The 1,045,000-nt window shown below is 43.7% G+C and overlaps 3 protein-coding genes and 1 pseudogene across 6 annotated transcripts in view; 3 read left to right on the plus strand and 1 right to left on the minus strand.

Annotated features, from left to right (window-relative positions):
* The first annotated feature begins 8,729 nt into the window (after positions 1–8,729).
* On the plus strand, positions 8,730–651,784 carry CUX2 (cut like homeobox 2). Its single transcript, XM_077292557.1, has 22 exons — positions 8,730–9,200; positions 224,834–224,944; positions 234,526–234,573; positions 370,048–370,126; positions 445,777–445,917; positions 474,358–474,472; positions 507,349–507,425; positions 507,904–507,970; positions 529,020–529,068; positions 531,234–531,350; positions 541,795–541,986; positions 549,163–549,221; positions 577,300–577,348; positions 577,448–577,547; positions 586,040–586,675; positions 589,486–589,587; positions 620,984–621,756; positions 625,272–625,431; positions 626,901–627,182; positions 629,655–629,843; positions 642,959–643,232; positions 650,223–651,784. The coding sequence occupies exons 1-22, from the start codon at positions 9,138–9,140 to the stop codon at positions 651,055–651,057; spliced, it is 4,518 nt and encodes a 1,505-aa protein (XP_077148672.1). The 5' UTR covers positions 8,730–9,137; the 3' UTR covers positions 651,058–651,784.
* A 107,615-nt stretch (positions 651,785–759,399) lies between these two features.
* On the plus strand, positions 759,400–760,634 carry LOC143793875 (SKI family transcriptional corepressor 1 homolog-B-like; annotated as a pseudogene).
* A 72,921-nt stretch (positions 760,635–833,555) lies between these two features.
* PHETA1 (PH domain containing endocytic trafficking adaptor 1) lies at positions 833,556–908,756 on the minus strand. 3 transcript variants are annotated; one of them, XM_077292584.1, is made up of 4 exons: positions 908,686–908,756; positions 897,262–897,347; positions 890,563–890,652; positions 833,556–835,073 (listed from the first exon to the last, which is right to left on the minus strand). In XM_077292584.1, the coding sequence occupies exon 4, from the start codon at positions 835,051–835,053 to the stop codon at positions 834,214–834,216; it is 840 nt and encodes a 279-aa protein (XP_077148699.1). In that variant the 5' UTR covers positions 835,054–835,073; positions 890,563–890,652; positions 897,262–897,347; positions 908,686–908,756; the 3' UTR covers positions 833,556–834,213. The 3 variants fall into 3 exon arrangements, with proteins under 3 accessions (XP_077148699.1, XP_077148701.1, XP_077148698.1); XM_077292586.1 differs by lacking the exon at positions 897,262–897,347 and having other exon boundaries at positions 908,686–908,731; XM_077292583.1 differs by lacking the exons at positions 890,563–890,652; positions 897,262–897,347; positions 908,686–908,756 and adding an exon at positions 839,352–839,537.
* A 217-nt stretch (positions 908,757–908,973) lies between these two features.
* The window catches only part of SH2B3 (SH2B adaptor protein 3), a 309,724-nt gene continuing 173,697 nt past the window's right edge, over positions 908,974–1,045,000 (plus strand). For both annotated transcript variants that reach the window (XM_077292566.1, XM_077292573.1), the window contains exons 1-3: positions 908,974–909,231; positions 941,981–942,022; positions 942,369–943,169. In XM_077292566.1, the coding sequence (XP_077148681.1) occupies positions 942,396–943,169 (774 nt within the window). In that variant the 5' untranslated portion in view covers positions 908,974–909,231; positions 941,981–942,022; positions 942,369–942,395. The remainder of the gene's footprint in view (positions 909,232–941,980; positions 942,023–942,368; positions 943,170–1,045,000) is intronic.

The raw sequence follows: 1,045,000 nt of genomic DNA on the forward strand, positions 1-1,045,000 counted from the left end.
GCGACGTGTGGCAATGCGTTGAACTGCGTCGCTAATGCAAGTCTATGGAGAAAAAACGCATCCTGCAAGCACTTTTGCAGGATGCGTTTTTTCTACAAAACGACGCATAGCGACGTGCAGTGCACGACGCTAGTGTGAAAGTAGCCTAACCAATGGATAGTAACGAGGGAAGTAAACAAAGTCTGATATGTAAATGGCACTTATCCTGGTCTTCTCTGGTCCTCATACAAATACAGTCTGATGGGGTTGTAGTACCGGCAACGGCCGGCGTGACATCCTTAGGTGGATCCAGCGAATCACGGTTCAGCTTCTGGCGGCAACGGGTTGTCACCAGTTTTACCTGTTGAGCCCCTAGTCCATAAATATGTGCAGCCAAAGTAGGGAGTGCTGCGGGAGTCTCTGTCCAACGCGTGTGCTGCTGATCGTCTATCGATAAAGGGGGACGCACTTTGGGACCCTGCACCTGGCACACACTCCTCCGCATGGGCACAGCCCTCTGCTTAGCCGGGCGCCTAGTGCTCTGCACACTCACTGTCCGACTGGAGCCCACGCTTAATCTCTGCCGCAGCTAGTCTCCACGCTGTCTGTCACCCTGTGTTATAAATGGACTTACTGTCTCATAATGCAAAGCCCATCCCAGGATGGTGCTAAACACTTCAAGATATAATCTGAAGATAGGGCAACCCATTCGTAGACATGCATGGTCGGACTGGCCCACCGGGACACCGGTGAAATGCCTGGTGGGCCTTGCCCCAGAAAGGAGGAGGAAGAAAAAAAAAAAAAAAAAGGACGTGGGCCCTTTAAATCTTCAGGCGGCGCCAACCGCCGTCACGACCAGGGGCCCCCCAGCGCTGGCATCGGGCCCCCCTTCTAATACTCACCTCTCCTCATTCTGGCAGCAGCTGCAGTGTCTTTAGCGCCCTCTGACTCAGCGACGTATCAGGGCAGATGGTGCGATAACGTCATCACTGCGCACTCAGCCTCTCTGTGCTGAGCATTGCAGAGCCGGAGAGACGCTGAGTGCACCGGACCTGCGGTGGGAACGGGAGAGGTGAGGATTTTACTTTTTTTTTAATGTATGGGGCCCGTAGTAATGTATGGAGGAGCTGGGGGGGTCCCATAATACTGTATGGAGGAGCTGGGGGGGCATAATACTGTGCGAGGGGTGCATAATACAGTATGGAGGAGCTGGGGGAGCTTAATACTGTGCGGGGGGCATAATACTGTATGGAGCAGCTGGGGGGGCATAATACTGTGCGGGGGGCATAATACTGTGTGGAGGAGCGGGAGGCATAATATTGTGTGGAGGAGCGGGGGGCATAATACTGTGTGGAGGAGCGGTGTCCCATAATACTGTGTGGAGGAGCGGGGGGCCCATGATACTGTGTGGAGGAGCGGGAGGGCATAATACTGTATGGAGGAGCGGGGGGGGGCATAATACTGTATGATGGAGCGGGGTGGCATAATACTATGTGGAGGAGCGGGGTGGCATAATACTATGTGAAGGAGGTCGGGGGCATAATACTGTGTGGCGGAGCGGGGGGCATAACACTGTGTCGAGGAGCGGGGGCATAATACTATGTGGAGGGGCGGGGGGCATAATACTATGTTTAGGAGCGGGGGGGCATAATACTGTGTGGAGGAGCCGAGGGGCATAATACTGTATGGAGGAGTGGGGTCCCATAATACTGTATGGAGGAGAGCGGAATCCCATAATACTGTGTGGAGGAACGGGGTCCCATAATACTGTATGGAGGAGCAGGTATGCATAATACTATATGGAGGAGCGGGGTCCCATAATACTGTGTGGAGGATCGGGGGGTCCCATAATACTGTGTGGAGGAGCGGGGGGCCCATGATTCTGTGTGGAAGAGCGGGGGGGCATAATACTGTATGGGGGAGCGGGGTCCCAGGATACTGTGTGGAGGAGTGGGCTCCCATGATACTGTATGGAGGAGCGAGGGGCATAATACTGTGTGAAGGAGCCGGGGGGCCCTATAATACTGTATGGAGGAGGCATAATACTATGTGGAGGAGCGGGGTGGCATAATACTATGAGGAGGAGCGGGGGGCATAATACTGTATGGAGGAGTGGGGTGGCATAATACTATGTGGAGGAGCAGGGTGGCATAATACTATGTGGAGGAGCTGGGGGCATAATACTGTATGGAGGAGCTGGGATGCATAATACTGTATGGAGGAGTGCGGGGTCCTATAATACTGTATGGAGGAGCAGGCGGGGGGGGGGGCATAATACTGTGTGGATGAACGGGGTTCCATAATACTGTATGGAGAAGCGGGGATGCATAATACTATATGGAGGAGCGGGGTCCCATAATACTGTGTGGAGGATCGGGGGGTCCCATAATACTGTGTGGAGGAGCGGGGGGCCCATGATTCTGTGTGGAAGAGCGGGGGGGCATAATACTGTATGGGGGAGCGGGGTCCCAGGATACTGTGTGGAGGAGTGGGCTCCCATGATACTGTATGGAGGAGCGAGGGGCATAATACTGTGTGAAGGAGCCGGGGGGCCCTATAATACTGTATGGAGGAGGCATAATACTATGTGGAGGAGCGGGGTGGCATAATACTATGAGGAGGAGCGGGGGGCATAATACTGTATGGAGGAGCGGGGTGGCATAATACTATGTGGAGGAGCGGGGTGGCATAATACTATGTGGAGGAGCTGGGGGCATAATACTGTATGGAGGAGCTGGGATGCATAATACTGTATGGAGGAGCGGGGTCCCATAATACTGTGTGGAGGAGCTGGGATGCATAATACTGTATGGAGGAGTGTGGGGTCCTATAATACTGTATGGAGGAGCAGGCGGGGGGGGGGGCATAATACTGTGTGGATGAACGGGGTTCCATAATACTGTATGGAGAAGCGGGGATGCATAATACTATATGGAGGAGCGGGGTCCCATAATACTGTGTGGAGGATCGGGGGGTCCCATAATACTGTGTGGAGGAGCGGGGGGCCCATGATTCTGTGTGGAAGAGCGGGGGGGGCATAATACTGTATGGGGGAGCGGGGTCCCAGGATACTGTGTGGAGGAGTGGGCTCCCATGATACTGTATGGAGGAGTGAGGGGCATAATACTGTGTGAAGGAGTCGGGGGGCCCTATAATACTGTATGGAGGAGGCATAATACTATGTGGAGGAGCGGGGTGGCATAATACTATGAGGAGGAGCGGGGGGCATAATACTGTATGGAGGAGCGGGGTGGCATAATACTGTATGGAGGAGCGGGGGGCATAATACTGTATGGAGGAGCTGGGATGCATAATACTGTATGGAGGAGTGCGGGGTCCTATAATACTGTATGGAGGAGCAGGCGGGGGGGCATAATACTGTGTGGATGAACGGGGTTCCATAATACTGTATGGAGAAGCGGGGATGCATAATACTGTATGGAGGAGCGGGGTCCCATAATACTGTGTGGAGGAGCTGGGGGGCATAATACTGTGTGGAGGAGCACAGGGCCCACAATACTGTATGTAGGAGCAGGGGGCCAATGATGTGCTGTATGGAGGAGCATTATATGGGGCCCATAATACTTTATGGAGGACTATGTGGTTGGCTATAATACTGTATGGAGGACTATGAGGTGCCCATAATACTGTATGGAGGAGCATGATATGGGCCAATAATACTGTATGGAGGAGCATTATATGGGGCCAATAATGGTGTATGGAGGAGCATTATAAGGGGGAAAATAATACTGTATGGCGGACTTTGTGGTTGCCCATAATACTGTATGGCGGACTATGTGGTTGCCCATAATACTGTATGGTCGACTATGTGGTGCCCATAATACTGTATGGAGCACTATGTGGTTGCCCATAATACTGTATGGAGGACTATGTGGTTGCCAATAATACTGTATGGTGGACTCTGTGGTTGCTTATAATACTGTATTGTGGACTATGTGGTTGCTGTACTGTATGGAGGAGCATTAGATGGGGCCAATAATACTGTATGGAGGACTATGAGGTGCCCATAATACTGTATGGAGGACTATGAGGTGCCTGTAATACAGTATGGAGCACTATGTGGTTGCCATAATACTGTATGGAGGACTATGTGTTGACCATAATACTGTATGGCGCGCTGTGTGATGCCCATAATACTGTATGAAGGACTATGAGGTGCCCGTAATACTGTATGGAGCACTATGTGTTCACCATAATACTGTATGGCGCACTATGAGGTGCCCGTAATACTGTATGACGGACTATGTGTTGACCATAATACTGTACGGCGCACTGTGTGGTGCCCATAATACTGTACGGAGGACTATAAGGTGCCCGTAATACTGTATGGAGCACTATGTGTTGACCATAATACTGTATGGCGCACTATGTGGTGCCTATATATTGTACTATATCTGTTTTTTTATCTGTGCATCAGGAATCGTGGTATGTGTTTAAGGGGCCCACTGATACTCTTTCGCCCGAAGCCCATGAAAACCTGGAGCCGACCATGGCGACAACGCTCATCAAGATGAATGCCGGCTGCAGCTGTGACAGGGCGCTCTGCTCTGTGACAGGCCATGTGTTGAGGTCACATAGCAGTTTTGTTAAATGACTCCTGCAGCCTTTGATAAGCAGGCAGCCTTTCAATATTACTGCTATGTGACGTCAGCGCGCGGCCTGTCACAGAGCAGAGCGCCCTGTCACAGCTGCAGTCGGCAGCCATTGTAACGACTACGCAGAATATGAAGCCACAAGAGGATGCTGGGGAGCGCAAGAAGGTGAGAAGAATCCCCCCTCTGTAGCTGGGCAAGGTAGTGACCATTGGGACGGACATGGGGGCCCAGGGAGGGTACATTAAATAAAGGGGCCCAGGATAAGGACATATTACTGGAAGGGGCCTAGGATAGGGACCTTATTAAGGTGGACATTCAGGTCTAAGATGGAGACATTAAATAAAGGGACCAAGGATCTGGCACCCTATTAAATAAAGGGGTGACATAATTACTGTATTGAGGTCAGGATGAGGAACATACATTATTGGTTTATGGTGGCAAGTGGGGACATAATTACTATAGGGGCCAATCAGGGGACATATTATTACTGCTGTAACTAACTTTTGAGCATACTGTCTTCCATGGGGAGAACAAAAGGGGGTCCTGCTACTGTGCAGGGTGGCACTATGTCTTTTTTTCTTCATCTGACATAGTATAGAAGTTGAGGAAAATAGTGGGGAATGTGCTCTGGAAGCAATCAGCTATAGGTAACTGTGTTATTTTCTGCAGAGACAAGTCTTTGCTGGAAGAAGTAATGGCGGTCTGCACTGGATGAAGAAAAAAGACTTCAACTACCGATGTCACCGGTGAGTCAGTGTGTTGCTTGTACACTTACACTATATACTGTGTGCAGAGCTCTTTTGTATAATGTCACTGATGATCACTGTATTATGTGTACACTGACACTATATACATAGCTTTTGTGAATAATGTCACTGGTGATCCCTGTATTACCTGTACACTAACACTATATACAGAGCTCCTGTGTATGTCACTGGTGATCACTGTATTACCTGTACACGGTACACTATATACAGAGCTCCTGTGTATAATGTCATTGGTGATCACTGTATTACATGTACACTAACACTATATACAGAACGCCTGTGTATAATGTCACCAGTGATCACTGTATTACCTGTACACTGACACTATATACAGAGCTCCTGTGTATAATGTCATTGGTGGTCACTGTATTACCTGTACACTGACACTATATACAGAGCTCCTATGTATAATGTTACTGGTGATCACTGTATTACATGTACACTATACACAGAGCTCCTGTGTATAATGTCACTGGTGGTCACTGTAATACCTGTACACTGACACTATATACAGATCTCCTGTGTATATTGTCACCTGTGATCACTGTATTACCTGTACACTGACACTATATACAGAGGTACTGTGTACATTGTCACTGGTGGTAATAACAGTGTTGTTAGTATTGTGGTTTGTATTCATAATCAATATTGTAGTATTCGGGCACTACGTATTGGTGATTTGTGTTCTGGTCACGGCGTGGCAGTATTTCTCCTTGTATGTGGTATCATTTAGTCCCTATATGCTGGTAATATTTATTTTTATTTTTTTTACTCATTTATAAAGTGCTATTAATTTCACAGTGCTTTACAGACATTATTGCCACTGTCCCCGATGGGGCTCACAATCTAGATCTCTTCCCCATTCTTCCGATCGGTGCAGTTTCTAATGGTCAGACCTAAGCGAGCACCTGTCCTGTGGAGCCCATGGATCAGTGATAATTAGTTTTACCCAAAGAACCCATTAATGTAAACTACTGTAATTATACATCCCAGTTATTGGGGCGCACAGTAGACGTGGAACAGCCACCTGTGTTTTACAGCTGATGCTCCGCTATAATGACAGATATTTGCATATAGCTGTAGGGTGGGCCCCTAGAGTCTATTCCCCTGGTGGGCCCGACACCCCAGTTGTTTATGGATTCATGCGACAAGCAGTTAGGTAACGTTCACATTTGCGTTGTGCGCCGCAGCGTCGGCGCCGCAGCGCACAACGCAAACAAAAACGCGGCAAAACGCACGCTAAAACGCTGCGTTTTGCGCCGCATGCGTCGTTTTTGCCCGCAAGTTGGACGCAAAAAAAATGCAACTTGAAGCGTTTCTTGCGTCCAACGCTTGCGGCCATGCGGCGCAAAACGCAGCACAACGCATGTCCATGCGCCCCCATGTTAAGTATAGGGGCGCATGACGCATGCGGCGCCGCTGCGGCGCCCGACGCTGCGGCGCTGACCGCAAATGTGAACGTAGCCTTAGTGAGTCGGAATTTTCCTGGCTCCTGTTTGGACTAGCTGTGCGACTTAACCTTATCTCTTTTCTAACTGTCTTATGGGCTGTATTCGGATTTTCAAATCTAAGAAAAGCTGGAAAAGGGGCAAAAGGAATAAAAAAGCCAAATGAAAAACATGTGCTAAGAAAGGGTAGCTTCCACTGTCTTGGGTTACAGAAAGCACATGATACCACATATCGAGGATGTGTACTGACCACTGACCAACTACTATTCTGAGGGCGAGGTGAGGTGTAAGGTTGATGGGAGCATCACAGCACAAAGCATTTGTGCCTAAATTTGCAGGTTCCACAACATTTTCAATGGTCCTAATTAAACAGCGAGCATACTCCTGTGTGATGCAAATGAAGAGGATATGGCAAATGGAACCGACCTCTGGGACATCATAAGTCATAGTCCTGCATCCGTTGCTCTTGTATCCCACCTGATATCAGGACATTGAGCCCTCTGACTCTGAAACTTTTTATTGTATCTCCACCAAATGGAACAACTGTGCACCCTAAAGGCGCCAAAGATAGTATCCATAAAAAGAAAAGGCTAAGAGTTCATGAGATTTCTGACTCCGTAGACATGTTAATAGTGACTCCGCACACATCTAATTCCTGAGTTTTTTCATTCCCTTTTCAAAACTGTCCCCTTTTTGCAGTTACTGAATCCACAGACACCAGATATTGATATATTCAAGTTTTTAGGTCTAATCCCTCAGATAAATGAAAGCTGAGGCACTACAAATGTATGTGTATCTGAAGGGGTCAACATAGAGGCCTCTATACATGATTAATTTGCTACCAATCCCAGTTACAGCACTGACAAACTGACAGTATAAAGCACTATCACTACCCTCTTCAGATTTACCCCAAGCCAAAAGTGCTCAGGTACCCCCAGATGAAACCACATCGGGGCGCTGCCGGATGCAGGATCTTCACAGGCGCTGCTACTGGATGGGGAGCTAGAGAGGTATAGGTGCAAAGATTGTTGGAAAGAATGTCTGGAACTTGGAAATTGGATGACTCCGTTGACGAAGAGTCTTGGTTGTCATTGACTTTTTGCCTTTTTCTGCGACCGGTAAAATGATGGGAAGAATACTGCTGAAGAGAAGAACAGGAATGTCGACTGGTGGAGCTATGATGAAAATTGAATACACAGGGAACAGGTGGCTCTTTCTGGCAGCACATATTCATATTCAAGGTCACCAGCTAACATAGGGGCAACTAAACAAGCTGGTAGCACCACAGAGACTTGTGACGGAGCCTCTAGGTCAATTTGTAGAAACTGGCAGTGGACAATAAGAGGTTAACTGGCTCACTTGAAGAGCTGCAGCAAAGTCCAGGTCTGTATTGAGGGAGGCAGACCTCAGAACAGTAAAGGAGCCTGTGTGAACAGAGGCGGGGGAGGGGGCAGGCACACTCCAGGCTGCAGCCATACCAATAGCAGTGCTAATCTCTTCAGTAGGCTGCCTGATATGAGCAGACTGAGTGCCAGTTTCTCACCACTCCTGCAGATGTGGCCGACATAAGAGAATAGGGGGGATGAATTGAGGACCGGCGCTGTCAATGAGCACAGTTACAAGGGATGCTGAGCAGGAGGAGGAGGCTCTGGTCACGTGGATCAAGGTGCTGGGGGGCCAGAGGAGTCACTGCCTGGGTGAAGGGGATGGGTGGAGATGCTTAGGGGTCCTGATAACCCTAAAAATACCCCGAAGCCTGCTGCTAAAGCACGTTAACCCCTTCTACCTCTCATTAAAACCATTTTCTGCAGTCAGCGGCCCAGTGGATCATCTCCTGAGGGCAAACAAAACTTGTGATCTATAGGCTGAACTTCAGGCATCACACATGACAGCCGTGTATACACCCCCCCTCACAGTGTGAGTACCCTGCTCACTAGATCTGTGTATACGGTGTATACCAGCAGACAGCTCAGGAGGGAGGGGACCATTTATTATCACACAGCATCACAGAACCCACACATGATAATTGAATTGCACGCCACCCCTCCCTCCCTCTCTGGGTTTATCGATCCTCTTGTGACGTCACTATCGATAAGTTTTGCGGAAAAAAAATCAAGTTCAAGCGTCTCAGTCCCGGGGTGACCCGGAGACTTTGCAGGAGGCTGCAGCAGCACTTTGGGGATTACACAGCATGTCTTCTGCTCACTGGGATTAAGTGAAGAGGGAGAGAGGAGACACTGGTCCAGCCCGAAGACGGAGTGCAGCCTGAGCGACGTGGCTGAGAAAAGAATCCCCACACAGACAATATTGCTTCAATATCCCTCAAGATGGCCACCAACGTGGGATCAATGTTTCAATATTGGAAGAGGTTTGATCTGCGGCGGCTGCAGGTAGGTGAATAAGGTGCTGGTGTTGGGTGGGTGGGGTGACAGGGTGCCCAAAAAAAGGGCCCTGGATGAAGGAGCAGCACTGAGAGGAAGGGAGGGAAGTGTTGGATTGATAGTGTATTAGGAATTGATCCTCTCTCTGCCTTTGTTCAGTTCAGTCATTGATCAGCAGTGTGCAGCCATGGAGCCGTGTGTCTGGCTGAGCTGCCAGGGCAGAGGGGGGCTGCTGGGATAGACACGAGTCTCTTGCACCCCTGATGTCCTGTCCGGGGGCACTTACATACATACACACAGTGTGTGTCCTTGACAGAGGAACTAGTGACAAGGCATCAGTATTACATAGCCGAGCATGCCTTTATTACGTATCCAGCACCAGTAGTGGGGTCCTCAGGACCCTTGATGTAACTTACTATTGTATTTTATAAGTTCTTTATAGAGGTCAATGAAGGATGCTCTGTTGAATGACTTATTAACCATGGGTGATCCTGTCAAAAGAGGGTGTCATATGGGGTCAGCTGTGTAAAGACCACCTGTGAGTGACCCAGAGCTGCCCATAACCTTAATCCAATAGTGGTAATCATTGTGTCTGGCATTAGAAATGCCTTCTTAACATCCTAAAACTTGTTAGAATATGTATTGAAATCTTTGATTTTTACTGTGTAATCCTAATATGTATTTGGGAATCGCGACAGGTGAGTCATGTCCCAACAAGACATATATTGAGTATCATGACATCTCTGGCCGGTGTACACTGGTGGATCACGTCTCCCACAACATGTTATTCTACCTGGCAGATTTGAACTTGAGTCTTTTCTTTGAGTATCTGCTGCTGTCTTGCTGCATAGAGCAGGTTTTGATCAAAGTGACATACTGCTGAATGGTATTATCAGGACTTTTACCAGCGCAGACACACAGCCCGTATTGTGTATGTATGCAACGCGCAGAGCTCAGATCTTCTTACTTCTTTCAACTTTGTGTGGCCAGATCCTGAGATTAGGGCATGGACCTGTGCACCTACTCTCACCACTGAATCCTTTTACGCCTGCTGTTTTCATTTAAGGTGCTGAAAGTGTTCTCACTCAAGAGTATATGACTTCGCTATTGCATCGGGCAGCTAGTGCAGTGATGAGCCAATACATGTAGAATGGCAATAATGCTCAAAACAGAAGTGCACCCCACTTTATAAAATGTGCTTTAACGTCACATATCGTAGTTGAATCACTCTGTTGCTGCTCATATTGACTCAAACTGTACTGCCACACTGTATTCTTCTACTTCTATACATATCATAAATTAAGTCCTTTTCTTTCAATATGGTACAGCAAATTTATTGTCTCTTGCTCTTTTTATGTCTATATCCATCTATAGTCATCTATATCTATCTATCTATTTATCTAGCTAACCCATATCTATCCATCTATATCAATCTGTCTATCATCTATATCTATCTATCCATGTATATGTATCTATAATCTATATCTATCTATATCATCTATCTATTATCTATTTATCTATCTATCTATCTATCTATCTATCTATCTATCATTGATCTATCTCATATCTATCTATCTCTATCTATCTCATATCTATCCATCTCTGTCTATTTCATATCTATCTATCTATCTATCTATCTATCTATCTATCTATCTATCTATCTATCTATCATTGATCTATCTCATATCTATCTATCTCTATCTATCTCATATCTATCCATCTCTGTCTATTTCATATCTATCTATCTATCTATCTATATCATCTATCTATTATCTATCTATATTGTCTATCATCTATCAATCTATCATCTATCTATCTAATCTATTATCTATCTCTATTATCTATCTATCTATCGATATCTACCTATCTATCTATCTATCTATCTATCTATCTATCTATCTATCCATTTATATCTATCTATGATCTCTATTCTATCTTATTTATGTTATCTATTTATCTATTACCGGTATCTATCTATATCTGTACACAGTTACATGCATTTGTACATATATATATACAGTGGGGCAAAAAAGTATTTAGTCAGTCAGCAATAGTGCAAGTTCCACCACTTAAAAAGATGAGAGGCGTCTGTAATTTACATCATAGGTAGACCTCAACTATGGGAGACAAACTGAGAAAAAAAAATCCAGAAAATCACATTTTCTGTTTTTTTATCATTTTATTTGCATATTATGGTGGAAAATAAGTATTTGGTCAGAAACAAAATTTCATCTCAATACTTTGTAATATATCCTTTGTTGGCAATGACAGAGGTCAAACGTTTTCTGTAAGTCTTCACAAGGTTGCCACACACTGTAGTTGGTATGTTGGCCCATTTCTCCATGCAGATCTCCTCTAGAGCAGTGATGTTTTTGGCTTTTCGCTTGGCAACACGGACATTCAACTCCCTCCAAAGGTTTTCTATAGGGTTGAGATCTGGAGACTGGCTAGGCCACTCCAGGACCTTGAAATGCTTCTTACGAAGCCACTCCTTCGTTGCCCTGGCGGTGTGCTTTGGATCATTGTCATGTTGAAAGACCCAGCCACGTTTCATCTTCAATGCCCTTGCTGATGGAAGGAGGTTTGCACTCAAAATCTCACGATACATGGCCCCATTCATTCTTTCATGTACCCGGATCAGTCGTCCTGGCCCCTTTGCAGAGAAACAGCCCCAAAGCATGATGTTTCCACCACCATGCTTTACAGTAGGTATGGTGTTTGATGGATGCAACTCAGTATTCTTTTTCCTCCAAACACGACAAGTTGTGTTTCTACCAAACAGTTCCAGTTTGGTTTCATCAGACCATAGGACATTCTCCCAAAACTCCTCTGGATCATCGAAATGCTCTCTAGCAAACTTCAGACGGGCCCGGACATGTACTGGCTTAAGCAGTGGGACACGTCTGGCACTGCAGGATCTGAGTCCATGGTGGCGTAGTGTGTTACTTATGGTAGGCCTTGTTACATTGGTCCCAGCTCTCTGCAGTTCATTCACTAGGTCCCCCCGCGTGGTTCTGGGATTTTTGCTCACCGTTCTTGTGATCATTCTGACCCCACGGGGTGGGATTTTGCGTGGAGCCCCAGATCGAGGGAGATTATCAGTGGTCTTGAATGTCTTCCATTTTCTAATTATTGCTCCCACTGTTGATTTCTTCACTCCAAGCTGGTTGGCTATTGCAGATTCTGTCTTCCCAGCCTGGTGCAGGGCTACAATTTTGTTTCTGGTGTCCTTTGACAGCTCTTTGGTCTTCACCATAGTGGAGTTTGGAGTCAGACTGTTTGAGGGTGTGCACAGGTGTCTTTTTATACTGATAACAAGTTTAAACAGGCGCCATTACTACAGGTAATGAGTGGAGGAAAGAGGAGACTCTTAAAGAAGAAGTTACAGGTCTGTGAGAGCCAGAAATCTTGATTGTTTGTTTCTGACCAAATACTTATTTTCCACCATAATATGCAAATAAAATGATAAAAAAACAGACAATGTGATTTTCTGGATTTTTTTTCTCAGTTTGTCTCCCATAGTTGAGGTCTACCTATGATGTAAATTACAGACGCCTCTCATCTTTTTAAGTGGTGGAATTTGCACTATTGCTGAATGACTAAATACTTTTTTGCCCCACTGTATATATATATATATTTATATTATAGACATGTTTATATAGGTACAATATATGTAAATATTTATCGATATGTAAATGTTTATATTTGTACATATATAGATAATATTTCCTTCTCTATATTTCGATCATCTCCCTGGGCTGCAGGCAGTTAATAGGATCTCTGAATGCAGGACATGCTCCTGAAGCTGAGCATATAATATTATACACAGAGATTGTTTCCTTTTGCAGAGGAGTGCATTGTTTTAATTGTCTTCCTACACTGGGATGGGAAATGGTAACAGTATTCCCTGCTAATGTTTGTAAATCAGACCTGGGCATTCTCGGGGCAGCGACTCTTTATTTATGATTGATGTTGTGTAACATAAGGAATGACAAGAGCATGGCAAACAGCTCTGTGAGAAAGCAGGCGCAGGTTCAGATGTGCTCAGGGCTGGCTGCGATCCTTACATTGTTATTCGGGTCTGGAGGATTTCAGCTTGCCCTGGTATTTGGATTCATTCATCCCTGAATGTCAGTTAACAATATTTTCATTAAGCAACTAATATTCAGTGCTGTGACCTTTAGTCCTCTTGCTTTTAGTGCTGTGATTGGCTGTCTCTGTTTTTTAAGCTTCCTGGAGCTATACATTTCATTAGATTAAAATGACCCCTTCCAGTCGTCTTTGGGTCACCTAATTTTGCGTGCAGCTGTAGCGGTATTGGTCTGTGAAATTACCAATAAGCCTTTTGTTCTAAGGTATATAAAGAAGGCTGACCTTCTGTGTATATTTGCTTAATGCATATTGTATACAGCCATGCCTAAACCTTCAACATTGGCTGTGCACATATACCGGGGCCCAGAATAATAACCTGCATTGTTTAATCTCAAACTGCTGTCTAGCTGCTCATTTACATGGATATTAAACAAGCTTATCCCTCTAGGAAATCAGAACATGCAAACCCTTTACAGAGGGACAACACGCACACACAAGTTCTTTTTATAGCACGCCCGGACCCCTATATTCAGCAATAATACATTGAGGATTTTAGGAAAATGACTTTTTTAATATCCCAATAAAAAACTGCTGAGGCTCATGAGTATAAATGGACAGCATTCTGCTGATGTGCTGCCGTTTTGCTGTTTATTAGAAGATTATTTTTTTTCTTTTGCTAAGCCTGAGAAACAACACAAATCACCACTTTAGACCGATGATCTATGCAGGTTCTTGATTTTTTTTACCTAAAGTATCTTTCAGACACCCAGCAAAAGTCTGGTTATTTTTCATCTTGATCGATTTGATCTGTTTGATAAGCATCTTGGAATTAGTGGAGCATCCACCAAGTGATTCAGATCTCTCCAGCAAAAAACAAAAAAAAAAAAACAATTTACAAAGTAATGAAAGACTCCCAAGCCCTATCCAGCCCCATGGCCAGGGTTCTGTGGACAATAAGATATGTATTGCAGAAAGTCGGCATTTATCTTTTTGGGGCAAGCTTTACCATAACCATGTTTATCTGCATACTGCTTTTTAGTGGTGCATACGGCCATATTAAATATTCTTAGAAGGAGAGTGTTCATTGATGTAGCGTAACACATGGGATTTACCGGAGTCCCTGGTCAGTAAGAACTCACGACCCTATAGTTACAATACTTCTTTATATAGAAAACTAAGTCATTAGTGCTCCTCAAATCTAGTTGAGTAACATAAATGCTATAGGCTATAAACTTTGGGTAGGACCTATGACCTTCAAGCCCGAGGACAGAAATCATTTTCAGTCCACTCCAGCTTGACCCTCACGGACTACAGATGACTATAAGCATGATAAATTTCTAGTGAGATCGAGCTTTGACCCAAATTGGAAGCCACAAGTAGAGTTGACTTGAGCCAAATGAGTGAAGTGCTTTGAAATACTGCAGTCCCTTCATAGTATTTTTTCATCTGACTGATTTTTTTCTGTTTTCGAGCTTGTGCAGTGACCGGGCACTATTTTCTTATGCGTCTTTGGGCAGTGAAGTTCTTAGTGGATTAATTCAGTGAAATGTGCGCATTTGGAGAGAGACTGTGTTCTGATGCCTAAAACAATATTTGAAGAAAATAGTATAACAACTATCATCTTTAGGTATATAATATCACTAGTCAAGGCCAAATGCAACATTAAAATATTATTGGATTAAACTGTTAATTTTGGCCAGATCAGCAAACCATCCACTGTTTGTCTGGGGCCTGCTGACTTTCCACCATCACTGTGGAGAGAAGGATGTTCATGATGATTTACATCTTCGGATCCTTTTGTCTTCCCATGAGATAAGCTGCTGACAGTGGCTTATGGCAGTGACTTGAGCACCCCATAAACAATAGATAACTGTTGGCTGAACAATAGAGAGCCCCTGCTAGACTCCTCTGGAGGTGGCTTATCACATCAGGGACCAAGGAATCGGGAGTCCAAAAATAGACATGCCAGATCCATTCTCTTCCCCAACATCAGATGTTGGAGAAGAGTCGAGAAGCCACCATGCATATTAGACTTTTGGAGAAGACTGCTAATATTTCATTTTGATATGCATCTATATTTTTGATATGCATTTTTGATAACATATTTGATTATGTTTACTGTGTTGCAGATTCTGTCATATACAGTAGGAAGGGAATATAGCATCCATGCAGTTATATTTTTTCCAGGAAAATGAAAAACACCTTAATTGAATCATAAAGGACTCTATGAAGAGTTGTTATCTATTTGCCTCATTATCCTAACACATTACAATCTAATATATTACATGAAAACAGCTCTTTTGCCTGTGCTTCACATGTCGAGCCTTGTCATTGGGACATTGGGATCTACATTACTATCCAGATCAATATCCTAACTGACTTGCATAGTTATGTATGAATATTTCAGGACAAATACCTATGAAGTGTGATTTGAATCCACAAAATTACCTGTTTACAAGACCGATTATGTCCGGATCATATTGAAGAGGGGCAGCCGAATGGCCTGTAGTTTCAACAACTTGTAATATCGCAAACAAAGTAGAGCTTTTAGAACTGTTTTTTACTTACAGAAACGGTCATTTTCTCTAATAATTGTTAGTTTTCTTTTGAGTTTTCCAGACTAAATTTTAGTTGGTGCGGTCACTCAGTGTGACTTCAGACTGATGAATCCTGACAGTGTGCATTATGCACACTGTTAGGGTATGTTTCCACGGGCTGTATTACATGTGGAATAGCTGCGGATTGAACGCTGCGTGGAGCCGCAGCGTTCAATCCGCAGCGTCCAGATGTTACAGCATAGTGGAGGGGATTTTATGAAATTCCGTCTCCACTATGCGTGGTAACATGCATCCAGCAGCCCTGCGTTTCCGGACATGCGGCGCATCTTTTTAGAACGCAGCATGTCCGTTTACCTTGCAGCGATGCTGCGCCGCTGCAAGGTAAAACACACGGCCCTATGAGTGGGGTGCGATGATTCCAGATGTGTGCAATGAACACATCCGGCATCATCGCGTCTACAGAAGGGGGCGGGGCTTTGGGCGGAGCGAGTTTTCTGCTCCGTCCAAAGCGCCGGCCATTCTGAATGTGGACATGCACCCTTAGGATTTCCCTCAATTGGAAGATCAAGCTGGTAGTCACACAACGTTCAGTATGTGGTTTGCATACTGGCAGTCATTTGCCATCTTGATTTTCATTTACTTCTTTTAATGTTCTGACAATTGCTAGATCAAGCGAGGGGGTCACTTGACCTCCAACATGCAATCTGCATTCTGGTGTAAACTGGTCAACTGTTTCTTTCAATTTTCTATTGATCATGTTCTGTTTTGAGAATAAGATGAGAATCTTCTTGGCACGTGACACAAATCACACACTGAAGGTCAATAACCGATCACTTGATCTTGCAATTGAGGGGAAATTTAGCTCAAGCCTGGAAGATCCAATTAGAAGTGATTACTTCTCCCGTGCTTCCCCCATACTCTGGAACTCTCTACCACAACACATCAGACTCTCGCCTACCATAGAAACCTTCAAAAAGAACCTGAAGGCTCACCTCTTCCGACAAGCCTACAGCCTGCAGTGATCCTCAACCTACTGAACCACCGCACAACCAGCTCTACCCTCTCCTAGTGTATCCTCACCCATCCCCTGCAGACTGTAAGCCCTCGCGGGCAGGGTCCTCCCTCCTTATATACCTGTGTGCCTTGTTTTTTGCTCATGTTTAGTTGTATTTGTCTATATTTGCCCCCTTTTCACATGTAAAGTGCCATGGAATGAATGGCGCTATAAAAATGTACAATAATAATAATAATAATAGTTACTAGGAGCATAGAATATCAAGGTTGTCATATGGTTGTAGGTGTTTGATCATTTCCCCATCAGTATTCTTACTACCTAGCTATGTAATACATATGTTAGGTGTTATGAGTAGAGATGAGCGAACATTGTCGGCTGCCTCCTTATTCGGCAAGCTATAGCGCTTACTGAATAGCTGCTTTGGGAACCTAGAATCCCGGATACCTGGATCGCTCCTGATAATCGGCTGTTCGGCTCCGCAGCTGCATGTGTCGCTGCTGTGTGACAGTCATGGCACATGCATGGAGAGTCTGTGTGTTGTGACTGTCACACAGCCACGACACATGCAGCTGCAGGACCGAACAGCTGAATATCGGGAGCGATCCAGGTATCCGGGTTCCCGATGCAGATTCTTCGGTAAGCGCTATAGCTTGCCGAATAAGGAGGGAGCCGATGATGATCGCTCATCTTTAGTTATGACTTCAATTTTTAAGGATCACTAACAGATGTGATTCTATCATAGAAGTATTTGGATTTATTTTTACCAACATTGACTGGTGTCCATCAGCTTAGTACTTTGAATGGTTGCTAGAACATTGTGGCTTGTTGTGCCATACTATTCTGCTAAAAGCAACGAAGTGTAACGGCCATACAACTGTTGGGTTACATTTTCCTCTAGACATAAGTAATAAGTGTTATCATGGTATGTGTTAGGTGTCGAGTTCATGCCACTACGTCATCATCTATGGATGATTTTGAAGTGAACGCTATCTTGGGGTGCAAGGTGGTACGTGGCAAGAAATTTTATTTGGTGGATTGGAAGGATTATGGCCCAGAGAACAGGTCCTGGGAGCCTGTTGAGCACATTTGGGCTCCACAACTCATTGCTGCCTTCGAGCGTAGCGAGGCCCAAGTAGGGGGGCCCTAGGAGGGGAGGTAATGTTAGGTGTCGAGTTCCCGCCGCTGCTCAGGGGGAATCTCGAGCCACCTCCGCTGCGGTCTCCCATTCTTCTTCAACCGCAGTGGAGCCTGCTCAGCGGAGACATCGGTCCCAGCGTCTGGCTCAGTCAGATACTGTGCGCTTGGTTACTCCTGATCTTCCAGGCTCAGCCATTGTAACCAGCCCTGTTCAGCGGCGAGTAGATGCTCCTGGAACTAAGTCCTGCTTTTCCGCTACTGAGCATGCCCAAGGGACGTCCTCTCATTGGGGTCGGGGGTCACATGCTCAGGTCCTGAAGCAGTTCCAATTGGACCACTAGGAAGGTCCTGGAGAGCTTCCTCTATAAAAGGTTCACATGGCCGCATGGCCATGCACTAGTATCAACCTATGTTCATGTGTGTATGAGCTTAGCTACCTCGTGGTCTTTGTCAGCATGTGCTCAGGGTCGGCTGTAAGCTGTTAGAATTCCGGCTCCTCCAGAGAGGAGTTTGTGTGTATGAATTCAGGGCTGGCGTATAGCTGCTAGAATTCCGGCACCTCTGGAGAGGAGTTGTTTGAGTGTTGTTGCTGACTGTACGACCACTGTACGCTACCTGCTCCGTATATGAGCTTTGATTCCCTGTGAGGTTAACAGGGCACAGCGTCTTCTTTAATCCCGGCGACTCTGTGAACAGACTTCGCTCCTGTGCAGGCCGGGTGACGGAACCTGTGTCTATTCAGGCATAGTGCCGCCATATAGTGCCACCATTTACTAGCAGCAGGTTCCACTCCTGCACGGTGGACCCCGGGCTGCGAGTGCACCTATTCTACCTCAATATTTACTCGGTGCGTTCCACCAGCCCTAACAGTGTATAGCGTTCTTATGTGTTTCGTAATGCTCAACATTGCAAATTATGGGTTTATAGAACATGGATTCCCTCATAGAATCTCACAATTTTGTAACATAAAAAAAAACAAAACAAAAAAAAATCCAAGGCACATAATACAGGTATTTTTTAACTGAGATAAAGAAAAAAACAATGGAGGTTTATGGGAGCCAATGCCACAAACTGTCTCAATATATGCCATTCCTAGAGCATGCTAGGATATTGCAAAAAAATAAATAAAATAAATTGAAACAAAACAAAAATCACAAACACCTCACACAAAGCAAAAAAAATGTAAGTAAAGCAAAAAATAGGCACTAAATAAATCGCTCTGTGAATATTGTTTTTAAGATCTAGGAAACCTCTATCTGCAGCATTCTTGCTGTAAAGAACACAACTAAAACATGTAAAAAAAGCAAACAAACAAACCCGCTTTGTGTGAAGGCTCCTAAAGTGGATTTTTTCATCTTTTGGTTGTGAAGTTAAAATTGGAATTGAGCCTTCCCAGCAAAATAAAGCGTAGTTTGTGCAGTCTGTGCGTGGCTGGCAATAACAAGTGAATGATCTGTTGATTGGGTGATAGCGGCAGAGTGAGAATAAAATATGATTCATCCTAATTCCTGCAGAATCTGGATTACCATGTTTATGGCACAATAACAGTAAGAGGAGCTCTTACTCTCATGCTTCACTGGGCATACTAAGCATGTCATAAAATGGCTGAGTTCCCAAATGAGATAAGGTGCTCATTTTGTATTTTTCCTCCAAGAAACAAATTTGTTAGTCAATCACAACTTGGAGGTGTGAAACTGTTACACATAGCCTTACAGATGAAAGAAGATAAAAATATGTGAATTTTAAAGATAGGTTAAATTATCGTCAAGAAAAGAAAGAAGTTTCATTAAAGACATGACGGAAAACAATCCTGACACTAACCTGCGTTATGGCTAGTCACGTTGGGGTGCCCAATGATGTTTGTGAACAGTATTCTCAAGCCTGAGAGTTCTCGCCATCAATGTCTTATGCTGGATATATGTCGCCCACTTGTTAATTATAAAAAGGGGCATGACAAGGTTTGTAACCATAGAAGTGCTCTATATAGTTAAAGGTTATTTTCTGCTATCTTCTATATGGAGATAATCTACGTAACATTTTGAGTAGCTTTTTTCCTGGCTCTTTCCTTAATTATTAGAACCATTCTCAACTGGAGTTACGTCACAATTTTGTAGGATGCAAACAAGAAACTGGGAACGAAAAAAGGGAAATAGGGTCTTAACCAGTAAAAGAGAGGAGGTAAGGAAATGAATCCACTCACTTTGTATGGTTGCTACAGAGAAACAGGTAACTGGCATGATATATATATATATATATATATATATATATATATATATATATATATATGAGCTGCTGCAAGGACATCGGTCACTGGACGGACCAAACAGTACGAAACAATCAGGAAGGAGATGTCACTTGTGCGCTGCTGCTGATGAATCCACAATGGATTCCAAGGGATCAAAATTATACCATTACTGTAAAGGTTTACAGGGTCAATGCATTTCGAGGTCGTGCAAGACCTCTTCATCACCTGGCACCAGGTTTCTGTCCTGATGAAGAAGTCCTGTGCGGATTCATCATTGGATTCATCATCAGCAGCACATGAGTGACATCTCCTTCCCGATTGCTTTGTACAATTTTGTAGGAGGCTGAGTTCAGATCCTCTAGCATTTACCTGCTGACTCAGTGACTGTATAGGATTTGATCTGCATTCTGTATGATGGAGTCTTTAGGTTACCTCTGCTCTGATTGTGCTGTGCTGGTCTCTGCTTACTTTGGTGCTGTAATCCCATGCTGTATATCCATATGCATTAGTGTGCCTGGAGCGCCCCCCAGACGCAGGGCCGCGGGGTACTCGGTACCGGGCCTCTCTGTCTCGGTTCTGGGGTTGTCACGGTGGCTAGACCCGGTCCGTGACCCTGCTAAAGGGCGTCCAATGAAAGTTTGTAAGTGGTGGTGCAGGTCGCAATGAATAACAAGGACACAGGGTTGCAGTCTCTTTACCTCTTTACTGAAGGCTTCAAGATCCTCAATCCAGAGTACGGTTAACAGGGCTGTCTGAGACCGGCCGGTCCGATGGCACCTCTAGAGCTCCCTTTGCAGGTGGAAATCTGTGCCTACCTTCTAGCGCCTGTGTGTTGTAGTACTTCCCTGCTGAGCACCACGGGATAGTCCTCACAACTGTTGTGTCTGTTTCTGATGTTCTTTCCCACAACTTACTGTATGTCTGTTCTGATGTTCTTCTCCGTCCCCCAGATGATATGGATAGGACGCACCCGTATGAAGGGTAGGCCTGGAGTTCTTCCGGGACCCTAGTGACGCCCCTCTCCCACAGTTGCCCCCTATGTCTGCTTAGGTGATTTAGGTGAGACAGCCAACCTATAATTAACTGTCCTGCCATTGGTTTGAAGTAATGCTTGGAGCCCAATACTTCCTCGGCGTTCTGGCCACCGGCTACGCGCCTCAGTAGGATGTTGCCTCGGTCTTACAGCACGACTCCTACTGGTGTTATCTCCTTTTTGCTTTGATCTCGTTTCTCACTCTCCACAGTAAACCTTGCTTCTTGTCCTTTCTTGAGATACCGCCGCGATGTAGTGCAGGTGCGGTTCCTTAACGTTCTGTCCTTTTCACTAGGCCTCTGTCAGGATCCCACCCCTGACAGGGACCCCCCTGAATCTTCCCCTGCAACACCCTCTGCCACAGGATGTTGCCTGGTTCCAACCCAGTCAGCTTCTGTTCTAACTTTCTATCTAACCCCCAGTTTTACCAAATTGTGAGGAGTGGCCTAATACATAGCACCCTTAGCTCCCCCTGGAGGCCAGACTATGAAGTGTATTGCTGTCTGTGATACCTGGTCAGGTGAACTCCTTCAGTGCCATCAGACGTACCATCACTCCCCTTAGCGGCGGAGCATCAGTACTGCAACGACCAGGACTCTGGGGCGCTGCATGCCTATTATGAATACCAGTGCAGTCAGTGATGGGCTGCAGTGGTCACTTTTATGCTCAGCACGTGATTTCTGCGACAAAGTAAAGCAAGACTGTCAGGGACCATAGGAGCGGCAGAATAATATTTTCTTTAATATCATTAGGAAACCATTTTAGTTTATTGATAACCCCTTTATTCCTTAATTAAATGAGATTAGGTAGAGCAAGAAAGGGAAAAGCTGATTTCCAATGTTTTCTTTCTTGGACTGTCAACAGAATCAAAGCAGGCCATCACTTCTCTCCATAGGCAGAATATAGGTTTTGTAAGTGATGCCTATATTCCGCAACCAGTAGAGCACCCAATGAGTATTTAGTTTTTTTCTTAGCTTAAAGGGGTTGTCCGGTCCATATCAATAAGTGTGCAGTCACTCAGTGTGACTGCAGACTTATGATTTCTCCAAGTGCATGCACTGTGCGCTGCCGGGATTCGCTGGTATCTGACCCAGGACTGACGGGTATATATGCATTATACATACTCCCAGTGCCCATCTAGTGGGCGTGGCCTCGCTCCATACACTTATACTGAGCGAGGCCGCGCACTGTTATAATGTAATGTGGCTTCGAGTGGGCGTGGCTGACTAGAGGATGCCATAGAAGTGTATGGAAGCGATGCCACCCACTGCGAGTATCCATAACTCATATATACCCCCCGGTCCCTGCTCAGGAACCGATGAATCCCCACAGAGCACTGGGGGGGATTCATGAGTCTGCAGTCCCACAGAGTGACTGCAGACTTATCAATTTGGTCTGGACAGCTCCTTTAATAGCAATTAGACTAATAGATATACGTTTGGGGATTAATGTCAATTTAATTTTCTAATAGAAAAACTCAGCTTTACAAGATTTTTGTCTGCATTCAGTATTGCATGCCTTCACTTTGGCTTACATTGATTACCTTTATGATGGGGCATCTATTAGGAAGTGGTCCTGCTTGGAATTGCACTCCCCTGATAGATAGTTCTCGATCTTAGCATCACTGCACGTCACAGCAGCTGGACCCCCAGCCATCAGCAAGTTATCCCCTTTTAGATAGGGAATAATTTGATTTTGGGGTAAAACCCTTTAATGGCGCATGAATTTTTGGCGGATCAGATGTAACATTACAGACTGTGTACCACCCCATGATTCTGTATTACTGAGGGAGTCTGAGCACGAGGCCATTGGACATCTATGAAATGAGGGTAGGATGCAATTTTTCCTGCAATGATGTGTTTATATGATTCCTGGAGTCTGCTTTTCATATCAAGCGTCTGCAGCTCAGACGAAGCCTGCCGTATGATTAAAATATCATAACCTTGCAATGCTGTGAAATGAATACATTTTACATATCAGCTATGTAACTGCTCCAGCATCCATTAAATCATATGACAGCTTGACTTATCTAAATGTGTTATCATTTAGCGGTATGTCAAAATTTCTCTTTATGTAGATGACAGCAGTAAATAAGCCATCAGTTCAAGCAGCAAGTGCTTCCCTGCAGAAGTCAGATTTTCCGGATTTGTCATAATGATACATTATTACCTGAAATGATAGCCTGTTTATTTGTACCATTGCTGCACACAAAAGACAAAGTCTAGCCCCGCTGTTTGCAGACCGTGCCACCTCTCTACTGCTTAAGAGCACTTTCCAAAGCCAAGGTTAAATAATAGCACTGCGCATTGACATTTTTTGCAAAATAATTATACATTTCATTTATTATTATACATTGTATTATTATTTTATATAGTCACGTTTTCTTTTCTTTATTTCTATGAACATTTTTTTAGTTGCCGGAAGTCCCATCATTTTCAATATAAGGGTTTATAAAATGCGGGGTCTTGCATCCGTACTTATGAAACACCTTTTGCATATTCTGTACCTTAAATACCTAACCCCCATTGTTGGGTTAAAAATAATAGGACCACGCTAGGTAATGATGAAGGGCTCGATCACACGAGCGCATACATCGGACGAGTGCTTTCTGATGTCTTATCGAACAGCCCAGACCAATGTTATTCTATGGGGCAGTGCTGACCAATTTGGCATGAGAAGAAAAATTACATCATGCTGCGATGTACCTCCGCACCTATTCAAGTCTATGGGTGCATGGAAATCATCGGATTACACTTGGATGGTATGTGAGTGTAATCTGATTTCCGTGGACTCACACAATGAAGAAGATGGAGAAATCTTGTGCTCCATCTTTTCCTCATTGGAGAGAATTGGATCATACTAAGTGAACACTGCCTAAACTCGGAGCAGAGTTTGATTGGAACGTCATTACCGTAATCGATTCTCTCAGAGGATAAGCTTTCCTTACCTTTTAATACCCCGCCACTCCACTGCCTCCCCTCCGATGCTCCTCACCGAGTTTTCTTCACGTTCATCTACAACCCATGACTGCTGCAGTCAATCCCTGGCACTGGATTGGTTGCAGTGTTTGTGTTGTATAGTCTTTTCCTTGTCTCTTAGACTTGATAACAAGCTACAATTTTCTGAGAATCAAACATATAGTAATTGTAATGGATTGGGCTTTTGGTTAATGTAACATTTTTAGCATGGTAAATTAATTTCAGCCATGTATTGGTTGTAATGTAATAACTTCAGATTATATGGAAAATTAGAACATGGGAGCCTACAGTTATGGTTGGATGAGGACAGCAGGAATGGATAACAAAGACAGGATCCCTGCATGTCCAGGGATAATTTGGAATTTCGGGAGGTCTGTGGTTAATCCAACCAATGATGCGTGTGCCCTTTTGAAGAGTATTGCACTCAGCTAACCTTACATTTGGACTTTATAAATCACAGTGGGAGCAAATTTCAGATCAGACCCATAGTTTGGAGTGTGCCTCCTCCCAGATGTAAGCGTAAACATTTTTTGCAGAATTATTGGCGACCCCAGTCTATGTATTGGTGAAGAGTGATTGCAAGGGAAAACCAGTACATATTAATTTCATGACTCGAGAGCTTTATATGCCCAATTGAACTTGAAAACGAATCCTATTCAATCTCATTTAAAGTAAAGACATAGCCAAGGTTTCTTGGCTCTCGTGAAAGTGGCTTGTTGTTCTGTGGCTCGGCAGAGAGCAGTTTTGATTACTGAGTAAACCTCTGATATTAACAAGCCTTTTTGTCTGCATTGCTCTTTTACCATGCCCCACGAGGGAGGTTGGCAATCAATGTATCGCTGTCTTAATAGCTCACACTGTGTACACATATAGATGTATGTTTGCTTTTCCCAGCAAAATCTATATAATTTCAAAAGGAAATTTGAATAAATGTAAATAATTTCTTGCAGGATAGATAAAATCCACAGTACACAAGAAAACCAAACTGAGCTCGCACAGATAAAAATCCCTAATACGACAGGATACTAGATGGAACTAGGTAGAATCTTTTCCTAACTTACCATATCATTTACATATTACAAGGTCTACGTATATTGTATTTGGCTTAATGGAACATTTTGAATGCTAATGTAAAAATTCCCCAACTATGCTAATGTAGATGTGTGTCAATCCAGACATTTGGAAAATATTCATCCAGCACTCGATATTATTTTTTTTGTCTAGTTTTCAGCTGTTTTAAAGTGGGTTCTCTGGCCTTAAAAAATGTAAATACATACTCGCCCGCTCTAATCCCTCTGGTTTTACCAAAGGTCGTTCTGGTGGGCAAGAAGCAATAATGTCTCATTCTTCAGTCACCTTATTGAACCAAGTATATCAAACAGCATGAGAAACTTGGCACTAAAAGTTACACCGCTGTAGTAAACAAGGCCCATTGTGTGCCACCGGGGGTTAAAAATATTAAAAACACAATAAAAGAATACACAGTGGACCCCACTAACCCCTGTGCACCACTGCAGGTCACTCTGGTGGTCAAAAAGCAACAATGTTCTGTTCTTCTGTCACCTGAATGCGCCAAATGCATCAAACAGCGTGAGACACTGATATATTTGGTACATTTTAAGGCCGTCTTGTCTTAGTTTGCATTGTGTAAAAGTTTGACCGCCATAGTAAATCAGCCCCATTATGTGCCATCATCATGTGATTCATTTGTGTTTTATGATAGATACTAGGTTCCCCTAAACCAGGAATGCTTTTTGGTGGATTTTTTTCAGTCTTTAGATGCAGCTTACGTTCTGTATTTTAGTGCACATCATCATTTCCATGGAACATATCTTTAGCTTTGCTTTAAATGCTGATATCTGCTTACTTGAAAAAGGGCCAAAAAAATTACTTTTTTACAAGTAATGCAAAATGTGAATGAAGACAAGACCCCAATGATAACATATCTCTAATTCACCAAGCAAGAAAAGTGAGACGCCAAAGATCATCTTCGACAAAAAAATAGAAAAAATATCAGTTACAACAAATTTGGAAAACAAGGAACACTCCCAAAGCAATCAGTCTATAAGTTATTCTCCTTTAAGACACCCCCTGAAAACATATAATTAACCTGGTGATTTAAAGTAGTGCCATATACAGTCATTATCCACGTCAATGTTCACTTCCTAACTGACATGATGAAAATATCTAGTTATTGGTAAAAGGAACCTTCACTAGATTCATTCTGCCTGAACCACAGGGAACATGATTCAGAGCCTGACTGCCCGAATGTCGTCAGATATGTTTTACTCTGACTTGATTGTCCGGTCTATTTCTTGTCTCTACATGGGGAGAGATCTGTCAATCAACTGGAGCCGTGTTGGGAGAAACCAGCAGGATCTACATTGGAATAGTGTTCTATGTATAAACAGGAAGTATCTTTTCCCTGCATGAGTCATCATTAGAACTACAAGTCTACTCTCTGCAAAGTAACTGGCAGGGGGGGAGGAGCGGAGCAGCTAGGTCAGGAGATGAAAGGAGGTGGAGCTGGGCTGCCAGGGACTTTGCAATGATGTAGAATTGTAGTTCTAATGATAACTCATGCAGGGAAAAGAGACTTCCTGTTTCTACATAGAGCTTAGAAGGATTCAGCGTATCTGTTTTCAATCACATGATTTCAAAGACCTAATGGAGAAGAGAGGAATTAACTAGATAGAAGGGCAAATTGAGCAATTGCAAAAACACAGTGCTATATAATATGATCACTGCAATATAATAAGAGGATACAAACTTTGACGTGAATGCTTCTGAAGCTACTTTAAATTTTAAAGGAGTTGTTAGGTATTTCAGAAGAGATTATATGGAAGAGAATATTATCAGATCTGCAGTACTAAGCAGCAACCACTAAATAGTGTACGGGGCTGCAATGTTCACCTCTATACACTGTTTGCAACCATCCCCTAATGGTGATAGCAGCTGATTGATGGGGGGTGCTGGATATTGTACCCCCACTGAGCTTATATTGATGTCTTATACTTAATGTAGGTCATCAATAGAAAAGTAGTGGGCAATCCCTTTAAAATATTGAACACAGCAATCTATCAACCTTTTAAGCTGCTTTGTTCTTCCATCAACACCAGACCGCAGGGCTACAGATAAAGTACAGATCTATGAGTCCCGTCCCCAAATACGAGAGTCTTGTAGAATAAGGAATCTTATTAATATAAATGTAAGAACCTCTGCATCTCTGGATGTAATCTATGGGAGGTTCTAATGAAAACGGGTACAAAGTTAGTCTTTGTAACTAGAGGCTTTGTCTTTGCAGCAAACAATGGTGTAATAATATTAGTGTGTGGCATTGACAGTGTCTACTGAGTTGGATTAATCGCATTGCGATGACGTGCGTTGCATAGTGATTACATAGTGACTGCCATTGACCTCAATGACACTTAGCATATTGATCCCCCTTGGATGAATCCCAACCACAGTGTATCTATCGTGGGTTCACTTTACATCTGTGCCTCTTGTCTGAAGGGTAGGAAAGATGGTGGCGTAACGTTGAGCCCTTCAATGCCCATATCCAAATGGAATTGTGGCTTCTAATCAACACCTTCAGATGACTTTCACCTTAATCAAGAGTAAATACATCTTCATACAAAGCGGCCCAGCTGGTCTACTAATAAAGATGAGAAACTCAAGGGAGGTCTTTTAATCTAAGATGTTGTCACGTAGCTCAGATGTAAAAAGTATTGAAGTAGGACTTGGAAAATCTCCAGCTACTCCTCTTCAGATAAAAACAGCTAATTAACAATATTCTTTAATTATTAGCTCGAGCAATGTGGGAGCTGATTTGTACCAGCAGGATAGTAGTGGTTCTTTTTTAACTACCCAAGTGGCTGCTTGTGTGCCAGGCCTTTTCAGGAATGAATCCCAGGGTCGCGTGGGCACTTAAGGGGAGGGCAGGGGTAACGACTGCAGGCAGCGACTCCTTTAACACTATCGCGAGCGGGTAATTTGGCCCCTTAGGCTACTGCTCTTTAAAATCCTCAAGGTAGTCTCAAAGTCTGTGTTCTTAATTAAATATGCAATTTTTCATGGTAACCAGGTTATTTCTTTTGTGTTGTGCTGTAATACTGTTAGGAATTTTTAGAGCTCTTATTAAACATTATGCAGCTATTGTGCATTCCATAATTAAAAAAAACCCTAGAACAAAGCCGGATTCTCTCTCGTCCCTGTTTAATTTATCAAATGAATTTTGATTTTTTTTTTCTTCCGGTTTGCTCCCCAGACGGAGTACCAAGTGCTTTAAAGGGAGAAGAATTTAATTGCTCTATAGGGATTGGCTGGTTATAAAGGATTTGGATGTTAGATTAGTAATCTCTGCAGGGAATAGTTTAATGTGCTTCATTTTAAGAAAAAATATGTATGATTGTTCTGCTCCTTTACCATCTACAACCTCGTATTACTGAGAGATTGGTGTTTTTCCAGGACTGTTTGACTTTTTTTTTTAGCAGTTTTCTTCGCAATATGAAACAAATATATTTCTTCAAGGGGATATTGAGAAAATCATATAATGGCTGTTTATGCATCTCATTCGTGCTAATGCAAATTGACAGTGGCTTGTATTAAAAAAATGTCAGTTCAGATGGAGGATGCTTCATTTGCCATAATGTATTCTGAATTACGCCCTATAATGAGCGATATAAAACTCAACTCTGTATCTTGTTTTTATCTTATCATTTTACCATTTTATCTTCATTTCATTTTTGTTTTTAAAGAGAAAATGAAAATGTATCACTTTATGGTTTGGCCATTTGAGTATTTTGTGTCTGGGTAATAATTTGTCGATAATTCAGATGTCACTTGTTTTTATGGATGTCAAGAGACGTATCCACATGGGTTTGTGAAATTGGGTTTTATAACACGTTGGACCTTTTTTATCCATACTGACTCCAACTGGTGTATATACAGTATATGTCTGTGTATGAAACCAACATTGGACTTAAGGTCATGGTTATTCAGTCCCGTCCATATTGAGACGCATAGCATTCCAAACAATAGAAGCTACACAGCAATGGTTAAAGCAGAATATATACTTTACTTCTGTAGAAAGCCATAACACATTTTTTTTCATATGTAAAACCTTTTAAGAGACCCATAAATTTACGGATCATCCATGCAAGTGCTAAATGGTAGTGATATCAAATAAATGAGAACATTAACGGGTATGTGCACATCTCTTAGATACATAGTCATTTTCTTGTAGATTGTGAGCCCTCGCGGGCAGGGTCCTCTCTCCTCCTGTACCAGTTGTGACCTGTGTTGTTTAAGATTATTGTACTTGTTTTTATTATGTATACCCCTCCTCACATGTAAAGCGCCATGGAATAAATGGCGCTATAATAATAAATAATAATAATAATTTTCTGCCACAGATTTGTATGCAGAAAATCCCCTGAATATTACAGTACTGGAAATATTTTTGAGGTTTTATAAAAATCTAATCCACACGCTGAAGAGAAAATCTTTAGTGAAAATTACTCGGTGCTGCATATTTGAAATTTGCAGAATGCCATTATATATACTGCGAATTTCACCCTTTGTAATGCAGCAAAACGAATCCACAATTCCACATTAAAGTTCACAGTGGTTTTAGCTACTGTGATTTTTTTTTGCAGAAAAGGCGCAGTGGATAAGCCTCATGCGCATGTAAGGTTGGGGCTACACGACGAAATATGTTGTGGACAGCAATTTTCAGACAAACTGAATAATCAAAACATATATACTACTTGTCTCTGACTTCCTGTCCTGCAACCATTTTCGAGCTATAATATTTCTATAACGAAACCTTCTAATCACAGACATGTCACATGTAAGTTGCAGGGCATTTGCAACTTGCATTGAAGTCTACGCAAAGTGAATTGGAAAAATTTACACCTCTGTGTTGTAGACACAGTACCGTATTTTTCGGACTATAAGACTCACCGGACCATAAGACGCAAATCAAATTTTTCAGAAGGAAAATAGGGAAAAAAAATTAATGTGTCAAATGGGAGTCCGTCTTACAGTCTGAATTCAGCTTCGGCAGCGCTGGTGGGGCAGAGTCACAGGGGGTGTTCAGTGGTCCGGCGATAATATGACTCCATCCCATACTGGTGCTGCAGGTCCGGCCGTAGTACGGGGGTTCCGTCAGCATTTTGTGAAAGCCCAGATTCCCCGCACGTCCATTGCTGCAATGCTGTGGCCCCCGGGAAAATGGCCACCGGAGGTGGTGCATGCGCAGATTGAGATCTTGCCATTGAGATCGGCATATAGAGGCCATTTTCCTGGAGGCCACATCATTGGACGTGCAGGAACTCTGGACTTTCGCAAAATGTTGGCAGAGCCCCTGCACCACCAAGTGCCGCTGAATACTGCCCACTAATCTAGGATGGGAGTCATATCATCGCCCTGTAGCGTCAGACCACAGAACACTCCTCTTCCTAGCCCAGGACCAGCAGAATCACCCGACTCCTGCTGCTGCCACACTCCTGGTAAGTACATGCAGACTATATGACACCCCCCCATTTTCCCTAAAAAAAATTTTGGGAAAAAAGTGCAACTTACAGTCCGAAAAATACGGTAACTTAGGTAAGTCACAGGTTGCAATGTGGTCTGAATGTTGCATAAAGCCCCAGCCTAAAGGAGACAGGAGCTTTCTTAAAAGTGTTATTGCTGGTGAAATAAGTGTAGAACACGTCACCAGAGTTCATAGAGGAAGCCCACGGACCCGTCAGGATTTGAATAGTGTTTGTGTGAAAGAATGGGCCAAAATCACACCTGAGCAATGCATGCGACTAGTTTCTCCATTCATGTGGCATCTTGAAGCTGTTATCACCAACAAAGTATTAATTCAATTTCAGTAAGCCTGTTTTTGCTCATTTCTTTTCTCATTATTACACATAAATTAATTTATGGACATCTATGGTTTGATTTTTTGCCTGTGTGGATTGGATGGGTCGTTACCAACATCTGGTGAGAATTTCAAGCCAATAGCACCTTTACAAATATATTTACTTAGAAACTTGGTGATGTGTTTAATACTTATTTTACATGCTGTTAGTGAAATCACTGTGTTTAAACACGTACATTCAAAAAAATGGTACCGGTGTCATCTGTGTTCTGGATCAGTGTACGGTCTGTGTCTCCATGTCCATTTTTACCATCAGTGTGTCATCTGTATGTCCATTTTTATCATCAGTGTGTCATCAGTGTTTGGTCCGTGTGTCCATTTTTACCATCAATGTGTCATCAGGGTTTTTCATGTATGGATAAAGAAATAAATGACAAAGCGTCTCCTATACTTTGCAATGTTAAATTCTGACAGCACACGGGTGGTGCGCTGATGCCATCCATGTACATTTTTTTTCACGGATCCATGGACTCCTATCAGCACTTCTCAACTGTGATACTGGAAAAAATGGAAATGTCTCCATGAGTTATGCACAGACACACGGTCCTTGAAAAACAAGACATTAGAATAACAACATAGATTATAATGGGTATGTGTTGTATCCGTGAAAAAAATAAATAGAAAATGTACGTGTAACACGGACGACTGAATTAAGCCTATTTTTATGTATATATATTTTCATTTTAAATACTTTCATAAAATCTCTAGACTTGTAGAAAAAATAAAAGAATAAACCTATATATACGGTATATATATATATATATATACAGTATATACAGTATATATATGAAATATAGGGAGATTACCATACATTGCCACCGCTATGATATTTCTCATTTATTTGTCTATATTTACTCTATGATCCCCCCCAATTGTTTCCCTTTGTAGCCCCTATAATGGCTATATGTGTTCTGCCCCCTGAATCAGGCACTGACTGCCAGCGACAGCTGCATCGTGTGTCTTCATGAAGAGGAAATTAGCCCTCCTCGATTGTCTTTTAGAGTCAAGCTAAACTTGACTCTGGATCAAAAGAAAGTTGAAGGTCAAAATTAAATTGGCTGAATGATCAATTATATTGCAGGTCATCAATATCCAATTAGGTAATCCAATATTCATTCCCGATCTATAGAAGGGTAAAGGCTTTCAAGCTTTTTTTTTTCTACATTTCATTATCCCTTTTTCTAATGATTTCTTATAAAAAGAAACTGAACAATGACTTTAATCATGCCGTTAACTTAATAATAATTGTGAATACTGTGCAGGCCATTGTTGTTTCCATGCCTTTGTCCAATCCCTGTTCCATTTAGTCATAAGGATAGACATTTGGGATGGCCGGATGTTAATGCCATTAATGTATGCACAGTCATGGCACAGAATAGCTTGTTGTGAACCTCACTCCCTTGGGTCCAATGGACCAATAATATTGGTCTTATCCTACCCAGACTGCAGTCACTGTGTAAATTCGCAGACTTACAATATTGCTCTTAGGCTACTGAATAATTTACATTTGGGAGAGCCCAGTCTGGCGCAGGTCACAGAGGTTCATAGGTTAATAACAGGTTTTAGTTTCTGATGTCAGCAGCTGACTTGATAACATATGAAAGAATACTATCCCGTTGATTAGATTTTCAAATGGATCAATTTTTAATCAGCAGAACATCTGACTCGCTCAATGAGAGGAGCAACGTGGAGAACAAGTCAAGGTTTATTTAGCAGGTTGTTTGTGTATTGTAATAAACAAATCCCCCTTCCGCTTGCTATCTCCAATGAGACGTATGACCATCCAATCTCCCCACATTTGGTTTCCTTCACTGCCAGGGTTGGAGTTTTGTGGAAGTAGCAATGCTTTGCATCTATACATGAAATCGAACTTCTGCTATGAAAATGTTATCGTTTTATTAGTAATCATGTGCAGTAGATGAAGCCAAACCTTTTAGACTCTAGATAGTTATAGACAATAGGTCATCACACACATTGTCAGACTGGAGAACATTGAGCCCCCCAGAGGATTTGATTCTGAGGGCCCACATTTCTCCCCAACTCAAGAGCCCCATAGCAGCTGCATGATTGCACTATAAACTCTCCTGAAGGGTAAAGCAGGGTCCACCGGAGGATTCTCCAGTTCTCTGGTGGGCCAGTCCAACCCTGATCACATCTATGTTTAAAGGTGCTAATTTAAAGATCCCACTGATGCTCCCTTTAACTACGTTTGGCCATTAAAAGTATTGATTTGAACACCTGTGAATTATATGTTTTTGCAGATTCTTTAGTCTGCTACATCCGTTCATCAGAGACAAACAAGACACCTAAATCCCTAAGTATTCACAAAGTTCATAGACTGATTGTTCAACCCTTTTAGTCTTTCTGCCTGAGTTTGGACTTTTTTGTCTTTATATTTGCCATTTTATGTTTTTTTCCATAATTTCCCATCTCACTGGCAGACACAGAAAGAAGAGGGTCCCTGTGCAAGAACAATATATGGGCCATTTTGTAGCCCCATAGCTGATCATAATGGACAATTCCACCTTTGAAGGTGAAAATAGGCCCCCTTACCTTATGGGCCTGTGTGTGGCTGCACAGGTTGCACAAATGATATATCTGCGCCTGGCCCATCTACAAGCAGCTGTGATTTTACTAGAAAAGTTTTATCCTATCACCTGTGCGCAAAGGTAAGAGTAGGAACTTTTGCTCTGAGCAAATTCTTTTGTAGACAAGCAAGATTATAGTGCAAGTTCTTCTTTATGCAAAGGAATCCAAAAATGTGTGAGCAGCTCTCACTGCCATTAATTTAAATGTGCAATTTGTATTATAAAAACAAACTGTTGTTTACTCACCTTCCCCCGGTCCATCACTGAGTCTTCACCGCTGCTCACGGTGTAGTTATTATCTCCAGTACTGGAGTCATCGACGAAGATACAGCCAATAACTAAGCTCAGTCTCGTGCTGTCAACTCAGGCAGAGTGGCTGAGCTCAATGATTAGCTGATGTGCTGTTGACAAGAAATCAGCACTGCAGACAGTAGCAGACAGCAGAGGCTCAAGGTTGGACCTGGGTAGACATTTTTCAAAACCAGTAAACCCCTTTAAAGGCAATCTGTCACCATGATTTTGCTACCTCATCATTGCTGGGGTAGAGTTGGACAAGGATTCGCATGAGCCGCTAGTCCTGCAGTGATAATCTCCTGCTGATAAAACACTCACTGAATTGAAACTACAACACAAAGTCTAATAAGTGACACATCCCTGAAATCAGTGCCTCAGCTCCTACATCGTCTTGCTCTTGGATTACATAGCAAAATCTGGCGACAGAGTCCCTTTAATTTTGAGATGGTTTACATGGTTAATTGAATTGCCCTCTGAGGATTGACGTACGTGAAGTTGTACAGACATTTGTAGGGAAACATCATAGGTCCTGAACCCAGTGGTGGGTTTAACAGGACAGTAACTCGTCTACCTGAAATTTGGTGTTACTTCTATACTTGTAAAGTGTACGTGTTGTGCTAGGGCTGCGTCTTGTATTCTGATTATCTTTTGAAATTGTATCCTCTGGTGTAATTGGACCAGCTGTCTCTTACATGGCATGCTGTTATGTTGCACTATTATTGTATATATAATATATAAAATATGCTATAAAATATGAAAAGGGGGTTATATAAAATATGTGCCCAGATATGGCTGTTGTCTGGCCATCTTCATGTAGATTGAGGGTCGCTAGTTCTGTCTATGGGTGCTGTCAGACAGGAGCAGACACCGTCAATCAGCCTTGCTTAGAGGAAATATCATTTGCTGCCGTGTCCCTTGAGATAAGCAGCCAGCTGGGCCGTCTGGCTGTGGTTTCTTCTTCCACCTGCATGGACACAAACACGTCAGCTTGTTTAGGAAAGACTCTTTCAGTGTTTGGACCTTTCGAAAATTTGTACATCATGTCTTTGGAGCGTGCCGGTGCTTGGCTTGCTCCCATCACTATTAACTATTTATTACCCATCACTATTCATGTCCTGTTCATGGCATACCTCGGCTAACACCGGGCTTATGTACAATGCTATTAACAATGGGAAGAGATTGGCCGCAATTGTCATTCGCTATGAAATGTCATTGCCCGGCATACAGCCGCTATGGCTGTTTAGTAAAATGCCACACACTGAGCACAGGTCATCTTTCCTTTTCTTTCTCCTTTTTTTTTTTCCTTTGGATCCTTGCATAAAGGGAGGCATAGCTTGCCATTTCTTTTTTGTATGTGGGACGTCATAATATAGACAAGGGGAGGGGGTAGAAATGGTGAAATGTCACTACATGATGGATTATGTGGAACCTCCTTGACCTCGTCTGGGGTTGTAATATATATATCTGTAGCCATTGCTTTGGGGGATGGATTATGGGGGAAGGGAAGGTAGCCCCCTCAGCATGTTCACCCAGACTGAGCCTGGCAAACAATAGCCTGATCTCCTCTGCTGAGAGCCGCACAGTCACAGTAGCACCTAGACAAAGGCTTCTACTTCTACACCTCTGTGTTATTTACCAGACAGACTCTTCCCGGATTGTTTTTACTGCTTTTCATTGTGATGTGAAAATCTCCCCGCATTACGCAGGCAACGTCACGTTATACTCGCCTTGTGTGACATCCAAAACCATAAGTACTGTAGTGGCTCCTGAAGCTCCAGGCGGAAGCCTTCTACTCGGATATTGATGGATGACGGCTTATTAATGAGAATTTGCATACTTCACCTCCAAAGCACTGACGTCTGCAATCAAGATCTCAATGACAGCACCGTTCTCTTTAGCAAATTCTACGCCTTTCACATACATCTAGATTTTAGCTGATACTGCAAATAAAACTTGTCCTAATAAGAATAATCGAGCGGCATCTATTAATTATTCACCATGCAATAAAAGGGTGGCATGTTTTGGCTTATCTCTTTTGATCAGTGAAATAGTGTCCCCCAATGTTAAGCTGGGTCCCCAGTGACAGGCGCTATCATTGGGGGAGTGAAGTGGTTAATACACACCATTGAAATGATTAGACTGTGTAATCCTTAAATGTACCGGTGTCACCCAAGTGTGAGAGGGTCTAGCAGCTCTTCACTCCCAACTATAGATTTCCTTTTGGGTGACTTCCCTCTATTAATGCAAAATTCTATAAAACAATATTTAGATTTGGGTTTTCTATATATCCTTCACTCCTCCAGACTTATAGTGGAGCACCACATTGCGTGTTTGGACACTGCTCCATTCAAACAAGGGGCTCCCTTCCCTTTGTCATAATCAGTGTTTGTCCCAACCATGGGACTCTTGAGTGTCGCGCTTATGTGACCTATACTGTGGACAGGTAATAATTAGTGATTATGGGGAAACCGTTTCCCGACATATGACACACGTCACATGCAGGTGTATGGAGCGCGCTCATCTCCCGTGTTATAGAGCTGGCACTTTACTCTCACAGCAGCAATTGGAGATAGATCTGATCACTGCTGTTTAAGGGAACGTGTCATGTCCTTTTTAGCTTGTTTACTGTCCCCAGTGCGTTTTTAGTGACGTAATGTGCAGCACTAACACGTTTTTTCATTAAAAATGGCGGTCTAATCATGTAGATAGTTAGATCGTACCTGCTCATTTAGTCATAGGGGGTGCTTCATTTCGTTCAGTCGCCGTCCACACATTTTGAATGATGTTCCTGGGTTTGTGCCAACGTCATTCAAATCCGCAGTGTGCAGTGTGCAGTGTGTATTGTGGAGCCGCGCTTGCTCATTTTGCCTTTCTACCCAGCTAATTCTTCTCTTTTCTCTGCTGTATGTAGAAACAGAAAGTCTCTGTTCCCTGCAAGAAAATCATTCCTCTCTTCAACTCCTAATCCAGTTGCTCTGCTCCTCCCCCCTGCCATACATATTTGCAGTGACTCATGACTCATGCAGGGAAAATTGACCTCCTGTTACTGTAAAGAGCTTAGAAGGCTTCAGCTAGTCAGTTTTTAATCACGTGATGTCATAGACCTAATGGAAAAGAAAATAATTATCTGGGTAGAAAGGCAAAATGAGCAATTGTAAGTATACAGTGCTATATAATATGATGACTGCAATATATTAAGAGAATAAAAACTTTGATGGGAACACAAAAAATGTTTAGGTCACCAATAAATAAGTAATTTGCTGATCATGAAATCTGTTTATACTGGACAATGATTCGGATTATTTGCTTAGCGCAATGATTTCTTACCTTTAAGTCACTCCATATAAATAAATGGCCTTTAAGCCATTTTCTGGGTGTCTTCTTCTATGTTACTTTGCATGCAATCTACTGTGCCGCTGACTGTGAGCAATGAGTGGATCACATTGCATATCCCTAGGCTTAGAAGAATGGCTGACCGCTCATACCATGTAACTCTGCTGATCGGTCACATCAGTAAGCTATTTTCTTTCCAAACTGCTCACCATGCGTCATACTAAATTGTCTCCAGCCCCCATTAACATCATCCTAATGCTAACACTTCATGCAGTTATGAATTATGCAGAATTGTGTTAAAATAACATTATGTAGTGTTAATATAAACAGACCTCTATGGTAATGAGATGCAAAATATATGCTAATGATATCATCCGCTGATGTCCATTAATATTAACTCCAATGACAAATGTTATGTTAAGTAAAACAGGATTAGGCTCGAGTTCTTTCTTAATTATTATTAAAGTGGGCAGCAGGAGAGCGAAGTTTTGATTGATTTTGCAATATTTTTTTTCTTATATCATGTTAACCATTTCTAGTCAGATTTGAATCACATTTGTATTCCACTGGTTTTCTTTTCCTTGAGGCCATGTGCACATTATCAGCATTTGGTCAGTTTTTTTTTACCTCAATATTTGTAAGCCAAAATCAGGAGTGGAACAATCAGAGGAAAAATATATTAGAAACACGTCACCACTTCTGCATTTATCACCCACTCCTGACTTTGGCTTACAAATACTGACCACATACTGACCTTGTGCACAGGAAGGGATTAAAAGGAATGCATCTCCTTTTTTTTCATTAATTAGAGCCAGATAGTGTAAAAAATATATATTTTTTCTAATACATATTAATTTTCATATTGTAGATTTTTTGTACGCTGTTTTCTGAACACAGCTACGGCCACCATCAAGCCTGAGGTGCTGTGATATCCTTTAGAAATATGCTTTACAGCAGCCACATAGAACATAAGAATCTGTGGATGTTCATTGACTTTTATGGGATTGTACTGTGGACAGGCAATGTGACCTATGAAAAGGTTAATGTGCTGGTAGGGAGAGGAGGTGAGCTGTGACCACCACCTTTTTAAACAGAGGTATAACTACAGTGGGTGCAGGGATTGCAGTCACACTAGGACACCTGAGCGTTGGCCCATATGAGAAGTCCAGTTTTTCATGCCAGTCTTGATGAAAGGCAGGGGTGGACTGTGGGGTGCGTGATTCATTACGAAGCAAATTCCTCTTAATAAATCAGGCGAGGTATGAAGTGGCATGCCTCTCCACAAATCTTACTCCAGTCGAGGACTGGAGTAAGAGTTAAGGCATAAGGAATGTCATCGCTCTTCATGAATTTCATGATCGGTGGTCACCATGCCCCTTCCCACTTCAGCTCTGCTCCCTTTCTTAGAGAAAATGGCAGAAAATGGCAAAAGTCTCAAAATGTTCACGCAGTGTCATGTTGCTCAAAAATTTTGTGATTTTTCTCAGTTTTATGGCAAATAAAGTTTGATGAATTGGGGGCCAATTTTTTTTTTGTGAGAAGAAATGAGTAGTAAATGGAAATGTGGGTCATGGGGTCATACCAGAAGCATGGAGAAGTATTGAAGTCCCGTGCTGGCTGTGGTTCTAGTGCAATGGCGCAATCTTATTTGAGTATACTCTAACAAACTTGCACATGAAAAAGTGTTCATTGGGGTCTCTGGAGGTCAGACCTGCCAGAAGACTCCCTGTGAGCACATGTGATTTTCTGGATGTTTTGCTACAATTTGAATTTGTTTTAATAGATATATTGATCCTAGAGATCTTCCTAAAATGGCTTGTATGGAAAATCAAGATGGCGGTACCCTATGTAAGAAGCACAATTGGGGTCTACATGTGCAAACCCGCCGATGACATATTACTATAGAATCCAGTTTACCTTGTTGTTGACAGTTTTTACATAAGATGTATAAAAGAAAGCCAACTAATATGCAATCCTAGAAGTTTAAAGGGGTTGTGTAATTGTAGATATTGGTGGCAGGTCACTAGGATGTGGCTCCACGTTCCAATTGGCAGGGGTTCAGACCTTATAATAGCCTCAGCAGACTGATATGCCCAAGTGACAATTTTGCCTCCTATTATTTGCCCTTGGCTTTGTGGTGGGGGAGAGCGTGGTCTACCACTGTTCGGTGCACCAGTATTAATAAATATCCCATCATTTTATAGCAAACTGTCCACAATTGGGGAATGTTAACTCGCTATTCTGCATGACTGGAAATACTCCGGTATACCGTGAGCACAGAGGTGTGAATTGGGGACATTTTAGTAACAAACTGCTTCATTTGTAGGTCTGGCAGTGTCTTCACTGATGCACTGTACTGTACATGATAATTCAGCTGTGGAGAAGGAGGACATTAATAGTGCATGGCAGGTGCATAGACAAAGCCATATATTTCAGAGGACGGGTGCACTTATCGTGTATATTCGGAGTACATAAAGGTTATATATCCTCTCTGAATAGAGGTTGTAAAATGAATCAAACTTCGTTAGCAGGGCAGTGAATCCACAATGCATTTTTGATAGACTTGCAGTAGAGCTGGGTCATAGGGAAAATTCTCAAACCATTGTGTAAACTAAGTATGTATTTAATGGGAGCATTTCTATGCTGTGGCAAATAAGCATTTTTATATATTTATACAATGAAGTCCTAATTTTTCATATTAGATTTTGGAACTGATTGAATTTCTTTTACTGCCCACAAAAGGCGACACATAAATTCCCTTTCAATTTGGCATTTTAGTATCTAGAAATGAAGGAATGTCACCAGTTCACGATTTTAAAATTACGTTTATTGTAATATAAAAAAGATGACTGTAGATATTTTAGGTTTCTAACTAAAGAGGAATCGTTTCCAGTCTGGACAGCTGGGTCACTCACCTAGAAGTGAAGAACATATTGAACCCATGAATGCCTTAGTGACAGATCTATAGCTATCTGTATGCTACTTCCCACATCATAGGGAATCAAGACCTTAGCTATATCCTTGGCTTAAATAATTATATGCATAGAATTGGGGAGAAGTTGCTGGAGCGCCCCCACTGCCGCAGGGCCGAGGGGTACCCGGTACCGGGCCTCTGAGTCTCTGTTCTGGGGTTGTCACGGTGGCTAGACCCGGTCCGTGACCCTGCTGAGGGGCGTCCAATGAAAGGTGTGGATGGTGATGATGTTGTGGTGGTGCGGTGCAGGTCGCAGTAAATAACGAGGATACCAGGTTGTAGTCTCTTTACCTCTTTACTGAAGGCTTCGAGATAGTCAATCCAGAGCACTGTTAACAGGGCTGTCTGAGACCGGCCGGTCCAAAGGCACATTAGGAGTTCCCTTGACAGGTGAGAATCAGCGTCTACCTTCTAGCGCCTATGTGTTGTAGTCCTTCCCTGCTGAGCACCCCGTTATAGTCCTCACAACTGATTCTGTCTGCCTCTGATGTTCGTTCTCTCTCCGTCCCCCAGATGATATGGTTAGGACGCACCCATATGACGGGGTAGGCCTGGAGTTCTTCCGGGACTCTAGAGTCGCCCCTCTCCCACAGCTGCCTCCGTTGTCTGCTTAGGTGTTTAAGTGAGACAGCCAACCTATAATTGGCTGTCCGGCCGTGGTTTGAAGTAATGCTTGTAGTCTCTTACTTGCTCGGTGTTCCGGCCACCGACTGTTTGCGCCTCAGAAGGATGTTGCCTCGCTCTTACAGCACGACTCCTTCTGGTCCTATCGCCTCTCTCTGCTGTATTCCCGTTGCTCACTTGTTGCGTTGTTCTCTTAGGAGTCTGCCAGGATCCCATCCCTGACAGGTCCTCTCTCTAGCTCTTCCCAGTTACTTCTCCCTCTGTCTTCCTGTCCAACCCCCAGTTTTACCAGAGTGTGAGGAGTGGCCTACTAGATAGAACCACCCCCCCTGGTGGCCGGAGTGTGAAGTGTAGTGTGTGATACCTGGTCAGGTGAACTCCCTTAGTGCAATCAGACGCAACATCACTCCCCTTAGCGGCAGAGCGACGTTACTGCAACGACCAGGACTCTGGGGCGCTGCATTGCTTTTAGATACCAGATTCTAGTTCTCATCATTCAGAGTCCTTTTTAAAAATGAAATCAGATCTTGGTTGCTATATGCAAGTATTCTACTTCTCCTTTGCACTGGTATAGGAAAATCATTGAGGTCTAACCATTAGCACATATGTTTTTCTCTCTAAGAAACAAATGTAAAAAGTCAAAAGACGTTTTTTATATACAACAGAAGATTAAACAAGACGTTAGATTATATAGCTTTGGATTAAAGGAAGACTCTACCTTTAATAACATTGCCTATCTAATCAGGTGGGAAATTAGTTTTGTAATATACACTCAATATAAACCTCTTGCTATGGACTGGAAAACATTAGAGGTTGTCGCATCAAAGAAAATATTTTTCAGAGCATGGATGCATGGCGCTAGTAGCAGCCCCACATTATATTGCTGGGGGTTGGTCCTATGAATAAGCAATGAGCCCATAATTTCTTAGTTTACAAATTTACATATAGTTTATTAAATATACTTGAAAATATTGCCAAGCAAATTAAAATTAAAATCAGGTGCCACCAAGACAATATGAGGATCAGACCGCCGCAAAAGAGGAATAAACAATAATACATGTATCTTGGCATAACTGTGGCATAACCAATCTTGTAATATCTAGCCTGAAGATAGAAAAGCAGTTGGAACAAATAACTCAGAATAACTCACTGAAAAAATAAGAGATGATGTTACAACAGGGGTTCAGCCCAGCTTCATAAGGGGACGTTCGTAGAGTCCTCTTTATACAGTATGGAATCCAACACCAAAGACTCCAAAGTAACTTAGGGCAGACTATGATATACAATAAATGCTGTGAGTTGGACGCTGTGTACTTGCACAGTGTCTAACCCACAGTGTCCAGATGTTACAGCATAGTGGATGGGATTTCAAGAAATCCCATGCCCACTACATGTGCACAGATGCCTGTGGCTTACCTGCGGAGACGGATACGCAGCGTGTCTTACCAGACTGCAGCATGTCTATTTATCTTGCAAAGACATGTTCCTCAGCAAGATAAATTTCACCTGTACAATGTATTGGATGCAGTGAATCCATATGGTTCAATGAACACATGCAGATTCAACTCTGTTCAATGGTCAGCAGCACTTTGGACATGGCGGACATGTGCTGCGTCCAAAGCGCTGCCAATTACCGAACGTGTGCACATACCCTAAGAGTAAAAAAAACCACACCGTTTCAGAGTAAAACACCACCATGTTTCTGAGTAAAACACCACAGAGTTTCAGAGTAAAACACTACTGCGTTTCTGAGTAAAGTACCATTGTGTTTCAGAATGAAACACCATGCGCTTCAGAGTAAAACACCACCGCATTTCAGAATAAAACACCACAGCGTTTCAGAGTAAAACACCACTTTGTTTCAGAGTAAAACGCCACTGTGTTTCAGAGTAAAACACTAATGCATTTCTAAGTAAAGTACCATTGTGTTTCAGAGTAAAACACCACCGCGTTTCAGAGTAAAACACCACCACATTTCAGAGTAAAACACCACAGCGTTTCAGAGTAAAACACCACCACATTTCAGAGTAAAACACCACAGCGTTTCAGAGTAAAACACCACAGCGTGTCAGAGTAAAACGCCACTGTGTTTCAGAGTAAAACACCACTCTGTTTCAGAGTAAAACACCACTGCATTTCAGAGTAAAATACCATTGTGTTTCAGAATAAAACACCACGCGCTTCAGAGTAAAACATACCTAGCTGCAATAATGCAACCATACGCTGATTTATGCTGCCTGTTGTTTGGAAGGCATGTATCAACTGACAGGTTCCCTTTAAGGAAAATTCTGGTAATACTAAATAGGACTAGATGGCGTGAAAGTTATAACTCACAACTACAGGGTTTGAATGAACATAATGGATAAAGTAATGGTATGGATTGCGATGATCGAGCCGTGGTTTCTTGTGTCTGAAATGAGAGAAGATGAGCATGTGATTTAGCAGTTTTAGTGTAATTGTACTTGCTTTTCCCGCATTAATGTTCTTGGTCTTAGACTTTACAGTTACCAGTAAATTCGGTGTCTGCAAGTGGTTTGGTAGTCTGATGATCTTAATATTTTATGCACTAAAATTTATGACATGGTATTGATGAGGAAGAGAGGGCAAAGTGATTGAGCAGTGAAGAAACCTACAAAGACTGCTTCTGCGGTATAATCCTAAGCATTATGCAAATGAACATTGTTCTGAGTAATACATTTCGACTAGGGAAACATCACTCAACTCCGCTGGTAAAAGCTTATTACAAAAATATATAAAGCACTAACAAATGTTGTTATCTGGCAAAAACGAGCTGCACAATAATTCAAACTTGTATGTATCATGTCCTTTCATAGCCATAGCTGTAACCATCATTTTTATGGTACATTTTGTAATTGATGATTGTTAACATTAATCGTAATGTCTAAGGTAGGATCAGATAATGAAGACCATTACACTAGAAATATATTCCTGATACCTACCTACTTCCAAAGGATCTTATTGCCTGAACTCTAATATAGTTTTATAATGCTGCTGAATAGATCAGCTGTCTTAGTAAATGTTCTTTTCTTTTTTTGCTCAACTTGAACTAGTCGACCTAAAAATGTACATATTCAGCCCAGTCATGTTAGTAGATTTGAGCTGTGAGTAAATCACGACCCTCTGAAAAAGTGGTGCACTAGTAGGGACCTACTCATTATAGGATAGAATGTAAGTCCGCAAGGACAGGGTCCTCTCCCCTCTGTACCAGTCTGTCATTGTAAATTTGTTTACTGTAAATCATATCTATAACTATGTATGTAACCCCTTCTCATGTACAGCACCATGGAATTAATGGTGCTATATAAGTAAATAATAATAATTATAGGAGCTATGAAGATCTTGGTACTGCGGCAGAGCACACCAGGTATATTATTCTCTAAAACTGTCTGGTGTTTCAGAAAAAATATATTTAAACCAGAGATGGCGCTAGTCCAGCTCCACACTTGGCCGTTTTTTCCCGAGCTACTAGTGATTGACAGATCTCTCCCTATTTACAAACAAAAGAAAGGCCTGTCATTCACGTGGAGCTATGCTGGGACTAGCCGGCCAGTGGCGGAGCTCGACTACTTTTCTCGGTTGGCAGTTTTAGAGACTAATATACCTGGCTTTAAATGTGCAGCCAGGCTGCCATCCATGCTGCTCGCAGTTTGGGAAGCATGAACCTTCTCACGGGTTCTTTTTAAGTTCAGATGAGCACTGAACTTTGCAGACCAGTAACGTCTGAAAATTGCGCATGTGAATGTCTCTGTGTGCCTGTCCGCACAGGGGTTGAGGATCTGCCTGCTATGTACATGTACTTGTCTGGTCTGTAAAACAGATCAGACATATGCATGCTGTGATATCTTTCCAAGCAGACAAAAAATACGTCTATGGAAACTTAACCTTAGTATATTGTGCATTACGTTTTAAATTAGGTGTAGGGTAGGGGGGTAATTACAGAGTTTGTATAGGTGCATGGTGGAAAAATAAAGTTTTATTTTCATGATCAGTATACAGTTAGGTTGGATACACGGTAGATGTTGAAAATAGTTTTGCGACTGAAAATCTATTTCATTCATTTCAATAGGGTTGTGTTGGCAAGAATTTCCGCTTATTCCATTCAGATGAATAAGACAGATTTCGTAATTTCTGCAACAAAATATGCATTGTGTGAATCCACCCTAAAAGGGGCTTTCCACACAACTGAGATTTATCACCGGAATAGGTGATTAATGTCAGATTGCTGGGACCTCCACACATCACTAGAAAAAAGATCCCAAACCTTGCCCTCTTTGGTGTAGTTTGACTTTCAATAAAGAGATGGGCAAGAATTAGCAGTGCTCCTTCATTTACAGCAAAGTACATCGCTTGGTTGTTTCCTTCAGCGTCACAGACAATGGACAAACGAAACCAGCTGGACACATGGCCGACCAATGCTCCTTTGAAAGCCTGTTTCGCTGTGGTCATGCACTGACAAAAAACTAACAGCTCTGGACCCAAGTCCCATTAGTAGATCTCTGGTTGGATCAAGCAAAAATCCAACTACAGTAGCCATTATAAGAAATCACAAATACTGTGATTGTCAGCAAACGTTCTGAACCCTTTTACCATTAAATGGAAGTAATAACTAAATGCCGAATTATTATTGCAATGACATAATCCTTGTCCAGACTAGAAATCATAGTTTTTCCTAATATAATTCATTTCATTCATCTATATTATCTTTACATTAACTGCATTAGACTAATGGGTTTTATTATATGGCACCTGCTATTGTCAGTGAGAGATTCCTTCCAATCATTCCATTACGCACTGTCTGTTCCACTCCTGTTACAGTTAAAGGAGGAAAAACACCGTCTGCTTGAAACAATTATTGAGCCTTCCCCTGAGGTGGTCTCAGCAGCGGTTTTCAATAATGGTTTTAGCCATTACAGCCACCTTTTGTACCGAAAATCAGTATCCTCAGCGTAAGGAGAGGCATACACCGGAGGATATTGATATATAACCTATGTTTCAAGCTCGGGATGCCCAGCTATAAAGCGTAGCTTTTATTTTATTACTTGGACTGAGGCTTTAGAGTTCTGAGCCGATGTGTATCTATAATGGTTTTGTGCATTTTCGCTGAACGCCCTTGGAGATTTTGTAAATTGTCTAATGGTAAAGTTTAATGGGAAAGAGTGGTGTGGAAAATTCAGAACAGTATATATGATATAATATATATACAGTACAGACCAAAAGTTTGGACACACCTTCTCATTTAAAGATTTTGCTGTATTTTCATGACTATGAAAATTGTAAATTCACACTGAAGGCATCAAAACTATGAATTAACACATGTGGAATTATATACTTAACAAAAAGTGTGAAACAACTGAAAATATGTCTTATATTCTAGGTTCTTCAAAGTAGCCACCTTTTGCTTTGATGACTGCTTTACACACTCTTGGCATTCTCTTGATGAGCTTCAAGAGGTAGTCCCCGGAAATGGTCTTCCAACAATCTTGAAGTAGTTCCCATAGATGCTTAGCATTTGTTGGCCCTTTTGCCTTCACTCTGCAGTCCAGCTCACCCCACACCATCTCGATTGGATTCAGGTCTGGTGACTGTGGAGGCCAGGTCATCTGGCGTAGCACCCCATCACTCTCCCTCTTGGTCAAATAGCCCTTACACAGCCTGGAGGTGTGTTTGGGGTAATTGTCCTGTTGAAAAATAAATGATGGTCCAACTAAACGCAAACCAGATGGAATAGCATGACGCTGCAAGATGCTGTGGTAGTCATGCTGGTTCAGTATGCCTTCAATTTTGAAGAATTCCCCAACAGTGTCACCAGCAAAGCACCACCACACCATCACACCTCCTCCTCCATGCTTCACGGTGGGAACCAAGCATGTAGAGTCCATCCGTTCACCTTTTCTGCGTCGCACAAAGACACTGTGGTTGGAACCAAAGATCTCAAATTTGGACTCCTCAGACCAAAGCACAGATTTCCACTGGTCTAATGTCCATTAATGTTCTTTAGCCCAAACAAGTCTCTTCTGCTTGTTGCCTGTCCTTAGCAGTGGTTTCCTAGCAGCTATTTTACCATGAAGGCCTGCTGCACAAAGTCTCCTAACAGTTGTTGTAGAGATATGTTTGCTGCTAGAACTCTGTGTGGCATTGACCTGGTCTCTAATCTGAGCTGCTGTTAACCTGCGATTTCTGAGGCTGGTGACTCGGATAAATTTATCCTCAGAAGCAGAGGTGACTCTTGGTATTCCTTTCCTGGGGCGGTCCTCATGTGAGCCAATTTCTTTGTAGCGCTTGATGGTTTTTGCCACTACACTTGGGGACACTTTAAAAGTTTTCCCAATTTTTCGAACTGACTGACCTTCATTTTTTAAAGTAATGATGGCCATTCGTTTTTCTTTACTTAGCTGCTTTGTTCTTGCCATAATACAAATTCTAACAGTCTATTCAGTAGGACTATCAGCTGTGTATCCACTAGACTTCTGCACAACACAACTGATAGTCCCAACCCCATTTATAAGGCAAGAAATCCCACTTATTAAACCTGATAGGGCACACCTGTGAAGTGAAAACCATTCCCGGTGACTACCTCTTGAAGCTCATCAAGAGAATGCCAAGAGTGTGCAAAGCAGTCATCAAAGCAAAAGGTGGCTACTTTGAAGAACCTAGAATATAAGACATATTTTCAGTTGTTTCACACTTTTTTGTTAAGTACATAATTTCACATGTGTTATTTCATAGTTTTTATGCCTTCAGTGTGAATGTACAATTTTCATAGTCATGAAAATACAGAAAAACCTTTAAATGAGAAGGTGTGTCCAAACTTTTTGTCTGTACTATATATATATATATATATATATATATATATATATATATACACTGCTCAAAAAAATAAAGAGAACACTAGAATCCCAAATCTTCGATCTCACTGAATTAAATATTCCAGTTGCAAATCTTTATTCATTACATAGTGGAATGCGTTGAGAAGAATAAGACATAAAAATGATCAATGTAAATCAAAATTAATTTCCCATGGAAGTCTGAATTTGGAATGATACTCAAAATCAAAGTGGAAAATCAAATTACAGGCTGATCCAACTTCAGTGGAAATGCCTCAAGACAAGAAAATGATGCTCAGTAGTGTGTGTGGCCACCAAGTGCCTGTATGACCTCCCTACAATGCCTGGACATTCTCCTGATGAGGTGGCAGATGGTCTCCTGAGGGATCTCCTCCCAGACCTGGACTAAATCATCCGCCAAATCCTAGACAGTCTGTGGTACAACGTGACGTTGGTGGATGGTGCGAGACATGATGTCCCGTATGTGTTCAGCTGGATTCAGGTCTGGGGAATGGGCAGGCCAGTCCATAGCTTCAATGCCTTCCTCTTGCAGGAACTGCTGACACACTGCAGCCACATGGGGTCTGACATTGTTCTGCATTAGGAGGAACCCTGGGCCAACTGCACCAGCATATGGTCTCACAAGGGGTCTGAGGATCTCATCTTTGTACCTAATGGCAGTCAGGCTACCTCTGGTGAGCACATGGAGGGCTGTGCGACCCTCCAAAGAAATGCCACCCCTCACCATTACTGACCCACTGCCAAAACGGTCATGCTGAAGGATATTGCAGGCAGTAGATCGCTCTCCATGGCTTCTCCAGACTCTGTCACGTCTGTCACATGTGCTCAGAGTGAACCTGCTTTCATCTGTGAAGAGCATAGGGAGCCAGTGGTGTATTTGCCAAAGCTGGTGTTCTGTGGCAAATGCCAAGCATCCTGCACGGTGTTGGGCTGTGAGCAAAACCCCCATCTGTGGATGTCGGGCACTCAGACCTTCCTCATGGAGTCAGTTTCTAACAGTTTGTGCAGACACATGCACATTTGTGGCCTGCTGGAGGTCATTTTGCCGGACTCTGTCAGTGCTCCTCCTGTTCCTCCTTGCACAAAGGCTGAGGTAGCGGTCCTGCTGCTGGGTTGTTGCCCTCCTATGGCCCCTCCACATTTCCTGGTGTACTGGCCTGTCTCCTGGTAGCGCTTCCAGCCTCTGGACACTACACTGACAGACACAGCAAACCTTCTTGCCACAGCTCACATTGATGTTCCATCCTGGATGAGCTGCACTACCTGAGCCACTTGTGTGGGTTGTAGAGTCCATCTCATGCTACCACGAGTGTGAAAGCATAACCAACATTCAAAAGTGACCAAAACATCAGCCAGAAAGCATTGGTACTGAGATGTGGTCTGTGGTCGCCACCTGCAGAACCACCCCGTTATTGAGTGTTTCTTGATAATTGCCAATAATTTCCATCTGTTGTCTATTCCATTTGCACAACAGCATGTGAAATTGATTGTCAAACAGTGATGCTTCCTAAGTGGACAGTTTGATTTCACAGAAGTTTGATTTACTTGGAGTTATATTCTGCTGTTTAAGTTTTCCCTTTATTTTTTGAGCAGTATATATACTGTATACAGTATTAGCAATTATCTGTAAGTATGCTTAATCCACTTTCTCTGTATTTTTGAGGATAACCTTGTAGTTGAAGAGTACATGATTGCTGGGTATTTCAGAGGAGACAAAATGATATGAGCATTTACAGATCTTGAATCAATAAGTCCAGGAAGGACACAACATAAGGGCTAAATATGGGATTAGAGATAAATTATTGACAGGTATGGCATTTTTTTCTCTTGGGAGTGGGAAAACAACCTTTAATTATAATAATGGTATTACACCTGAAATATTAAATGAGACTGAGTAAATATGTGAATATATTTTTTTTGTTACATGGAAAGTGAAAAATATGACTACATAAATATTCATATAGCATAAATGCGTATTAACCTTGGCTAGCGACATGGTCGTAAAAGTCCTTCCATCAATATACAAAAATTTTTTTTAGTGAGGTGGATCACTCCTACATATGAATATCAATATTCAAAAAAACGCTCACACATAAAATACTAACATTTTTTGTTAAAGGGAACCTGTCACCCCCAAAATTGAAGGTGAGCTAAGCCCACCAGCATCAGGGGCTTATTTACAGCATTCTGGAATGCTGTAGATAAGCCCCCGATGTATCCTGAAAGATGAGAAAAAGAGGTTAGATTATACTCACCCAGGGGCGGTCCCGCTGCGGTCCGGTCCGATAGGCATCGCGGTCCGGTCCGGGGCCTCCCATCTTCTTACGATGACGTCCTCTTCTTGTCTTCATGCTGCGGCTCCGGCGCAGGCGTACTTTGTCTGCCCTGTTGAGGGCAGAGCAAAGTACTGCAGTGCGCAGGCGTCGGGAAAGGTCAGAGAGGCCCAGCGCCTGCGCACTGCAGTACTTTGCTCTGCCCTCAACAGGGCAGACAGTATGCCTGTGCTGGTCCGCAGCATGACTACAAGAAGAGGACGTCATCGTAAGAAGATGGGAGGCCCCGGACCGCGATGCCTATCGGACTGGACCGCAGCGGAAACTCCCCTGGGTGAGTATAATCTAACCTCTTTTTCTCATCTTTCAGGATACATCGGGAGCTTATCTACAGCATTACAGAATGCTGTAGATAAGCCCCTGATGCCGGTGGGCTAAGCTCACCTTCGATTTTGGGGGTGACAGGTTCCCTTTGAACACAGTTAGGCTATGTTCACACGATGAGTTTTTGATACTTTTTTCTGCAGGCAAAACCTACTCTCTTGGCAGTAAGAAACTTGTTTCAAAAAAGCAGGTTTTGCTTAGTTTTTGCTTTATATATTTGCTGCATTTTTGGTGCATTTTTTCCTGATTTTTTGTCATGATACATTTGTCTCTTGTGCATGCTGATAAAGTTTAGTGCATAAAAACAAAAATCTGATTCTACTTTATTAGCTGTTAGCACCAAAAATGTAGCAAAAACTGATACCTGCATTTTTTGCAGTGTTTTTTCACCGTTTTTTGCACCACCCATTGCTTTCAATGAGTGAAAAAACACTGAAAAAGCACTGAGAAACACTGAAAGAAGTGACATGGTGAATTTTGAAAAAAACAAGGTATTGCACAAAATACGGAGGACAAAAAAACAACCTATTTCCATGGGATTTTTGAAATCTCATAGACTTTGCTGGTACTGTAAAACGCAGCTGAAAATTTGCATTAAAATAAAACGAATAAAAAACGCTGAAAAAATGCAACACGTTAACATAGCTTTATCTGGTACAAAACCTGCGGTCTCAAAAGAGGGTCAAGAAAAAAAGGAGGATGGACCACATATATAAAGCATTATCCACATATACAGATGTAACAACTACAATTGTCTCCCATACATATCCACAGCACAGTGCTAATACATATAAGGGGGTCCAGATATTAAAAAAGTATATGAAACACATATGTCACTGCTTACCCATAATATGTATAGTATGGAGACAACCACAATTTTACCTATGATAGTTGTAATGTGCTGCAGTGCAGTATAGTGCAACCTCCACCAGGGGGTGCTGGTTAAGGAAAAGAGGTTGTACACACAGCGCAGCAACACCGAACAACAATACAGGTGTCACAGGTAATGAAAGCGAAGTCAGACAAGCCAAGGTCATACACAGAGAGGTCAGCGCAGTACACAGGGGGAGTCAGAGGAATAGTCGGGGACAAACAAGAAGTCAAAGCCTACCGGGAACGTGGTAACCAAAACGTGAGACGTAAGATGAAGTCGGGGTACAGGCCAGAGGTTAGAACAAGTAATAAACGGGTACAGGCAGTCAGAGGCAAAAGGAACACTAGTACAAGTATACAGGTCAGGTGCTCAAACCGTGTAGCATGAACTATAGCTGACACTGGCCCACAGGCTGCAGAGGCCTTAAATAGCTCAGCCAGCTTCAAAGTGAGGCAGAGGGGATTAACTCCCACATGACCAGTCCAGAGACAAGACAGCAGAGCACAAACTCAGAACTTGATCATGACAATAGTTAGGTATATTAGAAATTACTGATACAATTAAAGAGTTATTGTACTTTCAAGTAACTTTTCAGAATGAGCTGTGTGGATATATGAGGAATAACACTTATTCTTGCCATTAAACGTCTTGTATCCTGCATTTTCACCATTATTCCCCTTTGTGGACTCTTACTATAAATTTGCAATTTTCTCTGAGCTGGTGTAATGATACTAGCTGCTCTGATCTCTTCAAATACACAGCACACAGAGAAAGATCTCTGTCTATTTTCCTCCATTAGTTTTCAGACAGAAGCAGTAGCATGAAGAAGAATATACAATAGTACTGAGCAGTCTAGATGTGAATTCATCTACAGTATGCGGTGAGGTAAAAGACTTGCTAGAAAGCTCAACACTATCTTTCTGTGTCTCCTCATTTCTATTCCCCTCTCTCCTTTCCATACAATGTAATAGGAACAGGAACCTGCCACCTCACTGCGTTGGCAGTGCATCTTGTCTGAACAACAATATGTTAAGTTATTTTTTAGAGTGGATGACCAATTCGGGAGGCAGGGGGAAGGAAAAGGAAGTGACTTATAAGAAGGAAGCTGATTTAAGATATATTACAAAGTTTGTATATTCGCCTTTACTATTGTTTTATGCAAAATTTGTTGAAAGCACAGTTCTATTCTAAACAAAGTGACACCAGCACTATACACCATATTCAAGGATTGTAGTATACAACAGACATCATGACACATACACCGTAATGATTCATGAGCAGATGGTTTACAATTCCTAAAAGTATGATATTGTCAATTGTATACAGAGCCAAAACTGCTAGATGGTGTGTCAGATCAAAGGCATTACCTCTAGTAGGCATGGAATTTCCCAAAGGACAATTCTCCCTTTCTAGACACTCCTGACTTTGTCAGGGGTGCTGTATTGTGTAAGTAATAGTCATCTAATGCACCTATTGATTTGTCCGGCTCAGATGAAGGCCTGTGGCGCATTGTAGAACTACATTTACATAACTATGCGATACAACATTCAGTCAGCCATGTTTGGGTGGTTAAAAATCACATTTGTTGTTTTCTCACACATGTCGTTTGAGATATTGGACTTTACTACTTATCATAGGCAGACTTTATCTGCCTATCACAAACACTGTAGAGTAGCAACAACACATATTGAAAGGTGAGGTTATCATGTTATCATACATGTGAAAAATTGAAAGTGCTGATGTTACATTTTTACAAATCTGTGGCATCTTTGGCACCATTTCACATAAACGTTAATGTAAAGTGTGTTTCTTAAAGCACCACTCCAACGTTTTTTCAATTGTAGCACTGGAGTGGATCTACTAATCTAAGCTACCTGCACTTAGTCTCATACCGGAAGTCACAACTCAATGTAAGCCTATGAGAGCCTGAACAACAACAAAAAGGGCTCTCATAGACCTACATAGAGAGCTTGTCACTTCCAGTCAGTCATAAGTTGCGATCACAAGATGGCGGCATAGGACTGCAGGGAGAGCCACCACTCCAGCACCTAAATAAAAATAAATGCTGGAGTGGTGCTTTAAAGAAAACTTGTCACTTGCTCAAAAAAATGAGTTAAATACCTTGTAAAAATCCCTACAACTTCCATGATTCTTCCACTCATTTCTGCTTCCAATGCCAGAGAATCCGGACGTGTAATAATTGATCAGTATCGCCCCTACAAAACCATCACCGAGGAGGAGGGCTTTTACTTTACACTTTCACCCTTCCTTCCCAGTGTCAATCACAGATCTACAACGGATCTAGCAGTTTAGCAGTCTTAGACGCTACCGAGCTGTGATTGAAGTGTCTGGGAAGGAGGAGTAAATGTGCCGCCCTAAGAGAAAAACCTGAAGAAACGCCCAGTTGAACTTTAAGCAGAGATTTCACATATTGCACTCCAAAAAGCTACCAAAGTGAATATCTCTGCAATGAAGTGAGGTAGTGGAAAACGGAAAAAAACTTCAGAATCACAGCAACCTAAGGATGTTTGCAAGGTATTTATTTCAATTTTTCAGCAAGTGTCTTCTTTGAGTAGTGAAATTATGCTTTAGTCTGCTTTTGAGAACTAATCATTTTTGTTTATATATTTAGTTGAAATTTGGACTTTACCCGTGATCACTTCACCACCGTTTATAAATGTATTGATTAATTCTCCTTCCCTTTTGTAATATACTGACTAGATCTGACTTTCTAGCACTTTTAGCCATGTTCTGTAATCACTGGGGGTGCTGATTTGTATTTCTATCATTCTGAAAATCAATTTTCATAGTCTGCAATAATCACGTTTTTAACCCCGAATGTTGACGTAATCTTCTAATCAATATATATTATTAATACGGTTGCACAGCCCAGTCATCTTAAGCAGGGAAAAAAAAAACATTTTCTGGGCATCGTCCAAGCTGAAAGGTTTCTTCCATGTGATTTGTAAATTTCTCTGTGAGCTGTAATAGGAAATAGCCAATTACAGTAACCTGATTTACAATGCCCACAATAGATAGTTTAATGTTTGGATGTGATTGATAACCGCACTGATAACTGTGGTAAATGAGTCTGCGGTTTTCCACATTACTTTAAAGCTGTCTCGTTCCGGCCTGGCAGAACCAGTGGACAGTTTGCTGACCTTTACTTCCGGAAAGCCATGGCCGCTGTCCAGTGCTAGAATGACGTCTTCTGCTTGGGCTGCAGGTTCCTTTCCCAGGGCCTATTATAGTATCTTCAGAAAGTCTAATGCTTTTCTTATTACACAGACTCTTGAAGTCTTTACATTTTTGTAGCGACATTTACCAGAAAATATTGAAAATCATTGCACAGTCGATATTCTCTGTGATTAATTAATGTTCTTTTACATAAGGTACAAGAAAATGAGCTCCTTTGTTTCATAGGTGTTTGACCAAGACTTTTATACTTTTATAAACTTTTATCAACTAGCTGAGATGATGAAACTCATACTCTTCCAGAAATCCCAGTATTTGCCCTGTTATGCTGGAAATGATCAAGAATGCTTTGTCAGAGCACAGAAAAGCATTTACTGGCAAGGCAAAAAGAAAAAGAAAATTTAAAGGAAATGTGTGGATTAAAATGTTACTTTTTCCCATAGTGTTGCAAACTTTAAAAATAACATCACAGCAATATTCTCCCTCCCTGGGGTCCAGTGCTGCCTCTCCCCTGCTGCGCCAGTCTTTGTTGTTAGACTGCCACAGTGATGTCATGACAGCAGGGCATGTGACCGCTGTATCCAATCACTGGGCTCAGGGGCTATGTCGACGTAGATGGCATGAGCCCGAGCCCAGTAATTGGCTGCAGTAAGCACATGTACTGCTGACATGGTGTCAATGCAGCAGTGGCAGTGCTCAACCCAGGCAGGTGAGTAACAGCTCCATTTGTTATTTTATACGGGCATCAATATCCGAACGGTTGGGGGCTGACTCCGGTACACCCACCAAACATGTGATTAAAGCACAGCTTTGTACATTAATTAGTGCTACTGCAATATCGCTCCCATTGACTTGTACATTTTTTACACTGTTTAACTAGTTAAAAAGCCACAAATTTCATGATTCTTTCACGAGCATCTTTTTTAAAAAAGTTTTTTTTCATGTTTTTTTTTTTCCTTTGGAAAACACTATTGGAAAATTCTTTAAAAAAACACAACAACTAGAGTATGCAGAGATAGGAAAAATGGTAAAAATGCAGAATTACAATAAAAATCACAGAAAATGCATTCTTTGTAGTGCATTTAATATTTTCCCATTGACTTCAAGTTTGCATCTGTAGGCAGGCAAAAAACACCTAAAAAACTCCCCTGTTTGGGAAAATACAACAAGTGAAACCAGGGGCTGAATTGAACTGTGGCTGTGCATGAGCTGCCATCGCTCCATCCAAGTAGGGCACTTCAAAGCCCTGGTCTCGCCTGAATCCTGTGGATAGGTTATGTTTGCTAAGTTATGGCAACCCGTGTAATGTCCAACTGATTGCTGATGTAATGAAAATGGTCAGTTAAAGATTGATACCTTTGGTGAAAAATCCACTTTGTTGTTGGTTTTCAACATGATTTGATGTGTTCTAATTAGACTTCGATGCACAGGGGCCGGACGGTTCACTGGGTCTTCTCAAATAATGATTTAAAGTGAACCTGTCACCAGGTTTGACCACCATAAGATACGGCCACTGCCTTTCAGGGCTTATCTACAGCATTCTATAATGCTGTAGATAAGCTCCCGATCCGACCTGAAAAATAAGTTTTATTATACTCACCCGGAGGGCGGTCCAGTACAATGGGTGTCGCAGGTCCGGATCTGGCGCCTCCCATCTTATGATCGCCGCCTTCCTGGTTGCTTCATTGCTCCCGGCATCGCGCTCCTGCGCAGGTGTACTTATCTGCCCTGTTGAGGGCAGAGTAAAGTACTGCAAGGACAATGTGGATTTCTTCATCAAAGGTATCAATGTAATCAGTATTACAGTGCCACTACAGCCATGTCTTTAAATTACAAATTGTGCTGACAGGTTCTCTTCAAGCCAATGGTAGTGTAATGTATATGGTCGAGGAAAATGGTATATGGGCTTCTGGACTACTTTCCAAGACATGCAGAGCTCAGTACTACACGATAATATCACAATTAATGATGGCCAATGTGCTTGCATTAACCCCTTTCTGCCATCGGACGGAATAGAACATCCGATAGCAGAACCCTCACATCAAAGCTGGGACATGTCAGCTGTTTTGAACAGCTGACATGTGCTCGCAATAGGCAGAATTGCGATCCGCCCGCTCCTATTAACTGCTTAAATGCCGCTGTCAAACTCTGACAATGCGCGCACCACTGACCCCCGTCATGTGATCAGGGGTCATCGGTGCATCGGCATAACAACCAGAGGTCTCCAGCAGACCTCTTTGGTTGTTGATGCCAGATTGCTATGAGTAATTTTGCTACATAGGGGCGATCTGAGCATCACCTCTGTGTAGCAGAGCCAATCGAGTTGTGCCAGCTTCTAACCTCCCATGGAGACTATTGAAGCATGGCAAAAGTAAAAAAAAATGTTTTTACAAATATGAAAAAAAATAAAATAAATAAAATGTCAAATCACCCCCCTTTTGCCCCATTCAAAATAAAAGAATAAAAATAAAAATCAAACATACACATATTTGGTATCGCCGCGTTCAGAATCGCTCGATCTATCAATAAAAAAGGATTAACCTGATCGCTAAACGGTATAGCAAGAAAAAAATTAAAAACCTCAGAATTACGTTTTTTTGGTCGCCGCGACAGGCGATCAAAAGAACGTATCTGCACCAAAATGGTATCATTAAAAACATCAGCCCGGCACGCAAAAAATAAGCCCTCACCCAACCTGTGATCATGAAAAATGGAGACGCTATGGGTATCGGAAAATTGCACAATTTATTTTTTTTTAGCAAAGTTTGGAATTTTTTTTCACCACTTAGATAAAAAATAATCTAGACATGTTTGGCGTCTATGAACTTGTAATGACCTGGAGAATCATAATAGCAGGTCAGTTTTAGCATTTAGTGAACCTAGCAAAAAAGTCAAACAAAAAACAAGTGTGAGATTGCACTTTTTTTGCAATTTCACCGCACTTGGATTTTTTTCCCCGTTTTCTAGTACACCACATGGTAAAACCAATGGTGTTGTTCAAAAATACAACTCGTAACGCAAAAAATAAGCCCTCACATGGCCATATTGACGGAAAAATAAAAAAAGTTATGGCTCTGGGAAGGAGGGGAGCGAAAAGCGAAAACGCAAAACCAATGCTCCGGTCATTAAGGGGTTAAAGACTGTGACACAACGGTCACGATAAATCCAACCTGCTGGGCTTTTGGCAACATTTCGCATGAGATTTTAACAGCATTAACCTCACTTTGACTTATGTCTAAGATTTTTATTTCTTATTCAAAATTATACCTCTAAAATAGTCAGATGAGAGCAAGTTGCTGACAAACCATGTTCATGATGCGACTTGCATAAGAACTACTGTCACATAGCCGGCCTGACCATGGGTCTAATGATGCGAACTGACAGCATCATAGGTTCCCATGATGTGATTAGTTTGCGTCATTAAACCCACGCTGGTATTTCGCTTTTACGAAACTGGCCTGAAAGTAAGGTTGTGTACCTGTTCTATGTGGCTGAAAAATGCACTCTCAGTATTGTGTCCTTGGGTGGGCTACTTTTGCAACTGGTAAGCCAAAATGATTTAGGTTAACAATATTTTTTTATACTAACTCAAATATTTATATTTTAGTTTTTTTTGTCTTTCATAATATTTCTGCACTTAATGGATTTATTATTATTTAGTCCAAGATACAGTTGGATATCCTTGTGAGAGCCATGAGGATTATTATTCATCTGGCGGTCAGTATAGAAATAACATTGCTAACAATTTGGAATTCCGGTGACATTTTCTGATAACATTAATACATTCCCAGTTTAAAAAAAATATTACTTTCAGATTACCTGAGAAAAAAACTGCAATCTTTTCAGGTCTGACACTGCTGTACGTTCAGATTACTGTACACCATTTCTCTGCCTACAGCCATTAATTCATCAATACATTGTAAAAGAACAAATCCATTCTTCTGCTCACAATCGAATAGTTAATTTAATATGTTAGAAAGTTGCCCCTTTGTGCTGCAGACTGAATGGTCTTCTGAAAAGTGCTTTTATTGGCCAGAGATGGGGGAAAAATGAAAAAGCGGTTTTCTCCAGAGAGACAAATCCATTAGAATCATAATTGTTATTATACTTAGGACTGCTTGGTGTACTTGTCGAAGGAGCAGATCTGAGGGATCAATACAAAACATATCTAGAATGAAAGATGTTAACTGTAAATCTGTAATATTCGATTTCTTTTGAGGGAGAGGTGCTACACCATGCTTAATTCTAATGCACAAATGGCTCCTCATTTCTTGTAATCCCCATCTTGGATGATACATGAAGATGGCTAACTTATTTGAAAATACGTTACTCGAAAAAAAACTAAATTGCTTTGAGACCGATCTACGGTAGTTTATGACCATGGATTGTTTTTCACATGCATTGTAAAGAAATCTATATAAGGCTGCCTGTCTGTAGGCGAGTGCACCTAGCCAAATTTCCTGTCGCACTTTCTGAAAAGGTTGTCATTAATCAATTTTTTCAGACATATTGTTTTTTGTTTTTTTTTTATAAATACTTTATTTAAAGTAAAGACTGGGAACATTACATACAGTTTATGAGAGAGTAAGTCGAAGCGTCACCGATTCAATAATGACAATATGTAAACCCAGACTGACAACATTGGGAAAAGGAAGGAAAAGAGAAGGTAAAAAGGGGAGGGGGAAGGAGGGACATAGGAAAGGGAAAAGGGCTTGGGTGGAAGTGACTAGGGGGGAAATTGGGAAAAAGGGGGAAGGGGGAGAACAAATAACATAACTGATCATACACACGTGAACTTAACGTCTAATAATATGCAATACAATAGTATAGCTTCTCAAAAAAGCAAAGAAAACAAAGCAGTGAAGTAGCAACCTTAGGGCACCTTGGATCTAAACATTTTCCAGGGGAGCCAAATTCGAGACAAAGCGTTCATGGGCATGCGCTTAGACATATTGTTTTTAACGAAGTCTAACAATGATGTACATAATTTTACAATCTATTTGTGGTTATTAGAAAGTAAACTGCGTTGTGTTTTATCTGATTGTTTGGAGTCAGTCTGTCGCCAGTTAGGGTAAATGGGACAATTAATGAGCAATGTGGGTATTGAGCAGGTTAACCCAACCCCATAACATTCATAAACCCTGATAAGACATATAAACAAGACTTGACCACAGTTGGCAAGCCAGATACATTGCTAATATTTTTTAATTCACTTATTTTTATTACCTGCATGGGCTTTATATGTAAAGTGGACAACCCCTTCTCAATTGCTATATTCTTGTGGAAAATAAAAAGAGCCTATACTCACTTCCATCGCAACGTCATCACTTAGTCTTCCGGGGCTCACGTGACATTGTTATGGCACGTGGTCCCTGCCTCTTCGCTCTCACTTAATTTGGAAGAAACTGATACCCGAAAGAAGTGGGAGCTGCTAAATGTCACTTAGAGGGATTGTCTGGTCTAAAGCTACAAGTTTGCTGACATTCTATGTGACTACAGACTTGTGACTACTCACATCGAGCTCAGTACGCGCAATGATGATTCTTCGACAGCAGCGAGCGGTCATGTGAATTCCGGCCACATTCCGACTAGACTATATCCAGCCTGGCTGAATACATTTGTGAGGCCGGATACAGTCTAGTTGGCACATAACCGTATGTATGCAAATTGCATACTTGCGGTCGCGACTCATCATCTCCCTGCATCGGCACAGGAAAATCAGTGTCAAGTGCAAGCAATGTGAGGATTCACAAGTCTGCAGTTACACAGAGTGACTGCAGACTTGTAACTTTAGACTGGACAGCCACTTTAAGGGCTTGGTTATAAAGTTTGAACTGCCAACTTTTCATAGTGCTGTAATTACATACTAATTATATACTGATGTGGCAATATGCCGCTATTAATAAATATGCCCCATAGACCATATTGGTCTCTACAAGGACACATTTAAGTATTCATTTTTTGTTTGGAAAGCTTATATGCTGTTTTAAAGCAGCTCAGTGGCTATATTGCGTAATATAAAAAATACTGTAGCATCCACAAAAAGAACTTATTGTATCCTGCAGTTGCTGATTATGATTGCTCATTGTAAAAAAGTTTCTTTTTAAGACCTGCATAAAAACTAAGGAAAATACATCAATTTCAAGTGACAGCCTCTAGCTATCTAAGATATTACAGTATTATTACATAATATAAGACAGCAATATCTAGTGGCCATAGAGTCAAGAATAGTCTATGCCCGCAATTCCTGAACCACTTTATTGGCTTATTCACAATTGGATTTGCAGTCTATGTTCCATTTATATATTTCTAGGCAAAAACAGTAGTTGATCCCAGCAGAGGAACGTAAGAAAACTTTTCTGTTGGGAAAAGATCTTAATAATGTTGACTATTTTTTTTTTGCAAAAATATGGCTGTGTTATACACTCACCGGCCACTTTATTAGGTACACCATGCTAGTAACGGGTTGGACCCCCTTTTGCCTTCAGAACTGCCTCAATTCTTCGTGGCATAGATTCAACAAGGTGCTGGAAGCATTCCTCAGAGATTTTGGTCCATATTGACATGATGGCATCACACAGTTGCCGCAGATTTGTCGGCTGCACATCCCAAAGATGCTCCATACAAGGCAGGATGGATCCATGCTTTCATGTTGTTTACGCCAAATTCTGACCCTACCATCCGAATGTCGCAGCAGAAATCGAGACTCATCAGACCAAGCAACGTTTTTCCAATCTTCTACTGTCCAATTTCGATGAGCTTGTACAAATTGTAGCCTCAGTTTCCTGTTCTTAGCTGAAAGGAGAGGTACCCGGTGTGGTCTTCTGCTGCTGTAGCCCATCTGCCTCAAAGTTCGACGCACTGTGCGTTCAGAGATGCTCTTAGGCCTACCTTGGTTGTAACGGGTGGCGATTTGAGTCACTGTTGCCTTTCTATCAGCTCGAACCAGTCTGCCCATTCTCCTCTGACCTCTGGCATCAACAAGGCATTTCCGCCCACAGAACTGCCGCTCACTGGATTTTTTTTCTTTTTCGGACCATTCTCTGTAAACCCTAGAGATGGTTGTGCGTGAAAATCCCAGTAGATCAGCAGTTTCTGAAATACTCAGACCAGCCCTTCTGGCACCAACAACCATGCCACGTTCAAAGGCACTCAAATCACCTTTCTTCCCCATACTGATGCTCGGTTTGAACTGCAGGAGATTGTCTTGACCATGTCTACATGCCTAAATGCACTGAGTTGCCGCCATGTGATTGGCTGATTAGAAATTAAGTGTTAACAAGAAGTTGGACAGGTGTACCTAATAAAGTGGCCGGTGAGTGTATATGTACAGGGTGGGCCATTAATAAGGATACACCTAAATAAAATGTGAATGGTTGGTGATATCAACTTCCTGTTTGTGGCATATTAGTATAAGGGAAGGAGAAAACTTTTCAAGATGGGTGGTGACCATGGCAGCCATTTTGAAGTCAGCCATTTTGGATCCAACTTTATTTTTTTCAATGGGAAGAGGGTCATGTGACACATCAAACTTATTGAGAATTTCACAAGAAAAACAATGGGGAGCTTGGTTTTAACATAATTTTATTCTTTCATGAGTTATTTACAAGTTTATGACCACTTGTAAAATTAGTTCAAAGTGCTGCCCATTGTGTTGGATTGTCAATGCAACCCTCTTCTTCCACTCTTGACACACTGATAGCAGCACCGCAAAAGAAATGCTAGCACAGGCTTCCTGCATCCCTGCATCTCGTATCTTTACAGCATAGACAATTGCCTTCAGATGACCCCAAAGATAAGAGTCTAAGGGGGTCAGATCGGACCTTGGCAGCCATTCAACTGGCCCACGATGACCAATCCACTTTCCAGGAAACTGTTCATGTAGGAATGCTCAGACCTGATACCCAAGATGGTGCACCACCACATTATCGGTGTCAGATCCGTGATTGTTCTTGCATGCTGATTATGCATAAGAAAATAATCACAGCGGTGAGCTGCCCCATAGAGTAACATTGGGCCCAGTGCTATGCAATGTTTTATCGCATAGCACTCCGCCGTATTGAATGGTAGTGTGACTCCTGCCTTAGGCTGATTAATGGTTTGCACCTTGTAGTGAACCATCTGTATTTGCTCTCATGAAGTCGTCTCTTTATGGTAGACTTAGATACTGAAACACCTACCTCCTGGAAAGTGTTCCTCACTTGTGTGGATGTTGTGAGGAGGTTTTTCTTCGACATAATAGGATCCTGCGATCATCCACCACTGTTGTCTTCGCTGGACATCCAGGCCTTTTTGAGTTCCCAAGCTCACCAGTGCGCTCTTTTTTTCAGATTGCACCAAACTACTTTTTAATTCAAAAGCGAGAGTGCAACAATCAGAGGAAAAGTATAATAGAAACATGTGTATCACATGTGTATGCATTTTTCACACACTCTTTGGATTACAGATATTGAGGTAAAAAAATCACCAAATACTCATGTGTGTACGTGGCCTTAAGGTGCATTTTGACTAGCCAATAATTGACATTAATCCTAGTTATCAGCGCACATAAATACGCGGGCAATCAAGCAAAATATTCGCTTGATTGAATTGTGTAAACAGAGAGGGTGATGCCGATAACATGATACTGTATGGGGATAGTATGATTATGTTACCAAATGTTCTCTTCTCATCAAGATTCATCGGCCTGATTAACTTGTACATACTGTGCATCTATGCAGCTTGAAGTAAGGAGTTAGTTGTTTCACAATCTAGACAGCATATATTGCAGACCTGGGTGACTACAGGACCAATCATTCAAAGAATAAACTTTTATATCCTATTTATTTTACTTATGTAGCACAATTAATTCCAAAGCGCTTTACAGATACCAATGTCCCCATTTGGTGTCACAATCTAAATTCCCTATTACTATGTCTTTGGAGTGTGGGAGGAAACCAGAGTACCGGAAGAAACCCGAGAACATACAAATTGTTTGTAGATGTTGTCTTTGTTGGGATTTGAACCCAGGACCCCCCTGAAAAGGAACAGTGCTAACCACTGAGCCACCGTGATGGCTAAGGACAAAAACAAAAATGAACAAAGGAGGAATTAGATTGGGATTCCTCTTATTTTGTTTTAACCACTGCTTTTGAAAAACTGAAGAATCAACCAGATACCTCTCTGACACTATACTTACAACTTGCATACAGATATCAGTACATACACACGTCGTCAAAATTGTTGGTACCCTTAATTTAATGACCGAAAAACCCACAAGGGTCACAGAAATAACTTGAATCTGACAATAGTAATAATAAATAAAAAATCTATGAAAATAATAGTCATATATTGCTTTTCAACCATGCTTGCACAGAATTAAAAAAATAAATAAAACTGATGAAATAGGCCTGGACAGAAATGATGGTACCCTTAACTTAACATTTTGTTGCACAACCTTTTGAGGCAATAACTGCAATCAAACGATTCCTGTAACTGTCAATGAGACTTCTGCACCTCTCTACAGGTATTTTGTCCCACTCCTCAAGAGCAAACTGCTCCAGTTGTCTCGTGTTTGAAGGTTTCCTTTTCCAGGTGGCATGTTTCAGCTCTTTCCAAAGATGCTCAGTAGGATTTAGGTCAGGGCTCATAGAAGGCGACTTCAGAATAATCCAATGTTTTCCTCTTAGCCATTCTTGGGTGTTTTTAGCTGTGTGTTTTGGGTCATTATCCTGTTGCAAGACCCATGACCTGTGACTGAGACCAAGCTTTCTGACACTGGGAGGCACATTTCTCTCTAGAATCCCTTGATAATCTTGAGATTTCATTGTACCCTGCACAGATTCTAGACACCCTGTGCCAGATGCAGCAAAGAAGCCCCAGCACATAACAGAGCCTCCTCCATGTTTCACAGTAGGGACAGTGTTCTTTTCTTGTTATGCTTCATTTTTCTGTCTGTGAACATTGTTATGATCCCAATGGCAGAGGATCTCTGATATTCCGGCAAGATAGAAAAAATATAAATACTGCTCTAGGGAGGTGGAAACTGGGCTAACCGCATACCTGATCCTGACACAAACAACTAAAAGTAGCCGGTGAACGTGCCTACGTTGGTTCTAGACGTCTCGAGCCAGCCGGAGAACTGACTACCCCTAAAGGGAAAAAATAAGACCTCGCTTGCCTCCAGAGAAATTGAACCCCAAAGATATAGAAAGCCCCCAACAAATAATAACGGTGAGGCAAGAGGAAAACACAAATGTAGAGATGAACTAGATTCAGCAAAGTGAGGCCCAATAGTCTAGATAGCAGAAAATAGATAGTGGACTATGCGGTTAGCAGAAAACCCTACAAAACATCCACGCTGAACATTCAAGAACCCCCACACCGACTGACGGTGTGGAGGGAGAATATCAGCCCACTAGAGCTTCCAGCGAGTCAAAAATCTAATGTAAAGCAAGCTGGACAAAAACACTGAATAATGCAAACGATCCAAATTGTACAAAACAGACTTAGCTTTTCTTGCATGAGGCAGACTGAAAGGAATCCGGAGGAGACCAAATAGGTCTGGATACAACGATGCCAGGCAAGAGACTGAGTCCAGAGGAGACTCAAATAGGAAACACCCGCTGCCTAACGACACAGCTGGAGCTCAGGCCTGCAACAAGACATACCTAACACAATACCGTTAGTGACCACCAGAGGGAGCCCAGAAACACAGCTCACAACAGTACCCCCCCCTCGAGGAGGGGTCACCGAACCCCCACCAAGACCCCCAGGGCGATCAGGATGAGCAGCGTGAAAGGCACGAACCAAATCAGCCGCATGAACATCAGAGGCGACAACCCAGGAATTATCCTCCTGACCATAGCCTTTCCACTTAACTAAATACTGGAGTTTCCGTCTAGAGATACGAGAATCCAGAATCTTCTCCACCACGTACTTCAACTCGCCCTCAACCAAAACCGGGGCAGGAGGCTCAACAGCAGGAACCATAGGCACCACGTACCGCCGCAACAAGGACCTATGGAACACATTATGAATAGCAAAAGACGCTGGAAGATCCAAGCGAAAAGACACCGGGTTAAGGATTTCCAAAATCTTATAAGGACCGATAAAGCGAGGCTTGAACTTAGGAGAGGAGACTTTCAAAGGAACATGCCGAGAAGACAACCAAACCAAATCCCCAACACGAAGTCGGGGACCCACACCGCGGCGGCGGTTGGCAAACCGCTGGGCCTTGTCTTGTGACAATTTCAAATTGTCCACCACATGGTTCCAAATCCGCTGCAACCTATCCACCACAGAATCAACCCCAGGACAGTCAGAAGGTTCAACCTGACCCGAGGAGAAACGAGGATGAAAACCAGAGTTGCAGAAAAAGGGTGAAACCAAGGTGGCAGAACTAGCCCGATTATTAAGGGCAAACTCGGCCAGTGGCAAAAAGGTAACCCAGTCGTCCTGATCAGCAGAAACAAAGCATCTCAAATAAGTCTCTAACGTCTGATTAGTTCGCTCGGTCTGGCCATTAGTCTGAGGATGAAAAGCCGACGAAAAAGACAAATCAATACCCATCTTAGCACAAAAGGATCGCCAGAATCTGGACACAAACTGGGATCCTCTGTCAGATACAATATTCTCAGGGATGCCATGCAAACGAACCACATTCTGAAAGAACAAAGGAACCAAATCAGAGGAGGAAGGCAACTTAGGCAAGGGCACCAAATGGACCATTTTAGAAAAACGATCGCACACCACCCAGATGACAGACATCTTCCGAGACACCGGAAGATCCGAAATGAAATCCATGGAAATGTGCGTCCAAGGCCTCTTTGGGATAGGCAAGGGCAAAAGCAACCCGCTGGCACGAGAACAGCAAGGCTTAGCCCGAGCACAAATCCCACAGTACTGCACAAAAGAACGCACATCCCGCGACAAGGAAGGCCACCAAAAGGACCTGGCCACCAAATCTCTGGTACCAAAAATCCCAGGATGTCCCGCCAACACCGAAGAATGAACCTCAGAAATAACTCTGTTGGTCCATCCATCAGGGACAAACAATCTCTCTGGTGGACAACGATCAGGCCTATCAGCCTGAAATTTTTGCAGCCCTCGTCGCAAATCTGGGGAAATGGCAGACAAAATTACTCCCTCTCTGAGAATACCAGCCGGCTCAGAGACTCCTGGAGAATCAGGCACAAACTCCTAGAAAGTGCATCAGCCTTCACGTTCTTCGAACCAGGCAGGTACGAGACCACAAAGTCAAAACGGGAGAAAAACAACGACCAACGGGCCTGTCTAGGATTCAGGCGCTTGGCAGACTCGAGGTAAATCAGATTTTTATGATCAGTCAAGACCACCACACGATGTCTAGCTCCCTCGAGCCAATGTCGCCACTCCTCAAATGCCCACTTCATGGCCAACAACTCCCGATTACCAACATCGTAGTTCCGCTCAGCAGGCGAAAATTTCCTTGAAAAGAAGGCGCATGGCTTCATCACGGAGCCATCAGAACTTTTTTGCGACAAAACAGCCCCTGCACCAATTTCAGAAGCCTCAACTTCAACCTGGAAGGGAAGAGAGACATCCGGCTGGCACAAGACTGGCGCTGAAGTAAACCGACGCTTCAGCTCCGGAAAGGCCTCCACGGCCGCAGGAGACCAATTCGCAACATCAGAACCCTTCTTGGTCATATCCGTCAAAGGTTTAACCACGCTGGAGAAATTAGCGATAAAACGACGGTAAAAATTAGCAAAGCCCAAGAACTTCTGCAGGCTCTTAACAGACGTGGGCTGAGTCCAGTCATGAATGGCACGGACCTTAACTGGGTCCATCTCCACAGTAGAAGGGGAAAAAATAAAACCCAAAAAAGAAACCTTCTGTACCCCAAAGATACATTTTGAGCCCTTCACAAATAGAGCATTCTCCCGCAAAACCTGAAACACCATCCTGACCTGGTTCACATGGGACTCCCAATCATCAGAAAAAAACAAAATATCATCCAGATAAATAATCATAAATTTATCCAGATATTTCCGGAAGATGTCATGCATGAAGGACTGAAACACAGAAGGAGCATTAGATAATCCGAAAGGCATCACCAGGTACTCAAAATGACCCTCAGGCGTATTAAATGCCGTTTTCCATTCATCTCCCTGCTTTATGCGCACAAGGTTATACGCACCACGAAGATCTATCTTGGTGAACCAACTGCATCCCTTAATCCGAGCAAACAAATCAGACAACAATGGCAAAGGATACTGAAATTTAACAGTGATCTTATTCAGAAGACGATAATCAATACAAGGTCTCAGAGACCCGTCTTTCTTGCCCACAAAAAAGAATCCCACACCAAGAGGGGACGAGGATGGGCGAATATGTCCCTTCTCCAAAGACTCCTTTATATAACTCCGCATCGCGGCATGCTCTGGCACAGATAAATTAAAGAGTCGTCCCTTAGGAAACTTACTACCAGGAATCAAATCTATAGCACAATCACAGTCCCTATGAGGAGGAAGGGCACTGGACCTGGCCTCATTAAATACATCCTGAAAGTCTGACAAAAACTCAGGGATCTCAGAAGGAGTAGAAGAAGCAATAGACACCAATGGAGAATCGCCATGAATCCCCTGACACCCCCAACTAGACACAGTCATAGCTTTCCAATCTAAAACTGGATTATGGGCCTGTAACCATGGCAGACCCAAAACGACAACATCATGCATTTTATGCAGTACCAAAAAACGAATCACCTCCTGATGTACAGGAGTCATGCACATGGTCACCTGCGTCCAATACTGAGGTTTATTCTCTGCCAATGGCGTAGAATCAATTCCTCTAAGAGGAATAGGATTTTCCAAAGGCTCCAGGACAAAACCGCAGCGCTTGGCAAATGACAAATCCATCAGACTTAAAGCAGCACCAGAATCCACAAAAGCCATAACTGAGTAAGAAGACAATGAACAAATCAAAGTCACAGACAAAATAAACTTAGGCTGAAAAGTACCAATGGCGACAGGATTAACTTTTTTCTTTAAACGTTTAGAGCATGCTGAGATAACATGTGTTGAATCACCACAGTAGAAACACAACCCATTTTGACGTCTATGATTTTGTCGCTCGGCTCTGGTCAGAATTCTGTCACATTGCATAGAATCAGGTGACCGTTCAGACAGCACCGCCAAAGGATTATCAGATTTGCGCTCCCGCAAACGTCGATCAATTTGAATGGCTAGAGCCATTGAATCATTTAGACCTGTAGGGATAGGAAACCCCACCATCACATCTTTAATGGCTTCAGAAAGACCATTTCTGAAATTTGCGGCCAGTGCACACTCATTCCATTGAGTAAGCACGGACCATTTCCGAAATTTTTGGCAATATACCTCAGCTTCGTCCTGACCCTGAGAGATAACCAGCAACATTTTTTCAGCCTGATTTTCAAGATTAGGCTCCTCATAAAGCAAACCAAGTGCCAGAAAAAACGCATCAACATTCACCAATGCAGGATCTCCTGGCACCAGAGAGAAGGCCCAATCCTGAGGGTCACCGCGCAAGAAGGAAATAACAATCTTAACTTGCTGAGCGGAATCACCAGAGGAACGAGGTTTCAGAGACAGAAACAATTTACAATTATTCCTAAAATTCAGGAATTTAGATCTATCTCCAAAAAACGGCTCAGGAATAGGTATTTTTGGTTCAGACATAGGGCTATGGATAACAAAATCCTGAATGCTTTGCACACCAGCAGCAAGCTGATCCACACTAGAAGTCAGAGTCTGGACATTCATATCTGCAGCAGAGTTTCAGCCACTCAGAGAAAAAGGGGATGGAAGAAGCTAGGCAAACTGCAGCACAAAAAAAACCAAAAAAACAACAACTCAGAACTTCTTTTTAATCCCGCTTCTGCGATGCATTAAACATTTTCTTTTAGGCCTGGCATTCTGTTATGATCCCAATGGCAGAGGATCTCTGATATTCCGGCAAGATAGAAAAAATATAAATACTGCTCTAGGGAGGTGGAAACTGGGCTAACCGCATACCTGATCCTGACACAAACAACTAAAAGTAGCCAGTGAACGTGCCTACGTTGGTTCTAGACGTCTCGAGCCAGCCGGAGAACTGACTACCCCTAAAGGGAAAAAATAAGACCTCGCTTGCCTCCAGAGAAATTGAACCCCAAAGATATAGAAAGCCCCCAACAAATAATAACGGTGAGGCAAGAGGAAAACACAAACGTAGAGATGAACTAGATTCAGCAAAGTGAGGCCCAATAGTCTAGATAGCAGAAAATAGATAGTGGACTATGCGGTTAGCCAAATTGTACAAAACAGACTTAGCTTTTCTTGCATGAGGCAGACTGAAAGGAATCCGGAGGAGACCAAATAGGTCTGGATACAACGATGCCAGGCAAGAGACTGAGTCCAGAGGAGACTCAAATAGGAAACACCCGCTGCCTAACGACACAGCTGGAGCTCAGGCCTGCAACAAGACATACCTAACACAATACCGTTAGTGACCACCAGAGGGAGCCCAGAAACACAGCTCACAACAGAACATAGAGCTGATGCACCTTGCCAAAAAGTTCAATTTTTGTCTCATCTGTCCATAGGACATTCTCCCAGAAGCTTTGTAGCTCGTCAGCATGTAGTTTGGCAAATTCCAGTCTGGCTTTTTTATGATTTTTTTTTCAACAATGGTGTCTTCCTTGGTTGTCTCCCATGAAGTCCACTTTAGCTCATACAACGACAGATGGTGCGATCTGACACTGATGTTCCTTGAGCTTGAAGTTCACCTTTAATCTGTTTAGAAGTTTTTCCAGGCTTTTTGTTTCCATTCGTATTATCCGTCTCCTTGATTTGTCATCAATTTTCCTCCTGCGGCCATGTCCAGGGAGGTTTGTTAAAGTCCCATGGATCTTAAGTTTCTGAATAATATGTGCAACTGTAGTCACAGGAACATCAAGCTGCTTGGAGATAGAGTCTTATAACATTTACCTTTAACATGTTCGTCTATGATTTTCTTTCTAATCTCCTGAGACAACTCTTTCTTTTGCTTCCTCTGGTCAATGTTGAGTGTGATACACATCATGTCACCAAACAGCACAGTAAGTATCTGTAGCCCTATATACAGGCCACTCACTGATTCCAAGATTACAGACACCTGTGATGCTAGTTAATGGACACACCTTGATTTAACATGTCCCTTTTGTCACATTATTTTCAGGGTTACCATCATTTCTGTCCAGGCCTATTTCATGAGTTTTATTTTTGAAAGCATAGGTGAAAAGCAATGTCTTACTTTGATTTGTCCATTTTCATACATCTTTTATTTATTAATACTTTTGTCAGATTCAAGTTATTTCTATGACCATTGTGGTTTTTCTGTCATTAAACGAGGGGTACCAACAATTTTGACCACGTGTGTATACATACAAAACAAAACACATATGTACAAGTACATATAGTAGTGGAAAACCCTGTTAATTAGGAATTAGGCTGTTTTCTTTTTCTCTGTCTAGCGTATGCTATACTACTCAATGGTTGGATAAAAAAAAGTGATGTAGATTTTAAGCTATGCAATTTTTCAGAAATTCTCAGCTTAACTCACTTTTCATTTTCTACGCTGCGATTAACCTAATAATGATTCAATGTTCCAAAAAGCAATAATATCTTTCAACATACTTAATCAGAATGGACTTAATACTGTCACTACTTATTAACCTCTGTTGAAAAGCTAGAACTTTTTCCCCTTCCTCGCTCCCTCTCCCTCCTGTTATTGTTGGTCTTGGCAGGCTGCTTTAAATGAAAGTCAGATTTGGCTTGTGCTGAAACAATGCAAGTCCTATAATGGCGATTAGAAAACCATCATGTTTGATATGAGAAATTAGTCTTCTATGAACAATTATGGCAGAAGTAAGCAAAGTGGAATTTATATTTATCAATATAGAAATCTCTAATCCAGAAATATTTTTTTTAACTCTTTTTTTTTTACTGTTAAATGTAAATGCAGCATGGTGCACTGCACTGAAGAATACCTATGTGTATACTGTATGTCATCACAATACTCTATACTCTTGCGCATTTTGGACAGCAGCTGCAGATTTATATGTATCGTATCTCGATAAATAAAAGTTTCAATCTGAAAAGCTTTACTGATATAAATTGTGTAATTTACTGAGAACATGATGATGTATCAACAGTCAGTGGAAACCAAACCCATCCACTAACTGAAGGCTGTTTTTTAAATCAACCCAAAAATCTAATTAAAAAATTGCAGTCATAGGTGGATCAGATTTGGGCGAATTTCATCATGTGTCTGAGTAGTTTATATAGCACCCATGAGCCTTGATGTACTACTGATAATGTCTGAGCATGCTCCTGATGAGACGGCAGTAGGAGTCCTGGGAATCTCCTCACAATCATGGATCAGGGCATCAGTGAGTTCCTGGACCGTATGTGGTATTTCTGGTTGACATCAGATGCACTGATACAGAATGTTCCAGAAGATCTGAATGTGATTCCTGAAAGAGCTGGACTACCTATGTGGCGCCCCTGAGGTTCCAGTCGCCACAGAGGTACTGCACCTCAGCCAGAGGTGTGGTATCCCACTATCGGGTAAGGAGGGGGCACTACCGATACCCACACAATAGCATCCAACACCACACCAGGCCAGGGGATCTGGGTGGACCCTATTTAGGGAGGGCCCCATTTAAGGCTGGAGGGGGAAGTAGGTAGAGGGTGTGGGTGGAGGAGGCAGATAAGAGAAGGAGACCTGTAGGTAGAGTGACAGGACCCGAGGCTGCTGGCTTGGGACACTGTGTGAGGCGCAAGGCAGGAGGGCGAAGCAAATGCAGATAGATGGCCTGGGAAGGTACACAAGAAAGGGGGTCTTGGAAACGTGCATCCAAATTACCTCAGAACTGGCTGGACCACCGACCCGGAGGACACAGCACCCAGCTGGTGACTATAACCTAACAACTGTGAGTAAAGAGTGAAAACTGCACCCTGCTGTGTCCTCAGAATTATTACTGCGTCACCTGCCCTGCACCACAACAGTTCATCATTGACTTTAACACTTTAACTGCCCTGGGGCCTAGCTCTACCCGTGGAGAGCTGTAACATCTCAGCTGCATTACCAACCACCCCAGTGGATCTGAAAAGCAGCATCGGCCATTTTCTTATTGCCAAACACCATGAGTGGCGTCATGAACTAATCCCCTATAAACTTTTCCCCTTTTCATCATTTTTATTGCACGCCCAGGGCCACGGACCGGGTCACTGCTGCCGTGACAACCTCCGAAGAACCGTTGGACCCGCCCGAGTACCCCACAGCCCTGGAGGGCGTCGCACCTATGCAACCTGAATGTAGTGGGGTTACTGTCTTTTGCTACCAGTAGTAAGAAGTAGAGAGTTATTGTCTGTGTGTCTCAAGTGCACGTATGGTTTTGATCCCTGTTATTTAAATTGTAATTTTTATTAACATTTTTTAAATTTTACAGGAAGAGAAAAAATTATTAGCCATTTTTTATTGTTCCCTATCTAGGTTAACAACCAATCTTATACTATAGTAATACTTAAACAATTTCAAGTATGATCCCTGTTATTTAAATAAAACAGGTTACCCACTCACACTTGATTATCATCACATTCTGCTAATCCTAAAGGTTCACAAACTTTTGCCACTGACAGACATATGATATTGTATCATTTTCCTCAAAAAAAAAGTTGAATCCTTTTTATTTGATTTGGATCTCTTCATCCACTTTCAGGACTTGCGTGAATATCTGATGTAGTGTTAGGTCAAATTTATGCGTAAATATGGAAAATATTGAAGGGTTAACAAATCTACAACCACCATTGTATGTGGTCTATGTACTTATTGCATCAGTTCGACCAATAGTATGCTAATAAATTAACAAATGTCTAGTTTTCCTAATGAAGACAGAAGTATAACAGATCCATTTTGAAATGCATTTAACCCAACTACTTTCGGCAATTAAGAGTCCAATCCTTCTGTTCTCATGGATGATATGCCACTGCCAGAGGTGTGTGGCAGCTGCTTACTTTCATCTCCTTATACATTACACGTGCATGCTCAGCTGAGCATACTTATAAATAGACAAGTTGGTAAGAATAGATGTCATCCGTCATAACTTGTGGATTTTTTTCATATTGAGAAGTTTTTTGATTATAGATAAATATTATTTTTTTAATTTCCTGCACTGATTGTCTGAACTTTCCTGGATTGACATAGCTTGTGTCGGCCACCAGTGGGACCCATGCGCTTGTATTCCATGGGCACAGTCAGGATGAATGAGTTCCTATGCTTTTTCATTGTAACACGATGCTAAATAGGTGAATGTGTAAATATATGTGTCAGTTCATGGCCGGAAAAGAAAAGATTGAATCAGACTCCTAGCTTCGCTGCTGGGAGATTTATGCTGAAAAATAAAGATTAAGATATTTTAATATTCATTTGAAGTTCTTTCTCTGTTCTGGATGCTGATAGTACTGGGCAAGGTTGGTAGGAGTTGGGAGTAACTAAATTATTGAGCCTGCTTTACACAATGCACAGGCCAATGATTCCACTACTAATACCAGAATATATTCTGATCCTTGTTTATGCTGATTTACTAATTAGTATGAACCTTTTTATAGTGATTTCTTGTCATTTAGTCACTTGTACTACTATTATGGATTACATACTCTTTACAGTCTTCTCTCATATGCAGCATTGCAGGTTCTATGTTTTATGTAAAATTCTTAGAGATTATAAATAGATTACAAAAAGATTTAGGAATTCCAACTTGGGTTTCTAATAGATTTAAATGAATTACACATAGCATGTATACCAATTTATATGTCTGCTCATTTCTCTGGTTTTGCTATAGTTTCTTCTGCTCTGTAGAAACAGGTATGGCTCCCCCTTTTTGAGCTAGGCATTTTATCAATATAGCTTCCCATGGAGAGATGTCTGAACAGTCAGGCCTCTAACCTGCTCTGCCTTTATCTACATTAACCCCTTAACGACCACCGATACACCTTTTAAAGGGAACCTATCACCCCGTTTTTTAAAAATTAGATAAAAATAGTGTGAAATAGGGGCAGAGCTGGGCTTTACATTAGTGCCTTTTCGGTGCCTTTACACCCCCGTTAGGCTGCCGAAATACCTTTGTGAAGTGGCCGTTTTGTCCTGTCACTCAAGTTGGTCAGGTCGGATGGGCGTGGTCACAGCGCTGTTTCTCCCCCAGATCAGGCTCATCATTACGTTGGTGGCGTAGTGGTGTGCGCATGTCCAAGGTCCCGAATCCTGCACAGGGGTGTGAAAATAGCAGCGATGTCCGTTATTTCATTGGTGGTCGGTGGGCGCGGCCATCTTGCTTTGGCCGCGCGTGCGCAGAAGCGGCGCTCTGCTGGCCGCGGCTTCAGGAAAATGGCCGCGGGCATCCGCGCGTGCGCAGATGGCTATCGCGGCGGCCATTTTCGTGAAGCAGAGTTCGCATCTCGGCTTCACGAAAATGGCCGCCGCGATAGCCATCTGCGCACGCGCGGATGCCCGCGGCCATTTTCCTGAAGCCGCGGCCAGCAGAGCGCCGCTTCTGCGCACGCGCGGCCAAAGCAAGATGGCCGCGCCCACCGACCACCAATGAAATAACGGACATCGCTGCTATTTTCACTCCCCTGTGCAGGATTCGGGACCTTGGACATGCGCACACCACTACGCCACCAACGTAATGATGAGCCTGATCTGGGGGAGAAACAGCGCTGTGACCACGCCCATCCGACCTGACCAACTTGAGTGACAGGACAAAACGGCCACTTCACAAAGGTATTTCGGCAGCCTAACGGGGGTGTAAAGGCACCGAAAAGGCACTAATGTAAAGCCCAGCTCTGCCCCTATTTCACACTATTTTTATCTAATTTTTTAAAAACGGGGTGATAGGTTCCCTTTAACAGCGGCAGTTAAGGGTACTTATGCCTCAGCGCCACTTTTTAACGGCACTGAGAAATAAGTGTATAGCACCACTCAAAGTCGGAATTTCTCCATGGTCTCGGCTACCAGGGGTAGCTGAGACCTCATAGAAAATGTTTTGGGTTGGTTTTTACTGACTCCATTGTTGCAATCGTCGTCATTAACAGTATAAAGGTGACTGCAAAAAAAAGTCTGATTTCCCATTTAATTTCTCTATCCTCTGATGTGATCGCACATCAGAGGAGAGAGAAATGGGGTCCCCCAATCCCTCCCCCCGGTACTTCCGGAGTCCCTGTAACACCTCATGAAGTCCCCGGGCCGCCGGCGTCTTCTTCCGGGAGAAAATGGCAGGCACATGTGCAGTGCGCCCGCCGGGATCTGCCGGCCGGCACCCGGCAACAATAATAAAATTTTCCAATTGGTTCATTTTGATCACTGTGATAGACCCTATCAAAGTGATCAAAATAAAAAATATAGTAAATAAACCCTCCTTTATCACCCCCTTAGTTAGGGAAAAATAATACAATGAAAAAAAATTATTTATTTCCATTTTTCCATTAGGGTTAGAATTGGGCTAAAGTAGAGTTAGGATTTGGCTAAAGTTTGTGTTAGGCTTGGGCTAAAGTTAGGGTTAGGGTTGGGCTAAAGTTAGGATTAGGGTTGGGCTAATGTTAGGGTAGGGCTAAAGTTAGGGTTGGGCTAAACTTATGGTTGGGCTAGGGTTGGTTAAGGTTGTGGTTATGGTTGCGATTATGGTTGGGATTATGGTTAGGGTTGGGATTAGGGTTAGGGGTGTGTTAGGGTTAGGTTTGTGGTTAGGATTATGGTTAGGGTTGGGATTAGGGTTAGGGGTGTGTTGGGGTTAGGGTTGGAGTTAGAATTGGGGGGTTCGACTGTTGAGATACATCAGGGGGTCTCCAAATGTGACATGGCACCACCATTGATTCCAACCAATTTTGCATTCAAAAAGTGCTCCCTCCCTTCTGAGCCCTGCCATACACCCATACAGGGGCTTTACCTCACAATGTGGTATCGGCGTACTCAAGAGAAATTGCACAGCAAATTTTGTGGTTCATTTTCTCCTGATACCCTTGTGAAAATAAAAACAAATGGTTCCAAAGTAAATTTTTTGTGAAAAATGTTCATTTTTTCCTTCCACATTGGTTTAGTTCTAGTGAAGCACCTGAAGGGTTAATAAACTTCACTTTTGGGTATTTTCTGTTATATTGACCCCCCAAACTCACTTTAAATGTGAGGTGGTCCCAAAAAAATGGTTTTGTAAATTTTGTTGGAAAAATGAGAAATCGCTGGTCGCTCTTATAATGTCCTAACAAAAAAAAAATTATGTTTCCAAAATTGCGCTGATGTAGAGTTGACATGTGGGAAATGTTATTTATTAACTATTTTGTGTGACACACTTTAAGGGTTCAGTTTTTTTCATAAATAAACGCAAGTTATATTGAAGAATTTTTGCCACTAACATATAGTACAATATGTCACAAAAAAACAATATCAGAATCAGGGGGATACGTTGAAGCGTTCTAGAGCTATAGCCTCATAAAGTGACAGTGGTCAGAATTGTAAAAATTGGCTTGGTCATTAAGTACCAAATTGGCTCTGTCACTAAGGGGCTAAGGTTGGCTGACGCATGGTAAAGTTTTAATAGCAGAAACAGTATAGGACTGTCCCGATTGGGTACACGAAACAGTATAGGACTGTCCCGATTGGGTACACCTTGTCGTGGTGGGATGTCTTTTATGCTTTTTTTTTAAACAAAATAGTGTTAACTAAGTACCCTATGTTATTCACATGTACTATTACTATTTACTTATTTACTTACTGCACTACTATTGTAACTACAGTTGCTACTATTTACTTATGTACTTACTATAGGGTATATGCTCATTTTGTTTTTTCTTGTTTTGTTTTTTTACCTAGAAACCGCACAACTCTTGTTCATTGATATGTGTCGTATTGCAACTCATCTCCATGTCTGAAAGTAGTGCTGATTCTAAAAGAAAATGTGCTACCCCATCGGGCTGCTGCATTTGCGGTACTGGGACATGGCAGTTCCAAGTGCCCAGTGGTCCAAGGAAAACAGTTGCTAGATCCGTGATCCCTTCCAGCAAGCAGGCAGCTTGAATCCTGTGAAAAACACTTTCCCTTGCAGCAGTTTCACTTGTTCTATGTGCTGCTGAGCTCCTAGATAAAAGCACACCACTGCTCGTAATATGAAAACTGAGCAGTCTTTCAGTTTAGCATGGACCCTGGAAGTCTCTGTGCTCTAGGGACTGATATCCTGCCTTGTGCTTGTCCTGGCAGGATGAGCATACTCCTCTCCTCTGGCTGCGGACCCCCATCTTCCTATATCTTCACTGCTTGGCACATTGCAACCTCTCAGAAGCACCTCCTGCCCCTTAGGGATCATGCACACTTCCTGGTTCAGGCAAACGTGCACAATCCTCTAGTAAGGGGTAGAGTAAAATGTGAGGATGCAGTTTTTCCCAACAGAGAAACCAGCCCAACCAGCTGGCAATACAGATAAATTATATTACACAAGTAGGAATTTTGTGGTGCTGCAGACACGGGTGCGGCGCCCCAGGGTCCTGGTCGTCGCAGTGGTATTGCTTTCCTCTTGGGGAGAGTGATGCTATGTTTGGAGGCAATGAAGGATAACTGCATCCAGGTACCACAAACATGCAACACATTTCACACTCCAGGCCACCAGGGGGAGCTCTTGCTCCTATTTATTAGGTCACTCCCCACATTGGTAAAACTGGTCGCCTGTAGGGAAAGCTAGTCAGTTGCTGGCTGAGCTCTACTCAGTTAGTTGGTCCCTGGCAGGGGTGTCAGATAACAAAGGAGAAGGACACGGAGCTGTGCATGCCCTCAGGGCTGCAGCTCCTAGGAAGATACATCAAAGGCAGAATTGTATTGCAGCGCGCGTGCAAGGAAGTTGTAGCAAAGGAGTGGATATCAGAAGGGGAACAGCCCTACACAGGCTGCCTCCTTCTGAGGCGCAGAAGCCCGGTAGCTGGAACACCGAGGGAGTAAAGACCTTTATGCCTTGCTCCAGAGACTGGCAGGACAGCTAATTTCATGTTACCTGTCCGCCCTACACCCAGGAGGCATGGTGGCACCCCAGGAGGCTGGGGCATGATAGAGTCCCTATAAACCGCCTCAAGCCACCAGTCATATGGGTTTGTCCTATCCTATCTGGGGGACAGAGAGAGAGACATAACATCTACCACAGTTGTGAGGACCTTATGAGAGCTTAGCAGTAAGGGACTACAATGCTGCAGCGCAAGGGAAGGCTACTGATTTCCACCTGGACAAGAGGACTCTGGACTTGCCTCCAAACCGGCCGGACTCTGCCTGCCCTGTGATCTGGTGCTCCGGACTGTGGATGCTGAAGCCTTCAGTAAAGGTAAAGAGACTGCAACCTTGCATCCTCATTCTTCTCTGCGCCTCTCACCATCCACCATCTACACACTGGGAAGCCCTGGGGACATACTTCACCTGTGGGAAGGTATACCATCTAGCTGCCATAACATCACCCCAGCGGACCCCTTGAAGCAGCGCCGGTCACCCTGACCGAATACCACAGGTGGCGTCACGAACATTTCCCCTTTAAAGACCTTTCCCTTTTACACGGACGTCCCAGGGCCACGGACCGGGTCAGCCACCGTGACATCCCCCTGTGAACCGCAATACCCGGTACCAAGTACCCCGCTGCTCTGACGGGGCGATCCACGGGCACCACATTAACATCCATGCTTTTAATATTCCATACTACTCCTTTCATGGGGTTTCCCAAGAGTAGAAAAAAATGGATGTTTTCTCCCAAGAACAGAACCACACCTGACCACAGGTTGTATGTGGTATTGTTGCAAACTCCCCATTCCTTTTAATGTAGTTGAGTTGCAATATTAGAAAGAAGCTATTGACAGGTGTATTGCTCTTTTTAGAAGAAAGGAGCCTTTTTTCTAAACATGGACAACCTTTTTAAGGACTTATCAGTTAGACAAAACTGGGATATCAAGGTTTAATATCATGGACTGTGAGCAATGAAGTAATTTTTTTGTAAGTTATACAATTTCATCTCTTTATAAAAACTGTGACTTGACCTATTCATTCTCGATATTGGTGGGGATTGAACACCCAGACCTAGTCATATCTGGTTGACATATAATAAATATTTATATATACCGTATTTTCCGGCGTACAAGACGACTTTTTAACCCCTGAAAATCTTCTTAAAAGTCGGGGGTCGTCTTGTACGCCGGGAATCGCCTTGTACGCCGGGTGTATATGGTGGGTGGGGGGGGGGAGTGATCCTGATGACGACGAGGGGGCGTCTCACAGGAAAGTGAGTATCCCCCATTACCTTATCATAGCGCTGCAGCGTGGGGTCTCTGTGCTGGGAGCGGCGGCTGCTGTGCTGTGCTGTGGCGGCTCCTCTTCTGCAGTGTGGGGCCTCTGGTGCTGTGGGGCGGTGGCGGCGGCGGCGTATCTTCATGCAGTCGGGGCTCCTCCGGCATCTCAGCCTGGAAGCCCCGCCAGCAACTCCATCGGTGTAATGCGCTGGCCTCCGGGAAAATGGCCGCTGCTTAGATTCAGATCTCGTGTCCCGAGATTTCGGGACGAGATCTGAATCTGAGCATGCACAGCCCCCAGCGGCCGGGCCACCGCATCGCACCTATTGAGCTGCCTCCGGGAAAATGGCCGCTGCTCAGATTCAGATCTCGTCTCCCGAGATCTCGGGACGAGATCTGAATCTGAGCAGCGGCCATTTTCCCGGAGGCCACCTGACCGCATTGTACCGATGGAGTTGCCGGCGGGGCTTCCAGGCTGAGATGCCGGAGGAGCCCCGACTGCATGAAGATACGCCGCCGCCACTGCCCCACAGCACCAGAGGCCCCACACTGCAGAAGAGGAGCCGCCACAGCACAGCACAGCACAGCAGCCGCCGCTCCCAGCACAGAGACCCCACGCTGCAGCGCTATGATAAGGTAATGGGGGATACTCACTTTTCTGTGAGACGCCCCCTCGTCCTCATCAGGATCACTCCCCCCCCCCCCCCCAAAAGGCACATATTCACCAGCCCTATAAGACGACATACGGTGTATAAGAAGACCCCCAACTTTTAAGAAGATTTTATTTTTTAACTGGTAAAGTTGGGGGGTCGTCTTATACGCCCAGTCGTCTTATACGCCGGAAAATACGGTATATATAATATATGTATATAAATATTTTCACAATTGAAAATTTAACATACTGTAGATTAATGTCTAAGGTGTCATGGTGCAGTGGTTTCCATGTGTAAAAGGAAATTTACTACAAAGAACACCTGAGACTGGAGAGTCATATACAATACAGAGAGCAACCACAAAGAGTCAGCTAGGCGGTAAAATGATTTGTGTCTCTAGACACATGATGCCTGATTCTTCTTAGGGTTAGGGATACCTAATATTTAATTCCTTCAAGTCACAACTATACTCCAAGAATGTTGCTATCTAGGAAGTTGTTTGGTGGAGCCCTTAAATTAGAGAGCTCCTCTAGCTTTCTCTGCATCACCTTATGAGGAAATGACAAATCTACAGGGAAAGACCGCCAACCTCCTTTTTTTCCTTGTGTCAGATACAAAGACATATAGAATAGTTTTGATTCTTGAGCATTGCACCATACAATAGTTACATTTACTTTATAGGCTTCCGAGACCCCGGTTATTATGATATAGGAGTGGGTAGACACTACATTTTCAGGTTTTGAGTGGAGTCATGTTTCCCTTGTCTAGACATTTTGGCAGAAATGTAGCTTTTTCTTTTCACAGACGTCATGTGGTCACAGCTGTCTGTGTGAATATTGATCTTCATTATTATATTGAGTTTTATTATTTTTGTAAATTGAACCATAGTGACTGGTCTATTTATAGCTTTTTTTTCTTATAGAAGGCTCGTTGACCTGTCTAATACACAATGAGGCACATACATAAATAGTATTTTCATATTTCCAAATTTTTTCTTCCCTAGAAAATATTTTAAAGGGGTTGTTTACTACTGGACAACCCCAGCTTACAGCGTAATCACCGTTTTAATTTTTATTTCATAAAAGTACACATGAAAATAAGCAACTTGTATGTCTTATCAGAAATATTTCCTCTTCTTTGCTTCTGATAAGATTCTGTCTAGATAGAAGGGAGAGGAGGAGGGAGGCGCTCTGCCTCTTGCTTCTCCCCTTTTATGTCTACATAGAATCTTGTTAGTAGCAACCGCCATCTCCTGTCTCGGTAATGGGAAAGTCTGTCTTCACTGAATACAGATTTTACCTCAGAATATTAGCATTTTGGTAATGAATGATCAATTTTGGCAGAGAAGGAACATAAGATATATTACAAAGTTACTTATTTTCATGTGTACTATTGATTTATGAAAATGTATGAAATAAAAATTAAAATGAGTTTAAAGGAAACCTGTCAGCAGGATTGTGCACTGTAACCTACACACAGTGTCAGGTTGGTGCCGTTATACTGATTAAAATGATACCTTGGTTGATGAAATCCGTCTTGTGGTAATCTTTATTTTCAGTTTTGAGTTAATGATATGCTTGTGCTCTGGGGTGGCCTCAACCATAATAATTTTATGCACATTACACATGTGATTATGCTGCAGTGCAGGTGCCACGGCTGGCACCTGCAGGCGGAAGAGTTTTTTCTTAGTATGTACAGTATATATAATATTCATTATGTTGACTAGGGGGCAGGTCACTGAGGGATCAGTGACCTGTCAGCATTCTTCAGTATGAATACCTAAGCAGAGCACCACATGAAGACCCCCCCACAGGCCGCCCCGAAACACGATCATATCATTAACTCAATACTGGAAATTAAGATTAAACAACAAGCACTAGATGGATTTCATCAACCAAGGTATCATTGTAATCAGTATAATGACACCAACTTGACACTGTGTGTAGGTTACTGTGCGCAATCCTGCTGACAGGTTACCTTTAAGCAAGTCAGGGACATAGTTTAAAAAAATCTGTGGATTCACCTTCTGTAGTGACACCGTTCCAGCAGTGTCGGCATCCTTGTTCCCGGAGAATGACATGACTTGTTGCATCATGTGTAGGCTGCAGCCAATACCGACATCTGATGAGAATTTCATGTTAATAGCACCTATAGAAATATATTTACTTAGAAAATTGCTGATGTGTTCAATACTTAGCGAAAAATAATAGTTATTCATGCTATGATTCAATATGCAATCGATAGTGAGACCTGGTTACTAACTTTTTTTTTCAGGTCTCACTGTCCATTGCATATTGAACCATAGCATGAATAACTATTATTTTTTGTTTAGTTCCTCCTTGGCCTATGTGGTTATTTGTCGTATTTGCAGCTGGTTCATTGTGCACATACAAGCACCACTATCTAGATACAGTTATTTTGTTCAATACTTATTTCACCTGTTGTAGATGCACACATGCAAATAAAGAGAACACAACACAATGCAACTCCAAGTTAATCACACTTCTGTGAAATCAACCTGTCCACTTATGAAGCAAAACCAATTGTGAATCAATTTATCCTGTGGCAAGAAGGGTAGCTCTGTCAACATAGTGTCCTGAGCATGGAACAGGTACCAGAAGACAGGTCAGTACACCAGGAGACGTGGAGTTGTTGTAGGAGAGCAACAAACCAGCAGCAGGACCACTACATTCTCCTTTGTGCAAGGAGGAACAGGAAGAGCAGTGCCAGGTGTAACTGTGATTGCAATGCAGAATAAAAGTAAATGTTAGTCCTGGACAAGCTATTTGTCCAAGGCAGATTTAAGAAAACCTGCTGGGCTTTTGTATTTTGAAATGAACTACAGGATGGTAGTTGTGAAGTCCATTTCATTCCTGGCCGAGTTTTCCAAGTGGCTGAAGGCCACAGGTTGCTTTTAAAAACTCTTGAAGCAGAGGGTTGGGTGTTTCAGGGTCAGTGTCAGTGTCAGCCTGGTGTTTGGAGAAGTGCAGAGCAGAAGGCTCTGCAGAGCTCCATCTGTGTGAGGCAACGCAGGCAAGCGGAGCCAAGCAGCCAAGGCGGCCGGAAGGCCTGGCGTCCACAGCATACACAGCGTTGGAGTTGCCCATGGCAACTGGTCTCAGGAGGTGGACTGGCGTGTTTAGTGACTGTAAACTGGAGGATATGGTTCCCGGCTGTGATCCGGAGGATATCGTGTACCGTGTATTGCTGTGAGTAAAGAAACATTAACATGCCGCTGCAGCCGTCCACGGCAACCGGTCAGAGGTGGGCTGGTGTGTTTAGTGACTATAATCCAGAGGATATGTGACCGGCTGCTATCCGGAGGATATCGTGTTCTGTGCTTTTTTTAGTTGAACATTAAAGAGACGTTTTGCTTTGAACTTTGCTGGATCACTGCATAGTGCGCTACCAACGCACTATAATATACAGTTCTGGCAAAAATTAAGAGACCACTGCAAAATATTCACTTTGTCTGATATTTCTCTTTATAGGTATATTTTTGAGTAAAATGTAAATTGTTCATTTATTCTATAAACTTCTGACAACGTCTCTGAATTTCAAAGTAATAAATTATGTATTTTTTTTATGAAAAGGAGAAATGGGAAAAAATAAAAAAAATAATCAGTGCTTTCAGACCTCAAATAATTCAAAGAAAACAAATTCATAATCATTTAGAAACAACAATACTAATGTTTTAACTTAGGAAGAGTTCAGAAATCAATATTTTGTGGAATATCCATGATTTTTAATCACAGCTTTCATGCGTCTTGGCATGCTTTCCACCAGTCTTTTCACACTGCTCCTGGCGCAAAAATTGAAGCAGTTCTTCTTTGTTTGATGGCTTGTGACTATCCATCATCCTCTTGATTACATTCCAGAGGATTTCAATGGGGTTCAGGTCTGGAGATTGGGCTGCCCATGACAGGGTCTTGATGTGGTGGCCTCTTAATTTTTGCCAGAGCTGTATATATATATATATATATATATATATATATATATATATATATACATATAACATTAGTGGCTTTTCAAACTATCCAATAAAATTCTTTGAGAACAGCCCCCAACATGTATTGTATTTTCTGTAGGACAACATTATACTGTCTATATATAGAGTAATGTGTATCATGAAAGCATGTATTATTGTCGAGGGTCAGAAGGACTCTTGCTTCAGAGTTAGTCTGTTACATGAAGATTATTCACTGTTCATTCAGGATTTAGAATACTGTCGACAATAACTATAAAAGCCTTTAATCCTCAACTTTTAATATAAAAATGAAGAAATCGTTTCCACTTCCAGGGCTTTTATTAATAAAGAAAGGCCAGAGGTTTGCTGAGCTGTTTCAATTCTTTCTGAAGGCTTTTCCTCTTACAAGGAAGTCAGCTGAAATCACAGCACTTTGTAAAAAGTTCATGGGAAGAATTAATCTGTCTATAAAACTAAAAGATCTTAAAAAATGCAGATCAAACACTGATCTGCTATGTGATACAGAGATAAAAGAGCTTCATTTGCAACCTCCTTAAATATTGGCAGGCATAAGGGTCAAGATTTTGTGTTATGGAAAGCTAGAGATAATTAATGTTGTTGAAAGAAGACTTTTCCATTGGCGTCTCTCAGACTAGCCCCTCAGACTGAATCACTCATAAAAGGAAAATGGTCAGGAAAATAAAAAGAGTTGTTCATTGAGGAATTGCCAATTCAAATGAACCACAAATAACATAGATAAAAAGTCATTTAATAATTTCGTCTATCTTTTTTTATATTTTTCCACAGGTGGCAGGAAATGTTTCCTATGAAGAGAATACTTAGCATAGGAACCTTATGTAATTATATATAATTTTTTAACAATGTCGTTTGCATTATTTGTTGAGAGATACATTCAAACCTTGGCCTTCTATACAAATTAAATGTCTTACAGATGTATTCCATACAATATCATAAAAAGACTTTTTATCTAGTCATAGCACCTAAAGACCTCACCTAAAACGATTCATTTCATCCATATACTTCCTTTAAAAATAAAAAAAAAATATTTTTTTATTTTAAATTACTAATAGAACAGTTTGGATAATAAGTGCATCAGAAAATTTTTATGTTTTAACTTGTGTTAATATATGCAGTATGTATTGTAGTATAAATGTGTTACCATACTTACTGATAGCCATCTTCTCCGGTCTCCAGCGCTGACAGCAATTGCGACTTGCCAGATCACACTTGACTTGATGTGTGAGCCAGAAGTCACTTTTACAATGTAAGTCTATGGAGCATCGTTCTGGCACTTCAAAGGCTTACATTTAAATCTCCATTTCTGCCTTACACATAAATATACACTCACTGGCCACTTTATTAGGTACACCTGTCCAACTTCTTGTTAACACTTAATTTCTAATCAGCCAATCACATGGCGGCAACTCAGTGCATTTAGGCATGTAGACATGGTCAAGACAATCTCCTGCAGTTCAAACCGAGCATCAGTATGGGGAAGAAAGGTGATTTGAGTGCCTTTGAACGTGGCATGGTTGTTGGTGCCAGAAGGGCTGGTCTGAGTATTTCAGAAACTGCTGATCTACTGGGATTTTCACGCACAACCATCTCTAGGGTTTACAGAGAATGGTCCGAAAAAGAAAAAAAATCCAGTGAGCGGCAGTTCTGTGGGCGGAAATGCCTTGTTGATGCCAGAGGTCAGAGGAGAATGGGCAGACTGGTTCGAGCTGATAGAAAGGCAACAGTGACTCAAATCGCCACCCGTTACAACCAAGGTAGGCCTAAGAGCATCTCTGAACGCACAGTGCGTCGAACTTTGAGGCAGATGGGCTACAGCAGCAGAAGACCACACCGGGTACCACTCCTTTCAGCTAAGAACAGGAAACTGAGGCTACTGTTGTGAAATTGGATTTTGGGCTCCCCCGGTGGCCACTGGTGGAATTGAACTTGTGTGCATCATCCCCTCTGTTCACCTGTTCCCATCAGGATGTGGGAGTCGCTATTTAACCTTGCTCCTCTGTCACTTCCATGCCGGTCAACATTGTAATCAGAAGCCTTTCTGTGCATGTTCCTGCTACCAGACAACTTCCAGCTAAGTCGGACTTTTGTCCTTGTTTGTTTTTTGCATTTTGTTCCAGTTCACAGCTGCAGTTTCGTTTCTGTGTCTGGAAAGCTCTTGTGATCTGAAATTGCCACTCTGATGTTATGAGTTAATACTAGAGTCTTAAAGTAATTTCAGGATGGTGTATTGATAGGGTTTTCAGCTGACCATGAAAGTACCCTTTCTGTCTTCCTGCTATCTAGTAAGTGGACCTCGATTTTGCTAAACCTATTTTCATACTACGTTTGTCATTTTCATCTTAAATCACCGCCAATATATGTGGGGGCCTCTGTCTGCCTTTCGGGGAAATTTCTCTAGAGGTGAGCCAGGACTATATTTTCCTCTGCCAGGATTAGTTAGTCCTCCGGCCGGCGCTGGGCGTCTAGGGATAAAACGCAGGCTACGCTACCCGGCTACTGTTAGTTGTGCGGCAGGTTTAGTTCATGGTCAGTTTAAGTTTCCATCCTTCCAAGAGCTAGTTCCTATGTATGCTGGGCTATGTTCTCTTGCCATTGAGAACCATAACAGTTTGACCGGCCCACAAAGGGTTAAATTAATTGGCAGAGAAAGGAGAGAAAAAAGAAGTCTGCTGAAAATTTTTTATTTTTTTTTCCTTCAGTTCTGAGTGTGCTTTCAATTGAATCACTTGCAAGTCTGCCTATATTGCAGCCTTCCTCTCTCTCTCTCCTTCTAATCCTGGAATGGCTCTGTGTTCACCTGTTTAAAATGGATATTCAGAGTTTAGCTGCAGGTTTGAATAATCTCACCACGAAAGTTCAAAATTTACAAGATTTTGTTGTTCATGTTCCTATATCTGAACCTAGAATTCCTTTGCCTGAATTTTTCTCGGGGAATAGATCTTGCTTTCAAAATTTCAAAAATAATTGCAAGTTGTTTTTGTCCCTGAAATCTCGCTCTGCTGGAGATCCTGCTCAGCAGGTCAGGATTGTGATTTCCTTGCTCCGGGGCGACCCTCAAGATTGGGCTTTTGCATTGGCTCCAGGGGATCCTGCGTTGCTCAATGTGGATGCGTTTTTTCTGGCCTTGGGGTTGCTTTATGAGGAACCTCATTTAGAGCTTCAGGCGGAAAAAGCCTTGATGTCCCTATCTCAGGGGCAAGATGAAGTTGAAATATACTGCCAAAAATTCCGTAAATGGTCTGTGCTTACTCAGTGGAATGAGTGCGCCCTGGCGGCGAATTTCAGAGAGGGTCTCTCTGATGCCGTTAAGGATGTTATGGTGGGGTTCCCTGTGCCTGCGGGTCTGAATGAGTCCATGACAATGGCTATCCAGATCGATAGACGTCTGCGGGAACGCAAACCTGTGCACCATTTGGCGGTGTCTACTGAGAAGACGCCAGAGAATATGCAATGTGATAGAATTCTGTCCAGAAGCGAACGGCAGAATTTTAGACGAAAAAATGGGTTGTGCTTTTATTGTGGTGATTCAACTCATGTTATATCAGCATGCTCTAAGCGTACTAAGAAGCTTGATAAGTCAGTTTCAATTGGCACTTTTCAGTCTAAGTTTATTCTATCTGTGACCCTGATTTGTTCTTTATCATCTATTACCGCGGATGCCTATGTCGACTCTGGCGCCGCTTTGAGTCTTATGGATTGGTCCTTTGCCAAACGCTGTGGGTATGATTTAGAGCCTCTTGAAACTCCTATACCTCTGAAGGGGATTGACTCCACCCCATTGGCTAGTAATAAACCACAATACTGGACACAAGTAACTATGCGAATTAATCCGGATCATCAGGAGATTATTCGCTTTCTTGTGCTGTATAATCTATATGATGTGTTGGTGCTTGGATTGCCATGGCTGCAATCTCATAACCCAGTCCTCGACTGGAACGCTATGTCTGTGTTAAGCTGGGGATGTAAGGGGATGCATGGGGACGTACCTTTGGTTTCCATTTCGTCATCTATTCCCTCTGAGATTCCTGAATTCTTGTCTGACTATCGTGACGTTTTTGAAGAACCTAAGCTTGGTTCATTACCTCCGCACCGGGAGTGCGATTGTGCCATAGATTTGATTCCGGGTAGTAAATACCCTAAGGGTCGTTTATTTAATCTGTCTGTGCCTGAACATGCTGCTATGCGAGAATATATAAAGGAGTCCTTGGAAAAGGGACATATTCGTCCTTCGTCATCTCCCTTAGGAGCCGGTTTTTTCTTTGTGTCTAAGAAAGATGGCTCTTTGAGGCCGTGTATTGATTATCGGCTTTTGAATAAAATCACGGTTAAATATCAATATCCGTTGCCACTGCTGACTGATTTGTTTGCTCGCATAAAGGGGGCCAAGTGGTTCTCTAAGATAGATCTCCGTGGGGCGTATAATTTGGTGCGAATTAAGCAGGGGGATGAGTGGAAAACCGCATTTAATACGCCCGAGGGCCACTTTGAGTATTTGGTGATGCCTTTTGGCCTTTCAAATGCCCCTTCAGTCTTTCAGTCCTTTATGCATGACATTTTCCGTGATTATTTGGATAAATTTATGATCGTGTATCTGGATGATATTCTGATTTTTTCGGATGACTGGGACTCTCATGTCCAGCAGGTCAGGAGGGTTTTTCAGGTTTTGCGGTCTAATTCCTTGTGTGTGAAGGGTTCTAAGTGCGTTTTTGGGGTTCAAAAGATTTCCTTCTTGGGATACATTTTTTCCCCCTCTTCCATCGAGATGGATCCTGTCAAGGTTCGGGCTATTTGTGATTGGACGCAACCCTCTTCTCTTAAGAGTCTTCAGAAATTTTTGGGCTTTGCTAACTTTTATCGTCGATTTATTGCTGGTTTTTCTGATGTTGTTAAACCATTGACTGATTTGACTAAGAAGGGTGCTGATGTTGCTGATTGGTCCCCTGCTGCTGTGGGGGCCTTTCGGGAGCTTAAGCGCCGCTTTTCTTCCGCCCCTGTGTTGCGTCAGCCTGATGTTGCTCTTCCTTTTCAGGTTGAGGTCGACGCTTCTGAAATCGGAGCTGGGGCGGTTTTGTCGCAAAGAAGTTCCGACTGCTCCGTGATGAAACCTTGTGCTTTTTTTTCTCGTAAATTTTCGCCCGCCGAGCGGAATTATGATATTGGGAATCGGGAGCTTTTGGCCATGAAGTGGGCTTTTGAGGAGTGGCGTCATTGGCTTGAGGGGGCTAGACATCAGGTGGTGGTATTGACCGACCACAAAAATTTAATTTATCTTGAGTCCGCCAGACGCCTGAATCCTAGACAGGCGCGCTGGTCGTTGTTTTTCTCTCGGTTTAATTTTGTGGTGTCATACCTACCGGGTTCTAAGAATGTTAAGGCGGATGCCCTTTCTAGGAGTTTTGAGCCTGACTCCCCTGGTAATTCTGAACCTACAGGTATCCTTAAGGATGGAGTGATATTGTCTGCCGTTTCTCCAGACCTGCGGCGGGCTTTGCAGGATTTTCAGGCGGATAGACCTGATCGTTGCCCACCTGGTAGACTGTTTGTTCCTGATGATTGGACCAGTAAAGTCATTTCTGAGGTTCATTCTTCTGCGTTGGCAGGTCATCCTGGAATCTTTGGTACCAGGGATTTGGTGGCAAGGTCCTTCTGGTGGCCTTCCCTGTCACGAGATGTACGAGGCTTTGTGCAGTCTTGTGACGTTTGTGCTCGGGCCAAGCCTTGTTGTTCTCGGGCTAGTGGATTGTTGTTGCCCTTGCCTATCCCGAAGAGGCCTTGGACGCACATCTCGATGGATTTTATTTCGGATCTTCCTGTTTCTCAGAAGATGTCTGTCATCTGGGTGGTGTGTGACCGTTTCTCTAACATGGTCCATTTGGTTCCCCTGCCTAAGTTGCCTTCTTCTTCCGAGTTGGTTCCTCTGTTTTTTTCAAAATGTGGTTCGTTTGCATGGTATTCCGGAGAATATCGTTTCTGACAGAGGAACCCAATTCGTGTCTAGATTTTGGCGGGCATTCTGTGCTAGGATGGGCATAGATTTGTCTTTCTCGTCTGCTTTCCATCCTCAGACTAATGGCCAGACCGAGCGGACGAATCAGACTTTGGAGACATATTTGAGGTGTTTTGTGTCTGCAGATCAGGATGATTGGGTTGCTTTTTTGCCTTTAGCGGAGTTTGCCCTCAATAATCGGGCCAGCTCTGCCACCTTGGTGTCTCCTTTTTTCTGTAATTCGGGGTTTCATCCTCGATTTTCCTCCGGTCAGGTGGAATCTTCGGATTGTCCTGGAGTGGATGCTGTGGTGGAGAGGTTGCATCAGATTTGGGGGCAGGTGGTGGACAATTTGAAGTTGTCCCAGGAGAAGACTCAGCTTTTTGCCAACCGCCGGCGTCGGGTTGGTCCTCGGCTTTGTGTCGGGGACTTGGTGTGGTTGTCTTCTCGTTTTGTCCCTATGAGGGTTTCTTCTCCTAAGTTTAAGCCTCGGTTCATCGGCCCGTACAAGATATTGGAGATTCTTAACCCTGTGTCCTTCCGTTTGGACCTCCCTGCATCTTTTTCTATTCATAATGTTTTTCATCGGTCATTGTTGCGCAGGTATGAGGTACCGGTTGTGCCTTCCGTTGAGCCTCCTGCTCCGGTGTTGGTTGAGGGCGAGTTGGAGTACGTTGTGGAAAAAATCTTGGACTCCCGTGTTTCCAGACGGAAACTCCAGTATCTGGTCAAATGGAAGGGATACGGTCAGGAGGATAATTCTTGGGTGACTGCCTCTGATGTTCATGCCTCCGATCTGGTCCGTGCCTTTCATAGGGCTCATCCTGATCGCCCTGGTGGTTCTGGTGAGGGTTCGGTGCCCCCTCCTTGAGGGGGGGTACTGTTGTGAAATTGGATTTTGGGCTCCCCCGGTGGCCACTGGTGGAATTGAACTTGTGTGCATCATCCCCTCTGTTCACCTGTTCCCATCAGGATGTGGGAGTCGCTATTTAACCTTGCTCCTCTGTCACTTCCATGCCGGTCAACATTGTAATCAGAAGCCTTTCTGTGCATGTTCCTGCTACCAGACAACTTCCAGCTAAGTCGGACTTTTGTCCTTGTTTGTTTTTTGCATTTTGTTCCAGTTCACAGCTGCAGTTTCGTTTCTGTGTCTGGAAAGCTCTTGTGATCTGAAATTGCCACTCTGATGTTATGAGTTAATACTAGAGTCTTAAAGTAATTTCAGGATGGTGTATTGATAGGGTTTTCAGCTGACCATGAAAGTACCCTTTCTGTCTTCCTGCTATCTAGTAAGTGGACCTCGATTTTGCTAAACCTATTTTCATACTACGTTTGTCATTTTCATCTTAAATCACCGCCAATATATGTGGGGGCCTCTGTCTGCCTTTCGGGGAAATTTCTCTAGAGGTGAGCCAGGACTATATTTTCCTCTGCCAGGATTAGTTAGTCCTCCGGCCGGCGCTGGGCGTCTAGGGATAAAACGCAGGCTACGCTACCCGGCTACTGTTAGTTGTGCGGCAGGTTTAGTTCATGGTCAGTTTAAGTTTCCATCCTTCCAAGAGCTAGTTCCTATGTATGCTGGGCTATGTTCTCTTGCCATTGAGAACCATAACAGGCTACAATTTGTACAAGCTCATCGAAATTGGAAAGTAGAAGATTGGAAAAACGTTGCTTGGTCTGATGAGTCTCGATTTCTGCTGCGACATTCGGATGGTAGGGTCAGAATTTGGCGTAAACAACATGAAAGCATGGATCCATCCTGCCTTGTATGGAGCATCTTTGGGATGTGCAGCCGACAAATCTGCGGCAACTGTGTGATGCCATCATGTCAATATGGACCAAAATCTCTGAGGAATGCTTCCAGCACCTTGTTGAATCTATGCCACGAAGAATTGAGGCAGTTCTGAAGGCAAAAGGGGGTCCAACCCGTTACTAGCATGGTGTACCTAATAAAGTGGCCGGTGAGTGTAGTTTGAGCTCGCAAGGAATAGACATCATGTGAGTGAGAAGAGGATTAGAGTGGTGCTGGAAACGGTGGAGGACAGCGATCAGTAAGCATATTGACACACTTAAACTATATTATATACACAGTTACATAGGTTTAGGGCATACAAAGTTTTATGGGAACGCTTCTTTAACTGTGATACCACATTAACTGGAAGCAAACTTTTCTAGCATGTGTTTTCAATGGGGAGAGACGAGTAAGCCGCAGCCAAGCACCTCCGGAGCTGGTTCCTGGTTAACTCTTGTGGAAATCCCTAAACTTCTTTCTATCTTCATCATCTGTTTTGGAAGAGTTGATAGACCTTCATACACATTAGATGGCCCTTGGTGCCATCAAAATTGTGGAAGATCAGATATTAAACTAATATGTGTGGGGGGCTTTAAATGGAAACTTTTTAATGATATCTCTTGTGTGAATTAATCAATAGTAGACCCGCAGTTTACGGGAAGATCATAGTTAGAAGAAACTATTTAAAGGTTTGGATGTTTGGTCTGAATGGTATGTGGAAAGAAATCCTAGAGAAGAAGATATTCATGTGAGCTCTTGAATACACGATCATGAGAAGGGTATTAAGAGATTCTTCAATTACTGGTAGGTTATGGCCAAAGAAATTGATCAAAATATATAACCTATATCAAATATATCAGAGGCCAAATAATACTGTAATGTAGAAAAATTGCAAGTTTATTCACATCAACAATAATGAAACATGTATCACAGTGAACCAAAACGGACAAAATACAAGTCTTACCACCCGAGGAAATAGGAAAGTAGGAGCCAAAACACAGAGGTGAGTATCCATTAAAATATCTGCAAAAACTCATAGAGTCATCGTCTACATAGGGCTTAATATTTATCAGGGTATCAGTCAAATCCTGAAAAATGATCCACATGCAAAAATTCAATCCTTTAAAGCATATATGGAGGGTGCAAAGATAAATACAGTATAGACTGCAGTCTATGACTCCATGTGTTTATACAGATATTTTAAGGGATGCTCAGTGCTCACCCGTGTTTTGGTTCCTACTTTCTTTATTTCTGTAGTGGTAGGTCTTGTATTTTGTCTGTTTTTGTTCATCGTGATATGTTTAATTATTGTTGATGTGAATAAATTTGCTTTGAAGTGGGTTTTCAAGCTTAATGCACAGATACCATAGCATAAATAAATTGACCCATATTCTTCCAAACTATACTACCAAATCCTGTCGGATATATAAAGCTTATGGTAAAGTCTATCTTTAGAAATCATGCCCCCAGTTGGGTGGATGCTGGATTTATTTTTAGGCTTTAATTCCTGCAGTAATTTATTTTTGTGCAGATCCCAATCACTTCTTCAAAACTGATCCACCTTAGAGTTACTTAAGGTACCGTTACACTAAACGACTTACCAACGATCACGACCAGCGATACGACCTGGCCGTGATCGTTGGTAAGTCGTTGTGTGGTCGCTGGGGAGCTGTCACACAGACAGCTCTCTCCAGCAACCAGCGATCAGGGGAACGACTTCGGCATCGTTGAAACTGTCTTCAACGATGCCGAAGTCCCCCTGCAGCAGCCGGGTAACCAGGATAAACATTGGGTTACTAAGTGCAGGGCCGCTGTCGGCGGGGGACGTAACAGACATCGGAATGTGAGTATGTAGTGTTTTTTTTTTTTAACTTTTACAATGGTAACCAGGGTAAATATCGGGTTACTAAGCGCGGCCCTGCGCTTAGTAACCCGATGTTTACCCTGGTTACAAGTGAACACATCGCTGGATCGGCGTCACACACGCCGATCCAGCGATGACAGCGGGTGATCACCGACCAAAAAAAGGTCCTGATCATTCCCTACGACCAACGATCTCCCAGAAGGGGCCTGATCGTTGGTCGCTGTCACACATAACGAGATCGTTAGCGGGATCGTTGCTACGTCACAAAAAAGCGTGACGTTGCAACGATATCGTTAACGAAATCGTTATGTGTGAAGGTACCTTTAACCTCTAACTGATATATTTTCTATTTCCAACAGAGAAAATAGCTGTAAGCCTGAACCATATCAAGATCTAATTCTCCTTAATGAAAATGTAATGGTTTTCAGGTATCCTACAGATGTATACTGGCCCCGATGTGTATAGTTCGCCTTGATCTTTCCTGTACAGCTGGACATTATGTTGGTGAAGTTCAATGAAAACTTTTTGAGACATTAAAAGTGGCAAATACAATATTAGTTTAATTCATTTTGAAGATTTAAGTTAGATTAATTAAGAAATGTATACTTCTTAAAGAGGACCTTGCACAACTTTTTTGCTTGCTACTGGCAACCTTATGATAAAGGGGTTGAAGAGCTGGATATAACATAGTTTTCCTTTTTTTAATTTCTTCTCTCCATTGCGGAGATATTGGCTTCTAAAGTTTAAGATGTCTAATATGCTAATTTGGCACCCTATTGGTAGCCAGTTCAATATGAAAAAAGTGGTGAAAAGTCAACTTTAAATATAATTTTGGCATTAGGGAAAAACAAAGGAGAAGGAGATGGAAACAATACATTATACATAACTTTTTTGAGAGGAGTCATAATTATAGACTAGTGAATTGATTCCCAGAACCATGGCCCAGCGACCACGTTATTAGTCTGTTATAACATCAAGCGTGTCACGTCAAGGAGTTGACTAAATGTTGGAATTACAATTCAGAAGAGGCGCTGGGAATTCCACAGGTGGGAAGTGGTTTGCAGGACTCTGGTCCGATAGCCACAAACTACTGACATGGTTGCTGAATCATTTTCCTGTGAATCAATTAACTCATTTCTAGTCCAGATATCACCTGCTGAAATCCATATTTTCAGTTGGTTGTCCCAGTAAACCTAATGTATGATTAAGATAAAAATAAGAGAACACTTACCGTAGTTCATATTGTATTTCCAACATGTCAACAGAGATTGAACGAAGTTGATACATTTGTAAAATTTCCTAGCTACATACTTTACAGTGAACATAGCTCTACCATTTCTACAAGATAGAAGAAGGAAAAAAATACACACGCGTTAATAATCCTTCACTGCTATGTACTCAAGGAGCAGCTCCAAGGATATAAACCATGGAATCACTCCTTATTTTATATCCCAGCATAGAAATTACAACCTTCATCTAAAGCGGGGGTAAAAAGGATTTCCATGTCAGAAGGCTCAAGCCAGAGCTCAGCGGAACTTCTCATAGTTCTATATAAGCTTGTGACCTACTGGCATCAAGTGTATTTATGAGTCTATTGAATCAAATTACACTCATATCTAGTACACATAACAACTAAACTGTAGAGTTTATCTCAGTAATGTAAAAGTTAAAACAAGCGACAGTTTATATAATTTCACATTTTCAGTACTGTATTGTATCATGTTAGTTTCTCACTCTGATGAACCCCGTCTGTCCATGTGTTACATGGTCATCCCTTGATTAACCATTTGGCCAGGGGCAGATGATCTCCAGGTGTTTTTATGTGCTCCAGATACTCAAACTAAGTGCATCATGAAGACATAAAAGGAAAAAAAAAAGAAATATAAATATATATATACAGTATATATATATACTGCTCAAAAGATAAAGGGAACAGTAAAATACCACATCCTAGATATCACTGAATGAAATATTTCAGTTGCAAATCTTTATTCATTACATAGTGGAATGTGTTGAAAACAGTAAAACATATAAAAAAATCAATCTAAATAAAAATTTATATCCCATGGAGGTCTGGATTTGGAATGATACTCAAAATCAAAGTGGAATATCAAATTACAGGCTGGTCCAACTTCAGTGGAAATGCCTCAAGACAAGGAAATGATGTTCTGTTGTGTGTGTGTGGCCTCCACGTGTCTGTATGACCTCCCTACAATGCCTGGGCATGCTCCTGATGAGGCGGTGGATGGTCTCCTGAGGAATCTCCTCCCAGACCTGGACCAAAGCATCCACCAACTGGATAGTGCGAGACATGATGTCCCAGATGTGTTCAATGGGATTCAGGTCTGGGGAACAGGCGGGCCAGTCCATAGCTTCAATGCCTTCATCTTGTGAGAACTGCTGACACACTCCAGCCACATGAGGTCTGGCATTGTCCTGCATTAGGAGGAACCCAGGGCCAACAGCACCAGCATATGGTCTCACAAGGGGTCTGAGGATCTCATCTCGGTACCTAATGGCAGTCAGGCTACCTCTGGCGAGCACATGGAGGGCTGTGCGGCCCTCCAAAGAAATGCCACCCCACACCATTACAGACCCACTGACAGACCAGTCATGCTGAAGGATGTGGCAGGCAGCAGATCGCTCTCCACAGTGTCTCCAGACTCTGTCACGTCTGTCACATGTGCTCAGTGTGAACCTGCTTTCATCTGTGAGCAAATGCCAAGGGTCCTGCATGGTGTTGGGCTGTGAGCACAACCCCCATCTTTGGACTTCGGGCACTCAGACCATCCTCATGGAGTCGGTTTCTAACCGTTTGTGCAGACACATGCACATTTGTGGCCTGCTGGAGGTCATTTTGCAGGGCTCTGGCAGTGCTCCTCCTGTTGCTCATTGCACAAAGGCTGAGGTAGCAGTTCTGCTGCTGGGTTGTTGCCCTCCTACTGCCCCTCCACGTCTCCTGGTGTACTGGCCTGTCTCCTGGTAGCGCCTCCAGCCTCTGAACACTACGCTGACAGACACAGCAAACCTTCTTGCCACAGCTCGCATTGATGTGCCATCCTGGATGAGCTGCACTACATGAGCTACTTGTGTGGGTTGTAGAGTCCGTCTCATGCTACCACGAGTGTGAAAGTACAATCAACATTCAAAAGTGACTAAAACATCAGCCAGAATGAACTGGTATTGAGATGTGATACTTTATTGAGTGTGTCTTGATAATTGCCAATAATTTCCATCTGTTGTCTATTCCATTTACACAACAGCATGTGAAATTGATTGACAAACAGTGTTGCTTCCTAAGTGGACAGTTTGATTTCACAGAAGTTTGATTTACTTGGAGTTATATTCTGTTGTTTAAGTGTTCCCTTTATTCTTTTCAGCAGTGTATATATATAAAATGAGCTAGAAGTTGTACAATGGAAAAATTTAACATTAGAAGAAATAAAAAAAGTTGAGAAAAGAAAAAGAAACTATAATGGTTGCCCAATCTCTCCGAATAGGTTCTTAGATAGTGTGATGGACCGCACAGGGGAAGGGGTGTGTTGATTTCACTCACCTCTGAGGAGGGGAGAGAAAGACCCAGCAGGGATCGGCTCTCTGACACCACCACTTGCCCCAGGTCAGTCAGGGAACTGCACCGAAGGCAAATAGTCTCCAGGAAGGCTATCCTTATAGTTATGAGTAATTGAGGCGCTCCCAGTGAGGGGTGATATATATCACCAGTCCAGGCTGCGGATATATATATAAACTATATAATAATAATAATAATAATAATAAACCTCCCGGCCAGCACTGTCGGAGTTCCTCACTAACACAGTATGCTGCCACCAGTTCCTCGTTCGATACACAAGCCCTGTCCGACAACAGGCTTATATCGGGTCAGTAACCAACCCTGCGGTAGCGTATAATATAACCAACTGAGAATGCAGACATGGGGCTTCATGAATCAAGATAAAAGAGCAGCCCAAGATTAATTTTATACTTAATCACCGAAAAGGTGCACTAGAAAAATACAGGTATATGTACAAGAACAAATATACAAGTATACAGTCAAGAGTGTAGTACAAGGGTAGGGTACAGATAGGTTACAATTACTGTGTTATGTAGCATGTGACCACAGGGAGGCGCTGATGGATCACACGTCCAAATCTTAGTTACGTGGTTCCCTTGGCCGCGTCAGGTAACGGGCCACCTGCCAGTAGCAGAACTCAGTCCAAAATGAGGAGCTGCCTTTTATCCCCTAGGCTGCCTCCTCCCTCACGCTGCGCCCACCCCTGGGCTTGTGCAGCCGCTCTCCTCCCATCTGTGAGAGCATGGTTTTCTGTCCAAAACTGTGGGTGCTCATAACTTTCCGCCTGAAGCTCTGAATGGAACGGCAGTGGCACCACTGGTTTCTGCTGGATTTTATCTGAGCAGGGAGACCAAATATGGCTACCATATTTAATTCCTGGTAGCTATGCTTTACAACTCAATAATGCAGGGTTCTAGAGGCGGCTGTATGGGATGGGCTTGGGAGGAAAGGAATGCAGATTCCGATTATGTGCTCGACTAGGCTCAAAGATATTGCATTCTGTTATTATAGGTCATTTTCCAGATTCAATATCTCAGAGCCTGTGCTGGGATCTGTGGTGCCACAATGGCTGGTCCTGCACAAGAGTTCACACCCTGGTGATAATTGCTGTGGACACAGGGTCTTTTACCCCCCCCCCCCCTTCCCCCGGAGAGAGCTTTAAAAGGCCTTGTTGCTGGAGTTAATTAAATAAGAACATTGCTCTGCTCTGTCCAAGGAAGTGCCTTTGCTGGATAATGAGTATTTGGGATTTTTGGTTTATATTTATAGTGAATAATATGTATAATGAATCAATTTTTTGCTTATTCTGGAACAACCAGAACATAATCATGAATGATAGGTTCTGATTTATAATGCCCCATTGACTTTTTATTTCAACTACATCTTTTTCTTCCAAATACTTACCCATTGAGAATTGATGCCAATGAAGTCGCAATCAATATAAAAGCTAAGTCTATGCCTATTTATTATTATTATTTTAAACCATAAGAAATTATCTGAATTTGTAAAAGCTAGAAAATCTTCTTTATTCGGAAGTCAATTGTTTCTAGAAGTGCTACATAAAACAGTGATCATAGTTCTTCATAGTTTCCACTGCTGTTTTTAGCACATTGAGGTCAGTTAGCCACAATAGGCAAATTATATTACAATATAAAAAATGACTAAGCAATACAAGAAAAAAAAATAAAATAAAAAAATAAACAAATATATACAGCTCTGGCAAAAATTAAGAGACCACTGCAAAATGTTCAGTTTGATTTTTCTCTTTATAGGTATATTTTTGCGTAAAATGTATATTGTTGTTTTTGTTCTATAAACTTCTGACAACAAGTCTCCGAGTTTCCAAGAAATAAATTTTGTATTTTTTTCTGACAAAGAAAAATGGTAAAAAAACAAAACAAAACAGTGCTTTCAGACCTCAAATAATACAAAGAAAAGTTCATAATAATTTAGAAACAACAATACTAATGTTTTAACTCAGGAAGAGTTCAGAAATCAATATTTTGTGGAATAACCATGATTTTTAATCACAGCTTTCATGCGTCTTGGCATGCTTTCCACCAGTCTTTCACTCTGCTTCTGGCGCAAAAAATGTAAGCAGTTCTTCTTTGTTTGATGGCTTGTAACTATCCATCAGCCTCTTGATTGCATTCCAGAGGTTTTCAATGGGGTTCAGGTTTGGAGATGGGGCTGCTTATGACAGGGATTTGATGTGGTGGTCTCTTAATTTTTGCCAGAGCTGTATATATAGAGAGAGAGATTGAGTGTAACAGTCGTGGCTGAAAGTGTAGGCACCCTTGAAATTGTTCCACAAAATAAAGTATTTCTCCCAGAAAATTTTTGCAATTACCGTATTTTCCAGGATATAAGACGACTGGGTGTATAAGACGACCCCCCAACTTTTCCAGTTAAAATATGAAATCTTCTTAAAAGTCGGGGGTCTTCTTATATGCCGTATGTCGTCTTATAGGGCCGGTGACTAATGTGCCTTTTGGGGTGGGGAGTGGTCCCGATGACGAAGAGAGGAAAGTGTGAGTGGAGTAGCCCCCTATTACCTCATTGCGGCAGCGTGGGGGTCTCTGTGTTGGGGAGCGGCGGCTCCTCATTGCGGTAACATAGTGTTTCTGTGCTGGGAGCGGCAGCTCCTCTTCGTGCCGTGGGTGCTGTGGGGCGGTGCATCTTCTTGCAGCGTCGGGGCTCCTCCGGCATCTCCTCAAAGCCCGGAGGCACCGGCAGCTCCATTGCTGCGATGCGGTGGCCTCCGGGAAAATGGCCGCTGGGGGCGGCACATGCTCAGATTCAGATCTCGTCTCCCGAGATCTCGGGACGAGATCTGAATCTGAGCATGCGCCGCCCCCAGCGGCTATTTTCGCGGAGGCCACCGCATCGCAGCAATGGAGCTGCCGGTGCCTCCTGGCCTTGAGGAGATGCCGGAGGAGCCCCGACGCTGCAAGAAGATGCACCGCCCCACAGCACAGAGCCCCCACGGCACGAAGAGGAGCTGCCGCTCCCAGCACAGAAACCCTATGCTGCCGCAATGAGGAGCCGCTGCTCCCCAGCACAGAGACCCCCACGCTGCCACAATGAGGTAATAGGGGGCTACTCCACTCACACTTTCCTGTGAGACGCCCCCTCTCTTCGTCATCGGGACCACTCCCCCCCCCACCCACCATATGCACATTTGTCTGTACCCGGCGTATAAGACGACCCCCGACTTTTAAGAAGATTTTGAGGGGTTAAAAAGTCGTCTTATACGCCAGAAAATACGGTACACGTGTTGTGTTATACACATGTTTATTTCCTTTGTGTCTATTGGAGCAGCACAAAAAATAGAGAAAAAAAGGCAAATTGGACATAATTTCATACAAAAAACAGAAAATGGGCAGGACAAAATTATTGGCACCATTCCAAAATTGTGGGTAAATAACTTTGTTTCAGGCATGTGAAAACAGAAAGAGCAGAAGAGAGCTGTAGGTAGAGTTAAGAACCAAAAAGAACCATCTCCAGAAATCTTGATGTCCCATTGTCCACAGTCAACCCATGGCACTATGGTTAATCTCCCTGGATGTAGACGGCAGAGAAAATGTTATGAAAAGTTGCAACGCAGGATAGTCTGGAAGGTGGATAAGCAGTCCCAATCAAGTTCCAAAGAAATTTAAGATGTCCTGCGGGATCAGGGTGCATCAGTGTCAGCGCGAACTATCCATTGACATTTGAATGAAATGAAACTCTGTGGTAGGAGACCCAGGAGGACCCCAGTGTTGACGCTGAGACATAAAAAGCTAGAATGCAGTTTGTCAAAATGTACATCAGTAATCAGGAAAGATATATATCTTGGTACCGTGTTAGCCAGTAGATAGAAAAATATTTAGAATTGAGAGTCCTCAGTGGTTGATACCTTTTAATGTCACCTGTCTTATCCATGTTTTTTTTTTTCTGTGCTATGTTGTGCATAAATATGTGATTCTACAGAATTTCTTTTAGTCTTTGCCTGATGAAGAGACTTGTGTAGTCTCGAAAGCTTGCAATTTGTTACCATCTTTTCAGTTAGCCATTAAAAGGTATCAACCACTGAGGACTCTCAATTCTAAATATTTTTCCATCAGTAATCAGAAATTCTTTTGGGAAAGCATCCTGGGGACATATGAGAAGATTGAGCTGTTTGGTAAAACACATCATTCTACTGTTTACTGAAACAAGTTTGAGACCTACAAATAACAAAATAACATTCTAAAATATGGTGGAGGTCCAAAGATGTTTGGGGGTTGATTTGCTGCCTCTGTCACTGGGATTCCTTGACTGTGTGCAAGGCATCATGAAATCTTAAGATTACAAAAGGATTTTGGGTTGCAATATAGTGCCCAGTGTCAGAAAGCTGGGTTTGCATCCTAGGTCATGGGTCTGCCAGCAGGACAATGACCCAAAACATACTTCTAGAAGCATTCAGAAATGGATGGAAACAAATCACTGGAGAGTTATGAAGTGGCCAGCAATGAGTCCGCATCTATCTCCCATTGAACACCTGTAGAGAAATCTTAAAATTGCTGTTGGGAGAAGGCACCCTTCAAAATTGAGAGACCTGGAGCAGCTTGCACAATAACAGTGGTTTAAAATTCCAGTTGAGTGGTATAAGAAGTTTGTTGATGGCTATAGGAAGCGATTGATTGGAGTTATTTATTCCAAAGGATATGCAACCAAATATTACATTGAGAGTGCCAAAAATTTCATTCAGGCCAGTTTTGAGGTTTTGTGTGAAATTATGCCCAATTTGCCTCTGTTTTTTTGTGTTGTTACAAATATACAAAAAAGAGGGAAACAAGTGTTAATGTGTTAGGGCTAGCGGAACGCACCGAGTAAATATAGATGTTATTATTGGTGTGTTCGCAGCCCGGGGTCCACCGTGCAGGAGGAACCTGCTGCTAGCAAATGACGGCACTATATGGCGGTCTAAGCGACCTCTGTTACTTCACAGAGTCGCACGGAAACAAGACGCTGTGCCCTGTTAACCCCACAGGAGTTCACAGCTAACTGCCGAGCTGAAGGCAGTCTGTGGTCACACACACATACAATCTCCTCACCAGAGAAGCCGGTATTCTAGGGGCTTATTTCAGCCGGGGCCCTAGATCCACACACACAATCTCCTCGCCGGAGGTGCCGGCATTCTAGGGGCTTATTTCAGCCGAGTCCCTGAACACACATAAATGTGACCACACAGGCGCATGCACAAAACTGATTCAATACTAGCGCATGGCCGTGCAGTCATGAGAACCTTAAATAGCTGTAGCAAGAACAGGACCTTCCTAGAAGGACCAATGAGAGGCTGCTACAGAGCCTGAGCACCTTCAGGACCTTCCTGGAGGACCAATGGATTTAGCTGCAGTATCTGAACATGTGACCCTCAATCTCCACTGAGAGATCTTACTCTGGGCATGCTCAGAACGAGAAAAGCAGGACTTAGTCCCAGAAGCGTCTGCTCGCCGCTGCCCAGTACTGGCTTTAATGGCAGAAGCTGGAAAAGCAGCAGTAACCCTTTGGACAGAGTCAGACCGAGCAAGACGCTGGGACCGACGTCTCCGCTGAGAAGGCTCCACTGCGGCTGGAGAAGGATGGGAGACCGCAACGGAGATAGCTCGAGATTCCCCCTGTGCAGAGGCGGGATCTCGACCCATAACATTATGTTTCTCCTTGCAGAGAGTGACATGCCAAGGTGAGGAGACTTTCAATCCTTGCAATGCTCCTCTGGGAAAAATACAAATGTCTCTTCAGAGAGTAATAGGACTAGAACGCTAGTGTCACTTATCGGAAGTAGCAATCCTAAAAGTCAGTATCGTCAGGCTTGATATGTCACTCTCTGCAAGAAGAAACATTACCCCTTGGATCCAGGTAAGACGCCTCTCACCCAGCCAGACCAGATCTCACACTTTGCACTGACAAGTGGCAGTATCCCAAAACACAGTTTATGCCATGTCATGTGACAAGGCTCGTTAGAGAGTCAACATTGACTTTTAGGATTGCTACTTTGAATAGTTGGCACTAGAGTTCTAGTCTTCTTTCTCTCTGAAGAGACAATGTGCATATTTCCCAGAGGAGCATTGCAAGTCTTGACAGTCAATGTATACAAAGTAGATAAAAATGTGTATAACAAAACATGTGTAATTGCAATAATTTTCTGGGAAAAATACTTCATTTTCTGGAACAATTTCAAGGGTGCCAACACTGTCGGCTTTGACTGCATATACAGTATATATAATCAATGTAAATTTAACTTTCTTTTGAAATATCTCAGGTACATGCTGAATTGGGCTACCAGGATTTTTTAAAACGAAAGTGCTAAACTGTAGCATCTCATCACTTTGTTAAAATACCGCTGCATGAGGACACCGCCATATAGTTTTGAAAACTGCACACAACATTCTTGATTTAGCCTTGACTTTCTATATAGCTTTATTTAAGACTGTCCAGCCATTTCATTTTGTCTGTCTAGCTTCTATCCAATTAATAAATGTAAAAAAAAGTCTTCAGACCGGGTATTGAACATAATAAATGGGAATAAAATGAATCTGGTAATGGCTTAATAAAACAGGTGAGGTATCTCAGTCTGTCTGCCTGGAACCTTGGATCTGAGCCAGATTGATTTATCAAAGAGAGATGTGCTTGTATTGGTACATTGATGATTTCATCCATTAAAAGCTTTTGATTTTGGCATTGTTTATTTTTATAATATGAGATGAATACTGTGAAGTGCACGGTAGTGAAGTCTGCAGCCCCTAGCTTCTTGATTGCACTATATCTACCGTACTTGATAAAAAAAATTCTGTGAATCAACAAGTAGATAAGTCATTCTATGATGTTGTGGTGAATTGCCCAAAGGAAACTCAATTCTTGCCCAAGGGTATTTGCTAGTTGCTGCTCATTTTTTTCATGCAACAGCTGTTAGTCCATTGTCCTCTTGTTTTTTATTGCTGCTGTGCCAAGATGACGCCTATGGACACCTTTGACATGGACAAAATGATTTTTACATGTGTTTTCCTTGGTTAATAACATTGCACTAAGTTACATTCTGCAATCTTCATTAATTTATTCATTTTCTGACACCTTGATATGTAGTTTGCAGCCTGTGTCAAATTCCTGATTTTTCTCTTTGTGGGAGTATCATTCACAGTGATAAAGGCTGGATGTGATTTCTATAGTATGTGTATCCAGGATGCTGCTGTTTTCACTTGCTTTCATGTGTTGAGTTGCCAAGAGCGGTAGTCATGGCCGAGCTGCTGCCGGTTAGGCTCTGGCACACTACAGGAAAACAGTTTCCCAATCCCGGTGTGCTGTCAGGTGTGGGGTGCATCCACCTCACTTGTAGGCCACAGGTCTCCATTGTCTACAGGCCTCTGTCCACAGGAGCTGCCACACACAATTCAGGGGACACAAAGTTCTTTGCAACAAGTAAATGTTTACTGGTCAGTTAAAGTTCATCAGGGTGTAACACGTGGGCTAAGGCACAGCACTTCCTGTTTCTTTCTTCCTTAGTACAACACATCTTCAGCTCTATCAGTCGCATGACCTGGACACAGTCCCTAAGCCCACTGACTCCATCAGCCTCAGAGATTTCCTGTCCACTTCAGCAGTGCACCCAGGATCCACAACCTTACAACCTCTACACGGGTCACTGTCCATCTTCCTCTGTATGCCAGGGGACACGATGTGCCTGGCAGCCCCTATGACTGACCTTGGGCTCCGGACACGACAGAGGTATCTGCTCGGGATTCCAGTAGGGCCTCCCACACCTGAACTTGACCTTGTCATGGTACTTCCCTATCTGATCTGCTATCAGGAAGTGTCCACTCGTCACTAAATCTAATTCCCACCCACTGTGCTAGTTCTATCTATTAACTATATCCATTCATACAGCCTAAACTTATTGTCCTTATTTTATGTTCTTTGCGGTTGCTAAGCCACTTAACTATATGAACAGTAGTATACTATCCCAGGTCTAACCCTGTGCTTACCATGCACTACTCACAATATCCATTACCACTTTACATCCTTATATGCTGTACATTACACTTATATAATGTAAGAGACGGACATTACTGTTCACATTACATGTAAAACTGCATGACTGTACACATAGCATGATTGTTGCCCTCAGGGGTAGGAATGCAGCTGAACAGTCCATCACTCTTACACATGTATCTGCATCGCTTTAGAACTGCACTCATTTCCTCCCCATGACCTTTCATCCTTGTCTATAGTGTTCTCTGCTCTCCATAACAATGTAGATACTTTCCCTCTCCATTCCAATTTGTGTACATCCTCCTTTCCTTCACTCCTGCTATCTCTAAAGATAGTTCATACAGCTGTGCTTCAATGTCTGATTATGGAAAAAGATCCATGTACCTCCTGTAGGTCTTTTTACTCAGACTCAACGTACTCATTCATATGAGGATGTTGCATTTGGGTCAGGAGACCTGTGGCCAGTCTATGCATTGTGGTCCATACTCGGACAGCAAATCACAGATGTATGAAATGTCCAAATGTCACAATGCCAAGTTAATTCCAAATGTGTAAACCTGCTAAATCTGCAGGGGGTTGAATACTACTTGTAGGCACTGTATGTTGGGTGATTGGTAGATCCCGTGAAATATGTTTCTTTATCACGATCAACCGGTGCTTAGTAAAGCAGGCCTCTTATTTGTTTTGTACAAGAATCATATGCAAATGTCAGAGGTGACATAAATGTGCTATACACGTGAATTAACGCACCCATCTTTTACAGAGCGATGGCCTTCTTACAAAGCGTCTACCATGTTGTCATGGATACTAACGCATGGGGCCCCAGAGATTGGAGCCTGGAATTAATGGCTGTCCCGTGTAAAGGATTCCTGTCTTGGCTAAATTGATGGATTACTGTGATGTGCCATTTGTCATACTGTAATTGTTCTGGCAAATGTTATACCCACTAGTATAAACATTGTGCTGCTTTGCTAATAAAACAGAAAATAAGAAGAGAAAAGATGATGTAGTATTCCACATTGTTAAAGGAGCACGCCTTACTTTCTTGGGTCATGGATCTTCCTTACCATTAATAAAGGACACTGTCTTTCACTTGGATAGCGAAATGTTTTATGACATTTTTAGCAGAATAAAATGACATTGGCGAGTGACCAGTATTGGGGCAATAGGGATCACGTTTACACTGGGGGAAGCTTTGTTCTGGGTTATATTTCTAGAATTCAATAATATTTCTTATGGTTGTGTTATGGGTACTCGTCAGAGATCACTAACAAGAAGGAGCTGATGAATAGTCTTTTTGGCCACTATCAGCCATCAGGTAAAACATGTTTCTGAGTTCTGTTGATAGCATTATGAGACGAGTCGTCATGATGACCATTAGCCCATCACCGCAGCACATCTCTCTCCATTCTGACAACGCAGGACCATAAATGGCTCTGTATTCTGACAACAGCTGGCAGGCATGAATAGTTACATTTTCTTGCTCATGAAGAGACTTATCTGGATAATGCTCACATTATGTTATTGTTACTAATATAGTTTCTGAGTTTTTCAGGTTTCACCTTATCCCTTTGCCTCGGCAGCCAATTTTCATTCTTACATTTGTATTTTTCCCTCGCCTTTTGTCATGAGCCATATCTTTTTTTATTTTTTCATTGACAAAGCCATATGAGGGCTGGTTATTTTGCTCGACAAGATGTAGTTTTGATTGCCACCATTCATTTTACCATACAATGTACTCAAAAAAATGAGGGAAAAAATCCAACTGGGATAAAATCGTAAAAAAACCCATGCAATTCCAACATTATTTTTGGCATGCATTCTGTGGTAAAATGTACCTTTTTCCTTAATAGATCTGTGAGAGGACTTGTTTTTAGCCTTGCAAGGTGGTGGTTTTACTGATATGAGGTTTTGATAGCTTTTTATGGCATTTTTTTTTTACCAAGGTTTGGTTAAAAAAACCCACAGTTATGGCGGTTTGATATATTTTCACTTTTCATCGTTTACCAAAAGGGTTAGTTAAACCAATATTTTGATTGACCAGACTTGTATGGATGAGGCGATACCTAGTAAGTTTATTTTTTAATTTCAGCCTGTGACTGAGATTCACAGAAGCAACAAAATGACGGTGACAGGGACCTTCAGCAGGCTTCTGGCTGCCATGGTATCCTGTCATTGCCCCACTCCATTAAGTGCTGCTGTCATAGGAGGCAGATGCCGGCTATCTAATAAAGCCGGTATCTGCTGTGTGTAGAGAGAATTGAGCTCCTGAGCCCCTTACACACACGCACTCCAGTGCTGTTGTACATCTACCTCATTTTGCACTAAGATGTTAATAATAATCTAATTAATACTAAGCTCTATAAAAATATAATTAAAAGCTTGCGACTGATTTTGCACAAATTGGGCATTTTTGAGGAGATATAGATTAAATCTGTATTATGTATCCAGTTTACAACAGCAGTACTTTCTGTAACCCCCAACAAATGTATGGGTTATTCTCATCTATATCTCATCACAATCAATTCAGGTGATGCAACTATGTGTTTGCATACATAAGATATGTGGATACACATGGCCACCACATAGACTCAATTTTCATTCTGTGAACTGTTCATGAATTTAAAGGGAAGTCAATTGTTTAAATATTTTTTTTTATATTAAATGAGTTAAAACCAAAATGTCTGATAATATTAATTTCCATTTTTTATGGATTGGTATATTGAATAAAAAATTCTTAAACCTTGCAGTTTTCACACTGGACACTAAGGATCATGTCAGGCTCATACTTCCTGTTCTGTATAGATCACTTCCCTGCAGTCTACTTATTATCAATACAATCAGAAAATAAAAATGTAGTGGAAAAAAAAGAATATCACTATATAGTTTTAATTATTATTAATTAGCCATACAATAGGTCATAAATTCCCCTAACATTCCATTAAAACTGTTGTTCACTACTCGGATAACCCCTTCTCCATCTATATGTTTACCTCCAGTAAAATAACAACACTTATACTTACCACTGGTGCCGGCGCCAGCACTGTCTCTCCCGGGTTCACGTGATATTATTACTTCATGCGAATCCTGTGGCTAATCAGTGGTTGCTTTACTCTCCCTACCTTCAGACAAATCACAGAAATCTGTAGGAAGCCCAAAAGGGGGGAGAGTGAAGTGGCCATGTTTACACTCTAAAATTATTGTGAATTAGTGTTCATAAAAAAAGCTTGTTTCACAATTACATTGCTGTGTAAACAGGCTGAATATTGTAGCGCTGCCATCCCTGCACACTTCTACCCTCTCCTGACAGAGGCGCAAACTCACTCACCACCGCTGCCCCTGTCCCACCATTCTTCCTCCAGCTGCTGCCCACGGTCTGCGCGTGGCTTGCAGATGCCCAGATCCTATGCTTAGGGCACTTGTTTGCTCCCTCTCTCTGAAAGGGAGAGAGTATGCTGTCCTAAAGTGTCCCCAGCCATTGGCTGGGAGACTCTTATAATTTAAGGTACCTCCACCTAATGGGAGGTGCCTGAGCAATGTGTTAAGTCAGTTCTCTGCATGCTTGCTAATTGTCAGGTCCCCAGACCTGCCAGCCAGTTTACCTGTCCTGTACCTGTCTTCCTGTACTTGCCTTTTGTTCCTGTATTTCAGCCGTGCCCTCTAGTACCTTGCTGCCTGAATATCAGCCATGCCTCAGCCGTGCCTGTCAGCACCCACCTGCCTTGCCAGTCTGTAAGCCAGCCGTACCTGCCGTGTCAGTCTCTATAGCTGTCGTACCTGCCCACACCGCTGTGCCAGGTTGCATACCAGCCATACCTGTCTGCACCTGCCATGCCAATCTGTATACCAGCTGTATATTCTTGCACCTGCTGTGCCAGTCTGCATACCAGTTGTTCCTGCCTTCACCGGCCGTGACAGTCAGTATTCCAGCTGTACCTGTCTACTCCAGCCATGTCTTCCGGTATTCCTGCCGTGCCTGCCAGCAATTGTCAAGTCCATCTCATCTTGACCGCTCCATCTACCTGCCCCTTTGCGGGTTAGTTGCCGTGTGTCCGAGGTCCATCCTGGAGTAGCACCTAGCGTACATCTGGAGCCAAGTCTAACTCCACCATCATGGGCTCTAGCGAAGAATAAGGTGTTCGCCTAATCACACCCCTCCAGGCTCTCCTCAGTCCATGGCACAGTGATTGCACTACCACAGACATTACAAATATTACCCAAAGAATGAACAAAATGCTCTTTCATTGGGTGAAATTATATTTTGCACAGCATCGTTCTCAGCAGTGTATTGTCCAGTCTAAACAGGACACACACTGCTAAGAACCATGGCAGCTTATGCGCACTGTCATGTATTACAGAACATTTAGTCCACATTGTTTTCAATGGCCTGCCTGTGAAAACAGGCTATTAAATCACCGTCAATTGGTAAAGGTTTACGGATCAATGGTCATATCGTGCCGCCCGTCGGTCTGTGAGAATGCACCATAAGGGTATGTGCACACGTTGCGGATTTTGCTGCGGATCCGCAGCGGTTTTGACGCTGCAGAGTCGCAGCTGTTTTCCATGAGTTTACAGTACCATGTAGACCTATGGAAAACAAAATCCGCAGTGCACATGCTCCGGAAAAAACCTCGAGGAAACGCTGCGTTGTTTATTCCGCAGCATGTCAATTCTTTGTGTGGATTCCGCAGCGGTTACACCTGCTCCATAATAGGAATCCGCAGGTGTAAAACCACAGGTGGAATCTGCACAAAAACTGCATAAAATCCACGGTAAATCCGCAGTAAATCCGCAGGTAAAACGCAGTGCTTTTTACCTGCGGATTTCTCAAAACAGGTGCGGAAAAACCCTCATAGGTTACTTCTACGTGTGCACAAACCCTTAGTTGGATATGTCTTGCAGACATTTAAATGGTCACTGTGTTACTGAGCTACCGTATATACTCGAGTATAAACCGAGATTTTCAGCCCAAAAAAATGGGCTGAAAGTGCCCCTCTCGGCTTATACTCGAGTCATGGAAGGCGGGGGCGTCGGCGGGTGAGGGGGAGCGACGCCTGTCAAATACTCACCTACTCCCGGCGCTCCTGACGCGGTCCCTGCAAGTCCCACGGTGTTCGGCGCGGCAGCCAGCTTCAAGTTCTTCCTCTCTTCAGCGGTCACGTGGTACTGCTCATTAAAGTTATGAATATGCACTCCACGCCCATAGGGGTGGAGCCGCATATTCATTACTCTAATGAGCGGTACCATGTGACCGCTCACTACAGGAAGAAGCTGCCACGCCGTACACCGTGGGACATGCAGGGACCGGGTCAGGAGCGCCGGGAGTAGGTGAGTATATTTACCTTCCCTCGTTCCACCGAAGCTCCGTCTTCCCGTCCTCTTGCTGTGACTGTTCAGGCAGAGGGTGCGGTGACTTACTAGTGTGCGCGCCGCCCTCTGCCTGAACAGTTAGTGCAGAGAGACGGGACGCTGAGGAGCAGCAGGCAGCGACGAGAGGTGAGTATGCATTATATGGGGCCATAACTGCATGGAGCATTATATGGGGCATCTATGGGGCCATAATTGCATGGAGCATTATATGGGGCATCTATGTGGCCATAACTGCATGGAGCATTATATGGGGCATCTATGGGGCCATAATTGCATGGAGCATTATATGGGGCATTATATGGGGCCATAACTGCATGGAGCATTATATGGGGAATCTATGGGGCCATAACTGCATGGAGCATTATATGGGGCATCTATGGGGCCATAACTGCATGGAGCATTATATGGGGCATCTATGGGGCCATAATTGCATGGAGCATTATATGGGGCATTATATGGGGCCATAACTGCATGGAGCATTATATGGGGCATCTATGGGCCCATAACTGTATGGAGCATTATATGGGGCCATAACTGCATGGAACATTCTATGGGGCATCTATGGGGCCATAATGAACTGCATGGAGCATTATATGGGGCATCTTATGGGGCCATAATGAACTGCATGGAGCATTATATGGGGCATCTTATGGGGCCATAATGAACTGCATGGAGCATTATATGGGGCATCTTATGGGGCCATAAAGAACTGCATGAAACATTATATGGGGCATATTTGTATATGGAGCATCTTATGGGGCCATAATGAACTGTTTGGAGCATTATGTGTGGCTCCTGATTCAATATGGATATTCAAAAACACTTAACCTACTGATATCTCAATTAATTTTACTTTTATTGGTATCTATTTTTATTTTTGACATTTACCGGTAGCTGCTGCATTTTCCACCCTAGGCTTATACTCGAGTCAATAAGTTTTCCCAGTTTTTTGTTGCAAAATTAGGGGGGTCGGCTTACACTCGGGTCGGCTTACACTCGAGTATATACGGTAACTTGATCCATGTTATTTGTCTGAAAATTACGTTATTTTACCTCTGAAAAATTACTCCCAAATACTACCACTCAATCATTTTGTCTATATTACTGTCCATTGCCTGTTGTTAGGTGTAATCTATCTCTAGTAGCACAGATGCTGAAATGGGTCACAGGAAGTTAGGACGTGTCTTTGCCTCTTTGCTCCTCATCTTCTTTGGTGTAGTTCCCCTTTACATGGACACCCCAAGCAAGCCTCTTTAGGTCAAAGTATACCAATGTTTCATAAAGCGGACAATGCAAAGCTTGCTTACATTTTCACACCAGGCTTAAATAATGAAACATTGATGTATAAAAACAAACTATTGGTACAGCTTATGAAATCTAGCATAGCCAATGTACATAATGAATCACCAAAGGGTTGTGTGTAGAGTTGAGCGACTTTTACTTTTTTCAGATCTGGTCGGGTTTCGCGAAACTCGACTTTGTCAAAAGTCGGGTCGGGTGAAATCGGCCGATTATTGCGAAAAGTCGGGGGCCGACTGAAACCCGAAACCCAATGCAAGTCAATGGGGAATCAAAGTCGGCAGTGAGTGGAGGACAGGAAAACACCTACAGTGCCCATTTTAATGCCAAAAACATCAATTCTTATTACGTAAGCTTGTCAAACTTAATTTACTTTATAATAATAGTTAGGCATTGAAAACTGGGGGTCATTTGGCTAAAGTTGTGGGGTGATAGGGCTGGCTCAAGATTTTCGTGGGCCCAGGAAACGCGGAATACATCATGGCGGTGGAGCAGGGAGAGGTATTTCAACTTTGCAACTGCTGTGATCCTCAGCAAGCAGGGGGGCCCACTCGTTGGCATTGTCACTGGCACTGGCACAGGGCCCCTCCTAGTACGGCGGTGTGTTTGATGGCGGGTGGCGCCTCCCACCGGCAGAGACACTTTTGCATACTATGAGGGGCCCTGTGCCAGTGACGTCACCAAAGAGTATGCTCCCCACCTGATTAAGGAACCTGCACTTTCATCTGCACCTTCCTCTTTGTCCCTGTGTAAGGTGGTATAGTATGCGGGAAGGGGAACCTGACTTTCAGCAGGGTCAGATTCTGGCTGTGTAGAGTGCAAGGAGAATGTAGTGGTCTGGGTTAATGTACCAGCACACTCATCTAGCAGTGGCTGGGCAATGGGCAGGATGATGAGGAAACACAGATATAGGCCCAAATAATAAAGTAGGCTAAATGCAGTTCAAAATTGGTAACAGGACTAAACAGGCGGCATTGCTTTGTTCAGCGGAGGACAACTGTAAGGAGTGGCAGACAGAGTTAGTAGGCCCAAATAATAAAGTGGGCTAAATGCAGTTGAAAATTGGTAACAGGATTAAACAGGTGGCATTGCTTTGTTCAGTGGAGGACAACTGTAATGAGCGGCAGACACAGTTAGTAGGCCCAAATAATTAAGTAGGCTAAATGCAGTTCAAAATTGGTAACAGGACTAAACAGGCGGCATTGCTTTGTTCAGCGGAGGACAACTGTAAGGAGTGGCAGACAGAGTTAGTAGGGCCAAATAATAAAGTGGGCTAAATGCAGTTCAAATATGGTAACAGGACTAAACAGGCGGCATTGCTTTGTTCAGTGGAGGACAACTGTAATGAGGGGCAGACACAGTTTGTAGGCCCAAATAATTAAGTAGGCTAAATGCAGTTCAAAATTGGTAACAGGACTAAACAGGCGGCATTGCTTTGTTCAGTGGAGGACAACTGTAATGAGCTGCAGACACAGTTAGTAGGTTCAAATAATAAAGTAGCCTAAATGCAGTTCAAAATTGGTAACAGGACTAAACAGGCGGCATTGCTTTGTTCAGTGGAGGACAACTGTAATAAGTGGCAGACACAGTTAGTAGGCCCAAATAATAAAGTAGGCTAAATGTCTGCCAAAAAATTGTTCATAAATAAACAGGTGGCATAGCTAGGTACAGGGGTGGGCTGCTCTGCTGAGTAGCAGACAGTGGTAGTAGGCGCAAAGTATTAACTGGTCTAAATGGAGGCCAGGGCCCCTGTATATTTTAACTATCATCTATCATTTCAACAAATTTGTACTGGCAGTGCCATTGAAGGATTTAACAGAACAGACTACACAGTGGTGGAGCAGGGAGAGGTAAGTATTGCAAGTGGTAGAGCACTGTTTGAGCTGGGGGGGAACACTCTCTCGTGGGCGGTGGTACTGGCACAGGGCCCCTCATATTACGACAGTGTGTCTGACGTTGGTTGTGCACCACCACCGTCAGAGACACTTCATTGTACTATGAGGGACCCTGTGCCAGTGCCAGAGGCTGAGTCAGCAAGGAAAGCCAAAACTTTTTCCTGCTGCTCCGGCTTTAAAAGCTGTTTTCCTACTCCCAGATAAGGGAGCCTTCGAGGCCTTGTGTAGCCAGATGATGACACTGGCTCAACACCTCCAGCCTTAGGTGCTATTGTCCTTTTGCCACTACCACCAGATGCACCACCACCACCACCACCATCAGTACCAGCTGGCAACCACTGCCCACGGGCTCTTCCACCAGACTTTCTCATTTTTTGGAAAATCTAACCAAAATAACAATTGTTATATGGTACTGTAAAACAAGGTAGAAGGTGTATATAAACTTGTTGAGAATTTAAATCTCCCTTTTTTTGGGGGGAGTCTGAACCAAAACTCGGGCCCTGTGCATAAAACAACACAATGTAAGTGGCAGAAAGTGGCTGGCTGATATACGACAAACTAACAGGACTGAAGTGTATCCACTTTGTGAGAATTTGAATCTCACTTTTTTTGGGGGAGACTGAACCAAAACTCAAGCCCAGTGTATAACACAACACAATGTAAGTGGCAGAAAGTGGCTGGAAGATATATGAAAAAATACAAGGACTGTAGTACAATTTCTCCCTACAATGATTTCAGGACAAGTATGGCAGCAATAAAAAGGACTGCTGCACACAAAAGTGTGGACAAATAAACAAGATAACTGTGCAGAAAGGAGTAACAGGATTTTTGCTTTTAAAAAAGCAGTTGGTTTGCACAGCAGCGGTGCAAACAGCAATGCAGCTATCAGGGAGCCTTATAAGGCAGCCTAATAAGCTACAGAGCTGATGCACAAAAATATAGCCTCCACTGTTCCTGCAAAAAAAAGGTGGTGTTGGACAGTGGAAATCGCTACAGCACAAGCAGTTTGGGGGTTAATCTTCCCTCCCTAACTATATCCCTTCTTCTGATGAAGCTGCAGCAACCTCTCCCTATGCTAAGATCTGCAGAAGTAAGATGGCGGTCGGCGTGCACGCCCCTTTATAGCCCCTGTGACGCTGCAGAAAGCAAGCCAATCACTTTCATGCCCTTCTCTAAGATGGTGGGGACCGAGACCTATGTCATCATGCTGCCCACACTCTGCGTCCTCATTCATTGGCTGAAAAATGGCGCTGAAAGCGTCATACGAAACGCGACTTTTGCGCGCAGATCGGCGACCTCATGGCCGATCCCACACTAGGATCGGGTCGGGTTTCATGAAACCCGACTTTGCCGAAAGTCGGCGATTTTTGAATTTGTCCGATCCATTTCGCTCAACCCTAGTTGTGTGCAATTCTGAGACATCAGCTTGTTTTGTTGAGGACGATTATCCACCATTTGGGTGAAAGGGTCTATATTATACTACCCAGTTTATGCACAAAATTTATTATAACTGTATGAGATATACCGTATGTATCCATCAGGAAAATTGTGTATGAACACACCCACTTCTAGTAATAGAGATCTATGAAAAGATACTCCAGAATTGAGTTTATGGGGAATACAAAGAAGCGGTATTTACTAAAATGGGCATGCCAGGAGAGCTGACATATCCGATATAAAGAAGATCTGTCATTTGTACACAAAAAAATTATTTAAATACTTTAGAAATATTCCTGATATATTTTAAAATTAATCTAGAAAAATTTGAAATTCTTAACATCTCTGCAGTAATAGATGACATCAATCATTTAAAAGACGCTACACCTTTTAATTGGAACCCTAAACTACATTAAATACTTGGGAGTTAAAATCACCAAATACACAAAGCTACTTTGTCAGAATAACTTTCCCCCTTTAAAGAAAACTAATAAATCCATTTGTAAAACCTATGAACTATCTTTCTTATCCTGGATTGGCACGAAAAATGTAATAAAATGCTACATTCTTCCTAAGATACTAAACACCTAAACATGTTACCCATTAATCTCCTCTTCTCTTTCTTCCTCTTAATTAAACTGCTTATCTCTCAATATATTTAGAAGTATAGAAAAACAAGACTACCACATGAACTCCTCACCCAACCGAAATCACAAGGAGGCATTGGTATGCCTGACATCAACACTTACTATAAAGCAATCCATTTATACAGGTGGTTGAGACTTGCCAACTGTTCAAAACAAAACAGCTCAAACATAGAACTAATATTATTAGGGAAAATGCTCACAAATACAGCTGCTTGTAAAAGTATTCACACCTTGTCATTGTTCGTGTTTTGCTACCTTACAGCCTGTAATTTCACTGGATTTTTTGAGGGATTGCATCAGTTCATGTAAAGAACATGACTACAACTGTGAACATTTGGTTTTCTTTTCATTGTGAAGCAAACAGCAAACAGGACAAAATAACTGTAAACTTCAGTGTGTCTAACTATTTACCCCACTAAAGTCAATACTTTGTAGCGCCTCCTTTTGCGGCAATTACAGTCTCTATGTGCTTTCCACATCTTGCTACTGGGATTTTTGCCCATTTCTCAAGTTGGTTTCCTCTGGTGAACAGCAATCTCCAAGTCTGACCACAGATTCTCAATTAGATTAAGGTCTGGGCTTTGACTAGGCCACTACAAAACATTTACACCTTTCCCCTTAAACCACTCGAGTGTTGTTTTAGCAATATGTTTCGGGTTATTTTGTTGTTGGAAGGTGAACCTCCGTCCCAGTCTCCTATCACTGACAGACTGAAACAGGTTTTGCTCAAGAATATCCCAGTATTTTGCACCATTCTTCTTTCCCTTGACTCAGATAATGTTCCCTGTCCCTACTGCCGAAAAACATCCCCACAGCATGATGCTACCATCACCATGTTTCATTGTGGCAATGGTGTTTTTGGGGTGCTGAGCCACCTCTATGGAATGTACGGATTATTGTGGTAGTATGTACAGATATTCCAGTCTCTGCTTGGGAACTCTGCAGCTCTTTCATTGTTACCTTTGGTCTCTGTGCTGCCTCATTGATTAATGCCCTCTTTGCCCGGGCTGAGAGTTTTTGTGGACGGCCCTCTCTTAGCATTTTTGTTATGGTACCATATTCTTTCCATTTCATGATAATGGATTTTATGGTGCTCTTTGGGAACATCAGCGATTGGGATATTTTTTATAATCCAACCCTGAATTGTACTTCTCAATAACTTTGTTCTGACTTGTTTGGAAATCTCTTTGGTCTTCATGGTGTTGTTTGGTTAGTGGTGGCTCTTGATTAATGGTGTTGCAGTTTCTGTGGTCTTTCAGAAAAGGTGTGTATATACTGACACACCATGTGACGCTTAGATTGCACACAGTTGGACTTTCTTTCACTAAGTATATGACTTATGGAGGTAATTGCTTGCACCAAAAATTTATAGAGGCTTCATAGCAAAATACATATGAACATACCAAGTTTTAGTTATTTAATCTCATAAATTTAATTTATGCCTGTATTTTTCTCACTTCACTTCACCAACTTAGACTATGTAGTGCTTATGCATCACACTCAAATCAGAATACAAAAATATTTAAATACAGGTTGTAATGTAACAAACTAGGTAAAAAGCCACTGAATACTTTCGCAAACCACTGTATATCTTGACCAATACTTCAGCTCCTCCTGACTTTGGCTGTCATAGCATTAAATCCACTATCCTTTCTAACTATCCATAGAAAAAGACATCTTCCACTTTGGCTCCCTCAGCTTCATCCCCTATTTTCACTATCCAATACCTTCTTGACTCCAATTATCTTGATTTATACAATCTTGTAGGTTGAATTGATATTTGTAAATGGATGAATGGTTGTTATTTACCTCTTATATCAACTTCTACAGTTTATGTACTGTTATCTTTGTAAGACAGGGGCGCAGTGCTACTGAACAATGATGTTTGGCTGATAAGTTGATTATACATTATACCAGGCCATGCAGTTTGTTGACTTGTAAACACTGAAGGATAAACTATAAATGCGTAAACACTGCAAGCTAGTCTCATCAACCTCCCGCTTCACCTGTGGATGATAGCTTGAAGGAAAGTTGAGAACTATATGAGGGGGATTCAGAGAGACTCTACATTACGGGACCTATGGAATCATCGCTCCAACTAAAGAAATAGTTAGCTGCTTCATTGACCATCACTGAACATTCAAAGACGTTTGGAGAATCCAGGTTGTGACAATCAGGTCACCTGACCTTGTACATTAACGGACTATCACTTCCTAAGATTAAAGTTAACTCCATTTGGTGGGTGCCCACCAAAAGCGGGGTGCTGCTGGTGGGGGTAGTCGGCCCTGGAAGCCCCAAAGTTGCAGCTGCTCTAATCTCGGCGAGCCAGCAGAAGAATGAGACTCTGTAATGTGCACCATCTTGTGTATTTTACTGGGTCTGTTCTATGTGTTATTTGCTTTTTTTGTGGTTCAATAAAGTATTTCCACACTGTTTTACCTTCACCCCGTGTTGTCTGAATAGTAAAAGGAGAGTGGGCGTTCAGTGGGATGAGTCCTGGTTTATGTGGTCTTGGCTAGTTGACTAGAGCACCCACTGCCCCCCCCATGTCTCCACAACAATCTATGGTTTCATATGCCTAACAAAAGCATTACCCAACTTCTGTCTAATAAAATCCCTTTGGAAGGCTGTCACTGGAACTGGGACCCTAAATATCCTTGTCCCGGGGGTACTGTTGAAGGTAGAGACGCCCAAGTCTCCAAACTTACTATGCTCCTGTTAAGCCCTGATCTGTCCCCTCCCTCACCCCATGAGGCATTGGACAGAAATGTAAGGTAAACAAGACAGGGATAACAGAAAACTTATATCATACCAGAGCACTTACCAACAATAGGGAGGAGAATAGGTACAAGGAGGAATAAACTAAATGGGATCAGGGACCAGGAGATAAACACACACATACTAAAGCAAACCACAGAACACTACTACGAGTCTACTCCAACCACTTAGCTTTAGCACACAGCACAGGAAAATGAATCTTTCACCGGCAGGGACCAGAAGGTTTGACCAGTTTTTATAGGAAGAGGTAATGACCAGATCAGAAGCAGCTGAAATGGAGCTGCATGTTTCTGATCAGCATAGAAAGGGTCATTAACCTCTTCAGCACCAAAGGAAACTATATCCATTTAATATGGGACACAAATCACACCATCTATACAGATGACCTGCGATTCATTACCTGACATGACTGTCTAACTCCAGGTCTTCCAGGGGGATGCGATACCCTCATGACACTGTGATGCTGCTGAGCTGTGATTGGCAGCATTTGGGATAGAGGGTGAAAGTGCACATCCCCAGAGAGGACTGATGAAACGCCCAGTTGCATTGCAACCAGAGATTTCACACTCTACTCTCAAAAAACAATTGTGAATATCTCTGCAATTAAGTGATGCAGCGTGTAGTGGAAAACAGCTGCAAAATCAGGGGAGCACCGATATTTTTATAAGGTATTTAACTCAATTTTTTAAAGCAAGTGACAGGTCCTCTTTAACCACGTTGTGAAAATATACATTGCACTTGTAGGCCACTAAATTAATTCACATTTTCTATACAGGCTTATCTTGTTTTTGGAATGGCTGCTTTTTCATCTAGGCCACAGAACCTAAAGGCTGGTGAAGATGGATGAAAATGAAAGAAAGCAGGAAATATAAATAAAGGGAAGGTCAGCTCTGTGCAGAGAGCGGGGCGCAGTAAATACTATCCATTCTGATATGACACACCATCAGATTGAATTCCAAATGTTTTCATGCTTACTGCTGACCTGATTTGCAGGGAAAGACAAATACCTTCCCCGTGTTTGCAGTCATATGTAATTTCTATCTCTCGACCTTTAGCTCGAGCAGCAGTAAAATGAAGAACTATTGCAGTCATTTAACACCCTGCCTTCTTCTAACCGGTCTCTGCCTGTGAGCCGTGCTTTTTAAATTGGCTAATGCAGAATACTTGCCGAGCTAATAATAATTCCGATTACTCTTGTCAGCTATTCTGGTTTCATGGGTAATTTAGTAGTTGAATACATTTAAGTTAACAAAAAAAAAGTCATTTGTTAGCCGGCATTGTTATGAATCAGGAGATAGTTTACCATTGGCAGCAGTAACTGTATGAAGATTTAAATTGCTACTGAAAAGGATTTGAGTGAAGGTAATGTTTTATAATGTTCGGAGCCATATGCACTACTTTCAGGCCTCATCAGTTTTACATTGATTCCTAGTGAAGTGTTTAATTGCATCATGAATGCAATATAATTCAGTTCTTTTTGCTAATATGGTCTATAGCTCAGAGTGATATACAGCACTGACAATACAGATGCAGAATTGTCAGCGTGAGGCGCCTTGCCTTAACCCTCAACGTGTCGGCTCTTCCTTCCCGGCGTGAAGGAGTTAAACCAATCCTCCTCGCCAAGTGGGAACATTATCGTTGCTGGAGACGGCTATGAACAGCGGGAACACAGTTATCTGTTTTAATATTTTACATCCTCTATTTCTTCTTAATTCAAATTAAAGGCTCTCTGTAATGTGTAAGCGCATAAATGGATTTTTTTTTCTTTTTACTTTACAAGTTTGTTAGCAATAAAGAGGCAGCTTTATTTTCTTTTCAGTCGGTTCAGCAAAATTATTACTTAGCAGCACAGGGCAAATTGTCAGCGGCTCAGCATGGCTAAACCCGCGCACGCTGTGCTATAAATACAGGAGATATTTTAGGCATTAGGTCTGTGAACGCATGCTGCTTTATGCAGACAATCCTCTAGGGGTAAGGTAACCTCTTTCCATAGACGGATGTTATCCTAAGTTATAGTGGTCTCTGGGGGGTGCATAAGCAACCTAAAGCATGCCTAAAATTCCATTTTTTTTTTAATGCAATTGCTGCATCTTTTAGGGTTTTTTTGCTTTTCAAATCATGTGATTCATTGAATAAGTGAATGCAAAACCACTCATGGAATTACAAACAAATATGAAGTTGTAATGTGAAAAATGAAAAGAACAACACATGCTCTTTTTAAAGGGAACCTGTCACCCCCAAAATCAATGGTGAGGTAAGCTCACCATCATCAGGGGCTTATCTACAGCATTCTGTAATGCTGTAGATAAGCCACCGATGTTACCTGAAAGAGGAGAAAAAGACATTAGATTATACTCACCCAGGGGCGTTCCCGCTCGGATGGGGGTCTCAGGTCCGCTCCGGCGCCTCCCATCTTCATTTCATGACGTCCTCTTCTGGTCTTCATGCCTCGGCTCCGGAGCAGGCGTACTCTGTCTGCCCTGTGGAGGGCAGAGCAAAGTACTGCAGTGCGCAGGCGCCGGAAAGGTCAGAGGCCCGGCGTCTTCGCACTACAGTACTTTGCTCTGCCCTCAACAGGGCAGACAAAGTATGCCGGAGCCGGAGCCGCGGCGTTAAGACCAGAAGAGGACCTCATGGAATGAAGATAGGAGGCGCTGGAGCGGACCTGAGATGCCCATCGGACCAGACCGTAGCGGGAACGCCCCTGGGTGAGTATAATCTAACCTCTTTTTCTCATCTTTCAGGATACATCGGGGGCTTATCTACAGCATTACAGAATGCTGTAGATAAGCCCCTGATGACGGTGGGCTTACCTCATCATCGATTTTGGGGGTGACAGGTTCCCTTTAAGAAAAACAATAAAGGGCCAAGGGGAAAGACTATCACCAATTAGTAGAATAATTGCCATAAGGCGCATCCAGATAGCCATATTTTTGGTCAGTTTACTGTCCATGTGCTCAACACAAAGCACAATGATTTAATAACAGGTATGCCTGTGCACACCAGCAATTTTTCATACGTGGTCCACATGAAAATAATCTCAGCATTCCATAGTCTGGTGTGTTATATGGACCATTTACACTCACTGGCCACTTTATTAGGTACACCTGTCCAACTTCTTGTTAACACTTAATTTCTAATCAGCCAATCACATGGCGGCAACTCAGTGCATTTAGGCATGTAGACATGGTCAAGACAATCTCCTGCAGTTCAAACCGAGCATCAGTATGGGGAAGAAAGGTGATTTGAGTGCCTTTGAACGTGGCATGGTTGTTGGTGCCAGAAGGGCTGGTCTGAGTATTTCAGAAACTGCTGATCTACTGGGATTTTCACGCACAACCATCTCTAGGGTTTACAGAGAATGGTCAGAAAAAGAAAAAAAATCCAGTGAGCGGCAGTTCTGTGGGCGGAAATGCCTTGTTGATGCCAGAGGTCAGAGGAGAATGGGCAGACTGGTTCGAGCTGATAGAAAGGCAACAGTGACTCAAATCGCCACCCGTTACAACCAAGGTAGGCCTAAGAGCATCTCTGAACGCACAGTGCGTCGAACTTTGAGGCAGATGGGCTACAGCAGCAGAAGACCACACCGGGTACCACTCCTTTCAGCTAAGAACAGGAAACTGAGGCTACAATTTGTACAAGCTCATCGAAATTGGACAGTAGAAGATTGGAAAAACGTTGCTTGGTCTGATGAGTCTCGATTTCTGCTGCGACATTCGGATGGTAGGGTCAGAATTTGGCGTAAACAACATGAAAGCATGGATCCATCCTGCCTTGTATGGAGCATCTTTGGGATGTGCAGCCGACAAATCTGCGGCAACTGTGTGATGCCATCATGTCAATATGGGCCAAAATCTCTGAGGAATGCTTCCAGCACCTTGTTGAATCTATGCCACGAAGAATTGAGGCAGTTCTGAAGGCAAAAGGGGGTCCAACCCGTTACTAGCATGGTGTACCTAATAAAGTGGCCGGTGAGTGTATATGTAGGCATCTCCTCCATCCATCCGCACTGTGGATGAGCACATGGCTGCATACAGAACCAGTCATGTTTACAATTCTTGGATGTGACAGGCCCATTTTTGTCATTCAATCATCTAAACCCGGCCATATCTAGAACAAACCCGGCCATATTTGTTGAAAGTAAAAAAGAAAAAAAGAAGTAAAACATCTGGCCATAGCTTTTCCCTCCACAAAAAATACCGAAAAACATCACCAAAATATTGTGCACATATACAGTACAGACTAAGAGTTTAGACACACCTTCTCATTTAAAGATTTTTCTGTATTTTCATGACTATGAAAATTGTACATTCACACTGAAGGCATCAAAACTATGAATTAACACATGTGTAATTATATACTTAACCAAAAAGTGTGAAACAACTGAAATTATGTCTTATATTCTAGGTTCTTCAAAGTAGCCATCTTTTGCTTTGATGACTGCTTTGCACACTCTTGGCATTCTCTTGATGAGCTTCAAGAGGTAGTCACCGGGAATGGTTTTCACTTCACAGGTGTGCCCTGTCAGGTTTAATAAGTGGGATTTCTTGCCTTATAAATGGGGTTGGGACCATCAGTTGTAATGTGCAGAAGTCTGGTGGATACACAGCTGATAGTCCTACTGAATAGACTGTTAGAATTTGTATTATGGCAAGAAAAAAAGCAGCTAAGTAAAGAAAAACAAGTGGCCATCATTGCTTTAAGAAATGAAGGTCAGTCCGAAAAATTGGGCAAAATTGGAATGTGTCCCCAAGTGCAGCGGAAAAAAACATCAAGCGCTTCAAAGAAACTGTCTCACATGAGGACCGCCCCAGGAAAGGAAGACCAAGAGTCACCTCTGCTTCTGAGGATAAGTTTATCTGAGTCACCAGCCTCAGAAATCGCAGGTTAACATCAGCTCAGATTAGAGACCAGGTCAATGCCACACAGAGTTCTAGCAGCAGACACATCTCTACAACAACTGTTAAGAGGAGACTTTGTGCAGCAGGCCTTCATGGTAAAATAGCTGCTAGGAAACCACTGCTAAGGACAGGCAACAAGCAGGCAGAAGAGACTTGTATGGACTAAAGAACACAAGGAATGGACATTAGACCAGTGGAAATCTGTGCTTTGGTCTGATGAGTCCAAATTTGAGATCTTTGGTTCCAACCACCGTGTTTTTGTGCGACGCAGAAAAGGTGAACGGATGGACTCTACATGTCTGGCTCCCACCGTGAAGCATGGCGGAGGAGGTGTGATGGTGTGGGGGTGCTTTGCTGGTGACACTGTTGGGGATTTCTTCAAAATTGAAGGCATATTGAACCAGCATGGCTACCACAGCATCTTGCAGCGGCATGCTATTCTATCCGGTTTGCATTTAGTTGGACCATCATTTATTTTTCAACAGGACAATGACCCCAAACACACCTCCAGGCTGTGTAAGGGCTATTTGACCAAGAAGGAGAGTGATGGGGTCTTACGCCAGATGACCTGGCCTCCACAGTCACCAGACCTGAACCCAATCGAGATGGTTTGGGGTGAGCTGGACCGCAGAGTGAAGGCAAAAGGGCCAACAAGTGCTAAGCATCTCTGGGAACTCCTTCAAGATTGTTGGAAGACCATTCCCGGTGACTACTTCTTGAAGCTCATCAAGAGAATGCCAAGAGTGTGAAAAGCAGTCATCAAAGCAAAAGGTGGCTACTTTGAAGAACCTAGAATATAAGACATAATTTCAGTTGTTTCACACTTTTTTGTTAAGTATATAATTCCACATGTGTTAATTCATAGTTTTGATGCCTTCAGTACATTCAGTGAATGTACAATTTTCATAGTCATGAAAATACAGAAAAATCTTTAAATGAGAAGGTGTGTCCAAACTTTTGGTCTGTACTGTATATACATATAAAAAAAAACATGCGAAAGACACCCTTAGGGCAGAGACAGACTGCCGTATTTCTCGTGCGAGAATCACATCGCAAACCTTGTACTAGCTGTCAGCTCTCTTGACCTGAGTTTGACAGCTGCATAGTAATCCGTCTTGCTGTCTCACTCAGGTCAGGAGAGGTGCCAGGCCAGTCCGTGCAGTGCGGTGCGATTCGACGAGAAATACAGCAGTCTGCCTCTGCCCTTAGTTGTGAACACATTGAGTATTTGATAAGTTTTTTACCTCAGTATTTGTAAGCCAAAGCCAGAAATGGGTACAAAAAAATGTAGATGTGGTGACGTGTTTCTATTATACTTTTCCTCTAATTGTTCCACTCCTGGTTATAGCATACAAATACACAGATAAAAAAAACCTCACCAAATACTCATTGTATGTACTTAGGCTATGTTCCAACGATGAGCTTTTGGTGTGTCTCTGATGCTGCAGAATTTCTGTACCTATTATTTAAAGTAGGTTACATGCGGTTTTTCATTGCATTTTTGTGTGTGTTTTTTAATGTGTTTTTATTGCGTTTTTGAAGTTGCATTTTTTGTTTCTTTTTGGTGTGTCATGTATTAAATAAAGCTTTGCTTTGTTTTTGATACCTCCTGGAATTTGTTTTTGACAAAGCTTTATTGACACACTTAGGTACGGATACCATGCTTTTTTAATGCATTTCCGGCACGGAAATGCATTAAAAACACATGGGTGTATTTTACTTGCGATTTTTCCACATCTAATGCAATTCTATGAGTTACAGAGAAAACTCAGCATAACTGCAAGAGAATTATTACATGCTGTGGGTCTGACACACGCACTGCAGTTCAGTGTACGCTGACCAAAAAAAAAGCACATGGGGAATGAAATTTCTATAAATCCCATCCACTCTGTTGGAACTGAATGACGTTGCGATTTTGAAGCAACAAAAACATGCAGCATCAACAATGCTCCAAAAGCTCAGCGTGTGAACATTGCCAAGGGTATGTACACAGAAAGCTTTGTTGAGACATGTCTACACGTTCAGTATTTCGTGAGTTTTTTATATCAAATTTTTTGTAAGCCAAAACCAGGAGTGAAACAATCAGAGAAAAGTATAATAGAAACACGTCACCACTTCTGTATTTATCACCCACTCCTGGTTTTGGCTTACAGATATTGAGTTAAAGTACTCAGCGTGTGCACATGTCCTTAGCTGGACAAATTCAACATGATTTTCAAGAGAATTTCACTTCAGGAATCCATGTGAGTTTTGATGATGTGTTCATATCTGATGAGATTTGTAAGCAATTTTGATGACATTTTTGAATATGTTTTTTCCACAAAGTTTTTTACAGCCTTTTGACTTGATCACATCAAGTTTTGAAGAGATTCACATTAAAGGTGTGCACTTCTTTTTTTTTTTTTAATCTTTGTGTGTGTCCAGAACCTCATCAGTAAAAAAAACTCACAAAAAAACCTTGATTGGAAATGTAGATTTCCAATTACAATAAATGAAAAGAGTATTAAAGAATATTATGTTTTTTTAATGTGATTGTTGAAGCTGATTCCCTTCAAAATGTACATTTAAAATGAGTGTGTGAACATGCTCCAAGGCACTGTTTCAGCAAAATTGATTACTTGTAATATGTCTCAAATCCTATTTATTTTACTTTCCTTTAGTTACTTTCTGAGCCTCATTTCTGAATCTGTCCAAACACAGAATGGAAAATTCAATGTGAAATAATTGTAAATTTATCCATTAAGCTCTGTTCACATATATATTATGCTTTCTGTTTATAACAGAAGCCTTCACTCAGTGCCATATCCATCATATAGCCAATACCAACTGTGGGTGATAGACCCCATTGGCTTACAGTTTGGTATGTAAGTGACCATCATGTGTCGATTGTTTGGACTGCAAATCTGAATGAATCAGGGGATCTGAACAAAGTGTGAACTTAACCATTAAGACATGTGACTTGCTGAAAAAAATTCTGTTAAATACATTGTAAAAATGTTGCAGTACCCTCGATTCTGATGCTCTTTTCCATTTTGCCATGCATTACTCCATTACATAGATATTCATATTTGTTGTTGAAGTGAAGTATGTGAAATCTCTGCCTGCAGCCTAAATGGGCGTTTCTTCAGAATCATCTCTGGGGGCGTGTGCTGTTACCCCTCCCTTCCAGATGTGGCATTCAGAAATAGTGCTAACTGCTGTTGCTTCAAAAGCATCCAGCAACTAGAGGGGTTAACACAGTCACAGGAGACAGGGAGTGGATGGCAGAGCCCCATGGGGATTGTGGGAAATTTGTTTACTGTTCTGGCAGCATCCAAAAGGATGAGTGGTGTGTTTCTGTGATCTGTCTCACAAGAGTTCAGGCAAGTGAACCAAAGGGACACAGGATTCCATTACAGAGTGGAGTTGGGCTAACCCCCTGTACTGCTAGTGGAGAAAGTCTATCAGAAGCAGGAAGATAGTTATTGGAAGAAGTTGTGTTACAGGGATAATCTCCCTCAGCAAACCCCACCTCCCTCCTCCATTGCACCGTGCTAGTAGAAATGCTGTGTACTACTGTGCTTTTGTAAAGAGTTTTGATCTGTGCTGAACTGTGGTGTCAAAAGAGATTGTTAGTCAATGTGCCTCTAAGAAGCAGCTGTACTGTTTATAAAGCCTGAGCCTAAGAGACTTGAATTGTACTGGATGTGCTGTGACATTAAACTACACTGTTCATGTTCATGAGGATGCTATCAATTGCATCTGTGTGAGGAAGTGGATCCATCTTGTGCCTGAGGAAGCTGCAGTGCATCGTCGCCCTGAGTAACGGATTCCCCCAGAGTTCCAAAGAATTCATGAGACCTGTCCCGCCCCTATCTGAACCAAGTGGCGTACACATAACACAGACTCTGCCAATTCCCGCCAGAGGAGATCAGAGATTTTTGCAATATATTTAACTTTTTTATTTTTGAGCCAGTGACAGATCCTCTTTAAATAAACCAATTTAAGATACATTTCCAATTCTATTTCTCTTATTTTTTTCTGGCCGAAAATCTCTTTTTCATATCACTACAGAAAACATGAAAGACCCAATGGGCTTGATTAATCAAAGATTTTAAGTCAGTATTCTGGCATAAAAAGCTATGAAAAGATGGCTGCACTAAAATTATGAGACTTTTGGCATTCTCAAGCCATTTTTGCCCAACTCCAACAAAGCAAGTAGAGCTGTCGTGGGTCAAGGGCTTGTTGACTGCTGCTCATCAAATTCATGATGAGAGGCAGCGTTCACTATGCTACAGATCTTACTCCGGTAGGGACTGGAGTAGGATTTGTGGTGAGGCGCACACAGAGGTACACTCCAATTGTCTGTTGCTCTTGATTTATGAGCATGAATCAGAAAAGTCTGACTCCAGGACATTTTCTCATCAATACTGGAGTGATCAATTGGGTCTTATATTTGTAATCTGAAAAACAAAGTGTCAATTCACTAACATTTAGAGGTTGAAGGAGTCTTAATTATGGGTACCTTGTAAGTGACCAACTAGCTGAACATCAAAACTATGGCCCTGATTCATCATTTGCATTTTTTGTCACTTTCCTTCTTTGCCTTGTGGTATTAGTTGTCGTTTTGGCTCCAAATTCTTCAAAATGCCGCACAAGCTCCACAAATTCAGCGTAATGTCAAAAATTGACTTTTTAGTCTTGAACTCTTTTTGCGACTTTTTACACCAAAAGTTGCACTTTTTGCAAAATTTGTGGCAAAATACTGGTATGCTAAAAAATACACCAAGTCGGACTAGAATGGAGTTGCACCAAATTTTGAAACTTTTTTGAAAAGTCGCAATTGATCATTCAGGTAAAACATCTGGAATTATTAAACTTCATCCACAAAACAGAAAAAAATAGTCGAGCACATATGGAATAGACTTAAAAAAAGCACAAATAGAATAATAAATTGGGTGCTAACAAAAAGGCATAGAACACACAAAACTAGACAAAAACAGATGCAAAGGCAATGATGAATCGGGGCTCAAGACTTTTTCACAATTTGTTGGTATTTTAAACTATTTATATTCAAAAATATGTTTAACCCCTTCCCGACCTGTCACACAGCGTATGCGTCATGAAAGTCGGTGCCAATCCGACCTGTGACGCATATGCTGTGTCACAGAATGATCGCCTCCCTGCAGATCGGGTGAAAGGGTTAACTCCAATTTCACCTGATCTACAGGGACAGGGGGAGTGGTACTTCAGCCCAGGGGGCTTCGCCCCCCCCCCCCCCCCGTGGCTACGATCGCTCTGATTGGCTGTTGAAAGTGAAACAGCCAATCAGAGCAATTTGTAATATTTCACCTATGAAAAGTGGTGAAATATTACAATCCAGCCATGGCCGATGCTGCAATATCATCGGCCATGGCTGGGAACCCTGATGTGCCCCCGCCACCGCCACCGATCTCCTCCCCAGTCCTCCATTCTGTCCCATACTCCCCTCCGTCCTCCTGTCCGCTCCCCCGTCCTCCTGTCCGCTTCCCCCGTGCTCCGATCTACCCCCCGTGCTCCGATCCACCCCCCGTGCTCCGATCCCACTCCCTCATACTTACCGAGCCTCCCGGTGTCCGTCCATCTTCTCCATGGGCGCCGCCATCTTCCAAAATAGCGGGCACATGCGCAGTGCGCCCGTCGAATCTGCCGGCCGTCAGATTCGTTCCAGTTACATTTTGATCACTGTGATAAAACCTATCACAGTGATCAAAATAAAAAAAATAGTAAATGAACCCCCCCTTTATCACCCCCATAGGTAGGGACAATAATAAAATAAAGAAAATATATTTTTTTCCCACTAGAGTTAGGGTTAGGGTTAGGGCTAGGGCTAGGGTTAGGGCTAGGATTAGGGCTAGGGTTAGGGCTAGGGTTAGGGTTAGAATTAGGGTTAGAACTAGGGTTAGGGTTAGAATTAGGCTATGTGCACACGGTGCGGATTTGGCTGCGGATCCGCAGCGGATTGGTAGCAGTTTTCCCATCAGGTTTACAGTACCATGTAAACCTATGGAAAACCAAATCCGCTGTGCCCATGGTGCGGAAAATACAGCGCGGAAACGCTGTGTTGTATTTTCCGCAGCATGTCAATTCTTTGTGCGGATTCCGCAGCGTTTTACACCTGTTCCTCAATAGGAATCCGCAGGTGAAATCCGCACAAAAAACACTGGAAATCCACGGTTATTCCGCAGGTAAAACGCAGTTACTTTTACTTGTGGATTTTTCAAAAATGGTGTGGAAAAATCTCACACGAATCCGCAACGTGGGCACATAGCCTTAGGGTTAGGGTTGGAATTAGAATTAAGGTTGGAATTAGGGCTAGAGTTTGAAATAGGGTTAAGATTAGGCTTGTGGTTAGGGTTATGGTTAGGGTTAGGGGTGTGTTGTGGTTAGGGTTGGGATTAGGGTTAGGGGTGTGTTGGGGTTAGGGTTGTGGTTAGGGGTGTGTTGGGGTTAGGGTTGTGATTAGGGTTATGGCTAGATTTGGGATTAGGGTTAGGGGTGTGTTGGGGTTAGTTGGAGTTAGAATTGAGGGGTTTCCACTTTTTAGGCACATCAGTGGTCTCCAAACGCAACATGGCGCCACCATTGATTCCAGCCAATTTTGCGTTCAAAAAGTCAAATGGTGCTCCCTCCCTTCCGAGCCCTGACTTGCGCCCAAACAGTGGTTTACCCCCACATATGGGATACCAGCATACTCAGGACAAACTGGGCAACAATTATTGGGGTCCAATTTTTCCTGTTACCCTTGCAAAAATAAAAAATTGCTTGCTAAAACATAATTTTTCATTCCTCAAAAATTATTTTTTATTTTCATGGCTCTGCGTTATAAACTTCTGTGAAGCACTTGGGGGTTCAAAGTGCTCACCACACATCTAGATAAGTTCCATGGGGGGTATAGTTTCCAAAATGGGGTCACTTGTGGGGGGTTTCTACTGTTTAGGCACATCAGGGGCTCTGCAAACGCAACGTGACGCCCGCAGACCATTCCATCAAAGTCTGCATTTCAAAAGTCACTACTTCCCTTCTGAGCCCCGACGTGTGCCCAAACAGTGGTTTACCCCCACATATGGGGTATCAGTGTACACAGGACAACCTGGGCAACAAATATTGGGGTCCAATTTCTCCTGTTACCCTTGTGAAAATAAAAAATTGCTTGCTAAAACATAATTTTTGAGGAAAGAAAAATGATTTTTTATTTTTACGGCTCTGCGTTATAAACTTCTGTGAAGCACTTGGGGGTTTAAAGTGACCACCGCACATCTAGATTAGTTCCATGGAAGGTCTAGTTTCCAAAATGGGGTCACATGTGGGGGAGCTCCAATGTTTAGGCACACAGGGGCTCTCCAAACGCAACATGGTGTCCGCTAACGATTGGAGCTAATTTTTCATTCAAAAAGTCAAATGGTGCTCCTTCCCTACCGAGCCCTGCCGTGTGCCCAAACAGTGGTTTACCCCCACATGTGAGAAATCAGTGTACTCAGGAGAAATTTCCCAATAAATTTTCGGATTCATTTTATCCTGTTGCCCATGTGGAAATGAAAAAATTGAGGCTAAAAAGAATTTTTTTGTGAAAAAAAGTACTTTTTCATTTTTATGGATCAACTTGTGAAGCATCTGGGGGTTCAAAGTGCTCACTATGCATCTAGATAAGTTCCTTGGGGGGTCTAGTTTCCAAAATGGGGTCACATGTGGGGGAGCTCCAATGTTTAGGCACACAGGGGCTCTCCAAACGCGACATGGTGTCCGCTAACGATTGGAGCTAATTTTTCATTCAAAAGTCAAATGGCGCTCCTTCCCTTCCGAGCCTTGCCGTGTGCACAAACAGTGGTTTTTGACCACATATGAGGCCTTGGTGTACTCAGGAGAAATTGCCCAACACATTTTAGGATCCATTTTATCCTGTTGCCCATGTGAAAATGAAAAAATTGAGGATAAAATAAATTTTTTGTGAGAAAAAAGTACTTTTTCATTTTTACGGATCAATTTGTGAAGCACCTGGGGGTTCAAAGTGCTCACTATGCATCTAGATAAGCTCCTTTGGGGGTCTAGTTTCCAAAATGGGGTCACTTGTGGGGGAGCTCCAATGTTTAGGCACACAGGGGCTCTCCAAACGCGACATGGTGTCCGCTAAAGATTATAGCCAATTTTTCATTGAAAAAGTCAAATGGCGCTCCTTCCCTTCCGAGCCCTGTCGTGCGCCTAAACAGTGGTCCCCCCCCCCCCCACATATGGGGTATCTGCGTACTCAGGACAAATTGTACAATAACTTTTGGGGTCCAGTTTCTCTTTTTACCCTTTGGAAAATAAAAAAATTGTTGCTAAAAGATCATTTTTGTGACTGAAAAGGTAAATGTTCATTTTTTCCTTCCATGTTGCTTCTGCTACTGTGAAGCACCTGAAGGGTTAATAAACTTTTTGAATATGGTTTTGAGTACCTTGAGGGGTGCAGTTTTTAGAATTTTTAGAATGGTGTCACTTTTGGGTATTTTCAGCCATATAGACCCCTCAAACTGACTTCAAATGTAAGGTGGTCCCTAAAAAAATGGTTTTGTAAATTTTGTTGTAAAAATGAGAAATCGCTGGTAAAATTTTAACCCTTATAACTTCCTAGCAAAAAAAATGTTGTTTCCAAAATTGTGCTGATGTAAAGTAGACATGTGGGTAATGTTATTTATTAACTATTTTGTGTCACATAACTCTCTCGTTTAACAGAATAAAAATTCAAAATTTGAAAATTGTGAAATTTTCAAAATTTTTGCCAAATTTCCATTTTTTTCACAAATAAACGAAAAAATTATCGACCTAAATTTACCACTAACATGAAGCCCAATATGTCATGAAAAAACAGTCTCAGAACCGCTAGGATCCGTTGAAGCGTTCCTGAGTTATTACCTCATAAAAGGACACTGGTCAGAATTGCAAAAAACGGCCAGGTCATTAAGGTCAAAATAGGCTGGGTCATGAAGGGGTTAAAATGTATATTCTTTTTAAAATTATTTTGATTGTATGCTCAAGAAAGTACTTAAATGATCAAAGCACGAAAAAAAATGTTTGTAGGCATTCTAAATATTCCTATTAAACACTGTTATGAGCTGGATGCGTAATTAATCATTGACCCACTAAGGAAGGCTGTAAAGTACAGTATTATTAATAAACAAGGGCTGGCTTCCCGGAATACAAAGTAATGGGTTTTTGGGTAGCATTTAATAGCAGGCTGTTGATGATGCTTGGAAATGTGCTTTGAAATTATTGGAGGTTGAGAAACAGGAGATAAGTATTGCATTTCTGTAAAGCTCAATATCAAGAAATTTTTTAAAGCGATTTAGTTTTTAATTTACTGTAAACCATTAGATATTTGATAAGCATATTCTGTAAACTACAGGCTTCTTTATATTGTCAAAACAGGATGTATAACTTTTGCAATACTTTATAGTTGAGATGGCACAGGTATATAACCAAAAACAGGTGCTACAATCAATGCAGACAAGAGCTTTCAGAGTAAAATCTTGATTTATTGTTTCATTGATACCTTTTTGACGTTTTCTTTTTTTTTTAAGCTATTTTTCATTTGCACCTTCTTCTTCTTTTAATGTGTACATTTTTTCTGTGTATACTGTATGTGTTTTGCTTCTATTTTATTTTGTTCCTCATTGTGGTTGAAGTTTGGGGATTCCAGATGTTTTCCTGTGTTTTTCAAAAGTCACCAAATTTTTTAGAAAATAAGCTCAAAATGAGCTCCAGTACTCTCCATCAGAGTCATTTATGTATCCCTGTAATTTTTGTGCAAATGTTTCAACATATTAGCAGGACATGCTACTTTTTACATTAAAAAGTCACAAAAAGTGATAAAGGGGTTTTCCTGTCTTCTGGAGAAAGTTTGCAGTACCTAAATTATGAATTGGGCCCGAAGTGTAAAGAGTGATGACAATGAAGTATAGATTGCCCAACATTACTGAGCAGTGCTGCTAATAGTACATGCCATAAATTCACCTTTTTAGCCCTTGCTCAGTGCATAAAAAATACCTGACAAAAATAAATTTGGATTTAAGATAGAATGATAACTAATAATAACTAGTACAAAACTAGTACAAAAAAATTGTGCAAAACTTATAAAGCCCTTTAAAATACTGTACATCCTACAACATAATCATGAGAGCCCAGAAATTTATTAAGAAATATGAATTTCTCAACTCAGGACATTAGTTACACCAGATACTCTATTTTATATACTCCCTTTTAAATTCAAAAACACTCTCCTGCTTGTTCATAATTTGAACTCCTGTGTCGTTTCCCTAATTAGCATTGGTCACATTTCTACCATTCTATGCAACAATAGATCAACTCCCCGTTGACACTAAGTTACTACACTGCTCAAAAAAATAAAGGGAACACTTAGACAACAGAATATAACTCCAAGTAAATCAAACTTCTGTGAAATCAAACTGTCCAATTAGGAAGCAACACTGTTTGACAATCAATTTGACATGCTGTTGTGCAAATGGAATAGACAACAGATGGAAATTATTGTCAATTATCAAGACACACTCAATAAAGGGTGGTTCTGCAGGTGGGAACCACAGACCACATCTCAGTACCAATGTTTTCTGGCTGATGCTTTGGTCACTTTTGAATGTTGCTTGTGCTTTCACACTCGTGGTAGCCTGAGACCCACACAAGTGGCTCAGGTAATGCAGCTCATCCAGGATGGCACATCAATGCGAGCTATTGCAAGAAGGTTTATTGTGTCTGTCAGTGTAGTGTCCAGAGGCTGGAAGCGCTACCAGGAGATAGGCCAGTACACCAGGAGATGTGGACACAAATGTGCATGTGTCTGCACAAAAGGTTAGAAACATGCTCCATGAGGATGGTCTGAATGCCCGACGTCCACAGATGGGGGTTGTGCTCACAGCAGGACGCTTGGCATTTGCCACAGAACACCAGGATTGGCAAATTCACCACTGGCGCCCTGTGCTCTTCACAGATGAAAGCAGGTTCACACTGAGCACATGTGACAGACGTGACAAGAGAGATCTGCTGCCTGCAACATCCTTCAGCATGACTGGTTTGGCAGTGGGTCAGTAATGGTGTGGGGTGGCATTTCTTTGGAGGGCCGCACAGCCCTCCATATGCTCACCAGAGGTAGCCTGACTTCCATTAGGTATCGAGATGAGATCCTCAGACCCCTTGTGAGACCATATGCTGGTGCGGTTGACCCTGGGTTCCTCCTAATGCTGGACAATGCCAGACCTCATGTGGCTGGAGTGTGTCAGCAGTTCCTGCAAGATGAAGGCTTTGAAGCTATGGACTGGCCCGCCCGTTCACCAGACCTGAATCCGGTTGAACATATCTGAGACATCATATCTTGCACCATCCACCAAAGTCACGTCGCACCACAGACTGTCCAGGAGTTGGCAGATGCTTTAGTCCAGGTTTAAGAGGAGATCCCTCAGGAGACCATCCACCGCTTCATCAGGAGCATGCCCAGGCATTGTAGGGAGGTCATACAGGCATGTGGATGCCACACACACTACTGAGCATCATTTCCTTGTCTTGAGGCATTTCCACTGAAGTTGGATCAGCCTGTAACTTCATTTTCCACCTTGATTTTGAGCATCATTCGAACTCCAGACCTCCGTGGGATATTATTTGTGATTTACGTTGACAATTTTTAGGTTTTATTGTTCTAAACACAATCCACTATGTAATGAATAAAGATTTACAACTGGAATATTTCATTCAGTGATATCTAGGATGTGGGATTTTAGTGTTCCCTTTATTTTTTTGAGCAGTGTATTTATGTTTAATGCAAGAAAGATCTGATAATATCTATTGAACACTGGCTAACCTGTTGCACCAGGATCACTAAAGGTAGCCGTCAAATCACCTAGGCCTAATCATCTATAAAGATACTTCAAGGGGCATACCTAGTCCAAGCCACAGTTCATTACCTCCTCTCCAATTTGTTTCAGGGGTTGCCTATAGCTTTGTTTCAAGGTATATATTTGGTTGCAGTGTTCCAAAATTTTGAGCTTCAAAACACTCAACTTTTTTTCCTGGTACAATCCATGTCTTGCCCATCTGTCATATTGCTCGCATACAAATCTTCAGTACTTTCTAACCAGATGTCATGATCCATTTTTGGATTTGTGCAGCTCTGGTTCCATTCAGTTTAAAACTTTTTTGCTTTTGGACCATTGGGGGTTAATGTCAGTTTCTTTTCCCCTCTGGCAATCTGATGCTATTGCAGTGCGGCTGGGTCAGCTGATGCAGGTGGTGACCACTCCCACAATCCTTTAAAAGGTCACCTGATGCATCAGCTGACTGTTGGTGATACAGTTCCTTTCTGGAGACCAGCCAAGCAGGAGCAGTGCTATGGTGTTAGCAACGTCTGGTTATTGGCGTCCAGTTGCAGTTATGTGTGGTGTGGAGCTTAGCAGCGGTGGACATAAGCTAAGTGTGGAGTTTTTGTTACCTTGTCCCTTTGGTATTTGTCATTTCCCCCGTGTGTATTATTTGCAGAGGTGAGGCTTGCCGGCCAGTGCACTTGCCAGAGCAGTGTTAGGGGACTACTAGGGACGAGGTATGGTGGCGGGGGGAAGGACCCGCATAGGGCATTAGGGGAGTGCAGTGACAGGCTCAGGTTTGAGCTCAGGTGGTTACCATTCCCCATTCCTTACAGGTAGGGCCTTCCTATCACCTATACCATCCCCATTGTATGTGTATTGTGCCGTTAGCTGACAGACCATCTGTTGGGTCGAGTCACACCGTGACACCAGGCCATAGACTTTCACAATATATAGGTATGGTGGCATGCATACATACATGTGGCATGTCAAAGGAAGTATAGATATGGTCAAAACAGAGGTATCTCGGCTAATTACAAGAAAAAATGCACACCATAAAGACATGGCAGCCTTGGGTTTACTGTTGTTCATCATAACGTAAATAGATGACTTAGCAAATCAGAGAGAATTAATTATGATGGGCGACTTGCATTTGCTGATATAAATTTGGAATCAGAAACCTGCTGGTTCAGAAACAGAAACAGATGCAGACAACAAAGACAATTACCTTTCACAACTAGTGCAGTGCAGGACCCTGGAGAGGGCACTTCTAAATTAAGTTTTATGCAATAGGTAGGGCATAATATCAAATGTACATAGCACTTAGGTAATACTGACCACAAAATGCTATGTTTTCACTTATCTTTTAATAAGATGTTTAGTTGAGAGTCTACAAAAGCACCAAACTTCAGAAAGACAATGCATTCAATAATAATATTAAACAAACGGGACATTTTTCGAATCATTAAGTGCAAAAAACTATTTTGAAAATGGAAAAGAATACTATGGCTAAATATAATTACGGCATATGGGGCACATTAAATTCTTAAAAAGACAGTGTTTAGAGAAATAAAGCAGAAGGTGTGTATCAGAATGGTCAGTATTGGGCCTATTTCTTGTTAATATACTTATTAATGATCTTGTTGAGGGCATACAGTGTAGAATTTTAATATTTTCAGATGATACTAAGCTAGATAAATGGATGGTCATACTCTTGGGCTAATAAAACAAATGTACACTGTAGGGGGCTGAAAGGTAGGATATTGTATGGAGTGTATATCTCTCCCAGAAAGTTAAAGGGAACCTGTCACCCCCAAAATCGAGGGTGAGCTAAGCCCACCGGCATCAGGGGCTTATCTACAGCATTCTGTAATGCTGTAGATAAGCCCCCGATGTATCCTGAAAGATGAGAAAAAGAGGTTATATTATACTCACCTCATTCCGATCTGGTGGGTGTCGCGGTTCGAGGCCTCCCATCTTCATAGGATGACGTCCTCTTCTGGTCTTCACGCTGCGGCTCCGGCACAGGCGTACTTTGTTTGCCCTGTTGAGGGCAGAGCAAAGTACTGCAGTGCGCAGGCGCCGGGAAAGGTCAGAGAGGCTACATCTCTGGACCAGATATCACCTCCCTACTAACCAGAATCCCTCAATGTCTGTCCACTATTTCATCCTTCTTCTCCGCTAAATTTCTGAAACTTAACATGGACAAAACAGAATTCATCATCTTTCCCCCATCTCACGTGACCCCCCCAACGAACCTATCCATTACAGTAAATGGCTGCCCACTCTCCCCAGTCCCACAAGCTCGCTGCCTCGGGGTTATCCTTGACGCTGATCTCTCCTTCAAACCACATATCCAAGCCCTTTCCACTTCCTGCCGACTTCAACTCAAAAATATTGCACGAATCCGTTCATTCCTCAACCAAGAATCTGCAAAAACCCTAGTCCATGCCCTCATCATCTCTCGCCTTGACTACTGCTACCTCCTGCTCTGTGGCCTCCCCTCAAACACTCTCGCACCCCTCCAATCTATTCTAAACTCTGCTGCCCGACTAATCCACCTGTCCCCCCGCTATTCTCCGGCCTCTCCCCTCTGTCAATCCCTTCACTGGCTCCCCATTGCCCAGAGACTCCAGTACAAAACCCTAACCATAACGTACAAAGCCATCCACAACCTGTCTCCTCCTTACATCTGTGACCTCATCTCCCGGTACTTTCCTACACGCAACCTCCGATCCTCACAAGATCTCCTTCTCTACTCCCCTCTTATCTCCTCTTCCCACAATCGTATACAAGATTTCTCTCGCGTATCACCCCTACTCTGGAACCCTCTACCACAACATATCAGACTCTCGCCCACCATCGAAACCTTCAAAAAGAATCTGAAGACCCACCTCTTCCGACAAGCCTACAACCTGCAGTAACCACCGATCGACCAAACCGCTGCATGACCAGCTCTACCCTCACCTACTGTATCCTCACCCATCCCTTGTAGATTGTGAGCCTTCGCGGGCAGGGTCCTCTCTCCTACTGTACCTATTATGACTTGTATTGTTCAAGATTATTGTACTTGTTTTTATTATGTATACCCCTCCTCACTTGTAAAGCGCCATGGAATAAATGGCGCTATAACAATAAATAATAATAATAATAATAATAATTTAATAAATAATATAAGACTGGGTAAAAATGCCACATAAAAAGATGGTAGAAAGCAAACTGATGTGATGCATTAAAGGAGGCACCGATAGTCATGACAAGAACATAATTTTGCTTCTATAGAAGTCACTATTCAGGCCACACTTAACACTGTGTACAATTTTGGGCTCCAGTATATAAGAAGGACATAACAAGAGGATATCCTCTACATCTTCAGGAAAGAAGGTTTAGTCATAAACACAAATGGCAATTCTTTACTGTACCAGCAGTTAGACTATGGTACTTCCTGCCACAAAATGTTGTGATGGTCAATTTACTAAAAAAGCTAAAAAGCTCAAAAGGGGACTGGATGGCTTTTTTGATTATTATAATATTACAGGTTGGGATTCTGTGATGGGACGTTGATCCAGGGAAGTAATCTAATTGCGGCTAATATAGGACAAGTAGCATATGCCTCATCGTGTTTTTACCTTCTTCAGAATCTAGTTAGGTTATAGGTTGAACTAAATGGGCTTCTTTCAATTTTAAAAACGTTGAAACTTTGCTGACATTTTGTGTCTTCACTCTTGTTTGTTAGCCAGTACTCTTTTAGTCTAGGTTCACATTAGAGGTTATGTGTGCAGCGTATCATCTGCATGCGCAAACACATGCAAAAACGCAGTGCTTTTTTATCCACATGATCTTACGCATGACAGCCAAAAAACGCTGCTTGTGCATGCGTTTGTATGCATTTTTGCATGCATTTGGGTTGTTTATGCGCATGCGTACGGTCTTTCCCAATGGGCGTGGCTTATGGGATTTCTATATATAGACCCTACACAGATGTAATCCTCTTCTTTTGATGCTGTATCCTGCTGCAAGATGGATCTTAGCATGGAGAACTTCAATCTGAATATGGATTTATCATTGAAATTGGCTTTTGCTGTGGCTTGTGAGGAAGAAAGGAGAAGAGAAAGACGGAGAAGACGTTGTCATCGCTATTGGCAACACCCCATTGTTGAAGTCCGAGATAGCCATGGAGCCTACCAGTCATTGTAAATAGTACAAAAAGAAAGCTACAGACCATAACAGGGATCACCGCAAAATACAAAAGATATTTATTGAATACACAACAGACAAATACCAATAAAAACATTTAATAAGTCATAAGCATGACATATAGAAAACCCTAGTGGCTCATAATGAAGCCACAAGCTACCACTCAACAGGCCAATATACACAACTTTAAGGTGGCTGCAAAGTGGATACAAATGTATTAAAACAAATATTAGTATTTATTATACATATTGTACTATCTAATGCACAGTTTTATTCATGGCACTAAATGCCAATCTATGCAATAAATGTCGGTGGCGACACGCGTCGGGCATCTCTACAGGCTCCCCCCATTTTTTTGGCCGCATATAATATCCAGTACCTACAATACCAGGGCTTTATACCCTTTCACTGTGGGTCTCTGGTTTATTGGCCTTTCCATGTGTTATTGGGAATATTAGTTCCCTCATATGGTGAGTTGTGTTTGCACATCAGATCTACGGGAGACTTGGATTGTGGATTTAGTGGCGCTATATTTTGGTCCACATGGATGTCGATTGTCTATCAGTAGATTTTGTTAAGTGTTATATTTATGCATTTATGCACTCTATCTATACACATTTATTGCATAGATTGGCATTTAGTGCCATGAATAAAATTTTCCATTAGATAGTACAATATGTATGATATATACTGATATTTGCTTTAATACATTTGTATCCAATTTGAAGCCACCATAAAGTTGTGTATATTGGCCTGTTGAGGCGCAGCTTATGGCTTCATTATGAGCCACTAGGGTTTTCTATATGTCATGCTTATGACTTTTTAAATGTTTTTATTGGTATTTGTCTGTTGTGTGTTCAATAAATATCTTTTGTATTTTGCGGTGATCCCTATTATGTTCTGTAGCTTTCTCTTTGTACTATTTATGATGTTTCTGTACTGACCTCAGGTGTATCCCCATACATATTGTGTGGTGCCCTCCAAAAAACTTTCTAGCCTACCACTCATTGTACACCAAGCTTCGTGAAAACCCGCAAAAGTTTTTTGAATACACAAGGATGTCTGAACAGAGCTTCGATGAATTGCTGCATTGTGTGCGAGGATCCTTCACCAGGCAGTACATGCAACTACATAGAGCAATTTCTGCTGAGGAACGACTGTTGGTGACCCTAAGGTTCGTAATTTTGAAAAAGAAACACCTGTCATTAATATTCTTGTTCTAAAAGCCATGTACTGATTTTTTTTCCCATTTTGTTTTCCACAGAGTCCTGGCTACCGGAGAGACCTTAAGATCTTGACATTTTCAATTTCGGATTGGATTGTCCACCCTTTCTGGGATTGTTGGAGACACCTGCCGTGCATTGTGTGACGTTCTGCGTGCAGAATTCCTCTCCCAACCCACAACTGAACTCTGGCTGAAAAATGCTGAAAAATTCAAGGAAATTTTTAATTTTCCAAACTGTTTGGGGGCTGTGGACGGCAAACACATTCGGATTCTAAAACCTGCTGGAAGTGGAACCGAGTACTTCAATTATAAAAAAAATACTTTTCCATTGTTCTCATGGCAATTGCAGATGCTGAATGACGATTTGTCGCCGTTGCCGTTGGCTCATTTGGATGAGGAAATGACTCACAGACTTTCAAAAACTCTAACATGGGACAATGTTTGTATGCTAATAATTTTAATTTTCCACCGCCACAACCTCTTCCGAACAAAAGAAGGACTGACAATGCCATTTGTTGTTGTTGGGGATGAGGCATTTCAAATGTGTGCCAACCCCATAAAACCATACTCAAGTCTGGACTTGAATCACACCAAAAGGATTTTCAACTACAAACTGACAAGGGCACGAAGAACTGTGGAGTGTGCCTTTGGTTTGCTGGCAGCTAAATGGTGCATATTGGGAACCCCAATCATCTGAGGTCCACGCAGCCTCTGAATGGCAAGCATGAGGCCCACGCAGCCTCCCCATGGCCAGCATTTGAGGCCCACACAACCTCCCCATGGCCAGTATCTGAGACCCACGCAGCCTCCTCATGGCCAGCATCTGAAGCCCACACAGCCTCCCCATGGCCACCATCTGAGGCTCACGCAGCCTCCTCATGGCCAGCATCTGAGGCCTACGCAGCCTCCAAATGGCCAGCATCTCAGGCCCACGCAGCCTCCCCATGGCCAGCATCTGAGGCCCACGCAGCTTCCCCATGGCCAGCATCTGAAGGCCACACAGCCTCCCCATGGCCAGCATCTGAGGCCCACACAGCTTCCCCATGGCCAGCATCTGAGGCTTACGCAGCAGCCTCCCCATGGCCAGCGTCTGAGACCCACGCAGCCTCCCCATGGCCACCATATGAGACCCACACAACCTCCCCAAGTCCATGGTTTGACCCATATAGCCTCCCCATGTTCATGATAAGACCCATATAGCCTCCCCATGTCCATGATAAGTCCCATATAGCCTCCCCATGTCCATGATAAGTCCCATATAGCCTCCCCATGTCCATGAAAAGTCCCATATAGCCTCCCAATGTGCAGCCAAACATCCCATATACATAGATAAATTAAAAATAAAACTACCACATGCTCACCTTTCTCCTGTTTCCATGGTGCTCTGCTTCTGCCTCTGGTGTGCTGACTCTCCGCAGTACACAGCTGATGCGATGACATAACGTCATCGTATCAGCTGTTTCACACTGTGGTGGAGGAAGAGGCCTGAGGCACCTCTACCATCAATGCAGTCAGCGTGGATGGTGAGTGACTGAGGAGACAGCGAGCAGGCGCGCCGAGACAACGAGCAGACAGACCAGCGGGCGGGTGGGCAGAGATGCGTGGCAGACGTGCACGGTGCGGCCCGTGGGCCACTGTTTTCAGCCCCTCAGTTGCCTCGGTCTGTGGGCCGGACTGGAACAGCCTGATCTAACATATAACTCCAACACAGGCTTAACAATGCCAAATATACAGCTCCGGAAAAAATTAAGAGACCACTGCAAAATGTTCAGTTTGTCTGATTTTTCTCTTTATAGGTATATTTTTGAGTAAAATATAAATTGTTCTTTTAGTCTATAAACTTCTGACAACATGTCTCCGAATTTCCAAGCAGTAAATTTTGTATTTTTTTTCTGAAAAATAGAAATGGTCAAAATAAAAAAAAAATAACAGTGCTATCAGACCTCAAATAATGCAAAGAAAACAAGTTCACAATCATTTAGAAACAACAATACTAATGTTTTAACTCTGGAGGAGTTCAGAAATCAATATTTTGTGGAATAACCATGATTTTTAATCACAGCTTTCATGCGTCTTGGCATGCTTTCCACCAGTCTTTCATACTGCTTCTGGCACAAAATTGTAAGCAGTTCTTCTTTGTTTGATGGCTTATGACTATCCATCATCCTCTTGATTACATTCCAGAGGTTTTCAATGGGGTTCAGGTCTGGAGATTGGGCTGCCCATGACAGGGTTTTGATGTGGTGGTGTCTTAATTTTTGGCAGAGCGGTATGTGTACTGCAAAATGGAGGTAAAAATGAAGACAATTTTATTAAAAATAACAATAAAAAAGCAAATTTGCTTGTTGTGGAAGCTACATGTGGAAAGGATTTCGGATAGCATTGTCATTGAGCACAATATCACTCAGCCAAGAAATTCATAAGATCACTTGGCCCCATCAACCTCAGTGTATGATTATTTTATATATTTGATGGTGATTTAAAAGCTGAAGGGGTTTAAAGTCTCATACATTCAATTATGAACAGAAATATGTTATAGATAGAACCCAATTAACTGTGGGATGGCTCTTTAGAATAACTCGGACTCCTGATAAATTATACCTTTCAGCTTATCTATGATTTTGTATGTAATGATATAATGTGATGTTAATAAAATATAACCTTCTTCATTTCTAGTGCTTGTGGAAAATTCACGGCTGGTAATGGCAGCTTATGTATATTGCATGGCCAATATTTCGAAGTTCTCTATATTTAGCTACAGATTATTTTAATGTATAGTTAGACTAGACTGTATTCATCTATCAAAAAAGTTGCTTGTATTCGCAATGGGTATACATTGAGTGTGGGATATTTTTTTTCAATGGCTTTCTTGTTATTTTAATACTTAGTCTTATTCTCATTTACACTATCAATGTTAACTTTAGACTCAAAATTAGAAACTGAAAACTTTGCAACCACACTTTCAAAACCTGTAGCCCCAGAGTAATGTACACTACGCCACATCATCATCTGACATCATCACTGCATCAGCAGAGCTCAGTGATTGGCTGCAGCGGTAATGTGAGTTGTCAATGTGTGTTAGGTGCCGGGATGAGCTGACCAGGTAGACCACCCCCTATACAGGGAGCGTTAGGGGCAGACCCAAGGGAGACTATTGCCGCAGAAGCTGGAACCCGGAGACAGGTAGTAGGAAGTACAAGATAAAGAAGCTAGGCGCAGGACGGACAGAGTGAGGCAAGATGAAGTACAGTTAGGTAAGAGCTGGGAACCGGCGAGACCAAAGGAGAACTGCAAAGGGGAAGACACAAAGGAAGCAGGACAGGACAGAGACACCAGACTACAGAGTATGGAGAGGACACTGGGAGGACTGGACTGGACGAGGAGACAAGGAAGCCTGGGAAAGGCAGAGAAGCTGAACTGGCTGGACAGAGCGGAGACTCAGAACAGGCAGTGCAAAGACAATGGTGGACCTGAGTCACAGAAGCACAAATGACAGACAGGCAAGGAGTAGAGGAAGGAATCACATTATATACATGGAGTGCTGGAGGACTTCCGGGTCACGGTCCTCCAGGATCACAGAGAGGAGATACAGAGCGCCTGCAAATCAGAAAGAGGAAGTGCTGGAGTGGGCGGTGCACACGCGCACCCAACGAGAACCAGAGAGCAGAGAATGAAGGAGAGGACGCGCGCCTGCAGGAGGAGCGCGCCGCAGCGGGTAAGAATGAGCGGAAGGAGTGGCCGTGACAGCGACATCTCAATGGTGGTCAGTCGTCAGCTGCTCTGGTAATGTGGCAGCTCTGGATTGGTCCGCGAGCAAGGTCCTGTCCGACTGGACTTGAGCTGAACATATAAAAGTGTCTCAGAGGCACACACGGGTGCGATAGTATCAATCTCTTTATGTGTGTGTATGGGACATTGCAACAGTGTGGTCTTTATCAGCATGTGCTCGGGGCCGGCGGTAAGCCATTAGAATCCCGGTTCTCTGGAGAGTAGATTGTATGAATTCAGGGCTGGCATCTAGCCATTAGAATTCCGGCACCTCCAGAGAGGAGTTGTTTGAGTGCTTTTGCTAACTGTGTGACCACTGTTTGCTTCTTATCCCATGAGCGGGCTTCATTCCCCTGTGAGGTTAACAGGGATCATATTTAGTGTCGTTCCTATTCCGTTACTGTGTGCGAGTGACACAGCTCTATAGCAGAGCATCTATTCTGTTACTGTGTGCGAGTGACACAGCTCTATTGCAGAGCATCTATTGCTTTACTGTGTGCGACTGACACAGCTCTATAGCAGAGCATCTATTCCATCACTGTGTGCAACTGACACAGCTCTATTGCAGAGCATCTGATCCATTTCTGTGTGCGAGTAACACAGCTTCATGTGTTGTTCACTGAGTGACATTTAACTCAGTGTGTGCAAGCAATCACTCGCTGTATGTTCCGTCATTGTTCACACTAGCTGCAGTTCTACATCTCTGCACGGTGGACCCCGGGTTGCGATAGCACTTCTCTATTAAATTTATTTTATGCAATCCGCCAACCCTAACAACGTGACATCACTGCTGTAGTCAAAATACAAAAATCAGAGCAGTTGTGGTGAGTGAACGCTGGAGTGGGAGGATGAGTAATGTCTGCCTTTGCTATTTTTACTTAAAGGAATCACTTGGGGTACTTTTCTAAAATGTAGAAAACCACATTAGGTAATATGCTTCTGGAGCTTGCCTGTGGCGGCAGCATGGAGCTGTGTTCTCCATGGACGCAATTGAAGTTCAATAAATTTGACAATTGTTTCTAACTAGTAAGCAGAATTTCCTACAATGAATCATCTGTGTCTTTTTATCACTACTAATTGCAATATACAGTAGGTGAAATAAGTATTGAACACGTCACTAATTTTTTAAGCAAATATATTTCTAAAGGAGCTATTGATATGAAATTCTCACCAGATGTTGCTAAGAACCCATCCAATCCACACAGACAACGAAAGCAAACCACAGATGTCCATAAACTAAGTTATGTGTAAGGATAATGAAAATGAAACAAGGGTGGACATTTCAGCAAGACAAAGATCGCAAACACACAGCCAAGAAAAATCTCAATTGGTTTCAGAGAAATAAAATAAAGCTGCTAGAATGGCCCAGCCAATCACCTGATCTGAATCTAATAGAAAATTTATGGACGGAACTAAAGCTCAGGGTTCATAGAAGGAGCCCACTGAACATTCAGGATTTGAAGAGTGTTTGTGTGGAAAAATGGACCAAAATAGCACCTGAGCATTGCCTGCGACTAGTTTCTCCATACAGGAGGCATCTCGAAGATGTCATCACCAACAAAGGCTTTTGTATGAAGTATTAAATTCATTTCTGTAAGTGTGCTCAATATTGTGCCATTTCTTATTATGACACATAACTTAATTTATGGACATCTATGGTTTGATTTCTTTGGCTGTGTGGATTGGATGGGCTGTTATTGACATCTGGTGAGAATTCCATGTCAATAGCACCTTTAGAAATACATTTACTAGAAAATTTGTGACTTGTTCAATACGTATTTCACCCGCTGTAAGGAAGATAATCACTAATACTACCAGATCTGATGGTCTTTACCTACTTTATGTAGAAAAATGTATTTTTTCAATAAAATTGTGTTTTTAAAAGATTAGGTATACGAATAGTAGTTACATCCTTTGCTTTAATCCTGTTACCTATACACTCTACTCTCAACTATACAAGTGTAACAATATAATATAATTGTGCTATAAAAATACCAATACAGATTTTACAAAGGAGTATTAGTAAAGTTACGTTTTCTAACAAATTCTGACTGTGATGCTTTTGCAGAGTTCAGAGTAGTTGTATAGACCTTTTAATGACAATAGTAACATTTGCCAAGCAGTCGCTTTTTATTGACAGCGCTTGCACTGCCATGTCTTTGTCAGACAGCCATTGAATAGAGGGATGAGCAGGTGATTGAGCAGACCGCATTGTCAGACAGAAAGAGCAGCCGGTTGTAGTCAAACATTTTTCATATGTTTCCCCTATACTTATAAACTATTATCTGGTTATAGGTTATACATTTAAGTAAGAATACATCCAGTGGTATCAGGAAATTTCAGAGCAGAAAAGTGATGGTATAAAATGTGCTTCTATTTGGGACTAATCACCCAATTTATTTTTTGGTGAGTGCCGATAACTTATTGCACATGTGGGGTGTGTAAACTGCGCTGGGGTATCATTTATGATCAGTTTGCAAAATGAGTTTAATGTGAGTGCAAGATTGATTAATGCCATGTTTACAAGACATGATATCAGCCATTAAAAGACCACTGATCGGCTATGTGCAGCTCAATCGGTGGTCATTTAATGACATGTTTAGATAGGCAGACTACAATTTTATTCACAGAATCATCATTGATATAATCGTTTTGTGAGCATAGAGTATCATGTTATCGGAAACACCTCACTGGTTTACCTATGTTATCAACAGTTATAATTGTTTTTTGAGCCTGCTTAAAAATCATCGCACCCAGTGAACGAGTATTTTGCTTGTTTGTGGGTGTTACCCTGCTTGTTTTCGATAATCGGGAACTTATGAATGCTTTTCCCCCAATTATTGGCCAGTCTAAATGACCATTAATTTACCCCATTCATTTACATTAATCCCAAACATTTGTAACCACATCATGTGCTAAGTGTCTATGTGACAAGTGTACATTGGTTAACAACAATTAGAGTTATGGGCAACCCTTCATCAGGCTGCGTGTATTGGCAAAGGTTGCAGTGTACTGTAAGTCATCCAGCGTTGGCCCGAGAGAACATTTTCACATCATATTGATACTGCTCTGAAAACTCGTACTGGCACCAGTCCAGACAAAAAAATGAATATTATAATGGAAAAGAAAAGCTGATCTTTTCAGCAAAGTCTGTGCCTGTTCATTAGAAAGGTACATGTCTATATCCCCTTACTATTCCTGTTCCAGTAAATTAGAGACGTCTATCAAATTAGTATTCATTCTCTAGGATATGATATAAAAGGAGAACTAATTGTATTAGTGGCTTTTATATCACATTAGAGCATACATTTGCAATACACTTTTGCTGAAAATAGTTTTCAAGAAGGCACAGGGCATGAAGAGGCTCTGCATTAGAGAAGCCCTGTGGAAACCCAAATAGCAAATCTAGTTAACCCAGAGGTCTGTGCATACATAGTCTGGTGTCTGGTGCTAAATGCCGAACACACACTTCTCCCAGAAGTCAGTTGCAATTTTGGGATTCCTGGGGGAAGTCCATTGCAGAGAGAGAGAGAGAGAGCGAGAGAGCAGTTCTCCCAGAAGTCCGTTGCAATGTTTAGAGTTCTGGGGGGTTCGGGTTCTGGTTCAAGTAAGGGTACATTTCTGGTACCCGAACCGAACTTTGGAATAAAGTTCAGGTCAGATACCAGAACCTGACATTTCACGGGTTTGTTCATCCTTAGTTAGAATATAAAAGTATCAGATAAGATATAATAATGTTTACTTTATATTTTAACGGAGATTCCTATATTAAACATTTAAACATTTGTAACCTATCCAAATGAAAGGCTACAAATGTGAGATAGATACAGGTGACACCTTTTGCCCCCCCCCCCCCCCCGATTTGTAGCTAGTTAGGGGTTCAACTCAGGGGGTTGAAGCATTTGAGTGGGCCTCTAACCAGGTAAACCTAATTACAAATACTGTGGCACAACCTAATCATACGTATTGCGGAACCTCAACAGATGGCTATGCTGTTCCTTTTCCATCTGGCCCAGACTGACACGACAACTTCTCCAGTCAGGACTCGTCTGCAGAGATTACAACAAAGACATATTTCACTTCTCACATTTCCTGCACCGTCCTCATCTATTCCCAAACCTCTTTAAACTCCTCCTCATCCTGCTTGAACCCCAATACTGAACTGCTGCTGCCATGTGTTGCTATACTGCACCTGCTGTGGGATATAATAATGGCTCCTCTTAGTACCCCACATAATAATGCCTCCCTTGTGCACCTTGCAGAGTACTAATGCCCTTGATGGTAAAATTTCCATTTCCACATTTTGCCCCTAGAATGTAATAATGCCCCATGTGTAACTTTGACGGTCACAGTACTCTGGGTGCCCCATAACAATAATGCTGAACATTTAAAGAGGTTCTCAACTACTAATTTAACCACCTTTCATTTGTCCCAACTCTACCTACTGTAGTCAGGGTCGGACTGGGACTAAAATTCAGCCCTGGCATTTGAAGTCACACAGGCCCACTTGTCACATGGTGACTGTATAATATCTTTGTACACTTGTAGGCTACAAGAAGTGAGGGGAGTGTAACACGACTATATAACATATAATTACAGCTGTATCCAGCATTACAGCTCAGCCCCCATAGAATGTAATACAGCACAGCCCCCATAGAATGTAATACAGCCAGCCCCCTATAATACAGCACAGCCCCATAGAATGTAATGCTGCACAGCCCCCATAGAATGTAATGCAGCACAGCCCCCATAGAATGTAATACAGCACAGCCCCCATAGAATGTAATACAGCCAGCCCCCATAGAATGTAATACAGCCAGCCCCCATAGAATGTAATGCAGCACACCCCCCATAGAATGTAATGCAGCACAGCCCCCATAGAATGTAATGCAGCCAGCCACCATAGAATGTAATGCAGCCAGCCACCATACAATATAATGCAGCACAGCCCCATAGAATGTAATGCAGCACAGCCCCCATACAATATAATGCAGCACAGCCCCATAGAATGTAATGCAGCACAGCCCCATAGAATGTAATGCAGCACAGCCCCCATACAATATAATGCAGCACAGGCCCATAGAATGGAATGCAGCACAGCCCCATAGAATATAATGCAGCAGAGGCCCATAGAATGGAATGCAGCCAGCCCCATAGAATATAATGCAGCAGAGGCCCATAGAATGGAATGCAGCCAGCCCCATAGAATATAATGCAGCACAGGCCCGTAGAATGGAATGCAGCACAGCCCCCCCCCCCCAATAGCTCCACAATCCAGTCATCACTCATTGATTAAAAAAAAACAAAAAACACTCTACTCACCTTTCCTCCTGCCCCGCGCTGCTCTGGCTCTGGTCTCAGCAGTCGCAGTCTGCCCGCCCGGTCACACAGCAGGTGCGCGATGATATGACGTCATCGCGCACCCGCAGTGTCAGCGGCAGGCAGAGCGGGGAATGATGGGAGAGGAAGCGTCAGCAGACGCTCTCTCCTCCATCATTGCATTCAACTGTACCGGCGTCTATGACGCCGGTATAGTTGAATGCGGGGCCGGGAGTGTGCCGACAGCGGGGAGAGTGTGCCGACAGCGGCACACTCGAGCGGCCCACTACTGCCACCGGCCCTTCTGTCATTTGCCAGAACTGCCCGATGGCCAGTCCGGCCCTGACTGTAGCTAATCCTTTTCTAATGCACTTTCAATACCTGCCCTGCTCCCGTTAGCTCATCTCTCTGTGGCTCATATAGCCTTCTATTTTGATTCTGGCTCTGCTACTTCCAATATGGGGATTGCAATCAGACAAACAGAGCAGGCCACATCACTGGTGGAGGCGAGGCTACATCTTAGTGAGTGACAGCAGTCTGAGAATGCATGCTCAGATCAGACTTCACTCTCTTCTCTGCTTGGAAATGGCACTTCAGAGCACCAGCGGACTCAGTCGGCACCACATATGACTGTGCTCACAAGTGTCGTCCCTTTCAGCTAACAAGCCCTGTAATATACTTTCTAATGATCACCACATCGCAGGGCTTGTCAGCTTAACAGATGGCTCTTCAAAGCTGCATCCAAGCAGAGCGAAGAGTGGAGTCTGGTCTGAGCATGCTTGTAGACTGTGCTCTGCTTTGTTAGTCCAATTCCGGTCCCCATATGGAAGTAGCAGTGGTATATGACCCAAAGAGAGATGAACTTACAGGAGCAGGGCAGGTACTAAAAGTAAATTAGAAAAGTGTTATTTATGAAGAGTTAGGACTAATGAAAGGAGGTGAAATTATTAGTGGAAAATCTCTTTAATAACATCCCCTGAGTCACCCCATATACAGCTCCCTCATATACAATATGATGGGCCCACAGCTCTCCTATACATAGTATGATGTGGACGCGCATCTTCGTGGATAGTGGACTGTGCCCCAGATTGCCGGTAATAATTGCTGTTCTACAGCACTAATTGCACATTTGCACTATGAGAGATATAGTATGATAAGCAGCAAGATCAAATGGTGGTACAGGCCGTGGGTGGCATATTAATGGCTAAACATGATATAAGTTTACCCTGTATGATATGGTGTACACACATTGGTGTATGGTGTGCTTTAATTAGGGTTTTATAATATGTGATCCCACTGTCACATGTCCAGGTTTTTGCGTGTCCTATTCCACAGTACATCTTTGTGTGTGACATTTTTTGTATATTTCTGCTTCCCCCCTCACCAGTGTTCATTATATTTTAATAATAAAGTTTTGTAGTTTTGCTATTTAAATGGCCCTCAGTATCATCCTTTTTGTATAGTGTCGTTTATACATAGTATGTTGTCTTCATTGTTCTGCCAAAACAGAGTTTAATGCCCCTCACAATAGTCCTCACACTGCATGATGGCCCCAAACTGTATAATGGCCCTAACACTGCGTGATGGCTTTCTCTGTAGTCCCCACACTTTATGATTGCCTCCACATTAGTCCCCACATTAGCACCCATACTGTATGAGGACCCCACAATAGTCCCTAAACTATATCATGGCTCCCACGCTATATAATGGCCCCCACACTTTGAGGTCCCCCACAGCAGCACTTAAAGGGGTTGTCCACTACTTTCAATTAACCCCCCAATGTATCCCCCCGGGGCCCCTAATGAATTGTGCAAATACCTTCCGTTGCCTATGAGCGGCGCTATTCCGGCGGCTGAGTCTGGGTCACGTGACCCCCAGGCTGCAGCCACTGCTTATTTCTGCCGACGTCACGTCAATTTCCAGACTCAGCAGCAGGAGTGACCCAGCCTCACAGTCAGCAGTCACTCATCAAGAGTGACTGGGCTGTGGGCGGGGCTGGGGGCTGCCGGGCTGTGCTGGGGGTGGGCGGGGCTGTGCTGGGGCGGGCGGGGATAGGCAGGGATGATTGTGCGGGCGCCGGGGATCTGCATGCTGGTGCCCGTATGTGCGTGCCGTCGCCGATATGTGCGTGCCGGCACCAGTATGTGCTTGCCTGCGCCAGTATGTGCGTGCCGGCGCCAGTATGTGTGGGCCGACGCCAGCATGTGCGGGCCGGCGCCGGTATGTGTGGGCCAGCGCCGGTATGTGCGGGCGGTGCTGGGGTCACTGTTCTATAGGGGAGATCGTCGTGGGACACTCGTTATTAATTGGACTGCATCGGACAGGGAGTATACGGTTTATTATTTTATGTTTTTTGCAGGCGCTGAAGTATGGTAAGTATGGTTAAATGAAGAATATTAAAATACTTTTTTCTGGCTGTGTTTTTTTTTTTTTAACTCTTTCACTACTATAGGATTAATAATGGATAGGCGTCTTATTGACTCCTCTCCGTTATTAACCCGGCTTAATGTCACCTTACAATAGCAAGGTGACATTAACCCCTTATTACCCCATATCCCACAGGGGGCTACAGGGGAGTGGGAAGAGAGGGGCTAAGTGCCGGAATTGGCGCATTTTACAGATGCGCCATTTCTGGGGCGGCTGTGGACTGGTATTTGTAGCCGGGGGGGTCAATATCCATGACCCCTCTCTAGGCTATGAATATCAGCCCGCAGCTGTCTGCGTAGCCTTTCTGGCTATAAAATATAGGGGGACCCCACGTCATTTTTTTGGGGGGGTTCCCCCTATTTTAATAGCCAGTAAAGGCTACGCAGACAGCTGCGGGCTGATATTCATAGCAGGCTACAAATATTGGCCCCCCTGCCGTCGGCCTTCCCCCTCTGGTGCAGAAAATTGCGCGGGAGCCCACGCCATTTTTTTTTTAACTGAAACATAGTGTTCATTAACGTCTTTCTGCCAGCTGACGGAATAGTACGTCAGCTGGCAGTATCCCCCGCTTTGAGGTGGGCTTCAGCGGTGAGCCCACTTCAAAGCCGCAACATGTCAGCTGTTTTCAATGCAACAAAAAAATTTACATGATCGCTAAACAGCGTAGCGAGAAAAAAAAATCAAAAGCCAAAATTATGTTTTTTTGGTCGCCGCGACACTGCATTAAAATACAATAACGGGCGATCAAAAGAACGTATCTGCACAAAAGTGGTATCATTAAAAATGCCAGCTCGGCACGCAAAAAATTAGCCCTCACCCAACCAGATATCTCAGAAAATATAGACGCTACGGGTATCAGAAAATGGCGCAATTATTTTATTTCTTTTTAGCAAAACTTTGGAATTTTTTTCACCACTTAGATAAAAAAATAACCTAGACATGTTTGGTGTCTTTGAACTCGTAATGACCTGGAGAATCATAATGGCAGCTCAGTTTTATGCTGTGTGCACACGTTGCAGATTTGGGTGCAGAATTTTCTGCACAAAATCTGCATCTCCTTGCAGAAAATGCAGCTGCATTTTTGATGCATTTTTTTCATGTTTTTTTTCACGGTTTTTGATGCCTTTTTTGTGCGGTTTTGATGCAGTTCTTGGTGCGGTTTTCGTTGCATTTTTTGCGTAGTTTTGATTCAGTTTTTTATGCTTTTTTTATGCAGTTTTTGGTGAAGTTTTGATGCAGTTTTGATGCGTTTTTGGTGCGGTTTTGATGCAGTTTTTGGTGCGGTTTTGATGCAGTTTTTGATGTAGTTCTTGATGCAGTTTTTGGTGTGGTTGTCATGCGTTTTTGCTGCAGTTTTTGGTGCAGTTTTGCTGCAGTTTTTGCTGTGGTTTTGTGCATTTTTGATGCCGTTTTTAGTGCGTTTTTGTATGCGTTTTTGAAAGCTAAATAAAGATATATTATTGAACAAAAAAAAAGATTTGTGATGTCATTATTGTCCAACCTCCTCTTTTATATTTGTCCAACCCACACTCAATTACACACGGATAGACAGATAGATGATAGATGAAATGGATAGACAGATCTACATATAGATAGATCTATAGATGCATGCATCTATCTATTCATATATCTATCTATAGATATATCTGGATAGATATATCTATTGATAAATGTATGGATAGTGTAGGGTGCGTGTCCACTGTCCGGATTAGGCTACTTTCACACTTCTGTCTTCTGGGCTCCGTCGCAATCCGTCGTTATGGGCAAAAAACGGATCCTGCAAATGTGCTTGCAGGATGCGTTTTTTGCCCATACACTTGTATTAGCGAGTAGCGACGGATCGCGACGGATGGGCACACGTTGCATCTGCACTCCGGAGCGGAGCGTGCAGCTCCATGTATTGCTATGCAGCCGCACGCTCTGGAGTGCCGGTGCCAGAGCTTGGTTTTAACCTGCGAGACTCGGCCGTATCTCGCTGTGTGTGATCCCGGCCTAAGGGTGCAGAAACGCTGCAGTTCAGCACAAAAGAAGTGACATGCTGCGGGAAAAAAAAAGCTGCGTTTCGGTGCGGCTTTTTCCGCAGCATGTGCACAACAAGTCTGCGGCTCCCATAGACTTACATTGGTTGAGCACTACACTGTGGATTTTATGCAATTCTGTGCAGCAAAAAACCCTGCGGATCTGCAATCAAATCCGCAACGTGTGCACACAGCCTTAGCATTTAGTGAACCTAGCAAAAAAGCCAAGCAAAAAACTAGTGTGGGATTGCACTTTTTTTGCAATTTCAGCGCACTTTGAATTTTTTTCACATTTTCTGTTACACGACATGGTAAAACCAATGGTGTCGTTCAAAAGTAGAACTTGTCCCGCAAAAGATAAGCCCTCACATGGCCATATTGATGGAAAAATTATGGCTCTGGAAAGGAGGGGAGCCATAAACGAAAAAAGCTCCAGGGGTAAAGGGGTTTAGAAACATGGATATGGACATATCTATGTAAATAGACATAGATATATAGATATATCTCTGTATCTATCTATCTATCTATCTATCTATCTATCTATCTATCTACAGTATCTATCTATCTATCTATCTATCTATCTATCTATCTATCTATCTATCCCATATCTATCTATCTATCTATCTGTGTGTAATGGAGTGTGGGTTGGACAGAAATGACATCACAAATCTTTTTGAAGATAGAGGGGGGAGAGGAGGGAGGGGTTGGGGTGTGTTTTGGAGTGGGTGTGCCAGGTGCAGAGTTACAGGCGAGTGCAAAGCATCATGGAACTTGTAGTATTAGAGCACAATAACTCAGGAGAAAGGAAGTTGTCAATTAACCCCATGAGAGCTGGATCCAGCACTGAAGATGTGCTGCTACAGCATGATAAAAGGTAATATTGCTGAAATAAACACAGTGGATGTTTTCAGCGGCACATAATAGCAAGATTTATGAAAAAAAAATTTGTAGTGGACAACTTCTTTAAAATATATGAGAGTCCTTCTCCCCACTGTACGAGGACCCCCCTCAATGTTTGATGCATATACAGTCACACAAAAAGTTTTAAAATAAAAAACATTATATACTCACCTAATCCAGGATCCAGAACAAGGTGTTGATGTCTCTGTACTACCGCTCTCAGCTACAGAAGGATTATGCAATGGCCGAAGCGCCGATACACATGCAAGACTTACAGATCCTGTTGTGAGCGGGGGCAACTTTCTCAGTTCTGCTTCATTACTAAATGTAAGAAGTCTGATTGTGTCAGAACCGCTGCATCCAGTAAACTAAGTGATACATCTTTGGATTCAGGGTCTATTTTTCTCAGTTGTGGTAGCAAAAACCTGCTGACAGATTCATTTTTACAGCTTCAGGGCATGTGCCGTATACATGTCATGTTTCCCCTTTTGATGTGGTCTCTGGCGCTGAGCCCTCATCTTTTCCGGTACATGACAGCTGATCTGATCAGCTGTCATGTGCCCCTAACAGCCGTGGGTGGAATCGTGACCCACCAGCGGCTGTTAACATGTTAAATGTCACTATCGTGTCGGTATTTGACATGCACGAGCCGATACCTCATCACAAACCACGCGCCCCGGTCACATGATCGCCAAGTGGCCGGCGTTCATAACAAATAAACATTTCTGCTACACAGAGAAGGGCCAAAACTCTGCTCTGTGTAGCACAAATGATCAGAGGAACATGAAACACGTAAAAGTGAAGAAACAGGTTTAAAAAATATTTAAAAAATGTAAAAGAATATAAAAGTATAAATCACTCCCTTTTTGCCCTATTCAAAATAGAACAATAAAAAAAATCAGAAAATTACACGTTTAGTATAGTTGCGTTCAGAAATGCCCAATCTATCAAAATATAAAAAGAATTAATCAGGTCGGTAAACGGAGTAATGAGAAAAAATTTAAAAATGCCAGAATTATGTTTTTTTGCAATAAAATGCAATAACAGGTGATCAAAACATTATATCTATCCCAAAATAATATTGATAAAATGTCAACTTGGCGTGCAAAAAATAAGCCCTAACCTAGCCCCAGATCCCAAAAAATGGAGATGCTACAGGTCTCAAAATATGGTGCCATTTTTTTTTTATTTAGCAAACTTAAATGAATAAGAACCTACAGTATCTATGAACTTGTAATGACCTGGAGAATCATAATGGCAGGTCAGTTTTAGTATTTGGTGAACCTGGTAAAAAAAACATACAAAAAACTATTGTGGAATTGCACTTTTACTTCACTTGGAATTTTTGTTTCCGATTTCCAGTACATTATATGGTAAAATCAATAGTGTTGTTCAAAATTACAACTCATCTTTAAAAAAAAAAAACAAGTCCTCACACGGCCGTATTGATGGAAAAATAAAAAGTTATGGATTTGGGAAGAAAGTGAGCAAAAATCAGAAATGCAAAAATGGAAAATGGCCTGGGGGTGAAGGGGTTAATTGTTATAGAAATTCATAAAAGAGCACTATGGATTGCCTAATAGGGAGTCTTTATTTCTTATGATGCATGCATTATCCACACTTGACTTGGTCAGAAATGTAAAGCGTACCCCCACTTTGGAGGAACAGTCACAAAAAATACTAGGGAATTTTCATAATAAAAATAGTTGTTATTATTATTATTACTGCCCAAACATTGTCAATTCCTTTTAGGTTCTATAAACTTCTGTTTATGATGGGATGGGATGTAGGCTACACACAGAATTGTATTAATGGATAATGGACCGTTCTCTTACCTAGAAGCAATTACTTGGTGTAGAAGCCCCATTTTTCTGTCTGCACGTCTCGCACAAGCAAGTAAAGAAGTAACAAGAGATGAGATGTGCTCCTATGCTTCCCTATGAGATGAAGGGATGGAGGTAATCTCAGTTTTCTAGAAGGTTAAAGGGGTATTCCAGAATGTTAGTAATGATGGTTTACACTTAGGCCATGTCATTAATGTTTGATTGGTTGGTGCCGACTTTTTGGATCCCCACAGTTCAGCATAGTGAAAAAGCTGCATGACTAATGCAAGCACTGTGTCATCTTCATTGCTTACATAACCACAAAAGCTAAAGATCAAACCTCCAATAATAAAACATTAATGGACTTTTGTTTAAATTAGGTTTTTATGTTAAATATATTGATTAAATATTTTTATACATATTGTTTTTTTGTTTTCCATATCACAATCTATTTTCTAAAAGCAAGAATAGTCTTGCAATTTTCACTTTGGCCACAAAGCCTAATACTAGAATCATATGTCCTATTGTGCACAGGAAACCACATGGACCTATGCTGTAATGGACTAGTATGGAAGAGATTGCTGGTCAAGTTATGATGTGAGCGAAAGTTACTGTGAAAGACAGGAGAAGAGGAGAGCCAGCACCACGAATTATGAATGGTGGATGCTTTGTTATCTGTTATATACAGATATACAGTACAAAGGTGGTATCTTTGGTTGTAATCCTTTCAGTGATGATTATCAGAATGCTGTAATGTCATTTGTACACAACAGGAAGCATTATATACTTAGGGTACTGTCACACTCTGCAACTTTCCAACGATCACGACCAGCGATACGACCTGGCCGTGATCGTTGGAAAGTCGTTGTGTGGTCGCTGGAGAGCTGTCACACAGACCGCTCTCCAGCGACCAACGATGCCGAAGGCCCCGGGTAACCAGGGTAAACATCGGGTTACTAAGCGCAGGGCCGCGCTTAGTAACCCGATGTTTACTGTGGTTACCAGCATAAAAGTAAAAAAAAAAAAACGTACATACTCACATTCTGGTGTCCTTCAGGTCCCTAGCCGTCTGCTTCCCGCTCTGACTGAGTGCCGCCGTAAAGTGAAAGCAGATCACAGTGGTGACGTCACCGCTGTGATCTGCTCTTACTTTCCAGCCGGCAGTCAGTCAGAGCGGAAAGCATACGGCTAGGGACCTGAAGGACACCAGAATGTGAGTATGTACGGTTTTTTTTTTTAACTTTTACGCTGGTAACCACAGTAAACATCGGGTTACTAAGCGCGGCCCTGCGCTTAGTAACCCGATGTTTACCCTGGTTACAAGCGAACGCATTGCTGGATCGCTGTCACACACAACGATCCAGCGATGACAGCGGGAGATCCAGCGACAAAAGAAAGTTTCAAACGATCTGCTACGACGTACGATTCTCAGCAGGATCCCTGATCGCAGTAGCGTGTCAGACACAGCGAGATCGTATGGATATCGCTGGAACGTCACGGATCGTACCGTCGTAGCGATCAAAGTGCCACTGTGTGACAGTACCCTTAGTGCCCAGAATCAAACAATTGCAAGGTTTCTGAACTTTTTTTAAATTATAAACAGTAATATGAAAAATTACATCATTTTCTTTTTAAATTGGAATAAACATAAAAACCTGATTCAAACAATAGATCATTTTCTGATAACATATTCCTTTTAAGGCTATGCCACAAATATTACAATCTTGAATAATCCCTTTAGAAAGGTTGTCCACTACCCTGACTACTGTTTTTTTTGCCACAAATGCTTAAGTGTAATGTCCCTAAAAATACCCATGTACCTTTTCATCCAGTTTCATGTTTTATACCTTTGTGCTTCACTTCCTGTCCCTAGGCATCAGCTCTGATATCATCATCACTTCTTGAGAATCTTCTGCTCCCTTCTTACGACATTTCCCATAATTTCTTGTTCTGGCCTGCAAGCCAGCAGTGAGCACACACCTGTATCTCCACCTAAACCACCCAATCCTCCCCCAGCATCATACACAACCTCAGTATGATCTTGTGTACAGAACACTGTTACAGTGAATTGAAGTAATGCACAAAGCATCAGACTGGAAGCCCTGGTAATAAAGAATAACCCTTACTCCCCCTCACCGACTAATGGATTCATGGGTGTATGGGTGGATGGAGAGATATGATGACTGTATTCATATTATACAGAAAATACATCATAGTGTGTATATGTAGGGGAAGTGGTATTATTATTGTTCCTTCTTCACCCATACCCCCTGTTAGGGAAGATACGTGCCCGGTATCGTTCTTCTAGGAAGAAGTGGGCCCAGTAATAGTATCCAGGGGGCCAGAACTAAGAAGAGAGAGAGTACAGCAACCACAGGAACAGCAGTGCAGTAATAGTGGGACTGCAGCTGCTGGACAGAAGAAGGCTGAGCAAAGTGGGAGAAAGTGCATCAAGATGTGGTAAGTTTTTGCGTGGGCCGCCATTCTCAAGACCGGGGCGAAGCAGCAGGGAATGCCCCCACGATAGGCAGAAATACTGGATTTTGAGGACACTGTGGGACCGTATAGTACGGACCGTCCCGAACGCAGGCTTAGCAACAGGCAAGGGTCAGAGACACCGATGCCCGATGCTGTAACAGCGTGTGCCCTGGATGACAAGTTGCTGAGTAAACATGTTGAAGTTGAAGTAAAACCAGACTGTGACTCTTTATTCTTGGAATCATCTGCAGAGGCAGCAGTCCCGTACCGGGAAAACTCTGATGGGGTAGGGGAACAGCACCGAGGTATTCAGAGAGATTCTCATGTCTGTATGGAGGGGGAAGGCCGGAGAGTGATAAAGGGATTGCTGTCGGCCATGACTACTGCTCTGGCTCCCCCATCCTACATATACATGACACAGATATAGAAAAGTGTGTATATTTATATACCCCCTGCCGTGTACAGAAAGATACGAGGCAGAGCTGTATCTGCAGCAGCATGCACAGGAGCAGTGTGAAGTTAGCTGAATGGAGCTCTGCTCACTGGCACAGCATGCCATACCCATCCATCAGTTTCCAGAGCCTGGATTTTAGGGAGATTTTAAAATATCATAGGAAGTCAGAGGATTCTCAGCCAGAGATCATGTGACCAGGCACAGCTCAGGTTATGGAAGGATTTAGTGAAGCAAGCTATTTACAAAAGAGTATATACAAAAGGGGTATGTCTATGCGCTACAATTAACTAGTGCTAATAGAATTCTACCTGTGCTTCTATGTTTTCAAAATCGGACATGTTCTCCTCGGTTTCTCCTGCAGATAGGGGGAAGAGACAGTTTTGGTGCATTCTGGATCCACCCAATGTAGTAAATCAGCTGTCCTGAGTTCATGCTTGATCTTCCACCGACTGCCGGTCGGTCACGTCTGTCCCCACACTGGTTTGCGGGAGTCTGATTTCCTGTGCCTGTGTGACATCGCTCAAAATGCAAACTTACCTTCACGTGATGAAGAGGAAAGTGCGGCTAATCTTCCAATGCGTTTCAGAGGTTGCAACCTCCTTCATCAGGGATTACATGCACAGGGACAGGAAGATATTACATAGGTCAGTCTATCCAGTCATAGGTGGAATATAAAAATGCAATACACTCGGTACAATAAATTACAATCAGTACAATACTAAGTTTGAAAGTCAAATCTTAGACAATTTGTGATCACTCATGAAGATTAACTAGTTCCCAAATATATTATGTGAAGTAGAGGAGAAGATGGGTGGCAGACACTCCTAAGCACCATTGAGACAGGATGCCACCAGCTGTCTAGTGGTCTCTCTTGGGTTTTCAGGTCTCTGGCAGCCAGTCTCCGCTCCTGCAGCTGCACATTTTTTGTACCTTTTATTTATCTCTTTCTGACATATCAGATATTAACAATTGGCAGCTGGCAGGTTAAATCCCCATAATTATGAAGTTTTGTGTTTCTAACAACATCCTTAGAAGATTCTGGATTTCCATGTGGTGCATGCTTAACATTGTAATTAAACTAACTGGACAGAAATATGTCACATTGAAAGCAAATAAACATTTGTGGATCACAGGTTTCCAAAACCTTATGATTAAGTGTAATTTGGTAAATGGCAGCTCCAGTAATTTGGGACCACCAAAGGAGTCTAATAATGCAGTTCTGCCGCCAAGTCATTCTTCTGTTACAAAACATTTGGTATTGTTGGACAAACAGTGGTGGTATCTGCCAGGAAGAAGTTGGCATTCAACTGCAAAACGTTTTTTTTTTTTTTACTGGGCATTCTGAACACTGCTCAGTGACATGGATTGTCTGATACCAGACTCATATGGTGATTTTTCTGATCTCTAAGTAATATTTCTCTTACAAATACAAGGAGTCTATAGTGCATTGAACCTTAAACACATATTACCGTTAGCTAAGGAGAGCTCTGGCACGGATTTTGCTCTGCTTTAATGAACATTAAGCAAATTGTTTACAGGAATAAATTGTACTGATTCTGTTTTTTTTTCTGATTTAATCACTATATTCATTTGATTCAGTCACCTGACCTGTATTCACTCAATCATATGATCTTCTCAGGGGATCAGACATTATTTTCTCTATTCCTATAAGATTTGCATTGCGGCTCAAATAGTAATGCATAAAGGGGTTATCTAGGACTATTTTTTTTTTTCATGGGCCTAAGTACTTAAAGGCAGGTAGTTGTTATGCGCTGATCTTCACCGGCTTAGAGCAGTCACAGTCCGGCAAGGCTGGAATTGGGCAGGTTGTTCTTTGCGAAGGACGTATGAATCAAGCCGCATACAAGGTTATCCTGGAAAAACAGTTGATTCCTTCTGCTCAGGCAATGTTCTCCAACTCTGAGGACTGGTTTTTCCAACAATGCGCCATGCCACACAGCTAGGTCAATCAAGGTGTGGATGAAGGATCACCACATCAAATCCCTGTCATGGCCAGCCCAATCTCCACACATGAACCCCATTGAAAACCTCTGAAATGTAATCAAGAGGAAGATGAATAGTCACAAGGCATCAAACAAAGAAGAACTGCTTACATTTTTGTACCAGGAGTGGCATAAGGTCACCCAAAGCAGTGTGAAAGACTGGTGGAAAGCATGCCAAGACATATGAAAGCTGTGATTAAAAATCATGGTTATTCCACAAAATATTGATTTCTGAACTCTTTCTGAGTTAAAACATTAGTATTGTTGTTTCTAAATGATTATGAACTTGTTTTTTTCCCATTATTTGAGGTCTGCAAGCAATGCATTGTTTTGTTATTTTGACCATTTCTCATTTTCAGAAAATAAATACAAAATGTATTGCTTGGAACTTCGGAGACATGTTGTCAGTAGTTTATAGAATAAAAGAACAATTTACATTTTACCCAAAAAATATACCTATAAAGAGAAAAATCAGACAAACTGAAAATGTTGCAGTGGTCTCTTAATTTTTGCCAGAGCTGTATATGTACTGTATTTTTAGGACTATAAGACACACTTTTTCCCCCCCAAATGTGAAGGAAAATTGGGGGGTGCATCTTATAGTCTGGATGTACCGGCCCTGGCTGTGGTGGAGAGGTGAAGGAGCAGCAGCGTCGAAGCAGCAGGTCACAGGATGCAAGAACCAGCTGCTGTGGCTAACTCCTGTGCCCACTGCTAAATACAAATGAATATTTACTGCATTCCACACCCATGGGCATGGAGGGCAATGAATATTCATTTCTCTTTAATAGGATCCTGGTATGATTGGCCCCATCCCTGTCTTGGTATGCATGGCCCCATCCTTATCCTGGTATGATGGTATGATTGGTCTCACAACTCATACTGGTATACATGGCCCCATCAGAAAACATAAAAAAAATAAACCATTACACTTACCTTCCCGGTGCTCCCTCGCAGCATCTTGTTCCGAAGCCAACAGTTGCATAGAACATTTCTATGAGGCCTCATTCAAGCAACCAATTTTCTCATGCACAAAAAAACGGACCAATTATTTTGATCAATTTGATCAGAGTGTAGTCTGTGTCATACGATTTTCTTGTACGTGGAGAAAAAGAAAAGTTTCTCCACCTTCTCCTATGTGACAGTTCGTGAAAATCATAATAATAGGTCATCAATGGTAAAGTAGTGGACAACATCTTTAATATTATTAAAATGCTCAGAAATTCTGACCATTAGTTTTCTAATTATGCAGCCATTATAAAAATGTATACATACTACATGATGACTGTCACAATTTTTAAAACAGATTTTTATCCTAAAAATTGTAGTTTATCTCTGGTGAAAAAATATATATTTTTTAGCCCATGTACACATACGGCCACTGCATTTATCAAAAGTTAAACCTTTTAATGACTACTATGTTTTTGTAGTTGTGGTTTGAAAAATAAATGACTGCATAGTGTTCGTCCTCTTTGTGGCACACATTGAACACCTTGTTGTAGAATATTAGACAAACAATTGTCCTGCATTAGAATAGGTAGATATCTATAAAAGATTTTTGTTGTTTGACGAAAGTTGTTACTAATAAGTGTGTAAAAAACTGAGTTTTTTATTTGTCTTTTTTCGTTTTTTTGTAACAATTCTAACAGCTTTTTATTTTTCTACTGTGTTTTCTGCATTATAAAACACGTTTTCCGAATAGTCTTTTTTTTAATTCTTCTGTTTGATATAAATGTCATCAACTTTGTTACAGGCTCTTTTTAGACATAGAAATCCATCCTTAGGGATGACTTTAATTATGTGTTTTAAATGCGCATTATGGGTTTCTGAAGTAGTATTTGAGATTACAGTTATCCATAAAGACCGGTATAGACTTTTTTTTATTTCCATCATTTCCCATGTCTAAAAATAAGATTTTGTTTGTTCAATGGAAAAAGTAAATTTGAGGCTATATAGTTACTGTATATAGGTTTATCAAAATATTTTTCATATTTTCTGAATTTAATGTTGTGATGTGTCTCTAAGTTTATTGGGGGGAGTTGTTTTTGTGATTACAATTTTTTTTTTACAGTTTATGTCTTTTACTATCAAACTGATACCATCAGTAAGAGCGTTTAAAGTTTGAAATGCGTAGGATTTTTTTTCTACCCCATTTTTATGTCTATGTAACCATTTAACTTGGAATGAAATAAAGGAACTACATACCATTTTTAAAGAAGCACAGGATAGCATAATGGTTTTTCTATACTTCCAAAATTTTAGTGATCTTCTCGTTAGATCAGGAAAAAAATGTTAATGAGGCTAGTTATCTGTCATGCTAACTGAATTGTAAAAGCAGACTTGTGGCTTTAGAAGGGGGCTGCAAATTGAAATCATTGTCTTCTTCTATTACCCATGGTGACCTTCAAGGAAATACGTACATACATCGCTGCTTGTAAGATTGCTCTTAAATCAACCATTTATCGGATTATCAAGAACTTCAAAGAGAGTAGTTCAATTTCTGTTAAGGATTCAGGGTGCCCTAGAACAGTGATTTTCAACCTTTTTTGAGCCGCGGCACACTTTTTATACTTAAAAAATCCCGAGGCACACCACCAACCAAAATGGCACAAAATGGTGCGTCCAGGTTTGAGATGAAAGTCTGCAGTCATTCTATGTGACTGCAGGCTTCTGAATTCTCACAGCGCAAGCACTGCACACTTTCAGGATTCTCCCTTGCCGGTGGCCAGAGTGGACGGTCATGACAGCACAAGTATGTGATTTGGATACTTCTGGTCACATTCTAACTAGACGTGTCCGGCCTCAGTCAATTCATTTTCATTGAATGAGGCCACACATGTCTAGTCAGCACGTGACCGCATGTATGTAAATCACCAACATCAGAGAATTATGATAGCAGTGTGCACTGTGAGAATTCAGAAGTCTGCAGTCACATAGTATGACTGCAGACTCATCACAACCTTGGACATCCCCTTTAATGTTCCTAACAAATAAAAATGAGAATTAGTATCACAAAAAAAACACATTTACATCCATGTACCTGATAGATGACGTTGTTTGTGGAGTCGCCTCTTTCTTTTCATCTTCACCTTGTCCAGATGCCATGATGACTCTTCTCATCCACTGGCAGAGCTCGTTTCTGCAGACTTCCATCTTCTCCTGTCTTCTGCAGCACATCCCGACACAACACCCTTAAAGATAGCAGTGTTATTATAATGCTCCGGAATAACAATATCTGCCCTAGGCTGAGCCTCTGAGTAAATAATTGCCCCTCACTTTATTCCCAGCACATAATATGACCCTCACTGTCCCTCTTATGGTACATGCCATCCACACTACCCTCTCTCTCTTTTCCATACTTCACACTGCCTTCTCATACGGTGTCCCTCATAGAGAGCCCAGTCTCTCTACTGTGCCCCTTCATTACACTCCTCCTACTTGGCATACTGTGTCCTCCTGGCTGTTACCCTCACACTACTCAGTATCTATTATGTGTCCACTCACACTTTCATCCCCCCATACTGTCTGCACACATTTCTAATAGCCTCCTCCTGTACATCCCCCCCCTGCTAACATACCCCTTTGCTCTCTCCATATTTCCTCCTCACACATTCCCCCCTCACACATTCCCCCGACTCCCCATACTGTCCTCACACATCCCATCACCGTTGCTCCCAGTACTGTCAGCACACATTTTTCCCCTCGCTACTGTGTCCACCCCCATCTCCCCACTCACCCCCACAGAATATATCCACTGCCCTTCCGATAGAATAAATCCATCCCCTTCCACAGAATAAATGCACCCTGCCCCACACATGCTAAATAAATTCCAGCCCCCCCCCCACGTACACACTGAATAAATCCCCCACACACACTGAATAAATCCCCCCACACACTGAATAAATCCCCCCCCACACACTGAATAAATCCCCCCACACTTAATAAATCCCCCCACATACTCCCCATAAACCCACCCCACGCTGAATCTTCGGTGTCTTCAGCTCCACAGCACAGGAGCACTTACCACCAAGTCTCTTCTTTCTCCTGCACGCCGGATAGTGACGTCAGCAGCGTGATCACATGACTTGATCACGCTGCTGGCGTCGCTCTGACCCGGCAGTCAGAGCCTCAATTGTACTCGCAGCTGGTAGATGTCTGCGAGTACAATTGATCTCCGGGAGCCGGCGCGCTGCAGCTTCTCTGTGCCGGCTGTCAGCTTGACAGTCGGCACAGAGAACAGCTGACTCCCGTTCCCCGCGGCACACCCGACCATGTGTCGCGGCACACTAGTGTGCCGCGGCACACTGGTTGAAAAACACTGCCCTAGAAAATCCAGTAAGGGCCAAGACCATAAACAAGGCATAGCTTGCTCAGGAATGGCAGCGGGCAGATATCAGTGCATCTGCACACACTGGGAGGTGAAAGCTTTGGGAGGCTGGCCTGTTGTTAAGAAGTACAATAAAGAAATCACTTCTCTCCATATTTATATTCTGTAGGAAATATAGGGATTGGACTGCTGAGAACTGTGTTAAAATAATTTTCTCTGATTAAGCCCCTTTCACTCTTTGGGACATCTAGAACAATCATTATCCAAAGAATAAAAGATGAGCGCTACCATGACCTCTCTGTCAAGCCAACAGTAAAGCATCTTGAGACCAAATATGTTTGGGGTTGTTTTTTATCCAAGGGAGTGGCAACACTCACAATTTTGCCTAAGAAAACTACAATAAATAAAGAATGGTATCTAAACATCCTCCACAAGCATCTTCTCTCAACGATCCAGGAACAATTTGGTGATAGACAATGCTTTTTTCTAGCAGCTTGATGGAGCACCATGTCACAAGGAGAATAACTAATTTACTAGGTGACTAAAACATTGAAATTTTGTGTCCATGGCAGGAAATTCCTCAGATCTCAATCCCATTGAGAACTTGTGGTTAATCCTCAAAAAGTGGGTGGACAAACAAAAACACAGAAATTGTGATGAACTTCAAGGACTGATTAGGCAAGAATGGGTTGCCATTAGTGATGAGCGAGTGTACTCGTTGCTCGGCTTTTCCCGAGCACGCTCGGGTGACCTCCGAGTATTTGACGGTTCGGAGATTTAGTTTTCATCGTGGCAGCTGAATGATTTACAGCTAGTAGCCAGACTAAGTACATGTGGGGGTTGCCTGGTTGCTAGGGAATCCCCACATGTAATCAAGCTGGCTAGTAGCTGTAAATCATTCAGCTGCCGCAATGAAAACTAAATCTCCGAGCAGTCATAAATACTCGGAGGTCACCCGAGCGTGCTCAGGAAAACACAAGCAATGAGTACACTCACTCATCACTAGTTGCCATCAATCAGGATTTAGTCCAGAAGCAGAAATCCAGCATGTTAGTGAGGCGAATTGCAGAAGTCTTGAAAAATAAGGGTCAACACAATAAATACTGAGTCTTTGCATAAACTTTATATATTTATCCATAAGAGTAAAACCCTATGAAATGTTGATAATTGTACTTCAGTAACCATGGAAATAGGTGACAATAATAATAATCTTTATTTTTTTTTTATATAGCGCTAACATATTCCGCAGCGCTTTACTGTTTGCACACATTATCATCACTGTCCCCGTTGGGGCTCACAATCTAAATTCCCTATCAGTATGTCTTTGGAATGTGGGAGGAAACCAGAGTACCCGGAGGAAACCCACGCAAACACGGAGAGAACATACAAACTCTTTGCAGATGTTGTCTTTGGTGGGGTTTTAACCCAGGACTTCAGCATGGCAAGGCTGCTGTGCTAACCACTGCGCCACCGTGCTGCCCAACTAAAAGATGTAAAAACTCTGAAGCAGAAAACGTTGTAAAAAACAAAATTTGTGTTAGTCTCAAAACTTTTAGCCATGACTGTACATTTTCTAATAAGCAAAAGTTTGTTGAAATGACAGTTGCAATTTAAATGTATTCTCCACTGGGACATTAGACACATATTTTTGCACAATTTACAGTTAGCAAACTGTAATGGCAAAAATCTAATGTGCCAGGAAATATTGAAGAGCTTTATTCTAACAGTGACCGTACATAGTCCTATTCAGATATATACATTTCCTAAAATGTAACATGCAAAGTACTAATGTGCCCTAGCACTTGGTGTTTTTCATACTTGAGATTTAAGTTAACATGGAGTATGCAGAACATTATTATTCCACTCATCATATTGTATTAACTATTCTCTGTCGTAGCCTGTAATGGTTTTTTCATTTGCAGTAATGCAATGTGAAAATAGCTCATTGGTAGCAGTTGTAATGTTATATTAAAGATAACAAATAATAATAGGTTGTTATTGCAGATCTATTAGATCAGATGCCTCCTGTGTGGAGAATCTAGTGGCATGCATTGTACAGGTGTGATTTTGACCCATTCTTCCACATAAACACTCTTCAAATCCTGAAGGTTGCGTGACCTCCTTCTATGAACTTTAAGCTTTAGTTAATTCCATAAATGTTCTATTGGATTCATATGAGGTGATTGGCTGCGCCATTCTAGCAGTTTTATTTTCTTTCTCTGAAACCAATTGAGAGTTTCCTTGGCTGTGTGTTTGGGATCATTGTTTCCAAGAAATTTTCACTCTCATTTGTTTGTCTTCATCATCTTGGCAGATTTTTTTTATCAACAATGTCTTATATGAAGTTTACCAGTGCCATATGCTGAAAAACAGCCCCCACACCATGATGTTCACACCTCCAAACTTCAATGTTGATATAGTGTTTTTGGGGTGATATGCAGTGCCTTTTGGCCTCCAAACATGGTGTGTATTATGGCATCCAAAGAGTTCAATTTTGGTTTAATCCGACAAGATTACATTCTCCTAGTATTTCACAGGCTTGTTTAAATGTTTTTTAGCAACTTTTAAATGCTCTTCAACATGGTTTTTGTTCAACAATGGAATTTTGCTTGGTGAGTGTGCATAAAGGCCATGAAAGTTGAGTGCATTGCTTTAGTTTTCTTTGAACCAATTGTACCTGCTGATTCCAGCTCTTTCTGTAGTAACTCCACATGTGATCTTTGGCTCTTAGGGTACCGTCTCACAGTGGCACTTTTGTCGCTACAACGGTACGATCCGTGACGTTCCAGCGATATCCATACAATATCGCTGTGTCTGACACGCAGCAGCGATCAGGGACCCCGCTGAGAATTGTACGTTGTAGCAGATCATTTCGAACTTTATTTCGTCGCTGGATCTCCCGCTGTCATCGCTGGATCGGTGTGTGTGACACCGATCCAGCGATGTGTTCGCTTGTAACCAGGGTAAACATCGGGTTACTAAGCGCAGGGCCGCACTTAGTAACCCGATGTTTACCCTGGTTACCATGGTAAATGTAAAAAAAAACAAACAGTACATACTCACATTCCGGTGTCTCGTCCCTCGCCATCTGCTTCCCGCACTGACTGTGAGTGCCGGCCGTAAAGCAGAGCACAGCGGTGACGTCACCGCTGTGCTCTGCTTTCACTTACGGCCAGCGCTCACAGTCAGTGCGGGAAGCAGACGGCGAGGGACGTGACACCGGAATGTGAGTATGTACTGTTTTTTTTTTTTTACATTTACGATGGTAACCAGGGTAAACATCGGGTTACTAAGCGCGGCCCTGCGCTTAGTAACCCAATGTTTACCCTGGTTACCCGGGGACTTCGGCATCGTTGGTCGCTGGAGAGCTGTCTGTGTGACAGCTCCCCAGCGACCACACAACGACTTACCAACAAACACGGCCAGGTCGTATCGCTGGTCGTGATCGTTGGTAAATCGTTTAGTGTAACGGTACCTGTTGTGAACTATATTTGTTGGCTCCCTCTTATGGTCACTAGCGGTATGGCACTTGGATTATCCTTCCCCAGGTTGGTACCCACCTGGTTCGTTAGGCCTTGGGTGTTCCTATTTAGACTTCCTGGAAACTCAGTCTAGTGCCTGGAATCGATGTAATCAGTCTATGTCTGTTTTCCTCCTGACTCCTGGTCCCTGAGTTTTGCAAGATAAGCTAAGTTCTGCTTTCTTATTTTTGTCCTTTTGCATTTGCTCTTATTTTGTTCCAGCTTGTTCAAAATGTGATTTCTGTTTTTGCTGGAAGCTCTAGGGGGCTGATATTCTCCCCCCACACCGTTAGTCGGTGCGGGGGTTCTTGGATCTTCAGCGTGGATATTTTTATAGGGTTTTTTGCTGACCGCATAAGTCCTCTTCCTATTTTCTGCTATTAATTAGTGGGCCTCTCTTTGCTAAATCTAGTTCATTCTTACGTTTGTCTTTTCTTCTTACCTCACCGTTATTATTTGTTGGGGGCTTGTATAATAACTTTGGGGTCTTTTCTCTGGAGGCAAGTGAGGTCTTATTTTCTCTGAAAGGGTTAGTTAGTTCTCCTGCTGGTGCGAGACGTCTAGAATCAACGTAGGTACGTTCCCCGGCTACTTCTAGTTGTTGTGCCAGGATCAGATATGCGGTCAGCCAAGTTACCACTTCCCTATGAGCTGGTTTTTGTGTTTGCGGACTTAGCTGGAACTCCTGAGATCCTCTACCACTAGGATCATAACAGTATTCCAGGCCAAAAAGAGAATATTTAATGCATTGCTGAAGCGGGATTAAAAGAAAAAAAAGTTCTGAGTTTTTTGTTTTTTTCTCCTTCCCCTTTTTCTCTGAGTGGCTTGAAGCCCTGCTGCAGACATGAATGTTCAGACTCTGATTACTAGTGTGGATCAGCTTGCTGCACGAGTGCAGGGCATTCAGGATTTTGTTACTTGTAGTCCTATGTCAGAGCCTAAGATACCTATTCCTGAGCTGTTCTCTGGAGATCGATTTAAATTTAGGAATTTTAGGAATAATTGTAAATTGTTTCTATCTTTGAGACCTCGTTCGTCTGGAGACTCAGCTCAGCAAGTTAAAATTGTTATCTCCTTCTTGCGTGGCGACCCTCAGGATTGGGCCTTCTCATTGGCGCCAGGAGATCCTGCATTGACAAATATTGATGTGTTTTTTCTGGCGCTCGGATTGCTTTATGAGGAGCCTAATCTTGAAATTCAGGCAGAAAAAGCGTTGCTGGCTATCTCTCAGGGCCAGGATGAAGCTGAAGTGTATTGCCAAAAATTTTGGAAATGGTCCATGCTTACTCAATGGAATGAGTGTGCTCTGGCCGCAAATTTCAGAGATGGCCTTTCTGAGGCCATTAAGAATGTGATGGTGGGGTTTCCCATCCCTACAAGTCTGAATGATTCTATGACTCTTGCCATTCAGATTGATCGGCGTTTGCGGGAGTGCAAATCTGCTAATTCTCTGGCAGTATTGTCTGAACGGACACCTGACTCAATGCAATGTGATAGAATTCAGACTAAAACTGACCGACAAAATCATAGACGTCAGAATGGGTTGTGTTTTTACTGCGGTAACTCTACACATGTTATCTCAGCATGCTCTAAACGCCTAACAAAGGTTGTTAGTCCTGTCGCCATTGGTAATTTGCAGCCTAAGTTTATTTTGTCTGTGACTTTAATTTGCTCATTGTCTTCCTACCCTGTTATGGCATTTGTGGATTCTGGTGCTGCCCTGAGTCTTATGGACTTGTCGTTTGCCAAGCGCTGTGGTTTTGTCCTGGAGCCTTTGGAAAATCCTATTCCTCTTAGAGGAATTGATGCTATGCCATTGGCGGAGAATAAACCGCAGTATTGGACACAAGTGACCATGTGCATGACTCCTGAACATCGGGAGGTGATTATTTTTCTTGTTCTGCATAAAATGCATGATTTGGTCGTTTTGGGTCTGCCATGGTTACAGACCCATAATCCAGTTTTGGATTGGAAGGCTATGTCTGTGTCAAGTTGGGGTTGTCAGGGAATTCATTGCGATTCCCCGCCGGTCTCTATTGCCTCTTCTCCTCCTTCTGAAGTTCCGGAGTATTTATTGGACTATCAGGATGTATTCAGTGAGTCCAGGTCCAGTGCCCTTCCTCCTCATAGGGACTGTGACTGCGCTATAGATTTGATTCCTGGTAGTAAATTTCCTAAGGGACGATTATTTAATCTATCTGTACCTGAGCATGCCGCAATGCGTTCTTATATAAAGGAGTCTTTGGAGAAGGGACATATTCGTCCATCTTCTTCCCCTCTTGGTGCGGGATTCTTTTTTGTGGCCAAGAAAGACGGGTCTTTGAGACCTTGTATTGACTATCGGCTTCTGAATAATATCACTGTCAAATTTCAGTATCCTTTGCCACTATTGTCGGACTTCTTTGCTCGGATTAAGGGTGCCAGTTGGTTCACCAAGATAGATCTTCGTGGTGCGTACAACCTTGTGCGCATTAAGCAGGGAGATGAATGGAAAACTGCGTTCAATACGCCCGAAGGTCATTTTGAGTACTTGGTGATGCCTTTTGGGCTCTCTAATGCTCATTCAGTGTTTCAGTCCTTTATGCATGACATCTTCCGGAAGTATCTAGATAAATTTATGATTGTTTATCTGGATGATATTCTGGTTTTTTCTGATGATTGGGATTCTCATGTAAAGCAGGTCAGGATGGTGTTTCAGGTTTTGCGTGATAATGCTTTGTTTGTGAAGGGCTCAAAGTGTCTCTTTGGAGTGCAGAAGGTTTCCTTCTTGGGTTTTATTTTCTCCCCTTCTACTGTGGAGATGGACCCAGTCAAGGTCCGAGCTATTCATGATTGGACTCAACCCACGTCTGTTAAGAATCTTCAGAAGTTCTTGGGTTTTGCTAATTTCTACCGTCGTTTTATTGCTAATTTTTCTAGCGTTGTTAAACCTTTGACAGATATGACCAAGAAAGGTTCTGATGTTGCTAATTGGGCTCCTGCAGCCGTGGAGGCTTTTCGGGAGCTGAAGCGCCGGTTTACTTCGGCGCCTGTTTTGTGCCAGCCTGATGTCTCACTTCCCTTTCAGGTTGAAGTGGATGCTTCTGAGATCGGTGCCGGAGCTGTTTTGTCGCAGAAAGGCCCTGGTTGCTCTGTGATGAGACCATGTGCTTTTTTCTCTAGGAAATTTTCGCCTGCTGAGCGGAACTATGATGTTGGTAATCAGGAGTTATTGGCCATGAAGTGGGCATTTGAGGAGTGGCGTCATTGGCTCGAGGGAGCTAAGCATCGTGTGGTGGTCTTGACTGATCACAAAAATCTGATGTATCTCGAGTCTGCTAAGCGCCTGAATCCTAGACAGGCTCGTTGGTCGTTGTTTTTCTCCCGTTTTGACTTTGTGGTCTCGTACCTGCCTGGTTCAAAGAATGTGAAGGCTGATGCTCTTTCTAGGAGCTTTGTGCCTGACTCTCCCAGCGTCTCAGAGCCAGCTGGTATTCTTAAAGAGGGAGTAATCTTTTCGGCCATTTCTCCTGATTTGCGACGTGTGTTGCAGAGATTTCAGGCTGGTAGACCTGACCCTTGCCCACCTGATAGATTGTTTGTTCCTGATAAATGGACCAGCAGAGTTATCTCTGAGGTTCATTCCTCGGTGCTGGCAGGGCATCCTGGGATTTTTGGTACCAGAGATTTGGTGGCTAGGTCCTTTTGGTGGCCTTCCCTGTCGCGGGATGTGCGTTCTTTTGTGCAGTCCTGTGGGATTTGTGCTCGGGCTAAGCCTTGCTGTTCTCGTGCCAGCGGGTTGCTTTTGCCCTTGCCCGTCCCGAAGAGGCCTTGGACGCACATTTCCATGGATTTCATTTCAGATCTTCCGGTGTCTCAAGGAATGTCTGTCATCTGGGTGGTGTGTGATCGTTTTTCCAAGATGGTCCATTTGGTGCCCTTGCCTAAGTTGCCTTCCTCTTCCGATCTGGTTCCTTTGTTCTTTCAGAATGTGGTTCGTTTGCACGGCATTCCTGAGAATATCGTGTCTGACAGAGGATCCCAGTTTGTGTCCAGATTCTGGCGATCTTTTTGTGCTAAGATGGGCATTGATTTGTCATTTTCATCTGCCTTTCATCCTCAGACTAATGGCCAAACGGAGCGAACTAATCAGACGCTGGAGGCTTATTTGAGATGTTTTGTTTCTGCGGATCAGGATGATTGGGTGACCTTCTTGCCATTGGCTGAGTTTGCCCTCAATAATCGGGCTAGTTCCGCTACTTTGGTTTCACCATTTTTCTGCAACTCTGGTTTTCATCCGCGTTTTTCCTCGGGTCATGTTGAACCTTCTGACTGTCCTGGGGTGGATTCCGTGGTGGATAGGTTGCAGCGGATTTGGAATCATGTGGTGGACAACTTAAAGTTGTCACAGGAGAAGGCTCAGCGTTTTGCCAACCGCCGCCGCGGTGTGGGTCCCCGACTTTGTGTTGGGGATTTGGTTTGGTTGTCTTCTCGGTTTGTCCCTCTGAAGGTTTCCTCTCCTAAGTTTAAGCCTCGCTTTATTGGTCCTTATAAAATTTTGGAAGTCCTTAATCCGGTGTCTTTTCGTTTGGATCTTCCTGTGTCGTTTGCCATTCACAATGTGTTCCATAGGTCTTTGTTGCGGCGGTACGTTGTGCCTATGGTTCCTGCTGTTGAGCCTCCTGCTCCGGTGTTGGTTGAGGGCGAGTTGGAGTACGTGGTGGAGAAGATCTTAGATTCTCGTCTCTCTAGACGGAGGCTTCAGTATCTGGTCAAATGGAAGGGCTATGGTCAGGAGGATAATTCCTGGGTGGCCGCCTCTGATGTTCATGCGGCCGATTTGGTTCGTGCCTTTCACGCTGCTCATCCTGATCGCCCTGGTGGTCCTGGTGAGGGTTCGGTGACCCCTCCTTAAAGGGGGGGTACTGTTGTGAACTATATTTGTTGGCTCCCTCTTGTGGTCACTAGCGGTATGGCACTTGGATTCTCCTTCCCCAGGTTGGTACCCACCTGGTTCGTTAGGCCTTGGGTGTTCCTATTTAGACTTCCTGGAAACTCAGTCTAGTGCCTGGAATCGATGTAATCAGTCTATGTCTGTTTTCCTCCTGACTCCTGGTCCCTGAGTTTTGCAAGATAAGCTAAGTTCTGCTTTCTTATTTTTGTCCTTTTGCATTTGCTCTTATTTTGTTCCAGCTTGTTCAAAATGTGATTTCTGTTTTTGCTGGAAGCTCTAGGGGGCTGATATTCTCCCCCCACACCGTTAGTCGGTGCGGGGGTTCTTGGATCTTCAGCGTGGATATTTTTATAGGGTTTTTTGCTGACCGCATAAGTCCTCTTCCTATTTTCTGCTATTAATTAGTGGGCCTCTCTTTGCTAAATCTAGTTCATTCTTACGTTTGTCTTTTCTTCTTACCTCACCGTTATTATTTGTTGGGGGCTTGTATAATAACTTTGGGGTCTTTTCTCTGGAGGCAAGTGAGGTCTTATTTTCTCTGAAAGGGTTAGTTAGTTCTCCGGCTGGTGCGAGACGTCTAGAATCAACGTAGGTACGTTCCCCGGCTACTTCTAGTTGTTGTGCCAGGATCAGATATGCGGTCAGCCAAGTTACCACTTCCCTATGAGCTGGTTTTTGTGTTTGCGGACTTAGCTGGAACTCCTGAGATCCTCTACCACTAGGATCATAACAGGTACCCTTAGACAACTCATCTGATAATTCTTTTCACTCCTCTGTCTGAAATCTTGCAGTTGCTGTGGCTAGTTTATGGTGATATTATGTTCTTTCCACTTCCATATTATGGCCCCAACCGTGCTCACTGGAACCTTTAGCAGTTAATAAATTCTTCTAGAACCATTGCCATCAGTATGTTTTTCAACAATCAGGCTGTTAAGGTCTTGAGGCAGCTCACTGGTTTTATCCATCATAAAATTTTTGTTCTGTGGCAGCTTGGCAATGAGACACCTTTCTATAGGCCATCAGGTGAACCAGCTGATTTTTTTCACTAAGTGGCAGAATTGTTTTCTAATTACTGATAGATTTCAGCAGGTTTCATGACTTTCCATGGCTATTTGCACTTCTATCTCTTCTTGTGTTCCATTTTTTTTCCCTTTGTCTTATTTTTGCATATAACTTAATTTATGGACATCTATGGTTTGATTTCTTTGGCTATGTGGATTGGATGCGTGAGAGTTTCATGTCAGTAGCATCTTTAGAAATAAATTTACTTAGAAAATTGGTGACTTTTTCAATAGTTATCTCATCCACTGTATAGAGCAGTAGATCTGTGAATTCATGATGCTATCAATGAAATTGACAAGCAGCGCCAGAAGTATCCCCCTGCTTAAGCCAGTACATGTCTGGGCCAGTCTGAAGTTTGCTAGAGAGCATTTGGATTATGCAGAAGAGTATTGAAGAATCTCATATGGTCTGATGAAACCAAAGTAGAACTGTTTTGTAGAAACAAAACTTGTCATGTTTGGAGGAGACAGAATGCTGAGTTGCATCCAAAGAACACCATACCTACTGCGAAGCATGTGGGTGGCAACATCATGCTTTGAGGCTGTTTCTCTGCAAAGGGACAAGGATGACTGATCCGTGGACTTGAAAGAATGAATGGGGCCATGTATTGTGAGATTTTGAGTGCAAACCTCCTTCCATCAGCCAGTGCATTGAAGATGAAATATGGATGTGTCTTTCAGCATGATAATGATCCCATGCACACCACCAGGGCAACAAAGGAGTGGCTTTGTAAGAAGCATATGAAGGTCCTGGAGTGGCCTAGCCAGTTTTCAGATCTCAACACCATAGAAAACCTTTGGAGGGAGTTGAAAGTCCGTGTTGCCCAGCGACAGGCCCTAAACATCACTGCTCTAGAGGAGCTCTGCATGGAGGAATGGACCAACATACCACCAACAGTTTGTGCCAACCTTGTGAAGACTTACAGAAAATGTTTGACCTCTGTCATTGCCAACAAAGTATATATAACAATATATTGAGATGAACTTTTGTTAATGACTAAATACTTATTTTCCACCATAATTTGCTAAATAAATCTTGCCAAATCAGACAAGGTGATTTTCTGGATTTGCTTTCTCATTTTGACTCTCATAGTTGTGGTCTACCTATGATGTCAATTACAGGCCCGCTCATCTTTTTAAGTGGGAGAACTTGCACAATTGGTGGCTGACTAAATACTTTTTTTCTCCACTGTAATAGGCACTGCAAAGCAGAATAAAACATTGTTTTTATTTCTTTTGATTTGGCGCCTCACTGTTGCAGAGATATTAGCAATCAAAGTGTTGGCTACTAGTTTTATTTTGTAAGTTGTATTTGTTATAAAATAAATTATGCTTTTCTTAAAGTCATTGCTCACTTTTAGTATCATACTGTTGAAGAAGAAATCACCAAATATGTTATTGAACTCTTACATCCACAGAAGACTCTGTGAACCACACATCCTAATTTGTTTTCCTCGTCTTTGTCATGTCAATTGATATAAAATATGCTCACCTTGTCGTCATGTCGGTGGAATAATCATATAATCTATGCAATGTTCTGACCAAACTGCCATCAAAGCTTCCATTTATGAAAGACCCATGACAGATATGACAGCTCCAATCTGTTAGGGATCTCACTCTTTTATAATGGGAGATGTCAGGTTTTAATTTGATTTAATGCAGCAGATTATGATATTCTACATTTAAAAGGAACCAAAACCAAATGGCTCTGAAACTAAATAAAGGTAATATTAAGGATAACAAAATGGTCAGCCTGTTGCCAAAAATAGCACTACGTTGGTTTATAGCATGTCGCTGGTATTACAGCTCATTCCTCAATTCAATAAGGATTAACTGCAATATGAGACATCACATTTTTTTTTAATCCTGGGCAACCCCTTCTATGACCTGAGCGATTATAGCCTCAAATCCTTTAATTTTCTTTTGACGTTGTGTTGGATAATTTGCAATATTTTTTTTAAAATATTCACAATTGCGATGGATCGTGGAAAACCGGAAGTGACTGTTTTCCTAAAAGAAAATATAGCTGAATATGTTACGTAATTCAAATACTCCTATGTGATGCAATACGATTGGGTTTTAGCAGTAATGAGCACCGCGTAATTCCCATTCATGGGGGGGATGTTTACTATTGTGTAACATTTAGATGATATTAATCAGTTTGGGAAAGATTAGTGTTTGAAAAGGTATTTATACCTTAAACAGAGCATCGTAAATGAATTCCCACAGCGCAGTTTGAGCTTGGATTTTATATGAGCCTCCTGGAGAACAATAAACTCTCTTGTCTAAATGACTTTATAATAAATATATTCCGACTGCTTTGAGTTAAGATAAAATAAACCATTTCCTGATTTACAACCTTCGTAAAATATCAATTTCTGTCATACGGAGGCAAGCGATTTGAACCAGAACAAAACAGAAATAAACATTAAACAATTATTGGAATTTAGGTTTATTTAAAAAAACAGCAGGGTCGAGGGAACAGGCCACCCATTAGCGAGAAAGAGCTATTGGACTTTTTAACAACCTGCTGTTTCCTGGCTCAGAATCCAATGTGGACGCTACGAGAGGTGGCAGGCCCGGATGCTATCGATTACAGATGATGCAGCAACAGTGCAATTATATCTCAGTTTGTGCTTGCAGTGATCGTAGCATAGGCTTTTCTCAATGGCTCTACAGCAATAACTTTGCTAATTATGGAACTTTTATATGCACAGTATATATATTTTGTCTCCAAAGCAAAAAAAAAGGGTTATTTTATCATGAATATTATATGACTTTAAAAAAAAATTACTATCTAACCGTGAAAATGTAATAAATAGAGCTATAGGGGACAGTTAATCTGAAAGTGGCGTAAAAGCTTTGAAAAGTTGCACATTTTTTGTACAACTTGTAGTTGTTCAAAAATTTTATGAGTTTTGGTGATTTCACGCCAGTTTGAATCAGCTCAGCCGAAATGGGAAGTGCTGGGGAAGAGCAAAGATGGGGACTGCTCATGCCTGCCCGTCCAATTCATCAAAAGTGCCAGCCTTTTATACATGACAATAATTACTTCAGTCTTTGGCTACAGTAATATTTCTGGCGTGGCTCAGATAAATATACACCACTCAGAAGATTCGCCACATTCATTAAGCGGTGCGCCTTGTACTCCAGCAAGATTGGCATAGGGCGATTTTGTGCTACACCATTCTTGATAAATCAGCCTCATAGTTTCCATTTTAAAGTGATAGTTTTAAGTTTCAAAAACCTAAATAGAATTGCAGGAAAAGGTGTCTCAACACAGATCAGTTTTTGAAGGGTATTTTTGAAATCTTGACCCTGTGTCTGGAGGTTTCCTTTGGCCTCCACTGGAGCTTCTTTTTTACATTGTGAGCAAATGTGTTATAAATGCCAATGTAGCACTTTTCAGAAGTATAAATTGCTGGTATATGTTTGGAAATTCTTACAACATAAGGTATGTGCATACAATGTCTTTTTCAGGCAGATTCTGCCTGGAAGTTGCCTGTAAAAGTGTTGCAAAATCACCACAAAAATGACCTTTGTGCAGCAATGTAAAAATGACATTGTTATTCACATGTTCACACTTTTGTTGTTTCTCTTAATCGCTTCAGGGTTCAAAAACCATAGTGTGGTTAAAAAAAGCATCATGGTAGTTCCAATTTAAATAATAGAAAAAAATAAGCCACCGACCAAGCAGCCACAAAAACTATGGCACGAATACCTGTAAAGACATTTTAGGAAGAAGATCACAGTTTTTTCTAAAGCGGCTTCAGCAGTTATGCTTCATGCACTTTCAACAGATGCTAAAAAGACCTTAAGTGTGCCCATATTGCATTAATACCTCTATGAATCTCAGCATTGATCAAAAGAAACATGGAATGAATGGTATAACAACAAAATCTTTTCTTGATCTATATTACAATATATAACAACTTACGTCTAATGCTGCTTTTTCGCAGGCACTATCCTTGAGTCATAGCTATGATTAGGGGTGGTATACAGTATTCCTATACAGTCAATCTATTAATCTATCTATTTATCTATCTATCTAAATATCTCTATCTATCTATTTGTTCTTGCAGAGAACATTTCAACTGCACCCTGATTCATCAAGATGACCGATTTTCTTCCCGGTCTTGATGAGGGAGCAAAGTAGAGTCAAACACTACTGTTTTATGAAGAGATGCACGCCTTTTCATGAATCTGGGGTGTCTGACTTGTGTTGTTGCACCTCTGTGCGCCATGTCAGAAATCTCACTGCAGTTTCTGATTTCTATCATAGGTAATGTGATGCTAGTCGCTACTCAATATGACGCTAGTCACTACTCATGGATGTACCGTGAGGCATGATAGTGAAGAGGTCCGGGGTTAGTTCCAAGTGGGCTCATAATAGACAAAGGGAAAAGACAAAATTATAGTCAGATAACAGTCCAAGGTCAGGAAGGTAGAGGATCAAGACTAAGGGATAAGTCAAATGGAAGGTCAAAGGTAAATCCAAGTTCAGCAACGGAGATCAAATTATAAAGGCTGAGTCACACATAACGATATCGTTAACGATATCATTGCAACGTCACGCTTTTGGTGACGTAAGCAATGATCCCGCTAACGATCTCATTATGTGTGACAGCGACCAACGATCAGGCCCCTGCTGGGAGATCGTTGGTCGATGGGAATGATCAGCGTGTGTGACGCCGATCCAGCGATGTGTTCACTTGTAACCAGGGTAAATATCGGGTTACTAAGTGCAGGGCCGCGCTTAGTAACCCGATATTTACCCTGGTTACCATTGTAAAAGTTAAAGAAAAAAAACAGTACATACTCACATTCCGATGTCTGTCACGTCCCCCGGCGTCCACAGGGTTGACTGTGTCAGCGCCGGCCGTAAAGCAGAGCACAGCGGTGACGTCACCGCTGTGCTCTGCTTTACAGCCGGCGCTGACACATTCAGTGCAGGGAAGCTCTCGGCAGCAGCGCGTGCATTACCAGCGCTCCTGCCGAAAGCAGTTTTAACCCTGTGGACGCCGGGGGACGTGACAGACATCAGAATGTGAGCTATGTACTTTTTTTTTTTAACTTTTACAATGGTAACCAGGGTAAATATTGGGTTACTAAGCGCGGCCCTGCACTTAGTAACCGGATGTTTACCCTGGTTACCCAGGTGCTGCAGGGGGACTTCGGCATCGTTGAAGACAGTTTCAACGATGCCGAAGTCGTTCCCCTGATCGTCGGTCGCTGGAGAGAGCTGTCTGTGTGACAGCTCCCCAGCGACCACACAACGACTTACCAACGATCACGGCCAGGTCGTATCGCTGGTCGTGATCGTTGGTAAGTCGTTTAGTGTAACGGTACCTTAACTCAGAGCACAGAGCAAATACACACAACTTGAGCAAATGGATGACACCTAGAGGAGATCCCACAGACTCAGCCAGATAGGAAGGCTGTTATTCACAAAACTCACACCTCTGCTTCAGATTGGGTGGTAGAGCTGTCACTCGCAATCCTGACAGCTCAGCAAGCCCACGATCCCATAGGGCAGCAGAGCTGTCATTTACAACGTCCATAGGACACCGTGAGTGGTGGAATCAACAGATAAGGCCACATCTTTTCATGAAATAGGCAAGCTGTTGTGTCACACCTTTGCTGCATTCCCCTGTCAAGTACTTTTTGGCAAAGATGAGAGAAACCTACTTTTCAAAGCTGTTACGCCACTTTTTGGGCATAAGAGCTTAGATTAACTTTTTGGTACTAAAATGGACTATGTATCTTGTAGAATACAAGTGAGGGGTAGCTTGAGGATGAACAGAATTTGAGATATAATACAATCGGTTTTGTGCATCCCTTGTGAAAAAGCAGCATTTGTTTAACGTCCTTATAGAACAGTGGAGATTTTGTCTGATATCTGAATCGCATCCCACTTTTATTCCTTAGAGATGCATAGAAGGCAAACATGCACTTCGTTTTCTCCAAGGAAATATAGTAAATGCACAATAAAGACTCATTTGCTCATGTAAAACTGTCACATTTACTACTCATTAGTCTTCTTCAAGTAGTTTACCAAGGACGCGTTCACTACTTGATTAAAAAATGTGTCTCATTATATAAAAAAGTTATTCATTGAATAATACCGTAGGTTTATTCTATATCTTTCCTGACAAACCATCTAAAAGAGTCAGATAAATTTTAATGTTTGCTGAAAAAGTTGTACTTGGAACCATTTGGTAAAAGTCTGGAGAATGTATTCTTCAAATTTGGTCTTGTATTGGTGGCGCAAGAGAACGTACTCCATTATTAAGAGGAATAATTCTGCCATGATTGATCTTCTTAAAATACAGTGTTTAGAATATGCATTTTAGACTATTAGGTTTTGATCATCAAACTAAATTGTGCTGTCCAATCATATAAAAAGAAAAACTTGAAAGTCTTTCATTTCTGTCATGATGACTCGTATAAAAAAGAAGCTTTGATGTCATGTGGACAGAGCCTAAAGTACTGCAGGAAATACACACACTTTTGTGATAGATTAAAGGACCAACAAAAGGTTATAACAGTTTTGGAAGTTAACACAAATGCAGTTGTAGTGTATTTTAATACTGCATAAATTATATATATATATATATATATATATATATATATATATATATATATACAGTGCCTAAAAGTAGTATTCAACCCCCTGCAGATTTAGCAGGTTTAATAAGATGCAAATAAGTTAGAGCCTTCAAACTTCAAACAAGAGCAGGATTTATTAACAGATGCATAAATCTTACAAACCAAAAAGTTTTGTTGCTCAGTTAAATTTTTATAAATTTTAAACATAAAAGTGTGGGTCAATTATTATTCAACCCCTAGGTTTAATATTTTGTGGAATAACCTTTGTTTGCAATTAGAGCTAATAATCGTCTTTTATAAGACCTGATCAGGCCGGCACAGGTCTCTGGAGTTATCTTGGCCCACTCCTCCATGCAGATCTTCTCCAAGTTATCTAGGTTCTTTGGGTGTCTCATGTGGACTTTAATCTTGAGCTCCTTCCACAAGTTTTCAATTGGGTTAAGGTCAGGAGACTGACTAGGCCACTGCAACACCTTGATTTTTTGCCTCTTGAACCAGGCCTTGGTTTTCTTGGCTGTGTGCTTTGGGTCGTTGTCTTGTTGGAAGATGAAATGACGACCCATCTTAAGATCCTTGATGGAGGAGCGGAGGTTCTTGGCCAAAATCTCCAGGTAGGCCGTGCTATCCATCTTCCCATGGATGCGGACCAGATGGCCAGGCCCCTTGGCTGAGAAACAGCCCCACAGCATGATGCTGCCACCACCATGCTTGACTGTAGGGATGGTATTCTTGGGGTCGTATGCAGTGCCATCCAGTCTCCAAACGTCACGTGTGTGGTTGGCACCAAAGATCTCGATCTTGGTCTCATCAGACCAGAGAACCTTGAACCAGTCAGTCTCAGAGTCCTCCAAGTGATCATGAACAAACTGTAGACGAGCCTTGACATGACGCTTTGAAAGTAAAGGTACCTTACGAGCTCATCTGGAACGGAGACCATTGCGGTGGAGTACGTTACTTATGGTATTGACTGAAACCAATGTCCCCACTGCCATGAGATCTTCCCAGAGCTCCTTCCTTGTTGTCCTTGGGTTAGCCTTGACTCTTCGGACAAGCCTGGCCTCGGCACGGGAGGAAACTTTCAAAGGCTGTCCAGGCCGTGGAAGGCTAACAGTAGTTCCATAAGCCTTCCACTTCCGGATGATGCTCCCAACAGTGGAGACAGGTAGGCCCAACTCCTTGGAAAGGGTTTTGTACCCCTTGCCAGCCTTGTGACCCTCCACGATCTTGTCTCTGATGGCCTTGGAATGCTCCTTTGTCTTTCCCATGTTGACCATTAGGGTTGAGCGAAACGGGTCTGCCATTTTCAGAAGTCGCCGACTTTTGGCAAAGTCGGGTTTCATGAAACCCGACCCGACCCCTGTGTGGGGTCGGCCATGAGGTCGGCGATCTTCTGAATCTGGTATCGGAATTCCGATACCGAGTTCCGATATGTTTGCAATATCGGGAATCGGTATCGGAATCCATATTTAAGTGTTAAATAAAGAATCAAAATAAAAAATATTGATATACTCACCCTCGGACGCGCCCTGGTACTAACCGGCAGGCTTCCTTCCTAAGAATGAGCGCGTGAATGACCTGCGGTGACGTCGTGGCTTGTGATTGGTCGCGAGTGGTCACATGGACAAGCCGCGACGTCATCTAAGGTCCTTCACGCGCTCATTCTTAGGAAGGAAGGCTGCCGGAAAGAAGCAGGGCGCGTCCGAGGGTGAGTATATTACTATTAGGTATATACTCACCCTCGGACGCGCCCTGCTTGATTCTTTATTTTACACATTAATATGGATCCCAGGGCCTGAAGGAGAGTTTCCTCTCCTTCAGACCCTGGGAACCATAGTATCCCATTGCACTGCATTGGGTTTCGTGTTTCGGCCGACCCCGACCCCAACTTTTTTATAGGATCGGCCGATTTCACTCGACCCGACTTTTGAGAAAGTCGGGTTTCGTGAAACCCGACCCGATCCTATAAAAATAAAAGTTGCTCAACCCTATTTGACCATGTTTGAGTGCTGTTCACAAGTTTGGGGAGGGTCTTAAATAGTCAGAAAAAGCTGGAAAAAGAGATAATTAATCCAAACATGTGAAGCTCATTGTTCTTTGTGCCTGAACTACTTCTTAATACTTTAGGGGAACCAAACAGAATTCTGGGGGGTTGAGGGGTTGAATAATAAATGACCCTCTGATAAAACTTTTAACAATTTAAAAAAAAAATAAACAAAGAAATAACATTCTTTTTTGCTGCAGTGCATTTCACACTTCCAGGCTGATCTACAGTCCAAATGTCACAATGCCAAGTTAATTCCAAATGTGTAAACCTGCTAAATCTGCAGGGGGTTGAATACTACTTGTAGGCACTGTATATATATATATATATATATATATATATATATATATATATATATATATATATACAGCTCTGGCAAAAATTAAGAGACCACTGCACAGTTTTATTAAAATCAGCTTCTCTACATGCCTGACAGCCATTCCATTCCAGTGTCAGTTGAATTCCAACCAGAGGACACCTCATTCTACTTAATGTGCTTCTCATTAGGTGATCACCTGAACCAAATCTTATTTAACTAAGTAAAGTATAAAACACACTGCTGTGGTTTTCACAATCCTCTTGCAATAGGACAAGCTGGATGGCAAAACAAGTACAAGTAATATCCCAAAAGTAATAGGAATGAAAAAAATAACTTTTAACCATGCCAAAGTAGTTAAAAAGAAAAGTCTTGAGTGAGGAAAAGAAGGGCTCAATTCTGCCTTTACTAGCAGAGGGACACAGCAAGCGTCATGTTGCCTTTATCCTTAAACTTTCTGAGACGGCAGTCCATTACAACAAGGTCAAGCAGCAGACATTGGGGACAACAAAGCTACAGACTGGCAGAGGTGAAAACGACTCTCCACTGACCAGGATGACCGTCATCTTATTCGAATGTCACTCAGCAACAGCAGGATGACATCGAGTGACCTACAAAAGGAATGGCAAATGGCAGATGGGATGAAGTGCTCGGCAAGAACAGTTCGTAACAGGCTCCTAGAGGCAGGACTCAAGTCATGTAAAGGTAGAAAAAAGCCTTTCATCAATGAGAAGCAAAGGAGAGCCAGGCTGAAGTTTGCCAAAGACCATAAGGATTGGACCATAGAGGACTGGAGTAAGACAATCTTCTCTGATGAGTCTAACTTTCAGCTTTATCCAAGCAAAAAAAGGAGTGCATCCAGCGAGCGTAGAAGGAACAGTGATAGACGTTTGTGCAAAGAACTTCTCAATATTTAATGAATCCAAAAATGTTACATATATAGACAAAAATCTAACCCCTCACCTCCCTAAAACTACGCGTTTGGGCAGATGCCTTTTTCAAGTTGTTATCTGGCATCTTGCAATCTCAGAATAAATAGTATGTCCATTCAGTTTGAAAGGGGAAACACTCCACTCCACACATGTGCAAATAATTAGGCTGATGCAGATTAGTCCACCTCCAGGATGTATCTCTTCCCTTAAAAAACATACAGTTTTGATACAGTAATATGAACTGTTTTTTGCTATCAGTGAAGAATCCAAAAACCAACACTTGTCACAAGGATTTCCATTGTAAATATACTATATAGTATTGTTAGTATTTATGTGTTTTGCAACAAATATATACTACAGAAAAAACCATTATAGGAACAAAAATGCAATCAATATTGAATTATTACTAAAAAAATAATAAAAAAAAAAAAACATTTCAAAGAAAAAAAATAAATAAAAAATAAAAATTTCTGAAAAAAAAAAAACAGATTATTTTTTTTAATAACAAGTATATTTATCTGCTATGCATTACTCTCCAAATGGCACTCATAACATTGGTTCCTATGAAAAACTTATGATACATTACAAAAAAATGTATTTAAAAAAAGACATTGGTCCTTACAAGCACCACATTAACAGTTTGAGATTTTAGATATAAAATAGATGCAAAAACTGATGAAATTCAAGCAGAGAGAAATTGATCCACCAATATTCAATCCAATGTGCTTATGAAAAAGGATGTGACTAGTTGATCTGCAAAAAATAATTCATAATTACTCAAATACATATGGAGTGTATTACAAATACTGCAGTAATAGATTTTGCCTTTTATTTAGACCGACTGGATCTCTGGTATTCATTTTTAATATCTAGTATGATTCTCTGTTCAACACTTTACGCTGAAAATCACCTCCTCTCAAAGATTTTTTTACTTTCTCAGTAGCACAGAAAGAAAGACATGTGGTGTTGCCACCATGAATAGAAGAAAAATGTTTAGATACCGAGGAAATGCCAATTTTCAGCTTTGCCCAACGCCTGGTCATCTAATGGTTAGACGGAACCCTGGAGAGGCGTACAAGCCACAGTGTCTTGCACCTACTGTGAAATTTGGTGGAGGATCGGTGATGATCTGGGGATGCTTCAGCAAGGCTGGAATTGGGCAGGTTAAAGGGAACCTGTCACCCCCAGGCGTTTTTAACTAAAAGAGCCACCTTGTGCATCACTAATGCTGCATTCTGTCAAGGTGGCTCTTTTAGTTCGGGTCCCTGCAAACGCTGCAGTAATCGCTTTTATAATGTGCCCCTCATACCTCGAATTAGACCTGGGGGCCTAAGACAGACGCACCACAGCCGTCACTCGGGGCCTCTTCATTAGCATCCCCGACGCGGTGTGGTGGGCACCTGGATACCTACACTTGGAGGTAAATATGCATTGCTTTACTTGTTTTTGGTTATGCTTTAGGGCCCCTTCACACTGGTCGATTCTGCTACGATTACGACGCATTTGCGTCATATTCGACATCGCAGTACGAGCTCGTAGCCAGCGGTCACACTCTACGATGTTAACGCTTTTTCTGACGTAGTTGCGATGTGAACGTCACGCGTCGCAATCGTACGCTACCCTTCACACCGCCATAGTCCTACGACTCCGAGCGTGACGTATTACCAGCATGGGCGTGCTAAAACGTCACGCCCAATCAGGAGACAGGTATGCGGAAGCCCAACCCACGTAGTCGCATTACGAGCTCGTATGACCGCCGTCACATACTACGATTTCGACCGCCACAGCGAGACATTTACGACGAAAGAAAGTTCTGCTCTTTCTTTCACATCGTACGATGCTGGGCTGCGTCGCAAATCGTAACGCCATGTCACACTTTGCAACCTCGGAACGAGGACGGATAAACGTCACAAATCGAACGCTCGTTCAGACTTTGATTGCACAGTGTGAAGGGGCCCTTAGATAGTACTTATAAGATCTATTATCTGAATTATGTGACACTGTGCTTCATTATATCTTTCTGCAATTCATAGGGATATCAGATTGTGTCTATATTAACCATGTGGCTTATTTTTACTATATTCATAGCACATGGACTTTATTTGCAATTACATTGATATTGGGTATACTTGGGCACATGATATCCCCATGTAAGCAGATAATTTATATCAGTATTGTAATTTATATATTGCTTTGCAATTTTCGGGTGTCCCACTTTTATTTTCTGTCCCTGTTTTGTGTATTCCTCTTTGTGCAATACGTTTCTGACTATTTATATGACTATTATTGTCTATTAAATTGCTTAAATAAAAATGTATTTTTAACCCATTTGGGAATGGACATTCTTTTTCTGTGTGTATTCTAGTTTTTTTTCCTTCCTTGGTTTTTTTTTATATTGGTATAGAAGGTTTTTTGGTGTCAAACATTCAAAAGAAATTAAACAAATTCTGTGCTACCAATTCCAAAAGCCCTCCTCCCTTCTGAGCCCCACAGTGTGCATAAACCTACATAGAGTCCACATGTTTGGCATTTCTGAAGTGATGAGAGACAGCCTAATTTACAGGTGCGGGTCTCCAGAAGCATGAGCTGGGCATAACGTATTGGTCACTACAACGTACTGGTCACTACAACGGCAGTTTACAATTTTCACTTGGCAATATTCATTGCTGCTTGTTTCTGGAAAACACCCATGGAGTCAAAATCGTCACTACACCTGTAGATAAATCCCTAAAGGGGTATAATTTCCAAATTGGGGTTTCTGGAGGTACGGATTTCGCTCTTCTAGCATTTAGGGGTCCTGCACATGGAGTCCGCAAACTATTGTAGGAAAATCTGCGCTCCAGGAGGCAAATAGAGCTCTGTCACTTCTGAGTCTCACCATGTTTGCTAAGCAGTACTGTACAGCCACATATGGGGTATTTCCACATTCAGTAAAAATTGTGGGACAAATTATGGTGCCATTTTTACCCACTTATTGTGCGAAAATGTAAACTCTCTAGCTAAAACAAAATTTTTGTGGTAAAAAATATTTTTTTTCTTCACTGCCCAATGGTATAAAATTCTGTGACGCACCCATGGTGTCAATATGATCATTGCAGCCCTACATGAATTCGTTGAGGGGTGTAGTTTGTAAAATAGGGTCACTTCTGGGGGTTTCTGCTGTTCTGGCAACTCAGGGGCTCTCCCAGTGAGTCAATGGCACCCGCAAACCATAACAGTAAAATTTGCACTATAGTATGGCGCTCCTTCCCTAATGAGCTTTGTACTGTGCCTGAAAAATATCTCCCGATTACATGTAGGGTATTGGCGCACTCAGGAAAAATGGACCTCAGTTAGTTGTAAAAAATGTTCCTATTAGCCCTTAGAAAAATTAAAAACTTGGGGCTAAGGCTACTTTCACACTAGCGTCGTACGGCGCACGACGAATTGCGTCGTTGCGACGTACCGACGCAAGCAGTGAAAGCGCAGCACAACGGGGGCAGCGGATGCTGTTTTTCAACGCATCCGCTGCCCCATTGTGATGTGCGGGGAGGCGGGGGCGGAGTTCCGGCCGCGTATGCATGGTCGGAAATGACGGTCTCGACGCACCAAAAAACTTTACATGCAACGTTTTTTGGTGGCGACGGACCGACGCAACACAACGCAACCGTCACGCGACGGTTGCGACGTGTGGCAATGCGTCGCACTGCGTCGCTAATGCAAGTCTATGGAGAAAAAATGCATCCTGCAAGCACTTTTGCAGGATGCGTTTTTTCTACAAAACGACGCATAGCGACGTGCAGTGCACAACGCTAGTGTGAAAGTAGCCTAAAACTAAATTTTTGTGGTAAAAACGTAATTTATTCTTTCTTTACCACTCAATTGTATAAAATTCCATGAGGCACATGTGGTGTCAATATGATCACTGCATCCCTAGATGAATTCATTGGAGAGTGTAGTTTGTAAAATGAGTTCACATATGGAGGATTTCTGTTGTTCTGGCACCCTCAAACCATTCCTGCAAAATCTGAACTCCAATATTGCACTTCTTCCATTATGAGCTTTGCACTGTGCCTCAAAAGTAGTATTCCCTCACATATGGGGTATCGGCGTACTCAGGAGAAATTGAGCAACAAATTGTATGATGCAATTTCTCCCGTTAACATTGTGAAAATAAAGAATTTGGGGCTAAATAAATTTTTTGTGGGGAAAATGTGATTTTTTTTACTGTCACTGCTCAACGTTATAAACTTCTGTGAAGCACCTAGGGGTTCAAAGTGTTCACAACACATCTAAATACATTCCTTGAGTGGTCTAGTTTCATTTGTAGGGGATTTCCACTGTTTAGCCACATTAGGGGCTCTCCCTATGGGACATGGAGTCCGCTAATGATTCCAGCACATTTTACATTCAAAAGTCAAATGACGCGCCTTCCCTTCCGAGCCCTGCGGTATGTCCAAACAGTAGTTTTCTCCTACACATGAGGTATCAGTGTACTCAGGATAAATTACACAACAAATTATAAGATGCAATTTCTCCTGTTACCCTTATAAAAATGCAAAATTTTGGGCCAAAAAACATTTTTGTGTGGAAAATGTTATTTTTTTTATTTTCATGGCTCAACATTATAAACTTCTGTGAAGCATCTGGACGTTCAAGGTGCTCACCACACATTTAAATATTGAGTGGTCTTGTTTACAAAATGGCATCACTTTTGAGAAGTTTCCACTGTTCAGGCACACCAGGGGCTCTCCAAACGGGACATGGCGTTCACTAATGATTAATGCAAATTTTGCATTCAAAAAGTCAAATGACTCTCCTTCACTTCCAAGCCTTACTGTGCACCCAAACTGTAGTTTACTCCCACATATGGGGTATTGGCATGCTCACGAAAAATTGCACAACAAATTTTGGAGTCCATTTTTTCCTGTTACCCTTGTAAAATTAAAAAAATATGGGTCTAAAGTAACTTTTTTGTGAAAAAAATTTAAATGTTATTTTTTTTCCACATTCCAAAAAAACCTGTGAAGCATCTGAAGGTTAATAAACTTCTTGAAAGTAGTTTTGAGCACCTTTAGGGGTGCAGATTTTAGAATGTTGTATCTTTTGGGTATTTTCTATCATAAACACACTTCAAATGTTATGTGGTCCCTAAAAAATTGTTTTGTAAATTTTGCTGGAAAATGAGAGATCGCTAAACAACTTTTAACCCTTGTAACTTTCTAACAAAAACAGTTTTGGTGATGTATAGTAGACATGTGGGGAATGTTATTTATTAACTAATGTGTGTGATACGTCTCTCTGATTAAAGGGCATAAGAACTCAAAGTTTGAAAATTACAATATTTTCAAAATTTTCACCAAATTTCCATTTTTTCCACAAATAAACACAAGTAATTTAGAACACATTTTACCACTATCATGATGTACAATATGCCATGAGAAAACAGTTTTAGAATCAGTGGGATCTGTTGAAGCATTCCAGAGTTATTGTAAGGAGGTTGCTTTCCCTGCTCCTTGCCTGGAACCACATAGTCCGACAGCTGGGTTGTTGGGGGGAAGACGTTCTGCCCTGGACAGAGGGGACCAGGGGACTGCTGGGAAGAGAGAGGGGAGTGGTGAGAAAAGAGCGGGAGAGCAGAGAGAAGGCAGCGCGCCAAAGAGAGGGCAGGCTGCAGCACCATGCTCCCCTAAAAGTAGTGCTCCCCGTGAGGGCACTGAGGCTGAGATACTCACCAGAGTGAAGGCTGGATGTGGGGATGTAGATTTGGAAGCCTCCTGAATCAGAGACAGTGACTGTGCAGCCCTGATGACCGCAGTGACAAGCAAAGATCCCTGAGTGTGATAAGTAACTGCCCAGTGTGTGTGTGACAGCGTTATTACAGAGAGACTGTCAGCCTGGTACACAGAGGCTCCTGCAGCAGCGACGGAGGCTGTGCTATTTCCTGGTTCCAGTTTCACTTTGAGAAGAACAGGCTGCAGAGACTTTCCAGGAGACACAGAAAAGACCAGAATCTCAAGCCCTGCTGGTGACTGTATCCACGTTGGAAAAAGGACCCTCCAGTCAGGATCTCCCTGGGCTGATAAGTTACCAGAACACTCGTTAACCCTTTTGATTCCGCTTAGTTGTTTACTGTTTACTGTTTGACTCCATTAACCCCCTGTTAACTCCCTGCGAGGAGAATTTTACCCCTGTTAATAAATTCCCCTCAACAGTTGGTCTGTCTGTTCCGTGGTGACATACTCAGTACCTGCATCCTATTACATTATTACCTCATAAAATGACACTGGTCAGAATTGTAAAAATTGGTCCGTCATTAAGGTGCAAACTACCTTGAGTGGTAAAGGGGTTAATAGGTGCTGTAACCTGATACTTCAGTGAACAGTCTATCTTGCTTGACCAAGACAGATTTAAGCTGTCTTTCAGAGTGGAAGATGAGTTCAGGAGGCAGGGGAAAGAGAAGAAGTGGCTTTATAAGTGGAGAAAGAAGCAACTTTTCCTGATAAGATATAGTATAAAGTTTCTTATATTCTTTTGTACTATTGATTTAAAGTTTGTTGAAATGTGAGTGACCATTTAATTTATAATTATCAGGGGATTGAGAAAGATACATACAGTCATAATTGAATTATTGTACACTTGCAAACATCCAGTAAAACAGCACACGTTTCAGGATATAATGCACATCGTCAGATTCATTTTATCGTTAATGTTTGCATGGCTGCTCTCAGTATATGTAGGTGACAGGTGTACTTTAACAAACTCACTATGTCAGCAGTCTCCTTTGAATAATAAAGCTGTACAAAAGGCCTTTGTAAACTGCAGTCTGCTGGTATACCGTTGCAAGCCATTTCCGTAAATTAAGATAATGAGTATAAAGTCAATGAAACAAATTTCATTTGTCACTGGCTTTTTATTGTAAATCAATTTCTTTCCAAATAGGTCCCTGCACTTTTCACTTTTACTTTTCTAATTGTATACTGGACTATAGGATAAACTAGAGCTTTTCACTGCAATGAAGACTAACTCCCAGGTCTGATGTGAAAAAGTAAATAGCAACTATGCTTAGCTTTGGTAGCTATCAAAATGACATGCTATTAGATAAAAAAAATAATCATAATTTAATCTTAAATATCCATGTGTGTGCAAATTTCCTATTAATAGAGGAGAAGAACAGGGTCTCTAGTTCCACCTATTTGAAGTAGCAATCCTAAACGTTATATTTTGTCCTATGAATGAGACATGACACATGACTCAAGGTATGAAGCCAAACTCGAACCTCAATTTGCAGACAAATGTTACATGTTTCAGGGTTTGTGCCCATCAGTGCAATGCAGATGAAATGGTTAGCTGGGTGAGAGGCCTGTGGCAGGGACTAATGGATAAAGTTTCTTTTTGTAAAAAGTGTCACACAAGTTGGTGTAGAGAGACTCATATGCCATACAATGCTCCCTTTGGAAATTAAGTGTGAAAATAGCCTCTTCTCAGAGAAGTAGAGCAGATACGCTAGTGCCGCCTACTGTAAGTAGCAATTCTAAAAGTCAATATCAATCCTTTAATGAGCCTTTCCAAATGAAACCAAACTACAGAGCCCTGATCTCAACATCTGTCTAGGATTATTTGTAAAGACAGAAGGATTGTGCAGGCCTACATGAACAGAAGATCTGTAATTAGTTCTCCTAGATGTTAACTACGTCTGGCAGGGATCAGGGGCAGATAGCTCAGTTATATAGCTTTGACAATATCCAGAACACAGAACACCTGGAGAAAGTCCTGCACTTCTCAATCACAGATTGAACAGCCAGTCTGTCAATGAAAGCAACAACAGATCAGCACTGCCATCACAAGATTGGACAGCCGAGCTGTCAATCAAAAACAAGGACAAGTCAGCATGACCCAGTTTTCATAGGACAGTATAACTGGATTTCATGAATCTCAGCCTCCATTTCCACCATAGAAATTGCTATACCCTGAGGAAGAATGGCGGAAGGGTATTCTGGATGAGAAACTGAATCAAAGCTACGTGACAAAGCGCTAACATTCTTAGAACCCGGACTGAACGTGATGTAAAAATTTAATCTAGAAAAAAATAAGGATCACCTGACCTGTCTAGGGATTAAATGTTTACCAGATTCAATATAAGCTAAATTTTTATGATCAACAACCGTGACCTGATGAAGTGCTCCCTCCAAAAAATGCCTCCATTCTTCAAAAGCTAACTTGACAGCGAGCAGCTCACGATTTCCAACATTATAATTTCTCTCAGCAGATGAAAATTTCCTAGAAAAAATTGCATATGGCCGTAAGTTAATAAGGGTTTAGGAACTTGAGACAAAAAAGAACCCAGCACAACCTCTGAGGCATCCACCTGAAGATTGGTATTTCGTGAATAGAAAAGGTACACTTTTCTGATTTGGAAAACAAAGAATTTTCCATGAGTCAGTCTTTGTAAAACATAACAAACATGCTCACAGTATGAACTCAGATCAGATGAAAAAATTATAATGCCATCAAGGTATACCACAATAAACATTCTAATACGATCTGAAAAAATGTCATTCATAAAGTTCTGAAACACAGCAGGTGCATTTGTTAAACCAAAAGGCATGGCCAGATTCTCAAATAGTCCCTCAGACGTTAAAAATGCTGTCTTCTACTCCTCACCCTCCCGGGTATGAATCAGATTATAAGCCCCTCTAAGATCATGTTTAGAATAACATTTAACCCTAGAAAGCTGATTATGTAGGTCAGGGATGAGTGGAAATGGGTAAGTATTTTTAACCGTAATTTTGTTTAGTTCACAGAAATCACCGCAAGGGCGGAGCCCCCATCTTTTTTTTTTCACAAAGAAGAGACCAGCAGCTACAGGCAGGTGGATATGAGCCTTCCTTAAATTTTCATTTCATTTGCATAATCCTTTACATATTTCTTAAAAGTGGTCTATTCAAGTCTTGAGTCTTGACAAATTATACAGGTGAGCTTTAAGCAATAAGATCAATTCACAATCATAAGGATGATGGGGAGGTAGTATCTCTGCCTCTTTTTCTGAGAACTCATCTCCGAAATCTTTAAGGTATGCTGGCCGACCCTCCAGACTAGAGGAGCAAAGCAAAAAAGTCAAGACAAATGGGTTGTCAGAACACTGTCCAAATGGTCAGGCAGGATAAGATCAGAACTCAGAACAGCAAAATCAGGCAAACACTCACCAGGGAGCATAAACTATGTCTGGCAGGGATCAGGGGCAGATAGCTCAGTTAAATAGCTTGGGCAATCTCCAGAACACAGATCACCTGGAGGAAGTCCCACACCTCCCAGTCACAGATTGGGCTGTCACTTGAAGCAACGACAGCTCAGCATGCCCATCACAGGATTGGACAGCCAAGCAGTCAATCAAAAACACTGACAACTCAGCATAACCCAGTTTCCATATACAGCATAGCAATCACTCACTGAACGGAGGAATTGTGACACCATCTTAGCTAGTGCTTGATAATCCAGTCAGCAAATACACTTTCTGGATGTCACTAATATAAGATATACAGTGCCTTGCGAAAGTATTCGGCCCTCTGGAACTTTTCAACCTTTTCCCACATATCATGCTTCAGACATAAAGATACCAAATGTAATTTTTTGGTGAAGAATCAACAACCAGTGTAACACAATTGTGAAGTTGAACAAAATTTATTGCTTATTTTAAATTTTTGTGGAAATTCAAAAACTGAAAAGTGAGGCATGCAATATTATGCAGCCCCTTTAACTAAATACTTTGTTGCGCCACCTTTTACTGTGATTACAGCTGCAAGTCGCTTGGGGTATGTCTCTATCAGTTTTGCACATCGAGCGACTGAAATTCTTGTCCATTCTTCCTTGGCAAACAACTCGAGCTCAGTGAGGTTTGATGGAGATCGTTTGTGAACAGCAGTTTTCAGCTCTTTCCACAGATTCTCGATTGGATTGAGGTCTGGACTTTGACTTGGCCATTCTAACACCTGGATAGGTTTGTTTGTGAACCATTCAATTGTAGATTTTGCTTTATGTTTGGGATCATTTTCTTCTTGGAAGACAAATCTCCATCCCATGGTCAGGTCTTTTGCAGATTCCTACAGGTTTTCAACAGGTTTTCTTCAAGAATGGTCCTGTATTTGGCTCCATCCATCTTCCCATCAATTTTAACCATCTTCCCTGTCCCCACTGAAGAAGAGCAGGCCCAAACCATGATGCTGCCACTACCATGTTTGACAGTGGGGATGGTCTGTTCAGGGTGATGAGCTGTGTTGCCTTTACGCCAAACATATCATTTGGCATTGCTGCCAAAAAGTTCGATTTTGGTTTCATCTGACCAGAGCACCTTCTTCCACATGTTTGGTGTGTCTCCCAGGTGGCTTGTTGCAAACTTTAAACAACACTTTTTCTGGGTATCTTTGAGAAATGGCTTTCTTCTGTCCCACCTCAGCTGTAGATCTCTGCAGTTCATCCAGAGTAATCATGGGCCTCTTGGCTGCATCTCTGAGCAGCCTTCTCCTTGTTTGAGATGAAAGTTTAGAGGGATGGCCGGGTCTTTGTAGATTTGCAGTGGTATGATACTCCTTCCATTTCAATATGATCGCTTGCACAGTGCTCCTTGGGATGTTTAAAGTTTTAGAAATCATTTTGTATCCAAATCCAGCTTTAAACTTCTCCACAACAGTATCACGGACCTGCCTGTTGTGTTCCTTGGTCTTCATGATGCTCTCTGTGCTTCAAACAGAACCCTGAGACTATCACAGAGCAGGTGCATTTATACGGAGACTTGATTACACACAGGTGGATTATATTTATCATCATTAGGCATTTAGGACAACATTGGATCATTTAGAGATCCACAATGAACTTCTGGATTGAGTTTGCTGCACTCAAAGTAAAGGGGCTGAATAATATTGCATGCCCCATTTTCAGTTTTTGAATTTCCACAAAAATTTAAAATAACCAATAAATTTCGTTCAACTTCACAATTGTGTTCCACTTGTTGTTGATTCTTCACCAAAAATTTACATTTGGCATCTTTATGTTTGAAGCATGATATGTCAGAAAAGGTTGAAAAGTTCCAGGGGGCCGAATATTGTAGCAAGGCACTATATATGTATATATATACATATATATATATATACATATATATATATATATATATATATATATATATATATATATATATATATATATATATATATATATATATATATATATATTAGTGACAACCTGAAAATGACTTTTCTGACGGGATTATCGAGTGCTAGTTAAGATGGTTGGCACAAATGTATATATATAATGTGAGGCAGTGAGGGAGATCATATATGAGGATCGTTATGTGTAACCCAGAATGTGCATAGAAACATACTGAACCTGTGGTTACAATGCAAAGTGAAAGAGAGTGTGGACTTGGTCAAGCTATTTGACCAAGTCAGATTTGGGAAAACCTGACATGGGCTTATTTTTGGAGAGATCTGTAGGAGTAGGAAGGTAGGTGGATGGATCTTTTCCTCCAGTCTGGGTCTTGGGAGCCCATAACCACAATTTACATTTAAATTTTCAGTTAAGGTTTGGGTGTGTCATTATTTCGTTTTTCAAGCAGCAGAGCAGGAGCTCTGTGTATGTCAGGTCTGTGTGAGACTGAACACGGTCAGAGCCATAGAGAGCAAAGCCATTTGCCCCGCCCATGAGTTACACAGTAGTGCGGTCACCTATGGCAACTGATTGATACTGACTGTGTTAAGGCAGGTGGAACGCACTGAGTAAATATAGATGTGATTATTGGTGCGTTCGCAGCTCGGGGTCCACCGTGCAGGAGGAGAACCTGCTGCTAGCAAATGGCACTATATGGCGGTATAAGCGAGCGATGCTGGCCGTAATTAAGGAAGAATGGAGTCTGACCGGTGCAGCCGGCTACGGCGTTGTCTAGCGCAAACTCCGCCCACGGTAGCTAGGATGCCCAGTCATCCTGCCTGGTAGAAGCAATATGACGTAGATATATGACCAGAGTCTGGTTGGCCCTCTCTACCAACCCATTTGTCTCAGGATGATATGCCGAGGAGAGATTCAACTCAATGCTGAGCAGACGACAAAGCTCTCTCCAGAATCGAGACGCAAACTGGGGACCCCGGTCACTGACAATTTTGTCCGGCATACTGTGTAGGCGAAAGATATGTTTGATGAACAATGCTGCCAGCGCCTGTGCAGAAGGTAGCCATGGAAGCGGCACCAAGTGCACCATTTTGGAAAAATGGTCGGTGATTACCCAAATAATGGTGCAGCTATGAGACTTGGGTAAGCCCACCACAAAATCCATCCCGACCATCTCCCAGGACCTGTCCGCCACCAGCAGGGGGTAAAGCAACCCAGCTGGCTGTTGACGAGGAGACACACGCCCGAACATAGGTTGCGACGTCACGGGCCATATGCGGCCACCAGTATGTCCTCCCCAGTAACTCAGATGTCCTTTTGGACCCAAAATGTCCACCCACCCTGGACGAATGAGCCCAAGAGAGAACCTCCGGACGCAGACTGGATGGTACAAAAGTCTTGCCTGGAGGCAAGACTCTAGCGAAACCGAGGCCACAGTTCTCAGACTCTTGGTAGGGACAATAAGCTGAGGCTCCTCTTCCTCCTCCTTAGATGATACAACAGAGCGAGAGGGAGCATCGGCACAAATGTTCTTCTCCTCGGAAAGGAAATGGAGGGTGAAATGGAAGCGGGAGAAGAACAAGGACCATCTGGACTGGCGAGAATTTAACTGCTGGGCTGTTTGTAGGTAAACTAAATTCTTGTGGTCTGTGAATACTTGGAAAGGATAGCGAGTCCCCTCCAAAAGATGTCTCCACTCAGAGAAGGCCAACTTCATTGCTAGCAACTCCCTGTCCCCGATGGAATAATTCCTCTCCGCTGGTGTGAAGGTCTTGGAAAAGAAGAAGCAAGGATGCTTCTGACCTTGAGCATCCTTTTGAAAGAGGACTGCTCCAGCACCAACGGAAGAGGCATCCACCTCCATTATAAACGGCTTCTCTACATCGGGGCGGTGTAGGATGGGAGCGCTAGCAAAATGGGACTTAATAGAAATGAAGGCCTTGGAGACCTCCTCAGACCACAATTTGGGATTTGCTCCCTTCTTGGTGAGGGCTGCCAAGGGAGCTACCAGAGTTGAGAAATGAGGAATGAACTGGTGATAATAGTTAATGACCCCATAAAGTGCTGCACCGCTTTAAGAGAATGGGGTTCTTGCCAGTCCATCACAGCCTGTAGTTTGGCAGGATCCATAGCCAATCCCTGGGCGGAGATGATATAGCCCAAGAAAGGTAAAGGTGTGCTCAAACACACATTTCTCCAACTTGCCATAGAGGGAATTAGCTTGTAACAGGTCAAAGACTTTGCAAACACCTCTCCGGTGGGAGTCAATATCTGGAGAGTAGATGAGAATATCATCCAGATAGACTCTGACCGAGGTGGAACGCATAACCCGGAAGATATCGTTTACAAAGTCTTGGAAAATGGCTGGGGCATTACAGAGCCCAAAGGGCATCACTAGATATTCATAGTGCCCATCCCTGGTGTTAAAAGCCGTCTTCCATTCGTCCCCCTCACGGATGGCGAATCAGGTTGTAAGCACCCCGCAGATCTAATTTTGTAAATACCCTTGCTCCCCGAAGCCTATCAAAGAGCTCAGATATCAGGGGCAGGGGATACTTATTCTTAATGGTGATGGCATTAAGACCCCTGTAGTCTATGCATGGACGTAGTTCCCTTTCTTCTTCTGCACGAAGAAGAACCCAGCCCCTGCAGGTGACACTGACTTCCTAATGAATCCTCTTGCCAGATTCTCCTGGATGTACAGAGACATTGATCTGTCTCCGGGAGAGATAACGGATAGACTCAACCCAGGGGAGGCTCAGCACCAGGCAAGAGGTCAATAGGACAGTCATAGGGACGGTGAGGCGGAAGGGTCTCCGCAGCCCTTTTGGAGAACATGTCCGCATAGGGCCAATATTGCTTGGGGAGAGAGGATAGATCTGCAGGTACCTCAGTAGTAGCAACCTGAACGTTTTCCCTCTGATATCTACCCCACAAGATTTACCCCATCCTAAAATTCTGCCTGTGGACCACTCGATATGAGGAGAGTGGTACCGTAGACAAGGTATCCCTAACAGGACCTCATCAATTCCCTCAGGAATGACAAACAGAGATATTATGTCCTGATGAGATGGCGACATGGACAGAGAGAAAGGGATGGTCTGGTGTGTTATCTGAGAGGGCAGTGTCGACCCATTCACCACTCGTACGGTAACTGGCTGAGCTAGCATTACCAGGGGAATTGCGTGACGTTGGGGGAAGGCAGAAGACATAAAATTGCCCTACGCCCTAGAATCCATGCAGAGCTCTTCCGAGTGGGAGAATGAGCCTATAGTAATTGTCCCCTTAAAGGACAATTTGGAGGCAAACATTGCCGTGTCAAGTGTACCTCCACCTACTACCACTAGACACTGACGTTTCTGGGAACATCTGGTGGCAAGATGTCCTGACTGCTGGCAAACATGACAGACTGTGAGTGCACGAGTGGTCCGGACTTAGATCCCACTCGTGATACTTCCATGGTCTCATGTGACTCAGGGACCAAGACCGGAGATTCCAAAGGTTTGGCGAAGGTGGGAGCCAGCCAAAACCTCTGCCTACACTGGGCTCGCTCTAACCTCCGCTCGTGAAAACGGAGGTCAATACGAGTGGACACAGTTATTAACTCCTCCAGTGTGGCGGGAATCTCCCTAGTGGCCAGAGCGTCCTTTACGTGGTCAGTCCGCCCCCTACAAAATATAGGGACAAGGGCTTTATCTGACCACTCCAGCTCAGATGCTAGGGTGAGAAAGTGGACGGCAAAATGGCTGACCAAGGACGAGCCCTGAGTCAATGCCAACAGTTGGAGCGCCATATCATGGGTGACTCAAGGTCCTAAAAAGACCAGTTTCAGTGTGCTCAGGAACAGCGGAGCACTCTGCACCACATGATCACCACGCTCCCACAGAGGCTAGCCCACTCCAACGCCCTGTCCGAGAGGAGAGACACTTTAAATCCCACCTTTGCCCGCTCTGTGGAGAAACCTGCGTCCAGAAGCTCAAGATGTATAGAGCACTGGCTCATGAAACCCCTACAAGATTTACTATCTCCAGAAAATTTCTCTGGCAGCAGGAGGCGAGAAAGAGTCAGAACAGGGGTGGCAGTGGACAAAGTTCCTGCAGCCACGCTAGCAGCCTGAACAGCAACTGCGGTAACATCCACTGCTGAGATTGAGCGCTCGAGAGCCGCCAATCTACCCTCCAGCTGCTGGATGCACCGCAAAGATTGCTGTTGTTCCGCCATTTACTAGCCAGACCCTGGCGCTAGTATTATGTTAAGGCTGGTAGAATGCACCGAGTAAATATAGATGTTATTATTGGTGCGTTCGCAGCCCGGGGTCCACCTGCTGCTAGCCAATGGCACTATATGGCGGTATAAGCGAGCTCTGTTACTTCACAGAGTCGCCGTGATAGATACACAGCTAACTGCTGAGCTGATAGCAGTCAGTAGTCATGCAGTCAGAGAAGCACACAAACAATTCCTCACCGGAGGTGCCGGTATTCTAGTGGCTTATTTTAGCCGGGCCCTGGCCACAAGCATACATGACCACACTGGCGCAAAGCTCATGGCAAAGATTGATACTGGCGCATGGCCGTGCGGCCATGCAAACCTTTTATAGTTCCAGCAACTTCAGGACCTTCCTAGAGGATCAATGGGAGTTGCTTCAGGACCTGAGCGTGTGAACCCTGACCTCGAACAGTCCAGCTCTGAACCAGAGGATAACATTTCAGTTTATTTTTGTAAGCTGTCAAAATAAAGACATGTGAGTTGAACTATCTTGGGTCACTGCCTTATTACTGCACTTCACATCGTGAAAGCCGCTGCCTAGGATACAGTGAAGAATTTGGGCAGTGTGAACTAAGGCATGCCCCAAAGAAAGCTGCATGTCCATGATTAAGCCTGCAACATTACAACTGCGGCTCACGGACAACATGGAGGAACTCCTACAGCAAATGGTCCACTTCATAGCGCAGCCGCAGCAGACTGCTGTCTGAGGCAAGAGTGGAGTGCATTGATTTCCTGTTGGTGGGGTTCAGGTAAATGGACGCTATAGGGTTTGCATGCGCAGATTGAGAAGTCGGCTCAATGAGATCTCTGGCAGCCAGTTTCTTCAAGCCCACCACCAGGAAATCAATGGATTAGTAGTCCCTGTGTGTTGTCATGTGTGCATCGCTTCAATGATAATGTCACACTAGGTTAACAAATCAGAGAAAGCAACAGCGATTCCATCAGTCATGTTGCTGTTTGCAGAGCTCTTGTCTAAGGGTTATAGTTTTCTGATGTGGCCACTGGATCAGGATCCTGCAAATCGATTCACGCATCTCATCAATTAAGTCACACACAAATACCAATTTAGATTATTTTACTCACATAGTCCATATTCTATAGCATTTTACAGACATTACCATTGCTGTCCCTGATGGGGCTCAGAATCTAAATTCCCTATCAGTATATCTTTGGATTGTGGGAGGAAATAGAAGACCCTGGAGGAAACCCACGCAAACAAGGGGATAACATGTAAACTGCTTGCAGATGTTGTTCATGGTGGGATTTTAAGTCAGAACCCCAGCATTGCAACATAACAGTACTACCGGTAATTCCTTTAAGAACTACAATTAAAAATGTATCGTGTGTTAGCATGGAGACATATAGTTCAGCATAGGAACTGTAGGCACAAAACTCTGGGAAGTTATTTAGACAAAACTATTTCGTAGATGCTTCTTTTTTAAATTTTTTCTGCATTTAAATAATAAAAAAATGCATAGTTCGGCCGAAAGCCATTTAATACGTATGTCAGGTGTTACTCTCACACCTTGACCTGTTGGGAGTACTTGAAGCTTGAAGTTGAAAGTTGGTCTAAGGGCAGAAGCAGATGGTTGTAGATTCTCTCATCTGAGAAAATCAGGCGCCTGTTATGTAAATGACACTCTGATCAAATTGTGATTAGTGTTTGCTCAGAGTGTCAGCATAGTGTGATCCGATGATTTCCGATGAGAGAATTGGATCACACTGTGATGAGAAGATAGAGAACAAAATGTCTCCATTTTCTTTACTGTGTCAGTGCGTGCAGAAATACGACTGTACGCAGATGCCATCTGAGTGTAGTGTGATGTTTTCCACAGACTTCCTGACTTGCATGGTTGAGTGTGATCTGAATATCATATTAAACTCAGACATGCAGCGATTTTTCCTTGGACAGACTCTGTTCAAAGAAAAGATCGGACACATACACAGCCGCATAGAAAATCGTTGGTCTGGGTGTGATCTGGTGTTGTGTCGGATTGCACCCAGACCGATAATACAGCTGTCTGCACCTTCCCTTATTGTGCCTAATTATGTGTTCCGGAAAAGATTGGGGAATTATATGAATCCTACACTGCCACACACTTACATATTCATATCACTCTGTTAGATGTATAATCTATGACTTTAAAGTGGATTTGTTCATAATTAGTGTTGAGCGATACCTTCCGATATTTGAAAGTATCGGTATCGGATTGGATCGGCCGATATCCAAAAAATATCGGATATCGCCGATACCGATACCCGATACCAATACAAGTCAATGGGACACAAATATCGGAAGGTATCCTGGATGGTTCCCAGGGTCTGAAGGAGAGGAAACTCTCCTTCAGGACATGGGATCCATATTCATGTAAAAAATAAAGAATAAAAATAAAAAATATGGATATACTCACCCCTCCGGCGGACCCTGGACCTTAGCGGTGTAACCGGCAGCCTCCGTTCCTAAGAATGCAGTGAGTGAAGGACCTTCGATGACGTCGCGGTCACGTGAGCGGTCACATGAGCGTTCACACGACCAATCACAAGACCGCGACGTCATCGCAGGTCCTGTACACTCACTGCATTCTTAGGAACGGAGGCTGCCGGTTACACCGCTAAGGTCCAGGGTCCGCCGGAGGGGTGAGTATATCCATATTTTTTATTTTTATTCTTTATTTTTTACATGAATATGGATCCCAGGGCCTGAAGTAGAGTCTCCTCTCCTCCAGACCCTGGGAACCATACACTGGGAACTTCCGATTCCGATTTCAGATATCACAAAAATATCGGAACTCGGTATCGGAATTCCAATACAGCAAATATCGGCCGATACCCGATATTTGCAGTATCGGAATGCTCAACACTATTCATTATCAATATTGACAGCAGAAAAGAAATTACAGCTGGAGCTTCAAGTGGGACTGTGCAGATTCCCCGCAGCTCATGCTATCTCGTGGAATGAACATCAGTATGGGGATTAACTGATAAATACATTAATTACAAACAAGAGGAAACTGATACCATAAGTTTGAGGTTATCTGGACTTCCAGATGTTTTATGAACATGAAACATCTCAACCAATCAAGTTACATACATGAAATTAGTGAAATGCAAAGAATAGTTTAATAGATGATGGTTTAGACAGAATCTACCGGTATATACAAATATGTTAGATATTATATATACACAAATGTTTGGCTACTAATAGTTCTGTGGCAGATACTGTTTTTGTACGGTCTGCTAATTAAAGTTGTTACAAATTTTAAAATATCTTGATAATTTTTCAGTGAGTTTTGAACATTTTAGCGTATTAAATATTAATTCTTCATTAACATGTTCATCCATCTACCTTTCTTTTTAAGAGTCCTATGATAATGAACTGCTAGCACAGATATGACTTCCACACGCAAAGTTTAATTTAGAAGCCATAATCATTCTTTAAGCTTTAAATGAAGGTTGACCCTGTGATCAAGCATTATTACAGTGCCCTCTTAGTTCACATGTTGCTTGGTAGGTAGACAGAAACCTTGCCTCCTAGGCCAAGGGGGATTGCAAATAAATCTTATTGACTTGCATGTATGCAGCCCTCATTTTGTAAGCTCCAGGAAGAGACCTTATTTATAATAGACAGCAAAATGTTTCAATGAAAGTAATTCCGGACTGTTGGGCACAAAATCTGTAATGTGAATATTTATGCACTGACACGTTGTTTTTGTAAAGTCTTTGCACTTTGGTGTACTTATTTATAGAATGTGGAAACCTTGTTAGTGGATTGTTCATCTCACACTATGACATTTCCACCTGCTATGTCACTGTTTTTGACAAGTGGGAAACTCGTATGAGCAGAAAACATCTTTCATGGGCATAAAATAATTGATAATGATGTTTTATTTCAAGCTAGTATATTCTAAAAATTGGTTCTTCATCTCACCATAGTATATTTTTTGAGAAATCAGAATGCGGTTTGAGGTGGGATTGGCATGGCAGATAAAATAGCGCCTGTCTAGCGTTGAGCTAAACAGGTGTGTCATTTCAGAAATGTTAAAGGGAATCTGTCACCCCATTTTTGGCCTATAAGCTAAGGCCGCCGCCATTAGGGACTTATCTACAGCATTCTGTAATGCTGTAGATAAGCCCCCCGATGTATCCTGAAAGGTAAGAAAAACAAGTTAGATTAGCTTATAGGCAAAAAATGGGGTGACAGATTCCCTTTAAGAATACATGACTTTATTGCTACTGCCAACTAGAGATGAGTGGGTCAATCCACAGAGGATCGAGTTTAAGTAAAATTTCCTGACATTTGTGGTGTCACGCAAATTTGAACATTTTGAAATTCAATTTGCCGTTTGTGCAAAAAAATAAAAAACTTGCCCAGCACTATTTCTCACACTGTTTAAGAATCAGAGAGCAGTCTAAGGTCATTCTGCATTGCCACACAGGCCTCCCATAATACCCCGCAGCTATGACATCTAACAAATTATCATACCTTGTACAGTGGTGGTCAGTACCTCGGCCATCACAGATCAGCAGTTTCCAGTGGAGCAATTTGTACGGTAGAATTGTTTCTATCACTGAGTAAGTCTTTCTCTTCTGTAGAGTGTAAGGTCTTCTGCAGGGTTCTCTCTCCTGTAGAGTATAAGCTCTTATGGTCAGTGGGGTCTTCTCTCTCCCATCACCCCCACCTGTATTTTCCGAGCAATTACAATCTGATCAATCCGTTACTGAGATTCATGCAAAATTGCTAATTTTAAATTCTAACTTCAAAAGACCTGCTCATCTGCACTACCAACATCTAGCACTATGGCTTTTGCTGACTAGTAAAGCCCACATTTTAGTACCAACACCAATTACACCAACTACACAATAATGGCCTATCTTAAGGACAGGCCACAATTGAAAATCCCAGAAAACAACTTAGAGACAAAGAAAAACTTTTCAAAATCACAAATGGTATTAAAGCGTACCTGTTGTTCCAAGTGACTTTTCAGAATAAGCCGTTGTGTGCTTTTATGAGAAATAACACTATCTGGCCATTATATGACTTGTGTCCTGCATTTTTCTTGCTAGTGTTTTCCTATCCAGGCACCAGCTTTAATTTTTAGATGTCTCTGAGCAGCTGGGCGAAAACTAGCTGCTGTTTTACTGTCTTGTAGCATGGAGGATTCCTGCTCTCTTGTCTCTATGCAGCACAATCACAGAAACAGATGTAGCATAGAGAACATTATACAGCAGTGCTGAGTACTGTTCCTATGAGGTGAAACAAAACACTGACTAGAAATCAGGAGCCTTATTTCTGTGACTCTCTGCCACTCTCTCTCTCTGCTCCTCCCTACTCCATGCCTTCTTCATAAACTTCAATAAGCAGCACTAATTTGTTCATTCAGAATACTGTCTTTCTATTTGTCATGAACAAGACAGACTTCAGCAGTTTATCATAGTGAATGATTGGTTCAAGAGGCAGTGGACTGGAAAAGTGGTTCACAAGAGGAAAAAGGCATATGCATCTGATACGACATTTTCCAAATTTTCCTATATTTGTTTGTACTTTTGATTTATGCAAAATTTGTTGAAACAACTGTGACTATTTAATTTGTATCCATTTTAGAAAATTCTAAACACATATGGGATATAGCTGCAGAATTGATGGAACAATATGATCTATATTTATGGAACGTGGATCTGCATTCTGCATGTATGAATTTGGGCGATGTGATGGCTCAGGGGTTAGTACTGTTGCTTTACAGCCCTGGGTTCAAATCCCACCAAGAACATCATCTGGAAGGACTTTGTATGTTCTCCCCATGTTTGCATGGGGTTCCCCCTGGTTCTCCAGTTTCCTCCCACATTTCAAAGACAAATTGATAAAGAATCTAGATTGTGAGTCCCAATGGAGACAATGATGATGATGTTGGTAAAGCTTTGTAGAATTTATGGTGCTATATAAGCAAGTAAAATAGATAACTTGATTTAAATAAAAAATAGTTTTCTCTTCTTATATACTGTTATACGGTATTTTTAATGTAATAAAGATAAAATTGTGTTTTCGTTAGGGCATTTCTCTATAACAATATCCTGCTGAAATATGTGAAGCCTTAACTCTCCCATACATCATGCCATTAGTTCCATGCTTCCTTGGGACATCTTCCCACCTAGCTGCAAAAACGTTAAAAAAATTGTATGCAAGGCATCAGAGTATTCCCATAATAAATCTTTTAATAGAACATTACTGTAAAAAAGTCAAAAAATGTGACGTTTTAGCCACAACACAGCCTTTTTCATGCCAAATATAGAATATTCAGAAAACAAGCAACAAACAGGGCTATATAGAAGAGAGCCATCAGGCCATTCCTTCTTCCTCCTCAATAGTCATGAAAACACTATGTAATAAAAATAACATATATTGAGTTCACAATTAATAACTTTTGTTAAAAATATATTAATTCATGTATGTTAGCATATAGGCTATTGCTAACTTCTAATTACAGATGCTTCTCACAAAATTAGAATATCATCAAAAAGTTAATTTCAGTTCTTCAATACAAAAAGTGAAACTCATATATTTTATAGAGTCATTACAACCAGACACTTGATCTATTTCAAGTGTTTATTTCTGTTAATGTTGATGATTATGGCTTACAGCCAATGAAAACCCAAAAGTCATTATCTCAGTAAATTAGAATACTTTATAATACCAGCTTGAAAGTGATTTTAAAATCCGAAATGTCGGCCTACTGAAATGTATGTTCAGTAAATGCACTCAATACTTGGTCGGGGCTCCTTTTGTATCAATTACTGCATCAATGCGACGTGGCATGGAGGCAATCAGCCACTGCTGAGGTGTTATGGAAGCCCAGGTTGCTTTGATAGCAGCCTTCAGCTCGTCTGCATTGTTGGGTCTGGTGTCTCTCATCTTCCTCTTGATAATACCCCATAGATTCTCTATGGGGTTAAGGTCAGGCGACTTTGTTGGCCAGTCAAGCACAGTGATACTGTTGTTTTTAAACTAGGTATTGGTACTTTTGGCAGTGTGGGCAGGTGCCACGTCCTGCTGGAGAATGAAATTTCCATCTCCAAAAAGGTTGTCAGGAGAGGAAAACATGAAGTGCTCTAAAATTTCCTGGTAGACGGCTGTGCTGACTTTGGTCTTGATAAAACACAGTGGACCTACACCAGCAGATGACATGGCTCCCCAAACCATCACTGATTGTGGAAACTTCACACTAGACCTCAAGCACCTTGGATTGTGTGCCTCTCCACTCTTCCTCCAGACTCTGGGACATTGATTTCCAAATGAAACACAAAATGTACTTTCATCTGAAAACAACACCTTGGAACACTGAGTAACAGTCGAGATCTTTTTCTCCTTGGCCCAGGTAAGACACCTCTGGTGTTGTCCATTGGTCGTGAGTGGCTTGACACAAGAAATACGACACTTGTAGCCCATATCATGGATACGTCTGTGTGTGGTGGCTCTTGAAGCAATGACTCCAGCAGCAGTCCACTCCTTGTGAATCTCCCCCAAATTTTTTAATGCAAAATAAAACAAGAGAAGGAAACGCACATGAGTCGGACCATTTAAAATAATGGAGAGTGCTAGTAGCTGAGCCAAGAGGCCACTAACCTTCTAGGATTATGCACCCCTGCATAACCACAGTAAACAGTGAAGAGCGGAGGGCTGTAGCGCCAAGTAAAGTTTGGTCCAGTCTGTTTGAGACACAGCGGTGAGACACACTGCCGGCGTAAGGTCCTCCTGTGTTGCACACTGGAAGTCGCGTGATGATGGGTCCTGAAGACGTGACTGCACTACCGCAGGTCCTGTGGCTATGGTCGGTGTTAGGATTTCAGGAATGTCTCGCCCAGAGCAGCTCCTGCCGCGCACCCTCAGGGAGGGATAAGTGAAAGAGAAAAGAAAACAGCGCGCTCTTGTAAGTAGCGCTAAGGCAGAGATTAGATCCAGGCAATATAAGTTAAAAGGCACAATCTTTTATTATCCACTATTATCCACAACACGTTTCGACAGCACTGTGCTGTCTTCATCAGGTGGCATCTTGATGCGCTGTGGATAATAGTGGATAATAATGGTTTGTGCCTTATAACTTATATTGCCTGGATAATGCTTGGCAGTAAGCAATAAACATCAACATAAACAGAAATAAACACTTGAATTAGATCACTCTGTTTGTAATGACTATATATAATATAGGAGTTTCACTTTTTGTATTGAAGAACTGAAATAAATTAACCGTTTGATGATATTCTAATTTTGTGCAAAACACCTGTATATACTGTATTTTTTAGAGGAAAATGGCTGTGTATCTTATAATTTGAAGTGAGCTTAGCGGGGAGCCTCCGGCAGCAATTTTCCTGAAGCCCACCACAGGGAGGGGACTTTGCTCACTGGCGCCGACATCTTATGAGAAGCCAGAGCCCACAGCATCGCCTCACTCCTGCCGCCGCCACCAGCCTCCTGACACAGACTCCTGACACTCCTGACACAGCGATCCTGCCTCCTGAGACCCCTCTACACCGCAGCTGCCCCCCAGATAAACGAATGAACCCAGCACCATTTTATTTGAAAAAAAATTACCTATTTTCCACCACAAAATTTGGTGTGCGTCTTATGGTCCGGTGTGTCTTATAATCCGCAAAATAATATATATAAAAAAGTCACATCATTCTGGTCACAATGCGTGCAACGCATTTCAGACAGTTTTTTTTTTTTTTCATTTCTGACATGTACAAATACAATACTTGCATATAGTGTTGAACAATTGCCAACCTTTAAGTGATTTAGCCTTTTGTAGCAATGATCTCTAAAGGAAAGCAGATTTTTTTTTACTTTATTACTCAACTGCTGGATTGCAGATGTCCAACAAAAGACATAGATTTGCAGTGCTTTAAAGGTTACAGAGACGACTGCTGTAACCATCAGTCAGATGACTGTAAAAATCTTCAAGCGCTTAGTTGTTAAATAAAGCACAGCGATTTGTTGTCTTGCTGGAAAAGACATATTGCACGGAAATTCTCTTTAAAAGAAAAGGCTTTCTCAGTCTCGAGTCTTCAGCAGGACCATCCTTCATGGCTGAGGGATAGTACGTTACCGTGCTTAGAGGGAATAAACAGCTTTTAATGAAGTAGCATTGCCACATAATGGGTATCATAAAATTGCCTTCATAGTATGGGATCCCTGGATGGTTCTTAATATCGACTGAGCCGGGATATGTTTTGATAAAGCTGTAGAGGCAGCTGTGAAGAATACAAAGTCACCTTAAATTAACGGATTGAAATAACTGGCAAATACAAAGAGCTGCACTCGGTGAGAGAGGAGTCTGCCTTTGGGGTGGTCTGTCAGACCTGGTTTGCAGGTAGCATTTTATCCTGAAGAACACAGGGTTTCACTGCAGCAAAACAGATGTTCATCTTGTCTCTCTATCGGCTGTTTGATGAGAAATTTATTGCTCTTCTGCTGGGATGAAGCTCCACTGCTGTGGGAGTCTATTAGCCAGACCAGCTTCTGGAAAGGAGCCAGAAAAGCAATGTTTTGATGAAAGCTCCTGTTCTGTGGGCGCCACTAATAATGCATTGGCTAGACTCTTCTTATTGGGCCATTGATTGCCCCTGATTTGATTTATTGATCAATACCCCTCAGATTTGGCGTCTGAGAAGCTGAACTAATCTTTAACCGCTGTGAAACATCTCTGGCTGGTGGAGAATTAGAACTGATAAGGAATGTATGAAAAGAATCTGAGCTTATCTTAATCACACAGTGCGTCTGCTCTGTCTTCAGCGGGGAGAGTATGTGTGTGCAGAACACAATCACCAGGCAGAACAGAACAGATCTATACATTGATGGAATTCAAAGCCTCCAGCATCGATTACCATTATAACAAACAGTGGTGCACAGAATGGCTGATTATTTTTAGACAAAGATTCTGTGCTCTCAGCAGCAATTTTGCTGATGCTGTCAATGTGTCAGATGTCTGCTGTTGATTGCAATTAGATGCAAAACAAAAATATAAAACCATCTGCATCCATGCTATTATTTTAAACCTTTACAGTCACATCCATTTCATCTTTTGCCTCTTGCAGCTTCTTTAAGTTCAAGTATCTTCCTGCCTTATTTAATGACATTCACTCAATCAATCAGTCCTTCAATCAATCATTCTTTGGTGCTCTTTGAATACTGTTAAACAGTTATAAACAGTTTATCATTTTTCCGCAATGACTTATGAGACTTGACCTTGGTATAGGACTTATTGGCGCATTAGTAAACATTTGCTCTTAGGTGTATTTACAGAAACCCCATTCAATCCCTTCTCCGTGAATTATTTCCTTCTCACAGGGGCATAATAACCGCGGCCCCAGAGAATGTGAGAGCCCATGCTGGAGGGGGGACCCGCCAATGCCAATTTCACCTGGATGTGTGTCCTCGGATGCTTATTCAGGTGAAATGTATTGCAGTGCAGATATCCGCCACTTCCCTGCGCCGCAATACACGCTGCCAGCCAACCAGAGGATGGGAGCCGACATCGGCTTGCCAGTGTTGCATGGCACATGGCAGTGACATCATGCCGAAGTTGGCTGGCAGCTCAGAGCAGGATGCTGTGCGCGTGGGAGCGGAGGATGGTAAAAAATAATCATTTATTTCTTTTAACAATGTGCTGGAAAAGAACATAGTGGCTGAGATTGGGGACATCATACCAGGATGGGGACAACATACCAGAATGGGAACATTATACGAGAACAGGGGACATTATACCAGAATGGCGACATTTTACCAGTATGTTGGCCATACACCATAACGGAGACATTATACCAGAATAGAGACAGTGTTAGGGCTAGCGGAACGCACCGAGTAAATAGATGAAGTTATTGGTGCGTTCGCAGCCTGGGGTCCACCGTGCAGGAGGAACCTGCTGCTAGCAAATGGCACTATATGGCAGTATAAGCGAACTCTGTTACTTCACAGAGTCGCCGACAAAAGAAAGCACTGTGCCCTGTTAGACTCACAGGAGTACACAGCTAACTGCTGAGCTGATAGCAGTCAGTGGTCTTGCACACACACAAACTCCTCACTGGAGGTGCTGGTATTCTAGGGATTATTTCAGCTGGGACCCTGAATACATACACACAAAACTCCTCACCAGAGGTGCCGGTATTCTAGGGGCTTATGTCAGCCGGGGCCCTAAATACATACACACAAGACCACACTGGCACAAAGCACATAACATAGATTGATACTAGTGCATGGCCGTGCGGTCATGTGAACCTTTTATAGCTGCAGCAACTTCAGGACCTTCCCAGAAGGACCAATGGGAGGCTGCCACAGAACTTGAGCAACTTCAGGACCTTCCTAGAGGACCAATGGGAGTTGCTGCAGTACCTGAACATGTGACCCTTGATCTCCAATGAGAGATCTTACCCTGGGCATGCTCAGAAGGGGAAAAGTAGGACTTAGTCCCAAAGACGTCTGCTCGCCGCTGACCAGTGCTGACTACAATGGCAGAAGCTGAAAAGGCAGCAGTAACCCTTTGCACAGTATCAGACTGAGCGAGACGCTGGGACGGACGCCTCCACTGAGCAGGCTCCACTGCAGCAGGAGAAGAATGAGAGACCGCAGCGGAGATGGCTCGATATTCCCCCTGTGCAGAGGCGGGAACTCGACCCCTAACAGACAGTATACCAGCAGAATGGGGGACATTATATAAGGCTGGGGGACATTATACAAGGATAGGGGACAATATACCAGGAAGGGGCCCAAGATGGGGGAAAATGTTATAGCATGGAGCCCAGGATGAACATATTACAAGATGAAGCCACGATGGGGGACATTATCATATGAGGGGTAAACACGTATGAATAGGATCTAGAGTGTTCCAAGAGCCCATACATCTGACCAACATGCAGTTGGGGGCCAAGATCTCAATTTTGCATAGGGGCCCATTGGACTCTAGTTACAACACTGTCTTCAAACTCTATTATACTTTACCTGTAAATATCTTCTTTAATTTCATGATGGTCAGAGACACATACAGAATGCACTAGAATAGCGACCTCTATATACAATTCAATTCCTTTATGTTACACAATGTTCCTAGAATTGATCAGATTTAGATACATTTAACAGAAAAAAAAATTATTATTAGGGATGAGTAAAATGCCAGCGATAGTAGAGTACCTTGTATGACATTATTGGCAGTTCAGTTGATGGTTTTCATATAGATATCTTTCAGTTTGTTGTATTATTTTACAAAACTCAATGCTTTAAATCCCATGCATACATATAAAATTGTATGCTCTACTTTGCAATATTTTAATAAAGCACCAATCAAAGATTGTTTCAAGGTATAATAATCATGAAGTGGAATATTATCGTTGAATGAAGTTGCCCAGTCTATCCCACATGTCGTTATAGATGCAAATTGAGATGGAGATCTCTTAGCCCAAGTGCAATACCCAACCTAGTATATGACTTTTCCAAGTGAGGGTTGTTTTTATTTTTGAATATACAGTTAGGTCCATATATATTTGGACAGAGACAACATTTTTCTAATTTTGGTTATGGACATTACCACAATGAATTTTAAACAAAACAATTCAGATGCAGTTGAAGTTCAGACTTTCAGCTTTCATTTGAGGGTATCCACATTAAAATTGGATGAAGGGTTAAGGAGTTTCAGCTACTTAACATGTGCCACCCTGTTTTTAAAGGGACCAAAAGTAATTGGACAATTGACTCCAAGGCTATTTCATGGACAGGTGTGGGCAATCCCTTCGATATGTCATTCTTAATTAAGCAGATAAAAGGCCTGGAGCTGATTTGAGGTGTGGTGCTTGCATTTGGAAGGTTTTGCTGTGAAGTAAACATGCGGTCAAAGGAGCTCTCCATGCAGGTGAAGCAAACCATCCTTAAGCTGCGAAAACAGAAAAAACCCATCCGAGAAATTGCTACAATATTAGGAGTGGCAAAATCTACAGTTTGGTACATCCTGAGAAAGAAAGAAAGCACTGGTGAACTCAACAATGCAAAAAGACCTGGGCGCCCACGGAAGACAACAGTGGTGGATGATCCCAGAATAATCTCCATGGTGAAGAGAAACCCCTTTACAACAGCCAACCAAGTGACCAACACTCTCCAGGAGGTAGGCGCATCAATATCCAAATCTACCATAAAGAGAAGACTGCATGAAAGTAAATACAGAGGGTTCACTGCACGGTGCAAGCCACTCATAAGCATCAAGAATAAAAAGGCTAAACTGGACTTTGCTAAAAAACATCTAAAAAAGCCAGCACAGTTCTGGAAGAACATTCTTTGGACAGATGAAACAAAGATCAACCTCTACCAGAATGATGGCAAGAGAAAAGTATGGCGAAGGCGTGGTACAGCTCATGATCCAAAGCATACCACATCATCTGTAAAACACGGTGGAGGCAGTGTGATGGCTTGGGCATGCATGGCTGCCAGTGGCACTGGGTCACTAGTGTTTATTGATGATGTGACACAGGACAGAAGCAGCCGAATGAATTCTGAGGTATTCAGAGCCATACTGTGTGCTCAGATCCAGCCAAATGCAGCCAAACTGATTGGTCGTCGTTTCATACTACAGATGGACAATGACCCAAAACATAAAGCCAAAGCAACCCAGGAGTTAATTAAAGCAAAGAAGTGGAATATTCTTGAATGGCCAAGTCAGTCACCTGATCTCAACCCAATTGAGCATGCATTTCACTTGTTAAAGACTAAACTTCAGACAGAAAGGCCCACAAACAAACAGCAACTGAAAACCACCGCAGTGAAGGCCTGGCAGAGCATCAAAAAGGAGGAAACACAGCGTCTGGTGATGTCCATGAGTTCAAGACTTCAGGCAGTCATTGCCAACAAAGGGTTTTCAACCAAGTACTAAAAATGAACATTTCATTTAAAATTATTGAATCTGTCCAATTACTTTTGGTCCCTTTAAAAACAGGGTGGCACATGTTAAGTAGCTGAAACTCCTTAACCCTTCATCCAATTTTAATGTGGATACCCTCAAATGAAAGCTGAAAGTCTGAACTTCAACTGCATCTGAATTGTTTTGGTTAAAATTCATTGTGGTAATGTCTATAACCAAAATTAGAAAAATGTTGTCTCTGTCCAAATATATATGGACCTAACTGTATATATTTTTTATATACTGCATCTACAAAATGGATATAATGCAGAACCAGTCTCAGGAATAGTGGGTTCAGGTGTCTAGTCATTTACCCAATTATCTTTTGATATTCGCTCCATAAAAGGTGCAGCACTCCAGCGGGTATTTACTGACTTTTTCTTTGTTTGTTTTGCTCTGTTCAGGAGCCGTTTTAGTGTTTTTCAAGCGTCTCATTTGTCAGTACTTCTCAAGGACACAGTCCAGATCTGGTGTCAGTGCTGTCAGATGCTGGACATATTTACTGTATGAGCAAAAAGAAAACTAGCTTCTATATTTCAGCTACAGTATATTCTTAAAGAGACTCTGCTCTAATAAAGGATGATAGGAGCATTTACGCTGCATGATTATGGTGAACAAGTGCTCTCCAGAACGCTCATTTCCTGATAGTCGTGCAGAGTAAATAGGCTTATCACCCGATGAACGAGCAAAACCCTCATTTGGAGGGGTACAATGATCTTTTGGCTACACAAAAGATCATCGTCCTTAACAGCGCTGTGCAATAAGGATTCACTCTGCCAAGGACAATGACAACTATGGGCACTGAACGATCTATTACTGATCATTTGGTGTGCATCTGAAGCAGGGACAGCCTTTGTTAACAGTCTATTAAATGACCTTGGACCAACAAACATGTGGTCATTTCATGCTGCACATTGCCCAGTGTAGATGGTCCTTTCGATATGACATCACTTCCTGGTGGAACTCCTATCGCTAGGTCATAGTATGAGAATACTCCATTAATTAAAAAAAATATATTTTTAGAAAGCTACGTTACTCATCACAATTTTCTAAAAATAATTATTGATTCAGTAACTATTTTCTCCTTCATGTTCTACGATATCTATAGAGGCCCATAAAGACGAGAATATGCAATTTAACATGGTTAATACTGTTCAATGGCTTCTAATGTTCAAATAACGTACATTGATGAGCATCATTATTTTATACTTTTACTATAACATAGTGACACTTTTGAAGTTTGAATTGTAGTAAATGTAAGGAAATAGATCGAAGCCTTTTGAAGAATCTGTAGCACAGCTCTAGGAAATGTGACATTTTCTTTTAGCCCAGTCTAAGTACAGAGGCAGGAGTGGCATTGTTGGGGAGGGGGGTATCTGGCAGGGCAGCCGGTGGGCACTAAGCAAGGGGAAGTGCCAGCAATCGACCCTTACCTTGCCAGGTATTCTGATCCAGAACTAGGTCAGCAAATACAAATCACCGTTATGAACAACTTTTAAATGTTCGTTAATTCTTAGCATGACCCATGAAGCATAATTCCTCACTAATCACCCTGGCAGTATTCCAAATATTGCTATTGCTCTTTGATAATGTAGCAAACTGTATGCACAGTCTGAATTACATGCTTAGAATATAGAAAACCCTTCACCTTCCTATATCAGGCTAGCATTATTTTAATCACTTATGGACTTATGCACGACTCTAACAATACAAGGTCCGATGCTGATATTGCTGAGATTAGTCTTCTGACACATTCCTGAAAAGACTCAGATACAAATAATTTCCTATAAATTTGGGACTTGGTGAAGCAAGAGCTACAGTAAGTCATATTTATTGTATCAAAGTAGTGCTAAACACTGTGGAATAGTGTCATGTTTAAACCAAGGTGATATGTTATTGGTGATACACTTATATAAGTCATGATACCCAAATCATACTTAACATACAAGTCTATGGGTCAATTATACCAAAAAGCTGTGAAAAGTTGCAAAATTTTTGCACAATGCAGAGCTGCACTAAAATATTGCATCTTTTGGTGTTTTCATGCCAGACACTCCATGCATGTGTTGTGAATGTCACACAGGCGCGACACATGCAGCTGCGGCACCGAACAGCTGATCGGGAGCGCTCCAGGTATCCGGGTTCCCGATGCAGCTTCTTCAGTAAGCGCTATAACTTGCCGAATAAGGAGGGAGCCTACGATGTTCACTCATCTTTACTCCTGAACTTCTCAGGGCAGTTGGTCCTGCAAGTAGCCAACAGAAATAACTGAAGGAGATAATTTTACCAGTTTTACTAGCCATAGTTGATTATGATCTAACTTGAGGGTTTTTATCTATGTCCTGCTTTGGAAAGCTTAGAACCGTAGTTTGCAAACCTCAGACCCCAGAAAAATGTATTAGTATGCTGAGAAGAATCTATTGCCATGTGCAAAAGAATTGCACTTTGTAAACAGATTTTTTTTCCATCAAGACAAGGACCTGGAACATATGGCCAAATCAATAAAGGGATAGTTCAAAACAGTACAATGTTAATTTCTCAGAGCATCCTAATCAGAGTCTAGACCTCAATCCACATGAGGATTTGTAGTGGGACTTGAAAATTGCTCTTCATTCTCAGTCTCCATGCACATGACAGAGGTTGAACAATTCGCCGGCCATTAGGTCACATTGGGCAAATCCATTTGCCAAGTTTTAGATTCGCTTCTGATGAATTCAAGAGGACAATAGACAAATCAATTTTCCCATTGTTCTCTATTGATGTACAAATCTGGTAAATTGGTCAGTCAATAGTAACCACTGGTTCATCTCTACCTTTAAGCTTAACATTATCAGACAATTATTTTCCTATATACATAAAGGCAGGTGACAGGTCCCTTTTATAGTCCCTCGCTGGCAAACTGACCATGTTCCTCCACTATAGAAGGAGTGAAGATGAAACCATACTTATGACTTTACTCATATACTCAGAAAATCACATTTCCCAATAAACTTCACAAGTTTACATCTAATTTACATTGGTCTCGAACTTGTGAAGTGTACGATACCCTATTAGTGTCTTTTTGTGGCTGTGTTCATTAACAGACTGATCATATATGATACTGATAAGAGCATGTCTTATTTCCTGCCTTCTGCTCATACCATTTCCATTTACTTGATGCAAGAGACCGTCGACTTGTCTCTCCACACTCTCCCCGGGGTCATCTTACATTAGAAGTCTAATGCAGCCAATTATATCTGGAATATTGGCCCTTGTTTTAGCCTTCTTACAACAGGCATCATGATCCTGAGAGTGATACAACGTGAACGCACGTGATCTGCTTTGATCTTCACCGCTAATTGCTAATGTCCCAATTAAGTTACATTAAACAGCAGACAGATGTGTGAGGTCGCTGTGTGCTGTGCAATGGTCGGTCATAACAATACAATGTGCCTGCACTACGCAAACACCATCCAGAAAAGCCTTTCCACAAACTAGAAGAAATATGATATATTTATGATACCATAGATCGCAAATACATATAACCAAAATAATTTAATAGTAACTACACTTTTATGTATTTCAGCTAAATCAACACTGACCATTCATTTTCAAAAACTGCTCAAATCTGTCTATGGAGCAGCCCCCAAATGCAGGGCAGCGGGGTACTCGGTACCGGGTCTCTCGGTTCTGGGGATGTCACGGTGGCCTGACCCGGTCCGTGGCCCTGCTAAGGGGCGCCCAATAAAAGGGTGTAGGTCGCAGTAAATGACGAGGACACAGGGTTGCAGTCTCTTTACCTCTTTACTGAAGGCTTTGGTATCCACAATCCAGAGCACTGCTAACAGGGCTGGCTGAGACCAGCCGGTCCGAAGGCACATCCAGAGTTCCCTTTGCAGGTGGAAATCAGTAGCCTACCTACTAGCGCCTGGGTGTTGTAGTACTTCCCTGCTGAGCACCACGGGATAGTCCTCACAACTGTCATGTATGTTTCTGTTCTTTCTCCGTCCCCCAGATGATATGGATAGGACGCACCCGTATGACGGGGTAGGCCTGGAGTTATTTTATAGGGACCCTAGAGACGCCCCTCTCCCACAATTGCCTCCGTTGTCTTCATTAGGTGTAAAAGGTGAGACAGCCAAACTAAAGTTAACTGCCCTGCCGTAGTTCAAAGTAATGCGTAGAGTCTATTACTTCCTCGGCGTTCCGGCCGCCGGCTACGTGCCTCAGAAGGATGTTGTCGATCTCGGGGCACGACTCCTTCTGGTTCTATCGCCTTTGTGCTGTGATCTCGTTTCTCACATCTCCACAATATACTTTGCTTCGTGTCCTTTCTTAAGATGCCGCCGCAATGAGTTGCAGGCACGGCTCCGTAACGATCTGTCCTTTGCTAGGCCTCTGCCAGGATCCCACCCCTGACAGGGACCCCCCTGAATCTTCCCAAGTAACGCTCTCCTCTCACTAGATGTTACCTGGGCAAAACCCAGTCAGCTTCTCCCTAACTTCCTATCCAACCCCCAGTTTTACCAGAGTGTGAGGAGTGGCCTAATACATAGAACCTTTTGCTCCCCCTGGTGGCCAGAGTGTGAAGTGTAATGTGTGACTGTGATACCTGGTCAGGTGAACTCTTTTAGTGCCATCAGACGTAACATTACTCCCCTTAGCGGCAGAGCGACATTACTGCAACGACCAGGTCTCTGGGGCGCTGCATCTACATGTCTGTCTTTAGTGAGGGATCAAATTACAGCTGCTGATTATAAAGGTCTGTAGTGAGGGGAAGGTGCAGAAGATGGAGAGAAAAAATGGCAGAGAGACACAAAAAGAAAATACTAAGGCTTCTAGTGCAGATGGGAAGACTCCTAAAAATGCAAGACATGAAGAGTGATATACTTCACATACATTCACATAAAGGCCTATTCTGAAAAAAGTTATTGGAAAGCGGAGTCACAATTTAATTCAGAATATTGCTGAAAATATGAGCATCTCATATCTGATGATATTTAATTGAGATACAAATATCAAGATAAAGAAGGAAATAATGTTTTTAGATCATTTATCTAATGCCATTGCCACAAAATTGGGGTTTAGAAACAAACTCCCTTGTATTGCTGTCTCCAAAACAAATATTTCATGCAGAATACTAGTGTTTGCTTTGGAAACTGCTATTGAGAGGGGCTCAGTGTCAACTCAATCCCAAGTTTTGTGGAAAGCAACCTACCCACCTTGTTTGATGCTAGATTTTTTTCTGTTTTTATATGCAGTAGCTGAAATAACCTGGGGCATGGGCTCAAATGACTACGCTTTATATCTGGGCACTTTTAGTATTACTGTATTTAAGTGAGTATATTGAAGACTGTTTAGCTGGATGCCTTATACACTGTGGCCCTGATTTATTAAGGCTGGTGTCTCGGGTTACAGTCTTAAAGAGGGTGTCTTACTATATAGAATATAGGTGTGAGGGAGGGTCAGGGCGGAAGTCGTGGCTGAGAGGATGTGCTTTAACGCTCCCTGGTCTCCCGTCACATGAATATAATGACCCCTCTGCAGCATACCTTCTGCTTCACCTTCTGCACCGTCAGGGTCCCATCGGGCTGGCTGAATTTCTGCTGCTGGCGTGGTTGCATATAAAGAGACAGAGTCCATTTCAAACTTATAACATAAAACTTTACTTTCTTTTGTTCGCAGCACATCCTTTTCAGATACAGCATCAGCATGGAGATTCATACAGTCCACATTCTCTGCTTTCCCTGCACTTCTTTCTATGGTCCTCAGTATGTGCCCGGGTTATACAGCCTCTTGCGGTAATGCAGTATCCTCCCTGTCCAGACTTACTGCAATTGGAAGTTCCCTCATCCGTTTCGCACGGGTCTAAGGGCATCAGCCCATGCGATGATCTGCCACATGATGAGCGACCTGCATCCCTGTACTGTATAGTACCACTTCTTTTGCTTCTGCTCCCACACTGCTGTCACACAGCTGCTACAGCTGAGCTTCTGTCCATCTGGACTCTGGATGGCTGGGTGCTTTGTCTTAACGTTGTGGAACTATCCACCCTACACAGGCCCCCGGGACCCCACTGCCTTACAACAGCAAAACTTGTCTTAACCACGGCTAGCTCCTCCTAAATGACTATGTGCACTAATGTGCCCCATCTAGTGTTCGATTTGGGGTACTACACTTACCCAATCTCTATTTACATACATAACACATAGCAGAATGACATATATACACAGCAGTAAAACATTATACTCTACATCAAGGGGATAGGGACGTGGAACAGTTTCTGCCCCCCGCCCCTTACATAGGGAGCGTGAAAAATAGTAAAATGGTCTATGTTTCACAAGTGTGCTTTTTGTTAGTTCGGCTGCCATTGTCATCTTTTTCTATTCTGTTTCTGACACATTAAAGCTTATGGTTCTCTTATCCTACAACACAAGCTGGCTTACATAAATGGCTTGTGACTCCTACTTATTATTTTCCAGTTATTGAGCTACACTACATAGGCAGTCTTTCCTTGAAGTTTCAATAATGCTTTGTAGAAAATCACAAATTGCTTCATAAAATATTACCGTAATTCTCTATTGATTTACAACATCAAATAAACTGTATGTATTTATAATGAATCACAAAGAAAAAGTTACCATGAGCTATGATGTGTAACACATATTACAGGGTACAATACACATTATAGGGCAATAGGATAGGAATCTGGGCTGGCGAACCATGATTAGATATAGAACAGTATTTAATTACCTAATATCACTAGACTTTTTTTCTCACACTCATGATGACATGGTGCTTAGGATCTGTCCTGCCCTGGTATAGTGGGACCTCACATATATCTGGAACACCAATTACTAGGCATTTCTGCATTGATTGACAGCCCTTCATTACTCTTGAATGCAAACATCCCAGCAGTTAATTAAGGAGATTGTTTTATTGAATTGTTTTTAGCCTCAGGTATTAGGAAAAAATGTCTTGTTGAAATATATGAAGCCTGGAATTTTCTAGAATTCTTACATTTGCCAAAAGTTTGGTCTATATTTTTATTTATTTGTTAAGGAGGGCACACTGTTGCCATGAAATTGTAAGTTAACAACAATTAAAATTTTATAGCAAAACAATTCAGACCTGGATCTATTAGAAATTATGGACTTTAACTCGACGAGTTATAAAAGGAAGTTTGATGAGGATCCTACTTCTGGGACCCTTACTTTTGCTGAGAATGGGGTGTGCTTAGTTTTTGCTCTTAATTGGAGAGCATAACGAGCAAGGAAACCTCACTAGAGTTTAGTGGTGATGGTGGAGGACAGTGGTGGACAAATCATTCTCATCCTGCTCTCCATCCCACTAATGATCAATACAAAAGTTCTCCTAATAAAGGGTACTTCAAACTACTAACACAACAATTCCCCCATATATATCAATATGGAAAAAAGGAAGAGATCCCATGTGTAGCAATAATAAAACCATATTTTATTAATGTTATATTAAAAAACTATTTAAAAGTAAAAAAGCAAAAAAATGCCATAAGGGACACCACAAAAGGACACAAGACCAAACAATCCCTCAGTAATCACAGCCTAAAAGGAGTACCATTGACCTCAACAAAATAGGCCATAATAATATGCATAATAAGATCCCATACATGTTTCTATACAGAGGGTATAGGGGAGTGATTAAAATTATTCATAATGTTTATATACATCAAAAACATCTTCTTGAATTATGCAATAGCTCCCATAACTACAAACCTTCTGTGACCAAAAGATAATAAAGATCTCCCATAACAGCAAAATCATATACATTGGCAATTATACCATATGGTCCCGGGAGTAACAGATGAAACCTTATTAGTGCATAGTAAAGTTAATGCAGGCTTATACCTTATGGCGGTGCCAGTGCTGGTACTCGTGCTAGTGGCGTCCCCTCACCCCGATGCGCGTTTCGCCTCTTTCTTCTTCCTGGGGCCTACCAATGATGACAAAAGGGGCCCACGTTGTGGCAATAATGGAGGTTCCAGAAGTCAGGACTTTCAGCAAACTTATTTTTGTATGGATTTTTATATTGGATATAAAAAGCTCCTTAGGCCCAGTACGTAATGCAGTTTTAAAGCATATTTTCTAAGCCTAACCTTATGGTGGATCAAAAGATGAAAAAAAATTGTATTTGTCTTATTTTTATATATTTCCACTTATGGAGACCCATTCCTGGTTTTGGGTGAATTAAAACTGCATCGAGGAGCGAAACTTGGCCTAAAAGTCATAACCAGCAACAAGGTGGCTCAATGGTTAGCACTGTTGCTTTGCTTTGCTGGGAGGTTTGTTGTAACTTACCACCAAGGATATCATCTGTAAGGATTTCTGTGTTCTTCCAGTGTTTGTGTGGGTTTCCTCCGGGTTCTCCGGTTTCCCCCCAAACTCCAAAGACATACTGATAGGGAATTCAGATAAATAATAGTTGACACGTTAGGTGTCTGCCGCTTTCTTGTTTTGTATAACCAGCGGTCAGTCTTGTCATTTTGACTGCCCTTTTCTCGCAATCTCTTTGCAATTAGTGCGGTCTGACCATTTGCTCAATTACATCATATAGAAATATCGTATTTTTTATTTGTGAGCGGATTATGAAAGTGATCCAGGCAGAGTTGTTGGAAACTCTCCTGGAGTCTTGGAGCAACACTTGCACTTACAGTGAACTGCTTATGATTTAATCTTCAGCGCTCAGAGGTCAGTCTGCTATATGTGGGCACATTCATTTTCCCATATTGTGCTGAAATTAAAAAGCCATATATATGGTTAACTGCTTTATTTATGAACACTTAAGCATAAGTAAGTCTAGCTTGGATCCATTCCCTCCTGTTGATATATATTAGTTGGCAGCGAAGCTTTCTTTACATTAATTCCCTGAGAACACGTTATTGCATCCCGCATTGCTTCAGAAAAGTTACTAGTGAACTAAGGCCCTTGAAACCCTTTGAAAGAAACTTCACTGAGGGATATTGATTATAGCAGCTTCTCATTATCTAAAAGCTGTCCTGATTTTCATTGAATACATACTTTTCTTCCCTAAATAATTCATGTTTGTAATCAATATTGCAGCTGTCTCTACGTATTGGAAATTTGCAAACTTTGGACACGATATGGGTTATGTATGATATTAAAAATCCAAAACTCCTTCCCTTTCTTGTTGCAGAAAGAACTGAACTCCCTCGCCTCGGAGCTGGCCGCTCGGCAGGAAGAGAGTGAGCATTCCCACAAGCGTCTTATTGAACTCAGCCGGGAGTTTAAGAAGAATGTCCCTGAGGTACGGTCTTGCTTAACCTATTGACTGCAGATGCAATTTGCTTTGAGGTAGAAAAATATTAAATACTTTTTTAATCCTGACTCTGAGGCATTAAGTTATATTTTATTATGTATTAGTTCTGGGGATACTTACCGTAAGTCCTGGGGTATGGTGTGATTCTTTATATTGACTGCTGTCTCGCAAGGTAATTCTAGGTAAAGATCAAGTCTTTGGGTTCAACTTGTTCACATTGTTAGCTGAAGCTCTGTTCTATACATTGTCAATATTGTGCTGTAAGAGTGGCAGTTTTCATATTCCAGGAAAATAGTAAGGTTAGATAGTACTTCACACGTGTACTGATCAGGGCCAGCTTCAGGTTTTCGTGGGCCCCGGGCTAAAGGGTCTCAGTAGGCCCTTTTAACACATACCACAATTCATGATGTACTGATATGAGTCGCCCGCCAGAGCAGTGGGGTACTCGGTACCGGGTCCGGTATTCACAGGGGGATGTCACGGTGGCGGCGACCCAGTCCGTGGCCCATGTTAATGGGAAAGTTCTTAAAGGATTTTGAATAAAGTTCGTGTTCGTGACGCCACATGTGGTATTCGGTCAGTGGGCACCGACGCTGCTTAAAGGGGTCCGCTGGGGTGATGTTATGGCAGCTAGATGGTATAACTTCCCACAGGTGAAGTAAGTCCCCAGGGCTCCCGATGTATAGCTGAGGATGGTGAGTGGTGCAGTAAAGAACGAGGACACAGGTTTGCAGTCTCTTTATCTGGTTTACTGGAGACTTCAGGCAGCTACAGTCCAGGGCACCAGATCACAGGTACAGGCAGGGTCCGGCCGGCTTGGAAGCAAGTTCAGAGTCCCCTCTACCAGGTGGAGATGAAAGCCTTACTACCAGCGCTTTGGTGTAGTCCCTTACTGCCTATGGCTTCTGGCAAGGTCCTCACAGTTCGCTCGTCCTCCATGAAGGTTAGGAGTTGGACACAAACCTGTATGACAGGTGGCTCAAGCCTTTTTATAGAGTCTCTATCACGACCCAGGCTCTATGTGCCACTGTGCTTCCAGGGTATTAGGGTACACAGGTGAAGTATAATCCAGCTGTCCTGCCGGTTTCTGCCGTGCTTCCTAGAGTCCTTAGTCTTCTGGCTACCGGGAATCTGCGCTCTGCAGGGAGGTAGCCCCTTCACAGCTATCCTCCCCAGATGTCACACTCCTGTGCTTTGATCTCCTGCACGCTTTCTACAATTGATCTCCTGCACGCTTTCTACAAACTGTTCTTCTTTCTTAATTCTCTTTCCCCAGGAGCTGCAGCAACTCTGGCTGCACGGCCCCTTCAGTGTATCTGACAGTCACTGTCTGACTGCTCTCTTCCTCTACTCCTGACAGACTACTCAGTCACTTCCCCTACAGCCAGAATATATATCAAGAGCAGCTCCCCGGAAAACCGGGTTCAGAGCTCCCCCTTCTGGCCTGGAGTGTGAACATGTTGCTTGTATGTGTTTACCTGATAGAAGAGATCTTCCCTTGCTTCAAAGCGTGACATCACTCTCACTGTGAAGAAAGCAATGCCACTGTAACAACCAGGACCCTGGGGTGTTACAGATGCAGCAGAGAAATATAGACATAGTGCAATGCAAAAGATTTCACTTACTTATCACATTACATGAGTGATTTCTATTGTACATTCTGCAATAGCTCAAAAAACAGACAGTATAATCCTCCATACATTATTATTGGCACCACATAATCCTCCATACAGAATAATTAATCCCTTTCATTACTCCATACAGTATTATGGGCACCACATAGTCCTCCATACAGAATAATGAGCCCTATATATTGCTCAATACAGTATTATGGGCACCACATAGTCCTCCATACAGAATAATGAGCCCTATATATTGCTCAATACAGTATTATGGGCACCACATAGTCCTCCATAGAGAATAATGAGCCCCATATTTTGTTCCATACAATATTATGGGCACCACATAGTGCTCCATACAGAATAATGGACCCCATATAATGTTCCATACAGTATTTAATAGGCACCATATATTGCTCCAAACTGTATATAATAGGGTCATATATTGCTCTATACAGTATAATGAGCCCCATATATTGCTCCATATATAATGAGCCCCATATAATAACCCACACAGTATAGGATGGGCCCCATAGAGTATAATACGCACCATATATTGTTCCATACAGTATAATGAGTCCCATATATTGCTCCATCAATCACAACTGGGAGGACTGGTCGTCCTCCGATGTACTTGGCTCGCCAGCTTTGTGGGCCTGGTCGTCTTACTCCTAGGGGTTGGCCCTCTGCCCCAGGGGTTGCTTATTTAAATTGCAGAATCTTGCGATGTGTCCGGCCCTGCTGCTGCGGAGGCAAATGGGTCGTCCGTCCTGGTCATAGCGGTCGTTGTCTCTCCCTCTGGTTGGTGCTAACCTCTTCTGCCGTCTCCACGGGACATCATCTGGCCTGAAGGCCAGCTGGATCTTCTCCTTTGAGGGAACTTACATAGACTGCACGATTTTAGTTAATGCAGCCACACTTTAGGTCAGCTTCTGGACCTGGAGACACAGTCCGCATCAGAGTCATTAACCAGGGTCTGTGCATTGGCCTCAACGGTGTCCTGAAAAAAGATGCCGCCTCCGGGTGGTATGTAATTGCTGGGTGCCTAGGAGGCGCTGTGCGGCTGGAATTTGGTTCATGCAGCACTGAGATGGCCCTACCTTTAAAGTGTGCAAAGTTCAGGTCAGGGTTTTGTAGGGTCAAGATGCGCAGCTGGGTCCTGTGGGTGCTAGACAAAAGTCCCTCAATAAATTGCTCCTTTAACAATCTGTCCCCATCCTGCACGTTGTCAGGGTCAACCTGCTCAATGGCCCGCAGTGCCTCCTGGAGATTAAGGACATAGTCCCATATACTGTCCTGCACCCTTTGTTTGCACCCAAAGAATCTCAACTTTATCTCTGCTGCGGTGCGGGTGTCAAAGGTGTCCTTTAACCTGGCCAAGATCTGTTTAGCAGTCCTTATATCAGCGTCCAGCCAGGACTTTACTTCCCTTGGAGCTGCACCAAATATGTGGCCAGTGAGGATGCTGACTTTCTGATGTTCAGACAGGGGGTACCCTTCAAACAAACTGCAGAGTCTCTCCTTAAAATCGCTCAGGGTGTGGGACTCCCCTGAGTACTGTGGTAACCAGGCGGCTCCCGGTATGTATGGCATCGATATCGGCATTATGGAGGCTGTAACTGTGGCTGGAGCCTGCTGTTCTATAGGGGCTGCGGCTGCCGCTGGATCTGGCGGCATCATGGGGGCTACAGCTGCAACCGCCGCTGAATCTCCACCCGGGTTGGACATATTCCTTCCTCTCCCCCTAGTTAACCTCAGCCCGGCCCAATGCTTTGTTAACGGAGTCTGCGGCTGCTCCACCGGCGATCTGCACGGCGTTCCTTCTTGTTCTCCAGTCCAGGGCCTCCTACTTCTTTTATCCGTGCACAGCAGAGCCCAGAGTGCAGCTTCCTTCGCACTCTTTTTCCAGGCTCCACCCATGAAGACACATCTCCTATGTTCCTCATGCGCCACACAGTGCAGCAATGGCCGTTATCACTCAGTTTAACAAAGTCTATGGCACACAGCACCCTGCAATGCCAGGGCACGTATCCTGTTCGTGATGCCAAGGTTGGAGCGCACACTAGGACCCGTAGGATACTCGGTACTGGGTCCGGTGGTACTTAAAGGGGTGATCACAGTGGCAGTGACTTGGTCCGTGGCCCTGGGTGTCCAATTAAAGGGGATGTGAATGAAAGTGGAAATAAAGTCTTTAACGGATGATTCGTGACGCCACCTGTGGTGTTCGGTCAGGATGGCCGATGCTGCTTAAAGGGACTGCTGGGGCTGATGGTAATGCAGCTTGGATGGTTCTGCTCCCCACAGGTCGTGCAGGACCCCAGGGCTACCTGGTACAGTTGGTAGGGGATGGTAAACGATGGAGTGCAGGGCTAAGGGTGCAGGTAATGATTGAGGAACACAAGGGTAGCCGTTTCCTTTACCTTTTACTGATGAAATATAGGTACAGTCCAGGGTACAGGTAACAGGTGATGATGGGGTTCGAGTGACCTGGAAGCAACTTGGGATCCACACAACCAGGTGGGTTCAGAGGCCTTCCTTCTGCACTTTGTACTCTGACCCTTGCTGCCTGAAGCTCTGCACAAGTCCTCTCAGTGTCTGTACTCCCAACCTGAATGGCTGACAGCCTGAGCCTGTCATGGACACTGCCTTCTCACTGGCAGCCCCGGGCTCCTGACCTGCTGTGTTGCCTCCGGGTGTCAGTTGGGGACAGGAGACTTGGAATCTCCTGCCCTCCGGATTCAGTGGCTGGGTATGCAATCCTCTCACCACCACGGACTCCAGTGTCCAATCTCTAAGCGCTTTTTCTTGGGGTGAGCCCAATCGCAGCTCCAGACCCCAGGCTCCTCCTTTCCCTTCAGTGTCTCACACTAAACTCACTAACCCCACCTCCAGACCAGAACTTATAGGGAAGCTACCCTGAAACCAGGTTTAGAGCTCCCCTTTCTGGTCTGCAGCTAGGAAGGTGTTGTATGTTTGTATTACCTGATTAGGAAATCCCTCCTTGCATCCAGGCATGACATCACCCCCCCTCCTGTGAGGAAGGCAATTCCATTGTGGCAACCGGACTCCTGGGGTGCCACACAATCTCCGCATAGTTTCCTCACTTCCTGGTTTCTAAGTTGGGCATTCCTATTTGAGTGACTGCTTTGGTGAATAGTAATACTACAGTATTAGTAGAACTATAAAGCTCAACACAAATTCTGCTGTAACATATTCAACCTTCAGTAGTTTATTCTTTGCCTACACCGTTATCCCTGCATTTACACATAGAGATAACGTGGAATTTGAACAAGAACACAGGTAGGGACAGGGGAGCCCTAAGCCATGGTTAGGAGACTTGCACTGAAAGCTGATGGGATAGTGATTTATAACTGTATCTCTTCAGAAGATGGAGAAGGGGGAGGGAAGTGAGCAGCCAGCTGCTTTATGGAAATCACTGGGCTGGAGAGAGATGACTGGGATGTTAAGAGTTAACCCCATCTCCTAGAATGTAACTTTTGCGTACTGGAGGCCAGGGTTTGGGCAGGCACTAAAGACTAGACTCCATGGAAATGAGCTGTACACTATAACAGATAAAATCTCTCATTGCAAGAGAATAATTGCAGATAGGAAAAGCAAGTCAATATCAAACTTGCTTATTTTCATGCTAAATAATTAAATCAATTTAAGATCTTCACAGCACCCCTTTAACTCCCCTGCACGTTAGACAGTTGACCAAACCCAATTATATCTGCAGGTTTGGTCAACTTCATTCTAAAGTGTATGGAGAGCTTTAGGCCATGTTCACACTTTGCGGTTTTTACCGCGGAACCGCCGCGATTTTGATGCTGCGGGTCCGCAGCAGTTTCCATAGCGTTTCCATTTACATGTAAACCCTATGGAAACCACAAACCGCTGTGCACATGCTGCGGGAAAAACCGCGCAGAAACGCAGTGGTTTAAAACCCGCAGCATGTCACTTCTTTGTGCAGAATCGCTGCGATTCTGCACCCATAGGAATGCATTGAACCGCTTACTTCCCGCATAGGGCTGTGCCCACGTTGCGGGAAGTAAGCGGCTAATGTGCGGGTGGTACCCGGGGTGGAGGAGAGGAGACTCTCCTCCAGGCCCTGGGAACCATATTTGGGGTAAAAAAAAAGAATAAAAATAAAAAATCATGATATACTCACCTCTCAGCGCTGCACGCGGCCGGCCGGTCAGAGTTGCTGTGCGAACAGGACCTGCGATGACGTCGCGGTCACATGACCGTGGTGACGCCGCGGTCACATGACCGTGACGTCACGAAGGGTCCTTCTCGCTCAGCATCTTTGGAACCGGAGCGCCGCGTGCAGCGCCGAGGAGATCCGGACATCAGAGGGTGAGTATAACCAATTTTTATTATTTTTAACATTACTATTGATGCTGCATATTGCTGCATATGCAGCATCAATAGTATAGGCGGAAACCCGCAGCGGAAACCGTAGAACAAACCGCGATAAATCTGCAGGGATCAGCGTCGGACTGGGGTGTCTGGGGCCCACCAGAGGAATGGACTCTAGGGGCCCACCCTACAGCTATATGCAAATATCTGTCATTATAGTGGAGCATCGGCTGTAAAACACCGGCGGCTGCCGCACATCTACCGTGTGCCCCAATAACTGGGATGTATAATTACGGTAGTTTACATTAATGTGGTTCTTGGTAAAACAAGTTATCACTGATCCATGGGCTCCACAGGATAGGTGATCGCTTAGATCCGACCATTAGAAACTGCACCGATCAGAAGAATGGGGAAGTTTTATCCCTGACAGGACACTTTTATCACTATTTTAAAATGCAGCGGCAGGTGGGATTTCTGACCGCAGCTCCATTCATTCTCTTTGGGGCTTCCAGAAAAAAAAAAGTGCAGTCACAGAGTGAATGGATCAGTGATCTAGTCGGACATGCCACTCCAGTCTAATGGGGATAAAAAGTTCCACATTTTGCTGAGTGGGTCCAAGCAGTCAGACCCCCACCAATCAATATGTTATCACTTATCCTGTGGAGAGGTGATTACTTTTTTCCACAGGAAACCCCTGTAAGTGCATCTCCGCCGCTGTGTACAAAGCATTAAAACTCTAATGGAAATAAAGAATCTTCTCCTAATTAATATCAGAGAGAACAAATGACTGCCATACACAACACAATCCACTATACCAAGACCAATATTACCACATACAGGAAGAAATGCCACCACACCATGACCAGACTACATAGTGACCGAATAATACTACATACAAGGGACAAATACCACCGCACCATGTCAAGACCACATATTACCACCACATAGTGACTGAATACTACAATACTGATCAGAAATTTAAAAAAAACAAAAAAAAACACAATACTATCACCATAAGGCTGCTGTCACACTAGCAGTATTTGGTCAGTATTTTACATCAGTATTTGTAAGCCAAAACCAGGAGTGGAACAATTTGAGGAAAAGTATAATAGAAACATGTGCACCACTTCTGCATTTATCACCCACTCCTGGTTTTGGCTTACAAATACTGATGTAAAATACTGACCAAATACTGAATGTGTGACGGCAGCCTAAGTGACATTATACACAGGAGATCTGTACTTAGTATGCAGTGTCTGTGTAGAGGTAATACAGAGATCACTGGTGGTATTATACACAGGAGCTCTGTATATAATGTATAGGTAATACAGTGATCACTGGTGACATTATACACAGGAGCTCTGTATATAGTATACAGTGTATAGTGTCAGTGTATAGGTAACACTGACTCACCAGTGACGTCTCTAGGTGAAGTCCTTCATCTTTCATCCAGCACAGACCGCCATCATTTCTTCCAGCCAGGACTCATTTCTGCAGGAAATAACACAGTTATCTCGAGCTCCGCTTGCAGAACACATTACTTAATTTTTCACAACTTCTACATTACACCACATGAAGAAAAAAAGGCGACATAGTGTCACTCTACACAGTAACAGGACCGCCCCCCCAATTAAAACAGTATACTCAAAAAATAAAATAAATACATCACTGCAGTAATAATATCCCTTAATTAGCCCCTATGGTAATAATATTCCCCACCCTGGCCCCGTTTATCTCATTCCTGGCTCCAGCCATATGTTCTCGCATCCTGCCCTCATGAGTATCCATTCTACCCCATATGATCTCCCCATCCTGCCCCATCTGTCTCCATCGTATCCATCCTGCCCCATGATCCAATCCTGCCCCATGTCTTTCATTCTGCCCCGTGTATCCAATCATGCCCCGTGTCTACATTCTGCCCATGCCTCCAGTCCTGCCCCCAGTGTGTCCAGCAATCTACCCCAGTGTGTCCAGCATATTACCCCCAGTGTGTCCAGCATATTACCCCCAGTGTGTCCAGCAACCTGCCCCAGTATGTCCAGCATATTGCCCCAGTGTCCAGCAATCTGCCCCAGTGTGTCCAGCATTGCCCCCAGACAGTGTGTCCAGCAATCTGCCCCAGTATGTCCGGCAATCTGCCCCAGTGTCCAGCAATCTGTCCCAGTATGTCCAGCATTGCCCCCAGACAGTGTGTCCAGGAATCTGCCCCAGTATGTCCGGCAATCTGCCCCAGTGTGTCCAGCAATCAGCCCCAGTGTGTCCAGAAATCTGCCCCAGTATGTCAAGCATATTGCCCCAGTGTGTCCAGTATTGCCCCCAGTGTGTCCAGTATTGCCCCCAGTGTGTCCAGCATATTGCCCCCAGTGTGTCCAGCGTTCTGCCCCCAGTGTGTCCAGCGTTCTGCCCCCAGTGTGTCCAGCGTTCTGCCCCCAGTGTGTCCAGCGTTCTGCCCCCAGTGTGTCCAGCGTTCTGCCCCCAGTGTGTCCAGCGTTCTGCCCCCAGTGTGTCCAGCGTTCTGCCCCCAGTGTGTCCAGCGTTCTGCCCCCAGTGTGTCCAGCGTTCTGCCCCCAGTGTGTCCAGCATTCTGCCCCCAGTGTGTCCAGCGTTCTGCCCCCAGTGTGTCCAGCGTTCTGCTCCCAGTGTGTCTCCAGCGTTCTGCCCCCAGTGTGTCTCCAGCGTTCTGCCCCCAGTGTGTCTCCAGCATTCTGCCCCAGTGTGTGTCCAGCAATCTGCCCCAGTGTGTCTCCAGCATTCTGCCCCAGTGTGTCTCCAGCAATCTGCCCCCAGTGTGTCTCCAGCATTCTGCCCCAGTGTGTCTCCAGCATTCTGCCCCAGTGTGTCTCCAGCATTCTGCCCCAGTGTGTCTGCAGCATTCTGCCCCAGTGTGTCCAGCAATGTGCCCCAGTGTGTCTCCAGCATTCTGCCCCAGTGTGTGTCCAGCAATCTGCCCCCAGTGTGTGTCCAGCATTCTGCCCCCCCAGTGTCCCCCACTGCTCCAGGGGCCCCCCACCCAAAAAACCCACCCACCCACCCTCCTTGAAGACGATACTCACCCTGCTGCCTGCAGCCTGCTCCAACGATGGTCTCGGCGTCTGCTCTGCACTGCATCTTCTTCCTGCTTGTGCGGTCATGTGATACTGATTAAAGTCATGAACATGCGCATATTCATGACCTTAATGAAGCGGTACCACGTGACCGCACAAGCAGGAAGAAGATGCAGTGCAGAGCAGACGCCGAGACCATCGCTGGAGCAGGGTGAGTATCGTCTTCAAGGAGGGTGGGTGGGGGGCGGCAGGGGGGGACCCCGGAGCAGTGGGGGCCCCTGGAGCAGCGGGAGAACCCGCAGAGTGACGCCGCAAAGTGTGAACATGGCCTTAATGCAGAAAAATGCCTGTTTCTATTATTGTTATCTGATCACCCCTGTGAACAATACTAAAATTTATCATTGGACATACATTGGGAAAAATGTAAGAAACTGGAAATTATGTTTAATTTATTTGTAAATGTGATGTAGGTGGCTGGAAACCTATAGTGTAACTTCAGTAGTAATGTGGCTTTTGGGGAATTATAACTTCTTTATTTTATTTTTAGGAAATCCGAGAAATTGTGGCTCCAGTTTTGAAGAGCTTTCAAGCTGAGGTGAGAAGATGCCTGTTTCTAAATCAGGAACAATGCTATTTGGGGAAACTGTTTCATAACTTTATGTATTTTGTAAAACGTAAGGGTCCCAATTAATAAGGACTGGTATTTTGTAGGACAGTCTTGATGATGAGTACGTTGGTGTAAAATTTGGTGTCCCTTTCAGTTCCCATGCGACACCACAAGAAATGAAGTAAGTTTCTATCATAATTTATGCCATATTTGTAGTGTAAATTATGCTGAATCAGTTGGCTGCACATTCCCATACCTTTTTGGCTAAACGTCATCCACTCTTTGAAAAGTTTCCAAAGCAACCGATAGGACCAGACGTAAAAACCCAAAAGTATGAGTTGTGCAAAAATTTTGCAACGTTTCAAATATATTTACATCAGAAATCTGGCAAAAAACGGCTTGGTGAGAATGGTTTATCTCCATTCTCCTGCATAGATTGTAAGTTCTTTGCTTCAAGCAATTGTGGGAACCTTTGGAAGTGAAAGCAATAAAAGTCTCTAATCCCATAATGACTGGAATAGATAACGTTTAGCTTTTGGCTCATGATGGTTAAAAAGCTATTTTGATGCGCTGTTATCATATAAAGTGGTTTTCTAGGATACTGCTGTAGTTGGCCCTGGTCAGTTCAATGGACTGCGCTGCTGTCCCGAGCATAGCCACGCCTGTATGGATATTGCTATAGTATTAAATGTGCTGGAATACTCTCCTCACTATATTGAGTCGATCTCCACTGATCAAACATCGATTGCTTATCCTAAGGAGAGGCTATCAATTTAGTATCCTGCAAACAATGCTATAAAATTTCAAGACATAGTAAGTTTATAATGCTTTATAGTTAAATCATAGAGCAAAAATAGTGATGATGATTTTTCTTCTGATTATTTTACATCTAGTAAAGCATCTTTAACCCCTTCACCACCTTGAGTTTTTCAGTTTTTGAGTTTCCATTTTTTCCTCCCCTTCCTCCCAGAGCCATAACTTTTTAAAATTTTTCCGTCAATATGGCCATGTTAGGGCGTGTTTTTTGCAGGATGAGTTGTACTTTTGAACAACACCATTGGTTTTGTCATGAAATGTACTGGAAAACTGGAAACAAAATTCAAAGTGCGGTAAAATTGCAAAAAAATGTGTAATTCTACAATTGTTTTTGTTTTGTTATTTTGCCATGTTCACTAAATGCTAAAACTGACCCGCCATTATGATTCTCCAGGTCATTACGAGATTGTTGATACCAAATATGTATAGGTTCTTTTTTGTTTAAGTGGTGAAAAAAATCCAAAGTTTGAAAAAAAATAAAAAATTCCATTTTCCGAGACCTGTAGCTTCTCCAATTTTCGTGATCTGGGGTTGGGTGAGGGCTTATTTTTTGCGCGCCCATCTGACATTTTATTGGTACCATTTTGGTGTAAATACGATCTTTTGGTCCCCCGTTATTGCATTTTAATGCAATATTGTGGTGACCAAAAAAACATAATTCTGGTGTTTTTACTTTTTTCTTGTTACGTCATTTACCGATCGGATTAATTTTTTTTCTATACTGATTGATCGGGCGATTCTGAACACGGCGATACCAAATATGTGTTGTTTTTTTTCTTTACTGTTTTATTTTGAATGGGGCGAATGGGGGATGATTTGAACTTTTATATATTTTTTATATTTTTAAAAACTTTTTTTTTTTACTTTTTACTTGCTTCAATAGTCTCCATGGAAGGCTAGAAGCTGTGATCTTCCAATCGCTTGTGCTACATAGAATAGGGCTTCAGGGCGGTGCTCAGAGCTATCTGGCAATGACAGCCACAGGGTGTCATGCCAACCCCTTCGGCAACTCGTGATCATGTGACACGGGTGCCGATGGGCAAGATTAGTGACGCTTTTCTGGCGCGAGCATGTTAAATGCCACTGTCAGATATTAACAGTTCAAATCAGCTAACATGTGTCGGAAAGTTGCGGGCTCACCGCAAGAGCTGGTAGCAAACAGGGGGAGTCCACCTTAGACGTAACTAAATCTCTAAGGTCGGAAAGGGAATCTGTCAGCAGGTTTTTGCTAATTTAGTCTGAGAGAAGCAGAATATAGTTGCAGAGAGCCTGATTATAAGGATGTGTCACTTATTAGGCCAGTGTTTTTCAACCAGTGTGCCGCGGCACACTAGTGTGCCGCGACACATGGTCGGGTGTGCCGCGGGGAACGGGAGTCAGCTGTTCTCTGTGCCGACTGTCAAGCTGACAGCCAGCACAGAGAAGCTGCAGCGCGCCGGCTCCCGGAGATCAATTGTACTCGCAGACATCTACCAGCTGCGAGTACAATTGAGGCTCTGACTGCCGGGTCAGAGCGACGCCAGCAGCGTGATCAAGTCATGTGATCACGCTGCTGACGTCACTATCCGGCGCGCAGGAGAAAGAAGAGACTTGGTGGTAAGTGCTCCTGTGCTGTGGAGCTGAAGACACCGAAGATTCAGCGTGGGGTGGGTTTATGGGGAGTGTGTGGGGGGATTTATTCAGTGTGTGGGGGGATTTATTCAGTGTGTGGGGGGATTTATTCAGTGTGTGTGGGGGATTTATTCAGTGTGTACGTGGGGGGGGGGCTGGAATTTATTTAGCATGTGTGGGGCAGGGTGCATTTATTCTGTGGAAGGGGATGGATTTATTCTATCGGAAGGGCAGTGGATATATTCTGTGGGGGTGAGTGGGGAGATGGGGGTGGACACAGTAGCGAGGGGAAAAATGTGTGCTGACAGTACTGGGAGCAACGGTGATGGGATGTGTGAGGACAGTATGGGGAGTCGGGGGAATGTGTGAGGGGGGAATGTGTGAGGAGGAAATATGGAGAGAGCAAAGGGGTATGTTAGCAGGGGGGGGATGTACAGGAGGAGGCTATTAGAAATGTGTGCAGACAGTATGGGGGGATGAAAGTGTGAGTGGACACATAATAGATACTGAGTAGTGTGAGGGTAACAGCCAGGAGGAGACAGTATGCCAAGTAGGAGGAGTGTAATGAAGGGGCACAGTAGAGAGACTGGGCTCTCTATGAGGGACACCGTATGAGAAGGCAGTGTGAAGTATGGAAAAGAGAGAGAGGGTAGTGTGGATGGCATGTACCATAAGAGGGACAGTGAGGGTCATATTATGTGCTGGGAATAAAGTGAGGGGCAATTATTTACTCAGAGGCTCAGCCTAGGGCAGATATTGTTATTCCGGAGCATTATAATAACACTGCTATCTTTAAGGGTGTTGTGTCGGGATGTGCTGCAGAAGACAGGAGAAGATGGAAGTCTGCAGAAACGAGCTCTGCCGGTGGATGAGAAGAGTCATCATGGCATCTGGACAAGGTGAAGATGAAAAGAAAGAGGCGACTCCACAAACAACGTCATCTATCAGGTACCTGGATGTAAATGTGTTTTTTTTGTGATACTAATTCTCATTTTTATTTGTTAGGAACATTAAAGGGGATGTCCAAGGTTGTGATGAGTCTGCAGTCATACTATGTGACTGCAGACTTCTGAATTCTCACAGTGCACACTGCTATCATAATTCTCTGATGTTGGTGATTTACATACATGCGGTCACGTGCTGACTAGACATGTGTGGCCTCATTCAATGAAAATGAATTGACTGAGGCCGGACACGTCTAGTTAGAATGTGACCAGAAGTATCCAAATCACATACTTGTGCTGTCATGACCGTCCACTCTGGCCACCGGCAAGGGAGAATCCTGAAAGTGTGCAGTGCTTGCGCTGTGAGAATTCAAAAGCCTGCAGTCACATAGAATGACTGCAGACTTTCATCTCAAACCTGGACGCACCATTTTGTGCCATTTTGGTTGGTGGTGTGCCTCGGGATTTTTTAAGTATAAAAAATGTGCCGCGGCTCAAAAAAGGTTGAAAATCACTGTATTAGGCTATGTGTTGCAGTTTCAATACAATCAGTGTTTCATCAGCAGGATATTATCACTGCAGAACTATATGTCATATTCAGTCAGGCTGGTATGTGTAACCCCTCCTCCTTCAAAGATTGGCAGCTTGCTGACAATTCACAGTGTACTCAGGAAGTTGTCATTCAGTGGTGTGGGCAGGGTTATGCACAGCTCAGCATTCTGAGTACTGCTACATCTATAACAGAGAAAACACGGAATCTATCAAAACTGCACCAAGCAGCCAAGTGATACATCGCTGGAATCAGGGTTTTTGCCCCTAGGTCATACAACTGTCAGATTACATAGAAAAATCTTGCTGATAGATTCCCATTTGAAAATGAGCCTGGCAGGCCTCCAAACTGATATCATTATCCTCCTTCATTGCAATGAAGTACTTGCTGTTAAAAATCATGTTTGCTATATGCAGCAAAGATATTTTTAAGCCATGTAAACATGTGCTGTAAAAACTCCATGTTGTCTGCTGCCTTTTATTTGTTATATTTTATGCACCAAAATGTGCAATAACAATCTTTTCTCGCTATTGTGCTTTTGCTGTGTTTTTTATGCATATTCCCCTTTATTTGTTGCATTTTGGTGCACTTTGTAATCCTTTTTTTTCTCATTTAGAAAAGATTTGATCTTTAAAAACATAATTGCAAATTTTACCTGTTTTTTTCAAGCTCTGCAGTGTGAAGGGGAGGTCAAAGGGTTCTTCATCCATCTGAAGAATACTATGTTTTAATGTAATAATAAACCAAAAGAGAAGGCGCTCCATGTAAAGAATGTCACAAATATGGTGAGGAAAGAGGTATTCAACTCACAGATCATCCCTGAAACACGTTGTGTGTTGAATAAATCGACTTCTCTTATCTGACCTGCGTGGGTCCATACTCAAAGCTTGGTGCCCTGTGGATTTTCACTGCCCACCATTCCTCATTTTTCAATGTTTTAATTTAATGAAATGTAATGTTACGGTATATTCAATGGCCAGTAGATGGCAGTGGTGATTTTAAAGTCTTCCTAGCAAAGGAGAGCTAGAAGGGAAAAGGTATAGTGAAAAGTTGGGATTGGCCCATAGTGGGAGGGGCTATATGACTTGTGTTGGGAGTTAGTTCCTGTTTAGCGAGCGAGCTAAGTGAGAGCAGGAGTAGTGTGAACAAGGAGAGAAAAGCTGAGTGTGTGTGACAAAGGGGACCAGAAACAGCAAAGGACACCACCCTGAGCGCCGTTACAGAAGCCCAAACAAACAAATTGTACAAAAAAAGCTTCTTTAAATGTGAAATGGGCATGAAAGCACATCCTCTTTGCCTAGACAATCAACTCAGCAGGTTGTCTGCACAAAGAAAATACACAGAATTTATGCTATGTGGGAATATGTACTTATATAGCTGCCAGTCATACGGATATTAGCCACATAGTAGGACATATATTCCCCAGTCCATCCTAGCTGTAATCACTGGCTTTCAAAAAATGCTGCACTTTACAGAACCAGCAAAGTGAATGAGACTTCTGAAATCACGTGCACATGATGCTTATCTTTTTCTCGTGGATTTGAACCCTCAATCTGTTTTTTCGAGCCTGCAGCATGTCAATTCTTTCTGCTTTTTGCTGGGTTTTTCATCTATTGAGAATAATGGGAAAAAAACAATTAAAAACACATCAAAACTGCATGTAAAACCACGTCAAACACTCGCGTGTTTTCCATGCCAACATTCTGGTTTTTGGTGCAGACAAATCTGCTAGAAATACTGAATTTGTGCACATAACCTGGTGTCTGTGTTGGTGCTGGCAGTAATGGAGTATTTACAATATAAACTAATACAATAAAATATCATCTTTATTCTTAGCAATTAAAATTGCATTTTCGAATCCACCGTGCTTTGTGCAGTCTATCCACAATAGTCCTTTGTATATATTAGGGTATTATTTTGGATACTAATATAGTGTAAAAACACCCGTGTGTCCTATCCTTGTGTTTGCAATGGCTATTTTACCAAAATATACACTATTACAACATTAGAAAATTGTAATATCCCAGAGTAATACCAAAATATCCAATTGTTACACTGGTTAATTTGTATGATATTATTGATAGATCGATCCCATATTCCTGCACTAATATGTATTTATTTTACTCCCTTATATAGCGCCATTAATTCCACAGCGCTTTACAGACATTATTGGAACTGTCCCCATTGGGGCTCATAATCTAGATTCCCGAAGATCTATTAATGAGAATATTGCATTAACCCCTTTTTGAATTGTGAAGCAAAGTCATATTATGCAAAACTGCAAAAACAGAAATCCAGATCCTTATTTTAGAGAATCCCTGTAGCTATAAGAGCTCACTTGGATTGCTTTAGGAGATCACTCTATTATTATTATTATTTATTGATATAGTATCATTGATTCCATGGTGCTGTACATGAGAAGGGGTTACATACAAATCACTTACAGTAAGAAAACTAACAATGACAGACTGATACAGAGGGGCAAGGACCTGCCCTTGCGGGCTTCCATTCTACAGGATGGTGTCTATTGCACCCATGCTTTCTCACAATATTACCCTAATATATAGTGGATAGACTGCACAAAGCACTGTGGATTTGAAAATTCAATTTTAATTGCTAAGAATAAAGGTTATACTTTATTGTATTAGTCCACCTCAGTCAGTGAATGCGTTATTAAGTAGTGGACTTATTGAGTTCTTCTAGGTCCTCATTCAGTGATCTCTCGATATAAAACTGAATTTTCGCACAGTAAGTTCTGGATCGGCATGGCTTTATTAGCCAATAAAAGTCAAATCGTTTGCTGGAATAAAATAATATTTTGCAACCATGTTTCAAGATATTTCAAAATACTGAAGGTTGGACTGGTGAAACTGAGGGATCTAAACAGCCTATGTGTCAAGTAGAATTATTTGGGTTGAAAGAAGCAGAGTAGCAAATGCTGTATTCTCAGCATGACACTAATAGAAGCCATTGGATATCTGGAGCCATTAGTACACAGATCCCCGTGTTTGCGCTCAGACACAAGCTCACCAAGTCTCCCTTTTCCTTTTACCCGGATTGTCAAAATAAAACAGAAGTTTGTATTTTTCCTGGCATTAAAGAAAAGAACAGTCTGCATCCATATAATTGACAGAATAAATGAAGTCTGCGTGAAATGGACAAACTTTGAATATCCTTGCATAGAAAAACCAGAGCAAGACGCGAGCCCAGCTAATTACAAAAGTTGCTTTACAAAAGATAATTCAAAGCAATATTTAGCAAACATAATCAAGTAGCACAGATGGGAATTTTGATGAATGGTTTGCAACATGCAATTAGCAGCTCTTGCAGTTACATATCATTAACCCCCAGAGCACAAAAATTATTTTCTCATTATTAGCTGAAAAGGTAAAATTAAGCTGACTAGACTGTAAAAGAAAAAAAGTACAATTAATTACCTCTATATATTATAATCATTATTTTAAATTTACTTTTTTTTTTGCTTGCTACATGGTTGAAAACATCTGAATTACAGGTTTTGTTATGTTAATTCACTAATGAAACTTTTAGAAAATGCCCCGAAGAAATATAAAAAAGGGCAGTTTTCCTGGTGTGAATATGTTGCTTTTTATTTGCTGTATAATTGCATAATGCCATTAAATCTGCTCTTTTAATAACCTTAAGTAAGCCCTGGCATTAATCAAATCATTGCTTGGTGGACATTAGTTCTCCTTTGGTACCGGGCATTGTGAGGAAATAAAATATACTTTTTGATCAATAGCAGGTTAAATAATAAATCTAAAACCCAGTGGGGCAATTTGTTGATGAGGACCCAGTTGATACCTAGTGGACAAATTTATTGTTGGAAATTAGTACATACACATAACCAAAGTTCTAAAGGCCCCACACACATTAGATAAGCGCTGTCCAAACACGTCCATTTAGATAGCACCATCTAACCGTCTGCTATATACATGGGAGCCTCACGACTCTCCCGGGCAGATGATTTTGTGGAAGAGTCGAACAACCTCATACATCTCAGATGGTCAGCTAGTCCGGCCAAAATGTTAGCTTTCTCTTAAGGCCCCCATACACACTTAAATAAATTTAGCCGAACCTGCTGATTTCGACAGGTCCAGGCCGACAGTCTAATGGGTATGGAGGACCATGACAAATAGTGATGAGAGGGTAAAGGAACCGACTTGTCTGATTTTGGACTGCTGATCCTTTTGTTCTCCCTGAGATAAGCAGCTACCAGAGATGTCTGGAATGGTTTTCTGTTAGAGAAGATGGGGATGCTCAGTCGATTGAGCATTTCTGTGTATGGAAGAGTCAGCGAAGATAATTGACGGTTGAACTATCAGCCAAACCATCATTCACCTCACAGCTATCCAAAGTGTATGGTGGGCTTTAGGCTAAGGATTGTGCCATTGACATTGAAATGACCTGTCCTTTTTTACCAGGGAAGAAAACCACTGCTAGAGATGTCTGGCAGCAGCTCTCTAGTCTTTTCCTATGAAAAACACGAATGCTTAGCTGAGCAGAGCATGAGATAGATGGGCGAGAGAACTGTTGGTTAAATAAAAATTTGGCCAACAACTATAATTTGAGTGGCCAGAAAATATGTTAAAATGTTGAAGAGGTTTTCATGTTTAAAAAGATAACTATATAGCTAAAATATGCTATCACTTCCTAATCAATTGGGGTCTTACTACAGGGATTCCCATGATTTTTAGAGTCAAGAAACCATAGTGTTAAGAAGAAGAAGTTGCTTGATTTTATAAATGAATTAGAATACCTATAAAATAATGCTCAAAAAATAAAATGTTCCCTTCAAATATGTTGTTGTGATTTTTTAAATTATAACTTCTTAGTTTTTATTAGATTCCAGATCACTATATAATTCAGGTGATGAAAGTAATTCAAAATTTGACCCCTAAGTAAAGACATGAGTGTAAATCCTCCTTAATGCTTATTACCTTCAAGCCGTGAGTCAGCATAGTCAAGGAGCCCAAGGTCAGAAGCCAGGAAGGTATGTCATAAACAGAAGGAACAGACAAAAGCGTAGTCAGGCAACGTTCCGACATCAGAATATCAGGATAGCGGATCAGAGCAGAAGGAGCTAAATTTATTGATGATCAGAACGAGGTCTTAGATCAGGCAACAAATGATTTATAAACAGAACACAAGACACAAAAAGACAAACTACACAGTAGATGAATGTACGCAGGACTGCCACCAAGAATTTCAGGGCCCCATACTGGCAACATTTTCAGGTCCCCTTGCGACTCTGCCCAGGCTTCACTCCAGCTCCGTCTCCAACCCTCGAACATTCATTTGCCCACTCATAGAAAAACTCCACATCTGCACCACGTACTCACCAATCACACATTATCAGTTCCCATCTAACACCAGATCACATACATAGCCAGCAGCTTTTGCCTTGGCTAAAAGATTTTTTTTAAGCTGCCACCACGATAAGGGAGACTCTTTTAGCCTGGTCATACTTTATGCTAGCCTATCAAACATTTGTTAATATACCAATACTCTTTTTAGGTATATTTTTATTTATGTTTATTTAAAGGAATGTGTCACATACATTTTTAAAAATGAACTGTAATACCAAATGCAAGGGACAAATATGGCCACACCATGACCAAACCATATATTACCATTACATAGTGACCGAATTCCACAATACTGATCATTAATTAAAAAAAAACACAATAGTAATTTTACCTGCCATTATACACAGAAGCTTTGTACATAGTACACAGTGTATTGTATCAATGTAAATGTAATACAGTGATCACCGGTGATATTATAAACAGGAGCTTTGTATATAGCATATAGTGAACAAGTAATACAATGTTCACCAATGACATTATACACAGTAGCTCTGTATATAGTGTCAGTGTACAGATAATACAGTGATCAAAAGTGACATTATATACAGGAGCTCTGTATATAGCATATAGAGTACATGCAATACAGTGATCACCAGTGACATTATACACTCTGTTTATAGTGTCACTGCACAAATAATACAATGATCACTGGTAACATTATACATGAGCTCTGTATATAGTGTATAGTGTCAGTGTACAGGTAACACACTGACTCACTAGTGATGTCTCTATTTCAAGTCCTTCATCTTCTTCCAGCAGAGACCGCCATCACTTCTTCCAGCCAGGACTCGTCTCTGCAGAAAATAACACAGCTATCAAGAGCACATTCCCCAATTTGATCCTAACCTCTACACAATGCCAGGTGAAGAAAAAAAGCGACCGTGAAACCCTGCACAGTAACAGGACCTCTTCTCCCCCACACTGAATACACTATCCTCAAAAACAATATCCCTAAATTAGCCCCTACGGTAATAATGTCCCACATCCTGCTCCCACATGTCCTCCCATTCTGGACCTCAAGTGTCCTCCCTTTCTGCCTCATGTCTCTCCATACTGCCATTATATCTCTCCTTATTGCCCCCATGTCTCTCCATACTGCACAGTGGCTCAGTGGATAGCGAATCCCACCAAGGACAACATCTGCAAGGAGTTTGTATGTTCTCCCCGTGTTTGCGTGGGTTTTTTCCAGGTACTCCGGTTTCCTCCCACATTCTAAAGACATACTGATAGGGATTCTAGATTGTGAGCCCCATCGGGGACAGCAATGATAACGTGTGCAAGCTGTAAAATGCTGCGGTATATGTTAGTGCTATATAAAAATAAAGATTATTATTTATACTGCCCCATAGTCATCCATAGTAGTATAATGTACCTCAATATTCATACATAGTAGTATAATGCACCCCCATAGTCATATATAATAGTATAATGCACCCCATAGTCATCCATAGTGTATAATGCACCCCAATAGTCATTCATAAAGCATAATGCACCCCAATAGCTATGAACCTCAGTTCTGAAAGTATAATGCACCCCATAGTCATATATAGCAGTATAATGCTACCCCCATAGTAGTATAATGCACCCCCATAGCAGTATAATGCACCCCATAGCAGTGTAATGCACCCCCATAACAGGATATTGCAGCCCCATGACAGTATAATGTACCCCATAGCAGAATAATGCATCCCCATAGTAGTATAATGCACCCCTATAGCAGTATAATGCACCCCATATACATATATAGTAGTATAATGCACCCCATAGCAGAAGAATGCACCCCATAGCAGGATAATGCACCCCCATAGTAGTATAATGCACGCCCATAGCAGTATAATGTACCCCCATAGCAGTATATTGCACCCCCATAGCCGTATAATACACCCCCATAGTATTATAATGCACCCCCATATAAGTATAATGCACCCCCATAGCACTACAATGCAACCCATAGCAGTATAATGCACCCCATAGAGCAGCTTTACAAAAAAAAAAACAAGTTTCTCCTTACCTGGCCAAGGTCCAGCAGCGTCCTCTGCTAGATTCATCTGAGGCGCCTACCATTGTCTCAGAGTATGGCAGTGATGTCATACGCCGCTGACGTCAGCTGTCTGTCTGTGATTGACTGGCTGTTAACTGTTGCCTCCCGCACAGCAATAGATTTTAACTGAAGCTGCAGAATGCTGCGGCTGGGGCCCGGTGAGCAGAGGAGAGGGGTCCTGCTGCGGGCCCCCTCTGCTTGCTTGGCCCCATATGCCAGTAAAAGCAGTAATACCCTGATGGAAGCCCTGAAACTACGTCTGGCAGAGGTCTGGGAGAAACAGCACCATTATGTAGCCCGGCAATCACCTGAGATAATGAACTCCTGGAGACAGCCAGCACTTCCCAGTCTCAGATAGGATGGCAGAGCTGTCAATCAACATAACGAGAGCTCAGCACGCCCCTGTACCAGATTGAACAGCTGGGCTGTCAGTAACTGCATCCCAGACATACTGAGTGGTAGAACCATGACACATATCTTGCTTGTAGTATTTAGTTGAGGCATTTTAGAGAAATCCATCTTTGAATTTTAATCACAAGTGCTGTGAAGCGATGGCTTGGGAACCACCACAGTGCAGGAAGACTACCATACACAAGATGAGGTGCAAACAACAAAGGGTAGATTTATTGGAAGGCAAGGAATGAAGTGGATAAGGACGAGGCAAACAAGGGTATGCAATGGCAAAAGATAATTTGCAAGAGTTATATTGTTTAGCCTGTCCGTAAAATAGCACGGTGTTACAGACTCAATATATGTCACACAAGTAAATTCAAACAATAAACAAAGAATAATGCTGCTCTACGTATAACCTCCCTGGCCTTTACTAAGCAGGCCTCACGGCTGCCGTGTTCTGACTATCGAAGCCTACTGTACACTAGGCCCTGACATGTGCACGAAACAGGAACAAACTCAGTGATGTTGGGGACTCAGATCCAGTCCCAGGGGGCCCCCAGGAGTCCAGTATGGTGGTGCACACGGCTTTCTGCCAGCTCCATGAAACGTGGTCTTCTCCTTGCTTCGGTGTCCTGGAGGTGCTCCTGGAAACTGTAAATCCCTTTCTCGGTATCTTCATGGCTTCTCAAACTCACACAGGACAGCCACTCTTGCTGCACCAGGAAAAGTCTGTCAAATTTCACAAGTCCACTCCGTTACAGGCTGTGGGTCTTCTCTTGCAGCAAACAGCACAAAGTTCTCTCTGCAGCAGCTTCAGTTCTCACACGCTGTCCAGGCTCCACCCCCACCCTTTGCTCAGTCCAGTTCATTCACACAGGCTATTACAGGGGAGAAGCAGAACAATCCATCGCACCAGACAAGGGGGTGCAGTCTCTTAAAGTGACAGCGTGTTCCTTACTGTCCATAACAGCACCACCCTCTTACAGCTGCACTACCAGCTCTCCTGTCTCTCTCTTTTCCCTGCCTACCGCCGGCCTCTGGTCTTTGATAGAGGGGTCACTCTTCTTTCAGTGATCTGTTTCACTGCACAGGTACTGACCAGGTTAGTTTCATTGCATATGAACATTAAGCTCCTGATGAAGCTGTGGAAGCCAGGCTATTGATCTTGAAAGATCAGCAGAAGATTACTACACATGTGCCACCCCTTCTGATAAAATGGACCTGGGCAAAGAAAAGCACCTGTGCAGGTGAGACTGATTACTGAGAGAAGAGTGACCTGTCTACCAAAGAAACAGGAAAAGGGAGAGTGCACAGCAGAGCTCGCAGTGCGTCACCCTCCCCACTGAACTTTCAATTAAAACTTCAAGGATTAGTGTTGAGCATTCCGATACCGCAAGTATCAGGTATCGGCCGATACTTGCGGTATCGGAATTCCGATACCGAGATCCGATACTTTAGAGGTATCGGGAATCGGTATCGGGATTAATATCAATGTGTAAAAGAAAGAATTAAAATAAAAAATAGGGATATACTCACCTCTCCGGCGGCCCCTGGACTTTACCGCCGTAACCGGGAGCCGTTGTACCTAAGAATGCGCGCTTGAAGGGCCTTAGATGACGTCACGGTGCTCTGATTGGTCCGTAGCGGTTGCGTGAACGCTACGCGACCAATCAGAAGCTGCGGACGTCTTCTAAGGTATTTCAAGCGCTTGAAAGACCTTAGGTGACGTCACGGCTTTGTGATTGGTCGCGTAGCGGTCACGCGACCGCTACGCGACCAATCAGAAGCTGCGGACGTCTTCTAAGGTATTTCAAGCGCTTGAAAGACCTTAGGTGATGTCACGGCTTTGTGATTGGTCGCGTAGCGGTCATGCGACCGCTACGGACCAATCAGAGCGCCGTGACGTCATCTAAGGCCCTTCAAGCGCGCATTCTTAGGTACAACGGCTCCCGGTTACGGCGGTAAAGTCCAGGGCGCGTCAGAGGGTGAGTATATCCCTATTTTTTATTTTAATTCTTTCTTTTACACATTGATATGGATCCCAGGGCCTGAAAGGAGAGTTTCCTCTCCTTCAGACCCTGGGAACCATACAGGATACCGTCCGATACTTGGTGTCCCATTGACTTGTATTGGTATCGGGTATCGGTATCGGATTAGATCCGATACTTTGCCGGTATCGGCCGATACTTTCCGATGCCGATACTTTCAAGTATCGGACGGTATCACTCAACACTATCAAGGATGAATTTCTCAAAAATGCCCAGTGAGATACAAGTGAGGTATGAATTTAACAAAGGGCTTTAGAATCATGCCTTTAGTTAGGGGTCAAATATCATACTTACAGGCCATCTTTAAAGGAAATGTACTGTGTTCTTGCATTTATCGTACAAAATAAAGACCACAGTTCATCAAGACTGAAATTTTGCATGCATTCTTGATGAGCAATATGCAGGAATAAGATGTGTCAATTATATTAAAAGCTGAATCTTTTATTATTATAATTATTATTATTTATTATTATAGTGCCATTTATTCCATGGCGCTTTACATATGAGGAGGGGTATACATAATAAAAACAAGTACAATAATCTTAAGCAATACAAGTCACGACTGGTACAGGAGGAGAGAGGACCCTGCCCGCGAGGGCTCACAATCTACAAGGGATAGGTGAGAATCCAGTAGGCGAGGGCAGAGCTGGTCTTGCAGCGGTTTGGTCATTCAGCTGTCATTTGCCACCTGAAAAAATGGACTACAGTTACATGGCTTAAAAACACCAAAAATTTCTGAATATTTCACGCAGTTTAAATTTCTAGTGAGAAATTATTGATGAAAGTCTATGTAATCTGAGACACCAAATATTAAAAGAGCCATGTCCCAATAGTAAAGTCTTATCTATGCTCAACAAACTATGAGCCCTTAATTTTTTTTATTTCCAATTTGGGTATTAGGTTTTCCCAACAGAAAACATAGTTCCAGTAAGTCATACAGTTGGGCAGAGCAAGTTCATGATGTCTTTTGAAAAGTGAATTTCAGAAGAAAGGGCAATGCTCCATTAACAAAACTGGTTTTATTTACAATCTTAAAGAAGCTCTTTTACTTTTCTTAGAATTCCTCTCAGCTTCATGAATAAAATAATAAGAATGAAAGGCATAAAAAGAAAAAATAAATAAAACATTTTTTTTAAAGCCATTGGTAGACTAAATCGTTATTTCTAACCCCACCCAGACAAAGAAAAAAACAACTAGATAAAAACATAATTTTTATGGAAAGGGGAAAGCGATTACAAAGTAGTGTAAGTGACACTTTTAACCCCTTTCTGACATCTGACTTACTATCCCGTCGAGGTGAGGTGGGCCCGTATGACCACCGACGGGATAGTACGTCATATGCGATCGGCTGCTCTCACGGGGGGAGCGTGGCCGATCGCGGACGGGTGTCAGCTGACTGTCGCAGCTAACATCCGGCACTATGTGCCAGGAGCGGTCACGGACCGCCCCCGGAACATTAACCCCCGGCACACTGCGATCAAACATGATCGCAGCGTTCCGGCGGCATAGGGAAGCATCGCGCAGGGAGGGGGCTCCCTGCGTGCTTCCCTGAGACCCCCGGAGCAACGCGATGTGATCGCGTTGCTCCAAGGGTCTCTTACCTCCTCCTCCCTGCAGCAGGCCCGGATCCAAGATGGCCACGGCATCCGGGTCCTGCAGGGAGGTGGCTTCACTGCGCCTGCTCAGAGCAGGCCCCGGGAAGCCTGGATCTGTGCACTTCAGATCGCCGATCTGACACAGTGCACAGCAAAGTGTCAGATCGGCGATCTTACACTATAACATGATGCCCCCCTGGGGCAATGTTATAGTGTAAAAAAAAAATATTCACATGTGTAAAAAAAAAAAATTAATAAATAAAAAATATATATATATTGTTCCTATAAATACATTTCTTTATCTAAATAAAAAAAAACAATAAAAGTACACATATTTAGTATTGCCGCGTCCGTAACGACCCGACCTATAAAACTGTCCCACTAGTTAACCCCTTCAGTGAACACCGCAAAAAAAAACGAGGCAAAAAACAAAGCTTTATTATCATACCGCCAAACAAAAAGTGGAATAACACGCGATCAAAAAGACGGATATAAATAACCATGGTACCGCTGAAAACATCATCTTGTCCTGCAAAAAACGAGCCACCATGTAGTATCATCAAAGAAAAAAACAAAAAAAGTTATAGTCCTCAGAATAAAGCGATGCAAAAATAATTATTTTTTCTATAAAATAGTTTTTATCGTATAAAAGCGCCAAAACATAAAAAAAGATATAAATGAGGAATCGCTGTAATCGTACTGACCCGAAGAATAAAACTGATTTATCCATTTTACCAAATGCGGAACGGTATATACGCCTCCCCCAAAAGAAATTCATGAATAGCTGGTTTTTGGTCATTCTGCCTCACAAAAATCGGAATAAAAAGCGATTAAAAAAAAAACGTGCCCGAAAATGTTACCAATAAAAACGTCAACTCGTCCTACAAAAAACAAGACCTCACATGACTCTGTGGACCAAAATATGGAAAAAATAAAAAATATAGCTCTCAAAATGTGGTAACGCAAAAAATATTTTTTGCAATAAAAAGCGTCTTTCAGTGTGTGACGGCTGCCAATCATAAAAATCCACTAAAAAACCCGCTATAAAAGTAAATCAAACCCCCTTCATCACCCCCTTAGTTAGCGACAAATTAAAAAATTTAAAAAATGTATTTATTTCTATTTTCCTATTAGGGTTAGGGTTAGGGCTAGGGTTAGGGTTAGGGCTAGGGTTAGGGCTAGGGTTAGGGTTAGGGTTAGGGCTAGGGTTAGGGCTAGGGTTATGGCTAGGGTTAGGGATAGGGTTAGGGTTAGGGCAAGGGTTAGGGCTAGGGTTTGGGCTAGGGTTAGGGTTGGGGCTAGGGTTAAGGCTACAGTTAGGGTTGGGGCTAAAGTTAGGGTTAGGGTTGGGGCTAAAGTTAGGGTTAGGGTTTGGATTATATTTATGGTTGGGAATAGGGTTGGGATTAGGGTTAGGGGTGTGTCAGGGTTAGGGGTGTGGTTAGGGTTACCGTTGGGATTAGGGTTAGGGATGTGTTTGGATTAGGGTTTCAGTTATAACTGGGGGGTTTCCACTGTTTAGGCACATTAGGGGTTCTCCAAACGCAACATGGTGTCCGATCTCAATTCCAGCCAATTCTGCGTTGAAAAAGTAAAACACTGTTCCTTCCATTCCGAGCTCTCCCGTTCGCCCAAACAGGGGTTTACCCCAACATATGGGGTATCAACGTACTCAGGACACATTGGACAACAACTTTTGGGATCCAACTTCTCCTGTTACCCTTGGGAAAATACAAAACTGGGGGCTAAAAAATAATTTTTGTGGAAAAAAAAAAGATTTTTTATTTTCATGGCTCTGCGTTATAAACTGTAGTGAAACACTTGGGGTTCAAAGTTCTCACAACACATCTAGATAAGTTCCTTGGGGGGTCTAGGTTCCAATATGGGGTCACTTGTGGGGGGTTTCTACTGTTTAGGTACATTAGGGGCTCTGCAAACGCAATGTGACGCCTGCAGACCAATCCATCTAAGTCTGCATTCCAAATGACGCTCCTTCCCTTCTGAGCTCTGCCATGCACTCAAACGGTGGTTCCCCCCCCCACATATGGGGTATCAGCGTACTCAGGACAAATTGGACAACAACTTTTGGGGTACAATTTCAACTGTTACCCTTGGAAAAATACAAAACTGGGGGCTAAAAAATAATTTTTGTGGAAAAAAAAGGAATTTTTATTTTCACGGCTCTGCGTTATAAACTGTAGTGAAACACTTGGGGGTTCAAAGCTCTCACAACACATCTAGATGAGTTCCTTAGGGGGTTTACTTTCCAAAATGGTGTCAGTTGTGGGGGGTTTCAATGTTTAGGCACATCAGTGGCTCTCCAAATGCAACATGGCGTCCCATCTCAATTCCTGTCAATTTTGCATTGAAAAAGTTAAACGGTGCTCCTTCCCTTCCGAGCTCTCCCATGCGCCCAAACAGTGGTTTACCCCCACATATGAGGTATCAGCGTACTCAGGACAAATTGTACAACAACTTTTGGGGTCCAATTTCTTCTCTTACCCTTGGGAAAATAAAAAATTGGGGGCAAAAAGATCATTTTTGTGAAAAAATATGATTTTATATTTTTGCGGCTCTGCATTATTAACTTCTGTGAATCACTTAATGGGTCAAAGTGCTCACCACACATCTAGATAAGTTCCTTAAGGGGTCTACTTTCCAAAATGGTGTCACTTGTGGGGGGTTCAATGTTTAGGCACATCAGTGGCTCTCCAAACGCAACATGGCGTCCCATCTCAATTCCTGTCAATTTTGCATTGAAAAGTCAAACGGCGCTCCTTCCCTTCCGAGCTCTCCCATGCGCCCAAACAGTGGTTTACCCCCACATATGGGGTATCAGCATACTCAGGACAAATTGTACAACAACTTTTGGGGTCCAATTTCTTCTCTTACCCTTGGGAAAATAGAAAATTGGGGGCGAAAAGATAATTTTTATGAAAAAATATGATTTTTTATTTTTGCGGCTCTGCATTATAAACTTCTGTGAATCACTTAATGGGTCAAAGTGCTCACCACACATCTAGATAATTTCCTTAAGGGGTCTACTTTCCAAAATGGTGTCACTTGTGGGGGGGGTTCAATGTTTAGTCACATCAGGGGCTCTCCAAATGCGACATGGTGTCCCATCTCAATTCCAGTCAATTTTGCATCGAAAAGTAAAATGAGGCTCCTTTCCTTCCGAGCTCTGCCATGCGCCCAAACAGTGGTTTACCCCCACATATGGGGTATCGGCATACTCAGGACAAATTGTACAACAAGTTTTGGGGTCCATTTTCTCCTGTTACCCTTGGTAAAATAAAACAAATTGGAGCTGAAGTAAATTTTGTGTGAAAAAAAGTTAAATGTTCATTTTTATTTAAACATTCCAAAAATTCCTGTGAAACACCTGAAGGGTTAATAAACTTCTTGAATGTGGTTTTGAGAACCTTGAGGGGTGCAGTTTTTAGAATGGTGTTACACTTATTTTCTATCATATAGACCCCTCAAAATGACTTCAAATGAGATGTGGTCCCTAAAAAAAAATGGTGTAAAAATGAGAAATTGCTGGTCAACTTTTAACCCTTCTAACTCCCTAACAAAAAAAATCTTGGTTCCAAAATTGTGCTGATGTTAAGTAGACATGTGGGAAATGTTACTTATTAAGTATTTTGTGTGACATATCTCTGTGATTTAATTGCATGAAAATTCAAAGTTGGAAAATTCCAAAATTTTCAAAATTTTCGCCAAATTTCCATTTTTTTCACAAATAAACGCAGGTAATATCAAAGAAATTTTACCACTATCATGAAGTACTATATGTCTCAAGAAAACAGTGTCAGAATCATCAGGATCCGTTGAAGCGTTCCAGAGTTATAACCTCATAAAGGGACAGTGGTCAGAATTGTAAAAATTGGCCTGGTCATTAACGTGCAAACCACCCTTGGGGGTAAATGGGTTAAATAATATGGAGACATATTTCAGTCTTTTCTTTACATTTTCACTTGATATTACAAAAAATATAAATAAATATGAATTTTAAAATTGCATGGAAATTAAGAAAAAATAAGAATTAAAAAATAGGACCTGCACATTTTATAAGCATATACATACACAATGAGTCAGCACACTGCGACTAATGTATACATGAACTCCAATATTGCAATAAACATTAAAGAAGTAAGGTACTCAGCGTTTTTTTATAAAGGAACGCAAAAGCCATCCAACCATGTCAAGGTGTACTTTTTAATATGGATGGTACCTAACTGCTCTATGTCCTACCTCTCTATATGCCAAGCCAACCTCATGTGAATGGGGAGCGAAGAGGAAACCAGGCGTAGCTCACAATTAAAAGGAACCTGTCACCAGCTTTTTCCTATATAAAGTAGGGCCAGCACTTGTAAGCTCCTTTATATAGCAAAAACCCAGTGACAGGGTCCTTTAAAAATTTGTATGGGAAATAAGGATGGATAAGGGATCTGAGCCTTTGATATTACAAAAATAATGAATATGAATTTAAAAATTACATGAAAATTAAGTTCCACGTATTATGAAAATTTTTTGAGTAAGTGAATAGGTAAAAAAACCATTAAAACTCTTAAAATTGCTTGTACAAAAAAAATGTGCTTGCTCATGAAACTAGGAAAATGCCCTGGTCTTGAACTACTCAAAGTCATCTTATAGACCTGATGAGGTTGGGCTTACTTTGAAAATTCATGTCACAATAGCTGTATAAATTAGCCCAGCTAAAGAATGAAAGAGCTCATGACTCTCTGCTCACCAAGTCTCTGACAACTGCAGCTTGTACTGAGTAGTGTGAAAACTCAGTAGCAGCAGGGAGGAGGGTCACTGAGGAACTGTTAATCAAGCTAGGTGGGAAGAGAGTGAGTTTAAAACATTAAATAATGATATTGCCATAGTAACATCAATACAAGTATGCCATCCTTATCATGTGTAAGCAAACTGTTTAATAATGCGTGTTGTTTGTTCTGTGAAATCTGGTGACAGATCCACCTTAATACATGTTTCTTTAAAAGTAAAATAATGCAAAAAGGGTTAATCAGATATATGCTGATTTGTACAAAAGAAATGGTCCTGATGTCACTTTATTTAGAAAAAGTCATTATTATTTGGAATACAATAGTAATATTTGTGTTTATCTAACCCGTATAGCATATTCACATGACCCTCTGAATATGATTGGTCTGAATATGATGATATAGTATGTGAGTGTATATAAGACATCTGTGGTTAGACACATTTTATTGATTGATTGATTGATTGGCAGCCATTAGTCTTCCCTAAATCCCTTATTCTTTATTGGAATTTGGAGTGAGTAATGGAGCTGGCAGAACACATTCCCATTAGACAGCATCTCTACTTAATACCTTAATAGTTAGAGGAAACTGTTTCCAAAGTGCACTGCTTGTGCCTATATGCTGAAGTAACATTGTCACAAGTCAAGAAATGCATATTCCTTTCTAATTTGTGTCAAATTAATGTTGCTTAGTATATCAGACTCTGGAAGTATAATCTATGAGATCAAGAGAGTGATTGATCTGTCTCAGTACCTAAAACCTCAATATATATATAAATGGGCTTTCAAAAAGGATTAACTACTTAAAATACTAGATGCATTAAAGACTTAAGTGCTTGTCTGCTTATATCATGTGGTGTAAGACGTTCAATCAGAACATACAGTATGAAACATAGGGGTGTATACTTAATTTCTAAAGTTAGGAGGCAAGCAAAAAGTTTCACTACTTAACTCTTCATCATATAGGGATATATTCATAGAGTGCTGCTTATATTTTATTATTATTATAGATTGACGCAGAGCGGTAGTTGTGGACGTGGCACTCATTTACACACCCCATCACACTACATGAAGGTGGGGGTCCTGGCTAGGTGTGTGGGCTTTGTCTACGGGGACGCTACTCCCTTGCAGGCCGCATGATGCTGGTTAGGGTTGAGCGAAACGGGTCGATCATTTTCAAAAGTCGCCGACTTTTGGCTAAGTCGGCGTCTCATGAAACCCGATCCGACCCCTGTGCTTGTCGGCCATGCGGTACGCGACTTTCGCGCCAAAGTCGCGTTTCAATGACGCGAAAAGCGCCATTTCTCAGCCAATGAAGGTGAACGCAGAGTGTGGGCAGCGTGATGACATAGATCCTGGTCCCCACCATCTTAGAGAAGGGCATTGCAGTGATTGGCTTGCTGTCTGCGGCGTCACAGGGGCTATAAAGGGGCGTTCCCGCCGACCGCCATCTTACTGCTGCTGATCTGAGCTTAGGGACAGGTTGCTGCCGCTTCGTCAGAAGCAGGGAGAGCGTTAGGCAGGGTCCACTAACCACCAAACCGCTTGTGCTGCAGCGATTTCCACTGTCCAACACCACCTTCGGTGTGCAGGGACTGTGGAAGCTTTTTTTTTTTTTTTTCCCCCTCAGCGCTGTAGCTCATTGGGCTGCCCTAGAAGGCTCCGTGATAGCTGTATTGCTGTGTGTACGCCACTGTGGAAACCAACTGCTTTTTTCAAAGCACATATCCTCTTGTTCCTTCCTTTCTGCACAGCTATCTTTTTTGTTTGTCCACACTTTTTATTTAATTTGTGCATCAGTCCACTCCTATTGCTGCCTGCCATACCTGGCTTAGATTACTGCAGGGAGATAGTAATTGTAGGACAGTCCCTGTTTTTTTTTTTTTTTTTTTTTGTGGGAGATTAAGATTGGCATTTCTGCTACAGTGCCATCCCTGTGTGTGCCATCTCTCACTGAGTGGGCCATAGAAAGCCTATTTATTTTTTCCGTGATTTGTGTTCTAAATTCTACCTCAACACAAAAACACTACATCAATCAGTGGGAGAAAAATATTGGCCTCAGTCAGGGCTTGTGTGCCACTGCTGTGTGTGCTATCTCTCATTCAGTGGGCTATAGAAAGCCTATTTTTTTTTTTTTTTTTTTTATATTATTTAGTTTCTAAAGTCTCCCTGAAAAAAAAAAAAAACCTAAAAAAACAGTGGGAGAGTAATATTGCCCTTTCAGCTTGTGTGCCAGTCTTGACTCCTGGGTGTGCCACCTCTCTCCCTCTCATTCAGTGGGCCATAGAAAGCCTATTTATTTTTTTTTAAAATATTATTGGGTTTCTAAAGTCTCCCTTAAAAAACAAAAAATACATAAAAAAACAGTGGGAGAGTAATATTGCCCTTTCAGCTTGTGTGCCAGGCTTGACTCCTGGGTGTGCCACCTCTCTCTCTCATTCAGTGGGCCATAGAAAGGCTATTTTTTTTTTTGGTTTTTTTAATATTATTTGGTTTCTAAAGTCTCCCTGAAAAAAAAAAAAAACATAAAAAAACAGTGGGAGAGTAATATTGCCCTTTCAGCTTGTGTGCCAGTCTTGACTCCTGGGTGTGCCACCTCTCTCCCTCTCATTCAGTGGGCCATAGAAAGCCTATTTATTTTTTTTTTTAAATATTATTGGGTTTCTAAAGTCTCCCTTAAAAAACAAAAAATACATAAAAAAACAGTGGGAGAGTAATATTGCCCTTTCAGCTTGTGTGCCAGTCTTGACTCCTGGGTGTGCCACCTCTCTCCCTCTCATTCAGTGGGCCATAGAAAGCCTATTTTTTTTTTTTTAAATATTATTGGGTTTCTAAAGTCTCCCTTAAAAAACAAAAAATACATAAAAAAACAGTGGGAGAGTAATATTGCCCTTTCAGCTTGTGTGCCAGGCTTGACTCCTGGGTGTGCCACCTCTCTCCCTCTCATTCAGTGGGCCATAGAAAGCCTATTTATTTATTTTTTTTAAATATTATTGGGTTTCTAAAGTCTCCCTTAAAAAACAAAAAATACATAAAAAAACAGTGGGAGAGTAATATTGCCCTTTCAGCTTGTGTGCCAGTCTTGACTCCTGGGTGTGCCACCTCTCTCCCTCTCATTCAGTGGGCCATAGAAAGCCTATTTTTTTTTTTTTAAATATTATTGGGTTTCTAAAGTCTCCCTTAAAAAACAAAAAATACATAAAAAAACAGTGGGAGAGTAATATTGCCCTTTCAGCTTGTGTGCCAGTCTTGACTCCTGGGTGTGCCACCTCTCTCTCTCATTCAGTGGGCCATAGAAAGCCTATTTATTTTTTTGGTTTTTTTAATATTATTTGGTTTCTAAAGTCTCCCTGAAAAAAAAAAAACATAAAAAAACAGTGGGAGAGTAATATTGCCCTTTCAGCTTGTGTGCCAGTCTTGACTCCTGGGTGTGCCACCTCTCTCTCTCATTCAGTGGGCCATAGAAAGGCTATTTATTTTTTTGGTTTTTTTAATATTATTTGGTTTCTAAAGTCTCCCTTAAAAAACAAAAAATACATAAAAAAACAGTGGGAGAGTAATATTGCCCTTTCAGCTTGTGTGCCAGTCTTGACTCCTGGGTGTGCCACCTCTCTCCCTCTCATTCAGTGGGCCATAGAAAGCCTATTTATTTTTTTTTTAAATATTATTGGGTTTCTAAAGTCTCCCTTAAAAAACAAAAAATACATAAAAAAACAGTGGGAGAGTAATATTGCCCTTTCAGCTTGTGTGCCAGGCTTGACTCCTGGGTGTGCCACCTCTCTCTCTCATTCAGTGGGCCATAGAAAGGCTATTTTTTTTTTTGGTTTTTTTAATATTATTTGGTTTCTAAAGTCTCCCTGAAAAAAAAAAAAAACATAAAAAAACAGTGGGAGAGTAATATTGCCCTTTCAGCTTGTGTGCCAGTCTTGACTCCTGGGTGTGCCACCTCTCTCCCTCTCATTCAGTGGGCCATAGAAAGCCTATTTATTTATTTTTTTAAATATTATTGGGTTTCTAAAGTCTCCCTTAAAAAACAAAAAATACATAAAAAAACAGTGGGAGAGTAATATTGCCCTTTCAGCTTGTGTGCCAGTCTTGACTCCTGGGTGTGCCACCTCTCTCCCTCTCATTCAGTGGGCCATAGAAAGCCTATTTTTTTTTTTTTAAATATTATTGGGTTTCTAAAGTCTCCCTTAAAAAACAAAAAATACATAAAAAAACAGTGGGAGAGTAATATTGCCCTTTCAGCTTGTGTGCCAGGCTTGACTCCTGGGTGTGCCACCTCTCTCCCTCTCATTCAGTGGGCCATAGAAAGCCTATTTATTTATTTTTTTTAAATATTATTGGGTTTCTAAAGTCTCCCTTAAAAAACAAAAAATACATAAAAAAACAGTGGGAGAGTAATATTGCCCTTTCAGCTTGTGTGCCAGTCTTGACTCCTGGGTGTGCCACCTCTCTCCCTCTCATTCAGTGGGCCATAGAAAGCCTATTTTTTTTTTTTTAAATATTATTGGGTTTCTAAAGTCTCCCTTAAAAAACAAAAAATACATAAAAAAACAGTGGGAGAGTAATATTGCCCTTTCAGCTTGTGTGCCAGTCTTGACTCCTGGGTGTGCCACCTCTCTCTCTCATTCAGTGGGCCATAGAAAGCCTATTTATTTTTTTGGTTTTTTTAATATTATTTGGTTTCTAAAGTCTCCCTGAAAAAAAAAAAACATAAAAAAACAGTGGGAGAGTAATATTGCCCTTTCAGCTTGTGTGCCAGTCTTGACTCCTGGGTGTGCCACCTCTCTCTCTCATTCAGTGGGCCATAGAAAGGCTATTTATTTTTTTGGTTTTTTTAATATTATTTGGTTTCTAAAGTCTCCCTTAAAAAACAAAAAATACATAAAAAAACAGTGGGAGAGTAATATTGCCCTTTCAGCTTGTGTGCCAGTCTTGACTCCTGGGTGTGCCACCTCTCTCTCTAATTGTGGGCCATAGAAAGCCTTTTTTTTTTTTTTTTTTTAATATTATTGGGTTTCTAAAGTCTCCCTTAAAAAACAAAAAATACATAAAAAAACAGTGGGAGAGTAATATTGCCCTTTCAGCTTGTGTGCCAGTCTTGACTCCTGGGTGTGCCACCTCTCTCTCTCATTCAGTGGGCCATAGAAAGGCTATTTATTTTTTTGGTTTTTTTAATATTATTTGGTTTCTAAAGTCTCCCTGAAAAAAAAAAAAAAACATAAAAAAACAGTGGGAGAGTAATATTGCCCTTTCAGCTTGTGTGCCAGTCTTGACTCCTGGGTGTGCCACCTCTCTCTCTCATTCAGTGGGCCATAGAAAGGCTATTTATTTTTTTGGTTTTTTTAATATTATTTGGTTTCTAAAGTCTCCCTGAGAAAAAAAAAAAATAAATTAGGTGGGAGATTAATATTGCCCTTTCAGCTTGTGTGCCAGTCTTGACTCCTGGGTGTGCCACCTCTCTCCCTCTCATTCAGTGGGCCATAGAAAGCCTATTTATTTTTATTTTTAAATATTATTGGGTTTCTAAAGTCTCCCTTAAAAAACAAAAAATACATAAAAAAACAGTGGGAGAGTAATATTGCCCTTTCAGCTTGTGTGCCAGTCTTGACTCCTGGGTGTGCCACCTCTCTCTCTCATTCAGTGGGCCATAGAAAGGCTATTTATTTTTTTGGTTTTTTTAATATTATTTGGTTTCTAAAGTCTCCCTGAGAAAAAAAAAAATAAATTAGGTGGGAGATTAATATTGCCCTTTCAGCTTGTGTGCCAGTCTTGACTCCTGGGTGTGCCACCTCTCTCTCTCATTCAGTGGGCTATAGAAAGCCTATTTTTATTTATTTTTTTTTTAATATTATTTGGTTTCTAAAGTCTCCCTGAAATAAAAAAAAAACTTAAAAAAACAGTGGGAGAGTAATATTGCCCTTTCAGCTTGTGCGCCAGTCTTGACTCCTGGGTGTGCCACCTCTCTCTCTCTAATTGTGGGCCATAGAAAGCCTTTTTTTTTTTTTTTTTTTTTTTAATATTATTTGGTTTCTAAAGTCTCCCTGAGAAAAAAAAAAAAATAAATTAGGTGGGAGATTAATTTTGACATTAGTGCTTGAGTGACAGTCCTGCGTGTGTGTCATCTCTGTGATTTTGTGCCACAGAAAACAGAGTGTGTAACATTGTGCCTGATTTTCCTTGTGGTCTCACCAACCTGTTAAGGGATATTGAAATCATACTGAAGTTATAGCTCACCGTGTAAGTTGTTTGACAGCAACAAATAAAGTTACTTTGGTTAAGATTTTAAAACAATGAGGAAGTCTGGTGCAAGAGGTCGTCGTGGGCGTTCATTGTCAGCTGGTAATGATGGTAGTGGTAGTGGAGCATCAGGTGGTCGTGGGGATAAAAATATTCCACCTAAGTCTGGAGCTGTGGAGCCAGTTTCGTCATCAGGCTACACAAGGCCTCGAACGCTCTCTTTTCTGGGAGTAGGAAAACCGCTTTTAAAGGCGGAGCAGCACCAGCAAGTTTTGGCTTACATTGCAGACTCAGCCTCTAGCTCTTTTGCCTCCTCTTCCGAAACTGGTAAATGTAAAAGCAGCGCGTCGCTTGTGGATGTTCACGGTCAGGGACAAGTCGCTTCCTTGTCCTCCTCAGCAAAAACTACAACAAGAGAGAAGGATGCAGCAGGCGACACAACGGGTCACTCCATGGAGCTCTTTACACATACCGTCCCTGGCTTAGAAAGTGAAACATTTAACAGGCCATGCCCATTACAAGTATATTCTGACATGGAGTGCACTGATGCACAGCCACAGCCAGAGTACTATGCTGCTCCTTTGACTCAGACCACCACATTGCCCTCTCAGGGTACAGATCCACAATCAGACCCTGATGAGACTATGTTGCCCCGCCACGAACGCTATACCACCGACCGACACAGTGACACAGACGAAGTTGCACACGAGCTCGAAGAGGAGGTAATAGATGACCCAGTTATTGACCCCGATTGGCAGCCATTGGGGGAACAGGGTGCAGGCGGCAGTAGTTCAGAAGCGGAGGTGGAGGAGGGGCCGCAGCAGGCATCAACATCGCAACAGGTTCCATCTGCCGGGCCCGTATCTGGCCCAAAACGCGTGTCAAAGCCAAAACCTGTTGGAGCACAGCGTTGCCATCCGGTTAAAGCTCAGTCTGCAATCCCTGAAAAGGGATCCGAGTCTAGGAAGAGTGCAGTCTGGCATTTTTTTAAACAACATCCAACTGATCAGCGCAAAGTCATCTGTCAAAAATGTTCAACTAGCTTAAGCAGAGGTCAGAATCTGAAAAGTCTAAATACTAGTTGCATGCATAGACACTTAACCACCATGCATTTTCAAGCCTGGACTAGTAACTACCAAACGTCCCTCAAGGTTGTAGCACCCTCGGCCAATGAAGCTAGTCAGCAACGCAACATCCCTTCCGTCACTGTAAGGCCACCATTTTCCGCACCACCGGCAGTATCTGTGCAGGTTTCTTTGCCAGCCAAAAGCAGTCAGGGTCAGGGAATCACCAGTTTTGTAGGAGGAAATATTGCATCTAGGGCACCGGCGGAAACAATACCGTCTCCAACCGTCTCTCAGTCTGCCATGTACACCGGCACACCCGAAAGTTCCACGATCTCCAGCTCTCCAGTCCAGCTCACCCTACATGAGACTCTGGTTAGAAAAAGGAAGTACTTATCCTCGCATCCGCGTACACAGTGTTTTAACGCCCACATAGCTAGACTAATCTCGTTAGAGATGATGCCCTACCGGTTAGTTGAAAGCGAAGCTTTCAAAGCCCTGATGGAGTACGCTGAACCACGATACGAGCTACCCAGTCGACACTTTTTTTCCAGAAAAGCCATCCCAGCCCTGCACCAGCATGTTAAACAGCGCATCGTCCATGCACTCAGGCAATCTGTGAGTACAAAAGTGCACCTGACTACAGATGCATGGACCAGTAGGCATGGCCAGGGACGTTATGTGTCCATCACGGCACACTGGGTGAATGTGGTGGATGCAGGGTCCACAGGCGACATCAATTTAGGGACAGTTGTGCCTAGCCCACGGTCTAGGAAACAGTTGGCTGTAGGCGTTCGCACCCCCTCCTCCTCCTCCTCCTCGTCCTCCTGCAGAAGCTACAGCTCTTCCACAGAACGCAGTCTGCCAACCACTCCATCGGCAGATGACACTGTTGCACACCAGTTGTCCCATTATGGGCCAGCTACTGCCAAGCGTCAGCAGGCTGTATTGGCTATGAAGTGTTTGGGCGACAACAGACACACCGCGGAAGTTCTATCCGAGTTCTTGCAACAAGAAACGCAGTCGTGGCTGGGCACAGTAGATCTTGAGGCAGGCAAGGTAGTGAGTGATAACGGAAGGAATTTCATGGCTGCCATCTCCCTTTCCCAACTGAAACACATTCCTTGCCTGGCTCACACCTTAAACCTGGTGGTGCAGTGCTTATTGAAAACTTATCCTGGGTTCTCCGACCTGCTCCTCAAAGTGCGTGCACTTTGCTCACATATCCGACGTTCGCCTGTACACGCCAGCCGTATGCAGACCTATCAGCGGTCTTTGAACCTTCCCCAGCATCGCCTAATCATAGACGTTGCAACAAGGTGGAACTCAACACTGCACATGCTTCAGAGACTGTGCGAACAGAGGCGTGCTGTTATTTATTTGTGGGAGGATACACGGGCAGGCAGTAGGATGGCAGACATGGAGTTGTCAGGTGTGCAGTGGTCTAAGATACAAGACATGTGTCAAGTCCTTCAGTGTTTTGAGGAATGCACATGGCTGGTTAGTGCAGACAACGCCGTAATAAGCATGAGCATCCCCCTAATGCGTCTGCTGATGCAAAGTTTGACGCACATAAAGGAGCAGGCGTCTGCACCAGAGGAAGAGGAAAGCCTTGATGACAGTCAGCCATTGTCTGGTCAGGGCAGTGTACAGGACGAGGTAGCGGGCGAAGAGGAGGTGGAGGACGAGGAGGATGATGGGGATGAGTATATTTTTAATGCCGAACCTTTCCCGGGGGCACAGGAAATTGGTTGCGTGTCACGGCCGGGTTCTGGTTTTTTGAGGGACACAAGTGACGTAGATTTGCCTGCAACTGCCCCTCAACCAATCACAACCGGAGATTTGACAACTGGAACTTTGGCCCACATGGCGGATTATGCCTTACGTATCCTAAAAAGGGACACACGCATTACGAAAATGATGAACGATGACGATTACTGGTTGGCCTGCCTCCTTGATCCACGCTATAAAGGCAAATTGCAAAATATTATGCCACATGAGAACTTGGAACTAATATTAGCAACCAAACAATCAACTCTTGTTGACCGTTTGCTTCAGGCATTCCCAGCACACAGCGCACGTGATCGTTCTCACACGAGCTCCAGGGGGCAGCAGACTAGGAGTGTTAGGGGTGCACACATCAGAAGTGGCGTTGGACAGAGGGGTTTTCTGACCAGGTTGTGGAGTGATTTTGCTATGACCGCAGACAGGACAGGTACTGCTGCATCAATTGAAAGTGACAGGAGACAACATTTGTCCAGTATGGTTACTAACTATTTTTCATCCCTTATCGATGTTCTCCCTCAACCGTCATTCCCATTTGATTACTGGGCCTCCAAATTAGACACCTGGCCAGAATTGGCAGAATATGCATTGCAGGAGCTTGCTTGCCCGGCAGCAAGTGTCCTATCAGAAAGAGTATTCAGTGCTGCAGGTTCAATATTAACCGAAAAAAGGACTCGTCTGGCTACCCAAAATGTTGACGATCTAACATTCATTAAAATGAACCACAACTGGATTTCGAAATCTTTTGCCCCACCTTGTCCGGCCGACACCTAGCTTTCCTATGAAAAGCTCTTGCCTGTGAATTACTTTTCTAATGTCTAATTTGCTGCAGCTGATTGTACAGCATACGACATGTTTACACCTCCCTAAATGGCAAAACTCCCCACACGGGGCCGTGGTATCGCGACTTGGCGCAAGCACCCGTGAGACTGCTGTTTGTCTGAAGAGGTGGGTGTGCTCGCTTTTGGTTGACGGCATTGCTACTGGGTCCCTCATAGTACAATGTAGTGTCTCTGGCGGTGGTGGTGCGCACCCAACGTCAGACACACCGTTGTAACATGAGGGGCCCTGGGGCGGTCCCGCCGGCCTCTAGAGAGTTCCCCCCGTACCCCAGCTCAAAATGTGCTCTACCACATGCAAAATTATGTCGCACAGCTCCACCAATCTTTAGTCTATTCGCTGACATCATTCAATGTCTGGCACTGACAATACAAATTTGTAGACATCTATGATGCAACTTAAAGTAGTCTGTGTCTGTGTCCTATATTGGCACCATTAAATAGTTACTGCCAAATTACTATGTCAGAAACTCAGCAGATGAGCCCACCCCTGTACCTAAGTATGCCACCTTTTTTTTTGTTTTGGTTGTTTTGCGAGACATTAACATCTATTTATATTTTGGGAGTACTGGGACAGACACTCCTTGCACTATTCCTCCACTCACCACCAAGCTGCCCGTGTATCCATGTAACCGCTGTAAAACTGCCATGAGCCTATTGTTTGTTATTTTAGGCCTTTGAAGCCTGTCTGCGGTCCCTCCTTCCACTAGTCCTCCACTGGCCAGACCACTGCAGCCCGTGTACCCCTGGAACCAATTATAAAGTGCCTACAGCCAGCCCATTTTTTTATGTTAGGCCTTTGAAGCCTGTCTGCGGTCCCTCCTTCCACTAGTCCTCCACTGGCCAGACCACTGCTGCCCGTGTACCCCTGGAACCAATTATAAAGTGCCTACAGCCAGCCCATTTTCTTATGTTAGGCCTTTGAAGCCTGTCTGCGGTCCCTACTTTAAATACTCCTTCACTGACCACCAAGCTGCCTGCCCGTGTATCCATGTAACCGCTGTAAAACTGCCATGAGCCTATTGTTTGTTATGTTAGGCCTTTGATAGCCTGTCTGCGGTCCCTACTTTAAATACTCCTCCACTCACCACCAAGCTGCCTGCCCGTCTATCCATGTAACCGCTGTAAAACTGCAATGAGCCTATTGTTTGTTATTTTAGGCCTTTGATAGCCTGTCTGCGGCCCCTACTTGCAATACTCCTCCACTGACCACAATGCTGCCTGGAGTGCCTGCCTGTGTATCCACGTAACCGATGTAAAACTGCCATGACTGCCTACTGTTTGTTATTTTAGGCCTTTGATAGCCTGTCTGCAGCCCCTACTTGCAATACTCCTCCACTGACCACACCAATGCTGCCCGTGTACCCCTGGAACCTATTTAAAAGTTCATAGAGCCTAGTTATATATTTTATTTACTATTAATAAGGCCATGATGGACTACGCTGTACCACGCTACAAGCTAACCAGTCGACACTTCTTTTGCGAGAAAAGCCATCCCAACCCTCCACCAGCATGTAGAAGACCGCATTGTCCATGCACTCTGGCAATCTGTGAGTACAAAGGTGCACCTGACAACAGACGCATGGACCTGTAGGCATGGCCACGGAAGATTACGTGTCCATTACGGCGCAATGGGTTAATGTGGTGGATGCATGGTCCACAGGGGACAGCCTACTAAGTCTGTCTGCAGTCCCTAATTCAAATTGTCCTCCACTGTCTAAATCGGAGCTTCCACCTTCTGGCTTTCGGCCTATAGTATCAGAAATTAAACTGCATTTGGCCTTCAACTTTGGTTAGGGCCTACTAACGGCTTCTGCCCCTCCCTGGTGTTGTCCTCAACTAAATAAAGCTGAGCTTCAACCTTCTGCTCCAAATTACCATTTTAAAAAATGCAATAGGCTTTTCCGGCCTACTAAAGGTGTCTGTCTGTGTGCCCCTGCCTGGTGTTGCCCTCAACTAAATAAAGCTGAGCTTCAACCTTCTGCTCCAAATTACCATTTTAAAAAATGCAATAGGCTTTTCCGGCCTACTAAAGGTGTCTGTCTGTGTGCCCCTGCCTGGTGTTGTCCTCAACTAAATAAAGCTGAGCTTCAACCTTCTGCTCCAAATTACCATTTTAAAAAATGCAATAGGCTTTTCCGGCCTACTAAAGGTGTCTGTCTGTGTGCCCCTGCCTGGTGTTGTCCTCAACTAAATAAAGCTGAGCTTCAACCTTCTGCTCCAAATTACCATTTTAAAAAATGCAATAGGCTTTTCCGGCCTACTAAAGGTGTCTGTCTGTGTGCCCCTGCCTGGTGTTGTCCTCAACTAAATAAAGCTGAGCTTCAACCTTCTGCTCCAAATTACCATTTTAAAAAATGCAATAGGCTTTTCCGGCCTACTAAAGGTGTCTGTCTGTGTGCCCCTGCCTGGTGTTGTCCTCAACTAAATAAAGCTGAGCTTCAACCTTCCGGCTCTCATTAAGTGGTTTTAAAAAAAAAAATGGTGGTTAGGGCCTACTAACGGCTTCTGCCCCTCCCTGGTGTTGTCCTCAACTAAATAAAGCTGAGCTTCAACCTTCCGGCTCTCATTAAGTGGTTTTAAAAAAAAAAAATGGTGGTTAGGGCCTACTAACGGCTTCTGCCCCTCCCTGGTGTTGTCCTCAACTAAATAAAGCTGAGCTTCAACCTTCTGCTCCAAATTACCATTTTAAAAAATGCAATAGGCTTTTCCGGCCTACTAAAGGTGTCTGTCTGTGTGCCCCTGCCTGGTGTTGCCCTCAACTAAATAAAGCTGAGCTTCAACCTTCTGCTCCAAATTACCATTTTAAAAAATGCAATAGGCTTTTCCGGCCTACTAAAGGTGTCTGTCTGTGTGCCCCTGCCTGGTGTTGTCCTCAACTAAATAAAGCTGAGCTTCAACCTTCTGCTCCAAATTACCATTTAAAAAAATGCAATAGGCTTTTCCGGCCTACTAAAGGTGTCTGTCTGTGTGCCCCTGCCTGGTGTTGTCCTCAACTAAATAAAGCTGAGCTTCAACCTTCTGCTCCAAATTACCATTTTAAAAAATGCAATAGGCTTTTCAGGCCTACTAAAGGTGTCTGTCTGTGTGCCCCTGCCTGGTGTTGTCCTCAACTAAATAAAGCTGAGCTTCAACCTTCCGGCTCTCATTAAGTGGTTTTAAAAAAAAAAAATGGTGGTTAGGGCCTACTAACGGCTTCTGCCCCTCCCTGGTGTTGCCCTCAACTAAATAAAGCTGAGCTTCAACTTTCTGCTCCAAATTACCATTTTAAAAAATGCAATAGGCTTTTCCGGCCTACTAAAGGTGTCTGTCTGTGTGCCCCTGCCTGGTGTTGTCCTCAACTAAATAAAGCTGAGCTTCAACCTTCCGGCTCTCATTAAGTGGTTTTAAAAAAAAAAAATGGTGGTTAGGGCCTACTAACGGCTTCTGCCCCTCCCTGGTGTTGCCCTCAACTAAATAAAGCTGAGCTTCAACCTTCTGCTCCAAATTACCATTTTAAAAAATGCAATAGGCTTTTCCGGCCTACTAAAGGTGTCTGTCTGTGTGCCCCTGCCTGGTGTTGTCCTCAACTAAATAAAGCTGAGCTTCAACCTTCTGCTCCAAATTACCATTTTAAAAAATGCAATAGGCTTTTCCGGCCTACTAAAGGTGTCTGCCCCTCCCTGGTGTTGTCCTCAACTGAACAAAGCTGAGCGTCCACATTCTGGCTTTCGCCCTATACTATCAGATATTAAACTGCATTTGGCCTACTAGTGTGATTAGGCCCTTGAAACAGTGTCTGCTGCTCTTGGGTTTGCTACTCCACTGAACAAAGCAATGCCGCCTGTTTAGTCCTGTTACCAATTTTGAACTGCATGTAGCCTACTTTATTCTTTGGCCCTATATCTGTTTCCTCCTCATCCTGCCCATTGCCCAGCCACTGCTAAATGAGTCTGCTGGTACATTGACCTAGACCACTACATTCCCCTTGTACTCTACACAGCCAGAATCTGACCCTGCTGAAAGTAAGGTTCCCCTTCCCGCATGTTATACCACCTTACACAGGGACAAAGAGGAAGGTGCAGATGAAAGTGCAGGTTCCTTCATCAGGTGGGGGGGCATACTCGTTGGCGACGTCACTGGCACAGGGCCCCTCAGAGTAGGCAAAAGTGTCGCTGCTGGTGGGAGGCGCCCCCGCCATGCAAACACACCGCCGTACTTTGAGGGGCCCTGTGCCAGTGGCAATGCGAACGAGTGGGCCCCCCCCTGCTTGCTCAGGATCACAGCACTTGCAACGTTTAAATACTTACCTTTCCCTGCAACACCGCCGTGACGTAGTCCGCATTTCCTGGGCCCACGAAAAACTTGAGCCAGCCCTACTCCCCCCACAACTTTCCCCCAATTCCCTATGCCCAACTATTATTATACAGTTAATTAAGATTGGCAAGCTTCAGAAACAAGAATGGATGTTTTTGGCATTAAAATGGGCACTGTAGGTGTTTTCCTGGCCTCCACTCACTGCCGACTATGCTTCCCCATTGACTTGCATTGGGTTTCGTGTTTCGGTCGATCCCCGACTTTTAGCGATAATCGGCCGACTGCACTCGACTCGACTCTGGACAAAATCGGGTTTCCCAAAACCCTACTCGATCTTAAAAAAATGAAAGTCGCTCAACCCTAATGCTGGTGACTTCGGCTGGCCAGGACCAGATGGTGTAAAGGTCTGTGAGAAAGACCACCAACCAAACATAAACAGTCTTTTACTGAACATAACCTTGGTGGGGATTATGTACAATAGATAGCGGGTGCATAACTTCACAAATGTTTCCTTTTCAACATATGGAGCATCATCACACACGTTCTCTCTATCTCTATGTCTTTCAGGCTTACGTGTTTCTGTCCCCAAGTTCCTGTGCCTTCACCAGAGCCCACCACAGTACTACAGTCCAGTCAGTGAAAGTCGTATCCTCAACCCGTGGTTGCTTGTCCTCTTTTCCATTTTGAGAATTTGCCATTATGGCCATTACTTAACTTATTTGCTGATGTATTGGAACTACCGTCCAGGACACTCTCTTCGTCTCACATTCCCTGTTCTGTTCTGGCCTGTTACCTCTCTGTCTGTGCACTCGGGGCTTTACTGCTAGTCATTCTGTCCCAGGACCCATTTCCAGTGCACCACTCCGTCCTTCTGTCACTTTTCCTTTCTTTACTCACCTATCCGCTGCTTCGGTCCTCATTCATGTCAGGGACACCCACATCATGTGGCTCTGCTGGCTACTCAGGCCTTAGGTCTACTTCTGTTGCATGCTGGATCCTATCTGTCTTCCTGACCGAAAACTGTCTCTCTCCCTTCAACTTAGCCCCTCCCACTCTGAGCTAGAATAAAGGCTCAAGGCAGGGCTGAGTGCTTCACAGTCATTGCTAAACATATAAGTGCTGCATGTGACCAGATTTTTTGGGGGGCAACTACATTGTCATCATTAGAGTATTACATGCTTTGTGCTAAATTTCAATGATATATAAGACTCACAAAAAGCATAGAAATGTTTGCTTGATTCAGTTACTCACACATAGGGCTCCTTCTCACTCACTTCTCACTGGCGCCGGCACTCCAGAGCGGAGCGTGCAGCTGCACATCAATACATGGAGCTGCATTCTCCGCTCATGAGTGCCGGCGCCAGAGCAGGGTTTTAACCTGCGAGACTTGGACGTATTTCTCGCAAGTGAGAAGGAGCCCATATAGTATCACATTCTCTGTGGTACATTTTGGTGTTATAAAACACTTCCAAAAACCTTTAAAAACATTTTCTGGATTCAATCACTCTCCCATATAGTATTATGTGTTCTGCGGTACTTTTCAATGTTGTAAAGCACTTCCAAAAAGCGATGAAAATTTTTTTTGGCTTAAATTACTCACCCATACAGTGTTCCGCAGTGTGGGGTACATTTTTGTGATATCTAACACTAAAAAATTGTTACAATTTTTTTCTGGGTTAAATTACTCACCCGTACAGTATTACGTGGTGTGGAGTACAATTCTGTGATATCTAACTCTACAAAAAAGCATTACAAATTTTTCTGGGTTAAATTACTCACCCATACAGTATTCCGTGGTTTGTGGTACATTTCTGTGATACATAAAACTCCAAAAAAGTTACATTTTTTTCTGTATTTAATTAGTTATCCATACAGTGGAACATGCTTAGTGGGTGACAAGGATGCTAGCACTATGCGAGACTCCCAAGGAAGTGACCGGAGCAATGTTGGAAAAGGTGGCAGAAGCCTGTGGTCCAGATCCGGTTGCTTTCCTGGAACCACCAATTCTCAAAGCCAGGCCTCAGTTTTCACTGCTGGGGTTCTTGCGGACTGCAGACAGGAGAGCAAGGATCCAGGAACTGATGAGCAGACAGCAGGTCCTAGTCTGGTCAGAAGAGACAAGGACATGAGTCAGGACCAGGGCTGGAGGAATGCTATCAGGCCCGCTAGAAGCAAGGTCCTGACAGTTGACATTCAGGCGGGTCGTTGTTACGTATGTCCGGCAGTGGAGGGGGTTCATTGAAGAGTTAAAAGACCCACCATCACATTTCATTCAACCATCAGGCAGTAGAGATGGAGCATATGCCTCAAAGGCTGCAAGAGCTAACGGCTGGAACCAGGGTCACATTCCTCAAATGGAGGGTCAGCATTGCTGGTATGCGGTGGGTGTGATCCCAGAAGGAAAGAAACACGTTGTACCCTGCTTGAGGAATGAATGAGCTTGGAAGCCATTCCGCGAGGTGGCTCGAGACAGGGCAACTACCACCCCAAAAGATCATACTGTACTTGGGGTTTCCCCCCTCCTATTCAGGAGCACGTGATGGTACAGGTGACACATTTCTAAATGTTAGGAGCTCCAGCACTACCAGAAGCCGGGTCTCTTATAGCCTAGGAAATCAGGCTCCAGGAAGCAGGTGGAAGCAATTCTCCCAGCCTTCCGAATAAGGAGAAAAAGAAGCGGACACCTGAAGAAGATTACTGTTTTACTCTTGCTATAATTTTTTCTTGGATTTGCACTTTTTGCAAAGCCTTTATGAGTGTAGGAGTTCATCAGCTACACTTTAAAAATATTTAAATGAGGCTTGCCAGTTGTTGCCTTTCAGAGGTCTATGGATGACCCTCCTTATAATTTCTTTCTAGCTTTGCACTTTCTGAAAAGCCTTTTTGAGTATAGAAATACAGTACAGACCAAAAGTTTGGACACACCTTCTCATTTAAAGATTTTTCTGTATTTTCATGACTATGAAAATTGTACATTCACACTGAAGGCATCAAAACTGTGAATTAACACATGTGGAATTATATACTTAACAAAAAAGTGTGAAACAACTTAAATTATGTATTATATTCTAGGTTCTTCAAAGTAGCCACCTTTTGCTTTGATGACTGTTTTGCACACTCTTGGTATTCTCTTGATGAGCTTCAAGAGGTAGTCACCGGGAATGGTCTTCCAACAATCTTGAAGGAGTTCCCAGAGATGCTTAGCATTTGTTGGCCCTTTTGCCTTCACTCTGCGGTCCAGCTCACCCCAAACCAACTCGATTGGGTTCAGGTCTGGTGACTGTTGAGGCCAGGTCATCTGGCGTAGCACCCCATCACTCTCCTTCTTGGTCAAATAGCCCTTACACAGCCTGGAGGTGTGTTTGGGGTCATTGTCCTGTTGAAAAATAAATGATGGTCCAAATAAACGCAAATCAGATGGAATAGCATGCCGCTGCAAGATGCTATGGTAGCCATGCTGCCTTCAATTTTGAATAAATCCCCAAGAATGTCACCAGCAAAGCACCCCCACACCATCACACCTCCTCCTCCACGCTTCACGGTTGGAATCAGGCATGTAGAGTCCATCTGTTCACCTTTTTCTGCGTCGCACAAAGACACGGTGGTGAGAACCAAAGATCTCAAATTTGGACTCATCGGACCAAAGCACAGATTTCCACTGGTCTAATGTCCATTCCTTGTGTTCTTTAGCCCAAACAAGTCTCTTCTGCTTGTTGCCTATCCTCAGCAGTGGTTTCCTAGCAGCTATTTTACCATGAAGGCCTGCTGCACAAAGTCTCCTCTTAACAGTTGTTGTAGAGATGTCTCTGGTGCGAGAACTCTGTGTGGCATTGACCTGGTCTCTAATCTGAGCTGCTGTTAACCTGCGATTTCTGAGGCTGGTGACTTGGTTAAACTTATCCTTAGAAGCAGAGGTGACTCTTGGTCTCCCTTTCCTGGGGCGGTCCTCATGTGAGCCAGTTTCTTTGTAGCGCTTGATGGTTTTTGCCACTGCACTTGGGGACACTTTCAAAGTTTTCCCAATTTTTCGGACTGACTGACCTTCATTTCTTAAAGTAATGATGGCCACTCGTTTTTCTTTACTTAGCTGCTTTTTTCTTGCCATAATACAAATTCTAACAGTCTATTCAGTAGGACTATCAGCTGTGTATCCACCAGACTTCTGCACAACACAACTGATGGTCACAACTCCATTTATAAGGCAAGAAATCCCACTTATTAAACCTGACCGGGCACACCTGCGAAGTGAAAACCATTCCCGGTGACTACCTCTTGAAGCTCATCAAGAGAATGCCAAGAGTTTGCAAAGCAGTCATCAAAGCAAAAGGTGGCTACTTTGAAGAACCTGGAATATAAGACATATTTTCAGTTGTTTCACACTTTTTTGTTAAGTATATAATTCCACATGTGTTAATACATAGTTTTGATGCCTTCAGTGTGAATGTACAATTTTCATAGTCATTAAAATACAGAAAAATCTTTAAATGAGAAAGTGTGTCCAAAATTTTGATCTGTACTGTACATAAACTAAACTTTCAAAATATTTATGTTAAATACATTTTCTGGAATCAATTAGTCATCCATACAGTGGAACGTGGTTATTGTTACATTACGGTGGTATGCAAAGCTATAAAAAAGCATTGAAAAATGTTTCAGGATTTAATTACTCATTCATAGAGTATTATGTGCTCTGAAGTAAATTTTGGTGGTATATAACCCTTCTAAAAAGTGTTGAAAAATTTATCTGGATTCAGTTACTCATCCATATACTATTACATGCTCTGGGGTACATTGCATTTTGGTGGTATGTAACCCTCCAACAAAATTGTTAAAAAATATATTGATATTATATTGCTCATCCATAGAGTATTACGCCTTCTTGAGTATACTTTGGTGGTATATAACCCTGAAAAAAATGGTTCAAAATTTTTTCAGTATTATGTTGCTCATCCATAATAATAATAATAATTTTATTTATATAGCGCCAACATATTCAGCAGCGCTTTACATTATAAAGTGGACTTGTACAGACAATAGACATTACAGCATAACAATAAACACAGATCAAAACAGATACCAAGATGAATGAGGGCCCTGCTTGCAAGCTTACAAACTATGAGGAAAAAGGGGAGACACGAGAGGTGGATGGTAACAATTACTTTTGTTGTTCGGACCAGCCATAGTGTAAGAATCGAGTGTTCATGTAAAGCTGCATGAACCAGTTAGCAGCCTAAATATGTAACAAAAATTGAAAGGAACGGATGGCACTCACCGGATAAAAAACTTCTTTATTCCAATACTTTAAAACATCGGCGTCGGGAGGATGAATGGACGACAGCCGTTTTGCGCTGCAGTGGCGCTTCTACTGGTCACACTCCTGCTCCCATCCTCCCGACGCCGATGTTTTAAAGTTTTGGAATAAAGAAGTTTTTTAACCAGTGAGTGCCATCCGTTCCTTTCAATTTTTGTATCCATTGTGGCAAATTTCTTTGGAGTGGCACCCCGGCTCACGGAGCACTTACTGCTGTATACATGCTTGCAGCATCAGTTCATTCAATTACCTCTGCACTGTGCACTGAGTGGGCTTCCCCGCTGTGCGGATTAACACTTTGTTGGAGCTAAATATGTAACAGTACAGACACAGAGGGATATTAAATGCATAGAGCGTATGTGAACATGATGCGAGGAACCTGATTATGGTTTAAGTTTTTTAAATGGGCCACACAGGGATAGTTAGGTTAATGCATTGAGGCGGTAGGCCAGTCTGAACAAATGCGTTTTTAGGGCATGCTTAAAACTGTGGGGATTGGGGATTAATCGTATTAACCTGGGTGCATTCCAAAGAATTGGGGCAGCAAGTGAAAAGTCTTGGAGACGGGAGTGGGAGGTTCTGATTATTGAGGGTAGGGTGGGTAGGGTGGTAGGCTGAGACCAGGGAGGAGATGCAGGATGGTTTTGAGCCATGGAGTGTTTTGTGGATGAGGGTAATAAGTTTGTACTGGATTCTGGAGTGGATGGGTAACCAGTGTAATGACTGGCACAAGGTAGAGGCATCGGTATAACGATTGGTGAGGAATATGATCCTGGCTGCAGTATTCAGGACAGATTGGAGAGGGGAGAGTTTGGTAAGAGGGAGGCCGATTAGTAGAGAGTTACAATTGTCCATACGAGAATGAATAAGAGAAACAGTAAGAGTTTTTGCAGAGTCGAAAGTAAGAAACGGGCGAATTCTAGAAATGTTTTTCAGATGCAGATAAGAAGAACGAGCCAGTGATCGGATGTGGGGGGTGAATGAAAGCTCGGAATCAAGTATGACCCCAAAGCAGTGGGCATGTTGCTTGGGAGTAATGGTGGAACCACACACAGAGATGGCAATGTCAGGCAAAGGTAGGTTAGTAGAGGGAGAAAACATGAGGAGTTCAGTTTTTGACAGGTTCAGTTTCAGATAGATGGAGGACATGATGTTAGAGACAGCGGTAAGACAATCACTGATGTTTTCTAAAAAGGCAGGTGTGATAGCAGGAGAAGAATTGTATAATTGGGTGTCATCAGCATAGAGATGGTACTGGAAACCAAATCTACTGATTGTTTGTGCAATGAAGGCAGTATACAAAGAGAAGAGGAGGGGGCCTAGGACTGATCCTTGAGGAACCCCAGCAGTAAGGGGAAGGTGAGAGTATTACATCTTCTTGGGTACATTTCAGTGGTATCTAACCCTCAAAAAAATAGTTAAAAAATGTATGGATATTATGTTCCTCATCCATAGAGTATTACGTTGTCTTGGTTATATTTAAGTGGTATTTAACCCTTAAAAAAATTGTTCAAAGATGTATTAATATTATATTGCTCATCCATAGAGTATTACGTCTTCTTGGATACATTTTGGTGATATTTAACCCTCAAAAAAATTGTTCAGAATTTTTTATGTATTATATTGCTTATTCATAAAGTATTACATGTTTTTAGGTACATTTTGGTGGTATCTAACCCTCAATAAAACTGTACAACATTTTTCGGTATTATATTGCTCATCCATAGATGGGTACATTTCAGTGGTATATATAATGCTACAAAAAAGCAATGAGAAATTTGTCTGGATTCAATTACAAAAAAATTGAAAAAATGTTTATGGATTCAGTGATTCATCTATGCACTGTAACACAGTTTTTGGTACAATTGACTGGTATATTAAGCTCACAAAAACCCTTAAAAAACTTTTAATTGAATCAATTATTCATCCATACACTGTGTTAGAGGCCAGGACTACCCTGCCGATGGGATGTATCGCAAGCACTGTTTGTTGCTCTGGTCTCCAATTCAAGGACCGGCTGCTGGGTATGCTGCTTAGTGCAGCCTTTGGTCCTGGCATCTTGCTATCTTGCTCAGGTTCCTGTTATATGTGTGGTTACTGCTGACATTCCAGCTAATGTCTACGGTAACCAGTGGTATTCAGAGGCAGCCCCACTCTCTGAAGTCTAAATCCAGAAATCACCTTACTGAGCATGTCCTTGATGTGGCGCCTTGTCATTGGTATTCGGATGCTTTCTGTTCTGGTGATGTGGCAGCTCCAGATTGGCCCACAGGCGACACCCCATCCGACTGGGTGTGAGTGTTTGGGGTGGAGCCTGATGCATAAAGGGCCTTCAGCGAAGCACGCGGGCATGCTAGCATCACCTGTATTTGGTGTATGTGTGGGTGGAGACGCTACCGCTCTGTCTCTGCTTTTTCTGTGTTTTGCACTGTATCAGCTACTAATGGGACGTCAGTGATCTGTGTCAGCAAGTGTTCAGGGCTGGCCCTGTGCCATTAGAATTCCGGCACCTCCAGAGAGGAAATTGGCTGTGTGAGTTCAGAACTTGGATCTAGCCATTAGAATTCCAGCTCCTCGGGAGAGGAGGTTTGCTACGTGTTCTTGCTGACTGTGAGTTTTTGCTATCTGTTTCCGTCCCGTGTGTATGCTATACTTCCCTTTGGGCTTAACAGGGTATTGCACCACAGAGCAAGTTTTACCCACGTGTTCTTTAGCAGTAGTTCTAACGGTATTGCACACTTCCTATTGTCCTTGTACCCCTAGGTGGTTAGCTGAGATGGTACTTACCTTTCCTGTACTCCTCAGTGTGTTTAAGGAGGAACGTTCGCTAGTTTTTTATCCATCATTATTCACACTAGCAGCAGTTATTCATCTCTGCACGTTGGACCCCGGGTTGTGATTGCACTTTATAGTTTAATTTAATTTAGTGCAATTCGCCAACCCTAACACACTGTAACATTGTTCTTGTTACATTTCACTGGTATATTAAACTCTAAAATAAAACCTTCCAATACTTTTTATGGATTCAATGATTCATCCATTCACTGTAACATGGTTTTTGTTATATTTCGCTGGTATATTAAACTCTACAAAAACCTTCCAAAACTTTTTATGGATTCAAGGATTCATTCATACACTGTAACATGGTTCTTCTTGCAATTTGCTAGTATAATAAACTCACAAAAACCCTTACAAAACTTTTTATGGATTCAGTGATTCATCCATACACTTTAATGCTGTTCATGTTACATTTAGCTGGTATATTAAACTAAAAAAAAAGCTTCAAAAGTGTTTATGGATTCAATGATTCATGCATACTGTTTAATGTGCTTTGTGTAAAATTATGGTGGGTTAAAAAATTTTAAAATCCCTAGGCCTAGTACAGTTCACAAAATATTTTTGATCATAAACTTGACTATTGTGATAAATACTGTAGAACCTGCTTTGCGTGAAATTTTGGTGGTTTGAACTAAAAAACAAAATTGGCTTGCTACAGGTACATTTTCTTAATATTTTAATGAGGCCATCCAGTTGTTGCCTTGAAGGATGTATAGATGACCCTGCTTGTAATTTTTGGAAGTCTTTGCACTCTGCATAAATTTTAGGAGTGTAAGAGTGCCACAACTATACTTTGCTCACAATATTTGACTGAGGTACTACAGTTGATGCCTTCAAGGTTGCATGGATGACCCTGCTTGTAATTTTTGGCAGGCTTTGCACTGTGCAGAACTTTTATGAGTGTTGGAGTACCACAACTATATTTTGCTCACAATATTGGAATGAGGCACTACAGCTAGTGCCTTCAAGGTTGTATGGATGACCCTGTTTGTAATTTTTCGAAGGTTTTGCACTTAGTCATAGCTTTTATGAGTCTAGGAGTACCACTACATGACAATTTGAATGGAATGTGTATGAGGCCCTCCTTTATGTCTAATATGGGGTGTATCTAAGTCACTTTTACATCACATTTTTTAAAGTTTTTGTTTCCTTCATAAATATTACTGAACTTTCCAATTGTTCACTAAAAATTTCAATTCTGGTTTACTTAAATTATTATTATTCTTTAAAAAAATGCTTTTTAAATTTTGCTTTATATAAAAGTCATTATACAGGACAGAATGTTTCTTAACATTCTTTTACATGTAAACTCCAATTTCTTGTCGATTTTGAATGTTTTATTCTCGGTCCTTAACCCCTTCACCCCCGGAGCTTTTTTCATTTTTGTTTTTCGCTTCCCTCCTTCCCAGAGCCATAACTTTTTTATTTTTCTGTCAATATGGCCATGTGAGGGCTTATTTTTTGCGGGACGAGATGTACTTTTGAATGATACCATTGGTTTTACCATGCTGTGTAACAGAACACGGGAAAAAAATTCCAAGTGCGATGAAATTGCAAAAAAAGTGCAATCTCACACTTGTTTTTTGTTTGGCTATTTTGCTAGGTTCACTAAATGTTGAAACTGATATTATGATTGTCCAGGTCATTATGAGTTCACAGACACCTAACATGACTAGGTTCTCTTTTATCTAAGTGGTAAAAAAAATTCCAAAGTTTGCTAAAAAAAATATATATATTGCGCCATTTTCAGATAACCGTAGCGTTTCCAATTTTTGTGATCTGGGGTCGGGTGAGGGCTTATTTTTTGCATGCCGAGCTGATGTTTTTAATCATACCATTTTGAAGCAGATGCGTTCTTTTGATCGCCCGTTATTGCATGTTAATGCAATGTTGCGCCGACCAAAAAAATGTAATTTTGGCGTTTTGATTTTTTTTCTCGCTACACCACTTAGCGAACAGGTTAATCCTTTGTTTTTATTGATAGATCGGGCGATTCTGAATGTGGTAATACCAAATATGTGTAGGTTTGATTTTTTTTTTTTTTTTTATTTTGATTGGGGCGAAAGGGGGGTGATTTGAACTTTTATATATTTTTTAATTTTTTTATATTTTTAAACACTTTTTTTAATTTTGGCATGCTGCAATAGCCTCCATTGGAGGCTAGTAGCATGCACTACACGATCAGCTCGGCTACATAGAGGTGAAGCACAGATCACCTCTATGTAGCAGAAATGCAGGTGTGCTTTGAACGCCGACCACAGGGTGGCGCTCAAAGCAATCTGCCATCAACAACCATAGAGGTCTCAAGGAGACCTCTGGTTGTTATGGCAATGCACCGATGACCCCCGATCATGTGACGGGGGTCAGCGGTGCGAGCACTTCCGGCCACGTGGCCAGGAGCGCTAGTTAAATGCCGCTGTCAGCGTTTGATGGCGGCATTTAACTAGTTAATGGGCGCGGGCGGATCGCGATTCCGCTCACGCTCATTGCGCGCACATGTCAGCTGTACAAAACAGCTGACATGTCGCGGCTTTGAGGTGGGCTCACCGCCGGAGCCCACCTCAAAGCAGGGGATCTGCCAGCTGACGTACTATTCCGTCAGCTGGCAGAAAGGGGTTAAAGTGGAGTAAAAGTGTGACACCATTGTTCTCAGCAGCAATCTGGGAGTCAGTGGTCCTTCCAGAGGTATTCCCCATCCTGTTCTTCTTCCAGTCAGCACTTTTTCCATCCATTTCAACATTTTCACTGCCCCAGACCTCTTTGTAGAGTCTGCCGGAAAAATGCTTGGATTTCCCACTGACTCCAATTATACATTAGGAATTGCTCAGTTCGAGTAACGAGCATCAAAGCTCATCTCTAGTTCTTAATTCTTGTCTGAGGAATGTCCTGCTATGCTGAATTAACTTAGGCACACAAATCATCAAGATCCGCTGCTGGCAGTAACCTTTGCAATTGCCGTCTAATGACGTCCCAGATGTGCTTGAGGGGAGACAATTCCGGTGTCTCTGCAGGTCATGGTAGCACATTTAGGCCATGCAGGCTGCTCACAATATAATAAGCAACATGGTGTTGTCATTTTGAAAAACGGATCCTGGGACACTTTCATCTGGTTGTGGAATTTGTAGTACAGCCATTTCTTCAATGTAATGCTGAGCTGTTAGTGTACCTAAGAGAAGACTAGTTTGGGATGACTCCTGTAGATTATGCCCCCTCACATCCTAGTCCCAGGAGGAGGACCAGTGTGACTTTCCCTTATGAAGGCCTCTTTATGGCGTTGTCCACATGGTCTCCAATCTAATTTCCAGCTATCAATCCATCTAAGAAAAAAGTAGGACTGATGAGGATAGATGTTAATTCCAGCCTCCATTGCTGTTTTGTTGTGCATCGTGATAGCCTTTGAGAGCATAGGTGTGAGGTCAGTGGAACATCTGAATTTGGACATCAGGCTAATGACATGTCTAGCTATCCCGTGATTTCCATATTTCCATGATTTTTCCTTCTTGGTTTTGCAGTTTCAGTATTGAGTCTATCAAATATTAATATTAATAAATATTAAGAAGTCTATTAAAGATATAACCACTTAACTTGGCTCTTATTCTAGAGTTAAAAGATAGGGTTCAAAACCACATGTATCTCCTGAGACACTTGTTGGGAAGCACTAATCTACATTATGGCAACCATTAGTTTATATGTTTTTCAACAGGGTATATGAAACTATGCATATTTGTATCTTACACTATTCTTTCTTCAAAACTTGTCTCGAGTTACATGAATAGACATATGCTCTTACACACAAGATGCAAAACTAATGTAGGAGATTAGGATCTGAAAAATTCTCTGGAGGAGTCATGGATGTAAATGTATAGACATCTGAAGAAATGAAGCCAACAATCATCATGTAACCTAATTTTTTTTAGCCTAAGGGTATGTTCCCACGCTCACTGTTTGAATCCCGCACCTCAGCTCATTTAATTTTTCGTCTCTCTTTGGCATGTTAGATTAGATGTGCAAAGATATACAGTACAGATCAAAAGTTTGGACATACCTTCTCATTTTAAGATTTTTCTCTATTTTCATGACTATGAAAATAGTACATTCACACTGAAGGCATCAAAACTATGAATTAACCCATGTGGAATTATATACTTAACAAAAAAGTGTGAAACAACTGAAATTATGTCTTATATTCTAGGTTCTTCAAAGTAGCCACCTTTTGCTTTGATGACTGCTTTGCACACTCTTGGAATTCTCTTGATGAGCTTCAAGAGGTAGTCACCGGGAATGGTTTTCACTTCACAGGTGTGCCCTGTCAGGTTTAATAAGTGGTATTTCTTGCCTTATAAATGGGGTTGGGATCATGAGTTGTGTTGTGCAGAAGTCTGGTGGATACACAGCTGATAGTCCTACTGAATAGACTGTTAGAATTTCTATTATGGCAAGAAAAAAGCAGATAAGTAAAGAAAAACGAGTGGCCATCATTACTTTAAAAAATGAAAGTCAGTCAGTCCGAAAAATTGGGAAAACTTTGAAAGTGTCCCCAAGTGCAGTGGCAAAAACCATCAAGCGCTACAAAGAAACTGGCTCACATGAGGACCGCCCCAGGAAAGGAAGACCAAGAGTCACCTCTGCTTCTGAGGATAAGATTATCTGAATCACCAGCCTCAGAAATCGCAGGTTAACAGCAGCTCAGACTAGAGACCAGGTCAATGCCACACAGAGTTCTAGCAGCAGAAACATCTCTACAACAACTATTAAGAGGAGACTTTGTGCAGCAGGCCTTCATGGTAAAATAGCTGCTAGGAAACCACTGCTAAGGACAGGCAACAAGCAGAAAAGACTTGTTTGGGCTAATAAACACAAGGAATGGACATTAGACCAGTGGAAATCTGTGCTTTGGTCTGATGAGTCCAAATTTGAGATCTTTGGTTCCAACCACCGTGTCTTTGTGCGACGCAGAAAAGGTGAACGGATGGACTCTACATGCCTGGTTCCCACTGTGAAGCATGGAGGAGGAGGTGTGACGGTGTGGGGGTGCTTTGCTGGTGACACTGTTGGGAATTTATTCAAAATTGAAGGCATACTGAACCAGCATGGCTACCACAGCGTCTTGCAGCAGCATGCTATTCCATCGGGTCTGCGTTTAGTTGGACCATCATTTATTTTTCAACAGGACAATGACCCCAAATACACCTCCAGGCTGTGTAAGGGCTGTTTGACCAAGAAGGAGAGTGATGGGGTGCTACGCCAGATGACCTGGCCTCCACAGTCACCAGACCTGAACCCAATCGAGATGGTTTGGGGTGAGATGGTTTGGGGTGAGCTGGACCGCAGAGTGAAGGCAAAAGGGCCAACAAGTGCTAAGCATCTCTGGGAACTCCTTCAAGATTGTTGGAAGACCTTTCCCGGTGACTACCTCTTGAAGCTCATCAAGAGAATGCCAAGAGTGTGCAAAGCAGTCATCAAAGCAAAAGGTTGCTACTTTGAAGAACCTAGAATATAAGACATAATTTCAGTTGTTTTACACTTTTTTGTTAAGTATATAATCCAACATGTGTTAATTCATACAGTAGTTTTGATGCCTTCAGTGTGAATGTACAATTTTCATAGTCATGAAAATACAGAAAAATCTTTAAATAAGAAGGTGTGTTCAAACTTTTGGTCTGTACTATTGTACTGTAATATTGCCTTACGCTGGCGTGTACTCCGGAGGACAGAGAATGAACTTCAATCCAATATGGCGACCAGCATGCAGCCAGCAGGTAAGGAAAGGGTGAATCAAACACCCGAAAACCCCGCCCATATGACCCAAAACTGGTCCCGCCAAATTCAGGTGACAGGTTCCCTTTAAACTGTATGCTCTAACTTCATTGATTATTATTACCGGTCCAACATTCAAGAATATGTAGCCTTTTATTTCACGGCGTAATCTGTCTAATTTCAGTTATCTTAATAGTAAGAGAATACACACATCTGATAAATTATTTCACCTGACCAAAAATTTTAAATAGTTTTGTATTATCATTCCTGTTTTTTTTTAAAAAAATGCACACCTTACAAATGCTTCCTGGAGTACGTAAACTTGTTAGCACAACTGTATTGAACAATCAGCATGATTTTGTAAGGTAATGTACAGACATGGCAGTAGTGGTGCTGTAATACTGATTACAGTGATACAGTGATACCTTTGGTGAAGAAATCCTCTTTGTGGTTCTTCTGTAATCATCCTTAGTAGTTTTCTACTAGTTAGATTTTGATGCACAGCGGCTGGGCTGTATACTGGGTCTTCTCCTCCCTTGTGATTCCCCAGTTCCTGCGCCAGCTGCCAGGCTTTGAATGCAAGGTCATTGCTCAGACTTCCAACAGAGAAGACAGGTCATTCAAAGACCAGAGGCAGGTGGAGGGGCCAGGCAATCAGACAGAGAGGAGAAGACCCAGTTCACAGCCCAGCTTAGACAAAATTAGTTAGACACCTGCACATTATATCTACAGGACGTTTTATGACATCCAAAGGCAATGATATGGAGTTGATGCCCCATTTGCAGCTAAAACTCCTTTCACTCTTCTTGGAAGGATTTCTACTAGAGGTCTGTCGCATGTTGGAGGAGAGGACCTGACTCACAATTTCCATTCTAGTTTATTCTAAGGGTGTTCGATTTCGGTGTGGGGTTGGGGTCAGAACTCCAGCAATGCCTGTGAAGGGCATCCAAAACAAACTAACCCAAAATCCATTCCCCAGAGTTTCTAGTGCACAGTTTTTGTGCTTATCTTAATACCAGAGGTTTGAACTCTGCAGTTATTGAGTAAAATTGTAAGCACTATGCTACTCAGCATAATGGTCCTGCTCTGTAACTTTGGAAGGTCTCCATTTTGTGGCTGAGTTGCTGCAGTTCCTAAGCGCTTCCACTTTTTAATGATACCTCACACAGTTGATAGGGGAACATTTAGGGAGAAATGTCATGAATTGACTGGTATCAGTGAGATCTTTAGAACGAACCTTTATGTAACAAATGTTGGTAATGGCAGACTGCATGGGGAAGGCTGGATTTTATACACGTGTCAATTAGTTTCAATTAAAAATCTGAATTCAGTGATTAAGACATATATTCTAATATGTTGATCCATGTAATGTACATCTAATGTAATATGCAACACCACTTTGTGAACATACAACATGTTTGATGGAACCAACTTTCAGTTCCTTCCTTGTATCTACGAAGTGTAGAGTAATATTATAATCATCCCATATGTTGTTCTACATCCGTAAGAAGAATATTCCTGAAGAACCCTAGTGTCATGTTTTTTATTTTGTTTTACGAACATAGCCCATGTCCATATGCCCAATTATGGCAGCATATAGATATTGTAGCATCCTTGTAGCGTGACTACTACAGAAGGTTTGCATACTTTTTCTCCTCCAGCACTATAAATTTGGAGCTTACAGTCCATAATGTGGACAGGGGCTAAAGTTGAGAACACCAAGAAGTGTAGTTTTATACCATCATAGGGAAGGTAAGCAGTTACATTGACTCGTACGCCGAAGAAATATGTTTATACAGTTAGTTTCAGAATTTATGTCCCATGTACACAATTCTATATTTATGCAATGAATTATAAATGTGTTCTTCTCCATTCAACCTGTATTTGCACTGCTCTTGTTGTATTTATTTGAAATAACTTGATCTAAAAAAAAAATTATTGATTTTTTTTCTTATACATCCTCAAATAATGAACGTGGAAGGCATACTCATATTGCATTTCATTTTAACTAGTGTTGTGTCCTTTATTTTAATAATATTGATTTCCTTGATGTATATTACTTTCTGTCCTTGTGAAAATGATTTCAATGTTGTGCCTGTAGAGATGGCTGCAACTGGAGGACTTTTATGAATTATGAAAAGTTTCCACTGTGCTGCTTAAATAATAGACAATATTATCTGTTACATCTGTGTTTTATGGGCTAGAACACTGCTATATTAATGTCTATGTAACCCATATTGTGAAACCGCCTTTATAAAGGGAGTGCAATTGTCACATACAGTGGGGCAAAAAAGTATTTAGTCAGTCAGCAATAGTGCAAGTTCCACCACTTAAAAAGATGAGAGGCGTCTGTAATTTACATCATAGGTAGACCTCAACTATGGGAGACAAACTGAGAAAAAAAAATCCAGAAAATCACATTGTCTGTTTTTTTTATCATTTTATTTGCATATTATGTTGGAAAATAAGTATTTGGTCAGAAGCAAACAATCAAGATTTCTGGCTCTCACAGACCTGTAACTTCTTCTTTAAGAGTCTCCTCTTTCCTCCACTCATTACCTGTAGTAATGGCACCTGTTTAAACTTGTTATCAGTATAAAAAGACACCTGTGCACACCCTCAAACAGTCTGACTCCTAACTCCACTATGGTGAAGACCAAAGAGCTGTCAAAGGACACCAGAAACAAAATTGTAGCCCTGCACCAGGCTGGGAAGACTGAATCTGCAATAGCCAACCAGCTTGGAGTGAAGAAATCAACAGTGGGAGCAATAATTAGAAAATGGAAGACATTCAAGACCACTGATAATCTCCCTCGATCTGGGGCTCCACGCAAAATCCCACCCCGTGGGGTCAGAATGATTACAAGAACGGTGAGAAAAAATCCCAGAACCACGCGGGGGGACCTAGTGAATGAACTGCAGAGAGCTGGGACCAATGTAACAAGGCCTACCATAAGTAACACACTACGCCACCATGGACTCAGATCCTGCAGTGCCAGACGTGTCCCACTGCTTAAGCCAGTACATGTCCGGGCCCGTCTGAAGTTTGCTAGAGAGCATTTCGATGATCCAGAGGAGTTTTGGGAGAATGTCCTATGGTCTGATGAAACCAAACTGGAACTGTTTGGTAGAAACACAACTTGTCGTGTTTGGAGGAAAAAGAATACTGAGTTGCATCCATCCAACACCATACCTACTGTAAAGCATGGTGGTGGAAACATCATGCTTGAGGGCTGTTTCTCTGCAAAGGGGCCAGGACGACTGATCCGGGTACATGAAAGAATGAATGGGGCCATGTATCGTGAGATTTTGAGTGCAAACCTCCTTCCATCAGCAAGGGCATTGAAAATGAAACGTGGCTGGGTCTTTCAACATGACAATGATCCAAAGCACACCGCCAGGGCAACGAAGGAGTGGCTTCGTAAGAAGCATTTCAAGGTCCTGGAGTGGCCTAGCCAGTCTCCAGATCTCAACTCTATAGAAAACCTTTGGAGGGAGTTGAAAGTCCGTGTTGCCAAGCGAAAAGCTAAAAACATCACTGCTCTAGAGGAGATCTGCATGGAGGAATGGGCCAACATACCAACAACAGTGTGTGGCAACCTTGTGAAGACTTACAGAAAACGTTTGACCTCTGTCATTGCCAACAAAGGATATATTACAAAGTATTGAGATGAAATTTTGTTTCTGACCAAATACTTATTTTCCACCATAATATGCAAATAAAATGATAAAAAAACAGACAATGTGATTTTCTGGATTTTTTTTTCTCAGTTTGTCTCCCATAGTTGAGGTCTACCTATGATGTAAATTACAGACGCCTCTTATCTTTTTAAGTGGTGGAACTTGCACTATTGCTGACTGACTAAATACTTTTTTGCCCCACTATACAATACAAGGGTCTTGTATTATTGAGAGCAGTACTTTTGCCATATTCTTTAAAGAAATTTGTCAGGTCCGATACCACTATTAACCTGTAGATATAGGTTTAATCTGGAAGGTAATAGCGTTCTGAAGGCTCAAAGGGAACCTGTCAAGTCCAATAATGCTATTAACCTGCAGATATAGGGTTAATCTGCAATTAACAGTGTTATGAAGGTGCCTGGCTGCTGATCTGAAAGTGCAGTACCTGGAAGCTTTCAGTCATGCAGGCGTCGACAGAGCAATTACCGTCAGCTCTCACAGAACTGAGAGTGTCTGCTGTAAGAACAGCCTGGCACTGACTGACAGCCAGCTCCGTACTGGTGCAGCACTGAGCCCACTGTCAGTCAATGCTAGGGTCTTCTTACAACCACCACTCTCAATCCTGAGATGACTGTAATTGATCACCACGATTAGTTTGGAGGAACTGCAGAGATCAACACCTCAGGTGGGAGAATCTGTCCATAGGACAACTATAAGTCGTATACTTCACAAATCTGGCCTTTATAGAAGAGTGGCAAGAAGAAAGACATTTTGGAAAGCAAGCCATAAGAAAATACATTTAGCAAAAATCCATGAAGGCGACACAGCTAGCATGTAGAAGAAGGTTCTTTAGTCAGATGAGACCAAAATTGAACTAAATGCAAAACGCTATACAGGTCCTTCTCAAAAAATTAGCATATAGTGTTAAATTTCATTATTTACCATAATGTAATGATTACAATTAAACTTTCATATATTATAGATTCATTATCCACCAACTGAAATTTGTCAGGTCTTTAAGGCCATGTGCACACGTTCAGGATTGTTAGCGTTTTTTTCGCGTTTTTTCGCTATAAAAACGTGATAAAAACGCGAAAAAAAACGCTTACATAAGCCTCCTATTATTTACAGGGTATTCCGCATTTTTTGTGCAAATGTTGCGATTTTTTCCGCGAAAAAATCGCATAGCGGAAAAAAAAGCAACATGTTCATTAAAAATGCGGAATTGCAGGGATTCCGCACACCTAGGGGTCCATTGATCTGCTTACTTCCCGCACGGGGCTGTGCACACCATGCGGGAAGTAAGCAGATTATGTGCGGTTGGTACCCAGGGTGGAGGAGAGGAGACTCTCCTCCACGCACTGGGCACCATATAAGTGGTCAAAAAATAAGAAATAAAATAATAAACAGTCCTATACTCACCCTCGATGTATTCCCGCCTCCTCGCACGCTGCCGTTCGGTTCCTGTAGCTGGTGTGCGCTGAAGGACCTCGCCGAATGACGTCACTGTCCTGTGATTGGTCGTGAGCGGTCATGTGACCGCTCACGTGACCGTGACGTCACGGGAGGTCCTGTGCGCACAGACCAGCTAGAAGAGGAGCCGGACGGCCGCTGAGGAGATGTCTGGGTGAGTATAAGCATTTTTTAATTTTTTTTATTATTTTTAAACATTCTATCTTTTACTATAGATGCTGCATAAGCTGCATCTATAGTAAAAAGTTGGTCACACTTGTCAAACAGTATGTTTGACAAGTGTGACCAACTTGTCAGTCAGTTTTCCAAGCGATGCTACAGATCGCTTGGAAAACTTTAGCATTCTGCAAGCTAATTACGCTTGCAGAATGCTAAAAAAACGCGAAAAAAACGGAAAAAAAACGCAAAAAAAAAAATGCGGATTTCTTGCAGAAAATTTCCGGTTTTCTTCAGGAAATTTCTGCAAGAAATCCTGAACGTGTGCACATACCCTTATTGTTTTAATACTGATGATTTTGGCATACAACTCCTGATAACCCAAAAAACCTGTCTCAATAAATTAGCATATCAAGAAAAGGTTCTCTAAACGACCTATTACCCTAATCTTCTGAATCAACTAATTAACTCTAAACACATGCAAAAGATACCTGAGGCTTTTAAAAACTCCCTGGCTGGTTCATTACTCAAAACCCCCATCATGGGTAAGACTAGCGACCTGACAGATGTCAAGAAGGCCATCATTGACACCCTCAAGCAAGAGGGTAAGACCCAGAAAGAAATTTCTCAACAAATCGGCTGTTCCCAGAGTGCTGTATCAAGGCACCTCAATGGTAAGTCTGTTGGAAGGAAACAATGTGGCAGAAAATGCTGTACAACGAGAAGAGGTGACCGGACCCTGAGGAAGATTGTGGAGAAGGACCGATTCCAGACCTTGGGGAACCTGAGGAAGCAGTGGACTGAGTCTGGTGTGGAAACATCCAGAGCCACCGTGCACAGGCGTGTGCAGGAAATGGGCTACAGGTGCCGCATTCCCCAGGTAAAGCCACTTTTGAACCATAAACAGCGGCAGAAGCGCCTGACCTGGGCTACAGAGAAGCAGCACTGGACTGTTGCTAAGTGGTCCCAAGTACTTTTTTCTGATGAAAGCAAATTTTGCATGTCATTCTGAAATCAAGGTGCCAGAGTCTGGAGGAAGACTGGGGAGAAGGAAATGCCAAAATGCCTGAAGTCCAGTGTCAAGTACCCACAGTCAGTGATGGTGTGGGGTGCCATGTCAGCTGCTGGTGTTGGTCCACTGTGTTTCATCAAGGGCAGGGTCAATGCAGCTAGCTATCAGGAGATTTTGGAGCACTTCATGCTTCCATCGGCTGAAATGCTTTATGGAGATGAAGATTTCATTTTTCAGCACGACCTGGCACCTGCTCACAGTGCCAAAACCACTGGTAAATGGTTTACTGACCATGGTATTACTGTGCTCAATTGGCCTGCCAACTCTCCTGACCTGAACCCCATAGAGAATCTGTGGGATATTGTGAAGAGAAAGTTGAGAGATGCAAGACCCAACACTCTGGATGAGCTTAAGGCCGCTATTGAAGCATCCTGGGCCTCCATAACATCTCAGCAGTGTCACAGGCTGATTGCCTCCATGCCACGCCGCATTGAAGCAGTCATTTCTGCCAAAGGATTCCCGACCAAGTATTGAGTGCATAACTGAACATTATTATTTGATGGTTTTTTTGTTTGTTATTAAAAAACACTTTTATTTGATTGGACGGGTGAAATATGCTAATTTATTGAGACAGGTTTTTTGGGTTATCAGGAGTTGTATGCCAAAATCATCAGTATTAAAACAATAAAAGACCTGACAAATTTCAGTTGGTGGATAATGAATCTATAATATATGAAAGTTTAATTGTAATCATTACATTATGGTAAATAATGAAATTTAACACTATATGCTAATTTTTTGAGAAGGACCTGTACATGGCTGAAAACTAACACTGCACATCACCCTGTAAACACCATCCCCATCAACAAAGGGTGTGGGGATGTTTTCTACAGCAAGGACAGGGAAGCTGGTTAGAGGAGATGGGAAGATGGATGGAGCTAAATAGAGGACAATCCTGGAGAAAAACCTGTTAGAGGCTGCAAAAGACTTAAGACCAAGGTAAAGGTTCACCTTCCAGTAGGACAAAAATCCTAAACATACTGCCAGAGCTACAATGTAATGGTTTAGACCAAATCATAATCCTGTGTGAGAAGTGTCCAGTCACGGTCCAGACCAAAATCCCATTGAGAATCTGTTGCAAGACCTGAAAATTGCTGTTCACAGACACCTCCATCCAATCTCACTGAGCTAGAGCTAGTTTGCAAAGATGAAAAGCTACAAAAACATATCCCAAAAGACTTTCTCGTTGACACATACCCCAAAAGACTTGCAGCAGCAATGGCAGCGGAAAGTGGTCCTACAAACTATTGACGCAGGGGGGCTGAATACAAATTCAGATTAAGATTTTTAAAATAATTATAAAACCATGTATCGTTTCCTTTACACTTCACAAATACCTTGTGTTGGCATATCACATAAAATCCCAATAATTTTTTTTTATAATATTTCTTCATGAATATATAGATCTACATATACACTGTAGGTATAATACATTGGGATCCGAAATTCGTGCAGTAGAATTGACAGTTATCTAGGGTCACAAAGTCAACTGCAATTCATAGTTTCTGCCATAGATGTATGATTAGCTTATGACTGCCAAGATAATCTTCCTGGGAGTCAGAAATCACCAATTTCATTGCCTGCCTCATGATTAAATATTCAATTTTTCTGACATGAGGATTTTCTAGTGAAGAAAACCTGACCACTGCTATCAGCACCTCGTCATATCTCTGTCCTACTTCCCTCAGGCAAGGTAGAGTATGTATGCAACCTACCACTTACGAAAAAAAAATCTGAAGCATATTTACATTTAACTGCTTATAACCTGGTGAATCCTGGGCAAAGTTGCTTTTAAACATAGGGATCTAACTCAGAAACTGACAAAATATTACAGCAGCCTTTAAAAATATTAAACATGCTGGTGAGGAATCTTCCATTACTAGTCAATTCTGTTCTTCTTAAGTTTTGAGATCTCCTATTAGTTAGGTCATAGGGATGTTATCTTATTTTAAATGCCCCTTTTCTTTTTCTGGGGCCAACCATTTAAATCACTGATAAACATTTGGGGTTTAAAAATCTGTAGGGAGAATCCTTGTTAGACTATCAATGCAGGGAAACTCGTGCAGCCACTGAAGAAGATATTTCTCTCCACATTGTTTTCACTAGCAAGATCTCATTGTGTTTTTTATTCAATGATTATTTTGCCAATAACAATAGTTTTTACACCAGCATAATTGATCAATAATAAATGAAATGCATCATTAATATTTCCCTACATTTTCACTGCCCAGTTATCATCTCTAACAAATGAATTGTGACAATAATTGGACCAAATAAATGGGCCTTTTGTTGTTATGTAAAGTTAGTATTGGCAGTAAATGGTTTTATGTCTTTACAACTTAAGGTACCGTCACACTAGGCGATATCGCCAGCGATCCGTGACGTTGCAGCGACCTGGATAGCGATATCGCTGTATTTGACACGCAGCAGCGATCTGGATCCCGCTGTGAAATTGCTGGTCGCTGCTAGAAGGTCTGCACTTTATTTGGTCGCTAGGTCGCCGTGTATCGCCGTGTTTGACAGCAAAAGCAAGGATACCAGCGATATTTTACACTGGTAACCAGGGTAAACATCGGGTTACTAAGCGCAGGGCCGCGCTTAGTAACCCGATGTTTACCCTGGTTACCAGCGTAAAAGTTAAAAAAACAAACAGCACATACTCACCAGCGCGTCCCCCAGCCTCTGCTTCCTGCTCTGACTGATCGCCGGCCCTAAACTGAAAGTGAAAGCACAGCGGTGATGTCACCGCTGTGCTGTTAGGGCCGGAGCTCAGTCAGTGTCAGGAAGCAGAGGCTGGGGGATGCGCTGGTGAGTATGTACTGTTTGTTTTTTTAACTTTTACGCTGGTAACCAGGGTAAACATCGGGTTACTAAGCGCGGCCCTGCACTTAGCAACCCGATGCTTACCCTGGTTACCCGGGGACCTCGGCATCGTTGGTCGCTGGAGAGCGGTCTGTGTGACAGCTCTCCAGCGACCAAACAGCGACGCTGCAGCGATCGGCATCGCTGTCGCTATCGCTGCAGCGTCGCTTAATGTGACGGTACCTTTAGCCTTTCACTTAGCTGGGGTGCCGCAGCGCACTAACAGCTAATTCTAAGCAAATACCCTGCAGCAAATAAACATGAAAATGATGTAGAGTACTTAGATAACATAATTTTGATCAAAAAGTCTAAAATCCATCCCACCATGTCACGGAGACCATATTTGGGAAGATTTTCTTGACATCCTCTGTGCTGTTGTGGCTGGCTCTTCTGACATCCTCTGTGCTGTTGTGCCTAGCTTTCCTGAGATCCTCTGTGCTGCTGTGGCAGGCTCTCCTGACATCCTTTGTACTGCTGTGGCTGGGTCTCCTGACATTCTCTGTGCTGCTGTGGCTGGGTCTCCTGACATCCTCTGTACTGCTATGGCTATCTTTCCTGACATCCTCTGTGCTGCTGTGACAGGCTCTCCTGACATCCTATGTGCAGCTGTGGCAGGCTCTCCTGACATCCTCTGTGCAGCTGTGGCAGGCTCTCCTGGTGTGATGCCCCAGGATCCTGGTCATCACAGTGGCATTGCTTTCCCCTTGGGGAGAGTGATGTCATGCATGGAAGCGATGAAGGATATCTTTCACCAGGTAATCACATACACACAACATGTTCACACTCCAGGCCAGAACGGGGAGCTCTAAACCTGGTTTAGGGTGAACTCCCCTATAAATACATTCTGGTCTGGAGGGAAAGAGAGATTTCAGTCAGACTGTCAGAGGACAGGGAAGAGAGCAGACAGACAAAGAGTATCAGAAGGTCTGAAGGAGCCATGTAGTCTGAGGTATTACAGCTCCTGGAGAAAGGAGAACTTAGAAAGAACGAACAAGCTTGTGGAAAGTGTGCAGGAGAGAAAAGGCACAGGAGAGTGATACCAGCATAGCAGAGCAGTGAATCAGCTACCTCCCTGCCTGGCGCAGATTCCGGTAGCCGGAAGACCGAAGCCGTGCTGAACTCTAAGTGGCATAGCTGAAGCCAGCAGGACAGCTGAACTTCAAGTTACCTGTCCGCCTTTACACCCAGGAGACACAGTGATACTTATAGGGCCCGGGTCATGATAGAGACCCTATAAAAAGGCCTGCTTCACCTGTCATACGGGTTGTGTCCTAACCTTTATGGGGGACAGAGAGGAACTGTGACCTTATCAGAAGCCATAGGCAGTAAGGGACTACAACATCACCGCGCTTTGAGGAAGCCTTTCATCTCCACCTGGTGAAGGGGACTCTGGATTCGCTTCCAAGCCGGCCGGACTCTGCCTGTCCTGTGATCTGGTGCCCTGGACTGCGGTTGCCTGAAGCTTCAGTAAACCAGGTAAAGAGACTGCAAACCTATGTCCTCATTATTCACTGCACTTCATCTCACCATCTTCACTTATTCATCGGGAGTCCTGGGAACATATTTCACCTGTGGGAAGTTATACCATCTAGCTGCCATACCATCATCCCAGAGGACCCCTTTAAGCAGCGTCGGTCCCTACTGACCAAATACCCCAGGTGACGTCACGAACATAAACTTTAATCAATATTCCTCTTACATGGGCCCCCAGGGCCACGGACTGGGTCGCCGCTGTGACACGTCCCCTTAAGTACTGGACCCGGTACCGCGTGCCCCATGGCCCTGGCGGGTGTTCCACTGGCATCCTCTGTGCTGCTGTGCCAGGCTCTTCTGACATCCTTTGTGCTGCTCTGGCAGGCTCTCCTGACATCCTCTGTGCAGCTGTGGCAGGCTCTCCTGACATCCTCTGTTCTGCTGTGGCTGGCTCCCTGGACGAGGTATGTGTATGTACATATGACAGATTGATGGAGATGAGAGAGAGTAAGGGTACCGTCACACATTGAAATTTTCATCGCTGTGACGGCACGATTCGTGACGTCGCAGCGTCGTATAAGCATCGCTCCAGCGTCGTAGACTGCGGTCACACGTTGCAATCACGGCGCTGGAGCGATGCCGAAGTCCCCGGGTAACCAGGGTAAACATCGGGTAACTAAGCGCAGGGCCGCGCTTAGTAACCCGATGTTTACCCTGGTTACCAGCGTAAACGTAAAAAAACAAACAGTACATACTCACCCGTCGGTGTCCTTCAGGTCCCTTGCCGTCTGCTTCCTGCTCTGAGTGCAGCCGTACAGTGAGAGCAGATCGCAGCACCGCTGCGCTCTGCTCTCACTTTCCGGCCGGCACTCAGAGCAGGAAGCAGACGGCAAGGGACCTGAAGGACACCGACGGGTGAGTATGTACGGTTTGTTTTTTTACGTTTACGCTTGTAACCAGGGTAAACATCGGGTTACTAAGCGCGGCCCTCGCTTAGTTACCCGATGTTTACCCTGGTTACAAGCGAAGACATCGCTGGATCGCTGTCACACACAACAATCCAGCGATGTCAGCGGGTGATCAAGCGACGAAAGAAAGTTCCAAACGATCTGCTACGACGTACGATTCTCAGCAGGATCCCTGATCGCAGTAGCGTGTCAGACACAGCGATATCGTAACGATATCGCTAGAACGTCACGAATCGTAACGTCGTAGCGATGGAAATTTCAATGTGTGACGGTACCCTAAAAGCTCACAAAGATTCTGGCTGACAGCGGAGCCCCAGTGCTCCCAGCAGGAGAATGAGCTAATGAGCCAATGAGCTAATTACAGGGACCCGAGCACTCGGGCACCACGTGATACTCGATCGAGCACCCAAATGCTCAGTGGAGTATCGAGTAGTGCCAAGCACGCTCGCCCATTACTAAACTTGATGTACTTGTCAATAAAAATGTAAATACTTCTGAAATGCTGATAATTGTACTTCAGTAACCATAGAAATATCAGACTAAAAGATCTAAAAATACTGAGTCAGCAACTCTGTGAAAACCCAAATTTTTGTCAGTCTCAAAACTTTTGGTCAAGACTGTTTAATGTGTCTAATTAGGAAACAGCAGTGAGGCTCTTTAAATGGGATGTCTTGTGTTCCCAGACATGTATATATATATATATATATATATATATATATATATATATATATATATATATGTATATATTTACAGTGGGTACGGAAAGTATTCAGACCCCTTTAAATTTTTCACTCTTTGTTTCATTGCAGCCATTTGGTAAATTCAAAAAAGTTCATTTTATTTTCTCATTAATGTACACTCTGCACCCCATCTTGACTGAAAAAATAACAGAAATATAGAAATGTTTGCAAAGTTATTAAAAAGGAGTAGAACCATCTCAAGGAGGATCACAAGGAAATGGACAGCATGTGACCTAAATACGAGTGTCTGAGCAAAGGGTCGGAATACTTGTGATCATGTGATATTTCAGTTTTTCTTTTTTAATAAATATGCAAAAATTTCTACATTTCTGGTTTTTTTTATCAAGATCAGGTGCAGATTGTACATTAATGTGAAAAAATGAACTTTTTTGAATTTACCAAATGGCTGCAATGAAACAAAGAGTAAAAAATTTAAAGGGGTCTGAATACTTTCTGTACCCACTGTATATGCAAAAGTATCATCCTTATATAAAGTCAAGCAGCACATCAGTTTAATATAAATTCTGGGCGTCTAACTAAACACAGTCATTATCTCAACATAGCTTTGGCGTCTACAACCCAGCACCTTAAAATACTGTATATCACACTGTCTATACCATTCTTCCTTCCTGATGGTGATGATGATGAGACCCCCACAGCCTTTAGACACAGTCTACCTTTCCCTTCACACTAGGAAAAAGTATTACGTTCCTGTTGTACTGAAATTATCAGCTGAAAACGTTCTTGGGCAAGCATGGGGTATCTTCTTATCCTTATGAACAGTGTTGTGTTGTATGTTTTAATTATTTTTTCATTTTTTATCAAAGAATAATTCTTTTTTTAGATATAAATAAATATTCCCATAGGGCTTAGTTTTTTTTGTTGGTGAAAAATGTAAAATAGACTTGCCCAACCCACCATCGTAGCTTTCAATATAGAAAACGAACACATTTTGAAGGTGGACCCTTTTGAAGGTTTTCTGGAGAATTGTGAGCTAGGTCACGCTAATGACAGCTGTTTACCTATTCACCTGCGCTTATTCATACTGGTCTGTTATTTGTCTCTTTGGTCCTGTTTTCTAAACCAGTGAGGTAGAAAATGAATCAAAGCACTGTGCATTTGGCAGAACTCATTACTCCTTGACATTGTGAATGCAAATGGTATTTAATTAAGAGTTAGAACTGTTCACTCATGAGTGGATATTGAAGCTGAATAGAAATGCGATCTGAGCTTTCCAACCCAAATTTTGTTTAGGACCTGAACAGAAAATTACGGCTAAATGATTGTGCATAGCAAAAGAAAGTTTCTATCATTTTTTACTGATGAAGGCAACCATTCCATGGACAATTAGTTTTCAGAATAATTTGTTGTTACTTTTTAGACTCCCTTGAAGAATCAAAGCAAATGTTCAGGTCCCTTAAGCCTCATTCAGACACCCGTAATTTTTCTTGTATGTGTGACTGTTGTTTACCGTGTTTTGGATCCAAGTGTTTCGTTCTTGTGTCAGTTTTTACCATCAGTAATTTTCACCGATAAAAAATTAAATATATTGCAAAGTCTCTCCTATACATTGCAATGCTAAAGGGGATCTGCCACGAGGTCTTTGCTACCCCATCAGAGCATCATGATGTAGGGACACTGATTCTAGATATGTATCACTTACTGAGCTGATTGCTGCAGTTTTGGTAAAATCACTGTTTTATTTACAGCAGATCTTGCAGCTCTCTGAATGCTGAGCTCTGTATAACCCCGCCCACACCACTGATCGGCAGCTTTGCGAATGGGCAGAAAGCTGTCAATCAGTGGGGGCGGAGCTATGCATAGTTCATAACTATGGAGTACTAGCCACAATGACTATAATGAGTGCATGTTCTAACAGTTAAAAACACAGATTGAACACATAAGTGGCACATAGATGTCTGAATGAGGTCTTAGTATGACTTTTTTTAATTAAAATGTATGTAAACCTTTACAATCCAATTTTTTTTTGCAAACCTGCAAACAGTTTTTTATCAAACATATTATATTGCATCCAGTCTGCAGCTGCTATGAATGGGAAACTGTAAGCTACTCCCTCAAATTGATTATATATGTGTTGGTTATGTTAATATATACAGGCTTGGACTGGCACATAGGGTAACAAGGGAATCCCCAGATGGGTCCCTGTGCAGATGCGGGCCCCCAACCCCACTGTATGGGCAGTACTTGGCATAATTCACTTGATTCACTCTGTACAGAAAAAAGCAGCATCTCATTAGTCATTAACCAAACTGCCCAGTTTATTAGTACATAGAGATATACGTAAATTTGTGAATGAGGGTAGTGTAATATTTGTATGCAGGTAAAAAGAGGACCCACCAAAGTCAATGTTACTGGATTATATTTATCATCATTAGGCATTTAGGACAGCATTGGATCATTCAGAGATACACAATGAACTTCTGGAGTGAGTTTACTGCACTGAAAGTAAAGGGGCGGAATAATATTGCACGCCCCACTTTTCAGTTTTTGAATTTCCACAAAAATTTAAAATAACCAATAAATTTCGTTCAACTTCACAATTGTGTTCCACTAGTTGTTGATTCTTCACCAAAAATTTACATTTGGCATCTTTATGCTTGAAGCATGATATATGGGAAAAGGTTGAAAAGTTCCAGGGGGGCGAATACTTTCGCACTGTATATATATTGTTAGCACCCTTCTGTTAAAGTAATAAGTACCCACAATGGTCACAGAGATAACTTGAAACTGACGGGAAAATCAGACACCCTGTGCCAGATGCAGCGAATCAGCCCATAAACATAACATGACTTCTCCATGTTCCACAGTGGGTACAATTTTGTTTTCTTTATATGCTTACAAAATTTGCGAACATAGAGATGATGTGACTTAGCAAAAAGCTCCAGTTTTGTCATTAATGCTTGTCAATATGCATTTTGGCGAATTGCAGTCTCGCTTTTTTATGACTTGCTTTGAGCAGTGTTTTCCTCCTCAGTCATCTTCCATGAAGTTCACTTTGGTAAAGACAGTGGTGGATGATCAGATCTGACATTGATGTACCTTGACCTTGAAGTTCTCCTCTAATCTCTTCAGAGGTTATTCTGGACTTTTTGGCTACCATTCCTATTATCCATTGCAGTCATGTCCAGTGTGGTTCGCTACATTCCATAGATCTTAAAGACAACATGTCAGAGCGATTTTGTAATGTAAAGTAAAGGCATGGCTATAATTATGCTATAATACTTATAAAAAATTGAGGAAGAAATCCACTTTATTGTTCTTTAATTGACATTTGAAGTTTTCTGCTGTTTAGATTTCTGCACGGGGTGGGACTGCAATTCCACGGCCTCTTCGCCTTCCTCTGGTCTGCGGGTTCGGCCGACATTAGTCTTAGGGCTGTCCCACACGTCCAGATAATTCCGGTACCGGAATAAATCGGTACCGGAGTTATCTGTGTCCGTGTGCCTGGGAACTCACGTAGGCCATACGTGCGGCACACGTGTGCCGCCCGTATGGCGAGTGGGTACCACACGGACCGTGTGGTACCCACGCGTGTGGTACCCTGCATCGCGCTGAAGCCGCGATTCATATGTTCCCTGCAGCAGCGTTTGCTGCAGAGAAAATATGAAGAATAGTGTTTAAAATAAAGATCTATGTGTCCGCCGCCCCCCCACCCCTGTGCGCCCCCCGCTGGTCAGAAAATACTTACCCGCCTCCCTCGCTGCTTCCTGGTCTGGCCGCGGCTTCTAGTGTATGCGGTCACGTGGGGCCGATCATTTACAGTCATGAATATGTGGCTCCACCTCCCATAGGGGCGGAGCCGACTATTCATGATTGTAAATGATCGGCCCCACGTGACCGCATACAGTAGGAGGCGCGGGGCAGAGAGGAAGGAGTGACAGCCAACGTGGGAGCGGGTGAGTATTTTCTGAACAGCGGGGGGGGCGCACAGGGGGTGGGGGGGCGGCGGACACATAGATCTTTATTTTAAACACTATTATTCATATTTTCTCTGCAGCATACGCTGCTGCAGGGAACATATGAATCGCGGCTTCAGCACCAGTGGGGGGGACAGCGCTTACTGTAGCGCTGTCTCCTGCACGCACACGGACCCCAGACGGAGAACGTCCGTGTGAGGTCCGTGTTTTACACGGACCCATTGACTCTATTGGGTCCGTGTAATACGTGCGCTCCCACGAACACTGACATGTCTCCGTGTTTGGCACACGGAGACACGGTCCGCAAAAAATCAATGACATCTGAACAGATGCATTGATTTTTATGGGTCTACGTGTGTCAGTGTCGCCGGTACGTGAGGAAACTGTCACCTCACGTACCGGAGCCACTGATGTGTGAAACCGGCCTAATGTGTATAGGGGCCTCTATGTGTAGCAGTTATTTTAGTTTTTGGATCTGTTTTGGAACGTTATGATTGGAAATTAAAGGTTCCAGTAGAGGACCTATAGCATGTTTTTCATTTACCTCTCTTCCAGCCGCTATCTATTTTTTTTTATCGAAAAATGTAGTCTGCACAAATTTTTTTTGTGTTTTTCAAAATTACAGATAGCTACTGGATCCAATTTGTTTTTAGGGCTGAAGTCTATGAGAAACAACATAACGAATCATAACACATTTTGCTTTTATTTTTGCTCTGTTTGTAGTGGATTCAGTTTGGTTTTTTTAAATACTGGATCCTTTATGAATGTGAACAGAGCCTTTTTTTAATTAGGTTAACTTAATTGAAAATGTACAGTACCAATCAAAAGTTACACCTGTTTATGCAATGGCTTGCCTTGTTTTTTATTTGAATGTGCACAATGAAGATTCAGACTGAAAGCAGCAAAAATATGAAGGAGCACCTATAAAAATAAAGATTAATGGAACCCGAGTGAAGCTAATCAAATTATGTGTAAAAATTTAGATTCCTCAATGTAACCTCCTTTTATTCTGATTACAGCTTTACACCACCTTGGCATTCTCTCAAGCAACTTCATCCTTTAGTCACTTGGAATAGTTTTCCAACAGTTTTGAAATTTTGAAGGTATTCGCAGAGAAGCTAAGCAGTTTTTGGCTGCTTTACCTTTACATTCCAGTCCAACTGTTCCCAAACCATTTCAAATAAATTGAGGTCGGATGATTGAGGAGGTCACGTAATCTGGAGAAGCACTTTGCCCCTGTCCGTTCTTAGTCACATAGCCCTTACATAGCCTTGAGGTGTTTTGGGTCATTATCCTGTTACAACTTCAATGATTTTACCACTATGGAGAAACCAGATGGGATGGCATATCTATACAGAATGCATTGGTAGCCATGCTGAGTAAGTGTGCCTTCAATTTGGAATAAATTACCAACAGCATCATCAGAAAAGCACACCACTCCATTGCAGCTCCCCCTCCTTGCTTCATGGTGGGCACAAATGGTTCTGTACACTGTGGCCTCTGTTCACACAGGATGCATTATAGTTAGCACTGGGCAGCCCGCCATAGGGCATCATTAATAGGCTGAGAACCAGATGCTCTGCATTCCTTGCGTGAACACGCCACATACAGAGTATGTATCTCAGTGCATTGGTGTACCACACGGCCAATCCCTGATTGAAGGCTGGCTGTTTCATTAGGTATTGCACCTGTGCAGTTGCCATTTTATTTGGGTCCACTGCACCCTGCTTGTGCATTTGTATTGAGGCCCATTTAGACAGGTAAGCATCTCTGCCTGTTATTGGTGTGTTTTCTTGGGCACCACACAAGTAGAAATTATCTGCTCATCTTTACTGCATCTCACAAAGACATGGTTGTTGGTACCAATAACCTAAAATCTACCCTGAATACTTTTTAATAAGAAAAAGAAAACCCATTGTATGAACAGGTGTGTCCAAACTTTTGACTGGTATTGTATTTTGGTAAAGATAAACACATTTTTACAACTTGTGGACCACCAATAGGCTTAAAACAGCCAGCTGATCCACATATTACTTTGCAATGAAATTCTAAAATATCATTGCAAAGTAGGGAGCTACATGATCTCGTGTAGCTGCAGGAGTGGGGAGCTGTGAGTCAAACACAGCTAGACGCCACATAGAGAAGAGAAAGATGGAAGAGAGAGATGGTTTATTACCATCTCTGCCTTCCTGATTATTTGTATCCACAGTGCTGAACAACCGCTGTCTGTACAATATACTGTATGTAACTGCTAACAAGATTTTTTCCTGACCAGGTGATCATGTGATCACTAGGTGCGCAGAGAAAGTAGGAGCAGCTGGATCCCAACATGAACAAATCAACTCTGTTCTACAGCCAGGAGGCTGAATTTGCCCTGTAACTGGGACTAATATATAATTTATAAGAGAAATTAGATTTCTTCTTATTATTATTATTATTTATTTATATAGCACCATTAATTCCATGGTGCTGTACAAGAGAAAGGGGATACATACAGAGTTATAGATATCGTTTACAGTAAACAGGTTTACAGTGACAGACTGGTACAGAGGGGAGAGGACCCTGTCCTTGCGGACTTACATTCTATGGGACAGGTTAAGATGCCTCGCAAAGATCTGTTATGAACTTATGGGGGGCACAATCTGTGAAATGAATAAAACCAGGATAAAAATAAATAATAAAAAAGTTGCAAGTCCAAATGACTGTTACTAGCCTTTGTCCCATAGAAAAAAATTAAAAACATGTGTCCGATATATTAACCACTTAACGACCAGGGGTATTTCAGTTTTTGCATTTTCCTTTTTTGCTCTCCTTCTTCCCAGAGCCATAACTTTTTTATTTTTCTGTCAATATGGCCATGTGAGGGCTTGTTTTTTGCGGGAATGTACTTTTGGACAACACCATCGGCTTTAACATATCATGTACTGGAAAACAGGAAAAAAATTGCAAAAAAAAAGTGCAATTCCACAGTATTTTTTTGTTTATTTTCTTACCATTTTCACTAAATGCTAAAACTGACCTGCCATTATGATTCCCAGGTCAGTACAAGTTCATAGACAACAAAAATGTTTAGGTTCTTTTTTATTTAAGTGGTGAAAAAAATTCCAAATATTGTTAAAAACAATTGTGCCATTTTCCGATACCTGTAGCGTCTCCATTTTTTGTGATCTTGGGTTAGTGTGGGATTATTTATTGTGCACTAAGCTGACATTGTTAATGATACTATTTTGGTGCAGATACGATCTTTTGATTGCCTATTATTGCATGTTAATGCAATGTTGCCACGACCAAAAAAACATAATTCTGCAGCTTTTACTTTTTTTCTCGTTACGCCGTTTAGCGATCGGGTTAATTATTTTTTTATATTGATAGATCGGGCGATTCTGAACCCGGCGATACCAAATATGTGTGTTTCATTTTTGTATTGTTTTATTTTGAATGGGGTGAAAGGAGGGTGATTTGAACGTTTATAATTTTAATTTTTTTTCAATATTTTTCTTTTACTTTTTGCATGCTTCAATAATCTTCATTGGAGACTAGAAGCTGCAATACTCTGATCTCCTCTGCTACACACAGGCAAAGATCAGATCGCCTGTATGTAGCAGAAATGCTCACTTGCTATGAGCGTCGACCACCGGGCGGCGCTCATAGCAATCTGGCTATGACAACCATAGAGGTCTGCTGGAGACCTCTGGTTGTCATGCTGACCCATCAGTGACCCACGATCATGTGACGGAGTCACCGATGGGTGGGATAAAGTACGCGCTTAAGGCAAGCGTGAGTTAAATGCCGCTGTCAGAAATTGACAGAGGCATTTAACTAGTTAAAAGCCATGGGTGGATCGTGATTCCACCAGTGGCTGTTGTGGGCACATGTCAGCTGTAAAGATCAGCTGACATGTGCCTGAAAAGGTGCGGGCTCAGTGCTGAAGCCTGCACCACACAGGGGGAGTCGGACGTGGGTGTATTATTACGCCCAACGTCGGAAAGGGGTTAAAATAATTGTTCCGAAATGAGGAGCCATGTTTCCTTTTCTCCTGTATAGCGGATGAAAAGTCTATGGGTCAGTGAGAAACATGTACAGGACACGGATGGCATTTGTGTGCTGTTCGTTCCATTCCAAAGGATAAGAGAAGCTTTGTGATTTATTTATTTATCCATCCGTGAAAATCCCTGATGGCAAAAATGGACCATACACTGATGACACCCTGATCCAAAACACTGATTACACCATTTTTTCACGGAGTGTTTTAACACTGGCATGTGAATGAGGCCTTACAGTAAGAGAAGAGTATAGAGCATAGAGAGCAGACGGGGCAAAGTTCTGATGGTTTTGTTTAGAGATTTTTAGACCATCTTGACAGGCGAAGGATTTGCACCAACTCTGCAGAAGCAAAATAGTGGAGAATTTGTTAAGAAGACTATAAGGGCTTGTTCACACTTTGCGGTTTTTGCTGCGGATCCGCAGCGGTTTTCCATGCAGGGTACAGTACAATGTTACCCTATGGAAAACAAAAACCGCTGTGCCCACATTGCGGAAAATCCCGGAAAAAAACGCGCGGAATTGCTGCGGAAAAAAAGAAGGAGCATGTCACTTCTTTCTGCGGATTCCGCAGCGGTTTTCAACATGCACCAATAGGAAAGTGCTGTTGAAAACCCGCAGAGGAATCCGCAGAAGAAACCGCAGGAAAATCCGCAGTGAAAACCGCAGCGGTTTTGCACTGCGGTTTTTCCAAATCCGCTGCGGAAAAAACCGCAGCAAAATCTGCAAAGTGTGAACAAGCCCTAAAGGTGTTTAGTTTTGTATGTAGGAAGCAAATGGACAATAAAAAAAATCTTTTGTAAAGATACAGTTGCTGGTGTGAACAAGTGCATAGTACCATTATTTTGAAGAAGACAATTTTATTACTAGATATTTTAGCTGGGACACATTATTATTTCATTATTTACTGTTTTTAGAGGAAACACCTATGTTTCTAATTGCAGCCGATTCTTCTCGGATCATCCCTGAATGTGATTAAAGAGAAGATAGCGTAACAATTTTACTGGTAAATTGAGATAATACTTCAGAAAGAAATGTTTGAAAGCGGGCCTTACAAGAAGGTATGATCATTGCAGAGAGGCCGGCCTGACAATAGTAATTAATTAGGCTATTATGCATTCAGCTGTGATAATTGCTTTGCTGGAAAGTCACCAGCCATGAAAAAGATCCAGCACAGAAATGTAATTTATCAATCTGAATTACTAAAGCTAAACTGCATTTTTTTCACCTTGAGTCTATGAAGAGTAAGGGGAAAAATAAGAAAAATAAAGAGGAAATGATCCATGCATCTCATAAATATCTAATTTGCAACTCTCCGTCTCGCACGTCTCATCGCTGGATGTTCATTCATGGTCTTATTATTTCAGACAAATCTTCCAAAGGTCTTTCCAGGAAATCTGTTGGATGTCAGAAGATCTTCAGCTATGTTGTCAGAAGAGGGTGCCATACATTTTACATTTTGGGGTTAAATTTACTGAAGGGCCATACACCGATGGGCACTTGTCATCTACACATAGTGAGGAAGGCATATTTTTAAAGGGATCGTTGTCAGCAGATTCATGTTACCCTAACGACATGCAGCATAAAAAACAACAGGCTCCCTTTTCACAAAAGAACTATTTTTATACTCTAAAACATTGTGGTCAATCAGAAAATTGAGACAAGCGGGTTATATATATTACATGCATAGAAAAAATGGTAGCATGCATTATTCTGGTCCAATATACTATTATCAAACCAACTATCACACAACTACCCAAATTGGTGTGGATTTATGGTTAAAATGTGTGCAAAAATATCAGTTGTCAAAGCATATAATCATAACTCAGAACTCATACCTTCTCATGTACAGCACCATGGAATCAATGGTGCTGTATAAATAAATAATAATAATATATGTGAAGGCAATAAACAAGATTGTGTTCCACATGTAACTTCATTGTCATTGTTTGGGAGTTAAACTAATATCTGACTTCTTAGGGTATATTTGCACAGCACAATTATCATGATTATCAAGGAACACTAGTTTCCAGATAGTGTAAACAGGCTGCCAATCATCAGACAAATAGGCAAAACCATTGTTCATTGGGTTACATGTTGTTTTGGCTTGCTTAACAGGTCATCGTTTTCGGCAGCACATCATCCTGTGTAAACAGGACATGTGCTGCCAAAAACAATAGCAAATTCTAGAACTATCTAAGTGAAGGGTCTGTAAGAATAATTTGTATCCTACTGTTGCAAAAAAAAAAACACTCACTCCTTCAGACAGCTGTAGACATACAGGTATACATAAATGGCAGGAAACATACTAGACGTATGATTTACAAAAAAAGTTTGCATATCTCTCCTTGATATATCAGCTTTCCATAAACTAATGTATCACAAACACTGATCTCTCTCTGCACACGTGACATGGATGAAGCTGTAAAGGGGTACTCCACCTCTCGCTCCTTGTCCACTTGCCTACTGCAGTAGGCTTACAATGAGCTAAGGCACCCCACAGCCAGTTCGGACATCCCCACCACACTTCTTGCTGCCACCACTTGCGCTTTTGTTAGGTCAGTGCGATGCCTACCATGATAACACACTTGTATACACACACATCCAGATATCTAGCACTAAACAGGTACACCTCTACCACTCTGTATTTCCCTCTTTGAGGTTGTAAGTACAGTTACAACAGCAAGGAAGAGACATATTAAACTTTAGAATTAATATACTGTACATATGCAAATTGTCTCTTCAGAGAGGAAGAGGACTTGAACTCTAGTGCCACTTATTCAAAGTAACAATCCTACAAGTCAATATTGACCCTTTAACGAGCCTTGCGATATGACTTATCATAATCAAAATCGCAGTTTGCAGATACAGTGTTTCGGGGTATTGTCCCTCATCAGTGCAAAGTATGAGATCTGATCTGGCTAGATAAGAGGCTAAGACTAGAATCTAGGGTTAAGGTTTCTCCCTGTGGAGAGTGACATGCCATGTCTGTCTCACCAGTATGAGACTTAAACACCTTGCATACTCCTCTGGGAAATTAAATATGCAAATTGTCTCTTCAGAGAGGAAGAGGATTTGAACTTTACCGCCACTTTTTGGAAGTAGCAATCCTACAAGTCAATATCGACCCTTTAACGGTCCTTGCAATATGACTTTTTTCCAGGAAGGGAATTTAAGTCTCCTCATACTGGCATGCCAGACCTGGCATGTCACTCTCCATAAGGAGAAACCTTACCCTTTAGATCTCAGTCTTAGCCTCTCACCTAGCCAAATCAGATCTCATACTTTGCACTGACAAGGGTCAATACACCGATATGCCGTGTCTGCAAATTGAGGTTCTGATGTGGCTTTTATCATAAGTCATGTTGCAAGACTCATTAAAGGGTCGATTTTGAGTTCTAGGATTCCGACTTCCAATAGGTAGCACTAGAGCTCAAGTCCTTTCTCTCTTTGAAGGGACAATTTGTATATTTAATTTCCCACAGGAGCATGCACGGCATTTAGTATCCTCATACTGGTGTGCCACTCTCCACCATGAGAAACCTTACCTCGTAGATCCTAGATTTAATATACAAAAGCTACAATACTTACAAAAAATGTCAAAAAGACAAAATAACAAAATGATATACAGATGAAACAAACCAGTGCAAAAAAATGGATAAATTCAGAAAGTTCTGATTAAATATCAAAAAATTCTCGTACTTAAAACCACAGAAGCAATTAGGTTTCCTGATCACTGATCTCCGTGGATTGATTTGACATCGGATTCTTATAGAGATGGCATTGAAATATTGCATTCTCATGGTTCCTTCCTCATATCATCGGTCTGGGTTGGAATTGTCCAGTCTGTATTAGGGGCAATTATCTTTACCTGTTTATTAGCATTTCTTTGATCATGAAGAAGCACATCGAGAAGATATTTGGTCTTCCTGAGACTCTTGGCTCCTAACCAATCTAATTATCTACACACAGAGGACAATGTTTCCAGGTGTTCTGTTCTTTCTGGCCTGATGTTTCCTGCAGCCTACATATCCCCTAGTGCTCTATGTAAAACCGATGTTTTCCCACTTCAACTTCCTTCTGATCTCACTACATAAAATTCAGTTATCAATTATATAGTCTTAAACTACAGATTAATTTTTTGAGAACTGATGAGGTTTTTGAACATTTATCAAAACCCACATGCTGGTAAAAGAAGGAAAGAATTGTGACATATACTTCTAAATGTAATTTACTCTGATAATGAGACATATTTAATTTAAAAATATCTTCAAAGATGTACTATTAATAACAATTACAACTGGTGGAGAAGGTTCTAACGAAACACAGGAGAGACACAGGAGTTTTAGGCCCCGTTTGTATATGCATGCTGCTAGCAGTGGTTCTCATGATGACCCACCAAGGAACATGTATAGGATGTGATTATGAAACCTGCACATGCTCACACAGTGAGATGATTTCTGTAGAGTAGGGTCCTGCCAGAAAACTAGTGTCCTGTAAAAACAAAACAAATTTTCAAGAAACTAGTGAAGACAAATATAGACAGATGTATTTTGGCATGGCTTTGAGTCTGTAGATATTAATAGGATCTGCTGCACCAATGAATACATCGTGAAAAGTTATTTTTCTTGTGTTTAGCAAAAAAAAAAAAAAATTAAGTAGAACATTTCCCAAAATTTTACAGTCTTAACTGGAAACACAATATAATAGTCGCTGCAGAGCAGAATTAAATATTTTTTTTTTGTTTAGCACCTAATGAGTAAACTTTTGTCCAACTGTGATATGTTTACAGAAGGGGCCGGTGGGTGGAGATATCTAAATGAGGATTACATAGTCTGTAAATGGTATAAGAAGTATTCACAGGAAAATAAACAGAATTGTTTTGCACACAATTACAAAAAGTGTGCATTCTTTTCTCCGAGTGCTCGTTATTTTGGGGGGGTCTGGTGTTAGGGTTGGCAGATTGCACTGAATAAAAAAAATGGGGAAGTGCAATTTAAACCAAGGGTCCACTGTGCAGAGATGTATAACTGCTGCTAGTGAACAACGGGGGAACTAGACTGCAAGTGATCACCAAAAACGCACTGTGTTAAACACCACACAGTGTGAACAGGACTCAGAGTACCCAGCTCAGTTGCAGCACGGAGTGGTACTGTGAGAAGTAAATATCTTACTAAACCCTGTTAAACGTCACAGGGGAAGTAGCACAAAGGTAGAAGCCGCTTTGCAAGTAAATCATGCTAACCACACACAGGAAGCAGACGCAGTGTAAAGAAAAAGAACTCAAGTGGCGCTAGGTGCAAGATACTGTCGCTTTTTCAGAGAAGTATCGACTGAGGGTTGGACTTTCTCTGTAACTCAACTGTGCTAACCGCACACATGACGGAAACAGATGCTAAGCCAAGGAGAAACTACCCAGTCCTAACCCTACCTGCCCACATAGTACTCTCTGAGAATAGAGCGACACACTCAAACGTGCAACCAGAATTTTAGAGTATCCACTCACATAACCACACATTAGTGATACTAGTGCGCCGCTGGGGTCTTTTATACACAAGGCTCCCCCTCAAAAACTCATGCCCAGTTGGCCGAGGCGTCAACTGCGGGCCAATCCGAAGTTGCCACCTCACCAGGGCAACAACCATCTGACCACCAATGAGCAGATGCCACATCACAGACATGCTCAGTAGGGAGATCTCTGGACTTAGACTCCCAAGCATCAGGCTGCACCTGCATATCGTTGGTTGGTTACCATAGGCTTGATTAGAAAGACCGCAGTAACCAAGCGAATACCATGAGCCTGAGCAAGACATTGAGACTGACATCTGTGCTGTGCAGCACTTGCAGCGGCCAGACCAGAATGGGTGACCACAGCACCAGGCAATGCTTGGGATGTATCCCGCACAGTGGAAGAATCTGGACGCCTAACATTTTCCCCCCGGTGACCATCGCCATGCTCGAAGGCCGAAATAAGCTGGGGGGCACAAATGTGCTCAATAGGTTCCCAGGTTCTATCTTCCTTTCCATGACCCTTCCAGTTAACCAAAAAAAATGTTTTGCCGACCACCGCCTTGGACCCAACAATAGCGTTGACCTCAAAAATCGTCCAAGGACGTAGCTGAACTTCCCACAGGAGTCCCAGAAGACCGGATCATAAACACAGGTTTTAACAGAGACACATGAAAAGTGTCAGTAATGTTCAAATGTGGTGGAAGGCTGAGGCTATAGACTACAGGATTCACCTGCTCAAGGACTTTGAAAGGACCTAGGTAGCGAGGAGCAAATTTAGTGGACTCTACATGCAGCTTGATGTTACGAGCTGATAGCCACACTAAATCACCAGGGGCAAAGAATGGAGCGGGACGACAATACGCGTCGGCGGAAGTCTTCATTCTTTCCTTAGAAACTCTAATTGCATCCTGCGTGCGGTGCCAGATGTCACAAGCCTCTACTACCCAGTCCACCACCCTTGGGTCGGAAGATGAGACAGGCATGGGCACAGGAACACGTGGATGCTGACCATAATTTAGGAGAAAAGGTGTCTGCCCCGTGGAATGAGAGACGGCATTATTTAAGGAAAACTTTGCCCAGGGTAGCAGGGACGCCCAGTTATCATGCCTGATGGACACAAAATGCCGTAAATACATGACCAGAGTGTGATTGGTTCTCTCTACCAGCCCATTCACCTCAGGATGGTACGCAGAGGACAGATTGAGCTCAATACTGAGCAGAAGACAAAGCTCTCTCCAGAAACGAGACGCAAACTGAGGAACCCGATCACTGACAATCTTGTCAGGCATACCATGAAGGCAGAAAATATACATAATAAATAATGCTGCCAAAGTCCGTGCAGATGGTATACGTGGAAGAGGAACCAAGTGCACCATTTTGGAAAAATAGTTGGTGACGACCCAAATAACCTTATTACTACGAGACTTAAGCAGGTCCACAATAAAGTCCATCCCAACCATCTCCCAAGGCCTAGCCACCAGTAAGGGATAAAGCAAGCCCACAGGTCTCTGTCTGGAAGGTCGATTCCTGGCACACGAGAGACAAGTTTGCACATTCTCCTTAACATCACGTGCCATCCGAGGCCACCAATAAGATCTCTCCAAAAGCTCAGCGGTCCTCTTGGTGCCAAAATGACCACCGAATTTGGAAGTGTGTGCCCACGAGAGCACATTCGGCCGCAGATTAGGTTGGACACAGGTCTTGCCCAGGGGTACCTGCTCAAGCGACACTAGTGCCTCCGTCCGAAGGATATCAGAGGTAACAATAAGACGTGGCTCATCCCCATCCTTGGATGAGACTACAGAACAGAACAAGGCATCGGCATGCAAATTCTTCTCCCCAGACAAAAAATGTATGGCAAAATTGAATCTGGAGAAGAATAAGGACCACCTGGCCTGATGCAAATTCAGCCGTTAGGCGGTCTGAAGACAGAGGAGGTTTTTGTGGTTACGTGTAAACTTTAAAGGGAGACAGAGACCCCTCCAGGAGATGTCTCCATTCTGAAAAGACCAATTTCATAGCCAGCATCACTATTCCCGATGGAATAATTCCTCTCCACTGGTGAGAAGGTCTTGGAGAAGAAGAAACAATGGTGTTTATGACCTTGAGCATCCTTTTGATACAGGACTGCTCCAGCACCAACAGAAAAGATGTTCACCTCCAGGATGAAGGGTTTATCCACATCAGGCCGATGCAGAAATGGTGCCCTAGCAAAATGGGATTTCAGGGAGGTAAAGGCCTTGGAGACCTCCTTAGACCACTTAGACCAAAGGAGCTGCTAAGGTGGAGAAGTGGGGAATGAACTGACAATAGAAATTGATGAATCCCATAAAGCGTTGCACTGCTTTAAGGGAATGAGGTTCCTGCCAGTTCAACACCGACTCCAGCTTGGCAGGGTCCTTAGCTAAACCCTTGGCAGAAATAATATACCCAAGGAATGCTAGGGACTCCTGCACAAACACGCATTTTTCCAGTTTGGCAAAAAGAGAATTAGCGCGCAGGAGCTCAAAAACCCTACATACGTCTTTATGGTGAGTGAGTGAGTATCCGGAGAATAGATGAGAATAGATGAGGATGTCATTCAGATATTCCACCACAGATGTGGATAACAACTCCCAAAAGATGTCATTCACAAAATCCTGAAAGACTGCGGGAGCGTTACAGAGACCGAATGGCATTACTAGGTACTCATAATGACCATCCCGGGTATTGAAGGCGTTTTTCCACTCGTCCCCTTCACGTATACGAATTAAGTCTAACTTGGTAAATATCCTAGCACCCCACAGTCTATCAAAGAGCATGGAGGTTAGCGGCAAAGGATATTTATTTTTTATAGTGATGGCGTTCAAACCTCTGTAATCAATACTGGGATGTAATTCCCCACTCTTTTTTTGGACAAAAAAGAAACCAGCCCCAGCAGGAGACACCGACTTCCTGATAAACCCCCTCGCCAAATTCTCCCTGATGTATTCTGATATAGCCTCAGTCTCCGGAAGAGAGACAAAGGGTAGACATGCCCATGAGGAGGCTCTGCCCCCTAGAATGAGGTCTATGGGGCAGTCATATGGGCGATGAGGAGGAAGAGTCTCTGTGGCCTTTTTGAAGAACACATCGGCGTATTGCCAGTAGTGCCTAGGTAGGGAAGCTAGATCCGTGGTGACCTCAGATGATCCAATCTGAATTTGGGCCTTCAGACATTGTCCCTCACATGAACTACTCCAACCTACTATGCTTCCAGTAGCCCAATCTATGCAAGGAGAGGGGTGACGCAACCAAGGTATACCCAGAAGTACGTCATCCATGCTCTCGGAGATGACTAAGAATGAAATTATCTCCTGATGTTTTGGAGACATCATTAGGGTAAGAGGTATCGTTTGATGGGTGATCTGGGTAGAAAGGACAGAACCATTAACCACTCGGATGGTGACTGGCTTGGGAGCACCACCACGGGAATTGCGTGCCGTTGGGTGAAGATGGAAGACAGAAAATTGCCCTTTGCCCCAGAAGCAAGCTTCAGTAATGAGAGTAGTCAATCCATACACAAGGACATCTTGAAGGTTAATTTGGAGGACATGCCTGCCTCCTCCGATAGCCACTATACGCAGTCGTTTCCCTGATACCTTGGTGTTATGATCCTAGTGGCAAGGATCGCAGGTCGGACTAGCTAAGTAACTGAACAGACTACTAGCTCTGGGGAAGTGGTAACTAGATTGACCGCAACCTGATCCTATCCGCAAACAACTATAGGCAGCCGTGGAACGTTACCTAAAAATCCTAGACGTCTCGTCACGGCCTGAGAAACTGACTATTCCTGGAGGGAAAGTAAGTCCTCACTTGCCTCAGTGGAATGACCCCAAAGATATAGAATAGCCCCCCACAAATATTAACGGTGAGTTAAGGGGAAAGCACAAACGCAGAGATGAAATCAGATTTAGCAAATGAGGCCCGCTAATACTAGATAGCAGAAAATAGGAAGGAAACTGTGCGGTCAATAAAAAACCCTATTCAAAATATCCACGCAGAGATTGCTCGAGCCCCCGCACCAACTAACGGTGCGGGGGAAGCAACTCCGTACCCCAGAGCTTACCAGCAAAAAGAAATCACATGTTAGCAAGCTGGACTAGACTCATCATACACAGAAATCATATTGCAGGCAGATGAGCAAAAAATATTCAAACAGAACTTAGCTTATCTTGAAGAAAACGAGATAATCAGGAGTAATCAGAATAGCACTGAATACATTGACAGCCGGCAACAAGTGGAAGTGAAGCAGAGCTAAATAGGAGCCTCCCTGGTGAATAACGAGGCAGCTGATCCAGCAGACCCGCAGGATAATAAACCAAACCACCAGGGGGAGCCAAAAAACCAAAGTCACACAATACCATCTGTGACCATAAGAGGGAGCCTGAAAACGGAGTTCACAACACCTGGGACACTTATTGGTGTAACGATCAGCTTGCCTACAAACAAAGCAGGTCGATTGTGGACGTACTAGACGGGATTTAGATCCCGCCCGAAAGACCTCCATGGGCTCCACATGATCACTCGACTGAGCCGGAGATTCCAAAGGATTGGTAAAGTTTGGAGCTAACTGAATCCTTGGTCTACACTGGGCTCGCTCCAATCTTCGTTCAGCGTACCGAAGATCAATGCGAGTGGACACAGATATTAAATCCTCCAGAGCAGTTTAGATCTCCTTAGTGGCCAAAGCATCCATAACGTGGTCTGCAAGGCCCCTCCAAAAAACAGGAATCAGGACCTTGTCTAGCCACTCCAACTCGGAAGCTGGAATTATGGAAGACCACAGCACCAAGCAATGCTTGGGATCTATCCCGCTCAGTGGGAGAATCCCGACACCTAACATCTGGTCTCTAGATTTTTGATCACAGCAAAACAGCTACAACAATATTATCAGATAGTTTTCTCTAGGGACAGGTATTTCTTCATCCTGTATTATGCTGACCAATCATAAACAGACAGTAACATAGAGTAGAAAAAGAACAGGCCCCCCACCATAGTTTAGAGAAGGTTTATCAGCGTGTGAGATTTGGATACAGCTCTGATTTCCTGGTCTAACCTCCTGCATAATTAGAAAGCACAGCTGACTAACACCTTTCTAATAAGGTCCATGTGGTGGGAGAGGCACCATAGCAGAGTTTTACTGTGTCACATTACAAACCCTTCTATTACCCTTAATCCACACTGCCTGTTCGGCAATGTGTGAGTAATCATAGTAATATCTGAGGTGCTCTAATAACTTGTGATCGATCTGGCAGTGAGATCAGATCACTCTGTCATTATATCTCACACAGGAGCAGAAGAGAACAGACTCCTCATGTGTGAGATGTAATGATAACAATCTCTCCATGCAGAGCAAATGCAAGATGCTTGAGCACAACAGACATTGATTGCTAATATCTGTGCAACAGAGAGGTGAAATAATTGAAAAAAAGAAATACAAAATTAATAAAAGGTTTTATTCTACTCTGCAGCCAGTATTACATATTTTGTCCAATTCAACATGAAAATTTGTTGAAATGTCGACCTCTTTAAAGTAATTGATACAATAACACATGTGCGAATGCAGTCATTGTGAGCTTATTTTGCTATTTTTAGGCGCCAGAGAATACCACTCTGTGACAAATTCCAATTCCTGCATTCTATGAAAACGTAATCCTTAATAGGGTAATCCCTGATCAAACGGTGCCAAGAGTGGACAGTCACTGGTTTGGGTTTGATGCCTAATCTTAATTCTTTACCAATATTCTGATTTTAGAAAACTTCTTTAAAAAAGCTACTTAATACCTCTTTATATTCTGGTCACATGACCCAAGAGAAAATGATAAGCAATAGAGAGGCAACATTGCCAGTTCTTATAAGCATAGCACATCAAAATTATACTTGCACAGTCTTGTTGGTATCTCATGGCTATACAGCAATGCAACATCATGATTTATACTGTATTGATGGACGCATAGCTGTTTCGATTCTGTTGCTAATTTTCATTAAAAGCTTTATTATCCACAGAGCCCAGTATAACAATTTTAGGTATCTAGCCAAGAAGGATGATTTTGTGGTTCTTAATTTGTATTCCTATATTTATTCTGTATTTATGCCTATCATAATGGCCTGTAAGACAGGATGCAGAGTGTCCTGCCAGAGTCCAAAAACTTTCTTGAATTCTCTAAACAAGACAGATTGCAATTGAACTGACTGATGCATTGTGCATTTTATTGATATTAAAAATATTTATCAAAAGATATGTTACTAACCTCTTCTGACTCAGGTGTCGGCTCTTGGTTCATTGACCTACGGCTAGTTCCCTTAGTGTAAGTCAGTACTTGGTTACTGTTGCACCGAGGCAACCTCCATTGACATCATCACCCAAGGCCTTTTAAGGCCGACTTAGACAATTGTATATTGTCTTAATATTTAGTAAGCACAGCACTGTTACCACGTGTTCTTCTCCAGTTTGTCTCATCATTCACTTCACTCAATTGGCCAATCCTGTCTTCAGTAAACTCCTGCTTTTTATGTGCTATTTGTATTTAGTTTCTAGTTAAGACCTGCAGTTAACCATTTGTCTGTTATAAGCACAACAAACTCTTCTCTGCTAATACTGTTGCTGTTCACTCATCTCTACTGCAACACTGTGAAATCTACATATCTGTCCTATTCCCTAAACTCCAAATTTTAGACTGGGATTCCCTTTGCAGGAGAAAAGAGTGGACATAGAGAGGGCAGCACAGTGGCTCAGTGCTTGTAGCACAGTCCTTGCAGCGCTGGGGTCTTGGGTTAAAATCCCACTAAGGACAACATCTGCAAGGAGTTTGTATGTTCTCCCCGTGTTTGCGTGAGTTTCCTCTGGGTACTCCGGTTTCCTCCCACATTCCAAAGACATACTGATAGGGAACTTAGATTATGAGCCCCATCAGGGACAGCGATGACAATGTGTGCAAACTATAAAGCACTGCAGAATATGTTAGCGCTATATAACAATATTGTTATTATTATGTATACTCCATTGTAGTGGCAGTGTACCCAATGTACCACCAGGTCAGAGACATTTTCTACATCCATTTTGTTTTTATTACTTGCAACAGTGCATAGTGCTTTTCCGCCACTTTTCACTTTTCCTGTTCATCATTGCTGTCTTGTGGTTATCCATTTGTCTGCTGTAAGCATAATAAACTTTTTTCTGCTAATACTGGAGCTGCTAATAGAATTCTTATGCAACAATGTCAGTTTCTGAATATATTCATACTCCTGGCTCTGTGTTTTCTGGTGTTTCCTATTCTGCTTGTCTGACTGATTTCCCCGTGCTCCTTGTCCTCACTGGTCAATGTGTTATGCAGCAAGTCCTACTCTGCCAAGGTCCACACACTAATTATTACCCGGGACATTTTTTGCTGGAAACATCTCCATATTGGCCTACTCCTGCTTGTTTTGATGGAGATCCTAATGCCTGCTAGGACTTTGTGAACCAGTGCACCATTCACTTTGAACTTTGTCCCCAACAATTTTTTCTGGTCATTTGAAAGTGACATATTTTTTATTTGCTATTTGGAGACTCTTTGGCTTGATCCATACCATAATGGGAACAGGATGTGATCCTATGATGCATTCTCTACTATCCATTCTGACAGCCTTACGTAGAAGTCCAGCTTTTTAAGGGGACTAACTCTTTGGGAAATTATGTCATCTAGTTCCACACTCTGTCTGCTGAAATGGCCTGGAACAATGATGCTCTTCTGGCTATTTTTTACGCTGGCCTCTCTAATCAGATCAAGGATAAGCTTACCGGTAGGGATTTGACATTTTCCTTTGATGATCTAATTTCTCTTTCCATGAGTAGGCATAGATTTTAAAGAGAGGTCAAAGGAGAAAGCTGATAATTCCAATGTTCCACATTTTATAAAATTTTCAAAATCTCCTGCAAAACATCCATTTTACTTTTACATCACTGCTGTCTTGCAGATAACCATTTGTCTGCTGATTGCATACTTCCCGGCAATTGAACAACTATCTGCTGATTGCATACAACTCAGCCGTTAATCATTTGTTTACAGTTAGTCCTGGATTAACTATGTACCTTCAGTTCCTGAGTATATCCCCACTCATGGCTGTGTTCCTTCTGGTGTTTCCTACTCTGCTTGTCTGCCTACCATCCTGCATGTGGTCCATTTTGGTTTATATAATCCAACTTACCAAGTGAACCATAAACAAGATAAATCATGATTTTTGTTACGTAGCAAGAAATGAAGAATAAAGACAACTGATCCAAAAAAAATGTTATGTTACCAGTTTGCTATGTAATATATTAGATATAGTAATACAAACTGGTAGTGAGGAGCGAGTATACTCGTTGCTCGGGTTTCTTCGAGTATTTTGGTGTGCTCGGAGATTTAGATTTTGTTGACGCAGCTGCATGATTTGCGGCTGCTAGACAGCTTGAATACATGTGGGGATTCCCTAGCAACCAGGCAACCCCCACATGTACTCAGGCTGGCTAGCAGCCATAAATCATGCAGCTGCGTGTCGACAAAAACTAAATATCCGAGCACTAACAAACACTCGGAGACCACCCGAGCGTGCTCGGGAAAACCCGAGCAACGAGTATACTCGCTCATCACTACAAACTGGGAAAGGGTCTAGCTCACTTTGGAGTGTGCAGACGCGATAATGCCATCTCAACCATCAGAAAAAGGATGTGAAGTCCAGAACACTTGATAAAATGGGTAAAATGGATTAATGGATTAAATGGGTAAAATGTCTGTATAGCTTTATTTTCCACAAGAATAAAATCCAAATCTAAGACAAAGATACATATAGTAGTTACATACTATTTCTTATACAGTGGGGAAAAATAAGTATTTGATACGATTTTGCAAGTTTTCCCACCTACAAAGAATGGAGAGGTCTGTAATTTTTATCGTAGGTACATTTCAACTGTGAGAGACCGAATCTAAAAATAAAGAACAGAAAATAACATTCTATGATTTTTACGTAATGAATTGGTATTTTATTGCATGAAATAAGTATTTGATTCAATAGAAAAAAAAGAACTTAATATTTGGTACAGAAACCTTTGTTTGCAATTACAGAGGTCAGATGTTTCCTGTAGTTCTTGACCAAGTTTGCACACACTGCAGCAGATATTTTGGCACACTCCTCCATACAGATCTACTCTAGGATATTCAGGTTTGAGGCTATCACTGGGCAACATTGAGTTTCAACTCCCTCCAAAAATGTTGTATTGCATTCAGGTCTGGAAACTAGTTAGGTCATTCCAGGACCTTGAATGGCTTCTTACGGAGCCACTCCTTAGTTGTCCTGGCTGTGTGTTTCAGGTCCTTGTCATGCTGGAAGACACAGCCACCACCCATTTTCAATGCTGTTACTTAGGGAAAGAGGTTGTTGGCCAAAATCACTCAATACAGGATCCCCATCCATCTTCCCTTCAATACAGTGCAGTCGTCCTATCCCCTTTGCAGAAAAGCACCCCCAAAGTAAGATGTTTCCTCCACCATGCTTCATGGTTACAACGGTGTTCTTGGGGTTGTACTCAACCTTTTTCTTCCTCCAAAGAAAGGAAATGGAGTTGATGGCAAAAAGCTCTATTTTGGTCTCATTTGACCACATGACCTTCTCCCATGCCTCAACTGGATCATCCAGATGGTCATTGGCAAACCTCCAATGGGCCTGGATATGTTTTGTCATGAGCAGGAGCACCATGCAGAATTTTAGTGTGCTACTAATGGCAATGTTTGTGGTTCCAGCTCTGTTCAGTTCATTGATCATGTAGTTCTGGGCTGATTCCTGACCTTTATCAGAATCATTGTTACCCAATGTGGCAAGATCTTGCATGAAGCCCAGATGGAGGAAAATTGACAGGCATCTTGTGTTTCTTCCATGTTATAATAAATGTGCCAACAGTTGCTGCCTTCTCACCAAGCTGCTTGCCTATTGTCCTCCAACCCATCCCAGCCTTGTGCAGGTCTACAATTTTGTCAATGGTGTCCTTAGACAGCTCTTTCCTCTTGGCCAAGTTGGAGAGGTTAGAGTGTGAATGATTGAGTGTGTGGACAAATGTATTTTCGTATTTTATACGGGTAACAAGTTTAAACTGGTGCAATTAATACAGGTAATGAGTGCCGAGTAGGAGGGCTGCTTAACGAAAAAATAATAGGTCTGTGAGAAACAGAATTCTTGCTGGTTGGAGGAGATCAAATACTTATTTCATGCAAAAAAAAATGCAATTTAATTATTTAAAAATTATACAATGTGCTTTTCTGGTTTTTATTTTTAGATTCTGTCTCTCACAGTTGAAATGTACCTACGATAAAAATGGCAGACCTCTCCATTCTTTGTTGGTGGGAAATCTTGAAAAATTGACAGTGTAGAAAATACTTATTTTCCCCACTGTATATACCTAGTCATTAGGCATTTTAACATATTATAATACTGCAGAACTGTTCCCATTGCTGACTTTTGCTTTGTTGATAGTTTATAAAAGGGTATAATAGTTTTACCCTAAACAAATTTCTACAAGTGAAAATCAGTTCAGTTAATCTGAAGGAGAGTCTCCTTTTGGAAAACCCTTGAATTTTTGCAAGTTTAATTCAACTGGGACAGTTGGAAAGGTTTCAATAAAAAAAATATATGCAGTTTTGTCAATCCACGCATAGAGATTTTAACCTGGATAACCATGGGTTCCTGAAGTCTTATAAGCTACAACATCTGCTTTGGGTTACTTGGTCCTGATGCCAGCCCTGGTCACACTCTGCTATATGCATATTTCCTGCCTAACAATCAATATAGTATTCATAAACTATGTGATAAGAAACATTAACGTTGCAGAGTCAAGCAAATTAATCAAGTGATTTTATCATTCAAAAGATTCCAGTTGTGCACATTTACGTGAGCTTTTAAGACATTCTATTTACCAATTATTTGTTGCTTCCATAAAGTATTCTCTGTGAGACTATTACCTATAAGAGTTCATTTTAGGTACAGCACTGGATCCAATTAATTATTTGCAACTGCAAGCAAATCTGGACAGGAGCATCATTTCTTTTGTCACTGCCTATATTTCATTACATTTTGCTTAAAATATTGCTTACCTAAGAGAGTTCTTTGTTACTTTGCACCCAGCCTCTTCAATCCTGACTGTTGCTTTCTGCAGGAGGCAGAACCATGAGCATGGCAAAATGTAAGAAAACTGTTACTATATCTATAATCTGAGCTCTATCATTAAAGGGAATCTGTCACTCAATTCATGCTGCCTAAAATAATTAACAAAATGGAAATTGAATGAACAAAAGAAAAGTCTAAATCAAATCAATATTTGGTGGGATCACCCTTTGTCTTCTTCATGAACTCATCATTCTTCTAAGTACACTTGTATGCAGTTTTTTTAAGAAACTCAGCATGGAGGTTGTTCCAAACATCTAGGAGAACTAATCACAGATTTTCTGTGGATGTAGGCCCGTGTAAATCCTTCTGTCTTTTCATGTAATCGCAGACAGCATCTGCCTCTATTTCTCAGCATTGAGGACTCCAAGAAATAGACAAAGAAATAGACAAGTTCAACAGATAAAAGACATACATGGAATAAATACAGCAAAAAACATACTTTCAACATGGAAGCAAGACCAAGTGACTAAACTTTGCATGAAAAATAGAAACTATGGTCAAGAAAAATGGCATCAAGTGCTCTGTTCTGATGAGCCAAAATTCAAATATTTGGCTTTAACAGAATTCAGATTGTTCCCCAAAGGTATGGGAAAGCAGTACAATACTGAGTGTTTGCAACAGTCAAGCATTTTGGAGACTCATTGCAAGTTTTATAGCTACATTTATGTAAGTGGAGTTGGTGATTTGGTCAGGATTAAGAGTCTCCTCAATGCTGACAATTGCAGGCAGATACTTATCCATCATACAATACCATCAGGGAGACATCTAATTGACTCTAAATTTATTCTGCAGCAGGACAAAAGTCCAAACATACAGTCACAAAAAGCTCACAAGGACTTTGATGTTTATCGCTGGCCCACCTCTCCTGTAAGCCAGTGTCTTGATGTCCTCCAGGCTGTCCATCGTATACAACTGTACACATCCCACTTTGACCAGTGTTTTTTAATCTAAGATTCATCATTACCTAGACCATGAATTAGTGTCTTTTATTCATTCAAACACCAGCCAATGCTAATGGAAACTACTTCGGGGGTAACAACCTGTGGCTTCCAAGTAGGAAAGTCCATACTGCTTGCATGGATTAATGGCAATGTACTCACAATCCCTTACACGTTGCTCCTTGGTGTGGCTCTAATCAACAAAAATCTAGTGAGTCTATATGAGGAGCGGACCTAGCATTGGTGCACCCTGTGCAGAAATATAGAGGCCCGGGAGGTAAAGGACCCCATTTCCACCTTTAAAACATGTGGAATTGTGCATTATGATGAGCTAATGGACTAAAAAGGGCCTTTATACTGTTTTTGAAGAGGGGCCCTTTTCTCATTGTGTCCGCCAGTGGTGTCTATAATCTCCAGCAGACTTTGTTGCAGATTTTGGGTTTTTAAACCTCTTCCAAGATAACAATTTAAATATAAAAAGACAAATATCGCATATCAGGACAGTGTAAAAAAAAAGGGTATTAAAGAGAACCTGCGAGTAGTGTTGAGCATTCCGATACCGCAATTATCGGGTATCGGCCGATACTTGCGGGTATCGGAATTCCGATACCGAGATCCGATACTTTTGTGGTATCGGGTATCGGTATCGACACAACATTAATGTGTAAAAGAAAGAATTAAAATAAAAAATATTGCTATACTCACCTCTCCGACGCAGCCTGCACCTTACCGAGGGAACCGGCAGCGTTCTTTGCTTAAAATGCGCGCTTTTCCTTCCTTCCGTGACGTCACGGCTTCTGATTGGTCGCGTGCCGCCCATGTGGCCGCGACGCAACCAATCACAACGCCGGAACGTAATTTTAAAATACTGAAGGACCTAAAATTACGTCACGGCTTGCTGTGATTGGTCGCGTCGCGGCCACATGGGCGGCGTGCGACCAATCACAAGCCGGGACTTCACGTAAGGAAGTTAAAGCGCGAATTTTAAGCAAACAACGCTGCCGGTTCCCTCGGTAAGGTGCAGGCTGCGTCGGAGAGGTGAGTATAGCAATATTTTTTATTTTAATTCTTTATTTTACACATTAATATGGTTCCCAGGGCCTGAAGGAGAGTTTCCTCTCCTTCAGACCCTGGGAACCATCAGGAATACCGTCCGATACATGAGTCCCATTGACTTGTATTGGTATCGGGTATCGGTATCGGATTAGATCCGATACTTTGCCGGTATCGGCCGATACTTTCCGATACCGATACTTTCAAGTATCGGACGGTATCGCTCAACACTACCTGCGAGCAAAATTTTGTAATGGAAAGATGTGGAAATAATGGCATTGTAATACTGAATAAATCGAAATCTTTGGTAAAGACATCTGCTTCTTTACTCATTATTTGAAATTTTCTGTTAATTAGATTTCGGTGCACAGGGGCTGGACGGGGCACTATATCTTCTCCTTGCTGTCTCCGGTCTGTGAATGATCTTCCTCCTCTGAAATCTCAGCAGTGACTGGCCATTCACAGACCGGAGGGGGCGGAGGGGCCATGGTATCACAGACAGGAAGGAAAAGACACAGTGCACAGTCCGGCCCCTGTGCACCGAAATCTAATTATCAGAAAACCCTAAATAGTGATTAAAGAAGAACAACAAAGGGGATTTCTTCACCAAATGTATCGGCGCCATTGCAGACATGCCTTTACTATACATTACAAAACCGTGCTGACAGGTTCTCATTTAGATTATTTTTAGCCTCTAAATGTTTGCAGTGATTTATGTATGATAGTAAGGTTATGAGCACAAACAGGATTTTCAGCAGAAAATTATTCTGCAGATCCTGATGTGTTGGCAGGAAAAATGCTTTGTAAAATAAACGTTTTTGCCACTTTTTTGCTTGCATTTGTTGTATTTTTTTTTATATGCACTTTTTTCCAATTGACCAATAAAGGTGAAAAACTGTGCAAACACCCTGCAAAAATTGATATGCTACAGATTTAAAATTGCTTCACATCTGCAAGGAAAATATACACAACTTGTGCATCAAATTTCAGAAATCTCATTCATTTTGATGGGACAGTAAAATGCTGCATTTTTTGTGACAAAATCACACGGGAAAAACGCAACATAAACATGACATATGAACACAGCCTAAGTCTTTTTCTTAAAGGGAATCTCTTAACATCACTCAGATTACTGGGTGCAGCAGATGTGACACAATCAGAGTTCTTAGATGTAGCATGAAGCTCTATGTGCATAGACTATTGACAGTGAGCTGTTTATCAGGGGAAGGGGAGGAGTCAGACAACTGCTCCTGCAAGCACCAGTCAAGGCAATGATATTCCCCAGGTCATAAAATCTTCATTGTAAGTAAATAACAGCACACAGCCAAAAAAGTAACACATCCTTGAAACCTGTGTTTCAGCCTTTATCTACTGTTGTCTTCAGATTATATAGCAAAAAACTGCTGACAATTTCCCTTTAAGACATTGTCTGATCAGTGAAGAATTTTAATAAAAAGTCATAAGGTGCCAATTAATTTAATTATTAATAATAATAATAATAATAATTTTATTTATGTAGCGCCAACATATTCCGCAGCGCTTTACAACTTATAGAGGGGATTTGTACAGACAATAGACATTACAGCATAACAAAAATCACAGTTCAAAATAGATACCAGGAGGAATGAGGGCCCTGCTCGCAAGCTTACAAACTAATTAATATAGAAATCTGCAAAATGCAAAACATTTGTTTTTTTTGTCCAAATGCAAAACAAAATTCTGTGTAGCTACAGACAACAAGTAGCCTCATTCTGCGGTCAGCACTATCTTCCATATGTTCATCAGCTCTCAAACCTACCAAGCATCCAAGCATATAGTAGCGAAAATAAAATAATGGAAATATGTACGAGAGCAGTATCAGACTGTGCAGGTTCTATAAGTAGGAGCAGCACAATGTGAATAATGAATATGGGTTGTATGTGAGACCTGCTCACATGAATGTCCTACCGGATAATTTAATGTACGAGTGTCCCGCGGAGAACCTGTTTCCACACACATGAGCTTCCTCTCTGTGGAGCTTGAAGGTATTCCTATATCTTTGAGTAAGAATCAATGCAATCTCTGTGTGCGTTCCCGGCTTGCTAAGTGATCTAGTCAGAGCTGTCTATTTTGTTTGTGCTACAATCTGTTAGTAGGGGTTAAAGCGCATTATTTAACCAAGTTTGGAATATACAATGTTTCCAATGTTTCTTGTTAAAGGGAACCCGGCAGCAATTTTCTACATATGGAAGAAGCGGTATGACTGCAGAACAAAGAAAACAAGCAAATTAGGCTGGAAATGCACTTGTGTTAAGTCCGTGCACATAGAAAAAGCAGCCTAAGTGCATTGAAATGCCCCAAATTCCAAAAAAATGAAAATATTATGGGTCTTGGAAAATGGCAACAAAAGAAAAAAACATTTTTTCATTCAAATTTCCAAATTTTTTTCAGAACTTAAATTAAAAAAATATATACATATTTGTTACCTACATACTGGTACTGACCTGAAGAATCATATTACCAGGTCAGTTTTACCACATAGTGAAAATGTTAAATAAAAAACCCAAACACAATTATGGAATTGCAATTTCACCGCACTTGGAATTTTTTCCCCATTTTCCAGTACACTATATGGTAAAATTAATTTTATCATTCAAAGGTACAACTCGATCCACACAAAGACAAGCCCTCGTATGGCCATATTGATGTAAAACTAAAAAAGTTATAGTTCTTGGAAGAATGAGAGGAAAAAACGAAAAAACAACAGAGAATGGCCCGGGGGTGAAGGGGTTAAGTTTTCACTGGGAACCACACCTTGACTCCTTTCAAGGCCAAAAGGCAGTATGGAGAAAAAGTCAAAATACCAGTTCTGTCTGTTTTACCAGCATAAGTAAAAACAATTTTTCACAACACCTTAAAGGGAACCTGTCACCGGAATTTGGCAGGACCAGTTTTCGGTCATATGGGCGGAGTTTTCGGGTGTTTGATTCACCCTTTCCTTAAACGCTGGCTGCATGCTGGCCGCAATATTGGATTGAAGTTCATTCTCTGTGCTCCGTAGTACACGCCTGCGCAATGCAATCTTGCCTTGCGCACGCGCAGTATGCTTTGCACAACTGCGGGCAAAGCCGAAAATCATTAGTGCGCATGCGCCGGGGCACTATGTCCCAGAAGTATTTCGCTGTGTTACGGGACATAGTGAAAATGCCAAAAGCCACAAAAATTGCAAGTTGCACTAAAGTGTGGCAGTTTTTCAAAGCCTAATCCACTTTTTTTGCATAAAACCTGTGATAAATTGATCCCTAAGACATAACAGTGTGTTACTGTATGCATACAACAGCTAATATGGGTGGAATATCCTTCAGGGGCAGGGAGATATGGTAATTTTGGATGGTCAGTACACTCATTTTAATATTGTCTACTGTTTAGGCTAAGTTTACATACTGTTCATGATGTATGTTTAATGTGCATGTCAAGAAACACTCATGACGTTCATGGTAAACATGTCCATAGGATTACATTGACCTGATGGAGGCCAACAAAGCCTCTGTCTGTCTGGTACATGTCAATACGTGTCCATAGAACAGAGGCCATAAACTTTTTATTAACAGAGCCTTAGTAAGTGAGCCTGGCATCGTTTGCAGATTCTGAAGGCTTGACATTAATCAGTGATGCTATTAAATCCACTTTCCTGCGTACATGTGAATGTGAACCTTATGTGAGTGCAGCTCCCATAACCTCTTAATAAAATTAGGCGTAATAGATAGGGTTTACAGATGCCTTAACTGTTTTTCTTTTTATCAGACGAATCACAGCTGGCTGATCTTCAAAGCAGCTATAGATCCTGAGGAAATATCCCATGATCTCTGGCAGTTCTCTTCTCATGCAGTGCTGAAATTCTGTGTTTAGAAAGAAAAGTCTACCTGCTTCAGGGGTGGACATCAACAGCAGGAACTTTGTCCAAAAAGTATTAGGGCCCTTTCAGGAAAATCCCATTTCCAGAGAACAGAAGGGTAATTATGGAGTAATTCTCTCCTGCAATCTCTAAAAAGAGCGCCAATCTATAAGTAATTGTGAGCTATGGGAACTATTAGAACAATCCATTATATGCAATCAAGTAGACAATAGGAGCTATGTTTTCCTACAATGGGTCTATGCCTACAGGCCACTTGAGTAGCTGCCTGTACCAGTAGCTGGAGTACCATTAAGGGTATAATATATAGGTCAATTTTCGCCTAATAATTTGATTAAAATCTTTATAATCTCAAAACAGGAAATAATGCTGGGAAGAGTAACAGTAGTTGAATAAATCCATTATGTCACTTTTAGTATTTTGTATGTATCATGTGGTAGGTATTCTGCATATCAATTTGCTTGTAAGGGATGAAGTTTTTAATGTTACAGGTATCGTCAAAATAGATTAGTGTATCTAGCGGTCCACAATGGCCTTCTGTACGTTACCCAGGCAGATTCCCGGCACTGTAGTGCTTGGTCTGGCAGTTGCGTTTTAATGGCCTCTAGCTCTTTAATCCCTTCTTGCATTGTGAGCAACCTATGCAGCGTTCACTATTACATTGAAAGACTATGTCCTGACGCTGGCCAGTGCCAGCATTTAGAGGTATTTTGTGGACGGAGTTAGCGCACAATGTACTCCCGTCCCACAGATAAAGACAGCAGCAGCCCTCGTGTCTCCTGTGATGTATATGCTCCAGCCTCACTGTCTCCTGTAATAAATATACTCCAGCTCCACTGTCTCCTGTGATGTATATGCTCCAGCCTCACTGTCTCCTGTAATAAATATACTCCAGCTCCACTGTCTCCTGTGATGTACATGCTCCAGCCTCACTGTCTCCTGTAATTAATATACTCCAGCCCCAATGTCTTCTATTACATTTACTTCAGCCCAAGCGTCTCCTAAGTGCTGTATGTGCTGTAGCCCCAGTGTCACCTATGTGATGTGCATACTCCAGCCCCAGTGTCACCTATGTGATGTGCATACTCCAGCCCCAGTGTCACCTATGTGATGTGCATACTCCAGCCCCAGTATCACCTATGTGATGTGCATACTCCAGCCCCAGTGTCACCTATGTGATGTGCATACTCCAGCCCCAGTGTCACCTATGTGATGTGCATACTCCAGCCCCAGTGTCACCTATGTGATGTGCATACTCCAGCCCCAGTGTCACCTATGTGATGTGCATACTCCAGCCCCAGTGTCACCTATGTGATGTGCATACTCCAGCCCCAGTGTCACCTATGTGATGTGTATACTCCAGCCCCAGTATCTCCTGTGATATCTACGCTGCAGCCCCAGTGTCTCTTATGTGATATTTGCTGCAGCTACAGCATTTCATGTGATGTATATGCCACGGCCCCAGTGTCACCTACAGCTCTGGCAAAAATTTGAGCCTAGCAATCATTACTAAAGATTCAAGTGGTAATTTAGACCCTTTTAGCCAGAGTTAGGAAAAAAGACAACGTCTTTCTATTTGTCCTGTTTGGGCCCCTGAACACCCCAAATATACTTAATTCAAGAAAGGGGTTTGTCAAAATGAAATAAGACCTTTAAAAGAGAGATGGATGGATGGAGGGACGGATTGACGGATGGATGAATGGATGGATGGAAGGATGGATGGATGAAAATATATACAAACAGAAGTGGACAGAAAAAAGTGAATAATTCATATTCTCAATTTTCGATGCCTGAGGTTGGCTCTAAACTATATGAAGGAAGTTCTGTAAGAAGTTAATACTTTTTTGGGCTTCCTACGCAGAAAGCATTTTCAATCTCAATTTTATTACATGACTCATGTTTTGAAATTGTATTTTTCAAGCTTTATGGGCAAAGGGGTTAAGATGTCAGATAAGACCCCACAATGCATACCCAATGTATTCATGAGATGCCCAAGATATCTGCATTACAGATATCTCCTGCTTTACTAAAGCTATCATTTTATTGCTTACTGAAGAATAAAGAGCATTTTATTGATACAATGTATCAGCGTGGACGGCTGGGCTAGAATGACATTGCATTTCTCAGCAGAATATCGGTCATATCTAGACTGGCATCCCAAAATACATTTCTAAGCGATAGGAAATTAGTACATTTAAAGTGCTGCATTTTTGTCATTAACATCCGTAGAATTTCCTACACTAATGCTGACATTGTATTTTATACCCTAATTATTCATCTGTAAATTGCCAGTGTGCTGTGGTAGGACTCATTTTGTGTACTTAATGTTTTTTAATGTTTCTCTTTTTTCTCATTTGATGGTACCGCTTAATCTTTAATATAGGAGTAGGGGTTTTTTTTTACAAATTGTAAAATGTTTGAAATATCTTCCCTTTCTATCTGCAAAGCATGTTAATGTATTTTTTACTGGTTTTAGCCAAATAATGAGTCATTATGAAATTTTGCATTGCCACAGAGCTAGCTGTCAAGCTAACACTTTTATGGTGATTATGCAGCTGGGATCCTAAAAATGATACAGGTTTCACTACCTTTTCATATTTCTTACCTGCAATTTATGTTCCTCTAGAATAATAAAGTCGTTGCTTTTTAGCTCTGCTCCATTAAGTCACATTAACTGCAGCTCACAAAGGCTATACTTTTTTAAACATAAGCCAATCCAGCAATCACATCATTATCACCAGACCAGCTTTTCTAAATTAGCTGTTATTGCTGGGTAAAATCACATCTAGTAGCACATTTCTAAATTTAAAGTTAATAGCCAACCATGTAATGTATAGATACACTTTACCAATAAATTAAGAATCACTTTTACATAATAGTGCTTCCATTTTGGCTTACAGAAGGGGAGTCCTGACAGGGCCTACCAGCTGTGATGTACATTTGCCCTTATAGGTATGTTTGTTGGTAGTGCCAAGTTGGCGTATGGTGTCTTATAGGCCATGCAGTTCTCCTCAGAGAATTTAATTATGCAAGTAGCCTTTCAGAGAGGAAGAGAACACAGGAGCTCCAGTGCCACCTATTGGAAGAAGCAAGTCTAAAAGTCAATCATGACCCTTTAAAAGGCCTTGCCACATAATTTAGGATAATAACCCAAACCAAAGACTTAATTTGCAAACACATGTTTTGGAGTGATTGCTCCTGGTCAGTGCAAAGAATGAAATCTGGTTTTGCTGATGGAAAGGCCTTTTACAGGCCATTAACACCCAGAAACTTATGAAGAACTTGCAGTCCTCATTGGCCCCAATCTCCTCCATCTCATGTCCTGATTCTGCTCTGAACCATTACAATGAAACCCTGCAAAGCACCCTGGATGAAGCTGCTCCTCCTATACATAGAGCAACTCGACACAGACAGCGACAACCGTGGCACACGCTGCAAACACGCTTCCTGCAGCGATGCTCCAGGTGCGCCGAACGTCTGTGGAGAAAATCTAATCTACCCGAAGATTTCATCCATTATAAGTTCATGCTAAAAACATACAACTCTGCCCTTCACCTCTCCAAACAAACCTATTTCAACACCCTCATCACCTCACTGTCCAATAACCCTAAACGTCTCTTCGACACTTTCCAGTCCCTACTCAACCCAAGAGAGCAGGCCCCAACCACAGATCTCCGCGCTGAAGATCTGGCCAATTACTTCAAAGAAAAAATTGACCACATTCGCCAGGAAATCATCTCCCAATCTCTTCATACCAGGCACTGTCCTCCCTCCCCCACTGCATCTAGTTCACTCTCTGACTTTGAACCAGTTACTGAAGAAGAAGTAAGCAGGCTCCTTGCATCTTCTCGCCCGACCACTTGCACCAGTGACCCCATTCCATCACATCTCCTCCAGTCCCTTTCCCCGGCTGTCACCTCTCACATAACAAAAATATTCAACCTTTCCCTCACTTCCGGTATTTTTCCCTCCTCATTTAAGCATGCCATCATACATCCATTACTTAAAAAACCCTCCCTCGACCAAAACTGTGCCGCTAATTATAGACCTGTCTCTAATCTTCCCTTCATCTCTAAACTCCTGGAACGCCTGGTCCACTCCCGTCTTACCCGCTATCTTTCAGATAACTCTCTTCTTGACCCTCTTCAATCTGGCTTCCGCTCTTTACACTCTACTGAAACTGCCCTCACTAAAGTCTCTAATGACCTACTAACAGCTAAATCTAATGGTCACTACTCCATGCTAATTCTATTGGATCTTTCCGCAGCATTCGACACTGTGGATCATCAGCTCCTCCTCACTATGCTCCGCTCCATCGGCATCAAGGACACCGTTCTCTCTTGGTTCTCCTCCTATCTCTCTGACCGATCCTTCACTGTATGTTTTGCTGGTTCCTCCTCCTCTCACCTTCCCCTTACTGTTGGGGTTCCTCAAGGATCAGTCCTAGGCCCCCTCCTCTTCTCTTTGTATACTGCCCCTATTGGACAAACAATCAGTAGATTTGGTTTCCAGTACCATCTCTATGCTGACGACACCCAATTATACACCTCTTCTCCTGCTTTCACTCCGACCTTCTTAGAAAACACCAGTGATTGTCTTACCGCTGTCTCTAACATCATGTCCTCCCTCTATCTGAAACTGAACCTGTCAAAAACTGAACTCCTCGTGTTCTCTCCCTCTACTAACCTACCTTTGCCTGACATTGCCATCTCCGTGTGTGGTTCCACCATTACTCCAAAGCAACATGCCCGCTGCCTTGGGGTTATCCTTGATTCCGAGCTTTCATTCACCCCCCACATCCGATCACTGGCTCGCTCTTCTTATTTGCATCTCAAAAACATTTCTAGAATTCGCCCTTTTCTTACTTTCGACTCTGCAAAAACTCTTACTGTTTCTCTTATTCATTCCCGTCTGGACTATTGTAACTTTCTACTAATCGGCCTCCCTCTTACCAAACTCTCCCCGCTCCAATCTGTCCTGAATGCTGCTGCCAGGATCATATTCCTCACCAACCGTTACACCGATGCCTCTACCTTGTGCCAGTCATTACACTGGCTACCCATCCACTCCAGAATCCAGTACAAAACTACTACCCTCATCCACAAAGCACTCCATGGCTCAGCACCACCCTACATCTCCTCTCTGGTCTCAGTCTACCACCCTACCCGTGCCCTCCGCTCCGCTAATGACCTCAGGTTAGCATCCTCAATAATCAGAACCTCCGACTCCCGTCTCCAAGACTTTACACGTGCTGCGCCGATTCTTTGGAATGCACTACCTAGGTTAATACGATTAATCCCCAATCCCCACAGTTTTAAGCGTGCCCTAAAAACGCATTTGTTCAGACTGGCCTACCGCCTCAACGCATTAACCTAACTATCCCTGTGTGGCCTATTAAAAATAGAAAAAAAACCAAAACACATAATCAGGTTCCTTGCATCGTGTTCTCATACATTTTATGCAGTTAATAGCACTCTGTGTCTGTACTGCTACATACTTAGGCAGTTAACTGGTTCATGCAGCTTTACATGAACACCCGAGCCTTACACTATGGCTGGTCCAAATAACTAAAGCAATTGTTACCATCCACCTCTCGTGTCTCCCCTTTTCCTCATAGTTTGTAAGCTTGCGAGCAGCAGGGCCCTCATTCCTCCTGGTATCTATTTTGAACTGTGATTTCTGTTATGCTGTAATGTCTATTGTCTGTACAAGTCCCCTCTATAAGTTGTAAAGCGCTGCGGAATATGTTGGCGCTATATAAATAAAAATTATTATTATTATATTATTATTTACAGTTAATGTTTCATGGCCTATAAGTTTCCTTAGGCCAACTTAGGGCTTTCCACCAGGAGAAACCCCTTAGACCACCTGTGTAATACTATTGTAGGAACTCGAGGATTCTGATAGCGTGGGGCAATGAACAGACAGAGACGGGTTTCTTCAGTGCAAATAGTGTATTTGTACAACAGCAATAACACCGAAAGAAATATACTGATAACCCACAGTGACCTGCAATGAAACAAGTCCTTGAAACATATACAGCAAAACGGCAGAGTTCTTAAGACCGAGTCCTCAGCAAGGTGATCAAAAGTTGAGAGTGACAGGTGACATGGTGCAGATCCAAAACACTGTCAGTGCAGAAAGGGTCAAATCCACGTATGAAGTAAACACAGGGAAGTCCAGAACAAGTCCAAAGGTTAATCCCAGGTATGGCATGAACACGGGTAAGTCCAGAAACTAGTTCACAAGTTGATCCAAGATGTGGCATAAGCACGGGTAAGTCCAGAAACAGGTTCACATTAAAGTATTATACTGGTGTTGTTTCCAACAGCTCCCACCGGGGGGAGTAAATGAAGGATTAAGTAGCAACAAACAGTCCAGAAACATAGTTCAAAAAACACAGTTCTTACCAGGAGGAGTGAACCAAGGGTTACGTTCCAAAGTCAACAGACTAATGATAACATAGAGAGTGTAGATTTCATATGCAGAGAATGTCCAGAGCCAGGGGTAGAGGCACACTCAGAACAAGCAGCTGACCTGAAGGGGAACAGAAGCAGAATACTCCAGCAAGGAAGCTCACACCTGAACCAGGTTTTAAACAAACGAACAGGAAGTAGGGCAGACAAAAACAGCAAACTCCATCTTAACAGAGGATAAGATCATTCACAAGGTGATTTGGAAAACCCGGAATACTGACATTACTCCCCCCCTTGAAACGGCCTCAGGACGGTCCTGGACCAGGCTTGTCTGGGTATCTATGATGAAACTGAGCAACCTTGAAGGGAGCATTGATGTTACTTAAAGGTTCCCAAGAATCGTTTTCAGGAGAGTAACCCTGCCATCTAACAAGATACTGAAGCTGGTTCCTATGGAGTCTTGAATCGATAATGTCCTGTACCACAAATTGTTCTTCGCCATCAACCAACACTGGTGGAGGGGGAGGTAATATGCATCCCTGAAATGTGTTGAGAGACCAGTTTTAATAAAGAAACATGAAATACTGTGTGAACCTTTAGAGTTCCTGGTAGCTTCAGCCGACAAGCAACGGAGCTTACAATCCCGGTGATCTTGAATGGACCGATGAACTTCTGTCCCAGTTTCTGCGAAGGAACACCCAATCTTAGATTCTTGGTGGACAACCAAACCGAGTCTCCTACCTTATACATAGGTGCCGGTTTCTGGAATCTATCGGCCGACTTCTTGTAACACTCCTGTGCTGCAGTCAGGGAGTCTTTCAAAACTTCAAGATTATGTTGCAACAACGCCACTCTGTCTTGAACTGCTGGTACCAAAGTAGCAACCGGAGACCTAGGCAAAATATTTGGATGATATCCCAGATTGGCAAAAAAAGGCATTACCTTCGTGGAACTGCTCTGTTAGTTGTTATAAGAAAATTCCACTAAAGGAAGTAGCTTCAGCCAATCATCCTGCAAATGACTGATGTAACAGCGTAGATATTGCTCCAAGGTTTGATTGGTCCATTCGGTCTGCCTGTTGGTCTGAGGGTGGTATGCAGAAGACAAGCAAACATTAATGTGGAGCACAGAACAAAATCCTTTCCAAAACCTAGAGGTAAATTGTATTCCCCGGTCAGAGATGATCTCATCTGGTACCCCATGCAGCCAGAAAACGTTCTGGATAACCAGATCCACTGTCTCTGTAGCTGAGGGAAGACCGGTGCAAGGAATAAAATGTGCAGCTTTTGTTAAACGGTCCACTACCACCAAAATAGTATTTTTACTGCCAGAGGAGGGTAACTCTACAATAAAGTCCATCGAAATAGACCCCAAGGGCGAGATGGTACGGGTAGCAGCTTAAGAAGGCCAGTTGGTGAAACGCGAGGAACTTTGTACCGAGCTCAAACCTCACAAGAGCGAACATAGTCATTCACATCTTTCAAGCAGGTAGGCCACCAGAAAAAACGACTTAAAAATTCCTGCGTCTTCTGTACCCCCCTATGACAAGCCAATACGGAGTCGTGGACCAATTTGAGAATTCGAAGTCTCACAGCCTCTGGGACATAAATGCATCGATCTCTAAGCCATACACCATTCTGAAAGACAGGATTCACACTGTCAGGTAGGGCATCAAGAAATACGTCACCATCATTGGCCAGCTTGATCTCTTCCCACAAGCCCCGGTCCTGGAGCACTCCTATGAAATTGGCATCAGACAAAATGGTCTTATATGGGGTCCCAGGCACTGAGTCCATTGTTTGGATTTGGGATAATGTATCGGCTTTCCCATTACGTGAACTTGGGTGGTACGAGATAATAAAATCAAACTGGTTCAAGAACAAACTCCACCTAGCTTGTCGAGGAGAGAGGCATCTGGCGGACTTAAGGAATTCCAAATTACAGTGATCTGCGAGCATTACTACTTGTTGAGTTGCTCCCTGCAAATGGTGTCTCCATTCCTTAAAGGCGGAAATGATTGCCAAAAGTTCCTTATCTGCAATGTCATAGTTCAGCAGATGATAACCTGCGAGAAAAGAAGGCACACGGGTGCAGCAAACCTTTGTCTCCGGTTCGTTGTGAGAGGATTGCTCCCAGTGCACAGTCAGAAGCATCCACCTCCATGACAAAAGGCAGTGCAGGATCCGGATGCATCAATATCGGAGCCATGGTAAAACAAACCTTGAGGTGGTCAAAGGCTCCCTGGCCTTGTGAAGACCATACAAAAGTATTCCCCTTTTTAGTGAGGAGAGTGATGGGATGGACAGTTTCCAAAAAATTCCAGATAAAACGTCTATAAAAGTTAGCAAAACCAATGAATTGTTGTACCTCTTTAATGTTTCCTGGTACTGGCCAATCTATGATCGCCTGGATCTTGCTGGACTCCATATTCAATCCCTGGGGAGAAACAACATACTGTAGCCAAAAAATTGAATTTTGGAGCAATGAAATTCACACTTTTCGAGTTTAATGTACAAATGATTATCTCTCAAACATCTGAGCACGGTCTTAACATGTTCCTGATGTTCCTGTAGGGAATCGGAGAAAATCAAGATGTCATCCAGGTAAATTACTACATAATGATCCAGTAAATCCCTGAAAATATCATTGGCTAAGTGTTGGAAAGCAGCAGGAGCGTTACAGAGTCCGAATGGCATCACTAAATATTCAAAATGTCCATACCGGCATCTGAAAGCTGTCTTCCATTCGTCTCCGGGACGTATACGGAGTAAATTGTATGCCCCGCGAAGATCTAATTTGGTAAATATTTTAGCTTGGCGAACTCTCTCCAACAATTCAGGAATTAGCGGCAACAGGTACCTGTTACGAATGGTTACCTTATTTAGCTCCCGGTAGTCAATACAAGGTCTTAGAGTCCCATCTTTCTTCTTTACAAAGAATATGGGAGCTCCTGCTGGTGAAGAAGATGGTCAGATAAACCCCTTGGCTAAATTCTCATCTATGTATTCTCGTAATGTCTTTAATTCTGGAGCTGCCAACGGGTAAACATGGCCGAAAGGAATCGCTGCCCCAGGAAGCAGTTCTATGGGGCAGTCATATGGTCTATATGGAGGGAGTTGGTCTGCCTTCCTCTTGTCACATACGTCCGAGAATTCCTAGTAAACCAGAGGGAGAGTAGATACCTGTATTGTTTCCTCCAAATTCTGGGTAACTGGAGCCGTTACCATTGGACTGATGGTAGGACTACACTTTGGGAGAAAGGATATCTCCTTGGTTTCCCAATTGATGTTTAGATTTTGTGACCGTAACCAGGGAATTCCTAAAATTACAGGAAAATGTGGAGAAGATGTTAACATGAATGAAAGGGTTTCCTGATGGTCTGGTTCCATCTTACACTTCAGAAGCACCATCTCCCGGTCTACTGGTCCGTAAACTAATGGAGAACCATCCACTGTTTCCATGGTGACTGGTGAGGCTCTTAGTTGTGTCTTAATACCATGTTCCCTGGCAAAAGAAGAATGCATGAAATTCCCACCTGCTCCAGAGTCTATCATAGAAGAACTTGGTATCCACTGTCCCGCTGACAGAATCTGAATAGGAAGAGAACAATGTGAGTATTTCTCCCCTTGATCTTTAGGGGAAGTCGACATCACTGTTAGGGGAACCACAGCATCTAGATGTAAACTGGTCTCCGAAACTTTTGACTCAGTGTCCGTATTGTCATAATCCCCTACTGCCGCCAACACCTTGTTAGGTTGCCTGGGACAATTAGGACAATTAGTGAGGAAATGATCCGATTGACCGCAGTAAAAACATAAGCGCTCACGAAAACGATATTCACGGCGTTCATTACTCTCACATTTTTGTAGTGAGTCCACTTGCATAGGCACCTCCTCGGCCTCCCGCGGGTTCTTGCTGGTAGTTTTCCTAGACGGAAGAGCAAAATTAGTGATGCGGTTTAAAAATGCCCATTTCTCTTGTCTGCGTTCAGTTAGGCGGATATCAATACGCACACAGTGTTGTAAAAATAACTCAAACTCCTGTGAAGACTCTGAGCGAGCTAGCTCATCCTTGATTGTACTGGACAACCCTTTCCTAAAATTGTCAATAAAGCATTGTTATCCCAGTTGGTATCCACCACTAACCTCTTAAATTCAGTAATATATTCTATGACTGAATGTTTCCCCTGGCGTAAGGAAAGCAAGGCACTTTCAGCGGTGGCACGGCCGTTGGGATCATCGAACATTTGCGACGTAGCTGCCAGAAAATCATCCAAATTATTTAGACGGACATCGCAACTTTCAACCATAGGATTTGCCCAAGCCAGTGCCCGTGATGTAAACAACATAATAATACATAATAACTTAGATCTATCAGCCTGGTAGTAGGAAGCATGTACGTCAAAGAATAATATGCATTGATTAACAAACCCACGGAATTGACTTCGGTCACCTTTAAACCGGAAAGAAGGCAATTTAGGCATACTGGTGGGTGGTATATGCTGAGTAGGTGAGGTCTCCTGAGCTCCTATCAAGGTACGTAAATCTTGGAGAGCCTGACCAAACACCTGAGCATTGTGGCCAGCCCGGGAGTCCTTGTCTCTAATTTTATTTTGCACAGCCTCCATCTCCTGCTGTAAGGAGTTAATCATAGCAAACATCTTGTCTACCCGTGTCTCTGTCATTGCCCCAGCAGAATCGTTTTTTAGGCTGGAGTGTCATGGTTCTCAATGGCAAGAGACCGTAGTAAAGCATACAAAAGGACTAGCTCTTGGAAGATGGGAACTCGAGCTAACTGTGAGCTAAACCTACCGCACAACTAACAGTGGCCGGGTAGCGTGCCTACGTTTTATCCCTAGACGCCCAGCGCCAGCCGGAGGACTGACTGACCCTAGCAGAGGAAAATACAGACCTGGCTTACCTCTAGAGAAATTTTCCCCAAAAGGCAGACAGTAGCCCCCACATATATTGTCGGTGATTTTAGAGGAAAATGACATACGAAGTATGAAGATAGGTTTAGCAAATTGAGGTCCGCTTACTAGATAGTAGGAAGACAGAAAAGGGAACTTCACAGTCAGCTGAAAACCCTTTTAAAACACCATCCTGAAATTACTTTAAGACTCTAATATCAACTCATGACACCAGAGTGGCAATTTCAGCTCACAAGAGCTTCCAGCCTCAGAAATATTCAAAAACAGAGAACTGGAACAAAAATGCAAAACAATCTTAGGACTACAAGTCCAACTTAGCTGATAGTAGTCTAGGAGCAGGAACATGCAACAGAAAGGCTTCTGGTAACATTGTTGGCCGGCATAGAAATGACTGAGGAGCAAGGCTAAATAGAAACTCCCACATCCTGATGGAAACAAGTGAACAGAGGAGATGAAGCACACAAGTTCAGTACCACCAGTAACCACCGGGGGAGCCCAGAAACCAAATTCACAACAGTACCCCCCCTCAAGGAGGGGGCACCGAACCCTCACCAGAACCACCAGGGCGATCAGGATGAGCCCTATGAAAGGCACGGACCAAATCGGAGGCATGAACATCAGAGGCTGTCACCCAAGAATTATCCTCCTGACCGTAGCCCTTCCACTTGACCAAATACTGAAGTCTCCGTCTGGAAACACGGGAGTCCAAGATCTTCTCGACAACGTACTCCAACTCACCCTCAACCAACACCGGAGCAGGAGGCTCAACGGAAGGCACAACCGGTACCTCATACCTGCGCAACAATGACCGATGGAAGACATTATGAATAGAAAAAGATGCAGGGAGGTCCAAACGAAAGGACACAGGGTTAAGAATCTCCAATATCTTGTACGGGCCGATGAACCGAGGCTTAAACTTAGGAGAAGAAACCTTCATAGGGACAAAACGAGAAGACAACCACACCAAGTCCCCAACACAAAGACGAGGACCAGCACGACGACGGCGGTTGGCAAACTGCTGAGTCTTCTCCTGGGACAACTTCAAATTGTCCACCACATGCCCCCAAATCTGATGCAACCTCTCCACCACAGCATCCACTCCAGGACAATCCGAAGACTCCACCTGACCGGAAGAGAAACGAGGATGAAACCCCGAATTACAGAAGAAAGGAGAAACCAAGGTGGCAGAACTAGCCCGGTTATTGAGGGCAAACTCCGCCAAGGGCAAAAAGGCAACCCAATCATCCTGATCCGCAGACACAAAACACCTCAAATAAGTCTCCAAGGTCTGATTAGTTCGCTCGGTCTGGCCATTAGTCTGAGGATGGAAAGCAGACGAAAAAGACAAATCAATGCCCATCCTAGCACAGAACGCTCGCCAAAATCTAGACACGAATTGGGTTCCCCTGTCAGAAACGATATTCTCCGGAATACCATGCAAGCGAACCACATTTTGAAAAAACAGAGGAACCAGCTCGGATGAGGAAGGCAATTTAGGCAAGGGGACCAAATGGACCATCTTAGAGAAACGGTCACACACCACCCAGATGACAGACATCTTCTGAGAAACAGGGAGATCAGAAATAAAATCCATGGAGATGTGAGTCCAAGGCCTCTTCGGAATAGGCAAAGATAACAACAATCCACTAGCCCGAGAACAACAAGGCTTGGCCCGAGCACAAACATCACAAGACTGCACAAAACCTCGCACATCTCGCGACAGGGAAGGCCACCAGAAGGACCTAGCCACCAAATCCCTGGTACCAAAGATTCCAGGATGACCAGCTAACGCAGAAGAATGGACCTCCGAGATGACTCTACTGGTCCAATCATCCGGAACAAACAGTCTACCAGGCGGGCAACGATCAGGTCTATCCGCCTGAAACTCCTGCAAGACCCGTCGCAAGTCTGGGGAAACAGCAGATAATATCACTCCATCCTTAAGGATACCTGTAGGTTCAGAATTACCAGGGGAATCAGGCTCAAAACTCCTAGAAAGGGCATCCGCCTTCACATTTTTAGAACCCGGTAGGTAAGAAACCACAAAATTAAACCGAGAGAAAAATAACGACCAGCGCGCCTGTCTAGGATTCAGGCGCCTGGCAGACTCAAGATAAATCAAATTCTTGTGGTCGGTCAATACCACCACCTGATGTCTAGCCCCCTCAAGCCAATGACGCCACTCCTCAAAAGCCCACTTCATAGCCAAGAGCTCCCGATTACCAATATCATAATTTCGCTCAGCGGGCGAAAATTTACGAGAAAAGAACGCGCAAGGTCTCATCACGGAGCAGTCGGAACTTTTCTGCGACAAAACCGCCCCAGCTCCGATTTCTGAAGCGTCGACCTCAACCTGAAAAGGAAGAGTAACATCAGGCTGACGCAATACAGGGGCGGAAGAAAAGCGGCGCTTAAGCTCCCGAAAGGCCTCCACAGCAGCAGGGGACCAATCAGCAACATCAGCACCCTTCTTAGTCAAATCAGTCAACGGCTTAGCAACATCAGAAAAACCAGTTATAAATCGACGATAAAAATTAGCAAAGCCCAAAAACTTCTGAAGGCTCTTAAGAGAAGAGGGTTGCGTCCAATCACAAATAGCCTGAACCTTGACAGGGTCCATCTCAATGGAAGAGGGGGAAAAAATGTACCCCAAAAACGAAATCTTTTGAACCCCAAAAACACACTTAGAACCCTTTACACACAAGGAATTAGAGCGCAAAACCTGAAAAACCCTCCTGACCTGTTGGACATGAGAGTCCCAGTCATCCGAAAAAATCAAAATATCATCCAGATACACAATCATAAATTTATCCAAATATTCACGGAAAATGTCATGCATAAAAGACTGAAAGACTGAAGGGGCATTTGAAAGACCAAAAGGCATTACTAAATACTCAAAATGGCCCTCAGGCGTATTAAATGCGGTTTTCCACTCATCCCCCTGCTTAATTCGCACTAAATTATACGCCCCACGAAGATCAATCTTAGAGAACCACTTGGCCCCCTTTATTCGAGCAAACAAATCAGTAAGCAGTGGCAAAGGATACTGATATTTAACCGTGATTTTATTCAAAAGCCGATAATCAATACACGGCCTCAAAGAGCCATCTTTTTTAGATACAAAGAAAAAACCGGCTCCTAAGGGAGATGACGAAGGACGAATATGTCCCTTTTCCAAGGACTCCTTAATATATTCCCGCATAGCAGCATGTTCAGGCACAGATAGATTAAATAAACGACCCTTTGGAAACTTACTGCCCGGAATCAGATCTATAGTACAATCGCAATCTCTGTGCGGAGGTAGTGAACCAAGTTTAGGCTCCTCAAAAACGTCACGATAATCAGATAAAAATTCCGGAATCTCAGAGGGAATAGATGACGAAATGGAAACCAAAGGTACGTCCCCATGAGTCCCCTGACATCCCCAGCTTAACACAGACATTGCTTTCCAGTCGAGGACTGGGTTATGAGATTGCAGCCATGGCAATCCAAGCACCAACACATCATGTAGATTATACAACACAAGGAAGCGAATAATCTCCTGGTGATCCGGATTAATACGCATAGTTACTTGTGTCCAGTATTGTGGTTTATTACTAGCCAATGGCGTGGAGTCAATACCCTTCAGAGGTATAGGAACTTCCAGAGGCTCTAAATTAAACCCACAGCGTTTGGCAAAGGACCAATCCATAAGACTCAAAGCGGCGCCAGAGTCGACATAGGCGTCCGCGGTAATAGACGATAAAGAGCAAATCAGGGTCACAGATAGAATAAACTTAGACTGTAAAGTGCCAATTGAAACAGACTTATCAACCTTCTTAGTACGTTTAGAGCATGCTGATATAACATGAGTAGAATCACCACAATAGAAGCATAACCCATTTTTTCGCCTAAAAGTCTGTCGTTCGCTTCTGGACAGAATTCTATCACATTGCATAATCTCTGGCGCCTTCTCAGTAGACACCGCCAAATGGTGCACAGGTTTGCGCTCCCGCAAACGCCGATCAATCTGAATAGCCATTGTCATGGACTCATTCAGACCTGTAGGCACAGGGAACCCCACCATAACATCTTTAATGGCATCAGAGAGACCCTCTCTGAAATTCGCCGCCAGGGCGCACTCATTCCACTGAGTAAGCACAGACCACTTACGAAATTTTTGGCAGTATATTTCAACCTCATCTTGCCCTTGAGACAGGGCCATCAAGGCTTTTTCAGCCTGAATCTCTAAATGAGGTTCCTCATAAAGCAACCCCAAAGCCAGGAAAAACGCATCCACATTGAGCAACGCAGGATCCCCTGGTGCCAAAGCAAATGCCCAATCCTGAGGGTCGCCCCGGAGCAAGGAAATTACAATCCTGACCTGCTGTGCAGGATCTCCAGCGGAGCGAGATCTCAGAGACAAAAATAATTTACAAATATGTTTGAAATTCTGGAAGCGAGATCTATCCCCGGAGAAAAATTCAGGTAAAGGAATTCTAGGTTCAGATATAGGAGCATGAATTACAAAATCCTGTAAACTTTGAACCTTCATAGCGAGATTATCCAAACCAATAGCTAAACTCTGAGGATCCATTTTAATCAGGTGAAATCAGAACCATTCAAGGATTAGAAGGAGAGAGAGACGAAGGCTGCAGTAAGCAGAGATGCAAGTGAATCAACTAATGAGCAAACTCAGAAAAAAAAAAAAAAATTCTCTGCAGACTTCTTTTCTCTCCTTTCTTCTGCCAATTATTTTAACTCTTGGCCGGCCAAACTGTCATGGTTCTCAATGGCAAGAGACCGTAGTAAAGCATACAAAAGGACTAGCTCTTGGAAGATGGGAACTCGAGCTGACTGTGAGCTAAACCTACCGCACAACTAACAGTGGCCGGGTAGCGTGCCTACGTTTTATCCCTAGACGCCCAGCGCTAGCCGGAGGACTGACTGACCCTAGCAGAGGAAAATACAGACCTGGCTTACCTCTAGAGAAATTTTCCCCAAAAGGCAGACAGTAGCCCCCACATATATTGTCGGTGATATTAGAGGAAAATGACATACGAAGTATGAAGATAGGTTTAGCAAATTGAGGTCCGCTTACTAGATAGTAGGAAGACAGAAAAGGGAACTTCACAGTCAGCTGAAAACCCTTTTAAAACACCATCCTGAAATTACTTTAAGACTCTAATATCAACTCATGACACCAGAGTGGCAATTTCAGCTCACAAGAGCTTCCAGCCTCAGAAATATTCAAAAACAGAGAACTGGAACAAAAATGCAAAACAATCTTAGGACTACAAGTCCAACTTAGCTGATAGTAGTCTAGGAGCAGGAATATGCAACAGAAAGGCTTCTGGTAACATTGTTGGCCGGCATAGAAATGACTGAGGAGCAAGGCTAAATAGAAACTCCCACATCCTGATGGAAACAGGTGAACAGAGGAGATGAAGCACACAAGTTCAGTACCACCAGTAACCACCGGGGGAGCCCAGAAACCAAATTCACAACACTGGAGTATCCTGTAATACTATTGTAGGAACTCGAGGATTCTGATAGTGTGGGGCAATGAACAGACAGAGACGGGTTTCTTCAGTGCAAATAGTGTATTTGCACAACAGCAATAATACCCAAAGCAATATACTGATAACCCACAGTGACCTGCAATGAAACAAGTCCTTGACACATATACAGCAAAACGGCAGAGTTCTTAAGACAGAGTCCTCAGCAAGGTGATCAAAAGGTGAGAGTGACAGGTGACGTGGTGCAGATCCAAAACACTGTTGGTGCAGAAAGGGTCAAATCTGTTATGGACTGGTAATTTAGGAGCGACATGCGACTAGCTCTGGGCAGGTGGTAACTATACAGACCGCAGTCCCTAATCTTAACACAACACTAGCAGTAGCCGTGGAATGTTCCTGTCACTCCCTGGACATCTCGTCACAGCCGGAGAACTAGCTACCCCTAAAGGTAGAAACAGGAAAGCTATCTTGCCTCAGAGAAAATCCCCAAAGGATAGGACAGCCCCCCACAAATATTGGCTGTGAGAGGAGAAGGAAATGACATACGTAGTATGAAACAAGATTTAGCAAAGGAGGCCAATTCTAGCTAGATAGACAGTAAGGAAAGAAACACTGTGCGGTCAGTAATAAAAACTAGAAAAAGTCCACCGCAGAGATATGCAAAAATCTCCACACCTGACTAAAGGTGTGGAGGGCAAAATCTGCAGCCCAGAGCTTCCAGCTTAGTTAAATAGATACATACTGATAAGCTGGACAAATGAACAAAACATAAATGTGCTGAACAATAAGTCCACAACAAGTGGACTGCAAAAGGACAAGCAAGGACTTAACTTTGCTGAACGGGTCAGAGTGTCAGGGAAATCCAAGAGCCGTGCCTCCAGGCAAGAACAATTGGCAACTGGCATTGATTGAGGGATAAAGCCAGACTAAAATAGCTGAGCAGAAAGAAGATCAGTGGAAGCAGCTGCTGATACTAAATCCAAGAAGCAGCTATACCACTCAAAACCACAGGAGGGAGCCCAAGAGCAGAATTCACAAAAGTGCTACTTACAACCACCGGAGGGAGCCCAAGAGCGGAATTCACAACAGTACCCCCCCCTTGAGGAGGGGTCACCGAACCCTCACCAGAGCCCCCAAGCCGATCAGGACGAGCCAAGTGAAAAGCACGAACCAAATCGGCGGCATGGACATCGGAGGCAACCACCCAAGAATTATCCTCCTGGCCATAACCCTTCCACTTGACAAGATACTGAAGCCTCCACCTCGAAAAACGAGAATCCAAAATTTTTTCAACCACATATTCCAATTCCCCCTCAACCAACACCGGGGCAGGAGGATCAACAGAGGGAACCACAGGTACCACATATCTCCGCAACAACGATCTATGGAAAACATTGTGGATGGCAAAAGAGGCTGGAAGGGCCAAACGAAAAGATACTGGATTGATAATCTCAGAAATCTTATAAGGACCAATAAACCGAGGCTTGAACTTAGGGGAAGAAACCTTCATAGGAACATGACGAGAAGATAACCAGACTAAATCCCCCACACGAAGCCGAGGACCAACACACCGACGGCGGTTAGCAAAACGCTGAGCCTTTTCCTGAGACAACGTCAAATTGTCTACCACATGAGTCCAAATCTGCTGTAACCTGTCCATCACGGAATCAACACCAGGACAATCAGAAGGCTCAACCTGCCCTGAAGAAAAACGAGGATGGAAACCAAAATTACAAAAAAAAGGCGAAACCAAAGTAGCCGAACTGGCCCGATTATTAAAGGCAAACTCGGCCAACGGCAAGAAAGCCACCCAATCATCCTGATCAGCAGACACAAAGCATCTCAAATAGGTTTCCAAGGTTTGATTAGTTCGCTCAGTTTGGCCATTTGTCTAAGGATGGAACGCCGAAGAAAAAGACAAATTAATGCCCATCCTAGCACAAAAGGAATGCCAAAACCTGGAGACAAACTGGGAACCTCTGTCAGACACAATATTCTCCGGAATGCCATGCAAACGAACCACATGCTGAAAAAACAATGGAACCAAATCAGAGGAGGAAGGCAATTTAGACAAAGGTACCAAATGGACCATTTTAGAGAACCGGTCACAAACCACCCAGATAACAGACATCCTCTGGGACACAGGTAGATCCGAAATAAAATCCATGGAAATATGCGTCCAGGGCCTCTCAGGGACAGGCAAAGGCAAAAGCAACCCACTAGCGCGGGAACAGCAAGCCTTAACCCGGGCACAGGTCCCACAGGACTGCACAAAAGAACGCACATCCCGTGACAAGGAAGGCCACCAAAAGGACCTAGCAACCAAATCCCTGGTACCAAAAATCCCAGGATGACCGGCCAACACAGAACAATGGACCTCAGAAATTACCTTACTTGTCCATCTATCAGGAACAAACAGCTTCCCCACAGGACAGCGGTCAGGTTTATCAGCCTGAAATTCCTGAAGCACCCGCCGTAAATCAGGGGAAATGGCAGAAAGAATCATCGCTTCTCTAAGAATGCCAACCGGCTCAAGAACTCCAGGAGAATTAGGCAAAAAACTCCTAGAGAGGGCATCCGCCTTAACATTCTTAGATCCCGGAAGATACGAGACCACAAAATCGAAACGGGAGAAAAACAGGGACCATCGAGCCTGTCTAGGGTTCAGCCGCTTGGTCGACTCGAGGTAAATCAGATTCTTATGATCGGTCAAGACCACAACGCGTTGCTTGGCTCCCTCAAGCCAATGTTGCCACTCCTCAAATGCCCACTTCATAGCCAACAACTCCCGATTGCCGACATCATAATTGCGTTCCGCAGGCGAAAACTTTCGGGAGAAAAAGGCACATGGTTTCATCAAGGAACCATCAGAATTCCTCTGTGACAAAACGGCCCCTGCCCCAATCTCAGAAGCGTCAACCTCAACCTGAAAAGGAAGAGACACATCAGGCTGACGCAAGACCGGGGCAGAAGTAAATCGGCGCTTAAGCTCCTGAAAGGCCTCCAAAGCCTCAGAGGACCAATTTGCCACATCAGCGCCCTTCTTCGTCAAATCGGTCAGGGGCTTAACCACACTAGAGAAGTTGGCAATGAAACGGCGATAAAAATTAGCAAAGCCCAAACATTTCTGAAGGCTCTTCACAGATGTGGGTTGAACCCAGTCATGAATGGCTTGGACCTGAACAGGATCCATTTCTATAGACGAAGGAGAAAAAATAAACCCCAAAAAAGAGACCTTCTGGACCCCAAATAGGCACTTAGACCCCTTCACAAATAGAGCATTATCACGAAGGATCTGGAATACCATCCTGACCTGCTTCACGTGAGACTCCCAATCATTGGAAAAAAAATCAAAATATCATCCAAATACACAATCAAGAATTTATCAAGATAATTGCGAAAAATATCATGCATGAAGGACTGAAATACAGAAGGAGCCTTAGAAAGCCCGAAAGGCATCACCAGATATTCAAAGTGGCCTTCGGGCGTATTAAATGCAGTTTTCCATTCGTCACCCTGTTTAATACGAACAAGATTATATGCCCCTCGAAGGTCAATCTTGGTAAACCAACTAGCCCCCTTAGTCCGAGCAAACAAATCAGAGAGCAAAGGTAAAGGGTATTGGAATTTGACCGTGATCTTATTAAGAAGGCGATAATCAATACAGGGTCTCAAGGAGCCATCCTTCTTGGCAACAAAAAAGAATCCTGCTCCCAATGGTGACGACGGCCGAATATGCCCCTTCTCTAAAGACTCTTTAACATACCTCCGCATAGCGGCATGCTCTGGCATAGACAGATTGAAGAGTCGGCCCTTAGGGAACTTACAGCCAGGAACCAAGTCGATAGCACAATCACAGTCCCTATGAGGAGGAAGGGAACTGGACTTGGGCTCATCGAATACATCCTGGAAATCTGACAAAAATTCAGGAACATCAGAAGAGGGGGAAGAGGAAATTGACATTAAAGGAACGTCACTATGTACCCCTTGACAACCCCAACTAGTCACAGACATCGATTTCCAATCCAACACTGGATTGTGTACTTGTAACCATGGAAAACCCAGTACAACAACATCATGTAAATTATGCAACACCAGAAAACGACAATCTTCCTGATGTGCTGGAGCCATGCACATAGTCAGCTGAGTCCAATACTGAGGTTTATTCTTGGCCAACGGTGTAGCATCAATACCCCTCAAGGGAATAGTACTCTGCAAAGGCTGCAAAGAAAAGCCACAGCTCCTAGCGAAATCTAAGTCCATTAAATTCAGGGCAGCGCCTGAATCCACAAATGCCATGACAGAGAAAGATGACAATGAGCAAATCAGGGTCACAGACAGGAGAAACTTAGGCTGTACAGTACTAATGGTAACAGATCTAGTGACCCTCTTAATACGCTTAGGGCAATCAGAAATAGTATGAGCAGAATCACCACAGTAAAAACACAGCCCATTCTGACGTCTGTATCCCCTCTGTTCCGCTCTAGTCAGAATCCTATCACATTGCATAGGCTCAGGATTCTGTTCAGAGGATGCTGCCATATGGTGCACCACTTTACGCTCGCGCAGGCGCCGATCAATCTGAATGGCTAGAGACATAGATTTGTTCAAACCAGCAGGCGTGGGGAACCCCACAATAACATCTTTAAGGGCTTCTGAAAGACCCTTTCTGAAAATTGCTGCCAGAGCATCCTCATTCCATTTAGTGAGCACAGACCATTTTCTAAATTTCTGGCAGTACAATTCTGCCGCTTCCTGACCCTGACACAGGGCCAAAAGTGTTTTCTCAGCATGCTCTACAGAGTTAGGTTCGTCATACAATAATCCGAGCGATTGAAAAAATGCATCTACATTAAGCAATGCTGGATCCCCTGACTCAAGGGAGAATGCCCAGTCCTGAGGGTCACCACGCAGCAGAGAAATAACTATTTTAACTTGCTGAGTGGGGTCACCAGAGGAACGGGGTTTCAGAGCAAAAAACAATTTGCAGTTATTTTTAAAGTTCAAAAACTTAGATCTATCCCCGTAAAACAAATCTGGAGTAGGAATTCTAGGCTCTAAGGCTGGAGTCTGAACAACATAATCTTGGATACTCTGAACTCTTGCAGCAAGCTGATCCACACGAGAAAACAAACCCTGAACATCCATGTCTGCACCCAAATCCACCCAGAGATTAAGAGGAAGGAAAAAGACAAAACAGACTAAAGAAAAAAAAATGGCTCAGAACTCTTTTTCTTTTCCTTCTTTTGAGATGCATTCAACTCATTCTTGGCCAGTTGCACTGTTATGGACTGGTAATTTAGGAGCGACATGCGACTAGCTCTGGGCAGGTGGTAACTATACAGACCGCAGTCCCTGATCTTAACACAACACTAGCAGTAGCCGTGGAATGTTCCTGTCACTCCCTGGACATCTCGTCACAGCCGGAGAACTAGCTACCCCTAAAGGTAGAAACAGGAAAGCTATCTTGCCTCAGAGAAAATCCCCAAAGGATAGGACAGCCCCCACAAATATTGGATGTGAGAGGAGAAGGAAATGACATACATAGGATGAAACAAGATTTAGCAAAGGAGGCCAATTCTAGCTAGATAGACAGTAAGGAAAGAAACACTGTGCGGTCAGTAATAAAAACTAGAAAAAGTCCACCGCAGAGATATGCAAAAATCTCCACACCTGACTAAAGGTGTGGAGGGCAAAATCTGCAGCCCAGAGCTTCCAGCTTAGCTAAATAGATACATACTGATAAGCTGGACAAATGAACAAAACATAAATGTGCTGAACAATAAGTCCACAACAAGTGGACTGCAAAAGGACAAGCAAGGACTTAACTTTGCTGAACGGGTCAGAGTGTCAGGGAAATCCAAGAGCCGTGCCTCCAGGCAAGAACAATTGGCAACTGGCATTGATTAAGGGATAAAGCCAGACTAAAATAGCCGAGCAGAAAGAAGATCAGTGGAAGCAGCTGCTGATACTAAATCCAAGAAGAAGCTATACCACTCAAAACCACAGGAGGGAGCCCAAGAGCAGAATTCACAAAAGTGCTACTTACAACCACCGGAGGGAGCCCAAGAGCGGAATTCACAACACAAATCCAAGTATGAAGTAAACACAGGGAAGTTCAGAACAAGTCCACAGGTTAATCCCAGGTATGGCATGAACACGGGTAAGTCCAGAAACTAGTTCACAAGTTGATCCAAGATGTGGCATAAACATGGGTAAGTCCAGAAACAGGTTCACATTATAGTATTATACTGGTGTTGTTTCCAACAACTCCCACCGGGGGGAGTAAATGAAGGATTAAGTAGCAACACGCAGTCCAGAAACACAGTCCAGAAACATAGTTCAAAAAACACAGTTCTTACCAGGAGGAGTGTACCAAGGATTAAGTTCCAAAGTCAACAGACTAATGATAACATAGAGAGTGTAGCTTACATATGCAGAGAATGTCCAGAGCCAGGGGTAGAGGCACACTCAGAACAAGCAGCTGACCTGAAGGGGAACAGAAGCAGAATACTCCAGCAAGGAAGCTGACACCTGAACTGGATTTTAAACAAACGAACAGGAAGTAGGGCAGACAAAAACAGCTAAATCCATCTTAGCAAAGAGCAAGATCATTCACAAGGTGATTTGGAAAACCCAGAATTCTGACAACCTATTAGAGACCTCTCATACAGCCAAACCAGATCTCCTGCTTTGCACTGATTAGGGGCAAACCCCTCCCCTGAACACATTTGCAAATGGAGTTTTTGGTTTGTCTTTTTAAGCTCAGTCATGTAGCAATGCCCTTTAAACGGTCGATATTAACTCTTAGGATTGCTACTTCCAATCAGTTCCTGACTTCTTTCTCTCTTAAGAAGTAACTTGCACAGGTTTATAGGCTACAAACTTTGATTTCCTTTACTGTGTCAACAGGGCATTTCAACATTTGCATCCTAGAAGAATAGCCAAAAGCCTTAGGCTTTGTGCATATGTTGAGTAAATACAGTTGGTATGGAAAGTATTCAGACCCCTTTAAATTTTTCACTCTTTGTTTCATTGCAGCCATTTGGTAAATTCAGAAAAGTTATTTTTTTTCTCATTAATGTACACTCTACACCCCATATTGACTGAAAAAAAACCCAGAAATGTAGCAATTTTTTTGCAAATTTATCAAAAAATAAAAAACTGAAATATCACATGGTCATAAGTGTTCAGACCCTTTGCTCAGTATCGAGTAAACCCTTTTGAGCTAGTACAGCCATGAGTATTCCTGGGAATGATGCAATAATTTTTCACACCTGGATTTGGGGATCCTCTGCCATTCTTCCTTGCAGATCTTCTCCAGTTTCGTCAGGTTGGTCAATTGGGTTTAGGTCGGGGCTCTGGCTGGGCCAGTCAAGAATGGTCACAGAGTTGTTCTGAAGCCACTCCTTTGTTATTTTAGGTTTGTGCTTAGGGTCATTGCTGGCTGGGAGGTGAACGATCGGCCAAGTCTGATGTCCAGAGCGCTCTGGAAGAGGTTTTCATACAGGATATCTCTGTACTTGGCCGCATTCATGTTTCCTTCAATGACAACCAGTCGTCCTGTCCCTGCAGCTGAAAAACACCCCCATAGCATGATGCTGTCACCACCATGTTTCACTGTTGGGATTGTATTGGGCAGATGATGAGCAGTGCCTGGTTTTCTCCACAAATACCGCTTAGAATTATCATCAAAAAGGTCTATCTTCGTCTCATCAGACCAGAGAATCTTATTTCTCATAGTCTGGGAGTTCTTCATGTGTTTTTTAGTAAACTCTATGTGGGCTTTCATATGTCTTGCACTGAGAAGATTCCATCAGGCCACCCTGCCATAAAGGCCCGACTGGTGGAGGGCTGAAGTGATAGTTGACTTTGTGGATCTTTCTCCGATCTCCATACTGCATCTCTGGAGCTTAGCCACAGTGATCTTGGGGTTCTCCCACAATTGATCAGTGTGGCTGGACGGCCAGGTCTAGGAAGACTTCTGGTGGTCCTAAACTTCTTCCATTTAAGGATTATAGAGGCCGCTGTGCTCTTAGGAACCTTACTGCAGAAATTCTGTTGTATCCTTGGCCAGATTTGTGCCTTGCCACAATTCTGTCTCTGAGCTCCTTGGCCAGTTTCTTTGACCTCATGATTCTCATTTGGTCTGACATGCACTGTGAGCTGTGAGGTCTTATATAGACAGCTGGACTCCAATGAAGGAGTAGAACCATCTCAACGAGGTTCACAAGGAAATGGACAGCATGTTATTTAAATATGAGGGTCTGGGCAAAGGGTCTGAATACTTATGACCATGTGATATTTCAGTTTTCTTTTTTATTAAATTTGCAAAAATTTCTACATTTGTTTTTTTCTGTCAAGATGGGGTGCAGAGTGTACATAATGAGAAAAAAGAAGACATTTTTTTAATTTACCAAATGGCTGCAATGAAACAAAGAGTGAAAAATTTTAAGGGGTTTGAATACTTTCCGTACCCACTGTAGATGGAGAAAGTTCAGCACAATTTTTGCATCAGCAGGAAAAATGCAGCTGCAAAAGTGCTCATTTTTATGCTTTATTTGTGCATTTTGCCTGCATTTTTTGACTGATTTGAGTGAGGTCAATGGTGAAAACCACTGGAAAAAAATGCACAGAGAATTGATATGCTGCAGATTATTTTCTGCACCAAATCTGCAAGTCAAAAATACTCAATGTGTTAATGACATGTCAGGTTTCTTATTCACTTTGCTGGAATCAGGATTGCTTCAGGTTTTGCTAGCATATTGGCATGGCAAAAATGTACCTAATCTGCAACGTGTGCGCAAGCCCTTACTCTGACTCAGATGAAGTCTTATGACTAATTACACTACTCTCCTCTTTCTAAATTCAGGCTATCTTCTTATTTTTCATTGAATTTTAAGATAAAGAGAATACAAAATGATTAATGTAGTTTTCACAAAGTTTAAGGAAGCTAGAATTTGAATTTTGGCATTGAATCATGATTAACCCTTTTCTGCCATCGGACAGAATAGTATGTCCAATGGCAGATCCCCTGCTTTGATGCGGGCTTCGGCGGTGAGCCCGCATCAAAGCCGGGACATTTCAGTTGTTTTGTACAGCTGACGTGCCAACAATAGTGGTGGATGGAATCACAATCCACCCGCTGCTATTAACTAGTTAAATGCCGCTGACAGCAGAATTTAACAAGCGCTTCCGGCCTCTATGGTTGATGATGCCAGATTGTTGTGAGCGCCACCCTGTGGTCGGCGCTCATAGCAATGCAGTAAATCTACTACATAGGAGCGATCTGAGCATCGCTCCTATGTAGCAGAGCCGATCAGGCTATGCCAGCTTCTAGCCTCCCATGGAGGCTATTGAAGCATGCCAAAAGTAAAAAAAGTTTTAAAAAATCTGAAAAAACTAAAAAAAAATATAAAAGTTTAAATCACCCCCCTTTCGCCCTCAATCAAAATAAAACAATAAAAAAATCAAACATGCATATATTTGGTATTGCAGCGTTCAGAATTGCTCGATCAAACAATAAAAAAAAAATTATTAACCTGATCGCTAAATGGCGTAGCGATAAAAAAAATTCAAAATGCCAGGATTAAGTTATTTTGGTCGCCACAACATTGCATTAAAATGCAATGACCGGCAATCAAAAGAACGTATCTGTACTAAAATGGTATCATTAAAAACATCAGCTTGGTGCACAAAAAATAAGCCCTCACCCAACCCAAGATTCTGAAAATAGAAATGCTACGGGTCTTGGAAAATTGAGCAATTTTTAAAGAAATATTTTTAGCAAATTTTGGAATTTTTTTTCACCACTTAGATAAAAAATAGCCTAGGCATGTTTGGTGTCTATGAACGCGTAGTGACCTGGAGAATCATAGTGGCAGGTCAGTTTTAGCATTTAATGAAATAGTATACACTTAGCACACTCCAATAATTGTGATGCAAAGGGAGGGTTTAATGTAGTACATACAGTAGTCACAAATGTTTCCGTCTGCAAGGACCTTCATCGGTGTGCTAATGATAGCGGGTAATAGGTGTATAAAATATAAACCTATTAAAGACCATTTGCATCAGTATAGGAGTAGGGGGTAGAATGCCGGTAATGGTGGGAAAGGCTGTAAAAAAGGCCAATCAAAAAAGCAGAGTAGCTGCAGGGAAGAAAAGCAACAACGCGGCATTTAACTAGTTAATAGCGGCGAGGGATCACGATTTCACTCTCCGCTATTGCGCACACATGTCAGCTGTTCAAAACAGCTCAGCGCCGAAGCCCACATCAAAGCAGGGGATCTGACCTCAGATGTACTATCCCGTCCGAGGTCAGAAAGGGGTTAAATAAAAAATTAAGAAAGGATTAAGAAAGTTCTATTAAACACAGCCGAAACGTCACAGATAAGCAAGTAAGTAAGTTTGGAAGTGCCTCATTTTTATATTTTAGATTTATTGGATAGGGCTATTAGTCAGTGGCCTTGGGGACTTTGCAATAATATCTGTGGTGCTGCTATCTTCATTTTTCTATTGGTAACTAGTAGTTATATAATTTCCTAATTCATCCTAAATCAGACCCTGAAGTTATTCAACAGATAATGAGTTGTATAACAACAATATTTTCCAAAGGAAGCCCTACTGAGAACAAAATTGCAGATTCTATCTACTGTATGTATATTAATTCTCTATATGTTCTAATTAAAGTAGGGCCTCTTTCACACGTCAGTGGCTCCGGTACGTGTAGTGACAGTTTTCTAACGTACCGGAGAATGGATGAATGAATGGGTCTATGCACATGTCTCTGTGTTTTCACGGACCGTGTGTCCGTGTTGAAAACACGGAGACATGTCCGCTTATCTCTGGCAGCACGTACTGCAATACGTCCCGCACACGTGCACACGGAGAACAGTGTGCACTCTCCTCTATGTGCACATACCGCCCGCAGGAGAGACAGCGCTACAGTAAGCGCTGTCCCCCCTGGGTGTGGTGCTGAAGGCGGCACACATCTCTTCTCCCCTGCAAGAGAGAAGAGATAAAGAATCAAGTTTTTGTTCTTTTTTGTTAAAATTAAAGTTTGGGGGTCACATCCCGCCTCCCATCCCCAGTGCGCCCGATGGTTCCTCCAACAACTCCAAAGGTGCTACAGGCCTTCCTTGGTCTAGTTTCGTATTGCAGAGCCTGGATCCCTGATGCCTCAGTCCTAATGCATCCTCTGTGTGAATACGTCAGTGTGACCCCGTTCCTCCTGACAGATGCAGCCTTCAGCTCGTTCAAGAAGTTAAAAGGCTCTGTAGTCTCAGCGCCAGCACTAGGCCTACTTGACTATGAGAAGCTATTCCGTCTCCACCTGATGGAAAAAGAAGGCCTTGCTACTGGAGTCCTGACACAGCTTCAGGGGGAAAGCACAGACCTTTGGGCTACTTTTCGGCTTGTCTGGATCCAGTTGCAAGGGGAGCCCCTCCTGCATGAGATCAGCATCACTCTTGGATGTCCATTGGAAATCCTGGCTCCGCATGACATCTCAGCAATCCTCAACCAAACCCAGCCAAAACATCTCTCCACCGCCAGGCATCTTCGCCTCCAGTGCTCTCTACTCCTGCCTGACAATGCCACCATCTCCAGATGCACAGTCCTCAACCCATCCACTCTACTCCTACTCCCAAGGGGGGATACAGATATGGACCCTCAGATAAAAATTCTGATCAAAATCTGCATGATACCTTCTGCAGGGATCTGGATTTGCTCCGGACAGATGACCATGATTGCTTCAGTATCATGCAACAGGAAACAGCAGGGCTACCCAAGGTGGCAGAAGAGCCACTGACCAAACCAGAGTTTATCCTCTATGTGGATAGCTCCAGATTTGCAGATGATGAAGGAAGATTCCACACGGGATGTGCAGTGATCAGCAATCAAGAGATCCTGTGGTTCAGAAGTCTGCTGCCTAGTCTGTCAGCCCAGGAAGCGGAGCTGATAGCACTGACGAAGGCCTACCAGATGGCAGAAGACAAGACTGCGGAAATGTATACCGATTCGAGGTACTAGCATGGCATAGCACATGACTTTGGGCCCATCTGGGCTGCAAGGGACTTCATCACAGCAAGCGGAACAACCGTGAAGCATCATGGAGCCATTAAGGACCTGCTGAACGCACTCCAACTTCCAAAATGGTGGCAGTATTAAAGACAAAGCGCATGGAAAACTAAACACAGTAGATGCACAAGGCAACAACATGGCGGATATGGCAGTCAAGGGAAGACAATATGGAAAGTGGGAGAGGTCGTAGAGCAGGACGGCTACTACATGACGACTGAAAACAAGAAACCTGACCAAATGACATCCTGTGATCTGCTCAAAAAGCTGCAAGAGCAAGCCCCAAAGGACAAGAAGGAATGCTGGATGCAGAAGTGAGCAACACATGAAGAAGGAATTGTATACTCAATGGACTACAAACCCTGTTTACCCCGAAGCATGTACTCTATCATGGTCCAGTGGGCATATGGGCCCGACACAGATGAATGATCTGATTGGTGCTTACTGGTTCGCTCCAGGGATCCCCACCCTAACAGCCAAGTTCACTAGCAGCTGTCTGACCTGTGGCAAATGCAACCCTGGAAGAATGGAGAAAGTTCCCACTCATCATCTTGCCAGACCACTACACCCCTTCCAGAGGATCCAGATAGACCACATCCAAATGCCGCCGAGTGGGAGATTCGAATATGCCCTTGTGGTCGTGGACGTGTTCTCAGGATGGCCAGAAGCTTTCCCAGTGAGGAACCAGTCAGCAAAGACTACTGCAAAGAAGCTACTCTCAGAGACGAGATATGCAGCTATGGGGTCCCAGAAGTGATAGAGAGTGACCAGGGACCCGCATTCACAGCAAATCTCACACGAGGGATCTGGTCAGCAGTAGGGTCAGACTTAGGCCTACACACTCCCAATCACACTACTCAGTGTTAGGCACACTCCCAGAGGCCCAGAAAAGCTGTCACCATATGAAATTTTGTTTGGGTCTAGTCCCAGGTTAGGGGTATCCTTTCCCTCAGCAGCTGACTATGTAATATGATACTTTGTCTGCTTATGTAATTGAACTCACCAAGAAACTTGCTAACATCCATTCTCGAGTTTTTTTCTTCATTGCCAGATCCAGATACAGTGTCCGGTATGCACTCCTTGAAGCCAGGAGACTGGGTGTTGGTGAAAAAAAGTTTGTAAGGAGAACACCACTCGATCCCAGATTTGATGGTCTTGTTCAAGTGCTGCTGATGACACCAAACTCTGTGAAACTGGAGGGAAGACCCACTTGGATCCACTCATCGCATTGCAAGAAAGCTCCCCTAGCAGAAGATGACACCCAAGCGAGAATGATGTTGTGGATGCCCTGCTTGACCGAATAGATGACCTACCTGATAAAGAATACACTACACATGCTATTGACTAAGAGACTGATTGCAACGAACCCCCGTTAGGGACAGATCTCCCTGACCGCCCATTTGCGAAAAGTCTGTACGGAGTGGGGCGCAGGCGTTAGGCTTGCGTCAGTTCACCGGCAGCACAAAAGAGATGCAGCGCTTTAGGACAGGAGGCTAGGATTAGGGCAAGTGATATCTAAGGGGGGCTTGTGATAGAAATATATATATCATGTAGATCTCACTTGCATGTATACTCCTCTATAATCATATATACTCATATATCCACAGCTAATATATTACTCAGCTAGTTTATAATCAATTATTTAAAATGGCTGACATAAACTGATATAAGCCAGACAGATTATATGGGGTTTTCCATGCAAAAGCGGAACAACACCAGATGTACTAAGTGCTGATCAGATGTCTCAACTCTGTCCTAGATGCAGAAAGATGCAGAGAGCTCAATTTTAGCTGCTTAATCAGCATTCATATGTGCATTAATCACAATATTCCATATATGTTTAGATAACCAATGACCGAGGAGCTAGACAATGTGGTAATTAACTAACCACCCCTAACAACCCGTAACCACTCCTTTCTATATGCAATTATAAAACTATGTATGTACAATAAAGTATCAGTATTGATGGAATGTTATTGACACAATGTTGTGCAGTCTCATTCTTGATGAGCGCTCAAAATACTCAGTCTCTCAGTCTTATTGGGAGCGGCCGCAGCACACACAGGGATAAATTTATCCAAACCAAATTTCCATATCAGTATTTCATGATTGAAAAGTCTGCAAGCTCTCAATATTCATGCATGTAGAGAAAGGTAAGTGCACAGCAATTCATGGTAATTTAGTTCATATATAAAGCTGGTCATAGACTGCGCTTTATTGTAAAGTTGCTTTTAATTTACCTAGAGTTGAGTGGGACAAATTATGTAGTCTAGATTTAGTCACTAGACTAAGACAGGTCAATACTTTTCAGTATGAGGTCTGCTCTTTGTAGCAACTGAGTCAAAGCCAAAGATCCCATGAGACTCCCCCACATCTACCATAACAGTAATGGCTATAGAAATGTCATCTTCATATATGACTAGGCTGCTATTCCATTCTGTCCTGTGATATAGTTTACAAGTTTCTGTTTTCTCCATATACAGGTCCTTCTCAAAAAATTAGCATATAGTGTTAAATTTCATTATTTACCATAATGTAATGATTACAATTAAACTTTCATATATTATAGATTCATTATCCACCAACTGAAATTTGTCAGGTCTTTTATTGTTTTAATACTGATGATTTTGGCATACAACTCCTGATAACCCAAAAAACCTGTCTCAATAAATTAGCATATTTCACCCGTCCAATCAAATAAAAGTGTTTTTTAATACCAAACAAAAAAAACATCAAATAATAATGTTCAGTTATGCACTCAATACTTGGTCGGGAATCCTTTGGCAGAAATTAATGCTTCAATGCGGCGTGGCATGGAGGCAATCAGCCTGTGACACTGCTGAGATGTTATGGAGGCCCAGGATGCTTCAATAGCGGCCTTAAGCTCATCCAGAGTGTTGGGTCTTGCGTCTCTCAACTTTCTCTTCACAATATCCCACAGATTCTCTATGGGGTTCAGGTCAGGAGAGTTGGCAGGCCAATTGAGCACAGTAATACCATGGTCAGTAAACCATTTACCAGTGGTTTTGGCACTGTGAGCAGGTGCCAGGTCGTGCTGAAAAATGAAATCTTCATCTCCATAAAGCATTTCAGCCGATGGAAGCATGAAGTGCTCCAAAATCTCCTGATAGCTAGCTGCATTGACCCTGCCCTTGATGAAACACAGTGGACCAACACCAGCAGCTGACATGGCACCCCACACCATCACTGACTGTGGGTACTTGACACTGGACTTCAGGCATTTTGGCATTTCCTTCTCCCCAGTCTTCCTCCAGACTCTGGCACCTTGATTTCCGAATGACATGCAAAATTTGCTTTCATCAGAAAAAAGTACTTGGGACCACTTAGCAACAGTCCAGTGCTTCTTCTCTGTAGCCCAGGTCAGGCGCTTCTGCCGCTGTTTATGGTTCAAAAGTGGCTTTACCTGGGGAATGCGGCACCTGTAGCCCATTTCCTGCACACGCCTGTGCACGGTGGCTCTGGATGTTTCCACACCAGACTCAGTCCACTGCTTCCTCAGGTTCCCCAAGGTCTGGAATCGGTCCTTCTCCACAATCTTCCTCAGGGTCCGGTCACCTCTTCTCGTTGTACAGCGTTTTCTGCCACATTGTTTCCTTCCAACAGACTTACCATTGAGGTGCCTTGATACAGCACTCTGGGAACAGCCTATTTGTTGAGAAATTTCTTTCTGGGTCTTACCCTCTTGCTTGAGGGTGTCAATGATGGCCTTCTTGACATCTGTCAGGTCGCTAGTCTTACCCATGATGGGGGTTTTGAGTAATGAACCAGGCAGGGAGTTTTTAAAAGCCTCAGGTATCTTTTGCATGTGTTTAGAGTTAATTAGTTGATTCAGAAGATTAGGGTAATAGGTCATTTAGAGAACCTTTTCTTGATATGCTAATTTATTGAGACAGGTTTTTTGGGTTATCAGGAGTTGTATGCCAAAATCATCAGTATTAAAACAATAAAAGACCTGACAAATTTCAGTTGGTGGATAATGAATCTATAATATATGAAAGTTTAATTGTAATTATTACATTATGGTAAATAATGAAATTTAACACTATATGCTAATTTTTTGAGAAGGACCTGTATCTCCAAACTAATCTACTGTTACCTTGCAACACTTAATCTCTAGTCCTCTCAAGACCTTCTCTCCTCCACACCTCTATGCTCCTCACTGAATCACCTCCTAGACTTCTTCTGAGCATCCCCCATACTCTGGAATTCTTTGCCGCAATGTGTCAATTATCCGACAATTTTGAAACTTTCAGACAGAACTTGAAAACACATCTCTTCAGGAAAGCTTCCAGCCTGGAATAACCCTGCTGCCATCTTACCACCACCTGAGCTGTCGCAACCCCCCACCTAATGTCTCCTTTCCAATTATCTGGTAGACTGCAAGTCCGAAAAGGCAGGGTCCACTCCCCTCTGTACCAGGCTGGCATTTACTGTATTTTGTATGTAACCCCTTCTCATGTACAGCACCATGGAATCACATGGAATCAGTAGTGCTCTAAAAATAAATATGGTAGTAATAATAATAATAATAATACAGTTTTTTATCTAACCTCTTAGTGACCAGGCCAAATGTTTCAAATTTGACTAAAGTCACTTTATGCGGTAATAACTCTTTAATGTTTCTGAATATCCCAGTGATTTTGAGACTGTTTATCAGTGACATATTGTACTTTATGTTAATGGTAAATTTATTCTACTATATTTTGCATTTTTTTTATAAAAATATCAGAAATTTGACAAATTTCATAAAATTACCAATTTTCAAACTTTGTATGATTATTCTATAATTTACCTCATGTCTGCTCTATATCAGCACATTTGCAAAATGTTCTTTTATTTTGCTAGGACGTTATCAGGTATAAAAATGTAGCTGCAATTTTTCATTTTTTCAAAGACATTTAGAAAACGTATTTTTTAGGGTTTGAAGTGAGTGTGGTCCATCTATATATTGGAAAACCTCAAAAAGTGGTACTATTTTAAAACCAGCTCCCTTCTACATATTCAAAACTGTTAGAAGGTAGTTTATCAACCCTTCAGGTGCTTTTCATGAATTAATGCAAAGTGGCATAACAGGAGTGAAAAAGTTTATTTTTACCACCTAAATGTTCTAACTCTAAGGCCAGTGTTTGGTTGCAAATCTCCACGGCAACCATCAGGACCAGACAATCATGATCTCAGGTTGACAAAGGGGTTAAAGAGGGAGCTTCCGCACTGTGATAAACCTCTAGATGCCGTGTCACTATTGACAGCAGCATCTAATGGTTAAAATTGCCATGGTCGGTGCCAGAACTGATGGTGGGTGGTTCAGCAGGGTATCAGCTATAGTGTACAGCTGACAGCTGCTGCATTTTCATCCATCGGGGGATGCTATTGTCTTATATATGAGGTCACTAAATAGATGTATTGATGGTCAAGGGGCTAACCTGTATGAGGCTCAACTCAGCTAAGCCTTTCACCAAACACACAAGCTACAGGTAAAGTAAAACTATGAAGAGGCAGTCTCCCTACTTTTCTAAGAACAGTGAGACATACAACCCCCTATGAAGTGTAAATGTAGATAATACATATAGAAAATCAGAGTAGGAATGTGTTACACCCTATATGGGGAAAACCTCATGATCCAGGTTATATGTATATCCTCACCTGATAAGTCCATAAAAAGGGAAGGAAGGCAGCACTCCAAAATTACAATTGTAAAGAGTAAGGACTTTATTAGCCCAAAGCAATAGGCTAATATAATCATCACTTTTTATAATTATTTTGTATGGATGTAGTGCAGCGGGGTGGGTACAGTGTGACAGGCAGTGACCACAGGGAAAGTTCACAACAAAACTTGTTTAATGTCAAAAACTCACTCAAGTGTACAGCACTCGGTATCCTCCGGATCGCAGCCGGAAAACGAGACAGTCCATAAATGCGTCCGGTTGCTGACGGCGACTGCACCACCGTATCACACTGCGGGGTGCCAGAAGTTCATTCTGCTGGCTCTGTGTTACTCTCACACAGGCTGAGCTTTTGCAGAGCCGACTGCTCTGCTCGCTACAAAACTCCACTCTCACTGACACACCCAACCCTCCGCTGCAAGGGTATTTACAATAACCTGTGGACGTAGGCCACAAGAAAAACCCGGGCCGGGGGAGGAAACGGACCAACCCCACTACCTTCCTTAGTTTGTTTCAAAAATATAAGCCCATGACAGGTTTTCCGAAATCTGCCTTGAACAAATGGCTTGCCCAAAGCCAAAACTCACTTTTATTCTGCATTGCAACCACAGCTATACCTGTGACTGCAATGCACTCCCATGGCCTTAATATGCTTCTGAGCACATCCTGGGGTAAACATGGCGACCCTCGCAAATAACACCTGCAGCTGGCTCACATGGACTTAGTAATAAATATAGTCATGTCACAGGTAAAGGCTGCAAAATGGATCATAGTGATGTCAAACGCACAGGAATTATGAACACACCATCATAATACAAGGACGATACACACAGTGATGTGACGCAGCAGAGATACTGTAATTAGCATTTGTATTACCATATGTGACAGAGTGGTCATTAGCCACCAGTTGGTCCCATGTGTTATAGTCTACGGTCTAAATACTCCCATACACATTAGATGGCTGTCAACCAAATGATGCACTTGCCAATCATTCGTTCAACAGCCATTTCGTCCAGTTCTCCCATACACAGGAGCGTTTGTTCAGCTGAGAATTCTTGTGTTCTGAATTAAAAAGCTGTCTTATATCTGGGAGGGCAAAGCAATCGTCACCCTGAAATCAGAAATGCCCGATCAATTGGCTCGCATCCCCATACACATTATAGTGTTGGCCAAACCCCTTGATATCAGTGGGTGTGGTCAACATTAGTCTAATGTATATGGGGGGCTCAACTTTAACCCAGGCTATTTCCTAGTTGGCCACTCTTGTTCTAGATCAGTAGGGTTTTTTCAACTCTGAAAATCCTTTTTTTGTTACAACTTTTATAAATTACTTTAGATAAAAAGACTATTGTCCATAAATCTTAACAAATTCAGACAACCATAGCATGTGTCACCATAGATGATTTCAAATGTTTGTTCAAGCTCGTGTTTCTAGCTACTTCTATCTATCAGAGGCGGTCTAATGGTTGTCCGCAAGTTGTCATTTGTGGCCCCTTTTGTTAGCCTAAACTGCTTGTTGAACATCTAGAAATATGAAGACTGTATCTTCTGGAGATAACACACTCTTTATCTATAAAAGGGAGTATTGTAAAGCAATGTGTCTCTTCATGAGCTCATTCATTTGATCCAGTTGCATTATGATGCTGTCTAGCCGTAAAGAGTCTCCGATAACATGCAATTACTCCTGTTAACTACATTGCTTGAGTAAGTGAATTTGGGATGGAGTGTCTGCTAAACGTTGTTACATCAACAACCCTTTCATTGCCCTAACTGTTTGATGTTCTCATAGCAGAAGCTTAGCCTCTTCCTCCCTACTCCATGGCGTCTATTAGTCTGAGCTGCCAATGATCTAACCTCTCACTCTGGCTATTGTCTGTGTAAGTGTGGAGTTTGCCCCTCCGCACATCTCCTGCTTTCTTGGAAACCTTGTGCCAGATCTGCACACTAACAAATTAATTAAATTCTTTATGATTATATTTAGTGACCTTCCTTCCAGATGGAAAGCGGCTGTCTCAGAGCATAAATAGACCAAGGGAGTTGGAATACTCATATCGGAGTTGGGGCAGACAGCTTATCAACACGATCTACAATCAATAGCGCTGAAGTCAGCCGTCACTTTAAGGCTAGATAAAACAGGATAGCCGATCATAAGTGCTGTTTATATCCTTCTGCAGGAAACCATTTCAAGTGAAACAAATTTTCGGTGTCTGAATATAATGGCCATGTGTTCTGCTACCTCTATATAACATCAATTATTGAGAATTGTCTGGGAAGTGTGCTGTTTGCCAGGGGCTGTATTTGTGAACTGATCATCACCTAGACATGGCTTTTACATGACTTGTTATATGACTGGCTCCATCTAGAGTTGTGCTCATAAGTTTACATACCCCTAGCAGAATTTGTGCCTTTTTGCAAAATATGGCTTATGGAGCAGAACACCACTTTCTAACTTAGGAACATTGGTCAGGTAAAGTGATTCATCATAACAGAATTGTGTCAGTCCTTTAGAAATCCTTATAATAATTATGCCTATAGCCCATACTTGTCAGCTTTTGAAGTAGACATCTCTATTGTTGAGCTCAACCAAAATTTTTCATATGCACACCCTTTCATGTAAGACTCGCCTCATTCCCTCCCTGTTCCCTGAAAGTGCAGTTGAATGCATTATGCTCTTGGTATCAAGTACCAGCAACTTGATCTAGAAACTTCTCGTCAAGAGGAATGAGCATGCTTAATGGGGTAACAGGGTTGAAGGGGACTTTAACATTCATAGCCTATCCTTAGGATACATCATCGATATCTGATCATTGGGAATGTGATTCCCGGTAACCTTGTTCCCGCTACTGGTGGCGAAAAGAACTGCTCAGTTCCGGAGCTTCACAGCTCCGTCAATGGAAAAGTGGCCGCGACCGGGTACTGCACAGCCACCTCCTATTGATTTGAATAAGAAGCAGGTATGCAGGACCCAGGCGCAGCCACTATAGAGTTGAAAGAGCTGTGCAGTTCAGCAAGAGAGCAGTTCAGGCTGCCGCTGACATTGGGAAGAGCTGATAGTACACACAATACTATATTGATGGATGACCTTGCTTAACCCCTTTACCCCCAAGGGTGGTTTGCACGTTAATGACTGGGCCAATTTTTACAATTCTGACCATTGTCCCTTTATGAGGTTATAACTCTGGAATGCTTCAAAGGATCCCGGTGATTATGGCACTGTTTTCTCATGACATATTGGGCTTCATGATAGTGGTAAAATTTATTTGATATTACCTGCGTTTATTTGTGGAAAAAAATGGAAATTTGGCAAACATTTTGAAAATTTTGCAATTTTCGCAATTTTAATTTTTATGCTCTTAAATCACAGAGATATGTCACACAAAATAGTTAATAAGTAACATTTCCCACATGTCTACTTCACATCAGAACAATTTTGGAACCAAAATTTTTTTTTGTTAGGGAGTTATAAGGGTTAAAAATTGACCAGCAATTTCTCATTTTTACAACATCATTTTTTTTTAGGGACCACATCACATTTGAAGTCATTTTGAGGGGTCTAAATGATAAAAAATAACCAAGTGTGACTCCATTCTAAAAACTGCACCCCTCAAGGTGCTCAAAACCGCATTCAAGAAGTTTATTAACCCTTCAGGTGTTTCACAGGAATTTTTGAAATGTTTTTAAAAAAATGAACATTTAACTTTTATTCACAAAAAATGTACTTCAGCTCCAATTTGTTTTATTTTACCAAGGGTAACAGGAGAAAATGGACCACAAAAGTAGTTGTACTTTTTGTCCTGAGTACGCCGATACCCCATATGTGGGGGTAAACCACTGTTTGGGCACACAGCAGAGCTCGGAAGGGAAGGAGCGCCATTTGACTTTTCAATGCAAAATTGACTGGAATTGAGATGGGACGCCATGTTGCGTTTGGAGAGCCACTGATGTGCCTAAACATTGAAACCCCCCACAAGTGACACCATTTTGGAAAGTAGACCCCCTAAGGAACTTATCTAGATGTGTGGTGAGCACTTTGACCAACCAAGTGCTTCACAGAAGTTTATAATGCAGAGCCGTAAAAATAAAAAATCATATTTTTTCACAAAAATGATCTTTTCGCCCCCAATTTTTTATTTTCTCAAGGTTAAGAGAAAAAATTGGACCACAACAGTTGTTGTACAATTTGTCCTGAGTACACTGATACCCCATATGTGGGGGTAAACCACTGTTTGGGCGCAAGGAAGAGCTCGGAAGGGAAGGAGCGTCGTTTGACTTTTCAATGCAAAATTGACAGGAATTAAGGTGGGACGCCATGTTGCGTTTGGAGAGCCACTGATGTGCCTGAACATTGAAACCCCCCACAAGTGACACCATTTTGGAAAGTAGACCCCCTAAGGAACTTATCTAGATGTATGGTGAGCACTTCGAGGGGTTCAAGAGAGGCCTGGATGTCTTCCTGGAGCAGAACAATATTGTATCATACAATTATTAGGTTCTGTAGAAGGACGTAGAGCTGGGGATTTATTATGATGGAATATAGGCTGAACTGGATGGACAAATGTCTTTTTTCGGCCTTACTAACTTTGTTACTATGTTACTATGTTACTTTGACCCATTAAGTGATTCACAGAAGTTTATAATGCAGAGCCGTAAAAATAACAAAAAAAAAAACAATTTTCCCACAAAAATTATTTTTTAGCCCCCAGTTTTGTATTTTCCCAAGAATAACAGGAGAAATTGGACCCCAAAAGTTGTTGTACAATTTGTCCTGAGTACGCTGATACCCAATATATGGGGGGAACGACCGTTTGGGCGCATGGCGGAGCTCGGAAGGGAAGGAGCGCCATTTGGAATGCAGACTTAGATGGAATGGTCTGCAGGCATCACATTGCGTTTGCAGAGCCCCTAATGTACCTAAACAGTAGAAACCCCCCACAAGTGACCCCATATTGGAAACTAGACCCCCAAGGAACTTATCTAGATGTGTTGTGAGAACTCTGAACCCCCAAGTGTTTCACTACAGTTTATAACGCAGAGCCGTGAAAATAAAAAATCTTTTTTTCCCACAAAAATTATTTTTTAGCCCCCAGTTTTGTAATTTTCCGAGGGTAACATTTGAAATTGAACCCCAAAAGTTGTTGTCCAATTTGTCCTGAGTACGCTGATACCCAATATGTGGGGGGAACCACCGTTTGGGTGCATGGCAGAGCTCGGAAGGGAAGGAGCGCCATTTGGAATGCAGACTTAGATGGATTGGTCTGCAGGCGTCACGTTGCATTTGCAGAGCCCCTGATGTAACTAAACAGTAGAAACCCCCCACAAGTGACCCCATATTGGAAACTAGACCCCCCAAGGAACTTATCTAGATGTGTTGTGAGAACTTTGAACCCCCAGGTGTTTCACTACAGTTTATAACGCAGAGCCGTGAATATAAAAAATCTTTTTTTTCCACAAAAATTATTTTTTAGCCCCCAGTTTTGTATTTTCCCAAGGGTAACAGGAGAAATTGGACCCCAAAAGTTGTTGTCCAATGTGTCCTGAGTACGCTGATACCCCATATGTTGGGGTAAACCCCTGTTTGGGCACACAGGAGAGCTCGGAAGGGAAGGAGCACTGTTTTTCTTTTTCAACGCAGAATTAGCTGGAATTGAGATCGGACGCCATGTCGCGTTTGGCGAGCCCCTGATATGCCTAATCAGTGGAAACCTCCCAATTATAACTGAAACCCTAATCCAAACACACCCCTAACCATAATCTCAACGGTAACCCTAACCACACCCTTAACCCTAATCCCAACCCTATTCCCAACTGTAAATGTAATCCAAACCCTAACCCTAACTTTAGCCCCAACCCTAACTTTAGCCCCAACCCTAACTGTAGCCCTAACCCTAGCCCCAACCCTAACCCTAGCCCTAACCTTAACACTAGCCCTAACCCTAACCCTAATGGGAAAATGGAAATAGATACATTTTTTTAATTTTTCCCTAACTAAGGGGGTGATGAAGGGGTGTTTGATTTACTTTTATAGCGGGTTTTTTAGTGGATTTTTATGATTGGCAGCCATCACACACTAAAAGACGCTTTTTATTGCAAAAAATATTTTTTGCGTTACCATATTTTGAGAGCTATAATTTTTCCATATTTTGGTCCACAGAATCATGTGAGGTCTTGTTTTTTGTGGGACGAGTTTACGTTTTTATTGGTAACATTTTCAGGCACGTGACATTTTTTGATCGCTTTTTATTCCGATTTTTGTGAGGCAGAATGACCAAAAACCAGCTATTTATGAATTTATTTTTGGGGGGCGTTTATACCGTTCTACGTTTGGTAAAATAGATAAAGCAGTTTTATTCTTTGGGTCAGTACGATTACAGCGATACCTCATTTATATCATTTTTTTATGTTTTGGAGCTTTTATACGATAAAAACTATTTTATAAAAAAAAATATTATTTTTGCATCGCTTTATTCTGAGGACTATAACTTTTTTATTTTTTCGCTGATGATGCTGTATGGCAGCTCGTTTTTTGCAGGACAAGATGACATTTTCAGCGGTACCATGATTATTTATATCCGTCTTTTTGATTGCATGTTATTCCACTTTTTGTTCGGCAGTATGATAATAAAGCGTTGTTTTTTGCCTTGCTGGTTTTTTTTTAATGGTGTTCACTGAAGGGGTTAACTAGTGGGACAGTTTTATAGGTCGGGTCGTTACTGATGCGGCGATACTAAATATGTGTACTTTTATTGTTTTTTTTTAATTTAGATAAAGGAATGTATTTATTGGAACACTATTTTATTTTTTTTATTATTTATTTAGGATTTTTTTATTTTTTTTCACACATGTAATTTTTTTTTTTACTTTTTTACTTTGCCCCAGGGGGGACATCACAGTAAAGTGACAGATCGCTGATCTGACACTTTGCTGTGCACTGTGTCAGATCAACGATCTGACATGCACAGCAGGGAGGCCTCCCAGTGCCTGCTCTGAGCAGGCCCTTGGAAGCCACCTCCCTGCAGGACCCAGATGCAGTCCCACGGCCATTTTGGATCTGGGGCCTGCAGGGAGGAGACGCTCGGTACAAGGTGAGCAGATCGCCTTGTACCGATCGTCTCAGGGAAGCACACAGGGAGCCCCCTCCCTGCACGATGCTTCCCTATACCGCCGGAACACTGCGATCATGTTTGATTGCAGTGTGCCGGGGGTTAATGTGCCGGGGGCGGTCCGTGACCGCTCCTGGCACATAGTGCTAGATGTCAGCTGCGATAGTCAGCTGACACCCGGCCGCGATCGGCCGCGCTTCCCCCGTGAGCATGGCCGATCGCTCTGGACGTACTATTCCATCCTTGGGAAGTAGGGCCCACTCCACATGGACGGAATAGTACGTCCAATGGCAGAAAGGGGAGAAAGAAAGCAGTGGGGAAAAATAAGAGCAAAAAACTCTCCACTTTTGCCCAGGTAACAGGTCCACTTTAACTGAAGAATGGATCATGCATGCATTTGTAATAATTGATGTAAATATATTGTAAGAAGGTGCATAAAAGCTATTGCAACCCTTTAGAGACATGGCCCATTTTAGTCCTCCAGGACACGGCAGTTGTTTTCATCCTTCCATCGATGTAGCAGCGCGAGGGTTTATTTTTTTGCAAGTCAAAATATAATTTCCAATGGCGCACTATTTTACTTTTTTTAGGGGGGGGATACCTTCATTATTTAAATAATGTGTCTATCTTACTCTGTGGATTGTTATAATTGAGCATAGTTTATTTTATAATGTTTTAGTACTTTGGGACAATAATATAATATTTTATGGAAATAAAAATGTTTGCCAAGAATAGTATGGTGGGGCACTATTGAGCTGACAAGGGGAACCTCTTCTAGCGGAACAGACGACCACCTATCCCTCTCTATACAGACAGGGTTACTTGACCAATGAAAGGGACATTAGGAATAAAAACAAACATTTAAATTGGGGAACATGCTATGAAATAAATAATCTATGCAGTTGCATAATACCCAGTACATGCCCTTTTCATATTTGTTCATTTAGAACGGATGGAGAACTTGCAGACGTTGGATTTAGTTATGATCTTTTTTTTTTAACTATTTTGACATTATGTGTTATATGCGTTCACATGTTTAAATATATTGACCATGTTGTCCATTTATTAATTTAAGCCCTGTCAAATAGACTGATTATATTATTGTGTAATGGAATATTTATTGTATCCTTATTCTTTGATGCAGACTAATTATATTTCATTGTTGGTGCCACTATAAATCAATTCTTTCTCCTGTCTATGTATTTATTTCTTTTTAATAATCTGTATTTTATACTTTTTTTATGGGAGCTACTTCAAGTGAATTTGTACATAAATCTTTGCTGACAGCTATTTTTTCAATTGATATAATTACTGTAATGTTTTTATAAGTTTAACTTCAATATTATCTGCTTAGTTAGTTGTTCTGTAAAACTACCCATCCTGCCATGCGGTAGATGTTTCATTAAAAAATGATAATTATGATGTTAAAGATGACTTTAAGTTCACACAAATCTCAGCACATTATCTAGTTTAGAACAAATATTTGTGCATTTATAATCATACAGAATTTGAGAGACACATCTTCATGTTTATTGTATGTTTCAGACACATTTTACTAAATATTTGAGCACAATTTAAGAAAATAATATTATCCCAGGATAATGAGAGACGTAAGACAAATAAGTACTTAAAAATAATCATCTTTATTGAAACAATTAAAAAGTAATAAAAAACTAAACCTATTTGCAGAGAACACCTCAAAAAAGGGGAGCACATAACGTAAATTTTGCAGATCCAAGATAGAGCATTAAATGGAATCTGTCACCACATTTGACCTATCTAAACTATTAATATGGGCATACAGATTATAGACTATTGAGGAGAGTGATACCTGTATGCCTCATATCAGATGCCTTGTTGTGGATAAATCATCTTTTATCACTTTATATAAATTACCTCTTTCAGACTCTGGGGAATACACTGCCTGGAAGATAACTCTGCCTCCAGAGACTGAAGGGGGAGTTACCAGGGTGAGGCAAGTAATTTATAAAGAACAGGAGAAATGAAATTCGTCTTGCAAACACATTTTTGCTTTTCTCTGACCTCTGCTATATTGCCCCAATATTGAAGCCCTGTCTGTCTGTGAGCTGAAGCTGAGAGGAATCTGCAGATGTGTCAGGTATAATCGCACATAGCTCTGCAGAGAGTGACCATCACACATCACACTGGTAACTCCCCTTCATGTAAAATAATCTCTGGAGGCAGAGCTATCTTCCAGGCAGCATCCGCCCCACAGCCTAGAAGAGGTAACTTATATAAAGTAATAAAAGATGATTTCTCAACAATGCATCTGATATGAGGCATACAGGTATGACTATTTTCAGCAGCTTATAATCTGTATGTAGTTTTCACTAAAATGTATACCTCACACATTGTAAAGATGTGTTGAACTTGCAATAATGTTCTACAATGTTCTGTATGTAATCTGTCTTCTCCTTTGACTTCTCACCAGGTTGTAGCTCTTAGTAAAAGAAGCAAAGAAGCAGAGGCCGCCTTCCTCAGTGTATACAAGCAGCTCATTGAAGCACCGGGTAATTTTCCTTTCTTTTCTCATTTCTATTTTTTCTTTCGCGTTTGAGGATATGACTTACAGTCCTGTCATTAAAAGCTATTGAAATCTGAGCTCTACAATTCTAGTTCTCTAATGTACTTGCAAAAGTTGATCATAAATATTTTCTTTAGACTATTAACTACTTGAGAAAGAGTAATTATAGAGAAATAACATAAATATCAAATCCAAATGTCTCATTATCATTCGGAAATCCAGAAAATAAAACCAAGGGAATCAAAGCAATATAATCTAGACAACTAAAGGGAACCTGTTAGCAAGTTTTTCCTTCACAAATTGCTACAACCAAATTATATGTATCTTAATGCTCATCGCTACAACAAGTATATATTACCACATTAGCATACCTTAGTTTTATACAAGTCCTGATCTGCATACCAATCTGTGTCGATTGGCCCAATAGGACTCCAAATTGTGATTGGCACAACCCCTCAATGTCCTCAATTCCTGCCCCTCTGCCTTTTATTGACTGAGCTGAGATCTTGATACCATCTATGGCAGAATGAAAGAAGATTTGTTTACTTTATCCAAGCTTGGACTCTGCTTCTCTACCCAGCTTATCTCCATACCATCTGTCAGAGATGTCCATCAAAGGTGAAGGAGTGGCAACTGTTGACAGAGTGTTGGTGTGCAGAAACTCAATGGACCACTTGGTTACAATGCTGTTATTAGTGCTTGTCTCTGATTCTCTTTGCAGCAATGCAGACAGGAGTAAAACTTTAAAGGGGTTGACCACTTTATCTTTATTTTAACACTTGTCGGGAGCACAATTTTGTGACGCATACTAAGGTGTGTTATTTGTTCTCCTCCATCACTTGTTAGTGTAGCTTTCCTCATAGACTGTACAACATTCCTGTCATAATGGCCACCAGTTGTGGAGGAAGTGATCCGACCTGTCCTTCAGCCTCCTCCAATTGAAAACAGCTTCTCATGTAAAGTATTTTCCAATTGGATGAAGTTGACGGACATGTCCAGTCACATGCTTTTCCATTAGCAGACATTTTGTGGAAAGGAGCGTTGTGCGGTTATGATTTATTCTGTACTAACACAAGCAGAAAGAAAATCTTTCATACTTGCATATACGTAAGTACCACAAAATCTTTTCCCCAACACATTTGTTAAAATAAAGATAAAGTGATTAATCCTATTCAGAGCAATGCTGTCCGGGAAGATTTTACAAAATACCTCTTTTCCGGAAAAAAGTAATTGCCTCTCCAGTGCCATATGCAGGTCGCTACTCTGTGAATTCTGTATGACCAACTTCTTAACGAGGATTAAAAGTAAAGATATCATCTGTAAAAAATATCATGTTACCAACCAGGTAGTCAGCATTTTTTCATTTAGGGCAATTTTGTAGTTTTTGAAAACTTAACAAAAAAAGTGTGAAACAACTGAAAATATGTCTTATATTCTAGGTTCTTCAAAGTAGCCACCTTTTCCTTTGATGACTGCTTTGTACACTCTTGGCATTCTCTTGATGAGCGTCAAGAGGTACTCACCGGGAATGGTCTTCCAACAATCTTGAAGGAGTTCCCAGAGATGCTTAGCACTTGGCCCTTTTGCCTTCACTCTGCGGTACAGCTCACCACAAACCATCTCGATTGGGTTCAGGTCTGGTGACTGTGGAGGCCAGATGATCTGACATAGCACCCTATCACTCTCCTTCTTGGTCAAATAGCCCTTACACAGCCTGGAGGTGTGTTTGGGGTCATCATCCTGTTAAAAAAATAAATGATGGTCCAACTAAACGCAAAAAGGATGGAATAGCATGCCGCTGCAAGATGCTGTGGTAGCCATGCTGGTTCAGTATGCCTTCAATTTTGAATAAATCCCCACACCAGCACACCTTCTCCTCCATGCTTCACGGTTGGAACCAGGCATGTAGAGTCCATCCATTCACCTTTTCTGCAAAGACACGGTGGTTGGAACCAAAGATCTCAAATTTGGACTCATCAGACCAAAGCACAGATTTCCACTGATCTAATGTCCATTCCTTGTGTTCTTTAGCCTAAACAAGCCTCTTCTGCTTGTTTCCTGTCCTTAGCAGTGGTTTCCTAGCAGCTATTTACCATGAAGGCCTGCTGCACAAAGTCTACTCTTAACAGTTGCAGTAGAGATGTGTCTGCTGATGTGTCTGCTGATAGAATGTGTGGCATTGACCTGTCTCTAATCTGAGCTGCTGTTAACCTGCAATTTCTGAGGCTGGTGACTCAGATAAACTTATCCTCAGAAGCAGAGGTGACTCTTGGTCTTCCTTTCCTGGGGCGGTCCTCATGTGAGCCAGTTTCTTTGTAGCGCTTGATGGTTTTTGCCACTGCACTTGGGGACACTTTCAAAGTTTGCCCAATTTTTCGGACTGACTGACCTTCATTTCTTAAAGTAATGATGGCCACTTGTTTTTCTTTACTTAGCTGCTTTTTTCTTGCCATAATACAAATTCTAACAGTCTATTCAGTAGGACTATCAGCTAGCTGTGTATCCACCAGATTTCTGCACAACACAACTGATGGTTCCAACTCCATTTATAAGGCAAGAAATCCCACTTATTAAACCTGACAGGGCACACCTGTGAAGTGAAAACCATTTCCGGTGACTATCTCTTGAAACTCATCAAGAGAACGCCCAGAGTGTGCAAAGCAGTCATCAAAGCAAAAGGTGGCTACTTTGAAGAACCTAGAATATAAGACATATTTTCAGTTGTTTCACGCTTTTTTGTTAAGTATATAATTCCACATGTGTTAATTCATAGTTTTGATGCCTTCAGTGTGAATATACAGTTTTCATAGTCATGAAAATACAGAAAAATCTTTAAATGAGAAGGTGTGTCTAAATGTTTGGTCTGTACTGTAAGTAAAAATGCTCTTATGGTGATAATCAACATGTACAATAACGCCAGATGTATGGAGCCATGAGATGATCATTTACAGTGGGTACAGAAAGTATTCAGACCCCTTTAAATTTTTCACTCTTTGTTTCATTGCAGCCATTTGGTAAATTCAAAAAAGTTCATTTTTTCTCATTAATGTACACTTTGCACCTCATCGTGACTGAAAAAAACAGAAATGTAGTAATTTTGCTAATTTATTAAAAAAGAAAAACTGAAATATCACATGTTGATAAGTAGTCAGACCCTTTGCTCAGTATTGAGCAGAAGCACTCTTTTGAGCTAGTACAGCCATGAGTCTTCTTGGGAATGATGCTACAAGTTTTTCACACCTGGATTTGGGGATCCTCTGCCATTCTTCCTTGCAGATCCTCTCCAGTTCTGCCAGGTTGATTGGTGAACGTTGGTGGACAGCCATTTTCAGGTCTCTCCAGAAATGCTCAATTGGGTTTAGGTCAGGGCTCTGGCTGGGTCAGCCAAGAATGGTCACAGAGTTGTTCTGAAGCCTCTCCTTTGTTATGTTAGCTGTGTGCTTATGGTCATTGTCTTATTGGAGGTTGAACCTTCGGCCAAGTCTGAGGTCCAGAGCACTCTGGAAGAGGTTTTCATTCAGGATATCTCTGTACTTGGCCGCATTCATGTTTCCTTCAATGATAACCAGTCGTCCTGTCCCTGCAGGTGAAAAACACCCCATAGCATGATGCTGTCACCACCGTGTTTCACTGTTGGGATTGTATTGGGCAGGTGATGAGCAGTGCCTGGTTTTCTCCACACATACCGCTTAGAATTATCACCAAAAAGGTCTATCTTCATCTCATCAGACCAGAGAACCTTATTTCTCATAGTCTGGGAGTCCTTCCTGTGTGTTTTAGCAAACTCTATGTGGGCTTTCATATGTCTTGCACTGAGGAGATATATTGAAGAAAACAGCCACACTCAGGTTTGGATTTTTTGAATGCATAACAGGAGCAAAAAGTTTATTCAAGTCACCACAATGTTAAGGCAATTAGGAGAGGGACTCCGTCGTAGGTATAAAGTAGGTAAGTAGGTAACGTTTTGACCCCGTGGTGGGTCTTTGTCAACCCTCACTTGAAAGAGGATAGGAATAGTAAAACGGAGATGCAGTATAGAGAAATCTGGAGAAATTCCCAGTACGGACTATAGTTAATGCATGTGGAGATCCGGAATGGCATGGAAGGGGTATGTCCCTGGGAATACTGCAGGCGCTTTAGCGGTGCCTGGTGGTGACGTGACCGCTCCAGCTCCTGCAGTATTGCCTTAACATTGTGGTGACTTGATACTGTGGATTTTGTACTTATTGAGATGAGGCACTAATGTTGTACTAGAAGATCAGGCTCGCCTCAGCGTTCCAATTCATCCCAAAAATGTTAGGACTGATGTCAAAGCTATGTGCAGAACATTCAAGTTCCTCCACAATGAACTCATTAAACTGTGTCTTTATTTACCTTGTATTTTGTAAAGAACAGTAGTCATCCTGAAACAATAAAGGGCCTTCCTCGAAAGAGTAGTCACTGGTGAAATTTCGACAGATCTAGAACACACATTGTCCATTTGGGATCTGACCATGAGGTTTTCTGGAGGAGATATTATAAAGGGTCTCATCCACACCCTTTAACCCATCTCCTGGTCCGGTTAAAGGAGGATGACTAATTGCATTCAGGGAGCATAATAATAAAGACATAATTATAATTTAAGTAATATTTTCCCACAGAAACCACCTAAAGGAATAATATGAGCACCTTCCAAACATACTTTCATCATGCTTAGCACACCAAACACAACTATGGTATATCCATAATTCGGGTTGATATTACATTTTCGTGGTTTCCCAAAGACAAAAATTCTGGTGCTTGACCCCACAGAAACGATTATGTCCCTCCAATTACAGATATATCCAGGGATGGTGTTGATATCATATTATAAGTGATATGGCATGGAATTATTGTATTTCCATTGCCATGTGATATCCCAAGTATGGGCTAGAGAGGACCCGTCTGCCTTAGGTGCACTTATTATCATGTTTAATGTAGCACTTCCAGAAACTGTCAGCTAATAGCTACCGTATATACTCGAGTATAAGCCGACCCGAGTATAAGCCGACCCCGCTAATTTTGCCACAAAAAACTGGGAAAACTTAATGACTCGAGTATAAGCCTAGGGTGGAAAATGCAGCAGCTACCGGTGAATTTCAAAAATAAAAATAGATGCTCCATGCCGTTCATTATGGCCCCATAGCTGTGCCACATAGTGCTCTGCACCATTCATTATTGCCCCATAGCTGTACCATAGAAAGCTGTGCCATATAGTGCTCTGCACCGTTCATTATCGCCCCATAGCTGTGCCATATAGTGCTTCTCACCGTTCATTATTGCCCCATAGCTGTGCCATATAATGCTCTGCACCGTTCATTATTGCCCCATAGCTGTGCCATATAGTGCTCTGCACCGTTCATTATTGCCCCCAGATGTACCATAGAAAGCTGTGCCATTGCTGCTGCTGCAATAAAAAAAAAAAGACATACTCACCTCTCTTGCTTGCAGCTCCTCAGCGTCCCGTCCCGGCATCTCTCTGCACTGACTGATCAGGCAGAGGGCGGCGCGCACACTATATGTGCGGAGAGACGCCGGGAAGACAGAGCGGCGCCCGGCGGGTGGAACGCGGATAGGTGAATATGTAATACTTACCTGCTCCCGGCGTCCTGCTCCTTCCCCCGGACAGCTGGTCTTCGGTGCCGCAGCCTCTTCCTCTATCAGCGGTCACCGTTACCGCTCATTAGAGAAATGAATATGCGGCTCCACCCCTATGGGAGTGGAGTCCATATTCATTTCTCTAATGAGCGGTCCCATGTGACCGCTGAACAGGGGAAGAGCTGCGGCTCCCGGAGACCGTGGGACTGCAGGGACAGCGCCAGGAGCCCCGGAAGCAGGTAAGTATGCCTCAGCGCCCTGCCGCCGACCGTGACTCGAGTATAAGCCGAGAGGGGCACTTTCAGCCCAAAAATTTGGGCTGAAAATCTCGGCTTATACTCGAGTATATACGGTAATTAATTAATTTATCTACACACAGGAGACACTGCCAGGTCCAGTATATCCAGTGATATTAGATTTATTTATCTAATACAGTGATTTTCAACCAGTGTTCCGCGGCACACCCGACCACTAGTGTGCCGCGGAACACTGGTTGAAAGTTCCCCAAACTATGGTGCCCCCTCCTTTCTGCCCCGATCTCCTGTCCGCTCCCCTCCTCCCTCCTGTCCGCTCCCCCGGTCCTCCGATCCCCCCACCGTGTTCCGATCCCACCCCCCCCATACTTACCTAGCTCCGATGTCCCTCCCGGTGTCCGGCTGTCTTCTCCATGGGCGCCGCCATCTTGGAAAATGGCGGGCGCATGCGCAGTGCACCCGCCGATTCTGCCGGCCGGCAGATTCGTTCCTATACATTTTGGTCGCTGTGATAAGTTCTATCACAGCGATCAAAATAAAAAAATAGTAAATAAACCCCCCCCCCTTTATCACCCCCATAGGTAGGGACAATAATAAAATACAGAAAATATAATTATTTTTGTTTTTCCATTAGGGTTAGGGGTAGGGTTAGGGGTAGGGGTAGGGTTAGGGTTGCACTTAGGGTTAGGGTTGCACTTAGGGTTGCACTTAGGGCTAGGGATGCACTTAGGGTTGCACTTAGGGCTAGGGTTGCACTTAGGGTTAGGGTTGCACTTAGGGTTGCACTTAGGGTTAGGGTTGCACTTAGGGCTAGGGTTGCACTTAGGGTTGCACTTAGGGCTAGGGTTGCACTTAGGGCTAGGTTTGCACTTAGGGTTGCACTTAGGGTTGCACTTAGGGCTAGGGTTGCACTTAGGGCTAGGGTTGCACTTAGGGCTAGGGTTGCACTTAGGGTTGCACTTAGGGCTAGGGTTGCACTTAGGGCTAGGGTTAGAATTAGGGTTAGGGTTAGAATTAGGGTTAGAATTAGGGTTGCAATTAGGGTTAGGGTTGGAATTAGGGTTAGAATTAGGCTATGTGCACACGGTGCGGATTTGGCTGTGGATCCGCAGCGGATTGGTCGCTGCGGATTCGTATCAGTTTTCCATCACGTTTAGAGTACCACATAAATCTATGGAAAACCAAATCCGCTGTGAACATGGTGCGGAAAATACAGCGCGGAAACGCTGTATATTCACACTGAGTGAGTATAAATACATTTAGAATCTATATTATTAACTATATGTAGAATATGTACTGTTTTAGTGTCATTTTGTGCCATTTTGGTTGGTGGTGTGCCCCGGGATTTTTTAAGTATAAAAAGTGAGCCGCGGCTCAAAAAAGGTTGAAAATCACTGATCTAATACATAACACAATCCATAACAATTTATATTCAGTAATGTTCCTATGTGTTATTAGTGATAGCTTGACATGGTTAACAGTAGTAGGCAGTGGACACATCCAGCAAATATTCCAATAAAAGAATAAAAACAGCTATTAACCCCTTAACCCCCAGAGCTTTTTTTGTTTTTGCGTTTTCGTTTTTCACTCCCCTTCTTCCCAGAGCTATAACTTTTTTATTTTTCCATCATTATGGCCGTGTACTAGAATACGGGAGAAAAATTCCAAGTGCGGTGAAATTGCAGAATAAGTTCAATCCCACACTTGTTTTTTCTTTGGATTTTTTACTAGGTTCACTAAATGCTAAAACTGACCTGCCATTATGATTCTCCAGGTCATTACTAGTTCATAGACACCAAACATGTCTAGGTTCCTTTTTATCTAAGTAGTGAAAAAAAAAAATCCAAACTTTGTAAAAAAAAAAAAAAATTGCCCATTTTACGATACCTGTATAGTCTCAATTTTTCGTGATTTTGGGTTGGGTTAGGGGCTTAATTTTTGCGTGCCGAGCTGACATTTTTAACCATAACCATTTTGGTGCAGATATGATTTTTTCTTCGCCCGTTATTGCATTTTAATGCAATGTCGCAGCGACCAAAACAACGTAATTATGGCGTTTTGATTTCTTTTCTCTCTACGCCATGTAGTGATCTGGTTAATCCATTTTTTTATCGATGGATCGGGCGATTCTGAATGCAGCGATACCAAATATATGTATGTTTGATTTTTTTTATTGCTTTATTTTGAATAGGGCGAAAGGGGGGTGATTTGAACTTTTATATATTTTTTATATATATATTTTTAAAAACCTTTTTTTTAACTTTTGGCATGCTTCAATAGTCTCCATGGGAGACTAAAAGCTGCCACAACCCGATTGGCTCTGCTACATCAGATCGCCTCTATATAGAAGAATTACTCACATGCTATGAGCGACGACCACTGGGAACTATAGAGATCTCCAGGAGACCTCAGGTTGTCATGCCAACACACCAGTGACCTGTGATCACATGACACGGTGGGCATATTTCCGGCGCGATTGCCGGAAGCACTTGTTAAATGCTGCTGTCAGAGCTTGACAGCGGCATTTAACTGGTTAATAGCCGCGAGGGGATCGTGATTCCACCTGCAGCTATTGCGGGCACATGTCAGCTGTTCAAAACATGTCCCGGGAAAGATGTGGGCTCACCGCCAGAGACAACATCAAAGGGAGGGGGTCCGACATTGGCGTAACTGTGCGCCCAATGTCGTAAAGGGGTTAAACCAAATCAAGAAAAAATATAGTAAAGTAAAAAATATAATCGCAATTGTTAGCATCTCCCTGCTGCATAACTCTCTGGGTTTTCTGGGTCTCTAAAAGTCTATCAACACAAATCTTCTGCAGATCAAGCTCGGCTGGTGTGATTGCTCAGCAAGAATGTTGATTGGCATCCTCACTGCGCTTGTAATTAGACAAGGGAGAAAATCATAAATCTTTTTTATATTGTTCACACAGATGTGATGTGAAGGGAAGGAAAAAAGTAGCAAAATGTGTTAAAAAGAGTAATTAATGCCAGTATTATGGTGGATGGCCTCATTTAAATTTCCCTGTGACTCTCATGTTGACAGCAGATTCTAACACCAACATGAGATCTATTCTCTGCTCCCTATTAAAGGGACACTAATCCTAGAAATTAATGTTCAATATAAACAAGAATTAAAGTCACTGTTTGGTAGTCTGCATTTTCTGAATAATTCTGCCTGAAGCTGGAGCTTATTAAACTTTTGCTACATAGCAGCCTAGACAGACTTCTGTTGTAGCCAGATGAAGAAGAGGAAGGGAGGAAAATATGAGACAATTTATTTATCTTTTTCTCAATTTTAATAGCAATATAAATGTCATGCATCTCGGTTCCAACCCTTGAGCCTGTGCTTTGTGGTAGGGTTCTCTGTCTGCCGAGCCACAGCAAATACACCTTTTCCAGATGTTTAGTTTCTTATTTCTTATATCCTTGCTTCAGTCTTTTTAAGGTAACAGATGTTTTCATTTACTCATGTGTCTGCCCTATCACCTTTAAGGTGCGGCTTTATATACTCTTCCCCTGGCGATATTTCCTGCTTGTGCTAGTCTGTTTTAGATGTCCAGCCATACTATTGTAGATTAAGCCAGTCAGTGTAAGACCAGGTAGGGTTTATTCCTCTGCTGTTTATGTCCTTTACCCTGCACCTATCTTCTATTTCTTTTTAGGAAGTAGGTGAAATATTCTTTAACATTACATTATTTAATCCTTTATTTTGTGTATTTTTTACTCACTCTGGGATCTTTCTATTTCAGCACCAGGGGTGAAACTACAACAGGTGCAGGGGTTGTAATTGTACCTGGGCCCTGGAGCCTAGGGGGCCCTAAAAGTCCCTTTGGCCTATAGAAAAAAAATATTGCTATTAAAGATTTAAAATATTTGGGGGCCCTTTTGGAGCTTTCGCATCGGGGCCCATGAGTTTCAAGTTACGCCACTGTTCAGCACCCTTTCCTTTCTGATGGTTATTTGCACTCTATTCTGCCCTCTGGTTCCTTAGGAGGAACGTGAAGTGCTCAACGGACTTTCAGGCTGCATAGGTCCGAGTTTCCATCATCTAGTCTGTGATTAGGGCTATCTCTGCTCACGCAGGTACCACTAGGGACTGTGGGATCAGGATCTCTAGTCTGCAAAGGAGCTGGCAGGGTCAGTTGCAGTTTTTAGTGTGTTATCTATTTTCTCGAGTGAGTTGCTACACTATCATAACAATAACACACAATAGGATTGAAAAAAGATTAATGGATGAATTGCTGGTATATTTCTACTTTTTCTGTGTTTATTGTTGCTTTGATCAAGTGTTTATTCATAATCAAATTAAAGTTGCTGGGTGAGAGGAGCATCCAGTATTATTTTACCAAGACTGAGCATTATCTGTTCCTAGTCATATTAAATGGAAAATGTACTTTCAACCAACTTTGTGTAAATTAATAGTACAGGTGAATATAAATGAATGAATACATATCTGCTCTGATGACTACTACTATGTAAGTTCTCCCGTGCTGCTTGTCTCTGTGTGCTAAAAAAATGAAGACCAGGAATCCCTCTCTGTGCTGTGCTAAGTATGGGAGACATCACAGCAGCTAGACTTTCTCCACCAGCCCAGAGTGGATTGCAAATTAATGTTTGACCATGCAGAGGAGAAAACTGGTGAGAATCATAGAAAATGAGACATATATAAAGGCCTGAAATTATTTTTCATATATTCAAACACGGCAGTTTATTCTGAAAATATACTTGAAAGTGCGGTTACCTGTTAAGTTTTTGGTTTTTTGAATTTTTTTAACAGAGAATATAAAAAAATGAGCAGAGATAATTGGAAAATAAGACCATCATAAATTATTATCAGGCAAAGTGCATCAAAGTTTTCATAGATAAACGACTGGTTCAACAATGTACTGAGTCATCTTTTTTCATCCAGACATGTGACAGGATGTAAAAAAACAAATACTGTAAACGGATATACAGTGCCTACAAGTAGTATTCAACCCCCTGCAGATTTAGCAGGTTTACACATTTGGAATTAACTTGGCATTGTGACATTTGGACTGTAGATCAGCCTGGAAGTGTGAAATGCACTGCAGCAAAAAAGAATGTTATTTCTTTGTTTATTTTTTTTTTTAAATTGGGAAAACTATTTTCAGAGGGTCATTTATTATTCAACCCCTCAACCCACCAGAATTCTGTTTGGTTCCCCTAAAGTATTAAGAAGTAGTTCAGGCACAAAGAACAATGAGCTTCACATGTTTGGATTAATTATTTCTTTTTCCAGCCTTTTCCGACTATTTAAGACCCTCCCCAAACTTGTGAACAGCACTCATACATGGTCAACATGGGGAAGACAAAGGAGCATTCCAAGGCCATCAGAGACAAGATCGTGGAGGGTCACAAGGCTGGCAAGGGGTACAAAACCCTTTCCAAGGAGTTGGGCCTACCTGTCTCCACTGTTGGAAGCATCATCCGGAAGTGGAAGGCTTATGGAACTACTGTTAGCCTTCCACGGCCTGGACAGCCTTTGAAAGTTTCCTCCCGTGCCGAGGCCAGGCTTGTCCGAAGAGTCAAGGCTAACCCAAGGACAACAAGGAAGGAGCTCCGGGAAGATCTCATGGCAGTGGGGACATTGGTTTCAGTCAATACCATAAGTAACGTACTCCACCGCAATGGTCTCCGTTCCAGACGAGCCCGTAAGGTACCTTTACTTTCAAAGCGTCATGTCAAGGCTCATCTACAGTTTGCTCATGATCACTTGGAGGACTCTGAGACTGACTGGTTCAAGGTTCTCTGGTCTGATGAGACCAAGATCGAGATCTTTGGTGCCAACCACACACGTGACGTTTGGAGACTGGATGGCACTGCATACGACCCCAAGAATACCATCCCTACAGTCAAGCATGGTGGTGGCAGCATCATGCTGTGGGGCTGTTTCTCAGCCAAGGGGCCTGGCCATCTGGTCCGCATCCATGGGAAGATGGATAGCACGGCCTACCTGGAGATTTTGGCCAAGAACCTCCGCTCCTCCATCAAGGATCTTAAGATGGGTCGTCATTTCATCTTCCAACAAGACAACGACCCAAAGCACACAGCCAAGAAAACCAAGGCCTGGTTCAAGAGGCAAAAAATCAAGGTGTTGCAGTGGCCTAGTCAGTCTCCTGACCTTAACCCAATTGAAAACTTGTGGAAGGAGCTCAAGATTAAAGTCCACATGAGACACCCAAAGAACCTAGATAACTTGGAGAAGATCTGCATGGAGGAGTGGGCCAAGATAACTCCAGAGACCTGTGCCAGCCTGATCAGGTCTTATAAAAGACGATTATTAGCTGTAATTGCAAACAAAGGTTATTCCACAAAATATTAAACCTAGGGGTTGAATAATAATTGACCCACACTTTTATGTTTAAAATTTATAAAAATTTAACTGAGCAACAAAACTTTTTGGTTTGTAAAATTTATGCATCTGTTAATAAATCCTGCTCTTGTTTGAAGTTTGAAGGCTCTAACTTATTTGCATCTTATTAAACCTGCTAAATCTGCAGGGGGTTGAATACTACTTGTAGGCACTGTATGTAGCCTTTTCATTCTGAAGTTAATTCAAGTTTTTCTTCATTGAACTTTGCAGCCTGTATTGAGGGCATGATGTGTTTAGGGACTATTGCATTCTTATATATGTCTGGTGATATGTATTACATTCCGGTTGCCAGGACTCTGTCCATGACACTGTATGCAAATTGTCTTTACAGAGAGGAATAGGACAAGAACGCTAGCGCCAACTATTGGAAGCAGCAATCCTAAAAGTCAATATCGACACTAACAACCCTTGCAATATGACTTAGGATAAAGGCCAAATCAGAATCTCAATCTGCAGAAACAGTGTTTCGGGGTGTTGCCCCTCATCAGTGCAAAGTATGTGATCTGATTTGGCTAGGTGAGAGGCTCTAGACTGGGGTATAAGGGGAAACGTTTTTCCTTCTGGAGAGTGACAAACAAATCCTGGCATGTCAGAGTGTGGAGAGTTATGAGCCATGCATGCTCCTCTGCAAAACTAAATATGCAAATTGTCTAATTAGAGGGGAAGAGGAATATAACTCTAGCTCCACCAATTGGAAGCAATAATCCTAAAAGTCAATATCGACTCTTTAATCAGCCTTGCAACATGACTTAGGATAAAAGCCAAACCAGAATCTCATTTTGCAAACACGTCTATCAGTGCAAAGCATGATATCTGATTTGTGCTAGATTTCTAGTCCTCTTCCTCTCTGTCGAGACAATTTGCATATTTAATTTCCCAGAGGAGCATACATGGCTTATAAGTGTCCTCACTCTTACATGTCAGGATTTGTTTGTCACTCTACACAAGGATAAACATTACTCCTTACCACTCTGAAGATGCAACAAAATAATTACAATGGTGCACATTATGTGATAGTTTTGCCACATCTTGGCTCATCTTTCAAAAACCAAGCTACCTAGCTACTTTCTAATACTTTAGCCTAGTACTCACCAGTCACAGGCTAGCGGCTTGTGTATTTGGAGATTATGATCCTGGTGTCCATTGCATGAAAACTCCTGGACCAGGGAATAATGTAGGGAAATCCCCAAAAATGATAAAATTCCAGCATCCAGCATTTAAAAAATAATATTTTGTTTCGGGTGTCCCTTAGTCATGGAGTTTTAACTTAGCGTTGACAGGCCAGAAATGCATAGGCCCTGTATATGACCGCAGGACATGACTATATGTGTTTTAAAATCATGAATGAATAAAGAATTGAATTTTTTAATCCAGATGCTGATATTTTATCTATATAAAATATCCCCACATTATGACAATGATTAAAATATTAAAAGATTAAAGGTAAAGTAAAATATCTCATCAGCTCATCAGAGTCCATAGGCTGGCTCTCGTGAAAAAATGATCAGGTAGAAGACAGGAAGACATCCAGTAATCGCAATGGAAATGACTATAAAAATATTATTTACTAGTAACTAAATATCAAAAGGGAAAAAAATAATAAATAAACACATTAGGCCTATGCGTTTCGAGCACTAAGGCTCTTAACCTCCCCACATTATGATAATGGTTAAAATATAAGCACAAATTAGGATTATTTTCTTGAGTGGTAGAAACTGAGCATCTTTTAGGGGAAACATTTAGTAACTTACAAAACTGAGCCCCTAAAAGCATTTTTTATGTTGCGGACCTCGGAGGAAATTGTTTTGTTGTAAAAATTGGATACGTCTGCCATGCATTTAGAAGGTTGTGGTTTAATGCAACTACATGGGACTATTAAGAGGGGTCTAACTAATTAACTTGGTACAACAGTATTATTCAACCACTTTCAGAGTACAGATGGTTTACTGAAAAAGGCTAATAGTCTATGTAGTGCTTGCCAAGTTGTAGCGTATGCTGAGCAATGTGAGCTTATCACGTTCAAAGCTTCTTTATATTTGTAGAACATTGCATTATTACCAGTCCCACATCTGTTTGTCAAAATGTGTTAGTATTCTAACCAATTATGGAGCTAGCTAATTAGGTAAAGTGCTCCCTATTAGTTATGACATCTCTATATAACTCTTCTTTAACCCCTCTGTGACCTTTGACGTACTATCCCGTCGAGGTGACCTGGGCCTATCTGACCCTCGACGGGATAGTACGTCATAGCAGATCGGCCGCGATCACGGGGGGAGCGCGGCCGATCGCGGCCGGGTGTCAGCTGCATATCGCAGCTGACATCCGGCACTATGTACCAGGAGCGGTCACGGACCGCCCCCGGCACATTAACCCCCGGCACACCGCGATCAAACATGATCGCGGTGTACCGGCGGTATAGGGAAGCATCGCGCAGGGAGGGGGCTCCCTGCGGGCTTCCCTGAGACCCCCGGAGCAACGCGATGTGATCGCGTTGCTCTGAGGGTCTCCTACCTCCCTCCTCGCCGCAGGTCCCGGATCCAAGATGGCCGCGGCATCCGGGTCCTGCAGGGAGGGAGGTGGCTTACCGAGTGTCTGCTCAGAGCAGACGCTTGGTAAGCCTGCAGCCCTGCACAGCAGATCACAGATCTGGCAGAGTGCTGTGCACACTGCCAGATCAATGATCTGTGATGTCCCCCCCTGGGACAAAGTAAAAAAGTTTAAAAAAAATTCCCCACATGTGTGTAAAAAAAAAAATAAAAAAAATATCCTAAATAAAGAAAAAAAAAAAAAAATTATTCCCATAAATACATTTCTTTAGCTAAATAAAATAAAAAAAACAATAAAAGTACACATATTTAGTATCGCCGCGTCCGTAACGACCCAACCTATAAAACTGCCCCACTAGTTAACCCCTTCAGTAAACACCGTAAGAAAAAAAAAAAAAAAAACGAGGCAAAAAACAACGCTTTATTACCATACTGCCGAACAAAAAGTGGAATAACACGCGATCAAAAAGACTGATATAAATAACCATGGTACCGCTGAAAACGTCATCTTGTCCCGCAAAAAAAGAGCCGCCATACAGCATCATCAGCAAAAAAATAAAAAAGTTATAGTCCTGAGAATAAAGCGATACCAAAATAATTATTTTTTTCTATAAAATAGTTTTTATCGTATAAAAGCGCCAAAACATAAAAAAATGATATAAATGAGATATCGCTGTAATCGTACTGACCCGACGAATAAAACTGCTTTATCAATTTTACCAAACGCGGAACGGTATAAACGCCTCCCCCAAAATAAATTCATGAATAGCTGGTTTTTGATCACTCTGCCTCACAAAAATCGGAATAAAAAGCGATCAAAAAATGTCACGTGTCCGAAAATGTTACCAATAAAAACGTCAACGCGTCCCGCAAAAAAACAAGATCTCACATAACTCTGTGGACTCAAATATGGAAAAATTACAGCTCTCAAAATGTGGTAACGCAAAAAATATTTTTTGCAATGAAAAGCGTCTTTCAGTGTGTGACAGCTGCCAATCATAAAAATCTGCTAAATAACCCACTATAAAAGTAAATCAAACCCCCCTTCATCACCCCCTTAGTTAGGGAAAAATAAAAAAATTAAAAAATGTATTTATTTCCATTTTCCCATTAGGGTTAGGGTTAGGGCTAGAGTTAGGACTAGAGTTAGGGTTAGGGCAAGGGTTAGGGCTAGGGTTAGGGTTAGGGCTAGGGTTGGGGCTAGGGTTAGGACTAGAGTTAGGGCTAGGGTTAGGGTTAGGGCAAGGGTTAGGACTAGGGTTAGGGCTAGGGTTGGGGCTAGGGTTAGGGATGTGTTTGGATTAGGGTTTCAGTTATAATTGGGGGGTTTCCACTGTTTAGGCACATCAGGGGCTCTCCAAACGGGACATGGCATCCGATCTGAATTCCAGCCAATTCTGCGTTGAAAAAGGAAAACAGTGCTCCTTCCCTTCAGAGCTCTCCCGTGTGCCCAAACAGGGGTTTACCCCAACATATGGGGTATCAGCGTACTCAGGACAAATTGGACATCATCTTTTGGGGTCCAATTTCTCCTGCTACCCTTGGGAAAATACAAAACTGGGGGCCAAAAAATAAGTTTTGTGGGAAAAAAAAGATTTTTTATTTTCACGGCTCTGCGTTATAAACTGTAGTGAAACACTTGGGGGTTCAAAGTTCTCACAACACATCTAGATAAGTTCCTTGGGGGGTCTAGTTTCCAATATGGGGTCACTTGTGGGGGGTTTGTACTGTTTGGGTACATCAGGGGCTCTGCAAATGCAACGTGACGCCTGCAGACCAATCCATTTAAGTCTGCATTCCAAATGACGCTCCTTCCCTTCCGAGCTCTGTCATGCACCCAAACAGTGGTTCCCCCCCACATATGGGGTATCAACGTACTCAGGACAAATTGGACAACAACTTTTGGAGCCCAATTTATCCTGGTACCCTTGTGAAAATACAAAACTGGGGGCTAAAAAATCATTTTTGTGAAAAAAAAAGGAATTTTTATTTTCACGGCTCTGCGTTATAAACTGTAGTGAAACACTTGGGGGTTCAAAGTTCTCACAACACATCTAGATAAGTTCCTTGGGGGGTCTAGTTTCCAATATGGGGTCAATTGTGGGGGGTTTGTACTGTTTGGGTACATCAGGGGCTCTGCAAATGCAACGTGACGCCTGCAGACCAATCCATTTAAGTCTGCATTCCAAATGGCGCTCCTTCCCTTCCGAGCTCTGTCATGCGCCCAAACAGTGGTTCCCCCCACATATGGGGTATCAGCGTACTCAGGACAAATTGAACAACAAAGTTTGGGGTCCAATTTATCCTGATACCCTTGTGAAAATACAAAACTGGGGGCTAAAAATCATTTTTGTGAAAAAAAAAAAGGAATTTTTATTTTCACGGCTCTGCGTTATAAACTGTAGTGAAACACTTGGGGGTTCAAAGCTATCAAAACACATCTAGATAAGTTCCTTAGGGGGTCTACTTTCCAAAATGGTGTCACTTGTGGGGGTTTTTAATGTTTAGGCACATCAGGGGCTCTCCAAACGCAACATGGCATCCCATCTTAATTCCAGTCAATTTTGCATTGAAAAGTAAAATAGCGCTCCTTCCCTTCCGAGCTCTGCTATGCGCCCAAACAGTGGTTTACCCCCACATATGGGGTATCGTCGTACTCAGGACAAATTGCTCAACAACTTTTGTGGTCTAATTTCTTCTCTTACCCTTGGGGAAATAAAAAAATGGGGGCGAAAAGATCATTTTTGTGAAAAAATATGATTTTTATTTTTACGGCTCTGCATTATAAACTTCTGTGAAGCACTTGTTGGGTCAAAGTGCTCAACACACATCTAGATAAGTTCCTTAAGGGGTCTACTTTCCAAAATGGTGTCACTTGTGGGGGTTTTTAATGTTTAGGCACATCAGGGGCTCTCCAAACGCAACATGGCATCCCATCTTAATTCCAGTCAATTTTGCATTGAAAAGTAAAATAGCGCTCCTTCCCTTCCGAGCTCTGCTATGTGCCCAAACAGTGGTTTATCCCCACATATGGGGTATCGTCGTACTCAGGACAAATTGCTCAACAACTTTTGTGGTCTAATTTCTTCTCTTACCCTTGGGGAAATAAAAAAATGGGGGCGAAAAGATCATTTTTGTGAAAAAATATGATTTTTATTTTTACGGCTCTGCATTATAAACTTCTGTGAAGCACTTGTTGGGTCAAAGTGCTCAAGACACATCTAGATAAGATCCTTAGGGGGTCTACTTTCCAAAATGGTGTCACTTGTGGGGGGTTTCAATGTTTACGCACATCAGGGGCTCTCCAAATGCAACATGGCGTCCCATCTCAATTCCAGTCAATTTTGCATTGAAAAGTCAAATGGCGCTCCTTTCCTTCCGAGCTCTGCCCTGCGCCCAAACAATGGTTTACACCCACATATGGGGTATCAGCGTACTCAGGACGAATTGTACAACAAATTTTGGGGTCTATTTTCTCCTGTTACCCTTGGTAAAATAAAACAAATTGGAGCTGAAACAAATTTTGAGTGAAAAAAAGTTAAATGTTTAATTTTATTTAAACATTCCAAAAATTCCTGTGAAACACCTGAAGGGTTAATAAACTTCTTGAAAGTGGTTTTGAGTACCTTGAGGGGTGCAGTTTTTAGAATGGTGTCACACTTGGGTATTTTCTATCATATAGACCCCTCAAAATGACTTCAAATGAGATGTGGTCCCTAAAAAAAAATGGTGTTGTAAAAATGAGAAATTGCTGGTCAACTTTTAACACTTATAACTCCGTCACCCAAAAAAATTTTGGTTCCAAAATTGTGCTGATGTAAAGTAGACATGTGGGAAATGTTACTTATTAAGTATTTTGCATGACATATGTCTGTGATTTAAGGGCATAAAAATTCAAAGTTGGAAAATTGCGAAATTTTCAAAATTTTCGCCAAATATTCGTTTTTTTCACAAATAAACGCAAGTTATATCGAAGAAATTTTACCACTATCATGAAGTACAATATGTCACGAGAAAACAATGTCAGAATCGCCAAGATCCGTTGAAGCGTTCCAGAGTTATAACCTCATAAAGGGACAGTGGTCAGAATTGTAAAAATTGGCCCGGTCATTAACGTGCAAACCACCCTTGGGGGTGAAGGGGTTAATGGAACATGTATATGATAGCCGGATTGTTAATTACATCTACAATAGCAGTGCTTAGTCTGTACAAAACAAGTTCACCTTTAGGTTGAAATCTAAATGGGCTATTTACCAATACAGTTGTGACAAAAATTGAATAAACCCTCTTTCAATTCTAAGGTTTTATGTATCAGTACATAATAAATAAAAGTCTTATTCTTAGAAGGTGTTAAGGTTAAGTAAACACAACCTCAGATGAACGAGAACACCATAAAAATTACATTGTGCTATTCTCTACATAACAGAAAGTAGACTAAAATTTTTGTGTAAAAAATTAAGTACACCCCATGTATCAGTTTCCTTCACCTATAGCAGCAATAATTTGAAGTAATAATTTTCTTTTCTGTCTGACTATCCATCTCTCACATTGTTCTGGAACAGCTTTGGCTCACTGTCCGTCACAACATTGCTTAAGTTCATTGAGGTTTGTAGGTTACGCATCTGGCCCAACTTGACAGGGCTTCATCACCTTCTCCTATGGCCACTGATCTCTGCTGTGCTCCATGCTGGGTTTTGCAAGTGGCCAGGCATGCTTCCATGTGATCATCAGCCTAGGTCTTTATAAGATCCACCAAGACATACACCTGTGTCTTGGTATTAAGAATCTTAGTCTGACTGTGCAAGACTACCCGCTCCATGCTTGTTTGGCTGTGTCCTGTCCGCCTGCAGCCTCCAGTGCTCACTCCTCGTTCCATACAGTTATGCTTAAAAGTTTACATACCTCAGCAGAATTTTTGCTTTCTTAGCCTTTTTTCAGAGAATATGAATATCACCAAAACTGTTTCTCCACTCATAAGAAAGTGGTTAACAAACTGTGGGATCCACTTTTTGGTGTTACCTCTAGCAAAAGTGGGAAATTTGGGGCTAAAGCAAGATTTTACACATAAAATTTAAATTAGTTTTTTTTCATTCCACTTTGCATTGATTTCTGTGTAGCAAGTGAATGGTTAAAACATTTCCCATCAACAGTTCTAAAGTATTTGAGCGGTGCTGTTTTTAAAATAGTAGCACTTTTGGGAATTTTCCAATTTATAGGCCTCAGGTTTTGTAAATTTGTTGAAAAAATGAGAAATTACTGCTAAAGTTTTGACCCGTCTAACAACCTAGCAAAAAAAAAAAAATGTTTAAAATATGATGCAGATGTAAAGTAGACATATGGGAAGTGTTATTTATTAATTATAAATAATGGTATAACTATCCTATGTAAAGGCATAAAAATTTAAGGTTTGAAAATTGCAAAATTTTCAAATTTTTTGACAAATTTTTGATATTTTCATAAATATACGCAATTCATATAGACCAAATTTTACCACCAACATGAAGTACAATATGTTAAGAAAAAAGATTCTCAGAATCACTGCCATACGATGAAGCGTTCCCGAGTTATTACTACATGAAGTGACATAAGACTACATAAAGATTTAAAAAAATTGGCATGGTCAAAATTGGATTGGTCACTAAAAGGTTAAAGTTACCAATACATTAGATGACAAATGAACTAAACAAACCTATACTGAGCAGAATGTGAATAAAAAGTGAATCATAAGTATATAAAATGCATGAATATCCAAATATACTGTAAATAAGTAATAAACTGTGTAAATATTGCTAAAAATATATTAAATACTTAAATATTAATATATTTATTTAATAATGTAGATGAATGATAATTAATTTGTATATATATATAAAATGCAATAGTATAATTAACTATTTCATAATGTAAATAAGTGAATATTTTAAAATAGGAGGATGTCCACCCATATACAGTAGCATGTAAAAGTTTGGGCACCCCTGGTCAAAATTACTGCTATTGTAATGAGTTAAGCAAGTTGAAGATGAAATGATCTCTAAAGGGCCTAAAGTTAAAGATGACATGTTTGCTTTGTATTTTAGGAAACAAAATACATATATTTTTTCATCTTTTACATTTTAAAAATTACAAAAATTAAAAAACATATATATATTTGCCTAAAATACAAAGGAAATGTGCCATCTTTAACTTTAGCCCTTTTAGAGATCATTTCATCTTTGACTTGCTTAACTGTTCACAATTACAGTCATTTTGACGAGGGGTGCCCAAACATTTACAAGCCACTGTATGTGGGTGGACATCCCCCTATTTTAAAATACTCACTTATTTACAATATGAAATAGTTAATTAAACCATTGCATTTTAGATATGTATATACAAATTAATTATAATTCCACTGTAAATATATTTTGTTATAAAAAATGCTAGAACCTAAAACAGGCCCTAACTAAATGCTTCTTAATATCAAATTGTTGTTCCACTGAATTTCTTAAATAGATCCTGAAGAATGAACGCATCTAAGTATAAATATTTCACCTTCAAAAATATTCATGGTACACAAACATGAAACTGCTTCCAAAATAGGGATATTTTTTCAAGACTTGTTGACAACTGGTCAGTTTTTGGATGAGTTCTTATTTTTCTGATGAGGTTTTGAAGACTTTTGGAAGAGTTTTTTTTCCTGAAGTGGCCTTTGCAGCCTTTTAATTTGACAAGGCTTAGTTTGAAGAAATTTCTTTTTTTTCCAATAGATGTTTTTTCAAAATCTCTCCAGCTTTTTGGAGATGAAAATTTCATTCTCCCGCAGGACTTGGCTCCTGTCCACACTGGCAAAAGTACCAATACCTGGTTTAAGAACAATAGTATCACTGTGCTTGATTGGCCAGCAAACTCATCTGACCTTAACCCCATAGAGAATCTATGGTGTATTGTCAAGAGGAAGATGAGAGACACCAGACCCAACAATGCAGACGAGCTGAAGGCTTCTATCAAAGCAACCTGGGCTTCCATAACACCTCAGCAGTGCTAAAGGCTGATCGCCTCCATGCCAATCCGCATTTATGCAGTAATTGATGCAAAAGGAGCCCTGACCAAGTGCATTGAGTGCATTTACTCAATATTCATTTCAGTAGGCCAACATTTTGGATTTTAAGATCATTTTTCTAGCTGGCGTTATAAAGTATTCTGATTTACTGAGATAGTGACTTTTGGGTTTTCATTGACTGTAAGCCATAATCATCAACATTAACAGAAATAAACACTTGAAATAGATCACTCTCTATTGACTCTATATAATATATGAGTTTCACTTTTTGTATTGAAGAACTGAAATAAATTAACTTTTTGTTGGTATTCTAATTTAGTGAGAAGCAGTTGTATGTTGATTCGTTAATGAAAGGCTACGAATCTATACACTGCATACAGTACCTACAAGAAAAGCTGGAACATGTACTTAATCAAGCTAAGAATTCTGTACATTATATTACTGATTCATTGTAAGAAATGTACAGCACCTTAACTGTTGTGCTTAAAATATGCAATGGTGGTGGGTTAGTTAGGAAGGTGATATTGTCTCTCTGGTTCATGAATGTTCAAATATAGTGTGTTGGTAAAGGAGATTTAGCTCAGAAATATAATTGTTCTCATAAGTTTACATACCCCTGGCAGAGTTTGCATTGGCCTGATTTCACATAAACTCCCATGGTCCAAGCAGCTCCATTTCTATGATAGTTTCAAAGCAGCCAGAAAACTTCCTTCACCTCTGTGTGTTGGCATGTGATGAAAGTGGCTCACTGGCTAAGATAATTAGCTATGCCAACTCTCGTGACATTAGCTGTGAAGGTGCAGGCAGTTAGTGCAGAACGAAAATGACGGTGGACATTATACCGCACAGAGACTTTGATAAGTCTTGGTCAGGGGGCTGGCTTGCATAAGCAGCGAGATACAAGCAATATTGCCTGATCTCTGACATAGCGTTCTACACAAGAAAGGGAGCATTCAAGAGCATTACCAGTGCTGTGACGTGAGTACTAGTAAAATTACATATGAGTATTTATTGTCTTGAAATTGAAATTTTTCCCTTGGAATACTCCTTTAAGCTTCTTGTAGCTGCAGGTAAATCTGTATACAAACTCTGAGCAATGGCATAATATTTACATGGAGATAGCTCAAAGAGAAAGCGCCTAAGCGATTAGACACTGTACACAGATCATTGTCTGTGAGAAGGAACATGGCATTATTGGCAGTTTGCGGAAAGCCTTGACAAAATGTAGTCTTGTCCTTTAAACCCAGCTTATTCACGCTGTCTGTGCCTTGGAAATTACAGGGATATTGACAAAAAAATCTGTAGCTATTGTTCAATGAAGCAGTAGATGAGTCCGCTGATCTTGTGAGAAGCAATGACCTGTTAAGATACAGGTGACAATATTGGTAACAACGGGGTTGCAAGTGACAGGAGTGGAGTCATGATGTGAGCAAACAGAAAAACAAAGATCAAGCATTAGCGGTGAATACTCTCATGCCTATGGAGATGAAGTATTTGAAAAATACTTACAAAAATTATGTTAGGCACACAGGCTAGAAAAACATGCAAAGATGAACAATAAATTTAGTAAATTAAAGGGGGTTTTCTAGGATGAATGACCTGTAGAAACTTTTGCTGCTCCAGTGCCATCTATCCGCCTCTCCTGCCAGTCTTTGTTTATAGGGAGGCAGCCGTGATGCTTCTCTACAATACGTAAGACCTGCAGCCAATCACAGATGAATCATTCTCACTATTGAGAATACAGTTTTTGTTACAGCCCCAAATAAAATCATCCATGCTGACCTTTACAAAGGCTTATTTGCTTCAGTACATGTGTGACAAGTACCTGGTAATCTTCTTTTTCGTATTGGTGGGTTAGAAACCATTCTCTTGTAATAATCATATTGTCCTGCAGGAACTTATTTTTGGGTGATCGTGTGATGGGTTGTACTTCTATAGAATAGCCAATAACAAGAGGCAGAGCTGCAGGACAGTGTGTTAGGCGTCGGGATTCTCCCACTGCACGGGATAGATCCCAAGCATGGCCTGATGCTGTGGTCTCCCGTTCAGGTCCAGTCGAGGCGGGTGCTGCTTAGCACAGATGTCAGTCCCAGCATCTTGCTCAAGCTCATGTTATTTAGCGGCACGCGGGCACGCTAATATCATTTATGTGTGGTGTTTGTGAGTGGATACTCTACCACTCTGTTTGCATGTGACGCTCTATACACTAAGAGTTCTTTCTTTGGCAAAGTAGGGTTAGGACTGGGTAGCTACCCCTTGGCTTAGCATCTGTTTCCTACAGTGCCTTGCGAAAGTATTCGGCCCCCTGGAACTTTTCAACCTTTTCCCACATATCATGCTTCAAACATAAAGATACCAAATGTACATTTTTGGTGAGGAATCAACAACACGTGGAACACAATTGTGAAGTTGAACAAAATTTATTGGTTATTTTAAATTTTTGTGGCAATTCAAAAACTGAAAAGTGGGGCGTGCAATATTATTCTGCCCATTTACTTTCAGGGCAGCAAACTCCCTCCAGAAGTTCATTGTGGATCTCTGAATGATCCAATGTTGTCCTAAATGACTAATGATGATAAATATAATCCACCTGTGTGTAATCAAGTCTCCGTATAAATGCACCTGCTCTGTGATAGTCTCAGGGTACTGTTTGAAGCACAGAGAGCATCATGAAGACCGAGGAACACAACAGGCAGGTCCGTGATACTGTTGTGGAGAAGTTTAAAGCCGGATTTGGATACAAAATTATTTCCAAAACTTTAAACATCCCAAGGAGCACTGTGCAAGTGATCATATTGAAATGGAAGGAGTATCATACCACTGAAAATCTACCAAGACCCAGTCGTCCCTCTAAACTTTCATCTCAAACAAGGAGAAGACTGATCAGAGGTGCAGCCAAGAGGCCCATGATCACTCTGGATGAACTGCAGAGATCTACAGCTGAGGTGGGGACAGTCTGTCGATAGGACAACAATCAGTCATACACCGCCCAAATCTGGATCTTATGGAAGAGTGGCAAGTAGAAAGCCATTTCTCAAAGATATCCATAAAAAGTGTTGTTTAAAGTTTACAACAAACCACCTGGGAGACACACCAAACATGTGGAAGAAGGTGCTCTGGTCAGATGAAACCAAAATAAAACTTTATGGCAACAATGCCAAACGATATGTTTGGTGTAAAGGCAACACAGCTCATCAACCTGAACACACCATCCCCACTGTCAAACATGATGGTGGCAACATCATGGTTTGGGCCTGCTTTTTTTCAGCAGAGGCAGGAAAGATGGTTAAAATTGATGGGAAGATGGATGGAGCCAAATACAGGACTATTCTTGAAGAAAACCTGTTGGTTGCAAAAGACCTGAGACTGGGACGGAGATTTGCCTTCCAACAAGACAATGATCCCAAACATAAAGCAAAATCTACAATGGAATGGTTCACAAATAAACGTATCCAGGTGTTAGAATGGCCAAGTCAAAGTCCAGACCTCAATCCAATCAAGAATCTGTGGAAAGAGCTGAAAACTGCTGTTCACAAACGATCTCCATCAAACCTCACTGAGCTCGTGCTGTTTGCCAAGGAAGAATGGGCAAAAATTTTAGTCTCTCGATGTACAAAACTGATAGAGACATACCCCAAGTGACTTGCAGCTGTAATCGCATCAAAAGGTGGTGCAACAAAGTATTAAGTTAAAAGGGCCGAATAATATTGCACGCCCCACTTTTCAGTTTTTGAATTTCCACAAAAATGTAAAATAACCAATAAATTTCGTTCAATTTCACAATTGTGTTCCACTTGTTGTTGATTCTTCACCAAAAATTTACATTTGGTATCTTTATGTTTGAAGCATGATATGTTGGAAAAGGTTGAAAAGTTACAGGGGGCCGAATACTTTTGCAAGGCACTGTACATGTGTGTGGTTAGCACAGTTGAGTCATAGAGCAAGTCCAACCCTCAGGCTACCCCTCTCAGGGAAAGCGTCAGGGCTTTGCACCTAGCGTCACATGAGTTCTTCCTTTGGCTCAGCATCTGCCTCATTCTTGTGTGCAATTGACACAGTTTAGTTGCAGAGCAAGCGCAATCCACGTGCTTACATCCCTGGGACGTTTAACAGGGTATAGTACTCAGCATATTGAGTGCAGTATTTCCCAGTGAAGTAACTGAGCTAGCCACTTTGCGTACTGTTCATACTGTGTGGTGTTAACAAAGTGCGGTTATAGTGATCGCACACTGTTGTGTCCCGCCATTGTTCACACTCGCAGCAGTTATACATCTCTGCACGGTAGAGCTCGGGTTGTGATTACACTTTATTTATTTTTATTTAGTGCAATCCTCCATCTGTAACACAGTAGGTGTGTCTAAGATCACCCTAGACCCCTTTTGGCATGGAAGCCAAACTGTTATCCCCAATGATAGCCCCTTCCCAATGGAGCAAGTTTTTATTGTACTGCTCTGAATAACATTCAGTTTTGTTTTTTCCTTTTCTACTCAGACTGAAATAATTCCCATCTCATATGTTAGAGTCATGACTAATTCCATAGATTTATAATTGACATTGTATATTTTGCAAAAATCTCCTCACTGGGTAACATCACACTGTGTACAATAGCGTCAGCTTGTGGCCAGCAGAAGAGATGCAGATTATACAAATAAAATATAAAGGTTTTAACAGAATATTATTCTGTAATACAGCAATGCCCACTTTGTTGTTTTTAGTCAAAAATATACTGTATTTTTCAATATCAATAGAAATGTAAATTTTTTAATCTTTTAAGTATAAAATATTTTGTTTTCTTTCCTCTGAAAACCCATGTCCCCTGGCTGTAGTTTGTTTAAAAAACAACAACAAAAACCTGTAATTTACTCAACCTCCTCATGTCCAGCACTGAGTCTTTCTCATCTCGCTTTGCTATTTGTCCATTATTTCAATAATTACTTAAAGGTGTTATCCATCAAACAAAGTACATTTTAATCAATAGCTCTTGGAATAAAAATAATTTCCACAATTGGATGTGTAAAATAAAATGTTCCTGTGCGGAGATAATCTTATAAATGTGCCTCTGCTGTGTACTGTGTAATGTCTGTGTCTGACCATGCAGGGACATGGTCTGATCATACCACAGCTGCTGGGCAGAGGAGGAAGGAAAATAGAGTATACAGCCAGGACAGCATCTGATCATAACTGCTACTTTCTGTGAAGTAAAACATTTCCCTGCAGGGTTGAAAACAGGCAGAAGAATAAACACACAGAAAGAATATGTTTTACCTCACAGAAATGAGTTCCACATTAAATTGTGGAACTTGTTTTTATTTCAAGATCTACTGATTAAAATGTACTTTGTTCATGGGATAAACCTTTTAACTGTAGGCAGGGTGCATACTCTAGGCCATTTTCTCTGAGGAATTTCCTCAGACATACTGTTTAAAAACAGGCAGGAAAATAAATGCTTTACTCCACAGACAACAACTGTGATTTACTTCTGTCCTGTAATGTCTGTATACTTTTTGGCTTCCTCCCCTGCCCAGGAGCTGTGGTATGACCAGACCATGTTCCTGTACGGTCAGACACAGCCATTACACAGTACACAGCAGGGGCACATCTACTATATAATTGTCTAAGGGTCACTTCCGTCTTTCTGTCTGTCTGTCTGTCTGTCACGGATATTCATTGGTCGCAGCCTCTGTCTGTCATGGAAATCCAAGTCGCTGATTGGTCGTGGCAAAACGCCCACGACCATTGCCACGACCAATCAGTGACGGGCACAGTCCGGCGGCAAAATGGCCGCTCCTTCCTCCCCGCAGTCAGTGCCCGCTCCATAATCCCCTCCAGTCGGCCCTCACACAGGGTTAATGGCAGCGTTAACGGACCGCGCTTTGCCGCGGTGTAACGCACTCCGTTAATGCAGCTATTAACCCTGTGTGACCAACTTTTTACTATTGATGCTGCCTATGCAGCATCAATAGTAAAAAGATCTAATGTTACAAATAATAATAATAAAAAAGAAGGTTATTCTCACCTTCCGACGTCGCGGCTGTCCTCGGCAGTGCAAGCGGCAGGTTCCGGTACCAAGAATGCTATGCGAGAAGGACCTGCCATGACGTCACGGTCATGTGACCGTGACGTCATCACAGGTCCTGCGCTCATACCAACCCTGGGACCGGAAGCTGCTGCGTGCACCTCACACAGGCGCCAGGACTTCAAGGGGCCTTCGGAAGGTGAGTATATGTTTATTTTTTATTTTAAGTCTTTTTTAACCACGCATATAGTGCCCACATTGCTATATACTACTTGGGCTGTGTTACATACGGCGTGGGCTCTGTTATATACTACATCTCTGTGCTATATACTATGTAGCTGGGCAATATACCACGTGACTGTGCAATATACAACGTGACTGTCCAATATACTACGTGGCTGTGCAATATACTACGTGCTCTGTGTTATATACTACGTAGCTGTGCAATATACTATGTGGCTGTGTCGGTTCTGTTATATACTACGTTGACTGTGCAATATACTACGTGGCTCTGTTATATACTACGTGGCTGTGCAATATACTTCGTAGCTATGCAATATACTACGTGCCTCTACAATATACTACGTGGCTCTGCTATATTCTACTTCGCTGACCAACATACTACATAGCTGTGCAATAAACTACGTAGCTGTGTAATACACTACGTGACTGTGTTATAGACTACGTGGCTGTGCAATATACTATGTGCCTGTGCAATATACTATGTGGCTCTAATATATACTACGTGGCTATGTTATATACTACGTGGCTCTGCTATATACTACGTGGCTGACCAATATACTACATACCTGTGCAATACACTACATGGCTAAGTTATATACTACGTGGCTGTGTAATATACTCCGTAGCTCTGCTATATACTACGTATGCTGTGTTACATACTACGTAGCTCTGTTATATACTACGTAGCTATGTTATATACTATGTCGGTTGTGTTACATACTATGTCACTGTGCAATATAGTACGTAGCCTGTGCTATATACTACCTACATATTCTAGAATACCTGATATGTTAGAATCGGGCCACCATCTAGTTTATAAGATTATCTCAGCACAGAACTTTTTTTAGCACATCAAATGTGGAACTTATTTTTATTCCATGATCTATTCATTAAAAAGAACCTTGTTCATTGAAAAAAATCCTTTAAGACTATGCTGAATTTGTTACAAACTGGCTCCTTTGCATTACAGTCTCTCTCTCAGACTCATGAGCCTCTATGGCTATCTTTCTCATAAGTGACCTTTCCAAGGGCTTCCGACTTTAGTTTCTGTCTCTCCCTCTATCTCATCAAGCCTCCACTTCTTCTCAAGGTTAAATCAGTCTTTGCCTCTGGCTTAGCCCACCAAAATTCTCCTTGGTGACTGTCTGGACCCAGATATTCGGTCTTTCGTGTCTTGCTGTGCACACAATTACTGGAAACAGCAAAAATGCACACTTTCACATATCTACTTCAGCCCTACCATAGAGATGATGTAACTCAGTGCTCCTTGCATATCCACAGCCATTGATAAGTTAGCACAGGAGTCCTTATTCTAGCACCATGAGATAACCAATGCCTCCTTGTTCTGCAGAATGTCATCCAGTGAGGCTATTCTTGGCCTCATCAACTAACACAGAAAATGACTTCACTGTGGCAACAATGGTTCACCGCCTTTTACTCTAGGCACTAAGCGGTACCAAGACTACAAAAGACAACACAAAGATAATATAGTATAGTACAGTTGTGACCACAGATTTTAACAATGACACAAATTTTAGTTTTCACAATGTTTGCTGCTTCAGTGTTCTTAGATCTCTTAGATATTTCTATGATTACTGAAGTACAATTATAAGTATTTAATAAGTTTTAACACTTTTATGAAAAAATACATCAAGTTTATGTAAAGACTCAATGTTTGTAGTGTTGACCATTATTTTTCAACACTTGTATAATTCGCCCTGGCATGCTGGATATCAGCTTTTGGTTCAAATCCTGACTGATGACAACTCATTCTTGTCTAATCAGTGCTTGGAGGTTATCACAGTGCTGTGCTTTTGTTTGTCCACGTACTTTTGAGGATTGACCAAAGGTTCTCATTGGGATTGAGATCCGAGGAGTTTCCCGCCCATGAACTCAAAATTTCAATGTTTTGTGCACGAGACAATTATCAATTTTGCCTTGTGATATGGTGCTCCATCATGCTAGAAATAGAAACAGTGTTGTTCATCACCAAATTAGTCCTGAATCATTGGGAGAATTTCCTTTTGCAGGATTTTTAGATACCATATTTTTTTCATGACAGTGTTCTTAGGCAAAATTGTGAGTAAGCCCACTTCCTTGGATGAAAAGCAACCCCATACATGAATAGCCTCAGGAAGACCATTTACTGTTGACATGATACAGCACTCATCATAGTGCTCACCTTTTCTTCTTTGGACAATTATCTATCAGAAGCTACTACAGGACAGTTCCAATAGCACGTCCAGGGTAAATAGGAGGGTATATAGAGCCTGGATGGACATCCTTAGGTTGGAGATATGTGCAAACTGGGTCAGATTTAATAATGGGATATATTTGTAAGAATGAATAAATGTGTATATTATTATAAGACCACATTGTCATTTCAGGAATACCCCTTTAATGTGACAATAATAGCAATTAGTTATTGTGAGTTGTAAAAACACAACTGCATTTCTTTGATACTGGAAACACTTTAGAAAAGTAATGTATTCAGTTTTAAATTAAAGTTATGCTGACAGCGAAGGGTATACGAGTAAGTGCCCCACAGATAATTGCAAGCTAATCAAGCTAATTAGGAGTAGGTCATAATTTAGCATTCATGGATTTAGTATACCCAACTGCATCTACTGCAGAAATGTCACGTTTAACTGGGTTCTTAATAAACAATGATACAATTACATCTTATTCCACTCTGGTATTTATGTATCATATCAAATATTATGTGAACTTCGTCCATGCATCCTACTACTTCTACTTCTACTAGTATTACTACTACCTAATAATAATGATACTAATAATAATAATTATTATTATTAGTATCATTATTATTATTATTATTATTATTATTATTATTATTATTAATTTATATAATTTAATTTGACATCAGGCTGTGCTTTCAAGGACACAAATTGCGAGCTTTTTTAAAATCATTTTAGTGAATAAGCATTTATGAACATAGTTTGTGCTTACCTTTTATATTCTGTTGACAAGCTGTACATATATATTTATACTTTGGTACAAAAACTACAAATCTGAAATTCTAGGAGACATACAAATAACTACCGTACTTTCTTTCACAGCTAATTTACTAAATACTCATGTATTTAGTAAATTAGCTGTGAAAGAAAGTACGGTAGTTATTTGTATGTCTCCTAGAATTTCAGATTTGTAGTTTTTGTACCAAAGTATAAATATATATGTACAGCTTGTCAACAGAATATAAAATGTATTTAGTAAATTAGCTGTGAAAGAAAGTACGGTAGTTATTTGTATGTCTCCTAGAATTTCAGATTTGTAGTTTTTGTACCAAAATACAAAATGTTTTGAATGAAACGTGATAGATAAAGTAACATAACTACGGTAAATCAATTGTCGTTTAATATATACAGTTAAAACCAGAAGTTTACATACACTATATAAAAAGACACATGCATGTTTTTCTCAATATATGACACAAATCAGAATAAACCTTTCCCGTTTTAGGTAATTTAGGATTACTATAATTATTAATATTTACCAAATGCCAGAATAATGAGAGAGAGAATGTTTTAAGGCATTTTTATTACTTACTGCAAAGTCAAAAGTTTACATACATTTCATTAGTATTTGGTACCATTGCCCTTAAACTGGGATATCCTTCCACAAGCTTCTCACAATACTGTAGTTGATCAGAATTTGGGCCCAGGAGTACCAGGCGCTAATTTTACTAAAAAGCAGTATAAATCTTTATTAAATTTCAAAAAGAATAAATAAACCACATTAAATAAAGTAACCCATACTCCACGGAGGTACAGACAGGAAGAGAGGTAACCACTTCAGCAGTGAAAGGTATCAGGCATTATATTATAGCCATGATGCAAAAACAAGACCACGGTAAAAAGGATGCCCCCATATTAATTAAATAAACACACATCACACAGGATAATACCTAAAAGTGCAAGGGGACAAGCTTACCCAGGTCTGTGAGATAGAGAGGTGGTCACCCCAAGGACGGATGTCAGCCCCGACGCATTTTTCGCTGACACTAAAGCAGCTTTCTCATCCTCCTACAGCAAAACAGCCCCACAACACAATTATGCCACCCCTGTGTTTCATAGTTGGGATGGTGTTCTTAGGTTTCCAAGCTTCTCCCTTTTTCCTCCAAACGTCATTATGCCCAAAAAGTTCAATTTTAGTTTCAACACACCACAGGACACATCTAAAAGCATTAAGGTCTTTATTCCTGTGTGCATTTGCAAATATTTATCTGGCTTTTTTATGTTTCTTTTGGAGTAATGGCTTCTTCCTGGCACAGTGGCCTTTTAGCCCATGTTGATACAGTACTCATTTCACTGTGGATATTTTGACTTTTCCATCATCCTACACAAAGAAGCCGTTTGTTTCAGGTGTGCATTAAAATATATCCACAGGTATGTCTCTAATTAACTCAAATGTTGCAAAAAAAAATTTTCAGAAACTTCCAAACTCATGACATCATCATATGGGCAGTCCAGAATTGTTTAAAGGCATAGTAATCTTAGTCTATGTAAACTTTTGACTTTGTAGTAAGTAATAAAAAATGCTTTAAAACATTCTCTCTCTTTCATTATTCTGGCAGTTGGCAAATATTAATAATTATGGTAATCCTAATTGACCTAAATCGGGAAAGGTTTATTCTGATTTCATGTCAGATATTGAGAAAAACATGCATATGTGTCTTTTTATATAGTGTATGTAAACTTCTGATTTCAACTGTATGCATAGAAACTAACAACTCACCTTTTCTGTGTCTTATGAAAACGTGCCATTTGTTACTAAAGCTCACAAATTTTTACTGACCAGACCAAAAAATAGATTTCCACTAATCAAATTTTTAGTCTTGGTGTTCTTTGGCCCAAACAAGTCACGTATTCTTGTTTGCATTCGTTAGCAGTGTCTTTGCAGCAATTGGACCATAAAGGCCTGCTTATCTGTTATCTGAGGTGTTGCCTGTTTTCAGTTTCTGAGGCTGGTAACTTTGTTTAACTTATCCTCTGCAGCAGAGGTAATTCTTAGTCTTTTTGTTGTTGTAGTCTGGTCCTTGTGTCCTTGTGAAAGCTGGTTTCATCATAGTAATTGATAGTTTTAATGACTACACTTGAGAATACCTTCACTGCTCTAGCAATTTTCCAGAATGACTGACATTCATGTCTTAATGTAGGACTGTCATTTCTCTGTACATCTCTGTGCTTAGCTGAGTGGTTTTTCATATATTCTTGCTTGGAAAAGGTGTGAAATAGAGGTCAGCATTGTATTGAACTGTGCACAATCACTGCTTCTGCAAAACATACTTGATAAAAGGAAACCCTTTCTGAAGGCCTGTGACTCCACAAATGAACTCTTGATGAGGCATATCTGTTCATTAGAAGCCATTCCAGGTGACGGCCTGATGAAGCTGCTGGATATAATGTCAAGGGTATGTAACGTCATCATCAGTGTAAAAGGGGGGTACTCTGAGGAATCCAAAGTTTAACACACATTCTGGTGTGTTTCACTCATAATTCTTTACTTCTTGTTGTCATATGTGTTCCTTTGTGCTTTTGCTGCCTCACATCAGAATCTACAATTTGTATATTCTAGTAAGTACAAGGAAAACCATTGAACGAACACGTGTGTCCAAACCTTTAACTGGTAGTATGTATTAGCAACAAGGGCAGACATACTGCCTGTTCAACCGGTTCAGCTGCACACAAACCCAAAGGTATGAGGGACCCAGTGTCAGAAAGCTCCTTTGAAAGGTGACATAATATTTGTCCAGTAGGTAGCAGCATCACTCTGTGATCACACTGCAGCCTGCTATAAACAATGTCCTCTCCTGTTATCACTAGAGGTAGTTAGGACAGGAGAAGAAAAGTTGTAGGAAGAAATGAAACCGTCAGAGATCTGGTGTGGAAATTCGGAGGAAGCTCAGGTCATAGTCCTATCTTGTTCTATGTAGTGTCCTCCTCCTGTCAACTAGTGACTTTCTAACTGGTTATGTCTGCTGTCGTGGAATGTGTGGTGAGTGTCCTGCTGCTCAGGATTCTGCATGAGATTCAGCCTACAGTATGTACTGCATTCACTGATTATTGTTTTCTGTGTATGAGAGCATGATACTTCTGTATGTGTGATAATGTGAGGTTTAATCACATATTGCAGTTTTCTGTAAATGGCGTCCAGACTGTGATGTTTAGCAATATTATGCCCGGTTCATGGGCACTGTTTATCGCACATTCTTCCTACATGTTTAACGTGTACACCTGATAATAGGAAGACACCGGATGCATGTCAGAGGAGTATGTAGATACTCCAAGATATACCTCCAGTGCATGCAAAACATGTCATGTGAACAGGGTCTTCTTTGTGTTGGTATACAGTACAGTTGTGCTCAAAAGTTTACATACCTGGGCAGAGATTTTGCTTTCTTGGCCTTTTTTTCAGAGAAAATTAATGACAACACCAAAACTTTTTCTCCACTCATGGTAAGTGGTTGGATGAAGTCATTTATTATCAAACAACTGTTTTTTCTCTTTTTAAATCATAATGACAACCCAAAACATTCAAATGACCCTGATCAAAAGTTCTCATACCCTGGTGATTTTGGCCTGATTACATGTACAGAAGTTGACACAAATGAGTTTGAATGGCTACTAAAGGTAACATCCTCACCTGTGACCTGTTTGCTTGTAATCAGTGTGTGTGCATAAAAGCTGAGTGAGTTTCTGGGATCCAGACAGACTCTTGCATCTTTCATCCAGCCGCTGACACTTCTGGGTTGTGAGTCATGGGGAAAGCAAAAGAATTGTCAATGGATCTATGGGAAAGGTAGTTGAACTGTGTAAAACAAGAAATGGAAGCAAAAAGATATCCAATGACGAATATAAATAAAACTTGTACCGCTGAAAACATCACCTTGTCCTGCAAAAAACAACAGCTCAGTCAGCAGAAAAATAAAAAAGTTATAGCCCACAGGATAAAGCGATGCAAAAATAAAAATATTTTCTATAAAATAGTTTTTATTGTGTAAAAGCGCCAAAACATTAAAAAAAAACTATATAAATTGGGTATCACTGTAATCATACTGACCCAAAGAATAAAGCTTCCTTATCAATTTTTCCACATGCAGAAAGGTATTAAAAAAAATCCAGGAAGCAATTCCTGAATTGCTGGTTTTTGTTAATTCTGTCTCCCAAAAATTGTAATAGAAAGCGATCAAAAAGTGTCATGTGCCCAAAAATGGTACAAATAAAAACATCAACTTGTCCTGAAAAAACAAGCCCTCACATGACTCTGTGGGCTAAAGTATGGAAAAATATAGCTTTCAAAATATGGTGATCAAAAACTAGTTTTCGCAATAAAAAGCGTCTTTTAGTAGCCAAACATAAAAACCCAATATCGCTGGTATCACTGTAATCACACCGACCCAAAAAATAAAGTTGCCATATCACCTATACCGCACGAGGAACAGCGTAAAAAATAAATAATACCAATTATTCACATGCTGTGGATTTGTTCATTCTGCCTTCCAAGGATCGCAGTAAGGCAGTAAGGCTCAGAGCACATTTATCCTGTGCTCTACGCTGAGCGCTTACACCGGGGTTTCTGTGTAAATCTCTGAATTACCTGATTCAGACAGAACCCCCAGTGAAAAATTCCCTATAATGAAGCAGAGGGAGGCACTGTGGATGCCATAGGACCTGTGATCCGGCGGTGTCCATCTTTTAAGATTGCATAAAAGTGCCGTCTGACACAGTTTTCTGCACTTCTGAAAAGAAGGACACCGCTGAACAGAGGCCAGACATGCCTGATTATAGTGAATGGATCCATCAGGGGTTTCACCAGTCACATCACTCAGAGATTTAGATGGAAACCCTAATGTAAGTGCTCAGCGTAGAGCGCCGGATAAATGTGATCATAAATGTTATGTAAAATGTTTTACTGAGATAGGAGATGGCAGTTGCTATGGATACACTTGTATTTAGATGAGGAGGGAGGAGCTAGCAACAGAGCTCCTCCCTACTTCTCCTCTTCTGTCCAATTAGAATCTTATCAATAACAACCGCCATCTCCTATCTAAGTAATGGGAAATTCTGTCTTCAGTGAATACAGATTTTACCTCTGAATTGAGAATTTTGATAACGATTGATCAATTTTTATCAGAGAAAGAAGCAAATCTCTCTGATAAGATATATTATAAAGTTGCTTATTTTCAAGTATACTATTGATTTATTAAATACAAGTTAAAAAGGTTGAAGGTTAGTCTTCAACCTCAAGCCTGTTATCACCTTCCTGACCAGGCTAAATTTTACAAATATGACCAGAATCACTTAATGAGGTAATAACACTTCAACAAATCCCAATGATTCTGAGATTTTTTGTGCTTATTTGTGAAATATCGGAAATTTGTCAAAAAATTCACAATTTTCAAACTTTACATTTTTATGCCCTTAAACTAGTTATATCACACAAAATAGTTAAATAATATTTCCCACATGTCTACTATACATAAGGATCATTTTTGAAACTTTTTTTTTGTTAGGAAGTTAGAAAGGTTAAAATCTGACCAGCAATTCATAATTTTTTCCTCAAAATTTACACACCACTTTTTTAGGGACCACATCATGTTTGAAGTTACTTTGAGGGGCCTATATGCCAGAAAATACCCAAAGCTGCACCCCTCAAAGTGCTCCAAACCACATTGAAGAAGTCTATTAACCCTTTAGGTGTTTCAGATAAATGAAAGCAATGTGTAAGGGAAAACATTTACATTTTAATTTTTCTCACAAAAATGTTCATTTAGCCCCAAATTTTGCATTTTTACAAGGGTAACAAGAGAAAATGAAGTGAACAATGAACTAGACACCTCAAGGCATTTATCTACATATGTAGTGAGCATATTGAACCCCCAGGTGCATCACAGAAGTTTGTAACATAGAGCTGCGAAAAAAGTACAATTTTCCAACAAAAATGTTCTTTTAGCCTCCATATTTCTATTTTCACAAGGGTAATTTGTTGTGACATTTCTCCTGAGTACACTGATTCCCCATATGTGGTGAGAAACTACTATTTGAGCGCACGGCAGGACTTGAAACAGAAGGAACTTTTGACTTTTGGAGCAAAAGTTGAAGAATAGAATAAGAATATAGATAGCAGATGCTCCTGATGTGCCTAAACATTGAAAAACCCTACAAATGATCCTTTTTTGGAAACTACACTCCTCAAGGGACTTATCTAGAGGTGTAGTAAGCACCTTGAACCTGCAGATGCTTCACAGAATTTTCTAATATTAAGCTGTAAAAATGAAAAAATACATTTTTCCAGCAAAAATGTTTCTTTAGCCTCAAATTTTTAATTTTCACAGGAGTAACAGTAGACAATGAACCATACAAATTATTGTGAAATTTGTAGTGATTACATTGATACCCAAAATGTGGTGGAAAACTACTGTTTGGTACATGGCAGGGCTCAGAAGGGAGGGAGCTCCAATTGAGTGTAATTTTGACTGGAATAGGTTTGCGCATGACATGTCACATTTAACGAACCCTTGGCATGCTAAAACAGCAAAAACTCCCACAATTGACCCAATTTTGGAAACTACACCTCTTGAGCAATTAACCTAGCGGTGTAGTATGCATTTTTAATCCTCAAGCGACAACAGAATTGAATAACATTGGCTGAATCAATACAAAATTAAAATTCTTTCAACTAAAATGTAACTTTCAGGCCTCTTTGACCTGTCCCGGCGCCTGCGCACTACAGTACTTTGCTCTGCCCTCAACAGGGCAGACAAAGTACGCCTGCGCCGCAGCCGCGGCGTGAAGACCAGAAGAGGACGTCATGGAATGAAGATGGGAGGCTCCGGACTGGACCGCAGCGGGACCGGCCCTGGGTGAGTATAATCTAACGTCTTTTTCTCCTCTTTTAGGTATCAGGGGCTTATCTACAGCATCACAGAATGCTGTAGATAAGCCCCTGATGACGGTGGGCTTACCTCACCATCGATTTTGGGGGTGACAGGTTCCCTTTAAACTGCAAACTTCACCTCTCAATGAATTCATCTATTAGTTCAGGATCATATTGACACAACAGGTGTGTCACAGAATTTTATAACATTGGGCAATGAAGAAAAAATAATTACATTTTTAGTACAAAAATGTTATTTTGGACACACATTTTACATTGTCACATGGGGAAATGGGTAATAATGGCACCAAAATTTGTCCCACAATTTCTGCTGAATGTGGCAATAACCATACAAGGCTGTACAGTACTGCTTAGCCATATGGCGAGACTCTGGAGGGACAAAGTGCTATTTGACTCATGGAGAACAAATTATTGTGGAATAATATGCAGACATCATATACAGAGCCCCTAAGTGCCACAAGAGCAGAATGCCCCCTCAAGTGACCCAATTTCAGAAATTACACCCCTCTGGGAATTTATCTACAGGTGCAGTGATGATTTTAAGTCCATGGGTATTTTCCAGAAACAAGCAGCAGTGAATGTTGCTGAGTAAAAATTGCAAAGCTGCCAATTTTAGTGCACAGTATGTTGTAGTGCCCATACATTGTAGTACTCATTCATTAAGCGCAGCTCCTGCTTCTGGAGACATGCACCTGTAAATTATGTGGTCTGTCATGGCTACAGACATGTGGATGTACACTGTGGGGCTCAGAAGGGAAGGGGGCATTTGGATTTGGGAACACAGAATTCACTGGATTTCTTTTGGGGGCGAGAAGCCATTTAGCTTCTCCAGAGCCTTTGTGCTATCAGTAACGTGGAAGTCCCCTATATTTCCATTGATAGTTGATGGACCTGAGTGGGGTCTTCTTTTTTTGTGGACTGAGTTAAAGCTTTTGTTAGGAATATTTTACACAACATTTTGGATCACATTTATCCTGTGCTCTGCACTGAGCACTTACTTAGGGATTTCAATCTAAATCTCCAAATGACATGATTCAGAGGAAACCACCAAGGGATCCATTCACTAAATGTTATGATCCCAATGGCAGAGGATCTCTGATATTCCGACAAGATAGCAAAAATATAAATACTGCTCTAGGGAGGTGGAAACTGGGCTAACCGCATACCTAATCCTGACACAAACAACTAAAAGTAGCCGGTGAACGTGCCTACGTTGGTTCTAGACGTCTCGAGCCAGCCGGAGAACTGACTACCCCTAGAGGGAAAAAATAAGACCTCGCTTGCCTCCAGAGAAATTGAACCCCAAAGATATAGAAAGCCCCCAACAAATAATAACGGTGAGGCAAGAGGAAAACACAAACGTAGAGATGAACTAGATTCAGCAAAGTGAGGCCCAATAGTCAAGAAAGCAGAAAATAGATAGTGGACTATGCGGTTAGCAGAAAACCCTACAAAACATCCACGCTGAACATTCAAGAACCCCCACATCGACTGACAGTGTGGAGGGAGAATATCAGCCCCCTAGAGCTTCCAGCAAGTCAAAAATCAAATGTAAAGCAAGCTGGACAAAAACACTGAATAATGCAAACGATCCAAATTGTACAAAACAGACTTAGCTTTTCTTGCATGAGGCAGACTGAAAGGAATCCGGAGGAGACCAAATAGGTCCGGATACAACGATGCCAGGCAAGAGACTGAGTCCAGAGGAGACTCAAATAGGAAACACCCGCTGCTTAACGACACAGCTGGAGCTCAGGCCTGCAACAAGACATACCTAACACAATACCGTTAGTGACCACCAGAGGGAGCCCAGAAACACAGTTCACAACACTAAAATGAAGCAGCAGAGTTACTGTGGACTCTGTAAAACACTGACAGCGGCATTTAACATGCACTGGCATGGGGGAGCGTCATTCCATGTGCCCATCAGCATGCCAGTGACTTGATCGCGGGTCGCTGATAGGTTACTATGACAGCTGGTGGTTTGCTGAAAATCCCTGTACTTGTCATTGTGGAGCTCGGTTGAAACCCTGCCTATGTCCGGGCTTCAAGTAAGACTGTGATTTTTGCTATATACAGTGATGCTGTGGCACTCATGTGCTCTGCATGAGAAAGCTTTCCTCTGGTTGAACAAAAGGATCAGCAGTCCAAACTCGGACATGTTGGATTATTAAAGGGATTGTCCACTACTCCAACAACCCCATCTCAATCAGCATGTTTGCTGTTGTGTATCCGCTTTTTGGGCTCCCCTGGTGGTTGCTGGTGGTACTGGTGACTTGTTTGCACTTTGCTTCTTCTGTTCACCTGCTTCCATCAGTGTTTGGGAGTTTCCTATTTAGCCTTGCTCTCCAGTCATTTCCTTGCCGGTCATCATTGTAACCAGAGCCTTCGGTTGCATGTTCCTGCTACTAGTCTGCTGATCAGCTAAGTGGACTTTGTCCTTTTGTTTTGTACCTTTTGTCCAGTTTGCAGTTTTTGTAATTCTCTGTAGCTGGAAGCTCTTGCGGGCTGAAATTGCCACTCCTGTGTCATGAGTTGACACAGGAGTCTTAAAGTAATTTCAGGATGGTTTTTGAAAGGGTTTTCAGTTGACCGTGAAGTCCTCTTTTGTATCCTTCTGCTATCTAGTAAGTGGACCTCTCTTTGCTAAATCTACTTTCATACTGTGTATGTCTTTTCCTCTTAATTCACCGTTATTACATGTGGGGGGCTGCTATCATCTTTTGGGGTATTTCCCTAGAGGTAAGCCAGGTCTGTTTCTTCCTCTACCAGGCGTAGTTAGTCCTCCGGCTGGCGCGTGGCATATAGGAAGCCGTAGGTATGCTCCCTGGCTACTGTTAGTTGTGTGGTAGATTTAGCTCACGGTCAACTCGAGTTTCCATCACCCGAGAGCTCGTTCGTTACTTATATGTTTCTTACGTTCCCTTGCCATTGGGAACCATGACAGTTTGCCCCCAGTAAAATAACAACGTTGCCAACATTGTTCCTGTGGTGTCGGCCCTCGCTCTGCTGGGGACCACATCACCTTGCTATGTCACAAGATCCCTACGCCCAATCAGCGCTGGCTTCACTCTCTCCGCCTTCGGACCAATCAGACATCAAGAAGAAGTCACAGCTGCTGCTGGCCGCTCACTTCCTCTTGATATCTGATACAGCTTGTCAATTTACTCAGGAGTTTCCAAAAGGAATTAAAAGGGAATACTGCAATGCAGTTTTATTAGAAAAATGCTCCAGAACTGTTATAGTATAAGAAATATAATTATTTGCTGAAACAGAGATGAATGTAGTGCTAGATCATCTTCTTTAAGCTTCATTGCAACTTTGGCGGCAACATATCGCAGCATAATGCAGGTGAATGGGATCGCATTGCAACCCCAGGGCACTGTGACCACAACAAGTTACAAAAAAAATCCAGCTGATAATGATTTTTGTGATTTGCTTGTAGCAGTACCCTGGGGGGGTTACTTATACTTGTCTGCGTCCTTTTGTAACTGACAGTAGAGTTTCACAAAGTATATTACAAACATGGGACTAACTCTAGTTGTAGCCTGAGATTCTGATGCTTAGCATCTTGTAATGTAAGCTTGGTTGCTGGTTGGTCACTAGGTGTCTATCACATGACACTCAAGAACTCCCGTATGCCCGTACCTGTCCAATCTACATGATCATGGCATACTTTAAAAAAAGCAACTATTTCTCCTGAACTTATTAAAAAATCCAGACTTGTAAATTAATTTGCGCGTGTTGTACAATGGTGGTACAGATGGACTCATTAGCATGCACACAACAAATAATTATAGATGAATTTTTCGCCGGGCTGCCTAATGGGCTTGCTGGGTTAATTATGTCAATGTATAATTACACCAGCCCTGGGAGACATAATGACACACCCTGCTGAGCAGACACTAGCTAATGATGGTGTAATGCTGACAGAGGGAAGACATACTGTTCTGCATGCACCTGCTTACCTCTGCACAAACTGCTTGTGCCCGTGTTCCTTCTTTTGCTTAAATAAACAGACATTACTCAAAATTGGTGTATACAAATACCGTAGTTTAGACATTAGAGTGGTGCCAGATGCATGTGAATGATTCTAAGTGCGTCTCTCCTGTTGTTTTATTATGCCAAAGCCTTATTTGCAAAGAATTATAATAGAGACATTGCAATAAGTATGGTATTGTGGCTTCTTAATGTGTCTACTCCTAGGATGTCCTCAGTGTGCCTTTGCTAATGTTTCTATGCACCAGTTTCAAAGAAAGTCTGAGCTAAACTTATATACTGTATTATACCAAGTGAAATGTTTTAGAACAGCACAGAGAATCCCCTTACCGTGCACAGCACCAAACATAGCATAACTTTCACCCAGAAAACCTTCTGGATCTTGTATCATCAAACGGCCTGCTTGATTTTGAGAGTCATTGCAAGGAATGAGTGAATCATTCGGAGCAAATAACATTTGTGTCGAATTATTGGAAATTAACTGGACCCAACGAATTCTAACAATCTGCTTTTCAATTCAATGCCCACTGTTCTGCCCATTAATGTGCATGCAGCAAGTTAATTCACAATGTAGTACCAGTTGTCACCATTAGAGGTCATTAGGTACACATTTATCCTGTTCTGTATCCAGGAGCTTATCGCTTTAAAGGCTGAGTCACACATAACGATATCGTTAACGATATCGTTGCAACGTCACGCTTTTGGTGACGTTAGCAACGATCCCGCTAACGATCTCGTTATGTGTGACAGTGACCAACGATCAGGCCCCTGCTGGGAGATCGTTGGTCGATGGGAATGATCAGGACCTTTTATTGGTCGCTGATCACCTGCTGTCATCGCTGGATCAGCGTGTGTGACGCTGATCCAGCGATCTGTTCACTTGTAACCAGGGTAAATATCGGGTTACTAAGTGCAGGGCCGCGCTTAGTAACCCGATATTTACCCTGGTTACCATTGTAAAAGTTAAAAAAAACAGTACATACTCACATTCTGATGTCTGTCATGTCCCCCGGCGTCCACAGGGTTAAAACTGCTTTCGGCAAGAGCGCTGCTAATATGCACGCGCTCCGGCCGAGAGCTTCCCTGCACTGAATGTGTCAGAACCTGCCGTAAAGCAGAGCACAGCGGTGACGTCACCGCTGTTACTGCCGGCGCTGACACATTCAGTGCAGGGAAGCTCTTGGCAGCAGCGCGTGCATATTAGCAGCGCTCTTGCCGAAAGCAGTTTTAACCCTGTGGACGCCGGCGGGGGACGTGACAGACATCAGAATGTGAGTATGTACTGTTTTTTTTTTTTTTTTTTACTTTTACAATGGTAACCAGGGTAAATATCGGGTTTCTAAGCGCGGCCCTGCACTTAGTAACCCGATGTTTACCCTGGTTACCCGGGTGCTGCAGGGGGACTTAAGCATCGTTGAAGACAGTTTCAACGATGCCGAAGTCGTTCCCCTGATCGTTGGTCGCTGGAGAGAGCTGTCTGTGTGACAGGCCAGGTCGTATCGCTGGTCGTGATCGTTGGTAAGTCGTTTAGTGTAACGGTACCTTAAGTCTGTGTGACTAGAACCGCCTCCCCTGGTTTCCCGGGCAAAGTAGCCATTTTCCCCTGGAGCTTACACACATGTTCCTGGCTCTCTCTTCCTGCAGATCATTGCTCTTGATAAGCGGATTCCGGAGAGGCACAAATGCATACCTCCCAACCGTCCCGGATCCCGCGGGACTGTCCTGATTTTGACAGTCAGCCCCGGGATCCCGGGCGGGACACTAATGTCCCGCACTACGTGCCTAGGGCGGGGACAATGCAGGGGGCGGCACCTGAGTAGCTTAGGTTTGTGGCTGTTTTTTTTTTCTTATACATGCTGGGTCTCCTCCCGACCGATCACGCCCCCCCCCCCGCCCGCCCCCTGTGTGTGTGGCGCTGCCACGCTGAGGCAGAGAGCCAGCAGCGATCAAGATGAGAGGTCAGCGACTCACTTCCTCCTGTGTGTGCACGGAGCTCCGGCTTCTCCTGCTCTTAGCTGCTATCCCGGCAGAGAAGGAGAGACGGGGGAGGTGCCGGGACAGTGCAGAGCTGTGAGCAGCCGGAGAAACTGAAGAGCTGCACATGGACATCAGCCGCCCCTGCACCACAGAGGAGATTGTGTGTGTGTGATGTGTGTGTGTGTGTGTGTGTGTGTCTGATGCTGCATGTGTGTGTCATTGTGTGTGTGTGATGCTGCATTTGTGTGTGTGTCATGTGTGTATGAGGTATCTGGTGTGTGTGATGGCTGGGTGTGTGTGTGATGGCTGGGTGTGTGTGTGTGGTGGCTGGGTGTGTGTGTGTGATGGCTGGGTGTGTGTGTGATGGCTGGGTGTGTGTGTGTGATGGCTGGGTGTGTGTGTGTGATGGCTGGGTGTGTGTGTGTGTGTGTGTGATGGCTGTGTGTGTGTGTGTGTGTGATGGCTGTGTGTGTGTGTGATGGCTGTGTGTGTGTGTGATGGCTGGGTGTGTGTGTGTGTGATGGCTGCGTGTGTGTGTGTGATGGCTGCGTGTGTGTGTGTGATGGCTGCGTGTGTGTGTGTGATGGCTGCGTGTGTGTGTGTGATGGCTGCGTGTGTGTGTGATGGCTGCGTGTGTGTGTGATGGCTGCGTGTGTGTGTGTGATGGCTGCGTGTGTGTGTGATGGCTGCATGTGTGTGTGATGGCTGCGTGTGTGTGTGTGATGGCTGCGTGTGTGTATGTGATGGCTGCGTGTGTGTGTGTGATGGCTGTGTGTGTGTGTGATGACTGCGTGTGTGTGTGTGATGACTGCGTGTGTGTGTGATGGCTGTGTGTGTGTGTGTGTGTGTGATGGCTGCGTATGTGATGCATTTGTGTCAAAGCTGCATGTGTTTGTGAGCTGCGTTTGTGATGCTGCGTGTGTATGTGTGATACTGTGTGTGTGATGCTGCATGTATGTGAGCTGCGTGCGTGTGTGAGCTGTGTGTGTGCTGCGTGTGTGTGAGCTGTGTGCGTGTGCATGTGTGTGAGCGTGTGTGTGAGCTGCGTGCCTGTATGTCATTATACAGTATGGAGAACTGTGGCCATTATACAGTATGGAGCATCATGTGCGGTCATTATACAGTATGCAGCATCATGTGCGGTCATTATACAGTATGAAGCATCATGTGCAGCCAGCATACAGTATGGAGCGTCATGTGCGGCCATTATACGGTATGGAGCATCATGTGCAGTCATTATACAGTATGGAGCATCATGTGCGGCCATTATACGGTATGCATGCCGTCATTATACAGTATGGAGCGTCATGTGTGTTCATTATACAGTATGGAGCGTCATGTGTGGCCATTATACAGTATGGGGCATCATGTGCGGTCATTATACAGTATGGAGCATCATGTGCGGTCATTATACAGTATGGAGCATCATGTGCGGCCATTATACAGTATGGAGCATCATGTGCGGTCATTATACAGTATGGAGCATCATGTGCGGCCATTATACAGTATGGAGCATCATGTGCAGTCATTATACAATATGGAGCATCATGTGCAGCAAGTATACAGTATGGAGCATCATGTGCGGTCATTATACAATATGGAGCATCATGTGCGGTCATTATACAGTATGGAGCATCATGTGCGGCCATTATACAGTATGGAGCATCATGTGTGGCCATTATACAGTATGGAGCATCATGTGCAGTCATTATACAGTATGGAGCATCATGTGCGGCCATTATACGGTATGCATGCCGTCATTATACAGTATGGAGCGTCATGTGTGTTCATTATACAGTATGGAGCGTCATGTGTGGCCATTATACAGTATGGGGCATCATGTGCAGTCATTATACAGTATGGAGCATCATGTGCAGTCATTATACAAAATGGAGCATCATGTGCGGCCATTATACAGTATGGAGCGTCATGTGTGGCCATTATACAGTATGGGGCATCATGTGTGGCCATTATACAGTATGGAGCATCATGTGTGGCCATTATACAGTATGGAGCGTCATGTGTGTTCATTATACAGTATGGAGCATCATGTGCGGTCATTATACAATATGGAGCATCATGTGTGGCCATTATACAGTATGGAGCGCCATGTGTGGCCATTATACAGTATGGAGCATCATGTGTGGCCATTATACAGTATGGAGCGTCATGTGTGGCCATTATACAGTATGGGGCATCATGTGTGGTCATTATACGGTATGGAGCACTGTGTGGACATATTTTTTTGTTTATAACTATTGTATATGAAACAGTGTGATCAGCAGTGCTAAATGGGTGTGGTTGGGACGTGGATATGGGTGTGACTAATTATGAATGGGTGTGGTCAGAGGCGTGGCCTAAAATTTGCCCCTTTGTCCCTCTTTCCCATCTTCAAAAGTTGGGAGGTATGACAAATGTACTTACATGTGTGTGTTATGTTAGAACAGTTATGCAGCCACTGTGTAGCAGAGTGTGTAGTTCGGCATGTTGTGCTTTATTCCATATTGCTGTTTCTCTGTATGCAGATAGATGTTTGCCTGTATAAAGTAATACAATGCTGACAGCCTGAACCTGCCCTAAGGGTACCGTCACACAGTACCATTTTCATCGCTACGACGGCACGATCCGTGACGTCGCAGCGTCGTATGATTATCACTCCAGCGTCGTAGACTGCGGTCACACTTTGCAATCACGGCGCTGGAGCGATGCCGAAGTCCCCGGGTAACCAGGGTAAACATCGGGTTACTAAGCGCAGGGCCGCGCTTAGTAACCCGATGTTTACCCTGGTTACCAGCGTAAACGTAAAAAAAACAAACAGTACATACTTACATTCTGGTGTCTGTCCTCCGGCGTCTCAGCTTCTCTGCACTGTGTAAGCACCATAGCCGGAAAGCAGAGCGGTGACGTCACCGCTGTGCTCGCTTTCTGGCCGGCAGGCGCTCACAGTGCAGAGAAGCTGAGACGCCGGAGGACAGACACCGGAATGTAAGTATGTACTGTTTGTTTTTTTTACGTTTACGCTGGTAACCAGGGTAAACATCGGGTTACTAAGCGCGGCCCTGCGCTTAGTTACCCGATGTTTACCCTGGTTACAAGCGAACACATCGCTGGATCGGTGTCACACACAACGATCCAGCGATGTCAGCGGGTGATCAAGCGACGAAAGAAAGTTCCAAACGATCTGCTACGACGTACGATTCTCAGCAGGGTCCCTGATCGCTGCTGCGTGTCAGACACTGCGATATCGTAACGATATCGCTAGAACGTCACGAATCGTACCGTCGTAGCGATGGAAATGGCACTGTGTGACGGTACCCTAAGATAGCCATGATAACTGTGTATCTGCCTTATCCTGTGTTCAGTGTTAGCTCTCTAATCTCTCTGTTATTCATGTTATTGCATCTTGTAACATGCTGTAATATGCCAAGTACTGATGTACTGTTATTTCCTTTGTAGTTTTTACCTGATCATCCATTATATCGAATATCTCACAATATCATCTACTATTGTTGTTCATCGTTCACTATCTCTATAAATATAGACTTAAGAACCTATACAGTCTGTTTACTGAGGCAATGGATGAAGGTTTAGCCGTATGCTAGAATCCACACAGCATCATACGTGAAGGAAGGCAGAACACCCACCACAATTTAAGACAATTTGGAAAGATTGTGCAGCGCCCCCACTGCCGCAGGGCCGAGGGGTACCCGGTACCGGGCCTCTGAGTCTCTGCTCTGGGGTTGTCACGGTGGCTAGACCCGGTCCGTGACCCTGCTGAGGGGCGCACAATGAAAGGTGGTGGTAAGATGATGATGTTATGGTGCGGTGAAGTGCCGGTCGCGGTAAATAACGAGGACACCAGGTTGCAGTCTCTTTACCTCTTTACTGAAGGCTTCTGAGTCCTCAATCCGGAATACGGTTAACCGGGCTGCGCAAGTCCGGCCGGTCCGATGGCACCTCCAGAGTTCCCTTTGCAGGTGGAAATCTGTGCCTACCTTCCTGCGCTTGTGTGTTGTGGTCCTCCCCTGCTGTGCTTACGGGATAGTACCCACAACTGTTGTGTCTGTTTCTCGTGTTCCCTCACAACTCGATTCTGATGTTCTCCCTCTACGTCCCCCTGATCTTACGGTTAGGACGCACCCGTATGACGGGGAGGCTCGGAGCTCTTCCGGGACTCCAGCGTCGCCCCACTCCTGTTGTTACCCCCCTGTGTCTTCCTGGGTCTGGGTGAGACAGCCCGCCTGTAACTGACTGTCCTGCCGTAGGTTTGAAGTTTGGCTTGGAGCTCTATACTTCCTCGGCATTCCGGCCACCGGTTATGCGCCTCAATAGGATGTTGCCTCGTCTTACAGCACGACTCCTACTGGTATTCTCCTTGTTGCGTTGATCTCGTTTCTCACTCAGCACAATAAACCTCGCTTCTTATCCTTTCTTGGGGTACCGCCGCTATATCGTGCAGGCGTGGTCCCGTTACGTTCTCTCTGTTCGCTAGGCCTCTGTCAGGATCCCACCCCTGACAGGGACCCCTCCGAATCTTCCCCTACAACACCCTCTGCCACAAGGTGTTGCCTGGTTCCAACCCAGTCAGCTTTCTTTCTAACTTCCTGCCTAACCCCCAGTTTTACCAGATTGTGAGGAGTGGCCTAATAAATAGAACCCTTAGCTCCCCCTGGAGGCCAGACTGTGAAATGTATTGGTGTCTGTGATACCTGGTCAGATGAACTCCTTCAGTGCCATCAGACGTACCATAGCCCCCCTTAGCGGCGGAGCATCAGTACTGCAACGACCAGGACTCTGGGGCGCTGCACTCCCCCCCGGTTAAATCCAGTACTCCTGGACTGGGAAGAAAACAACAATACATGTCAGCAAAAAGACATACAATTTTGAAGATGCAAGTACAAGTAAACTTTTTAACAGAGCTTCCCTTTATGGGAGGTGAGGACACTTGAACGTTACAAACATGGTTAAATACTTTAAATAACATACTATAAATAACTTCTTTTACCCAACTGGATATTCTACTAAGTGCAAAATCTTTGAACAATAATTTAACATTGCCTTTAAGGACGTACTCGCTAAATCCACTAAAGACCTTCTTATATCACATATAAGGCTAATTAACTTTTATGCATTCTCCTACTTTACGTCTGCAGGACCGCCTGTCCTAACTGCTCCAGACCTACTGCCTCTCCTTTCTGTACAGGACCGCCCCTTTCCGCCCGGGCCTACTGTCCTTCCACAACTATACACAGTATAGAACATATCATTTTTCTTTCAGTTCAAGATCACTGAGCCATCTCTGTATGGCTCCTAGGAGGACTCACTAACTAACCCCGTACGGGTTCACTTCCTGTCCTCGTTCTTCTATCAACATTATTAAACATTTCCTACAATCAACTAGTTAGTTACATTCAACTTTCACATATCAGCATTAGTACTTTCTCTTTTAGAGCATCATCATTCTCTAAGTACTATCAATGAACATCCCCTTTAAGAGGGGACCAAGTCTCTATGAGGTAGTGCAACTTCTCAAGCTGCAAGTCTGTTCGCAATAAGGACTCCAGTAATGTTTTCAAAAACAGTATCTTCGCAAAGTGTCCTTTCTTTATATAAAACCAGTAGAGAGCACCTTTAAGAAGGTGCAAACTATTTACAAAATCAGTTTTTGAATCATTCACCGTCCATGATTCGGCAGTCCTTTGATAACTGTGCAAAAGTAGGAAACAAACAAGAAACAATAGGGATCCCGGGTCAACAAAGGGATCCCTTTAAGAATAACCCTAGACGGGTTTTAGCAGCAAAACAGTGAAAACAATTAACTATGTACATTCAATAAAGCACTCCTGCTTACTCAGTCTTCTTGTAGTGCAGGGGGTGGTCTCCTTCCAGGCCTCACCCGGCCAACGGGTCGCGTTGGTGCAGCAAGGGCCGGTCCTGGTTCCCGCAACGACAGGATCCCTCTGCGGGATGCCCTCCTTACTCGTGGGCAAGCGCGACCCAGGGGCACACGGTGAGCCCGGACTTCCGGAGGTTCCATGGAGACAGGTTCCATCGCCTTCTCTGCAGGGGGCTCGTCCTCAGATATCCCGGTATCAGCCTGGAGTGCGACACACCGCTGGACGCCCCGAGCTATCCAGCCAGTTTCACCAGCTTCCCTCCTCCACCAGGTATAGGTCACTGCGTCACCAGGCTCCAGATCGGAATCGTACCTTCCCCCGCGGGGCTCCACTTCTTCCCGATCCACACGGACCTGCAGTGGCTCCCCGATCTCCTGGATAACTCCCCTTCCTTTCCGGGAGTTAAAGGATATCACTACACCCCAGTGCGACGGTGGAACCTCCTCAACGCTCCTCAGATCGACCTGGGCTGCCGGTTGGGGTCTGTTCCGCCACGCTGTCATCAGGCGCTGCAGGTGCTCCGCCTCCGGCAGGATCCTCAGGCCCTGTGTCTGCAGCTCACACTCCGCCGCGGTCGGGATGAAAGAAGCGGGGGGACACCGGAGACAGGCGGACCTCCGTAGGTTGGCCCAGCCGAGCGATCACACGGGCGTCGGCCTCCAGGCGGTGGGCTATCTGCCGGGCCTCGGCTGCAGCCACACACTCCTCGGACGGCGGCCAGGGGGGTCGGCCCATCGGTAGCTCCGCAAGGGTCAGTTCCCGCAATGATGGCGTGTCCGGGGCTATGTCGGGTTGTGCAGCCTCTCGCTGAGTCGGGTCATTCCCACGCGGTGCTCCCGGCGTCGCCATCTTCGCTTCCTCTCCAGTGTCCTCTTCCCGCGGTCTCTTTCGTGGGCGGCCCCGTCTCCATGGTCTCCACCCTCCAACGAGGATGAGAAGGCGGACCTTGGCTGTTGACGGACACGTCCTCACGGTGCAGAAATATTTAGACTGGGCGGCCATTGTCTTTCGCGCTCTCCAGCCTGTTTACGCCCACTCCACGCCCCTCTTCTTCTCCTGCGCTCTCCTCAGCGCTGTAATGGCGGATTTTGGCGGCAAGTGGCACAGCACAGTCTTGGCAATAAGTCACAGTTCCAAGTACAATAAATCACAGTTCCAAGGCACACATGACCTGATTCTTCAGGCTTAAGTAGATCCTGTTCGTGACGCCAAAATTGCAGCGCCCCCACTGCCGCAGGGCCGAGGGGTACCCGGTACCGGGCCTCTGAGTCTCTGCTCTGGGGTTGTCACGGTGGCTAGACCCGGTCCGTGACCCTGCTGAGGGGCGCACAATGAAAGGTGGTGGTAAGATGATGATGTTATGGTGCGGTGAAGTGCCGGTCGCGGTAAATAACGAGGACACCAGGTTGCAGTCTCTTTACCTCTTTACTGAAGGCTTCTGAGTCCTCAATCCGGAATACGGTTAACCGGGCTGCGCAAGTCCGGCCGGTCCGATGGCACCTCCAGAGTTCCCTTTGCAGGTGGAAATCTGTGCCTACCTTCCTGCGCTTGTGTGTTGTGGTCCTCCCCTGCTGTGCTTACGGGATAGTACCCACAACTGTTGTGTCTGTTTCTCGTGTTCCCTCACAACTCGATTCTGATGTTCTCCCTCTACGTCCCCCTGATCTTACGCTTAGGACGCACCCGTATGACGGGGAGGCTCGGAGCTCTTCCGGGACTCCAGCGTTGCCCCACTCCTGTTGTTACCCCCCTGTGTCTTCCTGGGTCTGGGTGAGACAGCCCGCCTGTAACTGACTGTCCTGCCGTAGGTTTGAAGTTTGGCTTGGAGCTCTATACTTCCTCGGCGTTCCGGCCACCGGTTATGCGCCTCAATAGGATGTTGCCTCGTCTTACAGCACGACTCCTACTGGTATTCTCCTTGTTGCGTTGATCTCATTTCTCACTCAGCACAATAAACCTCGCTTCTTATCCTTTCTTGGGGTACCGCCGCTATATCGTGCAGGCGCGGTCCCGTTACGTTCTCTCTGTTCGCTAGGCCTCTGTCAGGATCCCACCCCTGACAGGGACCCCTCCGAATCTTCCCCTACAACACCCTCTGCCACAAGGTGTTGCCTGGTTCCAACCCAGTCAGCTTTCTTTCTAACTTCCTGCCTAACCCCCAGTTTTACCAGATTGTGAGGAGTGGCCTAATAAATAGAACCCTTAGCTCCCCCTGGAGGCCAGACTGTGAAATGTATTGGTGTCTGTGATACCTGGTCAGATGAACTCCTTCAGTGCCATCAGACGTACCATAGCCCCCCTTAGCGGCGGAGCATCAGTACTGCAAGGACCAGGACTCTGGGGCGCTGCACTCCCCCCCGGTTAAATCCAGTACTCCTGGACTGGGAAGAAAACAACAATACATGTCAGCAAAAAGACATACAATTTTGAAGATGCAAGTACAAGTAAACTTTTTAGCAGAGCTTCCCTTTATGGGAGGTGAGGACACTTGAACCAGGACTCTGGGGCGCTGCAATTGTATCAGCCAGACAAGGCACACGTGACTTAAAACTTGGCAGAGAAGGTTTCCCCATAATGACTTGCAACTATGACACCAGTCAGGAGGGATGATCATTGCCTGAAGAGAAGCAACAGCAGGGAATGCAGCCGCCATTTTGGGGTGAATATGGATAGTGAGAGGATGTCACAGTTTAGCAACAGAGATAGGGCGAGAAAACCAGGAAACACTGAGTAAACATTACACATAATGTTTGACAGGACAGCAGTGAGGAACAGTTATCATCGGTGGCTCAGTGGTTAGCACTGCAGCTTTGCAACTCTGGGGTCCTGGGTTCAAATCCCACCAAAAGAACAACACCTCCAAGGAATTTGTATGTCCTCCACGTGTTTGCGTGGGTTTCCTCCAGGTACTATGGTTTCCTACCAACTCTACAAAGACAGATACTGATAGTATCCCTATCAGTATGATAAGGAATTTAGATTATGAGCCCCAATAATGACAGTGATGAGGTCTATAAAGCACAGAATTAATGGTGCTATATAAGTGCGTAAAATAAATAAATCAGTTTCCCCTTATCCATATATGTTGTGATTGCTTTGATTTTAGTAAAGATATGTTTGCTGTGAAGAGCTTGACATAAGTTGGATATAGACCTAGAAGATCTCAGAGTGATATTTTTTTTAGGGCAAATGAAGAAGTTGCAAATTGCTGTGAATCAAATTCACTTTCAATTTGCCGTGAATCATAATTCATCAAACTTGGAGAATTTACATTTCAAAAGATTTGCTGATCTCTAATCATCGCTGTGTTTCTTTTTTTTGTTTACACGAGTTCTTTCTTTGTCTAACACCACCCCTTTTTAAATATGTAACTGAGATATCAATATTCATGTATCCTTTATTGTTGCTGAGCCGTTAGTGTCTAAAAGTTGAATATGTAACGTACTTTCAAAGTACTAAGAAACCAAAATATGGAACACTTACTTTTGGTCTTACAACTTTGGCTCTTACTCTTTCACAAATGTGACCTCTCATATCTAAAAATGGTCATACACAGTTTTTTTAATCGGATTTGAAATAATCATATCCTCTAAATAACATAAACAAGGATTTTTGTTGAAATGGCATCAGTGGAAAAAAAAGTAAAACAAATTGAAGGAAATGAATCTTTTTTTTGCATCAAATTAGCTTAAATATTTGTCAGTTCTACAGAATTGTTTCATATATGAAACATATTCCAGGCCATTCTAACTTATCTTCAAGGAACTAAAATTGGAAGAAGCAGATCCTGCATTTCTCTTAACAAAAATGTAATTATAAAATTAATCTATAAAAAATTTGAAGTGAAGACTAAGTAAAAATATTTTGCAAAAGTTATCATTAAAATGAATTAATTTGAAATTTTCAGCATCATTCCTTTTATACTCTATTGTATCAAATAAATTGCCATAATTAGCTATAATAATGAGATTATAGGAGCATTTTGGGGTCTAAAATGGTGAGGGGATAAGTGTCAGTATCCCTGTTAGGCCAAGGCAGAGAAAGAATAACCTCTACCTCTTTGGTGGTCTAGGGTAGTAAAGGGGTTAATGGTAATATCCTGGAGATCTATGGAAGAGAAGGAGCAATCTCTGCATACTTGGTGGTTTTGTATAGAAAAGTGATTAATGTCCATATTCCTGGTGGTCTAAGGCAGAGAAATGTTGCACAATGTGTCCAGTGTGCAGTCAGCCTTTCTGGCTATTCTGGCTACAACATTGTTCCTGAGGCTTTAGAAAAGAATAGACTGACTACCCCAAACTCTCATACATATTGTCACAACTCTGTCCGGTGACCCGGGACCAGAGGCTCCTTCCCTGTCTCTAATGCTAGGGGGCAGCATAGCTCACCCTGTCCTCCGGGTTACTTCTGAAGGTGAAGATGTTGGGGCCACGTACCTTGCTTACCTCCTGAATCCGCCCTCCATCTGTACCCTTCCCCCACTTAGGAAAGAGGGGAGTAGCAGTGCACCATAGTACACCAACCGGACGAACAAGGTAACACGAACAGGGAAAACGGAAAATACCAGGCATACAAATATACACTCACATACAACAGAGGAATGCATCGGGGAGTGGAGGATGGGGTAAAACCAAAGAAGGAGAAGAAAGGGATTTATCACTCACTAAACCAAACAACAGTCACAGATAAATGCACCAAACACGTTCTAAATTAACCACTAACTCCAATCCTCCCATCCATGCAGAATAAGCTAACTCTGACAATGTGTGTCAGTCAGGACCCAGATTATATAGGGTTTAGGAGTGGCTAACCATGCTCAGCTGAGAGCCCTAGCTCTCAGAGCTCTCAACATGGCAGATTAACCAGTGGACTGCCAAAATAAATTTACACCATTTATAAAGAAGGTGAAGTGCTTCTATTTAGTGCAGGAGTAAGAGCAATCAGATGCTGTGGTCTTCAGGCTCCTCTCTGTCGCAGTAAACCTGTGACACAGATGGTCTCTATGGTCTGCCTTACACAGACTGCTACTCTACATGCTACATAGTTCACTTTTTCTCACAGACTTTCTCTCATACCCCCTGGGATGGACATATCATTAGCGTAACCTGTGCAGACACAGTATGATGTCCACAGTCACACTCACAGTATGATGCCCCAATCACCCCAACACATATAGCATGATGACCAAACAGCTCCTCACATGTACTGGCTGACAATAATAAAAAAAACCTACTCACTTAGCCCTGTTTCCTCTGTGCGGCATGCGATTTGATACTACACGCAGCAATAACTTCAACATGCCTGCTGCGTTCAGCCTGAGTCTCATTGACTGAATGGTATAGAATTATACTGTAGATACCAGTGAAATTGAGAGCCTGGTAGGGGGGCAGCCACGTGGTGCAGTATGCCCCTGGTTCCACCCCTTTGGCTGTCCTGTCCTGACTGGACTTTGCCCAGGTCTGGCTTAAAGGAAGCGCTAAAGCACTAAGAGTACTTACAACTGAATGAAGTGATACGTACAGTGGAGATTTAGAATCTTTTGGGACCTCTTCACCAGGACACTAGCTTAGCCTATAGCCAATCCATCAGGGTATGTGCCCACGGTCAGTAAATGCTGTGGGTTGGATGCTGCATACCTCCGCAGCGTCCAGATGTTACAGCATAGTGGATAAGATTTCAAGAAATCCCATGTCCACTATGCGTCCAGAGATGCCCGTCGATCACCTGCAGAGACTAACATGTGGCGCGTCTTTCCAGACTGCAGTATGTCTATTTATCTTGTGGAGACCCGAGCCTCCGCTTTGCACGCAGCGGACATGTGCCACGTCCAAAGCACTGCAGTTTACTGACTGTGGGCATGTGCCCTCACAATGACAGGATTTTCTTAAATATATAAAAAGATCTTTTAAATTCCTTAGTAATTCTGAACATAGCACCAGAGTCCCAGCAGTAGCTCTGGTTGTTTTGAAGCTTGGTATTTCTATCTCAGTTTACTATCCAATTTTTAATAGCAGAATCACAAGCCAAGATATAACTGCTCTACCAGCACATCAGTGATTTATTTGGCTGGGTTCATCCCTGGTCTTCAGGGTTCATTTGATCCTCTCCTTTCCATCTGGTCGTGCACAAAAATTTCAATGGTGGAATCCTTTGCAATACACTGAAACTTAAAGCATCTTTTTATTTTGATGTAGCACCCTTGCCGGTAGTTTAGCAGTTTCACACTCTGATTAGCTGCAAACAGCGACAATAAATATTCCATCCATCTGTGCAGATAAATTCAGCGCATAGAAGAGTAATAAGTAGACACTCTTCATTGACTTTTATTACCCAGCAACGAAACCTAAATAAATATCTGCAAAATGTGAAGAACAATTACTTTGTGATGTTTGTTTTAAAGAGATTAGAGTTTGCTAAATATGTCAGAAACATGCCTGGAATCCTTGTGAGAAAGCCAAGGAATCTTAAACACCCTTACATGGCTGATCACTACTTTATACATAATTTACTCTTATTTTCTCAACAGATTGAGTTGAGTTAATATCAGTTTAGTATAGGCATTCTATAAATAATCTACGATTCTTGCATTACATGTTGAGATGTGAGACTTTAATACATGTACTTGGGCTATAAATATTTTTTAAAATTGGGTTTCATTGCAAGTTTTCCATCATTTCCCTTATGTAGGCTCTTTGTTTCTCTGCACCTACAGCTTTAAAGGGAACCTGATAAATGCTGCCCAATCCATGGCTGTACGATTTCAGCCAGGTATGTTTAACTCCAAAATACCTATAGCTTTAAAGGGAACCTGATAAATGCTGCCCAATCCATGGCTGTATAATTTCATCCAGGTATGTTTAACTCCGAAATGCCATGGTGTTTCAGAGAAAACATGGTTTAAAAGATGCCAAGGACAGAGCCAGGTGGGAGAATAGTCAGACAAGCAGGTCCTAAATGGCCTTCTCCTGCCAGCTTCCATAGTGATAGGTCTCACTGTTGTGAAATTGGATTTTGGGCTCCCCCGGTGGCCACTGGTGGAATTGAACTGGTGTGCATCATCCTCTCTGTTCACCTGTTTCCATCAGGATGTGGGAGTCGCTATTTAGCCTTGCTCCTCTGTCACTTCCATGCCGGTCAACATTGTAATCAGAAGCCTTTCTGTGCATGTTCCTGCTGCTAGACAACTCCCAGCTAAGTTGGACTTAGTCCTTGTTTGTTTTTGCATTTTGTTCCAGTTCACAGCTGTAGTTTCGTTTCTGTGTCTGGAAAGCTCTTGTGATCTGAAATTGCCACTCTGAAGTTATGAGTTAATACTAGAGTCTTAAAGTAATTTCAGGATGGTATTTTGATAGGGTTTTCAGCTGACCATGAAAGTGCCCTTTCTGTCTTCCTGCTATCTAGTAAGCGGACCTCAATTTTGCTAAACCTATTTTCATACTACGTTTGTCATTTCATCTAAAATCACCGCCAATATTTGTGGGGGCCTCTGTCTGCCTTTCGGGGAAATTTCTCTAGAGGTGAGCCAGGACTATATTTTCCTCTGCCAGGATTAGTTAGTCCTCCGGCCGGCGCTGGGCGTCTAGGGATAAGACGCAGGCTACGCTACCCGGCTACTGTTAGTTGTGCGGCAGGTTTAGTTCATGGTCAGTTTAGTTTCCATCCTTCCAAGAGCTAGTTCGTATGTTTGCTGGGCTATGTTCTCTTGCCATTGAGAACCATAACAGTTTGACCGGCCTAAAAGGGTTAAATTAATTGACAGAGAAAGGAGAGAAAAGAGAAGTCTGCTGAAGATTTTTTTTTTTTTTTCTCAGTTCTGAGTGTGCTTGTAATTGAATCTCTTGCAAGTCTGCCTATATTGCAGCCTTTCTATCTCTCTCTCCTTCTAATCCTGGAATGGCTCTGTGTTCACCTGTTTAAAATGGATATTCAGAGTTTAGCTGCAGGTTTGAATAATCTCACCACGAAAGTTCAAAACTTACAAGATTTTGTTGTTCATGTTCCTATATCTGAACCTAGAATTCCTTTGCCTGAATTTTTCTCGGGGAATAGATCTTGCTTTCAAAATTTCAAAAATAATTGCAAGTTGTTTTTGTCCCTGAAATCTCGCTCTGCTGGAGATCCTGCTCAGCAGGTCAGGATTGTGATTTCTTTGCTCCGGGGCGACCCTCAGGATTGGGCTTTTGCATTGGCTCCAGGGGATCCTGCGTTGCTCAATGTGGATGCGTTTTTTCTGGCCTTGGGGTTGCTTTATGAGGAACCTCAGTTAGAACTTCAGGCGGAAAAGGCCTTGATGTCCCTATCTCAGGGGCAAGACGAAGCTGAAATATACTGCCAGAAATTCCGTAAATGGGCTGTGCTTACTCAGTGGAATGAGTGCGCCCTGGCGGCGAATTTCAGAGAGGGTCTCTCTGATGCCATTAAGGATGTTATGGTGGGGTTCCCTGTGCCTGCGGGTCTGAATGAGTCCATGACAATGGCTATCCAGATCGATAGGCGTCTGCGGGAGCGCAAACCTGTGCACCATTTGGCGGTGTCTACTGAGAAGACGCCAGAGAATATGCAATGTGATAGAATTCTGTCCAGAAGTGAACGGCAGAATTTTAGACGAAAAAATGGGTTGTGCTTCTATTGCGGTGATTCAACTCATGTTATATCAGCATGCTCTAAGCGTACTAAGAAGCTTGATAAGTCTGTTTCAATTGGCACTTTACAGTCTAAGTTTATTCTATCTGTGACCCTGATTTGTTCTTTATCATCTATTACCGCGGATGCCTATGTCGACTCTGGCGCCGCTTTGAGTCTTATGGATTGGTCCTTTGCCAAACGCTGTGGGTATGATTTGGAGCCTCTTGAAACTCCTATACCCCTGAAGGGGATTGACTCCACCCCATTGGCTAGCAATAAACCACAATACTGGACACAAGTAACTATGCGGATTAATCCGGATCACCAGGAGATTATTCGCTTTCTTGTGCTGTATAACCTACATGATGTGTTGGTGCTTGGATTGCCATGGCTGCAATCTCATAACCCAGTCCTTGACTGGAAAGCTATGTCTGTGTTAAGCTGGGGATGTAAGGGGACGCATGGGGACGTACCTGTGGTTTCCATTTTATCATCTATTCCCTCTGAGATTCCTGAATTCTTGACTGAATATCGTGACGTTTTTGAAGAACCTAAGCTTGGTTCATTACCTCCGCACCGGGAGTGCGATTGTGCCATAGATTTGATTCCGGGTAGTAAATACCCTAAGGGTCGTTTATTTAATCTGTCTGTGCCTGAACATGCTGCTATGCGAGAATATATAAAGGAGTCCTTGGAAAAGGGACATATTCGTCCTTCGTCATCTCCCTTAGGAGCCGTTTTTTTCTTTGTGGCTAAGAAAGATGGCTCTTTGAGGCCGTGCATTGATTATCGGCTTTTGAATAAAATCACGGTTAAATATCAATATCCGTTGCCACTGCTGACTGATTTGTTTGCTCGCATAAAGGGGGCCAAGTGGTTCTCTAAGATAGATCTTCGTGGGGCGTATAATTTGGTGCGAATTAAGCAGGGCGATGAGTGGAAAACCGCATTTAATACGCCCGAGGGCCACTTTGAGTATTTGGTGATGCCTTTTGGTCTTTCAAATGCCCCTTCAGTCTTTCAGTCCTTTATGCATGACATTTTCCGTGATTATTTGGATAAATTTATGATTGTGTATCTGGATGATATTTTGATTTTTTCGGATGACTGGGACTCTCATGTCCAGCAGGTCAGGAGGGTTTTTCAGGTTTTGCGGTCTAATTCCTTGTGTGTGAAGGGTTCTAAGTGCGTTTTTGGGGTTCAAAAGATTTCCTTTTTGGGATATATTTTTTCCCCCTCTTCCATCGAGATGGATCCTGTCAAGGTTCAGGCTATTTGTGATTGGACGCAACCCTCTTCTCTTAAGAGTCTTCAGAAATTTTTGGGCTTTGCTAACTTTTATCGTCGATTTATTGCTGGTTTTTCTGATGTTGTTAAACCATTGACTGATTTGACTAAGAAGGGTGCTGATGTTGCTGATTGGTCCCCTGCTGCTGTGGAGGCCTTTCGGGAGCTTAAGCGCCGCTTTTCTTCCGCCCCTGTGTTGCGTCAGCCTGATGTTGCTCTTCCTTTTCAGGTTGAGGTCGACGCTTCTGAAATCGGAGCTGGGGCAGTTTTGTCGCAGAGAAGTTCTGATTGCTCCGTGATGAGACCTTGTGCTTTTTTCTCGCGTACATTTTCGCCCGCCGAGCGGAATTATGATGTTGGGAATCGGGAGCTTTTGGCCATGAAGTGGGCTTTTGAGGAGTGGCGTCATTGGCTTGAGGGGGCTAGACATCAGGTGGTGGTATTGACTGACCACAAAAATCTAATTTATCTTGAGTCCGCCAGACGCCTGAATCCTAGACAGGCGCGCTGGTCGTTGTTTTTCTCTCGGTTTAATTTTGTGGTGTCCTACCTGCCGGGTTCTAAGAATGTTAAGGCGGATGCCCTTTCTAGGAGTTTTGAGCCTGACTCCCCTGGTAATTCTGAACCTACAGGTATCCTTAAGGATGGAGTGATATTGTCTGCCTTTTCTCCAGACCTGCGGCGGGCCTTGCAGGAGTTTCAGGCGGATAGACCTGATCGTTGCCCACCTGGTAGACTGTTTGTTCCTGATGATTGGACCAGTAAAGTCATTTCTGAGGTTCATTCTTCTGCGTTGGCAGGTCATCCTGGAATCTTTGGTACCAGGGATTTGGTGGCAAGGTCCTTCTGGTGGCCTTCCCTGTCTCGAGATGTGCGAGGCTTCGTGCAGTCTTGTGACGTTTGTGCTCGGGCCAAGCCTTGTTGTTCTCGGGCTAGTGGATTGTTGTTGCCCTTGCCTATCCCGAAGAGGCCCTGGACGCACATCTCGATGGATTTTATTTCGGATCTTCCTGTTTCTCAGAAGATGTCTGTCATCTGGGTGGTGTGTGATCGTTTCTCTAAGATGGTCCATTTGGTTCCCCTGCCTAAGTTGCCTTCTTCTTCCGAGTTGGTTCCTCTGTTTTTTCAAAATGTGGTCCGTTTGCATGGTATTCCGGAGAATATCGTTTCTGACAGAGGTACCCAATTCGTGTCTAGATTTTGGCGAGCATTCTGTGCTAGGATGGGCATAGATTTGTCTTTCTCGTCTGCTTTCCATCCTCAGACTAATGGCCAGACCGAGCGGACGAATCAGACCTTGGAGACATATTTGAGGTGTTTTGTGTCTGCAGATCAGGATGATTGGGTTGCTTTTTTGCCTTTAGCGGAGTTTGCCCTCAATAATCGGGCCAGTTCTGCCACCTTGGTGTCTCCCTTTTTCTGTAATTCGGGGTTTCATCCTCGATTTTCTTCTGGTCAGGTGGAATCTTCGGATTGTCCTGGAGTGGATGCTGTGGTGGAGAGGATGCATCAGATTTGGGGGCAGGTAGTGGACAATTTGAAGTTGTCCCAGGAGAAGACTCAGCTTTTTGCCAACCGCCGGCGTCGGGTTGGTCCTCGGCTTTGTGTTGGGGACTTGGTGTGGTTGTCTTCTCGTTTTGTCCCTATGAGGGTTTCTTCTCCCAAGTTTAAGCCTCGGTTCATCGGCCCGTACAAGATATTGGAGATTCTTAACCCTGTGTCCTTCCGTTTGGACCTCCCTGCATCTTTTTCTATTCATAATGTTTTTCATCGGTCATTATTGCGCAGGTATGAGGTACCGGTTGTGCCTTCCGTTGAGCCTCCTGCTCCGGTGTTGGTTGAGGGCGAGTTGGAGTACGTTGTGGAAAAAATCTTGGACTCCCGTGTTTCCAGACGGAAACTCCAGTATCTGGTCAAATGGAAGGGATACGGTCAGGAGGATAATTCTTGGGTGACTGCCTCTGATGTTCATGCCTCCGATTTGGTCCGTGCCTTTCATAGGGCTCATCCTGATCGCCCTGGTGGTTCTGGTGAGGGTTCGGTGCCCCCTCCTTGAGGGGGGGGTACTGTTGTGAAATTGGATTTTGGGCTCCCCCGGTGGCCACTTGTGGAATTGAACTGGTGTGCATCATCCTCTCTGTTCACCTGTTTCCATCAGGATGTGGGAGTCGCTATTTAGCCTTGCTCCTCTGTCACTTCCATGCCGGTCAACATTGTAATCAGAAGCCTTTCTGTGCATGTTCCTGCTGCTAGACAACTCCCAGCTAAGTTGGACTTAGTCCTTGTTTGTTTTTGCATTTTGTTCCAGTTCACAGCTGTAGTTTCGTTTCTGTGTCTGGAAAGCTCTTGTGATCTGAAATTGCCACTCTGATGTTATGAGTTAATACTAGAGTCTTAAAGTAATTTCAGGATGGTATTTTGATAGGGTTTTCAGCTGACCATGAAAGTGCCCTTTCTGTCTTCCTGCTATCTAGTAAGCGGACCTCAATTTTGCTAAACCTATTTTCATACTACGTTTGTCATTTCATCTAAAATCACCGCCAATATTTGTGGGGGCCTCTGTCTGCCTTTCGGGGAAATTTCTCTAGAGGTGAGCCAGGACTATATTTTCCTCTGCCAGGATTAGTTAGTCCTCCGGCCGGCGCTGGGCGTCTAGGGATAAGACGCAGGCTACGCTACCCGGCTACTGTTAGTTGTGCGGCAGGTTTAGTTCATGGTCAGTTTAGTTTCCATCCTTCCAAGAGCTAGTTCGTATGTTTGCTGGGCTATGTTCTCTTGCCATTGAGAACCATAACATCTCACCCTATAAACGCAAGCAGGGAAAGACCTGTCACTCCAGGGAAGTGGCTGAGAAGCCGCCAGGTTCAACCAACCGACCTATTTTTGATACCTCAGTCCAAGCCAAGTGGTTTGTCACAAAAATCTCCCAGAATGAAGGCCCCCATAGACACAGGCAGACTAAAGTCAGGCGATTCCGCCAATTTCGGCCATATCGGCTGGGAATCTTATGTGTATGGGGACATCCCAAATTTACCCCTGATGGGAAAGAATCAGGCACGATGGATTTCCATCGACCGACCTATCCTTTTGTTCTCTGAGTGATAATCTGCCACCAGAGGAGACTCTTTCATGGATAACACAGAAGCGCTTGGTGGAGTTCAGAGAGATAGCTGCTTAACTTTTATCGTTTCTAAGTGCAGCGCCCCAGAGTCCTGGTCGTTGCAGTACTGTAGCTCCGCCGCTAAGGGGGGCTATGGTACGTCTGATGGCACTGAAGGAGTGCATCTGACCAGGTATCACATACACCAATACATTTCACAGTCTGGCCTCCAGGGGGAGCTAAGGGTACTATTCATTAGGCCACTCCTCACAGTCTGGTAAAACTGGGGGTTAGGCAGGAAGTTAGAGAGAACGCTGACTGGGTTGGAACCAGGCAACACCTTGTGGCAGAGGGTGTTGTAGGGGAAGATTCGGTAGGGTCCCTGTCAGGGGTGGGATCCTGACAGAGGCCTGGCAAACAGAGAGAAAGCTACGGGACCGCGCCTGCACTTCATAGCGGCGGTGCCCTAAGAAAGGACAAGAAGCGAGATTTATTGTGCTAAGTGAGAAACGAGATCAAAGCAAGAAGGAGAATACCAGTAGGAGTCGTGCTGTAAGATCGAGGCAACATCCTACTGAGGTGCAAACAACCGGCGGCCGGAACGCCGAGGAGGTACAGAGCTCTAAGCCATACTTCAAACCAACGGCAGGACAGTCAGTCACAGGCGGGCTGTCTCACCTAAATCACCTACGCAGACATAGGGGGCAACCTTTGGAGAGGGGCGACTCTAGGGTCCCGGAAGAGCTCCGAGCCTACCCGTCATACGGGTGCGTCCCAACCATAACACCAGGGAGGGACGGAGGATTAGCAGAAGATCATCTAATCGAGTTGTGAGGGAACACGAGAAACAGACACAACAGTTGTGGGGACTATCCCGTAAGCTCAGCAGGGGAGGACCACAACACATAGCGCTAGTAGGAAGGCACAGATTTCCACCTGCAAAGGGAACTCTGGAGGTGCCATCGGACCGGCCGGACTTGCGCAGCCTGGTTAACCGTATTCCGGATTGAGGACTTTGAGACCTTCAGTAAAGAGGTAAAGAGACTGCAACCTGGTGTCCTCGTTATTGACTGCGACCGGCACTGCACCGCACTACCAACACCATCCACACCTATTATTTATTTGGAGCGCCCCTCAGCAGGGTCACGGACCGGGCCTAGCCACCGTGACAAGCCCAGAGCAGAGACCCAGAGGCCCGGTACCGGGTACCCCTCGGCCCTGCGGCAGTGGGGGCGCTGCAAAACTTGGCGTCACGAACAGGATCTACTTAAGCCTGAAGAATCGGGTCATGTGTGCCTTGGAACTGTGATTTACTGTGCTTGGACTGTACTTTATTGCAAAGACTGTGTGTTATCGCTTGCCGCCAAAAAGTTCCCGCCAAAAGTCGCCGCCATTGCAACGCCACATGGAGCGCAGAGGGAGAAGAAGGGCGTGCCATGGGAGGAGACTACCAGAGCGGCGCCAGAAGTGGCGACCGCCCCCTCCGACTCCTGCTGCGAGAGGACGACCTACCCAGCAGCAGAGGAGAACCGCCCCCTGATTTGCAACGGCGGGAACGAGGTGAAGAAGGAGCCCGACCTCGGAGAAATGGCGGAGCCAGGTGCATGCGTTGCCACCGAATGCCAGACAGCGACGATGAGCAGCAAGTGCCCGAGCAACGGCGAGGTGATCCCGGCTTGCCCTCACTCATCAGAGGCGGACTCGCGTCCACCGCCGGTGAAGGACCTGAACTCCTTGGAGCCGCCAGTGGAGGAGCCGAGCCTACCTATCCCAGCCACGGAGCCATGGAGGGTGAAGCCACATCAAGAGGCCACTCCGGAAGAGCCGCGGTCCGGGCTGCAGCCGATTCCAGTGTCCTCGTCAACGGAACAGATCGACATTGGTGGAATCACATCAGGCGCAGGTATGGACGGCACCCCTACTCCCCCGGCCGATTCTGATCTCCCGACCGATCCGGCTCCCCTGACCGATCCCGCTCCTGTGACCGCTCCTCACCCCAGCAACAATAACCATTTCCTCTCAGTGGAGCGGGTAGTCCTCACCCCCGACGAGATGGGGAAGCTGGTACCTCCACTACCGACCAAGATGGGGGAAGCCATAGATGTAGGCCCGGACGGGGTGATCCTCTGGTGGGACACCCCCTGGAACGAGCTGTATGGAGCTCCGGGGGAGAGCCTCACCCTTGCTGTGCTCACTTGGGAACAGTATAGACAATGTCTGATCCAACACTGGAAAAACCGAGATGGAACAGAACAATCTGATATGCCGAAGACGCAACGCAGGAAGCCTGCGCACAACAGGAACGACGTGGTAAAGCGGGGGACTGTGCTAGCCTTCCACCCGAAGAGGGGTTGGGGCTCCATACAGGAACCGGGACTACCAACTGACGTCTTCGTTACTAGCTACAACGTAAAAACTCCCTGCTGCAGTCAAGATGGTGACCCATTGCAAAGGGGGGATCAGGTGACCTACACTCGCCGCCGGAATGCACAAGGATGGTGCGCTCGGAACGTCCACCGGTGTGAACCTGAGGGAGCGTCACCTGTTGCCGTGGCCCCGATTGATCCAGATTTGACAGATCTCGTTACTATCACCACCACTATCACTGCCTTGTAGCAGCCGCCGAGCTTGCAAGCAGGGTTAGCCTTCAAATCCAGACACCGGCTGATCTGATGGCACCTGAGAGACCAACTACCAGCACAGGTGCTGCCTCGGTCGGGGATCGAAGACCACCCCCTGCTCAGCCACCATCAGAGTAAGCAAAAATGCTTTAATGACTGTAAATAAGTTAATTGTTTTCATTGTTTTCCTCCATTGTTTTGCTACTAAAACCCGTCTAGGGTTATTCTTAAAGGGATCCCTTTGTTGACCCAGGATCCCTATTGTTTCTTATTTTTGTTTGTTTTCTACTTTTTGCACAAGTTATCCAGAACTGCTGAATCCTGAACAATGCATGATACAAACTCCTTGTATATAGTTTGCACCTTCTTAAAGGTGCTCTCTACTGGTTTTATATAAAAGACGGACTCTTTGCGAAGATACGGTTCTTGGAACTTGTACTGGAGTCCTTGCTGCATACGGACTTGCAGCTTGAGAAGTTGCACTACCTCATAGAGACTTGGTCCCCTCTTAAAGGGGATGTTCACATCCTGCACTTATGAACAGTGTTGCCTTAAGATGGTTGAATGGCAATAATGTCCTGAAAAGAAAGTATTGATGATGTTGATATGTGAAAGTTAAATGTAACCAATTAGTTGATTGTAAGAAATGTTCAATAATGTTAATAGAGGAATGAGGACAGGAAGTGAACCCGTAGGGGTTAGTAGTGAGTCCTCCTAGGAGCCATATAGAGATGGTTCAGTGCTCTTAAACTGAAAGAAAAATGATATGCTCTATACTGTGTATAGTAGTGGAAGGACAGTAGGCTCGGGCGGAAAGGAGCGGTCCTGTAACAGAAAGGAGAGGCAGTAGGTCTGGAGCGGTTAGGACAGGCGGTCCTGCAGATTTAAAGAAGGAGAATGCATAAAAGTTAATTAGCCTTATATGTGATATAAGAAGGTCTTTAGTGGATTTAGCGAGTACGTCCTTAAAGGCAATGTTAAATTATTGTTCAAAATTTTGCACTTAGTAGAATACCCGGGTGGGTAAGAAAAGTTATTTATAGTAAAGTTATTCAAAAAGTATTTAACCATGTTTGTAACGTTCAAGTGTCCTCACCTCCCATAAAGGGAAGCTCTCTTAAAAAGTTGACTTGTACTTGCATTTTCAAAATTGTATGTCTTTTTGCTGACATGTATTGTTGTTTTCTTCCCAGTCCAGGAGTACTGGATTTAACCGGGGGGGAGTGCAGCGCCCCAGAGTCCTGGTTGTTGCAGTACTGTGGCTCCGCCGCTAAGGGGGGCTATGGTACGTCTGATGGCACTGAAGGAGTTCATCTGACCAGGTATCACATACACCAATACATTTCACAGTCTAGCCTCCAGGGGGAGCTAAGGGTACTATTCATTAGGCCACTCCTCACAGTCTGGTAAAACTGGGGGTTAGGCAGGAAGTTAGAGAGAACGCTGACTGGGTTGGAACCAGGCAACACCTTGTGGCAGAGGGTGTTGTAGGGGAAGATTCGGTAGGGTCCCTGTCAGGGGTGGGATCCTGACAGAGGCCTGGCAAACAGAGAGAAAGCTACGGGACCGCGCCTGCACTTCATAGCGGCGGTGCCCTAAGAAAGGACAAGAAGCGAGATTTATTGTGCTAAGTGAGAAACGAGATCAAAGCAAGAAGGAGAATACCAGTAGGAGTCGTGCTGTAAGATCGAGGCAACATCCTACTGAGGTGCAAACAACCGGCGGCCGGAACGCCGAGGAGGTACAGAGCTCTAAGCCATACTTCAAACCAACGGCAGGACAGTCAGTCACAGGCGGGCTGTCTCACCTAAATCACCTACGCAGACATAGGGGGCAACCTTTGGAGAGGGGCGACTCTAGGGTCCCGGAAGAGCTCCGAGCCTACCCGTCATACGGGTGCGTCCCAACCATAACACCAGGGAGGGACGGAGGATTAGCAGAAGATCATCTAATCGAGTTGTGAGGGAACACGAGAAACAGACACAACAGTTGTGGGGACTATCCCGTAAGCTCAGCAGGGGAGGACCACAACACATAGCGCTAGTAGGAAGGCACAGATTTCCACCTGCAAAGGGAACTCTGGAGGTGCCATCGGACCGGCCGGACTTGCGCAGCCTGGTTAACCGTATTCCGGATTGAGGACTTTGAGACCTTCAGTAAAGAGGTAAAGAGACTGCAACCTGGTGTCCTCGTTATTGACTGCGACCGGCACCGCACTACCAACACCATCCACACCTATTATTTATTTGGAGCGCCCCTCAGCAGGGTCACGGACCGGGCCTAGCCACCGTGACAACCCCAGAGCAGAGACTCAGAGGCCCGGTACCGGGTACCCCTCGGCCCTGTGACAGTGGGGGCGCTGCATAAGCGCATACTGTGACTATTCTTCTACATCACGGTTCTGCATGACATCTGTGAGAAATGAAACAAAGAAATAGCTGCATACATTTTTTTATGACTGTAGTCTTAAAACAGCTGGGGTTCCATTTATATTATTTTTCAAAGTATTGGGTTGCCACACAACATAAGCTGATGCACGTTTGTCCTATTAGGAAATATGTGTATCATACTTGGGTTGGTTCACTCACACAGGACACCCCTCAGGACAGACATCTGCTAAGACTCAGTCTGGCCATGAAATATGTGGGTGCCATTTATTTGAATAAGCACCATGTATTGCTACAAGTTCCCTGCATTGTAAATGTGGGCCACAAACGTGTATGGCTAAATTCATCATAGTGGAGAGTTGAGACAACTGCCCCTTAATCACTGATCTATCAATGTCTTTTACTAAAAAGGAGAGATTCTCCCATTTGTCTTTCCTGTTACTATTGTGAATATTTTGGCCATGTTTGGTTGCAGTTTGGAAACCTCAGCTTTAGACTACCGTACTTCAATTATATTCCAATGGATAATATCTTTAGTAAAAAAGTATTGTAACAAAATCCAGAAACATTTATGCAGCCATTTATAGTGCATAAAATAGTAAGTTTATTATATGTAGTTCCTTTATTACTTTCTCCCTTTATTTTGTGGCTAAACAAAATAGTAATAGTAATTTTCACAACACTTTGGGTGTTCATAGACACAAAAAAATCACTTTGGATAATATATATACTGTCAGTACCATGGACAGTGCAAAATGTGGCACTTTCACAGCGTAGTAAAGCAGCGCACTAAGGAACAGTGAAGCAAAGTGTTGCTGAATATTTCAAGTGTATCTACAGTTTTCATTTGCTACCTACCAATTTTGTGTGGTAAGACGCTCCTGCACGCTGGGCAATTAATTATAATTGGACCTGTCAACAATATAATCTATGTGGTATGAAAATCTTTTTGCTTACATTAAAACACAGAAATCTGACCTGATCAGCTGGAATAAAGTCCGACGGCAGCAGGATGTAAAGACTTTGAGTGGAGCTGTAAAGCGCAGCTCTATTCAATGTATCGTGGCTTTTGCTGGATACTGCACAACATTTCCAATCAAAAGAATATGGACAGTACCCGCCAGTGGCCTCTACACATTGGCAATGTTCAAAGTGGTTACACGCGGTAACAATCGTACCAAATAAAAGCTGATCGGTGAGGTGTCACACCTTAATCTTACAAGACTAGACAGGAAAGAGTTGTAGGCACATCTCATTTGAAAGCAGGACCAGGTTTGTTAAAGCACTACTCCAGTTTTTTTTAATTGTAGCACTGGAATGGTGCCACTAATTTAAGCTCCCTACACATAGTCTCATACTTACCAGCAGCCATCTTCATCTCTTATCGGTGTTGCTTTGGTGGGTCTTCAGCAATGGCGAAGAAGCCACAACTCTATGTAAGTCTATGAGAGCTGGAGCGAGGTCAGACCGAACCTCTCGGAGACTTACATTAAGGGCTTCTGACCGGTACTTTTGATTTCTGGTCAGTCCGAAGTTGCGGTCGCAAGAGGGCGCAGGTCTGAAGCCGCGATGTTAAGTACTGTATAAGACTAGGCTCAGGGAATTTAGTTTAGTAACATGAGATGCTCCATACCCTCTTGTACTAAAAAAAGGTTACCTGAGATGCTCCATACCCTTGTGCACTACAAAGAGGCATTTCCAATAGCGTAACTTGAAGCTTTTGGGTCCCTATGCAAAATCTTCAATAGGACACCCAACTATCTCAGGAGTTTGATAGTATTGGTCATCTTATATGGTCTTTCTGGACCCCCCACAGGCTTCTGGGTCTACGGAGATGCAAGTGTAACCCCTACACCCACTATCGTTACGCACTTGCATTTCTACTATTGACCTACAGTTAGTAGGATGGCTGTCCTCTTATGAGACGTGATTGTACATACGTATACAGTAATGAAGATGAATATTTTAATAGCTTCTATGTTGTACTTCATATAAATATGAAAATTAGTATTCATCATTGCTTTTCTGAATCTTCTATACGGTTTGTCTGTTTACTCATTCATGTTTCTACTTTCTAATGTTTACCCTTATTTACAATACTAAATGTGGATCTACCTTGATGACTTATAGAGTGTTTTCCATTAATAAATGGCTTTTGGGAAATTGGTGTTTGCACTTGTCCGCTTGCGGGTCTGAGCTCACCAGGGGTTGATTTTTATGGTCTTTCTACCATCTGATCACCATTTATTTGCAATTAGAACTAAATGCGTCCTAGGATCATGTTGTGATTTCTAAAGATCATTCCAGTAGAGTTGTTTGAAGAGTGTGATAAATCATTTCTTCTGATAAAAAGAGGGTCAGCTGGCCCTGGAGTTGCTATCAAAGTACTTGAATGAGTCATATTGTCTCCTTTATTATGCCTTCTATTTCTTGACCTTTAAAATGTAACCTTGTTATTGTGGAGCAGAAGTAATCACTGAGTAGGATGAAGTTGTGCATGATGTATACTGCGGGGTCAGACTCTGTCTACAAATAGTACACTTCACTTCATGAAAGGAAAGTACACCCTTATTTAAAATAACAGTGCTCAGATTAAAGAAAGTAACATCTAATATCTTGCAAATTATACTTTTTTATTATATAAAGGTCTTTTGCCCAATATTTAAGTGAACCTGTCAGCTGATACATGCTGCCCAAACCGTAGCAGCAGGCCCAGACTGGCAATCATCCAAGGCGTGAAAATGCCCTGTGGACCAGCGGCTCTGAACTGCAAAAGTGGGCTGCTGGCTCTATAAAACTTCTGAATAAAGGGCCAGTGTGTGTTTACACACACTGACAAGGGTCACCGCGGCACACACAGGGCTCTTTCTGTCTGACACTGGTCAGTACCAGCCTCAGAACATCTTTTCTTGGGTGGAGTTGGCGCTCTGCTCACCAGTCCCAGAGATCTGATCCTCTGCCACCCGCTTCAGCTCTTCATCATCTCCCATCTCAGGGATTTGGGTGAGTCCCAAGATGGAAACTTTTCTTTATGTACAGTTGTGCTCAAAAATTTACATACCCCAGCAGAATTTTTGCTTTCTTGGCCTTTTTCAGAGAATATGAATGATAACACCAACATTTTTTCTCCACTCATGGTTAGTGGTTGGGTGAAGCCAATTATTGTCAAACTACTGCATTTTCTCTTTAAGCAAAAATTCTGCTGGGGTATGCAAACTTTTGAGCACAACTGTATGTACAGCAGTTATAGTATCACCTCTACAATGTATATAGACTGCTGTGTATACAACATATAGGTGATACTGCAACTGTTGTATATACATTATATAGCTGATATTGCCACTGCTGTGCATACATTATATTGGTGATACTGCGACTGCTCTATATACATTATATCACTCATACTATAATTTTAAGGGTAGGTTAATTTTAACATTGAGAGATAGAATATCAAAAATAAAATCCAGAAAATCACATTGCATAAATTATATAAATTTATTTGCATTTTGTAGTGAGAAATAAGTATTTGATCCCTCTGGCAAACAAGACTTAATAGTTGGTGGCAAAACCCTTGTTGGCAAGCACAGCAGTCAGACGTTTTTTGTGGTTGATTATGAGGTTTGCGCACATGTCAGGAGCAATTTTGATCCACTCCTCCTTGCAGATCATCTCTAAATCATTAAGATTTTGAGGCTGTCACTTGGCAACTCAGAGCTTCAACTCCCTCCATAAATCTTCTATGGGATTAAGCTCTGGAGACTGGCTAGGCAACTCCATGACCTTAATGTGCTTCTTTTTGAGCCACTCCTTTGCTGCCTTGGCTGCATGTTTTGTGTCATTGTCTTGCTGAAAGACCCAGGTACGACCCATTTTTAATGTCCTGGCAGAGGGAGGGACGTTGTCGCTCAGGATTTTACGGTACATGGCTACATCCATTCTCCCATTGATGCGGTGAAGTAATCATGTGCCCTTAGTAGAGAGCACCCCCAAAATATAATGTTTCTACCTCCATACTTGACAGTGGGGATGGTGTTCTTTGGGTCATAGGAAGCATTTCTTCCTCCAAACATGGCAAGTTGAGTAAATGCCAAAGACCTCAATTTTGGTCTCATCTTACCACAGCACCTTCTCCCAATCACTCAAAGAATCATCCAGGTGCTCACTGGCAAACTTCAGATGGGCCTGCACATGTGCCTTCTTGAGCAGAGGAACCTTGCAGGCACCGGGCCTCTCTAACCTTTCCCGGCGCCTGCGCACTGCAGCACTTTGCTCTGGCCTCAACAGGGCAGACAAAGTACGCCGGAGCCGCAGAGTGAATACAAGAAGAGGACGTCATCGTAAGAAGATGGGAGGCCCCGGACTGCGACGCCCATCAGACCAGAACCAGACCGGGACCACCCCTGGGCGAGTATAATCTAACCTCTTTTTCTCATCTTTCAGGATACATTGGGGGTTTATCTACAGCATTACAGAATGCTGTAGATAAGCCCCTGATGCCGGTGGGCTTAGCTCACCTTTGATTTTGGGGGTGACAGGTTCCCTTTAATAGTTGGTAGGAGATCAAATACTTATTTCTCACTGCAAAATGCAAATAAGTTTATAGAATTTATACAATGGGATTTTATTTATGATATTCTATCTCTCAATGTTAAAATTAACCTACCCTTAAAATTATAGACTGTTCATGTCTTTGTCAGTGGGCAAACATGCAAAATCAGCAAGGGATCAAATACTTATATCCCCCGCTGTATACACTGCACAGTACCACTTCTCCTGTCCTGTATATATACACTGTACAGTACCACTCCTCCTGTCCTGTATATATACTGCACAGTACCACTTCTCCTGTCCTATATATATACACTGCACAGTACCACTCCTCCTGTCCTGTATATACTGTATACACTGCACAGTACCACTCCTTCTGTAAATATACACTGCACAGTACCACTCCTCCTGTCCTGTATATATACACTGCACAGTACCACTCCTCCTGTCCTGTATATATACACTGCACAGTACCACTTCTCCTGTCCCGTACACTGGGTGTAAATTGCAGTATCTGTATTATTCTGTATATACAGCTCTGGCAAAAACTAAGAGGCCAATGCAAAATGTTCAGTTTGTCTGATTTTTCTCTTTATAGGTATATTTTTGAGTAAAATGTAAGTTGTTCTTTTATTCTATAAACTACTGACAACATGTCTCTGAATTTCCAAGCAATAATTTTTGTATTTTTTTCTGAAAAGGAGAAATGGTCAAAATAAAAAAAAAAACAGTGCTTTCAGACCTCAAATAATGCAAAGAAAACAAGTTCATAATCATTTAGAAACAACAATACTAATGTTTTAACTCAGGAAGAGTTCAGAAATCAATATTTTGTGGAATAACCATGATTTTTAATCACAGCTTTCATGCATCTTGGCATGCTTTCCACCAGTCTATCACACTGCTTCTGGCGTAAAAATGTAAGCAGTTCTTCTTTGTTTGATGGCTTGTGACTATCCATCATCCTCTTGATTACATTCCAGAGGTTTTCAATGGGGTTCAGGTCTGGAGATTGGGCTGGTGATGACAGGGATTTGATGTGGTGGTGTCTTAATTTTTGCCAGAGCTGTATACACTGCACAGTACCACATTTCCTGTCCTGCATACTGGGTTTCTGGCGGTGATTAAAAGTATGTTTTTCTCTGAAACGCCACAGCATTTCAGAGTAAAACCTACATTCCTCTGACCGCACAGCCATGAACTGATGCATGCTGCCCACATTTCGGGCAGCATGTATAAGTTGACAGATTCCCTTTAAAGAGTAACCATCATTTTACTTTTGATTTCATAAATCAATAATACACACGGAAATAGGAAACTTTGTAATATTTCTTATAGACAAACATGCTTCTTTCTCCTTCTGAATTAATCTTTCATTCTCAAAATTCTCAATTAAAGTATAAAATCTGTGTTCCGTCCCCTTCACACATCCATGTTTCCAGTATGTGTGGCAGCCGCTTTTTTTTTTCTCACAGATACCACACATACCTATTATAACCAATGCTACTATACACATGTCCGTGTTTTCACAAAGATCGTGTGTCCTTGCAAAGCACACAGACACACAGAGACATGTCCGTTTTTTTCTGACGGCATGGATCACAAGGGCCTATGCAAGTCTATGGGTCGGTGAAAATCATGTGGCATCCATGTGCCATCTGTATGCTGTACATGTTTATCATTGCAAAGTATTGGAGAAGCTTTGTAATTTAATTCTTTCTTTATCCATACCGGAAAAACACTGATGAAAAACACTGATGGCTCCAGTACCATTTTTTCACATACGTGTTTAAACATGGATGTGTGGGGGAGGTCTTCAGTGAATACAGATTTTCCATGACTGAGATAGGTGACTGTTGGTGCTCATAAAGTTCTATGCAGAGTTGTAACTGTCAAACCCTTTCCGCAGAATGCCTTTGTTTTCCTCTAACTCATCCCTCCCCCTTAACATTTTGAAAAAAGTACAGTTTTTACTGTGAATTGAGAGTGAACAATCAGTCCAGGAGGAGAAAGAAGCAAATCTTTCTGGTATTGCAAAGTGACTTAACTCCATGTGTACTATGTGTGTGATAGTGTGTTGTATGCTCCATATAATAACAATCCTGGAACATGTTTCCTCAGGACTTTGTATTGTTCCGCTGCTATTCCCCCTGACAATTTATGAATAGATTGATAATTTCCGCTGTCTCTTGTTCGGCCACATTCACACGTTGAGTATTTGGTCAATATTTGGCCATTAAAAATAAAGAAATAAAAAAACAAAACAAACGTATTTGGTATTGTCCAGTTCATAAAAGTCCGATCTATCAAAATATAAACTCTACTAACCCATACAATAAAAGCTGTAACAAGGAAGAAAATAAAAACAGCAGAATTGCAGTTTTTAGATCACAACTCCTGCTTTAAAAATGCAATATAAAGCGATCAAAATGTTGCATGTATCTACAATTGGTATCAATATAACCATCAGCTTGGCATACAAAAAAAAAAACAAGCCCTCACAGAGCTCAATTGGTGGAAAAATAAAAATTGTACGAATCTAGGAAAATGGCGACACAAACAAAACATTTTTTTTACAAACTTCTACATTTTTGTTCATCACGTACAGTAAATAAAAAAAAAAACCTTGGCAAGGTTGGTATCGTGACCTGAAAAATCATATTTCAGTGTAATTTTTACCATAAATACATGCCACAGAAACAGAACTAAAGCAGCCACGGCAGAATTTATTATTTTTTTCACCATTTCATCACACTTTTTTTTTCCTGTTTTCCAGTACATTATATGGTAAAATGAATGTTGTCAAGAGGTCTAGAGTGCATGGGTTAACATATTCCAATTTCTAAGCGCTTTGATCTGATCTAAAAAAGTACAGGGCAAAATACTGTGGATACTAATCTTCCCTAGACCTATAATAGCTTTTTGTGTGTCCTCAGTAGACAGAAAACTGTTCTGTCCCCATTATTTTCCCCACAGTAGTCACTTAACCCTTAGACCGCAGCTGACACTGTTCATTTGAAACAAGTACTGTGAATTTTTCTAATTGTTATACGTTATAATGATTCTAGAATCATTATAATTCTGATAATTACACAAGTTGTGTGTATGCGTCAAGGTCTAAATTTGTAAAAAAACATTGACTATTACATCCTATATCCATACAGACCCAGCACCATTACTAGAAGCAGCACGTGGTTTAGAAGACCGGCTACAGCAACTTCAATGCCTAGAGCCTGAGAATAAAGCTGTGAAGGAAATCTGCCGGCATTGGAAGAAGTATTCTGACTTTTTCTCTACAACTAAAGGTAATTGCACAGTCACTTACATCTCCATTATCCCAATATTGTCCAAGTTTAAGTATTGTCCATTCTAAGTAAAATGATCCTTTCTTTAAAGACGATCTATCACTTGCTCTAAAAAAAGAGTAAAAAAAACTAAGTAAAAATCTGTGAACTCCCCTGTTTTTTCCATTTTGTGCTGCTTCACTCCATTGCAGAGATATTCGTATTTATTGTTTGGAGCCCAGTATGTGAAATCTCTGTTTGCAGACCACCTGGGAGTTTCTTCAGAGTCTTCTCTGGAGATTGGCAGCATCTGGTGGGGAAGGGTGAAAGCACATGCCATCCAGAGAAGACTCTGAAGGAACACTAAGTTGATCTGCCAATAGAGATCTCACATTCTGCTCTCTACAAGCAACAAGTGTAAATATCTCTGCAATGGATTGACACAGCATAAAACAGAAAAGAGTGGCAGAGTTAGGGGAGTTCAGGGATTGTTACAAGATGCATAACTCCTAGGAAGTCCTGTGACATCTAGGACAGTTGGCAGCTATGATTTTTTTAGACCAGTGATGGTCAACTCATCACATTATAGTAGCCTCAAATACATCCATGTGGAAACCTCAGTAGATTTACTAACCAAAAGATATCTGTAAGAAAACGAATTTCTGCATTTGTATGTAATAATAAGATACTGTCCTTGGTAGTAATAGGATTTATGGCCCAAGGCCCATGGTAATTGCAGTTTTATGCTGTGTATTTCCTGTATTACTGAAGTTCCTGGGAGATTATGACCAGGTAAACATTTTTTTGTTCCTATTTACAGCCTGTTATATTTGTAGTTGCCATAAGATGGTAAAACTGCACTGATTTGTACTGCAGATGATAGATTTATTGTACTGAGTGTTTCAATTGATGTTTTAAATATGTGTTGTCAGCGAAGGAAATTGATTATTCTGACAAAACATAGAGGTAAGCAAAGATACAAAAGTTGATAATGCACCTCAGCTTAGAACTTATAATTGGCATAATTAACAAATGGGAACCTTAACGCATCGTGTGTCCATACAGAAGGTGGTTTAATGCAGGGCGAGAGGTCAGTACAGGTTATGGTATATTGACAGACATATGTAACACATTTAAAATGCACCAGATTTAGAGCAGAACAAGAGAAAACTTAGGCTCCATTTATTCCTGAGGTGTTTATTACAATGCTGTGTCGGACGGACACTAGCAACACCTGATAGTCCCCATTTACTTATAAAGGGGTCCATTAGGTTTTGCTACAATGCTCATCATTCACTGCTTTTCACTGTCCTATCCGTTGCTGGTATGCTATTTTTCTGTAAAAAACAACAGAATCTGTAGTGAATGCTCCACATACGGCAGATATTCTGCCAGACGTTTTATCAACAGAAAACCAGTGTTATTACGGTAATTTAAAGGGAGTCTGTCACCCCAAACATCGTATATGAGATAAGGCACCAGCATCAGGGGATTATCTACAGCATTCTGTAATGCTGTAGATAAGCCCCAGATGTACCCTGAAAGGTAAGAAAAACAGGTTATATTATACTCACCCAGGGGCGGTCCTGCTGCGGTCCGGGTCCGATGGGCGCCTCCCATCTTCATGCGATCACGTCCTCTTCTTGTCTTCCTGCCGCGGCTCTGGCGCAGGCGTACTAATTTGCCCTGTTGAGGGCAGAGCAAAGTACTGCAGTAGGCAGGTGCCTGGCCGCTCTGACCTTTCCCAAACCGCAGCGGGACCGCCCCTGATGCAGAATGCTGTAGATAAGCCCCTGATGCCGGTGGCCTTATCTCATATACCATTTTTGGGGTGACAGATTCCCTTTAAATAGTATTGGCAGAAATCCCTATGCTTGCTGCAGAAACAGCTTGACTGTAACTATTTTTTCAGTTGCAGAAATTTCTTTAACAAACCTGCCCGGTGTGAGCATACAGTTGGTGAACCCTTCATATTCCATATTTATTAATAATTTGACCTAAATTTTAAAACACGTCGGTAAAATTAGAAAAAAGGGAACAAAATAAAAGAAAGAAGTCAAAAATATTTTTTCATTTTTTAAATGTTGAAAATGATCCAATATCACATGTCTGTAAGTGACAAAAGCATGTCAACCTTTAGGATTAACAGATAATGTGAAAGTGAAATTAGAGTCTGGTGTTTCCAAACAATCAGATGACAGTAAAGTGTGAGTGGACGATCTGTTTTATTTAAGGGGGCTGTCCGGTTCAAATCAATAAGTTTGCAGTTTGTGTGACTGCAGACTTATGAATCTACCCAGCTCACGCCGGTTTCCGACTTGGGACCAGAGCTGTTGTATGAGTTATACATACTCCTGTCAGCTGGGCGTGGCCTCACTCAATTCATTTGTATTGAACTGAGGCCGCGCCCCGACCAGTGACGTCGCTGGTTGGGCACGGCCTAGGCTCATTACAAGTGTATGGAGAGCGAGTATGTATGTATGCATACATAACCTCCAGTCCCGGGTCGTAAACTGGTGAATCCCCACAGTGCACAGTACGTGACTGCTGACTTAACTTGGATCAGACAACCCATTTAAAGAACAGGGATTTATCAAAGTTTGAACATCATAACACATGTTCGTTGAAATGTATCATGGCAAAAACAAAATAGATTTCTGAGGACTTCAGATGAAAAATTGTTTATGATCAGGCTAGAAAAAATTTACAAATACATTTATAAAAAGTTTGGACTCCAAAAATTCACAATCAGACAGATTGTGCACAGATTGAAGAAATTCAAGACCATTATTCTGCTCCCTAGGAGTGGTCGACCAACAAAAATCACTCCAAAAGTAAGTCATATAAAAATTTATCAGGTCTCAATGGAACCCAAGATATCCTCCATCATCGGGAGGACACTGAACAATGATGTGCATGGCACGATTGCAAGAAGTAAGTCACTGCTCTCCAAAAATAACATTGAAGACTGTCTGCCATTTGCGGTAAATCACCTGGACAAGCCAGATAGCTACTGGAACTATGTTTTGTGGATGGATGAGACCAAAGTAGAGCTTTTCAGTTTAAATGAGTAGCGTTATGTTTAGAGAAAGAAAAATACTGCAGTGAGCCACGTGCAGTATTTCATGAGTTTCCTACTTCAGTATTTGTAAGTTAAAACCAGGACAGGGTAAGAAATGCAGAAGTGGTGAATAGGTTTCTATTATACTTTTCCCTCTATCTGTTTCTTCTGATTTTGGCTTACAAATGATGACCTGAAAATCTCACCAAAGACTCAACATGTGCACGTGGCCTTACAGTATAAAAAACTTATACCTTCTGTGAAACATGATGGTCGTCTTATAGTTTGGGTCTACTTTGCTGCATCTGGACACACAATGGATCAACATAATTGATGGAACAATAAATTCTAAATTCTTTCAGCACATCTTAAAGGAAAATATAAGGACACCTGTATATAAGCTGAGTTTAAAGAGAACATGGGTCATACAGCATGATGACAACCCAAAGCAAACAAAGCTTTCTATAAAAGATTTGTAAAAGAGGAATAAAGTTAAAGTTTTAGAATGGCCAAATCATAGTCCTGACCCTAATCCTATAAAACTGCTGAGGAAGGACCTAAAGTGTGCAGGCCATGTGAAACAATCCACCAAAATAACAGTGTTGAAGCTGTTTTGTAGCGAGGAGAGGGCTAAAATTCTTCCAAAATGATGTTCAGGACTAATGAACAATAGCCACAAAAGTTTAGATGCTATTATTGTGACATACGGGGGTCACTCCAGATACTGAAAGCAAAGGTTCACATATTTTTACCACTCACAGACATGAAATTGGATAATTCTTATCAGTTAAAAAATTGCAAAGTCTAATATTTTTGACTATTTTGTTTCTCTTTATCTACATTTATGACTTGTGTGAAAATCTGATGTAGATTTAGGTCAAATTTATACAGAAATATAGAAAATTCTGAAGTATTCGCAATCTTTCAAGCACCACTATATCTTTAGAGATTTAAATTCAAAAGATCATCTGGCAGAGATGTGGGCAGATAATTGTCTTGTCCTTTTATTAGGTACTTCTACCTACTCTTTTACCTTCATTTATTACATGCTGGATCCATTCTCATTTATGGGGAAAAAAAAGCTGGAGCACAATTCTAATAAGAAAAATATGCCTCCTTGAACAGGTCTTTTTTTTATTGTATGAAAAGATGAGAAACTGCCTCACAAATCTGACTTTGCTTTTCTCTTAAAGGGAACCCTTTATGTCCAATAATGCTATTAACCTGCAGCTATAGGGTTAATCTGCAGGTTAACAGCGTTATGGAGTTGTCCAGCTGCAGTACAGAAAGTGCGGCTCCTGGGAGAAAATTAACTTTATTTCTCCTGGGAGCTGCCGACTTTCAGTCACTCAGGCATGCCTGGAGCCATTACAGCCACTGCTCTCAGCACGGAGAGTGGCGCTATAATCACAGCCTGGCACTGATTGACAGTCAGCTCCAATGTACATCTGTACAGATCAGGCTGTCAGTCAATGCCGAGCATGATTACAGCTGGCTTTCTCAGTGCAGTGAGAAGTGACTTTAATTGCTCTGGGCACATCTGTGTAACTGAAAGCCGGCGGCTCCCAGGTGTCATACTTTCAGTACTGCGGCCTGCCACCTTCAGAATGCAGATTGCAGATTAAATCAATATCTGCAGGTTAATAGCATTATCAGACATAGCAGGTTCAATTTAATGAAACACTAAGGTCAGATGTCTATTCTGATCTTTACTAAGTGCTACCTTTAGAATTTTAAATGTTCAACTTCACGAAAAGGCTATACAAATATTAACCAAATCATCACTGTTTCATAGCTTGTAACTAAAATAAAAGATTTTTTATCCTGATACATGATTTGTTCTTATATTTGCTACTTATGAAAGTTACAACTATTCTCATCAACATTTAAAGTGCAACTCCAAGAAGGAAAAATTGTAGAATTATGGAAATCACAGGATCGATAGACATGTTACTGATAGACAAATGATTAAAAAAAAGGAAACACAATTTTCAAAACATCTAGATATTCAGTATTGCGTATGAACAACAGCAGATATCCTTGCAATTACAGTACGTGCTTTGGCATGTTATCATTAATGATATGAATGGTTGTCTGAGGAATGTTCTTCCACGCTAAATGCACTGGGGCATGTAAATTAATAATGATGTCCCAAATCTGCTCAACAGAAGACAAATCCAAAAATTATGCAGCCCATGGTAGCATGTTCGGGCCATACATGCTGCTCAAAGTACCAGGAGCAACAATGGTCTGCGTTGTATTGTCGAAAAATGGCTCCTGGGCACTTTGGAGAAAAGGCCCTACCACTGGTTTCATGATTGATCCATTCTGTATTGCAAGTAAAATTGGACATCACATACAAAGCCTAACACAGCAAACAGTATCTTGGCAAACCATCAGTAGACATTTGCCCAACATTGGACTACGAGCCAGATGTCCAGCTACAGATGTTCAATTGACCTCGGTGCAACTGTTACGGAGACCTATCACAGTGAATAGCAGGAAAGAAATAGAGTTTGGAATGTGGATAAATCCTTTTCAAACATGAGTCCTAATTTTATATTGGATACAAAAATAGTTGTAAACCAAGTGGGAAACGCAATGAAGTGGCCTTCATGATGGAACGTCATACTGGTCCTCATAGTCTTCTTTCTAGGTGCACTAACAGCATTGGCATTACATTGATTTGGTTGTGGACCCAGTAGTACAGCCATTTTTCCAAGCATCCCAGGAGCCGTTTTATAACACTTATACCACAGGCTGAATGTTGCTTGTTCTACTGTGAGCAGCCTGTGTGCTATAAACATTCTACCAAGGCCTGCAGCATTTCCAGGCTTTTCTCTCATCAAGCACATCTGGGACATCATTAGTCAGCAATTGTACAGGGGACTGCCAGCATTGGATCTTGATTATTTCCATTTTTGCACTTTTTGTTTTTTTTCCTTTTTTCCTTCCGCTATTCCAAGAGCCATAACTTTTTTATTTTTCTGTCGACAGAATCTTTTAGGGTCGTTTTTTTAGTGGGATGAGTTGGATGTTTGAATGACAATAACACTATCCATTTTATCATGTGCAAAGTGAGAAAAAAGTGAGAAAAAAAACTTCCAAGAGTGGCAAAATAGCAAACAAAGCAGAATTCCGCAATTGTCTTTTGGATTTTTTATTCACAGTGCTCATTTTACAGTAAATATGAGCTGGCACTATGATGCCCCAGGTTAGTACAATTATGGTGATACCAAACATTCATAGTTTTAGCTTTCTTTACTTGGTAAAAAAATTATTACATTTTGCTTGTCTCACCATTTTCCGAGAGCTGTAACATTTTCAATTTTCAGGAGAGGGATCTGTGTGAGCGCCTATTATTTGTGCCCAGAGCCAATGTTTTTATTGATACTATTTTGAGGTAGATATAATGTTTTAATCATCTCTTATTTCATTTTTTTGTTATGTTGCAGTGGCTGAAAAACTGCAGTTCTGACGTTTTGATTTTTAGGTGCCATCCTACCTCTGACATGGGTCGCAACAGCTACAGCGCTACACAGATTTTACGTATGCAGCTTCCCCAGCATTCCGCACCATTCTGATGAAGGTCTGGATTCAGCGATGCTGTCACATTGTATATGGTGCTATCACTGATTGACAGTGACATTTAACAGGTTAACAGCCACGGGCAGCTGTTAGAGGCAGATGATGGCTGAATAACTCAACCATCATCTGCTGGCAGAGTTGCGGACGCAGCTTCTGTGCCCACATTAAAGTCAGGGAGAAAGCCTATGACGTACCAGTATGTTTTATGTCGGTAACGAGTTAATAATCTCATTTATACTAGTTAAGGCATGTAAGTGCTTGTATTCGTACACATGGTGCTCCTACTCAATGCTGAATAAATCGAGATATTTTGTTCCTATTTTGTCATCACTTGCATATCAGTAACATGCTATTAGATCCAGTGATTTCCATAACTCCTCGACTTTTCCTTCTTGGTGTTTCAATTTCAATGTTATTTGTGCTCTGTTTCTGGAAAATTCCTTATATTATTGCATAGGGGTGAATGCACTCCAGAGTAAGAACTGCAACTCATGTTATTATATTAGTTCTGTGCTTACATGCTTCTTGTCAAAGTTCCAAGTTTATACTCCAGTAGTGGAGTATCTCACCAATATAACTATATATGCTTGTAAGATTAAAGGGTTAATTACATGCCATGCTATAAATTGGTGCCATATTTCTAAGTTATGGCATCACTTTCTGTATAAAGGAGGTGCAACCTCTGGAGACCCCAAGTTCCCTAGAATGAAGAAGATACAGCACTGAGTCCTTTTCAGGGTTTTACGCAGTCCCCAAGTCATCTGTGCAGGAAACTGCAGCGCTGCCTAATTAAAGTGAACTGGATAACGAGGGTCCAGTGTACTGGAAAAATAAAAAATGGAAATCGAACTAAAGCAGCATTCCAACTCCTTCATTCTCAGGATCCATGTGGGTCTAAAAAGTCAGACGCCCCTTGAATGTATACTGGTTGGAAATAGTCCTTTTAGGAAGAAAAAATAGATGTATCGTTTTAAGTTCAATATACTCTGTGATTTCCTAAATTACTATTTACACTCAGATAGATGGTGAATTTGCAGTGTTAAACTCCTGCTTAGCTACCTTACTGGAGCAGGGGATACAGGTAGAAAATGAACTTATATTTGCCCTGCACTTGCTCACCACCAGTCATAGATGCATGCAGGGAGCGATTACAGCCACGACACATTGAGCGCAGCTGTAATCAATCCCTGGCACTTTGACAGCCTGCTCTGCAGCACGTACAGTATGTGCGGACTGTGCTGTCAATCATAGTGCCGAGAGTGATTACAGCCGTGCTCACAGTATAGTGACCGGTGACTATAGCTTCTCCCTGCACCACCCCAATGAATGAAAACCTGTAGCTTCAGGACGGATATAAGGCAATTTTCTTCCTGTAGCCGTTGCTCCAGTAAGGCTACTTTCACACATCAGGCTTTCGCCGTCAGGCTCAATCCGGCTAATGTTGCCGCCGGATCTGTTTTTTCCCCATAGACTTGTATTAGTGCCGGATTGCGCTGGATGACCTTGCGTCTCGTCCGGTTTTCGCCGGATCCGGCAAATCGGCCTTTTCCAGTTTCTGGAAAAAACGTCCATAGCAACGTTTTTTTTGTCTCCGGCGCTTCCGACTGTTTGCTAGAATGGAAGCCTATGGGAGCCGGAAGGTTCCCGGATCCGGAAAATGACGGATTCTGGCACCGGATTCCGTTTTTTTAAACTGAGCATGCTCCAATTTTTTTTTTATCCAGTTATCTGGATACGTTAGTCGAAAAAACTGATCCGTCGCATCAGTTTTTCACAATCTGTGCTGGATCTGTTTTTTCCAACATTCGCCGGATTGTGCCTGATGCAAAAAACCTGATGTGTGAAAGTAGCCTAAGGCTACTTTCACACATCAGGTTTTTGCTGTCAGGCTAAATCCGGCTAAATTTAAAAAAAACGGATCTGGCGAATGTTACCGCTGGATCCAGTTTTTTTTCCATAGACTTGCATTAGTGCCGGATTGCGCCGGATGACATTGCGTTTCGTCCGGTTTTTGCCAGATCCGGCAAATCTGCCGTTTCCGGTTTCTGGAAAAAACGTCCATAGCAACGTTTTTTTCTCCGGCGAAAAAGCTGGAAGCACCGGATCCGACGCTTCCGGCTATTTGCTAGAATGGAAGCCTATGGGAGCCGGAAGGTGCCGGATCCGGAAAATGACGGATTCTGGCGCCGGAATCCGGTTTTTAAACTGAGCATGCTCCAAATTTTTTTTTATCCAATAATCTAGATATGTGTTGTGAATTCTGTTGTGGGTTCTGCTCTTGGGCTCCCTCCGGTGGTTATAAGTGGTAGTGCTGCTGTTTGTCCTTCACAGCAGTCATCAGGTGCGTCCACTTCGGACGGGCCTATTTAGTCTGGCCTCACCCTTTGGTTAGTGCCAGTTGTTCATTGTTTCTGAGGATTCACATTCCTTCCTGGTCGCCCCTGCTTGCAGTTCATTTCTTCAAGATAAGTTCTGCTTGTTTTTCTGCCCACATGTTGTGGGCCTCATTGTTCAGTGCATTGCATGTTTTTTCTTGTCCAGCTTAATCTGTGTAAGGATTTATGCAGCCGAGCTGGAATCTCTGGAGAGGCAGATTTACCCTCCAAGTCTTTAGTTAGATTTGGAGGTTTTTTTTGTATTATCTGTGGTGGACATTTCTTAGTATTTTTAATACTGACCGCATAGTTCTCTGTCCTATCTTTTCTATCTAGCTAGATTGGCCTCCTTTGCTAAATTCTGTTTGCAGCCTGTGTATGTTCCTTCCTCTCCTCTCACAGTCAATATTTGTGGGGGGCTGCCTATCCTTTGGGAATTTTCTCTGAGGCAAGATAGTTTTCCCTTTTCTATCTATAGGGTTAATTAGTCCTCCGGCTGTGACGAGGTGTCTAGGATTGGTAGGTACATCCCACGGCTACTTCTAGTTGCGGTGTTAAGTCCAGGGTCTGCGATCAGTACAGTTACCACATTCTCCAGAGTACGTCTCATGCCGCTCTTAGGCCACCAGATCATAACAGATATGCTTGCCGGATCCGTCGAAAAAACGGATCCGTCGCATCAGTTTTTCCAACATTTGCCGGATTGTGCCTGATGCAAAAAATCTGATGTGTGAAAGTAGCCTTAGTCAACATGGGAGGATTTTAATGCTACATACCTGCAGATTAATCCTTTTTTGGACATAAGAGATTTTTTTTTAATTAATCCCTAATATTTCCCCACACAGATACTAATGCTAATTTCTGGAAGTCAGTTAAAGAGATTTTCTCAACATGATAAATGGGTAAAATTGCAAATGCTTGAAAGAACAAGCTGCTTTGCAATTTACTGACTATTAAAAAATCTCAATTTCCAAGAAAGAAAGGATTTTCAGTTTTGAAGTTTACTGCTTGCTGCCCAGGTTACTGACCACCTCTGAAGTCTATAGGCTGCGCAGCGCTTAGAAACTCTTTGCTATAGATCTTGTAAGCACTGCTCTGAAGCTGGTTTGATTGCTGGACCAGGGCTAGCTTCATTGCCATGGGTATTCCTCAGATGCTGCAGAAGCAAAGCTGCCTCTGCTTGTAACATGGGAGAGCACACAGATGAGGCGGCTGCATGACCATTACACTAGTCCAAAATGTCAATCAAGCAGGAGCACACTGCCCCATGGCAAATAGTAAGATGGGAGGCAGGGGAGAAGTACCGCTAAATTTGTAAATGCGGGTAAAATAATATTTGCATGTAGCTGAACAGTGCGCCCCCAAAGACAAAGTTACTGGTGACCCCATGGCATCCCAATCTGACCCTGCCTTTAAAAAATATTCTTATGCAGCAGATTTGATCCAATAATTCCTGCTATTATCACATTCAACTGAATAAAGGTTGCAGAAAAGTTCCCACGTTGCTGCTGAAATAACTCGATTTTCATGTCTGAAACTGATCAAAGTTGACAAAATATGAACATACCTTGAAATCTAATGTGCAGTTTGGTGATTTCTCTTATGTATTGCTTAGCCATAGTTATTATGTACACAGTTCATGTGTCAAACTACTTCCAGATTGCTACTTCTTCCGATGCCAGCACCGTTCCAAAGTTGCTTTCTTAATGTTAGTCAATGACAGCCATGATGTGAGTCTCATAGGCTTAGATTGAGAAAGTGACTTCAGGTCCACACAGAACACATTGTGTGAGATGGCCAGACACCACTGTGGTCATGAGCTGCAGAAGAGGAGCAGAACTGCTCTGGGGATGGAAGAAGATGGCAATTTCACACACAACACTTCTTTTTGTTTTCTTTTTATTAAACACAACAACTGCAATTTCTGATGCAGGTTTTGCTCAAAAGCCAAGATTGGATTCAGCAGGAAGGAGAAGTATCAGTGCTTCCGTTATATTTCACATATTATTGAATCTACATCTGGTTTAGGCTCAAAAACTACATCTAAAACTGCAGTCCACTACTTGTACAACCACGTCTCAAACTAAATGTTAAGCCCCGATAACATGATAAAGCCCATAATCACCTCCCGTGCCAGCACCGTTCCTGCAGTGTTGGCACTCGTGGTCCCGAAGCTGAGATGCAGGGTTGTGATACGTGATGCCCGGTGCCCAATCAGCGCTGGCATCACAGGCTCTGCCTTCAGACAAACTGAACATGAAGAGGAAGCTGGGGATCAGCTGCAACCCGGATTTCTTCTTCATATTCAGTTTGTCCAAAGGTGGGGACAGTGACGCCAGTGCTGATTGGGTACTGGGCATCACGTGTCACAACACCACATCTCAGCCTGGGGACCACGAGTGCTCACACCATGGGAACGACACTGGCACAGGAGGTGAGTATGGGTTTATTATGTTTTCGGGACATACCATTTAGTTTAAGAAAGGGTTGTCCTAGTTGTGGACAACCCCTTTAAACAAACGTGACTACTCAGGGTTTTACATTGGCTTGGAAACAAGCAGATCTTTGGGTGAAAAAACGGCAACAACAAGGATGAATCTTGAGGTAAAATCAGTCCGTTTCTCTCAGAAGGGAACAGTCACACAGATGTATGAATGTAGCCTTAGGATTAGTTCACATGGTTTATAGCAGCCATATTTTCTAGTCTGTATTGTAAATCCTGCCTTGATCACGACCTTGCGACCTGAACTAATATTTGCCTATATTGCTGTTAGTTCTGGTTATGACACCTGTTGACTAGCTGTGACGGGCAGCCATAATACTAGAACATTAGGACACTTTGGGGCCATGTGAATTAGTCCTATCCACTATCAGAGGAGTTGCCATCCGGTGCACTAGGTAATCTTCAGGCTGAAGTCACCACCACACATGGTTGCAAACAGTGTATAATGGGAACCTGTCACCTGAGTCATGCTGCTGAAACCATAGGCAACACAAATACGAGTGCGAGACCTGTCAATCACCTGAAGAGGCAGTGGGAAAAGCATGCACTGGACTAGTCTTGTCTCCAGCTGTGGTTCTAGCTGTGGGAGAGAAGTGTCAATCACCAGGAAAAGCTGATCGGGGACGGTGCTGAATTAGTCTCAACTCCGACTATGGTCCTTAGCTGTATGAGAAGACTGTCAATCACCTGGAGCAGCAGCAGTAAAAGCCATTGGAGATGGCGCCAGACTAGCCTTGTCTATTCCTATGCGCCTCAGCTGAATCTTCTAACAATATATACATATTTTTTGAAACACAGGAGTGTTTCAGAGAATTGTGTAGCCAGGCTCTGATTCATGCTGCCTGGGTTTGAGCAACATGACAGGTTCCTTTATCCCTCTCCTGCTCCATGTATATACAACTGCTTCTCACTAAATTAGAATATCATCAAAAAGTTAATTTATCTGAGGTCTTCAATACAAAAAGTGAAACTCATATTATATAGAGTCATTACAAATAGAGTGATCTATTTCAAGTGTGTATTTCTGTTAATGTTGATGATTATGGCTTGCAGCCAATGAAAACCCCCAAATCATTCTCTCAGTAAATTAGAAAAATTAACAAAAAACACCTGCAAAGGCTTCCAAAGCGTTAAAAAGGTCCCTTAGTTTGTTTCAGTAGGCTCCACAATCGTGGGGAAGACTGGTGACTTGACAGATTTCCAGAAGGCAGTCATTTACACATTCCACAAGGAGGGTAAACCACAAAAGGTCATTGCTAAAGAAGCTGGCTGTTCACAGAGTGCTGTATCCAAGCATAGTAATAAAAAGTTAAGTGGATGGAAAAAGTGTGGTAGAAAAAGGTGCACAAGCAACCGGGATAATCACAGCCTTGAAAGGATTGTTAAGAAAAGGCCATTCGAAATTTTGGTGACATTCACAAGGAGTGGACTGCTGCTGGAGTCATTGCTTCAAGAGCCACCACACACAGTATACAGGATATGGTCTACAAGTGCCGCATTCCTCGTGTCAAGCCAACGCCAGAAGCGTCTTATCTGGGCCAAGGATACAAAAGAACTGGACTGTTGCTCAGTGGTCCAAGGTGTTGTTTTCAGATGAAAGTAAATTTTGCATTTCATTTGGAATCAAGGTCCCAGAGTCTAGAGGAAGAGTGGGGAGGCACACCATCCAAGCTGCTTGAGGTCTAGTGTGAAGTTTCCACAATCAGTGATGGTTTGGGGAGCCATGTCATCTGCTGTAGTAGGTCCACTGTGTTTTATCAAGACGAAAGTCAGCTCGGTCGTCTAACAGGAAATTTTAGAGCACTTCAAGCTTCCCTCAGCTGACAAGTTTTTGGAGATGGAAATTTCACCTGTCCACACTGCAAAAGTACCAATACCTAGTTTAACCCCATCATGACGGAGCCCTTTTTCGTTTTTGCGTTTGCTTTTTGCTCCCCTTCTTCCCAGAGCCATAACTTTTTTATTTTTCCGTCAATATGACCATGTGGGGGCTTGGTTTTTGCGGAACAAGTTGTACTTTTGAACAACACCATTGGTTTTACCATACTGAGTAATCAAAAACGGGAAAAAATTCCAAGTGCGGTGAAATTGCAAAAAAAGTTCAATTCCACAACTGTTTTTTTGATATTTTTTTTTTACCATGTTCACCAAATGCTAAAACTGACATGCCATTATGATTCTCCAGATCAATAAAGAGTTCATAGAAAACAAACATGTGTAGGTTCTTTTTTTATTTAAGCAGTGAAAAAAAATCCAGTTTGTTAAAAAAAAAAAAATTGAGTCATTTTCCAATACTTGTAGTGTCTCCATTTTTTTGTGATCTCGGGTTGGGTGAGGGCTTATTTTTTGTGTGCTGAGCTGATGTTTTTAATTATACCATTTTGGTGCAGATACAATCTTTTGATCGCCTGTTATTGAATTTTAATGCAATGTTGCGGTGGCCAACAAAAGTAATTCTGGTGTTTTGACTTTATTTCTCATTACACCGTTTCGCGATCGGGATAACTTTTTTTAGGTTGATAGATCGGGCGATTCTAAACTCAGCGATATCAAATATGTGTATGTTTGTTTTTTTTATTGTTTTATTTTAAATGGGGCAAAAGGTGGGTGATTTGAACTTTTATATTTATTTTTATTCTTTTAAAAACTTTTTTTTTACTATTGCCATGCTTCAATAGTCTTTAAGGGAGACTACAAGCTGCCATATCCCGATCGGCTCTGCTACGTACAGGCGATGATCACTTGTATGTAGCAGAATTGCTGACTTGCTATGAGTGCCGACCAGTGGGCAGCGCTCATAGAAATCCGGCAGTGACAACCATAGAGGTTTGCTGACTTCTGGTTGTCATGCCAACCCATCGGTGACCCGCAATCACAGCGCGATTGCCAGAAGCGTGCATTAAATGCCAGTCAGAGTTTGACAGCGGCATTTAATGGATTAACAGTCGCGGGTTGATCGCGATTCCACCCTTGGCTGTTCTGGGCACATGTCAGCTGTTCAAAACAGCTGACATGTGCCGGAAAAGATGTGGGCTTAGCGCCAGAGCCAACATCAAAGGGGGAGACACGACATGCGCTGTACTAGTATGGCACATGTCGTGAAGGGGTTAAAAACAACAGTATCATTGTTCTTGATTGGTGTTATGATCTGGTGGCCTAAGAGCAGCATGAGACGTTCTCTGGAGAAGGTGGTACCTGTACTGACCGCAGACCCTGAACTTAACACCGCAACTAGAAGTAGCCGTGGAATGTACCTAGCGCTCCCTAGACATCTCGACACAGGCGGAGGACTAATTACCCCTAGAGATAGAAAGGGGAAAACTATCTTGCCTCAGAGAAAATCCCCAAAGGATAGACAGCCCCCCACAAATATTGACTGTGAGAGGAGAGGGAAAAAACATACACAGACTGAAATGAGAATTTAGCAAAGGAGGCCACTTCTAGCTAAATAGAAAGGATAGGACAGAGTACTATGCGGTCAGTATTAAAACACTAGAAAATATCCACCACAGAAAATACAAAATCTCCACAGCTAACTAAAGATATGGAGGGTATATCTGCATCTCCAGAGATACCAGCTTGGCTAAACAAATCCTTATACAGACCAAGCTGGACAAGACAAAAACATGGAAAAGAACTGAACAATAAGGCCACAGCATGTGGACAGCAAAAATCAAGGCCAGAACTTATCTTTGTTGAAATGAACTGCAAAGCAGAAGACACCAGGCAGGGATGTGAATCCTCCAGGAACAATGGACAACTGGCACTGACTAAAGGGTGAAGCAAGACTAAATAGCCCAGTCAAAATTGCAAAAAGTGAACACACCTGATAAATGCTGCGATTCAGAGACAGCAGCGCTACCACTTACAACCACCGGAGGGAGCCCAAGAGCAGAATTCACAACAGTACCCCCCCCCTTGAGGAGAGGTCACCGAACCCTCACCAGAGCCCCCAGGCCGATCCGGACGAGCCAAATGAAAGGCACGAACCAAATCATCAGCATGAACATCGGAGACAACAACCCAAGAATTATCCTCCTGGCCATAACCCTTCCATTTGTCAAGATACTGAAGCTTCCGCCTCGAAAAATGAGAATCCAAAATCTTCTCAACCACATACTCCAACTCCCCATCAATCAACACCGGGGCAGGAGGATCAACAGAGGGAACAACGGGCACCACATATTTCCGCAACAAAGATCTATGAAAAACATTATGGATGGAAAAAGAAGCTGGAAGGGCCAAACGAAAAGACACTGGATTGATAATCTCAGAAATCCTATAAGGGCCAATAAACCGAGGCTTAAACTTAGGGGAAGAAACCTTCATAGGGACATGACGGGAAGACTGTTGTGAATTAGACTTTTTGGCTCCCTCTGGTGGTTACTAGTGATATGACTCTGGGATTTTCTTCCCTCAGTTTGCACCCACCTGGGTCGTTAGTCCAGGGGTGTTGCTATATAAACCTCATGGATCCTTAGTCCAGTGCCTGGCATCATTGTAATCAGATCCTTTTTGTTTGCTGCTATCTGCTGGTCCTGGTTCGTGCAAAATTAAGCTAAGTCTTGCTTCTTTGTTTTTTCAGTTATTTGCTTGCTCTCATTTTTGTCCAGCTTGTATTTAATGTGATTCCTGACCTTGCTGGAAGCTCTAGGGGGCTGGTGTTCTCCCCCCGGGCCGTTAGACGGTTCGGGGTTCTTGAATTTCCAGCGTGGATATTTTTGATAGGGTTTTTGCTGACCATATAAGTTATCTTACTATATTCTGCTATTAGCTAGTGGGCCTCTCTTTGCTAAATACCTAGCTCATTCTTACGTTTGTCTTTTCCTCTTACCTCACCGTTATTATTTGTTGGGGGCTTGTATCCAACTTTTGGGGTCTTTTTCTCTGGAGGCAAGAAAGGTCTTTCTTTTCCCTTCTAGGGTTAGTTAGTTCTCCGGCTGGCGCGAGACGTCTAGAATCAACGTAGGCACGTTCCCCGGCTGCTGTTATTTGTGGTGCTAGGATTAGATATATGGTCAGCCCAGTTACCACTGCCCTATGAGCTGGTTTTTGTGTTTGCAGACTTGGTAACTATTTCTGAGACCCCCTGCCATTGGGGTCATAACAGAAGACAACCAGACCAAATCCCCAACCCGAAGCCGGGAACCAACACACCAACGACGGTTAGCAAAACGCTGAGCCCCCTCCTGAGACAACACCAAATTGTCAACAACATGAGCCCAAATTTGCTGCAACCTGTCAACCACAGAGTCCACCCCAGGACAATCAGAAGGCTCAACCTGCCCCGAAGAAAAACGAGGATGAAAACCAGAGTTACAAAAGAAGGGTGAAACCAAGGTAGCAGAACTAGCCCGATTATTAAGGGCAAACTCGGCCAATGGCAAGAAAGCCACCCAATCATCCTGATCAGCAGACACAAAGCATCTCAAATAAGTTTTCAAAGTCTGATTAGTTCGCTCGGTTTGGCCATTTGTCTGAGGATGAAATGCGGAAGAAAAAGACAAATCAATGCCCAGCCTAGCACAAAAGGCCCGCCAAAACCTAGAAACAAACTGGGAACCTCTATCGGACACAATATTCTCCGGAATGGCATGCAAACAAACCACATGCTGAAAAAACAACGGAACCAAATCAGAAGAGGAAGGCAACTTAGGCAAAGGTACCAAATGAACCATCTTAGACAACCGGTCACAAACCACCCAGATAACTGACATCCTCTGGGAAACCGGAAGATCCGAAATAAAATCCATAGAAATATGCGTCCATGGCCTCTCAGGGACCAGCAAAGGCAAAAGCAACCCACTAGCGCGGGAACAGCAAGGCTTGGCCCGCGCACAAGTCCCACAGGACTGCACAAAAGAACGCACATCCCGTGACAAAGAAGGCCACCAAAAGGACCTACCAACCAAATCTCTGGTACCAAAAATCCCAGGAGCTAACACAGAACAATGAACCTCCGAAATCACTTTACTAGTCCATCTGTCAGGAACAAACAATTTCCCCACTGGACAGCGGTCAGGTTTATCAGCCTGAAATTCCTGAAGAACCCGTCGTAAATCAGGGGAGATGGCAGAAAGAATCACCCCTTCCTTCAGAATACCGACCGGCTCAAGGACCCCAGGAGAATCAGGCAAAAAGCTCCTAGAGAGGGCATCAGCCTTAACATTCTTAGAACCCGGAAGATACGAGACCACAAAATCAAAGCGGGAGAAAACCAGGGACCATCGGGCCTGTCTAGGATTCAGCCGTTTGGACTCGAGATAAATCAGATTCTTATGATCGGTCAAGACCACAATACGGTGCTTGGCCCCCTCAAGCCAATGTCGCCACTCCTCAAATGCCCACTTCATAGCCAACAACTCACGATTGCTGACATCATAATTGCGTTCCGCAGGCGAAAACTTTCGAGAAAAGAAGGCACACGGTTTCATCAAGGAACCATCAGAATTCCTCTGAGACAAAACGGCCCCTGCTCCAATCTCAGAAGCGTCAACCTCAACCTGAAAAGGAAGAGAAACATCCGGCTGACGCAACACAGGGGCAGAAGTAAATCGGCGTTTAAGCTCCTGAAAGGCAGAAACATCCGCAGAGGACCAATTCGTCACATCAGCGCCTTTCTTCGTCAAATCGGTCAGGGGTTTAACCACACTGGAGAAGTTGGCAATGAAACGGCGATAAAAATTAGCAAAGCCCAAAAATTTCTGAAGGCTCTTCACGGATGTGGGCTGGATCCAATCATGAATGGCCTGAACCTTAACCGGATCCATTTCTATAGATGATGGAGAAAAAATGAAGCCCAAAAAAGAAATCTTCTGTACTCCAAAGAGGCACTTAGACCCCTTCACAAACAAGGCATTATCACGAAGGATCTGAAATACCATCCTGACTTGTTTCACATGAGACTCCCAATCATCTGAAAAAATCTAAATATCATCCAAATATACAATCATGAATTTATCAAGATAATTCCGAAATATATCATGCATGAAGGACTGAAACACAGATGGAGCATTAGAGAGTCCGAATGGCATCACAAGGTATTCAAAATGGCCTTCGGGCGTATTAAACGCAGTTTTCCATTCGTCACCCTGCTTAATACGAACAAGATTATATGCCCCTCGAAGGTCAATCTTAGTAAACCAACTAGCCCCCTTAATCCTAGCAAACAGATCAGAAAGCAAAGGCAAAGGGTATTGGAATTTGACCGTGATCTTATTCAAGAGGCGATAATCAATACAGGGTCTCAAGGAGCCATCTTTTTTGGCAACAAAAAAAAAACCTGCTCCCAATGGTGAAGAAGATGGCCAAATATGCCCCTTCTCCAAGGACTCCTAAACATAGCTCCGCATGGCGGTATGTTCTGGCACAGACAGGTTGAAAAGTCGGCCCTTAGGGAACTTACAGCCTGGAATCAAGTCAATAGCACAATCACAGTCCCTATGCGGTGGAAGGGAACTGGACTTGGGCTCATTGAATACATCCTGGAAATCTGACAAAAACTCAGGAATTTCAGAAGAGGGGGAGGAGGCAAATGACATCAAAGGAACGTCACCATGAACCCCCTGACAACCCCAACTAGTCACAGACATAGATTTCCAATCTAATACCGGATTATGCACCTGGAACCATGGGAAACCCAGCACAATAGCATCATGCAAATTATGCAACACCAGAAAACAACAATCTTCCTGATAGGCTGGCGCCATGCACATGGTCAGCTGTGTCCAAAACTGAGGTTTATTTTTAGCCAACGGTGCAGCATCAATGCCCCTCAAAGGAATAGGACTCTGCAAAGGCTGCAAGGGGAAACCACAACGTCTGGCAAATTCTAAGTCCATTAAGTTTAGAGCGGCACCTGAATCCACAAATGCCATGACAGAAAATGACGATAATGAGCAGATCAGGGTCACAGATAACAGAAATTTAGGTTGTACAGTACTGATGGTAACAGAACTAGCGATTCTCTTGGTACGCTCAGGGCAATCAGAAATAACATGAGCAGAATCGCCGCAGTAAAAACACAACCTATTCTGACGTCTGAATCCTTGTCGTTCAGCTCTAGACACAATCCTATCACACTGCATAGGCTCAGGACTCCGCTCGGAAGACAATGCCATAGTGTGCACCACTCTGCGCTCGCACAAGCGCCGATCAATCTGAATGGCCAGAGACATAGAATCACTCAGACCAGCAGGCGTGGGGAACTACACCATAACATATTTAACGGATTCAGAAAGACCCTTTCTGAAGATTGCCGCCAAGGCATCCTCATTCCATTTAGTCAGTACAGACCATTTTCTAAACTTCTGGCAATATGATTCTGCCGCTTCTTGACCCTGAGACAGGGCCAACAAAGTCTTCTCAGCATGATCCACTGAATTAGGTTCGTCATACAATAACCCAAGCGCCTGAAAAAAGGTGTCTACATTAAGCAACGCCGGATTCCCAGGTTCCAGGGCAAATGCCCAATCCTGGGGGTCACCACGCAGCAGAGATATAACAATTTTAACCTGCTGGATGGGATCACCAGAGGAACAGGGTTTCAGAGCAAAAAACAGTTTACAGTTATTTTTAAAGCTCAGAAATTTGGACCTATCCCCAAAAAACAAATCAGGAGTTGGAATTCTAGGCTCTAAAACCGGAGTCTGAACGATATAATCGGAAATACCCTGTACTCTAGCAGCAAGTTGATCCACACGAGAAGCCAATCCCTGAACATCCATACCAGCGCCGAACTCCTGAGCCACCCAGAGGTAAAGAGGGAAGAAAAAAAAACACAACAGACTACAGAAAAAAAATGGTTCAGCACTTTCCTTCCCTTATTCTGAGATGCGGTTAACTCATTGTTGGCCAGTTGTACTGTTATGATCTGGTGGCCTAAGAGCAGCATGAGATGTACTCTGGAGAAGGTGGTACCTGTACTGACCGCAGACCCTGAACTTAACACTGCAACTAGAAGTAGCCGTGGAATGTACCTAGCGCTCCCTAGACATCTCGACACAGCCGGAGGACTAATTACCCCTAGAGATAGAAAAGGGAAAACTATCTTGCCTCAGAGAAAATCCCCAAAGGATAGACAGCCCCCCACAAATATTGACTGTGAGAGGAGAGGGAAAAAACATACACAGACTGAAATGAGAATTTAGCAAAGGAGGCCACTTCTAGCTAAATAGAAAGGATATGACAGAGTACTATGCGGTCAGTATTAAAACACTAGAAAATATCCACCACAGAAAATACAAAATCTCCACAGCTAACTAAAGATATGGAGGGTATATCTGCATCTCCAGAGATACCAGCTTGGCTAAACAAATCCTTATACAGACCAAGCTGGACAAGACAAAAACATGGAAAAGAACTGAACAATAAGGCCACAGCATGTGGACAGCAAAAATCAAGGCCAGAACTTATCTTTGTTGAAATGAACTGCAAAGCAGAAGAGACCAGGCAGGGATGTGAATCCTCCAGGAACAATGGACAACTGGCACTGACTAAAGGGTGAAGCAAGACTAAATAGCCCAGTCACACCTGATAAATGCTGCGATTCAGAGACAGCAGCGCTACCACTTACAACCACCGGAGGGAGCCCAAGAGCAGAATTCACAACAGATTGGCCAACAAACTCACCTGACCTTAACCCCATAGATAATCTATGGGGTATTGCAAAGAGGAAGTTGAGAGACACCAGACCCCACAATGCAGACGAACTGAAGGTTGCTATTAAAGCAACCTGGGCTTCCATAACACCTCAGCAGTGCCACAGGCTGATCGCCTCCATGCCACGCCACATTGATGCAGTGATTGATGCCAGAGGAGCCCCGACCAAGTATTGAGTGTATTTACTGAACATATGTGAGTAGGTTGCGGGATGCAATAACGGACAGGAAGCAGAACAAGGGTTAAAGTTAGTTACTGAAACAGGTGTATACTCCACGCAGGGAGGGGAAAGTAGAGGCAGGGATATGGCAGGTGATATAAGCACAATTGGTGTACTAAGGGGAGTAATGAAGGCAAAAGGTATTACAACTGTTTCTTAAGGTTAGACTTATCAGTCTGATGGCTTTCGGACTGCAGAGTCTTAGGTTCTAATGGTTGTGCCGACGCAGTCAGCACGTGATGAATCCGGTGGCGTCCTGCAGGCGTTGCTGATCCAGTTCCTGGAGGTGACGATGAGTCCTCCACGTTTTGCACATGGTCCAGGATTTGGGTTGCAGAGCGAAGAGCAGTCTCTAACACTGCCGGGGCTTGACAAAGCTTGGCAGAAGTATGTGGGTGAGAGAGGGAACAGTTCTCGGTAAGTCACCCGGTGTTTCTTAGGCGGCACGAGTGCGTTATTTACTGGCATAGCATTGGGTACCTTGAGCAGTGGGAGCCAACGGGCAAAATACAGTTTTCCGGACACAGTCTTTGTAAGTGGCAGCAGGGACAGTATAGCGCGGACCTGCACTGTCACGGTGGACGAAGCACCAAACTTTCCCTGCTGCGTGCTCTCGCCAAGTCTGACTGCCTTTTCGCGCAATCTGCTCTTTTTATCCTAGCTACGCCCCCTGCTGTTGAGTGCAAAGGTCGGTCCGGGTCTCTAAGCTTTCCCCCAAACAAAGGTGACTGTCCCGACAGTTCCGGACCCGGCGCAAGAAAGATACCCCCGGTCTGGTCCCTCTTCTTTCACTCCCCCCCTCCTTTTGCTCGCCATTCCACAAGTGAGAATTCTTGTAGTTTGCATTGACATTCTACTAGTCATTGAATGATTTGTTGCCAAATAAATTGGTCTTGATTGTATCTGTTGGGGGGGTATTCCGTCTGTGGCCCGTTCTGAGCGCCATAAGTCAGAAAGAGTAGTCAAATCAGGGTGACTAGCCGAGTTGGGCTCAACAGATGAGGGCAGGGATGCGCCCATTTCCAACGGAACTTCAGGAACCTCAGGAACTTGTCCCTCTCTTGGATTTACAGGCGACAGATCAGGCAACTCTTTGTCTTCACAAACAGCAACGACCAGAGGGAACATTTCAGGAACACTTTTCCCCTCTTCAATTTGGTCAGGATCTTTGGACAGACAGGGACATAGCATATTGCAGTGAACTAGTCAAGCGGGAGCATCTTCTTCCCTTTCAGGTTGAATTTCATAGACGGGCCCTTCATGGCTGATTCTCCGCTTCACCTGATATGGGGATTTTCCCACCGGTACTCCAGTTTGTACCTAGGACGCTTATCTCAGACCAACACTCGGTCCCTGGCTTGAAGAGCTGTCCTTCCCATAGTAGCTGTCTCTGGATGCTCAAGTTCTCGAAACCTGGTCTGCACCAGGCAATGTAGCGTCTGTAGATGATGACGATGTTCTCAGACCCAGGTGGACACCCCCATCCGTGAGTAGTCCTCCTCTGCATCCAACTCCAACTCGGTGATCTCCCTTCCTGGCCGGCCGAACAGCATTGTATATGGAGTGAAACTGGTGGTGCAATGTACTCGGTTGTTATACTCCCACACTATCTCAGCTACAAATTCAGGCCACCGGGCTTTTCGGTCTTCCTCTAGAGTCCTTAACATCTGGATAAGAGTCCGATTGAACCGTTCACAGGCTCCATTTCCCTGAGGGTGATAAGGCGTTGTCCGAGATTTTTCGATCTGGTACAGGCAATGCAGTTCTTCCATCACTTGCCCTGAAAAACAGTCACATTGATTGGAGTGGATTCTCTTCGGGCAGCCATACACTTGAATGAAATTCGTGCAGATGGCATGTGCTGCTGATATGGCAGCTTGGTCACGTGTCGTAGTCACAACGGCGAACTTAGTGAAGTGGTCCATCATTACTAGAGAATGCCCATATCCTTGGTGGGCCAGACCTATCGCCAGATAATCTATCATCAATACTTTGAGAGGAGCAGAAGTCATGATGGTCTGTGTGGGAGATCTCTGCTTTGGAGGCTTAGCTAACTTGCAGTTTCTACATTATTGATAGACCTCTACCACCACGGCTTTCAGGCGAGGATGCTAAACTAGCTTTTGCAGCCACTGAAAAGTCTTCTCTTGAAGAGTGAGCTCTTCTTTCGTGTGCTTCTGTAGCCACCTTAGGCAGCAGCGCCTCGGGGATCACCACCTGCCAGGTAACACCCAGTTCCCGTTGTAACTGAATCTTTAGGTACAAAACTCCATTCTTCAGCTGGAGCCTTTCCCACTGTCAAAGGATATGCAGAGTGCTGGGGGACAGGGCATCTCTCTCTTTTTGACTGAGAAGTTGTTTCAGAGTTACCCACTTTCTCATTTGAGCGAGTTCCCCATCTTCTTGTTGTAACCAGACCCACTCATCACGGGACCGTCCCAGTATGCATACCCGAGTCACTGCCTGCACCTGTTTCTGCGTAGCTGCCAACGTCCTAGCAGAATCCCGGAACTCGGGGACCTCCTCAGCCTCTAGCTCTTTGTCACGGTTGGGCCCAGGCTTTTCGCGCATGACTCTGGATAAGGCATCGGTGTGAGAATTCTCAGCTCCCCTCTTGTAGGTGATTTTATATCGAAACTTTGCCTTCCTAGCCACCCAGCGCTGCTCCAGGGCCCCGAGTTTCGCGTTTTCCAGGTGGGCCAAAGGGTTATTATTATCAGTGCGTACCAGGACTTCAGAGCCAGACAAATATTCCTCAAACTCCTCAGTCATGGCCCACACCAATGCCAACAGCTCCAGCTTGAATGAACTGTAATTGTCCGGATTCCGTTCTGAGTCATGTAAGGATCGGCTGGCGTAGGCGATTACCCATTCTTTTCCATCTTGGATCTGAGACAACACAGCTCCGAGTCCATGCACGCTTCCAGTTCTCTGGTCACAGTCTCTGCAAGTGGCAGCAGGGACAATATAGCGCGGACCTGCGCTGTCACGGTGCTCAGAGGACGGAGCACCAAACTTCCCCTGCTACACGCTCCCACCAAGTCTGACTGCCTTTTCGCACGCCCTGCCCTTTTTATCCTAGCTATGCCCCCTGCTGTCGAGTGCAAAGGTCGGTCCGCATCTCTAAGCTTTCCCCCAGACAACAAAGGTGACAGTCCAGACAGTTCCAGACCCGGCGCAAGAAAGGTACCCCCGGTCCCATCCCTCTTCCTAACGCTCATACTCACTTGCGAGAAACTCGGATGAGTCTCGCATGTTAATACCCGGTGCTGCTGCCGGCACTCAGATCGGAGCGTGCGGCCGCATAGGAATACATGCAGCCGCACGCTCTGCTCCTGAGTGCTGGGTGCAGTGCCGGGTATTGCCGTGCGAGACTCATCCGAGTTTCTCGCAAGTGAGTATGAGCCCTTACCAGGGCCGGCTCCAGGTTTTTGTGGGCCCCGGGCGAAAGAGTCTCAGTGGGCCCCTTTAACACATACCACAATTCATAATGCACAGTTACAGCAGAGAAATATAGGTATAGTACAATGCCAAAGATTTCACTTCTTACATTACATGAGTGATATCTATTGCAAATTCTTCAATAGGTCAGAAACCGGAAAGTATAGTCCCCCATACAGTATTATGGGCATCACATAATGCTCCATGCAGAATAATGTGCCCCATATATTGCTCCTTACAGTATTTTGGGTACCACATAGTGCTCCATACAGAATAAAGTGCCCCATATATTGCTCCATACAGTATTATGGGCACCACATAATGCTCCATACATAAGAATGAGCCCCACGTATTGCTCCATACTGAATAATGAGCAACATATATCGCTCCAAACAGAATAATAAGCAACATACACTCACCGGCCACTTTATTAGGTACACCTGTCCAACTTCTTGTTAACACTTAATTTCTAATCAGCCAATCACATGGCGGCAACTCAGTGCATTTAGGCATGTAGACATGGACAAGACAATCTCCTGCAGTTCAAACCGAGCATCAGTATGGGGAAGAAAGGTGATTTGAGTGCCTTTGAACGTGGCATGGTTGTTGGTGCCAGAAGGGCTGGTCTGAGTATTTCAGAAACTGCTGATCTACTGGGATTTTCACGCACAACCATCTCTAGGGTTTACAGAGAATGGTCCGAAAAAGAAAAAAAATCCAGTGAGCGGCAGTTCTGTGGGCGGAAATGCCTTGTTGATGCCAGAGGTCAGAGGAGAATGGGCAGACTGGTTCGAGCTGATAGAAAGGCAACAGTGACTCAAATCGCCACCCGTTACAACCAAGGTAGGCCTAAGAGCATCTCTGAACGCACAGTGCGTCGAACTTTGAGGCAGATGGGCTACAGCAGCAGAAGACCACACCGGGTACCACTCCTTTCAGCTAAGAACAGGAAACTGAGGCTACAATTTGTACAAGCTCATCGAAATTGGACAGTAGAAGATTGGAAAAACGTTGCTTGGTCTGATGAGTCTCGATTTCTGCTGCGACATTCGGATGGTAGGGTCAGAATTTGGCGTAAACAACATGAAAGCATGGATCCATCCTGCCTTGTATGGAGCATCTTTGGGATGTGCAGCCGACAAATCTGCGGCAACTGTGTGATGCCATCATGTCAATATGGACCAAAATCTCTGAGGAATGCTTCCAGCACCTTGTTGAATCTATGCCACGAAGAATTGAGGCAGTTCTGAAGGCAAAAGGGGGTCCAACCCGTTACTAGCATGGTGTACCTAATAAAGTGGCCGGTGAGTGTATATTGCTCCATACAGAATAATGGACCCCATGCAATGCTCCATACAGTATAATGAGCCATATATAATGCTCCATACAGTACAATGAGCCCAATATATTGCTCCGTACAATATTATGGGTACCATATATTGCTCCATTCAGAAGAATAGGCCCCATATATTGCTCCATACAGTATAATGAGCACCATGTATTACTCTGTACTGTATAATGGGCCCCATATATTGCTCCATGCATAATGTGTCCCATATAATGTTCCATACAGTGTATGATGGGCTCCATATAATGCTCCAGTATATGATGGGCCCCATATATTGCTCCATATATAGCGGACCCCACATAATGCTCCATGCAGTATAGGATGGACCCCATAGAGTATAATGAGCCCCATATATTGCTCCAAATAACGGTCCATATAGTATAATAAGCCTCACATAATGCTCCATACAGTATATGATTGGCCCCATATAATGCTCCATATAGAATAGTTCCCATATAATGCTCCTTATATAATGGGCCCCATATATAATGCTCCAGTGTATGATGTGCTCATATCATGCTCCATATATAATTGGCCCCATATATGATGCTCCAGAGTATGATGGGCCCATATATGATGTTCCAGTGTATAATGGGCTCCATATATGATGCTCCAGTGTATAATGAACCCCATACATGATAGGCCCCATATATGATGCTCCAGTGTATGATGGTCCCCATATATAATGCTCCAAACATAAAAAAAAATTAATACTCACCTCTCATCGCTGGCTGCTGCACTGCTCTGAACTCCTCAGTGTCGTCGTCTTCCAGCTCTCTGAACTGTGACTGCTCAGGCAGAGGGCGCACAGACGTGACGTCATCGCGCCCTCTGACCTGAACGTCACAGTCATCAAACGCCGCAGCGGTGGAGCTGGGAGAGGTAAGTAAAGCAAGTGCTGGGACCCTGATCAAGCGGAGGGGCCCACTCGTGGGTATCTGCACTAGCACAGACACCGGGCTCCCATAGTGTGTAGGTGTCCCCGACAGCGAGTGGGCCCCCCCCTGCTCAGGGCCCTGGCACGTGCCCGTACATTTCAGTAGGTCAACATTTTAGATTTTAAAATCCTTTTTTTTAAGCTGGTGTTATAAAGTACTCAAATTTACTGAGATAATGACGTTTGGGTTTTCATTGGCTGTAAGCCATAATCATCAACATTAACAGAAATGAACACTTGAAATAGATCACTGTTTGTAATGACTCTATATAATATATGAGATTCACTTTCTGTATTGAAGAACTGAAATAAACTCACTTTTTGATGCTATTCTAATTTAGTGAGAAGCACCTGTACCCGTCATGGAGTGGGTGTGAGTGTATGAATTGGGCTCCAGAGCTGATGGAATGTGCCTGCCGTTCTGTACAGCTGCCACTTGTCTCTAACAGCAGAGATCGGAGAAACTTAAAAAATTAAGTGGAAACAAAAAAAAAAGCATTTAAAAAATATTTTAAAATGTCTAAAAATTAGTTTGACCCCTTTCCATTTCCTAAAATTAAAAATGAACATATTCAGTATTGTTATGTGCATAAAAGTCCGATCTATGAAAAAACAGAATTATTTAAACCATAAGGTAAAAAGTGATAAAAAAAAAAATGTAAATACTAGAATGGACGTTATTTTTGTCATTGAACTTACCCCAAAAATTGGCATAAGAGGCGCTGTGTCCACCCCAAATCGTACTTTTAAAAACTGTAGCTGGACACACAACAAACGAGCTCCATTTTTGGAAAACTAAAAAAGTTATATTTGTGAGACAATGAAAAAAAGAAAGAACTATACAAGTTTGGATTTAAAAAAATTAAGACTTTAGAGAAGGAAAAAATGAAAACGCAAAGACGAATATTGTTTGCATCATAAAGGGGTTAAGGTGTGAATATGTTTCTCATTCTATAGCTGGAGGTTCCCCCAAGGTTTGGCCTGGGGACATGTAACATGAGTGGCTTGTGATCTGCTGCTCAGGCACAATAGTCGGTGGCTTCTCGGCACAGTCACTTTATTACAGGCTGATGAATGGCGGCCAGGGGTGAGAGGGCATCGTCCTCCTGTTCATGGAGCCCTGCAGCTGCCAGGCATTCCCGCCACCAGGGGGCGGCTGTGAGGCAGGCGCTGTATAGCACGGCCAGCCGCTGCCGACCTCAGTCACGCTGTCACCTCCAGCTGTGGCGGCGCTCTGTGATATTAACCCCCCCGCCGCCAGTCTCCGGCGGGGCCACCGGCTTCGATCACCATAGTCATGCTGCTTCTGTGAATTTTTCCACCCACAGAGAGGAAGGAGGGCACGGCTCCAGCTGGTATCCCACTGCAGACGGAGGACGCCTGGCACGGAAAACTCTTCTCTGTGGACACCTTTCAGCAGAAGAACGAAGCAGAGAGCGAAAAGTACGTGAGTAAGCAGCAGCTCCATGTGTGATGCCACCCAGAGGCGGCACAGAGCGGGCACGGCCGGGGCAGGACTGTGGGTGCCGGCTACCTGCTGCTCTCCAGCTAGTGTACCACTACAACCCTAGCGTGCAGTGCCAGGAGTAAGAATGGTGGGAGTTGTAGCTGCATAGCAGCATTATGGAGCAGTCCCCTGACACATAGCACTGTGGTGACTACTGTGGGTCCTGTCAGGGCTAGTGTGGCTACCATGTCATCCAGGTAATGGGCATACATGTGTAATGTCAGGGCTAGTGTGGCTACCATGTCATCCAGGTAATGGGCATACATGTGTAATGTCAGGGCTAGCGTGGCTACCATGTCATCCAGGTAATGGGCATACATGTGTAATGTCAGGGCTAGTGTGGCTACCATGTCATTCAGGTAATGGGCATCCATGTGTAATGTCAGGGCTAGCGTGGCTACCATGTCATCCAGGTAATGGGCATACATGTATAATGTCAGGGCTACTGTGGCTACCATATCATCCAGGTAATGGGCATCCATGTGTAATGTCAGGGCTAGCGTGGCTACCATGTCATCCAGGTAATGGGCATCCATGTGTAATGTCAGGGCTAGTGTGGCTACCATGTCATCCAGGTAATGGGCATACATGTGTAATGTCAGGGCTAGCGTGGCTACCATGTCATCCAGGTAATGGGCATACATGTGTAATGTCAGGGCTAGTGTGGCTACCATGTCATCCAGGTAATGGGCATACATGTGTAATGTCAGGGCTAGTATGGCTACCATATCATCCAGGTAATGGGCATCCATGTGTAATGTCAGGGCTAGCGTGGCTACCATGTCATTCAGGTAATGGGCATCCATGTGTAATGTCAGGGCTAGCGTGGCTACCATGTCATCCAGGTAATGGGCATACATGTATAATGTCAGGGCTACTGTGGCTACCATATCATCCAGGTAATGGGCATCCATGTGTAATGTCAGGGCTAGCGTGGCTACCATGTCATCCAGGTAATGGGCATCCATGTGTAATGTCAGGCCTAGCGTGGCTACCATGTCATCCAGGTAATGGGCATACATGTGTAATGTCAGGGCTAGCGTGGCTACCATGTCATCCAGGCAGGTACGGACTGGGGATGAAATTCAGTCCTGGCATTTGAAATCGCCCAGGCCCATGTTGTCCCCATCCCCAAGCACTAGATGGGATATATCACTAATATTACCCTGGATGGAGGAAAGGAAGATTTACTACAAGACCAGTATTTCTAATGATACCCGTGGCCTGCTGGGGTAAGTGATGGAGTCAGCAACTTTGTGGTCTGTCACAACTGTTAACAGTATGGGTGTCTTGAGAACATTGATTCTGTTAACAACGTAGCACACAAGGCAGCCCACAACCAGACAGGCCCTTCTGGCATTTACCAGAATTGCCAAATGGCCAGTCCGGCCCTGCATCCAGGTAATGGGCATCCATGTGTAATGTCAGGGCTAGTGTGGCTACCATGTCATCCAGGTACTGGGCATACATGTGCAATGTCAGGGCTAGTGTGGCTACCATGTCATCCAGGTAATGGGCATACATGTGTAATGTCAGGGCTAGTGTGATTAATATATCATTCAGGTAATGGGCATACATGTGCAATGTCAGGGCTAGTGTGGCTACCATGTCATCCAGGTAATGGGCATACATGTGTAATGTCAGGGCTAGTGTGATTAATATATCATTCAGGTAATGGGCATACATGTGTAATGTCAGGGCTAGTGTGACTACCTCGGGACGTCCCAGGGAAGCACTGACAGCGAAACGCGCGTCGGAGCCCTTTGTCCACATCTTGGCAGTAGGTTGGTACTATCTATTTACTTATTTTCTACCTCCCTCCATTTGTTCCTGCATTTTACATATATGCCTTCATTTTTGAGGGTAGTTAACTTGTGATGGTGTTTTTTGTGCAAGATACTACCGAGTACATTATGGCTCTCTAAAGCACGTTACATTGATTTTATGCACTGGCAGTTGCTTATGGGCCTCATATTTATTTATTTACTGTATATATCTTTGTGTCTGTTTATATATACTACTCCATACAAGTATTTGAATAGGAATAAAGGGATATGCTTACTGTTACGATTGTACCTTAATCTCGCCTGACATGGTTGCTAGGTGTCACCAGCCTTGTCATCATTTGCTGTATCAATTTTCTATTATTCCCTTTGAATTATTTATTAAAATGAGTATATTAAATAAGAATTCTGCTCTGTGATTCACTTTTTTTCTCTTTTTGGGCAATATTCCAGTTCTTTGATGTGATAGAGCTACATTATATTTGGCCATTGATTTTTGGATTAACATGTTATCCAGGTAATGGGTATACATGTGTAATGTCAGGGCTAGTGTGGCTACCATGCCATCTAGGTAATGGACATACATGTGTAATGTCATGGCTAGTGTGGCTACCATATCAACCAGGTAATGGACATACATGTGTAATGTCAGGGCTAGAGTGGCTACCATGTCATCTAAGTAATGGACATGCATATGTAATGTCAGGGCTAGAGTGATTAATATATCATTCTGGTAATGGGCATACATGTGTAATGTCAGGGCTAGCGTGACTACCATGTCATCCTGGTAATGGACATACATGTGTCTTGTCAGGGCTAGCATGGCTACTTTGTCATCCAGATACTTGGCATACATGTGTAATATCAGAGCTGGTGTGGCTACCATATCAATCAGGTAATAGGCATACATGTGTAATGTCAGGGCTAGTGTGACTACCATGTCATCCTGGTAATGGACATAGATGTGTCCTGTCAGGGCTAGCGTGGCTACTTTGTCATCCAGGTAATGGGCATACATGTGTAATGTCAGGGCTAGTGTGGCTACCATGTCTTCTAGGTAATGGCTATACATGTGTACCGACAGGGCTACCGTGATTACATTGTCATCAAGGTAATGGACATACATGTGTAATGACAGGACTACCATGTCATCCAGGTAATAGGCATACATGTGTAATGTCAGGGCTAGCGTGACTACCATGTCATCCTGGTAATGAACATATATCTGTAATGTCAGGGCTAGTGTGGCTACCATGTCATCCAGGTAATGGGCATGCATATATAATGTCAGAGCTACCGTGGCTACCAAGTCATCCTGGTAATGGACATACATGTGTAATGTCATGGCTAGTGTGGCTACCATGTCATCTAGGTAATGGACGTACATGTGTAATGTCAGGGCTAGTGTGGCTACCATGTCATCCAGGTACTGGGCATACATGTGTAATGTCAGGGCTAGTGTGCCTACCATGTTATCCAGGTAATGGGCATACATGTGTAATGTCAGGGCTAGTGTGCCTACCATGTTATCCAGGTAATGGACATACATGTGTAATCTCATGGCTAGTGTGGCTACCATGTCATCCAGGTACTGGGCATACATGTGTAATGTGAGGGCTAGTGTGCCTACCAAGTTATCCAGGTAATGGGCATACATGTGTAATGTCAGGGCTAGTGTGGCTACCATGTCATCCAAGTAATGGGCATACATGTGTAATGTCAGGGCTAGTGTGCCTACCATGTTATCCAGGTAATGGGCGTACATGTGTAAGTAATGTCAGGGCTAGTGTGGCTACCATGTCATCCAGGTAATGGGCATACATGTGTAATGTCAGGGCTAGTGTGGCTACCATGTCATCCAGGTACTGGGCATACATGTGTAATGTCAGGGCTAGTGTGGCTACCATGTCATCCAGGTACTGGGCATACATGTGTAATGTCAGGGCTAGTGTGCCTACCATGTTATCCAGGTAATGGGCATACATGTGTAATGTCAGGGCTAGTGTGCCTACCATGTTATCCAGGTAATGGGCATACATGTGTAATGTCAGGGCTAGCATGGCTACCATGTCATCCTGGTAATTGACATACATGTGTAATGTGAGGGCCAGCGTGGCTACCATGTCATCAAGGTATTGGACAATTGATTGCTTCGATCTGTCATATCCGCCCATTAGTGCGTACACAATCCATAAACGCCTTTGTATCTCATTCGGATGATTACAGCTTTGAACTCTTGATAAAAGTTCATTATCACGTGTGTTAGACTCTTACACATAATGTGATGTAACCGGAGCTTTAGCCAAGAATTTCTCCTGCTCCCAAGTGATTGAGGATCTTTTTGAGAATCTCATTAAGTGACGAGGACCACCATCCTGGCTGTGGGAATGTGGCCTGCCCTCCACAGGAAGGTATACAGAGATTTGTATGGAGCCCAGCAGGAACATGGACCTGCATTTATGAAGTGCAGGCTCGACATGGCAGAGAAACCAAAGAATGTCTAGTATGTGGTACACTTACTAAGAACGATGAAGCAGGATTACCAGCCAAGTGACGTAAGTGAGCACATTGATTAATAAAAAGCCAAGGGAATTGCAAAAAGACAAATAGCCATTATTGGCTGGTGGACCCCTTGTCGAGAATTAGTCTGTGTTAGTAAAGGTTCGCGTAATATACTGTAAGTAATGATCTGAAGAAAGAAGAAAAGCATTTATTATATTACTGTGTGCCAGTGATGCTGAATCATCTTAAAGGCGTCCACTGAAAACAAGTTATCATCTGTCTGCAGGCTAAATGATAACTTACTGATCGGTGGTCATCCCACTGCCGAGACCCGCACCGATTGGCAGAACAGCTAACTTTTATTAGAAGGAAATTTTAACTCCTTTAATAAATGAAGCAGCAGGTTAGATGCCCAACCACCACTTTATTCTTTCCCTATGAGACTGCCAGAAAAGCTGAGCACAGCACTTGGCAGCCTTACAGGTAATGATTAAAGCGGTGGTCGAGCATGTACACTGGTTAAAAGTTTCCCTTGCACTGGTTGGTGTGGGCCACAGAAGTCCAAGACTCACCGATCAACAAGTTACCAACTAGCCTGAGGATAGCTGACAACTTGTTTTTACTGGACAACCCCTTAAAATATAAGGGATGCAGATTTGGCCAGCGCCGAGATGGTGAAGACCCTGAAAAAACATTGAATATATTGCTTTTTTTAGTTTAGTGAGTTGCCTTATATATCATCCATACTTCCCAACTCATTTGTATTTCATGAGATTGTCCAAAGTGGACCGCAAAGGGGATCATACAAACGTACCCTATAAGGAGGCCTTTTCTGTTGTCCAGAAAAGGATTTTAAGGGTATGTTCCCATGTTGGGTATGTTCCCATGTTAGGTATGTTCCCATGTTGGTTATGTTCTCATGTTGGGTATTTTCTCATGTTGTGTATGTTCCCATGTTGGGTATGTTCCCATGTTGTGTATGTTCCCATGCTTAGTGTGTTCACATGTTGGGCATGTTCTCATGTCGGATATGTTCCCATGTCGGGTATGTTCCCATGCTGGGTATGTTCACATGTTGTATATGTTCCCATGTTGGGTATGTTCCCATGCTTGGTATGTTCACATGTTGGGTATGTTCTCATGTCGGATATGTTCCCATGTCGGGTATGTTCCCATGCTGGGTATGTTCCCATGTTGGGTATGTTCCCATGTTGGGTATGTTCATATGCTGAGTATGTTCTCATGTTGGGTATGTTCTCATGTTGGGTATGTTATCATGTTGGGTATTTTCTCATGTTGGATATGTTCCCATGTTGGGTATGTTCATATGCTGGGTATGTTCACATGTTGGGTATGTTCACATGCTGGGTATGTTCACATGTTGGGTATGTTCACATGTTGGGTATGTTCATATGCTGGGTATGTTCACATGTTGGGTATGTTCACATGCTGGGTATGTTCACATGTTGGGTATGTTCACATGTTGGGTATGTTCCCATGTTGGGTATGTTCCCATGTTGGGTATGTTCTCATGTTGGATATGTTCCCATGTTGGGTATGTTCCCATGTTGGGTATGTTCCCATGTTGGGTATGTTTCCATGTTCGGTATGTTCCCATGTTGGGTATGTTTCCATGTTGGGTATGTTTCCATGTTGGGTATGTTTCCATGTTGGGTATGTTCCCATGTTGGGTATGTTTCCATGTTGGGTATGTTTCCATGTTGGATATGTTCACATGTTGGGTATGCTCCCATGTTGGGTATGTTCCCATGTTGGGTATGGTCACCAAAAATGCTGCAATAACGCAGCTAATTGTTATTGAAGTATTTTTGCCTTCTCATTATTTTCTGTGGGACAAAAAGCGCTGCAAAAAGTGACATTTAAAAAAATGCAGCGGTTTTCCAATTCAGTCTGGATAAAAAAATAAGTGTGTGCATGAGATTTCTGAAACAGCTTCGCAGATACTGTAAAAACTAGCTTTCAATATGCATTAAAAACACAACTTTGTTTCAAGTGAATTGAAACCTAATACACTCCATTTGCCGCTGCGATTATCCATCTTCTGAAGGGACACGGAATTGTCTGACGTGGAACACCTGACTGGCCGGTCAGGTAAAAGATTAGTTTTACCTCCTGCCTTTTTGTCTGACGCGCAGGGTAGGGGTTAAAGTTGGCACCTGGCCCGGCTGTTATTAGGTGGTGCTGATTGGATAAGGGGAGGTCAGGTGGGAACTGGAGACTTCCAGGTAATATAAAAAGGGGTTGCCTGAGGCGTTTTGGCCTCTTTGAACAGGGATTCACAGAGCTGCCCTCCCTCCCTCCCTCCCGTGTGGCTTTCAATTATAATAGTTGGTTATTGGTTGAATGTGGTATTTGGTTGAAAAGGTTGATAAAAGTTGCAGCGGTTGGCGGAAGAACAAGACAGGTTACGTGTCGGGAGTCCGGCGGCATATCCCCACAACTTACAAGTAATTAACTGAAAGAGAGCTGGACCTTACCCCTCCAAAGAAAGAAGGGTTGTTATAAAAGATGAGAATGTATGTTGGATTCTCCAATAAATTTACATGTTTGACTATAATTTAGTCTTATTCTTTGTGTCAGGTAAAAAGGCAAAGGGGGGGGGTTGTGTGTATGGTCTGGGCAGTCAGTAAGTGCCGCTGTAACTTGCTTCTCTCTATACTTTGAACATGGTGGTAGTCTTTAACGGGTTTGTCTGATCACCACCTGTAGGACATGTCATCAGTATCAGATCTGTGGGGATTTGACATCCTGCGCCCCCATCGATCATTTCTTATTGCTCTGACGCCTCTGAACAAAACCGGAAAGTGCAGCTCCACTTAGGGTATGTGCACACGTTGTGGATTTTGCTGCGGATCCGCAGCGGATTGGCCACTGGGGATTCGCAGCAGTTTTCCATGAGTTTACAGTACCATGTAAACCTATGGAAAACAAAATCCGCAGTGCACATGCTGCAGAAAAAATGCGCGGAAACGTAGCGTTGTTTATTCCGCAGCATGTCAATTCTTTGTGCGGATTCCGCAGCAGTTTACACCTGCTCCATAATAGGAATCTGCAGGTGTAAAACCGCAGGTGGAATCCGCGGAAAAAACGCTGGATAATTCTGCAGTAAATCCGCAGTGCGGATTTCCGGCAGATTTACCAAAATCAGTGCGGAAAAATCCGCACACCTTTCCGCACCGTATGCACATACCCTTAATGTGTAGTGGCCGTGGCCCGGTACTGTGGAACAGCTCATATTCAAGGAGCAGCTCTATTCAATGGTTTCCTGTTGCCGCCAGATTAAATGAGGGTGCCTACCGATCTTATATTGATGACGAGATAAACCTTTACTTATAGAGTATATGGAGCTGAACAGATAGATATAATGTTTATGCCAAAGATCCTGCACAACCTCTTATTTATTGCATAATACATTGGGCTTAGGTGTCCAGTAGGTGGTTCTACACCTACGCGCATAACAAGCTGAGTTTTAGATCAATGGCAAGTCATGGAAAGTCAATCCCCACAAAACTTTCTATGAATCTGCTAAGCTCCGGCTCTGAGATCACTCAACAGTTTAACATGACAGATCCTCCTTAATTCTCTTCCATCGTGGCCCAGTAATGTTTGTACTTGCTTACACCAAACATTTTTGGAACATAATTGTGAGTCACCAATCTATGCCATATATAAAGGATATTATTACAATTGTCCATTGGCATGTATAGCACAGATCACTTTTGTAGAAAGTTTTTTTTATCTCCTGTGTTCAGGAAGCATTCATGAATTCTTCACCTGCTTTCCTATGGTGATGGAACTATGAAGTATATTATCCCAAATATATTGTCACCTTGTATCTCTGAAAGAAATCTTCAGGTGTATGTCTATCAACAAGTCCTGTATCATTGAGCGTGCTTAGACTGAACCGTGTATCTGAGCCATCTTGTGCAGTCACTAGTATGTAATAGTTTCATGATTTAGCACTCTGCACAGTTGGAGTACCGCTGTTTACCCACAGAGCAGCATTAACATGTTTATTGCTTGATACAAATCATATCCAGAGTACTGGTAAAGAACAGCAGTGAGCATTATTTATTTCTTCAAGACAATATCACTTTTTCTCTTCATTGTTTTATAGCATTGGTTAATTGCGGGTCTCATCTGTTTATTAGTCAGGGAACCGTGCTGGCATTTAGTGGCTGAAAGTCTTCCTACATGAGGATCGTTTATGTAGATAAAGTCATTTCATACTAATTTATTGTCTGCGCTTAGTAAAACCTGACTGCTTTATGATTTCTATTGTTCCTGTTTATTCGGTATGAACAGAGCAAAGTGCAAACCAAACTGTTGGAACTAATAAAGCAAACGTATATAATTCTGCCGTACAGTTATATCATAGCAACAAGCTTTGAAGTTTGTAGAGCTGTCACACACTGTTGTTTATTTATTCATTTTATGTAAAAAAAACAACCCTGATTTATCAAAACTGGTACAACAAAATGATGCAGTGTTACTCCAGTACTTGTTGACGACGTGGAGTGTAATATGGAGAAACGTTTTCACTGTAATGTTGCCTTAAAGAAAAGTTGTCAGGATGATTGCACTGATGACACTAGTGGTATGGTAGTATAGGTCGCAGAACAATCAAAATTGTACCTGGTTGGCATCCGGTGTAGTACTGAGAAATCCAGTTTCAAAGCTACATGCATATTAAAGGGAACCCATCAGTAGGTTCAGCCCTCCTAACCCGTCTACATGGGCATGTAGGTCACAGAAAGCTGAGTAAAATCATATCTTGATACAGTTGAGTACACTATATAAACAGACACATATGCTTGTTTTTCTCAATATCTGACATGAAATCACAATAAACCTTTGCCATTTTAGGTCAATTAGGATTACCATAATTATTAATATTTGCCAAATGCCAGAATAATGAGAGAGAGAAAATGTTTTAAGACATTTGTATTACTTACTGCAAAGTCAAAAGTTTACATACACTAAGATTATTATGCTTTTAAACAATTCTGGACTGCCCATATGATGATGTCATGTGTTCGGAAGCTTCTGATAGTTTATTTGGCAACATCTGAGTTAATTAGAGACATACCTGCGGATACATATATCATCATCACTGTCCCCAATGGGGCTCACAATCTAATTCCCTATCAGTATGTCTTCGGAGTGTGGGAGGAAACCGGAGGAAACTGACACAAACACAGGAAGAACATACAAACTCCTTGCAGATGTTGTCCTTGGTGGGATTTTAACCCAGGACCCCAGCGCTGCAAAGCAACAGTGCTAACCGCTGAGCCACTGTGCTGCCCAGGCACAATAAAAGTGCTCCAGGGCACTGGGCCATTACCTGATTGCCAGATTTTAGCATTGTCACTAATATTAGTTGACCGCGAGAGCTTGCCATAATTGTACCATTCCATTATAGTTACTAAAAAAATTATTTTCTTTCAGTAAACAAAACCTTCTGTCTGCTGGCCCTGAACATGATTTTTTTTTTCCTGTGATTTCTGTATCTAAACTTTAGTATCTCTATGGCCCAGATTTCTCTAAGCATTTACTTCAGAAAACTCCCCCAGAAAAAAATTTTGAATAGTCGCAATTTTTTTGCCACAATATGGAGTTGAACCCGCTCCATGAAAATGGCTGGGAGGAACCGTGACCGTGTAAATAAATCATTACAAAAAAAACAACAGTGTGGGTTCCCTTGTATTTATGATAACCAGCCAGGCAAAACTCACAGCTGGGGGCTGCAACCTTCAGCTGTCAGCTTCAGCAAGGCTGTTTATCTAGAATAGAGGGGTCCCCACTCCAATTTTTTTAATTATTTAAATAAATAATGAAAAAAACGGCAAGGGGTCCCCCCCATTTTTGACAACCAACCAAGCTAAAGCAGACAGCTTGGGGCTGGTATTCTCAGGCTGAGATAGGCCCCCCAGCCTAAAAATAGCAGCCCACAGCTGCCCGCTTTGACCGGCTCTTCAATCTTGCCCTGTTGCTGTGGCAAGTGGGGTTAAAAAATGTGGGGTTGACACCTTTGTATTGTCCCGTGACATCAAGCTCACGGCTTGGTAATTGAGGGGCATCTATATGACACCTCTCCATTACTAATTCTATAGTTGTATTGTAAATAAACACTATTTGCTATGGCATGGCAAGGATTCCCCAATAGCAACAATCTAGATCCACAACACCCTGTATCCATGCATAGCACATGATTATATCTTATTTACCACATATATTTTCACTGTTTACAGTTGATATTATATATTGATTTAAATAAGTATAGGTAGCCGTGTATTCAGATATTTATTCTTAACGTCGATATTAGTATAACCCAACAGTGAGACAATTTGTTTGTATTTTTAGCAACAAAAATATATTTTTTTCCAATCTTGGGTCTGATATCTGGCTGTTTTCTTAAGGTAATTTCAGTGATATTTAAATTCCTGGTAAAAAATCCTGGAAAAGTGCTTTTCATGTTTATTATGCAATTCTGCATTTTCACATTTTCTTTTTAATGTATGGTTACTTTACGGATAAGAAAAGCTATATTTGCTCATTGGGTTTTGCCCTTACATATTTGCTGGATGTTTGGTCCTCCCTCTGTTTGGTTTGAGGCACTCTTTTATCACTATGTATATGGTTTTATATTTATCTTAATAAAGTACTCATTTTAACCATATTTGTTTATGCTTAGCACTTCTTGATCTATATACGATTAATTGTCGTGTGATCTATGTGGTTTTAAATTATATGAAGTATTGTCCCCCAGGTCAGTAAGGGGTTGTGTGTTTATCAAATATTCCTCTCCTGTCTGCCCTTCTGCCCCACGCTGTAATCCATGTCTGGGGATACACAGTTTTTTAACTGTTTGGCCGAACCCGCCGGACGCAAGCATCCAAGGGTCAGCCCATCTCTAGTTATTACTTATGTAAACACTTGACAGCTTATTCTCAAAAGTCAACTGAAATGAAATGTACATTTTAACCACTTCTCAACAAATGATGAACTGTTATGCCATATTCCGAGCCCCCATGTGTGAAGCAGGCTCAGGAGCTGAGTCTGCTTCAAACCCGGCAGTTTCTGGCTGTGATACACACCTGATATCTTCCAGTAACAATTGGCTGGGGCATGCTTCTATCGCTGCTGTTTAACCAATTAAATGCCACTAAAAATCAATGAAAGATGCATTTAAATAGTAGGATCACCAGTGCACGCGTACATCAACTCCCAAAGCGATTGCGGGGGTCCAGTGGGTTGTTATGGCAGCAGGGGGCCTGCTGAAGGCCCAAATGTTTGCCATTTTTGTCCTTCTGTGAAGCCCAAACTGTTGGGTGGTTTTTGTAGGAAAAATTCATTGTGTCTATATACTGCAATTCAGCTGTATAGAACAAGTGACCACATGCAAGTCCCCTAAGGAGACTAAAAATAAAGTAAAACAAAAAGTTTTTACAATATGCAAAGAAAAAAAAATATTTTTGAATCACTATGCTTTTCCCCTATTAAAATGAAAGTAATTAAAAAAAATAATATATATGGGATCACTGTGTTCGGAAATGTTCGATTTAGAAAAATTTAAAATTAATTAACCTGATCAATGAATGCCAGAAATTTAATTGTTAAAGGGAACCTGTCACCCCCAAAATCGCGGGTGAGGTAAGCCCACCGGCATCAGGGGCTTATCTACAGCATTCTGGAATGTTGTAGATAAGCCCCCGATGTATCCTGAAAGATGAGAAAAAGACGTTAGATTATACTCACCCAGGGGTGTTCCCGCTGCTGGTCCGGGTCCGGGGCCTCCCACCTTCATCACATGACGTCCTCTTCTTGTCTTCACGCTGCGGCTCCGGCTCAGGAGCCGCAGCGTGAAGACAGGAAGAGGACGTCATCTGATGAAGATGGGAGGCGCCGGACCCGGACTGCAGCGGGACCTCCCCTGGGTGAGTATAATCTAACGTCTTTTTCTCATCTTTTAGGATACATCGGGGGCTTATCTACAGCATTCCAGAATGCTGTAGATAAGCCCCTGATGCCGGTGGGCTTACCTCACCCGCGATTTTGGGGGTGACAGGTTCCCTTTAAATTGTTTTGTTTGATCACCACAACACAGTCACAACGTGCAAGAAAAAAGCCCTCACACAGCTTCTTTGAGGGAAAGATGAAAATGTTACAGGTCTCGGAAAATGACGACATAAACAATTTCTTTCCTTTTTTTTCTTTTTGTTTTTTACAAATTTCCACATTATTTTTCATGACTTAAATAAAAAAACTGCTATACAAGTCTGGTGTTGCCATAATCATACTGGCCTGGATAATCACATCTGGGCTCAACTGTATATATATAAGTACGAATATATTTCGAGACAAGCAAATGTGTGTATATATATATATATATATATATATATATATATATATATATATATATATATATATATATACACTCACCGGCCACTTTATTAGGTACACCTGTCCAACTTCTTGTTAACACTTAATTTCTAATCAGCCAATCACATGGCGGCAACTCAGTGCATTTAGGCATGTAGACATGGTCAAGACAATCTCCTGCAGTTCAAACCGAGCATCAGTATGGGGAAGAAAGGTGATTTGAGTGCCTTTGAACGTGGCATGGTTGTTGGTGCCAGAAGGGCTGGTCTGAGTATTTCAGAAACTGCTGATCTACTGGGATTTTCACGCACAACCATCTCTAGGGTTTACAGAGAATGGTCCGAAAAAGAAAAAAAATCCAGTGAGCGGCAGTTCTGTGGGCGGAAATGCCTTGTTGATGCCAGAGGTCAGAGGAGAATGGGCAGACTGGTTCGAGCTGATAGAAAGGCAACAGTGACTCAAATCGCCACCCGTTACAACCAAGGTAGGCCTAAGAGCATCTCTGAACGCACAGTGCGTCGAACTTTGAGGCAGATGGGCTACAGCAGCAGAAGACCACACCGGGTACCACTCCTTTCAGCTAAGAACAGGAAACTGAGGCTACAATTTGTACAAGCTCATCGAAATTGGACAGTAGAAGATTGGAAAAACGTTGCTTGGTCTGATGAGTCTCGATTTCTGCTGCGACATTCGGATGGTAGGGTCAGAATTTGGCGTAAACAACATGAAAGCATGGATCCATCCTGCCTTGTATGGAGCATCTTTGGGATGTGCAGCCGACAAATCTGCGGCAACTGTGTGATGCCATCATGTCAATATGGACCAAAATCTCTGAGGAATGCTTCCAGCACCTTGTTGAATCTATGCCACGAAGAATTGAGGCAGTTCTGAAGGCAAAAGGGGGTCCAACCCGTTACTAGCATGGTGTACCTAATAAAGTGGCCGGTGAGTGTATATATATATACACTCACTGGCCACTTTATTAGATACACCTGTCCAACTTCTTGTTAACACTTAATTTCTAATCAGCCAATCACATGGCGGCAACTCAGTGCATTTAGGCATGTAGACATGGTCAAGACAATCTCCTGCAGTTCAAACCGAGCATCAGTATGGGGAAGAAAGGTGATTTGAGTGCCTTTGAACGTGGCATGGTTGTTGGTGCCAGAAGGGCTGGTCTGAGTATTTCAGAAACTGCTGATCTACTGGGATTTTCACGCACAACCATCTCTAGGGTTTACAGAGAATGGTCCGAAAAAGAAAAAAAATCCAGTGAGCGGCAGTTCTGTGGGCGGAAATGCCTTGTTGATGCCAGAGGTCAGAGGAGAATGGGCAGACTGGTTCGAGCTGATAGAAAGGCAACAGTGACTCAAATCGCCACCCGTTACAACCAAGGTAGGCCTAAGAGCATCTCTGAACGCACAGTGCGTCGAACTTTGAGGCAGATGGGCTACAGCAGCAGAAGACCACACCGGGTACCACTCCTTTCAGCTAAGAACAGGAAACTGAGGCTACAATTTGTACAAGCTCATCGAAATTGGACAGTAGAAGATTGGAAAAACGTTGCTTGGTCTGATGAGTCTCGATTTCTGCTGCGACATTCGGATGGTAGGGTCAGAATTTGGCGTAAACAACATGAAAGCATGGATCCATCCTGCCTTGTATGGAGCATCTTTGGGATGTGCAGCCGACAAATCTGCGGCAACTGTGTGATGCCATCATGTCAATATGGACCAAAATCTCTGAGGAATGCTTCCAGCACCTTGTTGAATCTATGCCACGAAGAATTGAGGCAGTTCTGAAGGCAAAAGGGGGTCCAACCCGTTACTAGCATGGTGTACCTAATAAAGTGGCCGGTGAGTGTATATATATATACACTCACTGGCCACTTTATTAGATACACCTGTCCAACTTCTTGTTAACACTTAATTTCTAATCAGCCAATCACATGGCGGCAACTCAGTGCATTTAGGCATGTAGACATGGTCAAGACAATCTCCTGCAGTTCAAACCGAGCATCAGTATGGGGAAGAAAGGTGATTTGAGTGCCTTTGAACGTGGCATGGTTGTTGGTGCCAGAAGGGCTGGTCTGAGTATTTCAGAAACTGCTGATCTACTGGGATTTTCACGCACAACCATCTCTAGGGTTTACAGAGAATGGTCCGAAAAAGAAAAAAAATCCAGTGAGCGGCAGTTCTGTGGGCGGAAATGCCTTGTTGATGCCAGAGGTCAGAGGAGAATGGGCAGACTGGTTCGAGCTGATAGAAAGGCAACAGTGACTCAAATCGCCACCCGTTACAACCAAGGTAGGCCTAAGAGCATCTCTGAACGCACAGTGCGTCGAACTTTGAGGCAGATGGGCTACAGCAGCAGAAGACCACAACGGGTACCACTCCTTTCAGCTAAGAACAGGAAACTGAGGCTACAATTTGTACAAGCTCATCGAAATTGGACAGTAGAAGATTGGAAAAACGTTGCTTGGTCTGATGAGTCTCGATTTCTGCTGCGACATTCGGATGGTAGGGTCAGAATTTGGCGTAAACAACATGAAAGCATGGATCCATCCTGCCTTGTATGGAGCATCTTTGGGATGTGCAGCCGACAAATCTGCGGCAACTGTGTGATGCCATCATGTCAATATGGACCAAAATCTCTGAGGAATGCTTCCAGCACCTTGTTGAATCTATGCCACGAAGAATTGAGGCAGTTCTGAAGGCAAAAGGGGTCCAACACGTTACTAGCATGGTGTACCTAATAAAGTGGCCGGTGAGTGTATATATAGCATATATGTATTTTTTGTCCGGGAATATATTAATAGTAATAATCTTTATTTATATAGCACCAACATATTCCGCAGCGCTTTACAGTTTAACAGTTTCAAACAACAATCATAGGTAACAATGTTAGCAACACAATAATAAAGCAAAATAAGACGACCCTGCCCGTGAAAGCTTACAATCTACAATGAGGTGGGGAGATTCAAAGTACAGGTGTGTATTTACAATGATGTATTTACAATGATGGTCCAGCCATCTTCAGGGGGTGGGGGATAGATGGAGATAGTGAAAGGGCCACACACACACACACACACACACAAACATATATTGGTTTATATTAAACTAATACAAGTCTAAATCCATGTTGACATTAAACTAATGAAGTTGACATTAGCCTTCATAATAATTTTCATTCAGTACTGGCAGCCGTTAGCTATGTAAATGTAGGATTAGGCATCATGAGCCAACAGGTGAATGTCTCAGAGCATTTGTTGTTATGAACTCACCTAACCCTGCTGTAATTCCCATTCTCCTCGTCAGGTGTCACTGCTATCAGAGATGCTGGACGATACACACGCAATGTGGCTCAATTACTGACCGTAAGGCCACGTTCCCACTGCAGTATTTGGTCAGTATTTTACATCACTATCTGTAAGCCAAAACCAGAAGAGGAACAATCTGAAGAAAAGTATAATAGAAAAACGTCACCACTTCTGTATTTATCACCCACTCCTGGTTTTGGCTTACAAATACTGATGAGAAATACTGACCAAATACTCAACATGTGAACATGGCCTAAATGTGACCAATCATTAGGGGAGATGGTCAGCAGACCATTAGTAGGCCAGTTCAATGGCCACTCAAATTTGGTACCCTAGTTAACTAAACTTAGCTTGCCACTCTGACGACTGTTGTACTTATACACAACACTGGTGCACATATTGGATAGTCAGTCTTGTGTTTTTACCCAGCTTTTCCCTTCTGGATTAACCTTTGGTTTGACCTTGTACTGTGTGACTACATAGTTACACAGTTAGTATGGTTGACAAATGATATACCATAAGTCTATCAAGATTAACAGAGGGGCGGGAGAGGCCATAAATGATGAGAAGGCAAATATGGAAACAGTTTATACATTTTTGCCCACTATTGATCTGGAGAGGAAGGCAAGAAGAAAAAAAAGCATAATGCATGAAGCAATCTGCCTCCTGATCTCAAGTGTCAATCAGACTAGATCACCATTTTGAATAAGAATCCTATACACTTACATAAGTATTTGTTATTTTAGTCTAAAAATCATCTTAGACTTTTTTGAAGCCTTTGTCTAGTCCCACTGTGAGCAGCGCCTGAGGTAGGGTGCTCCACAGATTAATAATGGTCATGTAAAGAAGCCACTAGTTTCCACTAGAGATTAAACCTTTTTTCTCTAGATGGAGGGTGTGCCCCCTTGTCTTACATAAAACCACTTTTGACTTTACCTTTTGTATGGTCATTTATGTACTTTGACAAGTTGATCATGTCCACCCTTAAATGTCTCATCTCAAGACTAATAAGTAACTATTTTAATGTTCCTCGTGACTAAGATCGCTCATGCCTCTTAAACTTTTTGTTGCTGTTCTTTGCACCTTTTCTACCTGCAGGACACACTTTCTATTAATTAGTTCCCATAACAAATGCACAACTGCATATTCCACAGGAGGTCGCACTAACTCTTTGTAAAGTGATTATATTACACCTCAAATAAGTCAATGCCTCCTTTGATACATGAAAATATCCTGTGGATCTTTGAAGAAGCTGATTAACATTACATGCTGTTATTTAGTCTGCAATCTTCAAGTATACCCCTTCTATACAAGTGACTCTCCTAGTTTTATTCCTCCTAGAATGTAGGATTCCTGTATATTATTAGTGCCCAGATGCATAACTTTACATATCTCCACATCGAATGTCATCTGCATTGTGAATGCTCACACGCTCTGTTTGTCTAAGTCAGCTTGTATCTTATGGACGTCGTCAATAGACTGCACTGTACCACGTAGTGTGGTGCCTTCTGCAAAAATGGAAACACTGCAGTTTATCATGAATTTATCATGAGTGCTTTTATGGCTTTCGTTCAATTGGTTTGGTATATGTTTTTACTTTTATAAAAGATGGTTGTCTGCTGTACCTTCCTATAGAATGGGCCACCATAAAAAAATATATATACTTTTTTAAAATATTGTGGCCTATAGGCAACACGTGCCACTGGAGACTAACAGAGTTAGGCCATGTGCACACGTTGCGGTTTTTGCTGCGGATCCGCAGCGTTTTTGACACTGCGGATCCACATCAGTTTTCCATGCGGTGTACAGTACAATGTTAACCTATAGAAAACAAAAACCGCTGTGCACATGCTGCGGAAAAAAACACGCAGAAACGCTGCGGTTTTTTTTCCGCAGCATGTCAATTCTTTGTGCGGAATCCACAGCGGTTTGACACCTGCTCCATATTAAAAAACCGCAGGTGTAAAACTGCAGTAGAATCCGCACAAAAACCGCAGTAAATCCGCGGTAAAACCGCGATAAATCCGCAGGAAAAACGCAGTGTTTTTGCCCTGCGGATTTATCAAAAACAGTGCGGAAAAATCCACACACCAGTCCGCAGCGTGTGCACATACCCTTTGAGTTCCAAATACCCTGTATAGACAAATAGTTCTAGACTGTAGTTGCCTGCAGTAATTAAAAGTATATTTTACTATTTGGTTCAGTTTGCAGCGCACTCGCATAATGTGGTGTCTTCAGGTGATCTGAATTTTATAATTTAACTCCATATCCATTGGATTTGACATCTTGCAACTGTTTCATCAGTATAAAAAAAACAAACAATAAAACAATTGACTAAATTAACCTTTCTGAACCTTTCATTACATTTTCCTGTATTCTCCTTTAATTCGTTTACCAATGTTCAAAATATGATTTGATCTTAATAAAATCTAATAAATAATTAACCTATTAGTTGGTTAGTTAATGACTTACTGTGCCCTTAAACCTCAATAGTTCCTCTATTACTGACTTTGAATCAATTTTTTTTTATGATGTTACTTTTTGCAGAACCTAGTCTAGTTGCCAGTCTCAGCATTACTACAATGGTCTTGTAAAATACAGGGAATGGAATGCAGAACCATAACTGATAATTAAGCGTGACCAGTGCATCCTCTCTCTGCCCAAATCCTTAGTGATGCCTTTTCATAAATCATTATTTAATACTTATTCAGCTAATAACAGGTTTGCTTGCACAGAAATGCAAACAGTGTTAAATTAAATACCTGAAGATGATTAATGTGTAGTGATCTAAGGAGCAGGAAAATGTTGGATGCTATGCAAATAAAATAGCAGTTTATTAAAATGTGGCTAGAGAGGCTCAAGTAGATCGAGAGTAACTGCTTTACCATGCTTACATCACAAGTTGCGATTTTAGCCACTGAAGCTAAAGGGCGTTATACAATTTTTTTTACTTCTAAGGCTGTGTGCACACGTTCAGGATTTTTCGCGTTTTTTTCGCTATAAAAACGCAATGAAAACGCATAAAAAACGCATGCATATGCATCCCATCAATTATAATGCATTCTGCAATTTTTGTGCACATGATGCGTTTAAGCAGAGATGCGAACTCGGCTTCTGGAAAATGGCCGCCGCGATCTCCATCTGCGCACGCGCGGCATCCTGCAGCCATTTTCCTGAAGCCCCGGGAAGCAGAGCACTCCATCCGCGCACGCGCGGCCTCAGGTAGATGGCCGCCGCCACAGTAAAGCCGGTGAATAGCGCAGATCGCGCTCTTTGTCTGCCGCTGCGCAGTGCATTCGACAGTTGCGCATGCGCAAAACACTACACCAATGCCGGGAAGATAAGCAAGAGGTGGGGGAGAAACAGCCATTTCACCACGCCCTTTTGACCAGACCAGCGTGATTGACAGGCGAAAATGGCGACTTTGGTAAGGTATTTCGGCAGCATAGGTGGGGAATCAGGGTACACAAAATTCACTATTGTAAAGCACAGCTCAGGCCCTATTTAACGGTATTTTTTATCTCATACTGAAAAAACGAGGTGACAGGTTCCCTTTAATAATTTAAAGAGGACCTGTCACTTGCCATAAGCATGTTTTTTTTTCTACCTGGTGTAAATTGTACTGTTTTCCTAAACCTGACAAGATTTTTAATTTATTTCTGCACCTCTGTATTCTTGAGATATGACCCTCGCTTCAATACATGTAAATCTATTTTTATAGCCAACTGGGCGTAGTCCTCAAGCAGACTCCAAAAAGAAGAGTTGAGGACAAAGCCAACCTTTATAATTTATTTTTTATGAAAAATTATGCATGCGGCATTAGCAAATATGTTAATTATCTTTTTTTTTTTTTTTACGATTTGCTAATTACATTTTGGAAAAAGACAGTGATTTAAACTTATGTTTTACATATATGTATTTTTTTTATTTGTTTTATATTTTTATTAGTCGTCATACTGTCACTTCATTGCTTATACAATACACTGCAATACTATGGTATTCCATTGCATTGTAATATTACTGGTCTTCTATGAAGCCCAGCCACAGTCTGGACATGTCCTTTATGCTGGTTAGGCCGGGGTCACACTAGCATAGAATACGGACGAGTGCTATGTGAGAAAACAGCTGATTATCGGGAGCGCTCCGTGTATCCAGGTTCCCGATGCAGCTTATTCGGTAAGTGCTATAGCTTGCCAATAAGCTGGGACCCGATCAAATTCGCTCATCTCTAATCTTGTGTCCAGTTCAACTTGAAAAATTTGATGAAATGCCTTCTTTAAATAAAAAGGGCACTAACAAAAAGATTATAGGTACTATTTAAACAAAGAATTATGTTTCACTAAAAGTAGACTGAGAATTTCTGATCGGTGAAAAATAAGGGTATGTGCACACGTTGCGGATTCTCTGCGGATCCGCAGCGTTTTTTAAGGTGCAGAAACGCTGCAGATCCGCAATTGATTTACAGTACAATGTAAATCAATGGGAAAGAGTGTGTGCAGATAAGCTTCACATCCTGTGCTTTCTTGTAAAGAAGTTATAACAAAATATGCATACTAAATTACATACAGAGAGGTAAAGAGGTTATCCACTACATAAACTACGGTATAACCCCCTTTTAATTACTTACATGCTTAACATAAAATAAAAAACGATATACTTAACTACTGGACCTGTGCAACTTCTGAGATGTAAGTCTTATGATTCCTGGCAGTTACATGACATCGTTAAGTTGTATGATCTGCTGCAGACAGTCGGGAGCTGCTGACCAGCTATAGTCTTCTTTGTTCAGGCTAGAAAATCCTTTACGTTGTATCTGTCTTTTCAGAAGAAGGTGTCATGTTTGGCATGAGGGATACCACTATTTCTGGCCATCATATGATTTGCATCCTGTATTTGTCACCCATTTTCCCCTTTGCAGGCTCCATCTTTAATTCATGTGTCTGTATTCTAAATCTTATATATGTGCCCCTGCTGTGTACTGTGTAAGGCCTGTCCCACACGTCCAGATAATTCCGGTACCGGAAAAAATCGGTACCGGAGTTATCCGTGTCCGTGTGTCCGTGAGCTCACGTACGCCATCCGTGTGGCACACGTGCGGCAGCCGTGTGCCGCCTGGGTACCACACGGACCATGCAGGAGAGACAGCGCTACAGTAAGCGCTGTCCCCCCAGCATGGTGCTGAAGCCGCCATTCATCCGTTCTCTCCAGCGCTCGCTGGGGAGAAGGGATGAAAAATCTTTTTTTTTTTTTGTTTTTATGTGTTTAAAATAAACTTTAGGGCATCCTCCCCCCTCCCACCTCCTGTGCGCCCGGCCGCCAGCATTAAAATACTCACCCGCCTCCCTCGACGCTTGCTCTCCGCCCCGCAGCTTCTCCTACACTGAGCGGTCACGTGGTGCCGCCCATTACAGTTGATGAATATGCGGCTCCACCTCCGATGGGGGTGGAGCCGCATATTCATCACTGTAATGGGCGGCACCACGTGACCGCTCATACAGGAGAAGCTGTGGGGCGGAGAGCAAGCGTCGAGGGAGGCGGGTGAGTATTTTAATGCCAGCGGCCGAGCGCACAGGGGGTGGGAGGGGGGAGGATGCCCTAAAGTTTATTTTAAACACATAAAAACAACAAAAAAAAAAAAAAAAGAAAAAGATTTTTCATCCCTTCTCCCCAGCGAGCGCTGGAGAGAACGGATGAATGGCGGCTTCAGCACCATGCTGGGGGGACAGCGCTTACTGTAAGCGCTGTCTCCAGCATGGCACACGGACTGCACACGGAAAACATCCGTGTGCGTTACGTGTTTTACAAGGACCCATTGACTTTAATGGGTCCGTGTAATACGTGCGCTCCCACGAACACTGACATGTCTCCGTGTTTGGCACACGGAGACACGGTCTGCAAAAAATCAATGACATCTGCACAGATGCATTGATTTCAATGTGTCTACGTGTGTCAGTGGCTCCGGTACGTGAGGAAACTGTCACCTCACGTACCAGAGCCACTGACGTGTGAAACCGGCCTAATGTGTCTGTCCATACAGGAACATGGTCTGATCATACCACAGCTCCTGGGCAGGGTGGGGGGAGAAAATGAAAGGATACAGACAGCACGGGATCGCAAATGATTCTTTCTTTGAGGTAAAACATTTTCCTGCCTGTTTATAAACAATATTTTACCTAAAAGAATCATTTGCGCTCCCATGCTGTAATGCCTGTATACTCCCCCCCCCCGCCGCCCAGGAGATGTGGTATTATTAGACCATGTTTCTGTATGGTCAGACACAGCCATTAGGCCTCTTTCACACCCCAGTGTCTCCGGTATGTTTGGTGACAGTTTCACACGTTCTGGAGATACTGACACATGTAGACACATTGAAATCTAGGTTGCTATGCACGTCAGTGCGTTTCCATGGACCATGTATCCGTGTGCCCCACATGTGCTCGTAGTCATGTCTGCTTCTTAACGGCAGCACAGGCCGCAAAACGTCCCGCACACGGAGAACACAGGTGACACACAGGGATGTCACACATGTGACACATCCCGGCACCTGAGAAGCTGCAGTACAGTAAACGCTGTTCCCCGGCATCGGGTGCTGAAGCCGGCTCTCATCATTCTCTCCTGCACTGCAATCTCAGCGCGAGCAAGGGAGAATGATGAGAGTTATATTCAAGTGAGAACAATGAGAGCAGGCGATGGCTGATGGGAATATTACTCCCATCAGCTTATACCTGCTGCCGCTAATAAGTGACATCCAATTGTGGAAAATATTATTCCAAAATTGATTTATGAAAATGATATCTTGTTCATGGGATAACCCCTTTAAGCACTGACACACGAGCATCCATTACAAATATTACATATTTATAAAAGGGATTGTCTGATCATTGTTGATCAGCTTTACACATATCCTACTTCCAAGTGAATGAATCAGTGTTTAAAACAGTAAAATAAGTTTTCCTATCTTTTTGACTTATTCTTGGGAAGTTATCACAAAGCATTGTGATATTTGCGTGGGTAACTGGAGACTGTACAGCTGGTAATATAGAAAAGCGGACTTTGTATTATTAGCAACCAATGTTCTTCTACCGAGGTCATTGCAGTAAAATGATTATTTGGGGCACTGCCAACATGACTTCAGATCTGCATGTTCTCTGCATAGTACCAAATCATGACATTAAAAAAAAATGTTGTGAGTCATAATTCATATTTAGATAAAACTGTTCTAAATAGATATTCTCTGCCTCGCTTTGATTGCTGACTCTCTAGATCGCTAATCTGCCATGGCTTACTTCGGAAAGTATATCAATATTTCACCCTAGACAGTGAATATTGAAGGCTTATCATTGTGCCCTTAGTTAATTGACAAATAACATAATAAGGTTTGCTTTCTCTGTATCCCTAAATTTGAAACACCAAACCCTTAGTGGTTACAGAAAATATTACTTCGTTAAATTGGTATTCTCATGTTTTTAAATTGCTTTAATTTGTCAGCATAAAAATAAGCAAGTTTGCAATTCACTTGCTTTTTCTGTCCGCTGTCATTCTCCTGTGAGAGCGGTTACCTTCCTGCTGCTTTCCATGAAGCTTGGCCACTAGTGCTAACCAGAACCTGGCCAATAGTGTGCAATAGCTAAAATTCAGGAAAGGAATTAACTCCTAAAGTACCAGTCATCTCTGTCCAGCAAATTGATTTCTACAACCATTTGCTGCTTACCTCACTCCCCCTCTCTCTTAGCTCCTGATCTGTTATCAGTCCTTTAACCCCTTCATGACCTTGGGATTTTCCATTTTTCCGTGTTCGTTTTTCGCTCCCCTCCTTCCCAGAGCCATAACTTTTTTATTTTTTTCATCAATTTGGCCATGTGAGGGCTTATTTTTTGCGAAACAAGTTGTACTTTTGAACAACATCATTGGTTTTAGCATGTAGTGTACTAGAAAACGGGAAAAAAATTCCAAGTGCGGTGAAATTGCATAAAAAGTGCAGTCCCACACTTGTTTTTTGTTTGGCTTTTTTGCTAGGTCCACTAAATGCTAAAACTGACCTGCCATTATGATTTTCCAGGTCAGTAAGAGTTCATAGACACCTAACATGACTAGGTTATTTTTTAGCTACGTGTTGAAAAAAAATTCCAAACTTTGCTAAAAAAAAAATAAAAAAAAATTGTGCCATTTTCCGATACTCGTAGCGTCTCCATTTTTCATGATCTAGGCTCGGTTGAGGGCTTATTTTTTGCGTGCCGAGCTGGCGTTTTTAATGATACCATTTCGGTGCAGATACGTTCTTTTGATCACCCATTATTGCATTTTAATGCAATGTCGCGGCGACCAAAAAAACGTAATTCTGGCGTTTCTAATTTTTTTATCGCTACGCCTTTTAGCGATCAGGTTAATGCTTTTTTTTGTTGATAGATCGGGCGATTCTGAAAGCGGCGATACCAAATATGTGTAGGTTTGAATTTTTCTTATTGATTTATTTTAAATGGAGCGAAAGGGGGGTGATTTAAACTATTATATTTTTTTTATTTTTTTCACATTTTTTTTAACTTTTTTTTTACTTTTGCCATGCTTCAATAGCCTCCATAGGAGGCTAGAAGTTGGCACAACGCGATCGGCTCTGCTACATACCAGCGATCATCAGATCGCTGCTATGCAGCAGAAATGCAGGTGTGCTGTGAGCGCCGACCACAGGGTGGCGCTCACAGCTACCGGCGATCAGTAACCATAGAGGTCTCAAGGACCTCTATGGTTACCCTGCAGAAGCATCGCTGACCCCCGATCATGTGACGGGGTCGGCGATGCTCTCATTTCCGGCCGCCCAGCCGGAAGTGCCAGTTAAATGCCGCTGTCTGCATTTGACAGCGGCATTTAACTAGTTAATAGCGGCGGGTGAATCACGATTTCACCCGCCGCTATTGCGGGCACATGTCAGCTGTTCAAAACAGCTGACATGTCCTGGCTTTGATGCGGGCTCACCGCCGGAGCCCTGCATCAAAGCGGGGGTTCTGACCTCGGACGTACTATCCCGTCCGAGGTCAGAAAGGGGTTAAAAACACAATCCCTCTGCATCCAGCACCTTCATTTTGTAGATTTATATAATCATGGCTCTCACTCTCCTGTCCTTGTTCAAATGCCTGTTATCTATATATTCAAAGATAGTGACTCAACTATTCTCTCCAACATAGTGCGGTGTTGATTCCTAAATCCTTCTTCACGAATCTAAATTCCTTGACCATGTCTTTCATATGGGGGAAAGGCAGACCCAAACTTAAACTTTCTACTCTACAGAGGTCCAAACAGATGGGGAGAGCGGCATTGCCAGATTTCTATTTATATTACCTAGCCGGACAAATTAAGGCTTTGAGTAAGTGGATGCCCGACAACCACATACCCAACTCAGAAAGTCACTTAATGCATGCTGCAAAGGTGGACTGCCCATTAGGTTTCTTAGAAACAAATAAACCTGGTGTCCCTCGATTACTACCTCTACTTAAATTAGTACGGTCAGTTTGGAGACAAATTAAAAAAGTAATCCACTTTGAGGATATCATAGCAGAGATGCCACTGTGGAACAATTCTTATGTTCCGGTGTTGTTGGGTCACCCGTCTGCTAATTTTTGGATTTCACATAATGTTTTCTCAATTAAAGATTTGTATGATAATGGAGTATTGATGTCCTTTGAGCAAATTCAGTCTAATTATAATGTCCCGAGGTCCCAGTTCTTTCGTTTTCTTCAGCTCAGATCAGCTATCCAGTCACATCTACCTTCTGTGAGCTTGACTCAAATGATCTCATCTTTCCCTTTGATAGGAATTCTTAAATCGCAAGGTCCTCAGGGTCTCATCTCAGCTTTATACACATACATGTTATCGGTGGGAACCAATTCTGCTATTGTGTCAATTAAGGGAAGCTGGGAAACTCTCATTCCTGATGCTCAAGATGAGGATTGGGAGGAAATTCTTGAATCTCAGATTGGAGTGTCCCCATCAGTCAATAATAGAATGACCCAATTATATATCATTCATCAGTCATATTTAACTCCATTGCGGCTCTTTAAGATGGGTCGGTTTCAAACATCGGAATGTTTGAGATGTCATTCACTGGAAGCAAACTTTATACACATGGTATGGGGTTGCCCCATTATTCAGTCTTACTGGAGCCAGGTAACGTCGCTGTTGACCTCTCTAGTACAATCCACTGTTCCTCCCAATCCCTTTGTTTGCTTATTTGGGGTGCTAGATGATGAAGCCTGGGGACACTATGTTAAGATTTTTCTACGTGAGACACTCTTTCTGGCTAGGAAGGTGTTGGCATTGTGTTGGATGGGTAGTGTACACCCCTCTCTCGGGACGTGGATAGAATTGGTAAACTCGATAATACCGTATGAGCGGACATTATATCAAAACAGGGGCTGCTTAAAGAAGTTTGATAAGATTTGGGACAGGTGGAACTCTTCTTGTCTTACTGTATCAGGACATGGTGTCCTGGCACCACCATGAGTGTCATGGTTGAAACGCATTATTACATACTCTACGGCATCAGATAGTTATTATAATATATATAGATATTGGGCGGCAGATTAGGATAAGATAGTTATGACTTAATTAGTTGTATAATGAATGGGAGAGGAGGGAGAATACTTCCCTTTTTTTCCCCCTCTTTTTTTTGGATACATGCTACCAGGCTGACATGAAGTTATGTAATGTTTTCTGTTCACTTGACCAGTGGTTTATTATATATATAGTAATATATGGACTTACAATACTGAAAGTGTATGAATAATAATGCACAAATTTTTGTCCATTCGTAATTACCTTGACAAGTGTACTTATGCTGGCTTGGATGCACAAATACGTATATGTTGTCAATGTTTTGGTTAATAAACGAATTAAAAAAAAAAAAAAAAAGATAGTGACTCAGAAGAAATTCTGGTGAAGGAGGCGGAAGGACCAGACCATACAGTACTTTTTTTCCCTGTTCAATCTGTTCAGAGCAAGTACTGCCATACCATTAATTTGTAGTAGCTGATTGAAGCTGCTCACCAGGACTGTCACTGAAAGAGGAGCACTTCCCCCCAAGCAGCTAGGAAATAAGGAGACACTGCATAGCTCTGAGCTGCAACTAGAGAATATGCCCTTAAGTACAAATTTAAGTTGTTAGTTTGGGTTCATATCACATCTGAAGAGGTCAGAAGAGCAACAGTAGGTCTTCGTAAATCTGTACAAACTTAATATATAAAATGACCCAGAATTCTATTGCAAATTGCTGCAAAAGTTTAAAATTCATGACATATGCTATATATACACTCACCGGCCACTTTATTAGGTACACCATGCTAGTAACGGGTTGGACCCCCTTTTGCCTTCAGAACTGCCTCAATTCTTCGTGGCATAGATTCAACAAGGTGCTGGAAGCATTCCTCAGAGATTTTGGTCCATATTGACATGATGGCATCACACAGTTGCCGCAGATTTGTCGGCTGCACATCCCAAAGATGCTCCATACAAGGCAGGATGGATCCATGCTTTCATGTTGTTTACGCCAAATTCTGACCCTACCATCCGAATGTCGCAGCAGAAATCGAGACTCATCAGACCAAGCAACGTTTTTCCAATCTTCTACTGTCCAATTTCGATGAGCTTGTACAAATTGTAGCCTCAGTTTCCTGTTAGCGGAAAGGAGTGGTACCCGGTGTGGTCTTCTGCTGCTGTAGCCCATCTGCCTCAAAGTTCGACGCACTGTGCGTTCAGAGATGCTCTTAGGCCTACCTTGGTTGTAACGGGTGGCGATTTGAGTCACTGTTGCCTTTCTATCAGCTCGAACCAGTCTGCCCATTCTCCTCTGACCTCTGGCATCAACAAGGCATTTCCGCCCACAGAACTGCCGCTCACTGGATTTTTTTTCTTTTTCGGACCATTCTCTGTAAACCCTAGAGATGGTTGTGCGTGAAAATCCCAGTAGATCAGCAGTTTCTGAAATACTCAGACCAGCCCTTCTGGCACCAAGAACCATGCCACGTTCAAAGGCACTCAAATCACCTTTCTTCCCCATACTGATGCTCGGTTTGAACTGCAGGAGATTGTCTTGACCATGTCTACATGCCTAAATGCACTGAGTTGCTGCCATGTGATTGGCTGATTAGAAATTAAGTGTTAACAAGAAGTTGGACAGGTGTACCTAATAAAGTGGCCGGTGAGTGTATATATATATATATATATATATTTCCTATTTTAGACACCTTTTCACCAGCCTTCAACATGAGTAGTTTGGCAAGTTGTGCCAAATCGGTCATGTCATGACAGACAAATTTGCACCATTTTAGTTTAACCTGTGGCCAATGCACAGGGATATGCCTTTACTTTAACTCTTTACAAACATATGACATACAGTTACATATATCAGCTTCCTGACTTTGATAGGGGCACGGGAACTGACCCAGCTTCTTTACCTGCAGATGATGGCTATATTATTTTGATGATCGCAGGTTCAAGTCCCTAAGGAGAGTAACAAATACGGTAAAAAGTAAAAAAAAATCTTTTAAAAAATATAAAAGTATGAATCACCCCCTTTACCCTCATAAAATTTAAGAAATAAAAAAAATGTAAAAATACACATACGGTATGTGGTATATCCACATTTGTAAAAAAGACAGATCTATCAGAATATAAAAGTAGTTAACCTGATCAGTAAACAGGGTAATGGGGAAAAAAAAATTAAAACATCAGGATTGCTGGTTTTTTTCGGTCTCCACAACAGCACAAAAAAATGCAAGAGGTAATCAAAACATTGTATCTAGCCCAAAATGGTATCAGTAAAAACATTGGCTTTGGGTGCAAAAAACCCTTACACAGGCCCATCAAACAAAAAATACAAATGTTACAGCTCTTCAAAGATCGCAACACAAGCATAATTTTTTTTTTTCAAATTTCCAATTTTCTTTGTACTACTTACCGTAAATGAAAAAAAGTATACATTTTTGGTATCGCCTTAATTGTACTGACATGGAGAATCATGATACCAGGACATTTCTTATAATGAACACTGTAAATAAACAATAGCAGAATTGTGCTTTTTTCGCTATTCCACCGATTTTTTAAAATTTTTCCCTACTTTCCAGCACTTGTCTCAAACCATATATAATGTATTCTGCATAACATTTTCCTAATTATAAAAAGTATAAAAAGTTACTGGATTTCTAACATCTGCTGGAAGTTTGTTCCAATCATCAACTAAACTTTCAATTACCGTAAATATTTTCTGACATTACTTTAGATGTTCCACAACTTTTTTTCAGATTGTATTTTTTTTGCGTTCAGCTTACTATTAGAGATGGGCGAACCCGAACAGTAAAGTTCAGGGTCCGTACCAAACACCTACTGTTCGTGCAAGGACCTCAAACATGTACTTCACCAGGAAGTCCGTATTAGGGTACATGTCCACCTTCAGGATGGCCGGCGGTTTGGATGGAGCGGCAAACCCGCTCTGCCCTAAGCCCCGCCCCCTTCTGTGACGCGATGATGCCGGATGTGTTCATTGCACACATCTGACATCATCGCACCCCACACATAGGGCCCTGTGTTATACCTTGCGGCGGCGCAGAGTTGCCGCAAGGTACACAGACATGCTGCGATCTTAAAAGACGCGCAGCATGTTCGGAATCGCAGGGCCGCCGGGTGCATGTTACCACGCATAGTGGAGACGGGATTTCATAAAATCCCCTCCACTATGCTGTAACATCTGGACGCTGCGTGTTTGACGCTGCGGCTCTGCGCAACGTGGAAACATACCCTTACTGTTTGGGTTCGGGACCCCGAACACAGGGTGTTTCTCGCGCTGTCATCTGCATGACAGTGAGAGAAACACCGGCAGCTCTCATCAGCCATAAGATTCAAGGGAACCTGTCACCCCCCAGGGCGTTTTTAAGTAAAAGAGCCACCTTCAGCAGCACTAAGGCTGCATTCTGTGAAGGTGGCTCTTATTTTTAGCATCCCTAGGAATGCTGAAATAATTCACTTTTATAAATTTGGAGCCATACCTGTATTGAGTCCGGGAAGTATGATTTCTCCCCGACTCAAGCGCCTCGCAGCCGTCCACCATCCCAACGGGCGCCACCTCCTCTCTGTCTTGACTTCAAGATTTGTGAAGTCTCGCAAGACTTCGACACTATCTTCAATGGATCACGGTGACCCGCTCCACTGTGCAGGCGCCATATTCATAACATACTGCGGGGCGGGATCTGGGGCCTCGGCTACACGAAGGCGCCGTAACGTCAAGACAGGAGGCGGCGCCTGGTGGGATGATGGACGGCTGCGATGTGCTTGAGTCAGGGAGAAATCATACCTCCCAATAGAGGTATGGCGCCAAATTTATAAACGCGATTAATTCAGCATTCCTATGGATGCTAAACATAAGAGCCACCTTCACAAAATGCACCCTTAGTGCTGCTGAAGGTGACTCCTTTACTTAAAAACACCCTGTGGGTGTGACAGGTTCCCTTTAATACCACTTTTAACTATGGTTCTCATGCTGTCACATGATAGTGTGAGTCGGCAGCTCAAATGGTCACAAGCATCAGCTAATGGGACTAGTCCTCCCATCAGCCGTCACCTGCTGCCGCTAATAACAGCGAGAGCAGGCGACGGCTGATGGGAGTATTAATCAGCCAGAGCATACGTTCTAAATAAATAGTTAAAAAAAAAAACGGCGTGGGTTCCCCTGTATTTTTGATAACCAGCCAGGCAAAACTAACAGCTTAGTAATGTACATATCTGTACATGTGGTCTGGGTGGTAGGAGCTGCTTGGAGCCCCTTGCCCTTGAATCCCCTGATGAACCCCTGGCTTTGTCTTTGAGGGGGGAAAACGCGTCAGGTTGCTGTGTTCGATATAAAAAGATAAAGTGACACCAATACTCTGAGGGGTTTACTATAACCCTCTGTGAATATGTCTTCTTATTATTGACATTCTGAACCTGCGCTCTATGTGCTCACATGTGTCTTTATCTGCTATATTGATGCCTGCATGTGAGGGTGACTTGGCTCTATTTCGCAGGTGATATCATACTGTTGTACCCCATCTACCTATGCTACTGCACTGTATGTCATAGTACAGAGTCCTTGACTGTCACACATATAGGCTATTATACCCGAGTCCCACAGGACTTCATCTTGTTAAGGTGACAGTACCTCTTTTGGGTGATGGTCTGCACTGCTAGCTTCATTGCTGTTTATATGGGAATTTTCTGTTTTTAACATGCATAATTTGCCTGTGAGTATCATCACATCTCTCTAGGCCTATCCATATATATATATTAACTTGGACTAGCCCGCAAGTAATACAGCTACTCATAAGGGGCATACTCTTATAAACTACTACGAGACAGTGAGCACTTTTTGAAAAACGTATATATAACGTCAGGTTCATAATTATTAAGCACTTTATGGGCGTTGTTGATGGCTTGGTGAGGGATCCCCTTCAGGGTCAGACAGGTTCAGTCTGCGTGGAGCAGAGGGGGGGGGGGCACCAATTCGTTTTCCCATAGGGTGCCAACCTCCGCTGCCAGAAAGGGAAACAGAGTATCAGAGTATTAACTTTCTGTTTCCTAGATATCTTCTCTTTGACTAATTTAATATTTGACCAGACCTTGACTATTATTTACCTGTGTATAAGCCACTCACTAATATGTTTTATATATTTGAGCTTTTTTTAGATTAATCCATAATTAAAAGCTAATTTTTAGGTCTGTTCTGCTTTGGGTTTTTGTTAAGCTGTAGGTGGCCTCCAAGTGTAGTCCCCAGTACTGCTACAGCTGACGCCAAGGGTCAGGATCTCAGACATGGACATGAAGTCCAAGGCAGGACTGGATATAAATGCAGGTTCAGACTGTGCGGATCGTGTAACACTAGACAGGGCAGACATTGATGCAAGTTTAGACAATGCGGATCCTGGAATAATTGACAGGATGGAGACTGGTATTGATTCAAGTACCATAGAGTGGCTGCGGGCAAAGATACCACTGGAGCGACTTAGGGTTCAGTTACTGCTGGAGAGGTTTCATTTTCGGGTACCGCCAGAGTGGTTTCAAGCTCAGGTATCTCTGGAGCTGCCTCAGGTTCAGGTAACATGGATAACAGGTTCAAGTTCAGACTAGGTGGGTTCAGCAACAGGTTCAGGTTCTAACAGTATATGTTCATGGACAAACAAACTAACTCTAAAGAGAGCATTCTACAGGCACCTCCCTACAGGGGCACGTGCCTTAAATACTAGATGTCTCCCAGCTATTGGCTGGGGGCATAATCAGAGTGTGCTCATTATCCTTTTTAGAGGCGAGGAATGTGCATGCCGCTGGGACACCCTTGCGCCTTGTGTGGGCCAAGGAGCAGGAAACCGCGGAAGGACAGAGAGATGTCTCTGAGTGGCTTTGACAGTGAGTATGTCAGCGTCTCTGCCTGGAGGAGGTAGAGGGAGCATGCAGGGATGCCGGCATTAGTGTTACAACCAGTAATAGGACAGTAAGGATCTGCACCACTTCTCAATTGAAAAAATGCTAAAAAATGTAAGGTACTGCAATGGTGTCCCCTCTGTTCCAGTGTGCATGCACAAAAAGTTGGATCATCAGAGTGCCAACCCTAGTATTAGTCATCTGGTCTAATGACACTCCACACAATGGGAAGGGAAGACCTCTCATAATTAACCCCCGTCCGCCCCCAAAGCTGAATTTTATTTCATATTAAAGTCGTTTGAGTTTCCTATAACTTTCTTCATTTCTTGGTGTTCTAGTAATGATACTCGATATGTCTTTTTACGTTCAGAGGATTGCAGGAAGCACAGATTACTTTAGCTGTCAGACTTGGTGAGGCTGAGGAGAAGATCAAGGTTCTTCATTCAGGTTAGTAGAAACACTGGGGTTCATGCCTAAAAACTGTTATGACCAAAAGTATAAATATTGCTATTAAAGTAATTGGGATACTACTCAGCAGTCTAATGAGCTGACAATACCTATGGCTCTTCCATGGTCCATAAATAATACTGAGAGCACCATGGGACATAGGTAATCAAGACATGGGGAACCTGTAGTTACTTATCCCTGTTTGGAGAGCTGAATATGGTAGATGCCAGCATGCGTCCTCACGCCAGAGTTCAGCCTTCTCCACTGGGATTGTTTGCAGAAAATAAGCTTTTTGTCTTCTTTAAAATGCAGAGAGAGAATGGAGAAGACAGATGTGACAAAAGCTGAAATGAATGAGCTGTCGTCTTGTATCCCGATGGCTCTTGAAATAGACTTTTGTTATTTGACCTGGTTATTAATCTCTTTGTGAAATAGAATCACAGACAGTTTCACCAAATGCTTCTATTTTGCTCTGCAGCACTGAAGACAACACAGAGGGAGCTGCTTGACCTGCGGTGTCAATATGATAAGGAGACAGCGTCTAAGTAAGTTCTCGATTGTATTTGTCTGCAAGATACAAACTCCTTGTTTACCTGTAGCATTTAATGTATAACAGGCCGCATCTTTCACTTTTGAAGAATGTAAGTGTCAAAAAGGGGCCGTTAGATGAGTGAGTGAAATGACCTAATTCCAGGACACTTTATGAAACGGCTCTACAAAAAGGCAGTTTGTGCTCTCTTGGCATTATTGCAGTCGCTACAAATGATAATGATGTTAGAACTCTTAATTGTGCCTTGTGACGCTGGCCAGCCTGGGGGAATGTATTATAATATGGCTGCAATTCAGATATATTGTATTCGATCTTCATTGTGTAATTAGTATACAAATGTACCACATATTTGCCACATTTGTACATGCTCTTAGTGTATCACTGAAAAAAACATGCATATGAATATTTTGCATTCATGCTAAATTTACTTCCAAATCTTTTAAAATAATAAAAATTTACTTATGTCATCTTTTTAGTTTTAGTTTCACTAAGATTAGCTATGTCATTTAAAGGGGTTTCCCCATGAACAAAGTACATCTTAATCAATAGATTCTGGAATAAAAATAAGCTCCACATAATCCTATTGCTTTTTCTCTGGGAGGTCCCAACGATGGCCAGAGGCACCATCTTGCTGGAGAAGGAAAATGTTGTCCTCCAAGATGGCGCCGCCTGTGCAGTAGCAGCTATCGGAGCTAGCCAAGAACTTCTACTGCACAGGCGTGGGTGGCGCCATCTTGGAGGAGGAATTTTTTTTCTTCTCCAGCAAGATGGTGCTGCCGGCGCATGCACAGTAGCAGCTATAAGATCACCTATATACACCGATAGTTGCTACTGCCCAGGCGCGGCGGGCACCATTTAAATTTTTTTTTTACGTTTTTTTCTATCTGAATAACATCAACCACATTTATTATTGGGACATGGGATTTTTTTTTTTTTTTTTCTTCAGTATGTACAGATATTCATTATGCAAACTAGGGGGCAGGTCAGTGAGGGATCAGTGACCCGTCAGTAGTCGGCATTATGAATACCTAAGCAGAACACCACATCAAGACCCCAGACCGCCCCAGAGCACGAGCATATCATTAACACAAAGCTCAAAATAAAGACAGGTTTAATCAACCAAGGTATCATTTTAATCAGTATAACGACACCGACCTGACACTTTTTGAAGGTTACTGTGTACAATCCTGCTGACAGGTTCCCTTTGACCTTGGGCTGCTTTTTTATCTCGATCAACGAATCCACACATCCATTTCTCGGTCTAATCTCACATGCTACTTGGGGCTGGTTCCTGGCCCAATATAACCCTGTGAAAGGACCAGGCGTATATTGAACGAGATACTGGTGGCAGTCCAACTGGGCTAATAAGGTTCTGTTTCACCGGTGCTAGTGAAAGGGGACTCTCAGCCTGTCAGAGTTGTGGGCGAGTGTGGTGGCATGTCAGTGACCATGCGGGCCACCTTCTCTCACTCCCCGTGCCTCCCTGGACCCGTGTGGACAGGGGGGGTGTCTGTGTAAAACTGTGCCAAGTTGACCTTACCTGTCCCCATGGGGTGTGGAACATCACGTTGGTACAACGTTACCATGTGATCCCGCTGACATAATGACGTCAGGCGGGGTGGCGAGCTATGGCTCCTTCATGTTTCGTCACAGCTGGATTTGCATCATGGGTCTTCCAGCAGGACTATGACCCCAAACAAACTTCAAGAAGCACCCAAATATGGATGGAAACAAAGCGCTGGAAGTGGCGAGCAATGAGAGAGAGTGGAGAGATCTGTAGAGAGATCTTCAAATATGAAAGATTTGGAGCAGTTTGCAAGAGAAGTGTGGTCCAAAATTGCAGTTGAGAGGTATAAGAAGTTTGTTGATGGTTATAGGAAGCAATTGATTGCAGTTATTTATTCCAAAAGATGTGCAACCTAATATTAAGTTGAGGGTGTCAACCTTATTATCTCCCTCATTTTTAGGGTTTTGTGTGAAATTATGTCCAATTTGTCTTTTTTTCTCTGTTATTTTTGTGTTGTTCCAATACATACGTGTAATTTCGATAATTTTCTACTAAATTTTTTGGAGCAATTTCAAGAGTGTCAACACTTTCCGTTATAACTGTATAATGGATGTCAGATCTTTTAGAACTCCTGAAGTGAACCCGCAGAACCACGACAACGAACCTCCCAAGGGTGAGCTGGCCTGGTGGACCACCCCCAATACAGGGAGTGTTAGGGGCAGGCCCAAGGGAGACTATTGCCGCAGAAGCTGATACCCGGGGACAGGAAGTAGGAACGGAAAAGACGCAGAACTGGCTATAACGGAGACACAGGACAGACTGGCAATGACTGAGACTAAGAAAAGGCAGGATATGGTGGATGCCCAGGACAGACTGGATATGGCGGAAACACAGGACAGGCAGGTTATGGCGAATGCCCAGGACAAACTGGATATGGCGGAGACACAGGACAGACTGGAAATGACTGAGACACAGAATGGGCAGGATATGGCGGACGCCCAGGACAGCCTGGATATGGTGGAAACACAGGACTGGCAGGGTATGGTGGAAACACAGGACAGGCAGGGTATGGTGGAAACACAGGACAGGCAGGGTATGGCGGAGACACAGGATAGGCAGGGTATGGCGGAGACACAGGACAGGCAGGATATGGCGGACGCACAGGACAGAACAAGACACAGAAGGACCTGAGTCAAATGAGGACAAATGACAATCAGGCATGGAGCAGAGGAAGGAGTTACCTTAAATAGACCGAGTGCTGCAGAACTTCTGGGTCAAGATCCTCCAGAATCATAGAGTGGAGGAGCGGAGCGTCTGCAGACCAGAGAGAGGAAGTGCGCATGTGTGTGCCCAGACGCAGGGCCTGGGGTTGTCACGGTGGCTAGACCCGGTCCGTGACCCTGCTAAGGGGCATCCAATGAAAGGTGTGATGGTGGTGCATGGTGCAAGTTGCGCTGAATAACGAGGACACAGGTTGCAGTCTCTTTACCTCTTTACTGAAGGCTTCGGGATCCGCAATCCAGAGCACTGCTAACTGGGCTGGCTGAGACCGGCCGGTCCAAAGGCACATCCAGAGTTTCCTTTGCAGGTGGAAATCGGTGCCTACCTTCTAGCGCCTGTGTGTTGTAGTACCTCCCTGCTGAGCACCACGGGATAGTCCTCACAACTGTTGTGTCTGTTTCTGATGTTTTCTCACAACTATCGTTTCTGTTCTGATGTTCTTCTCCGTCCCCCAGATGATATGGCTAGGACGCACCCGTATGACGGGTAGGCCTGGAGTTATTCTGGGACCCTAGAGACGCCCCTCTCCCACAATTGCCTCCTATGTCTGCTTAGGTGATTTAGGTGAGACAGCCAACCTATAATTAACTGTCCTGCCGCTGTTTGAAGTAATGCTTGGAGCCCAGTACTTCCTCGGCGTTCCGGCCACCGGCTACGTGCCTCAGTAGGATGTTGCCTCGATCTTAAGGCACGACTCCTACTGGTTCTATTCTCCTTTGTGCTGTGATCTCGTTTCTCACTTCTCCACAATAAACCTCGCTTCGTGTCCTTTCTTAGGATGCCACCGCAACGGGTGCAGGTGCGGCTCCGTAACGTTCTGTCTTTTTCGCTAGGCCGCTGTCAGGATGCCACCCCTGACAAGAGACCCCCCTGAATCTTCCCCCGTAACACCCTCTGCCACAGGATGTTGCCTGGATCAAACCCAGTCAGCTTCTCTCTAACTTCCTATCCAACCCCCAGTTTTACCAGAGTGTGAGGAGTGGCCTAATACATAGAACCCTTTGCTCCCCCTGGTGGCCAGAGTGTGAAGTGTAATGTGTGACTGTGATACCTGGTCAGGTGAACTCCTTTAGTGCCATCAGACGTACCATCACTCCCCTTAGTGGCGGAGCGTCAGTACTGCAACGACCAGGACTCTGGGGCGCTGCACATGCACAGTGAGAGGCACGCACCCGACGAGAGCCAGGGACCGGCGGTGAGTCAGGAGAAGAGACCGGAAGGCACGCGCACACCGCTGGAGCGCTCCGGGACGGGTAAGTATGTCGGCGCGCAGAGTGAGCGGCAGGTGCGGCGGCAGGTGGCGCCGAGACAGTACTTCAAAGAGAGACTGGCTCAAGGTCTCTGTTTCTACACTGTGTTCCAAATTATTACGCAAATTGGATTTAAGTGTCATAAAGATTTAATTGTTTTGTTTTTCAAATAAACTCGTGGATGGTATTGTGTCTCAGGGCTCAATGGATCACTGAAATCAATCTTAAACACATGAGATAATTAGCTTTCCAGGTGATTGTAATTAAAGGAAAACTACTTAAAAATGATGTTCCACATTATTAAGCAGGCCACGGGTTTCAAGCAATATGGGAAATAGAAAGGCTCTCTCTGCTGCTGAAAAGCGTTAAATGGACAAGGTATGAAAACATTAGATATTTCACGAAAACGTAAGAGTGATTATGATACTATGAAGAGATTTGTGACTGATACAGAGCACAGGCAGAGTTCATGCAGATAAACGCATAATGAGGAAGGCTTCTACCAGACAAATTCATTGGATTAAGAGAGCAACTGCCAAAATACCATTACAAAGCAGCAAACAGTTATTTGAAGCTGCTGGTGCCTCTGGAGTCCCTCAAACCTCAAGGTGTAGGATCCTTAAAAGGCTTGCTGTGGTGCATAAACCTACTATTCGGCCACCCCTAAACAGTGTTCACAAGCAGAAATGGTTGCAGTGGGCCCAGACATACATGAAGACTAATTTTCAAACAGTCTTGTTTACTGATGAGTGTCGAGCAACACTGGATGGTCCAGATGGATGAAGTAGTGGATGGTTGGTGGATGGCCACCATGTCCCAACAAGGCTGCGACGTCAGCAAGGTGGTGGAGGAGTCATGTTTTGGGCCTGAATCATGGGGAAACAACTGGTAGGGCTCTTTAAGGTTCATGAAGGTGTGAAAATGACCTCTGCAAAGTAAATAGAGTTTCTGACTGACAACTTTCTTCCATGGTCTAAAAAGCAGAAATGTGCCTTCAGGAGCAAAATCATCTTCATGCATGACAATGCACCATCTCATGCTGCAAAGAATAGCTCTGTCATTGGCTGCTATGGGCATAAAAGGAGATATACTCATGGTGTGGCCACCATCTTCCCCTGACCTCAACCCTATAGAGAACCGTTGGAGTATCATCAAGCAAAAGATCTATGAGGGTGGGAGGCCGTTTACATCAAAACCGCAGCTCTGGGAGGCTATTCTGACTTCATGCAAATAAATACAAGCGGAAACTCTCCAAAAACTCACAAGTTCAATGGATGCAAGACTTGTGAAGGTGATATAAAAGAAGGGTTCCTATCTTAACATGTAACTTGCCTGTTAGGATATTTTGGAGTTAAATAGCTTTTTTGTCCAGTGAATGTGACCTCCTAATGCTGCAAATTCCACAAAGGAGCATTTTCAGTTCTTTAAAACATATCAAATATTTAGAAATTCTACTGTGCCTAATAATTTGGAACAGTGCATTTTGAGTGTTTATTCATTTTGGAGATTATACTGTTATCATTGGGAGGTTTCTACAATAAAATTCGATGTATACTCTAACGGGTGATGAATTTTATTAGACTGACTGTCATTTGCAAAGACCATTTAGGAAAATCCAAGAAAAATGTCATTTGCATAATAATTTGGAACATAGTGTATTGTGGCAGTGCTGCTCATCTTCTGCATTCCTGTCCTTTGAGGCTGGGAAACGCCTCCACCTAGGACAGGTAAGAGAGGTCTCCCTAGGTGTTCCTGAATCCTCTCAACCCCTTATGTTTTCTGTTCTTTTGCATCTGGGTTCTAAACGTTTTTCTGATTTAGCTTATATAGATTCTGGGGCGGCTGGGAATTTCATCCAACTCGAGACGGTTAGGAGACTACGGATTCCGGTCAGATCCCTGGAGACTCCTCGGCAGATTGCGTCGGTCGACGGTCAGCCCTTGCGGGAGTCCGTTACTTTGGTGACCGAGGAACTGAAACTTCAAATAGGAATCTTGCAGCGGGAGAAGATAGTCTTTTATGTGCTGCTTTCCTTATCACACACAATTCTGCTTGGACTTATCTTGACTGGCGGTCTGGTGATATTCTGCGTTGGGGACTGTTTTGCCAGAGCAACTGTCTGTGGCCAGTTCTGCCGAGGAATTCTCCAATCTACCTTCCAGCTATTGGTCCTTCCAGGATGTCTTCAATAAAAAAGAAGCAGAGATCTTACCACCGCATCGTCCATATGACTGCCCAATCGATCTTGTTCCGGGTTCTACTCCGCCCAGAGGCCGAATTTACCCGTTGTCTCCCAACGAGACGCAAGCTATGTCCGAATATGTCCGGGAAAATTTAGCTAGAGGCTTTATTCGCAAGTCCTCCTCTCCTGCAGGTGCAGGTTTTTTCTTCTTCAAGAAGAAGGATGCCTCCCTCTGTCCATGTACTGACTGCCGAGGTCTTAACAATCTCACGATTAAGAACAAGTATCCGCTACCGCTTATTCCGGAGTTGTTTGACTGCCTTAGGGGAGCTCGTATCTTCACGAAATTTGATCTTCGCGGAGCGTACAACCTAATCCGTATTCGTTCAGGAGACGAGTGGAAGACTGCCTTTAACACCCGAGACGGCCATTATGAGTATTTAGTCATGCCTTTTGGTTTGTGTAACGCTCCTGCGGTGTTCCAGGAGTTTGTGAATGATGTTTTCCGGGATCTACTCTACTCCTGTTGGTGGTATACTTGGACAACATTCTTGTGTTTTCCTCGGATCTTGCTTCTCACAGAAGAGACATCCGCCAAGTCTTGTCTTGTCTTAGGGGGAACCATCTTTATGCCAAATTCGAGAAGTGCATCTTTGAGCAATCTTCGTTACTGTTTCTTGGTTATATCATTTCTGACTCAGGCTTGCGAATGGGTCCAGATAAAGTGTCTGCTGTGCTTGATTGGCCACATCCCCAGGGTATTAAGGAAATTCAACGCTTCCTTGGCTTCGCTAACTACTACCCGCAATTTATCCCGCATTTCTCCACTCTGGCTGCTTCTATTTCCGCCTTGACTCGCAAAGGGTCCAACCCTCAAGTCTGGTCCTCTGAAGCTGAAGACACTTTTCGGTCCTTGAAACAAGCCCTTGCCTCGGCTCCCGTGCTTCGTCGTCCAGAGATCAACAAGGTAGATGCCTCTGCCATAGGCGCTGGTGCAGTTCTTTCCCAGAGATCTTCTTCCGGACAATTGGCTGCTTCCGGTTTCTTTTCCAAGATGTTTTCCGTCTCGGAGAGGAATTACACCATTGGCGGCAAGGAACTATTGGCCATTAAATTGGCGCTAGAGGAGTGGCGGTATTTGTTGAAGGGAGCCGTTTATCCTATCAAAATCTACACTGACTGCAAAAATCTGGAATATATCCGCTTTGCGCAAAGACTTAATCCTCGCAAAGCCAGGTGGTCTTTATTCTTTGCCCGTTTTGACTTTGAACTACATTTTCGTCCTGGTAATAAGAACTGCAAAGCTGATGCTTTGTCCAGATCCTTTCTCGTAGCCGACGTTGTGGAGGAACCTTCACACTTCATGGATCCCAGCAAGATCATTCCTGTAGCTCCTATCAGCATGACTTCCTCACCTCCGGGTAAAACCTTTGTGCAGGAGAACAAGAGGAGTTGAGTTTTACGTTGGGGTCAGGCTTCTAAGCTGGCAGGTCATGTGACATTCAAGAAAACTCTATCTTATCTCGCGCTATTATTGGTGGCCGTCACTTCTACAAGATGTCTGAAGTTTTGTGGTATCCTGTCCTTCCTGTGCAAAGAACAAGAATCCTAGACATCTGCCCTCCGGTCTTCTGCATCCGCTGCTTGTTCCCTCGGACCCCTGGCAACAAATTGCTATGGATTTTATTACTGATCTGCCTCGGTCTTCTGGTCATATGGTCATTTTTGTAGTAGTAGATCGATTCTCCAAGATGGCTCATTTTGTCTCTATGCCTGGATTACCTTCTGCTCCTGAATTGGCAAGAATCTTCATTGCTCATATTTTTCGGATTCACGGCTTTCCTCTTCACATAGTTTCTGATAGAGGAGTTCAATTTACCTCTCGGTTCTGGCGAGCTCTTTGCAAACTGATGAATGTAACTTTCGATTTCTCCTCAGCCTACCATCCTCAAACTAACGGACAAGCGGAGCGCACAAACCAGATTCTAATTACCTATCTCTGTCATTTTTCCAATGTCCATCACAACGATTGGTCTGATTTGCTTCCTTGGGTCAAGTTTGCGTACAATAACCTCATTAATGACTCTTCTACCAAATCACCCTTCTTCATCGTTAATGGGCAACATCCCGGTGTCCCTCTGCCGGTACTTCCTGCCTCGGGTGTGCCAGCGGCCGACCTTCTGTCCGAGGAGTTCTCCAGGGTTTGGCAGGAGACCAAAGTCGTGTTAGAACAGGCACAGAACAGGATTAAGAGACATGCCGACAAAAGACGCCTGGACCCTCCGTTATACCAGCCTGGTGATAAAGCGTGGTTGTCGTCCAGGTTCATCCGTCTTAAGATTCCTTCGTATAAATTAGGTCCACGGTACATTGGTCCATTTGAGGTTTTGGCTCGTATCAACGATGTTGTCTACAAACTGAAACTACCTCCTTCACTTCGCATTTTCCAATTCTTTTCATGTCTCCCTTTTGAAACCTGTCATTTTCAATAAATTTCATGCTTCTCCTGGTCATTCACCTCTGCCAGTTTCCGCTCAAGATGTCTTTGAAGTTAAAGATATTCTTGCCATGAAAAAGTCTAGAGGTAAGAATTTCTTCTTGGTCGATTGGAAGGGTTTTGGTCCTGAGGAGAGGTCTAGGGAACCCCGTGAAAACATACAGGCTCCTCAGATTTTGGCCAAATTTCTTTCCGGTCTTAGAAGGAGGGGGTGTAAGGGGAGGAGTACTGTCACGGCGCCACCTGCCGCTGCGCCTGCCGCTCACTCTGTGTGCCGACATACTTACCCATCCCGGTGCGCTCCAGCGGCGTGTGCGCGCCTTCCGGTCTCTTCTCCTGACTCGCCGCCGGTCCCTGGCTCTCATCGGGTGAGCACCTCTCACTGCGCACTTCCTCTCTCTGGTCTGCAGATGCTCCGTTTCTCCACTCTATGATTCTGGAGGATCTTGACCCGGAAGTTCTGCAGCACTCGGTCTATTTAAGGTAACTCCTTCCTCTGCTCCATGCCTGATTGTCATTTGTCCTCATTTGACCCAAGTCCTTCTGTGCCTTGCTCTGTCCTGTGCGTCCGCCATATCCTGCCTGTCCTGTGTCTCCGCCATACCCTGCCTGTCCTGTGTCTCCGCCATACCCTGCCAGTCCTGTGTTTCCACCATATCCAGTCTGTCCTGGGTGTCCGCCATATCCTGCCCATTCTGTGTCTCAGTCATTTCCAGTCTGTCCTGTGTCTCCGCCATATCCAGTTTGTCCTGGGCATTCGCCATAACCTGCCTGTCCTGTGTTTCCGCCATATCCAGTCTGTCCTTGGCATCCGCCATATCCTGCCTATTCTTAGTCTCAGTCATTGCCAGTCTGTCCTGTGTCTCCGTTATAGCCAGTTCTGCGTCTTTTCCGCTCCTACTTCCTGTCCTCGGGTATCAGCTTCTGCGGCAATAGTCTCCCTCGGGCCTGCCCCTAACACTCCCTGTATTGGGGATATAATGCATGTCAGATCTTTTAGAACTCCTAAAGTGAACCCGCAGAACCATGACAACGAACCTCCCAAGGGTGAGCTGACCTGGTGGACCACCCCCAATACAGAGAGTGTTAGGGGCAGGCCCGAGGGAGACTATTGCGCAGAAGCTGATACCCAGGGACAGGAAGTAGGAGTGGAAAAGACGCAGAACTGGCTATAACGGAGACACAGGACAGACTGGCAATGACTGAGACTAAGAATAGGCAGGATATGGCCGACGCCCAGGACAGACTGGATATGGCGGAAACACAGGACTGGCAGGGTATGGCGGAAACACAGGACAGGTAGGGTATGGCAGAAACACAGGACAGGCAGGGTATGGCGGAGACACAGGACAGGCAGGATATGGCGAATGCACAGGACAGAGCAAGGCACAAAAGGACCTGGGTCAAATGAGGACAAATGACAATCAGGCATGGAGCAGAGGAAGGAGTTACCTTAAATAGACCGAGTGTTGCAGAACTTCCGGGTCAAGATCCTCCAGAATCATAGAGAGGAGGAACGGATCGTCTGCAGACCAGAGAGAGGAAGTGCGCGTGCGCAGTGAGAGGTGCGCACCCGACGAGAGCCAGGGACCGGCGGCGAGTCAGGAGAAGAGACCGGAAGGCGCGCGCACACCGCTGGAGCGGGACGGGTAAGTATGTCGGCACGCAGAGTGAGCAGCAGGCGCGGCGGCAGGAGCGGCGGCAGGTGGCGCCGTGACAATGCATTGCTGGTACATTGCAATACATTATACTAGCTATCAGACAAATACAAGTTAAAGTTTCATTATAGGACTAAGTGATAAATTAAAAAATCATAAAATAAATACCGTAAACAAAAAAAATGAAAAAATATTAAACTAATAAATAGGTATATTTATGAAAAAAAATTCAAATATTTGGTATTGCCGCATCCAGAACAACCCGACCTATAAAATTGTCACAATATTTATCCCCTTCGGTGAACTCTGTAACAAAAATTTATAAAAAATGTGGGAAGAAAACCTATGCTTTTTCATCATATCGCTAATTAAAAGTGGAATAAAATGCAATCAAAAAGTTGACTGTAAATAAAAATGGTATAGCTGAAAATGACATAAAAAAAAACAAGCCGCCATACAGCTCCGTGGAGAAATAAAAAGGTTATAGCTCTCAAAATATAGCAATGCAAAAACAATTCTTTTTTTATAACTTTGTTTTTATTGTATAAAACAGCAAAACATAAAAAAAATGATATAAATGTGATATCGCTGTAATCATACTGACCTGAAGAATAAAGCTGTCTTATCACTTTTATTGCATGAGAAGCAACTTAAAAAAAGAAGCAAACAATTCCTGAAATGCTGTTTTTATTAATTTTGCCTCCCAAAAATTGGAATAGAAAGCGATCAAAAAATGTCATGTGCCTGAAAATGGTACCAATAAAACTCCAACTTGTCTGGCAAAAAAAAGCCCTCACGTGACTTTGTCGGCAAAAATATAGAAAAATTATAGCTTTCAAAATATGGTGATTCAAAAATTTTATTTTGCAAAAAAAAGTATATTTTAGTGTGTGATGGCAGCCAAGCATAAGAAACCCGATATAAACCTGGTATTGCTGTAATCGCTCTGACTCAAAATATAAAGTCTTCATATCACTTATTCCGCACATGGAATGGCGTAAATAATAAATAAAAGCAAATCTTGACCTGCTGTTGATTTGTTCATTCTGCCTCCCAAAGATCACAGTATGGCTTGGCTCTCATTTATCCTGCTCTCTACGGTGTGAAACATGTGATGATTCTCTATAATGAGGGAGATGGAGACACTGGACGCTGCCTGGCCAATGATCCAGTGGTGTCAGTCTTTTTAAGTGTGCATAAAAGTGCCATCGGCCACAGTTTTATTCACTTCTGAAAAGAAGGACACTGCTAAACAGAGGCTAGACAAAGTCCACGGTAACTCTGCTCCCTCATTATAGTGATTGGATCTGTAGGGGGTTTTGTCTTAATCACATCATTCGGAGATTGAGATGGAAACCCCGATGTAAGTGCTCAATGTTTAGTCCAGGATAAATGTGATCCAAAATGTTACATTCCCAATAAAATCTTGAACTCAATCCACAAAAAAAAGCAAACCAGGCCCCACTGAGGTCCGTCATCTGTCTATGGAAATATATATTCCCCTATTATCCCTTTTGAAAATTAAAAACTTGGGGCCAAAGCAACATTTTACTGGAAGAAATGGTGATTTTCCATTTACTCAGTCTAATGTTCTACAATTCTGTCAATTGTCTGAAGGTTAAAAATGCTCACTACACCCCTAGATGAATTCCTCGAGAGGTGTAGTTTCCAAAATAGGGTCACCTGTGGAGGTTTCTGCTGTTTTGGTATGTCAGGAGTTGTTCAAATGTGACATGGCATCTCCAATTTCTACCAATATTGAGCTCCAGAATTCAGTTGGCACTCCTTCTATTCTTATCCTGGCCTGGTGCCCAAACAGTAGTTTTCCTCCACATATGGGGTATCGGCGTACTCAGGGGAAATTAAACAACAAATTTTAAAGTCTATTTTGTCCTGGCACCCTTGTGAAAATGAAAAATTTGAAGCAAAACCAAAATTTTTACGTGAAAAAATGTATTTTTTCATTTGCATGGCTCAACGTTATAAAGTTCTGTAAAACACCTGTAGTCAAGGTACTTGCCACACCTCTATATACATTCCGTGAGGGGTGTAGTTTCCAAAATGGGGTCATTTGTGGGGGGTTTCCACTGTTTGGGTATATCAGGGGCTCTCGAAACGCAACATAGTATCCACTGTCTATTAATTTTGCATTCCAAAAGTCAAATAGCTCACCTTCCCTTCTGAGCCTTGCCTTGTGCCCAAACCAGTAGTTTTCCACCACATATGGGGGTAAAATGTTCATTTTTTTCCTTCATCGTTGTTTTCATTTCTGTGAGGCCACTAAAGGGTTAGTAAACTTCTTGAAGGAGGCTTTGAGAACTTTGAGGAATGCAGTTTTTAAAATGGTGTCACTTTTGGGTATTTTCTGTTATGTAGGCTCCCTAAAGTCACTTCAAATATGAGGTGGTCCCTTAAAAAAATGTTTCTAAATTTTGTTGTCAAATTGAGAAATCAATGATCAACTTTTAACCCTTCTAACTTCCTGACAAAAAAAAAAAAATGTTTCAAAAATTATGCTGATGTAAAGTAGACATGTGGTAAATGTTATTTATTAACAATTTTATGTGGTATATCTATCTGGTTTAAGAGCATAAAAATTCTAAGTTTAAAAACTGAGAAATTTTAAAAAATGTGGACAAATTTCTGATATTTTCACAAATTAAATTAAAAAACAACAATATAAATTTACCATTAACATGAAGTGCAATGTGTCGAGGAAAAAAAACTGTCTCAGAATAAGAGGGATATGTTGAAGCGTTCCAGAGTTATTACTGTAAAATGTGTCCTGATCAGGAAGGTGAAAACAGGCTCGCGGGTGAAGGGTTGATGATGTGTAGGTCAGTAGACTGTGATGCCCACACCAGGACCTTTACTTTCTTCTACTGCAGCTGCTGCAGGGTTGTTTCAGCATTTTGCTTTGCATATTATTTTTTTAAAAAGACCTAGCACCCCCATACATAGCTGCACAGCTATTCAATACAAATTCTTCACCAGTATTTTCTGATTAGATTTTTCTAACTTCACGCAACCCCTAATGAAAATTTGGTCTTATCACTGAAAAAATGTTGTAAAAAATAATGTTACCTGTCCAATATTTTTAAATGATCGTATAGTGCATTGTAAAAATGGTACACGGTACACATTTCATACACATTTTACAAATCTCTCCTGGGGAATGTAAATGTAGAAGTGCAACATGTGTATAAAACTGGCCATTTTTGATGTGGCATTTCATCATCTACTGAAAAATTTCCATCTTCTGAAGTTTCTTATGTTCTGCTCTTCTGTACAAGTATCATATCAACCATTACTAGTTATCTGATTTGGGCCTTTCACTGTATGAGTTGAATAAATGTAATTGATGTTAATCACACTCTCAATTTCAAGTGTAAAATGATAACAAAGAGATAAGTGGACAGTACTCGCTTCCAAAAAAACAATCCCTGGGCTTTGAAGTGGGGAATCCTGTAAGATCAGACTGCAAGGAGGAATTGGCTGGTGTCCCGGGCTCTGTGTTCAGGAACCTGGCAGCTGTTTGTATCCGAATGGAATTCTGACATAGCGAATGATTCAGTCTGTTCTGCCATGAGAAGAGGTCAGAGCAAGGGTCAGCTGGATCTACATTAGCCCTAATAATGTTTGATAGATTGGCCCTTCAGTACTGTTATACATTACAAGAATACAATTTTAGAACATTAAAGGGGTTGTCCGGCCTTCTCTATGTGACTGCAGACTTCTGATTCTTTACAGGGTATGGTGCTCACACTGTTGGATACACCGGTATTGCCGATGATAGCAGGCAGTCATGTGACTGCAAGTATGCGATTCGTCTACTTCCCTCTCACCAGCAATACCACTGAATCCTGAAAGTTGTGCAACATATGCTGTAAAGATTCAGAAGTCTGCAGTCACATAGAGTCACAGCAGAATTTTATCAGAAGATTGGACAACACCTTTAAAACTATTGAATGGATGATTTGTTGGCATATGCACAAAAATCCAGTTGGTCTTTACACACTCAGTTTTTTGTAGAACCGAAGTTTCAAAAGTTTTATGGGAAAAGCAAAGTATCTTAGCTGTGTAGTAAAACTGGTAATACAAATTCAAATAGAACATGAACTCTGAAAAAGTTTACTAAGTATGGGTATATGTACCATACCTGTAGACCCTGGTGCACCTGCATCGTTTTTGAAGCAAGCAGAAGACACTTCAGGAAAATGCTGGCAATGTTTTTCCTGAAGTGTCTTTTCTGATGTTTCATTGGCTGTCCTTTGTGATGGCTTTGCTGCAGATGTTTTTGTATCATCGTTAGGCTATGTGCACACGTTGTGGATTTAGATGCGGATCCAGTGTTTTTGGACGCGCGGAATTGCATCAAATCCACAGTGTTGTGCACAAGCAATGTTAGTCAATCGGAAATTGAGAATGTTTGTGCACATGCTGTGGAAATAAATGTGCGGATTTGCAGCTTTTTATTTTCTGCAGCATGTCAATTCTTTTTGCGGATCTTCAGCGTTTCTGCACCCTTTGACTTCCATTGTGTCAGGCCAATCCGCAGCAAACCCGCAGGTTTAAAAAAGATCTGCGGTTTTGCTGTGGATGTGCGCGTGTGGGCGGAGACTGTGTGTGTGTGGAGAAGATGTGCGTGTCTGTATGCGGGTGTTTGTGTGTGTCTGCGGGGGTCTGCGGAGATGTGTGGGGCTGTGTGTGTGCGGGGCTGTGTGTGTCTGAGTGTGTGTGGGTCTGCGGGGATGTATGTGTGTGTGTGTGTTTCTGGTGCAGAAAATTGCACGGGAGCCCATGTCATTTTAACAATTTTTTCTTTTATAAATTAAACAGATATTGTGTTTAAGGCCGGGGTCACACTTGTGAGAAACTCGCACGAGTTTCTCGCATCAATACCCGGCACTGCGGGTACCGGAGTGTGCGGCTGCATGTATTTCTATGTAATTGAACGCTACTAAATATTGGGTTTGGTATTATCTATTTATCTATCTATCTATACCTATAGATAGATAATAATAATAATTTTTATTTATATAGCGCCAACATATTCCGCAGCACTTTACAATTAGCGGGGACATGTACAGACAATAAATTCAATACAAGTTAAGACAATTTAAACAGTGACATTAGGAGTGAGGTCCCTGCTCGCAAGCTTACAATCTATAGATGGATAGATATATCTATAGATAGAGAATAGATAGATCTATAGATAGATAGGTCGATAGATAGATAGATAATGGATAGATAGATTGATTGATAGATATATAAATCTATCAATCCATTATCTATCTATATATCTATCTACCTATCTATTATCTATCTTATCTAGAAAAAGAAAGCAGAAAGCAGCACCAAAAGAAAACAAAGGTCCACATCCTGGACTGAAACGTCGCACATGGGCCAATAAATTACACATATTTTTTTCTATTGGAGTGCTGCCTTCGTTTTTCTTGATAATATCTATCTATCTATCTATCTATCTATCTATCTATCTATCTATCTATCTATCTATCTATCTATCTATCTATCTGTTTGTGTGAACATGATTCCTCAATGGAGTATGTAAATAAAGAGGTTGGACAAGAAATTACATCACAATTCTTTTTTTTTTTTTTGTTCAATAATTGATCTTTATTTAGCTTTCAAAAACGCATACAAATCCGCATGAAAAAACGCATGACAATCCGCATAAAAAACGCATCAAATCCGTGTGGATTTTTACCTGCGTTTTCTGCCAAGATATGCAGAGCCTGCGCAGAAAATTCCACATGCAAATCTGCAGCGTGTGCACATACCCTTAAAGCGGAAGCCACCAGAATAGTGGACAGGTCACGTCTTTTAGCAGCTTCACAGCTTTCAAAGCCTGAAGTGGTTAAAAGAACTTACAAAAGATGGAACATATGTACAGCAGGACGGTTTAACATTGCTGTGCTTATGTTCATTCTTTCTGGCTTTTTTTTAGTGCTTTTGCTGATTTCAAGCGGAATTAGTCTGAAAAAGATGTGTGCACGTACTCTAAGACGGAATGGGAAAATTCAAAGAGGTAGCATAATTTGGAGTTAGCAATTATCTGGATCACCTCTTGCATAAGCTTGGATTGCCAATGGTCAAAGCAACACAAACTCACGCTGACACTAGCCAGCTCCGTCCTAATATATCTTCTTGCCTGCTAATGATCCAGTCAGCTAGCATTAGGTAATTGTCAGATTGTGGGACTACACATATTGCAGTGCTGAGCTGATTACCTAATTTTGTTGCCAGAATCTCGAACTGCAAGGTCACATAACAGTTGCTTATTTCTGATGATACAGAGACAATCTCAGACTTAGTTTTGTAAAAGCATCAGCTTTTATGGTCGGCCTCTTGAGGCCAAAATAGCTGATGATGAGCAATGATTTGATATGAAACTACAGCAAATGCTAATTAACTGTAAAATATCTCAAGGACATAACGGTCTGGAAATGTTTATATATGTTTATACAGAGCAAACTTTGGCCAAGCGACCTATCTATATACCCGCATATCTATATATATAGACATAAGTGCTAGCAGTGGAATGAAGACACTGAAGACAATAATGCTACCTGGCGTCTCTTATATTGACAGTGTGGGACAGCTTTGGGAAGCAAATAGGCCAGGAGATATTCGTTCCAGGGGTCTCCAACAAGTGGCCCCCAAAGCAATTTTTTGCAGCCCACAGCCAGCGCCGAACAAGGCCATGTAGCAGAGGGGCAGCTATCGGCGGAGCAAGCACTGTGTATTGAAGGTGCCAATTGCTGTCCCAGCTGTGTCACAGAAAAATAGACACATCTGCACAGCTCACCATCATTGTGTTTATAAGGGGGCTGTGGGACAATCATTCTGTATTTAAGAGGCTATGTGGCCATCATACTGTATATAGAGAACATCTGGGGCCATCGTACTGCACATAGAGGCTGTTGGGTCTCAGTAAACTAGGCAGTGTGACACCATTCATGTATGACTTCTATGTAGCAGCTACACAGAATGAACTTTTGCTCCAGCCAAAATTTAACAGTGCGCCTCACATCTTAATGGGATTTTTTGAAGTGGCCCGGTACCCCATTTTAGATTGAGACCCCTAAGGTATTCCAACAATCATTCCCAAGAATGAGCTAGGGAACGTCGGGAGGATTTCCAATTTGAATACGGTTAATTTTGGCTCCCCTTTGACACTTGATGGTAGCCATATTCAACTGAATACAGTGCCAACTCCTTCACAGAGGAGCAGACATGGGTAATCAGAACATGCTCAGTGACACATTTGGGGCTTATATAACAATGACTTTGGTTCATGTGCACCTGCCACTGGTTGTCATCAGCTACTATTTGAGCTGTAAAACATCCAATACCATAGAGACTTGCCAAATAAAATGTCTGTTTACCCTACAGGCAGGAGCTGAGGACCTGTAACCCTGTGAGCATGACTTATATCTAGCAGATATCCCAGCCAATTCCTAAAGTGTTAGTAAAAGCTGTGAACGGCAGGCCTCTTGAACACTGTGCCCTTGTATACAACACACAGGAGCAGCTGCTGCTTTGGGAAGACGAAAGCAATGAATTTTTATTAAAATAACGTCTTGACTTCATTAAATGTACATTTGCTGGTTGTTATTTTAATTGGTGTGGTGCCATCCATTTTTATGAGTTTGGAACGTCTTTTGCGCCCCTTTGGCTCCATCCAGTAGTGCAAGCTGCCAAATCTCACAGCTGCTGGTGTGGTTTGCCAGTCTTACTAACACACGGCAACACATTTCCTCTTCATATTATGCAACACTGGGAGGACGCTTAATCTTATTACACCAAAGCAGATGTTCTTTGATAATTTGATAGACCTCCCTTACCTAGATGTGTTGTAAATAATTCTCTCTTTGATGGTGATTGAGAGAAATTCAGGAGCACAATATGAGCCTTAATCTAGGTTGTCACAGTTTAACGTCTGGCTGCCAAGGCGTAAAGTATTATTGTCTATTACTCCGCTGCTGTAAGACTGTAAGCAGAACTCATTTCACAGGTTCATGATTAGGTTTAATTATTGGCTTTTTTCTTATTTAATGTGCTGTAACTGCTCATACATAGAAATCTTCTATTTGATCTTATCAAAAAGGTATAGCCCTTCAATTTGATGGAGTATGAGCCTACATTACTGCATTCTGCAGATGGCTAATACATCTGATAACGTATTTCCTGCTGGCTATTAAAAAAAATTGTAAATTGAATTTGCATCTTTAAAAAAAAAAAAGGTCAAACTTTAGTGCTGATTATACTGCAGTACTCCCCCAGTTGTCCTGCAGGATCTCTGGGCCCATTTTATAGTGCAGCGTAATGCAGGTGACTGGGGTCATATATTGTGACTCCTAGAATTTCACAAGCACGACAAGCATGTCTCAAAAAATTGGGTCTATTGCTACTTGTTGTAGCCTAGATCTCGCAGTGCGGCCCAATTCACATGCATTACGCTGTGATGTAGCAGCGGCAGATAGCGATCCTGGTCTGCATGACGTGCGTCGCAGCCAAAGTCACCATGTAGCTCCAGTCTAAGACTACACCCCCGAGTACTGCAGGAACTAAGTACAGTCATTGATAGACCATTATTTTTAATCTTTAAAGAGTCCATAATAACAGGGTCTGTACCACAGGACTGGCGAATAGCAAATGTGGTGCCAATATTCAAAAAAGGGGCAAAAACTGAACTCGGTAATTATAGGCCAGTAAGCTTAACCTCTACTGTGGGTAAAATCCTGGAGGGCATTCTAAGGGATGCTATACTGGAGTATCTGAAGAGGAATAACCTTATGACCCAGTATCAGCACGGGTTTACTAGGGACCGTTCATGTCAGACTAATTTGATCAGCTTCTATGAAGAGGTAAGTTCCGGACTGGACCAAGGGAACCCAGTGGACGTAGTGTATATGGACTTTTCCAAAGCTTTTGATACGGTGCCACACAAAAGGTTGTTACATAAAATGAGAGTAATGGGGATAGGGGAAAATATGTGTAAGTGGGTTGAGAGCTGGCTCAGGGATAGGAAACAAAGGGTGGTTATTAATGGAGCACACTCGGACTGGGTTGCGGTTAGCAGTGGGGTACCACAGGGGTCAGTATTGGGCCCTCTTCTTTTTAACATATTTATTAATGACCTTGTAGGGGGCATTCAGAGTAGAATTTCAATATTTGCAGATGACACTAAACTCTGCAGGGTAATCAATACAGGGGAGGACAATTTTATATTACAGGATGATTTATGTAAACTAGAAGCTTGGGCTGATAAATGGCAAATGAGCTTTAATGGGGATAAATGTAAGGTCATGCACTTGGGTAGAAGTAATAAGATGTATAACTATGTGCTTAATTCTAAAACTCTGGGCAAAACCGTCAATGAAAAAGACCTGGGTATATGGGTGGATGACAAACTCATATTCAGTGGCCAGTGTCAGACAGCTGCTACAAAGGCAAATAAAATAATGGGATGTATTAAAAGAGGCATAGATGCTCATGAGGAGAACATAATTTTACCTCTATACAAGTCACTAGTTCGACCACACTTAGAATACTGTGCACAGTTCTGGTCTCCGGTGTATAAGAAAGACATAGCTGAACTGGAGCGGGTGCAGAGAAGAGCGACCAAGGTTATTAGAGGACTGGGGGGTCTGCAATACCAAGATAGGTTATTACACTTGGGGCTATTTAGTTTGGAAAAACGAAGACTAAGGGGTGATCTTATTTTAATGTATAAATATATGAGGGGACAGTACAAAGACCTTTCTGATGATCTTTTTAATCATAGACCTGAGACAGGGACAAGGGGGCATCCTCTACGTCTGGAGGAAAGAAGGTTTAAGCATAATAACAGACGCGGATTCTTTACTGTAAGAGCAGTGAGACTATGGAACTCTCTGCCGTATGATGTTGTAATGACTGATTCATTAATTAAATTTAAGAGGGGACTGGATACCTTTCTGGAAAAGTATAATGTTACAGGGTATATACACTAGATTCCTTGATAAGGCGTTGATCCAGGGAACTAGTCTGATTGCCGTATGTGGAGTCGGGAAGGAATTTTTTTCCCCATGGTGGAGTCACTCTTTGCCACATGGTTTTTTTTTGCCTTCCTCTGGATCAACATGTTAGGGCATGTTAGGTTAGGCTATGGGTTGAATTAGATGGACTTACAGTCTTCCTTCAACCTTAATAACTATGTATGTAACTATGTAACTATGGTGATCTTGAAACTGCTGTGTCAGACTGCCTCATTACATATAAAGAATTCCTACGTTTTAATTGCGACTTGACTTGCGGCAACTACAACACCTAGGGTAAAAACGCCAGGAAAAAAACTCACTATCTAGACAAACCCTGAAAACACTACAAAAACTCCAGATATTTTATATGTAGAATTTACAGTTTTTGTCTGTACACTTTAAAGTAATAACTGGATATGAAACACCAATGAAAATTCCATGAAAAAAAAAATCACAGCAAAACGCTGTGAATTAATATTTAAGCTATGTCTTTTTGTCAACCCAAAAATTGGCATGATTTTGTTCTGGCGGCTTGTGTTGTCATATAAACCTTCTTTTGCCTAGCTGTTTATGGTTTATGGTATGCTGTATATATAATTATATATATGTTAACCTTTCTTTAGGGCTGATGAAGTGGGCATGATAATGACCAATCTTGAAAAAGCTCATCTGGTAAGTAGTCTACTAACATTATTGTTTTCAATCATTTTGTACATCTCATGTGTTATTAAAGGTATATTCTTAAGTTTAAAAGTTATCCCTTATCTATGGCATAGGGGATAACTTCCCAATCGTTGGAACCCTCACCGATACTGAGATTGGAGCGGTGATCGATCATAGGCACTGCTGCTCTATTCATTCTTAATGGGATCACTGGAGACAGCAAAGTATAAGCACTTACCTGTGTATGTGTATTGTGCGTAGTCTCATCCGAATGTGATTGCTTCTGCAGAAAGCATATGACCTTCTTTACCCCATTCAAAGAAATCGGACAGGAGCTTCTGTAAGAAATCTGCTGTGAGAGAATACAGCCGAACAGTTTTTCATAGTTATGCATATGATTTTATTAGTAGCAGTATCCATGCATTAAAGGATCGAGTGTATGAAATCAGCTGACACATGCAATTGGAGAAATGAGTAAAACATGAAAACCTGATAGTTCATAATAAAATACAGTAAAAAAAACCTTTAAAGAGTAGTGTAGCGTGCAGTTCCTCATCATTAGTGTAAAATCAGTACCAATGTTCTTATTACCAGTTTTACCAAAGCTACACACACATGCAATTTCTGTCCTAGATATATACAGGGAGTATCACTCTACCTTGTGTAATGCCCATCAGTTTCACATAAATATAATACTAATTGATACCGCGCTAAGGTGATACAGACCATACACTTAAATACACTGTAACTTGATAGACAACACGCACTTAAGAACAACATTAATTGTGTGCTAATGTGCTAGTTGTCCAACTTCCCGATACACTCCAGATACCGCCGACACTGCGGTCACTCACAAAAACAACTGTACCATGCGCTATCAGGATCTAAAAATAAATGCTGTGTATAGCTCTTACCATATGTTGTCTTGTACGAATTCCTGGTGAATGCTCCGCAAATGCTAGTAGCTGATGCAGGGGTAGGCTAGCGCTAGCCAGTAGCGGATGGGTGAGCAAGTGTACACTGATCAACCGCGACCAGTGTGTGGTGCAGAAGCTCAGTGCAGCGCCAGGAAACGTCCCGGCCGGAGACGTCCCTGGTTGCACTACAAAAAAATGGCCGCCGCTGACAAGCAGCGTGTGATGTCACGGGCCTACGGAGTCTCGCTGAGACCAAAAAGCTGTTAGGTTAGCTTTTTGGTCTCAGCGAGACTCCGTAGGCCCGTGACGTCACACGCTGCTTGTCAGCGGCGGCCATTTTTTTGTAGTGCAACCAGGGACGTCTCCGGCCGGGACGTTTCCTGGCGCTGCACTGAGCTTCTGCACCACACACTGGTCGCGGTTGATCAGTGTACACTTGCTCACCCATCCGCTACTGGCTAGCGCTAGCCTACCCCTGCATCAGCTACTAGCATTTGCGGAGCATTCACCAGGAATTCGTACAAGACAACATATGGTAAGAGCTATACACAGCATTTATTTTTAGATCCTGATAGCGCATGGTACAGTTGTTTTTGTGAGTGAACGCAGTGTCGGCGGTATCTGGAGTGTATCGGGAAGTTGGACAACTAGCACATTAGCACACAATTAATGTTGTTCTTAAGTGCGTGTTGTCTATCAAGTTACAGTGTATTTAAGTGTATGGTCTGTATCACCTTAGCGCGGTATCAATTAGTATTATATTTATGTGGTGTTTTGTTACAGAAAGGGGCACATTTCTGATGATACCAGCAGCTTGGGGATTTTAGCATACGGTCCCACTTGTGTGGTGGGTTTTAGGGCTGAGCGCCGGTGAAAGTGTTGTATTCTATGCCCATCAGTTTCATCTTGCCCTTGTTATGGAGTGTTATGCCTTCTCTTTTGGGTATTTCCTGGGCATTTTCTACTTATTGGGACATTCAGCTTTCTTTCTGTTAAGATCGGTGGGAATTATTTTTTTTGTGGCCTAGTGGAAGGAGAGGTGGGACATTTACCATCTCATATACCCCAAATTGACCAAGTACATATTCTTACAAATCCATGTTGTTTTAGACAGGATTAGGATCTGAACCATTATTTAATAGAATCAAAGCACATCCCACAAGAATGGTCTCCTGAGTGACATAATTTAACATTTTTATTATCTCCAAAAGTCTGACTTGTATGATGGCTGCTATCTATTTTCCCTTTCTTTTGCAGAGAGCGGAAGCTGCTCAGAGGGAGGTTGAGAGTCTCAGGGAGCAGTTATCATCTGTAAATAATTCCATTAGACTGAACCGTTGTTCTCCGCAAGGATCTACTGGTCTAAATTCTTCCGTGAGTCTTTGTTGGGGGAGGTCTGTTACCTAATATCTATACCTAATTAACTCTACCTGCCACCAACAGAAATAGCTTCTTCCAGGCCCCAATCTTCTGATGGAACATCCCAAGCAAAGGAGTCAGGTTTAGCTGCACATAGTCCTCTATTTTGCCCGAAACCACGATGCCCAGATATTTAAACTCATGTACCACCCTCAAGGGGATCCCAGGTCCAAGTGTCAGAGGAGCCGCCACGTCCATGGGCAACAACACAGACTTATCCCAATTAATAGATAAACCGGAAAGAGACCCAAATTTAGTAATACTGTTCATAACGGCCCCCAGAGACTCCTGCGCATCTTCCAAGAACAATAACACATTGTCCGCGTACAGGGCTATCTTTTCTTCATAATTCCCATACCAATCTCCCTTTTTCTAATAGGGATGACCAAAGGTTATACAGTACATTGACACTCAGAATACAGTACATTGACACTCAGATCTTCTTATATGTCAGAAGTCAAACTGTGAATTATTTTGGAAGGTGTTGGATATATGGAAAATGCAAAGATGTGTAAAATAATTTTAGTAATTCTTCCTATGTACATTTCAACTGTATGTCTACTCACTTGTTCCTAAGTATTTGATGCTGATTTCGTACTGAATTTTTACATGTCTAGTTCTGTTTGACTCCGGTGACATATGACATATTGCATGTGAATGGCCAGCCTAACCCTTCAGTTGTAATTTTTGGGGGGGATTTAAATTAACTGTGAAAAGCACAAATGACAAATATTTTGGTTTCCCGATACCACCGCTCTTGTGTGTCATAGTCTACAGTGAGATCATTTAGATGGGCAGTGATTGGTTACTACAATCACATGACATTTTGCCACTATAGAGCAAACAACATGTACCAGCAATGCAGTGACTGAGTAAACCTCACCCTTTGTACTGTATTGATACATTGTGGTTGTAATGCGACTTCTGATGCAAAATGGCAACCAAAAAGCCGCCCTTTAGTAAAGACACTGTGTTTTTACCGCAGCCTTTGAAAATCAAGACAAAAAATATAATGCAACTGCAACATGTGAACAAAGTTCATCTGCTCTTTGTTAAATTTTTAGCAGACCTGAGGTGGTTTATCCAATGTAACCCATCCTACTAGATGAACCTATTAATTTCTACGTGTGCACACTGTGCCAGCCATCAAAGTGTATGAGCCTTAAATAGCAACTTTAGCGTTTTGTGTTTTTTTTTATTTCAGCACTGTAGTGGCGCTACTAATCTAGGTTCCCTGCCCCTAGTCTTATACTTTCCAGCTTCCAGCTTCATCTTTTATCAGTGCCACTCCGCTTGGTCTTCAGTAGTTTTTGACCTGCTGAATTGCTCCAGTGTTTGCCAGGTGATCCGGAAGTTAAAACTCAATGAACTAAATTTACTGCTTATTTTAAATTTTTGTGGAAATTCCAAAACTGAAAAGTGGGGCGTGCAATATTATTCGTCCCCTTTAACTTAATACTTTGCTGTGCCAACTTTTGCTGCGATTACAGCTGCAAGTCGCTTGGGGTATGTCTCTATTAGTTTTGTACATCGAGAGACTGAAATTCTTGCCCATTCTTCCTTTGCAAACAGCTCGAGCTCAGTGAGGTTTCATGAAGATCATTTGTGAACAGCAGTTTTCAACTCTTTCCACAGATTCTCAATTAGATTAAGGTCTGGACTTTGACTTGGCCATTCTAACACCTGGATACATTTATTTGTGAACCATTCCATTGTAGATTTTGCGTTATATTTGGGATCATTGTCTTGTTGGAAGACAAATCTCCATCCCAGTCTCAGGTCTTTTGCAGACTCCAACAGGTTTTCTTCAAGAATGGTCCTGTATTTGGCTCCATCCATCTTCCCATCAATTTTAACCATCTTCCCTGTCCCTGCTGAAGAAGAGCAGGCCCAAACCATGATGCTGCCACCACCATGTTTGACAGTGGGGTTTGTGTGTTCAGGGTGATGTGCTGTGTTGCCTTTACGCCCAACATATTGTTTGGCATTGTTGCCAAAAAGTTCGATTTTGGTTTCATCTGACCAGAGCACCTTCTTCTACATGTTTGGTGTGTCTCCCAGGTGGCTTGTTGCAAACTTTAAACAACACTTTTTATGGATATCTTTGAGAAATGGCTTTCTTCTTACCACTCTTCGATAAAAGCCAGATTTGTGCAGTGTACGACTGATTGTTGTCCTATGGACAGACTGTCCCACCTCAGCTGTAGATCTCTGCAGTTCATCCAGAGTGATCATGGGCCTCTTGGCTGCATCTCTGATCAGTCTTCTCCTTGTTTGGGATGAAAGTTTAGAGGGACGGCCAGGTCTTGGTAGATTTGCAGTGGTATGATACTCTTTCCATTTCAATATAATCGCTTGCGCAGTGCTCCTTGGGATGTTTAAAGTTTTGGAAATCATTTTGTATCCAAATCCAGCTTTAAACTTCTCCACAACAGTATCACGGACCTGCCTGTTGTGTTCCTTGATCTTCATGATGCTCTCTGTGCTTCAAATAGAACCCTGAGACTATCACAGAGGAGGTGTATTTATACTGAGACTTGATTGCACACAGGTGGATTATATTTATCATCATTATGCATTTAGGAAAGCATTGGATCATTCAGAGATCCACAATGAACTTCTGGAGTGAGTTTGCTGCACTGAAAGTAAAGGGGCCGAATATTATTATTTTTTTTAAATTCGTTTATTAATTCCAGAATAAACAAATAATGCACACATTAGCATTTATCATCATCAATTATACCACCGGATACAAAGAATTACAGAATATTGTCATATCCAGAACTTACAGAGGTAATAAACTGTGCATGCTAAATCACTAGCATCTATAAAATATCTACTATACAACTTGAACCGTTAACAGTAAGTCGCCAAAAGGAAAAACAGAGCTGAATCCTACTCCACAAGCGATGTCCCAGAACCACAAGCCCATCCTCCCGTGCATGTGTCTAATCAGCGCAGACTACAGAGTATGATAAGAGGAGTTCCATCTACGCCAGATTTTTTCGAATTTACCTGGGCATCCTCTATTTTGGTACAGTGTTCTTTCATATGGAACGACCGAGTTCACCAAATCGATCCAAACTCTGAGAGACGGGGAGGAACCACCCATCCACCTTAGCGCCAGTACCTTCCGCGCCAAGAAGAGCGTCTCTCGAAGAAAGATCCCAGTATAGTGATCCCAGGCCTCTGCATCCCACACCCCGAATAAGCAGGTCAATGGCTCAAGTGGAACAGGGATTGACAATAAAGATGTTAATAATGTCGTGACCTCTTTCCAATAGTGAGAAATTACCGGGCACCTCCAAATCATATGGATAAAATCTGCACCTTGTGCATGACATCGCAAGCAATCTGACGAATGGAGGCGACCCATTTTAAAGAGTCGCGTTGGGGTCAAATAGGTCTGATATACAATATACAGCTGGGTCATCCTGTTATTAACTGAAGGAGAAACTTTAGTTGGAGACTCTAGAATATCTTCCCATTCCTCTCCCATTGTATCAGGAAGAAGTCCCTCCCACTTCTTTTTAAGAGAGTTAATAGTAGACCCATCTCCCACGGATAACAGATATGTATATAAAGAGGAAATGAGTCCCTGAGGACCTTGTGAGTTGAGAATGCCTATCAGAGGTAGAGATGAGATCGCTCGACCCGCACCTATATTTCGCATATATGATTGGAAAGCTGACCTTAGCTGTAAATAACGGAAGAATTGAGATCTTGGGATATTGTAGGTATCCCGTAATTGTTCAAAGGATACAAAAACCCCTTGGTCATATACATTGCCCACCGAAAGAACACCGTATGAGATCCAGAACTCAGTAGATGGGTGATTCAGTAATTCTGGGAAATAACTATTATGCCATAGTGGCATCTCAGCTATTACATCTGCAAATGTGATAACTTTTTTGATTTGTCTCCATATCACTCTCGCCAGTCGAAGCAAAGGCAGCAAACGGGGAGCATTAACTTTCTCTGTTTCCAGAAATCCCAATGGGCAATCAATCCGGGCAGAGTGAAGTAAATGACTCTCTGAATTAGGTAAAGAGTTATTAGGCATCCATTTGCTCAATGCCTTGGCCTGTCCGGCAAGATAGTATAAGTAAAAGTCTGGTAAAGCCGCCCCACCCCCCCTTTTTGGTCTCTGCAGAGTAGATAGTTTAAGTTTGGGTCTAGTCTTTCCCCATATAAAGGATGTGGTTAGAGAATTTAACTTTGCGAAGAAAGACTTCGGTATATTCGGGTATTGGCATGGCACTGTGTTGGAGACAATAGTTAAGTTTGGGGAGTAATATCATTTTAATTAAATTGATGCGGCCTGCAACAGAGAGGGGGAGTTTGCTCCAGGTTATAAATTTAGATTTGACCAGGTCTAATAGTGGGTAAATGTTAAGTTGTAGGTCTAGCCGACTATATTGGGACATATGAATACCCAAATATTTGAAACTGGAGACTACAGGTAGCGACGAGAGATTTTCGAGACAGGGTATCGGAGCATGAGACAGAGGCATTAGGGCAGATTTGTCCCAATTTATATAGAGACCAGAGAATTTACTAAATTTGTCGATGGTCATTATTACTTGCGGTAGCGTTTCTTCTATTTTATCCATAAATATGATCATGTCATCGGCATAAAGACCGATGGTATCCACACGATCCGCAATATTAATTCCCTTGATATCTATAGAGGATCTTATACGTATTGCTAAAGCTTCTATCGCGAGGGCAAAGAGAGCCGGGGATAGGGGACACCCTTGACGGGTTCCCCTGTGCAAAGTAAAAGAATCAGAGATAGAATTATTCACAATTACCCGTGCCCTAGGATTCCTATATAGCGTATCTATCCCTCTAATAAATTTGTCCCCAAAACCGTATTTCCGTAGGCATGCGGAAAGGAAAGGCCACTCAGAGTTGAACGCTTTGGCTGTATCTAGTGACGCCAGTGCCCAGTTATTATCCAGTTCTAAAGAGCTATATTGAATCACTGATTGGACCCGTCTAATATTGATGGAGGTACTTTTCCCGGGCATAAAGCCAGTTTGATCTGGGTGTATAAGGTCTAGTATGATCATATTTAGTCTGGTGGCCAAGATTTTAGTGAAGATCTTATAATCTACATTCACCAATGATATAGGGCGATATGTGTTATGGACTGGTGGTTTAGAAGCGACATGTGACTAGCTCTGAGCAGGTGGTAACTATACAGACCGCAGTTCCTGATCTTAACACAACACTAGCAGTAGCCGTGGGATGTTCCTGTCACTCCCTGGACACCTCGTCACAGCCGGAGAACTAGCTACCCCTAAAGGTAGAAACAGGAAAGCTATCTTGCCTCAGAGAAAATCCCCAAAGGATAGGACAGCCCCCCACAAATAATGACTGTGAGAGGAGAAGGAAATGACATACGTAGTATGAAACAAGATTTAACAAAGGAGGCCACTTCTAGCTAGATAGATAGTACAGGAAAGAACACTGTGCGGTCAGTAATAAAAACTAGAAAAAGTCCACCGCAGAGAAATGCAAAAATCTCCACACCTGACTAAAGGTGTGGAGGGCAAAATCTGCTGCCCAGAGCTTCCAGCTTAGCTGAATAGATCCATACTGATAAGCTGGACAAATGAGCAAAACATAGAATGTGCTGAACAATAAGTCCACAACAAGTGGACTGCAAAAGGACAAGCAAGGACTTATCTTTGCTGAAAGGGTCAGAGTGTCAGGGAAATCCAAAAGAGCAATAACTCCAAGCAGGAACAATTGACAACTGGCAATGATTGAGGGAAAAGGCCAGACTAAAATAGCCGAGCCAGAAAGACGATCAGTGGAAGCAGCTGCTGATGCTAAATCCAAGAAGCAGCTATACCACTCAAAACCACAGGAGGGAGCCCAAGAGCAGAACTCACAAAAGTGCTACTTACAACCACCGGAGGGAGCCCAAGAGCGGAATTCACAACAGATATGACCCACACTCCAGGGGGTCCTTTCCCTCCTTCTTAAGTACAATAATATTTGCATCGTAAAATGTTTCAGGCATAGACTCTCCCTCCCATATACCCCGGAGCACCTTCAATAAAAGTGGTGCCAGATGGCTCCGATATTTTTTATAGAACTCAGCGGGAAACCCGTCAGGTCCAGGGGCCTTCCCGGTAGCCATGTCCACTATAGCATGTTCCACTTCCTCCAGAGTAAACTCGGCCTCCATAAAGGCCTGCTGGGTTGGACTCAGTGAGGGGAACGCTATGTCTGATAAATAGTCCACACACTCAGGGACACCAAAACCACCGTCAGATTTGTACAATGACTTATAGTAATTACAAAAACATCGAAGAATCTCTTCAGTTGAGGATACCAACGAACTATCAGGTGCCCGAATCTGTAGTACTGTATTAGAGGTGTTATGTTGGCGTACTAAAAAGGCTAGAAGTGTACTGGCCTGATTCCCCAATTCAAAATAGGATTGACGGGTAAAAAATAATTTGCGCTTCGACTTAGTATCTATATGTTGGGTGTATAATCTTTGGGAGGTAAGCCATTCCACCCTGTTACCATTGGTCTGATTAGCCACATAGGCGGCCTCCGAATCCCTCAGTCGCCGCTCCATCTCATCATCCTCCCTTGCCGTCACCCTTTTAATGTAGGAAATTGTGGAGGACAAACATCCCCTTAAGTATGCCTTTAGAGTGTCCCAAAACAGTTTAAGATTCGAGGGGTCTGGGAGAGTAGAGACAAAACAGCTCAACTGATCAACCGTTCTATCACTAGAGTCTATCAATTTCAACCAGAAGGGATTCAATTTCCAAGGTATATAGTTGTTTGGCTGACCGTATTTAAATTTGAGAATGACTGGACTGTGATCTGATATTCCCCTATTATACCATGTTCGATACTATCTACCCATAATGCCAGGTCACTAGATCCAAATATGTAATCTATGCGAGATAGAGACTGTCTAGTTGATGAATGACAGGTATATTCTTTTATTTCAGGGTGGCGTGTCCTCCATAAATCTAACCATCCGCTACTGCTCATAAATAGCGCCAATTGAGAGGAGGACTGAGGAGAAGGTCCCCCAAACGTCTCCCCGTCTAGTCTCAATCTGTCTTTAAAATTATCCATGACTAAGTTAAAATCTCCCATACAAATAACACTAGCATTAGGATAACTTAGGGAGAAACCCATTGCCATGCGGAGAACCGATATACTAGCCGGGGGTGGGTTATAAATACATAGTATCACATATTCTCGCGTATTAATAAAGGCATGTACAAAAACAAAGCGACCTTCGGGATCACATCGTGCTTCCCTAGCCTCCCACCTAACATTTCTATATACCAACAGAGAAACCCCTCTGGAGTAACTAGTATGGAATGCGTGAAGGGACCACTGCACCCACGGCTTTTGTATACATTTAACTGTGTTTCTGGTCAGATGTGTCTCTACAAGGGCTACAATATGGGGATGATACCTTTTAATCTGAGAAAATACCTTGATTTTCTTACGGGGGGGTCTTAATACCCCGCATATTCCACGTCATATATATAATCTCAGACCCCATATCTACGCTTAAAAAAAGGAATAACATACATCGCAACCCGGGCAGGGATCAGGAACATCACGCGGAGCACAAAATTATCATTGGCGACTAGCAAACATATCAAACCGTCAAAACTGGTGTAAAAACCCAAACAAAACAAAATTTGAACAGTGGAGAAGTATAATCTTACACTCCTACAGTCAGATAGAAAAGTGGATACCCTCACTGGAACCAGCGTCCGGTATTGTTGATAAGCTCAGCACCAATACAGAGAGCTCCAATTTGTGTTGCCATTAGGTAAGGAGAGCAACTTAGGAGTCCGGTACACTAGACCCCCTGTATGACCGCAACCATTCGGTTGCCTCCGCCGGATCATTAAAGAACAGGGAGGAACCTTCACGGACAATGCGAAGTCGAGCCAGATTAAGCATGGAGTAGATGATGTTCTTATCCCTGAGCTGCTTTTTAACCTCTACAAATCGGACTCGCTGCTTTTGAAGTTCCACAGAAAAGTCCGGGAAGATTGAAATAGCGTTATTGAATTTAATAGGGCTCTTCTGCCTCGCCAAGCGAAGAATCGCATCTCTGTCTCTGCAGTTGAGGAGACGCGCCAAGAAGGGCCGAGGTGGAGTTCCGGGGGGTAGAGGTCTCGTTGGGCCCCGATGGGCCCTCTCCACGGAAAATGTTGAGGAGAATCCATCTCCCAGGGAGGTTCTAAGCCAATCCTCTAGAAATTGCTCAGGCTGCTGACCCTCTGAGCGTTCTGGCAGGCCAATAATGCGAATGTTATTACGGCGCAGTCTGTTTTCCAGGTCATCTGCCTTTTGCTTCCATGCATTCACAGAGCCGGCAGCCTTTGAGAGCTTAGCCTCCATTGGGGTAATGGTGTCCTCTATCTGAGAAACTCTTGTTTCAACCTCAGAGATACGTCCTCTCATAGCCTGCATATCATGTCGCAAGCGGCCCACTTCAGTATGTACGTCTTCTATTTTCTCAGTGAGAGAGGACCTGGTGAGGGATATAGCTTGCATCAATTGCTCAGATGCTTGCTTAAGAGTGAGTTCGCCTTGTTCCCCTCCCTCATTACTGTCAGAAGGGCGATTTTTGCATTGGTTCTGCGAGGGGTTATTTCTGAGGGTACGTACATTGTCAGGGGTATCTTCTCTAGCATATTTCCTCAACTTTTCAGCAGCCCCCCCTCCTTTAGAATGTTGCATGGCGACTAATAGAAGGTCCCCACAAAAGGATCAAGCTTGTGGTTATGGCAGTCTATTCTCCAATAGCAGGGCAGAGTCAGACACCAGGATATACCTCAAGGAGGCAGTTAAGCAGGGAATTACCAAGTATGTGTAGGAGCAGCAACTAAGAATTTATCCAGGCACCGAGTCCCAGAACAGCCCACAGCCCCCACAGGCAAAACAGCAGGGAGGGGGGATAATCCCTCCAGGGTTATGGCGCAGACAGGTGTTTATCTGATAAGGGGGGTGCAGGGCCCAATCTTCCAGGGCACACACCGCACCACCCCTTTATTATTGCAGGCTGTTGGCTCACCTCCTGAGCTGCACCGCGGCTGTACTATATAGCGCCGCTCTCCTTGCTGCTGGAGTGCGCGCTGTAATAATGGCTGCAGCCTTTCTAGGGACCGTCCTCCGCCCGGACCCGGCACCTGTTCTTCTCCTCGGTGTTCCACAGCGTCCCCGCTGTGTGCAGATGTCCGCTCTGTCTCAGGGGAATACACTCGGCCTCGGCTACCGCCGGCGCTGTGTCCTTCCCGCCGGAGCCGTGCTCAAAGATGGCCGCCGCAACTCAGAGACTCCGCCGCCTATTCAGGCCGCTGCTGCCACCGGCGTCCTGGGGCTCCAAAGTCGCCGTTCAGGGGGGTCACCGGACTCCCGAAGTCCAGAAGCACCTCTCCAGCCGGTGCGGACTGCGAATCAGGGGGATTAATGGCAGGATTAAGACCAGGATAACGGGAGCTTCCAGAAGGTGCGTCCTCTCTCTAAGCTTACATAGCCACGCCCCCGGGGCCGAATATTATTGCACGGCCCACTTTTCAGTTTTTGAATTTCCACAAAAAATTTAAAATAAGCAATAAATTTCGTTCAACTTCACAATTGTATTCCACTTGTTGTTGATTCTTTACCAAAAATGTACATTTGGTATCTTTATGTTTGAAGCATGATATGTGGGAAAAGGTTGAAAAGTTCCAGAGAGCTGAATACTTTCGCAAGGCACTGTAGAGACTACCTCTTCATTTATTCTACTCCTGGATACAGCAGCTGGGAGTCAGAGAATCTACATTTTCGAGAAAGCTTCAGGTCTCAGAATTGGCACCTACCTGACACTTATGGCATGTCCCATGGATGTGCAATAAATGTTTAGATTAATAATAAGCCCTTTTGCAGGGACAGACAGTGTACCTATGCCAGAAAAGTAGATGAGCTTTTTCCAGTCCAACAGCTTATCATAATGCACAATTCTACCTGCTTTCGAGGTGGTAGTAGGACCTTTACTGTGGCTGCCTAGATGATATCATTTATATGTCCTCTTCTGCCATAATGATAAAAGAAGACATGGTGGCGTCTGCTGACCAGTCTGTAAAATTACTTGTTCTTTTGTTGAAATCTACTTGTAAGAGCAGCTATTGCCTTCGCCACCTTTTCTGTTTTGCTCAGCAAGTATCTCTGCTTAGAGAAAATAACATTACTCTTAATTTCCAGAGTAACTCAAGTAGGCATGTTCTTGTTTCCATTTCTCCTGGGAAGTTAATGGGATTATACATGTACCTAATGGTATCTGAAGTTTGTGTTAATTGTCTCTATTAGTCAAACCATCATAACAGGTCTTTTTTTTTCTTGTTTTCAGGACAAAAGTGGCTTTTCAATATGTTCTGAATCTCATTTAGAATCGGCTTTAACTTCTAAAGACAGAGAAATTTTAAGACTCCTTAATGATATTCAGCATCTCCAGAACGCTATACAAGAATTGGAAGAGTCATCATCTAATCAAATAGCTGAACTAGAACAACAACTTCTAATCAAAACGGAGGCCATAGAGGTGCAAACATACTTTAACCCCTTCAGAGCCAAGTCTGATTTAGCGTACTTTTTTGTTTTTTTCATTTTTATTTTTCATTCTTGCAGGAGCTTTTTTTATTTTGAATTTTTTTCATCGACATTCTTTTTGCAGTGGCTCTCTTTTGGGGTACATGTAATTTAATATCTAGCTTTTATTAAGTCTGTATGGGGAGAAATGAGAAGAAAAAAATCTGTTGTAGTTTTTAATGTTTTAACCCCTTAACGACCGCCGATACTCCTTTTAACATCAACAGTTAAGGGTACTTATGCCTCAGCGACGCTTTTTAACGGCGCTGAGAAATAAGTGGATAGCGCCCCCAGCGTCGGAAAATCTCCGGGGTCTCCGCAACATGATTCGGGTTTTTACCGAACCCAGTGTTGCGATCACTGTTATTCACGCAAAAAAAGTCAGATTTCATATTTATTTCTCTCTCTGATATGATCTAGCAAATCAGAGGAGAGAGAAATGGGGTCCCCCGAGCTTTACCCGTACCTGCGATGTCCCCCAGTCCCTCCGGCAGTGTCCCCTGGCCCTTGGCATCTTCTTCCGGGAAAAAAATGGGCGCACTCACAGTGCGCCCGCCGATATCTGCCGACCGGCACCCGGCAACAATAGGAGATTTCTCCTATTGGCTCATTTTGATCACTGCGATCAAAATTTTTTAAAAAAATAGTAAATCAACCCCCCCCTTTATCACCCTCTTAGTAAAAATAATAAAATAAAAAATATATATTTATTTCCATTAGGGTTTAGGGTTGGGGCTAAAGTTGAGGTTAGAGTTAGGGTTAGGGTTGGGGCTAGGGTTAGGGTTGGGGTTACAGCTAGGGTTAGAGTTGTGCTAGGGTTAGGGTTGGGGCTAGGGTTAAAGCTAGGGTTAGGGTTGGGCTAGAGTTAGGGCTGGGCTAGGGTTAGGGCTCGAGCTAGTGTTTGGGATAGGATTGGGGCTAGGGTGAGTGTTGGGCTAGTGTTGGGGTTAGAGCTAGGGTTAGGGTTAAGCTAGGGTTAGGGTTGGGCTAGGGTTAGGTTTGGGCTAGGGTTGGGGTTAGGGTTGGGGCTAGGGTTGTGTTGAGGTTAGGGTTGTGGTGTTGGGTTAGGGTTGGGTTGGGATTAGGGCTCACTCTTCTGAGCCCTGCCATGTGCCCATAAAGTGGCTTTCTCCCTTATACGAGGTATGAGCGCACTCAGGAGAAATTGCACAACAAATTTTGTATTCCATTTTTTCCTGATACCCTTGTGAAAATAAAAAAATTTGGTTCCAAAGTAAAACATTTTTGTGAAAAAAGTAAAATGTTAATTTTTTCCTTCCACATTGCTTTAGTTCTCGTGAAGCACCTGAAGGGTTAGTAAACTTTTTGAATGTGGTTTTGCGTACCTTTAGAGTTTAGAATAGTATCACTTTTGGGTATTTTCTGTTATATTGACCACCCAAACTCACTTCAAATGTGAGGTGGTCCCTAATAAAATGGTTTTGTAAATTTTGTTGGAAAAATGAAAAATCACTGGTCAACTTTTAATCCTTATAACATCCTAATAAAAAAAAATATGTTTCAAAATTGTGCTGATGTAAAGTAGACATGTGGGAAATGTTATTTATTAACTGTTTTGTGCAATTTGACTCTTATTTAAGGGCACAAAATTAAAAGTTTGAAAATTGCAACATTTTCAAAATTTTTGCCAAATTTCAGTTTTTTTCATAAATAAATGCAATTCATATCAAATAAATTTTACCACTAACATGAAATACAATATGTCAGGAAAAAACATTCTCAAAATCAGTGGGATCAGTTGAAGCGTTCCAGAGCTATAACCTCATAAATTGACAGTGGTCAGAATTGTAAAAATTGGCTCAGTCATTAAGTACCAAATTGGCTTTGTCATTAAGGGGTTAAATTTTACGCGTTTACTTACTATCAAAACAAAAATATTACCTTTGTTGTGTAGGTCAGAATGATTAAGGTAATACCAGTATATACAGTGGGGGAAAAAAGTATTTAGTCAGCCACCAATTGTGCAAGTTCTCCCAATTAAAAAGATGAGAGAGGCCTGTAATTGACATCATAGGTAGACCACAACTATGAGAGTCAAAATGAGAAAACAAATTCAGAAAATCACCTTGTCTGATTTCGCAAGATTTATTTTGCAAATTATGGTGGAAAATAAGTATTTGGTCATTAACAAAAGTTCATCTCAATATTTTATTTTATATCCTTTGTTGGCAATGACAGAGGTCAAACGTTTTCTGTAAGTCTTCATAAGGTAGACACACTCTCTTGGTGGTATGTTGGCCCATTCCTCCATTCAGATCTTCTCTAGAGCAGTGATGTTTTGGGCCTGTCATTGGGCAGCATGGAATTTCAACTCCCTCCAAAGGTTTTCTATGGGGTTGAGATCTGGAGACTGGCTAGGCCACTCCAGGACCTTCATATGCTTCTTACAAACCAACTCCTTCGTTGCCCTGACAGTGTGCTTGGGATCATTATCAGGCTGAAAGACCCATCCATGTTTCATCTTCAATGCCCTTGCTGATGGAAGGAGGTTTACACTCAAAATCTCACGATACATGGCTCCATTCACTATTTCATGTACACGGATCAGTTGTCCTGGTCCCTTTGCAGAGAAACAGCCCCAGAGCATGATGTTGCCACCCCCATGCTTCACAGTAGGTATAGTGTTCTTTGAATGCAACTCAGCATTCTGTCTCCTCCAAACACGATGAGTTTTGTTTCTACCAAACAGTTCTACTTTGGTTTCATCAGACCATATGACATTCTCCCAATATCATCCAAATGCTCTCTAGCAAACTTCAGATGGGCCCGGACATGTACTGGCTTCTGCAGGATCTGAGTCACTGGTGGTGTAGTGTGTTACTGATGGTAGCCTTTGTTACTGTGGTCGCAGCTCTATGCAGGTCATTCACTAGGTCCCCCCATGTGGTTCTGGGATTTTTGCTCACCGTTCTTGTGATCATTTTGACCCTTCGGGGTGAGATCTTGCATGGAGCCCCAGATCGAGGGAGATTAGTGGTCTTGTATGTCTTCCATTTTCTTATTATTGCTCCCACAGTTGATTTCATCACACCAAGCTGCTTGCCTATTGCAGATTCAATCTTCCCAGCCTGGGCTACAATTTTGTTTCTGGTGTCCGACAGCTCTTTGGTCTTCACCATAGTGGAGTTTGGAGTGTGACTGTTTGAGGTTGTGGACAGGTGTCTTTTATACTGATAACAAGTTCAAACAGGTGCCATTACTACAGGTATTGAGTGGAGGACAGAGAAGCCTCTTAAAGAAGAAGTTACACGTCTGTGAGAGCCAGGAATCTTGCATGTTTTAGGTGACCAAATACTTATTTTCCACCATAATTTGCTAAATAAATCTTGCCAAATCAGACAAGGAGATTTTCTGGATTTGTTTTCTAATTTTGACTCTCATATGATGGTCTTCCTATGATGTCAATTACAGGCCTCTCATCTTTTTAAGTGGGAGAACTTGCACAATTGGTGTCTGACTAAATACTTTTTTTTCCTCACTGTGTATATATTTTATTACTTTTTAACAGTAAAAAAAATTATTTGTTTGTGCATGACCATGATCTGAGAGGTATAGGGTTAAAAAAAATTGTTCTTAGATTTGTGTGAGGGCTTATTGTTTTGTACAATAAGATATCATTTTAGTAAATAAATTTGATCCCTTTTGATTAGCTTTTTTCTGACGTGGAAGAAACAAAATAAACTTTCTTGATTTTTCTTTATAGTTCACTATTTTGTCATTTAGTATAATAGGCATAACTTCATTCTGCAGGTCTTTACGATTGTGATCATACCAAATTCATACAGTTTTGTAATGTTTTACAACTTTTGCACACAATGGAAATCACTTTACTAAAAAAATAAGTTTAGGGGGGGGGTCACCATATTCTGAGACTTATATAACTTTTTATTTTTTCATAGACCGCATTCTGTGAGGGCAAGTTTTTAGTTTTCGCTGCCGTCACTTTTTGTATATACTACTTTTTAATAAATTTAAAAAAAATTGTAGATGGGATGAACAAGAAAAGAAACTTTAAAATTTAAATTTAATTTTGTTTTGTATATCTTTTTTGCTGTTCACTGTTTGGGTTAAATAAAAAAATCGTTTAAGGGTCTCAGCTAATTTTGTAGCTAATCTAGAAAATGTAAGGCTCTCTTCATATCTTGTTAAAGGGAGGCTATCCTCAGAACATGACCTATTACGGTTGTGGCCAAAAGTATTGACACCCCTGCAATTCTGTCAGCTAATACTCAGTTTCTTCCTGAAAATGATTGCAATCACAAATTCTTTGGTATTATTATCTTCATTTAATTTGTCTTAAATGAAAAAACACAAAAGAGAATGAAGCAAAAAGCAAAACATTGATCATTTCACACAAAACTCCAAAAATGGGCCAGACAAAAGTATTGGCACCCTCAGCCTAATACTTGGTTGCATAACCTTTAGCCAAAATAACTGCGACCAACCGCTTCCGGTAACCATCAATGAGTTTCTTACAATGCTCTGCTGGAATTTTAGACCATTCTTCTTTGGCAAACTGCTCCACGTCCCTTATATTTGAAGGGTGCCTTCTCCAAACTGCCATTTTTAAATCTCTCCACAGGTGTTCTATGGGATTCAGGTCTGGACTCATTGCTGGCCACCTTAAAAGTCTCCAGTGCTTTCTCTCAAACCATTTTCTAGTGCTTTTTGAAGTGTGTTTTGGGTCATTGTCCTGCTGGAAGACCCATGACCTCTGAGGGAGACCCAGCTTTCTCACACTGGGCCCTACAATATGCTGCAAAATTTGTTGGTAGTCTTCAGACTTCATAATGCCATGCACACGGTCAAGCAGTCCAGTGCCAGAGGCAGCAAAGCAACCCCAAAACATCAGGGAACCTCCGCCATGTTTGACTGTAGGGGCCGTGTTCTTTTCTTTGAATGCCTCTTTTTTTCTCCTGTAAACTCTGTTGATGCCTTTGCCCAAAAAGCTCTACTTTTGTCTCATCTGACCAGAGAACATTCTTCCAAAACGTTTTAGGCTTTTTCAGGTAAGTTTTTGCAAACTCCAGCCTGGCTTTTTTATGTCTCGGGGTAAGAAGTGGGGTCTTCATGGGTCTCCTACCATACAGTCCCTTTTCATTCAGACGCCGACGGATAGTACGGGTTGACACTGATAGGCTACGTTCACATTTGCGGTCAGCGCCGCAGCGTCGGGCGCCGCATGCGTCATGCGCCCCTATATTTAACATGGGGGCGCATGGACATGCGTTGTGCTGCGTTTTGCGCCGCATGGCCGCAAGCGTTGGACGCAAGAAACGCATCAAGTTGCATTTTTTTTGCGTCCAACTTTCGGCCAAAAACGACGCATGCGGCGCAAAACGCAGCGTTTTAGCGTGCGTTTTGCCGCATTTTTGTTTGCGTTGTGCGCTGCGGCGCCGACGCTGCGGCGCACAACGCAAATGTGAACGTAGCCTTACACCCTCGGACTGCAGGGCAGCTTGAACTTGTTCGGATGTTAGTCGAGGTTCTTTATCCAACATCCGCACAATCTTGCGTTGAAATCTCTTGTCAATTTTTCTTTTCCGTTCACATCTAGGGAGGTTAGCCACAGTGCCATGGGCTTTAAACTTCTTGGTGACACTGCGCACGGTAGACACAGGAACAGTCAGGTCTTTGGAGATGGACTTGTAGCCTTGAGATTGCTCATGCTTCCTCACAATTTGGATTCTCAAGTCCTCAGACAGTTCTTTGGTCTTCTTTCTTTTCTCCATGCTCAATGTGGTACACACAAGGACACAGGACAGAGGTTGAGTCAACTTTAATCCATGTCAACTGGCTGCAAGTGTGATTTAGTTATTGCCAACTCCTATTAGGTGCCACAGGTAAGTTACAGGTGCTGTTAATAACACAAATTAGAGAAGCATCACATGATTTTTCGAACAGTGCCAATACTTTTGTCCACCCCCTTTTTTATGTTTGGTGTGGAATTATATCCAATTTGGCTTTAGGACAATTCTTTTTGTGTTTTTTCATTTAAGACAAATTAAATGAAGATAATAATAACAAAGAATTTGTGTTTGCAATCATTTTCAGGAAGAAACTGAGTATTATCTGACAGAATTGCAGGGGTGTCAATACTTTTGGCCACAACTGTATATGTTTGTATAAAACTTTTTTGGCAATTTTTTTTTTCATAATGCAATATTTATTTAAATAAAAAGCAATTTTCTCACTGGCCATTGGGGATTTTTAGATTCACACTTTCTGGCCTTTCGGGAAACGTTTACAGCAGACTCCTCATTATCCCAGGCAGGATTACAATGCTAGGATCCACCAGTTAGCATGGTCATTATCACACCTAACCCTGATCCATAGAATAATAGAATGATAGAGTTGGAAGGGACCTCCTGGGTTATCTGGTCCAATCCCCTGCTCAAAGCAGGATTCACTAAATCTTCCCAGACATATGTCTGTCCAGCCTCTGTTTGAAAACTTCCATGGAAGGAGAACTCACCACCTCTCGTGGCAGCTGGTTCCACTCATTGATCACCCTTCCCTTCACAAAGACCATTTGCACAATCTCATTAGATACTTCAATGCAAAATATGGGGTTGAGATTGGAATATTATGACTATGTACATGTGTTGTTTCCTGAAACAAAAGGTTGTTAGCATCAATGGCTATTGTGAAAATTCTAAGATTTTTTATATGGATTGAGTTATGTAAAAAATAAATTGCCAATCTTTTTTAAAATACATGTAACACAAAAACCTGATTAATACAATAGGTCATTTTCTGATAACTTTCCTTTAAGAGCTTAGCTTGGTGTAAACCACATGAACAATTCTTTACACCAAACCGAGCTCAAAATGTTGACCTCTTAGCCTCCCTGAGGCCAGTATACATCGCTATCCTTTTTTTTAGTATTGTTCTATGGATTAGTACAAAGAAATATATTAAAAAGTGTATTCTGAGCCGTATATACTGGTATATTGTAGGAAACTACTAGACTTGTGCAGCTTCTGTATTTAGCTCATAAGGCATTGCCTGGATTGGATATATTCATATCTCTGAATACTACATATGACCTGATGTGGAGGGCCTGTTGACTCATATACTTTATTTTCCAATTTTGACTCTTCTGCAGAAATTGGAAGAGAAGTTGCGAAGTCAGTCAGATTACGAAGAAATTAAAACGGAGCTAAGGTGAGATTCATACCTCGCTCTGCAATTGTGTTCTCTATCACGCTGATTAATAATGTGCTATGGGGAACACTCCACGCTCTCAGGTTTATAATGTAATAAATAAGATGGCGGCGTCACTAGGGGTTGTTTATACCTATTACAGTGCTGTATATATTTACCCTTCTGTCAAGCACAAAATACATATCCATCTTTTATTGTATAAAACCTATACATCTACTAGAAGTGTTAATTGCACAGCCATACGAAGCTATCATCTTTATTTATACCTTAGAGGTAGGTAGAGTTTACAGAGGGAGTATTTCATATTTTTGCATTTATTGCCCCAGAGAAATTGTATTTTTGTCATATTATCTTTTTTTCTACTAATACAGATATTTCATAACAAAATTTGATTTTTTAATTCTTTTTTTATTAACCCCTTCCCGACATGCGCCGTACTAGTACTGCGCTGCCGGCACTGCATTACTGACAGCCGCAGTACTAGTACGGCGCATCGATCACCGCGGTCTCGCGCTGAGCGCCGCGGTGATCGGGTGCGGGTGTCAGCTGTATATGACAGCTGACACCCCGCAGCAATGCCCACGATCGGCGCTGTCACCGATCGCGGGCATTTAACCCCTCTGATGCCACTGTCAATAGTGACAGCGGCATAGAGGGGGATCGCGCAGGGACGGGGGCTCCCTGCGCTCTCCCACCGGAGCAACGCGATGAGATCGCGCTGCTCCGGTGACCTGGAAGGAGTCCCTGGATCCAAGATGGCCGCGGGACTCCTTCCGGGTCATGAGATGACCCTGCTTGCCGGCGTCTGCTGAGAATCCTCATAGCAGGCGCCGGCAAGCCTGTGGAACGTGCCTGTCACATCGGTGATCAGACAGAGTGCTGTGCACACTGTCTGATCACTGATCTGTGATGTCCCCTCCTGGGACAAAGTAAAAAAGTTAAAAAAAAAAATTTTCCACATGTGTAAATAAAAAATAAAAAAAAATTCCTAAATAAAGAAAAAAAAAAAAAAAATTCCCATAAATACATATCTTTATCTAAATAAAAAAAAAATCACACAATAAAAGTACACATATTTGGTATCGCCGCGTCCGTAACGACCCCACCTATAAAACTATATCACTAGTTAACCCCTTCAGTGAACACCGTAAAAAAAAAAAAAAAACGAGGCAAAAAAACAACGCTTTATTCTCATACCGCCAAACAAAAAGTGGAATAACACGCGATCAAAAAGACGGATATAAATAAGCATGGTACCGCTGAAAACGTCATCTTGTCCCGCAAAAAAAAAGCCGCCATACAGCATCATCAGCAGAAAAATTAAAAAGTTATAGCTCTCAGAATAAAGCGATGCAAAAAAATTATTTTTTTATATAAAATAGTTTTTATTGTGTAAAAGCGCCAAAACATAAAAAAATTACATAAATGAGGTATCGCTGTAATCGTACTGACCCGAAGAATAAAACTGCTTTATCCTTTTTACCAAACGCGGAACGGTATAAACGCCCCCCCTAAAAGAATTTCAGGAATTGCTGATTTTTGTTCATTCCGCCTCCCAAAAATCGGAATAAAAAGCGATCAAAAAATGTCATGTACCCGAAAATGGTATCAATAAAAACGTCAACTCGTCCCGCAAAAAACAAGATCTCACATGACTCTGTGGACCAAAATCTGGAAAAATTATAGCTCTCAAAATGTGGTGATGCAAAAACTATTTTTTGCAATAAAAAGCGTCTTTTAGTGTGTGACGGCTGCCAATCATAAAAATCCGCTAATAAACCCGCTATAAAAGTAAATCAAATCCCCCTTCATCACCCCCTTAGTTAGGGAAAAATTATACAATTTAAAAATATATATTTATTTCCATTTTCCCGTTAGGCTACTTTCACACTAGCGTCAGTACGGGGCCGTCGCGCTGCGTCGGCCCGACATACCGACGCATACTGTGCAAGCGCCGCACAACGGGGGCAGCGGATGCTGTTTTTCCACGCGGAGTTCCAGCCGCGCATGCGCGGTCGGAAATGGTGGACCGTCGGCACAAAAAAAGTTACATGTAACGTTTGTTGCTGCCGGCGGTCCGCCACAACACGACGCAACCGTCGCACGACGCTTGTGACGTGTGTCAATATGTCGCTAATGTTAGTCTATGGGGAAAAAACGCATCCTGCAGATGACTTTGCAGGATGCGTTTTTTCGCCAAAACGACGCATTGCGACGTATGCAAAAAAACGCTAGTGTGAAAGTAGCGCTAGGGTTAGGACTAGGGTTAGTGTCATGATTCCAATGGCAGGGAATCACCAAAAGGGCAAGCACAAAAATAGGACAAGCTCTAGGGTGATGGAACCTGAGCTGACCGCGATCCTGAACTTAACACAAACACTATCAGCAGCCGGGGAACGTACCTACGGGGACTCTAGACGTCTCGCGCCAGCCGGAGAACTAACTTCCCCTAGAAGATGAAAAGCAGACCTCTCTTGCCTCCTAGAGAAATACCCCAAAGGGATAGTAGCCCCCCACATATAATGACGGTGAATTAAGAGGAAGGCACATACGCAGGTATGAAAACAGTTTTAGCAAAATGAGGCCCGCTACAGCTAGATAGCAGAAGGATACAAAAGAGATCTAGGCGGTCAGCGAAAAACCCTTTCTTCAAAAAACCATCTTGAAATTACTGGGACCCATGTGCCAACTCATGGTACATGGGGAGTAATTTCAGCCCACTAGAGCAACCAGCAGCAAAGATTCATATGTATGCAAGCTGGACTAAAAACATGATAAGGCAGAACACAAAAAACAGGAAAATCAGAACTTAGCTTGTCCAGCAGATTATAGGAGCAGGTAGCAGAGGCAAACAGAGACACTCTGATTACATTGATAGCCGGCAAGGGAATGACAGGAAAGCCAGGTTAAATAGGAAACACCCAGCCTATGATGGACAGGTGGAAACCAGAGACCGCAACCCACCAAAGTCACCCAGTACCAGTTGTAACCACCAGAGGGAGCCCAAAAACAGAATCCACAACAGTACCCCCCCCTTGAGGAGGGGTCACCGAACCCTCACGAGAACCCCCAGGGCGATCAGGATGAGCTCTATGGAAGGCGCGGACCAAATCAGTCGCATGAACATCAGAGGCGACCACCCAGGAATTATCCTCCTGACCATAACCCTTCCACTTAACCAAATACTGGAGTTTGCGTCTGGAAACACAGAATCCAAGATCTTCTCAACAACATACTCCAATTCTCCCTCCACCAGCACCGGAGCAGGAGGCTCAACCGAAGGAACAACGGGCACCTCATACCTCCGCAATAACGACCGATGGAACACATTATGAATAGCAAACGATGCTGGGAGATCCAAACGAAAAGACACAGGGTTAAGAATCTCCAAGATCTTATAAGGACCGATGAACCGAGGCTTGAACTTAGGAGAAGAGACCTTCATAGGGACAAAACGAGAAGACAACCACACCAAGTCCCCAACACGAAGTCGGGGACCCACGCGGCGACGGCGATTAGCAAACTGCTTCTCCTGAGACAACTTTAAATTGTCCACCACCTGATTCCAAATCTGATGTAGCCTGTCCACCACCACGTCCACTCCAGGACAATCCGAAGGCTCCACCTGACCAGAGGAAAAACGAGGATGAAACCCCGAATTACAAAAGAAAGGAGAAACCAAAGTGGCAGAACTAGCCCGATTATTAAGGGCAAATTCGGCCAGCGGCAAAAAGACAACCCAGTCATCTTGATCAGCAGAAACAAAACACCTTAAATAAGTTTCCAAGGTCTGATTAGTTCGCTCCGTCTGGCCATTCGTCTGAGGATGGAATGCAGACGAGAAAGACAAATTAATGCCCATCTTAGCACAAAACGTCCGCCAAAATCTAGACACAAACTGGGATCCCCTGTCAGAAACGATATTCTCCGGAATCCCATGCAAACGAACCACGTTCTGAAAAAACAAAGGGACCAACTCAGAGGAGGAAGGCAACTTAGGCAAGGGTACCAAATGAACCATCTTAGAAAAGCGGTCACACACAACCCAGATGACGGACATTTTCTGTGAGACAGGGAGATCTGAAATAAAATCCATGGAAATGTGCGTCCAAGGCCTCTTCGGGATAGGCAAGGATAACAACAACCCACTGGCCCGAGAACAGCAAGGCTTAGCCCGAGCACACACTTCACAAGACTGCACAAAGGTACGCACATCCCTTGACAAGGAAGGCCACCAAAAAGACCTGGCCACCAAGTCTCTAGTACCAAATATTCCAGGATGACCAGCCAATGCAGAAGAATGGACCTCGGAGATGACTCTACTGGTCCAATCATCCGGAACAAACAGTCTTTCTGGTGGACAACGATCAGGTTTATCCGCCTGAAACTCCTGCAATGCACGTCGCAAGTCTGGGGAGACGGCGGACAATATTACCTCATCCCTAAGGATACCAGTAGGCCCAGAGTCTCCAGGAGAGTCAGGCACAAAACTCCTGGAAAGAGCATCTGCCTTCACATTCTTTGAACCTGGCAGGTATGAAACCACAAAATTGAAACGAGAAAAAAACAATGACCAACGAGCCTGTCTAGGATTCAGACGCCTGGCAGACTCAAGGTAAATCAGATTTTTGTGATCAGTCAAGACCACCACACGATGTCTAGCACCCTCAAGCCAATGACGCCACTCCTCAAATGCCCACTTCATGGCCAAAAGCTCCCGATTACCCACATCATAATTCTGCTCGGCGGGCGAGAATTTTCTAGAAAAGAACGCACATGGCTTCATCACCGAGCCATCGGAACTTCTCTGTGACAAAACCGCCCCCGCTCCAATCTCGGAAGCATCAACCTCAACCTGAAAAGGAAGTGAAACATCTGGTTGACATAACACAGGAGCAGAAGAAAACCGGCGCTTAAGTTCCTGAAATGCCTCCACAGCCGTAGGAGACCAATCAGCAACATCAGCACCTTTCTTAGTCAAATCAGTCAAAGGTTTAACAACACTGGAAAAATTAGCAATGAAACGACGATAAAAATTAGCAAAACCCAAGAACCTCTGAAGACTCTTAACAGATGTAGGTTGTGTCCAGTCACAGATCGCCTGAACCTTGACGGGATCCATCTCAATAGTAGAAGGAGAAAAAATGTACCCCAAAAAAGAAATCTTCTGAACTCCGAAGAGACATTTTGAGCCCTTCACAAACAAAGAATTGGCCCGCAGGACTTGAAACACCTTCATTACCTGTAGAACATGAGACTCCCAGTCATCAGAAAAAAACAAAATATCATCCAAATACACAATCATAAACTTATCCAGATATTCACGGAAAATATTGTGCATAAAGGACTGAAAGACTGAAGGAGCATTAGAAAGTCCAAAAGGCATTACCAAATACTCAAAATGGCCCTCAGGCGTATTAAATGCGGTTTTCCACTCATCACCCTGCTTTATCCGCACAAGATTATACGCACCGCGAAGATCTATCTTAGTGAACCACCTAGCCCCCTTAATGCGAGCAAACAAATCAGTCAATAATGGCAATGGATACTGATATTTGACTGTAATCTTATTCAGAAGGCGATAATCTATACAAGGCCTCAGGGAACCATCTTTTTTAGCCACGAAAAAAAAACCTGCTCCCAGAGGGGACGAAGATGGACGGATATATCCCTTTTCCAAGGACTCCTTAATATAATTCCGCATAGCAGTATGCTCTGGCACTGACAGATTAAATAAACGACCCTTAGGGAACTTACTGCCAGGAATTAAATCTATAGCACAGTCACAATCCCTATGAGGAGGGAGCGAATTGAGCTTAGGCTCCTCAAAAACATCCCGATAGTCAGACAAAAACGCAGGGACCTCAGAAGGAGTAGATGAAGCGATTGAACTCAGAGGTGCATCATCATGAACCCCCTGACATCCCCAGCTTAACACAGACATTGTTTTCCAATCCAGGACTGGATTATGAGTTTGTAACCATGGCAGACCAAGCACTAGTACATCATGTAAATTATACAGTACAAGGAAGCGAATCACCTCCTGATGAACGGGAGTCATGCGCATGGTCACTTGTGTCCAGTACTGCGGATTATTCATAGCCAATGGTGTAGAGTCAATTCCCTTCAAAGGAATAGGAACTTCCAGAGGCTCCAGACTAAAACCGCAGCGTTTGGCAAATGACCAATCCATAAGACTCAGGGCAGCGCCCGAATCCACATAGGCATCGACGGAAATGGATGACAGTGAACAAATCAGAGTTACAGACAAAATGAACTTAGACTGCAGAGTACTAATGGCAAAAGATTTATCAACCTTTTTTGTGCGTTTAGAGCATGCTGAGATAACATGAGCTGAATCACCACAATAAAAACACAATCCATTTTTCCGCCTATAATTTTGCCGTTCACTTCTGGACTGAATTCTATCACATTGCATAGTCTCAGGTGCCTGTTCAGAAGACACCGCCAACTGGTGCACAGGTTTGCGCTCCCGTAAACGCCGATCAATCTGAATGGCCATAGTCATAGACTCATTCAGACCTGTAGGCGCAGGGAACCCCACCATAATATCCTTAATGGCCTCAGAAAGACCATTTCTGAAGTTTGCAGCCAGGGCGCACTCATTCCACTGAGTAAGCACCGACCATTTCCGAAATTTTTGACAATATACTTCCGCTTCATCATGCCCCTGAGAGAGGGCCAATAAAGCCTTTTCAGCCTGAATCTCCAGGTTAGGTTTCTCATAGAGCAATCCCAGTGCCAGAAAAAACGCATCCACACTGAGCAATGCAGGATCCCCTGGTGCCAATGCAAATGCCCAATTCTGAGGGTCACCCCGCAGGAAAGATATAACAATCTTGACCTGCTGAGCAGGGTCTCCAGAGGAGCGAGATTTCAAAGAAAGAAACAATTTGCAATTGTTCCTGAAATTCAAGAAGGTAGATCTATCTCCAGAAAAAAACTCTGGAATAGGAATTCTAGGTTCAGACATAGGAGTGTGAACAACAAAATCCTGTATGTTTTGAACCTTAGCAGCAAGATTATTCAGGCTGGAAGCCAAACTCTGGACATCCATGTTAAACAGCTAAGGTCAGAGCCATTCAAGGGTTAAGAGGAGGTAAGAAGCAGCTAGACAGCAATTAAGGGCTAGGCAGCAAAACTCTGAGGAAAGAAAAAAAAAAAAAATCCCCCTAAACACTTCTTTTTCTCCTGCTTCAGCCCAAACTTTCGGGCCGGCTATACTGTCATGATTCCAATGGCAGGGAATCACCAAAAGGGCAAGCACAAAAATAGGACAAGCTCTAGGGTGATGGAACCTGAGCTGACCGCGATCCTGAACTTAACACAAACACTATCAGCAGCCGGGGAACGTACCTACGGGGACTCTAGACGTCTCGCGCCAGCCGGAGAACTAACTTCCTCCTAGAGAAATACCCCAAAGGGATAGTAGCCCCCCACATATAATGACGGTGAATTAAGAGGAAGGCACATACGCAGGTATGAAAACAGTTTTAGCAAAATGAGGCCCGCTACAGCTAGATAGCAGAAGGATACAAAAGAGATCTAGGCGGTCAGCGAAAAACCCTTTCTTCAAAAAACCATCCTGAAATTACTGGGACCCATGTGCCAACTCATGGTACATGGGGAGTAATTTCAGCCCACTAGAGCAACCAGCAGCAAAGATTCATATGTATGCAAGCTGGACTAAAAACATGATAAGGCAGAACACAAAAAACAGGAAAATCAGAACTTAGCTTGTCCAGCAGATTATAGGAGCAGGTAGCAGAGGCAAACAGAGACACTCTGATTACATTGATAGCCGGCAAGGGAATGACAGTTAAGCCGGGTTAAATAGGAAACACCCAGCCTATGATGGACAGGTGGAAACCAGAGACCGCAACCCACCAAAGTCACCCAGTACCAGTTGTAACCACCAGAGGGAGCCCAAAAACAGAATCCACAACAGGTTAGGGCTAGGGTTAGGGTTGGGGTTAGGGCTAGGGTTAGGGCTGGGGTTAGGGTTTGGGTTTCAGTTAGAATTGGGGAGTTTTCACTGTTTAGGCACATCAGGGGCTCTCCAAACGCGACATGGCGTCCGATCTCAACGCGTTTGTTTGCGTTAAAAACGCATGCGTTTTTATAGAAAAAAACAGAACACACACTGAAAAGTCACCCACCACCATCAAGGTGATAAAGGGATCCAAACCCTAACCCTACCCCTAAACTCACCCCTAACCGTTTAATGAACATTTTCTGACAGTCATAGTGCCACGTATTTCAGTGCCACGATATTTCAGTGCCACGATATTTCAGTGCCACGATATTTCAGTGCCACGAATTTCAGTGCCACGTATTTCAGTGCCACGTCTTTCAGTGCCGCGATATTTCAGTGCCACGTCTTTCAGTGCCACGATATTTCAGTGCCACGTCTTTCAGTGCCACGATATTTCAGTGCCACGTCTTTCAGTGCCACATCTTTCAGTGCCACGTCTTTCAGTGCCACGATATTTCAGTGCCACGTACTTAAGTGCCACGATATTTCAGTGAAAATGTGGCACTGAAATATCGTGGCATTTCAGTGAAATACGTGGCACTGAAATATCGTGGCATTTCAGTGAAATACGTGGCACTGAAATATCGTGGCATTTCAGTGAAATACGTGGCACTGAAATATCGTGGCATTTACGTGAAATGCGTGGCACTGAAATATCGTGGCATTTACGTGAAATATGTGGCACTGAAATATCGTGGCATTTACGTGAAATACGTGGCATTTACGTGAAATACGTGGCACTTGTATACGTGGCACTTGTATACGTGGCACTTGTATACGTGGCACTTGTATACGTGGCACTTGTATACGTGGCCACTGAAATATCGTGGCACTTATATACGTATATACGTATATAAACGTATTTCAGTGCCACGTATTTCAGTGCCACGTATTTCAGGTTAGGGGTAGGGTTAGGGTTTTTTGTTTTTTTCTCGTTTTCTTGTGTTTTTCTATAAAAACGCATGCGTCTAAAAAACGCATGTGTTTTACCGCGTTTACATGCGTTTTTTCACACATGCGTTTTTTAAAAAAACGCATTTAGATAAAAAAGCAAGTGTGAAACCAGCCTTACCCTTGGGAAAATAAAAACGTGGGGGCTAAAATATAATTTTCGTGGAAAAAAATATATTTTTTATTTTCGCGGCTTTGCGTTATAAACTGTAGTGAAACACTTGGGGGTTCAAAGTTCTCACAACACATCTAGATAAGTTCCGTGGGGGGTCTAGTTTCCAATATGGGGTCACTTGTGGGTGGTTTCTACTGTTTAGGTACATCAGGGGCTCTGCAAATGCAACAAGACACCTGCAGACCAATCCATCTAAGTCTGCATTTCAAACGGCGCTCCTTCCCTTCCGAGCTCTGCCATGCGCACAAACAGTGGTTCCCCCCCACATATGGGGTATCAGCGTACTCAGGACAAATTGGACAACAACTTTTGTTGTCCAATTTCTCCTGTTACCCTTGGGAAAATAAAAACGTGGGGGCTAAAATATAATTTTCGTGGAAAAAAAAATATTTTTTATTTTCACAGCTCTGCGTGATAAACTGTAGTGAAACACTTGTTGGTTCAAAGTTCTCACAACACATCTAGATAAGTTCCGTGGGGGGTCTAGTTTCCAATATGGGGTCACTTGTGGGGGGTTTCTACTGTTTAGGTACATCAGGGGCTCTGCAAATGCAACAAGACACCTGCAGACCAATCCATCTAAGTCTGCATTTCAAACGGCGCTCCTTCCCTTCCGAGCTCTGCCGTGCGCACAAACAGTGGTTCCCCCCCACATATGGGGTATCAGCGTACTTAGGACAAATTGGACAACAACTTTTGTTGTCCAATTTCTCCTGTTACCCTTGGGAAAATAAAAACGTGGGGGCTAAAATATAATTTTCGTGGAAAAAAAAATATTTTTTATTTTCACGGCTCTGCGTGATAAACTGTAGTGAAACACTTGTTAGTTCAAAGTTCTCACAACACATCTAGATAAGTTCCGTGGGGGGTCTAGTTTCCAATATGGGGTCACTTATGGGGGGTTTCTACTGCTTAGGTACATCAGGGGCTCTGCAAATGCAACATGACACCTGCAGACCAATCCATCTAAGTCTGCATTTCAAACGGCGCTCCTTCCCTTCCGAGCTCTGCCATGCGCCCAAACAGTGGTTCCCCCCAATGTATGGGGTATCAGCGTACTCAGGACAAATTGGACAATAACTTTTGTTGTCCAATTTCTCCTGTTACCCTTGGGGAAAAAAAATTGCGGGCTAAAACATCATTTAGTGGAAAGAAAAAATTATTTTTTAATTTTCATAGCGCTACATTCTAAACTTTAGTGAAACAATTGGGGGTTAAAAGTGCTCACCACACATCTAGATAAGTTCCTTAGGGGGTCTTCTTTCCAAAATGGTGTCACTTGTGGGGGTTTCCACTGTTTAGGCACGTCAGGGGCTCTCCAAACACGACATGGGTTCCGATCTCAATTCCAGCCAATTTTGCATTGAAAAGTCAAATGGCGCTCCTTCCCTTCCGAGCTCTGCCATGCGCCCAAACAGTGGTTTATCCCCATATATGAAGTATCAGCGTACTCAGGACAAATTGCACAACTTTTGGGGTCCAATTTATCCTGCTACCCTTGGGAAAATAAAAAATTTGGGGCAAAAAGATCATTTTTTGTGAAAATTAATATTAATTTTTTTTTACGGCTCTACATTATAAACTTCTGTGAAGCACTTGGAGGTTCAAAGTGCTCACCACACATCTAGATTAGTTCCTTAGAGGGTCTACTTTCCAAAATGGTGTCACTTGTGGGGGTTTCCACTGTATAGGCACGTCAGGGGCTCTCCAAACACGACATGGGTTCCGATCTCAATTCCAGACAATTTTGCATTGAAAAGTCAAATGGCGCTCCTTCCCTTCCGAGCTCTGCCATGCGCCCAAACAGTGGTTTATCCCCATATATGAAGTATCAGCGTACTCAGGACAAATTGCACAACAACTTTTGGGGTCCAATTTATCCTGCTACCCTTGGGAAAATAAAAAATTTGGGGCAAAAAGATCAATTTTGTGAAAATTAATATACATTTTTTTTTACGGCTCTACATTATAAACTTCTGTGAAGCACTTGGAGGTTCAAAGTGCTCACCACACATCTAGATTAGTTCCTTAGAGGGTCTACTTTCCAAAATGGTGTCACTTGTGGGGGTTTCCACTGTATAGGCACGTCAGGGGCTCTCCAAACACGACATGGGTTCCGATCTCAATTCCAGACAATTTTGCATTGAAAAGTCAAATGGCGCTCCTTCCCTTCCGAGCTCTGCCATGTGCCCAATCAATGGTTTACCCCAACATGTGGGGTATCGGCGTACTCAGGACAAATTGTACAACGACTTTTGGGCATTTTCTGTCATATAGACCCCTCAAAGTCACTTCAAGTGTGAGGTGGTCCGTAAAAAAAAATGGTTTTGCAAATTTTGTTGCAAAAATGAGAAATCGCTTTTCAACTTTTAACCCTTATAACTCCCTAACAAAAAAAAATTATGTTTCCAAAATTGTGCTGATGTAAAGCAGACATGTGGGAAATGTTGTTTATTAACTATATTATGTGATATAACTCTCTAATTTAAGGGCATAAAAACGAAAAATTTGAAAATTGCGAAATTTTCATAATTTTTGACAAATTTCTGTTTTTTTCACAAATAAATTCAAGTCATATCGAAGAAGTTTTACCACTATCATAAAGTACAATATGTCAGGAGAAAACAATCTCAGAATCACCAAGATCCGTTGAAGCGTTTTAGAGTTATGACCTCATAAAGTGACAGTGGTCAGAATTGTAAAAATTGGCCGTGTCAGTTAGGTGAACAACAGGCTTCGGGGTGAAGGGGTTAAAAATTACCATTTAGATTGTGGAGTGACCCCATAAAAAAAGATCCGTGGCCCCTTTAATACGATGGTGATGCCGGGATATCCTCAGTTACAGGATTTCTCTCAACCCTTAGATCAGTCTGATCTTGAACCACCATGGATTGCTGTCCAACATCAGATCGATTTGCATGAACGTGTGCATGAGCCGTTAGATTATATTGAGATAACATTTTATTTTCAGGTGGGTTTGGAGCAGGTCTGTTATGATCCTTAGTGGCTGAGGATCACAGAACTGACGAGCTAAGTAACTGAACATAGAACGAGCTCTAGGGAGGTGGTAACTGGACTGACCGCAATCCTGATTCTAACCAAACACACTAAAGGTAGCCGGTGAACGTGCCTGAATTCCTAGACGTCACGACGCAGCCTGAGAAACTAGCTACCCCTAGAGATAGAAAGTAAGACCTCACTTGCCTCAGAGAAATAACCCCAAAGATATAGAAAGCCCCCAACAAATAATAACGGTGAGGTAAGGGGAAAATACAAACGTAGAAATGAAAACAGATTCAGCAAATGAGGCCCGCTAGTACTAGATAGCAGAAGACAGATAGGAAACTGTGCGGTCAGTAGAAAACCCTATACAAAATATCCACGCTGAGAATTCAAGAACCCCCACACCAACTAACGGTGTGAGGGGAGAAACTCAGCCCTCTAGAGCTACCAGCAAGCAAGGAAATCACATATTAGCAAGCTGGACAAGGACAGATAATAAACCAAGAAACATATTGAACACTGATGATCAAAAAATGAACAAACAGAAACTTAGCTTCTCTTGGAGAGACTGATAACGAAGGTAGTCAGGAGAGATCAAAATAGCACTGAATACATCGACAGCAGGCAACAACTGAAAGTCCAGGTGAGCTAAATAGGAAACCAACTAGCAGATAACGAGACAGCTGATCCCAGCCACAGACCTGCAGAATGACAAAAAGAGCCACCAGAGGGAGCCCAAAGATAGCACTCACACAGTACCACTTGTGACCACAAGAGGGAGCCCAAAAACAGAGTTCACAACACAGGTCCACCCCAAAAACTGCCTGAAAATGTGCCCATAAAATGCAGAAAAGAATGAATATATTGATTTCTATTTAAAAATGACTTGTTCATATGTTCCAGCTTTTGAGCTGTTAAAAGAAGTGAGATGAACATTCTTCAGATGTTTTCTGCTTGCGAGACGCGCCATACTCTGAGAAGCCAGTATGTTGTATGACTGTTTGAGTGTTTTGTAAGTGTTTTTGTTTGAAAAACCGCAAGAGGTTTTTTCATTGTTAAATGGAGTTTAAAAAAAAATCTGGAAAATGCCAGCACAAAAAAGCTGAAAAAAACTCTCACAAAATCCACTGGCAGTCCAAAAATACAAAAAAGCTCTCTGCATATGAGCAAAAACACTAATTGATAGATACTTTAGGGTTAAAAAACAGAGAAAAGGAAGTCATCTGAAGTGTCTTATGCTTTAAAAATTGCCATTTTTGGCCACTTGAAAAAGACATGTATGCGTATTCTTACAGGTCTAGATGGCTTATCATGAAGAGTCCGATGCTGCTAATAGAGGATGAGATGGCCTCTTTATCCACATCAAAGTCTCCTGCAATCACTCCCAGCTTTTGGCTAAGGGTTCGCTTACATCTGTGTATATAAAGTAGCTGAGATTCTCAGCCAGAAAAGTTAGAGAGTGTCATGTGTTTTTTTTCTCACCTATCATCCGTATGCCATATTAGAGTGCAATGCGAGTGTGCTTTTTTGTTCTCACCTAGCATCCTTATGACATGCAAATGCAATCCATATGTAATACATTTTTAAGATCAGCTTTTAACCCCTTAACGACCGCTGATATGCCTTTTAACGGCGGTAGTTAAAGGTACTTATTCCTCAGTGCCGCTTTTTAACAGCACTGAGAAATAAGGGTATAGCGCCCCCCAGCTTTGGAAACTCTCTGGGGTTTCAGGTACAGAGGGTAGCCAAGACCCCAGAGAACATGATTCGGATTAGTTTTTACCGTTCCCAGTGTTGTGATCGCCGGAGGAGAGAGAATATGGGGTCCCTCGAACCCCCCCCCCCCCTTGTACCTCTGGTGTTCCCAGACCCCCCGGCTCCATCCCACGGCCCAGCACGTCATATTCCCAGAAGAAAATGGTGGGCGCATGCGCAGTGCGTCCGCCGAGATCTGCCGTCCGGCACCTGGCAACAATACGAGATTTTTTCTATTGGTTCATTTTTTCCTTCTACATTGCTTTAGTTCTCGTGAAGCACCTGAGGGGCTAATAAACTTCTTAAGTGTGGTTTTGAGCACCTTGATTGGTGCAGTTTTTAGAATGGTGTCACTTTTGGTCATTTTCTGTCATATTGATCCCCCAAACTAACTTCAACTGTGAGGTGGTCCCTAAAAAAAAGGTTTTGTAAATTTTGTTGGAAAAATGAGAAATCGCTGGTCAACTTTTAACCCTTATAACATCCTAACAAAAGAATAATTATGCTTACAAAATTGTGCTGATGTAAAGTTGACATGTGGGAAATGTTATGTTATGTATTAACTATTTTGTGTGACACGACTCTCTGATTTAAGGGCACAAAAACTAAAAGTTTGAAAATTGAAAAATTTTCAAAATATTTGCCAAATTTCATTTTTTTCATACATAAACGCAAGTCATGTCAAATAAATTTTACCACTAACATGAAGTACAATATGTCACGAAAAAAACACTTTCAGAATCAGTGGAATCCGTTGAAGTGTTCCAGAGCTATAAGCTCATAAAGTGACAGTGGTCAGAATTGTAAAAATTGGCTTGGTCATTAAGTACAAAATTGGCTCGGTCACTAAGAAGTTAAATACAGCAATCGTCTATGTCATTTCAAGCTAATTTACTAACTAATAAAACAATCTTATATACAGATATAGATAGAAATATGTCAGTGATATATACACTGCTCAAAAAAAATAAAGGGAACACTAAAATCCCATATCCTAGATATTACTGAATGAGATATTCCAGTTGTAAATCTTTATTCATTACATAGTGGGATGTGTTGAGAACAATAAAACTAAACATTATCAACGTAAATCACAACTAATATTCCACCCAGATCTGGAGTTGGAATGATGCTCAAAATCAAAGTGGAAAATGAAGTTACAGGCTGATCCAACTTCAGTGGAAATGCCTCAAGACAAGGAAATGATGCTCAGTAGTGTGGGTGGCCTCCAAGTGTCTGTATGGCCTCCCTACAATTCCAGGGCATGCTCCTGATGAGGTGCCAGATGGTCTCCTGAGGGGTCTCCTCCCATACCTGGTATGGTGGTGGAACGTGACGTTGGTGGATGGTGCGAGACATGATGTCCCAGATGTGTTCAGTTGGATTCAGGTCTGGGCAACGGGTGGGCCAGTCCATAGCTTCAATGCCTTCATCTTGCAGGAACTGCTGACACACTCCAGCCACATGAGGCCTGGCATTGTCCTGCATTAGGAGGAACCCAGATCCAACCGCACCAGCATATGGTCTCACAAGGGGTCTGAGGATCTCATCTCGGTACCTAATGGCAGTCAGGCTACCTCTGGCTAGCACATGGAGGGCTGTGCGGCCCTCCAAAGAAATGCCACCCCACACCATTACTGGCCCACTGCCAAACTGGTCAGGCTGAAGGATGTTGCAGGCAGCAGATCGCTCTCCAGACTCTGTCACATCTGTCACATGTTCGAAGTTTGAACCTGCTTTCAGGGTGCCAGTGGCGAATTTGCCAATCCTGGTGTTCTGTGGCAAATGCCAAACGTTCTGTACAGTGTTGGGCTGTGAGCACAACCCCCATCTGTGGACGTCGGGCACTCAGACCATCCTCATGGAGTCAGTTTCTAATCGTTTGTGCAGACACATGCACATTTGTGTTTTAACCGACAAATGCTCAAAAGAGCAACAATTGGATCCTCATGTAAATAGTATTAAACAAGAACATTACCCTGTTAATAAGATATATATATACAATGGATCTCAAAATAATTGAAAAGGGATTTATGCAATAGATATAAATTTTATTAAATATAAATCATACAAAAATGGGACAAAAAATTCCAGACAGGAAGTAATCAATGAAATACAGCTAAAAGATAGCCAGTATCAATAAGATGCCAAAATCCTGACGAAGCCGTAGGCGGTGAAACGCGCGTCGAGGCACTGCACGTCCCACGGATACAGCGGCACGCTGGGAACACTATGTCCCAAGGTAAAATGATATGATCTGCTACCTTTTCTATTAGACTCTGGATGCAACTAATAGTCTGTCCACTGTAATTATTGCTGCTGGATCACATTGTTGATTATGTACAATAGAGAGCACCGGTCAGTAATTTATTATTAGGGTGGATTACAGCTCCCCTTACCCAGCTAACAGCAAGGTTCTTTTTGATCCAGCTGAGACTATTTAACTTTGTGTCTGTATTTAATCTATTGTCATAGCCGTTGCCGGGTCACACTAGGCAATGGTTTCTAACTAATATGATAGTGGACGGCTCTACTAATCAAGTTTATAGTAAGATCGCTCTAGTACATATGACAAGTTTACAACCGGATCTTCTGACTTATTACTTCTGATACTATGTGCCGCTGTCTCTACTGGGACATGTTTATTTCTCCTATTGCTAGTATCAATTTTGGCATCTTATTGATACTGGCTATCATTTAGCTGTATTTCATTGATTACTTCCTGTCTGGAATTTTTTGTCCCATTTTTGTATGATTTATATTTAATAAAATGTATATCTATTGCATAAATCCCTTTTCAATTATTTTGAGATCCATTGTATATATCTTATTAACAGGGTAATGTTCTTGTTTAATACTATTTACATGAGGATCCAATTGTTGCTCTTTTGAGCATTTGTCGGTTAAAATGATTGGCCTAGGGGGATAAATTCCGGTTTGGCCACGGAAAACTCTTTTAGGTTATACATGCACATTTGTGGCCTGCTGGAGGTCATTTTGCAGGGCTCTGGCAGTGCTCCTCCTGATCCTTCTTGCACAAAGGCTGGGGTAGCGGTCCTGCTGCCGGGTTGTTGCCCTCCAACAGCCCCCTGGTGTACTGACCTGTGTTCTGGTAGCGCCTCCAGCCTCTGAACACTACGCTGACAGACACAGCAAACCTTCTTGCCACAACTCGCATTGATGTGCCATCCTGGATGAGCTGCACTACCTGAGCCACTTGTGTGGGTTGTAGAGTCCGTCTCATGCTACCATGAGTGTGAAAGCACAACCAACATTCAAAAGTGACCAAAACATCAGCCAGAAAGCATTGGTACTAAGATGTGGTCTGTGGTCCCCACCTGCAGAACCACTCCTTTATTGAGTGTGTCTTGATAATTGCCAATAATTTCCATCTGTTTTCTATTCCATTTGCACAACAGCATGTGAAATTGATTGTCAAACAGTGTTGCTTCCTAAGTGGACAGTTTGATTTCACAGAAGTTTGATTTACTTGGAGTTATATTCTGTTGTTTAAGTGTCCCCTTTATTTTTTGAGCAGTGTATAATCAGTGCTTTGCATGTGTCATTTTCTGTACTTGTATTTAGCTAAAAATAAATAAATAAAAGAAAAAAATGGTGCTGGGTCCCTCTTATTTTTAGTAACCAGCTGAGGGAAAAAAGGCAGTCGAGAGCTGCAAAATAAAATATGGAACAGCATCCAGTCCAGGTGAAAGATTGGAAAAAACTCTATTCCACCATCATACAACGTATGATGGCGGAATAGAGTTTTTTCCAATCTTTCACCTGGACTGGATGCTGTTCCATATTTTATTTTGGAGTTACTGCGTCCAATTGGGTCTGTGGACTTGGAGCATGCATCTTTTTTTCTGATGTGCTGTCAGCTGTCTTTTTTTTTTTGTCTTTTTTTCTTGGATAGTCGAGAGCTGGTCTTAATAGTCTGGGAAGAAGTCAATAATCATGGAGCTTCCTGGCATAACTCCAGGATGTGGGCACCGCTCCTGGCAGCTTAACCCACTAAATGCTGCAATCGATAGCGATCACAGCATTAGAAGGCAGGCAGAGGAATGTAACTCCCTTTGCCCTTTTGATCGGCACCACCATCACGTCATCGTGAGGGGGTGATTGTTGCCATGGTGACCTGATGTCGTCATGACCACATCCGGGTCACCAGAGCTAGCAAACTTGTTACACCATGCTCAGACCATGGTTTAACACACTTTTATGTCAGTGCAGCACTGACAGTTTATAATGCATTGCAGTGCTCTTGTATTGCTATGCTTTATAAGTGATCAAAAAGAAAAAAGTGAAAATCCCATAAAAGAACTAAGTATAGAAGGAAAAAAATAGTAAAAAATAAATAAATAAATCACAAAATAATAAAAAAAATATATATTGTACCCATAAATAAATATTTTTATGCAAAAAAAGTGCACATAATTGGTATCGCCGCTACCGGAACGACACGGCGTATTTAAAACTGTCTGACTAGTTAACCCTTCTGTGAACACTGTAAAAAAAAAAAAAAAAAGTGCCTAAACATAAAAAATATATAAATGTGCTATCAATGTAATCATACTGACCCGAATAATAAAGCTGCCTTATCAATTTTAACACACACGGAATTTCATTAAAAGAAAAAAAATCCTAAATTGCTGGTTTTTGGTCATTCTGCCTCGCAAACATCAAAATAGAAAGCGATCAAAAAATGTTATGTGCCCAAAAATGGTACAAATAAAAACATCAACTTGTCCCGCAAAAAAACAAGCTGTCACTTGATAATATAGCAATTCTTTTTGCAATAAAACATGTCTTTTAGTGTGTGACAGGAGCCAAACATAAAAAACAATATACATCTGGTATTGCTATAATCGCACCGACTCAAAGAATATAGCCATCTGATCACTAATGGCGCACAAGGATCAGCGTAAAAATAAATAAAGCCAATTCTTCACCTGCTGTTGTTTTTTTCAGTCTGCCTCCTAAAGATCGCAGTAAGGCTCAGCTCACATTTATAATGTGCTCTATGCTGAGTGCTTACCCTGGGGTTTCCGTTTAAATTTCTGAAATATGCGATTCAGACGGAACCCCAGCGGAAGATTCCCTATAATGAGGCAGATGGAGGCACTGTGGACGCAGTCTGGCCTATGATCTGGCCGTGTCCATCTTTTTAGGCTTACATATAAGCGTGATCCGCCACAGTTTTGTGCACTCCTGAAAAGAAGGACACCGCTGAACAAAGGCCAGACAGAGTCAAGAGTAACTCTGCCTCATCATAGTGAATGGATCCCTTAGAGGTTTCATCTGAATCACGTCACTTTGAGATTTACAGTGGGGAAAATAAGTATTTGATACACTGCCGATTTTGCAAGTTTTCCACCTACAAAGAGTAGAGAGCTCTGTAATTTTTTTCATTGATACACTTCAACTGTGAGAGACAGAATCTTAAAAAAAATGCAAAAAATCACATTGTATAGTTTTTACATAATTAATTTGAATTATCATTACATTAAATAAGTATTTGATACAATAGAAAAACAGAACTTAATATTTGGTGCAGAAACCTTTTGTTTGCAATTACACAGGTCAGACGTTTCCTGACTTGTTTGGCGATATCCTTGGTCTTTATTGTGCTATTTGTTTAGTGAGCCTCTTGCTTAATGGTGTTGCAGCCGCTGACAGACTTGTGACACTTAGATTGCACACACGTGGACTTCCTTTGACTAAGCATTAGTGATGAGCGAGTGTACTCGTTGCTCGGGGTTTCTCGGGTGACCTCCGAGTATGTGTTAGTGCTCGGAGATTTAGTTTTCATCACGTCAGCTGAATGATTTACAGCTATTAGCCAGGCTGAGTACATGTGGGAGTTGCCGGGTTCCTAGGTAATCCTCACATGTAATCAAGCTGGCTAATAGCTGTAAATCATTCAGCTGCAGCGATGAAAACTAAATCTCCGAGCACTAACAAATACTCGGAGACCACCCGAGCGTGCTTGGGAAAACCCGAGCAACGAGTACACTCCCTCATCACGTGTGACTTATGAAGGTAATTGCTTTCACCAGAAATCTGTAGGGGCTTCATAGCAAAAATGGGTGAATACATATGCACATGCCAATTTTTAGTTATTTGATCCCATAATTTTAATTTGTGACTTCACTTCACCAACTTACACTATTTAGTTCTGATGAATCACATACAAATCGGTTTACAAAGATATTTAAACACATGTTGTAATGTAAAAAAATAGGTAAAAAGCTACTGTACTTGGGACATTTACCACTAGACCCTCTTCAACTATCTCTGGGATGGCCACATATCAACACTATTCAGTTAATAACTGCAAGTTTTGTGGCATGCTGCATATTTCTGTCCAAACCAGTAACATTTTTCCTATTTGCAATGTTTGTGCACAAATAAAATCTGTACATGAACATTTCTAGGTTTATTAAGAAATAAAACATGATGTTTCTCCCAGCAGAGTCTTTGCATAGCTTGTGAGCTAATATGTGCATTATCAGATGTGTAGTGCGGAGGATTCCCATTCCACCACTACCATCACGTGATCCAAGACGTACCAATAGTTAAGTGAGTCCTTATTTGATTATAATGTCTTGTTATTTGGGGAATAACAAGTAATTTAGTCACATCAGTTCCTTTTACTGTAAATCAGTCTCAGTATGAGAAAGCTAATAGTTTTTGATTGATTGAAGTACAGCCTCTGATCACAGACTATGAAGTCCCCAGTGTCCCTTAGGCTTTTTCAAAATCAGTACCAAAACTCTAGCTCACTCTCACTGAGGGAATATAGGGCAGCACATTTGACAGTTGGGTTGAAATGTGCAGGATCATTGCTTTGCTGTACATTGTGTCTGGATTCCTGAGGGAGCTGGTGACAATCTCACTATCCCGGGCCCTAGAGACTAGCACTTCACTATTATCTCCCAGAACAGATGTCATGTCGATGATGTATCAGATCATCGTCTTTACGTAGGGACAGTTACAGAGCCAAACAATCTCTGTAAAGTAGGGAGGAAGGACATGATGATTAGTAGCCCATGCACACTTTATGGTTACGATAACACTTAATACTTCATATTCTGTATTCAGCACTTCTATGTTTTTAGCTTTATCTGTAGCGTATACTGTAAGATATTAATTGCTAACAGCTCACTAGAGAGATCATTTTTACATATTGCCCTCTACCTAGTTTTATCAGTAACAATTGAGATTACGGATATAAGCCAGCTCTTAAAGGGAAGTTATCATCAGAAAATTAAGTATTGTTTAAATCAGGTTTTTGGGTTAAATATATTTTCAAAAACAAAATGGCAATGATTATTTTTTTGCTCTTTTTTTCATATAATGATCTTTATAGAAAAAAATAAAAATAGCTGACATCAACCCCAAACTCCATTATCCCAATTGCCACCGCAACAAAGCAATTGGGAAGAGCAAGGCGAAGCGCCAGAATTGGCGCATCTCATGTGATGCATGACTTTTGGGGTGGCTGCGGGCTCGTATTTTTAGGTTGGGAAGGCCCAAATAACCCTGGACCTTCCCAGTCTGATGATATCAGCTGTCTGCTTACCCTTTGCTGGTTAACAAAAATAGGAGGGACTTCGAATTTTTAATTTATTTATTTAATAAAAAGCTATCCAATAAACTCCACAGGGTGAAATTTTAAAATATGTCGGGGAGGTTGTGCATTTATATCTCGGTCGCTCTGTCTATATGTTTGTCTATATCTATCTCTATCTATTATCTATCTCTATAGATCCCACAGAAAAAAGAGACTCTTTTCCTATGTGAAAATCCTTTATTGGTACATCAATTCAAAGGGATATACCTATTAAAACCATTTAAAAAGAGAAAATAGGGGAATGTGTAGGATGCAAATAATAGGCCCAGGGCACAATATAAAAACACCACATTGGCTGTAAATATAAAATAGATAGATATACACACGGAATATAAATAACATTTAACCCCTTCACGACCTTGGACTTATCAATAAGTCCAGGTTGCCTGGTACTTACGACCTTGGATACGTTAAGGAGATTTTCACGATCGCCGCCAGGTGTCAGCTGGTTCAGACAGCTGACACCTGGCATCGCTTTCGTCACTTTAACCCCCTAAATGCTGCGACAGCAGCATTTAGCAAGCAGGCAGAGGGAAGAAAACCCCTCTGTTTTGGATTGGCGCCCCCGCCATGTCACCGTGAGTGCCTGATCATTGCCATAGTGACCAGAGGCGTAGCTAGGGTTTTGATCCAGGGGGGGGCGAAGCTTCTGAGTGGGCCCCTAACCAGATAACCTTGATTACAACTCAGTGACGACCCCTAATAGTGGAGAACTTCAGCAGATGATCGCGCTGTTACTGAAGATAATCTCTATATAAAAACCAATATGGATATTACCGCCATATGGTCAGTGGTAGATACCAGCCCTACAGAACATATAACAGATCACTGCACAGTTACAGATAATGTCTTACCGCTGACGTCCGTTCTGATGGAATCGGTCATTTTTCCCATCTTTTCCATCTGGCACAGACCGACATGACAACTTCTTCCAGCCTGGACTCATCTGCAGAGAATACAACAGACACATTTCACTTCTCATATTCCAGCCCCATCACATCTACTACAAATCTGCACAAACTCCTCATCCTGCTGATACCCCGATACTGAGCCGCTGCTGCTGTATGTGTCCCTATTACTCCACCTGATACCCCAATACTGAGCCACTGCTGCCGTATGTGCCCCTATTACTGTTCCAGATACCCCAATACTGAGCCGCTGCTGCCGTATGTGTCCCTATTACTGCCCCTAATACCCCAATACTGAGCCTCTGCTGCCGTATGTGTCCCTTACTGTACCTGATACCCCAATACTGAGCCGCTGCTGCCGTATGTGTCCCTATTACTCCACCTGATACCCCAATACTGAGCCGCTGCTGCCATGTGTCCCTATTACTGCACCTAATACCCCAATACTGAGCCTCTGCTGCCGTATGTGACCCTATTACTGCACCTAATACCCCAATACTGAGCCTCTGCTGCCGTATGTGACCCTATTACTGCTCCTGATACCCCAATACTGAGCCGCTGCTGCCGTATGTGACCCTATTACTGCACCTAATACCCCAATACTGAGCCTCTGCTGCCGTATGTGCCCCTATTACTGCTCCTGATACCCCAATACTGAGCCTCTGCTGCCGTATGTACCCCTATTACTGCACCTGATACCCCAATACTGAGCCGCTGCTGCCGTATGTGTCCCTATTACTGCACCTGCTGTGTGGTTCTCTGTGCCCTCTAAATTCTAAAGCATCTCTCCCTAGAAAACAGTGTTCATATTTTGCCCCTAAAAAGTAATAATGCCCTGTGTGTCCCTTTGATAGCCACAGTACCCTGAGTTCCCCTATAACAATAAGTGCCCACTTTACATTTAGTAAAGTCCCGAGTCTCCCCCTGTACAGCTCCCCTATACACAGCATGATGCTCTCTTATACACAGTATACTGACTCCTTAGTAGCCCCCAAACTGTTTGATGGCTCCAACAATGTATAATGACCCCCACACTGTAATCTCCATACTGTATGATGGCCCCCTAGATAGCCTCCATATACAGTAGCATAATGCACCAAATAGTCCACAATATAGTACAATGCACTCCCCATAGGCAGACTCTATAGCACACGGTACCCCTCATAGACAGACACTGTAATAAGGCAGTACCCCCATAGGCAGACTCTGTAGTATAAGGCAGCACCCCCATAGGCAGACCCTGTAATAAGGCGGCAGACCCTGTAATAAGGCAGCACCCCCATAGTCAGACCCTGTAATGAGGCATCACCCCTATAGTCAGACCCTGTAATAAGGCAGCACCCCTATAGGCAGACCCTGTAATAAGGTAGCAGCACCCCCATAGTCAGTCCCTGTAATAAGGCAGCACCCCTATAGGCAGACCCTGTAATAAGGTAGCAGCACCCCCATAGTCAGACCCTGTAATGAGGCACCACCAATATAGTCAGACCCTTTAATAAGGCAGCCCCCACAGTCAAACACTGTAATAAGGCAGCCCCCCATAGGCAGACCCTGTAATAAGGCAGCAGCACCCATTAAAAAAAAAAAAATTAACCTCTCTTCTTCCTGGTTCCTGCGCTGCAGTGCTCCCGCTGATCTCCTGACAGCGGGCATCGGGCAGTGACGTCATCGCGCTCGCTGTCAGTGTCGGCAATGTCAGACGCCGACACTGACAGGTTGATGATGAGAGAAGGAGTACAGCGCTCCTTCTCCCATCATTGCGATCAGCTGTATCGGCTAAATGCCTGTACAGCTGATCTTCCGATGACGGCGGGGGGGCCCACTGCTGGCGCCGGGCCCCCCGCCTGCTCAGGGGCCCCATAGCAGCCAGGCGGCAGAGCAGGGAGATTGATTCTCCCTGCTCTGCCGCAGAATGTAACTGTTTCAGCGCACTGCGTGCGCCGATGCAGTTACAGTAGCGTAGCTCCGGGTGGGCCCCCTCAGAGCACCGGGCCCGGGGCGCCCGCACCTTCTGCCCCCCCGGTAGCTACGCTACTGATAGTGACCCGATGTCATCATGACAACATCCAGGTCACCAGGCACTAGCAAGAGGTACTTGCAGTGCATGATCTAACTAACTTTGTGTCTGCAGGGCTGACATGCTATAAGGTATAGCAATGCTCCTGAAATAACATTTTTGGGTGAAATATATTTTTTCTTCATTTCCACAGATCAACGTTGTAAAATTCTGTGAAGCACCTTGATAAATTCCTTGAGGGTCTATTTTCCAAAACGGGGTCACTTGTGGGGGTTTTCCACCGTTTAGGCACAATAGTGCTCTCCAAGCACCATGGGGTATCTGAATACTCAAGGGAAATTGCACAATAACATTTGGGGTCTATTTTCTCCCATTACCTTCTGAAAATAAACTATAAACTTCTGTGAAGCACCTTGGAGTTCAAGGTGCCAGGCACACATCTAGATAAGTTCTGTGAGGGGTCTAGTTTCCAAAATTGTTTAGGCACATCAGGGGCTCTCCAAACGCGACATGACGTCCACTAACTATTCCAGAAAATATTGCTTTCAAACAGTCAAATGGCGTTCCTTCCCTTTCAAGCCCTTCTGTGCGCCCAAACATTAGTTTTCCTCCATATATTGGGTATCGGCGTACTCAGGAGAAATTGCACAACAAATTGTGTGATACAATTTCTCCTGTTACCTTTACTTGAAATGCAAAATTGGGGGCTAAAAAAACATTTTTGTTGGGAAAATTTGATTTTTTTATTTTCACGGCTCAATGTTATAGACTTCTGAGAAACTCCTGGGGGTTCAAGGTGCTCAGCATACATCCATATAAGTTCCCTAAGGGTCTAGTTTCAAAATGATGTCACTTTTGGGGGGTTTCCGCTGTTTAGGCACATCAGGAGCGCCTACTCATTATTCCAGCAAATTTTGCTTTAAGAAAGTCAAATGGCACTCTTTCCCTTTCAAGCCATGCTGTGTGCCCAAATAGTAGTTTTCCTCCACATATTGGGTATTAGCGTACTCAGGATAAATTGCACAACAAATTTGCAATTTCTTCTGTTACCCTTGTGAAAATTCAAAATTTCGGGCTAAAAAACATTTCTTGTGGGAAAAATTTGTTTTTTTTTTTTAATTTTCTCGGCTAAATGTTATAAATTTTTGTGAAGCATCCATCTTTAATGGACTGATCTTTTTAAAACTAGTGCTTTATCTGTGTTATCTTTTAATCTGGCATAAATTTGACCTCATAAGTGCTAGATTCTTAGTTATCAGTCTCAGAAAATACTGTATGTAGAAAACCTCCTGGTAAGTTAGAAAACATAAGTTTTTTTTAATTAGAGATTTCTCCTAACGTTTATTCTCTTTAAGGCTCATTTAGAAAATAGTTCCGAATCTGATCCTGAGAAGTTGGACTAGTGTCATTCGAGTGTCATGCAAGAAAGTTTTGAAACTGCGAGCGGTGACATCAATGAGGTTACCGGGGTTCATCAGCTATGAACTCCGGTGACCTTTCTCGCGTTAGCTCTACATACTGCAGGAGCATTCTCACGCTCCTGTCTAAGTGTGTTCTGGCTGACTTGCTGAATGGTCGAATCATGCCACCACTCAACAAACCACCCAGAAGTAGCAGAGCTGGAGTTCTTTGTGGGACAGCATCACATAGGGAGTCTCGGCGGACAGGTGAGGAATATGGTTGTTTATTATTTTTTATTTTACAGTAATAAATGGGAAAAAGAGGGATGGAGAGTATTTATTTAAAATAAAGGGGTATGTGCCTTCCAATTAAATGACTTTATTCTGTGTATTTTTTACAATATGACTTTGGTGTTAGTAATGGGGGCGTCCTATAGACATCTTTCCATTACTAACCCCTGGGCTTGATTTCAGCAACTCAAAGCTGACATCAACCCCAACCCTATTACCCCACGCGTACCACCACACTAGGGAAATTGGAAAGAGCAAGGCTAAGCCAGATTTGACTTATCTTATGGATGCGCCATTTTGGGGGCAGCAGAGTGCTGATGTTCTTAGTCTGGGAGGGGGCCAATTTCCATGGCCCCTTTCTAGCCTATTAATATGAGCCTGCAGCTGTCTGCATAGCCTTTGCTGGTTATTAAGTGGGGGACCCCACATCACTTTTTTGTAGGGGTCCCCCATTTTAATAACCAGTAAAGGCTAAGTAGACAACTGTGAGCTGATATTGATAGCCTGGGAAGCTCCATGTTTATTACCCCCTTCACAGGCTATATACTTCAGCCCCCAGCTGTCCACTTTCCCTCAGCTGATTATTAAAAGTTTGGGGGACCACAACCCATTTTTTTAAGCTATATCTATATATATATATCTTCTATGTTATTCTGAGAGTTTGGATTGTGAATTTACTGCACTCGTCTGATGAAAAGTCGGATTTCCTATGAGATGGGTGCGTAAAATCGCATGGCACACAGACCATTCGTGACTATTTTTTTCTCGCACCCATTGACTTATATTGGTGAATGTCGTCCAATATGCTGCTTTTTTTCTCAGTCCAATCTGAGCTGACAAAATAATCTCAGATGAGCACTGAATCATTGAATAACGTTAGTCAGAGTGCAGTCCAATTTTTTATCGGATTGCACTCATCCGTTTTTCACGGAGATGAGTATGAGCCCTTATTTTGTTTTCTTCTTCTGGCATTGAGAAATTATATAATTTGGCAGATCTGGTTGGAATAAATGATGGCTTGTTAATCAGATTTTCTGGATTATTAGATTCTGGACTAAATCATTTTACTGTATTTAGAAAACCTTTTTATTTTAACTGTGAAACGGAGTGGTCAAAAAGTGGAATTTTTGTTTAAAAACTTAGACCCTGAGTCATTGGACACCAAAGGGTTTTGTGGATATATAGTTCAGGGAATCTGGACTTCCAGCTACAATTAAAAGGGATATCGGATCAGTGGGGGTCCGACACCCAGCAAACCCAATCGATTGGCTGTTTCCTGCTCCAACAGTGTAAACCGTGAAAGGATCCAGAACAGCACAGCTCTGTTCACAGTGTAGTGGCCGTTGCTATGAAATTCTTTTTTGCTCCTGTTCATTTCAGAAGGAGCTACACTGCAGTTCTCAGCATCGTCCATTGACTGTGCTGTCCTGGTGCCATTCACTGTTTATATCTGACCATCCCCGGATATGGTAACAACTGATTGATAGGGGTGCCAAGTAAGTTGATATTGATGACCTCTCCTAAAGATCCATTTCATTCTGCTGTCAAAAGGACAGCAATTTCCTAAAGCCAGGATGAAAAGAGATCTTCAGTAACTTCAACTGCATAGTCTACAGTAAAATGCACGAGTGTTGTAGTTCACAAAACATCATAAGCAATAGAGCATTAAGTAGTTAGTATTTTCTTTCATTAGTATAAGATACACAACACAACGGTGTAAACATCTCATCTTCATGTATAACCTGTATTGAGTGGTGGCAGAACAGAACTTGTCTGCTGTTGTCGCTTTATTGTCACTTGATTAATCTCTGATTTTTGTGCAGATCTTTATTCCTGCAGCATGCTGTTTTATGATATCAAGTAGAATTATTTTTCTTTTCTTACAGCATATTGAAAGCTATGAAGTCTGCTACATCCAGCTGTGATCTATCCTTAGTACGTAATCTGAACAACGTTTAATTCAAAAATACTATTTACACATTGATGATTATATTTAGCAGTCACTAATAAAAGTATGCCACTTGTTTAATGCAGGAGACCTCCAAGTCAGAAGACAACGTATCAATCAAAAAAGAAGCATTTTACCCTGCACAGACCTATCTACCAGAAAAGCAGAGCATCATCCCCAGTTGTGGTATGTGTGAAATTCTGGTCCTAACTGGGCCCAGACCAACAGTACCCATTCACCAAATGAATGATTATCCTAAATTGTTATAATCTCCCCTCGATATTGCAATGCTGATAAGATTTAACTTATCTAAATTACTATAAAATATAAGTAATATACAGTATTATATAGGGCAAACATATCCCACTGCATTAATTGTACATGGATTGCAGTCACATTCAGGGTCGGATTGGGGCGTCTGGGGCCCATAGGGGGGATTGAACCTATGGGCCCACCCTACAGATATATGCTAATAACTGTAGGCCATTATCCTATAGTGGAACATTGACTGTAAAACACAGGAAGCTCCTGCACATCTACTGTGCGCCACCATAACTGAGATGTACAATTACGGTATTTTGCATTAAAGGGGTTCTTTGGTTAAAACAAGTTATCACCGATCCATGGGCTCTACAGGATAGATGATCTCTTAGGTCCGACCATTAGAAACTGCACTGATCGGAAGAATGAGGAAGTTTTATTCCTGAAAGGACTCTTATCCCCATTTTACAGTTCGTACAGATAGTATTCAGACCCTGTTAAATGTTTTACTCTTTGTTTCATTGCAGCCATTTGGTAAATTCAAACTAGACTGAAAAAAACTGAAATACAGAAATTTTTGCAAATTTATTAAAAAAGAAAAACTGAAATATCACATGGTCATAAGTATTCAGGCCCTTTGCTCAGTATTGAGTAGAAGCACCCTTTGAGCTAGTACAGCCATGAGTCTTCTTGGGAATGATGCAACAAGTTTTTCACACCTGGATTTGGGGATCCTCTGCCATTCTTCCTTGCAAATCCTCTCCAGTTTCATCAGGTTGGATGGTGAACGTTGATGGAAAGCCATTTTCAGGTCTCTCCAGAGATGCTCAATTGGGTTTAGGTGAGGGCTCTAGCTGGGCCAGTCAAGAATGGCCACAGAGTTGTTCTGGAGCCACTGCTTTGTTATTTTAGCTGTGTACTTAGGGTCATTGTCTTGTCGGAAGGTGAACCTTCGGCCAAGTCTGAGGTCCAGAGCACTCTGGAAGACGTTTTCTTCCAGGATATCTCTGTACTTGGCCGCATTCATGTTTCCTTCAATGGCAACTAGTTGTCCTTTCCCTGCAGCTGAAAAACACCCCCATAGCATGATGCTGCCACCACCATGTTTCACTGTTGGGATTGTATTGGGCAGGTGATGAGCAGTGCCTGGTTTTCTCCACACATACTGCTTAGAATTATCACCAAAAAGGTCTATCTTCGTCTCATCAGACCAGAGAATCTTATTTCTCATTGTCTGGGAGTCCTTCATGTGTTTTTTAGCAAACTCTATGCGGGCTTTCATATGTCTTGCACTGAGGAGAGGCTTCCGTCGTGCCACTCTGCCATAAAGGCCCGACCGGTGGAGGGCTGCAGTGATAGTTGACTTTGTGGAACTTTCTCCCATCTCCCTACTGCATCTCTGGAGCTCATCCACAGAGATCTTGGGGTTCTTTTTTTTTTTAAATTCGTTTATTGATTCCAGGATAAATCAAACATTACACACATCTGCATTCGTTAGTATCAATTATAACATGGAATACAGATAATTGCAGTGCATCATCATATCCAAAGTTTTGCAGAGATAGCAAACTGTGCATGTTAAATCACTAGTACCTTATAAATCACCTATTGTATAACATTAACTACTTTAACTACCAATAGTAAGTCGCCGAAAGGAAAATCATACATAAGTCCTGCTCTGTAAGTGATGCCCCCAAAACCACAAGCCCAGCTTCCTGCACAAGTATCCAGTCAGTGTAGACTATAGAGTATGATAAGAGGAGTTCCATCTACCCCAAATCTTCTCAAATTTACCTGGACATCCTCTGTTTTGGTACAGTGTTCTTTCATACGGGATAATCGAGTTCACCAAATCGATCCAGGCTCTGAGAGACGGGTGAGAACCACCCATCCACCTTAACGCTAACACCTTCCGTGCCATAAAGAGCACCTCTCGAAGAAAGATCCCAGTGTAATGATCCCAGGCTTCCGCATCCCACACCCCGAATAAGCAGGTCAATGGCTCAAGTGGGACAGGGACCGACAATAAAAGATGTTAGTAATGTCGTCACCTCCTTCCAGTAATGAAGAACTACCGGGCACCTCCAAATCATATGAATAAAATCTGCATCACGTGTATGACACTGCAAGCAATCTGACGAGTGGAGGCGACCCATTTTAAAGAGTCGTGTCGGGGTCAGATAAGACTGATATATAATATATAACTGGGTCATCCTATTGTTAACTGAAGGGGAAACTTTAGTTGGAGATTCCAGAATATCTTCCCATTCCTCTCCCAATTAGGGTTCTTCTTTACCTCTCTCACCAAGGCTCTTCTCCCACGATTGCTCAGTTTGGCTGGACGGCGGGACTAGGAAGACTTCTGGTGGTCCCAAACTTCCATTTAAAGGGAACATGTCACCCCCAAAATCGAAGGTGTGCTAAGCCCCCCAGCATCAGGGGCTTATCTACAGCATTGTGGAATGCTGTAGATAAGCCCCCGATGTAACCTGAAAGATGAGAAAAAGAGGTTAGATTATACCCACCCAGGGGCGGTCCGATCCGATGGGCGTCGCGGTCCGGGGCCTCCCATCTTCTTACGATGACGTCCTCTTCTTGTTTTCACGCTACGGCTCTGGCGCAGGCGTACTTTGTCTGCCCTGTTGAGGGCAGAGCAAAGTACTGCAGTGTGCAGGCGCCGGGCCTCTCTGACCTTTATGGTCAGAGATTATGGAGACCACTGTGCTCTTAGAAACCTTGAGTACTGCAGAAATTCTTTTGTAACCATGGCCAGATCTGTGCCTTGCCACAATTCTGTCTCTGAGCTCCTTGGCCAGTTCCTTTGACCTCATGATTCTCATTTGGTCTGACATGCACTGTGAGCTGTGAGGTCTTATATAGACAGGTGTGTGCCTTTCCAAATCAAGTCCTATCAGTTTAATTAAACACAGCTGGACTTCAATGAAGGAGTAGAACCATCTCAAGAAGGATCACAAGGAAATGAACAGCATGTGACTTAAATATGAGTGTCTGAACAAAGGATTTGAATACTTATGACCATGTGATATTTCAGTTTTTCTTTTTTATCAAATTTGCCAAAAATTCTCAATTTCTGTTTTTTTTTCAGTCTAGATGGGGTGCAGAGTGTACATTAATGTGAACAAAAATAAACTTTTTTGAATTTACCAAATGGCTGCAATGAAGCAAAGAATGAAAAATTTAAAGGTGTCTGAATACTTTCCGTACCCACTGTAAAATGCAGTGGGAGGTGGGATATCTGACCTCAGCTCCATTCATTCTCTTTGGGGCTTCCAGAAATACACAAGTGCAACCATGAGGGAATGAATTGATCAGTGGTCAAGTTGAACATGCCGCTGCAGTCTAATGGGGATAAAAGCTCCATATTCTGCAGTCAAAACTCCACCAATCAATACGTTATCATTTATCCTGTGGAAAGGTGATTACTTTTTTCAAATTAGAACCCCTGTAAGGGCATCTCTGCCGCTGTGTTCCAAGTATTTAATTTCTAATGGAAATAAAGAATCTTCTCCTAATTAATATCAGAGAGAACAAATGACTGCCATACACAACACAATCCACTATACTAAGACCAATACTACCACATACAGTGAAGAAATACCATCATACCATGACCAGACCACATAGTGACCGAATAATACCACATACAAGAAACAAATACACCACACCATGACCAGACCACATATTGACCGAATGATATCACATATTACCAGTGTATAGTGACCAAATAATACCACATACAAGGGACAAATACCGCCACACCGTGACCAGACCACAAATTACCACCACATAGTGACTGAATACTACAATACTGATCATGAATACAAACCACACTACTAACAACACTGTTATTACCACCAGTGACATTATACACAGGAGCTCTCTATACAGTATCAGTGTACAGGTAATACAGGGATCACCAGTGACATTATACATAGGAGCTCTGTATACAGTGTCAGTGTACAGGTAATAAAGGAATCACCAGTGACATTATACACAGGACCTCTGTATATAGTGTCAGTATACATGTAATAAAGTCATCATCAGTGACATTGTATACAACAGCTTTGTATATAGTGTCAGTGTACAAGTAATACAGTGATCACCAGTAACATTATACACAGGAACTCTGTACACAGTATATAGTGTTTAGTGTGTGTGTCAATGGGATACACTGACTCACCAGTGACGTATGTAGGTGAAGTCCTTCGTCTTCGCTTTTCTTCTTCATACAGCACTGACCGCCTTCACTTCTTCCAGCCAGGATCTGTTTCTGCAAAAAATAACACACAGTCATCAATAGCTGATCGCTTCCAGAGCACATTCCCCACTTTTTCCCAGACTTCCTCACTACATCAGATGAAGAAAAAAAGTGACGTAGTGCCACCCTGCACAGTAACAGGACCCCCCCATTTGTTCCCTCCATGGAAAACAGTTTCCTAATAAGTAATTTATATTACAGTAGTAATAATGTCCCTAATTGGACCCTAAAGAAATTATGTATCCCACTTGTCACCATAAACTTATATAGCATGTTCCTCATTCTGGCCCCCAAACAGTAATTAAGTCCCTCATCCTGGCCCACTTTATTTAATAATCTCGCTCAGTCTAGCACCCTTTATAATATGCCCCAGCCTGGCCCCCTATGTCCCTTGCCCAGCATGGCATCCAAATGTCCATCCTGCCCCCCCGGCTATCCATACTGGCCCACATATGTCCCTTGTCCTCCCCGCCCCCTATATATATCCTGACCCCTTCATATGTCCATCCTGGCTCCCCCATATATCCGTCCTGGCTCCCCCCATATATCCATTCTCGCCCCTCCATATATCCATCCAGGCCTCTCCATATAGCCATCCTGGCTCCTTCAATATACCCATCCTGGCTTCCCCATATATCCATCCTGGCTCCCCCATATATCCATCTTGCCCCCTCCCATACATCCATCCTGTCCCCCCCCCAAGTATCCATCCTGGCCCCTCTATATATCCATCCTAGCACTGCATATATCTGCATCTCGGCACCCCATGTGTATTCAGCATGGCCCACCATATATCCATCTTGGCCCCCCATATATATGCATCCTGGCCCCCCATATAGCCATCTTGGCGCCCCATATATATACATCCTGACCCCTCCATATATCCATCCTGCCCCCCCCCCATATATATGCATCCTGACTCCCCTCATATATCTGTCTTGGCCCCCCATATATATGTATCCTTCCCCTTCATGTATCCATCCTGGCCCCTTCTCATGCCCCCCTCATATATCCATCCTGGCCCCCGATATATATGCATCCTGACCCTCCATATATCCATCCTGACTCCCCCATATGACCATTTTGGCCCCCCCATATCCATCTGGGTCTCCCATATATCCATCCTGGTGCCTTGTCTTGGCCACATGCACAGAGAGAGAGAGAGAAAAAAAAAAAAAAGATTCTTCTTACCTGCCTGCGCGGCGTCCTCCTCTACAGGTCCAGCGCGCTCGTACTAAAATGGCCGCCGACCTAGCAAAAGCCGGCGGCTGAATGTGTGCACTTGGCTCATGACACTGATGTCATATGCCGGTTATGACAGGTGCACACTCGTCAGTGAACATAGGGACGTACACCGTGACGGTTCAGGTAATGGACGCTGCGTGCGTGCGCCCCTGCACATACTCTGCGCTTTTAAAGGGCCCATGCCCCTAAAAACCACAGACTTTTTTTTTTCTTCCCCGTCTTCTCCCACCGCCATCTATCTGGTCCACTGCAAGGGCTGACCGGGGATTTCCCCAATGCCCCGTCAGGCCAGTCTGTCCCTAATCACATTAATTCCTGACACGTGGCAGCAAAATCTAATTTCCTTATTTCATACACAGTAGAGGCAATTCAGTTTACTTTCCATTGGGAGCAGGAACTGATGTAGATGGTGGCAATCTATGTAGCTATGCAAAATATATTGGTGGTATATAGCAATGGATAAACTAAAAGAAAGATAATGGGTGTACACGCAGTGTGGTACACTGACTGGGAATACAGTGCAGACTGCTTAACAATGCCAGATATTTCCTTATGCTCTCTAGACCATTCTCCATAAAACGTCCATAAACTATTTGCAATTTGTTGCTACTGAAAAACCAAGGCCCCTGCAATTGGCACAAACTGTAACAGCTGCCCATGTTAGTTAGAGGGCCACAAGTGGCCTGTTCTTGCTTCTAATTTATTGCCGCTGCTCCCCAAGTATTCTGTTTTTTTTGTTTTTTTAATCCACCACAGGCTCTAGAGATATGGGCTTTTTTATTTACTGCTAATTTTCATAATCTTACATTTATGTTAATGAATTTCCCTGATGTGCTCCATTTTGGGTAACAACTCCTGAACCTCAAAGTGATTTATGAAAGTGTGGCACTGCTCCCCTGTTCAACTGCAGAATTGATCCACCGTCAACTCACCATTATTACCAAGTTTTTTGTCAGTCAAGTTAGACTATGACAATAAGTGCAGGAACTGTGCTCAACAGCTAATTGTCTTGTGTAATTTTATACCTATTAGCAACATACTGTAACTTTCCAAACTTGTGGTCTATTCAGCTCATATCTATAAAAAAGAGAGTCTAACACTTTACTGTTTTCTAAGCAGAAGCGTATGACATTCTCTTCTTTTGGATATGCTGTGCTGGCGGTGAACTTGAATCACAATATAGATTCACCTAATGAAACTGCAATACATAGTGGTAGAGCTATACCTGTGCATTATTCTACTGTGTATTCTATAATCTGTGCATTATTCATTTCAGATGCCTCTTTTCTATGTAATGTCGTATATAACACCTTACTACTAATTCTTCTTCCCCCAATTCATTTTGTAACAATATTTTTCATTCATTTCTTACTTGTCTTGCATTTAAGCCTACATGCCCACGATCAGGAATAGCAGCGTTTCCAAAACGCTGTGTTCTACATTAGAAGCACAGTAGATGGGATTTATAGAAATCCCATGCCCACTGTGCTTCTATTTATTGCTGTGTAAACTCACCCTCAGTGTGGGTTTACGAGCTGCAACATGTTCATTTTGGCAGCGGAGATGCTAGTCTGTGGATTTTGACCCATTGAATGTCTTTACATGTGGTGAAAGCGCATGTACTGACAAACAAGTGCGGCATTTAGAATGCAGCGTTTTGGACGCAGGAAAACTACACTGCGTGCAAAATGCTGCTATTCCTGATCAAGGGAACGTAGCCTTAAGTTCTATGTATAACTGTGCTGCTATTCCTAAAATTGCAAGTTATCGTTAGACAAGGGATAGGAAATTCATTACAGATTCCTGGGGTCCTGGTCACTGGGACCCCCAGCGGTCATGAGAGTGGAGTTCCAGAACCCCAGGAACAGGCTGTGGAGCTCAGTCATGCTCAGCCTACAATAGATTGTCTATGGGACTGCCAGAAAAAGACATCTCATCCTGTACCAGTCGTGACTTGTATTGTTTAAGATTACTGTACTTGTTTTTATTATAAGACACAAAAGAGCACAGTGAGGTCAAAAATACTCTGTTGTAAAAAAAAAATAAAAATCACAGTAATCAGCAAGTGCTAGTCAAAAGATGTAAAGAAAACAGGGTATTTAGTTGATACGTTTTTTTGCAAAAAAATGTATACTAAGCTGCTCTACCAAATCGTCAAGGTATACCCTTATAGAGCAGTCCTAACTAATGTATAGAATCCCTATCTGATGTATTTAAAACCTGATCATCTGTATAATACCTGTATAAGCAGGGTTCAGAGAAGGACTATCCATGTGGACATGCAGGATGGAGCAGTTAAATGCAAATGACCCACAGAGGAGTGGTGGACTCCCCAGTCTTGTAGAAACAAGAGAACAATTATAGAACCAGAAACACATGGGCCACTTGCACATTGAACAAGTCTGTAAGAACCTGTTCACACCACCAGAATACTTGAAGACACAAAAGAGCACAGTGAGGTCAAAAATGTTTTTATTATGTGTACCCCTCCTTACATGTAAAGCACCATGGAAAAAATGGCGCTATAAAAATAAATAATAATAATAATAATAATAATAATAATACTGAGCTCAGCTGTTACCGGCAGTCCAATTGCAGAGCTGTACTGAACCCTGTTTTTGGAGTTCTGGTATCTCGTTCTTAGGTTCACTGGGGATTGTAGCAGTGGAACCCTCAGCAATTCATCTGCCATCTTATAGATAACTTACGATTTTGGGAAAACCTTCCAAAGTAGTACAGGAAGTTTGGAGATATATTGATAATTTCATAACCGAAACAGAAAATAAAAAATAGGAAAAATGAAGAACCATTGTGTTTCATGTTTTCATTTAGCCATTACTATTTTACTTGCATTCGATAGTATTATAATGTCTTTTTTATATGATCTTGTTAGATGAAAATCATTCTCAAGAAGACACAAAAGATCTTGTGCCAGCTGAAAGGCCATACTCCATTTCTCCTTTGACAAGAGATGGTGTCTCTACACCCAGTCCTGCTCAGTCTGTGCTGGAAACATCACTTGGAAGTAAACTTCGTAGGACCTTTTGTCCATCTTCTATTTACAGTGAAAATGAACAATTAGTAGGGGAATCAGCCCTCAAAAATCAAGTTATCTCCCCAGTGCTCAAGACTGAAAGTAACCACATTCTTTCATTTCAATCTCCATTTTACACACAAAAGGCCAATATTCTCCCCAACAATCATCAGTCCACTGGCAATCATGATTCTAGCCCACATAGTGATCAGTCCGAAGGGACCAACTCCAGCTCCATGGATGATGAACATCTGGAAACTTCTGAGATTGCTTTCCACATTAAGGAGCAGCTATTAAAACATAATATTGGACAACGAGTATTTGGTCACTATGTCTTGGGCCTCTCCCAGGGTTCAGTAAGCGAGATTCTGGCTCGTCCCAAGCCTTGGCGAAAACTTACTGTAAAAGGGAAAGAACCTTTCATTAAGATGAAGCAGTTTCTTTCAGATGAGCAGAATGTTTTGGCACTAAGAACAATTCAAGTGCGGCAAAGAGGTAAGTGATCAGTAGGAGAAATATATCATGTATTGCTGGGTGGCGCAGTGCTACTCAGTACCTTCACACATAGCTGATGGTACAGCTACTTTCAGTTCCTATTTTAGTTCTTTATTTTTTTAAAAAGTCTAGCATATTGCTCAGATTTGCTATTAATGTTTTATTGCTGGTGGTTAAACCTCTAGCCCTCACTGATGACAAAACTTCATAGGCCACAGCTGACACACTTTGATATTTACTTTTTAAACTTCTCATGGTCATTACTGTTAAATGCTCCAATCATAACAATTGAGTCTTCAGTGGTTGATACCTTTTAATGGCTAACTGAAAAGATGGTAACAAATTGCAAGCTTTTGAGACTACTCAGGTCTCTTCATCAGGCACAGACTAAAGCAAATTCTGAAGAATCGCATGTTTATACACAACACAGCACAGAACTGTCATTATGGGAGAGTGATAAGTGATAAACAGTTGTGTCCATAAATATTGGAAAGTTCCTAGATTAGGAGTAGATAGATTAGGAGTGAATGTTTTGTTGTCCTCTGATTGGGGTCTGGTTCTGTAATGATGACCCCACATGGTCTGAAGTGCAAATTCCTTAATTGATGTAAAAAGACATAAATCCATGCGACACATTCATTCCTGCACTAAGTGTGTCAAAGGTCGTCATAAGTTTATACTCCCAGATTCTCCTGTCTCTCTGAGATTTGAAGCTACCTTTCAATACAAGTAATTTCAGGTCCATGGTGCTATGATCAGGCATACAAAAATGTTTGGCCACAGGTAGATCCATTCTTTTTTCTTTTATTGTATGGCGGTGAGAATTTATCCTTGTTCTCAGTTTTTGCCCTGTCTCCCCAACATACAGACCCCTAGTTGGACATTTAGTACAAATAAGTAAGTACACCACATTAGATGTGATGCAGCTGAAGGTACCTGGTATCTTGTAGTCCTGATGTGAAGTGGAGATCTTTTTGTTGTCTGTGGTCATTATAAATGGACAGGTTTTACATTTTTTTCTGGTTGCAAGGAAAGTCTCTACTGGAGACTGGCACAGCAATGGGAAGTAAAATGGCTCCACAGTATGCAAATATTTTCATGGCCAAGCTTGAAAGCAACTTTTTGTCCTCATGTCCCATCAGGCATCTGGCCTACTACCACTACATTGATGACATTTTAATCATCTGGACAGAGTCTGAGCCACAGCTAAAGTCGTTCCATGAACAGTTTAATCAATTTCATCCCACCATCAACTTGACACTCAACTACTCCTGTACTGAAATTAACTTTTTGGACACCATCATTAAGCTGCAGAACAATAAAATAGAGACATCCCTGTATCAGAAGCCAATCAACCGTCCAACATACCTTAAATGGGACAGTTTCCATCCAAAACACATAAAAAAACTCTATTGTCTACAGCCAAGCCATCAGATACAGTCGTATATGTTCCAACTCCATGGATAGGGATGAACACCTTGGTCACCTCAGAAAGGCCTTTTTTAATCAGGGTTACCATCCAAGAACAATTGAAAACCAGATCACAAGAGCCACCAGAATATCAAGGAATCACCTGCTACATTACAAAGCTAAAGAAGAAAATAACCGGGTACCTCTAGTAGTTACCTACAATCCAAATCTGGAGGCGCTAAGGGGAGCTGCACAGAAATTACAACCTTTACTACAAAAAGATGCCCGCTTACAATCCATTTTTCCAGAGCCCCCCACTACTGTGTTTTAGGCAGCCCCCAAATCTAAGTAGCATCATTGTCAGAAGCTCCCTGTCCTCTCCAACAGCTGCAGGTACCTTTCCTTGCAACCAGAAAAAATGTAAAACCTGTCCATTTATAATGACCACGGACAAGATAAAGATCCCCAATTCACATCAGGACTACAAGATACCAGGTACTTTCAGCTGCATCACTTCTAATGTGGTGTACTTAATTATTTGTACTAAATGTCCAACTAGGGGTCTGTATGTTGGGGAGAAAGGGCAAAAACTGAGAACAAGGATAAATTCTCACCGCCATACAATAAAAGAAAAAAGAATGGATCTACCTGTGGCCAAAAATTTTTGTATGCCTGATCATAGCACCATGGACCTGAAATTACTTGTATTGAAAGGTAGCTTCAAATCTCAGAGAGACAGGAGAATCTGGGAGTATAAACTTATGACGACCTTTGACACACAGTGCAGGAATGAATGTGTCACATGGATTTATGTCTTTTTACATCAATTAAGGAATTTGCACTTCAGACCATGTGGGGTCATCATTACAGAACCAGACCCCAATCAGAGGACAACAAAACATTCACTCCTAATCTAGGAACTTTCCAATATTTATGGACACAACTGTTTATCATTTATCACTCTCCCATAATGACAGTTCTGTACTGTGTTGTGTATAAACATGTGATTCTTCAGAATTTGCTTTAGTCTGTGCCTGATGAAGAGACGGGAGTAGTCTCCAAAGCTTACAATTTGTTACCATCTTTTCAGTTAACCATTAAAAGGTATCAACCACTGAGAACTCTCAATTCTAAATATTTTTCTATCTACTGGTTAACACGATACCAAGATATTTATCTTTCCTGTACCAATCATAACATTAACTTATCTAATATACATATTGGGCAATATAAGAGTAATCTATATTAAAAATGAATGTGGTAAATACATGTTGTGGCACTTTCTGACTAGGGTCATGATAGCAAAATCTAGAATGCTTGACCGATCGGTGAGTGAGGCGGGATTATTTAGGACTATGCACACCTTAAATTTGTACTGACTTTTCTTTATATTTATTTAGGAAGTATTACACCAAGAATCCGAACGCCGGAAACGGGATCAGATGATGCCATCAAAAATATTCTGGAGCAAGCAAAAAAGGAGATTCAGTCTCAGAAAGGAGGTGAGTTGCCTATCGGCTCCTAGCTTATTCTTTCACTTCCTGGCCACTCAGTTAGTATACGCTTATTGATGGATAGATATTGACATGAGCAATGCTGCCACTGAACTAGCAGGAGGGTTGATGGCTTCGTATGAAGGGTTAACTAACTTACTCTATACATATAAAGCAGTCTCATCAACTCCAATCACTCTTAAGACGGTAGCTAGAGTTTGGTCACTAGCACAGAATATATTGAGGGGCTCAGATACGCCAGTGGTGGTGTTTAGGGTCCTGCTTTGTTTGTTTTTTTTGTTCCTATACATACAGTGCCGTCACATGGTGCGTGCACAGTTTAGAAAAGTGCCAATGTCCCTAGACTTTTCAAAATTGGATGGGCGTCTTGGGGACCTCTGATTTAACTATACCCCTCACAAAAACATATTCTCTTCTCCAGTCAACTCTTAATAAGAAGGGAGAGGATTGTGGCAACCACAAAAATGCGACACAACGATCAAATGGGTAAATGCAAAAATCTTTATTACATAGGACATAAATTGGGACTGCTGGGGGACATGTGCAAGCAAAAAGTGCAATCGTGCAAGGTTAAAAAGGGCGCTAGACCGGAAGTAGCGGCACTTTGTATCACATACACACGCCCCCTGACGAAGGAGCAAGCCTCTGAAACGCGCGTCGGGGCTGACGTGCGGCTTTGGACCCCCCTTTCTTGGCAATTAAGGTAATTTTCCTAGCGATAATCTTCCCCTTTTTACATGACGGTATGAGCGAAGGTCTCAACTGTTAGTGACGCATACTTAATGATAGGCTAATGGAGTTAGCTGCCTCATTACTGGCATGAACAGTACTGTGAGTTGATTAAGCTTTGGGCAGGTGTAATCTGAACGTTGATGCACTGCAATATATAACTAAATATCATACTGTTTCAATACATATTTTTTGAGGTGGGATATCCCACATTACCTTTAATATCTTTATGCTGAATAATAAATATGGGATATATGTTGAAAAGCAATATTGAATGTGGAGGGTTCTGATCCAAACGTCGTTTTTTTGCACAATAGCACTTTCTGCTTGTACTTTGCACATGTCCCCCAGTAGTCCCAATTTATGTCCTTTGTAATAAAGATTTTTGCATTTACCCATTTGATAGTTGTGTCGCATTTTTGTGGATGCCACAATCCTCTCCCTTCTTGTTAAGTCTTTGGCGATTGATCTAGATGATGTCCAAATTTGACAGCACATGTATTTGAAAGACTGGATCTATGATTATTATTATTTATTGTTATAGTGCCATTTATTCCATGGCGCTTTACATGTAAGGAGGGGTATACATAATAAAAACAAGTACAATAATCTTAAACAATACAAGTCATAACTGGTACAGGAGGAGAGAGGACCCTGCCCGCGAAGGCTCACAATCTACAAGGGATGGGTGAGAATACAGTAGGTGAGGATAGAGCTGGTCATGCAGCGGTTTGGTCGATCAGTGGTTACTGCAGGTTGTAGGCTTGTCGGAAGAGGTGGGTCTTCAGGCTCTTTTTGAAGGTTTCGATGATAGGCGAGAGTCTGATGTGTTGTGGTAGAGGGTTCCAGAGTAGGGGTGATATGCGAGAGAAATCTTGTATACGATTGTGGGAAGGGGAGATAAGAGGGGAGTAGAGAAGGAGATCTTGTGAGGATCGGAGGTTGCGTAAGTACCGGCAGACGAGGTCACAGATGTATGGAGGAGACAGGTTGTGGATGGCTTTGTACGTCATGGTTAGGGTTTTGTACTGGAGTCTCTGGGCAATGGGGAGCCAGTGAAAGGGAGAGGCCGGGGAATAGCGGGGGGACAGGTGGATTAGTCGGGCAGCAGAGTTTAGAATAGATTGAAGGGGTGCGAGAGAGTTAGAGGGCAGGCCACAGAGCAGGAGGTTGCAGTAGTCAAGGCGAGAGATGATGAGGGCATGGACTAGGGTTTTTGCAGATTCTTGGTTGAGGAATGTACGGATTCGTTAAATATTTTTGAGTTGAAGTCGGCAGGAAGTGGAAAGGGCTTGGATATGTGGTTTGAAGGAGAGATCAGCGTCAAGGATTACCCTTGACGCTGATATGACTCTTAATATGATGCTGTTTTATACCATCTCTCTTTTGTTATCCAGTCAACTCTTGTCAAGTCTTATGATAAGGCTTATGTGAAATGGGTGGTGGATACATTGTATTCCTCAGTAATGAATGCCAGAGACTCTTTCACCCAGACAAAGTTTCTAAGCACAGTGTACTACTATACCCCGGATAGGTTGAGGAGGTTTGGGATGGTTCTGGATAGTTTGTGTTTTTATTGTCAAACAGATAAGCTTTTTCTACACTCAATTTGGTCCTGCCCCAAAATTCTACCATTCTTGTCTGAGCCACTTCTGTTTCCTATGAGCACTTTGAATTCCCTAGGGTGTTGTCACCTAAAGTATGCCTTCTTGGTATTATAGATGAGCTCATTGATGAGTCCTACCATAGACTCTTTTTTAGAATTTAGTTTTTCTGTACTAGAAAATTAATTGTAATAGCATGGAAATCCACGGAAGTCAGCAGTATTCTCCACTGGCTGCAATTAATAAATATATTCCACTATATAAAGTCTATAGATGGGCGGACACCTGGATGTTCGGGTCTGGCGAGTTCGGCCGAACAGTTACAAAAAGTTTGGGTTTGAGTGCCAGAACAGTACCCGAACCCGGACCCCATTCACTTGAATGGGGGGCCCGAATATCTAGTGTTTGCCATGCTATCATTTGCATGACAGCGCGGCAAGCACCGCTTCTGATTGGCGGTGTAATCATCCCTGCTGGTCAGAGAGCTGCGGTTCCCACTCTGTCAAAGACAGCGTGAGCGCTCAGCTGTGATCGAAAGTATACAGTTTACCTCTGGTGACTTGTGTCAGCGGATGGGACTACAGCTCCCATCATCCGACATCTGCTACCATTCATAACAGCGAGAGCAGGAGCGGCTTATGGGTATATTCATTTGCCGGCTCCTGCACTGTAAATAAGTAACTTAAAAAAAAAACGGCATGGGTTCCCCTGTATTTTTGATAACCAGCCAGGCAAAACTCACAGCTGTCAGCTTCAACAAGGCTGGTTATCAAGAATAGAGGGGCCCCCACTCCGTATTCTTTAATTATTTAAATAAGTTAAAAAAACAGCATGGAGTCCCCCCCATTTTTGACAACCAGCCTTGTTAAAGCAGACAGCTGGAGGCTGGTATTCTCAGGCTGGTAAGGGGCCATGGATATTGGTCCCCCAGCCTAAAAATAGCAACCCTCAGCTGCCCAGAAAAGGCACATCTATTAGATGCGCCAATTCTGGCACTTTTCCGGCTCTTCCCACTTGCCCTGTAGGCAAGTGGGTTTCATATTTGTGGGGTTGATGTCACCTTTATATTGTCAGGTGACATCAAGCCCACGGCTTAGTAATGGAGAATCGTCTATAAGACACCTATCCATTACTAATCCTATAGCTGTATTGTAAATAAAAACATAGCAAGAATAAAGTCCTTTATTAGAAATAAAACAAAACACACTTTTACTTTTTTATTTAAAAATAACAAGCACAGTTATACTCACCAAACGCCTATTCCACTGAAGCCCTCGTTCTCCTGTAATAAACCAAAAATAAAAAATAACAATATCCCTCACCTATCCTTTGTCCTGTCCCATGCCTTAATCTGGACAGTGCCAAGATGTGACCATCCAGGATGAGAACCACTAGTGAATGAACTGCTACGAGTGCAGCATCAGTTACCGGCGGTGATGTCATAGAGGTTACCTGCGGTCACTGAGGCTGCGTTCCCAACCGGGCTGAACTGCCGTGACCTCGGTGAGATCCTCGCTAGCACTGTGAGAAAAATTTGTTCTATGCAACTACTTTATATTGATCTAAAGTCATATATTGAACTGGGTTCAATGTACATTGATGCTAAATATTGACTAATGGTTATTATTGTTAATATTTTCATTGTGCTTAAAAATGGAAAATAAAGCCTTTTTTTTTTTTTAAAAAAAAAAAAAAAAAAAAAAAGGTGAGTTTACAAATCATAGATTCACTGTGGGACTATAGTAAGATGAATATACAAGCCAGCAGTACAATGCATTGTGTATACGTTAGGCCAGTTCTACCTCTATATGTCAGAAAAGAAGTGCATATGCAGCAAAACTCTGAGGGACTGTGCACACCTTTCGGATTTGGCTGCGGATCCGCAGCGGATTTGATGCTGCCGATTGCAGCAGTTTTCCATGCGTTGTACAGTACCATGTAAACTTATGGAAAACCAAATCCGCAGTGCACATGCTGCGGAAAATACAGCGCGGAAATGCATGTAAATTCTTTGTGCGGATTCCGCAGCGTTTTACACCTGTTCCACAATTGGAATCCGCAGGTGTGAAAACGCATGTGAAATCCACACAAAAACCGCGGTAAATCCGCAGGTAAAACGCAGGGCGTTTTACCTGTGGATTTTTCAGAATCTGCGCAGAAAAATCCACACACGAATCCGCAACGTGTGCACATACCCTCATACAGCCCGGACTGCTCCTCTGTGGCACAGTGGTCTCACTCAAAAGTACTGAGTCCACTGATACTCCACCAGTTTTTATTCCCCATTCACATCCTCTTCAAATATAGTCACAAAATAATGATTGAGTTATTAATTTGTAGTGTATTCATTATTTACGAGGACTTTGTGCTGAAAAGTCGATGATTAGCTTCACAGAACTTCAAATGCAAAACTGCATACAAATCTGCTGGTGTACATATCTTATTTTTGTCCAGGGTAAAAACTCAGCATTGAAAAATGATTGCTGTATGGTGGTGCAGCTTTTCATTGACTGGTTTCATCACATCAGCTCTGCTGTTTGTGTGATTTCAGAGTCTATTAGCAAATATGGAGAAAAAGAACATGACGAGCGGCTTCACAGGAGCGCCAAGCTGGTGTTAGGGGTAGTTAAAATGGATACGCTGCAGCTCCAGCCGGATGCCTCGCGAGAAGATCAAACAAGAAGGGACAAATAAATCGGTCATAGGAGCGCATGCGAGATGGTGAGTTGATATAAAATCTTCATTTATTAGTTTCCACAACAGGTTTCAACGGAATAGCTCCGTGTTCCTCCGGTGGCAGTTCCTGAAGAAGACGGAGCTATTCCGTTGAAACGCGCTGTGGAAAATAATAAATGAAGATTTTATATTAACTCACCATCTCACATGCGCTCCTATGACCGTTTTTTGTCCCTTCTTATTAGCAAATATGGGCAGCATTGGTGTTAAAGTATAACTCTGTTTTGTTTTGTTTTTTCATTCCATTCTGTCACTAGTCCCCCTTTATATTTTATTCAGCTAGAATAACCTTATGTTTCCTTCTATCTGAAAATTCATGATATACTTCTCGTCATGTGATCCCATGGTGACCCCCCCCTGAGAATTACATAGCTTTATGTTCTTTTCAGGAGGTCAGTTCTCATAACTTCCTGTATGATGAAATTGCATGGAATGTACAACACACTTTCTTAAAGGGAACCTGTCACCCCCCCAAAGGCGTTTGTAACTAAAAGAGCCACCTTGTGCAGCACTAATGCTGCATTCTGTCAAGGTGGCTCTTTTAGTTCGGGTCCCTGCAAACGCTGAAATAATCGCTTTTATAATGTGCCCCTCATACCTGAATTTGTCAGGGGCACTTCTTTTCCCCCCTGGCACAAACGACTCCCAGCCGTCACTCAGGGCTTCCAGGCGCCGCCTCCATTTTCTTCATGAACATCCCCGGCGCCTGCGCTGTAAGTTCAAAGGGCAGCGCAAACCGCTCATGTCCGAAAGAAAAACTTACAGTGCAGACGTTCAGGAAGGAAATAGAGGCGGCACCTGGCGCACGGAGGCCCTGAGTGACGGCTGGGAGGCGTTTGTACCGCTCCGCCGAGCCGTAGGCTCTAATGGTCAGACATAGTACATCTATGCTTATGTTTGACTTTATGGTAAAAAGTATAGTAAAGCACAGCATGTACCACACTTCTAAAATACATAGCTGGTATAGAGGTGGTTGAACGTAAGCATTTCTGTACTATATGAGATTATTACATTCTAGGTCTCTGCAGAGCGCTACTTTTGAATATGTTTGTTTTAGGGGATTTCATATGTATTGACTTGGATGATACCGAGCTTCTAATGTAAAGAATCCCTTTTTCTAGATTTGTACCATGTATTAAATGTATCCAGATTTCCTTCAAACAAGGGTATGTCACTGTATGTAAATGATAAGCTGTTTTATATTGATTCGTTTGTGTTTTGTTTTACAATGATGGGGACTAGAGTTGAGCGACTTTTACTTTTTTCGGATCGAGTCGGGTTTCGCGAAACCCGACTTTGTCAAAAGTCGGGTTGGATGAAATCGGCCGATTATTGCGTAAAGTCAGGGGCCGACTGAAACACGAAACCCAATGCAAGTCAATGGGGAATCAAAGTCGGCAGTGAGTGGAGGAGAGGAAAACACCTACAGTGCCCATTTTAATGCCAAAAACATCAATTCTTATTACTGAAGCTTGTCAAACTTAATTTACTTTATAATAATAGTTAGGCATTGAAAACTGGGGGTCATTTGGCTAAAGTTGTGGGGGGGTAGGGCTGGCTCAAGATTTTCGTGGGCCCAGGAAACGCAGAATACGTCACGGTGGTGGAGCAGGGAGAGGTAAGTATTTCAACTTTGCAAGTGCTGTGATCCTGAGCAAGCAGGGGGGCCCACTCGTTGCTATTGGCACTGGCACAGGGCCCCTCATAGTACGGCGGTGTGTTTGACGGCGGGTGGCACCTCCCACCGGCAGAGACACTTTTTCGCACTCTGAGGGGCCTTGTGCCAGTGACGTCGCCAACGAGTATGCCCCCCACCTGATGAAGGAACCTGCACTTTCATCTGCACCTTCTTCTTTGTCCCAGTGTAAGGTGGTATAGTATGCGGGAAGGGGAACCTGACTTTCAGCAGGGTCAGATTCTGGCTGTGTAGAGTGTAAGGGGAATGTAGTGGTCTGGGTCAATGTACCAGCACACTCATCTAGCAGTGGCTGGGCAATGGGCAGGATGAGGAGGAATCACAGTTAGTAGGCCCAAATAATAAAGTAGGCTAAATGCAGTTCAAAATTGGTAACAGGACTAAACAGGCGGCATTGCTTTGTTCAGCAGAGGACAACTGTAAGGAGTGGCAGACACAGTTACTAGGCCCAAATAATTAAGTAGGCTAAATGCAGTTCAAAATTGGTAACAGGACTAAACAGGCGGCATTGCTTTGTTCAGCGGAGGACAACTGTAAGGAGTGGCAGACACAGTTAGTAGGCCCAAATAATTAAGTAGCCTAAATGCAGTTCAAAATTGGTAACAGGACTAAACAGGCGGAATTGCTTTGTTCAGTGTAGGACAACTGTACTGAGGGGCAGACACAGTTAGTAGGCCCAAATAATAAAGTAGGCTAAATGCAGTTCAAAATTGGTAACAGGACTAAACAGGCGGCATTGCTTTGTTCAGCAGAGGACAGCTGTAATGAGTTGCAGACACAGTTAGTAGGCCCAAATAATAAAGTGGGCTAAATGCAGTTCAAATGTGGTAACAGGACTAAACAGGCGGAATTGCTTTGTTCAGTGGAGGACAACTGTAATGAGCGGCAGACACAGTTTGTAGGCCATAATAATTATGTAGGCTAAATGCAGTTCAAAATTGGTAACAGGACTAAACAGGCGGCATTGCTTTGTTCAGTGGAGGACAACTGTAATGAGCGGCAGACACAGTTAGTAGGCCCAAATAATAAAGTGGGCTAAATGCAGTTCGAATGTGGTAACAGGACTAAACAGGCGGTATTGCTTTGTTCAGTGGAGGACAACTGTAATGAACGGCAGACACAGTTTGTAGGCCCAAATAATAAAGTGGGCTAAATGCAGTTCGAATGTGGTAACAGGACTAAACAGGCGGCATTGCTTTGTTCAGTGGAGGACAACTGTAATGAGCGGCAGACACAGTTAGTAGGCCCAAATAATAAAGTGGGCTAAATGCAGTTCAAAATTGGTAACAGGACTAAACAGGCGGCATTGCTTTGTTCAGTGGAGGACAACTGTAATGAGCGGCAGACACAGTTTGTAGGCCCAAATAATAAAGTGGGCTAAATGCAGTTCAAAATTGGTAACAGGACTAAACAGGCGGCATTGCTTTGTTTAGTGGAGGACAACTGTAATGAGCAGCAGACACAGTTTGTAGGCCCAAATAATAAAGTAGGCTAAATGCAGATCAAAATTGGTAACAGGACTAAACAGGCGGCATTGCTTTGTTCAGTGGAGGACAACTGTAAGGAGTGGCAAACACAGTTAGTAGGCCCAAATAATTAAGTAGGCTAAATGCAGTTCAAAATTGGTAACAGGACTAAACAGGGGGCATTGCTTTGTTCAGTGGAGGACAACTGTAATGAGTTGCAGAAACAGTTAGTAGGCCCAAATAATAAAGTGGGCTAAATGCAGTTCAAATGTGGTAACAGGACTAAACAGGCGGCATTGCTTTGTTCAGTGGAGGACAACTGTAATGAGCGGCAGACACAGTTAGTAGGCCCAAATAATAAATTGGGCTAAATGCATTTCAAAATTGGTAACAGGACTAAACAGGCGGCATTGCTTTGTTCAGTGGAGGACAACTGTAATGAGCGGCAGACACAGTTTGTAGGCCCAAATAATAAAGTGGGCTAAATGCAGTTCAAATGTGGTAACAGGACTAAACAGGCGGCATTGCTTTGTTCAGTGGAGGACAACTGTAATGAGCGGCAGACACAGTTAGTAGGCCCAAATAATAAAGTGGGCTAAATGCAGTTCAAATGTGGTAACAGGGCTAAACAGGCGGCATTGCTTTGTTCAGTGGAGGACAACTGTAATGAGCGGCAGACACAGTTAGTAGGCCCAAATAATAAAGTCGGTTAAATGTCTGCCAAAAAATTGTTCGTAAATAAACAGGTGGCATAGCTAGGTACAGGGGTGGGCGCCTCTGCTGAGTAGCAGACAGTGGTGGTAGGCGCAAAGTATTAACTGGTCTAAATGGAGGCCAGGGCCCCTGTATATTTTAACTATCATCTATCATTTCAACAAATTTGTATTGGCAGTGCCATTGAAGGATTTAACAGCCCAGACTACACAGTGGTGGAGCAGGGAGAGGTAAGTATTGCAAGTGGTAGAGCACTGTTCGAGCTGGGGGGGGACACTCTCTCGTGGGCGGCGGTACTGACACAGGGCCCCTCATATTATGATGGTGTGTCTGACGTTGGTTGTGCACCACCACCGTCAGAGACACTTCATTGTACTATGAGGGACCCTGTGTGTCATGTCGGACACTGTTCAGACCAGGTCGTCCGACAGACAGCGGTATTTCCGCTTTTGACCACTATTTACTCATTGGCGTCTGCTAGATTTTGTCTAGCTGTTCAGGGGTTAATTTACCTGATCCTCGGATTGGAAGCTGGGCCATTTCCATGGCCTTTAAATAGTTCTCCTGATCATTGGGCGTCGCCGATTATAGCTTCTGTCTTGCGTTGTTATCTCAGTCTGGAGTGTAGAGCTGGTGGTTGGAGATTCGTTGCTGGTGGTGTATATTCCTTCGTCTTATTTACTCCTTCCTATATTTGTGTTTATTTTGCCTTCACATTTATAGTGTATTCCTGAGTGTCTGCGGCGTGGTGTATATTTTCCTTTATCCTTGTCTGTGCTAACTGTGGGTATTTAAGTATTACCTCTTCACTGGGTGAAGGTTCCGGTTACAAGGGAGTTAGGGTGAGGTTCGAGGCCTGAACATGCACACCATCAGTGTAAACTTCAGGTAGTCAGTCAGGATTTCCCTAGTCTTAGGGAAATTGCAGGGGCCCGGGTTATTAGCTCTCGCTCACCTAGTCTCTCCCTGACATTATAATCGGCCCAACAACAACAAAAAAAAAAGGGGTTTCTTTTTTTTTGTTTTGTCATGGATCCCATGACTTCCATAACCCGCCAGTTGGAGGCGCTGTCCCTACAGGTCACTGAGTTGAGGGGGGCAGTGCAGCAACAGGGACTAGCAGTGTCCAATGTGCAAGCTGGAGCGACAGGAAGAGTTACTGAGCCTAAATTTCCGTTGCCTGAAAAATTTGCTGGGGAACGCAGTAAATTTGTTTCTTTTCGTGAAGCTTGCAAACTATATTTCCGTATGCGCCCGATATCTTCGGGTAATGAGGCTCAGGGTGTGGGCCTGGTGTTGTCATTGTTAAGTGGGGATCCCCAAGCATGGGCGTTTTCTTTGCCATCTGATTCTGCTGCATTTGTCTCTGTGGAGAGTTTTTTTTTTCTCTTGGGAAAATCTACGATGAACCTGACAGAATGGCTCTGGCAGAATCTAAGATACGCTATATTCACCAGGGGGAGCGAGTTGCAGAGGATTACTGTTCTGAATTTCGTCGCTGGGCGATCGATACCCAATGGAATGATGCAGCATTGCGGAGTCAGTTTATACATGGGATTTCTGGAAGGGTTAAAAAAGCCCTTCTGATGTACAAGACTCCTACTTCTCTAGATTCCGCTATGAGTCTGGTTGTCCGCATTGATCGCCGTTTGCGTCAGGGGGAGCATGAGACACCGCCTATGGGAGAGGGTTTAGGTTCACGTGAGGTTGCTGCAGGTGAGCCCACGGAGCCTATGCAAATCGCAGGGGTGTCACATGTCAAGCATCGAGCCCCTGAGCTCAGGAAGCAGGGAGCCTGTTTTTACTGTGGTAAAACTGGTCATTTTATTAACATCTGTCCTCTGCTGCCTAAGAAAAACGCAACGGCGGAAAACTTCTGAGCTCAGAGGGTGTGGAGGAGACCAGTCTGAGCTTATGTATATCCTCCATGGTGGTTTCTCAGTGCATGCTCCCTGCTAAGGTTTTGTTGCTGGCAGTGAGCTGCCAATTACTGTTTTTGTGGATAGTGGTTCAGCCACAAATTTCATTGATGAGGGGTTTGCGCGCACAGCAGGTTTTAGGATTGAAAAACTGTCTCACCCTATCCGCGTGGTCACCATCAATGCTGCTCCTCTCTCTCAGGGGGAGATTACTGAATTTGTGGCTGAGGTGAAACTCCACATTGGAGTTCTACATTCTGAGCGGGTTACATGTAGGGTGCTCAGGAATCTTCCTGCTCAGGTGGCTTTGGGTTTTCCTTGGTTGTCTATGCACAACCCGGTAATTGACTGGAAAACTCAGAACATAATTCGGTGGAGCGAGTTCTGCCAGGAGAATTGCCTGGCCACATGTGTGGCTGCGGTGACTTCAAGCGTTCCGGAGTCACTTCAGGATTTTGTGGATGTGTTCTCTGAGAAGGTTTGTTCAGAGTTGCCGCCACATCGTCCTTATGACTGTTCTATCAGGTTTAAACCAGGGGCCAAATTACCTAAAGCAAGGATGTTTAACATCTCCGGTCCGGAGAGACAAGCGTTAAAAGATTACATTGCTGAAAGCTTGAGCAAAGGGCACATCAGGCCGTCATCCTCGCCGGTGGCAGCAGGGTTCTTCTTTGTGAAGAAGAAAGATGGCGGATTACGCCCGTGTTTGGATTTCAGGGAGTTGAACCAATTTACGGTTCGTGATCCATACCCTATGCCTCTGATACCAGATTTGTTCAACCAGGTGGCAGGTGCTAAGTGGTTCACCAAGCTTGACCTCAGGGGGGCGTACAACCTCATAAGAGTCCGTCAAGGTGATGAGTGGAAGACGGCTTTTAATACCCCTGAGGGTCATTTTGAAAATTTGGTGATGCCGTTTGGGTTGACTAACGCACCTGCAGTGTTCCAACATTTCATCAATGATGTGTTCTCACATGTTTTGGGGAAATTCGTTATCGTGTACCTAGATGACATTCTCATATATTCTTGCGACCGTGAAGCTCATTTAGATCATGTCAGGCAGGTGTTACAGCTTCTCAGAGAGAATAAGCTGTATGCTAAACTTGAGAAATGTGTATTTTCTGTTCAAGAGTTGCCTTTCTTGGGTTATATTGTGTCTGCTTCTGGTTTTAAAATGGACGCCGCTAAGGTGCAGGCAGTGCTGCATTGGGAACATCCTGATAACCTGAAAGCACTTCAGCGGTTCCTTGGGTTTTCTAACTACTATAGGAAATTTATCAAGGATTTTTCCATCATTGCTAAACTGCTAACTGACATGACTAAAAAGGGTACCAATTTCTCTGTTTGGCCTGAGGCTGCTGTGCGCGCATTTGAATTTCTTAAGAACAGTTTTGTTTCAGCCCCCATTCTTGTGCAGCCAGACGTGTCTAAACCATTTGTTGTGGAAGTCGATGCGTCTGAGGTTGGTGTGGGGGCGGTACTATCTCAAGGCTCATCTTTGAGTGGTTTACGTCCGTGCGCCTATTTCTCCAAGAAACTGTCGTCCGCCGAACGTAACTACGATATCGGCAACAGGGAGTTGTTGGCAATTAAGTTGGCCTTTGAGGAATGGCGACACTTCCTGGAAGGGTCGGTCCATCAGGTAACTGTTATTACCGATCATAAGAATCTGCTGTACTTGGAGTCTACCAAGCGTCTGTCCCCCCCCCCAGGCAGGCTCGCTGGGCATTGTTTTTCACGCGGTTCAATTTTGTGGTCACTTACAGACCGGGGTCTAAAAACACTAAGGCGGATGCTCTGTCCAGGTGTTTTCCAGGGGGAGAACCTCGGGAGGATCCAGTACCCATCCTCCAAAAGGGTGTTGTGGTTTCGGCTCTCACTACCGAGGTTGAGGCTGAGATTGCCGAGGCTCAGGAGGAGGTACCATCTGAGCTTCTCGTCAACAAATCTTTTGTTCCGCTTCATCTCCGCCCAAAGGTTTTGGCGGAGCATCATGATGCCGTCCTGGCTGGTCACCCAGGGGTTAGAGGTACCTTGGAATTGGTGTCACGTAGGTTTTGGTGGCCCAAGATCCGACAGGACGTGGTCTCATACGTGTCAGCTTGTACCACGTGCGCTAGGGCTAAGACGCCCGCTCCCGTCCTGTTGGCACACTACTTCCTCTTGAGGTACCTAGTAAGCCATGGACGGAAATCTCCATGGATTTCATCACTGATTTGCCCTCATCAGCTGGAAACACGGTCATCTTGGTGATTGTTGATCGTTTTTCTAAAATGTCGCACTTTGTGTCTTTGCCTGCTTTGCCTAACGCTAAGACTCTGGCTCAGGTATTTGTGCAGGAGGTGGTCAGACTTCATGGGGTTCCATCTGACATCGTGTCTGATAGGGGGTCTCAGTTTGTGGCAAAATTTTGGAGAGCGTTTTGCTCACGGCTGGGAATCAAGTTATCTCATTCTTTGGCGTTTCATCCTCAGTCAAATGGTCAGACTGAGCGTATGAACCAAAATTTGGAACAGTACTTACGCTGCTTTGTCTCTGATAACCAGGAGGAGTGGTCTACCTTTCTTCCTTTGGCTGAGTTTGCCATCAATAATCACCGCCAGGAGTCGTCTGGGGAGTCTCCGTTTTTTTGTGTTTACGGGCTACATCCTCAATTTTGTACCTTGAGTCAGAGGGACTCTTCCGGCGTTCCGGAGGAGGACCAGTTAGGAACACAATTGCCATCAGTCTGGAGGAGAGTTAAACAGCGCCTGTTGAGTGTGGGTGCTAGGTACAAACGTGTGGCTGACAGTAGGCGTGTGCCAGGTCCGGACCTGAGTGTGGATGACTGGGTGTGGTTATCCACAAAAAACATAAGACTCAAAATACCATCCCTTAAATTGGGTCCACGGTTTATTGGTCCATTTAGGGTCACCGCCGTCATTAACCCAGTTGCGTACCGATTGGAGCTCCCTACGTTGTATAAGATACATAATGTGTTCCACAGGTCTCTTCTAAAGAAGGTGGTGGGTTCTGTGGACGCGGCGCCTATGCCACCTCCAGTCTTGGTGGATGGTAATTTGTAGTTTGAAGTCTCCAAGGTGGTTGACTCTCGTGTAGTGCGTCGCACTTTACAGTACTTGGTACACTGGCGTGGTTATGGGCCTGAGGAGAGGTCCTGGGTACCAGCCTCGGACGTTCATGCTGACCGGCTGGTCAGGTTGTTTCACCGCCGTCATCCAGACAAGCCGGGTCCTATAAGCCGTGAGGGCCCTGGGGTCCCTCTTAGAAGGCGGGGTACTGTCATGTCGGACGCTGTTCAGACCAGGTCGTCCGACAGACAACGGTAATTCCGCTTTTGACCTCTATTTACTCATTGGCGTCTGCTAGATTTTGTCTAGCTGTTCAGGGGTTAATTTACCTGATCCTCACATTGGAACCTGGGCCATTTCCATGGCCTTTAAATAGTTCTCCTGATCATTGGGCGTCGCCGATTATAGCTTCTGTCTTGCGTTGTTATCTCGGTCTGGAGTGGAGAGCTGGTGGTTGGAGATTCGTTGCTGGTGGTGTGTATTCCTTCGTCTTATTTACTCCTTCCTATATTTGTGTTTATTTTGCCCTGCACATTTATAGTGTACTAGACTGTGGCCCGATTCTAACGCATCGGGTATTCTAGAATATGCATGTCCCCGTAGTATATGGACAATGATGATTCCAGAATTCGCGGCAGACTGTGCCCATCGCTGATTGGTCGAGGCAACCTTTATGACATCATCGTCGCCATGGCAACCATTATGACATCTACGTCGATAGTGTGCCCGTCGCTGATTGGTCGAGGCCGCCAATCAGAGACGCGGGATTTCCATTATGACATCATCGTCGCCATGCTGTGCCCGTCTCTGATTGGTCGAGGCCTGGCGGCCTCGACCAATCAGAGACGCGGGATTTCCAGGACAGACAGACAGACAGACAGACAGACAGACAGACGGAAAAACCCTTAGACAATTATATATATAGATTCCTGAGTGTCTGCGGCGTGGTGTATATTTTCCTTTATCCTTGTCTGTGCTATCTGTGGGTATTTAAGTATTACCTCTTCACTGGGTGGTGGGTGGAGGTTTCAGCCTAGGGCTGAGCTCAGGAGTTAGGGTGAGGTTCGAGGCCTGAACATGCACACCATCAGTGTAAACTTCAGGTAGTCAGTCAGGATTTCCCTAGTCTTAGGGAAATTGCAGGGGCCCGGGTTATTAGCTCTCGCTCACCTAGTCTCTCCCTGACACTGTGCCAGTGCCGTCGCCCAAGAGTGGGCACACCCACCTGTCCAGGCAAACGGCACTCGCACGGGTGCTTGCACCAGGTGGTGACCACGGCCCTGTGGGGGGAGTCAGCCCATTTAGGGAGGTATAGAAATGGCCTATGGTGGACATTCAGCAGCTGCAAATGGAGGAATTGGAGCAGTCAGTAAGAGGAGGCCAAAAGCAAGAAATTTTTCAGGCAAGCTACGTGTCAGCAGGGGAAGGTGGGGCCAAATAATTTGAAATCCATGATTGGTTCATTTTAATGAAGGTTAGATCATCAACATTTCGAGTAGCCAGACGTGTCCTTTTTTCGGTCAGTATTGAACCCGCAGCACTGAAGACTCTTTCTGATAGCACACTAGCAGCAGGGCAAGCGAGCTCCTGTAATGCATATTCTGCCAATTCAGGCCAGGTGTCTATTTTAGATGCCCTGTAATCAAAGGGGAATGACCTGTGAGGGAGAACATCGATAAGGGAGGATGTCATGGTTCCCAATGGCAAGGGAACGTCAGAGAACTTAAATAACAGACTAGCTCTTGGGTGATGGAATCTCGAGCTGACCGTGAGCTAAACCTACCACACAACTAACAGTGGCCGGGTGACGTACCTACGTTTTATCCCTAGACGCCCAGCGCCAGCCGGAGAACTAACTAACCCTAATAGAGGAAAAAGCAGACCTGGCTTACCTCTAGGGAAATTCCCCCAAAAAGGAGACAGAAGCCCCCCACATATATTGACGGTGAGTTCAGAGGAAAAGACATACGCAGTATGAAGATAGGTTCAGCAAAGCGAGGTCCGCTTACTAGATAGTAAGAAGATACAATAGGGAACTTCACGGTCAGCTGAAAACCCTATTAAAATACCATCCAGAAATTACTTTAAGACTCATGTGTCAACTCATGACACCGGAGTGGTAATTTCGGCCCACAAGAGCTTCCAGCTACAGAAACATAACATAACTGTGAACTGGAACAAAAATGCAAACAAACTTAGGACTAAGAGTCCAACTTAGCTGATAGTAGTCTAGAAGCAGGAACATGCAACAGAAAGGCTCTGGTTACATTGATGGCCGGCACTAGAATAACTGAGCAGCAAGGCTAAATAGGATACTCCCACATCCTGATGGAAACAGGTGAACAGAGAAAGTGAAGCACACAAGTCCAGTACCACCAGTGACCACCGGGGGAGCCCAAAAACCAAATTCACAACAGTACCCCCCCCTCAAGGAGGGGGCACCGAACCCTCACAAGAACCAACAGGGCGATCAGGATGAGCCCTATGAAAGGCACGGACCAAATCAGAGGCATGAACATCAGAGGCTGTCACCCAAGAATTATCCTCCTGACCGTAGCCCTTCCACTTGACCAGATACTGAAGTTTCCGTCTGGAAACACGGGAGTCCAAGATCTTCTCCACAACGTACTCCAATTCACCCTCAACCAACACTGGAGCGGGAGGCTCAACGGAAGGCACAACCGGTACCTCATACCTGCGCAATAATGACCGATGGAAGACATTATGGATAGAAAAAGATGCCGGGAGGTCCAATCGAAAGGACACAGGGTTAAGAATCTCCAAAATCTTATACGGGCCGATGAACCGAGGCTTAAACTTAGGAGAAGAAACCCTCATAGGGACAAAACGAGAAGACAACCACACCAAGTCCCCAACACGAAGACGAGGACCAACACGACGACGGCGGTTAGCAAAATGCCGAGTCTTCTCCTGGGACAACTCCAAATTGTCCACCACCTGTCCCCAAATCCGATGCAACCTATCCACCACAGTATCCACTCCAGGACAATCCGAAGACTCCACCTGACCAGAAGAAAAGCGAGGATGAAACCCCGAATTGCAAAAAAAAGGAGAAACCAAAGTGGCAGAACTAGCCCGATTATTGAGGGCAAACTCCGCCAACGGCAAAAAGGCAACCCAGTCATCCTGATCCGCAGACACAAAACACCTCAAATAAGTCTCCAAGGTCTGATTAGTTCGCTCAGTCTGGCCATTAGTCTGAGGATGGAACGCAGACGAAAAAGACAAATCAATGCCCATCCTAGCACAGAACGCCCGCCAAAATCTAGATACGAACTGGGTCCCCCTGTCAGAAACGATATTCTCCGGAATACCATGCAAGCGAACCACATTTTGAAAAAACAGAGGAACCAACTCGGAAGAGGACGGCAACTTAGGCAAGGGCACCAAATGAACCATCTTTGAAAAACGGTCACACACCACCCAGATGACAGACATTTTCTGAGAAACAGGGAGATCAGAAATAAAATCCATAGAGATGTGAGTCCAAGGCCTCTTTGGAATAGGCAAAGATAACAACAATCCGCTAGCCCGAGAACAACAAGGTTTGGCCCGAGCACAAACATCACAAGACTGCACAAAAACTCGTACATCTCGAGACAGAGAAGGCCACCAGAAGGACCTAGCCACCAAATCCCTGGTACCAAAGATCCCGGGATGACCTGCCAACGCAGAAGAATGAACCTCCGAGATGACTCTACTGGTCCAATCATCAGGAACAAACAGTCTACCAGGCGGGCAACGATCAGGTCTATCCGCCTGAAACTCCTGCAAAGCCCGTCGCAGGTCTGGGGAAACAGCAGATAATATCACCCCATCCTTAAGGATACCTGTAGGTTCAGAATCACCAGGGAAATCAGGCTCAAAACTCCTAGAAAGGGCATCCGCCTTCACATTTTTAGAACCTGGTAAGTATGAGACCACAAAATTAAACCGAGAGAAAAACAACGACCAGCGCGCCTGTCTAGGATTCAGGCGCCTGGCAGACTCAAGATAAATCAAATTCTTGTGATCGGTCAATACCACCACCTGATGTCTAGCCCCCTCAAGCCAATGACGCCACTCCTCAAAAGCCCACTTCATAGCCAAAAGCTCCCGATTACCAATATCATAATTTCGCTCGGCAGGCGAAAATTTTCGAGAAAAGAACGCACAAGGTCTCATCACGGAGCAATCGGAACTTTTCTGCGACAAGACCGCCCCAGCTCCGATCTCGGAAGCATCGACCTCAACCTGAAAAGGAAGAGTAACATCAGGCTGACGCAACACAGGGGCGGAAGAAAAGCGGCGCTTAAGCTCCCGAAAGGCCTCCACAGCAGCAGGGGACCAATCAGCAACATCAGCACCCTTTTTGGTCAAATCAGTCAAAGGTTTAGCAACATCAGAAAAACCAGTTATAAATCGACGATAAAAATTAGCAAAGCCCAAAAATTTCTGAAGGCTCTTAAGCGAAGAAGGTTGCGTCCAATCACAAATAGCCCGAACCTTGACAGGATCCATCTCGATGGAAGAGGGGGGAAAAATGTACCCCAAAAAAGAAATCTTTTGAACCCCAAAAATACACTTAGAACCCTTCACACACAAGGAATTAGCCCGCAAAACCTGAAAAACCCTCCTGACCTGTTGGACATGAGAATCCCAGTCATCCGAAAAAATCAAAATATCATCCAGATACACGATCATGAATTTATCCAAATATTCCCGGAAAATGTCATGCATAAAGGACTGAAAGACTGAAGGGGCATTTGAAAGACCAAAAGGCATTACTAAATACTCAAAATGGCCCTCGGGCGTATTAAATGCGGTTTTCCACTCATCCCCCTGCTTAATTCGCACCAAATTATACGCCCCACGGAGATCAATCTTAGAGAACCACTTAGCCCCTTTTATTCGAGCAAACAAATCAGTCAGCAGTGGCAGAGGATACTGATATCTGACTGTAATTTTATTCAAGAGTCGATAATCAATACACGGCCTCAAAGAGCCATCCTTTTTAGATACAAAGAAAAAACCGGCTCCTAAGGGAGATGAAGAAGGACGAATATGTCCCTTTTCCAGGGACTCCTTAATATATTCTCGCATAGCAGCATGTTCAGGTACAGATAGATTAAATAAACGACCCTTTGGAAATTTACTGCCCGGAATCAGATCTATGGTACAATCGCAATCTCTGTGAGGAGGTAGTGAACTAAGCTTAGGCTCCTCAAAAACATCACGATAATCAGATAAAAATTCCGGAATCTCAGAGGGAATAGATGACGAAATGGAAACCAAAGGTACGTCCCCATGAGCCCCCTGACATCCCCAGCTTAACACAGACATTGCTTTCCAGTCAAGAACTGGGTTATGAGATTGTAACCATGGCAATCCGAGCACCAAAACATCATGTAGATTGTACAACACAAGGAAGCGAATCGTCTCCTGATGGTCTGGATTCATACGCATAGTCACTTGTGTCCAGTATTGTGGTTTATTACTAGCCAATGGTGTAGAGTCAATACCCTTCAGAGGTATAGGAACTTCCAGAGGCTCTAGATCAAACCCACAGCGCCTGGCAAAGGACCAATCCATGAGACTCAAAGCGGCGCCAGAGTCGACATAGGCATCCGCGGTAATTGACGATAATGAACAAATCAAGGTCACAGACAAAATAAACTTAGACTGTAAAGTGCCAATTGAAATAGACTTATCAACCTTTTTTGTACGTTTAGAGCATGCTGATATAACATGAGTTGAATCACCACAATAGAAGCACAACCCATTTTTTCGCCTAAAATTCTGCCGTTCGCTTCTGGACAGAATTCTATCACATTGCATATTTTCTGGAGCCTTCTCAGAAGACACCGCCAAATGGTGCACAGGTTTGCGCTCCCGCAAACGCCGATCAATCTGAATAGCCATTGTCATGGACTCATTCAGACCTGTAGGTGCAGGGAACCCCACCATAACATCTTTAATGGCATCAGAGAGACCCTCTCTGAAATTCGCCGCCAGGGCGCACTCATTCCACTGAGTAAGCACAGACCATTTATGAAATTTTTGGCAGTATATTTCAGCTTCATCTTGCCCTTGAGATAGGGCCATCAAGGTTTTTTCAGCCTGAATCTCTAAATTAGGTTCCTCATAAAGCAACCCTAAAGCCAGAAAAAACGCATCCACATTGAGCAACGCAGGATCCCCGGGTGCCAATGCAAATGCCCAGTCTTGAGGGTCACCCCGCAGCAAGGAAATTACTATCCTAACCTGCTGTGCGGGATCTCCAGCGGAGCGAGATCTCAGGGAAAGAAATAATTTACAATTATATTTGAAATTCAGGAAACGAGATCTATCCCCGGAGAAAAATTCTGGTATAGGAATTCTAGGTTCAGATATAGGAGCATGAATAACTAAATTCTGTAAATTTTGAACCTTCGTAGCAAGATTATTCAAACCTGTAGCCAAACTCTGAGGATCCATTTTAATCAGGTGAGATCAGAGCCATTCAAGGATTAGAAGGAGAAAGAGAGGCAAAGGCTGCAATTAGAGCAGAAATGCAACTAAGTAAACTATAGAGCAAGCTCAGAAGGAAAAAAAAAAAATCTGCAGACTTCTTTTTCTCTCCTTTCTTCTGCCAACGGTTTTAACCCTTGGCCGGCCATACTGTCATGGTTCCCAATGGCAAGGGAACGTCAGAGAACTTAAATAACAGACTAGCTCTTGGGTGATGGAATCTCGAGCTGACCGTGAGCTAAACCTACCACACAACTAACAGTGGCCGGGTGACGTACCTACGTTTTATCCCTAGACGCCCAGCGCCAGCCGGAGAACTAACTAACCCTAATAGAGGAAAAAACAGACCTGGCTTACCTCTAGGGAAATTCTCCCAAAAAGGAGACAGAAGCCCCCCACATATATTGACGGTGAGTTCAGAGGAAAAGACATACGCAGTATGAAGATAGGTTCAGCAAAGCGAGGTCCGCTTACTAGATAGTAAGAAGATACAATAGGGAACTTCACGGTCAGCTGAAAACCCTATTAAAATACCATCCAGAAATTACTTTAAGACTCATGTGTCAACTCATGACACCGGAGTGGTAATTTCGGCCCACAAGAGCTTCCAGCTACAGAAACATAACATAACTGTGAACTGGAACAAAAATGCAAACAAACTTAGGACTAAGAGTCCAACTTAGCTGATAGTAGTCTAGAAGCAGGAACATGCAACAGAAAGGCTCTGGTTACATTGATGGCCGGCACTAGAATAACTGAGCAGCAAGGCTAAATAGGATACTCCCACATCCTGATGGAAACAGGTGAACAGAGAAAGTGAAGCACACAAGTCCAGTACCACCAGCGACCACCGGGGGAGCCCAAAAACCAAATTCACAACAGGAGGAAAAGTAGCTCGTAACCATACTGGAGAATAGGGTTGAGCGAAACGGATTGTTCATTTTCAAAAGTCGCCGACTTTTGGCAAAGTCGGGTTTCATGAAACCCGACCCGACTCCAGCGTGGGATCGGCCACGTGGTCGGCGATCTTGGCGCCAAAGTCGCGTTTTGTATTACGCCTTCCCCGCCATTTTTTCAGCCAATTAAGGAGTGTGGGCAGCGTGATGACATAGGTTCCGGCCTGGTTTCTGCGGCGTCATAGAGCCATATTACCGTTTGGGCTGCAGTGATTTCCGCAGTCAAACACAACATATGCTTTGCACAGAGGAGAGAGAGAGAGGGGGGAGAGAGAGAGAGAGAGATATAATCCACATTGACTTGCATTGGGTTTCGCGTTCCGGTCCGAAACCCGACTTTACAGTAGAATCGGCCGATTTCACGCGATCCGACTTTCGAGAAGGTCGGGTTTCACAAAACCCAATTCGATCCTAAAAAAGCAAAAGTCGCTCAACCCTACTGGAGAATGCTGTCTCCTGTCACTTTGAATCGATGCAGCAGTACCTGTCGTGTCAGCTGTCATTGCGAAATCACTCCACAACCTGGTCATAAAGCCCATCTGTGCATCGCCACTTTGGATTTGTGCCCCTCTAACACCTCTGCCATGTTGCCCCCTACGGCTCATGTGAGAACCATCACCGCCGCTGTGTGCTGGGAATGCCTGAACCAAACGGTCTACAAGAGTTGCTTGTTTGGTAGCCAATATTTGCTCAAGGTTCTCATGTGGCATGATATTTTGTAATTTTCCTTTATATGGTGGATCCAGGAGGCAGGCCAACCAGTAATCGTCATCGGTCATCATTTTGATAATGCGGGGGTCCCTTTTTAGGATACGCAAGGCATACTCAGCCATGTGGGCCAATGTTCCAGGTGTCAATTCACTGCTTGTGCTGGGTTGAGGAGCACTTTCTTGCAAATCAACATCACTTGTGTCCCGCAAAAACCCTGTACCTGACCTTGCAACGCCACCAGTTTCTATTGCCCCCTGAGAAGCATCCTCCTCCCATAAATATTCATCCCCATCATCATCCTCCTCCTCCTCCTCTTCGTCCGCCACCTCGTCCAGGAGAGTTCCCTGAGCAGAAAATGGCTGATTGTCATCAAGGCTTCCCTCCTCCTCGCCTGCAGATGCCTGCTCCTTAATGTGCGTCAAACTTTGCATCAGCAGACGCATTAGTGGGATGCTCATGCTTATGATGGCGTCGTCTGCACTTACCAGCCATGTGCATTCCTCAAAACACTGAAGGACTTGACTGAGGTCTTGTAGCTTCGACCACTGCACACCAGACAACTCCATGTCTGCCATCCAAGTGCCTGCCCGTGTATGTGTATCCTCCCACAAATAAATTACAGCACGCCTCTGTTCGCACAGCCTCTGAAGCATGTGCAGTGTGGAGTTCCACCTTGTTGCAACGTCGATTATTAGGCGGTGCTGGGGAAGATTCAGCGATCGCTGATGGTTCAGCATACGGCTGGAGTGTACGGGCGACCGGCGGATGTGCGAGCAAAGTCTTCGCACCTTCAGGAGCAGGGCTGGTAACCCCGGATAATTTTTCAGGAAGCACTGCACCACCAGGTTCAAGATGTGAGCCAGGCAAGGTATGTGTTTCAGTTCTGAAAGGGCTATGGCAGCCATAAAATTCCTTCTGTTATCACTGACTACCTTGCCTGCCTCAAGATGTACATTGCCCAGCCATGACTGAGTTAATTGCTGCAAGTACTTGGCCAGTACTTCCGCGGTGTGTCTGTTGTCGCCCAAACACTTCATTTGTAACACAGCCTGCTGACGCTTACAACTAGCTGTTCGATAATGGGACACCTCATGTGCAACACTGGCAGATGCGGATGGAGTGGTCGTGCGACTGCGCTCTGTGGACGAGCTTTTGCTTCTGGAGGAGGAGGAGGGGTGGCGAACGCCTGCAGCCAACTGTTTCTTAGACCGTGGGCTAGGCAGAACTGTCCCACTATGGCTGTCCCCTGTGGACCCTGCATCCACCACATTAACCCAGTGCGCCGTGATGGACACGTAACGTCCCTGGCCATGCCTACTGGTCCATGCATCTGTTGTGAGGTGCACCTTTCCACTGACCGATTGCCTCAGTGCATGGACAATGCGGTCTTTAACATGCTGGTGGAGGGCTGGGATGGCTTTTCTCGCAAAGAAGTGCCGACTGGGTAGGTCATAGCGTGGTACTGCTTAGGCCATCAGGTCTTTGAAAGCTTCGCTTTCAACCAACCGGTAGGGCATCATCTCTAATGAGATTAGTATAGCAATGTGGGCGTTCAAACCCTGTGTATGTGGATGAGAGGATGAGTACTTTCTTTTCCTAATGAGAGTCTCTTGTAGGGTGAGCTAGACTGGAGAGCTGCATATGGTGTAACTAGCAGTGGTGGTGGTGGTGGTGGACATGGCGGATTGAGAGAGGGTTGATGATGGTATTCTTGATGTTGGCCTACATACAGTGTTTCCTACCAATAACCTTGTGATTCCCTGACTGCTTTGGCCTTGCGACGATACCTCCACATTTGCTGCTGGAGGTGTCCTAACTGGTGGGCTTACAGTGAGGGAAACAATGTAGCATTGCTGACTACCTTCATTCTGAGCAGGTGCAACAACGGTACGTGACGTTTGGTAGTTAGTCCAGGCTTGCAAGTGCATGCTGGTTAAATGTCTACGCATGCACGTTGTATTTAAATTTTGAAGATTCTTCCCTCTGCTAAAGGTCTTTGAGCATTTCTTACAGATAACTTTTGACTGATCATTCGGATCTTGGATAAAAAATTGCCACACTGCACTCTTCCTACTATCGAATACCTTTTCAGGCATTGCACGCTGTGCTACTTTTACCGGATGGCCACGCTGTCCTAAAACTGTTTTTGTTTTTGACACACGTTTTTGGCCTGATACGGGCCTGCCAGATGACAGCTGTTGCGATATAGATGGCTGCTGCGGATCATCCCCCTACGCTTCTGAGCTACTGGCAGCGGCACCCTCTTCCCCCAATGGCTGCCAATCTGGGTCAACAACTGGGTCATCTATCACCTCCTCTTCAATGTCATGTGCACCTTCCTCTGTGTCACCGTGTAAGGTGCTATGGCGTTCGGGACGGGGCACCATACTCTCATCAGGGTCAGATTCTGGCTAAGTACACTGCGAGGGCAATGTAGTGATCTGAGTCAATGGAACAGCATAATAATCTAGCTGTGGCTGTGCATCAGTGCACTCCATGTCCGATTCATCTTGTAATGGGCAGTTAACAATTTCCCTTTCTAACCCAGGCACGGTATGTGTAAAGAGCTCCATGGAGTAACCTGTAGTGTCGCCTGACGCATCCTTCACTTCTGGTTTGGGTGAAGGACACAAGGAAACGTCTTGTTCCTGACCAGGAGCATCCACTGACGACTCGCTGCTTTTATATTTGGAACTTTCTGAAGAGGAGGCGAAAGAGCTAGAGGCCGAGTCAGCAAGGAAAGCCAAAACTTTTTCTGCTGCTCCGGCTTTAAAAGCGGTTTTCCTACTCCAAGATAAGGGAGCCTTCGAGGCCTTGTGTAGCCAGACGATGACGCTGGCTCAACACCTCCAGCCTTAGGTGCTATTTTGCTTTTCCCACTACCACCAGATGCTCCACCACCATCAGTACCAGCTGGCAACGACCGCCCAAGGCCTCTTCCACCAGACTTCCTCATTTTTGGGAAAATCTAACCAAAATAACAACCGTTATATGGTACTGTAAAACAAGGTAGAAGGTGTATATAAACTTGTTGAGAATTTAAATCTCCCTTTTATTTTTGGGAGACTGCACCAAAACTCAGGCCCAGTGTATAACACAACACAATGTAAGTGTCAGAACGTGGCTGGCTGATATACGACAAACTAACAGAATTGACGTATATCCACTTTGTGACCATTTGAATCTCCCTTTTTTGGGGGGGAGACTGCACCAAAACTCAGGCCCAGTGTATAACACAACACAATGTATGTTGCAGAACGTGGCTGGCTGATATATGACAAACTAACAGAACTGACGTATATCCACTTTGTAACAATTTGAATCTCCTTTTTATTTTGGGGAGACTGCACCGCAACTCAGGCCCAGTGTATAACACAACACAATGTAAGTGGCAGAACGTGGCTGGCTGATATACGACAAACTAACAGAACTGACGTATATCCACTTTGTGACAATTTGAATCTCCCTTTTTTGGGGGGCAGACTGCACCAAAACTCAGGCCCAGTGTATAACACAACACAATGTAAGTGGCAGAAGGTGGCTGGCTGATATACGACAAACTAACAGAACTGACGTATATCCACTTTGTGACAATTTGAATCTCCCTTTTTTGGGGGGGAGACTGCACCAAAACTCAGGCCCAGTGTATAACACAACACAATGTAAGTGGCAGAACGTGGCTGGCTGATATACGACAAACTAACAGAACTGACGTATATCCACTTTGTGACAATTTGAATCTCCCTTTTTATGGGGGGAGACTGCACCAAAACTCAGGCCCAATGTATAACACAACACAATGTAAGTGGCAGAAAGTGGCTAAAAGATATATGAAAAAATACAAGGACTGTATTACAATTTCAGTCTCCCTACAATGATCTCAGGACAAGTATGGCAGCAATACAAAGGACTGCTGCACACAAAAGTGTAGACAAATAAACAAGATAACTGTGCAGAAAGGAGCAACAGGATTTTTGCTTTTAAAAAAGCAGTTGGTTTGCACAGCAGCGTGCAAACAGCAATGCAGCTATCAGGGAGCCTTATAAGGCAGCCTAATAAGCTACAGAGCTGATGCACAAAAATATACCCTCCACTGTCCCTGCAAAAAAAAGGTGGTGTTGGACAGTGGAAATCGCTACAGCACAAGCGGTTTGGGGGTTAATCTTCCCTCCCTAACTATATCCCTGCTTCTGACGAAGCTGCAGCAACCTCTCCCTATGCTCAGATCGGCAGAAGTAAGATGGCGGTCGGCGTGCACGCCCCTTTATAGCCCCTGTGACGCCGCAGAAAGCAAGCCAATCACTGTCATGCCCTTCTCTAAGATGGTGGGGACTGAGACCTATGTCATCACGCTGCCCACACTCTGCATCCTCCTTCATTGGCTGAAAAATGGCGCTGAACGTGTCATATGAAATGCGACTTTGGCACGAAGATCGCCGACCTCATGGCCGATCCCACACTAGGATCGGGCCGAGTTTCATGAAACCAGACTTTGCCGAAAGTCGGCGATTTTTGAATTTGTCCGATCCGTTTCGCTCAACCCTAATGGGGACTATATTTGTCTTTTGACTGCACAATTTGACACTTTAGGCTATGTTCACACATTGCTTTTCAACTGCTTTTTTCCGCAACCAAAATATGATCTCTTGGCAGTAAAAGAAAAGCTGCAGTCCAAACACAAGTTTTGCTGCCTTTTTTGCTGCTTTTTTTGGTGCGTCTTTAGTGTCTTTTATGCTGTATTTTTCAGGATTCCAAAGTTAGGCTATTTTTCCACCTGGCAAGTGTGAACAATACAAGGTATTAGGCCATGAATGCAAGATGCAAGACATATGTGAAACCATAAAACATTTTTTGAAAAAAGGGCAATGTGATCAAATTAGTTCGGGGAAAAAATGTCTGAAAAAATAGTGACTATTCTGAACAAAACAGCTGGATTCAGGTATGAAGCACAGTCGTGAACTAAGGTTACTTGAGTTCATGAAAAAGTACATAATTGCAACGGTAAAAACAGTGGGTGCAGTTGAATTGGTAGAGCATTGTTTAATTAACACATTGTTCACACATTGTTTACTTTTACACATATCACTAATTTACTTAAGCTGTACTAATACTACTCATGCGACTACATTATGGTTTAAACTTGGGAAAGTCATACAAATAAATAAATGGGTTTCACATCCTGCTGTACCTGCATTTTTTTAACCAAAAAAATGTTGCAAAAACTGAAAGCAGCACTTTTGCTGCTTTTCTGCACTTAGGCCGGGATCACACTTGCGTGTGGCTGGTCTGTGTATGGCTAATCTGTGTATGGCTGATCTGCGTATGGCTGCGTACTTCCTCCCTTAAGCTCTGCCTACGCTCCGCCTACCTCCGCATGCGTCCTGCGTCGTCCTGCATACTTAGACTAGGCTAATATCCTCCGATGGAGTGCGCGACCCATTCCTTGCGAATAGACCCACCAACGATCCTAGGTTAATCTCAGCGAAGACCTATAAATAGGGGGAAGGAGGTCCCTGAAAGATCTAAGGACTGGGCATAAAAACAGGTCAACTCCTAATAGGAAACACAGAGAAGGCTGCAGAAACCAACTGAAAACAGAAACTAAGGATAGCAGAACCAGAGATCCCAGAACTGCACAATATCAAACACAGAAAGCTATCAAAGCACCTAGCCAGAACTCTAGCGGATTAACACTGTTGTCCAGCAAGGACTGGGAGGCAGGTGCTGGCTAATAAAGGGTGATACAATCACCTGACCTAAGGCAACCCAGCACCAGGGGAAAAAGACCACAGCCAGAAAACCACAACAAGATGGCGGATGGTCAAAACAAAACAGATTCTAACAGCGGCATTTTGATGTGCCCGCCGACCGCACGGGAAAGCAAAAATTCCCATTTTATTTAGGTGTATCCATATAAATGGCCCACCCTGTATTAGCACATATGATTATTTCTCTATGTGCAGAAAACTGACACCACATAATGATTTTAGCAATAACTCTTCAGGGGGATTTTCTGGGGTGGGTAATCCCGAGCCAACTAGACTCAATCGACGTTTATTGAGAGAAACCGTATGAGTTTAGCCTGCTTGTGACTGCAAACTAGCAAATCGCATACATGTGGTGACGTTTGTATCGGGAATTGCAACAGTGTGCATATCTCTACCTTGATTCCATGAGTTAGCGGTCTGAGATCACATACTGTGACTACAGACTTTTGTCCCAAGCCTGGACAAGCCCTTTAATGATTTCAGCACTCTGCACAGAACCTGGCTCTGTATGTTAAGGTTAGTTTTGCTTTTAGAAGCAGAATTTAGCCTGCAGAGCCACAAATGTACTGATACTGCCACCTACTGTCCATTTGTATACTTTGTTACTATAGGAAACGCTTGGAGTAATTTCATGACATTGTCATTAACAGTTTTTGATTTTTTGCTTCACTTTACAATGAGTCATAATAGCAATCTGTAGTCAGATATTCAGTCTTATACCCATTTCAACACATTAGGTTTATTGCTTTGGTAGTGCACAAACACAAGAATTCTGACAACAGTATATTCATTGGCAGAGGTTTACATATTAATGGGTTGTTCAGGAAAACTTCCTGATTGTTGATGGTGGTTGAAGGGCAGTGTCAGGGAATTGTATTGCCCTTCTCTTGTTGCACATACACACGTGATCAAAATTGTTGGTACCCCTCGTTTAATGACAGAAAAACCCACAATGGTCACAGAAGTAATAATAAATAAAAGATCTATGAAAATAAACAAATAAAAGTCAGTCATTGCTTTTCAACCATGCTTCTACAGAATTAAAAAAAAAAAATAAAACTCATGAAATAGGCCTGGACAGAAACGATGGTACCCCTGAAAATAATGTGACAAAAGGGACATGTTAAATCACGGTGTGTCCACTAGCTAGCATCACAGGTGTCTACAATCTTGGAATCAGTGAGTGGGCCTGTATATAGGGCTACAGATACTTACTGTGCTGTTTGGTGACATGGTGTGTGTCACACTCAAAATGGACCAGAGGAAGCGAAGGAAAGAGTTGTCTCAGGAGATTAGAACCAAAATTATGTTAAAGGTAAAAGTTATAAGACCATCTCCAAGCAGCTTGATGTTCCTGTGACTACAGTTGCACATATTATTCAGAAATTTAAGATCCATGGGACTGTAGCCAACCTCCCTGGATGTGGCCACAGGAGGAAAATTGATGACAAATCAAGGAGACGGATAATACGAATGGTAACAAAAGAGCCTAGAAAAACTTCTAAACAGATTAAGGGTAAGTTCACACAGGACGTTTTTGCTGCGTTTTTTTATGCTAATTTTCAGCTGCTTTTTACAGTACCAGCAAAGCCTATGAGATATCAGAAATCTCAAGCACACACGTTGTTTTTTTGTTTGATCAGTATTTTGTGCTTTGCTGCGTTTTTTTGACATAGAGCACGTCACTTCTTTCAGCGTTTTTGCTGCGTTTTTTCACCCATTGACTTGAATGGGTGTTGAAAAAAACGCAGCAAAAATGCAGGTATCATTATTTGCTGCGTTTTTGCTGCTGAAAATCCAAGGACATTAGCCTGGACAAAGAAAAAAACGCAACAACAAAAAACGCACCAAATACACAAAAAAAACGCACCTAAACCTGCGTTTTTGACGCAGCTTCTTTCCTGCCAAGATGATCAGGTTTTGCTGCAGAAAAAAAGCAGTAAAAACGCCCTGTGTGAACTTACCCTAAAGGTGAACTTCAAGCTCAAGGAACATCAGTGTCAGATCGCACCATCCGTCGTTGTATGAGCCAAAGTGGACTTCATGGAAGACGACCAAGGAGGACACCATTGTTGAAAAAAATCATAAAAAAGCCAGACTGGAATTTGCCAAACTACATGTTGACAAGCCACAAAGCTTTTGGGAGAATGTCCTATGGACAGATGAGACAAAAATGGAAGTTTTGGGCAAGGCACATCAGCTCTGCGTTCGCAGACGGCAAAATTAAGCATATCAAGAAAAGAACACTGTCCCTACTGTGAAACATGGAGGAGGCTCTATTATGTCCTGTTATGCTTTGCTGCATCTGGCACAGGGTGTCTAGAATCTGTGCAGGGTACAATGAAATCTTAAGACTATCATGGAATTCTAGAGAGAAATGTGCTGCCCAGTGTCAGAAAGCTTGGTCTCAGTTGCAGGTCATGGGTCTTGCAACAGGATAATGATCCAAAACACACAGCTAAAAACACCCAAGAATGGCTAAAAGGAAAACATTGGACTATTCTGAAGTCGTCTTCTATGAGCCCTGACCTAAATCCTATTGAGCATCTTTGCAAAGAGCTGAAACATGCCGTCTGGAAAAGGCAATCTTCAAACTCGAGACAACTGGAGCAGTTTGCTCTTGAGGAGTGGGCCAAAATACCTGTAAAGAGGTGCAGAAGTCTCATTGACAGTTACAGGAATCGTTTGATTGCAGTGATTCCTTCAAAAGGTTGTGTAACAAAATATTAAGTTAAGGGCACCATAATTTCTGTCCAGGCCTATTTCATGAGTTTTATTTTTTTTTGTTATTCTGTGGAAGCATGGTTGAAAAACAATGTCTGACTTTCATTTGTTCATTTTCATAGATTTTCTATTTATTATTACTTTTGTCGGATTCAAGTTATTTCTGTGACCATTGTGGGTTTTTCTGTCATTAAACGAGGGGTACCAGCAATTTTGACCACGTGTGTACTTGTGGTTGTCTTCTACTGTCACTTCCAATGTCAGATGCCCTGTATTGTATATGCCATCTGCGCTTGCAATACCTGTCCTGTTTATGTAATTTCTAATTGTCTATTATGTAGTATCTTAGGGAGCCAGGACGAGAGGCAGTTAACTTTGTCTGTGCTTTTTTTTTAACTGATCATCAGAAAACATTTTTTATGTTTTTATTTTTTTGTATTCAAGGCAACCTGTCTAGACGACTCCTTGCATGAATGCTGTCTTTGCTACAGACACTAGTGATATTACCCTCTGTTTGCGAAGTCATTGTGCATGGATAGTAGCGCGCTTGTGAATAGAACATAATAAATCAATTTACTACTTTCTAAAGAATCATTTCCCCTTTTTTTTTTTTTTATAAACCAGTGTTTTGATGTTCCTGTAGGCAAATTCTTTTAGAAATGATGTAATTCAACCATTGACATGGGAACTGACCTGGGTGTAGAGAAATCAGCATTTTGTTTCCACTTTTTCTAGATTTTACTTTATTGCTAATTATTATTATTTTTTTTCTTTATGCAGGTGAAACAAAAGGCTCAAGTGCTCCTTTATCATCATCTGCCAGCAGCAGCAACGGCTCTGAAGACGCAATAAAGAATATTCTGGAGCAGGCAAGAAGAGAAATGCATGCACAAAAACAGGCACTGTTAGAGATAGAATCAGGCAGCAGTCATCGGTCCATTCCTACACCCCCAAATGAGCGCCCCATTCTGTCTCCCCCCACACACAGAGCACCTCATGTCTACATTAAACAGGAGGATGGCAGCCTCCTAACCAGCACAAGCTCCACACAGACCCCCCTGAGTGTCCTGTCTCCAGCAGCGTTTGTACAAAGCATCATACGCAAAGTAAAGTCCGAAATAGGTGACGCAGGGTCATATTTCGATCAGCACTGGGCGTCTGAGAAAAATATTCTGTCTCGTCCATTTACCTCTGTGTCCCCATCATTATCTTCATCATCTTCAAGTTATTCTAGTATGGTAAATGGCCGTCCTTGGAAGAAAGTAGAGAATATTGAGACTTCACAGAACGAGGAAGAAGTATCCAATGGAGAAGAATCACATAAGATAGTGGAGATAAAAACAGAGGCTGGAAGTCAGGATGGTCAGAACATGAATCAGCTCTCCTACTACCCTGCCTACGTACCTAGGAATCTCAAGCCTACGGTTCCTCCTCTCACCCCAGAACAGTATGAGCTGTATATGTACAGAGAAGTGGACACATTGGACTTGACCAGACAAGTTAAGGAAAAATTGGCAAAAAATGGCATCTGCCAGAGGATCTTTGGCGAAAAGGTATTACTATGGAACAGCTGTGAGTTACAACACCAATCATAGCAAATGTTTGCATGTAATTTTTCACTTATGATCAGAACCTTACAAACACTCTTGAACAATGGGCAACCATTGAATATTATATATTGTCTTCCACATACTAACTCCTTCCCATCAAAGCCAGTTTTATTCTCACATCTCCCAGAACCATAACATTTTTATTTTCCCATCCTCATAGCCATACGAGGGCTTGTTTTTTTGCGGTACGTGCTGTAATTTTGAACAACACTATTCAATATATATGTATAATTTTTTTTTAATTATTATTTCTTTACCTTACTGGCTTTTTTTAAAAAAAAAAAAAAAAACAGCTTTGAAAAAAAATTGATTGTGTAACTATTTTTTTAAACCAAAAGCGGTTTCAAAATAATTTTTTACTGTCGATGGAGCTGCTTGAGGAATTGTTTTTGGCATGGAGAGCTGTACAGGTACCATTTCTAGGTACATTTGACATTTTGTTCATTTTTTGTTGCATTTTTTGAGAGGTGTAGTGAGCTTAAATTTTGGCCTTTTGACATATTTGATGGCGTTTACTGAAGGTGTTAAATAATTAACATTTTTGATAGATCACACTTTTAACCCCTTCCCAACTTGTGCGTCACACGTTGGGTAAGGAGATATTGAGCAGGCTCAGGAGGGCAGTTGCCCACTGTATTATATAGCCAACACCTGCCTCTAACAGCAGCGATCAGAGCTAGCTCCAAATTGCTCCTCTTTATCCATTTAGACACCGCTGTCAATCTCTCAGAGATATATACAATAAGTTGCTGTAACCGATGTGTGGGTTTCTTGGAACGTCAATTGTATCATGATGTAATCACAGGGTGCCAATGAGTTGCCATAGCAACTGAGGGGCTCATTGAAGGGCCCCTTTACCGCCATACCAAATAACCTTTTTATTATTATTTACAGAATAGGAAAATGTGGTCAATTTAAATTCTTAGGTTTTTACCTTTTTTTAAAATACTGTTTTAAACAGTTTTTTTTACATATTTTTTTAGACCCCTTCCCCTTGGGCACTTGAACCTTTGATTGTTTGATGGCGTTCACAATATACAGCAACACTTTACTATGGCAGTATATTCTGCATCTTTTGGCAGGAAAAACACAGCATATAATACTCATGTTTTGGTTGAAAAATGTTCCCACTCATTAGTATGAATGAAATTTGCGGCAAAAAAGCTGGAAGAATTGGTGTGCTGCAGATATAAACCTGCACCAAATCTGCAAGTCATAAACAAGCAACATGAGCGTAAGACTTCAGAGTCTCCTTCACTTTGCTGGAAATACAGTAGTATGCCCTGTAAGGCCTGTTTCACATTTCCGTCTTAAGACGGCCGTCATGAAGCGTTGGCACAACGTATCGATGGAGGTCGTGAAAAGATTGTGAAACGGATGTAACGCATCCAGACGGATGCGTCGAATGTGGTAGGACCTGAATTTAAATGTACAAAATTCTAGAGAGAGAGAAAAAAACGGGATACGACGCTGGATTCCTGTGTTTGACGGTCAGCGACGGCTTCCATTATAGCCAACGACGAACAGCGCAGAACCCATCGCTGAGCGATTTTCCGACGGATCCAGTGCACGACGGATGCAATGGATGGCCATTTGTCACAATCCGTCGCTAATACAAGTCTATGGGAAAATACAGGATCCTGCAGAAAAATTTGCAGGATCCTGTTTTTTCAAAACTCGACGGATTTCGACGGGAGGCAAAAGACGGAAGTGTGAAAGAGGCCTAACAGCCTTCTTAATGTGGAATGGCTGCTGCTGGCTTTGTATGTATGTAGTGAGTGATTTTGACTGTGTTCACACCTGCTTTTGAACATTCCATTTTTTATTTTTGGAACAGTCAAAAAGCGAACTTTTGACACTCATCTATTTACCTGCTCACATAGTGGTATTCTGCAGGTAAATTGTGTTTAAATCCAGTGTAGACGCTGCTCCAGTAATCAAGCGACACAGGATTTAAACACTATTTACCTGCAGATTAAAATTATATCTGCAGGTAAATAGCGTTGCTGGTTTGACAGGCTTCTTGCATAACCGAGAAATAAAAAGGCTCCATTGATTATTATGGAATTTGTTATGTATCCATATTTAGGTTTGCACAATGTGCTTTTTCACTCTATTCTAAAAATAGACACATAATGGAACCCTGATTAATGGATACAGATGGATAGATTTTGGACACAAATTCCGTTTGTTCTTGAAACAAAAAAAGGCTGGCAGAATTCCTTAAAGGGAACCTGTCACCTGAATTTGGCGGGACAGGTTTGCGGTCATATGGGCGGGGTTTTCGGGCGTTTGATTCACCCTTTCCTTACCCGCTGGCTGTATGCTGGCCGCAATATTTGATTGATGTTCATGCTGTGTCCTCCGTAGTACACGCCTGCACACGGCAATCTTGCCTTGCGCACGCGCAGTATGCTTTGCCCAACTGCGGGCAAAGCCGAAAAGCATTAGTGCGCATGCGCCGGCGCACTATGTCCCGGAAGTATTTTGCTGTGTTCCGGGACATAGTGCGCCGGCGCATGCCCAGAACAGCTTGCTCTGATATCACTGCAGAGGGATTACAAGTTGCCCAGTGCTCAAAAGACATTAGTGTGATTAATGACACATCTCTGGACAGGCAGTGTAGAGGAAGAACAGAGCAGAGCAGGCAGTTCTAAGAGAGCTGATGTAAGGGTTTGTAATGTGACACAGTTAAACTCAGCTGTGCTGTTTCTCTCATCACAAGGATCTTATCTGATAGGTGTTAGCACAAGGTTAGACCAGGAGATCAGGGCTGTCTGGAAAACATCTCATACACTGAGAAATCTTCTCTAAGCTATTGTGGAATGTGTACTTTTTGTTTCTGTGTTGCCGCCTGCTTATGATTGGTCAGTATCATCCAGGGATAAGAAGTACCTGTCTCCAGTGAAAACTATCTGACGGCAATAACTGGAAATTAATTTTTTGATTGCTATTTTCTCTGAATAAAACCTTTTATTCAGCTCTGATGCCACTATTACATCCCGTGTTCAGTTCAACATGAAACATTTGGTGAAAGGTCTTCTTTAAGAAGAGTCTTATGAAATACAGGAACTTTATTCTGTTTTTTTTTTTTTTCAGAACTGATAAGTTCAATTTGAAGTGCATTTTAGAACATGTGAAATTGGTAATGAAAGAGTTAAAACAGTTGTAAAATGTATCTCTTGTTCTGAATCAACACTGTCTAAAAGGATTACTGAGATGCACCATACATTTATCCAATAATTTAAATTGACTATACCACTATAAAGCTGCTTTTTCCAGTTAGATATCTGCATTTTTATTAAAACAATAATTTTGAAAAACACATGTGTAAAATGACATCCCTGACATTATATCAAGTTTAAGGAGTTAACCACCATCCTTTGTTGCGTATAAAGGTTGATTGCTGCACATTCCCAGAATTTACAAAAATAGGTTTTACCCCTGTTTTAACACAGGTCCTGGGATTATCTCAAGGCAGTGTGAGTGACATGTTGTCCAGACCCAAACCCTGGAGTAAGTTGACCCAGAAAGGAAGAGAACCTTTCATTCGCATGCAGCTGTGGCTGACGGATCAGCTTGGTCAAGGGATTACCCAGCAACCAGCTCTGTCACAAGGTACTTACATAAATGTCTTCTGAACAGAAAACACGTTATTTAATTGTAGCTATAAGTACTTGGGAAGATTGAGAAATAAATGTAATGCTAGATAGGTCAAAGGTCCATATGGTTGCATGTTTGTTTATTTTTTATCTATGTTTAAAGCTGTTCAGGTTATTCATAAAATGAAAATGTGGTCTTATAATAATGTACATATGTATTTATTTGTGCCAATCTAATTCATTTTCAAATCTGCCATATTTTACACATATTATCCCGCCTCATGTCCTCTCCAGGCTCTATTTATCCTCAGTTTACCAGCTGATAATGGACACAACCTGGTGTAGTTTCAGTGCTTCTGGTCAATCATTCATTGTGCAGTCTATAAGCTGGCTGTATACCATCATAGCTCTAATTACAGCACTCATAGAGCATATTCTACCTTTAGTGCACTATCTGCTTCTGTACAGAACCCTGACCGAAATTATCGTTTGTCATCTACATCCGTATAACTGGCTGTGGGTGTGGTTTTACATCATTGTTAACAGATTTTCAGCAGAGCTCATCTCACCTGCAATCCTCCACAATGGAATACGGTATGTAATTACTAGGCAGTGCAAAGCTGAGTTGTATTTGCTGCAGTGGTGACGTATCAGTGATGGGAAACCGCAGATTCTACTCTATAGATCCATATGGCTGAAGAAAATCCTCTGTCATATGAATCAATAGAGTAGCATTTACAGTTTCGCATAACTAATGTCTCAGCAGTAGGCAACAAACACAGCTCAACTCTGCACTGCCTAGTAATTACAAGTTCTGTAGGAAAGTTGAGCTCTGAAAAAGTAACAGCTAACAACTATATAAAATCACATAGGCAGCCAGCTATACTGATGCAGATGACAGAAGATAACATCGGTCAGACAGGGTATTGTACAGAAGCAGACATTGTATAGACGCATAAAATGAATTCTACAATTATATTAGCGTGATGATAGCTCAGAATGATGAGGCTAGTCAGATGCACACAGCCGCTACTCGGACAAACCCTTCACAATTGTTATATTCCCCCATATAAAATAACAACAGCCTATACTATCCTCCAGTACCGGAGCTACGTCAGCACCTGGGCTTGTGTGATGTTGTAACTGACATTCGGAGAAAAGTCAGAGAGCAGCAGCAGCTCTTACTTCTTCCTGGGTGTGAGTTTCATCTGAAGGAAGCGAGAGTGTAGCGCCCACTAATTGGCTGCTGGTCTGGAAGCCCTGGGAGACCATGCACTGACGTCATATAGGCTTTTGTTATTTTACATGGGGGAATATAGCAATTGAGAAGGGATTGTTGACAACCCCTTTTAAGTATCTGCACAGATTTGCCAACCTGCCTATGAATGGGTGTATATAAGATGCTTCTATCTGTGTATATAAACTTTCATCTATGCAATCGGAATTTATTTTATATGTTTGTTTTTTTTTTGTTTTTTATTTTAGGCACAGCCAGTCCCTCTGAAACACATCCATCCCCATCTCCACCACCAAGCCCATTAGATCAAGAAAAGACTCCTCCAGAGCCAGTTATGTTAAGCTCAGAAAGCAGCAAAGAGAATCAGCAGCCAGAAAGTAGATCGGTTTCATCACTCAGTAGCAGAACGTTCCCAAGCCCTCACCCAGCAACCACCGCAGGTATCCAAGAGATTGTGGCAATGTCTCCCGAGCTTGACACCTACTCCATTACTAAGAAGGTTAAGGAAGTGTTGACGGACAATAATTTAGGTAAATTCTCCCATAGCCTTACCATTATATATGAATATTAGCATTTCATTAATTTAGTAGTACTAACCAGCACCAAGAACCTACCTTCTATAATTGATTTCTAAGTTATTCTTAATAAGAAATGAAATATATATTTTTTTATTTTATGCCATTATCTTTTAATGAAGACTAGAAAAAGTTGTAATTAATTACATCCAGTTTATGGGTTCAAATCATGTCTGACTTGGTGCAGCAAAAACATGCACAAACCACATATGTGTGCTGAAAGTCCACCAGCTGCCCTCTTCCCTCTAAGGTCTCATTTCCATATATTCAGCATTCTGTTGTCTGTTTTCCACAGCAGCGTTCTCGGCTTCTAGTGTCACAGGTTTACCTCAACTTAGAGGAGCCAGAAGATCGCAGCGTCTGATTTCTCCTACTCCTGCAATGATTAGAAGCACTTCACCTTCATATTAAACGGTGCAAGTTTCTTTTAGCAGTGCAGGGGTTAATATGCTCAGTTGAGAGCTCCTGGAAACTTTTCTGCGGTAAAGCTCAGCTGTGAACTGTTAGCCACTGCCATCTTCTATATAAACTGGGACCTGGCTAGCACTCATTGTCAGAGGTAGCATATGCTGCATGGCTGGAGGTCGTTGGTAGTTATTATTATACGAGAAGGTGTTTGGTGGATTTATCTGTAACTGTTGCTAGGTTTTGAGTGTGTGATAATTCCATTTCCTCTACTTTGTGTTAACCCCATCCTCCACTCACCGATGCATTCTTCTGATGTATGTGTGACTATATTTGTATGTTTGGTATTTTTTGTTACCCCTGTTCATATTATCATGTTAGTCTGGTTGGTGTATTATGATACACAACTACTCCCCTCTTCCCTGGGTGGGGAAGGGAACAGACTGAGGGTGGTGGATTCAGGAGCTAAGGCAAGGTACATGGCCCCGACGTCTTCACCATCAGAAGTTATCCTGGGAACAGGTCGAGCTAGGGCGCCCCTAACGTTAGGGACAGGGAAGGAGCCTAGATCCAAGGACACCCGACAACAGAGTTGTGACATCTAGTGCATCAGTAACTTTGCTGAGGGATCGTCACTCTCCCTCTCATCTCCATAAAGTATAATTGGAGATGTAACCTCAGAATAAATGACCGCAGCCCCAACACTTGATTTTCAGGATTGTTTGATTTTTAGATGTTCTTTCTTCAACCATCAAGAGATGGCATATTTTAGCAATGTGGCACCAATTTATGAGTTGGGAATACCCCTTTAAAATCACCAGCAGTTGAATAACATTGAATAACAATGATTGTCTTGTAACAATGGCACCTTTCAAAGGGGTGGGCTATATTAGGCAAGTGAATAGTTAGTTCTTGTAGTTGATGTGTTGGAAGCAAGAAAAATGTGCAATTTCAAGGATCTGAGCAAATTGTCATGGCTAGATGATTGGGTAACAGCACAGTGCTAAATCACAAATAGAGACTTCTATAGCACAAACTGCTGAAAAGTTAATACTGACTATGATAGAAGGGTGTCAGAGCACACACTGTGCACCACAGCTTTCTGTGTACCGGACTGCATAGTCAGTTACCAGCAAGAGCGACTATGCTGATCCTTGTCAACTGCAACCTACAATAGACAAATGAGCATCACAACTGGACCATGGAGCAATGAAAGAAGGTGGCCTTATTTTCTATTACATCATGTGGACTTCCAAGTGCATGTGTGTTATTTTCTTGAGAAAGAAATGGCACAACAAAGCACTGTGGGAAAAAGACACGCCAGCAGAGGCATTGGGATCTCTGGGAAACAATATACAGGACATTGCACATATCTTTGTTTGTTGTTCCTGGGAGTGCACCATAGAAGAAGCTGAGCAGGCCAAGTGATATTGCTCATCTTCACAATGGTAATCTATTGGCAGCTGTAGTTGTCATGTTAAGATGAAGGTGAGGATATATATTAGGATTCTTTAATGTTTACCTCCAGTTGCAATTATTACAATAGTGATCAAAAAAAAGAAAAACAGAGCTGCACAGCCGTTACGTGACCCAGGGCTGACTGCGGTCCATTCAATGTGTGTACGGAGAGCCTGACATCAAGGCAGAGGTGCTCGCTTGAAACAAGTGTATAACTGATGAGAACAAATAGAGTAAAGCGGCAACACTCACCATCCTTGTTTGTTGGTCTGAGTCCTTTATTGAAAAATGCAAAACAACACCAACAGCATCTTTACGGCTCGGGATAGTGCAGGAGGAAAGGAGGTGAGCAGGATGTGACGACGGCCGTTTCAGGCCGATGGCAGCGCTTCCACGGGTCTACAGACCAACAAACAAGGATGGTGAGTGTTGCCGCTTTACTCTATATGTTCTCAGCAATTATTACAATATTAGATAAGGTAAACTTGCAAATTTTCTTTCTTTCTATCTTGTAATGATGCTGCCTAAGCATTAATCGATGTGTGTATATTCAATCTTTTATAGGTCAGAGATTATTTGGCGAAAGCATCTTGGGTCTTACTCAGGGGTCTGTATCAGATCTACTATCCAGGCCCAAGCCTTGGCATAAGCTGAGTTTAAAGGGCCGAGAGCCGTTTGTTCGTATGCAGCTATGGTTGAGTGATCCACATAACATTGAAAAACTGCGAGACATGAAGAAGATGGAAAAAAAGGGTGAGTATAAGACAGAAAACTTGCAATGACACAATTCAAAAGACACAAAGGTTTAAGGGAATCTGTCAGTAGGATCAACCATCAACCCTTCTAACAGTCTACATGTACATGAAGGTCATAGGAAGTTGAATAAAATGATACCTTGATATCTTCAATCCGATATTTTTTTCTAGAGAAATCCATGTTTTTCTTAATATGTAAATGAGCTGTTAAGATCTATGGTCCGGACACTAATTTCCCTGAGAATCTGCCTCCAGAGCTTATGTTAAGTGAAAGAATGCGTTACCAGTGAGACATGTAATGAGTGAAAGTCTTCTCTCCTGATCTACATGTCTCACACTGATAACGTAGCAGATATCAAGGTATTTTATTCAACCTTTTATGACCTGCTTGCCTATGTAGATGGCTTAGGAGGGTTGATCCTATTGACAGATTCCCTTTATGACCTATGAATAGTGATGAGCGAATATACTCGTTACTCGAGATTTCCCCAGCACGCTCGGGTGTCCTCCGAGTATTTTTTAGTGCTCGGAGATTTAGTTTTCTTCGCAGCAGCTGAATGATTTACAGCTATTAGCCAGCTTGATTACATGTGGGGTTCCCTAGCAACCAGGCAACCCCCACATGTACTTAGCCTGGCTAACAAATGTAAATCATTCAGCTGCGGCAATGAAAACTAAATCTCCGAGCACTAAAAAATACTCGGAGGACACCCGAGCGTGCTGGGGAAATCTCGAGTAACGAGTATATTCGCTCATCACTAGCTATGAACAAATCTTAAGTAAAGTATTTATAGTAGTTCAGATCTCTTTAATTTCTTAAAAGTTTCTAAAATGTACTTTGTGTAATTTTACATGTATACAGGTATAGGTTGTGAGACATTAACAGTCCAAGCAATTCAGATAACAGGACCATCACAAATCTACCAAAACATGTCAGAGTTTCCCACATCATCCAGTCAGATTTTGGTTAGGGATGTATAGCATCACACAATGGTCAAGGTAAAATCATGCGTCACACGGCCTCGAGGAATTTATCATTCTCTATGTAAGGCCGGAGTCACACTAGATCGTAATACGGACGAGTGCTATGCGATAAAAAAATCGCATAGCACTCGGACCAATGTTAATATATGGGGCACCTCCCATCATCCGTTGTTTTCTCAGCCATATTATACGTGCGAAAGAAATTCGCAGCATGCTGCAATTTTCACTGTATATCGGCCGAGAATCGCCAATGAAAGTCTATGGGTGTGAAAAAAACTCGCACACCACACGAACCATTAGTGTAACTTGCGAGAAATACGCACCAGTGTCCTATAGAAAAGCCGTCAATTCAGTTCGGTGTACAATAAAATCACACTGACAGGTTAAAAATTGAATAGATAAAATAAATGTCTACATACAGTGGGGCAAAAAAGTATTTAGTCATTCAGCAATAGTGCAAGTTCCACCACTTAAAAAGATGAGAGGCATCTGTAATTTACATCATAGGTAGACCTCAACTATGGGAGACAAACTGAGAAAAAAAAATCCAGAAAATCACATTGTCTGTTTTTTTATCATTTTATTTGCATATTATGGTGGAAAATAAGTATTTGGTCAGAAACAAAATTTCATCTCAATACTTTGTAATATATCCTTTGTTGGCAATGACAGAGGTCAAACGTTTTCTGTAAGTCTTCACAAGGTTGCCACACACTGTTGTTGGTATGTTGGCCCATTCCTCCATGCAGATCTCCTCTAGAGCAGTGATGTTTTTGGCTTTTCGCTTGGCAACACGGACTTTCAACTCCCTCCAAAGGTTTTCTATAGGGTTGAGATCTGGAGACTGGCTAGGCCACTCCAGGACCTTGAAATGCTTCTTACGAAGCCACTCCTTCGTTGCCCTGGCGGTGTGCTTTGGATCATTGTCATGTTGAAAGACCCAGCCACGTTTCATCTTCAATGCCCTTGCTGATGGAAGGAGGTTTGCACTCAAAATCTCACGATACATGGCCCCATTCATTCTTTCATGTACCCGGATCAGTCGTCCTGGCCCCTTTGCAGAGAAACAGCCCCAAAGCATGATGTTTCCACCACCATGCTTTACAGTAGGTATGGTGTTTGATGGATGCAACTCAGTATTCTTTTTCCTCCAAACACGACAAGTTGTGTTTCTACCAAACAGTTCCAGTTTGGTTTCATCAGACCATAGGACATTCTCCCAAAACTCCTCTGGATCATCCAAATGCTCTCTAGCAAACTTCAGACGGGCCCGGGCATGTACTGGCTTAAGCAGTGGGACACGTCTGGCACTGCAGGATCTGAGTCCATGGTGGCGTAGTGTGTTACTTATGGTAGGCCTTGTTACATTGGTCCCAGCTCTCTGCAGTTCATTCACTAGGTCCCCCCGCGTGGTTCTGGGATTTTTGCTCACCGTTCTTGTGATCATTCTGACCCCACGGGGTGGGATTTTGCGTGGAGCCCCAGATCGAGGGAGATTATCAGTGGTCTTGAATGTCTTCCATTTTCTAATTATTGCTCCCACTGTTGATTTCTTCACTCTAAGCTGGTTGGCTATTGCAGATTCAGTCTTCCCAGCCTGGTGCAGGGCTACAATTTTGTTTCTGGTGTCCTTTGACAGCTCTTTGGTCTTGACCATAGTGGAGTTTGGAGTCAGACTGTTTGAGGGTGTGCACAGGTGTCTTTTTATACTGATAACAAGTTTAAACAGGTGCCATTACTACAGGTAATGAGTGGAGGAAAGAGGTGACTCTTAAAGAAGAAGTTACAGGTCTGTGAGAGCCAGAAATCTTGATTGTTTGTTTCTGACCAAATACTTATTTTCCACCATAATATGCAAATAAAATGATAAAAAAAACAGACAATGTGATTTTCTGGATTTTTTTGTCTCAGTTTGTCTCCCATAGTTGAGGTCTACCTATGATGTAAATTACAGACGCCTCTCATCTTTTTAAGTGGTGGAACTTGCACTATTGCTGACTGACTAAATACTTTTTTGCCCCACTGTATAGAATAGGTATATATTATATATCAGTGAGACACATATATATATTTATATTTAATACAGAGCTAGATGGCAGAAAAGCCGGTAATTCAATTGTCGGCTTTTGCTAAATCAATATCGAACCCGACAGGATATGAGACATGGTTTACATACAGTAAACTGTCATATTCCGTTAGATTTTTATATATCCCTCAGTAATAATGTTAGAAGTGTTTGTATGTAGGTGTTAAATTAAAGGGTTAATTCACAGAAAAAACTGGCTATTAATATCTGCCCTCAGTCACTGGCTTTCCCTCTCTGGCGGAGAAAATTGCGCGGGAGCCCACGCCAGTTTTTTCCGTGAATTAACCCTTTAATTTAACACAGCTCCCAAATTTTACACACAAACACTTCTAACATTATTAGTGAGGGATATATAAAAATCTATTGGATATGAAATGGTTTACTGTATGTAAACCATGTCTCATATCCTGTCGGGTTCGGTAAGGATTTAGCAAAAGCCGACAATTGAATTACCGGCTTTTCTGCTATCTAGCTCTGTATTAAATAAATAAAAAAAAAAAAATATATATATATATATATATATATATATATATATATATATATATATATGTGTCTCACTGACACATATATATATATATATATTGTAGCGTGGCTAAAGGTTGTCTAGTTGACGGGAGATATGTGTCACATAGGTGGCTTGCCGCTGTGATGTAACCATGCCTAACTATATGTGTTTCAGGACCTGTGGTGATGTCATAACCACATGTCTAATCATGTGATGGGTTCTGGGTGTGGTTAGACCTATAAAAGAAAGGCTAATGCTTCACACAGGGGATATATGTGTGGAGGTGCTAGCCTCCAGAGTGTGTTAAGGCTCCAGGACTGAGCCTGAAGGACTGGACACTTGTTTTTCCTTTGCCTAAGCTAAAGGCTATTTGTTTTCTGTTTTGCCATGTGGTTTATGGAGCAATAAATCTTTGAAATTTTGATGGAACGTGCCTCCTAAGTGTCAGCCGTCGCACTTGAGCGAGTGAAACCCCTACAATTGGTGGTAGACGTGCGGGCAGCGTTCCCAGCTGAGACGAAAGTCTGTTATTGAATGTCCTGGGTCAAGTCTGTTGTAAGCCAGCAAGCATTGCCGGGGAAAATGGAGGACCTGCTGAAACACTTGGTCCAGTTGCAATCACAGCAGGAGCAACGGCAGCAGATACTGCAAGAGACCAACAAGCTGTTGATGCAGCAGATGCAACAGAGCCAGCAGGAGCAACGGCAGCAGATGCAACAGAACCAGCAGGAGCAACGGCAGCAGATGCAGCTTCTGGCAGCCGCCATCCAGGGTAAGACGAGCGCCCCAACCCCAGGTCTGGCTGATGACACCCACGTCCGGAAGACGGTAAGACGCGCATTGCAGAAAATGACTCCCGGGGATGATGTTGAGGCCTTCCTGACGGTGTTTGAGAGGGTCGCTGAGAGGGAAAAACTTCCGCCAGAGCAGTGGGCAGAGGTATTGGCACCTTACCTGACGGGGGAACCTCAGAAGGCGTACTATGATTTGACCTTGCAGGATGCCAAGGAGTATCACAAATTGAAAGCCGAGATTCTCGCACGTTTGGGGGTGACACTGACTGTTAGGGCACAGCGAATTCACTGCTGGGCCTATCACCGGGATAAACCGCCTCGCTCCCAAATGTTTGACCTGTTGCACCTGGTCCAGAAATGGCTGCAGCCAGAGTCCTCTACGCCTGCACAGATGGTAGAACGGGTGATGATGGATCGGTTTGTGCATTCCCTCCCGAGGTCCATACAGACTTGGGTTGCCCAGGGTGATCCCCAGAATGCCGACGAACTGATCGGACTGGTCGAGAGATACCAAGGGATGGAAGGCTCCTTCGGGAGACAGCCCATGCCGTACTGGGGGTCCCAGAAAGGTGCTGAGTCCCAAAAAGGGGTGGGGCGTCCAAGGTCACAAAGGGCGGGGGAGGTGGTGCTCAAGGTACCTACGGGTGATATTATTTACTGGAGGTGCCACGGGCCAGGACATATAGCTGCCCGGTGTTCCCAGACCACTGAGCAGATGGACTGCAGCATGGGACGCCGTAGTTCATACTATGCATATCCAGCCTGCAGTGTGAACTCTCCGCCCAACAAGGGGCCTCAAGCGTGTTCTGTAAAGGTGAACGGTCGAGCAGTAACGGCGCTGTTAGACTCGGGGAGTTTAGTGACCCTGGTGAGGGCCACTTTCCCTCTCCACCTGCTCCCGGGAAAGAAGGTTGGCGTGCGGTGCATACATGGTGATGCAAAGGACTACCCTATGGCCAGGGTGGATATTGAAACGGCGTGTGGCACTGAGTCCCATGAAGTCGGCGTCATTCGGGACTTGTTGCACCCTATAATTATTGGTCGGGATTTCTGTTTGTTTTGGGAATTGTGGGGTAAGGGTTCTGAGGTCGCTAGCAAGAGTAGGGAACTAATGAACCCTAAAAAGGTATCACCACACCCAGAGACAGACAGGTTTCCTTTTTGTGTCCTGGTTGGGGATGAGGAGGAAGTGTCCCCTGCATCTGACATTCTGGAGTTAGAGGTAACCGGTGAAAATTTTGGGACTCCCCAACATAGGGACCCAACTCTGAGGGAAGCCTTTAATAATGTCACAGTTATTAATGGGGTTGTACAGGAGCCGGGAGCAGACACAAGATTTCCCCATTTTCTGATGAATGGGGAGTTGTTGTACCGAGTCACGAAAATAAGGGAGGAGTTGATAGAGCAGTTGGTAGTGCCGGGTCCATATAGACGGAAGGTATTAGATATGGCCCATTCACACATCTTGGGTGGACACCTAGGGGTGGAAAAAACACAGGAACGGGTTGTGCAGAGGTTCTATTGGCCTGGGTGTCACCGGGAAATAGTGAACTATTGCAGGTCTTGCCCTACATGTCAGCTAACTGCCCCCACTCCTCATTTCTGGAGCCCCCTTGTGCCATTGCCCATTATTGAGGTGCCATTCGAGAGAATTGCCATGGAATTGGTCGGTCCCTTAGTTAAATCAGCCCGGGGCCATCAGTATATATTAGTCATCCTGGACTATGCCACACGCTATCCTGAGGCAATTCCTCTGAGAAATTCTTCCTCGAAGAGTATAGCCCGCAAGTTGGTCCATGTGTTTTCCCGGACAGGTCTGCCAAAGGAGATTCTGACTGACCAGGGGACACCTTTCATGAGCAAGGTGATGAGGGAGTTATGCAAAGTCCTGAAGATCTCCCAGTTGAGGACCTCGGTGTACCATCCCCAGTCAGATGGTCTTGTTGAGAGATTTAACAAGACACTGAAGAGCATGCTGAGAAAAGCTATAGAGAAAGACGGTAGAGACTGGGACTGTCTCTTACCATATCTGATGTTTTCCATTCGTGAAGTACCACAGGCCTCCACAGGGTTCTCACCGTTTGAGCTTCTGTATGGCCGACATCCGAGAGGTCTCCTGGATATAGCCAAGGAAACTTGGGAAGCCGAAGTTACGCCCCACAGAAGCATCATTGAACATGTCGCCCTGATGCAGCAGAGGATTGCAAAGGTGATGGCTATCGTGAAAGAACACCTCCTCCAGGCACAAGAAGCTCAGGCCAGGGTCTACAACTGGTCTGCAAGAGTTAGGCAGTTCAATCCGGGAGACCGAGTTCTTGTGTTAGTTCCGACGGTGGAGAGCAAGTTCTTGGCCAAATGGCAAGGGCCATATGAGGTCGTAGAGAAGCTTGGTGAGGTAAACTATAAAATTCACCAATCAGGTAGACGGAAACCAATCCAAGTCTACCATGTCAACCTCATCAAGCCATGGCAAGATAGAGAGCTGGCAGTTACTCCGTCTTTGCTAAGCAACTCAGAAGGTGAGGTTGGAGGGGTTACTATAGCAGAGACGCTATCGAAGGCCCAGAAACAGCAGTGCCGAAAGTTACTCCAGAAGAACAGGGACCTGTTTTCAGAGTTGCCAGGGTGCATGAAGGTCATAGAGCACGAGGTCCTGACAGAGCCACATGTGTGGGTGAACGTGAAGCCCTATCGAATTCCTGAGGCCCATCGAGAAGTAATCTCCAAGGAAGTGGAGCGTATGTTGAAGCTTGGAGTCATTGAGGAATCCAAGAGCGGTTGGTCGAGCCCAATTGTCCTGGTCCCAAAGCCTGATGGGGAGTGGAGATTTTGCAACGACTATAGGAAGTTGAATGAGGTCTCCAAGTTCGACGCATATCCCATGCCCCGCGTTGATGAGCTCATCGAAAGGCTTGGGCCCGCCAGGTATATAACCACCTTGGATTTGACGAAGGGGTATTGGCAGATTCCCACGGCACAGGAAGCCAAGGAGAAGACGGTGTTTTCTACACCAGATGGATGCTTCCAGTATGTCCGGATGCCGTTTGGCCTACAGGGAGCTCCGGCGACCTTCCAGAGGGCAATGGATAGAATCCTTGCACCCCATAAAGCATACGCTGCTGCGTACCTGGATGATATCGTCATCTTTAGTCCGGACTGGGAGAGTCATCTGGAAAAGGTCCAAGCGGTGTTTGATGCTACAAGAGAGGCGGGGTTTACAATAAACCCGAAGAAGTGTGCCTTGGGTAAAGAAGAAGCTAAGTACCTTGGATATATAGTGGGTCATGGAGAAATAAAACGCCAAATCAGTAAAGTGGAGGCAATTCAAACATGGCCAAAACCAGTTTCCAAAAAGCAAGTTAAAGCCTTCCTGGTAATTGTGGGATATTACAGGAGGTTCATCCCAAACTTCGCCACGATGGCTGCGCCTCTGACTGATCTGCTAAAAGGGACAAAATCAGTAATGGTTAAATGGTCCGAAGAAACAGAGCCAGCCTTCCAAGAAATGAAAGAGGCTCTGTGTAAGCAACCCGTTCTGATGGCCCCAAACTTCAAGAAAGAGTTTATTCTTCAGACAGATGCCTCAGATGTTGGGGTTGGAGCAGTCCTTTCCCAAGAACTACGTGGGGAGGAGCATCCTGTTCTCTATCTGAGTAGGAAGCTGTCATTGTCTGAAAATAACTACTCAGTCGTAGAGAAGGAGTATTTGGCCATAAAGTGGGCGGTGGACACATTACCGTACTATCTGCTGGGACGTAAATTTAGACTGATATCCGACCATGCCCCACTTAGATGGAGGAGGGAAACGAAGGGTAGAAATGCTAGGGTCACCCGTTGGTTCTTAGCCCTGCAGGACTTCTGTTTCCATGTGGAACATAGGGCCGGGAAGCTGCACGGTAATGCTGATGCCCTGTCAAGAATCCCTTGTCTAGTGGGGGAAAGTGCCAAGCCCCACGGCTTTAGGCAGAGGGGGAGGTATGTAGCATGGCTAAAGGTTGTCTAGTTGACGGGAGATATGTGTCACATAGGTGGCTTGCCGCTGTGATGTAACCATGCCTAACTATATGTGTTTCAGGACCTGTGGTGATGTCATAACCACATGTCTAATCATGTGATGGGTTCTGGGTGTGGTTAGACCTATAAAAGAAAGGCTAATGCTTCACACAGGGGATATATGTGTGGAGGTGCTAGCCTCCAGAGTGTGTTAAGGCTCCAGGACTGAGCCTGAAGGACTGGACACTTGTTTTTCCTTTGCCTAAGCTAAAGGCTATTTGTTTTCTGTTTTGCCATGTAGTTTATGGAGCAATAAACCTTTGAACTTTTGATGGAACGTGCCTCCTAAGTGTCAGCCGTCGCACTTGAGCGAGTGAAACCCCTACAATATATATATATATATATATATATATATATATATATATATATATATATATATATATATACAGTGTGTGTGTGTGTGTTTTCACGAATATTTGAGCCCATGGATCCATGCTATGTCCATTTTGCAAGCCGGCGAGAAAATGTCGCCATATGGATGTCATACGGCTGCCATATGGATGACACACAGATATTTTTTGGAGAAAAAAATCGCATCCTCGCACTGCACACGGATCACTGTTCATGAAACATTTGTGCGATTCTCGTCCGTGTAAAATGGACCGATTTTTTATATGTTGTGTGTGACTCCAGCCTAAGGCTTTCGTTCAAGACTAGCATATGGGAAGCCACTGCTGAGAAATATCCCACTCAAGAAAATCATTGCTATTTGTATCAGTCACAAGAATTACAACCATTGTTGCAAGATTTGACTAAAGCCCTGGGCTTAGTGTGTTATAGAGTGTCTGTTGACAAGGCATCTTTTTAATGTACAGTCTTTATTAAATACACTAATAACATTCGATTCAGATCACTTCAGTTTAACCCAGTAGATTCTGCAGTCAATAGCAATCATGACATATAAGTGGTTACATGATGGCCCTATGACATTTCTTCACAATCCCTGCAGCATGATTGTGGGGCACTGGCAGCCTGAGATCCCTTAAGGCCCCTTTTTCTGCCATTATTTTTATTTTACTCACTTAGCTACTTTCACACTTGCGTTTGTAGCAGCTGCGGAGGGCTGCGGACTTCCTCCGTGAAGCCCCGCCCTCCGCCGCTAGCTCCGCCTATTTCTGCATGCGGCCTGTGTACCTATATTTAACATTAGGTATGCAGGTCGTGCCGCAGTATGCGGATGCTTCCGCATGCGTCGTTTTGACGATGCGGAAAAAACTGGTCTCCGCATCGTCAAAACGACGCATGCGGAAGCATCCGCATACTGCGGCACGACCTGCGTACCTAATGTTAAATATAGGTACACAGGCCGCATGCCGGCCGCATGCAGAAATAGGCGGAGCTAGCGGCGGAGGGCGGGGCTTCACGGAGGAAGTCCGCAGCCCTCCGCAGCTGGCCTTAAATAGCACTGTTAATTCCAGAGCGCTCTACAGGCATCATCGTTGTGTCCATTGTGGCTTACAATCTAAATTCCTTACCAGTATGTCTTTGGAGCATGGAAGGAAACCCACGTAAACCCGGAAAAAACATTCAAACTCCTTGCAGATGTTGTCCTTGATGGGATTTGAACACAGGACAACAGCGCTGCAAGGCTGCAGTGCTAACTGAACTGCCCCGTGCTGCCGATGCCATGTGCAATGTAAATACTCCTATCAACTCCTATCAAAAGGGTGCCCCCATTTAATAATAAGAGTAATAATTGTATTTATTTAGCACCAACAAATTTTGCAGCACTTTAAAATTACGTGGGGACATGTACAAACAATAAAGACATCACAAAGTAATACAGTTCAACAGTTACAGGAGGAGTGAGGGTCCTGCTCGCAAACTTAAAATCTATAAGGAAATATGGGGACACAATAGGTAGAAAGTACTTGTCATGTATGGTCCATACATCATTATAATAAATAAGAAATTTTAAATAAGCTTGAAGACAGAGGTGGGAGATTCGGATTATGAAGGATGTTAGTCTTAGATCAGAAGCGGAGCGGAGGGCACGGGTAGGGTGATAGATAGAGATGAGGGATGAGATATAGGATGGTGCAGAAGTGTGGAGGGCTTTGCATGTAAGAGAGATAGGTTTGAATTGTATTTTGGAGCAAATGGGCAAGGAAACACGAGAAGTTAAGTTTTGGAGAGATTCACTTTCAGATAGAGGGAGGACATGATGTTAGAGCAGACAGACAATCTTTGGTATTTTATATTAAGGTAGGGGTAATGTCAGTAGAAGAGGTGTATAATTGGTTGTCATCAGCATAGAAATGATACTGAAAACCAAATCTGCTGATGGTTTGTCCATTAGGAGCAGTATGTAGGGAAGAGGGGGCCTAGGACTGAGTCTTCACCAACTCCAACAGTAAGGGGAAACAATACAGTAAAGGAGGGGTCAGATAGGTAGGAGAAGAACCAAGAGAGAATGTGTCCTTGAGGCCGATAGAGCAGAGCAAAATGAGGAGGAACTGGTGGTCCACAGAGTTGATTTCTTCAGAGAAATACCAGGAGAGTCATCAAGGAGTAGTGGCCATTAGACTTTGCTGTTAGTAGGTCATTAGAGACTTTAGTGCTGGCAGTTTCAGTAGATTGTAAAGAGTTGACGCCAGATTGTAAAGAGTCAAGAAGGGAGTGATCTGAGAGAGTAAATTAGCAGAGAGCGGACTAAGCGTTCCAGGAGTTTAGAAATGAAGGGAAGTTTATAGACAGGTCTGTAGATAGCAGTGCAATGCTAGTCAATGGATTTTTTAAGTGAAGTAGTTATGACAGCGTGCTTGATTGAAAAAGGAAAGATATCGAAGGAAAGACAGAGGTTAAATATTTTCGTTAGGTAGATTGTTCCAACTGAGGAGAGAGACTGGAAAAGATGTGAGGGAATAGTCACTTGTGCAGGTTGTAGGGCGAGAAGAAGATAGGAGCCTGGTGGTAACTTATTCTTCTGTGACAGGTTTGAAGGGGGAAAGTGAGCTTGAAATGCGGGAGGGGCGGGGATCTAGGCTATGAGGGGATTGTGCAAAAATGTCCTGACGGATATGACAAAGTGAGGATACCGTGGGATAACTTGGAAAGCACATTGTGATGAAAGGACCAGGTCAATACCTGGACCTTGTCTGCACTCATGTCTGGGTGTATGTGAAAATTGTAGTCCACCAAACAAGAGAGCAGCAGAGGCAGTGACCAACTGTGGATCCAGGTTTCAGCGAGAGCAAGAAGGTTAAAGGAATTAGAAAGGAAGAAGTCTTTGATGTAGGGGAGTTTGTTGCACACTGATCTGGTATTCTAAAGGGCGCAATTAAAAGAGACAGGAGAAGGCGAGCACTAAATGTTATTGAGATTAGCAGTGTTTCTATATGCAGCAGGAACAGAGTTGTAAATACTAATGGAAAGAAAGCGAGGTTTAGGGGCGATGTCGCCAGCGACTAGAAGAAGGAGAAAAAAAGGAAGAGCAGGTGATTAAATGACTTATGGGAGTGTTTTGCGCTCTGTATGGTGGTACTGGATAGTTTAGAGTGATTGAGAAATGTCAGTAGAGCCCGAGCGTTGTACGTGGGGGAGGAGAGAAAAGATGGACTTATGTGCAGAGAGGATGCAGAATGTGTAAAATGGCGGTAGATGTGAAAGAAAGTAGCAGCTAGAACAAAGATATGGAAAATAAATAATCTAATACAACTGACCAAAAATCATGCTTGTTTGAATATTTAGCATATATTACCTGTCTCCTGCTCTGTCAAACTGCTATGTTAAACTGTAATGTACTTAGAAAATATTGCACTTAGAAAGATATTGCACACACGCCAACCCTAACGCTACTTTCACACTTCCGTTGTTTGGCCAACGTCGCAATGCGTCGTTTTGAAGAAAAAAACGCATCCTGCAAAGTTGCTCGCAGGATGCATTTTTTCTCCATAGACTTGCATTAGCGACGCATTGCGACGTATGGCCATACGTTACATGCGTCGTCCACTGGATGCGTCGGGTTTTGGCGGACCGTCGTCTCGGAAAAATGCTCAAGGGAACGTTTTTCCGTACGTCACATCCAGTGTTTCACACTGCGCATGCCCAGCAGGAAGTATCACTCTCACGATTTTTCCTGCTCGGCAACGCAGACGGAAATGTGAAAGCAAACACTTCCGTCGGTACGTCGCGCCGACGCTTCGTGACACCCCCGTACCAGCGGAAGTGTGAAAGTAGCCTATGGCAGATCTGACTATATAGGATCTCGTTACATAATGAAGCAATTAACAAGAGACCAGAGCAGGCATTACTATGCAAGACAAACAAACAAAGACAAAAAACATCTCGTATATTTATGGCATATGTCCCATAGATGTGGGTCCCATCACTGTCAGTATTGAATGAATATGGAGAGTTGCACGTGTGGCCACCTCTACGATTCCCAACAGCACATTGGGCCCAATTACAGTGTTGACCCACAACTATCAGATATATATGGCATACTGGAACTCGGCTCTTTTCACACCAACTGATGACTAGAAATATTGATAATGCATCAATCGCGTTTTTCTATATACAAATAGGTGCATAGGAGAAGTTGTCATTGAATACACATTGTGATCTTCCAGATATATCACCTTATGTTTTTGAATATTATTGAGTTGCGCATGAATAAAAATACTAATGAAGTACAATTGAGAGCAAAAATGTAAATGTGATTAAAAAAAAGAATATTTTGTTACCTTTAGCTTATCTGAAGCGACGTTATGGTCTGGTAAGTGTTGGCTCGGACAGTGAATCTTCCAACACTAGAACAGATTGTGCCAGCCCGAGCCTCCAGCTACAAGACTATAATCTGATGCAGATGAAAAAACCGAGAGTGGTGCTTGCACTCGAAGAGAAAGAAGCCTTGAAAAAAGCTTACCAAATGGAACCGTACCCAACGCAGCAAACTATCGAACTGCTCTCCTTACAGCTGAACCTTAAAACAAACACAGTTATTAATTGGTTCCATAACTACAGGTAAGTCCAGAAATTGTCAGTTAGTACCAATGCAGTTGACAAAATGTTAAAGGAGTTTTCCAGTTTCAGGAAAGTGGATGCCAAATACTGTAAAATACCTAAAATGGCAAACAGAGCAGGTACCATCCAAGGGTCCAGTGCTGGCTCCCTGCCATCTCATGGGTCTCAGTGTTTTAGCTGACGTGGTGATGTCTTTTCGACAGTGCACATCACCACTTTAGCCATCACTGAGCATTGAGAGTGAAAAACCTCTTTAACAAGAACATTTCAGCATCATCATTAAATTCTGTAATCCTGAAACTTCAACACATGTAGCTGTATGTTGATCATTATACGGATTATGATTCAATCCACTAGCAGTTGTTGAACATCTGCATGATTTTGTTTGTTAGCCTTTATTCACATTAGCATTTCTGCATGTCTTACCATATTTATGACATAAGAATAGTGCATACCAAAAATTACAGCAGTACATTGTGTGTGCCAAGATACATTGGGACACCTACACTTTACACATACAGGAGCTTTCATAACCTCCCATTCTAAATCCATAGGCATTAATGTGGAGGTGATGCCCATCTTGCCATCAAGCTTTAATAGCTTTCCACTCTTCTGCCAGGCTATTTACAAGATTTTGGAACGTGTCTGTAGGAATTTTTGTCCATTCATCCAGAAGACCATTTGTGGGGTCAGACATGCCAGTGTAAGGAAAATTAGAGGCCATGCAATGCTGTTGTATGAAATGAAATGTGCAAATTGCCTTTTCAGACAGGAAGAGGACTTGAACTCCTAAAAGCCAATACCAACCTTTTAACGAGCTTTGTGCGAAACACCTATCCACAAATTGAGATTCTGGTTTTGGCTTTTATCCTAAGTCATAGGGCAAGGTTTGTTAAAGGGTTGGTATCAACTTGTAGGATTAATGCTTCCAATAATAATAATCTGTATTTTTATATAGCGCTAAGATATTCCACAGCTCTTTACAGTTTGCACACATTATCATCACTGTCCCCGATGGGGTTCACAATCTAAATTCCCTATGTCTTTGGAATGTGGGAGGAAACCGGAGTACCCGGAAGAAACATACAAACTCCTTGCAGATGTTGTCCATGGTGGGATTTGAACGCAGGACTCCAGCACTGCAAGGCTGCAGTACTAACCACTGAGCCACCATGCCGCCTGCTAGTTGGCACTAGAATTCAAGTCCTCTTCCTCTCTGAAGAAGCAATTGCATATGAGGATAGGAGGCCTAGTTCACAATCTCGGTTCTAGTTCATGCCAAAGGTGTTTGATTAACTTAAGGTCAGGCCTCTGCACAGCCAGTCAAGTTCTTCTGCACCAAACTCGTCTAACCATGCTTTTATGACTCTTGCTTTATGCACTGGTGACAGTCATGCTGGAAAAGAAAAGGAAATGCACCATAGTGTTCCCACAAAGTTGAAAGCATGCAATTGTACAACATTTTTTGCTGTGTTGAAGTTGGCACAGTGCAGTTATTGTTTTCCTGGCATTCATGAAACCTTAACTCGTCCATCATACTTCCAGATAGAGAAGTGTCATTCATCGCTCCACAGAACACTTTTCCACTGCTCCAGACTCCACTGCCAGGGAGCTTTAGGCTATGTTAACACTTTGCGGTTTTTGCTGCGGATCCGCAGCGGATTTGACGCTGCGGATCCGCAGCAGTTTTCCATGCAGGGTACAGTACAATGTTACCCTATGGAAAACAAAAACCGCTGTGCCCACATTGCGGAAAATCCCGGAAAAAAACGCGCTGAATTGCTGCGGAAAAAAAGAAGGAGCATGTCACTTCTTTCTGCGGATTCCGCAGCGGTTTTCAACATGCACCAATAGGAAAGTGCTGTAGAAAACCCGCAGAGGAATCCGCAGAAGAAACCGCAGGAAAATCCGCAGTGAAAACCGCAGCGGTTTTACACTGCGGATTTTCCAATTCCGCAGCGTAAAAAAATCTGCAGAAGAATCCGCAAAGTGTGAACGAGCCCTTACACTGCTCCACACTTTGAAATGTGCCCTGTGATTTAAGGCTTTTATGCAGCTGCTCAGCCATGGAAGTCCATAGCAAGATACACAATTTTTGTGCTGATGGTAATACCAGAGGAGCTTTGGAGCTCAGCAGTTATTGGGTCAGTAGAGCATTGGCAACTTTTATGCACTAGGTGACCCTGCTCTGTAACATAACCTGGTTTGCTGTGGTTCCTAAATGTTCCACTTTTAAAAATTACCATTCACATTTGATTGTGGAATATTTAGGAGAGAAGGATTTTCATGAACTGACTTGTTGCTCTTTTGGCTTTTGCTATTACAGGACCATACTGGAATTCATTGAGCTCTTAGGAACAACCTATTCTCTCACAAATGTTTGTGAATGCACCCTGGATGGCTAGGGGCTGGATTTTATATACTTTGGGCATTTTATCTATATTGTGTATATGCACATATTGAGTATATGAATGTTAAACTGTATTACAGCCATATAGACTATACCTATAACATTGAGCTATACGGCACACAATTTAGCCAGTTAATCTGTTCCACAATCAGGTTTTCTTGTTGTGGCTGGTGGGCACACATGAGTTGGCCGATTTGTGCACCAAGTACCTAGGTTTTATAAGTATAATTTATAAAGAAGTAATACAGTTTTAATTTCCAATATTCAATGTTATACATCTCTGTGCACAATGTGCTGCTGCAATCTTTGGTATGTATGTAATGCAGTCACTGCAGCTTGCACCTGGTCACATTTACTTCTTTCTGTCAGGTTTTGTGTCTTTATATTAAGAATAGTGCAGACAGAAGTGCTATAATTGCCATCAAAAATACCATACCCTGAGCTGTCATGGCTCTGCTACATTTAGAAGCCATGACACTAATATGAACAGAATAGATAGAGGCTGCAGTGAGCAGGACTATTATGTGAACAGTGATCCAAAACATATACAGTGCCTACAAGTAGTATTCAACCCCCTGCAGATTTAGCAGGTTTAATAAGATGCAAATAAGTTAGAGCCTTCAAACTTCAAACAAGAGCAGGATTTATTAACAGATGCATAAATCTTACAAACCAAAAAGTTTTGTTGCTCAGTTAAAATTTTATAAATTTTAAACATAAAAGTGTGGGTCAATTATTATTCAACCCCTAGGTTTAATATTTTGTGGAATAACCTTTGTTTGCAATTACAGCTAATAATCGTCTTTTATAAGACCTGATCAGGCCGGCACAGGTCTCTGGAGTTATCTTGGCCCACTCCTCCATGCAGATCTTCTCCAAGTTATCTAGGTTCTTTGGGTGTCTCATGTGGACTTTAATCTTGAGCTCCTTCCACAAGTTTTCAATTGGGTTAAGGTCAGGAGACTGACTAGGCCACTGCAACACCTTGATTTTTTGCCTCTTGAACCAGGCCTTGGTTTTCTTGGCTGTGTGCTTTGGGTCGTTGTCTTGTTGGAAGATGAAATGACGACCCATCTTAAGATCCTTGATGGAGGAGCGGAGGTTCTTGGCCAAAATCTCCAGGTAGGCCGTGCTATCCATCTTCCCATGGATGCGGACCAGATGGCCAGGCCCCTTGGCTGAGAAACAGCCCCACAGCATGATGCTGCCACCACCATGCTTGACTGTAGGGATGGTATTCTTGGGGTCGTATGCAGTGCCATCCAGTCTCCAAACGTCACGTGTGTGGTTGGCACCAAAGATCTTGATCTTGGTCTCATCAGACCAGAGAACCTTAAACCAGTCAGTCTCAGAGTCCTCCAAGTGATCATGAGCAAACTGTAGACGAGCCTTGACATGGCGTTTTGAAAGTAAAGGTACCTTACGGGCTCGTCTGGAACGGAGACCATTGCGGTGGAGTACGTTACTTATGGTATTGACTGAAACCAATGTCCCCACTGCCATGAGATCTTCCCGGAGCTCCTTCCTTGTTGTCCTTGGGTTAGCCTTGACTCTTCGGACAAGCCTGGCCTCGGCACGGGAGGAAACTTTCAAAGGCTGTCCAGGCCGTGGAAGGCTAACAGTAGTTCCATAAGCCTTCCACTTCCGGATGATGCTCCCAACAGTGGAGACAGGTAGGCCCAACTCCTTGGAAAGGGTTTTGTACCCCTTGCCAGCCTTGTGACCCTCCACGATCTTGTCTCTGATGGCCTTGGAATGCTCCTTTGTCTTCCCCATGTTGACCATGTATGAGTGCTGTTCACAAGTTTGGGGAGGGTCTTAAATAGTCAGAAAAGGCTGGAAAAAGAGATAATTAATCCAAACATGTGAAGCTCATTGTTCTTTGTGCCTGAACTACTTCTTAATACTTTAGGGGAACCAAACAGAATTCTGGTGGGTTGAGGGGTTGAATAATAAATGACCCTCTGAATAAACTTTTCCCAATTTAAAAAAAAAAATCAACAAAGAAATAACATTCTTTTTTGCTGCAGTGCATTTCACACTTCCAGGCTGATCTACAGTCCAAATGTCACAATGCCAAGTTAATTCCAAATGTGTAAACCTGCTAAATCTGCAGGGGGTTGAATACTACTTGTAGGCACTGTACTTATCAAAACCACATACCAGAGTCATAAGCACTAAAGATGCCAGCAATATAAGGAAAACCAAACAGAATCCAGATTAGAGCTGTATTTGTGCATTTACCTTTCTATTCTCATTGTCTTCATTTTTCTTTTACATTCTCCTGGTGTCTGGCAGCTTCAGGCTGCGTCTGACTTTGGTTGACTGGTCTCTGGAGATCTTCCAATCTGAAGGCTGATTGGAAAAGCCTTTCATGGATCATTTCAATTAGCCATGAATAGGGACTTAGTGCTTTGTTTGTTTTTATTTTTCTAGCTAGATTGGTTACAGTTGTTTTTTCTTCACAGGAAAAAAAAACTTTGTTTTATGTATTTTTATTTTACTTTATTTTAATTCATATTTAAAACAAAAAAATATAAATCATTTTTGATATTACTGATACTTATCATTCATCTATCCTTGCTGCAGAAGGGAAAAAAAATCCATCTAATAGGATACTTGTGTAGATTAGCAAATTGTGAATGTATTTTATTTTAAGAATCTACAGTATCTAAAATCCTTGACACCTTAACGTGAGCTGCTCATTGATGAACAGGTATGTGCCTCACGTAATGACCCACGATTGAATATTACTAAGGCTTCATTCAGGCACCTGTTTTTCACGTACATGTTCGATCTCATGTTTTTTTGTGCATCGTGTGCCCTTGCAAGATTCATAGACGCATATTCGTTTTTTTATCATCGTCACGGATGAAAATTATCCATATAAGTGTATGGTTCGTGAAAATCACAGACAGCACATGGATGGCATCAGTGTGTAATCTGTGTGCTGTGTGTGAGTAACATTGTAATGATTAGGAGAAGCTTTGTATATTATTTATATATTTTTACATATATGAAAATGACTGATGAAACTGATTGTAACAACTGACTGAACTCTGGTGACAATCGGATCAAAAATACTGATGGCACTCAGACTACTTTTTTGAGTACATGAAAAATCATTGACGTCTGAATGAGGCCTAAATAAGCAAAACCTACACAATTGAGTATTTTCACCATATCATTATTTTCATACATATTATACAAGCTGTATAAACATGAATGATTACTGGATGAAGCAGATCAGGGAATGTGTGGTTGTGGATATAAACACCCATTATTGAGACTTGCCAAATTATTAAGCATCTTGTTCTCCTCAGGCAAAATGACGGAAAGTCAAAAATTGTTACAAGTCTTACAGGCTGATGCAGCACTCTTGAAATTGTTAAGATATTGGGGCATGATCACAGAACCATCAAAAGTTTTGTTGCAAGTAGTCATCAGGGTCAGAAAAAAACGTGATGACAAAAAAAACATTTTAAGTTGGAGATGGACTCAAAATGTCCAACTTACCAAATCTACTGCCAGGTTTTTTCTTACTACAGGGTATTTGCTCATTTTGTATTTATCTTAGTTTCTGCCAGTTTTTAGAAGACACTTTTTTTCAAGCAGTGGTATAGAAAAAAGTCTTTCAAGAAAACCTTGATTTTCATGCAGAACATGGCTCCATCGCATGCATCGAAGTACTCTACTTATTGGCCCAGTCTACATGTTTCTCTTCTGTGTTGTTCGGTGGTAGTCAGGTTTCAGCCTCGCTTACCTCGACCATGACTCTGAGCAATGTACACCTTGTACTTCTGGGCTCTCCAGGGAGGTTGCAGTTTTGGAATATGATGGCACAGGATGATAACGGCTTCCTGGTCGCTTCAGGTTTTAGTCTTCTCAAATCTTTTGCATTTTTCACTGACTACTTCCAACAAAACTTTTGATGGTTTTGTGATTCTGCCCCAAACCAATAAGCATTCAAATTTATACAGCTTGGAATTGGAAAAATCTGCATAAAATGATGATATGGCCAAAACACTCACTTGCCTAATATATGTGCCCACAGTGTATAGAGTATTCACTGAGACTATGGACCATATAAATATTTGGTGGGCCTGACCAGGGATTAGATAGATTCATTAACTGGCCATTCCCATGTCAGCCTTTCACAGTTCAGAATGGAATATTTATGTCTATGTGCCAGCCACATATTGTCAGGGCTACAGAAACAATCTAGTGGGCTGTGCAATTCAGCTCACTCTGCGGTTTACAGAGTTTCCATCTCCTTTATTCAAAACATATACATAGATATTCATGTTATGAACAGCTGAGATAGAAATAATCCTTTAGTGGATTGTCCTAGATTATAGGAATGTGACTACTTCATCTGAACATAGCGCCACATCTGTCCACAGGTTGTGTGTGGTATTGTAGCTTGGCCTAATTCACTTCAATGCCAAACCTGTGGACATGATTGGTGCTGCATTTTGAATAAATCGACCATAATTTTCCATCCTTTCCAAGCCTCTTAATTTAGTTTGCCGAAAGATTATTTTGCACTTGAACTAACATTGGTTTCTATGGACTTTTAGGTCACGCATGCGCAGGGAGATTCTGATGGAAGGCCAGCATGACAATGACATAGATCAAGAACCAGATAGCTGCGACAGCTTCACATCTGCCACAGTATCACACCGACAGCTAACCCCTCAAAGCCCGGACTCAGAAATAGGAGACAGGAAACCATTGACCAATGATCTCAAACATATGCTGCATAATAATTGCTACTCAAAAGAGTCAAGAACTGCAATGAAAATTAAGAAAGAGAACATGGAGGAAGATGATTATGACTTTTCCAACCATTGTGAGTCTTATGACCCTGGAACACCATCAAGAACGTGTTGTGAACTGGAGCCATCCAGAGCACTTAGAGAAAAACAGGTTGCCTCCTCACACTGTGAAGGCTCCCAGAGACTTCACTATTTACGGAAAAGCAATTCTGTTCTTGAGAAATGTCACCAGCATGTAGCCCATGACTGTGCTGCTTCTGTGCATACACATAAAGAGATTATGGGAGCAGACATGTCACAGGCTGACCCTATCAGCTTTAAATCTACAATCGAATCTTCTCGCTGCAGTTTTGAAGTATCTCTGAACTCACCATCAGCTGCCTCTTCTCCAGGCCTCATGATGTCAGTTTCTCCTGTTCCTTCGTGTTCTGCTCCAATCTCTCCATCCTTGCCTAACCCCATGCTTACTAAGACTCACTCTTCCAGTCCAAGCAGTGATATGGTACCATTGCATCCCCCCACAAAGCATAGCCCCAACAACCAAAGGAGGAATGAAAAAATGGCAAATCTAAATAACATTATCCATAGGCTCGAGAGAGCTGCAAATAAAGAAGAAACTCTGGAATGGGAATTTTGAAACTATTTCTATCTGTACATAAAAAAATAATAATGTTTCTACATCACTCTGTGAATCCACTTTATGGAGCAGAGCAATTGCAAAGGACTTATATTGCATATTTTATATATATATATTTTGTTTTTCTGTTTTGTGAAGTAGACTATAATAACAAAGGGGTAACAAATATCCTAATTATCTCTTTGAATTAAATGGAGAAAAAATAAGAGAAACAATTTTCATGGTTAAAAAAAAGAAAATCTTTTAGAAAAAAAAAAATATTTATAAACATTTTAGATATTTTATTACCTAATATTTGAAATTTATTAACAGTTGAAGCTGCTTTGATAACGGACAATGAAAAAAATGCAGAGATGTAGCAGTGATAATAATGATGTATTTTAGCTTGCAACTGGATACAATTAAGTGACTGTTGTTTAAAGCCATCAAGAAGCACTAGGAGCCCGTCTAGATGAAGTATCTAATAGATATCAAGAGCTGCTTTGGTTTCTACCACTGTCTCCAAGACAGCAATCGTTACTACCCTCTGAAGAGATGGTTGCAGTCTGTAAGACTCTAAACTGAGTATGTTTTGCCATGAAATTTTTATTGATTGGACATCCACTTTAAAAAATATTGTGACATATTATACCTGGTGGCTGTGAATGTTCATCCTCGTCTGTGTATGGCAGAGGTAAATGCAGAATTGTGGTGGGACCAATACTAAATATATAAATGCTAAGCGTGACAGATTTGCCGAGTGTCCAGATGTGTTACAATTTTTTAATTTTTACACTACATGGCCGGTTTTATGTCAATATCCCTTCTATTTTTTGTGAGTCTTACTATCATAGTTACCTATTGCACTGGTCTATACAATTCCACAACATTGTTCCAAAACTTAGTGTAATGTTCAGGTGTCAACATAGTTTTGTATGCCTACAGAATAAATTGCACTAAAGGGAACCTCTCATCTGATTCATTCTGCTCAAACCACTGGCATCATCTTGGTCGGATCTTGACTGCATGATTTCAGGCAGGTATATTTTACTCTGAAATGTTCCGATGTTTCAGAGAATATATACTTTGAAGAACCAGCTGGAAATTATAGCTGGACATAAGACTAGATAGGCACTGATCCAGGTGATTGACAGGTCTCTCCCATAGCGTCTAGTCTCACATAGAGTCTAGTCTATTCCTATGGTTCCTGGCAAGACCTTCTAACTTTATTTGTTTCAGAAATGCAGGAGCAGTTCTGAGAATAATATACTGGCTGAAATCGTGCAACCAGGAACTGATTCTGGTTTGTGGAACTTTGATTGTGTGACAGGTTCACTTTAAAAATAAGATTAATAGTATAGTGGTTTAACCAATTTCACGTCAAGAGATCTGAATTGTGTGTGTTGTAAGTGCACAATGAGGAGCTCAGCTCAGTGTAATGTCCACTGTTATATCAAGCTGGTTCTGCAGGTATGTAACAATGGGAAAACCACCAGTTGCCTTTTTGAAACCATTGCAAAACAATGGGGAGACAAAGAGCGCAATAGGGTCTTATCCACGTTACACAGAGGAGTATATACACCAAATTTGCTCACCTGGTTAGGATGAGATTAGAGCATGTAGATAGCGGCTGCTGCAGATCCACAGGTCTTCACTGACCAGAGAAAATAATGTCTTCAAAGGGAGATTTGTAGTTAAAATTCTGCGCTGCCGCTAAGATGAATTTCAGGAGAGTATAGTTGATTCATAGTGGTTTTATTCAACGCGTTTCAGGGGTCTCATGCCCCCTTCATCAGGAAATACCAGGTGGTATTTCCTGATGAAGGGGGCATGAGACCCCTGAAACGCGTTGAATAAAACCACTGTGAATCAACTATACTCTCCTGAAATTCATCTTAGCGGCAGCGCAGAATTTTAACTACAAATCTCCTTTTGAAGACATACTTTTTGAAACCATGACATACAGAATGCCTCTGCACTATGAATGAAGTACATTCACAGTACAGCATATTGTGCAAATACTCTATTAACGGAGCCAGAATAGCACTGCCACGTAGTGGCTGTTCTCAGTGCGGAAGCTCAGGTCATACAGAAGTGAAAAGGAGCAGAATTGCAATACTGGAGAACAGTATATGGAGCTGTGCTTTTCTAGTATACACTGTGTACATTTCTCCCAGAAGCTACCAACAGCTGTTCATAGGGGGTGATGAGTTTCGAACACGCATCGATCTAATATTGATGACCTATCCAAAAGTCTAAGTCCATGATAACCTTTTTTTTGCTGGCCATTCACTTCAGATAACTGTCAGCTGAATACACACAAGATATTTATCTGACGATCATTGGATAATGCAGCTTATCTAATTTGTAATACTTGTGTGTATAACAACCACTGACATCAGATTCTTGGCAATCTAGATGATGCCCATACTCCCTCAATAGCTGTTGTCTGTACAGCTATTCTTCCCAACTCCCCATACCACTGCTTGACTGAGCCATTGTCATGCTGTTCTAGCTGGGCCTTATCTCCTGTGAAAATAAAAGATGAATGCTTGAGGAAATTGAACATGTCCAATCCTTCTGTCTCCCAATATTGTCTGTTGTGAAGCATGAGAAGGCCTTACTTTGCTTTCAAGTGTATGTTCAACTTAAAGTGAACCTGTCAGCAAGATTTTGCTAAGTAACCTACCTGACACTGTCAGGTTGGCGCTGTTAAACTGATTAAAATGATTCCTGGGGTGAAGAAATACATCTTTTGGTTCTTGTGTAATCAGTGTTAGAAGTTTGCAGCTATTGATATGTCTGTGCATTGGGGCAGGGCTGTAGGAAGAGTCTTCTAAGCCAGAGAAACCAAGGAAAGACCTGCCCACAGGATGCCCCGATGCACAAACATGTTCCCCATCATAGACACAGACTGTTGGTGCTTTGGGGCGGCCTGTGGGCAGGTTTTTCCTTGGTTTCTCTGGCTTAGAGCAGAAAGATAAGACTCTGCCTACAGTCCCACCCTGGATCATGGGCATGTCCATTAACTGAAAACTTCTAAAACTGGTTACACAAGAACCACAAGACAAATTTCTTCACCCCAGGTATCATTTTAACCAGTTTCATAACACTGCCAATCTGAAAATGTCTGTAGGTTACTGAGCACAATCCTGCAAATAGGTTCGCTTTAAGACTCTGGTTGTCTTAGTGTCATTGCTGCTGTTCCATTCAGAATAAGGACAGCTGTGATGGATATGTTTTTGAACAAATCCTTAGGGATCCCATTTTATCGAAACTGAGTACCTCTGGTTTCCAGCATTTTTGATGGTGAGGATAGCACTGTTTTTTTTTAACCCCATTGGTTTCCAATGGTTTTGGAAAGCAAGAAAAGTAAATATTAGTGTGAATAGATCCTCCAAAGATGTGGATATATTAGTGTTAAAAATGTACCGTACCTAAAATCTTTTTTTCCTAAGTTCTTATACCCAGATTTGGGATGCACTATATTTGATTGTAATATGAAGCACTTAGTTATGTAAAAGTCTTCATATATATTTTTTGGTCTTGTACACCCTTTCTGACAGCAGTTAATTACACTTTATTTCAGCCTTATATCTTCATTTGAAGAAATTAGCAGGATATCTTCTGGTAGCGGCATAAAGAGGAACTAACATTTCTTTTTATTTATTTATTTATTTATTTATCATATAACCCTTCATATATTCCTGCAAAAAAAAATTACAAGCAGTTGGTTTCCAAACCTCTGCTTTTCCCCAGGCTGTTTGCCTGCCTTAAGGTGCATTGATATTAGAACGTGTTCATTTGGAGTACAGATGCTGGCAGTAAAAGCGTCAGCACATGGCTCCTCCTCTGAGTGTTCTGTAGATTGTACCCAGAGCTAGTGAGACCCAGGAACTGACCATTTCACTTACATCATCAGTGCTCCAAATGAGCACGTTCTGATATCAATGCAGCTGAAGGCATGTTTGGAAACCATTTAAGTGCAAATTTTTTACAGGAATGAATATTAATCCCCTAATAAAATGATTTCCTAACTTACATAACTTTCCATTCTGGGCAAAAAAAAATTAAAAAAGGTCTAGTTACTATTTAACATAACGTGAATAGTGATGAGCGAATATACTCGTTGCTCGGGTGATCTCTGAGCATTTGTTAGGGTATGTTTCCACATTCAGGAAACGTTGCGTGTTTGACGCTGCGTAGAGCCGTAGCATCCAGATGTTACATCATAGTGGAGGGGATTTCATGAAATCCATCTCCACTATGCGGTAAAACACGCAGGCGGCAGACCCACTTAAACGGACATGCGATGCGTCTTTTCAGAACGCAGCATGTCTCCGTCGCTGCGCCGTAAATTTACCATAGACTATCATTAGATGCGGTAAAACCACATCTAATGATTAGTCACATGCGTAGTAACTGCGTAAACGCAGCTTACTACGCATGTCTATGCTGGCTCACCAGTCCCACTTCGGAAGTCCCTCGTCCACTGCAGTACTCGTGATAACTTATCGCAAGAACTGCCGTGCACGTGACCGGGAGTTATCTTTGGTTACTAGTCTGGTTGGTTCTCACAAACAGCTGATTGTGAGAACTCTGCAGTGTAGGTGATCGCTGGAGAGTTATCTCCGGCGATCATCTACCGGCTCTGCTACATCTAGATGTCAGGCATCCAGATGTAACAGAGCCGGACTCGTCTAGACTGTGTGCACATACACCATGCAACATGCACCATGCGACATGCAACATGCACCATGCGACATACATGCACCATGCGACATAGAACATGCACCATGTGAAATGCGACATACAACATGTACCATGCGACATGCTACATACGACATGCAACATACAACATACATCATGTGACGTGCGACATGTGACGTGCGACATGTGACGTGCAACATACGACATGCAACATTCTTAACACTGTACATGCAGTACATACATACATACAGTACATACAATACATACATATAGATGTACAGTACATTAAACATAGAGTACATACTCACCATCACCTTGTCACCTTGATCCCCGAAGCCATTGTCACCTGTAGCAAATAATAAACACACAATATACTCCCTGATCCGCAGATATCCAATTAAAACGAGTGTCCCACGACGATCTCCTGTGGAGAGCAGCCACATCAGCTGATGTGACCGCGCTCCAGGGGCTCCAGGAATACAATGTATTCCCCACAATGTATTCCTCCGCCCCTGTGAGAAAATAGTCCCTAGTCTCACTTGTGGCACAGCTGTGTGGGAAATTTCCACACAGCTTTGCTATAAAGTGAGACTCTGAATTCAGGTAACCTCAGTGATGCACTGCAGGAGCCATTGTCTCCTGTCAGTGTGTCACTGGATGTCACGGGAAGCCTAGGTGGGCAAGAGCTAATAACCCGGGCCCCTGCAATTTCCCTCAAACTAGGGAAATCCTGACTGACCCTCTACCTAGAGTTTACACTGATGGTGTGCATGTCTAGGCCTCCACCCTCACCCTGTCTTCTGTTTCAACCCTAGGCTGAAACCAAAACCCAGTGAAGAGATCATACACCAATACCCACAGTTAGCACAGACAAGGATAACGGAAAATATACACCACGCCGCAGTCACTCAGGAATACACTATAAATGCACAGGGCAAAACAAATACAAATATAGGAAGGAGTAAATAAGACAAAGGGTAAAACACTACCAGATACGATACTCCAACTCCTAGCTCACCACTCCAGACCGAGATAACCAAGCACTAGACAGAAGCTATAATCGGCGACGCCCAATGTTCAGAAGAACTATTTAAAGGCAGTGGGCGTGGCCCAGCTTCCAATCCGAGCACCAGCTAAATTAACCCTGGACCAGCTAGATAAAATCTAGCCGACGCCACTGAGCACATAGTGGACAAAAGCGGAATTACCGCTGTCTGTCGAACGCCCTGGTATGAACAGCGTCCGACATGACACTAGAGGCCTATAGAGCAGTGACATCACCCGATGTCACTGTTCTATAGGGGAGATCGTCGTAGGACATTCGTTATTAATTGGACTACGGCGGAAAGTAAGTATATGGTTGGTTTATTATTTTTACTTTTTTGCTGGCGCTCAAGTATGGTAAGTATGATGAAATTAAGAATAATAAAATACTTTTTTCTGGCTTTGTCTTTATTTTTTTTTTTTACACTTTCACTACAATAGGATTAGTAATGGATAGGCATTTTATTGACGCCTCTTCATTATTAACTGGGTTTAATGTCACCTTATATTAGCTAGGTGACATTAACCCCTTATTATCCCATATCCCATCACTACAGGGGAGTGGGAAGAGAGGGGCTAAGTGCCGCAATTGGCGCATCTTACAGATGTGCCATTTCTGGGGTGGCTGCAGGCTGGTATTTGTAGCTGGGGGCTAATATCCATGGCCCCTCTCTAGGCAATGAATATCAGCCCGCAGCTGTCTAGGTAGCCTTTCTGGCTATAAAACATAGGGGGACCCCACGTCATTTTTTTGGGGGGGTCCCCCTATTTTTATAGCCAGTAAAGGCTACGCAGACAGCTGCGGGCTGATATTCATAGCCTGGGAATTAACCCCTTCCCAGGCTACAAACATCAGTCCCCCAGGCGCTGGCTTTCCCTCTCTGGTGCAGAAAGTTGCGTGGGAGCCATTTTTTTTTCAATTTTTTTTTTTTTAAATTAAACATTGCGTTTAAGGCCGGGGTCAATACCCCGCACTGCCGCGGGCACTCAGGATTGGAGCATTCAGCTGCATAAAAATACATGCAGCCGCACGCTCCGCTCCCGACCGAGTGCCGGTGGCAGTGCCGGGTATTGATGCGAGAGACTTGTGTGAGTTTCTCGCGAGTATGACCCCAGCCTAACTCATATTTCGTGTGTGTGTCTTTATTTAAGGCTGGGATCACACATGCGAGTAACTCAGATGAGTCTCGCATCTTAATACCCGACACTGGCGCCAGCACTCGGGAGCGGAGTGTGCAGCTGCATAGAAATACATGCAGCTGCACGCTCCGCTCCCGAGTGCCGGCGGCAGTGCCGGGTAATAAGATGCGAGACTCGTCCGAGTTTTTTGCTTGTGTGATCCATCTATCGTATCATCTATCTATCGTCTCTATATATCAATCATCTATCTATTATCTATCTATCGATATATCTATATATAGATAGATATATTTATAGATAGATACTGTATATCGATAGATACGATAGATGGATACAGTAGATAGATACGATAGATGGATACAATAGATAGATATGGATACAATAGATAGATATGATAGATAGATAGCTATCATATCTATCGTATCTATCTATTATCTATCTATTATGTATCTATCAATATATCTATCGATATATCTATATATAGATATATTTATAGATAGCTATATCGGTAGATAATAGATAGATATATCGATAGATACCATAGATAGATAGATAGATAGATAGATACGATAGATATCTATCGTATCTATTGTATCCATCTAACGTATCTATCTATCTAGCTGTGTGTGTATATTCTTCAATGGAGTATGTAAATGAAGAGGTTGGACAAGAAATGACATCTCAATTCTTTTTTTTGTATATCTTTACTGAGCTTACAAAAACACACAAATTCGCATAAAAAAAGCGTAAAAAACGCAGGTGACCTGCCAGTGACCTCAAGTGCAGATTTGGTGCAGATTTTACCTGCGTCAAATCCTGATGCAATCCTGAACGTGGAAACATACCCTTAGTGTTCGGAGATTTCGTTTTTGTTGATTCAGCTGCTTGATTTACAGCTACTAGCCAGCCTAAGTACATGTGGGGGTTGCCTGGTTGCTAGGGAATCCCCACATGTAATCAAGCTGTCTAGTAGTCCCAAATCATCTAACTGGCAAGGAAAACGAAATCTCCGAACAGTCATAAATACTCGGAGACCACCCGAGCGTGCTTGGGAAAACCCGAGCAATAGTATATTCGCTCATCACTAAACGTGAACTAAATTCACCTCGATTTTAATGTGGTAACATGCATACATTTTATCTTAATGACAAATTTTATGTTGGCTTACAGTATTTTTAAAGGGCTCTTGTGTGGAACTATCATTGCAGGCATATTTTTGTGAGATACCATCAATGTATAAATATTGCAGCCAAACTACTGGGCCAAAATTTCCCGAGAACAAGCAACACTTCATGGTGGAGCACTACAATACATTCCTAGCTTTGTTAAACATAATGTAGCTCCTCCGTGGCTGTGTCTGACATTGGCTCTAACTTGCTGCTCAACCTCATTATGATCGGACTCACAATGATATAAAATTAATGTTTAGTCAAACACAACCACTGTAATTGACATATTCTGATACCAAGCATGGCATTCCTGGACAACAAACTTTTATCTTTTTCTTCAAGGGTAACTAAAAAGTGGATTTAAACAGGTTTTGAGATTACACTAAATATTAGAAAGTTCTTAGAATATTCGTACCGTCTTTCAATTAAAACCAGAACTTCCCATTTGATCACATAAACAACAAATAAAATATGCACTGAGGTATTTTCTCATCCTCAGAGATATAAAGAAGCATAGATATACAGTTGTGTGAAAAGTGTTTACCCCCTTCCTGATTTCCTATTCGTTTGCATGTTTGTCACACTTAAATGGTTCAGATCACAAAACAAATTTAAATATTAGATAAAGATAACACAAGTAAACACACAATGCAGTTTTTAAACTAAGGTAATTATTATTAAGGGAAAAAGAAATCCAAACTTACAGGGCCCTGTGTGAAAAAATTGATTGCCCCCTAAACCTCATAACTGGTTGGGTCACCATAAGCAGCACCAACTTCAATCAAGCATTCGCTATAACTGACAATGAGTCTTTTACAACATTCTAGAGGAATTTTGGACCAGTCATCTTTGTAGAATTGTTGTAATTCAGCCACATTGGAGGCTGGACCGCCTTTTTAAGGTCAAGCCTCAGCATTTCAATCGGAATAAGGTTAGGACTTTGACTAGGCCACTCCAAAGCCTTAATTTTGTTTGTCTTAAGGCTAGTTTCACATTTGCGTTAGAATCCGCAGCGTTTAATCCGCATCCGCAAGTGCTTGAAAAAATGCATATAAACGCGTACAAACGCGGCGTTTTTTAGACGCATGCAGGAACACATGCGGTTAAAAAAAAACGCCGCGTTTGCACGCTTTTCCATGCGTTTTTTTCTGCATTTGCGTTTTTGGTGCACATGGTGACAAATTTTACAGGAGAAAAATCTAGATAAACAGACACCGCCAATGTGACTACAGAGGGCGTTTATTATGGGATCTCTATATATATATAGACCATAGGACTGCTGAAATCTTAACAGTGTGCTACTGTTTCCTGTGTCATGATGGATCTTCGCATGGAGAGCTTATATTTCAACCTGGATTTAAGCATCAAGCTGTTTCTTGCCTGTGCATTTTCTTGGGAGCAAGACAGAAATCGCGAAAGATGGAGAAGGAGACGGCGTAGGCGTTTTTGGAGACACCCCATTATTGATATACAACAAAGGTTGCACTCTATCGTGCCAAAGCATGTCTAATATGGAATACATGAAATTTGAATAGCAAAATGGCTTTTGAACATTAGAAAAATATTTTAAGAGACGCTTTGCACAGAATTTGATATAAAATCAAATAGTGCGAGCCCATCAACTTCGTCAAAGTGGTCTCAGACTGATGGGTCCCTGACCTCCCTGTCCAAATGTGAACACTTACCAAAGGCCAATATCTGTATGCCTGGGTGAATGTGGACACCTCTATTCAGCAAAGCCTACATATGAGTTAGCCGGGACCAAGTGTGATAAGATGCAATTAAAAACCACATGGTGATGGGAGGAGTGCACAGCCAGTAAGCTAACATGGAATTAACAGAAAAACGGCTCGCACATCCTAACCAGTGTGAATAGGTGCATACCAGGAGCAGCTACCTCCATACATAAATATACAACAAAGGTTGCGCTCTATCGTGCCAAAGCATGTCTAATATGGAATACATGAAATTTGAATAGCAAAATGGCTTTTGAACATTAGAAAAATATTTTAAGAGACGCTTTGCACAGAATTTGATATAAAATCAAATAGTGTGAGCCCATCAACTTCGTCAAAGTGGTCTCAGACTGATGGGTCCCTGACCTCCCTGTCCAAATGTGAACACTTACCAAAGGCCAATATCTGTATGCCTGGGTGAATGTGGACACCTCTATTCAGCAAAGCCTACATATGAGTTAGCCGGGACCAAGTGTGATAAGATGCAATTAAAAACCACATGGTGATGGGAGGAGTGCACAGCCAGTAAGCTAACATGGAATTAACAGAAAAACGGCTCGCACATCCTAACCAGTGTGAATAGGTGCATACCAGGAGCAGCTACCTCCATACATAAATATACAACAAAGGTTGCACTCTATCGTGCCAAAGCATGTCTAATATGGAATACATGAAATTTGAATAGCAAAATGGCTTTTGAACATTAGAAAAATATTTTAAGAGACGCTTTACACAGAATTTGATATAAAATCAAATAGTGTGAGCCCATCAACTTCGTCAAAGTGGTCTCAGACTGATGGGTCCCTGACCTCCCTGACCTCACATTTGGACAGGGAGGTTATAGGCGGGCTGTCTCACCCAATTGACCTAGTGAAGTTGTGGGGACTATCCCGGAAGCACAGCAGGGGAGGACCACAACACACAAGCGCTAGAAGGTAGGCACAGATTTCCACCTGCAAAGGGAACTCTGGAGGTGCCATCGGACCGGTCAGGCTTGCGCAGCCCGGTTAACCATATTCCGGATTGAGGAACCTGAAGCCTTCAGTAAAGAGGTAAAGAGACTGCAACCTGGTGTCCTCGTTATTTACTGCACCGCACTACCACCACCATCCACACCTATTATTGGGCGCCCCTCAGCAGGGTCACGGACCGGGCCTAGCCACCGTGACAACCCCAGAGCAGAGACTCAGAGGCCTGGTACCGGGTACCCCTCGGCCCTGCGGCAGTGGGGGCGCTACATTTTGGCGTCACGAACAGGATCTACTTAAGCCTGAGGAATCGGGTCATGTGTGCCTTGGAACTGTGATTTATTGTACTTGGACTGTGACTTATTGCAAATTGCCATTTGCCGCCAAAACCGCCGCCATTACAGCGCTGAGGAGAGCGCAGGAGAAGAAGGGGCGTGGAGTGGGCGTAGACAAGCTGGAAAGCGCGAAGGACAATGGCCGCCCAGTCTAAATATTTTTGCATCCTGAGGACGTGTCCGTCAACAGCCGAGGTCCGCCTTTTCATCCTCTTTGGAGGGTGGAGACCATGGAGACGGGGCCGCCCACGAAAGAGACCGCGGGAAGAAGACACTGGAGAAGAAGCAAAGATGGCGACGCCGGGAGCACCGCGTGGGGACGACCCAACCCCGCATGAGGCCGCACCACCCGACACAGCCCCAGATGCCCCATCGTTGCAGGGACTGGCCCTTACGGAGTCACCGACGGGCAGACCCAACTGGCCGCCGTCTGAGGAGTGTGTGGCCGCAGCCGAGGCCCGGCAGATAGCACGCCGCCTTGAGGCCGACGCTCGGGTGATCGCTCGGCTGGGTCAGCCTACGGAGGTCCGCCTAACTCTGGTGTCCTCTGCTTCCTCCATACCGGCCACGGCGGAGTGTGAGCTGCAGGCACAGGGCCTGAGGATCCTGCCGGAGGCAGAACCCCTGCGGTGCCTGATGACAGCATGGCGGAACAGACCCCAACCTGCAGCCCAGGTCGACCTGACGAGCGTCGAAGAGACCCCGCCATCACACTGGGGTGTTGTGGTGTCCTTCAACTCCCGGAAAGGAAGGGGAGTTATTCACGAGATCGGGGAGCCACTACAGGTCCGTGTTGACCGAGACGAAGCGGAGCCCTGCGGGGGAAGGTACGATTGCGACCTGGAGCCTGGCGATGCAGTGACCTATACCCGGTGGAGGAGGGAAGCTGGCGAAACTGGCTGGATAGCTCGAGGCGTCCAGCGGTGCATCGCCCTCCAGGCTGCTGCCGGAACGTCGGAGGACGAGCCTTCTGCAGGGAAGGTGCCGGAGCCCATCCCCGCGAAACCTCAGGAGGTCCGGGCCCACCGCGTGCCTCTGGGTCGCGCTCGCCCACAAGTAAGGAGGGCATCCCGACGAGGGGTCCTGTCGTTGCTGGAGCCGGGACCGGTCCTTGTCACATCAACGCGACCTGTTGGCCGGGTGAGGCCCGGAAGGAGACCGCTTCCTACACAGCCGCAAACTGAGTAAGCAAGAATGCTTCCTTATGTAAATAGTTGACTGTTTGTCCTTCTGATGTTTTTGCTGCTACAACCCGACTAGGGTTATTCTTAAAGGGATCCCTTCGTTTACCCAGGATCCCTTCTGCTTTTTGTTTTGTTTCCTGTTTATTCATCATTGAAAGAACTGCTGAGTCATGAACAATGCATGATTACAAACTTTTTGTACATAGTTTGCACCTTCTTAAAGGTGCTCTCTACTGGTTTTACACAAGGAAAGGACTCTTTGCGAAGACACTGGTCTTGGAACCAGCACCGGAGTCCTTGCTGCGAACAGACTTGCAGCTTCAGAAGTTGCACTACCTCATAGAGACTTGGTCCCCTCTTAAAGGGAATGTTCACATATTGCACTTATGAACAGTGTTGCCTTAAGATGGTTAAATGGCAATAATGTCTTGAAAGAAGAAGTTAAATGTAACTAATTAGTTGATTGTGAGAAATGTTTAATGATGTTGATAGAAGAATGAGGACAGAAAGTGAACCCGTACGGGGTTAGTCAGTGAGTCCTCCTAGGAGCCATACAGAGATGGCTCAGTAATCCTGAACTGAAAGATGGATGATAAGTTCTATACTATGTATAGTAGTAGAAAGGCAGTAGGCCCGGGCGGAAAGGGGCAGTCCTGTAACAGAAAGGAGAGGCAGTAGGCCTGGAGCAGTTAGGACAGGCGGTCCTGCAGATGTAAAGAAGGAGAATGCAGAAAAGTTAATTAGCCTTATAATGTTTTATAAGAAGGTCTTTAGTGGATTCAGCGAGTACGTCCTTAAAGGCAAAGTTAAATTATTGTTCCAGAAATTTGCACTTAGTAGAATACCCGGTTGGGTACAAGAAGTTATTTATAGTAAGTTATTTAAAATATTTAACCATGTTTGTAACGTTCAAGTGTCCTCACCTCCCATAAAGGGAAGTCCTGTTAAAAAGTTTACTTGTACTTGCATTTTTAAAATTGTATGTCTTTTTGCTGACATGTATTGTTGTTTTCTTCCCGATCCAGGAGTACTGGATTTAACCGGGGGGGAGTGCAGCGCCCCAGAGTCCTGGTCGTTGCAGTACTGATGCTCCGCCGCTAAGGGGGGCTATGGTACGTCTGATGGCACTGAAGGAGTTCATCTGACCAGGTATCACAGACACCAATACATTTCACAGTCTGGCCTCCAGGGGGAGCTAAGGGTACTATGTATTAGGCCACTCCTCACAATCTGGTAAAACTGGGGGTTAGGCAGGAAGTTAGATCAGAAAGCTGACTGGGTTGGAACCAGGCAACACCTTGTGGCAGAGGGTGTTGTAGGGGAAGATTCAGAGGGGTCCCTGTCAGGGGTGGGATCCTGACAGAGGACTAGCAACCAGAGAGAACGTTACGGGACCGCGCCTGCACGATATAGCGGCGGTACCCCAAGAAAGGACAAGAAGCGAGGTTTATTGTGCTGAGTGAGAAACGAGATCAACGCAACAAGGAGAATACCAGTAGGAGTCGTGCTGTAAGACGAGGCAACATCCTATTGAGGCGCATAACCGGTGGCCGGAACGCCGAGGAAGTATAGAGCTCCAAGCCAAACTTCAAACCTACGGCAGGACAGTCAGTTATAGGCGGGCTGTCTCACCCAATTGACCTAGGAAGACACAGGGGGGTAACAACAGGAGTGGGGCGACGCTAGAGTCCCGGAAGAGCTCCGAGCCTCCCCGTCATACGGGTGCGTCCTAACCATAAGATCTGGGGGACATGGAAGAACATCAGAATCGATTTGTGAGGGAACACGAGAAACAGACACAACAGTTGTGGGGACTATCCCGTAAGCACAGCAGGGGAGGACCACAACACACAAGCGCTAGAAGGTAGGCACAGATTTCCACCTGCAAAGGGAACTCTGGAGGTGCCATCGGACCGGTCAGGCTTGCGCAGCCCGGTTAACCGTATTCCGGATTGAGGACCCTGAAGCCTTCAGTAAAGAGACTGCAACCTGGTGTCCTCGTTATTTACTGCACCGCACTACCACCACCATCCACACCTATTATTGGGCGCCCCTCAGCAGGGTCACGGACCGGGCCTAGCCACCGTGACAACCCCAGAGCAGAGACTCAGAGGCCCGGTACCGGGTACCCCTCGGCCCTGCGGCAGTGGGGGCGCTACACACATATAACAGCCTCATGAATTCACTATTTCTGACACATGTGCAGGTGAGCATAGATATGCTGTGTATGACCGCCATCGTCCCTTGAGTTCGTGTGAAATAGATTATGTACACAGAAGAGAAAAAGGCTATACAATGCAATTCTCTACTCACCAGGTCAGGCGTCCCAACTAATGAGTTTTTGGACACCTGACCTGTAGAGTATAGTTTTGCATGGTATTGCCACCATTTTCTCTTCAGTCTGCAACACTAGTCACAGATAGTGTTGAGCATTCCGATACCGCAAGTATCGGGTATCGGCCGATACTTGCGGGTATCGGAATTCCGATACCGAGATCCGATACTTTTGTGGTATCGGGTATCGGTATCGAAACAACATTAATGTGTAAAATACAACATTAATGTGTAAAATAAAGAATTAAAATAAAAAATATTGCTATACTCACCTCTCCGACGCAGCCTGGACCTCACCGAGGGAACCGGCAGCGTTGTTTGCTTAAAATCCGCGCGTTTCCTGCCTCCCGCGACGTCACGGCTTCTGATTGGTCGCGTGCCGCCCATGTGGCGGCGACGCGACCAATCACAGCAAGCCGTGACGTAATTTTGAGGTCCTGGAAGCTTAATTCTAGGCATTCAGGATTTTAAAATTACGTTCCGGCTTGTGATTGGTCACGTCGCGGTCGCATGGGCGACGCGACCAATCACAAGCCGTGACGTCACGGGAGGCAGGACACGCGCGCATTTTAAAATTACGTCACGGCTTGTGATTGGTTGCGTGCCGCCCATGTGGCCGCGACGCGACCAATCACAGCAAGCCGTGATGTAATTTCAGGTCCTGAATGCCTATTTCTGCATTCAGGACCTGAAATTACGTCACGGCTTGCTGTGATTGGTCGCGTCGCGGCCACATGGGCGGCACGCAACCAATCACAAGCCGTGACGTAATTTTAAAATGCGCGCGTGTCCTGCCTCCCGTGGCGTCACGGCTTGTGATTGGTCGCGTCGCCCATGCGACCGCGACGTGACCAATCACAAGCCGGAACGTAATTTTAAAATCCTGAATGCCTAGAATTAAGCTTCCAGGACCTCAAAATTACGTCACGGCTTGCTGTGATTGGTCGCGTCGCCGCCACATGGGCGGCACGCGACCAATCAGAAGCCGTGACGTCGCGGGAGGCAGGAAACGCGTGGATTTTAAGCAAACAACGCTGCCGGTTCCCTCGGTGAGGTCCAGGCTGCGTCGGAGAGGTGAGTATAGCAATATTTTTTATTTTAATTCTTTATTTTACACATTAATATGGATCCCAGGGCCTGAAGGAGAGTTTCCTCTCCTTCAGACCCTGGGAACCATCAGGAATACCGTCCGATACTTGAGTCCCATTGACTTGTATTGGTATCGGGTATCGGATTAGATCCGATACTTTGCCGGTATCGGCCGATACTTTCCGATACCGATACTTTCAAGTATCGGACAGTATCGCTCAACACTAGTCACAGACTAAGCAGAATGAAGAGATTAAGGAGAAAATACAAGTATACATTTTTTGGTCCACCTCATAGCTCTATACTAAAGACACACAAAGTCTTGTACTTGCTAACTACTGGAGCTATGATGTGGCCAAAAAATAAAGTGTGTGGTGAAGTTTTTTATTTGACGCACGGTGTGTGTTGCCGACGGCGAAAGACACAATAAACCAAACATAATTGGGGCAAAATAACTTGTATTTATTTTTTAAGAACCAAAATATTTATTTAATTGCGCCTGCTTGGGGTAGAGTGATGTAAATGGGGGATGTGAAGCATTGAGGCCTGGCTAACCGTGGATGACGCAGAGGTGGCAGGAGAAGGGGCAATGAAACTAGTGGGGTCTGGTAGTTCGGGGATAGGGCTTGACACATGAGAGGCTTGAGACGCACTGGAAGGGTGTGACAAACCTGACATTACAGACACACTGGGAGGTGAAGGGGGAGGAATACTAAGAGTCCGCTGTTTTTTTTTTTCCTTTCTGGGTTTGCCAGGTTCTGGGAAGCCTCGGTGGGCTCATATGTCGTGGCATGGTCGTGGTGGATGACCTGTCAGGGTCCGGCTGCACTGTGTGAGAGTCCATAGAGCTCGTAGAGCGTGCAGCCATGCCAGAGTCCATAGTGCTCGTAGAGCGTGCAGCCATGCCAGAGTCCATAGTGCTCGTAGAGTGTGCAGCCATGCCAGAGTCCATAGTGCTCGTAGAGCGTGCAGCCATGCCAGAGTCCATAGCACTTGTAGAGCGGAAGGCCATGCCAGGGTCCTGCTGCATCGTGGTGGTGGCGGTACGGAAGGCCATGCCAGGGTCCTACTGCATCGTGGTGGTGGCGGTACGGAAGGCCATGCCAGGGTCCTGCTGCATCGTGGTGGTGGTGGTACGGAAGGCCATGCCTGGGTCCTGCTGCATCGTGGTGGTGGCGGTACGGAAGGCCATGCCTGGGTCCTGCTGCATCGTCATGTCAGTGGAGGAGGTCCAAGCAGGAGCAGCGGTTGTCATGGTGGTGACGGTGGGCTGTCCAACAGCACTCGGCATGGTGGTGGTGCTGTACTGGTGTCCGGCAGTGCTAGGAATAGAGGTGGCCGTGCAGTGATATGCAGCAGAGGTCGGCATTGAGGTTAATCGTGACAGTGAAGGCACAGGTGGATATGCCGCCACTGTCTGCTGAAAATACTGACTCTGCTGCATAGCCTGCACGTAAGCAGCATTGCAGGCCTGCATGACACTCCGCTGGAGATCAGGAGTAAGGAGTTCCGACATGCCCTGCTCAATTTGGTTAAAAAAATGATGTGCTGGCCTCTGGAGGTCGGCTTTTACTTGGTCAAGGCTTTTGGTGACCTCCTGGATACGTGTATTCATGTGGCTAAGTGAAATATCCATTCGGTCACCCAAAGCCTTGAGTCCTTCGTGAAAAACCGAGCTCAAGTGCAAAACTCGGGCATGAGGGACCTGTCCGATGCCATCTGCCGCTGCCGGGAGGAGCCCAAAAAAAAGGCAGTGGCAGAGGACTGGGAAGGGTAACACCTGATGGACCAGCTTCCTGGTCTCCAGTTAATGTGGCAGGCCCACTTGCTGCAGCGCTGCTTGATGGCTGGGACGGGTCCGTGGCTGTCTGATGAAGGACCGCTCCAGAACCTGGGCCAACAGTGCTGCTCCATGTGCTGTGAAAAAAGGTAAAAGAAAATTACCAAAAATTAACCAGACGCAAAATCCTGTGGAATAGAAACATACAGATTATGGCAATACAACAGAACCTAATGCACGGGAGAAATACTTACGTTCTCTGGGCAAGGACCGGTCTTAAAAATGCCAGAATGCGATGGTATTTGTATTTTCTGATCCTTGCTCCTGAACCACTGGGAACACGGCTCTCTTGACACAGGTCCTTATTGAAGCGGTCCTTCATCGAATGCCAACGTGTTTTGACTCTGGCCACTTTTGAAAAAACAAAACATAATGGTTAGACAATGGACTTTTGGCTGTGCTCACACAACTGTGTGTGATGAGAGAAACTCCTGAGAGTTTCTCATCACACACAGTTGTGTGAGCACAGCCAAGGTCTCTGCTGCTTCAAACTGCATTGCAATACGTACCAAAAGCATTTCGGACCCGAGTCGGGGCGTTGTCCCAGCCATCCCACATCTCTTTGGCCACCTCATTCCATAGGCGCCGGATCGTCACGTTGTCCGAGTGCTGTGGAACTCGGGTGTCCCACAATCGGGACCAGGGAGATGAGGAGGTAATTTTCTATGAGGTCTTCATCCCGTTCTGGAACCTAAAAATTAAATAAAGACATTAATGTTGGATCCATTAACATAAGGAAAAGAAACAAAACACAGGCTGAGAAATGGCATGAATAAGGAAAGTCAAGATACAAAAGGATTCCAGAAGAAAAATGTAAAGAAATAGGAATGTAAAGAAAGGAAGATTCAAGAATACTAAAGTGAGGATACAGTAAACTGTTAGCCTTGTATACATACACGCTGCCGCCTTGCCACCTGACCGTGACTCCTCTGCTCCTGCCCAGTCTCTGCCGCAGTAGAAGTGCTATAAAAAAAATGAAAAACAAAAAATTGTCATACGTGCAGATGTGACAGTGAATACTTACCAATCTGTGGAGGTGAGTACTCACTTCACTGACATGTTCTACTTCAGAAGGCCCAGGACGTTGCTCCTCATCAGAAGAAGACATTCTGATGCATGCAGAAAGAAAGAAATGGCATAAATTAGGACATGTAGAGACAGAAAATAGAAAATAAAGGCATTGGCTAGGATATACTCACATTGTTCAGAGGCTTGTTTGCTCCAAGGTGCTGTGGTCTGTCTGCTCTGCTTGGCTGTCTGCTGAGTAGTGACCTGCAAATGTCCACTCCCTCCCTTTATCACCTTGTATGTGGGGGGTGGCTTGTCAGTGTCTAGACATGTTTTTCTCTGGTTCACGAACGCAAGCAAACGCATGTGCTTGTGAACGCATGCGTTCATATAGAAAGCAATGCGTTTTTTTGGCGCATTCCTTACACAATCGACCGCATACGTTTCCAGGCGTCAAATTGACGCCTCTAAAAATTACTACATGTTGCATTTCCACGACAAACCGCAGACGACGAAACGACGCATGCGTCATCAAACGCAGCAAAATGCGAACGATCGCAGACGCATGCGTCCCTAATGTTAAATATAGGAATACACAACGCATGCGGATATTTGCGGAAGAAACGCGGACACAACCGCAAATGTGAAACCGGCCTTAAGCCTTTCAGAGGTGGACTTGTGATTTGGTTCATTGTTCTGCTACATAACCCAAGTGCACTTCAGCTTGAGGTCACAGACAGATGGCCAGACAGTGTCCTTCAGGATTTTTTAGTAGACAGCAGAATTCATGGTTCCATTTACCACAGCAAGTCCTCCAGGTCCTGAAGCAGCAAAAGAGCCCCAGACCATTACATTACCACCACCATATTTTACTGTTGGTATGATGGATGTTCCTTTTCTGAAATGCTGTGTGACTTCTGCATCAGATGTAATGGGACATATACCTTCCAAAAAGTTCAACTTTTGTCTCGTCAGTCCCCATAGTATTCTCCTAAACGTCTTGGGGATCAAGATGTTTTCTGCAAAACTGAGACAAGCCTTTATGCTCAGTAGTGGGTTTTGTCTTGGTTCTCTGCCATGCAGGCCATTTTTCCTAGTCTCTTTGTTATGGTGGAGTCATGAAAACCCTGACCTTAACCCCTTCCCGACATGTGACGGTATAGTACGTCACATGTCGGGACCCCCGCTTTGATGTGCGCTCCGGCGGTGAGCGCACATCAAAGTCGCGACATGTCAGCTGTTTTTTACAGCTGACATGTGCGCGCAATAGCGGCGGGTGAAATCGCGATCACCCGCCGCTATTAACTAGTTAAATGCCGCTGTCAAGCGCAGACAGCGGCATTTAACTACCGCATCCGGCCGTGCGGCCGGATATGAGCGCATCGCCGACCCCCGTCACATGATCGGGGGTCGGCGATGTGTCAGGAAGGTAACCATAGAGGTCCTTGAGACCTCTATGGTTACTGATTGCCGGTGGCTGTGAGCGCCACCCTGTGGTCGGCGCTCACAGCACACCTGCAAATCTGCTGTGTAGCAGCGATCTTATGATCACTGCTGCATAGCAGAGCCGATCGGGCTGTGCCTGCTTCTAGCCTCCCATGGAGGCTATTGAAGCATGGCAAAAGTAAAAAAAAAAAGTTTTTAAAAATGTGAAAAAAATAAAAAAAATATAAAAGTTTAAATCACCCCCCTTTCGCCCCAATCAAAATAAATCAATAAAAAAAAAACCCAACCTACACATATTTGGTATCGCCGCGTTCAGAATCGCCCGATCTATCAATAAAAAAAAAGCATTAACCTGATCGCTAAATGGCGTAATGAGAAAAAAATTCGAAACGCCAGATTTACGTTTTTTTGGTCGCCACGACATTGCATTAAAATGCAATAACGGGCGATCAAAAGAACGTATCTACACCAAAATGCTATCATTAAAAACGCCAGCTCGGCACGCAAAAAATAAGCCCTCACCTGACCCCAGATCACGAAAAATGGAGACGCTACGAGTATCGGAAAATGGCGCAATTTTGTTTTGTTTTGTTTTTTGCAAAGTTTGGAATTTTTTTTCACCACTTAGGTGAAAAATAACCTAGTCATGTTAGGTGTCTATAAACTCGTAGTGACCTGGAGAATCATAATGGCAGGTCAGTTTTAGCATTTAGTGAACCTAGCAAAATAGGCAAGCAAAAAACAAGTGTGGGATTGCACTTTTTTTGCAATTTCACTGCACTTGGAATTTTTTTCCCGTTTTCTAGTACACGACATGCTAAAACCAATGATGTCGTTCAAAAGTACAACTCGTCCCGCAAAAAATAAGCCCTCACATGGCCAAATTGACGAAAAAATAAAAAAGTTATGGCTCTGGGAAGGAGGGTAGCGAAAAACGAAAATGGAAAAACGGAAAAAGCTCCGGGGGTGAAGGGGTTAACTGAGGCAAGTAATGCCTGCAGTTCTTTGGATGTTGTTGTGGGGTATTTTGTGACCTCTTGGATGAGTCATTGCTGTGCTCTTGGGGTAATTTTGTTTTGCTGGCCACTCTGGGGAAGATTCACCACTGTTCCATGTTTTTGCCATATGTGGATAATGGCTCTCACTGTGGTTTGCTGGAGTCCCAAAGCTTTAGAAATGGGTTTATAACCTTTTCCAGACGGATAGATCTCAATTACTTATTTGTCTCTTATTTGTTCCAGAATTTCTTCGGATTGCAGCATGATGTCTAGCTTTTTTGGATCTTTTGGTCTACTTCATTCTGTCAGACAGGTCCTGTTTAAGTGACTTACTGATTGAGAACAGGTGTGGCAGTAATTAGGCCTGGGTGTGGCTAGGGAATTTGAACTTCACAAGATGTCACAAACCACAGTTCATTTATGTTTTAAAAGGGGTGGGGAATCACTTTTTCACACAGGGCCCTGTAGGTTTGGATTTCTTTTTCCCTTAATAATAAAGACCTTCATTTAAAAACTGCATTTTGTGTTTACTTATGTTATCTTTGTTTAATATTTAAATTTGTTTTGTGATCTGAAACATTTAAGAGTGACAAAAGAATAGGAAATCAGGAAAGGGGCAAAACACTTTTTCACACAACTATAGGTTCATGCTAATGATTAGCCTGTTGTAGGATTCTTGGTTAGGCCCTCACCTGTCTTCCTCAGATTTGTCCTTATGCAGTCTTCCTGGTCTTTTGCTCTACCCAGGCTGTGACACATGCCCTGCAACATCGTAACTTTGTGGCTTAGTTAGATGCCTTAAATGCCGGTCTCGAGAAGAAGGCCCAGTGAAGACTGCATCTGTGACCAGACCGAAGACAGTCAAACCAGTCCAGGGCTGCTCAGTGGGAAATGTGAGGGCCTGGTGGGTATTTTTTTTTACATATGTTCAATATTTTCTGGAGTCTGGCAAGATGTCAGGGTATAATAGTGTACAGCTGTCAAACTTGAACAGATTCGCTCTTCACTACTAGAAACCAGACCTACTAGGCACAACAACCTGAAATCTTTAAAACACTAGGCACAGTGCATAGGTAATGGACAATATAGTACGCAATAAATGTTTTAAATTAGGAGAGAACTAAGGACTGTTTTCTTTGTGATGCAAAGTAGATCACAGTAGTCTCCTGTTCACATGGGCTGAGTTACTTCAGTGGTTTCATGACATTTCTTCCTTGACCTTTTTTTAGCAACTCTCACCAATTCTTGTCGGTATGGAATAACATTGACTCTTAAAACTTTTGAAGTAGCACATGTATAGACATTGGTTTTATGAGGAATTACATGTTGCATATATACTATATATATATTTGAAACTATGGAAAATTAAGTTTCCAGATGTGTTGTTTAAAGCACTTTGAAAATGGAGTGCTCCTAGCTGGAAACTTTGGCCCTGATTCATCAAACAAAAATTTCTGGTGTAATCTCCTTTGAAAAGTTGCAAAATGGTTATGCAACTTGGAGATGAACAAAAATGTTGCCACTTTTGGCATTTTCACACCAGTTTTTCCCAGTTCCACCAAAATAGGCAGAGCTGGGGTAGGACGGGGCATAAAGCTACAGCTCATCTAATTAATGAGCTTTATTCAGAGACTGGAGCAATATTTTTTGCATGGTGCAAGGAGGCACACACCACTAGTTTAGACGCTCCTCATTCAATAAGAGGTGTGCACCCAATAATGAATCAGAAGCGTCTCACTCCTACATACCCCTCATCAAGACCAGCGAAAAAAATCTCTGGTCTTGATTAATCCGGGACATATAATATTACCATATATGACCATTTATAAGGGAGTAGCACTATGTCTGTGGGTGCCAATCCTCAGTTCCAGATTAAATGCAAAGTTCATGATAAAAATAGATAGCACCCCCAAAATTAACCACGGTTCCTTTATTTGCCCATCCTTTCAATGCTCCTAAATTGGTCCTTTTCATAAACTATACAAAATGCATACAGGAAAAAAAGGCTCCTATACATAATGATATCTATGATGTGACTGTGTGTTAGGATGATGGCGATATCCAAACATTTAGGACTCAGCTCCAAATCCTTCATCAAATCTACATTCAATGCAGTCTATGTAATATTTTATACCCTTTTCACATGCCGCAAAAGAGTCTGCATGAATTTGTGGGATGCGTTATATTCAGTTCGGTTCTGTTGGTAAATTAGTCTTTGATCTTCAGTTACCTGATAATTTGGCTCTTGTGCTAGGTTCCCATCACTGAGTTCTCTAAAATATATAAAAACATTGCAAAAATAATTTTGAAATGCTCCCAGTACATAAAGTAATAGTTGCACATAAATCAAGGGTCACACAAGGAAACACATTTCTAAAACTTGCATGTTATTCAGGATCAGAGGATAATCCAGTAATGTGCTAGTTTTTGGTCTGTAATCACAATGTCCAATGCTCAAGATTTTTGCGGAACATCGTGTATTTAACCTGAGAGGGACAGACTGATCAATGTTAAACCCTAAGAAACAACTTTATCAACATTTTAAAGTGAGGAAAGTTTTCTGTAAAAGAAATTTATATATAGATGTTCTGGCCAAGCTATACTAGCATACCCAAAAGCAAGGTCAACATGGCACTTACTGTACTAATAGTTGAGATTTGATTTGTGAGCGTTTGCCTAGCCTTATAGAGCCCGCAAGATAAAACGACATTCTTTGTTTTGCACTATTTTGTAACTGCAGTTTGTTTTGTGCTAACACAACATAGTAAAGGGAGTAGTCCTGTTTCACAGCACGTTTTTGAGTTGTATTTGATGCATCAGTTTGTACTAAACAAAATGTAAACTGATACAGTTGAATTTACATTACAAAGTCCAGGGTCAGGAAACCAAGATCAGAGTGTGTAATGGCAAAAGGGGTACTACAAACGGGTAGTCAAAAGGGCAAATCCAAGGTCTGCCAACAAAGATCAGAATACAGAGAAAACACACCACTGAGGTAAAAGCTAGAACTGGCGAGGTCTGATAATAGTCATCCAACTAAAAAGCCAGGTAAACACCAAGAACGGGTGACACCTAGAAAACCCTGCAGGCCCGGCCAGATTGGTCAGCTTGGCTGTCAATCAAATACCAACAGCCCAGCACACCCCTGCCTCAGATTGAGCTGTCACAATAATGACAGCTCAACACATCCCTAACCAATAGATTGCCTCAGCTGTCACTCACAGTGTGGTGCAATTTTGACATAAAAGAAAAAGTTTGCTTTGGGTTTTCTTACGCTTATGATCTCCTGGCACTCCCTGTACATATCATTTAAAAAATTGATATACTTTAAAATTAATCTGTTTTAGTATGGATCCCTATTTTTCACTTATATTACAAAAATAAGAGGCTGCTAAAATTTTCAAAAGCATGGTGTGACTCGGACTGAGGTGTATTAGGGTACGCTCTACTAATATTGCAATGTGTGTGTTTGTCATGCAGCTCTGCAATTTGTAATATTTAAAGAAGCAGCCCAGCAGATTGTTTCCATTCCTGCACCCACATTTTGATTGTCATAACATTTTGCTCTTCTCTTATATATGGTGTGCTTACATCCAAGCAGCTTAGCCTCCTCTTTGCTTCTCTTCAGCCTGTCTCTTGGTTTGCAGATTTTATTTTGCACTTTTTACTCAATGCTCTGCTATCAATCCCATGATGCAATAGTACAACACCATATTGGCAGCTAGATCCAGGATCATCTTTGACTGCTGTTGTAACACTGATTATCACTGATTATCCCCCCTCTATATCATTCTAAATTAGCTAATATATTATAAGTATTTGGTCAGGAAGTTTGCCCACTGACAAAGATATGAACAGTCTATAATTTTAAGGGTAGGTTAATTTTAACATTGAAAGACAAAATATCAAAAATAAAATCCAGAAAATCACATTGTATATATAAATTTATTTGCATTTTGCAGTGAGAAATAAGTATTTGATCCCTCTGGCAAACAAGACTTATTACTTGGTGGTAAAACCCTTGTTTGCAAGCACAGCAGTCAGATTTTTTTGTAGTTGATGAGGTTTGCGCACATGTCAGGAGGAATTTTGGTCCACTCCTCTTTGCGGATCATCTCTAAATCATTAAGATTTTGAGGCTGCCGCTTGGCAACTCTGAGCTTCATCTCCCTCCATAAGTTTTCTATGGGATTAAGGTCTGGAGACTGGCTAGGCCACTCCATGATCTTAATGTGCTTCTTTTTGAGACACTCCTTTTTTGCCTTGGCTGTATGTTTTGGGTCATTGTCTTGCTGGAAGACACAGCCATGACCCATTTTTAATGTCCTGGGGGAGGGAAGGAGGTTGTCACTCAGGATTTTGCGGTACATAGTTCCATCCATTCTCCCATTGATGCAGTGAAGTAGTCCTGTGCCCTTAGCAGAGAAACACTCCCAAAACATAATGTTTCCACCTCCATGCTTGACAGTGGGGATGGTGTTCTTTGGGTCATAGGCAGCATTTCCCTTCCTCCAAACAAGAGAAGTTGAGTTAATGCCAAAAACCTAAATTTTTGTCTCATCTGACCACAGCACCTTCTCCCTATCACTCACAGAATCATCCAGGTGTTGGCAAACTTCAAATGGGCCTGCACATGTGCCTTCTTGAGCAGGAGGACCTTGCAGGCACTTCAGGATTTTAAACCTTTACAGCGTAATGTGTTACCAATGGTTTTCTTGATGACTGTGGTCCCAGCTGCCTTGAGATCATTAACTAGTTCCCCCGTGTAGTTTTAGGCTGATCTCTCACCTTCCTCATGATCAAGAATACCCCACAAAGTGAGATTTTGCATGGTGCCCCAGATCGATGTCGATTGACAGTCATTTTGAATTTCATCCATTTTCTTACTATTGCACCAACAGTTGTCTCCTTCTCACCTGGCGTCTTACTTATGGTTTTGTAGCCCATTCCAGCTTTGTGCAGGTCTATGATCTTGTCCCTGACACCTTTATAAAGCTCTTTAGTCTTGCCCATGTTGTAGAGTTTAGAGTCTGACTGATTAATTGAATGTGTGGACAGGAGTCTTTTATAAAGGTGATTATGTAATACAGCTGTCTTTAACTCCTTCACGACATGCGCCGTACTAGCACAGCGGATGCCATGTCTCCCCCTTTGATGTGTGCTCCGATACTGAGCCTACATCTTTCCCGACACATGTCAACTGTTTTGAATAGCTGACATGTGCCCGGAACATCCGCGGGAGGAATCGTGATCCATCCGCGGCTATTAACCCATTAAATGTTGCTGTCAATCATTTAAATCCACCCATCGGTGACCCCCATGATGTGATTGCGGGTCACCAATGAGTTGGCATGAAAACCAGAGGTCTCCTACAGACCTCTATGGTTGTCATTGCCGGCTTGCTAGGAGCGCCAACCCGTAGTTGGCACTCATAGCAAGTCAGCAATTCTGCTACATACAGGTGATCTGATCATTGCCTGTATGTAGCAGAGCCGATAGGGTTATGGCAGCTTCTAGTCTCCCATGGAGACTATTGAAGCGTGCCAAAAGTAAAAAAAAAAAAAAAGTTTTTAAAAATATAAAAAAATAAAAGTTCAAATCACCCCTTTTTCACCACATTCAAAATAAAACAATAAAAAAGCCTCATACACTTATTTGGTATTGCCGCGCCCAGAATCTGTCAATATAAAAAAAAATTAACCCGATCGCTAAACGGCGTAACGAGAAAAAAGTAAAAACGCCAGAACTACATTTTATTGGTCCCTGCAACATTGCATTAAAATTTAATAACGGGTGATCAAAAGATTGTATGTGCACCAAAATGGTATCAATAGAAACATCAGCTCAGCGCGCAAAAAATAAGCCCTCACGAAACCCAAGATCACGAAAAATGGAGACGCTACGGGACTCTGACTCGGAAAATGACGTAAATTTTTTTCTTTTCTTTTTTTTTAACAACCTATGGATTTTTTTTTCACGACTTAAATAAAAAAGAATTGGCGAACCATAATGGCAGATCACTTTTAGCATTTGGTGAACATGGTAAAAAAAATCCAAAAAAACGTTGTGGAATTGCACTTTTTAGCAATTTAACCGCACTTTTTCCCATTTTGAGTACACAATATGGTAAAACCAATGCTGTCGTTCAAAAGTACAACTTGTCCCACAAAAAAACAAGCCCTCACATGGCCATATTAATGGAAAAATAAAAAAGTTATGGCTCTGGGAAGAAGGGGAGCGAAAAACAAACGCAAAAATGAAAAAGGGCTCCGTCTTGAAGGGGTTAATGCAGGTAACGAGTTGATTAGGAGCGTCTAACTGGACTGTAGGAGCCAGAACTCTTAATGGTTGGTAGAGGGTCAAATACTTGTTTCTCACTGCAAAGTGCAAATAAATGTATATAATTTATACAATGTGATTTTCTGGATTTTATTTTGATATTCTATCTCTCAATGTTTAAATTAACCTACCCTTAAAATTATAGACTGTTCATGTCGTTGTCAGTGGGCAAACTTACAACATCAGCAAGGGATCTAATACTTATTTCCTCCACTATATATATATAGAGAGAGAGAGAGAGAGAGAGAGAGAGAGAGAGAGAGAGAGAGAGATATTCTAATGTTAAGTAGTCGTTCAGTGATTTTTTTTTTAAATATATGTATAAATAGGTATATTGTGGGACTAGTGGCATCAAGAGTAAAATGAAAACACTGAATGGCTACTTAAAAATTAAATTTAAATTATTTTTACAAAACCAGACTCCACACAACTCACCATTGTTAGGATTTAAAGTTTTGGTGCACACGGTATATAATTATGTAAGCTAAGCTTTTTACTATTTTTGGAAAACTTTAGCTAATGAAATACATTTTAAAAATGTACACTAGGTGGCAGAGTAACAGCTTATTAGAATAAAAGTAAGCTGTATAATGAAAAGTTCTGTTATATATGTGAAACACATTTTTTTAACCATTTAACATTTTACAGAAGTTGTAAGTCGTAAGTCACTGTCTTCCCAATTTCTATTCAAGTCTACCATCACTGCATGTAAAATTATGCAAATGATCATGATAAGGAATATAATAATGCACGGTGACAAAATGGCCCAAATTTTCTTTGCTTCTTTATCCCGTGGGTATTTGCACACAGTGTCTTTAAGATGTTTTAATGGAAATGCTGGCAGTGTATATCGGGAAGCGTCTTCAGAGACGTTTTTTTCCGGCGTTTTTGCTGTAGTTTCGGCCACAGTGTTTTGTTGTTTTTTTTTGTAATTTAGCCATTGAATAGTGAGTGGCTTCCAAGCGAAAGATGCTCAAAGAATGAACATGCTGCTTCCAAGCTTTCAAAGCCTGAAGTGGTAAACGTATGTTACAGAGACGGAACATGTGCACAGCAAGTCATTTTTATATTACTGCTCATTAAGTTCATTCTTTGAAGCATTTTTTTGTGTTTTTCAGGCTGGTTCCAACAAAAAGACGTTGTGTGAACATACTCTTAGGCTAGGTTCACATTTGCAGTTGAGTCCGCAGTGTATCGTCCGCAAATGAACGCAAAAAAGCATGATAACGCAGCGTTTTTCACCCGCATCAGCTTACCCATGACGCTGCGTGTGCATGCGTTTGTATGTGTTTTTGCATGCGTTTTCGCTTTTTATGCGCATGCGTTTGATATTTCCAGGAGGGTATGTCTCAATGGGCGTGTCTAAATCAGTTCCTGGACATGCACAGTTCCCATAGACAGTAATGTGTTTTTTAACGCACTCATGCACATGCCTGCGCATATTTGATGGAAATTTGCCTCCTCAAAAATTGCATCATGGTGCGTTAGCCGCTCTCCGCCGCACACTGCGAAAAGACACATGCGTAAGCAATGGCGGGCGAACGCATGAACCTGCGTCTACAATGTTAAAGATAGGAAATCAACTCGCATGCTGATGTATGTGTCACAAACACTGCGGACACAACCACAAATGCGAAACCAACCTGAGATGTCCACAAAATGTTTTACTCAATTGAAAGATACCTCTGCACATACAGCTCTGGCAAAAATTATGAGACCACCACATCAAAACCCTGTCATGGGCAGCCCAATCTCCAGACCTGAACCCCATTGAAAACCTCTGGAATGTGAACAAGATGATGATGGATAGTCACAAGCCATCAAACAAAGAAGAACTGCTTATATTTTTGTGCCAAAAGCAGAGTGAAAGACTGGTGGAAAGCATGCCAAGACGCATGAAAGCTGTGATTAAAAATCATGGTTATTCCACAAAATATTGATTTCTGAACTCTTCCCGAGTTAAAACATTAGTATTGTTGTTTCTAAATGATTAAGAACTTGTTTTCTTTGCATTATTTGAAGTCTGAAAGCACTGTTTTTTTAATTTTGACCATTCTCCTTTTCAGAAAAAAAATACATTTATTGCTTGGAAATTCAGAGACAAATTGTCAGAAGTTTATAGAATAAATGAAAAATTTACATTTTACTCAAAAATATACAGTCATGGCCAAAAGTATTGACACCCCTGCAATTCTGTCAGATAATACTCAGTTTCTTCCTGAAAATGAATGCAAACAAATTCTTTGGTATTATTATCTTCATTTAATTTGTCGTAAATGAAAAAACACAAAAGAGAATGAAGCAAAAAGCAAAACATTGATCATTTCACACAAAACTCCAAAAATGGGCCAGACAAAAGTTTGGCACCCTCAGCCTAATACTTGGTTGCATAACCTTTAGCCAAAATAACTGCGACCAACCGCTTCCGGTAACCATCAATGAGTTTCTTACAATGCTCTGCTGGAATTTAAGACCATTCTTCTTTGCCAAACTGCTCCAGGTCCCTGATATTTGAAGGGTGCCTTCTCCAAACTGCCATTTTTAGATCTCTCCACAGGTGTTCTATGGGATTCAGGTCTGGACTCATTGCTGGCCACCTTAGAAGTCTCCCGTGCTTTCTCTCAAACCATTTTCTAGTGTTTTTTGAAGTGTGTTTTGGGTCATTGTCCTGCTGGAAGACCCATGACCTCTGAGGGAGACCCAGCTTTCTCACACTGGGCCCTACATTATGCTGCAAAATTTGTTGGTAGTCTTCAGACTTCATAATGCCATGCACATGGTCAAGCAGTCCAGTGCCAGAGGCAGCAAAGCAACCCCAAAACATCAGGGAACTTCCACCATGTTTGACTGTAGGGACCGTGTTCTTTTCTTTGAATGCCTTTTTTTTCTCCTGTAAACTCTATGTTGATGCCTTTGCCCAAAAAGCTCTACTTTTGTCTCATCTGACCAGAGAACATTCTTCCAAAACGTTTTAGGCTTTTTCAGGTAAGTTTTGGCAAACTCCAGCCTGGCTTTTTTATGTCTCGGGGTAAGAAGTGGGGTCTTCCTGGGTCTCCTACCATACAGTCCTTTTTCATTCAGACGCCGACGGATAGTACGGGTTGACACTGTTGTACCCTCGGACTGCAGGGCAGCTTGAACTTGTTTGGATGTTAGTCGAGGTTCTTTATCCAACATCTGCACAATCTTGCGTTGAAATCTCTTGTCAATGTTTCTTTTCCATCCACATCTAGGGAGGTTAGCCACAGTGCCATGGGCTTTAAACTTCTTGATGACACTGCGCACGGTAGACACAGGAACATTCAGGTCTTTGGAGATGGACTTGTAGCCTTGAGATTGCTCATGCTTCCTCACAATTTGGTTTCTCAAGTTCTCAGGCAGTTCTTTGGTCTTCTTTCTTTTCTCCATGCTCAATGTGGTACACACAAGGACACAGGACAGAGGTTGAGTCAACTTTAATCCATGTCAACTGGCTGCAAGTGTGATTTAGTTATTGCCAACACCTGTTAGGTGCCACAGGTAAGTTACAGGTGCTGTTAATTACACAAATTAGAGAAGCATCACATGATTTTTCAAACAGTGCCAATACTTTTGTCCACCCCTTTTTATGTTTGGTGTGGAATTATATCCAATTTGGCTTTAGGACAATTCTTTTTGTGTTTTTTCATTTAAGACAAACTAAATGAAGATAATAATACCAAAGAATTTGTGTTTGCAATCATTTTCAGGAAGAAACTGAGTATTATCTGACAGAATTGCAGGGGTGTGAATACTTTTGGCCATGACTGTACCTATAAAGAGAAAATCAGACAAACTGAACATTTTGCAGTGGTCTCTTCATTTTTGCCAGAGCCGCGACAGGAAGCAAAGAAGATGTCATCGTACGAAGATGGGAGGTGCTGGACCCGGACCGCGACGCCCATCGGACCGAATCAGGACCGCCCCCAAGTGAGTATAATATTGTTTTTCTTATCTTTCAGGTGACATCGGGGGCTTATCTACAGCATTACAGAATGCTGTAGATAAGCCCCTGATGCCAGTGTCCGAAGCTTATAGGCTAATTTTGGGGTGACAAATTCCCTTTAATGATATTGTAGAGCCCATTGTTGTACAAAATCTTTTCTCCTGAAAAAGGATCCTATACATTTCTCTAATGGAATCCATTTCTGTTTTTGTTTAGTCTGGAGAGGAGGGATTAGGGTGTAATGTCAGCCCTTAAAGGAATCTGTCAGCACGTTTTTGCTATTTAATATGAGAGTAGCATAATATAAGGTAAATTACCCTGATTTCAATGATGTATCACTTAGGTTACTGAGTGCAGCAGTTGTGACACAATCAGAGTTCTTAGATGTAACATGAAGCAGAGCTGAGAAAGATAATCCCGCCCACACCATAGCTTTCTATGTATATTGTCTATTGACAGTGAGCTGCTTATCACAAGATGGGCGTGGTCAGACCAGGGCTCTTGGCTGCTGTAGTCCAGCAGTGATTATCTTCTAGGTGTAAAATCTTCATTGTAATTAAACAACAGCACACAGTCAAAAAAGTGACACATCATTAAATTTAGTGCCTCGGCTGCTACTTCACCTGTCCTCAGATTACATTGCAAAAATCTGCTGACCGATTCCCTTTAAAGCGCAGTTCAAAAATTGAAGTGGAGCACTGCAGTAGGAAATAGAAATTAAACTGAATATTAGGAGCTTCCTTTATGATTAATTGCTTTACATGAAATAAACCAAAACTAAAATAATTTTGCAAGGTGGCTAAAAGCATAACATAGCCAACGTCAGAATAATAGACATACAGCTGCTGATCAACGGATCTTGAGAGTGGTGGCTCATTTCCATTCATCAGTGGAATGCTTCCCACCTACCCATGATGTTAAAGAGGGCAGTATATGATAGCTGCCCCCAAGCGTTAGACAAAGAGTAGTCATGGAGCCTCGTCAAACCAAAATGTCTATGGCTGGAGGATAGTCTGAAAACAGGCCAAGGTCAATAACAGGAGCTATACAATCAGCACAGCCATCAATAAACTAAACCAGAGTAGCAAGCCTATAACTGGCCACCAGGGACTGACTGGGAGGTTAAAATAGGAAGCATCCCTGCCCTAGACTCTACCAGAGAACTAGTTACATTTACCTAACAAGCTGCCTGAAGAAGAAAAAAACTGGTTGGCGGGAAACATGTCCCAGCGGTACTGGGGTTTTACAAAATAAAACGCTTACATTGCCCAGTGAAAACTACGGTGTTAGTCCTGCGCTGCCTAGCAACAGTGGCATGAACGCAAGTTACACATGCACAGTCGCTCACTAAATAGGGATTTGGCATCACGGACATAGTGTGCCGCTATATCATGTCTCAGTATGGCACTGTATTACAGAGATCGGCTTCTTCTGGAGAATTGCTTTGTAATAGTGTCCAAGCATCCCACAAGGCAAAGTGTTTGTCAGACAGGGTATGCAAATTGTCACTGAACTCTAGTCCAGGGGTGTCAAACTGCATTCCTCAAGGGCTGCAAACAGGTCATGTTTTCAGGATTTCCTTGTATTGCACAGGTGATCATTTAATCACCTGCACAGAATGATTCCAGCACCTTGTGCAATGAGAAGGAAATCTTGAAAACACGCATGGTTTGAGGCCCTCGAGGAATGCAGTTTGACACCCCTGCTCTAGTCCCACCTATTGGAAGTCAATATCGACTCTCTAACAAACCTCTCTAAGTTTTAGTCTCCTCATCTTGGCATGTCGGGCTTGACCTGTTCACAAGGAGAAACGTTACCCCTTGGATCTCAGACAGGGTACGTGCACACAACGTCTTTTTAGACTTGTGCGAACCAAGTAAGATTTCAGGAGAAAATGCTTCAGGACACCCTGGCGTCTTTTGTCCTCATTATACTGCCTCTGTACAAATCCCTAGTTAGACCGCACATGGAGTACTGTGTCCAGTTTTGGGCACCGGTGCTCAGGAAGGATATAATGGAACTAGAGAGAGTACAAAGGAGGGCAACAAAATTAATAAGGGGGATGGGAGCACTACAATACCCAGATAGATTAGCGAAATTAGGATTATTTAGTCTAGGAAAAAGACGACTGAGGGGCGATCTAATAACCATGTATAAGTATATAAGGGGACAATACAAATATCTCGCTGAGGATCTGTTTATACCAAGGAAGGTGACGGGCACAAGGGGGCATTCTTTGCGTCTGGAGGAGAGAAGGTTTTTCCACCAACATAGAAGAGGATTCTTTACTGTTAGGGCAGTGAGAATCTGGAATTGCTTGCCTGAGGAGGTGGTGATGGCGAACTCAGTCGAGGGGTTCAAGAGAGGCCTGGATGTCTTCCTGGAGCAGAACAATATTGTATCATACAATTATTAGGTTCTGTAGAAGGACGTAGATCTGGGGATTTATTATGATGGAATATAGGCTGAACTGGATGGACAAATGTCTTTTTTCGGCCTTACTAACTATGTTACTATGTTACTATCTTATTGTTAATTTTTTGCTACATCTTAGGCTGACAGCTTTTTTTAAAAAAAAACAAAAAAAAACCTTGCATTGAATAAACCACCTGCAGATTGGTCAGGTCACTTCTGTTAGCAGCTTTGTGTCTTTAAAAACCTGAAGCTCTTAAAAGAAGGTCAAAAGATGGAACATACGCTCAAGTCGTTGTTACATAGTAATGCATACATTCATTCTTTTTCGTGTTTATTTAGCTCTTTTACAGATGGATTACGGAGTGTACCCACTGGTAAAAGTCAATGTGTGCTCATACCTATATGTTACTATTTGTGCTATATTCCTGTTCTGCAAACTCACAGGTCGTACTGATCTCTAGCCCGGCTATGTTGGAGTGCTGTCAATCTAGGTTTTTGTAATTCCTTAGGTAAAATTGGTTAATGATCCATTTCATTCTTTTATTAAATAAAATGTCATGAAAGTATGTAATAAGAATATCTGTTCAAGGCCAGTCCTTAGCAGTTCATAGGAGTTCTCCTGTGCACTAGTGGATCACACTGTATAATTTTTCCATTTTCAGAAGTCTTTTGTGGCTGAGCTCTGGTATCTTATTGACAGATCGGTGGAAAAGTTCAAATTGCTGTAACACTACCTACTTTTCATGTCACAAATGACCTAACGTTCAGTGTGAATGTGATTCGTGTACTGCATCTGCAGTTACCGTAACTGCCTAAACCAAAATGTAAAGTTGTTTCACAGTAAGATGCTAAAGTGTGGTTCTCATTTTGTTATCACACAGGACAATTATTGGGTGACACATAGGTGTCTATCTTGGTCTCTGGAATTAATAACATTTAGGGCTTGTTCACACTATCTTTTTTTTCCTGCGGATTTTTCAGGTCCTGATTTGGAAAAACCGCAGTGCAAAACCGCGGTGGTTTTCACTGCGGTTTTTTGTGCTGTTTCTACTGCGGATTCCACTGCGGGTTTCCAGCTGCACTTTCCTATTGGTGCAGGTGGAAACCCGCTGCGGAATCCGCAGAAAGAATTGACATGCTACTTCTTTTTTTCCGCAGAAAATCAGCGCGGATTTTCTAGCGGAAAAAAGCAAAGTGGGCACAGCGGATTTGGTTTTCCATAGGGTAACATTGTACTGTACCCTGCATGGAAAAAGTCTGCGGATCCGCAGCTGCAAATCCGCTGCGGATCCGCAGCAAAAACCGCAGCGTGTGAACATAGCCTAAAAGAGTAACTTGTTTCCATTTTTATTTCAGAAATCAATAGTACAAATAAAAATAGGCAACTTTGTACTATATCTTATTAAAAACTATGCTTCTTTCTCCATCAGGACTGATCTTTTATTTTCAAAAATCCTAATTAGCCGGTAAATTCTGTATTCAGTGAATATACATTCCTGACATAAGAGATGGTGGCTGCTACTGATAAGATTCTATGTAAAAAGAGCATAGAACTCCTGATTAGGGTTGAGCAACTTTTGCTTTTTTAGGATCGAGTCGGGTTTCGTGAAACCCGACTGTCTCGAAAGTCGGATCGTGTGAAGTCGGCCAATTATTGTGAAAAGTCGGGGGGCCGACCGAAACACGAAACCCAATGCAAGTCAATGGGGATTGATTTTTTTTTTTTCTCTCTCTTCTCTCTCTCTCTCTCTCTCTCTCTCTCTCTCCCCTCCGTCCCTGCAAAATTTGTGTTTCACTGTGGGAATCGCTATATCCCAAACGTTAAGATGGAGCTTTTACCCCTTGTGACGCCGCACAAAGCGAGCCGGAACCCATGTCATCACGCTGCACACACTCCTTCATTGGCTGAAAAAAATGGCGGGGAAAGCATCATACGAAACGCGACTTTGGCACGAAAATCGCCGACCGTGTGGCCGATCCCACGCTGGGGTCGGGTCGGGTTTCACGAAACCCGACTTTGCCAAAAGTCGGCGACTTTTGAAAATGACCGATCCGTTTCGCTCAACCCTACTCCTGATCCCTCCTTCCTTCTGCAAAGAATCCTATCAGCAATATCTGTCATCTCCTATCTCAGTAATGTATCTTCACTGAATACAGATTTTACCCGTAAATTAGGATTTTTTAAAATAAAAGATCAGTCCTGATAGAGAAAGAAGCAGATTTCTCTGATAACATATATATTAACCCAGTAAATATTGCAGCTAAAGAATCATTTCTTGATGAACCAGTCTTCCCACATCAGTGTTTTCTTCTAATACCTCAATCAAAACAATGAAATCACTATCCGATCTGTTGATAAACGTGATGAGTAGTGTTGAGCGATACCGTCCGATACTTGAAAGTATCGGTATCGGAAAGTATCGGCCGATACCGGCAAAGTATCGGATCCAATCCGATACCGATACCCGATACCAATACAAGTCAATGGGACTCAGGTATCGGACGGTATTCCTGATGGTTCCCAGGGTCTGAAGGAGAGGAAACTCTCCTTCAGGCCCTGGGAACCATATTAATGTGTAAAAGAAAGAATTAAAATAAAAAATATTGCTATACTCACCTGTCCGACGCAGCCGGGACCTCAGCGAGGGAACCGGCAGCGTTGTTTGTTTAAAATTCGCGCTTTTACTTGGTTACGTGAGGTCCCGGCTTGTGATTGGTCAGGGCGGCCATGTTGCCGGGACGCGGACCAATCACAGCAAGCCGTGACGAAATTACGTCACGGCTTGCTGTGATTGGTCCGCGTCCCGGCAACATGGCCGCCATTAACCAATCACAAGCCGTGACGTCACGGGAGGCTGGACATGCGCGTATTTTGAAAAGCGCGCGTGTCCAGCCTCCAGTGACGTCCCGGCTTATGATTGGTCACGGCGCCATGTTGCCGGGACGCGGACCAATCACAGCAAGCCGTGACGAAATTACGTCACGGCTTGCTGTGATTGGTCCGCGTCCCGGCAACATGGCCGCCATTAACCAATCACAAGCCGTGACGTCACGGGAGGCTGGACACGCGCGCTTTTCAAAATACGCGCATGTCCAGCCTCCCGTGACGTCCCGGCTTGTGATTGGTTAATGGCGGCCATGTTGCCGGGACGTCACTGGAGGCTGGACACGCGCGCTTTTCAAAATACGCGCATGTCCAGCCTCCCGTGACGTCACGGCTTGTGATTGGTTAATGGCGGCCATGTTGCCGGGACGCGGACCAATCACAGCAAGCCGTGACGTAATTTCGTCACGGCTTGCTGTGATTGGTCCGCGTCCCGGCAACATGGCCGCCCTGACCAATCACAAGCCGGGACTTCACGTAACCAAGTAAAAGCGCGAAATTTAAACAAACAACGCTGCCGGTTCCCTCGCTGAGGTCCCGGCTGCGTCGGACAGGTGAGTATAGCGATATTTTTTATTTTAATTCTCTTTTTTACACATTATTACATTAATGTTGTTGCGATACCCGATACCCGATACCACAAAAGTATCGGATCTCGGTATCGGAAATTCCGATACAGCAAGTATCGGCCGATACCCGATACTTGCAGTATCGGAATGCTCAACACTAGTGATGAGGATATTGCCGCAAATGATCAAGAACACGTATTCTACCCTTTCAAATCTATAAACATTCACAAGCGTTTATTACAATCTTCTAGTTTAACATAGGTGCAGCTATTGTGTTGTGAAATAATTCTGATTATCCAGTCACCATTTATCAGCACGTCAAAGACCAGGCAGAAATTAGTGGTCTCATTGTCTTACTAGTGTTACCTGTCAAAATGATGGCTCCCATTGTAGGCGACAAGTCGGTGGTTTCTGATAAGCTGTGAAAATTCATCCTTCCTTTCAGTATAATTACAGGAAATTTCGTAATCGTCTTTTAGTAAAACCAACAGCAAAGAGCATCATGGTTTTACTAGGGCAATACAAAAAAAAAATCATAAACCTTACAGTGAAATCTTGAATATAAGTAACTAGACCCTGATTTGAAGAGTAGTGTAGAAGTTTGTGTAGAACCTGCACCACATCTCAGATGTAAGTATATTGATTGAAGAACAACTTAATTCTCATAACCTTCTAGTGTGTAAATTGGGATGTCCATGTAACAGGATTGCGATAAGCACTTAGGGTCGTCTGATTCCAGAAACAAGTGGTCGTGTAATTACTGTAGGATCATGTACTGTATCTGGTTTGTATAATAAACTGCAAATAAAAATACTTTGTTTAACAACGACTAATATTATGTTAAGAACACTTAATATAGGGGGGCGTGGCCTGAGCTCTGGCGATGTAGGAGGTAAGAGCTCTGAGCTCCCACTAAAGAACCCAAAAAGCGACTAAAAAAATCCACAAGAGGCATTTATTTATAACTTTTATTGAGTTATTATCCCTCTACAACAGAATTGGAACATTTTACTGTCAAAAAACGCTTTCAATCAAGAATTTTTACTTCATAGAATGTAGGAGATAAAACCGGAGATGACATTGTGAAAAGCGGAGGGATTCCTTTACCTATTTTTTTTTTTTTTTTTCACACCAGGATTCAACTTTAAGGTCAGTGCTTGCATTTTCCACCTAAGAGCCAATTGGACAGCTATCCCTGGTCATTTGGGTGCCCATATTGCTGAGATTTCTTTTTATTTGGGTCTCTTGTGCACTGAAACTGCATTCTTCCCTGCGGTGTAAAGGCGGAGGGATACCCACTTCATATATTTTTGACTGCAGGATATAATTAAATTGATGACCAGTGCACCTAGTTTTCACTCAGTGGACAACTTAGATTTATCATCCTGTCATTTTGACACATATATCTAAAAAGATTAGAGGTGGCACAACCGAGATTTACCAGTAAAACCCGGCTGCAATACCGCACAGCTTAACAGCATTTTCACCTGAGGTAGAAAGTAGTTCCGGCCGCTCCATTTGACTTACTGTGGCAAGCTCCTGCTTCAGCAAGATTATAGATCCAGGAGCACCTCAGGCACCTGCTTCCACGCCGACCATCAATACAGATACATCGCTTATCTAAGATCAAAGGGGCTGAATTGTCTGAAGACAGAACACCGAAGGAGACTGCAATTTTGGAACACCAGAGAGGAGGAGGATAGTTTTTTTTTTTTTTAAAGCACCCATCATTGTAGGATGCTGTTTCCCTATCAACCAGATAAGAATCTCAAGGCGAAGACATTTTAAAACAATAAAGGCGACTCTGGTTGCCTGGGTGGTGTCTTGGGATTCAGTCCCATAAGGAATTGACGGCTTTCAGAGAACTTTAAAGGTTACTTGTACCTAGAATGCAAATGGAGAGGGTTTAGGGGTTGTATATAGACCATCTCATAAGTAGTGCCTTATAAGTTTATACCTTATAGTTCCTATTTCATTTTGGTTAGTGGCATCCAAGCTCCGTATATATTTAATTAGGGGACTTATAAGTGTCCTATGATGCATAATATTAATCAACTGCAGCTCAGAGCCTTGTTCTTTTAATATATAACAATCTCGTCAGAGACTTTACTCCCCTTATCTTCTAATCCTACTGTCATCCATAGGCTCAGCTCTGTTAAGGCCCCGTCTCACATAGCGATTTACCAACGATCACGACCAGCGATACGACCTGGCCGTGATCGTTGGTAAGTCGTTGTGTGGTCGCTGGGGAGCTGTCACACAGACAGCTCTCTCCAGCGACCAACGATCAGGGGAACGACTTCGGCATCGTTGAAACTGTCTTCAACGATGCCGAAGTCCCCCTGCAGCACCCGGGTAACCAGGGTAAACATCGGGTTACTAAGCGCAGGGCCGCGCTTAGTAACCCGATGTTTACCCTGGTTACCAAAAAAAACAAACAGTACATACTCACCATCTGATGTCCGTCAGGTCCCTTGCCGTCTGCTTCCTGCTCTGACTGACTGCCGCCGTACAGTGAGAGCAGAGCGCAGCGGTGACGTCACTGCTGTGCTGTGCTCTCACTGTACGGCGGCACTCAGTCAGAGCAGGAAGCAGACGGCAAGGGACCTGACGGACATCAGATGGTGAGTATGTACTGTTTGTTTTTTTTTACATTTACGCTGGTAACCAGGGTAAACATCGGGTTACTAAGCGCGGCCCTGCGCTTAGTAATCCGATGTTTACCCTGGTTACCAGTGAAGACATCGCTGGATCGGTGTCACACACACCGATTCAGCGATGTCAGCGGGACCTCAACGACCAAAAAAAGGTCCAGGCCATTCCGACACGACCAGCGATCTCGCAGAAGGGGCCGGGTCGCTGGTACGTGTCACACAAAACTTGTGACTCAGCAGCGATCTCGCTAGCGATCTCGCTATGTGAGACGGGGCCTTTACTCACAGTTTGTTTGGGAAAATTTGAGGAATAGGAATCATTGTATTCTTTTCTTCATCCTGATCAAGGAATCAAGAAACTTCCTATACTCCCATTGTACGTTACACAAGCTGTTTATTTCATCTTTAACCTCTTCCTTGGCTGGATATAAATCTCATTATGCTGCCACATCAAAGATTCTAGATTTAAAAGGTACATTACCCTATTTACTCTTTACAAAACTTGAGAGGCCTATGAGGTAATTATCTGCCTACTTTAACTTGTAAGCTTCGCATGCTGATCCTTAGTGTGTAGTATCTTGTGTTTCAGGTTACCAACTTTATTTGTTTGACTGACAGTTATTCTTTTATCAATATATTATATCATACAGCAATATTCACATGCAATTACCTGTATATTGAGTTCCAAGGGCTATATACTATTATTAATTGTATCATACTATTATATCTATCCAAGTGTCAATGAGACCGACCAAAATGGAGACAGGAACAGGGAAAACAAAAAATAAATCCCAAACAAGTAGACAATCTCTACAAAGGGCTCACTCTAAATCTTATGAAGATTTCCCCAACTCACTTAGTCCTACTAGATCAAGGTCCCCTGTTAAGTCAGGGGAACCAAGTTCTACATTTATAAAACAATCCTCATTCCTAACATACAATAAAGCTACAAAGGAAGGGAGTATACGGAAAAATTCAACATCCAAACTGCCGATAAGCATGTCATCCCGTAAAGGAGACCCCAATGGAGTGTCCAAACTTCCAATTCTAAATACCATCTCACCTAATGAAATGGATACTTCCAGATTTTTTAAAAGAAAAGGTCCTAGTGACCATGGGAGTAAAAATGACCCTTCCACTGAAGATTTGGACAATCAGTCTGATGACTATTCACCGAACAATAGCCCAGACAGACAAAGAGTTAAAAGAGATCACATAGAGGTGCCACCAATAGCAGAGATCCCACCGCCTTTAATTAACCTGGATGAATTTCTCAGTTCTAACAAGCCTGCCACTGAAGGTTTCTTGGCTAGCCTTTTTAGTCATTTAATGAATCTATGAGGATAGGATTTGAATTACAGAGCAAAACCCTGCAGGAAACTTGCAACAATTTCATTCAAAGATTCGAGAAGAATGAAAAAAGATTAACTCTTGTTGAAAAAGACACCATTTACCTCTCAAACTACACTAAAAATCTATTCAAAAAACTGGTCCCCAATCTCTCTGACTTACAACTGAACATTGACCGTATCCATCACCTACCACGTCCTACGGGGATACCCCAAGACAAGCCCAGGGATACTATCCTTAGAGTACATTTCTTCGATACAAAAGAAAAGATTTTGAAAGGCATCAGGGAAAAAGGTTCCTTCCCTGACCCGTATAGGAACATAAAATTGTTCTCAGACTTCTCCAAAGCGACGATGGATGCGCGTAGATCCTTTAAAGACATAACAGCTAAACTTAGAGACCTCAAAGTGCCCTATAGATGGGGCTTCCCAACAAAACTCTTAGTGTGGTACAACAGCAAAAATTATCCGATCGATACCCCTCAAGAAGGCTTGAAATTTATTAAATTCCTCATGGAAGAACCTGCCTTTAAAGATAAACATTAGAAAATATGCTTATTATTATTTTCATAATTTCATTCTTTCCATAGACCTCTAACTCTGAGGTGTCTTTGTGGGCCTCAGCCACAAGTCTTGTATACCCCACACTTAAGTGAGACTCAATAAATTTGAAGTCCTCCAGGAGAACCCCTAAGTTAGTTCTTGTGTATTTTGGCTAGTTTTAGATAGGCCAACTACCAGTTTTGTTGTATTTATTTTTATCGCTCAGTTTTGTTTCATTCATAATTAATAATGAAAATCCTTTCTTATAATGTTAGAGGCATCAACAGCCCTAATAAAAGATTTACCATTTGGAAAGAGATTATTCGTTCTCGTGCCAATATTGTATGTCTACAGGAGGTGAAGGTGAAGGGAGGTGAAATTAGCGAAAGACAATCATCCAACTTTTCAGCACAAAAAATTTCCACATATCTTTAAATCGCTACATTCGTCTAAAAAATGGGGTGTCGTCACTTTAACCCCTTCACGACCTTTGACGCATACGCTGCGTCATGAAAGTCGGTGCCAATGCGACCTATGACGCAGCATATGCGTCATGGAATGATCGCGCTCCTGCAGATCGGGTGAAAGGGTTAACTCCAATCTCACCCGATCTGCAGAGACAGGGGGAGTGGTGCTTCAGCCCAGGGGGGGTGGCTACACCCCCCCGTGGCTACGATCGCTCTGATTGGCTGTTGAAAGTGAAACTGCCAATCAGAGCGATTTGTAATATTTCACCTAAAAAACAGGTGAAATATTACAATCCAGCCATGGCCGATGCTGCAATATCATCGGCCATGGCTGGAAATACTGATGTGAGCCCCCCCCACCCCACCGATCGCCCCCCCAGTCCTCCGTTATGGGGTCCGGTCCCCTCCGTCCTGTGCTGCGCTGCCCCGTGCTCCTGCCCGCTCCCCCGTCCTGCTGTCCGCTCCCCCCTGTGGTCCGATCACCCCCCCTGTGCTCCAATCCACCCCCCCACCACCCCTTCATACTTACCGATCCTCCCGGTGTCCGGCCGTCTCCTCGCTGGGCGCCGCCATCTTCCAAAATGGCGGGCGCATGCTCAGTACGCTGTTATGACCCCAATGGCGAGGGTCTCAGAGAAACAAGTAAGTCTGCGACGTACAAAAATCCAGCTCATAGGGCAGTGGTAACTGGGTTGACCATATATCTACTCCTAACGCCAACACTAGCAGTAGCCGGGGAACATGCCTACGTTGGTCGCTAGATGTCTCGCGCCAGCCGGAGGACTAACTACCCCTAGAAGAGGAAAACAAAGACCTCTCTTGCCTCCAGAGAATAGACCCCAAAAGTAGGATAGTAGCCCCCCACAAATAATAACGGTGAGGTAAGAGGAAATGACAAACACAGAGATGAACTAGATTTTAGCAAAGAGAGGCCCACTCACTAATAGCAGAATGTAGTAAGATAACTTATATGGTCAACAAAAACCCTATCAAAATCCACACTGGAGATTCAAGAACCCCCGAACCGTCTAACGGCCCGGGGGGAGAACACCAGCCACCCTAGAGCTTCCAGCAAGGTCAGGAAACAGATTATATACAAGCTGGACAAAAATGCAAACAAAAACAAATAGCAAAAAGCAAGAAAGCAGACTTAGCTTAATCAAACAGGAACCAGGATCAGTAGACAAGAGCACTACAGATTAGCTCTGATATCAACGTTGCCAGGCATTGAACTGAAGGTCCAGGGAGCTAATATAGCAACACCCCTGACCTAACGACCCAGGTGAGCATACAAGGGATGAATGACATACCCAGAGTCAAATCACTAGTAGCCACTAGAGGGAGCCAAAAGGTAAATTCACAACAGTACGCCCGCCGGCAGATTCCATTCAAGTACATTTTGATCGCTGTGGTAGGTTCTACCACAGCGATCAAAATAAAAAAAATAATAAATAACCCCCCCCCCTTTATCACCCCCATAGATAGGGATAATAATAAAATAAAGAAAATATATATTTATTTTTTTTCCCACTAGGGTTAGGGTTAGAACTAGGGTTAGGGTTAGAACTAGGGTTAGGGTTACGGGTAGGGTTAGGGTTAGGGGTAGGGTTAGAGTTAGGGGTAGGGTTATGGCATGTGCGGATTTGGCTGCGGATCCGCAGCGGATTGGCCGCGGATCCGCAGCGGATTGGATGCGGATCCGCAGCGGATTGGCCGCGGATCCGCAGTGCATTGGCCGCGGATCCGCAGCGGATTGGCCGCTGCGAATTCGTAGCAGTTTTCCATCAGGTTTACAGTACCGTGTACACCTTTGGAAAACCAAATCCGCTGTGCCCATGGTGAGGAAAATTCCGTGCAGAAACGCTGCGTTGTATTTTCCACAGCATGTCAATTCTTTGTGCGGATTCCGCAGCGTTTTACACCTGTTCCTCAATAGGAATCCGCAGGTGAAATCCGCACAAAAAAACACTGGAAATCTGCTGTAAATCCGCAGGTAAAACGCAGTGCCTTTTACTTGCAGATTTTTCAAAAGTCGTGCGGAAAAATCTCACACGAATCCGCTACGTGGGCACATACCCTTAGGGTTAGGGTTGGAATTAGGGCTAGGGTTGGAAATAGGGTTAAGATTAGGCTTGTGGTTAGGGTTACGGATAGGGTTAGGGGTGTGTTGGGGTTACAGTTGTGGTTAGGGTTGGGATTAGGGTTAGGGTTGGGATTAGGGTTAGGATTAGGGTTGGAATTCGGGTTACGGGTGTGTTGGGGTTAGGGTTGTGGTTAGGGGTGTGTTGGGGTTAGGGTTGGGATTAGGGTTATGGCTACAGTTGGGATTAGGATTAGGGGTGTGTTGGGGTTAGTGTTGAAGTTAGAAATGAGGGGTTTCCACTGTTTAGGCACATCAGGGGTCTCCAAACGCAACATGGCGCCACCATTGATTCCAGCCAATCTTGCATTCAAAAAGTCAAATGGTGCTCCCTCCCTTCCAAGCCCCGACATGTGCCCAAACAGTGGTTTACCCCCACATTTGGGGTACCAGCGTACTCAGGACAAACTGGGCAACAACTGTTAGGGTCCAATTTCTCCTGTTACCCTTGCAAAAATAAAAAATTACTTGCTAAGACATAATTTTTGAGGAAAGAAGAATGATTTTTTTATTTTCACGGCTCTGCGTTTTAAACTTCTGTGAAGCACTTGGGGGTTGAACGTGCTCATCACACATCTAGATAAGTTCCTTGGGGGGGTCTAGTTTCCAAAATGGGGTCACTTGTGGGGTGTTTCTACTGTTTAGGCACATCAGGGGCTCTGCAAATGCAACGTGACGCCCGCAGACCATTCCATCAAAGTCTGCATTTCAAATGTCACTACTTCCCTTCCGAGCCCTGACGTGCACCCAAACAGTGGTTTACCCCCACATATGGGGTATCACTGTACTCACAACAAACTGGGCAACAAACATTGGGGCCCAATTTCTCCTGTTACCCTTGTGAAAATAAAAAATTGCTTGCTAAAACATCTTTTTTGAGGAAAGAAAAATGATTTTTTATTTTCACGGCTCTGCGTTGTAAACTTCTGTGAAGCACTTGGGGGTTGAACGTGCTCATCACACATCTAGATAAGTTCCTTGGGGGGTCTAGTTTCCAAAATGGGGTAACTTGTGGGGTGTTTCTACTGTTTAGGCACATCAGGGGCTCTGCAAATGCAACGTGACGCCCGCAGACCATTCCATCAAAGTCTGCATTTCAAATGTCACTACTTCCCTTCCGAGCCCTGACGTGCACCCAAACAGTGGTTTACCCCCACATATGGGGTATCACTGTACTCACAACAAACTGGGCAACAAACATTGGGGCCCAATTTCTCCTGTTACCCTTGTGAAAATAAAAAATTGCTTGCTAAAACATCTTTTTTGAGGAAAGAAAAATGATTTTTTATTTTCACGGCTCTGCGTTGTAAACTTCTGTGAAGCACTTGGGGGTTCAACGTGCTCATCACACATCTAGATAAGTTCCTTGGGGGGTCTAGTTTCCAAAATGGGGTCACTTGTGGGGTGTTTCTACTGTTTAGGCACATCAGGGGCTCTGCAAATGCAACGTGACGCCCGCAGACCATTCCATCAAAGTCTGCATTCCAAAACGTCACTACTTCCCTTCCGAGCCCCGGCATGTGCCCAAACAGTGGTTTACCCCCACATATGGGGTATCAGCGTACTCAGGAGAAACTGGACAACAACTTTTGGGGTCCAATTTCTCCTGTTACCCTTGCAAAAATAAAAAATTCTGGGCTAAAAAAATATTTTTGAGGAAAGGAAACACATTTATTATTTTCACGGCTCTGCGTTATAAACTTCTGCGAAGCACTTGGGGGTTCAAAGTGCTCACCACACATCTAGATTAGTTCCTTGGGAGGTCTAGTTTCCAAAATGGGGTCACTTGTGCGGGAGCTCCAATGTTTAGGCACACAGGGGCTCTCCAAACGTGACATGGTGTCCGCTAATGATTGGAGCTAATTTTCCATTCAAAAAGCCAAATGGCGTGCCTTCCCTTCCGAGCCCTGCCGTGGGCCCAAACAGTGGTTTACCCCCACATATGGGGTATCATCGTACTCAGGACAAACTGGACAACAACAGTTGGGGTCCAATTTCTCCTATTACCCTTGGAAAATTAAAAAATCCTGGGCTAAAAATCATTTTTGAGGAAAGAAAAATTATTTTTTATTTTCACGGCTCTGCGTTATAAACTTCTGTGAAGCACCTGGGGGTTATAAGTGCTCACTATGCATCTAGATAAGTTCCTTGGGGGGTCTAGTTTCCAAAATGGGGTCACTTGTAGGGGAGCTCCAATGTTTAGGCACACAGGGGCTCTCCAAACGCGACATGGTGTCCGCTAACGATTGGAGCTAATTTTCCATTCAAAAAGTCAAATGGCACGCCTCCCCTTCCGAGCCTTGTTGTGCACCCAAACAGTGGTTTACCCCCACATATGAGGTATCAACGTACTCAGCAGAAATTGCCCAACAAATTTTAGGATCCATTTTATCCTGTTGCCCATGTGAAAATGAAAAAATTGAGGCTAAAAGAAATTTTGTGTGAAAAAAAAGTACTTTTTCATTTTTACGGATCAATTTGTGAAGCACCTGAGAGTTTAAAGTGCTCACTATGCTTCTAGATAAGTTCCTTGGGGGCCCAAACAGTGGTTTACCCCCACATGTGAGGTATCAGTGTACTCAGGAGAAATTGTCCAACAAATTTTATGATCCATTTTATCCTGTTGCCCATGTGAAAATGAAAAAATTGAGGCTAAAATAATTTTTTTGTGAAAAAAAGTACTGTTTCATTTTTACGGATCAATTTGTGAAGCACCTGGGGGTTTAAAGTGCTCACTATGCTTCTAGATAAGTTCCTTGGGGGGTCTAGTTTCCAAAATGGGGTCACTTGTGGGGGAGCTCCAATGTTTAGGCACACGGGGGCTCTCCAAACGCGACATGGTGTCCGCTAAAGATTGGAGCCAATTTTTCATTCAAAAAGTCAAATGGCGCTCCTTTCCTTCCAAGCCCTGCCGTATGCCCAAACAGTGGTTTACCCCCACATATGAGGTATCAGCGTACTCAGGACAAATTGGACAACATCGTTCGTGGTCCAGTTTCTCCTTTTACCCTTGGGAAAATAAAAAAATTGTTGCTAAAAGATCATTTTTGTGACTAAAAAGTTAAATGTTCATTTTTTCCTTCCATGTTGCTTCTGCTGCTGTGAAACACCTGAAGGGTTAATAAACTTCTTGAATGTGGTTTTGAGCACCTTGAGGGGTGCAGTTTTTAGAATGGTGTCACTTTTGGGTATTTTCAGCCATATAGAACCCTCAAACTGACTTCAAATGTGAGGTGGTCCCTAAAAAAAATGGTTTTGTAAATTTTGTTGTAAAAATGGGAAATCACTGGTCAAATTTTAACCCTTATAACTTCCTAGCAAAAAAAAAAATTTGTTTCCAAAATTGTGCTGATGTAAAGTAGACATGTGGGAAACGTTATTTATTAACTATTTTGTGTCACATAACTCTCTGGTTTAACAGAATAAAAATTCAAAATGTGAAAATTGCGAAATTTTCTACATTTTCGCCAAATATCCGTTTTTTTCACAAATAAACTCAGAAATTATCGACCTAAATTTACCACTAACATGAAGCTCAATATGTCACGAAAAAACAATCTCAGAATCGCTAGGATCCGTTGAAGCGTTCCTGAGTTATTACCTCATAAAGGGACACTGGTCAGAATTGCAAAAAACGGCAAGGTCATTAAGGCCAAAATAGGCTGGGTCATGAAGGGGTTAATAAATAGCGATGTTCCATTCCAACTTGTTGATGAAGTAACAGACCATTTGAGCAGGTTCCATATCCTTACTTGTTATTTAAACAACAAACCTTGTACAGTGGTGAATGTATATGCTCCAAACACAAATCACATTTCCTTTTTAAATAATCTACATAAAAAAGTGAATAAAATTAAATTAGGAGATATCATATGGATTGGAGACTTTAACATTGTGCCTGATAGCATTATGGATTCCTCCTCTCTAGTCCGTTACAAGGCGCCAGTTTTAAAAAAGTGGTTGATCCAAAATGAACTCTACGACATATTCAGATGTCTTAATTCCTCTTCCCGTGAGTATTCTCACTATTCTGACGTGCATAAAACATCTTCCCGTATAGATTTAATTTTGACAAATGTTTTTACCCTCTCTAAATTTAAGAGTATTCAAATTAAAAAAAAAACTATTCAGATCATGCCCCAGTGTTAGCAGATTTTCTTCTAGGACCCCCACTCGGAAATAACTACCTATGGAAATGTAATCCTACACTGTTTAAAATTCCAGATTATAAGCAGGAAATAGAGACAATACTAAATAATTACTTCAAAGAGAATGTGTCTGAAGATATAAATGCATTTACACTGTGGAACGCCACAAGGCAGTCCTCAGGGGAAGTCTCATACAATTAGCTGCAAGATATAAAAAGAAAAACAGGGAAAAGATTGCTAACCTACAGATCCAAATCAATACAAAAGAATTACAGCAAAACAATCTGCAAATACCATCTTCAAATATACAGGCGGAAATCTTGGAGTTGAGGTGAAAATTGAAATCCGAGATTTTCCAAGAATATGACTATGTTATAAAGGCCTTAAAATTCAAAGGGTATACATCATTAAACAAGCCTACCAAATATATGATGGTAAAGATTAAAAAAGAGCATATCAACAGAAGAATTAACAAAATTATTTCCTCGTCAGGTGAAGTTATGATTCATCCCAAAGACATTGCTAGCTCTTTTGCAGACTTTTTTCGTCAATTATACAATTTGAAAGATGACCCACGCACACCCAGTATCGACCCAGACTCCATTAATGCATTCCTATCTAGTATTAACCTCCCCAAAATAACTCCATTGGTGTTATGACCCCAATGGCGAGGGTCTCAGAGGAACGTGGAAGTCTGCAGAATACAAAAATCCAGCTCATAGGGCAGTGGTAACTGGGTTGATCATATATCTACTCCTAACGCCAACACTAGAAGTAGCCGGGGATCATTCCTACGTTGATTCTAGATGACACACGCCAGCCGGAGAATCTAGCTACCCCTAGTAGAGGAAAACAAAGACCTTTCTTGCCTCCAGAGAAGGGGACCCCAAAGCTGGATAGAAGCCCCCCACAAATAATGACGGTGAGGTAAGAGGAAATGACAAACACAGAAATGAACCAGGTTTAGCACAGAGAGGCCCGCTTACTGATAGCAGAATAAAGAAAGGTAACTTATATGGTCAACAAAAACCCTATCAAAATCCACACTGGAAATTCAAGAACCCCCGAACCGTCTAACGGTCCGGGGGGAGAACACCAGCCCCCTAGAGCTTCCAGCAAAGGTCAGGATATAGATTTGGAACAAGCTGGACAAAAATACAAAACCAAAACAAATAGCAAAAAGCAAAAGGCAGACTTAGCTGATATAACTGGAACCAGGATCAGTAGACAAGAGCACAGCAGACTAGCTCTGATAACTACGTTGCCAGGCATTGAACTGAAGGTCCAGGGAGCTTATATAGCAACACCCCTAACTAACGACCCAGGTGCGGATAAAAGGAATGACAGAAAAACCAGAGTCAAAAAACTAGTAACCACTAGAGGGAGCAAAAAGCAAATTCACAACAGTACCCCCCCCTTAGTGAGGGGTCACCGAACCCTCACCACGACCACCAGGGCGATCAGGATGAGCGGCATGAAAGGCACGAACTAAATCGGCCGCATGAACATCAGAGGCGACCACCCAGGAATTATCCTCCTGACCATAGCCCTTCCACTTGACCAGGTACTGAAGCCTCCGCCTGGAGAGGCGAGAATCCAAGATCTTCTCCACCACGTACTCCAACTCGCCCTCAACCAACACCGGAGCAGGAGGCTCAGCAGAAGGAACTACAGGCACAATGTACCGCCGCAACAAGGACCTATGAAATACATTGTGAATAGCAAACGACACAGGAAGATCCAGACGAAAAGATACAGGATTAAGGATTTCCAATATCTTGTAAGGCCCAATAAAACGAGGTTTAAATTTGGGAGAGGAGACCTTCATAGGAACAAAGCGGGAAGAAAGCCACACCAAATCCCCAACGCGTAGTCGGGGACCCACACCGCGGCGGCGGTTGGCAAAGCGCTGAGCCTTCTCCTGTGACAACTTCAAGTTGTCCACCACATGATTCCAGATCTGCTGCAACCTATCCACCACAGAATCCACCCCAGGACAGTCAGAAGGCTCCACATGACCCGAAGAAAAGCGAGGATGGAAACCAGAGTTGCAGAAAAAAGGCGAAACCAAGGTGGCGGAACTAGCCCGATTATTAAGCGCAAACTCAGCCAACGGCAAGAATGTCACCCAATCGTCCTGATCAGCAGAGACAAAACACCTCAAATAAGCCTCCAAAGTCTGATTGGTTCGCTCCGTCTGTCCATTAGTCTGAGGATGGAAAGCAGACGAAAACGACAAATCAATGCCCATCCTACTACAAAAGGATCGCCAGAACCTGGAAACGAACTGGGATCCTCTGTCTGACACAATATTCTCAGGGATGCCGTGCAAACGAACCACGTTCTGGAAAAACACAGGAACCAGATCGGAAGAGGAAGGCAGCTTAGGCAAAGGAACCAAATGGACCATCTTGGAGAAGCGATCACATATCACCCAGATAACGGACATGCCCTGAGATAGCGGAAGATCAGAAATGAAATCCATGGAGATATGTGTCCAAGGTCTCTTCGGGACAGGCAAGGGCAAGAGCAAACCGCTGGCACGAGAACAGCAAGGCTTAGCTCGAGCACAAGTCCCACAGGACTGCACAAATGACCGCACATCCCTTGACAAGGAAGGCCACCAAAAGGACCTGGCCACCAGATCTCTGGTGCCAAAAATTCCCGGGTGACCTGCCAACACCGAGGAATGAACCTCGGAAATGACTCTGCTGGTCCACTTATCCGGGACAAACAGTCTGTCAGGTGGACAAGACTCAGGCCTATCAGCCTGAAATCTCTGCAACACACGTCGCAGATCCGGAGAAATAGCTGACAAGATAACTCCATCTTTAAGAATACCAACAGGATCAGCGACTCCAGGAGCATCAGGCACAAAGCTCCTAGAAAGAGCATCGGCCTTCACATTCTTTGAACCTGGTAAATACGAGACAACAAAATCAAAGCGGGAGAAAAACAATGACCAGCGGGCCTGTCTCGGATTAAGGCGTTTAGCAGACTCGAGATACATCAGATTTTTGTGATCAGTCAAGACCACCACACGATGCTTAGCACCCTCGAGCCAATGACGCCACTCCTCAAATGCCCATTTCATGGCCAACAACTCCCGATTGCCCACATCATAATTTCGCTCGGCAGGCGAAAATTTCCTAGAGAAAAAGGCACAAGGCTTCATAACAGAGCAACCAGGGCCTCTCTGCGACAAAACGGCCCCTGCCCCAATCTCCGAAGCATCCACCTCAACCTGAAAGGGAAGTGAGACGTCAGGCTGGCACAAAACAGGCGCCGAAGTAAACCGGCGTTTCAACTCCTGGAAAGCCTCCACGGCAGCAGGAGCCCAGTTAGCTACATCGGAGCCCTTCTTGGTCATATCCGTCAAAGGTTTCACAATGCTAGAAAAATTAGCGATAAAACGACGGTAGAAGTTAGCGAAGCCCAAGAACTTCTGAAGACTCTTAACTGACGAGGGCTGAGTCCAATCAAGAATAGCTCGGACCTTGACTGGGTCCATCTCCACAGCAGAAGGGGAAAAAATGAACCCCAAAAAGGGAACCTTCTGTACACCAAAGAGACACTTTGAGCCCTTGACAAACAAAGAATTTTCACGCAAAATTTTAAAGACCAACCTGACCTGCTCCACATGCGAATCCCAATTATCAGAAAAAACCAAAATATCATCCAGATAAACAATCAAAAATTTATCCAGATACTTCCGGAAAATGTCATGCATAAAGGACTGAAAAACTGAAGGCGCATTGGAGAGCCCAAAAGGCATCACCAAGTACTCAAAATGACCTTCGGGCGTATTGAATGCGGTTTTCCATTCATCACCTTGCTTAATGCGCACAAGGTTGTACGCACCACGAAGGTCTATCTTGGTGAACCACTTGGCACCCTTAATCCGGGCAAACAAGTCAGACAACAGCGGTAAAGGATACTGAAATTTGACAGTGATCTTATTTAAAAGCCGATAATCAATACAAGGTCTCAAAGATCCGTCCTTTTTTGCCACAAAAAAGAATCCCGCACCAAGAGGGGAAGAAGACGGACGAATATGTCCTTTTTCCAGAGACTCCTTGATATATGAACGCATAGCGGTATGTTCAGGTACCGACAGATTAAACAGTCTTCCCTTAGGAAATTTACTGCCTGGGATCAAATCTATAGCACAGTCACAGTCCCTATGAGGAGGCAGTGCACTGGACTCAGACTCACTGAAGACATCCTGATAATCAGACAAATACTCCGGAACTTCCGAAGGCGTAGAAGAAGCAATAGACACAGGCAGGGAATCCTCATGAATACCACGACAGCCCCAACTTGAGACTGACATAGCCTTCCAGTCCAGGACTGGATTATGGGTCTGTAACCATGGCAGCCCTAAAACGACCAAATCATGCATTTTATGTAAAACCAGGAAACGTATCACCTCGCGGTGTTCAGGAGTCATGCACATGGTAACCTGAGTCCAATACTGCGGTTTATTTGCTGCCAATGGTGTAGCATCAATACCCCTAAGAGGAATAGGATTTTCTAATGGTTCAAGAGTAAATCCACAGCGCTTAGCAAATGAGAGATCCATGAGACTCAGGGCAGCACCTGAATCTACAAACGCCATGACAGGATAAGATGACAGTGAGCAAATCAAAGTTACAGACAGAATAAATTTAGGTTGCAAATTACCAACGGTGACAGGACTAACAACCTTAGCTATACGTTTAGAGCATGCTGAGATAACATGTGTAGAATCACCACAGTAGTAGCACAAGCCATTCCGGCGTCTATGAATTTTCCGCTCATTTCTAGTCAGGATTCTATCACATTGCATTAAATCAGGTGTCTGTTCAGACAACACCATGAGGGAATTTGCGGTTTTTCTATCACATTGCACCGAATTAGGTGTCTGTTCAGACAACACCATGAGGGAATTTGCGGTTTTGCGCTCCCGCAACCGCCGGTCAATTTGAATAGCCAGTGCCATAGTATCATTCAGACCTGTGGGAATGGGAAAACCCACCATAACATTCTTAATGGCTTCAGAAAGGCCATTTCTAAAATTAGCGGCCAGTGCACACTCGTTCCAATGTGTCAGCACGGACCATTTCCGAAATTTTTGGCAATACACTTCAGCCTCGTCCTGCCCCTGAGACATAGACAGCAAGGCCTTTTCTGCCTGAATCTCAAGATTGGGTTCCTCATAAAGTAAACCGAGCGCCAGAAAAAACGCATCAAGATCAGCCAATGCCGGATCTCCTGGCGCCAGCGAAAAAGCCCAATCCTGAGGGTCGCCCCGTAAGAACGAAATAACAATTTTTACTTGCTGAGCAGAATCTCCTGATGAACAGGGTCTCAGGGACAAAAACAATTTACAATTATTCACGAAATTCCTAAACTTAAACCTGTCTCCGGAAAACAGTTCAGGAATCGGTATTTTAGGTTCTGACCTAGGATTTCTGATAACATAGTCTTGTATGCCCTGCACACGAGTAGCCAGCTGGTCCACACTTGTAATCAAGGTCTGGACATTCATGTCTGCAGCAAGCATAGCCACTCTGAGGTAAAGGGGAAGGAGAAAAAAAAAACTCAGAATCTTCTTTCTTATAATCCCTCTTCTGCAATGCATTAAACATTTAATACTGGCCTGGCAAACTGTTATGACCCCAATGGCGAGGGTCTCAGAGGAACGTGGAAGTCTGCAGAATACAAAAATCCAGCTCATAGGGCAGTGGTAACTGGGTTGACCATATATCTACTCCTAACGCCAACACTAGAAGTAGCCGGGGATCATTCCTACGTTGATTCTAGATGACACGCGCCAGCCGGAGAATCTAGCTACCCCTAGTAGAGGAAAACAAAGACCTTTCTTGCCTCCAGAGAAGGGGACCCCAAAGCTGGATAGAAGCCCCCCACAAATAATGACGGTGAGGTAAGAGGAAATGACAAACACAGAAATGAACCAGGTTTAGCACAGAGAGGCCCGCTTACTGATAGCAGAATAAAGAAAGGTAACTTATATGGTCAACAAAAACCCTATCAAAATCCACACTGGAAATTCAAGAACCCCCGAACCGTCTAACGGTCCGGGGGGAGAACACCAGCCCCCTAGAGCTTCCAGCAAAGGTCAGGATATAGATTTGGAACAAGCTGGACAAAAATACAAAACCAAAACAAATAGCAAAAAGCAAAAGGCAGACTTAGCTGATATAACTGGAACCAGGATCAGTAGACAAGAGCACAGCAGACTAGCTCTGATAACTACGTTGCCAGGCATTGAACTGAAGGTCCAGGGAGCTTATATAGCAACACCCCTAACTAACGACCCAGGTGCGGATAAAAGGAATGACAGAAAAACCAGAGTCAAAAAACTAGTAACCACTAGAGGGAGCAAAAAGCAAATTCACAACAATTGGACTTAATATCTATTAATAGTCCCTTTACAGAAAAAGAAATAATCGATACTATTAATAAATCAAAGAATCAAAAAACACCGGGCCCAGATGGATTTTCCAATGAATATTTTAAATCTTTTACAAAAATTCTAGCCCCGCACTTAGCTTCTATTTTTGCTCTTGCCTCCTCTCAGGGTTCCTTTCCTAAAGAGATGCAAGAAGCAGTTATCGTTATGATTCCCAAAACTGGGGGGATCCTGAGAGGATGCAAGACTACCGTCCAATCTCACTAATAAATAGTGATACAAAAATTAATTCCAAGATTTTGGCGGATCGTTTAAAAAATATTCTCCCACGTTTGCTGGTAGATGACCAGATGGGATTCACTGATGGACGCCAAGCATCAGATGGGACCAGGAGGGTGATCAATTTAATCAACATTATCCAAAATTCTAATTCAAAAGCAGCCTTTCTAACCTTAGATGCTGAAAAGGCTTTTGACAGGATAAACTGGTCTTATTTGAGAGCGACACTTGAAAGGTTTGGGTTTGATTCTGCATTTATGTCCACTATCTTTGCTCTGTATTCGGGACCTAGTGCCAGGATCTACTCCAATAATTTCATGTCAGATCCGTTCATCATTTCCAATGGCACACGTCAGGGGTGTCCTTTGTCACCCCTGCTGTTTGTCCTTGCAATGGAACCTTTGGCGGAGAGAATCAGATCCAATATAGATATTCTTGGAATTGACATCCAATCCCGTCAATTTAAAATTAGCATGTATGCAGATGATATTTTTCTTACACTACTTAATCCAGCAGCCTCGATTGAAGCTCTCTCTTCAGAGTTAGACACATTCTCCAAGATATCATATTTTAAGATAAATCCACATAAATCTAAATATTTAACTTTTAATATGAATGAATCACATGTTGCAGAATTGAGGGATCAGATAAATCTAGCTGGGGAGGGCGACAAAATAGTGTATTTAGGAATAATCTTAACAAACAGACTACAAAATATAATAAAAACTAACGCTGATAACATTTTTAAAACAATTTCTCTTGACATCTCTCAATTTGCTCAATCGGAACTTTCTTTATTCGGGAGAACAATGACTATCAAAACAATCATTCTACCCAAGATACTTTATCTTTTTAGAACTCTCCCAGTGACCTTCCCCTACCAATTTATTCATAAACTTCAAACTATGATAAACTCATTCATATGGGGCGGTAAGCGGGCCAGGTTGTCTTCAGATTTATTGTGCAAACACAAACGTAATGGCGGGGCTGGCCTCCCAAATGTCCATGCTTATTATCTGGCTTCCCTGGTAAAACAAAGCCAACAGTGGTTTGATAAAAAACTATACCCAGCATGGTTCCAAATCGAAAGTGACATTAATAATCTTAATTTAGCACAGGATACTTTTTTCAGTTTCTTATTTCACAAACCAAAAAAGGAATCATCTCATCCCATTTTCAAGGCTATAATACAGGCCTGGAAAACTCTTTTTAAACCTCCAAGAAAATTTTTTGACAAATCAGAGCAAATTATGAAATTTCCTCTTCATCTATTGGCATTGATATATGATCTTCCACTTTCAGAAATTTGGGCCAAATCAGGCATTAAAAAAGTTGGACATATCTATAACGGGATGAATTTTCTCACCTTTAGCGAAATTAAGACTAAATTTAACTTACTCTCATCTGAATTAATATTCTTTTTAACCCTAAAAGAGCATATACAGAAATTACTGACTAGCCAACCATTAAATTTAGAAATTCTTTCTTCATTACTGTGTAGTGTAAAGAACAAACATATATGGAGTCTAAATAACCTCTACAGTCACTTCAATAAAGATACCTCTTGTTTTAAAAATATATACATGAAAAAATGGGAATTGGACCTCAACATTTCTTTACAAGTTGAGCAATGGGACAAGGCCATTAAGGATACATACATGTCTACATGTCTACCATTTCAATGGCTCTACAGGAGTCCTACTTCAAGGTGATCACACTTTGGTACTACACACCAATCAGACTTGCGCATATATATCAGGATCACTCTCCTTTGTGCTGGAGGAAGTGCGGATATCAAGGAAATCTTTTTCATCTTTTTTGGGGCTGCCCGAAACCTCTATGGTCAAAAGTTTCATTTCATATTAATTTATTTGTTAAGAATTTTGTGATTACTCCCCAGAGGGCTCTCCTTTCTCTGGACATGGAAGGAATTGATCCTCAGGTCAAATACATCCTAATACATATATTTCTAGTAGTCAAAAGTACAATAGCACTCTGGTGGAAAAAATTGGATTCACCCAGCTTTACAGATATTCTAGATAAAATCCATCAGCATAGTGCATTAGAATGGAGATTTGCTGCCAACACCAATGGTATTAGAAAATATCTGAAAAAATTGAAGATTTGGAATGACAAGTTTTGTAAAGAGTAAATCTCTTGTAGTCATGCAAAGTGGATAAATATTGTTACTTTATATCTCTTTCCAATACATTGCATAAGAAAAATTGTAGTATATTCTATTCAAAAGATCATATTGAATGCATTTTTTTTTCTTGTCTATTCGAGATTGATATTTAGTTCTCTAATTATACCGATTCCCTTTTCCCTCACCCTTTTTTTTTCCAATGTCAACCCCTTCCCCATCTTCCCTTCCCTTTATCCACTACCATTTCTTATGAAAAATTTCAATAAAAATATTTAAAAAGAACACTTAATATAGAACTTGATACTTGTTTGTGCCTTGTCTGTTCTTTGACCCTGTTATTACAGAACATTTGCTACTTTTCTAAGAACAGTTCCACGCATGTCTAAGCGTTATTACAGCTTCATTCTATTGAGGGGAGATTGCCTGAGATGGAATAAAAAAGACAACTCAAGGACAGGTAGGAACAAAGCCGCCATAGACCATGTGTTTTATTTTTTAAATCCTGAACAACCTATTTAATTGGAATCTGTCGTGTCTCAAAATGCTATTAACCTGCATATATAGGGTTAATCTGCAGATTAATAGCGTTCTAAAGCTGTGCGGCCACTGCAGGGAAAGCCAGTATACCAGGAAGAAATTAACTTTATTCTTCCCGGCAGCCTCAGACTTACGGCCCTTTTTACATATAGGAAAGATATATATCTTGGTACCGTGTTAGCCAGTAGATAGAAAAATATTTAGAATTGAGAGTCCTCAGTGGTTGATACCTTTTAATGGCTAACTGAAAAGATGGTAACAAATTGAAAGCAATTTGCAAGACCTGAGTAGTCTCAAAAGCTTGCAATTTGATACCATCTTTTAAGTTAGCCATTAAAAGATATCAACCACTTAGGCTTGTTTCCACTTGCGAGAAACACGTCCGTGTCTCGCATGTGGAAACCAAGCTATGGCGCCGGCACTCCAGAGCGGAGCGTGCGGTCGCATAGGAACACACGGAGCTGCACGCTCCACTCCCAAGTGCCAGCACCAGAGCTTGGTTTTCACATGCCAGACTCGGACGTGTTTCTCGCAAATGGAAAGGAGCCCTTACCAGAATGATGGGAAGAAGAAAGTATGGAGAAGGCTTGGATGATTAAACATGAGCGGATCCGTAGAAGTTCGGGGTCTGGTGCTAGACCCGTATTTTGGTTCAGGTAACAGAAATGTTCTCAAACTTGAACCAGAATCCAAACTCCATTGAAAATAAGGGGGACCCGAACTATTTTTGAGCTGCAAAAAAATATCTCTTTCTTTCTCTCTGCAACAAAGTTCCATATTTGGACTTAAGCACCAGACACTAACTGTTCGGTACGATCCCCAAACTTTTTTACATTCGGGTTCACTCACCTCTATTCATGATTCCAAGCAGACCACATCCTGGGTATAACATGATGGAAGCCGTGTGAAGGCTTGGGCATGCATGGCTTCCAATGGCACTGGGTCACTAGTGTGTATTGAAGATGTGACTGAAGACCGGATGAATTCTGAAGTGTATGGGCGATACTTTCTGCTCAGATTAAACCAAATGCAGCAAGGTTGATTGGACGACTCTTCACAGTACAGATGGAGAATGACCCAAAATATACTATGAAAGCAACCCAGGAGTTTAAGGCAAAGAAGTGAAATATTCTGCAACAGCCGAGTCAATCAAACAGGGTAAGAGACCAAACAGAACCAAAAGAGGATAATAAAAAAAAATCAGTGTAGCAACCTCCCTCTCCATAGTATGATAATTGTCAATGTACCCTAAAGGTACCGTCACACTAAGCGACGCTGCAGCGATACAGACAACGATGCCGATCGCTGCAGCGTCGCTGTTTGGTCGCTGGAGAGCTGTCACACAGACCGCTCTCCAGCGACCAACTATGCCGAGGTCCCTGGGTAACCAGGGTAAACATCGGGTTGCTAAGCGCAGGGCCGCGCTTAGTAACCCGATGTTTACCCTGGTTACCAGTGTAAAATGTAAAAAAACAAACAGTACATACTCATCTTCGCGTCCCCCGGCGTCCGCTTCCTGCACTGACTGAGTGCCGGCCCTAACAGCAGAGCGGTGATGTCATAGCTGTGCTGTGCTTTCACTTTACGGCCGGCAGTCAGTGCGGGAAGCAGACGGCGGGGGACGCGAAGGTGAGTATGTAGTGTTTGTTTCTTTACATTTTACACTGGTAACCAGGGTAAACATCGGGTTACTAAGCACGGCCCTGCGCTTAGTAACCCGATATTTACCCTGGTTACCATTGTAAAACATCGCTGGTATCGTTGCTTTTGCTGTCAAACACAACGATACACGGCGATCTGACGACCAAATAAAGTTCTGAACTTTAATCAACGACCAGCGATATCACAGCAGGATCCTGATCGCTGCTGCGTGTCAAACACAACGATATCGCTATCCAGGACGCTGCAACGTCACGGATCGCTAGCGATATCGTTTAGTGTGAAGGTACCTTAACAGTCACTGTACATAGAATTTAATTTTGCTAATTAAATTATTCATTTATGTAAAGAGCAATATAATTCCATTTATAGCTGTATGGATTGATACTGAATTCAACTGATAGTACAAATATTACTAACTCAGAAAATTAGCAAAATGAAGTTCTATGTACAGTGACTGTTAGGGTACATTGGCAAATGTTATACTATGGAGTGGGAGGTCATTAGACTCTGATTATTTATTATCCTCTTATGGTTCTGTTTGGTCTCTTCCCCATATAGCAGGAACTTAATAACTCTCTAGGATAGATTGGTGTCCCCCAACTAAGCACTCTGGCATAATTTATATAATTTATGTGTTATATTAAGTGATTCTAATAAAGATGTATTAATTTTTAATCTTATGGTTCTCTTTAATTAGTTAAAGTAATGTTAGTCTAAGCTAGTGTGTATTATATTGACTTGAAGTGCCACTAACCCAATATATGGACACTATTTTATAATTGAAGGTATTAAAAATGAACATTTATTTATGGCAAAGTTTATTTGTTCAATTAATTTTGAGCCCCTGAAATGAGAAAGTTTTGTACAAGAATGGTTGCAATTCCTAAATGTTTCACAGGATATTTTTGTTCAATCCCTTACTTCAAACCTGAAAGTCTAAACTTCAACTGCATTTCAGTTATTTCATTTTAACCCCTTTACCCCTGAGAGTGGTTTGCACATTAATGACCAGGCCAATTTTTACAATTCTGACCACTGTCACTTTATGAGCTAACAACTCTGGAACGCTTCAACGGATCTCGGTGATTCTCAGATTGTTTTTTCATGACATATTGTGCTTCATGCTAGTGGTAAAATTTCTTCAGTATGACTTGTGTTTATTTGTGCAAAAAAAAAAAGGAAATTTGGCAAAAATTTGGAACATTTAGCAATTTTTCAAATTTTAATTTTCATGTACTTAAATCACAGAGATATGTCACACAAAACAGTTAATTTATAATATTTCTCATATGTCTACTTTAAATCAGCACAATTATGGAACCAAAAATTTTTTTGTTAGGAAGTCATAAGAGTTAGGCTACAGTCACACTATCAGTTTTTGGTCAGTATTTCTCATCAGTATTTATAAGCCAAAACCAGGAGTGGGTGATAAATACAGAAGTGGTGACGTGTTTCCATTATACTTTTCCTCTGATTGTTCCACTCCTGGTTTTGGCTTCCAAATAGTGATGTAAAATACTGACCAAATACTAATAGTGTGTCTGCAGCCTTAAAAGTTGACCAGTGATTTTTAATTTTTCCAGCAAAATTTACAAAACCATTTTTTTAGGGACCACATCACATTTGATGTTACTTTGAGGGGTCTATATGATAGAAGATACCCAAAAGTGACACCATTCTAAAAACTGCACCCATCAAGGTGCTCAAAACCACATTCAAGAAGTTTATTAACCCTTTAGGTGCTTCACCGGAATTTTTTAAATAAAAATAAGTGAACTTTTAACTTTTTTCACAAAAAAATTAATTCAGATCCAAATGTTTTTATTTTGATAAGGGCAACAGGAAAAAATGGACCCCAAAATTTGCTGTGTAATTTCTCCTGAGCATGACAATACCCCATACGAGGGAGAAAACCACTGTTTGGGTACACGGAAGGTCGGAAGAAGGAGCGCCATTTGACTTTCTGAATGCAAAATTTGCCTGAACAATTGACAGATGCCATGTCACATTTGGAGAGCATCTGATGTGCCTAAACAATGAAAAAATGATAAAAACCCACAAGTGACTCCACTTTGGAAACTAGACCCCTCAGGGAACTGATCTAGATGTGTGGTGAGCAAACTGAACCCTAAGGTGCTTCACAGAAGTTTATAACATTGAGCCGTAAAAATAAAAAAAATCTAATTTTCCCCACAAATATGTTTTTAGTAACATATATGTAACAGGGTAAATTGAACTATACAATTTGTTGGGCAATTTCTCCTGAGTACGCCGATACCCAATATGAGGGAGAAAACTACTGTTTGGGTGCACGGCAGGACTTGGAAGGGAAGGAGCGTCATTTGACTTTTTGAATGTAAAATTTCCTGGAATCATTAGCAGACATCATATCCCATTATGAGAGCCCCTGATGTGCCTAAACAGTGAAAAAAAACACAAGTGACCCCATTTTGGAAACTAGACCCGTCAAATAATGTATTTTGGTGTGTGGTGAGCACCTTGAACCCCCAGGTGCTGCAAAGAAGTTTATAACGTTGAGCCGTAAAAATAATAAAATAATATTTTCCTCACAAAAATGTTATTTTAGCCCCAAATTTTGTATTTTCAAAAGGGTAACAGGAGAAATTGCACCATACAGTTTGTTGTGCAATTTCTCTTGAGTACGGTGATACCCCATATGTGGGGGAACACTACTTTTGAGGCACAGTGCAAAGCCCAGTAGAGAAGAGGCACCATATTGGAGTTTAGATTTTGCTGGAATGGTTTGAGGGTGCCATGTCACATTGGCAAAGCCCTTGAGGTGCCATAACAACAGAAACCCCCTATATATGAACTCATTTTACAAACTACACTCCCCAATGAATTCATCTAGTGGTGCAGAAAACATATTGACACAACGTGTGCCTCACAGAATTTTATACCACTGAATGGTGAAGAAATAATAAATTACATTTTTACCACTAAAATATTTTAGACCCAAGTTTTTAATTTTTCTAAGGACTAATAGGAATTTTTTTACAACAAACTGAGGTCTATTTTTTCCTGAGTGCGCCAATACCCTACATGTAATGCCTCTTTCACACATCTGTTTTTTACAAATCAGTCACAATCTGTCAAAATGTTAAAAAGACGGATCCTGTGCAGAATTTAAAAAATGGATGCACTGGATCCGTTTTTTTTTAATGGATCCGTAGCGTTTTCCAAGCGATCTGTAGCATCGCTTGGAAAACTGATTGACAGGTTGGGCACACTTGCAGTGGCGTATCTAGGGGTGGCAGCCGGAGTATGTGCCCCGGGCGCAGCCGGCATGGGGGCGCAGTCAGGCCGCCTAATGTGGTGGTCCGCAGCGTCTCCCCCGGCAGCTGCATTCTGCCGCCCCCGGTCTGGGAGTCAGCTGTTCTTTATGCCGACTGTCAAGCTGACAGCCGGCACCGAGAAGCTGCAGAGCGCCGGCTCCCAACATGTGCAGAGATGGAGGAGGGCCCCTGCACGGTGGCTGCGGCGGGCAGGGAGAAATCCCTGCAGCTCCGCTGCCTACAAGACAACATAGCAGCGGAGCTTCCTCTCACACAGATGCGCCTCTGGATGACGTCATCATTCAGCGGCTGGCTGTGTCAGAGGAAGGCGATGGAGATGCTGCGGTAGAGCGCGAGGAGAGGTGAGAGGAGTGTGTGTGTGTGTGTGTGTGGTGTGCTGCAGGGGAATGTGCAGAAAAGTAAATGGTGTGTGTGTGTGTGTAGGGGGAGGAGAGGGCAATGATGGGGATAGTGGGGGAGGAGAGGACAATGATGGGGCTAACCGGGAGAGGGCAATGATGGGGATGGTGGAGGAGGAGAGGGCAATGATGGGGCTGATGGGAGAGAGCAATGATGGGGATGGTGGAGGAGGAGAGGGCAATGATGGGACTGACGGAGAGAGAGCAATGATGGGGATGGTGGGGGAGGAGAGGGCAATGATGGGGCTGATGGGGAGAGAGCAATGATGGGGATGGTGGGGGAGGAGAGGGCAATGATGGGGCTGACGGGTTGAGAGCAATGATGGGGATGGTGGGGGAGGAGGAAATGATGGAAGTGGTGGAATGGGCAATGATTGGGATGGTGGTAGAGGAGGAAATGATGGAAGTGGTGGAATGGGCAAAGATGGGGATGGTGGGGGAGGAGGAAACGATGGATGTGGTGAAAAGGGCAATGATGGGATTGGGGGGAGGAAATGCTGGAGGTGGTGAAATGGGCAATGATGGGCGTGACGGAGAAGGCAATAATGGAGGTGGTGAAGAGAGAAATGATGGGGTGAGGTAGAGGACAATAATATGTGTATGGACAATTTGAGTGGGGATAGGGGGATTTATTATGTATGGGGAGAATTTGGGGATGGGGCAATTTTTTATTCAGGAGCACTTTAATGACACTTGTATCTTTAAGGGCATCATGTGGAGATTTTCTGGAAAAGAGCGGAGAAGATGGAAGTGTGCAGAGATGGCTGTGGATGAGAAAATGCATCATGGGATCTGGACAAGATGAAGAAAAGAAGGAGAACGACTCCAGAGACGCCGTCATCTATAAAGGTACCTGGATGTAAATGTTATTTGTGATACTGACTAACTCTCATGTTTTTATTTATGTTAGGAGCATTAAAGGGGATGTCCAGGTTTGTATTGAGTCTTCAGTCATTCTTTGTGACTGCAGACTTCTGACTTCTCACAGTGAGCACTGCACACTGTCAGGATTCTCTCGTGCTGGCGATTTACATACATGCAGTCACATGCTGACTAGACTGTGTGGCCTCACTCAATGATAATGAACTGAGCGAGGCTGGGCACGTCTAGTCGGAATGTGGTCAGAAGTATACAAATCACATGCTTGTGTTGACATGACTGTCCACCGGCAAGGGAGAATCCTAAAAGTGTGCAGTGCATTAGCTGTGAGAATTCAGAAGCTGCGATGTCAGGATTCAGCTCTGCAGGTTCCAGTAGTCGTCACATGGACACTTCACTCATATTCACGATTTTCATACTTATGGTCCTGTGACAACAAGCTTCTCTTCCTGCTTCTCTGTTTTTCACTGATCATTGAGAGCATTAGGGAGAGGAGCTCGTCGGTACATGACTAAGGGCTTGTTTCCACTTGCGAGAAACACGTCCGTGTCTCGCATGTGGAAACCAAGCTGTGGCGCCGGCACTTTGGAGCGGAGCGTGCAGCTCCATGTGTTCCTATGCAGCCGCACGCTCCGCTCTGGAGTGACGGCGCCACAGCTTGGTTTCCACATGCGAGACACGGACGTGTTTCTTGCAAGTGGAAACAAGCCCTTAGTGTGAAAATCGCATATGTCCTTGGTTGGGGGGTGCACCAAAATGAATTCTTGCCCCGGGTGCCAGAAACCCTAGATACACCTCTGCACACTTGTCAAACATAGTGTTTGACAAGTGTGACCAACTTTTTACTATTGATGCTGCCTATGCAGCGAGACCGCTACATTTATTTCTTTTATTATTTTTAGCATTATATCTTTTTACTATTGATGCTGCATAGGCAGCGACAGATCCTGCGTCCATTGGCTTCCATTAAAAAAAACCTACTCCAACTTCCAAAAATATTAAGCTTTGATATTTATGAGTCTTTTAGGTTGATTGAGAACATAGTTGTTGATCAATAATAAAAATAATCCTCTAAAATACAACTTGCCTAATAATTCTGCACACAGTGTATTGACCCCTTCATGACCCAGCCTATTTTGGCCTTAATGACCTTGCCGTTTTTTGCAATTCTGACCAGTGTCCCTTTATGAGGTAATAACTCAGGAACGCTTCAACGGATCCTAGCGATTCTGAGATTGTTTTTTCGTTACATATTGGGCTTCATGTTAGTGGTAAATTTAGGTCGATAATTTCTGAGTTTATTTGTGAACAAAAAAAAACGGAAATTTGGTGAAAATTTTTAAAATTTTGCAATTTTCACATTTTGAATTTTTATTCTGTTAAACCAGAGAGTTATGTGACACAAAATAGTTAATAAATAACATTTCCCACATGTCTACTTTACATCAGCACAATTTTGGAAACAAATTTTTTTTTTGCTAGGAAGTTATAAGGGTTAAAATTTGACCAGTGATTTCTCATTTTTACAACAAAATTTACAAAACCATTTTTTTTAGGGACCACCTCACATTTGAAGTCATTTTGAGGGTTCTATATGGCTGAAAATACCCAAAAGTGACACCATTCTAAAAACTGCACCACTCAAGGTGCTCAAAACCACATTCAAGAAGTTTATTAACCCTTCAGGTGTTTCACAGCAGCAGAAGCAACATGGAAGTAAAAAATGAACATTTAACTTTTTAGTCACAAAAATGATCTTTTAGCAACAATTTTTTTATTTTCCCAAGGGTAAAAGGAGAAACTGGACCACGGACATTGTTGTCCAATTTGTCCTGAGTACGCTGATACCTCATATGTGGGGGTAAACCACTGTTTGGGCGCACGGCAGGGCTCGGAAGGGAAGGAGCGCCATTTGACTTTTTGAATGAAAAATTGGCTCCAATCTTTAGCGGACACCATGTCGCGTTTGGAGAGCCCCCGTGTGCCTAAACATTGGAGCTCCCCACAAGTGACCCCATTTTGGTAACTAGACCCCCCAAGGAACTTATCTAGAGGCATAGTGAGCACTTTAAACCCCCAGGTGCTTCACAAATTGATCCGCAAAAATGAAAAAGTACTTTTTTTCACACAAAATTTCTTTTAGCCTCAATTCTTTCATTTTCACATGGGCAACAGGATAAAATGGATCCTAAAATTTGTTGGGCAATTTCTCCTGAGTACGCCGATACCTCATATGTGGGGGTAAACCACTGTTTGGGTGCACGGCAAGGCTCGGAAGGGGAGGCGTGCCATTTGACTTTTTGAATGGAAAATTAGCTCCAATCGTTAGCGGACACCATGTCGGGTTTGGAGAGCCCCTGTGTGCCTAAACATTGGAGATCCCCTACAAGTGACCCCATTTTGGAAACTAGACCCCCCAAGGAACTTATCTAGATGCATAGTGAGCACTTATAACCCCCAGGTGCTTCACAGAAGTTTATAACGCAGAGCCGTGAAAATAAAAAATAATTTTTCTTTCCACAAAAATGACTTTTAGCCCAGAATTTTTTATTTTCCCAAGGGTAATAGGAGAAATTGGACCCCAAATGTTGTTGTCCAGTTTGTCCTGAGTACGATGATACCCCATATGTGGGGGTAAACCACTGTTTGGGCGCACGGCAGGGCTCGGAAGGGAAGGCACGCCATTTGGCTTTTTGAATGGAAAATTAGCTCCAATCATTAGCGGACACCATGTCGCGTTTGGAGAGCCCCTGTGTGCCTAAACATTGGAGCTCCCGCACAAGTGACCCCATTTTGGAAACTAGACCTCCCAAGGAACTAACCTAGATGTGTGGTGAGCACTTTGAACCCCCAAGTGCTTCACAGAAGTTTATAACGCAGAGCCATGAAAATAAAAAATAATTTTTCTTTTCTCAAAAATGATTTTTTAGCCCACAATTTTTTATTTTCCCAAGGGTAACAGGAGAAATTGGACCCCAAAAGTTGTTGTACAGTTTCTCCTGAGTATGCTGATACCCCATATGTGGGAGTAAACCACTGTTTTGGCACACGTCGGGGTTCGGAAGGGAAGTAGTGACGTTTTGAAATGCAGACTTTGATGGAATGCTCTGCGGGCGTCAGGTTGCTTTTGTAGAGCCCCTGATGTGCCTAAACAGTAGGAACTCCCCACAAGTGACTCCATTTTGGAAACTAGACCCCCAAGGGAACTTATCTAGATGTGTGGTGAGCACTTTGAACCCCCAAGTGCTTCACAGAAGTTTATAACTCAGAGCCGTGAAAATAATAAATGTGTTTCCTTTCCTCAAAAATATTTTTTTAGCCCAGAATTTTTTATTTTTGCAAGAGTAACAGGAGAAATTGGACCCAAAAGTTGTTGTCCAGTTTTTCCTGAGTACGCTGATACCCCATATATGGGGGTAAACCACTGTTTGGGAACATGCCGGGGCTCGGAAGGGAAGTAGTGACGTTTTGGAATGCAGACTTTGATGGAATGGTCTGCGGGCATCACGTTGCATTTGCAGAGCCCCTGATGTGCCTAAACAGTAGAAACACCCCACAAGTGACCCCATTTTGGAAACTAGACCCCCGAAGGAACTTATCTAGATGTGTGGTGAGCATGTTCAACCCCAAAGTGCTTCACAGAAGTTTACAACGCTGAGCCGTGAAAATAAAAAATAATTTTTCTTTCCTCAAAAAAGATGTTTTAGCAAGCAATTTTTTATTTTCACAAGGGTAACAGGAGAAATTGGGCCCCAATATTTGTTGCCCAGTTTGTTGTGAGTGTGCTGGTACCCCATATGTGGGGGTAAACCACTGTTTGGGCACACGTCAGGGCTCGGAAGGGAAGTAGTGACATTTGAAATGCAGACTTTGATGGAATGGTCTGCGGGCATCATGTTGCATTTGCAGAGCCCCTGATGTGCCTAAACAGTAGAAACACCCCACAAGTGACCCCATTTTGGAAACTAGACCCCCGAAGGAACTTATCTAGATGTGTGGTGACCACTTTCAACCCCCAAGTGCTTCACAGAAGTTTATAACGCAGAGTCGTGAAAATAAAAAATAATTGTTCTTTCCTCAAAAATTATGTTTTAGCAAGTAATTTTTTATTTTTGCAAGGGTAACAGGAGAAATTGGACCCCAACAGTTGTTGCCCAGTTTGTCCTGAGTACGCTGGTACCCCAAATGTGGGGGTAAACCACTGTTTGGGCGCACGTCGGGGCTTGGAAGGGAGGGAGCACCATTTGACTTTTTGAACGCAAGATTGGCTAGAATCAATGGTGGCGCCATGTTGCGTTTGGAGACCCCTGATGTGCCTAAACAGTGGAAACCCCTCAATTCTAACTTCAACACTAACCCCAACACACCCCTAATCCTAATCCCAACTGTAGCCATAACCCTAATCACAACCCTAACCCCAACACACCCCTAACTACAATCCTAACCGCAACACACCTGTAACCCTAATTCCAACCCTAATCCTAACCCTAATCCCAACCCTAACCCTAATCCCAACCCTAACCACAACTGTAACCCCAACGCACCCCTAACCCTATCCGTAACCCTAACCACAAGCCTAATCTTAACCCTATTTCCAACCCTAGCCCTAATTCCAACCCTAACTCTAATTCCAACCCTAACCCTAAGGGTATGTGCCCACGTTACGGATTCGTGTGAGATTTTTCCGCACAATTTTTGAAAAATCTGCAGGTAAAAGGCACTGCGTTTTACCTGCGGATTTACAGCAGATTTCCAGTGTTTTTTTGTGCGGATTTCACCTGCGGATTCCTATTGAGGAACAGGTGTAAAACGCTGCGGAATCCGCACAAAGAATTGACATGCTGCGGAAAATACAACGCAGCGTTTCTGCACAGAATTTTCCGCACCATGGGCACAGCGGATTTGGTTTTCCATAGGTGTACATGGTACTGTAAACCTGATGGAAAACTGTTACGAATTCGCAGCGGCCAAACCGCTGCGGATCCGCGGCCAATCCGCTGCGGATCCGCGGCCAATCCGCTGCGGATCCGCAGCCAAATCCGCGCTGTGTGCACATGCCATAACCCTAACCCTACCCCTAACCCTAACCGTAACCCTAACCCTACCCCTAGTTCTAACCCTAGTTCTAACCCTAGTTCTAACCCTAACCCTAGTGGAAAAAGAAAAAAAAATATTTTCTTTATTTTATTATTGTCCCTACCTATGGGGGTGATAAAGGGGGGGGTTTATTTATTATTTTTTTTATTTTGATCGCTGTGATAGAACCTACCACAGCGATCAAAATGTACTTTGTAATGAATCTGCCGGCCGGCAGATTCGGCGGGCGCACTGAGCATGCGCCCGCCATTTTGGAAGATGGCGGCGCCCATGGAGGAGGCGGTCGGGCACCGGGAGCCTCGGTAAGTATAAGGGGGGGGAGATCGGGGCACGGGGGGGCATCGGAGCACGGGGGGGTGACATAGCAGCAGGGGGGGAGCGGGCAGGAGGACGGGGGAGCGGAGCACAGGACGGAGGGGACCGGACCCCATAACGGAGCACTGGGGGGGCGATCGGTGGGGTGGGGGGGGGGGTCATTTCAGGTTTTCCAGCCATGGCCGATGATATTGCAGCATCGGCCATGGCTGGATTGTAATATTTCACCAGTTTTTTAGGTGAAATATTACAAATCGCTCTGATTGGCAGTTTCACTTTCAACAGCCAATCAGAGCGATCGTAGCCACGGGGGGGTGAAGCCACCCCCCCTGGGCTGAAGTACCACTCCCCCTGTCTCTGCAGAACGGGTGAAATCGGAGTTAACCCTTTCACCCGCTCTGCAGCGACGCGATCATTCCATGACGCCACATAGGCATCATGGGTCGGATTGGCACGGGTTTTCATGACGCCTACGTGGCGTCATGGGTCGGGAAGGGGTTAAAGCAAGTAAAAAAAAATTAAAACATTAAAAAAAAAAAATTTGTTAAAAATATAAATGTTCAAATCACCCCTGTAAGAGTCATGTCGGTCTGGTAGTCGGGGGCAGGTATATCTCGCCCAGGTATTTGTCCTATGTGAATTAGGCCGCTCAGTATCTTCAGGATACCGAGGGGTTAATAAGTGCAGGAATAAAGGCTGACCAGCTGGGGGTTTCAGGTGTCAGCCTGGGGCACACAGAATGTCTGTCTGTGTGAGACACATGTGAGTAAGAGCTGTTCTCATGACCTGTGTTATGTTTGCTGGGTGGGAGTAGCCCCCCCAGTTGTTAGATAGGAACGTGTTTGTTTAGTAAGTGCCGGTCAGGCAAGGATTTATTTTTATGCTTTGTTTTCTGTATTTGCTTTCACTTTAATAAACCTGACCTGAGGTCAGTCTACCTGGAAACCTGCTGTCGCCTCAGAGTTTAATGCACAAACCACGTGACCTTTGACCCCAGCAAAGGCGATCCCGGAGTGTTTTGTTACACCCCCCTTTCGCCGCATTCAAAATAAAACAATGAAAAAAAATCAAATAAACACATATATGGTATCGCTGCATTCAGAATTACCCGATTTATCAATATATAAAAAGAATTAATCCAGTCGGTAAATGGCATAGCAAGAAAAAAAAATAGAAACGCCAGAATTACGTTTTTTGGGTTGCTGCAACATTGCAATAAAATGCAATAACGGGCAATCAAAAAATCTTAGACACACCAAAATGGTATCAATAAAAACATCAGATTGGCACGCCAAATTTTTTTTTCACCACTTAAATAAAAAGAACTTAGACATGTTTGGTATCTGTGCACTCGTAATGACCTGAAGAATCATATTGGCAGGTCAGTTTTAGCATTTAGTGAACATGGTAAAAAAAAAAAATCCAAAAAACAATTGTTGAATTGCACTTTTTTTTTGCAATTTCACAGCATTTGGAATTTTTTTCCCATTTTCCAGTACATGATATGGTAAAATTAATGGTGCCATTCAAAAGTACAACTCGTCCTGCAAAAAAACAAGCCCTCACATGGCCATATTGATGGAAAAATAAAAAAGATATGGCCGTGGGAAGAAGGGGAGCAAAAAAATGGAAATGCAAAAACGGAAATACCCCTGTTCCTTAAGGGGTTAAGGCAACTCTTCCCATCATTCCTTGCTCGAACTTTGGATAATGTCCTGTTTGATTCTGTCTCTGACCCTCCAGGAGTGGCACCTGGTGACTACCTGCTGCCAAGTCCATGACGCAGTGGGTCCACACCCACCAGTCTTACATACTGTGTTTTGCGGGAGCAATGAGGACATATTACTATGTAGAGCTATGGACCCATTATACTGTCTCTGAGGGAGCTGTGGGCCCATTATACTGCTTCTGAGGGAGCTGTGGGCCCATTATACTGTGTATAGGGAGCTGTATGGAGCATTATAATGTGTATAAGGGAGCTGTGGAGGGCATTATACTGTATATGGGGGAGCTGTACACAGGGGGACTCAGGGGACATTATTAAATATTAAGTGTAAGTCAGAGTAATGTGACCGTCAAAGGTGCACATAAGGCATTATTACTTTCTAGGGGCAAAATGTGGACACTTTTCTAGGGCACTTGCCCAAGGCATTAATATTTTCTAGGGGGCAATTTTACCATGTAGAGGGCACAAAGGGGGCATTTTACTATGTAATGGGCATTATTATGTGGGGCAGTAAAAGGAGCACTGTTTTTGTTGTACACAGCACAGGCAGTAATAGGAACACTTACAATAGCAGCTCAGTATTAGAGTATCAGGATGAGGAGTTTGTGCAGGTTGGGAATTAATGGGGTTGGTAGTGGAAATGTGAGAAGTAAAATGTGTCTTTGGCTACTTTCACACTTCCGTCTTTTAGAATCAGTCACAATTCGTCAAAGTGTTGAAAAGATGGATCCTTTGCAGATTGTAAAAAACGGATGCACTGGATCCTGTTTTTTGACGGATCCGTCGATGCAGCAGCTGCAGGAAAAACGGGTTAAATTAAAGGAATAGAAATCCTTCCAGGCATGCTCAGTGTAAAAAAACAGAATCTGTTGCTGGATTCCGTCATTTGACAGACAGCAACGGATCCTGCGCCCATAGGCTTCCATTCTAGCCAACGACGGACGCCGCAGGATCCGTCGCTGTATGTTTTTTCGACGCAGACAAAAAACGTTACATTGAACGTTTTTTCCAGACGACGGTCGGCCCTAACACGATGGATCCGTTGCACGACGGATGCGATGTGTGGCCATCTGTCGCGATCCGTCGCTAATACAAGTCTATGGGAAAAAAACGGATCTGCGGGCACATTTGCAGGATCCGTTTTTTTCCCAAAACGATGCATTGCAACGGATCTGAAAAGACGGAAGTGTGAAAGAGGCCTTTGTTGTAATCTCTGCAGAAGAATTGTGGCTGTAAAAGTTGTCATGTCAGTCTGGGCAAGATGGAAAAGATGTGAAAAGTGGACAACTCCATCAAAAAGAAAATTATTATTATTACTAGACATTTTTATAGCGCCATTTATTCCATGGCGCTTTACATATGAAAAGGGGCAAATATAAATAAGTACAATAAACATGAGCAAAAACAAGGCACACACAAGTACAGAAGGAGAGAGGACCCTGCCCACAAGGGCTCACAGTCTACAGGGGAACTCTAGGAGAGGATAGAGCTGGTTGTGAGGCGGTTCAGTAGACTGAGGATCACTGCAGGTTGTAGGCTTGTCGGAAGAGGTGGGTCTTCAGGTTCTTTTTGAAGGTTTCCGTGGTAGGCGAGAGTCTGATGTGTTGGGGTAGAGAGTTCCAGAGTATGGGGGAATCACGGGAGAAGTCTTGTATGTCGGTTGTGGGAAGAAGAGATGAGAGGGGAGTAGAGAAGGAGATCTTGAGAGGATCAAAGGTTGCGTGAAGGTAAGTACCGGCAGACCATGTCACAGATATATGGAGGGGACAGGTTGTGGATGTCTTTGTATGTCATAGTTAGGTTTTGAACTGGAGCCTCTGGACAATAGAAAGCCAGTGAAGGACTTGGCATAGGGGAGAGGCTGGGGAATACCAGAGAGACAGGTGGATTAGTCGGGTGGCAGAGTGTAGGATAGATTGGAGTGGTTCCATAGTAGTCGAGGCGGGAGATGATAAGGGCATGCACTAGTGTTTTTGTGGTTTCATGATCAAGGAATGCGTGGATCCAGGAAATATTTCTGAGTTTGAGACAGCAGGAGGAGGCAAGGGCTTGGCTATGTGGCTTGAAAGAGAGGGCAGAGTTGAGGATCACCCTGAGGCACCGAGCATGCGGGACAGGGGAAAGTGAGCAGCCATTGACATTGATGGATAGGTCTGGTGGAGGGGTAGATAGAGTGAGTTGGGGGGAAGATGATGAATTATGTTTTGTCCATGTTCAGTTGTAGAAAGCGAGCAGAAACGAAGGCTGAAATAGCAGACATTGTGGGATTTTGGTCAGTAAGGAGGTGAGGTCAGGTCCAGATAGGTACATCTGTGTGTCATCGGCGTAGAGATGATACTGCAAACCATGGGATTCTATGAGCTGTCCCAGGCTGAAAGTGTAGATGGAGAATAGTAGGGGTCCTAGAACTGAGCCCTGAAGAACACCAACAGACGGGGGCGAGGTGAGGAGGTGGTGTGGGAGAGGGAGACACTGAATGTTCAGTCTGTTAGATATGATGAGATCCAGGATAGGGCCAATTCTGTGATGCCAAGAGATGAATGAATCTGTAGCAGGAGGGAATGGTCCACAGTGTCGAAGGCAGAAGACAGGTCCAGGAGTAGTGCCGCTTGCTCTTGGCAGTTAGGAGGTCGTTGGTGACTTTAGTTAGGGGAATTTCAGTTGAGTGATATGGTCGAAAGCCAGATTGTAACCGGTCAACGAGGGAGCAGAAAGAGAGGTGGGAGGACAGTTCAAAATGGACATGCTGTAAAGACACCATTTGTAAGTGAGAGGTTGAAGAGGTGTGATAGAGTTGGGATGAAGACTGTGGTAAAGTTAGGGATGAGGTGGGATGGGAGCGGGTCAAACGTGTACATGGTGAGGTGTGATCTTAACAGGAGGGTGGAGAGCTGATCTTCTGTCATGGTGGAGAAGTTGGTTTTGGAGGAACAGGGCTGAGCAGAGGGGCATTGGGCACTGCGGGCCAAAGCTTTCTCTGATCGTATCGATCTTCTGCTTAAAGAAAGAAGCAAAGTCTTCAGCAGAAATGTGAGGAGAGGGAAGAGGTGCTGGGGGACGGAGTAGAGAATTTAAAGTCTTTAAAAGCTGTTTAGGGTTGTGAGACAGGGAGGATATCAGGCATGTCATGTCAGTCTGGGCAAGATGGAAAAGATGTGAAAAGTGGACAACTCCATCAAAAAGAAAATCAGTTGTACGTCACTATAACTGTACTGTGATCTCTTACAAGTTCTGCAGGACTGGTATCTACCACTATATCACTATATGGTCACCATATGGCGATAATATCAGTGTGGGTCTTTAAATAGAAATTTATTTTCAGTAACAGCATAGTTGCAGCGCCCCCACTGCCGCAGGGCCGAGGGGTACCCGGTACCGGGCCTCTGAGTCTCTGCTCTGGGGGTTGTCACGGTGGCTAGGCCCGGTCCGTGACCCTGCTGAGGGGCGCCCAAATAATAGGGTGTGGATGGTGGTGTCGTTATGGTGTGGTGAAGTGCCGGTCGTGGTAAATAACGAGGACACCAGGTTGCAGTCTCTTTATCTCTTTACTGAAGGCTTCAGGATCCTCAATCCGGAATACGGTTAACCGGGCTGCGCAAGTCCGGCCGGTCCGATGGCACCTCCAGAGTTCCCTTTGCAGGTGGAAATCTGTGCCTACCTTCTAGCGCTTGTGTGTTGTAGTCCTTCCCTGCTAAGCACCACGGGATAGTCCTCACAACTGTTGTGTCTGTTTCTCGTGTTCCCTCACAACTCGATTCTGATGTTCTTCCACGTCCCCCAGATCTTATGGTTAGGAAGCACCCATATGACGGGGAGGCTCGGAGCTCTTCCGGGACTCTAGCGTCGCCCCACTCCTGTTGTTACCCCCCTTGTGTCTTCCTAGGTCAACTGGGTGAGACAGCCCGCCTATAACTGACTGTCCTGCCGTAGGTTTGAAGTTTGGCCTGGAGCTCTATACTTCCTCGGCGTTCCGGCCACCGGTTATGCGCCTCAGTAGGATGTTGCCTCGTCTTACAGCACGACTCCTACTGGTATTCTCCTTGTTGCGTTGATCTCGTTTCTCACTCAGCACAATAAACCTCGCTTCTTGTCCTTTCTTGGGGTACCGCCGCTATATCGTGCAGGCGCGGTCCCGTAACGTTCTCTCTGGTTGCTAGGCCTGTCAGGATCCCACCCCTGACAGGGACCCCTTCGAATCTTCCCCTACAACACCCTCTGCCACAAGGTGTGCCTGGTTCCAACCCAGTCAGCTTTCTTTCTAACTTCCTGCCTAACCCCCAGTTTTACCAGATTGTGAGGAGTGGCCTAATAAATAGAACCCTTAGCTCCCCTGGAGGCCAGACTGTGAAATGTATTGGTGTCTGTGATACCTGGTCAGATGAACTCCTTCAGTGCCATCAGACGTACCATAGCCCCCCTTAGCGGCAGAGCATCAGTACTGCAACGACCAGGACTCTGGGGCGCTGCACTCCCCCCCGGTTAAATCCAGTACTCCTGGACTGGGAAGAAAACAACAATACATGTCAGCAAAAAGACATACAATTTTGAAAATGCAAGTACAAGTCAACTTTTTAACAGAGCTTCCCTTTATGGGAGGTGAGGACACTTGAACGTTACAAACATGGTTAAATACTTTAAATAACATACTATAAATACTTTTCTTACCCAACCGGATATTCTACTAAGTGCAAAATTTTTGAACAATAATTTAACACTGCCTTTAAGGACGTACTCGCTGGATCCACTAAAGACCTTCTTATAAAACATTATAAGGCTAATCAACTTTTATGCATTCTCCTTCTTTACATCGGCAGGACCGCCTGTCCTAACTGCTCCAGACCTACTGCCTCTCCTTTCTGTTACAGGACCGCCCCTTTCTGCCTGGGCCTACTGTCTTTCTACTACTATACACAGTATAGAACATATCATCCATCTTTCAGTTCGGATTACTGAGCCATATCTGTATGGCTCCTAAGAGGACTCACCACTAACCCCTACGGGTTCATTTCCTGTCCTCGTTTTCTAGCACATTATTAAACATTTTCTATTAAATAAAACATTAAACTTCCTTCATTACTTTCTTACTGACATGTATGCAGGACGCTATGTCTACCCCTACGGGTCTGCTGCATCTTTCTTCTAGCTTTCACCTTTACAGGACTTTATTTCAGAGCACATTACCAACATTTCTTACAATCAACTAGTTAGTTACATTTAACTTCTTCTTTCAAGACATTATTGCCATTTAACCATCTTAAGGCAACACTGTTCATAAGTGCAATATGTGAACATTCCCTTTAAGAGGGAACCAAGTCTCTATGAGGTAGTGCAACATCTCAAGCTGCAAGTCTGTTTGCAGTAAGGACTCCGATGCTGGTTCCTAGACCAGTGTCTTCGCAAAGAGTCCTTTCCTTGTGTAAAACCAGTAGAGAGCACCTTTAAGAAGGTGCAAACTATTTACAACAAGTTTGTAATCATGCATTGTTCATGATTCAGCAGTTCTTTCAATGATGAATAAACAGGAAACAAAAACAAAAAGCGGAAGAAGGGATCCCGGGTAAACAAAGGGATCCCTTTAAGAGTTAACCCAAGTCGGGTTGTAGCAGCAGAAACAAGCAAGAAGACAAACAGTTAAATGAACTATATACATATCCATGGCATCGAGGTTTACTCTTGCTCTGGCGGCCGTAGCTCCGCATAGACTTCACCCGGCAAGGGGATCGGCGAGCTCGGGGCCTTTAAGAAGTGCTCCATACCCGTGGCCCGATCCCAGGGTGTAAAGCGCTGGAGTCTATAGGTCCCAGGGAGAGGGGGTACCGCGACGGGGCCTATCAGCAAGTCCTCTGCTGGTGTGGCAGGGTCGTTCTTCATACCTGCTTCAGATGCGGTCCCTCCGGTGCCGATCTGCTCTGCCTCCGCTGGGGTCTGGAATGCTGGTTGCGGGGCCTTGTGCTGCGACATTGTCATCTCTGCTCGCAGCATCTCGCTTTCCGGCAGGGCCTGGCTTTCTGGCTTTGGAGTGCTGTAACTTCCTTCTTGCTCCGGACCAGACGAGGCTGCCGACAGACGTCTGGCGAGGCTCCCGATGATGGTCTTCTTCCACCCGGCCTCAGTGCTCAGCTGCGTCTGCAGGAGTTGGTGGATCAGCTCATCCGCTCCGGTCTGCAGGAGGTCAGCATCAACTGTGGAGGTCTGGCTGCGGTGCCTCTCCGGGTAGCTGGGGGAGTCCTCGGCTCTGACCCCACGCTCCGGCTCCGGGCGGCTAGCCATGGCGTCCTCCATGTTATTGACTTCTTCTTCCTGGTCCTTTTCCCGCTCTCTCCTTCGTGGGCGGTTTCGCTTTCGTTGTCTCCGCCCCCCATTGAGGATCAGTAGGCGGATCTTGGCTGCTAACGGACACGTCCTCAAGGGGCAGAAATATTTAGACTGGGCGGCCATTGTCTTTCGTGCTCTTCAGCTGGTCCACGCCTACTCCACGCCCTTCTTCTTCTCCTGCGCTCTCCTTAGTGCTGTAATGGCGGCGGTTTTGGCGGGAACTTTTGGCGGCAAGTGGCAATACACAGTCTTTGCAATAAGTCACAGTCCAAGTATAATAAATCACAGTTCCAAGGCACACATGACCTGATTCTTCAGGCTTAAGTAGATCCTGTTCGTGACGCCAAGTTTTGCAGCGCCCCCACTGCCGCAGGGCCGAGGGGTACCCGGTACCGGGCCTCTGAGTCTCTGCTCTGGGGGTTGTCACGGTGGCTAGGCCCGGTCCGTGACCCTGCTGAGGGGCGCCCAAATAATAGGGTGTGGATGGTGGTGTCGTTATGGTGTGGTGAAGTGCCGGTCGCGATAAATAACGAGGACACCAGGTTGCAGTCTCTTTATGAGAGATCTTATGGTTAGGACGCACCCGTATGACGGGGAGGCTCGGAGCTCTTCCGGGACTCTAGCGTCGCCCCACTCCTGTTGTTACCCCCCTTGTGTCTTCCTAGGTCAATTGGGTGAGACAGCCCGCCTATAACTGACTGTCCTGCCGTAGGTTTGAAGTTTGGCCTGGAGCTCTATACTTCCTCGGCGTTCCGGCCACCGGTTATGCGCCTCAGTAGGATGTTGCCTCGTCTTACAGCACGACTCCTACTGGTATTCTCCTTGTTGCGTTGATCTCGTTTCTCACTCAGCATAATAAACCTCGCTTCTTGTCCTTTCTTGGGGTACCGCCGCTATATCGTGCAGGCGCGGTCCCGTAACGTTCTCTCTGGTTGCTAGGCCTCTGTCAGGATCCCACCCCTGACAGGGACCCCTCCAAATCTTCCCCTACAACACCCTCTAATACAAGGTGTTGCCTGGTTCCAACCCAGTCAGCTTTCTTTCTAACTTCCTGCCTAACCCCCAGTTTTACCAGATTGTGAGGAGTGGCCTAATAAATAGAACCCTTAGCTCCCCCTGGAGGCCAGACTGTGAAATGTATTGGTGTCTGTGATACCTGGTCAGATGAACTCCTTCAGTGCCATCAGACGTACCATAGCCCCCCCTTAGCGGCGGAGCATCAGTACTGCAACGACCAGGACTCTGGGGCGCTGCACAGTCACCTGTTGAGGTTCCCCCATAAGTAGTGTTGAGCATTCCGATACCGCAAGTATCGGGTATCGGCCGATACTTGCGGTATCGGAATTCCGATACCGGTATTCCGATACTTGCCGCGTATCGGATACCGGAATCGGAAGTTCCCAGATTCAAAATGCACAAATTCAGCCAATGAGAATGATTCCAAGTGTGGGCACATCCTGTTTAGCATGGAGGGCATGAAACTACTGGCAAGGCTGTGATTGGCTGCTGAAATGATGTCATGATGCAGTTTAAAAGTCGCTGGCGCCATTTTGCGATCACTCTGCTGTGAATTCAGTTAGTGACAGGACGCTGTTTGCTGACTGAGGGCCAGTTTAGAGATAGCGATTTGCTTCTTTGTGCTTTCCAAAGGCTAATTTAGCAACCGCTGTGTTCACCTACTATTCACCTTGCTTTTGCCTTGTAGCGCTGTTTTCACAGCGATCTGCAAGGTCTGTGTGTGTGTGTGTGTGAGTGCAGCCCACTCTCTAGTCTGAGTGCAGCCACATAGGCCATCCATAGCTGGTTGTATTCAGTTCAGGGAGGGTGGTTCATTGCCTCATACTGTTCTTTTTTTTTTTTTTTTCCAAGTAGTTAGTCTGCTGCTAATTTATTCAAAAAAATCCTATTAGTGTCTTTCCACCCGTCTCCAGCTAATTTGTGGAAAAACACTACATAGGATAACGTAGAGGAGGGTTTTTGGGCCTTGCAGCGCCGTTTACGGCTGTCTGCACGGTCTCCGTGTGACTGCAGCTCGCCCTGTAGTCTGTGAGCAGCCATAGCCTGGTTGTCTCCAGCTCAGGGTTCTTCACTGCGTCATACCGCCAAATCAATTTTCATTTTGTTTTAAGTAGTGCAGGCTGCTGCACATTTTTTCAAAAAATTCCTATTAGTGTCTTTCCACCCGTCTCCAGCTAATTTGTGGAAAAACACTACATAGGATAACATAGAGGAGGGTTTTTGGGCCTTGCAGCGCCGTTTACGTCTGTCTGCACGGTCTCCGTGTGACTGCAGCTCTATCTGTTGTCAGTTCAGCCCCCAAAAAATAAATAAATAATAAAGTTCACCAAACACACCAGTTACACCACTTTACATTTGTGTAGGCCACATTAGCTCATATTAAAGTCTAGTCCACACTTTAGAAAATTAGTGTTTCTTATACCTGTTAGGAGGAGTTGTTCAGGAATAAGCACACAAAGCCGTTAGTACTTTTCTGCTTATCTTTATCAGTCAACCAAGATGAAGAAGGCAGTGAGTAAGGCACGTGGGCGTGGGCATGGGCGCGGAGCAGGGAGGGGACGTGGGGATTCTGTGCCTGCTGCGGGCACCGGTGAATCATCAGCACCCACTTTCACCAGGCAACAGTCATTCATGCGCAGCTTTGTGTCAGAGCGCCGTACACCGCTGCTGCGTGAAGAACAAATTGAAGCCGTTGTCGGATGGATGGCAGCTAATGCATCAACTTCAATTAGTGCCACATCCTCTCAGACACAGAGCACTGGAGAGCAGCCATCTGTCTCTTCACCACCTGCCAAAATGCCCAGGCAGACAGAGAGCCCAGGACAGGAGCCGTCTCTACTTCTGTTCTCTGAATCTCTTGGCTTGGAAACAGGGGGCCAGCCAAGCAGCATTGGAGAAATGGAAGAAGAGGCAGGGTGCAGTGATGCCCAACAGCTTTTTCTCTCTTCCTCTGAAGAGGCGGGTGGGCCAGTGGCTCCGGTCACCACATCGCAGGCCGCATCAGCTGATGATGACACTCAGGTGCCACTTACTGGTGCGTGCTCTGCTGCTGAGACTACCCAGGAGGAGCAGTTGGGGGCAGAGGGTAGTGTAGATGATGAGGTCCTTGACCCATCTTGGCGTAAGGGACAGGAAGGTGGTGGGAGCAGCTCTGAGGAAGAGATTCCCCGTACGGCCCAAAGAGGGAGAGGGAGGGGGAAGACTGCGGATCCTGCAGCCTCCGCTTTGGCACCCGTTAGGAGCATGTCTCTTCCAAAAGCCAAAAAGGGCGCTCCCAAGACTTGCAGTGCCTGGTCCTTTTTTGACACAGTTGCAGATGACATTTGCTATGTCAGATGCAAGGTGTGTCATCAAAAAGTCAAAAGAGGGAAAAATGTCAGCAACCTCAATACCTCCAACATGTGGAAACATGTGCGCACCAGGCACCCGGCGGAGTTAGAAAAACACACTGAAGAGCTAGGCCAACCAACAGCGGCAGCTACCACCTCTTCAGCTCGTGTTGCCTCTTCCTCCAGCTCACACGCAGCTGGTTCGGCTTCCTCCCAGGATCGCCGTGGAAGAACCTCTGGCCCTGTTGTCCAGAGACCCGCTGTAATTCCACCCGCAGCACCACTTTCCCAGTCATCCACACACTCCCAGCCCAGTCTACAGCCATCGGTAGTACAGGCATGGGAGAAAAGGCGGCCTTTCTCGTCAAACCACCCACGAGCACAGGCTCTGACTGCAGGCATTGCCAAACTTCTGTCACTGGAAATGCTGTCATTCAGGCTGGTGGAGACTGACAGCTTCTGTGACTTGATGTCATTGGCAGTCCCACAGTACAATGTGCCCAGCCGCTTTTACTTCAGCAGGCAAGCCGTCCCTGCCCTGCACAAGCATATGGAGGGACACATAAAACACGCGCTACTGAACGCCGTCAGTAGCAAGGTCCACCTCACCACCGATGCGTGGACCAGTCAACATGGACAGGGGCGATACCTTTCCCTCACTGCCCATTGGGTTAATGTCGTTGAGCCGGGTACAGACCGTGCGAGTGGCGCAGGACGTGTCCTGCCCACTCCAAGGATTGCAGGAATCCATTCTGTACGCATTGACTCCTCCTCTTACACCAGTTCCTCAGAATCATCGCTGCAGGAGCCGTCACAGTCCACCTCCACATGGACCCGTGATGAACGTGTACCTGTTACGACCGACATGAGCACAGCCGTGGCCAAACGTCAACAGGCCGTCTTGAAATTAATTTTTTTGGGGAATCGTAGCCACACAGCGCAGGAGCTCTGGAATGCCATCAAGCAGGAGAGCGATGTGTGGTTTGTGCCAGCGAATCTCCAGCCAGGCATGGTAGTGTGTGATAATGGCCGAAATCTGGTGGCAGCTCTGGGCCTCGGCAACCTCACTCACATCCCATGTCTGGCACATGTGCTCAATTTGGTCGTGCAGAGCTTTTTGAGGGACTATCCGGATCTTGATGCACTGCTGCACAAGGTCCGCCTAGAGTGTGCTCACTTGCGGTGTTCCAGCACGGCAAAAGCGCACATTGCGGCTCTGCAGCGCCGACACCACCTGCCGGAACATCGCATCATATGTGACCTACCTACCAGGTGGAATTCCACGTTACATATGTTGGAGCGGTTGTGTGAGCAGCAGCAAGCTGTAATGGAGTACCAGCTGCTTCAGGCGCAAAGAAGTCGCACTCAGCGCCGTACAGACTTCACAACCACAGAGTGGGCCACTATGAATGACGTCTGCCAGGTTTTGCGTCCCTCTGATTATTCCACGCGGATGGCGAGTGCAGATGATGCACTAGTCAGCATGACTGTCCCCCTTATCTGCCTGCTTGAAAAATCACTGCAAGCGCTAAGGGATGATGTTGTGGAAGAGGTGGAGGATGAGGATTCACCATTTCCATCATCTTCTGGACAGTCAGCGCCACGTGGTTCCTCACAAACGCGTAGGCAGGGGACAGTTTGTGAGGAGGATGAGGAGGAGTCAATGGAGGAGGAAGACATCCGTCCAGAGGAGGGAGTTACACAATTGTCCAGTACTCAGTGTGTACAGCGAGGGTGGGGTGATGACGAGCGGGCAGAGATCACGCCTCCAGCAGGGGACAGCGTTTCTTGGGCAGTTGGCAGTCTGCAGCACATGGTGGATTACATGCTGCAGTGCCTGAGAAACGACCGCCGCATCGCCCACATTCTCAACATGTCTGATTATTGGGTGTTCACCCTCCTCGATCCTCGCTACCGGGACAACGTAGAAAGCCTCATCACACCGTTGAACCGGGAGCGAAAAATGCGGGAGTACCAAGACACACTGGTCAATTCCATCATCTTCTCCATTCCAACTGAGAGAAGTGCTGCTAGTGCATTCCAAAGCAGCTCAGTGCGTCCAGGCAGTGGTGGAGGCTCTGCACAAAGAGGGAGCAGAAGCAGTGCCTCTGCCCAAGGCAAGACCAGTATGGCCCAACTGTGGCACAGTTTTCTGTGCCCCCCACAAAAGTCTACACCACCACAGACGGCTCCAGTCAGCAGGAGGCAACGGTTCCGTCAGATGGTGACAGACTACATGTCTTGCCCTCTTGCTGTACTCCCAGACGGCTCTTCCCCTTTCAAGTTTTGGGTCTCAAAGCTGGATACATGGCCAGAGCTAAGCCAGTATGCATTGGAGGTGCTGTCTTGCCCTGCGGCCAGTGTATTATCGGAACGTGTCTTTAGTGCTGCAGGTGGTGTACTAACTGACCGTCGCATGCGACTATCCTCCGATAACGTTGACCGGCTTACTTTCCTGAAAATGAACAAGGCCTGGATCTCGCAGGAATTTGCCACTCCTCTTCCTGATTAAATAATTAGGTCACTGTATACGTTATCCAGGTCTCCTGTTGTGTTCATCTTTCTACCACCTGAACTTAAATTCCTGGGCTCCAACACCGCCAGTTGAGGCTCAGAAGTGCCGTCTGCACAGTCAAAACATACGACCCAGTGTTATTGGGTTTCAGTAACGTCAGCTGATCCCCAGCTGTGTAGCCGGCAATGTGTCCTGCGACCGCCACGCTGACACAACAACTGAAATGTAAGGGAATCTGTCCCCCCCCCCCCAAGGCGTTTGTTACTGAAAGAGCCACCTTGTGCAGCAGTAATGCTGCACAAGGAAAAGGTAGCTATTTTTGTTTAGCTCCTTGCACACGCAGAACTTAACACTTATAAAATGTGTCCACTGATACCGTAAAACCGTCCCGGAGGTGGGACTTTCCTTCATAATATGACGCAGCACAGCCGTCATTCCTACCCCCCCGGCGCCGTGCCCCGGCTCCTCAGCGTTGTTTGATTCCGTCCCGGAGCCTGCGCTGTTATGTTATTCCGTGGCCAGGCACACTTAGCGCTGCCCGTCTTCTGGCATCATTTGGTGTCAGGCTGGCTGCGCCTGTGCGGCCGCGCTGGCCGAGAGCCCGCCTCGCAGTGTCTTCTGATTTAATCCCACTGGGGGCCTGGGATCCATGGACATGCGCAGTGCATATCTGAACCTCCACCTCTCACTCATCTCCCTATGGCTTCTTCAGACTGTTCGGTGTCAGCTGGTCCCTAATAGCATGCCACGGCCGTGACACCGCACAGTCTTAAGAAGCCGTAGGGAGGGGAGTGAGAGGTGAGGATATGCACTGCGCATGGCCATGGATCCCAGGCCCCCAGTGGGATTAAATCAGAAGACACTGCGAGGCGGGCTCTCGGCCAGCGTGGCCGCACAGGCGCAGCCAGCCTGACACCAAATGATGTCAGAAGATGGGCAGCGCTAAGTGTGCCTGGCCACGGGATAACATAACAGCGCAGGCTCCGGGACGGAATCAAACAACGCTGAGGAGCCGGGGCACGGCGCCGGGGGGGTAGGAATGACGGCTGTGCTGCGTCATATTACGAAGGAAAGTCCCACCTCCGGGATGGTTTCACGGTTTCAGGGGACACATTTTATAAGTGTTTAGTTCTGTGTTTGCAAGGAGCATGATGAAAAGAGCCACCTTTTCCTTTTGCATCTTTTGTGCTGCACAAGCTGGCTCTTTCAGCTACAAACGCCTTGGGGGGGGTTAAAGGTTCCCTTTCGACTTTCTCAGGCTTCGGCCTACATTGTGTTCCTCTGCTTTTCCACCTGTCCCTGGGCTCCAACACCGCTAGTTGCCGTCCAGAAGTGCTGTCCGCACAGTCCCAACAGTCGCTCCTCTGTTATTGGGGTTCAGTAACGTCAGCTGTTCCCCTGCTGTGTGTGTGGCAATCCCTCCTACCTCCTCCTACCTCCTCCTCCTCCACCTGTCCCTGGGCTCCAACACCGCTAGTTGCCGTCCAGTAGTGCTGTACGCACAGTCAACAGTCCCTCCTCTGTTATTGGGGTTCAGTAACGTCAGCTGTTCCCCTGCTGTGTGTGTGGCAATCCCTCCTACCTCCTCCTACCTCCTCCTCCTCCACCTGTCCCTGGGCTCCAACACCGCTAGTTGCCGTCCAGAAGTGCTGTCCGCACAGTCCCAACAGTCGCTCCTCTGTTATTGGGGTTCAGTAACGTCAGCTGTTCCCCTGCTGTGTGTGTGGCAATCCCTCCTACCTCCTCCTACCTCCTCCTCCTCCACCTGTCCCTGGGCTCCAACACCGCTAGTTGCCGTCCAGTAGTGCTGTACGCACAGTCAACAGTCCCTCCTCTGTTATTGGGGTTCAGTAACGTCAGCTGTTCCCCTGCTGTGTGTGTGGCAATCCCTCCTACCTCCTCCTCCTCCACCTGTCCCTGGGCTCCAACAACGCTAGTTGCCGTCCAGAAGTGCTGTCCGCACAGTCAACAGTCCCTCCTCTGTTATTGGGGTTCAGTAACGTCAGCTGTTCCCCTGCTGTGTGTGTGGCAATCCCTCCTACCTCCTCCTACCTCCTCCTCCTCCACCTGTCCCTGGGCTCCAACAACGCTAGTTGCCGTCCAGAAGTGCTGTCCGCACAGTCAACAGTCCCTCCTCTGTTATTGGGGTTCAGTAACGTCAGCTGTTCCCCTGCTGTGTGTGTGGCAATCCCTCCTACCTCCTCCTACCTCCTCCTCCTCCACCTGTCCCTGGGCTCCAACAACGCTAGTTGCCGTCCAGAAGTGCTGTCCGCACAGTCAACAGTCCCTCCTCTGTTATTGGGGTTCAGTAACGTCAGCTGTTCCCCTGCTGTGTGTGTGGCAATCCCTCCTACCTCCTCCACCTCCTCCTCCTCCACCTGTCCCTGGGCTCCAACACCGCTAGTTGCCGTCCAGTAGTGCTGTCCGCACAGTCAACAGTCCCTCCTCTGTTATTGGGGTTCAGTAACGTCAGCTGTTCCCCTGCTGTGTGTGTGGCAATCCCTCCTACCTCCTCCTACCTCCTCCTCCTCCACCTGTCCCTGGGCTCCAACAACGCTAGTTGCCGTCCAGAAGTGCTGTCCGCACAGTCAACAGTCCCTCCTCTGTTATTGGGGTTCAGTAACGTCAGCTGTTCCCCTGCTGTGTGTGTGGCAATCCCTCCTACCTCCTCCTACCTCCTCCTACCTCCTCCTCCTCCACCTGTCCCAGGGCTCCAACAACGCTAGTTGCCGTCCAGAAGTGCTGTACGCACAGAGCCAAACACCTCGCCAATGTGTTAGTGGGGTTCAGCACCGCCAGCTGTTCCCCTGCTGTGTATACGGCAACGTGTACTGTGACCGCCACGCAGGCACAACAAGTTAAATTTAAGGGAACCTGTCCCCCCCCCCCCCCAGGCGTTTGTTACTGAAGGAGCCACCTTGTGCAGCAGTAATGATGCAAAGAGAAAAAGTGCCTCTTTTCGTGGTGCTCCTTGCACATGCTGAACCTAACACTTATGAAATGTGTCCCCACACACCGTTAAACCGTCCGGTAGGTGGAACTTTCCTTTGTCGTGTGACGCAGCACAGCCATCATTTTTACCCCCTTGGCGCCGTGCGCCGCCTCCTCAGCGTTGTTTGAATCTGTCCCGGAGCCTTGGCTGTTAGGTTAGCCCTTGGCCATGCACACATGTTGCGCTGCCCGTCTTCTGACATCATTTGGTGTCAGGCTGGCTGCGCCTGTGCGGGTGCGCTGGCCGAGATCCCGCCTCGCAGTGTCGTCTAATGTAATCACACCGCGGGCCTGGGATCCGTGGCCATGCGCAGTGCATATCCTCGCCTCTCACTCCCCTCCCTACGGCTTCTTAAGACTGTGCGGTGTCAGCTGATCCCTAATAGCATGCCACGGCCGTGACACCGCACAGTCTGAAGAAGCCGTAGGGAGGGGAGTGAGAGGCGAGGATATGCACTGCGTATGGCCACGGATCCCAGGCCCACGGTGGGATTACATTAGACGACACTGCGAGGCGGGATCTCGGCCAGCGCACCCGCACAGGCGCAGCCAGCCTGACACCAAATGATGTCAGAAGACGGGCAGCGCAACATGTGTGCATGGCCAATGGCTAACCTAACAGCCAAGGCTCCGGGACAGATTCAAACAACGCTGAGGAGGCGGCGCACGGCGCCAAGGGGATAAAAATGATGGCTGTGCTGCGTCACACGACAAAGGAAAGTTCCACCTGCAAAACGGTTTAACGCTGTGAGGGGACACATTTCATAAGTGTTAGGTTCAGCATGTGCAAGGACCATAATTAAAAGAGCTAAGTTTACCTTTTCCAGCATTAGTGCTGTACACAATGGCTCTTTCAGCTACAAACGCCTGGGGGGGTTAAAGGTTTCCTTTCAACTTGCTCCAGTGCAGGCTTCGGCCTACACTCCGCTCCCCCTGCTCCTCCTGCTGACCCTGGGCTCTAACACCGCCAGTTTTGGCCCAGATGTGCTAGCTGCACAGAGAAAAACACCAGCCAATGTGTCAGTGGGGTTCAGCACCGCCAGCTGTTCCCCTGCTGTGTAGCCGGCAACGTGTCCTGCGACCGCCACGCAGACACAAGAACTGAAATTGAAGGGAACCTGTCCCCCCTCCCCCAGGTGTTTCTATGTTTTACAGCCACCTTGTACAGCAGTAATGCTGCATGTGTGCAAGGTGGCTCAGAAACTTATTCTCCTTGCACTCGTGGAACTGAACACGTCTAAAATGTGTCCTCTGTGACCATTAAAACGTCCCTCATGTGTGATTTTCCTTTGTATTGACACGCAACAAGCTCCTTGGTAACGCTGCCCGTCTTCTGGCATCATTGTTTGGCTGGGTGCGCCTCTGCGGCCGCCTTGCCCCACACAACGCCCCTCGGTGTCTTATTTATTTTGACTGCGAGGGTGTGATTGACGGGCATGAACGGTGCATTTCTTCGCCTGTCCCTCATCTCCTTCCGCCTTCTTCGGACTGTGCGGCTTCATGGCCGTGGCATGCGATAAGGGATCAGCTGACGCCGCATAGTCTGAAGCAGGTGTAAGGACCCGAGTGTGAGAGGCGAACATATGTGCTGCGCCAGGCCAGGAATCCCAGCCCCGCAGTGTTTTAACTATGTCAAGACACTGCGGGGCTGGGATTCATGGGCATCGCGAACCGCACCGGCCGACATCAAATGATGTCAGAGGACGGGCAGCACTAACAGCGCAAGGCCAAGGGATAACACGACAGCGCAGACTCCTGTGCAACAAATAACGATGCTCAGGAGGCCGCGCAAAGCACCAAGGTGGCATTTTTGCAAGCTGTTCTGCGTCTCCTTACGAGGGGAACTCACGCCTCCAAAACAGTTTGACTGTGTAAGGGCCTAAATGTTGTACGTGTTCCTTTCAGCGTGTGCAAGGAGCAAAATTAAAAGAGCAACCTTTCACTTGTGCAGCATTACTGCTGCCCAAGCTGTGGCTCTTGTAGTTTTTCACCCCTGAGGGGGGGTTAAAGGTTACTTTTAAAATCGGTTCAATTAGGCTTCAGCCTACACTCTGCTCCGCCTGCAGAGCCCGGGCTCCAACACCGCCAGTTGCTGTCCGGAAGTGCTGGCTGCACAGAGCCAAACACATCGCCAATGTGTCAGTGGGGTTCAGCACCGCCAGCTGTTCCCCTGCTGTGTAGCCGGCAACGTGTCCTGCAACTGCCACGCAGACACAACAGACCCAAAGCTGCCGCCAGTGCAGGCTTCGGCCTACACTCTGCTCCCTCTCCTCCTCCTGCTGACCCCGGGCTCTAACACCGCCAGTTGGGGCCCGGTACTGCTAGCTGCACAGAGAAAAACACCAGCCAATGTGTCAGTGGGGTTCAGCACCGCAAGCTGTTCCCCTGCTGTGCAGCCGGCATCGTGTCCTGCAAAAGCCACGCAGACACCAGAACTGAAATTGAAGGGAACCTGTCCCCCCTCCCCCAGGCGTTTGTACGTTTTACAGCCACCTTGTACAGCGGTAATGCTGCATGTGTGCAAGGTGGCTCATAAACGTATTCTCCTCGCACATGTGGAACTGAAAACACGTCTAAAATGTGTCCTCTGTGTGACCATTTAACCGCCCCGGTGGTGTGACTTTCCTTTGTAATGACACGCTGCAACCCCCTTGGTAGCGCTGCCCGTCTTCTGGCATCATTGTTTGGCTGCCTGCGCCTCTGCGGCCGCCCTGACCCACACAACGCCCCTCGGTGTCTTATTTATTGGGACTGCGAGGGTGTGATTGATGGGCATGATCAGTGCATCAGTTCGCCTGTCCCTCATCTCCTTCCGCCTTCTTCAGACTGTGCGGCTTCATGGCCGTGGCATGCGATAAGGGATCAGCTGACGCCGCACAGTCTGAAGCGGGTGTAAGGACCCGAGTGTGAGAGGCGAACATATGTGCTGCGCCAGGCCAGGAATCCCAGCCCCGCAGTGTTTTAACAATGTTAAGACACTGCGGGGCTGGGATTCATGGTCATCGCGAACCGCACCGGCCGACATTAAATGATGTCAGAAGATGGGTAGCGCTAACAGCGCTAGGCCAGGGGATAACACGACAGTGCAGACTCCTGTACAGCAAATAACAACGCTCAGGAGGCTGCACCCAGCACCAAGGTTGGAATTCTTGACATCTGTGCTGCGTCTCATTACGAAGGGAACTCGCGCCTCCAACACAGTTTGACTGTATAAAGGGCTAAATGTTATACGTGTTTCATTCAGCGTGTGCAAGGAGAAACATTAAAAGAGCAACCTTTGACTTGTGCAGCACTACTGCTGCATAAGCTGTGGCTCTTCTACTTTGTAACCCCTGAGGGGGGGTTAAAGGTTACCTTTGAAATTGGTTCAATTAGGCTTCGGCCTACACTCTGCTCCCCCTGCAGAGCCCGGGCTCCAACACCGCCAGTTGGGGCCCGGTACTGCTAGCTGCACAGAGAAAAACACCAGTCAATGTGTCAGTGGGGTTCAGCACCGCCAGCTGTTCCCCTGCTGTGCAGCCGGCAACGTGTCTTGCAACTGCCACGCAGGCACAACAGACCCAAAGCTGCCGCCAGTGCAGGCTTCGGCCTACACTCTGCTCCCTCTCCTCCTCCTGCTGACCCCGGGCTCTAACACCGCCAGTTGGGGCCCGGTACTGCTAGCTGCACAGAGAAAAACACCAGCCAATGTGTCAGTGGGGTTCAGCACCGCCAGCTGTTCCCCTGCTGTGCAGCCGGCATCGTGTCCTGCAAAAGCCACGCAGACACCAGAACTGAAATTGAAGGGAACCTGTCCCCCCTCCCCCAGGCGTTTGTACGTTTTACAGCCACCTTGTACAGCGGTAATGCTGCATGTGTGCAAGGTGGCTCATAAACGTATTCTCCTCGCACATGTGGAACTGAAAACACGTCTAAAATGTGTCCTCTGTGTGACCATTTAACCGTCCCGGTGGTGTGACTTTCCTTTGTAATGACACGCTGCAACCCCCTTGGTAGCGCTGCCCGTCTTCTGGCATCATTGTTTGGCTGCCTGCGCCTCTGCGGCCGCCCTGACCCACACAACGCCCCTCGGTGTCTTATTTATTGGGACTGCGAGGGTGTGATTGATGGGCATGATCAGTGCATCAGTTCGCCTGTCCCTCATCTCCTTCCGCCTTCTTCAGACTGTGCGGCTTCATGGCCGTGGCATGCGATAAAGGATCAGCTGACGCCGCACAGTCTGAAGCGGGTGTAAGGACCCGAGTGTGAGAGGCGAACATATGTGCTGCGCCAGGCCAGGAATCCCAGCCCCGCAGTGTTTTAACAATGTTAAGACACTGCGGGGCTGGGATTCATGGTCATCGCGAACCGCACCGGCCGACATTAAATGATGTCAGAAGATGGGCAGCGCTAACAGCGCTAGGCCAGGGGATAACACGACAGCGCAGACTCCTGTACAGCAAATAACAACGCTCAGGAGGCTGCACCCAGCACCAAGGTTGGAATTCTTGACATCTGTGCTGCGTCTCATTACGAAGGGAACTCGCGCCTCCAACACAGTTTGACTGTATAAAGGGCTAAATGTTATACGTGTTTCATTCAGCGTGTGCAAGGAGAAACATTAAAAGAGCAACCTTTGACTTGTGCAGCACTACTGCTGCATAAGCTGTGGCTCTTCTACTTTGTAACCCCTGAGGGGGGGTTAAAGGTTACCTTTGAAATTGGTTCAATTAGGCTTCGGCCTACACTCTGCTCCCCCTGCAGAGCCCGGGCTCCAACACCGCCAGTTGGGGCCCGGTACTGCTAGCTGCACAGAGAAAAACACCAGCCAATGTGTCAGTGGGGTTCAGCACCGCCAGCTGTTCCCCTGCTGTGCAGCTGGCAACGTGTCCTGCAACTGCCACGCAGGCACAACAGACCCAAAGCTGCCGCCAGTGCAGGCTTCGGCCTACACTCTGCTCCATCTCCTCCTCCTGCTGACCCCGGGCTTTAACACCGCCAGTTGGGGCCCGGTACTGCTAGCTGCACAGAGAAAAACACCAGCCAATGTGTCAGTGGGGTTCAGCACCGCCAGCTGTTCCCCTGCTGTGCAGCCGGCATCGTGTCCTGCAAAAGCCACGCAGACACTTGCTCTTGTACCTTCTGCTCCCCATCCTGGTTCCAGTACCGTCAGCTGGTTCCGGGCAGAGCCTTTGGCTTAGGTGCCTCCCTCTGGGTATCCGAGTTCCACCAACGTCAGGTGGTCCTTGGTAGTGCTTTCAGGCACGGGTACCTCCTGCTTAGTAACCGGGTTCCAGTAACGTCAGCTGGTCCTCGGTAGTTCCATTGGCTCTTGGACCTTCGGCTACCCATCCGGGTTCCAGCACCGTCAGCTGGTTCTCGGCACTGTCTTTTGCTCTTGTACCTTCTGCTCCCCATCCTGGTTCCAGTACCGTCAGCTGGTTCCGGGCAGAGCCTTTGGCTTAGGTGCCTCCCTCTGGGTATCCGAGTTCCACCAACGTCAGGTGGTCCTTGGTAGTGCTTTCAAGCACGGGTACCTCCTGCTTAGTAACCGGGTACCAGTAACGTCAGCTGGTCCTCGGTAGTTCCATTGGCTCTTGGACCTTCGGGTAGCCATCCGAGTTCCAGTTCCATCAGCTGGTTCTCGGCATTTTCTCAGCCTTCTTGTACCTTCTGCTACATTTCCAAGTTCAAGAGACTAAACACGATGACCCGGAAGACCACCCCTAAGATGACGACGACACCAGAGACGACAACCACTGTGATGACGACGACCCTGGAGACGATGACCCTGAAGACCACCCCGATGACGACGACCCCGGAGACGACGACCCTGAAGACCACCCCGATGACGACGACCCCGGAGACGACGACCCTGGAGACGACGACGACCTGGAAGACCGAGAAGCAGAAGAACAAGAGGCTGCAGAACAAAGAGCAGAAGAACATTAAGCATAACACTAAATATCAGAGCAAAAAATATTATCTAAATTATAAGCAGAAGAAGACTAAGCAGTGTATGGGGGTGAGTCCGTTCCTCCTCGTGGTGCCCCTGGATAAAGCCTGATGCTGCAGGCCAAACTGAACGCGGACAAATGTAACTGTTTTGTGACAGGCAGAACGGAAGGTGTAATCTTCAAACTTTTATAGATAACAACTACGGGAATGCCTGTCACAAATAAGAATATGATGAAGAAGTAGAATATGATGAAGATAATAGTAAAATAAAAAGAATATGAACAATGTAACCAAAAAAATAATAGGTAGAAGATGAAGAAGAAGATGAATAAGGTGAAGAAGTTGATGTCAAAGAAGCTGATGATGAGGATAATGAAGAAGAAAGTGTGGGAGAAGTAAAAAAGAAGGTGAAGGGCGTGGAAGTAGTGAAACATCAATATTTAACAAAATTAAAAAAAAATTAACATAGTCAAAATCTTTCTAACGCCGAACGTCATAAAAAACAAAACAAAATCCTGCTATTCTATTACATTGGGCTAAACCTCTGTGCCTTTAATGTCTCCGCCACGTCCCCCAATACATCCTACATTATTCTTAGTTGTTTTCCTTCACGTAGAATGAACCTACAAGTTTATAAAGGGTTTATTTTAATTCCGATATTTTCGTCCCATTGACTTGCATTGGGATCGGGTATCGGTATCGGATTAGATCCGATATTTTGACGGTATCGGCCGATACTTTCCGATACCGATACTTTCCGATATCGGAAGGTATCGCTCAACACTACCCATAAGTACTATTAGTCCACCACTGTAGTGGTAATCATGGTTAGCTGGTTAAGGGCCAACTCAGAGGTCCCCTCCCTGAGCTGAACCCCTAATTACACCTCTGATTTAACTAACTTTACCATAAATAAAATGTTTATTTGCTGGCAATGACTGCCTAAAGTCTAGAAACCGTGGATGTCACCAAACGCTGGGTTTCCTTCTTTGTGAAGCTTTTCCAGGCCTTTACTGCAGATAACTTATTCTAAACTCTGCTGCCCGACTAATCCACCTGTCCCCCCGCTATTCTCCGGCCTCTCCCCTCTGTCAATCCCTTCACTGGCTCCCCATTGCCCAGAGACTACAGTACAAAACCCTAACCATGACGTACAAAGCCATCCACAACCTGTCTCCTCCTTACATCTGTGACCTCATCTCCCGGTACTTTCCTACACGCAACCTCCGATCCTCACAAGATCTCCTTCTCTACTCCCCTCTTATCTCCTCTTCCCACAATCGTATACAAGATTTCTCTCGCGTATCACCCCTACTCTGGAACCCTCTACCACAACACATCAGACTCTCGCCCACCATCGAAACCTTCAAAAAGAATCTGAAGACCCACCTCTTCCGACAAGCCTACAACCTGCAGTAACCACCGATCAACCAACCGCTGCACGATCAGCTCTATCCTCACCTACTGTATCCTCACCCATCCCTTGTAGATTGTGAGCCCTCGCGGGCAGGATCCTCACTCCTCCTGTACCAGTTATGACTTGTATTGTTCAAGATTATTGTACTTGTTTTTATTATGTATACCCCTCCTCACTTGTAAAGCGCCATGGAATAAATGGCGCTATAACAATAAATAATAATAATAATAATAATAACTTCAATTATTACTGATTTCTGGGTCTTTCTGCCTAAAGGTACCGTTACACTAAACGACTTACCAATGATCACAACCAGCGATACGACCTGGCCGTGATCGTTGGTAAGTCGTTGTGTGGTCGCTGGGGAGCTGTCACACAGACAGCTCTCTCCAGCGACCAACGATCAGGGGACCGACTTTGGCATCGTTGAAACTGTCTTCAACGATGCCGAAGTCCCCCTGCAGCACCCGAGTAACCAGGGTAAACATCGGGTTACTAAGTGCAGGGCTGCGCTTAGTAACCCAATATTTACCCTGGTTACCATTGTAAAAGTAAAAAAAAAAAAACACTACATACTCACAATCTGATGTCTGTCACATCCCCCGCCGGCGTCCACAGGGTTAAAACTGCTTTCGGCAGGAGCACTGCTAATATGCACGCGCTGCTGCCGAGAGCTTCCCTGCACTGAATGTGTCAGCGCCAGCAGTAACAGCGGTGACGTCACCGCTGTGTTCTGCTTTACGGCCGGCGCTGACAGTCAGTGCAGGGAAGCTCTCGGCAGCAGCGCGTGCATTTTACAATGGTAACCAGGGTAAATATCGGGTTACTAAGCGCGGCCCTGCGCTTAGTAACCCGATATTTACCCTGGTTACAAGTGAACACATCGCTGGATCGGCATCACACACGCCGATCCAGCGATGACAGCAGGTGATCAGCGACCAAAAAATGGTCCTGATCATTCCCCAACGACCAACGATCTCCCAGCAGGGGCCTGATCGTTGGTCGCTGTCACACATAACGAGATCGTTAGCGGGATCATTGCTACGTCACCAAAAGCATGATGTTGCAACGATATCGTTAACGATATCGTTATGTGTGACTCAGCCTTTAAGCATGTGAAATGCATGCTCGATTTGGTTGAGATCTGGTGATTGACTTTGTGGGGGGTTTGCACTGTTAAGTCACATCAGGAGTTCTCCAAATGCAACATGGTGTCCGCTCTTGATTTCTGCTAATTTTGGTGAAATCAAACGGTGCTCCTTCCCTTCCGAGCCCTGCCATGCGCCAAAAAGTAGTTTTCCCACACATAAGGGGTATCAGTTTACGCAAGAGAAATTGCACAGCAAATTTTGGTTTCCATTTTCTCCCTATAACCTTATGAAAATAAAAAAATTGGGCTAAAAAATATTTTTGTAGAAAAAATTAGATTTTTTTATTTTCACGGCTCTATGTTATAAACTTCTGTGAAGCACCTGGGAGTTCAAAGTGTTCACTATACAACTAGATAAGTTCCTTGAGGGGTGTAGTTTCCAAAATGTGGTCATGGGGGCACACGAGGGACTCTCCAAACGCGACATGACGTCCGCTAATCATTCCAGCCAATTTTGGCTTCCAAAAGTCAAATGGCGCTACTTCCCTTTCAAGCCCTGCCATGCACTCTTGATTTCAGCCAATTTTGCATTTAAAAAGTCAAACGGTGCTCCTTCCCTTCTGAGCCCTGCCATGCGCCAAACAATAGTTTTTCTCCACATATGGGTTATCAGCATACTCAGGAGAAATTGCACAACAAATTGTACACTGCAATTTCTCCTTTGTGAAAAATTGGGGTCAAAAATATTTTTGTGGGAAAAATGTGATTTTTTTTTATTTTCACGGATCTATGTTATAAACGTCTGTGAAGCACCTGGGGGTTCAATGTGCTCACCACACATCTACAGTAGGTACCAAAAGTATTCAGATCCATTTAAATTTTTCACTCTTTGTTTCATTGCAGTAATTTGGTCATTTCAAAAAAGTTCATTTTTTTTCTCATTAATGTACACTCTGCACCCCATCTTGACTGAAAAAAAACAGAAATGTAGAAATTTTTGCAAATTTACTAAAAAAACAACCCTGAAATATCACATGGTCATAAGTATTCAGACCCTTTGCTCAGACGCTAATATTTAAGTCACATGCTGTCCATTTCCTTGTGATCTTCCTTGAGATGTTTCTACTCATTCATTGGAGGCCAGTTGTGTTTAATTAAACTGATAGGGCTTGATTTAGAAAGGCACACAACTGTCTATATAAGACTTCACAACTCACAGTGCATGTCAGACCAAATGAGAATCATGAGGTCAAAGGAACTGACCAAGGAGCTCAGAGACAAAATTGTGGCAAGGCACAGATCTGGCCAAGGTTACAACGGAATTTCTGAAGAACCAGAGGCGTAGCTAGGAGTTTAGCTCAGGGGGGGGTGAAACATCTGAGTGGGCCCCTAGCCAGGTAACCCTGATTACAACTATAGTGGCACACCCTAATTGTCAGCATAGGGGAACCTCTGCTGATGACCATGGTATTACTGAAAATAAATCTCTATAAAAAAAAACACTGTTATTACTGCCATATGGTGCTAGATACCACTACTGCAGAACATATAGATTACAGTACAGTCAAGCTCAAACTGGACCATAGGGGAACCGGGGAATCCCCCGATGGACCCCTGTGTAGATATGGGTCCCCAACCCACTGTATGGGCAGTACTTGGCATAATTCACTTGATTTACTGTGTACAGAAAAAACAGCATACCTACAGCTGCCCTCTACATAGCAGAGTGGCTCCACAGCTCTCCTATGCACAGTATGAGTGGCCTACAGCTGCCCTATACATAGAAGGGTGGCTCCACAGCTGCCCTATACACAGTAAGCGGGGGCCGTAGCGGCCCTATACACAGTATGATGAGCCCACTGCTCCCTCAAACACAATATAATGACCCCCGCAGTAACACCCACGCTATATAATGGCCTCCGCACTGTCTAATGGCTCCCACAGTAGCCCCAATACTATATAATGGCATTCATAATTTATATTAACCTCTATGGTAGTCTCCACTCTGTATGATGACCCTTAATCTGAAGAATGGCGCTCATATTAACTCTGACCCTGTATAACGGCCCCACAGTAGTCCCCACACTTTATATTGGCTCCCACACTGTATGAGGGACTCTCACAGTAGTCCCCATATTAGCCCCCAAGCTGTATAATGGCCCCTGCATTAGCTCCCAAACTGTATAATGGCCCCAACAGTAGTTGTCACAATGTATAATGGCCCCCACATTAGCTCCCACACTGTAAAATGGCCTTCACACTATATGAGGGCCCCCTGAAATTTTATTGACATTGGACTAATTTGATTGTGAATATAATGTAATTCTTGTTGCATACCTTTCGAATTATTATTATTATTATTATTATTCTTTTTTATAGCGCCATTTATTCCATGGCGCTTTACATGTGAAATACGGGGCAAATATAGACAAATACATTAAACATGAGCAAAAACAAGGCACACGGGTACATAAGGAGGGAGGACCCTGCCCGCGAGGGCTCACAGTCTGCAGGGGATGGGTGATGATACACTAGGAGAGGGCAGAGCTGGTTGTGCGGCGGTTCAGTAGGTTCAGGATCACTGCAGGCTGTAGGCTTGTCGGAAGAGGTGAGTCTTCAGGTTCTTTTTGAAAGTTTCTATGGTAGGCGAGAGTCTGATGTGCTGGGGTAGAGAGTTCCAGAGTATGGGGGAAGCACGGGAGAAGTCTTGGATGCGGTTGTGGGAAGAAGAGATGAGAGGGGAGTAGAGAAGGAGGTCTTGAGAGGATCGGAGGTTGCGTGTTGGTAGGTACCGGGAGATCATGTCACAGATGTATGGAGGAGATAGGTTGTGGATGGCTTTGTAGGTCATTGTGAGGGTTTTGAACTGGAGTCTCTGGGCGATAGGAAGCCAGTGAAGGGCTTGGCATAGGGGAGAGGCTGGGGAATAGCGGGGAGACAGGTAGATTAGTCGAGCAGCAGAGTGTAGGATGGATTGGAATGCCGAGTTCTACTCATATTAACATTTAATAATGTCCCCCCATGTACAGTAATGGCCCCAGTATTGGTGATGTGAACAGGCGGTCATGTGACTGCAGGTATACAACTTGCAGTCATGTGTCGACTACACTCTTTTGGCTTCTCTCAATTCTTTTTTTATTGAAAGATGCCAAATGTATCTAGTCGGCAAGTGCAAATAGCAAACATGCGCTTGCATGACCGCCTGATCGGACTCATGGCAGCAGGCGCACTGCACTTTGTCATGATACGGCAGTCTACAGTCACATAGATTTACTGCAGACTTTTATCCCAAGCCTGGACTACCCCTTTAAAGGTAACGTGACAGGTGATACAGGCTGCTCAAACTATGTGCAACACGTATCAGGCCCCAGCTGTAGTGTCTCACCAGGTATGTTTGGCTCTATAAAGCTGCTGAGTTTCAGAGAAAAACATACTTTTAATAGGTGCTGGGGAGCAAGCGGCGCTGTGCACTAGTCCTACAGACAGGTCCCTGGCGGCTTCTCCCCGCCCGTTGACACAGAAGCTGCAGGCGCGAGCAGATGACCAGGAAAGACCGGGGACACCCGCACTGCAGCGGATAACAAGTATGTGGGTCCGTGACTCGTGTATATGTGAGGGAGGGCCAGGGGGTAGTCGTGGCTGAGACTATGTGTTGCAGTGTGCCCTGACCTCCCATCACATGCACATTCTGTCCATAGCTCTGCACTCCTGGGGCTTCATCACCTGCACCATCAGGACCCTCTGCACATTTTTGAAGGCTCCCATGGTCCGATCTTTCACTAATTAAGCTACAGTCCAAAGCAACTTTCAAACAAACATCTTTACTGAACTTCATACATGGCACATCTATATTCGTTCCAGCATCAGCATCAGTTTTCATATAATGCAATTCTTCTTCTGTCCCTGTCCTCCTCTCCCTGTCACTAAGCTTGCTTCCGGGACGGACTGTACCTTTCCGTTCTTCAGCGTGTTCCCTATGCAGACTTACACCATTCGAGTGCTCTCTCGGCCATTTCGCCCCGATCCTGAGGGCATCAGCCCACGCAATAAGCTGCCTCATGATGAGTGACTTGCCCGTACTGCTTAGTCTTCCCTAGCAATTGCAGTTCCCACTTAAGCTGCATTGCTAGCAATGTTGCCGCTGCTTCTTCTGCTGATGTGCTGTCCACCAATGCCAGATGGCTGGGCCTTACTCTTATTAACGTTGCGTGGCCCGGTGATGCCCGGGGTTAACTAGCCAAATGAGCTGAACGGGCGCCCTGGCCACAAATAACTATCAGGAAGTCCTTCCTACCTTATCCACCGTGACCCCGCCTATGTTTAACTATTTCCTAATAAGTTTCAACATACTATATTACATATACTATAACACCCCCATCTAATGGCTAATATTATAACTGCACTCACCCTATTTACTAAATGTACACAATAGAAAATATGTACATTGCAGCATTAATAGTTAAATACAACGTCACGTCCAAGATACCATAATACATCTAGGGAAATAACACGTACATACAATATTCACAATAAGACATACCGGGACGAGCGTGGGGAATATAGTACCGCCTTTGTATCCCTTACATATAAGCAGAGGGGGGTCTTTTTCAGCAAAAAAAAAATGTGCAGAAAAACTCTGGTTGAAGGGCATCAGTTGTACTTAACCAAGATAGTTAGTGACCCATCCAGACACTGGGATCCTCCTACGGTGTTTTTGAAATTACTCCCTAAATACATTTATGTATGAATCAGGAACAAACAGCTCCATTTCCATCAAAGTAATTGTTAAATAGGGCATGGAGTTGGAACATATTGGAGAATGGGTACACAGTCAACAATTTTTTATATTAGTCAGCCCAACTTTATTGAATTTATTATTCAACACCTCGTGGAGATAAATGAGTATATCTTTAACTGAGATGACAAAGACACTTATCTGATACACAGGCATGATGTGACCTGACTCGTATTGGCTGTTAATAACAGCCTGTTATTAAAACATTTTTACTATAAAAGGCATGTTTCCAAGGGTTATTTGTATTTTCTTTCAGTTTATCTGAGATTCGGTTGGTAATTTTGTCCTGGAATAACCCATCAAATTAAGGTTCAAAACATTCCCCTCACATGCTTTTTCACAACCTCCGAGTCTCCAGTGACTGACAATCCTCCAGTCCTTCTGAATCTGGTATGGAAGAGAAACCATGGTGACAGTTTCTGCTGTAATGTACTGAGAAATCCTATTAGGTCCTTGTGTAGGTGCTGTAATTTCCAAGAGAAATAACACCTGCAGGGAGTGGTTCTGACTAAATATAAAGCTACTGTCAGACTTTTATTCCACAGCTTCCTTGTTTGCAAAAATGTTTTCTGAATGTTAACTTCATTGTTCCAATCAGTCTCTCAGTCTCTCAACTTTTCTCCAGCTCTGAGAATAGTATGGTGTGTGCAATGCCTACTGCTAGTGACGGACTGGGGTGCCAAGGGCCCACCAATAACATTGACTTTGGGATGTCCACTTTCACCTGCACGCAAATATTACACTTCGCTCGTTCACAAATTTACTTATATCTCTATATAATAATAAACTGGGTAGTTTGGTTAATGAATGATGAGATGTTGTTTTTATCTGTACAGAGTGAATCAAGAGAATTATGCCAAGTACTGACCACACATGGTGAGATGCAGGGAGAGGGAGCTTACCACGCTGAGAAAATGTAGCTGGAAATTTGGCCCAGGGTTCCTCCTGAGGGTGCCGTTTCCACTAGTGATCACAGGAAGGTAGACGAAAAATGGGGAAAGATTTCGGAACAACCATCCAGGGATAAAATGGATTCTTTACTCAAATGTATTTGAGTATAAAACATTAAAAGGCAAGGCCTTGTACCTAACGAGTTTCAGGTGTATACACACCCTTAGGCCGGGATCACACATGCGAGAAACACGTCCGGGTCTCGCATGTGAAACCCAAGCTCTGGCGCCGGCACTGTGGAGCGGAGTGTGCAGCCGCATAGGAACACATGGAGCTGCACGATCCGCTCCCAAGTGCCGGCGCCAGAGCTTGGGTTTCACATGCGAGACACGGACGTGTTTCTCGCATGTGTGATCCCGGCCTTAGTCATAGGCTAACTGAGGCATATGTGTAACAATCCAACATACACACTTTGTCTAAACATAAGGACAATTAGGGTATGTGCACACGTTGCAGATTTGCCTGTGGAATTTTCTGAGCAGATTCTGCATCTCTTGGCAGAAAACGAAGGTAAAAATCCACACGGATTTGATGCGTTTTTTATGTGGATTTTCATGCGTTTTTTCATGCGGATTTGAATGTGTTTTTGTAAGCTAATAAAGATCTATTATTTAACAACCAAAAAAAGTGATGTAATTTCTTGTTCAACCTCTTCATTTACATACTGCATTGAAGAATAATGTTTACACACGCAGAAAGATAGATAGATAGATCGAGCTATATCTATCTATCTATAGATATACCGTATCTACTGTAACTATCGATATATATAACTATCTATAGATATAACTAACTATCTATCTATCTATACACTACGTTCCAGATTTTAGGGTCACCCAGACAATTTTGTGTTTTCCATGAAAACTCCTACTTTTATTAACCCCTTCATGACGGAGCCCTTTTTCGTTTTGCGTTTTCGTTTTTCGCTCCCCTCCTTCCAAGAGCCATAACTTTTTTATTTTTCCATCAATATGGCCATGTGAGGGCTTGTTTTTTGCGGGACGAGTTGTACTTTTAAAAGACACCATTGGTTTTACCATGCCTGGTACTAGAAAATGGGGGAAAAATTCCAGGTGTGGTGAAATTGCAAAAAAAGTGGAATCCCATACTTTTTTTTCTTTTTTTTGGGGGGGGGGCTTTTTTGCTATCTTCCCTAAATGCTAAAACTGACCTGCCATTGTGATTCTCCAGGTCATTATGTGTACATAGACACCAAACATGTCAAGGTTATTTTTTATCTAAGTGGTGAAAAAAAATTCCAAACTTTTCTTAAAAAAAATAAATAAAAATTAGCAATTTTTCGATACACGTAGCGTTTCCATTTTTCGGGATCTCGGGTCAGGTGAGGGCTTATTTTTTGCGTGCCGAGCTGATGTTTTTATTGATACCATTTTGGTGCAGATACATCCTTTTGATCGCCCATTATTGCATTTTAATGCAATGTCGCAGCGACCAAAAAAACATAATTCTGGCGTTTTGAATTTTTTTCTCGCTACGCCGTTTAGCGATCAAGGTAATCCTTTTTCTATTGATAGATCGGGCGACTCTGAACACGGCGATACCAAACATGTGTATGTTTGATTTTTTTTAATTTTATTTTGAATGGGATGAAAGGGGGGTGATTTAAGCTTTTATATTTTTTTTTATTCTTTTTTTTAAAAATGTTCATACTTTTGCCATGCTTAAATAGCCTCCAAGGGAGGCTAGAAGCCGGCACAACTCAATCGGCTCTGCTTCATAGAAGCGATACTCAGATCACTCCTATGTAGCAGATTTACTGTATTGCTATGAGCGCTGACCACAGGGTGGCGCTCACAGCAATCCGGCATCAACAACCATAGAGGTCTCAAGGAGAACTCTCGTTGTCATGCCAACACATCGCTATCTCCGATGGCCGGAAGTGCTAATTAAATGCGCATGTCGCGGCTTTGATGTGGGCTCAGCGCCAGAGCCCACATCAAAGGGGGAGACACGACATGCGCTGCACTAGTACGGCGCATGTCATGAAGGGGTATCAAATTGCCAAATGAATTGAAAATCTAGTCCAGACATTGACAAGGTTCGAAAAAAAGATTTTTATATGAAATAATAATAATTTTCTCCTTCAAACTTAGCTTTCGTCAAAGAATGCTCCCTTTGCAGCAATTACAGCATTGCAGACAGGGCCGTATTTAGCGTTTATGGTGCCCTAGGCACTTTTAGTGCTGCCTCCCCCAGATAAAAAAAAGGTATACAGCTGTGAGCTGATATTAATAGCCTGGGAAGCTTACCCCCTTTCCAGGCTATAAAAATCTGCCCCCAGTCGCTGGCTTTCCCTCTGCTGTTTTTGAAAATTACGCGGGAACCCACACCATTTTTGTCCAATGAATAATCATTTATTACCATATACAGTGCCTTGTGAAAGTATTCGGCCCCCTGGAACTTTTCAACTTTTTCCCACATATCATGCTTCAAACATAAAGATATCAAATGTAAATTTTTGGTGAAGAATCAACAACAAGTGGAACACAATTGTGAAGTTGAATGAAATTTATTGGTTATTTTAAATTTTTGTGGAAATTCAAACACTGAAAAGTGGGGCGTGCAATATTATGTGGCCCCTTCAACTCAATACTTTGTTGCGCCACCTTTTAATATGATTACAGGTGCAAGTCGCTTGTGGTATGTCTCTATCAGTTTTTTACATTGAGAGACTGAAATTCTTGCACATTCTTCCTTGGCAATCAGCTCGAGCTCAGTGAGGTTTGATGGAGATCGTTTATGAACATCAGTTTTTAGCTCTTTCCACAGATTCTCGATTGGATTGAGGTCTGGACTTTGACTTGGTCGTTCTAACACCTGGATATGTTTATTTGTGAACCATTCCATTGTAGATTTTGCTTTATGTTTGGGATTATTGTCTTGTTGGAAGACAAATCTCTGTCTCAGTCTCAGGTCTTTTGCAGACTCCCAACAGGTTTTCTTTAAGAATGCTCTTGTATTTGGCTCCATCCATCTTCCCATCAATTTTAACCATCTTCCCTGTCCCTGCTGAAGAAAAGCAGGCCCAAGCCATGATGCTGCCACCACCATTTTTGACAGTGGGGATGGTGTGTTCAGGGTGATGAGCTGTGTTGCCTTTACGTCAAACATATCGTTTGGCATTGTTGCCTTTACTCCAAACATATCGTTTGGCATTGTTGCCAAAAAGTTCGATTTTGGTTTCATCTGACCAGAGCACCTTCTTCCACATGTTTGGTGTGTCTCCCAGGTGGCTTGTTGCAAACTTTAAACAACACTTTTTATGGATATCTTTGAGAAATGGCTTTCTTCTTGCCACTCTTCCATAAAGGCCAGATTTGTGCAGTGTATGACTGATTGTTGTCCTATGGACAAACTGTCCCACCTCAGCTTTAGATCTCTGCAGTTCATCCAGAGTGATCATGGGCCTCTTGGCTGCACCTCTGATCAGTCTTCTCCTTGTTTGAGATGAAAATTTAGAGGGACGGCTGGGTCTTGGTAAATTTGCAGTGGTATGATACTCCTTCCATTTCAATATAATCGCTTGCGCAGTGCTCCTTGGGATGTTTAAAGTTTTGGAAATCATTTTGTATCCAAATCCAGCTTTAAACTTCTCCACAACAGTATCACGGACCTGCCTGTTGTGTTCCTTGGTCTTCAAGATGCTCTCTGTGCTTCAAACAGAAGTCTGAGACTATCACAGAGCAGGTGCATTTATACGGAGACTTGATTACACACAGGTGGATTATATTTATCATCATTAGGCATTTAGGACAACATTGGATCGTTGAGAGATCCACAATGAACTTCTGAAGTGAGTTTGCTGCACTGAAAGTAAAGGGGCGAATAATATTGCACGCCCCACTTTTCAGTTTTTGAATTTCCACAAAAATTTAAAATAACCAATAAACTTCATTCAACTTCACAATTGTGTTCCACTTGTTGTTGATTCTTCACCAAAAATTTACATTTGGTATCTTTATGTTTGAAGCATGATATGTGGGAAAAGGTTGAAAAGTTCCAGCCATGCCTACAAGGACAGGGTAAGCCCAGCCATGCATACAAGGATGAGGAAAGCCCAGCCACGACTACAAGGATGGGGGAGGATGGGGGACGCCCAGCCATGTATACAAGGACGGGGGAAGCCCAGCCATGCATACAAGGATGGGGGAGGATGGGGGTAGCCCAGCCATGCATACAAGGATGGGGGAGGACAGAGGGAGCCCAGCCATGCATACAAGGATGGGGGAGCCCAGCCATGCATACAAGGATGGGGGAGGACAGAGGGAGCCCAGCCATGCATGCAAGGACTGGGGCGGATGGGGGGAGCCCAGCCATGCATACAATGACGGGGAGGACAGGGGGAGCCCAGCGATGCATACAAGGATGGGACAGGGGGAGCCACACAGAGCAGGACAGGGATGAGGGGACAATGCATACCTGGCTTATACTCGAGTCAATAACTTTACCCAGTTTTCCGTGGCAAAATTAAGTGCTTCGGCTTATACTCGAGTATATATGGTAATTAAATACATGTCCAGTAATTTGCATACACTGTACTAATTGTATTTGTCACTGACATCTATATATCAACCTATTCTATTTGTATTTACTGTATGTAATCCATCTCTTCTATCCTGTCGGCTCCTGCAGTGATTTTACAGAAGCAGATGAATTACCGGCTTTTCTTCTATCTATGTCTCTATCAAGAGAATGTCAAGAAAGTCATGAAAATACAGAAAAATCTTTAAATGAGAAGGTGTGTCCAATCTTTTGGTCTGTACTGTATATATATATATATATATATATATATATATATATAGTACAGATCAAAAGTTTGGACACACTTTCTCATTTAAAGATTTTTCTGTATTTTCATGACTATGAAAATTGTACATTCACACTGAAGGCATCAAAACTATGAATTAACACATGTGGAATTATATACTTAACAAAAAAGTGTGAAACAACTGAAAATATGTCTTATATTCTACAGTAGGTTCTTCAAAGTAGCCACCTTTTGCTTTGATGACTGATTTGCACACTCTTGGCATTCTCTTGATGAGCTTCAAGAGGTAGTCACCGGGAATGGTCTTCCAATAATCTTTAAGGAGTTTACAGAGATGCTTAGCACGTTGTTCCTTTTGCCTTCACTCTGCGGTCCAGCTCACCCCAAACCATCTCGATTGGGTTCAGGTCTGGTGACTGTGGAGGCCAGGTCATCTGGCGTAGCACCCCATCACTCTCCTTCTTGGTCAAATAGCCCTTACACAGCCTGGAGGTGTGTTTGGGGTCATTGTCCTGTTGAAAAATAAATGATGGCCCAACTAAGCGCAAACCAGATGGAATAGCATGACGCTGCAAGATGCTGTGGTAGCCATGCTGGTTCAGTATGCCTTCAATTTTGAATAAATCCCCAACTGTGTCACCAGTAAAGCACCCCCACACCATCACCACCTTTAGCAAAGGAGGCCAATTCTAGCTAGATAGACAGTAAGGAAAAAAACACTGTGCGGTCAGTAATATAAACTAGAAAAAGTCCACCGCAGAGATATGCAAAAATCTCCACACCTGACTAAAGGTGTGGAGGGCAAAAACTGCAGCCCAGAGCTTCCAGCTTAGCTGAATAGATCCATACTGATAAGCTGGACAAATGAGCAAAACATAGAATGTGCTGAGCAATAAAGTCCACAACAAGTGGACAGCAAAAGGACAAAAAGACTTATCTTTGCTGAACTGGACAGAGTGTCAGAGAAATCCAAAAGAGCAGTGGCTCCAAGCAGGAACAATTGACAACTGGCATTGATTGAGGAATAAGGCCAGACTAAAATAGCCGAGCCAGAAAGACGATCAGTGGGAGCAGCTGCTGATGCTAAATCCAAGAAGCAGCTATACCACTCAAAACCACCGGAGGGAGCCCAAGAGCGGAATTCACAACAGTTGCCCGATTCTAACGCATCGGGTATTCTAGAATATGTATGTCCACGTAGTATATTGCCCAGACACGTAGTATATTGCCCAGCCACATAGTATATTGCCCAGCCACGTAGTATATTGCCCAGTGACGTAGTATATTGCCCAGCCACGTAGTATATTGCCCAGCCACATACTATATTGCCCAGCAACGTAGTATATTGCCCAGCCACGTAGTATATTGCCCAGCCACGTAGTATATTGCCTAGTTACATTGTATATTGCCCAGTGACGTAGTATATTGCCCAGTTACATTGTATTTTGCCCAGTGATGTAGTATACAGCAGAGCCACATAGTATATTGCCCAGTGACGTAGTATACAGCACAGAGCCACGTAGTATATTGCACAGCCCATGTAGTATATTGCCCAGCCACGTATGACACAGGTAGTATATTGCCCAGCTATGTAGTATATTGCCCACCCACGTATGACACAGGTTAAAAAAATAAAAAATAAAAATATATTCACCTTCCGCAGGCGCGTTGTAGCTCTGTCGCCTGTGTGGGGTGCAGGCGGCATCTTCCGGTCCCAGGGTGTGATGATGTCACGGTCACGTGACCGTGACGCGGTCACATGACCGTGACGTCACGGCAGGTCCTTGTAGTTCAGGACCTGTCATGACGTCGCGGTCACATGACCGTGTAGCGGTCACATGACCGTGATGTCACGGCAGGTCCTTTCCGCGCAGGACTTGTGATGACATCGCGGTCACATGACCATGACGTCATGGCAGGTCCTTCTGCCAGACCCTCTGTGCCACCGGAACGTGCCGGTTGCATCGCGAGGAGCGGGAAAGGCGGCGTAGGTGAGTATATAATAGTTTATTTTTTAAATTATTTTTAACATTAGATGTTTTTACTATTGGCGCTGCATAGGCTGCGTCAATAGTAAAAAAACTTGGTCACACAGGGTTAATAGCAGCGGTAACAGAGTGCGTTACCCGCGGCATAACGCAGTCTGTTACCGCCATCATTAACCCTGTGTGAGCGGTGAGCGGAGGGGAGTATGCAGGCGCCGGGCAGTGAGTGCGGGGAGTAAGGAGCGGCCATTTTCCTCCGGACTGTGCGCGTTGCTGATTGGTCGCGGCAGCCATGACAGGCAGCTGGCGAGACCAATCAGCGAACGAATAACCATTACAGACAGAAGGACAGACGGAAGTGACCCTTAGACAATTATATAGTAGATAATTTCAGTTGTTTCACACTTTTGTGTTAACTATATAATTCCACATGTGTTAATTCATAGTTTTGATGCCTTCAGTGTGAATGTACAATTTTCATAGTCATGAAAATACAGAAAAATCTTTAAATGAGATGGTGTGTCCAAACTTTTGGTCTGTACTGTATATACACATATATATTATAGTATATATGTATATGTATTCTATGTGTATATATCTATTCTATCTTTTCTATTCTTAACATGTCAGTGTGATTTTACTGTATGCGGTACATAAATTGCCGGCTTTTCAAAGGACACCGGTACGTAAAAAAACGGACAGCACTCGCATGGTGCGAGTGCTCTGCATTTTTTCCAGCACCCATTGACTTATATTGGCGAGTCTCGTCCGAAATAAGCAGCACGCTGCAATTTTTTTTTTCTCAGTCCGATTTCAGCTGAGAAAAAAATCGCAGATGAGATGTAACTCATTGATTAACATTGGTCAGAGTGCAATCCAATTTTTTTTTATCGGTTTGCTCTCGTCTGCATTTCTCGCAAATGGGTATGAGCTCTAATACAGACACTGTCGGCAGTGCCCCACGTTGTATCTTGCAGGGAAGACACTATGGAGAGGATCAGCGCCCAGAGGGAGCCCGACTCCTCGCCCAGCACGAAGCCCCTGGGCCAGGACACCCAGCCCTTCTCGTCCCTGAGGCCCAACCAGGTGGGGGAGACGTCGCTGTAAGGGGTGCCCATTGTATCTCTGGTGATAGACGGCCAGGAACGCCTGTGCCTGGCGCAGATCTACAACACTCTGCTGAAGAGCTACAGCTACAATGAGATCCACAACCGGCGGGTGGCGTTGGGCATCACGTGCGTGCAGTGCAACCTGGTCCAGCTGGAGATCCTGCACCGGGCAGGGGCCATGCCCATCTCATCCCGTCCCTGCGGGATGATTGCTAAGTGTGAGGTCGAGCGCCTGTGCAAGTAGCTCCTGGGGGAGCACCGCCCCCCAAGCTGCCCGAGAACTTCGCCTTCGATGTGGTGCACGAGTGCGCCTGGGGCCAGCTCCCGGGCCAAAGTGCATCTAATGCGGCTACTGCAGCCTCTACTCTTCTCCCCCAACAAGTTCATCTTCCACACCGGGCCCCGGACTCCTAAGTACACCCAGCCCGACGCCGCCAACTTCAACAGCTGGAGGCGGCACCTGCGGCTCAGTGACCTCACTGCCTCAGATGACCTGGCGCACTCCTAGGAGGATGACAAGGCCATGTTCAATGGTGGCACCCGCAAGAGAGCCTCCCCCTTCCCGACATCCTGTAGCAGCTGTGCCTGCCAGCACCTGGAGCTTCGGCCTCTGCCACCACTGCCTCCGCCACCAGTCATGAGCCTGCGGGGGGACGAGGAGCAGGCGGCCCGCAGCTTCCCGCTCTTCTCGGTACACAGCAAGGGCTTCTCCGGAGTGCTGCACAAGTTGACGCAGCCGCTCTTCCCGCCGCCCACCTATGGCTTCCCGGCCTTCGGTCTGTGCGCCAAGAAGGATGACAGCGGCCTGGGGGACAATTGGGGAGCTGCCCGGTGTCTTCTGGCCGGCCGCCCTGGCCTCCAAGGACTGAGTATACCCGCCCTTCTCTGGCCCTACCAGTCCCATCTAACCCAGCCTTGACCCAGCAGCAGGCGTCGGCCAAGACCACGGAGGAGCTGGAGAGCAGCGGAGAAGCCCAGTAGGAGCAGTCTGCCAACTGGGTGGAAGAGTACTCCGGGGATGAGGGGAGGCCCGGGAAGGCGCTCAGAAAGCTCCACCACATCTTCACCTTCAGGCCAGTGGTGAAGACTGCGTTGAGTCTGGCCAAGTTATAACAAAAAAAACCTTGCTCAGGTGCCGCCCCCCGCATTCTGGCGCCCTAGGCACGTGCCCTCAAGTGCCTAGTGGCAAATACGGCCCTGATTGCAGACCTTTGGCATTCTGGCACTTATGTCAGGACTCTGAACATTTTTTACCTTTTGTGCATTACTGCCCTTTTTCAAGATGGCGTCTTTGGTCTCATGTGCACTGTGTCTCTTGCTATAAAACTCCACCCCAGCCTTCAGTCTGTGCTAGAGTATTCTGCCTTGCATCCAGCTCCTGACCTCTGATTACTCCTTGGCTATACACCTGCTCCTGTGAACCTGTGTGGTGATCCTGCTAGTCGGCTCTGAGTTCCTGCTGCATACACAAGTTTCCAGTAATCCTCCTTCATCTGCTGTTCGTGTTTACTTCCATCTGCATTTGCTGGTCATGTAAGCTGTTGCTGCTTTGCAATAACCTGAGACTATTAACCAGGCCTCCCTGGTTGAGCTAAGATATTATTTGAACTGCCTAATAAGCATATCTATCTGTGCCTGGACTAAGACAAGGATTTATTCATGTCAACTATCCTCAAGAATAACTGTGCTTCATAGACTTTTGCTTCATTGCATTTTCCTCTGAAGTTTCCTATAGACTGCTAAGCTGCGTTTATTATTTGCACCAAGTGTTGTGGACTTGAGTTTCTCTCTGCACCTGTTTGAATCACCGTGTGATAATATAGACTTTACCACTTATAAAACTGTGTCCTGTAGTTGTCTTGTTCCACGCAAAGAGTCTCCTGAGTTATACCCTATAATTATTACAAGTTAATTTGCTGAGGTAATCTGGAGAAAGACTCTCCCACAAGTTGGTTTGGCTTGATGGGGTTGAGATCTGGTGACTGCGCTGGCTACTCCATTACAGATAGAATACCAGCTGCCTGCTTCTTCCCTAAATAGTTCTTGCATAATTTGGAGGTGTGCTATGGGTCATTTTCCTGTTGTAGCATGAAATAGGCTCCAATCAAGCACTGTCCACAGGGTATGGCATGGTGTTGCAAAATGGAGTGATAGCCTTCCTTATTCAAAATCCCTTTTACCTTATACAAATCTCCCATGTTACCAGCAACAAAGCAACCCCAGACCATCACATTACCTCCACCATGCTTGACAGATGGCATCAGGCACTCTTCCAGCATCTTTTCAGTTGTTCTGCGTCTCACAAATGTTCTTCTATGAGATCCAAACACCTCAAACTTGGATTCGTCTGTCCATAACATTTTTTTACAATCTTCCTCTGTCCAATGTCTGTGTTCTTTTGCCCATATTAATCTTTTCCTTTTATTAGCCAGTCTGAGATATGGCTTTTTCTTTGCCACTCTGCCCTGAAGGCCAGCATCCCGGAGTCGCCTCTTCACTGTAGACGTTGACACTGGCGTTTTGCGTGTACTATTTAATTAAGCTGCCAATTGAGGACCTGTGAGGCATTAATTTCTCAAACTACAGACTCTAATGTACATGTCTTGTTGCTCAATTGTGCAGCGGGGCCTCCCACTTCTCTTTCTACTCTGGTTAGAGCCTGGTTGTGCTCTCCTGAAGGGAGTAGTACACACCGTTGTAGGAAATCTTCAGCTTCTTGGCAATTTCTCGCATGGAATAGCCTTCATTTCTAAGAACAAGAAAAGACTGTCGAGTTTCACATGAAAGTTCTTTTTTTCCTTGCCATTTTGAGAGTTTAATGGAACCAACAAATGTAATGCTCCAGATTCTCAACTAGCTCAAAGGAAGGTCAGGTTTATAGGTTCTCTAATCAGTGACCCTAAACTTTGGAATGGTAGTGTCTATTTATCCATCTATCTATCAACATATTTATCTATCTATAGACATATCGATCTATCTATCGATAGATAGATGGATAGATATATCTATAGATAGATAGATAGATAGATAAATACCAAGCCCGATGCTTAGTAATAAACATAATAAAATGGCATATAGAGAGTTAAATAAAGACACACACACACAAAATCTGCATTAGGCCGGGGTCACACTTGCGAGAAACTCGCACAAGTCTCACACCTCAATACCCGCACTGCCACCGGCACTCGGACTGGAGCGTTCAGCTGCATAGAAATACATGCAGCCGCGCACTCCAGTCCCGAGTGCCGGTGGCAGTACCGGGTATTGAGGTGCGAAATTTGTGCGAGTTTCTCGCAAGTGTGAGCCCCCTGCCTTAAACGAGTAATTTTAAAAATTAAAAAAAAAATTCTGCACCAGAGAGGGAAAGCCAGTGACTGGGGGCCTATGTTTAAAGCCTAGGAAGGGGTTAATACCCATGGATCTTCCCAGGCTATGAATATCAGGCCGCAACTGTATATTTAGCCTTTACTGGCTATTAAAATATGGGGACCCTCCCAAAAAAATGACGTGAAGTCCCCCAATAATTAATAGCCAGAAAAGGCTATGCAGACAGCTGCAGGCTGATATTCATAGCCTAGGAAAGGACCATGGTTATTGCCCCCACGGCTACAAATACCAGCTCACAAACGCCCCAGAAATGGTGCATCTCTAAGATGGGCCAATTCCGGCATTTAGCCTCTCTCCTCCACTGCCCTGTAGTGGTGGCATGTGATAATAGTTGTGGGGTTGATGTCACCTTTGAATTGAATTGTAATTGTACATCAAGCCAGCTTAGTAATGGTGAGGTGTTAATAAGATACCTATCCATTACTAATTCTATAGTTGTGAAAGGCTAAATAAACACACAGCCAGAAAAAAGTATTTTAATGAAATAAAACACTACACAGTTTGCCATCTTTATTGTATGCTTAATTCCTGCAACTTTGTGATCTCTTGCAAAAAATAAATAAAATAAACCAACACAAATACTCCACTGTAGTCCATTTAATTTTAACAAGTGTCCCATGACGATCTTCCCTATAGAGCGGACACATCAGGAGATGTGACTGCTCTACAGGGCCTCCAGTGACACACTGATAGGAGACAATGGCTCCTGCAGTGTTATCACTGAGGGTTCAATGTTCTCACTTTACGGGCACTGCTGCGTGAGAATTTTCCCATGCAGTGGTGCCGCAAGTGACAGTATGAACTCTGCTGAACTCACGGCGGCATAGGGATACAATGCGGAGGATTATCTCCTGTCATTGTATCACCGGAGCCCCTGGAGAGCGGTCACATATCCCGATGTGACAGCTCTCCACGGGAGACTGTCGTGGGACACTAGTTATTAAATGGATTACATTGGAACAGGGAGTATACTGTTAGTTTATTATTATTATTTATTTTTTTTTACAGGTGATCGAAGGCGTCGGGGATTAGCTGTATGGTGAGTATATACTGTATGTGCTGTACGTGTATATATGTGTATGTGTTTTTTTTACACTTGAACATAGTAGCCGGATGATGGGACTACTACTGTCCCATCATCCGGCTAGCTGTCACTGTAGCAGGCATAGCCGGATGGGACTAGTAGTCCCATCGGACGATACTTGCCTACATACAGACACACACACACACACACACACAGCCCCGCACACACATACAGACACACACAGATACACACAAACACCCACACATCTTCTCTGCACACAGTTTCCACCCACACTCATAGTCTCTGCCCACACACTCTTCCTCCTCCCGATCTGCAGCATTTCTCACACGCAACTCCGCAGGAAAACCACAGATCTTTTTAAACCTGCGGTTTGCCTGCGGATTTGACTGAATAAATGGAAGTCAATGGGTGCAGAAACGCTGCAGATCCGCAAAAAGAATTGACATGCTGTGGAAAAAAAAACACTGCAAATTCGCATGTTTTTTTTCCGCAGCATGTGCACACTAATTGTCAGTTTCCCATTGACTAACATTGCTTGTGCACTACACTGTGGATTTGATGCAATTCTGTGCATCCCAAAAAGGTGCGGAAATGCATCAAAATCCGCAATGTGTGCACATAGCCTTACAATATGTTAGAACAAAGTCAGCGCCCATAAGTTGGAAGCTCTGGCTGGAGAGGAGAGAGGAACACACATGATGATAATAGAATAAATGCAATGCAAGCAATGAAGTGCACATAAGATCCAAATTCTAATGGCCAGAAGTCAAAAGACAAAAACAAAAACAAAAAACAAAAGCATAAACCAAATGAAAAGGCACAAAAATGTTTCTACCATATATCAAGATGTACAATAACAAATTATATTGTAGTACCGTGTTAGACAGAAAAATCGATGTGAATACTTTTCTGCCCAATGATGACAAAAGTATTCTAGGAGTGATACCTTTATTGGCTAACCAGAAAATAATGTTTGCAAGCTTTCAGAGCACAAAGGCTCCTTCTTCAGGCAAGATTACAAATAGATTAATAAGAAAAGAGCACAACATTTAAATGATACTACAGTAGGACATTTGTTCAGGGGGGTGGGAGGTGTGATAAGTCAAGGAAATCAAATTAGGCATTTTCTTACAAATGGAGAGGCAGTGGGAATAATGATCTTAGTTATCTGGAGTCTGTCTGGTGGAGGTGTGAATGGTATCCATGTAGTGACTCATAAATCCAGGTGTTAAATTGAGTCCTAATGTTAAAGAATTGAACATCTTCATCAGTTTGAATTCCCACATTTTTCTTTCCCTGTCATCCTTAAAGTGACCTTTTAGTATTAAGACTTTAAAATCTGCCATACTGTGTCCAGGTCCAGAGAAATGTTTTCCCACAGGCGTGTCCATTTCATTTCTGATTGTGTGTCTGTGTAGATTCATCCTAGTTTGTAGTTTTTGCATGGTTTCCCCAATATAGATACAATGTACAAGGTGCCCTGGAAGTATCATGTACACAATGTTGGAGGATGTACATGAAAAGGAGCCCGTGACCTTATAGTCCTGATTTGTGTTTGGTACGCGGACTATATTTGTTGGTAATATGTGGATACAAGTTTTGCATTTTTTATTGTTACAAAGGAATGTGCCCGTCACTGATGGTGATGAGAGGACACTTCTGACCAGGAGATTCCTTAAAGGGCCACTGTCACCCCCCCCCAGCCGTTATAAACTAAAAGAGCCACCTTGTGCAGCAGTAATGCTGCAGTCTAACAAGGTGGCTCTTTTAGTTTTTGATTCATTTATTACCTCAAAAAAGCGTTTTAAAAATTGGCCACACATACCAGATATTATACCGGGAGGCGGTCCGAAGCGTCCTGTATGAATCCCCCAACTGCCGTCACTCATCTCTTCAGGGCCAATGGTCCCCGCCCCCTGAGTGCTGTTATCGTCTGAAATCCGGCGCCTGCGCTGTGCGTGCCTGCCTGGGGCCTGCGCAGTGTTCATTGTCAGTGCGGCCACACTGTAGCTGAATCCCCCGCCCCGCACTGTTATTCATTATGCACAGTGCGGGGCTGGGGTTCCTGGGAAGGCGGGGGAGCTGGGGAGCGTCTAAACAGCGCAGTGCGCATGCCCAGGAACCCCAGCCCCGCACTGTGCATAATGAATAACAGTGCGGGGCGGGGGATTCAGGTGGCCGCACTGACAATGAACACTGCGCAGGCCCCAGGCAGGCACGCACAGCGCAGGCTCCGGATTTCAGACGATAACAGCGCTCAGGGGGCGGGGACCATCGGCCCTGAAGAGATGAGTGACGGCAGTTGGGGGATTCATACAGGACGCTTCGGACCGCCTCCCGGTATAATATCTGGTATGTGTGGCCAATTTTTAAAACGCTTTTTTGAGGTAATAAATGAATCAAAAACTAAAAGAGCCACCTTGTTAGACTGCAGCATTACTGCTGCACAAGGTGACTCTTTTAGTTTATAACGGCTGGGGGGGTGACAGTGGCCCTTTAAGTTAGGTGGCTGTGTGTAGGCGAGAAGTGATAGTTCTGGGAATATGTCTTTCAATTTGTGGTCTCTGTGGAATATGGGTTGGAGATCAGCACCAATTTTCCTTAGGATGCTCATGTGGGGGTTGTATGTGACCACAAGAGGTACCCTGTTGTTATCCTCTCTCAGTTTGTAATCCAAGAGGTTGTTTCTTGGGATCCTTGTAGCCCTGTGGATCTGAAAGAAAAGCCATAGAATCCATAAAAGCAAATAACAATATCATCATCAAACCAGCAGACAAAGGAGGAGCTGTAGTCATAATGAACACGGTGGATTACATCCAGGAAGCAAACAGACAACTCTAGGATATAAAATACTACACTCCACTTCAGGAAGATCCAACCAAAAAATACACAGAGGAACTAACACATATCATCAATGGATGTGATTCTACTTCATCCTCACTGCTGGAACTAATACCAGACAATCCCCAAACAGGCACCTTCTACATGTTGCCTAAAATACATAAAGAAGGTAATCCTGGGAGGCCTATCATCTCTGGTATTGGGACTTTAACTGAGAATATCTCAGGCTGGGTGGAGAACATTCTGAAACCCTTGGTGAGGCGCACACCCAGCTATATCCAGGACACCACAGATATTCTTTGCAAATTGTCAGCGCTGGGCCCACTTCCAGAGGACACGATACTAGCCACCATGGCTGTAGAGTCTCTCTATTCCAATATTCCTCATGAGGATGGAATTGCAGCATGCAAATATTTCCTTCAAAAGAACAATCTAGCCACAGAACCAACACTGCAATTTAACAGGTTTGTGCTCCATCACAACAATTTTTCTTTTGGGAACAATTTATACCAACAGTGCATGGGTAGCACCATGGGAAGCAAAAAATCCCCACAATATGCCAACTTATTTATGGCAAAACTGGAGGAAGAATTTTTGTCATCTTGCTCTGTTAACACTAGAAGTCCCAGAGAGGGGTCATTTGACCCTCTTTCAGGACTTCAGGGGGAGCTCGAAATTTCTGGGACTTCTAATGTTAAACCTCTTGCATACTTCCGCTACATTGATGATCTGCTAATAATATGGACAGGCTCAAAAGATGATCTACTCACCTTCTACAATAACTTCATCAAGTATCACCCAACCATCAAGTTCACCCTCAACTTTTCAAAGACCCAAATACATTTTCTGGACATGACTATATACATCAAAGACAAGGCCATACAAACATCAATTTACCATAAGCCCACAGGACGTCCGGGTTATCTTAGATGGAACAGCTCTCATCATCTACAGTCAAGCTCTGAGGTATATTCGGATCTGTTCAGACAGAAAAGACAGGGAACTACAGCTGCGATCACTGAGGAATACATTCCTACAACAAGGATACCATCCACTGGTAATCGATGAACAGATCCACAGGGCTACAAGGATTCCAAGAAACAGCCTCTTGGATTACAAACTGAGAGAGGATAACAACAGGGTACCTCTTGTGGTCACATACAACCCCCACATGAGCATCCTAAGGAAAATTGGTGCTGATCTCCAACCCATATTCCACAGAGACCACAAATTGAAAGACATATGCCTAGAACTACCACTTCTCGCCTACAAACAGCCCCCTAACTTAAGGAATCTCCTTGTCAGAAGTGTCCTCTCATCACCATCAGTGACGGGCACATTCCTTTGTAACAATAAAAAATGCAAAACTTGTACCCACATATTACCAACAAATATAGTCTGCGTACCAAACACAAATCAGGACTATAAGGTCACGGGCTCCTTTTCATGTACATCCTCCAACGTGGTGTACATGACACAATGTACAAGGTGCCCTGGAAGTATCTATATTGGGGAAACCATGCAAAAACTACAAACTAGGGTGAATCTACACAGACACACTATCAGGAATGAAATGGACACGCCTGTGGGAAAACATTTCTCTGGACCTGGACACAGTATGACAGATTTAAGTCTTAATACTAAAAGGTCACTTTAAGGATGACAGGGAAAGAAAAATTTGGGAATTCAAACTGATGAAGATGTTCAATTCTTTAACATTAGGACTCAATTTAACACCTGGATTTATGAGTCACTACATGGATACCATTCACACCTCCACCAGATGGACTCCAGATAACTAAGATCATTAAAAGTAAAAAAAAAACAAAAAACACTACATACTCACAAAATGATGTCTGTCACGTCCCCCGCCGTCAGCTTCCCGCACTGACTGTCAGTGCCGGCCGTAAAGAAGAGCACAGCGGTGACGTCACCGCTGTGCTCTGCTTTACGGCCGGCGCTGACACAGTCAGTGCGGGAAGCTGACGGCGGGGGACGTGACAGACATCGGAATGTGAGTATGTAGTGTTTTTTTTTTTTTTTAACTTTTACAATGGTAACCAGGGTAAATATCGGGTTACTAAGCGTGGCCCTGCACTTAGTAACCCGATGTTTACCCTGGTTACCCGGGTGCTGCAGGGGGACTTCGGCATCGTTGAAGACAGTTTCAACGATGCCGAAGTCATTCCCCTGATCGTTGGTCACTGGAGAGAGCTGTCTGTGTGACAGCTCCCCAGCGACCACACAACAACTTACCAACGATCACGGCCAGGTCGTATCGCTGGTCGTGATCGTTGGCAAGTCGTTTAGTGTAACGGTACCTTATAAAAATGCCTAATTTGATTTCCTTGACTTATCACACCTCCCACCCCCCTGAACAAATGTTCTACTGTAGTATCATTTAAATGTTGTGCTCTTTTCTTACTAATCTATTTGTAATCTTGCCTGAAGAAAGAGCCTTTGTTCTCTGAAAGCTTGCAAACATATTATTTTCTGGTTAGCCAATAAAGGTATCACTCCTAGAATACTTTTGTCATCATTGGGCAGAAAAGTATTCATACCATATATCAAAGCATTTATTATTAACCATATAAACATACATAAAATACACTTCTGTTATTTTATGCATGTTTACTTGGCTAATAATAATTGCCTTGATCTATGGGGGTTGACTTTGTTCTGACCTATTGTAATTGTCCTTATGTTTAGACAATGTTGGATTGTTACACTTATGCCACAGTTAGCCTATGACTAAGGGTGTGTATACAACTGAAACACGTCAGGTACGAGGCCTCAACTTTTAATGTTTTAACTACATTTGAATAAAGAATCTGTTTTATCCCTGGATGGTTGTGCCAAAATCTTTCCCCATTTTTTTATCTACTGCCCATCTAGCAGGGTTGGGGGCTCATATCTGCATAGAGGCCTACTGGGGGATTCCTCTGTTACCCTATGGGCCAGTCCAAGCCTGCCTACTGCATTTCTAAGTCCTCTAAAATTTTCACTACTACCTCTTTGATGAAATGTATTACCTTACTTTATATCACCTATACAAACCCATATTGACATTCCACTTCTGACAACATCTTCTTGTTTACTGCCATTACAGGTGCTTTATCAAAGGGACAGGTCTCAAACCATCCTGAAATAGATTTGTACAGGCAAGCATGACTTGACTGGCAAACTGCCTAACTGGGCATATGCCCGCTGGGCTGGATCACTACACTACACTGTAGGCAGTTGATGCTTTTAAACTCCTGCCTGCTCACACTGAATGAGTGCGCGTATACACTCATAGCACTGCCACTGCGCACACAGTGTTATTTCTATGCCTAACGCTGGCAAGTACTAGCATCAGGACATGTACCTCTACAAGTGATAGGATGTCTTATTGTGGGCAGAGTTCGCACTTTGATCTCCAGAAGTCATTGGTGAGAACATGGATTCTTCTCTGCAATCCAGGAGCAGGCTCAGCAGCCTAGCAACCCCCCCCCCCATCTCACTGATCTGAGCGAGTCCCAATATGGAAACATTTTATGTATGCAACAGTCACAACCTTTTATAAAATACAGTGGGGGAAAAAAGTATTTAGTCAGCGACCAATTGTACAAGTTCTCCCACTTAAAAAGATGAAAAAGGCCTGTAATTGACATCATAGGTAGACCACAACTATAAGAGTCAAAATGAGAAAACAAATCCAGTAAAATAACATTGTCTAATTTGGCAAGATTTATTTAGCAAATTATGGTGAAAAATAAGTATTTGGTCATTAACAAAAGTTAATCTCAATATTTTGTTATATATCCTTTGCTGTCAATGACAGAGGTCAAACGTTTTCTGTAAGTCTTCACAACATTGGCACACACTGTTGTTGGTATGTTGGCCCATTCCTCCATGCAGATCTCCTCTAGGGCAGTGATGTTTTGGGCCTGTCGCTGGGCAACATGGACTTTCAACTCCCTCCAAAGGTTTTCTATAGGGTTGAGATCTGGAGACTGGCTAGGCCACTCCAAGACCTTCATATGCTTCTTCAAAGCCACTCATTCATTCTCCTGGTGGTGTGCTTGGGATCATTATCATGCTGAAAGACCCATAAACGTTTCATCTTCAATGTCCTTGCTGATAGAGGAGGTTTGCACTCAAAATCTCACGATACATGGCTCCATTCATTTTTTTATGTACACGGATCAGTCTTCCTGGTCCCTTTGCAGAGAAACGGCCTGAAAGCATAATGTTGCCACCCCATGCTTCATAGTAGGTATGGTGTTCTTTGGATTCAACTCAGCATTCTGTCTCCTCCATACACGCCAGGTTTTGTTTCTACCAAACAGTTCTACTTTGGTTTCATCAGACCAGATGACTGTTGTGGATTCTGTTGGTGGGCTCCCTCTGGTGGTTACTGCTGGTACTGGGTGACTTTGGTGGGTTGCGGCCTTTGGTTTCCACCTGTCCATCAGAGGCTGGGTGTTTCCTATTTTACCTGGCCTTTCTGTCATTTCCCTTGCCGGCTATCAATGTGTTCAGATGTGCTCTGTTTGGTTCCTGCCTACCTGCTCCCAGATCTTTCAGGATAAGCTAAGTGCTGATTTTCAGTTGTTTGGTTTTTTGGTCCAGCTTGCTTAGAATGTCTCTATGCTAGCTGGTTGCTCTAGTGGACTGAGGTTCTCCCCATGTGCCATGAGTTGGCACATGGGTTCTTGTAATCTCAGGATGGTTTTTTTTTTATTAGGGTTTTTTGCTGACCGCTCAGTCCCCTTTTGTATCATTCTGCTTTCTAGTTTTCAGCGGGCCTCTATTTGCTAAAGCTATATACATCATCTCTATGTGTGTGCCTTCCTCTCATTTCACCGTCAATACATGTGGGGGGCAACTATACCTCTGGGGTTAATTCCTCTGGAGGCAAGTGAGGTCTTGTTTTCTCTGCAGTACTAGTTAGCTCTTAGGCTGGTGCGTGGCGTCTAGAACCAACGTAGGCACGCTCCCTGGCTATCTCTAGTTGCGTTTGTCAGGCGTAGGGCAGCGGTCAGCCCAGGTTCCATCACCCTAGAGCTCGTCCGATATTTTGTTATACTTTGCTTGTCCTGTGCTATCCCTAGCCATTGGGGATTCATGACAGTATAGCCGGCCCACAAAGTGTTAATTGTTTGGGCTGAAGCAGGAGGAAAAGAAGTGTTCAAGGAAAATTTTTTTTTTTTTTTCCTTCAGAGTTTTGCTGCCTAGCCCTTAATTGCTGTCTAGCTGCTTCTTACCTCCACTTAACCCTTGAATGGCTCTGATCTTAGCTGTTTATCATGGATGTCCAGAGTTTGGCTTCCAGCCTGAGTAATCTCGCGGCAAAGGTTCAAAACATACAGGATTTCGTTGTTCACACTTCCATGTCTGAACCTAGAATTCCTATTCCAGAGTTTTTTTCTGGAGATAGATCTACCTTCCTGAATTTCAGGAACAATTGTAAATTATTTCTCTCTTTGAAATCTCGCTCCTCTGGAGACCCTGCTCAACAGGTCAAGATTGTTATATCGTTCCTACGGGGCGACCCTCAGAATTGGGCATTTGCATTGGCACCAGGGGATCCTGCGTTGCTCAGTGTGGATGCGTTTTTTCTGGCATTGGGATTGCTCTATGAGGAACCTAACCTAGAGATTCAGGCTGAAAAGGCTTTATTAGCCCTCTCTCAGGGGCATGATGAAGCGGAAATATATTGTCAGAAATTTCGGAAATGGTCGGTGCTTACTCAGTGGAATGAGTGCGCCCTGGCTGCAAACTTCAGAAATGGTCTTTCTGAGGCCATTAAGGATATTATGGTGGGGTTCCCTGCGCCTACAGGTCTGAATGAGTCTATGGCTATGGCCATTCAGATTGATCGGCGTTTACGGGAGCGCAAACCCGTGCACCAGTTGGCGGTGTCTTCTGAACAGGCACCTGAGACTATGCAATGTGATAGAATTCAGTCCAGAAGTGAACGGCAAAATTATAGGCGGAAAAATGGTTTGTGTTTTTATTGTGGTGATTCAGCTCATGTTATATCAGCATGCTCTAAACGCACAAAAAGGGTTGATAAATCTTTTGCCATTGATACTCTGCAGTCTAAGTTCATTTTGTCTGTGACTCTGATTTTTTCACTGTCTTCCATTTCCGTCGATGCCTATGTGGATTCAGGCGCTGCCCTGAGTCTTATGGATTGGTCATTTGCTAAACGCTGCGGTTTTAGTCTAGAGCCTCTGGAAGTTCCTATTCCTCTGAAGGGAATTGATTCTACACCATTGGCTATGAATAAACTGCAGTATTGGACACAAGTGACCATGCGCATGACTCCCATTCATCAGGAGGTGATTCGCTTCCTTGTACTGTATAATTTACATGATGTACTAGTGCTTGGTCTGCCATGGTTACAAACTCATAATCCTGTCCTGGACTGGAAAACAATGTCTGTGCTAAGCTGGGGATGTCAGGGGGTTCATGATGATGCACCTCCGATTTCTATCGCTTCATCGACTCCTTCGGAGATCCCTGCGTTTTTTCAGATTATAAGGATGTTTTTGAGGAGCCTAAGCTCAATTCGCTCCCTCCTCATAGAGAGTGTGACTGTGCTATAGAATTGATTCCTGGCAGTAAGTTCCCTAAGGGTCGTTTATTTAATCTGTCACTGCCAGAGCATACTGCTATGCGGAATTATATTAAGGAGTCCTTGGAAAAGGGACATATTCGTCCATCTTCGTCCCCTCTGGGAGCAGGTTTTTTTTTCGTGGCAAAAAAAGATGGTTCCCTGAGGCCTTGTATAGATTATCGCCTTCTGAATAAGATTACAGTCAAATACCAGTATCCATTGCCATTATTTACTGATTTGTTTGCTCGCATTAAGGGGGCTAGGTGGTTCACTAAAATAGATCTTCGTGGTGCGTATAATCTGGTGCGGATAAAACAGGGTGATGAGTGGAAAACCGCATTTAATACGTCTGAGGGCCATTTTGAGTATTTGGTAATGCCTTTTGGACTCTCCAATGCTCCGTCAGTCTTTCAGTCCTTTATGCACAATATTTTCCGTGAATATCTGGATAAGTTTATGATTGTGTATTTGGATGATATTTTGGTGTTTTCTGATGACTGGGAGTCTCATGTTCTACAGGTCAGGAGGGTGTTTCAGGTTTTGCGGGCCAATTCTCTGTTTGTGAAGGGCTCAAAGTGTCTCTTCGGAGTCCAGAAGATTTCTTTTTTGGGGTACATTTTTTCTCCTTCTACTATTGAGATGGATCCCGTTAAGGTTCAGGCTATTTGTGACTGGACACAACCTACATCTGTTAAGAGCCTTCAGAAGTTCTTGGGGTTTGCTAATTTTTATCGTCGGTTCATTGCTAATTTTTCCAGTATTGTTAAACCTTTGACTGATTTGACTAAAAAGGGTGCTGATGTTGCTGATTGGTCTCCTGCGGCCGTGGAGGCCTTTCGGGAACTTAAGCGCCGGTTTTCTTCTGCTCCTGTGTTGTGTCAACCAGATGTGTCACTTCCTTTTCAGGTGGAGGTTGATGCTTCCGAGATTGGAGCGGGGGCGGTTTTGTCACAGAGAAGTTCTAATGGCTCGGTGACGAAGCCATGTGCTTTCTTCTCTAGAAAATTCTCGCCCGCCGAGCGCAATTATGATGTGGGTAATCGGGAGCTTTTGGCCATGAAGTGGGCATTTGAGGAGTGGCGTCATTGGCTTGAGGGTGCTAAACATCGCGTGGTGGTCTTGACTGATCACAAGAATCTTATTTACCTTGAGTCTGCCAGGCGTTTGAATCCTAGACAGGCTCGTTGGTCATTATTTTTTTCTCGTTTCAATTTCGTGGTTTCATACCTGCCAGGTTCAAAGAATGTGAAGGCAGATGCTCTTTCCAGGAGTTTTGTGCCTGATTCTCCTGGAGACACTGGGCCTGCTGGTATCCTTAGGGATGGGGTAATATTGTCCGCCGTATCCCCAGACTTGCGACGCGCATTGCGGGAGTTTCAGGTGGATAAACCGGATCGATGTCCACCAGAAAGACTGTTTGTTCCGGATGATTGGACCAGTAGAGTCATCTCCGAGGTCCATTCTTCTGTGTTGGCTGGTCATCCTGGAATATTTGGTACAAGAGATTTGGTGGCCAGGTCTTTTTGGTGGCCTTCCTTGTCTAGGGATGTGCGTACCTTTGTGCAGTCTTGTGAAGTGTGTGCTCGAGCTAAGCCTTGCTGTTCACGGGCTAGTGGGTTGTTGTTATCTTTGCCCATCCCGAAGAGGCCTTGGACGCACATTTCCATGGATTTTATTTCTGATCTCCCGGTTTCACAGAAAATGTCCGTTATCTGGGTTGTGTGTGACCGCTTTTCTAAGATGGTTCATTTAGTGCCCTTGCCTAAGTTACCCTCCTCCTCTGAGTTGGTTCCTTTGTTTTTTCAGAACGTGGTTCGTTTGCATGGGATTCCGGAGAATATCGTTTCTGACAGGGGATCCCAGTTTGTGTCTAGATTTTGGCGGACGTTTTGTGCCAAGATGGGCATTGATTTGTCTTTCTCGTCTGCATTCCATCCTCAGACGAATGGCCAGACGGAGCGAACTAATCAGACCTTGGAAACTTATTTGAGGTGTTTTGTTTCTGCTGATCAGGATGACTGGGTTGCTTTTTTGCCACTGGCCGAATTTGCTCTTAATAATCGGGCTAGTTCTGCCACGTTGGTCTCTCCTTTTTTTTGTAATTCGGGGTTTCATCCTCGTTTTTCCTCTGGTCAGGGGGAATCTTCGGATTGTCCTGGAGTAGACGTGGTGGTGGACAGGCTACATCAGATTTGGAATCAGGTGGTGGACAATTTGAAGTTATCTCAGGAGAAGACTCAGCAGTTTGCTAATCGCCGTCGCCGCGTGGGTCCCCGACTTCTTGTTGGGGACTTGGTGTGGTTATCTTCTCGTTTTGTCCCTATGAAGGTCTCTTCTCCTAAGTTCAAGCCTCGGTTCATCGGTCCTTATAGGATCTCGGAGATTCTTAACCCTGTATCTTTTCGTTTGGATCTCCCAGCATCGTTTGCTATTCATAATGTGTTCCATCGGTCGTTGTTGCGGAGGTATGAGGTGCCCGTTGTTCCTTCGGTCGAGCCTCCTGCTCCGGTGCTGGTGGAGGGAGAATTGGAGTATGTTGTTGAAAAGATCTTGGATTCTCGTGTTTCCAGACGCAAACTCCAGTATTTGGTTAAGTGGAAGGGTTATGGTCAGGAGGATAATTCCTGGGTGGTCGCCTCCGATGTTCACGCGACTGATTTGGTCCACGCCTTCCATAGAGCTCACCCTGATCGCCCTGGGGGTTCTCGTGAGGGTTCGGTGACCCCTCCTCAAGGGGGGGGTACTGTTGTGGATTCTGTTGGTGGGCTCCCTCTGGTGGTTACTGCTGGTACTGGGTGACTTTGGTGGGTTGCGGCCTTTGGTTTCCACCTGTCCATCAGAGGCTGGGTGTTTCCTATTTTACCTGGCCTTTCTGTCATTTCCCTTGCCGGCTATCAATGTGTTCAGATGTGCTCTGTTTGGTTCCTGCCTACCTGCTCCCAGATCTTTCAGGATAAGCTAAGTGCTGATTTTCAGTTGTTTGGTTTTTTGGTCCAGCTTGCTTAGAATGTCTCTATGCTAGCTGGTTGCTCTAGTGGACTGAGGTTCTCCCCATGTGCCATGAGTTGGCACATGGGTTCTTGTAATCTCAGGATGGTTTTTTTTTTATTAGGGTTTTTTGCTGACCGCTCAGTCCCCTTTTGTATCATTCTGCTTTCTAGTTTTCAGCGGGCCTCTATTTGCTAAAGCTATATACATCATCTCTATGTGTGTGCCTTCCTCTCATTTCACCGTCAATACATGTGGGGGGCAACTATACCTTTGGGGTTAATTCCTCTGGAGGCAAGTGAGGTCTTGTTTTCTCTGCAGTACTAGTTAGCTCTTAGGCTGGTGCGTGGCGTCTAGAACCAACGTAGGCACGCTCCCTGGCTATCTCTAGTTGCGTTTGTCAGGCGTAGGGCAGCGGTCAGCCCAGGTTCCATCACCCTAGAGCAGTGGTTCTCAACCTTTCTAATGCCGTGACCCCGCAATACAGTTCCTCATGTTGTGGTGACCCCTAACCCAAAAAATAATTTTGGTGGCTACTTTAAAACTGTAATTTTATTAGTTATGATTCACATTGGTATATCCAGCACAGGGGTATGTCCAGCAGAGCCCGCACAGGGGTATATACAGCACAGCCCTCACAGTGGTATATACAGCACAGCCAGCACAGTGGTATATAGAGCACAGCCCTCACAGTGGTATATCCAGCAGAGCCCGCACAGGGGTATATCCAGCACAGCCCGCACAGGGGTATGTCCAGCAGAGCCCGCACAGGGGTATATACAGCACAGCCCTCACAGTGGTATATACAGCACAGCCAGCACAGAGGTATATAGAGCACAGCCCGCACAGTGGTATATAGAGCACAGCCCTCACAGTGGTATATCCAGCAGAGCCCGCACAGGGGTATATCCAGCACAGCCCGCACAGGGGTATGTCCAGCAGAGCCCGCACAGGGGTATATACAGCACAGCCCTCACAGTGGTATATACAGCACAGCCAGCACAGAGGTATATAGAGCACAGCCCGCACAGTGGTATATAGAGCACAGCCCTCACAGTGGTATATCCAGCAGAGCCCGCACAGGGGTATATCCAGCACAGCCCGCACAGGGGTATGTCCAGCAGAGCCCGCACAGGGGTATATACAGCACAGCCCTCACAGTGGTATATACAGCACAGCCAGCACAGAGGTATATAGAGCACAGCCTGCACAGTGGTATATAGAGCACAGCCCTCACAGTGGTATATCCAGCAGAGCCCGCACAGGGGTATATCCAGCACAGCCCTCACAGTGGTATATAGAGCACAGCCCACACAGGGGTATATCCAGCACAGCCCGCACAGTGGTATATAGAGCACAGCCCTCACAGTGGTATATCCAGCACAGCCCGCACAGTGGTATATAGAGCACAGCCCTCACAGTGGTATATCCAGCACAGCCCGCGCAGTGGTATATCCAGCACAGCCCTCACAGTGGTATATAGAGCACAGCCCACACAGGGGTATATCCAGCACAGCCCGCACAGTGGTATATAGAGCACAGCCCTCACAGTGGTATATCCAGCACAGCCCGCACAGTGGTATATAGAGCACAGCCCTCACAGTGGTATATCCAGCACAGCCCGCACAGGGGTATATCCAGCACAGCCCGCACAGGGGTATATCCAGCACAGCCCTCACAGTGGTATATCCAGCACAGCCAGCACAGAGGTATATAGAGCACAGCCCGCACAGTGGTATATACAGCACAGCCCGCACAGTGGTATATAGAGCACAGCCCGCACAGGGGTATATCCAGCACAGCCCTCACAGTGGTATATCCAGCACAGCCCGCACAGTGGTATATACAGCACAGCCAGCACAGGGGTATATAGAGCACAGCCCACATCACATCTCCCCCCCCCCCCCCCCCCGATAATGGCCCCACAGTCCGTTTAAAAAGAAAAAAAAAAAACTCCTCACCTTTCCTTTTGCCCGCGCTGCTCCTGGCTCCTGTCTCGGTGGCTGCAGTCTGCCCAGGACACAGCAGGTGCGCGATGATATGACGTCATCGCGCACCCGCAGTGTCAGAGGCAGAGCGGGGAATGATGGGAGAGGGGGCGTCAGGTGACGCTCTCTCTTTCATCATTGCATTGAACTATACCGGTGTCATAGACGCCGGTATAGTTAAATGCGGCGGCGGCGGCACTGGGGGGGGTCCGGGGGAGGAACAGTGCAGCGGCCCACTACTGGCATCGGCTCTTCTGGCATTTGCCAGAAGTGCCCGATGGCCAGCCCGGCCCTGCTCAGACCTGCCGGCCCGGGGCCCCTGACCTGCGGGGCCCGGTCGCAATGGCGACCGCGGTAGTTACGCCCCTGAACACAGTGATGGCGGCGGATCACTGCTGGGTACCGAACGGCTCCTTTATGGCGTGCTCTTCCGCAGCCCTTCAAGCCGATTACCGATGCCGGCAGCCGCGTTCTTCCTGCATCCCTGGATTCCGTTGCCAGATACGTGCCACAGATTCCGGATCTGTCCTGGCTGCACCAAACAAGAAGGGGGGACGTCGGAAGTTGGTATCTCCCTAGATCCGATGCGCGATCGATTCATTTTCCTGCGGGGATCCCAAAGCTATGCCGGGAGTAAAGCTAGCAGTCCAGGCATACGGGGGAAGGTGGATGGGGAGGTGAGAGAGGTGGCGACCCCTGTGTTTTGGTCGTTCGACCCCCCTCGGGGTCGCGACCCCCAGGTTGAGAACCGCTGCCCTAGAGCTCGTCCGATATTTTGTTATACTTTGCTTGTCCTGTGCTATCCCTAGCCATTGGGGATTCATGACAGATGACATTCTCCAAATACTCTTCTGGATAATCCAAATGCTCTCTAGCAAACTTCAGACTGGCCAGGACATGTACTGGCTTAAGAAGCGGGACACAGATTCCCAGCCTGGTGCAGGGCTACAATTTTGTTTCTGGTGTCCTTCGACAGCTCTTTGGTCTTCACCATAGTGGAGTTTAGAGTGTGACTGTTTGAGGTTGTAGACAGGTGTCTTTTATACTGATAACAAGTTCAAACAGGTGCCATTACTACAGGTAATGAGTGGAGGACAGAGGAGTCTCTTATAGGAGAAGTTACAGGTCTGTGAGAGCCAGAAATCTTGCATGCTTTTAGGTGACCAAATACTTATTTTCCAACATAATTTGCAAAATAAATCTTGCCAAATCAGACAAGGTGATTTTCGGGATTTGTTTTCTCATTTTGACTCTCATAGTTGTGGTCTACCTATGATGTCAATTACAGGCCTCTCTCATCTTTTTAAGTGGGACAACTTGTACAATTGGTCACTGACTAAATATTTTTTTTTTCCCCACTGTATATATACAGCAGTCACAGCCTCCTATAAAATGTATATTAAGCAATTGCAGCCTCCTATAAAATGTATATACAGCACCCGAAGCCTCAAATAAAATGTATATAGAGAAGTCAGTCTCCTAAAAAGATGTATATACAGCAGTCGCAGTCTCCTATAAACTGTATATACAACGTCGCAGCCTCCTATAAAATGTATATACATCCATTGCAGTCTCTTATAAAATGGATATAGAGCAGTGGCAGCCTCCTATAAAATGAATATACAACTGTCACAGCCTCCTATAAAATGTATACACAGCAGTAACAGTCTCTTATATAATGTATATACAACAGGTGAAAACTCCTATAAAATGTATATTCAGCAGTCGCAGTGTCTGCTATATAATATATATACAGCAGTTACAGCCTCCTATAAAAAGTATATATACAGCAGTCGTAGTGTGTCCTATGGTCATGCTGTGATGGTTTTAAGTAAAGGTACCTTCACACGAAACGACGCTGCAGCGATAGCGACAACGATGCCGATCGCTGCAGCGTCGCTGTTTGATCGCTGGAGAGCTGTCACACAGACCGCTCTCCAGCGACCAACGATGCAGAGGTCCCCGGGTAACCAGGGTAAACATCGGGTTGCTAAGCGCAGGGCCGCGCTTAGTAACCCGATGTTTACCCTGGTTACCAGCGTAAAATGTAAAAAAAACAAACAGTACATACTTACATTCGCATCCCCCGGCGTCCGCTTCCTGCACTGACTGACTGACTGACTGAGCGCCGGCAGTAGCAGGGCACAGCGGTGACGTCACCGCTGTGCTGTGCTTTCACTTTCACTTTGCGGTGCTCAGTCAGTGTGGGAAGCAGATGGCGGGGGATGCGAATGTAAGTATGTACTGTTTGTTTTTTTTCCATTTTACACTGGTAACCAGGGTAAACATCGGGTTACTAAGCGCGGCCCTGCGCTTAGTAACCCGATGTTTACCCTGGTTACCAGTGTAAAATATCGCTGGTATCGTTGCTTTTGCTGTCAAACACAACGATACACGGCGATCGGACGACCAAATAAAGTTCTGAACTTTATTCAGCGACCAGCGACATCACAGCAGGATCCTGATCGCTGCTGCGTGTGAAACTAAACAATATCGCTAGCCAGGACGCTGCAATGTCACGGATCGCTAGCGATATCGTTACAAAGTCGTTTCGTGTGAAGGTACCTTAAGGGAGAGGGGCTTCAAACTGTCCCTGAAACTGAGACCCTATCTATGGAATTGGACAAAAGTGAAAGGTAAACAAGACACAAAGACAAAACAGTGGTAACAGAAAACCACAATCATACAAAAATACTCACCAACACTAGGGAGGAGGCTAGGGACAGGGAGGAATAAACTAAATAGGAATAGGGACCAGGAGAGAAACACTAAGTTTCTACTACGTACATACTACTACAGATCACAACAACTACAATTCCCACTCCAACTCCTCCGCTTAGAACTTAGCACAGGAAGAAGAATCTTTCACCAGCAGAGAATGCCCAGAGCTAGTTTACATAGGGAGATGAGATGTTAGCAGTTGCAGCTGGGAGCAATTTCCTGTATATTCCCAGCCAGCTTGGAAAGAGTCCTTAACCCTTTTAGCGCTGTTGGAAAGGAAATCCTTTTAAAATAGGACACAAATCACACTATCTTTAAAGAGGTCCTGTGATTCATCACCCTATATGACCATATAACTCCAGGTCTCCCAGGGGGATGTGACATACTCATGTCAGTACCTGCCTTTCACAAGGGGCCCCTGGACTCTTGGGACGCTATCAGCAGAGGTGTCAAACTGCATTCCTCGAGGGCCGCAAACAGGTCATGTTTTCAGGATTTCCTTGTATTGCACAGGTGATAATGTAATCACCTGCACAGAATGATTCCAGCACCTTGTGGAATGCTAAGGACATCTTGAAAACACTCATGGTTTGCGGCCCTCGAGGAATGCAGTTTGACCCCTCTGGCTATCAGAGACCAATAATGAATTTGGAGGCGGCAGAGGATGCTCAGTACCTAAAAAGCTATCAAATACTTATAATGAATGGGGGGGTACAGGACAGGGACTAAGGCTATGTGCATGTACACATGTTCAGGATTTGCAGGAGAAAATTCTACTGCATATCCTAATGTGTTGGCAGGAAGAATGCTGCATAAAACACGTTTTTACCATGCTTTTGCTGCGTGTTTTCAGCCACACATTAGTATGGGTGAAACATGCTGCAGGAATTGACATTAAAATCTGCATAATCTGCTGAAAATCCGCAAGGAAAAAAATAAGCAACATGTTCATGAGACTTCAGGAATCTCATTCACTTTCCTTTTACTGTAAAACCTTGCACAAAGGCTTAACCCCTCTGTGACCTTAGACGTACTATCCCGTCGAGGTGACCTGGGCCTATCTGACCCTCGACGGGATAGTACGTCATAGCCGATCGGCCGCGCTCACGGGGGGAGCGCGGCCGATCGCGGCCGGGTGTCAGCTGACTATCGCAGCTGACATCCGGCACTATGTGCCAGGAGCGGTCACGGACCGCCCCCGGCACATTAACCCCCGGCACACCGCGATCAAACATGATCGCGGTGTACCGGCGGTATAGGGAAGCATCGCGCAGGGAGGGGGCTCCCTGCGGGCTTCCCTGAGACCCCCGAAGCAACGCGATGTGATCGCGTTGCTCCGAGGGTCTCCTACCTCCCTCCTCGCCGCAGGTCCCGGATCCAAGATGGCCGCGGCATCCGGGTCCTGCAGGGAGGGAGGTGGCTTACCGAGTGCCTGCTCAGAGCAGACACAGCCTGCAGCCCTGCACAGCAGATCGTCGATCTGACAGAGTGCTGTGCACTCTGTCAGATCAATGATCTGTGATGTCCCCCCTGGGACAAAGTAAAAAAGTAAAAAAAAAAATCCCCACATGTGTGTAAAAAAAAAATAAAAAAAAGATCCTAAATAAAGAAAAAAAAAATATATATTATTCCCATAAATACATTTCTTTAGCTAAATAAAATAAAAAAAACAATAAAAGTACACATATTTAGTATCGCCGCGTCCGTAACGACCCAACCTATAAAACTGCCCCACTAGTTAACCCCTTCAGTAAACACCGTAAGAAAAAAAAAACGAGGCAAAAAACAACGCTTTATTATCATACCACCGAACAAAAAGTGGAATAACACGCGATCAAAAAGACTGATATAAATAACCATGGTACCGCTGAAAACGGCATCTTGTCCCGCAAAAAACGAGCCGCCATACAGCATCATCAGCAAAAAAATAAAAAAGTTATAGTCCTGAGAATAAAGCGATACCAAAATAATTATTTTTTTCTATAAAATAGTTTTTATCGTATAAAAGCGCCAAAACATTAAAAAATAATATAAATGAGATATCGTTGTAATCGTACTGACCCGACGAATAAAACTGATTTATCAATTTTACCAAACGCGGAACGGTATAAACGCCTCCCCCCAAAAAAATTCATGAATAGCTGGTTTTTCATCACTCTACCTCACAAAAATCGGAATAAAAAGCGATCAAAAAAATGTCACGTGTCTGAAAATGTAACCAATAAAAACGTCAACTCGTCCCGCAAAAAACAAGATCTCACATGACTCTGTGAACTCAAATATGGAAAAATTACAGCTCTCAAAATGTGGTAACGCAAAAAATATTTTTTGCAATGAAAAGCGTCTTTCAGTGTGTGACGGCTGCCAATCATAAAAATCCGCTAAAAAACCCGCTATAAAAGTAAATCAAACCCCCCTTCATCACCCCCTTAGTTAGGGAAAAATAAAAAAATTAAAAAATGTATTTATTTCCATTTTCCCATTAGGGTTAGGGTTAGGGCTAGAGTTAGGACTAGAGTTAGGGCTAGGGTTAGGGCAAGGGTTAGGGCAAGGGTTAGGGCTAGGGTTGGGGCTAGGGTTAGGGTTAGGGTTGGGGCTAGGGTTAGGGCTAGGGTTAGGGTTAGGGCTAGTGTTACGGCTAGTGTTAGGGCTAGTGATAGGGCTAGGGTTATTGCTAGGGTTAGGGCTAGGGTTGGGGCTAGGGTTGGGGCTACAGTTAGGGTTGGGGCTAAAGATAGGGTTAGGGTTTGGATTACATTTATGGTTGGGAATAGGGTTGGTGTGTCTGGGTTAGAGGAGTGGTTAGGGTTACTGTTGGGATTAGGGTAAGGGGTGTGTTTGGATTAGGGTTTCAGTTATAATTGGGGGGTTTCCACTGTTTAGGCACATCAGGGGCTCTCCAAACGGGACATGGCATCCGATCTGAATTCCAGCCAATTCTGCGTTGAAAAAGGAAAACAGTGCTCTTTCCCTTCAGAGCTCTCCCGTGTGCCCAAACAGGGGTTTACCCCAACATATGGGGTATCAGCGTACTCAGGACAAATTGGACATCATCTTTTGGGGTCCAATTTCTCCTGCTACCCTTGGGAAAATACAAAACTGGGGGCCAAAAAATAAGTTTTGTGGGAAAAAAAAAGATTTTTTATTTTCACGGCTCTGCGTTGTAAACTGTAGTGAAACACTTGGGGGTTCAAAGTTCTCACAACACATCTAGATAAGTTCCTTGGGGGGGTCTAGTTTCCAATATGGGGTCACTTGTGGGGGGTTTGTACTGTTTGGGTACATCAGGGGCTCTGCAAATGCAACGTGACGCCTGCAGACCAATCCATTTAAGTCTGCATTCCAAATGGCGCTCCTTCCCTTCCGAGCTCTGTCATGCGCCCAAACAGTGGTTCCCCCCCACATATGGGGTATCAGCGTACTCAGGACAAATTGGACAACAACTTTTGGGGTCCAATTTATCCTGATACCCTTGTGAACATACAAAACTGGGGGCTTAAAAATCATTTTTGTGAAAAAAAAAGGAATTTTTATTTTCACGGCTCTGCGTTATAAACTGTAGTGAAACACTTGGGGGTTCAAAGTTCTCACAACACATCTAGATAAGCTCCTTGGGGGTATAGTTTCCAATATGGGGTCACTTGTGGGGGGTTTGTACTGTTTGGGTACATCAGGGGCTCTGCAAATGCAACGTGACGCCTGCAGACCAATCCATTTAAGTCTGCATTCCAAATGGCGCTCCTTCCCTTCCGAGCTCTGTCATGCGCCCAAACAGTAGTTCCCCCCCACATGTGGGGTATCAGCGTACTCAGGACAAATTGGACAACAACTTTTGGGGTCCAATTTATCCTGATACCCTTGTGAAAATACAAAACTGGGGGCTAAAAAATCATTTATGTGAAAAAAAAAAGAATTTTTATTTTCACGGCTCTGCGTTATAAACTGTAGTGAAACACTTTGGGGTTCAAAGTTCTCACAACACATCTAGATAAGTTCCTTGGGGGGTCTAGTTTCCAATATGGGGTCACTTGTGGGGGGTTTGTACTGTTTGGGTACATCAGGGGCTCTGCAAATGCAATGTGACGCCTGCAGACCAATCCATTTAAGTCTGCATTCCAAATGGCGCTCCTTCCCTTCCGAGCTCTGTCATGCGCCCAAACAGTGGTTCCCCCCCCACATATGGGGTATCAGCGTACTCAGGACAAATTGGACAACAACTTTTGGGGTCCAATTTATCCTGATACCCTTGTGAAAATACAAAACTGGGGGCTAAAAAATCATTTTTGTGAAAAAAAAAAGAATTTTTATTTTCACGGCTCTGCGTTATAAACTGTAGTGAAACACTTGGGGGTTCAAAGTTCTCACAACACATCTAGATAAGTTCCTTGGGGGGTCTAGTTTCCAATATGGGGTCACTTGTCGGGGGTTTGTACTGTTTGGGTACATCAGGGGCTCTGCAAATGCAACGTGATGCCTGCAGACCAATCTATTTAAGTCTGCATTCCAAATGGCGCTCCTTCCCTTCCGAGCTCTGTCATGCGCCCAAACAGTGGTTCCCCCCCACATATGGGGTATCAGCGTACTCAGGACAAATTGTACAACAACGTTTGAGGTCTAATTTATCCTGATACCCTTGTGAAAATACAAAACTGGGGGCTAAAAAATCATTTTTGTGAACACAAAAAGAATTTTTATTTTCACGGCTCTGCGTTATAAACTGTAGTGAAACACTTGGGGGTTCAAAGCTCTCAAAACACATCTAGATAAGTTCCTTAGGGGGTCTACTTTCCAAAATGGTGTCACTTGTGGGGGTTTTTAATGTTTAGGCACATCAGGGGCTCTCCAAACGCAACATGGCATCCCATCTTAATTCCAGTCAATTTTGCATTGAAAAGTAAAATAGCGCTCCTTCCCTTCCGAGCTCTGCTATGCGCCCAAACAGTGGTTTACCCCCACATATGGGGTATCGTCGTACTCAGGACAAATTGCACAACAACTTTTGTGGTCTAATTTCTTCTCTTACCCTTGGGGAAATAAAAAAATGGGGGCGAAAAGATCATTTTTGTGAAAAAATATGATTTTTTATTTTTACGGCTCTGCATTATAAACTTCTGTGAAGCACTTGTTTGGTCAAAGTGCTCACCACACATCTAGATAAGTTCCTTATGGGGTCTACTTTCCAAAATGGTGTCACTTGTGGGGGGTTTCAATGTTTAGGCACATCAGGGGCTCTCCAAACGCAACATGGCGTCCCATCTCAATTCCAGTCAATTTTGCATTGAAAAGTCAAATGGCGCTCCTTCCCTTCCGAGCTCTGCCCTGCGCCCAAACAATGGTTTACACCCACATATGGGGTATCAGCGTACTCAGGACAAATTGCACAACAATTTTTGGGGTCCAATTTCTTCTCTTACCCTTGGGAAAATAAAAAATTGGGGGCGAAAAGATCATTTTTGTGAAAAAATATGATTTTTTATTTTTACGGCTCTGCATTATAAACTTCTGTGAAGCACTTGTTGGGTCAAAGTGCTCACCACACATCTAGATAAGATCCTTAGGGGGTCTACTTTCCAAAATGGTGTCACTTGTGGGGGGTTTCAATGTTTAGGCACATCAGGGGCTCTCCAAATGCAACATGGCGTCCCATCTCAATTCCGGTCAATTTTGCATTGAAAAGTCAAATGGCACTCCTTTCCTTCCGAGCTCTGCCATGCGCCCAAACAGTGGTTTACCCCCACATATGGGGTATCAGCGTACTCAGGACAAATTGTACAACAAATTTTGGGGTCTATTTTCTCCTGTTACCCTTGGTAAAATAAAACAAATTGGAGCTGAAATAATTTTTTTGTGAAAAAAAGTTAAATGTTCATTTTTATTTAACCCCTTAACGACCTTTGACGCATACGCTGCGTCATGAAAGTCGGTGCCTTCACGACCTGTGACGCAGCGTATGCGTCATGGAGGGATCGCGCTCCTGCAGATCGGGTGAAAGGGTTAACTCCAATTTCACCCGATCTCCAGGAACAGGGGGAGTGGTGCTTCAGCCCAGGGGGGGTGGCTTCACCCCCCCGTGGCTACGATCGCTCTGATTGGCTGTTGAAAGTGAAACTGCCAATCAGAGCGATTTGTAATATTTCACCCCAAAAAACGGTGAAATATTACAATCCAGCCATGGCCGATGCTGCAATATCATCGGCCATGGCTGGAAAACCTAATCTGCCCCCACCCCACCCCACCGATCGCCCCCCCAGTGCTCCGGTGCGCGGTCCGCCCCCCTAATTCGTTCTGTCCGCTCCTCCGTTCTCCTGTCCGCTCCCCCCGTGCTCCGGTGCCCCCTCCCTGTGCTCCGGTCCCCCCCCCTGTGCTCCGGTCCCCCCCCCCGTGATCCGATCACCCCCCCCTTCATACTTACCGGGCCTCCCGATGTCCGTCCGGCTTCTCCATGGGCGCCGCCATCTTCCAATATGGCGGGCGCATGCGCACTGCGCCCGCAGAGTCTGCCGGCTGGCAGATTCATTTCAGAAGTATTTTGATCACTGCGATATAGCCTATCACAGTGATCAAAATAAAAAAAAGTAAATGACCCCCCCTTTGTCACCCCCATAGGGACAATAATAAAAATAAATAAAATATATATTTTTTTTTTCTGCTAGGGTTAGGGTTAGAACTAGGGTTAGAATTAGGGTTAGAATTAGGGGTAGGGTTAGGGTTAGGGGTAGGGTTAGGGCATGTGCACACAGTGCGGATTTGGCTGCGAATCCGCAGCGGATCCTCAGCGGATCTGCAGCGGATTGGCCGCTGCGAATTCGTAGCAGTTTTCCATCAGGTTTACAGTACCATGTACACCTATGGAAAACCAAATCTGCTGTGCCCATGGTGCGGAAAATACCGTGCGGAAACGCTGTGTATTTTCCGCAGCATGTCAATTTTGTGCGGATTCCGCAGCGTTTTACACCTGTTCCTCAATAGGAATCCGCAGGTGAAATCCGCACAAAAAAACACTGGAAATCCGCTGTAAATCCGTAGGTAAAACGCAGTGCCTTTTACCTGCGGATTTTTCAAAAATGGTGCGGAAAAATCTCACACGAATCCGCAAAGTGGGCACATAGCCTTAGGGTTAGGGTTGGAATTAGAGTTAGGGTACCGTCTCACAGTGGCACTTTGATCGCTACGACGGTACGATCTGTGACGTTCCAGGGATATCCATACGATATCGTTGTGTCTGACACGCAGCAGCGATCAGGGACCCTGCTGAGAATCGTACGTCGTAGCAGATCGTTTGGAACTTTCTTTCGTCGCTGGATCTCCCGCTGTCATCGCTGGATCGTTGTGTGTGACAGCTATCCAGCGATGCGTTCACTTGTAACCAGGGTAAACATCGGGTTACTAAGCGCAGGGCCGCGCTTAGTAACTCGATGTTTACCGTGGTTACCAGCGTAAAAGTAAAAAAAAAAAAAACGTACATACTCACATTTCGGTGTCCTTCAGGTCCCTTGCCGTCTGCTTCCCGCTCTGACTGTCTGCCGGCCGGAAAGTGAGAGCAGAGCGCAGCGGTGACGTCACCGCTGTGCTGTGCTCTCACTGTACGGCGGCGCTCAGTCAGAGCGGGAAGTAGACGGCAAGGGACCTGAAGGACACCAAAATGTGAGTATGTACGTTTTTTTTTTTTACTTTTACGCTGGTAACCACGGTAAACATCGGGTTACTAAGCGCGGCCCTGCGCTTAGTAACCCGATGTTTACCCTGGTTACCCGGGACCTTGGCATCGTTGGTCGCTGGAGAGCGGTCTGTGTGACAGCTCCCCAGCGACCACACAATGACTTTCCAACGATCACGGCCAGGTCGTATCGCTGGTCGTGATCGTTGGTAAATCGTTATGTGAGACGGTACCCTTAGGGTTGGAATTAGGGCTAGGGTTGGAAATAGGGTTAAGATTAGGCTTGTGGTTAGGGTTAAGGATAGGGTTAGGGTTGTGTTGGGGTTACAGTTGTGGGTAGGGTTGGGATTAGGGTTAGGATTAGGGTTGGATTTAGGGTTACGGGTGTGTTGGGGTTAGGGTTGTGGTTAGGGGTGTGTTGGGGTTAGGGTTGTGATTAGGGTTATGGCTACAGTTGGGATTAGGGTTAGGGGTGTGTTGGGGTTAGTGTTGAAGTTAGAATTGAGGGGTTTCCACTGTTTAGGCACATCAGGGGTCCCCAAACGCAACATGGCGCCACCAATGATTCCAGCCAATCTTGCGTTCAAAAAGTCAAATGGTGCGCCCTCCCTTCCAAGCCCCGACGTGCGCCCAAACAGTGGTTTACCCCCACATATGGGATACCAGCGTACTCAGGACAAACTGGGCAACAACTATTGGGGTCCATTTTCTCCTGTTACCCTTGCAAAAATAAAAAATTACTTGCTAAAACATAATTTTGAGGAAAGAACAATTATTTTTTATTTTCACGGCTCTACGTTATAAACTTATGTGAAACACTTGGGGGTTGAAAGTGCTCACCACACATCTAGATAAGATCCTTTTGGGGTCTAGTTTCCAAAATGGGGTCACTTGTGGGGTGTTTCTACTGTTTAGGCACATCAGGGGCTCTGCAAATGCAACGTGACGCCCGCAGACCATTCCATCAAAGTCTGCATTTCAAATGTCACTACTTCCCTTCCGAGCCCTGACGTGCGCCCAAACAGTGGTTTACCCCCACATATGGGGTACCAGCGTACTCACAACAAACTGGGCAACAAATATTGGGGTCCAATTTCTCCTGTTACCCTTGTGAAAATAAACAATTGCTTGCTAAAACATCTTTTTTGAGGAAAGAAAAAATGATTTTTTATTTTCACGGCTCTGCGTTGTAAACTTCTGTGAAGCACTTGGGGGTTGAACGTGCTCACCACACATTTAGATAAGTTCCTTGGGGGGTCTAGTTTCCAAAATGGGGTCACTTGTGGGGGGTTTCTACTGTTTAGGCACATCAGGGGCTCTGCAAACATAACATGATTCCCGCAGACCATTCCATCAAAGTCTGCATTCCAAATTGTCACTACTTCCCTTCCGAGCCCCGCCATGTGCCCAAACAGTGGTTTACCCCCACATATGGGGTATCAGCGTACTCAGGAGAAACTGGACAACAACTTTTGGGGTCAAATTTTTCTTGTTACCCTTGGGAAAATTAAAAAATTCTGGGCTAAAAAAATATTTTTCAGGAAAGAAAACACATTTTTTATTTTCACGTCTCTGCGTTATAAACTTCTGTGAAGCACTTGGGGGTTCAAAGTGCTCACCACACATCTAGATAAGTTCCCTTGGGGGTCTAGTTTCCAAAGTGGGGTCAATTGTGGGGAGTTCCTACTGTTTAGGCACATCAGGGGCTCTGCAAACGCAACGTGACGCCCGCAGAGCATTCCATTAAAGTCTGCATTTCAAAACGTCACTACTTCCCTTCCGCTCCCCGACGTGTGCCAAAACAGTGGTTTACCCCCACATATGGGGTATCAGCGTACTCAGGAGAAACTGCACAACAACTTTTGGGGTCCAATTTCTCCTGTTACCCTTGGGAAAATAAAAAATTGTGGGTTAAAAAATCATTTTTGAGGAAAGAAAAATAATTTTATATTTTCATGGCTCTGCGTTATAAACTTCTGTGAAGCACTTGAGGGTTCAAAGTGCTCACCACACATCTAGATTAGTTCCTTGGGAGGTCTAGTTTCCAAAATGGGGTCACTTGTGTGGGAGCTCCAATGTTTAGGCACACAGGGGCTCTCCAAACGCGACATGGTGTCCGCTAATGATTGGAGCTAATTTTCCATTCAAAAAGCCAAATGGCGTGCCTTCCCTTCCGAGCCCTGCCGTGCGCCCAAACAGTGGTTTACCCCCACATATGGGGTATCATCGTACTCAGGACAAACTGGACAACAACATTTGTGGTCCAATTTCTCCTATTATCCTTGGGGAAATAAAAAACTCCGGGCTAAAAATCATTTTTGAGGAAAGAAAAATATTTTTTTATTTTCATGGCTCTGCGTTATAAACTTCTGTGAAGCACCTGGGGGTTTTAAGTGCTCACTATACATCTAGATTAGTTCCTTGGGGGGTCTAGTTTCCAAAATGGGGTCACTTGTAGGGGAGCTCTAATGTTTAGGCCCACAGGGGCTCTCCGAACGCAACATGGTGTCCACTAACGATTGGAGCTAATTTTCCATTGAAAAAGTCAAATGGCGCGCCTTCCCTTCCAAGCCTTGCCGTGCACCCAAACAGTGGTTTACCCCCACATATGAGGTATTGGCGTACTCAAGAGAAATTGCCCAACAAATTTTAGGATCCATTTTATCCTGTTGCCCATGTGAAAATGAAAAAATTGAGGCTAAAAAAATTTTTTTGTGAAAAAAAAGTACTTTTTCATTTTTTACGGATCAATTTGTGAAGCACCTGAGAGTTTAAAGTGCTCACTATGCATCTAGATAAGTTCCTTGGGGGGTCTAGTTTCCAAAAGGGGGTCACATGTGGGGGAGCTTCAATGTTTAGGCACACAGGGTCTCTCCAAACGCGACATGGTGTCCGCTAACGATGGAGATAATTTTTCATTCAAAAAGTCAAATGGCGCGCCTTCCCTTCCGAGCCTTGCCGTGCACCCAAACAGTGGTTTACCCCCACATATGAGGTATCGGCGTACTCAGGAGAAATTGCCCAACAGATTTTAGGATCCATTTTATCCTGTTGCCCATGTGAAAATGAAAAAATTGAGGCTAAAAAAATTTTTTGTGAAAAAAAAGTACTTTTTCATTTTTACGGATCAATTTGTGAAGCACCTGGGGGATTAAAGTGCTCACTATGCATCTAGATAAGTTCCTTGGGGCGTCTAGTTTCCAAAATGGGGTCACTTGTGGGGGAGCTCCAATGTTTAGGCACACGGGGGCTCTCCAAACGCGACATGGTGTCCGCTAAAGATTGGAGCCAATTTTTCATTGAAAAAGTCAAATGGCGCTCCTTCGCTTCCGAGCCCTGCCGTGCCCACAAACAGTGGTTTACCCCCACATATGAGGTATCAACGTACTCAGGACAAATTGGACAACAACTTTTGTGGTCCAGTTTCTCCTTTTACCCTTGGGAAAATAAAAAAATTGTTGCTAAAAGATCATTTTTGTGACTAAAAAGTTAAATGTTCACTTTTTCCTTCCATGTTGCTTCTGCTGTTGTGAAACACCTGAAGGGTTAATAAACTTCTTGAATGTGGTTTTGAGCACCTTGAGGGGTGCAGTTTTTAGAATGGTGTAACTTTTGGGTATTTTCGGCCATATAGAACCCTGAAACTGACTTCAAATGTGAGGTGGTCCCTAAAAAAAATGGTTTTGTAAATTTTGTTGTAAAAATGAGAAATCACTGGTCAAATTTTAACCCTTATAACTTCCTAGCAAAAAAAAAATTTATTTCCAAAATTGTGCTGATGTAAAGTAGACATGTGGGAAATGTTATTTATTAACTATTTTGTGTCACATAACTCTCTGGTTTAACAGAATAAAAATTCAAAATGTGAAAATTGCGAAATTTTCAAAATTTTCGCCAAATTTCCGTTTTTTTCACAAATAAACTCAGAAATTATCGACCTAAATTTACCACTAACATGAAGCCCAATATGTCACGAAAAAACAATCTCAGAACCGCAAGGATCCGTTGAAGCGTTCCTGAGTTATTACCTCATAAAGGGACACTGGTCAGAATTGCAAAAAATGGCAAGGTCATTAAGGCCAAAATAGGCTGGGTCATGAAGGGGTTAAACATTCCAAAAATTTCTGTGAAACACCTGAAGGGTTAATAAACTTCTTGAAAGTGGTTTTGAGTACCTTGAGGGGTGCAGTTTTTAGAATGGTGTCACACTTGGGTATTTTCTATCATATAGACCCCTCAAAATGACTTCAAATGAGATGTGGTCCCTAAAAAAAAATGGTGTTGTAAAAATGAGAAATTGCTGGTCAACTTTTAACCCTTATAACTCCGTCACAAAAAAAAAATTTTGGTTCCAAAATTGTGCTGATGTAAAGTAGACATGTGGGAAATGTTACTTATTAAGTATTTTGCGTGACATATGTCTGTGATTTAAGGGCATAAAAATTCAAAGTTGGAAAATTGCGAAATTTTCAAAATTTTCGCCAAATATTCATTTTTTTCACAAATAAATGCAAATTATATCGAATAAATTTTATCACTATCATGAAGTACAATATGTCATGAGAAAACAATGTCAGCATCGCCAAGATCCGTTGAAGCGTTCCAGAGTTATAACCTCATAAAGGGACAGTGGTCAGAATTGTAAAAATTGGCCTGGTCATTAACGTGCAAACCACCCTTGGGGGTGAAGGGGTTAAAGTTAATTTGGGAAAGTCACAGAGACTGAATAATTTATATTATTGGGCGGCAGAGATTATAGTTAAAGGGGGCACAGTGCTGCTTGTCATTTTATATTTTGATTGGTGAGTAGCTAATTTTATATTAATAGTGGGGTACAAATCTGTATTCAGGGGCGCAGTGCGCGGGTGACGCACGTATGTATATAATGTATGTGACCTTGTTATTTTCAGGGCTGCGAAGATCATCGTGACAAGACGGGTCGAGGCTGGGAGATGTCGACATGTAGGTCTGACCTGATGGAGGAGAAACAGCAGAAAATGACAAAATCAGTCAAAATGTCAGCAGTAAGTTCCTGAATGTAGATTTTATTCTATATCTGCACTATGTGACGTGTAGTGATAATGTTATCTGTAAAATCCCTTATTTTACATTCTCATATTTGTGTGAAAAATCCGTGTGCTGCCAGATTTTTTATCGGACTGCACATGTACTTGTAGAGTTTTATAGGTCCATTCACACATAGGTGAAAATCATGGATCTGAGAATGACACCAGTGAGGATCAACGTATGTCCTGTTCTGATCGGATTTTGAGGAACAGAATAGCACATGCTCATTGTGTCTGTAAAAGCAGGCAGCACACCAACACTGCACACAGATACAGGGATGTAGCCTTATTATGTATAGCAGAGTACCTTAGTATATAGTGTACTCACTTATTATGTATAGCACAGTTCCTTAGTATATACAATGTGTCTGTAAAGTCAAGGTGCACTTTTGACCAGTCACTGGAAAGCAACAAAAACAAAACGATAGAAATGTGAAATCTGCTCCAAATAAAAGAAAAACTCTTCCAGTTTCATACCTATTCAGTGCAGTTCAATGTGGGCTCCATTTGTTGCCCTACACACATCCAAACGATAGTGAAGTTCTTGCCACACACGGGTAAGAACGTCTGGTGTAACAGAGTTAATAACATCTGTGATTCTCTGTTTTAAGCGATTAATGCCATTGATACATTCAATGTACACATGTTGCTTCACATAACCCCAAAACTAAAAGTCTAAGGGCGTCAGATCCGGGGATCGTGGCCATGGCTTGACAGAACCCCTGCCTATACACCGCCGGGGGAATATTCTATCCAGAAACTCACGAACAATGGTGGCATAGTGTAGAGGAGTACCGTCCTGTTGAAAGAGGACACCTTCTGGAAACTGTGACACTGCATACAATTCCGACATGTCAAGATACGTGTTTGCCGTCACAAACTGCTCCATGAAAAAAATGGGCCTATCACCTTATCATGAATCAGGCCACACCACACGTTCACTTTAGGGGTATTAAGTTCGTACTCAAAGTAGGCATGAGGATGTTCAGCGGCCCATATTCGAACGTTATGGCGATGAACATGTCCACGGATATGGAAGGTCGCCTCATCGCTAAAAACAATCTTCTGCAAAAATCTTGCATCATTGTCGATCACATGAAGCATATCTGTAGCAAACGTGCATCGTTTGGGTCTATCCGCCGGTTTGATATCGTGCAACAGCGCAATTTGTACCCCGTAAAACAGAGACGTTTCTTTAACACCTTATGAACTGTAGTCTTGCTTAGGTGTAATTGTCGAGCACATGCACGTACAGATTTTTTAGGGCTTCTTAGGTAGCTATCCCGTATAGCCTCTACAGACTCGTCACTGACTGATGGCCTACTAGAACAGGGTTTCTCCACCAAACTGCCGGTTTCCTTCAACTGCTTATCCCACCGAGTAATGTTATTCCTATGCGGTGGCGCTTAGTTATAAATGCACTGATATTCACAAAGCACTTTTGGTCACGGATTCAAATTTAGCAAGCCACAGAACACACTGAACTTTCCTCTGTCCCGTCCACATCTTGACTGGCATGGAAAACCACACAGCTGGCATAAGCTTGTGGTAGCATGATGTCACAGACCTGGCAGTTTATTAATCAGAGTTCAGTTTATCAGGGGTTAATCTGACTGGGGGCTCAGAGTCAGCAACAGCTTAAATGAGTTTGTGTTGTTTGATTGATTCTTGTTATCTCTCTTCATGAACAGATCTGATATGATTGGGCCAGAGAAAGGGCGACAAAATGTAAACTATAAATAGATCCTGTGACTGGTCAAAAGTGCACCATGACTTTACGGACACACTGTAGAGTGCTCACTTATTATGCATAGTGCTGTCCTTAGTTACATAGTTTTGGCTTTTATTATAACACCGTCCCTTAATACGCACCATCCTCTCTAGTTATATATGATGCCGCCCCTTATTATATAGCTTCCTCTGCTGTTATGTACAGTGCTGTCCTTTACATACTGTATTCTTGTTATTTTTATTATCCACAGCACCCTCTCTTTATTACATAGTCCCCTCTCTTGTTAGATATAAAATGACTACTGATGGAGCTGGTGACCAGAAGACCAGTCCATCAGCTCCTCCATTAGAAAATAAGCTTTCCCATGCTCCATTAGCCATAATTGCATTATACATCTAACAAGACTGGATGGTATGTAATAAAAACAAAACAGAGCTCTATATAATCAGATATGTAAGGGACGGTGCTGTACATAACAAGGGAGGGTGTGATGGACCACTGGGGAGGAGCCAGATGTTGCAGAAGGCCCAGCTGGGTCATGTAGTCGCACTGGCAGCAGATAATGATGCCCCAGTAGCTGAATTGGGTCGCTGGACCCCTTAACACTTCCCTCATGTCCACAACAATTGTCAATAGCGGAAGGTGACTCTTGTGGATAGCATAGGACCTCCCCGGGGGCACTCCTGTAGCGGTGGTGTCTGGGAGCAGGTTTTGTGGTGCCCATGGTGTTTGTGCAATCTCAAGCAGCCAGACACACAGGTGAACTAGTAAAGATAATTTTACTGAAAGAAGTAACGGGGTACAGTCTCTCTGTCAAAGGCAAAGTTCACAGTATATAGTGCATATGAAAGTAATTGTTCTTTCCTCATGAGAAAAGCGAGGTTATGGCCTCTCAGGGCAGCTGGTGCAGAGTTCCCTTCACTTGCTATTAGAGGAAGTGCTATGCACAGTCCAAAAATATTACACTGACACCTTCACAGATTGGCTCTCCGTGGAAACATACTAAAGTGTGGAAGAACTCACAGTTTTGGCCCTACCGTTCCCTTTTGCATGGGGTAGGTTAAACAAAGTCGGTGGCGTGGCAGCCACGTGGATCTGGCCCTGGCTAGAAGCAAACACGATAACCAGCATGTAGGAGAGCACATGTGCAGCGTTATCTCTCCTGACTGGAGTCACACCTTTGTGGAGGAGATTGTGCAAGAGGGTGGTGCTGTTATGGACAGTAAGGAACATGCTGTCACTTTAAGAGACTGCACCCCCTTGTCTGGTGTGATGGAATATACTGAAAAAGAAAGAAAGGAGCGCACTTACCCTGAAGGAGCTTTACATCACTTTATTGGGACATAATAAAAAGTCAAGAGCAGGGAGGGATAAGATCAGCCAAGGACCACGATCGTTTCGTGCTAAATAGCACTTCAACGGGTCCACCTAAGTGCGCTCCTTTCTTTCTTTTTCAGTATATTTTTACACTTTTGCTGTTTTTTTCTGGATGCGGCACCCCTGTGGTTTACCAAATGGAGCGGATGCACAGGTATTGCAACCTTCAGGTGTTGGACGGACAGCATGATGCGGTCCTGGGTGGATTTTAATCAGCAGTGCGGATGTGTGTTTCAATTTCTTTTGCAGGACTTTGGTGTGATGGAATGTTCTGCTTGTCCCCTGCAAGAGGCTGTGTGAATGAGCTGGACTGTGCAGAGGGTGGAGGTGGAGCCAGAACAGCGTGTGTGAGCTGAAGCTGCTGCAGAGAGAACTTTGTGCTGTTTTCTGCAAGAGAGGACCCACAGCCTGTAACAGAGTGGACTTGTGACATTTGACAGACTTTTCCGGGTGCAGCGAGGGTGGCTGTCCTGTGTTAGTTTGAGAAACAAACGAAGATACCGAGAAAGGGATTTACAGTTTCCAGGAGAATCTCCAGAACCCAGAAGCAAGAAGACCATGTTTCACGGAGCTGGCAGAAAGCCGTGTGCACCACCGTACTGGACTGTTGGGGACCCCTCGGGACTGAATTTGAGTCCCCAACATCACCGTGAGTTTGTTCCTGTTTTGTGCACGTTAGGGCCTAGTGTAGGCTTCAATAGTCAGTACACGGGAGCCGTGTGGCCTGCTTAGTAAAGGCCAGGGAGGTTATACGTAGAGTAGCATCATTATTTGTTTATTGTTTGCATTTACTTGTGTGACGTATGTTGATTCTGTAACATTTGGAGCACTGTGCTATTTTGCGGACAATCTAAAGAATATAACTCTTGTATATTATGTTTTGCCATTGCATACCCGTTTGCATCTTCCTCATCCACTTCATTCCTTGCCTTCCAATAAATCTATCCTTTGTTGTTTGTACCTCGTCTTGTGTACAGTAGTCTTCCTGCACCGTGGTGGTCCCCCGGCCATCGCTTCAAGTGGCTCTGCGAGCAGGGTACTGTCACCAAGATGGAGGCAGCAGACAGCAACAGCGGGAATGCTAATGGAGATGCTGTGGGCATTGGTGGAATCCCTGCAAGGACACTCCCTATGGGCACTATATTTAGTGTGCTACCAAAGTTTGACGGCAATAATATGCCACTAAAATAAACAGAGGCTGACAGCACTCACTTCTCTGGGGCGCCCGTTCCACGTCCAGGGAACCCTCCTGGATATTCCAAAACCATCCAATGTAAAATGAACAGCGCTTCAACCAGGTGTAGAAATCTCCAAATAGTGCTTTATTAAGCCATAGTATAGCAGCAACGTGCAAGCATGCTTGACAAAGACCAAGTGTTGGTCGAAACGTTGCTGCTATACCATGGCTTAATAAAGCCCTATTTGGAGATGTCTACACCTGGTTGGAGCGCTGTTCATTTCACATTGGATGGCAATAATATGCCACTGTCCGACTGGGTGTCCCGGCTGCAAAGCACCCTGAAGATTTATAACATCAGCCCAGACCTTAAAGTGATGGCCGGGGGACCACCACGGTGCAGGAAGACTACAGTACACAAGATGAGGTGCAAACAACAAAGAGTAGATTTATTAGAAGGCAAGGAATGAAGTGGATAGATCTGTGCTGAAATAATGCCGATCTCCGTTTTTTTTTCTTTCTCGCATTTACAGAGGGGCAGTGCAGTCTCTCAGCCTATCAGCAGTGCGCACACACACAGCAATGTGCATGTGATGCACACAAGCAAGGGCATGTGTCATTGGCTGTGTATGTCACATGTCCTTGCCCTATAAGAACCAGCCATTTGCCCCGTCGCCACCATTTCCTCACTGCTGCAGCTTAGTGTTAGACGGCACTGCTGCTGCTGTGGGCGCTATACAGACTAAGGCTGCCGTCACACTAGCAGTATTTGGTCAGTATTTTACATCAGTATTTGTAAGCTAAAACCAGGAGTGGAACAATTAGAGGAAAAGTATAATAGAAACATATGCACCACTTCTGTATTATCACCCACTCCTGGTTTTGGCTGAGAAATACTGATGTAAAATACTGACCAAATACTGCTAGTGTGACGGCAGCCTAAGAGTGTTTTTTTGGAGCAAATTGTCAGAGAGATAGGTTTAGGGAATCGGGAGGAGTCGGGACTAGTTGTAATATCAGCCCTTTTCAGGGTAGGTTACAGCAGTTCATAGCACTGTTTGCCAGGCAGGTCTGAGCCAGTGCTGTGCAAGTGTTAGGGTACTGTCTCACAGTGGCACTTTTGTCGCTACGACGGTACGATCCGTGACGTTCCAGTGATATCCATACGATATCGCTGTGTCTGACACGCAGCAGCGATCAGGGACCCTGCTGAGAATCGTACGTCGTAGCAGATCGTTTGAAACTTTCTTTCGTCGCTGGATCTCCCGCTGTCATCCGAGATGACAACGATCCAGCGATGCGTTCGCTTGTAACCAGGGTAAACATCGGGTTACTAAGCGCAGGGCCGCGCTTAGTAACCCGATGTTTACCCTGGTTACCAGCGTAAAAGTAAAAAACAAACAAACCGTACATACTCACATTTCGGTGTCCTTCAGGTCCCTTGCAGTCTGCTTCCCGCTCTGACTGACTGCCAGCCGGAAAGTGAGAGCAGATCACAGCGGCGACGTCACCGCTGTGATCTGCTTTCACTTTACGGCGGCACTCAGTCAGTGCGGGAAGCAGACGGCAAGGGATCTGAAGGACACCGGTATGTGAGTATGTACGGTTTTTTTTTTTTTACTTTTACGCTGGTAACCACGGTAAACATCGGGTTACTAAGCGCGGCCCTGCGCTTAGTAACCCGATGTTTACCCTGGTTACCCGGGACCTCGGCATCGTTGGTCGCTGGAGAGCGGTCTGTGTGACAGCTCCCCAGCGACCACACAACGACTTTCCAACGATCACGGCCAGGTCGTATCGCTGGTCGTGATCGTTGGAAAGTCGCAGAGTGTGACAGTACCCTAAGTCACAGCATTTGGTGTAATCTAGCTCAGCCAATCCTTTTGGGCTAATAGCATTGTCTGATAGTCATCTGAGTAGCCCGCCTGTGAAGCTAGCTACACCGCCTGTGCATCTCAATTTTTACTGCATCTAACCCAGTAAATCGTTTTGGGGTTTTGGGCTTAGTAGCATTGTCTGCACGTCAGCAGAGTAGCCCTACTGTGAAGCTAGCTACACCGCCTGTGTATCTCAGTTTTTACTGCATCTAACCCAGTAAATCGTTTTGGGGCTTTGGGCTTAGTAGCAGTGTTTGCATGTCAGCAGAGTAGCCCGCCTGTGAAACTAACTATACCGCCTGTGTATCTCAATTTTCACTGCATCTAATCCAGTTAACAGTTTTGGGCCTAGGAGCAGTGTCTGGATATTATAACAGAGTACTGGTTCTCATCATCACATCAAGAGTTTCGCTTTGTTATCTCAATGGATCGTCTTATTATTTGGAGTAATGTGTATTGTGTCTTGGTTGCGTGTTTGTGTGTCCATATACTTGTTGTGCGTCTTCTTATACATATGTGTATATTTATTGCGGTTTATGCATAAGTGTATATTTTACTGTTTTATCTTTATTGTGGGTCTATATCTTTAAATTAAATTTGGCCCACATTTAACTTTGCCCCTATTGTTCACAGTTTATTATTGATACATATATCTGTTATTCTTTTCACTTTTATAGATATACATGTATAATTATACTTAAATTTATTAATTGTCCAACTATTTATATGTATTAATGCTTTTTTTCACAGTCTTCCTTGTTTCATTACTATGCACTTTTGCACTCCTCACAGTTGTTTTTTGTTTTCGGTATTCTCCTTCGTTGGTTTCTATAGCGATATACACTCTTGCTGCTGGATGATACATCAGCACTTTCCGGACATGCGCATTTTGGGCCCCTCCATGTAGTTCTCTTGCCTTACACCTACCGGATGCTATGGGCGGTTGTCTGGACTACCGCGACTTTGTCTGCCGGATGTTTCGTCATGAGTATCTTACTCGGTCCCCAAGGACACGGCTATTGCGGCCTTATGAAGTATTGTGCGCATGCGCGTTTTAGTGGTTGCTCCACTTCCGGTGTATCACTACGTACCTGCGTGACAATGCACGCTACATCTGCTGTATCCAATCCACATGTCCCTACACAGGATTTCCTTATCCATCTGATTGCGTCTCATGCTCATTGGCCCTCTGGTATATATATACTTTACTGGCCAGTACCCAACCACCCCTGGACGAAGCATTTCATTGCGAAACGCGCGTCGGGTGTGGTGGGTCCTCAGGAGTACTCCATTGGTAACTATATCTACGTTTATTATGTTATTGTCACGGGGAGACTAGGTGGGCAAGAGCTAATAACCCGGGCCCCTGCAATTTCCCTCAGACTAGGGAAATCCTGACTGACCCTCTACCTAGAGTTTACACTGATGGTGTGCATGTCTAGGCCTCGACCCTCGCCCTGTCTCCTGTTTCAACCCTAGGCTGAAACCACCGTCCACCACCCAGTGAAAAGATCATACACCAATACCCACAGTTAGAACAGACAAGGATAACGGAAAATATACACCACGCCGCAGTCACTCAGGAATACACTATAAATGCGCAGGGCAAAATAAATACAAATATATGAAGGAGTAAATAAGACAAAGGGAAATACACCACCAGCAACGATACTCCAACTTCTAGCTCACCACTCCAGACCGAGATAACAACGCACAAGACAGAAGCTATAATCGGCGACGCCCAATGTTCAGGAGAACTATTTAAAGGCAATGGGCATGGCCCAGCTTCCAATCCGAGCATCAGGTAAATTAACCCCGGACCAGCTAGATAAAATCTAGCCGACGCCAATGAGCACATAGTGGTCAAAAGCGGAACTACCGCTGTCTGTCGAACGACCTGGTCTGAACAGCGTCCGACATGACAGTTATAACCTGTACACCTTATATTTATTACTCATTGCTATTTGTACTTTTTGTGTATATGGTCACACAAACACTATGTACTATCTACTTTAGAGTTGTAACTAATTGTCTACATGGTACCACTATTTGGAGGTATAACCTGGGTTACCCACCTGTTTGTTTGCCTGTGCTTGTGGCAAGATACCTAGCCTTTTATAGCTGTTTTTATGATGTTTAATAAAGTTTACGTATATTTTACTGGCTCAGTGTGAAGGTGTTTTTTTTCGGTTAATTATTAATCCAGTTAATAGTTTTGGGCATAGGAGCAGTTTCTGCACATCAGCAGAGTAGCCCGCCTGTGAAACTAACTACACCGCCTGTGAATCTCTATTTTCACTGCATCTAATCCAGTTAACAGTTTTGGGCCTAGGAGCATTGTTTGCACGTCAGCAGAGTAGCCCGCTTGTGAAACTAACTACACCACCTGTGTTGGGGGTCGCGTTCCTGCCTCTGCACAGGGGGAATCTCGGGCCATCTCCGCTGCGGTCTCCCATTCTTCTCCTGCCGCAGTGGAGCCTGCTCAGTGGAGACGTCGGTCCCAGCGTCTCGCTCAGTCTGACTCTGTGCAAAGGGTTACTGCTGCTTTTCCAGCTTCTGCCATTGAAGCTAGTGCTGGGCAGTGGCGAGCAGACGCTTTTGGGACTAAGTCCTGCTTTTCTCCTTCTGAGCTTGCCCAGGGTAAGATCTCTCATTGGAGATCGAGGGTCACATGCTTGGATACTGCAGCAAAGCCCATTGGTTCTCCAGGAAGGTCCTGAAGGTGCTCAGGCTCTGTGGCAGCCTCTCATTGGTCCTTCTAGGAAGGTTTTGTACTTGCTGCAGCTATATAAGGTTCGCATGGCCGCACGGCCATGCGCTAGTATCAATGCATGTTATGAGTTTTGCGCCAATGTGGTCACGCTTGTGTGGATTCAGGGACCCGGCTGAAATAAGCCACTTAGAATACTGGCACCTCCGGTGAGGAGATTGTGTGTATGGTTTCAGGGCCCCGGCTGAAATAAGCCACCTAGAATACCGGCTCCTCCGGTGAGGAGAATGTATGTTTGCCTCCTTGACTGTGTGACCACAAGCTGCTATCTGCCCAGCAGTTACTGTGTATTCCTGTGGAGTTTAACAGGACACAGCCCTTTCTTTATAGCGCTGCTCTGTGAAGCAACAGAGATCGCTTCTACCGCCATATAGTGCCGCCGTTTGCCAGCAGCAGGTTCTTTTCCTGCACGGTGGACCTCGGGCTGCGAACGCACCAAATAACATCTCTATATTCACTCGGTGCGTTCCGCCAGCCCTAACAGCCTGTGTATCTCTATTTTCACTGCATCTAATCCAGTTATGTTGTTAAACACAGTCTTGAAACAATATATAGCAAAATCATCAAAAACAGAATTAAATACAGCACAAATGTGTTAGGCTACGTTCACATTTGCGTTGTGCGCCGCAGCGTCGGCGCCGCAGCGCACAACGCAAACAAAAACGCGGCAAAACGCACGCTAAAACGCTGCGTTTTGCGCCGCATGCGTCGTTTTTGCCCGCAAGTTGGACGCAAAAAAAATGCAACTTGAAGCGTTTCTTGCGTCCAACGCTTGCGGCCATACGGCGCAAAACGCAGCACAACGCATGTCCATGCGCCCCCATGTTAAGTATAGGGGCGCATGACGCATGCGGCGCCGCTGCGGCGCCCGACGCTGCGGCGCTGACCGCAAATGTGAACGTAGCCTTACATATAGTAAAGACCGCAGACATGACCACTAAATAAAAGGTTGAGGCAAAACCATAGAGGAAGCATTTAGCGAAACAGCGCTGTCGGGGTGGGAACACACATGCCTCGGAGACCTGTCACATTCATCATTTAGGTATGATTATGTTTTGCCTGAACCTTTTATTTAGTGGTCATGTCTGCGGTCTTTACTATATGTAACACATTTGTGCCTGAAACTTTAGACCGGTATTTGCAGACTGCAGGTCCACATACACTCCTTATATTGATGCACATGTACTTTATATTTTTTTTGCACAGCACATCAAGCACCTTATGTAGGAAGGTGCTATTTCATACCACTTTTTTACATATGTACTGTACATTTTGCACAGCACATCTAGCACTTTCATATAGGAGGGCGCTGTATTATACAATTTCTGTATGTTCATAGATCTGCTTTGTCAGGCTTGATATATTTTTTATTCATTGTGTATACATATGACCCTCAGTAACCCTTTGGAGGAATTACATGTGTCACCAAGCACCTTATGTAGGAAGGTGCTACTTTACACCCCTCTTTTGACATATGAACTGTACATTTTTTGCACAGCACACCTAGCACTTTTATATAGGAGGTCGCTGTATTATACAATTTTTGAATGTTCATAGATCTGCTTTATCAGGCTGGATATATATTTTTTATTTGTATACATATGACCCTCAGTAACCCTTTGGAGGAATTATATGTGTCCAATATTTAATTCGGAGCACTTTATATGTATGTATATGCATTTCTCTGTTTGCACTTTGTACTAGGCACTTTTTTTAGCATTGCTAGCTATTGCCATTTGTAGAATTTCTTATACAGAGGTTATATTATCATTATTTATTCATTTATGTATAGGTGCTTATGGTGTGCTTTTACGCATTTTGGGCAAAATCCTTAATCATCATTGTGATATTAATAATATTTTTGGGCATTGTCCATAGGTTTTCTCTTCAGTGTGTTCTTCTTTTTGTGTGGCTCTAGTAGCTTGCTTTGGTATTTTATTACATTATTTTAGTAATATATTTAATAAAATTCATTATATTTTACATTTGCCTTTTTTTTTTCGTTTTTTCCACACGTCATTGTAGTGGTAGTGTGTATCTAATCCAGTTAATAGTTTTGGGCCTAGGAGCAGTGTCTGCACGTCAGCAGAGTAGCCCGCCTTTGAAACTACACCGCCTGTGTATCTCTATTTTCACTGCATCTAATCCAGTTAATAGTTTTGGGCCTAGGAGCAGTGTCTACACGTCAGCAGAGTAGCCCGCCTGTGAAACAAACTATACCGCCTGTGTATCTCAATTTTCACTGCATTTAATCCAGTTAATAGTTTTGGGCCTAGTACCACAGTTTGGCCACTCAGTTCTGCTTGGTTTTCATCCATCGGTTGTTGTGCCAACAACTACAGATACCGAGTTGCCAATTAGTTAAGCACTAAAATGAGTGGAATAGGCGTGTTGGAAAGGGAAAAAAAGGTTGTGTCCGTGGGGTAGGTGGTAAAGCAACAGTAACATCTGCAGAAGAAAGACCATCTTCCAGCCAAAGTAAGATGTCTACTTCTTTTCGTGGACAATCTGATATGATCCCTTTCTTACGACCATCGCTACAAGCATAGCCAAAAATTCCAGATGAGGCACAAAAACAGCAGGTGCTTGAACGGATATCAAGTGCTCGTTCAAGTGGGCTCTCCTCCATGTCAACTTCAACATCACAACTACTCCAGTCCTCAGAGTTGTCACCCCAATCGCACTTGCTTCCTCACAGCTCCCAAGTCTCCAGCTGCCCGTCTGAGCATGGGGTAACACACATGGTTGAGTCTGTAGAGCTGTTTACGCATACTATAGCCTGGGAATCAGAGGTCTGCTCCAGAGCTTCTGTGAATCCAGACGAGGAAATGATCTGCACTGATGCCCAGAATCTTTGTGAGTCGGATCCAGGCCCAGATGAAGAAGGTTCTGAGCATAATGTAGACCCTCGTTCCCAAACTGTATCTCCTGTTGGTGGAGACAATGAGGAAGATGATGATGAGACTGAGATACCTGATTGGAACGAAAACTTGACTTTTCGGTCGGGGCAGAAACAGGTTGGCTCTGAGGACGATGGGTGTGAGAACACACAGGATGATGATGACGAGGTTGTAGACCCCACTTACTGTCAACCCCCAGTCCGCCAGTCCATGAGGTCAGCAGAGGAAGTGGTGGAGGATGCTAGTGACGAGTCTGACAACGAGGTAACGGTGTGCCTTCCTGGACAGAGACGGAGTACTGGAAGCACGTCAACAACTGCATCCTCAACCCCACCTGTGCCTCAGACCAGAAGTCGTGGTGGCTCTTCAGGTCACACGGGCTCTAATCCTTGCATAGCCTGGGCATTTTTTGACATCGCAAAGGATGACCCAACTCCTGTTGTCTGTAAGAGTTGTCAACAAAATCTCAGTAGAGGCCAAAAAATCACTAGCTTGAGTACTTCATGCATGAACCGTCACATGGATATGAGGCATAAGTTGCAGTGGGAAGCTCACTGTGCTACAATGTGGCCTAGTGGGCTGGGTCAACCACCGTCTGCCCCATCAAGTGCATCCATGTCCTCTTCATCCTCTGTGACTGTGGGGATAGCAGTCGCACTAGGTTTTGGATGCAGACCTTCCACCTCTTTACCCGCAACAGCCAGTGTGATTGGCAGGTCGTCAGGACATTTTCAAGTGGAAACACCTGCTGGTGTTGAGCGCTCCCCGACATCGACACCACATTTTGATCAAGGCAACATAACATCTCCGCCTGCACCTTCCTCACAGACCAGCAGTTTGCCGGGGACACCCTACTCAACTCCGTCTAAGCACGGCAGCCAGCCCTCAGTCCTTCAGATGTGGACAAGTAAAAGACCACTTCCTTCTAGCCATGACAAAGCTAAGAGGTTGAATTTCTCCATCTGCAAGCTGTTGGCTACAGAAATGCTGCCTTTCCGCCTGGTGGACACAGAGGATTTTCGAGACCTTATGTCCGTCGCAGTGCCCCAGTACCAGATGCCCAGTCGCCACTACTGCTCAAAGCTGTGCTTGCGCTACACCAGCATGTCGCACACAACATCACCGCTTCCTTGAGAAACTCTGTGTGTGACACGGTGCATTTCACCACAGACACTTGGACGAGTAGACATGGACAGGGGCGTTACATGTCGTGACTGGGCACTGGGTAACTATGGCGACATCAGGAGAAGGGGCTGCTGTCCAAGTCTTGCAGTCCCCACTGCTCGTCGATCCTCTGCATCTAGAAGTTCCTCCACTGCTTCTGCCTCCTCAACCTCCTCTCGGTCCTCCACCTGCACCCAAAGTCTGTCTGGTAATGCCACCCGCGTTGTAACTGCGCAGAAGGAATCCTGCACACCTCCTCACTATGCTGTCACCAGGGCTCAATGGCATCAGGCAGTGTTTACATTGAAATGTCTGGGAAATGTGAGTCACACAGCTGAGTTGTGGTCAGCTCTGGAGACCGAGTTCCATCAATGGTTGTCTCTACTTAACCTGCAGCCAGGGAAGGCTGTGTGCGATAATGCTGCAAACCTGGGTGCGGCCCTTCGCCGGGGCAATGTCACACACGTGGCTTGTATGGCTCACGTTTTGAACCTGGTTGTCCAGCAATTTTTATCCCACTATCCCGGACTAGATGGGCTTTTGCAGAGGGCATGGTCGCTGTGTGCTCACCTCCGCCATTCGCATCCCGCAGCTCAATGACTTGCATCTCTACAGAAGTCGTTGGGCCTGCCAGTTCACTGGCTGAAATGCGATGTGCCCACATGGTGGAATTCAACTCTGCACATGTTGCAGCGACTGTGGCAGCACCGACGAGCCCTGATGCAATACGTTATGATGTATAGCCTGGGCCAACGAGATCAAGAGGTGGGGCAAATCACGCTGCAGGAGTGGTCTCAGATCAGGGACCTATGTACCCTTCTGCACAGTTTTGAAATAGCAACGAAGATGTTTAGTGCGGACGATGCCATTATCAGCATGACCATTCCGGTGATTTACATGCTGGAGCACACCTTACACAGTGTTCGGAGTCAGGTGGTGGAACAAGAGGAGGAGGAGGAGGAACAGGAGGAGTCGTATGCGGAAGGGATCATATCTCCAAGGTCAAGGTGGTTGGCAGCACCAAGGCGGCTGGCATTGGAGGCTGGGGGAGAGGGATTACCGAGGGCGCATGGTAGCAGCCAAACTGTTGAGGAAGGTGCAGGAGGCGAGGAAGAAGTGGAGGACGAACTGGCACTGGGCATGGAAGACTCATCAGATGAGGGAGACCTTGATCAAATTTCTGTTGTGCGAGGTTGGGGGGAGAGGACAGACGAAGGAAGCATGATTCTCACTTCACCACCACCAAGACAACAAGGACTTGGTCCTCCTGGATGCGCAAGAAACATGAGTGTCTTCTTGCTGCACTACCTGCAACATGACCCTCGGATTGTCAGAATCCAAAGTAATGCCGACTACTGGGTTGCCACACTCTTAGATCCCCGGTACAAAAGCAAATTTGGCACAACAATTCCTGCCATAGAAAGGGATTCACGAATGCAGGAGTATCAGCAGAGACTGTTACAGAATCTAACATCTGCTTTTCCACAAAACACCAGTGGTGCACGTAGTCAATCTCTGAGTTCTAACTTGCCAACCGTGGGACTATCGAGTCATCACTCTAACCGTAACAGTAACATCGTATCTGGTGGTTACAGCAATTTTTTCCAATCGTTTCAAGATTTTTTTAGACCATCCTTTGCAAGGCCACAGGAGACAAGAAGTCTGACACAGCCAACGCCTAGAGAGGATGGTACAAGAGTATCTCCAAGTTAACATCGATGCCATGACTGTGGAACTGGACCCTTGCTCATTTTGGGCTTCCAATCTTGAAAAATGGCCTGAGCTCGCCACTCACGCCTTGGAGATCTTGTCGTGCCCCGCAGCCAGCGTTCTCTCTGAACATGTGTTCAGCACTGCTGGTGGTGTGCTGACAGATAAGCGCATGCGGCTGTCCAGTGACAATGTAGACAGACTAACGTTCATCATGATGAACACATTATGGATCCGCAAGGACTTTTCTACCCCTGTGTCATCTTGGGGAGACTAAAAGCTTGATGATTTTTGAAAATCACCTCACCAACCGTTTTAAAAAAACTCTTGCGAAATTGATGCCACTTAAGTGGTGTCTGTGGCTGAATTTTTTTTAAAAATGGAGACTCTTTTATTTAGTCCCCTTGCTGAGTTTTACATGACGTTGCCATCGTCAATTCCAGGTGGGTGGGGTCATCTGCAGAGTTGTTTACTCATACTATGGCCTGGGATTCAGAGGTCTGCTCCAAAGCTTCAGTGTCTGCTAGTCAGCAGAGTAGCCCAGCCACCCACCGCCTGTTTACCTAACTACTATTTTATAACGGCATCTAGCCCGGGAAATCCTTTTGGGCCTAGTAGAATTTAGTGCTACTCATCAGCGTACCCCACTCATGAAGCAAGCTACACCACCTGTTTACCTAAGTACTATTTTGTAACGGCATCTAGCCCAGGAAGTCCTTTTGGGCCTAGTAGAATTTAGTGCTACTCAGCAGCGTACCCCACCCATGAAGCAAGCTACACCGCCTGTTTACCTAACTACTATTTTGTAATGGCATCTAGCCCGGGAAATCCTTTTGGGCCTAGTAGAATTTAGTGCTACTCAGCAGCGTACCCCACCCATGAAGCAAGTTACACCGCCTGTTTACCTAACTACTATTTTGTAACGGCATCTGGCCCAGGAAATCCTTTTGGGCCTACTAGCAATTTCTGCTACTCAGCAGAGTACCCCACCCATGAAGCAAGCTACACCGCCTTCTTTCTTTCTCAATCTAACACCTCTGCTCTCTCCTTCTCACAGGTGGACTACCGCGTGTTTTCACACTGTGGCGAATCTTTTGGGCCCAGGTATAAGAAGTCGTCGAGGTAATGGATAATATGTGCCGCCTTACAAACGTCCATGACGGCACATTCGAGGAAGCAACTAAACGCCTCAAATAGTGAGCAGAATAGGGAGCACCCCATGGGCAAACAGCGATCTATGTAGTATGCTCCTTCACAGAAGCAGCCCAATGGGAGGACACTATTCGGAGGCACAGGTAATAACCGGAACGCCCCCTCAATGTCTGTTTTGGCCATTAGGGTGCCCCTTACCAACTTCTTGACCTGCCTGATTGCCTCGTCAAAGGAGGTACAGTACATAGTACTGTACTTGGTTCCGCGTCGATGTTGTCGTTTACTGACCTGCCCCTTGGATATGACAAATGGTGGATTAGTCGGAATGTTTTGGGTTCATTTTTTGGCACAACTCCCAACAGGGGTACCACTATGTCTTCTAAGGAAAGTGTTCTGAATGGACCCGCCGCCATTCTACCTAAAGATATTTATTTTTTATTTTTTTTTGTCAAGAGGTCTGGGTGTTGGTAGAGTGAGTTTAGATTTTTACTCCAGCCTTTCTTGATTTTAGAAGGGCATGACATGCCTATATCTGTGTCTCCTCCTCCTTTGACTCCTCCACCTCTTTTCTTTTCACATGACTATATACAGTGGGGCAAAAAAGTATTTAGTCAGTCAGCAATAGTGCAAGTTCCACCACTTAAAAAGATGAGAGGCGTCTGTAATTTACATCATAGGTAGACCTCAACTATGGGAGACAAACTGAGAAAAAAAAATCCAGAAAATCACATTGTCTGTTTTTTTATCATTTTATTTGCATATCATGGTGGAAAATAAGTATTTGGTCAGAAACAAAATTTCATCTCAATACTTTGTAATATATCCTTTGTTGGCAATGACAGAGGTCAAACGTTTTCTGTAAGTCTTCACAAGGTTGCCACACACTGTTGTTGGTATGTTGGCCCATTCCTCCATGCAGTTCTCCTCTAGAGCAGTGATGTTTTTGGCTTTTCGCTTGGCAACACGGTCTTTCAACTCCCTCCAAAGGTTTTCTATAGGGTTGAGATCTGGAGACTGGCTAGGCCACTCCAGGACCTTGAAATGCTTCTTACGAAGCCACTCCTTCGTTGCCCTGGCGGTGTGCTTTGGATCATTGTCATGTTGAAAGACCCAGCCACGTTTCATCTTCAATGCCCTTGCTGATGGAAGGAGGTTTGCACTCAAAATCTCACGATACATGGCCCCATTCATTCTTTCATGTACCCGGATCAGTCGTCCTGGCCCCTTTGCAGAGAAACAGCCCCAAAGCATGATGTTTCCACCACCATGCTTTACAGTAGGTATGGTGTTTGATGGATGCAACTCAGTATTCTTTTTCCTCCAAACACGACAAGTTGTGTTTCTACCAAACAGTTCCAGTTTGGTTTCATCAGACCATAGGACATTCTCCCAAAACTCCTCTGGATCATCCAAATGCTCTCTAGCAAACTTCAGACGGGCCCGGACATGTACTGGCTTAAGGAGTGGGACACGTCTGGCACTGCAGGATCTGAGTCCATGGTGGCGTAGTGTGTTACTTATGGTAGGCCTTGTTACATTGGTCCCAGCTCTCTGCAGTTCATTCACTAGGTCCCCTCGCGTGGTTCTGGGATTTTTGCTCACCGTTCTTGTGATCATTCTGACCCCACGGGGTGGGATTTTGCGTGGAGCCCCAGATCGAGGGAGATTATCAGTGGTCTTGAATGTCTTCCATTTTCTAATTATTGCTCCCACTGTTGATTTCTTCACTCCAAGCTGGTTGGCTATTGCAGATTCAGTCTTCCCAGCCTGGTGCAGGGCTACAATTTTGTTTCTGGTGTCCTTTGACAGCTCTTTGGTCTTCACCATAGTGGAGTTTGGAGTCAGACTGTTTGAGGGTGTGCACAGGTGTCTTTTTATACTGATAACAAGTTTAAACAGGTGCCATTACTACAGGTAATGAGTGGAGGAAAGAGGAGACTCTTAAAGAAGAATATATACCACAAAGCACCAAAATTGCAGTCAAACAAAGTCCAAGTAATGCAAAAATAGAAAAAACTTTATTTAGATAAAAACAAACACACAGGTGCACAGTAATGGCAGGTAGCAGGTTACCCCATAAAAGTCTACATCCACAAATCCTACAACTAAGGACTAAACCGCAGTGCACAGTTATTTATTGCAACATTGCAACTCACATGAGCAATCAGTCTAGGTATATTAAAATATCAACAAAGTTATAAGCATATTGACTGACTACCCATGTGGCCCCATTAACTCATGTCATAGATATGGTACATACCACACAATTAGATCAGGAGAAATGTGCACCGCAGTCGCGTCCTCCCCGACGCGCGTTTCGGCCAGATGGCCTTCCTCAAGGGGATGCCCCATGATGCCAGGGGCACTGTTTAAATAGTGAATAGTCCGGGAAAGTCAGCGTACACCTGTGCGGCCGCGTCGCACCACCTACATCCGGCTCAGCGCAGGCCACGGGGCCGGAAACACATGGGCCCATGTGATCCTCCCACAGAGCACAGCGAGGACCGAGGAGGAGTACGGCGCGACCGCGCATGCGCGGGCCGCAACCGCGGCCATGATGAAAAAGGGCACATTTACTGGCATATAGACAAGAATAAGAAAGAAAAATAAAACTACAGACTCCATAAAGCTGTAACCAGCCCATGTGGAATGGGAAACAGGGAGATACAAATCCAAATATATAGGCAACTGATAAAAAGCCCATATTATATACATACATAAATAAATAAACATATTTATAATAAATTTATAATACATCTACAATAGACAACATAAGCAGCCGTCACATAACCCATCTTCAGGTGTAGACACCTCAAAAAATAGGTAAAGATACGTATGTGGAAAACAAGACAGCAATACATCCATCAAATAAAGCTGCAAAGTCATAATAATCCAAAAAGCAGAGGCTGAATAATATAGTCCATAATACATATGTCCCCAAATGATGAAAATATTGATAAGGGCTGTCCTTCCATCTACGAAGTGCTGCAGGTGTATATTTTTTGACGGCTACCGAAATGATTGTCCCATACATTAGTCACAACCCGAACAGAACTATAAAAGAAAAAATAAAGATGAATTAAAAACACGTAGAAACAGCAGATGCGGAACAGAAAAAGGGAAACTATGCACGGCATCCCGGCGATTATAGAAACGGTGCAAATGACAGACACTCATTGAGTCCATAAGGCTGAACAGTCTTTAAACGCCAGATCCAGCGTGTCTCCAGCATGCCAAGTCTCTTAGAGAGATAACCACCTCTAATGTTTATTTTAAGGGCATCAATTCCCCTTACTTTCAACATAGTGGCATCACAGTTGTGAAATGCTTTGAAATGCCTGGGTAATGTTTTTAGGGTGGCTGTGTCCTCGTGGCCAGCGGCTGCCTGAATCCCCAACACATGCTCCCTTACGCGGACTTTTAGCTGACGGGTGGTAAGGCCGACATATGCAAGTCCGCAGGGGCATGTAGCATAGTAAATGACAAATCTAGTGGTACAGGTGACCCGTTGTCGAATGGAGAATCTCCTTGTACCACTAGAGTTGAAAAAATGATCACTTCTCTCTATGTTGGGGCAGGCAACACACCGGCCACACGGAACACAACCCACCCTCGGTGTAAACCTATCAAGAAAAGTAGTGGGTGGCCGTCCCTCATAGTGACTATGGACTAATTGATCCTTCAGATTGGGGGCACGCCTGAATGTAATAGATGGCTTGTTTGGGATAAACTTCTTCACTACCGGGTCAACCTGGAGAATCGGCCAGGCTATCGGAGGAGCAGATACGACGTAACCGGAGAAACTGTCTTTAAGGGGTCCTTCTACCTACAGCTCCAGGGGACTGCCATGGGGGCGGCCTTTGCGCCCTCCTATGCCGGTCTCTTCCTGGGGCTGTGGGAGAGGGATCTCCTCCTGTCTGGCGAACAGGGATCGATTGACTGTGTTCCTCTTTGGACACGTTATATTGATGACATCTTCTTCGTCTGGCAGGGCACGTCCATCGACCTTGTGCAGTACATGTCCTCCTTGAACAGCAACGATATGAATATTCACCTAACATTTGAATGGAGCGATACATCTATTGACTTCCTAGATGTGACTATAAAGAAGGACCCTGATGGTAATTTATGTACGGATATTTTCCGTAAACCAACCTCTACCAATACCCTGCTACATGCATCCTCAGGTCACCCCCACCATATGATACGCTCTATTCCGGTGGGGCAGTTTCTCCAGTTACGTCGTATCTGCTCCTCCGATAGCGATTTTGAGAAAAGAGCTGGTGAACTGAGGATGCGCTTCTTGGCAAGGGGATATAGTAGGAGATCCATTAAGAAGGCATATCAGAGGGCAAAACACTCTACACGCCACAATTTGCTTTATGGTGGTCAGGGGGGACAATTAAGGAGGGCTATTAATACCAATAACATCAGGTTTATTACCAACTACAACTCCAAGGCTGACCAAGTTAGGAGAGCCTTAGATAAAGCCTGGCCGATTCTCCAGGTTGACCCGGTAGTGAAGAAGTTTATCCCAAACAAGCCATCTATTACATTCAGGCGTGCCCCCAATCTGAAGGATCAATTAGTCCATAGTCACTATGAGGGACGGCCACCCACTACTTTTCTTGATAGGTTTACACCGAGGGTGGGTTGTGTTCCGTGTGGCCGGTGTGTTGCCTGCCCCAACATAGAGAGAAGTGATCATTTTTTCAACTCTAGTGGTACAAGGAGATTCTCCATTCGACAACGGGTCACCTGTACCACTAGATTTGTCATTTACTATGCTACATGCCCCTGCGGACTTGCATATGTCGGCCTTACCACCCGTCAGCTAAAAGTCCGCATAAGGGAGCATGTGTTGGGGATTCAGGCAGCCGCTGGCCACGAGGACACAGCCACCCTAAAAACATTACCCAGGCATTTCAAAGCATTTCACAACTGTGATGCCACTATGTTGAAAGTAAGGGGAATTGATGCCCTTACAATAAACATTAGAGGTGGTTGTCTCTCTAAGAGACTTGGCATGCTGGAGACACGCTGGATCTGGCGTTTAAAGACTGTTCAGCCTTATGGACTCAATGAGTGTCTGTCATTTGCACCGTTTCTATAATCGCCGGGATGCCGTGCATAGTTTCCCTTTTTCTGTTCCGCATCTGCTGTTTCTACGTGTTTTTAATTCATCTTTATTTTTTCTTTTATAGTTCTGTTCGGGTTGTGACTAATGTATGGGACAATCATTTCGGTAGCCGTCAAAAAATATACACCTGCAGCACTTCGTAGATGGAAGGACAGCCCTTATCAATATTTTCATCATTTGGGGACATATGTATTATGGACTATATTATTCAGCCTCTGCTTTTTGGATTATTATGACTTTGCAGCTTTATTTGATGGATGTATTGCTGTCTTGTTTTCCACATACGTATCTTTACCTATTTTTTGAGGTGTCTACACCTGAAGATGGGTTATGTGACGGCTGCTTATGTTGTCTATTGTAGATGTATTATAAATTTATTATAAATATGTTTATTTATTTATGTATGTATATAATATGGGCTTTTTATCAGTTGCCTATATATTTGGATTTGTATCTCCCTGTTTCCCATTCCACATGGGCTGGTTACAGCTTTATGGAGTCTGTAGTTTTATTTTTCTTTCTTATTCTTGTCTATATGCCAGTAAATGTGCCCTTTTTCATCATGGCCGCGGTTGCGGCCCGCGCATGCGCGGTCGCGCCGTACTCCTCCTCGGTCCTCGCTGTGCTCTGTGGGAGGATCACATGGGCCCATGTGTTTCCGGCCCCGTGGCCTGCGCTGAACCGGATGTAGGTGGTGCGACGCGGCCGCACAGGTGTGCGCTGACTTTCCCGGACTATTCACTATTTAAACAGTGCCCCTGGCATCATGGGGCATCCCCTTGAGGAAGGCCATCTGGCCGAAACGCGCGTCGGGGAGGACGCGACTGCGGTGCACATTTCTCCTGATCTAATTGTGTGGTATGTACCATATCTATGACATGAGTTAATGGGGCCACATGGGTAGTCAGTCAATATGCTTATAACTTTGTTGATATTTTAATATACCTAGACTGATTGCTCATGTGAGTTGCAATGTTGCAATAAATAACTGTGCACTGCGGTTTAGTCCTTAGTTGTAGGATTTGTGGATGTAGACTTTTATGGGGTAACCTGCTACCTGCCATTACTGTGCACCTGTGTGTTTGTTTTTATCTAAATAAAGTTTTTTCTATTTTTGCATTACTTGGACTTTGTTTGACTGCAATTTTGGTGCTTTGTGGTATATATATATATATATATGGGCAGTTGTCCTTTGTGGTCCTTGGTCTGTCTTATTTCACTAAAATGCTGTATGGGTTAACTTATTAGGACAGACTATGTATGCCACTGAATATTGTCTTAAAGAAGAAGTTACAGGTCTGTGAGAGCCAGAAATCTTGATTGTTTGTTTCTGACCAAATACTTATTTTCCACCATAATATGCAAATAAAATGATAAAAAAAACAGACAATGTGATTTTCTGGATTTTTTTTTCTCAGTTTGCCTCCCATAGTTGAGGTCTACCTATGATGCAAATTACAGACGCCTCTCATCTTTTTAAGTGGTGGAACTTGCACTATTGCTGACTGACTAAATACTTTTTTGCCCCACTGTATAGTTGTGACTTTTTCATGTGTTTGTTGTGTCTTCTGAGCAGTTTGTCAGCTTTTGGACACCTTTTAAGGTGTTTTCTATGTGTTTTCCATGAGTTTGTATGTGTTTGTGTTTGCCTGCCATTGGTTTCAATGCAGTTCGAAGGGTGTTCGTCGAACGTTCGACGAACAGTTCGTCAAACATGTCCCTGTTCGACGAACCGAACCCGAACACTTGGGAGGTGGCTCATCTCTAATTACATCTCCTAACTCACAGTGCCCAAACTAATTCTGACACACTGGAACAAATCTACACGACAACTAATTCATTCAACAGCAGTAGAACGTGTACCAGAATACCACAAGGGCACAGTGTAATAAAGGATGGTAATACACATAATAAAGGAGACTTTACTATGTATATTACACACATACAGTTAAGTCCATATATATTTGGACAGAGACAACATTTTTCTAATTTTGGTTATAGACATTACCACAATGAATTTTAAACAAAACAATTCAGATGCAGTTGAAGTTCAGACTTTCAGCTTTCATTTGAGGGTATCCACATTAAAATTGGATGAAGGTTTTAGGAGTTTCAGCTCCTTAACATGTCTTACTTAACAATCTACTATATAATTGTCTAAGGGGTACTTCCGTCTTTCTGTCTTTCACGGATATTCATTGGTCGCGGCCTCTGTCTGCCATGGAATCCAAGTCGCTGATTGGTCTCGCCAGCTGCCTGTCATGGCTGCCGCGACCAATCAGCGACGGCCACAGTCCGATTAGTCCCTCCCTACTCCCCTGTAGTCAGTGCCCGGCGCCCGCTCCATACTCCCCGCAGTCACAGCTGACACAGGGTTGATGCCAGCGGTAACGGACCGCATTATGCCGCGGGTAACTCACTCCGTTACCGCCGCTATTAACCCTGTGTGACCAAGTTTTTACTACAGATGCTGCTTATGCAGCGTCAATAGTAAAAACATCTGTTAAAAATAATAAAAAAATCATTATATACTCACCTTCCGCCGCCTTTCCCGCTCCTCGCGACACTCCGGTGACCGCTCCATGCAAGCGGCAGGTTCCGGTGGCAAGGATGGTATGAGAGAAGGACCTTCCATGACGTCACGGTCATGTGACCGCGACGTCATCGCAGGTCCTGCGCTCATACCAACCCTGGGACTGACAGGACTACAAGGGGCCCTCAGAAGGTGAGTATATTTTTTAACCTGTCACATACGTGGCTGGGCAATATACTACGTGACTGGCCAATATACTACGTGGCTCTGTGCTGTATACATCGCTGTGCAATATACTATGTGGCTCTGTGCTGTATACTACGTCACTGGGCAATATACTACGTAACTGGGCAATATACTACGTCACTGGGCAATATACTATGTGGATCTGTGCTGTATACTACGTCGCTGTGCAATATGCTACGTGGCTCTGTGCTGTATACTGCGTGGCTGGGCAATATACTACGTGGCTCGGCAATATACTACGTGACTGGGCAATATACTACGTCACTGGGCAATATACTACGTGGACATGCATATTCTAGAATATTCGATGCGTTAGAATCGGGCCACCATCTAGTGCTAAATAAACTGATTTCACAGTGAACTGCTGTAAAATATGAGCCCTTACCTTGCAAAATACTCCAATAGGCAGGCGATAGAATTTAGGAACTGCAACAATATATACCTTTGAAGGGAACCTGTCACCCCCTGGACAATTTTGAACAATTATTATGGGCATACAGGTAATAGAATGGTTTAACAAGTCTTACTTGTATGTACCGATAAGAAGCAACAATTGGAGGAGCAATATCCAGTGCAAATCATCACCTAGTTTCATCACTGTTGGTAAAAGTGAATGACCTTTCCATGTATAGGCATGCGGAGCAGTCACCGCAGCAAAAAGACCCCCATGTCGGACCCACCCTTGTTGAAAAGTGAGACCTCTGTGGGGCTACATAATGACTTCGAGTCAACAAGTCTTTTAAATTCTTAGAGCGTCTCCAGGTTACCGAAGGGTTAACAGGTAAATATTTACTTAAATCTTCATCTGCTTTCAAGATGGACCAGTATTTCCGCAAAATATCCATAATATCGGTCCACCTTGAATTAAATGTTGTGATCAATCTGATCGGTTCCTCTTGTTGATATTGCAATCTTTTTTTATACAATAATTCTCCTCTCTGTATGCTTATAGCTCTCCTATAGCCTTTCCGTATATACTTATGGTTGTAACCACGCTGTTGTAACTGTTTAGTGAGGATTCCTGCCTGATTTTGAAATTTATTCTCGTCAGAACAAATGCGTCTCATACGAAGGAACTGACCCACCGGAATCGCCCTAGTTGTCTGGGGATGATGTGCCGAAGAGGCATGAAGGAGGGCGTTCACCGCCGTGCTCTTCCGATATACATCTGTAGTAAGATTACCCTGAGGATGTTTTTATAGTTGGTCTGTGGGGCCAGGAATACTGTTCCCGTTATTTTCTACTTCTGCTGATACCTATCCACAGAGGGATTATTCTATCTAGCTGTACTCTTTTGTATTACAATTGTTTTGTTTAAATGTATGTATTATTATGAATTTTTCTATCAATAAATGATTTGCACTGGATATTGCTCCTCCAATTGTTGCTTCTTATCGGTACATATGTCTAAGTGGAGGTATATATATCCCTCCAATTTTTTTGCTTTCTAGATTGGTATATGAGGTGTTCTCTATTGGTGTATAAGTCTTACTTGTATGCCTCATACACTATGTTCCAAATTATTATGCAAATGACATTTTTCTCTGATTTTCCTAAATGGTTGGTGCAAATGACAGTCAGTCTAATAAAAGTAATCACCCGTTAGAGTATACATCGAATTTTATTGAATAAACCTCCCAATGATAACAGTATAATCTCCAAAATGAATAAAAACTTAAAATGCACTGTTCCAAATTATTAGGCACAGTAGAATTTCTAAACATTTGATATGTTTTAAAGAACTGAAAATGCTCATTTGTGGAATTTACAGCATTAGGAGGTCACATTCACTGAACAAAAAGCTATTTAACTCCAAAACATCCTAACGGGCCAAGTTACATGTTACCATAGGAACCCTTCTTTGATATCACCTTCACAATTCTTGCATCCATTGAACTTGTGAGTTTTTGGAGAGTTTCTGCTTGTATTTCTTTGCATGAAGTCAGAATAGCCTCCCAGAGCTGCTGTTTTGATGTGAACTGCCTCCCACCCTCATAGATCTTTTGCTTGATGATACTCCAAAGGTTCTCTATAGGGTTGAGGTCAGGGGAAGCTGGTGGCCACACCATGAGTTTATCTCCTTTTATGCCCATAGCAGCCAATGACTCAGAGGTATTTTTGCAGCATGAGATGGTGCATTGTCATGCATGAAGATATTTTTGCTCCTGAATGCACATTTCTGCTTTTTATACCATGGAGGAAAGTTGTCAGTCAGAAACTCTATATACTTTGCAGAGGTCATTTTCACACCTTCAGGAACCTTAAAGGTCTCTACCAGTTGTTTCTCCATGATTGCGGCCCAAAACATGACTCCTCCACCTCCTTGCTGTTGTTGCAGCCTTGTTGGGACATGGTGGCCATCCACCAACCATCCACTACTCCATCCATTTGGACCATCCAGGGTTGCTCAACACTTATCAGTAAACAAGAATGTTTGGAAATTAGTCTTCATGTATGTGTGGGCCCAATGCAACCATTTCTGCTTGTGAACACTGTTTAAGGGTGGCCGAATAGTAGGTTTATGCACCACAGCAAGCCTTTGAAGGAGCCTACGCCTTGAGGTTCGAGGGACTCCAGAGGCACCAGCAGCTTCAAATATGTTTGCTGCTTTGTAATGGCTTTTTAGCAGCTGCTCTCTTAATCCGATGAACTTGCCTGGCAGAAATCTTCCTCATTATGCCTTTATCAGCACAAACACATCTGTGCTCAGATACAGCCACAAAGCTCTTAACAGTACGATGATCACGCTTAAGTTTTCGGAAAATTTCTAATTTTTTCATCCCTTCACTAAGGCATTGCACTATTTGATGCTTTTCAGCCGCTGAGAGATCCTTTTTCTTTCCCATGTTACTTGAAAACTGTGACCTGCTTAATAATGTGGAACATCATTTTTAAGTAGTTTTCCTTTAATTAGAATCACCTGGAAAACTAATTATCCCATGTGTTTAAGATTGATTTCAGTGATCCATTGAGCCCTGAGACACAATACCATCTATGAGTTTATTTGAAAAACAAAACATTTAAATCTTCATCACACTTAAATCCAATTTGCATAATAATTTGGAACACAGTGTAGGTGCAGTGTAGATCTTGAGAAAAGCAGTAATAATGTTATATGCTAATGGTTTCTTCCAGTCTCCAGGGCGTGCGGTGCCTGGAAGTAATCCCTGCCTCCGGACTTCATTATACCACCCCCTCCATTGCACGTCACACTGACCTATGATGTGTAGTTGCAGCGCTGTAATTCGGCAAAAGCGCGGTTATGTGAACCTTATCCGTGCTATGGGCAGAGTCTTCATCGATCTTCTGCACATGAGAGTCACTGCGTAATAGCAGAGACTGGCCATTGCCTGCGCAGAAGATCGATGAAGAAGGGTGGATAAAGTTCACAGAACCCAGTGAGTGGATGGCGCATGCGTGCGATTACAGCGCTGCAACTGGACATCACAGGTCAGTATGACGTGCATTGGAGAGGGTTCCATTATAATGGAGAGAAGAGGCAGGGATTTCTACCAGTCACCGAACACCCTGAAGCCTGGAAGAAAACATTAAGATAAAAACATTAAAGGGAACCTGTCAGCCCCAAAATCGATGGTGAGGTAAGCCCACCGTCATCAGGGGCTTATCTACAGCATTTTGTAATGCTGTAGATAAGCCCCCGATATTACCTAAAAGAGGAGAAAAAGAGGTTATATTATACTCACCTGGGCGGTCCCGCTGCGGTCCGTGGTCAAATGGGTGTCTCAGGTCCGGTCCGGAGCCTCCCAACTTCATTCCATGACATCCTCTTCTGGCCTTCATGTCGTGGCTGCGGCGCAGTCGTACTTTGTCTGCCCTGTTGGGGGCAAAGTACTGCAGTGCGCAGGCGCCGGGCCTCTTTGACCTGTCCCGGCACCTGCGCACTACAGTACTTTGCTCTGCCCTCAACAGGGTAAAGTACGCCTGCGCTGCAGCCGCGGCGTGAAGACCAGAAGAGGACGTCATGGAATGAAGATGGGAGGCCCCGGACAGGACCTGAGACACCCATCGGACCCGGACTGCAGCGGGACCGCCCCTGGGTGAGTATAATCTAACCTCTTTTTCTCCTCTTTTAGGTAACATCAGGGGCTTATCTACAGCATTCCAGAATGCTGTAGATAAGCCCCTGATGCCGGTGAGCTTACATCACCATCGATTTTGGGGGTGACAGGTTCCCTTTAAGGGTAGGTGCACAGTCAGGAATTGGCAGCGCTTTGGACGCAGAACATGTCCGCTGCATCTAAAAGGCTGCAGTCAATTGAACACAGGTGAATCCGCATGTGTTCACTGATGATACATTCTATGGGTGAAATTTATCTTGTAAAGACTCCGCAAGATAAGTGGACAAGCTGCGGTCTGGACAAAAGGCCACATGTCCGTCTCTGTGGATGACCCGCGTCTCTCTGTGGACGCATAGTGGGCATGGTATTTTTTTTTTTTTTTAAATCCAATCCACTCTGCTGTTACATCTGGACACTGCGGGTTGGGCGCTGCACAAGTACACAGCATCCAACCCGCAGTGTTTACTGATCGTCTGCACATACTCTAAAACTCCATTTCTCCATATCTACACCGCAGCTATGAGGCACACAGGAAAGACTATTTTAACCATTTTATTACCTGTATGCCCATAGTAAGAGCTCAAGGGGGTGACTGATTTAACATCGTAAAAGCCACAGCAGCTTTATTTATGGCACGAGTTCAGCATGAAGAGAATAAATCGGCACCAGTTCCGTTACCTGCCAGCTGGGCCCAAATTGCCCGTAACACTCCTAGCAAAGCAGGTTCCCTTGAAATAAATAAAAAATCAAAATATACAAATGGAAAGCAGATGATAAACCTCCCACATTTTTTGAGAATGAGGTCAGTAAGTACTGAGTTGCAGACAGTTCCTTGAGGTCCGTTGTGGGAAATATTCACGTTGGATTTTATCTCTCCTATCATTTTCTCCGGAGATGAAGAACATTTGTGCTTCCGAGAAGTGAAGAGGCAGCTATAGGGCATTTTTTCTTTTAGTAGCAACTATTACATTTCTATAGCCATTTTCATAGTTCTTTCAAAAAGACACGGGACTAATAGAGGAGTCTTAAGAGATATGTAGCTAATCAGCTTATTTAGCCTAGGACAGACTTAAAAGGGAATCTGTCAGTAAGTTTTTGCTATTTAATCTGAAAGCAGCTCAGTGAGCCTGATTCCAGGGATGTGTCACTTACTAGGCTGAGTTGTAGTTACAGAACAAATTTTTTTTTTTATCAGCAGGAGATTATCACTGCCCGGCTAGGTCTCCAACCAAACCAGGCTAATCTTTGTAACTCCATCCCCACCACTGATTGGCTGTTTGTTGTCAATGTACACGGGAAACTGCCAATCATGGGGGTGGGGAGGGTTATACACAGCTCAACATTATGAACACTTCTACAGATAAAACCGTGATTCTATAAAAACTGGACTAAACAGTCCAGTAAGTGTCACATTTGCTGGAATCAGTCTTTCTTGCCCTATGTTATACTGCTCTCAGATTACATAGCAAAACATGCTGACAGATTCTCTTTAACCAGCCAAGAACTTCACTTGCAACTGACACTGCATGGGATATCCAATATTATATGGTGGTCAGATGACAAGAGCCCACCAGAACAGGAGCCAGTGTTATAAAGCAGCTCTCCTTTCTGGCTTATAAAGGCCCGGAATAATGGACTCCCCTCCATGACCTCCATATGTACGCACTGCAGTTTAAATATATGGTTGTCTCTGAATGGAGAGATGTTCTTCTGGAATAGCTGAAAAACTCAACTTATACTAAACACATTTTTCCCCACCATGGCCTTTGCTGTGAAAATGCCAGACTAGCCATTGCTTTTTTCCCAGTAAAATCAGCGCTTTGCTGTGAGCGCCAGGAGTGGGGCTTTGGGTGATCAGCCAATTGTTCAAGTGGCTGTTTCTGATGAGACATCCCCTTTAAAGTGAACATGGTGATATTTGTCCGATATGAGTTACGGCCACCACATTTCAGGGCCGATATGCAGCATTCTATAATGACGTATATGTGACCACCCCCCCCCCCCCCAACCTGAAAGGCAAAAAAAAAAAAGTTTATTATATTCACTTGCAGGGAGGTCCGGTCTGAGAGGCGTCTCATCTTCTTTCTGTGGATGTGGTGTCCTTTAGTGATGAGCGAATATACTCGTTACTTGAGATTTCTCGAGCACGCTCGGGGGTCCTCCGAGTATTTTTTAGTGCTCGGAGATTTAGTTTTCATTGCTGCAGCTGAATGATTTACATCTGTTAGCCAGCATAAGTACATGTGGGGATTCCCTAGCAACCAGGCAAGAGCCCCGGAGCTTGCACACTACAGTACACCTGCGCAGGACAGCAATGCCAAGGAGATACGTCATTCACAGGAAGGAGAGCAGAATCACAAGAAGGGAGGTGCCGGACCAAGAAGCGCGACACCCGTCCGACCGGACCGCCTCGCAAGAGAGCATAATAAAAAGGTCTTTCTTCTATTACAGGTCGGGTTGGGGGCTGATCTACAGAATTATAGAATGAAGTATATTGGCCCCGAAAAGTGGTGGCCGTAACTCATATCGGCCAAACCCGGTGACAGGTTCCTTTTAAATTCACCAAGTTCTGAAAATATTTAGTCTGTAAACACGTTACCGTTCATGTCATATACCTTGGCATTCAGCCTCTGACTACAAACATTGATACAATATATAAAGTAGGTTTTTTTTTTAAAATAAATTCATTTGTCAGGATAAGGCTACTTTCACACTAGCGTTAACTGCAAACCGTCTCAAAACGTCTTTTTTCAGAAAAAACGCATCCTGCAAAAGTGTTTGCAGGATGCGTTTTTTCCCCATAGACTTGTATTGGCGACATATTGCGACGGATTGGCGTACGACGGATGCGTCGAAATTTGGCGACACGTCGTCGGCAAAAAAACGTTGCTTGTAACGTTTTGTCTCCGCCTAAAAAACGTGTTGCGACGCATCCTGCGGCATGCGTCGTTGGCTACAATGGAAGCCTATGAGCGACGGATGCGTCGGGACACGTCGTACGACGCAATGCAGCGCTGCAATACGTTTTTTTACACTGAGCATGCTCAGAAGCTGGATTTTGTTGCCAATTGGCCAGACACCCCCAAATCTATATAAACCTGGCCTGGGCCTTCAACCCCACATATATGGCCACGTATATAGGTGCCACGTATTTCACGTAAATGCCACGATATTTCAGTGCCACGCATTTAAGTGCCACATATTTACGTGCCACGATATTTCAGTGCCACGCATTTACGTGCCACGTATTTACGTGCCACGATATTTCAGTGCCACGTATAACCACGTAGTTATAGTATTTATAGTACGTGGCACTTAAATACGTGGCACTGAAATACGTGGCACTATGACTGTCAGAAAATGTTCATTAAACGGTTAGGTGTGAGGTTAGGGGTAGGGTTAGGGTTTGGATTCCTTTATCATCATCCGTAGTTCATTAATCGGATGTATCCAGAGTCGCCTCCGTCTCCGTTGCTGCAGAAGCATCCTCCGTTTTTCCGCTGACGCCTCCTTCTCCCGCACTATGATATCCAGGCGATTCGTCTCAAAGATAACGTCGGTAACCAAACTAGCAATCCTCACAAGAACACCTTCCATTGCTGCCACAAAACTAAAACCCTCAAAGATGGGCTGTAAAAACAGTAACTATATAGTTTTCCATATTTTCCAGTAGCCAATCAAATTTGGGAGCCTCCCATTTTAAAAACGGATCCGTCGTAAAAACGGATGCAACAGATGGTAAAAACGTATGCAACGCATCCAGTATTTCGACGGAAACGTTTAGCGGATTTGCGACGGATCCGTCGAAATGCTGTATGCGTTGCATACGTTTTTCACTTTGACGCATCCGTTTTTTCGGCAAAAAACGGATTTGCAACGTAATGCAGTTAACGCTAGTGTGAAAGTAGCCTAAGCTATTGATTTGTACATGTGCTGTTCAGTACAATAATTTAAGGAATGCTCTACTAGTTTAGGAATTGCAAAGATGAAATTCGACTGATCTTGAGATAAAAAGATTAGTGTTGATTCTGCTGTGTAAGTGCACCTCATCATGAAGGAGCGTTCCACTCATTTCACAGCCTTACAGTGTAAATGGGCTGCCAGTGACATGAATGCGAAAACGCTTGTCTGTTGGATGAAATGATCGGCAGTCGTTTTAAGGTTAGATAGTTCATGTACACCATTACAGTATTCATACAACAGTGATATGTGACGTAAAGTTCTATTTAACAGCTGCTATCAGGCATAATATGATGTGCCGAAGAGTAGTGTCCTGCAGAGTAACACAATCACAGAAGTCATACATTAGATCCTTTCTATTGCACACTACAAGTTGTGGACACCCATATGGCCTAGTTCACATTTAAACTGTGTGCTGCGCCAAGCACTGCATCGAGCTTGCTTCCTGAAAAAAAAAAAATGATATATCTATATATCACTATAAGGCCGGCCTCACACTAGCGAGTTTTACGGACGTATGAGCGCATAAACTACGTCCGTAAAACTCGCAAAATAAACGGCACAATTATTCTCAATGGGGCTGCTCCTATTAGCCGTATATTACGGTTCAGTATTATACGGCTTCCTACGGCCGTACAAAATCGCAGCATGCTGCGTTTGTCAGCGTATTGCGCAAAAAAATCGCCAATGAAAGTCTATGGGGGCGAGAAAAATACGGATTCCACACTGACCAGCAGTGTGACTTGCGAGAAATACGCAGCGGTGTTAGTGAAAAGTCGGTAATTCAATTGCCGGCTTTTCATTTCTCCTGCACAAACCCGACAGGATATGAGACATGGTTTACATACAGTAAACCATCTCATATCCCCTTTTTTTTGCATATTCCACACTACTAATGTTAGTAGTGTGTATGTGCAAAATTTCAGCGCTGTAGCTGCTGAAATAAAGGGTTAAATGGCGGAAAAAATTGGCGTGGGCTCCCGCGCAATTTTCTCCGCCAGAATGGTAAAGCCAGTGACCGAGGGCAGATATTAATAGCCAGGAGAGGGTCCATGGTTATTGGCCCCCCCGTGGCTAAAAACATCTGCCCCCAGCCACCCCAGAAAAGGCACATCTGGAAGATGCGCCTATTCTGGCACTTGGCCACTCTCTTCCCACTCCCTGTAGCGGTGGGATATGGGGTAATGAAGGGTTAATGCCACCTTGCTATTGGAAGGTGACATTAAGCCAGATTAATAATGGAGAGGCGTCAATTATGTCACCTATCCATTATTAATCCAATAGTACGAAAGGGTTAAAAAACACACACACACATGATTTAAAAGTATTTTAATGAAATAAACACAGCGGTTGTTGTAATAATTTATTGTTCTCTCAATCCATCAGGAACACCCTCGCTTGGAAAAATAATAAACGCACAAGATACATACCTTCTGGTGAACCGTCTCGTCCCACGAAGTAATCCATCTGAAGGGGTTAACTAATATTACAGGCAGGAGCCCTGCTAAATGCAGCTGTGCTCCGTGCTTGTAATTCCCCAGCGAATGAATGAAATGTAGGTCATTGACCTACATTTCCTTCAGTCGCGGTGAGGCGCCCTCTGGTGGATGTTCTCATGAACTGCAGCCTGGGAACTTTTTCCCACGCTCCAGGTCATATGAGGACATCCACCAGGGGGCGCATCACCGCGACTGAAGGAAATGTAGGTCAATGACCTACATTTCATTCATTCGCTGGGGAATTACAGGCACGGAGCACAGCTGCATTTAGCAGGGCTCCTGCCTGTAATATTAGTTAACCCCTTCAGATGGATTACTTCGTGGGACGAGACGGTTCACCAGAAGGTATGTATCTTGTGCGTTTATTATTTTTCCAAGCGAGGGTGTTCCTGATGGATTGAGAGAACAATAAATTATTACAACAACCGCTGTGTTTATTTCATTAAAATACTTTTAAATCATGTGTGTGTGTGTTTTTTAACCCTTTCGTACTATTGGATTAATAATGGATAGGTGACATAATTGACGCCTCTCCATTATTAATCTGGCTTAATGTCACCTTCCAATAGCAAGGTGGCATTAACCCTTCATTACCCCATATCCCACCGCTACAGGGAGTGGGAAGAGAGTGGCCAAGTGCCAGAATAGGCGCATCTTCCAGATGTGCCTTTTCTGGGGTGGCTGGGGGCAGATGTTTTTAGCCACGGGGGGGCCAATAACCATGGACCCTCTCCTGGCTATTAATATCTGCCCTCGGTCACTGGCTTTACCATTCTGGCGGAGAAAATTGCGCGGGAGCCCACGCCAATTTTTTCCGCCATTTAACCCTTTATTTCAGCAGCTACAGCGCTGAAATTTTGCACATACACACTACTAACATTAGTAGTGTGGAATATGCAAAAAAAAGGGGATATGAGATGGTTTACTGTATGAAAACCATGTCTCATATCCTGTCGGGTTTGTGCAGGAGAAATGAGAAGCCGGCAATTGAATTACCGGCTTTTAACACATATCGCGCTGAATGAAATCTAAATACAGAATATATATATATATATATATATATATATATATATATATATATATATATATATATATATATATATATATATATATATGTGTCTCAATGACATGACATTATATATATATATATATATATATATATATATATATATATATATATATATATATATATATATATATACTGTATATATGTTTTCCCGAACATTTGAGCACATAAATCCATTAGATGTCGGTTTTGCAAGCCTGCGCGAAAATCTCGCAGTACGGATGCCATACGGATTACATACGGAGGATGCCATGCGCAAAATACGCTGACACACCCTGACTACGGATCAATATTTTGGGAACATTTCTCCGTATTACGGCCGTAGTACGGACGTATAATACGTGGCGTATTGTCTTACGCCCAGTGTGAGGCCGGCCTAATGGGTTTGTTTTTTTTAAATGCAGACACAAAAAGCATTGTCTTCCCATTATATCAAATGGCTGTGTTAGTGCTTCACCTAAATCCCATTTATCGGTAGAAAACTGATGCAGTGCTTAGCACAGTATAAATGCGAACCAAGTCTAAACATGGCACACAAGTGGGAAACCAAACAACTGACATGAAAAAAATATAAATATAAAAACTAAACTGCATTGCAAATATTGGTGAAAGCTAACAGAACTTACTATTTCTGATCTACCATCACAAGCAAAAAGAAAGAATCTAGTCTACAATCATTTATACCGTATGTACCTTGTATATTGCAGCCCAGGTTATGCTGTGAATTTGGACAATTTACTAACTTGCTGCGAATTAGTGTAACAGTCAGTCTAAGGGTATGTGCACACGTTGCGGATTTTTCCACACGGATTCTGAAAAATCCGCAGGTAAAACACCCTGCGTTTTACCTGGGGATTTACTGCAGATTTCACCTATTGAGGAGAAGGTGTAAAACACTGTGGAATCTGCACAAAGAATTGACATGCTGCGGAAAATAAACCACAGCGTTTCCGCATGGTTTTCCATAGGTTTACATGGTACTGTACAAAGCATGGAAAACTGCTGCGAATCTGCAGCATCAAATGCAGCCAAATCCACAACGTGTGCACATACCCTAAAGGGATCAAACAAGTGTGCGGCGCACAGCAACTTCAAGTCATTGGATTGAATGAAAAGCATTCGTGTCTTTCCTATGTCATTACTGCAAATGAAAATACGGACCAGATACAAGTAAAAATGTCTAAAAGGTGACTCCACACCATAAATATTGGATGACTGAGAAAAGAAATTATAAAAATATGACAATTTCCCCCTCAAAAGAGAAATTCTCTGTGAACTGCAACATTCTCTCCTGGATGATGATGCCCAATTATAAGAGGGAAGAGTAATACAATAGTGTGTGAGTGAGTGAGTGAGTGAGTGAGTGAGTGTCAAAACTGCAGCAAGGAAAACATGTTTTTTTTTTCTGCAGCCTCGATCCTGCCAAGAGATGATGTTTTGCTGCAGAAAAAAAAAACAAAAACGCTTAGGGTATGTGCACACGTTGCGGATTCTCTGCGGATCCGCAGCGTTTTTTGCAGTGCAGAAACGCTGTAGATCCGCAACTGATTTACAGTACAATGTAAATCAATGAGAAAAAAAAATGCTGTGCACACGTTGCGGAAAATCCGCTGCGGTTTGAAAGAAGTAGCATGTCACTTCTTTTTTGTGAATCTGCAGCAATTTTGTACCCATTCCATTATAGAAAACCGCAGGAGTAAAAACCGCAGCAAATCCGCAAGAAAACCGCAGCACAAAAGCACAAAAAAAACGCTGCGGAACCGCACAAAAAAACCGCAGGTGCGTTTTCTGCCAGGAGAGACAGAATCCGCACCAGAAATTCCTAAGCCTAATCCGCAACGTGTGCACATAGCCTTAGTGGGAACTTACCCTTAGAGGTGATTGAAACAGGTTTTGTTTTTTTTTTACTGGGATTTGGAAAGCCTGATGAGTCCAGCCTTATCACATTGAAATCTCCGATCTCCCAGCACTGTTATAAAGAGTCAGGGGAGGAGGAGATGTGCACTGTAATAAAAGGCTTTGGATTTCATCCCCGAACGCTGCTTGTATAATCATCTTCATTACAGCTGCCGGTTACAGCCCTCTTCTGTAATTACGTGACAGCGTCATGAGAGCTGTAGCAAAGAGCAGTGATGAAGAGGATTATGCGAGCAGAGTATTTCCAAATACAACTCTGAATCTATTCCAGGTATTTGGAATGATGCTGCTCACATGATCATCTTCACTGCTACCAGCTGCAGCTCTCCTCTCCCGATACTGTCATGCCATTACAGAAGAGAGCTGCAGGGGAAAGCAGTAATGAAGATCATCATGCGAGAGCACATACAACTCTGGATCTATTACATGAAAATATTCTGTTTGCACGATAATCTTCATCACATCTCTCCTGCAGCTCTCCTGGCAGCAGCGGGGAGGAACTGTGATAAAAGATGATTGTATGAGCAGCATTTTTGACATATAATGCTCTGGATCTATCCCAGGGATTGGAGTGTGGAATTATTCCCTGATGCCTGGGATAGAGTGCTGTATGTAATAACACTGCAGCGCAGCTCTCCTTCTCTCCTGGTCCTTGTAATGACAGCAAGAACTGGGAGTGAGGAGATCTCAGTCGTTCCAGATCACTCTAAAAGATGGTTTTGACACTATGCGCATTTACTTTTTTTGGGGGGGCTGCATGACGCTACTTACTTATGATTCAGCATAGTCATTTACAGGAGAAAAAAAAAATATCTTACAGTCCCAATGATTGAAGGGGAAATTGGCATATTAGGCACCCATGACTTTGTAAACCAAATCTCAGCAATGTAGAGGAGACATCAGAAAGGAAAAACTGTTTATTTAGCTCTTCGGACACTTTAACGTGTTAAAAGTCGTGAAAAGTCCTCAAATGTATGACAGTTATCCAAAATTCCAAATTCTACGAATCAACCATGAATAATAAGAGTTCATTCACAAGTCCAGTGCCCAACCTAACCGGGAAAAGCAAATTGGAGGCAGTTTGTATCAGGAGATCAGCGGTCAGGTCCTGGAGTGTTGCCCAAGCGCAGAATTGTTAAGTACTGTCACGTGAATTCAAAAAATAAAAAATAAAATACCAGTCATGTGCAACCCCAGATGTATGGAAAGCTTTACTCAGAGAAGACATCAGCTATGCAGTAACTAGATGATGACAACATGCTTAACCAGACTGACTTTTTTGGTAAAGAGGATTCTTATACTTATAGAAACCTTTAGAAAAGTTATTTTAATCATACAGAACTAGCACCGGATACAAAAACCTTCCGTATTGGGAAATTAAAAATATCCAGCCATTCACTGTGAATCAGCACTTTTTGTTAAAATAGTTGAAGTCACAGATGTGTAACAGAAATTCACATGCTTTTCATTGATCATCCTGTCCCTTTATTGGGAGGGTAGTGGGGAACGAAAGTATTGCTTCTCAATCTTAAATAGCGAATATAATATAATATATATATATATATATATATATATATATATATATATATATATATATATATATATATATATATATATACACAGTTAAGTCCATATATATTTGGACAGAGACGACATTTTTCTAGTTTTGGTTATAGACAATGCCACAATGAATTTTAAACAAAACAATTCAGATGCAGTTGAAGTTCAGACTTTCAGCTTTCATTTGAGGGTATCCACATTAAAATTGGATGAAGGGTTTAGGAGGTTCAGCTCCTTAACATGCATGTGCCACCCTGTTTTTAAAAGGACCAAAAGTAATTGGACAGATTCAATAATTTTAAATAAAATGTTCATTTTTAGTACTTGGTTGAAAACCCTTGGCTGGCAATGACTGCCTGAAGTCTTGAACTCATGGACATCACCAGACGCTGTGTTTCCTCCTTTTTGATGCTCTGCCAGGCCTTCACTGCGGTGGTTTTCAGTTGCTGTTTGTTTGTGGGCCTTTCTGTCTGAAATGTAGTCTTTAACAAGTGAAATGCATGCTCACTTGGGTTGAGATCAGGTGACTGACTTGGCCATTCAAGAATATTCCACTTCTTTGATTTAATTAACTCCTGGGTTGCTTTGGCTTCATGTTTTGGGTCATTGTCCATCTATAGTATGAAACGACGACCAATCAGTTTGGCTGCATTTGGCTGGATCTGAGCACACAGTGTGGCTCTGAATACCTCAGAATTCATTTGGCTGCTTCTGTCCTGTGTCACATCATCAATAAACACTAGTGACCCAGTGCCACTGGCAGCCATGCATGACCAAGCCATCACACTGCCTCCGCCGTGTTTTACAGATGATGTGGTATGCTTTGGATCATGAGCTGTACCACGCCTTTGCCATACATTTCTATTTCCATCATTCTGGTAGAGGTTGATCTTGGTTTCATCTGTCCAAAGAATGTTCTTCCAGAACTGTGCTGGCTTTTTTAGATGTTTTATAGCAAAGTCCAGTCTATCCTTTTTATTCTTGATGCTTATGAGTGGCTTGCACCGTGCAGTGAACCCTCTATATTTACTTTCATGCAGTCTTCTCTTTATGGTAGATTTGGATATTGATACGCCTACCTGCTGGAGAGTGTTGGTCACTTGGTTGGCTGTTGTGAAGGGGTTTCTCTTCACCATGGAGATTATTCTTCTATCCTCCACCACTGTTGTCTTCCGTGGACGCCCAGGTCTTTTTGCATTGATGAGTTCACCAGTGCTTTCTTTCTTTCTCAGGATGTACCAAACTGTAGATTTTGCCACTCCTAATATTGTAGCAATTTCTCGGCTTGTTTTTTTCTGTTTTTGCAGCTTAAGGATGGCTTGTTTCACTTGCATGGAGAGCTCCTTTGACCGCATGTTTACTTCACAGCAAAACCTTCCAAATGCAAGCACCACACCTCAAATCAACTCCAGGCCTTTTATCTGCTTAATTGAGAATGACATAACGAAGGGATTGCCCACACCTGTTCATGAAATAGCCTTGGAGTCAATTGTCCAATTACTTTTGGTCCCTTTAAAAACAGGGTCGCACATGTTAAGGAGCTGAAACTCCTAAACCCTTCATCCAATTTTATTGTGGATACCCTCAAATGAAAGCTGAAAGTCTGAACTTCAACTGCATCTGAATTGTTTTGTTTAAAATTCATTGTGGTAATGTCTATAACCAAAATTAGAAAAATGTTGTCTCTGTCCAAATATATATGGACCTAACTGTGTGTGTATATATATATATATATATTTCAAAATGTCAGGCCTTATGGATGTAAAACCCTTGGATTAGTATCTGTAGTACCTGGAGCTACACAAGTCACTGCCACAACCATACCAGCATGAAATTGGGGCTAGAATAAATACATATATAAAAAAAAAAAAAAGGTCATTTACTGTAGTTTAATGACCTGCATGATTGCAACCATAAAATAATGACTTCCACTGACATCAATAGAAAAACAACCAATAAAAGGTAAGTGCCAGAGGCAAATTTCTGGGTGCACCGGATACCTGGCTCCTGGACTTTGTCCAACCCTGATATAACGTATAAGTATAATAGTAAACAATCGGTTACAGCGTGATAATAAGATAGAAAAGATCCATGTGCTAAAAAGAGTAACAGAGTTCCACAACTTTAAAAGCAATATTTTAACTATAAAATCCTTGTTTAGAATCTCCGCCTTGTTCTTGGCAATATTGTGAAAACCAAAACTGAGAAGAGTTGTGCTTCAATAATGCAGATCTTATTAATGTCTGCAGTTCAGATGGATATTTTGCACGCTAAAAAGATTTGCAGCAGGAAACATAACTGCTCTGTAAAGGATTAGAAAACAGGTTTCCTCCAGAAGCAGCACCACACCTGTCCCCAGGTTGTCTCTGGTACTGCAGCTCAGCTCTGTTGAGATGACTGGTGCTGAGCTACAGCATGACACACAACTGGAAGACTGGCATGGTGCCCTTTTTTTGGAAGAAAGCAGCCCTGTTTTTCGATTCCTAGAGAAGCTTTTAAGACGGTTATATTATAATAGTGATGGATCCAGCGATTACTCCGAATCTTCCACACCATGTGTTGAATCTTCATGGAAACTTTTAGTCCACTGTGCTCGGAGTTGTTTAATTTCTTCCCCAAAGAAATCATGAAGTTTTGTAAAACTGTACCGGTCTTCAGCAACCTCATTAAAGGCATATTGTTCATTTTCACCAACTCGTTGAGATTGATCCGATGCCAAGGGCTGGTGGTGGCCTTGGTTTACCGAGTCTCCTTCCATCAGCCATGTTGCATCTTTGTAGTGTGGCCCATTGTTATAGGCAAAGCCATTTGGCAATTCAGCCAAGCTGGTACTCCACGGAGCACAGCCATTGTCCTTAATAACTGGCCTATCCTGAATGCAAGGCAAGGCTGGCAAGGGGGCACTAGGACAGGCTGGTAAGGGGGCACTAGGACTTGTATCGGTGGAAGTAGTTGTCCCACTAGAAGAGGGTTGGCCTTTACGCATTTCCATGAGTTGCTGTTGAAGTTCTTTCACCACAAGTCTGATGTATTCAAAGTTTGCCCTTGAAAGAGCCTTTACCCAGGACTCCATGGTAGCATGGCTATCCGCAGCAAGAATATAGGCGCGGGATTTGGAATAACCAAACCGAATGGCAAAGGCATACTCCTCTGTAGACTCGCACAGTTCCACCCTGCAGCCTTCCAGTATAATAGCTCCCACAGGTTCTTTGCTTTCCTGATGGTCATAGTAAAAGAGCATGTTACCCTTCAGCACAAACCATCGTCTGTGGTACGAGGTGTTGCGATCACCCTTCTTGTACAGGAAGCCACTTTTGTCTACTGGCGAGTTGCAGGTGGCGTAATACACCAAGTTCCTCTCGTTTAGCTTCATGTCTTTGCGAATGTCGAGCCCTTTAAAAAAACAATAAGAAATTAGAACTAAATGGCAAATTCACCAACTATGGGTCATCCATTCTTATTAATATTTCACAAGACCCCCCCCCCCCATGGGGTGAGAAATAGGGACCTGCCACTATGTTACAGAATGTAGTCTATGTTTTCTTTAAACTTTTTCCGCTGTGAGGATATATATATATAAATAATCACACACACACACGGTACATATTCTGCAATTTAAAAAAATGAATTCGGCATCTCTTATTAATGGCACACGCCTTGCCCAAATGTAATATATCCGGCTTAAGAATAGCCAGCACTTTAACTAAAATTGACAGGTAGGGAACCAAGTCATACCCCACAGCACCACCCAATTTGGTAGAGGAGCTTCAAACTGCCAAAAAGTTGCAAAATGTTTAAATCACCTTCAAGTTCTACAAAAATTTTGCAACTTTTAAAAGTGTTTTACACCAGTCTTCTGAAGAAAAAACAAAAAAACACTGAGGCATTGTACCTGAAATCATTAGACGCTGTCCAGACAAACCACGAATCCGCAGACACCATGTGCCTGCAGACTTGTGAGTCCCCCAGTGCTGGCGGTCCTGTGCCTGCTAATATGTGATATGCATATTCCTCGTCACATAGATGGGGTGGTCTTGCTGAATTGAGTGAGGCTGCAAACAGTCTAGTCGGAATGTGACTGGGGAGAGGGGTAGGAATATCGAAAATCTGGTCACTTGATCACGCCGATAGAGAATTCTCATAGATTTGAGAAATCACTGACCTCAGCAGCACCAGTTCATACAAATTACCAGAGGCCAAAAACGTACTGGGCAGAATCGCTGCAGGACCAGAGGGCTTTAATAACTAATGGGTGTTTCTTTACTTTATAATATTCCTTGATCGTGGGTACGGGGAGTCCTCTACATACATGCAGATCACCAATAAAGTGAAAGTAAAAGCACTTGCACCCATGGTGGCCGTGCCCAGAGATTTACCAACGGAGCCCTCTCTCTCTGTGGCTTAGCAGACAGCACACAGGTATCTGTCATTGTATGCCCTTGTGTATTCATTGTCCAGAAGAAAGAGCAGCTTTCGGCTCCGGTGTCCTGTCCATAGAGATAGATTGTAGAAAATAAACACAGACATGGTTGTGTATGTAACCAGGACGCGATCACTGTATAATCAAAGGTTATGTAGACTTAAAGAAAAACTGTCAGCAGGATTTCACCTCCCAATCTATTTACATGCACACGTAGCGATGTCAAAGACAAGTGCAGCAATACCGTTACATGGCCAGCCTGTTCCTCTAGCCTTCTGATAAGTCAGGGTTTTATCATAACCTATCTGCTGCAGATCTGCTAGTCCTCGGTCAGAAGCTCTTGCTATGGAGTCATTGATATTATTGATCGTGGTCTCTCCATCATGACAAGTGCAGGCAGAAAGCTGCCAGTCAATGGTGCACGTGGGATTAGACAGACCTGAGAAGACTAGCAGAGCTGCAGCAGATAAAAATGATTAACAAAACTACGCCAAGAGGCCCAGTGACACTGTTGGAATCAGGGTCTCTGTCCTTAGAATGGGAAGCAGAAACCTTGTGACAGATTGCTTTTACACAGTGTTCCAAATTATTATGCACAAAGAGTTTAGGAGTGAAAAGGTTAGAATTTTTTTGTTTGTCATTTAAACTCATTGATGGTGATGTGTCAGGGCTCTTTATATCACTGAAAGCAATTGCAGATACCTGTGCAAATTAGTTTGGCAGGTGTGTTCAAATAAAGGCAAGACTACTTAAGAAGGCTGTTCCACATTATTAAGCAGCCTACATTTTTTTGCCAAAATGGGAAAGAAAAAGGATGTGTGGGCTGCTGAGAAGCAACAAATTGTGGAGTATTTAGGTCAAGGCATGACTACAATCAACATTGCCAAGACACTTTTTCGTGATCATCGCACAATCAAGAAGTATGTAGCCGATTCCCAGCACACACGTGTGCGTGCTGATAAGGAAAAATTGAGGCCTCTTTCCAACAGGCAATTGCGTAAGGTTAAAAGAGCAGCTGCAAAAATGCCTTGTCATAGCAGCAGACAAGTTTTTGAAGCTGCTGGTGCCTCCAACATCCCCAGAACAACAAGATGCAGGGTCCTTCAGAGGTGCGTAAGCCATCCTGTCGACCACCTCTATCCACTGCACACAAGCAGAAACGGCTCCAGTGGCCAAACGATACATGTAGACTGACTTCCAAACTGTTTTGTTCACCGATGAGTGCCGTGCAACGCTCGATGGTCCAAATGGATGGAGTGGAGGATGGCTGGTTGATGGACACCCCATGAAAACACGACTAAGGCGCCAACAAGGAGGAGGTGGAGTAATGTTTTGGGCTGAAATCATGGGGAGAGAGATTGTCGGCCCCTTTATGATTCCTGAAGGGGTAAAGATGAACTCCATAATCTATGTGGAGTTTGTAAAGCAACACTTCCTGCCATGGTTCAAGTGGAAGAACCGTGCTTTCCGCAGCAAGATCATTTTCATGCATGATAATGCACCGACTCATGCTGCAAAAAACACATCTGCATCTCTGGCTGCTATGGGCATAAAAGAGGACAAACTTATGGTGTGGCCACCATCTTCCCCTGACCTCAACCCCATTGAGAACCTCTGGAGCATCATCAAAAGGAGTGTCCATGATGGCGGGAGGCAGTTCACATCTAAGCAACAGCTCTGGGAGGGAATTCTGTCCACATGCAAAACAACTGAAGCAGAAATCATCCAAAAACTGACAAATTCAATGGACAAGAGAGTTCAGAAGCTTCTTTCGGACAAGGGGTCCTATGTGCAAATGTAACATCACCTAGAATAAAGTTTTCACTTGAAAACTGTTTGATTTCATTTTGTAATAAGCTGATAATGCTTATAACTTCACAACTGACCATTTTTTTGTTCAAAATAAAAAAAAAAGGTTGAAAACTCTGCTGTGCATAATAATTTGGAACATGCATTTTGAGTGTTTATTTATTTATTTATTTTTTAAAAGATACTGTTTTCATAGGCAGTCTGTTCCAAAACATTGCAATTATACTAGAATAGTAGATGACTGGAAAATAACAATGACTGCAATTCAGAGAGGTAATTTAGAGAAAATATGAGGAAATATTATTTGCATAATAATTTGGAACACAGTGTAAAGGATGTTTTTCTGTATTTTAAGAAAGTTTCCGGTTTTGGAAAACTCCCGTCTCTTTGCTTCAGTTTGTTCTACACATCCTCCCCAGATCTAGCGCCGAGTCTCTGCCACAGTGCTGACATCACTGAGCTCTGCCCGAGCACACAGCAGGAGTCACTCGGGGCCACGGAGCTCACAGATTGGCTGCAGCCATGTTGAAGTGATGTCCAGCATTGCAGAAAATCACAGATTGTGGTTTGTTTTTTTTAAACAAAACTGCAGCCAGAAAAACAACCAAGAGTATTGAAAGTATAGAACCTTATTTTAAATCTGACCACTCCTAAGCGACATTGCTGAATCCAGCAGTCACGGAACCTCTGCAGCCAATCGCTGGCCGCACATCACATGCAGTCACTACTGAAGCCATCACTGCCCGCACATAATTACTGTATAACCAGCTGGGCACTCCGCAGCAGGGAGACATTCGTGTCCTTATTTTATAACAGTCCCTGATCTTGGCCAAGGGTCTCAGAATCCCAGAAAACCCCCATTACAAAATGTTGGAGTTTATTGTCTGACTCCTGCTTGCTGTCAGTGGATGGAACCAGATCTGCAGCAGCTGCGCTGATATCTGCTGTTGTGAGCCCGAGAGTGACCCTTTATAAGAGGGTGAGGACTTTCCCCCCACCTCATCCATAAGGTCAGAAAAAGCCAGAAGAGTACCACACTCCCAGTCAGACCGTCGGCAGGAGCTCACTGGAGAATTAACCCATTCCGCAGCCAGAAACAGACACTATAGAAGGCAAACAGCGAAACATATTTACTGAAACTCAAGGGCAAAAGTGAGGTTTAGCCCAAAATGCACACACTTAACACAACTGCCCCCAAAGTCTGAACATAGACCAAGGCTGGTACCCCTGTATAAATAGACCACCATAGCCAGGACCCCGAGAGCAGCCCTCGTCCCCCACTGAACAAAGAGTCCACACACACGGTCCTGCGTGTACACAGCTCTGTGGATGCTGGGATCGGGATCAGCACAAAGAAGATTGTGACACATCCGGGCAGGAACTCTGCACAACATCTGCAGCGTCCCCATCAGTGATGACAGCACAGCAGAGACCCCACATACCTGCCCAGTCAGCGGCTCCTCTGCCGTCATAGCCTCCTCCAGCTGTGGGGGGTTCACATCAGCCCTGCACCCCGCCGCACCGCAGCCTCCCGTCTGGCTCCACAGTTCCACCTTCCTGGACAGGAAATGGATCGTCCGCGAAGACCCCGCCCATCAGTGCTGTAGCTCCGCCCCCTAGCGGTGTGCGCTCTGCCTGCGTGTCCTTCCCAAAGTTACATCCAACGTGGGAGCACGCGGCATCATTGCAGGCACGTGCCCGTCACGGGTGGGGCGGAGTGGCAGAGTGGGGTCCCGTTCTTAGGTTCATTTATTACGTTAGTAATATTTTTAGGAAAAGTTTTATATTTTCACCACTTGGTGTTCGTGTCTGCTCGGTCAGTAAACGCTGTGGATTGGACGTTGTGTACTTGTGCAGCGTCCAGATGTTACAGCATAATGGATGGCAGTTCAAGAATTGTAGTCCCAATATGTGTCCAGAGACGGACATGCGGCGCGTCTCTCCAGACCGCAGCAGGTCTATTCCTCTTGGGGTGACTAATCTTTTTTTTCTTAAACATTGAGATTAATTCCATGTTATTTTTATACTTCTTTTTCCATTTTTTTGCTGACATCAGGCAATATTGGTGGCCAAAGAAAGGAAATACGTGTTTATGTCTTGCATCTTTTGGTTGACCACAAATGACAAATTCATTTTAAGCCCTATATGACCGGAGCTTTTTTTTCGTTTTTCGTTTTTCGCTCCCCTCCTTCCCAGAGCCATCTGTTTTATTTTTCCGTCAATTTGGCCATGTGAGGACTTATTATTTGCGGGACGAGTTGTACTTTTGAACAACACCATTGGTTTTAGCATGTCGTGTACTCAAAAACGGGACCAAAAAATTCAAGTGTGGTGAAATTAGAAAAAAAATTGTAATCCCACACTTACTTTTTGTTTGTCTTTTTTGCTAGGTTCAATAAATGCTAAAACTGACCTGCCATTGCGATTCTCCAGGTCATTACGAGTTCATAGACACCAAACATATCTAGGTTACGTTTTATCTATGTGGTGAAAAATGAAAAAAAATTCCAAACTTTGCTAAAAAAAAAAAAAAATTGCGCCATTTTCCGATACCCGTAGTGTCTCCATTTTTCGTGATCAGTGGTTGGGTGAAGGCTTATTTTTGCGTGCCGAGCTGGCGTTTTTAATGATACCATTTTGGTGCAGATATGATCTTTTGATAGCCCCTTATTGCATTTTAATGCAATGTCGCGGCGACCAAAAAAATGTAATTCTGGCGTTTCGATTTTTTTTCTCACCACGCTGTTTAGCGATCAGGTTAATCCTTTTTTTTATTGATAGATCAGGCGATTCTGAACGCGGCGATACCAAATATGTGTAGGTTTGATTTTATTTTTATTGTTTCATTTTGAATAGGGCAAAAGGGGGGTGATTTGAACTTTTATGTTTTTTTTATTTTTTTCATATTTTTAAACTTTTTTTTACTTTTGGCATGCTCCAATAGCTTTCATGGGAGGCTAGAAGCTGCCATAACTTGATTGCCTCTGCTACATAGAGGTGATGCTCAGATCGCCCCTATGTAGTAGAATTACAGCATTGCTATGAGCGCCGACCACAGGGTGGCGCTCATAGCAATCTGGCAACAACAACCATAGAGGTCTCAAGGAGACCTCTGGTTGTCATGCCGACACACCGCTGACCCCCGATCATGTGACAGGGTCAGCGGTGCGCGTATTTCCGGCCTGATGGCTGGAAGCGTGCGTTAAATGCCGCTGTCAGAGTTTGACAGCGGCATTTAACTAGTTAATAGGAGTGGGCGGAACGCGATTCCGCCTGCGCCTATTGCAGGCACATGTCAGCTGTTGAAAACAGCTGACATGTGGCGGCATTGAGGTGGGCTCACCGCCGGAGCCCACCTCAAATCGGGGTATCTGACATCGGATGTACTATCCCGTCCGACGTCAGAATGGGGTTAAAATGTGTTCCTTTTTCTTTAACAGTTATTCATTTATTTTTTTTTATAGGAGCGGGGCTAGTAACAGCAATTTGAATTGACAGTGGCTTCTTTTCAATTATTTACATACTTTTTTTTTCTTTTTTAACCCTCTTATTGAATACAAAGATTTTTTCCTTACATACATACATCAATGCAAACTTTACCTGAGGCATATATAGTATGTCAAAACATCTATTCCAGAAATTGCATTGGTTCACAGGAGAATAAGCCAAAACAAAAACCGGGAAAGAGGGGGAAAAAAGTATGTCAGAAACAGGTACATTTTTTGCCTATCGGACACCCAACATGGGTGCTTAACTTAAAGCTCAGGACCCAAAGACACCGAAGTAGACCCCTCACAGCCAGAAGTGACTCCGTGCAGCGGTTCCCCCAGAGATATCACTATATAGGTACTTCCCATAATAGTAGTTGCTCTTGATACCAGACTGTTGGCTGAAAACAAGTTTTAATGTCATCTTGGATACGTTGTGGAAGCAGAGAGATGAAGCTTTCCCAAGTTTCTAAAAAGAACGACTGCACTCTTCCCTCTTTATGCAAGGAGGCCTCAAACCAATCCGTCTGAAGCAGAAACGACAGTTTTTCTATAAAGATCTTGAAAGGAGGAGCCTGGTCGTGGATCCATGTCTGCAGAATGGCCATAGTACCTGCTGCCGCCACTAAATGTAATAGTTTACGGGCCCCTGGAGAGCAAGTGTATTTATCTGGTTTTAAATATCCCAAAATGGCCTATACAGGTTTGTCATGTTCAAAGTTTGTCAGATGTGTGATGGTGAATCGTCGTACTTTCTCCCAAAATGGTCTGATGACTGGGCATGCCCACAGGCAATGGAACAAGGTGGCCTCGGGAGTGGCATTTGAAACATTTGGAGGTTGTGTACAGCCCAATTCTATGATCCTTTTGCGGACTTAGGTAGGATCTATGACAGATTTTCAGTCTCATTTCCAGGAAACGAGCTGAGGGGAGGAATTTATAGGCTTGATCTAGAGCTTTCAGAATGGTGTTGCAGGACAAGCTGGTGTCCTCGATTTGCCATTTTGTTAGCAGAAATTGGGATTGCACATAATCCAGGGCTACATAGATAAATTTGTAGTTGGTGGCTATTTGGCCAGACGAGGAATTAGATTTAGTGAACCATCTAAGCAGGTATGGTCTCCACTCGTGCTCAGGAAGATGTGCTAGTATTTTTGTTACATAACTTTTACATTGTAGGTATTGGAAGGGTGGGAATATGGTGGTGGGGTATTTATATTGCAACTCTATTGAGTATATACGTCGTTCCTCAAGGTGGACTAGGTGTTTAATAGATGTTATACCCTGAGAGTACCATTGATAGAAGATGGGATGGGACTGTCCATTTTGAAAGTGAGGGTTACAACGAGTGGAAGGAGGAGAGACACCCAGGGAGAGAGCCGGAACTGTCGGCGCATCTTCTGCCATGCCTTCCATGTAGAGATCAGAATGGGTTGTCTTACTTCAGCCGGCAATTCAGTATAAAAGATGTCTAAGAGGGCAGGGAGAGCAAGCCCCGGGGTGAGACAGCACCCCAAGTCATATTGGGCGTAACAAGACGTCCCTCCCAGCCAGTCCACCACCAGCCGGAATAGGGATGCTAGGTTATAGTGTCTAATATCAGGAAAGTTTATCCCCCCCATTTCCTCTTAACTGTTGGAGTAATTTAAGGGCTATATGGGGCTTTTTTCCCTCCCAGATAAATGAGCGGTATAGATAATTGATCTGTTTCTCTTCTTTAGGAGCTAAATAAATTGGGAGAGTATGGAAGATGTATAGAAGGAGTGGAAATTCTGTCATTTTAATTAAATTGGCTCTGCCTAGGTATGACAAGCTAAAATCCTTCCATTTGGCTAAGGTGGATTTTAAGTTTTTGAGATATGAATTAATATTGTTTTTGTATAATTTGTCTGGGTGTCTTGTCACCTGTATTCCCAAATATTTTAATGAGCCAGTAGTAAACTGACACGGGAACCTTGATACCCATAAAGGTATGGAGGGGCCACCCAGCATCATCACCTGTTTTATCCCAGTTAATATTATAGCCCAACAAGCCTCCCACATCTTCCAACTCTCGTATAAGGGAGTATAGGACCTGTTTGGGGTTAGTTACTGCCAACAGAATATCATCTGCAAATGCCGCAACCTATTCAGGAAGTCCTACTCCCAGGATCTTCCAACACAGGATGTGCTATTCAGGAAATCCTACTCCCAGGATCTTCCAACACTTAGACCACTAGGTCCAAGGCCTCACCTGTTATGGACCTGGTGGTTAGGAGCACCCGGAATGACCTGATGAGTAAACTCAAAATCGGGACTAGCTCTGGGAAGTGGGAACTCTGCTGACCGCAAACCCTACTCCTATCACACACACTAGAAATAGCCGTGGAGCGTACCTAACTCTCCCTAGACGCCTCTTCACAGCCTAAGAGCTAACTACACCTAAAGATAGAAATAGAAGCCTTTCCTTGCCTCAGAGAAATTCCCCAAAGGCAAAGGCAGACCCTCACATATATTGACTGTGAGTTAAGAGGAAAGTCACAAACACAGGAATGAAACAGGTTTTAGCAAAGGAGGCCAGATACCACTAAATAGTCAGAGGATAGAAAAGGGAACTATGCGGTCAGCACAAAAGACTACAAAAAACCACGCAGAGTAAGCAAAAAGACTCCCCACACCGACTCACGGTGTGGAGGTGCCACTCTGCACCCCCAGAGCTACCAGCTAGCAAGGGAATATCATGATAGCAAGCTGGACTAGAAATTAGCAGTACTAAGAAATATATTCAGGAAGCAGTAACAACAAATGAACTAGCAAAGACTTAGCTTCTGCTGGAGTAGACAGGTCCTCAGAGAAGTCAAAGAGAGATCTGAACCAATACTGAAACATTGACAGCTGGCAAGAAGTAACGATCTGAGTGGCGTTAAATAGGGAAGCAAGCATAGCAATAAACGAGAGCAGCTGATAAAGCCAACCTCAGTGACCAGCAGTTCCGCTCGAAGCCACCAGAGGGAGTCCAAGAGCAGAACCAACCAAAGTACCATTCCTGACCACAGGAGGGAGTCCGAGAACGGAATTCACAACACTCACCATGTGCTCCTCAGGAAGTCCGTCCCCACCTGGGACCTTCCATCACATAGACCTTCCAGGACATTACACACTCTCTCCTGTGACCACACCATAGTCACATTATATAATTGTAACCACTCCCATAGGTGCGAGGTGTGTGTGGTTAATCAGACCCGCCCAGCTCTCCGACTAACCCTGTAAGCCTCCCTTTAAAGCTACACAAACAACTCTTATGGAACTGCAAGTCCCAGAACAACAATACTGGCTTACAGCGCAGACTCCCTCTGCGACACATACGGCCATTTACAATCAGGCAGGACACTGTTTCTCAAACCCAGTTACGCCTCCATACGTATCCTGAGGAGCCCACACAACGCCCCCTAGCTGCAACATGGGTCACTGCATCACACCATGAAAAACACGGATAGAGTCCTAAGGCTGTCAATTACTGAGTAGGACTGCCTACTGGACACCTAAGCCCAAAATTAGCAGAAAACTAAATAAATAAGTTATACTGAATATTTTCATATCAATGTACGTTTCAATCTGCTCAGCTGCTCCATTTCTATAACATTATGCCCATGGATCGGACAGCACTTTTAATATGGCAGGTTATCTTTAACAGGCTGCATTATGTTTTTCAGCCATAATATTCTTTTTCTAATACTTACACAGTTTATTCCCAGATAGTGTTGTATTTATACTGGATATGAACACTGAGTTAAAAAAGCACAATATTATTTTCCTGGGATTTGTTTCCAGGAAATTGTGGTTTGCTAAAATTCCCTATGCAAGCATTTCTGCATTAACAAAAAAAATGTTTCATGGTTATTCTGACAAAGAGACTGGTAAATATAGAAACAAAGGAAAATTCTGTCCTCTGTACATATAGATGGATTGATGCATAGGAGAATGATATTATTTATTCCTCTTGCTTTAGCCCACTTCACACATCCTGGTGTTTCCAGTAATGGAAAAACCATTACTGGTGAGATCTGTAGTCCGTGTCCATGTGTCTGTGTGCAACATCCATGTGCCATCCATGTATCCGTGTTCGTGTGCCATCCATGTGCTCTCCGTGTGCACTCAGTGTGACACATACTGGAATAGAATGCAGAATAGGAATGACACATGCTTAGGTGTTAAATATGCAAAGTTAGAGAATATAGATAGTAGTTTGTCAGTGAGATATATAATCAGTGCAGTGTGTGTGCAATTTTCTGCACCGGCATTTAGCACAAAAATAAATAAAAAAATGGTGTGGGTTCCCCGCCTTATTTTTAATAACCAGCTAAGGGAAAGCTGACAGCTCTGAGCTAATGTTATTATTCTGAGAAGGGGCCAACATCCACGGCCACTTCCTAGCCTATTAATAACAGCTTGCAGCTGTCTGCCTAGCCTTTACATATTTTTAAAAAGGGGAACCCTAAAAAAATTACGTGGGAGCCACCCTATTTTTAATAACCAGCAATGCCTAAGCAGACATATGTGGGCTGATATTAACATGCTGGGAATGGGCCATGGATATTGCTTTAACCTTACTGAGGTCAGTGCTCATAGCGTGAGAACTATTTCAGGCTGCGAGCAGTGACGTTAGGAAGGTTAAAGCAGTTCACAGCTGGCGGATCACACAAAGGTGACGGTGACAACTGCCGGCTGTGATCTATGATAACATTAGTGACGTCATCCCTTGTCACTGCAGCCAGGTTCTCACACCACTCTCAGTGTGTTCCAGCGGCCATGGTAAATCTCCGGATGTAGCAGAGTCATGGATTGTTGTGGGACCTCCTTATTATGAATTTACAATAGACCCCTATGGATTACTTTTATTTTTTTGTAATAAATGGGTAAAAGAGGATAGTTGTCAGTGCATGCTTTTTACAATTAAAGGACTTTTCTGTGTGTGTTAATTTATTTTGACTAAGGGGTTAGTAATGGGGGTGTCTGGCTGATATCTCTACATTACTAACCCCAGGGCTTGATGGCAGCTGTGATTTTTGACAAACCACAGCTGTCATCAAACCCATATATTTCCCCGATTGCCATTGCACCAAGGCAATCGGGCTAAGTCAGGTAAAACGCCAGAACTGGTGCATCTATTGTGATGTGCTTCTATTTTTTTTGGCTGGGGACGGGCTAGTAACCATGGACCATCGAAGCCTGATAACAGAAGACTGCAGCTGTCTGTTTTATCTGTGCTGGTTTTAAAATATAAGAGGGATCTCACGCTTTTTTAAATTTATTTATTTCATGTGCTGACTACAACTATCATCAGCATCATCGGAATGATGAGAGTTGCAGTCAGCACCCGGGACCTGGGAAATGTGCTAACTGTACTGCTTTTCCCAGTCGCCGGAGCTTTTCATTTGGGTTCGGGTCACACAGATGACATCCGTGTGTCATCAGTGCGCATGTGTGCTGCATGCATTTCCTCTATGCTGACGGGAAAAAAAGGACATCTGCGTGTTTTTCACATGGACGCATGGTCCATGTGAAAAACTTGACATGTGCACACCATCAGTGAATACATGGGTGTGCATGTATCCATATTTGTGGTCCTTAATGGGAACCTGTCACCCCCCAAAATCGAAGATGAGCTAAGCCCACCAGCATCAGGGGCTTATCTACAGCATTCTGGAATGCTGTAGATAAGCCCCCGATGTATCCTGAAAGATGAGAAAAAGAGGTTATATCACTGGTCAACAGCATTTTTGGTGCCAAAGATATTTCTTCGAATTTAGGGTATTTTTGGGGTGCTGATTCTGAATATGTCATCAGTTTTGCCAGATTGGCTCAAGTTTTTGAGATTTTTGGTATCTTATTTATAGCACTTGTTGGTTAAAGCGACACATCATCTCATTAATTTCTTTGGATTAGTACTTGAACTGAGCAGTTCTCAATATAGTTTTGTGTTAATTAGTGTTCTAAAAGTTTGTTCATAGCTTGATTTTTGCACTAACTTTATATTGTTGTCTGTTTTCCAGTGAAAAGCATGAACTCATCAAGAAGAAGTTGTCTTAACGATCCAGACTCATTCTGTTACATTTGTGGTGAATACACACTGCCAAAACATAGAAGAAACATAACAGACTTCGTAAAAAAAGTGTATTTTGCCTATTTTGGGGTTATGCTTGGGGACCAAGACAAGTTTTGGGCACCACACATAGTGTGCAAAGCATGTATCGAATTATTACAAAAATGGAGCAAAGGACAAAGAAAAAGCTTCAAATTTGGTGTTCCAATGGTGTGGAGAGAGCCAAAAAATCATCATGATGACTGTTATTTATGGTAAACACAGGTACAGGCACATCTTCACAATGAGGGACAGGCCTTCTTGCAGATTCCATGTTACTCCCATTTTCGTTTCTTATGCTTATTGAATCCTTGCACTTGCACTGCACAGAAATAACAGTCATCATGATGATTTTTTGGCTTTTTATGCCCTCAAACCAGTTATGTTCAGCAAAATAGCTAATAGATAACATTTCCCACATGTCTACTTTACATTAGCACAATTTTTGCAAAAAAATTTTTTGGGGTTAGGAAGTTAAAAGGGTTAAAAGATGACCAGCGGTTTCTAATTTTTCCGACAAAATTTACCAATTTTTTTTAGGGACCATATCACATTTGAAGTGACTTTGAGGGACCTACATGACAGAAAATACCTAAAAGTGACACCAATCTAAAAACTGCACCCCTCAAGTTGCTCAAAACCACATTGAAGATGTTTATTAACTCTTCCGATGCTTCACAGGAATTAATGGAATGTGGAAAGAAGAAATTAAAATTTTACCTTTTTTTTCACAAAAATTTTACTTTAGCCCCCAATTTTTTTATTCTTACAATGGTAATAGGATGAAATGGACTCCAAAATTTGTTGGCCAATTTCTCCTGAGCACGCCGATACCTTTGGACATAGCATTTGGAGAGCTCTTGATGGGACTAAATAGTGGAAACCCCCACAAGTGACCCCATTTTGGAAAGTAGACCCTTCAAGGAATGTGTGGTGAGCACCTTAAACCCACAGACGCTTCACCAAAATTTATAATATTGAGCAGTGAAAATAAAAAATCTAATTTTTTCAACAAAAATGTGTTTTTAGCCCAAAATTTGTTATTTTCACAAGGGCAACTGGAGAAAATGGACCCCAAAATTTGTTCTTCAATTTCTCCCGAAAACTTGACTAGAATCATTAGTGGATGTCATGTTGCGTTTGGAGAGCCCTTGATGTGCCTAAACAGTGGAAATTCACCACAGGTGATGCCATTTTGGAAACTAGACCTCTCAAGGAATGAATCTAGATATTTGGTGAGCACCTTGGACACCCAGGTGCTTCACAGACGTTCATAACGTAAAGCCAAAAAAATTAACATTTTTTCCACAAAAATGTTATTTTAGCCCCAAATTTTGCATTTTCCCAAGGGTATCAAGAGAAAATGCACTGCTCAATTTTTATTTCCTGTGTATGTCGATCTGTGAAAATGAAAAAATATATTTTTTTCCCACAAAAATGATCTTTTAGCTCCAATTTTTATATTTTCACAAGGGTAACAGGAGAAAATGGAACCCAAAATGTGTTGGGAAATTTCTCCTGAGTATGCAGATCTCCCATATTTGAAGGAAAAGTACTGTTTGGATGCACAGCAGGGCTCAGAAAGGAAAGACTGATGTTTTGGAACATAGACTTTGATGGAATGGTCTGTGGTTGGCATGTCACGTTTGAAGAGCCTCTGATGTGACTAAACAGTGGAAACCCCCCACATGTGATGCCAGTTTGGAAACTAGACCCCTCACGGAATGTAGTCTAGATGTGTGGTGAGCACTTTGAATCCACAGGTGCTTCACACAATTTTACAACGATGATCTGTGAAAATGAAAAAATGTATAATTTTCCCACAAAAATGTTGTTTTAACCCCAAATTTTATCATTTTCACAAGTATAGCAGGAGACAATGGACCACAAAATTTGTTGTGCAATTGCTTCTGAGTACACAGATGTCCCATATGTGGGGGAAAACTACTTTTGAGGCACAGTGTAAACCTCAGCAAGGAAAAAGCACCAGATTGCAGTTCAGATTTTTTTGGACTGGGTTTGAGGGTGCCATGTTACATTGACATAGCCCCAGAGGTGCCAGAATAGCAGAAACTCCTCATAAGTGACCTCATTTTACAAACTACACCCCCCAATAAATTCATCTAGGGGTGCATTGATTATATTGACACCACATGTGCCTCGGAGAATTTTATATAATTGGTGGTGGAGAAAGAATAATTACATTTTTAACACTAAAATGTTGTTTTAGACTAAAGTTTTTAATTTTTCTAAGGGCTCATAAGAAAAAATGGACCTCAGTTTGTTGTAAAGATGTCTCCTTAGTACGCCAATATTCTATATGAAATCAGGAAATAGTTTTCAGGCACAGTGCAAAGCTCAGAAGGGAAGGAGCACCATATTATAGTGCAGATTTTACTTTTATGGTTTGCTGGTGCCATGACCCACTGGGAGGGCCCCTGAGGTGCCAGAAAAGGAAATACTCCCATAAGTGACCACATTTTACAAACTACACCTCTCAATTAATTCATCCAGGGACGCAGTGATCATATTGACACCAGAGGTTTGTCACAGAATTTTATACAATTGAGCAGTGATGAAAAAATAATTAAATTTTTACCACCAAAATTTTGTTTTAGCCCCAGATTTTACATTTTCACCAAGGGAAATGGGTAAAAATGGCACCAAAATTTGTCCCACAATTTTTGCTATATGTAGAAATATCCCATATGTGGCTGTACAATACTGCTTAGCCACACTACGAGACTTGGTAGGGACGGAGCACTATTTGCCTCCTGGAGTGCAGATTTTCCCAGAATAGTTTGTGGACTCCATATACGGAGCCTCTACATGCTGGAAGAGCAGAATCTCCCATTAAGTGACCCCATTTAGTAAATTATACCCCTTTGGTAATTTATCTGCAGGTGTGATGATTTTGACTTCATTGGCGTTTTCCAGAAACAAGCAGCAGTGGATGTTGCTGAAGGAAAATTGCAAACTGCCATTGTAGTGCCCAGAACATTGTAGTCAGCAGTACATTGCAGTGCCCAGTACTTTGTAGTGCCCAGCTCGTGCTTCTGGAGACACGCACCAGTAAATTGGAAGGGCTCTCATCGCTACAGAAATGCCAAACATGTAGACGTGGCTTATGCACACTGAGGCTCAGAAGGGAGAGAAACATTTGAATTTGGGAGTGCATAATTTGCTGAATTTCTTTAGGAGGGCAAGGAGCCATTTCACTTTTCCAGTACTACCAGTAACATGGAAGCCCCCTATACAGTAGCGTAGCTAGGGGGGGGCAGAGGGGGCCATCGCCTCGGGCCCCGCGCTCTGAGGGGGCCCACCGGGAGCTACGCCACTGTAGCTGCATCTGCGGCAGAGCAGGGAGAATCGATCTCCTTGCTCTGCCGCTATGGGGCCCCTGAGCAGGCGGGGGGAGGGCCCGGTGCCAGCAGTAGGCCCTCCGCCAGTCATCGCATTGCGAGCTGTATCGGCATCTAGCCGATACAGCTCACCGCAGTGATGAGGGAAGGAGCGCAGCCCCATCATCCCCCACACCGTCTGACAGCGGGCGCGATGACGTCACCGCCCAGCGCCCGCTGTCAGATGAGCGGGAGCAGGAGCAGGAAGCACCGCTGGAACAAGGAGTTAGAGAGGTGAGTATTTATTTACTGTGTTTTTATGGGGGCTGCCTTATTGTACAGTATCTGCCTATAAGGGGGGGGGGGGAATGCTGCCTTATTGTACAGTATCTGCCTATAAGGGGGGGAGTGCTGCCTTATTGTACATTATCTGCCTATAAGGGGGGGAGTGCTGCCTTATTGTACAGTATCTGCCTATAGAGGGGGGGAGTGCTGCCTTATTGTACAGTATCTGCCTATAGGGGGGGGGGAGTGCTGCCTTATTGTACAGTATCTGCCTATGGGGGGGAGTGCTGCCTTATTGTACAGTATCTGCCTATGGGGGGAGTGCTGCCTTATTGTACAGTATCTGCCTATAAGGGGGGGGGGAGTGCTGCCTTATTGTACAGTATCTGCCCCATAAGGGGGGGGAGTGCTGCCTTATTGTACAGTATCTGCCTATAAGGGGTGGGAGTGCTGCCTTATTGTACATTATCTGCCTATAAGGGGGGGAGTGCTGCCTTATTGTACAGTATCTGCCTATAGAGGGGGGGAGTGCTGCCTTATTGTACAGTATCTGCCTATAGGGGGGGGAGTGCTGCCTTATTGTACAGTATCTGCCTATGGGGGGGAGTGCTGCCTTATTGTACAGTATCTGCCTATGGGGGGGAGTGCTGCCTTATTGTACAGTATCTGCCTATAAGGGGGAGTGCTGCCTTATTGTACAGTATCTGCCTATAGGGGGGGGAGTGCTGCCTTATTGTACAGTATCTGCCTATAGGGGGGGAGTGCTGCCTTATTGTACAGTATCTGCCTATAGGGGGGGAGTGCTGCCTTATTGTACAGTATCTGCCTATGGGGGGGAGTGCTGCCTTATTGTACAGTATCTGCCTATGGGGGGGGAGTGCTGCCTTATTGTACAGTATCTGCCTATAAGGGGGAGTGCTGCCTTATTGTACAGTATCTGCCTATAGGGGGGGGGAGTGCTGCCTTATTGTACAGTATCTGCCTATAGGGGGGGGGAGTGCTGCCTTATTGTACAGTATCTGCCTATAGGGGGGGAGTGCTGCCTTATTGTACAGTATCTGCCTATAGGGGGGAGTGCTGCCTTATTGTACAGTATCTGCCTATAGGGGGGGGAGTGCTGCCTTATTGTACAGTATCTGCCTATGGGGGGAGTGCTGCCTTATTCTACAGGATCTGCCTTTGGGGGGGGGGTGCTGCCTTATACTACAGGTCTGCCTATGGGGGGTGCTGCTTTAAACTACAGGGTCTGCCTATAGGGGTGCTGCCTTGTGCTATATTGAGGACTATCTGGCACATTATACTATATGGAGGTTATCTATGGGGCCATCATACAGTGTGGAGATTACAGTGTTGGGGCCATCAAACAGTTTGAAGGCTACTAAGGGGTCAGTATACTGTGTGGGTGGTACTATACAGTTAGGGGGCATTATACTGTGTATAGGGGACCTGTACATGGGGGAGACTCTGGACATTGTTAAATGTAAAGTGGGCACTTATTGTAATAGGGGAACTCAGGTTACTGTGACTATCAAAGGGGCACACAGAGGGCATTATTACTTTCAAAAGGGCAAAATGTGGGCTCTGTTTTCTAGGGCACTTGCACCCGGCATTACTATAATATAGAGGGGTGCTTTAGAATTTAGAGGGTACAGAGAACCACAGAGTAGGTGCAGTAATAGGGTCACATACGGCAGCAGCGGCTCAGTATCGGGGTATCAGGTGGAGTAATAGGGACACATATGGCAGCAGCGGCTCAGTATTGGGGTATCAGGTGCAGTAATAGGGACACATACGGCAGCAGCGGCTCAGTATTGGGATATCAGGTGCAGTAATAGGGACACATGCAGCAGCGGGTCAGTATTGGGGTATCAGGTGCAGTAATAGGGACACATACGGCAGCAGGGGCTCAGTATTGGGGTATCAGCGGGATGAGGGGTTTGTGCAGGTTGGGAGTAGATGGTGATGGGGCTGGAATATGAGAAGTGAAACGTGTCTTTGTTGGTTTCTCTGCAGACGAGTTGTAGCTGGAAGAAGTTGTCATGTCGGTCTGGGCCAGATGGAAAAGACAGGAAAAGTGACGACTCCATCATAAAGAACGTCAATGGTAAGAGATTATCTGTAACTGTGCTGTGATCTGTTATATGCTCTGTAGGGCTAGTATCACTATCTACCACTGACCATATGGCGGTAATTTCCATGTTGGTCGTTATATAGAGATTATCTTCAGTAACAGCGCGGTCATCTGCTGAGGTTCTCCTCCACTATTAGGGGGCGTCATCGAGTTGTAATCAAGGTTACCTGGTTAGGGGCCCACTCAGAAGCTTCGCCCCCCCTGGACCAAAACCCTAGCTACGCCTCTGCCCCTATATTTCCAATAACAGATGACGGACCTGAGTAGGAACTTACGTTTTTGTGAATTGATATGAAGCTCTTGTTGGGAACACTTTACATTACATTTTGAATCACATTTATCCAGCGCTCTATGGTGAGCAATTATAAAGGGGTTTGCATCTAAATCTCTGAGTAACCAGATCCAGTAATGTGATCCAGATAAAACCCCCAAAGGATCCATTCACTATAATGAGGCAGCAGAGTTACTCTGGACTCCATCTAGCCTCTGTTCAGCAGTGTCCTTTTCAGAAGTCCATCAAAAGATGGACATCACTGGATCATAGGTCAGATGGCCAGAAGAAAAAGGAAGGGGCTGACAGCACTCATTAAGCCAGCCGTTCATTCAGTATTCCAAGGAACCAACTTGGAGGATCAATAGCATGCGAAAAAGCAAACAGCGTCCAACCCAGGGTGATGAATTTCCAAAGATAAAGTTTATTTCGCCATCACATAAATTTTCGACCTATCATATGTCTTTATCAATATAAGTAGCAATGGTTTCTGTCTCATCCGTATCCAGATTTATAATAGATTTCATCATTTCCGATAGATGCATGTCATCACAGGTTCACAAGGATATCCAGACGAAAAAGGGGGATGGCTGACAGGACTGATTAAGTCATACGCTTGTTCAGTATTCTAATGAACCAACTTGGAGGGTCAACAGCATACGAAAAAACAAACAGCGTCCATTCCAGGGTGATGAATTTCTTCATATATATTTATAGTTTATTCCGCCATCACATAACAACATTTCGACCTGTTATAAGTCTTTAGTAAGCGCTTGATAAAGATCTATAAGGGTATGGCTCCACGGGCCGGAGGGGCGGCGGTATCGCCGCAGCGCTCGGCGCTAAGCCCCGCCCCCTTCCTGGGACGCGATCATGCCGGATGTGTACAGTACACATCCGGGATCATCGCACCCCTCGCCATAGGGCCCTGTGATATGCCTTGCGGGGACGCTGCGTCCCCGCAAGGTGTACGGACATGCTGCGATCTGAAAAGACGCGCAGCATGTCCGGAGTCGCAGGGCCGCCGCGTGCGGGTTTCCACGCATAGTGGAGACGGGATTTCATAAAATCCCCTCCACTATGCTGGAACATCTGGACGCTGCTTGTTTGACGCTGCAGCGTCAAACAAGCAGCGTTTACTTACCGTGGAAACATACCCTAACAGGTCGAAACATTATGTGATGGCAGAATAAACTTTATCTTTGGAAATTCATCACCCTGAATTGGACGCTGTTTACTTTTTCGTTTGCACACGTCAGATGGTGTCCACAGTACCTCCATCTGCCTTATTACAGGGAATCTTCCTCCAGGTGTTCTGTCTGAATCACATCAAAGATTTACATGTTAACCCTGATGTACACGCTCAGCATAGAGCGCAGGATTAATGTGAGCTGAGCCTTACTGCCATCTTTGGAAGGCAGAATGAAAAAATCAACAGCAGGTAGAGAATTTGCTTTATTTATTTTTTATGCCATTAATGATGCAGTATAAGTGATTAGATAACTTTATTCTTTGGGTCGGTGCGATTACAGCAATACCAGATTTATATTTTTTTATGTTTGGCTGCTATCACACACTAAAAAGACACTTCTTTTTATAAAAACAGGTTTTTTTCAGTGCCATATTTTGATAGTGTTCATTTTTCCTTATTTTGGCCGACAGAATCATGTGAAGGCTTGTTTTTTGCAGGACAAGTTGATGTTTTATTATTACCATTTCCGGGCACATGACATTTTTTGATTGCTTTGCATTCCGATTTTTGGGAGGCAGAATGAATAAAAACCAGCAATTCAGGAATATATATATTTTTTATGCCGAACTGTGTGTGGTAAATTTGATAAAGCAGCTTTATTCTTCCGATCAGTACGGTTACAGCGATACCACATTTATATAATTACTAGCTGTACTACCCGGCTTCGCCCGGGTTAATGACTGCTGTTAGCAAAATAGAATGTGTTAACAAAAATTTATTCTGCACACAAAAACCACAAAACAGATAGAAATGTAATTATTAAAAGGCAAAAACTAAGCTAATAGAAGCATTTCACAACATATATTAGCTTTGTTATACTGAGAATGTCTTTGTTGCCTATATTAACCAATCAGAGCTCAGGTTAATTAACTGTAGCAAAATAGAAGCTGAGCTGTGATTGGTTGCTATTGGCAGCCTGATAAATCACCAGCCAACAGGAAGCCCTCCCCCCTGGCAGTATATATTAGCTCACACATACACATAATAGCTGCCGTATTTCCTATATGGTACATTTGTTGCTCTTGTAGTTTGTCTGCTTATTAATCAGATTTTTATTTTTGAAGGATAATACCAGACTTCTGTGTGTTTTAGGGCGAGTTTCATGTGTCAAGTTGTGTGTGTTGAGTTGCGTGTGGCGACATGCATGTAGGGACTTTTGTGAGATGAGTTTTGTGTGGCAACATGCGTGTAGCAACTTTTTGTGTGTCGAGTTGCATGTGACAGGTTAGTGTAGCAAGTTGTGTGCAGCAAGTTTTGCGCATGGCGAGTTTTGCGCGTGGCGAGTTTTATGTGTGGTGCCTTTTGAGTATGTGCAAGTTTTGTGTGAGGCAACTTTTGCATGTGTTGCAACTTTTGTGCATGTGGCAATTTTTCTGCGTGTGGCAATTTTTCTGCGTGTGCAAGTTTTGCGTGTGGCGAGTTTTCCATGAGGTGAGTTTTGCACGTGTGGCGAGTTTTGCATGTGGAGAGTTTTGCGCGTGGCGAGTTTTGAGCGGCGACTTTTGTGTTTCTACTTTTATGTGGCGAGGTTGGTGTATGTGTGGTGAAATGTGCGCTGAGGGTGGTATATGTGTTCGAGCACGTGGTAGTTTGTGGCGCATTTTGTGTGTGTGTTCATATCCCCGTGGTGGTGTGGTGATTATCCCATGTTGGGGCCCCACCTTAGCAACTGTACAGTATATACTCTTTGGCGCCATCGCTGTCATTCTTTAAGTCCCCCTTGTTCACATCTGGCAGCTGTTAATTTGCCTCCAACACTTTTCCTTTCATTTTTTCCCCATTATGTAGATAGGGGCAAAATTGTTTGGTGAATTGGAAGGCGCGGGGTTAAAATTTCACCTCACAACATAGCTTTGACGCTCTCAGGGTCCAGACGTGTGACTGTGCAAAATTTTGTGCCTGTAGCTGCGACGCCTCCAAAACTTTTCCTTTCACTTTTTCCCCATTATGTAGATAGGGGCAAAATTGTTTGGTGAATTGGAAAGCGCGGGGTTAAAATTTCACCTCACAACATAGCCTATGACGCTCTCGGGGTCCAGACGTGTGACTGTGCAAAATTTTGTGGCTGTAGCTGCGACGGTTCAGATGCCAATCCCGGACATACATACATACACACACACATACACACATTTAGCTTTATATATTAGATTTTTATGTTTTGGTGCTTTTACACAATAAAAATAATTTTATAGAAAAAATTATTTTTGCATTGCTATATTCTGAGAGCTATAACTTTTTGTCTTTTCCCACTGATTGAGCTATATGGTGGCTTCTTTTTTGCAGGACAAGATGACATTTTCAGATATACTATTTTTAGTTATATTTGACTTTTTGATCTCGTTTTATTCCACTTTTTGTTTGGCAGTATGATGATAAAGCATAGTTTTTTGCCTTATTTTTTAATATTTTGTTACGGTGTTCACTAAAGGGGTTAAATGCCCCCTCCTCCTGAGTCCCACAGTGTGCACCCACATCTTTGGCATTAAAGAAGTGAGGAGAACCCACTTAATTTACGGGGTGTACAATTCCATAAGTACGAGTTGGGAAAAATGTACTGGCACAACAATGTACGGGCGCTGCAATGTATGGGCACAGCAGTGTACTGGGTGCTACACTGTCAGATTTGCATCTTCACTTAGCAACATTCATTGCTGCAAAACACCCATGGAGTCAAAATCATCAATAAACTTGTAGAGAAAATTCCCAGAGGGGTGTAATTTATAAATTGGGGTCAATTGAAGGGGGATTCTGCTCTTCTGGCACTTAGGGGCTCTGTATATGAAGTCCGCAAACTATTCTACAAAAATTTGTTCCACAGCAGTCAAATATTTCTCTGTACTATACAGACACATTTGGGGTACTGCCTCATTCATGAAAAATTGTGTAACAATTATGTGGCCATTTTTACCTTTTTCCCTTTTTGAAAGTAAAATCTGCAGCTAAAACAGCTTTGTTGTAGTAAAAATGTAATATTTTTTTTCACTGCTCAATGGTATAAAATTTTCTGAAACTCATGTGGTGTCAATATGATCACTGCACCCCTAGATGATTTCATTAAGAGGTGTAATTTAAAAAATGGGGTCACCTATTGTCACGAATGATTCAGAGGCTGCAGACCGTTGCACTGCATTTGTTTGCAGCGGTTCTCAGTGGTTTGTTTTGCAGACTTCTGCCTTGTCCTCCTGATGCTAGGACCCAGTGGCCACCTCCCCCGGTGCTAGTGGCAACACCTGGAGTGTTGATATACTTCCTGCTTGCTGCTGGCAAGGGCTGGTGACATTTCCATTTCCCTGTTGAGGCATAGAGCTGTAGCAGTCAGCTATCGTCCTTTTTGGAATTTGGAGGACATTGGTGTTTCTCTCTGAAGCGTTCCCTTGTTTTGTTTGTCTTTCCCAGTTCTCTTTAGCGGTAGTGAGGATTGAATAGCACACATCCTGTCCTTCCCGATGTAGGGATTATCGTCAGGGTCAGGCAGGAATTAGGTTTCCTGCTTGGCGATAGGTGCAGAACCTATATAGGGATGATAGGACAGACAGGGTGATGCTAGATCTGTCTAGGGGTCTCCAATCTCCCTTTCCCTAGTGTTTGGTTCCCTTTCACCTCATCACTTTATGTTGCACTTAGTCTGTCCTACACTGTGCTTGACCCTTATGGGGGTGCTGCTGTCCTAGCACCTCAGATGCTCTGCCAATGTGACATGGCAAACTATTCCAGCCAAATCTGCACTCTGATATGGCACTCCTTCCCTTCTGAGCTTTCCATTGTGCCTAAAAAGTAGTTTTTGACCACATATGAGGTATTGGTGTACTCAGGAGACATTGTCTAACAAATTGTGGGGTCCATCTACTGATACATTTTTGAAAATGAAAAATTTGCTGCTAAAACAAAATTTTTTGGGAAAAAACATCATTTTTAATTTTCTCCGTCCAATGTTTTAAAATTCCGCGAACCACCTGTTAGATCAAGATGCTCATCACACCTCCAGATAAGTTCCTTGAGGGGGCTCTGCAATAATGCTCCTTCCCTTACGAGCCCTGTCGTGTGCACAAACAGTAGTTTTTCACCACATATATGGTATCAGCGTACTCAGGACAAATTGCCCAACAAATTGTCTGGATCATTTTCTCCTGTTACCTTTGTGAAAATTTGGGGCTACAGCAACATTATTGCAGGAAAAATGTGCCAACCCAGAATTATGATAGGATTCTGCTCCTTATCACATAGATCAGACTTCTCTATACGACCACCCATCTTCGGCAGTTTGTGATGATCAACCACTGGGTTCAATTCAAGCAGTGTACTGTTCTTGGACAGGCTTTTACCTTTTGTGCTACAGTCAATCTCATGACAAAATTCTTGTTGCACACACTTGATGATGAATTGTTTGGCATGTTCAATGTCGGTAACAGTAGGGTATCCTTTACACTTATGCCAGCCATGATACTCTGATGATTTGACACTGGTAAAGCAGTGAGCAATGTGAATAAAACGAACTGCAGCCTGCACCACAGTTCACCAACTTGAGAAGCGTTCAAAGCGATGAGCCTTTAGTTTCAATTTTGGTATCACAGAAGTGTAGTGATTAGAGATGATTGGTCTCATTTTTTCGTCAGACTCCAGTTCCACTAACTCATAAGTATTGTTGGAGTCCATTGAACAAGAATCCTTGTATAAGAGACTTGGAGGCCACAGCCACATGTTGTCATTAAGCTTAGATGCAGCTGTGAGTTGTCCCTCTGGCAGCTGGATTCAGATCAGTGGTAATGTGGTGCAACAGCGCCATAGTAGGAGAGCTTCTGATGTGCTCTACTCTATTGCTGACATAGACGTAAAATTATTTTGTTTGGTTGTACATGTACCCAAGCACCAATCTACTATGTGTGTAGAATGTAAATGAATCAATACCAACATCCATTTCATCCTTCACAACTTCAGCACTCTCCAATGCCAGTACAGCAGCACAAAGTTCAAGTCTTGGTACAGAGTGAGCAGGTTTTGGGTTTAGTTTGACCTTACCCAGGACAAATTACAATGTACCTTGTTGTTGGTTTCTGAGGCCTTCAGGTAGGCTACTGCAGCTATGACCTCTGTACATGCGTCAGAGAAAATGTGGACTTCTCTTCTGATGGAAGCTGATAGGGACTTTAAGCAATAACATCGTGGGACTTGGAGATGTTCTAAGACGTTCAGATACTTACATATGTGGCACCTGAAGAGTTCGGGTATCATAGTAGTGCTGCCTTCCTCTCGGGGAGGGTAGTGCTTTGCCTAGAAACAAGGGGGATCTCTTTGGCAGGTAATTCACCCACACAACACCTTCTGAATCCAGGCCAGGAGGAGGAGCTCAAAACCCGGTTTTAGAGCAGCTTCCCTGAATAAAGATCCTGGTCTGGAAGAGGAGTCAGTTCAATCTGGTGCAGACAGTCAGTCCAGAGAGACCAGAGAGAGCAGACATCTAACAGAGACAGGAAAGGAGCAGAGGAGAGATTTGAGGGCTCAAGGAGGCTGTGAGTGGGCCTCCAAGGAGCCAGAGCGCAGAGACCGGGTACCGGGAGCCTGAGGCTGTGGGAGCTGCAAGCCCCATAGCAAACCCGGAGGGCACAGAACTACACGTATATAGCCCAAATTAAGCCTGTGGTACAGCAGCATTCTGGAGCGTGGAGTCACCTTGCAGAGACCCCAGAAGGAACGGCTCAAGCTACCTACCATACAGGTAACTGTCCCAGGACAGGGGAAGGAACCAGGACCTTGTTAGGACACTTCAGGCAGCAAGGGACTTATAGCGAGCACAAAGTGGAAGGCTCCCAACCTGACTTGCCAAGGGGATTTCACTTGTTTCCGGGCTGCCTGGACTCTTAATGTACCTGTTGCCGGTACCCTGGACTGAGGCCTGTTACATCTTCAGTAAACCAGGTAAAGACTGCATCACTGTGTCCTTTACTCATTGACCGGCATACACCATCATCGCCATACATATTGGGAGCCCTGGGGACCACACTTCACCTGTGAGAAGCGTCACCATCATTGCTGCAACAACATCCCCCAGAGGACCCCGTTAAAGCAGCGTTGGTCCCCCTATTGACCGAACTCCACAGGTGGCGTCACGACAGACTATCACAATTCCCTTTAAAGACCGTTCCCCTCTTACAGTGAGTCCCAGGGCCACGGATCGGACTCTGCTTCAGGAAAATGGCCGCCGCGATCTCCATCTGCGCACGCGCGGCATCCCGCGGCCATTTTCCTGAAGCCGCGGCCAGCAGAGCGCCGCTTCTGCGCACGCGCGGCCAAAGGAAGATGGCCGCCCCCACCGATCACCAATGAAATAGTGCACATCGCGCTCTTTTCACTCCCCTGTGCAGTGGATTCGGGACCTTGGACATGCGCACACCACTACGCCACCAACGGAAAACTAAGCAAGATCTGGGGGAAGACACCACGCCCATCTGACCAGACCAGCCTGATTGACAGGCAAAAACGACTACTTTGGTAACGTATTTCGGCAGCATAGGTGGGGAATCGGGGTCCACAAAATACACTATTGCAATGCACAGCTCAGGCCCTATGTAACAGTATTTTTATCTCATACGGAAAAAACGGGGTGACAGGTTCCCTTTAAAAGCTCCTTGTGTTACTGTAGTGGTTTCTTTCTGAAGCCGATGCACTTCTTAGGGGATGTAGCTTTTTATGAATGAGACACATTCGATTAGGATTTTCAACTTTTTCATCTAGGCTGTTCTTGTCTGGAGCTGATGTAGGTGTGGGAATAATAGCAAATAGATAATGGCTGCACTCAAGTTTATTGTGCTAAAGCAAGGAAATGTGCAATACACGAAATGTGAACAGCATAATGGCTTGTGAAATTTATGAAAAAACACATGAGATTTTTAGCACAAGATTTGGCCAAAAGTTGTGAGCCCATTCACCAAACGTCAAGGTAATCTCAGATCGAATGGGTAACTAACCTGTCTGCCTAGTGTGAACACTTACCTATGGCTAATAACATGGTAAAGCCTGCATTTATAGAGGAGGTTAGAACCAACTGTGTTTGGATGTAATTAAAATCACAGCATGGTGAAGGGCGGGGCGTTCAAGTCAGAAAAAGCAATACATAGTAAATATAGAAAAACTGACTGAACAGCCATCTAGTCTGAACTGGTGCATAACCAAAAAGTCTTACGTAGCAAATACATTATGCTGTTCACATTTCATGTATTGCACATTTCCTTGCTTTAGCACAATAAACTTGAGTGCAGCCATTATCTATTTGCTATGTAAGACTTTTTGGTTATGCACCAGTTCAGACTAGATGGCTGTTCAGTCAGTTTTTCTATATTTACTATGTATTGCTTTTTCTGACTTGAACGCCCCGCCCTTCACCATGCTGTGATTTTAATTACATCCAAACACAGTTGGTTCTAACCTCCTCTATAAATGCAGGCTTTACCATGTTATTAGCCATAGGTAAGTGTTCACACTAGGCAGACAGGTTAGTTACCCATTCGATCTGAGATTACCTTGACGTTTGGTGAATGGGCTCACAACTTTTGGCCAAATCTTGTGCTAAAAATCTCATGTGTTTTTTCATAAATTTCACAAGCCATTATGCTGTTCACATTTCATGTATTGCACATTTCCTTGCTTTAGCACAATAAACTTGAGTGCAGCCATTATCTATTTGCTAGGTGTGGGAATAATGTCAGTCTTTTCACTCACACTAGACTGCTGCGGTTTCTGATGTTAGAACTTGGACACTCATACTTCGGAGGAGATGAACCAGGGCTGCTGGGTTCTCGGTAAGAAAAGCTTGGGTCAGTCTTACACTCTGCATTATTCTTGATAAACTCACTGAAGTAGGAAAACGGAGGAAAAGTGAATTGGTTGGCTACTTTGTATCTTAACCCAATTCAAGCCCACCTTTCTTGTTAGGTAGGTGCTTGTCTGCTTTGGCTAGCTGAAGTTTCAACAGTAGGTCGCTGAGATCTAGGAATTTTGACCTGTCGTTACTGGATATTTTTGGAAAATCCTGTTGTTGCTTGAACAGTGCATTTTCTATGGCTTCAGGACTACCATAGCTTCGTTCTAGTCTCTCCCATGCAGCCATGAGACCAGCCGCTAGATTACAGATGTGGACAGATCTCAGTCTCTTGACCCGCTCTGTGGATTGTGGCCCGAGCCACTTGATCAGCAGATCTAGCTCTTCAGCAGCAGTGATGCTGAGGTCACTAATTACGGATCTAAATGCACATTTCCAACCTCTATAGTACTCAAGTTGGTCATCGAACCTTGTGAGTTCGGCCTTATTAAGTTCAAGGTGAACCATGTACCATATTTTTCGGATTATAAGACCCACTTTTTTTTGCCCGGCGCCTCCGCACTTCCATGGATTACTATGCAGTAGACTCTAGGAAAATGGCTGCTGGGGGCAGCGCACGCGCAGATGGACCACCGAACACCCACAGCCTCACACATCCGAACACCCCTTTCTCCCAGTCTGGGGTCCGCAGCATCTCCCCACTCTTCTCTCCGCAAGCAGCAACCCTAAGACCCAGCTTCACCGCAGCCACCACCCTCGGTAAGCAATAAGACACATGGATTGTAAGAAGCACCACCATTTTATTAAAAAAAAGTTTTTTTTAAACTATTTTTCTCCTCAAAATTTGGGGTGCGCCTTAAAATCCAGTGCATCTTATAAACCTCAAAATACGGTACCTTGCAAAGTCTGACATTTCAGTTGTCACTGATTTTTGGAAAGACAATGGCTGGCTAAGTAGAGTTATTCATTCTGCCTGTAGCATCTGGACCTAGAAATGCAGAAAAGTATGGCACAGCATAGGCATTTAGTACTGTAGTGGAGCTAGGTTGGTGCAGTGTAACAGACAGGCAGTAACCAAGGAAAGTTCAAAACAAAGTCTCTTTTAATAGTGTACTCACAAAACAGAAAGTAAATAGGATCCTCCGGATCGCAGCCAGGAAACAAGATATTCCGTAACTGGGACCGGTTACCGTGGGCGACTGCATCACCATGTACGCTGAGGGGTGCCAGGCTTTTTGGCTCCACTTGGCTCCATGTTGCTTCACACAGGCTGAAGCTATGGCAGAGCCTTCAGCTCTGCAGGTTTGCAAAACAAAACTGACACACCCAACCCCTTTGCTGTAGGGTTTTCTACAAGGAACCTGTGGCCATAGGCCACATGGAAAATCTGTTCGGGAAGGAAACGGGCCTAACTACCATCTTGTAGTCCGTTTCAAAAATAAAAGCCCATGGCAGTTTTTCCTAAATCTGCCTTGGACAAATAGCTTGGACAATTGGCTGGAATGGAGAGTGGGTGCCATGTTGCATTTGGAGAGCCCCTGATGTGCCTAAACAGTGAAAAAAAACAACAACAATTGACCTCATTTTGGAAACTAGATCCCTCAAGGAATTTATTTAGATGTGTGGTGAGCACCATGGATCTCCAGGTGCTGCACAGAATTTTATAACGTTGAGCCGTGAAAATAAAATATTACATTTTTCCCCACAAAAATGTTGTTTTAGCCCCAAATTTCTCCTGAGTACACTGATACCCCATACGTGGCATATTTTCCAACCGCACAACCTACATACTGCAATAGATTGGTCCTCCGGCAATGTGGAATTCTCATACCCGAGATGCCTGCACATAGTAATTGCCACCACCAAAACTATCACAGCTTTCTATAGCAACAACAGATGCGACATAACCTACTCCAGAGGATCTTTCAAACACGCATCGCTTGCGCAGCGTATCTCTGAGGTTAATAACCTCCATCTCTGATTATATCCCTTCCTCGACACTCACCTGGTTTCTTTTTTTTTTTTAAACATCTTTTTTATTAAGTTTAATATATAAAACAGCTGAAAAGCAGTAAACAAGATATAACATTGTGGTAACACTCATGGTACTGGAAGTAATCTATTTTTTTAACAATAAAACATTCTTCTTAGACCACCTAGTAATGAGAACATTAGAACAGGATACATCATATAGTGAAGTCGGTGATCGGCGGGATATAGCAATACAGAGACTTCCTTTATAAATAAAGTTGTTAATTTACCACTATACTTTTATGTAACAGATAATAGAATAAAAAAGTATAGATGGGGAAGAAGAGGATGGTGGGGGAGGATTAGGGGTTTACTACAACAGTGGGGAGAACAGCCGACCTGTCAAGAAATGTAATCAGGTGAGATGCTATTGCGCATCGGAGTGTTTGCTATTGGATTGAAGTGGCGTCACCGAATCCAGAGGATCCTTAGGGGTTAATGATGGCCAGATATTCACTACTAGTTCTAAAAGATTTCCAGGGAGCCCATGTTAAATAGAATCTATCTTGTGAGAAATAGGTGTACGCAGATATCTCCTCTATATAGTATAGTTGATCAACCTTATTAACCCAATCTGAGAGGTTCGGACAGCTTTTGGTCATCCAATGAACTGGGATAAGGAGTTTAGCTGCCGAAAGGAGAAATGCCACTAGAGATTTATTTTTAAATTTTGATTTGTCCCCCTTCCAATTCAGAAAAATGAGTGTCAGAGACAGGGGTTGTAGTAATTTACAAATGTCAGTTGTGTATTTCAATACTTCCTTCCAAAAGGTTTGTATTTTTTCACAGGACCACCACATATGCAAGAAAGTTCCAGTATCTTTGGAGCATCTCCAACAGGTTGATGTGGTCTTAGGGTACCACAGGTCACAGGTGGGATAACGATGGAGTAGTATACCATCTGGTGATGATTTTGTATGAGTTTTCTTACACCCTAATGCAACTTGAGGGGCCGTGTGAGTTTTTATATATTTTATCTACCTCCCAATCTTGTAATTCAATACCTAAGTCTTTCTCCCAACTACGGATAAAAGCTCGTTTGAGCGGAGTTGTATTCACTATGATTACTTGATATAACTTGGTCAGAACTTTCTTTGGTGGATTTCTCTGCATTAAGAGTTGTTCGAAAGTTGTAAGTTCTCTATGATAGTGGCCAGTCTTAAGATGTTTTATGGCATTTTTGAGCCTATTATAATGAAGGAAGCTTAATTGAAGTTGGGGGAATTTTGATTGTAATTTCTGATAATGGAAGCAATATACCGTCAATCATACATTCCAGATTGTCTCTGATCTTGTATAGGGGGTCTGACGCTGGGGACATAGAGTCCTTCGGGTAAAGCTCTGGTAGATCCGCCACTCTAACCAATGGAGAGGGCAGTGGCATCAGTATCTGCGAGTGTTTCGACCAAGTTCTAATAATGTTTTTGGATATTGCGTTTGAGATTTTAATCTTGTGAATAAACTCTTTGGAAGCATGAATGATAGCATGAAGGGGTACTGGGATTGTGGTATCCGCAATTTGTGTCCAGAGCTTCTGGGCATATCCTCTCCATCATTCAATCATCAAAGATAACGTCGCTGCATTATGATACTTTTGGGGATCTGGAGCTCCCATACCCCCCTAGACTTGGGAAGTGATAGCGTCGTGTAATTGATTCTGGGCCTAGAATCCCTCCAAATATACCTCCCAAACATCGAGCGTACCCTAGAAAAGAATGCATTGGGGACGTTCTGGATATATAACTGAATTTAGGTAGTATAAAGCCTTTCAAAAGGTTCTTCTCCTTCCTATCCATGAGACATAAGGGGCTCTCCAAGACTTCATCAATTCAATGGTATTATTAAGAAGCGGGGTGTAGTTACGTGAGAAGAGTAAGTGCCAGTGCGGACTCAGTTTAATTCCTAAGTATTTAATGAATTTCAAGTTCCATTTAACTGTGAATTTAGTTGTGATGTGTCTAATGGTTTTTTGTTTTACGTTTATGCTCATTGCTTCCGATTTGTCTAGATTTATTTTAAAATTAGAGAGGGTCCCAAACTTCTCGAACAATCCCAATACCGCTGGTATCTCCCTATCAGGGTTGGTCAGGGTTAGTAGTAAGTCATCGGCAAAAGCCGCTACTGTGTGGGTTGAACCCTCCACTTGAACTCCCCTAATATCTGGGTGCTGCTTAATATTCTGGATTAGAGTTTTGATCGATAAGACAAATAATGTAGGAGATAGGGGACAGCCCTGTCGCGTACCATTCTTAATTTCAAAGGGGGCGGAAAGATCTCCATTTACTCTTACTTTTGCGGTAGGGGAATTATATATTTGAAAGATAGCTTTTATTAGGATCGGAGGGAAGCCAAAGCAACCCAACGTCTCCTGCATGAATGTCCAGTCCACCCTGTCGAACGCCTTCTCAGCATCGGTACCCAACAGAACCAGTGGCTTATTGTGAGTGAGAGCCCGTTGCATTAGATATAGTACTTTCAGAGAATTGTCTCTTCCTTTTCTGCCCCTCACAAAACCTGTTTGCTCTGGCATTACCAGTGACACTCACCTGGGTTCTAGATATATAAATAAGAATGTAAGTTATGGGAAGGTGGGTGACTCTTCTTCAGTCTGGGCATAACGATCCTCATACTGACAATGAAATACTCCCATTTGGACCTACCCTTACTGGCAGCTCAAAGGCTATGGAAAAGACCAATCCAATAAAATCTGAGCCCCCCAAATCCAAATTACTCTCCCTCACATTTCAGGGGCAGAGTACCCAGATCCGCCTATCCTGGAGGCTGCATATCCAGTCCGTTTGTGTTTTCCGCCTGTTCTGGGGGTAGAGTACCCAGATCCGCCTGTCCTGGAGGCTGCATATCCAGTACCTGATCCTGTCTGAACTGTGTCCTTTGTGTTATGTTCCTGAAGCCCTTTTGTGTCTGACACCCCGTACCCAGTGACTGTACTTCTGGGGCTCATCTTTTAAAGATGGAGTCAGGAGTTCTTTCTGAGCTCTTACTATGCTGTGTTCAGCCTGCTATGCATTGCCAACCCCGTCTGGCCCAGGTCCAGTACGGCGGTGCTTGCACCATCACGCTTGAGTTCCTTCCTAGGTCCGATGCCCGGAGCTTGACGGCTGTAGCTAGGAACCTGACGATCACCGCTACCTGGTTCTGTGCCATCTGAGTCCCAGCCTGTGTCCAATGTCCTGATGCCCTGGGCTGCCACGCCAGTGTCCCAGATGTCTATCCTGTGTCCGATGACCTGATGTCCTGCTTATGTCCTAATGTCCTTCCTGTGTCCGATGTCCTGATGCCCTGGGCTGCCATGCCAGTGTCCAAGCCGATGACCTGGGCTGCCACGCCAGTGTCCCAGATGTCTATCCAGTGTCCTGATGTCCTGCCTGTGTCCTGATGTCCTGCCTGTGTCCTGATGGCCTGAGGTCCACCCTGTGACGACGTTCTTCCGGGATCGGTGTCTTATGTTCTCCTGCTGAGCCTGTGCTATGCCTGAGGCCTGAGAGAGAGGCTGTCCTAGTAAGCCCGTGCCAGATGACGCTGGACTGCATCAACCCGTGATGACTCCTGCCATCGTCTGACATCTGTCCAAGGTGTCCTGCCTGTGTCCTGATGTCCTGCCTGTGTCCTGATATACAGCCTATATACTGAGGTCCACCCTTTGACGATGTCCTTCCAGGATCGGTGTCTGATGTTCTCCTGCTGAGCCTGTGCTACGCCTGAGGCCTGAGAGAGAGGCCGTCCTAGTATGCCCATGCCAGATGATCCTGGACTGCATCAACCGTGATGACTCCTGCCATCGTCTGTCCGAGGTCGGTGACTCATGTCCTCCTGCCTTCGTCTGTTATCCTGAGACGTGAACCCTTCCTAGACGTGTGGAATCGGGATCCTGACATCTTTATGTTTTGTTATGTACTGTGCTTTCATTTAAGTAAACTGTTTCTTCATACCTGAAGTTGTGCAGTGTAATCTAGTTCTGCATATCGACATCTTGTTCACATGCTCAGCTGCAACAGACCCTGCTCGCTGCCCTTCCCTAGTCTGGTTAGGTCCAGGTTACTCTATGTGGTCCAGTGGGTCCACATTGCGTTCCTATTTGGGACGCTCGCCCATGTCGTAATGGTCAGGCGACATGGAGGCGTTGGCTCGGCCGCGTCTGCGGTCGCAGCCGTAACAATGTCCAAATGTAATTAATTTTCAGATTTTCATTCCACTTTGAAGTACTTCCCATGAAGCACCCTAGGGTTAACAAATTTCCTGACAGCAGTTTTGAACATTTTCAGGGGTGCCATTTTTGAAAATGGTACAACTTTGTGGAGTTTTCCAATTTATAGACCCCTTAAAATCACTTGAAATATGAATAGGTTTGTAAAAAAAATGGATTTGTACATTTTGTTTAAAAATTGCTAATTTTTAATGTTTTTAACATCATAACAAAATAAAAGAATAGACTAGGGATTGACAAAAGGTGCTCATATGGCATTATCCAGATAGGTGATCTGATCATCGCCTGTATGTAGCAGTGCCGATCGGGTTATGGCAGCTTCTAGTCTCTCATGGAGAGCATGCCAAAAGTAAAACGCAAAAACGAAAATACCTCCAATCATGAACAGGTTAAGAGTTTAAGCATTCAAAGTTGGAAAATTGTATATTTTTCTAAAGTTTCATCAAATTTCTGATATTTTCATATAAAATGCAACACATATCAACCTAAATTTACCAGTAATACAAAATACAATGTGTCATGAAAAACAACAGAATCAGTGGGACATGTTGCAGAATTCCAAAGTGATTATCACATAAAGTAACACAATCAGATTTGAAAAATGGGTCTCGGTCTTTAACCCCTTCACCCTCCCAAGTCTGTTTTCACCTTCATAACGAGGCCAAATTTTAGAATTCTGACCAGTGTTATTGAACTTCATCATAGGGGTAAAATTTGTTCGATATGACTATTTGTGAAAAAAACAGAAATTTGGTCAAAATTTAGCAATTTTCAAGCTTTTAACATCCTTAAACCAGATACTTATGTCCCACAAAATAATTAATAAATAACATTTCCCATATGTCTACTTTACAAAACCATTTTTTGGGGGATCACATTACATTTCAAATGACTTTGAGGGCCTATTTGACAGAAAATAACAAAATTGACACCATTCTAAAAACTGCACCCCTCAAGATGCTCAAAACCACATTCAAGAAGTTTATTAACCCTTCAGGTTATTCACGGGAACTGAAGCAATATAGAAGCAAAAAATGAACATTTCCATTTAAAAAAAAAATAAAAACAAATTGACTTTAGACCTGATTTTTTTTCCACAATGGTAACAGGAGAAAATGGACCCAAAATTTGGTGTGCAATTTTTCATTAACACACAAATATTCCATATGTGATGGTAAAATACTTATTGGGCACACAGCAGGGCTCAGAAGGGAAGCACAGTTTTACTTTTTGAACTCAAAATTAGGTGGAAACATTAGCAGACACCATGTCGCATTTGGAGAGCTTTTGTCAGGATTCAAACTCAGCAGATCTTATGCACCAGGTGGCAGCGCTTCCCTCTGAGCTATTCAGCTCGCTGGACAGTTTCTTGCTAAATCATATACTAGTACCTGTGTTGTTCCTGATGTCTTCACCCCCAGTTCCTGATTGGCTCACCCTGTGATCTCCTGATTGAGCACCCTATTTAAACCTGGCATTGAACTTCCTTCATTGCGATATTATTGAGCTCCCAGCCTTTAGTCTAGCTTCTTCCCACCTGCTGCTTAACCTCAAGATTCTACTGCTGCTCTGTATACCAACCTGTAATAATTATAGGGGATAACTCAGGAGACTCTTTGCATGGAACAAGACAACTACAGGACACAGTTTTATAAGTGGTAAAGTCTATATTATCACACGGTGATTCAAACAGGTGCAGAGAGAAACTCAAGTCACAACACTTGGAGTAAATATTAAATGCAGCTTAGCAGTCTATAGGAAACTTCAGAGGAAAATGCAATCACGCAGAAAGTCTATGAAGCACAATTATTCTTGAGGATACTTGACACGAATAAGTCCTTGCTTAGTCCAAAACACAGATAGATATGCTTATAAGGCAGTTCAAATAATATCTTAGCTCAACGAGGGAGGTCTGGGTAATAGTCTCAGGTTCTTGCAGAGCAGCAAAGCTTACATGTCCAGCAAATGCAGATGGAAGTAAACACGAGCAGCAGATGAAGGAGGATTACTGGAACTGGTGTATGCAGCAGGAACTCAGAGCAGAGTAGCAGGATAACCCCACAAGTTCACAGGAGCAGGTATATAGCCAGGGAGTCACCAGAGGTCAGGAGCTGGATGCAAGGCAGAATACTCTAGCACAGACTGAAGGCTGGGGTGGAGTTTTATAGCAGGAAGACACAGTGCACATGAGACCAAAGACGCCATCTTGGAAAAGGGCAGTAATACACAAAAGGTAATAAAAAATGTTCAGAGTCCTGACACAACCTCTGGCTATATCCTGACTACGTTATTTGCTTATCCTCTCAACTATACTGCTACTCCGTGTACTGTCCTCTGGATATATTCTGGCTATGATTCTTGCTTATCCTCAAGATCCTACTGCTGTTCCGTGTATTGACCTCTGGCCATATCCTGGCGACGCTACTTGCCGGTGCTTCCCCTAGTGGTTGCAATGTCACTACTTCAGCTCAGGTCAGTCCTTAACAAAATAATCTCGTACACAAAATTGAGTCTGTTGCAGCCCAACTAAGGCAACAATTCACTGAACTTCAGAATTTTGGTGCCACATACCAAGAAAAATGTTCTAAGTTGCAAGCACAGGTGTTGGGTCACCAAAAGGAAATTATTGAGTTGCAGAGGCAACTTCTGGATTTGCGCAACTCAGGTTTGAAATCAAATACATGCACACCGTTGCCCGCAAAATTAAGTGGGGACCGTTGTCTTTATCCTGGATTCCTTAATGTCATATCTATTTCCAGATGCATCCTTCTCCCAAAAGTTGTTGTGTAATTTGTCCTGAATATGCTGATACCTCATATGTGAGGGAGAACCACCGTTTGGGTGCATGGCAGAGCTCGGAAGGGAAGGAGCGCCATTTGGAATGCAGACTTAGATGGATTGGTCTGCAGGCGTCACGTTGCATTTGCAGAGCCCCTGATGTACCTAAACAGTAGAACCCCCCCACAAGTGACCCCATATTGGAAACTAGACCCCCCAAGGAACTTATCTAGATGTGTTGTGAGAACTTTTAACCCCCAAGTGTTTCACTACAGTTTATAACGCGGAGCCGTGAAAATAAAAAATAATTTTTTTCCCACAAAAATGGTTTTAGCCCCCCAAATTTTTATTTTCCCAAGGGTAACAAGAGAAATTGGACCCCAAAAGTTGCAGTCCAATTTGTCCTGAGTACGCTGATACCCCATATGTTGGGGTAAACCCCTGTTTGGGCGCACGGTAGAGCTCGGAAGGGAAGGAGCACTGTTTTACTTTGTCAACGCAGAATTGCCTGGAATTGAGATTAGACGCCATGTCGTATTTGGAGAGCCCCTGATATGCCTAAACAGTAGAAACCCCCAATTCTAACTGAAACCCTAACCCAAACACACCCCTAACACTAATCCCAACCCTAACCATAACCCTAACCACACCCCTAACCCAAACATGCCTCTAACCCTAATCCCAACCACACCCCTAACCCCAACCACACCCCTAACCCTAACCCCAACCACATCCCAAATCCCAACCACACCCCTAACCCCAACACACCCCTAACTCCAACACACCCCTATCCCTAATCCCAACCCTAACCACACCCCTAACTCCAACACACCCCTAACCCTAATCCCAACCATAACCCTAACCACACCCCTAACCCTGACACACCCCTAAACCCAACCGTAAATGTAATCCAAACCCTAACTTTAGCCCCAACCCTAACCCTAACTTTAGCCCCAACCTTAACCCTAACTTTGGCCCCAAACCTAACCCTAATTTTAGCCCCAACCCTAACCCTAACTTTAGCCCCTACCCTAACCCTAACTTTAGCCCCAACCCTAACCCTAACTTTAGCCCCAACCCTAACCCTAACTGTAGCCCCAACACCAACCGTAACTGTAGCCCCAACCCTAACTCTAACTTCAGCCCCAACCCTAACCCTAACTGTAGCCCCAACCCTAACCCTAACTGTAGCCCCAACCCTAACTGTAGCCCTAACCCTAACTTTAGCCCCAACCCTAACTTTAGCCCCAACCCTAACCCTAACTTTAGCCCCAACCATAACTGTAGCCCTAACCCTAACTTTAGCCCCAACCCTAACTTTAGCCCCAACCCTAACCCTAACTCTAATGGGAAAATGGAAATAAATACATTTTTTAAATTTTATTATTTTTCCCTAACTAAGGGGGTGATGAAGGTGGGTTTGATTTACTATTTATAGCAGTTTTTTAGCGGATTTTTATGATTGGCAGCAGTCACACACGAAAAGATGCTTTTTATTGCAAAAAATAGTTTTTGTGTCTCCACATTTTGAGAGCTATAATTTTTCCATATTTTGGGCCACAGAGTCATGTGAGGTCTTGTTTTTTTGCGGGACGTGTTGACGTTTTTATTGGTACCATTTTGGGGCACATAACATTTTTTGATTGCTTTTTATTCCGATTTTTGTGAGGCAGAATGACAAAAAAAACAGCTATTCATGAATTTCTTTTGGGGGGGGGGCGTTCATACCGTTCCACGTTTGGTAAAATTGATAAAGCAGTTTTATTTGTCGGGTCAGTACGATAACAGCGATACCTCATTTATATCTTTTTTTATGTTTTGGTGCTTTTATATGATAAAAACTATTTTATATAAAAAATAATTATTTTTGTATTGCTTTATTCTGAGGACTATAACTTTTTTATTTTTTTGCTGATGATGCTGTATGGTGGCTCGTTTTTTGCGGGACAAGATGACATTTCAGCGGTACCATGGTTATTTATATCCATCTTTTTGATCGCGTGTTATTTCACTTTTTGTTCGGCGGTATGATAATAAAGCGTTGTTTTTTGCCTCGTTTTATTTTTTTATAACGGTGTTCACTGAAGGGGTTAAATAGTGGGACAGTTTTATAGGTTGGATTGTTACGGACGTGGTGATTCTAAATATGTGTACTTTTATTGTTTTTTTTTATTTAGATAAAGAAATGCATTTATTGGAACAATTTTTTTTTTTTTCTTTATTTAGGAATTTTTTTTTTTTTTTACATATGGAAATTTTTTTTCCCAACTTTATAACATTGCCGTAGGGGGGGCACTGTTGTGAACTCTATTTTTGGGCTCCCTCTAGTGGTCACAAGCGGTACTGTGTAGTGTTGTCTTTCTGCAGGTTGGCTGCATCAGCTGGTTCGTTATCCTTGGTTGGTTTCCTATTTAGCTCACCTGGATACTCAGTTCCTTGCCTGCTATCAATGTATTCAGTGCTCTCCAGATTCCTTGTGACTACCTTGCTCCCAGTCTCTCCAAGACAAGCTAAGCTTTTGCCTGTTCATTTTTTGATTATCAGCATTCATCATGTTTCTTGTCCAGCTTGCTAAAATGTGATTTCCTCGCTTGCTGGTTGCTCTAGGGGACTGAGTTTCTCCCCCCACACCGTTAGTTGGTGCGGGGGTTCTTGAAATCTCAGAGTGGATATTTTGTAAGGGTTTTTTACTGACCGCATAGATTCCCTTTTCTGTTTTCTGCTATCTAGTATTAGTGGGCCTCATTTGCTGAATCTGCTTTCACCCCTGTGTATGTGCCTTCCTCTTACCTCACCGTTATTATTTGTTGGGGGCTTCTATATCTTTGGGGATTATTTCTCTGGAGGCAAGAGAGGTCTTTCTTTCTCTCTAGGGGTAGTTAGTTCCTCAGGCTGGCTCGAGATGTCTAGGATTTTTAGGCACGTTCACCGGCTACTTCTAGTGTGTTTGGATAGGTTCAGACTTGCGGTCAGTCCAGTTTGCCACCTCCCTAGAGCTTGTCCTATGTTTGTTACTTAGCTGGAGTAATTTGTGATCCTCAACCACTAAGGATCATAACAGTATAGCAGGCCAAAAAGTGTTTAATGCATCGCAGAAGTGGGATAAAAAGAAGACCTGAGTACATTTTTTTTTTTTCTCCAGCTTTTCCTTTGCTGCAGTCGGTTTAGCTTCTTTCATCCCCTTGAACTCTGGGTGGTTTTGAGCTCAGCTGCAGACATGAATGTTCAGACTCTGACTTCTAGTGGATCATCTTACTGCACGGGTGCAAAGTATTCAGGATTTTGTTATTCATAGCCCTATGTCAGAACCAAAGATACCCATTCCTGAGTTGTTTTCTGGAGATAGATCTAGGTTTCTAAATTTTAAGAATAATTGTAAGTTATTTCTATCTCTGAGACCTCGTTCCTCTGGTGATTCCGCTCAGCAAGTTAAAATTGTTATCTCCTTGTTGCGTGGCGACCCTCAGGATTGGGCTTTCTCTCTGGCGCCAGGAGATCCTGCATTGCTTAATGTAGATGCATTTTTTCTGGCTCTTGGACTGCTTTATGAGGAGCCTAATCTTGAGAATCAGGCAGAAAAAGCTTTGCTGGCTATCTCTCAAGGTCAGGATGAAGCAGAGGTGTATTGTCAAAAATTTCGGAAATGGTCGGTGCTTACTCAATGGAATGAGTGTGCCCTGGCTGCACATTTCAGAGAAGGTCTTTCTGAGGCCGTTAAGAATGTTATGGTGGGGTTTCCCACCCCTACAAGTCTGAGTGATTCTATGGCTTTAGCCATTCAGGTTGATCGGCGTTTGCGGGAGCGCAAATCTGCTCATCCTTTGGCGGTATTTTCTGAACAGAGACCTGAGTCTATGCAATGTGACCGAACTCTGACCAGAATTGAGCGACAAAGTCATAGACGTCAAAATAGGTTGTGCTTTTACTGTGGTGATTCTACTCATGTTATTTCAGCATGCTCTAAACGCTTAAAGAAAATCGCTAAACCTGTCACCATTGGTACTATACAGCCTAAATTTATTTTGTCTGTTACTTTGATTTGTTCTTTGTCGTCCTACTCGGTTATGGCTTTTGTGGATTCGGGTGCTGCCCTGAATCTGATGGATTTGTCGTTTGCCAGGCGCTGTGGTTTTGTCCTGGAGCCTTTGGAATTTCCTATTCCTCTGAGGGGAATTGATGCTACGCCATTGGCTGAGAATAAGCCTCAGTATTGGACGCAAATGACCATGTGCATGACTCCCGTACATCAGGAGGTGATTCGCTTTCTTGTTCTGCATAATTTGCATGATGTTGTCGTTTTGGGTCTGCCATGGCTGCAGGCTCATAATCCAGTTTTAGATTGGAAAGCTATGTCTGTGTCAAGTTGGGGTTGTCAGGGAATTCATGGCAATACTCCATTGGTGTCTATTGCTTCTTCCAATCCTTCTGAGGTCCCTGAGTTTTTGTCTGACTACCAGGATGTATTTGATGAGCCCAGGTCCAGTGCCCTGCCCCCTCATAGGGATTGTGACTGTGCTATAAATTTAATTCCTGGTAGTAAATTCCCTAAGGGACGACTTTTTAATTTGTCTATACCAGAGCATGCCGCGATGCGGAGTTATATAAAGGCGTCTTTGGAGAAGGGACATATTCGCCCATCCTCTTCCCCTCTTGGTGCAGGATTCTTTTTTGTGGCCAAGAAGGACGGTTCTTTGAGACCTTGTATAGATTATCGTCTTCTGAATAAAATCACAGTCAAATTTCAGTATCCTTTGCCATTATTGTCTGATTTGTTTGCTCGGATTAAGGGTGCCAGTTGGTTCACCAAGATAGATCTCCGTGGTGCGTATAACCTTGTGCGCATTAAGCAGGGAGATGAATGGAAAACAGCATTTAATACGCCCGAAGGTCATTTTGAGTACTTGGTGATGCCTTTTGGACTCTCTAATGCTCCTTCTGTGTTTCAGTCCTTCATGCATGACATCTTCCGAGAATATCTGGATAATTTTATGATTGTTTATCTGGATGACATTTTGGTCTTTTCTGATGATTGTGAGTCCCATGTGAAGCAGGTCAGGATGGTGTTTCAGGTCCTGCGTGCTAATGCTTTATTTGTGAAGGGCTCAAAATGCCTCTTCGGAGTACAGAAGGTCTCCTTTTTGGGTTTTATTTTTTCTCCTTCTACTGTGGAGATGGACCCAGTCAAGGTCCAGGCTATTCATGACTGGACTCAGCCCACGTCTGTTAAGAGTCTTCAGAAGTTCTTGGGTTTTGCTAATTTTTACCGTCGTTTCATCGCTAATTTTTCTAGCGTGGTTAAACCTTTGATGGATTTGACCAAAAAGGGTTCTGATGTGACTAATTGGTCTCCTGCAGCCGTGGAGGCCTTTCGGGAGCTGAAGCATCGGTTTTCTTCAGCTCCAGTCTTATGTCAGCCAGATGTCTCTCTCCCCTTCCAGGTCGAGGTTGATGCTTCTGAGATTGGAGCAGGGGCTGTTTTGTCGCAGAGAAGCTCTGATGGCTCTGTGATGAAGCCATGTGCTTTCTTTTCAAGAATATTTTCGCCTGCCGAGCGGAATTATGATGTTGGTAATCGGGAGTTGTTGGCTATGAAGTGGGCATTTGAGGAGTGGCGACATTGGCTCGAAGGAGCTAAACATCGTGTGGTGGTCTTGACTGATCACAAAAATCTGATTTACCTCGAATCTGCCAAGCGCCTGAATCCTAGACAGGCTCGTTGGTCGTTGTTTTTCTCCCGTTTCAACTTCATGGTCTCATACCTGCCTGGTTCAAAGAACGTGAAAGCTGATGCACTTTCTAGGAGTTTTGTGCCTGACTCTCCGGGAGTTTCTGAGTCGGCTGGTATTCTCAGAGAGGGAGTGATTTTGTCTGCCATTTCCCCAGATTTGCGACGAGTGCTGCAGAAATTTCAGGCGGATAGACCTGACCGTTGTCCACCAGAGAGACTGTTTGTCCCGGATAAATGGACCAGCAGAGTTATTTCCGAGGTTCATTCTTCGGTGTTGGCGGGTCATCCTGGGATTTTTGGTACCAGAGATTTGGTGGCTAGGTCCTTCTGGTGGCCTTCCTTGTCGCGGGATGTGCGTTCCTTTGTGCAGTCTTGTGGGATTTGTGCTCGGGCTAAGCCTTGCTGTTCTCGTGCCAGCGGTTTGCTTTTGCCTTTGCCTGTCCCGAAAAGGCCTTGGACGCACATTTCCATGGATTTTATTTCGGATCTTCCAGTATCTCAGAAAATGTCTGTCATCTGGGTGGTGTGTGATCGTTTTTCCAAGATGGTCCATTTGGTGCCCTTGCCTAAGTTGCCTTCCTCCTCCGATTTGGTTCCTCTATTTTTTCAGAATGTGGTTCGCTTGCACGGCATTCCTGAAAATATTGTGTCTGATAGAGGATCCCAGTTTGTGTCAAGGTTTTGGCGGACTTTTTGTGCTAAGATGGGCATTGATTTGTCTTTATCGTCGGCCTTCCATCCTCAGACTAATGGCCAAACCGAGCGAACTAATCAGACGTTGGAAACTTATTTGAGATGTTTTGTTTCTGCTGATCAGGATGATTGGGTGACTTTTTTGCCATTGGCCGAGTTTGCCCTTAATAATCGGGCTAGTTCTGCTACTTTGGTTTCGCCTTTTTTTCTGCAATTCTGGTTTCCATCCTCGTTTTTCCTCGGGTCAGGTTGAGCCTTCTGACTGTCCTGGGGTGAATTCTGTGGTGGATAGGTTGCAGCAGATTTGGAACCATGTGGTGGACAATTTGAGGTTGTCACAGGAGAAGGCTCAGCGCTTTGCCAACCGCCGCCGCGGTGTGGGTCCCCGACTTTGTGTTGGGGATTTGGTGTGGCTGTCTTCTCGGTATGTTCCTATGAAGGTCTCCTCTCCTAAATTCAAGCCTCACTTCATCGGTCCTTATAAGATCTTGGAAATCCTTAACCCGGTGTCTTTTCGTTTGGATCTCCCAGCATCGTTTGCCATTCATAATGTGTTCCATAGGTCTTTGTTGCGGAGGTATGTGGTACCTGTGGTTCCTTCTGTTGAGCCTCCTGCTCCGGTGCTGGTCGAGGGCGAATTGGAGTACGTGGTGGAGAAGATTTTGGATTCTCGTATCTCTAGACGGAGGCTTCAGTATTTGGTTAAGTGGAAGGGCTATGGTCAGGAGGATAATTCCTGGGTTGTCGCCTCTGATGTTCATGCGGCCGATTTGGTTTGTGCCTTCCACGCGGCTCATCCTGATCGCCCTGGGGGTCTTGATGAGGGTTCGGTGACCCCTCCTCAAGGGGGGGGTGCTGTTGTGAACTCTATTTTTGGGCTCCCTCTAGTGGTCACAAGCGGTACTGTGTAGTGTTGTCTTTCTGCAGGTTGGCTGCATCAGCTGGTTCGTTATCCTTGGTTGGTTTCCTATTTAGCTCACCTGGATACTCAGTTCCTTGCCTGCTATCAATGTATTCAGTGCTCTCCAGATTCCTTGTGACTACCTTGCTCCCAGTCTCTCCAAGACAAGCTAAGTTTTTGTTTGTTCATTTTTTGATTATCAGCATTCATCATGTTTCTTGTCCAGCTTGCTAAAATGTGATTTCCTCGCTTGCTGGTTGCTCTGAGTTTCTCCCCCCACACCGTTAGTTGGTGCGGGGGTTCTTGAAATCTCAGAGTGGATATTTTGTAAGGGTTTTTTACTGACCGCATAGATTCCCTTTTCTGTTTTCTGCTATCTAGTATTAGTGGGCCTCATTTGCTGAATCTGCTTTCACCCCTGTGTATGTGCCTTCCTCTTACCTCACCGTTATTATTTGTTGGGGGCTTCTATATCTTTGGGGATTATTTCTCTGGAGGCAAGAGAGGTCTTTCTTTCTCTCTAGGGGTAGTTAGTTCCTCAGGCTGGCTCGAGACGTCTAGGATTTTTAGGCACGTTCACCGGCTACTTCTAGTGTGTTTGGATAGGTTCAGATTTGCGGTCAGTCCAGTTTGCCACCTCCCTAGAGCTTGTCCTATGTTTGTTACTTAGCTGGAGTAATTTGTGATCCTCAACCACTAAGGATCATAACAGGGCACATCATGTTATAGTGTCAGATCGCTGATCTGACACTTTGCACAGTACTGTGTCAGATCAGTGATCTGACAGGCAGTGCTGCAGGCTTGCAAGCGCCTGCTCTGAGCACGCAGGGAGCCCCCTCCCCACGCGATGCTTCCCTATGCCGCCGGAACGCTGTGATCATGTTTGATCACAGTGTTTTGGGGGTTAATGTGCTGCTCGTGGCACATAGTGCTGGATGTCAGCTGCGATAGTTAGCTGACACCCGGCGGCGATTGGCCGCGCTCCCCCTGTGAGCGTGGCTGATCGCCAATGACGTACTATCCCATCCCTGGGAATTAAGTCCCAGGTCACCTCGACGGGATAGTACGTCAAATGGGATTAAGGGGTTAAATCACAGAGATATGTCACGCAAAATACTTAATAAATAGCATTTCCCACATGTCTACGTTACATCAGCACAATTTTGGAACCAAAATATTTTTTTGTTAGGAAGTGTGAGATAGTGCTCACTGAATGTGTTGGGGAACACTCATTTGGCAATGGGATTAAGACACACAGGAACACTTTTCCACTTAAAAAGTCCATCCGGTTTATTTAGACACAGCATAAACCGCATAAAGTACAGTCCATTCCTGTAAATCAATGAAACACACTATGACCACCAGACCTGTCTGCCTTTCCTACAACCCCCTTGTCCGAGGTTTCCTTCCAGGAGCTCTGCTCCACACGCTGACTTCTAGTCCATCCTGACATCCAGGGAAGCTGCCTTACTGGGACCACTGACCTGTACTATGACTTGTTCAACAAGCTCAAAACCTGTCAGTTCCAGGCCCTCAGAAGGCTTTCCCCACCTCAGACAGCCATCAGGGACTTTACAGGCACATGACCTCCGCCATGTGCTTTCCAGGAAGACCTGTCCTCTTCCAGGATCTTCCAACACAGAGCATGTGACTAAACAACAGTCTCATTATATCTAATGAGGCACATCCATTGATGGGAGGTAGGTGGTTAGCCAGACCTGCCCATCTCTCCAGCTAAGCTGCAAGCCCAGCCCCCATAAACTAAACAAGGCTCGTGGAAGTACAGGTCCCAGAGAAACATTCCAGGCTTACAGCGCAGAGGACCTCCGCCTCTGCGACACACACAGGCCATTCACAATAAAGGCCGGTCACTGTCTCACAGAAGTTATAAGGGTTAAAATTGACCAGCGATTTCTCATTTTTACAACATCAATCTTTTTTAGGGACCACATTTGAAGTCTCTTTGAGGGGTCTATATGACAGAGGATACAAAAAGTCACACCACTCTAAGAACTGCACCCCTCAAGGTGCTCAAAACCACATTCAAGAAGTTTATTAACCCTTCCGATGCTTTACAGGAATTTTTGGAATGTGGAAAAAAACATGAACATTTAACTTTTTTTCACAAAAAATTTAATTAAGATCCCAATTTTTTTATTTTGACAAAGGTAACAGGGAAAAATTAACACAAAAATGTGTTGTGTAATTTCTCCTGAACCTGCCGATATCCCATATTAAGGAAAAAAACACTGTTTGGGTGCACAGCAGAGCTCGGAAGGGAAGGAGCACCATTTCACTTTTTGAATGCAAAATTTGCTGGAACAATTGGCAGACGCCATGTCGCATTTGGAGAGGCTCTGATGTGCCTAAACAGTGAAAATTCCCCATAATTGACACCATATTGAAAACTAGGTCCCTCAGTAAACTGATCTAGATGTGTGTTGAGCACATTGAACCCTCAGGTGCTTCACAGAAGTTTATAACATTGAGCTGTGAAAATAACAAAATCACATTTTCCTCACACAAATCTTATTAGCTCCAAATTTTGCATTTTCATACATAAGGGTAACAGGAAAAATTGCACCATACAATTTGTTGTGCAATTTCTCCTGAGTACGCCGATACCCCATATGTGGGGGAATACTACTTTTAAGGCACAGTGCAAAGCTCAGAAGGGAAGAGATGCCATATTGGAATTCTGATTTTGCTGGATTGGTCTGAGGGTGCAATGTCTCATTAGCAGAGCCCCTGAGGTCCAGAACAGCAGAAACCCCCTATATGTGAACTCATTTTACAATCTATACTATAACTATAATTAATTCATCTAGGGGTGCAGTAATCATATTGACAACACGTGCTCACAGAGTTTTATACCACTAAGCGGTGAAGAAAGAATAAATTACATTTTTACCACTAAAATGTTGTTTTAGCCCCAAGTTTTTAATTTTTCTAAGGGCTAATAGGAAATTTGTTTTACAAGAAACCGAGGTTCATTTTTTTTCAATGGCCTACATGTAATCAGGAAATATTTTTCAGGCACAATGCAAAGTTCAGAAGGCAAGGAGCGCCAGATTTTACTGTTATTGTTTGCAGGTACCATGACTCCATTTTACAAACTACACCTCTCAATTAATTCATCTAGAGGTGCAGTGATCATATTGACACCATGGGTGTGTCACAGAATTTTATACAGTGAAGACAAAATAATTACATTTTTACCACCAAAATTTAGTTTTAGCCTCATATTGTACATTTACACACAAGAAGTGGGTAAAAACAGCACCAAAATTTGCCCCACAATTTCTACTGAACATGGCACTACCCCATATGTGGCTGTACAGTACTACTATTTGCCTCTCTGATTTTCCTATAACAGTTTGCGGACTCCATATACAGAGCCCCTAAGTGCTAGAAGAGCAGAATCCCCCTCAAGTGACCCCATTTGGGAAACTTATCTACTGGTGTAGTGACGATTTTGACTCCATGAGTATTTTCCAGAAACAAGCAGCAATGAATGTTTCCGAGTGAAAATTGCAAATTGCCGTTGTAGTGACCAGTATGCTGTAATGACCAGTATGTTGCGGTCACCAGTATGTTATGCCCAACCCGTGCTTCTAGAGTCCATGCACCCGTAAGTTAGGCAGGCTCTCTTCACTTCAGAAATGCCAAACAAGGATGCACTATGTGGTTTAGGTACACTGTGAGGCTCAGAAGGGAGGGAGGCATTGGAATATCCTGAATTTCTTTTAGCAGGTTAGGAACCATTTCGCTTTCCCAGAGCCTTTGTGATACCAGTAATGTGGAAGCCCCCTATAATTCCGTTAACAGATGACAGGCCTGAGTGAGGGCTTGCGTTTTTTGTGGATTGAGTTGAAGCTTTTATTGGGAACACTTTACATAAAGTTTGGGAACACATTTATACCTCTCTACGCTGAGCACATACTTTGGGGTTTCCATCTAAATCTCCAAGTGACATGACTCAGATGAAACCCCTGAGGGATCTATTCACTATAATGAGGCAGCAGAGCTACTCTGGACTCCGTCTGGCCTCTGTTCAGTGGTGTCCTTCTTTTCTGAAGTGCACAAAACTGTGGTCGACCGCACTTTTATGCACTCCTAAAAAGACGGACACCATCAGATCACAGGTCAGACAGCATCCACAGTGCCTCCATCTGCCTCATTATAGGGAATCCTCTGCTGGGGATTCTGTTTGATTCACGTATTTCAGAGATTTACACAGAAACCCCGATGTAAGCGCTCAGCGCCAAGCCTTACTGCGATCTTTGGGAGGTAGAATTAAAAAATCATCATGTGCAGAATGATTTTTTAAATTTTTTTTATGCCGTTCCTCGTACGGTATGAGTGATTAGGCAGCTTTATTCTTCGGGTCGGTGCGATTACAGTAATACCAGATTTATATCGAGTTTTTATGTCACACACTAAAATACGCTTTTTATTGCAAAAAATATCTTTTGCACCACCACATTTTGAGAGCTATAATTTTTCCATAGTTTGGCCCACAGAGTCATGTGACGTCTTGACTTTTGCAGGATGAGTTGACGTTTTTATTGGTACCACTTTAGGGCACATGACATTTTTTGATCGTTTTCTATTCTGAGTTTTGGGAGGCAGAATGAACAAGAAACAGCAATTCAGGAAGTTCTTTTGGGGGGGTTATGCCGTTCCTTGTGTAATTAAATTTATAAGGCAGTTTTATTCTGTCAACACGATTACAGCAATACCTCATTTATATATTTTTTTATGCTTTGGAGCTTTTATACAACAAAAACTATTTTATAGAAAAAATAATTATTTTTGCAGCGCTTTATTCTAAGAGCTATAAATTTTTAATTTTTCTGCTGATGGAACTGTATGGAGGCTTGTTTTTTGCAGGACAAGATGACTTTTTCAGCGGTACCATGTTTATTTATATCCGTCTTTTTGATCGTGTTTTATTCCACTTTTTGTTCAGCAGTATGATGATAAAGCGTTGTTTTTTGCCTTGTTTTTTATTTTTTTATGGTGTTCACTAAAGGGGTTAACTAGTGGGACAGTTTTTTACGTCAAGACGTTGAGGACGCGGCGACACCAAATATGTGTACTAGTAACATAGTAACATAGTTAGCAAGGCCGAAAAAAAGACATTTGTCCATCCAGTTCAGCCTATATTCTGTCAGAATAAATTCCCAGATCTACGTCCTTCTAAAGAACCTAATACCGTATATACTCGAGTATAAGCCGAGATTTTCATCCCAAATTTTTGGGCTGAAAGTGCCCCTCTCGGCTTATACTCGAGTCATGATTGGCGGTGGGGTTGGCGGGTGAGGGGGAGAGAGGACTGTCGCATACTCACCTAGTCCCGGCGCTCCTGGCGCTCCCCCTGCCCGTCCCACGGTCTTCGGTGCCGCAGCTCGTCCCCTGTTCAGTGGTCACGTGGGACCGCTCATTAAAGAGGCTGCGGCACCCGGAGACCATCTGTCCGCGATAAGGAGCCAGGGACGCCGGGAGCAGGTGAGTATTACATAGTTACCTGTCCCCGTTCCACACGCCGGGCGCCGCTCCGTCTTCCCGTCCTCTTGCTCTGACTGTTCAGGTCAGAGGGCGCGATGATGTACTAGTGTGCGCGCCGCCCTCTGCCTGAACAGTCAGTGCAGAGAGACGCCGAGACGGGACGCTGAGGAGCTGCAAGCAAGAGAGGTGAGTATGTCATTTTTTTTTTTTTATTGCAGCAGCAGCAGCATTATAGATGGGGCACAGCTTTCTATGGCACATCTATGGGGCAACAATGAACGGTGCAGAGCATTGTATATGGGGCACAGCTTTCTATGGCACATCTATGGGGCCATAATGAACGGTGCAGAGCATTATATGTGGCACAGCTTTATGTGGAGCATCTATGGGGCCATAATGAACGGTGCAGAGCATTATATGTGGCACAGCTTTATATGGAGCATCTATGGGGCCATAATGAACATAGGTATGGAGCATCTATTTTTATTTTTGAAATTCACCGGTAGCTGCTGCATTTTCCACCCTAGGCTTATACTCGAGTCAATAAGTTTTCCCAGTTTTTTTGTGGCAAAATTAGGGGGGTCGGCTTATACTCGGGTCGGCTTATACTCGAGTATATACGGTAACTGTAAGATACAATATTGTTACGCTCCAGGAAGACATCCAGGCCTCTCTTCAACCCCTCGACTGTTGCCCTCCTTTGTACTCGCTCTAGTTCTATTATATCCTTCCTGAGCACCGGTGTCCAAAACTGTACACAGCACGCCATGTGCGGTCCAACCAGGGATTTGTACAGTGGCAGTATAATGCTCTCATCATGTGTATACAGACCTCTTTTAATGCACCCCATGATCCTGTTTGCCTTGGCACTGGCTGCCTAGCACTGGCTGCTCCAGGTAAGTTTATCATTAACTAGGATCCCCAAGTCCGTCTCCATGTCAGATTTACCCAGTGGTTTCCCGTTCAGTGTGTAATGGTGATATTGATTCCTTCTTCCCATGTGTATAACCTTATATTTATCATTGTTAAACCGCATCTGCCACCTTTTGGCCCAAGTTTCCAACTTATCCAGATCCATCTGTAGCAGAGTACGATCTTCTTTTATTGTTTAGATTTTTTAATTATTATTATTTATTTTATTTTTTTATATTTTTACAATTATTTAAAACATTTTTTTTTTATTTTTTCTAACTTTTTTACTTTGCCCCACTATGAGACTATCATTTTTTGCAGGCTGATCGCTACTACAGCATGGCGTAGAAAGTGTCAGCACTGCACTGACAGAGAAACTTGCTCATAATGCACTGGGCATGATCAGCAAGTTTCCTAGGTCTGGTAACCCGGATGTCATCACATCATGTCACCAGGGCAACGATCGGGACTCCGCGTCATGCTGCGGGATCTCCGATTCAAAGGCAGAGATTGTCAGCCCTCTGCCGGCTCCCGGAATGCTGCAATCTCGTTTGATTGCAGCATGTCAGGGGTTATCCCCTTAATGACCAAAGCTTTTTTCGGTTTTGCGTTTTCGTTTTTCGCTCCCCTCCTTCCCAGAGCCATGACTTTTTCATTTTTCCGTCAATATGGCCATGTGAGGGCTTATTTTTGTGGGACGAGTGGTACTTTTGAACGACACCATTGGTTTTACCATGCAGTGTACTAGAAAATGGGAAAAAAATTCCAAGTGCAAGTTCAAAAAAAGTGCAATCCCACACTTGTTTTTTTGTTTGGCTTTTTTGCTAGGTTCACTAAATGCTAAAACTGACCTACCACTATGATTCTCCAGGTCATTACGAGTTCATAGACACCAAATATGTCTAGGTTATTTTTTATCTAAGTGGTAAAAAAAAATTCCAAACTTTGCTAAAAAAAATAAAATTGTGCAATTTTCGGAGACCCGTAGAGTCTCAATTTTTCGTGATCTCGTGTCGAGCGAGGGCTTATTTTTTTGTGTGCCGAGCTGACGTTTTTAATGATACCATTTTGGTGCAGATATGTTCTTTTGATCGCCCGCATTTTAAATCAATGTCGTGGCAACCAAAAAAACGTAATTCTGGCATTTTGAATTTTTTTCTCACTATGCCATTTAGCGATCAGGTTAATCAATTTTTTTTTGATAGATCGGGAGATTCTGAACTCGGCGATACCAAATATGTGTATGTTTGTTTTTTTATTGTTTTATTTTGAATGGGGCGAAAGGGGGGTGATTTGAACTTTTATACTTTTTTTTATTTTTTTCATATTTTTTGAAACATTTTTTTTTTACTTTTGCCATGCTTCAATAGCCTCCATGGGAGGCTAGAAGCTGGCATAACCTGATCACTCCTATGTAGGTGAATTACAGCATTGCTATGAGCGCCGACCACAGGGTGGCGCTCACAGCAATCTGGCATCAACAACCATAGAGGTCTTCAGGAGACCTCTGGTTCTCATGCCGACGCATCGCTGACCCCCAATCACGTGACGGGGTCAGCGATGTCCGCGTTTCCAGCCCGATGGACAGAAGTGCTTGTTATATGCTGCTGTCAGAGTTTGCCAGCAGCATTTAGCTAGTTAATAGGCGCGGGCAGATCGCGATTCCACCCACGCCTATTGCGGGCACATGTCAGCTGTTCAAAACAGCTGACAAGTCACGGCTTTGATGCGGGCTCATCACCGGAGCCCGCATCAAAGCGGGGGTTCTGCCATTGTATGTACTATTCCGTCCGATGGCAGAAAGGGGTTAAAGTACCAGGAGCGTTCTGTGACCACTCCTGGCACTTAGTGTTGGGTGTCAGACACCTCGCCATTATTAACAAGGCTTAATGTCACCTTACAATAGCAAGGTGACATTAACCCCTTATTACCCCAAATGCCACCGCTAAAGAGCAATGGGAAGAGAGAGGCTAAGTGCCAGATTTGGCGCAATCTTACAGATGCACCTTTTCTGGGGTGGCTGGGGGCAGATGTTTTTAGCCGGGGGGTGGCAATAACATTGGTCCCTCTCTAGGCTATAAATACCTGCCCTCAGTCACTGGCTTTCACTCTCTGGCAAAGAAAATTGCACGCGACCCCACGCAATTTTTTCCCCTGAATAAATTCTTTAATTTAACACCTACATCTCCAAAATTTTACACACGCATAGTACTAACATGATTAGTCAGGGACATATACTGTAGAAATTTAACTGATATGCAATGGTTTACTGTATGTAAACCATGTGTCATATCCTGTCGGCTTCTGCAATGATTTTACCCGACAATTGAATTATCGGCTTTTCTGCGGCCTAACTCTCTATGAAATATAAATATATATGTATGTCAATGACATTATTTATGTATATATATATATATATATATATATATATATATATATATATATATATAGAAAACAGCACAAAAAAACTGAAGAAAAAGTGGACTTTATTGCCCAAACGGCGTGGCCACGCCGTTTGGGCAATAAAGTCCACTTTTTCTTCAGTTTTTTGTGCTGTTTTCCTTTTTTATTTCTATTTTTAAAAGCTATTTGATCATTGGTTGGGAAAGCTTTGCACGACACTTGAGGTAATATCAGATGCCGTTCCAATTTTTTCTCTTTATATATATATATATATATATATATATATATATATATATATATATATATATATATATATATATATATATATATATATATATATATACAGTATATATCTATACCTACACTATGTGTAGACATTTATTTTATCTATTCTATTTTAACCTGTCAGTGTGATTTTACATTACGCTGCACTGAATTGCCGGCTTTTCTAAAGGACACCGGTGCATATTTCTCGCAAGTCACACTGATGGTCCGTGTGGTGTGCGAGTTTTTCTCGCACCCATAGACTTTCATTGGCGAGACTCGGCCGATATACAGTGCAAATCGCAGCATGCTGCGATTTCACTCGCACATATAATATGGCCTAGAAAAAAAACGATGATGGGAGCTGCCCCATAAATTAACATTGGGCCGAGTGATATGCAAATTTTTATAGCATAGCACTCGTCCGTATTATACGGTAGTGTGACTCCGACCTTATGGTTTGCAGGTGCCATGACCCAATGGGAGAGCCCCTGAGGTCCTAGAACAGCTGAACCCCCCCATAAGTGACCCCATTTTACAAACAACACCTCTCAAAGAATTCATCTAAGGTTGCAGTGATCATATTGACACCACGGGTATGTGACAGAACTATATACCATTGGGCAGTGAACTGACATTTTCCCACGCTCAAGAGTAAAGTGCAGGTCAGGCTGTGAGGTAGCGCAGCTTCAGTGACGTCACCGCTAGTTACTGAAGCTCCGCTCCCAGCATCTCCTCATTCACCAGTAGTTTTCAGCCGGGGCGGTCGCATCTTGGCACCGTCCAGGTTGAAAACTGTATATCCCCAGATATGGATTATTGCGTGAGACAAAGTGACGGACAGGTATGGGTATATTGTTGGTTTGTTATTTTTATTTTTATTGCAGGAGATCGAGGGCGTCGCATGGATTAGGAGTAAGAATAAAATGGGAAAATTGTGTTGTGTTTTATTTCATTAAAATACTTTATTCTGGCTGTGTCTTTATTTCTTTATTTAACATGTAATAACTATAGGATTAGTAATGGAGAGGTGTCTTATGGACACCTCTCCATTACTAAACCATGGGCTTGATGTCACCTTACAATACAAAGGTGACATCAACCCCACAACTATTACACCACTTACCACCGCTACAGGGCAAGTGGGATGAGCAGGGCTAAGTGCCAGAATTGGCACATCTTATAGATGCGCCTTTTCTGGGGTGGCTGGGAGCTGATGTTTTTAGCCAGGGGGGCCAATAACCATGGTTCCTTCCTAGGCTATTAAGATCAGCCCCCAGATGCTGGCTTTCCCTCTGCTGGTTCCAAAAACGCCATTTTTTTCCCCAAAAAGAATCTTTTATTAATTATATACATGTCCCATAATTTGCACACACACTACTAATTGGATTGGTCACTGACATCCAGGGCTGCCACTAGGAATTTCGGGGCCCCATACTGGCAAGATTTTCGGGCCCCCTTGAGACTCCGCCCAGGCTCCACCCCAGCTCCACCCTTCGAACCTTCCATAGTCCCACCTCTCACTCTTGGAAAAACTCAACTTCTCCACTACGTCCTCATCAATCAGATATTAACAGTTCCCATCAAACACCAGATCACATTCATACCCAGCAGCTTTTGGTCTGGCCAAAAGAATTTTAAAGCCGCCACCACGACACAGACTCTTTTGGTCGGACCCTACTCTACTCTAACCTATTAAATATAAATATATTTTTATGTGTTTTTCTTTAAGGGAATGAGTCACATCCATTTTTTTTAAAATGACCATTAATACAACATACAAGGGACAAATACCGTCACACCATGACCAGACCACATATTACCACCACATAGTCACCAAATAATACCACATTCAAGGAACAAATACCACCACACCATGGCCGGACCACATATTACCTTTACATAGTGACTGAATAATACCACATACAAGGGACAATTACCACCACACCATGACAAGATCACATATAACCACCACATAGTGACCGAATCATACCACATACAAGAAACAAATACCGCCACACCATGGCCAGACTACATATTACCAAGACATAGTGACATAATAATACCACATTCAGGGGACAAATACTGCCACACCATGACCAGACCACATATTACCACCACATAGTGACTGAATACTACAATACTGATCGTTAATAAAAACAAAACAAAACACAATACTAAGTGACATTATACACAGGATCTCTGTATTTACTGTTGGTGTACAGGTAATACAGTGATCACCAGTGATATTATACACAGAAGCTCTGTACATAGTATACAGTGTTAGTGTACAGTTAATACAGTGATCACTGGTGACGTTATACACAGGAGCTTTGCATATAGTGTACAGGTAATACAGTGATCACCAGTAACATTATACACAGGACCTCTGTATACAGTGTCAGTGTATAGATAATGCAGTGATCACTGACAGTATACACTGTATACTCTGTACAGAGCTCCTGTGTATAATGTCACCAGTGTACAGGTAACACACTGACTCACCAGTGACGTCTCTAGCTAAAGTCCTTCATCTTTGCTTTTCTTTTACATGTAGCACAGACCGCCATCACTTCTTCCAGCCAGGACTCATCCCTGCATAAAATAACACAGTTACCTAGAGCACAGCCTCCAGAGCACATTCAACTCTTTTTCCCGAAGACGGAGGGAGCAGGAGCTGCGCAGCCATCAAGGTAACGGCAGTGCACAGCTCCGGAAAAGCTCCCGGGCCCCAGCGCTGATGTGTGCGCCGCAGCATGTACCACTTTGCTGCAGGATGGGGCCGATGAACAGTAGCACATAAGAGGCGCCCCGGACCTGCGTGCCCCTCTGTGTACTGCTGTTCACCGGACTCCATACAGCAGTAAGGGCAGTAATGCCCTGATGGCGACCCTGCTGACATCTATATATCTACCTATTCTGCATCTACAGCTCTGGCAAAAATTAAGAGACCACCACATCAAAACCCTGTCATGGGCAGACCAATCTCCAGACCTGAACCCCATTGAAAACCTCTGGAATGTAATCAAGAAGATGATGGACAGTCACAAACCATCAAACAAAGAAGAACTGCTTACATTTTTGCGCCAGAAGCAGTGTGAAAGACTGGTGGGAAGCATGCCAAGACGCATGAAAGCTGTGAGTAAAAATCATGGTCATTCCACAAAATATTGATTTCTGAACTCCTCCAGAGTTAAAACATTAGTATTGATGTTTCTAAATGATTATTATGAACTTGTTTTCTTTGCATTATTTGAGGTCTGAAAGCACAGGGTTTTTTTTTATTTTGACAATTTTTCTTCGTCAGAAAAAAAATACAAAAATGTATTGCTTGGAACTTCGGAGACATGTTGTCAGTAGTTTGAAGAATAAAAGAACAATTTACATTTTACTCAAATATATACCTATAAAGGGAAAAATCAGACAAACTGAACATTTTGCAGTGGTCTCTTAATTTTTGCCAGAGCTGTATTTACTGTATGTAAACCATGTCTTCTATCCTGTCGGCTCCTGCAGTGATTTTACAGAAGCCGGCAGATGAATTACCGGCTTTTCTTCTATCTATCTTTCTGTGCAATATAAATACATATATATATGTGTATGCTACTGACGTGTGTGTGTGTGCATATATATATGTATTCTATGTGTATATTTCTATTCTATCTATTCTATTCTAATCTGTAACTTTGTGATTATACTGTACGCTGCAGATCATTTGCCAGCTTTTAATCTACCTGTCTATCTAATATATATATATATATATATATATACTGTGTATATATACTGTATATATATATATGTGTGTGTGTGCGTGTTTTGAAGAATGTTTTGTTTTAAAACGATGTGTAAATGACAGAACTGCTGTATATAAAAGCGCATATTAAAATCGCATTGCATACGGATACATAGATGTGAGAAAATCGCATCATCGCATTGCAAACGGATTACACATGGATCACCATGCGGAGAACACTCTTGTGACTCTCAGCCGAGAGAATCGGACCGATTTTTAATACGTTTAGTGTGACGCCGGCCTTAAACTATAATTCTGTTGTTTCAAAAAGAATGTGATTTAACATGTTATATATATATTTCTTTTTAAAATATTTTTTAAACATTTTATTACTTTATAGCAGTTTTGAGGTTTAATGTGGCATTTAAGGCTATGTGCCCATGTTCAGGAATAGTAGCGGTTTGGACACAGTGTAGTTATTTTCGCTGCTTAGGCTACGTTCACATTTGCGTTGTTGAGCGCAGCGTCGGCGACGCAACCAACAACGCATGTACACAACGCAGCGTTTTGCGACGCATGCGTTGTCATAAGATCCTACAGATCGGGACTTTCGGCGCAGGGAAAACGCTACAAGTAGCGTCCCCTCCGCCCTGTCTTGTGCGTCTATATGACGCATGCGTCGTAAAACGCAGTACAACGCATACCGGCGCATGTCCATGCGCCCCCCATGTTACAGATAGGGGCGCATGACGCATGCGTCGGTATGCGTCGACGACGCTGCGCCCAACAACGCAAATGTGAACGTAGCCTTACAAAACTCTATGTTCTACATCACACACTTGTATTTTAGAACTATACGAATTTACCGGATCTAATCGCAGTCTATTCAGGGAAAGTACGCAGAGGAGAAAAGCGTTTTCGCTACTGAAATGTACATGCTACGCAGTTAAAAAGAAGCACAGTGGGCATGAGATTTCTATAAATCCCATCCACTGTGCTTGTAATGTAGAACGCAGTGTTTTGGATGCAGCGAAAATACGCTTAGTCCAAAACACTACTATTCCTGACTGAGGGCACGTAGCCTTAGGGGTTAACAGCAGCGATTGGTGCTCATGTCTGATCACTGCTGAGCCCACTCCATACACAAGCAGCTGACATTGGACATCCTATATCGTAAGTGGGTAAAACACCCTGTATGGACAGAAACATAAGAGAATGTTTCTGTGTAAAGTAGTGATGTTTAGCCAGTGGCTTAATAGCCACTGTACTCATGCATCCAGCATCTGTTTTAAACTATGGTGGGAAATAACTCCAGGCTTTATTAGACTTCCTTTCAATTAATTGTAGCTCAAATTTTACATTATATTGTGACCTTCTAGCAACAAGATATTAGGGACTTATTTTAAAAGTGTAGTTCTACTAAATAACCACTAGATGGCTCTTCTGTCAAACAATAATATTTCTGCTTTATGTCCAGGGCCCAAGATTTTTTTTTTCCAGATTCTCTCAATATGCTAATTTAACACAGGCATAATAAGATAATGAATAATTTGTGTTGCTGTCAACTGACTGCACTCCCCTGGAAAAAAAGCTTTCACTCCATTATGTGTAATTTAGTATAGCCCTAAAATGAAAAAAATAATAAAAATAAATGAATAAATAAACCCACTGATAATGGTATACTTATTAAACGTACTAATTTTAACTGGGAACTCATGAAGATGCTTAGTAGCCTGCTTTTACAGTCCAGTGGGTTGATAAGTCCCATTTAGAATAAGATCCCAGAGGATAAGTATGAGGTTCACAAGAAACACAGCAAGCTAAAGTCTTCCTGTGGGCACACTGACGCAGGATGAGATATATTTTGCTCCATCATACACCCCGGCTTATCTGTTTCCCTCAGGACACCCTTTTACACATGGATGGAGCTTTAAGCAGGATGTCATTTACATTGGGTTAGTGGAGCTGTAAGGGAATTTTATTGCTGATCATGTATAATGACTGAAGGCAGCTGAGCTGCAATAATGGCACGTACCATGTTAGTTTCTTTTACATATGTATTTAGAGGGTTGTTACAGGACTGGATTATCTTTTCACCTCTTAGTTTTTCTTACTAAGAAACATTAACTTTTTTGAACATAAAAGGTTAAAGGAAACTTGACAGAAGATCCATGCTGCCTGAAACACGGGCAGCACGAATCAGACACTGGCTACATTACTGCAGCTCTGGATATTTTATTCTGAAATGTTGCGGCATGCAGAGAAAATGTACTTTAAAGGCTGGCCAGGGTTGGTGACTAGTCCAAGAGGCTGGGAAGGGCCCTGCAGGTTTCACTGTGCAGCGCTCCTCTAGACTGATAGGTCTCTCTCTATATGGAGAGGCCTGTCAGTCATGGTGAAATTGTAGTGGGGAGAAGTTATCTGAGATGCATGACAGACTTTTACAAGTATTTTTCTCTGGAATGTCGCATCATTTTTTAGTAACACACACCTGGCTGCAATAATAGCCCATGTCTGATTCATGCTGCATAATTAATAACCTGCAGGACCAGGACAAGGTACGTGCCCCTAGGTAAAATCTAGTCCAGACATTGACAAGGTTCGAAAAAAAGATTTTTATTTGAAATAATAATTTTCTCCTTCAAACTTTGCTTTCATCAAAGAATGCTCCCTTTGCAGCAATTACAGCATTGCGGACCTTTGGCATTCTAGCAGTTAATTTGCTGAGGTAATCTGGAGAAATTTCCCCCCATGCATGGAGAAGCCTCTCCCACAAGTTGGTTTGACTTTTTGGGCACTTTTTGCATACCATACGGTCAAGCTGCTCCCACAACAGCTCAATGGGGTTGAGATCTGGTGACTGCGCTGGCCACTCCATTACAGATAGAATACCAGCTGCCTGCTTCTTCCCTAAATAGTTCTTGCATAATTTGGAAGTGTGCTTTGGGTCATTGTCCTGTTGTAGGATGAAATTGGCTCCAATCAAGCGCTGTCCACAGGGTATGGCATGGTGCTGCAAAATGGAGTTATAGACTTCCTTATTTAAAATCCCTTTTACCTTGTACAAATCTCTCCTTTACCAGCACCAAAGCAACCCCAGACCATCCCATTACCTCTACCATGCTTGACAGATGGCGTCAGGTACTCTTCCCGCATCTTTTCAGTTGTTCTGCTTCTCACAAATGTTCTTCTGTGTGATCCAAACACCTCAAACTTGGATTCGTCTGTCCATAACACTTTTTTCCAATCTTCCTCTGTCCAATGTCTGTGTTCTTTTGCCCATATTAATCTTTTCCTTTTATTAGCCAGTTCCAGATATGGCTTTTTCTTTGCCACTTTGCCCTGAAGGCCAGCATCCCGGAGTCGCCTCTTCACTGTAGACGTTGACACTGGCGTTTTGCTTCTACTATTTAATGAAGCTGCCAGTTGAGGACCTGTGAGGCGTCGATTTCTCAAACTACAGACTCTAATGTACTTGTCTTGTTGCTCAGTTGTGCAGCGGGGCCTCCCACTTCTCTTTCTACTCTGGTTAGAGCCTGTTTGTGCTCTCCTCTGAAGGGAGTAGTACACACCGTTCTAGGAAATCTTCAGTTTCTTGGCAATTTCTCGCATGGAATAGCCTTCATTACTGAGAACAAGAATAGACTGTCGAGTTTCACATGAAAGTTATTTTTTTCTGGCCATTTTGAGAGTTTAATGGAACCAAAAAATGTAATGCTCCAGATTCTCAACTAGCACAAAGGAAGGTCAGGTTTATAGGCTCTCTAATCAGCCAAACTGCTTTCAGCTGTGCTAATATACTTGCACAAGGGTTTTCAAGGGTATTATAACCATCCATTAGCCTTCTTAAACAGTTAGCAAACACAAAGTACAATAAGAACACTGGAGTGATGGTTGTTGGAAATGGGCCTCTATACACCTATGAAGATACTGCATTACAAACCAGACGTTTGCAGCTAGAATAGTCATTTACCACATTAACAATGTATTTCTGAATTGCGGCGCCCCATGGTCCTGGTCGTCGCAGTGGTATTGCTTTCCTTACTGCATCCAAGTACCACAAACATGCAACACATTTCACACTCCAGGCCACCAGGGGGAGCTCTTGCTTCTATTTATTAGGTCACTCCCCACATTGGTAAAACTGGTCGCCTGTAGGGAAAGTTAGTTAGTTGCTAGCTGAGCTCCGGTCAGTTAGTTGGTCCCTGGCAGGGGTGGGATCCTGTCAGACAATGAAGGAGAAGGACACGGAGCTGTGCATGCCCTCAGAGCTGCAGCTCCTAGAAAGAGACATCGAAGGCAGAACTGTATTGCAGCGAGCGTGCAAGGAAGTCGTAGCAAAGGAGAGGATACCAGAAGGGGACCAGCCCTACACAGGCTGCCTCCTTCTGAGGCGCAGAATCCCGGTAGCCGGAACACCGAGGGAGTAACAACCTTTATGCCTTGCTCCAGAGACCGGCAGGACAGCTAATTTCGTGTTACCTGTCCGCCCTACACCCAGGAGGTACGGTGGCACCCCTTAGAGCCTGGGGCATGATAGAGTCCCTATAAACCGCCTCAAGCCACCAGTCATACGGGTTTGCCCTATCCTACATGGGGGACAGAGAGAAAGACATTACATCTGTGAGGACCTTATGTGAAGCCTTAGTCAGTAAGGAACTACAACACTGCAGCGCAAGGGAAGGCTACTGATTTCCACCTGGACAAGGGGACTCTGGACTTGCCTCCAAACCGGCTGGACTCTGCCTGCCCTGTGATCTGGTGCCCTGGACTGTGGACTGTGGATGCTGAAGTCTTCAGTAAAGGTAAAGAGACTGCAACCTTTCGTCCTCATTCTTCTCTGCGCCTCTCACCATCCTACCATCTACACACTGGGAAGCCCTGGGGACATACTTCACATGTGGGAAGGTATACCATCTAGCTGCCATAACATCACCCCAGCGGACCCCTTAAAGCAGCGTCGGTCACTCTGACCGAATACCAGAGGTGGCGTCACGAACACAAACTTTATCCCTTTAAAGACCTTTCCATTTTACACGGACATCCCAGGGCCACGGACCGGGTCAGCCACCGTGACATCCCCCTTGTGAACCGAAAGACCCGGTACCGAGTACCCTACGGCCCCATGGGGGCGCTCCAGAATCATTTAATGTTAGCTTCATTTTAAAAAACTGCTTTTCTTTAAAAAATAAAGACATTTCTACGTTACCCTAAACTTTTGAACGGTAGTGTATACAGTAATAAGGGAGCATAGTGTATATAAAAAAAGAACAACACAGTATATAATATAAGGGTCAAAAAGGAAATGGTGGGGGGTAAACACATCTGCGATGCCAATCCAGGATTTGCACATATCTGCCATATAAAAATGTACCGTGCAAAACAACATCTCCCATTATAACCTCTAACATACTACAAGAATGTTATCACCCATCATCAGCCTGCAGACCATATATTGATCAGTACCTTACCTCTACCTCTAGAACTCGCCTCTGCAGTGATTATTGCCCATTGTCCTTGGTTCTTTACCTTTGTGGCAGACCCCCACACCACACCCCTGAAAATAACAATGTCAAGAAGGAAAAGTTGCTGAATTATGAAAATCATAAGATTGATAATCATGGTAATGATATACAAATGATGACAAAAATGGAAACAATATTTTCAAAATATCTCAATTTAGTATTAATTTATGAGCACCACGTGCAGAAATACACGCACTTACACGCCTGTATATATGGCATGTTATAAATGGGAATATTAATTGTTGTCTAAGGAGTGCTTTGCCACTCTGAATGCACTTGAGCAAATCATCAAGATCCGCTGCTGGAATTGCAATTGCCAACCAATGATGTCCCAGATATGCTCAATGGAAGCAAGTGCAGAGACCCTGTCGGCCATGGCAGCATGTTTAGACCACACAGGCTGCTCACAGTAGCACAAGCAGCGTGCAGCCTGACATTCAGAAATGGTTCCTGGGACACTTTCATGTGCTGTCATAAAGGCCTCTTCATGGCGTGGCCCTTGAGGACTCCAAACCAATCTCTAGCTATCAATCTGTCCAAGCCAAAAGTGGGACTCATCACTGAAAAGGAAAGTCCTCCATTCCAGCCGACATTGTTGTTTTGCTCTGCACCTTGAAAGCGTATGACAGGTAGCGTGAGGTCAATGGAACATCTATATCTGTATGTCTGGCTCAGAGCCCAATGTCGTGCAAACACCTTCTGATGGTTTGATTTGGCACTGTTTGATATCTCTTGCTTGGAACGCTATGTCTAATTTGACTTTCCGTACATTGTGGATCACTATGGGCCTTTCTTCTAATTGTACAAGACCATGTGGGCAATGCCATAAATAGGCCTTTACGAGAGAGTATCACACTGGCCTTATTTCTGAGAATATGGTGTTGGGTGGAATCATTTACAGAAGCCAGACCCCTATAGTCTTCATTCCAGGTACACTAACAGTTTGGTGTTACATTGATTTGGTTGTGGAACCACTGTTTCTCCAATGTATCCCAGGAGCCATTTTTGAACACAATGCCAGATCATAAGTTGCATATGCTACTGTGAGCAACCTATAAGGCCTAAATGTGACAATATGGTCTGCAGCACCTCCAGACTTGTCTCCTATTGTACACATCTGGGACATCATTGGTCGGCAATTGCAAAGGAGCTGATGGTTTACGTAGCCAAGTGCATTCAGCATGGCAGAACATTCCACAGTCAACCAATAATAACCTCATTCATAGCAGCCAAGGTGTAAAAGTGCCTGCATTCTTGTGTGTGGATACCTGTCATTGAGTTTTTCATTTTCTCATAAAAAAAAAACTAAAATAACATGACTGCATAAATATGCACACCCTTCAACTAATACTCTGTTGAAGTACCTTTTAAATTCATGACAGCATTCAGTCTTTTGGGTAGCCGTCTATCAGCATGGCACATCTAGAATTGGCGATCATTACACACACTCTTCCTTGTAGTAGCACTCCAAATCTGGCAGACTGCAAGGGTATCTCCTGTGTACAGCTCCTTCTTTAGGTCAACTTACAGATGTTTCCAAAACCTTTATCATCTTCTCCATTTTTTTGGTTGATTTGGAAGTATGCTTAGTGTCAATGCAGTCGTGTGCCTACTAAAGGCCCCTGTGCTGACATATTACTGGGTTTCATAGATAGTTGCTAAATTTACAGTACACTGCAACAAAGTGGTAGTGTATTGTTAACAAAAAGTTGTATGATCAAAATGGTATCAGTAAACACTTTAGCTCACACCACAGAAAATCAAACACTATAGTATAATGCACTCACCATAGGCCTCTATATAGTATAATGTACTCCCCAATAAGCCTATATATAGTATAATGCACTCCCCCCAGGCCTCTATTTAGCATAATGCATTCCTCATAGGCTTATATAGTATAATGCACTAACCTTAGACCCTTATATAGTATAAAGCACCCCCCATAGGCTTCTATATAGTATAATGCACTCGATATAGGCCTCTATATGGTATAATGCACTCCATATAGGCCTCTATATAGTATAATACACTCCCTAATAATAATAATAATAATAATAATCTTTATTTTTATATAGCACTAACATATTCCGCAGCGCTTCACACACATTATCATTAGTGATGAGCGAATATACTCGTTACTTGAGATTCCCCGAGCACGCTCGGGTGTCCTCCGAGTATTTTTTAGTGCTCGGAGATTTAGTTTTCATCGCCTCAGCTGAGTGATTTACAGCTATTAGCCAGGCTAAGTACATGTGGGGGTTACCTGGTTGCTAGGGAATCCCCACATGTAATCAAGCAGGCTAGTAGCTGTAAATCTGCACTAAAAAATACTCGGAGGACACCCGAACGTGCTTGGGAAATCTCGAGTAACGAGTATATTCGCTCATCACTAATTATCATCGCTGTCCCCGATGGGGCTCACAATCTAAATCCCCTACCTTTGGAATGTGGGATGAAACCGGATACCCGGAGGAAACCCATGCAAAATAAAATACAAACTCCTTGCAGATGTTGTCCTTGGTGGGATTGAACCCAGGACTCCAGTGCTGCAAGGGTGCAGTGCTAACCGCTGAGCCACCGTGCTGCCCAGTTTCCTCCATATAGTATAGTGCACTCCCCATAGGTGCCTATAAAGTATAATGCACTCCCCTTAGGCCTCTATATAGTATAATGCACTCCCCATAGGCCTCCATAAAGTATAATAAACTCCCCATAGGCCTCTATTCAGTATAATGCACTTCATATAGGCCTCTACATAATACAATGCACTCCCCGTAGGCCTCTATATAGTATAATGTACTACCCATAGGCCTCTATATAGTATAACGCACTGTCTATAGGCCTCTATATAGCATAATGCTCTCCTCATAGGCCTCCATACAGTATAATTCACTTCTCATAAAAAAATAAAATACAATACTGACCTCTCCTCCTTGTTCCTCTGAGCGCCGAACATCTCAGGACAGTGGGCGCCATGTACTGATGTCATCATACCTGCTGTCATTGTCTATGTTATTGATGTCGGTAGGGGGAATGATAAGTGAGAGCATGTCACTCCCTGTCTCTTCCAACTGTATCGGCATTCAGCTGACACAGTTGAACTTGCGTTGATGGGCGAGGGGCTCCCTCCTCATGCTCATCGACCGTATATCGGCTGGGGGCAGTGTAGGGAGGTCAAGTCTCCCTGCTCTGCTGCAGAGTGTAACTGTATGGGCACGCTGCACACGCCGATACAGTTACAGTAGCGTAGCTCTGGGTGGGTCCCTCAGAACTCAGGGCCCGGGGTGACCACCCCATCTGCCACCCCCGGTAAAGCAATGCGTAAAGGCTGGAACCATATGTACCCGTAAGATAAAATGATTGTAAATACAATGAATAATGGGATATGATAAACTACCATCTGGAAGATAATTTCTACTGTGTATATATTCCCTTATAAGGGAGGGATGTACTGAAATCTTCATAGATAGGTAGGTTTTCTTCTCTAGGTAATCAAATGGACCAACCGAAGGAATAAACTGGCTAGGGTGTTCTCATGTAGGTAAGAAAATCAAATTCTCTGCTCCGGGCTGATAATGTTCAATTTGTTTGCTCGTTGTTTGTGACGTCGCAGTCTAAGGAAAATCTGGCTAGTCAGAATGAAGCCAGCGTGTTTCGAAGAAATGGATTTCCTTCTTCAGGCATTACATCCAGCACATAGGCAGTCAGTGCTTCTGAGAGCAGCGCTAAAAACTATATGTGGGAGCGCTAGCGTTTTACATGTTATATATAGTTCTCTTAGATGTTTGGAACAACTTCTCTGATGAGTTTTTTTTTTTTCAAAAAGATTATGTGAAAGACTTGATGTTTTGAAGGCAAAGGGTGATCACACCAAATATTGATGATTCAGATTTATCTTTTGTTCATTCACTGTACATTTAGTTACAGAGGTTTTCCACTACTAGGACAACAACTTCTCATTCCTCATGTTTGGCCCCGTTAAAATAAAAACACATATACTGACCTCCTGTGCCAGCGCCATTCCAGTGGTGTCAGCACTCACTTTCCAGAGGCTCATGTGAGGTTGTTATGTCACTCGAGCCCTGAGCCCTATCAGCGCTGTCGTCACTGTCCCCACCATAGGACATATTGAACATCAACAGGAAGTCACACTGCTCTGGATCCTCCCTGACTTTGTGGCGCCCCTAGGGGTATTTGCCACAAAAATAATTATTGACACCAAATACAAATATTAAAATAGCAAGACTGCACTATTCTGGTCTGAGAGAGGGACGGGCAGTTGGGTTGAGGAGCTGAAAGTGAGAGGTTGTATAACTGAACTCCTAACAGCCCTATGACGGATTATAGGCCCGTGATACCCATAGTAGGAAAAGAGGAATAGAGAAAAAGGACATTGTGAGAACCGGGTAGCAATAACCTCTACCCAGAATAGGCGCAGAGACGGATACCGGATCCGTGGCTATATTCATTATATATAATACAGCAACCGGAAGGAAGTGAGGTGATATCAGCTTCACCAGGGTAAGACGCAGCAACAGACACAGAGTTCAGCGGTGCTCCCAGAGGGGGTAAGCCGACAAAAAAAGGACTCGGGTTGTCCGTCGAACCAGAGCACAGAAGAGACAGATTGGGTCGGCAGCCAGTTCACTAACAGCAGCAGGGCCATACAGAAACTGCGCATAATAAGAGGTGGAAATCCTGACAGGATCAAAGTAATTCAGAGTTCTTAAACAGACTCTGATGACAGTATTGGTTGCAAATCCCTTTTTGTTGAAGTAAACTGGTTAAACGTTTCAGCGCCTCAGTCTTTCATTTGGACAATAGCCATCGATCCAGGATCGGGGTCATCACAGCCGAGAGGACCTGCTGCTGATCAAGTAAGTGTCTGTTCCTTCATGATATCCCTTACATTGTGCATCGCCTGAGGCCACAGCACCGGCTCAAGCCACTAGTGACATCCCCCTCAAGAGACGGACCTCATTGATCTGGTGCTGGGTACCTCGGTCTCCCGGGCGTCACAACTTCCTCTTGATGTTTGATTTATGCAAAAGCGGGGACAGGGATTCCAGTGTTGCTTGGGCGCAGGACTCACATGTCATAAATGCACGAGAGATGAGGGAACGCGAGTGCCGAGTTTGGTAATGTCCTGTATAAGAGGGCCTAGTAGTGGCCTGTATGAGGGGGGCTGGCAATGTCCTGTATTAGAGGGGCTGGTAATGTCCTGTATGAGAGGGGCTGGGAGTGTCCTGTATTAGAGGGGCTGGTAGTGACCTGTATTAGAGGGGCTGGTAGTGTCCTGTATGAGAGGGGCTGGTAGTGTCCTGTATGAGAGGGGCTGGTAGTGTCCTGTATGAAGGGGGCTGGTCATGTTCTATATGAGCGGGACTGGTAGTGTCCTGTATGAGCGGGGATGGTAGTGTCCTGTATGAGAGGGGCTGGTAGTGTACTATATGAGAGGGGCTGGCAGTGTCCTGTATGAGGGGGGCTGATCATGTTTTATATGAGCGGGACTGGTAGTGTCCTGTATGAGCGGGGATGGTAGTGTCCTGTATGAGAGGGGCTGGTAGTGTACTATATGAGAGGGGCTGGCAGTGTCCTGTATGAGGGGGGCTGATCATGTTTTATATGAGCGGGGCTGGTAGTGTCCTGTATGAGGGGGGGCTGGTCATATTCTGTATGAGCGGGGCTGGTAGTGTCCTGTATGAGCGGGGATGGTAGAGTCCTGTATGAGAGGGGCTGGTAGTGTACTATATGAGCGGGGATGGTAGTGTCCTGAATGAGCGGTGTAAGAGCGGGGCTGGTAGTGTACTATATGAGCGGGGATGGTAGTACCCTGTATCAGAGGGGCTGGTAGTGTCCTGTATTAGAGAGGCTGGTAGTGTCCTGTATGAGTGGGGCTGGTAGTGTACTATATGAGCAGGGATGGTAGTGTCCTGAATGAGGGGGACTGGTAGTGTACTATATGAGCGGTGTATGAGTGGGGCTGGTAGTTTACTATATGAGCGGGGCTGGTAGTGTCCTGTATGAGAGGGGCTGGTAGTGTCCTGTGTTAGAGGGGCTGCTAGTGTCCTGTATGAGCGGTGCTGGTAGTGTGCTGTATAAGTGGGTCTGGTAGTGTCCTGAATGAGTGGGGAAGGTAGTGTCCTGTATGAGTGGGGATGGTAGTGTCCTGTGTGAGCAGGGCTGGTAGTGTCCTGTATGAGCGGGGCTGGCAGTGTACTGTATTAGTGGGGCTGGTAATGTCCTGTATGAGTGGGGATGGTAGTGTCCTGTATTAGAGGGGCTGGCAGTGTCCTGTATGAGAGGGGCTGGAAGTGTCCTGTATGAGGGTCTGGCAGTGTCCTGTAGAGGGAGGATGGTCATGTTCTCTATGAGAGGGGCTAGTAGTGTCCTGTATGAGTGGGGCTGGTAGTGTCCTGTATGAGCGGGGCTGGTAATGTCCTGTAGATGAGCCGGGCTGGTAATGTCCTGTATGAGTGGGGCTGGTAGTGTCCTGTATGAGAGGGGCTGGTAGTGTCCTGTATGAGCACACCTGGTAATGTCCTGTATATGAGCCGGGCTTGTAATGTCCTGTATGAGTGGGGCTGGTAATGTCCTGTATGAGTGGGGATGGTCGTGTCCTGTGTGAGCAGGGCTGGTAGTGTCCTGTATGAGCGGGGCTGGCAGTGTACTGTATTAGTGGGGCTGGTAATGTCCTGTATGAGCGGGGATGGTAGTGTCCTGTATTAGAGGGGCTAGTAGTGTCCTGCGTGAGGGGGGCTGGAAGTGTTCTGTATGAGGGGGGCTGGCAGTGTCCTGTATGTGAGGGGATAGTAGTGTCCTGTATGAGAGGGGCTGGAAGTGTCCTGTATGAGGGTCTGGCAGTGTCCTGTAGAGGGAGGATGGTCATGTTCTCTATGAGAGGGGCTAGTAGTGTCCTGTATGAGTGGGGCTGGTAGTGTCCTGTATAAGCGGGGCTGGTAATGTCCTGTAGATGAGCCGGGCTGGTAATGTCCTGTATGAGTGGGGCTGGTAGTGTCCTGTATGAGGGGCTGGTAGCATCCTGTATGAGCACACCTGGTAATGTCCTGTATATGAGCCGGGCTGGTAATGTCCTGTATGAGTGGGGCTGGTAGTGTCCTGTATGAGAGGGGCTGGTAGCATCCTGTATGAGCACACCTGGTAATGTCCTGTATATGAGCCGGGCTGGTAATGTCCTGTATGAGTGGGGCTGGTAGTGTCCTGTATGAAAGGGGCTGACAGTGTCCTGTATGAGGGGGGCTGGCAATGTCCAGTATGAGTGGGGCTGGTAATGTCCTGTATAAGGGGTGCTAGCAATGTCCAGAATGAGTGGGGCTGGTAATGTCCTGTATGAATGGGGCTGGTAGTGTCCTGTATGAGAGGGGATGGTAATGTCCTTTATGAGGGGGGATGGCAATGTCCATTTTGAGTGGGGCTGGTAATGTCCTGTATGAGGGGGGATGGCAATGTCCTGTATGAGCCTGGCTGGCTATGTCCTGTATGAGTGGGGCTGGCAATGTCCTGTAGTATAAGTGGGGCTGGCTATGTCTCGTAGTATGAATGGGGCTGGCTGTGTCCTGTAGTATGAGTGGGGCTGGCAATGTCCTGTAGTATGAGCAGTGCTGGCAGTGTCCTGTAGTACGAGTGGGACTGGCAATGTCCTGTAGTATGAGTGGGGCTGGCTATGTCCTGTATGAGTGGGGCTGGCTGTGTCCTGTAATATGAGTGGGGCTGGCTGTGTCCTGTAGTATGAGTGGGGTTGGCTATGTCCTGTAGTATGAGTTGGGCTGGCTATGTCCTGTAGTATGAGTGGCGCTGGCTATGTCCTGTAGCATGAGTGGCGCTGGCTATGTCCTGCAGCATGAGTGGGGCTGGCTATGTCCTGCAGCATGAGTGGGGCTGGCTATGTCCTATATGAGTGGGTCTGGCTATGTCCTGTATGAGTCGGGCTGGCTATGTTCTGTAGTATGAGTTGGGCTGGCTATGTCCTGTAGCATGAGTGGGGCTGGCTATGTCCTATATGAGTGGGTCTGGCTATGTCCTGTATGAGTGGGGCTGGCTATGTCCTATATGAGTGGGTCTGGCTATGTCCTGTATTTTTTTTTTACTCAAATTTTTATTTAGGATCACATGACAATTTACTTGTTACATTCTTATATTTCAATACGAAGTTTTCACCCCAAACCAACCCCCCCCCATTCCCAACTCAAACCACCCCCTCCCAAACAGACACCCCACCTCCTTTATTAACTTAACCATCAGGACTATAAAGTTAGTCATCACATGTAGATCTGCAAGCCTCATATTATGGATCCTTCTTTAATAGTAAACCTATCCCATGACAAGCCACGGAGACCACAATTTATCAAAGGTTCCTAATTTCCCTCTTTTCTGCTATGTCCTGTATTAGTGGGGCTAGCTATGTCCTGTATGAGTGGGGCTGGCTGTGTCCTGTAGTATGAGTGGGGCTGGAAGTGTCCTGTAGTATGAGTGGGGCTGGAAGTGTCCTGTAGTATGAGTGTAGCTGGCTATGTCCTGTATGAGTGGGGCTGGCTATGTCCTGTAGTATGAGTGTAGCTGGCTATGTCCTGTATGAGTGGGGCTGGCTGTGTCCTGTAGTACGAGTGTAGCTGGCTATGTCCTGTAGTACGAGTGGGGCTGGCTATGTCCTGTAGTATGAGTGGGGCTGGCAATGTCCTGTAGTATGAGTGGGGCTGGCAATGTCCTGTAGTATGAGTGGGGCTGGCAGTGTCCTGTAGTATGAGTGGGGCTGGCAGTGTCCTGTAGTATGAGTGGGGCTGGCAGTGTCCTGTAGTATGAGTGGGGCTGGCTGTGTCCTGTAGTATGAGTGGGGCTGGCTATGTCGTGTAGTATGAGTGGGGCTGGCAATGTCCCGTAGTATGAGTGGGGCTGGCAGTGTCCCGTAGTATGAGTGGGGCTGGCTGTGTCCCGTAGTATGAGTGGGGCTGGCTGTGTCCCGTAGTATGAGTGGGGCTGGCTGTGTCCCGTAGTATGAGTGGGGCTGGCAGTGTCCCGTAGTATGAGTGGGGCTGGCAGTGTCCCGTAGTATGAGTGGGGCTGGCAGTGTCCCGTAGTATGAGTGGGGCTGGCTGTGTCCCGTAGTATGAGTGGGGCTGGCTGTGTCCCGTAGTATGAGTGGGGCTGGCTGTGTCCCGTAGTATGAGTGGGGCTGGCTGTGTCCCGTAGTATGAGTGGGGCTGGCTGTGTCCCGTAGTATGAGTGGGGCTGGCTGTGTCCCGTAGGATGAGTGGGGCTGGCTGTGTCCCGTAGGATGAGTGGGGCTGGCTGTGTCCCGTAGGATGAGTGGGGCTGGCTGTGTCCCGTAGGATGAGTGGGGCTGGCTGTGTCCCGTAGGATGAGTGGGGCTGGCTGTGTCCCGTAGCATGAGTGGGGCTGGCTGTGTCCCGTAGCATGAGTGGGGCTGGCTGTGTCCCGTAGCATGAGTGGGGCTGGCTGTGTCCCGTAGCATGAGTGGGGCTGGCTGTGTCCCGTAGCAAGAGTGGGGCTGGCTGTGTCCCGTAGCAAGAGTGGGGCTGGCTGTGTCCCGTAGCAAGAGTGGGGCTGGCTGTGTCCCGTAGCAAGAGTGGGGCTGGCTGTGTCCCGTAGCAAGAGTGGGGCTGGCTGTGTCCCGTAGCACGAGTGGGGCTGGCTGTGTCCCGTAGCACGAGTGGGGCTGGCTGTGTCCCGTAGCACGAGTGGGGCTGGCTGTGTCCCGTAGCACGAGTGGGGCTGGCTGTGTCCCGTAGCACGAGTGGGGCTGGCTGTGTCCCGTAGCACGAGTGGGGCTGGCTGTGTCCCGTAGCACGAGTGGGGCTGGCTGTGTCCCGTAGCACGAGTGGGGCTGGCTGTGTCCCGTAGCACGAGTGGGGCTGGCAGTGTCCCGTAGCACGAGTGGGGCTGGCAGTGTCCCGTAGCACGAGTGGGGCTGGCAGTGTCCCGTAGCACGAGTGGGGCTGGCAGTGTCCCGTAGCACGAGTGGGGCTGGCAGTGTCCCGTAGCACGAGTGGGGCTGGCAGTGTCCCGTAGCACGAGTGGGGCTGGCAGTGTCCCGTAGCACGAGTGGGGCTGGCAGTGTCCCGTAGCACGAGTGGGGCTGGCAGTGTCCCGTAGCACGAGTGGGGCTGGCAGTGTCCCGTAGCACGAGTGGGGCTGGCAGTGTCCCGTAGCACGAGTGGGGCTGGCAGTGTCCCGTAGCACGAGTGGGGCTGGCTGTGTCCCGTAGCACGAGTGGGGCTGGCTGTGTCCCGTAGCACGAGTGGGGCTGGCTGTGTCCCGTAGCACGAGTGGGGCTGGCTGTGTCCCGTAGCACGAGTGGGGCTGGCTGTGTCCCGTAGCACGAGTGGGGCTGGCTGTGTCCCGTAGCACGAGTGGGGCTGGCTGTGTCCCGTAGCACGAGTGGGGCTGGCTGTGTCCCGTAGCACGAGTGGGGCTGGCTGTGTCCCGTAGCACGAGTGGGGCTGGCTGTGTCCCGTAGCACGAGTGGGGCTGGCTGTGTCCCGTAGCACGAGTGGGGCTGGCTGTGTCCCGTAGCACGAGTGGGGCTGGCTGTGTCCCGTAGCACGAGTGGGGCTGGCTGTGTCCCGTAGCACGAGTGGGGCTGGCTGTGTCCCGTAGCACGAGTGGGGCTGGCTGTGTCCCGTAGCACGAGTGGGGCTGGCAGTGTCCCGTAGCACGAGTGGGGCTGGCAGTGTCCCGTAGCACGAGTGGGGCTGGCAGTGTCCCGTAGCACGAGTGGGGCTGGCAGTGTCCCGTAGCACGAGTGGGGCTGGCTGTGTCCCGTAGCACGAGTGGGGCTGGCTGTGTCCCGTAGCACGAGTGGGGCTGGCTGTGTCCCGTAGCACGAGTGGGGCTGGCTGTGTCCCGTAGCACGAGTGGGGCTGGCTGTGTCCCGTAGCACGAGTGGGGCTGGCTGTGTCCCGTAGCACGAGTGGGGCTGGCTGTGTCCCGTAGCACGAGTGGGGCTGGCTGTGTCCCGTAGCACGAGTGGGGCTGGCTGTGTCCCGTAGCACGAGTGGGGCTGGCTGTGTCCCGTAGCACGAGTGGGGCTGGCTGTGTCCCGTAGCACGAGTGGGGCTGGCTGTGTCCCGTAGCACGAGTGGGGCTGGCTGTGTCCCGTAGCACGAGTGGGGCTGGCTGTGTCCCGTAGCACGAGTGGGGCTGGCTGTGTCCCGTAGCACGAGTGGGGCTGGCTGTGTCCCGTAGCACGAGTGGGGCTGGCTGTGTCCCGTAGCACGAGTGGGGCTGGCTGTGTCCTGTAGCATGAGTGGGGCTGGCTACGTCCTGTAGTATGAGTGGGGCTGGCTATTTCCCTGCTCCTCCCTCTCTTGGTCAGAGTCGCTTTCAGTTTACCTCAGGCTGGCGGCCAGTGCATCTCTCCGTGTCCTGTCCATCCCCGCAGTCAGTAGCAGTGTGCTCTGCTGTCCTGTCACTGTGCAGTGGGAGGAGGAGCAGTGCAGTGTGAAGCCCACGCTCTGCACATTCCAGTGCACGCCTGCTGCCTGCAGTGTGGTGACAGCTCTGCCTCCAGCACTGACTTGTGACCCGGCTGCTTTCTCGCCTCCACATGCAGAGGACACTGCAGGACAGATAGAGGATCCCCTTCCTTGTGCCGCTGCCTTTCCAGAACTCCTCATTCTCAGCATGGGAAGCGCGGCTCGTGCAGCCACCAGCGGGGATCCGGCAGCGACAACTCCCTGATCTCTCTGGGATCTACTTCGGATTGTGACCTGGGATCTGGTGACCCTAATCCTCCATTACATTGTGAGCGGGCTGACATGCTCGGAGTCCCGCAGCCTGCCCGTGTCTGATCGCACAGGGTGGCTGCTACTTGGCTCGTCCGTGGGAAGTTATGGCTTGAGACAACATGGGGGATCGGAAGAAAAAAGGATTCTGCAGGTAACGCGGGCGAGCACAGTGTAACTGCACACATAGGAGGAGTGCGGCAAACTGCGGCCTGTCACCACATTATAAGTGGTCCGCTCCGCAGTCCGTGGTAAACTACAACTCCCAGCATGCTGCACACTACTAGGACCTAGTGGGAGTTCTAGGTTTCCCTGCATGAACTATAAATGACCATACAGTGCACATAAATACCCCTGCCATATCTGCTCGGGGCTGGCATTATTTACAAGGTGCTAGATGTGTGCACATCACTACAGCCTGTGCTGGCTTCATTCTAGAGGAGGGGGGGCTTACTTGTGAGGTATTTGTGCTGGCAGCCGCCCGCATGGCCGTGTGTGGTGACACCATAATAGAGAGTGTCATAACATGCACATGGCCTGACCTCCATATGTGTCGTCTAGCGCTTCTCAGGTCCCATCCCGAGCGCCTCGTGTGCAGTGTGCACGGCGGCAGAATGGCCATTCTCCGGTACACCGGTCCCCACAGACGCTGTAACGCCGAGGTGTCACCTCAGGGAGACATGCTTGGTGGGCGCCGTGCAATGTCCCAATGACAACCCTGAGGTGATTTCTTGTGTCACCATTACTGTTTGTCCTGTTTGTTGTATACCCTTATAACATACAGTATATACCCCTAAACAATGCTGTATACATATATACACCCCTATACAATACAATGTACATGTATATACCCCTATGCAATGCAGTATACATGTGTATACCCCTATATAATGCTGTATACATATATATATATATATATATATATATATATATATATATTCCTATACAATGCTGTATACATATGTATACCCCTATACAATACAATGTACATGTATATACCCCTATGCAATGCAGTATACATGTATATATCCCTATACAATGCTGTATACATGTATATACTCCTATGCAATGCTGTATACATATATACACCCCTATACAATACAATGTACATGTACGGTATATACCCCTGTGCAATGCAGTATACATGTATATACCTCTATACAATGCTGTGTGTATATATATATATATATATTACTCCTATACAATGCTGTATACATATGTATACTCCTATACAATGCTGTATACATATACACCCCTATGCAATGCTGTATACATATATACACCCCTATACAATACAATGTACATGTATATACCCCTATGCAATGCAGTATACATGTGTATACCCCTATATAATGCTGTATACATATATATATATATTCCTATACAATGCTGTATACATATGTATACTCCTATACAATGCTGTATACATATATACACCCCTATACAATACAATGTACATGTATATACCCCTGTGCAATGCAGTATACATGTATATACCTCTATACAATGCTGTATACATATATATCCCTATACAATGCTGTATACATATATATATACTCCTATACAATGCTGTATACATACATATACATATACCCCTATACAATGCTGTATATATATATATGCATATACCCTATACAATGCAGTGTGTATATATATATATAATATATATATATATATATATATATATATATATATATATATATATACACAGTGGGGCAAAAAAGTATTTAGTCAGTCAGCAATAGTGCAAGTTCCACCACTTAAAAAGATGAGAGGCGTCTGTAATTTACATCATAGGTAGACCTCAACTATGGGAGACAAACTGAGAAAAAAAAATCCAGAAAATCACATTGTCTGTTTTTTTTATCATTTTATTTGCATATTATGGTGGAAAATAAGTATTTGGTCAGAAACAAACAATCAAGATTTCTGGCTCTCACAGACCTGTAACTTCTTCTTTAAGAGTCTCCTCTTTCCTCCACTCATTACCTGTAGTAATGGCGCCTGTTTAAACTTGTTATCAGTATAAAAAGACACCTGTGCACACCCTCAAACAGTCTGACTCCAAACTCCACTATGGTGAAGACCAAAGAGCTGTCAAAGGACACCAGAAACAAAATTGTAGCCCTGCACCAGGCTGGGAAGACTGAATCTGCAATAGCCAACCAGCTTGGAGTGAAGAAATCAACAGTGGGAGCAATAATTAGAAAATGGAAGACATTCAAGACCACTGATAATCTCCCTCGATCTGGGGCTCCATGCAAAATCCCACCTCGTGGGGTCAGAATGATCACAAGAACGGTGAGCAAAAATCCCAGAACCATGCGGGGGGACCTAGTGAATGAACTGCAGAGAGCTGGGACCAATGTAACAAGGCCTACCATAAGTAACACACTACGCCACCATGGACTCAGATCCTGCAGTGCCAGACGTGTCCCACTGCTTAAGCCAGTACATGTCCGGGCCCGTCTGAAGTTTGCTAGAGAGCATTTGGATGATCCAGAGGAGTTTTGGGAGAATGTCCTATGGTCTGATGAAACCAAACTGGAACTGTTTGGTAGAAACACAACTTGTCGTGTTTGGAGGAAAAAGAATACTGAGTTGCATCCATCAAACACCATACCTACTGTAAAGCATGGTGGTGGAAACATCATGCTTTGGGGCTGTTTCTCTGCAAAGGGGCCAGGACGACTGATCCGGGTACATGAAAGAATGAATGGGGCCATGTATCGTGAGATTTTGAGTGCAAACCTCCTTCCATCAGCAAGGGCATTGAAGATGAAACGTGGCTGGGTCTTTCAACATGACAATGATCCAAAGCACACCGCCAGGGCAACGAAGGAGTGGCTTCGTAAGAAGCATTTCAAGGTCCTGGAGTGGCCTAGCCAGTCTCCAGATCTCAACCCTATAGAAAACCTTTGGAGGGAGTTGAAAGTCCGTGTTGCCAAGCGAAAAGCCAAAAACATCACTGCTCTAGAGGAGATCTGCATTGAGGAATGGGCCAACATACCAACAACAGTGTGTGGCAACCTTGTGAAGACTTACAGAAAACGTTTGACCTCTGTCATTGCCAACAAAGGATATATTACAAAGTATTGAGATTAAGTTTTGTTTCTGACCAAATACTTATTTTCCACCATAATATGCAAATAAAATGATAAAAAAACAGACAATGTGATTTTCTGGATTTTTTTTTTTCTCAGTTTGTCTCCCATAGTTGAGGTCTACCTATGATGTAAATTACAGACACCTCTCATCTTTTTAAGTGGTGGAACTTGCACTATTGCTGAATGACTAAATACTTTTTTGCCCCACTGTATACCCATATACAATGCAGTATACATATATACCCCTATGCAATGCTATGTACATGTATATACCCCTATGCAATGCAATATACATATACCCCTATACAATACTTTATACATATATACCCATATACAATGTATACATATACCCCTCTACAATTCTATATATACAGTATATATACATTTAAACAATGCACTGTATATGTATATACCCATATACAATATGGTATACATATATGTACCCCTATACAATGCAGTATACGTATATATACCCCTATACAATGCAGTATACATGTATATACCCCTATACAGTACGTTATGCATGTATATACCCCTATACAATGCGGTATACATGTATGTACCCCTATACAATGCAGAATACATGTATATACCCCTATACAATGCAGTATACATGTATATACCCCTATACAGTACGTTATGCATGTATATACCCATATACAATGCGGTATACATGTATGTACCCCTATACAATGCAGAATACATGTATATACCCCTATACAATGCAGTATACATGTATATACCCCTATACAACCCTATACAATGCAGTATACATGTATATACCCCTATACAGTACATTATGCATGTATATACCCCTATACAATGCAGTATACATGTATATACCCCTATACAGTACGTTATGCATGTATATTGGCATGTACACATGGTGGTGGCACATATATTGGCATACACATGGTAGTGGTACATATATTGGCATACACATGGTAGTGGCACATATATTGGTATACACATGGTAGTGGCACATACACTCACCGGCCACTTTATTAGGTACACCATGCTAGTAACGGGTTGGACCCCCTTTTGCCTTCAGAACTGCCTCAATTCTTCGTGGCATAGATTCAACAAGGTGCTGGAAGCATTCCTCAGAGATTTTGGTCCATATTGACATGATGGCATCACACAGTTGCCGCAGATTTGTCGGCTGCACATCCCAAAGATGCTCCATACAAGGCAGGATGGATCCATGCTTTCATGTTGTTTACACCAAATTCTGACCCTACCATCCGAATGTCGCAGCAGAAATCGAGACTCATCAGACCAAGCAACGTTTTTCCAATCTTCTACTGTCCAATTTCGATGAGCTTGTACAAATTGTAGCCTCAGTTTCCTGTTCTTAGCTGAAAGGAGTGGTACCCGGTGTGGTCTTCTGCTGCTGTAGCCCATCTGCCTCAAAGTTCGACGCACTGTGCATTCAGAGATGCTCTTAGGCCTACCTTGGTTGTAACGGGTGGCGATTTGAGTCACTGTTGCCTTTCTATCAGCTCGAACCAGTCTGCCCATTCTCCTCTGACCTCTGGCATCAACAAGGCATTTCCACCCACAGAACTGCCGCTCACTGGATTTTTTTTCTTTTTTGGACCATTCTCTGTAAACCCTAGAGATGGTTGTGCATGAAAATCCCAGTAGATCAGCAGTTTCTGAAATACTCAGACCAGCCCTTCTGGCACCAACAACCATGCCACGTTCAAAGGCACTCAAATCACCTTTCTTCCCCATACTGATGCTCGGTTTGAACTGCAGGAGATTGTCTTGACCATGTCTACATGCCTAAATGCACTGAGTTGCCGCCATGTGATTGGCTGATTAGAAATTAAGTGTTAACAAGAAGTTGGACAGGTGTACCTAATAAAGTGGCCAGTGAGTGTATATTGGCATACACATGGTAGTGGCACATATATTGGCATACACATGGTAGTGGCACATATATTGGCATACACATGGTGGTGGCACATATATTGGCATACACATGGTGGTGGCACATATATTGGCATACACGTGGTGGTGGCACATATATTGGCATACACGTGGTGGTGGCACAGATATATTGGCATACACATGGTGGTAGCAGATATATTGTCATACACATGGTGGTAGCAGATATATTGGCATACACATGGTAGTGGCACATATATTGGCATACACGTGGTGGTGGCACATATATTGGCATACACGTGGTGGTGGCACATATATTGGCATACATGTGGTGGCACATATATTGGCATACACGTGGTGGCACAGATATATTGGCATACACGTGGTAGCAGATATAGTCATACACATGGTGGTAGCAGATATATTGGCATACACATGGTGGTAGCAGATATATTGGCATACACATGGTGGTAGCAGATGTATTGGCATACACATGGTGGTAGCACATATATTGGCATACACATGGTGGTGGTAGCACATATATTGGCATACACATGGTGGTGGTAGCACATATATTGGCATACACATGGTGGTGGTAGCACATATATTGGCATACACATGGTGGTGGTAGCACATACAGTACAGACCAAAAGTTTGGACACACCTCATTTAAAGATTTTTCTGTATTTTCATGACTATGAAAATTGTACATTCACACTGAAGGCATCAAAACTATGAATTAACACATGTGGAATTATATACTTAACAAAAAAGTGTGAAACAACTGAAAATATGTCTAATATTCTAGGTTCTTCAAAGTATCCACCTTTTGCTTTGATGACTGCTTTGCACACTCTTGGCATCCTCTTGATGAGCTTCAAGAGGTAGTCATCGGGAATGGTCTTCTAACAATCTTGAAGGAGTTCCCAGAGATGCTTAGCACTTGTTGGCCCTTTTGCCTTCACTCTGCGGTCCAGCTCACCCCAAACCATCTCGATTGGGTTCAGGTCTGGGGACTGTGGAGGCCAGGTCATCTGGCATAGCACCCTATCACTCTCCTTCTTGCACATGGTGGTGGCACATATATTGGCATACACATAGTGGTGGCACATATATTGGCATACACATGGTGGTGGCACAGATACAACAACTGTTAAGAGGAGACTTTGTGCAGCAGGCCTTCATGCTTGTTGCCTGTCCTTAGCAGTGGTTTCCTAACAGCTATTTTACCATGAAGGCCTGCTGCACAAAGTCTCCTCTTAACAGTTGTTGTAGAGATGTGTCTGCTGCTAGAACTCTGTGTGGCATTGACCTGGTCTCTAATCTGAGCTGCTATTAACCTGCGATTTCTGAGGCTGGTAACTCGGATAAACTTATCCTTAGAAGCAGAGGTGACTCTTGGTCTTCCTTTCCTGGGGCGGTCCTCATGTGAGCCAGTTTCTTTGAAGCGCTTGATGGTTTTTGCCACTGCACTTGGGGACACTTTCAAAGTTTGCCCAATTTTTTGGACTGACATTCGTTTCTTAAAGTAATGATGGCCACTCGTTTTTTTTTACTTAGCTGCTTTTTTCCTGCCATAATACAAATTCTAACAGTCTATTCAGTAGGACTATCAGCTGTGTATCCACCAGACTTCTGCACAACACAACTGATGGTCCCAACCCCATTTATAAGGCAAGAAATCCCACTTATTAAACCTGACAGGGCACACCTGTGAAGTGAAAACCATTCCCGGTGACTACCTCTTGAAGCTCATCAAGAGAATGCCAAGAGTGTGCAAAGCAGTCATCAAAGCAAAAGGTGGCTACTTTGAAGAACCTAGAATATAAGACATAATTTCAGTTGTTTCACACTTTTCTGTTAAGTATATAATTCCACATGTGTTAATTCATAGTTTTGATGCCTTCAGTGTGAATGTACAATTTTCATAGTCATGAAAATACAGAAAAATCTTTAAAGGGACTCTGTCACCTGAATTTGGAGGGAACAATTTTCAGTCATATGGGCGGGGTTTTCGGGTGTTTGATTCACCCTTTCCTTACCCGCTGGCTGCATGCTGGCTGTAATATTGGATTGAAGTTCATTCTCTGTCCTCCATAGTACACGCCTGCGTAAGGCAAGATTGCGAGACCGCTAAGTCTTCTGGATAATTTCGCAATGCATCTCTGGGAACGGAAGCTGGCGGCAGCCGCGCGCGCCTTGATGGAAGGTGAGAATAGCATGTTTTTTGTTTTTTTATTATTTTAACATTGGATCTTTTTACTATTGATGCTGCATAGGCAGCATCAATAGTAAAAAGTTGGTCACACAGAGTTAATAGCAGCGTTAACGGAGTGCGTTACCCGCGGCATAACGCGGTCCGTTAACCCTGTCATTAACCCTTTGTCAGCGCTGACTGGAGGGGAGTATGGAGCGGGCGCTGGGAACTTACTGGACGGGAGTAGGGAGGGACTAATTCTCGTGTGCCCGTCGCTGATTGGTCGCGGCAGCCAGGACAGGCAGCTGGCGAGACCAATATATATAACAATTCCATACATGACTATTACGGCTGTTGGGTTTAGGTCAGGAGACCCCATGGTCCGTACATGGAAGATGTTTCTTAAACATCTGAATTCTACCTTAGATACAGCTGTAGAAAAGTGAACGAGATTGACTTGTGTCATAAGCTGCTTAGTGCAAAGAATAAGCGTTTTGGCAGCTATATGACAAGTGAATTGTTAACAGGATGCAAACATGTAAAATTTTTTCTTTTATGTTAGATCTTATCTCTGTAAGGAAGCCAGTCACAAACAGACACACCATTAATGTGATCTGAGGGATTTCCCCAATACCTCCCTAGCAAGGGTACACAAAACCTCAGAGTCATCTATTTGGAGAAAAGCATTTATTTGTATATCATATTTTGGGGCTGAAATGTTTATGTGTAAATATCTGATTTATTGGAGAAAACAGAGCTTAATATAAAATAGAAAAGGGCACCATATGCTGGGACATTATCACTGATTTTCAATAAGTCAGATGTGTTTTTTGTAGGGGATCCATGGCAGAAATCTGGGCGACAAGTCTCATTCATTAGCAGGACAAGTAAGCACGGGGTACTTTTCTGTGTTGCATCTGCCACAATTCACATGCTCACTCTTTCATGTGGGTCCCTTTTTCTGTGGAACGTATAAAAATCTCTCAAATCGCCTCAAAGCATGCGAGTAGGGTTACAAAACCGTAGATGTGGAATCTTAGCAGATCTTAATATTTTTGCCCTGCTCGCGAGCGCTTACCATCTACATAGTTTGTGTCACACCACATGTACGTTGCAATGTCTTAATTTCTTATTTTTAAGTTTAACTATTTAGAAATGAATGGGTTAACAGCATTGCATTTCATGACTACAAGGGAGCACTGCTGGGCTTCATACAAAGTTTGGAATGTGAATACTTTTCTAGATTGAGGGGGAATCAATTTGCAACCACTTCTATACTGAAATACAGCAAAACATCCTGTTACCTGTAGCTTTATCCACACCATCAGGGCTGGGCCATGACATCACATTATAGGATTTTGCTCATACAATATTTGGTCTTTGGGACTGGGCTTATTCTTCAAGCCAAAAAAACCATAATATTTAAGAAGAATAAGTTGTAAGACATTTCTGGGAAAACTTTGGGGGCTACTCACAGTATCCTCACACTGGTTTTAATGTGCCGCACAGTATATAATCATATCCTTGGGGATACCTTGACGGAAGGTATTTCAGTAAAGGATATTTACCTTAAACTCTACAGAACAGTAGTGTTTTACAATGTGTTTATTACGTAACACTAAGAATTGTCGAGGTATTTGACTTTCACACCTTTGTTTGCGTGAATTCCATACGGTATTAATATGTCTAGGACAGAGGGCTAATAGTAGCCCTGCAGGGTCAGTCTGCACGGAGTTCTGTGAACATGAAGGCGCGCAGCTGGGATGTGTATTCTTAAACAGTAGGAGTCTCACTAAATAAAACTACCGAATTTACTGAAATGTAATTTTCAGCCATTCTTATTGTAATTTTTCCTTTATTTCACTTTGCGCGATTATGGTTGCATGGGTACGGCAGTACGTTGACCCGATTTACAGCCGCCACATAGACATAAGAACTGTAAGGGCCATGCTCAATGGCCTGTACAGATATATTACCTTTAATCATGACCATTTGCAATATTGCTATCCCCTTGATTTGCATTTCATTACAGCAATTGAAATTGTGTTGCAAGGATGTACATATTCTGTACTGGCTATAGGTTTCATTTAAAGGTTTATTTCCAGGATTTAACCTTATTATGTATCATATACAGTAGATGATATTATTACCTAAATGTGATTATTAAGCAATAATTTAGCCCCTACACAATATATAGCTGTCAGGCAAGCCATTATTCTTCGTCCAGCTGCTATCTCTCCCTGTATTCTCTACAAGTGAGCTGCTGGTAGACTCCTCTGGCAGCGGCTTATCTCGCTGAGAACAAATGGGTCATCAGTCCGAAATCGGACATGCCGGATCCTTTTCTCACCCAAGATCATCTGCTTGGGAAAAGTTTGGAGACCGCCATATACATAAGCAGTCGTTATTGGTGGCTTCAACCGGCATTAGCCTAATGTGTATGGCGGCCATATGTCATAATTAGGTTATTCTCATAGATGCTGCTGAAAGCTGCACAAACTGGGCACGTTTATTTAAAAAAAAAAAAGGCAAAAAAAAAAAATTGCAATTTTTCATCCATCTCTAATAATAGTGCAATTTAGGCTTCTGTAAACAGAATGACATCATCTGAAAATCAGACACCTCCAAAACCCTCGCGAGGGGGAAGTTTGATTAACCCTTGTACAGGCATTTGTCACTGATCTATTTTATGCCGTGTAAGATTGTCACTAAATTGACAGTTTCACTTTCACAAAAACCACAGTGATTGATTTTATGCCTCAGATATGAGTGTGCAAACAGCAACATGTTTACATTGACAACGGCCGTGTAGCGAACTTCATGTTCTTCCCTAGAACATATCCATATCAAGCTGAAACAGTGTACTCTGACAGTGACACTCGCCCAGAGCGGAAATTACTCCACAGAACTGACCTTCTGCAGATCTCAGGAAGCTGGATCCTGCACTGAGAAAAGCCCTGTTATTGGCAGTCTATTGGAGAGTAGCATTCAGAGGAAAGGGAATCTGTGGAATGAACATTCATTGCCATTGCATAATAGCAGAGTGATCAATGCAATTGTATTTTTCATGTTTGATTTATTCTTCATGCTGTGCCTCTATTCTGTATCTAAATATATAAGTAGACAGCTAAATACAGAATAACCTCTAATATCACAAAAGTTCTCTTTTATAGACATTTGGCTCCAGAAAAATTGTGCCATTGTATTATAATACGTGTGGTGAATATCTGTGCCCTGTTTATTACTGCCCTGCACCATTTCTCCATCGAGTACTGACAGCGTTGGGCCAGTGTTGTGACTTTATGTTTAACTAGATGGCAGCCCGATTCTAAAGAATCGGGAGTCTAGAATCCATATATACTTTATTTATTCAAATGTAAGAATAATTTGGTGGGCGGGGACCCTCGGCCTCCGATTTGGTGGGCGGGGACCCTCGGCCTCCGATTTGGTGGGCGGGGACCCTCGGCCTCCGATTTGGTGGGTGGGGACCCTCGGCCTCCGATTTGGTGGGTGGGGACCCTCGGCCTCCGATTTGGTGGGCGGGGCCCCTCGGCCTCCGATTTGGTGGGTGGGGACCCTCGGCCTCCGATTTGGTGGGTGGGGACCCTCGGCCTCCGATTTGGTGGGCGGGGACCCTCGGCCTCCGATTTGGTTGGCGGGGCCCCTCGGCCTCCAATTTGGTGGGCGGGGACTCTCGGCCTCCGATTTGGTGGGCGGGGACCCTCGGCCTCCGATTTGGTGGGCGGGGACCCTCGGCCTCCGATTTGGATGGTGTGGACCCTCGGCCTCCGATTTGGTGGGCGGGGACCCTCGGCCTCCGATTTGGATGGTGTGGACCCTCGGCCTCCGATTTGGTGGGCGGGGACCCTCGGCCTCCGATTTGGTGGGCGGGGACCCTCGGCCTCCGATTTGGTGGGCGGGGCCCCTCGGCCTCCGATGTGGTGGGCGGGGCCCCTTGGCCTCCGATTTGGAGGGCTGGGACCCCCGGCCTCCGATTTGGTAGGCGGGGCCCCTCGGCCTCCGATTTGGTGGGCGGGGACCCTCGGCCTCCGATTTGGTGGGCGGGGACCCTCGGCCTCCGATTTGGTGGGTGGGGACCCTCGGCCTCCGATTTGGTGGGCGGGGACCCTCGGCCTCCGATTTGGTGGGTGGGGCCCCTCGGCCTCCGATGTGGTGGTCGGGGCCCCTCGGCCTCCGCTTTGGTGGGCGGGGCCGGGTCCCTCGGCCTCCGCTTTGGTGGGCGGGGCCGCTCGGCCTTCGATTTGGTGGGCAGGGCTCCTCGGCCTCCGATTTGGTTGGCGGGGCCCCTCGGCCTCCGATTTGGTTGGCGGGGCCCCTCGGCCTCCGATTTGGTGTGTGCTCTGCCTGGGGCCACTGTGCTCTGCCTGGGGCCCCATGTTCTGCCTGGGGCCACTGTGCTCTGCCTGGGGCCCCATAAGCTGCCTGGGGCCCCTGTGCTCTGCCTGGGACCACTGTGCTCTGCCTGGGGCCCCATATGCTGCCTGGGGCCACTGTGCTCTGCTTGGGGCCCCATATGCTGCCTGGAGCCCCTGTGCTCTGCCTGGGGCCCCATATGCTGCCTGGGGCCCCTGTGCTCTGCCTGGGGCCCCTGTGCTTTGCCTGGGTGGGGACCCTCGGCCTCCGATTTGGTGGGCGGGGCCCCTCGGCCTCCGATTTGGTGGGCGGGGACCCTCGGCCTCCGATTTGGTGGGCGGGGCCCCTCGGCCTCCGATTTGGTGGGCGGGGACCCTCGGCCTCCGATTTGGTGGGCGGGGACCCTCGGCCTCCGATTTGGTGGGCGGGGACCCTCGGCCTCCGATTTGGTGGGCGGGGACCCTCGGCCTCCGATTTGGTGGGCGGGGACCCTCGGCCTCCGATTTGGTGGGCGGGGACCCTCGGCCTCCGATTTGGTGGGCGGGGACCCTCGGCCTCCGATTTGGTGGGCGGGGACCCTCGGCCTCCGATTTGGTGGGCGGGGACCCTCGGCCTCCGATTTGGTGGGCGGGGACCCTCGGCCTCCGATTTGGTGGGCGGGGACCCTCGGCCTCCGATTTGGTGGGCGGGGACCCTCGGCCTCCAATGTGGTGGGCGGGGACCCTCGGCCTCCGATGTGGTGGGCGGGGCCAGGCCCCACGGCCTCCGCTTTGGTGGGCGGGGCCGCTCGGCCTTCGATTTGGTGGGCGGGGCTCCTCGGCCTCCGATTTGGTTGGCGAAGCTCCTCGGCCTCCGATTTGGTTGGTGGGGCCCCTCGGCCTCCGATTTGGTGGGCGGGGACCCTCGGCCTCCGATTTGGTGGGCGGGGACCCTCGGCCTCCGATTTGGTGGGCGGGGACCCTCGGCCTCTGATTTGGTGGGCGGGGCCCCTCAGCCTCCGATTTGGATGGTGTGGACCCTCGGCCTCCGATTTGGTGGGCGGGGACCCTCGGCCTCCGATTTGGTGGGCGGGGCCCCTCGGCCTCCGATGTGGTGGGCGGGGCCCCCGGCCTCCGATTTGGAGGGCGGGGACCCCCGGCCTCCGATTTGGTAGGCGGGGACCCTCGGCCTCCGATTTGGTGGGCGGGGACCCTCGGCCTCCGATTTGGTGGGTGGGGCCCCTCGGCCTCCGATGTGGTGGTCGGGGCCCCTCGGCCTCCGATTTGGTTGGCGGGGCCCCTCGGCCTCCGATTTGGTGTGTGCTCTGCCTGGGGCCACTGCTCTGCCTGGGGCCCCATATGCTGCCTGGGGCCCCTGTGCTCTGCCTGGGGCCCCTGTGCTCTGCCTGGGGCCCCTGTGCTCTGCCTGGGGCCCCATGTTCTGCCTGGGGCCCCTGTGCTCTGCCTGGGGCCACTGTGCTCTGCCTGGGGCCCCATGTTCTGCCTGGGGCCACTGTGCTCTGCCTGGGGCCCCATAAGCTGCCTGGGGCCCCTGTGCTCTGCCTGGGACCACTGTGCTCTGCCTGGGGCCCCATATGCTGCCTGGGGCCACTGTGCTCTGCCTGGGGCCCCATATGCTGCCTGGAGCCCCTGTGCTCTGCCTGGGGCCCCATATGCTGCCTGGGGCCCCTGTGCTCTGCCTGGGGCCCCTGTGCTCTGCCTGGGGCCACTGTGCTCTGCCTGGGGCCCCTGTGCTCTGCCTGGGGCCACTGTGCTCTGCCTGGGGCCCCTGTGCTCTGCCTGGGGCCCCTGTGCTCTGCCTGGGGCCACTGTGCTCTGCCTGGGGCCCCATATGCTGCCTGGGGCCCCTGTGCTCTGCCTGGGGCCCCATATGCTGCCTGGGGCCCCTGTGCTCTGCGTGGGGCCCCTGTGCTCTGCCTGGGGCCCCATGTTCTGCCTGGGGCCCCTGTGCTCTGCCTGGGGCCACTGTGCTCTGCCTGGGGCCCCATGTTCTGCCTGGGGCCCCTGTGCTCTGCCTGGGGCCCCATATGCTGCCTGGGGCCCCTGTGCTCTGCCTGGGGCCACTGTGCTCTGCCTGGGGCCCCATATGCTGCCTGGGGCCCTTGTGCTCTGCCTGGGACCACTGTGCTCTGCCTGGGGCCCCATATGCTGCCTGGGGCCCCTGTGCTCTGCCTGGGGCCCCATATGCTGCCTGGGGCCCCTGTGCTCTGCCTGGGGCTCCTGTGCTCTGCCTGGGGCCCCTGTGCTCTGCCTGGGTGTAGGACACTGGTGACGTCACTTATCTCCGGACATTAGCTCCGGACATTAGCTCCGGACATTATCTCCGGACATTAGCTCCGGACAAAGCCACGGAAGTTGGCACAAATTGCAGGAAGTAGTATTCTAGGCAATTATATATTAGATGAGAGCAGTTTGCCTTTTTACCTTTGCAATTTCATTTTTGGCACCAAATACTGATGTCCTATGTAGTCCTAAAATAAAGCCATGTAAACTTCAGATGGCCTCCAGATAATGAAATCAGCATTGTTTTTTGCCGTAATTGCATCGTAGGACTATATATGGGAAGACTAAGGATGCAACAGCCATAATCATGTTTGGATGGAGGTATCACCTGTCCTTTAATAACCGGGTCCTAACGTTTTCTCAATGGTTGGTTCCAGGACATGAAGTATTAACGAATACCTGCACAATAGGAAATTCACATGTAGAGCATAAATGATCAAAATGATGGTAATGTAGTACCAGTATCTCCAGCCCCTGAGTGCAAGACAAACGTCTGTCCTGTAAAGCTTCCTGTAGGCCTCTGGAATGCTAGCATTCTGCAATGAGCCTGGGAGACTTCACTAATCATAACATTATGACATTTCCAGTATCTGGTTTTTGTTTAGCTGGAGGACTCAGTTCTTTACATCTCAACATACTCCCAACAAATCAAGCTAAAGATAAAATAGTTCTGTCTAAGTGGAATTTACTTCCTTACAATGGAGCACTGGTATTGTGCTGGAGTATGGATGGCATCGCCTGTAATATTTTTGTGTACTTTTACATGCGCACACACATACTTTATTTTCCTAATTTCAAGTATGAAAAAAAGACACAAGTCCGTCATGTAACCTAACATGTTGATGTAAAGGAAGGCAAAAAACCCATGAGGTAGATGCTAATTTCGCAAGAAATTATTCCTTCCAGACTCCAAGGATGGCAATCAGAATAGTTTGCTGGATAAACGTCCCATCACAGATTTTAGTACCCGAAATCTGTAATATTATGTTTTTCAAGAATGTCATCCAGGCCCTCCTTGACCTTTTGTGAATCAACCATTGCTACAAAGAGTTCTATGCTGCTCTTACAGAAAAGAATCCGCGTCTGTGATTATGATTAAACCTTCTTTCCTCTAGACTAGAGGATGATGAGGATGACCCTGAGTCACTATGGCTGGTGTAGGTGTAAAGAGATCATTACAAAGATATGTTGTACATTGTAATAAGATTGCTCCAAAGCTTAAATTTTTCTATAACTGAATAAACCCAAGTTTGATAACCTGTCTTGGTATTACAGTTCACCCATTCCCTACTATCCGTGGTCGCTCTTCTCTGCACCCTCTCCAGTTTATCCTTCTTACACACCCAAGCCCAATATTGTAGACAGTATTCTAAGAGTGGCCACACAAGTGACTTTTATAAAGTCAAAATGATATTCTTGTCATTAACATCTATGCTTCTTTAAATTCATCCCACGATTTTAATTGCATTGGCAGTAGCTGCCTGACACTGACAAAGACCAGGTTTGTTGTTCACCAGTACATCTGAGTCTATTTCAGTGACAGTTTTACACAGTGTTTTATCATTTAGTACATAAATTTACATTTTATTTTATCGGCCCAAGTTCATGAGCTTACATTGATCTATATTAAACGTCAATTGACTTTTCTCCACCCAAGCTTCTGTAATATAAAATTATCCTCCCCTGTGTTGATTATCTTGCAGAGTTTAGTACCATCTCCAAATAAAAAAAAGGGGTGAGTAGAGCTTACCACACTAGAAACAGTATTCATTCCGGTTGGAGTTCACTGCAGGGTGCTGATCCCGCTGATGAAAGCAACAATAATGAAGAGTAGGATATGACTAACGGCGCTCTTTGTGTCAGAAACGCATCGAGTGTTGCTTTTAACTATTTTTTATGGTTTCCTAATAAAATAAGGTTTTTTTTATTACTTGGATGGTGATGCTGTATTGGAATCCCCTCAACCTCCCCTTCCACTCCTCATTACCATCTCCAAATATTAAAATTCTACTCTTCATGCCCTCAGCCACGTCAGTAATAAATATATTAATAAGATGAGGGCCCAATACTGACCCCTATGGAATCCCACTATCATCTATGACTCAGAGTGTGCTCCATTAATAACCACCTTCTTTTTTTCTACCAGTGAGCCTTTTGTTAATACAATTACACATTTTGTTTTTCTAGCCCCATTGTTTTCATTTTATGTGGCACTATATCAAACACCTTTGAAAAGTACAGATAGACAACATCCACTGCCATACCTTGATCCAGTCCTTTTAGAAGCTGATCAAATTAGTTTGAGAGGACCGATCTCTCATTAACCCATGTTGATAGTGCTTTTGGGGGTGACGCTAGTCACTACTCACGGACAGGCCCTGAGGCAGAGAAGTCAGGCGTTCCAGGATCTGTTCCAAGAGAGTATGTAGTAAACTAAAGGAAAAGACGAAGACGTAAGTCAGGTCACAGTCCAGGGTCAGAATACCAGAGAGATAGCGGATCTAAGCAAAGAGGCAAAACAAATGGGTAGTCAGAACACGGTTAAAAGGTCAGGCAATAGTAGATTAGAACTCACAGTACAGGATACAGGCAAACACAAACCAGAGAGCAGAAGCTTTGTCTGATAGTGATCTGGGTCAGACAGTTCACTTAAATAGCAGGACAATTACTAAGAACAGGGAGCACCTGGAGAAATCTCTGCATCTCCCAGTCTCAGATTGGTCAACTGAGACTTCAATCCAAGCACCAACATCTCAGCAGGCCCCAGCACTGGATAGGATGACAGCGCTGTGCATCAGAGTCCCAAACACAATGGACAGAGGAATCGTGACAATGAGGTTATTTTTATTGGGATACTCCAGGATAGCAACTTTTAAATAAAACTCTCAAGGATTTTAACCATAGTCAAGGTTAAACTTAGTGACCTATAGTTTCCAGGAATAGTGTTTGACTCCCTTTTGAATATTAGTATCAAATTGTCTTAATTTCTGAAGAACATGCCATCCAGATCCAGGTATTTTGTCTATTTTAATGTTTTTAAGACAAGGTCGTACTTCTGGCTGAGTTAAGCAGGTGACAATGGTATTTTCTTGTGTAAATACTGTAGAGAAGAAGACGTTTAATAGATCCACTTTTACTTTATTCTCCCACCATTTCACCCAAATAATTTTTGAAGGGCCCAAAACTATAACTTTTGAGTCTCTTTCTGTTTATGCAGTTGAAGAATATTTCTGGATTATTCTTACTTTCTTAGGCAATGAGCCTTCCTGTCTCAGTCTTTGATGTTTTTATTTGCTTTTCACACAGTTTATTTTTCTCTAATTATTTAGTGACTGGTCATGTTAATTCTGTTTTTGTCATTTATTGGTCCCTTTACAGTTCTGTTTAGGCACAGTGGTTTTCTCCTCCCTTGTTTTTAAGCACCATGTACACCCATCAAATGATTATATCCTATGTAAATTTGCTATAAACCTTGCCATAAATTTGGTTGGATTATTTCTTAATCTCATTATTGCATCTTCAAATAGGTTATCTCACAAATGCAATTTATGGACCGATGGACATAGCTGAGCACATTAGACTATGAATGGAATTTGCAAGCTCGGCAAACAGTGGATTTGAGAACGTCAGGTCTTCTTACTTGCAGGATCTTCAGTGATGAGACGCTTATTATCTTACCTGAGGATAGGTTGTAAGTTGTAATTGTGAAATAAGAACCTTAAACTAGCTTGGATTTCAACACACAAAATCCTTTTTCTCCCACAATTGCCATTGGCAGACTGTCGGGAAGCACCTATACAGATCAGATCGCTAGTATTGCTTGACATACACTGGCCGTCCCCGCACATTTTGTGGTTGTCTAAGGCTACTTTCACACATCAGGTTTTTGCCGTCAGGCACAATCCGGTGAGTTTTGAAAAAAAACCCGATCCGTTTTTTTTCCCGCCGGATCCGTTTTTTTCTTATAGAGTTGTATTAGCGCTAGATTGTGCCTGATGGCCACATGTTTCATCCGTTTTTTGCCGGATCCGTAAAAAAAAGCTGTTTCCGGCGGACGGAGAAAATGTACAGAGGAATGTTTTTTCAGTCCGGCGAAAAAACGCCCAGCAGCGGTTCCAGCGATAGACGGATGAAACTGAGATGTGAATTGTTGAATCCGACCTCCGAATCCGTTTTTTTCATGCATTCTCCATACAAATCATGCACATTTTATTTTCCGGGGCGTTCTCTCTCTCTCTCTCTCTCTCGCTCTCTCTCGCTCTCTCTCTCCGCAACATGCGGCCACTGGGACTCAAACATGTAATTTGAACACCCGTGAAACTCACTGCATACCCGAGCACAATCGGCAAACTCTAGTAATGAGCACTTGCGCTCATCACTAGTCGCTAGTCATTCCCAACGATAGCAAACAACTTTTTACACTGACATACACAGACAGAATTCCTCTTGTTTTAGAGGTGGTAGTGGGCCCCCTTACCTCTTGGGCTAAGCTGCACAGATTGCACCAATGCTATGTCCACCCCTGACTTGTTTTGTATGCAGTCAGCTTTATGACTTGTTCACATGCTGTGAGTTTTTGCTAGTTTTTTTGCGGATTTTTAGCGTTTTGTTTTTTTTACAATTGTCCCAATACAATTCTATTGCGGGGAAAACCGTGGATTTTCCACAAAATTAATGAACATGCTGCGTTTTTTTTTCCGCAATGCTTTTCCGCTGTGGAAGAAAACGCAGCATGGGCACAAAAATTGCGGAAAATATTAAATTAATGGGATGCTTAATGTAAGCGTTTTTTTTAGTGTTTCCGCAGCGGAAAACTGCCGCAAAAACGCAAAAAATCCGAAACGTGGGCACATAGCCTCATAGTTTGCAGATAATTTCTGTGTGAAAATGTGCGGATTTTGATATAGATGTGCAATGAAATCTGAGTCAGAGTCCACAACAGATTTTTTTCCCATCACATGTGAACGTACCCTTAGTGCTTAGTGTGATCTTTTTTTTTTACTGCCTACTCCAGGTTTTTCCGCAATTCCAAAAATGTCATTGTATGTTAATAGGCTTTCTTTAAAATGAGCTGGAACGTGTACAGTATAGAGATCTTATTGTTCAGCTGGATTTTGCAGAAAAGAAGTTTGACGTTTTTCCTACTTGGAATAATATAAGAATTGCTGGTAATTTTACTCCGTGGAAAGAAATGTAAGTGACTAAATGTTTGTGTTGTCTCAGCTTAATCCTGCTTCGGGGCTTCACGGCTTTTAGTTGTTATTGTAGTTTGTGTTTCCATGTGTAGGTGGGTGTTTGGATGGGCAGGCAGGAACATGACTGTAATAGAAAACAAGCAGTATTTTACCATCTCTTCACAAGCATCATAGTGGTAGCTCATACTGTTGGCCCTTACTTTGTTCACAGTATTAGGCTTCAGGCATGGCATGATTTTTTTTCTCCTCATAGTTAGATATTCTGTGATAGTCACAAGGTTGATACTTGCTATGGGGCCTTTGTGTAAGTCTGTGTTTGAATGACGTTATTTTCGTTCTGAGTTCTGTCCCTGAAAAAAACATTGTAATTCAATAGGGCTATTATTGTGATCGAATGCTGGTGTGGAAAAAAAAATCACATATGGATTGTTTTCTTCCATGCCATACAGATTGCATACAGATTGAAAAAAACGTTCATTTTGGGGGGATGAAAATTTGATGATTTTTATATGTCGTGTGACATTAGCCTTAGAGTTTATTCACACATCCATGTATAATGTTCTAGTGCTGTCTCAGAGTGTCACTTGTCCACTCACACATCCATCATACTCATGGATCAGAAGAAAAACTCATAGCGTGTAGTATTCAGATTTGAGGTTGAGGATTAGGCTGCGGTCACACTATCCGTATTTGGTCAGTAATTTACATCAGTATTTGTAAGTTAAAGACAGGCGAGGAACAATCAGAGAAAAAGTATAATAGAAACATGTGTACCATTCCTGGTATTGGCTTACAAATACTGATGGGAAATACCGACCAAATACTGATAGTGTGACCATAGCCTTAGAATAGGATGCACTCGGTGGGCAACACACAGCCCTTCACACTGATGTGTGAATGCACAGTAAGGTACGTACTTAACCCGTTCTCGCAAAAGTATGTTGCATTCATGTCCTGGAAAGGGGTCCTCACGTGTGCAGGGGGCATATGACTATGAGATCCCTCCACATGTGGCTGATACCAGCTATGTTATATAGTCTGCATCTGGAGCAGAGTTCCAGCTGTCAATTTAAATGGAATCCACCTAGCATCGACCCATTGAGACGCACATTGGGTTATTGTGACAGACGGATGTCTACCGAAGAGCCCTGTCTTTGTCATCTTGACCCTAGGTTTAGCTCCATAGTTGACCAAGATTTTCCATGTACAGCAATACTGTGGATCAAACGATCGCATGTTGAAATCTCATAAAGGGACAAAAAATTAATGTAAATAAATTTAAAAATATATATATATACAAAAGGATGAAAAGTTCAAATCACCCACCTTTTTCGCCCTTTTAAAATAAAAAGAAAAAAAAAAACATTTAGTATCACTGCTTTCTTAAAAGTCTGGTTTATTAAAATATGAAATTTAACTTGATCGATAAACATCATAAAGAGAAAAAAAATCAAAACTCCAGAATTGCATTTTTTGAGGGCCACCCCACTTCCCTAAAAAAAATTAATAAGCAATTAAAGCATTGAATTTACACAAAATTTATATTAATAAAAATGTAATCTCACTATGCAAAAAACAAGCCATCAGCCCCATCAATAGAAAAATACAAATTTTAAAGGTCTTGGAAAAATGGCAACAAAAAAGGGTGCATCTCACAAAAGTAGAATATCATCAAAAAGTTAATTAATTTCAGTACTTCAATACAAAAAGTGAAACTCATATATTATATAGAGTCATTACAAACAGAGTGATCTATATCAGGTGTTTATTTCTGTTAATGATGATTATGGCTTACAGCCACTGACAGCAGCCTTCAGCTCATCTGCATTGTTGGGTCTGGTGTCTCTCATCTTCCTCTTGACCTCAAGCAGTTTGGATTGTCTGTCTCTCCATTCTTCCTCCAAACTCTGGGACCTTGATTTCTAAGGTTTAGTGTGAAGTATCCACAATCAATGATGATGTTTCTGGAGCCAAGTCATCTGCAAGTGCAGGTCCACTGTGTTTTATCAAGACCAAAGTCAGTGCAGCCATCTACCATGAAATTTTAGAGCACTTCATGCTTCCCTCTGCCAACAAGCTTTTTGGAAATGGAAATGTAATTCGCCAGCAGGACTTGGCACCAGTCCACACTGCCAAAAGTACCAATACCTGGTTTAAAAACAACAGTATCACTGTGCTTGATTGGCCAGCAAATTGACCTGACCTTAACCCATGGGATAATCTATGGTGTATTGTCAAGCGTAAGATGAGAGACACCAGACCCAACAATACAGACGAGCTGAAGGCTGCTAGCAAAGCAACCTGGGCTTCCATAACACCTCAGCAGTGCTGCAGGCTGATCACCTCCATGCCACACCGCATTGATGGAGTAATTGATGCAAAAGGAGCCCCGACCAAGTATTGAGTGCATTTACTGAACACACATTTCAGTAGGCCAATATTTCGGATTTAAAACTCATTTTTCAAGCTGGTGTTATAAAGTATTCTAATTTAGTGAGATAGTGACTTTTGGGTAATCATCAACATTAACAGAAATAAACACTTGAAATAGATCACTCTGTTTGTAATGACTCTATATAATATATGAGATTCACTTTTTGTATTGAAGAACTGAAATTAACTTTTTGATATTCTAATTTTGTGAGATGCACCTGTAGTATAAGCAATTGAATGATCACAGGTTCAAGTCCCCCAGCAGGACTAAAAAATAAATAAAAAAATATGAAAAAATTTAAAAATATATATATATATTACTTTAATTAACCCATAGAGTAGACCTCATAAAGATGCTATGCAATGCTAGAATTGCTGTTTTTGTCACTTTCACTCTATAAAGAAAGTAACAAAAAGTGATCAAGAAGTTGTCTGTACCCCAAAATGATATCAGTAAAATTATCAGCTCAACAAACACAAAATTCAGCAATTCACACAGCTCAATCATCAGAATAATAATGGCGTTATGGGTCTCAAAAAATGGTGCCCTAAACCCAAAAGTTTTGAATATTATTTTTCCACTTAAAGAAAATCTGTGTAAGTTTGCTATGGCCATAGTTGTACTGACCTGAAGAATCATGTTCCAAGTAATTTTTAACATATCATCAATGCTGAAAAAAAAACTATGGTGGAATTGCCTTTTTCTTTTCACCATTTGGCATTTCCCATTTTTCAGTACATTGTATGAAAAAATGGACCATGTTGTACAAAAGTAGAACTTGTCAGACATAAAAACAAGCCCTTGCACGCCTATGTCGACAGAAAAATAAAAGTTTTGGCACTTTGAAAAAGGTGAGTAAAAAAGACAAAAGTACAAAAATTTAAATTGACTGTGAAGGCAAGGGTTTAAACCCATTTTCAACCATTGTGTATGGAAAATTCTAAAAAGTTAGGTCTAAGTTTTGGCAAATGGAAGTCAATGCAAAGCAACAAGAAAAAATATTTGCCGCAAAGTCACTTTTTTTTACGATGAAAGCAAATAAGTAAGAAAAGCAAGAGATTTATCCTGAAACGCTCTCCATGCTCATGCTGTCAATTGCACGTTCTGCCTGGTGTTTGCTGTGACGTATTTCGGGCCGTACTCCCATCTGTTACACCATGCATGGAGTCCTAGTACAGCCTCTGTCTGTGTTATGTGCGGGAGGAAGCTTGGCTAGTGGCTGGAAGGATGCTGAGTCACTTGCTGGCTGGCAGAGACAACTTCGATAGAAAGTCACAGTGGGAGGCCCACGAAAGGGCAATAGTGCAGATATACTATGCGACACGTCCTCATTCTAAAACCTCCCGTACACGTGGGTCGCATTGTATCTCACTAAATGTACGTTACATGGGAAGTCTATATAGCACAGGCAATTAGTAATGGCTTACAGAACAGAGTTGTCATCATTTCACAGGAAACTAATTTAGAAGTCTCATCCAAAAAAACACTGAGAAGCATTGAAAAGTACTTTTCCAGTATTAGGGCGCCAATCAACCTCCATATTTCATCATTATTGATGCATGTGAGTCTGCTATAAGGGGGCAGATATGATGCTTTTATTTCAGTCATTCCTGAATTAATTTGTTGACTTCAGTTTATGTACATTGGATAGCAAGACAGTGCAATTAAATAGGTTATGTAAGGTGAGGTGCTATAATTAATTGTGTATTCCCATTGTGATGGTAGGTATAGTGCTAGATTGAGCCAGCACTTTATGATTGGTGGGGTCTGAGCTTTAGCACCTTCTCAGATCTTGAGATGAAGATGTCCTGCATTCCTCGACGTCCAACACACCCATCTGTGCAGGCCACTGAGCTACAGTTCCTTGTACAACCTGGTGGCCAGAAGCACCTCTGTGAATAAAAAAATCAAAATGAGAATGAAGCACTAAACCTCAGCCGAGAAACTCAGGCAGATTATGCTAATCACACTCTGATCAGAGATTATTATTTATTTATATAGCACCATTAATTCCATGGTGCTGTACATGAAAAGGGGTTACATCAAAATACAAATGTCACTGACCGTAAACAAACTAACAATGACAGACTGTTACAAAGGGGAGAGGACCTTGCCCTTGTGGGCTTACATTCTGCAGGATTATGGGGAAGGAGACAGTAGCTCGGGGGTTGCAGTAGCTCCGATGGTGTTGGGGTGGCCGTGTGGTCATTACAGGTTGTAAGCTTCTTTAAAGAGATGGGTTTTCAGGTTCCTTTTGAAGGATCCAAATGTGGTGGATAACCGGACGTGTTGGGGCACAGAATTCCAGAGGATGGGTGATATTCGGGAAAAGTCTTGGAAGGCGATTGGGTGAGGAGCGAATAAGCGTGGAGGAGAGAAGGTGGTCTTGGGAGGACCGGAGATTATGTGAGGGAAGATATTAAGAGATTAGTACGGAAATATACGGAGGAGAAAGGCTATGGATGGCTTTGTAGGCCAGTGTTAGTAGTTTAAACTGGATACGCTGGGACACTGGGAGCCAGTGAAGGGATTTGCAAAGGGGGGAAGCGGGAGTGTAGCGAGGAGAGAGATTAATTATTCGGGCAGCAGAGTTAAGGACGGACTGGAGGGGTGCGAGAGTGTTAGAGGGTAGCCAACAAAGGAGGATGTGTAGTCGAGGCGAGAGATGATTAGGGCATGCACAAGCATTTTGGTAGATTGAGGGTTGAGGAAAGGACGTATTCTGGAAATATTTTTGAGCTGGAGGCGACAGAAGGTGGCGAGAGCTTGGATGTGCGGTTTAAAGGACAGGGCAGAGTCCAGGGTTACTCCGAGGCAGCGGATTACCGGGACGGGGGAAAGTGTGAATTCATTTATTGTGATAGATAGATCAGGTAGGGAAGGTGTGCGAGATGGAGGAAAGATAATTAGCTTGGTTTTGTCCACGTTGAGTTTGAGGAAGCGAGAGGAGAAGAAGGAGGATATGGCTGATAGACACTCTGGCATTCTCAAAGTGTGATACGATTTTCTCAGATATGGAGAAACAAAAAAGTTTTTCCGTCTTCTCCATTCTGCCATGAAAATCGGACCACACTCATGTCATCCGATTGTGGTCCAATGTTTTCCACTGTCCCATAGACATGAATAGGTGAATGACATCCAATTCTGGGAGGCAAATCTTGCATGTTGCATTCTTTTTCCCCAGACCATTAGCACAGCCCCATAGAAAAATGGTCCGAAAAAAAATCGCAGCATGCACGAAAAACATAGGGCAAGTGCTAGCTGTCAAAATATCAGATAGAAAGAACTTGTCCTATTTTTATTTTATAAGCTAGGAAACATCTTGAAAAATCCAGTTTCCCTGAATTTCACTTCTGACCACTGACACAATGAAGCTAAGCATTGGTTGCATACTGCAGCTGTTGTCAAAGGCAATATGAGCAATTATAAATACACCCTGCATATAATATGATTGCAATATATTAACCCCTTCATGACCCAGCCTATTTAATGACCTGGCCGTTTTTTGCAATTCTGACCAGTGTCCCTTTATGAGGTAATAACTCAGGAACGATTCAACGGATCCTAGCGATTCTGAGATTGTTTTTTCGTGACATATTGGGCTTCATGTTAGTGGTAAATTTAGGTCGATAATTTCTGAGTTTATTTGTGAAAAAAATGGAAATTTGGCGAAAATTTTGAAAATTTCGCAATTTTCACATTTTGAAGTTTTATTCTGTTAAACCAGAGAGTTATGTGACACAAAATAGTTAATAAATAACATTTCCCACATGTCTACTTTACATCAGCACAATTTTGGAAACAACATTTTTTTTTTGCTAGGAAGTTATAAGGGTTAAAATTTGACCAGTGATTTCTCATTTTTACAACAAAAATTACAAAACCATTTTTTTAGGGACCACCTCACATTTGAAGTCAGTTTGAGGGTTCTATATGGCTGAAAATACCCAAAAGTGACACCATTCTAAAAACTGCACCCCTCAAGGTGCTCAAAACCACATTCAAGAAGTTTATTAACCTTTCAGGTGTTTCACAGCAGCAGAAGCAACATGGAAGTAAAAAATGAACATTTAACTTTTTAGTCACAAAAATTATCTTTTAGCAACAATTTTTTTATTTTCCCAAGGGTAAAAGGAGAAACTGGACCACGAACGTTGTTGTCCAATATGTCCTGAGTACGCTGATACCTCATATGTGGGGTAAACCACTGTTTGGGCGCACGGCAGGGCTCGGAAGGGAAGGAGCGCCATTTGACTTTTTGAATGAAAAATTGGCTCCAATCTTTAGCGGACCCCATGTCGCGTTTGGAGAGCCCCTATGTGCCTAAACATTGGAGCTCCCCCACAAGTGACCCCATTTTGGAAACTAGACCCCCCAAGGAACTTATATAGAAGCATAGTGAGCACTTTAAACCCCCAGGTGCTTCACAAATTGATCCGTAAAAATGAAAAGTGCTTTTTTTCACACAAATATTTTTAGCCTCAATTTTTTCATTTTCACATGGGCAACAGGATAAAATGGATCCTAAAATTTGTTGGGCAATTTCTCCTGAGTACGCCGATACCTCATATGTGGGGGTAAACCACTGTTTGGGTGCACGGCAAGGCTCGGAAGGGAAGGCGCGCCATTTGACTTTTTGAATGGAAAATTAGCTCCAATCGTTAGCGGACACCATGACGCGTTTGGAGAGCCCCTGTGTGCCTAAACATTGGAGCTCCCCTACAAGTGTCCCCATTTTGGAAACTAGACCCCCCAAGGAACTTATCTAGATGCATAGTGAGCACTTAAAACCCCCAGGTGCTTCACAGAAGTTTATAACGCAGAGCCGTGAAAATAAAAAATAATTTTTCTTTCCTCAAAAATGATTTTTAGCCTGGAATTTTTTATTTTCCCAAGGGTAATAGGAGAAATTGGACCCCAAATGTTGTTGTCCAGTTTGTCCTGAGTACGATGATACCCCATATGTGGGGGTAAACCACTGTTTGGGCGCACGGCAGGGCTCGGAAGGGAAGGCACGCCATTTGGCTTTTTGAATGGAAAATTAGCTCCAATCATTAGCGGACACCATGTCGCGTTTGAAGAGCCCCTGTGTGCCTAAACATTGGAGCTCCCCCACAAGTGACCCCATTTTGGAAACTAGACCTCCCAAGGAACTAATCTAGATGTGTGGTGAGCACTTTGAACCCCCAAGTGCTTCACAGAAGTTTATAACGCAGAGCCATGAAAATAAAAAATAATTTTTCTTTTCTCAAAAATGATTTTTTAGCCCACAATTTTTTATTTTCCCAAGGGTAACAGGAGAAATTGGACCGCAAAAGTTGTTGTCCAGTTTCTCCTGAGTACGCTGATACCCCATATGTGGGGATAAACCACTGTTTGGGCACATGCCGGGGCTCGGAAGGGAAGTAGTGACGTTTTGAAATGCAGACTTTGATGGAATGCTCTGCAGGCGTCATGTTGCGTTTGCAGAGCCCCTGATGTGCCTAAACAGTAGGAACTCCCCACAAGTGACCCCATTTTGGAAACTAGACCCCCTAGGGAACTTATCTAGATGTGTGGTGAGCACTGTGAACCCCCAAGTGCTTCACAGAAGTTTATAACGCAGAGCCGTGAAAATAAAAAATCATTTTTCTTTCCTCAAAAAAGATGTTTTAGCAAGCAATTTTTTATTTTCACAAGGGTAACAGGAGAAATTGGACCCCAATATTTGTTGCCCAGTTTGTTGTGAGTACGCTGATACCCCATATGTGGGGGTAAACCACTGTTTGGGAGCACGTCAGGGCTCGGAAGGGAAGTAGTGACATTTGAAATGCAGACTTTGATGGAATGGTCTGCGGGTGTCACTTTGCATTTGCAGAGCCCCTGATGTGCCTAGGGTAGGGTAGGGCAAGCAGATAGGGCTACTGAGGAGCAGCCGACGAGAGCGGGGGCGCCACTGGCGTGTTTATTTAGGGGTGCCAACCTCCGCAGTCAGGTAGGGACAGTGTTATTAGGGTTTGTGAGGGTCAGCTATATTAGGCCTTCTACAGTATATTTAACTATTATTCTACATTTGACTGTAGCGTATTTGTGATCATGAGTTGATATAAGGGCTATCCTAATTTTGTTTATGTTTGCCCACTAATCTAATTTATCTATTGATGTGGCGGACATATTTAGTATTATCCCTTATTACTATCCCTTCATTCCTCACCACCCTCTTTTTCCATTTACTTTCCAGCGGCACGTATGGGTCAGGAACGGGCCTCATCTTGCTGTCCAGGTATATAGTAGGGCCTAGCAGGACATATCAGGACGAGCCGCCGGTGAGTGGGGGCGCCAATTTGCGTACAAAGTAGGGTGCCAACCTCCACTGTTAGGAAGGGTGGACTAGGGATTTTATAGGGAGTATTAGGAGCCCTAATTTTCACATTAAGTGTAGGTTTGCGGGTTTTTTTTGTCTACTAGATATTTTAACTATTTTCAAATAAAGTATTTTTAGGTATTAGGGGTTTCTTTGAAGTAAAGTGTTTTGAATACTATACCAACTTATCTATATAATTTGACCCCTGATGTGCCTAATCAGTAGAAACACCCCACAAGTGACCCCATTTTGGAAACTAGACCCCCCAAGGAACTTATCTAGATGTGTGGTGAGCACTTTCAACCCCCTAGTGCTTCACAGAAGTTTATAACGCAGAGCCGTGAAAATAAAAAATAATTGTTCTTTCCTCAAAAATTATGTTTTAGCAAGTAATTGTTTTTTTTCGCAAGGGTAACAGGAGAAATTGGACCCCAATAGTTGTTGCCCAGTTTGTCCTGAGTACGCTGGTACCCCCTATGTGGGGGTAAACCAATGTTTGTGCGCACATCGGGGCTTGGAAGGGAGGGAGCACCATTTGACTTTTTGAACGCAAGATTGGCTGGAATCAATGGTGGCGCCATGTTGCGTTTGGAGACCCCTGATGTGCCTAAACAGTGGAAACCCCTTAATTCTAACTTCAACACTAACCCCAACACACCCCTAACCCTAATCCCAACTGTAGCCATAACCCTAATCACACCCCTAACCACAACCCTAACTCCAACACACCCGTAACCCTAGTCCCAACCCTAACCCTAATCCTAACCCTAATCCAAACCCTAACCACAACTGTAACCCCAACACACCCCTAACCCTATTCATAACCCTAACCACAAGCCTAATCTTAACCCTATTTCCAACCCTAGCCCTAATTCCAACCCTAACCCTAAGGCTATGTGCCCACGTTGCGGATTTGTGTCAGATTTTTCCGCACAATTTTTGAAAAATCCGCAGGTAAAAGGCACTGCGTTTTACCTGCGCATTTACAGCGGATTTCCAGTGTTTTTTTGTGCGGATTTCACCTGCGGATTCCTATTGAGGAACAGGTGTAAAACGCTGCGGAATCCGCACAAAATTGACATGCTGCGGAAAATACAACGCAGCGTTTCCGCACGGTATTTTCCGTACCATGGGCACAGCGGATTTGGTTTTCCATAGGTGTACATGGTACTGTAAACCTGATGGAAAACTGCTACGAATTCGCAGCTGCCAATCCGCTGCGAATCCGCGGCCAATCCGCTGCGGATCCGCAGCCAAATCCGCACTGTGTGCACATGCCCTGCCCCTACCCCTAACCCTAACCCTACCCCTAACCCTACCCCTAACCCTATCCCTAGTTCTAACCCTAGTTCTAACCCTAACCCTAGTGGAAAAAGAAAAAAAAATATTTTCTTTTTTTTTATTATTGTCCCTACCTATGGGGGTGATAAGGGGGGGGGTCATTTACTATTTTTTTTTATTTTGATCACCGTGATAGGTTATATCTCAGTGATCAAAATATACCTGGAACGAATCTGCCGGCCGGCAGATTCGGCGGGCGCACTGCGCATGCGCCCGCCATTTTGGAAGATGGCGGCGCTCATGGAGAAGACGGACGGACACCGGGAGGCCCGGTAAGTATGAGGGGGGGGGATCTGAGCATGGGGGGTGGATGGGAGGACGGGGGGTGGCATCGGAGCACAGGGGGAGCGGGCAGGAGGACGGGGGAGCGGACAGGACGACGGAGGGGAGCGGACAGGATGACGGAGGGGAGCGGAGCACCGGACGGAGGACCGGGGAGGAGATCGGTGGTGGTGGGGGGGGTACATAAGTGTTTCCAGCCATGGCCGATGATATTGCAGCATCGGCCATGGCTGGATTGTAATATTTCATCAGTTTTTTAGGTGAAATATTACAAATTGCTCTGATTGGCAGTTTCACTTTCAACAGCCAATCAGAGCGATCGTAGCCACGGGGGGGTGAAGCCACCCCCCCTGGGCTGAAGTACCACTCCCCCTGTCCCTGCAGATCGGGTGAAATTGGAGTTAACCCTTTCACCCGATCTGCAGGGACGCGATCATTCCATGACGCCACATAGGCAAAGGTCGGGAAGGGGTTAAAGGGAACTTGTCACCACTTTTTTGCTCTATCAGCTAAAAATATCATTTAATTGATTGTCAGGTATGCATTCCACATCTACATTTTAAACCCCCAACTCCTCATCTATCACCCATAAAAACCATTTTTATTTGTCCCGCACTGTATGTTAATCTGTTCGGTCTGGTCCGATGGGCGTTGCCTCTGTTCCCTCACTCCACCCCTCCTCAGCTTGCTGTACGCATTCTTCGCCGTGAATCTCGAATTTCAGTTGCTTTACTTTATCTGGTAAATTACATTTTAGTTTTTCTCAAAGACTATTAGTTTGTAAATCATTATATAGAGTTATTACCCAAATTTATTGTTACTATGTATGAAATGGTCAAAACTCATCCTAGCAATTTTTGTATACAATTGCTAATAACTGGGTGATTTAAGTTCATCCCTAGGTTTTCCAGACCATTGCAGAGAATCCTATCTATTCAGTTTATTTCCACTCCTAGTATTCAAGATTCGTTGAGTGTTATCAACAAACTAACGCCCATGTTTGCTCTGGTTGATGCAACATCAATGAGATATTGTCTCAGGAAAGCCAAGCTAACACTGAAATATATGTTGTACATGTTCTTTAGAAATAGAATAACTTTATGCCTTTTAATTTCCTGACCGACATGTGTTTCCAGTTAAAAGGCATGTTGTATATTCCTGCAATGTTAACTACAGACATTAATCTATGAGTAGGCTGTGTTTATACAGGGCTTAGGCCCTATGCTTGATGTGTCCTCCTCCAGCGAGCACTCTCCACCATTATCTGAGCATATGCGTTCTGTACCGGTGAGTGTGACTATGGCTGCTAACACAACGAAATAGCGCAAACAAGTATTCCACAAAATTATTCACTTTTATAGTTGCAGATATAAGAACAGGTACAGGCATACAGTTTGTTTGTCACCCTCCAAAAATGTATTAAAGAGGTTGTCCACTACATTCTATAATGCCCCCACTAATTTAAAGCTTGTATAGAACTATTTTTGTAAATACGTCTTGTTGCCATCTGTGCCTGTGAGTGGCGCTATCGCTAACCGTTCACTGGGCATCACGTGACCCGGCTGCAGCCGCCACTGACATCTGCTGTTGTCACGTCAAGTACCAGAATGCTTTGCTGCACCCGTGCGTGACCCAGTTGCGCGCCCCCTCAATTGACTGGTCTGTGGGCGGAGTTTGACCGCACATCAGCGCCAAGTATCCAGAGCCGCTTTCCCTCTGTTTTCATTGTCCTCAAGTGCGCAGTGGATACTGGGCTGTGACATATGGTGAAACTCCGCCGGCCACAGCCCAGTCACTCGGGTGCGCACAACTGGGTCAGGCTCGGGGAAGCAAGGCACTCTGGTACTTGACGTGACCTCAGCGGTGGCTGCAGCCAGGGTCACGTGATGCAGAGTGAGCGGTCAGTGATAGCGCCACTCACAGGAGAATTCTAGAATCTAGTGGACAACCCCTTTTATTTACTTATACAGATATGTATGGAATTTAGCATCTTAGAAGATCATCCCTGTAGTATAGATTTTAGGCGTTTAGTTGCCAGAAAATAAAATGTTTTTAATCACATGAGGATGCTTTGATACAAAGGTCTCAGTGCGCCATTGTACCCCTTCAGTTTCCATACTGAGCACTTTGCCACATCTTGATTGTCAATGCTGGAGCGAGCGCTGCCTGCCTTCAATCAGCGACTCTGCAGCTGCGCCCAGCCGCGCTCACAAACGTTATTTCTACAGGTCAGTGTGAATACAGCGATATCAAATCCTATTATTTATCGTTTTATATTTACAAATTAAACTTTGTTTCATCTGTGTCAATATGTTCTGAGACCCATCATTTTTTATTTTTATGGAAGTATGTGATGGCTTTATTGTTTGCAGGGCAAGCCATAATGTTGGGGTACATATGATTTTTTTTATAACTAATTTTTATTTCATTTTATGGGGGAAGCGAGAGGACCGGAAAGGAGCAATTCTGTTATTTGTTGTTTGCCGCATAGTTTAATAGGTTGAAGTATAACAATTTATAACTTTTATGTGATGAATGGGGAAATGCTACACGCTTTTTAATCCCACTAGGGGACATAAACAGGCGGTCCCGTACCACTGATGCCCAATGCCATACTTCCAGATTGTACCATGTTTTTCATTTAGCTTCCGAACGCTACCGTAGTATTAAGATGGCAGACATTGGGGCCTTATTAGGCCTCCGACTGCCATGATAACCTATTGGTACCCCACAATCATATTCCAGGGGGTGGGTTGAGAGGCAATGGGACAATGACAATGATTCGGTAGCAATCAGTCTTATTGAAAACCTGCAGAGAACATGGGTTTCTTTCTCGCTTTCTTTTACATTTCTGGCTGGAGAAAGGGGGGAGGCTCCTGCTGAATTCATTTTTCTTACAGCCTGACACTGGATTGTAAGGAGGATGGTGGGCAACATGTCTGATGTTCTGGGACACAGATTTCCTAATCTTTTTCTTAGAATTTATTGCAGTGTGACAAAGCAGGATAAAATAAAATGAGAAAATTAATGGATAAGGTGCTGGGACATTTTTTTTTTGTGAATGTAAATTAGGCTTCATGAAGAAAAAAGTTATCAACCGTCTTTATTATTCCCCGCCCAGCAATGCAAGTAGTCTGATGACCCTGAAGCTCAGGACAGATTTTCTTTAAATAAATTAAAAGCCATCACTATTATCCACATGATAAGAAAAGTTATTGACCCCGATTAATTAAGACCGCTCATATCTGGGGCTTATGTGTGAACTCCAAAAGTCTCAACAGTTTTGCTAAACTCATGAGTTACGCAAAAATTGTGTGACTTTTTAGTTGTTTTATAGTTTAGAATGTCTTTCCCCTGAATTTTTGTACATCCATGTATTTATTAGAAAAATAAATGGGGGAAAAATACAAACACATTTTTATTGATTACTTAAACTTTTGTATTGTTATTTACAGGCTGGAAACCAGTGGTACCATTGCACAAAGGAGCAATAGCATGTACGTACTCTAAAACTTTTTTTTGTGGGAAACATATTCGTATGTCATAACAGAGCCGAATATTCGATATAATTTCATAGTATAATATTACTTTGTGTTTTAGACTGAGATTATGCTGTCAAGTATTTGTCTTTTTTTTTTTTAGGCCAATTGTTCACGTCAAGCCATAACCTGATTCAAATAATCTGTTCGTAGCTGTGAACTAGAGGTTTAAGCTTTTTAGATTGATGCTATAAGTGTTTTAACCTAGTGAATACTTTATTATAAAGCTTCCTCTTAGCAAACAAGACAGTGAATTGTCAGCGGAAAGCCCCTCATTTAATGTTTCCTTTTTCTGCTTTCGTAGCATACCACAACTGCTTCAGTCACTGCAATGAATGGGGACACTATTCAACCTGAAAGTTCCTCCGTCCCTCAGGGCTGGAATGAGTTCTGTGAGCTTCATGCCATCTCCACCGCTAGAGAATTGGCAAAGCAGTATTGGTTGTTTGCTAACCAAAATCCGCACCATGACATCCTGGCCGCAGAGAACTTCTCCTTGCAGTTCACGGATCTTTTCCAACAGTATTTCAGGAACGAGGTGAGGGAAAGTTGGGGCATGGACCAATACAGATTCTTTCCCTTCAATAGAGTAAAAGATTACAGAGAGACAGGTGGCAGGACATCAGAGGAACCTCCTAGTACGGTTGCAGCAAAAGTGGAGGTGGACTTGACAGCTCGCCATGAACACACTGAGCAGACACCTAATGACTCAACTGTCCAACAAGTGCCTAAAGCATGGAGCTCTGAGGAACTCCAAAGCAACATCTCTCCCCCTCCTCCAAGACAATTCATTCGATTCTCTTTCAGTGATATCAGGAGGAGTATTCGAAATATATTCCGGAGAAAGTCTGCAGATTCCTCGGAAGCCAGGGACATTGACACAGATTTGGCACAGTCACCGACCTGGCACAAAAGGATTTTGCAGTGGACTTTAAAAAGGGAGCCTGTGTTCGAAATTCGCAAGGAAGGACATTTAAATTACAGCATGGTAGATGAGACAAGTATGGACAGTGGGACTCTTTGGCAGAGGTGTCGGTTGACTGTACGGAAAGCAAGCTCTTTGGAAAATGAGGAATATCTATTAGAATTGTTTGATCCACCCAAGGTAAGCTTACAATTTCTTGGTAGGAGTAATGACTGCCATGGATGCTCCATCATTGCTTGTTTGCTGCTTTTAGAGTGAAGAAATCTATAAAGTGTAACTGTCTTTTACATTTTTATTTCAGAAATCAATAGTACACGTGAAAATAAGAAACTTTTGTAATATATCTTAGCAGAGAAATCTGCTTCTTTCTCCTCCGTGACTGAAGTTTCACTCTCAATTCATGAGAAAAATCTTGAAATCTGTATTCAGTGAAGATAGATTTCACCAATAATGAGATCGGCACCTGGTGCTCTTCAAAATTTTGTGGGGGGGGCGGGAGGAGGAAAGAAGAGCTGGAGGCAGGCACAGACTTTCTGCTGCAAGTTCTCCTGAAACAACAGTTACAGTTTCCATAGAACTTTATGAGCACCAACTTCATCTCCTATCTAAGTAATGGGAAAGTCTGTATTCATTGAAGACATATTTTACACATGAATTCAGAATTTTGAGAATGAATGCTCATTTAGAAGGAGAAAGATGTGGATTTCTCTAAAACGATATCTTACTTTCACATGTATTATTGACTTATGATAATGGGAAATGTTTATGCTGGTTATTCAATCATCTAAAAGTGACCACAATACTCACCAATGGGATAAAGCATTGGCATCATTTAATCGATTGGTGGTGAGTGCCGCGGTCACTTCTACAGTATTATCATGTGTTTGGTCTCTGGGTCATTATATTACTGATCCCCACTATGCGTTTTGAATGCAGCAGGTCCCGGTGATTATTGTGCAGCACAAGTACGGCACTACTGATACTGAAATCGGAAAGTAGCAGTGCCGTTACTTTTCCTCCTAATTGAAGTTACGGTAACTCTCTGCAGAGTACAGTCAGGAACCTTCAGTGAGCGCGCGGCGATTATATTATTCTTGTGCAGCTGATTTGATGGCAGTAGGTCAGTGTGTGCTTTATTCTTGGATGTGAATGATTGCTGTGTTATGTACATTGTGTTTTATGCTTTATATTACTTCAGTCAGTTTATCATATATTAGATGTTTTTATATAATTTATTTGTTCTTTCATTACATTCATCTAGCTCAATTATTTCAATTTGAAGGTATCCGTAGATTTTTCATACAGCTCAGTATCCATACATTCTTTTAGGAAAAGTTAATGTGGCTTTTAGACAATCTGGAGGAAAATCGCATTAATTTGCTCTGTATTTGCTTGTGTAGTAATTCAGGATCCATGTAGCCACACTACAGTAGGAATTCAAACAAATTATGGGAAAATCTTTTGGTGATTGGATTGAACAATCTTAGCTCATATCTGCAGCTGCAATAAGTGTGAAATGGTGTTAAGATGTGAATATTTATATCTGGAGTATTTAATGAATCGGCAACTCTCAGCAACATTCTTTGATCAAACTTTCACGATATGTTAAAGAATTGTTCTCACGATTTCTAGTTATTCCCTATCTAAAGGATAGGGCAGTATTTCCCAAACTCCAGTCCTCACGGACCCCAACAGGTCATGTTTTCAGGACTTCCATAGTGCTGCACAAGTGAGAGAACTCCTGATACTTCCATCACCTGTGCAATACTAAGGAAATACTGAAAACATGACCTGTTGGGGTCCGTGAGGACTGGAGTTTGGGAAATACTGGGATAGGGGATGATTTATTTACTGCTGGGGGGTCTAAGCGAGCCCAAAACTAGGGTCTAGAAGCACAAGAATAGCAGAGCCCTCTACCTGGGGTTCTGGACCTCTGCTCTCGGGAATACGGGGGTCCCAGCAGTTATCCCCTATCCATGGAATAACGTGCAATGCTGAGAATATTTGCAATATGTGCATTGAATGAAGCAGGCAACACAGCTCAGTACAGTTTTATGTGATTTTGCTCCTGCATATTCTTGATCTTGATGTGTTTTTTGCCTGTATTTTTTATTTATGATTTAGCAAACGGCAATCAGACATTTTCATCCATAGCTACCGTCTTTACTTTTTTTCAGAAAAGTCGAAATCAAACATTGGGGAGTCAGTTATAAATTTACTGATATAGTGAGGGAAAAAAAACATGTACACATGTAAATGCGATATTTTAAAAGACATGGACATATTCTTTTTTAAAAAAAAATTTGTCTTTCTTTTTTTTTTTTGCTAAAAATGTTTTTGTTTTTTTTCAATTAGAAATCATTAAAAATTGTGACCCATTTGGCTTTTGCAGTATTTTATGTATCAAAGTACATTTCAGGCTATTAATGATGAATACGTCAATGAGTTTGTCTGACAATAGGATTTATAACCCTTAACACTCTTCTCCTGAACAATCTCCTAAGATGTCTTATAACCAATTGAAATGTAACCTTTAATTTATTCATAAACCAGCTAAGATAACTGTTCAGATGAAGAGAGATAAGAGTTACAGATGCTGCTGTCATTGACCTTACTTACGCCATTTTGCACTCTACAGTGTACTATGATACAAATGGACCAAATTCTTTAATGAATTCTTATTGCAATAAAAGCCATGCATTTAAGTAAAAAAAATGTCCGCGCATGTGTCCATATCTTTTATTCTTTACACCAAGCTTAAATAATGTTCAATAATGTATTATTTCTTGGTAGCGTATATGTTTAAAATATGACGCACATTTACCATAAATGTGACAATTGTGTATTTATAGGATGATTGCACTTTTCTTTTTTGCTTTATTTTGGACTCAGCCATTATGAGTACCTGTGTGTCGCCAGTGTGTTTCCTTGATACTTTCATTGGTTAGTTACATGAATGGTAGAATTCTTGAAACTTCATTTTATCTTAATTCTCAAGGATGAAGTTTGTAGTTGGCTTACAATTTTGGCTGGTCCTCATGCTAATCAATGGCTGAGATTACAGGCCTTTCTGTTACTACACATACATGCTTTTCTACTGGAGTGATCAAACATATGGTGGAGAGTGTGAGCTTAAATTGGGTGTCCCATTAGGAAATCTTCTTTTTCAAATACAGACTTAGGCCATGTGCACACGTTCATGATTTTTCGCGTTTTTTTCGCGTTTTTTCGCTATGAAAACGTGATAAAAATGTGAAAAAAAACGCTAACATATGCCTCCTATTATTTACAGGGTATTCCGCATTTTTTGTGCAAATGTTGCATTTTTTTTCCGCGAAAAAATCGCATCGCGGAAAAAAAAGCAACATGGTTCATTAAAAATGCGGAATTGCGGGGATTCCGCACACCTAGGAGTGCATTGATCTGCTTACTTCCCGCACAGGGCTATGCCCACCATGCGGGAAGTAAGCAGATTATGTGCGGTTGGTACCCAGGGTGGAGGAGAGGAGACTCTCCTCCACAGACTGGGCACCATATAATTGGTAAAAAAAAAAGAATTAAAATAAAAAATAATGATATACTCACCCTCTGATGGCCCCCGAAGTGTTCCAGCCTCTCCGGTGCATGCTTTCTCTTCCGTTCCTATAGATGCCGGTGTGGTTCAGGACCTGTGATGACGTCGCTGTCTTGTGATTGGTCGTGTGACCGCTCATGTGACTCACGCGACCAATCACAAGCCGCGACGTCATCGAAGGTCCTGAACCACACCGGCATCTATAGGAACGGACGCCGCTGAGGAGATTGGCTGTCTGCAGAGGGTGAGTATAACCATTTTTTTATTTTTTTTTATTATTTTTAAACATTCTGTCTTTTACTATAGATGCTGCATAAGCAGCATCTATAGTAAAAAGTTGGTCACACTTGTCAAACACTATGTTTGACAAGTGTGACCAACCTGTCAGTCAGTTTTCCAAGCGATGCTACAGATCGCTTGGAAAACTTTAGCATTCTGCAAGCTAATTATGCTTGCAGAATGCTAAAAAAACCGCGAAGAAAAAAAGCGCAAAAAAAAAAAAAAAAAATGCGGATTTCTTGCAGAAAATTTCCGGTTTTCTTCAGCAGTTGATTATCATGGCAGAAGTTGGGGGTAGCGAAGGCACTACTGTAGGCACAGATGGATACAGTTACCAGTTTGATTCGAAAATGCTTGTTGTACTGCTGCTATATTATGGTATTATTTTGGGAAAAAATGATGTAAAGTCTGATTAACATGTCCCTTACTATCATAAACGAGCCATTCGTTTTATAAATGAATAGCACTAGGACACATCATAGTCCATGGATTATGTTCCAAAGACTGAGTTTTTTTCTAATGAATGGGTCAGCATTTCACATGAGCAGCACACTGATGACTTCTGTGTTACAACTGTGTTCTTCGTGAAACACTGTTTTGTGAATAATGACTAATTAAGCAGACAACTCATTGTTCTAAATATGTATTGCTACATTTCCTCTATGTTGACACTGAATGGAATGTGAAAACACCTACAGGTTTCTGAGTTTATTGTCTAAGCATGCTTGTCAAAACTGAACGGTTTGTGGCGCACGAAGTGTACCGATGAAAATATTAAGACGTATAAGCCACAATTTTTTCAAAAGATAAGTCTGAGTTTAGTTTAAGTTAGTTTAGTTTGAGTTTAGGGTATCAGGACACAGGGCAGTGTTTCTTGTGTTGGCACATGACCAGAGCAGTGCAAAGGTTGCCAGATAACTGCTCACTTATGTAGTTGAGCCTAACCCTTCTCTATGCAATACCCAAGTAGAGAGAAAAGGGGGGTTGGCTGATATAATTAACTAAGAAGTCAGCCAGCCTCTTAAAACATAGCTGTGGTCATATGCAGAATCAGGAGCTGTTATTAGAGGACTGGCATACCTGACAAAAGTGTGAGATCTTTTTGAAAACATAAAATCAAGTTCACATAGTCCAAGTACGAATCCGCAAAACATGGATCGGCCTTAGGTCTTCTGACCCGAACTCGACAGCTATATGCTGATAAGGCTGTCGATTTCAAGTCCGGGCACCCGTGGTCCGATCGATGCATCAGGGTCCGTAATCGGACCTCTAAACATGGATGTGTGAATCCAGCCTTAGACTAGCTATGTGTGAGAGAGAATATTCCATGTCTGAAATTTAGGCTTTCCTAAATACACTAGGAAGTATAATTCTGGGTGATGGCAGTTTGCATGTTTTCAAGTAGCTGTGAATGACTTTCTGAGCAATAAGTGTCAGAACAGCAGTTTGTATGGAAATTTCTTACCGTAGCGATGTTGTCCATGTTTTGCATAGACTTACCTCTGTATGAAATGCACAGTAAGGTGATGTATTTACTTTGGCAAACAGTAGGACAGTTGGGGAATGTTTCCTTTATGTATCAGTTTTATTATGTTGTCTGTTTAGTTAGCTCAGTTTGGGTGTGATATGAAAATGGCAGCAGGATAACAACCCGCATCTGTAAAGGGCTGAATATCATTGTGGATCTACGTGTGATCTAAAGCCTGTTGTCACAACTGGACGGGCGAATAAACTGGGACCAGGGGCACGTTTCCTGGCCCTAGCTCTAGGGGGCGCCCTAACTCGCCCTGTTCCCCGGGATACCTCAGATGGCGAGGATGCCGGGGCCTCCACCCTTGCCCTGTCTCCTAACTGCAACCCTGCGTCTGTCCCCCTCCCCACCCGGGGAAGAGAGGCGCTACCGTGTACCGCAGTACACCAACCCGACAAACAGGGGAACAAAGACAAGGGTAAAAGTAAACTCCACTCACACAAAATATGCTCTCACAAATAACAGAGGTATACACCAGGGTGTGAAGGAAGGGGAGAGTAAATAAGGCAGGTAAGGATGAGGAGTTTCCAGGCATACAAACCAAACAACTGTGGCACGATAAATTCCTCCAGCTCTCCAAACACCAGCTCCTCACTACTCCAGGTCTATCAACCAAGTGCTATCTCAGACAAAGATCTGACCAGAAGGCCTAGCTTTTATAGGAGAGGAGTGGCTAACCGAGCATTCCACATGGCCTATTAACCCCTGTCCTGCTGAAAGAAAACAAACACCTTTAATACACAGGAGAAGTGCTTCTTCTCAGTGGCGAAGCAGGAGCCATCAGACGCCGTGGTCTTCTGGTACTGCTCTGTCGCGGTAACTCCGTGACACCTGTGTTCACTGAACGATAATCGTGAAACAAGCGTTGTAAAGAATGCTCGTTCACAATTATCTTTCGGTGCAAATGCCACTTAAGAGTCTGTTTACACAGACCAACCAGCGGCACAATAGGACCACCAATCGCTAAACCTTCACCTATCAGCAGCCATTTAAATACCTGTTTACGCAGGCAGAACAAAGTAGATAATGTGCAATTTGTAATAGATTGCTCACTGTACTTAGGTGGCCGTGGCTGTCGGCAGTGCCACTCCTGTTTATACAGGATGATGCACATCCGAGAACGATGATCGTGTGTGCTGCGCAAAAGACCATTTCACCCGATGAGCGAGAGATTTTCTCATTTATCGGGTGATTGTCATTCTAGTTAACAAGCCTTTAGAAGAACATTCGTTCACAATTATCTTAGTGTGTAAATGCAGCTGAAGGCTATGTTCACACAATAGCACTTGCGAAAATACAAATGAAACTGACAAAAACAAAGAAAATTGCTTTAATTGTGTTTTCATTTTGAGGTTTCATTCTGTTTTCTTATGTGACATATAAAGTGGTTCTTAAAGCCTTTTTACATTAGTTACTCCATGTAGCCTTCTTTGCTCCTCTGCAGTATTGTTGGGTACTTTTTGCCACTGTGAATATGTTTTGGTTCCTGTTCACTAGTTTAACGCCCCACTTTACTGCCGAGAAACCATTCTGTAGTTTGCGTTTCTCTGTAAAAAAGAAAAAAAAGGGCATTCAGGATTTAAAAAGAAAAAAAGACCAAAAAGGAAATTTAAGTTTATATTTTTTTCTAGTAATGAAACAGTCTTGTAAAAAAAAAAATCACATGGCTGTTCTTTAAAGAGAAGCTATGATCAGAAAATTACCTGTTAATTAAATCAGGTTTTTATGTTAAATGTTTATTTTTTAATTTTGTCAGTCGTTTTACAATTTTTACATATTTTAGTCTTTATTAACAAATATTAAATAGAAATACATTTTCACTCTGGCCACTGAGGCTTTTTTAGATTCTCTTAACTTCCATTTGTTTCAGGAAACAACACATGTACACAGCCATAATGGTCAATTCCCAACTCTATCTTTTGTATTGAAATGTCTAATAATAGTCTGCAAAGGTCACTGTGATGGGAGTGGGGGAGCAAGGTCATCTGTGACATTAAAGGGGTTGTCCACTACCAGGACAAGCCCTTCTAACTTTGAATGTTTAATAATGTGTTAAAATAAAACACCAATAGTCACCTCCGGTGCCGACGCCGTTGCAGCGGTGTCGGCACTAATGTTACTGTGGCTCACGTGAGGTTATGTCACATGAGCGTCCAATCAGCGCTGGCGTCACTGCCCCCAACCTTTGGACATATAAGTAATCAAGTGGAACTGAGCGGTCAGTTGCAGCTCTGACTTCCTCTTGATAACTTATACGTCCGAAGGCAGTGACGCCAGCGCTGATTGGGCGCAGTGTAACATGACAGCCAGCACGGGAGGTGAGTATAGCTGTTGTCCTAGTAGTGGACAACACCTTTAACTATTATGATTGTTGACTAACATGTTATCAGTTGCATATAGAGGTGTTAACTGTCATTGTAATCCTGCCTCTGCTGATAAGAAAACTCCTGTAAACACTTTTTAAAGGAAAGGATGTATTAGCCTAAGGCTATGTGCACACTTTGCGGTGTGCTCTGCGGGTTGTCCCGCAGCGGATTTGATAAATCTGCAGGGCAAAACCGCTGCGGTTATCCCTGCAGATTTATCGCGGTTAGTTTTGCGGTTTCCGCTGTGGGTTTACTATTGATGCTGCATATGCAGCATCAATAGTAATGTTAAAAATAATAAAAAATGGTTATACTCACCCTCTGACGTCCCGATCTCCTCGGCGCTGCACGCGGCGGTCCGGTTCCAAAGATGCTGTGCGAGAAGGACCTTCGTGACGTCACGGTCATGTGACCGCGGCGTCATCACGGTCATGTGACCGCGACGTCACCGCAGGTCCTGCTCGCACAGCAACCCTGAGACCGGACAGCCGCGTGCAGCGCTGAGAGGTGAGTATATCATTATTTTTTATTTTTATTCTTTTTTTTTTTTACACTAATATGGTTCCCAGGGCCTGGAGGAGAGTCTCTCTCATCTGCACATTATCCGCTTACTTCCCGCATCGTGGGCACAGCCCCATGCGGGAAGTAAGCGGATCAATGCTTTCCTATGTGTGCAGAATCGCAGCGATTCTGCACAAAGAAGTGACATGCTGCGGAATGTAAACCGCTGCGTTTCTGTGCGTTTTTTCCCGCAGCATGTGCACAGCGGATTGCGGTTCCCATAGGGTTTACATGTAAATGTAAATGCTATGGAAACTGCTGCGGACCCGCAGCTACAGAACGCTGCGGATCCTCGGTAAAACCCGCAAAATGTGAACATGGCCTAATAAAGCCCCAGCTGCCAGTGTGAAAGTTGCAAGATTACTATTCTTTATTCAATAAAGTTCATTATTTGGAAATATAAAAAATTCCCTTCAAGTCACTGTCTCAAAAACAAGTTGTTGAGTATAGAACATGTGCAGTATTAGCGATCTAGAGATCGGATCATAGATAAATGTCTCTAATCAAAAGCCAAAGTCTATGCCTCGAAATGGAGCTAAATATTGACTGACATGTCAGCAATGCAAACAACACAAGACCACTTCTTTGGGTTGCATGCTCGCAAATGGTGATCTTCATTGCTTTAGTTCATTTTATGCTGTCATAGGACAGGCGTTTGGTCAATGTGCTTTTCTATGTCATCACCCAAAGAAAATTTTGGCGCATATTTGTTCAATATTTTATTATTACATGTCATCTAGGAAATTAAAGATGCCTGTATATCACCTATTCATACGGCTTAATTTTGTAAATATTTTGACACATTTGCTAAGGTTAATTGCAATGTAGAGTGCACTGTATATCCCACCATGCTGCATGCACACTTCAGCTCAAAGGACAACATTTGGTGTTCAACATTAGAGAGGTTATCTGAGACTGATATATGAATATGAGATCAGAGGGAGTCCGATACCTCGCACCCTTACCGATCAGGTCATATGTGCGCAGTCCACTTATAAGCAGTGTTAGGAGGGGAACACTTCCAGAAAATTTCTGTACTCGGCAGCTGCCAATATATATATAGTGCAATGTTCCCTTCATTTCTTACATCCGGACTCTCCCAGAGCAGATATCAGCTGATTGTAGGTGTCAGACCCCCAATAATTTCATATTGATGACTTAACAATCTATGGACTATCCCTTTAAGACCTTCTTTTTAATGCAATGGAGGTACGTCAGTTTAATGTTATAGAATTTTTTTTTTCATTTTCCAACATTAAATGTGTTGATAAATATGGAGACCACCAATGCCGTGTCCTTAGAGGTTTACAGAGGAAGTCACAACATCCTCTCCCACTTTCTATAAAAAAAAAATACACGTTTCAAAATATGATGTTGCCTAAAATTCCCTAACCAGTTGCACTTCTTCATACTGAAGTTTTACTTCCCTTGCTGATAGTCTCTATCAATTTCTGCAGAAGTCATAATGTGAAGTATGTACTCAGCTTTCTTGAGAAACATCATAAATGTCCTAATTTCATGCAAGCAATAGTGTGCTAAAAAGCGTGCTTGATATTTCCCAACATGTCTGAATAGTCTGCCAGAGGGCAGTGTGTAATCTTGGTGTACAAACTGCTCTCTTATTGAAATGAGAACAGTTTTTTGTCATAAGGACGCATTGCTTGAATTGATATTTAAAATGTAACCCTTTCGCGCCAGAGCCTGTTTTCGCCTTCGTGACCAAGCCATTTTTCCAATTGTGACCAGTGTCACTTTATGAAGGAATAACGCTTCAACGTATCCCAGTGATTTTGATATTGTTTTTTTCGTGATATATTGTACTTCATGATAGTGGTAAAAGTGTTCCCTATAAATTGCATTTATTTCTGAAAATATCAGAAATTTAGCAAAAATGTTGAAAATTTAGCAATTTTCAAATTTTTATGCCCTTAACCCCTTCCCGACCTGTGACACAGCGTATGCGTCATGAAAGTCGGTGCCAATCCGACCTGTGACGCATACTGTATGTTGTGTCACAGAATGATCGCGTCCCTGCAGATCGGGTGAAACTCCAATTTCACCCGTTCTGCAGGGACAGGGGGAGTGGTACTTTAGCCCAGGGGGGGTGGCTTTCCCCCCACGTGGCTACGATCGCTCTGATTGGCTGTTGAAAGTGCAACAGCCAATCAGAGCAATTTGTAATATTTCACCTATGAAAAGTGGTGAAATATTACAATCCTGCATATTGCAGCATCGGCCATGGCTGGAAACCCTGATTTGCCCCTCCCCCCACCGCCACTGATCTCCTCCCCAGTCCTCCGTTCTGTGGTCTGCTCCCCTCCGTCCTCCTGTCCGCTCCCCCGTCCTCCTGTCCGCTGCCCCCGTGCTACGATTCACCCCCCCTGTGCCCCCCCCCCCCCCCCTCATACTTACCGAGCCTCCCGGTGTCCGTCCGTCTCCTCCATGGGCGCCGCCATCTTCCAAAATGGCGGGCGCATGCGCAGTGCGCCCCCTGAATCTGCCGGTCAGCAGATTCGTTCCATGTACATTTTGATCACTGTGATAAAACCTATCACAGTGATCAAAATAAAAAAAATAGTAAATGAACCCCCCCCCCCTTTATCACCCCCATAGGCAGGGACAACAATAAAATAAATAAAATATTTTTTTTTATTTTTTTTTCCACTAGGGTTAGAATTACGGTTAGGGTTAGGCTATGCACACGTATTCTGGTCCTCTGCGGATTTTTCCGCAGCGGATTTGATAAATCCGCAGTGCAAAACCGCTGCGGATTTATCGCGGATTCACCGTGGTTTTTCTGCGGTTTTTCAGCGGATTTCACTGCGGTTTTACAACTACGGTTTTCTATTGGAGCAGTTGTAAAACCGCTGCGGAATCCGCAGAAAGAAGTGACATGCTGCGGAATGTAAACCGCTGCGTTTCCGCGCAGTTTTTTTCCGCAGCATGTGCACAGCATTTTTTGTTTCCCATAGGTTTACATTGAACTATAAACTCATGGGAAACTGCTGCGGACCCGCAGCTATTGAAACGCTGCAGATCCGCAGCGTTTTCCGCAGCGTGTGCACACAGCCTTAGAATTAGGCTATGTGCACACGGTGCGGATTTGGCTGCGAATCCGCAGCGGATTGGCCACTGCGGATTCGTAGCAGTTTTCCAACAGGTTTACAGTTCCATGTAAACCTATGGAAAACCAAATCTGCTGTGCCCATGGTGCGGAAAATACCGCGCGGAAACGCTGCGTTGTATTTTCCGCAGCATGTCAATTCTTTGTGCGGATTCCGCAGCGTTTTACACCTGTTACTCAATAAGAATCCGCAGGTGAAATCCGCATAAAAAACACTGGAAATCCGTGGTAAATCCGCAGGTAAAACGCAGTGCCTTTCACCTGCGGATTTTTCAAAAATGATGTGGAAAAATCTCACACGAATCTGCAACGTGGGCACATAGCCTTGGAGTTAGGGTTGGAATTAGAGTTAGGGTTGGAATTAGGGCTAGGGTTGGAAATCTTGGTTAAGATTAGGCTTGTGGTTAGGGTTATGGTTAGGGGTGTGTTGGGGTTAGGGTTGTGGTTAGGGTTGGGATTAGGGTTAGGATTAGGGTTAGGGTTGGGATTAGGGTTAGGGGTGTGTTGGGGTTAGGATTGTGGTTAGGGGTGTGTTGGGGTTAGGATTGGGGTTAGGGTTATGGCTAGAGTTGGGATTAGGGTTAGGGGTGTGTTGGGGTTAGTGTTGGAGTTAGAATTGAGGGGTTTCCACTGTTTAGGCACATCAGGGGTCTCCAAACGCAACATGGTGCCACCATTGATTCCAGCCAATCTTGCATTCAAAAAGTCAAATGGTGCTCCCTCCCTTCCGAGCCCTGACGTGCGCCCAAACAGTGGTTTACCCCCACATATGGGGTACTAACATACTCGGGACAAACTGGGCAACAACTATTGGGGTCCAATTTCATCTGTTACCCTTGTGAAAATAAAAAAATACTTACTAAAACATCATTTTTGAGGAAAGAAAAATTATTTTTTATTTTCACGGCTCTGCGTTGTAAACTTCTGTGAAGCACTTTGGGGTTCAAAGTGCTCACCACACATCTAGATAAGTTCCTTTAGGGATCTAGTTTCCAAAATGGGGTCACTTGTGGGGGGTGTCTACTGTTTAGGCACATCAGGGGCTCTGCAAATGCAACGTGACGCCCGCAGACCATTCCATCAAAGTCTGCATTTCAAAATGTCACTACTTCCCTTCCGAGCCCCGACGTGTGCCCAAACAGTGGTTTACCCCCACATGTGGGGTACCAGCATACTCGGGACAAACTGGGCAACAACTTTTGGGGTCCAATTTCTCCTGTTACTCTTTTGAAAATAAAAAATTGCGGGTTAAAAAATAATTTTTGAGGAAAGAAAAATGATTTTTTTATTTTCACGGCTCTGCATTATAAACTTCTGTGAAGCACTTGGGGGTTTAAAGTGGTCACCACACATCTAGATAATGCTAATTTTCCATTCAAAAAGTCAAATGGCGCTCCTTCCCTTCCGATCCCTGCCGTGTGCCCAAACAGTGGTTTACCCCCCACATGTGAGGTATCAGTGTACTGAGGAGAAATTGTCCAATAAATTTTAGGATCCATTTTCTTCCGTTGCCCATGTGGAAATGAACAAATTGAGGCTAAAAGAAATTTTTTATGGAAAAAAAGTACTTTTTCATTTTTACGGATCAATTTGTGAAGCACCTGGGGGTTCAAAGTGCTCACTATGCATCTAGATAAGTTCCTGGAGGGGTTTAGTTTCCAAAATGGGGACGCATGTGCGGGAGCTCCAATGCTTAGGCACACAGGGGCTCTCCAAACGCGACATGGTGTCCGCTAACGATTTTAGCTAATTTTTCATTCAAAAATCAAATGGCGCTCCTTCCCTTCCGAGCCTTGCCGTGGGCACAAACAGTGGTTTGTGACTACATATGAGGTATCGGTGTACTCAGGAGAAATTGCCCAACACATTTTAGGATCCATTTTATCCTGTTGCCCATGTGGAAATGAACAAATTGAGGCTAAAATAAATTTTTTGTGAAAAAAAAGTACTTTTTCATTTTTACGGATCAATTTGTGAAGCACCTGGGGGTTCAAAGTGCTCACTATGCATCTAGATAAGTTCCTTGGGGGGTCTAGTTTCCAAAATGGGGTCACTTGTGGGGGAGCTCCAATGTTTAGGCACACAGGGGCTTTCCAAACGCGACATGGTATCCGCTAAAGATTGGAGCCAATTTTTCATTGAAAAATTCAAATGGCGCTCCTTCCCTTCCGAGCCCTGCCGTGCGCCCAAACAGTAGTTTATCCCCACATATGAGGTATCGGCGTACTCAGGACAAATTGTACAATAACTTTTGGGGTCCAGTTTCTCTTTTTGCCCTTGGGAAAATAAAAAAATTGTTGCTAAAAGATCATTTTTGTGACTAAAAAGTTAAATGTTCATTTTTTCCTTCCATGTTGCTTCTGCTGCTGTGAAGCACCTGAAGGGTTAATAAACTTCTTGAATGTGGTTTTGAGCACCTTGAGGGGTGCAGTTTTTAGAATGGTGTCACTTTTGGGTATTTTCAGCCATATAGACCCCTCAAACAGACTTCAAATGTGAGGTGGTCCCTAAAAAAACCGATTTTTTAAATTTCGTTGTAAAAATGAGAAATCGCTAGTCAAATTTTAACCCTTATAACTTCCTAGCAAAAAAAATGTTGGTTCCAAAATTGTGCTGATGTAAAGTAGACATGTGGGCAATGTTATTTATTAACTATTTTGTGTCACATAACTCTCGTTTAACAGAATAAAAATTCAAAATTTGAAAATTGCGAAATTTTCAAAATTTTAGCCAAATTTCCATTTTTTTTCACAAATAAACGCAACAATTATCAACCTAAATTTACCACTAACGTGAAGCCCAATATGTCATGAAAAAACAGTCTCAGAACCGCTAGGATCCGTTGAAGCGTTCCTGAGTTATTACCTCATAAAGGGACACTGGTCAGAATTGCAAAAAACGGCCAGGTCATTGAGGTCAAAATAGGCTGGGTCGTGAAGGGGTTAAACCAGAGAGTTATATCACACACAATAGTTCACAATTAACATTTCCCACATTTCTACTTTACATCAGCACAATTTTTTAAACATATTTTTTTTTTAATGAAATTAGAAGGGTTAAAAGGTGACCAGCAATTTCTTATTTTTCCATAAAATTTACATAACCATTTTTTTACAGACCGCATCATATTCGAAGTGACTTTGAGGGGCCTATATGTCAGAAAATACCCAAAAGTGACACCATTCTAAAAACTGCACCCTTCAAGCAGCTCAAAAACACATTAAAGAAGTTTATTAGAGGTAATAATTCATCCATGTGACCTGGGTCCATCTGACCAAGGATGGATTATTATGTCGGTTTTGTGCTGGTGATCGCCGCCGAGTGTCAGCTGATTCTGGCAGCTGACACCTGACATTAAGTGCCAGGAGCGGTCACACACCTCTCTCAGCACTTAAATCCCTGAAATGCTGCGATCGAATGAGATTACAGTGTTCTAGGAGCTGGCAGAGAGCTGACAGCCCCTCTGCCTTTGGAACGGAGACCCCATGGCGTGACGCTGGGTCCCGATCGTTGCCATGGTGACCCGATGTCGACATGACAACATCCAGGTCACCAGAGCTAGTAAAAAATGCTGATCATGTGCAGTGCATGATCAGCAAGCTTCTCTGTCAGTGCAAAGCTGACAGTTTCTACAGCATGGGGATGCTGCTGCATCCCCATGCTGTAAAAGCGATCAGCCTGCAAAAAATGATAGTTCCATGTTGAACTATCCTGAATTCCTGACTATTCCAGAATTACTGGTTTTTGCTCATTCTGCCTCCCAAAAATCTGAATAGAAAGCGATCAAATAATGTCATGTGCCTGAAAATTGTACCAATGAAAATATCAACTCGTTTTGCAAAAAACAAGTAATCACATGGCTTTTGTGGGCCAAAATATGGAAACATTATAGCTCTCAAAATATGGTAATGCAAAAACTATTTTTTTGGAATAAAAAGCGTCTTTTAGTGTGTGACAGCAGCCAAACTCAAAAACCCAATAGAAATCTGATATTGCTTTAATTGCACTGACCCGAAGAATAAAGTTGCCACACGAGGAACGGTGTAAAAAATAAATAAAACCGATTCTTCACCCGCTGTTGATTTTTTCATTCTGCCTCCCAAAGATCACAGTAAGGCTCAGCGCACATTTATCCTGCACTGAGCGCTTGCATCGGGGTTTCTGTGTAAATTTCTGAAATACGTGATTCAGATGAAACCTCTGGCGGAACATTCCCTATAATGAGGCAGATGGAGGCGCTGTGGACACCGTCTGACCTGTGACCCGGCGGTGTCTGTCTTTTTAGGATTGCATAAAAGTGTGGTCGGACACCGTTTTGTGCACTTCTCAAAAGAAGGACACCGTGGATCAGAGGCCAGACGGAGTCCAGAGTAACTATGCTTCCTCATTATTGTGAATGGATCCCTCTGGGGTTTCATCTAAATCACGTCTCTCAGAGATTTAGATGGAAACCCCAAAGTAAGTGGTCAGCGTAGAGCGCCGGATAACGGTGATCCCAAATGTTATGTAAAATGTTCCCAATAAAAGCTTCAACTCAAACCAAAAAAGCAAGTCCCCACTCAGGGCTGTCATCTGATAACAGAAATATAGGGGGCTTCAACGTTACTGGTAGTACAAAGGCTCTGGAAAAGTGAAATAGCTCCTCACCCACCAAAAGGAATTCAGCAAATTCTGCGCTCTGAAAACCAAATGCCCCCCTCCCTTCTAAGCCTTAGGCCGGCGTCACACTGGCGAGTTTTACGGACGTAAGAGCGCAGAAACTACGTCCGTAAAACTCGCATAACATACGGCACAATTATTCTCAATGGGGCTGCTCCTATTAGCCGTATATTACGGTTCAGTATTATACGGCTTTCTACGGCCGTACAAAATCGCAGCATGCTGCGTTTGTCAGCGTACTGCGCAAAAAAATCGCCAATGAAAGTCTATGGGGGCGAGAAAAATACGGATTCCACACGGACCAGCAGTGTGACTTGCGAGAAATACGCAGCGCTGTTAGTGAAAAGTCGGTAATTCAATTGCCGGCTTTTCATTTCTCCTGCACAAACCCGACAGGATATGAGACATGGTTTACATATAGTAAACCATCTCATATCCCCTTTTTTTTTGCATATTCCACACTACTAATGTTAGTAGTGTGTATGTGCAAAATTTCAGCGCTGTAGCTGCTAAACTAAAGGGTTAAATGGCGGAAAAAATTGGCGTGGGCTCCCGCGCAATTTTCTTCGCCAGAGCGGTAAAGCCAGTGACTGAGGGCAGATATTAATAGCCAGGAGAGGGTCCATGGTTTTTGGCCCCCCCGTGGCTAAAAACATCTGCCCCCAGCCACCCCAGAAAAGGCACATCTGGAAGATGCGCCTATTCTGGCACTTGGCCACTCTCTTCCCACTCCCTGTAGCGGTGGGATATGGGGTAATGAAGAGTTAATGCCACCTTGCTATTGGAAGGTGACATTAAGCCAGATTAATAATGGAGAGGCGTCAATTATGACACCTATCCATTATTAATCCAATTGTTGGAAAGGGTTAAAAAACACACACACACATGATTAAAAAGGATTTTAATGAAATAAACACAGCGGTTGTTGTAATAATTTATTGCTCTCTCAAATCCATTTGCAGTCCCTCGCTTGGCAACATAATAAACGCACAAGATACATACCTTCTGATGTACTGTCAGGTCCAACGATGTAATCCATCTGAAGGGGTTAACTAATATTACAAGCAGGAGCCCTGCTATAATGCAGCTGTGCTCCGTGCTTGTAATTCCCCTGCGAATGAATGAAATGTAGGTCATTGACCTACATTTCATTCATTCGCGGTGAGGCGCCCTCTGGTGGATGTTCTCATGAACTGCAGCCTGGGAACTTTTTCCCACGCTCCAGGTCATATGAGGACATCCACCAGGGGGCGCATCACCGCGAATGAATGAAATGTAGGTCAATGACCTACATTTCATTCATTCGCAGGGGAATTACAAGCACGGAGCACAGCTGCATTTAGCAGGGCTCCTGCTTGTAATATTAGTTAACCCCTTCAGATGGATTACATCGTTGGACCTGACAGTACATCAGAAGGTATGTATCTTGTGCGTTTATTATGTTGCCAAGCGAGGGACTGCAAATGGATTTGAGAGAACAATAAATTATTACAACAACCGCTGTGTTTATTTCATTAAAATCCTTTTTAATCATGTGTGTGTGTGTTTTTTAACCCTTTCCAACAATTGGATTAATAATGGATAGGTGTCATAATTGACGCCTCTCCATTATTAATCTGGCTTAATGTCACCTTCCAATAGCAAGGTGGCATTAACCCTTCATTACCCCATATCCCACCGCTACAGGGAGTGGGAAGAGAGTGGCCAAGTGCCAGAATAGGCACATCGTCCAGATGTGCCTTTTCTGGGGTGGCTGGGGGCAGATGTTTTTAGCCACGGGGGGGCCAAAAACCATGGACCCTCTCCTGGCTATTAATATCTGCCCTCAGTCACTGGCTTTACCGCTCTGGCGGAGAAAATTGCGCGGGAGCCCACGCCAATTTTTTCCGCCATTTAACCCTTTATTTTAGCAGCTACAGCGCTGAAATTTTGCACATACACACTACTAACATTAGTAGTGTGGAATATGCAAAAAAAAAGGGGATATGAGATGGTTTACTGTATGTAAACCATGTCTCATATCCTGTCGGGTTTGTGCAGGAGAAATGAAAAGCCGGCAATTGAATTACCGGCTGTTCACAGATATCGCGCTGAATGAAATCTAAATACAGAATATATATATATGTGTCTCAATGACATATATATATATATATATATATATATATACTGTATATATGTTTTAATGAACATTTGAGCACATAAATCCATTAGATGTCGGTTTTGCAAGCCTGCGCGAAAATATCGCAGTACGGATGCCATACGGATTACATACGGAGGATGCCATGCGCAAAATACGCTGACACACCCTGCCTACGGATCACTATTTTGGGAACATTTCACCGTATTTCGGCCGTATTACGGCCGTAAAATACGGACCGTATTGTCTTACGCCGAGTGTGACGCCGGCCTTACAGTGTAACTAAACCGCATATAGCGTCCACATGTTTGGCATTTCTGAAGCGATGAGAGCCCACCTAACTTATGAGTGCATCATGCCTACAGAATCACGGGCTGGGCATAACATACTGGTGACTGCAACGTACTGGTCATTACAGCATACTGGTCTTTACAACCGCAGTTTGCAGTTTTGACTTGGCAACATTCATTGCTGCATGCTTCTGGAAAATACCCATGGAGTCAAAATCGTCGCTACACCTGTAGATAAATTCCCCAAGGTGTATAGTTTCCAAATTGGGGTCACTTGAGAGGGGATTTGGCTCTTCTAGCAATTAATGGCTCTGTATATGGGGTCGGCAAACTGTTCTAGGGAAATCTGCGCTCTAGGAGGCAAATAGTGCTCCATTCCTCCTGAGTCTCTACGTATGGCTAAGTAGTACTGTACAGCCACATATGGGGTATTCCCAGGTTCAGTAGAAATTGTGGGACACATTTTGGTGCCATTTTTACCCACTTCTTGTGTGAAAATGTAAAATCTGGGGCTAAAACAAAATTTGGGTGGTAAAAATGTAATTATTTTTTCTTCACTACCCAATGGTATCAAATTCTGAGACACACCCTTGGCATCAATATGATCTCTGCACCCCTATATGAATTCATAAAGAGGTGTAGTTTGTAACATGTGGTCACTTATGGGGGCTTCTGCTGTTCTGGCACTTCTTGGGCTCTCCCAGTGGGTCATGGCACCTGCAAACCATAACAGTAAAATTTGGCGCTCCTTGCCTTCTGAGCTTTGCACTATGCCTGAAAAATATTTCCCGATTTACATGTAGGGTATTGGCGCACTCAGGAAAAAATGGACCTCAGTTTGTTGTAAAAAAAAATTCCTATTACTCCTTAGAAAAATTAAAAACTTGGAGCTAAAACATTTTAGTGGTAAAAATATAATTTATTCTTTCTTCACTGCACCACTAGATGAATTCATTGGAGAGTGTATTTTGGAAAAAGAGTTCACATATAGGGGGTTTCTGTTGTTCTGGTACCTCAGGGGCTCTGCCAATGTGTCATGGCACCCTCAAACCATTCCAGGAAACCATTCCAGTGTGGTGCCTCCTCCCTACTGAGCTTTGCACTGTGCATCAAAAGTAGTATTCCCCCACATATGGGGTATCAGCATACTCAGGAGAAATTGCACAACAAAATGTATGGTGCAATTTCTCCTGCTACCCTTATGGAAATGCAAAAATTGGGGCTAAAATATAATTTTTGCGGGGAAAATGTGATTTTATTATTTTTCACGGCTCAATGTTATAACATTCTGTGAAGCACCTGGAGGTTCAAGGTGCTCACCACACATGAAAATACATTCCTTGAGGGGTCTAGTTAGCAGCACATTTTTCCCCTGATGCATTTATTTATAGCATGATATAAAAGAATGAACTGCACATTACATATGCTACTATACTGCAGCTGCAAACTTCTGAATTTTTTTTCACCACGTAAATAAAAAAAAGAACCTAGACATGTTTGGTGTCAATGAACTCATAAATAACCTGGAGAATCATAACCGCAGGTCAGTTTTAGCATTTAGTGAACATGGTAAAAAAAAATTAAAAAAATTGTCTAATTGCCCTTTTTTTTTTTCAATTTCAACTCACTTTGAATTTTATACTATATGGTAAAACCAAAGGGGGATTTTCACACAGGACGTATTTGGTGTGATTCTTACACATCACTACCTCAGTGTTATTCTATCTATTGCATTAGAGCGCACAGATAAGATTTTGCTCAGTATAGTGTTAGAATTAACATGCAGGCCACTTTCACACAAATGTATATTATTATTATCATTAGGCTAAGTTCACACTGGGCATTTTTGCTGCTTTTTTGAGCTTTTTATGCTAATTTTCAGCTGCATTTGACAGTACCAGCTATGTCTATGAGATTTCAGAAATCTCATGCACACAGCATGGTTTTTTTGCCATCAGTATTTTGTGTTTTGGTGTGATTTTTGGGCATACAGTATGTCACTACTTTCAGCACGCTCAGGTGACCTCCGAGTATTTATGACTGCTCGGAGATTTAGTTTTCATCCGGGTCAGCTGAATGATTTACAGCTATTAGCTAGCTTGATTACATGTGGGGATTCCCTAACAACCAGGCAACCCCCACATGTACTCAGCCTGGCTAACAGCCATAAATCATCCAGCTGAGGCAAGGAAAATTATATCTCCAAGCAGTCATAAATACTCGGAGGTCACCCGAGCGTGCTCGGGAAAACCTGAGCAACGAGTACACTCGCTCATCACTACTTTTCATGCATTGAATGGAATGGAAAAAAATTGCATGAAAAAATGCACCAAAAATGTTGCAAAAAAACCCCCAAAGCGCACTTAAACCTGCATTTTTGCCGCAGCTTCTGTCTTGCCAAGCCCAGTGTGAACTTAACCCTATACAGAGATGTTTTAGGAAAATATTTTCTCTGTGCTTTTAAGCCCTCTCCTAGATTTAGTTTAAAATACTAAACTTCCAAAATACTAAATATTACCTTATGATTGTGGCCTGACACAAGAATGTGGGTCATATTCATCAAAGCTTTTACGCCAGTATTCTAGTGTAGAAAGCTTTGAAAAGTCACGTAATTTTGGCACAACTGGTGACTGTTCTAAAATTATAGGACGTTTGGCATTCTCCCACCGTTTTCGCCCAGCTTCGACAAAGTGGGTGGATCTGACACAGGGCATGGCAACCACTGTTTGTCAAGTTCATGCTAAGCGGCAACGTTCGCTATGCTACAGATCTTACTCCAGCAGGACATGGAGTAGGATTTGTGGTGAGACGCACACACAGACGTGTGATTGGAGGTGTGACCATGACTGAGCCTGTGTAAGAGGAGAGCCCGTCAATGACAGCGATTATTTCTGCTGGATGTGCATCCAAGAGTGCACATTCAGCTGAAGTGTATTGCGGTGCAGAGACCAGCCGGTCTCAGAGACTAGCCGCTGACATCAGCCTGCCAGTCACAGGAGGCGCATAGCACTGATGTCACTCGTCACCCATAGCAGGCACACCAAAGTCAGCTGCCGCTTTCTAGTTACAGAAGAGGATGCTGCACAACATAGGAGCGGTCAAAGGTGAGCACAATGTTTTTTTTACGTTTGTTAGGGAATAGCAGTAGAACAGGTAACATTTTTACAGGATGATCCCAGGAGCTGGAATATTGCACCAGGAAGGGGCCCAGGATGCGGGACATACAGTATGTCACAAAAGTGAGTACACCCTTATATCTTTTCATGGGACAATACTGAAGATATGAGTCTATGATACAATGTAAAGTAGTCAGTGTACAGCCTGTATAACACTGTTTAGTCACTTTTGTTTCCAGCAGTTTAGACATTAATGGCTGTTTGTTGAGTTATTTAGAGGGCACACTTTTTAACATATTTTTACTGTTATACAATCTGTACAGACTAATTTACATAGTGTCAAAGTGTCATATCTTCAGTGATGTCTGATGAAAAGATGTAATAAAGTATTGACAAAAATGCAAGAGATGTACTCACTTTTGTGATATACTGTATATAACTTGAAGGGGCCAGGATGGGGGACATTATTACAGGAAGGGGCCCAAGATGTTGAACATTATTACAGGAACGGGCCCAAGATGTTGAACATTGTTATTGGAGGGGGCACAGAATCTTGGACCTGATATTGAAGGGCAGGGGAGAGGACCCCGACGGCATACCCTTTGGAAGAAGCCTTCTCACAATGCACGTTGGGGTCCTCTTCCCTGCCTTTCACTATCAGGTTAATTACCTCATACTTTGCCATCCATTGCCCATGGATTTGATCATAGTATGATTGCCATGTTACCTCTGATTCTATATTGGATTCTGTTTTCCATTTTGTTGTATGCACTAGCATTTCCTATATATTATCAGGGCTTTCTCCTGTTGTACCACTGCTACTTCCCTCATCTTATTGGACTCTATATTTCAAATGTTGTATGCACTCACACTTTACATACAGTATGTTATTATTATTATTATTATTATTATTATTTATTGTTATAGCGCCATTTATTCCATGGCGCTTTACAAGTGAGGAGGGGTATACATAATAAAAACAAGTACAATAATCTTGAACAATACAAGTCATAACTGGTACAGGAGGAGTGAGGACCCTGCCCGCGAGGGCTCACAATCTACAAGGGATGGGTACATATGGTCCAATCTTTTTTGCACATGCACTTTATATATATTTTTTATTATCCATCTGTGTCTATTTTGAGGTGCACAGATTATCTGTCAATCACATTTAGCTAGACCCGGATGGATTAACGCTTTCATTTTTCTTATGATTGAAAATGACTCAGAGGTAATATATTTGATGTTTATCAGGCTGGGGATTGTTTCAGTGTCTCATTCTTCCTTTTAAATGCTTTTATTCTGATCTAATTAATAAAGCTTATATATTGTTTTCACAATTTGGGCTTTCTTACTTCTCTCTTTTTTCCGGATTGCTTTGTCTTTGGAAGTGCTGTTAACCCATGCTTGGCCTTATATAGGTATTTAAAGATTATGATATATAGCAACCGTTTCCAAAAATATTAACACTTATGAAAATAAGTAAAAAACAAATATATTAACCCCTTAGTTACCACCAATATGTCTTTTTACTGGCCTGCGATTTTAGAGACTAGCATCCCCCGACAGGTGACAATCCGGTAGCTATCAGCTGTACTCAATAGCTGACAACTTGCTGCATGAGCCACAATCAGTGTTGGTACTGACTATAATCGTTTAACTCCTTAAATGCTGCTGTAAATAATGACTACAGCATCTAGATGGATAATAGAGTGTGGCATCTCCCTCATTAAACCCATCGGCACCGAGACCTTGATTTTGTGGTCCTGATGTTTGCAATGACAATTCATGGTCAAATAATGGGCTTTAAGTCTGCTGACTACAGCGGCCTGTTCAGAAGTTATCAGCATTTAGATGATAAAAATAAATGTATTCATTTGTTATGCCACTTTGCATTATTTCCTGAAAATCACCTGAAGAGTTAATAAACTACCTGAGAGCAATTTTGAATACATTGAGGGGTGCGGTTTTTAAAATGGTGTTGCTTTTCCAATATATAGGACCCCCAAAGTCACTTCAAAACTTAAAAGGTCCCTAAAAAAATAGGTTTTATGCATTTCCTTGAAAAATGAAAGACTACTGCTACAATTTTAAACGTTCTAAAATGCTAACAAAATAAAACAACATTTTACAAATGGTGCTGATGTAAAGCAGACAGGAAGGACATGTTGTTAATGTTTTTGTGTAATATGACGATCTAGATTAAAGGGATTATCATTCAAAGTTAAAAAATTGCTAATTTTTTTAAATTTTTAGTAAAATTTCAATTTTTTTATTAACAAACACAAAAAATATCAACATAAATTTACCATTATCATAAAATATAATGTGTCGTGAAAAAACAGTCTCAAAATCAATGGGATATGTTGATTGCAGAGTTATTACTACATAAAGTGACACGTCAGATTTAAAAAATAAGGGTTAAAATTATTATTCTATGACATGTGGTAGATCTGTTAAAACAAAAAAATGCAGATAAAGTATATTCTTCTGAGAACTCTAGATGCTGGTACAGGAAGCCATAAGCAAGCAGCATACAAATGAACTTTGTCAAGTCATCTGTCGCATGTGGGACTCCCCTATTATGTGATGTCGAATTTGACTGTTTTTGTGTAATCCATCCATTACAAGCACATATGAAATGAAGGTCTACATCACATATTCTACAGAATCATTTTGCTTTCAGTACTTTCTTTTAGTTCTCGGAAACTTAGATAGAAGCATGCAGACTATTATTTTGTTGGGGTATGTGTAACTGAAATTACATTTGTGCAATTAACAATTACCGTATATACTCGAGAATAAGCCGACCCGAGTATAAGCCGACCCCCCTAATTTTGCCACAAAAAACTGGGAAAACTTAATGACTCGAGTATAAGCCTAGGGTGGGAAATGCAACAGCTATCGGTAAATGTCATAAGTAAAAATAGATACCAATAAAAGTAAAGTTAATTGAGACATCAGTAGGTTAAGTGGTTTTGAATATCCATGTTGAATCAGGAGCCCCATATAATGCTCCATAAAGTTTGATGGCCCCATAAGATGCTCCATATTAAAATATGCCCCATATAATCCTGCATAAAGGTTAATAATGGCCTCATAAGATGCTCCATAGACACATTTGCCCAATATAATTCTGCACAAATGTTGATTATGGCCCCATAAGATGCTCCATAAAAATATTTGCCCCATATAGTGCTGCACAAACCTTGATTATGGCCCCATAAGATGCTCCATACAGACACTTGCCCCATATACCGTAATGCTCCACAAACGTTAATTATGGCCCCATAAGATGCTCCATAAAGATATTTGCCATATATAGTGCTGCACAAACGTTGATTATGGCCCCATAAGATGTTCCATACAGACACTTGCCCCATATAGTACTGAACAAACGTTGATTATGGCCCCATAAGATGTTCCATACAGACACTTGCCCCATATAGTACTGAACAAACGTTGATTATGGCCCCATAAGATGCTCCATACAGACATTTGCCCCATATAGTGCTGCGTAAATGTTGATTATGGCCCCATAAGATGCTCCATACAGACACGTGCCCCATATAGTACTGCACAAACGTTGATTATGGCCCCATAAGATGCTCCATACAGACACTTGCCCCATATACTACTGCACAAACGTTGATTATGGCCCCATAAGATACTCCATACAGACACTTGCCCCATATAGTGCTGCGTAAATGTTGATTATGGCCCTATACAGACACTTGCCCCATATAGTGCTGCACAAACGTTATGGCCCCATAGATGCTCCATACAGACACTTGCCCCGTATAGTGCTGCACAAACGTTATGGCCCCATACGATGCTCCATACAGACACTTGCCCCATTTGCTGTTGCTGCGATTAAAAAAAAAAATCACATACTCGCCTCTCGTCGCTCAGGCCCCCGGCACTTTCAATATTCACCTGACTTCGTTCCGGCGCCGCTCCATCTTCAGCATCTTCTGCACTGACGTTCAGGCAGAGGGCGCTCACTAACCACGTCATCGCGCCCTCTGACCTGAGCGTCACTGCAGAAGACGCTGAAGACAGAGCGGCGCCTGGAACGGGGAGCAGGTGAATATCGCGCAGCGCTCTGCTTCCCTTCCCATTATACTCACCTGCTCCTGGCGCGGTGCAGTCCCTGCTTCCCCGGCGCTGCTGCTTCTTCCTGTACTGATCGGTCACATTTTCCGCTCATTACAGTAATGAATATGCGGCTCCACCTCTATGGGAGGTGGAGCCGCATATTCATTACTGTAATGAGCGGCATCATGTGACCACTCAGTACAGGAAGAAGCTGCCAGCTCCGGGGAAAAGATGTGCAGGGACTGCGCCAGGAGTAGGTGAGTATTATTAGACCGCCCCCGCTCCCCCTCCCCTGCCGACCCCTGGGTATGACTCGAGTATAAGCCGAGAGGGGGACTTTCAGCCCAAAAAAAGGGCTGGAAATCTCGGCTTATACTCGAGTATATACGGTACATACCTTTTACTTATGTGCAATTCACAGACACTCTGCTTACATACATCTAGGACTTTCTATTTTTCATAGGCATTTAACACCTATACAGTCATGGCTAAAATTCTTAAGACTAACACAAATTTTGGTTTTCCCTCTTTTACTGCTTACCGTATATACTCGATTATAAGCCGACCCGAATATAAGCCAATACCCCTAATTTTGCAACAAAAAACTGGGAAAACATAATGACTCGAGTATAAGCCTAGGGTGGAAAATGCAGCAGCTACTGGTAAATGTCAAAAATAAAAATAGATACCAATAAAAGTAACATTAATTGAGACATCAGTAGGTTAAGTGTTTTTGAATATCCATATTGAATCAGGAGCCCCATTGTCATGGATCCCAATGGCTGGGGATCGCACTGGACAAGCAAAATAACATAAATAACGGACGAGCTCTAGGGTGATGGAACCTGGGCTGACCGCTGCCCTACTCCTGACAAACACAACTAGAAATAGCCAGGGAGCGTGCCTACGTTGATTCTAGACGCCACGCGCCAGCCTAAGAGCTAACTAGCACTGCAGAGGAAATAAAGACCTAGCTTGCCTCCAGAGGAATGAACCCCAAAAGGTATAGTTGCCCCCCACATGTATTGACGGTGAAATGAGAGGAAGGCACGCACATAGAGATGAAAATAGATTTAGCAAAATGAGGCCCGCTATAACTAGAAAGCAGAATGATACAAAAGGGGTCTGAGCGGTCAGCAAAAAACCCTAATCAAAAACCATCCTGAGATTACAAGAACCCATGTGCCAACTCATGGCACATGGGGAGAACCTCAGCCCACTAGAGCTACCAGCTAGCATAGAGTCATAATTAGCAAGCTGGACAAAAAACCAAACAACTAAAAAACAGAACTTAGCTTATCCTGAGAGATCTGGGAGCAGGTAGTCAGGAACCAAACTGAGCACATCTGAGTACATTGATAGCCGGCAAGGGAATGACAGAAAAGCCAGGTTAAATAGGAAACACCCAGCCTCTGATGGACAGGTGGAAAGCAGAGACCGCAACCCACCAAAGTCACCCAGTACCAGCCGTAACCACCAGAGGGAGCCCAAAAACAGAATCCACAACAGTACCCCCCCCTTGAGGAGGGGTCACCGAACCCTCACGAGAACCCCCAGGGCGATCAGGATGAGCTCTATGGAAGGCGCGGACCAAATCAGTCGCATGAACATCAGAGGCGACCACCCAGGAATTATCCTCCTGACCATAACCCTTCCACTTAACCAAATACTGGAGTTTACGTCTGGAAACACGAGAATCCAAGATCTTCTCAACAACATACTCCAATTCTCCCTCCACCAGCACCGGAGCAGGAGGCTCAACCGAAGGAACAACGGGCACCTCAAACCTCCGCAATAACGACCGATGGAACACATTATGAATAGCAAACGATGCTGGGAGATCCAAACGAAAAGATACAGGGTTAAGAATCTCCAAGATCTTATAAGGACCGATGAACCGAGGCTTGAACTTAGGAGAAGAGACCTTCATAGGGACAAAACGAGAAGACAACCACACCAAGTCCCCAACAAGAAGTCGGGGACCCACGCGGCGACGGCGATTAGCAAACTGCTGAGTCTTCTCCTGAGACAACTTCAAATTGTCCACCACCTGATTCCAAATCTGATGTAGCCTGTCCACCACCACGTCCACTCCAGGACAATCCGAAGGCTCCACCTGACCAGAGGAAAAACGAGGATGAAACCCCGAATTACAAAAGAAAGGAGAGACCAAAGTAGCAGAACTAGCCCGATTATTAAGGGCAAATTCGGCCAGTGGCAAAAAGGCAACCCAGTCATCTTGATCAGCAGAAACAAAACACCTTAAATAAGTTTCCAAGGTCTGATTAGTTCGCTCCGTCTGGCCATTCGTCTGAGGATGGAATGCAGACGAGAAAGACAAATCAATGCCCATCTTTGCACAAAACGTCCGCCAAAATCTAGACACAAACTGGGATCCCCTGTCAGAAACGATATTCTCCGGAATCCCATGCAAACGAACCACGTTCTGAAAAAATAAAGGGACCAACTCAGAAGAGGAAGGCAACTTAGGCAAGGGTACCAAATGAACCATCTTAGAAAAGCGGTCACACACAACCCAGATAACGGACATTTTCTGTGAGACAGGGAGATCAGAAATAAAATCCATGGAAATGTGCGTCCAAGCCTCTTCGGGATAGGCAAGGATAACAACCCACTGGCCCGAGAACAGCAAGGCTTAGCCCGAGCACACACTTCACAAGACTGCACAAAGGTGCGCACATCCCTTGACAAGGAAGGCCACCAAAAAGACCTGGCCACCAAGTCTCTAGTACCAAATATTCCAGGATGACCAGCCAACACAGAAGAATGGACCTCGGAGATGACTCTACTGGTCCAATCATCCGGAACAAACAGTCTTTCTGGTGGACAACGATCAGGTTTATCCGCCTGAAACTCCTGCAATGCACGTCGCAAGTCTGGGGAGACGGCGGACAATATTACCCCATCCCTAAGGATACCAGTAGGCCCAGAGTCTCCAGGAGAGTCAGGCACAAAACTCCTGGAAAGAGCATCTGCCTTCACATTCTTTGAACCTGGCAGGTATGAAACCACAAAATTGAAACGAGAAAAAAACAACGACCAACGAGCCTGTCTAGGATTCAGACGCCTGGCAGACTCAAGGTAAATCAGATTTTTGTGATCAGTCAAGACCACCACACGATGTCTAGCACCCTCAAGCCAATGACGCCACTCCTCAAATGCCCACTTCATGGCCAAAAGCTCCCGATTACCCACATCATAATTGCGCTCGGCGGGCGAGAATTTTCTAGAAAAGAACGCACATGGCTTCATCACCGAGCCATTGGAACTTCTCTGTGACAAAACCGCCCCCGCTCCAATCTCGGAAGCATCAACCTCAACCTGAAAAGGAAGTGAAACATCTGGTTGACATAACACAGGAGCAGAAGAAAACCGGCGCTTAAGTTCCTGAAAGGCCTCCACAGCCGTAGGAGACCAATTAGCAACATCAGCACCCTTTTTAGTCAAATCAGTCAAAGGTTTAACAACACTGGAAAAATTAGTAATGAACCGACGATAAAAATTAGCAAAACCCAAGAACTTCTGAAGACTCTTAACAGATGTAGGTTGTGTCCAGTCACAAATCGCCTGAACCTTGACGGGATTCATCTCAATAGTAGAAGGAGAAAAAATGTACCCCAAAAAAGAAATTTTCTGGACTCCGAAGAGACATTTTGAGCCCTTCACAAACAGAGAATTGGCCCGCAGGACTTGAAACACCTTCCTGACCTGTAGAACATGAGACTCCCAGTCATCAGAAAACACCAAAATATCATCCAAATACACAATCATAAACTTATCCAGATATTCACGGAAAATATTGTGCATAAAGGACTGAAAGACTGAAGGAGCATTAGAAAGTCCAAAAGGCATTACCAAATACTCAAAATGGCCCTCAGGCGTATTAAATGCGGTTTTCCACTCATCACCCTGTTTTATCCGCACAAGATTATACGCACCGCAAAGATCTATCTTAGTGAACCACCTAGCCCCCTTAATGCGAGCAAACAAATCAGTCAATAATGGCAATGGATACTGATATTTGACTGTAATCTTATTCAGAAGGCGATAATCTATACAAGGCCTCAGGGAACCATCTTTTTTTGCCACGAAAAAAAACCTGCTCCCAGAGGAGACGAAAATGGACGAATATGTCCCTTTTCCAAGGACTCCTTAATATAATTCCGCATAGCAGTATGCTCTGGCACTGACAGATTAAATAAACGACCCTTAGGGAACTTACTGCCAGGAATTAATTCTATAGCACAGTCACATTCCCTATGAGGAGGGAGCGAATTGAGCTTAGGCTCCTCAAAAACATCCCGATAGTCAGACAAAAACGCAGGGACCTCAGAAGGAGTAGATGAAGCGATTGAAATCAGAGGTGCATCATCATGAACCCCCTGATATCCCCAGCTTAACACAGACATTGTTTTCCAATCCAGGACTGGATTATGAGTCTGCAACCATGGCAGACCAAGCACTAGTACATCATGTAAATTATACAGTACAAGGAAGCGAATCACCTCCTGATGAACGGGAGTCATGCGCATGGTCACTTGTGTCCAGTACTGCGGTTTATTCATAGCCAATGGTGTAGAGTCAATTCCCTTCAAAGGAATAGGAACTTCCAGAGGCTCCAGACTAAAACCGCAGCGTTTGGCAAATGACCAATCCATAAGACTCAGGGCAGCGCCCGAATCCACATAGGCATCGACGGAAATGGATGACAGTGAACAAATCAGAGTTACAGACAAAATGAACTTAGACTGCAGAGTACTAATGGCAAAAGATTTATCAACCTTTTTTGTGCGTTTAGAGCATGCTGATATAACATGAGCTGAATCACCACAATAAAAACACAATCCATTTTTCCGCCTATAATTTTGCCGTTCACTTCTGGACTGAATTCTATCACATTGCATAGTCTCAGGTGCCTGTTCAGAAGACACCGCCAACTGGTGCACAGGTTTGCGCTCCCGTAAACGCCGATCAATCTGAATGGCCATAGTCATAGACTCATTCAGACCTGTAGGCGCAGGGAACCCCACCATAATATCCTTAATGGCCTCAGAAAGACCATCTCTGAAGTTTGCAGCCAGGGCGCACTCATTCCACTGAGTAAGCACCGACCATTTCCGAAATTTTTGACAATATACTTCCGCTTCATCATGCCCCTGAGAGAGGGCTAATAAAGCCTTTTCAGCCTGAATCTCCAGGTTAGGTTCCTCATAGAGCAATCCCAGTGCCAGAAAAAACGCATCCACACTGAGCAATGCAGGATCCCCTGGTGCCAATGCAAATGCCCAATTCTGAGGGTCGCCCCGCAGGAAAGATATTACAATCTTAACCTGCTGAGCAGGGTCTCCAGAGGAGCGAGATTTCAAAGAAAGAAACAATTTGCAATTGTTCCTGAAATTCAGGAAGGTAGATCTATCTCCAGAAAAAAACTCTGGAATAGGAATTCTAGGTTCAGACATGGGAGTGTGAACAACAAAATCCTGTATGTTTTGAACTTTTGCAGCAAGATTATTCAGGCTGGAAGCCAAACTCTGGACATCCATGTTAAACAGCTAAGCTCAGAGCCATTCAAGGGTTAAGAGGAGGTAAGAAGCAGCTAGACAGCAATTAAGGGCTAGGCAGCAAAACTGAGGGGAAAAAAAAAAAAAAAAAAAATTTCCCTTAAACACTTCTTTTTCTCCTGCTTCAGCCCAAACAATTAACACTTTGTAGGCCGGCTATACTATCAAGGATCCCAATGGCTGGGGATCGCACTGGAAAAGCAAAATAACATAAATAACGGACGAGCTCTAGGGTGATGGAACCTGGGCTGACCGCTGCCCTACTCCTGACAAACACAACTAGAAATAGCCAGGGAGCGTGCCTACGTTGATTCTAGACGCCACGCGCCAGCCTAAGAGCTAACTAGCACTGCAGAGGAAATAAAGACCTAGCTTGCCTCCAGAGGAATGAACCCCAAAAGGTATAGTTGCCCCCCACATGTATTGACGGTGAAATGAGAGGAAGGCACGCACATAGAGATGAAAATAGATTTAGCAAAATGAGGCCCGCTATAACTAGAAAGCAGAATGATACAAAAGGGGTCTGAGCGGTCAGCAAAAAACCCTAATCAAAAACCATCCTGAGATTACAAGAACCCATGTGCCAACTCATGGCACATGGGGAGAACCTCAGCCCACTAGAGCTACCAGCTAGCATAGAGTCATAATTAGCAAGCTGGACAAAAAACCAAACAACTAAAAAACAGAACTTAGCTTATCCTGAGAGATCTGGGAGCAGGTAGTCAGGAACCAAACTGAGCACATCTGAGTACATTGATAGCCGGCAAGGGAATGACAGAAAAGCCAGGTTAAATAGGAAACACCCAGCCTCTGATGGACAGGTGGAAAGCAGAGACCGCAACCCACAAAAGTCACCCAGTACCAGCCGTAACCACCAGAGGGAGCCCAAAAACAGAATCCACAACACCCCATATAATGCTCCATACAGTTCATGATGGGCCCCATAAGATGCTCCACACAAAATACGACCCATGTAATGCTCCATAAAATTTATGATGGGCCCCATAAGATACTCCATATTAAAATATGCCCCATATAATGCTGCACAAATGATGATTATGCCCCATAAGATGCTCCATATAACAATGTGCCACATGTAATGCTCCATACAGTTCATTATGGCCCAATAAGATGCTCCATATAACAATGTGCCACATGTAATGCTCGATACAGTTCATTATGGCCCCATAAAATGCTCCATATAAAAATGTGCCACATGTAATGCTCCATACAGTTCATTATGGCCCCATAAGATGCTCCATATAACAATGTGCCACATATAATGCTCCATACAGTTCATTATGGCCCCATAGATGCTCCATATAACAATGTGCCACATATAATGCTGCTGCTGCAATAAAAAAAAAATTACATACACACCTCTCGTCGCTGCCCGCTGCTCCTCAGCGTCCCGTCTCTCCGCACTGACTGTTCAGACAGAGGACGGCGCACACACCAATACGTCATCGCGCCCTCTGACCTGAACAGTCACTGCAGAGGATGCGGAAGACGGGGCAGCGGTGGAACGAGGAAAGGTGAATATGAAATTCTCACCTGCTCCCGGCGTGGTCCCTGGCAGCTTCTCCCGGACAGATGGTCTCCGGTAGCTTCTTCCTCTGTTCAGCGGTCACTGGTACCGCTCATTACAGGAATGAATATGCGGCTCCAACCCTATGGGAGTGGAGTCCATATTCATGACTTTAATGAGCGGTACCACATTACCGCTGAACAGGTGAGGGTGCCGGAGACCATTGGACACGCAGGGACCTCGTCAGGAGCAGGTGAATATGTGACCGTCGTCGCTCCCCCTCACCCGCCGACCATGACTCGAATATAAGCTGAGAGGGGCACTTTCAGCCCATTTTTTGGGGCTGAAAATCTCGGCTTATACTCGAAGATATACAGTACACTTTTATATTGGCAATTTGAATTAACTCTCTATTGTTATGCAGAGTGATCAGATGAATTTAAAAAAAGTCATGTCATTCCTTGCCATGAAAATTAAATTAATCACAAATCGTGTTTAATCGTGTTAACTCAGCAGAAAGTGTCAATGAGGACAAGGCAGCTGATATCACTCTGTCATGCTAATTGAACAGACTGGTTGCATTAAAAGAGGGCTAGTGCTTGAAAGCATTGCTTTTTTCTGTTAACATTGGTTACCTGCAAGGAAACATGTGCAGTCTGCATTGTTTTCCATCATGAATGATTTAAAGACAAGAAAATTGCTGCTTATAAGATTTCCCCATCAATCAACAATGTATCATCAAGAACGTCAAAAAGGAATGTTCAAATGCTGTGAAAAAGGCTTCAGGGCACCCAAGATGTCCAGCAGCTGTCAGGACCATTTTCCAATGAGGATTCAGCTACTGCAGCTATTCAACCCCGATGCAGATCTTGCTCATGAATGACAGCAGGCAGGTTTCAGTGCATCTGCACGTACAGTAAGTTGAAGGCTTTTGTAGGCTGCCATGGTGTCAAGAAGCTATCAGCAGCAAAGAAGCCAACTTCTCTCAAAGAAGATCAAGAACAGATTGACATTCCGAAGGAAGTACAGTGATTAGACTGAAGAGGACTGAGGTGGAGTTATTTTCTATGATTAAGCTTCCTTCAGGTTAGGACATCAGGTAGAATGATTGTCTAAAGTAGAAAAGGTGAGTGTTAGCGCGAGTCCTATATCATGCCAACAGTAAAGCATCTTGAGACCATTCATGTATGGGGTTGCATTTTCTCCAGAGGAATGGGCTCACTCACAATTTTGACTGTACATCCCCGTCGCAGTGGTTTGGTAATTTCCCGGGAATCATGCAAATTGTCTGCTGTTCACAACAGCTATAAATATGTGATGCCTTGAGAGAGAGAGAGCATCACAGACCAATGCATGATTATCTAGTAGTTGTCTGTATGTAAAAAAAAGTTTTTCTCCTCATAAGCTTATCAAATAATTAAAGGGGTTCCCACATTCATTTTTTTGTTTTTTGCTAAAAGGTGTAGTCCACAACAGGAAAATTCCTTTTTACTACTACTATTGTTCTTAAAAACTAGCTAAACGTTTGTTATTAATTTCTATATGTTGTCTTTAGTGATGAGCGAATATACTCGTTACTCGAGATTTCCCGAGCAAGCTTAGTTTAGTTTTTTTTGCCGCAGCTGGATAATTTACAGCTACTAGCCAGCTTGATTACATATGGGGATTCGCTAGCAACCAGGCAACTCCCACATGTACTTAGCCTGGCTAATAGCTGTAAATCATTCAGCTGAGGCGATGAAAACTAAATCTCTGAGCACAAAAAAATACTCTGAGGACACCCGAGCGTGCTCGGGAAATCTCGAGTAACGAGTTTATTCGCTCATCACTAGTTGTCTTTTCTCTTAAAGAGGACCTTTCATCAAGCATTGTGTTAAATTGGACATAGGATGTCATAGTGGCTTCAGAGTGCTATAAAACTTTCGTTTTTTTTACTTTATTAATTTCACCTTTCCGTTGTGGAGATATTATCAAAGTATTTGGTACACAATGAGTTTTTTTTTTTTTTCTTGAAAGTTCAGGTGGGTGTTATCAGAGTTTTCACTTGTGGCATGTACTTTTGCCCCTGTTAAGATGCTGGACAATCATAAGCAGACAGCAATACTCAAAGGAGAGAAGAACACGCCCACACCATAGATTAAAACGGGTTTTTCATTGTATGAGATGTAATGATACAGCTCTGATCTCCTGGTCTAAGTGCATTAGTCTGTCGGGAGAGGCAGTGCAGCTGAGTTTAGCTGTGTCACATTACATACACCAGCTCTTTCTCTCCTAGCACTGTCCGCTCTACTGTACTGCACCGTCCTCCACACTGTCTATCCAGAGATAGTAATCACACATATCAAAAATGTAGAAAAAAGTGGGCACTCACCATCTGCTAATGTTCAGTCTTTATTGTACCACATGCCAAATGCAAAAATAGCAGGGAGAAACGTGATATAAAAAGACGATGATCGTTTCGCGCTGCTGCGCTTCCTCGGGTCTTGGCAGCAGCGCGAAACGATCGTCGTCTTTTTATATCACGTTTCTCCCTGCTATTTTTGCATTTGGCATGTGGTACAATAAAGACTGAACATTAGCAGATGGTGAGTGCCCACTTTTTTCTACATTTTTGCTACTTCATGGACTATATTTCTGTGGCAGCACCCAAGTTCTGCAAGTGGCATATACGCTGAATATCTGACACACACATGTACAGGTATTTTCACTAGCGGTTGGTGCGGCAATCTGTTTTTCTTTTTGCTTTGAACTTGTAATCACACATATGCCTGTTGTGCACATCTTGTAATTACTGTGTAGTGAGCTCAGAGCATGGTGTTATTATATCTTACACAGAAGAAGACAAGAACAGCAGGCTGCTGCTATGAGACATACATAATGACATCCCTTCTCTCACTGCACAGCAAGTACAAGTTGCTGGAAAGCAGCAGACACACTCAGTAATCCCCACCCAAACTCATGCAGGAAGTTAGACCATGAGATCAGAGCTGTATGATTACATCTCACAGACTGAGAAACCTGCTCTAAGCTATTGTGGGGTATGTTCTTTCCTTTGTTGCATCATACAGCAGAAGTACACGCCTCCAGTGAAAACTATCTGATAACACCCACTTAGATTTGTTTAAAATTAACTCATTAGGTCTCTTTCACACTTCAGTTGTTTGGCGTCAGTCTAAATCCGCCATTTTCCTCAAAAAACGGATCCGTTTTTTTTAGACGGATCCGGTTTTTTCCCCATAGACTTGCATTAGCGACGGATTGTGACGGATGGTCGTCCGTTCCATCCGTCATGCGACGGATCTGTCAAAATTTGGCGGACGTCATCTAGACATTGACGGTCATTGCAACGTTTTTTGTCTGCGTTGAAATGCGTTGCGGATCCGTCGCGACCGTCATTTCGGCGGATCCGTCGCCCCAATTCGTTTTTTCAATTTTTTTCAATTGCGCATGCTCCAAAAAGTATATACAACCCCCGAGTAACGGATCCGTCAAAAAAACGGATCCGTTACATCCGTTTTTTCAACTATTGTGACGGATCCGTAGATCCGTCATTATGTCGGAAGTGACTGACGCCAAAAAACTGAAGTGTGAAAGAAGCCTTAGATACCAAATATTTTTATGCTAAATATCTCTGTAACGGAGAGGCGACATTAAACTGCTCCTACTATTAAATTGTATTTCCTGTTCAACATGAAACATTTTGTTAAATGTCCTTTTTAATTGCAAGTAGATCAGTGGGGGGGGGCCCTGGTCCAGAGACCCCCACTGTTTCCTTAAAAACTGCCTGATAGGTGTGCAGCTCATGAGACAGGAGCTCACAACTATCAGTATTGAGTATGGATGCAATAGAAAGCCTATGCTTTCTGCTGTTGTCCAATCTGTGTGCTCCTATCTCTTGATCTGCACTCCTCTTAGGGTACTGTCACACAGTCACACTTTGGACGCTACGACGGCACGATCCATGACGTTGCAGCGTAGTATGAGTATCGCTCCAGCGTCGTAGACTGCGGTCACACGTTGCAATCACGGCGCTGGAGCGATGCCGAAGTCCCCGGGTAACCAGGGTAAACATCGGGTTACTAAGCGCAGGGCCACGCTTTCTGGCTGGCCGGCGCTCACAGTGCAGAGAAGCTGAGATGCCGGAGGACAGACACCGGAATGTGAGTATGTACTGTTTTTTTTTTTTTAACTTTTACGCTGGTAACCACGGTAAACATCGGGTTACTAAGCGTGGCCCTGCGCTTAGTTACCCGATGTTTACCCTGGTTACAAGCGAACACATCGCTGGATCGCTGTCACACACACCGATCCAACGATGACAGCGGGAGATCCAGCGACGAAAGAAAGTTCCAAACGATCTGCTACGACGTACGATTCTCAGCAGGGTCCCTGATCGCTGCTGCGTGTCAGACACTGCGATATTGTATGGATATCGCTGGAACGTCACGAATCGTACCGTCGTAGCGATCAAAGTGTGACTGTGTGACAGTGTGACAGTACCCTTAGGGTGTTTGGCAATTGGCTTGGGTCTCAGGCCCCCCCACCGATTTAGTTGCACTTAAGAGAGCAACGACATATAAAAAATAACAGTGAATATTTTGTTACTTTTTAATTAAATTTAATGAAATAAAAGAGTATAGTAACTCGCCAATCATGGCTGCAGTGGGCACAGACCCGCACATAGTTCTCTACAACATATCCCTAATCCCTTATATGATAGGTGTAGTTGTCATATACTCTGGATAAAGTCTAGAAATGTGGACATCCAAGCAATTTTTACTTCATTTTTACGCAAAGTCGTCCTCTACACTGATATAGTCTCTTATCATTGGATTATATAATCAGCCAAGACAAAGGTTGTGAATTACAAGGTTTATCAGTGCCAATTTCCTACTAGCATTTCTAACCTTTGTTGTTCTAATCCAGTACAAAGTTAGGCACAATCAAACTTTATCTTTGTTGGAAAAGCACAAGTCTACTTCCTTCCTGAGAAACAGTCTGTGTGTACGTTATGTGCCTACGCCATTAAATGTTATTTCCAGGGCCTTTCTCTGCTCCAGCCTATATTGTAGCCACAGATAAGATCAATTTAATACACCCAGTTTGCCGGTTTCCCTATCTCAGATGTAAACTGAGCTTGCTTTATCCCATTTTATTCTCAAATGCCTTGACACTATTACCAAGTTTGTTCTTTATATGATAGTTACATGCAATTATGCTTTAAGAATAATAAAAAAAAATATTAATAATCCAGCACAGAGTTGAAAGGAGTTTTCCAGGAGCTCCTACTTTGCTTTCCAAATTCACTGGTCTCCAATTTATGAGGAAGCTACATTCTGGGAATTGTAGTTTTGCAGAAGATGAAAAGCCACAGGTTGGTGACATATTATATGAATGACTAGCTTGGGTAAACTTCACATGACCAAGGCAAATACAGAAAAGGAAAACTGGCAAAGGTATGATATCCTCTTTCCATTTGTTCAGAAGACTGCAAATAATTGCTGGTGGCTGTTAGATTACAGATAACGCTTGTAGCAAAGTTAAAATCATTTATGCTGTACAGTAATATACTTTAATGTCTAGTAATTTATATTGCTCAGGATAAATGAGTACACCCCAACAGATTAGTCAAAACACCTTTAGTTTCGTTTCAGAATACACATTTTTTTTATTGGATACTATACTGCAAAATACTTCCCACATATGTGGGCTATTTATTGCAAACAAGATTTGTTATTTTGCATACCCAAAAAAGTAAATTTCCTAACAGATTTACTCAAGACCACATTGCAAAAATAACTACGACCAAATTAAATTCTTGGGAGCAAAGCTAAAGTTTAGACTACAAAATCCTAATTAACAAGAATTCAATCACAGATAAGTTACTTAACAAACAAAACTCCTTCCCATTTCATGTAGTCGGCAATGGCACCACATGGAAGAGAAATGCCACAAGATCTGAGAAAGTGAATAATTTATTTACACAAATAAGGTGCTGGCTACAAAATGATCAGCAAAGCTTTACTTATCAGGCAGAACACTGTATCAAAAGTGATACAAACATTTAAGTCTACGTTCACATTTGCGGTCTGCGCCGCAGCGTCGGGCGCCGCAGCGTCGCCGCATGCGTCATGCGCCCCTATATTTAACATGGGGCGCATGGACATGCGTTGCACTTGCGTTTTGCGACGCATGCGTCACTGCGGCGCCTGCGTCCGGGCGCAGAGGACGCAGCAAGTTGCATTTTTGCTGCGTCCAAAATCAACCAAAAAAAGGACGCATGCGTCGCAAAACGCAGCGTTGTGCATGCGTTTTGCTGCGTTTTTGTTTGCGTTGTGCGTTGCCGATGCTGCGGCGCACAACGCAAATGTGAACGTAGCCTAACAAAGATGGAACAGAAATTATCTCACAGAGACATCCAGGCCAACCATAGAAGTTAACACCTAAACAGGAATGCTTTCTGATGAGATGGGTTGAAAGAAAATCGATATGCAAGTTCACTGACATTAGCTAAAATAGTGGAAAGCCAAACCAGTGTATTTCCTGTTACCTAATACAGCATACACTGCAGAAGAATGGCATGCATGGGTGTCATAAACAAAAGAAGCCTCTCCTAGAGCCATACACAAGAAAGCCCACCTACAGTTTGCCAAGGCTCATGCTGAAAATTATTAAGACTACTGGGACTCTATACTCTAGAGTGATGAGACCAAGTTAAATGTTTTTGGAACTGATTACTTAAAAAATGTGAGGAGTCTAAACAAAAATGCTTGGTGTCTACAGTGAAACGAACGTGGTGGTGGCAGTTTCGTTATGTGGGGCTGCATGAGTACTTCTGGTGTCGGGGAGATACATTTCACAGATGTACTTCTCTATATTGAAAGAAAAGATGCTACCAACACTCTGTGCCCCTTGGTAGATGTGTTCTTTTCCATTTCTGAAGACGAACACGATGAAAGTTATTCAGTGGCCATGTTTGTCTCCTGATCTGGATCTAACCAAACACCTATGGGGAATTCTGAAAATACAAGTTGAGCATTGCTCTCCATCTAACATCCAGGCTCTAAAAGAGGTCATTCTTGAAGAATGGAAAAACATAGATGTTGCAATATGTCGCCAACAGTTCATTCCATGCCTACAAGTCTTGGTGGTGTCCTTAACCCCTTTACCCCCAAGGGTGGTTTGCACGTTAATGACCAGGCCAATTTTTACAATTCTGACCACTGTCCCTTTATGAGGTTATAACTCTGGAACGCTTCAACGGATCCCGGTGATTCTGACATTGTTTTCTCGTAACATATTGTACTTCATGATAGTGGTAAAATTTCTTTGATATTACTTGCGTTTATTTGTGAAAAAAATTGAAATTTGGCAAAAATTTTGAAAATTTCGCAATTTTCCAACTTTGAATTTTTATGCCCTTAAATCACAAAGATTTGTCACGCAAAATACTTAATAAATAACATTTCCCACATGTCTAGTTTACATCAGCACAATTTTGGAACCAAAATTTTTTTTAGTTTGAGAGTTATAAGGGTTAAAAGTTGACCAGAAATTTCTCATTTTTACAACACCATTTTTTTTTTAGGGACCACATCTCATTTGAAGTCATTTTGAGGGGTCTATATGATAGAAAATACCCAAGTGTGACACCATTCTAAAAACTGCACCCCACAAGGTGCTCAAAACCACATTCAAGAAGTTTATTAACCCTTCAGGTGTTTCGCAGGAATTTTTGGAATGTTTACATAAAAATGAATATTTAACTTTTTTCACACACAATTTATTTCAGCTCCAATTTGTTTTATTTTACCAAGGGTAACAGGAGAAAATGGACCCCAAAAGTTGTTGTACAATTTGTCCTGAATACGCTGAAACCCCATATGTGGGGGTAAACCACTGTTTGGGCGCATGGCAGAGCTCGGAAGGAAAGGAGCGCCATTTGACTTTTCAATGCAAAATTGACTGGAATTGAGATGGGACGCCATATTGCGTTTGGAGAGCCCCTGATGTGCCTAAACATTGAAACCCCCCACAAGTGACACCATTTTGGAAAGTAGACCCCCTAAGGAACTTATCTAGATGTGTGGTGAGCACTTTGACCCACCAAGTGCTTCACAGAAGTTTATAATGCAGAGCCGTGAAAATATATATTTTTTTTCACAAAAATGAATTTTAAGCCCCCAGTTTTGTATTTTCACATGGGTAACAGGATAAATTCCCAATAGTTGTTGTCCAATTTGTCCTGAGTACGCTGATACCCCATATGTGGGGGGGAACCACTGTTTGGGCGCATGGCAGAGCTCGGAAGGGAAGGAGCGCCATTTGGAATGCAGACTTAGATGGATTGGTCTGCAAGCGTCATGTTGCATTTGCAGAGCCCCTGATGTACCGAAACAGTAGAAACCCCCCACAAGTGACCCCATATTGGAAACTAGACCTCCCAAGGAACTGATCTAGATGTGTTGTGAGAACTTTAAACCCCCAAGTGTTTCACTACAGTTTACACCGCAGAGCTGTGAAAATAAAAAATCCTTTTTTTCCCACAAAAATGATTTTTAGCCCCCCAAATTTTTATTTTCCCAAGGATAACAAGAGAACTTGGACCCCAAAAGTTGTTGTCCAATTTGTCCCGAGCACGCTGATACCCCATATGTTGGGGTAAACCCCTGTTTGGGCGCACGGGAGAGCTCGGAAGGAAAGGAGCACTGTTATACTTTTTCAACGCAGAAATGGCTGGAATTGAGATCGGAAGCCATGTCGCGTTTGGAGAGCCCCTGATGTGCCTGAAAAGTGGAAACTCCCCAATTCTACCTGAAACCCTAATCCAAACACACCCCTAACCCTAATCCCAAAGGTAACCCTAACCCCACCCCTAACCCTGACACACCCCTAACTCTAATCCCAACCCTAATCCCAACCGTAAATGTAATCTAAACACTAACCCTAACTTTAGCCCCAACCCTAATCCTAACTTTAGCCCCAACCCTAACCCTAACTTTAGCCCCAACCCTAACCCTAACTTTAGCTCCAACCCTAACCCTAGCCCTAACCCTAATGGGAAAATGGAAATAAATACATTTTTTTGATTTTATTATTTTTCCCTTACTAAGGGGGTGATGAAGGGGGTTTGATTTACTTTTATAGCGGATTTTTATGATTGTCAGCTGTCACACACTAAAAGACACTTTTTATAACAAAGTTTTTGCGTCTCCACATTTTGAGACCTATAATTTTTCCATATTTTGGTCCACAGAGTCATGTGAGGTCTTGTTTTTTGCGAGTTGACGTTTTTTATTGGTAACATTTTCGGACACGTGACAGTTTTTGATCGCTTTTTATTCCGATTTTTGTGAGGCAGAATGACCAAAAACCAGCTATTCGTGAATTTCTTTTGGGGGAGGCATTTATACCATTCCACGTTTGGTAAAATTGATAAAGCAGTTTTATTCTTCGGGTCAGTACGATTACAGCGATATCTCATTTATATCTTTTTTTATGTTTTGGCGCTTTTATACGATAAAAGCTATTTTATAGAAAAAATAATTATTTTGGCATCGCTTTATTCTGACGACTATAACTTTTTTATTTTTTTGTTTATGATGCTGTATGGCGGCTCGTTTTTTGCATGACAAGATGACGTTTTCAGCGGTACCATGGTTATTTATATCCGTCTTTTTGATCGCGTGTTATTCCACTTTTTGTTCGGCGGTATGATAATAGAGCGTTGTTTTTTGCCTCGTTTTTTTTTTTTCTTACGGTGTTCTCTATAGGGGTTAACTAGTGGGACAGTTTTATAGGTTGGGTCATTACGGACGCGGCGATACTAAATATGTGTACTTTTATTGTTTTTTTTATTTAGATAAAGAAATGTATTTATGGGAATATTTTTTTTTTTTTCTTTAGGAATTTTTTTATTTTTTTTTTTTACACGTGGAATTTTTTTTTTTTACTTTTTCACTTTGTCCCAGGGGGGGACATCACAGATCGCTGATTTGACAGTTTGCACAGCACACGAGTTGTACTTTTGAACGACACCATTGGTTTTAACATAATGTGTACTGGACAATGGGAAAAAAATACAAAGTGCGGTGAAATTGCAAAAAATTGCACTTTTTTTGCAATTTCACCGCACTTTGTATTGCACATCCCACAGTTGTATTTTGTTTTGCTTTTTTACTATGCTCACTAAATGCTAAAGCTGACTGATTCTCCAACTCATTACGAGCTCATAGACCCCAAACATGTCTAGATTCTTTTTTATCTAAGTGGTAAAAAATAATTCCAAACTTTGTTTAAAAAAAAAAAAGAAAAAAAGCTGCATTTTCTAATACCCGTAGCGTCTCCATTTTTCGAGATCTCGGGTTGGGTGAGGGCTTATTTTTTGTGTGCCAATCTGACGTTTTTAATTATACCATTTTGGTGCAGATACGATGTTATGATCACCCATTATTGCATTTCAATGCAACATTGCGACAACCGAAAAAATGTAATTCTGGCGTTTTGACTTTTTTCTTGCTAGCGATCAGGTTAATCCTTTTTTATTGATAGATCGGGCGATTCTGAATGCGGCGATACCAAATATGTGGATGTTTGATTTTTTTTTAATTGTTTTATTTTTAATGGGGCGAAAGGGGTGGGTGATTTGAACTTTTATATATTTTTTTTTTTATTTTTTAAAAAACTTTTTTTTTTAACTTTTTGCATGCTTCAATAGTCTCCATGGGAGACTAGAAGCTGCCATAACCCGATTGCCTCTTCTACATACAGGCGATGATCAGATCGCCTATATGTAGCAGAATTATTCACTTGCTGGTCGGCGCTCATAGCAATCTGGCAGGGGCAACCATAGAGGTCTGCAGGAAGAATCTCAGGTTGTCATCACATGACGGGGGGCACCGATGGGCGAATTTCCGGCATGCTTGCTGGAAGCATGTGTTAAATGCCACTGTCAAGAGTTTGAGCGTCATTTAACGGGTTAACAGCAGCGTGAGGATTGCAACTCCTCCTGCAGCTGTTAGCGGCACATGTCAGCTATTCAAAACAGCTGACATGTGCCGGAAAAGATGTGGGCTCAGCGCCGGAGCCCACATCAAAGAGAGGGTGTCTGACTTAGGCGTACTAATACGCCCGATGTCGGAAAGGGGTTAATCTTACTTTAATTTTTTGGGTTAAAAAATATACTATGAAACTGGGTCATGTCAAACTTTTGGAATTTGTCATGGTCTTCAGTGAGATATCTATGCCCTGGCACTGACTGACAGCCAGCTCTAGTACTGAGCGAGCTGTCAGTCAGTGCCGGGGGCACGGCTACAGCCACCACTCTATGAACTGAGTGGTGACTGAAACTGTGCCGACCCACCCTAGTGCGAGATGTTCCATGTGGGTGCTGGCTAGCTTCAGAATTCTATTAGCCTGCGTGGGAAAGGTAGAAGATAGGTGAGCATAACTTATCGTGTTATGTTACACCATGGTTAGCTGTTTTGATTTTTATTGGTCTGGATAATCCCTTTGGAAGCTCCTGCTTGTCCTTACCTGTACAATCGATGCAACGTGAACACCAAAGTGTGAAGAAAAATCGGTCTTGGTCTTGAATAACAATTGTCCCCAAAAATTTTCTTATAACAAAGATTGAGTTTTAGTTCAATTAGTAAATGAAAATCTTATTTTAGATGGAGCAGCCTTACTAATCATATTACTGGAAAAAATAAAATCAGTGTTTTCCCCAAAAAACTTATTACATAAAAACAATATGTAAGCAATATCCTTAAGAAACTGTAACAGTACATCTTTTATAGATGGAAGAGCATGCAAAACAAATTATTTCAAGAAGCATTTTTAATTTAAGGTGTAGTAATACATACTTCCTCTTACGCATAATGTGCAGTTACTCAATTCTGACCATATACCAGGTAGTTACATGGTTTATACAGGGCTGCCACTAGGAATTTCGGGCCCCATACTGGCAAAATTTTCAGGGCCCCCTTAAGACTCAGCCCAGGCTCCACCCCAGCCCCGCCTCCACCCCTCAACTGTCCACAGTCCCACCGCTCTCTCTTGAAAAAACTCCACTTCTCACCAATCACACATTAACAGTTCCCATCACCAGATCACACATATAGCCAGCAGCTTTTGTTTTAGAAATTTTTTTTTTCTAATCTGCCACCACAGCAAGGCAGACTCTTTTGGCCGAGCTCTACTCTACGCTAACCTATTAAAAATTTGTTAAAATATGTAATATAATTTAGGTATATTTTTATTTATTTTTCAATTTTTAATATGACCAATAATATCATATACAAGGGACAAATACACTGCACCATGTCCAGATCACATATTAACCCCACAGTGACCGAAGAATAGCACATACAAGGAACAAATACCACCACACCATGACCAGACCACATATTACTACCCCATGGTGACGAATAATACCACATACAGGGAGCAAATACCGCTGCACCATGGCCGGACAACATATTACAACCACATAGTGACTGAATATTAAAATACTGATCATTAATAAAAAAAAAACAATACTATCACCAAAAGGGCCATTATACACAGGAGATCTATACTTAGTATGCAGTGTCTGTGTACAGGTAATACAGTGATCACCGGTGACATTATACACAGGAGCTCTGTATATAGTGTCAGTGTAAAAGTAATACAGGGATCACTGGTGACATTGTACACCGCTGTATATAGTATACAGTGTATAGTGTCAGTGTACAGGTAACACACTGACTCACCAGTGACGTCTCTAGGTGTATTCCTTCAGCTTCGCTTTTCATCTTAATCCAACACAGACCACCATCACTTATTCCAGCCAGGAGTCGTCTCTGCCGGAAATAACAGTTATCTAGAGCTCCGCTTGCAGAACACATTACTTAATTTTACTTAACATAGTGTCGCTCTGCACAGTAACAGGACCACCCCCCCCACATTTAAAACAATATCCTCAAAAAATAAAATAAATACATCACTGCAGTTATAATATCCCTTAATTAGCCCCTATGGTAATAATATCCCCCAGCCTAGCCCCGTGTATCTCATTCCTGGCTCCAGCCATACGTTTTCCCATTCTGCCCTCATGAGTATCCATCCTGCCCCATCTGTCCCATGATCCTGCCCCATCTGTCCCAGGATCCTGCCCCATCTGTCCCCATGATCCTGCTCCATCTGTCCCCATGATCTTGCCCCATCTGTCCCCTTGATCCTGCTCCATCTGTCTCCGTGATTCTGCCCCATCTGTCCCCATGATCCTGGCCCATCTGTCCCCATGATCCTGCTCCATCTGTCCCCATGATCCTGCTCCATCTGTCCCCATGATCCTGCCCCATCTGTCGCCATGATCCTGCCCCACCTGTCCCCATGATGCTGCCCCACCTGTCCCCATGATGCTGCCCCATCTGTCCCCATGATCCTGCCCCATCTGTCCCCATGATCCTGCTCCATCTGTCCCCATGATCCTGCCCCATCTGTCCCATGATCCTACCGCCCCATCTGTCTCCATCGTATCCAACCTGCACCATGATCCTGCCCCATCTGTCCCCATGATGCTGCCCCATCTGTCGCCATGATCCTGCCCCATCTGTCCCCATGATGCTGCTCCATCTGTCCCCATGATGCTGCTCCATCTGTCCCCATGATCCTGCTCCATCTGTCCCCATGATCCTGCCCCATCTGTCCCATGATCCTACCGCCCCATCTGTCCCCATGATCCTGCTCCATCTGTCCCCATGATCCTGCCCCATCTGTCCCATGATCCTACCGCCCCATCTGTCTCCATCGTATCCAACCTGCACCATGATCCTGCCTCATCTGTCTCCATCCTGCCCCCCGTGTCTCCCATACTGCCCCCGTGTCTCACATTCTGCTGTCTCCCATCCTGCTCCCGTGTCTCACATCCTGCCCCCTGTGTCTCACATCCTGCCCCGTGTCTCATTCTGCCCCCCGTGTCCCACATTCTTCCTCTGTGTTGTTTCTATTCCTTCTCCCTGTGTTTTCATTCTGCCCCGTTACTTCCATTCCTGCCCCGTGTTTTCATTCTGCCCCGTGTTGTTTCCATTCCTGCCCCCTGTGTTTTCATTCTGCCCCGTGTTTTCATTCTGCCCTGTGATTTCATTCTGCCCCGTGTGGTTTTCATCAGCCCCGTGTTTTCTTTATTCTGCCCCCTGTGTTTTCTTCATTCTGCCCCCTGTGTTGTTTTGATTCCGACCTGTGTTGTTTTCATTCTGCCCCCTGTGTTGTCTTTATTCTGCCCCGTGTTTTCATTCTGCCCCCTGTGTTGTCTTCATTCTGCCCCGTGTTTTCTTCATTCTGCCCCCTGGTTGTTTTCATTGTGCCCCGTGTTGTCTTCATTCTGCCCCGTGTTTTCTTCATTCTGCCCCGTGTTTTCTTCATTCTGCCCCCTGTGTTTTCTTCATTCCTGCCCCCTGTGTCTCCAATCTGCCCTGGGCTTGCCGCATTCAGTAAAAAAACCCAAAAAAACAGCTTTCTTCTTACCTGGCCGGGCTCCAGCGCCGACGTCCATCCCAGACATTTCAGCGCGGACTCGCCGGCGAATGACAATGACGTCAGCTGCCAGCCGCCGATTGGCTATAGAACCTGCGTCTCGGGACCCGGGCCCGATGGGGGCCCCCTCTGCCCACCGGGCCCCATACGCCAGTCAGGGCAGTAATGCCTTGATGGCGGCCCTGGGTTTATATTCACCTACGTAATCCTTGTACTCATATAATACTTAATTACTACTGTGTCTTGTTCTTTATAAGATGAGAACTTTGTAAATCTTTGGTTTGGTAGACTGCTGCTGACTATTGAGAATTATTGTAGTTCTAATTTTCTCTCTCTCCCCAATACCCATAGTAGCATTGTTTAAATATAGTAAACTAGATGGCAGCCCGATTCTAAAGAATCGGGAGTCTAGAATCCATATATACTTTATTTATTCAAATGTAAGAATAATTTGGTGGGCGGGGACCCTCGGCCTCCGATTTGGTTGGCGGGGCCCCACGGCCTCCGATTTGGTGGGCGGGGTCCCTCTGCCTCCGCTTTGGTGGGCGGGGCCGCTCGGCCTTCGATTTGGTGGGCGGGGCTCCTCGGCCTCCGATTTGGTTGGTGGGGCCCCTCGGCCTCCGATTTGGTGGGCGGGCCCCTTATCCTCCGATTTGGTGGGCGGGGACCCTCGGCCTCCGATTTGGTGGGCGGGGCCCCTCGGCCTCCGATTTGGTGGGCGGGGCCCCTCGGCCTCCGATTTGGTGGGCGGGGCCGCTCGGCCTTCGATTTGGTGGGCGGGGCTCCTCGGCCTCCGATTTGGTTGGCGAAGCCCCTCGGCCTCCGATTTGGTGGGCGGGGCCCCTCGGCCTCCGATTTGGTGGGCGGGGACCCTCGGCCTCCGATTTGGTGGGCGGGGACCCTCGGCCTCCGATTTGGTGGGCGGGGCCCCTCGGCCTCCGATTTGGTGGGCGGGGCCCCTCGGCCTCCGATTTGGTGGGCGGGGTCCCTCTGCCTCCGATTTGGTGTGCGGGGACCCTCGGCATCCGCTTTCGTGGGCGGGGCCCCTCGGCCTCCGATTTGGTAGGCGGGGCCCCTCGGCCTCCGATTTGGTGGCCCCTCGGCCTCCGATTTGGTGGGCGGGGCCCCTCGGCCTCCGATTTGGTGGGCGGGGCCCCTCGGCCTCCGATTTGGTGGGCGGGGCCCCTCGGCCTCCGATTTGGTGGGCGGGGCCCCTCGGCCTCTGATTTGGTGGGCGGGGCCCCTCGGCCTCCGATGTGGTGGGCGGGGCCCCTCGGCCTCCGCTTTGGTGGGCGGGGCCGGGCCCCTCGGCCTCCGCTTTGGTGGGCGGGGCCGCTCGGCCTTCGATTTGGTGGGCGGGGCCCCTCGGCCTCCGATTTGGTTGGCGGGGCCCCTCGGCCTCCGATTTGGTTGGCGGGGCCCCTCGGCCTCCGCTTTGGTGGGCGGGGCCGCTCGGCCTTCGATTTGGTGGGCGGGGCTCCTCGGCCTCCGATTTGGTTGGCGGGGCTCCTCGGCCTCCGATTTGGTTGGCGGGGCCCCTCGGCCTCCGATTTGGTTGGCGGGGCCCCTCGGCCTCCGATTTGGTGTGTGCTCTGCCTGGGGCCACTGTGCTCTGCCTGGGGCCCCATATGCTGCCTGGGGCCCCTGTGCTCTGCCTGGGGCCCCATATGCTGCCTGGGGCCCCTGTGCTCTGCCTGGGGCCCCTGTGCTCTGCCTGGGGCCACTGTGCTCTGCCTGGGGCCCCATATGCTGCCTGGGGCCACTGTGCTCTGCCTGGGGCTCCATATGCTGCCTGGGGCCCCTGTGCTCTGCCTGGGGCCCCATATGCTGCCTGGGGCCCCTGTGCTCTGCCTGGGGCCCCTGTGCTCTGCCTGGGGCCCCATGTTCTGCCTGGGGCCCCTGTGCTCTGCCTGGGGCCACTGTGCTCTGCCTGGGGCCCCATATGCTGCCTGGGGCCCCTGTGCTCTGCCTGGGGCCCCTGTGCTCTGCCTGGGGCCACTGTGCTCTGCCTGGGGCCACTGTGCTCTGCCTGGGGCCCCATATGCTGCCTGGGGCCCCTGTGCGCTGCCTGGGGCCACTGTGCTCTGCCTGGGGCCCCATATGCTGCCTGGGGCCCCTGTGCTCTGCCTGGGGCCCCATATGCTGCCTGGGGCCCCTGTGCTCTGCCTGGGGCCCCATATGCTGCCTGGGGCCACTGTGCTCTGCCTGGGGCCCCATAGGCTGCCTGGGGCCCCTGTGCTCTGCCTGGGACCACTGTGCTCTGCCTGGGGCCCCATATGCTGCCTGGGGCCCCTGTGTTCTGCCTGGGGCCACTGTGCTCTGCCTGGGGCCCCATATGCTGCCTGGGGCCCCTGTGCTCTGCCTGGGTGTAGGACACTGGTGACGTCACTTATCTCCGGACATTAGCTCCGGACATTAGCTCCGGACATTAGCTCCGGACAAAGCCACGGAAGTTGGCACAAGTTGCAGGAAGTAGTATTCTAGGCAATTATATATTAGATATATAAAATAACTAATTGTAATCTGAAGTTAAAGGAAATGTGTCATCAGAAAATTACTTGCTTTCTAAGGTTCAGGTGTTTATGTTGAATGTACTGTGTTTTGAAAAACATTTTGGATTTTTTTATTATTCATATCACAATCTGTATTTCACCCCTTCATGACCTTGAGATTTTCCATTTTTCCATGTTCGTTTTTCTCTCCCCTCCTTCCCAGAGCCATAACTTTTTTACTTTTCCATCAATATGGCCATGTGAGGGCTTATTTTTTGCGGGAAGAGTTGTACTTTTGAATGACATCATTGGTTTTACCATGTCGTGTACTAGAAAACGGGAAAAAAATTCCAAGTGCAGTGAAATTGCAAAAAAAGTGCAGTCCCACACTTGTTTTGTGTTTGGCTTTTTTGCTAGGTTCACTAAATGCTAAAACTGACCTGCCATTATGATTCTCCAGGTCATTACGAGGCCATAGACACCAAACATGTCTAGGTTATTTTTTTTTATCTAAGGGTACGTGTCCACGGTCAGGATGGCCGGCGGTATCGCCGGAGCGGCGTAGCCCCGCCCCCTTTCTGGGACGCGATGATGCCGGATGTGTTAACTGTACACATCCGGGATCATCGCACCCTCGCATAGCGCCCTGTGATATTACTTGCGGCGACGCAGCGTCGCACGGACATGCTGCGATCTGAAAAGACGCGCAGCATGTCCGGAGTCGCAGGGAAGTCGGATGCGTGTTTCCACGCATAGTGGACACGGGATTTCATAAAATCCCCTCCACTATGCTGGAACATCTGGACGCTGCGTGTTTGACGCTGCAGCTCTGCGCAGCGTCAAACAAGCAGCGTTTACTGACCGTGGACGTATACCCTAAGTGGTGAAAAAAAATTCCAAACTTTAAAAAAAATAAATAAATAAAAAATTGCGCCTTTTTCCGATACCTGTAGTGTCTCCATTTTTCGTGATCTCAGGTCGGGTGAGGGCTGACGTTTTTAGTGATACCATTTTGGTGCAGATAGGTTCTTTTGATCGCCCGTTATTGCATTTTAATAAGCGATCAGGTTAATCCTTTTTTTATTGATAGATCGGGTGATTCTGAACGCGGCGATACCAAATATGTTGTGGCATAGCGACTGGTCATGTGATTGACGAGAGGTATGTATCACAGAGAAGGCTTGTCGCTGTGATGTAACCCGGAGTGTTTTCTGTAATGCACATAAAGCAATAAGGAATTGTTTAGTATGTTTGGGTCCGGGTTACGGGTAGCTATGAGAGATAGGAGGGTCTGGCTACCCATATACCTCACCCCTGGGTAAGGGGCATAACCATGCCTATCTATGTTTGTGTGTAAGGACCTGTGGTGATGTCACGCTCACCTGACTAGCCATGTGACAGGTACCTGGGTGTGGTTACACCTATGTAAAGGAGGTGTGTGTAGCACATGGTAAGAGAGAGATTGAGTGAGTGTGTGGGTGTGTGTCAGAGTGGACACACTTCCGTGTGTCCTGGCAGGACACTGCAGAATGGCCTGTGTGTTGGACGGTTCCAAGTGGGGATTTCCTGGAAGCACACAGAGACCATTCCAGGCTGGAGAGCCTGCGTGCTGGACATAGCACGGACGGTCGGTGTTGGAGGCTCATGGGAGTGGAGTCGTCCTGGAAGCACATGGAGACCGTAGACCTGGACGGTCTGTGTTGAGGACCTGGGACTGACCTGAAGTCAGTGTAAGGAGGGGAACTACTGAGAGGTAACCCCGGACAACGGTATTATAATATACAGCAGAGAAGCCTATCTGCTACATGAACTGTCTAATGTTTCATGGCTGTAATGAAATGGACTGTACCCTGTCTGGTTTATGCGGTGTTTGAATAATCCATATGGACTGATATGTGTGAGATATCGTGCCTGAAGTGCTTATCCTGCTGCCAAGCGAGTATCCCCAAGACCCGTAGCGGGTGAAACGCTACAATGTGTATATTTGATTTTATTTTTATTGTTTTATTTTGAATAGAGCGAAAGGGGGGTGATTTAAACTTTTATATTTTTATTTCTTTTTTTAAACATTTTTTTTTTCTTTTGCCATGCTTCAATAGCCTACATGGGAGGCTAGAAGCTGTAATAGCCTGATCGGCTCTGCTACATAGCAGCGATCATCAGATCGCTCCTATGTAGCTGAATTACAGGCTTGTATGAGCGCCGACCACAGGGTGGCGCTCACAGCAAGCCGGCATCAGTAACCATAGAGGTCTCAAGGAGACATCTGTTTACTATGCCGACGCATCGCTGATCCCCGATCATGTGACGGGGTTCGGCGATGAGCGCATTTCCGGCCACGCGGCCGGAAGCGGTAGTTAAATGCTGCTGTCAACGTTTGACAGCGGCATTTAACTAGTTAATAGCGGCGAGTGGATCGCGATTGCATGCACATGTCAGCTGTTCAAAACAGCTGACATGTCGCGGCTTTGATGTGGGCTCACCGCCGGAGCCCACCTCAAAGCAGTGGATCTGACCTCAGGCGTACTATCCCGTCCGAGGTCAGAAAGGGGTTAAAACTATGGAAATCATGCCATTTTCACACTCGCCACTGGGGCTATTCTAGACTCATACTTTCTGTTTTTTATGGAAATTTGCATGTGTATTAGCAGAAATAGACTGACTCAGACCCTATATTTCTGCTGACGTGCCTAATGAGCATGTGCAAAGGTCATTATGCAAAGGAGAGCAGGTGGGGATGTGACATCACCTATTGTGAATGGTGGATCCTGTTATTTGCTGGTTATTAAGGTGGTACCATGTTGATAATGAGGCATCTGAAAAGTCTTAATCGAAGAGCAAAAAGTATGAGTCTTAAGGCTACTTTCACACATCAGGTTTTTGCCGTCAGTCACAATCCGGCAAATTTTGAAAAAAATGGATCCGTTTTTTTTTTCCTGCCGGATCCGTTTTTTTTCTCATAGAGTTGTATTAGCACCGGATTACGACGGATTGCCTCATGTTTCATCCGGTTTTTGCCGGATCCGTCGAAAAGAACTTTTCCGGCGGCTGGAGAAAACGTCCAGAGCAACGTTTACTTCTGTCCGGCGAAAAAACGTACAGCAACGCTTCCGGCCATAAACAGATGAAACGTTAGGCGAAATGAGTGAATCCGGTTACCGATTCTGTTTTTTTTTACACTGAGTATGCCCCGTAGCTGCATTTTCCATTCTGGAGTCTCTCTCTCGCTATCTCTCTCTCTCTCTCATCACCTAGTCAGATCCTTAAAAAAAAAAATAAAAAAAAAAAACACGGATCCCTTGCATCACTTTTTCACAATTTACAATGGATCCGTAGCCTAAAATAGTCCCAGTGGTCAGTCTGAAAAGTGTAATTTGGTTTATGCAGATTGTGATATATACTTATATATGTGTATATCAATCATACAGTGATAAATGATGTTTTGCAGTGGTTTTTTTGTGGATTTAGACTAGGCATTAATCATTAAAACTATGAGGTAGTGTGTGTGTGTCAAAATGCAATTTCTTCACTAGGCTAAAATAATGGTGCTTGCCTTCAATTGCTGAACAATTTTCCTGGAATGTGTAAGTACAAATTGAGCAATCTTTTTTAATTCTTGGAAGACAAAGTTACATCATTGGTGATTCTACTCTCAATTGCCGTATTTATAATCTATGCTCAGTTAGTATTTCTAGGATATTTATAAAAGTTTGGTTGCATTTCCTAAATTTAACCCCTTAACGACCGCCGATACTTAATTAACGGCGCTGTGGAAAAAGTTAATAGCACCCCCCAGAGTCGGATTTTCTCTGGGGTCTCGGTTACCGGGGGTAGCCGAGACCCCAGAGAACATGATTCGGGTTTTTTTTTACCGACCCCGAGTTGCGATCGCCGGTAATTAACCGTTTACCGGCGGTCGAAAAAAAACAAAAAAACAAAACGCGATTTCCCATTTAATTTCTCTGTCCTCCGATGTGATCGCACATCAGAGGACAGAGAAATGGGGTCCCCGATCGCCCCCGATACTCACCTGTCTCCCCCGGTGCTCCTCGTGGCTACCGATGGGCACCGCCATCTTGTTCCGGCCAAAAAATGGCGGGTGCATGCGCAGTGCGCCCGCCGGCCGGCACCCGGAAGATCTTTGGGGTCTAGGCTGCCGGGGGTAGCCGAGACCCCAAAGAACACGATCGGGGTTGGTTTTTACCGACCCCTGTTTTGCAATCGCCGGTAATTAACTGTTTACCGGCGCCCGCAAAAAAAAAAAAAAAGCGATGTGTAATTCTTTGTCCTCTGATGTGATCGCACATCAGAGGACAGAGAAATAGGGGGATTTGGGTACCCTGTTATACTTACCGGTGTCCCTGGGTCCTCCTGTGTCCTCTCCTGGCCGCTGGCTTCTTCCTCTGGTAAGAAAATGGCGGGTGCATGCGCAGTGCGCCCGCCATTATCTGCCGGCCGGCAGCTAGAGGAGTTGGGGCTAAAATTAGGGTTAGAGTTAGGGTTGGGGCTAAATTTAGGGTTAGGGTTTAGGCTAAAGGCCAGGCTCACCCACCCACTTCCTGGACCACTTATCAGCCTGGCTGCCGCACTTCATGTCCTCAGAACTACCAACCCTTATCCTGGGAGACTTCAACATTCCCATTAACAGCCCCACTTCCACATCTGCATCCCAGCTTCTATCACTAACCACTTCCCTAGGCCTCTCACAGCTCTCAACCTCTGAAACACACAAAGACGGTAACACTCTGGACCTGGTCTTTGCCCGACTCTGTTCAATCTCTTACCTAGATAACTCACCACTTCCCCTCTCTGACAACAACATTCTCTCCTTCACACTCACAACTCCTCGCCCACCCCAGCACCCTCCTACCTACCACACATTCAGAAATCTACATACCATTAACCCTCATACACTTTCAGACTCCTTACACTCATCACTGTCCCCAATCTCCTCTTTTTCCTGTCCTGATCTGGCGGTACATCACTACAACGACACTCTTAGAAGCACCCTAGACCAAGTAGCTCCCCTCACCCTCAGAACCTCCAAACACAGAGTGAAACAGCCCTGGCTCACATCGCAAACCCGATTTCTCCAGCGATGCTCTAGGTGTGCTGAACGCTTATGGAGGAAAACTCGCACCCCAGAAGACTTCATACACTTTAAATTTATGTTAAGGACCTATAACTCTGCCCTTCACCTTGCCAAACAGACCTACTTCACCACTCTGATCTCATCACTATCCAACAACCCCAAGAAACTTTTTGACACCTTTCACTCCCTCCTCCGGCCAAAAGCACAAGCCCCTATCACAGACATTTGTGCTGATGACCTGGCCTCCCACTTTATAGAGAAAATAGACAATATCCGTCAGGAAATTCGCTCCCAGACACCAAGTGCAATGACTCCCATTCCTCCCTGCATCTCCCCTGGCTCACTCTCCACATTTGATCCCATCACAGAAGAAGAAGTCTCCAAGCTCCCCTCCTCTTCTCGTCCAACTACATGCACCACCGACCCCATTCCCTCACACCTCCTCCAGTCTCTCTCCAGTCGTCACAACTCACCTAACTACAATCTTTAATCTCTCACTCTCCTCTGGCATTTTCCCCTCCTCCTTCAAACACTCTATCATTACTCCATTACTAAAAAAAACCCACCCTTGACCCATCATGCGCAAACAAATACAGACCGGTCTCCAATCTCCCCCTCATCTCAAAACTCCTGGAGCGCCTAGTCTACTCCCGCCTTACCCGTTACCTCTCCACTCATTCCCTCCTAGACCCTTCACAGTCCGGGTTCCGCCCCCTACATTCGACAGAAACTGCACTCATCAAGGTGACCAATGACCTTCTGACAGCAAAATGTAACGGTGACCACTCTCTGCTCATTCTCCTCGATCTTTCTGCAGCTTTCGACACTGTTGACCACCCTCTCCTACTCTCTAGGCTCCAGTCACTAGGCATTAAGGACACTGCTCTCTCCTGGTTCTCTTCCTATCTTTCTGAACGCTCCTTCAGTGTTCTGTTCTCCGGCTCCACTTCATCTCCTCTTCCTCTCACTGTCGGGGTACCTCAGGGCTCAGTCCTTGGCCCCCTTCTCTTCTCCCTCTACACGGCCCCAATTGGACAGACCATCAGCAGATTTGGCTTTCAGTACCATCTTTATGCTGATGACACACAACTATACACGTCAGCCCCTGACCTTACCCCCGCTGTACTACAGAACGCCACTGACTGTCTGTCTGCAGTCTCTAACATCATGTCCGCTCTCTATCTGAAACTCAACCTCTCCAAAAGTGAACTTCTTCTGCTCCCGCCTTCTACTAGCCTCCCTAAATCTGACATTTCCCTCTCCGTGGGTGGCACCATATTAACGCCTAGGCAGCAGGCACGCTGTCTGGGTGTTATGTTTGACTCCGATCTCTCCTTCACCTCCCACATACAATCTCTTGCCCGCTCATGCCGCTTACACCTAAAGAACATCTCTAGAATCCGCCCTTTTCTCACCATGGAGACCACAAAAACTCTCACTGTCGCCCTAATCCACTCCCGTCTGGACTACTGCAACTCTCTATTAATTGGCCTCCCCCTCACGCGACTTTCCCCTCTCCAGTCTATCCTTAATGCAGCAGCCAGGGTCGTCCATCTGGCTAATCGTTACTCGGACGTGTCCGCTCTTTGCCAGTCGTTACACTGGCTGCCCATTCATTACAGGATACAATTCAAAATACTAGTTCTCACCCACAAAGCTCTCCACAGTGCGGCACCCCCTTACATCTCCTCCCTCATTTCTGTCTATCGGCCTAGCCGACCGCTGCGCTCTGCAAACGACTTTAGACTAACCTCTGCACTAATCCGTACCTCCCACTCCCGACTCCAAGACTTCTCCCGTGCTGCGCCAATCCTCTAGTTTTAGGCGCTCGCTCAAAACTCATTTGTTCAGAGCGGCCTATCACGTTCCCTAATCAGTCATTTTATGTTTGTGTGTGTGTGTGTGTAGCCCATTCACTATCTCCATCTACCCCCCACCCCCTGAAGATGGCTGGACCATCATTGTAAATACATCATTGTAAATACACACCTGTACTTTGTATCTGCCCACCTCATTGTAGATTGTAAGCTCTCACGAGCAGGGTCATCTTATTTTGTCTTATTTTGCTTTATTACTGTATTGTTAACATTGTTACCTATGACTGTTGTGTTTGAAACTGTTAAACTGTAAAGCGCTGCGGAATATGTTGGTGCTATATAAATACAGATTATTATTATTATTATTATTATAAGTTAGGGTTAGGGTTGGGGCTAAATGTAGGGTTAGGGTTGGGGCTAAATTTAGGGATAGAGTTGGGGCTAAATTTAGGGTTAGGGTTGGTGCTAAAGTTAGGGTTAGGGTTGGGGCTAAAGTTTGGGCTAGGGCTAGGGTTGGGGCTAAAGTTAGGGCTAGGGTTGGGGCTAATGTTAGGACTAGGGTTGCGGCTAAAGTTAGGTTTAAAGTTGGGATTAGGGTTAGGGTTTGGATTAGGGTTGGCATTAGGGTTACGTTTGGGATTAGGGTTAGGTTTGGGATTAGGGTTAAGATTAGGGTTAGGGGTGTATTGGGGTTAGGTTTGAGGTTAGGGTTGAGATTAGGATTAGGGGTGTGTTGGATTTAGGGTTCTGATTAGGGCTATGGTTAGGGTTGGGATTAGGGTTGTTTTGGGGTTAGGGTTGTGATTATCGTTAGGGTTGTGATTAGGATTATGGATCGGGTTGGGATTACGGTTAGGGGTGTGTTGGTGTTAGGGTTGGAGTTAGAATTGGGGGGTTTCCACTGTTTAGGTACATCAGGGGTCTCTAAACGCACAGCCAATTTTGCTCTCAAAAAGTCAAATGGTTCTCCCTCCCTTCTGAGCTCTGCCGTGCGCCCAAACAGTGGTTTACCCCCACATATGGGGCATCAGCGTACTCGGGATAAATTGGACAACAACTTTTGGGGTCCAATTTCTCCTGTTACCCTTGTGAAAATAAAAACTTGGGGGCTAAAAAATCTTTTTTGTGGAAAAAAAAAAATTTTTTTATTTTCACGACTCTGCATTATAAACTTCTGTGAAGCTCTTGGGCATTCAAAGTTTTCACCACACATCTAGATAAGTTCCTTGGGGGGTCTAGTTTCCAAAATGGGGTCACTTGTGGGGGGTTTCTACTGTTTAGGTACATCAGGGGCTCTGCAAACGCAACATAACGCCCGCAGACCATTCTATCAAAGTCTGCATTCCAAAACAGCGCTCCTTCCCTTCCGAGTTCTGCCATGCGCCCAAACAGTGGTTTACCCCCACATATGGGGTATCAGCCTACTCAGCATAAATTGTACAATAAATTTTGGGGTCCAATTTCTCCTGTTACCCTTGTGAAAGTAAAAATTTGGGGGTGAAAAGATCATTTTTGGGGAAAAAATATGATTTTTTTTATTTTCATGGCTCTACATTATAAACTTCTGTGAAGCAGTTGGGGGTTCATAGTGCTCACCACACATCTAGAAAAGCTCTTTGGGGGGTCTAGTTTCCAAAATGGTGCCACTTGTGGGGGGTTTCTACTGTTTAGGTACATCAGGAGCTCTGCAAATGCAACATGACGCCCGCAGACCATCCCATCTCCAAACACGACATGGTGTCCGATCTCAATTGCAGCCAATTCTACATTGAAAAAGTAAAATGGCACTGCTTCACTTCCAAGCTCTGCGGTGCGCCCAAACAGTGGTTTACCCCCACATATGGGGTATCGACATACTCAGGAGAAATTGCACAACAAATTTTGTGGTCTAATTTCTCCTGTTACCCTTGTGAAAATATGAATTTGTGGGCGAAAAGATCCTTTTTGTGTTAACAAATGCGATTTTTTATTTTCACGACTCTATTTTATAAACTTCTGTGAAGCACTTCGGGGCTCAAAGTGCTCACCACACATCTAGATAAGTTCCTTAAGGGGTCTAGTTTCCAAAATGGTGTCACTTGTGGGGGGTTTCCACTGTTTAGGCACATCAGGGGCTCTCCAAACGCAACATGGCATCCGATCTAAATTCCAGCCAATTCTGCATTGAAAAAGTCAAAACGGCGTTCCTTCTCTTCCAAGCTCTGCGGTGCGCCCAAACAGTGGTTTAACCCCACATATGGGGTATCGGCGTATTCAGGAGAAATTGCACAACAAAATTTATGGTTAAATTTCTGTTTTTACACTTGTGAAAATAAGAAAAATGGTTCTAAAGTAAAATGTTTGCAAAAAAAAGTTAAATGTTAATTTTTTCCTTCCACATTGTTTCAGTTCCTGTGAAGCACGTAAAGGGTTAATAAACTTCTTGAATGTGGTTTTGAGCACCTTCAGGGGTGCAGTTTTTAGAATGGTGTCACACTTGGGTATTTTCTATCATATAGACCCCTCAAAATGACTTCAAATGTGATGTGGTCCCTAAAAAAAAATGGTGTTGTAAAAATGAGAAATTGCTGGTCAACTTTTAACCCTTATAACTCCCTAACAAAAAAATTTTGTTTCCAAAATTGTGCTGATGTAAAGTAGACATGTGGGAAATGTTATTTATTAACTATTTTTTGTGACATATCTCTCTGATTTAAGGGCATAAAAATACAAAGTTTGAAAATTGCTAAATTTTAAAAATTTTCGCCATATTTCCGTTTTTTTTTCATAAATAATCGCAAGTAATATCGAAGAAATGTTACCACTAGTGTTGAGCGATACCTTCCGATATCGGAAAGTATCGGTATCGGAAAGTATCGGCCGATACCGTCAAAGTATCGGATCTAATCCGATACCGATACCCGATCCCAATGCAAGTCAATGGGACGAAAATATCGGAATTAAAATAAACCCTTTATACACTTGTAGGTTCATTCTACATGAAGGAAAACAACTAAGAATAATGTAGGATGTATTGGGGGACGTGGCGGAGATATTAAAGGCACAGAGGTTTAGCCCAATGTAATAGAATAGCAGGATTTTGCATTTTTTTTTATGACGTTCGGCGTTAGAAAGAATTTGACTATGTTAATTTTTTTTTTAATGTCAGATATTGATGTTTCACTGCTTCCACGCCCTTCACCTTTTTTTTTACTTCTCCCACGCTTTCTTCTTAATTATCCTCATCATCAGCTTCTTTGACATCAACTTCTTCACCTTATTCATCTTCTTCTTCATCTTCTACCTATTATTTTTTGGGTTACATTGTTCATATTGTTTTTAGTTTACTATTATCTTCATCATATTCTACTTCTTCATCATATTCTTATTTGTGACAGGCATTCCCGTAGTTGTTATCTATAAACATTTGAAGATTACACCTTCCGTTCTGCCTGTCACAAAACAGTTACATTTGTCCGCGTTCAGTTTGGCCTGCAGCATCAGGCTTTATCCAGGGGCACCACGAGGAGGAACGGACTCACCCCCATACACTGCTTAGTCTTCTTCTGCTTATAATTTACATAATATTTTTTGCTCTGATATTTTGTGTTATGCTTAATGTCCTTCTGCTCTTTGTTCTGCAGCCTCTTGTTCTTCTGCTTCTCGGTCTTCCAGGTCGTCGTCGTCTCCGGGGTCGTCGTCATCGGGGTGGTCTCCGGGGTCGTCGTCATCGGGGTGGTCTTCAGGGTCATCGTCTCCAGGGTCGTCGTCATCACGGTGGTTGTCGTCTCTGGTGTCGTCGTCATCTTAGGGGTGGTCTTCCGGGTCATCGTGTTTAGTCTCTTGAACTTGGAAATGTAGCAGAAGGTACAAGAAGGCTGAGAAAATGCCGAGAACCAGCTGATGGAACTGGAACTCGGATGGCTACCCGAAGGTCCAAGAGCCAATGGAACGACCGAGGACCAGCTGACGTTACTGGAACCCGGTTACTAAGCAGGAGGTACCTGTGCTGAAAGCACTACCAAGGACCACCTGACGTTGGTGGAACTCAGATACCCAGAGGGAGGCACCTAAGCCAAAGGCTCTGCCCGGAACCAGCTGACGGTACTGGAACCAGGATGGGGAGCAGAAGGTACAAGAGCAAAAGACACTGCCGAGAACCAGCTGACGGTGCTGGAACCCGGATGGGTAGCCGAAGGTCCAAGAGCCAATGGAACTACCGAGGACCAGCTGACGTTACTGGAACCCGGTTACTAAGCAGGAGGTACCCGTGCCTGAAAGCACTACCAAGGACCACCTGACGTTGGTGGAACTCGGATACCAAAGGGAGGCACATAAGCCAAAGGCTCTGCCCGGAACCAGCTGACGGTACTGGAACCAGGATGGGGAGCAGAAGGTCCAAGAGCAAGTGTCTGCGTGGCTTTTGCAGGACACGTTGCCGGCTGCACAGCAGGGGAACAGCTGGCGGTGCTGGACCCCACTGACACATTGGCGAGGTGTTTGGCTCTGTGCAGCCAGCACTTCCGGACAGCAACTAGCGGTGTTGGAGCCCGGGCTCTGCAGGGGGAGCAGAGTGTAGGCCGAAGCCTACTTGAACCAATTTCAAAGGTAACCTTTAACCCCCCCTCAGGGGTTAGAAAGTAGAAGAGCCACAGCTTATGCAGCAGTAGTGCTGCACAAGTCAAAGGTTGCTCTTTTAATTTCGCTCCTTGCACACGCTGAATGAAACACGTATAACATTTAGCCCTTTATACAGTCAAACTGTGTTGGAGGCGCGAGTTCCCTTTGTAATGAGACGCAGCACAGATGTCAAGAATCCCACCTTGGTGCTGGGTGCAGCCTCCTGAGCGTTGTTATTTGCTGTACAGGAGTCTGCGCTGTCGTGTTATCCCCTGGCCTAGCGCTGTTAGCGCTGCCCATCTTCTGACATCATTTAATGTCGGCCGGTGCGGTTCGCGATGACCATGAATCCCAGCCCCGCAGTGTCTTAACATTGTAAAAACACTGCGGGGCTGGGATTCAGGGCCTGGCGCAGCACATATGTTGGCCTCTCACACTCGGGTCCTTACACCCGCTTCAGACTGTGCGGCGTCATCTGATCCCTTATCGCATGCCACGGCCATGAAGCCGCACAGTCCGAAGAAGGCGGAAGGAGAGGAGGGACAGGCGAACTGATGCACTGATCCTGCCCATCAATCACACCCTCGCAGTCCCAATAAATAAGACACCGAGGGGCGTTGTGTGGGTCAGGGCGGCCGCAGAGGCGCAGCCAGCCAAACAATGATGCCAGAAGACGGGCAGCGCTACCAAGGGGGTTGCAGCGTGTCATTACAAAGGAAAGTCACACCACCGGGACGGTTAAATGGTCACACAGAGGACACATTGCAGACGTGTTTTCAGTTCCACATGTGCGAGGAGAATACGTTTCTGAGCCACCTTGCACACATGCAGCATTACCGCTGTACAAGGTGGCTGGATAACGTAAAAACGCCTGGGGGAGGGGGGACAGGTTCCCTTCAATTTCAGTTCTTGTGTCTGCGTGGCTTTTGCAGGACACGTTGCCGGCTGCACAGCAGGGGAACAGCTGGCGGTGCTGGACCCCACTGACACATTGGCTGGTGTTTTTCTCTGTGCAGCTAGCACATCTGGGCCCCAACTGGCGGTTTGTTAGAGCCCAGGGTCAGCAGGAGGAGGAGGAGCAGGAGCAGGGGGAGGGGAGTGTAGGCCGAAGCCTGCACTGGCGGCAGCTTTGGGTCTGTTGTGTCTGCGTGGCTTTTGCAGGACACGTTGCCGGCTGCACAGCAGGGGAACAGCTGGCGGTGCTGGACCCCACTGACACATTGGCGAGGTGTTTGGCTCTGTGCAGCCAGCACTTCCGGACAGCAACTAGCGGTGTTGGAGCCCGGGCTCTGCAGGGGGAGCAGAGTGTAGGCCGAAGCCTACTTGAACCAATTTCAAAGGTAACCTTTAACCCCCCCTCAGGGGTTAGAAAGTAGAAGAGCCACAGCTTATGCAGCAGTAGTGCTGCACAAGTCAAAGGTTGCTCTTTTAATTTCGCTCCTTGCACACGCTGAATGAAACACGTATAACATTTAGCCCTTTATACAGTCAAACTGTGTTGGAGGCGCGAGTTCCCTTTGTAATGAGACGCAGCACAGATGTCAAGAATCCCACCTTGGTGCTGGGTGCAGCCTCCTGAGCGTTGTTATTTGCTGTACAGGAGTCTGCGCTGTCGTGTTATCCCCTGGCCTAGCGCTGTTAGCGCTGCCCATCTTCTGACATCATTTAATGTCGGCCGGTGCGGTTCGCGATGACCATGAATCCCAGCCCCGCAGTGTCTTAACATTGTAAAAACACTGCGGGGCTGGGATTCAGGGCCTGGCGCAGCACATATGTTGGCCTCTCACACTCGGGTCCTTACACCCGCTTCAGACTGTGCGGCGTCATCTGATCCCTTATCGCATGCCACGGCCATGAAGCCGCACAGTCCGAAGAAGGCGGAAGGAGAGGAGGGACAGGCGAACTGATGCACTGATCCTGCCCATCAATCACACCCTCGCAGTCCCAATAAATAAGACACCGAGGGGCGTTGTGTGGGTCAGGGCGGCCGCAGAGGCGCAGCCAGCCAAACAATGATGCCAGAAGACGGGCAGCGCTACCAAGGGGGTTGCAGCGTGTCATTACAAAGGAAAGTCACACCACCGGGACGGTTAAATGGTCACACAGAGGACACATTGCAGACGTGTTTTCAGTTCCACATGTGCGAGGAGAATACGTTTCTGAGCCACCTTGCACACATGCAGCATTACCGCTGTACAAGGTGGCTGGATAACGTAAAAACGCCTGGGGGAGGGGGGACAGGTTCCCTTCAATTTCAGTTCTTGTGTCTGCGTGGCTTTTGCAGGACACGATGCCGGCTGCACAGCAGGGGAACAGCTGGCGGTGCTGAACCCCACTGACACATTGGCTGGTGTTTTTCTCTGTGCAGCTAGCAGTACCGGGCCCCAACTGGCGGTGTTGGAGCCCGGGGTCAGCAGGAGGAGGAGATGGAGCAGAGTGTAGGCCGAAGCCTGCACTGGCGGCAGCTTTTGGGTCTGTTGTGCCTGCGTGGCAGTTGCAGGACACGATGCCGGCTGCACAGCAGGGGAACAGCTGGCGGTGCTGAACCCCACTGACACATTGGCTGGTGTTTTTCTCTGTGCAGCTAGCAGTACCGGGCCCCAACTGGCGGTGTTAGAGCCCAGGGTCAGCAGGAGGAGCAGGGGGAGCGGAGTGTAGGCCGAAGCCTGCACTCGAGCAAGTTGAAAGGAAACCTTTAACCCCCCCCCCCAGGCGTTTGTAGCTGAAAGAGCCATTGTGTACAGCACTAATGCTGGAAAAGGTAAACTTAGCTCTTTTAATTATGGTCCTTGCACATGCGGAACCTAACAGTTATGAAATGTGTCCCCTCACAGCGTAAAACCGTCCGGTAGGTGGAACTTTCCTTTGTCGTGTGACGCAGCACAGCCATCATTTTTACCCCCTTGGCGCCGTGCGCCGCCTCCTCAGCGTTGTTTGAATCTGTCCCGGAGCCTGCGCTGTTAGGTTAGCCCTTGGCCATGCACACATGTTGCGGTGCCCGTCTTCTGACATCATTTGGTGTCAGGCTGGCTGCGCCTGTGCGGGTGCGCTGGCCGAGATCCCGCCTCGCAGTGTCGTCTAATGTAATCCCACCGCGGGCCTGTGATCCGTGCCCGTGCGCAGTGCATATCCTCGCCTCTCACTCCCCTCCCTACGGCTTTTTCAGACTGTGCGGTGTCACGGCCGTGGCATGCTATTAGGGACCAGCTGACATCGCACAGTCTGAAGAAGCCGTAGGGAGGGGAGTGAGAGGCGAGGATATGCACTGCGCACGGGCACGGATCACAGGCACGCGGTGGGATTACATTAGACGACACTGCGAGGCGGGATCTCGGCCAGCGCACCCGCACAGGCGCAGCCAGCCTGACACCAAATGATGTCAGAAGACGGGCACCGCAACATGTGTGCATGGCCAAGGGCTAACCTAACAGCGCAGGCTCCGGGACAGATTCAAACAACGCTGAGGAGGCGGCGCACGGCGCCAAGGGGGTAAAAATGATGGCTGTGCTGCGTCACACGACAAAGGAAAGTTCCACCTACCGGACGGTTTTACGCTGTGAGGGGACACATTTCATAACTGTTAGGTTCCGCATGTGCAAGGAGCACCACGAAAAGAGGCACTTTTTCCCTTTGCATCATTACTGCTGCACAAGGTGGCTCCTTCAGTAACAAACGCCTGGGGGGGGGAGGGGGGACAGGTTCCCTTAAAGTAAACTTGTTGTGACTGCGTGGCGGTCGCAGTACACGTTGCCGTATACACAGCAGGGGAACAGCTGGCGGTGCTGAACCCCACTAACACATTGGCGAGGTGTTTGGCTCTGTGCGTACAGCACTTCTTCTGGACGGCAACTGGCGGTGTTGGAGCCCAGGGACAGGTGGATGAGGAGGAGGAGGTTGGAGGAGGTTGGAGGAGGTAGGAGGGATTGCCACACACACAGCAGGGGAACAGCTGACGTTACTGAACCCCAATAACAGAGGAGGGACTGTTGACTGTGCGTACAGCACTTCTGGACGGCAACTGGCGGTGTTGGAGCCCAGGGACAGGTGGAGGAGGAGGAGGTAGGAGGAGGTAGGAGGGATTGCCACACACACAGCAGGGGAACAGCTGACGTTACTGAACCCCAATAACAGAGGAGGGACTGTTGACTGTGCGTACAGCACTTCTGGACGGCAACTGGCGGTGTTGGAGCCCAGGGACAGGTGGAGGAGGAGGAGGTTGGAGGAGGTTGGAGGGATTGCCACACACACAGCAGGGGAACAGCTGACGTTACTGAACCCCAATAACAGAGGAGGGACTGTTGACTGTGCGTACAGCACTTCTGGACGGCAACTGGCGGTGTTGGAGCCCAGGGACAGGTGGAGGAGGAGGAGGAGGTTGGAGGAGGTTGGAGGAGGTAGGAGGGATTGCCACACACACAGCAGGGGAACAGCTGTTGTTACTGAACCCCAATAACAGAGGAGGGACTGTTGACTGTGCGTACAGCACTTCTGGACGGCAACTGGCGGTGTTGGAGCCCAGGGACAGGTGGAGGAGGAGGAGGAGGTTGGAGGAGGTTGGAGGAGGTAGGAGGGATTGCCACACACACAGCAGGGGAACAGCTGACGTTACTGAACCCCAATAACAGAGGAGGGACTGTTGACTGTGCGTACAGCACTTCTGGACGGCAACTGGCGGTGTTGGAGCCCAGGGACAGGTGGAGGAGGAGGAGGAGGTTGGAGGAGGTAGGAGGGATTGCCACACACACAGCAGGGGAACAGCTGACGTTACTGAACCCCAATAACAGAGGAGGGACTGTTGACTGTGCGTACAGCACTTCTGGACGGCAACTGGCGGTGTTGGAGCCCAGGGACAGGTGGAGGAGGTTGGAGGAGGTTGGAGGAGGTAGGAGGGATTGCCACACACACAGCAGGGGAACAGCTGACGTTACTGAACCCCAATAACAGAGGAGGGACTGTTGACTGTGCGTACAGCACTTCTGGACGGCAACTGGCGGTGTTGGAGCCCAGGGACAGGTGGAGGAGGAGGAGGAGGTTGGAGGAGGTTGGAGGAGGTAGGAGGGATTGCCACACACACAGCAGGGGAACAGCTGACGTTACTGAACCCCAATAACAGAGGAGGGACTGTTGACTGTGCGTACAGCACTTCTGGACGGCAACTGGCGGTGTTGGAGCCCAGGGACAGGTGGAGGAGGAGGAGGAGGTTGGAGGAGGTAGGAGGGATTGCCACACACACAGCAGGGGAACAGCTGACGTTACTGAACCCCAATAACAGAGGAGGGACTGTTGACTGTGCGTACAGCACTTCTGGACGGCAACTGGCGGTGTTGGAGCCCAGGGACAGGTGGAGGAGGAGGAGGAGGTTGGAGGAGGTAGGAGGGATTGCCACACACACAGCAGGGGAACAGCTGACGTTACTGAACCCCAATAACAGAGGAGGGACTGTTGACTGTGCGTACAGCACTTCTGGACGGCAACTGGCGGTGTTGGAGCCCAGGGACAGGTGGAGGAGGAGGAGGAGGTTGGAGGAGGTAGGAGGGATTGCCACACACACAGCAGGGGAACAGCTGACGTTACTGAACCCCAATAACAGAGGAGGGACTGTTGACTGTGCGTACAGCACTTCTGGACGGCAACTGGCGGTGTTGGAGCCCAGGGACAGGTGGAGGAGGAGGAGGAGGTTGGAGGAGGTAGGAGGGATTGCCACACACACAGCAGGGGAACAGCTGACGTTACTGAACCCCAATAACAGAGGAGGGACTGTTGACTGTGCGTACAGCACTTCTGGACGGCAACTGGCGGTGTTGGAGCCCAGGGACAGGTGGAGGAGGAGGAGGAGGTTGGAGGAGGTAGGAGGGATTGCCACACACACAGCAGGGGAACAGCTGACGTTACTGAACCCCAATAACAGAGGAGGGACTGTTGACTGTGCGTACAGCACTTCTGGACGGCAACTGGCGGTGTTGGAGCCCAGGGACAGGTGGAGGAGGAGGAGGTAGGAGGGATTGCCACACACACAGCAAGGGAACAGCTGACGTTACTGAACCCCAATAACAGAGGAGGGACTGTTGACTGTGCGTACAGCACTTCTGGACGGCAACTGGCGGTGTTGGAGCCCAGGGACAGGTGGAGGAGGAGGAGGAGGTTGGAGGAGGTAGGAGGGATTGCCACACACACAGCAGGGGAACAGCTGACGTTACTGAACCCCAATAACAGAGGAGGGACTGTTGACTGTGCGTACAGCACTTCTGGACGGCAACTGGCGGTGTTGGAGCCCAGGGACAGGAGGAGGAGGTTGGAGGAGGTTGGAGGAGGTAGGAGGGATTGCCACACACACAGCAGGGGAACAGCTGACGTTACTGAACCCCAATAACAGAGGAGGGACTGTTGACTGTGCGTACAGCACTTCTGGACGGCAACTGGCGGTGTTGGAGCCCAGGGACAGGTGGAGGAGGAGGAGGAGGTTGGAGGAGGTAGGAGGGATTGCCACACACACAGCAGGGGAACAGCTGACGTTACTGAACCCCAATAACAGAGGAGGGACTGTTGACTGTGCGTACAGCACTTCTGGACGGCAACTGGCGGTGTTGGAGCCCAGGGACAGGTGGAGGAGGAGGAGGAGGTTGGAGGAGGTAGGAGGGATTGCCACACACACAGCAGGGGAACAGCTGACGTTACTGAACCCCAATAACAGAGGAGGGACTGTTGACTGTGCGTACAGCACTTCTGGACGGCAACTGGCGGTGTTGGAGCCCAGGGACAGGTGGAGGAGGAGGAGGAGGTTGGAGGAGGTAGGAGGGATTGCCACACACACAGCAGGGGAACAGCTGACGTTACTGAACCCCAATAACAGAGGAGGGACTGTTGACTGTGCGTACAGCACTTCTGGACGGCAACTGGCGGTGTTGGAGCCCAGGGACAGGTGGAGGAGGTTGGAGGAGGTTGGAGGAGGTAGGAGGGATTGCCACACACACAGCAGGGGAACAGCTGACGTTACTGAACCCCAATAACAGAGGAGGGACTGTTGACTGTGCGTACAGCACTTCTGGACGGCAACTGGCGGTGTTGGAGCCCAGGGACAGGTGGAGGAGGAGGAGGAGGTTGGAGGAGGTAGGAGGGATTGCCACACACACAGCAGGGGAACAGCTGACGTTACTGAACCCCAATAACAGAGGAGGGACTGTTGACTGTGCGTACAGCACTTCTGGACGGCAACTGGCGGTGTTGGAGCCCAGGGACAGGTGGAGGAGGAGGAGGAGGTTGGAGGAGGTAGGAGGGATTGCCACACACACAGCAGGGGAACAGCTGACGTTACTGAACCCCAATAACAGAGGAGGGACTGTTGACTGTGCGTACAGCACTTCTGGACGGCAACTGGCGGTGTTGGAGCCCAGGGACAGGTGGAGGAGGAGGAGGAGGTTGGAGGAGGTAGGAGGGATTGCCACACACACAGCAGGGGAACAGCTGACGTTACTGAACCCCAATAACAGAGGAGGGACTGTTGACTGTGCGTACAGCACTTCTGGACGGCAACTGGCGGTGTTGGAGCCCAGGGACAGGTGGAGGAGGAGGAGGAGGTTGGAGGGATTGCCACACACACAGCAGGGGAACAGCTGACGTTACTGAACCCCAATAACAGAGGAGGGACTGTTGACTGTGCGTACAGCACTTCTGGACGGCAACTGGCGGTGTTGGAGCCCAGGGACAGGTGGAGGAGGAGGTTGGAGGAGGTTGGAGGAGGTTGGAGGAGGTAGGAGGGATTGCCACACACACAGCAGGGGAACAGCTGACGTTACTGAACCCCAATAACAGAGGAGGGACTGTTGACTGTGCGTACAGCACTTCTGGACGGCAACTGGCGGTGTTGGAGCCCAGGGACAGGTGGAGGAGGAGGAGGAGGTTGGAGGAGGTAGGAGGGATTGCCACACACACAGCAGGGGAACAGCTGACGTTACTGAACCCCAATAACAGAGGAGGGACTGTTGACTGTGCGTACAGCACTTCTGGACGGCAACTGGCGGTGTTGGAGCCCAGGGACAGGTGGAGGAGGAGGAGGAGGTTGGAGGAGGTAGGAGGGATTGCCACACACACAGCAGGGGAACAGCTGACGTTACTGAACCCCAATAACAGAGGAGGGACTGTTGACTGTGCGTACAGCACTTCTGGACGGCAACTGGCGGTGTTGGAGCCCAGGGACAGGTGGAGGAGGAGGAGGAGGTTGGAGGAGGTAGGAGGGATTGCCACACACACAGCAGGGGAACAGCTGACGTTACTGAACCCCAATAACAGAGGAGGGACTGTTGACTGTGCGTACAGCACTTCTGGACGGCAACTGGCGGTGTTGGAGCCCAGGGACAGGTGGAGGAGGAGGAGGAGGTTGGAGGGATTGCCACACACACAGCAGGGGAACAGCTGACGTTACTGAACCCCAATAACAGAGGAGGGACTGTTGACTGTGCGTACAGCACTTCTGGACGGCAACTGGCGGTGTTGGAGCCCAGGGACAGGTGGAGGAGGAGGTTGGAGGAGGTTGGAGGAGGTAGGAGGGATTGCCACACACACAGCAGGGGAACAGCTGACTTTACTGAACCCCAATAACAGAGGAGGGACTGTTGACTGTGCGTACAGCACTTCTGGACGGCAACTGGCGGTGTTGGAGCCCAGGGACAGGTGGAGGAGGAGGAGGAGGTTGGAGGAGGTAGGAGGGATTGCCACACACACAGCAGGGGAACAGCTGACGTTACTGAACCCCAATAACAGAGGAGGGACTGTTGACTGTGCGTACAGCACTTCTGGACGGCAACTGGCGGTGTTGGAGCCCAGGGACAGGTGGAGGAGGAGGAGGAGGTTGGAGGAGGTAGGAGGGATTGCCACACACACAGCAGGGGAACAGCTGACGTTACTGAACCCCAATAACAGAGGAGGGACTGTTGACTGTGCGTACAGCACTTCTGGACGGCAACTGGCGGTGTTGGAGCCCAGGGACAGGTGGAGGAGGAGGTTGGAGGAGGTAGGAGGGATTGCCACACACACAGCAGGGGAACAGCTGACGTTACTGAACCCCAATAACAGAGGAGGGACTGTTGACTGTGCGTACAGCACTTCTGGACGGCAACTGGCGGTGTTGGAGCCCAGGGACAGGTGGAGGAGGTTGGAGGAGGTTGGAGGAGGTAGGAGGGATTGCCACACACACAGCAGGGGAACAGCTGACGTTACTGAACCCCAATAACAGAGGAGGGACTGTTGACTGTGCGTACAGCACTTCTGGACGGCAACTGGCGGTGTTGGAGCCCAGGGACAGGTGGAGGAGGAGGAGGTTGGAGGAGGTTGGAGGGATTGCCACACACACAGCAGGGGAACAGCTGACGTTACTGAACCCCAATAACAGAGGAGGGACTGTTGACTGTGCGTACAGCACTTCTGGACGGCAACTGGCGGTGTTGGAGCCCAGGGACAGGTGGAGGAGGAGGTTGGAGGAGGTTGGAGGAGGTAGGAGGGATTGCCACACACACAGCAGGGGAACAGCTGACGTTACTGAACCCCAATAACAGAGGAGGGACTGTTGACTGTGCGTACAGCACTTCTGGACGGCAACTGGCGGTGTTGGAGCCCAGGGACAGGTGGAGAAGGTTGGAGGAGGTTGGAGGAGGTAGGAGGGATTGCCACACACACAGCAGGGGAACAGCTGACGTTACTGAACCCCAATAACAGAGGAGGGACTGTTGACTGTGCGTACAGCACTTCTGGACGGCAACTGGCGGTGTTGGAGCCCAGGGACAGGTGGAGGAGGAGGAGGAGGTTGGAGGAGGTAGGAGGGATTGCCACACACACAGCAGGGGAACAGCTGACGTTACTGAACCCCAATAACAGAGGAGGGACTGTTGACTGTGCGTACAGCACTTCTGGACGGCAACTGGCGGTGTTGGAGCCCAGAGACAGGTGGAGGAGGAGGAGGTAGGAGGGATTGCCACACACACAGCAGGGGAACAGCTGACGTTACTGAACCCCAATAACAGAGGAGGGACTGTTGACTGTGCGTACAGCACTTCTGGACGGCAACTGGCGGTGTTGGAGCCCAGGGACAGGTGGAGGAGGAGGAGGAGGTTGGAGGAGGTAGGAGGGATTGCCACACACACAGCAGGGGAACAGCTGACGTTACTGAACCCCAATAACAGAGGAGGGACTGTTGACTGTGCGTACAGCACTTCTGGACGGCAACTGGCGGTGTTGGAGCCCAGGGACAGGTGGAGGAGGAGGAGGAGGTTGGAGGAGGTAGGAGGGATTGCCACACACACAGCAGGGGAACAGCTGACGTTACTGAACCCCAATAACAGAGGAGGGACTGTTGACTGTGCGTACAGCACTTCTGGACGGCAACTGGCGGTGTTGGAGCCCAGGGACAGGTGGAGGAGGAGGAGGAGGTTGGAGGAGGTAGGAGGGATTGCCACACACACAGCAGGGGAACAGCTGACGTTACTGAACCCCAATAACAGAGGAGGGACTGTTGACTGTGCGTACAGCACTTCTGGACGGCAACTGGCGGTGTTGGAGCCCAGGGACAGGTGGAAAAGCAGAGGAACACAATGTAGGCCGAAGCCTGAGAAAGTCGAAAGGGAACCTTTAACCCCCCCCCCCAAGGCGTTTGTAGCTGAAAGAGCCAGCTTGTGCAGCACAAAAGATGCAAAAGGAAAAGGTGGCTCTTTTCATCATGCTCCTTGCACACGCAGAACTAAACACTTATAAAATGTGTCCCCTGCAACCGTAAAACCGTCCCGGAGGTGGGACTTTCCTTCGTAATGTGACGCAGCACAGCCGTCATTCCTACCCCCCCGGCGCCGCGCACCGGCTCCTCAGCGTTGTTTTATTCCGTCCCGGAGCCTGCGCTGTTATGTTATCCCGTGGCCAGGCACACTTAGCGCTGCCCATCTTCTGACATCATTTGGTGTCAGGCTGGCTGCGCCTGTGCGGCCGCGCTGGCAGAGAGCCCGCCTCGCAGTGTCTTCTGATTTAATCCCACTGGGGGCCTGGGATCCATGGCCATGCGCAGTGCATATCCTCGCCTCTCACTCCCCTCCCTACGGCTTCTTAAGACTGTGCGGTGTCACGGCCGTGGCATGCTATTAGGGACCAGCTGACACCGAACAGTCTGAAGAAGCCATAGGGAAATGAGTGAGAGGTGGAGGTTCAGATATGCACTGCGCATGTCCATGGATCCCAGGCCCCCAGTGGGATTAAATCAGAAGACACTGCGAGGCGGGCTCTCTGCCAGCGCGGCCGCACAGGCGCAGCCATCCTGACACCAAATGATGCCAGAAGACGGGCAGCGCTAAGTGTGCCTGGCCACGGGATAACATAACAGCGCAGGCTCCGGGACGGAATAAAACAACGCTGAGGAGCCGGTGCGCGGCGCCGGGGGGGTAGGAATGACGGCTGTGCTGCGTCACATTACGAAGGAAAGTCCCACCTCCGGGACGGTTTTACGGTTGCAGGGGACACATTTTATAAGTGTTTAGTTCTGCGTGTGCAAGGAGCTAAACAAAAATAGCTACCTTTTCCTTGTGCAGCATTACTGCTGCACAAGGTGGCTCTTTCAGTAACAAACGCCTTGGGGGGGGGGGGACAGATTCCCTTACATTTCAGTTGTTGTGTCAGCGTGGCGGTCGCATGACACATTGCCGGCTACACAGCTGGGGATCAGCTGACGTTACTGAAACCCAATAACACTGGGTCGTATGTTTTGACTGTGCAGACGGCACTTCTGAGCCTCAACTGGCGGTGTTGGAGCACAGGAATTTAAGTTCAGGTGGTAGAAAGATGAACACAACAGGAGACCTGGATAACGTATACAGTGACCTAATTATTTAATCAGGAGGAGGAGTGGCAAATTCCTGCGAGATCCAGGCCTTGTTCATTTTCAGGAAAGTAAGCCGGTCAACGTTATCGGAGGATAGTCGCATGCGACGGTCAGTTAGTACACCACCTGCAGCACTAAAGACACGTTTCGATAATACACTGGCCGCAGGGCAAGACAGCACCTCCAATGCATACTGGCTTAGCTCTGGCCATGTATCCAGCTTTGAGACCCAAAACTTGAAAGGGGAAGAGCCGTCTGGGAGTACAGCAAGAGGGCAAGACATGTAGTCTGTCACCATCTGACGGAACCGTTGCCTCCTGCTGACTGGAGCCGTCTGTGATGGTGTAGACTTTTGTGGGGGGCACAGAAAACTGTGCCACAGTTGGGCCATACTGGTCTTGCCTTGGGCAGAGGCACTGCTTCTGCTCCCTCTTTGTGCAGAGCCTCCACCACTGCCTGGACGCACTGAGCTGCTTTGAAATGCACTAGCAGCACTTCTCTCAGTTGGAATGGAGAAGATGATGGAATTGACCAGTGTGTCTTGGTACTCCCGCATTTTTCGCTCACGGTTCAACGGTGTGATGAGGCTTTCTACGTTGTCCCGGTAGCGAGGATCGAGGAGGGTGAACACCCAATAATCAGACATGTTGAGAATGTGGGCGATGCGGCGGTCGTTTCTCAGGCACTGCAGCATGTAATCCACCATGTGCTGCAGACTGCCAACTGCCCAAGAAACGCTGTCCCCTGCTGGAGGCGTGATCTCTGCCCGCTCGTCATCACCCCACCCTCGCTGTACACACTGAGTACTGGACAATTCGGTAACTCCCTCCTCTGGACGGACGTCTTCCTCCTCCATTGACTCCTCCTCATCCTCCTCACAAACTGTCCCCTGCCTAAGCGTTTGTGAGGAACCACGTGGCGCTGACTGTCCAGAAGATGATGGAAATGGTGAATCCTCATCCTCCACCTCTTCCACAACATCATCCCTTAGCGCTTGCAGTGATTTTTCAAGCAGGCAGATAAGGGGGACAGTCATGCTGACTAGTGCATCATCTGCACTCGCCATCCGCGTGGAATAATCAAAGGGACGCAAAACCTGGCAGACGTCATTCATAGTGGCCCACTCTGTGGTTGTGAAGTCTGTACGGCGCTGAGTGCGACTTCTTTGCGCCTGAAGCAGCTGGTACTCCATTACAGCTTGCTGCTGCTCACACAACCGCTCCAACATATGTAACGTGGAATTCCACCTGGTAGGTAGGTCACATATGATGCGATGTTCCGGCAGGCGGTGTCGGCGCTGCAGAGCCGCAATGCGCGCTTTTGCCGTGCTGGAACGCCGCAAGTGAGCACACTCTAGGCGGACCTTGTGCAGCAGTGCATCAAGATCCGGATAGTCCCTCAAAAAGCTCTGCACGACCAAATTGAGCACATGTGCCAGACATGGGATGTGAGTGAGGTTGCCGAGGCCCAGAGCTGCCACCAGATTTCGGCCATTATCACACACTACCATGCCTGGCTGGAGATTCGCTGGCACAAACCACACATCGCTCTCCTGCTTGATGGCATTCCAGAGCTCCTGCGCTGTGTGGCTACGATTCCCCAAAAAAATTAATTTCAACACGGCCTGTTGACGTTTGGCCACGGCTGTGCTCATGTCGGTCGTAACAGGTACACGTTCATCACGGGTCCATGTGGAGGTGGACTGTGACGGCTCCTGCAGCGATGATTCTGAGGAACTGGTGTAAGAGGAGGAGTCAATGCGTACAGAATGGATTCCTGCAATCCTTGGAGTGGGCAGGACACGTCCTGCGCCACTCGCACGGTCTGTACCCGGCTCAATGACATTAACCCAATGGGCAGTGAGGGAAAGGTATCGCCCCTGTCCATGTTGACTGGTCCACGCATCGGTGGTGAGGTGGACCTTGCTACTGACGGCGTTCAGTAGCGCGTGTTTTATGTGTCCCTCCACATGCTTGTGCAGGGCAGGGACGGCTTGCCTGCTGAAGTAAAAGCGGCTGGGCACATTGTACTGTGGGACTGCCAATGACATCAAGTCACGGAAGCTGTCAGTCTCCACCAGCCTGAATGACAGCATTTCCAGTGACAGAAGTTTGGCAATGCCTGCAGTCAGAGCCTGTGCTCGTGGGTGGTTTGACGAGAAAGGCCGCCTTTTCTCCCATGCCTGTACTACCGATGGCTGTAGACTGGGCTGGGAGTGTGTGGATGACTGGGAAAGTGGTGCTGCGGGTGGAATTACAGCGGGTCTCTGGACAACAGGGCCAGAGGTTCTTCCACGGCGATCCTGGGAGGAAGCCGAACCAGCTGCGTGTGAGCTAGAGGAAGAGGCAACACGAGCTGAAGAGGTGGTAGCTGCCGCTGTTGGTTGGCCTACCTCTTCAGTGTGTTTTTCTAACAACGCCGGGTGCCTGGTGCGCACATGTTTCCACATGTTGGAGGTATTGAGGCTGCTGACATTTCGACCTCTTTTGACTTTTTGATGACACACGTTGCATCTGACATAGCAAATGTCATCTGCAACTGTGTCAAAAAAGGACCAGGCACTGCAAGTCTTGGGAGCGCCCTTTTTGGCTTTTGGAAGAGACATGCTCCTAACGGGTGCCAAAGCGGAGGCTGCAGGATCCGCAGTCTTCCCCCTCCCTCTCCCTCTTTGGGCCGTACGGGGAATCTCTTCCTCAGAGCTGCTCCCACCACCTTCCTGTCCCTCACGCCAAGATGGGTCGAGGACCTCATCATCTACACTACCCTCTGCCCCCAACTGCTCCTCCTGGGTAGTCTCAGCAGCAGAGCACGCACCAGTAAGTGGCACCTGAGTGTCATCATCAGCTGATGCGGCCTGCGATGTGGTGACCGGAGCCACTGGCCCACCCGCCTCTTCAGAGGAAGACAGAAAAAGCTGTTGGGCATCACTGCACCCTGCCTCTTCTTCCATTTCTCCAATGCTGCTTGGCTGGCCCCCTGTTTCCAAGCCAAGAGATTCAGAGAACAGAAGTAGAGACGGCTCCTGTCCTGGGCTCTCTGTCTGCCTGGGCAATTTGGCAGGTGGTGAAGAGACAGATGGCTGCTCTCCAGTGCTCTGTGTCTGAGAGGATGTGGCACTAATGGAAGTTGATGCATTAGCTGCCATCCATCCGACAACGGCTTCAATTTGGTCTTCACGCAGCAGCGGTGTACGGCGCTCTGACACAAAGCTGCGCATGAACGACTGTTGCCTGGTGAAAGTGGGTGCTGATGATTCACCGGTGCCCGCAGCAGGCACAGAATCCCCACGTCCCCTCCCTGCTCCGCGCCCACGCCCACGTGCCTTACTCACTGCCTTCTTCATCTTGGTTGACTGATAAAGATAAGCAGAAAAGTACTAACGGCTTTGTGTGCTTATTCCTGAGCAACTCCTCCTAACAGGTATAAGAAACACTAATTTTCTAAAGTGTGGACTAGACTTTAATATGAGCTAATGTGGCCTACACAAATGTAAAGTGGTGTAACTGGTGTGTTTGGTGAACTTTATTATTTATTTCTTTTTTTTGGGGCTGAACTGACAACAGATAGAGCTGCAGTCACACAGAGACCGTGCAGACAGCCGTAAACGGCGCTGCAAGGCCCAAAAACCCTCCTCTACTTTATCCTATGTAGTGTTTTTCCACAAATTAGCTGGAGACGGGTGGAAAGACACTAATAGGATTTTTTTAAATTAATTAGCAGCAGACTACACTACTTGAAAAAAAATTAAAATTGATTTGGCGGTATGACGCAGTGAACAACCCTGAGCTGCAGACAACCAGGCTACGGCTGCTCACAGACTACAGGGCGAGCTGCAGTCACACGGAGACCATGCAGACAGCCGTAAACGGCGCTGCAAGGCCCAAAAACCCTCCTCTACTTTATCCTATGTAGTGTTTTTCCACAAATTAGCTGGAGACGGGTGGAAAGACACTAATAGGATTTTTTTAAATTAATTAGCAGCAGACTACACTACTTGAAAAAAAATTAAAATTGATTTGGCGGTATGACGCAGTGAACAACCCTGAGCTGCAGACAACCAGGCTACGGCTGCTCACAGACTACAGGGCGAGCTGCAGTCACACGGAGACCGTGCAGACAGCCGTAAACGGCGCTGCAAGGCCCAAAAACCCTCCTCTACTTTATCCTATGTAGTGTTTTTCCACAAATTAGCTGGAGACGGGTGGAAAGACACTAATAGGATTTTTTTAAATTAATTAGCAGCAGACTACACTACTTGAAAAAAAAAAAAAAAAAAGAACAGTATGAGGCAATGAACCACCCTCCCTGAACTGAATACAACCAGCTATGGATGGCCTATGTGGCTGCACTCAGACTAGAGAGTGGGCTGCACTCACACACACACACACACACACACAGACCTTGCAGATCGCTGTGAAAACAGCGCTACAAGGCAAAAGCAAGGTGAATAGTAGGTGAACACAGCGGTTGCTAAATTAGCCTTTGGAAAGCACAAAGAAGCAAATCGCTATCTCTAAACTGTCCCTCAGTCAGCAAACAGCGTCCTGTCACTAACTGAATTCACAGCAGAGTGATCGGAAAATGGCGCCAGCGACTTTTAAACTGCATCATGACATCATTTCAGCAGCCAATCACAGCCTTGCCAGTAGTTTCATGCCCTCCATGCTAAACAGGATGTGCCCACACTTGGAATCATTCTCATTGGCTGAATTTCTGAATTTTGAATCTTGGAACTTCCGATTCCGGTATCCGATACGCGGCAAGTATCGGAATACCGGTATCGGAATTCCGATACCGCAAGTATCGGCCGATACCCGATACTTGCGGTATCGGAATGCTCAACACTAGTTACCACTAACATGAAGTACAATATGTCACGAAAAAACAGACTCAGAATCAGCAGGATCTGTTAAAGCATTCCAGAGTTATAACCTCATAAAGTGACCGTGGTCAGAATTGTAAAAATTGGCTCGGTCATTAAGTACCAAATTGGCTCTGTCACTAAGGGGTTAAACAATGTAATTTTTTCGTAGGTAACAAACATAAAAAACGTAAACAAGACAAATAAAAACATTGCAAATTGCGCCATTGATAAAGAACCTCTTTCCTATGCCAAAAATGAGCTAAGCTCACCAGCATCAGGGGCTTATCTACAGCATTCTGTAATGCTATAGATAAGCCCCCGATGTAACCTGAAAGATGAGAAAAAGAGATTAGATTATACTCACCCAGGGGCGGTCCCGGTTCGGTTCAGGTCCGATGGGAGTTGCGGTCTGGGGCCTCCCATCTTAATAGGATGATGTCCTCTTCTTGTCTTCACGCTTCGGCGCAGGCGTACTTTGTCTGCCCTGTTGAGGGCAGAGCAAAGTACTACAGTGCGCAGGTGCCGGGAAAGGTCAGAGCAGCCCGGCACCTTTGCACTGCAGTACTTTGCTCTGCCCTCAACAGGGCAGACAAAGTACGCCTGCCCCGGAGCGTGAAGACAAGAAGAGGACGTCATCCTTTGAAGATGGGAGGCCCCGGACCGGACCGCAACTCCCATCGGACCCGAACAGAACCAGGACCGCCCCTGGGTGAGTATAATCTAACCTCTTTTTCTCATCTTTCAGGATACATCGGGGGCTTATCTACAGCATTACAGAATGCTGTAGATAAGCCCCTGATGACCGTGGGCTTAGCTAATCTTCCATTTTGGGGGTGACAGGTTCCCTTTAAAAAAGGATAGGTTAAATTAACTTATATTCAGAATGATGGGCAAAGTTAGACTCTGCACTCAGATACCAAGGTGCATATGTACTGGACAAATCGTGATGACATAACAGAACTAGATCGTGAAAATCTCACAGTGCTAGCAGGGATGTCACCGAGGTCACGGCAGTTCAGCCCTTCTGGGAACGCAGCCTGAATCACCGGAGGTAGTAACCTCAATGATGTCACCGACAGTCACTGAGGCTGTGCTCTCAGCAATTCAGTCACCAGTGGTTCTCAGCTTTGACGGTCGCATTTTGGCACTGTCCAGGTTGAAAACTGTTTTTCCCCCAGACATGGATTACGGTGTGGGACAGAACGACTGACAGGTGAGGGATATTGTTGTTTTTTATTTTTGGTTTATTACAGGAGAACGAGGGCTTCGGAGGAACTAAGCGAGGTCATGAGTATAGTCTAATTGAGATTATTAAAGAAGTCTGTGTCAAGGACTTAATTCTTGGTGTCTTTGTTTTCGTACAGTGTGACTATGGGGTAAGTAATGGGGGTGTCTTATTGATGCCTCTCCATTACTAACCTCGGGGCTTGATGTCACTGGACACTATCACTCCACTTGCTACCGCTACAGGGCAAGTGGGAAGAGTCGGGCAATGCACCAGAATTGGCGCATCTAATAGATGTGCCTTTTCTGGGCAGCTGCGGGCTGCTGTTTTTAGGCTGGGGGGCAATATCCATGGCCCCTTACCAGCCTGAGAATACCAGCCCCCAGCTGTCTGCTTTAGCAAGGCTGGTTGTCAAAATGGGGGGGACCGCACGCCGTTTTTTAAATTATTTTTTTAAATAATTTAAAAATGCAGCATGGAGACACCTCTATTCTTGATAACCAGCCTTGCTGCAGCTGACAGCTGAGGATTGCAGTCCCCAGCTGTGAGTTTTGCCTGGTTGGTTAACAAAAATACAGGGGAACCCACGCTGTTTTTTTTAAAAAATTATTTATTTACAGCGCAGGAGTGGCTGATGACTACTCCCATCCGCCGCTCCTGCTCTCGCTGTTATTAGTGGCAGCAGGTCTCGGACGATGGGATCAGTTATTCCATCAGCAGACCCCAGTGATCGGAGGTGAACTTTATACCTCCGATCACAGCTGAGTGCTCACACTGTCTTTTGACAACGTGGGAATCACTGCTCTCTGACCGCGCAGCAAACACTGGATGTTCGGGCCCCCCATACAAGTGAATAGGGTCTGGGTTCAGGTCCAGGTACTGTTCTGGTACCCGAACTTTTTGTAACTGTTCGTCCAAGCCCGCTGGACCCAAACATCCAGGTGTCCGCTCATCTCTACTCCCAATCTCTAAATATGTTTTTCTAATCAAAAATGGCCACGTTATTAGACTTACGTTCTTGTAATCCAATATGGCCTTCATTTTTGTGAATTACATTTATTTTCACCTTTTTGGCTAGCATTCCATTAATACACAACTGGTGCTCACTACAGTGTTACTTTTTAAAAGTCTAGGATACGGCAGAAAGAGAACTCGATCTTTACAAAGTGTTTTTATTTATCTCCATATTTACTCTGTTCATTTAGTTGAAAAAAGACCTGTGTGTCCACCTGCCTTATCACCTAAAATGATTCAGTTTTTATTCACCACTTTTATCAGACTATAGGTCACAACTTATTAGAAGATGCACATAAGGTTTAAGCAGCCTTCTGGATATGAGGCTCTATCAACAGGCCTCAATGCTTGTAATCCTAATTAATTGGTCCTTTTGTGTTATTAGGAAGTATTGGAGCAGATATCACTCCCACTCCTCTGAAATAAATTCACTTATCCAGTATTGTTACAAAAAAAGAACAAAATGACCCATGCGGATCCTTATTAACCGACACCAAACTCCTTGTTTTGGGGAATACTTTCTTAGATGGAAATCAGTCAAATATCCTCTCACCATATTTTATCAGGTTTCTGAGTTTTGAATAGCTGAAAGTCTCAGATCCCGTCTTTACTTTGTCTCTCCCATACACAGCAGCACTAATTTCACCGAGTGCGCCTGTGTTCTCTATAAGAGAGCTGCTGCAAGATATGTCTTATCTCCAGAAGGTCAAAAAGATTGGCAGTCCGAAACCAGACATGCTGGATTTTTAACTCCGCCAACAATCAAATGTCTGTGGCCCCATAGACTATCGTCCCAGCCTGTCAACATCGACAGGTTCAGTTAGTTAATTTGTATCCCAGCCTGTCAACATCGACAGGTTCAGTTAGTTAATTTGTATAGGGGCTTTAGTAATTCCCTGTATACTGCTAGATTCTATCAAAATGGTTTGCTGTGATTTTGCCTAACTGCAGTCTGTCATGTCTTACTCTGGCCACCACACATCAGAATGGCAACTGAAGATGTCATATTTAATTCATATGATGGCGTTATCGGCAGAGAGTTCTGGACGTAATGAAAACGTTCTTCATATCTGGCAGGCGTGGGTGCTATTTAGGGGTTTGCCTAATTTTCAGACTTTGTTCACTTAAGGTGCATTGTGTGGTTCTCCACGCTATGGCCACTAGCAATAGAGGTTAATCCCAGAGACTTATCTTGCACTCATTGAATTGTCTCAATAGTAATTAGATAATTAGACAACTGATCCTCCCCCCTTTCTTCTCCTTTTTTCCATCTTAATTTTTTCTAGTTGATTCTTCAGATGTTTTCATTTCCATTGGGAACTCTTCTTCCTTCACATGAGAGGAGAGGACGGAGAGTACTTCCCATGCTCACAGGCACCTGATGAAGGGGTCTGAATGACTCCGAAACGCGTAGTTCCAATAAAAGTTTTATCCTTCACCTCCTTTGAATTGATTATATCTGTTGAAATGAAGTCTGCGATTCTTTTCTATAATATTCAGTCCCGGTGCTCACGGTTCCAGGAACCAGTGGGCGTAACTGCAGCCTATGGAGGAACCACCTAAATGATACACATTGTTGTGGCCTGCGTTGCACAGCGGGACTAGGTGGGTGAATTAGCTCACACTTTCCGAACCATCGGTTGGTTGATCTACACTAGGAACGCTTCTCTTTTCTTCTTTGTCTATTAACATCCTACGATGGGTTACCATCAGTGTGAAAAGACGGCCACCATTTACCGTATATTCTAAAGTGATTTCCTCCCTAGGCAAAACAATTGTGATTTGCTAATTAATACTATTTTGGAATTTATTTATAATGACATTTTCTTCTGTTGTTTATCTTTCTAATCACAGAGATCCTTTAAGATTTTTTCCTTTGATGGATCATTGATATTTCCAGCAGCAAAATAACAATGGATAAGCCTGTGCATTTGGGGTCCATTATTTGTGGAACTGTGGGTTCACACCAACGTATAACAAATTGTTCAATGTTTCATCCCGAAAAATGGGACGATTTTTTTTCTCACTTGTCATACGTATACAATCCATTTTTTACATCAGCTACTTGTAGTCATTTACAAGACTATTCACAGTTTCCTATGTTACAGAGTTGCAATGTATCCATAAAATTAGATGCTATACCGTGTCTCGGTATGTCATCCGATTTTTTTATGCACCCATAGAATTGAATGGGTGAGTCTCATCCAATTTACGAGAGAAACTAGTGCGTGCCGAAATTTTTTTTAACACAGTTAATGTCAGTGAAAAAAAATCGCTCATCTGCACTGCCCCATGGTCAGCGCTCGGGCCAATGATGTTTTCCTTCTTCTGAAGTCAAAGCAAATATGATGTGGGAGAAAACACTTTTTCTTTTAACTAATGATTTGATTCATCATTCTTCGAAGGTGGTGGAACAACTACAACTTTCTAATGCTCATGGCAATGCTTTCTGACTTTACAGAAGATTTTTTTTGCATATTTATGTGTATGCTCACTCATTTCTTCTGAAACCACATTGTTTTCCATTCTGGGTATGACACGGAAAAAAACACTTGCATTGCAGTGACCGCATGGCCAGCTTACTAATCGCTTAGCTGTAACACATTTCTTATTTTGGAAACTACTTCAATCCATGTAACAGTTGAAAGAGCCCTTAGCCCTTTGTTATGTGCATTATTACAAGACTTCTGTACTGAGCTGCTGCAGTCAATTATTTACATTTCTGACATTTATTGTCAGTAAGGAAAATGAGCAACACAACTGGTTGACTCATTAAGAGATTTGTCAAAGAAATTAAGCAAATTTGTGCAGTAAACACTCTGTTCTCTTAAAACTCACTCTGCCCTATAAATCCTGCTCCTGGGAGGCCGTGTGTTGCTTGCAGCCACCTAGCACACTACTAACTAATGTGCGCTCAAGGCTCTCTTCACAGATTTTTTTTCTAACTATCAAGCTATCATCTACGCTGTAAGAGTGTTGTGTTGCCTTACACAGAGCCAGTTGTGTTATTCCTTATTCAATATTTAGCAAAGCGTAACATGTTGTGCTAATATATATATATATATATATATATATATATATATATATATATATATATAGCATCGTGATTACTCGCTAATCCTGCCCCCTGCACAGTAGCTCTGCCCCCACACATCACCACACATGATCTCACCCCCCACCCCTTTACCACACACAATCCCGCCCCCCCACATTACCACACACCATCCCGCCCCCACCACATTACCACACATAATCCCACCCCCCACCCCTTTACCACACACAATCCCGCCCCCCCACATTACCACACACAATCCCGCCCCCCACCACATCACCACACACAATCCCGCCCCCCACCACATTACCACACACAATCCCGCCCCCCACCACATTACCACACACAATCCTGCCCCCACCACATAACCACACAATTCTGCCCCCCCACCACATTATCACACACAATCCCGCCCCCACACTAGATTACCACACATAATCCCGCCCCCCCACCACATTACCACACACAATCCCGCCCCCACCACATTACCACACATAATCCCTCCCCCCACCACATTACCACACATAATCCCGCCCCCCACCACATTACCACACATAATCCCGCCCCCCACCACAACACCACACATAATCCCGCCCCCCACCACATCACCACGCATAATCCCGCCCCCCAATTACCACACATAATCCCACCCCCCAACCATATTACCACACATAATCCCGCCCCCACCACATAACCACACATAATCCCGCCCCCTCAAATTACCACACGAGGCTCTGTCCCCACACATAACCACACGAGGCTCCGTCCCCACACATTACCACACGAGGCTCCGCCCCCCCACATTACCACACGCAGCACTTCCTTTCTATGTAATTCAACCACTTCAGCCAAGGTAAACGTACATTTAACCCCTTCCCGACCTGTGACACAGCGTATGCGTCATGAAAGTCGGTGCCAATCCGACCTGTGACGCATATGCTGTGTCACAGAATGATCGCGTCCCTGCAGATCGGGTGAAAGGGTTAACTCCCATTTTACCCGATCTGCAGAGACAGGGGGAGTGGTACTTCAGCCCAGGGGGGGTGGCTTCACCCCCCCGTGGCTACGATCGCTCTGATTGGCTGTTGAAAGTGAAACTGCCAATCAGAGCGATTTGTAATATTTCACCTATGAAAATGGTGAAATATTACAATCCAGCCATGGCCGATGCTGCAATAGCATCTGCCATGGCTGGAGACCCCGATCTGCCCCCACCCCACCCCACCGATCGCCTCCCCAGTCGTCCTTTTTGCCCCGATCTCCGTTCCGCTCCCCTCCTCCCTCCTGTCGGCTCCCCCGGTCCTCCTGTCCGCTCCCCAGGTCCTCCGATTTCCCCCCCCCCCCCCGTGTTCCGATCCCACCACCCCATACTTACCTAGCTCCGATGTCCCTCCCGGTGTCCGGCCGTCTTCTTCATGGGCGCCGCCATCTTGGAAAATGGCGGGCGCATGCGCAGTGCGCCCGCCGAATCTGCCAGCCGGCAGATTCGTTCCTGCACATTTTGGTCGCTGTGATAAGTTCTATCACAGCGATCAAAATAAAAAAAATAGTAAATAAATCCCCCCTTTATCACCCCCATAGGTAGGGACAATAATAAAATACAGACAATATAATTATTTTAGTTTTTCCATTAGGGTTAGGGGTAGGGTTAGGGGTAGGGGTAGGGTTAGGGGTAGCGTTGCACTTAGGGTTGCACTTAAGGCTAGAGTTGCACTTAGGGTTGCACTTAGGGCTAGAGTTGCACTTAGGGTTGCACTTAGGGCTAGGGTTGCACTTAGGGTTGCACTTAGGGCTAGGGTTGCACTTAGGGTTGCACTTAGGGTTGCACTTAGGGTTGCACTTAGGGTTGCACTTAGGGTTAGGGTTGCACTTAGGGTTAGGGTTGAACTTAGGGTTGCACTTAGGGCTAGGGTTGCACTTAGGGTTGCACTTAGGGCTAGGGTTGCACTTAGGGTTGCACTTAGGGCTGGGGTTGCACTTAGGGTTGCACTTAGGGCTAGGGTTGCACTTAGGGTTAGGGTTGCACTTAGGGTTGCACTTAGGGCTAGGGTTGCACTTAGGGCTAGGGTTGCACTTAGGGCTAGGGTTGCACTTAGGGCTAGGGTTGCACTTAGGGCTAGGGTTGCACTTAGGGTTAGAATTAGGGTTAGAATTAGGGTTGCAATTAGGGTTAGGGTTGGAATTAGGGATAGAATTAGGCTATGTGCACACGGTGCGGATTTGGCTGCGGATCCGCAGCGGATTGGTCGCTGCGGATTCGTATCAGTTTTCCATCACGTTTACAGTACCACGTAAACCTATGGAAAACCAAATCCGCTGTGCCCATGGTGCGGAAAATACAGCGCGGAAACTCTGCGTTGTATTTTCCGCAGCATGTCAATTCTTTGTGCAATTCCGCAGCGTTTTACACCTGCTCCATAATAGGAATCCGTAAGTGAAATCCACACAAAAAACACTGGAAATCCGCGCAGTGCGTTTTACCTGCAGATTTTTCAAAAACTGCGGAAAAATCCACACAAATCCGCAATGTGAGCACATAGCCTTAGGGTTAGGGTTGGAATTAGAGGTAAGACTAGGGTTAGGGTTGTGGTTAGGGTTGGGATTAGAGTTAGGGGTGTTTTGGGGTTAGTGTTGGAGTTAGAATTGAGGGGTTTCCACTTTTTAGGCACATCAGGGGGTCTCCAAACGCGTCACGGCGCCACCATTGATTCCAGCCAATCTTGCGTTGAAAAAGTAAAATGGTGCTCTTTCCCTTCTGAGCCCCGACGTGTGCCCAAACAGTGGTTTACCCCCACATATGGGGTACCAGCGTACTCAGGAGAAACTGATCAACAACTTTTGGGGTCCAATTTCTCCTGTAACCCTTGGGAAAATAAAAAATTGCGGGCTAAAAAATTATTTTTGAGGAAAGAAAAATGATTTTTTATTTTCATGGCTCTGCGTTATAAACTTCTGTGAAGCACTTGGGGGTTCAAAGTGCTCACTACACATCTAGATAAGTTCCCTTGGGAGTTTAGTTTCCAAAATGGGGTCACTTGTGGGGGGTTTCTACTGTTTAGGCACATCAGGGGCTCTGCAAACGCAACGTGACGCCCGCAGAGCATTCCATCAAAGTCTGCATTTCAAAACGTCACTACTTCCCTTCCGAACCCCGACGTGTGCCCAAACAGTGGTTTACCCCCACATATGGGGTATCAGCGTACTCAGGAGAAACTGGACAACAACTATTGGGGTCAAATTTCCCCTGTTACCCTTGGGAAAATAAAAAGTTCAGGGCTAAAAATTTTTTTTTGAGAAAAGAAATTTTTTTTATTTTCATGGCTCTGTGTTATAAACTTCTGTGAAGCACTTGGGGGTTCAAAGTGCTCACCACACATCTAGATTAGTTCCTTGGGAGGTCTAGTTTCCAAAATGGGGTCACTTATGGGGAAGCTCCAATGTTTAGGCACGCAGGGGCTCTCCAAACGCGACATGGTGTCCGCTAATGATTGGAGCTAATTTTCCATTCAAAAAGCCTAATGGCGTGCCTTCCCTTCCAAGCCCTGCTGTGCACCCAAACAGTGGTTTACCCCCACATATGGGGTATCATCGTACTCAGGACAAACTGGACAACAACATTTGGGTCCAATTTCTCCTGTTACCCTTGGGAAAATAAAAAATTCTGGGCTAAAAATCATTTTTGAGGAAAGAAAAATTATTTTTTATTTTCACGGCTCTGCGTTATAAACTTCTGTGAAGCACCTGGGGGTTATAAGTGCTCACTATGCATCTAGATAAGTTCCTTGGGGGGTCTAGTTTCCAAAATGGGGTCACTTGTGGGGGAGCTCCAATGTTTAGGCACACAGGGGCTCTCCAAACGCGACATGGTGTCCGCTAACGATTGGAGCTAATTTTCCATTCAAAAAGTCAAATGGCGCGCCTTCCCTTCCGAGCCATGCCATGCGCCCAAACAGTGGTTTACCCCCACATATGAGGTATCGGCGTACTCAGGAGAAATTGCCCAACAAATTTTAGGATCCATTTTATCCTGTTGCCCATGTGAAAATTAAAAAATTGAGGCTAAAATAATTTTTTTGTGAAAAAAAAGTACTTTTTCATTTTTACGGATCAATTTGTGAAGCACCTGGGGGTTTAAAGTGCTCACTATGCATCTAGATAAGTTCCTAGGGGCGTCTAGTTTCCAAAATGGGGTCACTTGCGGGGGAGCTCCAATGTTTAGGCACACGGGGGCTCTCCAAACGCGACATGGTGTCCGCTAAAGATTGGAGCCAGTTTTTCATTCAAAAAGTCAAATGGCGCTCCTTCCCTTCCGAGTTCTGCCGTGCGCCCAAACAGTGGTTTACCCCCACATATGAGGTATCAGCGTACTCAGAACAAATTGTACAATAACTTTTGGGGTCCAGTTTCTCTTTTTACCCTTGGGAAAATAAAAAAATTGTTGCTAAAAGATCATTTTTGTGACTAAAAAGTTAAATGTTCATTTTTTCCTTCCATGTTGCTTCTGCTGCTGTGAAACACCTGAAGGGTTAATAAACTTCTTGAATGTGGTTTTGAGCACCTTGAGGGGTGCAGTTTTTAGAATGGTGTCACTTTTGGGTATTTTCAGCCATATAGAACCCTCAAATTGACTTCAAATGTGAGGTGGTCCCTAAAAAAAAAATGGTTTTGTAAATTTTGTTGTAAAAATGAGAAATCACTGGTCAAATTTTAACCCTTATAACTTCCTAGCAAAAAAAAATGTTGTTTCCAAAATTGTGCTGATGTAAAGTAGACATGTGGGAAATGTTATTTATTAACTATTTTGTGTCACATAACTCTCTGGTTTAACAGAATAAAAATTCAAAATGTGAAAATTGCAAAATTTTAAAAATTTTCGCCAAATTTCGATTTTTTTCACAAATAAACGCAGAAATTATCGACCTAAATTTACCACTAACATGAAGCCCAATATGTCACGAAAAAACAGTCTCAGAATCGCTAGGATCCGTTGAAGCGTTCCCGAGTTATTACCTCATAAAGGGACACTGGTCAGAATTGCAAAAAACGGCAAGGTCATTAAGGCCAAAATAGGCTGGGTCATGAAGGGGTTAATTGCATCCGCATTCTCCAAAACAAAATGAGCCAAGAAGAGTCGCCAGGTCCATCTCACAGGCCGCAGGAAAATCCGGACAACGATGCAGTAGCTGATCGACAACAACAATACCGACTAAATCGTAGGATTGTTGTCATTATTTATGTGTGTATATATATATATATATATATATATATATATATATATATATATATATATACACAGTACAACATGTATGCAGTACAATATGTATTTTTTCATGTTTCCCATACAGTAACAAATGTCTTAGTTTTCCTTCAGAGGTATACATTGGGAAACTCCCATCAAACTAAAAGTTTTGAGACTCATACAAATTTGGGTTTTTGCCCAATTTGCTGCTTCATTGTTTTTTGATGTTAGTCAGATATTTTTTGATTATTGAAGTAGAATTATCAGCATTTCATAATTTTTTTAAAACTCAGAGACTCAATATTTGCAGTGTTGATTCCTAGACTTCTAGAATTCGCCCTGGCAACCAGATATCAGGATCTGAGCCAAATCCTGACTGATGACAGCCTATTCTTTCCTAATCTGTTCTTGAAGTTTTAAAAAAAAATTCTTAGTTTAGTTTGTCCGCCCGCTTATTGAGGATTGGTTCACCGTGGGATTGAGATCTGGAGAGTTTCATGGCCATGGACCCAAAATGTAAATGTTTTGTTCAACGAGCCTCCTATTTATCACTAATGCCTTGTGACATGGTGTTCCATCATGCTGGAAAGAGCATTGTTTATGATTAAATTGCTCCTGGATCATTGAGAAAAGTTGCTCTTGGACAATGTTTAGATACCATTCTTTATTCATGGCTGTGATCTTAGGCAAAATTGTGAGTAAGCGTGCTCTCTTGGATGCAAAGAAACCCCATACATGGATGGCCTCAGGATGCTTTATTGTTGGCATGAAGCAGGACTCACAGTAGTGCTCACCCTTTCTTCTCCAGATAATCATTCAGAGAATATAACTTTACCATGGTTCCCTGCAATCCAATCCCTATACTTTCTGCAAAATTATTTTTCCTGATGAAACCCCCTTCAGACAGTTTTTGCAACATCTGGAAGAATTAATGTGTGGAGAAGAAAAGGTGAGTGCTACCATGAGTCCTGTATCATGCCTACAGTAAATCATTGCCAGGGCGAATTGTAGAAGTCTTAAAAAATTAGGGCCAATACTGTTAGGGTATGTGCACACGTCCGGATTTCTTGCAGAAATTTCCTGAAGAAAACCGGAAATTTTCTGCAAGAAATCCGCATTTTTTTTTTTGCGTTTTTTTTCGCGGTTTTTTTAGCATTCTGCAAGCGTAATTAGCTTGCAGAATGCTAAAGTTTTCCAAGCAATCTGTAGCATCGCTTGGAAAACTGACTGACAGGTTGGTCACACTTGTCAAACATAGTGTTTGACAAGTGTGACCAACTTTTTACTATAGATGCTGCTTATGCAGCATCTATAGTAAAAGATAGAATGTTTAAAAATAATTAAAAAAATGCTTATACTCACCTGCAGACCTCAGCGGCGTCCGTTCCGTATAGATGGTGTGTGCGCGCAGGACCTTCCATGACGTCGTGGTCACGTGAGCGGTCACATGATTGGTCTCGACCAATCACAGGACCGTGACGTCATCGCAGGTCCTTCACCGCACACCAGCTACAGGAACCGAAGCGGCAGCATGCACCTGAGAGGCGGGAAGACATCGAAGGTGAGTATAGGACTATTTTTTATTTTAATTCTTTTTTTTTTTACCACTTATATGGTGCCCAGTCCGTGGAGGAGAGTCTCCTCTCCTCCACCCTGGGTACCAACCGCACATAATCTGCTTACTTCCCGCATGGTGTGCACAGCCCCGTGCGGGAAGTAAGCAGATCAATGCACTCCTAGGTGTGCGGAATCCCCACAATTCCGCATTTTTAATGAACATGTTGCTTTTTTTTCCGCGATGTGATTTTTTCGCGGAAAAAATCGCAACATTTGCACAAAAAATGCGGAATACACTGTAAATAATAGGAGGCATATGTTAGCGTTTTTTTCACGTTTTTATCACGTTTTTATAGCGAAAAAACGCAAAAAATCCTGAACGTGTGCACATGGCCTAAATGTTGAGTCACCGAAGAAGCAAACTCTGTGAAAAACAACATTTGTGTATGTCTCAAAATTATTATGGCTACCACTATATACCTCCAGTTGCTGTCAATGCGGTTTAACCTTTACAAGAGCAATAAATGCATAAAACGAATAAAATCCAGGAATGTTGAATAGTAATACCTATTAGGGCGTATTTTAGGTAGTAATTTGTAAGTCATTGTTTTTTCCATGCTCTAAAATAACTGTTGCATTAAACATTACCTCTGGCTGATTGGTTTTTTTTTAGGTCAGTAATTTTAGGAGTCAGGTTTCTTTATTTTGACTTCTTTGAATCCCCTGCTGAGTCTTTTACGGCCCTGCAATAGGTAAATGTCAGCGCTCAAGGTACCTTCACACGAAACGACATTATAACGATATCGCTAGCAATCCGTGACGTTGCAGCGTCCTCGCTAGCGATATCGTTTCGTTTGACACGCAGCAGCGATCAGGATCCTGCTGTGATGTCGCTGGTCGCTGAATAAAGTCCAGAACTTTATTTGGTCGTCCGATCGCTGTGTATCGTTGTGTTTGAAAGCAAAAGCAACGATACCAGCGATATTTTACACTGGTAACCAGGGTAAACATCGGGTTACTAAGCGCAGGGCCGCGCTTAGTTACCCGATGTTTACCCTGGTTACTAGCGTAAAATGTAAAAAAAACAAACAGCACATACTTACATTCACGTCCCCCTGCAGTCTGCTTCCTCCTCTGACTCAGCGCCGCAAAGTGAAAGTGAAAGCAGCACAGCGGTGACGTCACCGCTCTGCTCTCACTGTACGGCGCTCAGTCAGTCAGGAAGTGGACGCAGGGGGACGTGAATGTAAGTATGTGCTGTTTGTTTTTTTTAGATTTTACGCTGGTAACCAGGGTAAACATCGGGTTACTAAGCGCGGCCCTGCGCTTAGTTACCCGATGTTTACCCTGGTTACCAGGGGACCTCGGCATAGTTGATCGCTGGAGAGCGGTCTGTGTGACAGCTCTCCAGCGACCAAACAGCGACGCTGCAGCGATCGACATCGTTGTCGCTATCGCTGCAGCGTCGCTTCGTGTGAAGGTACCTTCAGTCTTGGCCCAGAGTATTCCTTCAGTGACTCTGTGATAGTCTCCTATTTCTTCAGCAAAGCTTCTCTCATTGAAAAAAAGTTGTTATCTATCAAAGAACATTATCCCACGTTTCAGGAACTTGGTTCAGTCACATTAAAACTCTGCAGATTTTACAGATAAATATTTGTGTTTGAGAGTATGCTCAGAACGGGCTAAAAATAAGGATGTGAAAATTATTGAAGCACACCCAAAATGTTCTTGTGGCAGATGACATAGAGAATCTTTTGAGCTGATGTGAGTTAAAGTAAAGTATGTGAAGACTTCTAATATGACTCTTGGATAACTGTGATCATGAATGTCTGTCAACGTTAAATAATGAAAGGGACAATACGATCACAAATAGATTACAATTTAATGCTGAAAATGGTACTTTATAATAGTCTCTTATTAGAAACTAGATGGTGGCCCGATTCTAGCTCATCGAGTATTCTAGAATATGTATGTAGTTTATTTATGAAGATTTAATAATAATGCAATGAATACACAGGATTTTCCGGGTAAAATATATACATTATCATTACATTTTATTGCTTATAGAACTTAATACAACTGAACAAAATTATTAAACAAATCATCAAAATATATAAACCATTACATGAATATCAAACTGTATTTAAATAAATCATCGGACGAAAGAAGTACATCGACACTATATTTGTTAACAATATCAACCCAAGATATTTTTGTACACCACATTGACTGACTGAACGTGTTCAGTAAACATGAGTGAACTATGTCGCACTGTGACTGACAGAACGTGTTCAGTAAACGTGACTGAACTACGTGGCACTGTGAATGACAACTTGTTCAGTAAACGTGAGTGAACTACATCACGCTGTGACTGACAGAACTTGTTCAGTAAACGTGAGTGAACTACGTCACACTGTAACTGATGGAACTTGTTCAGTAAATGTGACTGAACTACATGGCACTGTGACTGACAGAACTTGTTCAGTAAACGTGACTGAACTACGTGGCACTGTGAATGACAACTTGTTCAGTAAACGTGAGTGAACTACGTCACACTGTAACTGATGGAACTTGTTCAGTAAACGTCACTGAACTATGTCACACTGTAACTGATGGAACTTGTTCAGTAAATGTGACTGAACTACATGGCACTGTGACTGACAGAACTTGTTCAGTAAACGTGACTGAACTACGTGGCGCTGTGACTGACAGAACTTGTTCAGTAAACATGACTGAGCTACGTGGCACTGTGACAGAACTTGTTAACTAAACGTGACTGAACTACGTGGCACTGTGACTGACAGAACTTGTTCAGTAATGTGACTGAACTACGTGGCACTGTGACTGACAGAACTTATCCATTAAACGTGACTGAACTATGTGGCACTGTGACTGACAGAACTTGTTCAGTAAACGTCAGTGAACTATGTGGCGACCAATCAGCGACGCGGGATTTCCGTTACAGATAAACAGACAGAATTAGACGATTATATAGTAGAAAGAGTTTCACCAGCACGTTATCATCACTATTTTATTGGCATACTCTTTGAGGTGGGCCACTGGGGAGGCGCCAGATGTTGCAGAAGGGCCAGCTGGGACATGTAGTCCCACTGTCAGCAGATAATGATGCCACAGTAGCTGAAGTGGGTCGCTGGACCCCTCAACACTTCCCTCGTGTCCACAACAATTGTCAATAGCAGGAGGTGGCACTTGTGGATGATATAGGACTCCCCGGGGCACTCCTGTTAAGGTGGTGTCTGGGTGCAGGTTTGGAGCACCCGTGGTGTTTGTGCAATCTCAAGCAGCCATACACGCAGGTGAACTTATAAACATGACAATTTTATGAAAGAGGTAACGGGGTACAGTCTCTCTCTTAAAGGCAAAGTTTATAGTATATTGTGCATATGAAAGTAGTCGTTCGATCATCATAAGACAAGTGAGGTTATGGCCTCTCAGGGCGGCCGGAGCAGAGTTTTCTTTACGTGCTATTAGAGGAACTGTTATGCACAGTCCAAGAAATATTACACTGATTGAGGGACCTTCATAGTTTCTGTGGAAAAACACTAAAGTGTGGAAGTACTCACAGTTTTGAGCATGCTGTTCCCTTTCGCAGGGAGTGGGTTAAACAAAGTCAGTGGCGTGTCAGCCACGTGGATCTGGTCCTGGCTAGAAGCAAAAAGGATAACCAACATGCAGGAGTGCAGCGTTATCTCTCCTGACTGGAGGAGGCTTCACTCCTTTGTGGAGGAGATTGTTTGGATAAAAATGTCCCCTTGCATGGAAAATTATGCTAGGAGCAGTAGTGTCTGCTTCCTCAGACAGCTTGAACCGCCCAGAACCAGAAGTTACCTCAGGAAGTGTGTGAGCCCTGAGGTGGGTGGCTCCTCCCAGCCATTTCTATGGCAGCTTGTTGTGAGAATAATCACTTAACTTTCATATACACACATTGGCCAATAGATGGCAGCAAAGCACATTTATGAATCGTTGGTATACAATGCAATGTATTACATCTTCTAACTCACAGTACACAAACTAATTCTGACTCACTGGAACAAATCTACTGCCACACGACAACTGTCTCATTCAGCAGCAGTAGAACGGGTATCGGGATACCACACCTTGAAGTTACATTGCTGTTGATCATGTAGTATGAGATGTGTGGCCACATGTGCAGGTCTTGGCCAAGAATAAAAATATTTTTCTATTAAGTGGCATATAATGGCTTCACAAATCCTCTCCATAAATTTTTACAACATGAAATCATATGTAGCGGGATAATTTGTTTACATTGGTCACTTCTGATTTCTGCGCTTCCTGGCACTGCTTTCTACATTTCCCATAATCTCTTGATCATCACTGTGAGCGCACCATCTTCCTGCCCACTGTGCCTCACAGTTCCCTTTTAGTAGTCCTGCTCCCCCTTCTTCTTTCACAGTGTTAAGCTCTGGCCAATCTGCCTGAGTCTGTAAGACCTATGGGCTGTAGCAAAGCTCTTATGTGCATGCCTGGTTCACTGCGCTGAGGATGTTCAGGATAGGCTGCCCTCCACTCTGACAGTAATGATGATGAGCCACACATTCAGTCCCCAGAAAGTGAAAGAATGATTGACATTGTGCAGGACAAGACTGGAAGCTAGCAATTCAGCTTAGGAGTGGCCCGCATTAAAAGAACACCGATCTGCAGAACAGAAATTGACTGTGTCTGACCGTGTATGAAGCATACCACATCTCCTGGGCCGGGGAGGAAGCAAAAGACAATACTGACATTACAGCAGAAGATCGCAGAGGATACATTTTGTCAGGTAAAATTTTTCACTGACTGTTTTTAAACAATATTTTACCTCACAAAATTTATCCTCTGTAATCTCTTGCTGTAATGTCAGTATTGTCTTTTCCTTCCTCCCCTGCCCAGGAGCTGTACACAGGGGGAGGGGTGAGTGCACATAGGAAAGAGGACACCCAGGGGGGAGATAGTTCAAACTAGAGAACACATGAGGGAAGAAGACAGCACAGTGGTGGAGAGTGAGAGAGCACACAAGGGGGAGAGCACATGGGGTACACAGGTCAAAAAAGAGATGACATGAGAGGAGAAGACAACAGATTGGGAGAGAGAAAGCGTACAGGGACGAGACAGCACAGGAAGGAGAGAGACAGCAGACAAGGGGGATAGCACATGGGGTAGACAGGTCAAAGAAGAGAGCACATACGGGAGAAGTCAGCACATGGGGGAAGAGAGAGTGGATAGGTGGGTGAGCGCATGGGAGGAGAGATTCTCAACGCTGCAAAGCCTGCCCCCATCGTGACATTACTGCCCTCCCGATGCGATCTATCCATCTAGTAATAAATAATAGGGGACGTTACCATTGTAATATATGATGGTTGGTATGGCAGCAACAGGCCTTCATGTTGACCACTTTCCCCAGCCCTGGCACTAGTAAAACCTACAGCTTGTCGCACAAGAAAAAAAGCCCTTACACAGCTTTAAGAGAAATATAGTCCAGCTTACCGTGATTTGTATCCTGGGAGTGTTCGAGCATGGAACACTGCGTCCAGGCGTGGGAAAAGCGAAATAAAGGAAATCCAGTTCAACAAACAGTGAATGTTTTATTCATACAAAATGCTTCAAGGACCTACAGAATCAGCAGTACTCCTTCTGCGACAAGTGACATCGACGCGTTTCAGGTGTCAGTGCACCCTTCATCATGACACCAAAATGATGCCTGGAAGGTGCTTGGGCATCACTGTGTCAGCATCTGTGCTTCATTTAACCTTACACAATTTTGTCTGCTAAAAAGTGCTGGGTATCAGAATTTTTTTTGTTTAAGCAATTCAAAAAGTGAAATACATAAAAAAAACCTATAGAAATATGGTATTGTCATTCTTTCAACCCACAAAATAAAGATAACACAACAATTATAGATAACAGTGAACAGTGTTTAACCCCTTCATGGCTGGGCTATTTTTATTTTTTGTTTTTTTCCACACCATCTTCCAAGAGCCATAACGTTTTTATTTTTCCATCCACATAGCCATATGAGACAGGTTGTACTTTTGAATGACACCATTCATTTTGTGAAATGATGTACTGGAAAGAGGGCAAAAAAGTTCCAAGTGCGTTGAAGACGTAGATGCCAAACATGTATAGTTTTTTTATTTAAGTGGTGAAAAATTTTTTTCAAATTTGCATAAAAAATGTTTTTTTTTCTTTTTGTGCGTAGCGGGGTCCCAGGAGGCAGGACCGCTGCTGCAGGCATCAGGCGTCGGCAGGCGTGGGGCGATGCTTCGGGCCTTGGACTGGGAGGAGGGGATGTTCGGCGGTACTAGGCTGCTGTGGGCCCCGGCTTTCCATCCTTTTTAATGTGGTGGACTTCAGGAAAATGCTGCCGGAGACGGTGATGGCACAGATATCAACAGCTGAGGACTCCAGACATTTTGTTAAAGCCCATTTTTTTCCTAGTTTCCTCCCTAAAATTTGGGGTGCGCATTATAATCTGTAAAATACAGTAATTCATAATTCATTTTTTTTCTTCATTTTGCCTCTCAAAGACTGTGATCAAAACGTTGCATTTGCAACAAAATGGGAGCAGTGAAAACTACTGTTTGTCACGTGAAACCTAGAATAAGTACTTTGGTATCGCCATATTTATACTGACCAACAGAATACAGATAACACCTTATTACTGTATTGCAGCACAGTGAATAGAGTAAAATTTAAAATGCATTACAAACAGTGATGGAATTGCTGTTTTGTTTATATTCCTTCCTCTTCATTAAAAGTTAATAAACGTTTGAGTTATATGTACACTAAAATGATTCCACTGCCAAATATAACTCATTGCGAAAAAATAAGCCCTAAGGCCGGTTTCACACATCCTGATATCTCCGGTACTGGAAAAAACGGTGCCGGAGATGTCAGTGTCCGTGTATGTAATACTTGCGGCACACATGTGGCAACTGTGTGCCGCATCAGTGAAGAAGCAGTACAGTAAGTGCTGTTCCCCGGCGCTGGGTGCTGAAAACGGCTCTCATCATTCTCCCCTGCTCTGCCGGCAGTCAGTGCGAGCAGGGGAGAATGATGAGAGTTGTATTCACATGACAGCTATGGCAGCAGGCAGCAGCTGATGGGACTATTACTCCCATCAAATTCTCATGAAAGAACCAAAAGAGTCTGCACCACTTCAACACCTGCAGTGCTGCCGTCCATATCCCTATGTGAGCCGCAGGCAGCAGATGACCTGAAGTCTTCGAGTGCTCATCCAGAGCCACAGCAGTCCTCCAATATCAAATACAGACAAACGAATGGCACTCACCAGGCTAGTTTTTCAGACTTTATTTCAGCATCTTCTGCGGGAGAATGGGAACAGGGGTGCGTGAATGACGATGATCGTTTCGCGCAAGTGCGCTTCATTACTCCCATCAGTTTACACCTGCTGCCACTAATAACAGTGACAGCAGGAGCGGCTCCTGCTGGCACTTATCAGCAGCAGGTGTAGGCTGATGGGAGTAATGGTCCCTAAGACGCCTGCTGTAATTGTTATCACTTGAATATAACTCATCATTCTCCGCTGCTCATCCTGATCGCCGGCAGAGCAGGAAAGAATGATGCGAGCGGTCTTCAGCACCCGGTGCCGGGGAACAGCACTTACTGTACCGCTGCTTCTGAGGTGCTGGGACATGTCACATGGATGACATCCCTGTGTGTCATCTGTGTGCACGTGTGCGGAACGTTTCACTGCAGGTAAAAAACGGACATGTCAGTGTGTGGGTCACACGGGCAAACAGTCCGTGGAAACACATTGACATGTGCACAGCAGCGTAGATTTCAATGTGTCTATGTGTGTCAGTGTCTCCAGTACGTGTGAAAACTGTCACCACCATGAGTTTTTGACATTTCGGGTTTTCACTGTATCAAAAACGCAGCGTCTTAGGCCACGTTCAGTATTTGGACAGTATTTCAGATCTGTGTTTGTAAGCCAAAACCAGGAGTGGGTTAAAAAATAAAAAAAGAAACGTATATTTCTATTCTACTTTTTCTCTGATTGTCCCATACTGACCAAATACTGAACGTGGTCTTATAGTTCCAGCAAAGTGAATCGGATTTATTGAAATCTCATGCCCCATGTGCTTTTTTTTACTCAGCATAAACTGACCTGTGGTGTACTGAGTTTTATGTGCTGATTTCTCCCATAGACTTGCATTAGTGGGTGAGAAGCTGCAGATAAAAAACGCACGTGGATTTTTAGTGCTATTCAGCAGTGGAAATGCATAAAAAACACATGACTACAGGAATAACGTTTTGTCAAAGCCAAATACCAGGAAGTATCAAAAACAAAGCAGCTTTGTTTACAGCATGACGTACCCAAAAGAGACAAGAACCGCAATAAAAATGCATGTAAAAATATGCAAACAGAAAAAATAATGAAGAAACGCAAGTAACCTAAGGGTGTGTGTCCACGTTCAGGATTGTATCAGGATTTGACGCAGGTAAAATCTGCACCAAATTTGCACCTGAGGTCACTGGCAGGTCACCTACATTTTTTATGCGTTTTTCATGCGGATTTGTGTGCGTTTTTGTAAGCTAAAGATATACAAAAAAAAGAATTGTGATGTCATTTCTTGTCCAAGCTCTTCATTTACATACTCCATTGAAGAATAATGTTTACACACACAGCTAGATAGATAGATAGATATCTATCGTATCTATCTTATCTATCATATCCATCTATCGTATCTATCGATCGTATTTATCTATGGTATCTATCTATCGATATATCTATTTATTATCTACTGATATATCTATCTATAAATATATCTATATATAGATATATCGATAGATAGATATATTGATAGATAGATAATAGATTAATAGATACGATAGATGGATACAATAGATGGATACGATAGATGGATACAATAGATAGATAGATGGATACAATAGATAGATAGATGGATACAATAGATAGATAGATGGATACGATAGATAGATAGATGGATACGATAGATAGATGGATACGATAGATAGATGGATGGATACGATAGATGGATACGATAGATAGATGGATACGATAGATAGATGGATACGATAGATAGATGGATACGATAGATAGATGGATACGATAGATAGATGGATACGATAGATAGATGGATACGATAGATAGATGGATATGATACTGTAGATAGATACAATAGATAGATGGATACGATAGATAGATGGATGCGATAGATGGATACGATAGATAGATGGATATGATACTGTAGATAGATACAATAGATAGATGGATACGATAGATGGATATGATACTGTAGATAGATACAATAGATAGATGGATACAATAGATAGATGGATACGATAGATAGATGGATGCGATAGATGGATACTATAGATGGATACGATAGATAGATGGATACGATAGATGGATACGATAGATAGATGGATACGATAGATAGATGGATACGATAGATAGATGGATACGATAGATGGATACGATAGATAGATGGATACGATAGATGGATACGATAGATGGATACGATAGATAGATGGATACGATAGATAGATGGATACGATAGATAGATGGATACGATAGATGGATACGATAGATAGATACGATAGATAGATACGATAGATGGATCACACATGCGAGAAACTTGGACGAGTCTCGCATCTTAATACCCGGCACTGCCACCGGCACTCTGGAGCGTTCTGTTGCATGTATTTCTATGCAGCCGCACGCTCCGGTCCCGAGTGCCGGCGGCAGTGCTGGGTATTAAGATGCAAGACTCGTCCGAGTTTCTCGCATGTGTGATCCCGGCCTTAAATAGACACATACACCCATGAAATCTGCATTAGGCCGGGGTCACACTCGCGAGAAACTCACACAAGTTTCTCACTTCAATACCCAGCACTGCCGCCGGCACTCGGGAGCGGAGGGTGCGGCTGCATGTATTTCTATGCAGGTGAACGCTCCGGTCCTGAGTGCCCGCGGCAGTGTCGGGTATTTACCCCGGCCTTAAATGCAATATGTTTAATTTAAAAAAAAAAAAAAAAAGTCGCAAAAAAAAATGGTGTTGGCTCCCGCGCAATTTTCTGCGCCAGAGAGGGAAAGCCTGCGACTGGGGGACTGATATTTGTAGCCTGGGAAGGGGTTAGACCAATGGAGCTTCCCAGGCTATGAATATCAGCCCACAGCTGTCTGCGTAGCCTTTACTGGCTATAAAAATAGGGGGACCCCCCAAAAAAATGATGTGGGGGTCCCCCTATAATTTATAGCCAGAAAGGCTACGCAGACAGCTGCGGGCTGATATTCATAGCCCAGAGAGGGACCATGGATACAAATACCAGCCCCCAGCCGCCCCAGAAATGGTGCAAAAAAAACCCCAAACCAAATTCATACTCCCTGTCCGCAGATATCCCATAACGAGTGTCCCACGACGAGTCCAGCTCTGCTACATCTGGATGCCTGACATCCAGACATAGCAGAGCTTGTAGATGATCGCTGGACATAACTCTCCAGCGATCACCTACATTCTAGCACTCACGGTCAGTTGACCGTGAGAAATAGCCTAGTGTGACCGGAGATAACCCCCGGTCATGTGAACGGCAGTTCTCACGGTAAGCTAAGTTATCGCGAGAACTTATTTTACCGCGAGAACTGCAGTGGACCCGGGGCTTCTGGCGGCGGGACAGGTAAGCTGGCATGTGACATGCGTAGTAAGCTGCATTACCGCAGTTACTACGCATTTCACTAATCATTAGATGCGGTTTTACCGCATCTAATGATTATCTATGGGAAATTTACAGCGCGGCGACGGAGCGCCGCCGCACTGTAAACAGACATGCTGCATTCTGAAAAGCGCTCCGCATGTCTGTTTACGCGGGTCTGCCGCCTGCGTGTTTTACCGCATAGTGGAGACGGGATTTCATGAAATCCCCTCCACTATGCTGTAACATCTGGACGCTGCGTGTTTGACGCTGCGGCTCTACGCAGCGTCAAACACGCAGCGTTTCCTGAACGTGGACACATACCCTGATAGGTGCAGAAATGGTGCAGAAAATCTGCAACAAAACTCATCAAAACCTCATCGAGGGAACAAATCCTAAAACAACAAAAAAAGTTGTTGAGAGAATTTTATTTAGTGATGCCTGAAGTTTGCTATAGAAATCTGCTGCTAATTTTAAATGTGCACGTCAAGTTTCAGAATTAATGTAAAGTATCTAAATGACTCTGAGTTTGATGCGTTGCTTTTCTGACATTATATAACCAAAGTGGACAAATCTAAGCACAAAATGTATCGCATCAATAGGCTTCATACACTAAGTTCTGTTAGTTTGGTGTTTTTTTTTGGTTGCTGCACATAATCTAAAACTGATGAGGAAAGCATTGAAACCATTTGTCTGGCACAGAAATCGTCTAGCTATGGTATGATGGGATTATTAATCAAGCTATAGATGAATAATTGTGATTTTTTTTTTTTATCCTTAGACATTTGTGCATTATTTAATGGAATGCAGATCAGGTCCTCTAAGGAGAGGTAGAACTTTTAAAAGACCACTCTTTAGGGTACCCATATACGAGAAATAAAACGTTCCAATATCTGGACCGAACAAATGGACGAGTGTCATGCAAGTACAATGCGGTTTTCACACCTAGCATCTGATTTACATCCGAGTGCATTGCGATTGCTATCCGATTGCAATGCAATTTTAACATGAGCTTTTACATACAGCATTTCCTTTTCAAAGGAAATATTCGTCAAAACACACACACATATACAGTATATACTGTATATATATTTATATATTAGATAGATAGAAAAACATGAATTGTATGCAGTGACAGTGCATTTTCCC

The sequence above is a fragment of the Ranitomeya variabilis genome, chromosome 1, assembly GCF_051348905.1.
Source record: "Ranitomeya variabilis isolate aRanVar5 chromosome 1, aRanVar5.hap1, whole genome shotgun sequence".
In the NCBI taxonomy this organism is placed as follows: domain Eukaryota; kingdom Metazoa; phylum Chordata; class Amphibia; order Anura; family Dendrobatidae; genus Ranitomeya; species Ranitomeya variabilis.

Coding starts and splice junctions, on each gene's coding strand:
- PHETA1 (XM_077292584.1), bottom strand. CDS start 835,053: ATGAAGCTAAACGAGAGGAACTTGGTGTATTACGCCACCTGCAACTCG.
- CUX2 (XM_077292557.1), top strand. CDS start 9,138: ATGGCCACCAACGTGGGATCAATGTTTCAATATTGGAAGAGGTTTGAT. Junction 577,548..586,039: donor GAGCATCATCCCCAGTTGTG/GTATGTGTGAAA, acceptor TGATCTTGTTAG/ATGAAAATCATTCTCAAGAA. Junction 589,588..620,983: donor GATTCAGTCTCAGAAAGGAG/GTGAGTTGCCTA, acceptor TTCTTTATGCAG/GTGAAACAAAAGGCTCAAGT.